Consider the following 996,586-nt stretch of genomic DNA (forward strand, 5'->3'; position numbering starts at 1 on the left):
AAAACTGCAGATGAGAAGGAGGCTCTGAGGAGTGGAATTTGCTTGCCCTTTGATGAGAGACATTTGAATTTGTGAAGGAAGTCTCCATCTGTGAGGGGTGTCTCCCTCTCTGCACCAGGAGGAAGGGGGGATGACCTTATCTCTAGAAACTCTTAATGGGGACGGCAAGGACTTAAGTCTTACTTATTGTGCTTGTCTGGTAACCTCATGTAGCTGACTCCCCCCACCACCAACATTCTCCTTTGTCTTTAGCTGAAGATAATATTTAAGGTGGCGGCTTCTGCCATTTACTTAATCCGGTTTGATTCTTATCTAAAAGTTATAAGACCACCCAATAACCAGACCCCACCAGCACTGATACCACTTTAACAACTTTTTACATATTCTTTCCTTTGTTTTGTAAAGAGATAACTCACATGCCTATGCCTTAAGTTTAGCCTTACTCTCAACCCATGCCAGCAGCAGCAGCAGCAGAGGCAGCAGCAGCTCCTCCTGCCCGTGGGTCCTGTCTCCACACAGCAGCTCTAACTGCCCATGGGTCCTGTCCCCATGCTATTCCACACTATTCTCTAAATACAAGGGCACGACTGCCAGACCTTGAGAGTCTAAGAAATCTTTCTTTCGACTCTTCGGCTCACCGAGCTCGCATCAGTGAAATGTTGAAAAAAGATATTCCATGGAAATAGTAATCAAAAGACAAAGAGTGGTGGGGTGCTAAACAAGTATCAGACAAAATTAAGTTTAAATAAAAAAGGTTATACGAGCAGGGTCAGCCAAGATGGCAACAGCAGAGGTTCTTGAACTCCCGTCCTCCCATGGACACAGAGAATGTACAGCTACACATGGGATATTTACCTGTAAAATAAATTTTGAAATTAGCGGAGTGATGACTACACATCAGGCAAATGAGAAAATACTGACATCAAAATAAGTAGGAAAATTTGAGGCACACTCTCACCACTGGCACTTAAAATCCCACCTGGCACAGTGCCATACAATTGAGAGGGAACTCCCAAGTTCCAGCTTCTCCCTGAGGAGCAAAGGATTTGGACCACACATTTAGCACCCCAAATTTTAAGTCACCCACCTGAGAGATGGGTCACCAAAACACCTAACTCTGAAAACCAATGAGGCTTGTATTTAGGAGACTCACAAGACTGTAGCAAATAAAGGAGCAGTTGTTAATGGGTGACAATCACTTAGCATGGCTATCTCCTCAGGGCTCAGGGCAGAAGGAACAGGTAGAAACTCCCACTTCCCAGTCTTTCCCTGAAAGAAGTCCATTTGCATACTTTGAAATCTGCTACCTGAAAGTCAGACTTCTAATTTAGCACACATCTAAGTGCTAGCTGCAATCCTCCCCATGAACCAGCAAGACTGGCAGACACCTACCCTGCCATCTCTCTGCAGCCCACTCCAAGTCACTAGTATCTCTCTGAAAGGAGCTTGTACACATGTCTGCACCCGGCTTTTGCACTGCTGCCTGAGGGACGGGTCCCAGGATTACCTGCTTCTGAGAGCCAGCAGGGCTTCCATTCCTGAGTCCCACAGGACTGTAACAAACAAAGGAGTTCTTAACCAGCTATTCCCCCAGGGCTCAGCACAGAGGGAACAGGCAAAAACAACCACCTCTCAGTCTTTTCCTGAAAGGAGTCTGTTGGCATATTCTAAAAGTGTATGCCTGAGGGTCTGTCTTCTAATTTAGCACCCATCTAGAGGCTGACTTTGATTCTCCCCAAGGACTGGGGAAACTGACAGATACCTCCCTCACCTTCTCCCTGGAGCCCATTCCAAATGGTCAATATCGCTCTGGAAGCCTGTACTCACGCCAACTCCCTAGCTTTTGTGCCTGCTGCCCAAGGGATGAGTACCCAGATTACTTGCCTCTGCTAGCCAATGGAGCTTCCATTCATGAGTCCCACAAGACTGTAGCAAAGAAGCAATTCTTTTTATTTCATTTGCTAGTACTAACCCCAACTTTCATGATCTGTATGAATTGAGCTTCTTTCTTTCTCTCCTTAAGGAATTTCTTTTTAAAGATTGGCCCTGAACTAACATATGTTGCTGTGGGGACCTGGAAATGGCCACCCCAACATATGTCTCTTTGGCATGAGGATTATTGGGCTGCTTGCTTTTCATAAATTGGGACAGGGAAGGAGGCTCTGAGGAATGGAACTTGCTTACCCTTTTGTTAAGAAACATTTACATTGTAAAGGAACTCTCCATCTGTAAAGATATCCCTCTCTGTACCAGGAAGAAGAAAGGAGATGACCTCCCTAGAAACTCTTAATCAATGGGGAAGGCAAGGACTTAAATCTGCATTTGTTTATTGTGCTTGTCTGGTAACCTCCTGTAACTGACTTCCCTCCCCCTCCCAACCTTGGCAATTCTTTAAGGATTAAGCATCTTTCCTTAGGCTAGGAACTGATTGCTGTGTTCACCTGTGACCACCCAGCTCAAGACAATAGACGCCTCCTGCTATGCCCACTGAGATAGCAGACCACTATCTGCTGTGTCCATCAAGCACTGTGCCAACAGGGCAATCTTGTGACTATTGTGGGAGGGAAATTTCAATCATATATGAAATATCCTCTTTGGGGGTATATAACCACTCTGTGCACCCCACTTCTTCAGTGCCCTTTCTTCCTTCAGGAAGAAAGGCCCCGGGCCATGGTTCCTCATAAAGCTTTGTTTAATTTTCTCTTGCTATTCTGTCTCATGTGAATTTAATTTTTTGTCCTGCCAGATGAACCCACTTTGGATAGAGGAAAAGTCTTCCTCCCCTACATTGCCAATCTTTTTTTTTCTCTTCTTTTCTCCAAAGCTCCCAGTACATAATTGTATATTCTAGTTGTAGGTCCTTCTAGTTCTGCTATGTGAGATGGCACCTCAGCATGGCTTGATGAGTGGTGCTAGGTCCATTCCTAGGATCGGAATGAGCAAAACCCTGGGCCACCGAAGTGGAGCGCATGAATGTAACCACTCAGCCCTGGGGCTGGCCCCCAAGAAGCAATTCCTGAAGGGTGTAAGCACTTGCTACATCTATCCTCTCAAGGCTCATCACAGAGGGAGCAGGCAAAAATACCCACCTCCCAGTCTTTCCTCGAAAGGGGTCCATCTCCATACTTTATATACTGTTGCATGAGGGTCAGGCTTCTAATTTAGCATGCATCTCAGGGATATTTGTGATTCTCCTCAGAGATGAAAAAAGCTGGTGGACACTGTGCCTGCCTTTTTTCTCTAGACTTCTCCAAATTGCCAGTATGTCCCTGGAAGGAACTTGTACACATGTCTGGTGCCCCAATGTTTGTGGCTACTGCCTGAGGGATTAGCTCCCAGATCACCTGGCTCTGATACCCAATGGGGTTTGCATTCATGAATCCCAGGGGAATATACATAAAAGAAGCATTTCTTAGTGGGAACAGGAGCACCTCCCTCGTGGCTATATGCCTGGGCCCACCACAGAAGGAGCAGACAAAATGCCCATTTCCCATTTTCTCCCTCAGAAAAGGCTTAACTACAGCTGCTTCCTGAGAATCCAGCTTCCAATTAGCATGCATCTAGGTGTTGAATATGATCTTCCCCTTTGGGACCCTAGTGGTTCTTGGTACACCCTCAGCTACTGAGAGCCACTAAGAACAAAGATGGTGGCTTGGACAATCAAAAAGTTTTGAGAGAAAATCAGGAACTTTGGTGGGCTGGTTGATGAGAGTCTTCTCCTACACAAGACCACTCTGTCAAGACTGGGTGATGTGGCTGTTTATCCAGTTTGCAGAAACCAACACAAAGGTAAAAAATAAAAGAAATAGAGGAATATTTTTCAAATAAAAGAATAACATAAAACTCCAGAGACAGACCTTAATGAAACTGAGATAATTGATTTACCTGATAGTTCAAAATAATGGTCGTAACAGTCTCCGGCTCACCAGGATCAGGAGAACAATGCATAAACAGAGCAAGAATTTCAACAAAGAGTTGAAAAATATAAGAAAATTCAAACAGAAATCATACAGCTGAATAATACAATAACTGAACTAAAAAAAAATCAGTGGAGAGGTTAAACATCAGACTAGATCAAGTGGAAGAAATGATCATGGAAATTGAAGACAGGATAGTGGAATTCATCCAAACCTTCTTTTGGGTTTTCCTCATTTGTAAATGAAGTAAATAAGCAAATGAAAAAAAGAGTGAAAATAGCTTAAGGGACTTATAGGACTCATCAAAGGAACCAATATGTGCAATAAAGGTGTCCCAGAAGGAGAAAAGAGATAAAAAGGAGCAGAAAGCTTAATCAAAGAAATAACGGCTGAAAACTTACCTAACCTAGGGTAAGAAACAGACATCCAGATCCAGAAAGAACTGGAAAATTCACAGACAGGTAAATATTAAACAACATGCTCCTGAACAACAAATGTGTCAAAGAGGGAAGCAAAAAAGAAATTAAAAAAATATCTTGAGACAAATGAAAGTGAAACAGAATATACCCAAACTGATGCGATGCAGCACAAGCATTTATAAGAAGGAAGTTCATGGTGATAAATGCCTACATTGAGAAAAAAGAAAGAGCTCAAATAAACAATATATTTTTACATATCAAGGAACTATAAAAAGAAAAACAAACTAAGCCAAAAGTTAGTAGAAGGAAGGAAATAAGAAAGATCAGAGCAGAAATAAATTAGAAAGAGAGTGAAAAGACAATAGAAAAGATCGATAAAACTAAGAGCTAGCTTTTGAAAAGGCAAACAAAATACATAAACTGTTAGCTAGATCTATCAAGAAAAAAAGCGAGAGGACTCAAATAAAGTTATAAATGAAAGAGGAGACATTACAACTGATACCACAAGAATGTGAAGGATTGTTAGAGACTACTATGAACAATTATATGCCAACAAGTTGTGTAATCTAGAAGAAATGGATAAATTCCTAGAAACATAAAACCTACCAAGACTGAATTATGAAGTAATAGAAAATCTGAACGGAACAATTAAAGGTAAGGAAATTTAATCAGTAATCAAAAACCTTCCAACAAAGAAAATTTCAGGGCCCAGTGGCTTCACTGGCAAATTCTAACAAACATTTAAGAATTAGTACCAATTCTCAAACTCTTCTAAAAAGTGGAAGATAAGGGAAGACTTCCAAACTCATTTTATGAAGCTAGCATTACCCTGGTACCAAAGCCAGACAAGAACACTATAACAACAAAAAATTACAGACCAATGTCCCTGATGAACATAGATGTAAAATATTAATAAAATATACAAACTTTTAGCAAGATTGACAAAGAAAAAGAGAGCCAAGACTCAAATTACTAAATTCAAACGTGAAAGTGGAGACATCATCAACATACCTACAGAAATAAAAAGGATTATAAGAGTACTGTGAACTTACTATGCCAACTAATTGGACAACTTAAATGAAATGGAAAGACTCTTAGAAACACAAAACCTGCCAGGACTAAATCACAAAGAGACAGAATATTTGGATATACCCAACTAGTAAGAAGATTGAATCATTTAATCAAAAACCTCCCAACAAAGAAAAACCCTGGACCTAATCGATTCACTAGTAAGTTCTACTAAATATTTAAAGAAGAATTAACACCAATAATTGTCAAACTCTTTCAAAAAATTGATGAGAAATCATCCTAATTCATTCTCTGAGGTCAGCATTGTTCTAATGCCAAATCCAGACAAAGATGCTACAAGAAAGCTACTGACCAATGTCCCTCATGAATACTGTTTCAAAAATTTTCAACAAAATATTAACAAACAAAATTCAACAGCACATTAAAATGATTATATGCCATGACCAAGTGGGATTTATAATGGTTATGCAAGATTGGTTCGACATACAAAAATTGATCAAAGGAATACACCACATTAACAAAATGAAGAAGAAAACCAACATCTTAAGTGATACAGAAAAAACATTTGACAAAATTCAACACAGTTTCATGATAAAAACATTCAACAACTACAAATAGAAGAATCTTAACTTGAATAATGAAATACACATATGAGAAACCCACAGCTACCATCATACACAATGGTGAAAGACTTAAAAGCTTTCCCCCTAAAATTAAGAACAAGACAAGGATGCCCACTTTCTTTACTTCCATTCAACATAGCAATGGAATTTCTAGCCAGAGAAATGAGGCAAGAAAAAAAAATAAAATTATTCGAATTGGAAAGGAAGAAGTAAAATTATCTCTGTTTGAAGATAATATGATCTTATATGTAGAAAACTCCAAAGATCCCACAAAAAAAGAACTCTTATAATAAAAACATTCAACAAACTAGCAGGATCTGAAATCAACTTGTAAGTATCAGTTGTGTATCTATACACTAAAAATGAACAATAAGTAAAGGATACTAAGAAAACAATTCCTTTTACAAGAGAATCAAAGAGAATAAAATACTTAGGAATAAACTTACCCAAGGAAGGGAAAGACTTGTACAATGAAAACTACAAAATGTTGCTAAAAAAACTAAAGACGACACTAATAAATGAAAAGAGAGCCTGTGCTCATGGATTGGGAGACGTCATAATTAAGATGTCAAAGTGAGATATAGATACAGTACAATCACTTTCAAAATGCCAATGATGTTTTCTGTAGAAGTAGAAAAATCCATCTAGAAATTCATATGAAATCTCAAGGGACCCTGAAAAGCAAAAACAACCTTGAAACAGAACAAAGTTGAATTCTCACACATCCTGATTTCAAAAATCAATACAATCAATACAAAAAAAATCAATACAAGCTACAGTAATGAAAACAGTGTGGAACTGGCATAAAGACAGACATATAGACCAATGGAATAGAATACAGCCCAGAAACAAATCCTCGTTTATATTGTTTTTTTTTGAGGAAGATTAGCTCTGAGATAACTGCTGCCAATCCTTCTCTTTTTGCTGAGGAAGACTGGCCCTGAGCTAACATCCGTGCCCATTTTCCTCCACTTTTTATGTGGTATGCCTACCACAGCATGGCGTGCCAAGCAGTGCCGTGTCTACACCTGGGATCTGAATTGGCAAACCCCAGGCTGCTAAGCAGAATGTGCCAACTTAATCGCTGCACCATCGGGCCACCCCTCAAGTGACTTTTGACGTGGATGCCTAAACCATTCAATGGGGAAATGTCTTTTCAACAAATGGTGCTAGGAAAACTGGATATCTACATGCAAAAGAATGAAGTAGAACCCTTACCTAACACCATATACAACAATTAACTCAAAATGAGTCAAACATCTAAATGTAAGTGCTAAAACTATACAATTTTTAGAAAAAAGCATAGGAGAAAAGCTTCATGACATTAGTTGTGACAATAATTTCTTGGATATAACACCAAAGGTATTGGCAACAACAACAACAAAATAGATAAATTGCACTTCATCAAAATGAAAAAAACCTGTGTATCAAAGGACACTTTCAACAGAATAAAAAGGCAACCCACAGAATGAAAGAAAATATATGCAAATCACATATCTGACAAAAGATTAATATCCAGAACATAGAGAACTCATAAAATTCAACAACAACACAACAAAACAATGAACTAGATTAAAACATGGGCAAAGGATTTGAATAGACATTTCTTCAAAGAAGATATACAAATGCGCAATAAGCACATGCAAAGCTGTTCAGCATCACTAATCATTAGAGAAATGCAAATCAAACACACAATAAGAAAGCACCTCACATTCATTAGGAGGGCTATTATCAAAAAAGTAGAAAATAAGTGTTGCAGAGGATATTAAAAATTTGGCTCTTAGCATTGTTGATGAAAAGGTAAAATGGTACAGCTGATATGGAAAATAGTATGGCAGTTACTCAATAAAATTAAATAGAATTACCATATAATCCAGCAATGCCACTTCTTGGTATATACCCAAAAGAATTGAAAGCAGGATCTCGAAGAAATATTTTCACATACATGTTCATAGCAGAATTATTCACAATAGCTCAAACATGGAAGCAACCCAAATGGATAAACAAAATGTCTTATGTACATACAATGAAATACTATTCAGCCTTAAAAAGAAGGAAGTTTTGACACATGCTTCAACATAAATGAGCCTTGAAAACATTATAAGTGAAATAAGCCGGTTACAACAACACAAATGCCGTATAATTCCATTTATATGAGGTAGTTGGAGTAGTTAAATTTACAGAGACAAAAAGTAGATTGGTTTCCAAGGGCTGGGGTGAGGGAGGAATGGAGAGTTATTTAATGGGTACAGAATTTCACTTCTGCAAGATGAAAAAAGTTCTGGAGGTTTTTTTACTTTTTAAATTTTTATTTACTTTTATTTTAAAATAACAATTGTATATATTTAATGTGTACAACATAGTATTTGGATATAAATATACATAGTGAAATGATTATTACAGTCAAGCTAATTAACGTACACATTACCTCACATAGTTCCTTTTTTCTTGTGATGGGACCACTTAAAATCTACTCTCTTAGCAAATTTCCAATACATATTACAGCATTATTAACTATAGTCATTATGCTGTATATTACAGCTCTACATTCATTCATCCTATATAACGGCAACTTTGTACTCTATTGCCAACATCTCCCCATTTCCACCACTTTCCGACCCCTAGTAATCACCATTCTACTCTCTGCTTTTTTTTTTAATTGAGTTCATGTTTACATCATTGTGAAATTTCAGTTGTACATTATTTCTTGTCTGTCACCACATAAGTGCTCCCCTTCACCCCATGTGACCACCTCCCACCCCCTTTCCCCTGATAACCACTGAGCTGTTTTCTTAGTCCATGTGTTTGTTTATATTCCACATATTAGTGAAATCATATGGTGTTTGCATTTCTCAGTCTGGCTTATTTTGTTTAGCCTAATACCCTACAGGTCCATCCATGTTGTTGCAAATGGGATGATATTGTCCTTTTTTATGGCTGAGTAATATTCCATTGTATATATACCTTACATCTTCTTTATCCAAACATCAGTCGATGGGCACTTGGGTTGTTTCCGTGTCTTGGCTATTGTGAACAGTGCTGCAATGAGCATAGGGGTGCATAGGTTACGTTCGATTGTTGATTTCAAGTTATTTGGGTAGATACCCAGTAGTGGGATAGCTGGGTGATATGGGATTTCTATTTTTAGTTTTTTGAGGAATCTCCATATTGTTTTCCATAGTGACTGCAACAGTTTGCATTCCCACCAGCAATGTATGAGCTTTCCCTCTTCTCTGCATCTTCTCCAACATTGGTTATTTTTAGTCTTAGTGATTATAGCCATTTTAACAGGTGTAAGATGGTATCTTAGTGTAGTTTTGATTTGCATTTCCCTGATGATTACTGATGTTGAACATCTTTTCATGTGTTTGTTGGCCATCTGTATATCTTCTTTGGAAAAAATATCTGTTCATATTCTCTGCCCATTTTTTGATCGGGCCATTTGTTTTTTTGTTGCTCAGTTGTGTGAGTTTCTTATATATTATGGACATTTACCCCTTATCAGATACATGATTTGAGAATATATTCTCCCACTTGGCAGGTTATCTTTTTGTTTTGATCCTAGTTTCTTTTGCCTTGCAGAAGCTCTTTAGTCTGATGAAGTCCCACTTGTTTATTTTTTCATTTGTTACCCTTTTCTGAGAAGAGTTGGCATTTGAAACGATCCTTTTAAGTTCAGTATCAAAGAGTGTACTACCTATATTATCTTCCAGGAGTTTTATGGTTTCAGGACTTATCTTCAAGTCTTTGATCCATTTTGAGTTTATTTTTGTGTATGGTGTAAGATAATAGACTACTTTCATTCTTGCAAGTGATTGTCCAGATTTCCCAACACCATTTACTGAAGAGATTGTCTTTTCTCCATTGTACACTCTTGGCACCTTTATTGAAGATTAGCTGTCTGTAGATGTGCAGTTTTATTTCTTGGATTTCAGTTCTGTTCCATTGATCTGTGTGTCTGTTTCTCTACCAGTACTGAGCTGTTTTAATTACTATAACTTTTTAGTACATTTTGAAGTCAAGGATTGTGATGCCTCCAGCTTTGTTCTTTTTTCTCAAGATTGTGTTAGCAATTTGGGGTCTTTGGTTGCCCCATTTGAATTTTAGGATTCTTTGTTCTATTTCCATGAAGAATGTCATTGAGATTCTGATTGGGATTGCATTGAATCTGTAGATTGCTTTGGGTAGCATGGACATTTTAACTATGTTTATTCTTCCAATCCATGTGCATGGAATATCTTTCCATCTCTTTATGTTATCATCTATTTCTTTCAATAATGTCTTACAGTATTCATTGTATAAGTTCTTTCACCTCCTTGGTTAAATTTATTCCTAGATATTTTATTTTTTTGTTGCAATTGTAAATGGAATCGTATTCTTGAGTTCCCTTTCTGTAAGTTTGTTATTAGAGTATAGAAATGAAACTGATTTTTGTAAATTGATTTTGTACCCTACAACTTACTGTAGCTGTTAATTATTTCTAACAATTTTCCAATGGATTCTTTAGGATTTTCTCTATATAAGATCATGTCATCTGCAAACAGTGAGGGTTTCACTTCTTCACTCCCTATTTGGATTCCTTTTATTCCTTTCTTTTGCCTAATTGTTCTTACCAAAACCTCCAGTACCATTTTGAATAAGAGTGGTGATAGTGGACATCCTTGTCTTGTTCCTGTTCTCAGAGGGACAGTGTTCAGTATTTCCCCATTGAGTATGACGTTGGCTATGGGTTTGTGATATATGGCCTTTACTAATGTTGAGGTAATTTCCTTCTATCCATATTTTGTTAAGAATTTTTATCACAAATGGCTGTTGGATCTTGTCAATTGCTTTCTCTGTGTCTATTGAAATGATCATGTGGTTTTTATTCCTCATTTTGTTAATGTGGTGTATCACATTGATTGATTTGTGGATGTTGAATCATCCTGTGTCCCTGGTATAAATCCCACTTGATCATGCTGTATGATCTTTTTGATATATTGCTGTATTTGGGTTGCTAATATTTTGTTGAGGATTTTTGCAGCTATGTTCATCAGCAACATTGGCCTGTAGTTTTCCTTTTTTGTGTTGTCCTTGTCAGGCTTTGGTATCAGAGTGATGTTGGCCTTGAAGAATGTGTTAGGAAGCAATCCATCTTCCCTAATTTGTTAGCATAGCTTGAGAAGGATAGGTATTAAATCCTCTCTGAAAGTTTGGTAGAATTCTCCAGGGAAGCCGTCTGGTCCTGGGCTTTTATTTTTGGGGATGCTTTTGATTACTGTTTCAATCTCTTTACTTGTGATTGGTCTATTCACATCACCTATTCCTTCTTGATTCAGCTTTGGGAGGTTGTAAGAAGCTAAGAATTTATGCATTTCTTCTAGATTGTCAATTTTGTTTGTATATAGCTTTTCATGGTATCCTCTCATAATCCTTTGTATTTCTGTGATATCCATTGTTATTTCTCCCTTTTCATTTCTGATTTTACTTACCTGAGCTTTCTCTCTTTTTTCTTTGTAAGTCTGGCTAGGGGTTTGTCAATTTTATTTATCTTCTCAAAGAACAAGTTTTTTGTTTCATTGATCCTTTCTACTGCCTTTTTTTGTTTCAATAGCATTTATTTCTGCTCTGATTTTTATTATTTCTCTCCTTCTGCTGACTTTGGGCTTTGTTTGTTCTTTTTCTAATTCAGTTAGGTGTAGTTTGAGATTGCCTATTTGGAATTTTTCTTGTTTGTTAAGGTGAGCCTGTATTATGATGAATTTCCTTCTTAATACAGCTTTTGCTGAATCCCATATGAGTTGGTATGATATGTTTTCATTTGTCTTGAAATATTTTTTGATTTCTCCTTTAATTTCCTCAGTGATACATTGGTTGTTCAATAACATGTCTTTTGGTCTCTACATCTTTGTCTCTTTCTCAGCTTCTTTCTTGTAATTATTTTCTAGCTTCACAGCATTGTGATTTGAAAAGATGCTTGTTATTATCTTAATCTTCTTAAGTTTATTGAGGCTTGCCTTGTTTCCCAACATATGGGCTATCCTTGAGAATGTTCCATGTGCACTTGAGAAGAATGTATATTCTGCTGATTTTGCATGGAATGTTCTATGTATGTCTATTAGATCCAACTGGTCTAGCTTTTAATTTAATTACGTTGTTTCCTTCTTGATTTTCTGTCTGGATGACCTATCCATTGATGTGAGTGGAGTGTTGAGGTCCACTACTATTATCATGTTATTATTAATATCTTCTTTTAGGTTTGTTAATGGTTGCTTTTTGTACTTTGGTGCTCCTGTGTTGGGTGCATATATGTTTGTAAGTGTTATGTCTTCCTGCTGGAGTGTCCCTTCAATAATTATATATGGCTCCTCTTTGTCTCTCTTTACCTGTCTTATCTGGAAGTCTACTTTGTCTGATATACGTACTGTGGCACTCACTTTCTTTTGTTTGCCATTAGCTTGGAGTATCGTCTTCCATTCTTTCACTCTGAGCGTGTGTTTGTTGTTGGAGCTGAGATGTGTTTCCTGGAGGCAGTATATTGTTGGGTCTTGTTCTTTAATCCATCTCACTACTCTGTGTCTTTTTGTTGGAGAATTCAATCCATTTACGTTTAGGGTGATTATTGATATATGAGGACTTAATCCTGCCATTTTATCACTTGTTTTCTGGTTCTCCTGCATTTCCTTTGCTTCTCGTCCTGTGTATTTTGGTTTACCAATCCAGTTATGTAGTTTTTAATGTTGTGTTTCTTTATTTTCTCCTTGTTTATTCTTTGCGTCTCTGTTCTGCTTTTTTGTTTAGTGGTTACCATGAGGTTTGTATTCAAAATCACATAGATAAGATAGTCCATTTTCTGATGGCCTCTTATTTCTTTAGAGTAAACTGATTCAGTCCCATTCTTCTTCCCCTCCTAAGTTGTTTTTCTTATGTCTTAGTCCATCTTGTATTGTAAGCTTGTGGTTAAAATGACAAGGTTATCTTTGTTTTTGGTGTTTTCCTTCCCTTTACCTTTAATCTTATATTTGAGTATTTGCTAACCTGTTCTGATGTATACCTACAATTTTCTGACTTTGTCTACCTATTTATCTTCTTACCCCTTGCTTAGTAACCCCTTTCTCCTGTTTTTTTTAAAGTACGAGAGCCTTCTTGAGGATTTCTTGTAGGGGAGGGTCTCATGGCTACAAACTCCCTTAGCTTCTGTTTATCTGGGAAAGTTTTCATTTCTCCATCATATCTGAAGGATATTTTCACTGGATAGAGTATTCTTGGCTGAAAGTTTTTCTCCTTCAAAGATTTGAATATGTCATTCCAGTCTTTCCCAGCCTGTAAGTTTTCTGCAAAGAAATATGCTGAAAGCCTGATAGCAGTTCCTTTGTAGGTTATTTTCTTCTGCCTTGCTGCCCTTAGTATTTTGTTGTTGTTGTTCACTTTTGCTAGTTTCACTACTATATGCCTTACATTAAATCTTTTTACATTGACATATTTAGGAGATCTGTTAGCTTCATCCACATGGATTTCCATCTCCTTCTCCAGGTTTGGGGCATTCTCTGCTATTATTTCTTTGAAGAAGCTTTCTGCTCCATTCTACTTCTCTTCTCCCTCTTGAATACCTATAATTCTTATGCTGCATTTCCTAATTGTGTCAGCTATTTCTTGGAGACTTTCTTGATTTCTCTTTAGTCTTAGTTCTCTCTCTTCCTCTATCTGAAGCATTTCAACAGGTCTATTCTATATTATGCTGATTTGCTCCTCTATGATGTCCACTCCAGTCTTTGGGGAATCCATATTTTGTTTTATCTCATCTGTTGTGTCTTTCTTCTCCAATATTTCTGATAGATTCTTGTTTATAGTTTCAATATCTTTTGTGAAGTAGCTCCTAAACTCATTGAATTGTTTCTCTACATTCTCTTTTAACTCTTTAACTCATTGAGTTTTCTGATGATAGCTAATTTGTATTCTCTGTCATTTAGATTACATATTACTGTGCCCTCAAGACTGATTTCTGGGTAATCATCATTTTCTATCTGATCTGGAGATTTAATATAATTTTTGATACTGCCAGAGGGTGTGACTTTGTTCTTTCACATCCTGGTACTATTTGGTTGCAGTTACCACCTATCGCCACTGAGTTGGGGTCAAGAGGCATATATTGTGAGCCCTCTGCATTCTACCAGGATCCCAGGCACTGGAGCCAGCAGTGGCCAGATGTGGGGACAGTGGCTCTTTCTTCTGCATGCACCTGGGGTTTTCTCACTCTGCTCTAGCTATCTTCTCTCCTAGGGTGTTGGCTTGATGAAGTCATCCCCCATGACCTTGGTAGAGGGCTTCCCTCTAGGCTGAAAGTGTCCTTGGAGATCTTTGACGTTCCCACAAATGAATGTTCCCTCCCCCCTTCCTTCCATCTTGGAGGCTGTGTGCAGTCCAGGATGGCAGTCTTTTGGGGAGGGAGCAAAGTTTTCTCCTACCTTATTCCACCTCCTCTGAGAGGGGCTCCAGCCTCTCCGCCCTCCATCGTATGGCTGCATGGGTCTCTCACATCTTTTGTGCTCTGTATGGATGTCCTCTCTTGGAGTATGAATGTCTTTTTTGTTGTATGGTGCAGGAAAGAGATTACAGGAATGTTCACTCTGCCATGATGCTGATGTCCAATCCCCTCTCTGTTTCTTTGTATTTGACTTTTTTTATTGTATAAGTTTCAGTTGTACAGTTTTATAATTTGATATCTATATACACTAAAAAGTAATCACCACCACAAATCTAGTTGCCATCCATTACCGTACCTTTGACCCTCTTCATCCATTTTGCCCACCCTCAACCCCTTCCCCCTCTGTTAACCACTAACCTATTCTCTGTATCTATGAGTTTGTTTTTGTTTTATTTTGCTCATTTTTTTTTTTTTTTAGATTTCATATATGAGTGAAATCATGTGGTATTTGACTTTCTCTGTCTGGCTTATTTTACTTAGCCTAATACTATGAAGGTCCAACCACGTTGTCACAAATAGCAAGATTTCATTCTTTTTTATGGCTGAGTAGCATTCCATTGTATATATACCACATCTTATTTATCTATTCATCTATTGATGGATACTTAGGTTATTTCCATATCTTGGCTATTGTAAATAATGCTGCAATGAACATAGGATGCATATATCTTTTTGAATTGCTTTTTGTTCTTTGGATATATACCCAGAAGTGTAATTGCTTAGTTGTATGGTAGTTCTATTTTTAATTTTTTGCGAAGCCTCCATACTGTTTTCCATGTTGGCTGCACCAATCTACATTCCTACTGACAGTGCACAAGGATTCCCTTTTCTCCACATCCTTGATGGACTTTGTTATCTCCTATCCTTTTGATGATAGCCACGTTGACAGGAGTGAGCTGATATCTCATTGAGGTCTTGATTTGCATTTCCCTGATGATTAGTGATGTTGAGCATCTTTTCATGTGTCTGTCGGCCATCTACATACCTTCTTTGGAAAAATGTCTATTCAGATATTCTACCAGTTTTTTAATAGGATTGCTTCTTGTTTTTGATATTGAGTTGTATGAGTTCTTTATATATTTTGGATATTAATCCCTTATCAGATATATCATTTGCAAATATCTTCTTCCATTCAGTAGGTGGCCTTTTTGTTTTGTTGATGGTTTCTTTCACTGTGCAAAACCTTTTTAGTTTGATGTAGTCTGATTTGTTTGTTTTTGTTTTTGTTGACCTAGCCTGAAGAGACAGATCCAAAATAATATCACTAGACTGATGTCAAAGAGTTTACTGCTTATGCTTTCCTCTAGGAGTTTTATGGTTTCAGGTCTTGCATTGTATCCTTTAATTCATTTTAAGGTTATTTTTGTATATGATGTAAGATACTGGTCCAGTTTCATTTTTTTGCATGTAGCTGTCCAATTTTCCCAACACCATTTATTGAAGAGACTGTCTTTTCCCTACTGTATATTGTTGTCTCCTTTGTCACAGATTAATTGACGATATAAGCATGGGTTTATTTCTGGACTCTTTCCTCTGTTCCATTGATCTATGTGTCTGTTTTTGTGCCAGTACAATGCTGTTTAGATTACTGTAGCTTTGCAGTAAAATCAGGGAGTGTGATTTCTCCAGTTTTGTTCTTCTTAAGATTGGTTTGTCTATTCTGCACTTTTTGTAGTTCCATACAAATTTTAGGATTATTTGATCTACTTTTGTGGAAAATGCCATTGATATTTTGTAGAGATTGCATTGAATATGTAGATTGATTTGGGTAGTATGGACATTTTAACAATATTAACTCTTCCAATTCATGGTCACATTATATATTTCCATTTGTTTGTGTCACCTTCAATTTCTTTCAGTAATGTCTTATAGTTTTTAGAGTACAGGTCCTTCACCTCCTTGGTTCAATTTATTCCTGGGTATTTTATTCTTTTTGATGCAATTTTAAATGGGATTGTTTTCTTAATTTATCTTTATGATAGTTTGTTATTAGTGTATAGAAAAGCAATAGATTTCTATATATTAATTTTGTATCCTACAACTTTACTGAATTTATTTATTCTAATAGGTTTTTGGTGAATTCTTTAGGGTTTTCTGTATATAGTATAATATCACCTGCAAATAGTGACAGTTTTATTTCTCCTTTTCCAATTTTTGAGGTCTTTTACTTCTTTTTCTTGTCTAATTGCTCTGGCTAAGCCTTCCAATACTATGTTAAATAAAGGTGGTGAGAGTAGGTAACTTTGTCTTGTTCTTGATCTTAGAGGAAAAGCTTTCAGATTTTCACCATTGAATATGATGTTAGGTGTTGGTTTGTCACATATGGCCAGTACCTGCATTAGCAAGATGGAGTGTGATCACAAAAGTGGGTCCCACCAGTGTCTTGGTCCCCAAGGAAAGTCCCAATTGGTTCTTGCTTCTCTGACAGATGCTTTAAGATTAATAAATGGGTCTCCTTTATGTATGGTATTTGTGATTTTCAAACTGGTGTTTTTGCACTGCTTTATGGGTCAAGTAAGTCTGAAAGCAAGCCCTTTAAAAGCAGATTTTTCATTCTTTACAGTTCTATAGTTGTCTTGGGCATAATCCCATTTGGTTTTTAAAGCCAGGCATTTAGGGGGCTTATCTCTCCTTTGCAGGATCTAAGGATTGAGTTGCCTGATGTTGAACTTGAAGTCCTTCACTCTTCAGGGAAAATTCATGTACATTTGAGATCCCTCCTATTTATGGATCGCTGTGGCTGGGTTGTTTTTTTTCTCCCTTGGTGAGACCATTTCTCTGCCTCTCCTGCCTGTGTTGATGCTGTCCTTTTATTTTTTGTTGTAGAGGCTCTACTCATCCAGATTTAAGGTCCTTTTCAGAGTAAATTATTCTATACTTAGTTATATATTTATTGTGTCCATGAAAGGAGGTGAGTTCAGGATCTTCCTACACCATCATCTTCAATCCCCATATTTCAAAAGTTCTAGAGATTGATGGTGGTGATCGTTGCACAACAATATGAATACATTTAATGCCATTGAACTGTACACTTGAAAATCATAGTTAATATGATAAATTTTGTCATGGATATTTTAATACAATTTTAAAAAATTTAAAAGCTTCAGTGGAGACTTCCAGTTTCAGCTCCAACATGTAAAGAGTTTAGAAGTTATTACACTCATCCTTAAAACAAGAAAAAGTTTATAAAAATGAAAATCAACTTTTATTAGGCCCATCAGAGACTCGAGATTGTAGGGTTAACTGCTACCCCAAAATCTAGAGAGAAAATGGAATACAGAAGGTCAGAGCTGAGATCTGCTAACCTGGAGCAAAAGTCACCAGAGCTATAAATTAGAAGGAACATTTAAATGGTAATTTTGAGAATTCAAGTGAGAATTTTGAGACTGTGGACTGGCATGAGACTTAGAATTTCCTGGAGGCCACAGTTTTAGGGGGTGCTTTATACTTTCATGGATTTTACCTCTAGAAACCCCACCAGATGTTCATTGTGGAGATCAGAGCAAGATCCCCTTATCATTCAGATAATGAGAGGGAAGAGTAATTACTGTGAAATACATCCTGAGCATCCTCCATAAGAAAGACCTACTCTCCAGGGAAAATACTTTCTCAGAGCCTATCCTAGCAGAAAGATTTCTTCCACTCCAGCCCCTTCTAACTTTTTTGTCTAACCTAAGGGGTGGGAATAGAACTAAGAAAGTCAAAGCTAGGGGACACAGACCCACTAAAATATTGATATTTAATCACAAGATTATAGAATGCTTCTCCTCTGATGCACATTACCACTACAGCAACAGGGCTCCAGTGAAGCAGCATGGGATTATAGCTCAGAGTTGCAAGACACAGACACTCTCTGAGAAGGGGTGCTAAGTGATGGCCAAAGTTAACAGAGGAGACAAAAACAAGTACACTAGAAGAATTTGAAGCCTCTTACAAATATAGCTACAGTTATCAAAAACACAACCCAAGTCTCACCCATATTAACATAAATACTCACACTAAAGACCTATTCAACTCAGATCCTATTAAACTATACATCATGTACAGCTTTCAACAAAAGCTTACAAGGCATACTAAAAGAAAAGAAAAACCTTGGGCTGAAGAGAGAAGGCAAACATTAGAAAAAGACTCAGATATAATCCAGATTTGAGAATTATCAGGCAATGAATTTAAAATAACTATGATAAATAGGTTAAGGGTTCTTGTAGAAAAAGCAGATAACATGTAAGAATAGGTGAGTAAATATAAACTGAATGATGGAAATCTTAAGAAAGAATCAAAAGTCAATGCTAGAAATCAAATGCTAGAAATTGAAAGACTGCTACAGAAATAAGAATGACTTTGATGAGCTCATCAGTAGACTGGACACGGCCAAGGAAAGAATCATGTGTGTGAATATATGTCAATATAAACTTCTCAAACGGAAATGCAAAGAGTAAAAAGAATGAAAAAAAACCAGACAGACCATCCAAAACCTGTGAGGGCAATTTCAAAGGGTGTAACACACATGCAATTAAAATATCAGACCAAGAAATAGAGAAAGAAACAGAAGAAATATTTGAAGTAATAATGTCCTGGAATGTTCCAAAAGTAATGATAAACACTAAATCAAAGATCCAGGAAGCTCAGAGGACACCAACCAGGTTAAATATTTAAAAAACTACACTTAGGCGCCAGCCCTGTGGCTCAGGGGTTAAGTGCACATGTTGCACTTTGGCGGCCCAGGGTTCACCAGTTCAAATCCTGGGTGCAGGCATGGCACTGCTTGGCAAGCCATGCTGTGGTAGGCAGCCCACATATAAAGTAGAGGAAGATGGGCACGGATGTTAGCTCAGGGCCAGTCTTCCTCAGCAAAAAGAGGAGGACTGGCAGCAGTTAGCTCAGGGCTAATCTTCCTTAAAAAAACCCCAAAAAACAGAAATCTACACTTAGGCATATCATACTCAAAGTGCAGAGAACTAAATAAGAGAATATCTTGAAAGAAGCTGGGTGGTGGGTGGTAAGAAAATGGAGGGACATCTTATGTATAGAAGTACAATGATAAGAATTGCAGTGGGCTTCTCAGCAGAAATTGCACAAGTAAAAAAAGAAAAATGAAATATTTAAAATGTTGAAAGAAAAAAATAACCAACCTAAAATTCCATATTCAATGAAATTTTCCTTCAAAAGTAAAGGAGAAATAAAGACTTTATCAGGAAAAACAAAAACTGAGGGAATTCATTCCCAACAGACATGTGCTGCAAGAAATGTTAAAAATAAGTTCTTCAGGAAGAAAGAAAATAATACAGTCAGAAACTCATATCTACCAAAATAAGGGAAGTGCATTAAAGAGAAAAAGAAGAATGTAAAATAAAATACTTTATTTCTCTTATTCTTGACTGATCTGAAAGATAATTGTGTTTAAAATAATATTAACAACTTATTTCATGATTACAGCATATGGGTAAATTGAATGATGACAATGTTATAATGGACACAAGAGAGGCATTGGGAATACTCTGTTATAAGGTATATGCACTTCACATGAAGTAATACAATACTACTTGAAGGTGGACTTAGATTATTTTAATATGTATATTGGAAACTATAGGGCAACCACTAATTTTTTTTAATGAAACATAATTGAAATGCTAAGATATGAGTTAAAATGATATCATATACACTAGTTAAATTCAGGGAAGGCAGAAAAAGAGGTGACAAAAGAAACAAAAACAAATACAATGAATTAAAAATTGTTACAAACATGGTAAACATTAATTCAGTAATATCGATAATCACTTTAAATGTGAATGGTCTAAATATACCTATTAAAATACAGAGATAGTGTGAAATTAAAAAAAGACACAACTATATGTTGTATACCAGAAAGACACATTAAATTAAAAAACTCAGATGAGTTAAAAAGAAAGGATTGAGAAAAGATATACTATGCTAATTCTAAGCAAAAGAAAGCTGGAATAAATATGGTAATTTCAACAAAAGCAGACTTCAAAACAATGAAAATTATCAGGGATAAAGAGAGACACTACATAATAACAAGTTGACCAAATATGCAAGAAGACATAACAATCTTAAATGTGCATGCACCTAAAAACAGTGTCAAAATACGTGAGCCAGAATCTAATAGAACTGAAAAGAGATATAGACAAATCCACTATTATCATTGAAGACTTCAACACCTCATTTTGTAATTGATGTATCAAGCAGACAGAATATCAGTAAGGATATAGTTGACTTGAATAGTACTATCAATCAATTTGACCAAGTTGACACTTATAGAATACTCTATCCAACAACAGCAGAATATATATTCTACTCAAGCTCTTGTAGAATATTCACCAAGATAGACAACGTTATTGGCAATAAAATACACCTCAATATGTTTAAGAGAATAAAAATCATACAAACTATGTTCTCATACCACAAAGGAATGAAACTAAAAATCAATAACCTAATAGAGTTGGAAAACCCTTAAATTATTGGAGATTAAGCAACATATTTCTAAATGGCACATGAGCTATTTTGTTTGTTTCACTTTAATATGCTTTACTTTTTAGAGCAGTTTTAAGTTAAAAGCAAAACTAAGATAGTACAGAGAGTTCTCATATCCTCCCAGCCTCCAAATACACCTAGCCTCCCCTACTATTCACGTACCTCACCAGAGTGGTACATTTGTTACAATTAATGAACCTACATTGACACACCATTATCATCCAAAGCCCATAATTTCAGTAGGGTTCACTCTTGGTATTGTATGTTTTATGAGTTTGGACAAATGTATAATGATAAGTATATGGCATTATAGTATCATATAAAATAGTCTCACTACCTTAAAATTTTTCTCTTCTTTGCCTATTCATTCCTCCTTAGCAACCACTGACCTTTTTATTGTCCCATAGTTTTGCCTTTTCCAGAATGTCACCTAGTTGGAATCATACAGTATGTAGCCTTTTAAAATTGGCTTCCTTCACTTAGTTATATGCATTTAATTTTCTTCTGTGTCTTTTTCATGGCTTGATAGCTCATTTCTTTTTAGTGCTGAATAATATTCTGTTGTCTAGATGTACCACAGTTTATTTATCCATTTGCTGAAGGATATCTTTGTGGTTTCCAAGTTCTGGCAATTATGAATAAAGATGCTATAAATATCTGTTTATAGGTTTTTATATTGGCATAAGTTTTCAACTCATCTGGGTAAATGCCCAGGAGTGTGATTGCTGAATCATATGGTAAGAGAATATTTAATTTTATAAGACTCTGCTAAACTGTCTTCCAAACTGGCTGTACCGTTTTACATTCCCACCAGCAGTGAATGAGGGGTCCTCTAGCTCCACGTCCTCACCAGTATTTGATATTGTCAGTGTTCTGGATTTTGACTATTCTAATAGATGTGTAGTGTTATCTCTTTGTTTTATTTTGCAAATCTCTGATGACATGATGTGGAGCAACTTTTTACATGCATATTTGTCATCTATATATCTTCATTAGTAAGGCATCTGTTCTGATGTTTTGCCCAATTTTTAATTGAGCTGTTCATTTTCTTATGGTTAAATTTTAAAAGTTCTTTGTATACTTTGGATACAAATCCTTTATCAGATATGTATTTTATAAATATTTTCTCCCAGTCTGTGGCTTGTCTTTTAATTCTTTTCATCGTCTTTCACAGAGCAGAAGCTTTTAATTTTAATGAACTACGCTTCAATTTAATTATTTTCACATGTAGTTAAAATCAGGTAGTCTCATTTAGAACAAACACAGATTGGTAAATGAGGAAACAAAAGCTGTTTATATTTTAAATAGGTACCTCCATGGCCAGTACAATTTCTTTAAGACACAAGAGGAAAATGTGGTACTGAAGTATAGAAAGGCATTAAAATGTGCTACTTGGAATAACTGCCTCGGCTGCTAATTCATTATTACATGGTGTAAATTGGTACTGGGTTATATGCAGTACCTGTAAAGACACTGATCCCCTCTTCCTGACAGTATAAGATGCTCTAGAATTCATAGGCTCATCATAAAATTAAGAGTTCTGTCTACACTATAACAATTATCAAAGGAAATCCAAATACTTCAGGCACATTTGGTAATGCATTTGGGCCTTCATGTCAGTTCCCAAACCAGCATCACAGAATCTCTGGGGATAGTGTGGATTTTCTAAAATTTTCTCAAGCTTAGCAAAATCTTTTTGCCTAATTTCTGTTGAATCCACCATAGGCTCCAAAGATATTATCATATTTGAGTGAGAGATGGGTTCTCTGTGCCAGACGACTAGCTAATCCACCCCTCAGTGCCAGGTTAACTGGTAGAATCACTACCATAGATGTTATATCTTCCAGCTCCACAAACAGCTGGTGTATTTTCAAATCACATTTATATTATTAGTGACATATGCTTAGAATAAAATAAAGTACATTAGATTCACTGAATATTAATAATTATGATTTATTATTAATTTTTGCTTTTCACACTCCAAACTAATTTTGATGGGAAATCTATGAAAATCAGAAACATGGAAAAAGACGAAGCAATAAATTAATAAAGGATTAAAATATCTGATTTATTGAATTTGTGAAGACAGGACTGTGGCTTGTCTTCTCATTCTCTTGACATTGTCTTTCACAGAGAAGATGTTTTCAACTTTAATGAAGTCCAGCTTAGCAGTTGTTTCTTTCAATGGATTGTGCGTTTGGTGTTACATCTAAAACGTTGTCAGCAAACTCAAGGTGATCTAGATTTGCTCCTACATTACCTTTTAGAAGTTTTATAATTTTGCATTTTACATTTAAGTCTATGACCCATTTTGAGTAAATTTTTCTTTTGTTTTAGGAAGATTAGCACTGAGCTAACATCTGCTGCCAATCCTCCTCTTTTTGCTGAGTAAGACTGGCCCTGAGCTAACATCCATGCCCATCTTCCTCTACTTTATGTGTGGGACGCCTACCACAGCATGGTTTGCCAAGCAGTGCCATGTCCGCACCCGGGATCCCAAATTGGTGAACCCCAGGCCACTGAAGCAGAAAGTGTGAACTCAACCACTGTGCCACCAGGCAGGCCCCCCATTTTGAATAAATTTTTATAAAGGATGTACGGTCTGTGGCTAGATTAATTTTTTTTGACATATGGGTGTCCAATTGTTTCAACACCATTTGTTGAAAAGTCAATTTTGCTCATTGTATTCCCTTTGCTCCTTTCTCAAAGATCAGTTAACTATATTTGTGTTGCTCTATTTCTGGGCTCTCTATCCTGTTCCATTGAGCTATTGGTCTATTTTCTCACCAATAATGCACTATCTTAATTACTGTAGCTTTATAGTAAGTCCTTAAGTTGAGTGGTTTCTTGCCTTGGACTTTATTCTTCTTCAATATGGTATTGGCTGTTCTGGATCTTTTGCCTCTCCATATAAACTTTGGAATCTGTGGATATCAACAAAATAAGTAGCTGGGATTTTGATTGGGATTGCACTGAATCTATAGATGAAGTAGTAATAAAGGATATCTGAACAAAATTGAGCCTTCCTGTCCATGAACAATGACTATATCTTCATTTATCTAGATCTTTTTTTCTTCCATACATTCATTCAATTTGTAACTGAGTGTATATACTATACTTTCTTCACCATTCATCCATCAATGGACATTTGGGTTGCTTCCACCTTTTGGCTAGTGAATAATGCTGCTCACATTTCCGAAGGCTGGAAAGGCCAAGATCAAGGTGCTAGCCAACTTGGTTCCTGGGAGGGCCCTCTTCCTGGTTTGCTAAGGGATGCCTTCTTGCTGTATCCTCAAGTGGCAGAGAGAGAGAAAGCAAGCTCTTTCCTATCTCTTTTTATAAGGGCACCAATTCCATCACGGGGGCTCTACTCTCATGATCTAATTACCTCACAAATACTCCATCTACAAATACCATTACATTGGGAATTAGAATTTCAACATATAAATTTGAGGAGAATGCAAACATTCAGTCTATAGCTGGCATATTGTCTTCCAAAGGGGTTGCATGATTTTACATTTCCACTAACAGTGCACAATGGTTCCAATTTCTCTACATCCTCTACAAACTTTATTTTCTGTCTTTCTCTTATAGTAGTCATTCTAATATTTATGAGGTGCTATCTCATTTTGGTTTTGATTTGCATTTCTCTAATGATTACTGATGTTGAATATCTTTTCCTGTGCCTATTGGCCGTTTGTATATCTTCCTTGGAGAAATGTCAATTCAAGTCCCTTTCCCTTGGGTTATTTCTGGTTTTTGCTGTTGTTGAGTTGTAGGTGTTCTTTGTGTATTCTGAGTATTAACATCTTATCAGATATATGATTTAGAAATATTATCTCTTATTCAATCACTCTGTTGATTGCGTCCCGTGATGCACAGAGGTTTCTAACTTTGATGTAGTCCAATTTATCTATTTTTTATTGCATATGCTTTTGGTGTCTTATCTAAGAAATCATTGCCAAATCCAATGTCATGAATCTTATCTTCTGTGTTTTTGCAATGGAATGACTTTTTTACTCCTAAAATTCATGTGTTGAAACTCTAAGCTCTAGTACCTTAGAATGTAACTGTATTTAGAGACAGGGCCTTTAAAGAGGTAATTAAGTTAAAATGAAGGCTTAAGGGTGGGCCATAATCCAATCTGACTGATGTCCTTATAATAAGAGTAGATTAGGACATATAGGACATACAGAAAGAGAGAGACAGATCAGGGATATCGTTGCATAGAGAAAACGACAAATCAGACAGAGGGATGACCCTGTGGGGGACACGGTGATAAGGTAGGCATATACAGACAAACAAGGGAGATCTCAGGAGAAGTCAAACCCGCCAACACTTTGGTCTTGGACTTCCTGCCTCCAGAACTGTGAAAAAATAAATTTCTGTTGTTTAAGCCGCCCAGTCTGTGGTACTTTGTTGTGGCAGCCCTAGGAAACTAATATAGTTGTCTTCTAAGAGTTTTATAGATTAACTCTTATATTTAAATCTTTGATTTTTTAATTTAATTTTTCTATATTGTGTAAGGTACAGTTACAACCTCACTTTTCTGCATGTGATATTCCATTTGTGGAAAGCATAAACCTCGGTCGGCATTCTGTTTGAAAATTATTTGATATTATATGTAATGTTTTATTTCTGGGCTCTCTAGTTCATTCCATTGACCTATATATTTGATTTTATGCTAGTAAATACGTTTTGATGCTACCGCAAATGGAACGGATTTCTTAACTTCCTTTTCTTATTGTTCATTGTTAGTGTGTAGAAATGCAACTGATTTTTGTGTGTTGACTTTGTATCCTGCAACTTCGTTGAATTTATTACTTTTAGTAGTTTTTCTGTGGAATCTTTAGCATTTTCTACTTATAAGATCATATCATCTGCAAACAAAGATAATTTTACTTCTTCCTTTCTACTTTAGATGACTTTTATTTCTTTTTCTTTCTTAATGGCTCTAGCTAGAACTACCTGTACTATGTTGATTAGAAGTGGCAAAAGCAGGCAATCTTGTTTTGTTCCTGATCTTAGAGGAAAGCTTTCAGTCTTTCACCTTTGAGTATCAGGTTAACGGTGGATGTTTTATATATGGCCTTTATTATGTTGAGATAATTTCCTTCTATTCCTTGTTTGTTGATTGCTTTATTATCATGAAAGTGTGTTGAAGTTTGTCAAATGCTTTTTCTGTATCAATTGAAAGGATCATGTGTTTTTTTCCCCTCATTCTGTTAATGTTGTGTATTACTTTGATTGATTTACATATATTGAATCATCCTTGCATTCCTGGACAAAATCCCACTTGGTCCTGGTAGATAATCCCTTTAAAGTACTGTTAAATTCTAGTTACTAGTATTTTGTTGAGGAATTTTCCATCAATATTCATCAGGGGTATTGGTCCACAATTTCCTTTTCTTGCAGCGTCTTTTGCTGTGGTTTCAGGGTAATGTTGGACTAATAGATTGAGTTTGGAAGTGTTCCTTCTTCATTTTCTTGGAAGAATTTAAGGAGAATTGGTGTTAATTATTCTTTAAATGTGTGTTAGAATTCACCAGAGAAACCATCCAGTCCTGGGATTTTCTTTGTAGGGAGGTTTTTGGTTAGTGATTCAATATCCCTACTAGTTATATGTTTTTTCAGATTTTCTATTTCTTTATGATGCAGTCTTGGTAGGTTGTGTGTTTCCAGGAATTTGTCCATTTCATCTAGGTTATCTAATTTTGGGGGGTACAGGTGTTCATAGTATTCTCTTTTAATTCTTTTCATTTCCGTAGGTATGGTAGTAATTTCCCCACTTTCATTTGTTATCTTAGTTATTTGAGTTTTGTCTCTTTTGTCTTACTCAGTCTTGCTAAAGATTTCTCATTTGTTGATCTTTTCAATGAATTAACAATATGATTCCCTATTGTTTTTCTATTGTCTATTTTGTGGATCTCTGCCTTCATCTTTCTTATATTTTTTCCTCTGCTGGCTTTGGGTTAAATTTATTCTTCTTTTCTAGTTCCTTAAAGTAAAGTTAAGTTGTTGATTCAAGACCTTTCTTACTTTTTACTGTAAGTATTTACAGCCATAAATTTCCCTCTTAACACTGCAGAACAAAACAGATATAAAAAGGTATTCTTACTTTACCTCACTTTCTGAATAGTACAAAGAACTTAGAATACTTTAAGTTCAAGTATCTGCATCCTGACTCATATGCCACTTTTTATCTATTATTTTATTTATGTTGTCTTCTAACAACATATATAATAAATTATTAGTATTAATTTATAAAGAAAACTTTGGATTTATGTTCCTGTTTATCATTTCATTTATTTGCTCACTATAATGCTTCTCAGACTATTCTTCTGACATCATTTGTTCATCCTTAAGAAGTTAATTTAGTATAGGTGTCTTGTTGGTGCAAAGATCTCTTCTTGGTAATCTCACCTTTTTCTTCATCTGAAAGTATCCTTATTCCACCCCAATTTTTCATTTATTGATTTGCTGAGTGTGTGTCAGTCATCTATTGCCAAATAACAAAACACCATTTATTTTATCTGATGATGATTCTATGAGTCATCAATTTGGGCTGTGTTCAACTGGAAGGTTCCTCTGTTGTTCTTCTTGGGGCTCATTCATGGGGCTGCCTTCAGCTTGTGGATCAGCATGGGCTTGTTTGTCTAGGGTAAGGTTAATAAACTTCAGCAGTTTTGACATTTTGAATGGAATAATTCTATGTTTTGTGGGGCTTTCCTGTGTATTGTAGAATGTTTAGCAGTATCATTGGCCTCTTATCTATTAGATGACAATAGATTCTCAAAGCTGTGACAATCAAAAATATCTTCAGACATTGAGAGATGTCTGCAGGGAGATAAAACTGTCTCTGGTTGAGAAACACTTATGTATTAGTTTCTCATTGTTGCCCAAACAAATTAACACAAACTTAGTAATTTAAAACAACCCAAATTTGTTATTTCATAGATCTGGGAATGGGAAGTCCAAAATGGATCTTACTGGGCTAAATCAGTGAGTTGGTAGAGGTGTCTTCCTTCTGGAGGCTCTAGGAAAGAATCTTTCCTTGCTTTTTTTAGTTTGTAGAGGCTGCATGCGTTCCTGAGTTTGTGGCTCCTTCCTCTGTCTTCAAAGCCAGCAGTGTAGCAAAAGCAATGTAGCATCTTCATTCTCTTTTTTCTCTCTCTTTCTCTGTTTTTGTTGTCACATCTCTTTCTTTCACTCTTTTAAGGAATGTTGTGACGACATTAGGCCTACCCAGATAATCCAGAATAATAGCTCCATCTCAAGGCCCTTAACTTAATCACATCTGTATATAAAGTCCTTTTTGCCTTGTAAAGTAACATATTCACACATTCCACAGATTAAGATGTAGACATCTTTGAGTGGAGGGCATTATTTTGCCTACCACAATTGGTCTAGGAGGACCTCATTGGGATGATTTATCTCTGTTCTACGTGTTTTCATCTTTCAGTAAGCTATGCCAGTCTTCTTCACAGGATAGAGGTTGAGTTTCAAGAAGCAAAAGGCTAAGCCCGAATGCCTAATTGCTTTCAAAGCCTTAGATTTTATAACGTCTTATTGGTCAAAGCAATTCACAGAACCAATCCCAAAGTTAATGTGGGAGAGGTCTATACAAGGATATGGTTATAGGAAGGAAAAATTCATGTAGGGAGATTACTGAAAATCTAACATGGTACGGTCATCCAGGTTGAATTATTTTCTCTCATAAATTTGAAGATATGGCTTTGCTGTATTCTAGCTTCAATATTTTAATATGTTGCTGTAATTACGATTATTGTTCCTATTTAGCTGTCTCTCCTTTTTGGATGCTTGGGTATGCTATGGTTTCTGGACCTATAGATTCTTATTTTTATCAGTTCTGGAAAAGTTTTCAGCCGTTATCTCCTTAAATATTGTCTCTCCTTCAGTTATCTCTATTCTCTCCTTTTGTGATTTTTGTTAGACATATGCAAGACATTTTAATTATAATTTCTATATATTTTCACATCTTTTTATTTTTAATTTGCCATATCCTTGTTTTCCTGAGCTATTATTTGGGCAATTTCTATTGGTACATCTTCCACTTCTTTGATTCTGTTTTTAGTTGTTTATTCTGCTGTTTCTCCTGTCAGATGAGTTTTAAAATTCAAATAATTATGTTGTTTTTTGAATTTAAAATTTCCTTTCATGTTTTGAAGTTGTATGTCAATTTCCAATATTTCAGAGTTCATTGTTGGTTTTTATGATTGTGTCTTTTACTTTTTTAACTATTATATGCATATCTGTTCTATGTTATATATGTGAGTAATCCAATATCTGAAGTCCTTAGGGCTCTAAATGTATTAGTTTTCTATCCTCCACTTACTTTCTGTAATAGTGGCTTGTTTTCTCTCATGTGTTATGATTTTTCATTATAAGGACTTTAGTACTTGTTAATTGTTTGGAATCTTAAATGGACATGGAAAATCATTCCTGCAGAAATGATTTGCTGCCTCTTCTATATCTAACGGTTATCTAGACCATTGAACTAGAATCAAAAAGCCTTCCCTACATGATCGCAGCTCAGAGCTTAAGTCCACGTTTACCTTTCACCTTGCAGCCTAGGGATCAGTTTTCAGATAGCAACTCTGCCTAAGTCATCTGTAATTTCTCCACTTGCTTCTTTGATTCTGGCTCTAGAGGGACCACAGTTCTTTTCTTTTTTTTTTTTTTTTTTTTTGAGGAAGATTAGCCCTGAGCTAATGACTGCCAGTCCTCCTCTTTTTTGCTGAGGAAGCCTGGCCCTGAGCTAGCATCCGTACCCATCTTCCTCTACTTTATATGTGGGACGCCTACCACAGCATGGCGTGCCAAGCGGTGCCGTGTCCGCACCCAGGATCCGAACCGCCGAACCCTGGGCTGCCCAGAAGGGGAACGTGTGCACTTAACCGCTGCACCACCGGGCCGGCCCCGCAACCACAGTTCTTTATGTTCTTTTCTCAGCTGATAGTCTTCTTTTTCTTTTTTAAGGGTGAGGAGTACTTGGGACCTTTCTCTATCTTCTGTGAGAACTTCACTGTCTCACAAATAATATCCTGCAAAGCTTCAGTTGTTATAGAGCTGAAGGGTCACTTGAAGGATCTAATTATCTATAATGAAGAAACCGAAGTGTTACATAGATTTTTTAATTATTAAAGATAGAAAGGAAGATTTTCTAGGTAGAGAAAAAAAGCATGAATAAAAACACAAGAATGAGAAGTTTAAGCCTGTTTCATGTAATTCTGAGTTGTCTAAGTTCATCTAAAGTAGGTGTTAAGAAATACAAATGCCTAGAGAACTCAGGAAATTCTTCTCTTCTGTATACATATGTGCTTTCTTCCATTTCTCTTAAAACACATTACAATCTTCATGTATACTTGTTTTACCACAATAAAAACATGGTGAGAAATATCAATTGGCACTTGGCTGTAGAGCTGCAGAGACAAAAAGGAGAGGTTGCAAATTTGATGGCACGGAGCACACACGTTTAAGACAAAGGGAACATCTGCCACTCAGCTCCCACTTCCTGTTGCCATTCAAAAGTAAAAAGCCTGGTGTTGGCACATCTTTTGATACTTAAGGCAAGCCAAAAATCCAGATGTTTCTGACAAATCTGATTTTTGACAAAGAAATAAAGAATGTTAAAATAATACCATGCAACTCAATATTGTTAATATCAAGCTATCAAAGTCCATGGGGGCAGTTTGCCCTAATAGTTGGTGACTTCTGATACACATCAAAGTGTGTGTTGATGGAAATGGTAAAAACGAAAAAAGTTTGGAGATATTAGCTGGAACCAGGTAATGGAAGCTCTGTTAAAGCCTTATAAGTTATTCAATAAACAATGGGAAAGTTTCAGAGATTTTTAACATAGAAGTGGCAAGACTTAAGTAGTATTTCATGAAGAATAATCAACTTATAATATGAAAGCTATACTAGAACAGTGGCCTTTAATTTTTTTGGTCATGTACTCTTATTAATAAAAATTATTTCATTATATACTTTTTGATATACAGATATTTATTTGGTTATAGAGTATATATATTTCTGGTTGTACCAGATGCACATTATAAAGTACACTCAAAAATAAAAGTTTAAGAAGGATGAGATTTAAATGATATAATACTTTATAATGTATTTCTAATTGTGATGCTTTACACTATCAATATCCAATGTCTCAAAGCAGATACACATTTAGGGAAAGGTTCATCATTAACAGTAGTGGCTATAAATACATATTTTAAATATTTTTGCTAATATTAGCAAAATTTGAATGACTTTTTATATCTGATCTAATTATTGTCATTTTTACCTTGTAACAAGACTGAAGAAGTGCTTCTTCTAGATGTGTCACTGCACATTTTCACATTATTCATCTGCATTTGCAATACCAATATAATTTTCAATCTTCAATTTCACCCCTGAAATATTTTTAGGTTCCTTAGCCATTGTTTGATTATTCATTTTGTTAAAAACGGATAATGTCATATTTAAAGTTACTAAACTGGAACAGGTAAACCACAATATTCAATAAAAGCTGAAGATAAATGAAGAGTGAAGTCATCAATCCCTCCATGTTGTGGTATCCCCACTTTCCCTTCAAGACAGCGTGCCTCCCAGCATTGCCAAATAAACGTATGACATATGAATTGAGTTTGAGGCCAGTGTCGATATATATGTTAAATATTAGTAAAAATAAATTTCTTTCTGATTTAAGACATCAAATAAATATTTTAAAAAATCTCTAATGTTCTGTCCTGAATTCTAATGGGACATTTTGAGTACTTTTTGATTATTGCATCTCAGCTTGGAGATGACTGCCCTGGAGCAAATATTATTGAAAATAGGGAAAACAGGAAGCTATTTGTATCGTTAATGCAGTATTCTGAAAGACTGGACTAAGTTTCTGGAATGTACTCTGGATAGAGAGTCTTATGTGAGAAGCAATGTAATGAAAAATTCATAATACTTATTGTGTAGTTGGACGTAGAGAGTGGTATCTAAAGAAAAAACTAATTCTGAAGTTTCAATACTGAAAAATGAAAAAAAGACTGGTAACAATTAACAGAAATGAGGTTTTGGGTATTAGATTATGGGTTCAGGTTTTCAATATGTTGAGAATGAGGTCTTGGTGGAACATCAAAACAAGAATAGCCAGCTATCAAAGAGAAATATGAGAAGAATGTTCCAGAAAGGTGTGGACTAAGTACATAAAGTTCACATAGAAGTGATAAATGAGATATTGAGATAATTTAATTCTCTAAGGAGCAAAGTGAAACTAAATCAAGGACAGCACCTTATATTTAAGGAGCAGGAAAAAAAAGAGTTATTAGAAAAAGCAAAATGATCAGTTGAAAAGGTAAGAGAAAAAAACAGGAATGAATGGTCACAAAGTTTAAAAGCATTTCAATAAAAACAGGTTGATGAGTCAACTACTGCAGGGAAATAAAATTTGTTTTTGAGGAAGATTAGCCCTGAGCTAACATCTGTGCCCATCTTCTTCTATTTTATATGTGGGACATCTGCCACAGAATGACTTGATAAGTGGTGCTAAGTCCGAGCCCATCATCCGAACCGGCAAACCCCGGGCCACCAAAGTGGAGCATGCAGGCATAATGGCTATGCCACCGGGCCAGCCTGGGGAAATCAATTTTAATCATAACTAAGAAATTGTTTTTATCATTTGGAGATTATTCCAGAGAATAGTTTTAGTATTGAGATAGAGGAAGGAATCTTATTGCAAAGAATTAAAGAGTGGATTGATGTTGCCAAAATAGAACGAATGATTGCATACTGCTTTAAAAATGTTTGGGTGAACAAGAAGCCAGAGATAGGCAGGACTTGGCACTTACGGCTGCTTCATGAGAACAGGATTAATGGGCTGGTGGTGAAGTTAATTATGCCACCCACTGAAGTCTCAATAGCAATTTTTGAAACAATTGGTCCTGAGGAGATCATTCAAACAGAAGTGTCTCAACTGTAGGACATTTACGGTGTGTTCAGTCCTTATCTAGGACATTTTTCCATGAAAAGGAAAAGACTAAATCCTCATTCCCCAGGTACTAGACTGAGCTAATGAGTAAGTCTCCAGTTCCAGCAAAGGTAGGGTATAAGTCAATCAAAACAGCCTGGAGACTAGTCAGTGATCTAAAGCTAGGGCAAGACTCCAGTACTAGAATAAGAATTTGACAGAAGAATAATCTGCGTGAATTAACAAACATAGGCAAAGACTGAAACCCAGCTCTATTGAATGAACTAACTTGGGGGTGGAAAGTGCAGCTGTGAATTCAGGGCAATGCATGATTCTGAGGATTATCCATCAGTGAGCCACGTTCTAGCTTGTTTGGCCGCAAGATTTAGAGAGGCGGAAGCAATATATCTACATATAGCTATTGCTACTCATATTAGCAGAAGAGCTAAGGTCATTGATATGATGTCTATATCAACTGGGGTTTGCTAAGGAGCAAGCTTGCAGATCAGAGGTATCTAGCTAAGAAGAGCAGGCAAGGCAGAGGCTGAGGAGTAAGAGCATGTCTTGACAGATGGACTAAGGTAATTTTATTTTGTTAAAGGTAACCTGAGCCTACGCATGACAGAGGGAAAAGCAATAGTTGAATAGAAGACATTAAACATTCAAAAGAAAGAATAAAATTTATGAAGGGAAGTAATGAAGTAAATGGGAGGAAGTAAAGTTAAGATGACATTTTCCTTTACAAAAGTTATTTCTACAGTGGACAATTTTTTTAATATACCTATGTCCATATTATAGAGTTGTGATCAATAAATACAGGGTTTGCCATCATGGAGCATACTGTCTAGTGGGGGGCAATAAATAAATAGACATTGTGATAACATTTCTGTAGAAAAGAACAGGATGCTGCAAGAAAAGAATAACATGGGGAAGGACATGGGTTAGGGGACCAATTTAGATCAGGTTGGCAAACAAGTTCTGCTTTAGGAAGTTTCACTGGAGCTGAGACCTCAACGGACGTGTTGAACAAGGTGCTGATCTGGGGGAAAAGCATTTCAAGTAGAAATGATAGGAAGAGAATAAGCTCTTGAAAGGAAACAAGTTCGGTATATTCAGAATCAAAAAGAGGACCAAGGGGCTGCAGCATATTGTGTGAAGGAGAAAGTGGTAGTAGAAGGTATGAGAAAGTCATTGAAGGTCCATATTGTGCAGAGTTTTATGTGGGTTGTGGTAAGGAGTTTGGATATTAAATTCTAAGTGTGAAGGGAGAAGGCACTGGAGGATTAAACAGGACAATGAAATTATCTGATTTGCAGTTTTAAAAGATTACTCTGGCTGCTGTGTGGAGAGTAGAATTGGGTGTTGAGGCAGATTGGATGCAGGAAGCCCAAAGATGAGACTAGTTCAAAATCCAGCTGAAGAAAGCTTATCCAAAGAAAATGAAAACCTAACTTGAAAAGATATCTGTACCTCCACGTTCATTGCAGCACAGTAGCCAAGACACGGAAACAACCTAAGTGTCAATGGACAAATGGATAAAGAAATTGTGGTATAAACCCAATGGAATACTATTCAGCTATATAAGCAGAATGAAATCTTGCCATTTGTGATAACATGGATGGAACTCGAGGGCATTATGCCAAGTGAAATGAGTCAGAGAATGACAAATACCATATGGGGAATGCTCTGAAAACTCTAAGGGCTATACAGTGATAAGACCATCTGGTATTTATTAAAGCCTTACTATGTGCCAAGTGCTACACTAAGAAATTGAAATAAAATTTCTTATTTTATTAACTGTGAGGCAAAAATTGCTGCAAGCAAGGAAGCTGAAGGCCAGAGTGCCAAAGTAACCTGCCCAGGACCGCACTAGAAAGTTGGAATGCAAGAACATGCTTGTTGTACTGCATCTCACTTGTTTCAGGAATAACCAGTTCAGTTTTTCAAAAACTAATAAAGGGGTGTGTGGAGGGGTCTCCATTATCTACTGCCTGGTGTTTGTCCTGAAGTAAGGCTGGTTCATGTAGAGGTTACAGGCTTGTGCTACACAGTGGTTCTCAATCCTCCATGCCCACTGGAATAACCTGGGGCGGGGGGGGGGTTAAAAAATACTGGCACCTGGTAAAAAAGAAAAAAAAGATCCAGCCAAGAGATGAGGGTGGCCTGTCTTAGGTCCTAGGCTGGTGGTAGTGGAGAGGGAGAGAAATGGACATGTGGTATATATTTTGAAAGTAGAAATTGCAGGAGTTGCTGATAGATTAGATGTGGGTGAAGACTGAGAGAAAGGTGTCCAGAAAGAAGCAGGATTTCTACTTCAGGCAGTTACTTGACGTGCCAAATAAGTACATTAAAGAATAGGGTTAAAAAGGAAAAACAATTTAATCAACCTGGCAGGTGAGACTCAAACGATCAAAATGGCAATTTATTTCATCTACTGACATTCTTTTATGATGAGGTTGAAATTGAGTAGTGGATTAGAATGACCTATGCTTGGATCGTTTTCTGCTCATGATTATCCAGACATGACTAAAAAATAAAAGCACCTGGGGAATTGAGGATTCTAGCCTTGGATTTTTGTCCTCATAAATCAAAATGGAAACAGTTGAAACTCAATTGCGTTGAAGTAGGTAGAAAAAATTTTAAAAAGCTATCTACTACAGAATTCTTCAAAATGCAGACATATTTTGGTAAGTGGCTTCAAACTCCGTATTGCTTTATATGAGACAGCTTAGAAAGATTGAATGGAAGTATCAACTGAAATAAAACATTAATGAGTATGTTAAAGGCTATAAAATATATATGCAGACAAAATTTAAGGATTTGACTTAGTTGACCCCCAGAAGTTCAAGCCTTTGTTACAATAAAAACATGTCTCTAAGCATCATCCTTACAATAATAATTTTGATTAAATGTAGTGTTTCCTTTCTGCTGTGAATAAAGCTGGTTACGGAATAAATTGCAAAGTATAAAAACCTGACCTTTCAAACTCCTTTAGTCTGTTTTTTTTTACTCCTTGCTTTCTGTGCACTTCTTGGGGGTCTAAGATTTTATTTCTGCCTTCTTCTTTCTCTTCTCCTACCCTAATTGTGGCATCCTACACAAGACTAACATCTTCTGCACCCCGATTTTGTGGACATTTTCTTCCCCGTTCTGCTTATTCAGGCTCCTATCAAAACTTCACTGATTCACAGATAATATGATCCTATATATAGAAAAGCTCAAAGGATCCACAAAAAAATACTAGAGCTAATAATAAATTTAGCAAATTTGCTGGGTTCAAGATCAACATAAAAAAACCAATTGTGTTTTTATACACCATACGGCAATGAATAATCTAAAAAGAAAATTAAGAAAATAATTTCATTTAAATACCATTCCAAAAATTAAATACCTAGGAATAAATTCAACTAAGGAAGTGAAAGACTTGTACATTGAAAACTACAAAGCATTGCTTTAGGTCATTAAAGACATAAATAAGTGGAACATTCCAAACTCATGGATTAGAAGACAATGTTATTTAGATGGCAATACTACCCAAAGTGATCTGCAGATTCAATGCAATCCCTAACAAAGTTCTAACAGCCTTTTTGAAGGAATGGAAAAACCAATCCTCAAATTCATATAGAAATAGAAGGGATCTTGAATATCAAAAATAAAAAACATGAAAAAGAACAAAGTTGGAGGACCCACAGTTCCTGATTTCAAAACTTACTACAAAGCTACAGTAATCAAAACAGTGTGGTACTGGCATAAGGATAGACATAGGAGCTAATAAAATAGAACAGTTTGGTTGTTAGCACCTTGAATCAATTCTGACTCCTGGCGACCCTGAGTACAGCAGAGCGGAACCCTGCCTGATCATTTTGTGCCATCCTCTCATCTTCAGGCACTATTATCAGACAACGCTTTGCTGCTATTCATAGGGTTTTCATGGCCAACTTCTTTGGAAGTGGGTGGCCAGATCCTTCTTCCTAGTCCATCTTAGTCTGAAAGCTCCGCTGAAACCTGTCCACATGGGTGACTCCGCTGGTATTTGAAATACTGGTGGCATAGCTTTCAGCATCACAGCAATACACAGCTGACACAGTATGACAACCGACTGAGGGGTGGTGGAGTTCTCCGACCAGGAAATGAACCCGGGCTGCAGTGGTAAAAGCACTGAGTCTTAACCACTAGACCACCAGAATAGGATTGACAGACGAGAAATAATCACATATATCTCTGGTCAATTTATTTTCAACAAGGATGCCCAGACCATTCAATGGAGAAAGAATAGTCTCCTCAACAAATGGTGCTCAGACAACTTGATATTCACATGCAAAAGAATGAAGTTGGAGTGGTATCTCTCACCATATATCAGAATTAACTCAAAATTGATTGAAGACCAAAATATGAGAGCTAAAACTCTAAAACTTTTAGAAAAAATAGAGATTTTCAGACTCTTCATGACCTTGGATTTGGCAGTGGATTCTTAGATATGACACCAAAAATGCAGGCAACAAAAGGAAAATAGATAACTTGCACTTCATCAAAATTAAAAACCTTTTGTGCATCAAAGGACATTATCAAGAAAGCAAAAGACAACCTACAGAAGGGGAGAAAATATTTACAAATTCCATAGCCAATAAGGGTCTAGTATCCAGAATATATAGAGAACTCTTATAACTCAATTACAAAAAGCCAAACAACCCAATTGAAACTTTTATAATTCAACCAAAAAAAAACCCAAACAACCCAAAGATAATCCATCTGAGGGCTTGAATAGGTGTTTCTCCAAAGGTATGCAAATAGCCAACAAGCACATGAAAAGATACTCAACATCATTAGTCATTAGGTAAATGCTAATCAAATCCACAGTGCCATACAACTTCACTCCCACTAGGATGGCTATAACAAGTTTTTTTTTAAATGCAAAAAACTGTTGGCAATGATGTGAAGAAATTGCAACCCGTGTACATTGCTGATTGGAATGTAAATTGTTCAGTAGCTGTGGTGAAGTTTAGAGGTTACTCAAAAAATTAAACATGACATTACCGTATAACTCAGCAATTCTACTCCTAGGCATGTACTCAAAGGAATTAAAAACAGGTACTCAAAAAATACTTGTACGCAAATGATCATAGTATCACTACTCATGATAGACAAAAATTTGAAGCAACTCAAATGTCTACAAATGGCTGAAGAGGAAAGGAAATTGTAATGTATACATAAAATAGAAAATATTTAGCCTTAAAAAAAGTAGGAAATGCTGACATACACCATAATCTCAAAAACATTTATACTAAGTGAAAGAAGCTAGGCAAAAAAGTTTGCTTATTGTATAATTCTGTTTATATGAAATGTCCAGAATAGGAAAATCCATAGAGATAAAAAGCAAGTTGGTGGTTTCCAGGAGCTGGAGGAAGAGGGAACGGGTAAGAACTGCTCACTCCGTATGCAGTCTTATCCGGGGTCGTGAAAATGTTTGGAATTAGATAGGGGTGGTGGTTGGACAACATTGTAAATGTATTAAATGGCAACAAATTATTAAATTTAAAACGGTCAATCTCATTTTATGTTAATGAATAAATAAATGAATAAATTCAAATTCCTCAATTAAAAAAAACCGAGCTGTGTCTCATTTCCTTAAATCCAGCCAACCTGAAGTTTACATTTAATGGCCGAATGTTCTCGTCTCTCTCAGATAATATATGCAATCTGATAGAGGAGGAGTAATAATACTTCAACACAAAGGATTGACTAATGGTGGAAAATTTTGGCATGGCTGGTTTGGTGAATATTACTGGCTATGCAGGTTGCCTGACCTCCTCAGTTATACAAGTATAAACACATCTTTTCTTACGGTACAATTTTAGTACACTGGTAATGGTGCTACTTCATGATTTTTGCCATTTTGATGTTTTTAAATCCCAATCATGCGCAGAGCTGAAATGTACCACTCAAAGGAAGCTTATTACACAACCAAGGCTTTATTTCTGGAAGCAAATGGTCTTAAGTGCCAGAAGTTTTGAACCCCTCATTTTTAGAAATTTTATGATGCATATACATTTTTAAAGGTTTTGTCTTTTATAATGAGAGAACACCTAGGGCTTCTGAAGCAGGCTCATTGATAAATAGGCCGTCTGTCATCCTACCATTTAAAAACTTTCTTTGGTTTTGTGCTTCTATAAATGGACCACTTTAATTGGAAACATCTGTGTCTGGCTTAAAGTGATACTATATTATGTAACTGTAAAATCATTCCTCCGTTATGACTATTTAGAGTAAGTACTATTGAAATAGATGAAACTTTTCTTCAGAGGAACCAATTCTTTCCTCGGAGCTGAATAAAGATGCCTTCCATTTCTCTCCAAGCAGGTGCAAAGATAAAGTTACAGCAGTCTTTGAGTTCGAGGGAACTAAATTTTGTCATAAGACTTCATATTACACTAGACGTGTCATAAACTTAAAACGGGTGCCGCAACACATTCTAAAAGGCTGGAATGAAACGCCAAGCAATAAGCAAGTCCAAGAATCAAAATGGATACTTCAGAGTATTTCAACAGCCAAAGAATATGGCTTAGGAAGAAAACTTGCTTCGATTATCTTACCAGAACAGGAAAAAAAGCAATAGGAAAAAAATGTCCAAATTCAGTTCCGACAGAAGCTCTGGTTATTTTATGAAAGTTTTATAGTTCGGTTGCCTCGTCTTTTTCTCCTGTCAAATTGAGTGAGTAGTATTTCAAGCAAATTGGCTAAACCTGAAAGTAAATGTTTAATATAAGACGATCTTTACTTGCTGGAGAAAAAAACAATAACTGAAATAATTTCCCCAAAGGAATTTTACTTTCCACTTCTCCACATGCGTCATTTTATGTGTAAAATTTTTATATTTATCAATGGACATTTTCGATAAAGTTTAGAAACATATTATTAGGTGTTCACATATTTGGGCATTTTCTGTTACTATCACTATCACTATTGATTTTGGAAGATATTTCAAAAGATTGACAGCTACTTGATAGTTTCTTATGTTAGGTTCAGACTTAGTTACAGGAACAATTAAATTCCATTTGAGAGCAGAAGGGAAAGTGATGGTTTAAAGGGTAAGAAACCTCATCTATAATCTCCATAAAAAATTAGTCCTATAAGGGGCCAGCCCCGTGGCCAAGTGGTTAAGTTCACGCTCTCCATTGCAGGTGGCCCAGTGTTTCATTGGTTCGAATCCTGGGCACGGACATGGCACTGCTTATCAAACCACGCTGAGGCAGCATCCCACATGCCACAACTGGAAGGACCCACAACGAAGAACATACAATTATGTACTGGGGGGCTTTGGGGAGAAAAAGGAAAACAATAAAATTTAAAAAAAAAATTAGTCCTATGAAGATTTCTACTTGCACAGGCTCTAAAGTATTGTGAGGAGCCTATAACAACATATCTCCATGAACGCAACCTAAAGGAAAATTTATAAAATTTTTGCCAGAGATAAATCCTCCAGAGGAAATGTTAAAGGACTTTACAGGAATTTCAGAAAATAAATTTCCAAGAGAAATCTCTCACACATCACTAGCACTGATGACTAGCCTGGACTTCCACATCATCTACTGGGTCTTCTTTGTTTATTCAACACCTTTTCCCACTCCTTAAATGTGAAAACATGAAAGAACTCTTTTCAATTCTAGAATAAAATTCATAGAAACTTTCTGTCTGTGGCTATCCATCCTCCTTTGTCTTCTTCAAGTAACAGCACCTTGCCTTCCTTTTATAGGATTACCTCTTCTCCATTGTTAGTGGTTTTTATGGAACTGTTAAATAGAGGGTCCACCCATTTCCTAGGCAAATTGTGGTTAAAAATCCAAGTTCAATCATTTGGAGTCTTTCTTGAGTAGAATGATAAAAGAATTTAAAAATGGCCCGATTTGATTCACCCCAGCAGAAACAGCATAGTATATCTGCTACGTGGATCACTAGAGCCCTCCCGATTCTCACCCTTTCTGTATCTAGTCATTCAGTTATTCTATTCAGAATTCTTTTGATTCTGATAGCTGTGCAGTATCGAGCATGCACATGTGTGTGTGAGCGTGTATATGTGTTACCCAAAGTCAATTTTTTGGCTTGCAAGCAATGGACCTTTTTGACAAAATGATGAATAATATTGTCCTGACAAGGTGCTTGTGGTGTTAAAAAAAGATAAGAAATGTAAAGTGCCCAGCATGGTGTGTGGTACATAGGTGTTTAATAATAATAATAATAATAACAATGAACATGAATTGAGCTTGACAGTGCTGAGCACTTTACATACATTACTTCACTTAGTTTTCACTATGGATCTATGAAATAGACTTTAATAACTCCATTTATAGTTGAAGCAATTGAGATGAGAAGCTCAAACTTATGCAGCTATTAAGTAGTAAGGCTGGGATTTGAAACCTGGCAATCTTCAGATACATGCTTTTAAACACTACATTCTAAATCTATTCCTCATTTTTCTTGTGTGGCAGTGAAGAAGCCCTAATTGGTGGAATCTTTTGTCCATAGTGTAGTATAGTCCTAATTTCTACAGGAGAAATGCTATACTGAACAGCTGCCTGTAACAAATAGTATTGCCCAGTGTTGAAGCATCACTCAATTAGTTCTCTGCTGGGTGTGGGGATTCTTGATGGTCATTTGTTGACTATCTTGTCCCATATTAATAACATTAGTAAGAAAGAATATTCCCAAAGACACGCATATTGCTTCTCCTGTGTGCAATGTGGCAGAGATTTGAGTAATTAGATGCAACTGACTCTTCAATGGGATTATTATGGCCTTTGTAAAAGCAACATCTGCCTCATTCTTGCTTAAGAGTCTTCTAGGTGTCTGCCATAGCTACAGGCCTGTAAGAAATGATCCAAGTTTTCTCATATCTCCTATGTAATGAAACACTTTTGAGTTAGAGGCTGAAGGAAACCAAATGCGCCATTACAAACACAGTAAACAAGAAATCTTCCAGTTGGTCCTTTCGGCCTTTTTTCCTCTTGTAGGCTAGAATTCAGTGCTAACCAAGCAAGACTACTTTTTTGAGATAACGGTTGATCAGCTCACACTCACAGAACAAATAGTCCACCAGGAAAAGATATTGCCAAGTCCACTGTGAGGGAGAGTTGATGCTAACCGAATGTCATTTTCAGTTGCACTTCGTCATTTTTCTTCTCTGTTGTCCTTAGGGAATTGTCTGACCAAGTGATCCTTAAAACACGCTTAAAACACACTGCATAAAGCTTGGACCTAAATTCATTAATAGAATTACCTCCCGAGTATGACAAATGAGGTTTCAGAAAGCCTCCAGGTCTTTCTTTGGCTTCAGACATAATAAGGACATACTTAAATTTTCAAACAGCAGTCCATTATTGTAAATGGATCTGTCATCCTTTCCAGCCAAAGCATTCTTCATCCCTCCAATTTTGGATAAAGCCTTACGTATCTCATAGATGAAACAAGAGACTACAATTGACAAAGAATGTATGTCCTGATGACTTAAAAGTCTGTACACCTTATTTTGGATTTGAAATCTTTTTAAACGTTTTAAACATGTTTATTTTCAAAATGACTCATTTACTCAACATATCTTCAGGAGTTCCATTTAATTGGCAAAGTTCTGCCTCATGTTCTGAGGACCATGAATCTTTCACATCTGACGCATATATTGTAATTTTAATTTATCTGTCAGAACTTTTATGTGGTCTTTACTGAGTTAGTTGTTAGCGTAAAATTTCTGATTAAATTGATGGGAAATTTAACATCTACTATAAATAAGAACCATTTTACTTGTTTTTCCGGTGAATATGTATTAAGCACCTCGTATGTGCAAAGTTATATGTTCAATTCTGAAGATAAAAATTTGATTTGAAGCGTGATTTCTACTTCGGCAGAGCTTACCAGTTAGCCATTATCCGGGCTCAACGGTTTTCTCAGACTATTTGTATCCTGCCACTAAAAAGGAAACTCTGAGCATCATGTTGTACCTCATCTACGTGATGGAGGTATCAAATTATCTCCTTCTGTTCTTTGTTTGATTTTTTTCTCCATAAACTACTGAAGTGTCAATGTCTAGGTTAAAAAAAAATAAAAGTAATAATCAGGAAAGCTAGGTTGTAGTTCTAGTTTACTGTCTAAAACACTATATAACACTCAGGGCTTTCCAGATTAAATACAAGATGTCCAGTTACATTTGAGTTTTATAAACGATGAATAATTTTTGGTATAAATATATCTCATACAGTATTAGTGAAACTATGCCCCATACTAAAAGAGTTATTAATTGTTTATCTGAATCTCTAATTTAATTGGGTATCATGTATTTTTACTTGCTAAATCTGGCAAACTTGACCCTTATTAGAACATTTTCTTTTTTTAAATTAAGATATAATTGATATATAACATTGTGTAAGATTAAGGTTACTATGAGTTGATTTGATACATTTGTATATTGCAATATGATTGTCAACATAGCATTAGCTAATACCGCTATCACATCACAAAATTATCATTTCTTTTCTGTGGTGAGAACATTTAAGATCTAGTCTCTTAGCAACTCAGTAGTGTATAACACAGTATTGTTGACTATAGTCACAATGCTGTGCATCAGACCTCAAGAACTTATTCATCTAACTGCAAGTTTGTACCCTTTGACCCACATTGCCCCATTTCCTTCACCCCCCAGCTCCTGGTAACCACCACTCTACTCTCTGTTTCTATGAGTTTGGCTTTTTCAGATTCCACTTATAAGTGAGATTATACAGTATTTATCTTTCTCTGTCTGACCTCTCAGCATAATGCCCTCAAGATCCATCCATGCTGTTGCAAATGGCAGGATATTCTTTCTTATGGCGGAATAGTATTCCATTGTGTATATACCACATCTTATCAAATTTTTAGGTAGCCCCACTTGTGAATTTGTAGTTAATGTTGCAAGATTAGAAAACTGGAATTCCTCTACTGATACACAGAAACCAATGAAATGACATAAAGTAGAAATAAATGTAATGTTTTGCAATTGTTATTTTTAAAACTCAGCTGCAAAAATAGAAGATAGAGGACACCTGACTTACAATGCAATTTTGCATTGTCATATAATTTTTCTTATATTAGTAATTATTTGAACTTTTAAAATTCATGGTATGTTTTATATACATTCTAATCAGATTCTCTAAACAGCCTTGTGAGGTGATTTCTAGTATTATCTCTATTTTATAAATGAGGAAACTGAGTCTCAGACAAAATAAAGAACTGTCCCAAGTTCCTAGCACATTTTACAGCGACTTTCTCCATAATTGTCAAAAGCTGGAAACAACCCAAATGTCCTTCAACCAGTGAACGGATAAACTCTGTTATGTTCAAATAATGAAATACTAATCAATACAAAGGAATAAACCACTGATACACAGAACAACTTGGGTGAATCTCAAAGGCAATATGCTGAGTGAAGGAAGCCAGTTTTCAAAGGTTACAAACTGTATGATTCCACTCATATGACATACTTGAAATGACAAAATTAGGATGATGAAGAGCAGATTAGTGCTTTTTATGGGTTAGAGTTCGGGGAGAATGTGACTATAAAAAGATAGCAGAGGGCAGGTTTTGGCGATAATAAAAGTGTTCTGTATTCTGACTGTAGTGGTAGTTACATAAATCTATATATGCCTTAAAATTCATAGAAATGTGTACCAAAGGGAAAAAGGTCAATTTTACCGTGTGATAATTTTACACATCAACTTTTTTTTCATATAAAGCTTTCAGTCTAGTTTCCAAACAAAGTAAAAGTCATTTTAATACAGAAGATTATAATGGAATGTTTAGGTTTATATATATTTCTAACAGGGGCTAGATGCTATTTTTCGATTTAACTGAATTCATAGCACAGATATTATTTTAATAACTTTAGCAGCAAATTTGGAGACTTCCTAATCAGTCATATTTTCGTACTCTAGGAAAGAAAAAAAAATGTAATAGTATTTAACATGAAAGTAGGCATGAGGGGTTAGGCGCTGGCATATGCAATAATGTTGACTCTTTCTGTTCTTGATGGGTAATAAAATAACATACAAAAAAGAATTGTGTGTCTGTGTCCAAAAACAGATGTGGATGAGCAAACTGGATATATTCATACAAAAGCATACTACTTAGTAATAAAAAGAAAAAAAAAATCTACAGATACAGATAACAATATGGATGACTCTTAGAAACCTGATGCTGAGTAAAAGATGCCAGACTCAAGCGTACACATTGTGTGATTCTATTCACATGAAATACAGGAACAGGCACAGCTCACCTGTGGTCATAACAATTACAAAATGATTGCTCAGGTGGGCATGAGGTAAGTGAGGTAGAAAAGGACAGGAGGGAACTTTCTGGGACCGTGGAACTGTTCGATAACTTCTTATGGTTGGCACTTACATAGGGGTGTACAATGGTCAAAAGTCATAACGTAAGATATGTGTATTTTTATGTAAATTATACTTTAATACTTAAGAACAATATTTCATGATATGAAAACATTTTCAAAATACATTATATTAAGGAATTTAACAAGAGTATGTTAATAAAAATCAATAATATTCAGTTTATGTTTTGCATAAATTGTAAAAAATGATGATAAGAAAGAAATTGTGCACAATAGCCCAAATGTACTTGTTTAAGCTACACAATTTTAGACTACATTTTGGCAATCCTCAATTTCTGTTTTTTCTCTTCTTACTACCCAGGCACAGAAAAAACTCACAAAATGTGTGGATTGAGTCCAACACAAAAGTCATATTTATTTTTTATGACTAAGTAAATATTTACTGCTGATTCAAATGGTATATTGTGGTGTTTCATTTACTTTTCTTTGTATCTATTATTGTCTTTCTACAACTTTTAACAAGTCTTAAGTACAATAATATTCTGTGTACTTAGGTTCACCCTTAGGATTTGGAGGCCAGAGGCAAAAGTACAAACGGAGGCTCCTAGCCCATAGCCTGTCCCCTTTCCCTTTCCACCTCTGGATCTGTTTTCCACCCAGAAGACAAGTGTGTAGATTTTTATTAGCACTGCTGATTCAATTTCAATCCCTTTATCTACTTTCCATCTTCCTATCCTGGGGTTTGATGTTACAGCAACGTTCCGATTTCGTCAAACACGGAGCTTGTGTTTTCATTTCCTCATGTTTCTTTTCTTGTTCGGGGGTGATTATCAGAGGATAAAGATGTAAAAATCCTTCATTTTGTCATCCTAAACCCAGCTGCAGCTTCATGACATTTTGTACTTCTTTGAAAATGTTTATGCTGTACTCTTATGCAGCATTCTTTTTTGCAAAGCTGTCTTAACTCCTTCAGTAGACTATAAACTCCATGAAGACAGGCTGTCTCATTGCTTACTCATTCTTGTTTCCCCTGAGGAATCTAATCTGGTACTTTAATTATATGAGGCATCACCAAATACTTGTTGAATTAAATTAGATTTTGAGTGTTTCAGGAAAAACAATACATATACTACATTTATGCATATCCTGTCTTCATTAACAGAGTAGAACAATTTCATTTTCTTTTGGAAACCCATGGCCATCCATGGCCAGTGAAAAGCATTTCTATGACGAGCCAGCATTATCTATTAGAAGTCATAACATCTTTTGATGTCAGACAGTTCTTAGCTCAAATTCATTTCTTTCACTTACTAGCAAGGTCTTAACTCATTTTGCGGTGTTATGAGGAATAAACCAAATACAAAACACTGTGGAAGCATCTGTAATGTAGTTGGTGCTCAATAAACCATTGCTGTTGTTGCCTCTTATTATTTCCATGAAACATCACAGTGAAACTCTCAGTCTTGCACTGTGGAGTCAAATTTCTTAGAGTGGTGATTCAGTTTCTGCTGATGTTTCTCTGTTGCTGTTTCCTGTCATTCCTCAGTACTTTAGCTTCTAATAATACAACATAAAGGTTAAGAACGCAGACTCTGGAACCAGGCTTCTTGGCTTCTAATCATGGCTCCACCATTAAGTGGGCTTTTGACTTTGAACAAGATATTTAACCTCTCTATGCTTAAGATCCTTCATTTATAACTTAGGGATAGTCACAGTATTTATTTTAGCCTTGTTTTTAGGATGAAATTAGTTATGTATTATATTTAAGACAATGCGTAGAATAAAAACTGTATATGGGTCAGTTATTATATAAGTTGTGATCTCCTGTTCCTTCACCTTTTTGCTTTTTTAAACAAAAATAGGCAAACATAACACAATTCTAAGCTGTTCTCAGTCCAGCAGGTGGTTCTAGGAATTTCCTGGAGGAAAAGTGCATAAATTCTGCAGAAGCCATCTTTCCCATTTATTTATAGACTTTGGATGATAAAACATACCAATAGTATGGCTTCCAGCAATGTGGAAATAGGGTTGATTATTTACAAGTTGATTCTGCCAAAATAGGCGAGGCAGAAACATCTAGTGTGCCCCAAACCTGTGAAATTATTCCATATGGCTGTATCCTGGACTTTGCATGGAATAAATAATAGAGTCATCTTGTTCACCAATCTATTCAGTAAAATACCATGAGTTTTTGCTTAGAAAGAGAATAGCTATAGATAACCTCTATATCTAGATTTTTTATTCGACTACTTTAGTTCTATTGGTTAAATACTTAATTAAACATTGAAGGTAATATCCTCCCCACTGCTTTTGCAGCTGTATTAGTTGAGTGGGGTGGGAGTAGGAGTATGTTATTATATTCATGATTAATTCATCTACAGTTGAATAGATAGAGGGGAAATGGAATGAACTTAAATCAAGAATGAAGAATCTCCTCTCCCTGCCCTTTCAACCAATATCAAGCACAATTTTATAGACAGTGAATTTGGAGTTTTTTCTGCTCATAGGACTTAATCTTCAGTTATACTGAAGACTTTCTCTCCTTTATAATTAAATTCCACGATGATTTACTGTTTGGCTAATACTCCTGATGAGTTTGGGTTGCTAATTGCATTCCTTCTTTGTTGTGCTACGTTTCCTATTACTTGTAAATGCATTCCTCTACCTCTGCAAATCCTTCACATCCCTATGTCAGCAAGTACTACAATTTGTTGAGGATGTAGTAGTAAAAAAAGCATTCCCTCCTTCAAATATGACATGTGGTGTATTACCTGCATGTGCAGTATTGTCAGGGGTGTAGTTTTTGACCTGCAATGCATTACTTGCTTGACTGAGTTTGAGGTTGTTTATCACTGATGGCATATTTCTCTCAGGAACGTACCATTTTTCTTGTCACTACTTTAAAACAGTAGATGGTGAGATGAACCTGGAATTTTCCAGCACTTTGTGAAAGAAATGAAAGCAATTACTTCGAGTTTCATCGCATCCCATGAAAAATAACCTTTATAATGAATTTCTAATGTTTGTGAATAAATACTACCCTAGCTTACAACAAAGATATATCAAGAGCTTGTGCATACAGCGTATCTTTCTTATTATGCTTAGTGCTCATAAAATGCAAATGATAATGAACAAGTTATTTTTCAAAACAAGACAAAGCCCTTTTGCAGATAGGGAACTCTTTCTCTTGTATTAAAAAATATTTGAGACCATATCACATCCTCATTCCTGTGGGAAATCAATATATTTATACCCTAATAATATTGTCAATATCACTTTGAAATGTAAATAAATTTTAGTGCGCTGGACTCATAGTAATACCATTCCATTCCCTCTTTCTTCCTGATAATGTGTAAATATTCACTTTTCCATAATTTGTCAAGTCAGGCCCACAAAACTGAATTAAGCCTTGAGAAATAATTTGTTCAACCCCTTCCACCCTACCATGCCTTTCACCATTCTCAGTATAACTCAGACTTTGATAAATGAGGGCTGTCTGATGGTGTATAATCAGTTTTCTGGATACTGCAGACTTTAAACCATTGATAATTTCCCAAAGCTATCACTTTTTGGGTGGGCTGGAAAATGTTGATGGCAAAACAATGATGACAAGAACATTTCTTCTTGTTTCACAACAGCCAATTCTGTTTTTTTTCTCCCTGTGATACAGTACAGAGATTGATTCATTCATTCTTTACTTAAGGAAACATTTATTGATAACTCATGTGTTCCAATGATATCATAGATAATTGAAATCTGCAGTTGACTCAAAACTTTGATTCTAACCCTCTTTCCCAATAAACTTTAATTTTTAGATCTGCAAGCACCAAGTAGTTGAACTGCCTTGTTTGTTATTTATGTTTCACCTTGTTTCTTTCTTTAAGTATAAGTAGCCAGTTGGAATAGTAAAATCTTAATAAATACATAGCTTTGAGTAACATTCTTTCTCTACTTATAAAATGGACATCACGTTAACTCACAATTGCCTTCTCCTTCAGTTAGAAGTGTCCCTAAATTTGGTACCACACATTCTTGTTTCAGGATCAGCATTAAACAGTTCAGTTTAGCATTAAACAAAAAGATCTCTACAAGGTCTTTTCTGTGGGACCAATTTTGTAATCATGGGTTGACAGTTGTCATAATTGCAGTCCAAACTGCATTCACAATCTACTACAGTAATTATATATATCAACATATAATTTTCTTCACTCATTCTGTAACTTCATATGGGAGACAAAAATCATTCTTCTCTTACTCAACATTTGAGTGTAATTTGTGTTACTAATTAAACATCTTTGTCAAATATGGAACATTTCCCTCAACATTACTTGAAACTCATGTCATGCATCTTTTTTCCTCCATGTAGATTCAATAGCCAAAATTTGTTTAGTAAAGAATAGATTTATTTCAAATCCATTATTCTATCTAAATTTTTCTTTCAAAATTCATTGGTGACTGCTCTTGAAAATCTGGTGACCTTTCTGCATATCATATCTGCTTCAACTTCGATGATATTTGTTCACTCAAGAGATATCTATTGAGCAATGACTATATGTCAAGCCCTGTACCAAGGTTAAATGAAAGAAGAAAACTGATAAAAATCCTGCCCCCATAGAGCTATCTTTCTAATGTGTGCATTTGGTGATGGTGATAGTCGCGTATTTGACACTCTTGAATACCTCAACTTTGTTAAACTCATTCCTGACCTTATTTCCGTGACCCATTGTCATTTTTTTAAATATCACCTTTCTAGAAGAAATTTTGTCAACATGTTTTCAGTATTTTTTAAAATTGAGGTATAATTTACATATATGAGAACAGGATAGATCTTACAGGTATAGCACGATGAGTTTTTATGATTTCATAATCATTCCTGTCAAATTATTGAGCATTTCCATCACCCAAGGAAGATTCTTTATGCTCTTCTCCATTGAACCCAAGTCCCACTCCTAGGAAACTACTGTTTAGATTTTTTTGGACCAGAGATAAGTTTTTTCCTGTACTGAAAGTTTAGATAAATGGAATCATACGGTATGTACTATTCTTTGTACAACTTTTTCATTTAGCCTGTTGTTTCTGTGGTCACCCATGTTTTACATGTAACAGTAGTTTATTGCTTTTCATTGTTGAGATAGCATTTCATTGTATGGATATATTATAATTTTTTAATCTATTCCCCTGTTGATGGACATTTGAGTGGCATCTTGTTTGGAACTATTATGAATAAAGCTGCTATAAACATTCTTGTAGCCAGCCCTGGTGGTCTAGTGGTTAAGATTTGGTGCTCTCACTACCGCAGCCTGGGTTCATTTCCTGGTCAGAAAACCACACCATCCTTCTGTCAGTTATCATACTGTGGTGGCTGTGTGTTGCTGTGATGCTGAAAGCTTTGGCCACAAGTATTTCAAATACCAGCAGGGTCACCAATGGTTCACAGGTTCCAAGAGAGCTTCCAGACTAAGACAAACTAGTAAGAAAAAGTTGGCCACCCACTTCTGAAAAAATTGGCCATGGAAACCCTATGAATAGCAGTGGAACACTGTGGGCTGGAATGCCAAAAAGTGAGAGGTTGGTGCAAAAGCACTGGGCGGGCTTCCTCTCTGCTATACACAGGGTTGCTAGGAGTCAGACTTGACTTGTTGGCACTAACAACAACAACAAAAACATCTTTGTACAAGTCTTTTTATGCGCATTTCCCCCCATTTTTCTTGCATAAATACCTAGAAGAAGAAATGCTGAGCCACAAGGTAGGAATATGTCCATCATTAGGAGAAACTGACAGCTGACTCTCCAAAGTAAACAATTTACACTCCCACCATCAATGTATGATAGTTCCAGTTGTTCTACGTATTTGCCAACATTTAATGTTGTCATTCTTTTTAATTTTAAGCATTCTAAATATCACTGTGGTTTTAATCTACCTACCCCTGAAGATCAGTGATATTGAGTACTTTTCCTGCATTTATTTCTCATTAGTATCCAGATAGGCATGACCAGAACAATACTCAATTTTGAGCTAGTTATTTGCTGCTTCTGAGACGAGACCCTACCCAATTCCCTGCTAATATTGAGACTTTCAGTCTGGCAGACGAGAAGAGGCACTAATCATGTATTTTTGGCTGATTTTGTTGTTGTTGTTCTTTCAGTTGGGAGAGTAAATCTGGTACCTTGTACTGCATCTTGTCCACAAGCAATAGTCTACAGATCGTTTAGTTGCTAATATAAGCATGTAGAGCTATACATTTCCCTCTAATTATTCCTCCAGCTGCATCCTACACATTTTGACATGTAGTGTTTTCAATATCATTTAACTCAAAAATTTTTCTAATTTTTCTTGTAATTTCATCTTTGATACATGGGTTATTTGAAAGTAAGTTGCTTAATTTCAAAATATTCATATTTTCCACACACCTTTTGTTGTGATTTCTAATTTGGTTGCATTTTGGTCAGAGAACATAGTCTGCATGATTTCAACACCTTAAAATGAGACTTGTTTATAGCAAATTATATGGTCTACCATAGTGAATTTTTCCTGTGCTCTTGGAAAGAATGTGTGTTTTCTTTTTTTTAGGTTTATTATTCTATCAATGGAAATTAGTTTGAAATGGTTGATAGTGTTTTTCAAGTATTATATATCCTTATGATTTTCTGTCTATTTGCTCTATCAGTTCCTGGGAGAGGAAGGTGAGAATCTTCAAATATAATTATGGGTTTGCCTATTTCTCCCTTTACTTCAATTATATTTTGTTTCATGTATTTTGAAACTCTATTATTTATTAAATACACATTTAGGATATCTTATTGATGAATTGACCTTTTTATCACTGTGAAATATTCCTCTTTCTGTATTTTAATTTACATTATCCTGAAATCTGCTTTCTCAGATATCAATATATCCACTCCAGCTTTCTTATGATTAGGGTTTCTGATTCCCATTTGGGTTCCTATGCCATAGTCTTTCTCTACTCTAATCGTGTCTGAATAACACTTCCAGGACAATCTTCATAAAATATCACTTTCGTAAAGCTCTTACAATGCTCATTAGTCTTTATTGGTTCTTTATTACTTATAAGCTACAAATTCCTTACTCTGCCATCCATGGATTTCCACTGTGTGGCCCCAACTTATCATTCAAAATGGTTTTCCTACTACTTCCCTATAAGAATCTTTTGCATCATTCAAAGTGGCCTGAAAATCACAGAACTCCAAATAGCTTGTGCATTCTTACCTGTTAGTAGATTGACTAATTGGTTCTAATCTTCACCTACCTTCAATCCACATTCTTGAACTTATTTTTCCAGCTCCTCACACTACACTCAGTGTGTGTTTGCCTATCAGTTGACCTTGGACTTGGCCATATAATTTGCTTTGTCCGGGAGTTGCTAAAAGATGTGACACTAGCAGATGTCACATGAGGAGAAGCTTGAAATGTGCTTGCAAAGTTGGATTTTTCCTCTCCTGTTTCTACTATTACCATGATATTTGGTTTTCATGCTGGTCTAAGGAAGATGCAGCTATGGCTAAAGCCAACAAAGCTCAGCTGAGAGCAGCCAACTTCCTGTTGACCCACAAATGCATGAGAGAATAAATGATTGCTGTTTTAGGTCACTGGGTTTTGAGGTGCTTTATTACACACCATTATTGTGTCAATAGTTAACTGATATATTACATCTGTATTTTTGTTCATAGTCTTCTTTTCATCTCTCATCAATCATTTAGACATCTCTTAGATGTAGACTCATTTCACAAGGCTCAATCTAATGACCCTTCCTCTGGGGACTGTTCCAATATCAATATAGCTCACAAAGAATTTCTCCTTTCTCATCCTTTAGCACTTCCTATCTATGTTACTACTTCGGGAAATACAACTTACCACACATACCAATTTACATGTTTGTGTCTCCTATCTTCAATTAATTTGCTGCATTATTTTTCCCCCTGGCTTTATTGAAGTATAATTGACAAATAAAAATCGTATATATTTAAGGTGTGCAACTTGATGTTTTGATATATGTATATATCATAAAACAACCACCACAATCTGGCCAATTAACATATCCATCACCTCACATGGTTAGTATTTTCTTTTTTTGTTTGTTTGTGTGTGTATGGTGAGAACACTGAAAATCTACCCTCTTTGCAAATTTCAAGTACACAATATAAGTATTGTTAACTGTAGTCACCATGCTGTACGTTAGATCTCTAGAACTTATTTAGCTTATGTAACTGAAACTTCTTACCCTCTGACTATCACTTCCTTGTTTCTCCCTCCCCACCTTCTCTGTCAACCACTGTTCTTTCTGCTTTTATCAGTTTGACTATTTTAGACTCCATATATAAGTGAGATCATGCAGTATTGGTCTTTCTGTGTCTGACATTTCACTTAGTGTAACAGCCTCTAAATGCATCCACGTTGTTGCAAATGGTAGGAGTTCCTTCTTTTTTAAGGCTGAATAATATGTCTTTATATGTATATATGTCATATTTTCTTTATCCATTCATCCATTGATGGACACTTAGGTTGTTGCCATATCTTGGGTATTGTGAATAATGCTGCAATAAATATGGTAGTATGGATATCTATTTGAGATACAGATTTTATTTCTTTTGGATGTATATCCAGAAGGGGAATTGCTGGAGCATATATTCCATCTTTAATTTTTTGAGGAGCATTCATGCCATTTTCCTTAATGACCTTGCCAATTTACATTCCCATCAACAGTGTACAAGGGCTTCCTTTTTTCCACATCCTTGATAATACTCATTGTCTTTTGTCTTTTTCATAATAGTCATTTGCATTTCTCTGATGATTAGTGACATTTAGCACCTTTTCATATATCTGTTGGTCCTTTGTATGTCTTCTTTTTTGAGACATATCTGTTCAAGTGTTTTACTCAAATGTGTATAATCATATATATAATCTCCAATATGCATAAGGAACTCATACAACTGAATAGCAGAATTCTTGAAACTACGAATTTCTTTATATTTCATGCGACCCTAAAAATAGTAAGTTCTTAATGGCTACTTAGGATTTTGTGATATGACGGTTTTCCCAGATCTCTTCCTACTCTCTTGACGATTCTTTCTCTTTTTTTACTATCTCACCTTCTTCCTCTTGTTCCTTAATTGTGGTAGCTCTTCAACTCCCTTCTCTTTTCTAACTTTATTCACTCTCACATATTTATTTAATAGTGTAGACTCTGGATCACATGGCCCAGCTGTGACCAGGAACAAGTAACTCAAGCACTATTTGCCTCAGTGTTCTCTTCTAAAGTAGTGGTTCCATAGTAACAGCATCTAACTTAGAGGTGCCATAATAACAGTGGTTCCATAATGATAGTACCTAACTTATAGGTTCATTGTGAGGTTTAAGTGAATTAGTACACATAAGGAGCTTAAGCCAGTATCCTCAATAAATGTGAGCTACTGTTATTATTGGTGTACTTAATTTATGGCTTCAACAATGACTTTTATTCTACTGATTTTACAGCTCTCCAATCTGTATCTCTAGCCCTGACTTCTCTCATCTGTGCAGCATGCCCATGTTTTCAACTGCCTATTGGTTTTTGTCATCATTACCACAAACCCCATAAGTATGAAAGCAGACTTTATCTCCCCTTTCATTCTAGTTAATTATCCTATTTCTGTCAGCAATGCCGTTGTTCCCCTAGCATCTCAAACTAGAAACCTCAGGATGACCATTGATTTTTCACTTACCTTTATATCTTGCCTTGTCCATTTTTCCCACAAAATGTCTCAGACTCGTCCTTTTTTCTCTCATTCCACTGTTAGTACTTTAGTCCAGGCTCTCAATAACTCTTCCCAGATTAGCATATCATTCTAGCTAATCTTTCTGTGTCTGGTCTTTATGCCCCAAATCCAACCTAAATAATGCCTTATCTGATTAGCATGGTTGTCCATTTTCTGGGTCAAACTCACATATCTAACCTTATCTTACCCTTGACCCTAACACAAACTCCATTGTGTTGCACACAAATCATGGCTCTCCTTATCTCCATTGTCAAGTTTATTTCTTCAGCTGGCAAACAAGCTTCATGGTTTGGTACTATATAGTATTGACTTTAAAAGCAATCAATATCTTATCATTATAGATTCATAGGCCAACTAAACTAAAATTTTGTGTATGTTAGAATATTATATCTAGAAGAGAATTAAAGATCATCTAAGGAAACTCTTTAATGATTTACCAAGGTCGTATAATAAGTTCATGACAGAACTGAGACTAGGCCCAAGCTTTTGGATGTGTGGTCAGTGTTCTTTCTATTATATCATGGTATTTCTTCTTCAGAATGTCTTGAAATTTAATCTAAGTTATAATAGCTATGAATCTTAAACACTGGATTAGGACTTTTATATTCTCTGATTATTACATATATGTTAACTTTGCTTCCGACAAATAGACTCCAAAATAATCAAAGCTGGGACCATGCCTTAAGTTTTCTTTCCTTATAAATTCTTCATCATCTTCATCATCTTGTGCAGTTCTGGGTACATAGCTGGAGCACAATAAATACTGTTGTTGATTAGATGGAATAGTAAACATACAAGTCATTATTTCTAGGTCTCATATCTGAAGGATAGTATAATAGAGTGAATGGTCAGCACAATATATTCACTATGGGTAAAACTTCCATTGTTTCATTATGTGGTGCTGTACTTTAACTAAGGAGTCAAAATGCTGTAAAGAAAAGATCTGCATGCACTGTTGCGATCTAAAGATTTTTGGGGGTCAAAGAGCATTCGTGTTTAAGAATGAAAAGTTTGATTGTCATTGGGTTCATCAGATTTTTGTGACTTTACAAAGATAGGCATACAACAACATTGTTTCCTCCACCTAAATGACCTTTAAAATTTGTTGAAATGCTAATCGTCCTAAGGTCCAGTTCAAATATTATTGCTTTCCTAAATCCTCCCCAGTATGGGTCAATTGTTCCCTCTTGCACATCACATGGGATATATTTCTATTAAAGCAGGTTAATTCATTCTATAGTTATGTGTTTATATGTTTACTCCCCAGTTATACTTAGAGAACAGAGACTGGACCTTAATTTTGTATTCTTAGTGCCTAACAATGTAGTGGGTTCTTTTTGAATGGTGCCTTAATTTAAACTGAAACGCGTGTGGGCCTATGTGTGTGTATATGTATAAATATTTCTGTACCTCCTACCAGTGTATAAAGCAAATTACAAGATACTACCTACAAAGTATAATTACTGCTTAATACATAGTCCAAGAAATACTCCCTAATCATAAATCAATAGGTTTCATACAGAAAATAATTAAACTGCCAAGGGGACTGGTGTATTTATCACACAAATCAATTTTTCACAAACCTGTAAACTCAGGAAACAGATCAATGCGCTTAATTAACAAATCAGTTTATTAAAGACACTAGTTTATTATTTAACTAAATCAATATCTTAAAGAAGCCAGCATGAAAACAGTAAAAAATGAGATTAACAGTTGGCTGGCATTTTGTTTGTACATAGAGACAGGCAACTATTTGGACTGACCCAAAGCAAAATTTTGATGAAGATTTAGTCTTTTTAGAGTGCCACTATTCTCCCATCCTTCACTGTCTACCTCCTTGTTTTCAGGACCCTATGGCTATCCCAACCATCTTGACTACCAAGACCTTATATCACCTCCACCTCCCATAGTTGTGCTTCATCAGAATTGCTTTGCGTCATTTTCCATTCCTTTATGTCTCTGTTTTTTGGTGGTGACTCAAGAGGGTATCTATTGCTGCATTCCAGGAGCTCACAATTTTATATAATTCAATCAGTGAAAAGCAGGTCATACACATTTAAGGGTTTTCTATAAGGACTTTCATAAGAAGATACATAATATTACCTCTTATCACTCCTACTAAAGGTGTTATCCAATATTATTTTAACACGTCATTAAATGAGAATTGGTTTTCTCAGCTATAAAATGGGTACAATGAGGTCTACTTTGAAAAATTTTTGTGAGGAAAGAAGGAACTATCTATATCTATATGTGTGTATACATGTGTGTATGCATATATAAATAAAATGTATACAGTGTGTGAGTGCGTGTATGTATAATATATATACCTTTGTACAGTATCCAGTGTAAATATTATTCTCCCTTCCACCAATAAACTGAATATTTAATTATTTAGTAGAGCATCATTGTAACTACTCAGTAAATCTCTCTCTTGCTCTCTTTTGCTTTGGCATACCACAGAAATTCTCTCTTCAGCTCTGTGATGGACAGAGAGAATGTGCCTGCCAAATGGAGTGGTTCTCCTACATACATTTTTTGCAGCAGCCTTTTGCTAGTTTGTTCCATGGAACACATTTTAACATTTTCTAAAAATGATTTCATGTTTCATGAGATTTTAAATGCACAGCATACTATACAACTGGGGAATCACAATGCATATTACTATGATGAAAGTCATTTTATACGTGTGTGTGTGTGTATATACGTGTGTGTGTGTATTCAGTTTAACTTTGTTTCATCCATTTTCCAAATTTCTTTTGCCCTAGAGGAATTTTTTTGAACAGATGAGATCTCAGGTATATTATCATAGAGTCTAAATCACTAAAGAAAAGAAAAAGAGACGACAAAATACCATGATTTAAATAAGAGAGAAATTTGTTTATGTCCTACATGGTAGTCCTGACGTAGGCAGTCTGGATATTGTGGGACAGCTCTGTTCCTGGAGTTTGTAGAGAGAACCAGTGGCATTCTATCTAGTTGCTCTGCCATCCTCAATGTTTGGATTCCATCTTGTGGTTTAACACAATTCCTTCAACTCTCCCTATCATGCCTGTACTCCAGCCTACAGAAAGTGTAAAGGGCAAGGAGAGTAAATCCCTTTCCTTTTAAGTGCATGACTCAGAAGTGAGACACTTTTGTCAAATGAAAATAGCCAACTACAAAGGAGGCAAAGAAATGCATTCTTTAGCTGAGTGATCATGTGTCAAGATAAAACTTGAGAGATCTGTCTGTTAAAGGAAGTAAAGGATAGGTATTGGTGAACAACCAGTTTTCTCTGTTACGAGAATGGACTAATTTTTCTCTGTAACGCTATTACTAAAAAAGTGTATTAGGAAACAGGAGAATACCGTCCTTTTTGGTCCTTGGCATTTATGCAAGTCTAAGAGACCCATGCAATCACTCTCCATAAGTACAAGCAAGAGAAATTACATAACGTTTTCATCAATTGTCTCAAAATGATTACACTTGTTTCTGAACTGTTCCTCTTTTGATCCAGTTCCATTCTGGTTGTTTACTTTTGGACCAATCTCTCATTTATAGTGATTCTGTTGCTGCCCTTTGGACTTGTTGTTTGTGCCTGTGTGATTCTGCTTTTCACTGTCTTCTGTGACAAGTGCTTTGGCTGATTTGGCATTACTTGATGTACCTGCTTTCTGTTTGCTCAGGGCGTAAGCCCTGCCTTAACCTGTTCTTCCCGAATTAATCTGTAGACTTCTTGCCAAACTGCTTAATGACCTCCAAGCAGAAGATTCATACAGCGAGCATATGCACACTAATATTGACTTGTGACAGTTCACTTGAAAGCACATCAAAAATCTCAAGGTTGGAAGGAACCTTAAGGACATCTGCCTGACATCTACCTGATGTTTTAATCATAAATTATCATCAAATGATATTTACTAATTCTTGAGGCAGTCCAATTAGTTACAATTCATATCAAAAGCTGCTACCCTAAAACATCCAGTAGTAGACCCTAGTTCAAAACCATATTTCAAAACTAGCCAACAGCCAAGCAGAAGAATTAAGATCCTTGTTCACATAACCTTCCTTTCAAACTTGGAAGAAAATCCTTGTACTTCTTTTAAAATGTAAAGCCAATAGGAACTTCTATAGTGGCAGTCCTTGGAGCCTGCACAGAGCTATAGTGTCCTGGATACCAAACTGAAACAGAAGAACAACTCAAAAAGGGGGAAATGGAGTGAGTGTCAATCTTAATCAATGAAAATAGCCAGAACTCAGAGTGAAAGAGGCATTAATAAAGGTCAAGTTACATAAGGTTGAGATGAGGCTGTATATATGAATATGAGATGAAAAGTCAAAGGTAAAGTTTTGTAAAAATTAGAAATCACGTCACTTTTTAATCAATCCTTTATGCATTTAATTTAATTATTTGTTTTGTTTTTCACTTGGATTGGAACAAGAGCAAATCTTTACTTTTAACTTTATTAACCTTTGTATTGCTAGAATAAAATGCAAGGAAGAAAGTATAAATCAGATTGACTAGGAGAAATGTAGAAAGAATTTTCCATGTCTAATACAGGGTAGAAAGGATTTGTCTTCTCCAGCTTTATTTCCTACAACTACACAGGTAGTGCTTCCCTCTGAGGCAAAGTAATAGTCCCTAACGACAAGTTACATTATTATGTTTTCCCAGTGTGTCCTTGAGACAAATAGATTGCTGGCTCTCAGATCGAGGTTTCTGTCCCAGACCTCAGGTCTACTTCAGGACAGGAGCCAGGTTGGTAAAGAGAAGACACTTATCCACATAGTGAGTGTTAGTTCTATGTTAGGAAGTCTGTGGAAAAACATATTTGTCATACCTTATGTCCAAACTGTCCACATTTCTAAAAATTATTCTCACTTTTAAATTTATTTATAAGTATATATTTTATATAACACTTTATGTCCTTAAAGTAGGCTAAATAAATGTCCTGCAATATTTTTTTTATTTCAGTGCTTCATCAAGTGTATTTATTTACATATTTCCAGAAAAAATAATTTCATTTACCAATAATTCATATTTATTTACATTGTTAATTATCTAAAGACTTGAATAATCTTCTTTACAAAAAATCATAAATTGTAACATTTCATGGTTCTGAAATATTTCTGTATGGATAATATAACATTTATTTATCCTTAGTGTATTAAAACTATGTTTCAACCATTTGTAATGATTTGATTTCTAAATATTCAGTTTCACAGAACACTCCATATTAATGAAATTTTAGTTAACTTTTTTCTACAGCTTGCACATGCATATAGAATACATAATATTTTAGAACTGTCTTGAAGACTTTCCAGAGAAGTACAATCATATCTAAAGGAAAATTACTAAAGTGTGAAGTTATATTGCCGGAAGGAGGAGACATACAAAGCTGGGCACTCCTAACAGCAAGGAATAAGTCTCTTTTTCTTTAAATTCTTCCTCAATACCATTTTCTTGGAAGTGTGAAATGAGCAGAAAAAACCATGGCAGAAATCATTGGTTTCTATAAATTCTGATATGAATTCCCCCTCTCTGAAAAAGAAATCTATGTGAGGAAATAACAATTCTTATTGAAGAAAGCTCTAGAAAGTAGACAGAAAACAGATATCAAAAGAGAGCATGGGTGAAGGGATGTATTACTTCTGATGTTTAGAATCTTTTAAGTCCCAGTTTATACTTGTTTTCCATATATTTCCATGCACCAGATTGATCCAACAGAGGTACTTATAATGATGGATTTTCTTGTATAATAGGGATGCATGTTAATTATACAACACTACAGAGACATGCTTACTAATACAATTGCCTTTTGTCTTTTTCAATAAGACATACAAATGTGTAGGCGGAACCATTTTTATTTCCCATCCATTATCTCAGTTATCTTAAACTTGCTGTATTTATAATCAGTTCTATTTCTTAAAAAGATTTGGGCTGAATTTGGCACATTTGCAATTAAAGTATGACTAGTTCATGGCTCCTTCTGCTTTCATTTTATCCTTTAGTTTATACTGCCAAAAAATTGGGGAAGAATTATGAGCAAACTATTTATGTGGCATTTTTACTTTAGGAGTTGTTAATGATGATGTAGAAAATGGTGGCTTAAAAGCAAACCTGACAAAATTGGTATTTTATAGATATACATATAGACACATATATTATAGATCCGCTTCATGATTATATATATATGAATATACATATTTACTATGTATGTAAATATACATATTGACTATAAAATACTCAATTATATATATATATTTATAATCATGATGAGGATCTATAGTATATATGTCTATGCAAGGAATCTATGTAATACTGAAATAGGTCTCCTTCAAGGGTTTTATAGTCCTATTTGCATGAGGCTTTTGAGGCCTTCTGGAAAGGTGGTAAAGAGTGTATTATTGAGAAGTAAAACAGAACAGATACACAGAATACCTTCCACTATAAAACTGAAGAAATTTTTTACAAAATACACATTTTAATGCAACTCTAGTCTAATAGAAGGAAACAAAATCTCTAAACACCATCCTTCGCCACCACAGAAACAAAGTAATAAGCTTGATATGAAACCAGAACAAGGGGTTCTGAGTAGCCATTGAAAGCAAAAAAGCAGAGTTACTCTAAAAGCAACTGCCAAAATCAGCACTGCCGTCTAGAGATTAAGACATGAGAAGGCATCAAAGGAGGGAAATGAATCTGAGACCACTGTATTTTATCAAGGACATTGAAAGTTTAAAGTGGTCCAAGGTCATTAATGTCGCCTCACCTCAGGCAGAGGCAACTGAAAATCAAAGCATGCCCTCTACAGGCTTTTATATGACCACAGAAAAAGATCCAAGAGAAATGAATTCACTATTAAAGATCACTAAACAATGAAGGAAATAAATTGACATATGTGAGAGGCAGTAGGAAATTTAAAAATACAAAAGAAGTGTACATATTTAAGATGAAAATTAGAATTATCATAAACAAACTAAAATTATTTATTGTGTTAAACAAAATAAGGTGTATACTCCAAAAAATGAACAGTAATATGGCACCATCAAAAATAATCTGACTTTTTCTTTTTGGTGAAGAAGATTGTCCCTGAGCTAACGTCTGTTGCTAATCTTCTTCTTTTTGCTTGAGGAAGATCGTCCCTGAGCTAACATCCTTGCCAATCTTCCTCTATTTTGCATGTGGAATGCCACCACAGCATGGCTTGATGAGCAGTGTGTAGCTCCGCACCCAGGAGCTGAACCCACGATCCGAACCCGTGAACCCCGGGCCACCAAAGCAGAGCACGTGAACTTAACCACTATGCCACCGGATTGGCCCTCAAAATAACCTGACTTTTGAAAACAGTCAAATAAAATTTTTAGAAATGTGTGTATAGACACACAAGCACTCATTTTTATTTGGAAAAATTTAAAACTCAATGGGCTCTTCCACTTCCATTACTATTAGAAAGTTAAAAGATTGTACCTTCCAAGAAACAATGAGAAAAATCCAGATAAACTACAAAATAACAGTTTTATTTTTTAACCCATCAGATTGCTGAGGAAACAAAGAAATCTAAATAAATTCCAAGAAATGGAAGGACTTATATATATGTTGGAAGACATACCATTTTCATGAATTGAAAGACGCAATATTTTTTACAATATCAATTCTTTCTATGTTGAACTATATAGGTGATGCAATCCCAAACAAAGTCCCAGAAGGCATTTTTTGGAATTAATAAGATGAATCTAAAATTCATATGAAAATTGAAAGGTGCAAGAAGCGCCAAAGCAATTTTGAAAAAGAAGAACAAACTTGGAAGATTTAGAATAATCAATTCCAGGACATACTATAAATCAACAGTGATCAATACAGTGTGGTATTGGCTTAAGGATAGACGTATAGTTCAGTGGAACAAATGCAAGAATCCTGAAATAAACCCTTTTTTAAAATTACTAGACTTTATTTTCAGAGTAGTTTTAGGTTTACAGAAAAATTGAGCAGAAAGTACAGAGTTCCCATATACCCTCTCAGCCTCCCAACATACACTTCTCCCCTATTATTTACATGTTGCATTAGTGTAGTACATTTATTACAATTGATGAGCCAATATTAACACAATACTATTCACTAAAGTCTCTCCATCAGAGTTCACTCTACATTGTATACATAGATTTTGACAAACGTACAATGACATATTGTTTTAAAATGTAGGCTTGGTATTATTCAGGTATGGTGAGGCCAATAGATAAGGATACAATTGTTATTAAAAGGTAGTTCATTACTGATAGTTCCCAAGCAGAGGGGTACATCATGCCACAAGGAACCAAACAGAAAAGCACCAGGGTCAGTCAGGAAGCAAGAGGAGTAAGGGGAAACATAAACAAGAGCCTCTATTGTGGTTTCCATGGGAAGGAACAGACAAGGCAGAGTAAGTAGGTCTAGGATTTGCAAGTTTGGATAATTTCAGCCTGCTATGGGGCATAGGAGTTGTCTCTAATTGTCTGGTACCTGGCCCTGAGCTTTTAAGGGCAGGTAGATAGTAGCTCAGGGTAGAGAGCCCTGTGAAAGCCTGATAAAGGAGGGGGTCCAGGTATGAGCCCTTGATTGAGTAGTTTACATGTGGAAGGTGTGTTCAGAGGGGAATCATTTACTGTCTCCGGGAATTGGCCAGCCTTGGGAGGGACAATCTTTCCAGTGTCAGCTAGACCTTAGGTGTCAAAGCATCAGAAACACATTGTTAACACACACGTATTCACCAACGCAGTATCATACAGAATGGTTTCAATGCCCTAAAAGTCCCCTGAGTTTGACCTAGAACTATTCATTTCTCCTTTCCTGCCTCCTCCCAAGCGCCTGACAACCATTGATCTTTTTACCCTCTCCCTAGTTTTGCCTTTTCTAGAATGTCATATAGTCGGACTCATACAGTATGTAGCCTTTTCAGATCGCATTCATATAAGATCAATTGATTTTTTACAGAGGAATAAAGGTAATTCAATGTGGAAATGATAGTCTTTTTAATAAATGGTGCTAGAATAACTGGTTGACCATATTTGTAAAAATTTACCTCAACCTTTAACTCACATCATTACAGAGAAAATAACGTGAAATGTCATAGATCTAAATGAAGTGTTAAAACTCTAAAGTTTTTAGAAGAAAACATAAGAAAAATATTTATGACTGTGGATAGATAAAGATTTTATAAATTGGACACAAAAGCAAAACCATAAATGTAAAAGAAGATGGACTCTACAAAAATTAGAAAAGTCTGCTCTTTGAAAGATAGCATTTTAAAATGAAAGGAGAAGCCACAGATTGGAAGTCTTTGCAATACATACACACGACAGGCAGGAGTCTAAGATGCTGCCCCCCTATTCCTGCCCCCTTGTGTACATAAGTTCTATTATCCTCTTCCCCTACATGTGGGGAAGACAAGTGAATATGACAGGGTGTCATTCCCATGATTAGGTTACTAGTCAGTTGATTTTAAGTTAAACAAAAGGGAGGCCAACTTGGGTAGATTTGACCCAATAAGGTGGATGAATCTTTAAAAGAAACAAGAAGCAGCAGCAGACATGCTCCTGCTGACCTGGAAGAAAGCAAACATGTACGTTTTAAACTGCCTATGGAGGGCACAAGGCAAGGAACCATGGACGGTCTCTAGGCACAGAGAGTGGTCCCCAGAAAACAGCTACCAAGGAAACAGAGATCTCAGTCACACAGCCCAAAGGAAATGAATTCTTCCAACAACCAATGAGCGCGGAAGATAACACTGAGCCTCAGGTGAGAATCACAGCTCCATCGAACACCTTGATTATAGCCTGAAAAGTGGACCCAGTTCAGCCATTCACAAATTCCTGGTCTGTGGACGTTGTGAAGTAATAAACGTGTTGATTTCAGTTGAGAAGTTTGTGATAACTTATGCAGCAATAGGAAACAAATGTAATACGTTTGACAAAGGACCTGTGTCCAATAATTATAAACAATTTCTAAAATTCAATTATAAAAATTCAAACAACCCAATATTTGGATAAAATATTTGAACAGGCGCTTGACCAAAGAAGATATATGGATGGCAAATAAGCACAATAAAACATGCTGGCATTAATTTAATATTGCTGCTATACTAAAGGACCACAAATTTAGAGGTTTAAAGCTACACAAATTTACTATCTTAGAGTTCTGTAGGTTAGAAATCTGACATGAGTCTCCCTGGGCTAAAATTAATATGTATGCGCAGGACTGCATTATTTCTAGAGTCTCTAGGAAAGTGTCCTGTTTTTTTTTTTCTTTTTCAGCTTCTAAAGACTTCCACATTCCTTGATGCATGGCCCCCTTCTTCCTTCTTCAAAGTCAGCAGCCTTACATTTCTTTGACCTTCCTTCTGTAGCCACATCTCCCTCTGACCCTAACCTCAGCTGGGAAATTTTCTCCACTTTTAACGACTCATGTGATTAGGTTGTACCTACCCAGTTAATCCAAGATAATCTTATTTTAAAGTCCTGAAACCTTAATCACACTTGTACAGTCCATTTTGCCATGTAGGGTGACATATTCATAAGTTCCAGGGATTGGGATGTGGATATTTTGGGGATATCATTATTCTGCCTACCACAGTGCTCAACATCATTAGTCAGCAGGGAAATGTAAATTAAAACTAAAATGGCATGACATTAAGTACCCAATAAAAAAGCTAAAATTAAAAATATTGGATAATACCATATATTAGCAAGGATGTGGAGCAACAGAGTGTCTCATAATAATGGTGATGAAAATAGAAAATAGTACAACTATTTTGGAAAATGGTCTACTCATCTCTTAGTTTAAACAAACAGTTACCTATGACTCAGCAACTCCATTCTTAGGTACTCACCCAAGATGTATAAAATGTAAGTCCACAAATCAACTTGTTAATAAATGTTCTTAGTGGTTTTAGTCCTAATAGGGAAATAGTGAAAACTACTCAAACACCCATCAGCAAAATAAAAGATAAACAAATCAAATTGTGGTATATCCACACGAAGGAACACTACCCAGTAATAAAAATGAACAAAGTTCTGACATACACAACATGTATGACCCTCAGGATCACTATATACCAAGCACAGAAGAGAATATGCTGTAAGATTTTATTTATCCAAAACTGTAGGAAAGATGATTCTAACCCAGTGATAGAAAGTACATCAGTGTTGCCTGCTTCCTGGGAAGGGGAGCAGAGATTTACTGGGAAGGGGCATAGGGGAAACTTTGGGGGTGATGGAAAAGTATTATACCTTGCTTATGGTGATACATTACACAGTTGTATATATATGTCAAAATCTTTGAACTATAAATTAAATATATGCAGTTTATTGTATGAAATTATACATTAATAGTCTATTTTTATAAAATGAAAGGTAAGTTAAAGACATTTTGAGACAGATGAAATTTGTCTCCAGCAAATCTGCCCTATGAGAAATGCTGAAAGAAGTTTTTCAGGCTGAAGATACCAGATGGAAACAGATGGAATGCCAGATCTGCAGCAAGGAAGAACAACAAAAAGATTAAATATCTGGATAAATGCAGGAGACCTTTTAAAAAGCATGTGTATCTAAATCTTTATCTATATCTCTATCTAAATATTAGTGATCTGTTGCTATGCACTGAACTACTCCTATACTTCAAAGCCAGAGAGAGAATCTCTCTTTCCACCCAGCTAAGACAAGCTCTTATATAATATATCATGGCGCTGACTGCCTCATACCCTTTGTCACATTCTATTGGCTAGAAACAAGTCAGAAGTTTTGCCACACTTGATAGGAGGGGATTGTATAAGGTACGAATCCTTGGGAGTCCTTGCCAAAGTCCACCCTCTGGTCCCCAATGATCTATGACTTTCTCACATGTAAAATATATCCGTCTCATTCCAAAATCTCCAAAAGTCACATACCACAGCAGTATAGAGTCAAAGTTCAAAATCGCATCATCTAAATCTAGACCCAGTGTAAACTTCATGGATTTAATCCATTTTGTTCCTGAGGTAAAATCCCTCTCCATTTTGGGGACATGTGAAAGTACAGAGAAAGTAAGGGACAAGTGGTCTTCCCTCAATACACCTGTGAGGGCTAATTTTATGTGTCAACATGACTGGGCCATGAGATATCCAGAAATTTGGTTAAATATTTTTTCTGAGTGTGTCTATAAGAATATTTCTGGATGAGATTAATATTTGGATTGGTAGGCTGAACAAAGCAGATTGCCCTCCTCAATGTGAGAGGGGCTTATTCAATATACTAAAGGCCTGAATAGAATAAAAGGCTGAATAAGAAAGAATTCTTTTTCTTTGCTTGATTGATCCTAAGCTGGGCTGTAAGTCTTCTGCCTTTGGACTTGGATTAGAAATTACACCAGTGACTCCTGCTTCACAGGCCTTCATACTCTGAGTAGAGCTATATCATCAGTTCTCCTGGTCTCCAGCTTGCTGACTGCAGATCTTGGACTTCCCAGCCTTCATAATTGCATGAGTCAATTCTTTATAAGATAGATGCAAGTATAAGATGTAGTCTATTTATAACTATAGCGTGAAAATTAATAAACAGAAACCCCCTTTAAAATGGAGTTGGGAGGCCAGAAAGGGGAGTTCTCATGCCCCAAGATGATGGCAGAGTCCAAAAAAGAAGAAAGACTTCTTCTTGCCTGGTAAGAGCTCAGCCAATGAGAGACTGTCACAACTCAGCCAATAAAAAGCCACTATACTTTGAACTCTCAATTTTTTCAATGGACTCTGTTTACAATAGCCCCCCCAACTTCCTTTTCTCCTCTATAAAAGAGTCTCTCCTCCCCCTCATTCCTCAGAACTTGCACATGGCTTGCCATGGTTGCAGATCCCAAATTGCAATTCTTTGTTGATCCCAAAGAAACCCATTCTTGCTGGAAAATAACTGCCTATCTATTTGTTTAAGGCCAACACTTGGTGGTCCATAGGAGAATCTGGAGAAGACCACTGACAACTCTGAGGCTGATGGGCAAACAGGTGTTGGCACTCACAGAGCTCATTGAGCTCACTTTTCTCATTGACCCTGGGGTTTGAGAGTAAGTCTTTCTCCTGGATCCGAGCTTCCACGCTCCTTGGGTTTTGAAGCTCTCTAGGCTCTATTCAGCGTCTATTTTATGGCTTTGTCCTTTCCTAGTTAAGGCCTTGTTTTGTCTGAGAGTACTCAGTTGGCGCTTTGGCCTGACCCTTCTGAATCAGGCTGTTCCATTGGAACTATGCTGCTCAGACTTCCATCTGATTCTTCTGGAATCAGACTCTTTCACTGAAACTGTGCCATTCAGCCTTTAGCCTGATTCCTTTGGAACCAGGCTGTTCTATTGGAAGCGTGCTATTTAGCCCTCAGCCTGACTCCTTTGGATTAGGCTGCGCATTCAGCCTTCAGTCTAGCTCCTTCAGGATTAGGCTGTTCCATTGAAGGTGTACCATTGAGGTCTTTGGCCTCACTCCTTTGGAATTAGGTTGTTCTATTAGAACTGTGCTATTCAGGCTTTGGCCTGATTCTTTGGAGATTAGGCTGTTTCCTCAAAAATGTGCTGGTATTAAGACTTTAAGCTGTTTGAGTTGTTCAAGCTGTTTGAGTTATAAGCTGTTTAAGCTATTTGGGTTGTTTGAAAATTATTCTTTAACTCTAGAAAAAACTTCTGAGAAATAGTATCTCAGCTATCTAAATATTTTGAGGGCACCCCCTACAGGGACCCTGACCAATTTTATATTTGAAAACCATGGTCCTCACTCATGTGCATTTCTAACTAAATGGATCAACATAACCAAACGTAATTTAGAACACCAATGGCCATTAAGGGAAACGTTTCAACTCCCCAAACTTACTTTTCTTAAAACCAAATTGGACACCTATAGCTCTGAAGTTTCCAAAACTGAACAGAACAACTATTTCAATTGGTATTTTGAAGCTTCCAAGTGCAGTCAGGAGCCTAAAATTACCTCTTTGCAAAATAAAATCTTAAGATTAACCGAGGCAAACAAATGATTAAGGAAAGATTAAATGGCTTCCAAAGCCTCATGTTTCTCTTCTCTGACATCTTTGTCTCAGGCTCTACCTTCGGGCACCATCATGTTCCTTTCCCCCAGCAACTCGTGCTCTGGCCCTGCATTTGTGCCATCTCCCTCCTTCCATGCTATACCACTCACAACCCCTCTGTGCTCTCCATTCCTCCACACTAACTCTCTCTACCTACCAAACCTGCCCTATTCCCTGAACCTCTCCCCAATCCCTCTTCCTCTGCGCATATTAGAATCTGTCTCTTTAAAATTGTCTTCTAAGGATCCAAAAGCTAAAGCCTTAATTTCTTATATTCCCTGGATGAAAGCTGAACTATAAGCCATAGTCACAGATTTTCACAAAGTAATCAAAGATCCCTACAGACTTGCTGAAGAATTTAATATAGCCATTCAGATTTATCAACCTGGTTTCTCTGACTGGTATCAGCTAGTTCATGTGCTTGTCAGTGAAGGCCAGGCCAGGCATTGGAGAAAAGCTGAAAATTGGGAAAATCCTGAAAAGTCTCTGGAATTACAACTGGGAGTCCAACCCACTGACCTGTTCATATGATCAGGCTCAGGCAATTGCTAGGCAACTTCATTGGGCAATTTCTAGGGCTTTTCCAAAGCCTGTTGATTGCAAAATTCAAGCTTCTGCACAAAAACCTGATGCAACTGTTCATGGCTATTACAATCTACTTCGGATCGTTTTTAAAGGAAATTCTTGTCTTGTTTCAGATGTTGGTTCCACCCAGGTAGCTTTTAACTCTATGTTTATTAATGGGCTGAACTGGAACCTCTCACATCTGGAGAATGACCAGGATGGAATGGGAAACTGTATCCACTCAAGATTTAGTTAATCTGGCAAACCAGCTCTCTCACACCCTAATGAGCCACCTAAAAGAATGAGCACTAAAATTCTTAATCTTCCACTCCAGCAAATGAAGGCCTCCAAATGAAACCAAAATTCTCCTAGTTTCTGTTATTATTGCAAAGAGCCGGGACATTGGAAAATATTGTTGCAGATTTAAGCACTTCAGGTGCCCTCAGCCCTTTAACCAGCCCTACTAGTGTCCTCCAAATTCTCAATGACCAGGCTCTAAGAAACTACAGGGGCTCTTCCAAAGTCTCCCTCTTAATCAGCTTGGAGAAACATTTCTTCAGATTGGAGATGAATCTCTTTGTCTTAATTGACACTGAAGCCACACTCTTGGTGCTCAATCCCACTAGTAGAAAGCAGCCCCTGTCTCAGAGTACTAAAACAGGTCACATAGTGGGGCTTTCTAATAAACTTCAGAAAGTTTCTGTCTATGAACCTATTCCCTTTTGTTTAGACCCTTTGACACACACATACCCTTTTCTCCTTAGTTCTTTGGCCCCTATTCATTTATTACATTGAGACTTCTTAGGAAAGTATCATGCCACAATGTCTTTCTCCCAAAAGGGGGAAATAATTCTAGAACTTGACAGTAGTGATCAAAACAGCCAACCAAGTGGGCCAGCCTATTGGTGCAGTGCTTAAGTTCGCACTTTCCGGTTCGGTGGCCCGGGGTTCAACACTTCGGATCCCAGGTGCAGACCTACACACTGCTTGTCAAGCCATGCTGTGGCAGGCGTCCCACATATAAAGTAGAGGAAGATGGGCACAGATGTTTGCTCAGGGCCAGTCTTCCTCAGCAAAAAGAGGAGGATTGGCAACAGATGTTAGCTCAGGGCTAATCTTCCTCAAAAAAATAAAATAAAATAAAAACAGCCAACCAAGTGAATTAAATGATCCTTTGATATCTTTTATTTGCTCCATCTCTGACGGTACTGGAGCTTATTCTGGAAACACTGATCATCTGTCCCTGCTGAATCAGCTACCATCCTGCTTATGGGCAAAATGTCCAACTGATGTTGGTAAAATTCACAGCCCACCTCCCAGCAAGATTCAAATAAATCCCTCAAAACCTCTCCCCAGAATTAATCAATACCTTATAAGTAAATAATCCCTTCAAGGTATAAAGCCCACAATAGAAGATTACCTGGCTCAAGGCTTCACTATCCCTTGCACTAATCCCAGTTATATTCCTAATTTACCTATGAGAAAACCTGAGGGCCAAGGTTGGGAGGTTTGTCCAGAACCTCTGAGCAATAAACAACATTGTTTTTCCTCAATACCCTGTTGTTCCTAACCCTCATACACTACTAACATCCATTGCCCCTGAAAGTAAATTCTTTCCTGTAATTGATTTATGCCATGCATCCTTTAGTATTTAAATCGATGAAGCTAGTCAATACCTATCGCCTTCACTTGAGAGGGAAAACAGTTCACCTGGACAGCAATGCCTCAGGCTTTTACTGAGAGCCTTTCTTATTTCTCACACACTCTGATGGCTGATCTGGATGATTAAAAGTCTCCTAGGGGTTCTACTTTGTTGCAAAATGTGGAATATTTGCTTCTTTTCTCTCTCTCCCAAGTCTCTCATAGGAAGACAGCACCCACTCACTAAAGGTTTTAGCCTTAAAGGGAGATAAGGTCATCAGAGAGAAATTGCAGTTTGCCCTAACCCAGGTTTGATGTTTAGGACATCTTATATCAGAACAGGGGTTACACCCAGATCCAGACATGGTATTCTAAGTTTCCCCAAACCCTAAACTAAGTTCGAATTGCAAGGTTTTCTTGACTTAGTTGGCCATTGCAAAAATTTGATTTCAAATTTCTCTGTTATGGCCAAACCTCTGTATGTTATACTAAAGAATAACTTCAACTCAATTTTATGGGAAGAACCCAATGACATAGTCTTTAAGGCATTAAAAGAGAGTTTGAAGAACACACCTGCCCTTGGACACCCCACTTATCAGATTCCTTTTTTCCTTTTTGTACATGAAAAGGAAGGGAATGCCCTTGGAATACCCACCCAAAAACAGAGGGATCACCATCAACCGATAAGGTATGATAACCAGCAACTGGACCCTGTGGCACAGGGATACTCCCCTTGCCTTAGAGTCATTACAGCCAGTGCCCTTCTGGTTAAGGCCCCTGAGGAAATCGTTGTGGGATCCCCTTTAACAATCTTTGTACCTCATGCAGTAGAAGCCTTCCTAAATTCTCATGACACTTAACATATTTCAGCCAGCAACCTCACCTCCTATAAAATCCTTTTGTTAACTACTCTTCACATAACTCTTTCATGTTGTAATAACCTTAACCTTGCCACTCTTTTCCTCTCTGTTAACCAATGAAGCCCCTCAAAACTGGTTAACACTGATGGATCACCTCCTGACCCCTCATGATGATCTGCAGGAAACTTCTTTGAGCCGACTTCTCATGGTTCATTAGTTCTTATGTAAAGGTGACAATGGTAAATATTGTGCTAGGTACGCTATTGCAACTCCTTTTGATTTGATTGAGGTAGCACTTATCCCAATGGCTACTTCAGCCCAACAAGCTGAATTATATGCTCTTAGATGGATTTTTACTTTAGCCAAGGGCAAAACTGTCAAGATTTATATTGATAGTATATACACTTTGGAATAGTTCATGATTTTGGAATGTTGTGGAATCGATGTGGCTTCCTTATTTCCAGTGGAAATAAAATTTAAAATGGCTCCTATGTTCAGGAATTATTGGATGCTATATTTCACCTGCTGCTTTAGCTATTATTAGGATACCTGGGCATTCTAAACTTGGCTCTCTGGAAGCTAAAAGAAGTCAACTTGCTGATATTTCTGCAAGGAATGCAGCCCTTAAAGGAGCAAGAACAGCCAAACTTCTGCCATGGTCCAAAGTGATATTTCCCCAAATGATAACTTAGAAAAACTGGCTAGAGAAGCCCAACAATTGGCCTCAGAAAAGAAAAAACATGAGTATAAAGTCAATAATTGTTCATTTGATAAAAAGAGAAAGTTCTGGTTCAGACCAAATTAACAACCCAGTCCTACCAGAGACTCTAAAATTTCCACTCCTAACCACTGTACATGTATTTAATCATTGGTCTACTGGCAAAATGATAGGATTCATGAATCAATATTGGTGGTGAAATATTAACAAGGCTGAAAAAAGTGCCTACCTCACTTGTCACGCTTGTCCAAAATACAATCCACGGAAATCTGTTTGTACTGCTTCTAGACATTGGTTTTTGGTTTTTGGTTTTTGGCTTTTGTCGTAAGATTGGCCCTGAGTTAACATCTGTTGTCCATCTTCCTCTTTTTGCTTGAGGAAGATTGTTCCTGAGCTAACATCCATGCCAATCCTTCTCTATTTTGTATGTGGGATGCCATCACGGCATGGCTTGGTGAACAGTGTGTAGGTCCATGCCCGGAATCCAAACCCGTGAACTCTGGGCTGCTGAAGCAAAGCACACAAGCTCAACCACTATGCCACCAGGCTGGCCCCTCTCCTGGACATTTTAAACTGCCTAATGGACTATTCGAGGTTTGGCAAATGGATTTCATGAACTTACCTTGTGTCATGAATATAAATATGTTTTACTCACGGTCTGTATGCTTTCTCACTGGACTGAAGCTTTACCTTTCAGACAGCCTACTGCCTCTTCTGTGGCTCAAGGTCTTTTGGAGAATATTGCACCTACCTGGGGAACCCCTCTTGAACTTCATAGTGATAGAGGAACACATTTTACTGGTCAGGTACTTTGACAAATCTGTGCTGTTAGGCCAGTTTTACAACATTTTCACTGCACTTACCACCCTCAATCATCTGGTTTAATCAAATGTACTAATAGCATAGTTAAGAAACAACTGGCAAAATTTGGAGAAACCCTCCAAATACCTTGGCCAAATGGATTGCTATTGGTCCTCATAAATCTAGATCAAACTCTTTTGAAACTCATAAACTCTCACCTTTTGAGATAATCACAGGACACCCAATGCACTTGGCATCCACCTTTTTTGGCCCACATCTGCTAAAAGGAAATATACTCCAATATTCCAAAGGCCTAATTGCTTCTATTAAACATAACCATGTTTTGGTAGAACACTCTTTTCATGCTGTCTTCTAGGAAGACAAAGACCTTAAGCATCACACATTTCAACCTGGAGACTTTATCTGTTGGAAATGACCCCCCCCCTAAAGAACTCTCTTCAACCTCACTGGAAAGGCCCCTATCAGGTACTGCTAACAAATCCTTGTGCCACAGAACTCCAGGGAATAGACTCTTGGATTCATGTAACATGCCTAAAGAAATCACCAAACCTGACTAGACCTCCATAACGACTGGTGACCTGAAAGTAAAGATTTCCCAGAACTGAAGCAGAGGACATCTGATGAGACAGCTTTCCTAAGATGTTGAGACCAGGCCTATTGACCATTTGCCTACCAAACCTTTGAGTATTGCCTAACACTTCAGATGGTCCCCAACGTCTATCATCTTGATAACATATGGACCTAAAAAATACCCGAGAGTTCTCCCTGCTACCCAGCTTGTTACTCAAATGTGACTTCAATAGGTTTTCAATCTGTGCACTTTCCCTCTGATGTGAGATATGACACCCAGGAAAGGTCCTTCCTAGCATTGAGGGACAAAACGCCAATGAAACTGGAAAAACCTGACTTTTGATTAGCCATGCTTTCAGAGAAAGATCTTGATCAGAAGAGGAAAATGCAAAACAATAAATAGAAACTTTATTTAAAATGGAATTGGGAGGCCAGAAGGGGGAGTTCTCATGCCCTAAAATGATGATAGAGCACAACAGAAAGAAGAAAGATTTCTTCTTGCCTGACAAGAGCTCAACCAATGAGAGATTGTCACAACTCAGCCAATAAAAAGCCACTATACATTGAACTTGCAATCCTTCCAATGGATTCTTTGTTTACAACAGTTGCTCAGCTTCCTTTTCTCCTCTATACAAAAGTTTCTCCTCCCCTTTTGCTCAGAACTTGCACATGGCTTCCTGTGGTTGCAGATCTCAGATTGGAATTCCTTGTTGATCCCAAATAAACCCATTGTTGCTAAAGAAATAACTGACTATTTGTTTAAGGTCAACAATAGTGTATATATATATAAATATACATATAGTGTAGTATAACTATGCATATGGTATAGATATAGATATATACTGTATGTATAGATAGATACCATATATAGATAGATAGATATTGATATACTATATACTATATAGGTATAGATATATACCATGATAGTATATGTATAGATATAGTACATATAGGTATATTTACATACAGATAGATATTGATATACTATATGCTGTAGATATACTGTATTATATATATATATATATACTATAGCCTACTGGTTCTGTTTTTTCTCTGGAAAACTCAGACTAATGCAACATCCAACACACAATAGTGAGAAAAGCATAGGCTAACAGCTATAGACATCCCAGTTCAAATGAGGGGAAAATGGAAGGTGAAAATAGTCACTGCTCCAGGCAGGCAAACTCCAGCCAAATTCTCTTGATCAGGTTCAAGGACTAGGGCTAATCCTTTGTGGCTCTTGACCCTGTCCTCTGGGTTTTTTATTTCTGCCTTCTGAATCATACTTCCTTGTACATGCAAAGTAGCATTTGTTTGCACCTCAGTCTGCTTCCTGCCAGTAGAATTTGGGGGTTCAAAAGACACTTTTTATTTTAAATTCTCTCTGTCTCTTTCAGTCCAACCTGGCAGTGTTTCTGCTAAAATAAATTTTCTTAGGAACTTTGTCAGCATTCTGTGTATTTCATAGGGATTTACTCCATTAGACAAAAGACAAATCCACAGATTTTTTTCAAGATAATCCCTTCTCTAATTCCTGCTCCTGCTGATATGGATGAGGAACAAGGTTCTTAAACTTCCAAGAGTTCCACTGATTTAGTTGTCAGAATCTGCGAGGTACACCCTTAATCTCTTCAAAGAGCATTTTGTGTAAATACTCTGCTGTTTGATGTTTCTGAGGCTACAGGAAAGGGTTGTAGAGTCACCCTCAGCCTTTTCTCTGGAGCACACTTTCCTGACAGTGAATCTCTTAAGCATCTTTTGCCATCTCCATAAACTGAGCATTTCCAAAATCATCAAGTCCTGCTTCCTTTTGGTATAAAAAGTTTTCCCTCAATTTCTCTCTTTTATTATAAGCAACAAGAAGAACCATGCTGTAATTTCAACATTTTGTTTGGAAATCTCCTTAACTGAGTATCTATCACTTAAAAGTCCTTTCTGCATAACTGCAAGTCACGATTCTGCTAAGCCCTCTGCTACTATAAAACAATGATACACCTTCTCTACTTTCCAGTGGTATGTTTCTTCCTTCTTTCTGAGCCCTCACCAGCAGCATCCTCCAAGTCCAGATTTCTGTCTTCCGATTAGGCAGAGATGAAGGGAGATTTCTGCCTAAATCAGAGCAATTTAGACTTTCTCTATCACACTGTTAAAAATCTTCCAGATTCTGCCTATTTCACTGTTCAAAATGGTTCTCCCATTTTTAGATACCTGTTACAGCAGCACCTCACTACAGAAACCAAAATCTGTATTAGCTGTCTATTGCTGCCTAAATTCTGTATCAGTTAGGTTTCAACCAGAGAAGCAGAATTGGTAGAAAATTATATATACATATATATTTATTTGTTACAGGGAATCTCATGCAATTGTGGAGACTGGCTAAACAAGTCCAAAGTCCATTGGACAGATAGTCAAGAAGGGAAAGTCATGCTCAGGATTGAAGTTTATTGGCATTGGCTGAAGTTTCTGTCCACAGGTGGCAGTGAGAAAGAAAGGTCCAAGGGAAAGAGAGAGCGATTGTAGATTCAGTGTCTGAAACCTATCTCACACTGGAGATCTATGACCACTTTTAAAAGATTTCCTGGGTTAAAAGATTTAAAAGATTTCTAAATTGACTTAGATTGTCAGCTCCATCCAGAATAGTCTCCTTTGGATTAATTTAAAGTCAATCAATTAAGGATTTGAATGACACCTGAAAAATTCCTCATGGCAACACTTACATTAATGTTTGATGGAATAACTAAGAGAAAGTGTGTATATTAAAATAAATGGCTGCTGCCCTCCCTTTGATCCTCCAAATCTCACAAGAGGAATATCCCTTGTAGCCTTCCCTAAATGAAATCAAACTAGAATGGGGATTACTGGAGCTGTAGTTCAGCCTAGCCAAGTTGATACATCAAAAATCCAATACAACTCCTTCTCATTTGGTCTCTGAAGATATGCCATTTCTTTTCTTCTGCAATGTATTGACCAAGTAAGTTTCAGGGCCAGACTATATTGAAGTGGAGGTAGACTAGCTTAATCTTATGATGGAAGGACTGAAAAAGTATCTGCAGACGTTATTTTTTTCTTATTGAGGTAACATCGGCTTATACCATTATATAAATTTCAGGTGGATATCACTGTATTTTGACATCTGTATAGACTACATTGTGCTCACCTCCAGAAGTCTAGTTGCCATCCCTGACCATACACATGTGACCCTTTACCCCTTTCACTTCCTGTCTGCCCACTTACCCTCTGGTAGCCACTAATCTATTCTCTGTATCTATGTGTTTATCTTGCACATTTGAGTGGAATCATATAGTATTTGTCTTTCTCTGATTTATTTCACTTAGCATAATACCCTCAGGTCCCTCCATGTTGTTGCAAACGGCAAGATTTCATCTTTTTTTATGGCTGGGTAGCATTTCATTGTATATATATATACCACTTCTTTATCCATTCACCCATTGGTGGGCACATAGGTAATTTCCAAGTCTTGGCTATTTTCAACAATGCTATAATAAACATAAGGGTGTGTATATCTTTTCAAATTAGTGTTTTTGTGATCTTTGGATAAATATCCAGGAGTGGAATAGGTGGATCATATGGTAGTACTATTTTTTTATTTTTTGAGGAATCTCCATACTGTTTTCCCTAGTGGCTACAACAGTTTACATTCCCACCAGCAGTGTATGAGGGTTACCTTTTCTCCACATCCTCTCCAACACTTATTTCTTTTCTTTTTAATAATAGTGATTCTGAGGGGTGTGCGGTGATATGTCATTGTGGTTTGATTTGCATTTCCCTAATAATTAGTGATGTTGAGCATCTTTTCATGTGCCTGTTGGCCATCTGTACATCCTCTTTGGAAAAATGTCTATCAGATCCTCTGCCCATTTTTTGATCGGGCTGTTTGTTCTTTTGTTATTGACTTGTAGGAATTCATTGTACATTTTCGATATTAACCCCTTACCTCATATATGATTTGCAAATATATTCTCCTAATTGATAGGTTATCATTTCATTTTGTTCATGGTTTTCTTTGTTATGCAGAAGCTTTTTAGCTTGATGTAGTACCACTTGTTTATTTTTTCTTTTGTTTCTTGCCCGAGGAGAAATATTCAAAAAGATATTGCCAAGACCAATGTCAAACAGCATACTGCCTATGCTTTCTTCTAGGAGTTTGATGGTTTCAGGTCTTACCTTCAAGTCTTTAAACCATTTTGAGGTAATTTTTGTGTATCATGTAAGACAATGGTCCTCTTTCATTCTTTTCCTTGTGGCTGTTCAGTGCTCCCAACATTATTTATTGAAGAGACTTCTTTTCTCCACTGTATGGTCCTGGCTCCTTTGTCGAAAATTCACTGTCCATAAATGTGTGGGTTTATTTCTGTGCTCTCAATTCTATTCCATTGATCTGTGCATCTGTTTTGCTGCCAGGGCTATGTTGTTTGGGTTACTATAGTTTTGCACTATGTTTTGAAATCAGGCAGTGTGATACTTCCAGGTTTGTCCATTTTTCAGGATTGCTTTGACTACTTGGGGGTCTTTTGTTGTTTGATATATATTTTAGAATTCTTTGTTCTATTTCTGTGTAAAAATGTCACTGGGATTCTGACAGGGATTGCACTGAATCTGTAGATTGCTTCAGGTAATTTGTACATTTTAACTATGTTAATTCTTCCAATGCATGAGCATAGAATATTTTTCCATTTCTTTGTGTCTTCTTCAAATCCTTTCAACAATGTCTTATAGTTTTCAGTATATAGATCTTTCACCTCCTTAGTTAAATTTACTCCAAGGTTATTTATTCTTTTTACTGTGATTATAAAAAGGATTGTTTTATCTGTTTCTCTGCTAGTTTGTTATTAGTATATAAAAATGCAACTGATTTTGGTACTCTGCAGCTTTACTATATTTGTTTATTGTTTCTAATAGTTTTTTGGTGGATTCTTAAGGGTTTTCTCTATATAAAATTATGTCATCCACGAATGGTGACGGTTTTACTTCCTCCTTTCCAAATTAGATACATTTTATTTCTTTGTCTTGCCTAGTTGCTCCAGCTAAGGCTTCCAATACCATGTTGAATAAGAGTGGTGAGAGTGGCAATCTTTGTCTTGTTCCTATTCTTAAAGAAATAGCTTTCAGTGTTTCACCACTGAGTATGTTGTTAGCTGTGGGTTTGTCACATGTTGCCTTTATTATTTTGAGGTACTTTCCTTCTATACCCATTTCATTGAGAGTTTTTATCATACATGAATGCTGATTCTTGTCAAATTCTTTATCTGCATCTATTGAGATGATCATGTGATTTATATTCTTCATTTTGTTAGTGTAGTGTATCATATTAACTGATTTGTAGACATTGAACCATTCTTGCATTCCTGGAATAAATCCCACTTGATCATGATGTATGATCCCTTTAATGTATTGTTGTATTCAATTTGCTAATACTTTTGTTGAGGATTTTTGGATCTATATTCATCAGTGATATTGGCCTGTAACTTTCCTTTTTTATGTTCTCCTTTTTTGATCTTGGTATCAGGTTAATTTTGCCTCATAAAATGAATTATGAAGTATCCTTTCCTCTTCAATTTTTTGGAAGAGTTTGAGAAGGATATGTATAAAATCTTCTTTGAATGTTTGGTAGAATTCACCAGAGAAGCTGTCAGGTACTAGACTTTTGATCTTTGGGAAATTTTTGATTCCTGTTTCAACCTCTTTATTAGTGACTGGTCTAGTCACCTTCTTTATTTCTTCTTGATTCAGTCTTGGGAGATTGTATGATTCTAAGCACGTAACCATTTCTTCTAGGTTATCCAATTTGTTGATGTATAGCTTTTCATAGTATTCTCTTATAATCCTTTGTATTTCTGTGGTATCCATCATAATCTCTCCTCTTTCATTTCTGATTTTATTTATTTGAACCTTACCTCTTTTTTTCTTAGTGAGTCTAGCTAAGTGTTTATTAATTTTCTTTATCTTTTCAAAGAATCAGGTCTTAGTTTCATTGATCTTTTCTATTGTCTTTTTAGTCTCTATTTCATTTATTTCTGCTCTTATTTTTATTTCCTTCCTTCTACTGGCTTTTGGCTTCCTTTTTTCTTTTTCTAGTTCTTTTGGGTATTGTATTAGATTGCCTACTTGACATTTTTCTTGTTTCTTGAGATAGGTCTGTATTGCTATGTAATTCCCTTTTAGTACCACTTTTGCTCCATAAGATTTTAGCATGTGTTTTCATTTTCATTTGTCTCCAATCTTCATTTGATTTTTCCTTCAATTTCCTTGTTTATCCAGTAGTTGTTCAGTAGCATTTTGTTTAGTATACACATATTTGTGACTTTTCCAGCTTTCTTCCTGTAGTTGATTTCTAGTTTCATACCATTGTGGTTGAAAAAGATGCTTGATATGATTGCAGTCTTCTTAAATTTATTGAAACTTGTTTTATTTTCCAACTTATGGCCTATCTTTGAGAAGGTTTCATGTGCACTTGAGAAGAATGTGTATTCTGCTACTTTTGGATGGAAAGTTCTGTATATATCTGTTAATTCCATCTGGTCTAGTGTTTCATTTAAGGCCAATGTTTCCTTGTTGATTTTCTGTCTGGATGATCTATCCTTTGATGTAAGTGGGGTGCTAAAGTGCCCTATTATGATGTTGCTGTCAATTTCTCCCTTTAGGTCTGTTAATAGTTGCTTTACATATTCTGGTGCATCTACGTTAGGTGCATGTATATCAATAAATGTTATCTCTTCTTAACAGATTTTTCCCTTTATCATTATACAACATCCATCCTTGTCTCTTCTTACCTTATTTGGCTTGAAATATATTTTGTTTGGTATAATTATGGCTACATCTGCTTTCTTTTGGTCATCATTTGCTTGCAGTGTCATCTTCCATCCCTTCAGTTTGAGCCTATGTTTGCTTTTAGAGTTGAGATTGATCTCCCAGAGGCAGCATGTAGTTGGGTCTTGTTTTTTTATTCCATTGAGCCACTCTGTGTCTTTTGATTGGTGAATTCAATGTATTTACATTTAGGATGATTACTGACATATGAGGACTTTGTACTGCCATTTTATCTCTGGTTTTCTAGTAGCTCTATATTTCCACTCTTTTTTTTTCTTGTGTTTCTGTCTGCCATTTCAGTTTGGTGGTTTTCTGTGATATGTTTCTCAGTTTCCTCTTTTTTTTAAGTTTTGTGATTCTGCTCTGAATTTTTGTTTTGTGGTTACCATGAAGTTTGTATAAAAGATGTCATAGATGAGATAGCTCATTTTCTGCTGATATCATCTTATCCTCATTTGCCTACACAAGTTCTATCCTTTTCCTTCTATGTTTCTGTCACAAATTATCCCTTTTTGTATTTGAGTTTGTTACCAAATTTAAGTAGTTATAGTTATTTTCTTTTCCTTTAAACTTTGTGTTATAATTAAGTGCTTACTAACATGGTCTGATATAGAGTTGCAATTTTCTGACTTTATATTTCCACTTACCAACTTGCACAAAACTTTGTATACCTTTGTCTTTTTGTTTCAGGTAAGAAATCTTATTTTAAGATTTCTTGTAAGGTAAGTCAGGTGGCAATGAACTGCTGCAGTTTTTGTTTGCCTGGGATAGGCTTTACTTTTCCTTCATATCTGAAAGATTTCTTTGCTGGATAGAAAATTCTTGGCTGACAGTTTTTATCTTTCAATATTTTGAGTACACTATTCCACTTTCTCTTAGCTTGTAGAGTTTCAGCTGAAAAATCTGGTGATACCCTAATGGGAGTTCTTTTGGAGGTTGTTTTTTCCTCTCTGGCTGCCTCAAATATTCTTTCTTTGTTACTGACTCTTCCGTTTTAATATAATGTGCCTTGGAGAATGTCATTTGCATTGAGATAATTAGGTGATCTATTAGCCTCATGTACTTGTATATCTAGTTATTTCCCCAGGTTTGGGAAGTTCTCAGCTATTATTTGTTTAAATAAGCTCTCTGCTCCATTCTCCCTGTCTTCTTCTTCTAGGATATCCCTTATCTTTATGTTTCTTTTTCTAATTGTCAGATATTTCTGATAGAATTTCTCTATTTTTTAAAAATCTTAGTTCTCTCTCCTCCTCCACCTGAATCACTTCTAGGTTTCTATCTTTAAGCTCATTACTTCTCTCTTCCATATGGTCTGCTCTATTTCCAATGCTTTCTACTTTATTCTTCATCTTATTTTCTGTGTTCTTCAACTCCAGAATTTCTGTGTGGTTCTTTTTAGAGTTTCTATCTCTTTGGTGAACTACTCCTTCTATTCATTAATTTTATTCATGAGCTCATTGAACTGTATTTCTGAGTTTTCTTATAGCTCATTGTGTTCCTTCATGACAGCTAATTTGAATTCTCTATCACTTAGATTGCAATCTTCTGTGTCATCAAGTTTGGTTTCTGGATAACTGTCATTTTCTTTTTGTGATATCGTATTGCCATAGTTTTTCATGGTGCTTGATGATTTGTTCTTCTGCTGGCACATTTGTAGTAGCAAACACTTTTCTTATTTAGCTAAAGCTTTGTTTACTTTGGTTATGAGCTGCTTTTGATTGTATTTGAGAGCCTGTGCTTTCCAACTTCCACCGACTCTACCAGAGGTGTCTTCACTGCCCTTGTTGTGTTGCTTGTGACTTTGAGGTTGCTAGTGCCTTGCTACTTATAGTGTCACTGCAGTCACAGGCATTGCCACCTGGGTCACTGTAGTGGCAAGCACTTGTACTTCTTCCAAATTTGCTTGGGTCATGGGTTCACCTGCCACAGTGGGAAGAGGGATCTGGTGGGGAGGTAGCTGGGGTCATGGGCACCTCCACCTTGTCTGGGTTTGTTGCATCTGCAAGTGCTGTTGCTGTGCATGGGGGGCCTGGAGTTGTGGTCACTACTGCAGCTGAAGGAGACTGTGGTTGTGGGCTCCACAATTGTTATCAGGATCTCTGTGGCCACCTGCACTGCTGCTCCTCAGTTTTCTGGGGGTTCTGACACTGCCACTGCTCAGGTGCTGGGTTTGTTGGTATCACTGCTGCTACCAGGTGGGCCAGGGTCACTGGCACCACTACAAACACCATGGGAGGAGTGGTACTTGAGGTGCAGGTGTCACTGTGGTTCTTGGACCCTCTGGTCTCTGGTACTGGCACTGTTTCTGGAACCTCAGGCCATGGGCACTGCTGCCACTTCCTGCAGCTCTGGGGGTCTTGGATGCAGCCCTTGCTACCGGGTGGCCCAGTGTCAGAGGCACTGCCACTGGGGAAAGGGCCTGGGTTGTGGGCACCGCTGCAGTTCCTGGAGCCTTAGGTCATGGGCACCATTGCCACTGCTGGGGGAGAGGTAGGAGCTGAGAGAGAACTGCTGCTACAGTTCCTGGAAACTTAGGTCACAGGCACTACCATCACTGCTAGGAATACTGCTGTCTTGGATGCAGCATCTTCTGCTGGGAGGGCTAGTGTTAGAGGTACTACCTCTGGGGGAGGGGGATCAGGTTGGGTAGCAGGCACCATTGTGGTTTCTGGAGCCTCTGGTAATGGGCACTGCAGCAGTTTCTGGAGCTTCCATGAGTGTAGGCTGCTTTGGTTCTTGGGGCCTCCATTTGTGGGCATTACTGCAGTCCCTAGAGTCTCTGGTCACAGGTGCAGTTGCAGTTCCTGGAGCCTCTGGTGTCAGGAGCTGTTACCATTGCTCCCCTCGTTCTACCGCCTCCACAAGGTCCAGTCCTCCCACTTTCAGATGTATAGATGTATGGCTCTCTCAGGCGTTCTGGTGTGCTGTGCAGAGAATCTTTTGTTGGTCTTTGGATGTCCTACTGGTAGTAACTTAAAGAGGAGAGACAGAGGAAGCAACTAACTCTGCCATGATGCTGATGTCACTCTTCTCTGTGCACATTTTTAATTACCATGTTCCGGCCTCAGGTTGCAAATTATTTACATCCCACTCACATCCAAAGTACATTCACCCCTCCCAAACTACTCTCCTCAAATACATACTTTATTATTCTATTTATACAAGAACAGAGAAGACTAATCTATTGTGAAGCTTCTCAGGGATCTGTGGTAACCAGAAAGGAATGCAAAGGAACTTTCTAAGTCATAGAGTGTTCTGCAATTTACCTAGGGTGGGGGTTACAGAAGTGTATATATTTGTGAAAGTTTATCCAAATAAACAATTAAGTGCTATGCGTTTTTGTATGTAAATTTTATTTCAATAAAAAATAATAAATAAAATAATAAAAAATGAAAATATCAACTTGAAAAGATTTATTTAAAAGTGTATTAAACACAGTTAAATAGAATATTGGTGAACTGTGAGAGAAATCAGAAGACAGAGTCAGAATGCAATAGAGAGAGTCAAAGAATTGGAAAATGTGAAAAAGAGGATAATACATGTGGCAGACAGAATGAGCAGGTCTGAAATTTATCTAGTCAGAGACTCAAAAAGGGAGATGTAAGAGAATGGATGAGAGCCAATATTTGAAAATATTCCCACTGAGAATTTTCCAGAAATGATCAAACACATAAAGAACTAAAACTCCAAAAGATCAGTGTGTTTTTTTCTGTTTTGGTTATTACTCTATCTTCAGCATGTAGAGCTCTGCCTGGCAAGAATTAGGTATGTTATAAATGTTTTTTAATAAATGAACAATCCTCAGAAATAAGAGTAACAATCTGAACAAAAAAATAAAAATAAACACTCAAAATCATTGTAGTGAAATTATGTAAGTGAAAAGATAAAGACTTTAAAAGCAGTCACAGTGAAAAGAGAAGTCAACTAAAAGTAAAATACAATTATACCATATTCCTGTAGAAACCTGAAGGAAGATTTCAAAACTACTAAACAGAGTCTGCAGAATTTCTCTCTGGCTAACACCCTCTAATGAGATGTATAAAATTTTTTTTAATATTAAAATTTTTTGACACAAAGAATATATGTATATATGTATAACTTTTTGGTCAACGCAAATATAAAAGAAATTATTTTAATGTCTCTCAATTACAATAAAATAGTTTAAACAGAATAATATGTGAGAAAAATCTCAAATTACTTTCTAAATAAAGTTGGTGCAATGCCAGGTGTTTTGGGCACAAAAAGGGTCCATGTTATTACAAACAATGCAACTGTTGCTAATGCCATAGTACTTGTTTGGAAAAAAGAAAGTGATATTTAAAGCATTTTACATCCTAACATGACAGATTTTTACCCTTGAATAGATATTTTACTGTATTTATTTTATATTTCAAGATAGATTTGTGGTGCACTGTGAAACTTCTAATTTTAAAGAATGCTTCCCGGGTAACATTTTCACACAGAAGATCTGATTTGCAGGAACATGTGACTGATATTAACAAGGAGATACTTGTTTTTGAAAAAAAAGAAATGCAATGGTGTATACTTAGGATGAAACAACTTGAGCAAGCTGAGTTAACACCATGGAAACAGATATAATTACAAAAATGTGTTCAGTAATATTGTTAATCAAAGAATTTATATTAAGATTATGATGTGATTCCATTTTACATCATTAAGTTGGCAAACATTAGTGAAATGTTGGCAAAGTTGTGGATTCAACTTCCCATAATCTGTTGGTAAAAATTATTTAAATGACCAAATCTATTTTGAAAAATAAGTGGTCACTGTCTTCTCGAGTTGAATATTTTGATCATTTTTGATACTGTAATTAAATTACACTGGGAGACATTTTCTAGAATGTGCATAGCAGCATAGCAGGAATGTTTGAAATAGCAAAAACATGGCCTAACAAATTTTGTAATGGTATAACGGACATATATATATATATGTTGGTATAGTCTCTCTACAGAATATTATTCAACAATGACAACTAATGAAATACAGGTACAACTGAAAGCATTGATGAATTTTACAGACATAATTTTTTATTTAAAAAGAAAAATTCAATTATTATGCCATTTTTTAGTAACACAAAAGCAAGCTCAAGCAAGTGATATTAGCAAGATGGTGGACTAGGAAGATCCAGATGTTCATTGCCCCATGGAAACACCAAGTAGTCAACAACATATGGACCAAAGTAACTTCTTAGTGGGAACTGTAGAAACCAGTTAAGAAGCTGCAGCAACCAAGCAAACCCTGAAAAAAGAAAGTCACAATCAAAATTAAAGGAAATTTTGTGGCATTTGTGCTTGCCTGTGCACCATCCCATCCCTGGCATAGTGCAACATGGTTGGGAGCAAGTCCCCCAATTCCTGATTCCTCCCTCAGAACTGAAAGAAGAGTGGAACTGCTTTGCAATAATCTGGCTTGCCCAAAGGACTGGTTTCTGTTTCACCTGACATGGAGCATTTATGAAAACAGTCATATAGTTTAGATATCAAATTGAAAGCCGCTGAAGGCGGTGGTGCACACGGTGGTTCATGAGAATTGCAGGAAGACTGCAGACTGGCAGGCACCTGGGGACAAGAGGTTAGAAGTCGAGGAATACATAGAACATCTATGAACCAGAGAAGAAACAAGGGTGAGGCTTTTAAGAAAATGATGACTTTAAAAAGCAGCTGTGTAAATAGGGGAATTAAGCAATAAGGCACATTTACAGGCCATGGAAATATACATCCCAAGAAAAGTCCAGAGCAGTCTTTGATCCTTCATGCAGGGGTGATTAGTGAAGATACTCCCCTAATGGGAGCCAGTTTATAAACACTGCAAAAGATGGCTATTTTTTCAAAAGCCTAGTTTTTAACAAAAGATGACAAGTCATACAAGAAACAGAGAAGCAGAGCTCATTTCAAGGAACAAATTAAATCTCCAGAAACCAATTGTAAGCAACACAGGCCTTGAAGTTGACAAAATTTTTAAAACAACTTTCTTAAATATGCTACAAATGTAAAGGAGAACATGAACAGAGAGCTAAAGCAAATCAGGAAAATTAGACATGAACAAAATGAGAATTCAACAAAGAAATACAAATTTAAAAAGAACAAAACATAAATTCTAGAGATGAAAAATAAAAGAACTTAATTGAAAAATTCACTAGAGGGTTTCAATGGCAGAGTTGAGCAGGCAGAAAAAAAGAATCAGTACACTTGAAGATGGCTCATTTGAAATTACTGAGTCTGAAGTATCAAAAAGAACAAAGAATGAAGAAGAGTGAACAGAACCTAAGGGACTTATGGAAAACCATCAAGAAGAACAATAAAGGCGTTATGAGAGTCCCAGAAGAAGGCAAAAGAAAGGGGCAGAGAGCTTATTTAAAGAAATATTGACCCAAAACTTCCCAAATTTGAGGAAAAACATGGATATACAAGTATAAGAAATTCAACAATCTCCAAATAGGAAAAACTCAGAGACCCACACTGAGACACATTATAATCAGATAGTCTAAAATCAAAGATGAAGATAAAATCTTGAAAGCAGCAAAACAAAGTGGCGTGTCACATACAAGAGATCCTCAGTAAGGTATCAGCAGATTTCTCAGCAGTAATCTTGGAGGCCAGAAGGCAGTGAGATGATATATGAAAGTGTTAAAATAAGAAAAAAACCCTGTCATCCAAGATTCTATATCAGGCAAAACTGTCCTTCAAAACTGAGGGAGAAATTAAGACATTCCTAGATAAACAAAAAAGAAAAGAGTTCATTACCATCAGACCTGCCCTACAGGAAATGCTAAAAGGAATCCCTGAAGTCGAAAGAAAGGGATGCCATAGAGTAACTTAAACCAGTAGGAAAATATGTAGTTACCTCTTAAAGGTAAACATACAATCAAATATTAAAACCCATATATTGTAATTTTGGTTTATAACTCAACTTTTTGTTCTTTTATAAGATTTGAATTAAAGAGCATAAAAAATTTATGTCTATGTTAATGAATATGCAAATAAAAGGTGTAACTTGTGAAATCCATAACAAAAAAGGGAAGGAGAGCTGTAAAAGAGCGTTTTGTAAGCTCAATTAAGTCAAGTTGATATCAGTTTAAAATAGATAGTTTTAACTTTAGGGTCTTTTAGGTAATCCCCACTGTAACCACAAAGAAAATATGTACAGAATATACACAAGAGGATTAAAGAAGGGAAGCAAAATGTGTGGCTGCAAAAAAAATCAACTAAAAGACAGTAAGAAAGAAAATGAGGAACAAAAACTCTATAAGACATACAGAAAACAGTTAATAAAATTTCATTAAGTCCTTCTCTATCAGCAATTGCTTTAAATGTAAACTGATTAAACTCCTCAATCAAAAGATATAGATTGACAGAATGGATCAAAAAAAAAAAGATTCAACTATATACTGTCCACAAGAGACTCACTTTGAATGTAATACTACATGTTGATGGAAAGAGAAAATATGGGAAAAGATATGACACATTGATAGTAACCAAAAGAGAAGAAAGGTGGCTACACTAATATCAGACAATATAGGCTTTGTCAAAAACTGTCACAAGTGACAAAGAAGGACAAAAAAAGAAAGAAAGAAACTTTATCAGAATTAAAAACTTCTGGGTATCAAAGCACAGAATCAACTGAGTGAAAACAGAAATAGATAGCACTACAATAATAGTGGGAGACCTCAATACCCTACTTTCAATAATAGAAAAATCTTTTTTCCTGCTACTTTGTAATCAAATGCTGCCTTCTCCCAACCTTAATCCATGGTAACACTAACCTGTTCATATCTCCAGTGTTGCCTTGTCCAGAATACCATATAAATAAAATCAAGCCATAGGTAGCCTTTTGAGAAAATTTCTTTTGAGTGAAGGAACTGTTCTGTACCTTTATTGTGGTGGTAGTTACACGACACTATGCATTTTAAAAACATATAACTGTAAAGGAAAGATAAATTTGGTTTAAATTTTGCTTTATATAAACAAAATAGGGACTAAAGTCAAATATTAGTTTTAAAAATGAAAGAAAGTAGCTGAAATGGAAAAAATAATGGTGATTTAGATAGCATATTAGCCACAGCTAAAGAGAAATTAGTAAACTGAAAGACGGTTTTGAAAAAATTACCCATAATGCAGGACAGAGAAACTAAAAGACCAGTTAATAAAGGGGAATAGAATAAACAGATCTAACATTTATATAACAGTTGTTTGAAAGAGAGAGAATAAGAAAGATTTAAAGATATAATGATTGAGAATTTTTCAAGATTTGATAAAGGACATAAATCTTGTGGTTAAAAAGGTATAATATTTTTAAGCAAGAGCAATCTTTAAAAATTCATATCATTTGATGCCACAGTAAAGCTGTAGAACATCAAAGAAAAAGGGAAATCTTAAAAGCAAACACAGATAAAAGACAGATTGCCTACATAGGAAAACAATTAAAATGAGAGCAAAGCTTTCAGCTGCAACAATGGAGGCCAGATAACAATAAAATAATATCTACAGAGAAAATAAGTTTAACTTAGAATTCTAAACCCAGCTAAACAAAACTTCAATTTATTACTCACAGACCCTCAGGTAATGGGCTACTGACAAATGTACCTTAGGAAGAGGCAAGTTGAACTCAGAAGGAAGACGGGAGATGAAAGAGAATGTTGACCTTAGAAAAAAGTAAATGTGTGGATAAATCTAAGTAAAAATAAATACCAATTTGGTGGAGTAGTCATAAATAAAACAGATTAAAGATACTTTAACAACAATCTGTAATGCGAATGGCAATGGTGATCAGGGTTAAATAATTTTAAGGTCCTCATTGTCTTTTACCTATTTTTTCTCTGCCTAAATTCTTTTGTTTGACTATTAACTTCTACAGTTTATGTGGATTAGATTTTGTCCTTCATTTTCATGCACGGCAGACTGCATACATGTCAAACATACTTCTATTCTGTTACTCAGCACTAAGAGCTTTGCAGAGGAACTGGAGTTTACGGCACTGGGTTCCATAGGGCCACTGCATCATCTCTTCCAATCTTTAAAAGGTAATTAAGTAAAGAGCTTAATGGACTGAATTGGACACTTGTCAAACACCAAGGTCTTTTAAATAAATTCAGAAGACATACAGTATTAGCAAATTGTAAGGAAGGTAATTTGAGTAGGCAGAGAACTCCCCAGGATGTAGAAAAGAGCCAGGAGTTACATACACAACCCTGAGTCACTGTTTGATCAAATAGTAAAGAGAGTTTATGTCAGATGATGCTTTCAAACACACTTTATTCAAATATTCTTCAAAGTGTGGTCCTCAGGCTACTTGAATCAAAATCAGTTCGATCAGCACTCACTGAAGTCACATCTCAAAGTGCCTTGTTCAAAGCTTCTCAGAAGTATTCAAAAAGCTAAAAGAATATGCTCACTTTTGAGAGAACACAAAAGCTCACTGAGGGACAATTACAATTTGGATAATATTTGTGGTAATAGTGGGATAGGTAATAGGAGAAAGGCAAGACCTTGCGTGGCATACAACCACAATGCCAATGTTGGCAGGAGAAACGAAGTGGAATATGCTCAGCAGTAAGGACACTAGTATATTTTCAGTCACAGCAAAGGCAGCTATTACATAAAATGATGAAAAATGATAGCAAAAAATGGAGGAGAAATGTGAACCACTCACGTAATTAATTCAGAGTCCAGAATCATACTAGATTTCAATATAATTCCAACTTCCAGTCAGGCCATTACTTGTCTAACGTATGGTGCACCCTGGAGGAATAATAAGGATAGTTGTGTATGTGTGTGTGTGTTGTATGTATTTCCATGAAACAATAGTTTAAGTTGCATCAATGAGGTGTTTGGTATTGGAAAGATTTTCAGTTTATATTCATAAAACCTTCCTACAAGAGTATGGTGGAACCTGTTGTAGTTCTTGTTAGGTGTCTATATTGCCAAGCTCTCATGGATATAACACCCACTTCTGTCTCTCCCACAATAAAACTGGCCCCATTAGTTAAGGGGAGATAACCATGAACAGAAATTTTAAATATCTCTTCAAAAGGATATTATAGAGGATAATGGTATTCACAATAAGAGAATTTTCTCATGTTATAGGATGTATCCCTTTCCAATATCAATGTGTTCTGTATTTTCTTGCAATTTGCTAATTAGAGCAACACATTATAAAATTTACAATTGGAATACCCTCTCATACTAATAGAGTCAGTTCATTCAACATGCCGTCTAATTTGGGAAATCATAAACTCTTCAGAAACCATCAAAGATGTAAATTCAGCTGGAGACAGCAAAAGTTTCCATCTTCTTTGGTAGTAATCTTCATGCAGAACTGCCCTGAGTATTTTTCCAGATTATCTACATTTACTTGTAAATAATCATCCATTAAAAATTAATTTTAGCAGATTCTTGTTCTTGGCAACAATCTTCCGTTTCCATGGTCTTACTTTCAGCTTTACAAGGTCTTAATGATGCATTTGGTTTTACTTCCTTTTCCAGAAAGGGGTCAATATAAACACCTTCCAAATTTTTAAGGCTGAAATTTTATGTTTAATATTTCCAGCTTGAAAAGGTATATGTTTCATAAAGTTGCTTCATTGTTTTTGTCAAATGGACACACAAACATAGCTGGTTGAAAAACTCATTTCAGTTGTTCTCAAAATTGTAATAAAAATATTACCTCAAATATTTGTGGGTTATTAGATGCTTAATTTTCAAAACCTCGGTGTATGTATTACTTGATAGTAGTCTTATAATTACTTATCTAGGATAATTTGTATATTTGCACCTTTTAAGTTAAGAAGATACAGGATAACATCTGCTTAGGACTCCAATGTGAGCCACTGAAAATTTTATGGCACGCGTCTAGCGAAATGTACACTAAAACCATTTAATAAATTAACTTATAAGTCTAATATCTTAACTTAATGTGGGACGTTCAGATGCTGAAACATTATTCTTATGTTATTGGTAAGAATGAAGCAGATATTTAAATTTTGAACTTACTGGATATTTAGACCCTGAGATGAAAACGAATATGCTATACACCAGGCATCCTGAATAAATTGCATTACTCAAATCTATTTCATGCTACTGGTTTGGATAAGTGGTAGAATTAATTTTGCATGTTTACTGAACATTTCCAACAAAATTAATCTAATTAATCTTAGGATGAAAGTAGTACAGCTTTGACCAGATATTACATAGTAATTTTGGAAGAAAAGATCTCCTAATTCCATCATTCAAAAATTAGAAGTAAATAAAAATTTATAAAACTAGTATACTGTTAGTTTTATAGAAATCCATATGCACATGCATACATACCATATATACATGGTCTATATGTATTTTGTTTGCTTGTTTGTTTTTGGTGGTGGAGTGGACATACTGTAATCCTTTTAAATTGCCTTACGTGCACATTCAGTATATTGGGCCCCAATGGATTCCGATTTTAATTATAAACCAGATAAATCATCACTAATCCATATCTATGTAAACTGTGAGAGAACTAAAAGTATTACTTCCAATTCATAAATTTTTTTAAAAGATCAACACCTGAGCTAACATCTGTTGCCAATCTTTTTCTTTTTCTCTTCATCTCCCCAAAGCCCCCTAGTACATAGCTGTAGATCCTTCTGGTTGTGCTATGTAGGATGCCACCACAGCATGGTCTGATGAGTGGTGCCATGTCAGTACCCAGGATCCAAGCCAGTGAAACCCCAGGAGGCCAAAGTGGAGTGCAGGAACTCAGTCACTCAGCCACGGGGCCAGCCCCCCAATTCATAAATTTTTGAGGTCTGTTTTATGCATGCCATGATTAAGAAAAATAAACTGTGATCATCATTATTGCCATGACATTAATTCCCTTTAACATTCCCAAGATTATTGGCAACAAGGAGGTGAGAGAAAGCTCAAAGATATTATCATCTCTTCTAAAGAACATTCTAAGAGCAACTGAAAAAAGGCGATTATTACCCAGTTGCCACCAAAGAAGCAAGTAGTTCTGTCTACAAAATTCTATATTTGATTTTACTTGTCAATTGAAATACTTGTACTTCGATTTAAGACCATAAAGCCTGGACATTCAAAATAGTTTTTTCTGTCAATGAATTCTAAAGCCGTTCTCTCTCATGATAATCCAAAAGGATGGATGTTTTTTCCCTGACTTGAAAAAAAGAATGTTATCTTGGAGAATCTAATCAGATCTTGGATCTTATTGAGTATTGAATACTTCAAGTTTATGACTTGAAATAAAACATTGGCCACGTGTGTAGTAAAGTGCGCTATACCATCCAGGTTTGTGTAAGTTTTTTATATTGTTTTTATACTATGTCAAGCAAGAAATATTGAATAAGCAAATGCATAGTTATTAAATCCAATCTATCCATCAGACAATTCCAACATTTCTCAAATTTTATCTCTGAAACATTTCAACTGGACAAAAGGACATATTTACACATTTCTTATGTTCTCACTTTTTTATTGTGTTAAAAGATACATAACATAAACGTTACCATTTTAACCATTGTTAGGTATACAGTGGCATGAAGTACATTCCATTGTTGTGCAGCCATCACCATGTTCCATCTCCAGAAATTTTCATCACTCACAAATTGAAACTCTGCACTCATAAAAAAACCTCTCCTTTTCCGCTCTACTCAGGCCCTGTTAACCATCACTCTAGTTTCAGTGTCTATAAATTTGAATACTCTAAATACCCTATATAATCTGAATCATACAAAATGTGTCCTTTGTGTCTGGCTTATGTCACTTAGCATAACTTCTTCAAGGTTCATCCATGTTGTGACATATGTTATAATTTTTCTCCTTTTTAAGGCTGAAAAATGTTCCATTGTATGCATATACAGTCATGTGTCACTTAATGTCAGGGGTACTTCTTGAGAAATGAGTCATTAGGTGATTTCGTCATCGTGTGAACATCATAAATTGTACTTACACAAACCTGGATGCTATAGCGTACTACACACCTAGGCTATATCATATAGGCTATTGCTTCTAGGCTACCAATGTGTACAGCATGTTACTGTACCGAATACTGTAGGCAATTGTAACACAATGGTATTTGTGTATCTAAACATAGCTAAACATAGAAAAGGCACTGTAAAAATACGGTAGAAAAGATAAAAAATGAGACACCATTTTTTAGGACATTTATCATGAATGGAGCTTGCAGGACTGGAAGTTGCTCTGGGTGAGTCAGTGAGCGAGTGGTGAGTGAATCTGAAGGCCTAGGACATCACTGTACGCTACTGTAGACTTTATCAACACTGTAGACTTAGGCTACGCTAAATTTATAAAGAACATTTTTCTTTCTTCAATAATAAATTGACGTTAGCTTACTGTAACTTTTTTATTCTATAAACTTTAAAATTTTTTTAACATTTTGACTCTTTTGTAATAACACTTAGCTTAAAACCCAAACACATTGTATAGCTGTACAAAAATATTTTCTTTCTTTATATCCTTATCCTATAAACTTTTTCTATTTTTAATTTTTTTTAATTTTCTAAACTTTTTGCTAAAAACTAAGACACAAACACACACATTAGCCTAGGCCTACACAAGATCAGGATCATCAATATCACTGTCTTCCACCTCCGCATCTTGTCCCGCTGGAAGGTCTTCAGGGGCAGTAACATGCATGGAACTGTCATCTCCTATGATAACAATGCCTTCTTCTCAAATACCTCCTGAAGGACCTGCCTGAGGCTCTTCTTGAGGAGATGTCACTCTTTTCCAAAATATGCCCGTAGTGGTCTTCTTGGTTTGTTTGTTTTTTCATCATAGATTTCCTTGTAAGCAAGTAATGTACCATAAACATTCCTCTTTATTAAGGAAATCTTTTGGTGTTGGGGACCATGTTTTAAAACATTTTAAGGGGGCCAGCCCGGTGGCACAGTGGTTAAGTTCGCACGTTCTGCTTCGGCGGCCCAGGGTTTGCCAGTTTGGATCCCGGGTGCGGACATGGCGCTGGTTGGCAAGCCATGCTGTGGTAGGCATCCCACATATAAAGTGGGGGAGGATGGGCATGGATGTTAGCTCAGGACATCTTACTCAGCAAAAAGAGGAGGATTGGCAGCAGTTAGCTCAGGGCTAATCTTCCTCAAAAAAAAAAAAAATTTTAAGAAGCTTATTGGGGTCTGCAAAAGCTTCTGATAAATCCTTTACTGTAAATTTACTTGGAGTTATCCTTTTTCTTCTCCTGCAGCTTCCTTTTCTCTTGCCTCTTCTTCAGCTATGTGTTCCTGTTCTAGTTCCAACAACTCCTCATTAGTCGATTCTTCAGGAACCACTTCTAGGAGCTTCTCAATGTCATCCTCATCCACACCCAGGATAAAGTTGTTTGCCATCTCAACCACAGCCTTCTTGAGTTTTGAAACCTCCTCATTCTTGGCAAAGCCTTTGAAGTCATGGACAAGCCTCTTGAGTGTCTTTTTCCAGATGCCATACGTACACCCCTTGGTGACATCACCCCAAGCCCAAGAAAGGCTCTTGATGCAGTCATAGATGTTGTAATCCTTCCAGAATTGCATCAGTGTCTCCTCAGTGTCTTTTTCAATTTCAGCAACAGCCTGGGCAAAGGTCCTCCTCAGGTAGTAGGCCTTAAAAGCTGCTATAACTCCTTGATCCATTGGTTGCATCAAAGGTGTGGTGTTAGGAGAAAGAAACACCTCTTTGATACCGGGATGAAGATCACCATTAAAAGGAGGATTCTGGGGTAATGGCCCTGTGGCCGAGTGGTTAAGTTCACGAGCTCTGCTTCGGTGGCCTGAGGTTTCACTGGTTGGAATCCTGGGCGCCGACATGGCACTGCTCATGAAGCCATGCTGTGGCGGCATCCCACATGCCACAACTAGAGGGACCCACAACAAAAAAAAAACACACACACAACTATGTACCTGGGGGCTTTGGGGAGAAAAAAGGAAAAATAAAATCTTTAAAAAAAGGAGGATTCTGGGAGTATTACCAACAATAAGTAAAATCTTGAAAGGTATGTTATTTTCCAAACAGTACTTCTCCATTTCACTGGCATAGAAATTCAGGAGGACATCTTAGAAGAGGAGCTGGATCATCTATGACTTCTTATTGCTCTGGCAATGTGTGCTTATTGATATGTTTGAAGGCCCTGGGGTTCTCACTGTGCCAGATCACAAAGGGTTTCAATTTTTAGCCTGCAACATTGCTCCCAAGCAAGGCTGTTATCCTGTCTTTGATTGTCTTGACACCTGGAATTAACTTGGCCTCCTTATGGACGAAAGTCCTTTCAGGCATCTGTTTTCAGAATAGAGAGGTTTCATTCATATTGAATATTTCCTCTGGCAAGTAATTTTCTAGTTTCCAAAAATTCTTCAGCTGCTTTCACATCAGCACTTACAGACCTACCACTCACTTTCATATTATATAATGAATAATGATCCTCGAATTGTTTAAACCACTCAGAAATATCAGTAAATTCAACATCATAGTCAAGTCCAGCCTTTTTTTTCAACATCATAAACTTTTTGCTTTGGCCATGATCATTATGGTGCTGAGAGGGGTATACTTCTGTCTCTGCTCTTCAATTCAAGTCATTAAAAGTTTCTCCATGTTTGACATGGGCCCTTCTTGGATTTTTGTTAGTCTCGTTGCCTTCGATGAAGCAGATCCTTTAACAGCTTCCATCACTTTGGTCTTGTTCTTCAAGATTGTAGCTGTGGTGGAATGGGGCATGCCTGACTGGCAAGCAATAGCCATCATTGATTTCCACCTTTGTAGTTCTTAATCACTTTTAATTTTATTTCCAAGTCAGTCACTTGATGTGGCCTCTTACTGGCAACATTATCGGTGGATTTTGTATGCTTGGGGACCATGATGAATAAAACAACACAAGATTAAATCAAGCACAAGAGACAATGATGCAATCAAGAGATGTGGTAAACATGAGATGTATGAAGCTGCTGCCAGCATAACACAACGTACTGTCTTACAATAAACTTTTTTTTAATAAGTTGAAAAAGTGCACTCTAAAATAACAATAAAAAGTATGGCGAATACATAAACCAGTCACATAGTCCTTTATTACCATTATCAAGTATTATGTACTGTGCATAATTGCATGTGCTGTACTTTTATATGTCTGGCAGCACAGGACATTTGTTTACATCAGCATCACCACAAACTTGTGAGTAATGCATTGTGCTATGACATTACAATGACTATGATGTCACTAGGCAATAGGTATTTTTTAGCTCCATTATAATCTTCTGGGACCATTGTCATATATGCAGTCATCATGGATCAAAAAATCATTACGTGGTGTATGACTATACCACATTTTGTTTATCCATTCATTTATGGATGGACACATGGTTTGTTTCCACGTTTTGGCTATTGCGAATAATGCTGCTATTAACATTGGTGAACAAATATCTTTTGTAGTCCCTGCTTTTAAATCTTTTGGGTATACACCTAGAAGTGGACTTGCTGGATCATATGGTAACTCTAATTTAATTTTTTGAGGAACTCTCATATTGTTTTCCACAGTAGCTGAACCATTTAACATTCCACCCGCAATACACAAGGCTTCCAATTTCTCCACATCCTTGTCAATCTTTGCCAACCCTTGTTATTTTCTGGGTTTTTTGGGATAATAGTCATTCTAATGGGTGTGAATTGTAGTCTCACTGTAGTTTGATTTGCATTTCCCTAATTATTAGTGATTTTGAGCATTTTTTCATGGCTTAATGGTCATCTATGTCTTATTTGGAGAAATGTCTTTTCAATTTCCTTGCCAAGTTTTTAAATTGGGTTGTTTTGTTTGTTTGCTTGTTTGTTTTGGTGTTGAGTTGTAAGAGTTCTTTATATACTCTGAATATAAACATCTTATCATATATATAATTTGCAAATCTTTCTCCCATCCTGTGAGCTGCCTTTCCACTCTGTTGATAGTGTCCCTTAACATACAATTTTTTTTTTGTTTGATGAAGTCTTATATGTCTATTTTTTCTTTTGTTGCCTGTGCTTTTGGCGTCCTATCCAAGAAATATTCACCTAATTCAATGTCATGTTCTAGGAATCTATATGTTTTTACAAAACTCTTGAACTTATTATGCTGATATATTGGATTTAAGATTTATGGGTGATAAATTAAGAAAGAATATAACTTTAAATTTTACTCCCATAGATTAAAACATATTATTTTTAAAGCTCTCTGCATTTTTCTAATGTTCAAATCAGAAATGACTGAGGCCTACCCATGATTCTTATAGGCAATGCCAAGTTTTAACTTCTTTTTAGCCTGTGTGAATTTCTTCTTATACTATTATCATAAGATTCAAGACAGATATATCCTTAATCTCAGAATTATCTGTTCACTCATTGGTTAATTAAAAAAATATTTACTGATGGTCTATTACGTACCAGTACCTATAGTGTGTGAGTGATAAAAGTGACAAATCAATAACCTCATATTCTAGAGGGAAAGACAGACAAGTGTAGTGGCATAGACAAGTTATTAAAAACGTGAACTCTGACTACAGGCTCCTTGGGTCCAATTGGAGCTCTGCCACTAACTAGTTCTGCTATGTTTGGAAAGTTACTTAAGCTGTCTATGTGACAGTTTTCTTATCTAAAAAAATGGGGACAATAAAAAGTATCTAGTTTACTGTGGATTTATGAAGACAAAGGAATGGCTATGTATAAATTATTTAGAGCAGTGCCTGGTTCATTAGTACTAGGTAAGTATTAGATATCATTTGCATTGAAAATATGGGTTGATTAGTGCTACAGAATATGGGAAGATCACAGAGAGATATAGCCCAACTCTGACTTGTGGATAGTGGGGGCCTGGTCAAAGGAAGTTTCATGGAGCAGAATGTAAGGTTATAATTGTGGTTTGAGTGATGAATAAAAATTTGACAAGGGGGAAAAGAATTGGAAAAGAGGATACTTTCTAGGCAGAAAGAACAGTGGAATAGTATGAAAAAGTTGTTGTGAAAGCAAAAACTGCAAATAAATTTGGAAGTAAGTTCTAGGGAAGAGTGGTAGAAACTGAGGTTAAACAGGTTGACAGAGATCCTAAGATTTAGGATTTATATTCTTAATAAGGAGATTTAGACTCCTAGAAGCCAAATTACTAATGTTTACTTTGAGGAGTGAATTCAGTGCACATAATTTTTATTAAATATTTGTTAAAAGATAAGCATGGCTCCTCAGAATGAGTTTCAGGCAATCATGGGAAGGCATCAAAATATGCATCATTAAAGCCAAGGAAAATATATAAATTTTGATGTTTGGCTTAGAGGAGAGAAGTAAAAACAAGCAATTTAATTAAGGCCAAAATGAGAAAAGAGGAATAGAAAAATTTATATTAGACAAAACTTTGATATGGAACCACAGTTTTCCAACAAAATGCTGAGAGGATCCCTTGAGAGATTCCTGAGAAGGCTATGAAAGTTGATAAAATATTGAATTTTTATGCAGATTCTAAAGTTGAGACTAATAAGAGGGACACAAGGTCACAAAGAATACTATTCAGACTAACCTGTAATATCCTCTGCCATAGTCTTTTGGTAATCAACTCACACAGGTAAGTTACGTTAGAAAGAATTAGATACAAAAATGGCTTTAATGTAGGAGTGAACATATTTATTTACAGGTTTGGCTTATTCCTTGTATATACACATTATACAGATGAGAAACTTACGAAAATGCATTTTATGTTTGAATAAATTATTTTTCTACCCGTGAATAGAAAGAGGCTAAACAATTATCATTATAGAGGTTTTGTAAGCTTTTTTGTAAGGGATCTTGATCAGCTAGTACAGAGATTTGGAAACTTTTTCTGTAAAAGTCCAGATAGTAAATATTTGAGGCTTTACAACAACTGCTCAACTCTGTCAACTTTGCTTTTGTAAAACAAAAGCATCGTAGATAATACATAAAGGAATGGGTGTGGTTCTGTTCCAATAAATTTTAATTAAAAAATCAGTTGATGGGCTGGATTAAGTGTTTGGGCTACAGTTTGCCGACCCATGATCTAGTAAATTAGAGTCTCTGAAAATGTAATACAAAAAAAATCTACACTTTTTTAAAACTTTAGTCAGGAAGATTGTCCCTGAGCTAACATTTCTGCCGCTCCTCCTTTATTTTTTGTCTGTGGGATGCCGCCACAGCATGGCTTGATGAGCGGTGTGTAGGTCTACTCCCCGGATCTGAACCTGCGAACCCCAGGCCGTTGGAGTGAGCAAACTTAACCACTATGCCATCAGGCTGGCCCCTACACTTGTTTTAAGACTATATTTATTTTAGAACTAAACTGTTATTTGTTGCTCTGTATGCATGAATACAAACACGAATATATTCTATATTCATTTAAACTTTTTTTTACTTATTCTATTGTAGAGGAGGAAAATCTCCTTATTCTACCCACTTATGTTTTTTGCCTGGGACCTACAAATTAGACTGACAAAAGACAGATTAACAGGAGAAAAAGCATACAAATTTTACTTAATGTTTATATATATATATGTATGTATGTATATATATTTTACACACACGGAGGCATTCACAGAAAATAAATGAAGACCCAAAAAAGCAGTTAAACTTGGGGTGGGTGGAAAGGGGCCTTATATACCATCTTTAAGGGCAATAAACTGTGGAGAATTGATAAGACAAAGGAAAGGAATTTGGACTTCTAGGAACAGCAAATTGGAGAAGGTGAATATATGGAAGAACTAATGGAAGCTAGGAGTTATTTGCTAAAGTTTTGTTTATGCTGACTCACCCCAGTGTCATCCCCACCTGTGGTGATAAAGGTTGTTCTTCCCTTCCTGGCAAGTAAGAGAGACACCTCCATAAAGAAAATGTCAGCCTGCTTTTAGGCAGATAGGAGGAGGAAAGAGAGCTTTTCCTGAAACTGCCTTTGTTCACTTGCATTCAGCTCAAAATAATCTTTATGCCAATGTGGCATATTTTGGGGTGACATATTCTGACCACCTCATTTCCCCTGTATGAACCTTTATAGGAAGTTTTACATATTAAAAGTTGAGTTGATGGCTGTAAAGAGAAGATTCAGCTTAACAGCTGAGTGGTAAGAGATCTGCAAAGGGAGAGAACATCGATTAGAACAAGGATGAATAAGCAGAAAAGAACAAGTCTAAGCACACTTCCCCACATCCTGTTAAAACCAGTCTCCCAATCCTAGGAACAGGGCAGTTAAATACAACTGATGAGCCTCATTTATCTGATGGAGAGTATTAATCTTCTTCTTTAACAGGGGTAAATTGGACACTATTTCTCCCATCTGATTTTATAGAGGCATTGTACTCTTGTTCTATTGCCACAGAAATATTTAGGGTGACCCTTTTCAAATCATAAGTTTTAAAACTTAGGAAAAAGGCCCTCACCACTGAAAAGTACTTGAAGCCGACATAACAAAGTGGGTTTCTTTGGTGTCTCACCTCATACATTTACGTGGTATTATCTTATGAACAAAGGAACCCACGTTTGTAATTTAACTAGCATTTAAGGAAGAGTACCTCATGAGGGGAAGTGCCAGGTATCTAAGTCCACATGATCCCAACAACTTGGTGGGAACCCTTTGTATTCCTTGTCACCACATAAGACAAAAAGTCCAGTGTTGTTCGTGGACAAGGTCAAAGTGGAACCTGCAACCCACCATGTTGGAGTTTGTCATCTGTTCTTTTGGCATCTTCACACATCCATTTTCCATGTTTCCCCATTAGTCTGTAAGAGCAGGACAGGTTGAAAAACATCCAATAGAGGACGCCTGCAGTCTGATTTTGGCAGTTATATAAAAGCTTGATTTTATCACCTGACCAAGTTAGTCTGGATCTTTGGTCTGCTCTTATATAATTCTTGGTGTTGGGAAACCTAATTGGGAAAATAGCTGAGCTACCTCAGGTCATGCAAGAGTGACCTGTGAACCAGCTGAAATACTTGGTGATTTGATAAGTGCTTGTGTCACAAGAGTTAGTGCTGAAACCACTTATGACTTCCATGAGACGTTTTAAGATGCTGCCTATGGAATCAAGCCACAGGGTTTGATTACAATATTGTCTTAGCATGTCACCTAGGAGGGGTTCAGCACCATGACCGTTTTTAAGACAAAGGGAAAAAAATTCCCTTCCAACCATTTTACTTGAGCAAAGGATAGTCCTTGAGATTCCATGGAAACTTTCTCAGGCCCAATTAACTCACCAGAAGCATACATAAAGTGATGTTGTTTTTCTGGTTGTGGATGCCATATCCTTTCATTCACCCATCTTCCATAGTTGGTTCACCAGGTCCTAACTTTGGCAGAAATAAATCTAGTTCAGATTCCTTTGTACTATCTAGATGTTGGCATAAGCAGTTATCAAATTGATTTGTTAATGTGATCAGGGTTTGGAAGATGGCTGCAAGAGGGTGTTGAGTTTGTCCTTGACTTGTTGAGGAGGCAGTAAGTGTTAATAGGAGTACGACACAGTTTGAAAGAGAGCCCATAGCAGAGGATTAGAGGGAGATTAAAATAGATTAAGACAAGGAATCTCTCTGGTCAGTCTTTCAATAAATGAGAAAAAAGAGGGGGGAGGGTGTTCACTTAAAAGGTCAAAAGAGTGCTTTGCTTTTTTTTCCTCAGGTAGGAGAAAGATTTCAAGGGGGAAAAAATAGGTGGAGATGATATACTTGATCTGTGATCTAGGGGAAAGCTATCTACCTTGAGGTGTCATCTGCTTCTGGAGCCTAGGAATTGGCACTGAAAATTCTCAATTTGAAGTCGCTTCTGGGGATAGCCTCCTATTGTCCTGGGAGTGATGATATGGGTCTAGCTTGGCAAGTCTCTCATAAATCAAGGAGGATTTTTCTTTTATTTTGACGGCAGTGTAGATGGTTACCAATATTTTGTAAGGTTCTTCCTAGTGATGTGACAGTACCTGGTTTTGTCTAAAAACCTTGATATACACTCAATCTCCTGGTTGAAAGGGATGGCAAAGCTTGTCAGTAGGCAGAGGCCATGCCTCTTTCACGTGTTGATGACAGGATCCAAGCATACTAGTTAGTTCTTATATACAGCTAGTCATGATATCAAATTGTTTGTGTAAATCTTCATAATGTTCACTTAATCCAGGTATGGAAAGTTTAGAGATGCCGGCAGCAATAGGGAGACCAAAAACTATTTCAAAAGGGACTAATCCATGTCTACTATTTGGAATATTCTAGACTTTTATAAGGGTCAGAGACAATGCATTTGGCCATTTAAGACCTGTTTCTTGACAGTTTTTCCTAAAGTCCTTTTTATATCTAGATTTTTATGTTCCACTTGCCCTGAGGATTGGGGATGGTGTGAGGTATAAAATTATAATGAGTACCTCAGAGTTTTTGCAAGCAAGTGGTTTATTTCTGCAGTAAAATGAGTTCCTCGGTCTGATTCAAACCATCAAGGAATGCCGAAATGAAGAATAATCTGAGTTATTAATTTCTTTACCACTGTAGCGGCATTAGCATGTCTAGTTGGAGAGCATTCAATCTCTCCACTAAGCATGCAAATAATAACCAAACAGGGAGAATATCCTAAATCTGGAGCTAAATCTATAAAATCTATTTGAAGTGCCACAAGTGGCACTGTTGACCTTGGAGGATTTCCTGAGGTATACTGGTTTCTGCAGGAAATCTGGTGAGATTTATAAGCTGTGCATTGGGAAATAACTTGTGCAGAATTTTTGTGAATGCCAGGATAGCACCAATTATCTTTTAGTTCCTTAGCTATTTCCTGTCTGAACATACATCCTATCTGATGGGATATTAGTGCAAGCCAAAAGATCAAACGACAGGGGACTACAGGAAATCCATTTGGTTCTATGTATAATTGGTCATAATTATTTGGCATTCTTCTGTCCTTTTCAGATAGTGGGGCATTCTGATAGTAAAATCAGTCAAGAATAAAAACAGGTTTATAAATTGGATGGAAAAAGGATAGGGGGTCCGCTTTCAACTATGCGTTTAGCAGCTTTGTCAGCCTTATCATTTTGTAGAGATATAATGTCAGTTTCCTTGGTATGGGCTGGACAGTGAATAGTAGCAATTTTAGCAGGGAGATGAATAACCTGAAATAGGACAGCAATTATATGTCTGTTGGCAATGAGTACCTGCAAAGGTTAAGAATCCATGAGATTTCCAGATTGTGCCAACAGCATAGCAGACTCCAAAAGCATATTCCAGATATGCTTTTTAACATTGACTCCAGGTCAATGTAAATAGTGGCAGTTTTTCCCTTTGCCAATGTGCAGGCTCTGATAAGAGCTATGAGTTCAGTGTTTGAAGCTGATTTTTTTTCTGGTATGGTAAGGTGTATTTCAGAGTACTAAAATTCTCTTTTTCTCAGTTTTATTGAGATATAATCGACATATAACGTTGTATTAGTCCAAAGTGCACAACACAATTTGATATACGTATATAGTATATATTGCAAGATGATTACCACAATAAATTTAGTTAAAATGTTGTGATTAGAACTTTTAGGATCTACTCTGTTAGCAACTTTCAAATGTGCAATACAGTATTGTTAACGATAGTCACCATGCTGTACATAACACCCCCAGAACGTATTGATCTTCTAACTGGATGTTTGTGCCTTTTCACCACCTTCACCCATTTTCCCAGCCCCCCATCTCCCATCCCTTGCCTCTGGCAACCACCAATCTGTTCTCTGTACCTATGAGTTCGGGTTGTTTTTTTGTTTAGATTCTGCATATAAGTGAGATCATACAGTATTTGTCTTTCTCTAACTTATTTTACTTAACATAATGCCCCTCAAGTTCCATTCATGTTGTCACAAATGGCAGAATTTCCTTCATTTTTATGGGTAAATAATATTCCATGTTATTTGTGTATGTGTATATATATATATACACACACACACCACATTATCTTTATTCATTTATTCATCGATGGACTCTTTGGTTATTTCCACGTCTTGGCTATTATGAATACTGCTGAATGAACATGGTAGTGCAGATATCTTTCTGCAACAGTGATTTCATTTCCTTCAAATAAATACCCAGAATTTGAATTGCCAAATAATATGGTAGTTCTATTTTTAATATTTTGTGGAAACTCTATACTGTTTTTCATAGTGGCTGCACCAATTTACTTTCCTACCAAAAGTGCACAAGGGTTCCCTTTTCTCTACAGCTTTGTCAACACTTGTTACTTGTCATTTTGATAATAGCCATTATGACAGCTGTGAAGTGGTATCTCACTGTGGTTTTGATTTGCATTTCCCTGACGATTAGTGATGTTGAGTACCTTTTCATGTGTCTATTGGCCATCTATATGTATTTTTTGAAAAAAATGTCTATTCTGTTCCTCTACCCATTTTTTAATCAGATTGTTTTTTTGCTATTGAGTTGTATGAGTTCCTTATATGTTTTGGATATTAACTCTTTATCAGATATATGATTTGCAAATATTTTCTCCCATTCTGAGGTTGCCTTTTCATTTTGTTGATGGTTTTTTTTGCTGTGCAGAAACTTTTTAGTTTGATGTGGTTTCAGTTGTTTATTTTTGCTTTTGTTGACTTTGCTTTTGGTATCAAATCCAATAATCATGGCCAAGATTGATGTCAGGGAGTTTACCACCTATTGAGCTGATTTTACATTTGGCAAAGTGTATGCTTCAAATGTCTCATGTGGGGAAACTATGGCATAATAGTTATTATGTTTCCCCAGAAATTTCATTTATAGTAGCCATCACAAAATAGAAGAATGTCTGGGTTGTTTAAGGGGTATCTAAAAGGTCCTCTTGTGGGTTTGAGACCATTTTTATAGTTGCAAGCCAATCATGTGGAATGGAGTAGGGCTCCCCATCATCAGGGAAGGGTAGCAGAGTAGCTGAATTTAGAGAATAACAGCAATGTAAGTTGATGGAGGAGTTTGTTCATTGGGCCTGTGCATAGATATTATGCTGCCACATAGAGAAGTGCTGTGTTTTATGGACTTGTAAAAGAGCAGAGACTACATGGAGAACATAGAGGTGAATGGAAGAGCCTAATATTAGGGTATTGGCCTTGTCAATTAAAGCAGCTGCTGCAGCTACTATACACAGGCACAGGAGCATGCCCAATGCCACAGGGTCTAATTAACATGAGAAACATATTATAGAACATATATGAGACATAAAAGTTTGTCTTAGAACACCTGCAGTAATCCCATTATTTTCATGGCAATATAGGTGAAAAGGTTTGCCAAAATTAGGTAAGTCAAGAGCTAGGCATGTGGACAGTGCTACTTTTAAGGCTTCAAAGGTGATTAATGCCTCTAAGGGCCGGGAAATGGGTTCTGAAGGACTGACTGGGAGGAGGGCACATAAAGTTTTAGCAAGGGCGGAAAATTAGAAATCCATTGACAACAATAGCCAGCTGCCCCTAAAAATATATTTAACTGTTAAAGAAACAGAAGGAAGAACAAGATTGACTCAAGGTACTTTGAGGTGAGTTTTTGAGTACGCTGAGATATCTCATGTTCTAAGTAGGTAACTGTTGTTTGTACCCATTGAAGTTTAGATTTTGAAGCGTGTGGTATCATTTGGCTAGTGCATTTAGAAGAATGAGGGAGTCTATAGGAGCACCATACTTAGTTCCGTTACAAAGTAAGAGGTCATCAACATATTGCACAAAGGAGGAGTCTTGAATAACGGCTATAGAGTCTACATCAGCTTTAAAGCGTTGGGGAAAATTTTGAGGTGAACGCACAGTAACGCAGAGGTGTGCAAGTCCTTGTTGTTTTTCTCTAAATATAAATGCATAAAAAATTCAGTCAGGGTGGAATCTTAAAGAAAGCTGAGGAATGGTCAGTTACTGTAAATGAGGCTGCGTCAGCAGGGACTGAGGTAACAACAGTAGCTGGGTTGGGGAGTATGGGATGGCAAGAAATTACAAGAGTTTATGGCCCTTAGCTCTTGTACGTATTGATTCCCTTCTGAATCGAATTCTCCTTTTTCACTGGCAAGATTGGGGTATTGCAGGGTGAGAAGGTAACAATGAGAATACCTTGCTGTGAAAGTGAGTCTATTATAAGTTTAATTTCTTGTTCTGCATCTTAAGAGAGAGGGTGTTGGGCTACTAATGAGAAAGGTATATTCCTTGTCTAGGCAATGTGCACAGGTTCTGCATTTAGTAGTAGTCAGTCTCATTTGCATGTGAGTTCCAAAGACTAATTGGGGCACCTGTTAAGTTTGGTTCCTCTTCAGATGATTTTGAATCGAAATGTGTCTACATTAGGGAAAGTAGGAAGTTTGAGATTTAGTGTGAGGGCAGGGAGATAAAAAAGCCCATCTCATTAAACTGTATAGTGGGATTCAATTTACATAACATATCTTTATCAAAAAGGCTAGCCAGTGAGGTGTCAGAAAATAGAAAGACATGGTGGGTGTTAAGAGGACCTACGGATATTGGGGTAGCCTGAGACATGGGCAGTAAAATAGGCTGCCTAGAGACTCCGATGGAATTGGAATTGGTGGGTAGAGAGAAATCCTCTGAGCAGATAGTAGAGAAAGTTGTGCCAGTATCAATAAAGAAATCTAGTTCCCAATCTTCTATTTTAATTTTAACAATGGATACTGAGGTACAACCAAGGATCAGCTGACTCCGTCAATCAGTGAGGTTTATCAGGAGTTGTCTCACAGAACAGGAAAAATGGACCTTGCAAGGGTGCTGGAGTCTAAGGGAGTTTCTCTGTAAGCTTTCCTTTCTTTTAAGTGCAGGACATTTCCACTTTCAATGTCCTGGCTTTTTATAGCATCTGCAAAAGTCTTGAGATGGATACGGGAAGCTTTGTGGTTGGCAAGGCTTTGAGTTATTTTCAGTCACCTTTTTGTTTTGTAAAGACTCAATAATGTACACCTGAAATGCACACAATGTTATAAGCCAATGTAACCTCAATAAAATATTTTTTAAAAAAATGACTCTATTTGCAAGTCAAAGACTAGTGTTTTTAGTTCTTTCTTTTTCTTGCTTTCTTGCATGCTATATTCAAAGAATTGGGTAGCAGCCTCAATAATAATGCTGAGAGGTTGTCCTACCAATCCAACCAAACTATTTTAGATTTTGTTAAAAATTAGGGAGATGATTTCTGACTACAGCAGACATTAAAAGATTTCTATGCTCTGGGACCTCTGGGATTAATGTAGTGTGCCTCGGGAAAGTCTGTATAAAGTGTTCTACAAAGGCCTTGGTTTGTTTACTTTCTTTCTGAGCGCACAATTCAACCTTAGATCAACTCACCTTAGGGGAAAAGCCCTCTGTGATTGTTCCTATCAGGCCCTGTATACTGACCTCCAGCTGAGCCATTTCCTAGTCATTTATAGGAGGTCCTGGGAGAGAATCTGGCCACTAGTTTCCCTTGTGGTGGGGGGCGGGGAGGGGGAGGACTTCCTCAGAAGGATATTTGGCTTGGCATATAATTACAGTATAACAATGAGTGGGAAGAACATCTGTTAGTAGCCAGTTGATGTCCCTATAGATGAAATTGTGAATGACCATTAATATTTCTAGCTCCTCTCTAAATTTGGTAAGATCTTCTAAAAGTGGGGGTAAAAGGGCTTTGCAACGTAAAAGATCTGCTTCTGTCTGGGGAACGTGAATTCTTTGCAGAGGAATTCAAGGATACTTTCAGAAAGATACATTCCTGGGAAGGCATGGAACATATGGGGTTTGAGTAGAGAGCCCTGGCAAGTAGGTGGAGTAATGAGGGATAGGAAAAATTAGCCTTGCCGCGGGTTCCCAGAGCCTCTGTCAAAGTGATTTCCTGGTTATCAGCATTTAGTGAGTAACTTTATGCCCATGCCTGGAGGTCAGACCAGAGTACTTTTTGCAATTCTTGTAAATAAAGGGAAGTTAAATGGGCAGCTGAATGTTTAAGGGATTTGAGGGGGTCAGTTTGGAGGAGTTTTGGGGATTAAAGAAATTTCTTGAGGAGGTAGGGCCAGAGTTTGGGGAAGTCGATTTGTGGCAGGGATCCAGAGAGCCAAAAGATCTTCTGAAGAGTCAGGGATAAGGAATTGGAGGTACAGGGAAGTATAGAGAGGAGAGGGGAAAGGAGACTTTATGGTGGGTGTGGATTTTAACTTTACTTTAAGCCTAATTTTTGTTCTTTAATTTTGTTAAGGGAGTTCCTCAGGCTAGCTGTAATGCTTGTTGTGTCTTTCTTTCGATCTGATCTTCCCATTTAAAGCAATAAGGCATTTGTTTAGGATGAGAGCTCTCTAAAAATCCTTTTTGATATAAAAGATTTTCCAAATCAAAAGATCCATCCATCACTTGGCTATCAACAAGTAAAATCTCTAAGGACGTACCCATCTCAAATGCTGTTCAAACCAGGAAGCCTTTTTATGGAAAGGTCCAGTGGCGATGTTCCAGGATTAGAGTAAATTGTTATTATGGACACAACAGGCATCTCTGGAGCAGATGCAGAAGATGCAGCCGCCATGGAAAGCACTCTCATTGTCACAGGTGGTCAGGATGATGTTGATGAAAATTCCTGTCTCTAGTCTCCTACAAAAGTGAGATGCCTTTAATCACAGACCCTCTAATTTAGGCAGGCAATACTTGGTTGGGAATTTTCTCAGTACTAACAAGACCATGAAGGAGAGAGACAACAAGGACCCCTTATGGGTATAGCCCCTCTATTTAGACAAATTTCCCTGAGAGTTGGCGCCATTGGACAGACAATGCTGCTTGTGTACCTCATGTCTTGGGTTTTTAGCCTGACAGCTAGCTACCAGATGCAGGTTTGATAATGTGCACCTGCCAGAAGGCAGACAAAATGGAAAGAACACTTTCACAGGATCCAATCCAAGCTCTCAGAATGTAACAGGGGATGGAAGGAGAATCTCAATCCAGTTTTATTGTTGTCGCACAGCGAAGTTTGTCCAAATGAACACCAGTCTGATGAGAACCATAAACTAAGCAGTCTGTGAGGCTGGCTCTAACAACAGGCTTAGAGGATCTATGCCTATGTTCTGCCCTATGATTCTTCCCCTTATAACAAATGGCATGGAAGACAAAGACAAAGGAAAATTATGGCTGCTCTTGAGAGGGAATAGATCAATAACAACGGCCAAAACAAAAGTTACAAGACCCAATGAAGTAGTTCACACAAATGTTTTCTCTCACTGATCTAAATTTGAAAGGGAAAAGACAGGGAGAGACAACTCTTACTGCCCTCTCTCAATTGAACCCTACAGACAGAAATCCAGTAGACTGACTTCCTAAGCATTTTTATCTTTTGCCAGCTTTATCAGGCATCCCGAGATCTTAGCTGCAGTCTCCAAAGTGAGCAGGTTGTTCCAGCTGATATTGTCCCTTCATGGTCTCTATAGCTGTGAAGGAGGAAAAAAATCTTTCTTCTACCTTCTTTGCTCCTGTGACTGGGCCTGTGAATTAGACCAACAAAAGACAAATTAATGAGATAAAGGGCATACAAATTTTATTTGCTCTTAATATTTTTATTTGTTTTTACATGCATTTTCCACTGACTAATAGAAAAGAAATGAAGACTCAAGGAAGTGGTTAAACTTGGGGAATTTATATACCATCTTAACAAAGGACAATAAATTATGGAGAAGACAAGACAAAGAAAAAAGGGTCTGGGTTTCTAGGGGCAGTAACTTGTGGGAAGGTAAATATACAGGGGAAACTAATGGGAGATAAAGGTCATTTAGTGAGGTTTTGTTCGTGTAGACTCATCTCATCACCTTCTCCATCTCTGGTGATAATGAGATTCCTCCTCTCCCGATGAGAGCGGGGGACCACTTCACGAGGAAAATTTAGACCCTGTTCTAGGCAGACAAGGGGAGGGCAGAGAGCTTTTCCTGTGTCTGATTTTTCTCAGTTGCCTTCAGTTCAATATAATCTTTATGCCAATATGGTATATTTTGGGGTAGAATATTCTGATGTCTTTCACTGACATGGTACTAAATTTATTAGCATTCTCTAAAAGTTATCCTGCTTCCACAAACATTATCACTTTTTTATATCTTTCCAGAGATAGTCTGGGTATATACATGCAAATATTTTCCGCCATACATGGTCTCATACTATCCAAGATTTTCAACACATTACTTTTCTACTTAATAATTTATCTTGGTTTTCTTTCTGTCTCAATAAATTAATAACTTCCTCATTCTGTTTTTTTGGGGGGATCTTGTTGTTAAGGGTGTACATCTTTCCACTGACTAAATATATCATAATTTACTTGACCAAAAATGCTGTTAGTGGACTTTTAAATTATTTCCAATATTATGACATTACCACAATACTGCAAAGCATATTTTGTATGTTTTGCTTTGCACATATGTGAGGCATATTTATAGAATGTATTCTTAGAAGAATTACTGTCAGAAAACGTGGATATTCTGCCTAGGAATTGTAAAAGTTTATACTCCCACCAACAGAATATTACAGTGCAATTATCAGTTCATACTACCCAACACAGTGGTTATCAAAAGTTCTAAAAACACCTCATCATAATTTATTTCTCATTTCTCTTATTATGAGAGAATTTTTATCATCATTTCATATTTAAAAGCAAAGGACCTCATTAAATAGGGTCATTTTAAATTCCATACCAGTAGAATAAGATACTTTGTAGTTGGGAAGATAGTTAAATGGAAGGCTGGTAGTTATAGTAGAGAATTCTAGTGAATACTATGGTGCTATGCCTAGGTGCTCTTCAGTGCTGTTGCATCCATCCCGCAGCTGCTGGCTCTGAACTGGCTACTGTGGAAGCTGCATTCCTCATGGGTAATTACAGTTGCTCATAGGGAACTGCCCTACTCAAGGTTATGTTCTCTAAAAGGAAGCAACCTGTAGCCAATGACAAGTCAATAAAGGGATATAAATGACCAGACCCTTGATTCAATTGGAGCAACCCTGAATGGTCATGCCAGCTCCAGAGCTACTATACTATCAGTTGAGGACTCAGTTATAAGGACATTGTGCTTGGTTTCTCCCTCTCCCTAATCCTGGATTTCTCACTTTACTACAAGTGATGCATTTCTCAGTAAACTTTCTACATGCTAATTCCCATCTCAGAATCTATCTATCTAGGGAATTGGATCAACATAGTTGGTGGCAGGTGTGAGCCTAGGAAGCAAACTCTAAAAGGGGATTTTGGTGCTACATTACTTTTCAACCCACTGGTAATTAGGAAATATTAAAAAGGATTTGGGAGACAGTGGGGCTGTTTGTTAGGATACAGGTCTGGTTTCTGTAACAAACAACAAAAATGTAGTTGATTAACAAGATAGAGGCTTTAGTGTCTCTCCCAAAACAATCTAAGTGTAAGTAGTCTAGAATGGTGCCTACATTCTGTTGGAAAACCAGGCTTGGTCGATTTGGTTGTTCTGCCATCCTCAGCTTTATCAATGTTCTGCTGTACAGACATCCTTGCATCTTTGAGAATTAAACATAATGTATTTTTTAATATATTGTTTGATTCAGTAATATATGTTTTGAGAATTTTTGCATTTACATTCATAAGTTAAATGGTCAATATATATTCATTCTTGAACAGTTCACATCTGTTTTGGGAATAAATGCTACACTTGCATCATGAAAAGAGCTAGAGAACTATGGTTTTCTTATATTTTCAGGAAAACTTTAAAAAATATAGATTAACTATTAGTTGAAAGTTGGATAGAACTCACTTGTAAAACCATTTGGGCCTGAGATTTAGGGGAACAAAAGTATACTATTTCTATTTTTTGATACTTCTAGAATGACTCAAATTTTTTATTTCTTCTTTTACCACTTTTGGCATTTATAATTCTATGAATTTATTCATTTTGATGAGGTAGAGTCATTAATTGTGTCCTTTATTATTTATTAGAATTCTTTTGGGTCTGTAGTTATTCTTTATTTCATTATGGTTTATTTTCTTTTTCTCTTTATTTCTGGTTTGTTAGTCAGTTTTGAAAGAAATATGTCAATTTCATTAATCTTTTTAAAGAACAAGTTTTATCTGTGTTATTATTATTTTTATTCCTACTATTTCTGCCCATTATCATTTCTATTCTATTAGTCTTTTAGTTTTAATTAGTTGCAATCTTTCCAAAATAATGAGCTGAATGCTTAGCAATTTAAAAATCATCCTTGAGCTAGCAATTAAAGTTTGGCAGCCTGGGTTCAGTTCCCAGGTGTGGAACAGCAACACTTGCCTGTCAGTAACCATGTTGTGGTGGCGGCTCACAGAGAAGAACCAGAAGGACTCACAACTAAAATATACAACTATTTACTGGGGCTTTGGGAAGAAAAAAAAAGAAAGGAAGATTGGCAACAGTTGTTAGCTCAGAGCAAATCTTTCCCAGCAAAAAAAAAAAAAAAAACTACAAAAAAATTATCCTTATTTCTTTATAAAATACAAACAGTACACATTTTCCTCTAATAATTGCTTATCTGTGACCCACAAATTCTGACAATTAGTGTTTTCATTATGACTTAGGGGTTTTATTCCCCCATGGGGAAGATTTGCCCTATGCTAACATCTATTGCCAATCTTCCTCTTTTTACTCCCCAAAGCCCCAGTACATAATTGTGTACAGTTGTAAGTTCTTCTGGTTCTTCTGTGTGAGCCATTACCACAGCATGGCTACCGACAGATGAGTGGTTCCATGCCCAGGAACTGAAACCAGGCCATTGAAGCAGAGCACACTGAATTTCAACTGCTAGGCCATCAGGGCTGGCTCATTATCACTTAGTTTTAAATATTTCTTTATTTCTTATGATTCCCTTTGCATGCCATGGGTTATTTATGAATATGTCATTTCAATTTCTAGCTTGTGATTTTAAGCTATTCTTCCAATATTATTGATGCTAATGTTATCACACTTTACTGATCTTTTGGGATTCATGGAGGCTTTCTATGTGACAAAATAAATGTTCTATTATTTTAAATATTCTGTGTGTGCTTGAAAATAATTTTCTTTTTCTTTTATGGGGTTATATTTATATACACATACACACACACGTAGAGTATATATAAAACAGATTTATTTCTAAGTTTTGTAGAAGGATGTACTAAAGTCTCTAATTAAATTGTTGATTTATCTGTTTCTCTGAAGTTATGACACTTTTTGGTGAACATATTTAGGTTGCACTATTAGGGGTATACCCCTAATAGTATATATATATATATGCACACACACACATACATATACATACATAATAGATATATCTTCTTGTTCAATTGTTCCTTTTACCATAATATAACATCCTTATTGTTCCCTTATTTTTTTTGGTGAAATTCTAATTTTTCAGATATTTAATATCACCTATTGAGCTTTCCTTATCATAGTGCTTGATATTTCCTTTTTCTTTCCTCTATTTCCAAGTATTCCATGTACTTTTTTTTTTTTAAGATTTTATTTTTCCTTTTTCTCTCCAAAGCCCCCGGTACATAGTTGTGTATTTTTTCTTTTTAGTTGTGGGTCCTTCTAGTTGTGGCATGTGGGATGCCACCTCAGCATGGCTTGATGAGCAGTACCATGTCTGTGCCCAGGATTCAAACTGGCAAAATCCTGGGCCACCAAAGCAGAGCGCAGACACTTAACCACTCAGCCACGGGGCCGGCCCTTCTACGTACTTTTAAACAACATCTGGTTGGATCCTATTTTTCCATTTTCTAAACTATCTGTCTTTTTTTAGAATTAATGAGTATCCCATTTATATTGATTGAAACTGCTGTCATATTACTATATATTTGTCACAATTTTACATTTTCTATTTAATAATTTCCTTTTTTATTTCTTATGGGTATCAGGTTTTCAGTATTAGATTAGTCATAGTCTTTGCTTCATGAAAACCTGTCCCCATTGGTCTATGCATCACCCTCTTTTAATTTGTTTATTTGCTTTATAATGAATACACATGAACCAACCATCCTCTGTAATCTAAGAACATTGACAATTCATATCTATCTCTGTGTTCCTCTTATTTCTGATCACTCTGACTCCCTTGACTCAAGAAAACTAGTATGTGGCCCACTTCTCCTCATTTACATTAATAAAACCCAAGGCAGATTCCCCATCATCTCTAACCTAAGTTACTGCAGTAGTTTCCTAAGTAATTTCACCGTGTCTACTTCTGTCCACCACGTATCAACTTTCTGCACTGCAGATAGAGTAAGCTTTATAAAATGCAAATCTGATCATTTCATTTTTCTGCTTAAAATCTTTCAGTGACTTTCAGTTACTTCTTAGGATAAAGAACAACATCCTTAGCATGGCTTCCAAGACCTTGTGTGATTGGTCTCTCCCTATTTCTCCAGCCTTGTCTTTTACCAAACACCTCCTTTCTTTCTGAGCACTAGTCACACAGGTGATTTTTTTTGTCTCTCAATCAATACTCCTTCCCCTACCACAAATTAAGATGAGGAACTTTATAACAATTCAGGACAATAGAATAAGAGAATTTACGAAACTTTGATTTTCAACTGAAGCTTGTGATGCTGTTTTATTATTTCTGCCGTATAACTTTTAAAAGTAGTCCTTGTACTTATATACCGCCTCCTTTCCCTTCTAAGAACTTCAAAATCTTTACCTAATGGAAAGTAACTAATTTTCATAACATTGTACAGTGTTTGGGAAGGTTAGATCTGTAATTCTATTTAATAGATGAGGCCAGGAAATGTAAAGTGACGTCCTTGCGGTTATATAGTTATGGGTCCCGCATTGGGAACCAAGGTTTCTGACTCTTACTTGAATGTCCTTCCCAGCTGACCCATCATTATGCTTAAGTATTCTGTGTAGGATTTTATTTTCTTGGAATTCAAGGACATTTCAAACACTAAGTTGATATACAATTTCAATGTTACCCTTGAGTGTTAAAGAATGGGATTAGAAAGCGAATTCATTAAATCAAAACTGATGATTTTCTTCCAAGAGGAAGGTTAACAGGGAGAAAGGATTGCCAGTATGAGTCTCACTTTGCTTTTGTCTTAAGTCTGACTGATTCACTTCTTCCTATATCAGCCTTCTTCTGTACTTTATTTCAAATTTAAGTAGATTATATACTACCTACTCTCTTGCCATTTCTGGGGGAAAAAACCATAAAAGTGGATGAGTATTTCCACCAGTGTTTTGGATGCTAATCTCTCATGCCCCCTGGCTTCCCTAATCATGATATAGATCCAGTACTACATTTCTCAAGAAATGTAAAAGGAGTTCAGAGAACTCATAGACTTGAAGGGAGTTTCTAGAAGGTGAGATAAAGTTATAGTAAAATTAATGATTTATGGAATTAATTCAGGAAAGATGAGGAAAAACTCATTATTCTCACAATTATAGAGCACTAAAGTAAATAGAATATTTTTAAAAGGCACAAAGCCTGATGAAGAAAGAAGAGTATTTGCCTCGACAAAAGAAAAATAAGAATGATTCATTTTTGACTTTTTATACCTTATTCATATATGAATTTTTTAACAGATGAAACAACCTACTTAAAATATTTTCAACATGCCAACATGAAAATGTCTATATCTTTTCTTCATCTATAAAATGGAAGAGAGAATAACAGACTTCTTATCTTAACTCACATGATTGCTATAAGAAGTAATTAAGCTACTAAGCATAAACATGAAAAGTTTTAATGCCTCAAATCAGCCTCATATTGCAATGTCTGTTAAAATGACTTCAAGAATATTCAGTTCAATATATATATTTTCAGAGGAGATATCTGAGTAATGACAATGGTAATCTCTGATTCATAATATTTTTGGTGATTTAAAGTGTCCTATTTGTGAACGGACGCCCCCAGAGGATCCACACACATCTAGGGCAGGAGTGAGAACACAACAGAGGAGCGACGGTGGAAACAGGTGACCAGAACCCTACCTAAACCCCCCGCAATTACTCCTAAACGCAGAGGGAAACTTTGGAGTTGCACACCTGAGCCCGCGGGGAGAGTCTCTCCCCGCCATTGGCGGGGAGACCCAGCCTGGTGCTCAGGGCGCCCGGAGGGTCCCAGAGAGAGACACGGAGGGCACGGAGGTCTCCCAGCTGCCGTTGCCCGCCCCGTGGGACTAGGGATTGCCAGAGATCTCAGAGAGGACCGGGGCTGGGGGAACTTTCAAAGGCCGGTTCTGCGACCCGGAGGGGAAGCGCTGGAGCTCCGCCAGGCAGCAGACAAAACTCTCTGCCTGCCATTAGCAGAGGGGCCACACCCAGCATTCAGGGCTCCCGGGAGAGGCCCGGAGAGAAGCCCAGAGGGCGGGGCGACCCCCAGCTGCCGTTGCCCGCCCCGTGGGACTAGGGATTGCTGGAGATCTCGGAGAGGAGAGGACCGGGGCTGGGGGAACTTTCAAAGGCCGGTTCTGCGACCCGGAGGGGAAGCGCCAGAGCTCCGCCTGGGCAGCAGACAAAACTCTCTGTGTGCCGTTAGCAGAGGGGCCACGCTGAGCATTCACGGCTCCGGGAGAGGCCCGGAGAGAATCCCAGAGGGCGGGGCGACCCCCAGCTGCCGTTGCCCACCCCGTGAGGCTAGGGATTGTTGGAGATCTCAGAGAGGACTGGGGCTGGAGAGAGTTCCAGAGACCCAGCTTAGTAGCCTAGGGGGAAACCCTACAGGCTCACAGCAGCCTTAGGGAAAGCCTCTGCACAGCACCAGTAGAAGGCACCCAGCCGCCAGCCACAAGGCTGGAAGACCCCAGGGCAAAAGCAGCATAGCTAGGTGTACTAACCACAGACTGTAGAAGATGCCAATAGCTCTCCTGCGACCCATAGAGGACAAGTGAGATTTGGTGGGTGCCGACAGCAACGGAGCGACAAATATAAGTGATCCCACCCCTGGCCGCTGGAAAAGCCCATAACACCGTTGCAGACCCCAAGGAGAGAGCGCATCTAGGTGGGCAACAACAGTAGGCACCTGCAGCCTGAAGCCCCCCTGTGACGGCCCCCACGGCAGAGGAGGGAATCCAAAGGGCCACTGTGGCTACGAAGAGGGGCCCAGGCCCAGTTAGCAACTACGGACAGGGTTCCTGGTTGGTGAAGTATAAACAGCTGCTCCCCCCACCACAGCAGCTGAAACAAGTGAAAGGAGCAACTAAACTCTATCTCCATGCGGAGGCACAAATCAACAACATCAAGCAATATGAAAAAATACATTAAATCTCCAGAACAGAAAGAAAGTAACAAATACACAGAAAACAATCCCAAAGAAAATGAGATATATAACCTAAATGATGATGACTTCAAAACAGCCATCATTAAGATTCTCAATGAGTTAAGAGGGAATTCTGACCGACAACTCAACGAGTTCAGGAGCTATGTCACAAAAGAGTTTGATACGATAAAGAAGAACCAAACAGAAATATTGGAAATGAAGAACACAATAGGGGAGATTAAGAAAAATCTAGATGCTCTGAACAGTAGGGCCGATAATATGGAGGAAAGAATTAGCAATTTGGAAGATGGCAATATAGAATTGTTGCAGGCAGAGGAGGAGAGAGAAGCAAGACTTAAAAGAAATGAAGAAACTCTCCGAGAATTATCAGACACAATTAGGAGATGCAACGTAAGGATTATAGGTATACCAGAGGGAGAAGAGAAGGAGAAAGGGGCAGAAAACCTATTCAAAGAAATAATGGCTGAGAACTTCCCAAATCTGGTGAGGGAGATGGATCTTCAGGTGACAGAAGCCAATAGATCTCCAAACTTTATCAATGCAAGAAGACCAACTCCACGGCATATAGTAGTGAAGCTAGCAAAAGTCAACGACAAGGAGAAAATATTAAGGACAGCCAGGCAAAAGAAACTAACCTACAAAGGAACCCCCATCAGGCTATCAGCATATTTCTCAGCAGAAACTTTACAGGCTAGAAGAGAGTGGAATGATATATTCAAAAATCTGAAGGACAAAAATCTACAGCCGAGAATTCTCTACCCAGCGAAAATATCCTTCAAATACGATGGAGAAATAAAAACTTTCCCAGATAAACAAAAATTAAGGGAGTTCATTGCCACAAAACCTCCTCTTCAGGAAATCCTCAGGAAAACCCTCATTCCTGAAAAATCCAAAAAAGGAAAGGGGCTACAAAACCAAGAGCAGAGGAGATAAGTAGAAGGACAACAACAGAGAGTAGCAGCTCTACATCAGAACAGATTAAACCATGGGACGAGAAACAAAGGAAACTGAAGAAAACCGGAAAACAAGACACAAAATGGTAGTGGTAGGCCCCCACGTCTCAATAATCACTCTAAATGTAAATGGATTGAACTCCCCAATCAAAAGACACAGAGTGGCAGGATGGATCAAAGAACAAGATCCAACAATATGCTGCCTCCAGGAAACACACCTCAGCCCCAAAGACAAACACAGACTCAGAGTGAAGGGATGGAGAACAATACTCCAAGCTAATAATGAACAAAAGAAAGCAGGTGTCGCTATACTAATATCAGACAAGGTAGATTTCAAAGCAAAACAGATAAAGAAAGATAAAGAGGGACAGTATATAATGATAAAAGGGACTCTCCACCAAGAAGACATAACACATAAATATATACGCACCCAACACAGGAGCACCAAAATTTGTAAAGCAACTCTTAATAGAACTAAAAGAAGACATCAACAACAATACAATAATAGTAGGGGACCTCAACACACCATTAACACCAATGGACAGAACATCCAGACACAAAATCAACAAGGAAATAATAGAATTAAATGAAAAATTAGACCAGATGGACTTAATAGATATATATAGAACACTTCATCCAAAAACAGCAGGTTACACATTCTTCTCAAGTGCACATGGAACATTCTCAAGGATTGACCATATTTTGGGAACCAAAGCAAACATCAATAAATACAAGAGAGTTGAAATAATATCAAGCATCTTTTCTGATCATAACGCTATTAAACTAGAAATCAACTACAAGAAAAAAGCAGAGAAAGGTGCAAAAATGTGGAGACTAAACAACACGCTTCTCAACAAACAATGGATCATTGAAGAAATTAAAGAAGAAATCAAATATTATCTGGAGACAAATGAAAATGAGAACACGACATACCAAATCATTTGGGATGCAGCAAAAGCAGTCCTAAGAGGGAAATTCATCGCAATACAGGCTCACCTCACTAAACAAGAAAAAGCTCACGTAAGCAACCTCAAACGACACCTAACAGAACTAGAAAAAGAAGAACAAACAAAGCCCAGAGTCAGTAGAAGGAGGGAAATAATAAAAATAAGAGCAGAAATAAACGATATTGAAACAAAAAAGACAATAGAAAGGATCAATGAAACAAAGAGTTGGTTCTTCGAAAGAATTAACAAAATTGACAAACCCCTAGCCAGACTCACCAAGAAAAGAAGAGAGAAATCGCAAATTAATAAAATCAGGAATGACAGAGGAGAAATCACAACAGATACCAATGAAATACAAGAGATCATAAGAGAATACTATGAAAAACTATATGCCAACAAATTGAACAACCTGGAAGAAATGGACAAATTCCTAGACTCCTACAATCTCCCCAAACTGAATCAGGAAGAAATGGAGAATCTGAATAGACCAATCACAAGTAAGGAAATAGAAACGGTAATCAAAAACCTCCCCAAAAACAAGAGTCCAGGACCAGATGGCTTCTCTGGAGAATTCTACCAAACATTCAAAGAAGACTTAATACCTATTCTCCTCAAACTGTTCCAGAAAACTGAGAAAGATGGAGAACTCCCTAACACATTCTATGAAGCCAACATCACTCTGATCCCCAAACCTGACAAGGACAACACAAAGAAGGAGAACTACAGGCCGATATCACTGATGAACATAGATGCAAAAATCCTCAACAAAATTTTGGCAAACCGATTACAGCAATACATCAAAAAGATTATACACCATGATCAAGTGAGATTTATACCAGGGACACAGGGATGGTTCAACATCCGCAAGTCAATCAACGTGATACACTACATCAACAAAATGAAAAACAAAAACCACATGATCATCTCAATAGATGCAGAGAAAGCATTCGACAAGATCCAACACCCATTTATGATAAAAACCCTCAGTAAAATGGGTATAGAAGGAAAGTACCTCAACATAATAAAGGCCATATATGATAGACCCACAGCCAACATCATACTCAATGGACAAAAGCTGAAAGCCATCCCTCTGAGGACAGGAACAAGACAAGGGTGCCCACTTTCACCACTCCTATTCAACATAGTACTGGAGGTGCTGGCCAGAGCAATTCGGCAGGAAAAAGAAATAAAAGGAATCCAAATAGGTAACGAAGAAGTAAAACTCTCGTTGTTTGCAGACGACATGATCTTATACATAGAAAACCCCAAAGAATCCACAGAGAAACTATTAGAAATAATCAACAACTACAGCAAAGTAGCAGGGTATAAAATTAACGTGCATAAATCAGTAGCATTTCTATACACTAACAATAAACTAACAGAAAAAGAACTCAAGAACTCTATCCCATTCACAATTGCAACGAAAAGAATAAAATACCTTGGGATAAACTTAACCAAGGAAGTGAAGGATCTATACAATGAAAACTACAAGACTTTCTTGAAAGAAATAGGCGATGACATAAAGAGATGGAAAAACATTCCTTGTACATGGATTGGAAGAATAAACATAGTTAAAATGTCCATACTACCTAAAGCAATATACAGATTCAATGCTATCCCAATCAGAATCCCAAGAACATTCTTCACAGAAATTGAACAAACAATCCTAAAATTCATATGGGGGAACAAAAGACCGCGAATTGCTAAAGCAATCCTGAGCAAGAAAAACAAAGCCGGCGGAATCACAATCCCCGATTTCAAAACATACTACAAAGCTACAGTGATCAAAACAGCATGGTACTGGTACAAAAACAGGTCCACAGATCAATGGAACAGAATTGAAAGCCCAGAGATAAAACCACACATCTATGGACAGCTAATCTTCAACAAAGGAGCAGAGGGCCTACCATGGAGAAAAGAAAGTCTCTTCAACAAATGGTGCTGGGAAAACTGGACAGCCACATGCAAAAGATTGAAAATTGACCATTCTTTTTCACCACACACCAAAATAAACTCAAAATGGATCAAAGACCTAAAGATTAGGCCTGAGACAATAAGTCTTTTGGAAGAGAATATAGGCAGTACACTCTTTGACATCAGTTTCAAAAGAATCTTTTCGGACACTGTAACTCCTCAGTTGAGGGAAACAATAGAAAGAATAAACAAATGGGACTTCATCAGACTAAAGAGCTTCTTCAAGGCAAGGGAAAACAGAATTGAAACAAAAAAACAGCTCACTAATTGGGAAAAAATATTTACAAGCCACTTATCCTACAAAGGGTTAATCTCCATAATATACAAAGAACTCACACTGCTTAACAACAAAAAAACAAACAACCCGATCAAAAAATGGGCAGAGGACATGAACAGACATTTCTCAAAAGAAGATATGAATATGGCCAATAGACGCATGAAAAGATGTTCATCATCGCTAATCATCAGGGAAATGTAAATCAAAACTACACTAAGATATCACCTTACCCCCGTTAGATTGGCAAAAACATCCAAAACCAAGAACGACAAATGTTGGAGAGGTTGTGGAGAAAGAGGAACGCTCATACACTGTTGGTGGGAATGCAAACTGGTACAGCCACTATGGAAAACAGTATGGAGATTTCTCAAAAAGTTAAAAATAGAAATACCCTATGACCCAGCCATCCCATTACTGGGTATCTATCCTAAGAACCTGATAACAGATATCTCAAGAGTCCGTTGCACCCCTATGTTCATCGCAGCATTATTTACAATAGCCAAGACGTGGAACCAGCCTACATGCCCAGAAACTGATGATTGGATAAAGAAGATGTGGTATATATACACAATGGAATACTACTCAGCCATAAAAAAAGACGAAATTGGCCCATTCACAACAACGTGGATGGACCTCGAGGGTATTATGTTAAGAGAAATAAGTCAGTCAGAGAAAGACGATCTCTATATGACTCCACTCATAGGTGGAAATTAGTATATTGAGAAGGAGATCTGATCGGTGGTTACCAGGGAAAAGGGGGGGTGGGGGGAGGGTACGGAGGGGGAAGTGGTGTACCCACAACATGACTAACAAAAATGTACAACTGAAATCTCACAAGCTTGTAATCTATCATAACATTAATAAAAAAATAAATAAAGTGTCTTATTTGTGTTTTTTATTTTTTCTAGAAAAATAATTTATAGCAAAAATTGAAAGAGAGTACACTAAAGTGAAATTATTTCATTGCTTTAAAATTAGTTTTTATCATAAAGTTGTTCATGTTTCCTGTTTAAAATGTTTTAAAATAGCTCACAAAAAACTCAAATTATTAAACACTGACTATGACAGAATAGTTATACAGCAGGTGGTATATTTGAGAAAATACTTGTCATAATCATTCTTTTAAATACACCAATTAATTCTTATACATTACCAAAGATCATACAAGAATAATAGGATGTTATTGAGGATCATGCTAAGCCTAGGTAGTTCACATAATTGGGAGACCATTAATCATGACATACAGAGGACAATAGGTACAGTTGCATAGATTGTATACTGATCAAATGCAATAGGTTTGAATTTACAATCATATTACTTAAAATACGATTTTCACAGCATTAAAAACATATCCATACATTTAAGTATATTGATTAAATAATAGCAACATTTTCATTCAATATGAATTTTAAACCAGTCACAACCTTACCTAGAGGATCTTTATAGACTACCAAACTATCACTAGTTTAAATAGAACTCATTAATAACTGGTGGTCTTAAATACACCAAGTACAAGAAAATTGATCTCTTAGAGCTGTAAAACAAAATGAAAGTTTCTAGGGGCTTGCTCCAGTAAAATCTGAAATAGGGACGATGCGGGTCATGCACTGTTTCTTTAAAGATACACGGAGCCTGAGAATAGATTCATTTCAATACTCATGAATTAGTGGGTGGTAACTTTGATTTAGTGTATTTTATATTAGATTTAGTAAGTTATGTATCTAATTTAGAAGGCTATGTTTCTGGTTCAAGACGTGATGCATCAGATTCCAGCAGGACATCCAATGCAGCAGATGATATAACTTACTCAATGCATGATGGATCTGATGCAGAAGGTGATATATTTAATTCAGCAGCTAATATGTTAGATTCAAAATGTAATCCATTTTTTCCAGTAAGTAATTAGTTTTACTCATAACTGATTTATCTATTTTAGCAGGAACTATGCCATGTTCTGTGTTATTTATTTATGCATATGGGATATGAACTTTATTATTAATATAGATTTTCACTGCAAAATAATTCAGAAATTCCTGAATTACTTTGACTTATTTTCATTATCATTACTTACAAATGATTTCATTCATTTATAAATGGAGTTTGCATAGAACACCCGTTCAGAATAATCAGGAATGCTTATTAAAAGTGTATATTCCTCAGACCCACCACAGACCTAATAAGGAAGAGGGCCCAGTAGCTGTATATAGAACAAGGATCCAGTGTGATTTTTATGTATAGCATTATGTTTTATAAAGTTTGAAAACTCTGAGATGTAATAAACAAGATATATTAAGCAAAAAAGAGGAAAATATGAGGTTCTGCTAAACATGAAAAATAAATTTATCATGCACTCTAAACTTGATGTTTCCTTTGTCGTAATTTTCACAGCACCTCATCTGTTGTCTATACTACCTCTAATGTAGAATATAACAACGCTGTGTAAAACTCACCTGCGACTGGCCTTATATAATGAAGTCAACTTTTCTTCTCTTCTTGTGGTCTGACAAAAAAATTGGATGTACTCAAAGTCTGACAAGACCTGTATTTCAGGGAATGGAAGAAAACAGTCATTAAGACTTTTCCTTTTTTACTTTTATATTGTAGTTTCTGATATCCCTATGCATTTATTTACAGTAATAATTAGTGTTCTATGTTATCTCAGACTCGTCCTTCCAGAGTCACATTAGAATTCCATTTTTCCAAATCTTTTAAGGTGACTTGGCTTGCTCATTGAAATATGAGCAGAACTGCTACATATCTCTTCTAGGTGGAAGCTTTAACAGCTAGCATGTGTACATTTCCCATCCTTCCCCTTCCTAATGAAGGTGTTTATTGCTACTATCTTAGGTCTCTTTGACCATTGTATGTTGAATATGTGTGGGAAGCAGATAATTTTTTTTATTGAGGTAACATTGGTTTATAACATTATATAGATTTAAGGTGTACAACATTATAATTTGACGTCTGTGTATACTACAGCCTACTCAACTTCAAAAGTCTAGGTTCCATCTGTCACCCTATAATTGACTCCTTTTATCCATTGCCCTCCCCCCACCTTCCCCTCTGGTAACTACCAATCTGTTTGCTTCTATGAGTTTTGGGGGTTTTGATAGTTTGTTTTATCTTCCATATGTGAATGAAATCATACAGTATTTGTCTTTCTACATCTGACTTATTTCACTTAGCATAATATTCTCAAAGTCCATCCATGTTGTTGAAAATGGCAAGATTTCATTTTTTGTGGCTGGGTAGTATTCCGTTGTGTTTATATACCATATCTTCTTTATCCATTCATCAGTTGATGGGAACTTAGGTTTTTTCCATATCTTGGCTAGTGTAAATAAAGCTGCAATAAACATAGGGGTGCATATATCTTTTCAAATTAGTGTTTTCATATTCTGTGGATAAATACCCAGAAGTGGAATAGCTAGAACACATGGTAGTTCTATTCTTAATTTTTTGAGGAATCTTCATTCTGTTTTTCATAATGGCTGCACCAATTTACATTCCCACCAACAGTGTATGAAGATTCCCTCTTCTCCACATCCTCCCTAACACTTGTTATTTTTTCACTTTTTGATAATAGCCTTTCTAACAGGCATGAGGTGATACTCATTGTGGTTTTTATTTGCATTTCCCTAATAACTACTGATTTTGAACATCTTTTCATGTACCTGTTGGCCATCTCTATGTCTTCTTTGGAATAATGTCTATGCAGATCCTCTGGCATTTTCAGCTGGGTTGTTGTTGAGTTGTCTGAGTTCATTATATATTTTGGATATTAACATCTTATGGGATATATGATTTGCAAATATCTTCTCCCATTCAGTATGTTGTCTTTTTGTTTTGCTGATGGTTTCCTTTTCTGTGCCAAAAGTGTTTTAGTTTGATATAGTCCCTTTTATTTATTTTTGCTTTTGTTCCCTTTCCTAACGAGACATCTAAAAAGATATATCAAGAGTGTACTGCCTGTGTTTTCTTCTAGGAGTTTTATGGTTTCAAGTCTTACATTTAAGTCTCTAATCCATTTTGAGATAATTTTTGTGTATGATGTAAGAAGATAGTGGTCTAGTTTCAGTTTTTGCTAGTGGCTGTCCAGTTTTCCCAACACCATTTATCAAAGAGATTTTCCTTTCTCTGTTGTATGTTCTTGGCTCCTTTGTCAAAAATTAGCTCTCCATAAATGTGTGGGTTTTTTTCTGGACTCTCAATTCTGTTCCATTGATCTGTATGTCTGTTTTTCTGCCAATACCATACTGTTTTGTTTACTATAATTCTGTAATATAGTTTGAAATCAGAGAGTGTGATATCTCCAGTTTTATCTTTGTCTCAGTATTACTTTGGCTATTTGGGGTCTTTTGTGGTTCCATATAAATTTTAAGATTTTTGGTACTATTTCTGTGAAAAATACCATTGGGATTTTGATAGGCATTGGATTGAATCTTTAGATTGCTTTAGGTAACATGGAAATTTTAACAATGTTAGTTCTTCCAATCCATGAGCACGGAATATCTTTCCATTTCTTTGTGTCCTCTTCCATTTCTTTTAGTAATGTCTTATAGTTTTCAGTATACAGGTATTTCACCTCCTTGGTTAAATTTATTTGTAGGTATTTTATTCTTTTTGTTGCTATTGTAAATGAGACTGTTTTCTTAATTTCTCTTTCTGATGGTTCATTGTTAGTGTATAGAAACACAATAGGTTTTTGTATATTAATTTTTTATCCTGCAACTTTAGTGTACTTGTTTGTTATTTCTAGTTGTTTTTTCATGGGCTATTTAGGGTTTTCTATATATAAAGTCATGTCATCCACAAATAGTAACAGCTTTACTTGTTTTCTAATTTGGACACCTTTTATTTCTTTTTCTTGCCTAATTGCTCTAGCTAGGACTTCCAGTACTATGTTGAGTAAGAGAGAGTGGGCATCCTTGTCTTGTTCCTGTTCTTAAAGGGATAGCTTTCAGCTTTTCACCTTTGAGTATGATGTTAGCTGTGGGTTTGTTATATATAGTTTGTATTATGTTGTGGTACTTTTCTTCTATACCCACTTTATTGAATTTATATCATAAATGGATGCTGAATTTTGTCAAATGCTTTTTCTGCATCTATTGAGATGGTCATATGATTTTTATCCTTTAATTTATTAACGTGGTGTATCACATTGGTTGATTTTAATGTTGAACTATTCTTGCATCCTTGGAATAAATCCCACTAGATCATGGTATACCATCCTTTTAATGTATTGCTGTATTTGATTTGTTAACATTTTGTTGAGAATTTTTGCATCTATGTTCATCAGAGATATTGGCCTATAATTTTCTTTTTTCTTTTTTTTTGCATTGTCCTTATCTTGTTTTGGTGTCAGGGTAATGTCAGCTTCATAAAGTGAGTTAAAAAGTGTTCCCTACTCTTCAAGTTTTTGGGAGAGTTTGAAAAGGATAGGTATTAAATCTTTGAATGTTTGGTAGAATTCACCAGTAACGCCATTTGGTTCTGGACTTTTGTTTTTTGGGTGGTTTTTGTTTTTTTGAGGAAGATTAGCCCTGAGCTAACTACTGCCAATCCTCCTCTATTTGCTGAGGAAGACTGGCCCTGAGCTAACATCCATGCCCATCTTCCTCTACTTTATATATGGGATGCCTACCACAGCATGGCTTTTTGCCATGTGGTGCCATGTCCACACCCAGTATCCGAACTGGCGAACCCCAGGCCACCGAGAAGCGGAACATGCGAACTTAACCGCTGTGCCACCAGGCTGGCCCCAGGAGGTTTTTGATTATTGTTTCGATCTCCTTACTAATAAACGATCTATTCAGACTTCCTATTTCTTCATGGTTCAGTCCTGGAAAGTTGTATGATTCTAAAAGTTCGTCCATTTCTTCTAGATTGTCTAATTTGTTGGCGTGTAGCTGTTTGTAGTAGTCTCTTATGATCCTCTATATTTTTGTGATATCCATTGTAACATCTCCTCTTTTGTTTCTGATTTTATTTAGTTAAACCTTCTTATTTTTTTCTTAGTGAGTCTAGCTAAAAGTTTGTCAATCTTGTTTGTCTTTTCTAAGAACAAGCTCTTAGTTTCATTGATTTTCCCTATTGTCTTTTTAGTCTCATTTATTTATTTCCACTTTGATTTTTATTATTGCCTTCTTTCTATTGAATTTGGGCTTCACTTGCTCTTCCTTTTTTAATTCTTTTAGGTGTATGGTTATATTATTTATTTGAGATTTTTCTTGTTTCTTGAGATAGGCTTGTATTACTACAAACTTTCCTCCTAGTACTGCTTTTGCTACATCCCATTGATTTTGGCATGTCATATTTTTGTTTTTATTTGTCTCCATGTATTTTTTGATTTCTCTGTTGAACCAATAGTTGTTCAGTAGCATGTTGTTTGATCTCCACATATTTGTGATTTTTCCAATTTTCTTCTTGTAGTTTATTTCTAGTTTCACACTATTGTGGTTGGAAAAGATGCTTGATAGGATTTCAAGCTTCTTAAATTTATTGAAACTTGTTTTGTGTCCCAACATATGGTCCATCCTTGAGAATGTTCCATGTGAACTTGAGAAGAATGTGTACTGTGCTGCTTTTGGATGGAATGTTCTGTGTGTATCTATTAAGTCAATCTGGCCTAATGTGTAATTTAAGGCTGATGTTTCCTTTTTGACCTTCTGTCCAAATGATTTATCCATTGATGTAAGTGGGGGTGTTAAAATCCCTTACTATTATTGTCTTACTGTCAATTTCTTGGTGTAGGTCTATTAATAGTTGCTTTATATAGTTTGGTGCTCCTATGTTGGGTTCATATATATTAACAAAGTTTATGCCTTCTTGATGGATTTTCACCTCTATCATTATACAACATCCATCTTTGTCTCTGGTCATCTTTTTTCTTGAAGTTTGTTTTGTCTGATATAAACATGTCTACACCTGCTTTCTTTTTGTTGCCATTTGCTTGTAGTATCATCCATCCCTTCACTTTCAGCCTATCTTTGTGTTTAGAGCTGACATGGGTCTCCTGCAGGCAGTATGTTATTGGGTCTTGTTTTTGATTCATCCAGCCACTCTTTGTCTTTTGATTAGTGATCTACTTACATTTTGAGTGATTATTAATATATGAAGAATTAATACTGCCATTTTATCTTTTGTTTTCTGGTTGTTCTATATCTCCACTGTTTCTTTTCCCTTGTGTTTCTGTCTGCCATTTTTAGTTTGGTGGTTTTCTACGATTTTTTTTTATTACCTTTTTTTATGTTTAATGTCTCTGTTCTAGATTTTTGTTTCTTGTTTATCATGTCATTTGCATAAAAGGTCTCATATATAAAAGAGTCTTTTTTTGCTGATAGTATCTTATCTTTATTTTCCTATACAAGTTCCATTCTTTTCGGTCTCTCCTTTTATGATTTTGTTCTCATAAATTATCCATTTTATGTTGTGTGTTCATTACCATATTTAAGTAGCTTTGGTTATTTTTTTTTTATTTTTCCTTTTTCTCCCCAAAGCCCCCCAGTACATAGTTGTGTATTTTTAGTTTTGGGTCCTTCCAGTTGTGGCATGTGGGATGCTGCCTCAGCATGGCTTGATGAGCGGTGCCATGTCCACATGCAGGATTCGAACTTGCAAAACGCTGGGCCACCAAAACAGAGCACGCAAACTCAACCACTCGGCCAAGGGGCCAGCCCCAACTTTGGTTATTTTTAATGCTTTTTTTCCCCCTTTAACCTTTCTGCTATAATCAAGTGTTTAACACCCTATTCTGTAATAGCTTTGCGATTTTCAGGTTCTGTCTGGCTATTTATCACCTTACTCAATGTTTTGTGTACTTTCTCCTTTTTTTTTTAGTATAAAAGCTCATTTGAACATTTTTTGTAAGGTAGGTCTAGTGATGGCGAACTCCCTCAGCTTTTGTTTGTCTGGGAAAGCCTTTATTTTTCCTTCAGATCTGAAGATTAACTTTGCTGGATAGAGTATTCTTGGATGACAGTTTTTATCTTTCAATATTCTGAATGTCGTTCCAGACTCTCCTGGCCTGCTGAGAAATCTGCTGATAGCCTAATAGGGGTTCCTTCATAGGTTACTGTCTTTTATTCGCTGATTGTCTTTAAAATTCTTTCTTCATCATTGACTTTTGACAGTTTTAATATAATGTGTCTCAGAGAAGGTCTGTTTGTGTTGAGATAATTAGGTGTTCTATTAGCTTCATGTATTTGTATATCCAGTTCTTCCCCAGATTTGGGAAGTTCTCAGTGATTATTTCTTTAAATAAGTTCTCTGTTCCATTCTCCCTCTCTTCTCATTCTGGGATACCTCTTATCTTTATGCTGCTTTTCCTAAAGTAATTGAATATTTCTTGTAGAATTTTGTTATTTTTTTAAAATCTTAGTTCTTGCTCCTCTTCCACCAGAATCATTTCTAGATATTTATTTTCAATCTTGCTAATTCTCTCTTCCATATCATCTGCTCTATTTCCAATGCTTTCTACTGTATTCTTCATCTCATTTATTGAGTTTTTCATCTCCAGAATTTCTGCTTAGTTCTTTTTTAGAGTTTCAATCTCTTTGGTGAAGTACTCCTTCTTCTCATTAATTTTATTCCTGAGCTCATTGAACTATCTTCCTAAGTTTTCTTGAAGTTTGTTGAGTTTCTTCATGACAGCTATTTTGAATTCTCTATCAGTTAGATCACAATCTTCTATGACCTGAAGCTTGGTTTCTGCAGAATTGTCATTTTCTTTTTGTGATACCATATTACTGTAATTTTTCATGGTGCTTGAAGAGTTGTTCTTCTGCTGGTGCATTTGTAGTAGCAAACACTTTTCTTCTTCAGGTTAAGCTTTGTTTACTTTGATTCTGAGTCTGTTGTTGTTGTATTTGAGAGCCAGGGCTCTTCACCCTCCACTACCTCTGCCAGACATGTTGTCAATGCCCTCATTGCTCTGCTTGTGCCTCCAAGGTTGCTGGTGCCTTGCTGCTGTGGTGTTGCTATGGTTACAGGCATCACCACTGAGGTCACCAGGCTGGTGAATGCCTCTGCTGCTTTAGGATGGCCTGGTTTGCAAGTTCCCCCATCATGGCAGGAGGAGGAGAAGGATGGGATGGGAGCTGGGTTCATTGGCACCTCTGCCATGTCTGATGTTATTGGGTCCATAGATGCTGCTACTTCAGGTGGGGGACCAGGGTTGTTGGCCCCACTGCAGCTAGGGGGTGCTGGGGTTGTGGGCTCCACTGTTGTTGCTACTTGGCTTTCCATGGCCTCAGGTGCTGTAGTGGCTCAGGGGCTAGAGTCATGCACACCACCTCTGCTATTGCTCCCGGGTTTTCTAGGGTTGCTGGCACCACTGTTGCCAGGGGTGCTGGGTTCATAGATGTTGCTGCCACTATGAGGTAAACTGGGATTTCAGGCATGACTGCCACTGCCATGGGGGTGGGTACCTGGGTCATGGGCACATCTGCAATTATTGAAGCCTTTGGTCACATGTGCCACAGTGGTTCCTGGAGCCTCAGGTCACAGGCACTACTGCCAGTGCTGGGGGTAAGGTGGGGGTGCTGGGTGGTGTGTTGCCTCATTTCCTAGAGCCTCTGGTCTCAGGTGCCGCCATGGTTCCTGGAACCTCAGTTCATGAACACCATTGCCATTGCTGGAGACACTGGGGTCTTGAATGCAGCTCCCACTGCCAGGAGGGCTGGAGTCAATGCTGCCAGGGGAAAGGGAGGGAGCTGGGTCATAGGTGCTGCCACAGTTCCTGAAGCCTCTGTTTTCAGGTGTTGCTGCAGTTCCTAGAGCCTCTGGTCTCAAGAGCTGCTGTTGCTGCTTCCCTGGTTCTGCCACCTCCGTGAAGTTCACTCTACCCACCTTCAGAATTATAGATGTATGGATCTCTCAGATGTTCTGGTGTGCTGTGAAGAGGACCCCTTCTTGGTCTATGGATGTCTTACTGGTTGTAACATAGAAGGAAGAGAAAAAGGGATCAGTTCATACTGCCACGGTGCTGATGTCACAATAAATTTTCTTTTTTTCTTTTTTTTTTTAATTTTTATTTTTTTCGGATGTACATCATACTTCAAATTCTGGATACATTACATCATGTTCACCATCCGAACACTAATTATAGTGCATCCCCTCACATGTGACCCTCATCACCCCTTTTGCCCTCCCACCTCCCCCTTTCCCCAATGGTAACCACCAGCCCAATCTCCAATGCTATGTGGTTTTTGTTGTTGCTTTTATCTTCTACTTATGAGTGAGATCATATGGTATTTGACTTTCTCCCTCTGACTTATTTCACTCAGCATAATACCCTCAAGGTCCATCCATGTTGTCACAAATGGCTGGATTTCGTCATTTCTTATGGCTGAGTAGTAGTCCATCGTGTACAAATACCACATCTTCTTTATCCCATGGAACATTCTCCAGGATTGATCACATATTAGGCCACAAAACAAGTCTCAATAAATTTAAGAAGATCAAAATAATATGCATCTTTTCTGATCACAAAGGTATGAAACTGGAAATCAGCTACAGAAAGAAAACCAGAAAAGCCACAAAAATGTGGAGATTAAACAAAATGCTACTGAACAATGATTGGGTCAATGAAGAAATCAAAGAAGAAATAAAAAAATTCCTGGAGACAAATGAAAATGAAAACACGACATGCCAAAATCTGTGGGATACAACAAAAGCAGTTCTACGAGGGAAGTTTATAGCAATTCAGGCCTACCTCAACAAAGAAGAAAAATCCCAAATAGACAATCTAAAAGAGCACCTAAAGGTGCCGGAACAAGAACAACAAACAAAGCCCAAAATCAGCAGAAGGAAGGAAATAATAAAAATCAGAGCAGAAATAAACAAAATAGAGACTAAAAAAACAATAGAAAAAATTAATGAAACCAAGAGCTGGTTCTTTGAAAAGATAAACAAAATTGACAAACCCTTAGCTAGACTCACCAAGAAAAAAAGAGAGAAGGCTCAAATAAATACAATCAGAAACGAAAGAGGAGAGATTACAACGGACACCTCAGAAATACAAAAGATACTAAGAGAATACTATGAAAAGCTATATGCCAACAAATTGTATAATCTAGAAGAAATGGATAAATTCTTAGAAACATACAACCTTCCAAAACTGGACCAAGAATATGTAGAAAATTTGAATAGACCAATCACCAGTAAGGAGATCGAAACAGCAATTAAAAACCTCCCAAAAAATAAAAGTCCAGGACCAGATGGCTTCCCTGGTGAATTCTACCAAACATTCAAAGAAGACTTAATACCTATCCTTCTCAAACTCTTCCAAAAAATTGAAGAGGAGGGGAGGCTTCCTAACTCCTTCTATGAAGCAAACATTATCCTGATACCAAAACCAGACAAGGACAACACAAAAAAAGAAAATTACAGGCCAATATCATTGAGGAACATCGATGCAAAATTCCTCAACAAAATACTAGCAAATCAAATACAACAATACATTAAAAAGATCATACATCATGATCAAGTGGGTTTCATTCCGGGGATGCAGGGATGGTTCAACATCCACAAATCTATCAACGTGATACACCACATTAACAAAATGAAGAATAAAAATCACATGATCATCTCAATAGATGCAGAGAAAGCATTTGACAAGATACAGCATCCATTTATGATAAAAACTCTAAATAAGTTGGGTATAGAAGGAAAATACCTCAACATAATAAAAGCCATATATGACAAACCCACAGCAAATATCATTCTCAATGGGAAAAAAAACTGAAAGCTATCCCTCTAAGAACAGGACCCAGACAAGGATGCCCACTGTCACTACTATTATTTAACATAGTATTGGAAGTCCTAGCCAGAGCAATCAGGCAAGAAAAAGAAATAAAAGGGATCCACATTGGAAAAGAAGAAGTGAAACTGTCACTCTTTGCAGATGACATGATTTTATATCTAGAAAACCCTAAAGAGTCCACTAAAAAACTTTTAGAAATAATTAAGGAATACAGTCAAGTTGTGGGATACAAAATCAATGTACAATAAGTTTTCTTTATATTTCAATTTTTCTTTTCATAAGAACAAATCACATCTGGATCTGATATAGGGATTAACTATGCCTAACTCAGAGTGCTTGGATTTAGAGCTTGACATAGTCACCAGATGAGATTTTTGTGTTGCCTTCGTTGGAGCAGTGAAAATATTGTGTGCGAAGGAAGAGAATGAGCTGAATCTTTTGTGAACAAAAAGGTAATATGGTACTCATTGTTTTTCACTATTTTTTCAGGTTCTCCACATTCATTCCAGTTGTATGAGGTTGTACTCATCCTCATGACATTAAATATGGCCACTGGACTATCTTCAATCAATGAAATGTGAAAAGATATGTTTTTTCATTTCTGAGTGGAAGCTTGAAGATGCAGTACATGATTTTTCCACATTCTCTTAACCCTTATCTCAATGACCAGCAGCATCCCAGATGATAGCTTCTTTTTTAGCCTGGATCCTGGAGTAAAGATAAAATGGAACATACATTCCAGCCAACCTTTGATAGATCTGTAGCATGAGCAAGAAGTAAACTTTTGTTACTTTAAGCCAATGGTATTTTTGGAATTGTTTGGTACTGCAATAAAAATTAGTCCTTCTTGATCTATACACGCTATAAAAGATTCTTCTAACTCTGTTGCATGTTGATTCCCTATTTTTTAATGTTTTGCTGCAGATATGTTCATACACAGCCCACTGTTTTTCAATTGAGTGACTACTGGTGGATATTTCTAAAGTTAATTTTCTTCTATACTGTTCATCTATTTTCTACATCACCTATCAGCATTTTCATGAAAATGGGGAAGGAGAAAAGGTATTTGGATCAGTTAATTTTCCTATATGTTGTCAGCGTCTCTAAAATGTCTTAAGGAGAAGATTTAAATTCTTGCCTGTAATAAAAATATAAAAGGTCTAGTAATTCTCGTTACCCATGCCATTCCACAGAAAAACAGAAGTTGAGAATTAGGTTTTTGTGTCCTGGTGAAAGAGCTGTTGCTAGCCCTGGGACTTTAGTCATATTTCCACCTTATTTTTGATTATAATTTAATGAGATGCTGGCATTCTTAGAAATAATCATTTATGGTTAATTGTATGATCTTATATTAATTCCAATTAGCTACGGTTCCACTCAATAGAGGGTGTCCTGCTATGGGGAGTGAAAGCTACCAAAAGAAGGAGTGAGAAAACTGTAGCCAACAGGCTAAATCTGACCTTACACTTGTTTGTATACAACCCTTGACCTAAGATTAATTTTACATTTTTAAGTGCTTGAAAAAAATCAAAAAAAAATATTTTGTGACACATGAAAAGTATTTGAAATTCAAATTTCACTGTCAATAAATAAAGTTTTATTAGAACACATTGATGCTCATTTGCTTATGTATTGTGTCTGGCTACTTTCCCACTACAATGGCAGAGATGAGTAGTAGCTTGCCAAAGAGACTATGAAGTCCACAATATTTACCTGATGGTCCTACAGAAAATGTTTGCAAACTCATGCTCTAAATGATTATTGTTTTTACTGTCCATAACCAAATAAATTCTGAATATTTTGTGATGACATTTCATTTTTGGAACGAAGTTGATTGCTAATACCTTTTTTGGGAGGCAATAATTGGGATTCAATATTAATCTATGTCACCATTTAATTTAGATTCCTTAAATATTACAACCAACCAGCAACAATGGATTTTGGGGAACCACAATAAAATTCAGCTAATCTTTGATAATTTATTTCCAGCAGAGTGTTTTAATAATAAGGAGAAAATTCTCAGAAAGCCTGGAAGTTCTTTTATTTTGCTTGTGCAAATATTTGACATTCACATTTTCTTTCATTTATCTTGGAATCATAATTTGATTGAAATTATCTTACATGACTCAATGTGAATATCTTGCAATAATAGCATTTTGCATTTTTAAAAAATGAAACCTAATGTATAAGGCTTTGATTTGCCAACATACACAAAGAAAAGCTTAGTAGCAATATATTTGAGGGTATGAATTTCAAAAAGAGATAATTTATTCTAAAATGTTAAATAGCTTCCATTCTATTTAGAAATTACTTTAAATTTCTTACTTGAACATATGTAGAAAAGCAAACAAATGAATAAACAAGATAATATTGGCTAAAAATAATGAAAATGTTGGATAATGTTATAATATTTTTCAGTTACTTTTCTTTGAGATTGTTCATTTAAATGAAAAATTCAAGGAAAAAGCTTAGGAATTTGCAACCACTAACAGTTATCCCAAATTTTATGCTCCAAAAAATGAAGCTAAACTTTAGACTTGAAACTATGTCTTTAGGTAAGAGGCTAAAAATTTTATTTATCAAAAGCAGCATTTGGGGCCAGCTCCGTGGCCGAGTGGTTAAGTTCACACGCTCTGCTGCGGCAGCCCAGGGTTCAGATCCTGGGCGTGGACACGGCACCACTCGTCAGGCCACGTTGAGGCGACGTCCCACATCCCACAACTAGAAGGACCTGCAACTAAGATATGCAACTGTGTACAGGGGGGTTTGGGGAGATAAAGCAGGAAAAAAAAAAAAGATTGGCAACAGCTGTTAGACCAGGTGCCAATCCTTAAAAAACAAACAAAAAAAAGCAGCATGTTCCATTAGAAGAAATGTTAGGCTCAACTTCAGCAAAGTAGTGCTTTAGCCTATGTTACTTTAGGGAGAAAGGTTCACTTTTTTGTAACTAACCTGTATAAGGGAAATATCAATATTTATATTATAAATGTATATTAACATATTATATATTATTTAACATATTACAAATATTATTAATGTTATTTATTAGTAGAAATGTTATGTTAGTATTTGAAACATAATTATATATAATATTAATATGTTAATATAATAATGAATTTATTAATATTGATATTGGGAGTTGTGGGAAACATTTCCATGTAATGAACATGAGTGCTGGACTAGCATCTGAAATACATTAACTATCTCCTTTCATCATCGTCAGTATTCAAAAGTGGTATAACTTGTATCACAAAGAAAATATTCAATAAATTATAATTGTTATTATTGTTAGCTTATTATTACTACTCAAGGCCCCACTTATATAGTTGTCTTTCAATCAGAGCCTGCCATGTATGAAGTGTGTTATTTACATTGTCTTACTTAATCCAGCACCTACCACAGTGCCTGACAGAATAAGGATTTAATAAATATTTGTTGGGTGAAAGAACAAGTCCTCAAAATAAATACCGAAATGAAAGTTTTATTATTCCAATTTACAGAAGAGAAAACTAGAAAAGTAGTTGGACATAATCATACAACTAATAAGTGGCAAAGTGCTGTCTGGCTCTGTTATATCACACTGCAAGTAAGAGGGCAAGCTGGCACCCTTCTCCCTATGTCTTAGTCTATCGTCCTAATATTGTACATGCGATAAATTTTCTGAATCTTACTATTCCACACTTATTATCATGGCTCAGGTCAACCTGTTTTCTGAAATTTGTCAATTGCACTTTGTATAACAAGTAATTTGCATACGCATAACTTTGTATTATCATTAGTTGTTTAAATATCTGCCTTCTCTACTAAACTTGTGCACGCCTTAAGAGTGGGGGAAATATGCAACTTTATACTAGTCACAAATAATCCAGTCATGGTACATAGCAGATGTTACATAAATATTTATTTATTGAATGAATGATCAAAAATGTAAAACTGAACTAAGAAGGCTAGCATGTGACTTGCACAAACATTGGTAGAGTTCTGACACAGTGAGTTTATATGAAAAATTCAAACATCTAAAATGAAGGAAATTTAGTTTTAGGTTCTGAGCTGTTGTAGTCATTACCTAAACTCAATTTTATAAAGCATAAATAGTTTACAAATATAATTTTAGCCATGGAAAGTAAAGTTTAATTGATTAATAACACAATCTACTATTCAATAGGGCCATGAAATCCAGATATACTCTTAAGTTTTCATCAGGATTTTTGTTTTGTTTTGTTTTAGTTAACATTTACTGAGTCTTTAGTATTTGCCTAGAACTTTATATACATTATTTTATTTAACCCTCTTATGAGAATAAGAGTGTTAAAATGATTTATTTGACATTATACCTATAATAAGGGCTGTCATACAGCTTTAATCTTGATCTGTCTGATTTCAATAGCCAAGCTTGTACTTGCTAAATTAGACTGCATCTAATATTTCCATTATCTTCAGTTCTTCTGCATCTTCCATGAGCAAACAGTGATAATATAGGCTTATCAATAGCAGATATCTATAATACATATTTGTCCACTAACCCTGAAGCAAAGCTATTCAGTTCCATAAAGATAGATATTGTGCATGGAAATGGTAATGGAAAGAAACTGAAGTAATTAATTCCTGGTGATCAAATGTGAAGCAATCTTAAGCAGGGTAGAGAAGGAAAAATTTTAAGGGCAACTGAAGATGCTATGTCTGTTTTGAAGGGGTGGTCTTCTCAGTAAACTTTGTAACTGATTCCATTGAATGATACAATTCAAGGGTTGGCAAGAAGATCAATGCTTACAGGGAAGTTAATGTTTGAAATTCCATAATTTTGTCTCTAAACTTTGGGCTTTGAGTTTTACTGGCATAGAAATATCCTTGTGTTGGTAATGCTTCAAGTAGTTAGGGATACATTTATCTTAGTGTGAGCTAAGGAATTGAGAACGTATTTGTCATAGGTCAAAAGAGTATTTGGGTAAGAATGGCACTGATGGGTGAAACATATAAATTATTAGGGGTAAATAGGTTCTTAAATTCAAGAAAGCACATAGAAGTCAAATTCAGTGTGAAAGAGTGTCATGTAAAACCTGAGTGATCCAGAAATCCCGAGGTCGGATTCTTTTACTCATTTGTTTGAAAAACACCCATCTGAGATTGGGGTTATCCACCTCGATATAGTTAGGATCTTGCTTTTTGCCTAGATTGTGGAGGAGTGATGCTTCCACCCTAAGGGGAAAAAACCGTTCCTTACTTGACTTGTTTATAGAAGTGTGGAAGAACAGTTTTGAAACAGACTCCTTATTTGGAACTTGTTTACTTCTCATGTTGTAACTTCAGATCACCGTCTGTAGCTTGATTTGGACCCCACTGAGATGGCTATAGCCTGGAGGAAACTTCTAGGTAGGCAGAGAGAGGGAGCCTGAAAACTGCATTATCTGAAGTTTTACCTCTGTGTCCAGCCACGCAAGGAAAGCGCGGCTTGAACAGATCAGCCTGGTTCGTGTGAACCAGGCTCAGGTATCAGGATCAAAGAAAACAAACGTGACTGTGGCTGGAAAAGAAGTCACACACACACACACACACACAGAGCACTATAGCTATAAATGGAAGGATGCTCTTTGTGAGAAAATGTGTGAAAAACCCAGTTTGTTATGCATTAAAGTACAGAGAATAGAACTAAATAGCAAAGGCTTTAAAATCAGACACACTTTCTCCCAATCCCGGCTCCGGTACATTAAACTATTTGATTTAGAATATGTTACATAGTGTCTTAGCTTTAGTTGCCTCATCTACGAATGATAGCTATCGTAGTAGCTTTCTCAGAGGACTTTGGTAAGAAATGAATAAAGTAGTGTACATAAAGTATTCAGCACAGTGTCTACCATGTAATAAAACTCAATAAATGGTACCAATGATCATGATGATAATCATGTTGATGATGATGATGATAATAATAATAATGATAATGATACTGCAATTATTTTTTGGTATACGCTTTAGACAAAAAAACTGTTAGTACCATATGCCATTATTATATACTGCATAAAACTTCAATAATAATTAAAAACATGTCATATCACATTCACCAATAACCTATTTTTTTTCTGATTTTTGAAGGACTCTTCATATCATACCAGGAAGTAAAACTCCTCTAATATCATTTTCCTTAGGTACAGAAATATGACTGTTACCTACATATTCTTCCAATATGATAGGTCAAACAACCAACATTCAGAATTAGTAAGGATATGGAAGATTGGATTAACAAACTTAATAAGCTTGATCTAATTCATGCATACACATACACATCATACACACACATATGTGTTTCTAAATATATATATAGAGAGAGAGAGAGAGAGAGAAAGAGAGAGAAAGAGAGAAATAGAAAGAGAGAGAGAACCCTCCATTCCAAATATAGAATATATATATGTGTTCTTTTCAAGAACAGTGCACAGGGAGCATGAATGAAAAGCAACACTTAATGGTCAAGAGGAGTGCAAAAGCCATAAAATTTACGTAATGCAGATAACATCATTTGACCACAATGCAAGTAAATAAAATATCACAATACGAAGATAGTTGAAAAACATTTAGAAACTTTAAAATGTCCTTATCAATAAATCATGAGCTAAAAAGAGAAAGTCATACTGAAAATTACATAATATTTAGATCTGAATGGTAAGGAGCACTACAAAAAAAAAACTCTAGGGGGTGCGGCTAAATTGCTATTTAGATGGCAATTTATAGACAAATTCATTTTTAAAAAAATAAATTTTGAAAATACATGATTAAAAATTCAAGTTAGAGACATGAAGATGGAAACTAAACCTAAATATAAAAGAAGAAAAAATTATAAAGATAAAAACAATGATTAATTAAAAATATAGAATATCAACATAAATAAAACCTAGTTCTTTGAAAAGACTTACAAAAATGAACACTGATCATTAAGAAACAAAAAAATGCAAATACAAATAAATACAATTAAGGACAAAGGGGGATATAACTACCAGGAAAGTACAGATATTAAAAATTCATTAGAGAATAGCATGAAAAAATTTGGTCAAAAATTTGAAACTAGAGATAAATATCTCAAAAGATAAGTTACTAAAATTGATTAAAAATAAAATAGAAAATCAATGGAATTTAATCAACAGTTGAAAGAGCATACATAAAATTTCCAGATTTTTACCAAACAGACAAAATGATAATATAAAATAGAAACTTTTTCAGATCGTAGAGAAAGATATAGCCGTAATTTATTTGGGAGGATATAGCATCTTGAAAATATAACAGGACAAAAAATAGTACAAGAAAGGCAATAATAGACCAATCTCAATTACGAATATAGATACAAAAATTTCACATAAAACATGAACAAATTTAATTTTCCATTACTTTAAAATATATATTAATCATGATTCATTAGAGTTTATTCCAAAAAAGCAAAGATGTTTTAAGGTCAGAAAATGTATTAATCCAATATATCATATAAAATGATTTCAGTAGAAACTGTATGACTGTAATAATAGATGTAAGCATTTAATTAAATTTCAACACACATTCACATTAAAAATTTGTTTAAGAACATAAAGATACAAAGAGGCTTCATCTGACCTGTTAAGAGTTGCATACAAACTTATGTATACAAGGATACTTCATTAACCTGATGAAGGCAATCTATTAAAAACACACAAGTATTACCCTTAGTGTTACTATTTAGAAGCATTCCCATTAAAGTCAGGAACAAGACAAAGTTCACACTTTTTCAGTCCTGTTATTTACTATTGTATAAAGGTCTTAGATAATAAAATAGAAGCAACAACCTACAAAGTTTCAATGAGCACCTCTAGCATCAAGAGAGCAAGCTATAAATACCACGATCTACTGAAAGAAGGGATCCTTGGAGAAATAGCTAATTCCAGCATAGATCAGGAAATGTACAAAATGAGTTTGGAACATCTTGTCATATTCGAAATCTAGTAAACTATTAAAAACTATTAGGATGATGTCAAAAAAACCCATAGAAATCAACTTGAAGGGGCTCACACTGGCCAAAGACAGGGTAATTTGGCATTAAAAAAGAATAATAATAATGAGAGAGAGAATCATCAGCAACCAATAATGAAGAAAGTTTCCTTAAGAAAGATGGAATTAGAATCTCATTCACTTCAGCTTTTTCATATGCCCTTCATCTGAATAAACTACAATGAGCTGATTGTTTCAAATAAATACATAGAACAGCAGTGTATAAAGTTCAATGATGCGGCAGTTGGATGTTCTTCCCTGGCCAGCTTACTGAATAAAGTTTCCATAGGTATGGGAAATCTATAGTAACAACCACAGCCCTAATCTAAACTGCAATAGTGGTGAACAATGATTTATGGAACATCTATATGATGAAATCTTATACCTGGAGGAGTGACAAGGCTAAACGAACAAAAATACAGTGAGAATCTGGGCCCTGGTTCAGTGGTTTCTACAAATACAGAGAAAATGCAAGAGATAGGGTCTCGCGCAAGACTGTTAGAGATAGAGAAATAATATATGATCCCTTCCCTCAAGGACATTTATGATCTGGTAGCAAAGACAAGAATATAAACAAATGTGAGACAAACTGGAAAAAGTTAGGTGTCCTAAAAAAGGTATGGTGATAGGAAAGTGTTATATCTGGGGTGACTCAGTCTGAAAGTATTCTGGGTTGTTAGTGATGTGTAATAGGACAAGCTAGTCATAGATGAGCCAAAAGTAACAGAACTGCACAAGTGACTCTTAAATTGAAACGCCAAAGTTTAATTTTCAGTGTTCAAAAAAATATTGTGAACTGGGCTTAGATAATTTTCAGTGTCCTGGTTGTTAGTAGTGGAATGAAAAATCACAGTAGAAGATTCACTTAATTAAGGAAGTGATAGATTGCTAAAATAAGCCACAATACTTGTCAGCTCCTCCCATTAAGAAGTTTATCTTTCTATCCTTTGAGTTTTGCCTTGGTCATGTGAACTGCTTTGGCTAACACAATATTATTACATATGATACAAGCAGAGGCTTGAAAGGTATTCACAGATTGGAGCATGCCCTCTTTTACTAATGGGGACCCTTCTGTACCCACTGTGAATAAGCCTAGAAAAAATAGATAAATGGGATTTCATGAAAATTAATTGTTTTTGCTGCAAATGATACCATCAAGAAAGCGAAAATACAACCCACAGAATGGGAAAAAAATATAGGAGAAGATATTTTCAAATCATACCTCTCATAATAATAAAAAAACAAATAATGAAATTTTTAAATGGGCAAAGAATTTGAATAGACATTTTTCAAAAGAAAATACACAAATGATCAATGAGCATGTGAAAAGATGCTCAACATCACTAATCGTTAGGATAATGCAAATCAAAACCACAATGAGATTCTATTCCACAACCAATAGAATTGCTATAATCAAAAAGATAAGTGTTGACAAAGACGTGGAAAAGCTGGAACCCTCATGCACTGCTGGTGGGAATGTAAAATGCTGCAGACACTTTGGAAAACCGCCTGGCAGTTCCTCAAATGCTTAAACATAGATTTACCATATGACTCAGCATTTCTACTCCTAGGTATAAAGCCAAGAGAGATGAAAATATATAGGTATGTGAAAACTCGTGAATGTTCATAATATTCATAATAACCACAAAGTGGAAACGACCCAAACATCCATCAACTGATGAATGGATAATCAAAAAGTAGTATGTCTACGCAATGGAATATTATTTAGAAATAAAAATTAATGAAATACTGACACGCTACAATTCAGATATACCTTCAAAATATTATATTAAAGGAAAGAAGGCAGTCACAAAAGACCACATATAATATGACTCTATTTGTATTAAATATCCAGAATAGGCAAATCTATAGATAGAAAGTATTAGTGGTTGCCTGGGGCTAGGGTGGATGCGGGATTGTAAAGAGATAGCTAAAGTATATGATGCTTCTTTTAGGATGAGGAAAATATTCTAACATTGATTGTGGTGATGGTTGTACAGCTCTGTGAATATAATAAAAGTCACTGAACTGTATATGTAAAATGGGTAAACTGCATGGTATGCGAATTATATCAATGAAACTTACAAAAAGTCAAATTGAAGAGCATAAAATCATATCGGAACAACTAGAAAAGAGTGCCATATTTTTAGAAGGGAAATCAATACCACGAAAATATTAATTCTGACAAAACTAATTTATGAATTTAATGCATTTTCACTTAGAATACAAGTGTTTGGGGGTGCAGTTCTTAAAATTGATTTAAAATACTTTAAAAGATTATATAAAATAAAAAATGCCTGAGTATATCCAATAAAATAATTGAAAAGGCAAATAATGAGGACTTGCTTCAGCAGCCGCTGAAATGTATCATAAAGCCATATCGTCAACACAGTATGGTATTGTTATAAAATTATACAAATAGATTATTTTAAAAACAGTAAATGTATTTGACGCATAGAACAAGGTTTATAGAGTTTTGATGAGCAAAAGCTATTACCCATAAATTTTATACTCCATCTAGGTTTTGTTCATATGTGAAGATATCTAAAAGGACTTATTGGATATGCCTGGACTTAAGATTGTTTAACCCACGTACTCTTTGTGAAAAAGGTAAATTCTTGACATACTTCATGTTATTGAAAAGCATTAAAAGTAAAACCTCTCAGATGAAAATGTTCAGATATAAAACAATCAGAGTGAATTTTAAAATCCTCTATAGACTTCTGGTTTCCAGTTCTACATGTAAGGAGCTTGGAAGTTGCCACTCCATGCTAACAAGTAAAAAGCTGAACAGACTAAAAAGAGAACAACTCTTCTTGGATCTGTAAGAGATGAGAGGACACAGGGCAAACTGCTGCCCCCTAAATTGGAGAGACAGACAGGGGAATACAGAGAGTCACAACTTACCAGAGCAGAGACTCATGAGCAGAAACAACCAAGCGAAGCAGTGCTGGGGTAGGAAAACCTCAACTGTAATTGATGAATTGCTAGAGAGGCTCATTGTGGACAAAAATTATACAGGATCCAGTCATGAGAGGTGAGGGCAAAATTTTGTAAGATTTACTTCCAGGAGCTCCACCAGGTTCTCACAGTAAATATTAGAGAAAAATTCTCTTGTGCTTTCAGCAGGGGGTGTGGAAAAGCAGTCAGTTTGAAATATACCAGAGCATTCTATTCTTTTAAAAAGGGCTATCCTAAAATAAATAAATAAATGAAAAGGCCTACCCTCAGGAGAAACTAGTGTGACCAGAGTCAAACCTGCTGCGGTTTTATCCCAACCTAACTGACTTGGTGGAAGGAATAGCCAACTCCAGTCAGCTCTAGCTTTCCATATGGAGGAAGGGAAATACCCAACTCCAGCCCACTCTAGCCATCCTGTCTCACCTAAGGGGGGAGAAAAAGACTAAGAAATACTGTGAAGTTCATAGCCCAGAGGCATAGGCTCACTAAAAGACTGAGACCTAATCATAGGACTCTAGAAAGCTCCCCCTCCCCCCACACCTTATCATCACATTTCTGAAGGACTATTTACAGCAGTCCCTTTTACCTGGTATATAAAGTCTTGCTATCAAGAAAAAAATCACAAGGCATACATACATAGGAGGCAAAAAACATAATTTGAAGAGACAGAGTAAGCATCAGAACCAGAAATGGCAGAGATGTTGGGATTATCAGACCAGGAATCTAAAACAACTATGATTAATATGGTAAGGGCTCTAATGGATAAAGCAGACAGCATGCAATAACAGATGGGCAATATAGGCAGAGAAATAGAAATCCTAAGAACCAAAAAGAAATGTTAAATATAAAAAACACTGTAACAGAAATGAAGAATGTCTTTGATGGGCTTATCAGTAGACTGGACATGGCTGAGGAATGAATCTCTGACCTTAAGGATATCTCAATAGAATCCTTCAAAAGTGAAAAACAAAGAGAAGACTGAAAAAAAGAGAACAGAATATCCAAAGTCTGGTACAACTACAGCTGGTGTAACATACACGTAATGGGTATATCAGAAGGAGAAAAAGGAGAGAGAAGAACAGAGGAACTAGTTGAACACTAATGACTAAGAATTTCCCCCAAATTAATGTCAGACACCGAACCACAGATACAGGAATCTCAGAGAACACCAAGCAGGATAAATGCCAAAGAAAACTACACCTAGGCATGTTATTTTCAAGCTACAGAAAATTAAAGATAAAGAAAAAGTCCTGAAAGTCTTCAGAAAAAAAAAAAAAACTCTTTGACTACAGAGGAACAAAGATAAGAATTACATCTTACTTCTCAGAGCTATGCAAGCAAGAAGAGAATGGAATGAAATATTTAGTGTCAAGAGAAAAACCCACCAACCTAGACTTCTGTACTCTGTGCAATTATCCTTCAAAAGTGAAGGAGAAGTGAAGACTTTCTCAGACAAAATTTGAGGGAATTTGTTGCCAATAGACCTGCCTTGTAAGAAATCTTAAGTTATTTGGATAGAAAGAAATAATAAAGGTCTGAAACTCGGGTCTACACAAAGAAAAGATGAGCATCAAAGGAGGAATATGTGAAAGTAAAATAAAAACTTTTTATTTTTCTTATTTTATTCCTATTTATTATTCTTAATTCTTATTTATACAAAGAATTAATATAAATACAATGGTAAGCACAGCTACTAAATATGATGTTAAATTTCTTGAAGTTGTCTTACCTTTTTTGGAAAAGATAAAAAATAATAATCAGGAAATAGATCATACCAAATCAAATTATAGAAATTATAGAATAAGAGGATGCGTAAAAATGTTCCCATTCTATATAACTACTGTCTCATCCTAAGTTGATAACCAAAGAAATATAGGTTTAAGTAGTTTTTGAAAAGTTGAAATTAACCCCTTATGTAAATGAATATGTTTTTGCTTGCCATTGTTGTTTTAGTTTTTGCATACAGTATCCATTACATCTACAATTCCTAATTATACCCTTATTTTCTCTCCCCAGTTGTGTAAATTTATTGTGAGACTGTAAATAAAATGCCCTGTCCTTTCCTAGCCAAGAGGTAGTTGTATGTCCCTGACTAGGTACTTCAAATCTGAAACAGAAAGGCAGAAAACATTTGAAGTTAATTCATTCCATTGATACATCATGATGAGTATTCCCTGATGTCTAGAGCCCTATGTCTTCCCTGGAAACTATAACATTTTTTGATTCTGATTCTATTGCCTTCCTATCAGTTCCACAACTGATACCTTTCCAAAAAATTGCATTTTTGGATCAAGTTAGTGAGACCAGTTTCTATTGCTTGCAGTCAACAATAGTAGCTGGTATAATTATCAAGATTTATAACTTTTGAATACAGAGAAATTCTAAGAAAAGGAACAAAAATTAACAGAGAGAAACCATGGAAAATATCAAAGAAGAATAAAAGAATAAATTTAAATGACAGACCTAAGGTCAAATATATATTAAAACAATAAATATAAGGGTAAAGAGTTTGCCTACTAAAATAAAGAGACTTGATCTGAGGAAAAATCAATTAAAGCCTGTGTACAAGAGGGACTCAGTTTAAAAAGTAAGTGAGTGACTTAGCTATATACCTAAGCAAACACACATCTATGTCTACCAGAAGACACCAAGAGTGTTGACAGTGGCATTATATGTAATAGCCTCAAACTCAAAGAAGTGAACATAACAAAAGTAGTAGGAAGAGATAATGTCATATACATATTCTTCCAAAAACATAAGAGAAAAATATTTGTTATTGACAGTGTTCCATATTCTGGAAAGAGAAGAAAAGACATAGAAATGCTTATAAAATACATACAAAATAAAATAAGCATATAACATACAATTTCATATAAAATATCTGAAATATTTATAATATATTCGAGGAAGTGATGAGTGTTATGAGGAAAAGTAAAGCAGGGTGAGGGGATAGAGAATATGGGGAGGACAGTGTTATTTTGTAGTGGGAGGTCAGGGAAAGCCACTCTGATAGGATGATATTTGTGCAGGAACCTGAGGGAAATGAAAGTGAGCCATATAGATACCCTTAGGAACAATGTTCTAGGCAAAAGAATCAGAGAATGGAAAGGTCCTGTTTTATGACCATGATTGATATTTTGGGGGAAAAACAACATGGAGGATATTATGGCTGGAGTGGAGTGACTGAGAGCAACAGCAATAGGAAATGAGATCAGAGAAACAGCTGAGGGCCACATCTTTATAGGAGGTTGTAAGCAACTGGGAGCTATTTAGCTTCTACTTTGAATGAAAGAGGGCATCTTTAGAAGGTGACTGATATATATTTGTAAGGGATCATTCTGGCTGCTCTATGGTAAAGAGACTAGCAGGGCAAGGAGGATGCGGGGAGAAACTTTAGAGGCTACTGAAATACAATCCAAGTGAGCTAAGGGTGGCTTGGACCAGGGAGTATTTGGAGGTAGTGAGAATGGTCAGATTATTACAAACAGAGCTTATTAATTGAATGTGGTGTATGAGAAAAAAAAAATCAATGATGAGCCCAAGGGTTTTGACCTGAGCAACTGGAAGAATAGAGTTGCCTTTTACTGAGATGTGTCACATTTACATGGGAAAATGTTTTGAAGTGTATATATATATATATATATAATATTATAGTAGTTATATCTGAACGTGGGATTAGAGATGATTTTTTTTGTGTGTGTGTATCTATACTTTAAATTTTTATTCAACAAATGTATTGGTTTTCCATTGCAACCCATACCAAATTACCACAAACTTACTGGCTTAAAATGATAAAAAGTTATTACCTTATAGCTCTATACATAAGAAGTCTAACATGCGTCTCATTGAGCTAAAATCAAGGTGTCAGCAAGGCTACATTCCTTCCTGGAGGGTCTAGGAGAGAATTAATTTCCAGCTTCTAAAGGTCACCTACATTCCTTGGCTTGTGGCCCCCTTTCCCCATCTTTAAAACCAGCAATGCCAAATATCTCTGACTCTTACATTGTCACACATCTCTTTTTAGCCACAGATGGGGAAGGTTCTCCCCTTTTAAAGACTCATGTGATTAGGTGGGGCCCACCTGAATAGTCGAGGATAATCTCCCACCTTAACGTCTTTAACCTTAATCACATCTGTAAGTCACTTTTGCCATGTAGATAGCATATTCACAAGTTCCAGGAATTAGGACATAGACATATTTGGGGGACCATTATTCTATCTACCACAACAAATGGCCATTTATGGAAGAAATATGTGTATGGGGTGATATTTAAAAATTATTATTATGCCCATAAATCATCAATAATCACTGTTAAATTTTTAGTCAACTTCCTTCTAAACTCTGGGCATGCATACTATCCATTCTTTTTCCAATTAATATTATAATGTATACACATTTATTCATTCAACATTTATTTGACAGTCAGGCTCTGTTTTTGACACTGGAAATATAAACCATAGCTTATTTTATTTATGTAACATTATAAGCATTTACACATGACTTTCAAAGTATCATATGTATGTACCAAAATTTATTTAACATTGCACTAATATTGGACTTTAGAGTTACCTCATTACAATTCACACATAAATTTACATACATTTTTGCATATTTTCTGATTATCTATCCAAAACATTCTCCTAAAATAAGATCAATCACAACAAAGCATATAAGCATTTAAAAATATAATTTTAATATTACAAGGGATTTTGGGGGGTATTTATGTATCAGTAAATGTCATCATTGAAATACAGAGTACTGGGTATTTTATCTGTATATGTTGATACAAATACGATATGCATCATTCTGAAACTTTTCTTTTTCACTTGGCAATATATCTTAGAGACCTTTCTATCTCTGTGCACATAAATGTAAATTATTCTTAAATGTACAGAATTTAATAGAATAGATATACCACATTTAATTTAGTGATTGTTATAGTGATGAATATTTGTTTTTTCTATTTGTTTGCTATTATAGGCTTTTCTTTTAAATTGATCAATTGCTTCCCAAAAAGTTGTGCCAATTTAAATTCCCATCATAGAAGGTCGGCTGCATGGGCAGCAATGTCAGCAGTGGTGGGAAATGGCAGAGTACTTGACCTCCATCTTTGGCACCAAGAAAGCCAAAATCAACTGTTCATTTTATTTGAAAATTGGAGCATGTCGTCATGGAGACAGATGTTCTCACTTGCACAATAAACTGACCTTTAGCCAGATCATTGCCCTCTTGAACATTTACCATAACCTTCAAAACTCTTCCCAGTCTGCTCTTTGCACTGTATGGTGTGCTATGTTGAAATGCAGGAACACTATGATGAATTTTTTGAAGAGGTTTTTATAGAAATGGAGAAGTATCGTTAAGTTGAGGAGATGAACGTCTGTGATAACCTTGGAGATCACCTAGTTGGAGACGTGTATGTCAAGTTTCGCCATGAAGAAGATGCAGAAAATGTTGTAATTGACTTAAATAGCTGTTGGTTTAATGGACAGCGATCCATGCTGAGCTCTCCCCTGTGACCGACTTCAGAGATGCCTGCTGCTCACAGTATGAAATTGGAGTGTGTACACAAGGAGGCTTCTGCAACTTCCTGCATTTGAAGCCCATTTATTTTCTTTTTCTTTTTCTTTGAGGAAGATTAGCCCTTAGCTAACTGCTGCCAATCCTCCTCTTTTTGCTGAGGAAGACTGGCCCTGAGCTAACATCCGTGCCCATCTTCCTCTACTTTATATGTGGGACGGCTACCACAGCATGGCTTTTGCCAAGCAGTGCCATGTCCGCACCTGGGATCCAAACTGGTGAACCCTGGGCCAACCAAAGCAGAACATGCGCACTTAACTGCTGTGCCACCTGGCCACCCTGAAGCCCATTTCTAGGGAACTGCAGCAAGAGTTATATGGGTGCTATCCCAAGAAGCATAGATCAAGGTCCAGGTCTCCCGAGTGATGGCAATGGTGGGGGACGAGAGTGCAACAGGAGGCAGTGGAGAAATCATGGAAGATCTGGGCAAGTCTGACCCATGCCATTTTTACCATATGTCTGCTAGAAAATGTAGCTGATTGATCAAACCAGTTCATAATTGGAAATTTTTTAAAAACAGCGAAAAACAAACATGGGTTTCTGAAGAAAATTTTTTAGTGATACAATTAAAAAAAACTCCCCATCATAAGTTTATAAGGCTGACCATCTCACATACACATGCACACTGTTTTAATATTAATTTTTTATTATAAACAGTATTGAATGTTTTATTTGATAATGGCTGTTTGTATTTCTTTTCCTACTTATTGTCTATTCATATTTTTGCCACAAAGTAGCATTCATAATATACTAGTAGTGTTGACCTTAAAAAATAGCCAGTTATTTCTCCAGCAAAAATGGGTTTATTTGGGATCAGCAAAGAATTGCAATTCTGGGTCTGCAATCATGGTGAGCCATGTGCAAATCAGCAACAAGGGGAGGAGAAACTCTATTATAGAAGGGAAGAGGAAGTTGGGGGGCCTATTATAAACAAAGTGTCCATTGGAGGGGACTGAGATTCTGAAGTGTAGTGGCTTTTCATTTCACAAGTCATGAGTTGCGACAGTCTCTCATTGGCTGAGCTGTTGCTGGACAAGAAGAGGAAGTCTTTCTTCTTCCTGTTGGCCTCTGCAATGTTGTAGGGCATGAGAGCTCCCCCTTTTGACCTCCCAACTCCATTTTAATAAAGTAAGGTTTCTGTTTATTAATTTTTGTGGGGATTGTGTGGTTCTGGCCCCTAAAATGGGCAGGGTTGGGCCTCTATATTGGAGATCACTAGTGCTAGCAGCTAAGTTGTAATTAGGAAAAGTAGAGACTAACAGAGAGATTAAATTTGTTGTGCATAAGGACTACAAAGTGAACAACTATGAGATTAGAGATAGAATTAAATGGGGAGGTTGCCAGAGATAGGAATGAGCAGGCCAACATGGCTGAGATACAAATCTTATGTATTAAAAATATAATAAATAAGTTTAGAAAAGGGAGTTGGGGCCATATATTGAGAAGAGCTATGACTCTCGACTTGAAGAGTCTTGTTTTTTTGCTTATTTGTAGGAAGAAACTTCTTAGAAACCCCATTAGAGTTATGCTATAGGAAAATTAATCTCCCCACTCCTGAATTAGAATGGAGAAAGGCTGAACTCAGGAAAACAAATTCAGTCCAACCCACACAAAAAAATAAAAACAAACCTGAAGTGGTAGAAGTACAAGACTCGATAACTTAGCAACTGATCTAATGGGAGAGGGGTAGAGAGTGAAAAGAGAGAGTAAAAAATGATTATCAGGGTTGACGTGAGGAGAATGGAGATAAAATCAATAGAAAAAGGTAAGGGAAATGATGCAATCCAGTAAAGCAAAGTAGTTAAGAGCAAAGAGCCTAGTGCTAGATTTTTCAAGCTTAAATCCTGACTCTACTATATACCAGCTATATGACTATGGGCAGTCACTGAAACTTTCTGTGCCTCAGTTTCCTTATTGATAAAACAGGAGTGGAGGTAAAAATAGTATCTACTTCAAAAGGTGGTTGTGAGAATTTAATGCCTTATTTTATGTAAAGCATCTAGAACAATATCTGACATTTTATTATTATTATTTACTGGTTTTAAAAGAAAGAGGATATGCTAAGTTTTGGAAATGTTGAGTTAATTAATAATCTATCTAAGTAGAGAGAAGCAGTGGAAGTTGAAAATGACATCTAAAGCTCAAATGATAATGAGGGCTTGATACACAGATTATGGGGTCAACTTCACAGGGATAACTGAAGCTCTCTGGGAGTAAGTGTAACAAATGTATCAAAAGAAAATTAAAACAAAGAGGGGCAAAGAAGAGCAAGGATGAAATTGGAAGAATGTCTAACTTTAGGAAGTAGGGGACCACGGGAAAGGAGCCAGCTGAAGATACAGAAAACAATCAGCAAGATTGTTAAGAGAACTAACAGGATGGTGAAGACTCAAAAACAAAAGAAAAGTTTGGCGAGAAATCATTGGTCAACAGCATGAATGGCTGCAGAAATTCTGGACAGTTTTTTCTTGATATTATGGAGTTTTTAGAGTTTCTATCCACAGGGAAGAATCTCCTCTGGAGACCTGATTTAACATATTTCAAACTGGGTTCCTCTTTCAATGAATTCCGTTGTCAAGATAGTTTTAGCCCTCCTGAAGGTTAAAGCAACTGGCAGAGGTCTTTTGGGTAGATGCGACCATGACCTATATCTGCTTAGAAAAATGAGAAAGAATTAAAGTCATCTTTATATTATTTGGATTATAAAAAATATGATGTACTTGCGCTGAAAATGGCCCTTCAAGTTTAGAAAGTTTCATTCCTTCTCTTGGTCTTGGGGAATAGATTGCCACTAGAATGTATTTAGAGAATTATAAGATTAGATGACAGATGCAAACATTAAAGTTAAGGGAAAAGGTTAAATTAAAACTTCTGCCAAAAGAATTCAATGAAAAGGTCAGTTGTTACTTCAGGTTTAACTTTTTGAATGTCTCCTTCTGTAGCTGTGCATGAGAACAAGAGTGGGTAAATTCAGGCAAGATACTTAGTATAGGAAATTCTTAGTATAAACAAGTTCATTAAAATTTCAGGGGCCTTTAACACCTCAGTAACAGCCTGCCCGAAGGTTAACATTTATTGTTTTGAACTGCCAAGATCTAGCTTTTATGGGACACATTTATATGCTAAATTGCCTATTATGTTAAGCTGTAACTTCCCATTTAGCAGTATGAGAAATAAGATTTGACTATAAGCATTTGTATTTTATTAGTGCTATGCCAGACTTCCTAATAGCTCAAAATTCCTAAAGGCTGAAATTCATTGCATCTTCTTTAGAAGGTGCTTGCCCAAAATAATTTGTTATAAATGCTACATTTGCATAGACTTGAAGTTTTCAGACTTGGGTCATCAAGAAAAGTGGAAAAAATTACTTCATTTGATTTTACCCTTAAGCAAATCATAAGTGACACATTTAAGCAATTATATTGGGAAAATAAAAGTACAATCTAACTAATGAGTACTCTTTTCTTAATGATTTCAGAGTAAATCAGCAGGAAACTCCAGGGAAATGGATGTTGAGTAATGATGCGGTATTACAAGCGTTCTCACATACAACAAAGAGTTGCCAGGCATTCGTGTCGTGCATCAGAGTGTTCACTTGATTCTATTGACCGTGATATAATATTATAAAAATATTAACACAGGAACGTCAACATGTCAAACTTCAATTTGATGTAGTTAGGAGAAAAAGTATTGGTTAAGTGCACAGATTGAAAAGGAAATTGAAAAATCCTACTCGGAAAAAGATTCTCCACACGGGTTGATAGCAGAGACTGAAAATACGTTCCATTTGGGAAATACCCTGCCATCCACACTTTTCTTACATGTCTTCAGAATCTTTTACACATACATTTGAAATGCATTGGCATCAGAACACAAGGAGAACAGTAGATTTATAAATCAAGTCACAATTTTAACCAATAATTTGCATTTATGCAGCAAGGTATAATTATAAAGGATTTTATTCCCTTTGAAGATCAGTTTTTTGCTGGCATCAAAATCCCTGTATGGCTGGGTTTTTTCTCCTTCATGTTGAAAGCATTAGATATATAAGGGAAACTAAATAAAGTAAAACAAATATTTATTGAGCACTTGGTGAGCATCAGATACTGTGTCAGTTTGTATTGGGCAGATTGGTTGCCACTTTAACATGCATTTTTTCTCTTTTCATTTTGTCACAACTATTTGATTTAGGTGGGATTAACACTATACGTAGTCCAGGCAATGGATGCTGATTTTTTAAAGTTATTTACTTTGCTAATGTTATTTGTTCAATGCGAGTACATGATTGAGAAAGTATAATCAGAGGGAAGTCCAGGACTATTGTTCAATATTTGAAGAAGAGGCTCCTCTCTTCCCCTCTTGATGAGAATAAGAAAGCATGTACATCTGGGAGCTGCTGTAAGCCACCTAGCTAAAATGAGAGTAGCCAGCCTGAAGATAAACACAACATATGAGAAGGGAAGAGCCAAGATAATTATAGAAAAACCTAGCTGCAATTCTCATAGCATCACAAATCTCTGGATCCAACCAATCCTGCAGTCCACCCTATCTCTAACCACATCTATATCATTTACTTTTTAAAGTCATTTTAAATTGAGTTTCCTATTGCTCATAAACAAAAAAACCCTACCTGATATATAGGTGTTCTTTTGTGCCTCAGTCTTTCAGTTGGTATTAATCTAATTGTAACTTTATGTCATTTCATGTTTCTTTGGGCGATATTAATAGAAAGAGAACAAATGTTTTTAAGAAACCCAAATAGAGAGCCAGAATCATCACATAGCAGTTACAGAATACTGGGCAAAATGGAATTAATTTAACTTGAAAATTGTGAAGTGAAAGAATTAGAATATTCTCAAGTTACAAAACCTATTTATTGAGTCATACACTCAGAGAATTGCCAAATGAGAGTCACCCTACAGAATCACTGTACTAGAAACATGCAATGATAGAGACACTGGATAACAGGATTGCAGATATTCAGACATGATATGTGAGTATCCTTGCTCGTTTCCCTTTGTTCCAGTAATGCTTAGTCCTATTTCTATCCTATCACTTAACCCATTTTAGTTGTTTCTTCTCCACTGATACATGAGTTCCTCATGGTAAACTCTTTCTTATTTTTCTATATATTCTAACAGTGAACATAATGTGTTGTGTGTAGTAGACCTGTAGAAATGTTTTTGAATGGTTAAATGAATGAAAGCACTCTAAGAGAGTAATGTGAACATTCAGAGGAGTGAAAACTCCCTACGTGCTAGATTGGACCAAGAAGGAACCTTGTTTCTCATTATAACTTAGCACAGTGCTTACAAAAGAACTGGTCTGAACAACTAATTCTGAGAAAGTTTTATGAATAAATTTTTAAACACTCACTGAGAAGTGCAGGGAATTGAACATCTAAAAACCCTATTTCATTTTTTAAAGGAAAATTCTCTGTTTTATTTTTAAATAAATGTATTTGAATCATAGAGACAAAATTACCTTACAGAGAATTTGAGAAACAAAAACAGATCACTCATAACAAATTACCTATACATAGGCGCTGATATTTTGGAAAACAGAGTGTACTTGTAATTTTATATGCTGGGTTTTTTTCACGTCACTTTGTGCAATAAGCACCATTGCATTTTATAATTTAATCTACACAACTGCATTTTTTTAATGGTTAAAAATAGCCTACACAGTAAATGTGCAAAGCATTTATTTAGTGATTCCATTGTTGTTGTTAAAGACTTAAATTGCTTTCTAGTTTACATTATTATAAGTAGTGCTATGATGAACATCTGCATGCACATTATCTTTTTTATATTTTACATTATTGGTTAAGGTCAATAATACCAAAAGTGGTTATTATTATGTTGAAAGTTTTAAACATTTTAAGATTCTCAATATAGATCGTTCCAAAATGTTTCTAATAATCTGTGATGATGTCAGCAATATATGAATGCATCTGCTTTGTCACATTCCAGTAATGCAAATTAGCAAATTATCATTTTTAAATGTATGCTAATGTGATTGGTAAAAAGTAGAGATACCTCCTTATCATTAATTCTCATTTTTTCTTTCCTTGTAAAGGTAAACATTTTTTCCATATATTTTCTCTTTACTGAATTACCTCTAACTTTTGTAGTAGACTTTGTTGATGGCCTGGGAATGCCTTTTACCAGCTGCTGCCTTTGCTAACAGCTCTTACCTAAAAGCTTAACTGGAAGATTGCCCTTGAAAGATTGGAGCCAGCTCCAGCAGAGGTGCCTGAGTTCTGCCCTCCACCCAGGTCAGCCCTCAGATGATAGCACAGGACTAAAAATGCTCCACTCCCTTGCCTCAAGGTGGGTGGAATGACTCTGAGGTAAAATTTGCATCCCAGATCTCCCCAAGGGATCAGATTGAGACTAGTCTTCATCTACAGCAGCATGTTTGCACAGCCCCTTTTCCTTCCCTATCCTGCTGCCCTCACTCCCTTGCAGGTAGCCCATGCATGCACTTCTTTAAAAAAGAAGAATCTCCCATTTCAGGGTCTGCTTTTAGAGAACCCAACCCAAGACAAAGATACTTTGCATATTTACATGGTGTGGCCTTGTACGTTTTTGGTTTTTTGTTTGTTTCCACTGTCCATTCCAGAATTTGGTAAATATGGAGTTCTGTTTTCATACAATATTTCCATAGGAAACCAGATCAATATGATTCTCTTTACATTCTCAGAGTGAAAACAGAGTCAAATCTCTTTTATTTTAACATTAATTACTTTAAATCCCATTTGCCCAAGACTTGATTAGCTCAGTCTAAAGGGGGTTTTCCTGATTTCAAATTCCGGATGGAAAGAGATCAACAAAGCCTAACAAATACACTGGCTGGGGCAGATTTTTGTTTAAGTCAACTGCCAGAGGCTTTCTTCACTAACAGAAAATATAAGCATGGATCAAAATGCAAAAATGTTTGATATTCAAGGTTAAAAGCTTAAAAATTAAGGACATACACATTGAAAAATGAGAATATTTATTAGTTTTGATTTGATTTGAAACTGAAAACCTGACATTTTTTATTTCACATCATAATGTATAGTATGGAATTTAAATTTGAAGTATTTATCTGAGGACAAAATTTGATTTTATTCTTGTTTTTCAACAGAAACCACTGCTCACAAACATAGATATCTACAACCAGGGATAAAAATCTTTCCACTATAGTTTTTGTATTTAAGGCGACACAATGTCATCATTTATAGTTTTATACTATAGTTCAATAACTTCCATTTGCCCTTAGTTGAAGGGCTTCCATTTCCAAGTTCAATAACTTTCCATTATATTGACACTATCAATATTAACTGATTTGGGTGAACTGAACAATGTTAGATTATTTTCAAAGATATTAAAATCAATGGAACTTTTTGGAATTTTGTATTTGACTCAAATTTGAGAAGTTTTATAAAATTAATTTCATATCTGGAAACTGATCTTGGTGGAGGGAAATGGGCCAAATTATTTCTTGCTAAATTAACTTTCTAAAGATGTGATTCCACTAGAAAGGTGTGAATCAAATTATACATTTGTGGAACTACTTATAAAATCCTTGGATAAGGTCATTCATAGCATCCTTCTATTTTTTTAATATCTATTTACATGTATTTATGTACCTTTTGGCTTTATTAATATTATTTATATCAGTTTTATCTTTCTCATAATCAGTATTGTTAGGAGTTTATCTATTTTGCCTTTCTAAAGCACCAGCATATAGCTTTGTTAATTCAATCTATTATTATTATTATTTTTGTTCGTTTTGTTCATTTATTCCCTTGTATTATTCTCTTTTTTTCAGTTTCCATAGATTTACTCAATTGTCCTATTTCTAACTTCTTGAGTTGGAAAGTTAAATCATTAATTTTCAAATTTTCATCCTTTTTATAATATACAAAATTTAAAGCTATAAGTTCTCCTATATGCTGCATTAGCTGCATTCCCCAGGAGCAATGTGTTTTTGACATTATTTCCACATATTTTTCTAATTTGCATTGTTATTTCCTTTATGATCTATAAGATACATAAAATCTGTGTTTTCTTACTTCCAGATGTATAAAGGAGTCTTTAAAGATCATTTTGTAATTGGTTTCTAATTCCATTATAGTTAGAGAATAAATTTTATACAATCGCAACTCTAGACTCTGATCTTGTTAAAGGCCACTTATTTTAGTAACATATATTTGTTTGAAAGCATTGTGTAGTCTCTAATTCTTGTTATTGGGATTTTGGGAAGGTCCAATATATAGCATTCATTCTTCCCTTCAAAGACAAAGAGAAAACCAGATTGTGATTAAAAATATAACTTTTGTTATTGGTAAAGATGATACGGAGAACATGGCTAATGACTGGGGCAAAGTGAGCTTCCTAATGCTGAACCTCAGAATAAGACTCATCCATTCAGTATCAAGCAGTAATAGAAGACTGCAGTCCTATACTGTGTGGGCAGAGGAGCAGAAAATGTTCACTCAGTTCTTTAGGCAAAGTCAATAATCAGGTGTCAATTGATCTCACTTGGGGAAAAGTGAGGAAAGGGGTAAAGAGAAGCCATGACTATTTAATAAAGACCTTTTACATTAATGGGATTAGCATTAGTGGGTTCAAAGATCCCTATATTTCAATTAAATCAAGCAGAATTATAATATTCAAATCTTTTAAATTCATACTTATTTTTGATCTCCTTGATTTATCAATTTCTGAGAGAAATATGTTAAAATCTTTATAATTGTGGATTTGTCAATTTGTCTTTATAATATTTTAGTTTGCTTCATATTATTTTTTATTCAACTTTTATCAACTGAATATAAGATTAAAATTGAACTCTCTAGGTGAATTATTCCTCTCATCATGTTTCCTAATATGATATTCTATCTCAACTCAATTAAATACAATATTAATATAACTCATCAACTTCCTTTCAGTTAATATTTGTTCAGTATCTCTTCTCCATTTCTTTCTTCCAAATATTTTGTGTCCTTTTGAAGTGTGTAGTTCAATTCTTATAACACAATCTGATCATCTCTTTTAACAGATAAGTTTTGGATTGTAGTTTCTATTTCACTCAAAAGTTGTTTACCCTCCCACATTTATAAATTTTCAACAGGAAGGCTCCTTTCGTTTTTATTATAAATTTCTCATTTTGTTGCACTGTTATCACAGAATATTATTTGCACTGCTTTCCCTTTGTGAATTTATGCATACTTTCTTCTTGACCTAACATATTGTTGATTTTTGTAAATATTTTATGTGCACTATGGAAGAAGACATAACTGTTATTCCTGGGGCAAGATGTTTGATATATATCTATAAAACCTATTTTATTGGCTGTGCCATTTAAGTCTTCTAAATTCTTACTTATTATTGTCAGTTTGGCTTGTACTTCACTTTGAGGGATGCAATAAAATCAGCAATTACTAATGTGTTTCTATTTCTCCTTGTATGTCCTATAATTTCTGCTGTGTGAAGGTGGTTGCTGTATTATTTGGTACGTTGTTATTCATTAATGTATATCTTATTTGTGAATTTTTCCATTTAGCCTCAAAAGTAAGAGTGGCCTGTAATTTTCCTGTCATGTAAATTTCTTAAAGTGTTTTGATATCAACAGGATTTGATAAAACAGGTTGGGTTGAGAAGTGTTTCTGGTCTTTTTGTTCTTAGGACTAGTTTATGATTGGTGTTATTTCTTCTTTAGATAGTTTATAATTCACTGGGCAGACCACTTGAGCTAGGTGTTTTATTTATGGGAATGATTTTAATTACAATTTCAATTACTTTAATACTTAGTGAAATATTCTCATTCTCCATTCCTTCTTGGACTCAATGTGAAAAGTTGTATGATCTAGGAATTTCCCATTTTTAGCTTAATTTTCTAATTGATTGACATGAAGTTGTTCACATTTTATGATCTTTTCAATGTATGTTTATTCTGTAGCAATATAATTTTTTCATTTCTGATATTTATTTGTTTTCTCTTTTTTTTCTCTAACCATCCTCACCAAGACTTTCAATAAGTTTTTTCAAAGATCCAAATTTCAGCAGTTTTTCACTTGTTTTCTGTTTCATAAATGTCTGCTCTTTAATTTTTCTTTCTTTTACTTGCTTTTGGTTTAATTTTGTTATTTTTACAAATCCTTGTGATAGATGCTTAGATAACTGACTTCCACTTTATCCATTTCTAAAATATATATTTAAGGCTTTTAACATCTCTCTATTCAAATATTTAACTCATTCCACAAGATTTTGGAAGTCATATGTCCATCATCATTCAGGTTAAGATATCTTACTATCCATGTTGTGATTGCTTCCTTGATCCATGAGTTCTTTAGAAGTGTACTGCTTATGTTCCAATCATAGGGGAATTTTGTATTTAGCTTCTTGTTATGCATTTATAGCTTAAATATACTGTAAAGACCATACTCTTGTAAGATTTTAGTCCTTTGAAAATTGTTGAAACCTGCCTGATGATCCAGAATATGGTCAATTCTTATAAATGTTGTGTATGACCAGAAAATATATATTTAATAACTGGCACATTTATTCACTGAAAAAGTTTATCTTTTATTATTATATTTGAAATTATATTAACCATATTAAAATATTATTGCTTTATTATGTTATCCTAGTATAATTTTTATAGTATTAGAGAAGTTAAGAAAAAGACTGGGCTTAAATTTCTAACTCTACCATTAACTCAACATAGGGCCAGGGCAAAGCTGATAAAACTCTTTGTGCTTCAGTTTCCATTTCTGTAAAATGAGAAGAACAATAGCAATTAATTCATAGGATTTTGTGAGGATCAAAATAGTTAACACCTGGAAAGAGTTTACAGCAGTGACTGTCACATGATAAGTGGTCTATAACTTTTGGATGTTATAAATGAGCATGGAAAGGAGAGAGAGGAGCTAAGAAGATGATTCAAGGTTGTGATATACGTAGAGTGAAGTATGCAGGTAATACTCCTTGTGATAGATTGGTAAAAGACTTTAAAAATAAGGCTTTTCAAATACTTAATGCAAAAGTTCTATGCAGTGTTGAAATACCATCACAGCATGCACTTTTCATAGATCTAAATGTGAAATGCACAACTATAAAACTTCTAGATGAAAACATAGAAGAAAATCTGCATGACCTTTGCTTCAATAATGAGCATTTATATATATAACACCTAAATCACGATCCATAAAAGAATAAATCAATAAGTTGGACTTTATTAAAATTAAAAACTTCTGCTCTTTGAAAGTCACCATTAAGAGAATGAAAAGACAAGTCACAGACTGGGAGAAACTATTTGTAAAATACATGTCTGATAAAGGATTTGTATCCAAAGTACACAAAAAACTCCTAAAACTTAACTACAAGAAAAAAATAACCCATTTAAAAATGGGGAAATATCTGACAGCTCACAAAAGAATATATAGAGATGGCAAATAAATACATAAAAAGACACTCAACATCATTTGCCACTAAGGAAATGCAAATTAAAGCAAGGAGATACCACTAAACACCTATTAAAATGACTTAAATACCAAATATCTGGAAATACCAATTATTGGCAAGGATTTGGAGCAATAGGGACTCACTCATTTCTAGTAGGAATGCAACATGGTACAGCTACTTTGGAAGAGCGTTTGACAGTTTTTTTACAAAACTAAACATAGTCTTACCATGCAATCTAGTAATGAACTCTTAGATACTTACCCAACTGATTTGAAAACTTACGTCCATATGAAAACGTGCATGTGAATGTTTATAGTGTTTATTCAAGATCACCAAAAACTGAAAGCAACCAAGATATTCTTCAATAGATGAATGGATAAACTATACATCTATACTATGTAATACTATTCAGTGATTAAAAAGAATAAGCTATTAATCCACTCTCCAGCATGGATGAATTGTAAATGCCTATTGCTCAGTAAAAGAATCAAGTATGAGAAGGCCACATAATATATGATCCATTTATATAACATTCTGGAAAATGAAAAACTATAGAGATGGTAAACATATCAATGGTTGTTCAGGATTTGAGACATGGGAGAGGGACTAGGTGAATCATAGGGGATTTTTTTTAAGGTAGTGACACTGTCATATATCTAGTGGTGGATACATTGTCAAATCCGTAGAACTTTACAGCTCAAAGAGTAAACCCTAATGTATGCAAATTTTAAAACATCAACTGAGAGGGCAAGGTATCCTAGGATGAAATGCAGACTGTGACAACAGGACCTAACTGCATTACAAGTGCATGATATAATCTCAGAGAACAGGGTGGGGAAAAAGATGCTGACCTGAGTAACTGTGAAAATGAGTGGAACCTGTGAGACTAAAGACTAAGAAATGGCACATAAGCACTGTACTCTGGTTGGAAAAGTCATTTTCCACATAGATATGAGTTATCAATTCCAAAACCATTAAATATGTATACCAGAATTGAACAAATAAGTGAATTGATTGGTGGATGGTAAGAGCCAGGTTTTTTACTGTGGGAGTGAGTGAGAGGCTACACATAAGCAAAGAGAGAAGGTTTGAATGAGCTTTTAAGTACTGAATTAGAGCTGAAGACGGCAGTACAAACTCATGCTTAGATACAAGCTCAATATCTATACAAACTCAATATAGACATAGTTGAGATATATATAATATAGATACAAGCTCAATATATATAGTTGGATATATGTGTACATTATTTATAGATATGTGTGTATACACAGTTTAGTATATATACATATATTTCCTAGCTTGGTTTGCTGAGAGACCATAGACTCAATGATACCCCAGTAGCAGCAAGCACATCTAGTGCCCAGATGGTGGTTTCTAATTCCATTCTCCAATAAAAAGAACCAGAGATCCTTGAAGAAATGGCCAATTCTAGGCCTGGGGCAAGGAATATACAAGATGGGCCTGTGGCGGATTGGAATTGGTCACCCTAAGATACGTTTCTTTGGCATAAGGATTATTTTGGTCTTGTTACTTCTAAAAAACTGCAGACATGAGAGAAACTCTGAAAAATAGAAGTTACCCTTTGTAAGAGATATTTACATTTGTAAGGGAAATCTCCATCTGTAAAGGTGTCCCCCTTTCTGTACCAGGAAGAAAGGGGGATGACCTTATTGGTAAAAACTCTAATCAATGTAGAAGGCAAGGACTTACATCTGCATCATAACCTTACTCTTATTTACTGTACTTTTCTGGTAATCTCCCATAACTGACTCCCCCCACCCTCAACATCCTCCTTTGTCTGTAGCTGAAGATGGTATTTAAGATGAAAACCTCTGTCATTGTGGTGAGTTGGTCAGTTTTCCTGAGTGTCTCCCATGTATACATGTTATAAAGCTTTGTTTGATTTTCTCCTGTTATTCTGTCTTACCTCAATTTAATTCGTAGCCTGGCAAGATGGACCTAGAATGGGTAGAGGAAATGTCTTCCTCCCAATAAGCCTGTGGTATCTTGTAGTGCCAGAAAGCAAGAAAGTGCTAAAACACATACACACACACACACACACACACACACACACACCACAGTGATGGGGATATGTCAAAGAGACACAGGAACTGACTGAAAGAGTTCTCAATGGCCAAAGTTGGAGCAATTTGAGCAATAAAATATGTAAGGTAGCATATTGTAGAGGAGCAGATTTGCCAACTCAAGATGTGTATCTTTGGCATGAGGATGACTTTTGGGTTGGTTATTTTTTAAAAAAAACATTGCAGACATGGGAGAAGTTCTGAAAACCGAGTAGAAGTTACTCTTTGTAAGAGATATTTACATTTGTAAGGGAAATCTCCATTTGTAAAGATGTCTCCTTCTCTGTACCAGGAAGAGGGGAATGACCTCATCTCTAGAAACTCTTATCAATGAGGAAGGCAAGGACTAAAATCTGCATAATAACCTTATTCTGGTTTACTGTGCCTTTTCTGGTAATCTTCCATATCTGACACCTCCCACCACCAACATCGTCCTTTGTCTTTAGCTGAAGATAGTATTTAAGGTGGTGGTTTTGTCCATTCTGGTGAGTTACTCAGTTTTCCCATGTTTCTCCCATGTATACATGCTATAAAGCTTTGTTTGATTTTCTCCTGCTATTCTGTCTCATGTAAATTTAATTCTTAGAACAGTAAGAAGGACCTAGAGGGTAGAGGAGTTGTCATCCTCTCCTACAATATCTATGTGTCCATACTGATATAAGTAGATTAATAAATGAGGGAGGAAAGACTTATCTCCCATACAGAAAAATTCCAAATAATATATTTAGATGCTATCCCCTCAATGAGGTGGAGCATACCTCCCTCTCACCCTTAAAGTGTGGGCTTGGCTGTCTGACTGCAAAAGGAAGGAGGGACAAGTAACTTTACAGTGGAGAAATATTGCAAAATCTACCTCAGCCAGTCGATCAAGGTTAACATCATCAGTCACAAGTCATTTTGATATTATGTACTTTTAATATGATGTGTTAAGAATGGTACTTTACCTCCTAAAACCCATAACTCCAGTCTAACTATAAGAAAAACAGCAGACACACTCAAATCAAGGGATATTCTACAAAATACTTGATTGGTACTCCTCAAAACTGTCAAGGTTACCAAAAACAAAAAAAGCCTAAGAAACTGTCACAGCCCAGAGGAATCTAAGGAGACATGACAACTAAATGAAGGTGATACACAGGATGAGACCCTGGAACATAAGGACATTAAAGGAAGAAGCTAAAGAAATTTGAATAAAGTATGGAATTTAGTTAATAATAATAATAAAAGTTATTTGCAGTGTTCAAATACCCCACAAGAAACACTTTTCCATAAAACTATTATTAAAACCTGCTATTCTCACAAAGATTGCTTCTTTATTCATATAAAGCAATACAAAATAGGAATAGAAGGAATAGCACTTTAAGAGAGAATTTATAAACTGAAGTATTTCAGCAGAAGTAGAAGGCTGGAGCTAATGGTAACTCTGAGAACCTAGATCTTCTAGGATTTCATACAATTCCTGGAGATGATTTGAGACTTCCACAAGGAAGATAGAGTCAAGTTCATTCTAACTAGGTCTTACCAGGCAATAAGACCTTAGTTAATATTTGGGTTATCATTGGTTAGGGATAAAACATGTATTAGAAAGAAGAATCTTTTATATTTTTCATTATATAGAGAAATTAAAAAGAATACCATGTTTTTTATAAGTAAAAGTACAATATATGTAGTAAGGCATATTACACAATGACTTTGAAAGTCTGAGATGGTTGTTTTTATTAACGATATTGTGGATTTTAAGGAGGTAATTTAAAATGTTATAAGTATTTGGCATCAACAATCACTTACTTTGAGTGAGATTAAGGAGGAAGAGGCCCCAAAATATAACTTTCTCCAAGGCACAATGCAGGAGCATCTACAACAGAGAGCTAGAGCTGCTCCAAATCAGGAAGATCTTTCAGGAAATGGATATCCATCAGGGTCAGGAGTATGACTTCCCAAAGGTAGTATCATCCTGGCTGAGAGTTCTGATATATTACTAGATATATCATATATATATCTGGTATACATTATATATATATATATGTTTCCTTGACCATCCTGTGATATTTGTAGATATGATATTGTAGGGGAGAAAGACATTTCCTCTATCCAAAGTGGGTTCATCTGGCCGGAGAACGAAATAAATTCACATGAGACAGAATAGCAAGAGAAAATTAAACAAATCTTTATGAGGAACCATGGCCCGGGGCCTTTCTTCCCAAAGGAAGAAAGGGCACCGAAGAAGTGGGGTGCACAAAGTGGTTATATACCACCAAACAGGGTGTTTCGCATATGATTGAAATGTCCCTCCCACAATAGTCACAAGATTGCCCTGTCAGCACAGCGCTTGATGGACACAGCAGGAGGCAAGTCTATTGTCTTGAGCTGGGTGGTCACAGGTGAGCCCAGCAATCAGTTCCTAGCCTAAGGAAAGATGCTTAATCCTTAAAGAAATGCCAACGTTGGGAGGGGGAGTGATCATGGGAGATTACCACACAAGTAGAGTAAACAAAATGCAGATTTAAGTCCTTGCCTTGGGCGTTGATTAAGAGTTTCTAGAGAGAAGGTCATGCTTTCTTCTTCCTGGTACAGAGGGGGATATCTTTACAGATGGAGATTTCCTTTACAATGTAAATGTCTCCTAAATGTAAATATAAATGTTCCACTCCTCAGAGCCTCCTTCCCTGTCCCAGTTTATCAAAAGCAATCAGCCTCACATAATCCTCATGCCAAAGAGATATATCTTGGGGTGGTCAATTCCAGTCCCCCACAATATTCATACAGTTGAGAGGGAATCATATGCCTACCAATGGGCAGGATATCTTGCAAAAGAATTTTATATGAACAATGGCTAACATGCACCATAGGTCTTGCGTAAGACCCAAGTACCCATTAGTAATAAAGGTCTCCTTCCAGTTGCACAAATCCCCTTGTACTGCAGTAAAAGAAGTAGATGGGAAGCACATATACTAGAACTCTACCCTCACAACATCCCTTCAAGAGTTCAAACATTTTGAAATTTTATCAGCTGTGGGGACCTGGAATTGGCCACCCCAAGATATGTCTCTTTGGCATCAGGATTATTTGAGGCTGATTGCTTTTGATAAACTGGGACAGGGAAGGAGGCTCTGAGGAATGGAACTTGCCCTTCCTTAGGACACACTTACATTTGTAAGGTAAATCTCTATCTGTAAAAGCTGCCTCCCTCTCTGTACTAGGAAGAAGAAAGGAGATGACCTACTCTCCAAAAACTCTTAATCAATACCAAAGGCAAGGACTTAAAATCTGCATTTTATTGTGCTAGTCTGGTAACCTCCTGTAACTGACTTCCCTCCCCCTCCCAACGCTGGCATCTCCTTAAAGATTAAGCATCTTTCTTTAGGCTGGGAACCGATTGCGGCGCTCATCTGTGACCCCCCCCCCCAGCCCGAGGCAACACACCTGCCACTCTGTGGCACTCACTGAGACAGCAGACCTATCTGCCATTTCCATCAAGCGCTGTGCTGACAGAGCAGCCTCGTGACTATTGTAAAAGGGACTTTTCAATCACATGTGAAACACCCCGTTTGGGGGCTATATAACCACTACGTGGGCCCCACTTCTTCGGTGCCCTTTCTTCCTTCAGGAAGAAAGGCCCTGGGCCATGGTTCCTCATAAAGCTTTGTTTAATTTTCTCTTGCTATTCTGTCTCATGTGAATTTAATTCGTTCTCCGGCCAGACGAACCCCCATTTGGGAAGAGGAAATGTCCTCCTCCCCTACAGTTTTGGCGTAGTCGGCAGGATGAAATTTCACTGGCTGGACACTGCTTGCTCCTGGACTGCTGTGGCCGAGAGATCCTGGACCCCTGACGAGAGCCGGCAAGAGGTAAGAGTTCTTACCACGTCAGTCTCCCGGATCTCTGCCAGCGGAGTCCAATGGAAGCAAGAGTGGTGAGTTTTTTGCTCTTCTAAATTTAGATTAGCAGGAGAAAATGCTGGTGAGGCTAGCTTCTTGGATTCAGTGACTCTAGGATTTGAGTACTCACTGGTTGTAGATCCTTTTCCTCCCAGAGATAGACTTTTCCTTGTCTCTGTCTTTTTGTTTGTCATAAGACACAGGCATCTCTATAAGCCTGTTGTCTGGGCTTTTTGTCTTGTTCTACGTCTTGAGAGCTTGGTTTTGTGACCTTTCTGGTCTGCGCCATTGGAGGATGCATGTACCAGCACGCATCTTGGCAGCCAGTCGAGTAGACTGGGTTCCGGGACACTCTTTGTCCGGCTGTGTAAGCTCTCGGGGGAAGTTTGTCATAAGAGGTCCCAATTGCATAAGGGGCCTTTGTCGTCTCAACCTTTGTTGCTTGCCTTTACTTTCTTAGGCTATTTTTGGGAGTGAATTTTCTGGATCTCTTTTGGGGACACCTCTTTGTCCTTGGCTAAGCTTTGGTTGAGTCGCTGTTAAGATCCTACTCGTCAAATCGGCCAGACGATGGATCATTTAAATTCGGAAAACTTCTAAATTGGGGAAAAAAATTGTGAGAGCTCTCATCATAGTTTTTATTGGTATCTATGAAAAAAAGCCAAATTAAAAAGGAAACACAGAAAATGGTAACTAGGTTTAAACCCTGACTCAGGTTATAATTGAATTGGTGAAATATAAAGGTCTAAGTGTTGATAAGATTATAAAGGTTGGAATGCTTGAGCTGATTTTCTTTTTATGAAGAGGTTAGATCAACTTTGCCTGAGTATGTTTTAAAACGTCTTTCTGGGAATGCTTCCTTATGCAATAAGACTAAGACTTGTTAAGTCCTGGCCATGGGCCCTGTCGCCATGCTGTGCTTCTTCACTGCCCATAGGCCCTGTCCCCACACTGTTCTCTGAATAGAGGAGCGCTACTTCCAGGCCTTAAGTCCAGGAAGTCTTTCTTTTGACTCCTTGGCTTGCTGAACCCGCTTGCTTCACCAGCTTGTGAGCAGAAGTTATAGTTTTCCTTGTGCCTTTCTCTTTTTCAAGGATGGATCTAAATTCATTGCTCCATCGGGAACTTTCTCAGACAGCTGTATGAATCCACGTTTGCTGCCCATGGCTACTCTATGGGGCAAATTGTGGCATTCAGCCTGAAGAGAATCAGTACCTTAAACCTGAGGGTGATGGAAAATGAATTAATCCATTCCTTCCTGACTCTATCTCTGATAGACAAATTTTACGTGGGCACGGGTCAGCCACTTAAGTCATTAGGACAGCCGCCAATCTCCAAGACTCCCATGAGAGGTTTCTTTTCCTAAGGCTGGATTGGGATCCCTTCCTCTGGCACCTGACCATGCTCTGAACTGCGGGAAAAGTCCCAATTGGGACTCCAGTTCAAGGAAAGTACCAAACTCTAACCTTTGGTTGAGTATGGGAACCCCTTCTTGGGAGAATTGCTCCAGGATGCAATTGGGTAGAATGTCCCCCAGACCGGCGAAAAATTCCTCACTGTTTTTCTCTGTTCTTTTATCTTTGGGACAATTCGCCTGGCACTTATGACTGCCAGGCATAATAGGGAAGGTATACAAGGTATGCAAGGCAGAAGGAGCCCCCATTGTCCCTTGCTATAGAACCCCACAGGCAGAACAAGTAGGACGATGCCCCAGGTTCAGAAGATTTTCAAGGTAATGGACCCTTTTCTTTCCTCTCTCTTAAAGTGACAGTGACCATTTTTGGGCTCCTTTTGAGCTTTGCAATTGAGAAACAAAAAAATCTTTAAAGTGTCAAAGGCTCCACGTCTGGGAGCCCACACTCTGGTTTCTGGGCCTGATCACCCCGGCGACCACGTGGGGAGCCCTCTCTTGGCGATTGACTCGTTAAGCATTTTAGGTGGCCTACTGAGTTGGTTATGACGATAGGAGACCTGTGATTTATTCTGTGAACTGTCCTGATGGCGTTGTGTGCCCCAGCACAGGAACTGCTGTGTGACCTCTATCTCGATAACCCTTGGGGAAGAGGCCATGAGGGTGAGGCCTGATCCCTTTTCCTTTGTTCTCCAGGCCTTTGCCTCTTGCTTCCCTGCCTGGCTCACCTGTGCTGGCTCAGGGACTAAGTGCCCTGGGCTAAGTGGGATTTGACTAGATCTTATAACTATGTTGATGCCTGCAGTCAGGCGCCTTTGCACCCTTTCTCTGGCCTTGTCAGTCGGACACCAGCTTTACTACCATGGGGAATGCCTCAAGCATCCCCGGAGACTCACCCCTGGGTGCATTTTAACTAGTTGGAATGGGTTATGCCCCAGAAACTCCAGCTTGGAGAAAACTTGAGGAGTTTCTCTGTGCCTTTGTGATGCAGTTGGACAGGTAGATCAACCTGGAATGTAATTTGCGTTACAACCCAGATTCTGGGAAAATCAAGAGCAACTGTCCTTAGAAAATCCTTGCAAGACTGGAAATACAGCTCTAGAGGCAGTTCGGACTCCACCTAGTTCCTTTATCTCAAAAAGGATTATCATCTCCCCTCTCCAGGAACTGCTATCTAGCCCATCACTAATTCCTAAGACTGAAAAAAAAAAAAAAAAAAAGAGAGGAAAGGTCATAAGCGTGCCCTTGCTGAGAAAAAAAAAAATCTAGCACCTTGAGTGTCTTCTCCAGAAATATTAGTAAAAAGGCTCAGAACAAAATTCGGATTCATAACTAGGGAGCTTTGTATTGTACCTGATTCATGGAGTGATTTTAAAACAATAAGAGTGAAGGCTCTGTGTCTGTGTGTCTATATGTGTGTGATATTTTTTTTTTTTTTTTTTTTTTTTTTTTTTTTTTTATTAATGTTATGATAGATTACAACCTTGTGAGATTTCAGTTGTACATTTTTGTTAGTCATGTTGTGGGTACACCACTTCCCCCTCCGTACCCTCCCCCCACCCCCCCTTTTCCCTGGTAACCACCAATCAGATCTCCTTCTCAATATACTAATTTCCACCTATGAGTGGAGTCATATAGAGTTCGTCTTTCTCTGACTGACTTATTTCGCTTAACATAATACCCTCGAGGTCCATCCACATTGTTGTGAATGGGCCAATTTCGTCTTTTTTTATGGCTGAGTAGTATTCCATTGTGTATATATACCACATCTTCTTTATCCAATCATTAGTTTCTGGGCATGTAGGCTGGTTCCACGTCTTGGCTATTGTAAATAATGCTGCAATGAACATAGGGGTGCAACGGACTCTTGAGATATCTGATATCAGGTTCTTAGGATAGATACCCAGTAATGGGATGGCTGGGTCATAGGGTATTTCTATTTTTAACTTTTTGAGAAATCTCCATACTGTTTTCCATAGTGGCTGTACCAGTTTGCATTCCCACCAACAGTGTATGAGGGTTCCTCTTTCTCCACAACCCCTCCAACATTTGTCGTTCTTGGTTTTGGATGTTTTTGCCAATCTAACGGGGGTAAGGTGATATCTTAGTGTAGTTTTGATTTGCATTTCCCTGATGATTAGCGATGATGAACATCTTTTCATGTGTCTATTGGCCATATTCATATCTTCTTTTGAGAAATGTCTGTTCATGTCCTCTGCCCATTTTTTGATCGGGTTGTTTGTTTTTTTGTTGTTAAGCAGTGTGAGTTCTTTGTATATTATGGAGATTAACCCTTTGTCGGATAAGTGGCTTGTAAATATTTTTTCCCAATTAGTGAGCTGTTTTTTTGTTTCAATCCTGTTTTCCCTTGCCTTGAAGAAGCTCTTTAGTCTGATGAAGTCCCATTTGTTTATTCTTTCTATTGTTTCCCTCAACTGAGGAGTTACAGTGTCCGAAAAGATTCTTTTGAAACTGATGTCAAAGAGTGTACTGCCTATATTCTCTTCCAAAAGACTTATTGTCTCAGGCCTAATCTTTAGGTCTTTGATCCATTTTGAGTTTATTTTGGTGTGTGGAGAAAAAGAATGGTCAATTTTCAATCTTTTGCATGTGGCTGTCCAGTTTTCCCAGCACCATTTGTTGAAGAGACTTTCTTTTCTCCATTGTAGGCCCTCTGCTCCTTTGTCGAAGATTAGCTGTCCGTAGATGTGTGGTTTTATCTCTGGGCTTTCAATTCTGTTCCATTGATCTGTGGACCTGTTTTTGTACCAGTACCATGCTGTTTTGATCACTGTAGCTTTGTAGTATGTTTTGAAATCGGGGATTGTGATTCCGCCGGCTTTGTTTTTCTTGCTCAGGATTGCTTTAGCAATTCGCGGTCTTTTGTTGCCCCATATGAATTTTAGGATTGTTTGTTCAATTTCTGTGAAGAATGTTCTTGGGATTCTGATTGGGATAGCATTGAATCTGTATATTGCTTTAGGTAGTATGGACATTTTAACTATGTTTATTCTTCCGATCCATGTGCAAGGGATGTCTTTCCATCTCTTTATGTCATCGCCTATTTCTTTCAAGAGAGTCTTGTAGTTTTCATTGTATAGATCCTTCACTTCCTTGGTTAAGTTTATCCCAAGGTATTTTATTCTTTTCGTTGCTATTGTGAATGGGATAGAGTTCTTGAGTTCTTTTTCTGTTAGTTTATTGTTAGTGTATAGAAATGCTACTGATTTATGCACGTTAATTTTATACCCTGCTACTTTGCTGTAGTTGTTGATTATTTCTAATAGTTTTTCTGTGGATTCTTTGGGGTTTTCTATGTATAAGATCATGTCGTCTGCAAACAACGAGAGTTTTACTTCTTCGTTACCTATTTGGATTCCTTTTATTTCTTTTTCCTGCCGAATTGCTCTGGCCAGCACCTCCAGAACTATGTTGAATAGGAGTGGTGAAAGTGGGCACCCTTGTCTTGTTCCTGTCCTCAGAGGGATGGCTTTCAGCTTTTGTCCATTGAGTATGATGTTGGCTGTGGGTCTATCATATATGGCCTTTATTATGTTGAGGTACTTTCCTTCTATACCCATTTTACTGAGGGTTTTTATCATAAATGGGTGTTGGATCTTGTCGAATGCTTTCTCTGCATCTATTGAGATGATCATGTGGTTTTTGGTTTTCATTTTGTTAATGTAGTGTATCACGTTGATTGACTTGCGGATGTTGAACCATCCCTGTGTCCCTGGTATAAATCCCACTTGATCATGGTGTATAATCTTTTTGATGTATTGCTGTAATCGGTTTGCCAAAATTTTGTTGAGGATTTTTGCATCTATGTTCATCAGTGATATCGGCCTGTAGTTCTCCTTCTTTGTGTTGTCCTTGTCAGGTTTGGGGATCAGAGTGATGTTGGCTTCATAGAATGTGTTAGGGAGTTCTCCATCTTTCTCAATTTGCTGGAACAGTTTGAGGAGAATAGGTATTAAGTCTTCTTTGAATGTTTGGTAGAATTCTCCAGAGAAGCCGTCTGGTCCTGGACTCTTGTTTTTGGGGAGGTTTTTGATTACCGTTTCTATTTCCTTACTTGTGATTGGTCTATTCAGATTCTCCATTTCTTCCTGATTCAGTTTGGGGAGATTGTAGGAGTCTAGGAATTTGTCCATTTCTTCCAGGTTGTTCAATTTGTTGGCATATAGTTTTTCATAGTATTCTCTTATGATCTCTTGTATTTCATTGGTATCTGTTGTGATTTCTCCTCTGTCATTCCTGATTTTATTAATTTGCGATTTCTCTCTTCTTTTCTTGGTGAGTCTGGCTAGGGGTTTGTCAATTTTGTTAATTCTTTCGAAGAACCAACTCTTTGTTTCATTGATCCTTTCTATTGTCTTTTTTGTTTCAATATCGTTTATTTCTGCTCTTATTTTTATTATTTCCCTCCTTCTACTGACTCTGGGCCTTGTTTGTTCTTCTTTTTCTAGTTCTGTTAGGTGTCGTTTGAGGTTGCTTACGTGAGCTTTTTCTTGTTTAGTGAGGTGAGCCTGTATTGCGATGAATTTCCCTCTTAGGACTGCTTTTGCTGCATCCCAAATGATTTGGTATGTCGTGTTCTCATTTTCATTTGTCTCCAGATAATATTTGATTTCTTCTTTAATTTCTTCAATGATCCATTGTTTGTTGAGAAGCGTGTTGTTTAGTCTCCACATTTTTGCACCTTTCTCTGCTTTTTTCTTGTAGTTGATTTCTAGTTTAATAGCGTTATGATCAGAAAAGATGCTTGATATTATTTCAACTCTCTTGTATTTATTGATGTTTGCTTTGGTTCCCAAAATATGGTCAATCCTTGAGAATGTTCCATGTGCACTTGAGAAGAATGTGTAACCTGCTGTTTTTGGATGAAGTGTTCTATATATATCTATTAAGTCCATCTGGTCTAATTTTTCATTTAATTCTATTATTTCCTTGTTGATTTTCTGTCTGGATGTTCTGTCCATTGGTGTTAATGGTGTGTTGAGGTCCCCTACTATTATTGTATTGTTGTTGATGTCTTCTTTTAGATCTATTAAGAGTTGCTTTACAAATTTTGGTGCTCCTGTGTTGGGTGCGTATATATTTATAAGTGTTATGTCTTCTTGGTGGAGAGTCCCTTTTATCATTATATACTGTCCCTCTTTGTCTTTCTTTATCTGTTTTGCTTTGAAATCTACCTTGTCTGATATTAGTATAGCGACACCTGCTTTCTTTTGTTCATTATTAGCTTGGAGTATTGTTCTCCATCCCTTCACTCTGAGTCTGTGTTTGTCTTTGGGGCTGAGGTGTGTTTCCTGGAGGCAGCATATTGTTGGATCTTGTTCTTTGATCCATCCTGCCACTCTGTGTCTTTTGATTGGGGAGTTCAATCCGTTTACATTTAGAGTGATTATTGAGACGTGGTGGCCTACCACTACCATTTTGTGTCTTGTTTTCCGGTTTTCTTCAGTTTCCTTTGTTTCTCGTCCCATGGTTTAATCTGTTCTGATGTAGAGCTGCTACTCTCTGTTGTTGTCCTTCTACTTATCTCCTCTGCTCTTGGTTTTGTAGTCCCTTTCCTTTTTTGGATTTTTCAGGAATGAGGGTTTTCCTGAGGATTTCCTGAAGAGGAGGTTTTGTGGCAATGAACTCCCTTAATTTTTGTTTATCTGGGAAAGTTTTTATTTCTCCATCGTATTTGAAGGATATTTTCGCTGGGTAGAGAATTCTCGGCTGTAGGTTTTTGTCCTTCAGATTTTTGAATATATCATTCCACTCTCTTCTAGCCTGTAAAGTTTCTGCTGAGAAATCTGCTGATAGCCTGATGGGGGTTCCTTTGTAGGTTAGTTTCTTTTGCCTGGCTGTCCTTAATATTTTCTCCTTGTCGTTGACTTTTGCTAGCTTCACTACTATATGGCGTGGAGTTGGTCTTCTTGCATTGATAAAGTTTGGAGATCTATTGGCTTCTGTCACCTGAAGATCCATCTCCCTCACCAGATTTGGGAAGTTCTCAGCCATTATTTCTTTGAATAGGTTTTCTGCCCCTTTCTCCTTCTCTTCTCCCTCTGGTATACCTATAATCCTTACGTTGCATCTCCTAATTGTGTCTGATAATTCTCGGAGAGTTTCTTCATTTCTTTTAAGTCTTGCTTCTCTCTCCTCCTCTGCCTGCAACAATTCTATATTGCCATCTTCCAAATTGCTAATTCTTTCCTCCATATTATCGGCCCTACTGTTCAGAGCATCTAGATTTTTCTTAATCTCCTCTATTGTGTTCTTCATTTCCAGTATTTCTGTTTGGTTCTTCTTTATCGTATCAAACTCTTTTGTGACATAGCTCCTGAACTCGTTGAGTTGTCGGTCAGAATTCTCTCTTAACTCAGTGAGTATTTTAATGATGGCTGTTTTGAAGTCATCATCATTTAGGTTATATATCTCATTTTCTTTGGGATTGTTTTCTGTGTATTTGTTACTTTCTTTCTGTTCTGGAGATTTGATGTATTTTTTCATATTGCTTGATGATGTTGATTTGTGCCTCCGCATGGAGATAGAGTTTAGTTGCTCCTTTCACTTGTTTCAGCTGCTGTGGTGGGGGGAGCAGCTGTTTATACTTCACCAACCAGGAACCCTGTCCGTAGTTGCTAACTGGGCCTGGGCCCCTCTTCGTAGCCACAGTGGCCCTTTGGATTCCCTCCTCTGCCGTGGGGGCCGTCACGGGGGGCTTCAGACTGCAGGTGCCTACTGTTGTTGCCCACCTAGATGCGCTCTCTCCTTGGGGTCTGCAACGGTGTTATGGGCTTTTCCAGCGGCCAGGGGTGGGATCACTTTTATTTGTCGCTCGGTTGCTGTCGGCACCCACCAAATCTCACTTGTCCTCTATGGGTCGCAGGAGAGCTATTGGCATCTTCTACAGTCTGTGGTTAGTACACCTAGCTATGCTGCTTTTGCCCTGGGGTCTTCCAGCCTTGTGGCTGGCGGCTGGGTGCCTTCTACTGGTGCTGTGCCGAGGCTTTCCCTAAGGCTTCTGTGAGCCTGTAGGGTTTCCCCCTAGGCTACTAAGCTGGGTCTCTGGAACTCTCTCCAGCCCCAGTCCTCTCCGAGATCTCCGGCAATCCCTAGCCTCACCTGGTGGGCAACGGCAGCTGGGGGTCGCCCCGCCCTCTGGGCTTCTCTCCGGGCCTCTGCCGGGAGCTCTGAATGCTCAGCGTGGCCCCTCTGCTACCGGCAGACAGAGAGTTTTGTCTGCTGCCCAGGCGGAGCTCCGGCGCTTCTCCACCGGATCGCCGGACCCGCCTTTGAAAGTTCCCCTGCCCCGGTCCTCTCCGAGATCTCCGGCAATCCCTAGTCCCACGGGGCGGGCAACGGCAGCTGGGGGTCGCCCCGCCCTCTGGGCTTCTGTCCGGGCTTGTGCCGGGAGCCCTGAGTGCTCAGCGTGGCCCCTCTGCTACCGGCAGTATGTGTGTGATATTTTTACCCCGGGTGATATGGCCAAAACTAAGAGCTCTGTTTAATTGGATTAAAGTAAACTCTTACATAAATTCTAAATGCAATAGAAATTAACCCAATGTCTTTTAAGTTAAGATGATATGGATTAATCTTTGGTTAATGAAAGTTTAAGTTTGTTGGTTTGATTTAAATGTTTGGACATGTCCTCCAGAGTTAGCACTGCATGTGATGCAAATAATGCAGCCTGGGTTTACTAGTTTAAAAAGAAGAAAAACAAGAGCTTATGTTATCCCTGTTAGAAATTTGTCAGCATAATAACTTTAAATGATAGCTGTTTGTCTAATGTCTCAAAGTTTTTGTGCGTAATCTAAACATCATTGTTGGGAACAAATGATTTAGATATAAATGAAATAAGAGTTTATAGATAACTTTTTTTAGCAATAATTATAGTTTATGGTATGTGTATTTAAAATAACTTCCAAAATCTTTGGTAACTTGAAACTTTGAAATTTTGCTAGGTTAATTTAAGTGAATGATAAAATTTGTTGAGTACCTAGATTATTTCCAAATAAGATATTAGACATTAATTATTAAATGTAAGTTTATCTACTTTTGGCTTCTTATTGCAAAAAGGCTAAAAGCGTTTGGGTCTATCAGAAAGTATGCCTTGTGTTTATTGTAAAGTGGCATGCTTCTAGAAATTAGGAAAAGTGTTTAGAATGTTGATATAAAAGACAATTCGTAATTGCTTAGTTTTTAGTTTTTTTACTACGGTCTGTAAGGATTAAAAGTTCTAATTAACATACGTAATTAAAGCTACTGGAAATTAATAAGGAAAATGTTTCTGTATTCAAGGAAAGTTAAAATGTATGTTTTCAGTAAAGAGGGTATAAAGAATGCAAATATTTGTTTGATTGGTTAAGAAAGATAAATTTGTCCTAAAGTACTAGAAAGTAAGAAAGAAAGCATGGAACAAATTCTGAATGTAAAACAAAGTTATAGAAATTCTGAAAAGAGTTTTGTACCTGGTCAAGTTGGTTAAGATTGAAATGAATCTAATTAAATAAATGGGTTTTAATATGAAAAAGTAAACTGATACAAAAATTAGAATTTGGCTTTCTCGCTCAAAAGGATAATTTTCTTGAACTTTTCGGCCTGCTCTAAGTCTACCTAAAAGACAGAAAATCTGTTTTGTTAAAATGATTTTCCCATCTTCAGAAAGAGGTCTCTTAAGATTTGACTGTTTCAGCTATTTACCCTTGACTATTTGTTGTCATTTTGAGTATATACCTGAGCATTGTTTCACAATGAGTGTTGTTGCCTATCTGAAGAAGTGTTTAAAACCTTTTGATATTTTTGACAAGCTTCTCCCTCAAAAATATTCAAAAGTCCTGAATAAAGGCTTTCTTTTGACCTGGATGAAGGAAGAGAATTTCTCTGGGGATTTTCAGAGGGCCACTGGGACTTCACAGAGAAATTTGCTCTCTCTTCCTATAAGGTGGAAAATTCTAAACTAATTAGGCTTATTGGTCTGTTAAATTACATGGGAAGCATTGTCAAATAAGTGATGATAAACTTTCTTAGGTGGTATTATGTGGGTGAATGTTATTAATATAGGTGTCTTAAAATTATATAGCATTCCTAAAATTTTGATTTGTCCTGGTTATCGGTTGTAATTCCAATTGTTATCTTGAAGTTGTTGTATATCACAGAAATAACCAAGTTTCTCTGTCAATTGTCATTTTTAAGACTTTTGTTGTTTACGGTTGGTTGTTTTACTCTGCTTTTTGCTTTTGCAAATATGTCTCATCTTCAGAGGAATTCATGGAAAGGACTCTGACACTTACTCTGGAATACAGGTTTCTGACAAACTTTCAGATCATAGAACTGAACTCTGGATAAGAAATTACAGAAATCTCATGGAGAAACTGATGACCCCATAAAACTGCTAACGGAAGATTAAGATCAAGAACCGGTTATGCAGGACTGAATGAACTGAGGATGATTATATTTTTTTTTACGACTTTCATTTGAAATATTGTTGATTTTTTGATGTTTTGCTTTGTTTTCTCAGATTCAAGAAAATCTTTTTCTCTTTTTTCTTGTGCTAACTATGACTTAGCAATTTGGTGAAATTATACCTTTTTGAGCAAAACTGAAACATTTATCTTTTTCTCCCTACCTGATCCCTCCAGAATTTGGAAACTCTTTGTGAGTATGGTTATTTCATGGCAATATAGTTGTTTGCATAAGTTCAATAAGAATCTGTTCTCCTTATAACAGGACACATTGGTTGTATTACCAAGGCTTTGACTGGAATGTCATATTTGAGAGAAACATACAGACTCGGATATGACAATACTGCCTTTGAGGAATAAGGTTGACTTTCTGGAAATAAGCCACTTGGAAATATGGGCCTGGTACCTTGTTTACAGAGATTCTGGCAATCTTACCTGGTAAGCAAGGAAGCTTGATTATCTGTCAGATGTAAGGAACCTCGGAATATTTTGGGGGACCTCAAGAAGAGAGGAGTCCACCCAAATCTGTAGGTACTGCAGGCAAAACCTGACAGCAAGTCCTTGGCTTGGCTTTTCTGGCCTCGAGAGGCCTTTACAGTTCAATCTGAGATTCCTCATAAAAAAATTCCAGCAAAGCAAATTTAAGAGCCTATATGATCAACTGCTATTCTTGCTGCACTTCTGTAAATAATTGGGCCAAGTTTCTTGAAACTAAACTTATTTTGCAAACCAATTAGTCTTAATTTTGCTATCTTTGGTAAAAAAATGAGGGTGATTTTAGAGAGAAGAACTATGTTTCAGTGAAAAACTATAATACACATTTGTGTATGTTGGATCCTAGTTTGTTAATTGTCTTTGAGTTTTTTTTTTCTACCTGTGAACTGGATTGGATCCTGAATTATTCTACTGAAATATCTGGTTACAAATCTCCAAACTAATGTTTTCAATTTTTTTACCTCATTTTCATTTGGAATCATTGAGAATTGAACCTGCTCTTTTTCCTGAAGCCTTGCAAACTGAAGCTGAACGGCTTGATAGAAACTTGAGAGATTCCTGTCTGTTGCTGTGTAAGCTGTAAGCCACTCAGAAAGATACCTGAATGCCCGATGACATCACCAGAGACATTTCAAGCTGCTAAAGATGCTTCACTCTGACATCTAGAAGTCTTCTTGACTGACTGCATGCTGGACTCGGGAACTAGTTTATAATTTGCTCCAACCATTAACCTTGTTTTTCTTTTATTTCCGTAGAAATACTTATTAAATACCTGATTGCTTGCTTCCAAAATATAGGCCTAACTTTGGGAGCCCACCTGCGTCGCCGCCTTCTAAAATGACTTTAACTGGACTGATCTATTAACAGGACTAAGAAATGTGTTCAGTGAGATGAAACAATCTACCACTCAGCTTCTGGACTGTGAAACTTTAAAAAGTTTCAAAGGCGGGACTGTGGGGACCTGGAATTGGCCACCCCAAGATATGTCTCTTTGGCATCAGGATTATTTGAGGCTGATTGCTTTTGATAAACTGGGACAGGGAAGGAGGCTCTGAGGAATGGAACTTGCCCTTCCTTAGGACACACTTACATTTGTAAGGTAAATCTCTATCTGTAAAAGCTGCCTCCCTCTCTGTACTAGGAAGAAGAAAGGAGATGACCTACTCTCCAAAAACTCTTAATCAATACCAAAGGCAAGGACTTAAAATCTGCATTTTATTGTGCTAGTCTGGTAACCTCCTGTAACTGACTTCCCTCCCCCTCCCAACGCTGGCATCTCCTTAAAGATTAAGCATCTTTCTTTAGGCTGGGAACCGATTGCGGCGCTTATCTGTGACCCCCCCCCAGCCCGAGGCAACACACCTGCCACCCTGTGGCACTCACTGAGACAGCAGACCTATCTGCCATTTCCATCAAGCGCTGTGCTGACAGAGCAGCCTCGTGACTATTGTAAAAGGGACTTTTCAATCACATGTGAAACACCCCGTTTGGGGGCTATATAACCACTACGTGGGCCCCACTTCTTCGGTGCCCTTTCTTCCTTCGGGAAGAAAGGCCCCGGGCCATGGTTCCTCATAAAGCTTTGTTTAATTTTCTCTTGCTATTCTGTCTCATGTGAATTTAATTCGTTCTCCGGCTAGACGAACCCCCATTTCGGGAGAGGAAATGTCCTCCTCCCCTACACAGCGTTATTTTCCTTAATATTAAATGGTAAAAACTGCACAAGAGTAGAAGCTATACTTTTTTGATTGCACTTCTCAATAAGAAGTGACCAGGTCTACACATATGTGTCTGTTGTAACAAAGATTCTGACCATTTTCATGTTTGACCATGAAAACTTTAAAGCCCAACCACTCCCTTTTTCTCTTCTTCCCCAAATCTAGGAAGGCTGATAAGAAAGCATGCATATCCTCTCCTTTGGTGCCAAGGGAAGTGCAAATCGCTCAAGCCCCAGGAACCCTTATTCTAGTCCCACCCTCAAATCACAATGAAAAACAAAACCACCTGTTCCTTTCTTCATTCAAGCCATTTTGGACCCACTTGGGTGCCTGCCATACTACTCGCAGAAAACCTCATTATATGAGTAAGAAACCTTTTCACATATCTTCTTGGTGTCTCAACACTTGAAACAATTCTTTTTTTTTGAGAAGGGTTGATCCTACACTCTATGGCAAGCCACGAGACATCTATATAACTGAAACAGAACTTTCACAGAGTATAAATACTTGCTATCTGTGGGACACAAATATTTTCTACTTCACTGCATTCTTATTTATTTCTCTAAAAATTGTTCATTATGGTCCACTTAATTGATTTAATAATCTTCTAATGTGTTGTTATCCACACCTCCCAAATTTCTTGTTTCTGAAGCTGACTTACCTCAAGTCACACAGGTAGAATGATGAAAAAGCTTGAAGTAAAAACCAGGTCTCCTCACTCACAGTCCAATGCATATTTGGCTATAGCATGAGTATTTTGTGTGGCAATAGAAAATTTCTTCTGCAAAAAAGCAAGCCATCTGTTCATATGATATAATGTCTACAAGAAAAGAACATCATTCTGATGCTCATATTCAACCTTCCAGTGCTACATTAATATTCTTTTCATGTCTGGGCATAAATGAGTCTTCAGTAGCTTAAATATATTATAGTTAAATTCACTAGGACATTATAGGTTTGAAAAGGATACTGGCGAGATATTTTTCAACTTACCATTTTTAACAATAGCCACTTTGTATGCAGTAGAATAAAATATTGACATGAGTTTGCATACTGATTTTTTCTTTTTTTATAAATGTGCATGCTGTTTTAGAATTCTTAAGCTCTCATCAAAGATGGGCTTCTGACATTTAAAATATCAAAGTGTAACTAGTATTGAAGCAGTTCTGCCTGTAAAGTTGGTATTTAGAATTATGTGTTTTGAGAAAGGCCATAAAATAAATAATAATTTATAAGTGGAATTGTATGCTTATAATATAATCTACTCTAATGTGTGTAAACAGCAGTGAATGAAGAAAGTTATTTAGATAATTATAACTTTTAAAAAACCTTTACCACACTATTATCTGGATACTTTAGAAAATATATTTTTTTACCTTAAAGAAATGTTTGAATTCAATTCATGAATTGAATCCAAGTAATACAAAGATATAACATCTTCAATTAAAGTAAATGAATTAAACATTTAGAAATATTACCTGATTCTTATCCCAATCACTTCATTTTCCTTGTGCATGCTTTACTTACAGTTAATGAAATACTTTGTTGCATTAAAAGAGATCAACACATGCCCACAAAGACACATATATAGGAATGTACCTTCAAAGATCAGAAGGTGTGCTGGTCAGTTTTGAAAACTTAGTGGGGTATGGAGCTAAAATTTGTCTCAATTTCCTTTTGAGACTTAGGTTAGTATGAATAGAGTCACAGCCTACTTTACAATGTTTCCCATGGATAAAGCCCCCATGTGAATCCGATCCCTTAGCCTCTGATCTAATTTGCTACACACTGAACCCCTAACTCTTGCAAGAGAATTAAGTTAAATCTTAGCTCCATAACTTACTGAATTCTCAGAACCTCAGTTTTCTTGCCTGTGCAATGAAAATAGCAATTTCTGTGACAGAGGATTGTGGAGATTAAAAGAAATGTGATGAGATCTCTCTGTTTCTCTCTCTCTCTCTCTCTCTCTCTCTATCTCATATATATTTTATATAATCTTTATCTATATCTATATCTATATCTATTTCCCAGTTTCCAGCACAGGGCCTGGTGTTTCATGAATATTAATTCTCTCACTCTTACTATGTGATTGTTACCCAGCTTAAGGTTGCAAAATGTCTGATGGTTTTTGGTAAACTATGTTCCCTGAAAAAAATAAAAATTTTGCACCAAGAGTTTCTATTTAGTCCTCCTGTGTCCTTGGTACTAACTGTCTTAATTTTAAAAAAACAAAGTAAATTATCAGCATGTCTGCCACCTGAAAGGACATGTATTGTGGGCATGGACGATTTCAGTTGGAAATTGCCAATGTTAATTGAGTTTAAGATATAATCATTCTTCAAAATGAAACATGTTCATTAGGTTGGGTAAGAAGGTAACATATATTTTTCACAAATGGTTAAGCACAAGATACCAGAACCAAATCTATTTAGATCTCATGAGAAGTTTCATGTATTTGCTGATCTATTCTTAATTTTTCCTTTTCTTTTGTACTTTAATTGGAATTTTGACTGGACTCTGATGGTCAATAAATAAAGAACAAGCACAGCAATTTTTCAGTTTGATTATCCCATGCTTGGTATTTTTTCTGCGATGTAGAAGTTACTGCTCTCCATCAGACAAAGGAGAAAGTCAATACCCAGGTTGAAAAGAAACCTCAGTATTTGACTTTATAAACAAAGTGGTTTTTGTTAACCCCAGGAAGAGAAATTGTAATAGAAATCATCTGAATGCCTAGTCTTAATTATTGGAAAACAAACAGAGCAATATTGGCTTGCCAACTGCTGAAGTACTTAGTACCAAATGTTTTCATTCATTTTAGCAGAAAACTATTTCTAAAAGGGAAATAAAGACATAATATTTATACATTAATATTTTCACCATTTTAAACATTCTGTGAAGAAAAAAGTTACCTTTTAACACTGATTTTTGTCAACTGCTATTTGTTGATCTACTGGAAAATTTAAAAAGAAAAATAAATTTTTCAGAGTTAAAGTGTTCAGAGAAAGACATGATTTTCTGTAAATTGTTGGTAATATAATTACATTAGGTATCGAATCTTTTTGTTTCTGTTTCCTGAATATTTCAATGTATTCAGTTAGGGATTCCAAGGATGAAGAATTTTTAAACAATTTATAAGTCTATCAGAAAGCAGTGATAAATTTGAAATTCCACAGCCTTTTTTTCTTATATATTAGAAACTGGTTATAAAAGATGTATTTTCTCAATTTGCTTCAAAAATAAGACAGTAAACTAAAAAAGGAATTTTGCTAGAGAGTATATTCTAAAGAACCCTCTATTGCTTCTGCTGAACAAATAACTACATTTGTGTCTATCATATTAATTTACCCATAATAGCATTTCTTAGATATTTTTACTTTTTAATCTTGATCATTTCAAGAATCTTTATTTTGACTACTACACTAAATATCAAGTAATTATTAAGTAATAGACCTTCCCTATTACTACTAATGGGAATTTGGCAAATCACAAATGATCACAAATTAGTTTCATCTCTTTCCATCAAAAGATGGAATCTAATTCCAAACCATGTGGATCTGGGCTGGCTCTGTGACTTTCTCTGACCAATTGAATGAAACAAAATTGATGTGGTACCCATTCTAAGCTTAAGAGGCCTCAAGAGGCCTTATAGCTTCCATTCTCTCCCTCTAGGAATGCTGTCACAATTTGACCAAGACCAGCCTAGTCTGTTGCATGATGATAGACTACGTAGGGAGAGAGGGCCAGTAAAACCAGCCACTCTAGCTATACCATCTGTGACCCTAGACTTAACATTGAACCCAACCAACACCTCATAGAGCCAGGATAAACTATTCTGGCTGAGCCTAGTCCAAACTGTTGACCCACAGAATTGTGAACAAATAAATGTTATTTCAACCACCAAGTTTTGAGGTAATTAGTTATACAGTACTAGTTAACTGATATATAGATCATAAAAATATATATTGTGATACAATGGAGTGTGCATATAGATATATATCATTTTAAAGGACTTTTTACATGATAGAGACGCAGTAGTCTTGAGTTTGATTCTTGGCTCTTCACTTACCATCTGTGCGAGCTTAGGCTAATTATATAATTGCTGTCTTTCTTCATCAGTAATATGGGGTGTAAAACTACTTTTCAGGGTAGTTGTGCAGATGAAATGGACTGACTGATTTAAAGTATGTAACAAACTGCCTGATACCTAATAAATGCTGAATAAATGTAGTAAGTTATTATTATGAAATGCATTATCTATAAAATTTTTCAGAATGTTAAAAATGATGGTTTCTTTGAATAATTTTGTAATGAATTTGGAATCTAAAGGGTTCATAGCAAAAACTAAGTTGAGCTTCAATGTCATTATACAGTAATTAGAAGATTTTCACCCATTTTGAGTCAATGACTGTGAGTTAATCAGACATATACTTCAGTGCTTAAAATATCATTGTAATAACTTTAATAGGTAAATTGTTCTGCATTCACGTTCCTAGTAAGCAAACCTGGCTTGCTAGGTTTATTGTAACTATCTTGATTTTAACTAATTTGATTAGCCATTTTAATGGTGCCTTCCTTATTAGTTCATCTGCATCACAGAATTCTCCTGATTTTTACATTATACATAATTGATGAGGGAAGAATTATTTACCTATGCAAAAATTAGGATTATTACTGTACTACCAATCTCTTTCAGAGAAAAAAAGCTTTTTAAGGAAGCTTTGAAAGGTTTATAAGAATAAATATATATGACAACGTGGATACACCTTGAAGGCATTACGGTGGTGAAATAAGTCAGACAGAGAAAGACAAATACTGTATGAACTCACTTATATGTGAAATCTAAAAAAAAACACAACTGAACTGATAGAAACAGAGAACAGATTGGTAGTTGACAGAGGTGGGGGGGTGGGTTAAATGGGTGAAGGGAGTCAAAATGGACAAACTTCCAGTTATAAGATAAATGAGTCCTGGGGATGTAACATACAGCATGGTAACTGTAGTTAATAATACTGCATTGTATATTTGAAAACTGCTAAGAAAATAGATCTTAAAAGTTCTCACCACAAGAAAAAAATTTGTAACTATGTGTGCTGATGGATGTTAACTAGACTTATTGTGGTGATCATTTCACAATATATACATATATCAAATCATTCTGTTGTACACCTGAAATAAAAATAATGTTATGTCAATTATATCTCAATAAAACAAATTAATTATTTTCCACGAGTCTGATCTAAGGAAGAGCTAATTTCCCAAGCATGAGCCTTTCCTAAGCATGGCTTGCACAATCTTCCCCCTGGTTCTTTTAACCAAGGAATATTGCTGCCTTTTACCACCTCTTGAAGTTTTCTTCCTTCTTCTAGCATGGCTTCCTGTTCTTCTTAGATGACTTTCTATGCTGTTCCTATGACCAAACAAAAGCAAGCAAAAAATATATATATAAAATAGTTTTACGGTTCTATTTTTCTAAGAAATAAGTGCTTAAGTAATTGCATATTTTGCCTGCTCAGTTACTCTAATTAAGCCTTTTAAACAGCAGTTCTTAAGCTAGATTCCATAGATGAGTTGTAGGAAGTCCTAACCCAAGAAAATTATTTGCAAAAATGTATATATAGGTGCAAAAGTACACTTATTTCATGGGACAAGGAGCAGAGCAGGGAGCAGACAAGATCTTTATCATATTTGCAGAGGGGTCCATGCCCTTTACTGGGTTCTTAACCTATATTAGTGGCTCAGGAATAAGAATTCTAAAACTGGTGGAGAGAAGGTATAGATGACAAAAGACAATTTGGAGGCTGTTGAAATAATCCAAGTGGGAAGTGATAAAGCTGAGAATAGGTTAGTGGCAGTTGAAATGGAGAGGCTAGATTTAAACAAAATATTTCTGAATTAGCTGCTTTATGTCAAGTACCCTAGGAAATGAACTCTGAGGCAGAGATTTTCATTCAGAAGCTTCACTGGGGAGTGCTCTTAGAAACAACTTTGAAACACAGTGAAGGAAGCAAGACCGGATAGAAGGAGGAGTATAATTGTAATACAATGGCAACAGAGGCCCCTTCCAATCTCAGGAGGAGCTCGAGCCTGGTATGACCCCTCAGAAATGTGCTGCAATGAGGCAATAGGGCTGGGTATTTTCACTCCTGTATTGACCCATGATAGGATGCAGGCTACCTCTAGAGAGGAGACACGGACTTGGTGAGGCATCTTCCTTCAGCAGAGAGCAATTCGCCTGGAGGGACTCAATAGAAGCCATCAGTATCCAACATTCCCAGCAGTTGAAAGAATGAATGCCTTGATCTTGGAAGGGAATTGAACTGGCTCACTATGTATCCACTAGAAAAACATGAATAAGACTTTAAAATATAGATATTTATGATAATAATTTTGATGTGCCAGATATGTGATAAGTACTATGAATGCAGCAGTGAACAGGAAAAATAATATCACTGTTTGCATGATGTTATGTGCTAGGGGTGGAAGGAACAAAAATAAACAAACAAATAAATAAACAAGATTGTGATAAATGCTCTGAAGAAAATAAACGAAGATAAAAATCCTGGAGAGCTACTGATAAGCTATTTTTATCTACGGAATCTGAGAGGTCTTTAAGGAGGTGATAGTTGAGCTGAGTTATAAGAGATAAGGAGCTAACCCTGAAAATACTTGGCAGATATTCTACACAGGGGGAAAAGGCAGTGAAAATATCCTTAAGCAGTTACAAATTTTGCTACTTTAAGAAACAATGTAGCTGAAGTATAGCGTATGAGAGAAATAGTGGTAAAGATGAGGGTCAAGAAAAAGGCAGAGATCAGATCATTTAAAACCTTATAAACCATGTGTTAGAGGCTCAGTTTAAGGATTACCTCAGATCTAAGAATTTGGCTTGCTTTCTAATTGGAGCAGTCCTAGCAATGGCTTGTGCTGTTCCCACACTCGTGGAGCCAAGTAGTGGTTGCTGCCACTTCCACTGCTACAGATCAAACGTGATAATGCAGACGTTAACTGGTAAAGCAAGACTGTTTTGCTTGTTCACTGGCTGGAATGAACCTGTGGAAATTTTGGTTTTTCTTCCAGGTTTCTAGTGCGCTTAGATTATGCAAACTAGAAGTAGGGTGGGTTCATATCCCATTAGACAAAGTTTGACAAATAAATTCTTCCTTCTTCCCCCAAGATGGACTTTTCTGAAACACAGTAGTTCATGCAGCCTCTCTCAAGATGTTTTAGAAGATTGAGCGAGAGTTGCTGGCAGAGTAGTCAGCTGCACTTGTTACAAAACTTTGGGCAGTCTGGTAAAGCACCACCCTGTATCTGCTCTTTCCTCCTTCTCTGTATCACTCTCCCTTTTCCCTCATTTTTGTTTCCCTGAGATTTCAAGCTCAAGTAAAGGGGTAACAAATAAGATTTAGTCTCAGGCTCTGTTTTCCAGGGACTCAAACTAAAACACCTGGCAAGCAAACGGAATTTTATTTTAAGTACAAAGGGAAGTGTTTTGAGCAGGTAAGTGACATAATCTGATATACATTTTTAAAAGATCTCTTTGGATGCTATGGATGTGGGGGCATAGTGGGGTCAGTAGAAAGACTAGTTGAAATTTTATTGCAGTAGTCCATGGGAAAGATGGTAAGAGGGAAGAGTGGACAAGACTTAATGAAGAAATTTATTGAGGGAGTGGTTGTGAAGAAAAAAGTATAATCAAGGATAGTGCCTAAGTTTTGGGTTTGAGCTAGTGTGTATAAAAATTATGGTATTTGGGGAGTTGAAGCATATTGACGATGAATGAGTCAGTGGAGGTAGGAGAGAAATCAAGAACTCCATTTTTGATATTTTAATTTTGAGATGCCCATTAGAATTTCAGGTTGAAAGTCAAGTATGAAACTAGGTAAGTAAATCTGGAGCTCAGTGATAGATTGTGTTAGACCTTAAAGTTTGGCAATTACTGGCACATAGATGGTATATTATGGTATATTTATTTTTGTATTTTTTAAAAAATTTTTATTGTGGTCTAAATAGTTTATAACATTGTGAAATTTCAGTTGTACATTAATATTTGTCAAACACCATGTAAATGTGCCCCTGCACCCCTTGTGCCCACACTCCCTCCCCTTCCCCCTGGTAACCACTAAGTTGTTCTCTTTGTCCATAAGTTTATGCTCCACATATGAGTGAAATCATATGGTGTTTGTATTTCTCTGTCTGGCTTATTTCGCTTAACATGATTCCCTCAAGGTCCATCTATGTGGCTGTGAATGGGATGATTATGTCTTTTTTATGGCTGAGTAGTATTCCATTGTATATATATATATATATATATATAGCACATCTTCTTTATCCAATCATCAGTCGCTGGGTACTTCGGTTGCTTCCACATCTTGGCTACTGTGAATACTGCTGCAATGAACACAGGAGTGCATAAGTCTCTTTGTATTGTTCATTTCAAGTTCTTTGGAAAAATACCCAGTAGTGGGATAGCTGGGTCATATGGTATTTCTATTTATTTTTAATTTTTTGAGAAATCTCCATACTGTTTTCCACAGTGGCTGCACCAGTTTGCATTCCCACCAGCAGTGGATGAGGGTTCCCCTTTCTCCACAACCTCTCCAACACTTACTATCTTTTGTCTTGGTGATTATAGCCATTCTAACAGGTGTAAGATGATATTTAAGTGTAGTTTTGCTTTGCATCTCCCTGATGATTAGTGACGTTGAGCATCTGTATATCTTCATTGGAAAAATGTCTGTTCATATCCTCTGCCCAGTTTTTGATTGGGTTTTTTTTTTTTTTGTATTTGTTGTGTTAGTTCTTTATATATTATGTAGATTAGCCCCTTATTGGAATATGATTTGCAAATATTTTCCCCCAGTTGGTGGGTTTTTTTTTTTCATTTTGATCTTGGTTTTCTTTCCCTTCCAGAAGCTCTTTAGTCTGATGAAGTCCCACTTGTTTATTGTTTCTTTTGTTTCCCTGGTCTGAGTGGACATCTCATTTGTAAAGATCCTTTTAAGACTGGTGTCAACGACTGTACTGCTTATATTTTCTTCCAGAAGTTTTATGGTTCCAGGTCTTACCTTCAAGTCTTTGATACATTTTGAGTCTATTTTTGTGTATGAAGAAAGATAATGGTCTACGTTCATTCTTTTCCATGTGGCTGTCCAGTTTTCCCAGCACCATTTATTGAAGTTTTCCTTTCTCCATTGAATGTGCTTGGCTCCTTTGTTGAAGATTAGCTATCCATAGATGTGTGGTTTTATTTCTGGGCTTTCAATTCTGTTCCATTGATCTGTGTGCCTGTTTTTGTAGCAGTACCATGCTGTTTTGCTTACTATAGTTTTGTAATATGTTTTGAAGTCAGGGATTGTGATGCCACCAGCATTGTTCTTGTTTCTCAGGATTGCTTTGGCTATTTGGGGTCTTTTGTTGCCCCATATGAACTTTAAGATACTTTGTTCTATTTCTGTGAAGAATGTCATTGATATTATGATTGGGATTGCATTGAATCTGTAGATTGCTTTAAGTAGAATGGACATTTTAACCATGTTTATTCTTCCAATCCAGGTACATGGAATATCTTTCCATTTCTTTATGTCACTCTCAATTTCTTTCAATAATGTCTTATAGTTTTCCTTGTATAGGTCTTTCACTCCTTGGTTAAATCTATTCCTAGATATTTTATTCTTTTTGTTGGGATTATAAGTGGAGTTGTATTCTTGGTTCTTGTTCTGTTAGTTTGTTATTAGAGTATAGAAATGCCACCTGATTTTTGTAAGTTGACTTTGTATCTTACAACTTTGCTGTAGTTGTTGATTATTTCTAATTGTTTTTTGATGGGTTCTTTAGGGTTTTCTATATATAAACTCATGTCATCTGCAAACAGCGAGAGTTTCACTTCCTTAGTGCCTATTTGGATTCCTTTTATTTCTTTTTCCTGCCTAATTGCTCTGACCAAAACCTTTACTACTATGCTGAATAAGAGTGGGGTCAGTGGGAACCCTTGTCTTGTTCCTGTTCTCAGCAGGATGGCATTCAGTTATTGAACATTGAGATGATGTTGGCAGTGGGTTTGTCATATAAGGCCTTTATTATGTTGAGGTATTTTCCTTCTATACCCATTTTATTGAGAGTTTTCATCACAAACGGGTGTTGGATCTTGTCAAATGCTTTCACTGTGTCTATGGAGATGATCGTGTGGTTTTTGTTCCTCTTTTTGTTAATGTGGTGTACCACATTGATTGATTTGTGGATGTTGAACATCCCTATGTCCCTGGTATGAATCCCACTTGATCATGGTGTATGATCTTTTTGTTGTATTGCTGTATTCAGTTTGCCAATATTGAGGATTTTTGCATCTATGTTCATTAGCAATATTGGTCTGTAATTTTCCTTCTTTGTGTTGTCCTTTTTCTGGCTTTGGAATTGGAGTGATGTTGGCCTTGTAGAATGTGTTAGGAATATTTCCACCTTCCTCAATTTTTTGGAATAGTTTGAGAAGAATAGGTAATGAATTGTCTTTGATGTTTGGTAGAATTCTCCAGAGAAGCCATCTGGTCCTGGACTTTTATTTTTGGGGAGGTTTTGGATTACTGTTTCAATCTCTTTACTTGTGATTGGTCTATTCAGATTCTCTATTTATTATTGATTCAGTTTTGGGATGTTGTAAGAGCCTAAGAAATTATCTATTTCTTCTGGATTTTCCAGTTTATTGGTGTATAGCTTTTCATAATATTCTCTTATAATCTTTTTATTTCTGTGGTATTCATTGTAACTTCTCATCTTTCATTTCTAATTTTATTTATTTGAGCCTTCTCTCTTTTTTTCTTAGTGAGTCTGGCAAAAGGTTTGTCAATTTTGTTTATCCTCTCAAAGAACCAGCTCCTTGTTTCATTGATCCTTTTTACAGACATTTTTGTTTCAATTTCATTTACTTCTGCTCTAATTTTTATTATTTCCCTCCTTCTGCTGAGTTTGGACTTTGTTGGTTCTTCTTTTTCTAATTCTGTTAGGTATAGTTTAAGATTGTTTATTTTAGCTTTTTCTTGTTTGTTAACATGGGCCTGTATTGCTACAAATTTCCCTCTTAGGACCACTTTTGTTGCATCCCATAAGAGTTGGTATGGTGTGTTTTTGTTCTCATTTGTCTCCAAATATTTTTTTATTTCTCCCTTTATTTCTTCGACGACCCATTGGTTGTTCAGTAGCGTATTGTTTAGTCTCCAGATTTTTGTTCCTTTTCTAGCTTTTTTCTTGTAGTTGATTTCTAGTTTCATGGCATTATGGTCATAAAAGATAGTAGATATGATTTCAATCTTCTTAAACTTATTGAGGTCTGCCTTGTTTCCCAATATATCATCTATTCTTGACAATGTTCCATGTGCACTTGAGAAGAATATATTCTGCTGTTTTGGGATGGAGTGCTCTCTCGATATCTATTAAGTTCATCTGGTCTAGCTTTTCATTTAAGTCTACTATCTCCCTGTTGAGTTTTTGTCTGGATGATCTATCTGTCGAAGTAAGTTGGGTATTGAGGTGCCTTACTATTACTGTGTTGTCATTGATATCTCCTTTTAGGTTTGTTATTAGGTGCTTTATGTATGTTGGTGCCCCTTGGTTGGGTGCATACATGTTTATAAGCATTATGTCTTCTTAGGGGAGAGTCCCCTTTATCCTTATATACTGCCCCTCTATGTCTCTCTTTACCAGTTTTATCTTGAAGTCTACTTTGTCTGATATAAGTATGGCAACACTTGCTTTCTTTTGTTTGCCATGAGCTTGGAGTATTGTCTTCCATCTCTTCACTCTGAGCCTGTGTTTGTCTCTAGAGCTAAGATGTGTTTCCTGGAGGCAGCATATTGTTGGGTCTTGTTCTTTAATCCATCCTGCCATTCGGTGTCTTTTGATTGGAGAATTCAATCCACTTACATTTAGAGTGATTATTGATATATGAGGGCTTAATATTGACATCTGTTCACACGTTTCCCAGTTCTTCCACATTTCCTTTGTTTCTCAGTCCTGTGTGCTTCGGACTACCAATTTGATTAGGTAGTTTTCTCTGCTGGTTTTCTTCATTTTCTCCTTGTTTATTGTAAATGTCTCTATGCTAATTATTTGCTTAGTGGTTACACTTAGGTTTGTATAAAAAATCTTGTAGTTGAGATAGTCCATTTTCTGATTGCCTCTTATTTCCTTAGACTATACTGATTCCACCTCTTTCCTCTTCCCCTTCTAAGTTATTTTGTCATATCTTTTTCCATCCTGCATTGTGAGTTTGTGGTTAAAATGATGAGATCATTTTTGTTTTGCTGTTTTCCTTTTCTTTATACCAGATCTGATAGAGATCTGCCAGTTTCTGATTATTGCTTACCTATTCATGTCCTTGCTCAGGGCTTTGTAGCCCCTTTCCTATTCTTTTTCAGGTATGAGGGCCTTTTTGAGGATTTTTTTGTTGGGGGGTGGGTCTTGTGGCAGTGAACCCCCTTAGCTTTTTGTTTATCTGGGAAAGTTTCTATTTCTCTGTCATATCTGAAGGAGATTTTCGCTGGATAGAATATTCTTGGCTGAAAATTTTCATCTTTCAGGATTTTGAATATATCATTCCACTCTCTCCTAGCCTATAAGGTTTCTGCTGAGAAGTCTGCTGAAAGCCTGATAGGGGTTCCTTTTTAAGTTATTTTCTTCTGCCTTGCTGCCCTTAGTATATTTTCTTTGTCCTTGACTTTTGACAGTTTCACTATTATATGCCTTGGAGTGGGTCTTTTTACACTGACAAAGTGAGAAGATTTGGGGGCCTCTTTCACATGGATCTCAAGCTCCCTCCCCAGGTTTGAGAAGTTCTCAACTATTATTTCTTTGAACAAGATTTCTGCTCTGTTCTCCTTCTCTTCTCCCTCCTGAATATCTATAATCCTTATATTGCATTTCCTGATTGAGTCAGATATTTCTCTGAGAGCTTCTTCATTTCTTTTTAGTCTTAGTTCTTTCTTATCCTCTCTCTGAAGCATTTCTATAGTACTATCCTCTAACTGGCTGATTCTGTCCTCTATATTGTCAGCTCTGTTGTTTAGGGAATCCAGATTTTTCTTTATTTCATCCATTGTGGTTTTCAGTTCCAACAATTCTGATTGGTTCTTCCTTATGGTTTCAATCTCCTTTGTGAAGAAGTTTCTGAATTTGTAAAATTGCCTTTCTGTGTTTTCTTGTAACTCGTTGAGTTTTTTTTATGATAGCTGTTTTGAATTCTCTGTCATTTAGGTTATGGATTTCTTTGCCTTCAGGGTTGGTTTCTAGGTACTTGTCACTTTCCTTCTGGTCTGGAAATTTAATAAACCTACTCATACTGCTTAATGGAATGGGTTTTTGCTTCCTCATGGTGCTCTTATCTGGTCACAGCTGCCATGTACCACCACTGGGTGGGGATCAGGTGCTGTGTATTCTGGGCCCAGCACAAACAGGGGCTCCTCAGCTCCAGCCACTGACTGCTTTTCTGAGTGACTGGTCAATGGCAGATCTGAAGCACCAGGCAAGGGGAGGGGTACTCTCCTTCCCTGGTGCTTCCTCCATTTGCCACTTGTCTCTCTGTATGGTGCTCTTGGCGATTGCAGGACTGTGCACTTTCCTTTTTCCTAGCCACAACTCTCTTGCTCACTGCTCTATCCACCAGGTGATAGTGGGGCTGGAGTGTCAGGTTGGGATGGGGCACCTCCCTCTCCTATGCACTTTCCCCTCTGCCACTGCCACACTCTCCACACTGTGCTCTGGATGATTCTGGGGCTGCGCACTTTCCCTGCTGCTGCTGCTGCCAAGCTCTCTGCACCTTGCTCTGGGTGATGCTGGGGCTGCAAACCTTCCCTGCCACCACTAACACACTCACTGTACCATGCTCCAGATGATTCTGCAGCTGGAGTACCAGGTGCAGACAGGGTGCCCTTTTCACCTGCACTCTTCCCACCACCACAGCCTGTCTCTCTCCACAGAGCTCCTGCAGATCAACTTCCACTTCCTCTGGAGGATCCAGCTCCACCACCACCTTCAGGTGTATGGCTTCATGGGTCTCTCAAACATCTTTTGTGATGTGTATATATCCTCTGTTGGTGTATGAATGTCCTTTTGGTTGTATCTCAGAGGGAAGAGGCCAAGGGAAGAGCTCACTCTGCCATGATGCGGATGTTACCTCTCTATTATGGTATATTTAAAGTCATGAAAGCAGATGCTAACTCCCAGGGTATTGTGGGTAGTAGCATTGAAAAATAAATTTAGTGGGTTGTGACAAATATTTAAAAAAATAAATACAATAGAATAAAAAAAAAGAATAGAAAAGGTCAGAGTGCATCACCCTTGTTGTGGATAAGTATTGTTTACTGAAAATTATACTTTATGAACATGCGTATGTTTGATCAGGATATAATATGTAATTTTTAGTGTGGGCTGCAATAGAAAACGTTTTAAAGCAGCTGACTTAGGTAGAGAGTCTAGAGAAGAGAAGATTGGGAAAACTGAACCTTGTGTCACTGTATTCTATAGAGATCTAGAAGGTTAGACATTGTCAGCGAACAGGACCTGAAAAAGGCAGTTAGTAAAGTAAAGAAAAGAATCAGAAGAGTAGTTAGTGTCACAAAAGCCAAGAGAAGAGAGATTTTTTCAGGTGGTAATCAAATATATTCCATTTGCAGAGTCATTGAATAAAATACGACACTGTTAATTGAATTGATATGAAGAGTGAGAGTAAAAGAGGAAGTGAGAATTTTTTATCTTGGAAGAAATGGTAGATGGTTGTGTCATTAACATTAATTGAGAAGCAGGAAGTAAAGCAGATATTAACCAGGATCATCATTTACTGTTCTTCTGAAGAATTTTATAATATAGTTAGTGAGACAAAATATAGATACTGGAGATGAGTTCAACACAAGAGGAAAAATACTAAAATGCATAAAGCAGAATGCTTGGTGAGTATTACTTTCATCCTAAATATAAGTAAAATAATAGTGAAATTAATGGATAGAGTATATACTTCATGATAAAACATATGCTAGAAATTATTAGATTTTAGCTTGATCTTGGAGAAGGAGTTTGATATGGATTGGCTTAGAAGATAAGTACAGGAATTCTATGTAAAAAGAATGCTATAGGCAAAGACTTGGCAGTAACAAATTCACCTTGTTTAGAATAAATGAGAGAAATGAAATGAAGGGGCATTTAACAAAGAACAGTAAATAAAGGGAAATATAAAATAAGGTATGTATTTGGAGATAAAACTTAAGAGTTACATTTTTACCTCAAAGTTAATTGTTATCTTCTTCAGAAGATAATTCACAATGTGTAAATTTATGATACTGAGATGCTATGATTGTTTTTAAAGAATAGGGCAAAAAAGGTAAGATTCTAATCTTGTAATGAAATGTATCAAAGTTTAAAAGGGGGAATATTTTAAAAATATTGACTATGTATTTTTTTTCATTCAGGTTGGAATTTTTTCCAGGCTCAGTTTTAATAGTATTCCAATTACAGAGAGGCATATACATGGTAAATAAAAGTAATAATGAATAATAGCATAAAAGAAAATGAAGTAATTAATCTATGACAAAGGAGGGAAGAATATACAATGGGAAAAAGACAGTCTCTTCACTAAATGGTGCTGGGAAAACTGGACAGCTACTTTCAAAAGAATGAAACTGGACCACTTTCTTACACCATATACAAAAATAAATTCAAAATGAATTAAAGACCTAAGTGTAAGATCTGAAGCCATAAAACTCCTAGAAAAAAATATAGGCAGTAAACTCTTTGACATCAGTCTCAGCAATATTTTTTGGATCTGTCCCCTCAGGCAAGGGCAACAAAAACAAAAATAAACAAATGGGGCTACATCAGACTACAAAGCTTTTGCACAGCAAAGGAAACCATCAACAAAACAAAAAGACCACCTACTGAATGGCAGAAAATATCTTAAAATGATATCTCTGATAAGGGGTTAATATCCAAAATATGTAAAAAAGTCTTACAAGTCAATATCAAAAAGACAAACAATCTGATTAAAAAATGGGTCAGGGACCTGATTAGACATTTTTCCAAAAAAGGCATACAGATGGCCAACAGACATCTGAAAAGATGCTCAACATCACTGATCATCAGGGAAATGCAAATAGAAACCACAGTGAAACATCACCTCACACCTATCATGTTTTGCTGATGTTTTAATGATGGTTATCATCAAAAGGCAACAAATAACAAGTGTTGGCAAGGATGTGGAGAAAAGGGAACCTTTATACACTGCTTGTGGGAACGTAAATTGGTGCAGCCACTGTGGAAAACAGCAGGGAGATTGCTCAAAAAATTAAAATTAGAACTACTATATGATCCAGCAATTCCACTTCTGGGTATTTACCCAAGGAAAACAAAATCACTAATTCAAAAAGATGCATGCATCCCTACGTTTGTTGCAGTTGTATTTACAATAGCCAAGATATGGAAGCAAACCAGGTATCCATCAATAGATGAATGCATAAAGAAGATGTGGCATATATTCACAAGGTAACATTAGCCATAAAAAAGAATGAAATCTTGCCATTGGCAGCAACGTGTATGGGCCTAGTGGGTAATACGCTAAGTGAAATAAGTCAGACAGAGAAAAACAAATATCATATGATTTCACTTATATGTGGAACCTAAAAAGCAAAACAAATGAACAAACAAAGCAGAAGCAGACTCATAGATACAGAGGACAAACTGGTGGTTGTCAGAGGGGTTGGGCAAAATGGATGAAGCAGATTAAGAGGTATAAACTTCCAGTTATAAAATAAATAAAGCATGGGGATATAATGTACAGCATATGGAATATAGTAAATAATATTGTAATAATTTTGTAGAATGACAGATGTAACTTCTTATAATGATTATTTCATAATGTATATAAATGTCAAATCACTATGCTGTATACCTGAAACTAACATAATGTTGCATGTCAACTATATTTCAATAAAAAATAAAATAAAATAAAATATTCATATAAAAAACCAAAATGGGGTAATTATTGTCTAATTGGTCTAAAAAATTGTTGGAGGAAAAATGTACAACATGCATAAGCATACTAATGACCCTGAGAAATCCTATAGTAAAAATACTATTTAATAATTGATGTATATAGAACATTCCACACAAGAGAAGAATATACATTTCTTTCAAGAAACTGTGGAATATTCACCAAGAAAAACCATATCCTTGGCCATAAAACAAATCTCTTAATATTAAATAATTGAAATATACTGTATGTTATATGAAAATAGTGGAATCAAAGTAGAAATCAATAACATGCAATATGAAAATCTCTAAAAATGTTGAAATTACAGGACACAGTTTTAAATCATCCATGAGTGAATGAGGAAATTTCAAAGGAAATTTAATAATACACTGAACTTAATGAAAATGAAAGCCCAACAAATCAAAATTTATAGGATAGAGTTAAGTAAGTGCTGGGAGGAAAATTTATAATGCTAAATGCTGTCAGTAGAAAAGAAGGAAGTTCTCAAGCCAGTAACACAAATTTCTACCTCAAGAAACTAGAAAAAGAAAAGCAAAATAAACTCAAAGCTAGAAGAAGGAAGGAACTATTAAAGATAAGAACCAAATCAATGAGATTGAAAAGAGAAAACAGTGACAAAATAATTAAAACAAAAAGCTGATTCTTCAACGAAAACATTAAATAAACCTCTAGCAAGAACAACAAAGATAAAAAGAGAAGATGCAAATCACCAACATTATGAATGAGATAGGGATATCCCTACAGATTCTGCAGCAATTAAAAAGATAATATGACAGTACTTTGAATAACTTTAAGTTCATGAACTGGACAACTTAGAAGAAATGGATGAATATCTCAAAATCTGCAAATTACCAAAAGTCAATTGAGATGAAAAAAATAACCTGAATAGTCCTATAACCATTAAGGAAATTAAATTTGTAATTAAAACTCCCCCCAAAAGAAATCTCCAGGTCCAGATGTTTTTGCTGTGTAATTCTACTGAACATTTAAAGAATTAACACCAATTGTGAACAATATCTTGTAGAAATAGAGGAGGGAACATTTCCTTACTCACTTTATGAGGCTAGTATCACCCTGCATTACCCAACCCAGAGACAGGACGAAAAAAAAATGAAGAAGAAAAGAAAATAATATAATTACAGACCAATATCTCTTAAGAATATAGATGCAAAGTCCTCAACAAAATTTGACTGAACTGAATACAGCAATGTATAAAAAGAATTATACACTGTGAACAAATGAATTTATTCTAGGTAATCAAGGCTGTTTCAACACATGAAAATCCATCCATGTAATCCACCATATCGATAGATTATAAAAGAAAAATACTATGATCATATCAATTGATGCCCCCAAAACATCATTTGATAAAACCCATTCCCCATTTATAACAATTCTTAGCAAAGTAGGACTACAAGAACTTCCTCAGATTGACAAATAGCATCTAGAAAACATCTACAGCTAACATCATACTTAATGATGAAAAAATTAATACTTTCCCCTTAAGATCAGGAAAAAGACAAAGGTGTCCTCTCTTACAACTCTTACTTAAGATAGTACTGGAAGTTCTAGCCACTGTAATAAAGCAAGAAAAAAGTACAAAGGCACTCAGATTGGAAAAGAAAAAAAACTATCTCTATAAGGCAATGACATGATCTTGCATATAGAAAAATTCTATTAGAGCTAATAAATGGTCCCTCTCTGAAGATGACATGATTGTCTACATAGATAACCACATAGAATTAAAACAAAAACATAATTTCCATCAAGTCACAGGATTTAAGAACAATACACAAAAATCAATTACATTTCTACATACTAACATTGAACTTGCCCACACTTTTGCTTTGCAAGACTCTTGAAGAGAATGGTAATACAAACTACAGATTGGGAGAAAAGTATTTGCAATTCACATATCCAACAAATGACTAGTATATAGAATATGTAATGAACTCTCACAACTCAACAGTGAAAAAACAACCCATCAGAAAATTGACAAAATGTATGAAGAGACATTTTCCCAAAGAGAATATACAGATTGCAGATTAGCACATGAAAACATGTTCAACATCATTAGAAATTAAGAAAATGCAAATTGAATCCACAATGAGAAATCATTACAAATATATCAGAAAAATTAAAATAAAAAATACTGACACGACCAAATGCTAGCAAAGATGAGGAGAAACTAAACTACTCATATATGGCTGGTAGGACTATAATATGGTACAGTCACTCTGGCAGAGAGTATGGCAGTTTCCTAAAACAATAAACATGAAAGTACCATGTTACTCAGCAAGTATACTCCAAAACATTTATCCCAGAGAAATGAAGATTTATGATCACACAAAAACTTACACATGAATGTTTCTCACCATTTTATTCATAATAGCCCCAAACTGGAAACAATCCTGATGTCTTTCAATGAATAAATAGTTAAACAAATTGTAGTACATCTATATGATGGAATACTACTCAGCAATAAAAAGGAGCAAACTATTGATGCACACAATAAATGGATGAATTTTCAGGGAATTATACTGAGTGAAAAAATGCAATCTCACAAGGTCAAATGCTATATGATCCCATTTATAAAACCTTCTTGAAATGATAAAATTGTAGAAATGGAGAACAGGTTAATGGTTGCCAAGAGTCAGGGGTGGCAAAGGGGAAGGCAAGAAGGAGAGAGGTGAGTGTGGTTATATAAGACCAATAAGAGGGAGCCTCATGGTTAACGGACTGTTTTGTATCTCGACTGTGTTAATGCCAATACTTTGGTTGATATGGAACTGTAGTTTTGCAAGGTGTTATCATTGGGGGGAAACTGGGTAAAGGGTACACTGGATCTTTCCATATGACATCTTACAACTGCATGTAACTTACAATTATCTCAAAATACAAAGTTGAATTAAAAAAATACTCAAACTTTCTTTAACCAAAAATTTCCCAAATTTATTTAGCTGAACACCTCTTTTTCAGGTAAAGACATATGAATACTCCATATAACTAATTTCCTGTGGTTCATACTATTAGAAAAAGCTACACTTCATATTTACTTCTTCCAAAGTGGAAAATGAAAATGCAATTCATCCTAGGAAACAAGGACCATTGCTAAAATAACTGTACAAAATATACAAAACTGCACGTTTAGGTTAATTTTTGACTCACTATGTTGACAACTATAATTTTTTGAAAGATGATGCGATTTTGGAAAAAGCCTATAGTACCAAAAATGTAATTTCTAGTGTCACCAACAGTTGAATATAAATAGATAACTACATTAGAATTACCGTCACAGATATTTTATTTAACCCAATACGTATGTATGCTGTTACTTAGACCGAGAATTTTTGTTATTCAGTCATTTTCATTATAACGAAATTTGTGCTTAAGATAGTGTGATTTATATAACAATAAAGAAAATTTGGGGGCTGGTCCAGTGGTGCAGCGGTTAAGTTCGCACATTCCACTTTGATGGCCCAGGGTCCACTGGTTCAGATCCCAGGTGCGGACCTACGCACCACCTGTCCAGCCATGCTGTGGTAGGCGTCCCACAAATAAAAAGCAGAGGAAGATGGACACGGACGTTAGCTCAGGGCCAGTCTTCCTCAGTAAAAAGGAGGATTGATGGTGGATGTTATCTCAAGGCTAATCTTCCTCAAAAAAAAAAAAAGAAAATTTGTAAAAATTTTCCAATTGAACTTAGAACTTTTGCTTGATTGCTGTCTCAAGTAAGGAAACTTGCAGTGGTTAATAGGGAGAGGATTTTGGTAATACCCTACCTGTTTCTGAGTCAAACACTATTTGGAAAAATTGTACTTGCAAATAAAATTTAAAGTAAAAATCTTTTTTAAAAACAGTGAGAGAGACTTTGTATTTAATAATATAAATTCCTCAAATATCCTAATATGAAATATAACAAATCATTTCTTTTCCCTCCCAGAGTGTCTTTCCTCTCTTCTATGCCTATTTAAAGTCCTTTATGCTTGAGGTCCATTTTAACCACCATCTCTAAATTTATCTCCCAAAGGAAAAGTAAATTCAGCCAACAATGATAACCTTTCTTAACTACAGATAGCATCTCTATTGTTTTATCCACATGGTAGGGATATTTTAATATATGTTACTTATTATGCAGCAATCTAGTATTGTACTATTTTCCATTTCATATATCTATATCTTTTCTCCTGAATAGTTTATAAGAGGTCCTTGAGGGCAGGGATTATGTCCAACATTTTCTCATCTCCATAACTACATGGTACGTGACCTTCCCAAAGTCACACAGTTATTAAGTGGCCAGCAAAGATTTTAACATAGATGTTTTGACACTAAATCCAGGGCCTCATATCTTTGTTTCATATCCTCCTCTGCTCAAATGACCAACAAAACACACCTAACCATTGGCAAATAGGGCTATAGCACTTGTTAAATAAATTATGGTAAACACATGCAACAGGGTTCTGATTAGCTGTTGAAAGGAATTGAGACCTATATTTATTGATATGGAGAGACTTCCAAGAAATTTGTGTTCAATCTAAAAGCTAGATGTAGAACAATGTGTATAGTATCCTGCAATTTGTGTAAAACAAAAGAAGGAGCTATATACTAATATGTTTTTATAGGCATAGAACATCTCAAAAGATACACAACAAACCAAGAGATTGAGGGTCAGGGTGTAGGGCAAATTTTATTTCCACTGTATAAACTCTGCACTGCTTGCATTTTTCCCCCCTTATGTATTAAGAAAAAGTAGGCCTATGGCTTGACAAAGTGATTCTCTTCTAAAGATAAGAATTTCTTAGCCTAGAAATGAAATTTGAGCCCAGAGAGATTTTTTAAAAAATTCAAAACTACCAAGTTTGGGAAAATACTTCATCAAGAAAAAACTTTCCATAACATATTCATATATCATAATATTTATATACTATTACTTGAAGGATAATTTAAATCTTGGCATATAAATCACAAACTACTTTCTAACCAGCAACTCATAAAAAAATCAAGTTGAATGTTCAATGGAGAACTGATGTCATATGTTTATGTTTATGAATATACCAGGGCCCAGTGTCATCTGTTAGCTCAATCCCTGTGGAGCTATACATATTTATGAAATCACAAGTAGAAGTTATGAATGTGCAGCACTAAGAATTGCAAAATAAAAAATGTGCTGCTGCATATTCACACGCATCAAATTCATCATTTATTGATAATTACTAAATGGAAGAGTGCATCATTTAATTCATGAAATAAAGACTATGGGAAAAACTTAGTTACTACGTTATTGTGAAACTGCTTGTAGTTACAAATCAGAGGGCAAAACCTTATGTTTCAAAAATCCTCTTAGATGAGTCCTGTAAAGCTTCTATGATTCCTTGGATGATATAACAGGTTGGTAATATATTCTCTTCTGTAGCTCTGCTTTTCATCTGCTGGATTCAGGTGGATTTATTAACATTGCTGGCGTCTGGAGATTAAGTTCTCTCCTCTTAGAGCAGGAGTTATTGACTTTGTCTACACTGACTGTAGTGATTAATTTCATCAATGTAGATGGCCAAATCAGGTAATTTATACTTCAAGGTGTTGATGTGTTCACATATTGGAGGACTGCTTAAATTTATCAACTTAATCAGGTATTATGCAAATAATTGCTTTTCCCGAAACCCATCCTTTCTATATTTGGCAACATTTTTTAGTTCTAATTAATGTATTATTTGTTTTCAGTTGATAAAATGCAATGTTTGATTAAAATATTTAACTATTCAGATAGTGTTAATATGTCAGCTTCTGTGTTCTATATTGAATGTTTAATGTTAGAGTTTCACAGTAGATTTCCATCAGTTTGATTGGGGCCAAATACACTGCAGAAAGAATTGTTTTAACACAATACTATATACCTGCATATGTATCCTGAGTCTGTGTGCAGTAAAGGCATCTATATTTTTTGTTACTTGATCCTAAATTTGTTTTGTTTTTCCTCTAGTACTATTTCCCTAGAGAAACATCTACCGATAATAGAGAGTAAGAATATCTCCTATGAAAAAGCAATTTAGCACCTCACAGCTATGAACCTGATGGGATGAATGACAAATCAAATCAATCATAAAACTTCTCCTTGGGGTAGAATATATGAATAGGAAAAAAAGATAGGAAATGATAAAATTGATATATACTGTTTTAATCTTTTTCTAAATATCAATTTGTTGTCAAGAAGATACCATGAAATGGATACATGACAGTATAATGGAGACACATATTTCAATTTTATCCAAAAGACTGTGATCTTTTGGGGTCCACTGCCTAATACAATATATGATAGTGTGTATAGCAAGTGCTTGATAATTTTTTTTAAATTGTGTTAAAGTATACAAAATATATAATTCACATATTAACCATTTTAAGTGTAACAGTTCAGCGGCATTTGTACACTCACATTGTTGTGCAAGCATTACCACTATCCATTTTGAGATCTTCCTTATCCCAAACTGAACCAACATACCCATTAAAAACTAACTCCCAATTTCCCTCTCCCTGAGCCCCTGGTAACCACTATTCTACTTTTTGTCTCTATGAATTTAACTCTTCTAGGTAACTCACAGAAGTGGAATCATACAAAATTTGTCCTTTTGTGGATGACTTATTTCCCTTAGCATAATGTTTTCAATGTTCATTCATATTGTAGCATGCATCAGAATTTCATTCCTTCTTAAGGTACAACACTATTCCATTGTATGTATATACTAAATTTTGATTCTCAATTCATCCAAATATGGACATTTGGGTTGTTTCCATATGCGGCTATTGTGAATAATGCTGCTATGAATATGGGTATGCAAAATATGCCCCATTCCAATCAGTTCCCACCATACACTATCATCATTTCTATCACCAAATATTGGTTTTTCCTCTTCCTGAAACTCAAATAAATGAAATCACATAGTAGGTATTCTTTTGTGTCTGGCTTTTGTTGCTCAGCATAAGGTTTTTGAGATTTATCCATGTCGTTGGGTGAATCATTAATTCATTCCTTTTCATCCCTGAGTAATATTCCATTGTGTATATGTACACACCAAATATTGATTATCCCTTCATCTGAAGATGGACACTTGGGTTGTTTCCACCTTTGGCTATTGGGAAGAATGCTACTAAATTGGGAATGTTGCTGTTATGAACATTAGTGCACAAATATCTGTTTGAGTCTCTGTTTTCAATTCTTTGGAGTATATACCAAGAAGTAACATTGATGGATTATATGGAAATTCTGTTTAAGTTTTTGAGGAACCAACATACTGTTTTCCAAAGCTGCCGCATTTTACATTCCCACCCACAGTGCACAAGGGTTCTGATTTCTCCACATCCTGATCAACAGTTGTTATTTTTGATTATTATTTTTAAATAATAACCATCCTAATCTGTGTGAAGTGATATCTCATTGTTTTGATTTCCATTCCCCTAATGACTAGTGACATTGAGCATATTTTCATGTGTTTATTGGCCATTTATTTATCTTCTTTGGAGAAATGTCTGATTGAGTCCATTGCCTATTTTTAAATTAGGTTGCTTTCTTGTTAAGTGGGAGAAGGTCTTTGTATACTCTAGTTAATAATCCCTTATTAGATATATGATTTACGAAAATTTTCTCTCATTCTATGGGTTGCCTTGTCACTTCCTTGATATTGTTCTTTGATTTACAAAAGTTTTTAATTTTGGTGAAGTACATTTAACATGTTTTTTCTTTTGTTGCTTGTGCTTCTGCTGTCATATCTGAAAAATCTTGCGAAATCCAACGTCATAAAGGATTCCTTCTATATTTACATCAGGAGTTTTATACTTTTAACACTTATGCTTAGGTATTTGATCATTTTGAGTTGAATTTTACATATGGTGTAATGTAAGGGTCCAACTTATTCTTTTGCATGTGGCTATTCAGTTTTCCCAGCACCTTTTACAGAAAAGACTGTCTTTTCCCCTGCTGAATGATTTTGGCATCTTGTCAAAACTCATTTGAACATATATGTGAGGGTTTATTCTGGTCTCTCTATTCTATCCCATTAGACTATGTATCTGTCTTTAGGCCAGCACCACACTGTTTTGATTCCTGTAGCTTTGCAGCAAGTTTTGAAATCAGGAATTGTGAGTCCTGCAAATTTGTCTGTCTTTATTAAGATTGTTTTGACAAATCCAACAGTATTTTGTGGAATTTTTATTGTTTTCTATATATAAAATCATGTCATCTGAGAACACACATAATTTTACTTCTGGTTCCTTTGAGATTCCTTATCAATTTTTTACAGTTTTTTTCTATTTCTGCAAAAAATCATCACTGGGATTTTGATAGGCTTTGCATTGCACTGAATCTGTAGATTGTTTGGGGGAGTACTGACACTTGAACAACAAAATTAAGTCTTCCAGGGGCTTACCTGGTGGTGTAGTGGTTAAGTTTGTGTGTTCTGCTGCAGTGACCTGGGATTTGCAGGTTCAGATCATAGGTGTGAATTTATGCACCACTCATCAAGCCATGCTGTGGTGGCATCCCATATACAAAATAGAGGAAGATGGGCACCAGTGTTAGTTCAGGGCTAATATTCTTCAGCAAAAAGAGGAAGATTGGCAATGGATGTTAGCTCAGGGCCAATCTTCCTCACAAAAAAAATTAAGTCTTCCAACCTATGAATATGAGATGTCTCTCTATACATTTATGTCTTTTTAAATTTCTTTCAGCAATGTTTTGTAGTTTTCAGTGTAAAAGTCTTTTGCCTCCTTGGGTAAGTTTATTTCTATTTTATTATTTTTGATGCTATTGTAAATAGAATTGTATTATTAATTTCCTTTTCATGTTCCCCATTGTTTTTAGTGTATGGAAACAATTTATTTTTGTGTGTTGATTCTGCAACTTTGCCGAATTCAGTATTGAATCCAACAATATTTTGTGGAATCTTCATTGTTTCCTAAATATAAGATCACGTCATCTGAGAACAGAAATAATTTTACTTCTTCCTTTCCAATTTGGATGACTTTTATTTCTTCGTCTTGATTAATTGCTCTTGCTAGAAATTCCAATACTATGTTGAATAGATGTGGTAAACACAGGCATTCTTGTCTTGTTTCTGATCTTAGCGGAAAAGCTTCCAGTTTTTCACCATTGAGAATGATATTAGCTGTGGGTTTTTCATATATAACCTATATTATGTTGAAGTAGTCTCCATCTTTTCCTAATTTGTTCAGTGCTTTTATCATGAAAGAGTGTTGAATTTTGTCAAATGCTTCTTTTGCCTCAATTAAGATAATTTTTTTCAACTTCATTCTCTTAATGTGATGTATTACATTGATTAATTTCTGTATGTTATACTATTCTAGCATTCCAGGCAAAACTGTCACTTGGTTATGGTGTATAGTCTTTTACTATATTGCAGAATTTGACTTACTTGTATTTTCTTGAGAATTTTTGCATAAATATTCATAACATACATCGGTCTGTAGTTTTCTTTTATGTACTGTCTTTGTCTGGATTTGGTATCAGGGTAATGCTGGTCTCATAAAGGGAGTTTGGAAGTAACCCTTCTCTTCAACTTCTTGGAAGAATTTAAGAAGGATTTCCATTAATTTTTCCTTAAATGTTATTTTTTCTGCTTTATCTCCCCAAACCTCCCCTGTACACAGTTGTATATCTTAGTTGCAGGTCCTTCTAGTTGTGGGATGTGGGATGCCGCCTTGACGTGGCCTGACGAGTGGTGCCATGTCCGCCCCCAGGATCCGAACCCTGGGCAGCCACAGTGGAGCGTGTGAACTTAACCACTCGGCCATGGAGCCGGCCCCTTAAATGTTTTTAAGAATTCACCAATTAGGTAATCTAATTCAGGCCTTTTGTTGTTGTTGTATGGTTTGGGATTACTGATTAAACCTCCATACTAACTATAGATCTCTTCAATTTTTTAAATTTCTTTATGATTTTAGTTTTGATAAGTTGTGTGTTTCTAGGAATTTCCTCAATTCATCTAGGTAATTGAATTTGTTGGTGTGCCATTGTTCATAGTACTCTCTTATGCTCCTTTTTGTTTGTGTAAGATTGATAGTAGTATCCCCACTCCCATTGCAGATTTTAGTAAATTCTTTCTTTCTTTTTTTCCTAATCACATAGCTGAAGTTTTAACAATTTTGTTGTTCTTTTTGAAGGACCAACTTTTGGTTTTGTTGGTTTTCCTTATTGTTTTTCTATTCTCTATTTTATTTATCTCTGCTCTAATCTTTATGATTTCCTTCCTTCTGCTAGCTGTAGGTTTAGTTTGCTCTTTTTTCAGTTCTCAAGTCATAAAGTTAGGTTGTTGATTTAAGATCTTTTTTTTTTATGTAAGTGTTTCCAGGTATAAATTTCCCTCTTAGCATTGCTTTCACTGCATCTCATATAAGTTTTGGTAAGTTGTGTTTTCATTTTCATTTGTCACAAGATATTTTCTAATATCTCTTGTAATTTCTTTTTTGACCCATTGGTTGGTTAAGAGTGATTTTTAATTTTCCCATATTTGTGAATTTTTCAGTTTCTTTCTGTTATTGATCTATGACTTCATTCCATTGAGATTGTCAAAGACGCTTTGTATGTTTTCAACCTTTTAAAATTTATTGAAACTTGTTTCCTGGCCTAATACATGGCCTGTCTTGGAGAACATTCCATGTGTACTTCAGAAAAATGTGTATTCTACTGTTGTTGGGTGGAGTGTTCTATATATGTCTGTTGGGTCCAGTTGGTTTATAGTGTTGTCCAAGTCCTCTATTTCCTTATTGATCTTCCGTCTGTTCTATTGATTATTGAAAGTGGGATGTTGAAGTCTCCTACTATTATTGTAGAGCTATCTATTTTTCTTTCAGTTCTGTCTACTTGCTTCATATAATTTTGGAGCTCTGATAACTGGTACATATATGTTTATAAATGCTATATCTTCTTGATGAATTAAACTTTTTATCAATATATACTGTCCTGCTTTGTCTCTTATGACAGTTTTTGACTTAACCTCTACTTTGTCTGAAATTATTATGGCCATCCCAGCTATCTTTTGGCTACTATTTGATGGAACGACTCTTTCCATCCTTTCATTTTCAACTTATGGGTATCCTTGGATCTAAAGTGAGTTTTTTTAGATAGCATATAATTGGACCAAGTGTTTTTCTAAATCCATTCTGCCCATCTCTGCCTTTTGATTAGATAGTTTATGGGTTGGAAGACTTAATTTTGTTAAGACATCAATACTCCCTAGATCAATCTACAGACTCAGTGCAATGCAAAGCCTATCAAAATCCCAGTGATGTTTTTTGCAGAAATAGAAAAAAATCTTTATCAAAAATGCATAAGGAATCTCAAAGGATGTTCTATTGTGTATCTTGACCCATAATCTCTTGCCCCAGTCATTTGTTGGTATTATTGTTCCTGTGCCCACTGCTTCTCCATTTCTGAGATCCAAAGTATGCTGCTCTCCCCAACAAGATCTAAGCTAGGTGAAACAGATATTAGTTCTTTGGGTAGCCCACAGACAGGTTTTAATGCTACAAACAAGGTCTGCTCTGATCCCTCTAGTTTGAAGGAGAGAATTAGGGATTGGCTGCCATCTCCTGTAGTCCAAGAACAAGCCACATAGAAGTAGGGATGGGGAAAGGTGAATAAGAACACCAAGAAATATTCTGATTCTGAATTTTTTTTTTTCTTGATTGGGCATTTGCTTGGTTTCTGTAGACCTTTCACTGTTTCCCAGAGCTCCTATAATTTTAGCTAATCTCTAGTGGTTTTTTTTTAATGATCCAGTATGAGAATGAGGGCCTAGAGCTTCTTAGTCTGAAGTTTTGCTGATGTCACTGATGCTTGATAATTTTTGCTGAAAGGATGAATTTTTAAAATTGTAAAAAATCATATAATTTAGAATGAAAGAATATTATTCAGGCTTGATAATTTCTTAGCTCATTGGAAAAGAGGAAAGGGGTAGAAAAAGACTAAAAGTTTCCTTTGTGAAAATCTCTAAAATGCTTCTCCCTTCAATTCTGTCTGTCATTTCTCCCATTTTCTCAATCTTTTCCTCTTTTCTGGCTTTTATTTTGTAGATCACCTTTTTGGCTAAATCCTCCCATTACTCCTAACTCTCTGTTTTTCTACCCACCATCCTCTTTCATTGGTGTTCAAAAGCAGGCTTGGAAAAGGGGTGGGGAATAAGAGGATGGGAGGATGAGGAAATGGAAGAATTTGAATCAAGTGTTGGGGAGAAGCCTAAGAATGCAGGGAAAGAAGGGAGGTCTTGGGGCCGGCCCGGTGGCACAGCAGTTAAGTTCGCACGTTCCCCTTCTTGGCAGCCCAGGGTTCGCCGGTTCGGATTCCAGGTGCGGACATGGCACTGCTTGGCACGCCATGCTGTGGTAGGCATCCCACATATAAAGTAGAGGAAGATGGGCACAGATGTTAGCTCAGGGCCAGTCTTCCTCAGCAAAAAGAGGAGGACTGGCAGTAGTTAGCTGAGGGCTAATCTTCCTCAAAAAAAAAAAAAAAAAAGAAGGGAGGTCTTGTCAGCAAATGTTAGCTTGGTTCCATAATGAAAATATATTATGGTGAATTTACAAACAATAAGGAAAAGAGGATGAAAAATGCTATCTTAAATTTATTTTTTCAGTTAGCGAGTTAGTAATTGACAGATTTTAGAGTCATTTCACCTATGTTATGTCATTTATTATTTCCATTTACAGATGAGGAAATTGCGGTCAAGAGAGGATAAATAACTTGCCTAAGAGTTCATCGCTAATGATGAGAAGAGCTGGGACTTCAAATCAGACTTTTTGAGTTTTAATAGAGTAAAAATGAAATGAAAATATACCTTAAAATTAAATTATTTTATGTATTCTTCTCACAGGGAGAGACAAGACTACTGCCAGTAATTAATAGCTAGATTTAAACATATGTACTGCATATAAAAATGCTGCATTTAATAATTTAGAAGAAAAAGTTAAAGATATCAAAAACATAATATTCATACTAATATAGCTACCATTTATTAGCATTTAAGAAGTAGAGATCAATAATATGGTTCAAAATTTCTGATCTTTTGATCTGAGCTAACATCTGCTGCCAATCCTCCTCTTTTTGCTGAGGAAGACTGGCCCTGAGATAACATCTGTGCCCATGCTCCTCTGTCTTATATGTGGGATGCCTACCACAGCATGGCTTGCAAAGCGGTGCTATGTCTGCACCTGGGATGCAAACCAGTGAACCCCAGGCTGCCGAAGTGGAACATGCACAGTTAACCGCTGTGCCACTGGGCGGGCCCCATGATCTATTTTTTAAAAATAGGTTATTTTGACTCATTTTTATTGGTTATCTTAGATAATAAAATACCTAATAAATATCTGCAATGTTCCTACAGGTTTTCAATGATGCATATTTAACAAGTTTTCCTTTATTTTAAACATTTGAGTTTAGTTTTCTCTTTACCTTATTTGGATTTGACTTGAGAAAAAGTTAAGGAAGTATGCTATTTTGTATAAAATATATTATTTTGTCTAAAAGGTACAAGTGTACTTCAAAGACAAGCAGTATGATCCAAGCTTTAAGCCAACAGTAGCAATAGTTTTACAAAAGCCAGCTTTTTAATGTACATTTTCCTCCATTTTAGATGTAATTCTGACACGTTAAAAATATTTAAACATATTAGTTTTGGCACGTGAATTTCAGAAGTCAATACAACACTCAAAAGAGATTATAGCCATTCATCATCAATGTTTAATTTTTTAAACATGTGAGATAATAGGTGCAGAGAGATAAGAACAAAGTTTAATAATGTCTAGAATAAAATTTACTACTGTTGTTTTGAGAGCTGAAATTAATGAATAGTAACTGAGGATTTTTCTTTTTAAATATAAATATAAAAGATTCCTGTGCAATAAAAACATAGCAAAAACTGTTATTGTAAATTTGATTAAAGTTAAAGGAGAAACATAATCCAAATAGTCGTTTGAATCTCTCATCTAAAATAATTGCCTGAAAATTGCTGCTATGCTAGAATCTTACAAGCTGAGAAATAAAGGATTGTGTAGTATCTTGTATGTTACAGTGAGCAAATGATGCCATGTGAATGCACACTACAACATTTTCTCTAAGTCATGAACACTCTAGTTTTAACGGTACTTTGCTATATATGTTTGCAAATTATAACCTTGGTGAAATTTTTGCTTGAACCTCTATGTTCCTGTATCTCTGTTATATTCAGATTAACAAAAGAATATGTGATTTTATTTCCAGGTTCAGAAATATTTATAAGGCTAGAAAATTAAAATAAGATCTCCAGAATATCTCTACTGATGTTGATTTTAGAAAAGAGTTTATACTTGAAATAAGAGTTAACAAACAAAGATAAGCCTCATATAATTGAAAAGAGATAAGACTGAAGGTACTCATGGAACTTGATTCATTTCCATTTATCAAACTTTTAGTGAACACTTACTAGTACTAGGGACTTGACAGTGAAAGTGAAACTTTCCCTTCACTCAGTTTACTTTCTATCTATTGGAAAATACAGCCATATGATATGATAATCTCCTTTCCCTTTGTAGATGTAAGGTCCCCATCAAATGCTTCAGCTATTGCAGAAATCCATTCCAGGTCAGATTCTAGTGGGTGCACAAAACAGGTAGCTCGTTAATTAGGTCCTCATTCAGATAACGAAGTTTTCTGAATTTGCTGCTGCTGAGTGAGAAAGTAAGCTTCAGGTTACTTAGAGGGCTATATATTTTTTTTAATAAAACATTTATTGTGGTTGGTGCATTTTCTGAAAATTTCACATATGATGCATGTACCTGATAAAAAATCTGGGAAATACATAAGAATGTAAAGGAGAAAACTAGACTCACCTATAATTACACCTCCCATTGATAGCTTCTGTTAATGTTTAAATATATATTCTTCCAAACTTGAGACATTTCACTGACTACTTAAAATTAAAGTACATTTCTGGTCAAATCAGTTCACATCACTTGCATAGACAATGTGGCAGGTAACTATCACACAGGCCAGAGTGGCTGGTAAAGAGCTTCACCAAAGTATATATTATAAGGAATAATGGGCAAGTGAAAATGAAAAAGCAAACAGATTCACGGTATTTTAAATTAGTTTTTCTATGACGGTTGTACTTTAACCTTTATTTTGCCATATTCCTTGAGATATTTTTAAAACTCACTTGAAACCGACAGTTTAATAGATTGAACTGGTTGCTGGTTTGCCTCTTGGTGAACTTCATAGTGTAGTTTACAACAAAATGTATATATTATTTTAATTTTTTTAACTCAAGAAGGACCTGACTGTGCTACACAATTATCTCAATGGGAAGAGAAATTGACAGTAACTAAAAACAAATAAACAACCATACTTCCTGTAGTTCAGCTTTTACAAGGCATGAGACTGAAACCAAATGCCACAGTAAAAGCAAATACACTTTTAAATGAAAGGATGGGTGAAATCAAAAGTAAATTTTTAAAAAGCCATGGTGGAAATATGAATTATCAGATAAAAATAAATTTTTAAAGCAAAAGAGCTTTAAACAGTAATTTAAACTAAACAAAGAAAAGTAAAGGTAAAATACATAATAAAGAAAAATTATTATTGAAACTTTTGTAAAATTATATATATTTTCATATATAATGGATATATTATATCCAATTTAATATAATCCACTACGCTACAGCCAAATAACATCCAATAGTAATCCACATTTATATATATGGAATATATATATGTATGTATATTTATAGAATCCATATATATTTCTCTATATATTACACTTGTAATTGGCACACGGTGACAGGAATGAGTCTCACAATGAGCTTTTACAGTTCGTGGGAATCTATCCACCAACTGAGTCATGCTCTAAATGAAAAATCTCTCTCCCTCTCTTTCTCTCTGTACAAACACACACACACACATTCATATCAAGAAATCAAGTGAGCTCTGAGCAATCTCTATAGCCACGGTTTCTGTGCTCCCCTCAACCTAAAACAGATGAACACCCTTCCCCCAAAAGGTTAATTGAAGGAAGACAAAAATGCAACTATTTAAGTATGTTTGTATGGCAAAGTATAACATTTAGAACTACAGGCAACTCTGAAAATGTTTAGTACCTTCCATCAATTCAAACAAATCACCAAGAAAATTCAATGGAATCATGGTAAAAATTCAATGTTTTTTTTTTTTTGCGGAAATTGACAAACTAATTTTAAAGTTCATAGGAAAATCAAAGGACCAAGACACTTTGCTTACCAAATATAGTCATTATCCTTACTTCTGAAACCACAGGTTGGAGTTTTCTGTGTTTAAGCTGTATATAAAATGAATTATACAGCACGTGCCCACATGTATGGCTTCTTTTTCTCTGCATTATATTAGGAAGGTTCATGCATGTTGTTGTACGGATCACAAACTCATTCATTTTTATTTCTGCATAGTATTCTATTGTTTGAATATGAAATAATGTTTTTTGGTGTTTTTGAACACTCCCATTTTTTACTCTAAGAAATAGTACTGCTTTCAACATTCTTGTACATATCTTTTGGTAGAATATGCATACATTTCTGAAAGGATCAGGCATTGGGAGATTAAGTAGCTTCAACATATACTATGTACAGGGGCTGGCTGAGGGTGAGGAAACTCTAAAAGGGTGATAGAGGACAGAGATAATGAATAATATTTACAGTCTTAAGACTTGTTAAAACAACAGAGACTGTAGCCTATTTCACTAATCTTGTTGCCTGAAGCTTTGCTTTTGGTTTTTGTTTTGTTTTGTTTTGTTTTTAATGTGATCCTGTCGGTTTATCTCCTTGAAGAGGACTCTGTGACTTATCAGACTTATACTTTCCCTCTTGGAAAACGAGTGAGGGCATCTTGTTCACAGACAGTGGGGTCTGAAAATGTAATATAGGAGCTAGATACAGTGGCAGAGTACAAGTGAATCTGAGTGGCACAAAGGTGGACTCTATTGGGCACGTCTTATTCATATTCTCAGTTTCTCTTGGCCTCATGTGTCTCCTGGATTCTTAGCTGCTTGGTCTACCTCAGGTGCCACCAAACAAAGCCAGCTCCTTTCAGGGCCTGGTCAGATACATTGCCTGAGGACAACCAGCCATTGGCCTCGAGTTTTCAGTTCTATTGGCTTTTCCTGTATTCAGATGAATTGCAACACCACAGGGCATTCAATCTGTTTTCCTGCACGGCTTCTGAAGGAGCTGGATGATGTAATCTGGGAGTTTAGAAAAATTAATGGGGTGAACTTTTACTAGTGGGAGATAGAAACTGGGCAAATAAATTCCTTCTCCCTTTCTCATTCTGGTGGACTTACAGAGGTATGGTTTCTCTGTACAGATTGTCCGAAGATGACCTATGTGGCCAATTGGGTCTAATTGCCAGGGTATCTGCTTCACAGTCTGTTGTGAAGCAGTGGCTTGCATAGGAATTAATGACCTTGCATTGCTTTCCATCCTTCCTGGCCTCACTTTCATTGTCCCTCACTCTCAGTGTCCTACTATTAGACTTCCCAAATAAAATTTTAGCAATTTATCCTTACCTCAGACTCTGTTTTCTAGGGAACATAGGCTGAAATGAATATGATACACTGAATATCTATAGTTTTAACACTTACAGATAAAACAAAACTGCTGTCCACAGAGGCTGTGACAACTTCAGTTCCCACTGACAATATATCAGAGAACTGATTTTCCAATACCCTAACAGAATATATGATCAAACCTTTAAATTACATTTTCCCATCTTATCAGCAAAAAGTGTTATACTATTGTAGTTTAATTTGCACTTCTCTAATCAGTCATATTATACATCCTTCCATAGGTTTATATGCCATTTGCATTTCCTTTTCTGTAAAGTGCTCATTTCCTTGGCCCATTTTTCTACTGGATTTTTCATATTCATAAATGTTTTTTAAAAAGAACAGATATTTGTCTGTTGACTAGATTTGAGTTCCACATATTTTTCTGAGTTTACATTTTGCTTTTGTGTTTTATTTATGGAGGTTTTGCCATACAAAACTTTGGTTTTAATTTTTACTTATTTAAAGTAATGAATCTTTCTTTTCATGATTCTTAGGTTTTTTCATCATGCATAGAAAAGATTTCCCTCCTAAAACAACTACCTGTGCATTTACTCTTTGATCTAGCAATCTCAATTCTACCGTTCTAAATATTTCATGGCAAAAACCAAAAATGATATATGCCAAGACTATTCATTACAGCACTATTTTTAATAGCAAAAGACTGTAAAGAACTTAAATGTTCATCCATAGGGGTTTAGTTGAATCAATTAGTTCATCCACTTAATGGACTATTATGGCACTGCAAAAATGAATGAGAATTGTCTTGTATATACTGTTGTGCAATCCTAAAATTTGTGTATGGAGCCACAAAAGACCCTGAATAGCCAAAGAAGTCTTGAGAAAGAAGAACAAAGCTGGAGGCATTATGCTCCCTGATTTCAAAGCATGTTACAGAGCTTTAGTAAACAAAACAGTATGGTGTTGTCCTAAAAACAGTCACATAGAGGGGGCTGGCCCTGTGGCTGAGGGGTTAAAGTTCCACATGCTCTGCTTTGGCCGCCCGGGTTCAGAACCCAGGTGCAGACCTACTCCGCTCATCAGCCATGCTATGGAGGCATCCCACATACAAGAAATAGAGGACAATTGGCACAGATGTTAGCTCAGGGAGAATCTCCCTTAAGTGAAAAAAGAGGAGGATTGGTAATGGATGTTAGCTCAGGGAGAATATTCTTCACATACACAGAAAAAGAACACACATAGATCAATGGAACAGAACAGAGAAACCAGAAATAAACTCACACTATATGGAAAATTAATTTACAAGAAAGGAGACAAGAATACACAATGGAGAAAGGAGAGTCTCTTCAATAAATGGTGTTGGGAAAATTGGACAGCAACATGTAAAAGAATGAAACTGGACCACTATCTCATACCATGCACAAAAATCAACACAAAGTTGATTAAAGACTTTAATTTAAGATCTGAAACCATAAAACCTTTAGAAGACAACATAGACAGCTCCTTGACATAGAAGAAAACATAGCTCCTTGACATCAGTCTTGGAGATGATTTTTTGGATCTTACTCCAAAGGCAAAAGCAACTAAAGCAGAAACAAACAAGTGGGGCTACATCAACTAAAAAGCTTCTGCACAGCAGAGGGAACCATCAAGAAAGTGAAAATACAACCCACTTAATGGGATAAAATATTTGCAAACCATATACTTGTTAAGAGGTTCATATCTAAAATTTATAGAGAACTCATACAACTCAATGCAAAAAACCCAATCTGATTAAAAAATGAGAATGCTTGAATAAATATTTTTCCAAAGAAGACATACAGATGGCCAACTAGTACATGAAAAGATGCTCAACATCACTATCAGGGAAATGCAAATCAAAATCACAATGAGATATCAACCTCACACCTGTTAGAATGACTATTATCAAAAAGACAACAAATAGCAAGTGTTGGTGAGAACATGGAGAGAAGGGAATGCTCATGCACTGTTGGTGAGAATGTAAATTTGTGCAACCACTATGGAAAACAGTATGTAGTTTCCTCAAAAAATAAAAAAAATACAACTACCACACAATCCAGCAATACCACTTCTGGGTATTTATCCAAAGAAAAGAAAAACACTAATTTGAGAAGATATATGCACCCCTATATTCATTGCAGCATTATTTACTATAGCCAAGACAGGGACGCAACCTAAGTGTCCATTGGTACATGAATGGATAAAATAGATGTGGGGTGTGTGTACATATATATATATATATATGTACACACACACATAATGGAATATTACTCAGCCACAAAAAGAATAAAATTCTCCTATTTGCAACAACATGAATGGACCTAGATGGTATTATGTTAAGTGAAATAAGTGAAGCAGAGAAAGAAGAGTAATGTATCATTCACTTATATGAGGAATCTAAAACAACAAATGAACAAATAAGACAAAACAGAAACAGAATCATAGATACAGAGAAGAAATTGGTGGCTTCCAGAGGTGAGGAAGGTGGGGGGAGGGGCTAAATAGGTAAAGGGGATAAAAGGTACAAATTTCAAGTCATAAAATAAATGTCATGAGAATGTAATGTATAGCATAGGGAATATAGTCAGATTATCATATGATCCAGCAATTCCATTTCTGGGTATTTGAAGAAAACAAAGGCACTAACTTGAAAAGACATATGCACCCCCGTGTTCATTGCAGCATTAATTACACTATGCAAGACATGGAAACAACATAAGTGTCCATCAACAGATGAATGGATAAAGAAAATGTGATATGTATATACAACGGACTATTATTCAGCCATAAAAAAGAATGAAATCTTGCCATTTGCAACAACATGGATGGGCCTTGAGGGCATTATACTAAGTGAAATAAGTCAGACAGAAAAATATAAATATGATATGCTCTAACTTATACGTGGAATGTTAAAAGAAAAAAAAAAAGAGCTCATAGATACAGAGAACAGGTTGTTGGTTACCAGAAGTGGGGGGTCAGGGGTGAGATAAATGTGTGAAAGGGGTCAAAGATACAAACTTCCAGTTATAAAACAAATAAGTCCTGGGGATGTAATGTACATCGTGGTGACTATAGTTAATAATACTGTATTGCATATTTGAAAGTTGCTAAGAGAGTAAATCTTAAAAGTTCTTATCACAAGAAAAAAATTGTAACTATGTATGAAGATGGATGTTAACTAGACTTATCCTGGTGATGATTTCACAATATATACAAATAAATCATTATGTCATACACCTGAAACTAATATAATGTCATATGTCAATTATACCTCAATAAAAAAATTGAATGAGAATTGTCTCCATATACTGCTCTGTAGTGATTTCTAGGAAATATTATTAAGTGAAAAATCAAGGTGGAGAAAATTGTGTATGATATGCTGTCATAGAGCAAATAAAATGGGGGTATGGATTCATATACATGTACAGATTACTTTATATTAAAAAGAAATAGAAATTTGTTTAAATGTAAAGCTAAACCAAAAACTAACACACACACACATATACATTGAAAGAGGAAAGAGGAAAGTGATAGGTAAAAGTGACAAGGATGGATGTTAGAATTCTCTGAATATACCTAGCTTTATAAATCTGATTTGCAGACCACAGAATATATTTTGCACAAGTATAAAGCAAAAATTAATCAGAATTAAAAAAAAACAAATCCCATATATCTTCTTTGGAAATATCTCTGTTCATGACCTCTGCCAATGTATGCATCCCTATGTTCATTGCAGCATTATTCACAATAGCAAAAATGTGAAAGCAACTCAAGTGCCCATCAACTGATGAATGGATAAAGAAGATGTGGTATATATATACTTGGAATACTATCCAGCCATAAAAAAGACAAAATAGCTCCATTTGCAACAACATGGATGGACTTTGAGTGTATGATGTTAACCAAAATAAGCCAGACAGAGAAAGACAAATACTGCATGATTTCATTCATATGTGGAAGATAAACAAATACATGGATAAAGAGAACAGGTTACCAGAGGGGAAGGGGGTGGGGTTGGGTAAAAGGGGCAAAGGGGCACCTATGTATGGTGGTAGACAAAAATTAGACTACTGGTGGTGAGCACCATGAAGTCTATACAGAAACTGATAAATAATAATGTACATCTGAAATTACACAATGCTATAAATGATTGTGATCTCAATAAAATAACTGAAAAAGAACAAGTTCTAAATAAAGCTTGGAATTTCTTTAATTGAAAGAAAAAGGAACTCAACTGTGTATAGAGTTAGTGGCTTAATTACACTAAAAGGAAATATTTCATGCTATTTTATAATATAGTATTTTGCCTGTATAACTGTGAGAGATATCTTAATGACCAAAATAACTAAAAATAAATCTTAATTTTTTTTTTTTGGTGAGGAAGACTGGCCCTGAGCTAACATCTGTTGCAATCTTCCTCTTTTTTTTTTCTTTTGCTTGAGGAAGATTGTCCCTAAGCTAATATCTGTGCCAATCTTTCCTCTTTTTTATATGTAGGAGGCTGTGACAGCATGGCTTGATGAGTGGTGTGTAGGTCCAGGTCTGAGATCCAAACCAATGAACCCTGGGCTGCTGAAGAAAAGTGCGTGAACTTAACCACTGTGCACCAGGCCGGCCCCAATAAATCTTAATTTTTAAGGTAATCTTATTACTAGTAACAATGTTGACACTGTTATTCTGAAACTATTATATAGCATTTGAAGGTTAAAGCAAATCAGTAATTATTTAACGTTCTTAGGGTTTTCAGCTTAAGGGAAAAAGAAATATAAAGGTAGAATCAAAGATGTTAAGTGAAAAAAAAAAAACCTGTGATTCTAGATTTGAATGAGTTATCAGTATGTCTATATGCATATCATAATATATTTTCTCTTAAATGATGTGCATTTCTTAACTTGATCCACTGAAAAAAACCCCAGAAACTTTAACCAGCTCAGCGTCAATAATCTCATAGATTATGGTCTCTAGATACCACTTTCCACTTAAAGGAAGGATGGTCCTTGGAAAAAATGGCTAATGCAAGGTCTGCTTAGGAAATGTATAAGAAAAGTTTAGAAAGCAAGGAAACTATTAAACACTACTCGAGTGATGTCAAAACGACTCAGGACCCCTATCCAGTTTGAAGGGGCTCTAACTGGATAAATGCGATAAAATTTTAGCATCAACAAAAAATGACTGCAATAATTGAAGCACATCAAATGTGTTAAAAGGTGGGAATTCATGATAGTGTAACAATTTCATCGATCACCTTAGCAGGATGCTAGGGAACCAATCTGTTATTCTGAGAACTGACAAAGGTGAGAAGATTCAGCATTTCTTCCACATCTACAATACAAACAGTACCATCAATGATTTAGCTGATGAGGGGAGAATTTTCTTCATAAAAGTTTTCTAGCTATTAGCATATCAGCATTCTTTAACCTCTAATAAACTAATAAATCTAGGCAATTTTGATTATGATTATGGCCGTTAAAAACAGTGGGTGAAAAGTTGATGAGGGACTTCATATTGGATGGATCCAAAAAACTACATCTCAACTCATAAATCAATCTTAACATCCCAAAAGACAACTAGGCATTCTTTACGCCATCTATAACCTCCTCTTGCAAAAAATTTTAAACTGAATTTGATTAAGGCTCTAGAACTAACAAGCTGTTTACAGGGAATATAAAGGACAGAAGCACCAGTTAAATAACATCATGGGAATGCAATCAGTAAAATCTAGAATGAGGGGACATGCTTTAGGACAAACTATAAATTCCAAGAGAAAAAATAAGGAGGGGGAAACTAGAGACATGTGAACCGAATGACATTGTTTGGATCCTGATTTGAACACATAGTAGAAAAAAAAAATTAGACAATGAATGAATTTTTGTAATCATAAAGAGACACATTTAACTTAGGTGTGATAAAGTTTCAAAGGTTGTATTTTTAATGAGTTTTTATCTTTTATATATACACACAACTATTTATGGATGAAATTATATGGTGTTTGTATTTGGTTCAAAATAATCCCTTCTGTGTGGGGCAGGGGGCACAGTGGGGATTGGCAGTTGATGAATAGAGCTGAAACAGGATTGCCCATGGTGTGCAAATTGTTGAAGCTGGGATATAGGTGCACAGTGGCTCATTATACTATTCTCTCTACTTTTGCATATGTTTAAATTTTCCATAGTAAAACATTTTTTGAAAGAAAAGCGCTTTCTAACATGAGGTATTATTAATTCCCCCATGTTTGTGTATTTTAAAAATTTCTTTGTTTATATTCCAATTTTGAACCATCTGGAATTTATTTTCTTGTAAAAATTGAAGTAGAAATACAATTTAACTGTTTTCCAGATGGCAACCCAGTTGTCTCAACATCACTTACTGTATGATCCATATTTTCCTCACTAATTTAAATTGCCACATTAATACTGAGCTGAAAACATTTATTTGGGAAATGATTCAAACTTCTATTTCTTGCTGTTATAGAGTGTCTTGTTCTGAAATATTCTTCTCTTCATAAATAACTCTAAAACAAAAAGAAATATACGAAATAACTGTTTTCAGATGTTACACAACAGGTGGCAGAGGGCAGTGATCCCTGAAATAAACGCAACAAACAAGGTGAACTCCATGATCGCTCCAGATTTCTGTTTTTAAGCACTTTCTAGATGGTAGCACAGGAATGGGAAGCCCCAAAAGAGCTCTGTTATCTTAGAGATTTGAGGAGACAAAAATTGGAGCTCTGGACTACTGAAGTGACTCGACTTGCCAGGGCAGGATATCAGAGAGAGGAGAGCTATACAAAGAAAGAACTCTACAAATTTGCATGGGAGACCCTTTGAGTCTTTGGACATTTTTTTTTTCACTTTGGTCAATACTAAGTTGTGCATTTGCAGGTGCACATTGAGAGTCCTCCAGGCTGAGCAAGAACACCAACTGAGGAAACAACACATCTTTCAGAAATGCGATGCTGTGAGGGAGCTATGAGGTGAAGGATTATCAGAGCTCCCAAAGGGCTGGGAAGTGTGGGATTGTCGACCATTATGAATGGAGAGACATTTTTGAACAGCTGGATGTTCAGTAGAGTCCTCCAAAGGCCACACTTTGCAAATGGAACTAATCTAGTTCCAGAGTAAAGGTTACCCTAGGCTCAGTATAATAAAGCTTAAAAAACAAACCTCAAAAGGGTAGAGGTGATCTGCAAATAAGTTAACTTTCTGCCAAACAAACTTAACAATTTATTAATGAAGATAATAAAATCCAGACACTCAACTATATACCAGTCATAATGTTCAACATACAAAAAAAGAATATTTGATATGCAAAGAGACAGAAAAAAAAAAGTGATATATAACAAGGAAAAAACAATCAAAATAAAGTGACCCAGAGATGATAGAGATGATGGAATTTGCAGATGAGGATCTTAAAATAGCTCTTACAAATTTGTTCAAGAGTTTAGGGGGGTTAATGAGAGTACAAATAGGGAATCTCGGTAGAGAAATTAAAACTACGAAAAGAACCAAATGGAACTACCAAGGCTAAAATATTCAATATCTGACTGGAAAAAATAACTAGATAAACTTAATAACAGATTATAAGTAAAAAAGAAGCATGAATACAAGGCAATAGAAACTATCCAAACGAATGCATAACAAAAACATATCTGGAAAACCCCCAAGTATTTGGATATTATGCCGTAGACTACCAAATAGCCCATAGTTCAAAGAAGATATTAAAAGAGAAATTGAGGACTAATTCATGAAAAGGAAAAGACAACCCACCGATATCTTCTCCCTAAAACCCAACAATTCCTTGTCCATCCTGCCAGGCAAACTCATTTGATGACATCCAGTGTCCCTCAATTACATTTATTAATTGTACACTCAGTCAACAAACAAAACCTCAAAAGGAGCTCATTCTATGTGCCAGGTGCCTTCCTCCTTACAATGGTGGTAAAGCAGCACTTTTTCCCTGAAATTTAAGTGTACTTACGGAGCAGACCATTACCATCAGAAGTCCAGAAAATTGTATCAGCTGCTTATTCCCTGTTGTTACAATTCAGAGAGTAAACATCAGCTTCAAAGTTCCTAGAGTGACATTTCGTCTATTAAGAGTTATCTTTTCCCATCCCACAGATATTCATCTCGGTTGTCCTATATTCTTTCTGTCAATTCCCATTTTTCCTCAACTGGTTGCAGCACAGTGCTAATAAGACCAAGGTTGCAATTCAGAACTCTTAAGGTCCAATTGGTTTCCACAGGAAACCTCTCTTCACAAAAATATTCCATATTCCTAAGCCAAGACAAATATCCTGTATTGATCCCAAGGGCAACTTGAGAAAGCATGTGAGAAAAGCTTAACACAAACCCATCATCTCTTCAAGAACAAAAGTTCAAGTTTATTTTTACTTGTTTTATATTGGGATAAAGCAACTTGCTTGAGTTGGTGCTTCCAAGTTATTAGAATTACATCTTGGATTCATTGTTTGTGCCACTTGCATAGGAAAGTCTAAGTGTAGAACGTTGTCTCAGCAGCAACAGCTTGTGGGAGAGAAATATATAGACAATATTAATTTAACTTTGCAGTTTGCATAATTACAGTGCTTACTATTACATACATTTGCTCATATGATCCTCTCAGCAACCTTGTGAAGAAGCTAGCGTTATCTCATTTCTTCACAGTTGAGCAAACAGTGGCTTGGAAATGCTAAATGGCTTCCCTTAATGATATTGGTAGCAAGTGCCAAAGCCTGGTCTTGAGCCGAAGTCGGTTAACATCAAGTTTTTTGTTCTTTTCTTATGCATTTCACATAGCTTATTTCTTGGCTCTCTAAAATTCAAAGAGCTATTTTGCTTTATATTCCAGGTAAATGTGAGTCATAAAAATGAAATTTTATCTGCCCTGTGTTCAACATTAAACAACATATTTTATAGCTTACCTTCAAATTCCAAAACTTTTTCTAACATCTCAACCCATCAACATCCACCTTATCCTTTCAGACTTGCTGAAATTCCATCTCCATTAAATATCCTTCCCTAACAACTTAAGTTCAAAATGGGCTTTTTTTTTAAAGTCTTAGATTATATGCAATTTTTATTTTTATTTTTCAGTTGGCATTTAATCATAAATTGCCTTGTAATGCTTTGTAACTTTTCATGCGCATGATTTACATCCCAACGAGACTGTAAGTTCCTGGAGGATAACAGGAGCACACCAAGGGGGGATGGTGGGAACAGTCCATCTTCAGTGCAGGCAATAAGGGAGTACATTTTCTGTAGAAATTTCAAAATGACATCATAACGAAGTCAACGAATTCTTTTCAATGATCCCAAAAGATGAACTTCTCTGTGTCATAGCAATTTTGCGTGTATTCTGAGGCATACATGATTTATACCAGATCATTACTTAGGAAGAAGTGATCCAGTCTAGAATAATGAATTTTTTTGAAAACACAGCAGCTAATTTTACATTCCAAGTTTTCACTTTCTAGTGAAATTGTAGGTTTTATTTTTTCTCAAATTTAATTTTTAATATAAAGTTCCCCTTTCTCATACGCTTACTATTTAGGGTTGGTCCAGCTAACATAATAATGGATAAATGTTCTTATGGTTATCACCATTATAATTTTATAGCTAGCATTTATTGAATGCTTTCTCTGCATCATGCATATTATCTGATATAGTCTTCACAACAATCCAATGAAGAGCTAGTATCATTATCCCCAAATTAAAAGTGAGAAAACTAAGGCTCAGAGAGAGTAAATAATGTGTCTAAGGTAACACAGCCAGTAAGGGTTGGAGCTGGAGTTTGGACCCTAGAAATCTGATGCAAGAGCCTATGAGTTAGCCCCTACATTATACAGCTTCTCTTCCATTGCACCTTCTCTTTCACCACAGAGCCCTTCTACTACTTTTATTTCAAACATTTTCAGGTTGTGCCAGCATTCTTTAGGCCCTTGCAATGACAACTAAAGATTTATTGTATCCTTTTTTCATCCTTATATTTATCACTGTCTTAGACACTCATATTTTACAGTTTAAGAAATCTTGTGCAACATCCATTATTATTTCACTTGTACTTATAATTACAATGATCTTAAGATTAAAGAAATGTTGTATTAGTCAGGGTTTGATCAGAGAAACTGAACCACCACCAGGAAATGATTTATATATATATATATATGTTTTATCTTATGCATAGGCAATTGTGGAACCTCATTAAAGATTCTCTTTAAGTCTGTTGATTTTACATCTGGTGCTGGAGCTTGAAATCTACAGGGAAGGCAGTTGGGAAGGGGATAAATGTGAAGTGGGAGAGAGTAAGGGCAAACTGGAACTCATGAAGATGGACTGGATTTCATTTTGTCTCTCACTGACTACAATTTCAATGATGTGGGTACCATGCAGAAGAAGCTGCTGTCCTTCATCAAGGAGCTAAACACTCATCTGGCCCAGTGGTCAGAGAACCTTGAGGATCCAGGGGGAGGAGGAATAGCTGAAGGCCTGCTCCTGCCCCCTGCCAACTCCCCGCCAAAGTGATTAGTCAGTAGATAAGTGACAACATATGTGACCTGCAACAGCACCTGGCACCCCTACATCAATCTTCCAAGTGTAAAAGTAATTTGGCTGCTACTTCATTTCTGCCTTCCAAATCTCACACAAAATGACTTGTGACCCTTGCTAACTTAGAACTACGCAGGGAAGGAAATTCTGGGAAACAGAATTCCAGCTTAGCTAATTTAACGCAATACAACCTCACTACAAATGCTATCTATAACATAACAAAGCCAAGAAAGAGTTAGAACCTGATGACAGCATCGAGCACACCCTAAAACTCTTTCTAACTCTGAACCTCTGGTTATGAGAGACTGAAAGTTACCTTATTTAAGTTGGGTTATCTGTTCTTCTTACTGAATGCATCCTAATACACTAATCATGTCAGCAGAAACTAACATCCACTGTCACATAGAATGTAAAAGAACTGAACATAGGGAAGGGAATTTTTTATGAAAGTAATGGAACACAGAAGAGAAATTAGGGAAAAGTCTATAACATGGAGATTTTTTTGAAAGCTCTGAAACATCAGTAGGCATCCTCAGATAAGCAGACATTAAGGATAAGTCACCTATTTCCTGCTTTGGCAGGAGGGCAGCCCAGATGGCAGAGAAGGAATGTTTTTAATTGTTTCCCTCACATGCATTTGTTTCAGAGCAAATATTCTTTGCAGTATATTTTTGATTTTAAAAACGCACTTCACTGGCTCACATTGTGGAACTAGGAAAGAAGCACCACCAATGCATTTTACGGATGGCTCCCCAGGGAAGAGTACACACAACACTGGAATCCACTTTCGTGCAGCCACGTGACACCAGCTGACGTGTTTTACTGAATTAAAAGAAAAATGAGGGGCTTTGTTTTCTTCCTAAATGTACCAGAGTGCAAGACAACCTTCTTTACTACACAAACTTGTCTCTAATATCCAGCCTCCCTTTGGGCTTCCAGTGACCTAATTATTCAAATCTGTACAATAGCACATTCTGTGAGATGAGTTTGGAAAGTAGCAAGGAAAATATATATACCAAATTACATTTCAGGGAGTGTAAGCCTAGAGGAGCTGTTTGTAAAACTTAATTGTATCTTTTGAAACCATATTCATGGTATTATCTTATTTTCTATTTTCTAAGTATATAATTACAACATGCTAATTTTAGATATATGGGTGTATTTTGAAAAGAATACCCAGATGAATAGTAATCCCACGAATACATAGTTGATAAGATTTTAAACTGGCAGAAGAGCTCATTTAAGCTCTTTTTCACAAACTAATGTCAATAGCTCTGTATAAATGGCTTGTTTTGTTGTTAAAGTGCCTATAACAGTGATACTTCTATTCTCAGGCATATCTATTATTCTTCAAGGAAAAGAAAGAATTTGAGATTCATTGTTCTTTGTAAATTGTTTCAAAACCATGTACTCAAAATAAAAATTTTGATATCAAACTTTTTTCATAAGAAATTACCCTCGAGTTTGTGTAATGAATTCACCTCTGGCTCATTATTGCTAGCAATTTTCAAGTCCCACAGGTTGGTTGTAAAGTGATAAGCAAAACTGGATTGGAGGGGATTTTGTGTTGGGCCGTCATGAATGATGACTGTCCCTGACTGCTCTGTGACTTAATTTCTCTAGGTACATTTAAGAATTACATTTTTTCCTAGTAATTTTATTGAGATCATAATGGTTTATAACATTGTATAATTTCAGGTGTACATTTATTTTCTGAATAGACTTCATTGTGCTCACCACCAGTAGTCTAATTTTTGTCCATGGCCATACATATGTGCTCCTTTACCACTTTCCCCCAGCCCCCAACCCTCTTCCCCTCTGGTAAGCACTAATCTGTTCTCTTTATCCATGTATTTGTTTGTCTTCCACATATGAGTGAAATCGTGTAGTATTTGTCTTTCTCTGTCTGGCTTATTTCACTTAACATCAGATACTCAAGGTCCAGCCATCTTGTTGCAAATGGGACGATTTCGTCTCTTTTATGGCTGAGTAGTATTCCATTGTATATATATACCACATCTTCTTTATCCATTCATCCATAGAAAGGCATTTGAGTTCTTCCACATCTTGGCTATTGTGAATAATGCTGCAATGAATATAGGGGTGCATAAATCTCTTTGGATCATTGATTTCAGGTTCTTTGGATAAATACTCAGTAGTGGGATAGCTGGATCATATGGTACTTCTATTTTTCATTTTTTGAGAAATCTCCATACTGTTTTCCACAGTGGCTGCACCAGTTTGCATTCCCACTAGCAGTGGAAGAGGGTTCCTTTTTCTCCACATCCTCTCCAATATTTCTTGTTTTTTGTCCTGGTAATTATAGCCATTCTGGCAGGTGTAAGGTGATATCTTATTGTAGTTTTGATTTGCATTTCCCTGATAGTGATGTTGAACATTGTTTCATGTGTCTGTTGGCCATCTGTATATCTTCTTTGGAAAAATGTCTGTTCATATCTTCTGCCCATTTTTTTTGATCAAGTTGTTTATTTTGTTGTTGTTGAGTTGCATGAGTTCTTTATATATTTTGGAGATCAACCCCTTGTCAGATAAATGATTTGCAAAGATTTTCTCCAAGTTGGAGGGTTGTCTTTTTGTTTTGTTCATGGTTTCCCTTGCTTTGCAGAAGCTTTTTAGTCTGATGCAGCAGTCCCATTAGGTAAACTTTTCTTTTGTTTCCCATGCCAAAGTAGATATGGTATTTAAAAAGATCAATGCCAAAGAGTGTTCTGCCTATATTTTTTTCAAGGAGTTTTATGGTTTCAAGACTCACATTCAAGTCTCCAATCCATTTTGAGTTCATTTTTGTCTATGGTGCAAGATAATGATATACTTTCATTCTTTTGCATGTGGCTGTCCAGTTTTCCTAACACCATTTATTAAAGAGACTTTCCTTTCTCCATTGTATGTTCTTGGCTCCTTTGTTGAAGACTAACTGTCCATAGATGTGTGATTTTATTTATGAGGTTTCAGTTCTGTTCCATTGAACTGCATGTCTGTTTTTGTACCAGTACCATGCTGTTTTCATTACTATAGCTTTGTAGTATATTTTGAAGTCAGGGATTGTGGGGCCTCCAGCTTTGTTCTTTTTTCTCAGGATTGCTTTGGCTATTCGGGGTCTTTTGTTTTTCCATATAAATTTTAGGATTCTTTATTTCTGTGAAGAATGTCATTGGGATTCTGATTGAGATTGCACTGAATCTGTAGATGGCTTTAGGTAGTATGGACATTTTTACTATGTTTATGCTTCCGACCCATGAGCATGGAATATCTTTCCATTTCTTTATGTCTTCTTCAATTTGTTTTCAATAATGTCTTATAGTTTTCAGTGAACAGGTCTTTCAACTCTTTGGTTAAGTTTATTCCTAGATATTTTATTATTTCTGTTATGATTGTAAATGGGATTGTATTCTTGATTTCTCTTTCTGCTAGTTCATTGTTAGTGTATAGAAATGCAACTGATTTTTGTATGTTGATTTTGTATCATGCGTCTTGACTGTATTCATTTAGTATTTCTAAATTCTTTTTAGTGGATTCTTTGGGGTATTCTATATATAAAATCATGTCATCTGCAAATAGTGACAGTTTCACTTCTTTTCCAATTTGGATCCCTTTTATTTCTTTTCCTTGCCTGATTGTGCTGGCTAGGACCTCCAATACTATGTTAAATAAGAGTGGTGAGAGTAGGCACCATTGTCTTGTTCCTGTTCTCAGAGGGATGGCTTTCAGTTTTTCCCTGTTGAGTATGTTTGCTATGTGTGTGTCATATATGGCCTTTATTATGGTGAGATACTTTCCTTCCATACCCATTGTTATTGAGAGTTTTTATCATAAATGGATGCTGTATCTTGTCAAATGCTTTCTCTGCGTATATTGAGATGATCATGTGATTTTTATTCTTCATTTTGTGTATGTTGTGTATCACATTGATTGACTTGTGCAGGTTGAACCATCTCTGCATCGCTGGAATAAAAACCACTTGATCATGACGTATGATCTTTTTAATCTATTATTATGTTCGATTTGCTAGAATTTGGTTGAGGATTTTTGCATCAATGTTCATCAGTGATATTGGCCTGTAATTTTCTTTTTTTGTGTTGTCCTTGTCTGGTTTTGGTATCAGGATCATGTTAGCTTTGTAGAATGAGTTAGGAAGCCTCTCATCCCCTTCAATTTTTTGGAAGAGTTTGAGAAGGATAGGTATTAAGTCCTCTTTGAATGTTTGGTAGAATTCACCAGGGAAACGATCTGGTCCTGGATTTTTATTTTTGGGGAGGTTTTTGATTATGGTTTTGATCTCCTTACTGGTGATTGGTCTATTCAAATTCTCTACTTCTTCTTGGTCCAGTTTTGGAAGGTTGTATGACTCTATGAATTTATCCATTTCTTCTAGATTATCCAATTTGTTGGCATACAGTTTTTCACAGTATTCTCTTATAATCTTTTGTATTTCTGAGGTATCTACTGTAATTTCTCCTCTTTCATTTCTGATTTTACTTATTTGAGCCTTCTTTCTTTTTTCTTGGTGAGTCTAGCTAAAAGCTTGTCAATTTTGTTTATCTTTTCAAAGAACCAGCTCTTGGTTTCATTAATTTTTTCTATTGTTTTTTAGTCTCTATTTCATTTATTTCTGCTCTAATTTTTATTATTTCCTTCCTGCTGATTTGGGGCTTTGTTTGTTCTTCTTTTTCCAGTTCCTTTAGGTGCACTGTTAGATCGTTTATTTGGGATTTTTCATGTTCATTGAGGTAGAGCTGAATTGCTATAAACTTCACTCTTAGAATCACTTTTGCTGTATCCCAAGATTTTGGCAAGTTATATTTTCATTTTCATTTATCTCCAGGTATTTTCGATTTCTCCTTTGATTTCTTCATTGACCCAATCGTTGTTCCATAGCATTTTGTTTAATCTCCACATTTTCGTGGCTTTTCTGATTTGCTTCCTGTAGTTGATTTCTAGTTTCATATCTTTGTGGTCAGAAAGGATGCTTGGTAATATTTCAATCTTAAATTTACTTAGACTTGTTTTGTGGCCTAATATGTGATCAATCCTGGAAAATGTTTCATGTGCATTTGAAGCGAATGTGTAGTGTGTGGTTTTTGGATGCAATGTTCTATATATATCTACTAAGTCCATCTGGTCTAATGTGTCCTTAAAGATCAATGTTTCCTTATTGATCTTCTGTTTGGATGATCTATCCATTGGTGTAAGTGGACTGTTAAAGTCCCCTGGTATTGTTGTGTTACTGTCTATTTCTCCTCTTAGGCCTGTTAATAATTGCTTTAAATATTTAGGTGCTCCTATGTTGGGTGTATGGATATTTACAAAAGTGTTATATATATATGTATTGGATTGTCCCCTTTATCATTATGTAGTGCCCTTCTTTGTCTCTTGTCACACTTTTTGTTTTAAAGTGATATAAGTATTGTCACCCCCACTTTCTTTTCTTTGCCATTTGCATGGAGTATTTTTTTCCATCCTTTCCTTTCAGTTTGTGAGTGTCATTAGGTCTGAAGTGTGTCTCTTGTATGCAGCATATATATGGGACTTGTTTTTTTATCCAATTGGCCAGCCTATGCCTTTTGATTGGAGCATTTGGTTCATTGACATTTAAAGTAGCTATTGATAAATATGTAGTTATTTCCATTTTGTTACTTTTTTTTCTGGGTGTTTTAGTAGTTCTTCTCTGTTCCTTTCTTCTTCTCTTGCTCTCTTCCCTTGTGGTTTGATGGCTTTCTTTAGTAATGTGTTTGACTTCTTTCCTCTTACTTATTTGTTTATTTGTTATAGGGTTCTGGTTTGTGATTACCATGGTGTTGCTATATAATAGTCTACATATATAGTAATCTATATTGAGTTGATAGTCTCTTTAGCTTGACCTCTTTCTAAAAGCTCTACTCTTTTACTCCTCTCCTCCCACATTTTATGTTTTTGAAATCATATCTAATCTTGTTTTGTGTGTGTCTATCTAGTACCCTCTTATCATTACAATAGATAATTTTAGTACTTTTGTCTTTTAACCTTCATATTCTCTTCATAGGTGGTTGATCTGCTATCTTTACAATAATTTTGCTTTTACTAGTGATTTTATTGCCTTGTTGATTTCTTTTTTTGGTAATTTTCTTATCCCTATCTGTGGTCTTCTTTTTCCCACTTAAATAAGTCCCTTCAGCATTTCTTGTAAAACTGGTTTCTTGGTGATAAACTCCTTTAATTTTTTTGCTTCTCTGGGAAGCTCTTTATCTCTCCTTCCATTCTGAATGATAAATCTCACTGGATAGTGTATTCTTGGCTGTAGGTTTTTTCCTTTCTGCACTTTAAATATGTCATGCCACTCTGTTCTAGCCTGTAGAGTTTCAGCTGAGAAGTCTGCCGATAGCCTTTTGGGCTTCCCTTTGTATGTCACTTGTTGCCTTTCTCTTGCTGCTTTTAGGATTCTCTATCTTTAATTTTGGACATTTTAATTATAATGTATCTTGGTATGCACATTTTTGGGTTTATCTTGTTTGGTGCTCTCTGTGCTTCCTATACTTGAATGTCTCTTTCCTTACTAAGGTTAGGAAAGTTTTCAGTTATTATTTCTTCAAATAGATTTTCTGCCCCTTTGTCTCTCTCTTCTCCTTCTTGGACACCTATAATATGAATGTTAGTGTGCTTGATATTGTCCCAGAGTTCCCCTACACATATAATATGAATGTTAGTGTGCTTGATATTGTCCCAGACTTCCACTAGATGGTTCTCATTCTAATTCTTTTTTCTTTTATCTGTTCAGCTTGGGTGATTTCCTCTAGTCTTTCTTCCAGCTCTGTGAACTGTTCTTCTGTATCATCTATTCTGCTATTGAGCCCCTTTAGTGAATTTTTCATTTTCAGTATTGTATTCTTCATTTATGATTGCTTCTTTTTTATATTTCCCAATTCTTTGTTGATGTTTTCACTGCTCATCCAGTCTTCTCCCAGTATCAGTGAGCATCCTTATAAGTCTTTGTTTGAACTCTTTGTCAGGTAGATTGCTTATTTCTGTTTCATTTAGTTCTTTTTCTGGGGTTTTGTCCTGTTTCCTTGCTTGGAATGTATTCCTTTGCTTCCTCATTATGCCTCTTTCTCTGTACTTATATCTATGTATTAGGTGAGTCAGCTATGTCTCCTGATCTTGGAGACGTGGCCTTATGTAAGAGATGCCTTTTGAGGCCCAGCAGTATGCTTCCCTCTTGCCACCAGTTCAAATGATACAGGAGTGACCTCTGTGTGGGCTACTTGTGTTCTTCTGCTATTGTAGGGCTGCTCTTACTTCAAGTACCCAGGGAGTCTAGTCTTTCCCTCCCTGGCTGGCTGTTTGTAAATCGGGTTTGGAGAGCCCCAGCACCACTGACTACAAGGTCTAATAGCATACTCCTGTTGCAGTTTTCCTGTTAATTGAGTAGGTACCCAGTGTAGCTGGTTGCTAGGCTTAAGGGCTTACAGTTGCTGTAGGCCTCAGGCCTGCAGGGCTGTTGTCAGCTCTCTTAGGATTGCATCTGAGTGGAGCTTTCCCTAGGCATGGGAGCACCCAATTGTTTCAGGCTTTGGAAGGTGGGGCCAATCCTCTTTTTGGCTGTTTGTGAAGTACAGGTCTTCTGCCACTGATAAGCTCCACTCCCTACTAGTCCACACACACCATCAACACAACCCTGGTCTTTGCACACCTCCTGACCCCCTGGAACATAGCCAGTCACCCCACTGCAGAGGCTCCCACCTCTCCAACATCCCCTGTAGTTCACCTGGTCCTCACACAGGCCTTGCCCCACAGAGATGGACACACTCGCCTGCCTGTACAAGGTACCCAGTCTATGCAGGACCACAAGTAGCCTGAGGGCTTACTGTTGAGTGGGGCTCGTCCCTAGGGCAGGCTGCCTGTCCTGGCTGAACTGGATTAAATCTGTGCTCTAGTGGGTGTGCTCAGGCCATTGGACTAACAGGCCAGGGGAAGAACTTCAACGGTGTCTGCCAGGGTCTGTGTCAGCACGCCTGTACTAGGTCACAACAATGGCCACCACCAATGTGTCAGTCTCTGGAGAGGTCTCACCTCTCAGCAAGATGCACTCAGAACCTACCAGGTGAGTCTCTTTTCACCAAAGGACTGTACAGCTTTCTTTTTGGTGATTTCAGGTTGCTCTCTGAGATGAGTTAATTTGTGCATGGGTCCTTTAAGAGCTGGGTTTTTCAGCTTTTATTACATAGCTTTTCTAGGGGCATTCCCCCATTGCACTTAATAGCCAGCACAGCCAGATGGTAGGACACTTGTCTCTGTTGTGCTGAGTCTGAAGGATGCTTATAGTGCTAATGCACCCCCACTAAGTTCCCCACTTCCCCAGGGAGGGCTGTGTACCTTAGGGTGGCTCCTGCTCAGCTGGTTGTGAAGCTCCACAGCTCAAGAAGGTGGCTCTTTTCTCTCCAGAAAGAATTTCTGCCTCTTTCGCCTCAGTCAGGACTGTCCCTTATTGTGGGGATTCTTTTTATCCAGTTCTAAGTTTCTCTCCAAGGTAATTTTTCCAAGAATAGTTGTAACCTGATTGTGTTCATGGGAGGAGTTGAGTTCAGAGTCTGCCTACATTGCCATCTTGATGAGATCTCTCCTTCCTTTGTATTTCTTACTGCCATGACACTTTTGTGGTTTTCTGAGGAGGTTTTCTCAGTTTTCTCTTTATTTTTGAATTGTGGCTCTGCTCTGATTTTTTGTTTAGTGATTACTTTGAAGTTTGTATAAAAGATCTCATAGATGAAATTGTCCATTTTCTCATAGCTTCTTATCTGCATTAACCTAAGCAGGTTCCATCCCTTTCCTCCTCCCCTTCTTAATTATTGCTGTTACAAATTATTCTATTTTTAATGTTGTGAGTTTGTGACTAAATTGAAGTCTTTATACTTTTGATCCTTTCTTTCCCTTCATCTTTTAAGTTATAATTGAGTATTTGCCTCCATGTTCTGGTAGAGAGCTTCTGATTATGTCTGTCTATTTATCTCTTTGCTCAAAGTTCTGTAGACCTTTGCCTTTTTGTTTCCAGGGTGAGGGCATATTTAATTATTTCTTGTAGGGGTAGTCTAGAGGCGGTGAACTCCTTCAGCTTTTGTTTATCTGGGAAAGTTTTTATTTCTCTATCATATCTAAAGGGAAGTTTTGCTGGATAGAGTATTCTTGGCTGAAAGATTTTGTCTTTCAGTATTTTGAATATATCATTCCATTCTCTCCTAGCTTGTAGGATTTCTGCTGGGAAATCTGCTGAAAGCCTGATAGGGTTTCCTTTGTAGTTTATTTTTTTTCACCTTGCTGTCCTTAACATTTTTTTCTTTGTTGTTGACTTTTGCCAGTTTTACTATGATATGCCTTGGAGAAGTTGTTTTAGCATTGATGTAATTAGGTGTCTGATTAGCTTCGTATATCTTTCCCAGGTTGGGAAGTTCTCAGCTATTATTTCTTTGAACAAGCTCTGTGGTTCTTTCTCCCACTCTTCTCTCTCTGGAATACCTATAACCCTTATGTTGTTTTTCCTAATTAAGGTGGATATTTCTCAAAGGATTCCTTCATTTTTTAAAAATTTCAGTTCTGTCTCCTCCTTCACATGTAGAATTTCCATATGTTTATTATCTAAATCACTAATTCCAACCCCTATAACATCAGTTCTATTTCTTAAAGACTCTAGTTTATTTTTCTTTCATTAATTGTGTTTTTCATATCTAGAATTTCTGCTTGATTTTGTGTTATAGTTCCAATCCCTTTGGTGAAGAGATTCATTTTATTCCTGAGCTCATTGAAGTGTCTTTCTGTGTTCTCTTGTAAATTATTAAGGTTTTTTTCACAGCTATTTTGAATTCTTTATCATTTAGGTTGTAACTTTCTGTGCCTTCAGGGTTGGTTTCTGGAGAATTGTCACTTTCCTCCTGGTCTGAATTCTTGCTGTAGTTTCTCATGGTGTTTAATGAACTAATCTTTTGTCAGGGCAATTGTGGTAGTATTAGGTTGCAAATTCCACCTGTTACCTCTGGGGAGAAACAGGAGCAGAGTCTCTGGTCCCATCCCATCTGCTGGAAGCTGTGGGGGTACTATGGGTGCTTGCGCCAGCCTGGGGAGTGTTCAGGCATTTGTGTGGACTATGCTTGGTGGGCAGGGCTTTCTCACCAGGACTGAGTTAGGGCCACTCGTTGGGGCTGCAGGGGCACTGTGGGCTGCCCTCCCACCAGGAAAGTGATGATGAGCAGGCTAAGGGCTGTTGCTGCCTCTTCCTACAGTCACCCTGGGGCATATTCTCTCTTTAGGGCTCAGCAGTACTATGGGCACTCATGCAGGCCTGGAGTGTGCTCACCCCAGCATGTAGATCTGCTTCCATCTCTGCTTGTGGTCCTGCCAGCTGCTGTTTGGTGGGTAGGGCTTCCTCACCAGGACTGAGCTAGGGCCACTCCTTGCAGCTGCAAGGGCATGGTGGGCTCCCACTCCTACCAGGAAAGCAATCACGAGTGGGCTAAGGGCTGCAGCTGCCTCTTCCTACAGTTTCTCTGATGTGTGTTCCCACTTTCGGGGCACTTGTGCCAGTCTGAAAAGAGTTCACGCATGTACACAGGGCTACTGGGGGGAGGGCAGGGAGTGTTCACCTATCTCTACCACTTCCTGGAGGGCCAGTCAATCCACCCTCAGGAGGCTTTTATTTAGCCAACTTATTTTAAATCTAATCCAAAATTAAATTGATATTTGATGATTGATGATTCAATTCAAAATCCACAGTCAGAAACAATCAACTTTACTCCTCATTTTCTTCCTTTCTGTCCAATAATTTTAGAATTTATGAATATCAAACAAAAATGTTTCAAAAAATCTATATTTTTAAAAAGAAACAAAATTATATGTCATAGTATGTGCTTGAATTTGAAAAGAAGCTGTATGAAACATCAGACAACCAGAGTGATTGTGGTAAGTTCACAAGAGTAACTAGTGAGTTCCAGCATTTACCAAGTACTTGAAGCAAACACATCATATAGCCAAAATCCTCTTCAAAGTGTTCACAGCAAAATGGAAAAGTAACCATACGAATATCATTGGTTTAAAACAAAACAAAACAAATTTTTGTATAAATGCTGCAAGATATATTGCTCCATATTAAAGAATTCTATAAGATGCCATTCTATAAGACTTGTATTGTATCCACTCTGATGATGATCTTAAAGACATTTAGTCATCATATTACTTATTGCCTTCTTCATGAGGATTTTTAGCATAAATTTCTTCCTATCCTTAATATCAAAAATATTTGCACGTTTTCCTGAGTCATTTGTTTGCTTTTATCTTATAGATAGTGTGATCTAGGATTGGGTTTTCCTGGCAAGTATATGGGATCTAATGGCATATACTTTTCACATTAGCCGTATTTTCAGATATGTTTTTTCTACACTTGTTTAGCTTTTTCTTTGTCACATATTTATAATTTGTTATCTTGCACTATTTTTTAATCATCTCAGAAGTAGCTTTAAGTCCTTTTTCGGTGCAAAGTGAGAAATAAATATTAGATGTCAACTGGTTACTCTATATCTCCTAAGTGTCTCAAAGTCACCTAAATTCATCACGTCCAAAACTGAATTTATGATCTATCTCTCTGTAATCCAAATATAGTTTTTATTATCCAGTGCATTGCACTTTTACTGGCCAAAATTAAAAAGCATGGGGTCATTCTTAACAACCTTCCTCCTCCTCATTCCCCCTCTTCCATCTACCACCAAATTCTGTAGATTTTACATCCTATATATTTCAAATAGGCCCACTTTTAGCCATCTCCAATTGTAAAATATTCCCAAGCTATCATCTTTTCCCAACTGGATTACTGCATTAGTGCTCTGACTGATATAATTGCATTTACTCTTTTCTCTCTCCAATCTATTCTCTACTCTGCATCTGTAAAGTTTGTTACAAAATGCAAATTTTGTCACCTAGTTGCTGGAAACCTTGCAAGGACTTCCCATTATCTTAGGAAAGCAAAACAACTTAAAATTTGCCTACAGATCTTATATAGTCTAGCCTTTGCCTCTCTTTGCACCACATTCTTCTTTGTTCTCCTTGCTCAAGTCATGTTGGTTTTCTTTCAGTTTTTCATCTATACCACAGGCCACACGTGCTTTTCCCTCTGCTTAGAAATCTCCCAAACTGCCCTTCCCCCATTGACATACAATCTCATTCTATTTAATCATCAATTCCCATTGAAATCTTCCTAGACGTTTTGTTGCTGTTACTGCTGTTGAGTGTATTCTGACTTCTAGTGATCCTGTGTACAGCAGAGTGGAGCCTTGCCTGGTTTTTTGTGCCATCCTCTCACTTTCCCGTGCTATCTCCGACAATGTTCTGCTTCTATTCATAAGGTTTTCATGGCCAATTTTTTCAGAAGTGGGTGGCCAGATCCTTCTTCCTACCCTTGGCTTTACTGACAGATTAAGCCTCTTTATTATATGATTTCATATTAAGATGTATTTCTCTTTCATGGTGCTTGACACAGTGTATTTTACTTTAATTTGTAGGATTATTCGATTAATGTTTCTCTCTCCAACTAGTCTCTAGGGGTCATGAAATCAGAGACAGTGACTATTTTTCCCACTTCTGCATACACAGTTATCTACTGAAGTGCCTGACACATATTAAGCCTTTAGTAAATTTGAATAAATGGATAAAAGAAACAGAGAGAAATACATATATATTTATAGAGAGAGAGAGACAGAAAAATTCTGTAACTGTGTAACTGTTCTTATATTTAATCCATGTGACACATTTAATATTGATTTTCTCTGTCCTAGGATCTATGTGATGACTTATTTGAAATAGCCAAGTGGATTTTAGGGTTATCACTAAAAACACACCATTGATTGGAGCAATGCTGTCCAATTGAACTTTCCCAATGAGGGGAATGTTATATATCTGTGCTGGAGTAGCTACTAGCCAGATAGAGTTTTTGAGCAAATGACATGAAGCTAGTGTAGCCGAGGAACTGAATTTTTAATTTTATTTAATTTTACTTAGCTTATATTTAAATAAATGCATTTGGCTAGTGGTCACTCTGTTGGGCAGAGCAGCTCTGTCCAAAGATAAATTTTGAGAAAAAAATTGTTAAAGAAGCCTAGTGTTTGTCCTTATTTTTAAATAAACTATCCTCTAAGCTCTCAGATTCATCACCTTCCATTAATTAAACAGAATACTGTGAAATTCTAAAGGTTCTCAGAAGTGACCATTTGATTTGTGAGACAAGGGTAAAGTGGAAAACAGGTGATTGGGAGTCTGGATTCTCCCCTGCTTTCCCATCTCTCTACCTTCAACAAAACAGCATATTTGTATGTGTTTAGTAAATTAATTTTTCACTTAACTCTTTACTCAAATAAAGATTTTATTCCACTTAAAATCTTTTAGAAACCACTACCTTGAACAACAGATTTTTATCTATATTCAGGAGCAACATGCAATATCTACCCAGTATGTGCCTGTGCATATTTATAGGAAGGGAAAGTCACTATCCATGTAGAATGATATGAGAGGCATAAGAAGGTCTCTCCACCTCCAAGTGTCTCTCTCTCTCACTCACCTCGTATAGTACATAGTAATATATGTATTTAGTTCATACACATATATGTTTAGTACATATCCATATATGTATATAGAATAAGAAAGATATACAGAACAGTTCCAGGAATCATCTTATCGAAATTTGACTCCTAACAAGGAATCCTTCTAAAGAAAACCTGACAGAGCTTATTAATGGTTTTGGAGCAGGGACTGGGATGGAGAAGGCAGTACTTACAGTAACGTTCCATAAACACATGAATTCAGTGGAGGGCCAAGTTGCCTAAGACAATTGGAGCTGGGGCAGAATAAACTAAGTTGTGTGTGGCAGACAAAAGTCAAATTTCAAAGCAGAAAAACAGCAGACCAACAGATAAAACAGGAACTTATGGTGAAACAAAGTGAACTAGGAGAGCAAGCAAAGCAACTGGAAAGGTCAGGTCTGTGAACTGTGACAGAAAAATTAACGTTAAGTCAGTAGTCAGAAAGCTGAGATTCAATATCATGGAAACTGAAGGCTCAGTGAAGGCAGCACCAAACAGCTCTAGTACTTTAACCAAAGAGCTAGCTCTGCTAGAGAGGTGATGTCTTCTGAAAGGCTTGCTGGCAACTGCCACCCTGTTAACTAAGGTAACTGTGAGTGCAGCTCTTCTTAGTAGTGGCCTCTCATTTATTTAAGAAGTCCAAGTTCTCCCCATTGCCTTGGGTCTACTTTCAGTCTTAATAGTCATTCAGCCTTTCCCTGAACATTTTCCGTGATGTGGAAAAAGGAAACTAAGAGAATTTAGCTCCTGCTGCTTACCAGAAACAGTAACAGGACATAACTAAATAAATGTTCTCATGCAATCCTTACCAACAATTTGATAAGGTGACTAAGTACCATTATTAATAATAATTTACAGATAGGAAACTCAAAGAAGTAAATTACCCAAGTTCACGTAACTAATTTGTAACAGAGTCAGGTATTGAATCTAGAGTTTTATTATCCCCTTTGCCCTCTTTTATGCATTTTATAGATTTCTAATGCTCCTCTTAGTATGTGGAGCTGAAAACTGTGCTCTTATCAGTCTAGAGTTCAATAAAAATTTTGCCTGTTTACTATGATTGAGTTACTATTTTCAGGGGATCTCTTTTAAAATGCATGCTACCTAGGAGGATATTATTTAATCCATCAGACATATTAAAATATATATGTTATTTTTAATCAGATAAATCATGTGAGGACAGAGCCCTGAGGAATAAGAAAAAAGGGCAGGTCCAGATTGGGGACAACACAGGGGAGAGTGAGAGGAATTAGGAGAGAATGGGGGCAAAGAAATAAGAACACTGATAGAGGTCAATGTTTAGAGATGTTGACACAAATAATCTATAATCAATCTATAAATCAAAATTGGGATGAATTTAATTGAGTCGGGTCTGAGGACAATAGCCCCAGGGGGCCTTCCTCAAGGAAGGAAGCACACTCAGAGAAGTTGGTGTACAGAGTGGTTATATACATCCTGGAACAAAGAGCATACATATGACAGGAATCTCTTTTACTACTGTCACAAGATGTTTAGCTGGCATAGTAGGTCGGTGGTTAGCAGGTCAGTGGTCACAAGGTGAGCATAGCAGGTTCATAATTAATCCTTAGTTTCCAAGAAGAGATACTTATCCTTAAAGAAATGCCAGTATGGGGGAGGTGAGTTACATCCCTATCTTTAAGGGCATCATTCTTGTCTTTGGAACATAGTAAATGTTTAAAGAGGATGTACAATCCATGCTCAACAGGCCACATCAGGCCCTTTTGGAAAAACAAGGTCAGGCCAAATTAGTTTTAAACGCAATTATTTCCTCATATACTCCAACATAGCCTATTGCTTTTCATTTATTTATCAGAGATAACAGGATAAGTCATATAAGACCAATTTCTACTACAGGCAATCTTTACTATACTGTTTGATTTTTCCTTACTTTAACAGCCAGGAGAAATTTCCAGTTAACGCATGTACCAGTGGCAGTCTCGATTAGGTCACAATAGGCTGTGACTTCTTACTGGATTTTTTAAAAATGCCCTGTGGTTAGTAAGAGGTGATTGTGAGAGACTTCTCTGAATGACAACTTCCAGCTGACAATGAGCCATGTGTAATGAGTAGTAAAGCTATAATTTAGTCTTTGATCACTATCAGTAAACACCTTGGGTTGGCATAGGAGCTATAAGTGTATGCTACATTGACATTCTTCTGGGAGGCTCACAATTTCTTTTAGGTTATTTTCTAGTAAAAGGATCATTTTGCAATTCACCAGGTATAATTTAAAAAGTGTTGTGTTAAGAGTCTATAACTAACTGAATTTGACCAGAGTTAATCTTAGGCAATATTTTCTCCAGCTACTGGTGAGATTTTGCACTTGAAGTTGTCATTAAAGACCTTTTTTTGTTCAAATCCCTGGGAAGTGGTAGAGTTCTAGTCATTGTAAAGATTTTTCAGGAGATGAGAGAAAGATCTGAGAAAGTTGTGTTTTATGGTGTTATACTGAGAGTTGCCTTGGTTGGAATGGCTCTGCAGTTCAGCAGTTTTGATGCTTATGTTCAGTACCTTTGGGTAGTTAAAGATCAATGATATTATAAAATGCATTTTGTCTTAGGCGTGCTTTAACACATCTTATAGCAAAGCATTCAGAGAATTGTGTCATAATCATGTCTAGATATTCTGATTTATATATAGGGAAACATTTGACAAACATTTTATATCTTTCCAGTTTTTATTTTTTTATAAAGATATTTTAGAAGCACAGAGAAAACAGTGTGTATTCCAAAAATGGCCCTGCACATTCTAAGACTGCTAACATTGTGATTTTGAAACGGATCTACTCTAACTGTATTACAGTAGGATTGTAATTATTTCTAAATGATTCCTGGCACTTGGGCCAAATGCAAATTTCAACTTCATAATCATACTGAAAACATGAACTAGATATATCAAGTCCACATACTGTCTACCTATTTAATTCCTCCCTCATGTAACCTGTGATTATTTCCCTAGACATACAATTAGGTCACAGTAACAGTAAGAATGCAATATTTCCCTGTTTTTTCATAATGGCTGCTCTCCGACTCCTCTAGAAGAGTTCAGTTTCCAGGGTCTTTCTCACAAGGGCTTATGAATGGAAGTTTCTTACATTTTCTTCTTTCTTAGTCTCAGGATTAGCAGCTCACGGGTCCTTCAACTCCGGGTTTGTATAGTGACATGCTCTACAAGTTTGTGCCAGAGAAATGATGTGCTATGATCTATCAATAGCCATATGGATTCAATCAATTGTCCTGAATAATCACTTTAAAGTCATACGCCCCAAATGACATTTCATTCAACAATGAACTGCACATATGATGGTGGTCCCACAAGATCATAATGGAGCTGAAAAAGTCCTATCACCTAGTTACATCATAGCCTGATAACATCACGGTGCAACACATTATTCACGCATTTGTGGTGATGCCGGTGTACAAAAGCTTACTGTGCTGCCAGTCATATAAAAGTATAGCACATACAATTACTGTACAGTACATAATACATAATAATGATAATAAATGACTATGTTACTGTATTTGCTATACTATATTGTTTATCATTGTTTTGGAGAGTACAGTCACTCTCATTTTATTGTGCTGTTTTATGAGTCCTTGCAGATATTTCACGTTTTACAAATTGAACGTTTGTGGAAACCCCACATCAAGCAAGTCTATCAGTGCCGTTTTTCAACAGCATTTGCTCACTTCACGTTTCTGTGTCACACTTTGGTAATTCTCACAATAATTCAAACTTTTTCATTATCTTTGTTATGGTGATCTGTGATCAGTGATCTTTCATGTTATTATTGTAACTATTTTGGAGGCACCACAAACTGCACCCATATAAGACACACAAACTTAATCAATAAACACATTGATCAACAATCAATAAATATATTTATTTATAAATATATAAACACATATAAACTTAATCAATAAATGTGTGTGTTCTGACTGCTCCACTGACCAACCCTTCCCTCATCTCTCTCCCTCTCCTCAGGTCTCCTTATTTCCTGAGACACAACAGTATTGATATTAAGCCAATTAATAACCTTACAATGGCCTCTAAGTGTTCAAGTGAAAGGAAGAGACACATATCTCTCACTTTAAACCAAAAGCTAGAAATGACTACACTTAGTGAGGAAGTCCTATTGAAAGCTGAGATAGGTGGAAACTAGGCCTCTTGTGCCAAACAATTAGCCAAGTTGTGAATGCAAAGGAAAAGTTCTGGGAGGGAATTAAAAGTGCTACTCCAGTGAACACTCAGATGATAAGAAAGTAAAACAGCCTTATTGCTGATGTGGAGAAAGTTTTAGTGGTCTAATAGGTCAAACTAGCCACAATGTTGCCTTAAGCCACAGCCTAATTCAGAGCAAGGCCTTAACTCGCTTCAATTCTATGAAGGCTGAGAGAGGGGAGGACGCTGCAGAAGAAAAGTGTGAAGCTAGCAGAGGTTGGTTCATGAGGTTTAAGGAAAGAAGCCGTCTCCATAACATAAAAGTGCAGGGTGAAGCAGCAAGTGCTGATGCAGGAGCTGCAGCAAGTTCTCCAGAAGACCTAGCTGAGATAATTAATGAAGGTAGCTACACCAAACAACAGATTTTCAATGTAGATGAAACAGCCTTACATTGGAATAGGATGCCATCTAGGACTTTCACAGCTAGAGAGAAGTCAATGCTTGGCTTCAAAGCTTCAAATGACAGGTTGACTCTTGTTATGTATTAATGCAGCTGGTGACTTTAAGATGAAGCCAATGCTCATTTACCATTCCCCAAATCCTAAGGCCCTTAAGAATTATGCTAAATCTTCTCTGCTTGTGCTCTATAAATGGAACAACAAAGCCTGGATGACAGCATATCCATTTACAACATGGTTTCTGAATATTTTAAGCCCACTGTTGAGACTTACTGCTTAGTAAAAAAGATTCCTTTCAAAATATCACTGCTCATTGACAATGCACCAGAGCACTGATGGAGATGTACGATGAGATTAATGTTGTTTTCATGCCTGCAAAGACAACATCCATTCTGCATCCCATTGATCAAGGAGTAATTTTTACTTTCAAGTCTCATTATTTAAGAAATACATTTTGTAAGGCTATAGCTGCCAGAAATAGTGATTCCTCTGATGTATCTGGGCAAAGTAAAATGAAAACTTTCTGGAAAGGATTCACCATTCTAGATCTCATTAAGAACATTTGTGATTCATGGGAAAAGGTCAAAATATCAACTTAAGAGGAGTTTGGAAGAAGTTGATTCCAACTCTTATGGATGACTTTGAGAGGTTCAAGACTTCAGTGGAGGAGGTAACTGCAGATCCCGTGGAACTAGCAAGAGAACTAGAAGTGGAGCCTGAAGATGTGACTGAATTGCTGCAATCTCATGGTAAAACGTTAATGGATGAGGAGTTGCTTCCTATGGATGAGAAAAGAAAGTGGTTTCTTGAGAGGAATCTACTGGTGAAGATGCTGTGAAAATTATTGAAACGACAACAAAAGACTTAGAATCTTACATAAATTTATTGATAAACCAGTGGCAGAGTTTGAGAGTATTGACTCCAATTCTGAAAGAAGTTGTACTATAGGTAAAATGCTATCAAATGGCATCATATGCTACAGAGAAATTTTTCATGAAAGAAAGAGTCATGCAGCAAACTTTATTGTTGTCTTATTTTAAGAAATTGCCACAGCCACCCTGTTCAGTTAGCAGCCATTAACATCAATGGAAGGCCTTCCACCAGCAAAAAAATTATGAGTCACTGAAGGCTCAGATGATGGTTAGCATTTTTTAGCAATAAAGTATTTTTAAAGTATGTAGATTTTTTTTTAGACATAATGCTATCACACACTTAGACTACAGTATAGTGTAAACATAAATTTTATATGCCCTGGGAAACCAAAAATTTCATGTGACTCATTTTATTCCCATATTCACTTTATTGCAGTGGTCTGGAACTAAACACATTAAAACCCAGAATCAAAAAATCTTTTTAAAGTTTAAAAAAATCTATAGATAAGCTTGAAAGCAAGAAAAGACAATCTATTCACAGGTGCTATAACCTAATAAGAAACTCAGGCAAAGTAATTAGAAGGAGGTAAAGCTGTGTGGTACATAAGGTAATTGACGTTTTGTCTAGTACAATTATTTTTTTGGAAGGAACTATTTCATGCATTGCAGGATGTTTGACTTTCCTGGACTGCTTCCCACTAAATGCCGATAACACCCCTCTGAGTCACTGTGACAAGTAATAACGTCCCAACGGGAAAACGATTTATCATGAAGCTAATGAAACTCAAATTTCAGGGTTTCTTCATTACATGAGATCCTTCCAAAGCCCTGTAGTTACTTTTGTACTTGTAATTTTGTATTTTACTTTAAAAGGACCTCCAAAACCTGGATCTTACCCTGGCCCTAGAGCATTCCAAACTTCTTCAGGCTGGAGATGGAGGGCAGTTACATTTCCAACTGAGAAACAATAACTTAAGGGAAAGGCCTTTTAATATTCATGTAGGAATGTGAATTGGGTCTACAATCTGTATGCACGTCAGCTTGCTGAAACTGGTTTGCTACATAAATCCAGAAATCTGGAAAGGGCTGTCACACATTTGACCCCAATGTGGATCATAAAGACTCTGTTTTCTCAAAACAATGGATTTAAGTGAATTTTTGTTCTGGAGCATGAGTGTAAAGAAGTTATCTGAGCCAAGAAACTAAGAAAATCAGTCCCAGGAGGATGAGCTTATGAACCAAACTTATGAAATACCCAAAAATCCCACCACCATAACAGAAAGTTATCACATATAACAAATAGAAGAACTCATACTGGAGAAAATAAAAATAACAACCCAAGCATGTTATTCCATACTCTCATGCTAATCTGGAGACGAAAAGGTTCCTGCAATTTGAAGAGCTCTATAATCTGTCTCCAAGTCTAAAATAAGGGTTTCTTATTGTCAGGATTCTGAGACCAGTTCAGAATGAAAACCTCATGGATGCTCTGAATTTCTGTTTGAGATGTAGTTTTTTCCCTAATAGCTATTCAAATAGGTATTCAAACACATGTGAGGCAATATCTCATTGTGGCTTTGATTTGCATTTCTCTGATAATTAGTAACAACTCCTTATAAGCTTATTTATTTTTTCTTGCTCTCTTCATTTGTTCCTGTGGATTTTAGTTACCATCTACTGTAATTACCATGGTCTAACACAGCTTTGCTCCCATCCATCTTCTTTGTGCTATTATTGGCAAATATATTACATGTTTATTCACTATACATCCCAAAATAAAATTATATACATACTGTCTTATACAATTGATTTATAAGTCAATTAAGAGAAGAAAGGAGAAGAAATATGCATTTATATTATCTTTTATAATTACCTAATTTCCTTTACTGGTGCTCTTTGTTTTTCTATGCATAGTTGAATTACTGTCTGGGGTCCCTTGCTTTCAGCCTGAAGAACTACCTTTAGTATTTCTCATAAGGTGGCTTTGCTAACAACATACAATACGTTCACACTTATCTGGGAATGTTTCCATTTTGCCTTCACTTTTAATTATATTTTTGCAAGATATAGGATTCTTGGTTGACAAACTTTCTTTTAGAGAACATTGAATATGTATCCCACTGCCTGTTGATCTTTGTTTCTGATGAAATGTCACCTATTAATCTTGTTGGGGTTCTAAGAGGGGATTCTGGACCCCAATTTCCAACATGTGGTGAGGGCTTCTCTTCATATACCACCAAACAATTTTCTGACACCAGGTTGGTGTCCTACAATTAAACTCACTTCTGACACTATTTACCTAGAGACAGCATCAGACAACATAGGTTAAGGGTTCAGTCCTACAATACAACCTACCTCCTCCCTAATTTAGAAGCCAATCACAAGTTCAGATTGTCACCTGTGCTTCTGACTGGCTGACTATAAATTGGAGGTTCCAACAAGCCCCTCCTTGGGTTTGATTAATTTGCTAGAGAAGCTCACAGAAGTCAGAGAAATATTTTACTTACTAAATTACTGGTTATGACTCGGGAACAGCCAGATGGAAGAGATGCATGAGTCATGTATGGGGATGTATGGGGAAAGGGCCCAGAGCTTCCATGCTTTCTCTGAGTGCACCACTCTCCCAGCACCTCCACATGTTCACCAACCCAGAAGCTCTGAACCCTGTGCTTTGCAGTTTTTGTGAAGGCTTCATTACACAATCATAATTGATTAAATCATTGGCCATTGGCAATTAATTTGACCTCCAGCCAATCTCCCTTTCCTAGATGGGGGGAGTGGGACTGAAAGTTCCAATGCTCTAATTGCATGGTTGGGTCCCCTGGCAACCAGCCCCCATCCTTAGGTTCCCTGAGGGCTTTCCAAAAATCACTTTGTTAACATAACAAAAGACACTTCTAGGGTTCTTCTCACTTAGGAAATTCCAAGGGTTTTAGAAGCTCTGTGCCAGAAACTGGACAAAGACAAAACATATATTTCTTATTAAAATCACAATATCACACATTCCCTTGTAAGTGATGAATCATTTTTCTTGTTGCTTTCAAGATTTTCTCCTTGTCTTTGGCTTTCATCATTTTTACTATAATGTTTCTGTGTATCTCTTTGCATTTATCCCTCTGGGAGTGTGCTGAGTTTTCTGAATGTGTATTAAAATTTTTCATCAAATAATGGAAGTTGTTAACCTTATTTCTTCAAATATATTTTCTGTTTCTTTTTTTCCTCTCCAGTATTCCCATTATCTGCATGTTTGTGTGCTTAATGTTATCCTACATTTCTATGAGAATCTGTTCATTGTTTTCATCCTGTTTTTGCTCTAATTCTTGGAATTTCATAATCTCTAGTAATTTTATCTTCAAGCTTGCTAATTCTTGTGCCAGTTTAAAGCTCCAGTTAAACACCTCTAGCAATTTTTCACTTGATTTATCGTACGTTCCAAATCCAGAATTTCCATTTTTAATAACTTCTATCTCTTTATTGATCTTCTCTATTTGGTGAAACATTGTGATCATATATTCCTTTATTTCTTTAAGCATGATTTCCTTTACTTTGAATATATTTATAATGGCTACTTTGAAGTATCTCCCTATGAAACTGAAATCTGGTTACTCTCACAGGTAGTTTCTGTCCTTGCTTATCTTCCCCCATGTTTGGGTCAGACTTTCCTATGTTTTCGTATGTCTCATAACTTTTTGTAGGAAACTAGACTCTTTATGTAGTATATTATGGCAACTCTGGGTACTAGTCTCCCCCAACTTCCAAAGTTAGTTATTGCTATTTGATTATTTCTTTAGTTACTGGCTGAATTATTTTAGTGAAGTCTAGGCTCCCCTCAGTGTGAAGCACTTGATGCTTCTCCTCAGAAGGTGTAGACTTGGGATTGTGAAGAGTAATTGGGATTTTATCACAATAGTTTGAGAAGAGCACTTTTCCTCTTTTCCTGATCATATCCATCTGTTAAACTCCATTAACTGCTAGATGATTTCTCTATTGTTTCCAGCAAAGACCTGGGACGTTACTTGCTCCACTAACTGATCCAATTAAATGCAAACTCCTTTACGAGGACAGTTTTTGAGGTCAGTGTTTGAGATTGGCTGTGATCCCATGAAAGCTCTTATCTGTATCTTTCTCTGGTTCTCTCTGGTAAACTGTAGCTAGCCTTAGTCCTTATCTCCAGTGAATCTACAATCTCCCCCCATTTACCTTTATGACAACCTCCACTGTTTCTGAGAGTACTCTTAGGATTGAACTTCCTCACACTCTGTTACAAATAAAATCAATTCCTTTGGGAAGAGTGTCAGAGCTCTCTTTTTTATAGTATGTCTTTCTCCTGGGAAAATTTTCCAAGACATGGTTCTGAACGTGAGGGTAGGGACAGTGGTGCACTTCTTTCTGAATGACACTCTGTTTTTGGAGATGGGCAATTAGAAGCAGGAGTTGGCTATATCCTCTCTTCTTCTCAGCTTGCTTCTCCAAATGAAGAACCTCCACTTTATGAATGAGCCAGGCAAGGGCAATTGAAGCCCCAGTATTTTCAGTTCACAGTGCCCTTAACAGTGCTTAGTCTCTGCAACAGGTAACTGGGCAGTAGGATGAGAAATGCTGATTACCTGTCACTCCTGGAAAGATACCACAGCTCTCCAGCCAGTAGCTTGGAGAGAGAGCAAGACCTGTTCTTGGCTGTATTTGTCTTCAGCAGAGTTCTTGCCATGCTGAGTTGAGAGGGAGTGTATTATGTTTGAAATGATATAGACACTTGCTGATCTTACTGTCCTTTAGTAGGCTTTCTTGAATAAATGTTTCTTCATTTGCTATCTGCCCTTAAGACCATTTCCCAAGATTTTAAATGTCTCTTTTTTGTAAATATAATTTTCACCAGTTTCACTGGGAAGCAGGTCCATGCCACTGGCAGTGAAAATTTAACACGTGGCTTCTTAATCTTAAAAGAGGCAGTGCTCCTTTGGTAGTTTAGTTCTGCAATGTGACTCTTGAAATTGTTCCTGAAAGCTTAATCTAGAGTCTAGTTCTTCAACATTCCTAATAAGTCTGTAAGTCACACCCTTCAATAAATCTTTTTCTGCTTAAAGTGGGTACAATTGACTTCCTTCTCTGCAACTGAACTTTCACCAATATACTTTGAGGTAATTGGAGTATGTTACTATACAGTGATCCAAGCAGCTTGTTTGAAGTCTTCATCTCACATTGACAAACATAAATCTTGGCCTTTTGTGTCTACCTACTTTTGTATCTTTACATTGTCCTTTTCCTAGCCAGTACACCTCAGAGAAATTATTCTATTTCAAAAAACCATAGATAGAGGGAATGTTTCTGTCTGAAATCAACTCTCTTGTTAGCTGATGTTTTTATGTGTATCTCTTTAATATCTTTATTATATATTTACAATTATTTTGGTTGAGATAAGATTAAACTAATTCTGAACTATTCTTGTTTCTGATTTCTGACTTCACCTTAAGTCTAACCAATGGCTAATTATGCTACATCATATCTCTTGATAACAATCAGAGGGGCAGATTCTTCATATGCCAATTAATCCAATGGCAGTAGGCATTTTGAATGGTAGATACAAGTGTTGCCTGAACAATAAAAGCACATAAAAATTCCTGTGGAGTCATATGATGGAATTACTTGTATTCAAGTGTCCCCCATCAGCTGGGCTTCAATTACTGAGCTTTGATTGGCCAAGTCTTAGAGAACAGATCATAATTCTAAAAGTTGGTGGATAAATAATGGCCAGGCTAGCTGAAAAGTAGAGTTGTAATTGCAGTACACATAACAATACTATTGCTGTAAACATGTCATCTTCTGATAAATTTAATAATTATATCTCTTATTGTTTTAGAAAAAAGGAATTGACTGCTCATTTGCCTTTGACAATTTGTTTTTATTAATAAACTATTTTTAGAGCAGTTTTAGGTTCATAGAAAAATTGAGGAGAAAGTACAGAGAGTTTCCATTTTCCACCTGTGCCCACACATGCCCAATCTTCTCCCGACTATGAACATCTCACACTGCAATCTTGCATTTGTTATGATCAATGAACCTACATTGACACATCATCACCCAAAGTTCATAGTTTACATTAAGGTTCACTGTTGGTATTGCACATTCTATGGGTTTTGACAAATGTATAATGACATGTATCCATCATTATAGTATCACACAGAATATTTTCACTACCCTAAAAATCTTCTGTGTTCTGCCTATTTACCCCTCCCTCCTCCCTAATCCCTGACAACCAGTGATCATTTTATTCTCTCCATTTTTTTGCCTTTTCCATAGTGTCATATCATTGGAATCATACAGTATGTAGCCTCTTCAGATCACCTTATTTCAATTAGTAATGTGCATTTAAGGTCCCTCCATGGCTTTTCATGCCTTGATAGCTCATTTCTTTTAGCAGTGAATAATATTCTACTGGCTGGATGTACAACAGTTTATTAATCCACTCACATACAGAAGGACATCATGGTTGCTTCTAAATTTTGGCAATTACGAATAAATCTGCATAGATATCTATGTGCAGATTTTTGTGTGAACATAATTCTCAATTCATTTGGGTAAATATCACAGAGCATAATTGCTGGATCATATGGTAAGAGTCTGTTTAGCTTTGTAAGAATCTGCCAAATTGTCTTCCAAGTAGCTGTACCATTTTGCATTCCCACCAGCAATGAATGAGAACTCCTGTTGTTCCACATCCTTGCCAACATTTGGTGTTGTCAGTGTTTTAGATTTTAGCCATTGTAATAGGTGTATAGTGGGGTCTCATTGTTTTTGTTTTTGTACTGAGGTTTTTCTTTAATAAATTTCTATTATAGAGGTAAGTGTTAATTCAGGGCTTGAAAGGTTTCTTGGTATATCTTTAAAACAATAAATGTGTAAATATAACCTGAATAAAAACTTTTATTTCCAGTGTGAGCACTTTGATTTCTACATTTAACAGTGTTAATGTTAGACATGGGCAGAGGTGGAGGGCTGGGATAGCTCTGAACGTCATGTTATATAAATGCAGTGTTGACGTCCCCTAGTTTGCAGCACTTTGTAGGAAAATTTTATTGGAAGTTTTAAAGGCCAATTAGAATCCCACTTCTATCTTTTTAGAATGTCTTAAATATCTGGGCAGATTTGAAGAATCCCTTATAATCAATCTAATGCTTCCAGAGCACTGCTTTTGGGCTTGCTTAGAAAAGTGTGTTTCTAGAAAACAACAACAAAAAAATGTAGAATGTAAACCAATTAAATAAAACACAGGTGAGAAGAGAAGGTGTTTCCACCAGTCTTTTCATGCCAAAATTTAGCTCATTTAAAGCTTTCACTGTATCTGTGACATTTTCCATTTCCCACAGCAGTGGATGAGGCTCTTTGCTGTTCATTCTGGAACAAATATTCCTTACGGAGCAAGAAGTAAGCTCAGGTTGAAACTGAAACTCCATCCTGGTCTTTTGTGTTACTGCAGGTGGTTTAAATGGTTTATTTGTGGTTCAAAATGTTTTTAATTAGTGAACATACCCAATTGGATCAAAACTTGTAATCTTTTATGGGGTAGGTAATTTGAAGTTGCATTTTAAATACACGTATTTTTGTCTTGTCATTTAAACAAAAAATTTTCATTGGTGTTGTCAGTGTTTTAGGCCAGTGTTTCAGGGGTCTAGTGGGTTCTCACTGTTGTTTTAATTTGCAATTCCCTAATGACATATGATGTTGAACATCTTTTTATATGTTTACTTGACATGTGTATATCTTCTTCGGCAAAATGTCTCTTAAGGTCTTGTGCCCACTTTTTTTAATGGGATCGTCATTTTCTTATTACTGAGTTTTAACAGTCCTTTTTATATTTTGGATGACAGCCTTTTATCGGCTATGTCTTTTGTAATAAGTTTTCTCCAGTCTGTGGCTTCTCTTCTCATTCTCTTGGCATTGTCTTTCACACAGAAGTTTTTAATTTTAATGAAGTCCAGTTTATCAATTATTTATATCATGGATCTATCCTTTGGTATTATATCTAAAAAGTCGCCACCATACCCAAGGTCATCTAGGTTTTCTCCTATCTTATCTTCTATGAGTTTTATAGTTTTTCATTGTAAATTTAGGTCCATGAACCATTTTGAGTTAATTTTTGTGAAGAGTTTAGGGCCTTTGTCTAGATTCATCTTTTTAAACATGTGGATGTCCAGTAGTTCCAGCACCATTTGTTGAAAAGACTCTCTTTGTTCCGTTGTATTGCCTTTGCTACTTTGCCAAAGATCAGTTGACTATATTTGTATGGGTCTATTTCTAGGCCATGTATTCTGTTTCCTTGATATATTTGTCTATTTATTCACCAATACCACATTGTCTTGATAAATGTAGCTTTATAGTGAGTCTTGAAGTCAGGTACTGTCAGTCCTCTGACTTTATTATTCTCCTTCAGTATTGAATTGGCTATTCTGGGTCCTTTGCCTCTCCATGTGAACTTTAGAATCCATTTGGCAATATCCACCAAATAACTTACTTGGATTTTATTTTTATTTTCACTTAGTTCAAAATTTTTAAAATTTTGATATATATTCTTTGATCCATGTGTTATTTAGAAGTGTGTTGTTTAATTTCAAAACATTTTGGGGTTTTCCAGCTATCTTTCTGTTATTAATTTCTAGTTTAATTCCATTGTGGAGAGATGTAAGCATCATGGCAGAGTGAGTTTCTCCCTCTGTCTCTCCCCTCTAAGTTACAACTAGTAGGACATCCATTGACCAAAAAAGTACTCCCCGCACAGCACACCAGAAAGCCTAAGAGATCCATACATCTATACATCTGAGGGTACATGGACTAGACCTCTGAGAGGCAGTGGAACTAGGGGAGCAGCCTCCTCCACCTCCCCCAGAGGCAGCAACTCCAACACCAGCACTCCCAGCAGCAGGAGGTGCATCCAAAATGTGAAGAAGACCCCCCAGCAGTGGCAGCGGTGCCCTGAGGCTTCAAAAAGTGCAGTGGCACCAGAGACCAGAGGCTGCAGGAGCAGCCATGGCACTCATGGCTAAGTCCCTGCCCTTCCCCTAGCAGTGTCAGGTGGTGCTGTGACCTGAGGTTTCAGAAAACACAGTAGTGCCCAAGACTCAGTCTTCTCCCTGTCCCCAAGCAGTGGCGACTATGACACCAACACTCCCAGCAGCAAGGGTTGCATCCAAATTGTCGATACCCCTGGCAGTGGCAGTGGTGTCTACAACTTGGGGTTTCAAAAAGCACATTATTTCCAGAAACCAGAGGCTTCAGGAGCACCAGCAGCACTCACAGCTCAGCTCCTACCCCACTCCCAGCAGTAGCAGATGGCAGTGGTAACCTGAGGCTGCAGGAAATGCAGCAGCACTTGTGGCTTAGCCCCTCCCACTCCCCCAGCAGTGGCAGATGGCACTTGCAACCTGAGGCTTCAGAGGCCACAGCAGAACCCATGACCCAAACCCCAGTGGCGGCACCCCTGACACTGGCCCTATGAGCAGTGGGGGTTGCATATAAGACCCCAGGCCTCTGGATGTGGCAGTGACACCTGTGAACTCAATATCTCTGGCAACAGCACTGCCAGCACCCCCAGATAACCTGAGAGCAGCAGCACAGGTAGTGCCTGTGGCAGCAGCACTGAGCCCATGGAGAACTCATGGAAAGCCAGTGGGAGAATATGAGACCCAGGCAACTACAGAAGTAGCAGTGGTGCTTGCAGCCTGGTGACCCCAATGGCAACCCCTGTGACTGCAGTGACATCATAAACAGCAAGGCAACAACAACCTTGGAGGCACAAGCAGTACAAGGAGGGCACTGACAATGCCTCTGGCAGAGCCAGTGGAGGGTGGAAAGTACAGGCTCTCAAATAAAACCAGAGGGAGCTCAGAATCAAGATAAGCAAAGCCTTACCCAAATAGCACAGGTTTTTACTACTACAAATGCACTAGCAAAGGAGCAACTCATCAAGCACCATGAGAACTACAGTAACATGGTAGCACAGAAAGGAAGTGACAATTCTCTAGAAACTAAACTTGAAGTCACAAAAGATCTGGATCTAGTTGACAGAGAATTCAAAATAGCTGTCATGAAGAAATTCAATGAATTACAAGAAAACTGAGATAGTACAATAAGCTCAGGAATAAAATTAATGAACAGAAGAAGTACTTCAGAAAAAGATTTAAACTCGAAAGGAAAACAAACAAATTCTGGAGCTGAAGAATACAATTAATGAGATGAAGAATAAAGTAGAAAGCATTAGAAATAGAGCAGACCATAAGGAAGAACGAATTAGTAAGCTTGAAGATAGAAATCTAGAAATGATTCAGGCGGAAGAGGAGCAAGAACTAAGATTTTTAAAAAATGAGAAATTCTCTGAGAAATAGCTGACTCAGTTAAGAAAAGCAACATAGGGACAATGGGTATCCCAGAAGGAGAAGAGAGGGAGAAAGGAGCAGAGAGCTTCCCAAACCTGGGAAAGGAACTGGATATACAAGTACATGAAGATAATAGAACTGCTAATTGTCTTAATGAAAAAACACCTTCTCCAAAGCACATTATATTAAAACTGCCAAGTCAATGACATAGAAAAAATATTAAGAGTGGCCAGAGAGAAGAAAATAACCTACAAAGGAACCCCCATCAGGCTTTCAGTGGATTTCTCAGCAGAAATTCTACAGGCTAAGAGAGAGTGGAATGATATATTCAAAATATTGAAAGAGAAAACTATCAGCCTAGAATACTCTATCCAGCAAAGTTGTTCTTCAGATATGAAGGAGAAATAAAAGCTCTCCCAGATAAACAAAAGATGAGGGAGTTCATCACCACTAGACCTGCCTTACAAGAAATGTTGAAAGGAACCCTCTTACCTGAAACAAAAAGGCAAAGGTATACAAAGCTTTGAGCTAGGTGATAAATAGAATCAGAAAATTGCACCTCTACATCAGAATACGTTAGCAAACACAACTATAATTCCCTTGCAGTCTGAGAGCAGACATTTTATGATTTCTATCTTTGTAAATTTGATAAGGGTTTTTTTGTGGCCCAGAATGTTGTCCATCTTAGTGACTGTTCCATGTGAGCTTGAGAAGAATATATAACCTGCTGTTGTTAGATGAAGTAATCTATAGATGTCAATTATATCTAGTTGACTGTGCTGTAGAGCACAACTATGTACTTACTAATTTTTTTGTCTGCTGGCTTTGTCTATTTCTGATAGAGGAGTGCTAAAGTTTCCAACTATAATAGTGGATTCATCTATTTCTCCTTCAGTTCTATCAGTTTTTGCTTTATGTATTTTGATGTTCTGTTGTTACGTGCATACACATTAAGGATTATTATGTCTTCTTGGAGTATTGACCATCTGTCATTATGCAATGCCTGTCTTCATTGATGATAATTTTCTTTGGCGTGATGTCTGTTCTGTCTGAAATTCATATAGCTAATACCACTTTCATTTGATTACTGTTATCATGGTATATCTTTCTCTATTCCTTTAATTTTAATCTACAGATCTTTCTATATTTAAAGTGGGTTTCTTATAGAAAACATATAGTTGAGTCTTGATTTTTGGTCCACTCTGACAATCTTTGTCTTTTAAGTGGTGTACTTAGACCACTGACATTTGAGGTGCTTATTGATAGAATTGGATTAATATCCACCACACTTGTTACTGTTTTCTATTTGTTGGCCTTTTCCTTTGTTCCATTTTTGTCTTCCAAAACTTTTCTGCTTTTGTCGTTTTAATTGAGCATTTTATATGGTTCCATTTTCTCTCCTTTCTTAGTATATCAATTATATGACTTTTTAAAACTTTTCTCCAGTTCTACTGAGATATAATTGACATATATCACTGTATAAGTTTAAGGTGTACAGAAAAATGGTTTGACTTACATATATTGTGAAATGATTACTACAATATGTTTAGTTAGCATTCATCATCTCATATAGATACAATCAAAAATAAGAAAAAAAGAAAGAAAAATTCCTCGTGATGAGAACTCCTAGGGTTTACTCTCTTAACAACTTCCATATACATTCTACAGCAGTGTTAACCATCGTTATCGTGTTGTACATTATATCCCTAGAACTTATTTATCTCCTAACCGGAAGTTTGTACCTTTTGGCCATCTTCCTCCAATTCCCCCTCTCCCTACCCCTTACCTTTGGTAACCACAAATCTGATCTCTTTTTCTGTGAATTTGATTCTTCTTTTTTTTAGATTCCACATATAAGAGATCATATAGTATTTGTCTTCCTCTCTGACTTATTTTACTTAGCATAATGCCCTCGAGGTCCATCCACATTGTCAAAAATAGCAGGATTTCCTAGTTTTTATTGCTGAATAATATTCCATTTTATATATATGTATCACAACTTCTTTATCTATTCATCCAACAATGGACACAGATTGTTTCCACGTCTTGGCTATTGTATATAATGTTGCTATGAACATCGGGATGCAGATATCTTTTTCAGTTAGGGTTTTTGTTTCCTTTGCATATTTTCCCAGAAGTAGAATTGCTGAATCATATGATAGTTCTATTTTTAATTTTTTGAGGCTCCTCCCTACTGTTTTCCATAGTGCCTATATCAGTTTACATTCCCACAGCAGTGTATGAGGGTTCCCTTTTCTCCACATTCTCGCCAGTATTTGTTATCTCTTGTCTTTTTGATGATGGCCATTCTAATAGGTGTGAGGCGACATCTCACTGTGGCTTTGATTTGCATTTCCCTAGTGACTAGTGATGTTAAGGAATTTTTCATGTACCTGTTGGCCATTCGTATATCATCTTTGGGAAAATGTCTATTCATTTTGCCCATTTTTTAATTGGATTAGTTGTTTTTTTGCTATTGAGTTGTGTGATTTTTTTTAATATATTTTTGATATTAACTCTTTATCAGATATGTGATTTGCAAATATCTTTTCCTTATTCCATAGGTTGTCTTTTCTCTTTGTTGATTGTTTCTTTTGCTGGGCAGAAGTTTTTTAGTTTGATGTAGTCCCACTTTGTTTTTGATTTTGTTGCTTGTGTTTTAGGTATCATATCCAAAATATCATTGCCAAGACTAAAACTTTTTTTAGTGGTTGCCCTAGAGTTTGTAATATTGATTTACTTTTTACCAAGTCCACTTTCAAATAACACTATACTGTTTCATGGGTAGAGCAAGTACCATATAATAACAAAACATTCCTAATTACTCCCTCCCATCCCTTGTATTATTCCTGTCATTCATTTCACTTATGCATATGTATATATAAGCTTATATACAGTATATATAAAAAGCATATATAAATAAAATTTTTTATTTTACCTTCACTTATTCATTTCTTTATGTAGAAATGCTACATAAAGCTCTTCATTTCATTATGCAGATTTAAGTTTCTGACCTAAATCATTTTTCTTCTCTCTGAAGAACTTCTTTTAACTTTATTCTAAGGCAGATCCACTGGCAACAAATTCCCTCAATGTTTTTTTTGTCTGAGAAAGTCTTTACTCTTCACTTTTGAAGGATAATTTTGCAGGACAAAGAATTCTAATTTTTTGGATTTTTTTCTCTAAGCACTTAAAATATTTTACTACACTTTCTTCTTTTTTGCATGGTTTCTGAGAAGAAGTTGGATATAATTTTTATCTTTGGTTCTCTATAAATAAGGTGTTTTATCCATCTAGCTTCTTTTAAGATTTTCTTTATCTTTGATTTTCTGAAGTTTGAATATGATATGCTTAGGTGTAGTATTTTTTTTTATCATTTATCTTGCTTGTTGGTCTCTGAGATTTCTGAAGCTGTGGTTTTGTGTCAGACATCATTTTGGAGAAATTCTCAGCCATTATCACTTCAAATATTTCTTGTGTTCCTTTCTTTCTTCTCCTTCTTATATTCCCATTACACGTACATTACACATTTTGTAGTTGTCCACAGTTCTTATATATTCTATTCCATTTTTCAGCCTTTTTTCTCCTTGCTTTTCAGTTTTGTAAGTTTCTATTCTCATATCCTCAAGCTCAGAGATTCTTCCCCCAGCCATGTACAGTCTACCAATGAACCTATGAAAGACATTCTTCATTTCTGTTACAATGTTCTGGAACCTTAGTATTTCTTTATGATTCTTTCTTAGAATTTCCATCTCTCTGTTTACATTATTATATTACTTGCATGTTGTCTACTTTTTCTACTAAAGCCCTTAGCATATTAATCATAACGTTTTTCAATTCCTGGTCTGATAATTACAACATTCCTGCCATATCTGACTCTGGGTCTGATGTTTGTTCAGTCTCTTCAAATTGTGGCTTTTGCCTTTTAGTTTCCCTTCTGATTTCTGTTGAAAGATGGACATGATGTACTTGGTAAAAGAACTAATTTAAATAGCCTTTAGTAATGTGGTGCTAAGGTGTGAGGACAGAGTCAGCACTCTATAGGTCTATGATTACATTGGTCTTTTGTTGAACCTATGCCCCTGGACTGTGAACTTCAACAATGCTTCCTAGTTTATTTTTCCCCCTCCTACGAGGGACAGGATGACTGTAGTTGGAGATTTCCCTTTTCTCCCATGAAAGGCTGGAGGGAGCTGGAGTTGGGTATTTCTTTTCCTCTTCTCAGGTTAGCTTCTGATAAAACCCCAGCAGGCTATATTATGGTAAAATAGTTCCTTTTGAGGGCAGGCCTTCTTTAGAATAACAGAATGCTCTGGCATATTTCAAAATGGTTGTTTTTCCACTCCCCCTGCCAGAAGCACATGGGGGTTTTTCTCTAATATTCACTTCAAAGACCTGGTAGAACTCCTAAAGGTACATCTCATAAAAGCATGGGGCGCCATCTATGACTGGGTTCTCTTGGAATTTTTAATTCTCAGAGTTGTCCACAATGAGACTGTAGCAATGGCTTAGTTCAATAACAGTTCAATTGCCCCTTTCCCAGTTCCTGCAAAAGTTTCTGAATGTGGATTTCTCTCTTGTAAGTTGTGATTCTCTGTATCCTCCTGTCTGTTTCTCCTATTTGGGGGGCAGCAGTTTGCCCCGTAATCTCACTTGTCTGAGAGATCTAAGAAGAGTTGTTAATTTTTCAGTTTGATCAGGTTCTTATTTGTTGTTAGATCAGAGTGGCAAATTCTAAGCTCCTTACACGCTGGACTGGAAATTCATCCTTGACAATCTTAAAGGGGGAAAAGTTTATCCATATGATAAGAAATAAAAATCTGTCTTGAACATAAACATTTCAAACAGCCACAGACCAGGACATTGTTTTTTAGAACCTGAAAAAAAACTTGCAAAAGTAAATGAGGTCTTGTTCGTGTGGAAATCGCAATTTAGGATGTCTACAGTATATCTCGGTTATAACTTTTCACAGGACATAACTATAATAATAATAATAATAATAATAAGCTCTTCATATCTGTAAAGCCCATATTAACCTTTCTTTTTATATCTGTTGATTACTATATAAAAACAGAAATGTGATTTCTTTGCCCAAGCCAAGAAAATAATGGCAATGTGAATTAAACAGTTTAGTAAATCGATCATTTCTGGATTAAAAAAAAAATAATACAGGAAAAAACACTCAAACTTTTCTGTAAACCATTCTGCAAATCAGTAATCAAAGATTAAAAAATACAACATATTTATGCAAAACAATATAACTTTTAATGATTATATACACCTTAAAAGAAAACAGAATAAAAAAATACAGCTTCTACCAAAAGAGAAAATACAAATAGGGACTAAGTCCTTATATTCTGAAAAAAAAATAAGATATTTTGTATCGAGTGCTGGAATAAGAAATTTCATTTATCCCCCAGGACAGAAAAAATTTCAATTACCAACTCCTCTTATTGCTTCTCCTGAGTTATCACATCACACTCAATAAGGGGAAAAGATAAATCTCAGTCACTCCAATAAACTACTTGAGTCTCTCCTACTTGCATTTAAGCTGGGACCAAAAAGAAACAATAACCAATAGATAAAATTATTTTCAAAAATTGAGATGCATTGCTATATCTTTGTTTTTTAAAAAAGTTTTTTTAATGGTAAGAAGTGAGCAAAGCTAATTTGAAAAGATGTTTTTTAATTAAAAAGGGGCAAGATAAATATATTTTGATGAAATAGACTGGTGCAGGGGAAAACACACCTATAATGATGAACAACTGTCTTTTCTTCCCAATGAATATATAATAAAAAAGAAATTCAGAATAGTGATTACCCTGGTGTTAGGAGGAGGACAAGCATGGAGAATTGGAGAGGAAAGTAATTACATAGGAGAACAGAGGAGTTTTCAACTGTATTTGTGGTATTTTATTTTCTAAGCTAGTAAGTGGAGGTTCATGTAATCATTCTTTATACTTTTTATATATATTAAGTATTTCATAATACTTCTTTTAAATTACATCTAAAGCAGTCAGATCAGAAATGACTTGAAAAGATCATCTTCATTCATTCCCCCTACCTCTAGGCAACACTATACCAAAACCACAGTGCAAAAGCCAATGACTTTCTTACACATTTTTGTGAAAATTAGACATGCAGCATATTTTGTCATTTTAGTGGCTATCAGTTCATATGGTCAGTAGAGGTTATAAAAAAGTAAATGAATCTTCTCTAGCCTTAAGGCTATTGCTTTTTTTCCTAATTGTTTCAAAGCCTTACTTTTCTATGACATTTGCTCTTTTGAGAGATGTTAAAGGACATGTTAAAATGCAAAGGTTTTCTGAGAGAGCTGTATAAAGATATGAGAAGGTTTTAATTGAAAAGTTGTTAGAATTATGGAAGGGATCACTATTTGCTAGTATGTTTCAGGCTGCGTTGGACATGTGCGGAATGCCTGCCAAATCCATGTCCATTCATTTGTAGGTAGCTTCCATATCCCCAGCTGAGAAATTGGTTTCACTAGTTTATGCCAAATCCATACCCCCTCCTCAACCAAGACAAGCCAATATGATTCTTTCCTTATAATTTAAAGTAATCAATTTGTAGGCTACTAATTAGAGAATCTTAGGAAAGACCTGGGATGTCAATTGTTTTTTAAAGATTGGCACCTGAGCTAACATCTGTTGCCAATCTTCTTTTTGCCTTTTTTTCTTTCTCCCCGAAGCCCCCCAGTACATAGCTGTATATTCTAGTTGTAGGTCCTTCCGGTTGTGCCATGTGGGACGCTGCCTTAACATGGCCTGATGAGCAGTGCCATGTCCACGCTCAGGATCCAAACCAGTGAAACCCTGCGCTGCCGAAGCGGAGCACACAAACTTAACCACTTGGCCAGTGGCCGGCCACAGGAGGTCAACTTTTAGGCCATGTGAACTGATGAGCAGAAAGGAGATCTACATAGAGAAACAGGAGAAACAAGTAGATGTCAAAGAGAAACTGAGATAAAAGATCAGGTGGCCCAAGATAGGGACAATAGCAAGATTTGTTCCTTATAAATATCCAGATCTTATAGAGGCTTATTTTAAAGACTTTGGCTATTGTTCTTAGTCATATTGCAAGCAAGTCAAAGTTTTTTATCAAGGAATTTATATGATTAGGTTTAAATGTTTAAAAAATCACCCCAGATGTTCTAAGGAGAGGAGAGTGTAGGTGGTTGAGACTGGTACAGGGAGGCCAGTAATAAGTCAATTGCAATTTTCCAAATAAGAGTTGATGGTGGCTCAGACCAGAGTGGAGGTGGTAAAAAGTGGTCAGACCATCCATATAGTTTGAATGTAGAGCCATGAAGAGTGCCCAATGAATCTGAGATTATGTATAAATCAAAAGTTGTCAATGATGATTCCAAAAGTTTAGATGAGAAACTGAAGGAGTTGGTTATAAGGTTGGCAAAGATATGTTGGCTTCAGGATGAATAACAGACTCTCATACATTACTAGAGAGAGTATCAACTGAGAAAACATCTACGGAAACCAATTTGGCAAGTTACAATTGCATTTAACCCTATACCCAGGAATTTCCTTCAAGGAATTTATTCTACAGATATAGTTATACATGGATGAAATGCCTAATGTAAAAAGTTATTCATTGCAGTCATCAAGAGAGTATTGGTTAAATAAATTATAGTATATCCATATAATGGAACATTGTGCATCCATAAACTGGAATGAGGGAGTACTTTATGTGGTGGATCTGGAAAGATCTCCAAAATATATTAAGTGAAAAAAATGGGTACAGAACAGTGTGATCAGTATATTACTATTAGTGTGAGAAAGATGAGGGACTAAGATACATACGCATGACCTTGTTTTTATTTGAAATGAATATTCCTTGAATGACATAAACCAAATAATAATAATATTTGTACCATGTGAGGAGGGAGGGGAGCTGGAGACAGAAGCAGAAAATTATCACTGTACCCCTTTTCATTTTTTGAATCTTGAAACATGTGAATGTGCTATTCATATAAAAAATAAAATCAGCTGTGTAGGTTTACCACAGCTACACGGGCAGTAAATTCATAGCAACTAGGGAAAGCGTGAAAGAAAAAAAATTAAAAACCTAGAGTGATTTTATTGAATTATGGAAAAATTATGATACTAAAAAATCAATGAGATGAGACTGTCTCCTTGTCACTACCACTGCAAGTTAATATAGTTGCAACTTTGTTTATAATAAAATTTTTGTTTGAAAGGTCAATATATGCAAAACTTAGAACTTTGCTTGTGAATATTTGTAATATTTCATTGTGAAGTGTTGGTTTTTATTTATAAAACACAGTTACATATTTTGTAACTAAAGATTTTTTTATTAATCTAGACAAATGTTTAATCTTATTCACTCTAGCTTATTCATACAAAAAAAATCATTTAAAAAGGACCAATTTGATGTAGCAACATTCATTTTTGGTCTTTTATAGCATTAGAAAATTTAGGCATTAACACAAATTCAACATTTTTAATATATTGTATGAAGCAGAACACTAATTTCTTACTAATTCGCATAATTACGTTCAGTTATGTTGTTGGAATTCATGGAAAGTATTAAGTTGAACAACTCCTTTTTTCTTAAGGAAATCTCCAGTCATTAAGGCAGAGTAAAGAATGTCTAGATACTGTTTGATTTACTGATGATTACTTCTCTCAATAAAATCTTACTGGTTTCACTCAAATTTGAAGAAAGTTGTTTGTGCGCACATGCATGTGTGTTTCAAATACTGCAGCCTGTGTTCTAATCAGTGCATATACAAAAGAACTATCACTAATGGTACCTGAATTAACTTTGATCTCAACTTTGTTGGAAGCAATACTGAGAAAAAAAGTAAAAGACCTAAGATTTGCATTGTAAAAGATGCAGTAGACAAATAAAGCTGGCACTAAGAGGAAAGAAAAGGAAAGAGTCTCTTACAACACACTTTATCTTACATATGATGACAAAACAGGATATATATCCCTAGATTGGTGGGGGATAAAATCTGAATCAATTTAAAAATTCCAAGGGTGGTATGTGTTTATGTCCCCATTCCTGTCCTCCCTCTCCACCCTCAGCCCTGCCAGTGAGGTTGAAAACAGATCCAAAGACGAGGTGGTGCAGTGGAAGGAGCATGAATTTGGGCTTTGAAGTCAGAATGATCTGGGTTTGAATATTATTTCCACCACTTACTGTGTGACCTTGGACAAGATAAATTTTCTGAGTCTTAGTATCCTCACCTATAAAATAAAAATAGTAGAAATAAATAGATGCTCAATGTTGTTCATTTTCTTTTCCAGATGCCCCTATTACTGTGAGATACTAGTAGAAGAAAAATAATTTCTAAGGTATTATATTTTGGTTCGAACATGGTTACAGTTTTTAGTTCATGTTCTGGATATGTGTTGTGGAAAATGAATTTGGAAAATCTTAGCCACCAGGTAAGGAGATGTGGGGAAAGCTAGAGAATCCAGTTGCTAAGCTGCAAAATGTCTTGTCTCTACATCAGGAGAGAAATGCAGTCAGAAAAGCAAAGGATGTTCTTAGCATTTTACTAACTAAGCTCAAAATATTCTTTAAAAAAAAGCCACCAGACTTCCTTTTAATTAACTAGCTTGAAAAAGAAAGGTCATTAATTGGTTTAAAAATAAGTACAGTATATATTTGACATTTTCAAGACCATGATGGGTACTATTGGGAATGATTATATGTTTACATTTTTAAACTTCACTTCTTTTGACATCAAAGCACATTTGTAGAGATAAGTTCTTTTTTTATTCAAAATAATCATATGATCTATCTTGAAAACACTGCTGAAGATGTATTCATGGTATACCTTAAAATATAGTTTTATGTTACTTTCTTGGCAGCAAGCATTTAGTTGAATAGAGATGCTAATAACAGACTGCCTCATTTATTAAGTTTGTAGTATACCCTGGACATGTTTCTGAAATATCAAAAAGCTTTCAATGATCTATTGGTTTAAGAAGACTACAGAAAAAACAGCTGTTATTTATCTTTTCCTCCCACCCACCGGAATATTGGAGTCAATTTAGTTTCCACCCTATGTGTGATTGAGATGATTACTCAGAAAGTTAAAGCTAACGATGCAAGATTAAACCAGGTGCTGTATCTCTTCAAGTCACTTTTCCCTAAGCATGTGAATATAGATTTTGAAAACTGCACATGCCCTAAGTGTGGCAGATGACTTGTCTGAAATGATGCTTTAGCCATCTGGACTCTAGAGTTTTGATCTTGCATGAAGAACAGCTTCACTATTTCTCTTGAAAAAAATGACTTCTTTTAGACTATAGATTATTTTGATTTTTAGACTGGTGCAAAAAATTTTCAAAGATCCAAATGAACACTAAAGTCCGTAAAGCCCCTGGGATAAGCTCAAGATGAAGAACAATGATAACAGGAAGATGGATAAGGTGATTGTCTTCATCTTTTGGATCTGAATACTATGAGGCAGACATCATTTAGGATATTCCAGGCATGTGGAAACAATCTTCAATCTTAGGTTTTGCTTCAATGTTATCACTTCTGTGTTTGAAAGAGAAAGTTTGCAGTGTACCTAATTCTTGATTTTTCAAGATAATTATCTAAGTGTTTTTGTATCCTTCTACAGACTTTGCCTACATTTTGTCCACTTTACTGATGATTAGTATTTCACTAGAAAGCAGATAGGAATGGGGAGAAGTGATTAAAGTTTAATATATCAATTTCAGGTGTAGTTTCTTGAATCCTTTAGAATTCAATGGTTCTCAACCTTGACTGCACATTATAATCAACTGGAGAGCTTTTAAAAACCCTAATTTTCAGGCTGCTCCCCAGTCCAATGAAATCAATTTCTAGGGGTGAGATCTAGACATCAGTAAATGTTAAAGCTCCCCAAGTGATTCAAATGTGCAGCCAACTAAGAACTCTAACTCCTCTGAAGTAGTAGGAAAAGCTTTGATCAGTTGCATTTTAAACAGCAAATTCTTTGCTGTTTGCTTGTACTGTTTTACACAATATCTGATTTTTATATTTAAAACTGTGGCTAGTTTGGTAATTTTAATTAAACTTGTATCTAACGCTATAATTTGCTCAAATGTAGTCTTTTCAGAAAGGCTATCCCTGATCACCCTAAAATCGTCCCCACCAACTTTATCACTCTCTATCCCTTTGCCCTGTTATATGTTTATTCATAGCACTTATTACTGTCTGACATTTTACTAGACATTAATCTCTTTATTGTTTATTGTCTGTCATCCTCATTAGAATTTAAACTCCATGAGGGCAAGGCCTTTGTTTAGTTCACCACATCATAAGGACCTAGTACAGTGTCTGGCACATAGTAGATGCTTAATAAATATTTGTAGACTGAATGACAAATGTACAGTTGACAAATATTCTGCTCTTTTCATTATTGGTAATTTTCTTTTTGAGGAAGATTAGCCCTGAGCTAACATCTGCCACCAATAGTCCTCTTTTTGCTGAGGAAGACTGGCTCTGAGCTAACGTCCATGCCCATCTTGCTCTACTTTTATATGTAGGATGCCTCCCACAGCATGGCTCGACAAGCAGTGCATAGGTTGGCACCCGGGATCCAAACTGGCCAACCCCGGGACACCGAAGCAGAACGTATGAACTTAACTGCTGTGCCACTCACTGGCTGGCCCTCATTATTGGTAATTTTTTGATATCAATGCAAAAACTTTTATCTCGACCGATTCAGAGCTCTATGTGTAAGAAAATGTATTGTCAAACTAACCGCTCGTTCACTGAATACTACATTAGTGTTGAGGAGAAAGATCCAGCTACAAATCCCAAGTGAGGAGGATGGCAAAGATCATAACAATGCCAACACGAGAAATAGGGGTCCACAGAGCTCAGCCCAACGTATTTTCCTCAGGTTCAGAATTGCCAAAGAGGATTCAACATACAAGGGGCTGGTTGGAACAACGCTTTACTCATAGAAAGGAGAAGAGACACATTAAAATTAGTATTTGTAGTGTGTGCTCGTCTCCCATGCCCAGTGAGTCCCTCCTGATAGCCAGCACATGGTGATGGACTGCACACACGCTTCTGGTGCTGCAGACAAAGAACTGTTGCCTTCCTGCAGGGGGCAGATATGCTGGTGGTGCTGGCCAGGTGCCATATGAGACAGCAGGACAAGGAAGCGCACTGAGTACCCAGAATAGGGGAAAGGTTCTCCTAATAAGGAAGAAGAATCTGGAGCCAAGTGACAGCTCAACATCTGGCTTCCTTAGAGGGAAATGTCCTAGATGCAGGGCATTAACTGGGCAATCCTGAAGAGGGGTGGCAGATCACAGCGTGGCTGCCTTCCCCAATGATTAGCTTTAGGTAAAAATTGTTTTTTCTCTATCTCATATTACTAGTTGTGAAAAATATTCAGTCAGCAGCACGTGTACTCTTTCTATTTCAGGGGAGAAAGTGAGACATAGGTAATTTTCCATTGCCATGTCCAACAATAATCTTGCTAGAACAAAAGTACATACATCTGGATTTCTGCAGTAATGTGTTACCTTCTTAAAGAGAAAAAAGGTAACTTGGTGATGAAATAAGAAATGTAAATATTAATGTACCTATATAAGCTGTATAGAATTCTTATCTGTGTGCTAATTCAAAGGTAGATTTCTTCCCTTTTTTAATTGAAGGGTAATTGATATTTCTTGGATACTTATAATATTCCAAGAATTTTATATTCAACACTCATAGCAAATGCACTAATATTATTTACCATTAGATGGCAAACTGAGGTAGATTATATTTTCCAAGATGGCTGTGACAAGACTTCTCATCTTGTATGCTCTTCTTATAATGTGACATTGACTCTTCTCCCACTGGGAGAAGCATTCCTTCCTCTTCAAATGAAGAAGTCCTATGACTATGGCAGAAATAATGCTATATGACTTCCAAGGTTCAAAGGTAGGTTTCTTCATTTTTACAGAGATGTAGATGTTTATAGATAGAAACTGTATTCTCACGCCTTATTCTAGCCTCTAGCAAAATTTAGGCCTGTGATACTGTTCCTTAAATGTTCCATTTCATTAGCTACAACCAGGTCTTTAGCCTTACAGTTCCCACTGTCTAGAATATTCTTCTTCAAGCTCTATACAAAACTCACTCATTTTCATCATTCAAGTCTCAGTGCAAATGCCACCTGTTCAAAAGGCTTTCTCTGACTATCTTTTTTGAAAATAGCCTCCTTGAGCTACTCTGTATCATCACCAGATTTATTTCCTTTGTAGTTTCCATCACAATTTGTAATTATCTTGTGCATTTCCTGTCCAGGATACTACAATAGTTTCCTGAGATGGTTAATTTCCTTTTGCCTCTCCAAGAGTCATTTTCTACCTTTCTCAGATCTGTTTACTATATTAGGGGGCTGACTTCTATGCATGGCATTTCCTGGGCTCTCTTGCCCCAGAGCTTCAAGTTAGCTTCAGCCAATGGGAGACATTAGCAAGAAATCGGATGGGACAAATAGAGAGAAATCAGGGACATGTATGACCTGCTCCCCTTTCCTACTATTCCAAGGTTTTAACAGTGGCTACATTCCTCTAGGATCACAGCTCCTATCAGCTATAAATCTCTCTGTGTTCCAGTAACCTTTTCCACCATTGTCACTTCAGGGCTGGGAAGCATCAGTCTCAACAAGAAAGAGCATATTCAAATTGGGGAATTTGATGGCAGTTTAGTAAGGGGTATTATTACATGGGACTGTTCACAAAGGTATCGTCAAGGTATATGGAAAGTAACACGAAATGAAGCATAAACCCTGAGCCAGTAAGAGAGGATACCTAGAAGAGGAAGCTATATAAAGAGATATCTGAAATAGCTGTGATCCTAGAGGAATGCAGCCGCTGCTAAAATTTGGCCCAGCAGGAGTTGGGGGGTAGAAAGCAGGGAGAACAAATACCCCTATCTTATGACTGCCTTATTTCCTGGATTTTTTTTTTTTTTTTTTTACCATCACCACCCATCTGCCAAACCTAAACAGATGTCATATGACAAGAAAGCCTGTTGATTGCAATTTATATAGATCAGGTTCTTAGGACACAAAGCTGTGGGGGGAAGAGTGGGGAGTAGATCTAAAGTGACAAATGTAAAATATCCAGCACAGAGTGGGAATGTCTTTCTACTACTGTTGTTCAGTGGATCCTTCACCAACTTATTTGGTTTCCCTAAACTTACCCACACCCCTGTAAATATCTCTGCAATTAAACCCTTAGATTGTGCCATTATTTTCCTGTCGGCACTTTGATGGATACACCTCCTAACAAGTCTTCCTATATTAGTTCTTAATACAACATCTAGTGTTGTCCATTTAAGATATAAGGCAGATCACATCAATCCTCTCCTCAAAACCTTCTAATACTTTGTTTTTTGAGGAGGATTAGTCCTGAGCTAACATCTGCTGCCAATCCTCCTCTTTTTGCTGAGGAAGACTCGCCCTGAGCTGACATCCATGCACATCTTCCTCTACTTTATATGTGGGACGGCGTACCACAGCATGGCCTGCCAAGTGGTGCCACATCTGACCCAGGATCCGAACCAGCAAACCCAGAGCTGCCGAAGCAGAATGTGCAAACTTAACTACTGCGCCATCAGGCTGGCCCCTCAAAACCTTCTAATACTTCTCTACTAAGCTGAGAGTAAAATTGAAAGTTTTTACTATGGCCTAAGACCCTGCTAAATCTGACTTCTCTCTAATTCTCTGACCTTATCTGATACGACACTATCCCTTGCTCACTATACTTTAGCCACAATAATCTTTATTTGGTTAATATGCTTGGAATACTCTTAGCACAGATATTTGAAAGGCTCTTTCCTTCATAGTATTCAGGTCTCTGCTCAAATTTCACTTTCTCAGAGGCCTTCTATAGGCAACTATCCAAAACAGTTCATAGTTTCCCCGATTTCTTCAATTTTTAACTCTGTATAACTTGAATAACCATTCCCATCATTTATACAATTACAACTGCAGAATGTCTGGTGACTTGCATAACACTTTGTCCCTCTTTCATAACCTTAGCTTTGTCTGTGTGTGTTTTTGTGTTTGTGTGTGTGTGTATTTATGAGCAATTCTTTATATAGCAAGCAAAGGACTTCATTCTCTCTTTACAGGCTCATCAAGGCTCAAGCTACATATAGTATACTTTTACCCAGGCCAACTTTCTTTAGTAATGCCCTGTTTACAGCCTGACCTAACCAAGTCAGTCAGATGCCACAGCCCAGGGCAGGACCCATCTCCTCCCAGAACCTCACCACTCTTATATCAACCCTCACCTTATGCAGTCACCCAATACAAAGACTCACTCTGCTTCTGGTGTTATTCCCTAAAGGCTTCTATGAGATAGCTTTATTTAAAAATTCTTTGGCCAAAAATAATGAAAAATATGAAAACTCATAAGCAATAAAAACTCATTTTCCTAAAGAGGTCATCTCAGAATCGTTGATATGGTGTTCTACCTTACTAAAGTAAGTCTATAAAACTTGGTTTGCTTATTTCATGACACATTATTACTTGGAGAAGGGTCGTTTCCATAATTTGTATGACCCAAGTTTGCACTGCAAGACCCCTGCCTTCAAGTGGAACCTTTGACCCAGACCGTTTCTGTGTGTATATCTTGAGGCCCTTTGCATCCCTTTAACTGGCAGATCCCAACTCAAGGCAGACAGAGGAGTCATATACAGTCTATGAGATACAATTTTGCTGAGCGTCACAAGTACTGGGTTTATTTTTTCCAAGGAAAATTAGGTGTCACTCATTAAATTCTTTGTTGTTCTCATCAGACTTGTCCTCCTAAAGATTTTGTAGAAATTGTGTCCTTCATCTAATCTCGAATTTGTCTTATCTTGTCTTGCCATGAGCACCACTAGTCTATAAAGTTAAATGAGACCATAGAAAGGTAAAAACACAGAGACCTGTAAATAAATGACCAAAACCTAGTCCTAAAGACTGACAAAGATTTTGCCAGGCCATGCTCCTTAGGTGGAAGGAGTTTGCCTTGGGTCACCATCCAAAAGCCTTAAAAGGTCTTTTTTTCTTGATCACATTTCTGTGACAAAATCTTCAAGTACTAGATCTTTCAGGGGACACAAATTATTTGCTCTGTGGTTAGAGATGGCTGACCTCTGGTAAGGGACTCAAGACACAAGATGCAGCATCAATACATTCAACTGATCATTATTAGCATACTTTGAATCATCTCAGTCCAAGCCAGACTATTCTATTCAGTTGTCTGTTTTTCAGATTGGTGTACAGAAGATTCTAAATAAAATTCTGATTGCAAAATAGTTTCATTAAAGGATTATTTGGCCACAGCTAATGAAGATGTGAAAAATTTAAGACAATCTGACTTTTGACTCCATTGTGATTGTGTTCCTCTAGTCATTGCCTTTAATAATATTTTTTCCTCCTTTTTACACATACTCATTGCTGATGCGGGCTCAATGAGTTGGGGAGTCGAAAGAAAGATTTATTGGACTCTCAAGGTCTGGCAGTAGTGCTCTTTTATTCAGAGAATAGCATGGAGTGGCATGGGGACAGGACCCATGGGCAGTAAAGAGCTGCAGGCATGGGGACAGGACCCATGGGCAGTAAGAGCTGCAATGTGTTGAGGGTTAGAGCTAAATTTATAAGGCATAGGTATGTGAATTATTTCTTTACAAGACAAAGGAAAGATCATGAAAACGTTAAAATGGTATCAGTGCAAGTGGGGTCTGGTTATTGGGTGGTCCTAAAACTTTAGATAGAAATCAGATTGGATTAAGCCAGGACATCCTATGCTTCCCAGAGGATGATAGAGATCAGTATGTAGGGCAGGACGCCTTGGGCTTCTCCGTGGGTCAGGGGCAGCCTTAATCCTCATCAATTGCCAATTGGAACTTCTCCTTTCATTCAAATTCTCATCCCTTTCCCCCTGACTTTCTCCATCTCTAATCATCTCCCATATATGATTCTGTCCTCAATCCACAATTTTCTTTAAAAATAAGATTGCCGAAGCACAAAGGTAAACTCTGGCAGGTAGATTTTAGACCCTTGCCTCAGTCTGAGTTAAAGGCAATCATCAAGGATTTTCTTCAACTCTGAGAAAAAAGAAGACATTTACCGGGGAATTTGAATAATATTGGGAGTCTAAAATCTCAGCTTCCTTGACCTTTAACAACTAGTATAGATGTTAGTAGGACATTCAGATGGTAAAACCTGGCTCAACAAAGTGGATTGCAAGGACCTGGCAAAGAATTTGGCTATTCCACTGAACAGAACAGATACTAGAGAAAACTCAAGATGTGTGAGAGTCCTTTCTGAAGGTTATACTCGTATTTCCACTAAATATTTACTGGATACCATACATATACAAAAATGTCTTGTATAAGAATGTTTAAAGCAGCTGTATTCATAATTCAAAAGTGCAAACAATCCAAAAGTTTGATGATGCAAAATAACCAATAACCATTCTATAGATAAGAGAAATAAGGTGAGTTTTACTTGAGCCAGAGTGAGGATTATAACCTGGGAAGGCCTTAGAAAGCGTTCCAGAGAAGCATGATTTTCAGTACAATCTTATATCTTTTTAGAACAAAGAACATACGTTAAACACACCCAGGATACATCTTCATCAAAGTTTCAAAGAGGTACTTGGTTGCAAATTAGCAGATCAACATGACCCTGATGTCAGGAAAGGGAGTAACCTGGATGTTATCAATAGGGTATTACCAATAAGGCATAAGAGAGGAAGTATGCATTCTTATGTTAAGAGAGTGCACTCTTTACATTAAGGGTTAAAGCAAATGCACAATGTATGTTTGATAGACCATAAGTCAGGCTTTTTCTTTCAAGCTGAATCAGTTTTGAACCTGATAGTTATGCAATATACCTCAATATGTTAAAATCTCGTCAAGTTCATCAACAGAAGAATAAACAAATTGTAGTATATCTATAAAATGAACTATTATTCAGGGGTTAAAAAAGGGTTGAATTAATGACTCAAGCAACAAAATGGATAAATTTCATAATCATTGTGCTGAGAAAAAGAAGCCAGAAATAAAGGGTGCCTATTGTGTGGTTTCATTTATTAGAATTTGAAGAAGAGGCAAAACCAGTAGTTGGCAGTAGAAATTAGAACAGTGTGGGATGGGAATTGATTGGGATGGGGCATAAGGGAAATTTCTGGGATTTTGGAAATATTTTATATCTAGAGTGGGGTGTTGGTTACATGAGTGTATATATTTGTCAAAAGTCAGAAAATATTTTATGATCTGTGTATTTCACCATAAGTAAATTTTACCTCGAGTGAAAGAAAAAAAAGACTGAGTAGGCATTATTCCAGTCTTGCAAGTGACAAGAGATTTTCACATACTGAACTATATGGGGCAACTAGTCAGGTTCAAAACTAATTCGGCTTGAAATAAAGAAGCCTGACTTATGGCCTATCAAACATATATTGTACATCTGTTTTAACCATTAAAATAAAGAGTCCACTCTCTTAAGATAAGAATGCATACTTCCCCTCCTACGACCTATCGGTAATACCACCCACCTTACTCCCTCTCCTGACATCTGAGTCCTGTTGATCTGCTAATTTGCAACTGAATACTTCTTTGAAACTTTGATGAATATGTATCATGGGCATGTTTAATGTATGTTCTTTGTTCTAAACAGATACAAGACTTTACTGAAAACCATGCTTCTCTGAAATGCTTTTTTATTCTCTGGAAAAGGCCTCCCCAGGTTATAAAACTCACTCTGGCTCAAGTAAATTCATTTTATTTCTCTTATCTATAGAATGGTCATTGGTTACTTTGCTTCAACACAAGCAAATAAAAGACAAATGTATTGGAAGTTTTAGTGAATGTCTTTTCAATACCTTCAGACAATATTTAGGGTAGATATAGAGGCAGATGCTTCTGCCACACTGTCTTCACTGTTCTTTTGTGAACAGTCTGTAAGGGGTAGAAAAATAATTTTTCTTCTACCCTTCTAGGTTGTTGGCTGAGATCCCAACCCATAATAAAAGACAGATTAACAGGAGAAAAACAAACAAAAGTTAATATCATGTATATGTCCTGTATACATGGGAGATATCCAGGAAAACTAACTCCCCAAAATGGCCCAAGGCATCACCTTAAATACCAACTCCAGCTAAAGGCAAAAGAAGAAGTTGATAGGGGTGTGTGTGTGTGTGTGTGTGTGTGTGTGTGGCGGGGGAGGGGTTGAGGTGGGGGAAGCCAGTCATGGGAGATTATGGGAAAGGGTAAGGTTGTTATGCATATTTAGGTCTATTGCCTTCTCCATTGATAAGAATTTCTAAAGATTTAGTCATCTTTCTCTTCCTGGTACAGAGTGGAAGACACTCTCACAAATGGAGATTTCCCTTATAAATGTAAATATCTCTTACAAAGAGTAACTTCTACTCAGTTTTCAGAGCTTCTGCTGTGTCTGCTGTTTCTTAAAAATAGTCAGCCCAAGATAAATCTTATACCAAAGACACATATTTTGGGGTGGTATATTTTGTTCTCCTTTAGGTCTTAAGATAAAAATAGGGTATTTAGTCATAACAAAGGCTAGAAGAGGAAATAGCTCACCTAACAGACTTATAGCATTTGGAACTTTGCGAAAAGGTCATACAACAAATTAATTCTAAGAAAGTAAAATATGTAGAGAAGGCATCTATTGATTAAAAGTGACTTAAAAGCCATATCAAATTTTGTAATTGGGGAAGATTAAGCTATAGTGTCTACAGTCACACCCTCGGGTGATAAAACCATAAAGAAATGCAAGAAAGTGAATACTATAAAGTCAGGATAATGGTTACTTGTAGAAAGAGGAAAGGACTATGATTGAGATGAGGCAAATGGAAGGGCTTCTGGAGTGAGCGGCAAAGTTCTATTTCTTGAACTGGGTGATGGGTATAAAGGTATTCACTTTATAGTAATTATCTAAGATAGTGCTATTGTGGGGGACTGGTCTTGGCCACACCAAGATATGTCTCTTTGGCATGAGGATTATTGGGCTGGTAGCTTTTGATAAACTGGGACAGGGAAGGAGGCTCTGAGGAATGGAACTTGCTTTCCTTTTGTTAAGAGACATTTACATTGTAAAGGAAATCTCCATCTGTAAAGGTCCCTTCCTCTCTGTACCAGGAAGAAGAAAGGGGATGACCTTCTCTCCAGAAAGTCTTAATCAATGACAAAGGCAAGGACCTAAATCTGCATAATAATCTTATTCCTGTTTCTGATAACCTCCTGTAACTGACTCCCCCTCCACCCCCAACATCCTCCTTTGTCATTAGCTGAGATGATACTTAAGGTGGGGGCTCCAGCCATTTTGGCGAGTTGCTCAGCTTGCCTGACCGCTCCCATGTATATATGTTATAAAGCTTGGTTTAATTTTCTCCTGCTATTCTGTCTCATGTGAATTTAATTCATTCTCCGGACAGATGAACCCAGAGAAGGTAGAGGAAATGTCTTCCTCCCCTACACTATCCTTGAGGGGAAGTGGAGACTGGAAGAGCACATGAGAGGGTATTCTGGGATGCTGTTGCATATTCTGCTTCTTTATCTGGCACTGATTAGGTGAGTGTGTTCTGTTTTTAAAAATGCATTCATCTGTTCACTTATGTTCACTTTTATATAGAGAAATTAAACTCCATAAAGAGCATAAACAATCTAATTGGCATTCCCATAAACATTTCAGAAAACCATGTTCCCTCCATTGGACACTTCTGGTACTAGAAATATCCTCACATTATTAACTTCAACATCCAGTCATATAAAAATTGGGCCCTGATCATGGAATAGAAAAACTGCTGCAAATATAATTATAGCACTGTCCATGGGGGCCAGAAACACAACAGGGCTAGGATTAAATATTAACACTATTTTTTCTATAGTAGTCTATTTGTTTTCCTCAGAAAATATCCAACCTGCTATACAGAAATTATTCATCTTCACCCAGGAAATTAACTGGGGCACTCCTGTCATGTTAAATAATGTGTACACTCCCAATACAATCTGTACCCCACAAGGGTACTATTTTTTATGTGGACCAAGCTCATTCCTTGTTTACCACACATAAACCTGACTTGTGTATATGGGATAATTGTCAGAGACTTCATATATTCAAGACCAATATACACCCTGTGGACCATTTCTCATTCAGGTATGAGCCCAGTAACCTACAAAATAAAAGCATCTGTGGAAAACTACCCAGAAAATTCACTAGTTCTCTTTTCATGCCCACCATCCAAATAGTGATTCCTATAATGGTCAGACAATTATCAATAATCTTAGCTGAAGTTGTAAATGATAATTCCACAACTCTCAAGGTTCAACAGACAAGTTTAATTCCTTTTGTCCAAGAGATAATGGACAAATGACTAACTTTAGACTGTCTATTAGCCAAGATGGTGTCTAGTGTTACATTCAGATAAATACTACTGCCAAGTATCACAATCTGTAAATTAAAGGAGCTGACCACATAGGAGCTTGTTTTCTTGGACTGAATTTGTTCATTTTAATCATGGCCTCCTATCATTTTACATAATTTAACCCTCATTTTCTTGTTACTGTTTGTGTGTTGTCATTGGCAAGTGTGTACTCTCCGGAGTCTTATATGCTGCTGTGCCACTAATGTCATATCAAATGACCCAACAACTTATCACTTGACAAAAGGAGTATAAAGGTCAAACTCTGGTCCAACTCCAGACTGTTGTTTCTGAGACAATGAGCCTATCTAGTGATCACAAGAGTGGTGGGGAACTGCTGTAAGAATGACTTTATGACTAACCCTATGGTCTGGCTAGGATAGCCAAAGGGGTGAGGGATTGGAACAGCCACACTCTCACTAAGCAATCCAATCACAGAATGTCTTGTGACTCATATAACATTTTCACATGATTCTGTTGCATCTACCTTGTCTTAAGAAATCAACCAATCCAAAGCCTCACCTGGCCTCTCCTATCTCAACCTAAAAGCTTCCTAGCCCAAACCATGAGCAAAAAAAATTATGTACTCGCTTTCTCTAAGGAGATAATATTTTAGAATTGCCCATGCAGTGTTCTCTCTTCTGCAATGTCAATAAAACCGTTTGCTTATACCATAACGTTTATTTGAAAAGAACTTACCCTGTTTTGTCTTCTGCATAGCACTTATAACACTTGAAATATTTTTTATTATAATATAATTGCATGAGATTTTTGACTATATTTTTGAATATAATACACTTGCATGAGAGAAAGATCTTTAAATATCTTATTTACCTTTTTGCCTCCATCATAATACTTTTTGACATACTGTAAGTGTGAATGTACAATGAGATTATTATCTGGGACACCTCCAACTGTAAAACATGCTCCATGAAACTAGGGATTACGTGGTTCAAACTGCCTGCATGTAGTAAATGCATAATAAATATTGAATTAATAAATTAAGGTTTAAAATTCAAAAACATTCTCTTTCTGCCAATAGTTTCTATGTATAGGGCTTTATGTGGATTTTTTGTTTACTTGTTTGTTTTTATTTTGCTTGAAGAGCAGAAGACCAAACATTTTTATATAAAATACAAAATTTAATAAGATAAATGAGACTTCTTTCACTGAGTGGATAATGATCTAGAGTCATAAGTATCACAACATAGGGAACAGTCAGAAACACAAAGCAAAGCAAAGAGGTGAAATTTTTCACAGAGAAAGTGAAGTGGCATATTGAATAAATGACCTGAACGTAGTATGAAGAGGAGGAGTGTCAATAGAGAGGTTCCACTCTTATGATGTCATCTGAAGTCCCCCTGGCACTATAGGGTGGCTAGAGGAGATGGAGAATAGAGGAATCTGACTGACGAAACAGATACTGTGAGCACTGGGTACAGAATCAATAAATTTATTGGATGTTGCAAAGAATACAAGGTAGTGTTAAGGGCCGACCCCGTGGCCAAGTGGTTAAGTTCTCATGCTCCGCTTTGGCGGCCTGGGGTTCGGATCCTGGGTGTGGACCTACATGCTGCTCATCAAGCCATGCTGTGGCCACGGGCCACATAGAGGAACTAGAATGACCTACAACTAGGATGTACAACTATGTACTGGGGCTTTGAGGAGGAAAAAAAAAGATAGTGTTAAAAACAAGACAACAGGCCCAAAATGGTGTCACTTATGCTAAGCCCCACATCATCAAACTAAGACATCTTAATTACAGTTTCAGATCTCCCAGAAACTGAAACTTAAACCAGTCAGTCAGGAACTGCCTAATCAGCACTAGTTAGGTAATCTGCCTGATAGACCCCTTCCATGCCCTAAAGGAAAGTGATCTTGCGATAACCAACCAGCTTTTTTATCTAGTGTAACTTCCTTGTTCCCTCTCCCTTCTGCCTATAAAAGTCTTTCATTTTGTACAGCCCTATGGAGTTCCTTTCTATCTGCTAAACTGGATGATTATTCAATGATTGGATGATAGTCAATGATTCATGCATCATTAACTAAAGCCAACAAATCTTAAAAATTTACTCAGTTAAATTTTGTTTTTTAACAGTTTGATGGCAGTGATGGAATCTGAAAGAGACTTCTGATGCTGTGGGGACAAACAAGAAACAGTGGCATAACCCAGAAACCCTTTGAGTTCTCTGTCTTTCTCACCATTTCCAAGAGGCATGGGTAAGTTCCTTTTGGTTTTGAGCTCCACTCTCTTTACATTGAACTCCTGATCTAATTGACTTTCCAGTCTAGGGTTAATGAGTCAGTCTAGACTGACAGGAGGCAATAACAGCACCAGTCCTTAGCCCTTGGTTAGTCTGTGGTCCCAGACCAGGACTTAACGCATCAGCTTGAGCTGGTAGATGGTTCCATCTGGAATTTGAGTCCCTAGCCCTTGGTTCAGTCTGTAGTCCCTATTTGTTGGAGTCTGCTGGTTCAGTCCATAGTTCCACTTTGGGAACAGCTGGTGGCATACACTTAAGATCTTCTCTTGGCCAGTTCACAGTGCCATCTCTTTGGTTACTGCTGGTGTCCACAGTTCCATTTCCTTGGTCACTGTTGGTTTCTGTTAATGTGCACATGAGCTAAAGGAATAACAGATCTATTGTTAATGAGAATCTTGGAAGCTAAAGCCACAAAATTGGTGGGCCCGGGTCAAGCACTTAAAAACTGTTAGTTTTAATTCTAGTTCTAACTCTAAGACTCCTGTGCTAGGATAAGTTGGTCATGGAACAGGTTAGCCTGACACTAGGCCGCCCATCAACCTCAAGAAAATTTCCGTGCAATGAAGTACACTGTAAAATACCACAGAATCTCCAACCCAGTGGCATATCCCTCTTAGGTATTAATTTGGCTCTGAGAAACCTAAGGCTTAGCTAAAGAAATGGGATCTTCAAATTTCAAAGAATTGAGTGTGCCACCTTCTGGCACAACTGCTTATTTTATAGCTAAGAACTGTGATCCTGAAAGCTGTAGATGTCTGCAAACATGGCAAAATCTTACTGAGGCAACCTGGAATTACAATGGCCATCATGGGGAACATTCCAACTAGACAAAATCGTTCATTTAACAAGTGCACTTGAAAGCAAGCCTCCCAAATCAAACAAATAGAACGGGATACATATTTTAATTGGCATACTGAAGCCTCCAAAAGGCTTTAAGATTCCAAAATAGCTTTATTGAAAGATTCATTGCAAAAGGCTAATAAAAAATAAAAGACACAAAAGGTATCCAAAACAAAAGACTATAAGACTGACATGACTCCTACGACTCCCCTTTGTCCTCCTTTACCTGAGCACTCAGTCTACTAATCCTCTATCTGAAATGTCTCCACTCTGAAGAGACTACAAGACCATAAAAAAAGTCTGTCAAGTTAGTGGCCTTACAGATGTCCCCATATCTACCCTCAAAGGTGGGTTCCCATATGGGCCCATCCTAGGGTTGATGGGATTCCAAGGGATTCACTGATAAACTGCTATTAGTTATTCCCCTAAACAGCCAAGGGAAAACTAAAGTTAAAATTAATGGAAAACCCTGCCAAATTCTGGTAGATACCAAAGCTACACTCTACTTTAAACCCCACTCACTCTGAAGCCTGTAGATGGGATCCTGGGAAAACTGGCAGAAGATGGCAAAGGGTGAGAATTCTTACCAGAGTCAGCTCTTTGGATCTCTGTCTTAAGTGCCCAGTTCAGAAAGGAAGGTAAAATTTCACATTGTCCCTTCCTGTCCAAATCTAAACCCAGTGGTTATTATTCCTTCTCTCCTAGGGACAGCTATTGCCTTGTTGTGTGTCTCATTTTGTGTCCTTTGAATTGTCTATGTCTCATTTTCTTTCTTTGGCAATCTTTAGGAATGGCTCTGGATCTTCGGAGGGTAGTATCTTTTGCACCCTCTTTGAAGATGCCTCTTGCATCCAAGGGGGGTTGTTCAACACTGCCAGGGATATTTAGTCTTTGTCCCAGCTGAAATCTGACAAGATATTTGAAGGAAATATTTTTTTTAAAGTAGCTCTATGTTCAGAATTTGCCAAATTGGAAGCTGATATTAAGAATCTGATAGGAACTTTTTTAGGACTTCTTCCCTAAGCTAAATGAAACAATGTATCCAGAGGGAAAGAAAAATATTCCAAAGCCCACAAACAGGCCACCTACCCCTTTTTACCAATCCTCAAATCTCCCCTATTCCTCTCAAGAGTTTTGTAGGTATTGTAAAAATCCGACCTCAGGAAATGAAAGCCCTTCTTGGAGGAAGTCCTTCTTTCTCTGTGTCTTTGGGATGTAAATGTTCTACCTAGCCTCTAGGAACTGAGGTAATTCTTATCAGAAGGAAAAAAAGGGGAAAAGTTAGTTGGAAACTAGGTAAATGAAAAATCTTAAAATTCTTCTCCACAAACATTAGTAAAAAGTTTAAGCCATCTGAGCAGGTAAACTTAACTTTTTCCATCTGTCAGAAACACAATTTAGATCCAACTGTTCTCTTACAAACTAGTGAGTTTTGCATTGTCATACCTGTCTCATGGCTAAAATTTTAAAACAGAAGCTATAAGATCTCTGTTTGTGTCTGTCTGTTTAGTTATCTCTATGTGTATATGTTATAGATGTGTGATATTTTCCCACCTCTAGATAGTATTGCCAATGTTAAGTAGTAAAATTTAATTGGTTTCAAAATAAGTGCTTATCAAATTAAGTATTCCTAAAATTCTCAGAAATAAAGAAACAAATGTCAATGTTTCTCAAGCTCATGTGATGATCTGAGACAATCTTTGGTAAATAAAAGCTAGCTTAAGTTCTTTAGTTTAATTAAGTATGTCTTCATAGTTATTAGCATTAAATACAATGTAGACATATAGCTTTTATTCTACCTGTGTTTACTAGTCAAATAAGTCCATGTTACCATTTTTAGGTGACCTTTTCAACAATGATTATGTTTTATGGTATGTCTAATTAAATAGTTTCCGCAAATCTTTTTGGTTACTTGAGACTTTAGGGTTTTGCTAAGTTAAGTTAAACGATAGGTAGCCATTGAATATCTACATCACTTCCAAATAAGATAAAATAATGAACCATTAACTACTGACCATAGTTTTTTTCTACTTTGGCTTCTTATACAGAGAAACTTAAGATATTTGGATCTATTAGTGAACATGTTTTGTGCCACACTGAAAAATTTACTATGAGGAAGAATATACTTCCAGAAATTATGAAATATATTTATAAGTTTGCCAATCCACAGAATGCTAGTGTAAAAGACAGTCCACAATTGCTTACTTCTTAGTTTGCATTAAGAATTAAAGATTTTAAGGGTTAAGGATTCTAACAATATACGCAGTTAAAATTACTTAGAAATAAAGGGTGAAAGGAAACAACTGTTTATGAAAAGTAGGCAAGGAAAGTAAAATGACTAGTTGTTTTGGAATGAGAAAAAAAACAGGACAAAATCTGAACGAATATAACAAAGTTGTAGAAGGTTTGCAAAAAAGAAATCTTGGGAAGGGAATTTTACCTGTGGTCAAGCTGGCTAAGATTGGAATGGATTTATTTAATTCTTTTAAAATAAATTTTCATATCAAAAGTACATTGGTGCTAAATTAGAATTTAGTTTTTTCTCTGATAAAAGGACAAAGTTTTTTTGGACTTTTGGTCTCCTTTTGATAAGAGATTGTGAAAGTTTCTTTACTTTTTAAGTAATCTGCCTGGACAGCAAAGATTTTGTGTCTTACCAAAATAATTTACTGTGCTTCATATTGTCTATATCAGGCCTTTTATTATTTAAGAAAATCCAATCTTATCAATATTAAAAGACCTAAGTCTTATTCACAATTATGTAACTTTCTGAATTTGCCTTTAACATCTTCTATTGTTACTTTGTTTAAACAGATATTTAAGTATTATTTCATAATGATCTGTGATCCAATTTAGTCAAATGTTCAAACATTTTGATGTTTTGACAACTTTCCAAAATAAAATTCTAAATGGAGTCTTTTTGACCTCAAAATCAAATTCTAAATGGAGGGTTTCTGGAAAAATCTCAAAGGATTTGTTCTCACCTGGTAAAATGCTAAAGTGATTTGTTTACTTGATATGTTAAATTACATGGGAAGCACAATCAAATAAGTGACACTAAGCCTTCTTAGCTTTTATGTGCATGTATGTATGTTATTAATATGTGTTCTAGAAATTGTGTGAAATTCCTAGAAATCTGATATGGCCTGTATAAAGTTATCAGTCACAATTTCAGTTATCTTAAAATGTTGTATATCACAGAAATAACCAAATTTCCTTGTCAATTCCTTTATAATAAACTCTCATCAGATCTTTAACCATGGGCATTTTTAAGTCTTTTGTTATTTACATACAGTTATTGTTTTAGTCTGATGCTTTTGCAGAAGTGAGATTCATGGTAAGGACCCTACAAAGTACTCTTGACCACTGACACCACTGACAAATGACAAGGTATCAAATCTTGGGTGTGTATTTCACAGCTGAAGAAGACCCCACCTCACATCTAGTGCTGTGCAAATGCCAGAAACCTTAAAATCAAACTAAGAAGAGAAGTAGCTGACATGAATGTAGACTTCTTCCTCCTAATATGTCAGGTCAAGAATAATTCTTTCCATTTCTCTTTCCCTCTCTGACCATCCTTTTCCTAATTCTTACACCATGAAGGTCTCCATGATTCTTTTGTTCACCTTTTGCCTTGCTCTGGCCTGAAAAGATAATGCCATTGTTCACATATCTCAGGTCACTGCCAAGGGGGTAATTTAATCTCCAAACAACTATTGGATTTGCTACAATGCTGGTGATCCTATAGTTCTGCCCATCAAACACTTCTCCCTGATTTCCAATGCCTCAGTTTCTCTGGAACAAACTCAGTCCCCTCTCTATCATATCAGACTCCCTAAACCTGGGGGCCCATTTCCCTATCTCTGCTGAACAACCCCAAACCTGGGAACCTTGCATCCAGACTCTTTACAAAGAAAGGGACACAAGGCATGGGTAACCAGAATAAAATTGCCTGTGCAGTCTACAGATTCTTAAATTTTACTGGCCTCTATGGCAGTCACCTTTCCACTCCTTAGCCACAGACTCAAATGGGCATTACCAGAAAGCATTCATGATTCAAAATGTGCTTCCTTTGGCAGATTACTACTCCTCTTGCTGGCAGTAAGTGCAAAGAGACTATGATCAGGAACCTCTCCTTAACTCTTGAAGACACTGCAGAATCTTCAAGCAATAGCTGCCCAACAAAAATATCTAGATTCTCTTGCCAAAGTTGTTTTTGATAATAGGGTAGCCCTTGATTATCTTTTAGCAGAGCAAGGAGGTGTTTGTGGTATGACCAACACTTGGATTGACACTTCTGGGGAAGTTGAAACTCAACTACATAAGATCACTGAACAAGCCAGTTGGCTTCCGAAAGTTACTTCTTCAATGAGGTCTTTCTTTGACTTATTAGATTCTGATTGGTTTGGGTCTTAGGGTCCATGGGTCCAAATAGCACTCCAGACATTGGAAATTATCCTGCTTATAATAATCATAGTAGTCTTCCTGTTGTGCTGGATTCTCTCAAAAGCTTTAAATGCATGTTTGCAGCTGCTAACCATCAACTAAATGATCTCCCTAAGAATAAAACATCATAAAAGGAATGAAGAAAATGACCAACTTAAAGAACGTGAATCCAATGTCATGACCTGTGAATACCACAGATTCAGAAAAAAGACATCATGACCTATGAATACCACACAGAGATTCAGGGGAAAAAAAGAGAGAGAGAGAAAGAGAACTGCAGAGAAGTAGCTGGGAGCAGCAATAATACTTTACATTTTGATCACATCTCTCAGCTAGGCTAAGAGTCTGATCAAAAGGGGAAAATTGTTAAAAACAAGACAACAGGTCCAAAATGGAGATACTTATGCTAAGCCCCATGTCACCTAACTGAGACTTAATTACAGTTTCAGCACTCCCAGATGCGGAATCTTAAACTAGTTAATCAGGAATTGCCTAATCAGCACTAGTTGGGTAATCTGCCTAATAGACCCCTTTGTTGTTAGTGCCATTGAGTCAATTCCAACTCCTAGTGACCCTGTGTACTGCAGAGTGGAACCCTGCCTGGTATCTTTATGCCATCCTCTCACCTTCTGGTGCTATATCAGACGATGAATGGTCCACTTCTATTCATAGGGTTTCATGGCCAATTTTTTTGGAAGTGTGTGACCAGCTCCTTCTTCCTTGTCTGTCTTATTCTGGAAACTCTGCTGAAACCTGTCCACCATGGGTGACCTGGCTGGTATTTGAAATACTGCTGGCATAGCTTTCAGCATCACAGCAACATGCAGCTGCCACAGTATGACAACCAACAGATGAGTGGTGTGGTTCTCTAACCAGGAAACAGACTCAGGCCGCCGTGGTGGTGAGAGCACTGAACTGAATCTTTTTTTTTTTTTAAAGATTTTATTTTCCTTTTTCTCCCAAAAGCCCCCCAGTACATAGTTGTATATTCTTCGTTGTGGGTCCTTCTAGTTGTGGCATGTGGGATGCTGCCTCAGCGTGGTTTGATGAGCAGTGCCATGTCCGCGCCCAGGACTCGAGACAACGAACTTAACCACTCGGCCATGGGGCCAGCCCTGAGAGCACTGAATCTTAACCACTAGATCACCAAGGTTGGCTAACAGATTCCTGCCATTCCCTATAGTAAAGTGACCTTGCAATAACCAACCGGTCTTTTTGTCTGGTATAATTTCATTGTTCTCCCTCCCTTCTGTCTATACAAGTCTTTCATTTTGTACAGCTCCTTGGAGCTCCTTTCTATCTGCTAGATTGGATGCTGCCTGATTCATGAATAATTGAATAAAGCCAATAAGATCTTTAAAATTTACTCAGTTGAATTCTGTTTTTTAACAATAGTATATACATAATTCATAAAAATGCTATTTCAAAATATATACCCAGTATTCTAATAAGTCAAATTGACACAAGTTGGAAACATCTCTGACAAAGATTCAAATGGTAAGTCAGATGTACAGTGACACAGCTGTAGGATCAATGTAGAAACTGCTCAGTAAATTCAGTTAATATCAACACTGAATAGGTCAAAGCATTGATGTGCCAACTGATGGGATTCAGGACACGTCACTCCAAAATATGGCACCTTGGAATACTGAATATTTTAAGCCAAAGGAGTTAGAGAAAACAGCGGAAGCAGGAAGGTCACTCTGACTTTACCCCTGCCCTTCTCCCCTGAAACAAGTCATAAAATCCTCATGTGAGAGCTGCCCTCCCTATACCTGGAAGCAAGGAGCATCCTCATCTCCATAGACAAAGAGATGCTGAAAGGATCCAAACAAACTGGGCTTGGTAATTTTCTCCCAGTTTATGACACTTACCTCATACTCCTTAACCTATCATATTCCTCTAGGACTGTCCACTCTTCATCAAACCCAGCATAAAAATATTCAGGTTTAACTGTTTCTTTGGGTCTCTAGTTCCTTATGAAGGCTCCTATGTCACATAAAACTTATATTAAATAAATTTGTATGCTTTTCTCCTGTTAATCTTTTTTTTTTTTTTTTTTGAGGAAGATTAGCCCTGAGCTAACTACTGCCAATCCTCTTTTTGCCAAAGAAGACCGGCCCTGAGCTAACATCCATGCCCATCTTCCTCCACTTTATACGCGGGACACCTACCACAGCATGGCTTTTTGCCAAGCGGTGCCACGTCCGCACCCGGGATCCAAACCGGTGAACCCTGGGCCACCGAGAAGCCAAATGTGTGAACTTAACTGCTGCGCCATCGGGCAAGCCCCTCTCCTGTTAATCTTTGTCAATTTACTTTTCAGACTCAGCCAGAGACCCTAAGAGGATTTAGGGAAACTTTTTCCTCCACTACACAACTAAAGAAATGGAAACAATAGCTCTCAGGAAAGATTTAATAATAACCAGCTTAAAGTTTTCAACATTCCCCTGTTCTTTTGGGGGTAGAAGGGCTTAAACCAGAAAACTTAAAAAAGTAGAGGTGCACTGAGCAAAACTTGATGTGCCTAGCCAAGCACTGTTCAGGACATAAGGAACCTTTAAATAACAAACACTTTTTTGGAATGCTCCCAAGTTCCATGTTCTCAAGCCCCTAGGAATTCCCTTTAGTACATATATAAATTAATCCAAGTCCCCATTCTACCTGACTGTAAGAAGTTCTGTCTTCTGTGGCATTCTCTTTCCCTAGTATTTCCGATTACCCCTGGGAAATACTTACACGTTCCACAAATTCATCTTGGCTGTCACTTATCACCTCTTCCCCAGAAACAGTTGCACGGGGCTTCTCTTCACCAGGTTGCTTTGTCTTTCCCAGTGTCACTTCACTCCAGTGTGGACAAAGACCTCTCTCTTAATGTCCTAAATCTTTGCTAACTCTAAGCTGTAGAAGTTAACAAATCTCTTCTGAGAATTACCATAGCATCTGGTTAAGTGTATGGACACTGACACCAGACTGCTTAGGTTCTAATCCCAGCTTGGCCACTTACTAGCTGTGGGACTTTAGGGATGTTACTTGAACTCTCTGTGCCTTAATTTCCTTTTTCTAAATGGGGATAATACTAGTACCCATCTTATGGGCCTCTCTTGAGGATTAAATGGGCTAATTCCAAGTGAACATTAAGAACAGTGCTTGGCAAGAGGGCAGTTCAAGATAGAGGCAAAGGAAGATCCTGAGCTCACCTCCTCCCACAGACACACCAAAGCTACAGCTACATACAGAGTAATTCTCTCTGAAGAAATACCTGAAGAGTAGCAGAACAGCTCTTCTACAATAAAAGATTTTTAAAAAGCTACATTGATATAGGTTGGGGGACAGAAATGCCGTCTCACCGGGACCCCCACCCCGGGGGCAGTGACCCACAGGTGGGAAGGATATCACACATGGAGATTTTCCCTGAGATTCAAGGGATTCAAGCGCCACATCACGCACCCCAGACCTTGGAACCTGCATAAGAAAGATGAGCCACCAAAATGTCTGGCTTTGAAAACCAGCAGGGCTTGTGTCTGGGAGAATCAAACTGCTTTAGGAAACCAAGCCTCTGCTTTTAAAGGGCTCGTGCATAGGCTCACTCATTCTGAGTCACAGTGCAGAGGCAGCAGCTTGAAAAGTGCCTGGGATATATGTGAAGGAGATACATTGACTAATCGTGGGGCATATGCTGGAGGGACAGGGGTCTGTTGTAACTCTCTCTTGGGATGGGGGCACTGGCGGATGCCATTTTTTTGCTCTCCTTCAACCTTGCTACTCCAAGAGTGGTGTGCACCATTGTTGGTACTTTCCATCTACCTTCTAGCTCTGCTCACCACACCTCAGCATTCCACTGTGGCTGTGCCCTGCCCAATCCAGCACTCCTCCATTGAAGCCCCCGGCCTGGTGCTCCTTCACTGTGGCCCATGTGCTGCCAGATCAGGTGGTGGGGTTGCCCCAGACTGGCACTCCTCACCAGAGCCCCCAACCTGCCAGTCCCAGCAAGTGCCAACAATCCACACAGATGTCCCTTGAGTACCTGACAGAGGTGGACAGGGGGGCTTGTGTTTCTGGGCCCCACATGACTGAAATAATCAGAGAGACAGCTCTTGGCAGGCTAACACCCCCAGGGCACTGCACAGACAACAGACTGAAACACATTCCCAGTCTTTCAGTGATCACTCCTTCAAGACTGGGAGAGACCACTGTTCCAACTAATACATAGAAACAAACACAGAAAATCAAGCAAAATGAGGAACAAAGAAATACGTTCCAAACAGAAGCACAAGATAAACCCCAGACAAAAAACTTTAATGAAATGGAGATAAGTAATCTACCTGAAAAAGAGTTCACAGTAATGGTCATAAAGATGCTCACCAATCTATGTTCATCCACTGTTTTCCTGAGATTGGTGAGCACCTTTATGACCATTACTGTGAACTCTTTTTCAGGTAGATATCTAAAATATATAAAGAACTCACATAACTCAACAACAAAAAACAAACAACCTGATTAAAAAATGGGGAGAAGATCTGAATAGACATTTTTCCAAAGAAGACATACAGATGGCCAATAGGCACATGAAAAGATGTTCAACATCATTAATTATCAGGGAATTGCAAATCAAAACCATTGTTCATTGAAGCATTATTTATAATAGCTAAAATATGGAAACAACCTAAGTGTCCATCGACGGATGAATGGATAAAGAAAATGTGGTATGTATATATAATGGAATACTACTAGCCATAAAAAAGAAGGAAATCTTGCTATTTGTAAATGTATGGATGGACCTTGAGGATATTATGCTAAATGAAATAAGCCAGATGGAGAAAGACAAATATCGTATGATTTCACTTATATTTGGAATCTAAAAACTGAAATAAACAAACAAAACAACAAACACATAGATACAGAGAGTAGATTGGTGGTTACCAGAAGGGAATCAATTGTATTGTGATGGATGGTAACTAGACTTACAGTGGTGATCACTTTGTAGTGTATACAAATACCAAATTATAATATTGTACACCTGAAATTTATATAATGTTATATACCAATTTTAACTCACTAAAACAGCATAATTGATCGTGATAAAAACACTCATAGGAAGTTAAAAGTCAACATGGATAAACTATAATTGTTTTACTATGCTAGATTGTCTAAAAAGGATCAAGGAATTAAAAATGTCTTAGTGTTAAAAAAAAAGAACAGTGCCTGGCACATGGGAAGTGATATATAAGTATTATTCATATGGAGGTTTGGGAAATCAAAATAATGAAAATGGCAACGAAGAGAAAAATAACTGAAAACTCAGCATCATATTTTACCTGATGTTTGTTGGCTTGTGCCTACCACAGGAGCTTCCTAATTGGCTATTTCCGTCTGCCCTCCCCCACCTGTTTCCCTGCACAAGGAACACTCTATATAGTTCATTTACTGGAATTGCCTTGACCCTGTCTTCTCTCTCCAGAGTCCCCACCCTCGATCTCCCTCCCTGCCCCAACCTGCAGGAGAAAAGGAAATTCTCCTCTTCTTCTGTGAACAATTAATAACTGCTCACTTTTTAAAGCAGCAACTCAGGCCACCCTGGAGATTTTTACATTACTATACTCAGTAGACAAGCTCTTAACTAGAATGACAAACTTAAATAGTTAATTGAGCTTAAGTAGTTAATCACCAAAGTAGTTAAGTTCCTCATTCTAGCACAGGATTTTGGCTTTGTATTAACATAAACTGCAAGTTATTAAAGTGTTTATCCCAAAACAGAAAAGGAAGGTTTTCTGAGTCCTCTACCACAATCACCATCAAAGTAAGTAAATTAATTATAAATTCAAGTAGGCCTCCCCTCTGGAAAACTGGAAATGTCTTTGAAATAGCAGTTTGTCCTGCTTCAATTTTAAATATGCATCATTTTAAGAAAGCCTTGACTTCTTATATCACACAGTGTTTTATGGGCCCTGGCTTTGAAGCTAGACACAAATGGGTTAAAGTCCTGGTATCAATTTAGGCAAGATATTTAAACTTTCTGTTTTATCATCTGTAAAATGGGATTACTAATGCCACCTATGTCATAGAATAATTTCTAGGGTTAAAAAGTAAATAAATAAGATAAATGAAGCCCTTATTCGATTATCTGGAACATAGCAAATGATGAATAAATGTCAAATATATCTAAGTTATGGAAATAGATTCCAAAAAAAAAGGACAAACCTTTTCTTTTTTTAAGTTTTGCACGCTTCTTGTGCTAACTTTCCTCTGGAGCCATAATGAGTTCCTGATGCAATTCATGTCTCCAAATTTGCCAAGAATAGCTGATGAGATTCAAGGTGAATGTAAAAACTTCTATTTTTTTCATATCTTGTTTTTAAGAGAAGAAAAGAAAATGCCAATGAAGGGTTCAGCTCTCTTTTTTAAAAGGACAAGACAAAGTCAGTCATACAAATCACCTCATTTCCTTATTTCAAATTACTGAATACATTTTCTTTGTCACTTTCCCCATCTTTTTTAATGATGTGATGCTGCAAGTTCCCTTCAATATCCTAACATTTTGGGCTGCTTTTGTACGGCTGTTATGAGTTCTTTCAGAGCTAGACATACCAGATAAGCAAGGTACTAAAAGAAGTTATTTATGGTATAGAATATGGTTGTATAACAGTTTAGCAGTTTACCAAAGCCCTCTTATTGATTCTAGATATCACTGATTACTTTGAGGATATTCCCAAATCTTTCGTTTATTGTTTTTATAGTCAGAGGAAGATTAGGCATAACCTCTTTGCTAAATTGAAGGGAAAAACAGAATTATTTTATACTTTAAAAATCTCTTGCAGTCTGTGATCTGGTATATCAGGTAAACACATTTTTTTTGGTGAGGAAGATTGACCCTGACTTAACATCTGTTGCCAATCTTCCTCTTTTTGCTTGAGGAAGATTGTCCCTGAGTTACATCTGTGCCACTCTTCCTCTATTTTGCATGTGAGACACCACCCCAGCATGGCTTGATGAGCAGTGTGTAGGTCTGTGCCTGGGAAACGAACCCGCAAACCCCAGGCCACAGAGGTGGATCACGCGAACTTAACCACTACACCACTGGGCTGGCCAAGTAAACATATTTTATGGTATTTTTCATTTTTATATTAATACTTTTGGATTCTACATTAAACAAATCTTGGCATCAAAGTGTTTCAACATCTCTCTCTTTTTGGTGAAGCTGATCCTATTGGTTGAGGTCTTGGTTTACTGGTTGCAGTGTTCCTTGTGGTTTCATGTGTCAACGAAAATAATCCATAACCAATCTATAAATGAAAATTTGGGTGAGTTTATTCTGAGCTGAAATCTGAGGACCATGGCCCAGGGCCTTTCTTCCCAAAGGAAGGGCACCGAAGAAGTGGGGTGCACAGAGTGGTTATATACCCCCAATCAGGGTGTTTCACATATGATTGAAATGTCCCTCCCACAATAGTCACAAGATTGCCCTGTCAGCACAGCACTTAATGGACACAGCAGGTAGTGGGTCTGCTATCTCAGAGGGCAGAGCAGGAGGCAAGTCTATTGTCTCCAGCTGGGCGGTCACAGGTGAGCGCAGCAATCAGTTCCTAGCCTAAGGAAAGATGCTTAATCCTTAAGGAAATGCCAACGTTGGGATGGGGAGGGAAGTTGCACCTTTATCTCAAGGGCCTTTGTTCTTGCCATAGGGAATATCTAAAGCAGATATACAATGCATCCTCAACAGCCACAGTCAGGCCCTTTTGGAAAGACAAGGTCAGGCCGAATTAGGTTTATACCAAATGGCTTCCTCATATTCTCCAATATATCCTATTGCTTGCCATTTTTATTTGTCACATGCAAGTCTTTTGTTAACAGTAGGTCTAATGAAGTGCAATGCTTTAAGTTTTTTATTGCATCTCTGTTTCAGAATTTTAAATCTTTTAAATTATAGTCTTCCTCACTTTAGAGACCTTAGCACTATATTTTGTCAACAAAAATCAAATATTTTACTTTCTTTTATTATGCTTTTTCATTATAAAATTAATATCAAGCTACAGAAAATTTTGAAAATAAAATGCATGGATGAATTACTTATCAATTGCTGTACAACAAATTACACCAAAATTTAAGAGCTTAAAATAGCACAAGTGAACATTTTATCACACACAGTTTCTGTGAGTCAGGCATTTAAGAGTGACTTAGAGCGAGACATACTTAATTTGAGGGGAACGCTCCAGACTTCTTGGTGGCATGAAGCGGAGAAACGAGCTCCCGAATGGACGCCAGGTGCCCCTGGGGTCAGACGGAAGCCCTGGTGGGCCAAAACCATAGCAGCGTGTGAAGTTCCGAAGCACAGGCAACTTGAGGCAGAGGCAGGACTCGGGGAGGAAGGAAGGTATGGCGCGCGGGGCACTGTGGGACACAGAGTGGGCAACGTGGGATGGGACGGAAGGTTTGTTGGGTCAGACCATGGCGACGCCGGCCGCTGTAGCAGCCTGAGGAGGAGGCCTGGGGCGGAGGCGCGGGCCCCCGTGACGGCAATGACAGAGAGCCCCGAGGACCTAAATTTCCCCAACGCTGTCGTCACCAGAATCATCAAGGAGGCGCTGCTGGACGGAGTCAACATCTCCAAGGAGCCCCGGAGCGCCATTTCCCGCGCTGCCAGCGTCTTCATGCTGTCAGCCACGTACTGGGCCAACAACTTCGCGATGAAAGGGAAACGCAAGCCACTGAATGCCAGCGATGTGCTCTCTGCCATGGAGGAGATGGAGTTCCAGCGGTTCATCACCCTGTTAAAAGACGCTCTGGAAGCATATAAGAGGGAGAAGAAAGGCAAGAAGGAAGCTTCAGAGCAAAAGAAGAGGGACAAAGGCAAAAAAACAGATTCAGAAGAGCCAGACAAGAGCAGAGATGAGGACACTGATGAAGACGAGGAAAGGCTGGAAGAAGAACAGAATGAAGACGAGGAAGTGGACAACTGAATAGGGTGGGGAGACTCTGGCACTTTGGAAGGTACCACTCTGAAACATGGTATGTGTTCGTGTGAAGCTTTCCCCTGCTGGGCAGGGTAGTCTTAGGCAGAAGAGCCTGAGAAGATCAAAATAGAAACTGACTAAAATGATCAAAACCAGCGCTTCCCACACTCAGAGCATCTGAGTAGCAGAATCCTGTTGCTTAACCATCCTGAAGGTTACTTTTTAGCATGATGGACTCTGAACGACTAATATAATTAGTCAATTTGATCTCTCTTCTTTACATACATATACATATGGTTAGACAGTTTTTGATCCTCAGTGCCCTTCTACCCCTCTAGAAATTCCTTCCCCCCCAAAAGTAATAACTCTGTGCTGCCAGCTGTGTTCCAGATCACAGAGGCAGTCAAGGCTCAGGAAAAATTGGGGCTTTGATCATGGTCAGCCTGTTTGATCATACAGTGTTTGGAAATACCAGGTTATTACAAGTGGTCAAAATGTTAGCTTTAGGAAACTACTAAAAGAACAATGAAATCTGTTCTGTTGTCTCTTCACTTGACAGTAACATTAATTGAATTTTGGTTTCCACAGATCTGCTTGGCTTGGACCCCTTCTATATCGCCTGTAGGCGTTTGACCTGCTGGGGTGGCTATGCTCTGGGCACACATGTTTTTAAATCAGCAGTGTAGAGTGGAATTAGTCAAGCAAGTGTGCCAATGTCCTGCTCTTTTACAAAACAGATGGTTTAGTCTTAAACGCACCTCGCTGTCTGCCACTATACAGCTTTAGGATTTATTGTTACCCCCTGGAAGGTATAAAATTCCAGGCTTTCTCTTGTAGTCCTTCCAGACTTGTGACTATGGCTTTTCATTCTTCCAATTCTTGACAGGTTCCAAACTTTGTTTCTTCTGAGCACAACTTCCTCCCTGTGTGCTTCTCGCTTCCTGTCTTCTGCCTCTCCTCTGCTCCCCATTCCCACTTTCTCTCTCTCTCTCTTTGTCTCACTTCTGCAATCCAGGAATGTTGATAACCTGCTTAATATCCCAAAGGGCAGGTTCCTCTCATTCCTTAGTTCTAATCTCAAGTCTTTTAAAAATGGTTTTGTAAACCTCTCTGAACCTTAAGGGCAATCTGATGGTGCTCAGGAATTCCCCAGCCACCCTCCCCCTCTCAGCAGGCTACTCCCTTTAACTGCTTCTAAGGTGTCTCAGTTGAACTTTTTTCATGTTTTTCTCTTTCCATTTGGTACTCCAAGCACTTTTTGTTTGTCTCTAAGTTGAGTGCTTGGAGGTTGACAGTTAGTCAAGTGTAGTTTGACACCGTTAATATGTTAAATGAATACAGTGAAAAGTTTGTTGACTAATGAGTGAAGAACGTTGAGAAAATAATGCTTTGTACAAATAAAGAACATTCTTGTTCAAAAAAAAAAAAGAGTGATTTAACTGGTAGTAAGGACTCAAGGTATCTCATAATGTTGCAGTTGAAGGGTCCAATAACCCACCAGAGTGGCAGGAAGACTACTATAAACTGAAAACTTTTGGACAAACAGCTGCAGAAAAAGCCTTATGTGAACATCCTTTTGATTGATGATTAAAGCAGGGCTTTCTGACATACTGCCATAAACCCCCCTCCAGGGAAGCTTCCAGCCAAAAAGGAGACAGCCCATTAGCACCAGGATGAAAAACTGTGTAAACAAGTCCAATAGAACCTTCCATATTTTCCCACCGAAGCTCCAAGTCCCTCTCCCCTTTTGTTAAGCTGATATATAAACCCTTACCCTTGGTTGTTTGGGGAGCCACTCCTTGTAAAGTGCTCCCACATGCATGTAAAATAAACTTTTCTTCTGTTAATCTGTTACCAATTCATTCACAGCCCCACCACCACCATCACTACCGCTTGGACCTAAACTGGTAGAGGAAAAGTTTTCCTCCAAACACAGTCCAAATGTCAGCCTAGGGTGCAGCCTTCTGAAGGCTTGACTAAGATTGGAGGGTCTGATTCCAAGGCTCGCGAACATGGTTGGCAAGTCCTTGCTGGATGTCCACAGAGGGCCTCAATTTTCCTGATGATGTGGAAGTCTTTATATGACTGCTAGAGTATTCTCATGGATGGGATGTCTGGCTTCTCCCAGAGTGGGTGATCAAAGAGAAAGCAAAACAGAACCTATGATGTCTTTTTAGGACCTAGCCCAAAACTCATACACTGTCATTTCTGCAATATTGTGTTGGTTATACAAGTCAGCCCTATTCAGTGCAGGAGGGGATGATTAAGGCATAAATACCAGGAGACACTATCATTGGGGGCCATTTTGCAGCCTGGCTATCATAATGGCTTTTTTTTTTTCCTACTTAGTTGAAATCTCATCATAAATACAATTCTGAATTCTATTTTTAAAATAACATTATATATAAAACCATTTCTCTTTGTTATTACATCAGCATCATCATCACCCCTTTAAAAGAATACATAGTACCCCATCATAATTTAATAGGCAATTCCACTATTCTTGACATTTAGACTCCTTCTAAAATAGATAATTTTGACATTTAATTATTTCTTTTTTATAGAAGTACTTAGCAGTTTTTTTTCACATTAACCCCACAAAACGAATTGCACATTTTGTTTTAACAAAAAATACAGTGTTACTTATGACCACAGCCTGCTTAGATTTGATGGATTTAGCTGGTCTAATTCCTTTCATAGAGAACTATTTAAGAGAAGTATTTCTGTGTCTCTGGAAACTCTTTTTGCTATGTGGATAGAACATAGGGAAATGGGCTGACCTATTTCTTTAGCCACATCATTTGTCATTAAGAATCTTAAAACAGGAAAGAGCTATGCTTAAAACCCTTGTAGGATCTTGTTTCACTACACAATAACGCTCAAACAAATATGGCATAAAAGACCTGTCTCAAATTGTCCCCTGCCTACCTTACCTCTTCAGCTTTCTCTTTCATATAACCCTACATTTATATAAGCTCCATCCATAAGAGGTATTCAAACTATTTCACTCAGGCATTCCTTTGTTCATGTTGTTACTGCATCTTGGAATGCCCTCTTGTACCCCCAATACTGCCTCTCTCGTTTATCTGGCAAACTGCTCATCTTTCAAGACTCCATATGAAGCTTCCTTAAAACCCCTTCTTCAGATAGAACTGACAACTCCTTTATTTGAGTTCCCTTGTTTGTGTTCCTTTAAAATTTCTATCATGGGACCTATAGCATTTCATTGCACTTGTTTTTAAAGTCCTTGATTTCAAAATATCTTAATCAACAGTGTTTTCTCCGTGCCACTCTCATCTAGACGTAAGTGCTCAGCACACTGCAGTTGCACAATAAAAGGTAAAACTAATGACTCTTAGAAATATTCAGCATCATCCTCTTCCTTGCTTTAAGAAAGACCATAACAGAGCTTGCTGCTTGTTTTTCAAAACCACCACATAAGAAGATTTTAGGAACCTGCTGGCCTTATACCTACTGAGCGCCTAATCTGTACCAAACACTGTTCTAGGTGCTGGGGTATATCAGTAAACAAAATGGACGAAGTCCCTGATCTTTTGAACCTCACATTCTAGTGGGTCTTACAAGATTAAACAAATGTACAATGGGTAACAATGTCAGATGTTAGTAAGTAATAAAGAGAAAATAAAACAGCCTAAAGGGATAGGTGGTCAAGGAAGGCTTCTCTGAAGGTATAATATTTGTGCAGACGGAACTCAGCAATTGAGCAATAGGATAACTAATGAAAGAACATTCCAGGCAGCAAAAATATCAAAGACAAGTAAGTACCTGATGTGCTCATGGAATAACAAGGAGGCCAGTTTAACTGCTGCTAAGTGAGCAAGGAGGACAGTGTGAGGCATAAGGATAGAGAGAAAACTATGGGCCAATTTTAAACACCTTGATATTTACTAGGAGTGAGCAATGAAATGACAAAATCAGACATTTTAAGATGATTCCTCTGGAGCCTGTGTGGAGATTTAGGTGTAGGAAGTTGAGGGATAAAACAGGAAAACCATTTAGGAGGCTATTGAAATAATCCAGGTGAAAAATGTTCATGGCTTGGATCAGGTGGAAGTGGCGGATGTGGGGAAAATAGTCATATTTGGGATATGGTGTGAAGGTGGAGGCAACAATAACATATTGGGTATCAGAGGCAGAGAGAGGAATCAAAGATGACTGCCTTATGATTTGAGAAGCTGGAAAAATAAAGTTGTCATTTGCTGAGATAAATAAGACTGCTGAAGGAACAGGTGTGAGGGAGAGATAAGAAGGAGTTTGGGTTTTACCATATTAAAATTGCATTTGACAAGTAGGCAGTTGGATATACGTTCTGGAGTTGTTTTAGTTACTATGGCTCTGAAAAAAAATTACTTCTAAACTTAGTGTCTTAAAACAATGGCAGCATTTATTCTGTTCATGAATCTACAGTTTGGGCTGGGATTAGTGAGGAAGACATCTGTGCTCCACGTGGCATCAGCTGAGTTGACTTGACGTCTGGGGGCTGGAATATTCTGGAGGGTCAATCACATATCATTGGTAGACACTGGCTGTTGACTGAAACCTTAGCTAGGGCTATTGGTTGGAACACCCAAACATGGCCTCTCTACCTGGATCCCCAAAGCAAGTATCCTGGGCAGGGGAGGGAGGGAGAAAATGATCCAGGTGGAAGCTGTATCTTCTTATGAACTCATCTTGGAAGTCAAATAGTGTCACTTCCACCATGCCACATTAGCTGGAACAGTCATAAGTCTCCACAAAGACTCAAGAGGTGGGAACACCATGTTAGTCACACTGTAAGAAGAGCACATGGAATGGGTGTCATAAATTTGACTCACACCTGTTACCTAATTCCCTTCCTTGCAGCCTTCAGCTCAGATTGACCTGGTCATTTCTCAAAGCCAGCAGCTTTCACCAAGTGCTTGAAAACTGGAGGTGAGCAAAGTAAATATATACCTTGTCCTCTGCTGTAGGATATTTTAAAACTGACACTGCTTTGGGAATTTTTAAACTCAATATACTTGTCCTTAGCCTCAAATATTAATGGCCGTCAAAAAGTAAGTCTTAAGCACAGGTACTAAGCATACTTTTATTAGATTCTATATATTTTATTATAAAATTATAATATGTCTTTGAATAAGTTCAAATACCCAATGTTCTGCCAAGGGGAAGCAAGAATAGACTATCTTCTTTTTTTTTGCTGGGAAAGATTTGCCCTGAGCTAACATCTGTTGCCAAACTTCCTCTTTCTTTTTTTCCCCTTCCCAGAGCCCCAGTACAAAGTTGTAGGTCCTTCTATTTCTTCTATGTGAGCTGCCATCACAGCATGGCTACTGACACAGAGGTTGTTCCACACCCAGGAACTAAACCCAGGCTGCCCAAGCGGAGTGCGCTGAACTTTAACCACTAGGCAATCAGGGCTGGCTCTAGAATATTTTCTTACTTATAGATATTCAGGAGTGCCCTGGAGCATAGTTTAAGTGATATCTCACGCCTATTTAAACTAACCTAAATTAAACAAGGCCTTCTGTTTGGGGATAATAAGAGAGACTCAGATATTAAACAAGGTGATATTTGTTACTGGCAGATGGTGTGTGATTGAAGTAGAGTTGATGGTACCGAGAGACACTGAAAAATGATACAAATCTCTTTAATGTAAGTAAAAGATACTCAAACATACCTGCATGAAGATGGCTGCATAAAACAAGAGACCCAGGAACATTTTCCTCTTTGTAGAGGCAACATCCCATTGTATTTAAGTCCCCATGAAGGCATCCACTGATGAAAATAACATATGTCTAATATCAGGATTCATCAAGCCCTTTGAGAAACTAAATCTAGGCATTTCTAGCAGCAGGAAAGGGTGTCTTTTTACCCCTATAGACATCCCAAACTGTTCCGAGCGCCACACGGTCATAGTTTACTTGTCAATAGTTTGCTTCTGTGATGCAGTCATGTCAAGGTATAGATGTATTTTGCCCTGGGAATAATTATCTCTATACCACTTATCTACTTGGGAGCTGGTGTAAGTCAGTCCCAGCATACTTTTAGTAACTATGGTAGGCTGGGTTGAATCAAAAGTTGAATCCAGGAGTCCCTGGCATCTGACCACGTCAAATAGATTGTTTCAGACCTGCCTAAACTAAATCCCCTCAGATGATCTTCCCATCATTTTACAAAACAGTATAAAGTGGATACCCACTGGCACTGGACTTATCATATTTTGCATGTGTTCTAAGAGCAATCAGGTCCAAGTTATAGTGAAATAGACACTAAAAGGTATGTGAAGCACCATCATTTCAAATATATGATCATAAAAATTTTAATGTATGCCTACCTTCAAAACTAAAAATTACTCATGAAATTGATCATTTGACTTCCAAATCTTAGTGTAGCAATCACTGAATTGTATAAAAACAAAGTTTCTCTATTGAGACACAATAAAACTTTAGATTGTATCATTGATATTAATTTGAATTTATAACTCCTCTTTTTCATCAAAGTTCAAATATTCCATTGCCATATAAAACATCTAGTTCTGAAAAGACTGTCTCTGACTACATATGCTTCTGGCTTTTTTAGAAACATAAATCAGATTACGACACTCTTAGACTTAAAACCATGCAATGACTTCGCCTTGTAAGCAGAATAAAATTCAAACTCCTGACATGGCCTGCAACACCCTGCCTTACCTATCACTATCTACCTTTATACCTCTTCTCATAGCACTTGTCACTTGCCAGCTATGCAGCAGCTTCATTGGCCATGGTTCTGGTCACTCATCTGCAAGCTCTTTCCTGCTCAAGGATTTTTAAATTTCTGCTCCTCTGCCTGGGATGCTCTTTTTCCAGTTTCAAATGACTACTTCCTTTTATCTTAATCTTAGTTTAAAATAGTATTTACTAAGAAAGGGTTTCCTTAATCACCCAAATCCAAGTAGCAAAACAAACCCAGGTTACTTCTTATCACATTTTGTTCTGTTATTTTTTTGGTAGCACTTATCACTCTGAAATTATTTTATTTACTTATTTACTCACATATTTCTCCCCCTTTCTTTCCCTTCAGTCCTGGATTTCCAAGTGCTTCTTTGTAGTGCTTTCTCATTTATAGCATATATCTTTCTAACCTCTGGCCAAAAATTTATCCTGTACCTGTCTTCTTGCTCAAAGACATTAGATTGTTATTATTATATATTTTAATAGGTGTTAAAACATTCTTGGAACCTAGTGTTGTGATCAGAGCTAGATCCACTCAGAGTGTTGAGAGCTGAAATAATTATTGAAGATCAGTTAATGGTTTAATGTCCTTGAAAAGTCCTGTCATTTCCCTTGGAAGCACAGTCTGAAGCTAGGAGCTCAAGATTGTTCTACCCCCACAAAGGCTATGCAAGAATCAATGTTATGAATATTTGTAGGATTCTAGTATTAGGGAATGTGGCTTTTGCTATGCCAGAGGAAGGGGTTATTACTTGTTGAGTTATGCTTTCTTAGAATGCACTTTTTCTTCAGATTCAGGTTGTTTTTTTTAAAAAAAAGCTTTATTAAGATTTAATTTATAAACCATAAAATCATACTTTTGAAGTGTACAATCAGTGGATTTTAGTATAGTCACAGAATTGTACAACCACTACCACTATCTAATTTCAGAATGTTTTTCATCACCCCAAAAAGAAACCCATAACCATCAGCAGTTACTCAATACATGGCACTCATGCAACAAGCCCCTAGAAAACACTAATCTACATTCTTTATCTATGGATTTTCCTAGTCTACACATTTCATATAAAAGGAATCATACAGTATGTGCCTGGCTTTTTTCACGTAGCATGAAGTTTTCACAGTTCATCCATGTTGCAGCATATTGCAGGTACTTCATTACTTTTCATGGCTGAATAATAGGCCATTGTACCACATTTTGTTTATCGAGTCATCAGTTGCTAAATATTTTGGCTGTTTCTACATTTTTCTCATTATGAATAATGGTGCTATGAATATTAATGTAAAAGTATTTGTGTGGAAATAAGTTTTCAGTTCTCTTGAGTATACACCTAGGAGGGGAATTGCTGAGTCATATGGTAACTGTATGTTACCATATTTGAGGAACTTTCAAACTTTTTCCAAAGTAGCTACAATATTTTACATTCCCACCAGAAATGAATATATGAGATCTCTAATTTTTCCATGTCCTTACTAACACTTGTTATCTGTCTTCTTGATTAAAACCATCCTATTGGGTGTGAGTTGTAAGAGATTTTATATATGCTCAGTACAAGTCCCTTGTCAGGGGCCGGCCCAGTGGCGCAGTGGTTAAGTTCACGTTTTGCTTCTCGGTGGCCCAGGGTTCACCAATTCGGATCCCAGGTGCGGACATGGCACCACTTGGCAAAAAGCCATGCTGTGGTAGGCGTCCCATGCATAAAGTAGAGGAACATGGGCATGGATGGTAGCTCAGGGCCAGTCTTCCACAGCAAAAAGAGGAGAATTGGCAGTAGTTAGCTCAGTGATAATCTTACTCAAAAAAAAAAAAAAAGATACATGTCCCTTGTCATCAGATACATGATTTGAAAATATTACTTTCACAGTGTTGGTTGTTTTGCTGGTGTTCTTTGAAGCATGAATGTTTTAAATTTGGATGATATACAATTTATCTATTTTTTGTTTGGCACTTGCTTTAGGTATCATATCTAAGAAAGCATTGGCTAACTCAAGGTTATTCCAATGTTTTCTTCTGAGTTTTATACTTTTAGCTCTTAGATTTACACCGATGATCAATTTTGAGTTAATTTTTGTATGTGGTGCGAGGGAGCCATCCAATGTCATTCTTTTGCAAGTGGATAGCCAGTTGTCCTAGTACCATTTATTGAAATGATTATTATTTTCCTTATTGAATTGTTTTGGAACACTTGTGGAAAATCAAGTGACCATAAATGTGATATTTTACTTCTGGACTGTCCATTCTGTTCCAATGATATGTATGTCTTATCCCTATGTTTTAAAATAGAGAAATGTGAGTTCTCCAGATATGTTCCTTTTTAAAGATTGTTTTGGCTAATCTTGGTCCCTTGTGTTTTCATATGTATTTTAAGGCCAGCTTCTCAATTTCTGCTAATAAAACAGGTAGGGTGTTGATAAGGATTCTATAGACTCTGTAGATAAAATTCATAAATACTGGCATTTTCATGGTATTAGGTCTTTCAATATGTGAACATGGTATATCTTTTAATTTCCTTAGCTCTTTTTCAATTTCTATCAACAATGTTTGTAGTTTTCATTATACAAACGTTCTATTTCTTTTGTTAAATTTATTCCTATTCTTTATACATTCTGGATACTAGCTCATTATAAGATATATGATATATATATATTTTCTCCCATTCTGATGGTTATCTTTTCACTAATAGTATCATTTGCTGCACAAAGTTTTTAAATTTTGATTTAATTTCTATTTAATATCTATTTTTTCTCTTTTTGCTTGCTTTTGATGTCAAACAAAGTAGGCTTTGCCTTACTCAAGGTCACAAAGATTTACAACTATATGTTCTTCTAAGATTAAAGAAAATTAACTTTTACATTTAAGTCTGTGATCCATTTGGATTTAACTTTTGTGTATGATATCAGTGAGGGTTTCAATTTCATTTTTCATTTTCAATTTCATTTCCATTTTGCGGAAATTCGTGGGTAGTGTGGCACCATTTGTTGAGGACTATTAATTCCACGTTAAACTGTCTTGGCACTCTTGTTAAAAATCAACTGAACATAAAGAGAAGGATATATTTTTAGGCTCTCAAGTGATTTTTATGAATATTCTTTTTTTTCTGCTTTTTACTCCCAAATGCCCCCAGTACATAGTTGTATGTTTTAGTTGTGGGTCCTTCTAGTTGTGGCATGTGGGACGCCATCTCAGCATGGCCTGTTGAGTGGTGCCATGTCCATGCCCGGGATCCTAACCAGTGAAACCCTGGGCCGCTGAAGCGAAGCATGGGAACTTAACCACTCGGCCAAGGGGTCAGCCCCTGAATATTTTTATACAATTCCCACATTGTCTTGATCACTCTAGCTTTGTAGTAAGTAGTGAAATTGGAAAATGTGAATTCTCCAACATTGTTCTTTATTATCAAAATAGTTTTGGCTATTCAGGGTGCCTTGAACTTTCATATGAATCAATCAGCTTGTCAATTTCTGCAAAAAGAGCCAGTTGGGATTTTGACAAGGCTTATGTTGAATATGTACATACATTTGTAAGGTATTATCACCTTAATAATAAGAAATCTTCCAATTCATAAATTTGGAATGTCTTTTCATTTATTTAGGTCATTTTTAATTTTTTCCGATGATGTTTTACAGTTTTCCGTGCATAGTGTAGTTTTCTTGCACTCATTTCATTAAATTTATTCCAAAGAATTTTATTTTTTTGATGCCATTGTAAATGGAATTGTTTTTAAAATTTCCTTTTTGATGATAGCTGTGGAGTATGCATACATGCCTTATTTCAGATTGAGGAATTTCCCTTCTATTCCTAGTTTTTTTTTCCATTTTATTTATTTATTTTTAGTGTTTTGATTATGAAGTGGTGTTGAATTTCACCAAATGTTTTCTCTGCATCTATTGACATGTTTATGCAGTTTTTATATGACACCTATAGAACCCTCTACTCAGCAAGGGGAATATACATATTCTTTTCAAATGCATGTGGAATAGTCTCCAGGATAGACCATGTTATGCCAAGTCTCAATAAATTTAAAACAATTTTCAACAAAAATTATGACACAAAACCATGCTTAAAATAGTAAAGGATGCTATAATGACAATGTTTTATCAAATACAAAGTATTTATAAATAATTAGAAATTAAAAGAATGAAATGAAAATTCTGGAGTTAAAATGTGTAATTACTGAAATGAAAAATTCACTAGAGAATCTCAACAGTAGATTTAGCCTGTCAGAATGAAGAATCAGAGAACTTGAAGATAAATCAATAGAGACTATGCAGCCTGAAAGACATAGAGAATGAAGAAAATTTAACAGTCTCAGAAAAATGTGGGAGATCCTTAAACACACCAACACACATGTAATGAGAGTGCAAAAAGAACAGGATAAAGATGAAGGAGCAGAAAAATATCTTTGATAAAATAATGCCTGTAAAGTTCTCTAGTTTGGTGAATAATGTTAATCTATACATCCAAGAAACTCAGCAAACTCCACAAAGAGATACACCCAGATGTACTATAGTAAAAACACTGAAAGTGAAAATTTTGAAAGAAGCAAGAGAAAAACATCTCATCACATACAAGGAACCCCTGTAAGATTTGCAGACAATTTCTCATTAGAAAACATGGAGGCTAGAAAGCAGTGGAACGACATATTCAAAGAGCTAAGAGAAAAGAAAAATCTGTCAACCAGGAATCTTATATATGGCAAAAGTATCTTTCAAAGGGAACACAAAAAAAGACATTACAAAATAAACAGCAATTTCATTGGTCGTAGACCCACCCTATAAGAAATGCCAAAAGAAGTTCTTCGGGCTGAGAGAAAATGACTACAGATTGAAATTCAAATCCACAGAAATAAAGAGCACAAGTAAAGGTTATTATGTAATTATAAAAGACTGTATAAATGCATATTTCGTCTTCCTGCTCTTAACTGCTAAGAAACATTTTTTCTAAAACAATTATTTTAATTGTATTGGTGGGTCTCTAACATGCAGAAAGGTAATATATTTGACAATAACAGAACAGAATAAATAGAACACAAAGGAGGAGGAAGAGAGCAACGTTATATTGGAGTAATGAAATGACCATACATGGTAATTCAAATCTACAGGAAAAATGATGAGAACCATAAAGGATAAATAATAAGGTAAATATAACTCCCTTATTTTCTAAGATTCTTTAATAGGTATAAGATTATATAAAGATTTATTGTAATCATTTAGCAATATATACAAATATAAAATCATTATGTTGTACATATGAAACTAATGTAATATTATATGTCAATTAAACCTTAATTTAAAAAAAAATGAATTGACTGAAAGAAAAGAATTACTTATAACAATGTATTATAGGGTTGCTAACATATTTAGATATACTATGTACAACAATGATAACACAAAATTTTGATAGAAATTATAGAGCTATTTAGGAGCAATGATTCTGTATCTCACTGTAATGAAATTATATAAAGCTGAAGTACATTCTGATAATTTAAGATGTATATGGTAAGCCTTAGAGTAACTATTAAGGAAATAAATAAAAAATATAGTTAAAAAATAATTAAAGCAAGAATTTGTTCCACTAGGAAACAGTATGAAAACCGGTAATGGAGGTATAGAGGAACAAAAAATACATGAGACATATATGAAACAAAAAGTAAAATATCAGACATAAATGTAACTTTATCAACAATAACATGAAATAAGAATGGATTAAACAATCCAATCAAAAAGATTGTTAGATTGGATTTTTAAAAAAATGATCCAACTATATGCTGTTTACAAAAGATATATTTGAAATTCAAAGTAACAAATAATTTGAAAGGAAAAGAGTAGAAAAAGATATATTATGTGAACAGCAACCATGAGAAAACTTCAGTGGTTATATTTATATTAGACAAACTAGAGTTTGTAAAAAAAACACAAAAAGGTTACTAGATATAAAGAGGGGCATTTTATAACAACAAACATCCAATTCTCCTGGATGATATAAAAATTATAAATATATATTTACCTAACAGTAGAGCCTCAAATTCTGTGAAGCAAAAACGGACACAATTTAAAAGAGAAATAGACACTTCAACAAAGTTTTTTTTCTTTTTTTTTTTGCTGAGGAAGATTAACCCTGAGCTATCGTCTGTGCCAATCTTCCTCCACTTTATATTTGGGTTGCCACCACAGCATGGCTGATGAGTGGTGTACGTCTGTGCCTGGGATCCAAACTCATGAGCATGGGCTGCCAAGATGGAGCACACTGAACTCAACCACTATGCCATGGGGCTGGCGCCTCAACAATAACTTTTAGGGATTCAATACCTAACTTTCAATAATGGATAGACAAAGTAGGCATGATACACAAAAGGAAATAGAAGACTCGGACAACACTATACACAAACTAGACCTAACAGACATCTATGGAACATTCCACTCAACAATAATAGAACACAAATTTTTCTCAAATAGACATGGAACATTCTCCCAGATATGTAATATTCTGAGCCATAGAAAAGCCTCAATAAATCTAAAAGGATTGAAATGACACAAAGTATTTTCTCCTATCACAAGAGGGAAATGAAACTTAATAACAGAAAGAAATTTAGGAATCTCACAAATATGTACAAATTAAGTAAGACACTCCTAAATAATCAATGGATCACAGAACCATTCACAGAAAATTCTATGAGATAAATGAAAATGAAGAAAGAACATCCAAAAACTTATGGAAAAGGGATAAAGTAGTGCTTAGCGGAAAACTTATAACTGTATATGCATACATTAAAAAAGAAGACATATCAGAGATCAATAACTCAACATTCCACCTTAGTAAACTTAAACTAGAGCAAACTAAACCCAAAGCAAACAGTTGGAAGAAAATAATAAAGAGTAGAGGGGCAATAAATAAGATAAAGAATAGAAAAGCACCAAAATTAAAAGTTGTTTCTTTAGGGGTCGGCCTGGTAGCACAGCAGTTAAGTGCGCACGTTCTACTTCTGCAGCCTGGGGTTCGCTGGTTCAGATCCCGGGTGCAGACATGGTACTGCTTGGCAGGCCATGCTGTGGTAGGTGTTCCACATATAAAGCGGAGGAAGATGGGCATGGATGTTAGCTCAGGGCCAGTCTTCCTCAGCAAAAATAGGAGGATTGGCAGCAGTTAGCTCAGGGCTAATCTTCCTCAAAAAAAAAGTTGTTTCTTTAAAATTTCAACCATTTTGAAATTTTTAGCTAGGCTGAACAGGAAAAAAAAATTAGACGACTCAAATTAGTAAAATCAGGAATGAAAAAAGGGACATTACTACTGATATTACAGTAATAAAAAGGATTATAAAAGAATATTATGAAAAATTGTATGCCAACAAATTAGATAATCTAGGTAAAATTAAAAAATCCCTAGAAAGAGATGAACTACCATAACTGACTAGAAGAAACAGAAAATCTGAATAGATTTATAACAAGTAATGTTGTCTGATAAGTAATTTAAAAACTACTGTAGGAGAGGAAAAGAATTCTTCTACCCATTCTAGGTCCTTCAGGCTGGTCTACTAATTAAATTGACATAAGAAAGAATAACAGGAGAAAATCAAACAAAGCTTTCTAACACGTATACATGGGAGAAATCCAGGGAAACTGGGTAACTCACCAAAATGGCCAAGGCTGCCAGCTTAAGTACCATCTTCAGGTAAAGACAAAGGAGGATATTGAGGGTAGTGGTTCAGGGCTTCAAAGTGGAGGAAGGCAATTCACATGGAAATAGAAAATCAAATGTTTGGCAGATAAGAAGGGGCTTAGCAAGGACCCTCACAGACTATCCATACCCAGAGTTATCTATGGTGATGACTTGTCCTGGGGACAGGCCTTTTATCTTAAATTTCTTTTAGGCAGTTAGCAGGGAGGTCAAAGTTCCTTTCAGAGTCATTTGTTCTTGAAAATAATCAAGGCAAAGAGACATATTTTGAGGTAGCCAATTCTGATCCCCCATACTACCTACAAAGAAAATCCCAAGATCAAATGGCCTCCCTGGTGAATTCTGCCAAACATATATGGAAGAACTGATATCAGTTATTCATAAACACTTCCAAAATTTAGAAGAGGAGGGAACATTTCTAACTCATTCTATGAGGCCAGCACTACCCTGAAAATAAAACCAGACAAAGGCATCATACACACACACATACACAGACCAATCTCTCTTAGGAATATAGATGCAAAAATCCTCTACAAAACACTAACAAACCAAATTCAGCAGTGTATAACAAGGATCATACACAGCTACCAAGTGGAATTTATCCTAGAAATGCAAGTTTCAATAAACATGTGAAAAATCAATTAATGTAATACACCATATCAATAGAATATAGGGAAAACCCCCATGATCATCTCAAAAGACACAGAAAAAACATTTGATGAAATTCAATTCCCCTTCATGATAAAATTACTCAACAAATTAGTCAAAGAAGGAAATGCCCTCAATGTGACAAAAAGCATTGACAAAAATCCCACAGCTAACATTACACTTGGTGGTGAAGGACTGAATGTTTTCCCTCCGAGATCAAGAACATGACAAAAATGTCCATTATCACCACTTCCATTCAAGATTGCTCTGGAGGTGTTACGCTGAGCAATCATGCAAGAAAATGGAGGAGGGGAAGTCATTTAGACTAAAAAGAAAGAAAATTATCTCAATTTGCATATGGTCTGATGTTTTATATAAGAAACCCTAAGGAACCCGCTACAAAACAATTGGAACTAATAAACGACTTCAGGGAAGTTTCAGGATACAAGATTAATATGCAAAAATTAATTATATTTCTATACAGTCACAGTGAACAAACTGACAATGAAATTAAGAAAATAATTTCATTTAAAATAATATCTAAAAGACTAAAATACTTAGCAATAAATTTAACAGAAGGCTTGCAGAAATTTAATTCAACAGGAACTTATACTTTGAAAACTACAAAATGTTGAAAAAAATTAAAGAAGACTTAAGTAAATGGCAAAATAACCCATGTTCATGGTTTGCAAAACTCAATATAGTTAAGATGACAATACTCCAGAGGCCAGCCCAGTGGCATAGCGGTTAAGTTTGCATGCTCAGCTTTGGTGGCCTGAGGTTCGCCAATTTGGATCCCGGGTGCGGACCTATGCACCGCTTATCAAGCCCTGCTGTGGCAGCCATCCCACACATAAAGTTGAGGAAGATGAGCATGGATGTTAGCTCAGGACCAATCCTCCTCAGCAAAAAGAGGAGGATTGGTGGCAGATGTAAGCTGAAGGCTAATCTTCCTTGAAGGAAAAAAAAAAGATGACAATACTCCACAAATTGATCTAGAGATTCAATGTAATCCATATCTATATCCCAGCTGACTTCTTTGCAGAAATTGACAAGCTGATTTTAAGATTCAAATGGAGATTCAATGGATCCAGAATAGTCAAATCAATCTTGATAAAGAATGACAATGTTAAAGCACTCATACTTTAATTTCAAAACTTACTACAAAGCTACAGTAACCAAGACAGTGTGGTACTAGCATAATGGTAGACACATAGATTAATGAAATGGAATTGAGAGTACAGAAATAAATCCATATTTCTATGGTCAAATGATTTTTTATTGTGGTAAAATATATATAACATAATATTTGCAATTTTAAGCATTTATAAATGTATGATTCAGTAGCATTAAATATATCATAATGTTTTGTAACTATCACCACTATTTAAACCAAAAATATTCCTCATCATCTCACACATAAACTCTGTACGCATTAAACCATTAAAGTCCTCATTTTCCCTCCCTCACCCCCTGGTATCCTCTATTTTCTGTCTATGAATTTGACTCTTCTAAGTACCTGATATAACAGGAATCATACAATATTTGTCCTTCTGTGTCTGGCTTATTTCACTTAGCACAACGTTATCACGGTCCATCCATGTTGTAGCATATATCAAAATTTCATTATTTTTTATGGCTTAATAACATTCCAGTGTATGTATATACCACATTTTGTTTATCCATTCATCTTTTGAAGGCCAATTGGGTTATTTCCACTTTCGGCTATTGTGAATAGTGCTGCTGTGAACATTGATGCACTAATATCTGTTCCAGTCTCTGCTGTCAATCCTTTTGGATACATACTTGAGAGTGTCATTGCTGGGTCCTATTGTAGTTCAATGCTTAACTTTTGAGGAGCCATCGAACTGTTTTTGATGGTGGCTGTACCATTCTGCATTCCTACCAGCAATGTATGAGACTTCCAGTTTCTTCACATTCTCACCAACACTTTGCCTTCTTTTTAACAAAAGCCATCCTAGTAGGTTGAAGTAGTATCTCACTGTAATTTTGATTTGTATTTCCCTAATGACTAATGCTGTTGAGTGTTTTTCATATGCTTATTGGCCATTTGAAGTCTTCTTTGGAGAAATGTCTATTTAAGTCCTTTGTTCATTTCTAAATTGGGCTGTCATTTTATATTTGAGTTGTAAGAGTTTTTTCTATATTCTGTAAACAAATTCCTTATTAGATACATGATATGCAAATATTTTTTCCATTCTGTGGGTTGTCTTTTTACTTTCTTTTTTTTCAAATTTTTTTTTTTAATTTTTTTAAAGATTTTATTTTTTCCTTTTTCTCCCCAAAGTCCCCCGGTACATAGTTGTATATTCTTCATTGTGGGTCCTTCCAGTTGTGGCATGTGGGACGCTGCCTCAGCATGGTCGGATGAGTAGTGCCATGTCCGCGCCCAGGATTCGAACCAACGAAACACTAGGCCGCCTGCAGCGGAGCGTGCGAACTTAACCACTCGGCCACGGGGCCAGCCCCTCTTTTTACTTTCTTGATGGTATCCTTTGAAGCACAAAGGTTTTTGATTTTGATAAAGTCCAATTTATCCTTTTTATATTTTTTCTTTTGTTGATTGTGTTTTTTTCTCCAGATGACCGAACATTTTATTGGAACCAGCAAATAAAATTTAATTGTGTTTTTGGTATTATACTTAAGAAGCTTTTGCTTAACCCAAGGTCACAAAGATTTACACATATTTTTTTCATAAGTGTTTTATACTTTAAGCTGTTACATTTCGGTCTATAATACATTTTAAGCTAATTTTTGCATATGGTATAAGGAAAGGATCCAACTTAATTCTTCTTTTTTTTTTTAAAGATTGGCACCTGCGCTAACATCTGTTGCCAATCTTCTTCTTCTTCTTTTTTTTCTTCTTCTTCTCCCCAAAGTTCCCCAGTACATAGTTGTATATTCTAGTTGTGAGTGCCTCTGGTTGTGCCATATGGGATGCCACGTCAACACAGTCTGATGAGTGGTGCTGTCCACGCCCAGGATCCGAACCAGTGAAACCCTGAGCCACCAAAGCAGAGCGTGGGAACTTAACCACTCAGCCATGGGGCCAGCCCAAACTTCATTCTTTTATACGTGGATATCCAGTTGTTCTTGTATGCTCATGTTTGAGCTTAATCTTTTAAGCATTCCTGTCATATTTACGACATCCTTATTGCCCACCCTGGATCCAGCAAGCCACAGCAAAATTTGGGCGTGGCTGCGTGTCATGTGGCTAAAGAGGTGAGAGATAGGTAGTGGCTAGGGTACTAAAGGCTGAAATTGATCAAAATGAACTGCGATTTACCAGCCAAGCTTTCCGCGAGAAGCTACAAGTGTCCAGATAGACACCAGAGTTCAAAAATAGTTACTTCAGACAGTTTCTGCCAGTACACTTACTGTCTAGGTGAAGAGACAGATTCCTTGTATTACCTATGCTGCCATCCTCTCTGACATCTTGGTCAACTGATTTTTGCCAAAGGTACCAAGACCAATCAATGAGGGAAAGAGTAGTCTTTTCAACAAATGCTGCCAGCACAACTGGATATGCATATTCCAAACAGGGATAGAGTGGCTATATTAATAGCATACAAAATAATCTTCAGAGCAAGGAATATTACCAGGAATAAAGAAGGACATTTAATAGCGATAAGAGAATCAATTTATCAAGAGTACATAACAATCCTAAATGTGTATATACCTGACAACAGAGATTTAAATTACATGAAGAAAAAACAGAATTGATAGGAGAAATAAACAAATTCACAATTATTAATGGAAATATAAACATCCACCTCTCAATAATTGATAGAACAAGTAGACAGAAAATCAGTAAGAATACAGAACACACGACTGAGAACTGCAAAGAACTCTCAGCACATAAACACTCCATTCCAACTCCTGCACTAAGACACTTGACCAACTCTAGCATTGCTTCTAGCAGCCTAAAGGCTGGGTTCCTGGGGTCACCCAGAAACCTTTTGATTTTCTATCTGCAAAAGCTCAGGGCTGTCAAAAAATTTACTGTTTGTTCTAGCCAACACCTGACATAGGTTCCTGACCTCCCTTTCTTAAAGCATTTACTAAACTGGACTTACAATTATAAATTCTTCCTCTGTCTCTTTGAGATGTATATGTTACCTCCTACAACTCAGGAGTATCTTTCTCAATCAACTGAAAACCATTCCTCTGAAATGTAATCATTAGGAAGAAAAGGGTCTCTGTCTCCCAGTCTCTGTGGGAGGATAGAACCCTAACTTCCATAATTGCTAGCTAGCAGACACAGCTTGCCTAATTGCATCTACGCTGAACAACCCTTTGAATTTTTCACTTCTCTGATTACACTTGAGCCCCTGCTCACCCAACCTCCCGACTCCTTCATTCTCCAAAACACCCAGTCACCTCTGCACAAATTGGAATGGAGCTCAGCTCTTCCTCTACTGTCAGTAGTTACTGAATAAAATCTGTTTTCATAGCTTTAACTAATAACGGACATTGTTAATTTTAACACAACCAACACTATCACCCAACTTGAGATAAATGACATTTATAGAACATTCTATCAGACAACAGAAGATTATATATTATTTTCAAGTTCACATAATACATTCACCAAGATATATCTTAAGCTAGACAATAAAACAAATATCAATAAATCTAAATGAATTTAAATCATCAAAAGTATGCTCTTTAACCAAAGAAGAATGAAATTAAAATTATTGTCCAAAAAAATCTGCAAAATTCCTCAGTACTTTGAAATTTATAAAAGACATTTCTAGGATCAAAGAGGAACTTCTAAGGGAAACAAGAAAATATTTTGAACTAGACTAAAATCAAAACACATATCAGAATTGTGGGGTACAGCTAAAGGAGTGCTTAGATACTTATGTTAGGATATAAAATACCTATGAAGAAAGGTCCCAAATGAATGACCTAAGTTTCTATGTTAAGAAACTAGAAAACAAAGATCCAATTAAACTCAATGAAAGAAAGAAGAAAATAATAAAGAGCCGTAATCATTGAAATTAAAGGCAAAAAAAAAAAACTAAATAGAGAAACTATTAAATACTAATAGAGAAACTTAAAAAAAAACTAATAGAGAAAAATCAAGGACACATAGAGGTGGTTCTTGGAAAAGGTCAATAAACTTGATAAACCTCCCACTAGACTAATCCAAAAGAAAGGAGAGAAGATACAAATTATCAATATCAGTACGAAACAGGGGACATCACTACATATCTTACAGCTAATAGAAGGATAATAAGGGAATACGAGGGACAACTTTTTTCCAATAACTTCTACAAATTCCTTAAAGAGCACCAAGTCTCAGAATGGAGACAGAAGAAATAGACAATCTGAATAGAATTATATTTATTAAATGAATTGAATTTGTAATTAAATACCTTCTCATAATGAAAACTCCAGGCCCAGATGGTAAGTTCTGTCAAGTATTTAAGGAGAAAATAAATCCAATCTACACACCTCTTAGAAAATGCGGGAAGAACACTTCCTAAATTAACTTTTGATTCCAGAATTACCCAGAGACCAAAATCAGATGTAGTCATTACAAGCAAAACACAATCACAGACCAATGACTTCCATAAATATAGACACAAAAGTCCATAACAAAATATAAGTATATTCAATCCAAAAATATATAAAATGACAATTCAACATGAATGAATGAAGTTTATCCCAGGAATACAAGGTTGATTTAGCATTTAAAAAAATCAGTCACTGTAACTCACCGTATTAACAGAATAAAGGGGAAATACCATTATATCATCTCAATAGATGTCAAAAAGTATTTGAAAAGATTTGACAAGATTGTTCAATAGAATGAAAGTTCCTCAACCTGATAAAGGACATCTATGAAAAACCTACAGCCAACATCATACGTAATGGTGAAACAATGCATTCGTTCCCCCTAAGGTCAGGAAAAACATGACAATGTTCATTCTCACCATTTCTATTCAACATTCTATTAGAGGTGCCAGCCAGTGCAATAAGGAAGTAAAAAGAAGCAAAAAGTACAGAGATTGAAAGTAAAGAAGTATTCACAGATGATATAATTGCACATGTTAAAAAAACAATAAATCTACAAAAAAGTCATTAGAACAAAAAGTGAATTTAGCAAGGTTGCAGTATACACAGTCAGTATACAAAAATTGACTGTATTTCTATATAATTTCAATGAACAATTGGAAATTAAAACAAATATTTTCAATAGCATCAAAAACATGAAAGGATTACACATAAATTTACAAAAATGATATTTATATACCGAAATTACACATTATTAAGAGAAATTCAAGAAATCAATGGAAAGATGCACTATGTTTGTAGCTCACAAGATTCAGTATGGTTAAGATCTCAATTCTCCCTAAGTTGATCTACAGATTTATTGCAATATCCAACATGGTTCCAGCAGATGATTTGTAGAAATTGATGACTTCTTTCACAATTATATATAGAAATGCAATGGAACTGGAATAGCCAAAACAATGCTAAGAAACAGAAATAAAGTTGGAAGACTTATACTACTTGATTTCAAGAACTACTATGAAACTACAGAAGTTACAATGTGTCATGGGACATATAAATAAAGGAAACAGAATAGAATTAAAAAATAGACCCACATTGATGTTTTGCAATAATGGCAAAATAATTCAACCGAGAAAGGATAGTCTTTCCAACAAATGTGCTGGAACAACTGGATACACATAGGGAAAAACATAAACATCAATCCATAACTCATATCATACACAAAAATTAACTCCAAATAGATCAGAAAACTAAATGTGAACACTAAACTATAAAGCCTCTAGGAGAAAAGCTAGGAAAAAACTCTGTGACCATGGTTTAGGCAAAGATTTCTTAGATATTATAGAGAAAACATGAATCAAAAGAAAAAATGATAAAATCGATTTCTTCAAAATTGAAAAATTTTAGTATTTGAATTACTCTGGTAAAGAAATGAAAAACAAGCCACTGGATTGGAACAAATATTTGCACTGTGTAGGTCTGACAAAGGACTTATGTTCAGATTACACAAAGAGTGCTTACAACTCAATAATGAGACAATTCAATTAAAAAAATGGGCAAAAGACTTAGTCATTTCACAAAAGATTTACAAATGGTCAAAAGTACATAAAAATTTGATCAACATCAAATAATGCAAATTAAAGCAATAAAAAATATCGCTATATACTCACTACAATAGCTAAAGTTACAAAAAATGATAATGCCAATTGTTGTTGAGTATGTCAAACAATTCATAACATTGCTGGTGGGAGTGCAAAATGAAAAACGGTTTGGCTGTTTCTTATAAAGTTCAACATATATTACCACATGACCCAGAAATCCCACTCCTAGCTATTATCCTAAGAGAAATGAAAACGTACGCTCACGCAAAGACTTGTCCACAAATATTCATAGGAAATCTATATAATAGTGAAAAACTGGGAAAAAAGCACCCAAATGTCCATCAACAGGTGATTGGCTAAACGAATTGTTATATACCATAGTATGGCTCCACTTTGTTTTTTTAATCGCCCATTTCTTTCCTCATTATGTTCACATTTTTCATTAAATCCTGGAGCATATATCTTGCTGCAATTATTTTAAAGTCTGTCTGCTAATTCTATCATCTCTTAATTCTGTATCTGTTTCTATTGAGTGATTTTTTTTCTTCCGTTTATTCGTGAAAGGTTTCTGCTTCTACACATGTATAGTAAATTTTTACTAGATGTGGAACTCTGGGAGTTTTACATTGTGGAGTACTTGATTTTCTTTAACTTTTCATGGTGCAGAGCTTTATTTTGACAGGAAATTAATTTACTTTTGGAACAGTTTGAGCCCTTTGAGGTCCGATTTCAAGCTTTGCGATGGTGATTCCACAGCTAAGCTAGCCCTGCTGCTAAGACATGACCCTTTTGGGAGATTTACTGATTGTCCCGGCTTTCCAAGGACTCTACACTCTGGATGGTTAGCACTCAGCTGTCCCCCATCACTCTATGAGTTCTGGAAATTGTTCAGATTCAGCTCCACAGTTGTTGTTTACTCAACCTCCTGGAATTTCATCCTATGCATGTTCAATTTAATATTTAGCAGCAGACATGGAAATCCTCATGCATATTTCTGGAGCTTTTGCTCTGCATATCTCTCTCCTGGACTCACAAACTCCAGCCACTGCAACCTCCCTCAACTCTGTTCTCTGTCTCCTCAACTCAGCATGACCACAAGGCTCTGCTTGGGTTCTTTTTCCTTGAAAATTGGTCTGGAATGTGCATCTAAGTAGAAAGCTAGGCAGTGATAATGCTGTCCTCACTAGTTCCCCCTTTTTCAGGAATGACAATCCTGTGCTACTTCTTGTCCAAACTGGAAATAATTGTTTCACATATTTAACCCAGTTTTTTAGTTGTTTATGGTGAGCTGGCAAGTTTGGTCCTCATTACTCCATCATGGCTAGAAGTGGAAATCTTTTTAAATCATATTTTTGTTATATTTTTGCTTTCCTAATATTTTGAATTTTCATGTAGTTAAGAGTAACTGTTCTCCTTTATGATTTGTGCTTTTTGAGTCTTAAAAAAAAAAAAAACTCTTCCTTACCTGGAGACCAGAATTTTTTTCTTTTTTGAGGAAGATTGGCCCTGAGCTAACATCTATTGCCAATCTTTCTCTTTTTGCTTGAGGAAGACTGTCACTAAGCTAACATCTGTGCCAATCTTCCTCTGTTTTATGTGGGATGCCGCCACAGCATGGCTGACAAGTGGTGCTAGGTCTGTGCCTGAGATCCAAACCCACAAACCCCAGGCCACTGAAGCAGAGTGTGCAAACTTAACCACTATGCCACCACGTTGGCCCCCATAATTTTTTTTAATATTATTTTCAAGTAGTATGAGAATTTTGTTTTACATGCTCAGGTCTTTCATCTATACAGAAGTTAATTTTTTCTCTGTTTAGCTAAATATAGGAATCTAGTGTTACTCTTTCCAATAGAGAGTCAATTATTCCCAAACTAGGCATTGGATTATCCTTCTTTTTTTCAGTGATTCTGCATGCCACTTCTATTTACCATATTTTAAATAATAAAATAAATATAAACTCATAGGAGAAAAAAGGAAAGAAAGGAAGGAAGAAGGAATGAAAAAAAGAAAAAGAAAGAAAATACTCAAGTACAATTCTCTTTCACATTCTCTCAAAATTCCCAATAATATAGCACAGAGATAATCACTCAAAATTATTTCCCATATTTCTAGAAATTTTCTATTTATACACACACATATTTGGGTTACTTTAGAAACTAATTATATAATCTTTTGTCAAGTCTGATAGTTATATCTCATTTCTGGGATCTAAATTAATTTCTTTGACCTAATCTAAGATAATAATAAATTTTACATATTTTTTTAATGATAGGAACTTTATATAGTTCCTTTATTTAATCAGTTCTGCCATACTACACAAATTGGTCACAGCTTTGATAGAACATGGTCTCTTTATTTGAGGACTCACATTTCTGCAGATGCAGAAAAACTTGCACTAGTGAAAGGATTGATTATGTTTTAACAATTAATTCTGGCTATTTGAGGGAGGGTGTTGTGAGTTAGAATGAGGAATTATGAAATTTGTTTAGTCCATGATAATCCCATTCTACAGCTCCGCAGACCGTACAAAATTTGATCTGGCTCTATCAGGCCCTTATGAACCAGTGGGAACCAGTTGCAAAGCTTTGGGCTATCTTGTCCCAGCTTTCTTTGAGACTCCCAAGGCTTAATTGCATAAATATCTACTCCACGTTTGCCATTCATTATGTCACTTGCTAAGATGAAATTCTCTTTCACAAGTCATTATTAACAGTAAGCATTATTACAGAGAAATTGAGAGCTTAATTAACTTGCTGAAAGTGACACAGTCATGTAAATAGCAAGAGCCGGGATTTGAACCCAAGAGTGTCAGACTTCAAAGGCAATCCTTTTCTACTACACCACACTACCTTATCCTGTCTTACCCCCATATAACATTTAGCATATTGTTTTCTACATATTGTATTCTCAAATGGATGTGACTTAGGAATAATATTTAAAAATGAAACATAGAGAAATGTTCATAGCAGTATTCCCTTTGGGTGGGGAGTTCTTAATAAGGATTTATATTAACCACACAAACAATAACGTATCTATAGTTAAGAAAGGTGAATTGAATATGAACAAGATTTTTATTTGGAAAAATGTGAAGAAAAATATTTTACTCTGGTATATATAGCTGCCAAAGACAGATCAAAAGAGCATTCAAGTTACACGTTATTGTGAAAATATTTTGGAGGTTAAAAAAAATCTATCAAACAAATTGAAACGGATTATTTCTGAAATTTTCTGTGGGCTGTTCTAGCTACTTTGTAATGAGTTCTACCTCAAATCTTTACTATTACTTGAAATTTTATTGTAGTATAAAATATTCTGTTGTCTAAAACAAGGTAAGCAAATTCATTCCAGGTGAAAAAAAACCGGCGGAATAGCCCATTTGAAAAAGAAAACAATGAGGTGCCTTTGATGTGGAAGCTTTTTAGAAGAAAAGTCAGTACTCAGATGATTTATTTTATTTCTAACTATAACAGAAATGACTTAATTTTAGTCATTTGAAACATTTGACTCAAATGAGATTCAACCCTGGGGCAGTAATTTCTGAATCCATTATTAGCTCTTCTGAAAATGATATTAAGATCTTTTGCTGCCCTTAGAATTTGTAAAAAGTGAGTGCTAAAAAAATTGAAGTCACCCACATATATTTACAAATCATCTCATTGATAAAATGATTGTCATTTATTTCTCACATATAATATATAAGTAGTAAAAAAATAATCACAGTTTATTGAGTGTTTTATATGTGCCAGACACTGTGCAAATTGTCTTACATGCATTGTCTTCTTTAAGTTTACATAACTTGTCTGGGGTCACATACTTAGTAGGTGACAGACACATGCTTTGAACTACTGTTTGCGTGACTCTGAAGCACATGTTTTGCTACATAAACAAACACAGTGTATGTCAGTTGATGGTCAATGTCATCTTTCTATTTCACAAATGTCAAGTTAGTGAGTACGGAGTTTTCTGATGTTGCTAACTGGGAAATTTAACATGAACTGTTCCAATGTTTTCTACTCTTATCCACGTAAGTGACTGACAGTGGTTCACGGTATATTTTTAAAGAAAGATGTAAGGACATATGGAGAAAGTGCTTTATCAAAAGGAGGAATGATCAATACATTAGAAAGAAAGAGAATAATATTTGAAGGGTGGTGTGTGAATCTTATATCAACGTAGACTAAGGACATTTGACAATTTCTGCAACACTCTACAGCTTTGCCCCTAGCTACTGTCAAACGAGCTCTTAACACAGTCACATGAAATTCAGCTATTTCTGTTATGCAGCCTCTTTACTGACTGACTAGAAATATCAATAAAGATAAATTGTACATTCATATAGCAAAAGTAATATATTAAAATGTTACCATTTGGACTAGAAAGCATCAAAAGCTGGAAAAAAGACAGAATTGATGTCCACTGCACAAATTCAGAAGCACAAGGCAGATAATTTCATGATAATTTAGGAGAAGCTTAGTGGAGCAGAGTCTCTGGTGTGTTTAAACTTTCCCTCCTTTAATTTGATAGAGCATATATGTCTCTTGGTGTCAAGTCAGTGGAACGCTGAATTTAGTTGCAAGTTTGTAATAGCATCCTTAACCCATGAAAAAATTAAATTAATATGTAAGTAGATAAAGGAATGGAAGACCTGCAACTTGATGGTTTTTATTTTGAAGTTAATTTCCCCATCTTGTCTCAGCAATACTTTTTTGTTGGGGGTTATTCTAAATATCCTTGAGTTGAATTAGAGGTTCATTAAGAACGTCTTGTTTTCTTTATTTTTTTTGCCGGCTCTGTTCATGTTGTCACATTGTTTTTTGAACTGGAACTAGAATACTCTCCTCTTCAACTCAACTTGTCAAAATCCTACCATCCTTCAAGATCTATCTCAAATGTCACTTCTTTCAAGAAGCTTCCTTTGAGCTTTTCCAATTGAGTGTGATCTCTCTTTTCTTTGTATTTCTATAGCTTTTAATCTCTTTTCCAGTGTCAAGAGCTTTGGGAATGAGACCACACCAGGTGTGAAAGTTCAGGGGGTGCGTTTTTGAACCTATTGCATAAACTGTGTCCTTTGGCGTCGGGTCCCTGCGACGTCTTTTCTACTTAAACAGCAGTATTATTAGTACTAATCTAGCTATTCTGGAATTAGGATCAAGCTGCTCCTACAGATTTTCTCAGGGCCTCTGCTAACAACTAGCCCTCACGTTGGTATCTGTTATAGCACTCTACCAGGATTGACTTCATACAAAGTATTTTATAAACATTTGCTCTTTTTCAAAAAGTAGAATCTGAATACTATGGGAGAGACTGCTAGCTCCCCCCTTATATCTATTCTCCCCTTCTTCATTTTAGTAGTAGATAGCCCCTTCAGTTTCAGCAGTGCACATGCTATTTTTGTAGAGATTACATTTCCAAGCTTCCCTTGCAGCTTGGTGTGGTTATGTGACTAAATTTTCATCAGTGTTATGTGAGCCAAAGTGATGTGTTCAACTCTTATGTCACATCCTAAAAAGAAAATCATTTGCCCCTTAACTTCCTCTCATCCTTCCTTTCTATGGGCAGCTGGTGAGCAAGGCCTCAAATGCTATGGACAAAGACAACAACCTAGGATATGGCAGAGCAACAATATAGAAGGAATCTAGGTGTCTGCCTTAGCTTGTGGATCAGAACACATATCTACTGTGCATCAGTACCTATCTATGCAAGAAAAATAAACTTCTCTCATTCATTTTGGGGAGTTCTTCATTACAGCAGACTGGCTTTGGGTAAAGATCTTATCTAGTACAAAGTTCACTTTCATCAGGATCACTTGTGATCCATTTCAGCTCTATTCAATGAGAATCTCCAGCAGTGGGTTTTAAGAATCTTCATTTTAATGAGTTTTCTAGAGGATCCTAAAACACTCTAAGTTTGTGAACCACTAGTCTGGTGGTTAGGGAATGGAACTGGAGTCATAACTGAGTTTAAAGCATAGGTTTGCCACTCACTAGCTATATCCATGGCTCCTCCCTTCTCACATGTCCCTCTCAATCCTCTGCTCTTAATGTCCCCTTTCCTGCTCCTCTGTTATGTAACTACTTTCCACCCCAAATTAGTGAATAGTTACATGGATGTTTATCCTCTTGTGATCCTGGGTAAGGGAACCTCCTCAGTGAAGGTTTTCGTCCCCTTACCCCATAATATGCAGGTGCAATTTTCTAGTTGGCAGCCTTTAAATTCCTTTTCCCTCTACTTTTCTGTCCTTACATGGCAGCCAGACTCTTTTGCGACGTCATATCATACGAAAAGTAATTTTTTTTTTTTCAAAATGTATGTAGACTATCTGTATTTCCTCCAGAGCTTATAAGAAGTGCTGATTCCTGGTTCCACAAAAGATATTCAAATACAAAATCCTAGGATATAGCCTAGGAATCTGCATTTAAACTGGTTTCTTCAGTTGATTTATATGTACACTAAAGATCGAGCCGCTCTAACTGTACCAATGCTCTGAGAACACATATTGATAATTGTTGCAGTAAACTTGCCCCTTGCTGTCGTGAGGGTATATACAGAAATAAACTCAAGAATTATTCCATATACTAAAGGCCTGAAACTCAGGCTAGTAAATCAAGATAGGCAGAGAGTTTCTGAGCTCTGTCTGCCCTAGAAAATATGTGTATCTTATCCTTCAAGTTAGAAGCTTGGGATCACTTAGCATGAGCATTTCTGCTGAACACAAGTCACATATATGGAGAGAGCAGCAACTGGTTAAGTCCCTGCAGGATTTGTGGAAGGAATCTTTCAGACAACATCTTGATCTGCGCTCTGGAGTTAATAGCTTTCCAGTGTAGCATTTTATTTTCTGAAAATGATGAAACTTTGTACTGCAACTCAAAAGCATTTTTCAGTCAAAAAGAGTGAATAATTGTTAGGTGGAGGAGATCTCAGGTTTGACTTTGGGAAGCCCATTTGTCACTTTCTTTAAGGAAAGGTCCTTTTCTTTGGATTATTTTTCTCTCTTACCTGGTTAATCAACTCTCAATTTAGCATGCCCTTGACTCTTATTGGACAAGGGCGAGAGAAACTAGTTTGTAGTTTCCAGGTTGATTTTTGTTGTCCTTGTGATACAAATTGCAGTTCCTTTGGCCAAGTTCACTTCCTTATGTCTTTTTAGTTGTAAAATATTATCATTAATACATACAGCACCAACAAAATAAAGCATTTATGAAAATAGAAAACAGCTTTAAGTGCTAATTGTACAGTACACAGTCCTTTGCGATCTATGAGTTTATACTAAATTTCAAAAAGTTTTGATGGTGATCACTAGTGCTAGTCATTTAGCACTTTCTATATGCCTGGCACCATTCCAAATACTTTGCATATATTATCATATTTTATCTTAATTTTACAAGAGTATACTAAGGCTTAGAAAAGTTCAGTGATTTGCCAAGTTCACAGAGCTAGTAAGTGAAAGAGCTAAAATTAGAACTATTAACCACTACACTTTTTATATAAACCATACCCGTGAACAGTAAAAACACTGGTGAGCACAAATAGCAAAGACATCTGTATTGACCTACCTTAGTCATTTTTCATGGCGAGGCCAGGGATAGCTCAAGTTCTTCCTTAGCATAGGGAGCAGGGGTGATCCACATGATGTGATTTCAGAAGACACAAAAAACGCTTCTCAACTCAAATTCTCTTTTAAAAATGTTTTCAGCCATCTATTGACTATCTGATGGCCCATTGTTTTAATGGAGAAGCTTTATTTATTTAAGGAAAAGAACAAGATTGGAGATGGATAATTATTGTGTCAGGGCTGTCAAAGATTTTATGTATCTACTTAAAAAATAAGGTAGGGGAGAGCAGCACTAAGGCTCATAGAGGTTAAGTAACATACTCTAGAAACCAAAATTTGAATGCAGAACTATCTGATTCAAAAGCACATGTTCTTCAGACTACATTAAGCTTCGTCTTAGTTATAATATAAATTCCCAAAGTGGGAGGGATGAAAAAGAGTTACCATTAAAAAGTAAAGGCTAGAAATATATATACAGCAAATGTGAATACTGGTTACGTTGCTAAGTGCTAGGAGAATGACTGTTTCTTTCTCTTGCTTTTAAAATGCTTCTCTGTACTTTCTAAGATTTTTAAAATGAGCACAGATTATTTTTAAGTGTATTTTAAAATAGTGAAGTCTAATTTTATTTATTTACTTATCTATATTTTTGTAAGGAAAATTGGCCCTCAGCTAACATCTGTGCCAATCTTCCTCTATTTTATGTGGAATGCCACCCCAGCATGGCTTCACAAGTGGTGTTAGGTCCACGCCCAGGATCCGAACCTGCAAATCCCCGGCCACTGAAGTGGAGCATGTGAATTTAACCACTATGCCACCAGGCTGGTCCCCAAGCCTAACTTTATTTTTAAGGAAGAAGACTTTCAAGAAATAACATAAGGCGGTAGTTTTCAACTATGTTCCATGAAGCTCTAAAATTTCATGGAGTGGGTGATTGTGAGGGAAGGCCAAGTAAGTGGGACTTGAGGCCTCTATCTAGATTTCAAACAAAAATATTCAGATTTTCTCAATTTCCTATATTAGAATACATCAAAATATTATATTTAGAAACAAAAACAAAAACAAGATAGTTCCTTTGCCAAAAGGAAAAAGATTGAAAACCACTGTCATATGGGATGGGAGCAATAAATCTACCTAAAAGAATGTCCCTTAGTCAATAGTTTCCAGAAGTGAAAATCAGCTCCAGGAAACATGTTGATGCCTGATGTTGCTAATTTGTGCCCATTTTCCTGTCCATTTCAAATCATGTGTCCTACCCTCCAAAACAGGATCTTTTCTTAGGTTCTTCTGTTTAAAACAAAAGAGAAAAGACATCCAAGGAAGCTTCCAGGTGTCAGCTCAGTAAGGTTGCTCAGGCCCCAGGTCAGGGGCCGTAAGTATTTGAACTTTTAAATTATTTGTTAATTTTTTAATATCTTTCTGATATTTGCTGTAACTACCATCATTAGTACTTAGTATTAAAGTCCTTGAAATAAAAAGGGCTGGTGTGTTTTTCTTCAAGAGTAGCAACGAAAAAAAGGGGAGCTGCGTAAAATATAATGCATCTGCTGTTAGTTTGAGAGTGAGGAACCCCAAAGGACAGAGTGGTAGCCACAGAAAGAGGGATAAAACAGGCTAGGTCCCTGGGATTTTGTAGCAAGGACGGAAGGAATGAACAGGGCATTGGCCTAAATTTGACTGGTAGCTCGGGTGAGTCAAGCTCCCTCATAGTTGTTGCTTCTTACAATTTTACTTACTCCTTAGGGGTAAGTTGAGATGCCTTACTGCCCATGTTCTGCCTGGCAGAGAGTTGGAGCTCAATCAATATGTATGACTGAGTGCCTCAGAGAATATTCTTATACATATTGGTTTTCTTACTGTAATTAGAATGAAGCATTTTAATGCTAGTATCCATAAAGAGAACCATGAATTATGCAAAGGTTTCCCCTTGGAAATAGGGAGCAGCTTTATAAAAGGCAGTGGTGAGTGGAAGCACCATCCTCCTATACAAAGCACTTTCTTCTGGGCTACTGCAGGAGAAAATGAGTTGAGAATCTGCACCAAGTGAGCAGCAGCCAGAGTTAACTCTCATCAGCTCCCATTTTGCTATACAGCATTTATGTAAATAGATAAGTGCACAAAGGAAGCTGAAGCTAAGCCACAGCCACACTGAGTCAGACAGTCACATGGATGAAATTTCTGAAGACCCAGTAAACACACAATCGGAGCACATGTTCACGTTTAAGAATAGGAACAAACGTATTCAGCACCAGAAATAATTTAAGACTTCATTGAACAGCTTTGTTTCTAGTTTTATTTTGCATGGTTTAACATTCTCCCTTTCTACTCTCTCTGTATTGGTATTATTCACTCTTCAGCAGGCTTTTGTTCCTTCCTTATTTCTCCACTAGTAAATCCAGCACATTTGAAATGGGAAGGCTTAAAGTTTTCTAATCATTAGTTAATTCCATGACGATTTCACTTCAGAACCTGAACATTTGAGGTGCTTGTAATCAGACATGATCTACACCTTGAGCAAGCAGCCATGAGTGGAGCAGAAGCTCTCTTTTATTTTCAAATATTTGGAAAGTGCCTCCTGGCTGACAGCTGAATGAATTCTGCATATTTGGTAAGAATTTGAGCTAAATTACCCAGCATTCAAAATACAAAGATCTGGAAGGCACTTTATTTATTTTGTTTCCTCCCTCTGTCCTTTGTTCACTTCCCTTTTCATGTGATCCTTTTCAGAAACCTGCAGGGCTGCCCACACTCTGTTGTGTCTGGGTCCTTGATGTGTAGTTGTATGGTAGTCCCTTGAAGTAGTGCCCAGGACTTAGCTTTTGAAGCTATTCCAATGGGGCATCTCTCATTGATAGTCAGACCGTGAGTAGATGGGACATCTTATCCACACAGAAGTGGGGATTTCATATAGCTTAAAAGTACAAGTTGATTTCATTCTCAGCAAGGGATCAGACAGTCATAAAAAGTTCATTAATACATGTGTGATAGTGGAAAATGAAATCCCAATTAAATTTAATAAGTGAATGTAATACCAAAGAAAAGTAATAATATAGAAACACATGCTTATGCTTACCATGCTTTCTAAATGTGAGACTTAAAAAATAAAAATGCATATAATAATAATGTCAAAACATATTTTAAATTATAATATTTATTCCCACATTACTTAAATTAGTTCACTTACTTGAAAATGATTATGCATCCATGATAACTTTAATAAAATTGAAAGAATTGTTGAAAACCATTTTTGTTCTTTTGTAGTAAATGGCCCACAGAGAAAAAAAATCCTGCTCTAAGTGCCAATCTGATGTGAGCTTGTGTCCTTGTGTCCTTGTGTTGTTTGCTAAGAAAAACATCAATGAAACACACCCTTAGGGATGGAAGAATGTAAGATCTGAACTTAATGAGGGTTGACAATGGCTAATATTGATGTCCTTATCACAGATGACAAGAAAGCTAGGCTGCTGCTCTGCCATAATGGCCCTGTACTAGTTCAAAAGCTTATTATTTGAAAACTGCAGTGTTCATGCCAAGATCTTTCACCCAATGTTCATCAGCATAAAATGTCTTAGCCTCCTGTTCCCTAAGCTTTACAATGAAAAAAGTGTATGCCACTGCTGCTTTAGCACGACTTTCTCCCTGGACAGTTTTTTAACTTTCAGCATATCAAGACCCCCCCCAGAAGAGAAAGGTGACTCTAGGACAAATTTCTACACAATAATGATAACGCTGCTTTCTACAATAAGAACTTGTTTGGTTCCTTCCGGCTAAATTCGCTCTCCTCTTAAAATGCGTGAATTTGCTAAGTGTGCCCACGTAGGAAAATATGCATGTGATATAAACTATTAGATAAAGGGGATTTCAAATGCTAAATAATACAATTCAAGCCCCTCACAGACTACATTCCTATGTGTTACCTATGCTTACTGCCGTGTTGAAGTAAAAATAGAATTGAAAAGGAACTCATGGATGGCACATCACGTCCACGTAAAATTATGGCATAATCAGCATAAGGGCATACTAATGCGGATATTTTCCCTATTAGTATGATAAATGCAATTATTTTTAAGGAGTTTTAAGAAATAATTTGTTTTGTTGTTGATGTTGTTAAGACAGTAAATTGAACCTAAATATTTATTTCACCCTCTGTGGCATATATAGCTATTTTCTCCCAATATCCATTTTCCCTTCTTCCCTGGTAATAGGACCCCTACTGTTGAGCTGGTTACGTTTTTTGGTCACTACCATAACTCAATGTGGCTGAATGACTAAGATCTAGCTAGTGGAATGTAATATAATGAACGTGCCCTTCTTTGCCACTTCTACCTTCTTCCTGGATGGAATACAGATAGGATTGATGGGCTGGACCAGTCATCTTGAACCATGAAATAGAAGCCATGCATTGAGAAGGTTAGAGAAAAGAGATCAAAGGAGCTGGGGTCCCCAATGATCATGGACCCGAAATGTCAGCCCTGGATTATTTACCCTTGAATTTTTGTCATGTGAAAAAGAAAAATTTCTATCTTGCTTGAGCCACTCTTACTTCATATTTATGTTATCCATAGCCAAACCTATTCCTAACTGATAAGCCCCCCTCTTTTTAAAGGAAAAAATCAGGGAAAACATCCATAGAACTAAAAAGCAGGGAAGGATACTCTCAAAAATACAAAAAATTTGAAGACATTTTGAGGGAATAAAAAACAGATTACTTTCCAGTATGTTGAAATATTTTACAAATAAAAAGTAAACAAATGGGACCAAATTAAGGAAAAATATAATCACCACTGATAAATCCACAGCAAAAAAGCAAAGCCATGTTCCCCCACCTGAGACATAATTAGGCTGGTTTTCTTTAAAAGAAAAAGAAAACACAATACCATAGAAAAGGCTAAAGCTCATAATTGCAAAAATAGGTCTTAGAGCAACCAGCACGATAATAAGAAATTGATTTGCATCAATGCCCCAACCTCATAAAATCTCCCTCCCTCATACTTACTGCGGGCAGCTATTCAAAGGATTTACTCCCATAGGCTGTCTGCTAAATAAGGTAGAGAATTTTTACTGTAGACTCATAATGTGAGGAAGGATTCCAAGACTCAGTTGACTGAACTGCCACGACAGAAAAGAAGTTTAAAAAAAGACTAGGCAGGCAGCAAACTCTAATAGAGCTCTGCCACCATAGCATCTTCCTTCTTCTTCACTAATGATTACTGCTCTAACCGAATACATACCACTCTAGGCTCCCAGAAGACAATGCCCTGGCAGAGGCTGAGCTCACTAAATGAGCCATTAGTGCCTGCATTTTCTGCCAATTAACAACAACAAAGGAAGTTGGATTTTATCACACACACATACCTGCAGTCACCTAACACTGCACAATGGTAGCCCTAACCCACAGGGCTGGTCCTACCCTGTGTGAGAGACTGCTCCCCATCCTGCGAGACCCATTCTCCCTATATTCTTTTTTAATAATAGAATCATCAAGTTTTATCAGTGCATATTACCACCCACATAGAGACCACATGTCCAGTCTCCCCTGCAGTCAGGTGTAGGTGAAAAAAGTGACGTGTGTAATTTCTGGGTCACATCCTTAATAAGGAAACTGCTTGCCCTCTTCATCATTTCACTTTCTTGCTAGCTGGGAAATGGCAGCACTTCGAGCAGCTACTTAGGCCTCAGAGATGAAAACTCCATGTTGAAATGTGGCAGAACCACCACTTCTAGCTCTCCTCTGGACTGTTGTAAGAGAGAGAAATAAAATTCTAACATATAAAACTCTGAATTCTAGATTCTCATTATCACAGCAGCTTAGTCTGTAACACAGTCCACGAAATATTAAGGGAAGCCTTAGGCCAGTTCACTGTGTTGTTTTAGGAAAAGTCTATGCATAGAGTTCTGAAATTACCCCTTGGATTGGGGTCTGGTAAAGATACCAGGGGAAAATGAACAGTGACACACAGGTATCACTGATGCCACAAACAGATCATTACTCTTGTATATTCCTATAAGACATCTACTAATTTCAGGTTTAGATCATCTGTCTGTAGGATCTACTACCACCCACCATGACACTGACAACTGGGGATTTAGGAAGACACTGCCCTTATTTGCATGGGGAGTGAGAATGCGAAGCCTGCCTCTGACATGGCCATAGGAAATGCAGTGCGCTCAGAGGAAATTCAGGTTTCAGATAAGACAAGGAAATTGATGGAAATCTTGGAAAATGGTTGAGGATACTGGAAAGTCTGCAGATAATGGAAGAGTAGCTTCAGAGGCCACATAGGAAGTATTTACTAGAAGAAGTGAGTTTTGAGTATGGATTGGATCTTTTCTAAAAAGAGATTAAATACAAACAATAGTATAAGAAAAAATATAACTACAGATATAGAAATATAAAATTATAAGATAAAATATGCTTTTCTTTATACCAATAAATTTCAAGTTCTTGATGCAAAAGACACCTCAATGAAAATATAAGTTATTTAAAAATAACTCAAAATGGGGTGGAAAACTAGTATAAGTATAAAACATTGAAATTGTAATTAAAAGGCTATGGTCCTCAGGCAAGTTCTAGCAAATCTTCAACAAACATAAATTCCTGTTATTTACATTATTCTAGAAAATAGGAAAAAAACTCAGAAACTTCTCAATTCATTCTTCTAAACTGATAAAACCACCAGGCCAAAACTCGAATAAGTATAGTACAACCAAAGAAAACTACTGATCAATCTCACTTGTAAGTATAAACTACAAAAATCATAAATTAAAATATGAAATCTAATCCAGCAATAGATCATAACTACTATTTTTCAACTCAGAAATGCAAATATTTACATCAGGGAAAATTATAATTGTCTGGGGGATTTTTGGTTGCTTAATTTCACTGTAATATATTTAATTGCTTAGAGCTCTGTCTTGTACTGTGATTGTGTTCAATAGCATCCTCATCTTCCTTTGTTGATATATTTTTCCATCTCTCTGAAGATAATAGTTTTTTTCTACTCCAAGAATTATCTCTGTTTATTTACTTTGATTTTTTCCTATTTGTTTTGGTCTCTATCGTTCATGGTTGAAGCTTTTTCACAACAATCTAGATTCTTTTTTTTGCTGTTGTTTGAGGAAGATTAGCCCTAAGCTAACATCTGCTGCCAATCCTCCTCTTTTTGCTGAGGAAGACTGGCCCTGAGCTAACATCTGTGCCCATCTTCCTGTACTTTATATGTGGCATGCCTACCACAGCATGGCGTGCCAAGTGGTGCCATGTGTGCACCCAGGCTCTGAACTGGCAAACCCCTGGCTGCTGAAGCGGAACGTGTGAACTTAACCGCTGCGCCACTGGGCCGGCCCCCAACAATCTGGATTCTTGACTGCTCATACCTAAAAGTGAGGCATTAGTTCCATTTAAGGGCAAATCTCTCTAAATATCACCACCTTCCCCTCTCCCATCACAAAAACATACAGATTAAAACAGAAAGCAGATAAAGCCTGTCAAATTTACACTCACAACATGACTAGGAAACAGAGAGTACCATCAACTTCAAATTATGCACAAAGGGAGTCATAAATTATGTATAAAGAGTCCACACTGGATCAGAGTCAGGTGGAGCTTTAGTAGAAAACAGAAGTGAGCAGAGTGCCTAGGACTGGTGAAACAATGATGCCATTACTCCAAAGAGAAAGCTCTAACACAAGAAGAGAAATACTGAGGACAGGTAGGAGACATAGAAATCAAGAGTTCTTGAAAATGAGTGAGGAGGGGCCAGACAGGTGGTGCAGTGGTTAAGTTTGCACGTTTTGCTTCGGCAGCCTAGGGTTTGCCAGGTTGGAACCCGGGTGTGGACCTACACACCACTTATCAAGCCATGCTGTGGCAGGCGTCCCACATATAAAGTAGAGGAAGATGGCTATGGATGTTAGCTCAGGGCCAATCTTCCTCAGCAAAAAGAGGAGGATTGGTGGTGGATGTTAGCTCAGGGCTAATCTTCCTCAAAAGGAGAAAAAAAGATAATGAGTGGGAGCAGAGGATGCAGTCTTGGTCAGGCACTGTTTCAGAGGGAGAATAAGTCAATTTGGAATGGGAAGATACCTCTTCAAGGGTGGGTGTCATAAGGAAAGAAGTGGAGGAAAGGGCGAAAGAAAGCATTCTTGAATCCAGTAGCCTACCAAAGTTCCTCACCTATGCATATATAGAATCATCTGTTATTGCTGGATCAGGAAAACATTAGGCATTGCAAAATGTACTGAATATGGCAGGCATCATCCATAGAAAGCTACTTTAAATAGAGAGCAGGAAATGGGAATCAAAATATTTCAGCTTATGAAAATTCTCCCAATAAAACCAGAGTAGAGAAAAACTATAACATAACACTCCAACCAGAATTAAATATTTTTTAATATACACATAAAGATAAAAAATAAACTCTGTACATCAGACATGCAAGAATTTAGAAGAGAAGTGGAAGAAAATGGATGATGTAAAATTAGAGTTGACTGAACTCAGAAGAGATATTAAAGAAAAAAGTCATCTCGGAAATGAAGACTCAATTACAAGATGCTCAAAGGAGAATAGATTTAGCTGAAATATATAATGAAAGGAATTGAAGAAAGGTGAAACAAGTGCAGAGAAAAAAACAACATAAAGAAAGCAGCAAAAAGGATCAGAAAGTGGTTGATATAAAAGACAGGCAAAGAATAGCCAACAAATACGTAACAGAACTCCCTGAAGAAAAAAAAAAAATCAGTGAAACATAACTGACATTTTAGAAAACTATAACTTGAATACTTTCCAGAAATAAAAGAACACCTGAATCTACATATTGAAACAACCCACCTCGGAAAATACAACAGAATGGTCAATTTCAAAAAGTATACTACTAAACTATTAAAATTTAATGATTAGAAAAATCCTTTTAGACTCCAAGCGAAAACACCAAATCACTTACAAAAAAAAATGATGTTGGTATCAGATTGCGATACAGTAATACACAAAGCAAGACAACAATGAAACAAAACATTTTCAAGAAAACATGAGCCAAATATTTATCCTACCACGCTACATTTCAAGTATGAAGTCCACAGAAAAACAGTTTTAAATATATAAGAAGTCAAGGTATACTGTATTTCATAAGCTCTTCCTGAGGAATCTACTAAAAGACTATGGTTGTGTTTGAATTGTATCTCCTGTCAAAATATGTTGAAATCATAACCACCAGTACCTTGTGCCTGTGACTTTATTTGGAAATAGGGTCACTGAAAATGTAATCAAGTTAAGATGAGGTCACATTAAATTAGAGTGGGCCCTAATTCAATATGGCTCGTGTCCTTATTAGAAGAGGAGAACAGGCGCAGACACACAGATTGGGGAGAACGCCCTGTGAAGATGGAGGCAGACATTGGAGAACGGCATCTGCAAGCCAAGGATCTCCAAGAATTGCTGGCAACACCAGAAGCTAGGAAAGAAGCAAAGAACAGATTCCCCCTCAGGACCTTTGAAGGAACCAACCCCATTGATGCCTTGATTTGGGATTTTTAGCCTCCAGAACCACGAGAGAATAAATTTTTGTTGTTTTAAGCTACCCAGTTTGTGGTACTTTGTTCTGGTAGTCGTAGGAAATTAATATAACTATATTCGTCAAGCCAAGAGATGACTGGGGAAACTTTACTAGAGAGACTGATGCGTGAAAGCTGCTGATACAAAAGCGTACATAACTGTGTACAAATAGTATACGTATATGTTATATGTTCTGAAAAAGCAGAAATAATGCACTGAAACAATGGAAGGATAACGAACAGAGAATGGTAAGCTGAAATTTCACTAATTTTCTCCTATGTAGTAGATGGAAGTCAAATGATATACTTTAAAGCTGATAAACGAAAAGGTCAAAGGCATTATAAAAATTATTTTTATACAGGTTACTTCTAGAAAAAGAAGTTAGCCCTTTATAAATACAAAAGAAATACAGAAAAAGAGGAAAGAAACAAGACAGCATAAAGAAAAAAAGGACGCAGTAAACACACAATACACATATAACAAAACAAAATAATATGACAGTTGAAATCAAATGTATTAGTCAAATTGGTAAATATAAATTGGCTTACCTCACCTATTCTAAAGTATGGTCACACTGGTTCACAAAGAAAAAAAAATGCAACTCTGTCTGTATAAGAAACCCACTTAGCAAAGTAATTCAGAGAAGCTAACAATAAAAAGATGGCAAAGGTAGCCTAAGCAATGAGAAAGCAGCGGTTATGGTCCAGAGAGACAAGCAAGTATAATTCAGGCCGAAATACATTAAACACAGCAACCACCTCCATAGAGCAGAAACTACAGGAAATGCCAGAAGAAATAGAGACATGTTCACAAAAGAAACCTTTAAAACACCTGTATCAAGTCAGCAATTTCTGCGACAATGCTGCATATAAAACAGTTTCAAGCTCTCAGTCATTTCCTTGCTTGCAGGTCTGCATCAGCTAAGGATGCTCTACCTCGGCCTGTGGGTTGGTTTGACAGGTCTAGGCAGGGTACGTAATTTGTAGAGCTCAGTGCAAAATGAAAATGTAAGACCCTCTGTTCAAAGCCAGGGGAAAAAACTGCCATTAAATGTACTAAAATATAAAGCTTTTTTCTTTACAATCATCTTTTTCTTTAAAGATATTCTACTACTGGGGCTGGCCCAGTGGCACAGCGGTTAAGTGTGCATGTTCTGCTTCTCAGCAGCCTGGGGTTTGCCGATTCAGATCCCGGGTGCAGACATGGAACTGCTTGGCACGCCATGCTGTGGTAGGCGTGCCACATATAAAGTAGAGGAAGATGGGCATGGATGTTAGCTCAGGGCCAGCCTTCCTCAGCCAAAAGAGGAGGATTGGCAGCAGTTAGCTCAGGGCTAATCTTCCTCAAAAAAAAAAAGATATTCTACTACTTACAAAATGCAATATGATTAATAGATACATGAGTAACAGTATAATATCGCAAATTGTAAAAAAAATATTTTAGTATCTTCATTGTATGTAATACAATAAATAATAAGGCTTTACTAGTTGGATATCTTTATTAATCATAGGATATTTTTGGCTCACCATTCTGAAAATTTATTTATTACATCATCAAAATGTAGATTTTTAGAATATTCATTTAAATTGATATAATTGATAGTATTGTCAGTTGCTTTTGGCAAATACAAGATGGCAAATAAGTTTTGATTTATTTTTTATTTTGAGAAGGACGGTTCTGCTGAGGCAGCTGTTAATGATGTTGTTAAGACCATTTTATAGGCTGTGAAAGCATTAGGATAGATTTCTGACAATTTTCTTCAAATATAAATTTCAGTGGATCTAGAGCCTATGATTTTTGTAGAACTATTTTTGTAAAAAGATTTAACTCTATGTACAAACCAGTTTCATGTAAGTCTGAATTTAATTTTAAATGTAAATTCATGCAATGGAATTTTATAGTTTCCTCTGACATTTTCTGAAGCTTCTCGAGTTTGTACATGAAACCAAAATTGGCTTCATGATTTTTATATAATCCAAATGATCTGTTTATACAGTCTATCACTATATTTTCAATTATAAGGAAAACATAATTTAAAAATTATCTTCCTCATTAATAATTAGTCTATTCTAAGCTTCATATAAAAATAATGTACTTTACATCTAATGCAATGATCTTTAAATTTCAATTTCTAAGCCTGTGAATATTTGCTTTGCAAGGTTGCAGCAGTTTTCAAAACCAAAGATTATACATTCATTGATGAATATTGTATGTGTGTGTGACAAAGATTGGTCCTCAGCTAACATCTGTGCCAATCTTCTTCTATTTTGTATGTGGGACGCCACCATAGCATGGCTTGATGAACGGGTGTGTGCGTCTGCGCCCAGGATCCAAACCTGTGAACTCCAGGCCGCCAAAGTGGAGCAAGTGAACCCAACCACTATGCCACCAGGCCAGACCACAATGAATTCTAATAACTTTCTGATATGTTTTATTGCCATGTCCATGGGTATGCATTTATTTTTTAATAATTTACTGACAAAATTTACTGCTTGTGTGCGGGCAGCTGCTGTCCCAGCACTCAGGCTGAAGAGTTAATACTTGTGCAGATGCCACAGGGGGCAGTTCCTGCAATGGACTAGCAGGCCATCCTCCCACCACAGGTTGGTGCTGCCCCCGTGCAAAGGCTCACCTCTCTTGCACAATGACTGTTGCTTCTGCTGCTGCTACAGCCATTGTCACCACCAATCTGGGCCCAGACACTAGCCTGGCCACTCCCTGAGATTGCTTCAGTCATGCCCACATCAGAGGCCAGGCCAACTTTTTGGTATGCACACTGTTTGCCTTGCCTGTGGGCCTGAGCCTTGGCATGTGCACACTGCTTCTCAGAGTATCTCCTATGATCATGTGTATGCTCCACCATCTCATCAGATTTCACTTTCAAAATATATGTTTACAGATAAAATTATTAACATTTTCAAAACAGTGACAACAGAACATTGCAGGTTAACACACCCATGAAGCCTGTCCTGGTTACAGGTTGAATTCATATCTGCTCCATTTTTCTTCATTTTGAAGCTTAGGCTAAAGTGACAACAACTACCTGGAGTATACGCTTCTTATGGCACATCACAGGATTGCCAAAGAGCAAGCCAAACCATGAAAGTACTTTTAAAGACTCTGCTGATGTCACATTCAGAAACATTCCAATGGCCAAAACAAGTCACGTGGCCAAGCCTGATATCAGTGAGGTGGGGAAATGTACTCCATTCACAGTAGGAGGCACTACAGATACTGTCTAGTTACAAGGAAAATGGCATGAATGCTTAATCCTATTACGGAGTAGTGAGAAATTATGACCAATAATCCAATGTGATCAGATCATCATTCTTAGTTGAAGAAGGTTAAGTAGATTAAAAATAAGAAGAATATAGAAGATCCAAATGACATAATCAAAAATGTAAATATTATAGCTATGTGTCAACATTTATGATCCAATAATAGAGAATATACCTTTTTTTGATCAGGCTTTTTGTTGTTGAGTTGTATGATTTCTTTATATATTTTGGAAATTAACCCCTTGTCAGATATATGATTTGCAAATATTTTCTCCCAGTTAGTGGATTGTCTTTTCATTTTGTTCATGGTTTCCTTTGCCTTGCAGAAGATTTTTAGTTTGGACTCTCAAGAAGCAATGGAACTAGGGGAGCAGTCCCCTCCCTGACTCCCAGCAGCAGCATTCCAGGGCACAGATCCTTATACAGCAGTCTGCGTGACTGTGAGTGGCCAGGGTGGCCTGGCCCTTGACACTCCTAATGCTGGTGGGCCAGCATCAGCCCTGTACACACACAAACACCCAGGAGGCAGCAGCAGGAGCCAGCAGTGGCCCTGCATGTAATGCATGCAAATGCCCAAGGGGAGGCAGCAGTGCAGTGGCCCTTCCCTGATTGGTGGAGCGATGGCAGAAGCAGACAACTGTGAACAGACAGGGCGGAAGCACCCAGCCCCCACTGGTGGCATTCCTGACACCAACTCCACCAATAGCAGGGGCTACATACAAATCTCCAGGTCCTCAGGATCTGACAACAGCATCCAAACCCACACAGAGCCAGTGGAGGAACATGAGGCCCAGGTGACTAGAACCAAAGTAACCAAAGCCATACCCAAGTGAGAGAAGGTGATTACTACCACAAATGTGCCGGGAGACGATCAATTCATCAAGCACCATTAAGAACAGTAACACTGCAGAACAGAAGGAAAATGACAACTCTCCATAAACAAAATCTGAAGTCACAGAAGTTTACAATCTAACTCACAGAGAATTCAAAATAGCCATCATAAAGAAATTCACCAAGTTACAAGAAAACTCAGGAAGACAGTTCAATGAGCTCAGGAATAAAATTAATGAACAGAAGGAATACTCCACCAAAGAGACTGAAGCTACAAAAAAACAGCCAAGCAGAAATTCTGGATATGAAGAACACAATTAATGAGATAAAAAAATAATGTAGAAAGTGTTAAAAATAGAGAAGACCTTACAGAGGAGAGAATTAGTGAGTTCAAAGATAGAAACATAGAAATGATTCAGGTTCAGGAGGAGAGAGAACCAAGATTTTTTAAAAAAGAAGAAATTCTTCAAGTTAGGAAAAGTAACATAAGAATTATAGGTATCCCAGAGGCAGAAGAGAGGGAGAAAGGTGAAAAGAGCTAATTGAAAGAAATAAGAGCTGAGAACTTCTCAAACCTGGGGAAGAAACTAGACATGCAAGTACATGAAGCTAATAGAATTCCTAATTACATCAATCTAAAAAGACCTTCTCCAAGGGATATAATATTAAAACTGTCAAAAGTCAATCACAAAGAAAAAATATTAAGGGAGCAAAACAGAAGAAAATAACCTACAAAGGAACCCCTATCAGGCTTTCAGTGGATTTTTCAGCAGAAATCTTACAGGCTAGGAGAGAGTGGAATGAAATATTCAAAATACTGAATGACAAAAGCTATCAGCCAAGACTATTCTATCCAGCAAAATTATTCTTTAGATATGACAGAAAAATAAAAGGTTTCCCAGACAAACAAAAGCTGAGGGAGTTCATTGCCACTAGACCTGCCCTATAAGAAATGTTGAAGGGAGCCCTACTATCTGAAACAAAAAGGCAAAGGTCTACAAAGCTTTGAGCAAGGAGATAAATAGGCAGACAAAATCAGAATATTGCAGCTCTCTATCAGAATAGGTGAGCAAACACTTAATTAAAACATAAAGAATAAAGGGAAGGAAAACATCAAAAACAGCTGTAAACACTTCAATTTTGTCACAACTCATGACACAAATAAGAGTAATTTGTGACAACAAAAACATAGAAGGGGAAGAGGAAGGGATGGAACCTGATGGGCTAATAGAGATAAGAGGCTACCAGAAAAAGGACTATCTTATCTATAACATCTTTTCTACAAACCTCATGGTAATGACAAAACAAAAAATCAGAGCAGAGTCAAAAATCATAAATAAAGAGAAAACTGAGAAAAAAATCACAGAAAACTACCAAGATGAAATGGCAGACAGAAATACAAGGAAAAAGAAACAATGGAAATATACAAAACCCAGAAAACAAGAGATAAGATAGCAGTATTAAGCCCGCATATATCAATAATTACTCTAAATGTAAATGAATTGAACTCACCAATCAAAGGACACAGAATTGCTGGATGGATTAAAAAGCAAGACCTAACAACATGGTGCCTCCAGGAAACACATCTCAGCTCTGAAGACAAACATAGAGTAAAAGTCAGAGTAAAGGGATGGGAGATGATATTCTAAGCAAATGGCAAGCAAGAGAAAGCTTAAAAACTACCTTGGTCTCCCCTGCAAAATAAATCCAGCAGGTTCAGATGACTTCATACATGAATGTCAACAAAGCTTCAAACACTAGATAATACTAATACTATATTCATTTTCAAAAACTTAAAAAAAAGAACGACCTCCAAGTTCTTTTTGTGAAGCAAGTATAACATTGACACTGAAAACAATATAGGGAACACAAAAAAGGAAAACTACAGCTCTCACTGATGGATATCAATACAGAAATCCTTAATACATTTTTGGCAAGCAGAATCCAACACCACACTAAAAAATCATAATACATGATAACTGGGATAGATTACAAAAATGGCCACATACTCCTTTCATCCATGTACGCACTTCATTGCAGTGTGATTTTGGCACTCCTCTATCAAAAGGTATAAACTATTCCTCCTCCCCTTAAATCTGGGCTTGGTCACAATACTTCCTTTTGCCCATGGGACGTTAGTAAACACAATGCAAGTAGAGGTTTTAAAAGAACTTGTGCACTGGGGTTTGTCCACATTCAGGGCTTTGGGGACTCTCGCAATCATCACTCAGGCTAGCCTGCTGCACAATGGGAGACACATGGCATATTCATCCCCACCGCCGCAGCTGACAGCCAGTTCTGCCATCCGGTCCCTGTTACCAAGCACGCGAGTGCATCCTAGACCTACCAGCACCCAGCTAACTTCCCAGCTGACTGCAGAGGCACGCAGTCACAGACTTAGGAGCCATAATCACATGGTGGTTGTTTTAAGCCACTAAGGTATTGGGATCTTTTTGATACAACAATGTAGTGAGATTTACTTTTCAGGAAAACAAAAATAGTAAAAAGCACCGAAAGCAAAGCCGACAGACAATGATAGTCCAAGAGAAGATATTTGCAACATATATCATAGATGAAGGGCTAATATGTCTAATATATAAATAAATCTTAAAATCAAGAAAACAAAAGAAAGAGGGAAAATTATATGAACAGACAATTCAAAGGTAAAGAAATGCAAATGGGTTTTCACATAGAAAAAGTTGCTCGACTTCACTCATAATAGATGCAAAAATTCAAAAGCAAGACAATCCACTCTGCTGGGGAGGCTGTGCTCAAATAAAGACTCTAACACATTGCTGGTGGGAGTGTAAAATGGTACAAACATAAGGAGGGGAATTTGGCAATGTCTAACCAAGCAACATATGCATATACCTTTAACTCAGCCATATCTATATTAGTAATTTGCCTTGCAGACACATCTCCACAAACATTAAATAAAAAAACAAACATGCACACACAAGAAAAATAACACAGAAACTAATGACAATGTGGAGGATAGGTGGGAACAGTGTGGAAAAAATAGAGAAGGAAGAAAATTGTCTTTGAATTTTTATGGAGTTTTTATTTTTGAACCATGTAAATGTCTTTACATGGTTCAAAAAGTACAATTAAGTTGATAAAGATCATTTTTTAAATCATAAAATCAGTTAAAATACAAGAAAGACGTTAACCTAAATGTCTTTCCAGTTTATAACATAACGAGAGAGAGTGAAGGAATAATTCAAGACCTTACAAAGGGAAAATGTACTTTTACGTAATGGAGAAATGTGGGGATAACAAGTGATCAAAGTCAGCATTATTAATAAATAGTAAACTACAAATTGATATTTTATACTTCCTGACACGATGCCTTGGTAGGTACACAACATCACCTCTGCAGTGTTCTTGCCACAAGTGTTTAACTTGAATCCAATCATGAGGAAACGATCATAAACTTCCAGATTCTAAGACATTCTCCTACAGTGGCCTAGAATCTTCAAAACAACACAAAAAATCCAACCAAACAAACAAAACAAAAAGAGGTCAACAGTTCTACATTAAAGGAAGTTTGATAACTACATGTAATTTATGACTCTTGAATGTATCCTAGATTTAACAAATGAAAGCACATTCATAAAGAAGATTACAGGCATAATTGGACTATGTATTAGGTAGCATTATTGTCTCAATATCAAATGTATTCAGTTTGATAATGGTGGTGTGGCTATGCAGGAGAATGTCTTTGTTCTAAGAAAACAGGTGAAATATCGTGATGTTTGGAACATACTTCCAAATGATTCAACAGTTATATACACACACACATATATATACAGTCATGTGTTGCTTAATGGCGGGGATATGTTCTGAGAATGCATCATTAGGCAATTTCATCATTGTGCAAACATGAAGGAGTTTACTTAAACCCAGCTGGTCTAGCCTACTACACACCTAGGCTATATGGTACAGCCTATTGCTTCTAGGATACAAACCTGTACAGCATGTTACTGTACTGAATAGTGTAGGCAATTGTAACATAAGGGTAAGTAGTTGTGTATCTAAACATATCTAAACATAGAAATGTTCAGTAAAAATATGGTATAAAAGGTAAAAAATGGCACACCTGTTTAGGGAACATGAATGGAGCTTGCACGACTGGAAGTTGCTCTGGGTGAGTCAGTAAGTGAGTGGTGAGTGAATGTGCAGGCCTAGGACATCACCGTACACTACCGTAGACTTTATCAACACTGTAGACTTAGGCTACACTAAACTTATAAAAAATACTTCTCTTTCTTCAATAATAAATTCACCTTAGCTTACTGTAACTTTTTTACTTTATAAACTTTTTTATTTTTTAACATTTTGACTCTTTTGTAATAACAGATTAAAACACAAACACATTGTATAGCTATACAAAAATATTTTCTTTCTTTATATCTTTATTCTATAAGCTTTTTTCTACTTTTAAAATTTTCTATTTATTTTTTTACTTTCTAAACTTTTTTGTTAAAAATCATACAAACACATACATTAGCCTAGGTCTACACAGGGCCAGGATCATCAATATCACTGTGTTCCACCTCTACATCCTGTCCCACTGGAAGGTCTTTGGGGCCAATAACATGCATGGAGCTGTCATCTCCTATGACAGCAATGCCTTCTTCTCGAATACCTCCTGAAGGACCTGCCTGAGGCTCTTCTTGAGGAGATGTCACTCTTTTCAGAGATATGTCCATGGTGGTTTTCTTGGTGTCTCTTTTTTCATCAAAGATTTGCTTGTGAATAGATAATGAACATTCCTCTCTATTAATGAGAACCTTTTGGTGTTGGGGTCCGTGTTTCAAAACTTTTTAAGGAGCTTTCTGAGGTCTACAAAAGCTTCTGCTAAATCTTTTACTGTGAATTTTCTTACAGGTTATCCTTTTTCTCCTTCTGCAGTTTCCTTGTCTCTTGCCTGGTCTTCAGCTATGTGTTCCTGTTCCAGTTTCAACAAGTCCTCATTAGTCAATTCCTCAGGAACGACCTCTAGGAGCTCCTCACTGTCATCCTCATCCACACCCAAGTTAAAGCTGTTTGCCGTCTCAACCACAGCCTTCTTGATTTTTGCAACCTCCTCATCCTGAGCAAATCCTTTGAACTCATGAAAGAACCTCTTGTCTTCTTCCAGATGTCATTCACTCACTCCTTGGTGACATCAGTCCAAGACAAACAAGGTTCTTGATGCAGTCATAGATGTTGTAATCCTTTCAGAATTGCATCAGTGTCTTCCTCAGTTGCAGCAGTAGCCTGGGCAAAGGCCCTCTTCAGGTAGCAGTTCTTAAAAGCTACTATAATTCCTTGATTCATTGGTTGGACCAAAAAGGTGGTGTTTGGAGTGAGAAACATCACTTTGATATTGGGAAGAAGATCACCAATAAAAGGATGTTCAGGACCATTATCAACAATTAGAAAAATCTTGAAAGGTATTATTCTCAATATATTACTTCTCCATTTTTCTGGCACAGAAATTCAGGAGGATATCTTAGAAAATGAGCTGGGTCATCCATGACTTCTTAGTGCTCCTGTAGTACACTGCCAGTGTGTGTGCTTATTGATATGCTTGAAGGCTGTGAGGTTCTCACTGTGCCAGATCACAAAAGGTTTCAATTCATAGCCTGCAACATTGTCTCCAAGCAAGACTATTATTCTCTCCTTAAAAGCCTTGAAACCTGGCATTGACTTGGCCTCCTTATGGATGAAAGTCCTTTCAGGCACCCATTTCCAGAATAGGGAGATTTCATCCACATTGAATATTTGCTTTGGCAAGTAATTTTCCTCCACAATCAGTTTATCTAGAATTTTCAAAAATTCTTCAGCTGCTTTCATGTCAACACTCACAGACTCACCACTCACTTTCATATTATGTAATGAATAATGATTCTTGAACTGTTTAAACCACACAGAGCTGGCAGTAAATTCAGTATCATAGTTGGTCCAGCCTTTTCTTTCAACATCACAAACTCTTTGCTTTGGCTGTGATCATCACGGTGCTGAGAGGAATACACTTCTGTGTCTGGTCTTCAATCTAGGTCATTAAAAGTTTCTCCGTGTCTGATATAAGCCCTTTCCAAATTGTTGTCAGTCTCGTTGAGTTCAAAGAAGCAGATCCTTTAACAGCTTCCATCACTTTATTCTTGTCCTTCAAGATTGTTGCTATGGTGGAATGGGACATGCCTGACTGGCAAACAATAACCATCACTGATTTTCCACCTTTGTAGTCCTTAATCACTTTTAATATTATTTCCAGACCAATCACTTGAGGCTACCTCTTACTGGCAACATTAGCAGTGGATTTTGTACACTTAAGGGACATGATGAACAAAACAACATGAGATAAATCAAGCACAAGAGAAAGAGAGGCAATCAAGAAACACAGTAAGGATGAGATGTATGAGACTGCTGCCGGCATAACGCAGCATAGTGTTTTACAGTAAACTTTTTAAGTAGAAAGAGTACAATCTAAAATAATGATAGAACATATACTACAGTAAAAACATAAACCCTAACATAGCCTTTTATCATCATTATCAAGTACTATGCACTGTACATAATTGCATGTGCTATTATGTACGACTGGCAGAGCAGGTTTGTTTACACCAGCATCACCACAAACAGATGAATAATGTGTTGTGTTATGCTGTTATGATGGCTGTGACATCACTAAGCAATAGGAATTTTAGCTCCAATATAATCTTATGGGACTATCATCGCATATGTGTTCCATCATTGATTGAAACGTCGTTATGCAGTGCATGGCTGTATATATATAGAGAGAGAGACAGAGAGAGAGATAGAGACAGAAAGAGGCAGAAAGATAGACAAACGAGGCAAAATGGTAACAATACATGAGTCTAGATAAAAGTTCATTTTATTATTCTTTCAACTTTTCTGTAAGCTTAACATTTTTTCAAAATAAAAATTGGGGGGCAGGGAGAATAAATAATTTGAAGTTTTGGAGGCAGGGTTGATTTTGTTAACTGGTTAACTTCAGTGTAAGGTGTTCAGGAGACCTGGCCTTTTATTCAGAGGTCCTTTTCTTGGTAGATATTTTTTTCTTTACTTGGTCGGTTTCCTCGGATTGGAATTCTTCACTTTTCTGCCTGAGCTATAAATCTGGCTACTAGCAGTTATGGAGCTGATGGAGAAAGAAGCCTAGGGGATCTCAGTGTTCAGTATGGAGACTTTCACTTAAGCCATTTATTGCTTCTGTTTTTAGTGTAGCATCTCGCTTACATCTTGAACCCTGCTTGGTGCATCGAGTCCACAGGTTATCCGGCTCAACCTGTATAGGCATAAAACCTCAAGCCCACTGCCAGGAATAAGAAAGTTTGGGAGAAGATCTAGCTACCTGGGGATAGGAGGGAAAGTGGTGATCCAGGCATTATTTTTTAAGACTTTCAACTAGTTTTCATGTTTTCAACTTTGCCTTGAAACCCTGCCTTATAAGTAGCCTTGTATTCCTGCCTTCAAATAGCCACACAAGGCTATTCCCGAGCCTTTTATAGACTCTGTGGGAGCAATGGCTTGCCTTTTGTTGGCTTTCCTCAGCAGGCTTAGGTTTCAGCTTTTTTGGTCATCAGAGTTAGTTGCCATTACTCCATTTGCTTTCTGTTTCCAAATTGTTGATTTCGAATATCTTCCATCATTTCCTCACCTATTTCTTTTATCTGTTTATGTTGCTTTATTTCTTCACTGCCACTTTAGTGGTGCTTTAAAGGGTACAAATATAAATGCATATGTTCAATTCACCATGTTTAATAAGAAATCTAATATTATTAAATCTGGTGCTGTAATTCATTTTGTGACAGAGTTAAATCTCAAAGTATCAATCTGTGTGTTGTCTGTGTATTTTTCTGATCCTCCTTTCTGTCAACAGTTCTCAGGGACTATTTTCCTTCTCCTGGACTACACTGAAGCAGAAATAAAGATTAAAACAGCACAGATAATCTAACTGTCAAATGGTTTTTCTCATGCATACTTGCAGAGATAGTTGGTTTGCTTCATTAGACTAGGTAATACTAGCCTGGGAGAAGGGGAGAGAAAAGGCAGAGTTGTGATGGAAATTTTTAGAGAGTGAATCAGGATGCAGAGTGGAGGGAATACTCCTTAATTATGTTGACTAGATTGTCCTTGAGTATGGATTCCTCACTGATTCAGAGGTGTCTGTGGAATAGTCTTGGATATTCGTAATCAAGAGACAAAATATGGGTGTGAAATAATATAAAATATATATATCGGTCTCTGTCCTGGTTCTTGGCACAGAGCTCCTAAAATCTTTGGAATTCCCTGGGTGATAGCAGTGTCTTTTGTTCTAATGAGGTGACACTTGGTGGGATCCTGGATGGGGGTTTGTCACCAGAAAGACCAAGCCATGATTAGAAGCTTAGAATTTTCAGACCCAGCCCCCCATTCTCCAGAGAAGGGAGAGGGGCTGAAAATAGAGTTAATGATTGATCATGACTACATAATGAAGCCTCCATAAAATCCCAATAATATGGGGTTCAGAAAGCTTCCACATTGGTGAACACATTCACACAACAGGTGGATGACGCACCCCAACTCCATGGGGAGAGCAGCTCGTGTGCTTGGTACCCTCCTAAATCTTTCCCTATATATCTCTTCATCTGGCTACTCATCCGTATCCTTTATGATATCCTTTATTATAGAATAAACTGGTAAACATAAATAGGTGTTTGGCTGAGTTCTGTGAGCTGTCCTGGCAAATAATCAAATCCAAGGGTGAAGAGGTCCTTGGAACCTCCAATTTGCAGCCAAATTGGACAGAAGCTGTGGGTGACCTGGGAACCTGTTACTTGAGATTGGCATCTGAATTGGGGGGCAGTCTTGTGGGACTAAGCCCCTAACCTGTGAGATCTGACACTATCTCTACGTAAATAGTTTCAGAATTGAGTTAAATTGTAGGACATACTGCTGGTGTCACAGAGAATTGCTTGGTGTGGGGAAAATCCCCTCACATCTGGTGTCAGAAGTGTTGAGAACATGGAAGTAAAGAGTGAGAGTAAAGGAGAAACACAGGGGAGAACTGAAGTTTTCTATCAATTAGGTGTGTATGGTATCAGAAAAGGAGCACTTTACCTCTGACCAGGATGGAATTGCAAAGAATTAGCTTGAAATTGATGAATGGGGCAACAGTGGTCAAAGTACTGTTGTTTAAAACTACATAAAGATACCAAAGAAAAATTATTGTAATACCAATAAGTGATCAAAAAGCTTTTAATCAAATTTAAGACTTCTCTTTTATAGAAACATTGAGTAAACTAGGAAAAGAAATATACTTTTATAACATGACAGAGCATATTGGTTGGAATGGAACAGAAAGTATCATACATGAAAAGCATGTTCTTTGAACCTAGGTTCTTTGAACCTAGAAACTATATAAGGATGCCCTGTCTAAGTGTTAGGAAAATTGAATAGTCACATAAGGAAAAAATGTTAATTAGATATAAAAATATTATATACAAATAATAAATAAATAATATATTAATAATAAAATTTAATAATAAAATTAAAATATTATATAAAAATACAAATTAGGGTTAGAATCCTAACTCACACAATGCATAAAAACAAATAACTTCTGGATTAAAGATACAAATATACAAGGCAACTTTAAAAAGTACTAGAGAAATATTGGAGAATATTTTTATGATAGGGGAATGAAGGAAATTTTCCAGAAAGAAAGCAAAAAACCTAGAATTGATAAAGAAAACAAGTGACAGAATTGGCTAAATAAAAAAGTAACTTCTGTTTGGTTAATAATACCAGAAATAAAGACGTAAAAACAAAACAAAATAAGACAGTCAGTGCTCTGAATGAAACTAATTACATCAAAGAATAAAAGTTAATATCCATATGATCTTAACATTTTCTACATACAAATGAAAAAGATCAATAATTGACCAGAAAATGATATTACTAATAATAGTAATAGTACTTATATAATACTTAACATGAGATAAGTATTTTTATTTCTTTTTAGGTTGATTAGCCCTGAGCTAACATTTGCCTCCAATCCTCCTCTTTTTGCTGAGGAAGACTGGCCCTGAGCTAACATTCATGCTTGTTTTCCCCTATTTTATATGTGGGACGCCTGCCACAGCATGGCGTGCCAAGCAGTGCATAGGTCTGTGCCCAGGATCCTAACTGGTGAACCGCTGAGCTGCTGAAGTGGAGCATGAGAATTTAACTGCTACACCACAGGGCCAGACCCTGAGATGAGTATTTTTAAATGTTATATATATATAAACCCATGTAAGCATCATAACACCTCTATGATGTTGGCACAAATACTACCCTCATTGTCCACATTTCAGAATTGAAGAAGCACAGAGAAACTTGCTAAGGTGAAAAACAAAGCAACAACAACAAAATAGTGAAGCCATGATTCAAACCTAGATAGTTCTAGAGTTCATGTTCTCAACTGGAAATTTTCAAAACTAGAAACACAGATGACTAATTAACTATATAAACTTTTCTTTGTAAGAGAATCAATATAATTTAAATGAAAGTAAAGATGAAGTGTGAATTAATTTGATGGATGAACTAAACTTTGGGTCTAGAGAAAAAGACAGTCATGGCAGAAGTAATAAGAGGCATATTGTATGTAGAGAAATTATTTTTCAAAAAGAGATCAGAAATTGAATAATAAGAAATTAAGATATCAATAAAATTCAGATCACCAAGGAGGTGAACTACGGAATATACTGTGAGAAGATTGGAAAAAAATATGAAAACAGAGCAATAACTTGAGGGGAGGGAGAGATAAGCTAAAAGCGATAGTTAGGAGAAAGTATTATTGGATCAGTGATGAATAGAAACAAAGTAAATGCAGGTGACTAACATAAAGAAGAAGAGAAGAGAAGCATGATGACCACAGTTGCATTATTTGAATATCATCTTTTCATTAAAGTGCTGCAAGTGTTCCATAATTTTCCAAGCTAGCATGCTGTAATTGAACTATGTTTAGAAAGTCTTAACAGAGCCATAAGTCAACTTTATATTGACCTTCTCAGGACATCAGAGACTAAACTAAAACATTCGAAAATGGATTTTTAACCAGACTACCCTATACTATTCATAGGGTCCTGGAATTATAATTTATAATTCATATTATATTATTGTATAATTATTGATGTGTTTCAACTAACACTCCACTGGTTATAGTAGCAAATGCAAAATATGGTAAATGAATTAACAGAAGGTCAATATAAAGTATTATGGTTTGATCTTTTAACCGATTTTAGCCCAGTTGGCTATTAGATTTTTCAGTGATAGTAAAATGCCCTCTGAATTTCAGATGCCAATGAGGAAGAAGGTCTTGTGAAGATTATTTTTTTCATTAAAAATTTTCAGGTGACAGATGTTATCAACTGATTATAAAGGAAGATTATACTGACTCCTTTGTAATAGGGTGACTATCTGACTAAATCTGAGTGATTTATCTCGGGCATTGATAGTAACTTTAATTTGTAGTAAACTTTATTTTTTCCAGAGATTTTAATTTTGTAGCTACTGTGGAAGTGGCTAATGGTTGCAAAATGGCAACATACCAATGGAGCAGTAAACACTATATGAGGAAGTGTCACAATATAAGGTAGTGTAATGTTGTAAATGTTGTAAGCCAAATGACTATGATTATAAGAGAGCAAATGTCACACTTGCAGAAAAATTGTGCTTGATAAAAATGACTGCCATCAGAAAAATAAGCCTTACAAGTAAGACACTTCCAGTCAGAGCACAAGCAAAAGGCACAGCATCAGAAAGCCAAAGTATGTGGTGTTCCCCTTGTCTAATGGCTGGGCCAAACACTTTTGGTGCCCTTAATATTACAGAGAAATAAATATATAAGTAATAGCTCCAATTGTTTCTAGAAAATATAAGAAGCTTCTCTGCAATTGTTTGCTGGAAATGTAATGTCAAAGCATAAAGTGGACACGGGCACTGTGGAACTGATGTACATAATTATTTCACATAAAAGTGAAATAATAGTGATTATGAAGAGGAGATCAGTTAGAAAAGTGAAAACTTCACCGAAACCAATTTGCTAGTCTAGATCAAAGACACACTACCTAGTTAAAGAATAAGTGCTCGAGAGGAACACCAGAAATTGTATTCTAAGTTGACTAGAAAAAAAACATCGGAAGTCCTATATTAGGGTTTGTAGAAATGGTACAGATAGCTTGGGTGATTCAGTTTCAGTAATACTTATCTAACGTCTGATTTTTACGAAATCATTTTGGAGACAGTTTGAAGAATGAATTGGGGGTAGGGAAAGAGCAGACTGGAATTGGCTAGCATATACACTCACATGTATGTGTATGAGTTTGTATGTAAAATTTTACAAAAGTGAGATCATATAATTGTTTTCTGTAAATACCTGTTGTGTTTATCTATAAATCATGGAGGAGATATTCAGTCAAGATGGACTTGTGAGTTTATATGGGGGCTCATACCCTGCCACTCCCAACACAGGGTAATGATAGATAAATTATTATTAAATAATTAAAAAGTCATCTGTGGTTATCAAAAATTAGATAAACATCTCCATAAACCACATACCCACTAGGATGGCTATAATCAAAAGGCCAAGTGTTGGCAAGCATGTGGAAAAGGCAGAACCCTCACACATTGTTGGTGAAATGTAAAATGGTACAGCTCCTGTGGAAATGTTTGATAATTCCTCAAAATAGTAAACATAAAATTATCACAAGACTGAGCAATTTCACTCCTAAGTACATACCCAAGGGAACTAGAATGTACTCTCACACAAATACTTGTATATGGATGTTCATAGCAGCACTATTTATAATAGTCATAAAGTGTAAAAAACCCAAATGCCCATCAACTGATGAATGGGTAAACGCCATGTGGTATATCCATGCAACGAAACAGTATTTGCCAAGAAAAGGAATGAAGTGCTGATCTGTGCTGCAACACAGGTAATTATTGAAAACATTATGCTAATTGAAATAAGCCGGACACAAAAGGATACATATTGTATGATTCCATTTACATGAAATGTCCAGAATAGCAAATCCATAGAGACAGAAAGTAAATTAGTGATTGCCAGGGGCTGGAGTAAGGAAGTAAGGAGGAGTTACTGCTAATAGGTAGAAGCTTTCTTTTTTAGGTGGTGAAAATGTTCTAAAATCTGATAGCAGTAATGGTTATATGAGTCTGTGAATACACTAAAAATCAATGAATTGTACACTATCAAATGGTTCATTTTATGGTATGTAAATTTTGTCTTAATAAAGCTGTTGTAAAAAAAAAAAAGAGAGACAAGTAAGTTTGCCACTAGGAAAATGCCTTAAAAAAGGATCAAGCTAGGGGCTGGCCCCATGGCCGAGTGGTTAAGTTCGCGCGCTCCGCTGCAGGCGGCCCAGGGTTTCGTTAGTTCGAATCCTGGGCGCGGACATGGCACTGCTCATCAGACCACGCTGAGGCAGCATCCCACATGCCACAACTAGAAGAACCCACAACGAAGAATACACAACTATGTACCGGGGGGCTTTGGGGAGAAAAAGGAAAAAATAAAATCTTAAAAAAAAAAAAAAAAAAGGATCAAGCTAGAACAATAGATTATTAAGCAAAAATAAACAGATATAAATAAAAAACAGTTAAAGATAAAAAACTAATACTGGAAATTTTAGAAATGACAAATTTATGTCAGTGGAATAAAGATGACATTTTCATTTTATTGAAATTAAAATTAAAATTTTAACAGGTTAAAGTCTAAAATTTTAAAAGGTTAAATGTTTATGGTGTGAAATATAATATACATACATGTAGGTCTCTCTGCCTTCAGTTCTTGACACAGAGCTCCTAAAACCCTTATAAATAAGGATGCTAGGAAAATATTTTGTTTTAATATTTAGTCTTTGATCCTGATTCCTGACACAGAGCTACTAAAACTTTTATAATTTCCTAAGTGATAGAAGCATCTGACACAGACCTCTTAAGTCACTTGGAATTTCCTGGGTGATAGAAACATTTTTATTCTAATGAGGTGATTCTTGGTGGGCTTCTGGATAGGGGCTGATCACCAGAAAGACCAAGCCATGATTCGAAGCTTGGAACTTTCAGTGCCTCCTCTAATTTTCTGGAGAGGCGAGCCTACGTGATGAAGCCTCCATAAAAATCCCAAAATAAGTGGTGTGGAAAGCTTCCAGGTTGGTGAACACATCTATGTGTTGGAAGGGTGGTGCACCCCTGCTCCATAGGACAGAAGCTGCTTCACTCAGGACCCTTCCATACCTCACCCTATGAACCTCTTCATTTCCTTTATTATATAATAAACTGGTAAATATAAGTAAATGTTTCTTTGAGTTCTGTGAGCTGTTCCAATAAATGATCAAATCCAAAGAGGGGGTCATGGGAACCTCTGATTTGTAGCCAAGTCAGACAGAAGTTGTGGATAACCTGGGGAACTACTACTTTCATTGGCATCTGAAATGCGGGACAGTCTTGCAGTACTGAGCCCTTAACTTGTGGGGTCTGCGCTAACTTCAGTTAGTGTCAGAATTGAATTAAATTGCAGGACACCCAGCCGGTGTTGGAGAATTTATTGGTGTGGAGAAAAAACCTCACACATGTGGTGTCAGAAGTGTTGTGAGTTTGCAGTAGTCTGAGAGCAAAGGGAAAGACAGTGAGACTTTCCTAGACACATGAAAACATGTTCAAAGAAAGAACTGTAAATTAAAAGATAGTACAGAGCAATTAACCCTAAATCCATAACAGAGTGATAAAGAGGGCAGAATGAGTGATAGAAAGTCAGTCTTTGAAGAGAAAGTGGCTGAGAATTTCCTGAATTAAAGAAAGATATGGATTTCCAGATAAAAAATACACATTGAGAGCCAGCCCTGATGACCTAGCAATTCAAGTTCAGTGCACTCCACTTCGGCTGCCTGGGTTTGTTTCCCAGGCATGGAACCACACCACTCTTCTGTCAGTAGCCATCTTGTGATCATAGTTCACATAGAAGAACTAGAAGGACTTACAACTGTACACAACTATGTACTGGGGCTATGGGGGGAAATAAGGAAGAAAAAGGAGGAAGATTGGCAATGGATGTTAGCTTATGGTGAATCCTCCCCTGCAAAAAAACAAAAAAAAGCACAAGTGCTGGGTATGATAAATAAAAATTAATTTCCTCTTTGTTGTAAATTAATGGAACTGTAGAAAATCATGGGTAAAGGGAAAGACTTCAAAAGTAATCCAGAATCAAGAAAAAAAGATTTACAGAGGCATGACTATAAAGCTAATGTTAGAATTCTAGTAGTAACAATTAATGCCAGAATGCAGTAATATAATACCTTCCAAACGTTAAGGGAAAATAACTGTCAACCTAGAATTCTATACCCAGGTAAACTATCATTCATGTGTGAGCCAAACTAAAGTAATTTTCAGGATACAAAAAAATAAGAGATTTTACCATCCACAGACATTCGCTAAAATTTTTTCTAAAGAAGACAATTTAGTAAAAAGAAAAGGAAATTCAGAGAAATGGGTGATTAGGAAGAATCAATATTAAGCAAAGTTATTTGTTATGAGTTGAATGTTTGGGTACTCCCCAAATTCATATAGTGATGCCCTAATCCCCAAGGTCCTGATAATTGGAGGTGGGGCCTTTGGAAAGTAATTAGGTCATGAAGATGGAGCCTTCGTGAAAGGCATTATTAGTGTGCCTATAAGAAGAGACATGAGAGAGATTATCTTGCTCTCTGCCACGTAAAGAAACAGGAAGAAGGGGGCCATCTACAAGCCAGGGGGAGGGCTCTCACCATGCAGCAAATCTGCTGGCACCTTGATCTTGGACTTCCCAGATTCCAGAACTATGAGAAATAAATGCCTGTTGTCTAAGCCACCCATTCCATGGTATTTTTGTTATAGCAGCTCAAAAACTAAGACAGTATTGATATAATATATTGGTAAGTCTGAGTATTTACTATTAAAAATCATAACTATTTTCATTATCACATCTAAAACAAATGAGAATAAAATTGTCGATAAAAAATATGCAATCCAGAAAATGAGAGGAGTTTGGAGAATATATTTGTTTTGGAGTAGGCAAAGATGGTGAATAACTTTAGACATATAATGAAAACCTAAAATCAGTGTTTCTTAAAATTCATAAAAAAGAGGACTTGATTTTGGCATTATGATGCATTAAATGTCCTGAATGACTGTCTCAAATGAAACAAAATTCTGAGTAAAGAACAAAAAGAACATTTTTTTAAATGTGTCACTAAGCTGGCCTGAAAATAAAAAATGTGAAGATCTAAAAAAAGGAAGTGAAGGAAGGATCCTGGAACACTAGTACCGAAGGCAGATTTCACCCTGAGGGTTTCTCTTAAGCCCTGGAGACAGAGCTTCCACTTCAATGGTTGTACGGAGCACAGGTTGCAAGAGTTTTACTCTTAGGACCAGGCCAAGGTGGGAAATCTAATCAGCAACATGCTTATTAATCTAGGTCCCCAAAGGGCTACACTTCAGGGCAAAAGTTTATAATAATTAAACCTTAAACTTGTTTAAAAGTCACAGCAAGAACACTTGCTTGTTTCAACCATTTCATTATGTAGAAAACAAACAAAAGTCTCCCCTAGGAATTTGTAACTACAAGCTGATCTTCCCGCAAGTTTGCAGTGTGAATTAATGATACCAGTGTGCTCCCATGGTTCTGGGTCTGTGATGTTCCCATGTGATTGGCAGAAGCAAATGCTAACTTTATCAGAGGGAATTCAACTCAAATGTAGTCCTCAGAAAATTCCCACCGATAAAGGTCCAAGGAAAATAAGCAGTTCAGAGTTAAATATGTATACAAATAAAATATGGTTACTCCTGCATATAGCTAATTTCACTAGGAACATGAAATTATTCTAAATATGTATGCAATTGATAACAGAATTATAATATATGTAGCAAATATTGACAAGAGTATAGGATAAATTAATATACCATTCTCAGTAATCACTAGATGACAAAGACAAAATAGTTATAGAAGACACAGAAAGTTTGAATGTCACACTTAACAAACTTTATCCATAGACATATATAGAATATCGTATGCCATAACTGGAGAACACAGAATGTTTTCAAGCCTACACTAAATATTTTAAACATTGACCACACTGTATGCCATGCAGCTAGCCTTAATAACTAATCTTTACCATTCAACTTCTTTCTCCAATCACAGCAGAAGAAAATTAGAAATAAATAACAAAAGGAATTAGAAAATCCCCTGTGTTTGGACAATTATAAAACACACTTTCAAAGAGAAAATCATAATGCAAATTATAAATTATAAATACTTAGAATTGAATGAATACAAAAATACATATCCCAAATGTGGGATGCAGCTACATGGCACTAAGCCTTAAGTGTTTATATTAGAAAAAGAGAAAATCTTGAAATTACTTAGCTGAGCTTCCATTGATGAAGTTAGTAAAAGAACAGCAGAATAATACTAAAGAAAATAGAAGGAGGGAAATAATAATAACAAAAATTAAAGGCAAAGGAAAATAAACATTCAAAGGAAAGGATCAACAGAGCCAAAAGATGAATTTTTGAAAATATCAATAAAATAGTCAAAATGTTCTGTAAAATTAATTATGAAAAAAGGCAGAAGAGTCACAAAAGATCTTAAATTCTGAAAAACGAGGGAAACAGATGTTTCAGAGATTTCAAGGAAAGTAAAATGAAATTTTTAAAAACTATATACCAATAAACCTGAATAGTATGATGACATTAGTACATTATTAAAATTCTATACCTTACCATAACTGACTTTAGATGAAATAGAAATTTCCAATAGTTTTATAACAAAGTAATAGAATCAATATTTTAAATCTTCCTACGAGGAACAGCAGGCTCAGTTGGCTTTACAGTAGAGTTTCATCAAACATTCAAAGATAACTCCATATTAAGCAAGCTCTTCCAGAGAATCAAAAATAAGGAGACATTCCTAACTCATTTTATGAAACTGGTATAATTTTGATACCAAATTGGATAAGGAGACTAGGAGAAAGGAAATTGTTTCAAAAATTGCTAGTTGTCCACCAATATCTTTTCCTTCCTTTTTCCTATTATAACAGAACTCCCAAGGTTTAGCTGGACACATGATTGCCTAGATAGACTGCATTTCTTAGCCCTTCCTTGCACCTAGGAGCAGTATATAACCAATTTCCAGTCAATGAGATATGAATAGGAGTTACCTGTGTCACTTCTGGGTAGCAAATTTAAACATAATGGGCATGTATTCACTTTTCTCCTTTCTCTTTTCTTGCTGGCTGGAATGTGGAAGGGATAACAAGAACTGGGAGAGTCACTTTGGACTCCAAGATGGAAGCTGTGTTTCAACTATGGCAGAGTAACCCTATTAGCTCAGACTACCTAATTCTCGGCTGCTATGTGGGAGAAAAATAAACTTCTATTTTATTTAAAACTATTGTATTTTCTGGCTATGTTTGTTATAAAAGATTATATTGTACTTTATCATATAACTGAATAGGTAAAAGTAATCACCAACACAGACACAAAGAATATTAAATTACAGGGAAATGAAATCCAGTATTGGATAAAAAATGTACTGCATCATGACCAACTTGGGTTTACCACAAGAATATAAAATTGGTTTAATAGAATAAAGCAATTAATGTAAATTGCCACATTTACTGAAAAACGGATCATTTTAATAGATGCAGAAAATTTATTTGATAAAATTCAACATCCATTTATGATAAAAATCCTTAGAAAACTAGAAGTAGAAGGTTGTTAACTTGGTAAAGGGCATCTCCAAAAATGACTTACAGCAAGTGTCATATTTAATGATGAGATTTTGAAAGCATTTCCTTTATGATAGGGAACAAAGGATGCTTGCCATCACTGTTATTGTTAACATTGTAGTGGGAATAATGGCTATAAGAGTAAGAAAAGACAAACAAGTTAAAGGCTTATGGATTTTAAAGGGAAAAATATCTCATTATTGGCACATGATACATTTAGCTATGTAGAAAACTCAAGTTAATGTATAAACAAATAAATTAATGAGAGTGTTACGAAGGGTTGTATGGCACAGATAATCCAAAGTCAATTGCATTTCTATATTTCAAAAATAATCAGTTAGAAAATGTAATTAAATAAAGTATGCAATTTATAGTCAAAATATGAAGCACCTATAAATAAATCTAACAAAAGATATTAAGCCCTTAATATAGAAAATTATAATATCTTTTGAAAGATATTGAAGAAACTCTAAGTAAAAGATATGAAGCTTCAGTATTTTAAAGATGCCAAGTCTCCTCAGATTTATCATTATATTCAGTAATCTTCTAATTAAGATTCCAACAAAGTTTTTCATGGAATTTGATTTGCTAATTCTAAAAAAGTCACGCAGTAAAGCAAATGATCTTTGTTTCTTTTTGAAGAAAAAGATAGACAAGTTGCCTTCCCTTATTATAAGTCTCATTATAAAGTTTTAGTTATAAGATAGTGTGGCATTTGTTCAGGGATGGATAACTAGGCAAAAAGAGGAGAATGGAGAGACTAAAAACCAGTGCTCCTGTCTATGGAACTGGCTTTATGAAAGGGTAAGCAGTGCAGGCCACTGGGGAAAAGATAAATTCTTCAGTAAGTAATTTTGGGCCAATTGATTGCAGATATATGCATATAGCATGCTTTCCCTACACTACACACAAAAGTCACTTTCAGGTAAATTAAAGACTTAAATGTGTAAATCAAAACAATTAAACTTTCAGAAGACACTATCTACGAAAGACAAAGACTGAAGAACTGGTCCAGGTTAAAGGAGACTAAAGGTACAAAACGATTGACACAACACATGACCCATGAGTTTTTGGTGATGTTGTTAAAAATGGCAACGTTGGGCCAATTGGTGAAATCTATAGTTTAGATAACAGTATTGCAACAATGTTAATTTCCTGCTTTTGATAATTGCAGTATGTTTATATAAAAGGATATGCTTGTTTTTATGAAATTTACACTGAAGTATTTAGGGGCAACATGTCTATTGTCAACTCCCAAACAGTTCAGAAAACAATTACACAGAAAAAAAAGAGAGAAAGTATAAAACAAATGTAAATATTAAGTGGTTAACATTGGGGAATACGTAAAGGGATAAAAATTCTTTGTAGTATTTATGCAACTTTTCTGTAAATCTCACATTATGTCAAAATAAACATTAAAAAAAAGAAAGGCAATATAGGGTAATGTGTTTATGACCTCAATGAAGAGTTGGAATTTTTGAATAATAAACACAAATAAAGCACAAAATATATATAGAAAAAACTTTAACAAATAAAACTACATTAAAGTTAAGAACTTCTTTCCATGAAAGAGAGCAAAAGATATCACACAAACTGGGAATAGATATTTACAACATATGTAACTGACCAGACATTAGTATCTAGAATATATTTAAAACTTACTACAAATCAATAAGTCAATCAATAAGAAAACAATGTCACAATAGAAAATTGGACAAAAGTCACAAACAGGCATTTCACAAAAGACAAGACACAATTAGCCAAAATGTGAGATGCTTAACCTTATTAGTAATCTTGGAAAATAAAAGATGAAACTACAATTAAATACCATTTTATACTCAATAAATATGCAAAAAAAAAGGTTGGAAAGAAGGTGGATCAACAGTAATTTTAAACTTTGTTTTTAAACATTTTAGAATTATGTAGTAAAGTGAGGCATGCAACAACCTTATGATTCAACACTTACACTCCTAGTTATCACCTCAGATCTCTGAACATGTACATCAAAATATACGTAGAAGAATATTGATAGGAACACTATTTATAATAGCAAAAGAGCAGAAACAACACAACAGAGAACATATATTCTGTTAAATCACACATGCAATATTTATACAAATTGACTATCTATTATGAAACAGAGTGCTCTTAATTTCCAGAGTTAATTTTATGAAGAATAAATTCTCTGAACATACAGCAAGTAATTCTAAGTAAAAATAAGAATATAGTCAAAAATACATTTGAAAAATTTTAAAAAATACTACTCCTAATGAACTCATGTTAAAAAGGAAATCACAATGGATTTTAAATATTTAGAACTGAATGATAATTAAAATACGATTTCTCAATGTTGTGGGATGGAGCTAAATATTCCCTAGAGAAAAATATATGGCAATGAATATATTTATTACAAGCACAATGTTATTAGAAAAAAAGAGATAAATGTTTAACTGGAGGCTAGAAAAAAAATGAGAGTAAACCCAAATAAAATAAAGGGAAAAAATAAAATGTTAAGGACAGAAATTAGTAATGTAAAAATAGAAAACATAGAACTGATCAATAAAACAAAAAATAATGGAATACGCACGCATCTTCCAGGACTGTTATAAAGTAGAGATTTCACAAATTCAAAACATTTACAATAAAAAAAGAGGCAACAAGACTACACGTACTATAGAGATTTTCTAACTCATGAGCATGTTAAAACAAATTAATATTGAAAACTTAGATGTAATGAATTATATCATCAAAATTGCCTAATAAATGAACAGGCATTTCATAGAACTGGAATAAATCAAGAAATATTGATGAAATTTAATTGGTAGTTAAAAATCTCATTCTCTAGAAAATACCATGTCAAGGCGGTTTTATACCAAGTTTTATCATTTTCCAAGAAACAGCGACTTTCGCACACAAGTTATTTTAGATACTGGGAAAAGAGGTGAACATCCATTTTAAGGGTAAATGTAACGTTGATTTGCAAACAAGGCAAATCCTTATACCTTTATAAAAACTTTATTTTGTTGAAATATTATTTACAAAGAGTAAAATACATATATCTTAATTGCACACATTGATGAATTTTGACAATTGTATACACCTAACTGGCCAACACCTGCATCACGGTCTAGAACATTTCCATTACCACCAGAAAGTTCTCTCATGGTTTTTGCAGAAAACCTAGCCAACTAGAGACAACCACTGTTCTGATTTTATTGTCATAAAATAGTCATTATAACTCTTATTGCTTTTTCATACCTTATTGTACTGGCTAGGACTCCACAACAGTGTTTGCGATAGCCAGCCTCCAAGATGGTCCTGAATAATTCTCCTCCTCCTGGTCCTCATACCCTCACACCCTTACATACTCCCCTCACACTTGGCATCAGGGTTGGTCTGTGTGACCAATAAATATGTGATGACATATCACATCTGAGAGTAGTTCACAGAAGACTACAGCTTCCATCTTGAGCTCTGTCTCTTGGATCACTTGCTCTGGGGGAAGCCACGTGCTGAGGAAACTCAGGCCCTCATGGCGAAGTCTGAGATCTACCAACAACCATGCATTTGAAAGTGGATTCTCTAGTTTCAGCTGAAGCTTCAGATAATAGCAACCCTTATTGACTGCTTGACTGCAACCTCATGAGAGCTGCTGAGCCAGAACCACCAAACTAAGGCATTCTCAGAATCCTGACCCACAGAAACAGAGGGATAATAAACGTTTGCTGTTTTCAATAGCTGTTTGGTGATATTTTATGCAGCAATAAATCGCCAATAAAATGTTGAAATGAAATGGTGAAAGCAGGTATTCTTGTCTTTCCTTATCTCAGGAAAAAGGCTTTTAATATTTTACCATTAATTATCATGCTTGTTGTTTGCTTTTTGTTTCAAAGACTTTTTCTTTTTAATATTAAAGAAGATCTCTTCTATTCCTATCTTGGTAAGACGTTTTTGTTTTTTTAAATTCATGAATAAATGGTGAATTTCATCAGATTCTTTGGCATATAGTGAGATGATTATAGGATTTTTCTCATGTGATGAATTACATTGGATTTATTTTCAAATACTAAATAAATCCAAGTTTGCATTTCTGCAATAAACCACACATTGTCATAATTTATACATTTTACATATTACTGTGACAGATGGACTTTAATGTGGTTCCCATGATCCCCACCTCCTGGTGTTCATGCCTTTATATAATCCCTTCCTCTCAAGTTTGGGCGGGACGGGTGACTTTCTTCTAAAAAATAGAATTTAGCAAAGGTGATGGGATGTCACTCCTGTGATTACATTATGTTATATAAAGATTCTATCTTGCTGGCCAATTCATTTTCTCCCTTGCCAACTGTGAAGATGCAACCTTCCAGGCTGTGAGAGAGACTACAGAGACGACTGTGCAGTTTCTAACAGCCTCTGGCTGACAGCCAGCAAGAAGCCAGAGCCCTCAATCGTTTAACTGCAAAGAAATGAATTCTGCCAACGATCTCAGTGAATTTGGAAGTGGATTCACTCCAAGTTGAGCCTAAAGATGAGAACTGAGCCTTGGTCAGCACCTGATTGCTGGCTTACCGAGGAGCCAGCTAAGCTGTGTCTGGACTCCTAGCCCAAAGAAATGGAAAGAAATTGATAAAAATAAAGTATGTAGTTTTAAGCCACTAGGTGTGTGATTATTTGTTACATAGCAACAGAAAACTAATACAATTATCATATTCAATATATTAACATTTCATTTTGCATTTTTTTGAATCTATATTCATAAGAAAGAGTGGCTTAGTATTTTTGTTTCTTGTAATGCCATTTACCAGTTTTGACATCCAGCTTATGCTGGTCTTTTAAATCAAGTTTTGAAGTTCTTCTTCTTTTTCTACTTTCCAGAGGAGTTTATTAAAATTTCTCTTAATTATTTCTTAAAAACTTGGAAGACTTCAGTGGTGATACTACCTCAGCCTTAATTTTCTTGTAGTAATGTTTTTATTATAGACTCTATTTATTTAACAAATATATTACTCTTTAGATTTTCTTTTTCTCCTTTCGTCAGTTTCAGTAATTAGTGTTTTGCATAGAATATGTCATTTCACTTCAATTTTTAAATGTATTGACATAAGATATTTTCATAATAACCTCACATTACTTTTTCAATGTCTATATGTCTTGCAGTTATATCTCCTTTTTCATTCTTGATATCTGTGTCTTCTCTTTTTTATTAAGTGATCAGTCTTGCTAGGGGTTAATCAATTTTATTGGTCTTTTCAAAACAATTTTCCTTATTGACTTTCTTTATTGTATGTTTGTGTTCTATTTCATGTATTTCTCTAAGAACAGAGATTCCTATTTTTCCCTTCCTTCATATTATCTTTGAGTCTCATTTCCTATTAATTTCCTAAATTCTCAAGATAGATGTTTATATCATAATTTTTTCAGCATTTCTTTTCTAATAAATGCAATTAAGGTCATTAATTTCCCTCCAGGCACAGCTTTGGCTGCACTCCACAAGTTTAGATGATGCTATTTCCATTTCACTCACTTCAAAGGATTTTCTAATTTCCATTGAGATAACTTCCTTCATCCATGGATTCTTAGAGGTATGTTGTTTTGTTTTCATAAAATAATGTCTTTTCTGATCACATTTTTTATTCCACTGTGGCCAGAGACTATATTCTATATGATTTTGATCCTTTGAAAAAGTTTATACATGGCTAATAGCCCAAGGATATGCTTAATTTTTCATAAAACATCCATGTACATGTGAAAGAAATGCATATTCTGTTATAGTTACTTATAGTGTGTATGTGTGTGTGTGAGTGTGTGTATAATAGGTTAACTGTTAATCACCTTATTTAAATTTCCTATACACTCACTGATACTTTTGTTTGTCTGTTCTAACAGTTACTGAGATGCTGAGAGAGATATGTTAAAAATATCCTACGGTGGACTTTCAGAGGGAATGACGTCAGCATCATGATGGAGTGAACTCTTCCCTTACACTCTCCCGCTTAAGATACAACAAAAAATACACTCATAAACCAACAGAGGACATTCACAGAAAAAACATCTGAGAGACCCACATAGCCATACATTTGAAGGTGAAGGTACTGGATCCCATGGGAGGCAGTGGAAGGAGATAAAGGGATCTCCTCTCCCTCCCCTAACAGCAACAACCTATGTGTAGGACCATGCATGGCTCTGGGAGGAGAGGGGGAGGGGGCTGCCCTTCATGGGAACACTCTCACTCTCAGAATTGCCTCCCAGCCCTTGGGAAAGCTCCACAATCAGGAGGCTAAGCAATGGCAGGGGCATCTTCACCAAACCTAGAGCCCCAAGAGAGCGAAGAGCAGTGCAGAGCAGGAGCACCTCTGGGATTGCACACACAAAACAAAGTGCCCCTCCCAAAGCCTGGCATACCAGCTCAGCTACTTGGCCAGAGCAAGGGACCCCTGCCAGACTACCTGCATTTATGTTTGTAAAGCAGGGGCAGCGAGTGAGCAAACACAGAAGCTATTAGCATAGCTTCCAAAGGACAGGCACAGCTGCTGAAGATCACAGTGGGCCCAGAACACAGAGCTCCTGCAACTCCCCAGTGGCAGCAGGTGGAATCTGCATCTAGATACTACCACTATGTGAAGGCATAAATCCACTCCATCAAATAGGATAAAGAGGTATATTAACACTGCAGACCAGAAGGAAATTGACACGCACCCCGAAATCAATCCTGAAGGCACAGAAATTTACAGTCTAAATGACAGAGAATTCCAAATAGCTACCATAAAAAAAAAAAAAAAAAAAACTCAACAAGGGCCTGGCCCAGTAGGCAAGCAGCTAAGGTTCCATGCACCCCGCTTTGGTGGCCTGCGTTCATGGGTTTGAATCCCAGGCATAGACCTACTCCTCTCACTAGCTACACTCTGGAGTTGTCCCACATACAAAATAGAGGAAGATTGGCACAGATGTTAGCTCAAGACTAGTCTTCCTCAAATGAAGAAAAAAGAAAGAGTATTGGCAACAGATGTTCACTCAGGGTGAAACTTCCTCAGCAAAAAAAAAAAAAAAAAAAGAGAACAACTCAATGAGTTACAAGAAAACTCAGAAAGACAGTTCAATGAAATAAGGAATAAAATGAATGAACAGAGGGAATTCTTCACAAAAGAGATTGAAATCATAAAAAAAAAAAATCAGAAATGTTGGAGATTAAAAACACAATGAGTGAGATAAAGAAAAAGTTGGAGTCCTTAAATGACAGACCTGATATTATGGATGACATAATTAGCAATTTAGAGGACAGAAATATAGAAATGCTTCAGATGGAGGAGGAGAGAATACAAGACTGAAAAGAAATGAAGAAACACTCTGATAAATATCTGACGCAATTAGGAAATGCAACCTAAGGATTATAGGCATTACAGAGGGAGAAGAGAGGGAGAAAGGAGCAGAGAGATTGTTCAAAGAAATAATAGCAGAGAACTCCCCAAAGCTGGGGAAGAAGCTGGACTTACAAGTAAAAGAAACTAATATAACTCCCAATTAAATAAATGTAAAAAGACCTTCTCAAAGGCATATATTAGTAAAACTGGCAAATGTCAATGACAAAGAAAAAAATATTAAAGGAAGCAAGGCAGAAGAAAGTAACCCACCAAACAACCACTATCAGGCTTTCAGAGGACTTCCCAGCAGAAAGCTTACAGGCTAGGAGAGAGTGGAATGATATATTTGAAATTCTGAAAGACAAAAACTTTCAGCCAAGAATACTCTATCCAGGGAAAATATCCTTCAGATATGATGGAGAAATAAAAACTTTACAAGATAAACAAAAGCTGAGGAAGTTCACTGCCACAAGATCCCCCTATGAGAAATGATCAAAAACCTCTCATACTTGAAAAAAAAAGAAAGGGTTTACAAAGCCTTAAGCAAGGAGATGAATAGGCAGACAAAATCAGAAAATTACAGCTATCTATGAGAACAGGTTAGCTAACACTTAATTGCAACATTAAAGATAAAAGAAAGGGAGGGGCAGGCCCGGTGGTGCAGTGGTTAAGTTCACACATTCTGCTTTGGTGGCCTGGGGTTCGCCAGTTTGGATCCCGGGTGCGGATATGGCACCGTTTGGCAAGCCATGCTCTGGTAGGCGTCCCGCATACAAAGTAGAGGAAGATGGGCAGAGACGTTAGTTAGCTCAGGGCCAGTCTTCCTCAAAAAAAAAAAAAAAGATAAAAGAAAGGGAAAACATCAAAAATAACTATAATCATTTTAACCAGAAACTCACAGCAAAAAATGGAATACGTTGTGAGAACAACTTAGATAATGATGAGGAAAGGGATGGAACCTGCTTCGACAAAGGAAATAAGACGCTATCAGAAAATGGACTATCTCATCTATGGGGTCTTTTATAAAAACCTCATGGTAACTACTAAAAAAAGAAATCAGAACAAACACACAAATGGTAAATAAAGAGGAAACAGAAAACCATCATAAGGAACCACCAAACTGAATTGGCAGTTCAAAATACAAGGGATAAGAGAGAAGGGAAATACAGAACAACCAGAAAATAAGTGATAAAATGTCAGTATTAAGCCCTCATATATCAATAATTACTCTAAATGTAAATGGATTGAATTCTCCAATCAAAACACACAGAGTGGTTGGATGAATTAAAAAAAAACACCATGAGCCAGCCCAATGGTGTAGTGGCTAAGTTCATGTGGTCCACTTCAGCTGCCTGGGGTCTGCCGATTCAGAACCTGGGCATGGAACTACACACCACTCATCAAGTCGTGCAGTGATGGTATCCCATATAGAAGAACTAGAAGGACTTACAACTAGGATATGCAACTATGTACTGGGGCTTTGGGGAGGAAAAAAAAATAGAGAGGAAGATTGGCAACAGATACTAGCTCAGGGTCAATCTAAAAAAAAAACTAAAAAGGACCCAACAATATGCTGCTTCCAGGAAATACATCTTAGCTCCAAAGACAAACGCAGGCTCAGAGTGAAGGGATGGAAGATGATATTCCAAGCTAATGGCAAACAAAAAGAAAGGAGGTGTCACCTTACTTATATCAGATAAAGTAGACTTCTTCAAGATAAAAAAGGCAATGAGAGGCAAAGAGGAGCAGTATATAATGATAAAAAGGACACTCCACCAAGAGGACATAACACTTCTAGATATATATGTACCTAACACAGGAGCACCAAAGTATATAAAGCAACTATTAACAGACTTAAAAAGAGAAATTAACAGCAACAGAATAATAGTAGGGGGCCTCAACACCCTACTTACATCAATGGATTGATCATCCAGACAGAAAGCCAACAAGGAAATAGTGGAATTAAATGAAAGACCAGACCAGAGGGACCTAAGAGATATATATAGAACAATCCATCTAAAAACAGCAGAATACACATTCTTCTCTAGTGCACACAGATCAGTTCTCAAAGATGGACAATATGTTGGGAAACGAGGCAAGACTCAATAAATTTAAGAAGATTGAAATCATCTCAAGAATCTTTTCGAAGCACAATGCTATGAAAGTGGAAATTAACTAGAAGAAAAAAGCTGGAAAAGTCACAAATATGTGGAGACTAAACGACATGCAACTGAACAAGAAATAGATCACTGAATAAATTAAAGGAGAAATCAAAAAATATCTGGAGACAAATGAAAATGAAAATACACCATACTAACTCTTATGGGTTGCAGCAAAAGCGGTCCTGAGAGAAATTCATAGCATCACAGGCCCACCTTAACAAACCAGAAAAATCTCAAATAAGAAATCTTAAACTACACCCAACAGAACTAGTAAAAGAAGAACATACAAAGCCCAAAGTCAGCATAAGGAGGAAAACAAGAAAAATTAGGGCAGAAATAAATGAAATAGAGACTAAAGAGACAGTAGAAAGGATCCACAAAGCTAAGAAATGGTTCTTTGAGAAGATAAAAATAATTGACAAGCCTTTAGCCAGACTCACTAAGAAACAAAGAGAGAAGGCTCAAATAAAAAAAAATTGGAAATGAAGGACGAGAAATCACAACAGAAACCACAGAAATACAAAGGATTATAGGAGAATACTATGAAAAACTATATGCCAACAAATTGGACAATTTATAAGAAATGGATAAATTCTTAGACTCATACAACCTCCCAAAACTGAATCAAGAAGAAATAGAGAATGTGAATAGACCATCAAAAGTAGAGATTGAAACAGTAATCAAAAACGTCCTCAAAATAAAAGTCCAGGACCAGATGTCTTCCCTGGAGAATTTTACCAAACATTCAAAGAAAACTTAGTACCTATGCTTCTCAAACTATTCCAAAAAATTGAAGAAGATGGAAGATGTCCTAACACATTCTATGAGGCCAACATCAGCCTGATCCCAAAGCCAGATAAGGGCAACACAAAAAAGGAAAATTACAGGCCAATATTCCTGATGAACACAGATGCAAAAATCCTCAAGAAAATATTGGTAAATCAAATACAGCAATATATTAAAGGATTGTACACCATGATCAAGTGAGATTCATAACAGGGATGCAGGGCTAGTTCAACATCTGCAAATCAAACACTGTGATACACCACATTAACAAAATGAGGAATAAAAATCACAGGATCATCTCAATAGACGCAGAGAAAGCATTTGAAAAGATCCAACATCCATTTATGATAAAAACACTCAATAAAATGGGTATGGTAGGAAAGTACTGCAACATAAAAAAGCCTATATATGACAAACTCACAGCCAACAACACACTCAATGGGGAAAAATTGAAAGCCATCCCTCTGAGAACAGGAACAAGGCAAGAGTGCCCACTCTCATCACTCTTATTCAACATAGTACTGGAGGGTTTGGACAGAACAATTAGGCAAGAAAAAGAAGTAAAAGGTATCCAAATTGGCAATGAAGAACTGAAACTCTCACTGTTTGCTGCAGATGGCATGATTTTACATTAGAAAACCCTAAAGAATCCATCAGAAAACTATTAGAAATAATCAACAACTACAGAAAGGTGAAGGGTAAAAATGAACGTACAAAAATCAGTTGCATTTCTATATTCTAATAATGAACTAACAGAAAGAGAACTCAGGAATACAACCCCATTTACAATGGCAACACAAATAATAAAGTATCTAAGAATAAATTTAAACAAGGAGGTGAAAGACCTGTACACTGAAAACTATAAGACATCATTGAAAGACATTGATGATGACATAAAGAAATTGAAAGTTATTCCATGTACATGGATTGGAAGAATAAATATAGTCAAAATGTCCATACTACCTAAAGCAATCTACAGATTCAATGCAATCCCAATAAGAATCTCAATGACATTCTTCACGGAAATAGCACAAAGAATCCTAAAATTCATATGAGGCAACTAAAAGACCCTGAATAGCTAATGCAATCCTAAGGAAAAAGAACAAAGATGGAGTCATCACAATCCCCCACTTCAAAATATATTACAAAGCTATAGTAACCAAAACAGCATGGGACTGGCACAAAAGAGACACAGAGATCAAGGGAACAGAATTGAAATCCCAGAAATATAACCTCACATCTATGGACAGTTAATCTTAAACAAAGGAGCTAGGAACACATAATAGAGAAAGGAAAGTCTTTTCAATAAATGGTGTTGGGTAAACTGGACAGTCACATGCAAAAGAAAGAAAGTAGACCATTATCTTTCACCATACACAAAAATTAACTCATAACGGATTAAAGACTTGAAGGTAAGATGTGAAACCATAAAACTCCTAGAAGAAAATATAGGCAGTACACTCATTGACATCCGTCTTAGAGGGATCTTTTCAAATACCATATCTACTCTGGCAAGGGAAACAAAAGAAAAATTAAACAAATGGGACTTCATCAGACTAAAGAGCTTCTGCAAGACAGAGGAAACCATGAAGAAAATGAAAAGACAACCCACTGGGAGAAGATATTTGCAAATCATATATCCAACTATGGGTTAATCTCCAAAATATATAAAGAACTCATACAACTCAACTACATAAAAACAAACAACCTGATCAAAAAATGGGCAGAGGATCTGAACAGATATTTTTCTAAGGAAGATATACAGGTGTCCAACAGGCACATGAAAAGATGTTCAACATCACTAATCATCGAGGAAATGAAAATCAAAACTACAATGAGATATCACCTTACACCTGTTAGAATTGCTATAATTACCAAGGCAAACAACAACAAATCTTGGAAAGGATTTGGACAAAAGGGAACCTTCATACATTGCTGGTAGGAATGCAAAGTGGTGCAGCCACTATGGAAATCAGTATGGATATTTCTCAAAAAGTAAAAATAAAAATACCATATGACGCAGCTATCCCACTACTGGGTATTTATCCAAAGAACTTGAAATCAACAATTCAAAGAGATTTATGCAGCCTATGTTCATTGCATCATTATTCACAATAGCCAAGACAGGGAAACAAGCCAAGTGCCCATCAACTGACGAATGGATAAAGAAGAAGTGGTATATATATACACGATAGAATACTACTCAGCAATAAAAAAGACAAAATCATCCCATTTACAACAACATACATGGACCTCAAGGGTATGATGTTAAGCAAAATAAGCCAGACAGACAAAGACAAACACTGTATGATTTCACTCATATGTGGAAGATAAACAAACACATGGACAAAGAGAACAGATTAGTGGTTACCAGAGGGGAAGGGAGTTGGGGGGGTGGACATAAAGGGTTAAATGTCACACATGTATGGTGACTGACAAATAATGTACAACTGAAATTTCACAGTTATAAACTCTTATGACCTCAGTAAAATAAAAATAAACAATAATTAAAATAATATCCTACCATGAATGCCGGTTTGTCTATTACTCATCTTAGTTCTATTAAGTTTTGCCTACATATGTTGACGCTATTTTATTAGGTGTGTAAAATTTATAATTGTTTTATTACAGTGGACTGAAAGTAGGGCATTGTCAATTTATCTTCAGTGTAACTGTACTGTCTTTTGTTGATTTGTGTTCCCATAGTATATTTTTTCTTTTAAATTCTTAATCTTTATATCTTTCTGTGTCCTCATAATTAAGATGATTCTCTTGTAAGCTGTATACTGTTGGGTTTTGTTTTATTTACCCATTCTTAAAACTATTAATGATATTTTAGTATAGCAAGATATTTTAAATATTAAAAGATAACTTTTGAAATAATTTTATTTCATTCTAAGTCCTATTTTTGTATGCCTTATGATTTGCTATAGAATATGTCTATATGATATAAATACATTTTTATATATTGGAGTGTATGTTTAAAAAACTTTTCTACTGATTAGAGTGACTGTAAAACATGTTTGGAGACTCTCGCCTATGCATAATAAGAGTTGTAGTCCAGAATATCAAGTAAGGCTTTGTAGAATTATAAAATATGAGTAAATAAAAGATAGGATTCAACTATACTTACTGAATATATGATTATAGTTAATTAATAAGTTAATATATATATCTCATATGTATATGTGACATAAAGTATATCTGGATATAGAGTTAATTTTGACTAACAAACATTAAGTCTGATGCTGTCTTCTCAGCTGGCAAAAGTATTATATGGCATTCATTCAGTTCTATGGTGTAAAAAATCCTCAATTCATGTCGGGTGCTGATTTTTCCCTGTCTTTTACAATCTCACAGATTACAACTCTTATCATTCTATCCTTGGATCAGAGGAATGAGCTGAAAGATTTTGATTTGTTTTATCAAAACTGGATCCAGATAAGCCAAGGCAAATTTAGATGGGAAAAGGACATTTTTCTGTGGTAGCTTTGTTGGTTCTTCAAAAGTGAAGCTCACTGTGTAAGTTCAAAAAGGTCAGTGAAACGCTGGGAAGCATCAGAAAGGATGCTGAAAACCAAAATGGAAACATTATCCTCAATACTATAAAACCATGGTGTGTCCACACTTATTTGGCTCTTTCAGTCACTGCCCCCTGAGAAAGGACATAATGAGGCTGAAGAAAATCTGGAGGAAACGTAAAATGATCAAGGGTACATATGTGTATTATAGGGAGAGTAGGGTGCCATAAGAAGATAGTTTTAAAGGAAAGAATGTGTTCATGCTAGAAATATAACAGTAAAAAGGTTCTACTGCCCAAAGGGGGCTAACAGAAGCAAGCTAATAGAGGTACGGGCCTGTGGACTGGAAAAGGGATGTATTTGATATTTATTCCATAGTGTAAATCTTTGCATTTAAGAACTAATTTGAATCTTTCATGTGCATCTGAGGCTGGTTTTAAGATAAATTATCTCAAAGTTCCTTTAGGGCATCTCCCTGAGGTCCTCATGCTTCCGTTATTCATAAAAAGGTTAATGACACATGAGAAGAGGGTTTGGGGCTTTTAGTTTCTAAGTGCATAGCTCAGCGGGAGAACAGTGTGTGGTACAGGTGCTATACTGATTAAAGTTTTCAGTTTTCTCCAATTAAAGCATGTGAGGATAGGGAAGCTGCAAGGTTTATTGCAGTGGTTTAAAAAAATAGTGTGTAAAATCTCAAAATATAATACAGTCATAAGCAAGCCTCTCTGACTGAAATAGGTTAGAAAGCACAGGCTCCATATTTTTGTCCTCCTTTCTCTTCTTATTATATGCCCTCACATATTTCTACAATCCTCTAGTGCTCAGAAAGATAAACTTCGAAAGCTCCAGGAGTAGTGGGAAGAGTAATGCTTTAGACCAGGAAAACTGTAGTCTAGTTTGGGTTTTAAAACTGGCCATAATGTTAATCGAATCATTTCACTTTTCTATTCATATTACATAATCTATTCTGCTGGGTCAGCATATTGGGTATTCATTCATTTTCATTTACGATCGTGTACTTAACATTACTATGTATTACCTTGCTTTGTATTTCAGTTTGAAAGGAGTACATTGCATGATTTAGCAATGAACTGTCAATCACCTTTGGAAAGCTGGCTAGTTGTCCACAGAGCTTTCTCACGAGGGGGCACCTTGTTGAATTCACCATAATCTAGAAGAGTAAATTTCAAACTTTTTATTGTAACCCCCAGTAAAAAATGTATTTTATGTAGTGACCCAGTATATACACACACTCAGTCACTCATTAGAGCCATTCTAGATATGGTGCACTCTGAACAGTTCACTTCTATTCTATTCTATCCTTTCTTGTTCTATTTCATTAAAAAGAATAACGGAGGGGTTGAGGATTGGAGAAATGAACAGGAGGAACACTGAGGATTTTCAGGGCAGTGGAGACACTCTGTATGATACTATAATGATGGATACATGTCATTATACATTTGTCCAAACCCATAGAATATATAACCCCAAGAATAAACTCTAATGTAAACACCAAACTTCGGGTAATTATGATGTGTCTATGTAAGTTCATCAACTGCAACAAATGTACCACTCTGGTGGGTGATGTTGATAATGGGGGAAGCTATGCTTGTGTGGGTGCAGTGGGTACATGCAAAATCTCTGTACCTTCCTCTTAATTTTGCTGTGAACCTAAAATTGCTTTAAAAAATTGTCTTTAAAATAAAATAAAAAGCTAAAAAATTCCGTTTGATAATTCCAATATCTCAGTTATCTCAGAGTAGGTCTCCATTATTTTGTTTTTTCTCTTGATACTAAGTTTGAAAGGAAGAGTAAGATTTTGCCAAGTCACAAAGGGACAAGAATATTCTAGGAAGATATAATTACATGTTATTACATGTGAAATGCACACCATCTATGTTATACCGGGGCCTATTTTGATGCTTACCTTCTAAATTATCTCAGTGTAAAACTTAGAGTTCTACGCTAATGAATTTAATCCACCAAAATGCTATATCCAATTGCTGATGTAACAATCCATTACGTTTCTTGGAATTTTACACAAATACATGATATCTAATTTCATTCTAGTTTATTGCGTATACCATTTTTAAAGGCAGGGGTTAAAGATATCAACTGTATACGAATGAAAATGTAAAGAACTTTTGTGAAATATTTGAAAAAATAATTCTTTTCATGAAATGGATAATTAAAATCCTATAATGGATATTATTTAATTAATATGTATTAATCCATAAGAATACTAATAGAAGTTAACATTTTGTTATCCCTTACTATGAGCTAAGAACTTTACATATATTAATCTTCATGTTAATTTAATCCTTACAGCAATCTTTTAAGGTAGATGCTATTGTTATCCCTACTTTACAGAACCAAAGATAGAGAGGCTCGGAGAGATTATCTTCCCTCAACAATCTAATGAGTAGCAGATTTAAACCTAGAAAATCTTAACTCTAAAATTTCTGCCCCTAACCACAAGTTGTGGAAGTCACAAAGATAGAAAATACTGCCCTTAGTTTCAAGTGGAGTTTAAAATCCAGTGAAAAATGCATATGTGTGCCTAATTGTTAGAAGGAATTCATTTACAACTGAAAATAGAGGGAAAAAAAGAAACCCAGAGTTTGTACTGAGCAGAGAAAAAGCCAGTCACTAATTTCACACTGGAAACTTGGATTAGAGGAAATCTAAGCATTCTCCACTTTGTTTAGGTGGAAGTATTATAACTTTAAGAAAAACAATAGAATTGTCAAAATGCAAGAAATTTGAAATGTTCATCATGGTTCTATTTCTCCTATGATATTGTGAAATTCACTTTTTTCCAACAAAATGAAAAGAAAAACTAACCATCACACCATCAAAGTAATTCCTGACCCTCCATCATGTGTGTTTTTACCATAAAAGTTATATGTAGTCATGATGGAGATTTCAAAGATGGTAGAGGAGTGGGAAAATACAATGTGTAAGCACATCACTCTGCCATTTCATTCCCCAATGCTAAAAATCATAAAGAATTGTTTCCAAACACAAAGTGTTTGGGAACTTGCTTTCCTTCTCACCACATCCAGATTCAGCATGTACAGATCCATGTCACTTTTAGTGGCTGAATAGTTTTCCATTTGATAGATGTGTCACAGTTTATTTAAGTAGCCATGCATTGATGGTCAAAAGGCAATGTGCACTTTACAGTTTGAATTAATATTGTAAAATTGTGCCCCAAAAAGATTACATCGATTTTTGACTCCTAGTAACAAAGTATAGAAACACTTCTTTTCCTACTTACTCATGAAAGTCAAGTACTATCAGACTTTAATTTTTTTTCATTTAGAAGGTAAAAGTTACTATCTTGTTGCATTTTTATTATATTTCTTGAATTATAAGTAAGTATGGCTGAACATCTTTACATACCTTTTTAAGACATCTGTTGTTTTCTATTAACTGCTCTTTGATACTTCTATTTGGTTGTTTGATTTTTCTTATTAATCCTGAAGAATGGAAATAGTCTTTTTTCATCCACAAGATATTTTAAGTCTATGCTATGGAGGCATGACTTTTAAACTCCTGACTTATTGAATGATATCAGATATACGTCCAAGGAGTAGGGTAGGAAAATAAGACACAGCAACAATTTTCTTTGAAATTCCATCCTAGTATATAGGTTACTTTTTTGGGGTTATAGGATTAAAATTAAACTAATAACAAAAAATGACTCCATTGATTAATATTTCACTATAGTTTAACTAAACTTTATTAGAGGAATGCCAGAAAATCTACAGTCAAGGGACATTTCATCCTTTTCATCTATATGTTTATTTATATAGAAGATTTTAGGGGAGATTTTTGTTAGATTTTTTTCTATTAGAGGCAATATCTTGATGTATTTTGAACTTTATTATCCATGTAATTTGCAGCCGACAGTCATGGAAACTAATAAGGAATTATATATTATCTCACATTATGCTGCATATCCTTCCAATAGTAGAAATGTATATATGTGGCTTTAAAAAAATACAGTATGTCTATGTCTGAAAATCAGATTTATTTTTGAAAACATTAGTAGCAGCAGGTAAAGAAAATTGGCAAGTTTTATATAATTTAAGCCCAGAGACCCAGTAACCTAGATAGACAGATTTCTGAGGAATGACTGTCCTCACCACCACTACCAACTCCACCGATCCCCAAACCTAGTAAATTTGAGGGTAAGCTCCCAGGGCATGCACACCTAGGCATTTATTTGGATTATAGCTGTTCTTGAGACTGGGGTTGGGTAAGTGATTGACCAGAGAATGTCACTGTATTCTCACAAAATGTCTTTTTTTTTTTCTGGCTGCTTTTAAAATTTTCTCTTGATCAATGGAGTTGAGCAATTGATAATGGCGTGCCGTGGTGGTTTACTTTTCTTCCTGTTTCCTGTGTTACTATAGGTTTCTTCTATCTGTGGGTTTCTATTTTTCATCAAAATTGAAAAATTTTGGACATTATTTCCTAAAATTTTTTCTGTTACAGCCTATCTCTCCTCTACTGTAGGAACTTGAATGAGACATATATTAAGCCTCTTGGAGTTATCCCAAAGTTTACTGATGCTCTGTCCATTTTATCTTTTTCCTCTGAGTGTAATTTTGAATAATTTCTATTGCTCTGTCTTAAAGTTCACAAATTTCTTTGTCAATATCTAATCTGCTTTTTATCCCCTCCACTGTATTTTTCTTCTTAGGTGTTGGGACCTGAAATTGGCCACCCCAAGACATGTCTTTTTGGCATCAGGATTATTTGAGGCTGATTGCTTTTGATAAACTGGGACAGGGAAGGAGGCTCTGAGGAATGGAACTTGCCCTTTGTTAGGACACATTTACATTTCTAAGGTAAATCTCTATCTGTAAAAGGTGCCTCCCTCTCTGTACCAGGAAGAAGAAAGGCGATGACCTTCTCTCTAGAAACTCTTAGTCAATACCAAAGGCAAGGACTTAAATCTGCATTTTATTGTGCTAGTCTGGTAACCTCCTGTAACTGACTTCCCTCCCCCTCCCAACATTGGCATTTCTTTAAGGATTAAGCATCTTTCCTTAGGCTAGGAACTGATTGCTGGGCTCACCTGTGACCGCCCAGCTCCAGACTATAGACTTGCCTCCTGCTATGCCCACCGAGATAACAGACCACTACCTGCTGTGTCCATCAAGCACTGGGCTGACAGGGCAATCTTGTGACTATTGTGGGAGGGACATTTCAATCACATGTGAAACACCCTGTTTGGGGGTATATAACCACTATGTGCACCCCACGTCTTCGGTGCCCTTTCTTCCTTTGGGAAGAAAGGCCCCGGGCCATGGTTCCTCACAAAGCTTTGTTTAATTTTCTCATGCTATTCTGTCTCATGTGAATTTAATTCGTTCTCTGGCCAGACGAACCCACTTTGGGAAGAGGAAATGTCTTCTTCCCCTACATAGGCATTGCAGTTTTCATCTCAAATGTTGTATTTTTCATGGTTAGAAGTTCAATTTGGGTCTTTTTCACATCTTCAATGTCTCTAGTTAACTTTTTGAACATACACAATACAGAAATAATAACTTTTTTGACGTCCTTGTTTGTTAACTCTAACATCTGGGTCAGTCCTGGGTCAATTTCAAGATTGATTTTATTTATTTATTTATTGATTGATTTATTTATAAAATACAACCTAAGTACAGGTTGTATTTTCCTTTTTTGCATGCATGGTAATCTTTTACTGGATAACAGACATTTGTGAGTTTTATCATGTTGAGTGCTGAATAATTGTGTAGTGCTATAAATATCCTTGAGTTGTGTTCTAGGATGCGATTTAATTACTTAGAAACAGTTTTCTCCTTTTGGTCTTTCTTTTAAGATTTGTTAGGAAGACAGAAGTGCTTAAAATAACAATTCATTATTTTATTTCTAGGAGGGAAAGCTAATTAGTTCCCACTGAGGGAATACCTTTCTGTGTACTTTATTCGATGCCTCAAAAATAATGAAGTTTTTCAGTTTGCCTAGTGGGAGCAGGCACTAATGACAGCCCTATGTGAACACCAGACACCATTACCTCAAATCCTTTCTGGCGATTCTTTCCTTGGCTTGGTTAGTTTCCTCACACACTTGTGCTGATTAATACATTAATACAGATTTGAAAACCCAAGGGGGATCCTCGGCAGATACCTGGACTTCTCACTCTGTGCAGTGATCTCTCTAGAACTTTTTCCTATGAATTCTAGCCGCTTTCGTCTCCCCAGACTCTGAGCACTTACTCCTGTTTCTTAAATTCATAAAGTCCACTGGACATGGAAACTCTTCACATCAGTAAGCTGGGGTGATCATAGACCTCACCTCATTTGTTCACTATCTCTCATGGATCACTGTCTTTCACTACCTATTGTACAATGTCTTGCAAACTATTGATCAATATGCTTTGTTCAACTTTGCATTGTTTCGGGCAGGAAGGAAAATCCATAAACAATACAGTATAACAAGTATGTACATGACATTTACACATTGTATTAGGTATTAGAAGCACACTAAATATGATAACACTACACACCATTTTATATAAGGGACTTAAGCATTTGAGGATTTTGGTACCCACAGGGAGTCCCGGAACCAATCCTCTGTGGATACCAAGGAATTACTATATTATCAATATTTTCTTATGTACTACATAGTCTTCACAGTGTTACCATATTTAGTGTGTTTACGATACTCAATTAAATATATAATCCATAAAATATTTAATTAATCCTCTTTTATTTGAAATTTGGATTGTTTCTTTTCTTTCTTTTGTTTTTATTTTTATAAATAACACATTCATAAAAATTTATTATTATTTCTGTAGGATAGATTCCCACAAGAGATTACTAAGTCAAGGAATATTATACTTTTCATGGCTCTTGATACATACTGCAAAATTGCTTTCAAGGAGTGTTATCCTCATTAACAACGTCACTAGAAATGTACCAGTTTCACAATAGCTTTGCCAGAATTTAAAACAAATAAGCAAATAAACAAATATACAACATTTTTCTCTTTTCATAGGTTAGAAAAGACATTTTATTTTATATTTGTTTACAAAGTTTGAACATTGTTTCATATATGTGTCCTAAAAATGTATTTTCTCTTCTGTAATGTGTCTGTGGATGTCTTTTGCTTGTGCAAATAGACATATAAAATATAATCCATTCCTAAACTTTTGACATTGCACTTTGTTTTGTGATTCTTGATAGAAAGTAAAATTTGTTTTTTGATATTCCTCTTTGCTTTTATTACAATAGTAGTTGTATATTCATTCTAGAAAATTTGAAATCAATAGAAAAATCAAAAAGAAGAATTTTTGAAAAAACACATCTATAATACCCTATCCAAGGGCATTTCTAGTCACTTTTTCAAAGTGCTTGAGCATTGCAAATTTAAAAAACAAAATATTACATTGTAATATAGTTTCTTTTCATGTTTTCTTCATTTAACATTATTTCAATATTCCTTGATAACCTAATCCTAATGGCCACATTCCATCATATGGAGATATCATAATTTATTACACCAGTTTATTATGGCTGGACAGTTAATTTGCAAGAAAATTATTACAGTAAATGTCATTGCATATATTCTTTGGAGAACACCATAGATTTATTCTTTAGAATAAATTATTAGAAGTTGAATTACAGACACACATTGCCAAACTGTTTTCTAGAAAGCCTGCATGAACATACATACCCACCAGTATAAACCTGCTTTACTGGATTATTTCCAAATATTGGGCATTTTTTGATGTTTGCTAATTTTATTAGACAGAAGTATTCTCATTTTATTTTTAAATCATTTTGATCATTTATAATGTCTAACATTTTAAAATTAAATGTATTTACCACTTGTATAATCGACTTTAACAAAGCTTCATTTGGGGTACATTGGAGAGGCAAGAAAAAAATCTATCATGCTGTTCTGAAATTCAAATCTATTAGAGGACCACTTAAGAGGCTATTGAATATACTGAGTAGTAATAGTGTAATAATCCTGGAGAGAGAAGACAAGAGCTTGAAATATGTCTGTGGTCATGGAAATAGCATAACAGAAGTTTGGAGAGAGAGTTTAGAGAGAGAGGTCAGAAGACTTGATAGCTGATGAGATATGGGAGAGAGAGAGATGGAACTAACAAAGATGCCAACACAGTTTCTTGGTGAGGTAACCAGAGGAATGATGATGTCATTACATGTGATAAGAATTGTGTGAAAAGCATGTTTGAGGAAAAAATGAATACTGTGTTCAACAAGAGATAATTGAAGTACCATTACATACAATCGGAGATAATGGCTTAGCAACAGGCAGAGTTCCTATATCTCAATTCCTATATCGTAGTGGACAAAAAAAAAAATATCCTCCCAAACAAACAACTGTGTATCTAAGAACTCAGTGTAAAATAAAAGTGGCATTTCAAATAATTAAAAATGGGGTAGACTAGTGAATAAATGTTGTTTGGAGACCTCACTATCTATTTAGAAATAAAAGTAAAGTTAGCCCATCTTTCACACCTTAGACCAAAATACATTCCAGATGCACTGAAGATTTAAATGTAAAAGACAAAACCATAATCATAAGAAACTCATTGTGTGCTTTAGCCTCAGTGTCAAGAAGGACTTATAAAACAAATAACAAAGAAAGAAACAACCCATTAGAAAATAAATATGGAGCAATAAACATACGAAAATTATTTAAGATACCACTAGTAATTAAGGAAATGAAAATTGAGAAAATAAAATTGAAAAATGAAAATAAACATCAGAGGGTTACTGATTTTCTTTCATTACATTAGCAAAATTTTAAAAGAGTGATACTATCCACTTTGATGAGAATACTGGGAAATAGGTTTTCTCAAAGAAGATCACTGGGAGCATAAGTTCATAAAGCCCTTGAAAACAGCAGTTTGACAACATCTATTAAAATCCTTGCGTGTGCCTTAAATCAGGCAATTTTACTTCTGGGATTATATTTCATAAAGAAACTTGTACATGTACATAAAGATACAGTACAAATTATTGCAGTAATATTTGTAATAGATTAAAAAACTAAAAGTGAGCTAAATGTCCATCAATGGGGAAATTGTTAACTAAATTATGGTACACTTAAGGTATGGAATATTAAGCAGTTTACTGAAAATTTTTCTATGATCCATCATGAGGTTAAAAATTCAAGTCACAGAAAAATACACATAGTACAATCCCATTTATATGTGTCTATGTTCATATATGTGTGTGCATGCACATGTGTACATGTGCACATGTGTGGAAGAAACTAGTTGCCTTACAAATATTCAGTTCCCCTAAGGTTCACAATCACTCTTAGTTTCTTAAGACAACTCATTTTTCACCTGAACATTTTTGAGTAGATTTCTCTTCCTTGCAGGTAAATAATACCTAAGTCAAATTGAGAGTTGGAGTCGGAGGTAGAGTTTTTTATTTTTTTAAGATTGGTCCTGAGCTAAGATCTGTTGCCAGCCTTCCTCTTTTTTTTTTTCCCTCCCCAAAGCCCCCCAGTACATAGCTGTATATCCTAGTTGTAGGTCCTAGCTCCTCTGTGTGGGATGCCGCCTCAACATGGTTTGATGAGCAGTGCTAAGTCTGCGCCCGGGATGTGAACCAGAGAACCCTACACTGCTGAAGTGGAGCATGTAAACTCAACCACTCGACCACAGGGCCAGCCCCAAGGTGCTAGAGTCTTTGTATTGCTTTGTTGGGAAGAGAAGTCTTGGGCACAGTGTGGAGTAATGAAGATAATTTAGCAGAGAGGAACAGATTAAAAGCAGGAGGAGATGAATGACAGAGGTAAAATCCTAGAAGGCACAGGAAGAAGGTTTAGCCTCAGAAAGGAGAGTTACATTTTTTCTTTTTCTGGCCAGGAAGGGAGGAAAATAAACTTTCAAAAATGATCAAGGGGCCGGCCCTGTGGCCAAGTGGTTAAGTTTGCACGCCCCGCTTCGGCGGCCCAGGGTTTCACTGGTTCGGATCCTGGGTGCGGATATGGCACTGCTCATCAGGCCATGTTGAGGTGGCATCCCACATGCCACAACTAGAAGGACCCACAACTAAAATATACAACTATGTACCGGGGTGGGGGGGTTGGGGAGAAAAAGTAGGAAAAAAAAGATTGGCAACAGTTGTTAGATCAGGTGCCAATCTTTAAAAAAAAAATGACCAAAATTGCTCCTCGATTTATATAGTACAATATAGCTAAATTGTGTTGAAAGTACTGGCATATCTGTAGGGGTAACTCCATTTGTTAAACGAGAGAAGGAACAGAAACTCTTTTAACCTTATTTGATAAACTTCTGAACAACATGTGCATCTACTCCTCAGACATTATAAACAACTTCTAGATCCAGAAACTGAAACAAGTTTGGAACAATTATTTTAATCCTCTCCCCTCCCCCTGTTCAATTTATTTTGTGTTCTTTATTGCTACTATATGGGGATTATCACTGCCCAACAATAAATATTTTGATGAGACCAATGGTGGGTGTTGGTTTGGATGATACTTAAGTTGAATTAATTAACAGAAGGTAAGTGGATGAAAAGCAACTGTGCCGGACCTATCCTTATCCTGGCATTTCTGCAATGGACAGGGAATAAGTAAGAAGATTAAAAGTTACTGAGGAGAAGATACATATTTCATTATATTGCTGCTAATCTCATAGACCGTGTGTGTAGTAAAGAATTTAATTTGCCTAAGAGAGACTAGCTCCTCCTTCTCTTGAAAGACTCCACCATATTGTGTTTTGACCACACTATTGTCTCCTGTCTGCCCTCTCCCCTCCTTCATGTGAAATTGTTTTACATTTTCATTAATGGATTTAGTATTTTTGTGCTATCAAGCCAGGCGAGTTGTTATAGATTTCAGTCCACATTCTACATATCAAAGGCTTTTTGGTAGCCATAGTTCAAGGGAAACAGATGAAGCAAGAGAAATGACCAGAGACACAAATGAGGGGTTTTTATTCCTGAACTTATGTAAAGGAAGGGTACTAGGTATCTGTTCCAAGTGGGTAGATGACCATGTACCTGTCTTTTCAATGTGATCCAAGTGAGAGTAGTTCATTCTCATTATGTATTTAAAGTGCATACACACATATAAGAGAAACATATATCATTCTGAGTCTCTTCTATGAGAACTATTTGCTATGACCTCTTTCAAAGCCTTTGTATTGATGATCTAAAAATATTTTTTATCATTTGGTATAGAAAAGTTTGTAGTAAGGCTGGTCATTGACAGATGGAGAGAAATAGGAAAAAGACAACTTACTTATTCTTCATCCCTAGATTGTCGTAGAATAGCATCATCAAGAATCATAAAATAGGGGCCGGTCCCGTGGCACAGCAGTTAAGTGCGCACGTTCCACTTTGGCGGCCCGGGGTTCACTGGTTCAGATCCCAGGTGTGGACATGGCACCACTTGGCAAAGCCCTGCTGTGGCAGGCAGGTCACATATAAAGTAGAGGAAGATGGGCACAGATGTGAGCTCAGGGCCAGTCTTCCTCAGCAAAAAGAGGAGGATTGGCAGCAGATGTTAGCTCAGGGCTAATCTTCCTCAAAAAAAAAGATAAAACAAAAAATAAAAAAATAAAAAAGAGAATCATAAAATAATCTTAACTATAAATGAAACAAATGGAAAAATAAAGTACACTCTATTATAAACTTGCAAGATAACATGGAACTACAATACTAAATAACCCAAGCACTTCCAGTTAAATCAATGTTTTCCACTCAACGAAAATAAAATCATGGCTATCAAATATCAAAATTTTCTTTCTTTCCCTTGACATAGTGTATTCAAGCCTATAAGGCGATGCCCATTAAACTATAATTCTTTGTAATTTATTCTGATTTTAATTATCAGTTGGTTACTTACTCAATTATTTATCTGTAGCTATTTTGTAAATAGCTTTATAATAACTAAGAAGAGCTAGCTATATTATTGCTCAGTAGTTTTGCCCCTCAAGGCCTTTGCTGACCGAATGCTATACATTTTAAAAAGAAAGTCTTATTTATGCGAGCACTGAACTAAGAAATTCCTTTGTTTAAAATACCCTGCAAAACATTTTGGTGCATCATTTGCATGTTTATAGTTCCAAATTACTGAGGTTATGATGTGTGTTATAAATTAACTACCATGTACACAGTGAATTAGCCACCTACTGTGCTTTGTAAGTGCGTTTATTTCTTCCACGGCTTGAAATACAAGAACTATTTTGAATTAATATTGTTATATACGAATTTATTTTCCCAACGATATTTCACTGCCATCACTGTTGTCGTTGTCATCATCTTCATCATCATCCAGTAATGTTTATTGAGTTTCTAGGTGTATGCAACTTATATCAAACTGCTAAAGTTGAAGTATGCCAACAATGAAGCAATTCGATAATTAAAACGTAGTTTCTCTGAAAATGATGCTAAAACAAATCAACTCAAAATTTCCTTTTTAAGCTCAGGAGCATGTAGTAATTTACCCTTTGGATTTGTGCAGGAAGGAGAATTCTAACTTTAATCCTCTCATTGATTCTGAAGTAATTATTGGCTTGACTGGTTTGCCTTTATACCACTTTTTCCATATAAAGGAAAGCACTGGAACATGCTTATAGGAATGACTGGAAACTTACTGGAAAACAAAACAAAACTAGTTCTCATATTCTGGGATGGTTATGTTGTAGGGTTTGAACTTATGGGAAGGTGTCAATAAATCTTTCCACATCCTCCCCCGCTTTACATAACTGAAACTTTGCCTGGATGAGAATTTTGTTATCATCAGGTTAGAATTTTAAAAATATAATTCACTGAATATTTAAATATAAATTTTACAGTTTTTCAAATTCTAGACTTTTTAATTGTGCTTGTGTTTCATTTGATATTATGAGAATATTCCAAAATTATTTTCTGCTATAAACAAAATGGTATCTAAGAATATGCCTAACTTTGTTTATATATCTAAACAAAGATAATAGCAACAAGAATAAAGTTCTCAACTTTGGCAATGTTGACATTTAGGACTGGATAAATCTTTGTTGTGGAGGGCTGTACTTTAGATAGTAGGATGTTTAGCAGCATCCCTGGCTTCCACCTACTAGTTGAGCCTGCCCTGTGGTCTAGTGGTTAAGATTCGGCGCTCTCACCGCCCTGGCCCTAAGTTCATTTCCCAGTCAGGGAACCACACCACGCGTCTACCAGTTGTCATACCGTAGCAGCTGCGCGTTGCAGGGATGCTGAAATCTATGCCACCGGTATTTCAAATACCACAGGGTCTCCCATGGTGGACAGTTTTCAGTGGAGCCTCCAGACTAAGACAGACTAGGAAGAAAGACCTGGCCACTCACTTCTAAAAAAAAATTGGCCATGAAAACCCTATAAATAGCAGCAGGGCATTGTCTGATCTAGTGCTGGAAGCTGGCAAGATGGTGCGAAAAGACCAGGCAGGCTTCAGTTCCGTTGTCCACAGAGTCACTAGGAGTTGGAATCAGCTCAACGGCACTAACAACCTATTAGCTCCCACTGATGCCTCACCCTTATCCCCCTCCTCCATGTTGTAGCAACCAAAAATACCTCCAGACATTGCCAAATGTCCCCTGGGGGCAAAATTACCCCTAGTTGTGAACCAATGAGATAAAGAAATCTCTGTGTAATTAAGAATTAAAAGCAGTTGTTTTTGTAGTATGGTATAATTGTCACGATCCTCTCTGGAGAGCATATACTGACTCCTGACCTTGAGAACTTAACCTCTGCACCTCATCTCCTCTACCTAAAATGTGGAGAATAACATATTATAGTGCTTAAGAGGAGAGATACTGAAGCCAGACTGCCTAGGTTTGAATACTGGTTCTGCAACTCCTGTGACTTTGGGAAAATTACTTTAACTCTCTGAGCCTCAGTTTCCTGATTTTTAAGTGGCGTAACAGTAGTTTTTACCTGATAGAATTATAGTGCAAATCAAATGCCTTAGTTTATATAGAGTGCAAAGATGAGTGTGCAGCCCATAAGTTTTAGGTTTGTGTTAGCTAATATTATGTTATTATTAAAATATTTGAAAGATCTGAGCAACTATGGCTCATTTCATAGTTTCACGGTCACTAATACCCTTTTTATGTGTACCTGGCTATTTAAAGGATTAAGTCAATAAGACGCAGAAAACCCATAGATTAACATTTTTTATCCAAAAGACTTTTATCTTTTCCACTACTGAAACAATCAAGCTGCTATTAGTATACAACAATACGTTTTTAGGTACTTCTTTTGCTTTACTTTATCTTACCTATTTGCAGCATATATACTTTGCATACTTTGTATTGAGATGCAAATGTCTCTGGTTTCAAGCCAGAAGACTGGTGTTTTAGCATATTTACAAACTTTGTTATCCTAGACAAGTCACTGAAAGTTGCCACAGTTTCCTCATCTGGCAAATGGGAATAATCAACATGGCCCTATTGATTTCACCAAGAAATTCGGAGAAACATGACAGTGAATACTTTGGAAAAGCAATGTGGGATGATGACGATGATGTAGCATCAGCACATGGCACCGAATCCCTAAACCCTAATGAACAAAACTGCATTGCAAGGTATTTCAATTTATTCTAATTTATTCGGTACAATGTTGTCTATTAAAAATAAGAAAAATAATCTAAGCAAATGAGATTAATAAGTAGTCTAAGCCAGCTATTACAAAATTATATCTACTCTGCCTTACCTCAGTTCATAGGGAGAGTGTTTTAATATATATTCTTACAGTTAGACATTTTACTTTGAACGATGCGATCTGAAAATAAGCATGACGCAGTATTCAATAAAGTTTTATGCTACCAATTTAAAATGAGAAAACATGCAAGAAGATTAAAATTGTTTTTTAAAACTATGTAATTGTCTACTTACAGGAGGCACATCTCTCCCTTTTAAATATTGTAAAAGAGTGCAATTTGATAGTGTTCTTTTGCACTGAACTTAGAGTCAACAAGTTCTAGTTCTTATAAAGTTTGACGAGATAATCTCCAACGTTCTTTCTGTCAAAATACGGTACTCAAATAGTGTCAGGATAGGTCAGGCCCAAAAGGACTGACACCCAATGAATAGGTAGATACACTGGGGTATGGTAGGCCTCCTGGAGAAGTCCAGTATTTAGTGTTTGGGAAAGATTCAGAATATGTACAAATGATATTTTTTCATTCCATCCGAGTGGGGGATACTGTCCAGCATCCAAACGCCCATTCCTACTTAGGAGGAATCCTGTGTCATACACAGTAATGGTAGATCAGAATGCTCGCTTTCCCCCTACAAACAGAAGTAGAAGTAGGCAGGTTTCCTTCTCCCTACCATATTAGGTAGCAAGGCCACAAACCTAAGACCCTGAGACTCGTACTTGGCCAGGGCCTTTTACTCTCTGGAGCTACAACAGAGATGTCCAATATTAGTATTGCCTTGCAGCGATGGTAATGACTTCTTTACCAGACACTGGCTAATACAAGAAAAACTCTGACTGATACAACAGACTGAATTTACATAAGCTCCAAAAAATAAATGAGCATATTACAGTTCAAATATATATAACTTTGTAAATACTGAAATAGTTGGTACATGTAAATAAAGTGTCCAGATATATCGAGGTTATAGCAAAGATTGTGAGACTTTTACCAGCATTGCCAGGAAGAATTGAAGAGAGTGAATGAATGTTTTAGGAGTAGCGTCAATCATTTTATTTATTCAACAAACATTTACTCAGCACATATACTGTACTAAATTCTGGTGTTATAACTCTTGCCTCAAAAAGCTCACAGCCTAAAAGGAACTGTTCTAAGATGTGCTGTGAAACAAATATGTAGGTCCAGGATGTCTTGTGAGGGCAGAGGAAGGGCAGCCAGCCAAAACTAATATGAAAGGGAGGAGAGAGGGGAAGCCTGCTGGAGGGTTTGACCCCTAAGCTGAGTGTTAATGGGTGAGTAAGCACTATACAGGCAGGACTGGGGTACAGAAGGGCAGAGGAGCATTCTATAAAGAGGTATACAGGTTGCAAATACAGCTTCAACAGGAATGAAGAAAATGGAGGGTGGCAAATTATAATTATCACTGAAAGCTGAAGATGATTTAGATATTCTTAATGAGTGGCTAATAAATATGCACTTGAGTAGGGTAATAAAAGGCTTTGTTAGCCCGGAACAAATAATAGGCAATCTTTTATAGGTGGTGTACCCAAACACTAAGTGAGGATGTAAGGCACTAGGTTGTGGTGAGTTTCCGGGCACTCAGTAGCTGTCAGTACTACTAAGTCTCCTTTATTCTATAGGTGGATGTAGCGCTCCAAAGAGTAGACTACACACAGCAACAAACACTTCCAACAACTAGTGATTAAGCACAATAAAGTGTTGTCGCTCATTTACCAGTCCAATATGGGTTGGTGAAGAGTGGGAACTTTTTTCTATGCTTTTAATCAGGAGCCCAGGTTTCTTCTGTCAAGTGGATTGACCATCCTGTAGGGCTTTAGAGATTTCCACTACATCATCTGCTTTTCTGGCAGACAGAGAAGAGACAAAGAAGGACCATATGAAGGATCTCGGGAGAGGTTTTAGTGGTTGGGCCCAGAAGTAGTGTGTATTTCTTCTGCCCATATTCCACTGGCCAGAACTCAACGACATGTCCTCATCCAATTGCAAGAGTGCTTGGGAAATGTGGTTTCGCTATCTGCCAAAAAAGAAATGGATTTGTTGAGCACATAACAGTTTCTCTGCCACAGAGAGCGTATCATTCTATGGAAGGAAATGATCCAGATCCAGAGTAAGATGCTTTGCATGTATAAGCTACTGGATTGCAAACTGATGAAGAGAAGGTAATATTTAATCTGATATTTTATTTCCAGTGCTATGAACACTAGAAGAGTCGTAATTATTGGCCAGAATTTTTGGTGATAGTGCTTGGGGTACTAAGAAAGAGATTCTGTTGATTTTTTTCCTGTCTTAATAAGAAATCCTTTCACATTCAAAGTAGCCTGAGTGCTTACAAGGTGAAAATTATAGTTACCGATAACTTTTAGAAGAGAGATTTCCCCAGCATTCTGGACAGGGATTTGAGCCAAGAGAAAAAGGTGTGACACTTTCATAAGGTAAAACCAGTCTCAATGCCACCTAATGATTACACTAAATGTTTCTGTATCCATCCACCTAACTGGCATGTAGTAGGTACATCCATGTGGTTTTATGTACCTCGAACTCAGGGACTCAATAACATTTGTTGACTGTTTTAAACTGAGTATAATATCTATACGCTAATAGCTTCAATGAAAACTGCTTTCCTATCAACATTAATCAACATTGTGTGTTTTGCATTATTCAAACTGCATAGTTAATTATTACATTAGTTCTGCTCAAATATGAATTTAAAAGTCACATTATTTTTACATTTTATAATTTGTTTGAACACCATAACCTAATATACGATTAAGCCTCTTAAATATACTTGAGGTTTCTCAATTTCCAGTTATGCCCTTCATTAAGCATTATTCAATAACTACTGTCGAAAGTGCTCCTCTTTGATGCCTCATTATTCATTGAACTCCCTCTTGTAGTCAGTCAATCAAACGCCTTCCTGCTGCAGTCAGAGCAGTCTCTGGTAATGCTCCTCGTCCCAGTGCCATTTCCATCCCCGCTCTCACCCCGATCATCTCCTCCACTTAAACAGTCCACTTGGAAAGAAAGCACATCCTGTACACACACCTCTCTGGTTAACAACAACTATCTCAGTCTGTTTTTTTTAATGTAAATGAAGTATTTTGTAAAGACTAGCTTACACTTCCGAAACGAAGTGCACAATTCTTTGCTGTCAATCAGACTAAATGCTGTTTCCTATCAACAAATTGGAACAAAAGCAATTGTCAAAATGTGTTAACACTTCACGTGGCAGAAAGTCAAATGAGAGTATCCAACTAAAAAAAAGGCTGCCCCATGATAAAAACTAACCTTTTTATGTTTTTATTTTGAGTGCTTGACTAGGAGAGATTTGCTTCTAAAATATTCATAAATAAATTGCCAAAGGAGAAACCCAGTGGGCAAATAAAACTACAAATGAAGCACTGAGGTTGGACAAAATAAATTGTGAGAATAAAAGCAGCTTGAGCTTCATCAAGCAACACCAAAGACCAGTCAGAAGGGACAGGAAGGAGTGCTGGTTCTTTCTGTCAATGGCAAAGAACTGTATGTACAGGAAGAACCTCAGCTAGAGCCCAACACCTCTGCTCTCCGCTCCTGAAATGGAGATGCCCAGTAACAAGTTAGAATATTGGTCTGGTGTTTGGGTTGGGGGAGTATGGAGAGTCAGGCATATCCACTGGGGTCCCAAAAGGAAATAGATGCCACATTAATATTAGGATAATTCAAGGAGGGACTACTTAGAAAGGGTCTAATTACAAAGATATGGGGGAGATATATGGTAATTACCGGGGATTGTGCTGGAATCAAGGGTAGAAGAAATAAAACTGTCACCACTCTTTGGTTTAAAGAAGCAAAGGTAGGGAATGGTTGCCAGAAGCTGGAAGGAGAGAGTCTGGTAAAGCAAAACACCTTGCAAGTACCCATGATCTTACGTGGAGGGGTACATACAACATGCGATTTCATGGATAAGGAATCAGGAGCTCTGACTCTCCATTTCCTCCTTCATCCAGTCTCTTGTGGATCTTCCCACTGGCTGTACCCAACTGGAAGCCAGAGCACATGTAAGCCCATTTGTGGCTATTATCTACATATGCTACACTCCTAGGACAGACAGAAAAGTGGAAAAGAATGGAGAATCTAGAAGGAGAAGCAAACAGACCATATCTAGCACATCAAGTATAAAGACATAGTTTGCAGAGTTGCTAGATAATAGTGTCAGTGAAAAAGTTACAGGGTTCCTATCTCTTTGTGGTGATGGAAATGCTCTAAAACTGAATTGTAGCGATAGCTGCATAGCTCTAAATTCGCTTGTACATTTAGAGCAGTGAATTTTATAGTACACAAATTATATCTCAACAAAGATGTTTTTCAAAAAGGAATACATACACAACCTAAAAAAGAAAAAAACCTTGAAGGGGAACAGAGTCATCTAAGAAACGCATGTAAAATAAGAAGGAAGGACAGGTTGAAAAGTTAGTTTTAAAGAAGAGGAAAAATACCTCATCTTCTGAGATTGGTGAAAGGATATAATTTGGAGTGTAAGTAGGGATACATCTGTAGGTGTGTGGGGCTGAAAGTCGAGAAAGTTGCACTTGATTGCCTAGATTTTATAGATGAAGTAAGAAGTTCTCCAACAGCACCCTGTGCTTATACTTATAATTGCACTCCACACAGCACATTGAAATTATTTATGTAATTTTTCACCCACTAAACCAGAGATTCTTAAATTCAAGAACACCTAGGACACCCAGAAATCCTCAAGATACTTTCCAGAGGTCTGAAAGGTTCTCCCTTTTCCAAGCATAGATCTGTGTGAGGTCAGATTTCTTTATACTTCAATCAATAACATATTGCAACAGATTACATGCAGAAACAGTTATGACAATCCAGCTCTTTTTTTTAAACCAGACAGTAAAGAAATTTATAAAAACATAAAATAACGCCACTTTTCTTGTTAATTATTTCTGTTTTTGAAAATGTGGTCTTTTTATAGAATATATATTAATAATGTCATTTATTACTGTTATTATTACTGTTATATATTATATTATACAGGTTTATTACTGTTATTTAAAATAAATTAATAAATTAATATTGTAAAAGTTTCTCAGTTTTAATTTCTACTGTGGAAACTATCAATAGATATAATCCATTAAACAAAATCATTTTGGGGTCCTCAATAATTTTTAAGACTGTAAAGGGCTCTTAAGACAAAAAAAGTTTGAGAAGTGCTAAACTAGACCATAGGTGTGCTGAGGGTGGGATCATGACATTCACCTTTGTATCTTCAGTGCTAACACAGTGACTGGCATAGAGTAAGCACTGAGCAAACACTGAATTGAACTGCACTTAAATGCGAAGAGCAAGTGGGGAGAGATTTTGCATAGAGTTGTGACGATACCTAACAGTTGGCTGAGAAGAACATGAATGGGAGCTGATCACGGGGTGAGTAAAAGGACTGCCAACAGGCTTTGAAGCCTCTAATGAGGCTGGAGATTATGAAGTAGGAGAGGTACCAGTCTCTAGGGTTGCAAGACTTTACTCAACAGTAATAAGCCGCGTGCATGCAGGAATAGAGGATGTCATGAAGGAAAAAAACACAAAGGTTATATTTTCTTATTAATCTACTGTTCTTTCAGAGGCTTAGGATGGAGCAGGGAATAAACACAAATGTTATTTTAAATGTAGTCCACAGAGCGCCGTTCAATGTTTATTTCTGAAGGCAGAGTGCATATTTTTATGAGAAATCCCCAGATGCCTCTTGCCATTGCCCCTTTCCCTCCTCTTGCCCTGTAAACCAATGTAAAGAAAGCTAGTGGAGAGAAAAAAGCCTCTGTATTGTTTCATTAATCTTAGGACATGTTTGAACCCATAGTGAATGATAGTCATGTCATGCAGGCAACTGACGTGCTTTCGCACTTTGTCAAGATAATATATGTGTTATCTTCACAGTTTGGAATTTATTTATACTTTTCCAGTAGAAATGTTTATTTTTAATTTCTGACTCTCAGTCTACTATCTCCGCAGGTAAAATTAATTCAAGTTGAAGTTTCGAATATACTCTCGGCTCAGCAAGAGTTTTTATAAATGGAAATGATCACTTTTATTTTGAAAATTGAATTTCTAATGAAGTAGCTGGAGATAGGATTTTTTCAGATGGAGACATTGTTGATGGGTAATGTCATGAAATATCCAGTCTGAGTGCTGAAGCCTAATCTTAGCTTTTAATTTGGATTTAATTTGTATTAAAATAGCCAGTAGATGAGAAAACCATATTAATAAAAATGGACTCATTTTATCCAAGATAATTTGATAATGTTCCTTACATTTCCTCAGCTTTGTGATATCACACTTATAAACCTTGACAAAGGTCTTCTTTAATAATTTTGGTGCTCTCATTTCACTGGGTGACTACATTTATAATTCTCTGTGCAATGTTTACTTCAACAGTTTTAGGAGGGTTTTTTTCTTTTCCTTTTTTCATGGCATATTTTTTTAATGACAAAAGTACTAAATATTCACTGACCCAGATTGCACACTGTGATCTTACACACATTAACCTCTCTGACCTCATCTCCTACTACTCTCCTCCTCACTCACTTTGTTCCAGCCACACTGGCCTCCTGACTGTTCACTGACCGTGTTAGGTATGCATCCAACTCAAGGACTTTGCATTTGCTCTGCTCTCTGCCCGGAATGCTCTTGCCCAAGAAATCTTCATGGCTCTTTCTCTCATTTCCTTCAGGTGTTTTTCAATTATTGTCTCCTCAAGGAGATCTTCTTTGTCAATCTCATTTAAAATAGCAACACCACTGCTCTACTGTCAGCACTCTCTATTCCCCTTCCCGGATTTTCTTTCTCTCCATAGCATTTATCATCCTATGAAATAGTATGCATGGTAGTCGTATGTTTAAGTAAATGTGGGCCAGAAATTATCTGTTTATGTTACTGCTATATTTCCAGTATTTAGAACAATGTCTAGAATATAATAGCTGCTCAAGATATACTAGTTGGATAAGTGAATGACTGCAGAAAATATGAAAAAATGCAAAAGAGCAAAGAGAAAAAAAGAAAAAAAGAAGATATAATCCCACAACCTGGAAAAAAATCATTGCTGTCATTTGCGTGCATGCTTATGTACGCACCCAAAAACACACATGCACATATGCCTATAATAGTAGAGGTATTACTAGTAGTAAATTTCATAGCAAGAGTAGTGGTAAGAAAAAGGTGGCCTTCATGCAGGTAACCAGTCATCTATATAAACGCTGACTCTATAGTTATTCATTGCTGTAATACAAGTCTCCTGAAAACTTAGTAACTTAAAACAACAGACGTTTATTATCTCATAGTTCCTGTGGGTAAGGAATTCAGGAACAGCTTAGATGACTAGTTATGGTTCAATGTCTCGACTGAGCAATCGAGATGCTGACCAGTCTGCAGTCATCTGAAGGCTTAACCAAGACTGGAGGTTCCACTTCCAAGATGGCTCACTCACATCTTGGCAAATTAATGCTGGTTGTTGGCAGGAGGCTTCAGTTCCTTGCCAGGTCGACCTCCCCATAAAGCTGATTGAGTGTTCTTACGTGTCAGCTGTTCTCTCCCAGAGCGAGTGATTCAAGAGAGAGAGAGAGAGAAAAGAGGGAGCTATAGTGATTCTTATGACCTGGTCTCAGAAGTTACACACCATCACTTTTACTTAATTCTATTTGTTAGAAGTGAGTCATAAAGTACAGCTCACAATCAACGGGAGGGGAATTAAATTCTACCTTTTGAAGGAAAACGTACCAAAGAATTTGTGAATATCTTTTTAAACCACCACACTGACCAAATAAGTTACAAATATAAGTAACATTATTAACAGTGAGATTAAGGATCATGCCCAACTCAGCAACAAACTGCAAGCAATACTTGCCAAACGTGATACAGTTTAAACCAAATTGTGATAAAACTCTGGGAATTTAAAAACAGCCATCATTCTGAAAACAGACGAGAACTTTTGTGGAAAGTAAGTGGAAGAACTTCTGAGAAACAACATATTCATATCATTTAATTTAGAGGAAATTTTTGGAATTATGGGCAGATAATAGGGACAATGAAGAATTCTGCCTGTAGTCTTTGTTCCAACCAGAAAGCAACAGCGCTCCAAAGCTATGTTGGCAGCGCTACAGAGAAACTGCTACCATGTCTTGCCTTTTTCTGGTGTTTTGTAACATGTATTCCAAAAAGAATGATAGACTTGCTTTGATATGGGGTGATGATCCCTAAAGGGAAAGGATGAAGACTGGAAGAGAGAATAAGAGGTATGAGAGAAATAAAACAGTTTCATCAGAGACCTTTTCATGGTGAAGATAAATGGCAGCAAAACAAAGGCAAGTTTTTATGAGAAAAATACATGTAGCCAAACCAAACAAAATGTTCACAAATCAAGGTAAATACATCTAACCTGACTTTTTAAAACGTTGGCCAGCTCATCTAAAAGGGCCGATTCAAAATTTTAACCAAAGGATAACTCCAGTGGAGAAAATATATACTCAAAGTGATAAACTGGCCCCAGATACAAGAGTTTCCATAAGCTTAGAAAGAATACACAAGAGAATTACCTGATTACAGTTGCCCAAAAGGCTCAGGTCTTGTCAGCTACCACTCCCATCTACTTCAGACAATTGACTGACTAAACAGAAAATATAAACCATCACATCAGCTCTCTAGTCTAAGTATACAAATGGTCTGCAGATAGACAGAAGGAGATCAAATAGAAACTGCTAAAATCATTTGAGGGGCAGAGATAGGTGTAACTGCTCCACTCAAAGATGAGTGAGAAAAGTAGCATCAATAAAAATTTCTGCAACACAAAAAAAGGACAGGTATGTAGCATGCAAGCTGGGACAAAGAGCATACCTTGAAAGAAGATTTGTACGAGGAAATAGACACAAATTTACACAGTAATTGCTTTGGACTGTCAAAGTAAAGGAACATGGATTTGAAAAATAAAAATACTGAAACAAGAATTAAAAATGGATTAAGATAAGAGAGTGGTCAGAGCCAAGGGACATAACAAAAATAATGAGAAAAATATATGCCATGAAAAAATTTGAACTTATTTAGAAGAAACAAGTACAGAAGCAAAACTATACAAAACAGAATCAGTGACACAGTAGATAAGCATAAAGTGATCACCTAGGATTCAGGGGAAAAGAGGAAAGAAAAAGGAAGGTGATTGGAAAGAAGACATCAGATATGAATGAAAGAAAAGGCTGCTTTAACACATGGTTGACCAGTGTGCTTCTGTGTAAAAAAAACAGAATAAATGACAGACAAAAAGTTCCAAAAATAAGATATGCTATTGATATGAATAACCATCTGATTCTTCAGATAAAAGGGATCACTATATATTTATTATGTATCAGATAAAAAGGATCACTGTGTATTCATTATGTACCAGGAAAAAAATAATAAAAAGGAAATAGGCTTACATGTTTGCATGATATTATTTAAATACCAGATTAAGTTTTAAATGTAAAAGGTCACAAAGTAAATTTTAAATAAAAAAGGCTACAACAAAATTGAATAAATTCCACAATAGTAAAATACAATAAAAGTAAAAATCAACAACAAATATACAGCCCAACTCTAATTATCTACTTGGAAGTTAAAAAAAATAAATATTCTTTCATAGATTTCATAAATATTTACTAAACTAACCTATACCAGGTAGTCTTCTAGGCATTAGGAAAAGAGTAGTAAACAAAACAGGTAAAAAGATGAACTTTCAATGAGCTTATAGGGGCACACGCTTCATTGCGATTCACTTTATTGTATTTTGCAGATATTGCATTCTTTAGAAATTGAAGGTTTGTGGCAACTCTGTATAGAGCAACTCTATTGGTGCCATTTTTCCAACAGCATTTGCTCACTTCATGCCTCTGTGGTGAATTTTGGTAATTCTCGCAATAGTTCAAATTTTTATTATTCTTATATTTGTTTTGGTGATCTATGATCAGTGATCTTTGATGTTACTATTGTAATTGTTTTGGGGCAGCGTGAACTGTGCTCTTACAAGACAGCAAACTTAATTAATACATGTAGTGTGTGTTCTGACTGCTCCACTGACCACTCATTGCCCCATCTCTTTCCCTCTCTTCAGGCCTCCCTATTCACTGAGACACAGTAATAGTGAAATTAGGCCAATTAATCACCCTACAATCGCCTCTAAGTGTTCAAGTTAAAGGAAGAGTCACACATCTCTCACTTTAAATCAAAAGCTAGAAATGATTAAGCTTAGCGAGGAAGCCAAGACAGGCCGGAAGCTAAGCCTCCTGCACCAATTAGCCGATTTGTGAGAGCAAAGGAAAAGCTCTTGAACAAAATTAAAAGTGCTAATCCAGTGAACACACAAATGGTAAGAAAGCTAAACATCTTTACTGTTGACATGGAGGAAGTTTTAGTGGTCTGGACAGAAGATCAAACCAGCGACAAGATTCTCTTAAGCCAAAGCCTAATCCAGGGCAAGGCCCTAACTCTCTTCAATTCTGTGAAGCCTGAGAGAGGGGAGGAAGCTGCAGAAGAAAAGTTTGAAGCTAGCAGAGGTTGGTTCACAAGATTTAAAGAAAGAAGCCGTCTCCATAACATAAAAGTGCAAGGTGAGGCAGCAAGTGCTGATGTAGAAGCTGCAGTAAGTTATCCAGAAGAGTAGGCAAGATAATTAATCAAGGTGGCTAAATTAAACAACAGATTTTCAATGCAGACAAAACAGGCATATGTTGGAAGAAGATGCCATCTAGGACTTTCACAGCTAGAGAGGAGAAGTCAATGCCTGGCTTCAAAGCTTCAAAGAGCAAGCTACCTCTCTGGTTGTGTTAATGCAGCTAGTGACTTTAACTTGAAGTCAATGTTGATTTACCATTCCAAAAATCCTAGGACGCTTAGGAATTATGCTGAATCAGCTCTGTCTGTGCCCTATAAATGGAACAATAAGGCCTGGATGGCAGCATACCCATTTACAACATGGTTTACTGAATATTAGAAGCTCACTGTTGAGACCTACTGCTCAGAAAAAAAGACTCCTTTCAAAATATTGACATTGACAATGCACCAGAGCACTGATGGAGATGTGCAATGAGATTAATGTTGTTTTAATGCCTGCTATCATAACATTCACTGCAGCCAATGGATCAAGGAGTAATTTTGACTTTCAAGTCCGATTATTCAAGAAATACATTTTGTAAGGATATAGCTGCCATAGATGTTGATCCCTCTGATGGATATGGGCAAAGTAAACTGAAAACTTTCTGGAAAGGATTCACCATTCTAGACGCCATTAAGAACATTCACAATTCATGGGAAGAGGTCAAAATATCAACATTAACAGAGTTTGGAAGAAGTTGATTCCAACCCTCATGGATGACTTTGAGGGGTTCAAGACTTCAGTGGAGAAAGTAACTGCAGATGTGGTGGAAACAGCAAGAGAATTAGAATCAGAAGAGGAGCCTGGGGGCCAGCCCAGTAGCATAGTGTTTAAGTTTGCATGCTCTGCTTTGGTGGCCTGGGGTTTGCGGGTTTGGATCCTGGGCACAGACCTACATATTGCTCATCAAGTCATGCTGTGGAGGTGTCCCACATACAAAATAGAGGAAGATTGGCACAGATGTTAGCTCAGGGACAATCTTCCTCAAGCAAAAAGAGGAAGATGGGCAACAGATTTTATTTAGCTCAGGACCAATCTTCTTCACACACACACACACAAAAGATGAAGTGGAGCCTGACAATGTGACTGGATTGCTGCAATCTCATGATAAAACTTTAATGGATAAGGAGTTGCTTCGTATGAATGATCAAAGAAATTGGTTTATGGAATGGAATCTACTCCTGGTGAAGATGTTGTGAAGACTCTTGAAATGACAACAAAGGATTTAGAATGTTATACAAACTTAGATGATAAAGCAGGGGCAAGGTTTGAGAGGATGGACTCTAATTTTGAAAGAAGTTCTATTCTGGGTAAAATGCTATCAAATAGCATCACAAGCTACAGAGCAATCGTTTGTGAAAGGAAGAGTCAATCAATGTGGCAAATTTCATTGTCTTATTTTAAGAAATTGCCACAGCCACCCCAACTTTCAGCAACCACCACCCTGATCAGTCAGCAGCCATCAACATCGAGGCAAGATCTCCCTCAGCATACAGATTACTACTCCCCAAAGGTTCAGATGATGATAGCATTTTTTTAGCAATAAAGTATTTTGGAATTAAGGCATATACATTGTTATTTAGACATAATGCTATTGCACTCTTAATAGACTACAGAATAGTGTAAACATAACTCTTATATGCACAGGGAAAGCAAAAAATTTGTGTGACTGGCTCTATTGTGGTGGTCTGGAACCAAACCCACAATAGCTCTGAGGTATGCATCTATTCAGTTGAAGCAAGACAGCCTGTAAGTGAGGAGTAGGAAGAGCTGCTATGAGGCCATTGCAATGATCCAGGCAAGAGGCGATGATGTCTTAGAGCAGGGTGTGCAATGGAAGTGATGAGAAGGGACAAGATTGTGGATATGTTACCGAGCAAGGTCTCACCACTTGATGCACATAGAAGCTGATGCTGTGGTACACTGGTCTTGGAGAGAAGCAGCAGTTTATTACGCAATTGACAGGCATGGAGACAGAAGCATAAGCTGTCAACTCTGTCTCTCTGATTCAGGGTATGGGGTATGGTTGAAGGGATCAGGGAGGGCAGCCTGGTATGTGGAAGTGCTGGCAGGATGAGTTTCAATTGGCAGAACAAAATTTTCTCTTCTGCACATGCTCCTGGCTGGCTAATCACCCCTGAAAAATAGCTTTAAATCCTCTTGTTAAGATGAGGTCAGTTATGTGAGGTTATCAGGAAAAGCACAGTAAACAAGGGTAAAGTTGGTATGTAGATTTAAGTCACTGCCTTCTCTATTGATAAGAGTTTCTAGAGATTTAGAGTCATCCTCCCCTTTCTGGCACAGAGAGGAAGGCATCATTACACATGGAGATTTCTCTTATAAATGTAAATTTCCCTTACAAATGGTTAACTTCTACTAGTTTTCCAGAGCTTTTCCTATGTCTGCTGTTTTTTTAAAAATAATCATCAGCTCAAAACAGACCTTATGATGAAGAGGCATATTTTGGAGTGGGAAATTCTATTCCAGGTCCTGTGGTTACAGACATATTTTTAAGGTAGAACTAATATGATTTATTGATTGATTGTATGAGAAGTGTGAGAAAAAAGAGAAGAATCAGGATTGATTCAAAGTTTTTAGCATGAACAATTTACAGGGATGAATTCAAAATTCACTGAGATGAGGAAGATTGTGGGAGGAGCTTGACTTGGTGAATGTAGAGAAATATCAGAAGTTGCATGGGGTTATAAGTTTGAGATATCCATTAGACACCTAGGTAAAAATGTCAAGAAGAGATTTACATAATTGGACACACAAGACTTGAATTGAAGAGTAAGGGCCAGGATGGAGGAATATATTAAGACCTGTCAATGCACAGATGGCATTTTAAGCCATGAAACTGAGTATTAATAGAAAATAGAAGTTTAAAGGTCTGGGAGTGAGGAGAAACCAATAAAGGAATCAAAGAAGGAATGGCCATTGAGGTAGAACAATTGGGAAAATATGGTATCTTAGATATTAATCTAAATAACCCTTGGATTAAAAATTTATAATTGAGATTATACACTATCTGGAAATTACAGGCATTGAGAACACTTCATATTAAAATTTGAGAGGATGGATTATAGTTAGAGCTAAAGGAAATTTCAGAGCCTAAATTTCCTTAATTAGAAAAAAATAAAGAATAAAAATGATAAAATGTTTCTAATTCACAAACATGTAAAAAATAACAAATTCCCTGAGTAATAAATAATAATTAAAAATTAAGATTCAGAGAAATGTCTTCTAGAGTAAGTTATAATGGTCTTGAACTTGATGTAGTTAACATTATTTATTGAACACTTATTAAGTACTTGGCACTGTTTTAAACACTACATGAATTATCTCATTTGATAATGAGTCATTGGAAGCAATTTTACCGAAGTTTAAAGCAAAACAAGGATTGCCACTATCACTTTTGCTATTTTACATTGCACTTCAGGTCCAAGTCAATGTAATAAGACAATGTTTTAAAAAACGTAAAAATATTATAAACAGAAATACTGTCATTATTTACATGTGATATGAACATCCACTTAGAAAATTTAAGAAATTCACTTGGAAAACAATTCCACATAATAAAATTTAGTAAGGGGATGCACATTTAAGATCAACATACAGAAATTTATATCATATCTATACACTGGCAATACTCAGTTCAAAAGCATAGTGGAAAATAAAAACTTATTTACAATTGAGATGAAAACCATGAAACTAGCTAAGAATAAACTGAAGAAAGCATGTACATGACCTTTATGAAGACACTTTTTAAACTTTATCAAGGGCATAAAATACATCTAAAATGGAAAGGAAACAAAAACAAACTATATTATTGGATGGGAAAACTCAGTATTATAAATATGTCAATTTTAACCAAAATTAATGTATAAAAAAAGTATTTCAATATTATTTAGCAAACTATTCTAGAATAATATATATTAACAGAGAAGAGAATGCACAAAAACAAATTAAAAAACTGGTATAAAAAACAAAATGAAAGGGATTTTTCTTAATAGTTATCAAAATATAAAGTTTTAGTAAAGAAGCACGTAAAGAAAGGTATTAGTAAAGAAAGAAAAGCTTTAGTAAAGTAAAGCTTTAGTAAAGAAGGTATTAGTGTAGAGAAAAATGCAGATCAATTGATAAAATAGAGAAATCTAAAATAGACACTCCTATATATGGGAACTTAGGTTATGAAAAAGCATTTCAAATCAAAAGAAAAGACGAACTATGCAATAAATAATGTTGAGATAATCAAATATCTATTTGGGAAAAAATGAGAATAAATGCTCTCTCACAATTTAAACATACATATTAATCATACATTTCTTGAATATTCATATATAGGATGAAGACGAACAGAACATGTGACCCTCAAACATGCCTCTTTGGCATAAGGATTATTTTGAGCTGGTTACTTTTAAGAAACTGCGGACATAGGAAAAGATCTGAAAACTGAGTAGAAGTTACCCTTCTGTAAGAGACATTTACAGTTATAAGGCAAAGCTCCATTTGTAAAGACTTCACTTTCTCTGTACCAGGAAGAGGATGACTAAATCTCTAGAAACTGTTATCAATCAAGAAGGCAATGACCTAAATCTGCATAACAACTTTATCCTTATTTACTGCGCTTTTTCTGGTAACCTCACATAACTGGCTCCCCCACCTCCCAACATCTTCTTTTGTCTTTAGCTGGAGATGGTATTTAACGTGGGAGCTTGGGCCATTTTGGGGAGTTACTCAGGTTTCCTGGGTATCTCACACGTATATAGGAGATATACATGTTATTAAATTTCTATTTGTTTTTTTTTCTGTTAATCTGTCTTTTATTACAGGGTAGTCTCAGCCAAGAACCTAGAAAAGTAGAGGGAAAATTATTTTTTTGCCCTTACAGGAAATAAAGGAATTAAAAGAAAATATAAAACAATATTTTCAAAATATAGAAGAGGTGACTTTTGTTAGATACATATACACAGTCAAAAATTAAAGGGTATCGCTAAACAAAAATTGTATTTGAAAAAATTAAAGGCCAACAAAAAGATGTAAAGAACATTAAGTGAAGCATATTTAACAGACAAATTAGATATGTCAACAATATTTAAAAAGTTCCCATAAATTAATAAAAGAGAAAAACATCCATTGGTTTATTAGAAATTCATAGATTATATAAAATAGTCAATAAGCATAAAAATGCTCAGTTACATGAATAATCATCAGATTATTTTCAGTAATTGTAAGGTTACTGAGCAACAGCTTGCCACCCTGATGCATGCAGAAGCCAATACATACCATGACACACTAGTCTTTGAAAGATAGCAGCAGTTTATTATGCAATTGACTGGCAAGGAGATAGAACGACAGGCTCTCACCTCTGTCTCCCTGATCCAGGGTATGGGGTAAGGTTTGAGGGATCAAGGAAGGCAGGCTGGTATGCAGGAGCACCAGCAAGATGAGTTTCACTTGGCAGATCAAAATTTTCTCTTCTGCATATGCTCCTGGCTGGCTCATCACCCCAGAAAAATAGCTTTAACATCCTGTTGTTAAGATGAAGTCAGACAAGGGCAGTTATCAGGAAAAGTAAACAAGCGTAAAATTGTTATGGAGATTTAAGTCATTGCCTTCTCTTATTGATAAGAGTTTCTAGAGATTTAGAGTCATCCTCTCCTTCCTGGCACAGAGAGGAAGGCACCCTTCCAAATGGAGATCTCTCTTATAAATGTAAATTTCCCTTACAAATGGGTAACTTCTACTAGGTTTACAGAGCTTTTCCTATGTCTGCTGTTTTTTTAATAATCATCAGCTCAACATAGCCCTTATGTCAAAGAGGCATATCTTGGGGTGGCAAATTCTGTTTCTGGTCCTGTGGTTAGAGTAACAATGAAATATTATTTCTCATCCATCAAACTGAGGGTAAAATTAAAAGATATATATTTCAATGTCTATTTTTGGTGAGGATGGATGGCATGTCCTTATACTGTTTCATAGAATACATTTTGGCAAAGCCTTTTTGAATACTAATTCTTATCTAAGGCAAATTTGCATGCCCTTTCATCTAGAAATTCTACATCTAGGGAAAGGCAGTTTAATGGTTAATAGTGTAGACTTTATAGCTAGACTAGTTGGGTTCTAATACTGGCTCTGCCACTTAATATATTAGCGAGCTACATTAATATATGTAAAGCACTTAGAACAATAGCTGGAATGTAGTAAGTGCCTTGTAAGTGTTGGCTATTGTATCCTAGAGTAACACTACTACTACTACCACTAGCTAGCATTTACTGAAAGTTTAGAATGTAACAAGCACTGTTCTAAATGTTCCATAAGTATGAAAAAATAACACAAGTGAAATACTATAATGTAGACACTATTATTATTCTCACTTTATACATGATTAAGGAGGTGTGGGGGCCTGGAATTGGCCACCCCAAGATATGTCTCTTTGGCATGAGGATTATTTGGGGCTGGTTACTTTTAATAAACTGCAGACAGGAAAGCAACTGAAAAGCAGAATTTAGTTACCCTTTGTAAGACACACTTACATTGTAAAGGAAATCTCCATCTGTAAAGGTGTCTCCCTCTCTGTACCAGGAAGAAGGGGGGATGACCTTATCTCTAGAAAGTCTTATCAATGCAGAAGGCAAGGACTTAAATCTGCATAACAATCTTATTCCTGTTTATTGTGCTTGTCTGGTAACCTCCTGTAACTGACTCCCCCCACTGCCAACATCCTCCTTTGTCTTTAGCTGAGGAGGATATTTAAGGTAGGAGCTCCAGCCATTTTGGCGAGTTGCTCAGTTTGACTGAGCCTCTCCTATGTTTACATGTTATAAAGCTTTGTTTAATTTTCTCCTGTTATTCTGTCTCATGTGAATTTAATTCTTTCTCCAGCCAGAAGAACCCACAGCGGGTAGAGGAAATGTCTTCCTCCCCTACAGTTGCAAAGTAACTTAATCAAGGACACAAAGCTAAGAAGTGGTGGAGCTAGGACTTGTACCTATGCAGGTAAACTCCAAGCTATAGGTGCGTACATATGTATGTAACTATGTAAAACACAGGTTTGAATGACATCCAATTTCCCCAACACTATTTATTGAATAATCCAATCTGTTCATTATTATCACCAGTGAGGGAAGTGACATTTGGAGAAGGGTGGCAAAGGGGACTTTAATATTTTACTTTAAATGTGTGTGAATTCCTTGAATTTTTTACAATGATAATGTATTGGTTGATTTCTCCCATATGAAAAAATTAGATAAAACAAGTGCTCATGATCTCAAAGAAATTAATAAAACAATTAGCTCTTTGAAATAAATCTTTAAAGAAGATAGAGATGAAAAGTTCAGGAAATAACTGAAGAGTCTTTAAAGCCATCTCAACAATTAATGTGATATTAGAAGCAAAAAAAAAAGAGAATAGAAAATGCTTAAAATTTAAACAGAGGAATTGAGAACAGGTTTGAAAAAATAGCACAAAATAAAATGCTATAATTTAGAGATAAAATGTATGCCAAATGTGTGTTCCTTAAGAAGAATTCCAAAAAATTTGAAAAAAATAGAAGAAAACATTACTGAAAATTTTTACAAGGAGACCCAAAGCTGAAGGTGGTAAGAGCCTGATTAACCCATTAACAGAGAATGATTATCACCAAGATATATCTTGGTAAAGTTCATTAAGCTTCAAAGAGTAAATAAGAAAGAACACCACGTAGATGAGGAAAAAAATATAAAATCAAAATATCACTAAAGAGATAAAAAATATAAGCTGGCCTCAGACTTCTCCACAGCAGCCTAGAATGCTAGAAGAGAATGGGACAATTCTACCAAGTCCTTGAGGACAGAAACTGTGACCCTCCAATTCATACTCAGCAAGTTAGTATTTCAGTATAAGAACAGGACACATAGATTTTTATATGCACATGATCTCAGGGGACATAGAGCCCTATTTATGGACAAACTCCATACAACAAAGAGATTAATGCCAAAGCTATGATAAATGGAGTGGTGGTAAACAACACATTGATGTAAATATACAATATTTATTTATTGTTATTTAAATTATTGTTATAGAACAGAATGTAAATAGTTTAAACCACAGCAAAGTAGAAAGTATGATATAAATAATAAAAATAAGTGGCTATGAAGGGACAAGTAGTGGGAAAATGTACGTGACCTGATTCCCTCAACTTTGAAACTGTTGAAACCTACCAAATTAAATAATAGGAACATAATTTTTTAATGATAACCAGTAGCAGATCTACAAATAATAAAGTCATTCAATTAAAATCAGAAGGTGGAGGAGGTTTATGTACATAATTTCCTCACCTTTATAATGGTTTATCAATAAACAGGTAATCCCTCAACAATTTGAAAACATGCTATGAACTACCTATGGTATTAGAATAAAGATTTACAACAGCAGAAGCATTGCAGCAGTGAACCAGAGAACAGATAAAAAAAGATAAAAGTGCATTAAAAATAGAAATCATAGTAGAAAAAAGACCAAACATCAATATTTATAAATATTATAGTCCATAGACAAGAACATATGTAAAACAAAGTGACTCAGAAGGGTTGAAAGTTAAAGCATGGGCAAATACAGATAGACAAATCAAACCAATAAAAAGTAGGGATTGCATATTGACAAAAATTTGAATTCCTGGCAAGAATCATTACATGAGACAAATAAGATGTACTAGTTTGCTAGGGCTGCTGTAACAAAATACCATCGACTAGATGGCTTAAATGACAGAGATTTATTTTCTCACAGTTCTGGAGGCTAGAAGTCCAAAATTAAGGCGTTGGTAGGTCTGGTTTCTTCTGAGGCCTCTTTCCATGGCTGGCAGATGGTTGCCTTCTTCCTGTCCTCACACGACCTTTTCTCTTTGTGTCGGCAACTCTGGTGTCTCTTCCTCTTCTTACATGGCCTCCAGTCCTATCAGGTTAGTGCCCTACCCTTATGACCTCACTTAACCCTAATTACCCGTTTAAAGTCCCTATCTTCAAAAACAGTCACATGGGGCATTAGAGCTTCAACCTACAAATTGGGGGTATGGGGGACACACATAATTTAGCCCATAACAGAAGAACACCTTATAATAATGACAAAATTCACAGTAAAGATCTGTCAGGAATCTTAATGCAGCAAACAAAAAAGCATCAAAAATCCATAAAGCAAATCTATATAAAAAAGAAAGAGAAATATATATAAGCACAACAATAATGTTAGGGTTTAACTCACCTCAAATCATGACAAATTCAAATATTCAAATAGTATGAGGCACTCAGCAGTAGCAGAAGCTAGATGAGCAATGAAGAGAGGGAAAGCTATGTTACTGAGCCTATGCATAACCTTGATCTTTGCCCCCACACACTCTGTTTTGGCCAGCATTTGGGATCACGAAGAAGGGAGTCAGCCTGATATTGACAGAATGAGACTTTCTGTTCATCTTGTATTTAAAAGTTAAATGCTGTCACCTGGCCTCTAGCATTCCATAATCCTATCATGCCCCTAGAAACTAGGGAGCTCAGTTCAATGGCAGTTTCTCCCACTGTCAGCCCTAGCCTACAGAGGACGAGCACCACTGAGCTGCTGCTTCCTTTTTTTTTTTGCAGGGAAGGATTCACCCTGAGCCAACATCTGTTGCCAATCTTTCCTCTTTTTTTCCCTCTCTCCAAAGTCCCCCAGTGCATGGTTGTATATCTTAGTTGTAAGTCCTTCTAGTTCTTCTATATGAGCCACCACTACAGCATGGAAACTGACAGACCTTTTTATCTATGCATCCTTCTGATCCTAACATATATGGCTCTTTGAGGGAAAGGTTCTTCTATTCTATATTTCTATTCCCGAAGTCTAGCCAATGTATGGCAGACAGAAGGTAAATTACAAACGTTTTTTATTTTTTTATAATTTTCATTTCAATTTATTTAAACTAAAAAACCAGTTCACTCATTTTTCCTACCCTTCAACCCCTAACTTTTGTAACCTCCAAACTGTTCTCTGTATCTATGAGCTTGGTTTTTTTTTTTTCATAGATTCCACATATAAGAGAGATCATACAGTATTTGTCTCTGTCTGACTTATTTAAATCAGCATAATGTTCTTGAGGTTGATCTATGCCATCACAAATGGCACAATTTCATTATTTTTTAAGGCTGAATAACATTCCATTATGTATATGTACCACAATTTCTTTATCCATTCATCCATCAATGGGCACTTAGCTTGTTTTTATATCTTGGCTATTATAAATAATGCTGCAAGGAACATGGGGGTGCATATATCTTTTTGAATTAGTATTTTTGTTTTCTTTGGATAAATATCCAGAAGTGGAGTTGCTGAATCATATGGTAGTTCTATTTTTTTTATTTTTTGAAGAACCTCCATACTGTTTTCCATAGTGGTTGCATGAACTTACATTCCCATCAACAGTGCACAAGGATTCCCTGTTTTCCACATCCTGGCTAACACTTGTTATTTCCTATCTTTTTGATAATAGCCATTCTAACAGGTGTGAGGTGATATCTCATTGTGATTTTGATTTGCATTTCCCTGATGATTAATGATGTTGAGCATATTTTCATGTACCTGTTGGCCATCTGTATGTCTTCTTTGGAAAAATGTCTATTCAGATCTTCTGCCCATCTTTTAATTGGATTGTTTGGGGTTTTTGCTATTCAGTTGTATGAGTTTTTTTGTATATTTTGGATATTAGCCCCTTATCAGAGATATCATTTGAAAATATTTTCTCCCATTCAGTAGGTTGCATTTTCATTTTGTTGATGATTTCCTTTGCTGTGCAGAAGCTTTTTAGTTCAATGTGGTCCTACTTGTTTCTTTTTGCTTTTGTTGCTTTTGCTTTTGATGTCAGATTCAAAAATGGAGAAGACTATAAATATTTTTAAAATTCATGTGTACTTAAAGCTTTATTGTCATATTTTTAAGAATTCTACAAAACTGCATATATCATTTTTATTAATTTATGGCTCTTTTCACTCTTTTCCAAACTTTCATTTAAAAAATTTCCAAATATACATAAAAGTTGAAAGAATAGTACCACTAATATCTATATACCCTTACTATAAATACATTGATTGTTAAATGCTGCCACATGAACTTTAATTCCCTTTTGATATATGTATATATATTATTGTTGCATCATATAGAAGGAAGTTGCACACAAATTGACACTTTGTTCCTAAACATGTCAGCATGTGTTCCTTAAGAACAAAGATATTTTCCTACATAACTATGCTATAATGATCACATTCAAGACATTAACATTGCTAGAGTATATACTATTATCTAATACGCAGGCCATATTCAGATGTCCCCAAAAGTCTCAGTAATCTCTTCTATAACTGTCTTTATTTTTAATCTAAACCCAAATAAGAATTGCACATTGCCCTTAATTATGTCTGTTTATAGCCAGTACAGTTATTCTGCCCTTTATTTTTTGGTCCATCATGACCAACATTTTTGAAGAGTCTAAGACAGTTGTTTTACAAGATGGCCCTCAATTTGAAATGGTTTGTCTTTTTGTTGTCTTCTGACTAGATTCAGGCGTGTATAATTTTAAAAGACAGTGGTTGTTAAAGTAATATGCACAAAGGAAAATTGGACATTCCTCCTAAAACTCTACCTATGTTCTATTCTTATAAAACATCGATGTGAAATAGCCTTTGCTTCCTTCAAATAAATCTTCAACTAAGTTAAACCAAAATCAGAAACAAGTCAGTAAAGCAAAGCAATAAAGAAAATTCTAAACTATGTGGTTAATAATAATTCGTCTATATGGATAACTCAATAAAATCTACCATTAACTCACTTGAAGAGAATAATTCTAATTTTCTAGTTCTAAAATGTATGCTTTTAGAAAAATCTGCTGAAGAATGTCTATGGTAAAATTTTATTTTCTATATTTTAGCCTCAAGTGCACAGTTTTCAGCAAATCGTCACAAATCTCTGGAAAAAGAGATTTATATTACTGCTGGATCCAGACTTTAACTGTTACAACCACTAAAGTATAATATGGTGTGACTGATTTAAATCAATATTGTAGGTCCCAAGGTGACTTTTTAGTATTACTCAGAGTTTCCAAGCCATGTGGAATTAAATAGTCATGATTATGCTTATATTCCAAAAAACAGGAGGTTTTCTTACCATAAAACTTTCAATGTATCAATAAAATATACACAGAAAATGAATATGGATTCTATATAAATTTAAAACATACAAAGCCTGAAGGGGCTTTTGGTTTGTTCACTATATCTAAAGATATATAGCTTTAAATTTCTCCTTTCAATATTTTAGCTTTAATTCTAAGTACTTAAAACTGAATAGTAGTATGTACATATATATCTGTTTATATATGATATTTCTCATTGTGCTTTGCATTGGTAGTGTGAGGTAAGAAACACAAGCAATGAATTGCACACATGAAAATTATGGGATGACATTACAATTTTCTCTGTTGTGCAAAAGCTAAAATGCATATGCATGCACTTTCATGGTAATAATAAAGCTGGACTGTGAAATGAATATGTAAAGAAAAAATGAGGATGAAAGCTCCTTACCTTCTTCCATGGGTATCATGCGTTTAAAACTTCAACTGTAAGCCACTTAGTCTATTCTTACACTGTGCTTTAAAGTGAAGGGGGTGGAACAAAGCAAACCCTTTATTTATTCCAATTTATGAGTATCCATTTTCACAGCATTTGCTTTTCTAATTGATTTAATGACTAGTACATTCTTCTTATAACTTAAAGCAGAAATGTTGCTGCATTATTTTTCCATTGATCTATACTTTTTTTTAAAGTATGGATTCTGTGACTTTTTCTCTGTAATTTAATTCAAAAATACCTTGAAAGAACAAGATCTCTTTAACAAATAAATGAAAATAGATTGGAATTTTCTTGTTTTTGACAAGACAGTGAACTAACAGAAGCTAATAACTTACTCCTCTGAACCCAAACTATGTGGATGTCACAAAAGTGAGAGAGACATTGATGGATCCCAGGATCAAATATAAAAATGAGAAACACCCAGAGATTTAGAATCGGGTTGGGGCCCGGTGTAGGAGTACAAATAAACAGCTTCCAAAGAAGAGGGCAGCTGATAAGCCAGATAAAGCTTTCTCTTTATCGTAGTCCATTCAGGCTGCTATAACAGAATACCACAGACTGGATAGCTTATAAACAACAGAAATTTATTTCTCACAGTTCTGCAGGCTGGGTGGTCCAAAAGCAAGGTGCTGGCAGATTCAGTTTCTGGTGAGAGTCCACCGTCTGGTTAATAGATGGTGGTCATCTCACCATGTCCTTACTGGGGAGAAGCATGAGGAAGCTCTCTGGGGTCTCTTTTATAAGGTCACTAATCCCATTAGGAGCACTAATCCCATTCATATGGGCTCTCCCCTTATGATCTAATCACATCCCAAAGGTCTCACCTCTTAATACCATGACATTGGGCCTTAGATTTAACATATTAATTTTGGGAGGGATACAAACATTCAGTCCATAACACTGTTTGTACACTTTTTCCTCTTTTACATTGACCTGGGTGAATCCCCACCTTCCCCGTCACCAATACAGGAGAGAAAAACAGCAGTGCCATCCCAGCAGCAACCAAAACTGTCTGTGTAATATCAGGGCAGTGCTCGATCCCAGCTGGAATGAGGGTGCCTACTAATAAGTTCAGGTGAATCAGGCTTCTGAGTATTCTCTACATTGAGCCTTTGGGTTAGACAGTAACCCAAATAAACATTGTTTATTAAACAAGGAAGACAGCTCTTAGAAAAACAGTGCCTGATGTCAAAATATATGTTTCGTGAGGGGCAGGTATTCCCAAGGAAAGTTGTTGAGCCCATATTTTAAGATTTCCACCCAAAGATTCACCACACATACACACACATACCCCAAATCCCACAAAAGGGGCAAAATCAGGGCCAGGGATTTCCTTCATCACTTGGTCACACATCACTGGACAATTCAGCTAATATTCATAGGAATATATGAGCTAAAGGAAAAAATAGTAAGACACCTGAGGAAACAAAACATTATAAAAGAAATGTAAAAAACTAAAAACCCTATGCCAGACTAAGTAAAAATAATGAATCATTATAAAAATAATTAAAATAAATATAATATAAATCCTCAACAATATAAAGGAGTTTATAGGAAACATGAAGAAAGAATACATAAATTAAAATACAGTACTGAAATGATGGGCTGACAACCAAGGATATCCCTGAAAAAGAAATTAATGACCTGGAAGATCAGGTTTAAGAACTCTTCTAGGAAGCAACAGAAAGAAAAAAATATAAAAGAAAACTTAAGAGATATGAAGTATAGGAGTAAAAATATCAACACGTATAATATTAACCTTAGAAAAAGAGAAAAAAATAAATGGAACAAGGATATTCTTGAAGAAATCATGCCTAAGAATCTTCCTAAATTGAAGGTAGATATAAAGTAATTAACTTGAAGGATTTCTAGGAACAACACAAGACAGTTTAAAAAATCTGCACAAATAACATATTAGTGAAATTTAAGAACATCAAAGCAAAATGGTGGGGTGAGAAACTGGATAGAAAAGGAGATCACCTACTAAGGTGCTTAGCGTTCTCAATAGCAACACTAGATACAAGAACACAAAAAAAGTACTGAAGGAAAGAAACTTTCAACTTAGTATTTTATATCTAGCTCTAATATTATTTAAATGTTAGCAGTGAAATAAAAAGGCTTCCCTAAATCCACAGTCTCAGAATGTTTAACACATTAATATTGTCTTTGAAAACACATTTGGAGAGAGTATTCCAGCAAGAAGACAAACTATTAACGAGGATATTATGAAATATGGGAAGTGGGTGTGAATAAATATCTTAGCAAACTATTCAGAGCCAAAAAGTGATATTCTATACCTGTAAAAGGAAAATGGTTAAGAACATATACAGAACATAATGAGTACATATGCACTTTGCCAAGCTACAGCTGAGAGAACTTTGAATAGACATTTATAATCAATGATTGTAGTTTAGGATATGAAGACATCCCTTAGAGAAACTGATAGATCAAGAAGACAAAAAATAAGCAAAATTGTAGATTAATTCAGTAATTTTGAAATTATATATAAAGAAAGAGCTTTATACCCAACCTACACAGAATATGTATTGTTTACACACATACCATTAATATTTTCAAAATTTTCATTTACCTTATCAAAATGTAATCTCAATAAATTTCAAAGAATCATATTTGTAAAAAATATATTCCAATAAAATAAACACCAATAAAATAATCAATAACAAAAATATAGTTTTAAAATCCCATGTATGTGGAAACCAAAACACACACACACACACACACAAACTCTAAATATCTCTTGTTTGAAAGTGCAAATCAGAGAAAAATTTTGATTCCTTTGGATATACATGCAGAAGGAGGATTGCTGGATCATAGTGTAGTTCTACTTTTAGTTTTTTGAGGAAGCTCCATACTGTTTTCCATAATGGCAGCACCAATTTACATTCCCATAAATACTGCACAATGGTTCTGTTTTCTCCACATCCTAGCCAATATTTGTTATCTTTATTTTTAATAATAGCTATCATCACAGGTGTGAGATAATATCTCATCGTGGTTTTGATTTGTATTTCCTTGATGACTAGTGATGTTGAGCACTTTTTGATATACCTGTTGACGATTTGCATGTTTTCTGTGGAGAAATATCTATTCAGTTCCTTTTCCCATTTTTTAATCAGGTTATTTGTTTTCTTGTTACTGAGTTGTAGAGTTCCTTATATGTTTTGGATATTAATCATTTATCAGATATATAGTTTACAGATATTTTCTTCTATTCCCCTAAGCAACCTCTGGTAGGTTGCCTCTTCATTTTGTTGACTGTTTCCTTTGGAGTCTCAAAGAGATATATGCACTCCATTGTTTGTTGCAGCATTATTCACCATAGCCAACACATAGAAGCAAACTAAATGTCCATTAACTGATGGATGGATAAAGAAAATGTCATATATACATACAATGGAATATTAGCCTTTAAAAAGAAAGAAATCTGACATTTGTGACAACACAGATGAATATATGGAAGGCATTATGCTAAGTGAAATAAGCCAGACACAGGAGGACAAATATTACATGATACCATTTATATGATGAGTCTAAAACAATTAAACTCACAGAAGTAGAGAAGGGAATGGTGGTTGACAGGGGCTTGGGGAAGGGGATGAACAGGGACATATTGGTTCAAAAGGTACAAAGTTTTGGTTTCAAAAGATAAATAAGTCCTAGAGATCTACTGGATAGCATAGTGACTGTAGCTAATAATATATACTGTATACTTAAAGTTTTGCTAAGAGGTTAGATCTTATAATAAGTGTTTTTATCATAAAAAAACACTACTAATAATAAATGAGGGTGAGAGGAAACTTTTGGAGCTGATGGATAGGTTTATGGCATATTACCATAGATTGTGGTGATGGTTTCCTGAGTGTATACTTATGGCCAACTCATCAAATGGCATATATTAATTATGTACAGTTTTTTGAATGTCAAAAAAATAAAAGATAATTTTTGAGGACGATTAGAAGTTAATGCCCAAAGGACTACATGTCAAAAAAATTCAGGCAGATAATCTCCATTATATATGAGTCATTCTATTAAAAAAAAGGACAATACAAAAAAATGAAAATGATGTCTGATTTACTTATAAACACTTTGTGAAAATATCAGCTAACTCAAACAATCAGTGAGTTACAGAAAAACATCCATCATTATCACAAGTAGGATTTATCTTAGGAATTAAATAATGCTTCAATAAGAGAAATGCTTATCGATATACTTTACCACATTAATAAACTAAATCATAAAAATCATATGGCCATTTAACAGAAGAAATTCATTTGATGAATTTCAACATCAATTACAGGTTGAAAACATAGTGGAGATGCAGGTCAAGACAATCAGACAAGACAAAAAGATGTATAAAGATTAGAAGTGAAGAAAAATTTATCATTTGCAGTAGCCATGATCATCTACATAGAAAAGCCAACATAATCTACATGAAAAGATACAACATATATATTATATAATATGTAACAGATGAACTATTAAATCAAGAGAGAGAGTTCAGCATAGTCAATGGATAAAAGATAAATATTCAAAGACCAATAGCATTTCTCTACATTTACAAAAATCAAGGAGAAAATTTTATATAAGATACCATTCAAAATAGTAACAAAATCTACAAAATATCAAGGAATTAACCTAATGAGAAATAAACAAAGTCTTTATGAATAAAAGTTTAAAACTCTATTAATGGACATAAAAAAGGTGATAAATGAAAAGGTATTCCATGTTCATGGAAGAAATGACTTAACATTTTACATCTCTTAATTCTTAAAAACTCAACCTATAAATTTTTAATTAAAAAACTGCACACTTTTGTGGGAATAACTTTATGAAGAATTCTAAAATGTATATGGAAGAATAAAGGAGCACAAATAGCAAAGACAGCAATACCAAAAGGAAGAGAAAGAGCAAATGGATTCTACCAGATTTGAATACATAACACCACATCATAGTAATTAAACTGGTTCAGAAAGAGAAAATAAACCAAAGAATATCTTAAAGGTGACAAAGGAAGACTTATGTATATAACTGAAGTGGTAAAAATCAATAAGGAAATTGCTTCCATTCCTGGTCCAGCATGTAAGAAGCTTTGAAGTCATCACTCCATCCTAAAAACAAGCAAAAAGCCGAACAAACTGAAAATTCATAATTTTTCTTAGACCTGTCAGAGAAATGAGGTTACAAGGCAAATTGCTGCCCCCCAAATTGGAGAGACAGATAGACGTATAAAGAAAATCACAACTTATCAGAGACGAGACTTGTGAGTGAAAATCTCCATGGGAACCAGTACTAGGGTAGGAAAACCTGAGCTATAATCGATCAATTGCTGGAGGCTCAGCATGGACACCTCTAAGAGTTTTTAACTCTTAGAGAGTGCCTACACTTTTATGAGTTTTAGTTCAGGAGCTCTAACAGGTTCTCAAAGTGAAGACTAGAGACTAATCCTCTTGTACTTCCTGCAGGGGAGAGGAATGGGAGGTATTTGGAAATATGCCAGAGCATTCTGTCCTTAACAGGGCCTGCCCTCAGGAGAAACTATTTTATCAGAGCCTAACTATTTGAGTTTTATCATAGTCTAATGATCTTGGGGAAGGGAAATACTCAACTCTAGTCCACTCTAGCCCACCACTTGGGAGAAAGAAAACACACAACTAAAGATCCCTCTAGGATACAGTGTCAAGATGGCAGCATAGGTAGACTCTAAACTCATCTCCTCCCATGGACACAACAAATTAACAAATACTCTTGGAACAATTACCCCTGAGAGATAACTGAACACTGGATAAAAAGAACTCCAGAAACAAGGGACAGTGTTGACTGAAGTGGAAGAGGCAAAAATTCCTTTCTGGAGAGAGAAAATCCACCTTTGTGAGCTACAGCACTTCCTACCCAGTCAGGAGCAATCCTAAGGTATAAAGCCTTCCCTGAAGGAGTAGGGGATCTGAGTGGGAGAGTGTTACCTCTATAAGCAGCTTTTGGACTCAGTACAACCAAGATGAGCATCATAATATCTGGCTTTGCTGGCTACTAACAATGGGAATACCCCCAGAAAAGATATCAGACATAAGGGGAAAAAAGCCTGCTCTTAAAGCACCCTTGCACAAATTCACCCATTTCAGAAAGCAACCTATAATCACCAGAAAGAAAGGCACACAGTCCTTTGGTGAAAATAGACTCACCTGATAGGATCTGGGTACATCTCAGTGAAAGGTGAGACCTCTCCAGGGACTGAGACATTGGCAGTAGCCATTACTGTGACCTAGTACAGGCATGACACAGATGCTGGCAGACGCCATTGGAGTTCTTCCCCTGGCCTGCTAGCCCAGGATCTGCCCTACCCACTAGAGCACTGATTTAATCCCGCTCAGTCAGGGTAGGCAGCCCAACATAGGGTCTGGACCTACCTAACAGTAAGCCCTCAAATAACTTGTGGACCCAAATAGATGGGGTGCCTGGAACCTCTGCAGCCAGGCAAGTGGGTCTGTCTCTGTGGGGGAGGGTGTGCAAGAGGAGTTAGTGGAGTATAAGGGGGCATTTGTGTAGTGTGTGGGGCCTCTGCAATGAGGCGACTGGCTCTGCTTCAGTGGGTTGGGGCATATGCATGGGGAAGGACTGTGTTGATATGGTCTATGGCCCTGTACGCAGCGGGGCTTGTCAGCTGCAGGCTTGTGCTTCTCAAACAGCCATATAGGGGATTGGCCCCACCTTCCAAGCCTGAAACAATTGGGTGCAACCATGCCTGAGGATGGCCCCACTCAGCTGCAATCCTGAGACAGCTGACAACACCCTTGCAGGCCAGAGGCCTACAGCAATTGTAAGCCCCTGAACCTAGCAACCAGCCACGCTGGGGGCCTACTCATTTAACAGAAAAACTGCAACAGGACCGTGCTATTAGACCTTTCAGCCAACTGTGCTAGGGCTCCATATACCTGAAAAAGTGACTGAAGGGTCCATAGCAGCCACATGCAGCTGAGCATGACAACCAGCCAGCCAGGAGGACAGTTGAGCCTCCCTAGGTACCTGCAGCAAAAGCAACCCTTCCAGAACAGAAGGACACATATAGCCCACAGAAGGGACACTCCTGGAACATTTGGAAATGGTGATGAAAGGGAAGCACACTGCTGGACCCCAGAAGGCATCTCTTACATAAAGCCACTTCTCCAAGATCAGGAGACACAGCTGACTCAACTGACACATAGATATAAGCACAGAGAAAGAGGCAAAATGAGCAGGCAGAGGAATAACTTCCAAGAAAGGGAACAGGATAAAACCCCAGAAAAAGAACTAAATGAAACAGAAATAAAGAATCTACCTGCCAAAGAGTTCAAACAAAAAGTCATGAGGATGTTCACTGATCTTGGGAGAAGAATGGATGAACTCAGTGAGAATGCCAACAAAGAATTGGAAAATATTTAAAAGAACCAATAAGAAATGAAGAATACAATACTGGAAATCAAAAATTCACTAGAAGGACTCAATCGCAGAGTAGAGGATACAGAAGAACAGATCAGTGAGCTGGACGAAAGACTAGAGAAAATCACCCAAGCTGAACAGATAAAAGAAAAAAGAATTAAAAAGTATGAGAACAGTCTAAGGGACCTCTGGGACAACATCAAGTGCACTAACATTCGTATTATATGTGTCCTAGAAGTAGAAGAGAAAGACAAAGGGGCAGAAAATCTATTTGAAGAAATAGTAGCTGAAAACTTTCCTAACCTAAGTAAGGAAACAGACATCCAAGTACAGGAAGCATAGGGAGCACCAAACAAGATAAACCCAAAGAGGCCCACATCAAGAAACATCATAATAAAATGTCCAAAATTAAAGATAAAGAGAGAATCCTAAAAGCCAGAAGAGAAAGGCAACAAGTGACATACAAAGGAAACTCCATAAAGCTATCAGCTGACTTCTCAGCCGAGACCTTACAGGCTAGAAGAGAGTGGCATGATATATTTACAGTGTTTAAAGGAAAAAACCTACAGCCAAGAATACTCTACCAGGCAAGGTTATTATTCAGAATGGAAGGAGAGATAAAGTGTTTACCAGACTAGCAAAAATTAAAGGAGTTTATCAACAAGAGACCAGTTTTACAGGAAAGGCTAAAGGGACTTATTTAAGTGGGAAAGAGAAGACCATAAATAAGAATAAGAAAATTATCCCCCAAAAAGGGCAATAAAATCACTGATAAAGGCAAAAATACAGTAAAGGTAGCAGATCAACCATCTATGAAGATAATATGGAGGTCAAAAGACAAAAGTACTAAAATTACCTATTTCAATGATAAGAAGGTAATGGATACACACACACAAAATAAGAGGTTACATATGATATCAAAAACATAAATGTGGGAGGAGGGGACCAAAAGAGTAGACTTTTTAGAATTAACATAGTTAAAGTATTCATACTTCCTAAAGCAATCTACAGATTCAACACAACCCCTATCAAAGTTCCAACAACGTTTTTCACAGAAAGAGAACAAAGAATCCTAAAATCAATATGGAACGACAAAGACCCTGAATAGCCAAAGGAACCTTGAGAAAAAAAGAACAAAGCTGGAAGCATCGCACTCCATGATTTCAAAATATACTACAAACCTATAGTAACCAAAATAGCCTGGTACTGGCACAAAAACAGATACATAGGTCAATGGAACAGAATCAAGAGGCAAGAAATAAACCTACACATCTATAGAGAACTAATTTTCGACAAGGGAGCCAAGAACATACAACAGTGAAAGGAAAGTCTCTTCAATAAAGGGTGTTGGAAAAACTGGACAGCCACATGCAAAAGAAGGAAAGTAGACCACTATCTTGCACCATACATAAAAATCAACTCAAAATAGATTAAAGATTTGTATTTTAAGACCTGAAACCATTAAACTTCTAGAAGAAAACATATGCAGAACGCTCTTTGACATCGGTCTTAGTAGCATATTTTTCAAGTACCATGTATGATTGGGAAAGGGAAACAATAGAAAAAATAAACAAGTGGGACTTCATCAAACTAAAAATCTCCTGCACAGCAGAGGAAACCAGCAACAAAATGAAAACTCAACCTAACAATTGGGAGAAGATATTTGCAAAACATGTATCTCATAAGGGGTTAATATTCACAATATATAAAGAACTCACACAGCTCGACAACAAAAAATCTAACAGCCCCATTAAAAAATGGGCAAAAGATCTGAACAGACATTTCTCCACCGAAGATATACAGATGGCCAACAGTCACAGGAAAAGATGTTTAACATCACTAGCTATCAGGGAAATGCAAATCAAAACTACAATGAGATATCACATCAGTCCTGTCAGAATGGCTATAATTAACAAGACAGGAAATAACAAGTGTTAGAGAGGATGTGGAGAAAAGGGAACTCTCACATATTGCTGGTGGTAGTACAAACTGGTGAAGCCACTATGGAAAACAGTATGGAGAGTCCTCAAAAAATTAAGAACAGAACTACTATAAGATCCAGCTATTCTATTGCTGAGTATTTATCTGAAAAACAAGAAAACATGAATGCATAAAGATCCATGCACCGCTATGTTCATTGCAGTGTTATTCACAATTGTCAAGACTTGGAAGCAACCTCGGTGGTCATCAAGGGACAAATGGATAAAGAAGATGTGGTGTATAGACTCAATGGAATATTACTCAGCCATAAAATATGATGAAATCTGGGGGCAGGCCCCATGGCTAAGTGGTTAAGTTCGTGCACCCTGCTTCAGCAGCCTGGGGTTTCGCTGGTTCGGATCCTGGGTGCGGACATGGCAGCGGTCATCAGGCTGTGCTGAGGTGGCATCCCACATGCCACAACTAGAAGAACCCACAACTAAAAATATACAACAATGTACCAGGGGCTTTGGGGAGAAAAAGAAAAATAAAATCTTAAAAAAAAAGATGAAATCTGGACATTTGTGAACAACATGGATGGACCTTGAGGTTATTATGCTAAGCAAAATAAGTCAGAGGGAGAAAGTCAAATACCGTATGATCTCCCTCATAAATAGAAGATTGAAATAACAGCATACAATCACATAGAGACAGAGATTGGACTGGTGGTTACCAGAGGGGAATGAGGGAGGGAGGAGGGCAAAAAAGGTGATTAGGCACATATGTATGGTGATGGATTGTAATTAGTCTTTGGGTGGTGAATACAATGTAATCTACACAGAAATCAAAATATAATGATGTACACCTGAAATTTATATAATGTTATCGACCAATGTTACCTCATTAAAAATGATCAATATCAGAAAGAAAATAAGAGCCCTCCAGTCTTCCATGTGGAGGGAGGGAAATACTCAACTCCAGTACCTCCTAGCAATCCAGTCCCACCTTAGCAGGGAGAGGAGCCAAGAATCACCTTTGAAATTTACAGTCCAGGGGCACAGGTCCACTAAAAGACTGAGACCTAATCAAAGGACTACAGAACACTTCCCCTCTCCGTACACCCTACCATCATATTACTAAAAATCTACTTGCTGTAGGTCTTTTAACACAGCACAATATGTCTGGCTTTCAACAAAAAAGTTCAAAGCATACTAAATTGCAAAAACAGTTTGAAGAGAAAGAGCAAGCATCAGAACCAGAGTCAGATATGGCAGGAACGTTAGAATTATCAGACCAGCAATTTAAACGAATTATAACTAATACGCCAAAGGCTCCAGTGGATAAAGTAGACAGCATGCAAGAACAGACGGGCAATATGAGCAGAGAAATCAAAAGAAGTGCTAGAGATCAAAAATACCATAACAGAAATGAAGAATGCCTTTGATGGGCTTATTAATAGAGTGGTCAAGACAGAGGAAAGAATCTCTGAGCTTGAGAATATATCAATAGAAACTTCCAACATTAAAAAGCAAAGAAAAAACAAAGAGTGAATAAAGAACAGAATATCCAAGAACTGTGTGACATCTACAAAATGTGCAACAGACAGATAATAGGAATACCAGAAGGAGAAGAATGAGAGAGAGGAACAGAAGGAATATTTGAAGCAATAGTGACTGAGAATTTTCCCCAAATAAATGTCAGACACAAAAGCACAGGTACAGGAAGCTCAGAAAACACCAAGCAGGATAAATGCCAGAAAAACTTCACTTAGGCATATCATATTCAAACTGGAGAAAATCAAAGATAAAGAAAAAAATCTTGAAAGAAGTCAGAGGAAAGAAACACCTTACCCATGGAATTACATCTGATTTCTCCTAAGAAACTATAAAAGCAAGAAGAGGGTGGAGTAGAATATTTAACGTGTTGAGAGAAATAAGACACCAACTTAGAATTCTGTATCCTGTGAAGTTATCCTTCAAAAGGGAAGGAGAGATAAACACTTTATCAAACAAAACTTGAAAATTTGTTGCCAGTAGACCTGCCTTGCAAGAAATGTTAAAAGAAGTTCTTCATAGAGAAAGGAAACGAGATAGGTCAGAAACTCAGATCTGCATAAAGAAAGGAACAGCATTAGAGAAGGAATAAGTGAAAGTAAAATAACTGTTATTTTTCTTATTATTAGATGATCTGACAGATAATGATTTGTTCAAAGTAATATTAGCAACAATATATTCACTAATTTTAGCCTACGTGCAAGTAAATTGTATGATAGCAATGACACAAGGGACAGAAGGGAGGAATAAGGAACACTTTGTTATTATAAGGTAATTATTATCTATGAAGTATTATAGTGTTATTTGAAAGTGGACTTGGATTACTTCTAAATGTATATTGCAAACTCTAGGAAAACAATTAAAATAATAAAAAAAGAAGTATAACCAACATGCTAAGAGAGCAGAAAAAATGGAATCATATAAAATGCTCAGTTAAAACCCCAAAAGGCAGAAAAAGAGTTGACGACGAAAATAGGAACAAAGAATAAAGGCAATGAATAGAGAACAATAATAGATATGGTAGATATTAATCCAACTACATCACTAGTCACTTTAAACATCAATGACCTAAATACACCTGTTAAAAGACAGAGACTGTCACAGTGGATCAAAAATCAAGAAAACTATGTTGCCTACAAGAAACCCACTTTAAATATAAAGACATATGTAGATTAAAAGTAAAGGGATGGAGAAAGATATACCACACTAACAGTAATCCAAACAAAGCCAGAGTAGGTATTCCAGACAAAGCCAACTTCAGAGCAAAGAAAATTATTAGGGATAAAGAGAGGCATTGCATAAAGATAAAAAGTCAATTGTCAAAGACGACATAAAAATTCATAATGTGTATGTGCTTAACAACAGAGAGTCAAAATGCCTGAGTCGAAAAGTGATTGAACTACAAGGAGAAACAGATGAATCCATTTTTATAGTTGGAAACTTCAACACCTCTCTATCAGAAATGGACAGATCCAGCTGGCAGGAAATCATAAGGACATAGATGAACTCAACAACCATCAATTAGTTCTTTTTTTTTTTTTTTTTTTAAAGATTTTATTTTTTCCTTTTTCTCCCCAAAGCCCCCCGGTACATAGTTGTGTATTCTTCATTGTGGGTTCTTCTAGTTGTGGCATGTGGGACGCTGCCTCAGCGTGGTCTGATGAGCAGTGCCATGTCCGCGCCCAGGATTCGAACTAACGAAACACTGGGCCGCCTGCAGCGGAGCGCACGAACTTAACCACTCGGCCACAGGGCCAGCCCCCATCAATTAGTTCTTAAAACTCAACAAAAAGAATGAACAACCCAATTAAAAAATGGGTTAACACCTTAACAAACAACTAACTGAAGAAGATACACATATGACAAGTAAGCATATGAAAAGATGATCAACATTAGGGAATTACAAATTAAAACAGCAATGAGATATCACTATGAATCATTAGAATGGCTAAAATCCAAAAAACACTGACAACACCAAATGCGGACGTGGATGTGGGGCAACAGGAACTTGCATTCCTTGCTGGTGGGAATACAAAATGGTATAGCCACTTCAGAAAACTGTTTGGCAGTTTCAGACGAAAGTAAACATACTCTTATCATACTATTCAAAACTCAGGCTCCTTGGTGTTTACCCAAATGAGTTGAAAACTTAAGTCCACACAAAAATCTGCACTTGGATGTTTATAGTAGCTTTATTCTTATTTGTCAAAACTTGGAAGCAACCAAGATATCCTTCAGTACATGAATGGATAAATAAACTTTGGTACACCCAGACATGGAATATTATTTGCACTAAAAATAAATGTGCTATTAAGTCATGAAAAGCCATGGAGGAACCTTAGATGCATATTACAAAGTTAAAGATGCCAATCTGAAAAGGCTACATATTATATGATAAGAACTATATGACTTTCTGGAAAAGATAAAACTATGGAGACAGTAAAAAGATCAGTGGTTGTCAGAGGTTGGGAGGAAAGAAGGATGAATAGGGGTAGCACAGACAATTTTCAGGGCAGTAGAAGTGCTTTGTATGATACTATAATGGTGGATACTTGTCATTATACATTTGTCCAAACCCAAAGAATGTACAACACCAACAGTGAACCCTAAGGTAAACTACGGACTATGAGTGATAATGATGAGTCCATGTAGGTTCATATATTGTAAAAAATGTACCACTCTAGTGCAGGATGGTGATGGTGGGTGATGGATGCTTTGTGTTTTGGGGCCAAAGGTTATATGTTAACTCTGTACTTTCTGCTCAATTTTGTTGTGAACCTAAAACTCTTCTAAAAATAAACTCTATTTTAAAAAAATCAATGAGCAAAGGATAAATTGTTTTCTATTGGGAAAACCGCCTTGCAAGATGTGGAAAAAAAATAAAGTGAGATCTCTATATCCTTTAGTATTAAAAAAAATATATTTGAAATGGAGATATCTCCAGGACAACTATGTCAAAGACTAAAATAAAGAAAACGCACATTAGAACCTGTAAGGAATGGGTCCAGGGATATGCAGTTTGAAAAAGCTCCTTAAGTTGATTCTAATGGGCACTTCTGGTTAATAACTTCTGTTAATGTCTTATTTTAGTTACTCTAATATCTAGCATAATAAATGGTTTGTGACACACTTTTTGTATCATTTGGCCAAAGTTCTAAGGCTATTTAATGACTTTTAAAATGCACAACTCCTCATACAAGGATTAGATCATCAGAAGTCACGAAGCAACTCCAAATTTATATATGTATATATAGAGAGAGAGAGAACAAAGAGAAAAGGAATTGTGTAAAAGAAATTATTGTTGTTAAAATTCTAATAAGTTTGAATTTTTGTAAGAGATTTAAAAAATAGATTATATATTAAAAAGAATCAGTGAAGACCAACAAAGACACAACCATGAAAATAATAATAGTAATTATTATTATTATTATTATTACTAACACTTAAATAGTGCTTACTCTGTGCCAGGCATATTCTCAATGTTATACATATATTAACTCATTTAATCCTCATAATAACTTTATGGGGCAGTTGCTACTATTATCTCCATTTTACTAATGAGGAAAATAAGGTAGACAGAGATTAAGTAACTTGCCCAAGGTCATACAACTAACGGCAGAGTTGCTGGGATTCAGATCTAAGTATTCCATCTGCAGAGTCTGTACCTCTAACCATTTCAATATATAAAAAAACCATGCTCGCGGGGCCGGCCCAGTAGCACAGCAGTTAAGTTCGCACGTGCCACTTTGATGGGGTTCGCAGGATCAGATCCTGGGTGTGGACATAGCACCGCTTGGCAAGCCATGCTGTGGCAGGTGTCCCACACATAAACTAGAGGAAGATGGGCATGGATGTTAGCTCAGGGCTAGTCTTCCTCAGCAAAAAGAGGAGGATTGGCAGCCGATGTTAGCTCAGGGCTAATCTTCCTCAAAAAAACACAAAACAACAAAAAAATGCAGGCTCGATTAATTAAAAGGAGAAAATTTGAAAAGTCAAAAGTAAAAACTAGACAATAAAAATAAAGGAAAGTGAGGCATTTTAAAAGAAAATATAAATCAGAGTTAAAGAATATAAGAAGAGAAGTAGAAAAGAAAAAAAAGGCACGGCAATTACAATATTATCTGAGCGTCATGTTTGATCTAGGTGGTGTTCTAGGTACAAATGACAACTCAGTGACAAATAGACAAGGAAAGTGTGAATGTACCAGAGTTCTTGGGATAGATTTGGTTTCCCCCAGACTGAGTAGATTTTCATTTGGATTATGAGATTGTCCTTTGCCAGCAGAAAACAAAATGCTTTCCTACCCACTTCACCCTTTAGCACTAAGCCTCCTTTAATAGCAATTCTTTTCCGACTACCTGTGGAAATGGGGATACAGCTCCTGAACTCAGCAAATATGTACAGCTCACCTGAAGGGATGTTTAGTAGCTTTACTCCAGAATTCTCATTATTGCCAAGCACCTTTTCGTGTTTGCTGTGTTTCTACAACTCGAGTTGCTCACTGATACTGACGACTTTGTTTTCTCTCTTTCTTTTCTTATCCCTTTCTAATAATTGATTTTAGAGTTCAAATGTTTCACACATCTAAAGAAAAACATTAGCGTCATAAAAGACCCAAGCAATCTTTGCATATTTTCTCTTTCACAGTGACTCAGTGATGTATAATATTTTTAAACAAAAAACATATTACTGATAATTGCTTTACTATTGTTTCCAACCAATCTTAAGTGGTCAAAGGAATAGCATCATACATTTAGCAAAAAGCTAATGTATACCGCTTGTTTCTGAGATAAGCAGCTGTACAAAGTGCTGACGCAAGTTTCAGCACCACAATGTATGTAAAAATGAGGATGCATTCTTTATAGGTATAATTAATTGAAAAATTCCTCCCTTAAATTGAGAAAATAAATGGAAACTCCAGGTCAAAAAAATGTATTCAACCCAAAGATCATAAAATTCATGTGGTATAGTAAGTTTAATTGCTCATGGGGGTTCAGTTCAGATCCAATTTAATCTTCAAAACCTTAAGGACTGATACTAAATTTTTAATAGGGAAATTATATCTCTCCAATGAAAGGTAAAAAGTGTGATTTGTGTAATTTATTCACTATGTCACAGCATAACTCTGTTTGCATGAGCTATTGCTATTAGGTAATGATCCAATTTATGATTTTAAAGATATTTAGGATGTGTGTTTCTTCTCTTACAGAGCTCCTCCTCTTCTTTGATGTATGAGAGGGAGGCAGTCTTTCAGCTTTTTGCAATAAAAACGGGATAGATATAACCAATCAAAAGGAAATGGAAATATGAACAGCCTAAACAATTTTCTTCATCTTGACTCACAGTTTTCTCTCTAACTACACCTTTACTACAGACAATGCTATACATGAAACATCATGTTTCTTCCATAACATTGCCTCTTCTTTGTATGTGTGTGTGTGTGTGTGCATGTGTATGCATGTATATAATTTTTTTCATCTCTTCTATATTGAAGTCATAGTTCTAGTCATAAATCTGAACAAAGGATGCAATTACTACATTTTAATTTGTATTAATGATGAGTCTTATATTTCCATATCTACTTTTCCTGCCATGAAATGCTTATGCAACCCCCAGGATTCCCAACTGCTTAAATGATAAAACCATTCTCTTACCTGATTATTGAACTTCAAATAAATTGTGAAAGTTGATTTTAGACAATTACTATTTATGCAAATATCCCAAAATGTTTATTTCTCTGTCTTTATAACATGTCAGTAGCCCAAACTTACTATCCAAATTGACTGTAAAAAGGAGCCAGCTACAGAAATTATCCACACAAGCGAGTCAGAGAAACAAGTTCCCCTAACTTCATTTAATCAGAGAAAGGAGTCTATGCTGCAAAATATTTGTGTCTTTCTTCCAATTCCTGTGATACATGATATTAAGAATGATGAAGTTGTCTAACAACCTGAAACTGTATCCAACAGACATAAGGTCAAATTCCAGATTTATCTACTAATTGTCTATTTCCTGTAGTTCTACATAAATAAAGCCTTTGGTCGCAGATTAATCATTTGGACTTCATTAATCCGGTGGACTGTTCATCTCTTCCACTACAAAGTAGATTTCTGAGTATGGGTGCCCATCACACTTAATTCAAACAGCTTGTGGGGTACTTTAGGGAGAATGGTGATAAGCTATCCTACTTATGGAGTGCTTGAGACCTCCCACTGAGCTCTTATAGATCTGGGTTTATCCAAGATGGCATGCCCCTGAGGAAGCGAATTCTGAATATTACGGAAAGCAAGCACTTTGGAGGGGCTCTCAGAGTCCCAAGAGAAACAAATATAACGTCTGGAATTTGTACCCAAAATATAACTAGATTATTAGTAGGCAGTATGTAGAAAGAATAAAGATGTAACTTGGGGCAGTCTTTGAGAGTCTGGCCTATATAACCCCAATTTGTGACTGAATGCTATGCTATTAAAATCAAAGACTCTTCTATGCATATCTTTAGTTAACTAAACCAAGGGTCCACTCCAGAATAGAGAGGCAGAGTCCCATTAACCACAGGTATTGCTAGAGTTCAGAATAATTTTATTGGGATAACTTAACTAAAAGTAAATCATAGATATAGATACCTCAAATATTATATTTATAGACTGCCCAAGATCTCTCAGAATTCACTTGTGCAAATCTTGGCCCTTGAACATCAGTTTTTCATAGTCATGGCTACTGAGGATGCATATCAATTAGGGGCAGTTTGTTGAATGAGAGAGAGAGCTCACAGGGTGGATAGGAAAACTGGAGAAACAGATTTGTAAACAAGACAGGAATTATTGTGAAGAAAGGAAAAACTCCTCAATTGTTGGGGAACAACTGCTGAGTTCAATGAACTCAAAGATTTCCTTTCATTCTTGTTTTACTTGTCTCAGGATCCAAAATTCAAGGAGAGAGATTCCAAAGGAGCTTCTCTCACTTGTCCACTCCATTTCCATTACAATGAGGTGAGAAGAATGATTAGAAAGGGGATTTTTTAAATTCCCCAATACTGTTTCTATAATTCATTAATGAATGAATAAATAAGTGAAAATCTTAGCAAAAAAAAAAATCAAAATCACCAGAATGCTCTCTCTTACATCTTCGTGCTGATACAACACATCGTCCCTCCCATCCAGATATTGCTATGATTTCCCTACTTAGCATCTGGGCTAGCCAGGAATCAGTAGAAACACCTCTAGCGTCCTCAGAGGTCTCTCAGGGGCCTGTAGAGGGAAATGGCAAGGACAAGTGCTAGGACTACAGACTTTTTCACTCTACTTCAACCAAAGCATCACCACTTTCAGTTGTTTATTTTGTCAGGGTTCTATTTCTAAAAGCGTGTTTGAGAACCACCAATCCAAGGTCATAAAGCTAGTTAATGTTATGACAAAATTCTCTTAAATCTGCTTAGCGCTACCTGATTTCTATAGGACACCTGAACTAGAGCTTTTGAAAATTCGGCAGTCATCATATTTGTTATATGGCAGACTTTGAACTTCTCATCCAGTTTTCTCCAGCTATCCCTAAGTCCATTAACTATACGACTATTCCTATCAATTCTTGTCAAGATGATTACTGTATCTAGACCTTATTGGACATGCTAAAAAATCAAATTTCCATCGATTCTAAGCTTAGGAGTGTAACAACATATATTCTCTTCACATATATGACCTTGTATTATCTTAAAAATAATTAGTTTAATTTCCTTGTTGTCCATCTCTCTTCCTTTCCTTCTAAGGGATTTAATAAAGAAAAATGGGGCTGCTTATGTCTTTAACAGCAAAGTCATAGAAAACATCTTGTAAGACTTAACATTATAATTTTAAAAAGGTGAACTAAGACAAAAATAAATCAATGCCTTGTGCAGTAAATAAAGTTCTTTGACCTTCCCTGGAATTAAAAAAAAAAATAAAACATTGCACTTATGATCAGGTCCTCATCACAAATAATAATCCTGGGGAAGCCACAGACATTTGAAAAAATTTGCAGTATTTACTTTAATGGCTAATGTCATGATCATCCTGCTTGCCTGATTTGATTGTTCTTTTTTAAAACAAAAATTTTTTCCAAAAATAAAAAAATATATATTAACTTTTCCTGAAAATTAGACAATAATTCTGAAAATATTCCATATTAATTTGATACATTATCTGGCTCCCAAATTTGACTATTCAATATTGTTTCCATTAGAGTGACACATTTAAGCAAGGCACTGTGCTGAAACTGGGAAAATAAACATAGTGACCCAGTACTTACTATCAGGCAGTTTAAAAAGTTTGTAACAAAGGAAATTAATTACTGAAAACAGAGTATATCCTAAAAAGTCCAGACTTCAGAAAATGCTGAAAATTTCCCTTTCTTGTTAGGATCATTAATAGTTTTAGCATTAAGGACTACCTAGTAATGAAAGAACTATTAACAAATTAAGCAGAGCAATTTTTCTCAACTTTGAGTTAGGCTATCGACTAATAAAAGACACATATTAAAAGGAAAATGATATTTAATAATATCTGATCTGACTACTACCATTTTTCAAATAACTCTATTACAAAATATTGTTTACATTAATGAAAAAGCCCTGATCCATGTTATGAGGGAAAAATACTATTTTCAAGATATGCATAGGAGTTTTTTTTTCAGTGTATGTGTTTGAATTTTTTCAGTGTAAGATGTGACAGTCATGTTGCAAGAGAAATATCTTATGTAAAATCAGAGATTTTACATATAAAAAAACAAGCAATATAAATAATAATGTTGGAAAATTAAACCAACTGCTTCTAGAAATAGAAGAAGCTATCAAGATATCCTTTTTGTATTGAGTGATTTTAATCAACATGATTATTTACAATTTGGGCTACAAAACTACTATGTTACAAGATACACAAAAATAGAAACAAAGGCCCTTCTACTCACTATGCTTCATCTTGCCACAGGGCCTTTGCACTTACTGTTCCTTTTGCCTGAAATGTTCTTTCCTCACTTCTTACACAAATTAAATTCTCTTCCTACCTTACTCAAGTCTTAGTTCAAGTGACAGAACTCAGAGAGTTCTCAGCTGAAGTGACATAAAATACATCATTCACTTCTGTCTTCTTTCCCTCTTTTATTCTGCTGCCTGGAGACTGGATATGATGGCTACCATCTTAGAACATACGGATGAGAGCATTATCCTAGCTAGGGAGGAAGGAGTGATGAGCTGACAGAAATCTGAGTCTCTAAGGACATTGTGGAGCAAAGCCACAGTCCTGATCAGTCCTGATGGCTTTCTTCTAAACTTTTACATAAGAGAGAGCATTTATCTTGTTTCATTCACCATGTATAGATTTCTCTTACTCTCAGCTAAATCTAACCCTGATAAACCACCATTATAGACTCTGACAACATAATTGATCACTATTCAAGACACTTATCCAGTTTTTAATTATGTACTTATTAGTTATTAACTATTTGATTAATATCTGTCCCCTCTCACCAAGTAGTGTTTCATGAGGGCAAGGACTATATTCACGATTGTCCTCCTATCATCCAAGCACAGTGCAAAATAAATGCCTTGGAGAAAGAAGGGAGGGAAGGAGAGAAGAAGGAAGGAAAGAAAGAAGGAAGAAAGGAAAGATGGAAGGAACAATCGAACAAACAAAGGAAGAGAAGGTAGAAAAACTAAGCATGCTAAGTTTATCTTTATCCTCCATACTCCTCGGTCTTCCGTCTATACCCTCCTCAAAGGTCTCCCTCTTAAGAGATCTTCATGCCTTCAAGTTCTCTTTACTTTCGAAAACTTTTTAACAGGTGACCTAATAAATCTATTATTACCACACATAATGGTAATATCTTCTTAGAGGCATTTATGTTTTAACAAACAAAAAAAGTAATAAGTGGAAGGAATGTCATAAGTGGAAGGAACTGATCATTGATCATGGAATTCCTTGCAGAAGCTGACCCAGAGAAAATCATTAAATCATTACATGTTCCGCCTTCAGAAAGTTTTATTTCAAAAAGGGTATATAGATAGCCTCAAAATAGCATCTTCCACTCAAAGGATATTGTGGTCAGTCAGTTTCTAGATATGTCTGCTTTATTTAGAAAATATTGCCATATCCTCTGACCTTAACAGCTTCAGCAAAAAAAAAGCAGCAGCAAAAGAAGCTAGGACCAAGGAATCCATTTTGGAAAGAATAATAAAACTGGGGAAATTGCAGCTACACTGTTCTTCAGACACAGAGGTTGGTCTGGAGATTATTTCCCATCATGAATAAAAATGAGAAGAAAGTTAGATTAGCCTTAATCTAGGGTGGCTTTTTTTTCATGTGTGTAAATGTTTCTATGTTTCTTTGATTATATATTGATGATCTTTTTATAAAGGAGTCTATGTAAATAGAAAAAAAGCAGAAATGATTAGATGCTAAACTCTTTGAAGCATTTATTTTGTGCATTTTTTTTACCATCAAGGAAGAATTAGAACTCTTTTATCAGACAATTAGAATTTTAAAAAATAATCACTTCTCATTAACTCAGAATGTATGCCAGCTTCAACATTTCCTTGATTCCAGGAAATTATGACAAAATTTTCTAGCAAAAATTTGAGACTTATAACTAACATAAACCAAGATAGTTTGACGAAGGAGCTTATGTTTTGATAATGATAAACATATTTTATTACTTATAATAAAATAGGGTCATAAATAAGATAAGATAAAGACAAGAAGTAAAGATAAAGAGATAAAGTTAAGAGACAAAATAATGTAATATAATAAAGTACAACGTAACATACAATGTCAGGCAGCAACAAGTGCTATGAGGGAAAACAAGTGAGGATAAGAAAATAGTGAATCTGGAGCTATTTTATATAGGATGGTAAAGGAAACTCTTCCTGAGGAAGTGACATTTAAGCAGAGACCTGATCTGAATGAAATGAGGGAGCTTTGACGGTGATGAATATTTCAGGCAAAGGCAATAGCAACAAAAAATTCCTAAGCTGGAAAAGAACTTGGTCTTTTCATGGGACAAGAAGAAATCCAGCATGGACAGAGTGAGAGGAGAATCGTAGCAGATGAGGTGAAATATACAGTCCAGAGCTAGATCAGAGCCTTGATGCTCATGTTATAGAGTTTGGATTTTACTGTGAGAGTGTTTGGACAGCCATGGGCAAATCTGAGTGGCATGATTTGTAATTTTTTTAAGGATCATTCTTATTGTTGTATGGAAAACAGTGTTAAATGGGGCAGGAAAGGAAGCAGAGGAAACCAGGTGGCGACTGTTGCAATAGTCTAGATGAGAAATACTGGTGGCTTGGACTGGGATAATAATGGTTGAAGTGGTGAGAAGTGGTCAGACAGGATATATTTCTAAAATGGAGCTGAAAGTGTTTGTTGATGGTTTAAGTATAGGGTGGGAGAGAAAACAAGGAATTAAGAGTGACTCCTGGGTTTTAAGCTTAAGCAGTTGGATAGTTGCCATTTACCAAGAAGGAGTAAATTGTAGAAGGAACAGATTGGAGGGTGGGAATCAAGAGTGTGGTTTTGGACATTTTATGTTTGAGCTACTCTCTAGATAACCAAATAGGAAGGTCATGTAGATGTATGAACATATGAGTCTGTAATTCAAGGGAGAGATTGGGCTGAAGATATAAATTCAGAAGTTAAGCATATAGACTAAATTAAAGGCCATGGGAGTGCATATGACAAAGGAAAGTTCTGAGAACCGAGCCTTAGGATATTCTAATATTTAGAGGTGTACAGAGAAGAAAAAGCCATAAAAAGAGATTAAAAAGTAGCAGCTACTGAGGTAAGGAGACCAGGTGTCCCCAAAGCCAAATGAAAAAAGTATTACAAGAAGGAGGGTATGATTAAGTCCGTTAAATACTGTTAAGAAACCAAGATAAGGACTGAGAATTGCCCATTGGATTTGGCAAGGTAGAGGTCATCCATAACCATGACAAGGGTGGTTGTGGCTGAGTAGTGAGGACAAAATCTTTTTTAAAGTTAATCTTAAGGACATTGAATCTTAAGGATAATAATAATAAAGTTTTTGAACTCATACTATGTTTAAAGCATTGTGCTGATGACATGCATTATTCCATTTAATCCATCCAACAAACTTCTCTTATCACATTAGGATCTCTATTTTATAGACGAGGAAACTGAGTTTCAGAGAAGGTAAGTAACTTTCCTCCTTATACAGCTGGTAAGAGGCAGAGCCAGGATTTAGACAACGGCTCCTTGATTCCAGACCCTAAGTATAAAACAATTTTTAATACTGCCTTCTATCTCAAGTAGGCAAATTGGACATCCTATCAACGTCTTCACCTGGACTCTGGCTTTTCTTGTGATTTCTCTCTTAGCAAGTCCTCTCACTCTGCTATCTCTAAGAGAACCCTCCTTCAGCTGTTATTTTCATTCACCCTTATCCTCTTTTTTGAGCTCCATTTTTATGTTTTCATATACTTATTGGGCATTTCTGGATTGTCACTTCAAACTCAGCAGGTATAAAACACAACTTTTTCTTTCTCCCACATTCAATTAATCTTTCATTTCTTATTTTGGTTAAGGATTTCATTCAGCCACTAGGACACCAAACATGTGCACCATCTCAGATTTGCTCCCTACTTCTTCTCATCTAAGACACTCTCCCTATTTTCCTACCATAAGGTTTATCTTTCTTTTCTGTCCATTTTCATGTTCACCTCTTTAGTTTAGGTCTCTATTTCTTTAAGATGAACTATTACAGTAGACAGTTAACTTGGATCTTTGTATCCATCCATTTATCTATAAAATTATGTTTCTCAAACTTTTTTTTATTATGTTATCCTCTTCCTTAGATAAAAAATAAATATACCCTGTAGGCTAAAACCAAACTCTTTTACTAGTGTGGGGACCTGAAATTGGCCACCCCAAGATATGTCTCTTTGGCATCAGGATTATTTGAGGATGATTGCTTTTGATAAACTGAGACAGGGAAGGAGGCTCTGAGGAATGGAACTTGCCCTTCCTGAGGACACATTTACATCTGTAAGGTAAATCTCTATCTGTAAAAGGTGCCTCCCTCTCTGTACCAGGAAGAAGAGAGGCCATGACCTTCTCTCTAGAAACTCTTAATCAATACCAAAGGCAAGGACTTAAATCTGCATTTTATTGTGCTTGTCTGGCAACCTCCTGTAACTGACTTCCCTCCCCCTCCCAAGGTTGGCATTTCTTTAAGGATTAAGCATTTTTCTTTAGGCTAGGAATTGATTGCTGAGCTCACCTGTGACCACCCGGCTCAAGACAATAGACTTGCCTCCGGCTACACCCTCTGAGACAGCAGACCACTACCTGCTGTGTCCATCAAGCAATGTGCCGACAGGGCAATCTTGTGACTATTGTGGGAGGGACATTTCAATCACATGTGAAACACCCTGTTTGGGGGTATATAACCACTCTGTGCACCCCACTTCTTGGGTGCCCTTTCTTCCTTCAGGAAGAAAGGCCCTGGGCCATGGTTCCTCATAAAGCTTTGTTTAATTTTCTCTTGCTATTCTGTCTCATGTGAATTTAATTCGTTCTCCGGCCAGACGAACCCACATTTGGGGAGAGGAAATGTCCTTCTCCCCTACACTAGTATCCAGGGTCTCCTATGTTCTGGTCCAGGCCTTTATTTTCAACATAAGTTCCCATTACTCCAAAATACAAACACTACACTATGCCATTCATACTGGAGCTTTGTACTTCTTATATTTACATGTTTGTTCATGACATTTCTCTAACTGAAGTGCCTGCCCTCACTCTCTTTATCTAGTGAAGTCAAATCTGTCCTTCAGGCTCAGATCACATTCCTGTCCCACAATATGGAGTAAATGAATCCTAGTCTTCAAGAAGGTGATTTTTTCCTCTTCTCCACTTATCTAGAACTTCTTTTTACATCCTTTTTTCCACGTGATTGTCAGACATGTCTTAGTATAAATATCCAGAACAGTACCTTATATGTATAGAATATGTTTGGAAAACAAGTATAAAATTGGGGCATTAATAGTACTATTAGATAGGTTGCTGTGAACTTTGTTTTTTTGGTTGTTGATATTTTATATATTTATTCATTTTTAATAGAAGTATAGCTGACATACAAAATTAATAGTTCCAAGTGTACAACATACTAATTCAACATTTATATACATTATGCAATGATCACCACACCAAGTCTAGTAACCATCTGTCTCCAAAGTTATTACAATAGTATTGAATACATTTCCTATGCTGTACAATACATCACCATGACTTATTTATTTTATAACTGAAAGTTTATACCTCTTAATCCCCTTCAGCTATTTCACCCATCCTCCCACATCCCTTCCCTCTGGTGACCACTAGTTTATTCTTTGTATCTATCAGTTTATTTCCGTTTTGTTTTGTTTGTTCCTTTGTTTTGTTTTTTAGATTCCACATATGAGTGAAATCATATGGAATGTGTCTTTCTCTGTCTTATTTCTTTTAGTATAATACCCTCTACATCCGTCTATGTATTTGCAAATGGCAAGATTTCTTTCTTTTTCATAGCTGAGTAATACTCCATTGGCTATAAGTACCACATCTCCTTTATCCATCTATTAATGGACACTTAGGTTCCTTCCATATCTTTGCTATTATAAATAATGCTGCAATCGACATAGGTGTGCATATATCTTTTTGAGTTATTATTTTCATTTTCTTCAGATAAATATCCAAAAGTGAAATTGTTGGATCATATGGTAGTTCTATTTTTTGCTTTTGAGGAACGTCCATACTATTTTCCATTGTTGCTCTAACAATTTACATTCCCACCAACAGTGTATGAGGGTTCCCTTTTCTCCATATCCTCGCCAACACTTGTTACCTCTTGTCTTTTTGATAAAGCCATTCTAACATGTAAGAAGTGATATCTCATTGTGGTTTTGATTTGCATTTCCCTGATGATTAATGACGTTGAGCATCTTTTCATGTGTCTGTGGCAATCTATATGTCTTTTTTGGAAATGTTTATTCAGGTCCTCTGCTCACTTTTTAATCAGATTGTTTGTTTTCTGATATTGAGTTGTGTGAGTTCTTCATATATTTTGGATATTAATCCCTTCTTGGATAATCATTGCACATATCTTCTCCCATTTAGTAGGTTGTCTTTTTGTTTTGCTGATGCTTTCCCTTACTATGCAAAAGCTTTTTAGTTTAATGTAGTCCCATTTGTTTATTTCTACTTTTGTTGCCTTTGCCAGAGGAAACAAATCCAAAAAAATATTGCTAAGATGGATGTCAAAGAGCTGACTGCCTATATTTTCTTCTAAGACATTTATTTTTTCAGGTCTTAAATTTAAGTCTTTAATCAATTTTTAGTTTATTTTATTATTTATTTTTGTATATGGTGAAAGAAAGTGGTCCAGTTTTATTCTTCTGCATGTAGCTGTCCAGTATTCCCAACACCATGTATTGAAGAGACTGTCTTTTCCCCATTGTATATTCTTGACTCCTTTGTCATAGATTAATTGACCATATAAGCATAGGTTTATTTCTGGGCTCTCTATTCTATTCCATTGACCTATGTTCTGTTTTTGTGTCAGTGCCATACAGTTTTGATTACTATAGCTTTGTAGTATAGTTTGAAATCAGCGAGTACGATAGCTAAAGCTTTGTTCTTTCTCAAGATTGGTTTGGCTATTCAGGCTCTTTTGTAGTTCTGCAAATTTTAGGATCATTTTTTCTAGTTCTGTGAAAAACGTCATTGACATTTTTATAGGGATTCTTAGAATCTGTAGATTGATTTGGGTTATGGACATTTTAACTATCAATTCTTCCAATCCATGATCATGTATATCTTTCCATTTATTTGTATCTTCTTCAATTTATCTCAATAAAGTCTTATAGTTTTCATAGTACAGGTCTTTCACCTCTTTGGTTAAATTTAGGTATTTTGTTCTTTTTGATGCAATTGTAAATGGTATTTTCTTAATTTCTCTCTCTGTTTATTAATTTATAGAAATGCAACAGACTTCTGTATATTAATTTTGTATCCTGAAACTTTACTGAATTCATTTACTAGTTTTAATATTTTTTTGGTGGAAACTTTAAGGTTTCTATATAGAGTATCAAGTCATCTGCAAATATGACCGTTTTACTTCTTCTTTTCCAATTTGGATGGCTTTTATTTCATATTCTTGTCTGATTGCTGTGGCTAGGACTTCCAATACTATGCTAAAGAAAAGTGGTGAGGGTGGGCATCTTTTCCTTGTTCTTCACCATACAGGAAATGCTTTCGATTTTTCACCATTGAGTATGATGTTTGTTGTGGGTTGGTCATATATGGCCTTTAGTATGCTGAGGCATAATCCCTCTATATCTACTTTGTTGTGAGTTTTTATCATATATGGATTCCGAATTTTGTCAAATGCTTTTTCTGCATCTGTTGAGATGATCATATGATTTTTAACCTTTATTTTGTTAATGGAATGTATCATGTCATTTGATTTATGGATATTGAACCATCCTTGCATTTCTAGGATAAATCTCACTTGATCATCTTGTATGATTCTTTTAATGTATTGTTGAATTCTGTTTGTTAATATTTTGTTGAAGATTTTTGTATCTATGTTCACCAGGGACATTGCCAGTAATTTTCTTTTTGTGTAGTTCTTTGTCTGGTTTTGCTACCAAGGTAATGAATTTGATACCAGCATCTTTCCAGACGTATCAGGGTAATGAATAATTTTGGAAACATTCCTTCTTCTTCAATTTTTGGAATAGTTTGAGAAGGATAGGTATTAACTCTTTAAATGTTAGAATTCATCTGTGAAGCCATCTGGTCCTGGACTTTTGTTCGTTGGGAGTTGTTTGATTACTGATTCAATTTCATTTCTAGTAATCAGTCTGTTCAGACTTTTTTTTCTTTCTGATTCACTCTTGGAAGAATGTATATTTCTAGGAATGTATTCATTTCTTTTACGTTGTCCAATTTGTTGGCATATATTTGTTTATAGTAATCTCTTAATGATCCGTTATATTTCTGTGGTGTCAGTTGTAACATCTCCTCTTTCATTTCTGATTTTATATATTTGAACTCTCTTTTTTTCTTGAGTCTGGTTAAAGGTTTACCCATTCTGTTTATCTTTTTGAAGAACCAGCTCTTAGTCTCATTGATCTTTTCTACTGTTATTTTAGCCGCTATTTAATGTATTTCCACTCTGATCTTTACTCTTTCCTTTCTTCTACTAAATTTGGGCCTTGTTTCTTCTTCTTTGTCTAGGGTCTTGAGCTGTAAGGTCAGATGGTTTATTTGAGATTTTTCCTGTTTTCTGAGGTAGGTGTGTATGACTATAAACTTTCTTCATAGGACCACTTTTGCTGCTTCCCATTGATTTTGGTCTGTTCTCTTTACATTCTCATTTGTCTCAAGGTAGTTTTGATTTCCTCTCTGATTTCTTCATTGACTCATTGATTGTGTAGTAGCATGTTGCTTGGCCTCCACATGCTTGTGTTTTTTCCAGTTTTTTACTTGTAACAGATATCTAGTTTCATACTGTTGTGGTTGGAAAAGATGCTTGATATGATTTCAATCTTCTAAAATTTACTGAGACTTGTTTTGTGGTTTAACACGCGATCTATCCTGGAGAATGTTCCATGTGCACTTGAGAAGATTGTGTATTCTGCTGTTTTTGGACAGAATGTTCTGTATATATCTATCAAGTCCATCTGGTCTGATGTGTCATTTAAGCCCTATGTTTCCTTGCTGATTTTCGTCTGGATGATCCGTCCATTGATGTAATTGGGGTGTTAAGATCCCCTACTATTATTGTATTACTGTCAATTTCTCCCTCTATGCCTGTCCATATTTGCTGTATGTATTTAAGTGCTCCTATGTTGGATGCATAGATATTTACAAGTGTTATATCCTCTTGTCAGATTAATCTCTTTATATTAAGTTATGCCCTTCCTTGTCTCTTGTTACTGTTTTGGTTTTAAAGTTATTTTGTCTCATAGAAGTGTTGCAACCCCAGCTTTCTTTTCATTTCCATTTTCAGGGATTATCTTTTTCCATCCCTTCACTTTAAGAATGTGTGTATCTTTAGATCTGAGGTGAATCTCTTGTAGGCAGGATATATATGGGTCTTATTGATTTATTAATTCAGCCATCATATGTCTTTTGATTGGAGCATTTAGTCTATTTAAATTTAAAGCAATTATTGATAGGTATGTACTTATTGCAATTTTTTAATTGTTTTCTGGTTGCTTTTGTATTTCTTCTCTGTTCCTTTCTTCTCCTGCTCTCTTCCCTTGTCATTTGATGACATTCTTTGGTGTTATGTTTGTATTTTTTTCTCTTTATTTTTCATGTGTCTATTATAGGTTATTGGCTTGTGGTTAGCATGAGATTCATATATAATAACCTATGTGTATAGCAGTCTATTTGAAGTTTATAGTCACTTAAGTTTGAGCACATGCTAAACACACTACATTCCCCCCTGCTGCCACGTTTGATGGTTTTGATGTCACATTTTATATCTTTTTTTTTTTATTGAGTTGATAGGTTACAATCAGGTGAGATTTCAGTTGTACATTAATGTTTGTCATTCGTGTTGTAGGTGCACCACTTCACCCTTTGTGCCCACCCCGCACCCCACCTTTCCCCTCGTATCCACTAAACTGTTCTTAGTCCACATTTTTAAATTCCTCATATGAGTGGAGTCATACACAGATTATCCTTCTCTAGTTGGCTTATTTCACTTAACATAATTCCCTCAAGGCCCATCCATGTTATTGCAAATGGAATGATTTTGTTCTGTTTTGCAGCTGGGTAGTATTCCATTGTATATATGTACCACATCTTCTTTATCCATTCATCTGTTGATGGGCACTTAGGTTGCTTCCATGTCTTGGCTATTGTAAATAATGCTGCAATGAACATTGGGGTACATAGGACTTTTGGGATTGCTGACTTCAAGCTCTTTGGATAGATACCCAGTAGTGGATGGCTGGATTGTATGGTAGTTCTATTTTTAATTTTTTGAGGAATCTCCATACTGTTTTCCATAGAGGCTGCACCAGTTTGCATTCCCACCAGCAGTGTATGAGGTTTCCTTTTTCTCCACAACCTCTCCAACATTTGTTATTATTAGTTTTAGATATTTTTGTCATTCTAATGGGTGTAAGGTGATATCTTAGTGTAGTTTTGATTTGCATTTCCCTGATTATCATCGAGGATGAGCATCTTTTCATGTGCCTATTGGCCATCAGTATATCTTCTTTGGAGAAATGTCTGTTCATGTCTCCAGCCCATTTTTTGATTGGGTTGTTTGATTTTTTGTTGTTGAGTTGTGAGAATTCTTTATATATTATGGATATTAAGCCTTTGTCAGATATATGACTTGCAAATATTTTTTCCCAGTTAGTGGGTTGTTTTTTTGCTTCAATCCTGTTTTCCTTTGCCTTGAAGAAGCTCTTTAGTCTGATGAAGTCCCATTTGTTTATTCTTTTTATTGTTTCCCTTCTCTGAGAAGACATGGTGTCTGAAAAGATCCTTTTAATACTGATGTCAAAGAGTGTACTGCCTACGTTTTCTTCTAGAAGCCTTATGGTTTCAGGTCTCACCTTTAGGTCTTTGATCCATTTTGAGTTTATTTTGGTGAATGGTGAAAAAGAATGGTCAATTTTCATTCTTTTACATGTGGCTTTCCAGTTTTCCCAGCACCATTTGTTGAAAAGACTTTCTTTTCTCCATTGTATGCCCTCAGCTCCTTTGTCGAAGATAAGCTGTCCATAGATGTGTGGTTTTATTTCTGGGCTTTCAATTCTGTTCCATTGATCTGTGCACCTGTTTTTGTACCAGTACCACGCTGTTTTGATTACTGTAGCTTTGTAGTATGTTTTGAAGTCAGGGATTGTGATGCCTCCTGTTTTGTTCTTTTTTCTCAGGATTGCTTTAGAAATTCGGGGTCTGTTGTTGCCCCATATGAATTTTAGGATTCTTTGTTCTAATTCTGTAAAGAATGTCATTGGGATTCTGATTGGGATGGCGCTGAATCTGTAGATTGCTTTGGTAGAACGGACATTTTAACTATGTTTATTCTTCCAATCCATGTACATGGAAAGTCTTTCCATCTCCTTATGTCATCATCCAATTCTTCAGAAAGGCCTTGTAATTTTCATTGTATAGGTCCTTCACTACCTTAAATTTACCCCAAGGTATTTTATTCTTTTTGTTGCGATTGTGAATGGTATTGTGTTCTTGAGTTCTTTTTCTGTTAGTTCATTATTGGAGTATAGAAATGCTACTGATTTATGCAAATTGATTTTGTACCCTGCAACTTTGCTGTAGTTGTTGATTACTTCTAAGAGTTTTCCAATAGATTCTTTGGGGTTTTCTATATATAAGATCATGTCGTCTGCAAACAGCGAGAGTTTCACTTCTTCCCTCCCTATTTGGATTCCTTTTATTCCTTTTTCTTGCCTGATTGCTCTGGCCAGGACCTCCAGTGCTATGTTAAATAAGAGTGGTGATAGAGGGCATCCTCGTCTCATTCCTGTTTTCAGGGGGATGGCGTTAAGTTTTCGCCCATTGAGTATGATGCTGGCCATGGGTTTGTCACATATGGCCTTTATTATGTTGAGGTAGTTTCCTTCTATGCCCATTTTGTTCAGAGTTTTTATCATAAATGGCTGTTGGATCTTGTCAAATGCCTTCTCTGCATCTATTGAGATGATCATGTGGTTTTTATTCCTCAGTTTGTTGATGTGGTGTATCACGTTGATTGATTTGAGGATGTTGAACCATCCCTGTGTCCCTGGGTTTATGGGGTCCCCACGCACGGAAGCTTTCCCCCGGCGGCTGGTTTCCACTGTACCAGCAGCAGGAGTCCTAGATGATCCCCTGGTCACGCAGCCCCTCCCCTGCTCCTTCCCAGACCCATGCAGCAGGGATCGCAGACTCTAGGGGAGGGAGTGACGTTCTCTTCTACCCCATTCCGCTCCTCCGAGGCTGTCAGTAAGGTCTCTGTTCTCCACCTTCTTGGTATTGTAGGTCTCTCACGTGTTGGCATTAGATTTATTCTCTGAAATTCAGTTTTTCCAATCCTTTGTTGTATTTTGGAGGGGAGAGAGTCCCAGGTCAGCTCACCCCGCCATTTTGCTCCACCCCTTCCTCAAATGAATCCATATTTTACATCTTTTTATTTTGTGTATCCTTTAAATAATTATTGTAGATATAGATGATTTTACTACTTTTGTCTTTAATCTTCAAACTAGCTATACAGATGGTTGATCGACTACATTTACTATATATTTGCCATTACCAGTCAGATTTTTTCTTTCATAATTTTCTTACTTCTAGTTATGGTCTTTTCTTTTCTGTTTAATGAAGTCTGTTTAACATTTCTTGTAAAGCCAGTTTAGTGGTGATGAACTCCTCTAGCTTTTACTTGTCTGGGAAACTCTATCTCTCTTTCAATTCTGAATGATAACCTTACTAGGTTGAGTATTCTTGGGTTGTAAGTTTTTTTCTTTTAGCACTTTGAATATATCATGCCTCTCTATCCTGGCCTGGAAATTTCTGCTGAAAAATCAGCTGATAGTCTTATGGGGGTTCCCTTGTACATAACTAGTTCGTTTTCTCTTGCTGCTTTTAAGATTTTCTTTGTATCTTTACCTTTTGAAATTTTAATTATAATGTGTCTTGGTGTGGAATTCTTTGAGTTCATCTTATTTGGGACTTTCTGTGCTTCCTGGACTTGGATGTGTGTTTCCTTTGAAAGGCTGGGGATGTTTTTAGCCAAAATTTCTACAAGTAAGTTTTCAGTCCTATTATCTCTTTCTTCTCCTTCTGGGACCCCTATAATGTTAATGTTAGTACACTTGATGTTGTCCCAGAGGTCTCTTAAGCTATCCTTTACTTTTTACTCTTTTTCTCTTTTTGCTATTCAGATTGGGTGATTTCCAGTACCCTGTCTTCCAGATTGCTGATCCATTCTTCTGCATCATCTAATCTGTTGATTCCCTCTAGTGAATTTTTCAATTCAATTACCGTATTTTTCAGCTCTGATTGATTCCTTTTTATATTTTCTAGCTCTTTGTTGAAGTTTTCACTGTGTTCATCCATTCTTCTCCCTACTTCAGTGAGCCACTTTATGACCATTAAATTGAACTCTTTGTCTAGTAGATTGCTTATCTCCATTTAATTTAATTTTTTCCTGAGGTTTTGTCTTGTTCTTTCTTTTGGAACATAGTCCTGTGTCTTCTCATTTTGCCTAACTGTCTGTATTTGTTTCTATGTATTAGGTAGATCAGCTACATCTCCCAATAATGAAAGGGTGGCTTTATATAGAAGGTATCCTGTAGGGCGTAGTAGCCCCATCCTACCTGGTCACCAGAGCCAGGTGCTGAGGTGTGTCCCCTGTGTCGGCTGCCTGTGACATTCTATTATGCCTGGACCACAATTGCTGCTGGTGCACTGGTGTGCGGGGCTGGCACCTGGGGCAGGAGCCACTTTGGAGGAGCTCTGCTGCTGGCCAGGGCCATCTGCCAGTTTGGGCAGGGAAGAAGCCACTTTTGAAGGGCTCTGGTGCACTGCGAACTTTGAATGAAGGACTTAAATCCATGAAAAGCACTTAATACAATAATTGAAAACAGAAGAAGCTAAAAAAAATCTTAGCTGTTTGTATTTTACTTAATAATAAGCATAATATCACTTGATATCTCAAACTTAGAAAAATTTTCATTTCTCAGAGGTCCTTAAACATATTTTAAATGCTTAGTTACAAGATACATTTTCAGGGATAGGTTCTGAAAAACATAAATAATGTTCAAACAAAATAAAGATATTTAAAAAATTTATATTATTGTTCTTGCTTTTGAAGGTAATAATTGTTAATCCCATATGTGTAATTTTCTTTAAAATACTAGTGTACTTCAATTTATCCAGAACCCAAAATATCAGAAACTTAAAATATCCTGAAAATGTTTTATTCTGTATTTCAAAACACTTCAGTAAAACTTTCTTTAAAAAATATACTTCCAGGATATGCCCTAAAATTGGTAGAGAATCATCTGAAACTCGTACAAATTAAGTTATGCTCATTATAAATATTATAATGAATTTCTTTTACTCTCCTAGTCTGTGAAAATTGATAATCTAAATATGGGAGTTAATAACAACAATAATAATGATGATGACTTTCTACAAAGCTGGGGAACATGTCCAATTTATTCATCTACTAGCTAATTCAGTACTCAGCATATGGGATGTTCTAAATAAATATTTTCAAACAAATAAATATTCATTATAATACTCACCACTAGAACTTTTTCAGCATCTGGTATGGGCCAGAAATTATGCTAGGTACTTCATATGCGTTATAGTAATCGTTACAAAAACTTTTATAGTATGTAATATTATCTCCATTTCACAGATGAGGAAACTGAAGCCTAGAATAATCAACTAAATTGCTCAAGAATACACAACTAATGAGTGGTAGGACTTAACTTCAAATACAAGTCTGTCTGACTACAAAGCCGGGCATTTTTCCCTATGTCATTTTCTCTCTTAATAGCAGTTTAGTAGAATTTTAGTTACTCATTCACCAAAAACCAGGTATAAAAGAGTAGTTTATTGTTGAATAATACCACCTTCAATTGTTAATGTTAAAGAAGTACATCTGAGCTATAATGGGCTGTGATAAGTAGATACGTTAAGGAAAAGAGTGTTATTCTTATCATACTGTTCCTCTTCTCTCTGAAAATTTCCTTTAAATGAAAAACAAAACATCTCTGAGATGTGATTTGTATATCAGATTGAGTAAAATGTATTTGTGATATAATATGAATACTTTAGAAAATCTTAGTAAATGCCAGCATAGAGACAGGTCTCCCTGGACACTTCCTCTTTCATACTATGCCTAAAAAAGCAGCATCCATTTTGATAAGTGAAACTCAGGTCAGACACGGCAGAGGACAGAGAAGAGATGTGTGTTTCCTCAGGTGAAAAAAGTGATAACAAGTGAATTTTTCAGTTGTGAACCTATCTAATGTAAACAGAATTTTTTTTTCTTAGTTTTCCCATTCTCTGTTATTTAAGAGATAATTCTTCATGTTCAGATAAAAACTAACTTCTCGTGGACCAAATATCTTTTAGATATATTTTCTATAACCAAAAAAACTATCTATAAATTATAAAACATTTATAAGGTTCATGACTGGGAGGAGTGCCTAACAACTTTATAAATATCTCTTTAAATTTTTTTTTATGTCTAATACACATTTTGGCCCATTACTATTATAGGCAACTGACTTCTTTTTCATAAAAACTTGTAGGGATTAGGGATTTTATAGAGAGAGAGGACTTTGTAGGAAGGAAGTGGTAAGAATCACAGGTAATAAGTAAGGTAACAATAATATCAATAAAAATAATAATAGCTAACATCATACTGGGCATTTGCCTGGCATCATTCTAAACACTTTACGTATATTAGCTCATTTAATCCTCAGTACAATCTTATGAGGAATGTGATATATTCATTTTACTGATAAGTGAGCCTTAGAGAAATTAGACGATTATCTGAAAATCAGACTACAGGCAAGTGGTGAAGCCAGAATTTAAACTGATGCAATGAGGCTGCAGAATTTGTATCTTAATCAGTACACATGGATAGGGAATGAGTCAAAAAATATGGAAAGAGACGAGGACTTTTGAGGAAGAAAGTCAGCCAAAAATATCTCCTGTGACTGATAGAGCCCCCAAGTTTTTAAGGACAAAAGTCTCCACTATTCAATTTTACTTCTTTTCTGTGTAGTTTTGTGATAAAAACTCCCACACATTATCCCCCTGAAACTTGAGTAAATGTGTACCATACACAACCAACATATGTGAAGGACTTTGGAGAAACCAGGGGAAAAGGACAATGCTCTATGTTTAGGTACACAAAGCTGAGAAAAAAAGAAAGAGAAATAAGAGACAAAAGAGGAATGTATTGAAAATTCAGAAGCAGAGAGGAAAAGAATTAAAAGAAAAAAAAATCTCATGAGAATCTTTAGATATTGCAGAATGCCGAGTACCTTATCATTTTTGAGATGAAGACCTGAGCCACTTTAATTGAAATATTAGGTAAGTGTTATCCTATAACACTGAAGGACAAAGGTATACCCAAGTTTCTAACACTAGAATAATTTAAGCAATTTTTTCTGAAGATGAATTGTTTTTAAATATGTGGAAAAGTGACAGAACCCTGAGATACATGGTCATTTATTTTTAACTTTTATATGAAATTGTGATATCATTTATTTTTAACTTTTATATGAAATTGTGATATAATGATATATTAATAATTAGGGACCCACTAAAATGATCAAGAATTTCCACAAGATGAAGAGTAACTCTACTGTGTACTTTGAGAAATTTTCCAGGACACTATCCTCATTCCTTTATATCTTCAATTCCACACACTCAGCCTAAGCAATCTCAAATACACTCTTGAGCTTCAATACCATGATTATGCTAACGATTCCCACATCTGTACCTAAAACTTTCTAGGCTTAAATTGTACTTAATATCTGCCCTCTGCTTGTCCCAATATCCTCTCATAACAAATATCCCTAAATCTGAATTTTTCATCTCTCCCCACTCTGTCCTCCCTTTACATATCGCCCCACCCTCCTGAATGGCATCATCATCCATCCTGTCACCTAAGCCAGAAACTAGGGAGTGATCCTATATTCTTCCTTCTTAAATATCCCCTGGAACACAAGCAATCATCAAGTTCTGAATTTATCTTGTACCTACCCTACTCTCTCCATGTCCACTGCCACTGCCTTAGATCAAGTCCTCATCATCTCTCACTTGAATTATTTCAATAATTCCTTTCTTGCCTACAGCTTTGACACTCCCAATATATTCTCCAACCTAGCCACAGAATGACACTTTTAACATACAACTTTAATCATGTCACTTTCTTCCCAAAATTTATTCAGTGTTCCACATCATCCACTTAAATATAAGGCTTTCCATGATCTAGATTCTATGTTCATCTATCCTCACTTCCAGCCATTTTCCCCTTTTCACTTTATACTAGTCATCCTGAATTGTTAAGATTTCCCCACACATACCATCCTGCCTCATGCCTACATACCCCTACATACAGCATTTCCTCTGCCTCCCATGTCCTCAATTTTTTTTATACTTGTAAAGTTCTATTTATCCCTGAAGTCTGGGCACAAATGCTACCTCCTCTGAGAATCCTTTCCTGATGATCCAGGCAATTAGATGTCCCTTCTTCTATGTCACCAATGCCCTTTTCTAGTAATAACATACACCTCTAATTTAGCAATTCAGTTATCCTATTGTAATTAGTTGAAATAATAAGAAAATTAATGACACTAATGAATCAAATATCTGTAGAGAAAAAGGTTAAAAAAAACATAAACTATTAAAAAATTAACAGCCAAGAATGTAGAGATGAAAAATTGGAAAACAGGTAGGAAGGCATTGTGCATCAGGAAAAAGTAAGCAATATTCAGTGGAATAGATATGTGTATAAGGAGCTGCCTAAGAACTCATAGACACTCAAGAGTTAACAAGGGAGGTTAAATCTATGGAAATGAATACAGACATTTAGAGAGAAATCAGTAGAAAAGGAAAAAAAAAAAGGTTGTTTATTCATATTTTGAGCCTAGAGTCAAAGGGGTGACAATCTCTTCCACTTCCAGAGCCAATAGCAATTGAAATGAACATAGAAAAATCTCTAAAGAGAGAGTCATAGACAGAAGAATAAAGACACTCTGAAAAAGTGGCATGGGAAAGCAATCACTCTCTTGCTAGCCTTAACTAGATGAGCTATATTATATTCAGGTTATCTGCTGGCCAACACACACCCACAGAGAATATTTAGTACTGCTATAAGCATTGATACTGAACAACAACCTCTGCTGCCAGAAGATGTGGAAAAATCTAATATTTATCTAAATTAACCATGACATCTTTACAGAATACCCTGGGTCATTGCCAAAGCATTGTTCTGTTACCCAAGAAGAGGTTATTAACAAGAGTGATGACAAACAGAATATAAACACTGAAAAGCACAGGGACTCTTTTTACAACATGGATTTTTATTAAAGCTCTTCCAACTGCATGTGCTTTCTGTTTTTCTATGATATCAGAGGAAACAGACAGTGAAAATAAACAAGGTAATTTATGTAGAATTATAATCATTAGACATTCTTTGGGGAATTTGTAGCAAAAGAGTTGCTTCACTTAACTTTTTTGATTTCTGGAAGGCAACCAGAGAAAAGGTTAATCACCAAAAGCATTTCCAGTGGAATTAGGGGACAAATTGTACCCTGAGAGGTCCAGTAAAGGGGAATCCTTTCTGAATTCCAGTAGCACCTTTAGTAGTGAGTTATATGAGAAAGCCTTGACTGCTAACAGTCTATGCTCATGTCCACACAATTCTAACTAAATTTGCTTTCCTTGATTTCATTTATAGCTGCTCTTCTTGAGGCTTGCCTAATGATCCAGGATAGATTCGAATGACTTCATCTTGTAATAATTTCTAACCTTATTTCCCTTTTATTGCAGGGTCACTAGACTGATAGATGAAGGAAATTCTGTAGACAGTGTTATCTGTATTTCAGTAAGACATTTGGCAAGCTCTCTTGGATGTCTTTGAGTACAGGACGAAAATATATGTGCTACTTGCTAATAAAATTAGGTGGATTTGTAGCTGGTTGAATGATTTTATTTAAAAGACGCTGATTAGTCAATGTCAAATGGAGAGATGTATCATATAGCATGTCAAAGTACAACAATTTTTTTCTTACAGTTTTACCAATTGCTTGAACTAAGATTGAGGATTCATGGTTACAAAATTTTAAGCTGACTAAAAGCTAGAAAGGGTAACAAATACCCTGGATAATAAAATCAGAATCAAGAAAGTTCTTATTGGGCTAAGATGATAAATTGAATCTCAGATAAAATCCCATACCTGCATTCAAGGCCCCAAAGTCACTAGTATAGGATCAAGAAAACCTCACTTTAGAGAAAACATGTGAACAAGTTTTTAGACTTCTAATCAGGAGGGAACTCCATTTTGAGACAAAAATGTGCTGTGGTTGCCAAATAATTAATTTATTCTTGGTTCTTTTAGTAAAAGTATATACTCAAAATGAATTGTCAGGTAGTATCTAGAAAATTATGTTTAGTTCCCTTTGGGTATTATATGATAGGAGATTGTAGGCAAGCTGAAACATTTAAAAAAAGTGACCAAGATGGTAATAGAAATCAAAATTATGTCACTTGAGGAATTTGTGAAGAAACAAAAATGTTTAGTTTGAATATGAAAGGAGAAGGAAGGGAGAAGGGGAGAAAGGAAGGGAAGAGAAAGAAAAAGAATATTCACAGCAGACGTCATAGCTGCCCTCAAATATTTTCAAGGTCATCTTGTACAAAAAGGAATTAGAGTTTGTCTGAAGGACAAAAAGGGGTAGAATCAAGACTAACAAATTCAAAGTACCCTAGAAATATATTTCAGATCAATTTAAAGAAGGTCCCTCTAATAAGCAGGGCTCTAACAAGAGATGATGAATTTACCTCAGTCATAGGTTAACGCAGGGTCCACTCAGCGAGATAATGGAAACATAAATGCACATTAGATGAATGGGTAAAGAGATCGTCTCTAAGGATTCTTTCATCCCCGAGATCCTACAACTGTTCCGTTTTCTTTTAATGTAGCTAGTATGCATCATTCTTTGATTTTTGAATGCTGATTTGCTTATTTTTCTAAATTAAATTAAAATTGATTTGAGAACACATTAGTAAATTAACAGAAAGTCCAACGTCCCTTGTTTGGAGCTCCCACTTCCCCTGGATTGGCTAAGAACTACAATCTTTACACAGTCTACACGAGGAATATTTAACTGCCACACTTAAACCGAGAGAGCTCTGGCACCTAAGCTTCTGTTACTACTGCTGCCTTTGCTTCTTGCTACCACATGGAATCACTGTTCAACAATGATCTTCCATAACTGACCTCTGTTGTAGGTCTACACTGAAGGAATGTCTTACTGGCCCCAGCTCTCCAGCCCAAGCCAGTATTGTCCTTTAAGAAAAGATGATTCTGAGGGTACAATGTTCACTGTCCTAAAAACATCCTAAGATATCTCTCATTGGTTTTCCAGGGTTGCAGTTCTTAGACCTCTAATCTTGCATCTTCCCAAAACCATTCCTCTCCAAAACTACCATTGCCCTTAGAATCACCATGTCTACACGAGTTAAGGTGTTGCCCTTTGAGAACTTGCAACTAGCATCTCTATTTCCAGGCTACTAGATACACATTAGAGATAGGTAGCTTTTTCATTATAACCCACCCTTAAAATACAAAGAATCTTATTTCACTACCTTTGACAGATAATAGGGCTACCAGCTCCTCTTTCTGAATTGGCTTCTCTAAAGCCAGATTCTATATGACCTCACTCATAAATAGACAATAACAACAACAACAAACAAACACAGAGACAGAGATTGGATTGGTGGTTACCAGAGGGGAAGGGGGAGGGAGGAGGGTGAAAGGGGTGATTAGGCACATGTGTGTGGTGATGGAGGGCAATTGGTCTTTGGGCAGTGAATATGATGTAATCTACACAGAAATGGAAATATAATAACGTACACCTGAAATTCATATAATGTTATAAACCAATGTTACTCCAATAAAATAAATAAATAAATAAGCTTCTCTAAATTTTAGCAGTTCCTTCTGAGGAATATTAATACATTTAGTGGCTAAAAGATAATTTACACTTCTAAGGAAAACAATCAGTGAAGTGAATTTCTGGTATGGTCTCTAGCATAAACACCCTGCCACATTTAGAAACCTATCTGGCTGAAACCATATGTACTCCTCATAATAAAAGATATTTTATTAGAAATGCTATTTTTATCCTTATATTTAGGCAAGGTTATTTTTCTATAACTGAACTTTACAAATATCTCCACCTATCACCAATTAAAGAGTTTGTTTCTGCAATAAGTGCTTTAAAGCAGGGAGATGACACTGAGAGATGAAAGTATGCTGTGCTTTGGGATTAGAATGATGAAAGATTAAACAGATATTAGATCACTTAGAACAAGAGCAAGAGAAGGTGTTGTAGATTCTGTGCTCACCTCCCCATCAACCACCTAACTCTGTTCTTGGTAAATATCCTGATTTTTATTCAGCTACCCATACCTATCCCATGCTGCCCTTGTGCTTTGGAAAAAGATAACTGCACCTCTAGCCTCTAGGATAGGTCATGTGAATTAAGCCTAAGATAATCAGTGTAATACCATTTATTGCTAACAGTTATTTTTAGGGCTAAGAATATGACCTAATTCAGTGCAATAAGTAGGTAATCATTACTATATACATAATAATCTATGTAATTAGCTAAGACCTATTTAAGAGAGAAAAGAGGGTACTGTTAATAATTACACCAAAACATGAAGCATACACTGGAACTGTCCCAAACTAGAACATATGAGAACCCTACCTGTAAGACAGATACCAGAATAAGTTTGCTGGGAACTTCTGAGAAAGAGATTCCCTGATTCTTCAGAGAAAACATTCAGGACTTAGTTTATCCATGTCTGTATGCTACTTCCTGCTCTAACATTCTGTGATTTTTATTTATTTGTCTTAGCTATTGTAAAGATAAAAGGCCAAAAACTTTATTAAATTCATCCTAAACTACTTTGTTTGAATTAAACAATTCAATGATTTCAACCTTCTTAACAACTAAGTAACATTCTATTCACTTTAGTTAGTCCAAAATTTTGGTAGATTAGCTTACTGCCATTTTGAAAACCTTATCCTTTATGATGGAAAATGGATGATGGAAAATGAAAGATGGAAAAGTGGCACTTCTGCCTTCTCCATTTCAAAACAAAACAAAACAAAAACAAAGCCATTTACCCATACTGTGTTAGTCATAGGCATGACTATGTCTCTAAACAAATTTTTACTAAAGATAACCATATAACTATGCCACTAACCTGAGTAATCTTAAGAGTCCCTGAAGCAGAGTCAAGTTTTAAGTTTCATCTGATTTATAACAAACAAAAAAGGAAAGGAGGTGAAAAGAGCAAGTTGTTAAGAGAAAGAGTAGCATTCTCTTTTTTTTCATTATTAAATATCTTTGCCTTCAATCAGCGAACTGAACTCAGTTCTGAAAAGAGAAAATAACTATTCCTACAGGGCATACAATGTCCAATAACTTTCTCCTTCATGCTTAATAATCTTGTATGCGAGGAACCAATCTAATTTGTGGAAACAAATTGCTCCTTGGGGATATGTTATTTCAACCCAAACTGAATATATTACTCATTTTTAAAGTAGCAATAAAGATTATATAAGATGCAATTCATTATTTTTCTAACTGTTTCATGATTCCATTGGGAGGTGAGGCTTAAATCTCATACAGGATGTCTACCTTAATTAGGTTGCTTTTGAAATCAAATATAATATAATTTTAACATAAAAATGTCACTCAAGGGAAACATTTCATTTGCAAAGACAATTAACGAAATTTAAAGCAAAATATCTTGGTAAGAGCAATACAGAACATGTAAGTTCCAGTCAGCATTAAAATTGCCACTAGAGACTTCAATAGTGGACTCTTCTTTCCAATATACTAGGAAGTCATATTAGTTTCCAAGTTTGGGAAAAGACTTGAGAAAGACATTAAAATTATGCCAGGACATACAAATATAGAGGATAATATCCAAAATTAAAAACAATGGAGCATATCAGAAGATACAGTAGATTACTAGGAGCCTGTTGGCCTAAATCCTTGACTCGGCTCTACTAAGAGATTACTGTGTAAATTCTGACAGTTGCCTTAGATTTTTCTCCCTTAAACCATAAAAGAACTTTCATCCACCTTGACTTTGCTCAACTAATCAAATTCAGTATTGAAGGTCCTCCATGACCTGACCCCAAACTAATTTTTCAGCCTTATCTTGTACTATTTCTCTTCACGTTAAGCTAAATGAAAAAATTTGCTTTTCCTAGCACATACTCCATGTTTTCTTAAGTCTGTGCTTTTATTCATACTAATCCCTCTGCTTCAAATTCCTTTTCACTCTCTTCCTCTCTCTCAATCATTATATATAATTCTTATCATTCCTCAAGAATCATTTCCTTCAGGAAGAATTCTCCTTTATCCTCTTATATGAGAACAGTTATTCCGTCCCTTGAACCTTTATTATGACATTTTTTAACCCATGATTGCCCCTACACATATCTTATTTCACTGGCAGCTTGGTGAAATCAAACGAGCACTGTTCTGGTTTTAAAGAGCGGGAGATTCTTGTCCAGATTGCCAGTAACTAGCTATATGACCATAGGTAAGTAACTTAACTTCTCTGAGCCTATAAAATGAGAATATTAAAACAGGTGGTCTGTAGGATCTCTACTATATTTTCAGTGGTATGAGTCTATCAGACTTTAAACAACTTAAGGGCCATGTCTGTGGCTTCACAGGCAAATTCAGTGTTTTGCATATAGTAAGTATAGTAAGGATTTAATAAATGAAGAAATGAATCCAAAAATGGCACTATAAATATCTATTTCTGCCACTATTATGGTGACTTGAGGATGAATTAGATAATTTAGGTGAAAGCCTTTTCAGATGAAAGAATTATGTAATAGTTGAGCCACTTTAATTTCTTAGCTTATTTCCTAGTTGAAATCAGCAATTACAAATAGTGTCAAATAATGGGATCTTTATGGTATTCAAGCAAATGTACAAAACTTCTTTCCCTATGAACTAGAGACCAGAAAATACAGGAATAATGGAAGGAATTCCTTTTTTTGTCTCTTTTTATTGTGGAAAAATATATACAATGTAAGATTTACCATTTTAAGCATTTTTAAGAGCACAGTTCAGTAGTATTAAGTACATTCATATTTTTGTGCAACCATCACCACTATCTATTTCTAGAACTTTTTCATCATCTAAAACTAAATCTCTGTACCCATTAAAAAGTAATTCTCCATTCTCCCCTCTGTCTAGCCACTGGTAACCAACATCTACTTTCTGTCCCTATGAAATTGACTATTCTGACAACATCATCTAAGTAAAATAATATAATGTTTGTCCTTTTGTGTCTGCACTTATTTCACTTACCATAATGTCTGAAAGGTTCGTCCACTTTGTAGCTTATATCTGAATTTTATTCCTTTTTAAAAATTCCTTTTTAAATAATATTCCATTGCTAAAGCTACTAAAAGCTTTTCCTCTAGGATCAGGAACAAGACAAGGATGCCCACGTTCACCACTTTTATTCAACAGATTATTGGAAGCCCTAGCCACAGAAATTAGGCAAGAAATTAAAGGCATACAGATTGGAAAGGACGAAGTAAAATTGTCACTATTCGCAGATTACATAACATTACATGTAGAAAACCCTAAAGACTCTGCCAAAAAACTGTTGTAACTAATAAACAAATTCAGTAAAGTTGCAAGACCCAAAATCCATATGCAAAAACCTGTTGCATTTCTTCACACTAATAATGAACTATCAGAAAGAGAAATTAAGAAAACAATTCCATTTATTTTGCATCCAAAAGAATAAAATACCTAGGAATAAATTTAACCAAGAAGGTGAAAGACCTGTACACTGAAAACTATAAGACATTAATAAAAGAAATTGAAGAAGATACAAATAAATGGAAAGATATTCCACGCTCATGGATTGGAATAGTTAATATTGTTCAAGTGCCTATATTACCCAAAGCAATATAGAGATTCAATGCAATCCCTATCAAAATTCCAATGGCTTTTTTCAAAGAAATAGAACAGACAATCCTAAAATTTGTATGGAACCACAAAGACCCTGAATAGCCACAGCAATCTTGAGGATGAGTAAAGCTGGAGGCATCATGCTCCCTGATTTCAAAGTATACTACAAAGCTATAGTAATCAAAACAGTACAGAATTGGCATAAAAATAGACACATAGATCAATGGAGCAGAATAGAGAGGCCAGAAATAAACTCATGCATATATAGTTAATTAATTTATGGCAAAAGTGCTAAGAATATACAATGGAGAGAGGACAGTCTCTTTAATAAATGGTCTTGGGACAACTGGACAGTCACATGCAAAAGAAGGACAGTAGACCACTATCTTACACCATATACAAAAATTAATTGAAAATGGATTAAAGACTTGAGACCTGAAACCATAAAACTCCTAGAAAAAGAAATAGGCAGTAAGCTCTTTTACATCAGTCTTGGCAATGATTTTTTGGATCTGACCAAAATCAAAGGCAATAAAAGCAAAAATAAACAAATAGGACTATATCAAACTAAAAAGCTTCTGCATAGCAAAGAAAATCACAACAAAATGAAAAGACAACCTACTGAAAATATTTCCAAATCATATATCTGATAAGGGGTTAATATTCAGTATATATAAAGAACTCATACAACTCATCAGCAAAACAATGAACAATCCAATTAAAAAATAGGCAGAGGATCCAGAGACATTTTCCCAAAGAAGTCATACAGATGGCCAACAGGTACATGAAAAGATGTTCTACATCATTATTCTTCAAGGAAATTCAAATCAAAACCACAACAAGATGTCACCTTAAACCTGTTAGAATGGCTATTATCAAAAAGACAAGAAATAACAAGTGTTGGCAAGGATGTGGAGAAAAGGGAACCCTTGTGCACTTTTGGTGAAAATGTAAATTGGTGCAACCATCATAGAAAACGGTATGCGGGTTCCTGCCAAAATTAAAAATAGAACTACCCTATGATCCAGCAATTCCACTTCTGGGTATTTATCCAAAGAAAACAAAAACACTAATTTAAAAAGATATATGCCCCCCCACATTCATTCTAGCATCATTTATAATAGCTAGGACATGGAAACAGCCTAAGTGTTGACCAAAGGATGAATGGATAAAGAAAACGTGGTATGTATGTATATACACATACACAAACACACACACATAAAATGGAATATTATTCAGCCAAATAACAAATGAAATCCTGCCATTTGTGACAACATGGATTGACTTTGAGGGCATTATGCTAAGTGACATAAAGTCAGAGAAAGACAAAATCATATCTCACGTCTACATGGAATCTAACAACAACAAAACTCCAAAAACCCGAGCTCACAGAAACAGAGAGCAGATTCATGGTTGCCAGACATGGGGAGTAATGTACAGCATGGTGACTATAGTTAATAATACGATACTGCATATTTTAAAGTTGCTAAGAGAGTATATCTTAAAAGTTCTCATCCTAAGAAGAAAAACCCGAGCTCACAGAAACAGAGAGCAGATTCACGGTTGCCAGACGTGGGGAGTAGAGGGTGGGCTAAATGAGTGAAGGGGTTCCACAGGTACAGCGTGGTGACTATAGTTAATAATACGATACTGCATATTTTAAAGTTGCTAAGAGAGTATATCTTAAAAGTTCTCATCCTAACTACGTATGGTGACGAATATTAACTAGAATTATTGTAGTGATCATTTTGCAATATATACAAATATCAAATCATTATACTGTATACCTGAAACTCACATAACATGTCAATTATACCTCAATAAAAATATATGAATATAAAAATAATATTCTATTGTATGTATATACCACATTTTGTTTATCCATTAATATGTAGATAGACATTTGTGTTGTTTCCACCATTTGGCTATTATGAATAATGGGCTACGGACATTGGTGTATAAGCATCTGTTCAAGTTCTTGCTTTCAGTTCTTTTGAGTATATACCGAGAAGTGGAATTGATTATTGGTTATTTGTGTATTTTCTTCAGAGAAACGTCTATTCAAGTCCTTTGACCATTTTTTAATTAGGTTGTTTGTTATTGTTGAGTTATAGGAGTTCTTTATATTCTCTGGATATTAATCCCTAATTGGATATATGACTTGCAAATAATTTCTCCCATTCAGTAGGTTGACTTTCACTCTGTCAATAGTGACTTTTTTGATGCCCAAAGTTTTAAATTTTGACAAAGTATAATTTATCCATTTTTCTTTTGTTAACTGTGTTTTGGGTTACATATTTTAGAAATCATCACCAAATCCAATGTCATGAAGCTTTTCCCTAGGTTTTCGTCTAAGAGTTTTATAGTTTTCGCCCTATCATTTAGGTCTTTGATCTATTTTAAGTTAATTCTTATATATGGTGTAAAGTAAGGGTCCAACATCATTCTTTTGGATGTGGATATCCAGTTTTCCTAGGACGATTTATTGAAAAGAGGTATTCCTTTTGAAGTAAAGAATTTGGTCTTTTTGAGTGCCTATATTAAGCTTTGATACAAAGCGTAGCATTGATAGATAACTTTTAATTTAGTTACCCAATCACATAAAGTAACCTTTATTTCATTACATTTACTTGCTTATCATGAAATCAAGGAAAATATCTCAAGAGGAAATCTTTATGTAGCTTAGAAAAGGAACATACTGAAACAGTAGACAGAGCTGGGTGCATGAGAGGCTCTTCCCAGGCAAAAGGCCTCCTTTATATTCAATCAGAAGAGAATTCCATCTTCCCCTTCACTTTTCCTTTTCATTATATTGGGCAGTGGTGTGAGCCTGAGGAGAGAAAATCATCCTTCTGGAAGCATTGGCATTCTAAAAACAGGTCAAAGGTCCTCTCAAACAAATTAATGTTCTAAAGACACTACTGCATAGGCTGAATTGCCACCAAGTAATTGGTCCCAATTATTTAGTGGTATCTCAGTTACTATATATTAATCAAGTCAATTTGCTGGTATTTATCCTAGAGTTTAATGATAGCCTAGACAAAATCATTTAGTTTTCAATAAAGAAAGAAGTATAGATGCAATTCATAGAATTGATTTAAAGAAAACAAAGTTATGTATGCCTAATTGTTTTCACTAACTTTCCAGAAGGTGTTAGGGAATAAAAACTGTTTTATAGGTAGAGTGATGTCAGAAACATGGTGGAGTGAGCTGTTCCCTTTGTCTCTCCACCTTTGAACTACAACTAAATGGACATTCATTGATCAGTGGAGGATACTCACATAGCACATCAGGATCCTGAGAGACCCATGCTGCTATACATATGACGGTGGATTCACTACCCTTGGGGAGGTGGTGGAGACAGGTGAGCACTCTCCCCAGGCAGCTGGGTACCCATGTGTGACTGCTCTCCCAGCTGAGGCACTCATAGCACCGCTGTGGCCCCGAGGTGGGCATGTGCCTCAGCACAACTGTGAAAACAGGTGATGGTAGCCTTGAGCCCTCATGTAATCGTCTCTCCATCTGGTAGCAGAGTCCACAGGGCACATGGTCCACAGGGAGCAGCTGAGGCTCAGACCCAGTGGGGAGGCCCTGCCCACCAAGCACAAAGGTTGGTGCAACCAAGGAGCAAATGGCAGCAGAGCTGTAAGCCCAGGCAAACAAGCTCAGGGCTGCCATGAATGTCCATAGTACTGCTGCCATCCCAAAGGGGGTAGTGCAACACAGCAGGACTGCGGGAGTCATCAGCAGTAGGCTTGACCCACTGTGTGATCACTCTCTGGTCTAGTGGGAAAGCCCATAGCCCCACCGCAGTACCAGGGAGTGGCTCTGGCTTGGACCCAGTGGGGGTCCCCACCCACCAGACACAACAGCTAGTGTGCCCTAGGAGCAGACAGAGGCATAACTGTGGCCTTGGTGAATGAACTCCTAGCTGCTGCAAATGCCCACAGTACCACTGCAGCCCTGAATAGGGGAGTGTGACTTGGTAGGAGTGTGGGAGCAGGCAGCAGCAGACTGGGGCCCCAACATGATTGCTTCCCCATTTGGTAGGAGACCCCACAGGGCCACTGTGATGCCAGGAAGTGGCCCAGGCTTGGACAGGCACAGCTGATGGGGATCCTACTGGTCTCAGGTTACACAGCTCCTGCCCCCTCCCCTAAGCGGTGGCAGATGGAAGCAGAAACCAAACAGTATACATATGTGGAGGCACAAATCCACACTGTTAAGCAGTCTGAAAAAATATATTAAATCTCCAGACCAGAAGGAAAATGACAAGTACTCAGAAATTAATCCTGAAGGCACAGAAGTTTATAATCTAAATTACAAAGAATTAAAAATAGCTATCATAAAGAAACTCAATGAGTTAAAAGAAACTATGGAGAGACAATTCAATGAAATCAGGAACAAATTTAATGAACAGATGGAATTCTCCACAAAAGAGATTGAAATTATAAAGAAGAACCAATCAGAAATGTTGGAGATGAAAAACACAATGGAGGAGATAAAGAAAAATCTGGACTCCCTGAACAACACAGCCGATATTATGGAGGAACAAATCAGCAGTCTTAAGGACAGAAATATAGACATCATTCAGGAGGAGGAGGAGAGAGAACTAAGACTAAAAAGAAATGAAGAAATTCCATGAGAAATATCTGACTCAAATAGGAAAATCAACATAAAGATTATAGGTATTCCAGAGGGACAAGAGAAGGAGAACAGAGCAGAAATCTTGTTCAAAGAAATAACAGCTGAGAACTTCCCAAACCTGGGTAAGAAGCTGGAAATACACGTGACAGAAGCCAATAGATCTCCAAATTATATCAATGTGAAAAGATCTTCTCCAAGGTATATAGTTGAAAAGGTGGCAAAAGTCAATGACAAAGAAAAAATATTAAGGACAGCAAGGCAGAAGAGAATAACTTACAAAGGAACTTCTATCAGGCTTTTAGCCAATTTCTCAGCAGAAACCTTATAGGCTATGAGAGAGTGGAATGATATATTCAAAATTCTGAAAGACAAAGACTTTCAGCCAAGAATACTCTATCCAGTGAAAATATCCTTCAGATATGATGGAGAAATAAAAATTCTCCTAGATAAACAAAAGCTAAGGGAGTTCATCAAAAGACCCCACCCTACAAGGAATCCTCAAGAAGGCCCTCACACCTGAAAAAAAGAGAAAGGGGTTACAAAACCCTGAGCAAGGAGATAAATAGAAAAAAATCAGAAAATTGCAGTTCTCTATCAGAACAGGGTAGCAAACACTTAATTATAACATTAAAGATAAAGAGAAGGAAAACATCATAAATAAAGATAATCTTGTCATTTTAACCACAAACTCACTACACAAGATGAAATAAGGTGTGACAATAACAACTTAGAAGGGGAAGAGGTAAGGGACGGAAGTGGCTTAGTCTAAGGAAATAAGAGGCTGTCAGAAAATGGACTATTTCATCTACGAGATTTTTATACAAACCTCATGGTAACCACCAAACAAACAATTAGAATAGAGACACAAATAATAAATAAGGAGAGAACTAATAAAACAAGCATAGAAAACTACTTAACCAAACTGGTAGTCCAAAACACATGGGGCGAGAAACAAAGGAAATTCAAAGAACTGGAAAATGAGTGATAAAATGGTAGCATTAAGCCCTCATGTCAATAATCACTGTAAATGTAAATGGATTGAATTTTCCAATCAAAAGACACATAGTACCTGGATGGATTTAAAAAAAGACCCAACAATGTGCTACCTCCAGGAAACACATTTCTGATCCAAAGACAAACATAGGCTCAGAGTGAAGGGATGGAAGACAATACTCCAAGCTGATGGTACACAAAAGAAAGCAAGCATTGCCATACTTATATTGGACAAAGTGGACTTCAAGATAAGAAAGGCAAATAGAGACAAACAGGGGCAGTATATAATGATAAGAGGGACACTTCACCAAGAAGACATAACATTTATAAATATTTATGCACCCAACACACGATCACCAAAGTACATAAAGTAACTATTTACAAACCTAAAGGAGATATTAACAATGATACAGCAATGGGAGGGGACGACAACACCCCATTTACACCAATGGACACATGATCCAGATAGAAAAGCAACAAGGAAATTGTAGGATTAAATGAAAAACTAGACCAGATGGACTTAATTGATATATATATATATATATATATAGAACACTCCATCCAAAAACAGTAGATTACACATTCTTCTCAAGTGTGCATGGAAAATTCTCAAGGATAGACCATATGTTGGGAAAAAGGCAACCTTCAATAAATTTAAGAAGACTGAAATAATATCAAGCCTCTCTTCCAATGATAAAATTATGAAATTAGAAATCAATTCCAAGAAAAAAGCTGGGAAAGGGACAAAGACGTGGAGATTAAACAACATGCTACTGACCAACCAATAGAGCACTGAAGAAATTAAAGGAGAAATCAAAAAATATCTGGATACAAATGAAAACTAAAAGACACCATACCAACTCATAGGGGATCCAGCAAAAGTGGTCCTAAAAGGGAAATTCATTACAATACAGGCTCACCTTAACAAACAAGAAAAATCTCAAATAAGCAATCTCAAACTACACCTAAGAGAATTAGAAAAAGAAGAACAAACAAAGCCCAAAGTCAGTAGGAGGCAAATAATAAAAGTAAGAGCAGAAATAAGTGAAATTGAAACAAAAATGACAGTAGAAAGGATCAATGAAACAAAGAGATGGTTCTTTGAGAAGATAAACAAAATTAACAAAACCTTAGCCAGACTCACGAAGAAAAAAAGAGAGAAGGCTGAAATAAATAAAATTAGAAATGAAAGAGAATAAATTACAATAGACACCACAGAAATACAAAAGATTATAAGAGAATACTATGAAAAACCATGCACCAACAAATTGGGCAATCTAGAAGAAATGGATAAAATCTTAGACTCTTACAATCTCCCAAAACTGAATCAAGAAGAAAGAGAGACTGTGAATAGATGAATCACAGGTAAAGAGATTGAAACAGTAATCAAAAACCTCCCAAAAATAAAAGTCCAGGACCAGATGGCTTCCCTGGAGAATTCTACCAAACATTCAAAGGCTTAATACCTATTCTTCTCAAACTATTCCGAAAGATTGAAGAAGATGGAATATTTCCTAACACATTCTATGAGGTCAACATCACCCTGATTCCAAAGCCAGACAAGGAAAACACAAAGAAGCAAAATTACAGGTCAATATCACTGATGAACACAGATGCAAAAATCCTCAAGAAAATATTGGTAAATCAAATACAGCAATATATTAAAGGATCATACACCATGATCAAGTGGGATTTATACCAGGGACGCAGGGATGGTTCAATATCTGCAAATCAATCAATGTGATAGACCATATTAACAGAATGAGGAATAAAAACCACATGTTCGTCTGAATAGATGCAGAGAAAGCATTTGACAAGATCCAACATCCATTTATGATAAAAACTCCCAATAAAATGGGTATGGAAGAAAGTACCTTAACATAATAAAGGCATATATGACAAACTCACAGCCAACATCATACTCAACAGGGACAAACTGAAAGCCATCCCTCTGAGAACAGGAACAAGACAAGGATGCCCACTCTCCCCACTCTTATTCAACACAGTACTGGAGGTTTTGGACAGAGCAATTAGGCAAGAAAAAAAAAGTAAAAGGACTCCTAAAATGCAAGGAAGAAGTGAAACTCTCAATGTTTGCAGATGACATGATTTTATATAGAGAGAACCCTAAGGAATCCATCAGAAAACTATTAGAAATAATCAATAACTAGAGAAAAGTTTCAGGGTACAAAATAAACTTACAAAAATCAGTTGCATTTCTACACTCAAATAATGAACTAACAGAAAGAGAACTCAAGAACACAATCCCATTTACAATCACCACAAAAAGAATAAAATATCTTCAAATAAATTTAACCAAGGAGCTGAAAGACCTATAGAAGGAAAACTGTAAGACATTAATGAAAGAAACTGATAACGACATAAAGAAATAGAAAGATATTCCATGCACTCCGATTGGAAGAATAAATATAGTTAAAATGTCCATACTACCTAAAGCAATCTACAGATTCAACGCAATCCCAGGCAGAATCCCAATGACATGTTCACAGAAATAGAACAAAGAATCCTAAAATTCATATGGGGCAACAAAAGACCCAGAATAGCTGAAGAAATCCTGAGAAAAAAGAACAAAGCTGGAGACATTACAATCCCTGACTTCAAAATATACTGCAAAGCTACAGTAATCAACACAGCATAGTACTGGTGCAAAAACAGGCACACAGATCCATGGAACAGAATTGAAAGGCTAGGGGCCGGCCCCAAGGCCAAGTGGTTAAATTCGCGCCCTCCACCGCGGCGGCCCAGGGTTTCGCTGGTTCGGATCCTGGGCACAGACATGGCACCATTCTTCAGGCCACGCTGAGGTGGCATCCCATGTGCCACAACTAGAAGGACCCACAGCTAGAATATACAACTCTATACTGGGGGGATTTTGGGAGGAAAAGTAGAAAGAAAAAAACAAGATTGGCAACAGTTATTAGCTGACCCTGCCAAAAACCTTGGCTTTGGATATCTAACCTCCAGATCTGTGAAAGAATAAATTTCTGTTGTTTTAGCCACCCAGTTTGTGAAACTTTGTTATGATAGCCCTAGGAAACTAAGACAAACTATTTGAGAGGGAAGTTGCAATTTGTTATTAATCTATTACATTCTGTGCTACAACAAAAGAATGATATAGAACAAGAATTGTTACCCAGAGAGTAAAATCTAGTTGGGAAGTCAAATCTAACACTCACGAAATAACCTGACAACACTATTATTTAAAGAATACATTGTGTGGGGTGTGTGTGAGGAGTAGTAAAGAACACTTAGCAATTCCACCATAAGTTAAACTGTTTCTTGAATTAAGTTTATAATGCTAATTGGTATAACTCAGTGTCAAGGGTGAACAAGTCCAAATATGTTGCCCTTGCTCTTGTTATATTTTATCTATAAGCTACTCTTTCCAGACTATTTCAAATAATTGCCAGTTAAAAAATGTTTATCACAATCACTGCCAAATCATTCTATATTTCATTAGTTATTTATAATATAAATATGAAGTATACCCCATTTACTAAAAAATACTGACTCCTAAAGAATTTTACAGCAAATGAGAGCAACATGCTTGTGTGAGACAGAACACATTCCTTCCCTCACTAAGCTCCTAATGCTCCCGCTTTCACTGGAACCTAGCAGAAGCCTAAATAGTACTGGTATGACTGGAGCCTATAGTAACAATAGAAGTAAACGCCAAATGTTGTAAAGCATGGAAAATAAAACTGAAGACTGTCGTGTCAAATTTCTGGGATAAAAGCTTAACTGTGTCACTAAGTAGCTGTGTGACTTTGGGCAAGTTATTTAACACCAGTGTCTCAGTTTTCTCATCTGTAGAATGGAGACAGAAATATGACCATCTACCTATTTCACAGAGCTGCTGCGAGAATTTCCTGATATGGTACTTATAAACCACTTTAGCACAATGTCTGGAATATAATAATAAGCACTTAAAAATGAAGTATAGGAAAAGAAACATATTTTAGTACAATAAAATACAGGAGGTATTTTGGCAAGAAGTTAATCTTCTTCAGAAAAAGAAATTATTAATTTTGAGATATTTCAAACTGGCTTCAGACCATGATGAGGAACTCTATCCAGCAATAAAAACAGATGCAACAGAAAAAAACTAGTGACAAATCCCATTAGAGGCTGAATGCAAGAAGAGGCTGGACTCTGGTGTGAAGAGCTCAACAAAACTGAAGGGAGAGGAGGGACTGTGATTGAGAGAGGAAAGACAAGCCCAGAAGGAATGCAATCAGGAGGGAAGATCCGAATTGTCTTCAGCAAACAATCCAATTCAACACACAAAGATCAGCAATAAATCTAATAGAATAGGGAAGCCACTTCCAAATATACGCCTCCTGGTAGACTCTCTGTAGTCTGGAATATACTGCTGGAACCTGCAGAGAAGGATGTATTACACTTTCTCAGGTATTCTATAAATGTCTCAGCCCAGTGGAATGTGAAGTTACTTTATTGCGAAAAACATGTACCACCAGCGGTTACTTCCATAATAAATGTGTAGAGCTGAGGAGAAAACTGGAATCAAAATATAACATTTCTGTAACTCTTGTGAGCATGAAGTGAGTAAACTGTGCCTCTTCTGGGAAAATTCTGAGTGATTACTGCTGATGGTGACAAGGGGCTGATGGGGAGCAGTGGTCAACAGAAGGAGAGGTCTTTAATTGGTTAGCAGAAAAATGCCTTGGAGTCTGTTTTTTCTACATAGTAAAATATTCATTTAAAACAAAAACTCTAAGAAGGAAAATGAATATTTACGGTGAATAAGGTTTTAAAATTGGCAACAATAACAGTGACTCTTTACCACAGAAAAAGCACACAGTTGCCATAGAGAACATAGGTTCTCAGAATGGAAAGGTAGAAAAGCACATCTATGGCATTCAGCTGAGAAGAGTAAAGGGAAGCAAACCCCTCCAGAAACATCAGTGATTGCAGATTTGGTACATAATGTCTGTTCTTTGATCACGTGCATAAATGACTAAGAATCAGCAAATAACCATGAAGCCAGTATCTCAACAAGATGAGACGATGTGAAACTAAAATTATACAAGACGTGGCACATAGGAACCGACTGAACTATCCAGAAGCTATTCCCTTGGCCACACTGGACAAAGGTTACTACTGGTTCCTTAGTAGGGTAAACTAGAGATTAATATCAGAGTTCATAGAACATATTTTATAGTTTTGTGGAGGATCAGAATTTGCCACCCCAAAATGTGTCTCTTTGGCATAATTATTTTTAAGAACAAAAGACTCAGAAAGAAACCTTGACCTTCCCCCTAACTACTAAAAATAATTTAAGATAGAAGGCCTGTCCCAGGAAGGAGCTATCACCACAGATAACTCTAGGTGTGGCAGACTGAGGGGAACCTTGCTGGATCCATTTTTATCAAAGTTCTCTCTCTGGTCACATTGTCTATAGATGGGCGAGCAAACATTTGTTTACCAAATATCTGCTTTTCCATCTCCATGTAAATTGCCTTCCTCCCCTTTGAAGTCCAAAACTACTACCCCAACATCCTCCTTTGTCTTTAGCTGAAAATGATATTTGAGGTGGTGGCTTCAGTCATTTTGTGAGTTACTCAGTTTTCCTGGGTTTCTCTCATGTATGCATGTTATTAAACTTTGTTTGATTGTCTCCTGTTATTCTGTCTCATGTCAATTTAATTCTTAGACCAGCCAGAAGAACCTAGAGGGTAGAGGAATAGTTCTTCCTCCCCCAGAGTTTATATATACACGTATGTATAGTAAGACCTTATCTACTACTTAACTTAGACAAGTTCTCTTATCTTTGTAAAGTCTAGAGTTAATCAATCACTCCAGGTACTCACATATAGTTCATTGGACCAGAGTACTATACCTGACTATTAAAGTCAACACTCAGGTATCCACAATGGGCAAATAGAAGTAACCCCTATTATAAGATGTTTTTCTTAATAAGGCATATTTCTCTCTAGTGATTCTACAGATTATAATCCATTTTACCTGTCCTCAATACTTCCCATAAAAGATGACTTTATTAAACACGAATACTGCTGTGCTTATAAGAGACAAACATAGTGAAAGAATATGACATACTTGCTTTCATTTCAGACTTTATTAGCTTTAGCTTTTGGATATAAGGGAAAGAGACCAATCCAGACACTTTAGCTACAGCATCCAATTCTTGCTTATACCTCATCAAGAAAAGTGGAATTGCATTGGAGGGCTGACAGTGACGTTTCTTTTTAGCAAGTAAGGCAAAGTGAAGATGCAGAAAAGAGGAAGAACTAGGACTGAGGTGGCAGGCATGCTATGGGGGAGAAATGGGCTAGCCACTAGCAATGAATGACATTTTCTATTTCACTCTTAGTTTCTAGCTCCCCTTGATCCATCCCTAGGTAAATTTCATTATCTGAATTAAGCAAATTTAACAGTTCAGAGATTGAACTAATATGCACAAAGAAGTGCCAAACTCTACACTACTTTTTAAAATTGCAATAGTAGCTTCGAGAAGGAAGCAACCAAGCCAGTTCCTATGTTAATTTAGTTCTATGTTACCCCTGGCAGCAGTAATTATTGCTCTATACTAATTCATTATGAAAAGTGGGATTGGGGTGATGGGAATTATATGAGAAAACATCTTCATTTTTCTTTTCTCAAAATGTGTAGGGAAGATTGAGCAGAGATGTAGGAAGCAAAAATGCAGAACTAAAAATAATGAACTCTCATGATAAATAAAATGCAATAATCAATATATATAGGCAACCTATAGCATTAAGCTTCCCTTTCAAAACAGGTAAATAAAATTTGGCTTCTCAAACTATTAAGAAAAGAATACTGAAATGATTTAAAATAAAATTTTTAAAAGTCCTGATCTTACAAATGGTTATTGAATGTCAATGTTATAAATGGAATCCATCTGTAATACATCACCGTACTATACAAAAATGGTTTCAATACACAGAGCATCTATGGCAGTTTAGAAGAAATAAATTGATAAATGGTAGAAGAAAACATTTGACAGGAATAAGTGGCATTTTAAGCTGAACGTATTTCTGCTCTCTGGTTTTATAGCAGGTTGTCTGATTCTCTGCACATGCAACGGTCTTCTCTTGCATTATCTGTACAGAAGAGATAAGAATAGAGCAAAGTATTTTGTCTTAAAATCTGTCTCGCGAGCCTCAGTATTCCAACTACAAATTGATAGAAATATCTGTCTCTGAGGTACATGCAATTTTTTGAGGTGGGGAGGGAAATTGTATAGCAAGTCTCCAAAGAAGATATTTCTCCATCACACTCCAATATGTCTGTGAAGGATATCCACCATGACGGAAGCAAAATCATTAATTTTCAGACCTGTCAGTCTAAGCAGATAGATAGACAATGGGAACCCAATCTAACACCAAAAAATATGGGTTATACTTTCTCCATTAAAGTTTATCACCTTAACGTGAACTCTCATGGGCACCAAGTTTTCCTTCTTGGCAGTTATTTTTCTCCTTTGTAATAAGCAGCTCAAGTGCTATGATAAGAGCAAGCACATATTAACTTAGACCAGTAGAAAGTCTTTTTTAGTTTGTTGAAGGAACAGATCAAATAAAGTTAAAGAAAAAACTGACAGCAAGCCCACTATTCTGTCTTTTTTTTCCCCAAGTAATTTTATGGGGATTATAATGGTTTATAACATTGTGGAATTTCGGGTGGAGATTACTGCGCTGTTCTGTCTGAAAAAATATAAAGGTGATGGTTTTATATGACACTGGCAGTCTCTGGCCCTGTTTGATATTTCATCTCTAGTGACAATTTACCTGTGAGTAATTCAAGTATTTAATAGGGGGATAGCAAAGGCTGATGCAACCCACAGCTAGAAGACAAAGATATTCAACAACTTTCAGAGCCTTTGAAAGAGATTTCCTTAAAGGTCATTGTGACAAGTGTTCTTTAACCAGCTAGCACTTTAAGGCAAATGATGTTTTTTGGCTCTTTGTTGAACTGGACCCGGGCAACAATTGACTTAAGTCCAATTTGCAGCTAGCTGAGTCATGCAAGAGCAAAGCTATGCTATCACAACAGATGGTGACTTGTTAATATGTCATGCTTTTGATCATACCCTAGCAACTGTCTTCTGGGTTGCAAAATGAAACGGCAGCTTTTTTTTTCTTGGCAGAAAATAGAGGTTTTATTATCGGTCAGTGTGGAAACTTGACAATAAATGGTGCTTAAATCTTGCAATTGTATAACATCTGGAGAATTTTCTAAACTGGAGATGAAACTAGTTAAACATGTGACAAAATTAAGATCTGTGTTCTTTAGGGTTTGAAAGTTCCCTTTAATGGACTTAGTTTTCAATAACTATCATATTACCTTAACTATTTGTTATTAAATATACTCAATTATCAGACAATTACTAAGGAAGTGACAATTACTATGGTGACAATACTGTTGCTGAGTTTTCACAATTTAGAGAACTGGTTCACACATAAATCTCTTAACCAATTCCCCTTAAATGCACTAATTTAATTCACTGACTCATTTAATCTTGAAAAGATGTTATAAAATGATGTATATCCAGTTAGAAATTGGCTAAATAAAAACCTGCCCTAAATGATTTCTATGAAGATAGCTACTTAAAAAATCTGCCACTAACATACATATAAAGTAAACGTGCTTAAGGAATGGTGGTTATCCGAGCTGACTCTGAATTTAAGCATCAGCTTTTTAACACAGATATTTTGAATGCCAGCTTATAAATTTAAATAATGGTAAGATAATCAGATGGGTTGAAATCTCTACAAGAAGCATGGTAACTTTGCATAAAGAATAAGCAGACTACTGCTATTGCTGGCTTGTGTTACTCACCCCAGATTTCTCCACAAGGAGGTAAGGAGATTAGTACATCAGTCATGACTATCATGACTATCTGCTTTCATGTAGAGCATTGTCCTGAAAAGCCTGTGCTTACAATGACCAAGCAAAACATTGAGGTACAATTTCGATGGCATATCTATAAGCTCGTAAGCCCATGGGGTAGGAGCGGGGGGAGTTAATAAATTCATTACACAAATAAACTGCACTTTAAGTCCAAGGAAAGAAATCTCCATACAGAATTCATAAAGGCAACCAAAGTAGCAAGGTATGGAGCCACTTTAGAATTTTCTTTAGAAAACTATTACTTAAAATATGATTAAAAGGGTATTCCATAAATTATACTCAAAGCTCTAGTAATCAAAACAGCATGGTATGGGCAGAAAAACAGAAACACAGACCAATGGAACAGAATTGAGAGCCCATAAATAAAACCACACATTATGAACATCTAATTTTTGACAAAAGACCCAAGATCATACAATGGAGAAAGGACAGTCTCTTCAATAAATGGTGCTGGGAAAACTGGACAGCTACATGCAAAAGAATGAAAGTAGATCATTATCTTATACCATATACAAAAATTAACTCAAAATGGATTGAAGACTTGAATGTAAGACCTGAAACCATAAAAATCCTAGAAGAAAACACAGGCAGTACACTCTTTGACATCTGTCTTAGCAATATATTTTTGGATGTTTCCTCAGGCAAGAGAAACAAAAGAAAAAATAAACAATGGGACTACAACAAACTAAATAGCTCTGCACAGCAAAGGAGATCATCAACAAAATGAAAAGACAATCTACTGAATGGGAGAAGACATTTGCAAATCATATATCGGATAAGGGGCTAATATCCAAAATATATAAAGAACTCACACAACTCAACAGCAAACAGACAACCCAACTAAAAAATGAGCAGAGGATCTGAACAGATATTTTTCCAAAGAAGATATACAGATGGCCAATGGGCATATGAAAAAATGTTCAACATCACTAATTATTAAGGAAATGTAAATCTAACTACAATCAGATCTCACCTCATGCCCATCAGAATGGCCATTATTATCAAAAAGACAAGAAATAACAAGTGTTGGAGAGGATGTAGAGAAAAGGGAATCCTCGTACATTGCTGGTGGGAATGTAAATTGGTGCAGCCACTATGGAAAACAGTATGGAGATTCCTCAAAAAGTTAAGAATAGAACTACTGTATAATCCAGTTATTCCACTTCTGAGTATTTATCCAAAGAACACAAAAACACCAACTTGAAAAAAATTCTGCAGCCCTATGTTCATTGCAGCATTATTTATAATAGTCAAGAGATGGAAACAACCTAAATGTCCACAGACGGATGAATGGATAAAGAAGACGTGGTATATGTATATACAATGGAATATTACTTAGTCATAAAAAAGATGAAATCTTGCCAGTTGCAACAACACGGATGGACCTTGAGGGTATCATGCTAAGTAAAATAAGTCAGATGGAGAAAGACAAATACCGTATGATCTCACTCACATGTGGAATATATAAACAAACAAAACAAAACATAAACAAACACACAGATACAGAGAACAGATTGTTGGTTACTAGATGGGGAGGGAGCTGGTGGCAGCACAAAAGAGGGTCAATTGTATGGTGACAGACAGAAACTAGATTTTGGTGGTGAGCATACTGTAGTGTATGCAGAAGTCTAATTATAATGTTGTACACAGGAAACTTCTCAATAAAATTAAAGGGTACTGCATTTAATTGTGAAGATATGGTTTGATCATGTCACTTCCCTGACCAGAAAGTTTTAGTGGCTCCCTACTGAAACCAGAAAAACGTACAAACTCCTAAACAACACACCTCTCAAGTGAAACACTGCAATATCCACTAATGGGTTTTGGGGCTTCCACTTTGGGCATCCACCCCTACTGCCCTTCTAAAATCCATTCTCCACATGCCCAGCAGCCACAGTGATATCTTTAAGACGCATCAATCAGGGTCCTGATCTAAACTCTCAAGCAGCTTCCCATCACACACTCCATCATTATCACTAACACTTGGAGCAATTCCCCTGTGCTGGGCCCTGTTCTATATGCTTTATGGGTATTCACTACTCATTTAATAAAGCAAGGCCCCTTTAACATGGCCTGTTGTGCCCAGCAAGATATGGGTTCAGCCTACCTCAGGATATAGCACTCCCCTACCTCTTCAATGCCCTCTAGCTATACTGGCTCTTTTATTGTTCTTGGAGTACATCAAAGCTCATTTCTGTTCCAGGGCCTTTGAACTAGCTGCTTCCTCTGCCTTGTCGATCTTGTCCTGGCTCTATGCAATTCTGCCTTTTTTCATCAATTGGCAGTTCAAATTGAACAAGCTTGTCAGTTGAAATGTCATTTCCTCAAAGAGAACATTTCTTATACCTTTGTCTGAAGTAGATCTTGCCTCCCTCACTTCCCAACCCCTGTATCACATTATCTAGTTTCACTTCACTACCTGAAATCATCTCATTTATTGAATTGTTTACTTAAAAAAGTCTTTCCCTAGAAGAAGTTCTGATCTGTGAGGGATGGGATTTTGTCTTGGTCTCCACTGTATTCTCAGTATAGGAAGAGTATTTGATATATAGTAGCATCATAATAAATATTGGTTAAATCAATAAAATGATGGATCTTTTCAAAGTATTCCCCAATATGCTTTTACAAACTTACTGATAATTATTTTCAATCATTTTCCCTACGTTCTAGGAGTATTGTATTATTTGTTATCTCTCAAATAGAGCCCTTGCTTTTCTCTTTATATGTCCTTACCCATGCTGTTCCTTCTTCCTGGAAATATCATCCACATGATCATTTCCAACTAAAACTGTATCCATCCTTCAAAGCCCAGTTCTAATGCCATTTCCTGAGTGATGTCTTTTGGTTTCCTTAAGACAAAGAGCCTCTTTCCATCCTCTGTATAGTCATAGCACTTTTTATCTCTCATACAACTTATTGCATTGCCTTGTACTACTATTTCTATGACACATATATGCATCCATGTCATGGTTTGAGGGGCTATCTTTTGTATCTATTTATATAAGGCATCTCCTAGAAGGGCAACCCAACAGTATTAAAATGTGCCTTTTTAAAAAACATTTTTAGTGAAAAGATTTGCTAGCTGTTTCAAGGACAGTAAACCATTTTGAAGCAGATCTTGCTTGTTTTGTGAAGAGTCACTTGTGTTGTCTCACTTATGTAAGAGTGGGATAAGCAGACCCCATTGTCCAAGAAGACGTCTATAAGGAGACTTTCAGGAGATTTTGAATTACCTAGGAAAAGGCTATCTTCCTATCTGCGGGAAGCTGGTCTCCAGAAATAAAAGGGGTCAGCAGTTCTGGGTCTATGAGGCAACTACACTGAAGGAGATGATTGCCAAGAGATGCAAAACTTGGCTTATTAAAGCATAAAGCCTTTAGCTGAAAATAACTGTGGGATCATCATCTTGCAAAGAACTATTAAAAAATTAGTCTATGTTACTAAACCATGAACCACGGCAACATCCTGTGAAGAAAACTCAGCCTCTAATCCACTTCATAATTCACTCCCAACTTTCACAAATAGCTTTCCCAGGGTCACCATTTAAGATTACACAGGACACTATTTACAAAGACTATGATATGAAACATGTCCTCTAGAGCTATGGGTGCATAACTGCACAAGTATTCACAGTGCCCTGAGCTGTGATCCCCTAAGCAATGTTCCACACCTCCCTCAGTAATAGATTGTATCTTATCATTCAGAGAATGAATAGAACATCCCATATTGCTACTGATGTCCATGAGGCAGCTGACACTAGAGCTTATACTATCTCCAACACCTCAGGACAGATTTTGATATATGTCTGGATAGCAGAAAATAACTTCATTCCAAAGAGTTTTTACCAGTTTGGTGGGGAGACCCCTCACTAATTATAATAGCATCTCCTTCTGAATAATTTCCAAGAAAGCAGGTGATGTAACTCAGCTTTCCTGTTGAACTTGATTCATCAATGGCCAAAGCCCTTAGTTTGTAATCAGCATAATATAAAAAGGAGGACCAATAAAAACAGAACTCTTCTCACTCTCAATCCCCCAAAAAGATATTCACGAAAGCTTAGACATCCCTGGATAACCAAATGAGAAGAGAGAGAGACTTGGAACATTGGAGAAGAATAGACTGGATTTCCGAACTTCTTGATAATACCCATAGGGAAGGGTTAAGCATTTACTACACTCTGGGGATTGATATTTCAAACCTTTTTCACCCAGAATTGTATAGGAATTCTCTAATTTCATTTGTTCGCTCACAGCAATTTAGGTCAGTGCTTTGCATGTAAGAGGTGTTTGATAAATGTTTATTAAGTTAAAATTAGTTGCTCACTACCCCCACTCCACCCCATGCAACTAGTGGAACAATCATTTTAGTTCAAGTTCATGTGTAGTCTCAACTTTTATTTCAATGGCTTCCTAACTTCTGGGTCCTTTTTGTAGAGCTGCATTTGTATGAATTTTTATTTCTTTTTTCCTCTGTTCTTAATGCCTATGAAACCATTACTCTGTTGTTTTATTGCCAGTCTTTCAAAACCTTCTATTTATCGTTGACTCCTACTTTTTACTTTTCTGCCACTGTTAAAATAAATTGCCCGTCTTTGCTCATTTCTCTATAGCATCTCACTTTCAGACTGTAAAAGCATTTTGTAATGTTAAGGTCCACTCTAAAGTTCCACTCACTGTGTAACAACATCCACCATGTTTTCCTTGTAATTCATTACTTGGTAATGGGTAAAGAGGTGACAGACAGAATGTCAGTGAGGGTGAGAGGGGAAGCAATATAGAGGAAAGCACTGAGGAAAACATAGCTTTTGAAAATGCTTCCTATAACTGCAATAAACCACCATACAATCCCATGGAAAAAAAACTTCTACACAATCAATGTAGATGGGAATTTAAAATTCAAAAAATCTTCCTAAAAGGGTGATAGTAGAAAGTAAAAAAAGACAGTCTCTGGCTTTCTGTAATACTCTATATGACTCTATTTGTATTATTGTGAAAGTAAATGACCATTTGTCCTCTACCTACAAACTATTCAAAACAACAACAAAAAATAACAAGCCAAAAGCAAACCAGTGAAAAACACTTTGGGTGGTGGCCAGTGTGTGGTAGAGGTCATTGGATTAGAAAGATTACTATAATTTAGAGTAATGAACAGGTTTCTGCCATTATCGCATTTGCACTTCACTTGAATTTCTGGGTAATCATAATTATGAAACATTCAGATGGTATTTTGAAAAATAAACAGCTCCCCACCACGGGCCTGACCTGAGAAAGTTAATGAGGATAACAGTGTTTTAACCTTCTTCATTCTTGGCATACTCTAGGGAGAAATCACAGATGATAGTGAAAAATAGCAGATTAGAAAAGAAGAAATGCAACTAATTATCAAACAGAACAGACTGCTTCACATTCTGAAAGAAAAACTATTTTGAGTGTATAAACTGCACAATGATAAGGAAACTTAGAAGGTAAAAACAGTTGGATATGTCACTGTGAAATAACCTTAAGTGAGAAAAAATACTAGAAAGAATAGATGGAAATAGATAAAAATAAATGGGAAAGAAGGTTCAAATAAATTAATCAAATAAGAAATGTATTTTTAAGAATACGGTACAAGCACAAGCTTCTCTTAACTGAACATCTTATAAAGAGTTTTGAATTTAGCAAAATAGGACATTAAATGACTACAATGATAACAAATCACGGACAAAATCTTTTCAGGCAGAGGTACATCAGTTTTAGAGGCTACGTTCAATTCATCCCCCGTAAATAACCACACAAAACAAAAAGGATAGATAAACCTGAAAGCTCTAAATCTAAGTTAATAACTACCTTATTACCTGTCCGGTCACATGTCTTCTGTTCACATGTATGTTTTTTGCAGTTTTGCTGATAAGTTCTCTTTTTCACAGTGTTCAACATAACACTGGGAAGAGCCTTCCCCACGTAAAGAGACAATACAAATTTTTTGAAAGCATTAATTTCATTTCTGTATTGCTCCAAGAAAAAATAAACACTATGAAACTTATTTTCCCCATCTGAAAAATGGAGACGACAAAAGTATCTACTTGACCAGGTTGTTATGGGAGTCACATGATGATAACATACTTATAAACCTATACAGAGGCTTCCAAGGTGTGCTATTCCAGCACCGTCATCATCAGTCAGGTAAATCTGTCTTGGGTAGAGGGATGATCAAATTAACAGTGACCTAGTCCCCTCCTAGAGCAATAGGGTTTCCTATATTTTGGTCAATCAGATTTATATTTTAAATGTAAAAACACAATGTATATATTTATTTACTTATTTATATTTTAGATTAGAAGGTTATAAGTCTGTAAACTTGAAAGTATATTTCATTTTATTTAATAAAAATGAACAATAATACAACATCTATTATGAGCCAGGTTCCATTTCATGTGCTTTACATGTAATAACTCATCTAATTCTTCACACAACCTTATAAAGTAGATACCATTATTATCCCCATTTTACAGATGCAAAAACCGAGGCACAGAGATGTTGAGTAATTTGGTCTCAGTAAGTGGTAGTTATATTTGGACCAAAAATCAAAAATCCTGGTATTTGCTAACATACAATTTTGCCTCATTTCAGTATTAGTTGAGCAAGTACTATATGACAGACATAGTGCAGATGATAGGACTGTAGTACTGTACAAAAATAACCAATATCCTTGACCTCATGGACCTTATAATCTAAAGGAGTAGACAGACATTTATCAAATAATCAAATGGAAAAGTGCAACTTTGGCAAGTGCTATGAAAGAGCAGTCCAGTGTGCTCTGAGGACAGGAGCATCTGACCTAGTGCAAGAGGTAACAGAAGGATTTCTTGAAGATTTTCAAGCTGAAATTTGAAAGATTAATAGGATTTAACTGGGTGAAGAAGGGAGGTAAAAACATTTCAAACAGAGGAAAGAGCACGTGCAAAAGCCCTGTTATAGGAGGGAATATGGCCCCTTTGAGCACTTGAAAGACCAATTTGAGCAATTTTCAGAAGTACAGAGGGTGAGTGGGAAAATAGTATGAGACAATGGGAGAGATCAGCGGAGGCCAGATCAGGCCAGGCCTTGTAGCATATATTAAGACTTTTGATCTTGATTTTTAGAGCCATGGGAATTCTTGATGACATATTAAAGCAGAGTTGACCTGAAAAGATCTATATTTTTAAAGGATTATGCTGGTAGTTGAGTGGAAAATGGATTATTTTGGTCTTGTCAAGATGGCAATTTAGCACAAGATGCTAGATACCTATCACCCAGAGCCCACTATCCACCAAGTTCAGCCATGAGGAATTTTATAAACGAATACCCTGGAATATAGGAAATACAGGGGAAATTGAATAAAAAAATCTGGAGACACAAAAAGCTATTTTGAACGGGACAGAGGATGGGGAAGGGGTGAAGAAGAATAAATTTGATATCATGGATACATATAGAATTTTTGAACCAACAATTAGAGAATACATATTCTTCTAGAACACATGGGATATTTTCAAAATTGGAACATGCACTAGGTCACAAAGTGTATTAATTTTCAATGCTTCATAACAAATCAAGGTGCTTGCTGGGCTACATTCTCCTCAGATGACTTAACTAGAGAAGAATTCGCTTCCAAAGTCCGTATGAAAATCGGCAGAATTTATTTCTCGTAGCTGTACAAATCATGACAACTTCCATCTTCAAAGCCAGCAAGGAGAAAGATTCTCTGCAGCTTCAAGTCTCTGACCTCTAGATCTTCTTTTAAAAGGCTTAATTTTTTAGGTCAGGCCCACTCATGATGATCTCCCTTTTGATTAACTTAAACTCAAGTAATTAGGGACTCTAATTACATCTTCAAAATATTTTCATCCTTGCCTTATAAGAGAAATTAATCAAGGGAACAACGACCCATCACCTTGGCCATATTGTGTTGGTTTGAGGCAAGTCACAGGTACTATCCACATTCACAGAAAATTGACTATACAAGAGCATGACTCACTGGGGTTACCTAGGATATGTCTGTCAGGCACACTTCAACAAATTTGAAAGAACAGATAACATATAGACAGTATTTCAACCCTTGACAGAAATAAGTTAGGAGTTAACAATAATAAGATAAATTTAAATATCAATTATAATTAGAAAAAAATTCTAAAGTCTAATTCATAGGTCAAAGGAAAAATCTTAAGAGAAATTTAAAAATATGTAGAACTTAATTACAATAAAGCATTACATATCAAAATGAGGGAATGGAGAAACTTTAAATCAGACACAATACAAAGATTCTCACTATCACCAAAGTTATTCTACATTATAATGGAGATCTAGCCAGCACAATCAGAAAAGAAAAAGAAATTAAAGTCATGAGGATAGAAAAGGTGATAATTATTTCACCTGAAAATAATGGCAATTTAATTATCTATGTATAAATCCCAAAGGAATCTACAAAGTATTAAAATAAATAAAGGAGATCTATTAGGTAACTAGAAATCAATATTCAAAAGTCAAATGCATTTTTATAAACTACAACTAGAAACATTTTTTAAAAATTACAATAGCATCAAATATTGCCAAGTCCCTAAATATATATCTCATCAATAATATTGAAGATCTCTGTAGGGAAAGTAATAAAATTATACTGATGTATTAAGGAAGACCTAAGTAGAAGGAGAGATATCCTTGTTCATTACAGAAGACAATGGCATAATGGCAGCAATTTTCATCAAATTCATGTATAGATTTAGTGTAATTTCATGAAAATTTCAATAGTTTTTCATGTAGGTTGATAAGCTGGTCATAAAATTTTATGAAAAAGTTAAATTTCAAGATTAGCCAAGACACTTCTGAAGAAGACAGCAGATTTGCTCTACCAGCTACCTGGACTTATTATGAAGATATAGTAACTAAGGACAGAAAGACTGACCAATGGATAGAATAGAGAGATTAAAAAGGGACCTACTGTTTTCTCAAAAACTGAAGGGTCTGATATGTTATTCCACTTGCACAATAATTATATATATGCATAAGTATATTATATTATGTTTATATATTAATATATTATATAATTATTAACACATTATATAACATAATTATAGTATATAATATATGCCACATATATATGTGCAAAATATCTGTGTGTATTATATACATGCATATACATAATTCATATATATATATGAAACATGAGGCACGTAGGTCAGGTAAAAAGAGTTCCTTATTGATACAAACAGATCAACAGCCAGAGTAACATTGCAGCATCAGTCCCCACACACCCACAGACGATGCAATGAGAGTTTACAGAATCTTTCTACCTGGGTGGCAGGTTACTTGCCATAGACATGGGATGGAAAACAAGAATTTTCTCCATTTATACACAGGAGAGAGACAACCATCCTCTGCCCCCGTGCCCCCCTCCCTAAAAGAGAAAAAACAGGGAAGAAAAACCTTCTGCTCATTTGAGATGTGATGAAAAGGCTCCTGGGTTCTCACCTTCACCTTTTGGAATGTAAACACATCTTCTAAGGACCAAATAAACCCCGCTGTCTTCAGCTCTTATAACCTAGAGATGTCGCCAAGTGCTGGGCTTCATCCCTTTGGCATGTAAATACCAAAGGAGATAGTGCTCCAGTCTTCCTGGAGCCTTGGGACTTAACCTAGGGAGCTAATCAGGACTGTAAGCATTTTAGCCTCTCTGGAAGAGATAAGAGATGTTTTATAATCCCTTTGGATCAAAGCAATTAACGAGACAAATGGCTACACATCTCATTTTCATGGTATGTGTAGAGTAAAATGTTTCTAGGAGAAATGAAGACAAATATTCTCTATCTTAATATTTCTGTGTCTCAGGAGGCTAGGGTTTTTCAACAGGAGAATTGAGAAATCCAGAGAAGTTTCATTTCCCCACATCCACACATGTATAGAACTTTGATATAAGTCAAATATAGCATAGTAGATAAATAGGGAAAGAAAGGACTATTCAATAAAAGCTGGTGCAATAAATGCTTATTCATAAGGAAAAACTGATATTGGATCTCTACTTCACACCACTCAAAAACTAACGTTAGATAAGGGATCCAATAACTTAAAGATAAAAAATAAAACCGTGAAATGTTTAATGGGAAATATAGGTGAATATCTTTCTGATGCTGGGGTAGAGAGGGACCTCAAACAAAACACAAAACACTGTTTTTTAAGATATGACAAAGTTGACTATACTAAAATTAAGAACTTCTGTCCATCAGGTAATGCTTTTAGGAAAGTGAAAACACAAGCCACAAGCTGGGAGAAAAACGTATTTACAACACATAATCAGAAAGGGATAGGAATTGAAAATATACAAATAAGTCCTATAAATCAACAAGAAGAAAACAAATACTCTCATAGAAAAATTAGCCAAAAAAAAGAAAGGCATTTCAAGCAAAGGAAATATTTATAAGCAAGATGAAGAGATCATCAATCTTATTAATGATCAGGAAAACACGAAGTAAAACTACAATGAGAAAACACTTTATACTCATTCAATTGGGAAAAAAATTAAAAGCAGGCCACTGCCAAGCTTTAGAGATATCGTGGATCAGCTGGCTATCTTCTACATTCCTGGTGGGAGAACATTTTTTTGGAAAATAATTTTGCATTAAATTAATTATATATAAAAAAGATATTTTTGCTAATATATACCATGAGACCTGTAAAAGCAGCAATATCAATAATAGCAAAGAAAAGCTGGATCAACTCAAATGACAACATAGAGGAAAAAATACACCGGGGTTATCCACAAAATGCAATATTTTACAGCAGTCAAAAGGAATCAACTGTAGGTACTGGGGAATGGAACTGAAGAGCATCATCAATGTTTCCCAGAAGGGATTTCACCAAGTAAGTACTTCTGTATGAAGATGCAGAGTCTCTGCTCCACGATAGCTTTGAAATGGGTTGTCTAATTTAAATAAAATACAACTGCCACTCTAGAGAGTATTATAGAATGCAATATGATTGTGTGAACCAAACATAACATAAAACTGAAGAAAACAGAAGACTATCAAGTAGACCTAAGGAATGTAAAAGGAAGAGGTTAATAAAGTAAAAGGAGAAATAAAATAGGAAATAGAAAGAGAGTAAAATTGTTGTTCTTTAAAAAACGTCGTGAAAACATGAAATCAAGGGAAACAAAGATTAAACACAATCATATAATTTGAGAAAAAGGATAAAACCACAGAAGTAGAGGAGTGATATGTGAAACATACTGCTAACGTATTAGCAAGTCTTAATGAAATAAACCAAAAAGCCCCCAAATATGTAGAAACCTGGAAGTTTAATACCTATGGATGAAAAAGAATTATCACCACTTCCAACTCCACTAAACGTTCCCTGGCTTAGACGGTTTAATGGGTAAGGTGTATTATATCTTCAACAAAAAGATTATCTTTATACCACTTAAAGTGTTACAAAGCGTACAAAACAAGGTGGAATTTAGAAGCATATTTCTGACTAAAACCTTAATCCAAAACAAAAGAAAACCAAAAACCAATTTTCACTATGACTACAGATAATTTAAAAACCTAAGTGAAATATTATCAACTTCAATTTATCATTAATAAGAAGTATAATCATGACCAGAGTGTATGAGTTATGAAGTCCCAGTATAAGCTGCACAGAGCACCGAAAATCAGTTACTCCTGTCTGCTGCCTCCCAGATCCTTGTGTGAAGCCTGGGCCAGTAGTCCAGATTCCCTTCTGGTTTATACTGAATTGTCTCTCATGGGATTCCACTGCATTTCATGCCCGCTCAGCTCACACCACTCACCTGTCTGTGTTTTCATGACTTTCAGTTTCACAGGAAAAGGACTGGGGTCCTAATTCATTTTCCCCCAGGAGGATCATCTGTTCCACTGCAAACAGATAGCTACAGACAGACATGTGAGGGAGGCGATCATCCCAGTCCTACAGCTGCCAAAATAAAATGTGCATGGAAATTTGGGGAGGAGGTGACACATATCAAATTAAAATATTCTTACCAAGCCAAAAATATTGTTATGTATAAAATGATTTTGTATTACTTGTACAAACAGAAAAATAAACAATGAAGGCACACAGCAACATTAAAGTTTACACGTTGATTGTGTGTCTTTGTTTTTCAGTGACTAAACTAAATTTATTTCCCAAGTCCCAAATTATGGTTGATTTATAAAATTTTAATTTAATTATTTTGAAATAAAATCAATTATCATGATTTTTCTCAATTAAATTTTAAAATCAGGCAATTCCAATCCCCTCCCCCATATTGCACACATGGCTCTTTATCTATTCTTTTTTATATCTATTATATGGTATAAGAATTATAAATAGCTTCTTTCAGGGTTTAGTCTTTGAATTCTAAAAGGAATAGCTCTTGTAAAATAAAAACTTTAGCTTTCAAGACTTTTCTTTGCTATGAGATGAGTCTATTTTTGGAACTCAAGGCCAAGAATGTGTTACTGTGTTCTCTGAGGCCTTCTGTGACTTCAGACAATATTCTCCTAACAAGGGAGGCAGTATATAGGTGGTAAAAAAATTCCTCCTGGGTGTAGGAAGCACAATATTGCAATTAAACTGTTGATGGAATATTTTTCCTAATTTAGTTTTATGTTCTGTGGTCTCAAACTCAAGAACATTGTAACAGACTGATCTTTTGGAGACAAAGTTCCCTTTTCCTCACTTCATGTTTCTCCCTGTCCCCTTCTCTCAGATAATACTAAATCTCTGTTGTAGTGTATGAATGGCAAAATTAATGTGGTGTAAACTGCAATATGTATTGGGACCTGGGAATATCCCTTTGTTTGTAAATGCTAATACATAAGGAAATGATACTTTGATTATGTATAGCTTCTATTTATTGACAACTTAACTCTGAGCTCAGTGTTGTTCTCGTCTCTATCTATACATTCTTTTTATGTCATTTCATCCACTCCCATGGTTTTAAAGGCCATCTGTGACTTCTAAATGTGAACTGCAGCCCTGACCTTCTAGCTGCCTACTCAATATCTCCAGTTAAATGTCTAACAGGCATCTCATACTTAACACGACTATCTAAGTCCACGTACTCTAGGGAACAAAGCCGGAGGTAAAAATCAAAGTGCTGGCATTATTTGGGAGGATAAATCCTGGTCGGTAAGGGCAAGGAGTAAAAGGGCAAAGAAATGCAGGTCAGATCCCTCAATAAGCATGTTCACTCAACACAGACATCTCAAGGTTTGCAAGAAAAAATTATACCTCAGAGCAGCCCACAAAGGGGATAAAGATGGGGAAATTTATCTGCTACGTCCCTTCTGTGGTGGGCATGAACATGTGCTTATTATTCAGAACTGCCTTCAAAAAAGGATTTGTTGCCCAGCTGCTGGGAGTGCTGTCAGGAGTCAGACTCCAGCTGTCAGCTCCTTCAGAGAGCCATCTCACCCAAGAGCACATCATTCCTGGGGCAGCTCACAACCAAAGGTTGATTACAGCGGTTTAAAGGTCAAGCCATTTTGGCCTACTACAGGATGACTTTAATGGGCCTTAGATGCTCTAACCATGGGGTTAGTCAAAGCTCTGTTGAGTCTTTCCCACAGTTTGAATTCTCCCTCTAATCTTGCTTCTGCCTCCTTCCCTGCACATGTGTTAACCCATAATAAATACATGACATGCTAAACACCATCTGAGCATTTACATCATGAAAACCCAACCCGCAACACCCTCTGCTCTCGTTTCCCATTAGTCAAAGTTCATCCCATAAAGAGCTACCTTTCCCAATGTTCTGGGTTGCACCATCTGGCCCATCGGTAGTTACTCAAGAATAGGGTGACCAATCATTCTAGTTGGCCTGGGACTGTCTGGTTTTAGCACTGAAAGTCCTGCTTCTTGAGAAACTCCTCATTCCTGGGTGAACCATGATAATCAGTCACCCTACTCAGGAAGACAGATCTCACACCACCTGGTGTGGAATTTCATTTAAATCTAGATGTGAAAGAGCAGCAACCTGACGCAGCAGGGCTGCCAATCATAAGAGAGAAATGAGGCAATTGAGGGAATCCGATTTTTGTTCAACTCATTATCCCAAACTGAACAATTTCAAACCTACTCTCCAAAATGCTCCTCTCTCAATCTTCCTCATGTCAATATGTGACATTAGGTAATTCATCAGTTGCTTTGGGAAACAACTTTGGACTTCTCTCTTTCTCTCACAATCCATATCCAGTCCATCGACAAATCTGGACGGCTCTACCTTCAAAATATATCTAGGATCTGATCGTTTCTGAACTTTTCCATCATTATCACCATAGTCCAAGCTACCATGCTCTCTCTCCTGGGCTTCTGCAATAGTTGCCTGACTGGTCTCCCTGTTTCCACTTTTCCCCCTTCAATTGGTTCTCTAAACACTAGCCAGCTGATTCTTTAAACAGCCAGTTCAGATAATGATAGTCCCTCACCTGAAATTCTCTAAGAACTCACCATCATCCTTAGATTAAAATCTAAAGTCTTTACAATGGTCAACCAGGCGTTACATCTTGTGTCTCCCTGGCTAGCTCTTTGATCTAAAATTCTACCATTCTGTATTGATTGCTCTACTCCATCCAGCCACACTGGCTTCCATCCTCTTCCTCTAATATACCATGCCCTCTTCTGGATTAGTGCCTTTGTGCTAGCTTTTCCTGCTATGCGGAAGGCATTTCCTCCACATCTTTACATCTTTCCCTCTCACGACAATCAGATCTCTGTTCAAAGATCACTTCTTCATTGAGGCTTCCCTCCTCCCACCCTGTTTTAAATAAATTGCACAAGCGTTATTACTACTTGACATTATAGAATTTGTGTATTTGTTTATTATGTGAGATATTTATTTGTTTACCATATGAATTTCTCCATTAAAATGTAAAGCTCTACAAGGGTATGGACTTTGCTTTCTTCTCCACCGTATCCCCAGTACCCATAATGTCAAATAGTGATAACACTATGAAGAAAAATAAAGCAGGATAAGAGGATAACTGGTGGACTCTTAAGTTGTCTTCAACTCTTTGCTACAACCAAAGATGCAGTGATGAACATCCTTGCACATATACCCTTATGACTCTAGGTGAAAGTGGATCTGGTGTATGTCCGGGAGTGGGAGTGCTGAGTCGCAAATTACATGCTTTCTTAATTTCTCCCCACCACTCACTGCACCAGATTGTTCTCTAGAATAAGTGTGCCAGGACACACTTCCATTAACAAGGTTTTAGGGTACCCATTGTGTCTGTAGTTGTTGCCTCATTTTTATTCTGATTTTGGATCATGGATTATTTACATCTTTCTTTTATCTTGAGGGTTTTTTCCAGAGATTTATTTATCTAATTAATGTTTCTGAAATAGTATGCTTTTATCTGTTAGTCTTTGCTCTTTATTTGTTTTCAATATTATTGATTTTTGTTTTATTATCTCCATGATTCTTTTTTCTTTTGGAGTTACACAGTTGTTACAGCACTTCCAGTTTCCTGGGTTGAATGCTTAGCTTAAAAAATTTCAATGCTTGTTTTCTCAGAAATGTATTCAAAACTAATAAATTGTCCTATAAGCACTGCTTTAGCTGCATTCCACAATTTATAAAGTGTTATATTTTCAGTGTCATTCAGTTCTAAATATTTAATAATTTCCTGGGTAATTCCCTCTTTTGCCCTGTTTGTTATTATTGATTATATCCCATTCACTAACTTGGTGGTAACTGCTGTTATGTTAGGGTATTTCTACCATCGTAAATCATGTTTTGAATTTATTATGTTTTGTTTTTATTTCTCTTTTCTATTTTTTCCTTCCTTTTATTTCCATTTGGAGACATTACTCATTGTCTCTCAGTTATTGAGTTTAATATATGTGTTTATTTTTTCCTATGAATTTCATAAGCCTCCCAATATCTTTTCTCAAAGGTGGGAGGGTCTGGAGGAGGAAATCCACAGAGACCTGAACCTATTAGCTTCTCCCCACTCTAGCTGGGCTCCTGTACTTTACTGAGAATTCCCAGCTATCTCTGTCTAGCACTAATGCTTTCCAATACTGCAGTGGTGGTGGGAAAAGCAATGATGTTCCTTACTGTATCACCCAGCCCACAACCGCTCTAGGCTGCCATTATTCACCCCGCATGCATATGTGCATGCATGCACATACACGCACAGAGGCAGACGCTGGAACCCAGCAGTCTTTTATTTACCCAGACATTTCTTATAGTTGTCTTAGGTTTAGAAGTCCATCTGTTGAAAGTCAAACAACAGCCCTATTGTTTCTTTAGCAACTCCAGCCATTTCGAGGCCACTGTAGAGTTATGAAGTGGCCTAGTGTGAATAGTGTTGTGCCTCAGGGAACAGGGAAGCCCACGGAGAGGAAGAGAGATGGGGGAATGACCAGTTGGAGGAGTACTCACAACATACCCAATATCTATCAAGTTTGCCATCTTATACGAGGGCAGTTCATGGCACCCCAAAACAATTACAATAATAACATCAAATATCACTAATCACAGCTCACCATAACAAACATAACAATAGTGCAAAAGTTAGAAATACTGTGAGACTTATCAAAACATGACACAGAGACAAGAAATGAGCAAATGCTGTTGGAAAAATGGTGCCAATAGACTCGTTGGACACAGGGTTGCCACAAACCCTTAATTTGTAATAAATGTGATGTCTGTGAAGCACAATCAAGTAAGGTATGCTTGTATACTTTATTATACAGTTATTAGTGCAGCAAACTATTAATAAATGGCACACTTGGATGAATCTCAAATTCTCTATGCCAAATAAGAGAAATCAGACTCAAAAGGCTACATGTTGTTTGATTCCATTTACATGACATTCTTTAAAAGGCAAAACTATGGGAATGAAGAACAGATCGGTGGCCAGGAGTTAGGGATGGGAGAGAAGGCTGCTGACAGAGGGACTGTATGAGGGCATTTCTGAGGTGTGATGGAACTGTTCTGTATCTTTATTGTGGAGGTAGTTACACAACTATGCATTTATCTATATACATAGACCTGCACAGCAAAATGTGTGAAATGTACTGTATATAGAGTTTAAAATATTTAAAACTGAGAAAAGCATTAATGTTATTCAACATCATCAAAATAAAAAAATAACATTGATACCCTTATCACACTATCAGTACAATCTGAAAACTAACTACGTAGTCAAATTTAGATGAATCTAAGTCATTTTTTTCTTCTAGTGCTATTTTTGTCTAATTAGAAAGTTATACAATTTATATTATACAAAACTAAACACAAATGGTGCACAATGGGTCTTGATATCAGTCCCCAATTCATTCTGCTTAGAGAACAGGCAATAACTCTTAGCCATTTAGTTTGACAGAATAGTTCTAAACACTCTAAATCCTCTTTTGTGTGTCTCACACTAGATTTAAATGTTCCATATAGTGGATGTCTTCTTTCCTTGCCTTTTACTGCTGAGTTCTGCACTTAAACTCATTCATGTGCTCAAAGTTCTACCTGTAAATATTGTCTTTATTTTATCCTTTCTCCTCCTTCTTCTCCCTCTACTTTACTCCAACTCACTTTATCACCCTACTCCAACCCTAGATAAGCAATTCTTATAGCCTGGTATATAGTCCTCTATACTTTATCTTCAGAAAATTATCGACAAACCTATACAACCCACATTTGCATACACAGGATTTCATTCTTTGGTTTATGTAAATGAATTATATAAGCTTTGCTGCATCTCATTTTTCTCACTTAATATTATATAATGGGAAGTCTTTTAAGTCAGTTGGTATAAATACAACTTAGTATTTTAACATCTGCATAATATTCCATTACATCAATGAACCACATTTTCTTCACTCATTTCCCTTTCTTTCTAGTTGTTGATGTTGTTGGTTTTGGTATTACAGTGTAACATATATCCTTAGATACTGGTACTTTTATATCTGTGGTAGATTTCCACAAGGGCCAAATTACTTTCCCTAAAGGCCTGAATAATTCATATTACCATCAGCAAAGCAGGAAGGTACATTTCGCTTACATTTCTATTAGCAATGGGTGTTAGCACAACTTGCCCTATTTTTGCTACAATTTTGGGTGAAAAATTCTACCTTAATTTTAATGGGCATTTCCTGGGTTACTGGAAGGCACATACTTGTTTTCACATGTTTTAGCCAGTTTTAATTCGCACTTAAATGAATCATCCATTTCTATCGTTTGCCATTTTTCTACTCAGCTATTTGTCTTCTTATGTATTATTGATTAGGATTAGGAATAGGCAGATTAGTGGCACACAATAAGGAGCCCAGAAATAAATCTGTGCGTACATGGAAATTTAATCTGTGAAAAGGAATTGTTGCATTTCAGTGGGGAAGAATGATTTATTTAAATAAAGTGCTTCGGTTCATCTGGAAGTAAATAAATTTGTACTCTTGTCTAATAAGATATACAAAAATTAACACTGATGCATAAATACTTAAGTTTAAAGAATGCACTAGAAATTATGCAGAAAATTTTTAGAGGTATGCAGAAAATATTTAAAGGTAGAAATAAAATTTTTCTTAAATTTGGTATAGTCAGGGGCCAGCCCGGTGGCGCAGCGGTTAAGTTCGCACGTGCCGCTTTGGCAGCCCAGGGTTCGCCAGTTCAGATCCCAGATGCGGACATGGCACCACTTGGCAAGCCATGCTGTGGCAGGCATCCCACGTATAAAGTAGAGAAGATGGGCACAGATGTTAGCTCAGGGCCAGTCTTCCTCAGCAAAAAGGGGAGGATTGACAGCAGTTAGCTCAGGGCTAATCTTCATCAAAAAAAAAAAAAAATTGGTATAGTCACCTTAAAAGGCCAAATAGACTAGCCACATCTAAGCAATCACTAGTATAGTTAGCAAGCCCGTGTAGCCACAGCATAACAACAGAGATAAGTATTTATGCAATAGACAACACCTAAGTCTCTCACTCCTTTTTCCTCAGCATCATGAGGACAGAGTCATCCCACTCTTACATGAAAATAGTATCTTGGAGAGGAGAATGGAGAGGGGCAGAGCAGTGAAAGTCTAAGCCCTTCTAGATCCATTGTCCACCCTTCACACTTCTCTGCACCCTAAGAGGCTGAACTATGTGAATTGCATCAAAAGAGAATGAAAATTAAGAATGATATTGGCGGGGCCGGCCTGGTGGCACAGCAGTTAAGTTTGCACGTTCTGCTTCTCAGCGGCCTGGCGTTTGCTAGTTCAGATCCCGGGTGAGGACATGGTACCGCTTGGCAAAAAGCCATGCTGTGGTAGGCATCCCACGTATAAAGCAGAGGAAGATGGGCATGGGTGTTAGCTCAGGGCCAGTCTTCCTCAGCAAAAAGAGGAGGATTGGCAGCAGTTAGCTCAGGGCTAATCTTCCTCAAAAAAAAAAAAAAAGAGAATGATATTGGCTAGTGGAGGGTAAAACTGATCAACTGAACAGACTAAAATCGAAAAAACAGATTCCCACACACACATCCATATACATGGCAAGGTTTCATATGACTGCGGTGATGGTGCAGGTCATGGGGAACAAGAGAACAATTCAAGAAATGATGCCAGAACAAGCGGTTATTCATATAGAGAAAAACAGATGCATGTATCATAGTATACCAATGATAATAATGAAAATTCTAGAAAATTGAGAGACTGAAGTGTGGCAGGCAAATCATTAAAATTCTTAGAAGACAGACAATTATACTTTTTAAGCCAGATTAGAGAAGAATTCTGTAAATAAGACCCAAAGAAACCATAAAATAAAACACTAAATTAGAATACATTAAAATTAGAACAATTCTTTATCAACATACCCTATAAAATTGAACAGACTTACTACAAAATTAGAAAGGTATTTTCAATGCATAAAATGTTCAAGGATTAGTATCCAGAATACGTAAAGAATTCCTACAAATCAAGAAGACAAAGGCCCCAGCTTATTGGTGATGTCGCCAAAACAGTGACATAGAAGACCTCAGGCTCCATCCCCCAACAAAGATTAACAATGAGACAGCCATCCATGAATGAAAATAGCGCTGGAGAGCTCTGCAGTCTACTTGAGAAATTTTAGTAAAACAGTAGAACAAAAAACCTGAGAATAACTAGACAAGAAAAGCAGGAAGACATCTTCATTTTGCCTGCATCATCCCATCCTCCAATATGGCACTGCTCAGTGCCAAGAGGGAACCTCCCAGCTTGAAAAAAGTTTTTCTCTCCAGGAAGGGAAGAGTACAGTGACCAATCAGCTTTCCAGCCTTTTAGGGTGCCACACAAAGGTCCCACTTTGGTATCAGCCCATCCAGACCAGTAAAGATAAGATATATAGAGATGGCTAGGAACAAGGAAGAACCACAGGGGCTACCAATAGCAGCCACACAACAGAAGCAATCGTGGTTCACAGTGACGTGTTCTGGACACGAACACAGCGGCTTTTGCCAGTGAAGCAACCAATGAGCAGCAAAGCCACCACGGACCCTCTGGAGATTTCACCAGTTTTCACCCCACAGGTATTTGTGTTCACTGATGCCAGCCTCTTGAGTTCCTCTTCACTTCCTCCCCTTACCCTAGCTGAAACCCAGGAACCTCACAGGCAGCCAGCCAGTCAGTGTAAGACACCAGCCCAAACCTCTGAGGATGTCTACCACCATGTGCATGCTTGAGGCCAATCACTCCAGCTATGAACTTGCATGCCATCAGCATGATGCCAGTCACCAGTTTCCACTGCTGTGTGCATGTCTGGGGCCAAAGTATGCAGCCAGAGGAGAGCATGCTGACACTAGGGCCCCTGCAGCTGTTTGTGGGTCCTGTCTTCTGTTATTGGCCTGAATTACTGTGCTCAACTACAGCTACCCACCTCCAGTTGCACACCTGGATGCCCCTGGCCTGACCCCCATAACCAGCCTCTACTGCCATGTGGCAGAGTGATACCTAACAGCCATGGTACTGCATAGCAACAGCCAAGGGCTCCAAAGCTGCCAAAATGCCTGCAGTTGGCCTTGGCCCTTGCTGTCTACCCTAGCCCCCCCCAACTATGTTTGTGTCTGCAACCAGCCTCTGCTACTACACAGACACCTGCAGCTGGCCCTCGCAGCTGAGTGTGTACACACCACCGGCTCTGGCCACCAATGCTGCCAGCCCTGGTCCCTAACAAATGGTTTGGAGGGGACCGCTGAAGACACCAACAGTCCTTGCAACTACTGCAGACACCTACAGTACTTGCCAAGGACCACACAGTTGTCAATGCTGTGGACCTCAGTGGCCTGAACCGAAAGGACGTCATGCCCACCTGGACATGGTGCCACCACACACCCTTGCACTTAGCCCCATGTACCAACAGACCTGGGGTTACAGAACACTCCAGTGTGCCCCCACCTGCAGGTGAAAGTTTTTCCTTAGTAAAGTCAGTCCATAAAGTCAGGAAGAGCTGATTCCTTCTTCAAATATGCAGATAACTATAAAAGGCTACAGGGATCATGAAGAATCAGGGAAACATGACTCTATCAAAGGAATGCAGAAAACATCCAGTAACTGGCTCCCAAAATGGAGACCCAGGAATCGCTCAACAAAGAATTCAAAATAATTTTTCTAAAGGTGCTCAGAGAGCTACAAGAGAACAAATAAACAATTTAATGATATTAGGAAAACAATACAATAACAAAACGAGAAGTTCAACAAAGAGGTAGAAAACATAAAAAAAAAGAATTAAATAGAAATTCTGGAGCTGAAGAATACAATGACTCAATTGAAGAAGTTAATAAACAGCTTCCACAGCAGATTGAAAAGGCAGAAGAAAGAAACGATAAGGTAGAAGACAGATCAATTGAAATTATGCAGAGGAGCAAAGAGAAGAAAGAATGAAAACAAATGAAGAAAGCCTACAGGACTTATGAGACACTTTTAAGAGAAACAATGTATGCATCACTGGAGTTCCAGAAAGAGAAAAGAAGGAAAAAATGAATGATATAAAGTTTATTAAAAAAAATAATGTCTGAGAACTTCATAACCTGGGGAGAGATCTGAACATTCAAGCTCATGAAGCTAAGAGACCACCCCAAAATTTCAACACAAAACAACCTCCTCCAAGACACATTATAATAATAAAACTGTCAAAAATCAAAGACAAAGACAGACTCTGAAAAGCAGCAAGAGGAAAAAAAAATTCTCTCCTATAAGGGAACCCTACAACCATAAGTCTATCAGCGGATTTCTAAGCAGAGACTTTGCAGATCAGGAGAGAATGAGATGACATATTTGAAGTGTTGAAAGAAAGAAATTACTAACCAAGAATACATTACTCAGCAAAGCTGTCTTTCAGAAATAAAGATGAAATAAAGACTTTCTCTACTAAGCAAAAGCTGAGGAGGTTCATCACTACTAAACCTGCCTTACAAGAAATGCTGAAAGGAGTTCTTCAAGCTGAAATAAAAGAATGCTAATTAGTAACATGAAAACATATGAAAACATACAACACATTGGTAAAGGTGAGCATATAAACAGATTTAGAATACATTCGTTCTATAATATGGTGGTGTGCCAACTAACTCTAATATAAACTATTCAAAAAAACAATAGCTACAATAAATTGGTAATGAATATACAATATAAAAAGAAGTACATTCTGATATTGAAAACATAAAATGTTGAGGAGGGGAGTAAAAGGATAGCGTTTTTGTACGTGATCAAATTTAAGTTATTATCAGTGTAAAATAGACTAATATTAATAAGATATGCTATGTAATTTCATGCTAAACACAAAGCAAAAACCTTCAGTAGATTCACAAAAAGTTAAAGAGAAAAGAATCAAACCATACCATTAAGAAAAATCATCAATTCACAAAGGAAGGCAGCAAGAAAAGAAGAAAGCAACAAGGGAACTACAAAAGAGTCTGAAAAAAAAAATTAATAAGGTGGCATTAGTAAGTCCTCATCTATTGGTAATTACTCTAAAGGCAAATGGATAGAAAGCTCCAATCAAAGGACACAGAGTGACTGCATAGATAAACAAAACAAAACCTAACTATACACTGCCTATAAGAGTCTCACTTCAGCTTTATAGACACACATTGGATAACGTGAAGACATGGAAAAAGATATTCCACTACAGTGGAAACCAAAAGAGAGCAGGGGTAGGTATATTTATTTTAGACAAAATAGACTTTAAGCCAAAAATGGTAACAAAAGACAAAAAAAGGCATTATGTATTGATAAAGGGGCCAATTTAACCCCCCCAAAATCATAAATATATATGCATCCAACATCAAAGCATCTAAGTATATTAAACAAATACTAACAGATCTCTAGGGAGAAACAGACAACAATATAATAATAGTAGGATACTTCAATATCCCACTTTCAACAATTGATAGATCACCCAGACAGAAAATCAAAAAGGAAATATTGGACTTGCTCCATACTTTATACCAAATGGACCCAACAGGTATATACAGAACATTCCATCCCAAAGCAGCAGAAAACACTTTCTTCTCAAGCGCGCATGGAACGTTTTCCAGGATACATCATATGATAAGTCACAAAACAAGTCTCAGGAAATTAAAGCCAAACCAAATATCATTTCTGACCACAATGGTATGAAACTAGAAATCAATAACAGAAGGAAAATAAAAAATTCACAAATATGTGGAAATTAAACAAAACACCCCTCAACAACCAATGGGTCAAAGAAGATATCAAAGGGGAAATCAAAAGATATTTTGAAACAAACAAAAATGAAGCACAACATATCAAAATATAAATCTATTTTATGCTGATAATGACAACTTCCATCACATACAAAAACTCTATCCTTTTCCTCTACCTGTTTTGTATTTTTGATGTCACAATTTACCTTTTTCTATATTGAGTATTCATTACCAAATTATTGCAGCTAGAGCTTTTTAAAATAGTTTTGTCCTTTAACCTTCATACTCAAGCTATGTGGTTAACACACCACCAGATTACAGTATTAGAGTATTCTGAATTTGACCATATACTTACTTTTACCAGTATGCTATATATTTTCATGTTACTAATTAACGTCTTTTCACTTCAGCTTGAGGAACTCCTTTCAGTATTTCTTGTAAAGCAGGTCTAGTGGCGATGAACTCCCTCAGCTTTTGTTTGTCTGGAAAGTCTTTCTCTCTCCCTTATTTGTAAAGGACAGTTTTGCCAGATAAAGTATTCTTGGTTGGTAATTTTTTTTCTTTCAGCTCTTTGAATATATCATCCCACTCTCTCCTAGCCTGGAAGGTTTCTGATGAGAAATCTGCTTATAGACTTATGGTGATTCCATTGTAAGTTAAAAGCTTTTATTCTCATATTGCTTTTAAGACTCTCTCTTTGTCTGATTTTTGGCATTATTATTACAATATGTCTTGGAGAAGATCTATTTAAGCTGAGTTTAGTTGGTGACTTACGAGCTTCGTGAACTTGGATGTCCAAATTTCTCCCCAGATTTGGGAAGTTTTCAGCAATTATTTCTTTGAATAATCTTTTCACCCCCTTCTTCCTCTCTTCTCCTTCTGGGACTCCAATAATTCACAGATTCTTCTTTTGATGGTATCCCATACATCATGTTAGGCTTCTTCACTATTTTCCATTCTTTTTTTCCTTTTTCTCCTCTGGCTGGATAATTTCAAAGTTGTTTTCATTCATAGAGTCTTTCTTCTGTTTGATTCATTCTGATTCTGATGCTCTCTATGGTATTTTTAATTTCATTCATTGTCTATTTCATCTCCAGAATTACTACTTGTTTCTTATGATTTCTACCTCTGTTAAACTTCTCATTTTGTTCAAGTATGGTTTTCCTAATTTTATTGAATTGTTTTTCTGTGTTTTCTTGTAGCTCATGGAACTTCCTTAAAACAGCTATTTTGAGTTCTTTATCAGGTAAATCACAGATCTTCATGCTTTTGTTGCTGGTTACTGGAAGAAGATGATGATCCTTTGGTAGCATCATGTTTCCTTGATTCCTTGTGTTCTTTGAAGTTGGTGTTGTCTTCACATTCACAGTAGTAGTCACCTCCTCCAGTCTTTACTAACTGACTTTGAGAAAGAAATAACTTCCATCAGCCCTGCTAGGGATTCTGATGCTTTCTCAGACCTTCTATGGATATGCCTGATCCATGCTTCTTGTTCCATGTTGTGGCAGAATTCTTAAGCTTGTATGCCTTTTCCCAGTCCTGCAATGCACCAGTCCTAGTGCTGAGAGCCTCCCTTTTGCTTTCCCAATGGTGGAGCTAAAGTTCAAGTTCGTGGTCACTCCCTCTACCACAGATTCAGGCCAAATTTCTGCAAGTGCTCACTAGCCACCTGTGAAATCTTACTCTCACCACTGTCAGGAGCACACACAAAGTGCCGGTCACAGGGCGAGGGATGTGTGGGTGAGGTGCACAGAGCACTTTGTGTGTCCATGGGCCAGTTGGGGGGATAGAAAGGCAAGGCATCCCCAGTGGCTTGTGGCAGGCTTCTTGATGGAGTCTGCAACAGTTAGTAGGATCTGTATTTCTTTAAGGTCCTCCGAGCATCCTATCTGCCTCTCTCCCCGCCCCCTCCTTCCCCTCAGTCACACAGCTCACAATTCAGTACTCTGGATGGGGTGAGAGAGAAATGGGCCTCTTTGGTAATATCCCACACAGCTGGGGAAGCCAGGCATGCACTCACACACACTCAGTTTCCCCCAAGGGAAAAATCATGGGCTGAGAAGGTCTTGCTTGGCACTGAGCTATGCTGCCTTGGGGAAGAAGCAAAATGGATGAAGTCAAACTGTTCCTCTTACTCTCTCCAATGTGTCCAAACTTGTACTATTGTTCTCCAACAATGTGCTGGCACTTCCTTGCTGGAAACGTGGACTTCCACAAGGATTCTCTCATCCATGGGTGATTCTCAAAGACAGTGTTTTCCAAGGGCTCCCAGACTGTGACAGAGAGAGGCTGTAGCCAGTTAACAGGCCATGCCAGTGTCCACACCTGGGACCAAGGTCTGTATGCCTATTAATCGATGAACAGGTGGCCAAGACTCCTCCCTGGTCCCTTGGTGTATGGTGTTGGATCCCACACTTCCCACAAAGATATTTTTGTCCATAGAGGAATGCCAAATTGTTGTTGAGGGGACAGAGATGACGAAGGATGTCTCATTCAGCCATGTTGCTGACATCACTCCCAAGATGATTTTTTAAAGTCATGAATGTTCTTGAACTTTATCAAATAATTTTCAGTATCTATTGCAATGAACATTTGAATTAGTTGTCTTTAACCTGTTAATATTTATGATTTTAGTGATAATATTAGTCAATCTTACATTGATAGGATAAATCCTACTTGGTAATAATGCATTGTTTTTATATTGACTTCCGGACTCAATTTGCTAATACTTTATTCAGGATTTTCATATCCACCTTCATAAGTAAGGTTAAACTCTATTATGATTCTTATGCTTTTCTTGTTCTATCCTCGCCTGGTTTTCATTTCAGGTTTATGGTAGCTAGTTCAGTTTCCAATAAACTTCTGGAAAACACTTGCTTGAGCAATCAGAGTACAATTTCTTTACTCAAATCCACATTAGCTCACCATACCCAGTACCATTGTCCAGGGCTTTGGTAACCTCTCTTCCTGTCATTCTCCCCGAGTAATATCAGAACCTAAGCTTATGCTGCAACGTTCCTTTCCAGATGCAAAGATGCCACATGGATCAGCTGTGTTCTAAATTCTCCATTTGCTGCCCCACATTTGCAATCCATTTTCTGTCCTTCTTTGCCTGTTCTGTGTCCTTAGATCTTGACCCTTGTATACTGCATCATCCAGAATCTCTTGCTAGCTGACCTCTGGTGACTAATGGTAGAGACCAGTAAGAAATAGGAGGACAGAGGGAGATAGAGTTCCTGGTTTTTCTTCCCTACTCCCTCGCTGCTATGGATTGAAATGTGTCCTCCCAAAATTTGTATGTTGAAGCCTTTATCCCTAATGTGACTATATTCGGAGATAGGGCTCTTAGGAGGTAATTAAGGTTAAATGAAGCCATAAGAGTGGAGTCCTAATCTGATAGGACTGGGGGCCTTATAAGAAGAGGAAGATCTCTCTCTCTTTTTCTTTCTCCCCTCAAGCACATGCACTAAGGAAGGGCTATGTGAGCACACAGTAAGGATGCGGCCAACTACAAGCCCGAAAGAGAGCCTCACCAGGAACTGAACCAGCCAGCACCTTAATCTGGGACTTCCCAGTCTCCAAAAGTGTAAGAAAAAACTTTATGTTGTTTAAGCCACCCAGTCTATGCTATTTTGATATGGCAGCCTGAGCTGACTAACACATCCCCTATTTTGGCATCATGCCTTTGATAGTAGCTGCATCGCCCCTTGAACAAAGTTCTGACTGGGAAACCCTCCTGCACTGCAACACATTTTACTGAGTTTTAATAGCATCATTTCCTCCACTTGCTCTTAGGGGTGGTAGTGGTTTTCCACTATTGCTTGTCTGTAAGTGCTGTAATATCCCTTGTTTATCCCTTTAGCCCTGCTCACATTTCACCAATAGTCCTTTCATTAGAAATCTCTTCATTTGCACCATCTAGAGTAAATTCTGTTTCCTGTCAGGACCCTGACTAGTTTCCCTAGAGAGAAGCGTCCTGTGATTTTTTTAAAAGAGGTAGTACCAAAGCTAGGAGAAATACATTGTTTAGTATACCAAAGATATCCTACCACGGTATTTAAGAAGAAAATTTAAAGTGCAGAATTGTTCTTCTCGACTTTAAGGCCCATAGTCAAGTATTCAGATACACTTTCCAAATAGAAGCAACTACAGAACCTAACCAAATGTTAATCACAGTGGTTACTCTCTCTTATTATAGGAGTGTGAATATAGAGACTACCTTGCCCTCTAAACCAAACTTAATTTTGATAGAAGAGATTAAATAAAAAAGGATGGACATGCTTGGTGCCTTTAGATGGCCAGGAAGTCCAGTCAGGTGGTACTCTTACCAGTACAAGAGGATGAACAGCTAAAGTATCTGCAAAGCCTCAATAAGCATTCCGTAATTATCTTGGATAAAAAACAGAGTCACACTCAGAAAATCAAATACAAGCAGCTTCTAAGAAAAACACATATCATGCACATCAGCTGTAAATAGTGCGTGGATTTGGACATATTACGAGAGGATCTGTTGGCCTTTCAGTTGACAAGTTTGGTTGTGCAATTAGGTTAACACCCACAGCACATCAGTTACACTTAATACATACATTTCCAGCAACAAACCACTATGTTATTTTCAATGAGATTATGCAATAATTGCTTTAGAGGGATCTAAAGCAGCAGGATGGCAGCAAAAAACAAGGCAAAAATATTTTTCTACTCTGTAACTTGATATTTGATGGCTCTTCCTACATACAGCAATCTATGAGGCAAATACTGTGCACGTATTATAAGGTGAATATGAAGATGAGCAATAGTGGAGACCAGGGAATGTATAAGCATATTACATTCACTATATTGGCTGCTGGAGCAGTGAACAACCTTCCTAGTGGTCGAATGCATTTTGTTCACAATATGTTGTTCTTTTTCTGTCAATCCCTACCTGTCACCTTCCACTGAAATGTGCTGTATTTCAGGTACTGAGTCTGGTTTTCTTGACATAGTTATTGATTTCTGTCCCATTCAATTTAGTTCATGTGAAAATATTCATGGCGTCTTGACATATGTCTCTGGCTAATAATTGCATTGATCTATCATGTCCTGGGCTAAGGAAAGTAGAGTATGCTGATGATGGAAGAACTTGAAGCTTATTAAAATTTATAAGAGGAGTCATTTGACTGAGGATCAAACTAGGTAAAGCATGTAAAGTGCTTAAGATGGTGACTAGCTATTTTCATTATTTTAATTTTCATTGAATATCAAATAAATAACTAACATCTAAATTGGGCATTCATGTAAGACGTTCATCATTTCAGATTTCATCATTTCAGATTTCAAGATTAAGCAATTTTTAAAAATCTCTAAAAATATGACGCCCTAAAAGAAAAAGTATCTCTGTATTTTATTTTTATTTCACTTTTTCTTGTTTTTATGAAATTTGATACATTTTTTATAAAGTAAATACATGTTTTTATAAAAACAATATGCTTCTGAAAAAATTTAAATAATACAGGAAAAATAGACAGAAGAGAGTACATTTTATCTCTAAAATACCAGTACCATCATTAAAACTTATTGAGCACCATTCAGACATCTCTATACACACAAATACAGACAGACCCTCATGCTCATACAGAGGTATTTTCAATATATGGTTCAGATCTCATATGGTACAAATCAGTGATCCTATAGAATGATCTCATATATTGGGAGGCAAAATCACATAAAGCGATGAGAAATATTAAGATTCATTAGCTATCATAGTACTATCTAGAAGAACTGGAGGCCTATAAGAAAGGAAGTTCATTAAAAGGATGCAGGATTTTCTCGGTTCTAAGGGTTTTAGCATTGATCCATAGGAAGATATTTAAGTATCTTAGGGAAAAGACTTGCAAAATACAATGAAGTAAAGCAGCAACTTGAGTGGAGGTTGGAGACTTCTGTGAGTGAACAAAAGAATTAAGGAATATATTAATTTAAAAGATATGATCTCTGTGTCCATCATCTTCAAAATATGTGGTCCTTTGTATAGGCTATCAATAAGGTACAATTGTTTCCCATAAGCATCACCAATATGAACAGACTCACCATTCTATCATTGGTCATTAAGAAATCTCAAATATCTGTGTATTACATTTCTCCAAAGAAACAAAAACATATGACTATACTATATATGATTTATTTTAAGGAATTAACTCATGTGATTGTGGTGGCTGGCAAGTCCTAAACCTACGGGAAAGGTTGGCAGGCTAGAGATTCAGGTAAGAGTTGACGTTACAATCTTGAGTCCAAATTCTGCAGGGAAGGCTAGCAATATGGAAATATAGGCAGGGTTTCTATGCTGTAGACTTGAAGCATAATATGAGGGAGAAATTAAGACGTTTTCAGAAAAACAGAAGTGGAGAGTATTCATTGCCAATAGATCTGCCCTACAAGAAGTGCTAAAGGGAATCATTCAGGATGGAATGAGGTGACATTCGATAGCATTTGAAGACAAAGGAAGACACAAAGATCTCTAGTAAAGATAAATACATGTGCAAGTAATAAATCTAATATTATTGTAGTCTTGATTTGTAACACTTTTTATTTCCTACATGTTTAAAAATAAAATGCATAAAATAATAAATCTATGTTATTAGTCACACAATATATAAAGATGTAATTTGTGATATCAATTACATAAACAGGATGGAGCTTTATAGGAGTAGAGTTTTTTCACATGATTGAAGTTGTTATTATGAATTCAAATTGGATAGTATAACAGGTTGTTATATGTAATCCTCATTGTAAGAACAAAGAAAATATCTATATAATATACACAAAAGGAGGTGAGAGAGGAATCAAAAAGTTTTAATACAAAGAATCAACTAAACACAAAAGGCTGTAATTGAGGTAATTAGGGACAAAAAAGCTATAAGACATAAAGAAAACAAATGGCAAAATGGCTATAATATAGGGGGTAGATTGGCAGAATGGATAAAAAAACACAATACAACTATATGGTATCTACAAGAGGTTCACTTTAGATCTAAAGAGACAAATATGTTGAAAGTGAAAGAACAGAAAAAGATATCCCATGTGAATAGTAACCAAAAGATAGCAGGGGTGGTTATATTAATATCAGACAAAGTTGAGTTTAAGTCAAACTGATACAAGAGACAAAGAATGACATTATATATTTATCTAGGTTTATCTCACCAAGAAGACTTAACAATTATAAACATATATGCAGCAATACCAGAGCACCAAAACACATGAAGCAGACACTGGCAGAAGTGAAAAAAGAGTAACACAGTAACAGTAATAGAGAGCAATACAATAACAGTAGGAGACCAATACCCTACTTTCAATTATGGGTAGAACAATCAGATAGATCAATACGGAGATAGAGGACTTGAACAATACTACAGACCAATCGGACCTTACAGACATATACAAAATACTTCACCCAACAACTGCAGAATATACATTTTTCTCAAGTGCACATAGAATATTCTCCAGGATAGACTATATGTTAGGCCATAAAACTTGTCTTAATAAGTTTAAAAGGACTGAAAGTATACAAAGTATTTTTCTGAACAGTGCAATGAAATTAGAAATCCATAACAGAAGGAAAATTGGAAAATTCAAAAATATGTAGAAACCGAACAACACTCAAACAATCAATGGATCAAAGAAGACATAGGGAGAATTAGAAAATATTTTGAGATAAATAAAAATGAAAACACAACATATCAAACTTATGAGATGTGGCAAAATCAGTGTTAAGAGGGAAATTTATAGCTACAAACGCATACATTAAATAGAAGGAAAATCTCAAATCAATAACCTAACTCTACATCATAAGGAACTAGAGCAAGAAAAGCAAACTAAATCCAAAGCTGGCAGATGGAAGTAAATAATAAAGATTAGAACAGAAATAGACAAAACAGAGAAGATAAAAACAACAGCAGAAAAATAAACAAAACCAAAACTTAGTTTCTGGAAAAGATCAACAAAATTGACAAACTTTTGGTGCATCACTAAGCATCAAGGAAAATGCAGGTCAAAATCACAATGAGACATCACCTCACATCTGTGAGGATGGTTATTATTAAAAGAAAAAATATAAATATTACTGAGGATGCAGGGAAATTGGAACCCTTGAACACTGTTGGTAGGAATTTAGAATGGTGCAGCCACTATGGAAAACAGTATGGAGGTTCTTCAAAAAATTAAAAATAGAACTACCATATATGATCCAGCAATCCCACTTCTGGGTATATATCCAAAAGAATTGAAATCAAGATCTCAAAGAGATACCAGTACCTCCACATTCATTGCAGAATTATTCACAATAGCCAAGATATGGAAATAACCCAAAGGGAAAAAGATATATATACACACATTTATATATTCACGTACACACACATAGAGGAATAGTTTCAGCCTTTAAAAATAAGGAAATTCTGCCATTTGTAACAACATGGATGAACCTCGAGGACATTATGCTAAGTGAAATACGCCAGTCACAGAAAGACAAATACTGCATGATTCCATTTATATGAGGTGTCTAAAACAGTCAAACTCATAGAAGCAGAGAATTGAATGGTGGGTTCCAGGGGCTGGAGGAACAGAGAAACAGGCAACTGTTTTACAATAGGTATAAAATTTCTGTTACATAATATGAATAAATTCCAGAGATCTGCTGTACAATACAGAACCTATGGTTACCAATACAGTATTGCGCACTTTGAAGTATATTAAGAGGATAGATCTCATGTTAAGCATTCTTACCGAAAAAAAAAAAAAATCCACAAAGGATACAAGGACGTTTTTGGGAGTGATGGATATGTTTAGTATCTTTGCTGTAGTGATCGTATTATGGGTGTAGGCACATGTCCAAATTCACAAAATATATACATTAAATGCGGGCAATTTTTTATACATCAATTATAACTGAATAAAGCTAAAAGAAAAGAGAAGGCTCAAATCACTAAAACCAAAAGTGAAAGTGGGGACATTACTACTAATTTAATAGAAATAAAAAGGATCATAAAAGAATATTATGAACATTTGTATGTCAACAAATTGGATAGCCTAGATGAAATAGAGTATTACTTAAAACACATAATTTACCAAAACTGAATGATGAGAAGAGAAAATCTGTATAGACAAGTAAGGAGACTGAAACAGTAATCAATAACCTCCCAACAAGGAGAAGTCCAGAACCAGATGGCTTTACCTGTGAGTTCCACCAAATATTTAAAGAGGAATTAACACCAATCTTCCTCAAACTCTTTGCAAAAAATTGAGAACACTTCCTAATTCATTCTATGAGGCCAGCATTACCCTGATAGCAAAACTAGACAAAGACACTACAAGAAAAGAAAGCTACAGAACAGTATCTCTTACAAATATTAATGCAAATATCCTCAGATACACTAGCAAACCAAAAACAGCAGCATACTAAAAAGGGGTATACATCATGACCACATAGGATATATCCCCCAAATGCAAGAATGGTTTGACAAAATTATCACCCTTTCTTTATAAAAACACTCAATAACCTAAGAGTAGAAGAAAACTTTCTTATCATGATAAAGGCTATCTATGAAAAATCCACAGCTAGCATGATACTTAATGGTGAAAGATTAAGAGTTTTTCTGCTAAGATCAGGAACAAGACAAGGATGACTGCTTTACCACTTCTATTCAACATAACATTGGAAGTTCTAGCCAGAGAAATTAGACAGGAAAAAGAAATAAAGTCATCCAAATTAGAAAGGAAAAAGTAAAATTATCTTTGTTTTCAGATCACCTGATTCTATACGTAGAAAACTATGAAGATTCCACAAGAACATGGTACAAAACTAACAAACAAATTCAGCAAAGTTGCAGGATACAAAACCAACGTGCAAAAATCAATTACATTTCTATACACTAACAATGAACAATTCAAAAAGGAAATCAAGAAAACAAGATGACAGTCCTGCCTAAAGTGATCTACAGACTCAATGCAATCTCTGTAAAAATTCCAATGGCATTTTTTGCAGAAATAGAAAAACTCATCTTGAAATTCTTATGGAACTCAAGGGACCCAAATAGACAAAACAATCTTGAAAATGAATAACAAGTTGAAGGAGTCACACTTCCTGATTTCAAAACTTACTACAAAGGTACAGTAATTAAAATAGTGTGGTATTGACTAAGGACAGACATATAGCTCAACTGAATAGAAATCTCAGAAATAAATCCTCACGCTCACATATATGGCCAATTGATTTTTAACAAAAGTGCCAAAACCATTCAATAGGGAAAGGACTGTCATCAACAAATAGTGCTGGGAAAATTGGATATCCACATGCAAACAAATGAAGTTGGACCCTTATCTTAAACCATATATAATATTTACCTCAAAGTTGATCAAAGACCTAAACCTAAGAGCTAAAACTGACATTCATCATTAGGGAAATGCAAATCAAACAAATCAAATCCATATGAGATACCGCTTCACACACATTACAATGGCTGTTATAAAAAAATGGAAAATAAGAAGTGTTGGTGAGTATATGGAGAACTTGGAACCTTTGTGCATTGCTAGTGGGAACATAAAATGGTACAGCTGTTGTAGAAAACAATATGGTGATTCCTCAAAAATTTAAACAGAAGAACCATATGATCAGCAATTCCACTTCTAGGTATATACCGAAAAAATTTTAAAGCAGACTCAAACAGATACCTACACACCAATGTTCATAGCAGCATTATTCACAATATCTAAAAGGTGGAAACAACCCAAATGTCCATTGACAGATAAATGGACAAACAAAATGTGGTTTATACATACAGCACAATAGTATTCAGCCTTAAAAAGGAATAAAGTTCTGTTAAATGCTACAACATGGATGAAACTTGAAGACATTATGCTAAGTGAAATAAGGTAGGCACAAAATGACAAATATTGTATGATTCTATTTACATGAGGTACCTAGAATAGGCAGATTCAGAGAGACTGAAAGTAGAATGCAGGTTACCAGGGGCTGTGGAGAGGGGGAAATAGGTGGTTAGTGTTTAATGGGTACAAATTTTCACCTTGGGATGATGAAAATGTTCTGGAAATGGATGGTGGTAATAGTTGCACAACATTGTGAATATACTAATGTCACAATTATACTTCTAAAAATGTTTAAAATGGTAAACTTTATGTGATGTATGTTTTAACAATAAAAAAATAAGTGCTTAAAAACTTTGATAATTTGATGGTTAGGATATATTATTTTAATTTTCCTTGTTCTTATACTAAACAATTTTTATATATTCATATTTGTATCAACTACTACTATTCTATTGGTGTGTTCATTTTCATTTATTGATTTGTAGAGTTTTCATGTATTAAGATTATTAGCCTATGAAGATAAAATCACACACACAGAATTATTTTTGTTAATTTGTCTAGTCCCAGTGCTACTTCCAAAATGTCTTCATTATTGTAGAATTTTAATATATTTTAATAGATTTTAATACACATTGTCTTTATTACTTTTCTTTCTCAAATTTTTTTTTTTTTTTTTTAGATTGGCCCCCTAGGCTAACACTGTTGCCAATCTTCCTTTTTTTTTTTTTAAGGATTGGCACCTGGGCTAACAACTGTTGCCAATCTTTATTTTTTTTTTCTGCTTTATTTCCCAAATCCCCCTGATACATAGTTGTATATCTTAGTTGCAGGTCCTTCTAGTTGTGGGATGTGGGACGCCGCCTCAACGTGGGCTGACGAGCAATGCCATGTCCGCGCCCAGGATCCGAACCCTGGGCCGCCGCAGCGGAGCACACGAACTTAACCACTCGGCCATGGAGCTGGCCCCCTCAAAATTTTTTTAACTATTATTTCTCTCATATACCCTTTCAGATTAATTTTAAGGCTATACTGTAAAATTGAAAAAACCACCACCTTGGGATTTTGATTAGAATAGTAGCTTAAATGCTGTAAATCAATTTGGAAAGAGTTCATATCTTCTGTATTAGTTTTCTACTGTTGCTGTGAATTATCACAAATTTAGCAGCGTAAAAAAATACAAATTTATCTTACAGACTTCTGAAGTGGATCTCACTGGGCTAAAGTTAAGGCTTGGCAGGGTTGCACTCTTCACTGGGCGGCCTAGGGGAGGATTCACTTCCTTGCTCATTTGGGTTGGTGGCAGAAGTAAGCTCCTTGTGATTTCTGGACTGAGGTCCTCACTTTCTTCCTGGCTGTATGCAGAGGGGTATTCCCAGCTTCTAGAAGCTGTCACATTCCTTGGCTTGTGGCTCCCTTCCTCCATCTTCAAAGCCATCAACAGCTGGTTGAGTCCTTCTCAGGTAACATCTACATGATCCAGACTTCTGCCTTTCTCTTTCAATTTTAAGAGCTCCTGTGATTACATTTGGCTCATCCAGACAATCCAGCATAATCTCCCTCTTTTGAAGTCTGACGATTAGCAGCCCTGATTCCATCTGCAGCCTTTATTTTCTTTTGCTACGCAAGGGAATATACTCACAGGTTTCAAGCATTAGGATACGGACATAATTGGTGACGGCTCCTGGGAGGCATTATTCTGCCTACCGTATCTTTATAATATTACTCTTCCCATGAAAGGAAACAAAACACCTCACCATATACTTAAGTATATTTTTTTCATTCAGCAGACATTTTTTTTTTTTTGCAGTTTTCTTCTTAGAGGTCCTTTACATTCTTCATTCAGTTCATTTTAGGCTGCTTATATTTTTTTGTTTTGCACAGAATATTTTTATTTAGAATATTCACTGTGCACTGCAGATAATATTCAATAAATATGTGTTGAATGAATGAATTATGCTTTCTAAATGATGACTGATGCTATATAGCAAAAATATGTATGTTTATTTTATATTTAATCATTTTACTGAATTTTCATATGTTTTAAATACATTCTATCAGGTATTCTAGGAAGTCCAAAGCCACTTCCCAATGTTTCCCAGCAATCTAGTGTATTCCTGCTAAATTAAACCTTAACATTCCTCTCCATGCGCTGTCCATTTCTCTGACACTGACTTGACATAATGTATGAAAACTTTAATCTCAAACATGCACTACTACCAGGGTTTTATCAGTCTCTTATCCAGCTTTAGCACTTAACTTGTTGAGAATAAACATCTCAGAAAGCAATCTGCTAGCTCAGTTCCTCCTATTATTTACCTTGATAGAGAAGTTTTGTTGTGGGGTGGAAAGGAGGTAGGATCATTTTCTGGCCAACTCAAAAACTCTTACTTTTGACTTAAAGGACAGATAATGCAATTTTCTAGATGGGACAAATTCTGCATTTGTGATCCAAGGCATATTTGGCTACCAGGAGGGAAAAAATACCCCTCGTAATCTCTCAAGCTCTATACAATTTCAAACAACAAAACATGTGTCATTCACTGATGGTTATTCTTGGTTATTAAAAAAAAATGATGAACTGGAACTTGGTTATTAAAAAAAATGATGCACTGGAAAATCTTCCCCAAATATGGCATTATGGGGACTGTCAGTATTAGCTTTAGGTGTTATTGCGAATTTTCACATTTATCTGAGTCTGTCTAGATTTACTTTAGTAGGAGGTTGGGAGAGGTATTGTTGGGCCTTACTAAATCTGATTCCATTTGAAAACAAAAAACATGGAGAAATCTTAATGATATAAATGCGTATTTATTTTTGATAGGACCTGCAAGTGATAACTACTATCATCAAAGGTAAATGTAGAAACTGTATAATAACCTAAGATTCAAACTGGATAAAGAGTTTTTGAACTTGAACATATTCGTGCCTGGGTCCCTGCTCTAATTTATGAAGAGTAGAAGCTATTCTATTGTCCCTCCATTTCAAAAGGAATGATTCTCATAAATGTATAGCCTCTTATTAAGTCAACAGTAGTTTGGGCAATTCAGCAGCTTTCTTTCCTTAGGCAAATGACACAACTCTAATTTGGACTCAAACGTATATTGAATATGATGGGGAAAGTTAGGCAGTGTTTTGTTAAATGACACTTTCTTTTAGGATTGGTGGGTCTCTGAGGCCCCAAAGAAGCACTTACATAAAATAATGCAGAATTGCTAAATCCACTAGTTATGAATATCAACAACTATATTTTTAAGCGGTGCCCAGCTAATATTTACAATATGATGTGATAAGTGCTATAATAAAGGCATGCAAAAAAGAGAGATAAAATAGCTAACATCCAAGAGATAAAATAGCTAACATTTATTTGTTTACTATGTACACATTGTGACAATTATTCTACCACTAATCTAACATAAAAGTAATGACCAATATTTGAATGATATAGTTTACAAAATACTTTTAAACATATATCCTCATTTAACTATTAGTGTGACTTTTTGGAAGATTTTTTTTTCCCAGAGGAGATGATAGTTTTCAATAAGTAAGAAGCAACATTTTTCCTTTTTCTCCTCAGAATGTTCTAACATTTATGAAATGACAGTCCAGATGGATAAGTATATTGTGGCCATATAATACTTGACAAATAATAGTCTTTTGTTGTTGGTGTTGTGTGTGTACATCTTTCATCTTGCCATGTATATTGTTCAGTTATGCATTTAACCAGTATTTGTTGAGTGATTTCTATTTGTCAACACACTTTTAGAGATGCTAGTGAATCCAGCAGAAATCAAGACAACGTTCTTCTCCTCAGTGGGGCTTATCTTCTAGTAGGGAAGATATATGCACATCTAATTAACAAATAAATATATATGCTAGAAGCTATTAGGGAAAAAGACTGTAAAAGGATAGAGTGGCTGGAAATAAGGATGCTACTTTAGATAGAATGGGTCAGGGAAAGCTTCTCTGAGGAGGTAACATTTGAGCTGTGACCTGAACTAGGAGAAAGAGACACATAATTGAAGATCTCGGAGCTCAGCACCGAAGGCAACAAGAAGTGCACTGGCTCCACTGCAAGAATGAGCTTGACTTGTTTGAGGGACAGAAGGAAGGCCAATTCAATCTTATAACACTGCCTCCTTATATTGGTATCCCAGAGGGAACCTTGATGTACACAGCTATAAGCACTTACCCTGTTAGTGGATTGGTAACACCATCTTTGCATAGAAGAAACAGCATATTAATGTTCTCATTTAACTAACTTGAAGTGTCAAGTGAAGAAGGAAAGAAAATTCAAACAAAAGAAAGTCACAAAACAATGTCATAATTTAACATTATTTATACTATTTCTTCTGTCTCTGTGGATAAAAATTGATTTAGAGCAGTAATTTCATATCCTAAGGCATTTATTACCCCTCTCTCTCTGAAAATGGAACACTGTTAGGGGAATTAGAATCAAATTAGCAAATTAAGATTTTCCTTTCTATTAATTCATAGACAACTGACAACAGACAACATTGGCTTTTCAAATGAAATATATGGCTGTGCAAGTTCCAGAAACTTGAATCCAACTGGTGTATGAAAATAAAAAGATATATTTTTTTACTAATGTCCAACGGATAAAAAGATCCTGGAATAGATCTGAGCTTCAGAGCGATCTGAAGCAGAGACTTGAATGATGTCATTGGGGCCTGATTTGTGTTTTTCTCTAAACTCTGCATCCTCTGTGTTGCTCCGTTCTCAGACAGGCTCTCCCAGTGATGACAAGATGGCTGCTGTTAGATACAAACTTAAGTCCTTACAAGACCACATCCAAAAGGGAGATCCAGCAGAACCATGCTGCAGAACCCCAGGTGGTACTTCTCACGTTATAATCCATATAAACAGAGCCCCTGAAAATGGGTGATGTGCAGATTATGCAACTCTTTGATGTGTCCCTGAGTACAAACATGCCTTTCTCTCTCTCTGGACACCAAAGTCCAAGTCTGAAGGTTTGTTCTAATTGACTTACATGGGGATCTATGACAATTTCTAAACTAATCAATGAACTTACTGGCTTAAACCTACATCATAAATTCGGCCAAAGCACAAGGTCTGAGTTGAGGTGTGGGAGGGGTTGATAACCAGAGGGAAGTTATGGACAACAAAAACAATAGATGTATACTACAGTTAGAAAATTACTTATTTCTTGTAAATACTTTCGCAAATGTTCAACCCCCTCCTCAACCCTTTCATCAGATGACCTAGCATTCAAGAATATGGAGAAATGTGTAACTATCTGCCATGATGCCCTTCAACATTCCACTACAGTCTCAAAGATAACCATTCTTCTCTTCAAGGCCACTCCATTTTATGCTTTTGAGCCTATCCCCTTACTCATTGCCCCCAGGATCTTAATTCATTCAATCCATCACTCTCCACTGTATCCTTAATCTCTCTGCTCTCTGGATTTCCTCCCCATCATTCTATAAAAGTGCTAAGGTATCTTATAAGAAAAAATAAACAATACTTTTAATACTTGCTCCTTCTAGCTACTTTCCAATCACCCTTCTCCCATTTTCATGCAAACTTAAAATTGTAATTTATATTCACTCTTCTTTACTTTTTCACCTCCTATTCTCTCATTTCTCTTTAATCTGGCTTTTGTCCAAATCATTCCAGTTAAAACTACTTTCATTGAAGTTTTCAATGACCTCTAAATTACAAAACCCAGTGGATTGTTTTCAGTCTTTACCTTACTAGATTTCTCTACTACGTTCATCACTGTTTATTGGTCCTATATTTTTGAAACTCTACTCCCTTGGCTTCTGTGACACTGTGTCTTCTTGAGTACTTTTTATTCATCTGTCTCCTTCATAGGCTCCTCTTCCTCCATCTACCAATTATTAATGGTAGCAATGACAGTCTCATCCTTGGTGCAATAATTGTCTCATACTACACAGTTAGGTTTGATCTTATCTATTCCCTATCTTTAGGTTGATAACTTCCAAATATGTTTCTAACTCTTACTTCCTCTCAAACTTTTGGAATCATTTATCCAAGGATCTGGAGATATTTCAAGCCTAGATTTCCGAGAGACACACCAAATGCTAACATTTCCAAAATTAAAGCTTATTATCATTGCCCAAATATGTCCTCCTCTTTAATTTTTCTTACTTGATGACAGTATAATCCAAGTATTTGCATAACCTAGAGAACAGAGAATTACCTTAGATTCCTCATTCCCTGTCCTAACCGCAGTTGTTCAATTATCAAGTCATGTTGATTTTATTTCATAAGCATTTTCCAAATTACCTCCTACTTTTGTCTTTTCACTACTATTATCTATTCATCCAAATATTTGCTATTTTTTGTCTATATTACTGGCAATAGCTTCCTAAATTGTCTCCCTATCTCTACTCTTCTATTTCCAATCCATTATATATGCCACCAGGAGATGTCACGAACAAAACTGATCAGGTGTCGTTTATGCTTAAAACTTTAAGTATTTTATCATCTCTGTCAAAATAAAGTACAAGCTTTTTCACATAGCATTCAAGGCCCTGCCTAGATCTTTAGTCCTATCTTATACCATTCCCTACCCCACACTTTTGGTTTCCAGCAGCATCAAACCTGTTGTAATTGTGATCCCCACATAAACTTTCATGGTTCTCTTTTCTTGATTTTATGCAGGCTGTACCCCACCCCTCCACACACATAACACACTTTAACACTATATATATATATATAAAATCAGTATCACTTTAATACTATATAGATCAGTGTACTTACCACTTATCACTTGTTTTATAATTTGTTTGTTTGTATATGTCTACCCAATTAGATTGTGAAGGCAAGAATCATTTCTTATTTGGGGGATCCTCAAGAGAGATCCCAAAAAAAGAGCTCTCATATTCTTCACCCAGGTTCTGAAAACACTGAGAATCAAAACAAATAGTAAAATTGGCAGTCCAACTACTGCTTTTATTGCTGAGAGAGGCTAAGCTGGAAGATGTAATCTACTGCAAGAGAAAAACGGACATGCTAAGTAAACCCTAAAATTAGGCAGATTTATCCATCCCATCAGTCACTCCAGGGCCAGAGTTGTCCACACCACATGGAAGCATTACTCAGGTAAGAACTGAGCCAGAGGAGAACTGGTAAACCCTGGGGGACAACTTACTTGTATAAAGCAAAAGAAGGGTGCAGCTTATGCATTCCTAGTTATTATTTCCAAATTTAGTAATCAAACGAGCCATTCCTGCTTCCAAGAGACATTGAGTAAAGGTGAGGAGAAAAGGCCCAGTATGTGCTTACAAATCCCTCCAAGGTAGGGGAATGTGTTTAACATTATTAATCTTTCATTTCCCAAAGTCTAGTTTATGAGCCTGACACACAGTAATCATTTAATCATTTTTGAAGGAATTAACTTGATGTTAAATGTATAACCAATAGATGAGTCACAAAAAATATAAATAACTGTGATATAGATAATAAAAGTTAGAACTGTTAACCAAGGAGAGACTTAGCCTACATGCTTTCAAAGTATGTGTAAGTTTTTAAAAGTAGATTGATACCAGGCATACTTTTGCAATGAATGGCTATTTTCTTACAATGTCTTATAAGCAAAAAACAAGAGCAGCTTAGAAGCAGACATACTTTGCTCTGACAAGGAAGAAAGAAATGTTTTGGAACTATTTTATGGTACTTGAACATGCACCTTAAAAAGCTACAGAAAAAGTAAATATATAAGACAAAAATTCTTTTTTGAGACGAGTAATTGTTATTTCATGTATTCAAAAAGGATTCTTTTTTATATTGATAAGATGTTATATTTGGGGGGGTGGGCAAATTGGCTGCTGGGGTTTTGATCATCCAATAAATGGACTTTTTGCCTAGGCTAAATTATCATAAAATGTATTTTTATAATTACTTAGAAGCATATTGAAATTGCTTTTGAGTTTGCTATTTTGAACGTCATCAGTTTCAACAGAATGTTATCAGCGTTCTCTGAAGCAAGCAATTTTGCCTGTCATTTCCACACTTTGATTCACCGCATATTAACACATCACACACTGACCTGAAGAACCAGTCTTTGTAAATTGTTCATTTGGGCTGAGATCTGGACTCCCTGACTTTTTAGATTTTCCTCTCATATGCCTTGAAATTCAGGTCAGAGCTTCCCATTTTAGTTTTGCCTATTTGGTGATATTTACTGGAAATAATGCTTCAAATTAAAGTTGAATCCCTCTGCAAAGATTTAAATCTACAGTAAAATATAGGCTCCATAGTAGTGTATTTTTCTCCATCTATTGAAAACTAAAGAATCTGTGGCAAATTACATTGAAAACTAATATTTAGGAAATTTATTTCAATACATATTTCTTGAACAATTCATTTGTCTAAGGAATATTAAGCCAGATGTTTGGATGAATGCCAACTATTTACCATGAAAAAGTTCAAACCAAATTAGAGGGCTTAAGTCAAATTTATAAATGTAACACAGGCATAATATGACAAATTCCATGAATTAAACATATGGTACATACTATTAATTCTCAAAAACAAGGTAGGTCACATCCAATTAGTGGGATGTTCCGGTTAAGAAATACTGAATAACAATCCACCCCATGTCTTAAGACACCAACTATTCAAGTACGCTTATTATTACTGGTGAATCGGTACTCAGTCAGGGTGTAGTGGGGATGGCTTGTCTGTTTTCCACAATGACTGAGGCCTTAGCTAGAGTGGCTTAAATAGCTGGAGGTTCCTTAAATGGCTACATGTGGCTGGGTAACTTAGCAGGTAACATACGTCTGGACCTTGACTCTGGTTACTGGCTGGGTTTTTCTGTTTTTTCGATCTTGTCAGCTGAGACATAATGTGCTATATGGCTCCTTCACTCACATGTTTGGTACCTGGAATAGGATGGGTGGACTAATAAGGACTGGCCAAGCATCTCTCTCTCTCCACATAGCCCATCCATCTGGGTAACTTGGGCTTCCTTATAGCACGGTGGTCTTAGGGTAGTCAGATATCTTTCATGGCAGTAGGCTTACTTCAGAGGCAAAAATCCAAATCTCACAGTGAAAACTGCTGATCTCTTAGTGCCTGGGCCCGGAAACTGACACAGTGTCACTTCTATCATCTTATATTAATCAAAGTGGTCACAGAGCCCGGAGAAATTAAAGAGAAGGGCACATAGTTCTATGAGAGGGCAAACCTCTCAGTGGGAGGAGTGCCGACATATTTATGGCCATCTTTGCTGGTTATGGGGGATCAGAAAAGACCTAAGAGAAGTGAAATTGTTGAAACTGTTTTTTAGAGGATGCGTATAATTTTGACAGGTGAGATGTGATTGATATTTAAGGTGGTGAGATACACATGAAGGTGGTAAAGAAAGAGGAGGATATATCCAGAAACAGTAAACTAGCAGTTTATAATGTCTATGTCATGATACACAAATGGCTGAAGATCGCAAGGTAAGAGTTATCATAATTGGCCCCAAGGTTTTGCACTTCTCAGTGGAGTAGATCATTTGATTTCCTCTGGTCAAGTGGTAATATCTGATTTTTCTATTTTTGTGAGGTGTTTTTTGGATATTTTCTTTTAATTGGATATCAGTAGGTCATATTACTTGCAGCTTGAGCTAAAACCACTAGTTAGCATTTTTTTTACTAGACAGGGTGTAATTAGACTGAATGAAATACTGCTTGTATATTTACGTGAGACTTATTAATTGCCTGCTTGGGGAGAATATTTTAGGCCTTGGTCTAATTGTGTATATGGATAACAATTGAGCTCCATATGCTTACCACTTATCTTAGTGTGACAGAAAGGAGCCTATAACATTACTGCACGCAATTGGTGCTGCTAAATTTGCCTATTAAGTAACACTGACCAACAGGGCCATCATCTAAAGACATTAGTTAGAAAAGGGAAACAAATATATATCACATATCCTTTGGTTTTCCTGGGGTTTTTGATGTTTGTTTTTATCAGTTGTTTATCCCCCCGACCCTAGAAGCATAAGGGAGAATCATATTTTTATGGTTCACAAATATAGTGAGGAAAACTGAATTTAAAAAAAAACTAACTCCAAGGCTAATTAAAGTACGGTAGCCCAACTCTGAAGATCACTGGCACGCCAGGGTTAAAATGCATACTGACAGAAGAAAATGAACAAGATGGGAAGGAATGCAGAGAGGTTCTCTAACATGATAAACAATTTCCACAGATTGTGCAGTGAAGATCATCAAATAACCAATTTAAACACAATCAAAAGAGATTAGCTATTTGGTGAACAATCTTCTCCTTGGTATTTAATTTTCATGATAGCTAGGAAAGGCTTAAATTGACTCACTCACACACTTTCAGTTTGTTGGAGAGATTGCGAGAGAGAGAGAGAAAGTCAGAGAGAGAGAGAGAGAAAGAAGAGGGTGCAAATACTTGCTATGGCTCTGTTTTCTGTTGGAACAAGACCCTGAGCCTTCCCTCGATCTGAGAGGTCATGAAGTTGGAACTATCTGAAGACTTCAAAGCTTTAACATTTTACATGCGAAAAATATGGCTACTTTTCAGTTGCTCAATTCCTCCTCTTTCTCGTGTTTTCTTCATCCTCAGCTTTATTGCCCTATCTGTTGCCTGGTCAAATACGTCTTGTCCTAATATTTTAGTGTACTTCTCCCATGGAAATCACTGAATTAATGTTTAAACTGGAAATCTGAAGTACAGAAGTAATATAAAATTAGCCACAACTAGTACTTATTGAATTTTGAACCAGTCTAGTATTTGCTTAGCTTTGGAATTACATTTATCTTCTCTAGGCATTTTCAAATACTTAAGTCTTAATTATTAATTTTTCTCAAATTCCCTAATTTCTAGCTCTTAGAAAATGTACATTTTTCTACAGCGTTCTCAAATGGGAAATAACACTGCACATAGTTTATGATTTCTGTTTTCATAAATTATAAGATCTAGGAGTAAAAATTACTAGAGGTATGTAAACTCTTAAATGCTCTATCTCATAAGAAATAGGTTATATTTTTAACACAGCAGGCTATAATTGTGTTTATATGTAACTCTACTTACTCTGAGCATCTGGATCGCTAGTTTTCTGGATTGTTAGGTGGTGCCAACATTACTACACTGGCACATGCCTCTAGTTCGTTCAACAGGGTAAAAAAACTTACCTCTTTTATCCACTAGATGGAGCCCAGTAGCCCTTCCATGGTAGCCCTTCCAGGATCTCTGGAGATTTTATATACCCAGAAGATGTCTAGCCTATATTCATTCAGATATGAAATGTTTAACTACAAATCATTCTATATGATTAGTGAGGAAACATTTGATAATCAAGAGCTTTTAAATAAATATTTTATGATACAGATGAAAGACATTCAAAATGATATATTATTATAAATTGAAATAAAGAAAGCATGAGAAAGTCCTGAAAATACAGTAGCAATCCTTATTATTTGGATGTACATATGGTTCTTAAGATTATTTTGGAAGCTTTAATCATATATGGGGGAGGTTAAAGGTATAAGACATTAAGGTATTTACTTTCTCACTATCCTGGGCACCAATTTTATAGTATGAAAAGATATTAAATATTTCCAAAGTCATAATGTTTCCAAGACAAAAATTAAAGGTCTACAAATGAAAAGTTTTGCTCTTCTTTGAGGAGCTGTGTTCCAGACCACTTTGCACTGATATGATATGAAGATCTAATATTGAATAAGTGGTTATTGCATTATGATGAGATTTTTATAGGGTCAGAGAATAGATGTTTATTTTGAAGATTTTAGCAACAACAATCTGTTAAACTTAGGTTCTGCTAAATGGTCTTATTCCAACGTATGTGGTACGACCTATGGTGTACTGTTTGCTAGACAACACAGAGGGAACATTTTCTCTTTTGCAATATTGAACTAGATATTACACTAAGAAGAATGGATTCGGTAACTCATGGTGTCTACCTACTCTAAGAGTTGATAGAAAGCACTGGACTTCTAGTCATCATCTGTGTAGTCTCCAGCCTCTATACAGAATCATTTCCTGGGAGACTTAATTCAATACTCGGCACTTTACATGCTCTTAGTGAAACCAGTGATTCAGACTCCATGAACTAACTACCTGGCTGCTCCTCAGGTATTCTCATCTCCACTCCAGGGAGACAGAGGATTGTCATCAAGTAACCATGAAGAGAACTGGGAAGAGGGTGAAATGCAAGGAGAGCCCTGGGAAAGAAAGACACTTCATCTTACTCTCCATATGCAAAAGGTAGAAATGGAAACAAGGTTCCTTGATTACTTGTCTGTTCAATTGCTATACAGCAGAGGGAAAAAATACAAGTATTCAGACCTTCCTGTATTTCATCAGAAGTCTTTTATCTTTACAAATATTTTTATTCTACCAATACAGATTGTTTTGGAGGTTTATAATCAATTTTGTAATAATGTCTTTTTCTATTTCTTATTTTGATCCTTTTCTAATCTAGTTCAGTCTCTTTGCCAGTGGCTATTTTTTCCTTCAAAAATAATATTCTTTTTCACCTACAAAATGGTACTGTACTTGAGAAAGATGAAGAAGGCTGTAGCAAATTTAAATTGCTATTATCAAGAATAAATAACACAGTTTTCAAATATATTTACCAGATATTAAAAAAGCACATGAGGCAATTGTAGGTTCATGTTCTACCCTGGGAAGATGGGGCCTCCTGATAGGTAGATTGTTACCCTAAACTGTCTCTATGGAATGGAACTTAATTCTCCCTAACAGTTTATTTGCCAGGGTTATCTCTAGCTGTAACAATTTTCCTCTTAAAACTGATTTTCCAGCAATTTTTTTCTGAGTTCATAAAATGGTCATGTTACTTTCTATTGTATATAGTCATTATAAAGCTGCTTATGAATCATTTTAGGGGGAAATAAGTTATGAAATCATCAATAATGGTAAATTCTCCTCCTAAATTCAGGACAGGACTACCTCTTGGTTAACAGGTAAGACTGCTTTGAGGCCACAAGCAGTAAAAAGATATTGGAGGGCTGAGGGGACCGAGGCTATTAATCAGTTTTGGAGAAAACTGCTTCACTGCTCTCCTGGATAGAAGTATCAGTCCTAGAAGCTTAAGATTAATCCAGAGGGGAGGAATATCCTGTAACTGGATCTACGTTTAAAAGAATAAAAATTTCAGCTGGTGTGTTTATGAGGTATTAGCGTACCAGTTTGTTTTTTAAACAGTTAATTATTGTTATATCTTCATGTATTCAGCTTGAATAGTTTACTATATCATAGCAAGAGTCTAATATAGGATTAGGTTTGACATCCCATATTCAAATATCAATCTTATCCAGAATATATAAAAACACCTACAAATAAATAATAAAAAGACATACAACCCAATGTGAAATAGGCAAAAGACTTGAACAGAAAGTTCACAAAATATACAAATAGCCAATAAGCATATAAAAGGATGCTTAACACCATTATTCAGTAAGAAAAGTGGAAATTAATATCATAATGAGATACCAGCAAATATGCAGCAGAATAGCTAAGATTGAAGAAAAAAAGACAATACTAAGTTGGTGAGGATATGGAAAAACAGGAACTCTCATATACTGTTGGTTAAAATATAAAATGATAACTTTGGAAAAAACTGTTGGCAGGTTCTTAGGAAGTTAATATATTTGCCCTAAAATCCAAGAATTCCACTCCTTGTTTTTGTCTTAATCCAAGAGCAATGAAAATATCAATTCATGAAAAGATCTGCATATCAGCCTTGTTTATAATAGCCAAAACCTAGAAAAAAATAATATCCATAAACAGGAGAACAAACATATTTTGATATCAAAAGAAACTACTGACAAAAACACAACATAGATGAATCTAAAAAAAATATTATTTATATTTTTATATAAAAATATATTTCTAAAACATCCATACACAAAAACATACATACTATATAATTCCATTTATTTGAAGGCCGAGAACAGGCAAAAACTTATCTATAGTGATAGAAATCAGAAAGTGGTTATCCTGGGGAGATGGTGGAGATGCACTGAACAGGGGCATGAGGGAGCATCTTGGGTGACAGAAATGCTCTACATCCTGTTTTTGGTCGTGGATACGTGGGTATGCACATTCATCAAAACTTATTTGACCTGAACAATTAAGATGTGTAATTTCATTGTATGCCAAATATTCCTCATTAAAAATAAATAGAATAGATGTGTTGAAATATAAAATAAGACAGGAAAACAGGGAGGTAGTAGGGACCTACTGTACAGCATAGTGCCTATATTTAACAATATTTTACTATATACTTAAAATTTTCCTAAGAGAGTATATCTTATGTTATTTTCTTATCACAAAAAGTAATAATTATAATAAATAAGAGGGCAGACATACTTTTGGAGGAGATGGATAAGTTTATGACATAAATTGTCGTGATGGTTTCACAGGTGTTATGCTTATCTCCAAACTCATTAAATTGTATACATTAATTACATACAACTTTTTGGATGCCAAAAAAGTAGAAAAAAGATATTTCTTTTCGCCATTCCAGTATTCATTTCCTTTAGTCCCTAACATAGCAAACTAGTTAAGTAGCCTTTTTTCCTTTCGTCTAGCCAGCTTTTTACCCCTGCCAAAAAGAATGCATACTTCTAAGAAACGTTATTTTATTTATTGTCAAAGTAATGTATCTTCAGGAAAGAAAATTTGGGGGATAGCGAAAAGTGGACAAAAATAACCTACTGACCAAACATTATCTTGCATCCTTTAAGTGCTCAATAAATACTTGTGGAATGAAAAATAAAATAAAATTATTATTTTAACAATAAATATATATATATTTTGCCCTAAATATAAATATGTATAGCAATCTTGATCACTCAATAGATAAATTTATTTTCATCCTTAAATCTGAGTCATTACTAATAACAGATAGCATTTTAAAAGCTTTATTGAGATATAATTCATGTACCATAAAATTCACCCATTTAAAGTATACAATTCAATGGATTTTAGTATATTCAAAAAGTTGTGCATCATCACCACCATCAGATTTAGAGTATTTTCAAGTTCTCCAAAAGAAGGCCTGTCCCCACTTAGCCATCAGCTAACAATCCTCCATTTCCTCTGGCCCTAGACAATCACTAATCTGCTTTCTGTCTCAACAGATATGCCTATTCTGCACATTTCACATATAGAGAATCATACACTATGTAACCTATTGTGTCTGGCTTCTTTTACTTACATAATGTATTCACATTTTATCCATGTTGTAGCATACATGAGTACTTCACTCCCTTTTATGGCCGAATAATATTCCATTGTATGGATTTACCACAATATGTGTATCCATTCATCACTTGATGGATATCTGAGTTGTTACCACCTTTTTGTCATTGAGGATACTGCTGATATGAACAGTCATGCACAAACATTTATTTGAACAACTGTTTTCAAATCTCTTGGGTATATATGTAGGAGCGGAATTGCTGAGCCATATGGTAACTTGATGTTTAACATTTTGAGGAACTGCCAGACTGTTTTCCAAAGTGGCTGCAACATTTTATACCCCCACCATCAGTGTTATGAGGGTTCTAATTTCTCTACATCCTTGCTAATGCTTGTTATTATCTGTCTTTTTTATTAAAACCATCCTAGTAGGTGTTAAGTGGTATCTCGTTGTGGTTTAGATTTGCATGGTTAATAGATCATCCATGCCTAATGATGTTGAGCATGTTTTCATGTGCTTATTGGTCAGTTGTATATTTTCTTTGGAGAACTGTCAATTCATATATTTTGGCCACGTTAATGGGTTGCCTTTTTATTAGTGAGTTGAACTTGAAATGAGGTGAGGGTGATCAGGGTCCCAGTATTCTCAGGCTGTTATTCCTGGAGTAGAGCCTCTATCTTTACGGTAGGGTCTGGGTGGAGAAATTGAGCCCCCAAGCTCTTGGCTGCATTCACCAGGAATTTAATCTCTTCAATTTGCAGTTGGAGGGGCTTAGAAATGCTGGCAGCCTGCTCCTCCTGGTAAGATATGTTGTATTAGTTTCCTAGGCTGCCATAACAAAATACCACAGACTGGGTAGCTTAAAACCACAGAAATTTATTCTCTCACAGTTCTGGAGGCAAAAGGTAATGAAATCAATGTACTGGCAAGGCCGTGCTCCCTCTGAAGGCTCTAGGGAAGGAATCCTTCCTTGCCTTTTCCTTGTTTCTGGTGATTGCCAGAAATCCTTGGCATTCCTTGGCTTGGAGCTGTATCACTCCAATCTCTACCTTTGTTATCACAAGAACTTCTTCCCTGCTGTCTCCTCTGAGACCACAAAAGAATTCCTCCTCTCTTTTCTCTTATAAGACACCAGTGATGGATTTAGGGCCCACCCTAATCAGGTCAGACCTTACCTTAACTTAATTACATCTGCAAAGACTGTTTCCATACAAGGTCACTTTTACAGATGGCAGTGACTAGGATTTGAACATATCACTTTGGGGGACACAGCTGAGGGGAGAGAGAGAAGTGTCTTCTTGTCCACACCCACTCAGAGTAGAGTTCTGTCATACTGACCTGGGGATAGGGAACTAGTCATGGCTCAAATGCCACAAATTCTCACTATTCTTACTGAGTTTTAGTAAATTTTCTTGAACAAATGTTTACCTTCATTTGCTGTCTGCCATTTGAACAATTTCCAGAGACTTTAAATGGTTGATTTTTATAGTTTTCACTGGCTTTGTTTGTTTCCCTACGGAGGAAGTTGTGGAGCCCTCTGCACTACCATTCCAGAAGCGGAACTCCCCAATAAATAGCATATCAAGTCTTTCTCTATGTGACAGGAACTAAATATTTCCCCAACAATAATAATTGAATTTTCAGCAGTATCCTACAAGTTGGGTTCAATTATTAACCCAATCTTATACACAAGGAAACCAAGATTCATAAAAAACACGTAAATTTATGATGGTCCTATAGCTTGTAAATGTTGGAGTCAAAACTTAGAAGTTTACTCAGAATTAAAACCATAAAAGAAGAATATAAGATGAGGCAGCTGAGGCAAACCAAAACTAGTTGTCCACTTGTTAAATCTTTTAAGCAGTAGATTGACAACTAGTTATTATTTTGATTTTTAACATTTTATTGTAAAATAAAGTGCCTATACAGAAAATCACACACCCCAAAAAACAACTTAGACCAAGGTATATATAACTCTAAGACTTCTGCTTTTAAAGACTATATTGCACTCCCTCACGTGGTGTGGAAGCTAAATCACTCCCTTGATTGTATGTGGACCAGCCTGGAAGCCTTTAGATATCTGTAGAGTCTCAAAGGCAATAACAGGGTTCACAAGCTATTTTCATTATTTCAAAAGTCATAATAGAAATCATACACTTACAAGTATGATGACAGCACAGGCCAATGATGCGCTGGTAAAGCGGCTCTCCAAAAAAAAAGAGAGCTTCAATTTATTTGTCTATTTTGCGGTGTAAATTCTCCTACAATGGCCAATTTCAAGCCACCAATGTGGCATTACAGAAGGAAGCTGGGAAGAAATTTACAGCACTGGCACAGTCTAACTGAATGTCAAGTTTCTTTGCTTTAGAATAGAAGTAACTTCCCTCAATAGCATTACTTAAGTCATCTAATGGCAATAAGAAGTTCTGATTAATCACTTACACATGATTAATATAAATATAGAAAAAAATTAAAGTGCCATTTATTAGACAAAATATTTATATATATGTGGTCTATGAAAAAAATTATCAAAGGCATCTCTTTTTTTTTGGAGGAAGATTATCCCTGAGCTAACTGCTGCCAATCCTCCTCTTTTTGCTGAGGAAGACTGGCCCTGAGCTAACATCCGTGCCCATCTTCCTCTGTTTTATACGTGGGACGCCTACCACAGCATAGCTTGCCAAGCAGTGCCATGTCCGCACCCGGGATCCGAACCAGTGATCCCCGGGCCACTGAAGCGGAATGTGCACACTTAACCACTGCGCCACCAGCCGGCTCCAAAGGCATCTTTTGAAAAGCTTGCAACCACTAAGAGTTCTTTGTATTTTTTGAATAATAGTCCTTTATGTGATATGTGTTTTGCAAAGATTTTCTCCCAGTCTAACTTGTCTTTTCATTTGCTTAATAGTGTCTTTTGCAGACCAGAAGTTTTAAATTTTAATGAAGTTCAAATTTCTATTTTTTCTTTAATGGAGTGTGCTTTTGGTGTTGTATCTAAGAAGTCATTGCTAAACACTAGGTTACCTAGAGTTTCTCCTATGTTATCTTCTAGAAGTTTTATACTTATGCATTTTACATTTAGGTTTTTGATTCATTTTGAGGTAATTTTTGTGAATGGTGTAAAGTCTGTGTAAATTAATTAATTTACTTCCTTCCTTCACATGCGGATGTCCAATTGTTCCATCACAACTTACTGAAAAGGCTACACTTTCTCCATTAAATTGCCTCTGCTCGTTTGTCAAAGATCAGTCGACTATGTTTATGTGGTTCTATTTCTGGGCTCTCAATTCCATTCCATTGATCCATTTGCCTATTTTTTTCATCAATATCACATATCTTCATTACTGTAAATTATAATAAGACTTGAAGTCAAATAGTGACAATACTTCAACTTTGTTCTTCTGCTTTAATATCGTGTTGTTTATTCTAGCTCTTTTGCTTTCCATATAAACTTTAGGATGAGTTTGTCAAAATGTACAAAATGACTGCCTGGGATTTGGATTGAGACTGCCCTGAGTCTGGAAATGAAGGCGGGAAGAACAGACAACATTGAGTCTTCCCATCCATGCACATGGAATATCTCTCAATTGTTTAGATTGTCTTTGATTTCAGAGTTTTGTAGTTTTCCTCAAATAGATCTTGTACATATTTTGCTAGATTTATACCTAAATATTTCACTCGCGGGGGGGGTCAAACATAAATGGTATTGTGCTTTTAACTTCTAATTCAAATTGCTCACTGTTGATCTATAAGAAAGCGATTGAGTTTTATATATTAACCTTGTATCCTACAAATTTGCTGTAGTCATTTATTAGTTCAATGAGTTTATTTTGGGTCAACTCTTTGGGATTTTCTACGTCACCTTTGAACAAAGACATTTTTTAAATTGTGATAAAATATGTGTAACATAAAATTAACCATTTTAAGGCCAGCCCCATGGCCAAGTGGTTAAGTTCGCACATTCTGCTTTGGCAGCCCAGGGTTTTGCAGGTTCGGATTCTGGGCGCAGACCTAGCACCGCTCGTCAAGCCATGCTGAGGCAGCGTCCCACATGCGACAACTAGAAGGACCCACAACTAAAAATATATACAACTATGTACCAAGGGGCTTTGGGGAGAAGAAAGAAAAATAAAATCTTAAAAAAAATTAACAATTTTAATGATTTTTAAGTGTACAATTCAGTGTTGTTAACTATATTCACACTGTTGTACAATCAATCTCCAGAACTTTTCATCTCGCAAAACTGAAACTATATCCATTAAACAACAACTCTTCACTTCCTCCTGCCCTCAGATCCTGGCAACTACCTTTCTACTTTTTGTTTCTATGAATTTGACTACTCCAGATATTTCACATAAGTGAAATCAAATAGTATTTGCCTTTTTTGTGGCTGCCTTAGTTCACTTAGAATAATGTCCTCACAGTTTGTCTAAGTAACATGTGTCAGAATTTCCCTCATTTTCAAGGCTAAATAATATTTCATTGTATGTATATATCACAATCTGTTCATCCATTCATCCATAAATTGACATTTGGGTCGCTTCCACCTTTTGACTATTATGAATAATGTTGCTATCAAATGTGTGTGCAAATATCTCTTTGAGACCTTTGGATGTACCCCAAACATTTCAATAGATGTCAGAGACTAAAATTTCCTCTGATGTCCTTGCTCTCCCCTATTGTCTTGAAGTTTCCCTAGAGGCTTCTAAAATATCACTTGAGATGCAGTTTTTGTCAGGTGTATTCCTCTGTTACTATACAAGATCCATATTGATGTGGTGGTAAGGTGTGGGGGAAGGAAAGTATTCTATATTCCTATGATTATGTCTTAGTCTTTTAACGAGTCTTTGACCCTGGCCTGTGACTTTCAAAAGTGCTTCTCAGTTTTATTTGTTTGTTTGTTTTCTTCCATAAGAGTAACAGGAAAGCTAGAAGGTAGTGGAGTTGGGTATTTCCTTTCCCCCTGGTTGTCAAGGTCCTGGTAAAATTCAAGTAGGTTAGACTCTGGTAAGATAGTTTCTCCTGAGGGTGGGCCTTGTTGAGAAGAACTGAATACTCTGGGTATATCTTTAAATGGCTACATTTCCACTCTTCCTGCTAGAGGCACAAAGGGATTTTTCTCTGATGTTCAAAGAGTCATGAAATGTGAGGGATCCCCTCAAATTGCACTCCCCTGGAGTTTTTAACTTTCAGAGCTGTCCACACTGACCTTCAGTAATTCATCAGCTACAGATTAGGTTCTTCCTACACTGGTACCAGTTGCATGGAATTTCCTGCTTTTGGGCTTCTGCGCTGACAAGTTGTGATTCTCTGTAACCACCCGTCTTTTCAATTCTAGGGGCAGTGTTTGCCCTATGACCTCACTCTATAGATGAATCTAAGAAGGGTTGTTGATTTTCAGTTTGTTCAATGTTTTTCTTGTTGTGTGAATGAGAGAACTGATATCCAAACTTCTTACACGCTGGACCAGAAGCCAGAAGTCTAAGCCAATGATATTTTTAGAACATAAACCTTACCATATCAGTCCTATGCTTAAAACCCATCAACAGCTCCTCATTGCTCTTAGGATGTGAACCTAAATCTTAAGTATTTCCCAAAGCCCTTGGTTTTTCTTACTCCTGGACTTGAAGAGAAGACAAGTCAGTGAATATTTTCCTGTCTGAGAGAGAAATAGTCATCCTTATCTATTTCAATGAAATGTCATCCCCCTCCGCACATGCATAAGTGTGACTGAATATTCAAGGAAGAAATATCCACTAGAGCATACCAACTAGGTTGTTTTCCCACCTACAATCTAAATCTAAAGCAATTAAATTTCACCAAAGAAAGATGTGCTTCTGAGAAAGCAAAAGTGGGCATATGGCAAAAATCAATATGTTGAGGTGAGTTATTAGAAAAATGGGGGTACTAAACCAATCTATTTCAAAGCTAAGAAATTAGACAGAAATAACATGAATGTTAATTGTGTTAAAATGAAATTAATTGCAACAGTACACTCATTCTTAAGTTGGGACGTAGTGACAGAATATTGAAGAAGAATGAAATAATCATTTTTTACACTTAAGGAAAATGAAATCTTCTTAATTATTTTCCTTACATATCAGTTTACTTGAGCAAAAACTGTTAAGTGAAGGAATTTGGGAAAAGGTATAGAAATTAGAAGGAAATCCTTATTTAATGTCATATAATTTATTTACCCCAATGATAGACTTAATGTTTCCCTAAGTGAGATATGAACCATAGATCAAATGCCAAAATATGTAAAAGCCACATTTAAAAAAATGAATCCAAATACCAAGTAAGTCTCTATTAATTCATATCTAGCCGTTACCATAGATAGCAGTCTATAACTTACTAGATCTAATATACTTGTTTTAAAGGGAAACTAAATAAATAAAGAGAAATCAATAAGGTCATATAAATTCATTTTTCTATTTTTTCTGCTTTATATGTACTTTGAATATAAAGGTCATTTATTTTCAAGAAAACTATTTTGAACTTACTTATTTAAAAAATGTATTTGTCAATAAGATGACTTGAATTATTAACTCCTGAGTTTTCTCAAGACTTCTTTTGTGGCCAGTATAGCCCAGGACTAGTATTCTGCCACAAAATTTCTAGATTCTGAGTAAAGTGTAAGTTTTGTTGCTGGAATAAAGGGGGACATCCAATAAGTCCCTGGGGCAAAGGAAAACTAAAATACTGAAAAACAATAGTATGTAAATTGGGAAATGAATAAGAATTTTTAAAAGCATTCCAAGGTTTATGTTTTGTTCAAGAGGGGATGAGACACTTAGTGCAAATTTTGTTATGAACGCACGGTCAAATTTTTAGGGAAACCACGGGGAGAATAAAAATAGTGTATACAACTTGTAAACTAGCATGGTGAAGATTGGAATTAACAAACAAACCCCAATGCTCAATAGGCAAGAAAAAAGACAAAAGGGACATAGGAAAAGCAGGACAAATACAAAGCACAAGCAAGACAGCAGTGGCAAATTTCCATATAAAAGTAATCACAGAACTAAACTCACTAATTAAAAGACAGAGATGATTAGAATGTTTAAAAAATTTCTCAGGCTGTATTTAAAATATAAGGGCACGATAAATGTGAAAACAAAAGGATGAAAGAAGCTATACTTTGGTCAAATACTAAACACAATAAGCTCAGGTAACTATATTAACATCAAACAATTAGGCAAGATTAACATATTACCAGGGACAGGGAGGGTCACTACAAAAATTAAAAGGGTCAAAGCACAAAGAAGTTATATTTGTAAACTTGTATGTACCTATAGGCGAAGAAAAATAATTTTTTCTATAACTTTCTAGGTTCTTGGCTGTTAAAGAGGATGTAACAAGCTTTTCCTGAGTCGGCCGGGTCTTGATTGCCTTTGGCTCCACATGCCAAAGTGGCAGATTTTGGGGTGGCACATTTTGTTACCCTTCACACCTAATGGCATAGCTTCAAATTACATGAAGCAAAAATTAGTACAATTGCAAGGAGACATTGCCAATTCCACCAACATAGTGAGCAAGTCAATACAGCTTTCTCAAAGGAACTGGAAGAAATATACTAGATTTGAAAAACAAAATAAGCTTGATTTATTAGACTTACATACAACACTGCAACAAACAAACAGAAAACACACACTGAAAATTAATGAAAACTGACCACCATAAAACAAGTCTTATTTTAGAACTATTATGTTTCATTGTAAGCATTTTTCAAGAATTCTATAAATCTCATAGAGACGACAAAGGAACCAGACACGGTACAAATTTCTAGCATACTAGAGAATATCCTGGTATTGTCTAAAAGTCATTTTTTTCCCAAGGTAGCTAAGACCTTTACTTAAGGTGAATACTAAAAAGTGAAACTTCTGTATCACTTTGAATTTTTGTTTCAGTTATAAAATATAGAAGGCAGATCTTTTTTTTCCTATAAAGTTCTGTATCCTCTGTAATACACTGGCTTGTCTAATGTGGAACCCTGACTCAACATTATTAGGGTAAAATCAGACATTTCTCACCATCCTAATCACAGAGGATCAAAAACTAAAATGAATGTCCAAAAGGTCAGGTATCCAGAGAGCTAGTCCACTTTGAGATGACTGATCTACAAAGAACCAAACCACTTCAAGTTAAGCGGAATTTAGTATGTATTGGTAATGAGAATTAGCTTTAACTAATTTTTTATTCTCTGTAATTTTGCATACTTCAAAAAATAATAAATCTCATTAAACTTTAACATCATGTTGTGCTCTAATAAATTATATATAGTATATTTGTTTTCCATGGTGATTACTGGAAACACACAGCTTTGCCATTTATAAACAGCTAAATTAGCTTATCACATTAAAAAAACCTGTTTCTCTGGCTTTTTTTTTCTTTAAGTATCAGTAAAAAAATGTACCGTTATCTCAAAGGTTATTGAGAACTTTGCAACCAATGGTTTAAGGTCATTATTGCAATTTAGATATACAAGTAGCTCGATGATACTGAAGACAAAGAACTTACTGGAAAAGATCTTTGTTCTTTTGATGTTGCAGGTGATTATATTAGCTTCCTTCTCAACGTAAGTGATTAAATGGCATAATATCTTAAGTATGCTTTATAAGGCTACTGTATAGGACAATTTTAGTTTTGAGTGATATCAATATTATAGCTATAAATCTTATTTACAAGAGATTATTAATAATACTGTTTTTTATGGTAAGCTAAATGATAGTACTATTTGAATTTTTGTTGGTTTTTGCTGTTTTCAGAAATTTAGTTTATTACTTTGCATCCACAGAACTAAATCAAAACTAAAATTCAAATATTTTACTTTGTTCTTCCATATAATTTGCCCATTAAAATGAATTTCAGAATTTCAGGAGTGTAATTCACCTGCCATGTAAAACCACTAATGTCCTTATCTCTAAACAGGAAAAAACAACATCAATTTATGCAACATTGAGAATGTATCATTTGTACAGTTGAAAAATATTACGTCTGAAAACTTTGACCGACTTTTTAAATTTTCTCCCAATTATTTTATTGAGATCATAATAGTTTATATCTGTGTAATTTCAGGTGTACATTATTATTTATCAATTTGTGTACAGACTTCATCGTGCTCACCACCAGTAGTCTAATTTTTATCAGTCACCATACACATGTGCCCCTTTAACCCTTTCGCCCATCCCCCAAGCCCCTTCCTCTCTGGTGACCACTAATCTGTTCTCTTTATCCATGTTTTGTTTATCTTCTACATACGAGTGAAATCATGCAGTATTTGTCTTTCTCTGTCTGGTTTATTTCACTTAACATCATACCCTCAAGGTGCATCCATGTTGTTACAAATGGGATGATTTTGTCTTTTATTATGGCTGAGTAGTATTCCTTTGTATATATGTACTACCTCTTCTTTATCTATTCATCTGTAGAAGGGTACTTGGATTGCTTTGACATCTTGGCTATTGTGAATAATGCTGCAATGAACATAGGAGGTGCACAAATCTCCTAGAATTGTTGATTTCAAGTTCTTTGGATAAATATCCAGTAGTAGGATAGCTGGATCGTATGGCATTTCTATTTTTAATAATTTGAGAAATCTCCATACAGTTTTCCATAGTGGCTGCATCAAGTGGCATTCCCACCAGCAGTGCATGAGGGCTCCCTTTTCTCCACATCATCTCTAACATTTATTTTTTGTCTTGGTAATTATAGCCATTCTGATAGGTGTAAGGTGATATCTCACTGTAGTTCTCATTTGCATTTTCCTAATAATTAGCTATGTTGAACATCTTTTCATGTGTCTGTTGGCCATCTGTATATCTTCTTTAGAAAAATGTCTGTTCATATCCTCTTCCCATTTTTTGATGGAGTTGTTTGTTTCTTTGTTGTTGAGTTGTATGAGTTCTTTATATATTTTGGAAATTAACTCCTTGTAGGATATGTAATTTGCAAATATTTTCCCTCAGTTAGTGGGTCATCTTTTTGTTTTGCTCATGGTTTCCTTTGTCTTGCAGCTTTGTAGTCTGATGAAGTCCCATTCGTTATTTTTTTCTTTTGTTTACCTTGTCTGAGTAGACATGGTACTTGAAAAGATGCTGCTAAGACCAATGTAATAGAGTGTACTGCCTATATTTTCTCCTAGGAGTTTTATGGTTTCAGGTCTTAGATTCAAGTCTTTAATCCATTTTGAGTTAATTTTTGTGTATGGTGTAAGGTAATGTCTACTTTCATTCTTTTGCATGTGGCGGTATAGTTTTCCCAACACCATTTATTGAAGAGACTTTCCATTCTCCATTGTATGTTCTTGGCTCTTTTGTCAAAAATTCACTATCCATAGACGCATGGTTTTATTTCTGGGCTTTCAATTCTGTTCCATCAATGTGTGTGCCGTTTTTGTGCCAGTACCATGCTGTTCTGATTATTATAGCTTTGTAGTACATTTTGAAGTAAGGGATTGTGATGCCTCCAGCTTTGTTCTTTTTTCTCAGGATTGCTTTGGCTATTCAAGGTCTTTTGTTGCCCCATATGAATTTCAGGTTTCTTTGTCCTATTTCCGTGAAGAATGCCACTGGGATTCTGATTGGGATTGCATTGAATCTGTAGATTGCTTTAGGTAACATGGGCATTTTAACTATGTTTATTCCTCCAACCCATGAGCATGGAATATCTTTCCATTTGTTTATATCTTCTTCAATTTCTTTCAATAATGTCCTACACTTTTCAGTGTACAGGTCTTTCACCTCTTTGGTTAAGTTTATTCCCAGATATTTTATTTTTTTCGTGGCAATTGTAAATCCGACCGTATTCTTGACTTCTCTTTCTGCTAGTTTGTTGTTAATTTATAAGTTGATTTTGTACCCTGCAACTCTGCTATAATTCTTGATTATTTCTAATAGTTTTCCGATGGATTCTGTGGGGTTTTCTATATATAGAATCATGTCATCTGCAAACAACGAGAGTTTCAATTCTTCCTTTCCAATTTGTGTTCCTTTTATTTCTTCGTTTTGCCTAATTGCTTTGGCCAAAACCTCCAGTACTATGTTGAATAAGAGTGGTGAGAGTGGGCACCTTTGTCTTGTTCCTGTTTTCAGAGGGATGGCTTCCAGTTTTTCACTGTTGAGTATGACATGGGCTGTGGGTTTGTCATATATAGCATTTATTATGTTGAGGTACTTTCCTTCTATAACCATTTAATTGAGAGTTTTTCTCAGAAATGGATGTTGGAGCTTGTCAAATGCCTTCTCTACATCTATTGAGATGATTGTGTGATTTTTATTCCTCATTTTGTTAATTGTGGTGTATCACACTGATTGATCTACAGATGTTGAACCATCCCTGCATCCCTGGAATAAATCCCACTTGATCATGGTGCATGGTGCATTTAATGTATCGCTCTATTTGGCTTGTCAGTGTTTTCTTGAGGATTTTTGCATCTAAGTTCATCAGCGATATTGGCTTTTAATTATCCTTCTTTGTGTTATCCTTGCCTGGTTTTGGTGTCAGGGTGATGTCGGCCTCATAGAATGAGTTAGAAAGCATTTTATCTTCTTCAATTTTTCAGAATAGTATGAGGAGAATAGGTATGAAATCTTCTTCGAATGTTTGGTAGAATTCTCTGGAGAACTCATCTGGTCCTGGACTTTTGTTCTTTGGGAGGTTTTTGATTACTGTTTCAATCTCTTTGCCTGTGATTGATCTATTCAGATTCTCTATTTCTTCTTAATTCAGTTGTGGGAGGTTGTATGAATCTAAGAATTTATCCATTTCTTCTAGGTTATCCAATTTTGCGGCACATAGTTTTTCAGTTTTTGCTTATAATCTGTTGTATTTCTGCGGTACCCATTGTAATTTCTCCTCTTTCATTTCTAATTTTATTTATTTGGGCCTTCTCTATTTTTTTCTTGGTGAGTCTGGCTAAAGGTTTGTCAATTCTGTTTATCTTATTAAAGAAACAGCTCTTAGTTTCATTGATTCTTTCTACTGTTTGTTTAGTCTCTATTTCATTTATATCTGCTTTCATTTTTTATTCTTTCCCTCCTTCTGCTGACTTTGGGTTCTGTTTGTTCTTTTTCTAGTTCTGTTAGTTGTAGTAGTTGTAGTTTAAGATTGCTTATTTGATATTTTTCTTGTTTGTTAAGGTGGACGTGTATTGCTTTGAATTTCCCTCTTAAGACCGCTTTTGTGGCATCCTGCAAGAGTTGGCATTTTGCATTTTCATTTTCATTTGTCTTCATGTATTTTTTAATTTCTCCTTTGATTTCTTCATTGATACAATAGTTGTTCAGAAGTATGTTGTTTAGTCTCCATATATTTGTGACGTTCCCCATTTTTTTCTTGTAGTTGATTTCTAGTTTCATAAAATTGTGGTCAGAAAAGATGCTTGATATTGTTTCAATCTTCTTAAATTTATTGAGGTTTACCATGTTTCCCAACATATGGTCCATCATTGACTATGATCCTTGTGTACTTGAGTAGAATGTGCATTCTGCTGTTTTTGGATGGAATGATCTCTATATATCTATTAAGTCCATTTGATCAAGTGTTTCATTTAAATCCACTATTTCCTTGTTGACTTTCTGTCTGGATGATCTGTCCTTTAATCTAAGTGGGGTGTTGAGGTCCCCTACTATTAGTGTGCTGCTGTTGATTTATTCCTTTAGATCTGTTAATAGTTGCTTTATGTACTTTGGTGCCCCTGTGTTAGATGCATATATATTCATAAGTGTTATGTCCTCTTGGTGGAATGTCCCTTTTATGATATTTCCATTACTACCATGCTCACAGAAATAAAAAGGATTGTAAGAGAATACTATGAACAATTTTATACCAACACATTATATAATCTATATAATATTAATAAATTCCTAGAAAGATACAACCTACTGAAAATGATTCAAATAGAAAAATAAGATCAGAACTATAGAAGTGAAGAGATTATATGATTAATCAAAATCTTCCCAGAAAGAAAGGCCCAGGAACAAATAGCTTCACTGGTGAATTCTAATAATTATTTAAAGAAGAATTAACAATAATTCTCCAAAAATCATTCCAAAACATAGAAGAGGAGGGTAAACTTTTCAATTTATTCTATAAGGTCAGTATTACCCTGAGACCAAAAGTGGACAAACACATCTCAAGAAAACTACAGACTAATATTGCTGATAAATAATAGACATACAAATCTTCAACAAAACACTAGGAAACAGAATCCATCATCATATAAAAGGATTATGCACCATGACAATGTGGAATTTATCCTAGGAATATAAGGCTGATTCAACAAACAGAAATCAATCAATGTAATAAACAGCATTAATAGAATAAGGGAAAACCTACAAGATCATTTGAATGAACACAGAAAAGGCATTAGACAAAATCCAACATGTATTCATGATTTAAAAATAAAAGAACAACACTCAAAGTAGGCATAGAGGGGAACTTCCTCAACCTGATGAAGGCCATCTAAAAACATTCACAGCTAACATCATAGAAGTTACATACTGAAAACTTTTCTGCTAAAATCAGGAGGAACACAATGATGTCCACTCTCACCAGTTCTATTCTACATTGTACTGAGGTTCTAGTAGGTGAATTAGGAAAGAAGATGAAACAGAAGGCATCCACATTGGAGACGGAAGTATAAATATTTTTATTTGCACATGGTATAATCATATATAGAGAGAAAACACTAAAGAATCCATTTAAAAAAACATATTACAACTAATAAATGAGTTAAGCAAGGTTTCAGGATACAAGAACAACACAGAAAAACCAATTGCATTTGTATACACTAGCAGTGAAAATTCACAAAAACAAATTAAGAAAGTAATTACACTTAAAATAGCATCAAAAAGATAAAATATTTAGGAACAAATTTAACCAAGCAAGTGCAAAACTTGTGTATTGAAAACTACAGAACATTATTGAAAGAAATTGGACAAGACTTAAATAAATATAAAGATACGCTGCGTTTCTGGGTTGGAAGAGTGAATATTAAGCTGGAAATATTCCCCAAATTGACCTACAGATTCAATGTAATCTCTATGAATATTGCTAGTTTTACCAAAATTGACAAATCGATCCTTAAGTTCATGTGGAAACACAAGGGATCCATTATAGCCATTAAAATATCTTTTAAAAAGATAGTATGGGGCCAGCCCACTAGTGTAGCAGTTAAGTTTGCATGCTCTGCTTCGGTGGCCTGGGGTTTGCTGGTTCAAATACTGGGTGTAGACCTACACATTGCTTATCAAGCCATGCTGTGGCAGGTGTCCCACATATAAAATAGAGGAAGATGGACACAGATGTTGGCTCAGGGCCAGTCTTTCTCAGCAAAAAGAGGAGAACGGGTGGCGGATGTTAGCTCAGGGCTGCTCTTCCTCAAAAAAAAGAAAAAGATAGCAAAAGTGGAAGATTCATGCTTCCCCATTTTAAAACTTACTACAAAGCTACAGTAACCAAAACAGTGTCGCAATGGCATAAAGATAAGCATATAAATCAATGGAACAGAACTGAGAGTCCAGAAATAAGCCTATCTATCTACAGTCAACTGATTCTCCAGAAGAGTGCCAAGACCATTCAATGGGAAAGAATCAGTCTTTTCAACAAATATTGTTGGGATAATTGGATATTCACATGGAACAGTATGAGTTTGTTCTCTTACTTCACGTCATATACAAAAATCAACTCAAAATGGATCATAGATCTACATGGAAGAGCTAAAACTATGAAAGTCATGAAAAAATAGGGGTTAATCTTCTTTACTTTGTATTAGGCAATGCTTTCTAAGATATGACACCTAAAGTACAAGCAACAAAACAAAAAATTGATAAATCAGACGTCACCGAAACTACTTTGACACATCAAAATACACTATGAAGGAACTGAAAAGACAACGCATACAATGTCAGAAAATATGTGAAAATTCTATTTCTGATAAGAGTCCTGGAACCAGAATGTATAAAGAACTCTTACACCTCAACAATAAAAAGACAAATAATCAAATTATAAAATGGGTAAAGAAGTTGATAGACATTTCTCCAAAGAATTTATACAAATGGCCAATAAGCACAGTAAAAGATGCTCAACATCATTAGCCACCAGAGATATGTAAATCAAAACTACAATGAAATACCACTTCATGCCTACTAGGATGGCTACAATTTAAAAAATTGACAATAAAAAGTTTTTGGAAGGACATGAAGTAATTGGAACCCTCATACATTGCTGGTGTGACTGTAAAATCTTGCAGCCGCTATAGAACACTGCTCAGCACTTCCTCTAAAAGTTAAACAGAGACATATCCTGTGACCCAGCAATCCCACTCCCACATATATTCCCAAGCGAATTGAAAACATATGTTCACATAAATCTTGTACATGAATGTTCATTGAAGCATTATTCATAACAGCCAAAAAGTGGAAACAACCTAAACGTCCATCAAATGACTGGATAAACAAATGTGGTATATCCATATGATGGAATATTATCCTGCCATAAAAAGGAAAAAAGTAATGATATATGCTATAGCATGAATGAATCTTTATAGGTGAAATATTCAGAAAAGGCAAATCTATAGGGATAGAAAGTAGATTAGTGGTTTCCATGGGGTGGGGATGGGGAGGAGGGGAAGGAGAGTTACTCCTAATGGACAAGGTGTTTCTTTTTTTTGGATGAGGAAAACGTTCTGTAATTAGATAATGGTGATGGATGCACGACCTTGTTAATATACTAAAACCATTGAATCCTACAATTTGCTATAGTATTTTATGCTATGTGAATTATATCTTTTTTAAAAGACACAATTAGGCTACGTCTGTGTGGCCAAAATTATAGCACTGTGACAGTGCATACCATATTTTGGTCAAGGCATTGCTGACGAAAATATTTACATACCTGTAAAGGGCACCTCTAGTGCTGCAGAAGCAAAGCCTCTGCGTGTCCACCACCTTAATTCAACTTTTAATTAGTATTTTCTTTAATAGAATTGTAATGTCCAGTCAATAAAGGTGTCCTTTAGATTATTCTAAACCAAAAGCAGTAAGTGTGCAAAATGTTATCAGAATCTTCTTCAAGCATCAAGAACATGAAAAATGCTGGTTCAGAAGTTTAGCACAAGAAAAGTTCCTTTTAGGTACAAATTATCCAATGCATTAACATCAATAATTTTTGTTGTTATTGTTGTTTGCTCTTTCTTCATTTCTTTGTTTTTTTAGGTAGATCTATAAGAGAGAGTATGGTAGCTTTCTCTTGAAATTATGGGCCACAGTGGAGTGGAAACAGCCTGGGGACTGGTCTCCCAATTCAGGCATCTAAGGACAGGAGTGGTTGAAGATAGGAGTCTAGAGACCAGAATAGAGTAATTCAAGGGCAGATCAGATGGAGAGCCTCACTACTTTAACACTTCAACTGGTTAGCCAGTAAGGGCATTGATTTAGAAAGCAGAATTAATTCAGAAGTTTTTGATGGTTAGAGGGAAATGTCCAAGGTAGATTAAGACTAAGATCAGGCAGAGACATACAACTCTGGTTCCATGGATCAGACAGCGCCAGGCAAAGGTGGTCTAGTACCCCTGAATAAACTGTCACGGAGTGGGTTCTCCGAATGACTGATGCTGATCTGTCTTTATTCTCAGAGTACCAAAACTATTCGTGTGACTCTATCGTACTTTATAGAGAGCTTCATCCCTTTTTGAAATGCTTGTATCTTACGGAATTAGAGAAGTTTCTTCACTACCTTCAAAAACTTTTGGTCTCTACAAGAACATATTGAATTTGACTTAAGGCTCTACAAAGGGTATTTTGTTCTCCTATGTACAGAGTGCACTGTGATGACTTTCTTCATCCTACAGTTTTTATCTAGGAATCTAACTCTCCTAGGAAAATAAGGCTAGCTAGAGTTGGAGAACCTATTGAATCTTACAGCAAAGGTGGGTGGCTCCAGAGAAGGGAAAACTACTAGTCACAATGTTAATTGTTCTCTGACATAGGGAACAGGGACTGTAACCTGGAAAGCAACAATGAAAAGCACATGCAGCTCAATAAGCAAGTTTTCCCTACCTGATGCCAAAATCTAGATGAATTATTTTGTTTTCAGTATTCTTTCAGGTATTTGTTTGGTGTTGAATGAACTGACGCGTGGTGTGGTATGCAAGACAAAGTTAGAGAGACACTGTATTATAGAATCATTCTAAGTTCTCCTTTATTTCTAAGTTGTCTTTCTCTAATTTCTCTCCTAATACATTTAAAAGGAAACCTTCCATTAAGTCATATAAATCCTAATGCTCTTTAAACTAGATATTTCTCTTATATTATTTTACCCAATAACTTTATGAAACTTTTTAGCATAAGCACATTTGTGCCAAATGGGACGGGTAACTAGTTGGAGGAGTATGCTAGCACATTTTTCTCCCTTTAATATCTGACTTTCAAAAACATGTATTTGCCATTTTCCTCATAATATCAAGATGCACAATACCCTATATTGTTGAAACAATTTTTGTTTATAAATAGAAGCAAAGAAAAATCATTTTCATAGCAACATATCTTTCTATATGAAAACACTAAGAACATCACTTGCATCACTATTCAAGTTTTGTCTTGTTTTGTCAGTCTGTCTACCCAGAGGATAGGGCAGATGCTGAATATTATTTTGAGGAAAGAAGAGAGGCAAATGGATAGTTAAAGAAAAATATGTTCTAACTTCACACTGAGTAAGCTATTTGATGATGTACACTCTCTAATATAGGCAAATTATAAAACAAGATATGGGGAAAAGAATTAAGCTATATTTTAAGAGGGTAACTTGCAAATTTTGCACGGACATATAAACCAACAGATCGGTGGAACTGGCACATGAAGATGAATGGCTATTGACTGACTTTACTATAAATACACAGGCATGAAATGAAGTTGAACAAGTGCTAATATGGGGCAGGTTCAGAAGCTGGAGAGAGAGAGTGAAGAAAATCTGGCATTGAAGCTATTGCTAAAGAATGAGGTTCCAAGTGCCTCGAAAATCCACATATCCCAGATGAATTAATGACAATAAAGTGAGGCTGGATCCCTGACTCAGCTGAATGGATTACCTGAGTTATTTTTTTCTTTCTATGCTGTGCACCTTTGAATTGGACACATAATTCTGTGTGTGTGTGTGTGTGTGTGTGTGTATGTGTGAGACAGAGAAAAGAGGTAGGGGGAGGGAAGGAGGGAGGGAGGGAGGGGGAGAGAGAGAAAGAGAGAGATTAATTAGGCATGTACCAGGCAGTTTTCTGGACCCTAAGGTATTCAGATAAATGTACAAGTTGTTACAAGTACAGATGAAGAACAACTCATTCTGCCTAGGGAAAGCCAAAACAGGTTTCCTGGAAGAGGTGACAATGGAACGGGCCATTGAAAGAGGAGTAGGAGTTCTTTAGGAAGATGAGGAATTTCACAGCAGAGAAAATAGCACTAGCATTAGAAGGAAGGCATTAAAAAGCATGATTTGTTTTGGGGAGAAAAATGTGACCTGCTGTGTCTGGAATACACATTTTATTTTATAACATAAAGATAAAAAAATTATTTTTCAAATTGGCAGTCTACACAATATTTGGGTCATGATGCTGGCATGAATTAATCCAATGAGCTTATTTCATCACAGCAAAGAAAGGAAGGGAGCAGAGAACAAAGAGGTATGTGAGGAAAACTGGGAGCCTGGATACAAGGTGGACATAAAGATGTCCAATCAGGAAGCCATGTGACTGAGACTGAGAGAGAAGCTAGAGAAACGGTAGACTAAGAAGGATAATCAGTGTGAAAGGGACATTTAACAACTGACAGGAGTGAGAAATTGAGAGGAATCTCCTGTTTTAACACGAATTGTGCTACCTCTGTGGAGTAAAACTTATCTGCTAACAAGCAAGTTTTCTACACGAGACCTAACAATAAAGCTGACCCTGCGAAAACAGCTTCCCGCTGCCCTTTTAGCACTTTACTCCTATCTTCTATGATCAGTCCCAGCCCCTTCATGTATACACTATTCTGTGTATCTATGTACCAGATGTTCTCATGCTTTTCTTTGGTTGCCTCAAGATCCCTATAATGGTGTTCTCTTCAGGCTTGTTGTGCCTGGACAGCAACACGTACTCCGTGCCGATCTTTCCCTCCTCCTTCAACTCAGTCTTCCCTGTTCTGTGTCCTAGGTTTTATCAGTTCCACCAACCAATGCATATCAAATATGTCTACTCCTTTTTGTCCAAAGCACCTTTGCCTTAGTTTAGGCCTCCATTCTTCAATGGTTCCCTACTGATAATAGTATAAAATTCAAACTGTAATGATAATGGTTTGAAATAAATTAACAGTATTTCTACAATTACTTTAACTACACTTTATGAATTTGTTTACACTTTAAAAGAATCTGCCTTGTTATACCAGCAAGTTATGAAATATGTGAATAAAAATTATGTTGGTCATATTAAAATGTTTACAGAAGAAGCAAGTTGGATGTGATATTTTGTAAATTTAAAGACCAAGTATAACACAGTCATAAGAACTTCTTTCATTGATGTAACGTTTTGCAAAAAAAAAAAAATGTTTTTTGAAAACCATTAAATAGCTGAATTTGCACATATACTTGTGCTTGCTCTAAACTGTTAGTAGCAAAACTCCTTTTTTATGAGGTGCTATGCCATTTCAGTGGTAATTATGTAATGAATCTGAATGTCCTTGAACAGGTTTTTTGCACTTAATTTTCCATCTTTTCTGCAGAATGCCAAATCTTTGAATACAAAAATGTTTAGATTGTACAATCAGAGCAAGTATGTAACCCCCTAGAAACTCTGTGAGATTTTCTTCCTGTTTTAAGCCCATCAGCCCTGATTTCTAATTTTAAACTTTTGAAATGTCCTTATGAGTGACCTTGGGAAAATCATTTAAACTGTATGCACCTCAGTTTGCTCATCTATAAGGTGATGATGATAATAATAATAATAAATTTCTCATAAGGTTGTTGTCAGAACCAAATAATATAATGCATGTGCATTATTTAGCACAGCTCCTATCACATGGTAAGTTTCATTAAATATTAGCTGTCATTATTATCATTATTATGATTTTCACATACCTTCTAAGGGGAGGTCCTTACAACATATTTTTTAAATTTAATTAACTACTTTCTAATTTTTCAGCCCCCCTCTCATCAATAGTTTTAAATAATAATAATAATATTTTGGGTCCTAATTGTAACTGATATGACTTGACCTTGAAGAGAAGAGAAATAAGTATGGAAAAGAGAACATGTATCAGTCAAAATAGGCTACGTTATAGTGCAGCAACAAACAATCCTCAAACCTAAGTGATTTAAGACAACAAAGGTTTATTTCTTACTCATTCCACAGGTTTATTACAGGCCAAGAGGGATTCCCTGTTCACCACCATCACTAAAGATCCCAGGCTAACAGAGTAGCCACCACAACACTGTAAGTCCCCATACCAAAGGGAAAAAGACAGCACTAGAGAATCTCACACCAGCTATTAAATACTTTGATCTGAAAGTGACACATGTCTCTTCTCAAAACCATTGGCCAAAACTAATCATGTGGCCCCACCCAAATGCAAGAAGGCCAGGAAGTGCAATCCTACCATGTGTGAAGATGGAGAGACAGGGGCTGGCCCTGTGGCTGAGTGGTTAAGTTCGCGCGCTCGCTCTGATAGCCCAGGCCCAGGGCTTTGCTGGTTCAGATCCTGGACATGGACACAGCACCGCTCATCAGGCCATGCTGAGGCAGTGTCCCACATGCCACAGTTAGAAGGACCCACAGCTAAAACATACAACTATGTACCGGGGGGCTTTGGCAAGAAAAAGCAGAAAGAAAAGAAGATTGGCAACAGTTGTTAGCTCAAGTGCCAATCTTTAAAAAAAAAAAACGGATGGAGAGACAGACATATTTGGTAAACAACACTAATGACTATAACTAGACTCAAATATATACTAAACCTGGGTAGATGATATTATCAGATAGAAGTCCTATTTTTGTTAAAAGCCAGGGGTTTCATATCCTTGAGTTTCCTATTAAGGGCTGAAATAATAACAGTCTCTATTCACTCCATGCAGTTGAATAGGACAAAACCCAGTCCAATCATTTACCTAGATTCCTTATGATGGCTTCATGACAAGTGTTCTCAATAATGGAGGTCCTTGCCACTTGAATATGGGTTAAAAAAATAGGAGTGGTTGAATCTCTAAACTCTGTCAAATACAAAAAAGACACACTCAATTAAGGATTTCATAATGAATTGGCATGAGGAACCTATGCTAACTCTCAGGTTCCTGCTTTGAGAACTGGGTAGGTGGTAGGTACATTTTACTGAGATAAAGGCAAGAGAAGGATAGGTGAATGACTGTAAAAGGCAGAAAATGAATTCAATTTGAGACATGAGTTGAAGTGCCTCTGTGGTGTCTGGAGCTAGGGAGATCAGTCTGGATTGATTATGGAGTTCGCGCAATCGGCATTGTAAAGGTTAAAATACTTACCATTAGTACTAATGTAATAATCAAAAGGGAACATATACACTGAAAAGAGTACAGTGACAAGGATAAAACTTTGTGGAACAGGACACAACTCAGATGTGGATCACCTGGTAGATGAACACACTAATTGTGATGCATCTATACAATGGAATACTATTTGGCAACAGCAAGGATGAATCTCAAAAAGCATTATGCTAAATAAAACAAGTCAGACACACAAGGCTACATACTGTATGATTTCATTTATATGATATTTTGAAAATGCTAAAATATAGGGACAGATATCAGATCAATGGTTGTCAGGGACTAGGGATGGAGAGGGGGAAGACAGATTGCAAAGGAAAACAAGAGAACTTTTGGAATTGAAGGAAATGTTCTATGTCTTGGTTTTAGTGGTTGTTACACAATAGTATACATTTGTCAAAACAGCACACTTTTAAAGGCACTCTTTTAAAGGGTAAAGTTTTGTAAAGTTCAATTATAGCTCAATAAACCTGATCTTTAAAAGAAAACGCTATGGATGAGCAACATTCAAGGCACAGGTAGAAGAAGCAGCTCAGGACCTTGAGAAAGAATGGTAATAATGATAGGAGGAAACCCAGAAGTGATGTGGAAACCAACGGAGGAACTTAGCATGCAAGGTGGGACTAATTTTGTCTACTAATGCTTTCAAAGCACTCTTTAGACTTAGCAAATACAAGGTCATTTGTGATCTTGACAAGAGTGCTTTAAGTAGAGCAATGAGGATGAAAGTCAGTGTGCCGAGAAGGTAACGAAGGTCAATACACAGTAAGGGTGTATACAAACCATTCTTTGAAGAGGTTTTAATTCAAGGTAAGAAGAGAAAGAAAGAGATAGCTAGACAGCAACACATGGTCAAAGGAGGATTTCCATGATAGGGCCAGTGAGAGAAGAGGCTTGAAGACCCAGTAACAGAGGAATACATGAAGGAGTGAGGTTCTTGGGGAGAAAAGGTGGAACAGATCCACAGCATAGGTGGAAGGAAGCAGTGTGCTTTGATAAGAGGAAGGGCACTGTTAGGAGCTCAATTGTGCCCTCTCAATTTATATGATGAAACCCTAACTCCAGTACCTCAGAATTCGACCATCTTTGGATATTGGGTCTTTACGGAGATAATCAAGTTAAAATGAGATCATTAGAGTGGGTCTTATCGGGTATGACTGGTGTCCTTATAAAAAGGGGAAATTTTAAGAGATATGCAGAGAAAAAAGACAATGTGAAGAGATATATGGAGAAGAAAGCCATGTACAAGTCAAGGAGAGAGGCTTGGAACAGATGCTTCCCTTATAGCCCTCAGAAGGAACCAGCTTGACCAATACCTTGATTTTGGAATTACAGCCTCCAGAACTCTGAGACAACCAATTTTTGTTGCTAAGGCTATTCAGTTTGTGGTACTTTGTTACGATAGCCCTATCAAACTAATGCAAACACTTTCTTCACTGAAATTGGAGTGAAAGAAGACAAGATGAGAGTAGACACAGATAAGATTGTCAGTGGCAGGCAGGAAGATGAAAGAGTCCATGGCTGATAGACTCCTTTTTACAGAATAAGAGGTAAAATATCCTATTAAAATGAGGATGTAGAGGGATAGATAAAAATGGTGATGATTTGAACTAGGTGTTCTGGAGAACACGATAAGGAGCTGACTAGTGATATTATAAAAGTTAGTATTGGGCAGTGTTGGAAGCACAGACAAAATGAGCAGGTACAGATTTGTAGTGATGCCTACATGCACTATTGTGTCCTTCTCCAGCGGTGCTCATAAATCTGGACGTAAATGGGGAGAAAGCAGATAAAGGAAATGATTTGGGGTTTTAGGGCATGAATAGGGAAGGCAATAGAAGAAGAATAGAACATGGCAAGAGGAAAAGCAATGGGAAATGCGATATACTATGGATAGAAAAGAAAGTGAAGGCTACAAAGAGCTGATATGTTGAGAGCAAATGGACAGGTTAGGGAGCTAGTATTTGATGAGATAAGAAAGGAAGTAAGCTGGAAGAATAGCAGGTTTGGATTGTATAGTGACACATTATAGTTTTAAGATTTCAAATGGGGAGTACTTCTGGGCATAGGTAAATGACTGAGATGGGAAAGTTGTGAAAGTTGAGGTGAAGATAGTGTGATGTTAGGATGGTAGACGAATTAACATGGACTTTAACATTATCAATAAAAATATCAGTATTTGGGATGGAAAGAAAGATTGTGATCTAGGTACCAGAATCTTCAAAAGTGGCTAAAACATCAAAGGATAAAGATGGCAAGGAAAGGCAGAAGATGTTAGTAGGTAATATAGCTGGACACCACATTATGTCATATATACAGTTATATATGTGTGTGAGGAAGATTGGCCCAGAGCTAACATCTGTTGCCAATCTTCCTCTTTTTTTTTCCTCCCCAAAGCCCTAGAACATAGTTGTATATGCTAGTTGTAAGTCATTCTAGTTCTCCTATGTAGGATGCTGCCACAGCATGGCTTGATGAGTGGTGTGTAGGTCCATGCCCAGGATCCAAACCAGTTAACCCTGGGCTGCCAAAGTGGAGCATGTGAATTTAACCACGCTGCCGCAGGGCCGGCCCCCACGAGAAACAAAATTTAATGCCTGGCAAACAAAACAATATGAAAACAAATACTAAATTTAAGTATGTGTATGGCATTCTCAGATTATCACCTAGTTTCAAGTAAACAACTGGACAAAATGTTACTCCAGTGTACTCATTGTGAATTCATCTCAATGAATAATGTCTCATTAATGAAACTCATGGAGAAGTTTAAGTTCATGCTTCATAATAGTTATAGAAAACAGAGTATACTCTGCAATGGAGTAAAAATTACTATTTTTTAGGGGGCTGGCCCCATGGCTGGTGGTTAATTTCATGCGCCCTGCTCCGGTGGCCCAGGGTCCACCAGCTCGGATCCCGGGTGCAGACTTACACACAGCTCAGCAGGCCATGCCATGGTGGAATCCCACATAGAAGAACTAGAATGACCTACAACTAGGATATACAACTATGTACTGGGGCTTTGGGGAGGAAAAAAAAGAGGAAGATTGGCAGCAACAGATGTTAGATCACAGCTAATCTTCCTCACCAAAAAAAAAAAAAAAAAAAAGCACACCTTAAAAAATTATTACTTTTTAAAGATTGGTCTCTAAGAGTCCTTAAAGTTGACACATTCATGATATTAATCAAAATGCTTTAAATGTGAAGGTGATACTATGGATTCACCATAAAGTGCACATGTAAGATGCTCATATTAAGCAGCAGAGTGATGTTTCTGGGTAGATGGCCTAAGCTAAGGACGTGATCATGACCAGAGAACAGAGAGTAATTATGATCAGTGCATTAAACTACTTTACTTTAAGCCAGGAGTTGGGATCCTTTACAGCAGAACCCCAGCTATGTCTGTTGTTCTCAGACGGCATCCCCAGGCTCTGATCCTTTCCAACTTTCTGTTGCTCAGAAAACATGATCATTAGAACAGCACTGTCCAATAGAGCTTTTTTCCAATTATGTAAGCATTCTATATCTGCGCTGCCCAGTATGGTAGCCACCAGCCACATTTTTGATCACTTGAAGTAAAGCTAGCATGACTGAGGGGCTGAAATTTTAATTTTCTTTAATTTTAAATAATTTAAATTTGAATTTAAGGAAATTATATGTGGCTAGTGGCTCTCATATTGAAGAACACATCTCTCAACCTTGTTAGATAATCTAAAAGCATAATTCATACTAACAGGTTAATGGCTGATCTATGATGTGCCCCTTCAAGATGCCTACACTTTAAGGTAACATTTTAGGGCAACATTGTAGGTACAATGCTTTAACACAAGGGAATGATTCTATAATGATGAAATGGAAACAACTTTGACAAGCTGACACAGTAGGAACTTTCTGGGATATAGGTTTTACATGATGGCCAGGAAATTTCACTATATAGTCAACAGTCCCTTATGCTTGCATGTAAGACTGACCTCGATAGTACAGGCTGACTTGTTCGAGTCTCAGTTTATTGAGAAGCCAAAGGTCTTACCTCCCTAGTGTATGAAATCAACATACTGACATTACCATCTGCTTCCCAAGCCCAAACTGTGCTACTCGTCATTAAACTATATCAAAAAAAAAAAAAAAAAAAAAAAAGCGCACGTGCTCTGAGATCCCCAGTTTGGGGATGTTAGTAATAATCTTGAGAGAAAGGTGAGCTTAGGAAGAAAGAGTCCCAGTACTACAGTTAGTCATGCAAAGCAATTCTCTTTTCTGACATTTCAACACTCTTCCTTTCCCTCATTCCCTTCTTCAGCAAAACTGAATATTGATGAGAGCAGGGGTGCAAGGTTCTTGGTCTTTACTAGACTCAGATATACTAAAGTGTTATAGCACATGACATTGAAACTGATTGTTTCCAATGCTTTTGCACTGACATCTTTAGAATCCAACTCATTTACTTACTGTGGATTAGTTTTATCTCCTGCTGTTCCCCAATTTGAACTCCCTCCAGTTATGCTGTTTAATTCTGTGCCTAACAAATGCACCTTGTACATTTCTTGCCTTCCTTCTTCCAGTCTCCCTCTGAGTCTCAGTTTCAATTTTCTTACTTTAAAATGAGGTGGGTAGTGCTTACATTCCTGGGTTTTTGTAAGGATACGTATTTTGTATGGAAAAAACAGACAATACAATATCTGGCATGTGATTAATTATAAAAAAATGCTTAAATGCTAGAGCTTTTTTTTCTTTTCTTCCTGTCTTCTTCCTTCCTCTAAACCTCAATCATAATTCCTGCCAATTATAGTATATTACATTCTAAGAGATCTTTTTGTATCTGTATGTTTTACGGAACTTCACCTAGATTGTAATTTCCTTGAAGGCAAGGGGGGAGGCAGCTTTGACTTCTTTGTAGATACAGCAGTATCTATCACATAGTAGGTGCTTAATAAATAAAAGCTTGTCAATTGATTTTTTGGGATTTGTAGGGATATTCTACAACAATATACAATGATCACACATGTTTAAAATGCAACTTGACTGTGGACAAGTGTCTTAACATCCCTGAATCTCTAACTCCTTATACATAAAATGGAGATGGCAATAATAACACCTATCTTAAAATGTTATTGTAGGAGAAAGAAAAATCTAAGCATGAGAGGAAATTAAGAAGGTTCAGGCCCCTACCACATCTATGTTTATGTGTACATACAGTTTGGGAGAGATTTTGACAAATTAGAGATTGTCCAGAAGAGAGTGACCAGGGAGACGAGGTATTTAGAGGAAACAGAAACAAAGAACATGTCATCAATTTTTAGCAGTATGAGCAACTGTACGTGGAAGAAACATTTAATTCTGTCTTGCTCTGAAGAGCAAAAATAGGACTATTGGGAGAGTTATAACAATAAGGGCTTTAAATCACTTCAATTTGATTTTCCCATATTATGTAGTGGAAGGAGCAGAAGAAAAGGAATTGGAACACATAGATTCTAGTCCTGCCTTTGCAACTATGCAGCTGTGTAATCTTGGACAAGTCATTTTATCATTCAGAGCCTTAGTTTCCAATATCAAAATGAAGTTACTGTGGGTAACTAAAAGCTCTTAAAGGTTCAAATCCGAACATTCTAGGTCTTAATCTCTGCAAGAGAGAAAATGTACCTTTCTTTAAAAGTTATAATTGAGAGATTAATGTCTTCTAAGAAATGCATATAAGGCAATTGAATTTGTAAGAATTATTATGATAGTGGACTAAATTGAGTTTGTACTGTAATTCTAGAAAAATGATAGTATATCCTGATTTACTTTCCCTCTAATAAATATTTAATGTATAGCTTAATGGTTCGTATAAAGTAACCTATCCAATGCTTTGATTCTTGAATAATGTATTAAATAATAGTGAAGGCAAAGACCTGGAAGAAGATTGAAAGTATATATAAGTCTACACTGCAAAAGTTTTATTCTTAAATAGAGTAGAGGTCTTTGTACAACTTTTAGAACAAATGGATAGTGTTTTTCTGATAAGAAACAAAGATGACAGAAATAGAAACTGCTTCTGAAAAGTGTAGTTATACAGAGCAAACACTAAATAAAATGAGTGTGGTTTATTACAAGTCTGATATATCAGATTTAAACTTCTACGTGTTATGAAAAAGAAAAGCCAGTTTCAAATTTCATCACTTTCTTAATGGATATGAGTGTAGTTCCTAGAATGTCAATAGCCCAAAGCTACCAAGCTATTGAATGAGATATTAAAATTTCATAATATTCTTTCTTTAGCAGTAGTTTTACTGTGGCAACCTATCATTCAAGAAAATATAAAACCAAGCTTTTAAGAAGTGTTTACAAGACCTTAAATTGTTGAGCCTAATTTTCAGATTGTATCAGAGGTCAAAGTAATTCATTGTACCTTCATCATCCAGGAAAGCCACCTTTGAGACAAAACACAAGTAGGAGACTATCATTAAAACAAATGTGGCAATACATTATTTTCTACTTCCAAATTAGCTTATCTCATGGTAGTCTTATCTTTATACAGGCATACGTGTATTTTTTCTATCTTATGACAGCCGTATGCAATACTATAAAGAGAAAATTATCATTAAGGAATGAGAATGTCCAAGGTCACACAGTTTAATCAATAGATATTGAAAATCTACTACAGGCTAGGCTCTGTGGAAAGTACAAAGCAATTAGAAGATACGGTCCTTGCCTTTAAGGAACTTATAATTTGATTAGTGAAGCAGGCCTAAAACAATGAAAACAAAATGAATGATACAAGGCAGTATGTGATCAAGGACCTAAATTGTGTAATAAACGCTAGATGCTATAGGGGTTTTGAGAAGGAGCACTGAATTAATCAAAGAAAACTCCATGGAAGAGAACGGCATTAAGCTATGCTTTTAAAGATGGGTACAGTGCACAGAAGGATTTTATTGGCAGTCCTTAAAGTGACATGCATCACTTCTGCTAACATTCGTTTGGCCAGAACTCAGTCACTGAGACACATGGAACTGCAAGGGAGGCTGGGAAACATAGCCTAGCTGTGTGACCAGGAGGAAGAAGAAAAAGTTTTGTTATAGGTGTAAGTCACAGAGAATGGTTCCTTCCCAGTCAGATGTGATATTTGGAATAACGTCTAAGATTTACAAGGAATTAGTGAATAATCCTGTGAAGAAGGTATTTTAGGTTCCATTTTAGAGATGAGGAAATAGATGTGGTGAAGTCACACAGTCAGCACATGGCAGACTCCAGATTCAAAACCAGGTCTGTTTGGCTCACAATTTTTGTACAAGAGTGTGTGTGCAGCGAATATCACTTTAACTAAACGGGAGTCATTGATTAGAGGTTTTAATGTATCTTTGGTTCACAGGAATTTATGGCTGAGTCTCGATTCCGCCTCTCCACAGCTCTTTTATGGCTTGATGCAGATGAAAATCTTGGATGTCTAGCTCTGAAGATGGTGGACAGTGGAGCCACAAAGTGGCAGGAACCTGAGTCTCTGAATCACCAGTTGAAGGAGGAGTGTCCAATAATAAGAAATATCTGTTTTGAACAAAAAATAAACTTTGATTTTATTTGAGCCATTAAGAAAAAAAAGTTGAGTTGAATTTGGACAGATGAGAAGAAGTATGACCAATCCAGACGAGGCAAATGACAGTAGAAAAGACATGACAACAGGAATAAGTGAATTCTTTTAAGGAAGACAGTGACTTCTACTTTTAACTTTCTAAAAAGAGGCATTTCATGAAAAGGCATTGAGTTATATCGCCCATACTGAAGGCCTGTCCTTGCTATTCTTTAGTAGGGTCTTGTATACACTTTGGTTGTTGGTATCATAAAACGTTCCAGAAAGTGAAATTGGGATCCTAAAAAGTGATAACCTTTAGAATCAACAAAGGCACTGCTCAAACCACTTAGTTGACAACTAAGTGTCAATTAAAAGTGTGCATACAAAAGAGAACTTTATCCTCCTACTCCATTGGTCAGAAAGGACCTCACTAGTCAGAACTCTGCCTAGTACACTTCAAAAGGAAATGGCCAATCTATCTGTATAGGGATAGGTAATAATAGCTAATATTTATTGAGTTCTTATTATGTGCTAAGTTCTGTTCTAAGTGCTAGATGTGGATTCTCTCACTTAATGCTTACAACCCTATGACGCAGATACTATCATTAACTGTATTGTACAATAGTAGGAATTGTTGGAGACTGCTCTTTCTTCAGTGACAGGAAACTTTCTCTAGATGCAATCTGGGTTTGCTTTAATATAATTTCTACAAGTTTCAGACTTGGCACATTCACATGAAGACAGGCTAATAGGTAGAATGTAAAGTATTCTTTTTTCTTCCTTCTTCACTTATAAGAAACAGAAAACTTGTAGGCAAGCATACTCTTCAAGAAATAAATGCTCTGTTTTCCTTAGGGAGTAGTTTGAGCTTTAAATTGATGAAAAACATTACATGTAAAGTGCCTAAATATCAGGGAGGGATATTTGAGGACTTTTCCATTATTATGATTCTTTTAGTTCCTAAGCATAAAATCAATAAGAATCAGCTATATACATATTTAAAAACTGAATCACAGCCTTATTAATAATAAATTATTTTGCCCATAATTTTCTTGAGAGTGAGAACAATATAGCCAAGTGGTTTCCAGAAAATCTATTTGATGCGTGGAGCTATTTTAATATAAAACTGAACAATGCCTCCATGGGAGACTGCATGCACAATTTTACAAACCAGTGAAGAGTATATTATGGGACAAAATGATTTGTAGTACACTATTTTCTTGTTGGAAGTCAACAGGCCCTTCATTGAATATATTTTAAAATTGAATTATCACCAGGATAAGTTGTTAGTTTAATAATATAGAAATAAAGAGGGGCTGGCCCCGTGGCCGAGTGGTTAAGTTCGCGCGCTCCGCTGCAAGCGGCCCAGTGTTTCATTGGTTCGAATCCTGGGCGCGGACATGGCACTGCTCATCAGACCACGCTGAGGCAGCGTCCCACATGCCACAACTAGAAGGACCCACAACGAAGAATATACAACTATGTACTGGGGGGCTTTGGGGAGAAAAAAGGAAAAAATAAAATCTTTAAAAAAAAAAATAATAATAATAATATAGAAATAAAGAGAAAACATGTGCTATATTCAAGGATGCTATCTTTCCACAAACACATTTATCTGGGTGTTTCTAAACAGTCAGCTACAAAAGAAACTGTGCACATACAGTTCATACACACCATTCAGGTATATTGCCGACATGATGCCAAGTTGCTGTAAATGTCTAATGACTGCTTACTTTTTATCCAGATGTTTGCTGTTAATGAGACAGACTGCAAACATTAGTTTAAAACTAGAAAGAAACCGTACTAATCTGTGTATTAGTCTGTGTTCATTCTGTACCACCAAATTGACAAATTTTTGATGACTTCATTGAAAATGGCACTGAGTTGAAGCAGCAGGAACCTTCCATCTGTAATTTCTTTTAAAATATTCATGCAAGACTGCTGGTTTCTAAATGTTAATAATGGATATTTCAAGGTGGTGAGATTTGGAGTGAGTTTGGGTTACTTCTATGTACTTTTGTGTGTTTTTTGAATTTTTTTATGATGCGAATATATCATTTCTACAAAGTTGATAAAGAATTCTTTAAAAACAATACCCATGAAACCATCAGAAAAAAAAAGAATTCTTGGCAGTGACTTCTAGGAGTAATGAAAGGTAAAGCTACACCAGATTCTTGTGGAATATTCTGTAATCTTCTGTACTGGTGGTAAATCATTAAGAAGCCTCTTATATCTATGAGAAACTCACAAAAGAGGAAGTATAAATGGACAACAAACATGTAATAAGATACGAATTCACTAGTAGGGGGCATGCAAATAAAGTTACAATGAAATACCAGTTTACAGCCATTTGATGGGCAAAAATGAAGTTAGCATAGAATCCCGCAAGATTCTTTGTTAAGTAATCAATTTTATAAAATAAAGAATAGGTATAAATATGATAAGAAAGGACTTTCGCTCCCAGACTGGATTATGTTTGTATTCTTCACATTTTTAAAGTATCTGATTGATAAATATTTTCTAGTCTAATGGCTAGTTCATTTCATTATATTCTCAAACTCTCTAGATCTTGCAATGACTCCTGTTATTAAAACTCTGTGACTTTGGTTTCAATTTTTAATTTTAATGAAGGTTGAATTAAATAATGCGGGACTTAGGATATTTAACTCTACACTTCCAAGCTACTGTGGCTATGCTTAGCAACTTTCCTCTGCTTTCCTCTACCCCATCACCCTCATTTTGGTCAAGGCTCGAAATCTGTTTATCAATCATAACTGAAAGATGGGAAGGAGGAAACAAGTTTGAGGCCAGCTTAACATCTGCCAGCACTTCAACATTCAGGTAGAACACTGTGGCAAAGCTTTAAAAAAATATCTCACTGAGATATCTTAGATATAACAGCAACACTTACAAAATCAAGCTAAAAAAGAAACAAACCGGAACAACTGTATAGTCATACGTAAAAGAATGAAGTTGGACCCCTTCCTTATACCAAACAAAGAAGTTAGTTTAAAATATATCATAAGCCTAAATGTAAGAGCTAAAACTATAAAGCTCTTAGAAGAAAATGTAGGTGTAATTCTATGTTACCTTGGGTTAGATAAAGGCTTCTTAGATACAACAGCAAAAGCACGATTGAATTTTAGTTGCTAGTTTCAATAAAATTATTGGTCAAAAAGCATAATTGACAAAATAAATAAAAAAATAGATAAATTGTATTTCTTCAAAATCAAAAACATTTTATACTTCAAAAAGGACACAGCAAGAAAGTGAAAAGATAACCCATGGAATGGGAGAAAATATTTGCATATCATATATCTGGTAAGAGACTTGTATCCAGAATATATAAAGAACTATTACAATGTAATAATAGAAAGATAAATAACCCAATTAAAAATAGGCAAAGGAGGGGCCAGCCTGGTGGCGTAGTGGTTAAGTTCGTGCATTCTGCTTCAGCGGTCGGGGGTTCACCAGTTCGGATCCCGGGCACGGACGTAGCACCACTTACCAAGCCAAGTTATGGCAGGATCCCACATATAAAATAGAGCGAGATAGGCAGAGATGTTAGCTCAGGGCTAATCTTCCTCAGAAAAAAAATAGGCAAAGGATTTGAATAGATGTTTATCCACAGAAGACTTACAAGTGATCAATAAGCACATGAAAAGGTTTAGTCATCATTAGGAAACATCATTAATCATTAGGAAAATGCCAATCAAAACCACAATGAGATACCACTTCACACCCACTAGAATGGCTATAATAAAAAAGACAAACAGGAACGAATGTTGGCAAGAATGGGGAGAAATCAGAACTCACACATTGCTGGTGGCAATATAAAATGGTGTGGCTGCCGTGGAAAACTGTTTGGCAGTAGGGATCTCAGATAAAGGACACAGCAATTTTCCTGCTTTTTGAACAAGGGACGCCACATTTACATTTTGCACCAGGCCCTGAAAATTATCTAGCCGACCCTGAACACAGTTTCTGGAATGTAGTAGCATTTAATAATATGTAGCTTTTATAAACATATAGATAATAGGTAAACAAGAGTTTAAAGAAAAATTATTAAAAGCACTAAGGGCAATTTTTATTTTCTCCAAGCTATAATATTTTGAAAGATATAATAATGCTTGTAATAATGGTATATATGATCCTAACTACAGAAACATAAGCATGTATATATGGAAAAAGACTGACACAAAACCCACAAAATGACAGTAGTTGTGCAAAGTTGGTTTTACTGAACAGAATTATTTTCTCTATTTTAAAAATGGTATTGCTATAGACTGAATATTTGTTTCCCCCCAAAATGCATACGTTGAAACCTAATGCCAATGTGATGGTATTTGGAGGTGGGGCCTTTGGGAAGTGCTTAGGTCCTGAGGGTAGAACCCTGATGAATGGGATTGGTGCTCTTATAAAAGAGACTTAACAGAGTTCCCTTCCACCATGTGAGGACACAGTGACAAGGCCCTGTGAACCAGAAAGTGGGCTCTCACTAGACAGCGAATCTGCTCGTGCCTTGATCTTGGACTTCCCAGCCTCCAGAGAAATAAATGTCTGTTGTTTACAAGCCACCTAGTCTATGGTATTCTGTTACAGCAGCCTGAATGGACTAGGACAGGTAAGCAATATTGCTTTGTTTTGATGAGAATAAAAATTTTCACTACTTTGTGCTGGAGTGCTTAGGAAAACATTGGCCCAAATACGTTAACTTTATGTGTAGTTTCAACTGGAGGCAAAGATGAACTCCTTTCTGAGGGCCTTTTTGCCATGATAAATTGGGAAACTTTATCTGAAATTTTGATATTTTTTTCATCATGGAATTTTCTATATTAATTTTATCTTTTAAAATATTGCATTAAAATATTCTTTATCTTCATTTCTGAGCTTTCTGGCAATCCCTTACATTTTGTGCCTAAGGTGAGTGCCTCACTTGTCTCTCCCTAGTCTCTGCAATGACATTAACAATCATGATGTTAGAAAATTAAAGCAAATTAGTGCTTTATCATTTGTTTTGCTTACTTATGAACCACACATCTTTTTTTTTCTTTCACAATAATTTAATAGAGATTTACATTTTTAAGAGCCCCCATGTTTTTCCACATGAAGAGGTCTAGAAACAAATAAGGTCTGTTCACTTTTAAAGATGCTCTAAGAAGTGGTACAGGGAGCCAACCTATAAAGATGCTCTAAGAAGTGGTACAGGGAGCCAACCTAAAGCATACTCCAGAAATTGCCTCTTGAGGTCAAAGTGGGAAATTGGAACCTGTGATTTTATCCCATATTCCCTGCAGCCTGAAATGAATATAAAATGGAATCAAAAGTGGAAAGGCACTGATAACATAATAGCAGGAATTCACAATTCACTTATTTTAAACATAAAGTGCATACTTTTTCTCCATTTGTTTCCCAAAGCCAAACTTGAAAAGATTCTTCCCCAGAGTGTAAGCTGTACTAGGAATATAAAAGCCCTTATGTGCTTGCTGGATTAAAAAAGTGGTTGCACCTAAAAACATAATGATAAAGTGCCTGGGCTTTATCTGAAGTCAGATCGTGGTTCTAATTCTCACTCAAATAATTATTGCAAGAATTAAATGAAATAATTCAAATAAAGCAGTTAGTGGGGCCAGCCGGGTGATGCAGCAGTTAAGTTCGCACATTCCATTTCGGTGGCCCAGGGTTCACCAGTTCGGATCCCGGGTGTGACCCTACGCACCGCTTGTCAAGCCATGCTGTGGTAGGCATCCCACATATAAAGTAGAGGAAGATGGGCATGGATGTTAGCTCAGGGCCAGGCTTCCTCAGCAAAAAGAGGAGGACTGGCAGTAGTTAGCTGAGGGCTAATCTTCCTCAAAACAAAATGAAACAAAACAAAAAACAAAAGAAAAATTTTTTTAAAAACTAAATAAGGCAGTTAGTACAGTGCCTAGTCCACAGTTAGTGCTTATAATACAGATAGATGATAGATGTAAATATAGACGCAGATATATAAAAATAAATATTCTTACACATAAAATTGTACGTATTTTGTTTCTTGCATAAATTCACCAGAGTTCCTTTTAAAGGTTTACAGTTTATATGAATCTAGTTAGAGTATCAAATAAAATAAGTCAGCAATAACACCATAGATGCCAAAGTGTGCCATATATTCCATTCAGAGAAACATAGTTTATGCTGTATTCTACTCTATTACAAATTTAGAAATTACACATATAAGAATTTTATTTTAAAGAAATAGCCCATTTTGTAAGCTCTTTAGTTCCAGTGGGTTGTTTAATGAATTACATTTTAACACATTTAAATCTCCTTTATGTAATGTATCAATTTCTAAATAGAATATTAACGTTTTTCCATGCCTGTATATGATGACACTAGCAGTAAGGCAAATTACATCTCTATACTTGAGAAATAGATGTTGTATTTTTAGTTCTAAATGCCAAATTAGTGAACAAGCCTACACTTACAGTAGGAGGTTTTATTCATAGGGACTATTAATTATTTTATGACTCTAGTCTCAATTTTTCAGAATTCTCTCCTGTAATGACTCCTCTCATGATTAGATATTCCCTTCCTGAGTACTGATAAGATAGCTATGATCTATTTTTATTTAAACTGGATTCAAAAGTTGTAGACTGTTGTTAAGCTAAAGCAAGGCCCTATTTATGGTAGATGCTCTAAGGACCGGATATAAATAGGTGTTGTCATCTGTCCAAAGATAGCTTCCCACTAGACATTATTTCCTTCTAGGAACTTCAATTCTAACCATTAAAATCACTTCTAGGTGACAGATAGTAAACATGGAGAATGGAGGGAGTTGCCTTTAAAAGACTAATGTTGAAAAACTTTTCATAGATAAGAGGAGACGGAAACTTCTAAAAGTTCCTCACGTTGGTCTAACACATCTCCCCACTGCTAAACGCAGAGAGAAGCGGGCTTTGAGGGGCTGGGATGCAGGCTCTCGGGACAGTTTATTTTCAGCGCTGAAGTATGTCTTTGTAAAGGTGCTCTGAGACACAAATTATGTTGTCTGATTAAAATCCTTTCTGTGACTGCTCTAATAAAGAGTTACAACTCTGAAAAAGTTTTAAAATGTGCTAATAACTAGTCTTAAACATACCTGTGACAAAGTCTTACTCTCAGAATGATGCAGTCATGGTCATCCATTACTCTCTGGTAGCAGTAAAGCCAAATTTGCAGCTATGGGTTTTTTGTTTTGTTTTAATAGGTAAAAACACCTTTCAACGTTGACTGTGCAAAAGTAAAGCCACGGAAGTAACAATAAATGGCACGTGAAATAAATGAATAAAGCACAAAGCCCATGGTAAAGCATGCTTTTTTGTTGGAGGAAAAGGAAAAAGGCCAGGACATAGTTACCCTGGAAAGATTTCTCAGGCCTCACATAACTGTCAGTTTGGGATGCAGATTAATGACAACCTGAAAACTCACTAACTGCCAGAGAATTTTAGCTTACGAGGAAATAGTCACTTAATATATCTTTACATAGCAAGATACTAATCCTTTGTCTAGCCTATGTGTTGAAACTATTTTCTTAGTTTGACATTTCTTTTAATTCTGCATATAGCATATTTTGCCTGTGAGGAAAAAATATAATTTTATGTCCTCAAATATTTGGTCTTTTCCTTTAAAACTTCTGAGTTTCACACCATGCTTAGAAATACCTTCTTGAGTCCAATATTAAAACATTCTATATTTTCCACTTATAGTTTTTGTTTATACATTAAAATATTTACTCTTCTTAAATGCATTCTTATTTCAGAGTGAAGCGGGGGGGTCTAACTGATTTATTTCCAAGTAAGCAATTATCTTTACAATATATATTGAACAATCCATCCTTACCTTGTTAATTGGAAATGCTACTTTAATCATATGCTATGAGAACTCACATCATTTCTGGTCTTTCTCTTCTCTTCCATTGATTTATCTGTTTATTCCTCTTCCAGCACCAAATGACTTTAACTACTGTACCTTTTCTTATGTTGAGATGACTGCTAGAACAAGCCCCATGCTATCTAATTAGTTTTTTAAAATATCTAATTTCACACACCCTTTTCCTTCAGGTAAAATTTAGAATTAATTTATCAAGTTCTGAAAAAAAAAAATCTCACCAGGTGTCTGATTTGCATTGCATTTAAGTTTATGAAGCAAATTGGGAGAAACTAATATTTTGCAATATCGAGTCCTCCCATTCAAAAATCAGTTTTGTCATGAAATAAACCAGAAAGAGAAAGACAAATACTGTATAATCTCCACGTATAGGTGGAATCTAATTTTCAAAAAATCAAACTCATAGAAAAAGAGATTGGATTTGTGGTCACCAGAGGCAGGGAGAAGGAGACGGGGAACTGGAGGAAGGTGGTCAAAAGGTACAAACTTCCAGTTATAAGATAAATATGTACTAGAGATGCAACGTACAGCGTGATGACGACAGTTAACGCTGCTGTATAATATGTATAGGAAAGTCGTTAAAGAGAGTAGATTCTAAGAGTTCTCATCACCTGGAGAAAATCTTTTTCTTTTTATTGTATATATATATGAGATGATAGATGTTAACTAAACCTATTGTAGCAATCCTTTCACAATATATGTAAATCAAACATCATGCTGTACACGTTAAACTTACACAATGATGCATGTCAATTATTTCTCAATAAAACTTGAGAAAATCAGTTTTGTCATCTATATTAACTAGTACCAGAGGTCTTAAGTTTGTTTTTGATCTGCTTTCCTTGAAGGGATCTAGTGTCATAGTTCTACTAGGCTGGTGACATGAATTGGAAACTTTTATATCCGTTTCTTTGCTTTGAAATAGTTAAAATGGCAGGAATTTTCTGTTCCTTGAAAGCTTACCAGAAACTGATTGTAAAATCACTGGCTCTATTGTCTTTTAGGTGGTATAATTTTTATAATTTTCTTCATTTTTTGTTTTTGGTCTATTCAGGCATTATGTTTTACCTCTTACTGAGTGGCTTTTTTTAAACACACAATTTCTATTTTTCACAATTTCATTTAATCTAGATTTGCAAATCTCTTGATGCAGAATTTTATGTAATAGTCTCTCAATTTTTAAATTCTTCTACATATCCTCTTTCTCACTTCTAATTTTGCTCAAATGTGTGTTTTTACTTTTTTCTTGGGTAGACCTGTGTTGGGTGGATTTATTTTCACAGAAACAACTACTGGTTTTGGTTTTATTTAACAGTTCTATAGAAGTGCTTCTAACTAATTTTTATTAAATAACTATTTCCTACTTTTGTTGGTTCATTTTGATGTTCTTTTTCTAGCTTCTTGAGTCAAATATTTGGTTCATTAATGTCTAAAATGTCTCTTGTACTAATAGAACATGATTAAGGTAATGGGTTTTACCTGCCACACAGTTCCAGATACTTTTTCAAGAAAAAATACTTCTTAAGTTGCAGTAGTAATGACAGATATATGTAGATATATTCCAGTGAAGACAATTTACCTTGAAGTACTACGGCTATTAATAATAATAGAGAATTTTATTGAGTGCTAATTGTGTGCAAGCATAAAATATTTCACTTAATCCTCTCAATAGTCAGTGAGATAAGTCAAATTTATCATTCCTAATTTACATACAAAGAATCTAATAATAAGTAAAGAAACTCAGTCAAGCTTACACAGCTAGTGAGTGGCAGAGCTAAGAACTCAAGACTGACTCGAGAGCTCACATCTTAACTACTGTTTTCTGCTGCCAAGCCTATTTCATCGAAATAATGACATCAGGATGGGACAAGAAGAGAGAGAGGCAAACATATATTGGCAAGGTAATAGGTCACAGAATGTGCTATGTGTTTTTCCATCTGTTGTCTTCTAAATACAATCCTATGACATGTGTTACATTAACCTCATTTTAATATCAGTACAGTCTTTGAACTATTGATATTAACCATAAATGAGTTTTATCTAAATAAATAGACTTTCGGAAATACTTTCGCACCTTGCAAGAAGACGAAATTGTATTTGTTAATTTGGTTATTGTACTATCAATGCACAAATATGCTTTGTAGAATAATCTGAATAAAGTCATATACATGAGGCTGCAGATGTGGAATTTTTGAAATATCATTCAATTTTAAGGCTTATTAAGTGAATTTGTATGCATCAAAGGAGAGAAAACCATAAATACTTCAGAAAACGGATTTTGAGCTAATGCAAAAGGTTTAAAGAATCCAGATGAAAATGATATGGATAAAATTACTGTAGAAAATGAAAAAATATTGAAGAAACTGGAATTAAGCCAGTCATTGGCATTCATCCCAATAAATTCTAAATAAATAAAAGGGTAATAAGAACGAGGTAATAAAATTAAGATTTACAGAAAGAGGATTATCAAAGCCTCAACACAGCATTAATAAACTATATGAAAGTATGGGTCACAGACAAAAATAAGAGAAGTCTATTTTTAAAATAAGTAGCAGCAAAGATTGACACTATATTGAGGAAAATTCTATACTTTAAAAGGTGCACGGTACTCTTGGCTGATATCAAGAGCCTTTGGACTGGACGGAGAATAAAAATGAACAACTCTATACCTATGTTATACAATATGATAACCTCTAGCCACATGGGGCTATTGAACACAAGAAATGCTGCTGGTCTGAATTGATATGTGCTGGAAATGTAACATACACACCACATTTTGAAAACTTTTGTAGGAAAAAAATGACAAAATATTTCATTAATATTTTCATTTGATTAATGTTGAAATGTTTCTGGAGATATTGGGTTATTATATAATGTTAAAAATCATCTATCTTTCTTGCTTTTTAATGTGGCTAATAACTATAAAACTACATATGCTGCTTACATTATATTTCTATTGGGCAGCACTGTCCTAGACCAACACACACACACAGAAAATCCCACAAAATACTCTTTTTATTTCTTAAAGATTGGCACCTGAGCTAACAACTGTTGCCAATCTTATTTTTCTTCTTCCTTTTCTCCCCAAAGCCCCCCAGTATATAGTTGTGTATTCTAGTTTTGAGTGCCTCTGGTTGTGTTATGTGGGACACCACCTCAGCATGGCCTGATGAGCGGTGCCATGTCCCTGCCCAGGATCCGAATCGGTGAAACCCTGGGCCCCTGAAGCGGAGCACGTGAACTTAACCACTCGGCCACGGAGCCGACCCCAAAAGTAATACTCTTGATTGACTGTGATCCAGTATCAGGATTTGCTTTAAATGAAAACCATTGAAGATAAACATTTTAGAGTTTGTTAAGGCTCCCAAATTACACAAATTGTCTCTGTAGATATTTCAAAATTTACTAGATAATTATTAACTCTCCACTTTATTATATATGTCTACATAATAGAAAACAATTTATTTAGGAAGAAATAAAATGGAAGATGGTTTTCACCCGTGAGACTTCATAAACAAACTAGATTAATATCGTGAAATGCTCATTAAAATTGTGCTATAGATACTGGTGAATTCTGTTTAATTAAGGATTTTTAAAAATATTACATTTAATGATTAAGTATTTATTTAGTTTTGAATAATTTTCCAAAGTCTTCACAATAACTGTGCCTAAATGTAATATGGCCTATTTATTTGCAAAGGGCGTAGGCATCTGCTAATCATGTTGATGAAAGCCAGGTTTCCTTTTTAGTTAGATCAGATTGTGATTAACTGAAATTTCTCCGGCTGGACTCTCAGATATATCATTCAGGGACGTATTTCCCATCTGCATTGAAGTGGATGTTTGTTTGTCTCCACAGCATCCATTTCATCCCTCTCTTGTTGAGTGGTAGTCATGCAATTTGGGTGAAATTGACCCTCTTTATAAGGATGAGCCCTGAGAAGCATAATCCAATTAGCACAATCTCACCTCCTCTGCAATCCCAATTAAATGGTGGATGCTCGATAACTGATTTAAAGCAATACATGTACCTCTTGATCCCCTTTATCCATTTTGCCCACTCCCGAAGTCATAAAATAAGTTACAGGGATGTGGCATACAACACGGGGACTATAGTCAATAATATTGCATTGCAATTTTGAAAGTTGCTAAGAGAGTAAATCTTAAAAGTTCTCATCACAAGAACAAAAAAGTTGTAACTTTGTATAGTGACAAATGGTAAACAGACAATGTGGTGGTCATTTCACGATGTATGCAAATGTCAAATCATTATGTTGTACACCTGAAATTAATATAATGTTGTATCTCAATTATACTTCAATAAAAATATAAAGCAATAAATGTATGGTATTCCCCTGACCACCACATTGGTTCAGATTGGTTTAGAATGAAGCCCAGGACTTTTGCATAAGTGTAAGGTACTGATGTAAAGTCTGTAACTGCTGCAGCCATTTTGCCACAATGAGGAAGAATAGCCTGAAAATAATTACAGAACATGGAGGAGAGCAGAGTGGAAAGAACCACAGAAAAACTGAGCTAGTGGCCTGATGAAACTGTGCCTGAAGTCCTGCCCCTAGACTTGTGTAAAACAATTTAAGCTGAATTTTCTGTTACTTAGATTCAAAAGCATCCAAACTGAAATACCTGTAATTTTTCCTTGATTTCTTTTTTATACTTTACTGTAAAAGCTTCTCTGGGTGTTTGATAGAATTTCTTATTCTTCTTTCCCAATCTTAGCATTTTCTGTACGTTTTCTCTGCTCTCTTTTCTGCCTTTTTTTAATCTCCCATTCCCTTATAATTTGTCATCACTATCCCTGGACAATGCACAATTCAATCAGAAGATCCTCATCAATTACAATTTGGCATGACTATCTTTAGTCTTTAAATTCCTCTTACTCCCCAGATTTTCATCAGCCATGTTGGTCTAAATTTGTAAATAGGCAATATTTTGCATGGGTGAATCTTCATAATTGGGGACTAACATTACAACACATCGAATTGACCTTTTAAAATGCCAAAATACACAGTTTGATTGTGCTGCTTATTAGAATATCTGATTTCTACATAACTCAATGGGTTTACAATGAAATTCACTCTTTTATTTAATAAAATGTCCCAAAACACTAGACTGACTGAGTTATTCTTCGAATCCAATGTTTTTAAGCATACAGATCCATTGTAACATGAGGACTTTATATTTACGCTCATCTCATTTCTTTTGTATGTGATTTTATATGTTCTATCTGTCGCTCCAGTTTCATGCCTCCCTGGGCTGTATTTCTTTGCCTAGTCTCTCCACGCTCACCTAACGCTGCTTCTACTCGCAGATAACCGTTCTGCTGACCATTACTCTCTGATGCTAGATATATATCTCATATTATGAATGGATACAATGTTAGAAGTCAGTTTTTTACAACAGATCCAACATACATTGTGAAGCATTATTTATATAATCCACATAATGTGGGCAAGAATGAATAAACAGGAAAAACGAGAGCTACTGCTTTCCAGGGAACATTTAGAAATATTACTGTACATGAAATGATCTGCTAACCATTTCCATCCACCATGAGAGAGCTTTTTCAGCTGAGACACCATTAAACTGCACTTTGCTACCGTGTGGAGGAATGCCGTGCATTAAGAAAATATAGATAAAGATCCGATGCAATCAGATTAGAGCCACAACCATGGTCTTCTCTATCTGCACTAATATAGCAGACTGTATCTATATGTGGCTATTGAGCACCTGAAATGTGGCTAGTCCAGATTGAGATGAGCTCTTAGTGTAAAATACACCCTGGATTCCATAGACTTCGTATGAACAAAAAACCAATGTGAAATATCTCAATAAATATTTGATATTGATTATATGATGAAATGATAATATTTTGGTTATATTGGGTTAAATGAAATTACTAAAATTGATTTCACCTGTCTCTTTACTTTTCAAATGAATCTACTGGAATATAAAATTACATATGTTGTTTGCATTATATTTCTAGTGAACAGTGCTGTTCTATGGCCTATTGAAATGACTCAAACCTTTCAATAGAGATTGATTGCTAAGAACTTAAAACCTAAAGCCTGCATTAGGAGGTTTTAAGACCTAGTAATGAGAATACTGAAGCAAAAAAGAAATACCAGCCAGGTGTAACAAAAACCATGTGAGGCCTGAGAATCCTTTAACAAGCTCCCCAGGTTGATTCAAAGGCAAGGTCAGTTTTGAGAACCAATGTTTTATAGTCATTCCCAACAAAACCTTTCATGGTCTTCATAAATTTCCAAACTAAAAGACACCTTTGAGGGACTGTTATAAAGGAAACCTATACCCAGTGGGCTCTCCCTGACTTAGAGTTGAGAGTAAAACTAGTTAAACAACCCTCCTTCGTAACTGTGCTTAAAGAAGCACCTTGTCTGTCGAGGATGGTATAAGCAGAAAAAACGGAGGGAAATTCCCCATTGTGAAGTGTACCAACATATATATACATATATATTTTTTCACCATTACAGATGTGCTTTACAGCAACAAAATTTTTCTTTAGAGAGAGACTCTCACTCTATAATGAATTTTGCCTTAAATACAATGGGAATGGAAACTATAGACAGAAGTAACAAGTCACAGGAATAAAAAAGAAATTATCAGTAATGAGAATGTGGAGGAAGATTCAGGTAACAAAAGTGTTTTCTTCGACAAGAGCAGAGGCAGAATTGTGTGTGTGTGAGAGAGAAAAAATTGGTATTTTATGAAATTAGTTTAAAATTGTTTTAAAAATAGGTTTAGTTTTCCTTTAAATCTTTTGTTATGGTAAGTACACAGATACTTTTGAAAATAAATTCTAAACCTTTGTCTTCTAGGTGAAAACAGTAAAAGCAGATGGACCAAAGCTACTGCTGGGGTCATCTTCAGCGAGAGAAGATGATAGTATTTACATAAATCAATAGGAAGAGCTAGGAATAGTAAATTCCTGTTAGGATTAAGACAATTTTTCTGAGTAGATCAGATGATCCCTTCCTTTGTGATCAGGAGAAAAATAACTAAGATGCATAAAGTCATCTCAGCGCCATACTCACACCTGGCACGTGCTCTAGGCACTCTGCCTGTGGAAGCAGCAAGAGGGAGCAGGAGTGTTTGAAAGGTACAGGAAGGCCTCCCTGACTAGGTGGCCACTCTTAAGTCAACAGAACATCAGCATTTGAAGGAAACTATCCTGGTTCCTAGAGCCAAACCCTCAGCTCTATGGTAACAGACTTAAAGAAGTTTTCTAATCCGGCTCTTTCTTTCTCTTTCTTGTATTTCTTATTTCCTTTCCCTTTCCTTCTCCTCATTTTATTCTTTTGTTCCCCTATGATACTCTTTATTATCTTTCTCTTTATTTTTCCATTTTACAATTCTCTTATTTCTCTCTCTCCCTCTTGTCTCTCCCTCTCTCATTCCTTCTCTGTTTCTCTTTTCTTCATTGCTTTTTATTACTCTCGTTTTCCTCTCTCGCCTGTTCTTTTCCTTTTTACGTTTCTCTTTCCCCCTTCTTTTATTTGTCTCCTGTTGTCCTCTTCCAGTCCCATTTTTCTCTTCTTTTCTTTTCCTCTCTCCTTTTCCATTTTTCCTCTGCCTTCTTAAGTTCAAAAACAAAACATACAAGTTCAAGACAGAGGAAGAAGAAAACTAAATGATTTGGACTTGTGTGAAATCGAAATCCTTCCCACCCACTTCTAATTCCCTCAAAGTAACCGCAGTTTTTTTTCCTTTTCACACCTTTTCTTTTGGACTTACAAAGAGAGAGAGAGAGACAAATTGACCTACTTTTATGATTTCTCCATTCAGTTGTTGTTACTGTCTGTTTTGACCAAAATAGTAATTAATTGCTCTGCATTTAAAAAATTTAACCTTTTGAAGACATCTTCCTATGTTGGTATATACAGATCTACTGCATGCTTTTTAAAAGCTTTGTGCTATACCATTGTCTGAATGGCGAGGCAGCGCCACAAAGTGCTTAAACTTGCTGTTACTTGAATGAGAGACAGGGTCTGATCTGACTCCTACACTTACCAGCAGTGTAATCTTCAAAAAAAACCCTTGCTTTCTCTAAGTTTCAATTTCTTCACCGGTAAAATGGCGATAATAATAGTATCTACTGCCCCAGATGGCCTTATGTTCCCCTCAGCTTAACTAAACTTTAAACAGGCTGCTTCTTCCTGACTCTACACCCCTGACCTTCCTTTTCTTAGGTCATTTACTTTAGAAAACTTTTAATTGTAAATTGTTTTTGAGCTCCTTTGAGATGTAAATCGTTTTAAAAGCCTCTTGCCAGTTTTACAACCCAGGAATGTCTTTCTCAAGGATCCAGGAGCTATCCCTTTGAAATATAATCATCAAGAAAGGTAGCACCCCTTTCTCCCAATCTCTGTGGGAGAATGGGAGCTTAACTTTGGTAGGTGCCTTACCAAGCTGTCATAAAGATATGAGTTTATCTCCCCTTTGGATAAAGCCAATTAGCAAACACAGATGGCCTATGACTCCCCACTAATGCCCTCCAGTACTTTTCTACTAGTTCACTCTGGAGCTTAACCCTGCCCACCTTTTGTTTCAGCAGAGTTGAGTTCAGACGGAGTTCTGACCTCTCTCTTCTCTGTTGCAATAGCCTTGCCTACCTGTTTAACTCTGTCCATTGCAATTTTTGCTTTGACATTACTTTATATAGTTGAGAGGGATAAATGAGATAATAGACATAAAGCATCCAGTGCAGTGCTTGGCCAATATTAAGTGCTCAGTAACTATCAGTTATTTTAATTACCATAACTGATTTAACCATTCCCACATTCACTGACATTTTTATCTCTAAAAATGTTTTTACTTTTACAGTATTGAATTAACACTCCTGTATATTTACTCTCCCACAATTGTGCGAGTATTTCTGTAGGTTATTTTTCTAGAATTATAGAATTGCATTTTAAAATTTAGGAAGGATTCAGGAAGCGGATTTCAAACAGTAAGAAGCCTCAAGGACTGGCCTTAGAGAATGAGTTCGGGGGAAGAAGCTGCTTAGTGGTTTAAACTGAATCCCCAAACTACTGCTTGAACTAAGTCAGCTCTGGTTTTGTTTTATATATTGAAGTTCAAGATAAGTTTTCTCCGGAAAACAAAAGGACTAAGTGGTTCTGTTACTAAAAACCACCATCACCACCTGCACAAACATTTGTTAGGGGATGCAGTCCAAGGAACTGTGTTTTTAACAATATTTCCAGGGATCCTGGTGAATATTAAATTTGATAAATGGTAGAAAACATAACATGTGCTTCGAATCAGATGCATCTGGCATTCTTAGATTTTAAATCTACCAGTTCATAGGTTCAAATCTACCAGTTTAAAGTGTAACAATATCTCCCAACCCATCATGTGCATCATTGCGAATGATCTGCCTTTATATAATTTACTTCAACTGCACATGCTCAATTAGATTGCCCCTTCAGTGTGACCAATGCCTCTCCCCTATGTTCTTCTGGAGGTGACTATTGCAAACCAGTTCATCTCCCCTTCTTCCCATCCCAAGCCTGCTGCTCTGACATAGCTAACAGGCTTTCTCCCAAACTGTTAGTCCAGTACTCTCGCCATAATCCAAAGCTTGCAAACCTTGATGTACATTAGAATCTCATATGGAGGCTTTAAAAATACTATTTCCAGGTTACACTCCACACCAATTAAGTCAGAATGTCTGGGGATGGGGTCCAGGTATCAAGAGTTTTTAAATACCCCCAGGTGACTCCAATTTGCACTACCATTGGGAACCAGCGCCCTAACCCAAGGTAGCCCTGATATCTGGGCTACTTCCCAAATGTTTTAGCCAGCTGCTGGCTAGTCCTTGGGTTAATTCTAGCTCAAGTCAACAAATAGCTGTAAAACCTCAATGCAAAAATTAGAACCCAGCTTTCAGCAGCATCCCAGCAGTCCCATCACAATGCCCCTAACACACCCCCAGCCCAGTACTGAGACTTCTCTGTGCCATCCTATCCATTGCAGCAGGAGCAATAATTTGTTGGGGGTGGGGGAACCGGCTTTGGAAAAGACATCAGAGAGAAGGTTGCATTTGCAATAGCCTTTGAGGATGGAAAGGAGTTTCACAGGTGTAGAGATGGAATAAAACGGCATTTAAAAAAGTGGCAACAGCTTAAGGAAAGGTATGACTAGTGTTGAAGTGAAAAGCACAATATTAGATGTTTTTATATTGCATCAGTGCTTCTCAGAGTGAGTCTGAAGAAGAACTGCATCAAAATCACCTGGGTGAGGACCAGACATTTGCATTTCTACCAAGCTCTCAGGGTGATTCTGGAGTTTGACATTCACCTAAGGGGCAGTCGGATACCATCGCAATGAGAAAATATGATTAGAATTCACCTTACCTTGCACTCCCTTTTTCCCTCCTGCAGACTTGCTAGCTTCTACACAACCCCACAGTCGGTGTTTGCTGCCCCCTTGTGGAAAAGGTTGGGATTTGTCCTTTCACTTCCCACTCAGTTGCTGTACATGACCTTGGAAAGCACATCATCCAGGAATCTTGTGCCCAATAAGCAAGGTCAGTAACATCACAGAGATTCTTGGGATCTCTCTCTTCTTTCTTTCTGTATTCCTGTAAAAACGAATCGTTTCTTAGCTACCTCCAGGAAATTCAATTCTACAGCCTCCTGGGGTCACTTATTCCTGTAGGAGAAGGTGGGGGGTTTTAAATGATAATCCAGAGAAAACGTCCTTTAGGAGTGGAGATTTTGAAATGGAGAGTAACTTGCTGGAAGCAGAGCTTTGAAAAGATTAATGTGACAGAGGCAGACAGGATGAATTGAATAAGAGAAAAACTGGAGATAGAGAGTTAATTAGATCATTGTATTAATTAACAAATGTGAAACGGTAAGGAAACGGAAAGATGTGACGGATTGTGAACAAAGATTAGACAGAATCAAGTGGTTTGCTAATATCAGGAGTGTGAGACGGAGAGAATATGATCATCTCATGGGAAACCATGGCTTTTTTCTAGACCCTGTGACTGAGGCACTAATCTCAGCTGGTAAAAGTTTACTTCACCTGAAAACCCAATCCTTTTGAGATGAATGAACTTCTTCAATGCTAATTTGCAAATCTCACTCTATAAACGTAGTAATGCCTCAAGCTGCAAACAGGGCTGTGCCTATATAGAGATGGCTACCAAACCCTACATTGGCTATTTATTTATCATAAAGCGTTGTTTCCAGAAGACAACTCTCACAGCAAATGCTTCCTGTGAGAAACAGTATTAATTCATCAATGAAAATTATCTCTAGTTACAATATCGATTAATTGATTAGGTAAATTAGCTCTTATCAGATAGCAGAAAGACCTGTGAGAATGGTGCTTAAGACATTAAATGAATATTGATTGGGTAGGCGCTTTAGGCTGTTGTGTAAACTGTTATTTTGGAGGACCCAGAGTCACCTTCAAGCATCATGAGAGCCTTGGGCTCTTCAGCCAGTAGTAATAACAATTGTTCATGATTTACTGAGCGGATGCTATGTGTCAGGCACTAATCAAAGCTTCTTACATGTATTAACTCAATCCTCACATCAATCCTATGAGGTGGTAGGTACCATTATTATCCCTACTTTATAGCAGAGGAATGTGAGGCACACAGAGATTGTGTAACTAGTCAAGGCCACAGTTAGGAAGTGAGGCAGCCAAGACTTGAACCCCAACAGTCTGGCTCCATTTACTACATTATTAATCCCAGTGTTATAATACCTTGAAAATATTGTAAGGAAAGATTTGTTTATATGGCATAATATGGGGCCCTAAAGCCTCTAGGATGCTCAAGATCTTAGGGGTTTAATGCCACTCCTCCAAAAAGATCCAGGAGAAAACTCAACTGAAAGGATCTGGCAGCACCATCCAGGATAGAGCCAGAATAGTGGTGAGCAGGAGGGGGGAAGGGCAGAGAGATCAATAAAGACTGAGCAGTCATGAAGAAAGAGTAAAGGAAGAGAGGCAAGGTGGGTGGGCGGATCTTAAGAAGACACAGGATGACCAAGGAAGATTCTGTATAGGTTAATAAATGAAAAATAAATACGTTGTATCATCCATCGGCAGCCAGCCCTGGTGATCTAGTGTTTACAATTAGGTGCTCTCACTGCCGTGGCCTGGGTTTGTTTCCCAGTCAGGGAACCACATCACCTGTCTGTCAGTTGTCATACTGACATACTGTGGCAGCTGGGCATTGCTGTGATGCTGAAAGCTTTGCCACCAGTATTTCAAATACCAGCAGGGTCACCCATGGTGGATAGGTTTCAGTGGAGCTTCCAGACTAAGGCAGACTAGGAAGAAGGACCTGACCGCCCACTTCCAAAAAAATTGGCCATGAAAAACTCTCTGAATAGCAGCAGAGCATTGTCTGATAACAGTGCTGGAAGGAGAGAGGATGCTGCAAAAGACCAGGTAGTGTTTCACTCTGTTGTACACAAGGTCACTAGGAGTCAGAATCAACTCAACAGCACTAACAACAATCGTGCATTGATTCCATATTTGTACATGACAAGCTATTAGTAAGACTTATTTCTGGTAACGGACCATATCTTTCTTTCTTTCCCAGGTATTATGGGACTAAGGAATAATGCAACAAATGCTTCCAATGTGATACTATATTTTTTGTGTAATAAAGGGATACCCCGAAGCTGGTAGAAATACAGTGCTGAAGTAGTTAGTGAATTAATTACTTTATCTAACACTAAGATATGAAAAACAGGCTATAGCTTTAAGGCTACTAATATGCCATTTTCTCTTATCTGACACACCTAAGAAGGTGGCTTAAGGGCAATTGTTACCAAAAGTTGTAGGTGGCATAAAAATGATTTCTTTTAGATCAGTAAGTGAACTGAGAACAATCCTTGTGTTAGAGCAAAACTTAAGGAAATTCATTAGATGTCTAGAAATAGTTTAACTGACCAGCCCCCCAATCTCATAATGATTTCATTGACTTAACGACCAATGAAAACAATATTGAACATTCTAGATTTGGATTTTCTTCCCGAAATGATAAAAAAAAAATCTATTGTAGGTATTTCTTCAAGGTATTGTATATGACCACCTGGATTGCCCCTTTTTCTTTTACTCCCCAACAAATACTTCCTTGGAAGTAAAATGTCTGTTAGCAAACATTATGATATTAGCCATCTTTGTCAAGGTGTTAATCACGAGACATTCTCACTTCTGCCTTTTCCTCACAGCTATCATTAATGCAGCTTTGGTGCCATTTGCCTTTTCATGGATAATTGAGTTAACTGTATAATGATTAATTTTTTGATAGCTGAAGATGATAAATCTCATCTTACTTGAAAAGCATAGATGTCATTTGAGTATTAATGACAGTTTAAAATTGTGGAATGCAGTATAAAAGCACTAGACTTAAGGATCAAGATAATAACAGTTACTAAGAAGTATTATAGTTAATTCTAAATAATAATAGCTAGCACATATAATAGTGTGTGGCAGATATTGTTCTAAGAACTTTATACATTTTCACTTATTTGATTTTTGCAACAACAATAAGAGGTTAGTATTCGTATTGTCCCTTTTTTACAGATAAGGAAACCGAGGCAAAGGGAAGTTAAATAATTTGCCTAATGTCAAACAGCTACTAAATGGTAGAGGTGGGGTTTAAACCCAGGCAATCAGGGCTCAGAATCCATGCGCTCAACCACTATCCTATACCACATCTAATATGACAGAACCTAGAAAAGAAGAAACATCTTAGGAACAGTGGTGGAATGCCAGTTAGGATTTGTTTTTTTTCCCGCTTCGTAAATAATACAGTGGCTTTTTTCTTTTTCAGAGAATGTGTTTTCTCACAATGCAGACTAACTTACATTTCCTGCTAGAGCTGACCTCTGATATTATCTATACATAATTCTGAGCTTCTGAACATTATGATATGACCTGGTGCTGAGTATCTAGGAGGGTGTCATTTAAATTCTGGGTTCCTTAATGAACCTATACTTTTTTCTTTCCCTTTCAAAGCTGTTGGGAGTCAGACAACTCCATAGGGTTCCAAGTGAAATTTCTATTTTACATATTCATTAGAATGCAATAAATTGTTTAAGTACTAAAATTTAAATACTACGGAGACAGGGTCACCTTTTTAGATGTTTAGTCCTGTTGCTATATTAAATGTGAGACAGACGTGAATGTCCATGTCCATATACTGTTATATTTAATTTCTTACAAAGCTAAGGAGGCTACAATAAACTTGTTTTATGCCTTAGCTAAATATAAGACAAAAAGGGGGAATCCATTAACGTTAATACAAAATACACAAAAGGCGACATAGGTATTTTTTTATTTGCTGTCGGCCATCCTTAAAATACATTGTTAGTTCAACCTGAGCATAGATTTTCCTTTGCTGAATTAAAAAGGATAATTTCACATAAAAATTTTTTTAACTGGGACCCTCAGTTAACAAGACAGTTTGTGAACAATACTTTCTGAGGGATAATATAAAAGCAAATCACAGATAAGATGAAGGATTCATGTCTAAAAGTACTTTCAGCATATGTTTTGGATTCAGTCCAGATTTTGCTCAATTTTCTACATTCATCATCTTGTGCTGAGCCAGTCTTAAAATGCAACTGTCAGATAAGTCACTTTGTCTTAAGGGCACATAAATGTTTTCTGGCTTTGCTTGGCAACCCATTTCAGGCTTTTCTATCTACCTTCTTGCTAAAATCTTCTCACCACATCAAAATTCTTATGCAGCAGGTTCACCTGACCCCAGCTTAACTGTTAGGAGGAAAATATTTGATCAATTAAAGTTGTTCATTAAGATATTATCAATGACTGTGAAATGCTTAATATGTTAGATTTCCCAGAAGTATTTGCAGTTTAAAAGAGTCACGTTTTAACCTAAAGGAATCTCTAATACCAGATATTACAATAAAAATCTACTTGGCAAGAGCAACTTTTCTGGTGCACTACAAATTAACCCTCCAGGAAAGTGCCAAGAAGGCTGTTTCTCTTGTAACGTGAAACTTTATATTAACAGGGAACATTTTATCAGGATTTTTTCAGGAAGAGTGAGTAGATGCTGAAATCCTTGAATTCTTACATATTTGTGAATGCCTTCCTTTTACCTTTAAAATAAATACCATCCTAGATGGATACAGAATTTTTAGTCTATGGCCTTTCATACTCCACGCCTTGTAGATTTGCCCCATTGTTTTCTTGAATGCAGTGTTAATGAGAATTTTGAGACCAGCCTGAGATTTTGTTTTGTTTATGTTTTGTTTTGTTTTTTAAGTCATCTGTTTCTTGTGTTGGAATACTTGTAAGTTTCCTTCTTGTCCTTGATATTCAATAATTTTATAAGGCTATATCTTGATCTTAAGCATTTCCTAATTTTTTTTCCAAGAATCCTTTTGATCTGCAATGTCTGAGGTTTTCAGAAAAGTTTTATTATGTCTTGCAATTTATGTTCCATCTTTCAATGAGACCAATTATTACAAGTTAGATCTCCACTGTCTGTCGTCTGTAACATCTTCTTTTGAATTTAGATTCAAGTTTCAATTCTGCCACTGACTAGCTGTGTGGCCTTGGGCAAGTTTCATAACCTCTCTGAGCCACCTGTAAAATGTGACTAATAATAGAATTTGCCTTATAGGTTTGTTGTGAGGTTTGACTAACATAGTTGTGTAAAGCACTTAGCACAGTGGCCTATAGCTGGTATAAGTATTAGCTATTATTATTCAAGACTTCAAACACAAAATTGAGAGAATTAGATATTTACTCTATTACATTTATCAAGGCAGAATAGGGGCCTCTCATTTTGGAAACTATCTCAATGCAAAATATTTTCTTTAACCTTCCAATAAATAGATCATTTTATAAGCATTCTGGTTAGTCTTTATTTAAACAAACTTTATTTTAATATATTATCTTTTAAAACTTAATTTCCTCATTCCCTTTTGCTTCCCTTCGCTTTGGGAACTCTTCAGAGACCCTGAGATTAAACACTTAGAAGCAGATGTAAATGCTCCAACATACTGCGACACTGAGCACTGTTAGCTGTATCTAGTCACATGAGGTTAAGGTGAGATGACAGTCCTCAGAGCTTGAGAAAAGTGTTAGTGAACTCCAGAGCAAAGATGCATAATTTAGATGATATTTCAAACTCAGACCCAAATTAGTCTGGATAGCTAGAGTACCGTGTAGTCTTAAAAGAGTCGGGTTTTTTCCCCCCTCCTTCAAGCAGTTTCTTGAGTAACTGCCTCCTTGGTTGCACAGCTGCAAATCTAGTGTAGGTGATGAACACCTCATTGAGCTTAAGTTCCGAGTCAACGTCAGCAATAGCCTGGTAAGAACTTCACTGGGAGGAAATCTCAGGGTTGTTGGAGCAAGAGAGTCCATGAGCAGAACCATTCACAAATGAAGTTTCTAGAGAAAAGTTAAAGTCACGATATATCAAAGCCAAATAGAGAACTGCTTCAGGGACTGAAAGTGGGAAGTTTTCTGACTTTATTGTTGGCATGAGCTCTTGGCTTTGCTAACAACTCCTATTCTCCCTTCTGTGGCCTCTACTTTTACCTATGTATTTACTCCCAGAGTTATTTGGGGGTGAGGATGGAGATTGTCCTGAGGAAAAAATTTCATTTTTCCTCTGCTGATCAGATTTCTTGGGTTGATATGTATATCTGATTGACCACTGTAAAATCTATAGATTATAAGCTCCACGAGGACAGGGACCATATCTGTTATACTTATCCCGTATTCTTAATACCCAGCATAGCGCCTGGCACCTGATATAGACTCAATAAATATTAATTAAACGAATGAATGAATGGATGAATGAGACCAAGGACTTTCTTTGGTATGTGCACCTCAGCATTCTGTGTCATTTGTATGCAATCCCCATTGTTATCTACCTTGTATAAACTTGTTCTCTCCCTGATATAATTACTTTTTCTTTAAGAGAAGTTGATAAATCATATATTTCTTTCGGGGGGGCATAATATGGATGTTTTCTATCATAATGTAGTAAGTAAGCTATGATAAATACTTGAAGTTCATCTAAATACAATTAATCACTTTATAGAGTGTCTTAGCCTCAGTTTCCCTAAAATCAAAGCCAGAGACAACAGCTTATTTGGGACTATGATTCAGGAAACAGGAGTGAGGACAGAGAGTGTGAAAGAGGGAGGGAGAAAAGCCTGTCCAAGGATACATTATCAAGGCGGCCACTCCTACAGATGACTGGTTGCCTGCTCCTACTGAAGCTGGAGAGAAGACAGGAAATTCTTCTCAAAATCTTCTACTTAGGAGAAGAAAGGGGGAGAAGCATTTATCCATTGAATTTCATTCCTCATCAGTCAAGACTTATCCTATGAAGCATTAACTTCCCTGTACTTTCAGGTTGCATTTGTGTGAGCAATGAGCAGGTTTCCATCATGGCCTGTGCTGTGGTATCAGAGAAGCCCAGGGAAGCAAGCAAGAGACATTTAGTGCAGGCTGGAGGTGAGGTGCTGTCAGGTTTCACCTGTGCCAAGCTGGTCCAAGTCTGTGGGGAACTGTTTACCACAGATATGGCTGGAAGAAGAGGCACGGCTGAGAGATTTGAAGTGGTGCATAAGAGATGTTCCATGCTAAGAGTAAAATGACTAACTGCTTATAAATATGACTTAAATAAGATGTTTCAGATAGCATCATTGAGCCCCAAAAGAGTATTTCGGCCGTAATTCAATCTATGAATTCTGTAGCTGTTTCTAAATCACACACACTTCATTCTGGCATTTTGACATTAACAGAGCCTCAAGATTGCATTACAAGATGATACTCGATTAAAAAGTGTTTTAGGGGAAGAAAAATTATGAAAACAAACTACATGTAAGGCAAAGCAGAATTTAAAAGAAACGAAGACACACTGCTCTCCTGACAAAAGCAACATGATTTTTCTAGAATTGGGTCTATTTGCAGGTATTTAATGGAAATAAGACTTTATCGGGAAATATTTATGTTTAGCATGATTTTTAAACTGTTTCTCAAAACTTGACACTTAAATACCCCAGTGTACTTGCAAAATAAATTCAGACTTGCTAACATTTAAAGTCAAATCCATAAGGAAGATGACTTGATTCTTCTGGTCCCTGGATAGGACTGCCATAGAAACCTTACACTGTCATGTCAAACATTTCTAGAATAAATATACTCACATCAAGATGGCTAACAGAGAAACTTAGCTTGACCATTGCTATCAGAAGTCATCATCAGAATAGCTATGCTCCATAATACATTTATTCATTAGAATCGAACCTAGATGAGTCATAATCAAGTAGTTTTCCTCATTGAAGTCTAGTCTGCTGACATAAACTTGATTTTTAAATGTTGATCCTAACTCAGTTCCAGGAGCACAGAGCTACTTTAATTTTCATTTCACTACTCAAGATGCCTTTTAAGGTGCATGCAAGCAATAAGAAAGGAGCATATAATTTGGCAGAGTCCCAAAATGTCATGTTATACTTCAAGGAAAACACCAGTGTTCTTGTGGACTGTGACTACTTTCGCACCAGAACTTACCAGGGAATTTGTCAATTAGCTGAAGATCAGCTTCCATCATAAGTTACACACTGACATGTTCAGGCCCCAAGGATGCGGTAAAATACAAGTACCCAGTGAGCACCGTTCAGCCTCCAGGTTGCTTTGGCAGGTTGAATAGGAAGTTGGATCCCTAGTCAAATACATATTTCTTTCTCCTGGCAGCTTTCAGATCAAGTACATGACATAAAATGGTTTAGTGTTCATGGATTTGCAGCTGATTCTGTATAAGGAAGGTGATTTCCTTGAGGGCACTGTGATTTCTCTCAGCTTAATTGAAGAAATCTACTTCAAGACCACTCTCTCACCATTCTACTTAAGAAATGAAAATAATGAGAAACCAAATATTTGTGGCAAAAAAATGAAAAAAAGGAACAATTATGTGGTATATTTAGGCTATAAAACAGCCAATTCCAAAAAGTAGTAGTACATAATGGAAAGAGATCAAAATATGGAGCAAAAATGTGTAGATTGTTTCTCAATAAAGATAGGCTAGGTTATTCTGTGGTATCAACAAACTCCAAAATCTCAGCGGCTTAAACAAAATATTACAGGCTTATTTCTTATTATTGTTACTTATCCAACGTAAGTTGACCATAAGGTGGAGAGTAGGAGGTTGACAAACTCTATCTCCACATAATTGTCACTCAGGCTGATGGAAGTTCCACCAGCTTAAAATGCTGTCATCTTAATACAAAACTCCAGGGTCCACTGCAGCATGGAAAGACATAGCTAGAGAGCTGTGCACAAGCATTTCAATGCTTCTTCCTGAAAGTGACGTGTCGCTTCTGATCTCATTACATTAGGCAGAACTAGTCATATGGCCTCTTCTAATTTCAAGGAGGTGAGAAAGTATAATCCTCTGTGTACGAGAAGGAAAAGAGAACTGAATATATTGGAGCATTCCAATATATTCCAGCTAGTAATGGCTACCACAGTTTTAATCATGACTACTACTTTTGCATATCCTTGGGAAAATAACCCTTCTGAGTTTCAGTTTCCTCACTCTAAAATGGGGATAATAATTTTTACCTTGAAGTAATTATAAGTACTAAATGAGATAAAACTTTTAAAGTATTGCACAGAGTATCCCACACATAGTAAATATTTGATAACTAATGGTCATTTTAGTTCATAGGGAAAATAGCCAGCTATTATCACTTAACCTTAAATTACCCCAGTTTATTATCTAGAACAAGATTCATTATCTTAAAGCCAGTTCTTTCCATCACTGTACCTCTGCCCTGAGAATGTCAGTGTTTATACTGGTCTGCATCTGGACCCTCTAGGCCTGAGGAAAGATAATTTATGATTGATCAAGATACTACTACCATTGGTGTAATTATTGTTCTGTGTTAAACATAGCAAAGACTGGTTACAGAACAACTCTGTTCAGATTAATAAATAACTCCTGCTTTTTTAACATAAGGCATATTTGTGGTTACTCTGCATATATGTTTCTGTTCTTTAGCGATATACAGGATTGATTAATGATGTCTTTAGTAGCTTTGATGAAGTGGTTAATGTCTATGTTTCATGCATCTAGCTTGTCTTTGCCTTATATTGGCAGCATCTGGGTGAGGTACCTTGCCTAGCACTTCCTTCATTATCGCCTCAGAGCACTTAGGATGGTGAGCTGTATATGATGGGGATCCAATATATGTTGACTGACTACTGGTAGGGTGGCTTCTATGTTTCTGACTAATAAAAGCAATACAAAGTATTGAGACAAATCATTATGATGGATGCATTTCTAAAATGTAGTGCATTTATCTCTGCCTCTTAAACAGAGCATAATGAAAATACCTTTTGATGATCTCCTTCATTTTCTCAGATTCAAACAACTCAAATTTACCTACCATGTACATCCATATGACCCAAGATGTCTCTCTAGCCTTGCTCTCTCTTGAACTCCAGATATATCTTTCTAACTATACACAGAGTATCTTTATCAGAATATATCTTCTGTCACACCTCCAATTCAACATGGACAAAGCTGACCTCATTGTCTTCCCTCACAAACCAAGTCCAGTTGTTCCTCCTCCAGTTTTCCCGATTCATAGTTTAACCTGGAAGCCCTACAGTCAGTCTTAACACCTTCCACCCTATTACTTACCTCCAATAAGTAACCTAGTCCTATTGATACTACTTTCTGAATATGGCTTCTCTCCTTACTTCTACTGCTTTAGTTAAACTGCTGTCACTGAAACCACCACAATGTTCCCCCCTAAGTAGACTCTTTATTCTTTCCTGCTTCAAATCACCTTTCACACTGCTACCAGAAGAAGCAAGCTGTTTTTTCCCAATAGTTTTTGTTTTTAATGATATATTTAAAAAAACCTCTGGATATAAATCTGTGCACCTTCTCAAGTTGCATCAACAGCTTGCTTTCCAAATAGGTTTGCCCACCTCTTGGATTGCACAGCCACCCACTTTGTAGAGTTCACTGAGCTAGCCAGAATCCAAGTTAAAGCCCCAGATCTGTATATCCATCACATCTCATACTCCAAGCCTACATGCATTAAGCCATTCCTCTGTTTCTGGCCGTGGATGAAATGCCATACCACACTGCACGATCTGGTTCCTGAGTGGCCTCTGAGTGGCTGGATGATAGAACCTGGAAGTATTCATTGTTAGCTCCCCGTGAGGTGAACCTGAGCGATAAGTGAGTCACGCAGGTAAACACCACCCCCTCAACTTTCTGCCTTCTGAGGACTGTTCCAAGAAGCAGGTTCTCTTTTCCAGCTTTCCAGCAAAGTGGAGCAACAGTGGTGCCAAACAAATATACCTGCTGAGAATAACCTGCTGTGTCTCTTCTCAGCACCAGCGATAAAGCAGAAACCAGCTCAGGAATTCATCGCCTCACACTGCTTTATACCTTCCCTTGCCTTACTTCTCCTTTTTTTCTTTACTCTCAAATTCCTGGACTTGCCCTCCACATAAAGTGTCTGCACATTAATCTAGCCTCAGGCTCTGCTTACGGAGAACCAGAGTTAAGACACATAGTGAAAATCCAACAGTGCAAAGGGTAGACATAAGAAGTAAGTCTCCTCCACCAGACAAAACCTGTGTCAATAGATCCTCATTTTCCTGCCACTGAGGCACCCACTATTACCAGTTTTTGTGTGCTTATGTACATGCATAAATATTATATAATATTACATACATGCATATATATGAATATTCCCCTTTTTTACACAAGCAAAAACAGAATATGCTCATTGCACTTTGCATTTTCACAGTATGAATTTTCCAAAACATACATCCAATCATGTCACTCTCAAACTTAAAAGCTTCTGATGGCAGATTCTCATCGTTCCCGAATAAAATTCATTCCTAGAACTGAAGGCCCTCATACTCTGGCCCCAACCTAAGACTATCAACATTCTTGTCTAGTCTTCTGCCCTAACGTGTCCTTAACTTAGCCACACTCAGCGCCTCTCTGTTCTCCATACAAGGAATGCTCTCATATGTCCATAGATTTGTGCATGCTGTTCCATTTGCACAAAGTATTCTTTCAGTACATATGTGTTGAATGATTAAATGAATCATCAAATCATTGTGGCCAACTAATGACTACAGTTTGATGTTCTTTTTAAATGTTAGGTTTTTTATCTCTTCTGTGCAGTTAACTATCAATTTTTACAGCTGTGGACCTAAGTTTTGAACGGCATCTGCTGATACCTCTAAAATAGCTGTACATTCTAAGGTGAGGTAGGCATAATGTTTCCAGAGGAAACCAAGTAGCCAAGCTAAGCAAAATGATAACTTTAATTTTCTATACAGTAATACTCTTCTAAGAGTATAAACCCAGGCTCTAAAACCGTTGGTTTTTTCATTACGTGTTGTTTTCAGGTGATTCATTTAATTTTGGCTTTCAGTTGTACCCCAGGTGATTCTTTTTGCTAGAAATCTGATAGGTGGGTAAGTGGAGTGTTACTGTTCCTCACATTTTCCAAAATCCTAATATATAAGCACACATGCACAGAAAAGAGGAAAGAAAGGGGCATTCAAACAAATTGCCTTTTCTCTGGCCTTCGTGTGGAAATATCATTACGCATTCAAAAACCTGAAGGCTCATTAACCTCGTAGGCATTCTTTATGCAAAACTAGAGTCAAATATGCAGAACTGCTTACTAAGACTTTGAAAGAAAGATTATCTGATATTTATACAAACTCATTAAAAGAAAATGAAGTTTTCAATCAGAGTTTTTGAGTTGTTTTAACTTTGTTCAGATGAAGAAAACAAGGCTTTGAGCTTCTTGAAAGGAGGAAGTTATATATGTATGAAGTATTGATTTATCCTTGATCCAGGTCTCCCAGAATACCAACATTATACAATGCATCTCCATTTGTTCATAATGCATTAAAGGGCATCCTAAATTTTTTCTCATACCTGAAGGCACTTTGAAATGAAGGCTTCTTCAAGTAATACGGGCCTTTCTTAGAAAACAGATTCTTGTTTGCTCTTCTCTTCCCCTGTTGTCTATGCTGTGATCTGTTAAAGGCCTGCAAAGACTTCTCTGTATCTCTCTACTGCCAAAATGGATTGTGTCTACGCAGTGCAGCTTCTGCAGAAACTGATTATTAAATGATTGTCAAGCCTATGCCCATCTTCAAATAGGAATAAAACAATAACAATTACTAAACCAAACTAAAATATCAATACCCTTTGAATGAAGGCTATGAGAAGTTGCAGTTTTAAGTTACCTGCATTAGATATGAATGGAACAAACAAGGTATGTGACATACTTAGAGTTTAGGAAATGAATTTTACTTTGGGTAAGTGAGAAAGCAGAGCAAATTCCCAAGAGGCGGAGAGTGGGTGAATACTACTCATGTGACATCAGAAAGACCAATCTTAGCGGTTTTAAAAGTTGCTAAACATATTTAGGCACATTTGCCCATAGCCCAGTTTATTATGCCCTTCTGGGCTTACATAGATTTATCCTTTCTATCTCACTATAATATAAATTCCTGTGGAATGCCTCACGTATGAAGTGCTTCATTTCCAGGAGGTATGTGTAAAATAGTATTGACTCATTATTTGGGTAGACCTTGGCCTTTTTTTACGGCAGATGAGTAAGAAAATAGAGAAGTGAAAGATCGAGAGGTAACACGTTTATAGTAACAATTAAATACAATTTTAGAGTTCCCAAAACGGGCTTCACAGGCTTGAGGTAAATACGCATATATTTGTGACCATAAGAAAAATCAGAGTAAAACCCACTCACACTTTTCTAGGAAAAATGGTTGTGGTAACTAGGCCTTAACAAAAATGGTAACTTCTAGTTACTGTTACTGGAACAGAGAAGATAATTAATCCCTAGCACTAACATTTTTATGGTCTTCCCCCCATGCCAACATCTAGAGGTTTCAGCAAAGAAAATCAAGAAACTAAGGGAAAAATCTATCAGAAAGAAATAAGAGAAAATTTAGCAGCATGAAGAAAAAGAGACAATTATACTAAAAATATCAAAGTACTGACAAAGTCAGGTTCATTAAGAATGGCTGTCTTCAGGTACCACCTAATTCTATACATTTTAGTAGGTATTCCACCACAAATGTCTTTAGTAACTTGGAAAATTGATATGAAGGTATTCTTTTCAAATTTCTTATGTTAACAGCATATTATCTATTTTCTTGCTATAATTAAACATAATGATAATAGATAATTATTATTGATGGAATGCTTATGATACATCAGGAACTATGTGACACATTTTGCGTGCAACATCTCATAAAATCCTTACAACTGCTCTATGAGGTGAGTATAGCAAATGGTCCACAGTTCACAGATGCAGAAACAGAGAGGCTCAGAGAGAAGTAATCTGCCTGAGGTCACAAAGGCAGCAAGTGATACAGCTGAATTTGAATCTGTATCTCTCTGTGAATCTACAGATTGTGTGCTAACCACTAACCACATCAGTCAGTTTGGGACCACTTCTATATTGAATGCTGTATCTTCATGCATATTCTTTTGGGTTAGGGTAGAAGCAAATGAGATCAGGTGTAAATGTTGGTGTCTTTATGGCAAAACTGATTGATTTATTTCACATTTACTGAGCTTCCATTTATCATGAGGAAGCATTAGAAACTATACGCCAAAGCATGAGAAACACAAAGATGAATAAGATATGATATGAGTCTCAAGTCCTTTGCAGTCTGGTTGGGGAGAGCAGACAAGTAAACAGACAGTCATGATTCAGACTGGTAGCAGCTATGGGGTATAAGCATAGATTGCTGCAGAGGCAGACAGGCTGAACACCAAACCAAGTTTGGTGGTTTCAGAGAAGGTATCTCAGAAGTCCCAGTGAAACTTGTAGAAGGAAAGAGGTATATAAACAAGGAGAGGTGGGGGTGGCAGAAAGACTGGTTTTGCAGGCAGAGGGAGCATTATGTATAAAGACCTGGAGAAGAGAGAGAGTATGGTACATCTGAGGAACTGCCAGTAGTTAAGTAAAACTCTAACAACAAGACTATCCTGTTGAGCACATTGTTGTATCTCATCTGTTCAGTCTCAGGGAGCGGGTTTCTAGCCTCAGTGATCCACTGAAGCATATCCTCAAGAGAGCTGAATTACATTTTTGGAGCGTGTCTCATTCCTACATCTCTTCAGTGCCCTGTAAAATGTGTAACATCTACCAACCTGTCAACTTTCAATTCTCCCTTGGGTTAAACAAAAGGAGAGGCTGAAGACTAGTGTCTTAAATAAACCCTTGGTATCTTAGCTGCTTGGTGGGATAGGTAGAAACTATTTGAAACCCTCTACCCCAAACATGTCAAACGACCCTAGCCCTATACAGCAAACAAAATGCATTACGACTGTGCAGGCACTACCACTAGAAAGTCAGACTCAGAACAAATTGTCATATAGCATATGTGCATATCTTATCCAATTTGGGCAATGAGAAAACTATGCCCACATGGCACACGTTTGAAGTGGCAGTGAGTCTGTGGCATGCTGGGTAGATTATTGAAAAGCAGTGGGGAAAAGGCAGCTAGGTTAAATGACATGATATCCCTTCCAATGAGCTCTTCTACACTAGTATAGGAGAACTCAAGGCAAAAATTACTGTCAGTATTACAGTTCTCACCTACATAATCATGCAAAAAAATTCTTGAGTATGGAACCTTGCAAGATTTTTCCGAACAATTCAACACATACTTATTGATCACCTAATAGACGCCAGATATTGAATTATGTGCAGTAAAGGACCTAAATAGATTCTATTGTAGATGAAGAAGCCAGTACATAACTAACCTCAAAATACTGAGGTAGTGTTTAATAACAAATGAGGAAACTTCCACAGCCTTCACGTAGTTAGTGGCATCTGAACCGATCCTTGACAGGAACATAAAACATTAACAGGTGGAGTTGGCAGGAAAATATTCTGGGCTGTGGGAATAATAATAATAATAACAAAAACAATAATAAAATGTAATGGTTGTTGAGAGCTGACTATCTGCCAGGAATTTTTCTAAACATTTCATATCTTTAGCTCATTTAATCTTTACTGCAACCCTATGTAGTAGGCACTATCATTACCCACCTTATAGATGAGGAAAATGATTTACAGAAAAATCAGAAAGATGACATAACCTGCCCAAGGCCACACCATTGGTGAGTATTAGAGCTGAGATTCAAAATAAGGCAATTTGAGCACAGAACCCATATCCTTAACTACTCCCTCACAGTATACGAGTAAAGAAGCAGTAGTGGAAAAAATATAACCATGTGTTTGGAGCATGTCAATTATTTGGAGCTACTAGGGCACAGCATGTGATAGAATTAAGTGTAAATAATGAGAGAAGAAGTTAGGAGAATAGTTTGGGACCAGATCATCAAAGACTTTAAAAATCGAGCTAAGGGATTTTTCACTTCATTATGGAATTAATGACTGGGGTAAGATTACGGAGTAACAATGGCTTTTGAGGAGGTAAGTGACATGATGTGATCCACTCTGTGAATATAATCTTAACTATACCATGATAGATATAAGGGCATCCAGGCAAGACAGACAGGAGTTGAAGGCAATGAAAATACTCGATGTTCCTTTCATAAGAGTTGCTGCTTTAAATAAGTGGAGAGATGGAGAATAAATGATACATTCAATTTTTTGGTGCTAGAATGGAGTGCATTACCAAGAATATGAAAAAATTCAAAGCCCATACCCAATTCAAGTCTCTAACCATAATGTTATTTATATTGTAGCTGTTTCTGAATTTTCCCAGCAAAGAGATATCAGATAAGTTTTCTCATGTTATGACCAAAATAACTAATCTCAATTACAATAGTGCTTAAGAAAGTGTCTTAAGCATGATAGAAAGTTAATACTAGATAAGGATTTAACAAAGAAGACCTTATCATTATGACTTTTGCTTGAGGGCTATATACCCTACTTTGGAGGCTTATATTTCTCACACTGCATTCAAGGTCACTGTTTAATGCAGTACCACATTACCTCAGCAGTAAACTAAATGTTGTCCTAATGGCCTAAAAGTGTTCATTTTTCTCCTAAAGTCTGACTTCCTATAAGGGAATGACTTAGGTATGGGAAGGATCTGGCACAATCAGTTGTTTATTGCTTAAGGGTATTAAATAGCACCTTAGAAGTCCAACTTACTACCGTGGAAAACATGTTGTACTTGGAGTGAGGAATTCATTTTATTCTAAGTCCAAGAGGCAGCACAGTGTAGTGGTTAAAAGTGCAGTATCTGGGCCGCAATGCTTGAATTCAAATTTCAGCTCCACAGTAATTGTGTTTACCTTGGTCAAGTTACTTAACAACTCTGTGCCACAGCGTCATCATTTTAAAATAGGGATACTAACATCATCTACTTCAAATAGTGAAGATTAGGTGAGTTAATATATGCAAATCTAAAGCTCTTAGTACATTGCCTGGAATATACAGAATTTGATAAATGGGAGCTATTATTCCAGGAAGATTGGATGAAGTACAGTTTGTACATCAAGAGCTACGATTTTCACATTATTTCCCCATTAAGTCATTGAGTCTTCTTTGTATTAATTAGAAGAGCCAACATATAAACTTTACACATAATGGCTGCCTCAGTTTGTTTCACTTTCCAATTTTCTTGTGTCAGAAATAGGAGCAGTGTTAAATACCCTACGTGCTGTAAGAGTGAATAAAATCTTGGCTCTATCACTTACCAGTGATGGGAAAGTGACAGATTAGAAGCTTCCATTCAGATTTTACTGGCTTGTTCCTAATTATTCTCAACATCCATGGTATATGTTTCTGTTATGAATGCTACTGCTGATTAGCTTGGCTACAGGCATTTAGTTGACAAACTGCACGTAAAGAAAGTAGGGAAAAATTGGCAGGCAAAGAAGAAAAACTGTGCATGGCATGATTTCTTTATCACAGACTGATAGCCATTCCATAATTATTTTGGTCTACAGCTTTACTGCAGTAAGCTTGTCCGTGGACATTTTTGACAGGGATCAGAATTTCTTCCCTCCCTTTGGGAGGTGAAGTAAGTTTTGACACTTGCAAAAAGTGATAAAATTGAACAACATTTTTCAATACCATAGGTTTATTCCTCCAGGATCAGAGTACCAACTACCTAACACCTTCCTTGTAAAGCTCATTGCAAAGAGTCTAGGGGATGGAGGGTGGAGGATGCAGCAAGGTTTGCAAGGGGAAGTGATCTTTGATTCCAACAGGGGAGTAAATATTATTGTATACAGTGGGAATGGGTATATATTGAGAAACCTGATTTGGTAGATTTACAACGCATGACCCCTTGAGCCCATGGTAACCTCATTGGATGTTCAAGTGGAGATGCTTGCCTTTAGTGTTATGACTCTGTATCTTAGCAAATATCAAAATGTGAGCAGAAAAAGACAGAGAGGGAGAGAAAATAAGCTATTGATTTTCTCATGCTGTCTTAACCTGGAGCCTAATTGAAGGTTGGTATATGTATCCATCTCAAAGACCAATTTTTTGCATAGGCATTCTGGTTTCCTGACACACACACCAAGAGAGGCTCGTTGATTTTCTACAGATGCTATCGAAAGGAGAAAGATTTCAACTGAGACAAACACTCTCTTAGGAAAATCAGATCCAAAGAAGATAAACTGCAAAATAATTTGGTTGTTTATCAAGAACCCAGATAAAAGAGGGGATATTTTGTCTGGGTCAGTGGATTGGACACATGGCAGAAAGGGAGACTTGGAATGTTCTGTTTGTCATTAATCCATAGCAGAACCTAAAAAAATGTATTTATATGTCAGAGTACTAACATCTACTTCTCTCCTCAGTTCGTCTTGTTCTGTAGCAGTAAATACATGTTATCTTCATCTTTTCCACACCATATAGTGGTAAAACTCATGCAAAAACATCTCATTACAAGACACACAGAATAACTAGAAGGAAAAGAAAAACAATATGGTTCCTTGATTCACTGCAATGGTGCTGTCTCCCCAATTCCACCCTGCCGCTTACTCACAGCCCATCTGCTTTTATCATATGTATGCAGGTGTATAAATACTGTTCACGGAGCGCCTGCCTTATAGTGTCTTATTAAAGACACTTAAAGAACTGCTTTGTGATAACAAGGAATGAGAAAAGCCTGGCTCATGTCTGGCTTGTGTGCCTCATATATAAGCCCAGTTTCTGATCAGAGCATAATAAGAATTGGTAAGAAAAAGGGGAGTAAATTATAAATGGGTACAAAGTTTCTTTCTGGGATGACTGAAATCTTCAAAAATTTGGTGACTTTGGTGATGGATGCACAACACTCTAAATATGCTAAAATTCATTAAATTGTACACTTAAAATGGGTGGATTTTATGATTTGTATAATATACCTTAATAAGCTATTGTTTAAGAAAAGAATTGGCAAGAACTACTTTTTGAACAAATCCACATAATGCTAAAGACCCGAATGAAAATAGAAAAGTAGAATTCAGATCTAGATGTTATATCTACAATAGTACTTCTCAAATGTTTTGGTTTGTGAACTACTCTGGTAGGAGAAAAGGCCCTATACGTCCCCTTGCTCCAACTCCACTCAGTTCTTCTAATTTACTGCTGTAAAGAAAACCACACCAAAACTCCTCCCTGGAGACTGGCAGCAGCAGCAATAGGGTAACAGCTGCCCGATTCTTTTACATGAGGCTTAACTAAAAACTTTTAGCAGTAAAGTGTTTCTGCAATTAGTCCTCTTTTATTCTTCTCTCTCTCCTGCCTCAGAATTTCCCTTAGATTCTAATACATCTTGCCTATGCTTTTGGACTGACCTCCTGTCTAGCTGAAGATCATTGAATATTCTAGTTTACCGATCTATAGTACACAAAATGTTTTATATTTTCCAAACAGCAGCTGTTCAACTATATTCTTTAAACTTTTCACTCAAGATCAAAGGTCTGCCTCTGTTCCTTTGTATCACTGAACCTAGTAATTGCTCTGGCCAAGAAGGGTAAACAACAAACCCAACACTCACTTCACCTTAGATAACAGATCCTAACCTCTAAACAAGATTGTTAAAAAAAAAAAAAAAAACTGAAAGGAAACAGTTGGCAGATTGATACAGACTGCTGGAGAACAAAGTTGGCCTTGCGAGTGGGCCCTATCAACGGTGTTGTGACCTGCATGAAATTAGGCTGCTTGAGTTCCACAGTTTGGGAGGGTGGATTATCTCACCATTTCACATTCGTTTTCAGAATTCATGTATTGTCAGGCTTTAGTGATAAAGATGATTTCCATTGCTCTACAGATTTGAGAAATTTGAAAGTGGTTCTAAAAGTTTCAATAAGGACACTGCAAGGTCTTTTGTATAATCTAGTGTAATTTAATGCTAGAATGATTTACCCTTGCATTCTCATAAGCAGAAATACTCCTTGGCTTTGAATTCAGAATCCCTAATCCGTGCTTCACCCTTATACATTTGCAAGCTCATATCTAAGTTTCTTATGAAGCCCCAAACATTCCTCTGCTCCACTCTGTCAAACTATTCTCTGTAAAGGCATGTATGCACATTTCATCTCCCTTAACCTCCAGATCTGTGTCTTTTTCTAGCTACTTCTTTCATATGGAATCCTTTCTTTCTCTGCATTAATTTATGTACTTTTCTACCTTCAAGACCCAGCCAAAATTCTTCTCCTCTAAGAAGTCTTTTCTGATTGCTTCACTTGCCTTCCAGATAGGAATAGAAATTCTCCTGTTAGCATCATATCTCAGAGATTTTATTGTTGGCCAAAGTCAACCTAAAGGGATTTCTCCTTGAGAGCAAATTACGTCATTTTTTCATAACTCCACAAAGTCTTAAGACATTTAATTAGATTTACAGTCAAAAAGGAATTTCCCCATCCTATTGATAAACATGTTATATTTGCTTAACTCCTCAGTTATTCCAATTTTTTAAGTAGGAACTTTGTGACAAGTGTGTCGGGTCCATGCTTTCTCTTGAGAAGGCATAAAATGGACCTCTGCTGGGCAAGGATATTGAAAGATTTGATGGGTCAAATGGTCTGAATTGGTATACTAAATTCCAAATGATTATGAGGATAAAAATAACAAAGTTTTATAAAACTTTGAAAATGAGTAAGACTGGCAAAAGTATTTCTATTTCATTAGGGTAAAAGAGCATAAGCATTTTGTTCAAAAACGACTGAGATGCAGGGCTGGCCCTGTGGCCAAGTGGTTAAGTTTGCGCGCTCCGCTGCAGGCGGCCCAGTGTTTCGTTGGTTCGAATCCTGGGCGCGGACATGGCACTGCTCATCAAACCACGCTGAGGCAGTGTCCCACATGCCACAACTAGAAGGACCCACAATGAAGAATATACAACTATGTACCCGGGGGCTTTGGGGAGAAAAGGGAAAAAAATAAAATCTTTAAAAAAAAAACAAAAAACAAACAAAAAAATGACTGAGATGCTCTATCTCTACATTGTCAAAACAAGTGATGAAGAAAAAAACCCCAAAACTTTAGTTCTCATTTAAATTGCATTGTGTGCCTGCTCACCTTCCTTATTCCTTCCTTCCTTCCCTCCATCTTTCCATTCATTCATAAACGTTTATCAAGTACTGTATGTTCTGTAATGCAAGGAATCACTTTTATTTTACTTCCTTTAAATTGGCCTGCATACACTCCCCTAACAAGAAAGCCAGGGTAGACCAGGAAAGAGCAGCAGATTGTGGCGAGGCCCACTGCCTACTTTTCATTTGATAAACACATCTGTTCTAGTGTTTATTTTCATGAGTCTATCAGCAGCTGAAGTCTTATTTAGGAATCAGGTTTTCATAGACGTGACATAATTTTTGTACAATCAAAGTAGTAACATACGGTTTGAATTTGTTTTTCTACTATCAGTGCTACTTCCTGTTATTTTAATGGTTAAAGTATCAAGTACAAGTTCATTGGTACTTATTTTAATTAACCATTAAATGTAGTCCTTGGTCAGTTTAACTTGCTTTTAACTTCACATTGCTGCTTTTAAATCTAGAGTTAAAATCTAAGTGCAGGGCATAAGGGCTTTTTATCTGCAATTCATCGGGAAATAACCAGTGATTATATCCTAACATTTCCTTTCTATTTCCTGAGATGCTACTACATCTTTGCTGCTTTATTTGGGAAAAAAGTCCAAGCCAAGAGTCATAGTTTCTTCCAGGATACAATCACAGAGACAGTAATACCAGTCACAGAATCTAAAAAGTGCTATTTTCCTGATCATAGTTCTGTTTCAAAAGTCTTTTGGAACCAACCGGATCACTAATGGCTGAAAGAGTTATATATCTGTGCAATTTACATTTAAGATCATTTTCCTTCTATAAATATGCTATCATCCTCTCTAATCAATCATATTAACTTTATAACCTTCTATTTCCAACTTTCTTAATTTACAATTGTTTTGTTTGTTTCTTTTGTTTTTTTCCTGTAGTAAAGGCGAGCATACTAGATCTGGAGAAAAACTTTAGTTGGTGCATCAGATTTAGGTACCAAAGAAACATCTGCCTTCTTCACTGTAATGCCTGACCTTCCTGCCATCAGAGCAATTCTTTTAGTTTCGGGTAGCATCTTAAGGAAGTCCCAATTTAAGTAAAAGTATATTGCCGACAAAGAATAAAACCATTAGCACTTACTAAAATGTCTGCACCGGTTATCTAGAAATGGCAATGAAAGACACAAGAAAAGCTTGGAAGGGGAGAAACAGCTACATTTTGATGAGGGAATAGAAAGGAAGTTTTTACTGTGCAGGAAAAGTAGATTTATATTGAAATTTCCTGTGAGATTTCTTCAGTAATATGGGGACACAGATGCCTAGACAAGACAAGCAAAAGTAAGAAGGGAAATAGGAGGGAGAAGGGAGACAAAGATAGCACTCAAAACTTAAATTGGAGCCAGCTTTGGTCTACAATAGGAAACAGCAACTTGAAAGTGAAAAGAATATATAAATCTAATGTGTGTGTGCATGCACATGCATGTATGCACATGTCCACACAATGCATGTGTGTATGGATGCATAATTATCTAGATTTTAAAAAATGTTCTGGAGCTGGCCCTGTTTGCCTAGTGGTTAAAGTTTGGCACACTCTGCTTCAGCAGCCTGGGTTCAGTTCCCAGGTGTGGAACCACACCACTCGTCTGTCAGTGGCCATGCTATGGCAGTAGCTCACATGGAAGAGCTAGAAGCACTGACAACTGGAGCATACAACTATGTACTGGGGCTATGGGGAGGAAAAAAAAAAAGAGAGAGGAAGACTGGCAACAGAATTTAGTTCAGGGTGAATCTTTCTCACCAAAAAAAAAAAAAAAAGTTCTGCCTTGAAAATCATATAGCATATAAGCACTGATCATTGACACAAAGATTTTAAGTAAAACAATTTTTGGAACCAAGCTAGAAACAAAGGAGGCATGTAAATGGTCAATACCATTTCACCTATTAAAGGCCTGAGGAAAGTGCTAGAACAATTTACAGAAAACAAGATAAAAGTGTGCTTTAACACCTATATGGCTGTTCATGGCTCTGTTGCACATCAACAGCTCCAATTTTGCACTGGGACCTTTGATAGCATAAAAGGCTCAGATCTCTCTTGATCTTCAGTGGCTAAAAGGAACGTTCAGTTGTAATCTGTAACAAGAACATCTCTTACCATTCTTTGAAACAGTGGTACATAACTTGTGCTCTGGCTAAGGAGAATTTCCGTCATTTAGTAGAAAGAATTAATTGAGTAGAATAGCATTTCTAGAAGTAATTTAGATTCAGCCAAGTGGACTAAAGAATAAAATTTGGTATCAAGTAGAGTGGTTTTCCAACTGGAAACAGTAGAACAAAAATTAAGGAGAGGAAATTAAAACCCAGTGATCAAGGAGGTTATCATAAGAGGGCACTAAGTTTATCATAACTGAATTTAAATCTTCAGGTTCAGGTGATTTCAACCTGCTCAAGTAAGATGGGAGTGAAATAATGAAGGTCAAATTAATTGAAGTATATATAAAGTCCAGTACCTAGGTTCATAAAACTACTTCATATGATATGATAGTGTTATGGACTGAATTTCTGCCCTCCCGCTAAATTGAAGCCCTACCCTCCACTGTAATGGTATTTGGAGATAGAGCCTTTGGGAGATAATTTGGTTTGGATGAGGTCATGAGGCTGGGGCTCTTGTAATGGGATTAGTGTCCTTATAAGAAGAGACACCAAAGGGCTTGCTTTCTCTCTTTGTCCATACCATATGAGGACATAGCGAGAAGGCTGCCATCTATAAGCCAGGAAAAGTCTCACCAGCTGCTGACCATGCTGGCACCTTGATCCTGGACTTCTAGACTCCACAACTGTGAGAAAATAAATTTCTGTTGTTTAAGTCACTCAGTATACAGCATATTGTTATGGCAGCTTGAGCTTACTAAGAGAGGGAGACCTGATTAACAGTCATTTTAAAAGAAGGAACCTAGGACTTTTAATTTACTAAAAGATTCACTGACATATTGAAATGTGATACAGCCAAGAAGAAGTAAATGCTAAGTTAGGCTACAGTAACGAAAGTGTAGATTCCACTACAAGAACAACAAGAATAGGTGACAATGTTCCTTCACTCTGGTGAGCTCACTTCTTCAATGTTATACTAAATTTAGGGCACTGCATTTTAAGAGGGAATGTCACAAAGCAATATCTAAAAGAGGATGGCCAGCGTTACAAGAGGGAGTAAAAAAGCAAAGTAGGACATAATAGAGACTGGGTATTAGGTCCACCATGTTGCACAGGGGGACAGTATTCACATTGTAGTGTGAACACCTGTACGTAGCAGCCTTGTTGGAAATCAAGAGAAGTGACTTGTAGTTCTGGTTTTTCCCCTAAATAAAATGATTGTGTACCTTTGGGCAAGAGAGGGCGGTAGACTATATAATCTCCAGACTCCCTTCGATTCTCAATTTTATGGTTCTATAAATGTGCTCCTGCATGTGGTAGTGAGCTTTTGAATTAAAATGGGATTAATTAACTGTCAGGGATAATGTAGAAAACTTTCTCACGATGGGTTAGAGCTTGGAATACATAATCTCTAAAGTCTCTTCTCACTTAAGAGTCTGTGATTCTGAGTCCAACACCCCATTTAAGAACATGTTAAAGTAAATGAACATGTTCAGAGCAAGAAAACTGCTACTGAATATAGTGGTGTGTCCAATATACAATTAATTATTGTTGAAGCCTTGGTACCCAACACAAAGGAAGGAAAGAATGAGTCTTCTGAAGAAAGAATCACCATGACTTTTCTAGCCTTGTGTTTTAAAGTCTGTGCAGTCCTACTAGGATACATTTCTAGGTTGAAGAGACTGAGGAAGAGAAGTAGAGCTGAAAATAGCATTGTTAAGACATCTATCATAGTATCTTGGGTTCAAATTCTGCTATTTCATTGGCTGCAAATCATCAATCAGTACTGTGATGCTCTGACCAATAGACTGCAATAAAAAGAACATGGCACTTGGGGCATGTGATTGGGTTCAAATCTCAGATTTAGTAGTTACAGCAATGTGATTTTAGGCAAATTTAATCACTACTATAATCTCCACCATTATTATGATAAAAAATAGCAATAATCAATGCTATTAATTGAGCATTATTAAGTTCCAGGTTGCAAGTCATTATTTCATGAATCTGCATAAAAGCCCTATGAGGTAGGTATAATGGCCCACATTTTACATGAGTTCACACACAGTTATACAGCCAGTAAATTGTGGAGCTAATTTACTGGGCTTATTTGACTCTAACACCTATACTTTTCGCTTCTCTATTATACTACAGTGCTTCCTGAGCCTTAGTTTCCTCACTAGTATAATGAGGAAAGTCCTTTGAAATGGTATGGTAAAGTTAGAAATAACTTAAAGCATCTAACATACATTAATAAGTCTATAGATCGTGGCTTTTATTATCACTATCTCTTTCCCCAACTCTACCCTACTAGGTACATTCCAGAGAATCAGGCAGTGAGACTTTTTACTCCTCATTCAAGAAGATGCATTGCTTGGTAGTTTCCACAGGAGCCATCTTTAGGGATGGAGAATTTACCCAAAATTTAACGTCCCAGTGGGTACAAACAATAACTAAAGAGATATTAAAGTAATAAAACATTAATTTTGCCTATCGCATTTTCCCACACTGACAAAGATCATTTGTGTGTGTGTAAACACACACAGACACACTCTAGTGCTGGAAAAGGTGCCAAGAAAAGACACTGCTGGTACTAGAGTTAGGTCAAATGATGTTTCTGAAGGGCCATGTGGCTTTACATATTAAAACCTTAAAATTGTCCATTCTCTTAACACAGTAATATTTCTTCTAAACATGTATCCTCAGAAACTAAACATTTGTGACAAAAATTTATGTATATGAACTTTATTGAAGCATTATTTATAATGCCGATAAACTGAAAACATCCTAAATCTCCAACAATAAGAGAGTGGCAAAAAAATTCATGGTCATGAAACATTGTGCAGCTGTTAAAAACATGTTTGCCTGTGCCATAATCTTTACAGTATATTCTTAAATAAAAACTCCACGACACAAACCTACATTGACTATATCCCAATATTTGCTAAACTGTTGTATGTATCCATACACACACACACACACACACACACACACACACACACACACACACCCTAAGTATAGAAAAAATACTGGAAGGAAATAAACCAAGGTGTTAACAACAACTATCTTATAATGATGGAATTATTTTTTTTAATATTCTCACCATTTTTTTGGTTATTGTTAAAATGAAGCAACTTACAGTTACCAATAACACAAGGAAAATCATGATTGATGGCCTCATGTCCCAGATTAATAGTTGAAATATAAAGGAAATTATTTGAATGTTTCTAACCTACCCTTAATATGTGTGGTGTCAGGATATTGGATCTCATCGTGGTCTTCCAATATATCAAATGACTTTCTCTCCACAGGGAGATGTGTGATGATCATGAAGAGAAAAATCTCTTGCCTCATTTTTTCAAGAGGTCACCTTATCTTGTGTCTTACCTTTGCATAACATCTAAACATCATTGTGGACAGTGGTATTTCTCTCCTTAAATACCTTTAGCGATAAAAGCTACATATTAACAAACTTTTAAAGGCCAAGAGCCAAAACACACAACCAAATTTCCAGGCTAATTTTCTACTAAATGTAGGTGTGTGTGTAAAGAAAACCACAATTCAGCATCCGCATATTTGATCAATTTTCATGACAAGAAAGAAAGTACAATTCAAACAAACCTCAGGCAGAGCAAAAAATAAAAATATTCTATTTTATGGTCAGTCAGTGAGGTTAAGAGTCAGAGAGAGAAAACTGGACCAAATACACCCTCTTAATGTCAAAGCAAATCCTGAAATTTCAGATATGTAAAGTTCTGTCTTAACCAGCTCTCTGCTGGAAAACTGATATTCACTGTTTTAATACTCTTTTGGTAGTTTCCATACTCTCTCTCTGACAATATGAATTCTTCCCCCAGGAGTTTAGAAATTCTGTTTCTAGCAACCTAAATTCTATTATTCTAATCTATAGCTAATATATCATTTAGTTTAGTAGTAGACAATTTAAAAGATCAATGTTTAATGTCAATATCCAGTATATGAAATCCAATATGAATCGGCTAATACATTTTGAATTGATTGGCTCATTGATTAGCATCCACTTTATGAACACAAGCACTGCTATGTTTATGTAGGCTATTGTATTGAAGTTAAATGGTATGAGAGTTTCTGTTTCCCCTTTAACAAATTTCTGAAAGAACCTGTAGCTTCCCAGATATGAGCCAATTTCATATTCTCCTCCTGTGATTAGAAGCTATATAAAATGCATACACCTTGGCAGTAAAATTCTTGGCATTTATAGAAATGAAATGAGATAAATCTGTACCCTAAATGTTAGCAGATTCTCTCTTCCCTGATGTCTACTAAGGGTCTTTCGTGCAATCTCTGCTCCCAGTACCCAAATTGCTCAGAACAGCAATGCAAGACTTGGAATGGAAGTTCTAAATCCCAAGCCTTTATAGATCACCAAGTTGAGAAGGAGCTCTGACAATTTAAATTTCACATGGTTTATTGTTGATATGAAACTAATGGACACTTCAGAATTAATTGGACCTCAAAGTCCAAATCTATGTAACTTGAAATATTGATCATTACTGGCATATGTGTACATAGCTGAATTTGATCATTTCGAGCAAGTAAAATCTTCCCCTTTAACTCTAGCTCTGTTGAATCACCTTGGTGATACAGAAAATATTAACAATGATTGAGCATAGATATGAAATGTGAATTGTATTAGATATTTCTATTTATGCTGAAAATATATGCAGGCTCAATCTTAGGACATGAGAATAGATCTTACAGAATTTTTAATAAGGAATCTTTATTTTTAGAAGCGTTAGTAGGAGAAACGTGGAGGGAAATTTGCCCAGTGCTTTCATGAGGGAAAGTATCAGGACTCTGGTCAAAATTACAGCTATTAAGATCTGGGTCTCAGAAGCCAGTAGGGCTCAGGAGCACAAATCCAATGTCGATAATTATAGACGCTCCAATGACCCAGTCTCTTAAACCCTTGCTACAGCTCACTCTGTTATAAGGAACTCGGGTTCTTCCTGACAGAGCTATGGGCTGTTCATGGATAATAGGGCATATAGAAAGAAATAAGACTCATCCTGACAGACCATAATAATCTATAACTGAGAAGAGTTTTTCTTCCCTGTCTGAAAGAAGAAGAGGAAAGAAGGAGAAATCACTGAAGAGGGAAACGTAACTTCTCCCGGTTAAAAGACCACAATGTGCTGCACACGCCTAACTGCACAATGGGATGTAGTAGAAACTAATGCAGTCAGTCTGAACTGTGAGTCAGATTTTAGTCCCGCTTTTGCTGTTTCATAGCTGTGAGACCACGGGCAAGCCACTTGACCTCTGTGGACCTTAGTATCTCTAAAATAGAGGCTTTGGCATCGATCCAGGGGTCCTAAAGTCAAATGCCTGAAAAGGCAAAGCAGGCAACGTAAAGCAGATCAAGTAAATGGATCTAGTGTGAGAAAAGCAATAGTCCAAGCAAGGAGGTTATAGCAATTGATGTCCTGCATTAGAATCAAGGAAAACAACAGGGAGTGGTGGGAAGAGAGGTAAACTAGAGAGCCTGAGCTTGAGTTAAAGCTGAGATCATTTCATTTCTCCAAGAGATTATTGCTTTGAGAGAATACAGGTTTCATTTTGCCAAACTTCCTGATTCTTCAAAAGAAACTAGATATCCAGATTTGGAGCAAATGCTCCCCCCTTTTCTAATGGTAGCAACTAATCTGAATTATTTTACAACACAGTGTAGGCCAGACAAAACACTCTGGATTAGATCTGTCCTGTAGACAGCCAGTTTGCAACCTCTGACTCAGATAACCTGTAAAATTGTACTGTGACATTAAAAGGATCCACTTAGAGTTATTCTAAAATTCTAGCCTTAGCTTCTGCGATGCCATTTCTCTGTCTAATCTCTGCTCCTTAGCTATACCCCAGTCATTCCCACTTACTGCACTTCTTGTGATCACTGTCTTTCATATCACCATAATCTTTTCTGATTCTTCAGCCTTTATCCACTAACACTTGAGAAGACCCAACTCTGCCTACCATTCCTGGCCCTCCAGCTATGCCTTTACTCCTGTAACCTAACCATACCTCTCCATCAAACCTTACCCACTATGGCCAGATTTTAAAAGACGTTGAATTAGTTAATCTGTGCCTTGACTATGTGTCATATTGACCTACGATAGGAGAGAGCAACTTATTCTTACATGGGAATGTTTCCAAACAAGTGGAACTTTAATGGTAGGTGTCTTAGGCCATTTGGGCTGGTATAACAAAAATACCATAAACTGGGTGGCTTATAAACAACAGAAATTTATTTCTCACAATTTGAGAGGCTGGAAGTCTGATACTAGGGTGCCAGTATGGTTGGGTCAGGGCCCTCTTCTGGATTACAGATTTCTCATTGTATCCTCACATGGTCGAAGGGGTAAACTAGCTCTTGGGGGCCTGTTTTATAAGGGCATTAATCTCATTCATGAGGGTTCCACCCTCAGGCCCTAAGCACCTTCAGAAGGCCCCACCTCCTAAGATCATCAAATTGGGCATTAGGATTTCAACATACGAATCTTGGAGGAACACAACCATTCAGGCCATAACAGTAAGCTTATATCACTGGTATCTTCAGATAACAGGTTTAATTTATGTTTCATCTGAATATGTACTCTTCTACTGAATGGGTCAGCAAAAAAACTAAATCTGGTTGCAGAAGGGATTCTTCAGGATTTCACACAATAGTAAAGCATAATTCTTTGGGGATAATTAAGATTTTATATGAGGCATTGTCACATCTTCCCTGACAATTTCACAATATTATAATTTGCCAGCAAGGTCGGCATTTTCTTAAAACATATATGTTCAGTCATTCACCAAGAAAATGTTAACCACTGAAACATTAAGACTACTCTTTTAAGCTCTATTAACAGACGGAGCATTATTATTTATTGTTGTTATGTAGAGACCTAATTTGATGAAATTTGGCTTTGAAATAAAATTGCAGTCTGGAGTCGATATTATTACAGAGAGGGGAAAGAATAGGCTTGGTGCCAAATATGAATCCCTTTTTCCGTGAGCAAGTCATTTAATTTCTCTGGGCCTTGGTTCCCTCTTCTATAAAATAAGTGTGGTAATTATAATATCTATGTCATAGGATTGATGTGAGGATCAAAGGTGATCATGCTTTTCACAGTGTTCCCACATAGGAAGCATTGTATAAAGGCCCCAAGATATAATCTGATGCCAGCCAGGCCTAATTGAAAATAGACTATATTAGGAAAAATATAGTTCTAATAGACTGTATTAGGGAAAAAATGTGTATAGGAGGATGAGACCCAGTATATCGTAGGGGAGAATAAGTAGCCACGGGCAGCATTTTCACTTCAAAGGCACTAGAGAGGCTCCTATTCCCTAGAAGCAAAGCCCTCCAGGCTCACTAGCCTTCTCTCTGTTCAGTAAAATTTCTAAGCCCCTTCCCACCACATGCCCTTTACACTTGCTACTCCTTCTGCCTGCAACATGAAGCCCTGACTCTGTCCCCTATCGTCTTAGCCTGATGATTTCCTACCTCTCCTTCAAATCTCAGCCTACATGAACTTGCCCAACGGGTATATTCCCTGGCCTCCCAGTCTTAGGCCTTTCTGTTAACTTATCTCCTAGTACCCTGCATTGTTTTCTTCACTGAATTTATCAAAGTATGTCATTATATATACTTCATGAGGTTAAAAAGTATCTGTCTCCCTCTTTAAACTGTACACTCCATGATGGCAGAGACTGTGTCTATATTCCCAGCACCTAGCAGAGTGCCTGACACAATTCTCTTACTGAATATGTATCGAATGAATGAAAAAATGTTAATGTAGGACTTAATTTAAAAGTATCCCTAGAAGAGGTAATCAACTTGATTTAAGTTCACACGAAGATCTAAATAACTGTTATTCATTCCCACCTGAAAGCACATTTGGATGGGTAGGGAGAGAGCCAAGGAAAGTGGGTGACTGAGTGGAGGAGGACCAGGTGAAAACAGGGGTAGGGGCAGTAGAATCTAAACACAACACAAGCTTGGCCTCTGTCCCACCCTGCCAGGACCACCAGCCTGCCCTGATTGACTGAGCCTCTAAGATGGGCTGCCATCTCACAGCGTGTCATCCTTTCATTTGTAAATCTATTTCAGGTGAGCACACAAAGCAGACACTAAAGTCTGAGAGTTCAAGATTTTAAGATGTGTTTTCCTGAAACTGTCAGCTAAATGGCTCTACTTTTCTCTTCTAAGGCTTATAAACTGACAAAACTGACAAGTTTGCTGTCTTCCATCTTTGAAATGGACAGATCTAGTTGGGGAAAGTGTACTGAATATGTTTACGCAGGTGACATATTCTCTTCTTAAAGCTGAGATAAGTAGATATCAACAAGTTCATATTGGCAGACTTCCTCCCCTAGACCCCAACACACAGCGGACCTTCCTGGCACAGTGACCACCCACGCAGTCACTCAAGGATGGGGTGTGAGGGTGAAGCATGTAGCATCCTGTGCCAGAATTCATGCTTGCAAAATGTAGACTGCTTTCTCACAGAGGGATTAACATTTTGAAGTTTTTAAGGCCTGCCATTCTAAGTTTTAAATAAACATTCTTGTTATAAAACCAGACTATTATTAAAAAGTGAAACTATCAACCACTGAGAGAGACTCGGAGAGAGATGGGTGATTGGGGTTTAGGGACTAACAAGTAGTGAATGTTTACCATGTCCCAGGCTCCTTATGTATACCATCTCATTTAATGTCCAAGACTGCCCTAGAGAAAGATGTTGTTATTCCCATTTTGTAGATGAAAATATAAAGCTCATGGCAGTTGCCTACCCAATGTCACACAGCCAGTAAAAGTAGCAAAGCCAGTATTCAAACCCAGGTGTGTCTGGCTCTAAACCTGAGGCCCTTTTCACCATACCACACTACATCTTAGATGTACACAGCATTATACCTATAAAAAGGTGTAGGTCAATCACGCCGCCTGGCTATTTTTTCCCTAAAGCACTTTTGTTCTTCTCATCACATAGCAATATTCAATTTGGAAATTTATCACAATATTCTTTCCATTTTAATCCCAGGGTAAAGGTAGGGGCATAGGGAGCATCAAAGTATTAAGAAAAACAGAACTGAAGGATTCTTTGGGATGAGGACTATATGTTATGCATCTTAGTATCCCCAATGCCAAGCATAAGCCTTGACTCATGATAGAGGTTCAATAAGGTTTGAGGGAGGAAGGAAAAAATTTTGGAGCTGATCAAGGGCTTTCCTTAGTAGTGGAAACAGTTGGACACTTAGCTTGGTCTACGATTTGCTAAGAGAGATCTCATTGCACTGCTGGGAGTAAAAATTCTACATCCACCCAGGGATAATTGGCTCATGATTCTCACACTCCCAACACACAAACCGATAATGACAATAACATCAATGCCAAAGCCAAAAAAGTTAGGGAGTGGCTAACGTATTATTTCTTTCATTCCTAACTTCTTAGGAAGGGAACACACTATTCTTTGATCCCCCAGACAGGTATTTATTAAGTACCTATTAGCAGCGGGCACTATGCTAATCATTGGAAATACAAAGATGAACGAACCCAGGATGCTTCTCTCAGAGAGCTCACAACCTAGTTGGGAAGACACCCATAAGCATTATTACTTTACAGGAAATATAGCAAAGAATAACGGAAGAGATAAACAGGTTATTTTAGAAACTCAGAGGAAGGGCACCTTACCAACCTGGTAGTATGAGGAAAGACTTTGTGGAAGAGCTGACACCTAAACTGAGTTTAGACAGATGTAGGGTTTAGCCAGGAAAGGCATAGATTTGGAAATGATCACCATATAGGTAGGAGTTGAAATGGTGAAAGTAGATGAGAACTCCAATGTAGAATTTATAAAGTAAGAATAACTTTGGGACTAGGCTACAACTAGAGTTGTAGTGGGATTAGGCTACAACGTTTGGGGCTGGACAGACCAAAAAGAGACCATAAGGAAACAGAGGAGGAGCAGTCAGAGGTAGGAAAACTTTAAGAGTCTATGGTGCCATTTGAATGTTCATAGCAGCTTTATTTGTAATAGCCAAAACCTGGAAACTCAAATGTCCAATAGCTGACGAATGAATAAATAAACTATGGTACCTCCATACAATGGAATATAACACAGCAATAAAAAGGAATGAACTACTGATACACCAAACAACATAAATGAATCTCAAAAACACCCTGCTAAGTAAAAGAAGCCAGACACAAGAGTAAACACTATACAATTTCTTTTATATGAAATATTTTAAAGGACAAAAATCATCTACAGGGATCTATAGAACCAGATCATCAGCTGCCTGGGGATAGGGAGAGAAAGAGGACTGACTGAAAAGGGGCAAGAGAAAACTTTTGGGGATGAAGGAAATGTTCTATACCTTGATTGTGGCGGTAATTACAGGATTGGGCACATTTGTCAAAGAATGGTACACTTAAAATGGGGGCATTTATGGTAAGTAAATTACATCTCAATGAAGTTTATTTTAAAAAGTCTGCAGTGTCACAGAAGCCAAGGGAATATTATATATCACAATAAAGTTTTTAAATACATAGCTTTACAGAAACCAAGGGATTTGATATTTCAGGATGGGGAGCTTGATCAACAATGTTAAATGCAGGATTGATATCCAGTAAGACACAAACTGTGGGGAGCTTACCCATTGGTATTTAGAAGATGATTAACAATATATGTAAGAACTATTTGGTGGAACATGGAGGTAAAAGCTAGACTACAGTCAGTTGCAGACCAAATGTGAAGTTAGAAAATAGAGATCCGAATATAATAGTGATATCTATTCAATAGAAAAGAGAGATACTAAATAGAGATAGTATATTACCCTTCTGAAAAATTCAGACAAAAAGCTGAACAGCGACAGAGATCAAGGAAGGGTTGAGTGATGTTTGTTTGGGGAGAAACTTTAGTATATTTATAGATTGAGAAGAAGGAATCACCACAGAGGGAGAGGACTGGAAAGGTTACATGGGAGGTAGGGAGGAGTGAGGATAAGGGTAAAAGTGGAGTGATTTTTCTTGAACAGGACACTTTCTTTGAGACTAAAGGAAAGTATATGAAGAGGGCTGCAGGTATAGAAAGGTTAAATAGGAGGATTAGGATTTGAGAGAGGACATCCCGATTCCTTCTGTCATCTGTCAAAAAAGGTGTGAGTCAAAGTTTGAATAGGGGGTTGAAAGAAGTGACAATTTTTGGAAAATCCATGGAGTGAATTGGAAAAAGTTGACTTAGATCAAGGAAAAGGACTAAAGGACAACACTGAAGGCCCAGCTGGAGTTGATTATTACATATCTATAACGATCCCAATGTGCACTCATAAGTTTTTAGCTTATTTCAGCAGTGCTCCATTCCCCCATATATATGTGGATGAGAAGTATTTTGGAATTAATTCATCATTGGAGTTTTGCTGAACAGGTCCTACAGAAGCATAAGAGAAGGGATTTGAGGGTGTTTTGAAGAGAATAAATTTAGCATTGGGTCCAGGTTGGACATACAAGGAAAAAAGTCCAAAAGGAAATTGATGAACTAAGACAAAGTGGAGAAGTCAAAGGAACCTGAGGCCTAATGAGAGTAAAAACTGGGGGAGGGGTCTTGGTACATAATTTTTGAGAGAACTGGAAATTATAAAAAGGCATGGTTAGAGAAAGGAATATTGAAACTTAAAGATTTGACAGGTAGTGAAGATCTGGTTGATGGCGAGTAGCCAAAGTAGAACAGAGGTGAAGATCACTGAATATGAAGAGGTAAAAAATCTTTGAGGGAAAATGTTCCTCATGTGTAATATATGCTTAATAAATGATGGTCAAATATATGAATGGAGGGATGGTATGATGAGGTATTCTGCAGATGGCTTGAGAATGATGGGTATTCATTGGGGAAAGATTCCTGCAAGAGGCTGACTGAAATGAGAATTAAGAAAGAGGAGTTACCATGGCCAAGGAAATATGAGTAGCCTTCAGCACACCTTTATTCCTTGAAGACTATGCTGGTTTTGTCATTCACAAGATATTGAAGATTGTGAGCCATGTGCCGTCATCTTCTTGTTTTCAGTTAAAGTTCCCAGAATAGCATGCAATTGAGCAAGGTAAGATATAGGTGGTAGGGAGAATTTGGAATAAGAACAAAGAGAAGCAATTTTACTGGCACTACTCAGGCACACCCAATTTAAGGAATGAGACTAATTACAGACAAATGTGCCTACGGTGGTGTAGCAGTTTAGTCCGTGTGCTCTGCTTTGGCAGCCTGGGGTTTGCCAGTTCAGATCCTGGGCATGAACCTAAGCACTGTTTATCAAGCCATGCTGTGCCAGGAGCCCCACATATAAAATAGAGGAAGATGGGCACAGATGTTAGCTCAGGGCCGATCTTTCTCAGTGAAAAGAGGAGGATTGGCAGTGGATTTTAGCTCAGGGCTAATCTTCCTCAAAAAAAAAAGAAAAAAATCTCAGTTAACTAGAAATAGAAGAGAAGTTCTTCAACCTGATATAGAGTATCTCAAAAACCCTACGGGTAACATCATAATAGTCAAAGACTGAACGCTTTCCTCTGAGATCAGGAATAAGGCAAGGATGTCCCTGTTATTCAATATGGTACTGGAAGTTCTGGCCACTGAAAAAAGGCAAGAAAAAGAAACAAAAGGCGTACAGATTGTAAAGGAAGAAATAAAACATTCCCTACATAAGATGACAAGAAAAGATCAAGGATTCTAAATATAAAAAAAAATCCTCAAAGCTCTGAGAATTAAAAAGTGAGTTTAGTTAGTTAACAAGATATAGTATCAACCCACAGAAATCAACTGAATTACTATATACTAACACTGAACATATGGAAATTAAAATTAAAAACATAATACCATTTATAATTACTCCAAAGAAAATGACACAATTAGATATAAATTTAACAAAACATATACAGGATCTGTATGCTGAAAATTTAAAAATGCTGATGAAAGAAATTAAAGATCTAAAGAAAATAAAAGGCATATTATGTTCATGGACTGGAAAACAACACAGTAAATTTGCCAAATTTCCCAAAATTGACCCATAGGTTTTTAATGCAATCCCTATCAAAATCCAAGTATGGGGCCAGCCCCAGTGGCCTAATAGTTAAGTTCAGCATCCTCTACTTCAGTGGCCCGGGTTTGGATCCCAGGCATGGACCTACACCACTCTTCTGCTAGCAGCCATGCTGTCGCAGCAGCTCACATAAAAAAGAAAAAGGAGGAAGACTGACAACGAATGTTAGCTCAGGGCAAATCTTCCTCAGCAAAAAAATAAAAAATCCTAGTATGTTTTTTGTAGACATAGACAAGATTATTCTGAAATTTATATGGAAGGACATAATCCCTAGAATAGCTAAAACAATCCTAAAAAGAGAAGAATCAGGTGGGATATTAAGACCTAATACTTATCTGTAGTATTCAAAACAAGGTGGTATTGGTGGAGGAATAAACACAAATAAATTATACAGAATAGAGAACCCAGAAATAGACCCACGCAAATATGTCCAACCGATTTTTGACAAAGGGGCAAAAGGAACTAAATGGAGAAGGGATAGCCTTTTCAACAAATGTTTCTGGAGTAACTGGACATTCATTAGGCAAAAAGAAGAAGAACCTTGGCCTAAACTACACCTCATGTGCAAATTAACAAATTAACTCAAAATATGTCACAGACTTAAACGTAAAACATAAAACCATAAAACTTAAAAAAATAGGAGAAATTATCAGAATCTAGGGTTAGGCAGAGAGTTTAGACTTGATATCAAAAGCATCAATCATAAGAGAAAAAGTTGATAAACTGGACTTCATAAAATTAAAAACTCTTGTTCTGTGAACAACAATGTTAAGAGCCTAAAAAGACAATTTACAGAATGGGAGAAATATTTGCAACCACATATCCAACAAAGAGATTTGTATCTAGAACATATACAGAACTCTTAAAGTTCAACAATAAGAAAACAAACAATTCACTTAGAAACTGGGCTAAAGATATACAGAGACAGTTCACCTAAGAGGATATACAGATGGCAAATAAGTACATGAAAAGATGTTCAACATCATTAGCCCTTAAGGAAATGCAAATTAAAGCCGCAATGAGGTATCACTGTACACCTATCAGAATGGCTAAAATAAAAAATAGTCAAGACAACAAATGCTGCAGAGAATGTACAGAAACTGCATCACTGATACACTGTTGGTGGGAAAGTAAAATGATACAGCTGCTCTGGAAGAGAGTTTGGCAATTTCTTATAAAACCAAAAATGCAACCATCATATGACCCAGTAGTTACACTCAGACATTCATCTCAAAGAAATGAAAACCATGTTCACACAAAAACCTGTTCAAGAATGTTCAAGCAACTTTATTCCTAACAGCCAAAAACTAGAAATGACCCAGGTGTCCCTCAAAGGGTGAATGGTTAAAATATTGTATATCCACACCAGGGAATACTACTCAGCAGTACAAAGGAACAAATTTGATATACGCAACAACTTGGATGGATCTCCAGGGAATTATGCTGAGTGTAAAAAGCCAATGCTAAAAGATTACATACAGTATGATTCCATTTATATAGTACTCTTGAATTGAGAAAATTATAGAAACGGTGAACAGATTATTTGTTGCCAGGGGTTAGGGACAGGGAACATGGGGGAGATTGGTATGACTATAAAAGGCCAACATGAGGGATCCATGTGGTAATAAAACTGTTCTGTGTCTTGTCTGTCTGTGGTGTTGGATACATGAACCTAGACAGATGACAAAGTGCATTGAACTAAATACACACGCACACACACAAATGAGCACAAATAAAACTGGGTAATTCAAGCAAGACTGGTGACTTGTATCATGTCACTATCTTGGTTGTGATATTGTACTACAGTTTTGCAAGATGTTACCATTGGGGGAAACTGGGTATAGATTACATGGCATCTCTGTATTATTTCTCACAAGTGCATGTGAATTTTCAATTATCAGAAAATTAAAAGTTGAAGGAACAAACATTTTAATAAATAAGAAAATAAATATTTAAAAGTTATTTTAATAAGGAGATGCCATTTCATATCCAACAAAAGTTGGAGATCTTTTAAAAGTTTCAAAGCTTGCAATCTATTTTTGAAACTATAGGTGCACTTCAGATAATTTTATGGAAACAATAATAAAAGCTAAGATTTATTGTTCTTATTACCAAAACACTGTTAAGTTTTTTATATTATCTCGTTGAATTCTTACATCCTACTTCATCCTTGCAAGGTAGATGTTATTATTATCTTATTTTACAGCTGAGAGAACAGGCTCAGAAATTAGTGACTTAAACAGGATTTGAACCCAGATCTGTCTTTCTCCAAGGCTCAAACACTCCAAGGACATAACCAGTTTACTGAAGTACCTCCCAACAACATGGGACGAGCTTGGCTTGGCATTTTGGGCTATTGAGACCTGATATAGAAAAGAGTTGGAGCCACTTAAAACACGATTCTTCTGAATAAAACCTTACTGTAATTACCCTACATATGAATAAATAGAATAAGCAGCAATGCCTCAGGATGTTTCCAGTAAAAATCTCCTATTGTAATGCCTACTGTATGAAGACACGTCACGGTTTATGAGAGTCAGGTCCACGGCTTATGAAAACAAATACTTTGAAAGAGTATGTGACTTTAAGACTGCTGACTTGAGAGAGACAAAAGGGAATCTTCAGTAAATATTAAGAGGAAGAGCAGTCTCAAACATTTAATTCTCCCAAGTCCTGACTCTGACCTGTATGAAAATGATACAGGCCTCCCAACCCAGTCATTCTCAGTTGCTTCAGTCTAAGAGGCACAGATGGTCTCTCAGGTAGCTAATCCAGCACTATTAACAGTTTTCTCTGTTAATAAATTGGTCTTGCTAAAAAGCACATAGCTAGGTCTATTCGTGGATGAGGGGCAGAGCCCCGGAGCACTTCATTTGCTTCTCTTTTATCAGGCTGTAGGAGGTTTCTGTGGTAGCAGTTGTCTGGGGAAGCTCACTGGGCTTAAAGCTCTGGTTTGATTTGAATAATTTATTAATAATTTGGAAAAAAAAAACCTAATTAAATTTGTGTGTGATTCTAAAGTTAGAGTTTCTACAGGGACTCAGAAGGAATAGAAGTATAAGAAAACATTTCAAAAGATTCTGAGTCTGAATTTCCCCAGCCCCACCTTCCCTCCAACATGTACAATCACGCTCTCGCTCTCTTCTCTCATTTCGCTCTGATTCTTTATGTTTCTGTCCCTCTGACTATCTCTCTGTCTCTTTCTCTTTTTTCTCACAAACCCAGACACACATGATCACCACCACCACCACCATCACCACTACCGATCAGAGTTTGCATGCGAGAATAATACTCTTTGGGGGAGAAGATTCACCCACTATCATACTCACAGAATCAGACTCAGAGAGCTATCCATACTCATCCACCCATACTACTTTTTTTCAATTATTTTATTGAGGTCATAATCATTTATAATATTGTGTAATTTCAGGTGTATATTATTATTGATCAGTTTCTGTATAGATTGCATCATGCTCACCACCAATAGTCTAATTTTTATCCATCACCATATGTACGTGCCCCTTTACCCCTTTCACCCACCCCCTAACCCTCTTCCCCTCTGGTAACGACTAATCTGTTCTCTTTATCCATGTGTTTGTTTATCTTCCACATATGAGTGAAATCATGCACTGTTTGTCTTTCTCTGTCTGGCTTGTTTCGCTTAACATCGTACCCTTAAGGTCCATCCACGTTGTCGCAAATGGGACGATTCTGTCTTTTTGATGGCTGAGTAGTATTCCATTGTATATATACACCACATCTTCTTTATCTATTCATCAGTCAGTGGGCACTTGGGTTGCTTCCATGTCTTGGCTATTGTGAACTGCGAACATAGGGACGTTCATATTGTGAAGATAGGGTGCATAAATCTCTTTGAATTGTTGATTTCAAGTTCTTTGGATACATACCCAGTGATGGAATAGCTGGATCATATGGTATTTCTATTTTTAATTTTTTGAGAAATCTCCATACTGTTTTCCATAGTGGCTGCACCAGTTTGCATTCCCACCAGCAGCGTATGAGGGTTCTCTTTTCTCCACGTCCTCTCCAACATTTTGTTATTTTTTGTCTTGGTAATTATAGCCATTCTGACAGGTGTAAGGTGCTGTCTCATTGTAGTTTTGATTTGCATTTCCTTAATAATTAGTGATGTTGAGCATCTTTTCATGTGCCTGTTGGCCATATGTTTATCTTCTTTGGGAAAATGTCTGTTCATACCTTCTGCCTATGTTTGATTGGGTTGTTTGTTGTTGAGTTGTATGAGTTCTGTACATATTTTGGAAACTAACCCCAAATTTCATGGTTTGGATATACGGTTTGCAAATATTTGGATATACGGTTTACAAATATATGGTTTGTAAATATTTTCTCTCAGTAGGCGGGTTGTCTTTTCTCTTTGTTCACTGTTTCCTTTGCCTTACGCAAGCTCTTTGGTCTGATGTAGTCTCATTTGTTAATGTTTTCTTTGTTTCCCATGCCTGACTAGACATGGTATTCGAAAAGATGCTGCTAAAACAAATATCAAATATTTTACTGCCTATATTTTCCTCTAGGAGTTTTATGGTTTCAGGTCTTACGTTCAAGTCTTAATCCATTTTGAACTAATTTTTGTGTATGGTGTAAGATAACGGACTATTTTCATTGTTTATCATGTGGCTGTCCAGTTTTCCCAACACCATTTATTGAAGAGACTTTCCTTTCTCCATTGTATGTTCTTGGCTCCTTTTTCAAAGATTAGCTCTCCATATATGTGTAGTTTTATTTCTGAGCTTTCAATTCTGTTCCATTGATCTGTGTGTCTGTTTTTGTGCCAGTACCATGCTGTTTTTATTACTATAGCTTTGTAGTATATTTGAAGTCAGGGATCGTGATGCCTCCAGTTTTGTTCTTTTTTCTCAGGATTGCTTTAGCTATTCAGCGTCTTTTGTTGTTCCACATAAATTTTAGGATTCCTTGTTCTATTTCCACAAAGAATGCCATTGGGATTCTGATTGAGATTGCACTGAATCTGTAGATACTCTTGTAGTCTAGTCTCATGTTTCCCATTCTTTCTTAATCTTCTACTAGAATCATAAACTGTCAGAGCTAGGACGAACCTTAGAAATTCTACCCTCTCTATTTATAGCAGAAGACACTAAGAGAGAGGGGATATGAGTGACTTGTCCATGGACACTGAATTAGTGGCAGAGCCAGGATTAGAACCCAAGCAGCAAGTTATAAAGGATGGAGGATAAGAAAGGAAAAAACACACAGTGGCTTTTCTCCTGATATGCTTCATTCTAAAGTCTGTGGCTGGGCCCCCCAGTGACTTGCCTCTGCTCCATTATTTGCTCTGCCCTCAAGACCCATGGTTAACTGGAATTCAGTATACATAATTGGTAAACGATTATGTAGGCGGTGGTGGTGGTACTGGTGGTTTGCAAGAGTTGATGCTGCCCTTTAAATCCCTTGATCCTCAAACCTATTTATATTTGATGTTTTAAATTAGAATCTGACCCCACTGATCCCAGGCTAATAAGTGAGGTTGAATTTCCTTAACTGGTCCCTTCCAGCCTGAGAGTCCATGAAAACCTGAGAGCTCTCAATTTAAAATAAAGCCTCTAGGCCAAATTATCACCATATGTGCCTACCTCTGCAATTCCTTCCAGTTAAACTTCCCAGGCCCAGTGAGAATTTAAATGCTAATTCAAGCATGCTGGTCGGTGCCTTATGGTTTTCTTGTTCTAATCAACATATGCAGTCATCTTGCTTTCCCTGTGAAGACCTGGTGCAATCGATGACAGATTTCTTCATCACATCTTTTTCTTTCTCCTCCTCTCCCTTGCAAATGTGAGAAATCACTGTCTGAATGTAAGCAAACGGATTACCGAAGAAGTTCAGTATGAGTGCAAACTTTGGTACTTTATTCCATGTCTGCTTTTTCACCAAAGAAAGCACTAAAATGTTCCTTTTTTAGACTCACTTCTCCAGAGTACAAACTGCTCAGTAAGGCAGGTAATAATAATAGCAGTTATCACAATGAGTACTTACTATGTGCTTGACACTGTGCTAAATTGGGATTAACTCAGTTAATTTTCATAAAGCAGGTTCTATTATTAAAACCTTTATGCAGATGAGCACACTGAGACTCAAAGAGGTTAAGGAATTCGCCCTAGGCCACATACTTAATAAGTGGAAGCATCAGGATGTGAACCCAGGTTTGCTGGGTTCTGAAACAATCTGTGCTTTTAAGCAGTACGCTACAGCACCTCAGTGTCTTGTTGGACCCTTGTGAATGGTGACAGCAGCAAAAGAAATGCAGTATGCAACCTCACCACTTAAAGCAGTAAGAGCCCTTCCCTCTATGCACAATTCACTACCAAGGGGTAGACCCAAGGGAAATTCTGGCTCAATACATGTTTAAGAATCATAATGATAACTAGTTTTAATTTTAGAAAAGCTATAAATAAAAAGGAAGCACAATTAGGTTTTAAAAAATCTTTAAAATGGTTATTATTGCCCAGTTTTCTTAACAATGAGAGTGAGTAGTTAGATTAAAGTTATATAAACCTGAGTGAGATGTTTTTCCACGCATATTTCTTACTTACTAAAGCAGTCATTTTTTTTATAAGGCAGAAGCTAAAAGCATACTAGAGTAAAAGAAAACTATAAATATTAAAATGCAAAACTATTATGGCAAGAGTACAAACTTGTCTCAACGCACTGCTTGCCTTTAAAGTCTGTACCAACCGAATTTTCTTATTAAAGGTTTATTTTAAGAAAAGTCCAATTCCATTCAATGTGAATACAATTCTTACAGTAACAGCCTGTCTTTCACAGTTAATTGCTGCTTGTCTTCTTGGATATAATCATTTGCATAATTGTGATTCTTTTCAATAATAAAAAAGGATTATATAATCTTGCAGAAGCAAACATCATAAAATTTAAATTTACATGAAATTAAAGGAATAAATGTTCCATGGTAACAGAACTATTAACATCTACCAAAAGAATAAAGTCTTTAATATTATAGTCTATGTATTAATAGAAAATCACTTTAGATTACACTACTCTTCAAATGTCATTCAAAATTAAAATTGTAGACCTTATTTTGAAATTATAGTATTGAAGGGAAGATCAGTAGTACCAGCCATAAGATAATGTTTGTAATAATAAATGAGGGCAGGGGCTGGGAAGCAGATGTATCAGTGCAGCCTTGCCTCAATGAGGTACATAAGCAGAACACAAACCACAGTCCACTTGGATCAAACTGGGTCACATTAATACATGAGCCCTTTGTGTATCTGTTGCATTCCATTCGCCCTCCACACTGTGGCGCTCAAAACCAGCATGCCGCAGTCAAATACCACCCTGTCCCTCACTCTCTCCCATTGTTGGGGCTGGCTCAGATGCTTCTCCAAGTCAGGCCTGAGGAGTACCACAGCTGTGTAGAAGCAACCAGTCTGCTCCTAGTGAAATTCCTGGGGATGGAGCCAGTAATCTGACTGTGCCCCTGACAAAACACAGCACCAAATCACCACACACTCTGCTCCTCACTTCCTTGCTACACCAGACTTGGCAGGCATCCTTCTCTTGACATTAACCATCCAACTCCCACCTGCAACATCACCTAGGCATGATTTCCCTGCACAGAATTAGTTGCTCTCAAGTCATAGAATCTACCTAACTTACATAAATTTAGGCAAAGAATAAGGGGAAGATGTGTCTCTTAAACAATGAGTTAGTAGTATTTTACAAAGCCCCTTCCTCCTCTCAATCCAGAGGGAGACTAGGATGACTAAAGTGTCTAGCAGAATGAGATGAGTCTCCACAGGACACTGGACAGTGAGGTGCATGAAGGCGGGGCCTGTGCTGATTTTGCTAGGGCCTAGCATAGTCATCTCTAGATAAACATGAATAAAGCTCTAGAATAAATACATAAACAATTATACCTAAACCCTCCAGGTTTTTAAAGCACAGAAATATTAGAAGATTAGGATTATGTACCTTAACCTACGAAGACTTACAGCATAGTAGTTTAGAGTACAGGCTTTGAAGTGAGAAAAATGTAAGTGACTTACTAGTATGTCACTTAGACTAGTAAACTTAGGCAAGCCACTTAAAATCTCTGATGCTGAGTTTTCTATGTACAATGGGAATAACAGTAGTATATACATTATACAGATGTATTAAATAAGATAATATAAGTAAAAGTCTTCGCATGGTTCCTAATACAAGAAAGGACACAGTACTGTTGGCAGGATTATTAATAATATCATTATTACTATCATTGTAGTATCAACATTCGATTTAGTATGCAAATGATAACCTCATGAAATTCCAGTAAAAAGTGTATAGATAAAAATTGCCATTCTTCTTCCATTTTATAAAAATTGTCATTCATTGAAACTCATTGAGCTCAATTTCCATTTATTTGTACAGATGTATCTATTCACTTCTGTGATGGACAAAAGAGGTGTACATACATTCACACAGTTTCTCTTCTGCTGTTTGCCCTGTTTGTCCTCCATATTCCCACAGGCTTGGGCATATACGCTCCTGGAAGACCAAGAGAATGCATTTCTGTAATATGACTTTCTTGGGAAAATGGATTCTTCATGAAATTTAAACAGCTAAAGGAGTCAGCAGAGTAGCACTTATATAAGTTTCAGTGATTTGAAAAGGAAATTGACCTCACGGCCATGTCTGCATGCCCCACAGAAAGTGTTATATTTCTAACAAGAAGAAATTTTTTGGCTAGCCTTTATGTTTCTTTTCAAACAAAGCTACAGATTGACTATACTTTGCTCTGTCATTTTTAATGTATGAGTCCCTGGGTAAAATCCCTAAACCTTAGAGATATTAGGGAGAATGTTTATTCCTCAACACTCTGGTTTTCCTGAGGAGGGATTAAACCTCTAGGCCTCCTGCTGCACCCCTTACTCCTCTGCACTGAGCTACACTGAGTTACCTGGTGGGTGGGTTATAGCCATTGGTCCAAAATTATATTAGTGGGCCAATAATCTAAATCTGTAAGCATTCTCCTTCCCTCCTCACACCAGACCAGTGTAAGGCAGCAACTTTAGGTAAGTGGTATCCTCTGTGGAACCAAATTTACCTTCAAGTGGGCAGTTTTCAGTTTGTGGGGTAGGGGGGACAGTGCTAAACCAGTGCCTCAAATATAACTTAATAATAAATTTGATGTTTTGATCTCTATCTTCTGGCCACTATGTTTATTATTCAATTGGTTCTGAATGTGGGTGAATAATAAATATATCTCTTTTTCAGCTAGACATCTGGAACCTTTCTTCTGCAAACGAGATCCAGTCTGATCCCTTCTCAGGTAGGAGAGAGCATGCAGTACTCATGTAGGTCTATAAGCAGCCTAGTGTGAAAAAAAGAGCATGGGCTTTAGAGTAAGACAGCAGTGAATCTGAATCCTGCTCTGCAACTGTCTGCCTTTGTGACTTGGGACAAGTTAATTAACCTCTCTGGGCTTCAGTTTGCTCATTTGTAAAAATGAGGACAACAATAATAACTCAAAGTTTTTACAAAACTAAATGTGTTTATGAATGCCTGCTACACAGTAAATTCCAAATAAATGCTGCTCTTATAGGAACATTATTGTTTTTTATCACCTTCGAAATCGTTATCTTAGAGGAAGCCCTCTGCAGGTTCTCATGCTCCCCTCCACAACTAAGGCACATGCCTGACGCTCTGTTCAAACTCACAGAGCTCAGCTCTGAAGAGGAGCAGAAACCAGTGGCTATAGCCAATATGATATTATGAAATCATATGAAAGAAATTAACCAACAATAAAGAGACAAAAGACAAACCAGCTTGGAAGTGTAGTTAGGGTTGGGACAAAGACCAAGAGTCCCTCACATATGAGGGATATGCGAAGCAGGTAAACACATACCAGGGCCTCAACACAGTGCCTCTGAAGACCTGACATCTCTATGGGCACAAGCTGAACTATATTAGAATAAGCAATAAACCTCGGCCAAGAGCATGTGCACAAGCAACACAGCAGAAAGGGATGCAGCATGGAAATTATCAAACAATCGCCCTTCAATGAAGGGCAAGGAACAGAATTGTAAAACAGCTACAAGAGGAAAGGAAAAACAACCAAGAACTAAAGGCACAGAAAAGGATTATAGATCTGAATAATATTTATGAGAAGAGCTAACATTTATTATTTCCTAGGTGTCAGGTACACTATTAAATATTTAATTGCAATATATTATTTAATGCAGCAACCTTGCAAGTGAAGTACTATTATTATACCCATTTCACAGATGAAGAAACTGAATTGTTGAGAAAAGTTAAGTAACTTAGCTTGAGCTCTCTCTGACTTTGGAGTTCACCATGCTAAATGCTATATTGTCTCCTCTCAGTGTCTTCCCCAAAAGCATAGTATTTGATTTTTAAAATAGATTTTGAATCATTAAAATTCTGGATATTCTAATTAGAAGACCCAGGCCATATCCTGTGTGAATGGTTCTTAAAGGCCTCTTATCTTTGTCCCAGTGCTCATTGAGAAGGTGAAAGATTTTTATTAGGCAATATATTTGACCTAATTGTATGACTTTTCAGAAGGATGACTTTGACATTTCAAAATGAGATGGAGCATTAGAAGGCTACATATAGTTGGTATTTAAAAAAAGACAGCAATTTATGATGCTGCAAAAGAATGTAATTTTTTTCCAGGAAAAAAAGTCTTCTGAAAATTACCTGAATATATTATATATTTGCAATGCTGATAACACTGAACGGTTTTGGCAATAGTTGCTAACTCTGAATTTCATAAGTGCCTGTCAAAGAATCATTTCCATACACATCCACAACCTGCTCCACACACACACACGAACACACAGACACACATAGGTGTGCATGTACATAAACACACAGTAATATTTAACTCTTAAGCACAATAAAGACAGACTACCAATTGTTCTATGTACTGGTCTAAACGAGGGCCTGGCTGTAAGTGCACTGGGTCAGAGATCACACAGACCTGCTGGAGATATGAAGAAGCTCTAGCAAAAAATAATGTGCAATATAGTGCTAGGGGACTGAGAATGCTCCTGAAAGTAGGCAGTAGTCAAAGATTCATGGAAGCAAACCTTCAACTTCAGACAAGCCTATCAGCAAATTATGGGAGTTAGAACTTGGAAACTGCACTTAAAAAAGACTCTAACCTTAGGAAGACTCTTGGAGAGCAAAGTGGGAAGCTGTTCATTAGGATCTCACTTTTAGAGGCTTGTAACTTAAATTTTAAACCCAGGCAAAGTTTTTACCGAGGCATGGGTTAGAAATTTTGAAACTATCTTCTGTATATTCCACTTGAGCAAATGATTAAATATACTGAGGATGGTGGGATCTAAGTTTCTCACTATTGAGGGAGTTACAAATATGGAAAGGGAAGATTCTGAAATGTACTCTGTTTTGCTGAATTGGAATTGAAAGTACCAATATGAACTCATGCGGATGCACATATATATGGAGAGAGAGAGAAATATATGCCCATACAAAAATACATTTCCTTAGCTCAGTCTGCTGAAATAACCTAAAGGAAATGACACACTAATAACAATAGGCACATCTCAAGCCAGATCTTGGTTTCTAAATATTATTCTCCAATAAAAGGAACCAGGGCTCCTTGGAGAAATGGCTGATTCCAGGGCTGGGACAGAGAAAGTAAAAGATGTGCCTAGAACATCTTTTAGATCCAGAAAATAAGGAGGTACTTCAAGAATAAGGGAGATGTGTCAAAGGACACAGGAGACAGCTCACAGGGACAATATGAACGTTCAAATATATAATAATAGTGATGGCTTATATCCCACTTAATAAAATAAGAATCCATGATCCCAAATGGATATAAATAAATAAATGGGGGATAAGGGACGTTATATTCTTCTACGCTAAGAACTAATAAATGTAGAAATAATTGTGGATTTAGAAAATTATCAATGCATGCTAAAACCAACGACTGAAAGTTTGATGAGAAACAGAATGTATACATCCAGTCTTAAGGGACCTCCCTACAAATTACTTATTAAAGTTATAGTAGAGAAAGCTAGCAGACACTACCTTAATTAAATCATCAAAGCTAACATCACCAATGTTGGGACAAACCACTATTATAAGCTTCCTGATATGATGCCCTGAGGAGGACACAACATTACTTGTGAGATATTCCTGCCGAAAATCCATAACATGAATCTAAACATAAGGAAACATCATTGAGGGATATGCTGCAATGTAGCTGGCCTACACACTTCAAAAATGTACAAGAAACACAAAGGATAGAGGGACTGTTCTGAATTAAAGGGGACTAAAGAGAAATGGCTACTAAATTCAATGACTGACCCAAGATTGGATTCTGGACGAGGAAAAAGAGCTATACAAGATGTTATTGGGGAAACTGATGAAATCTGAATATTAACTATGGATTAGATAACAGTAGTATATCAACATTAAATTTCCTAATTTTTACAACAACTGTGGCAATGTAGGAGAATGCCCTTGTTCCTAAGAAATAGATACTGGGGTATTTAGGGGAAAGTGGGCATGATGTCTACAACTTATTTTCTCTCAACAAATGCATATATATATATGAGAGAGAGAGAAGAAAAATAGAAATAATTGGTGAATCTGGGTAAAGGATATATGAAAGTTTCTTGTTCTATTCTTGCAACTTATCTGTAAATATGAATTTACAGGAAAATAAACATTTAAAACAAATTTTAAAAACCTCAAGCAAGATTCTTGGGATTCCATCTTAGGGCTTGAATGCTTTTGAACATCCAGTGTATGAAGGCACTGAATCTAGAGACTAGGTAGGGGCCCAGACATGCAGTGGATAGTAAAGGAACCAAGTTTTTAGCAGTAGAGTGTAAAACAAAGACTGTCGGCAAGGAACAAGGGAAGAACTCAGTTGACAAACCAGAGTCAAAAGAGAAACAGCAGCACAGCTAACTCAGTGCTGAGCAGGTAAGTTACTAGTGTAAGGCTCTGTGCAGTCCTCCTGTCTGGTCACAGGTTTAACCCAAGATTCTGAACATACATGGAGGAGTTGCATGGCCCTGCAAAGCTAAGAAGGCTGCATGGGCTGGGAACCAAGTATATTATTCCAGTTAGTTTTGGGGGAAGTTTTACACAGCAGCACAGTGTAAAAGCCTGATTCAGCTGGAACCAGTTGTGGTATAGATCTTTACAGCTTAATACTATATAAGCTCCCAAGAAATAAAATTTGGAAAAGGTAATCAATCGTAGAGTTTTCAAAAGCATCCCACTTTGCCTTTCGCTAACAGATCATAAGACAGTGCATGGATAGAAACATGCTCTTTTTTCTTGTCCCACTATCTTTTGTGTCCTTTATAACCAGAAGATAAGAAAATAACTACCTTTATACTCTTGGTTCTCAATCATAGCTGCACTTTGAAATCACCTGGAGAGGTTTAAAAACTACCAACGCCTACGCCTCACCCCAAAAGGTTCTATTTCACTGGTCTGGGGTGGGGCCCAAACTCTAGCAATTTTTTTAATCCCCTTTGATGATGCTAACATGCAGCTAGGGTTGGAAACTACCAATCTGATGTTGGTTCTCAAAATTTAATTTCTGGACCACCTGTATCAGAATTATCTAGAGGATTTATTAAAAATGCAAATCCTGGATTTCACACCACACTTACAAAATCAGGATTTGGGAGGGGGCATTTTTTAGCAAGTTCCCAAGTGATAGTTTTGCTCACTAAGTTTGAGAACCACTGCTCTGGACTTTTGAAGAGCTCACTTTAAAAACGCCAGGTTACTTCTCCAGGGAATATATATATATATATATTTTTTACCACCTCTCAGTTCCCAGAATGTTACCTCACTGATCCTATAAAACTAGGTGCTTTTCAGAATATGATAAATTATGATAGATGAAATTTCTTGGGAGAGTTGATGCATTATGCAGAGATGATGCAAGGCTTTCATTCTGATTTTAACATAGAATATAGACATTTTAATATATTTTTGCTTGGGATTCTATTAGAAGTCAAATATTATGGAAGGCTTGGAGAATACTGAGGTGTGGTATTTCATCAGCAGGACTGCTGTCACCTGATGGTGATGAGGAACAATTTATCACTCTTGAGACATACCTTCCAGCAGAGCACAATTTCACAAATTCTTAAAATGGTGATGACTAATTTTCTTATATTCTGGGAGCAAACAATGCAGGTAAGAGAATTACATATGAGCTGATGAATATAAGTCCATGATCTGTTCTCTAAAAGATGAAGAAATAAGAGAGAGATAGTGTTCTGAATCCCGCAGTCAAGTCAAGAAGAAATGAAGATGATTTTCTGGAGAATAAGAAAACTACTTGGTTCAATCCACTAATTGTGCATAAAGATAGCCATATCATTATTGCTCAAGGCATTCCTTTGTGCCATCTCTATACAGAGAGGTAAGACATTAAAATGAAAGCTCACATGAGGGTCTTTTTCCAGAAAGGAAGTCGAAAGTATAGCTGAGGTCATTACACCATCAAAACTGTAACCAAAACTACACTTCCAGGTCTGAAATGACTCTGACCACTAATAAAAGATTAGATGACAGTGTAACATACTTAATGAGATAGGAAAAACATGTGTCACATTTTTGGAAACTTCTACTAAATGAAATCAGTTAAATAAAGCTCTAACGCTCAGAGAGTTAACTTCTGCTATATGGAAATCTTAGTTATACAAAATGTCCTTCTTAGTTCTTTGGGTATAAGTTTCATAGACTGTGTGAAGCGAACATACTGGGATTAGCTGTCCTCACTATCACCAAGCAATTGCATTCCCTTTGCTTCATTTGGCTACATTAATGAGTCCTAAGAAACCAACTAGTTTAACTCTTATTTACACTAAAGAGTTAAGCAAGATACAAAGATATTAACATTCTCCCCGAGTATACCAGTTCTATACAACTCCATCTGGGAATTGGCACAAAGAAAAATAAACAAGTTTGCAATCATTATCTTTAGATTTCTATTACCACAGATACATTTTTCTTTTATTTACCACTATGCCATGATTACAAGTTTCAACCTATAAAGTGAGAGGTGAGCCCAGATTTATGCTGTGAAATGCAAAAAGACTTTATAGTAATTCAAACACATTTTCATTTACTGTGGTTGTAATTTATGAAATATTATTCTATAATGCTGGACACCAGTCTTTCATTTCAACAAATACATTTTTTTTACAAAGCTAGGTAGATGATGAATCTTTTCTAACATATGCATTATATATATTTTCAGACAGAGATCTTAAATAAAACTGTGTTAAATGAAGTTGTCTACATATGTAAATTTCTAATGGATACTCAGTAACAGATAAAAAACACAGATGCAAATCTTCATGGAATAGAAAACCAGTGAGCAAGTGGAAAAAAGCAGCAATGAGTCAGAATGAGGAGAATGATTTACTCCATATCTTCCCTCACGCTATTTCAATCGAGTATTGGTTATTCCATAGAACTAAGGCTAGATAATGGGTATGGGGAAGATACTAAGAACATTCTTAAAAACTGATTATGTTCAAAATATTTGGAATGTTCTCAAGGGAGAGAAAGTCCAGCACCTTTAAGATGCATTTCTATAAATAATTTAGGCAGGGAAATGGTTCATAATCATTAGCAGATGCTACCAGTCTAGCTTAATCAGTAATCAGCCAGTTTGTTTGCTCCCTCTCCAAATCACAAGATAGCCTTTCTTTTCATTCATTCAGTAAGTAGTTTGTAAGCACCTACTATGTGACTGGCACTTCGATAGGCACTGGCAATACAGTCATAAGCAAGGTCGGAGAAGAGGGGTTAGGAGTCATCTGAGAAACATAACCTGGATGTTCAAAGGCTCACTCTGGTTAAAGAAACATGGTTGTCATGCTCTGTTGATCCCTGGGAGTATTAACAAAGTAAAATAACACGGCTGAAACAAGGACAATATTAGCTTCTAGAGTTAAAAAATTAGGCCATGGGAGGTTGGTAAAAAAGGGCACTAGGTCTTCATAGCATTCTGTGTTGTGTGATGTAATTAGTGTACATTTTGCATATGTGTTGTTTATCTCTCTTTTAATATCCTTATTTTATTGTGGTAAGAACATTTAACATGAAATCTACCCTCTTAAATTCTTAGGCGTACAATACAATAGTAGTAATACTAGGCAGAATGTGGTACAGCAGATCTTTAGAACTTATTCACCTTACATAACTGAGACTTTACACTCGTTGAACAGCAAAAGGAGAGTTGCTGTTTTGTTTACCTCTTAATGAAATGATATCTTAACAATGATTTTATATATAAAGTGTTGATCTCTTCAGTTTTATACATTGTCTATAGGCATTGTCTAGAGGTAGCTACATGAATGTATAAGCTAAGCATTCATTAGCTGCAAACTTCTGCTAGATCAGCCCTATTTTAGTGATACCAGCATCACATAAGACCATTTTATTGGAGCTGGGGCAAAGGACATTGAGAAAGCAAATATGCTGGCTTGGGATATTGATAGAACCAGGGTGAAATTAGCAGATGAAATCAGACACAATGGGGATCTAGACAGAAAGAGCTGGCCTGACAATGATAACCATGAGTGATGAACAAAGCTATCCAGAAACATGATTTCCCTAAGAAACTTTCTTAGGTATACACTGCAGTTATAATATATGCCTGTGATTTATCATCTGTAACCTGAGTTGCTTTGCACTGTTTAAAGAAGGTAATGTGAAGACAGAGGCAGAGATTGGAGTGATGTAGCCACAAGCCAAGTAATGCTGACAGCCACCAAAAGCTGGAAGAGGCAAGGAACAGATTCTCCTCTAGGGCCTGTAGAGGGAGCGTGCCCTGTCCACACTTTGATTTCAGCCCAGTGATAGTGAATTCAGACATCTGGCCTCCAGAACTGTGAGAGAATAAATTTCCATTTTTTTAAGCCACCAAGTTTGTGGTAATTTGTTGCAGCAGTCACAGAAAACTTTATACAAATATTTTACATGACCAACAGCTGGTCTGGGTGGTAAGTCATTAATGAGTGAGAAAAAGAGCAAAAGATGAGTTCCTAAGGTCATAACCCTGTGTAGGAGAGGAAGACATTTCCTCCACCCTCCTTAGGTCCTTCAGCCAGAAACAAATTAAATTCATATGAGACAGAATAACAGGAGAAAATTACACAAAGCTTTATAACATGTATACATGGGAGAGACTCAGGCAAACTGAGTAACTCACCAAAATGGCGGAAGCTCTCACCTTAATTACCACCCTCAGCTAAAGACAAAGGAGGATGTTGAGCATGGGGGGAGTCAGTTATGGGAGATTACCAGAAAAGTACAGTAAACAAGAGTAAGGTTATTATGCAGATTTAAGTCCTTGCCTTCTGCATTGATAAGAGTTTTTAGAAGATAAGGTCATCCACCCTTCTTCCTGGTACAGAGAGGGAGACACCTGTACAGATGGAGATTTCCTTTACAAATGTAAATGTCTCTTAACAAAGGGTAACTTTTTCTTTTCAGAGTTTCTCTTATGTCTGCAGTTTTTAAAGTAACCAGCCCAAAATAATCCTCATGCCAAAGAGACATATCTTTGCGGGGCCAATTCCAATCCCCCACATCTGAAACAACCCCTCAGGTGGTGGTGATAGAAGAAACCAGGATGCTCTGGACACTTATTATTGCTCCTAAGGTCTATTATAAAATTTTTATGAAAGTTGTAAAACCAGAAAATAAATCTATTCATTCTTCCCATTTCCATGGCTATTAGCTTTCAATATTTCTTATTTTACTTTGTTATGTCCTTTTCTTCCTGATGGAATCTTCTATGTACATAAATAGTTTAAAGAAATATCTCAGTTGTGGCTACAAAAAATAGTTTTCTTTCTTTGAAGACAGTTTTCCAAGAAAAATGGGTTATGGCTTTTCAAACCTGATAGCAGAGACGAAGTGAAAGATAAAAGCAAGAGGTAACCTAAGTTTATTGAAGGAAACAATGTATTTAGAGCTAGCACTGCTTGAAGATATTACCCTGGAACTCACACCAGGGCACCAATAGTCATGGCCCAGGAGTAATATAATTGAGAAAAGATGCATGGTTTGTTTGGGGAAGAATCTTAGATTATTTTATTGACAATAGGACACTTCAAACTCAACTCAAAGTTGTAGATACTTGCAAAGGCTTATATGAATCATGCCCATCTTCATGGTACACAATTCCCTCTTCATTCACTTCCACACACACCTCCACACATATTAGCATTGTACAACACACAATGAGAAGCTAAGTACCAAATTATACTTTTCTTTTGGATTCTTGGTATCTTATGACATCTAGTGCCCACCTATTAGAAGTAGAGAAGTTGCTAGATCAGTGGTGCTCAACATTGGTTGCATATTGGAATCACTGAAGAAATCTTAAAAACACTATGCCTGGGACCTAGCCCCAGAGATTCTAGTCTGTGGTATTGTGTGCACAAGAGGATTAAGTGTAGATAAGGTTGCAAACCATTTGGGTACCAAGGATATAGCCTAGTCCAGAGCTTCTCAAACTCTAATATACATGTGAATCACCTGAAGATCTTATGAAAATACCGATTCTGATTCATTAGGTGGGAAACGAGGTTCTATATTTCTTACAAGCCCCCAAATAATGATGCTGCTGGCTGTTGAGGGCTATACTTTGAGTAGCAAGACCCAAAATCATAGCTTCCCTATTTCTAGAAAGTGATAATATATGTTAGTAAAACACTGCCATTTCCAGCTAAGGCTGCTCCTAGCAAGAAACAAGTGGACTCTAGAGGCTCTGGCTGCTTCAGGCCCTACATAGCTGCCCCAGGTCCTACCCAGCCACCCCAGGACAGAGAGAAATGACATCTCAGCTCTGTGATCCATTTTGCTGAACACCATTGGTACACTTGTTGCATATCTTTGGCTTAGACCTATACATTTCATTACCAATATCCAATACCTATAGTTACGACAAATACCAGAATTAAATACATAGGAGAAAATATAAACTATATAGGCATTGCCAAAAGGAATGCTGGTCATAAGCAGGTGGTTCTATCCATAAATAAGGACATTTAGGATATTCAAGAGCTATAGAAGCACTGTCAATGTAAACAAAGGGAAAAGAAAAAGACCAGTGGAGATTTGAAATAGTTACTGAATTCAAACATTTGCCCCTTAAGCTATCTGCCCAGTATTGCTCAAACCAGTTTGTGTCTCTCCATTTGTAAACCTACCACAATACAACACCCAGCTATGTAGAGAGCAATACAAAAGGAATAATCAGGACTGGATACAGAGAAAGAATTTTAGCATCTCTGCAGCATTGAAAGGTTCACCAGTATGGGTCTGCGTCGTACTCTCTGGAGCCAGAAAGGAGATGTAAATGGATAGTCATGTGTTGTTTAATGACAGGGATGTGTTTTGAGAAATGGTTCATTAGGCAATTCCATTGTTGTGTGAATATCACAGAGTGTACTAAAGGAGAACAAAATTTGTCACCCCAAAATGCGTCTCTTTAACATGAGGATTATCTTAGGCTAATTTAGAAAGTTTTTCTTGTTACTTCCCCCTTAACTGCGTAAAAGAATTCAGTTTAAAAAAACCTGTCTCAGGAAGCAAGCTATCACCTTAGCATAACAGAACTAGATGGTAGACAGGAAGGAACCTAGAAAGGCCTGTTTGTTGAGCACCCTTCTGTGTTCTTCTGTTTCTGCATGGCCAAACACTTGTTTTCCAAACGTTTTCTCATTTTCACCTACCTATGAATTGCCTTCCCTCCCTTTGAAGTTCCTGACTCTCTCCACCTCCATCTTCTTTTGCCTTTAGCTGAGGATAGTATTTAAGGTGAGGGCTTTGCACATTTGGCTGAATTACTCAGTTTTCCTGGGTTTCTCTTATGTATACGTGCTATTAAACTTTTGTTTTTCTCCTGTTAATCTGTCTCATGTCAATTTAATTCTTAGACCAGCCAAAAGGATCTAGAAGGGTAGAGGAAAGTTTCTTCCTCCCCTACAGTGCTTACACAAACCTAGATGGTATAGCCTACTACACACCCAGGCTATATGATACTAATCTTATGGCACCACCATAGTATATGTGGCCCATCCTTGACCAAAATGTCGTTAGGCAGCACATGACTGTATACTATTGTTTGTAGCATGGATGACAATGAAATACCTTTCTAACTTTCTCAAATTAATAGCTTAAAATGTGTTTCAACATGTTGGAAGAGGAAAAAGTTTCTATATAGTTAAATTTTTTCCTCTTAATTGCCTATAAATCTTACACTTATTTTTATGAAAGGTAAAATTAAATTATTACTGCCACCAACCGGGTGTCTTAATTTGCATTTGAAAAAATGCAGAAGAAATGTTACGGATAAAAATTTAAATAAATAGTGACAGTTTCTAAGAGTTCCTGAGCATCCCCAAAATGCTATGCCTATAAAACCTCTTGCATATAAATATTGCTAAACAGAGGTATCTCATCTTCTGTGCAGACTCAGTTTTAATGCCATGAAATTAATCTGACAGTGGAAGATATGTGCCCCCAGATTCCCATGGGCCACGTCTATTAATAATTAAATCATATAATTTTGTCTCTTTGTTTATATTCTTTGTTGTTCCACAATAAGTAAAAATAAAATTGATGTGTTCAGAATGGAAAACAATCTTAAAGACCTTAGCTGTCATATTTTATACATGTGGAACTTGAAACCCAAAGACCCTAAGTGGTTGGCCCAAGATTATATAGCTCAATAATAACATAACCAAGACTAGAACCAAGTTCTTTTGAATCCTTGTTCAGTGCTCTCTATAACAATGAATTAATATATGTCAGCTAAGTTTAAGAAGATAATTATAGAGATCTATGAGATGGTGAAGCAGGTGTACCCTGTGTCTAAGCTGTTCCCTAGGACAGTACCATTAGAATGTTGCCATTCTTTATCAGGCATCACCCAAAAAGGCAGAAAAGCTCTGGACTACTCTAGAAAATAGATATTTGTAAGGCTGTTTGACAAGGATTTCAAAATTCCTAAGTGAGCCACTGTGGGTAACTTTTCTGGCAAGAAACTATCTACTTAAATCATTTATAAATTTGAAAAGCCCAATAGGGGTATCTGATTGGTAAGTAGAAATAGAGATTCACTTAGGTTTTAATGAAAACGTTTCCCCATTCTAGCTGATGATTCATGTGGTAAAATTTCTCTTCTGATTTCTCTGTCCGTCCATTCCTGCAAAGGTCACTGTTGTATGGGTCAACATCATTTTGTTGACAACTTCTAATAGTATCAGATTTTATTGCTCATATCATGTCACACAGGAGAAAAAATTTTTTCTCGACTATGAGAATCTTTTTTTCATGATTATTATTCAAAATAATGAGTTGCAATCCTTCAGGAACTTGAGTACAGCCATGGGATCGACTCCCAACATTGTTCCCTCAAAAATACTCTATGAGATATATTTATTTTTAAAATAAAATTTTATTTTATAGAATTTGGGAGGCTATATTTGTTCATACACTGGAGTGTTATAAAATCATTCTTTAAGGTTATCTCCATTAAAAACCAAACATCTATCCATTATTAGAATTATTTCCCCTTTTACATAAAGGAAGTCTGAAAATATTAAGAATCAATGACGTGATATTTTCCAACCAAATATACCCTAACTATACTTTATTTTCCTATGAAAATGTGTAATTTCAACATAAGTCAAAGTGTAAATAATAGAGTGATCAGAATTCCAGAATCAGCATATATTTGAATTGTCCAAGTGTTTTACATGTAAGAGATGCTGTTTTTCTGATATTTTTGAAGATAGTAAAGTTAAAATTGGAATCTGTTCTTTGGGATTTAAAATTGAGTAGTGATTGTAAAGACAACCATAAAATTTGTTATTCATTGGAACTTTTTATCTCCCCCTCTTGTATACTCTTGAGGTCTCTGAGAGGCTTCCTGCCCAGGTTCTGAACAAATTGAAAACTAAAACACAGGAAGGAAAGGGAAAGAACCAAAATATCACCTTTGTTATTGATGGAGTATAAGCTGAAGGATGTAGCTTTATTTCTGTTCATCAGGTGGACTTACTAATTATAAACCCTGGAATCAGACAAGCAAATTCACTGATTCATAGCAGCACTGAACGTGGATCGGGCCCCTTCCCTGTAGGGGCAGAGCACAGTATGTCTCCCTGCAGACGGGCCTAGTCTCAAAAAGGAGAAAGAGCGAGCTTAGCCAAGTGTGCCAGTTGTTTACCAGTCACCTACGTCATTCCGATTCAACTGAGGCAGAGTGATTAAAAGGCGTGTAGAACTGCCAGGAGTTTGTTTAGATAATTCTCTCCTCATGGAATCCACAGAAGTTGGGAAAAGGTATCATTCCCCTCTAACATAAACTACACAAGATTTGACCCAAGTCTTGTTAAGGCTGCTTTGTCTCCCTCTATACTTCACTCTGTCGTCACTCTCCTCTGCACGTTTACCACTTCCCCATGTTCTCATTCTATTTACCACTAGGGCAAATAAGGATCTTCTGGTTCGAGTGGATAAGGTGATGGAAGGCAATTAACGGAGAACCTTGATAGATGAACTAATGGAGGCTCCCCAGTCTTTTACAAAACTGTCATAGAATCGAATGGGGAAGGTTGTGGTAGCAAAATGAGGGGAGAAATAACAATACTTTGGTGAGGGACAGAAGCAGGTTCATGCAGCAGGAGCCAGAACAGATGAGCCAGTAAATCCTGATAGAGGCACTAGCCTTCTATAATTCTACTATTTTCTACATGTATAAAAAATGTCTTGACTCTTTCCTAGACATTAGCTTGACTCTCATGACATGAGTTAAACCATATGGCCAATAAAATCTAAGATTCTCCCAGACAGAAACAGCTATAGCACCAATAAACTAGAATGGACTAAAAAGATACAGAATGAGTACAGTTCTCATATGTAGATATATTCTGCACATGTAGATAACTGGAATATAATAAATGAATTGTAAATATCTCCATCAGGTCCATAAATATGCTATTTTAGAGGTTAAAATGTCATTTTCAACAACCTTCATTAGAAAGACATTTTCTAGATTACAAAAGCTTTGCACTTTAAGAAGCTGTTCCATAGTAACAGTGTGTTATTGATGTGGGTAAAATGTCCAATTTTCTAAGGATAAAGAGTCAGAGGAGAGAAAAACTAAACAGAATGCAACTTTTCAGCTCTGTTCTGTCATCAGGCGGCCACTCTCTTTCAATAGTCCTTACTGTTCTGCACCAGGAGACCTTTGGGAAATACTACCTTACAAGCCATGGCTTAATGGCCATTTGCCAAGTGATAATCCTCTCTTCCTCTGGGAAAATAGATGGACTTGATAAACTGTCAGTAACGGGGCTTCATACACAGGCTGTTTCACTCACAGTGGTAATTTAATATTATGGCCAAGACAGGAAAAAACCTAACACGCTCTTCAAAATCTTAATATCTTGCTCTCTGTTCTGAGAATATTTGCACACTTCTACTTTGCAATATTTCTCTTAGAGACCATAGGAAACCCCAAGTGAGAAAGTGAATACTTTTAGTACCTGATATCACTGTCAATTAACTCATGTACAAAAAGAAAAGAAGATGGACTTGTTCCCTAGGTAGCAGTCATAAGGTTGGGTTCAGAGAAAATCCTTTGTCTCGTCAACCTATACAGAAAGAGTCGAGTACAGCAGGGGTATCTTCAGTGTTTGAACTTCTGAAGTAATTCAAAGAAAGATAAATTACCAGGAGAAACCTGAGAAACCAGAACAGAGATTACCTGATTAATACTTATTATCATCTTGAGTAGGAAACTTAAAGGTTTTTTTTGAAAAACTCATTTGATTCATATCTGTCTCAGAGTGTTAAATCTATCATTCTCTGCCTTATAAATAAAAGAAAGAGTAAGTTAATTAATTTCGGGCTTAGAAAAAAGAGAAGCAAGTCTCCCCTCAAACACTCCTCCATCTTCAACATCTTACTCTAACTCACTTAGTTTGCCTATACCCAGTTTTAACTTACATGTATTTTGTAGAATCTTCATAACTGCCCTATGAAGTGTGCAAAAAGTTGTTTTAACTCACTAATTCATTACTGAGGCTTCCACTGTTTTATCTCTAGGCTTCCTGACTAGAACTGTGATTTCTGGCAGCATAGTCATGATAGAATTGCACTATGAAACCATTTGGATAGCCCAGAAATTTGCCCTATACATTTATTCTTTTGAAATTCACTGGTCTGTTCTTTCACAGAATCATCAATAAATTCATAGCCCCAAAATCGTATTCATTAAATGATTGTACTTATTTTTTAATGTTCCAATGCACTTTGTCAAACAATCATCTGGAAGCTTTGATAGTCTTAAACAGAACTTTTTAAAAATTCAAGTACTCATGCTGAACGGGTCTGTTATTTCTAAAGTATCTTGTCTTTATTAGCAAGTCTCTACACTTTCGCTGACTCACACTTATTCTCAGTCCTAAACTTTGGGTGCATCAACATTCTCTAAATTAGACTGGTTTGCCTAATGGCTACCTTACACTCCAGTAAACAAATGTGATGTAATTTTAGTTTACGTAAGTCTGTCCTAATTAAATTTATGCAAGGAATGTGCATTAAGTTGCTGGGCTAAAAGATGTTAGAATGGAGTCGAGCTAGAAAACAAATGATAGTCTAACTTAGCTTGAATTTCCAATAACTCAGGCTAAGTTGGTACTTGCCTAACAAAGTAGGAAAAATATTTTTAGAGAGGCTTCTGAAGAACAGCACATTAATGTAGTAAATGATGTGATAGTATCTATAAAAATATATACAATCTTTCTTTGGAAAATATCTTTGAGAATATTTTTCTGGTTATCTACCATTTATTATTCATGTTTCTCTTCCCAATAATAATCATAATAGTTAAAATATTTGTTGAGCACTTATGTGCTAAGGACAGTACTTTACACATGTTTTACAGAAGCCTCACAAGTGCCCTATGAAGTGAGAACCATTAATATCCCCATTATATAGCTGAGAGTATAGAGGCACAGACAGTCAGTGATTTGGCTAAGTTCAGAGCTAAAAAAGTTAATAGCCAAGATTTTAACCCAGACAAACTCCACAACCCACACCTTTAACCATTATATTGTTTCCTTTTCTGGCTATATACCTGTGTGTATATGTGCATGCATGTGTGTGTGTGAGTATGCACATGCATGCACACATGCACATATGTGTGCCAAGTTTAAAAGATAACATGATTAGAAATATGTCATGCCTTTCTTTGCTAGTGCTAAAGCAAAATAAAATTCCTAGGTAATATAGTGTGATGGTTAAAAGCATAGACTGATAGTCGAGGTTTGAATTCCAACTCCTCCATCTTTTACCTTTACATACTTGAGTAAGTTACTTAACCTAGTTAAGCCTCGATTTCCCCAGCTACAATACAGTAATAACAAGAACAATACTTCATGAAGTTGTTTTGAGGAAAGGTAACATCACGCACAGGAAAGAAACATTTATTGACCATCTGTACGCCAGGTCCTGTACTAGGTTCTCATTGAGTCCTCTTAGCAACCTTATAAGATAGGTATCAACCTCCTTCATTTTAAAAATGAGGAAACTGAAGTTCAGAGAGAAGTGAGTTACTCAAAGCTACAGGATAGTAACTGGTAAATCTAGGATTGGAATCCAACCCAGATCTGTATGGTCACAAAGCCTATGCACCTTCCCACTAAACCACTTTGTTTCTAAGATGGAGAGAAGTGGGTACTAGTAGGGAAGACAGAGTGGCAAAGACCATTTTGAATTCACAACTTTGCTGAGGACTGGCCCAGTTTCTATTTCTTTTTTTTTTAATTTTGAGGAAGATTAGCCCTGAGCTAACTACTGCCAGTCCTCCTCTTTTTGCTGAGGAAGCCTGGCCCTGAGCTAACATCCATGCCCATCTTCCTCTACTTTATACATGGGACGCCCACCACAGCATGGCGTGCCAAGCAGTGCCATGTCCACACCCGGGATCCGAACCAGCGAACCCCAGGCCGCTGAGAAGCGGAACGTGTGAACTTCACCACTGCGCCACCGGGCCAGCTCCCTAGTTTCTATTTCTATTTCTAGATGTGTTTGGGAGCAATGTGTGTTGACTAAGTTTATTTTCTTGTCTGCCCCAGCTATCAGTGGACCACTTATACACTATCAGCTCTTTGCAACAAAAAATTGGTCTGATGGGGGAGTAGACACTTATTCATTCATTTACACATTCATCTATCAGACATTTACTGAGCCACTTCTATGTATCAGGCGCTGTGTTAGATGCTGATGATACAGAACTTTAAAAAAAAGCTCTTAAAAATAAGGAAGAAAAACAAAACAGTACCTGTCCTCAAAAACCTACTTGCATTAGGGCATGTGTGGCAGGAGTAGACAAAGGGAAGCCATTTATACATAAGATACTTCTTCTTTCTTGCTTGCTCTCAGAGTAGAATGGTACCTCTGAGGATTGGGGCCACAAGATGAAGGGAACCAGCTAAAATGGTTCCAAGGGAGTAATCTCCTGAGACCCGATGCCTGAAGGACTGGGAATGGAAAACCATATGAGATCTTAACATTCTGCCACGTCTTTCCAAAACTGGATGAAATTCCCCCTTTTTGATTGTGCCTTCACATAAAGAAATAGACTGAGTGTATTTTTAGAAGTTTAAGAAAGTTAAACACTTAATTATTTAAGTTGTTTTAACTTTCTTCTCTTGTGCCAGTTTTCACAAATGCAACAGACAAAAGAAAAGGAGCTATTTCAAAAGCCATACCAAAAAGAAAGAGTCGTCTTAGAGCCAAGAGATCACAGGGCCCAAATCACCAAGTGGTTCTTAAGCTAAGGCTACTTTTCCGTCAGTATTCCTCATGAATGCGTTTTTTCAGTGCTGGGTTATATAACCAGCTAGCTGCCTGCATCCACAGCATGAAGTATGTTTTGTTTGGATTCTCTTCAGTTAAACGACATTATTGCTAAGAATATGGGCAAGAAACAAATTCCAAAAATATGTAGCCCATTCCATCCTATTGATTACATATTTTTGCAAAATAACCTGAACCTAATCAATAAAGCCAACTGGTCAAAGGATGATTACAAGTAAATAAATTCGTGGAGAAGGAAGGAGGATATAGAATATACATGGGAACAAATCTGACTCTAGAAAAACTCTTGTCCCAAATTATAAAAAAAGAAAAGATGTCCTGCTGAAATGAATGACTAAGTAACACATTTTCCTGCCTAGATCTCTTAGCTTGTAAGTCATTTTAAATGTCAAAGCTACCAAGGTCATCTTTGATAGTGTGTGTTGTGTGTGTATGTTCATTTGAAGCCCCACATTTTCAAAAGTCCGACATGTTCCAAATTGCTGAAATTCCATACAGAGTTCTAAATAATATAATCCTCGGTACAAAGTTAATTCACCCACAGTATAGGGAATTTCAGTACCGACAAGTACTACTGTTAATATCTGAAAGAAAATGTACATTTCCTCATATCTTAAAATGTTTCTTTGGAAAAAATATTTTTGCCTTATCTAGCTAGGAAAAGAATAACATTTAAATACAGAAATCACCTTTTTATTTCTGAATTTTTCTTACTTAGGTTATCTTTCCCTAATACTTTTTTGTTCTTTGGCAGCTAATTGATCTTCCTTATCTTATATTGCCACCTATTGGTAAATCAGAAATAGTGCAGATTTTAGAACTTCTAGAAATATGCCTAAAGCTCACTTCACTTGGTAGTGAAGTTTGATAGGCAGCAGAAAGAGATCATGCTTTTGCCCTTAGAATTATTTATCCCTAAGAAAAAGGCAAAATTTAATCATTTTCACTATTTTTTTTGGCGACAAAGATTGGACCTGAGCTAACATCTGTTGTCAATCTTCCTCTTTTTGCTTGAGGAAGATTGTCACTGAACCAACATCTGTGCCAATCTTCCTCAATTTTGTATGTGGGTTGCTGCCACAGCATGGTTTGATGAGTGATGTAGGTCTGTGTCCAGGATCCGAACTTGCAAACCCTGGGCCACCAAAGCGGAGCACTCAAACTTAACCATTACGCCACTGGGCTGGCGCCATTTTCCACTATTTTTTCATCCAGAGTATTGGATTCATGTGTTCTTGGTGGCAGTTATTTAGTAAATCCATTTCCCTAGATCTGGGGAACCACACAAATATAAAAATGGATGATTTGGGCTTCTATATTAGAGCGTCCCGGTTTAGAGGAAGAATGAGCAGAACTTTACTTCTCTGTAACACGAAGAGAAAGCTTCTGTAGGGCAACTATGTCCTTTCCAAGGAAATAGCAAATCAGCACATAGTTTTGAAGACCTACATTTGGTAAGTTTTACACGTAGCCTCGCATGAAGCTGAAGGAGTGGACGGAGGGGCTACCAGTTGGCAATCACAGAGATTTAGTTCTAGAATAATCTGTGTTCCTCATCTCTGTAGGGATAACTCTTTTACTCTTGATCTGAGTTCAGGGCTGGGAGCCACTCCCAGCACGTGGGTAATGTGAATGTGGATCTCCCAGGTGTGTTCCCTCTCATTATGGTTGTAAGACATGGGATTGAATAGGAACAATTTAGAGAAGCTACTTCCTATCCACGGCTGGGGGTAAAGAGCTCACTGCTAGCCCTTTGCTGATTTCAAAGCAGTCAAAAAAGCCTGAAGTGCCTGCTGCAAGAGAGAAAAAGAGAGATATCTGCATCAGGATTCTTCATGTCTACACAAAGCATCATATCCAAGTTGAGAATAAGTTGATAAAGAGGATACACTGGATACAGGAGAAATTCTTGAGTCCCAGAACCCTAGGAACATTCCACTTATTTACAACCTTCTTCCCTTTTTATCACCTCATCCTTTCCCAACACCATTGATCACACTTCTTCTATGATGGATTAATAATGAAATACTATAAAATAACAAGAATCTGTTGAGTTCTTTAAAAAGCTAGGAATACTACACATGTACAAATAGGTCTCTTGTTTTCTAGTATTGAATCACATGATTATACTCAGAGAAGAAATGTTGGATCATAAACAATCAAAAGAATTTCTATAATGTAGTCTTCATAAGGCTGAGACCATAGGATAATTTTAATAATTCACTGCCACTATTAAACTGATTAATTACATGGAAACTAGGAAGAACTAGAATACTGGGGAGATATGCTTCGCTTTTAGCAGCGAGTATATCTTAAAAGGAACTGTCTTTCATTTTAGATCTCTAAAAGTAAGACAAACATCTTTGACTCATTTACATACAGACTTTTCCTGAGTGTTGATCAACCAGATGGTTTCTAAAGATCCAGTAAATAGAGGCTCTGTGGATTTACTTAAGCACAAGAGAATTATTCTTTAAAGAACAGACAACTCAGGAAATGCACCAAGGCAATCACTCAGCATAGCATCCTAATATCCCTGCACAAGAAACAGAAAGCCTTCGCTATTTAAATGGCACCTCTATGATTAGGAGACACAAGGATCTGAGCCCCTCAAAATGTAAGAGTTGAAGATAATTATATTTGTAGAAAACTTTATTCGAAGTTCTTCTCACTCAGGTTCATTAAACATTTTCCCAAAGGCACTGAGTGAAACAGACTTCAACTCTATTTGTCACTAACAAATAGAGTTGCTTTCATTCATTTAAAAAAGGTGGATATTACAAAAGATGAGAAACTTGTTTCTCAGACCTGAGAATGGGATGGTTCACTTAGGACTCTAGGAGACAGTCTCTGTTAAGTCAGGCAACAACAAAGATAGTGAGCATTTATTAAGCTCCAAGTGCTGTGCTAAAAGCTTTTGATCCTAATAACATAAGGAAGATACTATTATTATCATCACGTACCATGTAATTTGCCCAAGGTCACTCCTCTAAAAACTGGCAAAGCTGATACTCAAACCCAGATCTGTCTGAGCACAAGTCACTACGCTATCCTGCCTCATCATCTGAAAGTAAGAGGCAGTTCTGTGGATGAACAGTTCTGGGGAAATCTGCAAGACTTCCCAGAGGAGATGCTCATCTCAGCTAAGACCCGAAAGACAAACAGGAGTCAGTCAAGTAAAGTGGGAACAGGAAGGCTAAAGGAAACGTATGAGAAGGCCTAGAGTAAAGAGAAAAATAGGGTTTCTTTTAAGAACTGTGAATAATTCAATGCAGCTGAAGCATAGTGTTTAAGAGGGATAGTGAGGGGAAACCATGGTGAAAAGATTAGGAGACCATGGAAGACATTATTTGCCAAATTAGAGAATTTGCAATTTACCATGGAGGCAATGGGAGACTCATTTTAAGCAAGCAGGTGACATGATCAGATTTGTGTGCTTTGTAAAATGTTCACTCTGGATGAAGAGAACAAAACAGATGGGGAGGGAATAAGAGTAGATATAAGAACAGCTAGGGGCTGCTTCAATTATCCATGAAAAGAATTATGGTGAACAGAACTTAAATAGTGGCTGAGGAGATGGTGAGAGAGGAACAGATTTGAGAGAGATTTGGGAAGTAGAAATGACAGGATTTTGAAACTCAATGTGGGAGATAAAGAAGGAGGAGGAATCAACTATGACTTTTAGGTTTCTGCTTCAGACCCCCTGATGGATACAAAACTGAGGCTAAGAGAAAGATTTTGGAGATTACGGATTTATATATACCTGCTGTAATCCCCTCTGATGAGTTGTCATTGGCCTTTTTAAAAGATCCTGTGGGGAAACTACAAAGTCTCCTACAGCGCTAAAACACTGAAATATCTTCATTTGATTTCTGTTCACAGGGTGCATTGTATTCATATGATGTTAGGCACTGGGGAGGGATAAGAGAAAGAAATACAAGCTATGACATCTCCCCTCTAATAGTTTGTTGGGAAGACAAAAGATACAAACCTGAAAATATACGATCTAATGAAAGTGACTGCCAGAATAGGTGAATATGTACCAAAATCAGCTAACGCTTTTACAGTATAGTAGTACAGTAGTAGGTATATTAGTCTGGATAGGCTAGCTGATGCTGTCACTTAACCCAATAAAAGTCTACTGCAGGTCCAGACGACTCTTGAGAACAGATGTCCGCAACAGGATGGCTAGAATTCTAGAATTCTTCAGACTTAGGGTATTTTTTCTTCTCTGGCAGAGCAAGTCAGGAGGTTAACTTCAAGGTGGTGGTGATGTGGGCAATAGCAGATAACTAGGAGCCTCCTGTGTGCCCAGAAGTGGAAGGGGATCAAATATTGCTGAACTGTTGTAACATCTACAACACTCTGTGCCAAGCACTAAGCTAAGTCCTTTGTAAATATTAACTTCTTTAAATTTTACTGAAAAAAATGAGTTAGGCACCATTATTAGTCCTGTTGTACAGATGCAGTAACAGTCACAGCAAGGGTAAGAAACTTGTCCAAATTCGTATAGCTAATAAATGATAGAATTAGGATTTGAACCTTCGGTATGCCGGCTTTACAGTGCTCTCTCTTAAGTGTTCTGCTATGCTGACACACATGACTACTCTTCGGCTTATTCGAGAGGTAGAAGAATCAATATAGGAAATTGCATGTCTTAACTTGGACTTGTGAATGAACAGGGTGTGTCTGGGGAACAGTGAGGAGAATGGCCTCCCTGAAACAGGGTGTTGGTATTGGCAAGTAATGGAAAATAGGGTTATTGAACATCAAATCCATCTGAATGTAATTCAGAACATGCTGGAGTCCATCTAAAGAATCTGCATGCAGAGCGGCTTCACACAGAAGCAGTGAAGCGAGAGTTGCATACTGCACCCTGCCCTAATACATCCAAATACACGTGTGTACACACACATACGTTTTACTATGCTGAAGCCACAAAGCCACCATTAGAAGGTTGTTCCTTTGCTCTCAGCGCCATTAATAAGTTAATAAATATGTATTGAGTCCCTCTATGTTCCAGGCACTGTACTTAGGTTCCAGTGACTAAGTTAAAGATGCCTAGAGACACCATGCTAGTGACATCATAGTGAACAGCAACAACAAAAAGCACAGTCCCTTCAATTTATAATCTATCATCCTTTATCAATTACAATTATTTGGTTACAAGTAACAGAAAATTACTCTGGGTAATTTAGGCAAAGGAAAATTTTTTTTAAAAGAGAGCACAACAACAGGAGACTGGAGATCTCATCTGGAATCTTGAGAGCTTGGAAGCAAACTGCAGAAACAATCTGGTCAGGGCCTCAGTACTGTTTGGAGTGAATGAAGGTCACTGATTTTCATTTTTGTTACCCTCTATTAGAAATTCAAGTTCCAGGAATGGAGCTTCTGCTTGTCTAGCTTGGGTTATATGGCTGCCCTTTATTTAGGAAAAGAGCGGCCCAATTAGAGTACCACCAAACTGTATCAAGTTGGGAAGAAGCGATTCCTCAAAAGGAACGTGGGGTACATTCAGGAAGAGTGAATGGATGCTGCATATCCAAAAATGAACTAATGTTTGGTGCAAATTTGTTAAATTCAGACCTATGAGTGACAAAATTTTTTCCATCAATGCATCCTTAACAACAAAGGCTAGTAAACTCCTATCCCTAGTAATCCAAAGGGCATAGCCTAAAATAGCCAGCCACAAGGACACAGACACACACACACACACACACACACAGACACCTTTTATCTTTGAAATTCATATGCATTTTTTACTCTACTTTATAAACTATATATCTTTATATTAATATAAATTTGAGAAAGACAAGTAAACAGCTATGGTGCTTGTAATAACATCTAACATTTATTGAGCTCTTAATCTGGAGCCTAACATATACACATTTATTGTAATACACACAATTGCATACAATATTTTAAAATGGGAACTATTATCCTTATTTCACAGATGAAGAAACTGAGGCTCAGAGAGACTAAGCAACTTCTGCACAGTTAACAAGTAGTAGAACTGAGATTTCAGCCCAGGCCTGTGAAATTTAAAGCTTGTGCTCTTTACCTCTATGCTATCTTACGTATTTATAATTTATAAGCACTTTGGGTTTTTGGGTTGTTTTTTTTTTTTTGAGGAAGATTGGCCCTGGGCTAACATCCGTGCCCATCTTCCTCTACTTTATATGTAGGACACCTGCCACAGAATGGCTTGCTAAGCAGTGCATAGGTCTGTGCCCAGGATTAGAACCAGCAAACCCCAGGCCACTCAAGTAGAGCACGTGACATTAACCGCTACGCCACTGAGCGAGCCCACAAGCACTTTGCTTTTTATTTACAGGTAAATAGCATTGCTCTTTTGGACATACTAATAATGGTAATTTTAAGGATCTTTCACTATTCTAAAATTTCAAATAAAAGTCACTCTTTCAAGCTATCACTGCACTAGAGGCATCTACTTTTACAGTAATTGGTTTAGGAATCTTTTATTCATGAATCTAAAAATAATTTCTTACTCTGATAAAATAATTTAAAAAGCTATTCCAATAGCTTTATGTTTTTCAATTAAAATTTCATGATTCTATTTAATACACGTAATTGTTTATTTACAGAATTTATAAGGTGAAAGTCTCTTTGCTTTTAACTATCTCAGAAAGATACAAGAGTATCTTTTTAGACAGGCTGTTCATGATAATATACACCAAATTCTTGAAGACAGTTACTAAATTCCTCTTTGGTCTTACTGCAACATATTTCTGTAAAAATACACTTGAAAATGTCCTTTTACATTCACAAAAATATAGGAAAAAATTCTATAGAGTATCTAGTGCTAATCTTTACTTGGCAATGAGAATCACCACAATAGTGAAAAGCGTGGATGGAAATGACATTGTGACAGTTGAGTGTTCCAATATTTTGAATTCTGAAGGATTTATAAGAGGAAAATGTCTCTTTCACAGTCCAAATGAGTGCTTTTTACTGAAGGGGGAAAAATGAAGCTATTAAAATGGTCTCATTTCTCCAGGAAAGTATTTTATGACTGTGTCTACATGATGCCAAGGCATGATTGATTTGGTGATTTCAATAAGGTTAAAGAAATCATACAATTTAGTGAAAAAATGAGTCAGAATGGTAATTTGGTTTAGTGGAGCTGCTTGGTCGCCTTTTCACCTTCAACTGGTATAGTTCGTGTATATAGAGACAACGCAAGTCATTTATCTTCTCTGAATGGATCCTTCATTGTGCCCTCACTATAATCCATGTCATCAAAACCACCAATCACAATGCGAAGCTATGCAACCACTGTCAAATAATTACCACCAGGATGCTTTCTTTTCCTATAGGTTGTAGAAATGAAAAATAAAGTTGAATATAAAAAAAAAAAAATACCCTGGAGACCAAATAAAGCCCTATTTGAAAAGGATATATTTCAAACCCACTAATATTTATCTTTTTAGCTTATTTTTCCAATAAAGATATTTTAAGCTGAAACAATTTGTTCACTCCGTTCCAAACAATATTATGAATTGGGGGAGGGAGGAGATTACATTTCTATTTTTGTGAAAAGTTTTAAAAATACTTATATTTCCTTCAGTAAAACATCTACCAAAAAGATAACCCAAAAAATGACATGTATGCCTTTTCTTAAAGAGGACTGAAAATTATAATGAATATTATATAGAGCACTATACATATTTGATTCTTTTGTTTATAAGAAGGAACATATTGATAAAGAATATAAATTAAACATCACACAGTAGTAGTGAGTCCTGAAGCACTGTGAAAGAAAAAAGAGCATCCACATGAAAGCTAAAAAAAAAGCATAATAGAAAAGTTTGGGTCAAAAGGTCAGACTCTGTCAGCAACATCTGCTACAATTCAATTCAATATCATCTACTTTTATCCAAATAATGTGAAAAGAGGACTCACACTATCTAGGAGAGGAGGACAGTTATCCCAAGCGACAGAAGCCCATGATATTTAGTATTAGATCTTCAGCCACATTTAAAATAAATAAATAAATAAATGCAATACTAAACAAATGCACCAAGCAGATAATCACCATTTCTTTCAAGAAAAATAATTTACTGTATTTGCACTTCCCCACACATTCAGAGACTGTGTGGATATGAAAGCTGTGTTCTTTTGTTTTTTTAAGATTGGCACCTGAGCTAACAACTGTTGCCAATCTGTTTTTTTCCTTCTTTTTCTTCTCCCCAAAGCACCCCCAGTACATAGTTGTATATTTTAGTTGTGAGTGCCTCTGGTTGTGCTATGTGGGACGCCACCTCAGCATGGCCTGATGAGCAGTGCTATGTCCATGCCCAGGATCCAAACTGACGAAATCCTGGGCTGCCAAAGGGGAGCACATGAACTTAACCACTTGGCCCCAGAGCCGGCCCCTTCTTTTATTTTTTTAACCAACCGAATTTATTGATCGTAGAGCACTTAATGCTATGCTTTATGTTGATCTTGAAGGTGAGTGTATTTTCCTAAATTGATCCTCATACTATCAACAACAATTGAGCCCCTCCACTTCAGCTCCCAGGATCTACAGCTAACTGGTCTAAAGAGAGTATGAATATCAGGTCAATGTACATGAATTTAATTTGTCAGGTAGACTCTTTCAAAACTAGCCTACCTCACACCCTTCCCTCATTTTTCTTTACGCAAGTATTTATTGAGAGTCCACTCAGTGCAGAACACTGTGCTGGGTAGTTAGGGAATCTTTACTAAAAGATAATCTGGCTTTTTTTAGTAGCATACTGGCCTTCTCCTTCTCTTCATTTAACTAAACGTAGACAAGTCAAAAATATAAACCATCTTCCATAAGAAATTATTACCAATATAAAGCTCAAACAGGACTGAGTTGGCTCTCAAAGCATTATATCTGATAAAATGGCCTGGTAATATCATATCTCAGGATTGTGGTACAACTAATATCAAACTTTTTCTTGAGTCTCTTCTGGTCTGCCCAGATTTCTGTCCCTTCTCTTGCACAGCAGAAAATTACTGAAGTTAAGTGGATTCAATATCTGGTATTCCACTTAGCTGAGTACCAAAAGCTCATTTTTCTTAATATGATGGCAAAGTAGTGGTTACTTCAGGCTACATGGAGGATGCAAAAAGCAGAATCCTTTTTTCTTATCATCTCCTCAGCCTGTGCCCAGCTAAAATGAAAGATATGGAATGGTTTTTACTATATGATAGTCTGTTCATGTCCTAATCATCTATATTTCAAGTCTCCAGTGCTTATAATTTTCTCAACTATAATTTGCTAACTTATGAAACAGTTCTATACCATTAGTGAGTTTGCTCCACTGAGTTCTGGAGCAATTCAGTAAACTAACAATCAAAAGGTTAAGAGCAAGCTGTACAGAAGAGGTCAAGGATACTGTTCTAATAACCCAACTTCCGTGGAAATATCCGCAGTCACAGCATCTTTTATCATTTTCAAAGAACAGTATCACAAATTTATTATCAATAAGCATATCATCCATTTTGAACAGGGAAAAAATAAAACAAGAAAAAAGATAGTATCTGTCTATGCCACATAATCACAAAGAAACCAACATCCATTGAGTGCCTAATGTGGGCCAGGTGCTCTACAATCCTTATTTAATGCAAATTTTGAAACCCACAAGGGTCAAATCTGCATTAGTTTGCCAGGGCTGCCCTAACAAAGCACCACAGACTGGGTGGCTTAAACAACAGGAATTTATTTTCTCAGGACTCTAGAGGCCAGAAGTTCCACATCAAGGTGTAGGCGAGTTTGGTGTCTCCTGAGGCCTCTCTCCTCGGCTTGCAGATGGCCAGCCTCTCCCTGTCTCTACATGCTCTTCCCTCTGGACTTGCCTATGTCTACATTTCCTCTTCTTGTGAGGACACCAGTCAGATTGGATTAGGGCTCACCCTAATCACCTCATTTTAACTTAATTACCTCTTTAAAGACACCGTCTCCAAACACAGTCACATTCTGAGGTACTGGGGGCTAGCATTTCAACATGAATTCCTGGAGGAGGGCTCATAATTCAGCTCATAACAGTCAAGTAATCCGCTCAAGGTCACACAGCTAGTATATGGGAAATCTTGAATTTGCATCCAGGATCTTCTGACTCTCCAGTCTTTGCTGTCTTTTCATTCAGGAAGTTAATGATTTAGGAATAAACATAGTCTGCATGTCTAAGAACTTACAATAGTCAATTGTTGCCTCTTTTCAAAATAAACTGCCATAGTTGCTCTCTAATATATATGAATTGACTTTTCTACTGCCCCACAGGAATTATATTTCACACACATCGATTTCTCCAAAATAATGCGAGGCAGCACACTGAAGCGCTCATTTGGCTGTGGGCTGGGAGTCAGTGTGTTCTGCCTCAAATCAAGAACCATGGTTTGCTTTTAGTGCAAGTCTAATGCAAGTTTCAGAAGGTGGTGACTGAATCATGTTCACCTATTCTTTCTTTACTTGTATGCTCCAAACATTCAGAATATAAAGACACATAAAACACTATATTTTTGCCAGGATTGTGAATATAGCAAACCATCCCTTGTATATAATTGTAAAAAAGCAAGGCATTCTTGTTCATCTTCTTAAGACTACATTCAAAAACATGAAACAGCAGCAAAGTCTAAGTTAATCCTGCCAGGCTACAATGCACAGCGAGAAATTTTTATATTCCAAGAAATATAAATATGTTTTGTAAAACATTCTCCAACTAAGTTTTCTCTCTTATTTTCTATAACATCTGTTGTCAGTTTATTTTTAAAGCATTCCTAATATCCATGATTTAATGATAGCATCCATGAAATAACCAAATGTTCAAGATCAGCAATATTGTTTCTAATTGCATCTCACTGTCTTGCTTCCATATATTATTGCCAGGAGAATCATAATACATTAGCCCTGCTTGATGCAACAGAAGAGAACTTTACAAGAACCTTCATTGAACACACATTCTTTGAGTTTTGAAGGACAGAAAGGTTAAACAGCAAAGAGGAAGGTCAAGCCAGCAAAGTAAAAGTTCGTATCTCATGGAATTACTTGACTTACTTATCACTTTCCTTAAGGTCTGACAAACATACTGGTGATTAGGTTAACTATTTCAAATAGATTTATATGCTCTGGGAAATGTTTACTTGACCTACCCTTGGAGATGTTTTCATATAAGGCTTTATTGTTTAGCAATTTGGTAATTCTTAAAGGTCTTAAGGAATGACTAAGAGAAGAAATCAATATCAAGCCTTCCATATGCCAGGGGTGAATTAAGCTTACAGAAGGGGATGGGGGTTTCAGGCAGTGGTGGTGATGCTTCTAAAGGTTTTACAGGTTGCTTTATAACCGCTGGACCTCATACTCTTCCAAGTTTACACCAGGTGTGTACCATCTGCAGCTGGCCCCGGCCACACAGTTCTGCAGGTTTTCCTTTTGGCATATTAGATTTGCCTTTTGACTTTTTCTAGTTCGCAGCCAAGCTCAAAAGAAAGGCCAGGTTTCTCATAGTAGATAGTCAAATAAAATTTTAATCAAATTAGACTGCCGAGTAATAGGCATAAAAGCTTTACAAAAAGAATGTAGTGCATAGATGTTAAGCAGAGCACATTTTTTTAAATTTGCCTCATCAGTCAAAACTGAAAAGTCTTCTGAAGAATACCTAATAAGGTGTTGCACCTCTCCCTGTATCTTATTATCTAAGTGCCTTATTCATTCACTATGTTACATTTTTCTCAAGTTTTGTTGGATAATATATTACTCCAGTCTTCTTAAATAGCTTTTAAACAGCTTTAATCTAACAATAAAAATAGGTCAGTATTCTGGGCTGTGAAATGGTGAGACCTCCATTTGCCCCTTACTCCCCTGATTTTAATAATCGAGGCTTTAGTTGACATTAAAAGTCTTATTACACAGTCCCCTGACACCTTCCCTCTGCCATGCCCAATCCCTCTATCAAAGTGATAATTTTAGCTTAAAAATTCTATTTCTGTTTATGTAGTCCATTTTTTTCTGACATCACAAATCCAAGGTACCCTTTGAGAGGCCACATTCAGAAAGTGAGCTTTGAACAGGTCTAATTTATTTTACAGGTCTCTCACTATCTCACAGTAAAAATTAACGTGTGTGTGTGTGTGGTGGTAAGGGTTGCTACCTGGATAAAAATATCTGGTTTTCTCAGGTGTATGCCTTTAAAAATCTAAGGGGTATAGTCAAGCTAGTACTTACAACAGGTAAATTAAGAAACTTGCCAATTTTTCAAATATTTATTTGCTGCAACAGCATGGTATGAGGAGAGAAGTAGTTTGAAATGTTTTGAGTGTTTGTGAATAGTTGATTTTAACATCATACTGTCTAGGCATAACATAGGTGCAGGGCACTGCATTGCCTATACCAATATGAAGTGGCAGAGATAATGAAGGGACCTACCCAACGTCTAAATTTCAGGAGGAGCTTGACCAAGGAGCTGTTGCCCCAAATTTTAGAATTAGAGGATACGATGTTCATGTTCCTCAAGTTGTGTTGATAGGCCAGCTTTGTTCTTCTGCTACTGCCTAAAATGCTCATTTGCTTTGAGTTCTTCAAATAGGTCATGTTCTTTCCTGACTCAGAACCTTCACACATATGTTCCCTCTCTCAGAATATGCCCCCCATCCTACCCCATAAGGCACATTTTCTCTCTCTCCCTCTCATTTCTCTCTCTGCCTAGCTAACTCCTATTCATATTCCAATTCTCAACTTAAATACTTCCTCAGAGAGGACTTTGCTCAACACCACACTCTAAATCAGGTCTCGCTTATTCTTCTCTCTCATAGACTTTGATTTTCTTCCTTAATTTCATAAAATTTGCACATATATTTAAATGTGTGCATTAATATGTTAACGTCTATTTCTGACATTACACTGTAAAATACCAATTATTTCTCTTTGTTCATCACTACAAATCCAGGGCCTGGACCTTAGAAGATACTCAAAATAATTTGTTGACTATATCAATGCATGCATGACCCATTTTAGTTATCATCTTATTATATGAATTCTGTATCTAAAATTCATGAGATGGTGGAGGTAACATTTTATGAAATAATAACCAAGATAATTTGGTCACTTCAGGTAATAGCTAACTAACTTTCAAACAAAAACAGACTCCTACTTTGAAAAATGTTTTCCTCTAAATATATCTTTTTTTTTTTCTGAGGAAGATTAGCCCTGAGCTAACTACTGCCAATCCTCTAAATACTGATTACACAATTTACCAATGCTAAAATAAAAAGACCAAGATAAATGCATTGGAGGTCTCCTTTTTGCTAATTTGACCATTTTCTGTCCTGTTTACTGCTGAAACCCTAGAACTTAGAACAGTGTATACCACTGTTGGAGCAGGAACTCAAATATTTGCTGAATGAATGAATTGTTCAATAGCTCTTTAGCTTAACTAGTGGCTTTTCTTCTCTGCTACAGTCTGACCCTTTTTCTCTTCCCCCAAGACAGAATCTCCTGATGTCATATTGCCTTAGAACTACTGGCATTCACAGAGTTTCATAATCCACATGTTTTTTTGACCATAGCTCCTTTTACTTCTCAAATAATAAGATTTACCAATTTTGGCCATTTACTATATACCAAATATTTTACATGCATTAGTGTTAATCCTAAAGACAACAATGCATTGTGGGCATTATTATCTCTATTTTACAGATGAGACACTACCTTCAAGAGTGATTTAATGACTTCCCCATGACTGTAGAGATATTATTTATCCAAGCTAGATATCAAACACAGGCTCCCTCCCTTGAAAGTCCATATTCACTTTGCCACGTCATGCTTTCTCCCTTAACTTCCTCTTTTAATTGACCCTTGAAATCAGAGAATGAGATTTTTTTTTCATAAAAACACTAAAAAAAATTCATATATTTGCTACATGTTTAGACCAAACCATTGTTCAGTCATTGTTTTTCTCTATGTACATATATGAAAAAATACTATTTCAGTGAAATATGTAGATAGATTTATCCCATATAGATAAAAAATTTCCTCAAACTTGATGGCTCCTCAAATTATACATATTCTTTTACTAACTCATTCTTTTTTTTTTTTTTTTTTTTTGCAGAGGAAGATTAGCCCTGAGCTAATATCTGTGCCAATCTTCCTCTACTTCACATGTGGGTCGCCACCACAGCATGGCTGACGAGTGGTGTAGGTCTGTGCCTGGGATTTGAACCCACAAACCCAGGCTGCCAAAGTGGAGTGCACTAAACTTAGCCATTAGGCCACAGGGCTGACCCCTCATTCTAATATTTAATTATTCACTATCAGCATATCTTTCACATCTTATCTTAGTTTTCCATACTGATGTTGAAGTTAATTTCCTTGAAAATACTTATTTCCCTAAAAAAATATAAAAACAACTGGCTACTGTTCTTCATCTTAAAACACCTGTGGAGATTAGAGGACAGATGTTCAAGCATCCCTCAACTTTCTCTTCTCTCCAGAAATAATCCCAGGACCTTTAAAATTTTCATTTTAATATTTCAGGAATGAACTGATATTATAAACCAAATATAAATATTCTGATACTTGCACACCTTCAACAATATTACCCTTGTGTTATAGGCCTCCCCATTAATAGAGAGCTAGAAGGATGGTAGTTCAAAAACTATATGAAGAAAGCAAAGATCTATGTTTCAAGAAAGAAAAGTTTATCATGCAGCTGCCTGTGTGGGACCTCTGAGTTCATCTATAAATTAGGGGTGGAGGGGAGGACATACTAAAGGATTTCTAAAGTTCATTCAAACTCGAAAATATGTGAATCTCTACCTCCTGACTCTTAAATAACATGATTTGGAATTTTACATTCAATTAATTTGAATCACAGACTTTTCTCACTCTGTTTTTGAAAATTATGGAATATATACTTGGAAAAATATTGTCTTCGGCAGAATACATACCATGATGCTTTTGTAAATGTCTCTAAAAAGTAGTCACTCATAGCACAGTGAATAGATTATGACAGGATGAGAAAGAAAATGTTTTAGTGTTACTACACTAAAATGTGTTTACAGCTTTAATCACATAATTTACGAGAAAAACAACACAAACTATCTTATTGTCATCAATTAGGTGTGCAGTGTTGCTTAAATTCAAGTCATCTGTTTCCACTTAAACACAATGTGGAGACACCCTACCTCTAACAAGACATAATTTAGGGCATCAAGCCTCTAATCAACCTAATACCCAGCTCTCTGTCCCTCGATTATTTACTCCACTGGCAGACAATTTCATTAACCCCCTCCTGTGCAATAATTTTCTCTGCCACATGTTCAGGAAAAAATTATTTTCCAGCAGTATAATTATGTGACCATGGTAAACGACAAGTGTTTTCTGAAATTCACCAAGGAGATGAACTCTGACACCAGCCCTATTTGAACTGGCTTTAAAATAATGAGGCTTCTTTTAGTCTATTTGCATAAGAGATTCAGAACTTTCGATTTCCATTACAAAACTGGTGATACTTAAGGACTTGGCACATCAGGTCACTCATGACATTTGCATTTCAGAAATGGATCTGATAACACTGCGTTGAAAATAACGAGAAATTCATCTAGACTATAGGGCAAAATCCAAGCATCCAGTGCCTTAGTCTCGGCATTACTGATTTTATCTGAAGGATTCAGCAGTTCTCCCTATAATTGAGTTGTGTCCTTACCAAGTGAAAAGTTTAACTGCCTCCACAGGGTTGAAAACAATTACTGAGGTTTTTTTCAATGTAGGAAGACAGTGAGGGAAAATTACCCAATGATTTGGGGCTTAGTGAAGATAGGCCAAAGGAGGTGCTCTGTGGGACAGCTCACCCACAGAAGAATGCCCTTGTAAGCTTACCTAACAACTAGAGGCTATCACAGGATTTTTCCAGCTGCCCCGTCACTAAATGGACATATAGATAGATATATTTAGAAGTGAGATTCTGGCTGTTTCCATTTCAAAATAAGCCAAATTATAAAATGGTCAAAGAGACAATTGTTTTCTAAACATGCTTAGGTCATCTGAACCTCTAGTCATTTAGACTGCTAAACAAAGTATAGAGACAACTCTCTCATTAATTCATTCAACGGAATACCTGTTAGAAGGAGATACTGCGAAAGGTGCTGGGGACACAACAATTAATAAACAAGACACACTTTTTTTTACCTTCAAGCTGCTCAGAATCTAGTAGGGGACAGACATAAACAGATTAATACAGTGTGTGCCAACAGAGGTGGGCATGAGATCTTATTATGGCAGTACTTAGGCAGGCATTCAATCCAGCCTGGAGATGGGCCACAAAGACTTCCTAAGAGGATACTTGAGCTAAGGCTTAAAAGATTATTAGTTTGCCAATCTGTTGACTGGCAGAAGAGTGTATTCTAAGCAGAGAAAATAGCAACTGCAGAGCTTAGAGATGGCAGGAACCACGAACGATAGGTTGAAGGTGACACACACAAGACCATATAGTGGTGGAAGCTAAGTTTTAAGAAACAAATCATGGAAATTTGCTTTCTTTCTTCTTATCTGCCATTTTCCCTAAAAGCCAAATGAAGAACAATGCCAGTTAAGTGAGAAGACTGAGTAATTAAGGATTTAACGCAACAACAACGAATTTAGCCGAGGAGGTGGAGGGGGCGACTCTAACGGCAGTACATGAAATATGGTCCAAGTTTTTGTTTTTATCTTAAGAACCTGCAACTGATGGAGGTACTAGGCTAGAAGGAAGTGGGTCGGATTCCTTTTTTTTTTTTTTTTTTTTTAGTGTTATCGTCACCATGTGTGCTTGTCAGCAATTTGAATTCACCATGGAGATAAAGCGCATTGATCAGCCAGGCTGCTTTCACACAATCAATCAGTCAATCAATCTCTCCCTCTCTCTGTCTCTCTCTCTCTCACCCCCTCCACTCCCACCATTCCTGTTCCAAAAAAAGTTATAAGGCAGGTTAAGAGTTCACAAAGATGCATGGAATACAGTAAGATATCAATAATAAGTTGAAAATAAGTGAGAAAATGAAGCAAGGGGGAAATAAAAGCGATAAAGTAGGAGAGAGTGAAGTGTGTCAAGTTAGCCAGCAAAACTAAAGTCCTATACAATGGAAAAGGTGGGCCACAACCTTGGCTCTAAGTTGTCTAGCATGCAACATAAGATACACAATTACATCATTCACTGTATCTACTGTGCAAGAACAAACCCATTTGTTCAGTAGAGGCACCTTGAAACACTGTTCAATAGAAGCATTACTTGTCCTATCCTTGATTTCTCCTGCGGGAAAAAATTGTACACTAAGCTTATCAAACAAAGTACATCAGAAACACAGACAAATATACAAACTATCTTAAATTTCCAATGGGCCTGTGACCATCTCAAACTTAAGTAGGTAATCCCTTCTCTTCATGTTGTGGGTCCAGTCACTCTTTATCTAGTTTCATGACTTAGGTCAATTTCTGTGAGGCCTTTAAAAAAGGAAAATTGATTATCATGATTGCGTAATGCTAATCCTCCAGCAACATATGCTGGTGCTTTAAATGCCTTGGAATACCTTCTCCAGGATGATCTATATCTCTCCTATCACCTAGCAACTATCAGCCTGTTTGCAATTGTAACTCAGGATTTACTATATGTGATTATGTTACAGAACAGAAAAGGATGAAATATACTGATGTGATACTTGTGCATTACCTAGTCATTTTCCTGTAGGATGGAAAGAAATCTAAGTTGAAGAGTAAGATAGATGGTGGGTGAAGCAATTCTGTTGTGGTTTCAACCATAGTAAATGGCATCACATCAGTATCAGGTACCAAAGTTGTTAATTTCCATGAAAAGTGAAGAGAAGTAGCTGGACTGCAGAGAATGAAGTTACATCTGTATAGCACAAAAGCACTTCTTTTGTTCAGCAATCGCAATATGTTATAAGCACACTATCTCCACTGAAGACAGGGTGATTCATAAAATCAAATTTATTACCTAAAAGTTTTTCCCCTTTTTTTAAGGGTTCTGTCTATTTGATGAACAGATTTTGATGCAAAGGTGAAAGGATGTCTACCAACCTATTCCCAACACCGTACAGGGCAAGCTGCAGGCAAAAATCTAACTGTCACAAACAGAAACGCTATATTAAAATAAGTGCATTTCACTTGTCAACTTTGTTCTGTAGTTCCTGTGGCGGCAACGGCCATATGGCCAGGGAGTCTTCAATCTTGGAAAGTCTTTACTATGAAAATGATAAAACTTAGCTAATTAAGATGGGCAAAATTTGAATCATAAAACAGGAACAGACATTTGCGCCCTGAGCTTTAAAACCTGTTACGGTTCTATGTGTGGGGGAAAGGTAAGGAAAATATGAGAATAAGCACATTGCTAGCTGGGGTAACCCCAAAGCCCTTCCAGAAGTGGTGAATGAGCTTTATTTGAAAGGGACCATAAGGAATGTTTTTCACTTATATCAATTTCCTGACTAGATAGCACAGTTGCAATACTCTTAAAATGCCTCTTTATCTTGTTTTTAACATAGAAAACAGCTTGTAAATATCCTTTTGAATTAAGGATGTTTCAGTGCCTAAAAAACATTAAAGATTAGATTTTAAAGGTGACTCTTTCGTATATAGAAAGAAGAAGGTACGAGTAAAGACAAGCATCAATCAAGCCCAAACTCACAAGTCTCAAACAAATTCTCCTGATAGTTGTTCAAGGTGATAGAGATATTTCCTCCTGGGAATTTATTAGGATAACACACAATTCTGGAAAGGACCATTACTTGCACATAGGGATTATATCTCTCAATTACAGTTTTCTTTCCGTGAGCTATTCTGTGTTCCATAACCTCCCTGGTAGCAAGTTATGTGCAACTCTTTTAGTAAATTAACTAGCGCATGATTGTAAGATGCCTTTCATTCCTATGATGTTCTCTGGATTCAGGCAACAATAAGGGGTCCCTAAATCAGCCTCTGCCTTAAGCACTTGAACATGTTGGGGAAGCTGACAAAATGTACCTGGCTGATTACTATTGCCTGTGTTGATTTTGAATAATAAGAATTTCAAATACTGCTCTTAAACTTGAATTTCTAACCCTGATATGAATTGCAGATACACTGTTTTTTTTTTTAAGAGATGAATAAATTTCCTACTGTGACTCATAACCTTTTGACTTATGTTAACAACATTGACGCTGGCTGGCATTAAGTAAACCTGGATGCCTGTCTTGTTTCAGTATCAGTTTGAAAGCAACCAGATTGTCTAGGGAAAAAAAAAGTAAGGAGCAGATGGACTATTCAGAAACCTCATGATCTTTCTCGTCACAAGGTTTCCCCTTGAGACTAAGGACAAAAAGTAACCCAGAAGAAAGCAAGAGTCATAATGAAATAAAGCATCCTATTTCCAGTTAGAAAGAGTGTTATCTTTGTGATATTGATGCATTGCTAAGGAGGTCTCTGCAGGTACCAGGCTTGGTGATATATCATGTAATGTTAATATTGATTTAGAACCTAATAATTAAATCTAACTTGCTTTCTTTGGTTGACATGTCTCTTCTTCCCTTGCAAGTAATCCCCGCTGTGACAGAGCAGGATGTAGGCCTCCAGGGAGTAAAGGCCTTCCTTAGCCTAATAACTTATCTAGTAGATCCTTATATTCTTTTTAGTTTGGAATTCACCGCCTTCTTCCACAACTTCCAAATGCAGTCTCAGGTGCAGCTATTCTTTATTTTTTCTAAATTTTTTTTTAAGATTTTACTTTTTCTCTCCAAGGCACCCTGGTACATAGTGTGTATTTTTAGTTACGGGTCCTGCTAGTTGTGGCATGTGGGATGCCGCCTCAGCACGGCCTGATGAGCGGTGCCATGTCCACGCCCAGGATTCGAACCGGTGAAACCCTGGGCCGCCGAAGCAGAGCGCACGAACTTAACCACTCAGCCATGGGGCCGGCCCCCCAGCTATTCTTGAATGAATGACCTATTCCACTCCATAAAACTCCTTTTCCCATGAGCAGTTGGGCAATTTCCTTTAGAGGCCACTAGGAGGCAGCTCATGCATAACAAAGTCCCTGCCAAACGGTAAAACAGCCACCAAATTGCTCAGGTATCTCAAGGAATTACTCTTTTACAAAACTGCTCAAGGTTCTCTAGAGCCACACTAGGGCAGCAAGTCTTTAAAGTATTATGCATATAACAGTATTCTCCCTTTTGTGTGCCCTAAGATAGGGTTCAGTGTTCTTTTACCAGTTCTACTTAAAGTATCTTTGGGGTAGGTCCATATAGAGTGCATCATTCACCCCTAGCAATGTCTCAACCCACATTACCAGGGTCTAATAACCCTAGAGTACCTTTATACAACTTCTGTCACAACTTTAAGGGCTGAGTAGTATATCCAGGATAAAGTTTGTTGGCATGAGAGATTGGGTATGCAAGAGTATGTGCAAGACCATGTTAGTGGGGGTTGCCATGTGTGTGGAAGTAAATGGCACTATCACCACCCACTCATGCAAGCCAAAACCTGAAAAATAATCCTTAACATTCCCTCATTCAATCCACAGCCACACCTCACCACCAATTCCCATTGATTTTATCTCCCAGATAAATTTTGATTCTGTCCACTTCTATCTCTGCCTCCAGCACCAGAGTCTAAAGAACCATCATCAGACTACAACACAGCCTCAGCCTCTTAACTTTCCTCCCTGCATCACACTTGTCCATCACAATCCATCCCCCCTATTGCAATTAGAGTGATATTTTAGGAACACATGCTTTCATGACTTCCAATTGTTTTTAGGGTGAAGACCAAAATCCTCAACCTGGTTTATGAAAACACTGCAAGGCCCTGCCTAGCTCTCCAGCTTAATCTCTTTCTACTCTCCCCACAGTTCTCTGTGCTGTAGCCACACAGGGTTTCTGTCAGTGCTCACACTCTCCAAGCTCCTTCATGTCTCAGGGCATTTGCATACACTGTTCCTTCGGCCTAGATTGCACTTCTGCACCTTTCCCCTGCTTCACCTGCTTCATTTCTACTCAACAGTCAAATTTCTTCTGAAATGTCAATTCTTTGGGGAAATCTGTCTTGAATCTCCTCCCCCTGAAGAAAAGATCACAACCTTGGTATATATTATTATAGCTCCATGTATTTTTTTTCTTGTTATTTACTGTTTTTAATTACATATTTGTATACTTTTTTAGATTGATGTCTGACTCCCTCACTAGACTATAAGCTCAGGACATAAGCTATATTTCAGTCACCATTTTATGCCGTAAGACACACAGTAAGTACTCAGTGGGGATATGTTAAATGGATGAACAGAAGAACGAATGGATGAACAGCAAATATTGGTGCTCAAAGAGGGCCGATATACGCTGTGTGTTAATCTTTACTGAGTCATGGATAACATAATATTTTAGACACATGGAGGTATATACACACTTCCAGTAAATTCACCGGGAGAAATGTATTTTTAACACAGAGACAGAAGGACAGTGTTATTGTTGTTGTTATTATTTATTATTATTATTATTACGAATGAAAGCATGGACGGAGGCAGGAAATGGATTTGCCCTATTTAGGGGATAGCAAGGGGGCAGGCATAATGTTGTTAATGTGGAGGTGTAAAACACAAAGCTAGATGGGTTCACATTTTGGAAAGGTTTGAATGCTATTTAGAGGGCACATATCCCACTGACTGCCAAATGCCATGGAGAAGCAGGTAAGAAACCCAACAAATACAATTATGAATTGCACCAGAAATAGAGAGCAGACGGGACTAGGTGGTTTGAATTTGACTGGTAGAATTTAAAATATGGTCGCTTATTCATGATAACCAAATGCTGGAAACAAACTCAAGAGTCCATCAACAGGAGAATGATAAAAAAAAATTGTGGTATGTATATAACAGACTAATACTCAGTAATAAAAATGAACAGATTATTGATGCAAAAAAGTATTTGACAAAATTCAATACCCTTTCATGATCAAAACACTCAACAAACTAGAAATATAAGGAAACTACCTCAACATAATAAAGACCATATGTGAAAAGCCCACAGTTAACATCATACTCAATGGTGAAAGACTTGAGAGCTTTTCTTCTAGGATCAGGAACAACAAAAGGATGCCTACATTCACCACTTCTCTTCAACATAGTACTGAAGACCTAACCAGAGCAAATAGGCAAGAAAAAAAAGTAACAGCATCCAAATTGGAAAGGAAGAAGTAAAATTATATCTGTTTACAGAAAACATGATCTTAAATGTAGAAAACCCTAAAGATTCCACGCACAAAAATTTTGTTAGAACTAACAGAAAAATCAGCAAAGTTGCTGGGTACCAAATCAATACATAATATCAGTTGTATCTCTATACACTAACAAAGATTTATCTGAAAAAAAAAATTGAGAAAACAATTTCATTTACAATAGCATCAATAAACTACTTAGGAATAAATTTAACCAAGGAGGCAAGAGACTTGTACACTAAAAACTACAAAATATTGATGAAAGAAATTAAAGAAGACACAAATAAATGGAAAAACATCCCATGTTTATGGATTGGAAGACTTAATATTGTTAAAATGTCAATACTGCCCAAATAAATCTATAGATTCAATGTAATCCCTATCAAAATCCCAATGGCATTTTTTGCAGAAACACAAAAATCTATCCTAAAATGCATATGTAAACTCAAAGGATCCCAAAAAGCCAAAACTATCTTGAAAAAGAACAAAGTTGGAGGTCTCATACTTCCTGATTTCAAAACTTATTACAAAGCTATAGTAATTAAAACAGTGTGGTGTTGGTGTAAAGACAGACATAGACCATGGAATATGATAGACAGTAGTGAAACGAACCCTCACACACGTGGTGAAATGATTTTCAACAGTGGTGCCAAGACCACTCAATGGAGAAAGAACAATCTCTTCAACAAATGGTGCTGAGAAAAGTAGATATCCACATGCAAAAGAATGAAGTTGAACTCTTATCTTACACCATATACAAAAAATAACTCAAAATGGATCAAAGACCTACATGTAATACTCAAAAACATAAAACTCCTGGAAGAAAACATAGTAGAAAGGCTTTATGACATTGGATTTGGCAATGATTTCTTGGATATAACAGCAAAAGCACATGCAACAAAACCAAAAATAGATAAATGGAACTATATCGAACTTAAAAACTTTTGTGCATCAAAGGATATGATGAACAGAGTGAAAAAGCATCTTATGAAATGGGAGAACATATTTGAGAATCACATATCTGAATAGGGGTTAATATCCAGAATACATTAAAAAATTTGTACAACTCAACCACCACAAAAAAGCAAATAACTCAGTTAAAAATTGGGCAGAGGACTTGAATAGACATTTCTCCAAAGATTCCATATCAATGGCCAATAGGCATATAAAAAGATGATCAACATTACTAGTCATTAGGGAAATGCAAATCACAACCACAATGAGACATCACTTTGTATACATTAGGATAATCAAAAAAAAAAACCCCAGAAAATAATAAGTGTTGACAAGGATGTAGAGAAATTGGAACCCTTTCACTGTTGGTGAGAATATAAAATGATGCAGTCACTGTGGAAAACAATTTGGAAGTTTTTCAAAAAATTAAAAATAGAATTACCATATGACCCAGCAATCCCACTTCTGGGTATATATCCAAAAGAACGAAAACCAGGATCTCAGAGAGATATTGGCACACCCATGTTCACAGCAACAATATTTACAACCGTCAGGAGGTACAAGCATCCCAAGTAGCTATGGATGGATGCATGGATAAACAAAATGTAGTATATACATACAACGAGATGTTATTCAGATTTAAAAAGGAAGGAAATCCTGCCACATGCTACAACATGGATGAACCTTGAGGACATTATGCTAAGTGAAATAAAATCAGTCACAAAAAGACAAGTACTGTATGATTCCTTTTATATGAGGTATCTAGAATAGTGAAATTCATAAAAATAGAAAGTAGAATGGTGGTTCGCAGGGGCTAGGGGAGGCGGAAATGGATAGCTGTTGTTCAATTGAGCACAGAATTGCAGTTTTGCAAGATGAAAAAGTTTGAGAAATGTGTTACACAATTTGAGTGTACGTAACACTACTGAACTATAAACTTAAAAATTAAGACGGTAAATCTTATGTTATTTGTTTTTTTAAAAACAACTTTTGAAAATGAATTTACTAACGATATATGGAGCAACTTGAATGAGTCTCAAAAACATGGATCTATCTCAAACACATTACTCTGAGTGAAAGAAGCCTTACATAAAAGAATACATGCTTGCATGCTTTTATTTATGTGAAGTTCCAAAAGAGGCTAATCTAATCTATTGTGAACAAAATCAAAAAAATATCTGGAGTTGGGGGATGAAGGGTTAGGGTCATGGAAAGGGACGGACTGGGAAGTATCTAAAGGAATTTTATGGGGTGATGGTAATATTCTAGATGTTGATAGGGGTCGAGTTATACCTGTGGGCCCCTATTGTATCTTATACGGACTTCTACCACAGTACTTTTTAAATGTTATAGCCTTTAGTTGTTTTACCTTCCTATATTCTACGCTCTACTGGAAGTCCACTAAGGATTGAGACTGTGTCTTATCTCTGTATTCATGATGTCTACCACACTAACACACAGCAGATATTTTAAAATGTATTTTGAATAAATAAATCCTAAGATAAATGATTTGTAAATGACTATGTATTCATTCAATTGACAATTTCCTTGGTTCCTATAGCTGTCATTCACTGTGTGCTTATTATTACATGCCAAGAACTTTGTTACATACTTTACTTACATTGCCTCACTTAAATTTCAAAACAACCTCTTGATAAATAAATGAAAAGCAATAGGATATATTGGAGAGTATGAGGAAGCCATTAGGTTTAAAACTAATTTCGCCTGACCTTGTTTTCCAAAAGGGCCTGACATGCCTGTTAAGCATGTGTTACACATCTGCTTTAAACATTTACTACGTCCCAAAGACAAGAATGATGCCCTTAAAGATAGGGATGTAACTTCCCCCCAATATTGGCATTTCTTTAAGGATAAACATCTCTTCTTGTAAACCAGGGATTAATTACCGACCTGCTGTGCTCACCTTGTGACCACTGACCTGCTAACAACTGAGCTGCTGTGCCAGCTAGCTAAGCATCTCACGACAGTAGTAAAAGAGGTATTCCTGTCATATGTGATGTATGCTCTTTGTTCCAAGATAGTATATAACCAGTCGTACATCCCACTTCTTTGGTGCCCTTCCTTCCTTGGGGAAGGAAGGCCCCAGACTATAGTCCTCAGACCTGGTTCATAATAAACTCACCCTAGTTTTGATCTGTAGATTGATTATGGATTATTTGCATCCACACTATGGTTTATATGTTACTAATTAAATTTCACAAGTAAGGCAACTGGCACTCTGAGAAGTTTAATAATTTACCTAAGATCACAGAGCCAGTAAATGGTGAAGCTGGAATTCAGCCCCTATCTGACTCCAAAATCCACGTTCTGAACTACTTTAGAATGTAAACTATTTGGGGGCAATAATTCATGTTTTCTGCTTCTTATGTGCTATATACTGTGCTTGCCACTGGAGAAGCCAAGAGAAAAAAACGTCCATGGACATGGAGGAAGACACAAAATGTGTAGCAAGTAAATGTGTGTGTCTAGACAAGTTCTTATACCACATGTAATGCACATAAGTTTTTTCTGAAAGCTTCAGGGAGGTGTGTAGGAATGACTGAGTTATGTTCTCCTCCCACTACACACAAATATACACATATACACACACATACACATGCATGTGCTTCCCCAGTTACTGCTTTAATCAGTGATGAAAATCAAAGAAAAAGCAGCCTTCTCCCCTCTAGCTATTCTGGAGTATTTGGGGCTGGCACTTGAGTGCATTCTTTTGCAAATGATTGCTTTGCCTCAGGAGAGAGATTAATTGGTTTCCATGGTCAGCTACCTTTTTAGAGAAAAATCTGTCAAGAGAGGAGAATAGGGAAAGCAAAACCCTGTGTGTGCATCTTTTTTTAAGCAGTATTGAGTATTTTGAATGAAAAATTCTGTGTGCATATGTGACAAACTTCTTATTCAGCTTGTCCTTCCCAAAAAGGAATTTCAAAATTGGAATCCAGGCTATTACCTTTTAGGGTATCTAAATAGACAGTTTTCTCTGATTACAATACATTTTATGTTATAATAAATTACAACAGCTAGAATTTATTGCGCATTTACTGTAGGCCAGGCCCTTATACTACAGGTTTTACATGATTTAACAATGTAATTGTCACAACAATCTCGTGAGGAAGACACTATTATCATTAATCTCATTTTACAAATGAGGACGTTCCCTGCCAGAAAGGTTAAAGGACCTGCCCAGTATCACAGGGGAAGGACGCAGAGCCTGTGCTCCACCCAGTCTTATCTAATTTCAAAGTTCATGTGCTCAATTGTTCCACTATGATTTATTTTCATCTTACAGGAGGGAAGAAAGCAGAGAGTCATCCTAACAGAATATTCAGCAACAGCAAGCAAACTTCAGCCAAGAGAAACATCTTAGATTCTCCCAATCTCTCCCTCCTTATTCTCCACCCCACACCCCACCTTAGCCCCCACCTGCTATGCTAACAGCAAGAAGACTGCCTGCTGTCTGCAGGCCAGGAAGAGAACTCTCACAAGAACCCAACCAAGCTTGATCTTGGACTTCCAAGCCTCCAGAACCGTGTGAAATAAATGTCTGTTGTTTAAGCCTCCCAGTCTATATTGTTTTGTTATAGCAGCCCAACCTAAGATAATTGTATTCTATTAAAATGTATTCATTTGGCCATTTTCTATTAGGAGTTTGGTTCAATAGGAGGTATTTTATTAACCAACAGCATGCACTATAAAAAGCTGGAAAACTAGAAACGATGCAAAATACCTATAGCACTTTAGTATTTATTTAGAAATGTATAGGTCTCTTATGTTTAGTAAAGTGAATGTACCTACAGCCAAAACAATCTTGAAAAAGAACAAGCTGGAGGACTCACACTTCACAATTTCTGAACCTACTACAAAGATACAATGATTGAGACATAAAAGAGATATATAGAGATCAACGTAATAGAATTGAGTCCAGAAATAAACTTATACATCTATGGTCGACTGATTTTTTGTTGTTCTTGTTGTTGTTTTGCTTGTTTTCTTGTTTTTTTGAGGAAGACTAGCCCTGAGCTAACATCTGCCAATCCTCCTGTTTTCGCTGAGAAAGACTGGCCCTGAGCTAACATCCGTGCCCATCATCCTCTACTTTATATGTGGGACGCCTACCACAGCATGACTTGCCAAGTGGTGCTATGTCCACACTCGGGATTTGAACCGGCGAACAGTGGGCCGCTGAAGCGGAACGTGCGCACTTAACTGCTGTGCCACCAGGCTGGCCCCTATGGTGAACTGATTTTTAATGAGGGTTCCAAGATCATTCAATGGGGAAGGAATAATCGTTTTAACAAATGTGCTCAGACAACTGGGTATCTTACGCAAAAGAATGACATTAGGCCCCTATCTCACACTATATACAAAAATTAACTCAAAATGGATCATAGACCTGCATGTACCTGGTAAAATTATAAAATTCCTAGAAGCAAACAAAGGAGTTAATCTTTACAACCTTGGCTTATGCAATGGTTTTGTTATACAACACCAAAAAGTTTGTGACAAAAAAATTAGATAAATTGGACTTCATCAAAACTAAAAATCTTCTGTTTCAAATGACATCATCAAGAACATAAAAAGACAACCTGTAAAATGGGAGAAAATACTTGCGAATCACATTTCTAATAAAAGACTTTTACCCAGAATATATAAAGAATTCTTACTACTCAATAATAAAAAGACAATTAATCCAAGTAAAAGAATGATCCAGCCCTGATGGTCTAGTGTTTAAGATTCTGTGCTCTTAACCCTGCAGCCCGGGTTCGTTTCCCAGTCACGGAATCACACCACTCGTCTATTCTGGCAGCAGCATGCTGCTGTGATGCTGAAAGCTATGCTATCTGTATTTCAAATACTGGCAGGGTCACCCACAGTGGACAGGTTTCAACAGAGCTTCTAAACTAAAACAGACTAGGAAGAAGAACCTGGCCACCCACTTCCAAAAAGTTTGGCCATGAAAACCCTATGAACGGCAGCAGAACATTGTGAGATATAGTGCCAGAAGGTGAGACGATGGTGCAAAAGACCAGGCAGGATTCCACTCTGCTGTACACAAGGTCACTAGGAGTCAGAATCAACTCAATTGCACTAACAAGAAAAAAAATGATCAAAGTATCTGAATATGTATGTCTCCAAAAAAGACATTAAAATGGCCAATGAGCACATGAAAAGATACTCACTCAATAACATCAGTCATCAGGAAAAGTCAAATCAAAACCATAGTGAGATACCACTTCACACCCTCTAGAATGGCTGGAATCAAGAAGAAAGATTATAACAAGAAACGGCAAAGATACAGAGAAATGGATCCCTCATATATTGCTGGTGGGAATGTAAAATGGCGCAGTTGCTTTGGAAAATGTTGGTACTTCCTCAAAATGTTAAACAGCGTTACCATATGACTCAGCAAACCCAACCCTAGGTATATATTCAAGAGAAGTGAAAACATATGTACACTCAAAACCTTGTGTAAGAATGTTCGTGGCAGAATTAATAATGGCCAAAAAGTGTAAATAATCCAAATGTCCATCAATTGATGAATGAATAAATAAAATGTGGTATATCCATACAAAGGAATATTATTCATCAGCAAAAAGAAATGAAGTACTGATGCATACTACAACATGGATTAATCTTGAAAACACGCTAACTGAAAGAAGCCAGTGACAAAGGACTATATATAATATGATAACATTTGTACAAAATGTCCAGAATAGGTAAATCCAGAGAGGAAGATGGTTGGTGAGTGATGGCTAAGGAGGATGTGGTTTATTTTGGGGTAGTGAAAATGTTGTAAGATTAAAGTATGGTGATGATTGCACAATTCTATGAACATACAAAAAACCACTAAACTGCACACTTTAAATGGGTGCATTTTACAGTATGTGAAATACAGGTGAAAGCTGAGAAAAAAAGAAAATAACAAAAAGAAAATATCTTAAATTTTTCTTTACTTCTCATTTTTGTTGGTCACTTAATCTTTAAACAAGTTAGACCTGAGCTCAATTTTTTTAAAATCTCATATCGTCTGTCACATTTAATTGGCTTGTCTTTTATCACAATAAAGCATAGTACTAGAAGTGAATACTCAGCAACATGTTAATTTTTAGAGAAAAGAAAAACTATGTGGTTACAAGGATAATACCTTATGCACTGTCCAAAGTTAAACGGGACATGTCTTCAACTGAAGAAAATATATTTCAATTTATATTTGAATATAGTTGACTGAAAATGAAAAATACTTGGAAGTTATCTTATATTAGGAAGGATGCACGTACACACTTTGGAAATTACGGCCTTTCAAACTTTTCTTTTAGGAAGAGTTAGTTATCTACAGCCGTGGTATACCACAACCTAAGCTAAGATAGCCTTAATAGTAGAAGTCCTCCCTCACTTCTTCCTTCTTCACTTCTTCCTCTTCCTTCTTTCTTCACAATAACTGCCACTTATGGAGTATTTGCTATGATTTTTAAAAACAATATCTCATCATCTCATTTTGCAACTGCCCGTGAGGTATGCACTATTCTTAGCACCATTTTACTCAGGAGGTGCGATTCACCCATCGTCCAAGTGCACACAGCTAATAAGTGATGAAATCTAGAACGGATCCCAGGCCAACTGACTTCAAAATGAATATTTTGACTCATTGCCTTTCCTGTACTGGAAAGCAATGCACTTTGGCAAAGTTACTAGCTCTATGGTCATTACAAAGGTATGCACTGAATATTTCATCTGTAGGAACAGAATCTGATAAAATCCATTCAAGTTCAGTGACTTACACAGGTCAAAAAAGCCTTCTTGCTATCTCCTGGATTTAGCCCTTTTGCTTCTTTTTTTTTTTTTTTTACTATTTTTTACTAATTTTTTCACATGCATGGAGAATCTCTTCATCCCTAGCCCAGAAAACCACACCTTTCCTTTCTCCATTTCGTGTCTCAAAGAAATCTTCTCCAAAAAGATTTTGTTAAACGGATCATCCCATTCCGCCAGTGCTACCTTAACCTCAAGTATCTACCCAGACTTTGCATTTATTAAATAGTATAGTGGTTAGGAAGATGGGCTCTGGAGCTCAACCACCTGGATTTGAATCTTGATTCTCACAATCAATACCTTTGTATCCATTGGGTAGTTACTTAAAACTCTATCTGTTGGTTCGTTAATCTGTCAAATGAGTATAACAGTAGCACCTACATCATTAGATTGGCTGTTGTGGTGATCAAATCAGTTATTCACGTAAAGCACATAGAGTGCCTGGCATATTGTAAGAGCTCATTAAATTTTAGCTATTATTAACATATTCAAAAGAGGTTCTTTGTCTCCCTACATTCTGGATCTCTCCACCCCCTTGGGTTCTGTCCTTCAACCTTCCCAGGAAACATGCAGCAGCAACTGAAGGAGAATGAAGGATCAGCTTTTCTCCTGCACTAAGGGAAGTACACTGGGAAAATTCACTCACGCTTGATGAAGACACTGACCACAACCACAGAGATTTCCATTAAGCAAATGTGTTGTCCCATAGCTGTTGCTTTCAACACAAGGAATGGTGGATTCTTCAATAAGCAAAGGGCATTAACTAGATAATAAAATGATAAAGATAACACCCTAACATTAAGACAATAAGACAATTGCTTCCCAAGTTTTCTCCTGACCCTTACAATTTTCCTGTGGTTGAAGTAATTGAACTTCACTTGATTCCAGAGTAAAATATATTTCAAAGTATCATCTCCCTTTCCACACCCAGAATATATTATCTAGTGTAGAGTGATGATCCTTCCTGTACTTTTGATAAATTCCCTAGTCAGCAGAAGTAATGTTAATGAAACATGAAGAGTCAACATTAATCAGAGTTAATGAAAAATTAAAACTCTCTTCTAATTACTATGTGTGTCTGACATTTTGCCCTCACTGAAATCTACAAGAAAAGTAATTAATGAGTTTAATGCTGCACTTTTCTTTTACTACATTCTTGAAATGGACTTAGCAAAGATTGTCAACAACTCCAAACCAAACGTTCTCTTGAGGGCAGTCTTCAGCATGGAATTCCTGCCTAGGATGCATTCATTTCCACTAGAGTAATGCCCATTGAGGAGTGGGGACACTTGGGTGGTAGGATAGGTATGGCCTAGGAAGTCACTCTGTCTGTATACTAGAGAGAAGTTCCTTCCTATCTTCTACACAATTATTGTCATCTTTTCTTCCATTCCACTTACAATCTGCAAGATAGTAAACTGGACACATTACACAAACGTGTTTTTTAAAAAAAATTCTTTGCCTAAAGAAACTCAAGGTATTTTTCTGAGTGAAGCAGAAGAGTGAAAGGATTTTCTCTAGTGTTTTTTTTTCTGTTTTAAGTATAGAATATTGACACCAGAATGATTCCTGCCATGGTTATTAAGGGAATTCCACTTTAATTCCACTGAGGATACTAAGATTAAGGCATTCACCAATAGGTTACCATTAGGTAATTACCAATAGGTAATTCCATTACCATATGGTTCTATTGTAAAGAGAACTATGAATAATTCAGTAAATAATCTCAAAAACAATTCTCTAAATATAATCTAAATACACATTCCTTTTGAGCCAGCCCTCACTGAACATTTATCATGCTTATTTAGGAGATAAAAAAGTATACTTTAGCAACCAAGAAGCAACTATTTTAACTTCTCTATCTTAGCTGTTTTTATCATTTTATCTATTCTCTTCTTCTTTGGGTATGTCTTAAATTCATTTGTATTCTCATCTTCAACTGTTTTTTCTGAGCTTTTGTTACTGGTGTTGTTCATTTGCATTTATCCCTAATTTCCCCTAAACAGGTTTCTATTTTTATATTCTAATCCTCCTGCTCTTCCTTGATGGTTTCTTACATCAAATAAAAACAAATCCAGACATAAGCAAGAAGAAACTATTTTCAAAAAGATGACTGCAATAGGGAGAACGCTCCAACTGCAGGATCTGAAAGTGTTTCAAAATCAAACCAAAAAGGCTTTTCTTTTATAGGAGGAATAATCAAGGCTAACAGGAACTTTTGAGGGGAAATTAGTCAAAGGAGTGAAAGTTGGCAGACAGTATGTGTGAGGTAGCCTGATAGGAAATGTTTCTCACTGTGCGTAGCCCATTTCAATTCTATGGATGTGCCGTGTATTACTCAGGGTTCTCCAGAGACACCAAACCAAAAGGCTGTGTATATACAGAGAGACGTTTGTTTTAAGGAATTGCCCTACATGACTGTAGGGGCTTGGTAAGCCTAAAATCTTCAAGGTAGGCTTGGAAGGATGGAGACTCAGGGAAGAGTTGAAGTTTGAGTCCAAAGGCAGTCTTCAGGCAGAATGCCTTCTTGCCCAAGGAAGGTCAGTCTTCTTTCTATAAAGGCTTCAACTGATTGGATGAGGCCTACCCACACTATGGAGGGTAGTCCGCTTTACTCAGTCTACCCACTTAAATGTTCATCTCATCCAAAAAACATCTTCACAGAGACATCCAGAATAATGACTAACCAAATATCCAGGTATCATTGCCCAGCCAAGGTGACACATAAAATTAAGCATCACACGCTGCTAAGGGGGGCTGTTTTATATTTTAGTGCTTTTTCAGACTTGGGGGAAGCCAAAGTCCAGGAGCTCAAGGAGAGAAAAGCAGCCTGATTAAAAATTAGTCAAGATGAAGCAGAGGGTTAGAAATGCACTACTGTGAGCACTCAGTCACTTGTTTTCCTTCAAACTTCAGTTTCCTGGACCTGTTTGTCAGATTCAATACAAACTAAGTGCTTGAAAAGACCATAGGTTTACCATCAGAATGAACACTTCTAGCTTCATCTCCTGACATATTAAACGAGATAAGAGCATGGGAAGAGTTCACTGAGGAACTATTTTGAAGGGAAGCTATTTCAGTTAGTTATGTAAAGATATTAAAACATAAAGCAGATGTTTCAGAAATTCAATCAAAGCAAAAGGCTCAAAGAGTTTTGAAGATCCCATAAACTAGTAGTCACATCAGATGACATGTTTCATTAAGGATCAGGAATGTTTATACATTCAAGAGTTATTGTGTGCTTACTATGGGCTGGGACTGTGCAAAGTAATAGCAACTCATATAAGGTTAAACAAAAAGAAGACTCTTTTCTGATATTGTAGAGATTATATTAATAGTAGAGAGACGTAAGTGTATCATAGCAACTCCATGTCACTGAGTGCCACAAAAAATAAATTGCTTACTTTCATGTATATGTGTGTAAGCATGTGTATAAAGATATAATCTGCATATAAATATATAAACTAGTGACTACTAGTTTATGGGATCTTCAAAACTCTTTGAGCCTTTTGCTTTGATTGAATTTCTGAAACATCTGCTTTATGTTTTAATATCTTTACATAACTAACTGACTAGCTTGCAAGTCAGTCAAGGTACCAATATAAAGTCTAGCTTTGAATTACAAAACTGTTCACAACACTGAAAGAAAAAAACCTATTCTTTCTTTTAATTTTATGATCTTTCATATCTTTCACGTAGAATATAACTTTTGTCTAGAATACTTTTTTCCCCACTGATGTTCACCTGGCAAAATCCTACTCATCTTTCAAGATACAATTCAAATGTCACATTCTCTGGTAAGATTTCCTTTATCCCTGCTCAGGCAGTTAATTGTTCCCTAATCTGTGTTTCCATAGCATTTTGCATACAGAGGTTTTTATTTCTTTTCATATTAGGCTTAATTTATTTGTTTACTTGTATGTATCTCCCACCAAACTATAAGCTACTTGAGAACAGCAATCATGTCTTTGTGAGCTTTGCAAATTAGAGACAGCGCAGTGTCTGCTGGTACATAGGAAGTATGTTGAATGAATGAATGAATGAAAATGAATCAGTGTATCTTGTAACTGAAAGGTATGTTGCTTGGATGTTTGCTTTGCAATGTGTATCAGTCAGAATCACTGGGGTTATATCGTAGAAACATAGATTTAAAACAACATAGGTTTATTTATACCTCACACTACATAAATATCACAGATTCACAGGGAAGACCTTTTCATCACAATCACTCAGAGTTTACAGAGCAGCCACTGTCTTGAATTTTGCTAGTCATCATGCCAGAAGGAAAAGAAATGCTTAAAAAGGGTGTCATGTAGAAATTAAACGTTAGGATCAGAAGGGAGGCTTGTACCTCCACTCAAAATCCATTGGCAAACTTGGTCTTCGGGCCACACCCAATCACAAAAGAGCCAAGAAAGTGCAATCTCACTATTTGCGTGGACGAAAAGAGACGGTAAGCAGCACTAATGACTGTGGCACTTGACAACCAGCACTAAATGTTTCTTGAATTCAGAAAGCCAAATTTTGCATCACTAGAAAACACATGTTCAAAAGTTGTAAGAGAAATTCTAGGGAGGGAATTAACCATGGGGCACTATATTCAATTCAATCTAAAAGCCCTGTCTTTCCATAGTACTGTAAACTAATATTTTAATATTCTTTAATTTTCATTATTATCCTTTGAAAAGTCTCATGCTTTTTATTCTAGTTCATGTCAAATTTTGTGGCCACTAATTTTGCTAGAATTTTTAACTGCAGTTTAAAGATTCCAAAAATAGTTGTGGGAATATCACAAAGCAAGGGCAAAACACTAATATTATAATTTGACACTGCTCGAACAAGTAGTTAACCTATCCCCCTTTTCATCAGACACTCATTTTAATTGCTTTAAATTAATTGTTTAGCACCTAATTTTCACAAAGCTGTACTGGAATCTGACCTACTTAAACAGGTTTCATATATAGAACTGTTAACCAGGATAGAGAAGGGTTAGCAGATAACATCATAGAAACCAAATCCCAGAGAGCACAATTTTTACATCTTCCCTCAACCAGTGGTACCATATCCAACAATGGAGAAAGGAAAGGGAAAACACTTTCCAAAAGTAATTTTACAAATACGATAGTAGCAATAGGCAGTGTGCCACAGTGGGAAGAGCCCTAGTCTTGGATCTAGAACACCTGATTTTAGTCTCAGCCCCTCTGATTATCAGCTGCATGATTTTGAAACCTTCTCAAACCTTTCAAAGCCTCATTTTTCTCTTCTGTGAAAGGGGGATATTATTACTTTTATACCTCACTCTTAGGACTCTCTAAAGACTCATTGGAGACAATGTATATGAAGGGTCTTTTGAAACTGTAAAACCTAAATGTCATATTCTTATTATTAGTTACATAACAGCATCCATCAAAAAACACTTAGGACACTAGGTACTAGATCCCATAACTCTCGTGAATATTTTAAGAAAAAAGAATAGCATTAGTTTATAACTCACTTAAAATCATAAACCAAAGAATGAAACTATTTTTGTATAATATTGTAGTGGTAGATGCATGACACTATGTATTTGACACCACAGAAATTTACAATACAAAGAGTGAACCTTAATATACGAAGATATTTAAAATATCATTTAGGAAGTCAGCGGATCCCAGGATGAAATGCATATTTGACAAAACAATCTAAATGTATTACCAAATATATGAAAAAAATCTCACTAAAGGAGATCGGGGGAAAGGTGCTGACTGCAGGAACTTTACAAATGAGTAGAGAATGTAACACTAAAGGCAAAAGGCAGCATTGAACTCTAGTAGATTAAGTTGTTTCTTTCAGGGGTACGTATTAATTCTGAAATCACTCTATATGTATACTGGGACTACACAAATAAGTGAATGGTGGATGGTACAAGTCATGTTTCTCACAGTTGGAGTGGGAGGTTACAGATAAACCAAAGGGCAAAGCTAGGATGAATGATATGATACTGGGAAAAAATTAGAGACATCAGAATGAACGTATGTTTAGATTAATATAGATACAGATCAATAAATTAGAAATAATTGTCAATACATGTATACGTATGCGTTGGTCTAAACAGATATATTTCCAAGTTCTGTCCACTGAGAAGACCTAGAAGCAATGACACTCCAGTAGCAACAAGCACACCTAGTGTCTAGATCTTGATCTCGAATGCTATTATCCAATAAAAAGAACCAGGGCTCCTTGGAGAAACGGCTAGCTCTAGGACTAGGGAAGGGAATATATAAGAGGAGCTTAGAGCATTTTATAGTGCCAGAAAGAAAGGAAGTACACAAAAAATGAGAGTATAAAACAATGGGAGGGGCTGGCCCCATGGCCAAATGGTTAAGTTGGTGTGCTCGGCTTTGGCGGCCCAGGGTTTCCCCAGTTCAGATCCTGGGTTCGGACATGGCACAGCTCATCAGGCCACGCTGAGGGGTGTCCCACATAGCACAACCAGAGGCACTCACAACTAGAATATACAACTACGTTCTGGGGGGCTTTGGGGAGAAGAAGAAGAAGAAAAAGAGGAAAATTGGCAACAGATGTTAGCTCAGGGCCAATCTTTAAAAAAAATAAAATAAATTAAACAATGGGAGTATATCCTATCAACACAGGCACCAACTGAAAGAACTCACAATGACCAAAGCTAGAACAATTTCACCAACAAAAAGGTACTAGACTATAACCCAAAGTATAAAATTAATATCCATACTGATCTAAACAAATGACTAAATAAATAATTGGGGTAGACAAATCTCCCAATGCAGAATTCCAAATCATTTATGTAGACATTCTGTCATAAATACAGATGAACTTAATTCCTCACTCCTTAAATGTGAGTACCACAACCCCAGGTCACAGAAGCAGCACTACTGACAATAGCTAAAAGGTGGAAGCAACCCAAATGTTACCAAAGGATGCATGGATAAACAAAATGTGGTACATACATACAAAGGGATATTATTCATCCTTAACAAAGAAGGAAATCCTGCCATTTGCGACAACATGGATGAACCTGGAGGATGTTATGCTAAATGAAATAAGCTAGTCACAGAAGGACAAATATTGTATGATTTCACTTATATGAGGTAGCAAGTTTAGTCAGACGCACAGAAACAGAAAGTAGAATGGTCACTGCCATGGGCTCAGGGGAGCGGGAAATGAGGAGTGGTTGTTTAATGGGTATAGAGTTTCAGTTTTGCAAGATAAAAAAGTTCTGGAGATGGACTGCACAACAATGTGAAAATATTTAACACTACTGTATACTTAAAATGTTTGAGATGGTAAATTTTACGTTATGTGTATTTTATCACAATTTAAAAAATGTGGGTGGTACATAGTGACTTCTCTCCAAAAAGTACAATATGAAAAGTGTGGGGTAAAAAAAAGAATAACTTTACAGTGGACAAATCCGACAAACACTACCTGAGCCAGGTGATCAAGATCAATATCATCAATGATAAACCATGCTGATGCATGTACCATTGAGATGACGTGATAAAAATGATACTTTACTTCTGTGGGCTTCCTCCCAAAAACCCTACAGCCCCAGTCTAATAATGAGAAAAACATCAGACAATCCCAAATTGAAGATTTTCTACAAAATATCTGACCGGTACTCCTCAAAACTGTCAAGGTCATCAAAACAAGGAAAGTCTGAGAAACTATCACAGTTTTGAGAAGCCAAAGTGACATGATGACTAAATGTAACATGATATTCTGGATGAGATCTTGAAACAGAAAACAACACTCGTGAAAAATCTAAGAAAATCCAAATAAAGTAGGACTTCAAGTAATAATAACTCATCAAAATTGTTTCATTAGTTGTGACAAATGTATCATAGTAATGCAAAATGTTAACAATAGGGGGAACTGGGTATGAGATATATGGGGACCCTACCATCACTGAAACTTTTCTATAAATCTAAAACTTTTGAAAATTTTTTAAAGTTTATTGTTTTTTTGAAAGCAGACAACACAGATTCAAGGCTTCCCACCCCATGAGACATACATTTGTCAGTGGTATTTGTAGCCGGAAGAAAAGCATGTCTTGCTATGTTATATCTGTTATCGTCAGTACTAGCAACTGAATTCAGCAGAGTCTAGGGGAGAACAGGTAACTATGTTCAGAGATTTAAGGGACACTGAAACAAGTCCATTTTACATGTTCCTCTGAACTCTTTTTCCTGTTATGTGTGTTCAGCCATTACAAGAATACGGGCTTGGTTCTGAATATGCTGTATTTTAGAAATTATCTGGAATGGGGGCTTTGTGCTATGATAATAGTAGCTAATATATATCTAGCATGTATGGCCAGGCAACTTACATAAATTGTTGCATTCTTTTAATCTTTCCCATGGACCTACGAGGTGGGTACTATTACTATCACCATTAGATAGAGAGGAAAACAACAAAGCTCAGAAAGATTTAAATGCTAAAGCAGTCTGAAAAATAGTCTCCTCAAAGACGTCAGGTTCTAATTCCTGGAATTTGTCAGTTACCTTACATGGAAACAGAGTCTTCACAGATATGATTAGGATCTCAATAATCTTGAGAAGAGGAGATTATCTTAGGTTTTCCCAGTGGACTCTAAATTCAATCACAGTTTTCCTTATAAGAGAGAGGCAGAGAGAGATTTGAAACAGAGGAGAAGACAATGTGACCGTGGAAGCAGAAATTTGAGTGATGTAGCCACAAGCCAAGGAATGGTGGCAGTCACCAGAAGCGTCAAGGAACATATTCTCACTCAGAGCCTCCAGGAGGGCACACAGCCCTGCTAATACCTTGATTTCAGCCCATTGACACTGATTTCAGACCTCTAGCACCAGAACTGTGAGAGAGAAATTTATGTTGTTTTAAGCCACTAAATTTGTCATAATTTGTTATAGCACCCATAGGAAACTAATACATGGGCCTCTGCCCAAACTCGTACAGTTAGTAAGTGATGGAGCTGGTTTCTCAACTAGTCTCTACATCTCCAGAGCCTACATGTCTAACCAATATGCTATACTCCTTCTTATGCTATCTACAGGCATAGTATATAAATTGGTAAGAAACTTAGTTACACAGAAAATTTAGGGTCCACGTGATATTTTTCCTAATCTTGAGACCTTCTGATACTCAGATTTTCTAATAAATAGGTATTATTTTCTTTGCAAAGGGCAAGGACAAGACATTGCCAAGAGAAAAAGCCTTGTTGTAAATTGTGAGATGAAAGATTTCTATTTTGACACACTCCTAGTACTTCCAGATTTCCATATTGCAGTACTGTATGTTCAGTGATTATGCACAGAAGACCAGTCAGTTTTCTTTTTGTGCCTGTGGGTGTATGAGGCACATTAAGTAGAAATATCAACTCATCGCCTACTAGACTACCTGTACTTGGAATTTTATTTATTTATTAAAAACATCATATTTTTTCCCAGCAAAATATAGGTAAAGATTAAATGCTTTTTTCATTTCAAAAGAATAGTTAATTGGATATAAATATTGTTGGCTGACTCTCATGAGCTTATATGAAAGAAAAGAGACATTAACAAATGCCCTGGAAGTCTCTTTGAAACTGTTCTGGATAAAATATTAAAATCTTGATACTTTAATCATTTTCATTGTTAATCATTATCACCTTATCATTACATAGTACTTTATAAATTACATCAACTTTTTACATGCATTATCTTATTTGATCCTCTCAACAACCCTTTTAAGTGAGCAGTGAAGATGAATACATTTATTTTTGCCCATTTTCTGAATATATCTATTTACATTTGATGAGACTAACCAAGTTTCCTTAGTTAGTATTTACTGAGCTTAACCAAGTTTAAGTAATCTACCCAGATCATGTGACTAGTAAAACAGAAAACTGGGACTATAACTTAGGTTTTCTGAATCCTAAACCAGTTCTCTTTTCATTACTATGAAAACAACAGCCTTAATACAATAAAACACGGATTAGCCAAAACCCAGCTAACTATAATCCTTAGTAATCCCATTTTCATTTTGTTCTCCACTGTTATTAGGAGGAAGAGGCATGTTGGTAACTAGCACATAAGAGAGAAAAAGTGCAATAAAATACTTTCTCTAGTAGATGCTGGGATCTGAATTGTATATGTTCAGACCAAGTATCTCCAAACATCTTTATATACAGGTACAGTCACATCCACAAATGATTTATGTTAAGGATAATGGCCTAAGGCCCCTGTAAGAGCCTTAATTACCAAAGAAAGAATCAATTACCTTCACTAAATTATCATCACTGATGCAGAAAAGTGAACTAACACAACTAAAATATGTTTAAAATATTTACAAAAGCAAGAAATGAAACAAAATTGTTTCAAGTATGTACACAGGCAAAAATTCTGTTAAGCAGAATGCACACTTCCCAACATTTTAGTATACTGCAATTTTACTATCATACTTTTCACATACTATCCTAAATTCATTAAAATGTAATTGGCAGAGAATGGTGAATGACTGCTAGTTTCTTTAAAGGCTATCTCCAAATACAGTCACATTCTGGGGTACAATGCGTTAGGACTTGAACACATGAATTTTTGGAGGGACACAATTCAACTCATAATAGCTCCCAGACTTTTAAACAAAATGAAGTTCAACAATAAACTACAAAAAATATGTGAATATACTTCATTTATTATGAACTATGCCTTTTAGTTGTAAATTGGCAGCACTGACTAAAAGCTAAAAACATTTATTCCAACTAGTACCATACCTCTATTTATGTCATCCCTAATATAACCTTTTAATTTAAAATAAGTTTAGACTAACAAAAACAGTCTACAGGGGCCGGCCCGGTGGGGCAGCAGTTAAGTGCACACGTTCCGCTTTGGCGGCCCAGGGTTCAACAGTTGGGATCCCGGGTGCGGACATGGCACCGCTTGGCACGCCATGCTGTGGTAGGCATCCCACATATAAAGTAGAGGAAGATGGGCCCGGATGTTAACTCAGGGCCAGGCTTCCTCAGCAAAAAGAGGAGGATTGGCAGCAGTTAGCTCAGGGTTAATCTTCCTCAAAAAAAAAAAAAAAAAGTCGACAGCATTTCCATATACTCTTCACTCAGTTTCCTCCATTGTTAACATCTTACATAATCATAGTATAATTAGTGAAACCAGGAAATTAACACTGATTCAACACTATAAACTACAGACTTTTTTCAGATTTCACCAGTTTTTCCACAGATGTCCTTTTTCACTTCCAGATTCTAATTGGGGATCTCGCATCACATTTAGTTGTCATATCTCCTTGATCTCTTCTAATCTAGCACAGTGCCTCTGTCTTCTCTTTAATGACCTTGACTCTTTTTAAGAACACTAACCAGTTATTTTCAAGAATGCTCTTCATTTTGGATTTGTCTGATTATCTGCTATTTCATTATGATTCAATTCAGATTATGCATTTTGCAAAAGAATACAAAGAAGTGAGTCTGAGCCCCTTCCAGTGGCCCTTACCACTAGGTACATGATGTTGATATGTCTCATCACCGGTACTGTTAACTTTGATCTCTCGGCTAAGGCCTTACTATTTGCCAGGCATTAGAATAAGCACATGGCATTATGTTGTTTAGTCCTCATAACAAGCCTATACACTGCATACTATTATTACCTGTACATATTTAGAGAAACTGAGCCTTCTAGGGATTGAGTAACTTGCCCAAATACACAGTTTGTAAATAGTGGAGGCAGATTTTGAATCCAGGCAGTCTAGCTCTTGAGCCTCCACTCTTAATCTGTATGCATACTGCCTCCCTACCCTAAAAAAGTGGATTTACCATTCTTTAAAACTCTTATCACTCAGTCACTACTGTTCTTTCCCCTCAGTTTGTCACCTTGTAAATCACCGGCAGTCAATCATGAGGTATGGCATCTGAAAATCCTCCTCTCTCAATTCAGAAGGACATAACAGGTTCAAAGAAGGTTTTGAGGATATTTCACAATAGATTGAGGTGAACCCAAACATTTGTGCAAAGCATCCTGCATTCCTCAACCCTTATATCCAACCGTTACCTAAAGGAAATAAACACACACACTCCCACTTAATTCCAAAGGTGGATTTGAAAAAATATCATACTGAATTAATAGAGACAATGTAATGTAATATTTAAGCATGTAAACTTTGGTGTCAGGCTGACCGAGTTTAAACCCTGATTTTATCACTTACTAAGTACATGACTTTGGTTAAGTTAATTAATCTCATTTCTGAGCTTCGTTTATTCACATGTAAAATGAAATCATATTATTTAGTAACATTTGATAAATGTTAGCTTCACTCATTTTTATTATTATAAAAACAAATAAGATGAATAAGGAAATGGAAGTGACAGGAAAACAACAGTAGGAAAATGAGATAAAGTCAGTAATAGAGTCCCTACATAAAAGACCATCATTCCTCTATAACTGCCAGTGGGCGAAAAATTTGGCTCTGAGTTCTCTAACGTTTAGTCTTTTTCTGAGTGAAGAGGCAAACAATTAATTATCAGATTTAACAACTTCATAATGTAGAGTGAAAGCAACTGCTCAGGAGAGAGACAGCATTTTCTGCAAACTGAAATTCTGAGAACCCAAGAGGTATTTCCCCAACAGATCCACATCAAGGAAAAACTCATTGACATAGTAGTCTGCATCCTCTGTAACATCCCATGATGAAGATAATAGTGAGTTTTTTATAGTTCTTTCTTATATTGCCTTAATATGTGCCTGTAGCAAAGTAAGCACTAAATAAACTTTTGTTGATTGAATAAATGTTTTTCTTTGAAAGTTAATTTCATAAAACCAAGGAATATTCAGTACTAGCAGTTAGAAAAGGGGTCAAAATAAGGTGATTCAAGAATACAGCTCTCTGATGGTCTAGATTAATCCGAAGACAAAAGCTGACTATCCAATAGTCATAAACTGGCAGCAGGAGAGCTAAATTCAACTTGCATATATGTTTGGTTTAATCCACAGAGTGCTTTTTTCTTTTTAATTTGAATATATTAAAACAGTCCATGTAGTGCACAGTTCCCTAGAATGCCTACCACTCCCCATTGTCTTATCGATTTGAACTTCCTCGCCTTAAAGTTGTTGGAGGCCTCAATCCTTAATGGAAGAACTGCCTATCCTTCGAGAAATCCTTCATGAATGTGATTTCTCATAGCCAGGCTTTTAATAAGAATTGAGCAGTAGAGGGTTCATGATTATACTCTCTGGAATGATCTGGAGCGTAGAAATCTGTATTATTAAATAAAGGTTATAATGATATTTTTGAGTGCTTCCTATATGTTAGTCACTGTGTTAAGTGTTTTACATGGATGATCTCATAACATAATTATTCTTATTATCACCAATAAACTGAAATTTAGGTAACATGCCCAAGTTCCTCAGTTTAAGTTGTTAAGTTGTGGAGTCAGGAATTGGTCACATACTCTGACTCCAGAACCCATGCTCTTAACCCTCACTTGATAATTAGAAGGTAAACTGGACATTCTCTTAATATTAAGGACTTTAACTGGGATCTATGCCTGAATAAATGGCTGGCTGACCTACCTCTGCAACTGCATAGATAGAAAAAGGGTACTTGTGAACCAGAGCAGCTTTTTTTTTTTTTTTGAGTTATGGATATGCTCCAAAACAAAGACAAAAGGATAACCAAGACCCCAGAGTTTTATACCATAGATATGCATGCAAACCATTGGGCTTGGACATTTTACTAAAACAGATGTTTTAGTGATCCAAGAGAGTCACAGAAAATAAGTAGGCACTCATTAAACAATTTTAAGCAACGATTACCTCTCAGTACTAGTTTCCAATAGCTGTTGCCACAAATTAACACAAACTTAGTGCCTTAAAAATAGCATAAATTTATTCTCTTGCACTTCTGGAGGTCAGAACCCAGACCTGGGTTGAAGTGAAGGTGTTGGCAGGGCTGCATTCCTTCCTGAGGCTCAAGGGGAGAATCTGTTTCCTTGCTTTTGCCAGTTTCTCTAGGCCACTTGCAGACCTTGGCTTGTGGCTACTTCCACCATCTTCAAAGCCTGCAATTTCATTCTGACTTCCACTTCCATCATCACCTCTTTCTCTGACCCTTCTGCCTCCCTATTCCACCTTTCAAGGAGCTTATGGTTGGATTTAGGGCCCATCCAGACAAATCCAGGATAATCTCCCTACCTCAAGATCCTTAACCTAATCATATTTGCAGTCTCTTTGGCCATGTAAGGTAACAAATTCATAGATTCTGGGAATCAGGATGTTAACATCTTTGGAGGACCATTATTCTTCTACATAATCTAAAACAATTAACAACTATGCAAAACAGTATAAATTGAGAGAAGTGTGATAGGATTTAATGAATATCAAGAAGCTTGTGTTTATTAAGCAAAATATGATATGTATCAATTTTAGATTTTGTTCTCTGAAATATGCACATTAAATTCCAGTAAATTTCCTGAGCAGATTCAAATTTAGTCTGAAAAAAAATTAAAAAGCCCAAGACTCATTTACTATTTCCAGCTACATGGCATTCTAAGTACACTAGCCAATCTTCCCAATGAAAACAACTGAAAGTGACGGATAATTTTTTTTTAAAGGAGCATGAAGAGAGTAAAGAATATTCAAGACAAACTCTAAAAAACTTCAACACAATTATCAAATAATTCCCATGTTTAAAGCACCAATGAATATGATCATACTGTGAGAACCACAAAATAAACAACGAATAAAAGACATTATGAGTAAGAGCCAGCAGAAAAAATTAAAACAGCCAAATTAAATCTGCAAAGGATTTAGAAATCACAAATGTAAAAAAAGTAGGTTAAATATGTCTAAACAAATAAATAAGAGGGATGAAAAAACGAATAAAGGCCAAGAAGCTATCAAAAATAAATGAGCATATTTGAAAAAAGACCAAATTAAACTTTTAAAATGAAAAAAATCCAACAAGAATTTCCAGTAAGAGCAGGCCACATAATTTGGTTTAACCCTCTTGCTGAAATATGCATATTAAATATGCTGGGAAATGATATTTTAAAATCCATTTTAAAATGTTAAGAGCTAAAGAGATAACATAGAGACTTCTAGTTCTGGACAAAATGATGCAGACTCATTATCTCTGCTCATCCTTGCTAAGCACAACTAAAAACTGGCCACATTACAACAATCATAAGAGGATACTGAAAGGGAAATGACAAAGGGAGACGGGCTAGGGACCTCAGCACTTGAGGAAAAACACAGCAGTGAGTTCCTGGAGTTTTCTTTTTCTCTTCAATTTATTCTGGACTAGGTGTTAGAGAAGCCTGCAACCCAGGACACTATCAGAACTGGACAAAAATATGTCCCAAGAAAAGCCTGCTCTCTCTAGCCAAAGGACTGGGAAAGAGACAGCCCAGAAAGACGGAAACCTGTCCTACCTCAGACAAAAAATATGGATAATTCCGCCTACCACCTCTCCTTTGTGTGGATTCCCATGCCCCCAAGTTGTAGCAGACAGCTCAGGAAAGTGTGTTCCTCCCCGTCATGAGCACTGCAGTGGAAACAAAGCAGGGAGTCTAGATTCCTGGCCCCTCACCTGGTGTGGCACATAACCCAGGGTGGCACTTTCCAACCCCAACAACAGTGACAATGGAGAGGCTGCAAGAGGCAAGGGCAGGCTCTTTTCTCCCCTGCTAGCAGTGCCAGGTGGTCTGGGGAGGCACCCACTTCTGTACTGGATGAAATAGAGAGTCTGGTATTATGACTCCCAGTTGGTGACAATAGGAAGCTAGAGGAGGTACTTTGCCCTCTCGTAGTATCAACATCTGCAGAGACAAAGTGGAAAATCTGGTTTATACCCCCTCACAAGGCAGTAGCAGGGGGCCTGAGGAGGCAATTGTTCACTGGCAGAATCTCCAAAGGCTGAGTAGGGAGTCTGGACTCGTATTTACCAAGCATCAGTAGTGGGTGCCTGAGAACCTGGCTCCATTCCCATGTGGGCACATTACAACAAAAGATCAAGTAAAGAGTCCGGACTTGCACCCATTGCCCAGCAGTATCAAATGGTGCCCTTCACTTTGCCAAAGAGAGAGTAAAGTAAAGATATCAGAGAAAAAGGAGTTGGAGGACGGGATTCTTTATACCTTCATAGAAAGTTCCAGGAAGGCCTCTAAATGACTCATACCTGAAGCTGACTAGTATCAACATACATAAAGGTTTGAGAACTGAACTACAATGTAGAAATCACATCAGTTTTCAAAACGGCCTCCAGGGAGAACACAAACTAAGCAGTGCAGAATAGAACTGTAAGGGCTTCGGATATTAACTCATCATTGGAACCACAGCCCAAACAAGTAGGTCAGGACTTGCATACTAAAACTAAATAGGGTGAATCCTGGTAAAAGAGAAGATTTAAATAGAATCTGCAGTCTCATACAACACCTAAAATGTCTAAGATAAAATAGAAAATCACACCAAAAAACAGGAAAATCACAACCTCAAAAACAATAAACACAGACCACCATGGGGTTGATTCAAATACTGAATTATCTAACAAACATTTTAAAGCAAAAATCAGAGACTTTGGAAGATGGCTGCATAGGAAGACTCTGTACTCACCTCCTCCCACAGACACAACAAATCCACAACTACCCGTGGAACAATTTCCTCTGAGAGATATCTGGAAACCGGATAAAAAGAACCTCCACAATAAGGGACAACACTGACAGGGGTGGAAGAGGCAGAGATAGAGACCCAGTGAGGAAAAGACCACACTGTAGTCACGGCACTTCACAGTCAGGAGCAATCTCAAAGGTATGGAGCATTTCCAGGAGGAGCAGGGAATTCAAGCTCCACATTAGGCACCCAACCCCTTAGATCCAGCACAAGAGAGATGAGACCCCAAAACAGCTGGCTTTGAAAACCAACAGGGAATATGCCCAGGAAAACTATAGAATTTCAGGGAAAGGAAAACCTGCTCTTAAAGGATCCATGCACAGATTCACTCAACCCAGAAACCAACACCAAAATATGAGATACAAAAGTGCTTGTTCATTGGTAAAAGAGATTCACTGAGCTCAGAGCACATCCCAGTGAGGCAGGAGGTGGCTTGTGCCAGTCCCCCAGGGAGTGAGACACTGGTGGCAACCATTTTTGTGACCTAGTTCAGGTGTGCTGACACAGACACTGGCAGACACCATTTGGAATCCTCCCTCTAGTCTATTAGCACAACGGCCTGCCCCACCCACTACAGCACCCAAGGAAGTTATGCACCACTGAGCTGCAGAGCCACCCTGGGCTTGAGGCCTACCCTACTCAAGACCAAGCTAGTAACAGCTGTGTGCCAAGCAGCAAGACTCACCAGGGGCCTGCATTAGTCCTGCACCCCCAGGCCTAGTAACCAGCCACACCAGGGGCCTGCCCTGCCCACCAGTGAGCTCACAGCAGTACTGGACCCCATAACCAGCCACATCACAAGCCTGACCCACTCAGCAGTGAACCCACAGTAGTTGTGCATTACCAGGTCTCACAGTCAGCTGTGCCAGGGGGATGCCCCACCCAATATTGTGCCCATAACAGCCAAACGTTGCTGGGCCTCCCAACCCAACCAGCTGGTCCGGGAGCCAGCCCAGCATACCCATATGGCTGCAGGAATAGCAGCCCCACCATAACAGAAGGGCACAGGCAATCCACACAAGGAACATCTCTAGAGAATTGTGCATGGGTCATGAGAGGGTAGCATGCTACTGGACCCCATAAAACAACTCCTACATAAGACCACATTTGCAAGACCAGGAGACATAGCTTATCTACCTACTACATAAAAATAAGCATAGAGAAGTATGCAAAATGAGGAGAAAAGGGAAAATGGTCTAAATAAAAGAATAGGAAAAATCCTTAGAAAGATGACTAAACAAAACAGACATAAACAAACAATCTACCTGATAAAAAGTACAAACTAATTGTCATAAAATACTCACTAAGGGGCCAGCCCCATGTCATAGTGGTTAAGGTTGGCACAGTCCACTTTGGTGGCCTGGGTTCACAGGTTTCAATCCCAGGCGTGGGCCTACACCAACGGTCAGCAATGCTGTGGTGGCAACCCACATATAAAGTGGACGAAGATTGGCACTGATGTTAGTTCAGGACTAATATTCTTCAAGCAAAAAAAAAAAAAAGACGAAGAAGAAGATAAAGAAGATTGGCAACAGATGTGAGCTCAGAGCTAATATTCCTCAGAAAAAAAAACTCACTGAACTCATGAGAAGCATTGATGAACACAGTAAGAACTTCAACAAAGAATTAGAAAATACAAAAAAGAACCAATCAGAGCTGAAAAATACAACAATGGAAATGAAAAATTCACTAGAGGGAATCAACAACAGAGTAGATGACACAAAAGAATGGATCAGTAATCTGGATGAAAGAGAAGAGGAAATCACCCAAGCTTAACAGGAAAAAGAAAAAAGAATTAAAGAGAAAGAGGACAGACTAAGGGACCTCTGGGACAACATCAAGCATACTAACATTTGCATTATAGGTGTCCCAGAATGAGGAGCGAGAGAGAGAGAGAAAGTGGCAGAGAACTTATTTGAAAAATTAATAGCTGAAAACTTCCCTAACATGGGGAAAGAAACAAACATCCAGGTACAGGAAGCACAGACAATAAGAAACAAAGTGAACCCAAATAGGCCCACACTAAGACACAAGACAAAATGTCAAGAATTAAAGAAAAAGAATCCTAAAAGCTGCAAGAGAAAGGCAACAAGTTACATATAAAGGAAACCCCATGAGGCTATCAGCTGACTTTTCAGCAGAAACATAACAGGCTGGTTGGGAGTAGCACGATATATTCAAAGTGCTGAAAGGAAAAAAACCTACAACCAAGAATACTCTACCCAGCAGGTTTACCATTCAGAAAGGAAAGAGAGATAAAGAGTTTTCCAGACAAGCAAAAACTGAAGGAGTTCATCACCACTAAACCAACCTTACCAGAAATTTTAAAGGGACATCAAGTGGAAAAGAACAGGTCACAAATAGAAATAAGAAAATTATCAAACAAAAGTATCACTGGTAGAGGCAAATATATAGTAAAGATAGTGGATCAACCACCTACAAAGCTAGTTTGAAGGTCAAAAAACAAAGGTACAAAAATCATCTATATCTACAATAAGTGGGTAAGGGATACATAAAAGTAAAAGAGGTAAAATATCATGTCAAAAATACAGAACGTTGAGGGGGGAGTAAAATTGTAGGGCTTTTAGTATGAGGTCAAACTTAAGACACCATTAACTTAATACAGATTGCTATATACGTAGGTTTTTATGTATAAACCTCATGGTAACCACAAAACAAAAACCTATAATTAATGCACAAATATAAAGAGAAAGGAAACCAAACCTAACACTAAAGAAAGTGATCAAATCATAATAGAGCAAGAGAAGAAGAAAGGAACAGAGAACTACAAGGAAAAAAAAAAAAACAGAAAAAACTAACAAATAGCAATAAGTATATACCTACCAATAATTACTTTAAATTTAAACAGACAATCAAAATCAAAAGACATAGGGAAGCAGAATGGATATAAAAACAAGACCCATATATATACCACATACAAGAGACACATTTCAGGTCTAAAGACACTCACAGACTGAATGTAAAGGGATGGAAAAAGATATTCCATGTAAATGGAAATAAACAGAAAGCTGGGGTAAAAATACTTATGTCAGACAAAACAGACTTTAAAACAAAAACTGTAATAAGAGACAAAGAAAGGCATTACATAATGATAAAGGGAACATTCCAATAAGACGATATATCACTTGTAAATGTCTATACGCTCAACATAGGAACACCTAAATACATAAAGCAGATATTAATAGACAAATAAAGGAGAAACTGACAGTAACACAATAACAGTAGGGGACCTTAAGACCCATCATCCAGACAGAAGATAAATAAGGAAACAGTGGCCTTAAATGACACATTAGACCACATGGACTTAACAGAATATTCCATCTAAAACCTGCAGAATACATATTCTTTTCAAATGCACACAGAACACTCTCCAAGATAGATCACATTTTAGTCTGCAAATCAAGTCTCATAAATTTAAGAAGACTGAAATAATATCAAGTATGTTTTCCAACTACAAAAGTATGAAACTAGAATTCAATTTCAAGAATAAAACTGGAAAAGTCACAAATATGTGGAGATTAAGAAAAATGCTGCTGAACAACTACCAGGTCAATGAAGAAATCAAAGGAGAGATCAAAAAATACCTAGAGACAAATGAAAATGAAAATATACCAAAATCTGGGATACGGCAAAAGCAGTACTAAGAGAGAAGTTTACAGCAATAAAAGCCAACCTGAAGAAACAAGAAAAATCTCCAATAAACAGTCTACTATTATACCTGAAGTACCTAGAAAAAGAAGCCCAAAATCAGCAGAAGGAAGGAAATAATATAAAACAGAATGAAAATAAATGAAATAGAGACAAAAAAGACAACAGAAAAGATCAATGAAACTAAGAGCTGGTTCTTTGAAAAGATAAAAAAATTGACAAAACTTGAGCTAAACTCACTAAGAAAAAAAGAGAAAAGGCTCAAATAAAATCAGAAATGAAAGATGAGAAATTACAACAGATATCAGAAATACAAAGAATTATAAAAGAATATATGAAAAGCTATACGCCAACAAGTTGGATAACCTAGAAGAAATGGATAAAGTCTTGGAATTATACAACCTTCCAAAACAGAATCAAGAAGAAATAGAGAATCTGAGTAGACTGATCACTAGTAAGGAGATCAAAACAGTTATCAAAAACCTCTCGGAAAACAAAAGTCCAGGACAAGGTGGCTTCATCAGTGAATTTGACCAAACATTCAAAGACATAATACCTATTCTTCTCAAACTCTTCCAAAAAATTGAAGAGGAGGGGATGCATCATAACTAATTTTACAAGGAAAACATCACACTGATACCAAAACCAGATAAAGACATCACAAACAAAGAAAATTCCAGGCCAATATCCCTGATGAATATAGATACAAAAATCCTCAATGAAATACTAGCAAATCAAATACAACAAAATATTAAAAGAATCATACATCATGATCAACTGGGATTTATCCCAGAGATGCAAGGATGGTTCAACATCCACAAATCAATAAACGTGACACACCACATTAACAAAACGAAGAGTAAAAATTACATTATCATCTCAACAGATGCAGAAAAGGCATTTGACAAGATTCAGAATCCATTTATGATAAAAACTCCCAGTAAAATGAGTATAGAAGGAAAGTACCTCAATATAATAAAGGCCATATATGACAAATCCACAGCTAACATCATACTCAATTGTGAAAAACTGAAAGCTGTCCCTCTAAGAACAGGAACAAGAGAAGGATGCCCACTTTTACCACTGTTATTCAACATAGTATTGGAAGTCCTAGCCAGAGCAGTTAGGCAAGAAAAAGAAATAAAAGGGATTCAAATTGGAAAGGAAGACGTTAAACTATCACTATTTGCAGATGACATGATTTTATAATAGAAAACCCTAAAGAATCCAGCAAAAAGTATTAGAAATTATAAACGAATACAGTAAATTTGCAGGATACAAAATCAACACACAAAACTCAGTTGCATTTGTATATACTAACAACAAACTAGCAGAAAGAGAAATCAAGAATATGATCCTATTTACAATCACAACAAAAAGAAGAAAATACCTAGGAATAAGTTTAACCAAGCAGGTGAAAGACCTATACACTGAAAACTATAAAGCATTGTTGAAAGAAATCAAAGAAGACACAAGGAAATGAAAAGATATTCTGTGCTCATCAATTGGAAGAATTAACAAAGTTAAAATGTCACACTACCTACAGCAACCTACAGATTCAATGCAATACCCATCAAAGTCCAAATGACATTTTTCATTGAAATAGAACAAAGAAATCTCAAATTTACATGGAACCATGAAAGATCTAAACAGCCAAAGCATTCCTGAGAAAAAAGAACAAAGCTGGAGGCATCATACTCCCTCATTTCAAAGTATACTACAAAGCTATAGTAATCAAAATAGCATAGAACTGGAACAAAAACAGACCCAGAGATCAATGGAACAGAATCGAGAGCCCAGAAATAAATCCACACATTTACACACAGCTAATTTTTGACAAAGGAGCCAAGAAGGTACAATGGAGAAAGGAAAGTCTCTAACAGACAGTGCTGGGAAAATTGGACAGTCACCTGGAAAAGAGCGAAAGTAGACCATTGTCTTACACCATACAGAAAAATTAACTCAAAATGAAGTAAAGACTTGAATGTAAGACTTGAATCCATAAAACTTCGAGAATGAAACACAGGCAGTATGCTCTTTCACATCAGTCTCAGTAGTATCTTTTTTAATGTCTCTTCAGGCAAGGGAAACAAAAGAAAAAATAAATGAATGGAACTGAATCAAACTAAAAAGCTTCTGCACAGCAAAAGAAACTATCAACAAAATAAAAAGACAACATACCAACTGGGAGAAGACGTGCAAATTTAGGGGTTAATGTGAAAAATATATAACAAACTCATACAACTCAACAAGAACAAAAAACCCACACAATCCAACTAACAAATGAGCAGAGGGAGGCCAGCCCAGTGGCACAGTGGTTAAGTTCATGTGCTCTGCTTCAGCGGGGTTCGTGGGTTCAGATCCCAAGCACAGACCCACACACTGCTCATCAAGCCATGCTGTGGTGGCATCCCAAATACAAAACTAGAGGAGGATTGGCACAGATGTTAGCTCAGGGACAATCTTCCTCAAGCAAAAAGAGGAAGATTGGCAGCAGACATTAGCTCAGGGACAATCTTCCTCACCAAAAAGAAAAGAAAAAAAAAGGGCAGAAGATCTGAACAGAATTTTTCCAAAGAAGATATATAAATGGCCAACAGGCACTTGAAAAGATGTTCAACATCACTAATTATTAGGGAAATGCAAATCAAAACCACAATGAGCTATCACCTCATGCCCATCAGAATGGCTATTACTAAAAAGACAATAAATAACAAGTGTTGGAGAGGATGTGGAGAAAAGAGAATCCTCATACACTGCTGTTGGAAATGTAAGCTGGTTCAGCCACTATGGAAAATGGTATGGAGATTCCTCAAAACATTAATAATAGAATTGGGCCCAGCCCTGTGGCCAAAGGGTTACAATTTCATGTACTCAACTTTAGCTGCCTGGGGTTTGCAGGTTTGGATCCCAGTTGAGGACTTACTCCACTCACCAACCATGTTATGGGGGTGTCCCACATACAAAAAAATAGAGGAAGATTGGCACAGATGTTAGCTCAGGGCAAATCTTCCTCAGCAAAAAAATAAATAAATAAATAAGAATAGAACTACCATATGATCCAGCTATTCCACTTCTGAGTATTTATCCAAAGAACAGAAAAACACTAATTTGAAAAGACATATGCACCCTATGTTCATTGCAGCATTATTCACAATAGCCAAGACTTGGAAACAACCTAAAGTGTCCATTGATAGATGAATGGATAAAGAAGATGTGGTGTGTATACATACATATATATATATATATATATATATATATATATACACAGAATAGAATACTATTCAGCCATAAAATAGATGAAATCTTGCCATTTGCAACAACATGGATAGACTTTGAGTGTATCACGCTAAGCAAAATAAGTCAGACAGAGAAAGACAAATACTATATGATTTCACTAAAATGTGGAAGATAAAACAACAACAAACAAATACACATACACAGAGAATAGATTTATAGTTACTACACAGGAAGGTGGTGGGGAGAGGGTGAAAGGGGTCAAGGGGCACATTTGTACAGAGATGGACAGAAAGTAGACTTTTGTTGGTAAGCATGATGTAGTCTATATAAAGTCAAAATATAATGATGTACATCTTAAATTTATATTATGTTATAATCAAATGTTGCCTCAACAAAAATAATAAAGCAAAAAGCATAAAAATGCTCCAATAAGCAAATAAAAATATTTTTTGAATAAATGAAAAACAGAAAATCTTGGCAAAGAAATAGGAGGTATAAAATAGCACCAAAAAGAATTTGTAGAACTGAAAAACACATTAACTGAAACAAAAACTCACTGCATGAGCTCAATAGTAGACTGAAATGAAAAAGAAAAGAAAAAGTGAACTTGAAGATAGAACAACAGAATTTCCCCAACATGAACAGCAGAGAAAAGACAGAATGAAAAAAAAAAATGAACAGAGCTTTGGGATCCTGTGGGATAATAACAAAAGATCCAACATTTCTATTGTGGGTGACTGGAATTGGCCACGCCAAGATACGTCTCTCTGGCATGAGGATTATTTGGGGTTGGTTACTTTTGAAAACTGTGGACATGAGAGAGACTCTGAAAAGTAGAATTTAACCCTTCCTCAAGAGACATTTAGATTTGTAAAGGAAATCTCCATTCTGTAAAGATGTCTCCCTCTCTGTACCAGGAAGAAGGGGGTATGACCTTATCTCTAGAAACTCTTATCAATGCAGAAGGCAAGGAGTTAAATCTGCATAATAATCTTACTCTTATTTACTGTGCTTTTCTGATAATCTCTCATAACTGGCTCCCTCCACCCCCAACATCCTCCTTTGTCTTTAGCTGAGGATGGTAATTAAGGTGAGAGCTTCCGCCATTTTGGCAAGTTACTCAGTTTGCCTGAGCCTCTCCCATGTATATGTGTTATAAAGCTCTGTGTAATTTTCTCCTATTATTCTGACTCATGTGAATTTAATTCATTGTTCAGCCAGAAGGACCCAGAGTGGGTGGAGGAAACGTCTTCTTCCCCTACACTATCATGAGAGTCCAAGAACAAGAGAAAGATAATGAAGCTTTAAGAGTATTCAAAGAAATATTGGCTGAAAACTTCCCAAATTTAACGAAATACTATGATGATTAATTTTATGCGTCAACTTGACTGGATCATGGGATGCCCAGATATTTGGCTAAACCTTATTTCTGGGTGTATATGTGAGAGTGATCCCAGAGGAGATTAGCATATGAATTGGTAGACTGAATAAAGCAGATTGCTCTCCCCAATGTGAGTGGGTATTATCCAATCTGTTACAGGCCTGAATAGAATTAATAAGTGAAAGAAGAGAGAATTTGCCTCTCTGACTGCTTGAACTGTGAAATATGTATTCTGCTTGCCTACTGGAAGGTACACCATCATCTCCCCTGGTTATCAGGCCTTCAGAGTCCAACTAAACTACACCACCAGCTTTCCTGGGTCTTCAACTTGAAGACAGCAGCTCATGGGACTTCTCAGTCTCCAGACCTGTGTGAGCCAGCTCCTCATAAGAAATCACTCTCTCTATATATACATATATATACATTCATACTACTGGTTCTATTTCTCCGGAGAAGTCTAATATAAATCCTAGTACTGAGAACGGTTCTAGAGGGACAGAATATATTAAGAATGAGTTTTCTAAATTGCTTTTGGGGCTTCTAGAATTGGCTCTCTACTCTGATTAGATTTAAAGATGCTAATGACACTACTTCCAGAAGTAAAGAGAGCACTGATCGTTCATGATGTTATCTGGCAATAAAGACATGCAAAATATCTACATTGGATAGTCCTAATAAAACACTTATAAGAAGCAAGGAGTGAATACTACATGTATGATACCTTAGAACATTTTTGAAAAACTAATGAATATAATAAAGTAGGCTGGTCTGCTTCTAATATTGCTGGATAAAGTGGTACAAGAAAAGGATGAGCTCAGGGACTCAAATTCCCAGCTCAATTGCCGCATAAATGATCTGAAAGCTTCTAAATGTGCCCTGAATAAGACCCTTAGCTCCTGTAGCCACAGAGATAAGATTTCCGAAAATCAAATGCAGAATCTCATCCTGCAACTGTCTGAATGGCAATGTAAGTTGAACCCCTATCTTCACAGGGCGTCTACTTTTAAAGTAAGGACATTGATTGGGAAAGAATGCGATCCTGTAAGTTGAGCTGGGGATGTATGAGAAAACCTTGATGAAGCTGGGGACATTGAGCCCCTAAATTTTGATGAATCTTCTTTGCCAGTGGAAGAGGCCTATCTACACCCCACGGGAAGCACCCTCCCCACCCCTGGTGATGACAGCTTTCCCACTCCCACTGGTAGTAGCCTCTCCACCCCCATCCGAGGGGATAAATCCTGCATTGCCTAAGGAAATTCTAATGACCTCCCCTGAGGCAGCTGGCATGCAAGACAAAGCTGATTCTCCTCAGGAATCACACCCATCACCTCTCTTTGCTTCTAGATCTATACCTTGATTCAAGTCCCTTCAGGCCCCTAAAGGTGTGGTACAAAATGGGACCCGTGAAGAGGTGTGCTACACTCCAAAAGAACTACTTGAGTTTTCTAATTTACACAAACAGAAATCTGGGGAACGTGTATGGGAATGAATACTAAGCGCGTGGGGCAATCATGGAAGGAAAATAAAGTGGATTAGGCCAATGTATTAATATAGACTCACTAAGCAGAGATTCTGCACTTAATGTTGCAGTTTAAGGAATGAGAAACGGATCTAAAAGTCTGTTTGGTTGGTTGACTGAAACATGGACTAAAAGGTGGCCTATAGTGAGTGAACCTGACGTGCTGGACCTGCATTGCTGGTTTAATGTAGTAGAGGGGATTCAAAGGCTTAGGGAGATTGGATTGCTAGAGTGGATTTCTCATTTAAGACCTACTCACTCACAATAGGAGGGTCCAGAAGACACACCTTTCACCAATTCTGAGAGAAATAAACTTCTGAGGGAAGAAACAGAATTCGTGAAGAGCTCTGTATGCTCTTGTTTGTAGGCCAGACCTCACAGTGACAACAGCAGTCACTAAACTGGGAAACCTAAATGCAATGGGAGTAATTGGATCCTGGGGTGGTGGGGTCCAAATGGCAGCATTCAATTGCCAAAGGCAAGGTAGGCATGACTATTATAATGGACAGCAGACTCAGAGCAGCAATCAGAACAGTCTGACTCATGCAGACCAATGATGTTGGCTACATGATCATGATGTTCCTAGAATGATAAAGATAGGAAGCCTATTAATTCTTATTTGATCTGTATAAACAGAAAAGTTCTAGGTCAAGACAATAAAATCTAACCTGAAACATGAAAATAGAGAGTCACGGGCCCTCAATCAATTCCAAGACATGAGGTAGTTTATACCCACAGAATCCCTTGAATGAGGGAGAAGCCAAGTGAACTTGAAGAAGGATCCTAGTACGCTGCTGAAAATTTATGAGGTTACTCTTTTTCTCAAACTTCCTCATAGAGACCTACGGCCTTTTATCAAAGTAACTGTGCCTTGGGGAAAAAGAAATAATCGGACATTTTAGGGACTACTGGACACTGACTTTGAACTGATACTAATTCCAGAAGACCCAAAATGTCACTGTGGGCCCCCAGTCTGAGTAGAGGATTATGGAGGTCAGATGATCAATGGAGTTTTAGCTCAGGTCTGTCTCACAGGGACCCAGTGGTCCTTGAACCCATCCTGTGGTTATTTCCCCAGATCTGGAATGTATAATTGGAATACACACATGCACACATTCAGTAACTGCCCAAATCCCCACATTGGTTCCCAGACCCCTGGAGTGAGAGATATTATGGTGGGAAAGGTCAAGTAGAAGCCTCTAGAACTCCCTCTATCTAGGAAAATAGTAAACTAAAAGCAGTACCACATCCCCAGAAAGATAGCAGAGATTAGTGTCACCATCAAGGACTTGAAGGATACATAGGTGGTGTTTCCCACCATATCTCCATTCAAGTTACCTATCTGGCCTGTGCAGAAAACAAATGGGTCTTAGCGAATGAAAGTGAATTACTGTAAGCTTAAGCAGGAGATGATTCCAATTTCAGTGGCTGAACCAGATGTTGTTTCACTGCTTGAGCAAATTAACACACCTCCTGGTACCTAATATGCAGCTATTGATCTGACAAGTTATTTTTTCTATACCTGCCAATAAGAACCACCAGAAACAATTTGCTTTCAGCTGGCAAGACCAGCAATATACCTTCACTATCCTAAGTCACAGGTCTATCAACTTTCCAGCCTTATGTCATACTTCAGTTCACAGGAATCTTGATCACCTTTTATTTCCACAAAATATCACACTAGTCCTTTACATTGATGACATTACACTAACTGGACCTCATGAGCAAGATGTAGCTACTATTCTAGATTTATTGGTAAGATATTTGCATGCCAGAGGGTGAGAAATAAATCCAACAACAATCCATGGGCGTTCTGCTTCAGCGAAATTTGTAGAGTTCCAGTGGTCTGGGGCATGTTGAAATATCTCTTCTAAAGTGAAGGACAAATATTGTATCTGGTCCCTCTTAGAACCAAAAAAGAGGCACACTGCCTAGTAGGCGTCTTTGGATTTTGAAGGCAACATATTCATCACTTGGTTGTGTTATTCTAGCTCATTTACCAACTGTCCCAAATAGCTGCTAGCTTTGAGTGGGGCCCAGAATAAGAGAAGGCTTTGCAAGCTGTTCAGCCTGCTGTACAAGCTGCTTTGCCACTTGGGACATATGATCTAGCAGATCCAAGGGTGCTTGAAGTGTCAGTGGCACATAGGGGAGCTATTTGGAGCCTTCGTCAAGTCCCTTTAGATGAACTGCAGCATAGGCCCTCAGGACTTTGGAGCCAAGCCTTGCAATCCACTGCAGATCACTACTCCCTTTCTGAGAAAGAACTCCTGGCCAGCTACTGGGCCTGAGTAGACACTGAACGTTTAACTGTGAGCCACAAAGTTACCATGTGACTCAAGCTGATCATCACGAACTGGGTGTTATCTGACCCACCAAGCCATAAAGTTGGCATGCACAGCAGCACTCCATCATCAAATGGAAGTGAAATATATGAGATTGGGCCTAAACAGGCTCGAAAGTACAAGTAAGTTTCACAAAGATGTTGCCTAAATGCCCATTATCCTCACTCCTGTTACACTATCTTCTTCCCAGGCTGCACTTCTGGCCTCACAGGGAGTTCCCTATGATCAGCTGACAGAGGAAGAAAAATCTCAGGCCTAGTTTACAAGGTTTGGCAAGATATGTAAGCACCACCCAGAATTGGACAGCTGCAGCACTAGAGTCCCTTTCTGGGAGATCCTTGAAGGACAGAGGTGAAGGGAAATCCTCCCAGCAGGCAAAACGTAGAGCAGTATACATGCCTGTTCACTTTCTTGGAAGGAGAAATGTCTAGACACACAATTATATACTGATTCATGGAATGTGGCCAATGGTTTGGCTCAACGGTCAGGGATTTGGAAGAAACATATTTGGAAAATTGGTGACAAGGAAATTTGGGATAGAGGTATGTGGATATGCCTCTCTGAATGTGAAAGTTATTTGTGAAGATATTTGTGTCCCATGTGTCCCATGTGTTCCATGGTGAACACTCACCAAAGGGCACAGAGAAGGATTTTAATAATCAAGTGTATAGGATGACCTGTTCTGCAGATACAAGTCAGCCTCTTTCCCCACCCCCCCCCCCCAAGACATTGCTCAATGAGCTCACGAACAAAGTAGCCATGGTGGCAGGGATGGAGGTTATGCATGAGTTCAGCAACACAGACTTCCACTTTTCAAGGTAGACCTGGCTAAAGCCACTGCTGAGTGCCTAATCTGCCAGCAGCAGAGACCAACACTGAGTCCCTGATATGGCACCATTCCCCAGGGTGCTCAGCCAGCTAGCTGGTGGCAGGTTGATTACACTGAACCACTATCATCATTAAAAGGACACTGTTTTGCTCTCACAAGAATAAACACTTACTCTGAATATGTATGTGCCTTCCCCTATACAATGCCTCTGCCAAAACTACCATCTGTGGACATACAGAATGCCTTATTCACTGTCATGGTATTCAATACTGCAATGCTTCTGATCAAGAAACTCAATTCATAGTAAAAGAAGTGCGACAATGGGCCCATGTTCAAGGAATTCACTGGTCTTACCATGTTTCCCACCACCATGAAGTAGCTGGTTTGATAAAACAGCAGAATGGCCTTCTGAAGACTTAGTTACATAACCAGCTGGGCTTGGGAAAGCTTCTCCAGAGGGCTGTGTATGCTCTGAATCAGCATCCAATATACAGTGCCGTTTCTCCCATAGCCAGGATTCATGGATCCAGGAATCAAGAGGTAGAAATGGGAGTGGCACCACTCACTATTACCCCCATTGACTCACTGGAAAAAGTTTTGCTTTCTGTTCCTGTGACCTAATGCTCTGGTGGCCTAGAGGTCTTAGTTCCAGAGGGAGGAATGCTTCCACCAGGAGACACAACAATGATTCCATTAAGCTGGAAGTTAAGAATGCCACTTTGCCAATTTGCACTCCTCATGCCTCTGAAGCAACAGGCAAAAAATGGAGTTATGGTGCTGGCTGAGGTGATTGATCTCAACTCCCAAAGGGAAACTGGATTTACTGCTCCACAGTGGAGGTAAGTAAGAGAACGTCTAGAAAACAGAAAATCTCATAGGGTGTCTCTTAGTATTATGATGTCCTATGATTAAGGTCAATGGAAAACTACAAGAAACCAATCCAGGTAAGAATACTAATGGCCCAGAAACTTCAGGAATGAAGACTTGAGTCATTCCACCAGGTAAAGAAACACAATCAACTGAGGTGCTTGCTGAAGTCAAATGGAATACAGAATGGGTAGTTGAAGAAGGTAGTTATAAATATCAGTTATCACCAGTGACTAGTTTCAGAAATGAGGAATATAATTCTTATGAGTATTTCCTCCTAATTTTGTTACTAATTTATCTGTGTGTGCATATGTATATATGTGTAACGATAAATATATGCATATTTTTTCTTACCTCTCATTCTCTTACCATGTAATATAAGATATGCTGATTTTATATCACAATATTTAAGTACTGTTAATTTCACATCATATTATTTAAGTTATGGAATATCAAGAAGAAGAATAAACATCACTCAAGGACTTGACCTACTCTTCTGGGGAAGAGTTTAGTGTATTTTCGGTTGTAGGCATAGTTGTATTATTTAGGTGGAATTATGGCCTTGCCATTGTCTTTATTTGGAAATTAATTATAATTGGTTTAAGGAGATGCATATAGGTGCTAAGTTAAGAAAGGGTGGACATGTGATGGTTAATTGTAGGTGTCAACTTGACTGGATCATGAAGTGCCCAGATATTTGGCTAAACATGATTTCTGGGTGTGTCTCTGAGGGTGTTTACAGACAATATTAGCATTTGAATCAACAGACTGAGTAAAACAGATTGTTCTCTCCAATGAGAGTGGACAACATCCAATCAGTTGAGGATCTAAATAGAATAAAACTGTGGATAAAGGGAGAATTTGCTTCTCTGCTTGAGCTAAAACTTTGGTCTTCTCTTGCCCTCAAACTGAGAATTAAACCCATCAGCTCCCCTGATACTCAGGCGTTCAGCCTCAGACTGAACTACACCATCAACTTTCCCGGGTGTCTATCTTGCAGACAGTAGACAGTGAGACCTCTCAGCCTCCATAATTGTGTGAGACAATTCCTCATAATAAATCTCTTTATACACACACGTGCATGTGTGCACGCACACACACACTTTTAGAAAAACACAATTAAAACCTGGTGAGCCACTCAATGTGTATATAGAAAATACTTGTCAATTGTATTTAAAAAGCAGGGATAGTAAAGGGACCTATATGGAATTAACATTTTCTCCATTTCACTTTAAATGGTAGAGTTGATATAAGTACACTATGACAAGTTATATATATACACACATATATACATCTTATTCACACACACACACACACACACATCGTAATACCTAGAACAACCACGAAGACAAACATACAAAGGAATATACTGATAAGTACTATAAGTAAATCAAGATGGAATCCAAAAAAGGGTAGGAAGAACATTTCATTTGCCTGCATCATTCCATTCCCCAGGCTAGTACTGCTCAGTTCCAAAAGGGAACTCCCTAGCCCAAGAATTCCTCTTGCAGAGTGAGTAAACAGCTTCCCCAGCCTTTTGGGGCACTGCATGAAGGACTTGCTTTAGCTTATCCCCAACATATCACCAGGGATACTTGCATAGCTGAGGTATCTGGAGACGGCTAGGAACAAAGAAGAATGGCAGGGGCTATCAGAATCAGTCACATGGTGGGATCAGCTATGGAACCCAGTGGCCTGCTCCACAGAGGGTTCCAGCAGCTTTTGCCACTGAGGAAACAAACAGCCAGCACAGCTGCCACAGATGTACTGCACTATTCACCCTTGAAGGCCCCACAGGTTTTCATCTTTGCAGGCTCCAGCTGCCTGAGTCTCCACCCTGCCCCCTACAACTGACCCTGGACCCTGCAGGTGTGCACATACACACAGCCAGCCATAACTCCTATTGTTAGCCCCCACCACTGCACGCATGCCCATAGCTAGCTCCTATGGCCACATATGAGCAGGCTACCACCCTGAACCATCACTGCTGGCTGATTCTGCCCCTCACTGCTGGACCTAGAGGTGCTACTGAGGGTCCCAATAGCCCTTTCAGCTACTGTGTCCATCCACAGCTCTAACCACCAAGGACCACACAGTTGCTGACATCAAGGACCCCAGCTGCCTGAGCCAAAGAGACACTGTAACCCTTTCCCCACACACACACACCTGGAGCCACTGCATGCCCGTTGTGTGTAAATAACTTAAAACAAAAACTCTAGTATAAAGGTTAAAAGACAAAAGTATTTTTTTAAAAACTATAGCTACAATAATTTGTTAATGAATACACAATATGAAAAGATGTAAACAGTGACAAGAAACATAAAAGGTGAGGGTAGAGAGTAACAGTGTAGAGGTTTGGTATGTGATTGAGGTTAAACAGTTATTATCTGAAAATAGACTGCTTTAACTGCAAGACATTGTATGTAAGACTCATGGTAACCACAAAGGAAAAACCTACACTAGATACACAGAAGATAAAGAGAAAGGAATCAAAGCAAACCACTACAGAAAATCATCAAATCATTAAGGAACACAGAAAGAGAGGAAAAAAAATACTAAAAAAACACCTAGAAAACAATTAACAAAATGGCAATAGTAAAGTCCTTACCTAGCAATAACTATTTAAATTTAAAAGGACTAAATTATCTAATCAAAAGACAGAGGGGCTGAATGGATTAAAAAACAAGATCCAACTATATGCTGCCTACAAGAGATTCACTTCAGCCTTAAAGACATGCATAGACTGAAAGTGAAGGGATAAAAAAAGATATTCCATGCAAATGATAACCAAAAAAGAGCAGATGTAGCTATACTTTGACAAAAATGACAAAGTCTAAAACTATAATAAGAGACAAAGAAGGTCATTATAATGAAATAGGCATTAATTCATCAAGAAGAAATAACAATTGTAAATATATGCATACCCAACACTGCAGTACCTAAATATATAAAACAAATCTTAACGTATTTGAAGGGATAAGCAGATGGCAATACAACAAAAGGAGGAGATATTAATACCTCACTTTCAACAATGGATAGATCATCCAGTCAGAGAATCAATACAGAAACAGTGGATTTGAATTATACTTTAGACAAAATGGACCTAAGAGACATTGCACCCAACAACAGCAAAATACAGTCATGCATTGCTTAACGATGGGGATACATTCTGGGAAACATGTTATTAGGTGATTTCATCATTGTACAAACATCATAGAGTATATTACATAAACCTAGATAGCATAGCACACTACACACCTAGGCTGTATGGTACTCTTCTTATGGAACAACCATTGTATACGCAGTCCATCATTGATCAAAATGCCATTATGCAGCAGATGACTGTACATATTCTTCTCAAGCACACATGAAATATTCTCCAGGACAGATCATATGTTAGGCCACAATGCAAGTCATAACAAATTTAAGAATACTGAAGTCATATCAAGTATCTTTTCTGACTATAATGGTGTGAAATTAAAAATCAATAACAGGAGGAAAACTGGAAAATTCACAAATATGAGGAAATTAAACAAATATTCCTGAAAAATCAACAGGTCAAAGAAGAAATCAAAAAGGAAATCAAAAAATATTTTGAGACACATGAAAATGAAAACACATACTAAAACTTAAGAGAGGCAGCAAAAGGAGTTCTAAGAGATAAGTCTATAGTGATAAATGCCCACATTAAGAAAAAGAAAAGATCTCAAAAAAAACCTAACCAAAAAACACCCAACAGCACAACAACAAGAAAATCAGCAACAATCACAAATCTTGGAGACATAGGAATAAGATACCAGAACTGATAAAATAATTAAAATGTCCAGTTCTCAACCAAAAATTACTAGATATGTAAAGAGACAAAAGTCTGCCAAATACTTAGGAGGAAAAAAGCAGCCAATTGAACACATTCATGAATGAGGCCTAGATTTTAGACTTAGTATACAATGACCTTGAAAGACTTAAGAAACCATGTTTAAAGAATTAAAGAAAAGTATGAAAAAAAGTCTCCCCAGATAGACAATATTAATAAAGTTTTAGAAATAATCAAAATAATCAAATAGAAATTCATGAGGTGAGAAACACTATAAATGAAAAAAATTCACTAGAGAGGCTCAACAAAAGATTTGAACTTGCAGAAAAATAATCAGCAATCCTGATGACAGATCAGTAGAGATTATCTAGTCTGATGAACAACAAAAATAATGAAGAAAAATAAACAGAGCATCGGAGACCTATGGTACATCATCTTCAAGCAAAGCAACATATAGATAAAGGGAATCAGAGAAGGAGAAAAGAAAGAGAAGGGGCAGACAAAGTATTTGAAGGAATAATGGAGAAAAACCTGCCAAATTTGATGAAAAACATTAATCTAAAGATCCAAGAACCACAACAAACTTAAATGAGGATAAACCGAAAGAAATACACACCAAGATATGCCATAGTCACACTGACAAAAGTCAAGGACAAGGAGAAAATCTTGAATGCAACAAAAGGAAAATGACTTAATAGATACAAGTGTTTCTCAATATTAGCAGCTAACTTCTCATGAACATCAGAATAACCATGAATAACAGAAGATAGTGGGGTGACAGCTTCAAAAAGTTGAAGGAAAATGACTGCCAGACAAGAATTCTATAAAATCACCTAAGAAATCTCCTTTATAAAATCTCCTTCAAAAATGAAAATGAAATTAAGCCATTTAAAGATAAATAAAAACAGAAAATGTACTGACAGCAGATCAGACTCAGAGGAAACAGTAAAAGGAATTCTTCAGGTGGATATGAAAGGACAAGGATGGTAACTCAAATCAAACGAAGAAATGAGAAGAACTTATAAAAGCAGCTATATGGGTAGTATGAAAGATAATATATGTATGTTTATTTCTAACTCTTTTCTTCTTGGACCTATTTTAGAAGAAAACAAAATAATAGCTACCAAACTGTGTTGTCAGTCTTATAAAACATAAAGTTATAATTTGCATGATGATAATAGTACAAAGAATGAGGGAGAGATAGGAGTTGATTAGAGCAAAATTTTTGTATACTATTGAAATAAGTTAGTATTTGAATGTGATAGCTTTTAGTTAAGATGCTAAATATATTCCCCAAAATTGCCAATAAGAAAATAATGTTTAAAAGATATATCACAAAAGAAACAATATAGGAAGTTAAAAAGTACACTAAAAGAATATCTACTTAATGAAAAAGAAGGTAAGGATTGAGCACTAGAGAAACAAAAATATGTAAGACATACTGAAAATAAATTGGAAAATGACAGGTGTAAAACCTACCTTATCTGGAACTACGTTGAACATAAATGGATTAAACACCCTTATCTAAAGTCAGAAATTAGTAGAATGGAGTAAAGAAAAATAAACAAAAAACATGATCCAACTATGTGCTGTCTAGAAGAGACATAGTTTAGATTCAAAGACAAAAATAGTTCAAAAGTAAAAGGATGGGAAAAAATATACTAAGTAGCAGTAAAAAAAAAAAAAAAGAGGGAGAGAGAGAAAGAGAGAAGTACAGGATACAGTAATATACAAAATAGAATTTGAGACAAAAATTGTTAGGAGAGACAAAGAAGGACACTTATGATAAGATGGTCAATCCATCAGAAAGTTATAAACACAGGTGCATATAACAATAGAACCTCAAAATACATGAGAAAAACTGGCAAAATTGATGGGAGTAAAAGCTATTCCAAAGTGTTCCAAGATTTTAAAACCCCATTTTCAATAATGGGTAGAACCAACTAGGCAAAAGGTTAACAATGCAATAGAAGATTTGAAAAACACTATAAACCAACTAGACCAAACAGACATATGTAGAACACTCCACCCACAACAGCAGAATACATATTTTTCTTAAGTGCACATGGAACATTCTAGAGGCTAGACTATATGCTAGCTATAAAACAAGGCTCAATACATTTAAAAGGATTCAAATAATACAATTATTCAAAGTGTGTTCTCTGACTACAAAGGAATCAAATTAGATATCAATAATAGAAGAAAACTTGAGAAGTAAAAACTATGCGGAAATTAAAACAACATATTACTAAATAGTCAATAGATCAAAGAAGAAATCACAAGAGAAATTAGAAAATATTTTGTGACAAATGAAAATAAAAGCACAATATACCAAAACTTCTAAGATGCAGCTAAAGCTAAAGGGACACTTAGAGGGAAATTTATAGCTATAAATCCCTATATTGAGAAAGAAGAAAGGTCTCAAATCAATAACCTAACATTCCACCTTAAGACACTGAAGAATAAAGACCAAATCAAACCTAAAGCCAGTAGATGGAAGATAATAAAGATTAGAATGGAAATGAATGAAATAGGAAATAGAAAAGCAATAGAGAAACTTAATGAAACAAAAAAACTGGTTCCTTGAAAAGATCAACAAAATTGACAAACTTTTAGCTAGTTTGACCAAGAAAACAAGAGAAAAGACTCAAATTACCAAAACAGAAATAGAAGTGGAGACATTACTACTGATCTAATAGAAATAAAAAGGATTAGAAAGGAATGCTATAAAAAATTTTACACCACCAAATTAGATAACTTAAATGAAGTGGAAAAACTCATCGAAAAATGCAAACTTCCAGAACTAATTCAAGAAGAAATAGACAATCTGAATAGACCTATAACAAATAGAGATTGAATCCGTAATCAAAAAACTACCTACAAAGAAGAGTCCAGGCCCAGGTGATTTCATCACTGAATTCTACCAAATATTCAAAGAAGAACTAATACCAATTATTCACAAACAGTTCCAAAAAAGAGAAAAGAAGAGAACAATTCCCAACTATTGTTAGGGCAGTATTACACTGATACCAAAACAAGAAAACGACATCACAAGAAAACTACAGATGAATATCTCTTATGAATATGGACATACTAGTACTCAACAAAACACTAACTGCCCAAATCTAGCAACATTTAAAAAGAATTACACACCATGACCAAGAGGGATTTATCCCAGGACTGCAAAATTGGTTTAACATAATATATCATATCAATAGAATTTTTCAAAATCACATGATCTATACAATGGAATACTACTCAACCATAAAAAAAGGATAAAATCACCCCCTTCACAATAACATGGATGGACCTTGAGGGTATTATGTTAAGTGAAATAAGCCAGACAGAGAAAGACAATCTTTGCATGACTCCACTCATATGTGAAAGTTAAACACGTGGACAAAGAGAACAGATTAGTGGTTACCAGTGGAAAGGGGGTGGGGGGGGCACAAAAGGTGAAGTGGCACACCTACAATATGACTGACAAATAATAATGTACAACTGAAATTTTACAATGTTGTAAACTATCATAATCTCAAGTAAAAAAAAAAAAATGCCTCCCCCCAAAAATCACATGATCATCTCAACAGACACAAGAAAAGCATTTGACAATATCTAACATTCTTTCCTGATACAAATACTCAACAGGGCCAGCCCCAATGGCCTAGTGGTTAAGTTCAGGGCACTCCACTTCAGCAAGCCTGGGTTCAGTTCCCAGGTGTAGACCTATGTCACTGATCTGCCAGTGGCCATGCTGTGGTGCAGACTCATATACAAAAAGAGGAAGACTGGCAGCGGACATCAGCTCAGGGTGAATCATCCTCAGTAAAAACAAACAAACAAATACTCAACAAACTATGAATAGAAGGGAAGTTTCCCTACCTGACAAAGGGCATCTAATAGCCACAGCCAGACATCTCCCTGAGATACTGATTTCATTTCCTTGGAATATGTACCCAGAAGGGAGACTGGGGACCACATCATAGTTCTTCTTTTAATTTTTTGAGGAACTATCATACTGTTTTCCATAATGGATGTATGAATTTACATTACCACCAACAGTGGTTCCCTTTTCTTCACATCCTCACCAACACGTTATCTTTTGAAATTTTGACCACAGTCATCCTAACAGGTGTGAGGTGCTATCTGTGGTTTTGATTTGAATTTCCCAGAGGGTTAGTGATATTGAGCACCACATTTTCATGTACCTGTTGGTCATCTGTATGTCTTCTTTGGAAAAGTGTCTACTTAGGTCCTTTGCCTATTTTTTAATCTGGCTATTTGTGGAGTTTTTTGCTATTAAGTTCCTTATATACTTTGGATATTAATATTTTATAATTGTACATTTTTGCTTTTGTTGCCTGTGCTTTTGGTGACACAGTCAAAAAGTCACTGCCAGGCCATGTCAACAAGCTTTTCCCCTATGTTTGCTCCTACTAGTTTTACGGTTACAGTTCTTACATTTAAGTCTTTTCTCCAATTGGAGTTGATTTTTGTATATATTGTGAGATATACATTGATACATTATTCATAATAGCCAATATATGGAAACATCCTAAGTATCTGTCAATGTATGAATGGATAAAGAAAATGTGATACACACGCACACAGAGGAATATTGTTCAGCCTTAAAAAAGAAGGAAATCCTGCCATTTGCAACAACATGGATGAACCTGGAGGATATGCTAGTGAAATAAGCCAGACACAGAATGACAAACACTGCATGATCTCACTTATATGCATAATCTAAAAAAGTTGAACTCATAAAGCAGAAAAGGTTGTTACCAGAGGGTAGGGGATGGAGGAAATGGGCCGATGTTGGTCAAAATGTACAAAATTTCAGTTATATAGGACGCATAAGTTCTGGATATCTAATGTACAGCATGATGACTATAGTTAATATTGTATTGTATCCTTGAAATTTGCTGAGAGCCGATAAGCCTTCTCACCACAAAACAACAGGTAACCATGTGAAGTGATGGATGTATTAATTAGCTTGATTGTATTAATCACTTTCCAATGTATACATATATTAAAGCAACACATTGTATACCTTAAATATATACAACTTTTATTTGTCAATTATACTTCAATAAAGCTGGAAAAAATATAAAACAGAAGAGCCTACTGGGCTAGGATAGTGAGGAGATGACTGCCTCAAGTAGAGAATTTACTTTTTCTACAAAGTTAAAAAAAAGATTTTGGCATGTTAAAAAATTAAATAAATCTCCATTTTCCCTATTGATAAAATGGGGATAAAAACAGTATTGTGCCCATAGGATTGTTGTGAGGATGAAATAAGTAAATGCATATCAAATTAAAGCACTTAGAAAATATCCTGGTACACAGCAAGTACCTAGTAAGAAGTATCTGAAGCTATTATTATCATCATCATTATCTATAAGAGATAATTCCTTCAATATACATTAATTTTTTTTCTCTAGTTAGTAGGGTTATAAGGGTGATTTTTAAAAAACTGAGGTATATTTGATGATTAAGAATTGTATATATTTAACGTATAAAATTTGATAATGTGACATATATAGTGGAATAGTCATCATATTCAAACTAATTAACAAGATGGAACTACCGTATGATTCACCAATCTCACTTCTGGGTATACATCCAAAGGAAATGAAATCACTATCTTGAACAGAAAGCTGCATTCCCATGTTCACTGCAGCATTATGCATGATAACCAAGACTTGGGAACAATCTAAGTGTCCCTCCACAGATGAATGGATAAAGATACACACACACACACTGGAATACCATGCAGCCTTAAAAAGGAAGGAAACCCTGCCATTTGTAACAACATGGATGAATGAATCTGGAGGACATTATGCTAAGTGAAATGAGCCAGACACAAATATTTCATGATGTCATTTATATATGGAATATATAAAAAAGTTGATGGGGGTTGGCTCCGTGGCCGAGTGGTTAAGTTCACGTGCTCTGCTGTGGCGGCTCAGGGTTCGGATCCTGGGCGCGGACATGGCACTGCTCGTCAGGCCATGTTGAGGCGGCGTCCCACATCCCACAACTAGAAGGATGTGCAACCAAGATATACAACTGTGTACAGGGAGGGTTTGGGGAGATAAAGCAGAAAAAAAGAAAAAGATTGGCAACAGTTGTTAGCCCAGGTGCCAATCTTTGAAAAAAAAAAAAGTTGAACTGATAAGAGTGATTTTTATTTTCTGATATATTTTTCTAGTTTTCTTCCTAAAGCAGGCAAGTATCATTACATAATTTCAAATCTAAAGAAAGAGAGAGAAAGGAACAGATTCTGCCAACCCTGATTCTCACAGCAGGATTAAACTGCAGGTTTCCTATTAACATCAAGTAACAAAGGGTCTATATTGATCACATAAAGTTCAGCCCATAACCAGTTCCCCATCCAATCAAATAAAAGCTGCAGTCCTAAGTGATCCCTAACAGATTGCTCAGAAATGGTGACTAGTGGAATACTCCAGTTGGTTACTAAGACCTATTGATTTTTATCTCCTGGATGTCTCTTTAATGCATCCACTTCTGTCCATCAGTAACGCCATCACCATAACCCAAGTCACTGTCTTCTCTCACCTGAATTATTGAAAAAGCTCCCTACTTGGTCTTTTTTTAAAACAGGCTGAATAGCAAGAGCCACCATTTATGGAGAATTACTATGTGCCAGGAATCGGCCTAAGTGCTTTGTATCTACCAGTTCCTATAACCTCCATCACAACCCTGTGTGGTAGGTACTATAATCATCCCCATTTGGCTGATGGGGAATCTGAGGATTTGAAAGAGATTTAGTTATTTTCTCTATATGTAACCCGTGAAGCAGAAATTGTCTGAGGCCATAACAGAGGCTGTTAAACCCTATGGTACAATCCCATTCCCCTTTGCTCCCTCCTCTACTCCCACTGTGAAACACACACTGAAAGTTAAAGCGATGTTTCTAAATCACAAATCTGGTCTTCTTAAACCTTTGCTTAAAGCCTTCCAGTAGTACATTAACCTCAGGATAAAATCCAAAGGCCTTACATGGCACTCAAGGCCTAATACGACCTGGCTCCTGCCTACATTTTAAGCTTCCTGAATTGCCTCTCCTCATCTCACACACTCAAGACTCCTCGTGCTGAACACCTTGGGCTCCCTAAACTTCCCTATGCCTTCTTGACTCGCATGTTTGCTCATGTTGTTATTGTTGCTTGTAATTCATTCCCCTACTCTGCTCACCTGAAACATTTATTTCAAGACTCAGGTCAAGATGCAACTCCTTTCCTGGCTATCCAGGCAAAGGTATACATGTCATTATACATAATATTTTAGTCAAGCCCCTATTCTTGCACATGCTTTACTATGGCAAGCTTTGTTTACCTGTTAGTCACCTTCACTAGACCAGGAGATCTGCAGGGCAGAGACTGTTCTATTCACATTCGTATCTACAGTATATTGTACGATGCCTGACATATAGCAGGAGCTTAAACATGAGTGTTTAATTGGAAATTAACAAAACAATTGTTTGCGTAGGTGAACTTAACTACTTCTGTTTTCACTCCTCTCTGTCTTGAATATAGTCCCATCCCAATAACTCCTTAAAATATGCACTGTTGTTATATCTTCATAAAAGCAGGCACTTCCAAAAAGCAGACTGTCTAACAGTAACTGATGTAGGTCACATGGACATCTATAGATACAGCCAAGTTTAAAATCTATATACTACTATAAGCATGATAAATGTTCTAACAAAGTGATGTCACTCTTCCTGTCTCTTTATTTAGGTGTATGTAAATGTGGCAGGAGCCACTATGATAGACCCCAATGTTCTCTACCTCCTGGTATTCTGGCCCTTATGTCATCATCTCCCCTTGAGTATAGATAGTCTGGACCTAGTGACTTGCTTCTAAGGAACAGAAATGATGTGATGTCGCTTCTGACAAGATTAGGTTATTTCCATTTTAGGTTCAATCTCAATCTGTGTGTGTGTGTGTGTGTGTGTGTGTGCGCGTGCGTGCGTGTGTGAATTAAGGAGCTACCCTATGAGAAGCCTAAGGAACTGATATCTCCAGCCAACAGCCAGTGAGCCCTGAAGCATGCTAACAGCCACATGACTGAGGCTGCAAGTAGATCATCTCTCAGCGAAGCCTTGAGATAACTGCAGCCTCAGCTGACACCTTGACGGACCAGAACCACTCAGCTAAACTGCACCCAGATTCCTGATCTATAAAAGCTGTTAAGTAAAAATTTTTATTTTTGTTTTCAGCCTAAGTTTTGGGAAAATTTGTTATCCAGTGGTATAATTAATACAGCAGGTATGAAGCCCAAGGACAAACTCTCACAATCTGCAGGGAGTGGGTTGAAAGAGAGGAGAAGAGTAGGCATGCAGGAAAGTGGGTAGGATAATTCAGAAGTGCCAGGTGAGCCCTTTTGCCTTTGAATTCTTCTTGAAGAAGAATTTGTTTTGTGACAGTTTCTAAATTCTACGAGTTAGAAATTTATTCACTTCCTCTCGTTTAAAATATGGAGAGCTATCAGCCACTTAACCTCTTGCAATAGAGCAATCTGATTAAATACTGAAATCAGCTCCAAAATGTGGTTTGGCAATAAATAGGACTGGAGAGAGGAAGAGAGAATTTTCAAGCATGAAAAGATTTGGTCTGGAGAATGTCACAATTGAAAACTTTGGAAAACAAAAAGGGGACCAGGTAAACGGGGGATAAAGAGAGAGAGTAGTACCAAGTGATGAGAGAAACTGTCTTCTCACCATACCTATGCACCACAGAAAGTTATTTTGACATGTCTCATTTTCTGATTTCTCCAGAATAAGTTTTCCATTGATTATGAGCAACCTAAAGAAGGGAGCTATTTTTTGCACGCATGACACTGGTTTCTACAAGAGGCAGTTAGTTAAAGGAAAGTTAAGGGCTCTTTTTCCACATCCAAAAGGATTCCTAGAAGTGGCTAGGATTCCCCTCCACTACAGTTATTTTCCCTGTGTTGGTAGAAATCCTAAACATCACAGGACTTACAATCTGATTCCTAGGATGAAAAAATCAGATGGATAAACTTTTGTCTCTCTTTTAAATCATATATCCAAAGTTATTCTTGACACCATTTCAAGAAATATATACAGTTTTTTGATGGCATAGAATAAAAACATTTTGGTAAGAAAATGAGCATCTTTATGTTTTTTTTCCAAGAAGGGGCACAATCTTGTCCCACATCTCTAAAAGTTACATTTGGATTTCCAACAAGCAACAAAAACTGTGAAATTATCTGTTAAAATTCCTTCAAAGAAATAATGAAATAATTTTCATCAAAAAGAATATGTTCTAAACCTCACGAAGGGCTAAATATTTTGAAGCTGATCATCCAATGTATTGACATGGGACAAACACAGTTCTGTGATGGACATATTCTTATTGACCTTGTGATGTGACTGTCACTAAGCCCCCAAATGTAAATCTGCTCTTCTTCACTCTTTTTTCTATACAGATAGAAACTAATTTGTCAGCATGCCAGCTTTAACCAGCCGAGATGAAGCTAAGCTAATTTAATAGGAACTGTTCAATAGCTTCGACCGACCTGACACTGTCAGTTAAAGCGGCTCTATGCCCCACTGTCTTTCATTATTCCCAATTCTTTCTTCAGAATGGTTGAACACCAAGTCAAATAATATGCTTAGTAGTCAATAGGCCTGACTCTTTTCTCAAGGACATTCTTTTGGTGCCAGAAACTGTCAAGTGGAAAAACATGTACTGCGAAGGTGAGAGGACACTAATTAAATATACACAGCTCTAGCCAAAGAAGCATGAGGCACAGCTTGCTGAATGAAAACTCCACTGCCTGCATGACTGAGGTCACAGCTGTTGACTTGCATAAGTTCCTAAGTTGCAGTCTCTCTTTGATGAGATTTAACATCCTTGTATTTACATTAGGCACAGGCCATCCTCAAGGAACACTGCACAGTTCCAAGTGCAAATATTCTCATTTAATTAGGCACGCTTCATCCCTGGGTCACTGAACTTCTCTACCTCTTTAGCTACATCTATTGTTTTTAAAGTATTAAGTTATTCTGAACTGTGCTGGATGTGTAATGTGACCCAAAAAAATAAGCTTGCATTGAGTGAACCAGGAAAAAAATAGTTCTTTGGTAGTATAATACAATGACGCTCTGCAGTCAAACAAAATTCTTTTGAAAGCCTTAATAATATTTTAACCAATGCTGTGACTGCACCTCAATTCCCTCATCTTTCACATGCTAATGGTAATAATTTTCCTAACCTCTCAGGGTTAATATGAGGACTAAAAGAGAAAATATATGTAAAGCTTTTGGCACAATGCCTGGCACATATTATGTGCTCCAAAAGCTACAGTAAGTAATATAGGTTTGAATTTAAGAAGTAGCACTTTGAAACAGGACATTCCAGATGGTCCTTTCTCTTTTTTAATTAAATCTAATTTTCACCTGTACCTTAAACACTCCACTTTTGGTATAACTGACCTAAGAACTATTGGCTTGATAATCTTTAAGCATCGCAAGGTCAGTGGCTTTTTTCAACATAAATTGTCTTCTAAGATTTGACCATTTCAGAGGTGTGGTGATCTGATTTCATAGACTTGCACTGTGTTACAGGAGAGTGGCTTATAGGTGAAAATAAGACAAGTAACCCCTTCTATGCTAGGCATTTTCATTACATTTATATGCTGATTCTCCAGTAAAAAAATAGTTTATAATAAGCTCTGTATTTAAGAAATAATAAAAAATATTAAACATAAAATACAGTTGTGTGCTCTGGAGGCAAAGTATAACCAAACCACCATTGTATAGATTGTCCTTTTCCATTTCCAATTTGGGGTAACTTTGTTCAAACTTAGGCCAAAATTAACCCAACACATCCTACCCCTCTCCTTCAAACTCCCAGATGCACACTGGATATTTTCTAGACCATTTGCACAGTATTTAATACATTCAAATATGACCTCTTTATTAGCTTGGGATACAAGGCCATGTTATTTACAAATTTGATCTCTGCTAAACACATTCTGGATAAAGAAAGATGTCATGAGGATGTGATTCCTTCACTAACAGAAGTAGTATATATTATTTCTTGTAAAGGATTATTCTGGTTTGCTTTTGACAAGCAGTGAACATTTACTCTCTTCTCTGATTTTAAATGTCTTTGCTTCTTGGCCAAAGTATGAATAGTTTTATTACTTAATAAGAATGTGGAGTTTTATCTGTACGCTCTGAATTTTTTAAGAATTAATGTATAAATTTAAAGAAGTAAAGGGAAATCATTTATAATAAGCCAGTTAGAGATAAGAACTGTTAACATCTTGTTGACTTACCTTCCAGATTTTTATGGATACATTTATATGTAAAAATACTTTCACATATATTTTAAAACAATGAGATCAGTCCATAAATACATATATTTTAATTTTTCAAATTAACAATTTGGACATCTTTTCATGACAGCATACTTAGAACCACATCATCATCAGTTTGGCCCTTTACTTAAAAAGGCATCTTATCTTCAGGAGTATTATTTCTAAATATCCTCTTACAAACTTTTTAATATGATTTCTATTATCTGTATTTTAGGTAGTTCACATCTTCTTTACTTTTAGACTTTAACATTCTGGATAGGGCTGAATTTTTAAAAGTCAAAAAAAAATGTACAGAACCCTACACTAATTCTAATATGAGAGAACAAAAATAAACAGCATTTTATTTCATGTGTTTCATGTATTAAAAGCAGCTAAGGTTTATTAGATCTTACTGTGTACCAAGCACCAGGCCAAAAGTTTTTCATGAATGATTTCATTTACTCCTCACAACAATCATGTAAGATGCCTATCTCCATTTAACCATTTAACCATTCCTCCATTTAACAGACAAGGAATCAAAGTTTAAGTAAGTTGCCAGCAGTCAGATGGCTGGGAAGAGGTGGAGCCAGGATTCAAGCCAAGATGGTCTGAATCCACAGCCCACATGCATAACCATTCTACTAGTGAAAAAGACATCTGCACAACACTATGCAAATATTGATATTATATGACCTGCAATATAAGACAGTAAGTGGTACTGTGAAGTCCACTACAATGAGATTTCCAGGCAGATTATATAATGTGTAAGAAAGCATAATAATGTATTAGATTTCAGTTTTCTGAAGAACAAACAATACCTATCTCATTCCTTATTTGCACTCACAGTAATGGACAGGTTTTGCTCAGGTGTAAGTTTTTCATGTCACAATTCATTTTGGTCTATGTGTTTTTCAAAAACTAATAATAATTGCCAACGTCCTGAATTGTTAAAGTGGTATGTCCTAGGTATCCTGCTTGGCACATAGCAAGTTGAAGAAATAGGAAGAAAAGGGGCTTGTGTATTTTATGTTGTTAATGTTGCAAGTGAAAAGGATCCCACGTATGCTGTGCATTAAAATTCTAGTGCCATTGATATATTTGCCCTCAAAAGATTGCAGTATACATCTATTATTAATGATCTACTTTCAATTTCACGAAAAGTTCTTCTTTTACTGTAGCTGAAGTAAAATGCCCTATTGCTTCTCACACTTGATAGCTGAAGGATTGAGAGACAAGAGGAGGAAGAATTTTTATAACATTTCAAGAAAATTCCTAAAAACCATGAGCTATAATCCTTGCATTCAGTCTTTTAATCCCAGTATAAACAGATCCATTTTTTTCTGGATGAAGTTTGATAGCCTCTAGCTATCAGTAGAGCTTAGTAGATGTCAGATGTAGCCTGTCACTGTGATCCATGGACATCAAAAACAGGATTCAGATATAGAAACCTTAAGGAAAAAAACTCCTGGCAAGTTCTACCTTCCAAAAGAGAGGAGGTATAAAATATTATAAATAAGAATGAAACATGATCACAGTTAAGTAAGATATTATAAAGCTATTAGAAAGATTCGTCAAAAATCTTATGTCAAACTTGAAAAATTAAATGGAAAATTTTCTGGAAATTTATAGATTACGAAACTGATTCAAGAAGTAATAAGAAGTGTAAAGATTTCAGTAACTATAACAGAAACAAAAGCAGTAGTTTAAAAACTTCCCACAAATTAAACAACAGACCCAGAGAATTCTACAAGTAAAATCTATCAAACTTTCAAGGAATAGATCTTTCCAGTATTATGCAAACTCTTCCACAGAATAGAACAAGAGCAAATATTACACAACTTATTAGCCATAACAAATGCAAACAAGGATAGTAAAAGAAAAGACACTGTGAGTGACTTCAAATGTGACTACATATACTATAATCCTAAACAGAAAGCTAACTAAATCCTACAGAACACAAAAAAGAAAATACACTATGACCAAGCTAGGCTTATCCCAGGAATTTGAGGATGGTTTATATTAGGAGGAAAAAAGGGAAAGATTGGCAACAGATGTTAGCTCAGGGTGAATCTTTCCCTGCAAGTAAAAAAAGAAAATCAATATATAAAAATTGATTATATTTTTATACACTAGTAGTGAACAAATGGAAATCAAAATAAATAGTATGGCTTACAATGGCACCAAAAATCATTAAATACTTAGGTATAAATCTAACAAAATATATCCAAGAGCTCTATGCTGAAAACTGCAAAACACTAATGAAAGAAATCAAAAAGACCTAAAACAAAGGAAAGATAAACTGTGTTCATAGATTGGAACACTCAGTATTGTTAAGACGTAAATTCTCCCAAAATTGATCTATAATTTGAATCCAATTTCAGTGGAATTTTTTTATAGAAATTGACAAGCTGATTCTAAAATTGATATTGGAAAGCAAAGTAATTAGAACAGCCAAAACAATTTTGAAATAAAGTTGAGAAACTCATATTATCAAGACTATAATTTCGAGACACTACAAAGCTACACTAATCAAGACAGTGTGGTATTGATGAAAAGATAAATATGTAAATCAAGGGAACAGAATTGAGATTCCAAAATTAGATCTGCATGTATGCGTCCACTTGATTTTCAACCACTATGTAACAAATGGTGATTGAAAAATTGGACAGCCATATCCCAAAAAACGACTGACCCATACATCACACCACATACAAATTTAAATCTAAACGGGTAACAGACTTAGATATGAAACCTAAAACCATAAAACTTTTCAAGGAAAACACAAGAGAAAATCTTTGTGACCTTGAGTTAGACAAAGACTTCTTAGCTATGACACCAAAAGCAAGATCGATAAAAAAGCAGTTATGAAGCCAGGTACCTGAGTGTCACTGTAAATATTCAATAAGAACATGATTACCCTTCAACCTTGTTCCCAACACAGAGATGAAAAGAAGTTAATCTTGTTAATTTGTTGTTTTCTTGTTTAACTTGAGGGGTGAATCAAGACTCACAAAGATGGACTGTAATTAGTCTTTGGGTGGTGAACCTGATGTAATCTACACAGAATTTGAAATATATTACAATGTACACCTGAAAGTTATATAATGTTATACTCCAATGTTACTGCAATAAAAAAAATTTTAAAAATAAATCAATTGATAAAAAAAGAGTCAGAAATACTTAGGAGCTTGTTTTGCAGCAGAAAAGAATGCCTTTAAGGAAGTTACGATCATGAGATAACCAGCCCCCAGCTGCAGTTGATGCCCAGAAGTCTGACTGCCCAAGGGCATATCTGGAGTGAAAGAAACACAGATTTCCCCTTTGTTTCTCTGAAACTCCTCCTCCCAAGCCCACTAGCTCTATAAAACCCCCTGCTTTCTTCTTTGGTTAAGGCGGATTTTAGGGAACCTCTCCTCTCACCTTTTCACTTTGGCCAATTCAAATAAACCTTTCTCCATATCCAAACTTAGTGATTGGTTTATTGCACACTGGGCACATGAACTTGAGATTAAGAGGTGTGGTATCAGATACATTGGATTTCATCAAACTTCAAAATTTCTGCTCTTTAAAAAATGAATGAGAAAATAACACACAGACTAGGAGAAAATATTTGAACACATATCTGATAAATGACTGGTATCCAGAATATATGAAGGACTCTCAAAACTTAATAACTAGAAAATATACAACACAATGACAAAATGGGCAAAAGATTTGAACAGACACTTCACCAAAGAACATAAACAAATATCAAATAAGCACATGAAAAAATAATCAACATCATCAGTCATTAGGGAGAAGCAAATTAAAACTTAAATGAGATGCCAGTGTTCACTTACTAAAATAATTTTTTAAAAAAACCAATACCAAGTGCTAGGGAGAATGCAGAGCAAATGGAACTCTGTTAAAGATAAACAAAGTTAAAGCAATGAAAACAGATTTTATTCAGTAACTACTGACAATAGGGCAAAGAGCTGAGCTCCATCACAATTTGTGCAGAGGTGGCTGGGTGTTTCAAAGGGAGAATGAGGGAGTAGGGAAAGGGAGGGGCTCAAGCATAAAATTACAAAAGGATGGTCAGTGTAAATGTGCTTAGGCCAGCCGGAGCCTGCTAGCTGGCAATTATGGAAGTTTGGATTCTATCCTGCCACAGAGACTGGGAAACAGAGGCTCTATCCTTCCTGAAGATTATATTTCAAAAGAATCACTTTCAGGTCCTTCAGAAAGACACTCCTGGATCTCAAGAGAGATATTTACATCTCAAACGGACAGAGGAAGGATTCACAATTGTAAGCCCTTTTTAATAAATGTGCTAAGAAAGGGAAGTCAGAAGCCTATCATCAGGTGTTGGCTAGAACAAACAGAGAATTCTCCTGGGCCTGGGGTCATTACAGGGAAAGGGTTTTCTGCTGCCAGAAGCCATGCCAGAGTTGGTTCATCTCTTAGTGCAGAGGTTTGCACAGAGTTTTTACGTGCTAAGAATTCTGTAGTTCTCAACTCTCATACATTACTGATGGAAGTGCAAAAGTACAATGTCTTTGGAAAGCAGTTCGATAGTTTCTTTACTAAAGTTAAACTTACGAGTGCCATACAACACTGCAATCCCACTCCCAGGTATTTACCAAAGAAATATAAAATTTATTTTCATTAAGAAACCTTGCATCAGGTCCAGCCCCATGGCCTAGTGGTTAAGTTCAACGCACTTCACTTTGGTAGCCTGGGTTTGGTTTCTTTTTTTTTTTTTTAAAGATTGGCACCTGAGCTAACAACTGTTGCCAATCTTCTTTTTTTTTTCTGCTTTATTTCCCAAACCACCCCCATACATAGTTGTATATCCTAGCTGCAGGTCCCTCTAGTTGTGGGATGTGGGATGCTGCCTCAACGTGGCCTGATGAGCGGTGCCATGTCCGCACCCAGGATCCGAACACTGGGCTGCCACAGCAGAGCACGCGAACTTAACCACTCGGCCACAGAGCCGGCCCCCTGGGTTTGGTTTCTGGGAACAGACCTACACCACTCATTGGTGGCCATACTGTGGTGGTGACCCACATACAAAATAAAGGAAGACTGGCACAGATGTTAGCTCAGGGTGATGAGGATTTTTAGGCTGCTTAATTTTAAAACGGTTTATGATGAGGATTTTTAGGCTGGTTAATTTTAAAACTGCAGATGAGAACCAGGCTCCGAGGAGTGGAATTTGCTTGCCCTTTGATCAGAGACAGTTGCATTTGTGAAGGAAACCTCCATGCCTCCCTCTCTGCGCCAGGAGGAAGGGGGGATGGCCTTATCTCTGGAAACTCTTAATGGGGAAGGCAAGAACTTAAGTTGTTTACTGTCTGGCAACCTCATGTAACTGACCCCCTACCCCAAAATCCTCCTTTGTCTTTAGCTGAAGATAATATTTGAGCGGTGACTTCTGCCATTTACTCAATCCGGTTTGATTCTTATCTAAAAGTTGTGGGACCGCCCAATGGCCGGACCCTACCGGCACTGGTACCATTTTAACTTTTTTTTCTTTGTCTCGTAAAGAGATAACTCACATACCTATGCCTTAAATTTAGTTCTAACCCTCAACTTGGGGCAGCAGAAGCTCTGACTGTCCATGGGTCCTGTCCCCATGCTATTCTATACTGTTCTCTAAATAAAAGAGCACTACTGCCAGATCTTGAGAGTCTAAGAAATCTTTCTTTCGACTCCTCGGCTCACCGACCCCGCATCAAGGGCAAATCTTCCTAAGGCAAAAAAGAGGAAGATGGGAAATGGATATTACTCAGGGCCAATCTTGCTCAGCAAAACAAAAAAAAGAAATTCTGCATATAAATGTTTTAATGGCTTTATTCATAATTGCCAAAAACTAGATCAACTGGTGAATGGATGAACAAGCTGTGGTATATCTAAACAATGGAACACTACTTGGCAAGAAAAAGGAAAGTGCTACTGATGCACACAACATAAATAAATCTCAAATGCATTTTACTAAGCGACAGAAAGCTGACTCAAAGGGCTAGTATATGATTCCATTTATGTCATATTTTCAAAAGCGTAAAACTATAAGACAGAAGAAAGATCAGTGGCTGCCAGAGCCTGCGGCTGGAAGCAGGGGTTAACTACAAAGGAGCATTAGTGAATTTTGGAGGGTAATTGAACTTTCTTATATCTTGATTTTGCTGGTGTTTACATTTTACTCTATGTAAATTATGCCACAATAAAATTGAAAAAAAGATGAATTTACAAATGTCAACTCTTCATTTATATACATGCAACCAACAATTAGAAAACAATGTTAAAAAAAGATAACACTTAGAATAGCAATAAACTATAAAGTATATGCAAATAAATCTCACAAAGATGTACTTAGCTTGTATGGGGAAAAAAGTATTAAAAAGCATTGAAATATTTTACAGAAGATCTAACTAATGGAGAAATATCATATGTTCATGAATTAGAAGACAATATTGTAGACTCGTCTGTTTTCTCCAAATAAATTATAATTGAATTATAATGCAAGCTCATTCAAAACCACAACAGGGTTTTTCAGTGGAACTTGACAAGCTTATTCTAAAATTTAAGTAGAAATAGGAAGAATAAGGAGAGGGATAATACCAAACAAAATATTAGGTATATTTATGATGCTATAGTAGTCAGGACACTGTGGTGCTGTCATCGGAATCGACAAATTTTCCAACACAATGTAACAGAGAAACAGACCTACGCATATGTACAAAGCTGATTTATGAATAAGGTGGCACAGAAGATCAGTGGGGAAGGAAGAATCATTCAATAAAGAGACCTGGAAAAGAGTTATCCTTATGGAAAACATGACACTGTATCCTGGCCTAACTCCATACATAAAAATAAATTCCAAATTTAATTTAACTCTCAAAAGCAAAACTAAAACTTTTAGCAGAAAATATAAGAAAATACCTTTTGACCTCAAGGTTCTCTTAGACATTACTGATGGGAGTGTAAATTAGTAGACGTGAAAAAAGCACAGCCTTGAGAATTGAACATTCACATACCAATAAACCCAGCAATTATATACGTATACACACACACATTTTTATATGGATATATTTATATACATATTTTGTATATAATATACAAGAGCAGCATTTCATAACCAATAGTATTCCTGGAGATTGATTTTAATTATTGTTAACTTAAAACATAAAATTCTATTAAAATAGTTCCCTTAAAAAATGGAACAACTGAGGGGCCAGCCTGGTGGCATATCAGTTAAGTTCACATGAGCAGCCTGGGGTTTGCTGGTTTGGATCCCTGGTGTGGACCTACGGACCACTAACCAAGCCATGCTGTGGCAGGCGTCCCATATATAAAGTAGAGGAAGATGGGCACGGATGTTATCTCAGGGCCCATCTTCCTCAGCAAAAAGAGGAGGATTGGCAGCAGATATTAGCTCAGGGCTAATCTTCCTCAAAAAAAAAAAATGGAACTGAAGACTTCAAGCCAATAAGAAGTTAGCATATGCGGCAGTTAGTGGAGATCAGGTGAGCATGTTCATGATGCCCATAACTCAGATTCTCAATTGGTTTATCACACAGCTTAACAATGCTTGCTTTGGCAGTGGTTTTGAATATTATGTTATTTTAAATATTTTTCATTCTTAGCTGTATTATTTTTAAAGATCTGTACCCACAGTGGACTATTGGTTAAATACACGAAGCACAAGAATCAGTTGGGTTGAAAGACAGAGGGTATATGGAGCATAATATTGATAATATATATGCAAATTTGCTTTGAAATTATCTTTACCAGACCCACACATTGCAATAATCTAATCAAAATTCTCATTCGGCACATCAAGATACCTCTATTTCAAAAACTACTGTTAAAAAGAGAAAATGCAGTGATGATTGAACCCCATCTGCTTTTCATTTACTGGGAATAACCATCCACACCTGCAATTTATTATTTGTAAAGAGCTTCCTCCAAAAAATACTAGCCTCAATTCTGAGTTTGAACTTATGGGAACTTGGGCACAGTTAACATATCTTTGCCTTATCTTCCTCATTTTAAAGATGAGGATAATAACGGCATCTACTTCACAGGGTTGTTGTGAGGATTAAATGAGTCATTATCCAAAATGCTTGGAACAGTGCCTGAAAATAAGTTATATATTAGTGTTAGCTACTATCATTATTGGCTCATTATTTTCATATAAGGAAAATTATAAAAAATAAACTAGTTATATTTGTAAGAGCAATATACAACAATTTCATACATCATTTAAAAAAATCAGTTCACACATCACACTTCTTACATAATTAATTCAAGTAAATTAGAGAATATGCATGGCTTGTTAAATGGAAACAAATAGAAATTTCTTTGTATTTTTAATATTATCAAAAATTGTTTTAAAATATATTTTATATAATAAATCTTTAACAATAGACTGATTTAAAGTATTTTAACTTAAAATCACTTTTCTATCATACATCATACAAATAATGACAAAGTGATTTTTTAATTCCTATGCAGGTCCAAGAATTATATATTAATAATTCACCATTTAGCAAACATTGAGTGCCTATTATGTCAGGCATCATTCTAAGTGCTGGAGATATGGCAGTGAAAATATATAGATAGTCTCTTTTATGGAGGTTATATTCAAGTGAGGATGAGAAATACATGATGATAAGTGTCAAGATGAAAAATAAAAAGTGAGGGGATAGGCATGTGGCTATCTGGGGGTGTAATGTCCCAGGCAGAGGGAATGATCAGCACAAGGGCTCAAAGGCAGGAGCATGGTTCACATATTCAAGGAATAGGAAGGTGGTAAAAATGGTTTTAGGGGCCGGCCCAGTGGCCAAGTGGTTAAGTTCATGTGCTCCAGTTCAGTGGCCCAGGGTTTCACAGGTTCGGATCCTGGGCATGGACCTAGCACCACTCATCAGGCCATGCTGAGGTGGCAGCCCGCATAGCACAACTAGAAGGATCTACAACTAGAATATACAACTATGTACTGGGGGGCTTTGGGGAGAAGAAGAAAAAAGGTTAGGAAACACTCTGAGTTACCTAACAAATATGAATGTTTATAATTCAAAAGAATAGGAGAATGGAGACTTTGGTATCCAAAGAACAGGCACTTTTTCTCAGATGCTCCTTCATGGAATGCCTCTGTCCCCTAGTAGCTAAAGTTTTTTCAAAGGGAGGAATCATGTCTTACTAATTCTCCTCGGTACTTGTCAGATACCAGACACTTCACATACATTTGATGGATTGAATCACATGAATAGCATATCTGATTGTTTTCTCTGGCCTTGTAATTTCTAGAGAACAGCTGATACTGAGCTCAAAGAGCATGAACTCGAATTTTGAACATGGACATCAATATTAATACCTTAGGGTTACTGACGCAGATGAATAGGATGATTTAGGTCCCACAAAAAAAAAAAACATGGACTCTAAAATCTAGGGTCAAGATAAGAGGGCCTCTCCTCTATGACACACAACATAAATGTGATAAATGTACTATCGCAACCAGCTGAAAGAAAACCGTCATGTTATTGGAGATTAAGAATAGTCTGTGGATATGTTATGAGCTTAAGGAAACTAAAATCTAATTAAGCCTCCAGAGACGTTATCTTTGAACTCCCTTGATAGGGAGGAGGGTTTGAGTTAAGTTTAACTTTTGGAGCCAGTGAGACTAACCTGAGATTCAGAACATGTTCTCAGATCACTGAAAAGGTATATCCCCTATTAGAAATATTTAAATAGACATTTTAGATACGTCAGATTCATGTGAGTTTGGTTAGCAATAGTTGATTCCCCGGAGCCTGATCACCTCTGAAAAAACTGACACACTCAAGTCATTACAACTACAAAGCTCCAGACAACTGTTGGAAGGAGATGATAATAGGGTTTTTAAGCTATTCTGTTAAATACATTAACAGAATTGGAGGTTGGGGAGAGAGAGCAGAGGAGTGAGAAAAAGTGAAGGAGCTAGAAAAAGACAAAGAGAGGGCCACGCAATATGATGGAAAGTCAATACTTATACTAACAGAAATGGCCAAGGAATTTTAAAAAATATGGGAACATAATATTCTATTTTAAATTGTATATTTAGTGTAATGTAACTCTTCTCACTAATAGTCCTGAATCTTTAATCAAAGTCCACAACACAAAGTCATTTCATGTGAGTGTCATTTGGGGGGCCAATACCATGTGGAAATAAAGGAAGATGCAGAACGGAGACTGAGAATTTAGCAGAAGTTAGAAATCAGAGTCAGAGTCGACTGGGAGAAATATAAGCCTCCAGGAATTTACAGAAATTTTGGCAAGAGCATTAGACATTCCACAAGATGAGCAAAGGAAATCTGAGCTGATTTGATCTAGATTTAATGGGCAGAGGGATCCCAGCTGGCATCTGGGTTGCAAATATCCAAAAGAGCAGATTTAAGTGCAACAAATATTTATTGCATGCAAGTCCCTGTGCTGGAGGCTTCAAGTCACAAAGACGACCCTGTGTCAAAGGAACATAAAATGCTGCGGTTGTATATACTATTTTTTTAGTATTGCACCATAGTATGATGGGACTTGGCAGAGATGGCATTAAGGGGCTGCTCAAGGCCTTTAAGAAGAAAAGGTGTCTTGTTTGAAAGCCGAGAGGCAGAACCAAGGGCAGCTAGTGTTAGCCTAAAAACCAAACTTTTTTTAAATATAAATTATCTAGGTATAAACACCTCAGTCACTTAGCATCTTAGCCATACTAGTTATCACTCACTTTCAAATACATGTTACAATAAATCTTCCCTTATATCTGCCTAACACTCTAGCTTCTCTACATAGAACAAGGTATGATTGCATATTATTTTTCAAAGGACTACAGTAAAGTCAATTATCCGGGATACTAAAAGAATGGAGTGTTGTGGTTTAACAAATAATCCAAAGAAAACGAATTACTAGACTTAGGGGCATTTAGCAGATGGGGTTGGATATTTGCAGGTAAGATTAAAAATGCAACTTCATCTCTTTTGTTGCTCCAAGTCCTTTAAAGCACCAGAAAAGATTTTTTTAAACAATAAATCCCTGGCAACAGTGGAAAACAAGAGAGGGGACTATAAGGTACTAGAAACAGAACTTTTAAGATAATTAAAAGCATATGGCATGGTATCATATCTACCGAGAACTAAGAGGACAATATCACTGCTTAAAACACGATCAGGAAAAAGCATTTTGAAGGCAAGAGAAACTCCAAATGCAGTGAGAACACTCAGAAAGTGCAGGAAGTTACATTAGGAAAAGTAGAGACCATTAATAATGGCAGATATGGAGAAGTTTTAAAGAGTAAAAATAACTCTGCGTTATTTTATACCATTTGAAATGTTAGATTAAATCAATTTTTATAGGGAAATTTAAATTAAGTCATTCACTAAGAGGCAGGCAATCTGAAGATAGTAATAACTAGAGCAGAAGTGGTCAAAATATAAACAATCTACCTCTCAAAACTACACCAGGCCCAGACACTGTTATTACAGAACATAGAAAAAGACGAGAAGCTACTCAACTCATTTTATGAGGCTAGCACACCCTGATGGCAAATTTGGACAGCAGAACACAAAAACAAAGAACAGAACAGAGATGGTGGGAGTAAAAAAATAACAGTTTAACCTCATTTAGAAACATAGATGACGAAATTTAAAATACATAATGAATAATCCATTATGATTAAATGTTTCTCATAGGAATACAAGTGTGGCTTAACATTAAGGAAATGAATTTGAAGGTTAAAGAAAAGCATTCACATGAACATTTCAGTAGGTGCCAACATTTAATAAAATTCAATACTAATTCCTGATTTTAAAGAACCACATGAAAGAAAACAAATGAGTAAAAAATAAAGGTACTTCCTAAATGTGATTAAAGATATCTAAAAGAAAACTACAGCAATGATCATACATTAAAAGCATTCCCATTAACATCAAGAACAGCAAAATGATGCTTCTCGTATCCAATATATTCAACATTGTAAAGGAGGCCATAGCTAATGCAATCAAAGAGAAAAAGGAAATGGTGAGGTATAAATATTGGAAAGTAAGACAAAAACCGTGATTATTTGCAGACACTGGGATCATCTTCCTGGAAAATCCATGAAGATCAGTTGAAAAGCTGAAAAGCAATTTAAACTATACAAAATTTAAAAAATACAAGAAGTCAATGGCTGTCCTATATTCCAACAACCACCAATTGGATAACACCATGAAAACAGATCCCATTCTCAATAGCAACAAATCTACATATAACTATTAAAATAATCTTAAAAATAAGGGTTCAATTAAAAAAATAAATGTGTAAGATTGTACAAGAAGATAACAGGACTTTTCTAACAAATGAAAAGTACTCCAGAAAAAATGTATAGATATTGCACATTACTAGATGGGAAGATTTAGTACTATAAAGAAGGTGAATCTTCCAAATTATTCTTTAAATTAAATTCCATTACAACCACTGATGTTACAAATATCAATGTGAATCTTTTAACTTCACAAATTTATTTTAAAATTTATCCAGGAGAGAAAATGAACAAAAAATACACAAGAAAATTTTGAAAAACAACAGCAGGCATGTTCTCCATTGTAGTAGGTTGAATGGTGACTCCCAAAAAGATATGTCCACATCCTAATCCCCAGAACCTGTAAATGCCACATTATTTGGAAAAACGGGTCTTTGAAGATGTCATTAAATTAAAGGTTGTGAGATGAGAACATTATTCTGGATTATCTGGGTGGGCCCATCCAATAACAAATGACCTTATAAGAGTGAGGCAGAGGGCTGGCCCGGTGGTGCACTGGTTAAGTTCGCACATTGTGCTTCAGCAGCCGGGGGTTCATGGGTTCAGATCCCAGGCACGGACCTACACACCACTTATCAAGCCATGCTGTGGTGGCATCCCACATACAAAATGGTGGAAGATTGGCCCTGAGCTACCAGCCATTGCCAATCTTCCTCACACACACACAAAAAAAGAGTGAGGCAGAGGACAATTACAGAGACAGAAGAGAAGGCGATGTGAAGATGGAAGCAGAGATTAGAGTGATGCGGCCGCGCACCAAGGGAAGCCTGAGGCCACAACAGGCAGGAAGATTCAAGGAACAAAATCCCCCCTAGAGCCTTTGGCAGGAGTGTGAGTCTGCCAATACCTTGATTTTGGATTTCTGGCCTCCAGAACTGTAAGAGAATAAGTTTCTGTTTTGAAGCCACCCAGTTTGTGGTAATATACTACAGAGGCCACAGTAAACTAATAAACCCTTTCAAAGATCAAAGCACACAATAAAAGTATTAATAATTAAAATAATATACTACTAGGACAAAATAGAAAAATAGCTCAATAGAAAACAGATTCATTTTTACATAGGAATTTAGTGAGCGATAAAAGTGATTATTCATGTGAGTAGGGAAATTATGGTGTATTCAATAAACTATATTGCGGCAGTTGGACAACTATTTTTTAAAAATCAATCCCAAACTTAAACCAACCACAAAAATAATTCCCTGATGGGGTTAAAGGCTTAAATGCAAAAAGCCAAAAGTATCAGAAGAAAATGCAAAGATTTATTTATAATCTTGATATAGGAAAGATCTTCTGTTGCAAAACAGAACTCAGAAGCTGTAAGGGAGAAGAATGCGAGATTTTGTGGCACTTGACATGCTGAGCCCCAAAAATATGTGGGAGAGCAAAGGACCAGGCAGACTCAAGGCAATCTAGAAGAAGAAGAAGTTGGAAGGGTGTGCCCTACCAAATATCAACATTGATTTTTTTTTTTTTTTAAAGATTTTATTTTTTCCTTTTTCTCCCCAAAGCCCCCCCTGGTACATAGTTGTATATTCTTCGTTGTGGGTCCTTCTAGTTGTGGTATGTGGGACACTGCCTCAGTGTGGTTTGATGAGCGGTGCCATGTCCGCACCCAGGATTCGAACCAACGAAACACTGGGCCGCCTGCAGCGGAGCGCGCGAACTTAACCACTCGGCCACGGGGCCAGCCCCTCAACATTGATTTTTAAAAGCACAGTTTAGCATTACCTAGTAAGTTGAATATGTGCATACCTTATAAGTCGGCATTTCTTCTCTGCGGTCTACCTTAATAACTCTTCTACGTGTACATCAAGAGACGTGTAGAAAAATGTCTATAGCTCTGCTCACATAATAAATACATGAGACAACCTAAATGTCCATCAACAGTGATATGGACATATAATTGTCATGTATTCAAAAACTTGAATACAATAGTGAAAATAAACCACCTCTATATATATTAATATGGATGCATTGCAAATATATAATATAAAACAAAAAAGCAAGCCATATAGGAATAAATAGATGTGACATTTAACTGTATATGCCAAGTTGGCTGGGTCATAGGGTGCTCAGATATTGGTCGAATATTATTCAGATGTTGCTGCAAGGCTGGTTTGGAATAAGATTAACATTTAAATTGGTGGACTTTAAGTAAAGCAGAGTGCCCTCTATAATGTGGATGAGCCCCATCCAATCAGTTGAAGGCCTGAATTGAACAGTAAGAGCAACCTCCCCAAGCAAGAGAGAATTCTCAAGCAGACTACCTTTGGACTTCACCTGCAACATTAGCTTCTCCTGGTTCGATAGCAGAGAGCCTTCAGATTCAAACTGGAGCATCTGCTCTCCTGGGTGTGTCAACGTGCCAGCTTGCTCTCCAGATATTGAATTTGCCAGCATCCATAATCACCTGAGTCAATTCCCTACAACAAACATTTTTCTACATATATATATATATATAAAATATATATCATATATAAAGTACATATATGCATATACTTTATACATATAGTATATATATGTACTTTATACATAAAGTATATATATGCATATATAAAGTATATGTATATGAAATATATAACCATATATAATATATGATTCCATTTATACAAAGTCCCAAAATAGGAAGAATAAATACCATGCTATTTTGTAATATATACACAAGTGGTAAAACTACAAAGAAGAGGAGGGAACAATTGACATAAAATTCAGGGCAGTGGTTACCTCGTGGGAGATGGCAGGGGGATACAATAGGTCCACAGGGGCCTTCCACAGTAATGGAAATATTCTGTTTCTCAACGTGGGCACCAAGTACATAGATGTTCTTCTTATTACTATTCTTTAGCATGTACAGATATATATGTGTGTATGTATGTATATCTATATTGTGGCACATTGATAGTATGAACTAATAGGCCGTAGTTTCAAAAGTGAGGTAGAGCTGTTTGTCTGTATTAACATGGAAAAAAATCCATAAACTAAGTTGCAGAACACCATATACAAAAAGTACCCATTTGTGGAGGAGATACACATACATACAGATATTTGTGTGTGTGTGTGACAGAGAGAGAGAGAGGGTGAGTGGGTTGGCTGGTAGGTAGGCAGATAGACGAATGTATATATTTGATTTGCACATATATGTTATGTAATTATATAGGGAACTGTTTGGAAGAATACACATCAAACTTAACAACGGCTACCTCTTAAAAGAAAAAGGAATTTGGGAAAGGCGGTCAGATAGGGTTGGGCAGACAGTAGGAAAAGACTTTCACATATCACTCTGTAGACTTCCGAATATTTTACAGTGAGGATAAGCTAATATAGTACCTGTCTAACAAACTTTTTAATTAAAATAATAAAAAGGATATGACTTTTTTAGAATTTGGAATGGAATCAAAGTACAACAAATGCCATGGGGCTTTAATAGTGTGAAATGGCTGTCAATGAAAGCATTTTCGATGTGATTTAAAATTAAATCTGAATGATCAATCATGCTTTCTCCTATAAGCAATGAAAGCAACAAGATTACATCTTTAAAAGTGGGCTCTACTTTCCTGTCATGATTCTCTAATTTGACAGTCATCTCCTTTTCAGCCAACACCATCATTAATGACCAGACCAATAGTCTTGTCAATGAAACCAATTAATCTTAGCTCACACAACATGACTGTCCTTAACACATTCTTCCTGCATTTAAAGCTAAGATGCAGTGCTTTCTTTTTCTCTAGCCAACCAATTCTTCAACATAAGGTCATCCTCTTATTAATTTCTTCTCCCAGCATCCAAAGTTCAGTTTAATAACAGACAGATGAAGTCACATGAGATTAATTTTATTACCCCAAACTTTTATGTGACCATAAATTCACAGCAAACCTTACTTAGGCAAATCTCAAAAGTAAATAAGTTTCTCTTCCTTTTTAATTTTCCTGTTCCTATCCTCTGCCAGGACCTGAGTTAACTGCTGCTAGAGATACAAAGATCAGTAAGATGCAGTCCCTAAATATTCTGGCTGGGTGAGGTGTACAAGGCTTTTTAAAATAAATTTTTTTTATTAACAGAATAAAACATGATCATTGTCTAAATTTTGGAAACGGGTAAAAAGCATAAAGAAAAAATAAAATTACTCAATATTACACTATCCAGATATAACCTCCTATAACACTTTGATGCATTTTCTCTGGTCTTTATACAATTAGAATATTATTGATACGATTCTGCATACAGCTTTCTTTGTTGTTTAGCATTATACTATAAGCAAGTCTCATATTATTACAATACTTAACAATCATAACTTTCAATAACTGCATGGTAGCGCACTATAAATATGGCAAGCAGCCAGCAACAGAGGAAGGCTTTCTGGAGATGCTAATATTTCTACTGAATCTTAATGGAATGTGTTGATAGGGTGGAATGGATAGTGGGACTCAAGGAAGGGAAAAGCATCTGAAAAGTATTCCAGAACTACTAGAGGCAAGAGAAACATAGGATTTTGTCAGAAATCTGAAAGAGTTCAGAACTACTGGAGTACAGAGTTCAGTTGGGAATGACAGAAAACAATACTAGAGAGATACACAAGGGCCAAATCATGAAGAGGAAAGGTAACCTGGACTATGCAATCATGTGCTGAGCACTAGGCACAATTTTGTATATGTTGTGAAGGGCTTTCTACTCTATGCTAGAAGTTTGAAACTTACCACTGAGGCAATGGGAGGTGGAGATGGAGTGGTCAATGAGAGATTTTAAGCTGGGAAGTTACATGATTAACTTGGTAATTTACAAAAATTGCTCCAAGAATTATGTTTATGAAGATGTTTTAAAATATAAGTTAAGAGAAATAAGCAAGACAGTACTAAAGCAAGTTGGAGGCTTTTATTTCCAAGACTTGGGTGGGGTACTGGGAGAACTACTACCTATTTGTAGAAAAATAGGAAAACAGTGCAAGAGGGACTGCTATGTGGAGATCATTTGGGCAAAGGGTCATTTGTGAGCTGCCTGGTACGAAAGAGGAAGAAGAAAAGGGAGAGCAGTGGAGCGCACTGAGAAGGAAGAGACCTAAAGAGGAATTTCAGAAGCTGTGCTGTGGATTGGACTCTAACACTCCTTGAAGACGACCTAGAAATATCTACTTTAACATTTATTTGAACGTAACTCTGTACTAGAACTTCAAAACAAGAGCAAGCCAGCCAGTTTTTGCTGATGAAAATAATATATAAACAGTATGATTAAGAATTATGTAAAAACAGTGACAAAGAATTTTAAAAAATAAAACACCAAAAAGTAACAGTGGTTACCTCTAGCTGATGGGATGATTTTTTCTTCTTTCTATATTTATTTTCCAGTTTTTTACAATGAACAAATAATTTTGTAACACTTACAAATATATATTCTCTTTGAAGATGGGTCTAGACTTGGGAGTCATTAGCCTTTAAGTTACAAATTATGCTAGGTATATGGATGAGCTAGCTCATAAGAATATACTTGATGAAAAGTAGCCTAGTAACAATCTTGAGAAATACTAATATTTAGGAACCAAGGTAGAGAGAAAGTAAACCACCAAAAAATTCTAATAACAAGCAGCCAGACAGGTAGAAGAAGTAGGAGCGATTCCTTTCATCTAAACCAATGCAGGACAAGAATTTCAAGGAAGGAAGGATTAAGGGTTTCAATTTCCATAGACCAGCAGTCAAGTAAAATAAATACAGGAAACTGCCTATGGGATTTGGTGCTTCTGAGTCATTGGTGACATTTCCAAGAGTAGCTTTAGTAGACTAATGGTGGAAGAGGCCAGGCTGCCATGGATTAAACAGTTAATGGGAAGTAAAGTCAAAATACAATGTTCCTTTTTCAGGAAATGTGGCTGTATTTTCACTAGAGAGAAGTTGTCATTTAACAGCTATTTAGTCTGCCTCCGTGGAAAACAATCAGCATAAATTTCCTTCTTTCTCCTTTAAATTTACAATTAATTTTCAGAATTGAAATAAAGTTTTGCTCAGCATGGAGATTATTACAAGGATGAATTAAATAAAATATGAAAGGGATTCACACAGGGCCTGGTACCTAGGAGAAACCCAACAATGTTAGTTTTCTGAAAGAATTACATCAAAAGAATAACACTGGTCATGGGAGATAACTGATAGGAAGGAGTTTTTCTTTTCTGTCTTGTCCAATTTTTCTAAAATATAATTTGTTATTTTTATATCTTGATGTTTCCATTCCCCAGAAGTGTGAAAATAAAAAATCACCAGTGTGAAATCTCAGTTTACAGTATGAAATCATATCTGTGAAATCAAAGCACAGTTTAACTCATTAAGTATTGGGAACTGATAACCTATATTCAAGGCACAAACATTAATACAACAGATCTCTGCATTGAAATATATACCGAAATAAATGTAGTATTTAGTACCATATCTGATACATAAAAAGTGATTAATACATAAATGAATAAGTGAAAAAATCTGTGGTAAATTGAGTGAATGAGGCGGTGCCAAGTTGAATAAATGACATAATTCATGAACTTGCATAAAAGCCTTACCCAGGAGTCTGTTCTAATCCTGCCACTCAATAAATGGTTCAGTGAATCTCAACTTTTAATACCTCATTTGTGAAATGGGCAAAACAAATATCTTACATATGGGTGTTTTTAAAGATAAACTAATCACTTAAGAAGCACTTACTCCATGTCCAGGGTATATGTGACTTGAACCCTGGCCAATGATCTGGAGCAGAGGAGCACACAATCAAATCAAGACTCACCAGAAAGAGCTGCAAATGGAACCCTTATTCCCAATGCCTCATAGGTCCATAGAAGGCAGGAACTTTCCACTCCGTTCCCCTGGAGGGAAACATATGAAAGCACACTCTTCACTCACTCCTCCTAGGAGAGGTGGAGCAACCTCCCTGATAGGTGGGTTGAAGACAAGGAACTGAACATGCTTGGCTCAATGCTTTCTGGGGTCCTGTTTTCTGCAGAGGTGCACTCTGGTATACTTTGTGCGCACCTGCAGTTGTCCCGCTGTGCCAGTGCTTGAGTCAGTAAGTCTATCTTCCTCAAGAGTAAAATATTAAGAAGTTCATTACGGCTGCACATATAAGCCATGTTCTGTCTTCCAGCGTTTGCTGTGAATAACATAGACACTTCGCTCTCCATCTCTCTCACTTGTTCCTGAACTCAGGTGCTGGAAGACACGAAGACTTTCTTCCCTTCTAAAATTCCCAGAGGATTCATTGCCCGTCATCCCATAGAAAAGGAGTCATTTGGGAAAATGTAGCAGTATCGCAGGAACTTCTTTCACTTTTTATCTTTCAGAGAACACACTCAAACCAGTTGCCATCTTGCCAAAACTGCAGAAAAATAGGGAGCCAGGCTTAACTGTGTCAGAGAGCTAGTCCTTTTTTTTTTTTTTAAACTTCTTCACATCCAGCTCATTTCCTGTGCTCATTAAGTTCTGGTCACCAAATGTCCTACCTCAGTGATATTAACTTCATTTTTCATTTTTCCTCACTACCATTTCATAGATAACTAGTAAGCTCTCCAAGATATGGTGGGTCAAATCTGTACAGGCAGCTCTTTTCTAAGATTTGGATAATAAATCTTATTAAAACACTCATCTGAACCTTCCTTCATTGGATGTCACTATCTATGTCTATTATTGGTAGATCTATTTATTCTAGGTTTATTCACAGTTCTCTGTACCCTCCCTCACTACTCATACATTTCATGGGTAGAGATAAATACATACTTTTACTTTATAGTCAGATATACACTTAATAGAATAATAGAATACCAGGCCACTACTAAGTGACTTATTTATATTAGATCATATCTCATTATCATCATTTTATAAATAAGGAAGTGGAGGTTCAAGAAAATCAACTCACTTTCCCATGGTCATACAGCTTGAAAGTGACAGAACTAAGAATTGACTTCAAGTCTGGTTAACTCTTGAGCTCACGTACTTAACTACTGCTTATGGTTTTAGGTTGTGAAATGGCTTTGGGGAGTTTTATTTTGTTCTTAAGTTATACATTAGAAGCATTTTTCCTCAATTTTTTTAACAGAAATTTTCATACATAAAAGTTTAATTTTACAGTGAATACCAACATAGCCACCATCCAGGTTCTACAATTAACATTTTATTATACTTGCTTTAATCCATATCTGTTCACTAACTTATCCTTCTATTCATCCATCATTCCATCTTATTTTTATGTATTTCAAAGTTGTAGATATCAGTACACTTTCCCAAAATACTCCATCACACAGAACATTAACCAGAGTTCAGTATTTGTTTATAGTTCTTTTTTCTTATGACTTAAAATTCGCATACGATGAAATGCACAAATCTTGTGTACTATTCCATACTTCCCTGTCAAAAAAAAGCATACACCTGTGTAAACCAAGCCCCTCTCATGATACAGAACATTACCATCACTCTAGAAGGTTCCCTCATGTCTGTTTCCAATAAAGCCCCCACCTCCAACCCCCAGCGGCAACTACTGTTCTGGTTTATTTCCACCAGATTAGTGTTGCCTTTTCTATGACTTCAAATTAATGGATTCATGCAGTATGTACTCTTTTGTGTAAGGCTTAGTTCACTCAGCATAACGTTTCTACTATTCATCTATACTGTGTCTATCAGTAATGCATGCCTTTTTATTGCTGAGCAGTAGTTCATTATATGAATGCACCACAGTTTGTTTATCCATTGTCCAATCGATGGACACCTGGGCTATTGCCATATTTTGGTTTCTATGAATAAAGGTGCTATAAAATTCTTCTACAGTTCTTTTTGTGGCATTAGAAGCATTTTAATTATTGAGGCTTATGGTTTGGAAATAGAAAATACATAAGAGAATAAAAAAGACTTGGGGGTTAAGAAAGCTGGGACAGTGGTCTTCAAACACAGGATGAGCTGTCACATGAAGAAAGTGAATCAGGTTGATGTCCTGATTTAGTGCTCAGTGTCTGCTGTTCTACAATCTAATTGTGGGAACTCACCTTCTCTAAGCCTCAATTTCCTCATCTCTCAAATTGAGATAACTGTACATTCCTACCAGGGTTGTTGCGAGCATCAAATGAGATGATTTATGTAAAGTGCTTCACCATTGTTGTTGTTACTTTTATTAAATTAGCCATTTTTACTTAAAAAATACAGGAAAGGGACTTCTATGATGCTATGTTAGTGAAATTGCTTGATCTGGGATGGGTTATAAACTCCAAATTCAGGAGAATTAATACACAATAATTAAAGAATTGCTTTGTGATTAATCCATGAGCTTTCTTAATTAGCTTATCCAAAGTTCACTTTCCTTTGTAACCACCTACTAGATCTCAGGCCGTGTTGTAGGATGTGGGAATGTTACAATGAATAAGCCTCATGGATCTTCATAGGAAAGATAGAGAACAAATACGAGGGGTAAGGTAATACAAGTTGTACAGAGAGTGCTTTGGAAAACATATATCTGGGTGACCTAATGCTCAAGTTTCTCATAAGCTTATTTTTGTTTAGAACAGCACCCCAAGGAAAACAAAAGGCTTTAATTATCCATAAAATATATTTACTCATTTCTTCTCATCTTCACACCATCCCTCTTCTCTTGGCCATGCCCTTCCCAAAAATCATCTATTAGAAAAGTGCTGAGATTCTGAAGTGTTAGTGAAAGCATCTGAAAGGATGTGAAGGACCGGACAGGACTCCTCATCCTCTGAAGATCCCTTTATTAACAGCAGCTTACCCTTCTTTCCCTCCCGTCCCTCACTTTGAACAGCCAAAACTCAAGACTATATGTAGGAATGCGAAACAATAAATAAATATGGTTATATCTTAACCCATCTCAATCTTTCACAGATTTTTGGCCAAGTAAATTGATTTTAACAATTAACAATAGGTTTTTTAAGATTTAAGTCATCAGCACATTAACACACTTAACATTAGTGTTCCTAACGACAAGATTACTATCTTTGAAATAAACCGCCAACATGGTACTCAGTAGTAACTGACCTCACTACTCTGGTATTCTATTTATATGGAAATATTGCTTCAGTGATATTTGGCTTGGATTTAGAATGTATAGGTGGGCTTACAGCCTTATTAACATGCCTCTAGGCATATGGCTTCTTCAAATATACATTAAGAAACATGTATATTCAAAGAGGGTTGAAACATAACCTTATGTATAACTCTCAGAAAAGAAAATCATCCCTGGCCTGTTTTTTGTTCAGTACTAAGAGAGGCAGCCTCCACTGAATCTCCAAACCCTTAGCCTTTGCACACAATCACACAAGTACATCTTTCTTTAATGATTTAATATTTATAGCCTCTTTCTAGCCTGTGTAAAAGTGTACCAGAAAGATGCATATTACATCCATTCCACCTTTGCTGAATTTTTTTATTACAGATATCCATAATCTAGTAATCCCATTAACAAGCACATATTTTGTTTCAAGCATGTTAATGGAGGACAATTTCTTGCAGCCTGGTTAATCTATAAGAACCCTTCTTAAAGACCAGAGGAGTTCCAAACTTAAAGATTTTATCATCAGCCAGGCAGGCCTGCACCAATCAGAAGGCAGAATTAATCACTGAGCTAAGAGGATCGAGTAATTTGTACTATCTAAAGAGCACTAATTTAAAAGCAATGTAAAAAAGGATCAGGGCCTTTAACTTATTTTCAATAGTACTTCCAGCTCATTATAGTCCTTCAAAGTCTTTAGCAAAATCAGACACGGTCTATTTTGAGGCCTTCAATCTTTTGAGGTGAAGTTACTTTTTATTTCTTAGAATAGCTACCATTTGCTAAATATCACCTTCAACAGGCCTCTTATATATGTGCATTATCTCAGATTATCCTTACAACAGGCCTATGAGATAGGCATTTTTTAAAACCTACAATTTAAAGATGAGGATCCAGAGAGGTGGATCACTTACCCAATGTCATACGGCCAGTAAATGGTGGAGTTGGGAATGTGAACTTAGATCTTATCTGTTTCCAGGGCCTGAGTACCTGGCTACTATATCATTCTGAACAAATGAGACTCCTGGGTTCCTCTGAAGTCTGGCCATACACCTACACACCTGGGGGGAAAAAAACTCCTAACATCTGGAGGAGGAGAGGGAAAGATGCCCGAGGTTCTCTGAGTTCGGCTTCCTATCATCGGTGTCAAAGAAGTAACAAGTCCTAGAGAGGAATGGCTACGGGGTGTGTGTCAGACCCACGAAGTCAAGCCTCAGCAAGGATTCTTGTGTCCAGATTTGGCACAAAGTCATCTGTTTGTCCCCATCCCTAAGAGTCACTCAGGCTGGGATAATGGGCATCCCAGTGGTATCTGTACGGTCAGATATCTGAGGACCAGAGCTTCTCACCTGAAATATTGGTACATTATAAGACCCTGAAAGTGTGACATAAACCCCATAGGGGAGGGAACCCTAAACATGAGAGTTTAAATTTCCACTATCCCAATGAAATGGAGACTAAGAAGCAGAGATTGTTTTTATAGAAAATGAAGAACAATTTCCGGCACATTGAGTCCATCCGTGCCTCCTATTCTTATTTCTACTCACAGTGTCACAGTAGATCCCATTTAACTAACACAGTATGTGAAGTGCTAAGTGCTGAAGTGCTAAGCATTTAGCACAGAACTTGACACATAGGAAGTGCTCCATGAATGTTAGATAAGCACATATTAGACAATACATAATAAATACCTTTTGAATAGAAGTAAATGTATGGGTTATACTAACTGTTCAATATATCTGTCATAGAATTTAGTCAATTATTTCAGTGTAATATTAAAATCTTATATACGTTTTTAAAGACAAAACTTTAAAGAAATGAACTTTCAAATCTGATTTCAAAATAGGTTTTTCTTTTCTAAATTCACAGATTTGATGTAACATCTCGTCTGAATATACAACTTCCTATTACAAAGATTTTTATTAATAACTTATTCTCTTAGCAATGGAATTTGGACTCAGTTTATATATATATATGTATATATATATATATACATATATATATATATAATTTAAACATACTAAAGTCAACTTCCTCAACCTAAAATTCATATATGATGCAGGGAAATGTAAATAACTCTTAACAGTTTAATGTCACACAGTATTCAGCAAACTTGTGCTCTAGCAACATAAAAAGAATTATGGGCAACTATGTAATGCATGTGCTGTTAAGCAGAGTCCAAATTATTTCAGAGGAGTGTGTTATGGAAATGTAGGTGTTCAGCTCTTTGAAACCAAAATGACAGATGTTACTGTGTGCATATTCTTCTTGCTTAGATATTTGTATTCAGAATTTTAAAAGACTTTGAATGTAACAGTTTGGTTACAGAATTTTTCATTTCTTGCCAGAAAGATTTCTAAATTTTCTGGCCCATTATAAGGCCCTCTCCAAGTCAAGAAGCAGCTTGAGTGAAGGTGGCCAAAAGGTATGAACTTCCAGTTATAAGATAAATGAGTGCTGTGGATATAATGTACAGCATGGTGACTACAGTTAACAATGCTGTATTGTATATTTGAAAGTTGCTATGAGAGTTAATCTTAAAAGAAAAAAAGATTTTGTAACTATATGAGGTAATGGATGTTAACAAAACTTATGGTGGTCATCACTCTACAATATATACATATATCAAATCATTGTATTGTACATCTAAAACTAATACAATGCTATACATCAATTATATCTCAATAAAATAGGAAAAAATAAGTTTTGAGTTTTAAAACAAGATTAGCATATGAAACAAGAAAAAAATACCTAATATATTATCATATCTAGAAGAGAATTCACATATTTTTAGGATAAAAAATTGAGAGCATTAACCTTGATTAAATAGAAAGGTGTTATAATGGACTCTGAATAAAACTTGCCTTCCTCTACCTTTTTTTGTGAGGGGAGTAAGATTGGCCCTAAGCTAACATCTGTTGTCAATCTTCCTCTTTTTGCTTGAGGAAGATTGTCGCTGAGCTAACATCTTTGCCAATCGTCCTCTTATTTTGTATGTGGGACAACGCCACAGCACGGCTTGATGAGCAGAGAATAGGTCTGTGCCTGGGCTCTGAACCCATGAACCCTGAGGTGTCGAAGTGGAGCGCGTGAATTTAACAACTATGCCACCAGGCCGGCCCTCTACCTTTTTGAAAAATTTTGTTTTATTGTGGTAAGAATGTTCTTAAAATGAGTGTTACCCTTTTAACAGATTAAGTGTACAATACAGTATTCTTAAATATAGCAGATCTCTAGAACCTGTTCATCTTTCATAACTGAAAATTTATACCTGTTGATTAGCAACTCCCCATTTCCCATTTTCCCCAGCCTGTGACAATCACCATTCTACTCTCTGGTTCTGGGAGTTTGATGATTTTAAAAACTTCATATAAGTGGAATCACATAGTATTTTTCCTCAACAACTGGCTTATTTTACTTAGCATGTCCTCAAGTTTCATCCATGTTATTACATATAGTGGGATTTCCTTCTTTTTTAAGGCTGAATAATATTCCATTGTATGTATATACCACATCCTCTTTATCCACTCATCTGTTCATGGACATTTAGGTTGTTTCCACATCTTAGTTATTGTGAAAAGGGTTGCAATGAACATGGGAATGCAAATATGTCTGATCCTGATTTCAATTCTTTTGAATAAATACCCAGAAGTGTGATTGCTGGATTATATAGTAGTTCTCTTTTTAACTTTTTGAGGAACCTCCATACTGTTTTCCATAGCAGCTGTACCATTTTGCATTTCCACCAACAGTGTGCAAGGGTTCCAATTTCTTCACATCCTTGCCAAGACTTGAGACATTTTCCCATCCTCAAGAGTGGGCACCACAGATCTATTATGATAAAGTTTCTGTTCCCAAGGTTGGAATTTCTCTCTAGAAATTTTAGTTTACCTATACTGTAGGTAACAGCACTGATGAAGATTTAATGAACTCTGAACACATGCATAAAATGTACAGAACCACAAATCTTGCTCTGCAATTTATGTCAACAGAAGACTTCCAGATTTGTCTTGAAGTCTATCAACAATTCATTGTACACTTAAAACCAGTTTTGATAAATTCTTATCTATTTTATTCCATAAACTAAACCTTTGCATGTTGGTCTTACTCCAGTAGAAAAGAGTGCAGAAGATCACCACCAATAAGAACAACTTATTCAAGCTGATGATTAAACTGAATCAATTGATTTCAGGTTTTAACTATCATCCTCTGTGTAATTTCTCACTAAATAACCACTAGAACCTTCATTTTCAATGTTGAACCACTACGTAATTGAAATACCTTGTATATCTTCTTCTGCTTCAAAATATAATATTCTGGTAATTATGTGCAATGTACACTTTCAGAGGGGAATTGTGACTAGGTTTTGAAAATCTCAGATATCCTTTCTTCACAGGTATTTATTCCAGAAAATTCATAGTTATTCCTTCAGCACAAGTAGGTCAAACCAAACTAGTTTATGAGTAGATTAAGCTAACATAAAACAGACTTTTTCAATATCTATATCTAGATATTTAGAGAAAACATATGGAGAAATGACTGCAATTCATCTAGGTTAAATCTTGTGGCAACACACTGCAACAAATTTGTTGTACTGGATACTGACTAAAATAAGTAAGTCCTTGGTTAGGACTTAATTTTTTATCATACCAACATTTTTGTTGAAACAGCTGTCAACAAAATTAGCCAGGATATGAGACAAACCCAATTTCTCTCTCTGGAATTTGGAACATCTATGTATTTCATCTTCTCCAGAGGCAAATTAGTTAATAAGAGGGACTTTGGGGAGAGTCAGCTGTAAGACTTAGAAGAAAATGCTCTGGTGATCAGGTGAACTGGTCAACGAGAGAGAGAAGTAACTAGCTCAAAACAAAACATTCTGGGCATACTAGAACTGGGCTATTATTTTTTAAGACAAATAGTGATGCAGACTAAATAAGGAAAGATGAAATATGTCTTGTTTGCTTATGCAGACTTTCCAAGCTACATCAAAGCATCTTGCACTGCTTTTCTCCAACGTACTCCTACAAGAATCTCTTGATTCAGTACAGAGCCCAGCACAGAACGCTAAGCAATTTAATGAGTAAGACTCTCAAGTTCTATCTCTGCTCATGTGTGTTCCCACGCACACCATGTGCATACCTTAATTATAGCCCCTATCTAATTTTACTGTATTTGTTTGCTTGTCTTCCTGTCCCACTACCGGGTTTTCTTAGGGCAAAGTCAGGATCTTTTTCCACTTTTCATCTCCAAAATCTAGCCCCATTCATGGTATTAAAGAAGTGCTCCACAAATATTTTCCACATAAATAATGAGTGAATGAAGCTCGCTCCCGCCTTGAAAATGCACCTATATTCCATGTTAAAAAAATAGAATTTATCTATAAACTTCATTTTTATATATTCTATTACTGAATTTGATGTTTTTACATCAATTTCATTAAAATAATAATAAATAGTACAGAAGCAGTAATAACAACAATGTATGACAAAGAGTATCCACAAATAGAAAACTCCTCCTTCCTCTCAAGTAACTACTGCTAACAGTGTCTTGTGTATCCTTCAGACATTTTAGTTTTGTTATTTAAACAATTTACGCATGTATGACGTGCTTCCTGCCTCTCTAACTAGATGCTGGGCTCATTAAGTGCAGGGACTGCAGCATCTACTTCTTCCATATTCCACATAGTGTCTAACCCTGTGCTGGACACCTGGTAAGTATGCAATAAAAATAACTGCAGCTGTGATGGTTCTGTTGACTCTGTTAAAATAGGAAAAAAGAGGGGCTGGCCCTGTGGCCGAGTGGTTAAGTTCACCCGCTCTGCTGCAGGTAGCCCAGTGCTTCGTTCGTTCAAATCCTGGGTGTGGACATGGCACTGCTCATCAAACCACTCTGAGGCAGCGTCCCACATACCACAACTAGAAGGACCCACAAAGAAGAATATACAACTATGTACCGGAGGGGCTTTGGGAAGAAAAAGGAAAAAATAAAAAAATAAAAAATAGGAAAAAAGACAAATTGCAAGCCATGCAGAATATTATACCAAACCAGGACAGCATTTAAGGCTGAATAGTAAAAATCTTTAATGACATTGGTTAGTAATCCCGGGGTCACAGTGCTAAATTAGGATGAGTCATTTTTAAAAACTTGAGAGAGAGGCACTCATTCATCTAACAAATTTGTGCAGAGTAAATACCTGGCTACATTCTGTGGGATATACAGAAGTACAACCACCTTATGAAGCAAACATTATTATAAGCATCTTACAGACAAACTGAGATTTAGAAAGGTTAAGTATTTGCCCGGGGTTACGCAATTAGCAGATGGCCAAGTTGGAATTCAAATTCAGGCAGTCAGACTCTAAAGTCTATGTGCCTTGAAGGAAAGGAATGGACTTGAGAGTTAGTATAAAGGAAATATTAGAACAGGCTTAGTAACTGATTCCGTTGGGGCATGTGTGAAACAGAAGCACGCAAAACAATCGTGAGGTTTCAAGCCTAAATTTCTCAGGAATAACTTGAGACAATTTCCAGATCAGTATTCAAAAACACACATCAATACTGTATGTCCTCCCCAAGCAAATATGAAAACAAATGTTATTAGTGACGACTTAAATTTAAAGTTATAAAATATAATAATCACTCACTAAATACTACTACTTTATTTTCTCTGTATAATTCTACACATACAAATATACTGGGAATTTTTATATCAATAATAATAGGTGACTAAGATATTCTTGGCTAAAGTTTTCTTAACAGACACAGACACGTGAAACAGGTTAATAAATGATGATTTCCTGCACTCAGAGGTTAAAACCTTGCCAAGCTCACACAATCATGGCAGGATCAAGCATCTGCCAGTCAAGCATTCTTTCTGGTAGATTCCAGGCATTCAAGTCCATGTTAACTATTGGAGTAGATAAAAACCGCAGAAAACTGAAACAGGAATATGGAGAAGAGTTTTCTTGTACCAATATACTTTCTGGATTGGAGCATGTGCTCTCTATTTCCTCCTGATACCGAGGGAGGCTTTATGTCTTCTTATTAAAACTTATCCAGTAGTTCTTACAAAAATTGCAAATGCAGATCCGAGGGCCAACAGGATTGAAAGAAATGTTACCACAGAGAAATTACAAGAATACTGTGACTCCTAGAGAGACTAACAAATATGGAACACCATGTGAGAATGCCTGTGTTTGTTCTCATAAATGTACTTTGTTATTTCTGTCCTGTGAAAGCAGCCAGAACCATCTCACTCAATTGGATAACAATCACCGCCTGGAACACTGATTCCCTCCACACTAGGTATCTTCATGAATGTTTCTCCCTAAATATCAAAATTTTCCCCTTACTAAAAGCCTGTCACGTGCAGAGAGCTGGTTAAGGGAAAGAAAAGCCAAAGTGATATTTGATGGGACTTGTTTCTCTGCCCTACTTCTAATCTGGAAATCTTCAATTTGCATGCAAATCTCTATGCGGATTTGTACCTTAGAAATTTTGAGAAAGATCCTCAGTCCCAGCTTCCAGGAAAAGATTAATTTCCTCCCAGTATATTTCATAAAATGGAATACTTCTGTGAAACAAAATATATTCACCATGGAAGTATTAGAGGATTTAGAGAAGATATGCTGTTGTTGCAATTATTAGGCTATATTTGCACAGCGAAACACACTAGATAATAAGATAGGAATCATATATTCAGCTGTTTTGCTTTGCCATGGTCCAGCACCAACTCTGAGGATGGCATGGATCCACAGACAAAAACCACAGTGCCACCTACTCTACCCAGTCATCTTAGTGTGTCACAGTAAATAAGACCACATTCTTTGGTCATTGGTCACGTTCTTTAGTCAGAGCTGATAGTAGACAGTAGAATATATATTTTGACAGAGAACATATCTCTTATGAAACATTCATGAAAATGTTTTGTTCAACAGGTATGTTAGTTGCCTAGGGAAGATCTCCTAACACAACATTTCTGTATCTTCATATACATGGCCACAATCATGGTTTCAGGCGATTATGGTCAAAGTGATTTTTTTCAAATAACAGTTGAACCCAATATTCTAGAGATATGTGAGCTACTAATTCCTAATTAAAACTGACTTTGGAGAAATTAAACTAAGTTGCCTCAGACATCTTGGTCTTGAATTGAGGTCAGTCAAACTCTAAAACCATTTTTCTCATAGATATGTGTAAGCAAGGCACTACCAGAGAAAAAAACATGGCAATGATGAAACTTCTGGTTTATGTATCCTTTTTCAGTGAGAAAATTTGCCAGCTAAATCAGAGTTGACTTCCAACTATGATGCCAGGAGATACAAGAGGGGGCCAAAAAATAAGTTGGAATTGCCTGGAAAATACAAAACAAACAGTGAATGGAGGGCTACTACTTATGCAGTGATAGAGAGATTAGTGCCTCAACATATATATAAAGTAAAGCCTTCCTTAGAAGGGTGGGGAATGCTTGACCTCCAAGACTCCACCGAGATTAGCCTCTATCAGAAAGGTGGTTATAGTTGCATAAGAGTTATGAGAAGAAAAAAAAAGTTTCCCCAAGGTAGGGGTGGGGAGAGGAGTTACTGTGAAGAAAAGTGAGGATACTGGTTGTACTAGTCAGGGTTCTCCAGAAAAACGGACCAATAGGAGATTTTATATTTATGTGAATGCATATACATAAGAGATTTATTATAAGGGATTGGATTGCACAATTTAGAGGCTGACAAGTTCCACGATCTGCAGTGGGCAAGCTGGAGACCCAGGAGAGCCAATGGCACAGTTTCAGTCCAAGACCAAAGGCTTGAGAACTAGGAGAGCTGATGCTGTAGCTCCAGTCCAAAGGCCAGCAGCCTTGAGACCCAGGTAGAGCCAATGTTTCAGTCTGAGGCCAAAGGCAAGAAAAACTTATGTCCCAGCTCCAAGGCAGTGAGGCAGGAGGAGTGTCCTCTTAACTGCAGGACAGTCAGGCGTTTTGTTCTCTTCAGGCCTTCAACTGATTGGATGAGACCCACCCACATTAGAGAGCAATCGTCTACTCAGTCTACTGACTCAACTGTGAATCTCAGGCCAAAACACCCTCACTTACATGCAGAATAATATTTGAACAAATATCTGTGCATCCCATGACCCAGTCAAGTTGATACATAAAGTTAACTACCAGACTGGTTATACTGGTTGTAAGTCAGTAAAGTGGCAGTTACTAGAACTAACACTCTTAACACTGTAATCCCAGGGCAGGCAGGACATGGTTGTATGGAAAAACTGAAACAGCTGATTGATAGAACAGTAATGGGCTCAGGTGTGCCAGGACATTAAGGCCCTGACATTAAATATTACCCGCAAAGAACTGCCATAACAGAGCTCCTTATAATAATCATCTCAGCAGCGGACCCAGCAGAGTTGTAGAGGTAAATATTCTTTAAATATTGCTTCCAAGATTGAGTCTTGCCCTCACATAGTATAGCTGACAGATACTGACCAAGAAAATAGTATATCTCTAAACTTCTCTCTTTTAGCACAGAGCTACTTAAGCAACTGACAGGGAAAAAATCACCTAAAATATCACAGAAGTCAGAAATTTCTCTGATGATCCAAAAGGAAAGACCTATATGGAAATGGGAACTCTCAATGAAGAAATCATCACCAACTACAGTGCAAATGGTGAGCCCAATTTCCTCTCTAACTCTCTCCAAGAGGAAGTAAACATGCAATTAATAACATTTTAAGGAAGAAATACAGATCCTTACACAAGACTGATAAAATAAACAAAGCCTACAGAATATTAGACGACAGGTAAAGACAGACTAATAGAGGGAACCTATACAAAAACAGAAAAAAACAATTTCAAGAAAAATGAAAGTTGTTAGTAACACTGTATTATATAATTGAAATATGCTAAGAGAGTAGAACCTAAATGTTCTTACCAAACACAAAATAAACAAATAACTATGTGACATAACGGATGTGTTAATTAACTAGAAGGTGGGAATCCTTTCACAATGTATACATATATCAAATGACCACGATGTACACTTTAAACATCTTACAACTTCATTTGTCAATTATATCTCAATAAAGCTGAAAAAAATAAAAATAAAAGTGGAAAAGGCAGCTGGCTTTTGAAGATGGAGGAAGGAGTTCATGAGCCAAGGCATACGAGTGTCTTCTAGAAGCTGGGACATCCAGCAAGGAAATGGAGACATCAGTTTGACAACCATGAGGAACTGAATATTGCCAACAACCTAAATGAGCAAGGAAATTATTCTCCCCTAGAGTCTCCAGCAAGAAACCCAGCCCTGCAGACACCTTGACTTTAGCCATATGGACTTGTGACCTACAGAACTGTAAGATAATAAATTTGTGCTGTTTTAAGCTGCCAAATTTGCAGAAATTCAGTATGGTAGCAAGAAAAAAATAATGCACACCACTAGGGTGTGGAAAGTAGAGGAAGAAAGAGAAGGGAAATGTCACTCAGCTCCCTTCTGTCCAAGGAGATTCCCAAGCAGCAGATCCTTTAACTTAAGGAAAAAATGCAAATGGTACTGAGGGAAAGAAAATGAATGGCATTTGACTTGTCCTGAGTGAAGACTCTCAGTTATACATAAGTTTTAATTAGCTATGTAAATAGCACTAAAGTAGTGCTTTAAAAAAAGAGGGGGAGATACACAAGCCATCTATATTTGGCTTTGAAATTGATCTTTATCATTATTAAAAGGAAGCAGATCTTCCACTCTATCCTCTTCTCTCTGAAAAGCCAACTGATAGTCAACAATTATGTCTGCTTTGAACTGGCTTAATATCATTAGTCATCAAGGAAATTCAAATCAACACCATAATTTGGAATTAAGAAGACAGATTATAACAAGTATTGGCAAAGATATGGAGAAATGGATCCCTCATTTCTTGCTGGTGGGGATGTAAAATGCTGCAGCCACTTTGGAAAACATTCTGGCACTTCCTCAAAAGGTTAAACAGAGAGTTATCACAAGCAATTTCATTCCTAGGTATATAACCAAGAGAAATGAATACATATGTCCACATGAATATTCATAGTAGCCTTATTCACAATAGCCAAAAACTGGAAACAATCCAAATGTCATCAACTACTGAATGGATAAGCAAAATATGGTATATCCATACAATGGAATATTATTTGGCCATTAAAAGGAGTGAAGTACTGATACATGTTACAGTATAGATGAACCTTGTAAACATTATGCTAAGTGAAAGAAGAGTCGCAAAAAGCCACATTTAATATGAGTCCATTTATATGAAATTTCCAGAACAGACTAATAGAGATAGATAGATTAGTGGCTGCCTAGGACTGAAGGAAATGGGAGCTGGGGAAAATGAGTAGTGATTGCTAATAGGTATAGGATTCCTTTAGGTGGTCATGAAACTGGTGATTGTGGTGATAGTCACACAACTCTATGATATACTAAAAACCACTGAATTGTATGCCTTAAAAGTAAATTGCAATGTCTGTGAATGAGATCTCAATAAAGCTGTTATTTCCAAAAGAAGGGCAAAATAATTACTTTTGAGGGTTGGAGGAGGGAGAGTAGTTCTTGATTTTTCCTCTGTGATCCTCTGGAGGGGAATGAGGCAGAGTAGAGAGGAGAAATTACTTCAATATTATTTTCAATAGAAAGTCATAGACTTGTCTCAGGGATTTAGCAGCTGTAGAAAGCATAGCTTGTCAATTACTAACAAGAGAACTTAAAGTCTTATAGTGAAGAATGTAAAAAAACTATGAACTATGTTCAACATCAAAATTTATTCTATTCTTATCTCTATACTTGGGATGTTTGCATTTTTTTAGGCATTGTTTGCCTCTGAGGGTGCTTCTACTAACATATTTTGTGCCTTTATGAAGACAGTAGTCTCCCATGGATAGTCAGTTCCTCAGCCGGGATTTTCAGAACCAGATTCATTTAATTGGTAAATTTATCTCACCCAATTTAGAAGTAAAAACAATCCCCCTGCCTAAGACTTCTAATTCATCTTTACAGACTGTAGTACACTTAACTATGAAAAACACCGTATAGAAAAGGAGTAGCCAAGCCAAAACTGACTTAATCATCTGTCCAGGAAGCCAAAAGCAAGAGAACATGTGAAAAAGAGAAAAGAGGAGTTAAGGTAGACAAAGCTAGAGAGAAAGTAGAAACAGTAGAAAAAGTGAGAGAGAGAAGCTGAAACCAAGAGAGGCAGTTGAAAAGATGATTTAGCTCTGTCATTCAAAATCCTTTTGTTGCTTCACAGAAGGAAATTCACACACTCCACATACATCTGAAAAATCCAGACTGACAAATGTGCTATTACAATTGTTTTATCTGGCACATGGTGGCTAGATCAGTTGTGACAAGCGTGGAGTTTCTGCTGAAGGAAATAAGTTTTTCAACTTTCCCATTGGGAAAACAACAGGCCTTTGACTGGGAGATGAGAAGATACTCCTTTTTTCTCTAATCCTCGAGAACAATGGGAACCTTAGTCGCCTATAAAGGAGGAGGAGGTCAAGGGACTCCCATGTGGGAAATAAGTTTGGCACTTGCAACATACATGGCATCAGGGAGGACTGCCATTAAGGGACCACTGTGCAGAGGCATAGACAACGGATCTCTGATGGTTAGTTTTAAATTTTCCTTTTTCTGTCTGATAATTCCCTTCTGCGAGTCCAAACCGTTAATAAAGTTTTGTTAAGCCTAAGAGTCAGATATTAACAATGTTTTAGGGAGTTACTTTTTAGTGTGATGTGTTAATTCTCAGTGTAACGCGGACTGGGGTAGGTGTAGGTGGCAGCAGCATGGAGAAGCGGTTGTGAGACAACACAATATGACCAGCATAAAAGTCTGAAGCACTTGCCCTAAGAAAGAACTGATAAGTGACAAGCAAACACACCTTTGGAACATATAACCAAGCATTCTCTAGTGTTTCTCAGAAATACTTGGGAAAGGAAACCAGGTGGAGACTAGGTTACTTGTTTATGTTAGTTAGGTAATTTGAGGGAAGGGAGGCTCAGGCTAGGTTGTTTGGGTATTAAAGGACAAAAGCAACCACTGAAGGTCAGAGAGGTTGGAAAAACTTGGTTTTATAGTATTAGTTAATTACCCAAAAAATGAAAAGGGAAAGTAGCATGGTTTTGTGATCCTCCCACTACCTCACTGTTGTGTGACCTTGGATGGTATTTAGTTGCAAAGAGTCCAAGATTTCTCACCTATGGAATGAGGAAGTAGATAATCTTTAACACTCTGTTAGTGTCAGCATTACTGGAATAAGTGTTTGGTATTAAGGTGATCACTGCTAAGGGAATAACACGTGTGTATGTTTTAAACACATTATTTTAAAAATTAGTCTCTGATATTGCATAGCTAAAATATGTGCCTGTACAACACCTTTACAGTTGTTGATCTGTTTTCCGACTCAACAGCTCCACATAATTGTCTTTAATTCTAACATGCTCCTGTTTCTCCCACTACATTTTTTCTGATCCCAACAGTAAGTTCTTATCATTATCTAAGATTTAGAACAGCAAAAAACGTGAATATAAAGTATCTAAGACCCCGTTACATACAGATAACCAGCATCAACATTTTTGTGTACTATACATAATTTACATAAATATGTGTATATTTCCATATTTTTGAGACTTTTTTTATTAAATTTACCTTAGCTATCTTTGAATGTCAGTATAGATCTACATTATTACTTTAAATGCCTTTACATTATCTACTGTATGAATAAACAATAACATAAATTGAATTCCATCTCTTGGGACATTTAAATTTTTTCAGACATTTTAGTATTATGAGCAACACCAAAATGAACATTCTTTTTTCTTGAAAGGAACATTCTTATCATTGATTTTTGCTATTATTTCCTTGAGGTAAATTCCTTGAAGATTTTCTGGGTCAAAGAATATGCATATTTTTAAGGTTTTTGTTAAGTATTGCCAAATAGTACTCCAGAAAATGTGTACCATTTTACTTTTGCGCTTTCAGCATGTGACAGGGCATTTACTTCACATTATGGAACAACGATGGGCGTTCTTAAATTTTAATTTTGCCAGCAAAACAGGTAAGTAACAGTATCTCATTGTTATTTTAATTTTCATCTTTTTCATTAGTAGTGCAGGTGCCCATTTTTCATATTTATTAGCCAAAAGGCTAACAGACATAAAATACATATTTTACTGAATTGCCTATTCATTTCTTTTACAAATAGTTTTCTCCTAAGTTTGTCATTCATCTTATACATTGTTTTGTAAATGGTGTTAGTATGGTTTTAAATTGAGAATATCAAGACAGATCCTAAAATTGAATGAGGTATGTCACCCACTATTCTCTCTTCTACTTTTCCTTAGATACAAGATACCCTCAGGAAAAGTATCACAAGGCAGGTTGCTGGATAGAGAAAACAGGCCAAGTAAAGGATCTTAAACATCAACAAATTCTGATATTTTTAAAAATCACCAAATACATTTTTGGTGTATGAAAATTTTTTAATCTGCCCTGAGTATCAAAACTTTGACACTACTGCACTTTACTATACGCACTTTTTGTTTACAAAAAATTGATAATATTCGGACAATATAGAGACTTAAGCCATATTTAATATCAAATAAGTGTTTCTGTACCAAATAAAACAATTAAATATTCTCTTCTCAAATATAAATATTTTGATAATTGAGGTATGCCAATACCATTTGTAATCTCTTGCTTCCTCATGAAAATATCTTGAAATGGGTTAATACTTCTTCAAGCATGTAGTTTAATAGATAGCATTTGTTTTGTTGGGTCTTGAAAAGTTATTTTTATCACTAATAATTATACATGTGGGAATATTCAATAACACAAACTAAACAAACCTAAACACAACATTTGAAAAGATCTAACATTTCCAAAACTGCTGTTCAGAAAATCAGCCGGAGATTTCCCTAAAGTAGAGAAATTTTCTGATACTTTCCCGCATGTTGCTTAAAGATTGTTCCATTAGTATAGATCCAATTGCAATAAGTCAGGATTCATTTTCCTAAAGCCTCTTCATCTATACAGATTTTGAAAAATAGCTATGTTCTTTCCCTAGCTCTTTAGCCTAATTAAAACAGCTGTAGTCTTTGCAAAAAGAATTTCAAACAATTCACTGGCAACTCACTGATATGGTAATTATGCTGTGAAAATTCAACTTTTCCAATATTTAAAAGTATATTACACTTGTTGAAATGCTTTCCTTGCATCCTGAACCCAGCCAAAAATAACAAAAAAAAATTTTAAGTCATTTATTTATCCTGGTGCATTTTTTAAATGTCTTTCAACACAAAGACTGAAAAACTCTATTAAAACTTGGATTACACCTAAATAATTATAAGTAATGCATCTTCTTCCCATAATCTTTATTTTGTTATTGCATTTAAAGGGATGTTTTCCCTTAAAGCAAGACAGGTTGGTGTGAATTAATAACAATTTCAGCAGATCTAACATTGTGATATTTTACCTAAATTTGTATTTAGAGGTGACAGTTTAAGGAAAATACTACACGAGAGATTTTTACCTTCCTCAAATTTCATTTCGTATGGGGTGCAGTAAATATGTTTTAAGTAGATGCTATCTGGTATGCCGTTCATTGCCTTTCACCTCTTGTGTTCTCTTAAACTTCTGCAAGCAACTCTTAAAAACAAATTCCCTGGCCAAAAGAACATTTTTAGAAACCATGGCAAGAAAATCACTGACCGGTCTTGTGTGTCCCTTGCTACTATCCTGGCCCAAACTAGAAGAGGTTGTGGAAAGCATTCCACAAGGGAAATAGTTTATAAATCCTTATCGTACATAGAAATGGGCATCTGGGGTCTGGAAAAGGTCCAGTTGTATTCAACATTACCAAAAAAAAGAGTTTATGTCATAGACTTTTGGTCAGGCAACGGATTGGGTAGAGTACTGGCTCTTTCGAGGAATGGATAAAAATTCAAAATGACCTTGAAAGACTGAAGATACAGGGATGATGCAGGCAAGTAAGGTGCTTACCAGGAATCAGTGCAGAGCTATTGATGTGAGGAGGAAAAAAACCAAAGAAAGAACAAGAACAGTTACATGAAATCCATGAAAGAAAGGGGTTTTTTTCCTTGAAAACAGACAGGCTTGGAAGAGGTAATACCAATTTTAACATCTTTATCATCATGATATTTTACTTGGAATTCCAAGTAAAACTCACTCATCTTAATTATAGCAATAACAATAATTATCATTTGAATGGTTACTTCACGCTAAACTATGTTACGTGTTTGATGAACGGTACCACATTTAAGCCTTACAATAATTCTATGAAGTAGTCAGGTAACAGTCCCATTTTAGAGATCTGAAAAAAGAGGATTAGAGGGCTTAAACGACTTGCATTAAGGTCACCCAGCCAATAAGTGGCAAAAGTGGGAGTCAATACGAAGTCTATTAGACTTCAAATCCATGCTTTCATCCCCTACAATGCCCAATTCCTGTAAATGTCCCTTTGGGTTCTGCTCGAGGATGCTGAGGAGTAAATCACTTTTTCAGCTTCTTTCCCTTCTTACATCTATTGATTTAAAAGCTGCTAACTACAGGAAAACAGGGAATAAAAATATAAGAAGTTGGAAAGGCAAAAGAAATCTTTACTAGTAATGGATCACCTTCCATTTAATTGAAATGTAAATTTACTAAGCCAGTTCTCATCACACCCCTGTGTATGATGAATATGACCTGGAGTCTAACCCCTACCCTGTGGTCTCACTAAGCTATAAACCCTGATAAAGTTATTCCACCATGAACTACAAGTAGATGCAGGGGGCACCACTGCTAGATAAGATGAAATTCTTATTTTTCCTCTATAGACGGGCATCCCCTTTGCCTCCAGGTTATACTTATTTCCTCTCAGCTGCTTCCCATGGGCCCTATCTAGTCTGGAATATGGACAAGGAAGGTGTTTCTCTAGGTGACATAGCATGCAGAGAGGTGGTATACATGGTAGAGAGGTGGTATAATAGAGCAGTTAAGAACATAGACTTGAGCCAGACTACCACGTTTAAAGCCTGGCTTTGTCACTTACCAGTTGTGTGACCTTGGACAAGTTACTTAACCTCTCAGTACCTCAGTCTCCCCACTTGTTAACTAGAGACAATAACTGTACCTACCTCATAAGGCTGTAAGGATTACATGAATAATAATTTGTATATTCTTGGTGCATAGCAAGCATTGCATAAGCACTTTCTATTGATACTATTAAGCTTTCAGATTTTAGGAAAGAAAACCTTGTAATTCGTTCTTTTGTCCCTACAGGAGGTTCTGGCCACAGGCAGTCCTGTTTCCTTTCCACCTGGTTTTATTCTCCAATAGAATAGTCACAGATCAGTGATTAACACGCTGGAATACTACTTAGCAAAACAAAGAACAACTTATTGATTCAGGTACAACTTGGAAGGATTTTAAGGTTATTTTGCTAAGCGAACACAGGCCAATCTCAAAAGGTTACATACTGTATAATTTCATTTATATAACCATCTGTATAATTTTTTCCTTTCAAGAATGGGAACAAATTAATGGTTTCCAGAAGTTAGGGACAGGAGGGAGGAGCTTAGTACGAGGGAGTTTCTTTGTGGTCATGGAACAGTTCTGAATCTTGATTGTAGTGGGAGTTCCATGAATCTAAACATGTGGTAAAACTGCACAGAGATACACACATGCACACACATACACAGGAATGCAGGCAAAATCTGGCAAAATCTGAATGAGGTCTGTAGATGTCCCAATGTTAATGTCCTGGTTTGGTTATTGTATTACAGTCATGCAAGGTGTTACCACTAGGAGCAGTTGGGTGTAGGGTACACACGACCTTTCTGTACTATTTTTGCAACTTTCTGTGAGTCTTTAATTGTCTCTAAATAAAAAGTCTTTTAAAATGTTGATTAAGGATGCTTTTACCAATAGACGAAGCTGGGCTAATTTACCTATTTGGCCAAAGCCAAATTCACCAAACTGTTATTTCAGGAATACTATTCAGTTAGGAGAACTGTTAATAAACTGAACACTACATACTCCCCTCTTGGAGATTCCCCTCTACATTGCTTTGTGGTTCTCAATCCTGCCTGTGCATCAGAATCATCTAAATAAAAAATAAAGGCAGAAATGATCTTCAAGTCAAAGAAATAGCCACAATTCCAAGCCACACATTGGAAAGAATATCTTCCAGTTACAATGAAATTTGAACCAAAAAAGTGCAGGACTCTGAGTCAACGCTTGCTTTCACAGGTCTCAGGCAGCAGACAGACTCCCTTAAGCCTTCAAGCCCTGAATATTTGATTTAGGCCGGTGGTAGACAGTCAAAGCATCAAGAAATGATCTCTTAGGAAAACGGCTCCGTAACACAAAACAAAAGGGGAGCGGAAGTAAAGGAGAAATTATACCAGCAAATCATCTTCCTTTTCTGAGAGCCTCTGGAGACTGCTTCAATATGAGGAGAGAGACAAGCAACAAGCAACTCTACACATGCAGGCCAGTCAGTTGAGCAGAAATTAACTACAAGATCCCCACAGAACACCTCTAACTCAAGGCATTTCAGTGAGTCATGCTGACCTACTGCTCATTCCAAAGCTGGCGATGATGAGGGCTGAGGAAGGAGAGACCACCATAAATCGAGGAGAGAAACGGCCTCCAGCAGAAGATATTACAATTTGGAGAGAGAATGATATGAGACAAACCTGAATTGAAGCTCCTGAGACGCTTAAGCTCATTTCCTCTGACATCTTCACACATCACACTTCAGCAAACAGTTGGCCCCATTCAAAGCTGAAAAAAAGGGAGAAAGCCTAAGCATAGACAATTTAAAAATAAGCAGCAAAATAGCATAAGCAAAAGGCAGACAAAGGAAGAAGAAACTGAGGAACAGGTTCTAAATATTTTTGAAAATTTTAACAATTTTAACAGGTAAACTTGAAAATTCTGCTGAAGGAAGTAAACAAGATTTGATTAAATAGAAAGACATCTTATCCTTGGATAAGAAAACTGAATAATATGAAATTCCTGATTCTCTGTAAATGAATCTATAAATTCAAACAAACTCCAATCAAAATATCCATAGGCTTTGGGGCGGGAGCCTGAAAAAAAGTGATACGGCAGTTTATGTGGAAAAATAAATATATGAAAATATCAAAAAAAATCTTTAAAAATTTTATAAGGAATTATTCTCACCAGATAAAATGTATATGAGAAGTTTATATTTTAAAAGATTTATACTGGCGCAAGAATAACACTTCTGAACAGAACAGTCCAGAAATAGGTCCAAACACATTAGGGAATGGATTATATAATAAAGGCAGCAATCAATTACATTGGATATTCAATATTGAGTAAATGGTGTTAAAACAACTGGTTAGTTGCATTAAGAAGAAAAAGTGTTATAGCTGCCTCAATCTTTACATCAAAGCTATTCCAGAAAGATTAAAGCTTTAAATGAAACTATAAGAGTACTGTAAAAAAACATGAATAATTAAGAAAAATAATCTTGGTGTGGAAAGGTCTTTCTAAGCCATACTCAAAATCCATAATGAGAAAAAGATAAAGGTGACTATAGTAATATTAAAACTCTTTGGCAGGGAAAAAGAAAAAAACTGAACAAAATCAAAAGGGAAAGTGTTTCAAAATATGCAACATTTTTCCTTCAGCAAAGACAGCGCTTATAATTACTAATCAATTAGAAAAAGATGCTTCTAAACGAAGTGCTCATCATAAGAAACTGATGAAATAAATTATGGTATATCCATTCAATATATGTTTTAAAAAATGAGGTTTACGTGCATTAATATAGAAAGGGTCCCAAAATATACTAAATGAAAAGTGAAAGGGATAGAAGAGTAGCTATCATGTTAATAAAGATAAATATAGATATTACTTTTTCACATAAACTGTGGCTATCTTTGGACGCAGAATTATTTAAAATAATATTTTTACTTTGTAGTATATTTTCCAAATTTTCTATAAAGAACATATTTCATAATCAGAAGAAGATGAAATAAAAGAATAAAGTGACAACTTTCAGTGATGCATAGTGAAAAAATTAATCACCTTACTTTACATAACTCATGAGTAACCTATGAGAGAGACACTTACAGCAATAACTTTTATTAGCACCACAGAGGGAAATAACAGCTTCATTATGTTTATTTTTCTCTTTATAAATCCCTGCATCATGCAAAATTCAAAAGCATAATCTAGGAGACTTTGTTCTTGAAAATTCTTAACTCTATGCTATTTATCCAAGTGATAATATCTTGTAATGTACCAGAGCATAATAAGTAAGTCATTTTTATAGCACAATACTGAAGACACACCTGGTGCAAGTTGACTTAAACTCTTCCTACTTCTGAGCTGGAGGCAAGACACACACTAAAGCGTGTTTTTCCCCAAGTAGTTATCAGCTTCAGTGAAGAGTTCTGATAATTTTCCCAGTTATTCTCTAAAAGCTATATGACAAAAAGACACCATAAGGACTAAACTACCTAGCAATAAACAAAGATGCCTTAGAGAATTTGCTGTGTTCTGCATCTCTTGAACAAAAGTATACTTCTAAATGCTATGTGTTTTAATACTTAAATATTTCATTTTTTTAATTTAAAAAATATACTCTACGAAAAACACACCACATAAAATTTAAAGCAATGCCTAAGTGTATAGAAGTTGTTATACTGCAGGTTGTCCTAATACATGTGCCGGTGGACACAAACATCTCATCAAGTGAGAGTTTATACTTTTTTTCAAGAGCCTGCAATTCCATTTCAAAACCGGCTTCTAATCACACGGCCCTGAAGCTTTTTGAGGGCAAGGACACCAGTATCGCTAGACCTCGGCAGAATGGGGCATTTGAATCATGTGACTATCTGTGTTGTCATTTCTTCACTTAACTCAACAGTTTCTTCCATTGCCTCTTCAGCAGCCTCTGCTACTACTTACGAAAGCCCCTCATTACTGAGTCGGCCATGTTAAAGGAAAAGAGCAAACTTTTAGAGTGACTACCGCGGACGCTCAGTGCCCAATTCAGGATGGGAAGAACTCACAAAGGATGAGGTGGCGACGACAGCAGCGGAGGAAGAGGTGACGACCTCCTCGATCAGGTTCGGGGCAGAGAAGGGGGCAGCTGTCCTCAGCCCTGAATCACAGCAAAAGGAAAGAGCGCACTAGAAAAAAAGCGCGGAAGAAGACCCCGTAAAAGCTTTTCTCACGCCCCTACCCCTTGCCAGTGAGCTTCGTTACCAGTCGGCTCATCATTCATTGGCTGAGCAAGTGTGATGGACAAAACTGCAGTCCAACAAATATGCGAGCCCAACGAGTTTCCCGGCTTTATCCACCTTCCACTAGCCTAGGTGGTTGAAGCATCTCCCACAGACCGCTTGCGTTTCTTGAATTCCAGCTTTACTGATTCAAAAATCCTTGGCACCTGGCCCCCCACCCCCCGCCGCCGCTTAAACTGAAAAGGTAAAGATACCAGTAAGCTGTCTTTCCAATTAGCTTCTTACACGCACTCAACTTGAACTCACCTTTTGATTTAAGCCAAGAATTTGTGATAAAACCTATTCAAGAGACAGACTGGGAGGAAATACACCAATCTGTGTATAGGGCATATCTTCCTGTAGTGTGCTTCTGAATGATTTTTATTTTCTGCATTTCTGCTATTTTGCAAATATTCTATAATGACATGAGTTCCTTTAATATTGAAAAATATACAGCTGGAAGGGGCTAAATACTTTAGTAGGTGTTCTAAGATGCAATAAGGATGTTGCAGTCCATGTAGAAGTTTTAAGGTCTCTGCCATCCGTGATGTATGGCGAAGCACAGTATGTATCCGATTTGGGAACCTCTGAAGCAGTGAGCCAGTACACGCTATTATAGTCGTCGTTTTGGCCCTGGTGTATAAGTAAATCTGCGGCCATACTCATTCTTGATGGATGCAAAAATCTCAGAAATAAAACAAAGGCACTCTCAAAATTGCTGTGGTATTGCTAAAAGCAATAATTTTCTTCCTGATTTTGTATAAATTATAACAACCTAAATATCCAAACATAGGTGATTGACTAACATAGTATGTCATGGGTTGTAATATTTTTACATTCATAGACACGGAGGGGAAATTGTTGTTAAGCAGGGATAAAAGCAAGATACTAAACTATATATGGTGGGATTTGGGAAGACTATTAGGTAATTTTATGCCTCGAGACCCAGAGATTCCCAAACAGTCTTCCTCCTGCCACAGCTCCTTCCTTTAAGGTCTTGAAGGAAAATATATGTGGGCGGGGAAATGGCAAATGTGAAATAAGGTACCACTTTATTATTTGTTGTATGTGCCTTTGTGCCCAGTGCAAAGCTCTCTGGTAAACTGAGTTTAAGGGGCCTCCACCTCACACTAACTTCAAACCCAAATCTCAGGATCTAATTACCCTGTAACCAGCTGCATGGTGCAGAAGAGGTAAGAACATGATGTCATCTATAAGAAAAAATGAGCCACATTTGAGAGTGTGACCTCCTCCCAAGTCAGGATGGAGGGTGGCCCTGGGTCATTTACTTACCCATCCTACTCATGGAAGTGAAAGCAACAGCTTATATAGATGTCTTTTCAGGGTGAGGTACTCCTCCCTTCCCCTTCCTTCTTCCCCATCCCCACGCAGTGCCACCCTCCTCCTGCCCTCTCCCTTCCTTCTCTCACCCACCTTTTTCTCTTTCCACCCTCCTCCCCTTTCCTTCACCTCATTCCCCTCCCCTCCCTCTTCTCTCTCTCTCCCCACTTTCACTTCTCCCACCCTTCTCCCCTTTCCCTCCTCCTCCCCGTCCCATTTCTCTCCAATCACTTGAATGTCTATGCTCCAAAGAAGTGCTAAGATCTGAGAAATATATCAGAATGTTAATAATAGTTACCTTTTTTAAAAATTTCCCTTTTACTCAGTATTTTCTACTTTTTCTATAATAGGCCCACTTTTTATAATTAGGAGAAAATGCTAGATTTTCAAAGTAAGATGCACTTTATTTGACATTTATTTATTTTAGGTTGCAATAGAAGAACATAAAGTGATCATTTTCAGTGAAAGGCAAATTAGAACATACACAAAGAAAACATGGTTAGTAACTTGAGTTTACAATTACACAGTATAAGATGAGAAAACATATTAAGTACTATGTCATATTAACACCTTGGCAGTAAACAATAACTTCATTATGATTAAATTCATAGACCACTATGTCACATAAACAAGCTCACAGTCATATCATATATGGTCTTGATGGACATTCTTAAATGTATGCTAATCTTTTTTCAAGCAATTAAATTTCACAATGCACTGTTCTAGTTAGTATAAGTACTGTATTTCTATAACAAAGTAATGAAGGCACAGCTAGTGCAAGCATATTTAAACCCTAAATTTTCAGGGCCGGAAAAAGAAAAAAAAAACACTTGCATTGATACTTCAGGAACTTTGGTTTTTTTTTCAAGCAACTATTTGTCTCAGTTAACAATTCTGACAGTTTTCATAGCTATATGCTGGTAGGAACATGACAGAGACTTCACAAAAATCAAAACTCTGTAGCACCAAACTAACATGCTTTAGATAACTGACAGCAGTTTACATATTTTGAAGAATATTACACTACAACAGGCTAGATAGAATAAACTGATACTTAAGACACTTTTAGACAATGTTTTAACTACCAAGAAAATACAAAAACACCAGACTGTAAGGAATACTACTGTTGAGGTTATAGGGCAGGTCCCCCACCCCCACCCCGACAGTGCCATATAAACCTGCTTCATTCTGCATGAAGTTTTGAGATTCTTAAAAATTCTTTCAGAGGGCCTATTTTTTATTTTCGATATTTTCTGTTTCTGTAATGTTTACCATCAACATAGGTACCGTTGACTTCTCCTGTATAGTAATAGACTGATTTCAAGATGACATTATCATGTAAAATTTGACCAATTTCAAAGTCCTCATCAAGGATAGCATCTTCTCGTGGTTCTAGCTTTCCGATTTGGGGAATCTCAGGAGGGCTAAAGAAATTGAAGAATGATGCAGTAGAAACCACTCTTGGCTGCATTTCAATTTCTCCAGTAGCAGCTCTGTGACTCTGGGTGGTTGTCACGGTAACATCTTTTCCTCTCCTCCAGTCTATCTTACAGCCTTTGCAATCTTGGATTTCCCATCCCCAAGAGAAGAAGGGATCATCGTGATCTGGTTTCGACTTTATTATATATGTCTTGGTCAGCACCTCATCTCTGAAGTACGGATTGGGTAGAAAACAAAATTCAAATGTGTAACTTATAGGCTGGCCAGGTTTTGAGAACTTCAGGCTAACATCTGACAAGAACTTCAGAATAGGCTCGTCATACTTCTGAATCATGGGCCCGAGCTTGTCAACATTCTTTAAAACAGTCAGCCAGTAGTCAGGAATGCCTTTAGGATCTTCGTTTTTAGGCTTTCCCTTCCGAGCTCTTTTAAGATTCACTCTTTCTTGAGGCCTGACTTCAGGAACTCTTTTAGGAGCCTCTTTCACTCCAGTCCTTGCCTTAGCCTCTGTTGCCTTAGGCTGTTCTTTGCTTCCTGACATTGCCTGGGGGACTTCTTTAGGATCTTCTTTTACTCCAGGCTTTCCCTCCAGAAAATCTTTAGACTCTGCTTTTTCTTCAGTCTTTGCCTCAGGAATGTCGTTAGGAACCTCATTTTCTCCAGGCGTTTCTTCGGGTTTTTCTTGAGGGTCGTCTTCTTCCTCACCTTCTAAGGCAGGCATTTCACTAGGGCTGTCTTCCTGCACCTCCTCGTCACTGCTGAACACCTCATCCTCCGAATTCCACTCACATTCTTCTTCTGTAGGTTCATATTCTGCATTGATGATTTGAAATCGCCGATCATAGAGAGGCTTACTGAGTTCTGCATACTTTCTTTCGAGATCGTGAATTGCCTTTAAGAACTGAGCGTCTACCTTGTCACATTCATCTTGAATATTTCGGAGCGCCTGCACACGATCTCTAACTGCCGGGGGCAGCCGATCCAAGAAATTTTTACCCGACGGAGCCCGTCGCACCCTTCTGGAAGGCCCAGATACCCTCTTCTTTCTATATAAGCGGCCGCGGCTACTGCTGCTGCCACTAGTGCTTCTGCTCGAGCTACTGCTGTCAGACTCTTCCCCAGTATCGCTAGAGGAGTTAGCCATCATCTCTTCAGCAAACCCCTGCGCGGCAGGTTCCGAGACCACCTTAAGATCCGCTTCTGCCATTTTGCAAGCCTGCAAACCTCTTAAGGTGGTGACTACCGCTGAGACCGCGCGCCCAGAGATGGGCAGAAAATGACTCACGGATGCATGGGTGGCGGCGGCGGTCCAGGCTGAGGAGGTGGCAGCGGCGGAGGCAGCAGTAGCTAGGGGCGGGGCTGGGCTGCGGCGATCGCGCTGAGGTGACAGCGGCAGCGGAGGCCTGAGCGAGAGCGGCGATGGCAAGGCCTCTCCAGGCTGCAGCTGTGGCGGAGAGAGGCGCGCCGCAGCCCAAGAGCGCGGTGCGAGACCCCAAAGTTCTCTTCGCAGTTTAGATCGCCAGCCCCCTCCCCTCGCAGTCAGACCTCCCGTTAATTTAGTTCCCAGTGTGCCTTTAGCTCGCACCTCATTTGCTGGGCAAGCTTGATTGACAGCCCCTAAGCCCAATGAATGACCAAACGCACCGCCCCCTTCAGGCTCCGCCCGCCTTCCCAGACGCTCCTTGGTAGCTGAGGCACACACCCCTGGAAGACGTTTTTTCCACTCAAAATTCTATCTTTATAGTTTTATACTTCCAAAAAAAGCTTAGATATTAGGTAAAAATACTAGCCATAGCCTCTAACAGGGGAAGAGGAGTATCTTTCTCCCATCCGCTCATCCTCAATTCCCGATTGGTTTGTCAGGGGCCTCTTGACAAAAATCTTGTTTTTAAAAAATTGGAATACTCTAAATGGCATCATTGGGTAGTGTGATTATGGATGATTTTTTTAAAAAATCTCTTTTGTCTAAATATTCTATGAGCATGTATTTTTACATTGGAAAAGAAAGGAGAGTCGTTTATTGGCAAAGGGGGGAGGGGCTCGAAAGCAGGCGCATGGCATTCCACGTCGCAGTTTTAGTAAGTGCTGTCTGTGATGTTTGGCAAGCCTGGTTTCTATCCATCTTCAAGGTTTGCGAGCCCATGTTGCCGTGAGTCAGTTGCACCATTTTTACTATATTTCTCTCTTTAAGCTGGCGTAAAATGTACCCCAACCGTGCTGACTTGCCACGTAACCCTTCAAACCTTGCAGATAAAATAAAAGGGCATTCAAATGTTAGGTAGTATTATTGAAAAGCAGAAGGTTTGCTCTATACATCTGTGCAGCAGTTTTCAGTTCCACAAACAGCGGAATGGGAGGGGGAATTTGTGCTGATGAAAGTGCATCCTCTGTCAGCGTCTACTTCACGGTGTCATGTACCACCAATTTCCTTCTAGCATTGTAAAATTCTAGCCATACTAAAGTATGATTTACAAGTCCAGTAATATGTGAATAAACTTTTGCAAAATGAGTTTAAAAACAAGTATCTGTTATTTTTATTTACAGGATTCTTTTCTGCTACAGAACAACTCCCTTGGTAGAACCAAAAAGACCAGTGTTTACTTTTCATTGAAAGGTAAGGAACATATTTAGCCCATTTTTATGAATGACAAGAATTACCTACCTGTATTTGAATAAAATTTCACAGAATATAGTCTTTTAAAGACTTAATTGGAAGATGTCTTGATATTTCTATGGAAGGAGAAAAATCTACAGAGGTGATTTGACATACTAATGTAGAAAATAGCCTAATTAATCGCATTCACTATCTAGACCGACTTATAGAATACAAGTAGTAAATTAAAATACAAAATATGATGAATTATTTATTTCAAATGAGGAGAAATATTAGATGAACTTTTATGTTACTTTTTTATTATAGGATTTGTGCTTCGTCATTTAGTCATGTATTTTATAAAAAGCTATGAAACACGTTTTCTATTTTGTAAATGAATTTACTTTTATTGTTTATTTCTGATTGTGAAAATATATAAGCGTTTTAAAGAAAAAATACAATATAGAAAATTCCAATGATAGTAAAAATACACAATCTTAACAACTAAACGATAATCATTATTAGCATTTTGATGCATTTCCTTCCAGAAATTTCTTTGTACATATACACATCTGCCTATTTATATATACTGTTTTATCTATGTAACATTATATTATATTTTGTAATCTGCTCACTTATCAATTAGTTGTGGCTATATTTTCATGGTAAATAATCAACATCTTATTTTGAAATAGACACATATTCCATGGAAATATTTGCCTTAATTTATTTAACCAGATTCCTGTTGTAGGGCAGCTATTTCCCACACCATCTCTCCACTAACATAAATATTTTTTTCCTGTTTTTAAAAAAATTAGCCCTGGATACGTACTGTATGCACTTGTGAATATTACTCATGGGATGAGTTCCTAGAAATGAGAGGGCCAGAATAAATTGTATGCTCATTTTATTCTTTGATACATATTGCCAAACTTCTCTCCAGAAAAGTTATCACAATTTACAGTCCCACCAACAAAGCATAAGAGTTCATTTAGTCATTCAACTAATAGGTTGTGGTGCTTGCCATATGCCAAACGCATGTGGTAGAGGATGGTGATATAATGGTTAATAAAACTTATTGGATGCTTATACTTTTATTTCATAATTTAAATCAAAACATATACTATGAAAATAATTTAAATCAATAGAGTTATGACAAATATTATTCTACAACTTATTTTCATTTAAAATGATGGACATCTTTTTTTTAATGAGTGCTCTTATATTTTTATAGCACTTTAATGGTTTGATATATAAGTTAAACTTTGTACCATCAGGAGTTAGTATTTTGGAGTAAGAAATGAGTTATGGATCCAGATTTTTAAAAATATATTTATTTTTATTAGTAAATAAAATCTAATAAATAAAAATTATAATAAAGATCTCTGTTTCTGTAGATTAGTTTGTATTTTCTAGGATGTTATATAAATGGAATAATGTAATATATTCCTCTTTTTACTTGTCTTCTTTCACTTAGCACAATTATTTTGAGATTCATCCATGTCACTATGTGCATGAAGAGTCATTTTCCTATTTTGTTGCTGAATAGTTATCCATTACTTGGATATACCACAATTTATTGATAGACATTTGTGTTTTGAGTTTAGGGCTGCTATGAACAGAGCTGCTATGTTCATTTCTATATAAGTCTTTGTATGGACATATACTTTCATTTCTTTTAGAAAAATACCTAGGAGTAGAAACACTGAATCACATGGTATGTGTTTGTTTAACTTTTTAAGAAATTAGCTGTTTGGCAAAGCGGTACAATTTTGCATTCCCATGACGAGTGTCAACACTTAGTATGGTCAATCTTTTTAAATTTAGTCATTTTAATAGGTGTGCAGTAGTATCTCATTATGGTTTTACTTTGCATTTTCCTAATGACTAATGATGTTGAACATCTTTTTATGTACTGATTTACCATCCACATATCTTCTTTGGTGAAGTGTCTGTTTGTATTTTGCCCATTTTTCTATTGGGTTGTCATCTTACTGTTGAGTTTTGAGAATTCTTTATGTACTCTGGATACAAGTATTTTATCAGATATAAGCTCTGCAAATATTTTCTCCCAATCTGTGGATTTTCTTTTCATCTTCTTAATAGTGCCTTCCACAGTTTTTCAAAGAGCAGAAGTTTGGTGAGCAATTTTGATGAAGTCCAATTTATCATCTTTTTTTTTTCCTTTATGGACCATGCTTTTGGTATCATCTCTAAGAAATCTTTGCCTAGCCCAAAGTCACAAAGATATGCTTCTACTTTCTTTAGAAGTTTTACACTTTTAGGTTTTATATTTAGATATGATCTATTTCTGTATGTGGTACAAGATATGGATTGAATTTTTTTCACATATATATATCTAATTGTTCTAGCTTTAATTGTTGAAGACAGTCCTTTCTCAACTGAATTACCTTTGTACCTTTGTCAAAAATTAATTGTCCATATATGTGTGGGTATATGTTAGCCTCTTTTTTTCTGTTCCATTGCGTACTGATTTTAATCACCTGTTTGGTAAATATTTGTTAGTTATGTTTGGGAGAGAACGAGAACCAAGTTGTGGGATAACAGAATTTCATTACAGTGCAGACAGTTACAGCAGCTGAGTCTTCATCGTTCACCTTTCCTTTCTGCTCTCAAATATCTGAGAGAAAGGGGCAAATAACCGCAGTAATAACCTAGAAAACAAATAGAAACAAGAAACACAAATACTCCTCTATTTTGTGGAGTTGCCAGTGTGTGGCTGTCTACAGTCCAGCCACAGGAATGGTAGCTCCATTATTCAGGAGCACAAATAATGCCTTTGTTGTTCTCGCTTTTGATAAGAAAGACCTGTTTGCTAAAATGTAAGTAAAAAGTATTCTCAAGCTGTTGATAAGTTATAGTTAAAAAAGGAATAGCAATAAAAACTTGGTTATTATTTCACGCTATGGTTTTCAAAGCAAAATTATCTCATTCCATACTCATTCCTAAAGTACAGATACACACAAATGAATAGAATATCGTATGTGGCTATTACATTTCATTTTTAAAGGAAATATTTGTGAATTACATTTCTGACACCATAGCCTTAACTGCATGGAGTTTAAAAGGGCAGTTACAATTAATGCAATGGCAGGGAAGGAAAATCAGCTACTTTTTTGGATATTTGTCCTAATGCTAGTTTTCAACAAAAATAGCATACATTGTTCAAAAATGTAAATCCCTATCACAGAGGGACACTTTTACAAGGGCAGTCAAGAATCTTTTTCCCATAGTACTCCTTTGAAGAATTCCCACACTAAAATTCGAATAAAGCAAACCTTTTTTGGAAACATTTTATTTAATTCTACTAAAAAAGGAGGAAAAATTCGAAGTATTTGAATGGTGAGCAATATCCACGCATGTATATATGACTACAGTAACTATTTCTTAATTTTGCATTTTATTTGGACAATGTAGAAGAAGCCAAAATTGACATTTTCTGCCAATTTTCATCCAGAATACCAAAATAAATTTAATTAATTTGATTAAGAGCGTCCTCTGGGGAAAATTGAGTCTTACAGTACTGCAAATCTTCCTGCTGGGAGGAACAAATACATATCCTTCAGCTCTTCAGAGATAACGGTCATTTTTGTTTCAAACAACATACACACAATTCACAAAACCCTTTCTTAGAGTTTAAAAGAGTAGAATCCCGATAATAATCAAGTCAATCAGTATTTGATTCCTTTAGTGGGACATTATAACCTAAGTGATTTTAGTGTAGGTTCTGGAGTCAGAATTGTTGGGCATGGATGCTGGTTTTTCCTCTCATTAGTTGTATTAGATATTGGACAGGCTACCTCACTTTTATTACCTCTATTCTCCCTCTCTAAAATGGGGCTAATAATGGCACATGAAACTCAAATTCAATTTTGTTTGATATTTTTCATAATATAATTATTTATCAAGATTATGTGTAAGGAGAGCTTTCATATTATATAGTCGCAAGCCACTCACAGCATTTCTTTCTGACTATGCTGTCACTTCTATTTTGGAAGCAGCATAGAAATCTACAAATAGAGATTTTCCAACTCTAATATGCATGAAAGTGGAAATTTCATGGATGTTGACAACTCCTTGACATTAATAATAATATTAGGTCTTGATAGTTCTAAGGTCAAATAGCCACTCATCCTGCTTGGCATTATCTGCCCACAGAATGTCTCCTGCTATTTCAAAGGAAGAAAAAAATCAACACAATTTTAATAAAATTAAATGACAAGTGTTGTTTTAATATTTTACATCACACACAAACCCCTTTCTTTCTTGAAAGCTTTCAAACTTCCTGACAGTCCTAAATTATACAATCTTCATTATCTAAACCTCAAACTTGTATCTCATGTTCATTTTTGATACTATTTATTTTTGTCACATTTGAAGGCTAGGAGTATAAAGTTTACATACAATTAACTACATATATCTTAAAATATAAGTCTCAATGTGTTAAATAATGACTTTTTAATATTAATAACGTTTTTTACTTTTTATGTGTTGGTTAAGTTTAGAAAACTGTGCATTGTGACTTAGTTATAAATGCTCACCTAATACCTTAGATTTCCTTTTTTATTTTCTATTACTTAGAGTAATGATCTCAAGCCTAACAACTGTGCGAAAATATTGTCCTTATTAGAAGTGGAAGGGATTTTAGAGATCATCTAGTCCAATCTCCTTAAACAGACTGGGGAAATCGACACTTTGCCTGTTAGATGGACATTCTAGGTGTTTCCAGGTATTTGTCATTACAATTTCACAGTTAACACACTTCACATATATTATTAGGTATTCAAAAAGTCATTTTCACAAATGTTAATGATTTTGGTTTAGCGGCAGATTAAGGGGTAAAGATTGTTCAGGTCCTCTAGCAATAGATAGTTATCCTAAGAATTATGTTGTAAGTGTTTATAATTATGACTGGATAATAAGAACTAACTTTATCACTTTCTCTGTATCAGACACTAGACTAAGTGCTTTACTTTTACTATTTCATTTTAATAAACCCATTGAGGGGTTTATTATCATCCTCATACTTTTTTTTTTTTTTTAAAGATTGGCACCTGGGCTAAGAAGTGTTGCCAATCTCTTTGTTTTTTTTTTTTCTGCTTTATCTCCCCAACCCCCCCCCCCCCCCCCCGCCCCGTACACAGTTGTATATCTTAGTTGCAGGTCCTTCTAGTTGTGGGATGTGGGACGCCGCCTCAACGTGGCCTGACAAGCGGTGCCATGTCCGCACCCAGGATCCGAACCCTGGGCTGCCGCAACGCAGCGCACAAACTTAACCACTCGGCCACGAAGCCGGCCCCTCATACTATCTTTATATGATGTTATCCTCATATCATCCTTAGTATCTTCAATGAATGCTAAGTGGATAACTTGTTCAAGGTCATATAGTTTATAATTGAAAGAGCCCAGATATGAAACCAGATGGTTTGATTCAAGATTTTGAGTTCTTAACCACTCTACTATACCATCGTTAATGAGCAAAAGTGAACAAACTTCTGGACAGAGGTGCTGAAACTGGAGATAAGTGACACCCGTGGCCACTCTTCCATTCCCCTGGTAATAGTTATGTTCTCATGGTGTTAGTACCCTTAGAGGCACCAGTCTTTGAGTTCCTCCGGCTTACACAACAGTCTTGACTTGAACTGACAGGGTATACTAGAACAAGCTAATTTAATGAAAAAGATGATTTTCATTAATTCTTACATGCTTAATGACTTTATTTGGTTAACAGCCAAACACTGGGAGGTCAGAGCTTAAAGTAAATGCCAATGTATCCAATCTACAATTAAATGAAAAATATCCTAGGAATTTTTCCATTGAAGTATCCCTAGCAGCAGAGGAAACTGTACTTTGGGGAGCCTGAAGGTATGGCCTGAAGCTGCCCATTGAAAGCAGGAAACTCCTTGAAATCTATACATTTTAACTATAAATTTCTTTTCAGTATTTGACTTGTATTCCATAATTTATTAACATTAGTTTTTATGTAAGAGTCCTTGTTCCTGAGTAAAATTGGCACCCAGGAAGATGTCCTATGATGATCTGATCCATTTTCCTGTGAGTTTCAGGCAACAGCAGAGGCTCTGGGGTCAGACTACCTGCATTTAAATCCTTCCGCTCGCTGTCTGTATGACCCTGGACAAGTCACACATCTCCAACCCTCTCATGGGTTATGTTATCTTTAAAAAGAGGATAATGATAGGAAGTGCCCCATAGGGTAGTTTTTTAAGAATTAAGGGGAGAATCTATATAAATTATTTATCAGATGCATAAAGGCTCAATAAGTGTTTTCTATTATTATGCCATTCACAGGGCCACATACGGATTCCTATCCCAATTAAATAAGTATGATCCAGGGCAAAGGCTCATGATTTTAATCAGCTTGAGTTGCGGTGTTTTATACGTGCACCATCCATTTGAACTTAGAAAATAAGTTGAATTTGCCTTGTGACCCAAACTCACATTTTGTTGTTATGGTGAGAACTAATATCCTTGGTTTAGTTATTCTCCACTGTGGCAGGCTTTTCAATTAAATTATATGCTTAGCATGTAGTAAAGACTAATGCTTCAGCAAATATGGTATTAATATTTTCAAGGTGAAGATAGCTAACACTTCACTATTCTCTAATTCAGCAATGAAAGAGAAGTGAGGAAATTGCATCACGACTGACTACAAGTGAGTAAATGAACAGAATGATGAACTAGCTTTTAGTTTTCATCAAAAAATCTGATTAATACAGAGAAAGAAACAAGAAATGGAGCCATAAATTCTCCAGATTCATTACTTTGCTTGAGTGAGTCTCTTAGAACAGATGTAACCAAAATTTCAAAATTATAATATTGAGCAGGTTTATCTGTCTTCTTTTGTAACTGATGTTTTTCTGTCTAAAAGACTAAGTATTCTCTGTTTAGAGGTAACCAAATGCTCTAATTAATACAGTTTCATTATCTGACATCATGAGAATGTGTCTACCCTTCTCTGGAAAAAAAGGTTAAAAATGACATAAAGAAAGAATTATATAAATTATTAGACTAAATGACCAGTCTGCTTGCAGCTGCCTCGGTGCTCTTCCCTGGCTTCTAATATATGCTATACATAGTTCTTTGAAACATCTTCCTAAAAGCACTTATCACATCCCTGCTCTAATCCCATAATTTTAGTGATACTCTACTGTCCGGAATCAGACCTACAAGTATAAGCATAAGCTGTGTCTTTTACTCTTTGGTGACCTTCGGCAAATTTCTCAACTCATTTTGCCTCAATTTCCTCATCTGTAAGATGAGAATAATAATAGTACCTACCTCACAGAGCCATGGTGAGCTTTAAATAGCATAATACATGTAAAATGCTTAGAAGATGGTAAGTGCTCAATCAGTGAATTCTATCTTCCTTACTAATCTTCTCCAGGAATGCTTTCCTAGTGTAATGTAGTTCTTTAATTCTTCATTTCTTTTAAGGCTTATTTACTCAGACTACATTACATTTTTCTATGCTTTTTGATAAACATTATAACAGAGCCATATGGGTCATTTCTTATATGTACACATACACGTTCTTTTCCGAAGTGTATTTTAAATTTCCCTAAGACAGGACCTAGATATTTTCTGATGTATAACTCTCCATCCTTGCACAGAGTGTTGCTCTACACAAGAACACACTTAGTACTAAGAAACTTCTTGAACTAATGAACTGGCTTCCTCATAGCAGGACTGTTTTCACTTGCTGCTGAAGTAAAAACCATTTTTAGCCTTTAATTACATCCTACTTTTATTCAACAATTGTCCCCTAAATGTGCCAAATTTACTGGTGCATAACTGCCATACAGCAAGTCACATTAGTTTACTGAATTTTCAGAATTTAAAGAATTAGTGTTTTAGCAATCAATTTCTAAATAGAAGCATCTTACACACTTTATTAATAGCCAGGAGGCTATGCAGAGACTTCAGAATGAAAACTCTGGAATCTAATGAGGATCCGTATTTAATATTAAATTAAAATGTTTGTTTACTTAACTCTCTGTCATTGGAATTTTCTTTAATAAGATTTCCAGAGAACAGTTATCTGAAAATTGCTTTACAAATAATAAGAATTTAAAGGAAAATATATATCAAAATATCAGGGCATCCCTTTTCAACAAATTATACTCTGGATATCATAAAAATGGCTACTCATAAAGTGTCAGTTAAGTAAGATGAATAAACTCTAAAGACCTCTTGTGCAACATTGTACGTATAGTCCACAATAACGTATTATACGCTTAAAATTTGTTAGTAGGATAGATCTCATGTTAAGGGTTTTTACCACAATAAAATAAAGTCAAATAATTATTAAAAAGGCCACCAGGAGGATCAGGTTAATTTTTTTATTATTATCAGAGCCTTGTTATTTGAATTATGCATCACCTACATGTCACATTGAATTTTCCTTTCCGGTAGGACATTAAAAAACAAATTCTGGGGCTGGCAGCACTGCCCTCCTTTCCGTTGTGCTCGCAATCTAACTATTTTAAATTTTCTTTCAATCAAATTATTTTCTTTCCTTTTATTTTGAAACTCATGTTATTTCTCCTATTAACTTGTACAGCCATTTTTAGTGGAGAAAATGACTCTTGCTTCTAAAGACTTGTGCTGCCTTGAAAATGAAGATCATGAGTGGATCAATCATTCTTCTGAAAAGTTTATTTTTACCTTTGTGGGAAAAACTTTAGCCAATTCCTACAAATATCTATTTGGATTTTGTGGTATCCTTTTTTTCCTGTAGTTTTGTGACGATCTGAATAAATTTCAAGCCATAAAATGTTGCTTGGTCATAAAATTACTAGGCAAATTGCATTTTTCCACAAGTGATGTATACATAATTTAGCTGCTGATGATGTACATTTGCTTATAAGTTTACAATATGCTTACTAAGAGATTTTGTTTAATTCTGTAAATGACATATGTTTACTGGACTGAAATTTGAAATCACTGAACCGAAGTTATTATAAAATAATAAAAAAAAATTTAATGGGATGCACATTTCAAAGAGATAGCTATGACTGATAAAGTATTCTAGTAACTATTCCCTTCTACACTCTCCTGCATTCCAGCTCTCATTTCACTATTTCAGACCTCTGTCATTTCCCATCTGGGTTATTTACCTCATCCTCATCACTTATCTCCCTACCTCAAGCTCTCTTGTTTCCCTTCCAGCCTATATTCTGCTGTGAAATTAACTTTTCTAAAATGCCATTTTCATTATGCCATACCCTTCTTGAAAATCTGCAGTGAATCCTCATTGAAAGGTAGAATGATATAGGGAAAAAACACCAACTTTGAAGTTAGACAGACTAGAGTTTAAGCTTTGGTCATTCCATGCAGCCTCTGGTAAGTGATTTTATAGATTTAAGAATCAAACATCCCTACATTTGCCACTTGTTAGCTGTCTTGCCTTGGCAAATTACTTAGTCTCACTAATCCACAGTCTCCTTATCAGTGAAATGTAGAAAATAATATATAACCGTACTAATTAGAGCTTTTTAGTTGTAAGCAACATAAATCAACTCTGGTTATCTTACCCAAAATTTAATTCATTGGAAAAATAACAGAGTCTCACAGAGTCTGTGGAAGGCTATTGAGTCAGGTCTGGAAATAGGCGGGAACTGAAGTAGCTCTGGATACCTAGGAAGCAGAAAACACAAGCCTCATAACCAGAATAGTCTAATCATGATGTTAAGGATGAGATAAACTGGAACTTTGGTGATTTTCAATTTAACTGCTTGCCCCTTTGCTACAGGAGAGGAAGGCCTCTAGTTATAGTCTCACTGGACTCTTCTCGAAAGAGAATCAGAGTACTATAAGATTAAGGAAATGGATGCCCAATATCCAGCATACAAGAAATGTTTACTATGCATGTAAACCACCAGTCGCACAGTAGGTGCTCAGTAAATGGCTACTTTAACAGGATAAATTCTGGACAACTTAATCAGACATTCATGGCCATCCACTTTCTGGCCTCAACTTATCTTTTCAAACTTAGTTGTCTCCCCAAACCTATGCATAAATCCTGATTTCTCATCTCTTTCCTTCTGAGTCCATTTTCCCTGCCTGAAATGCTCTCAACGTCTCTCACATTTTAATATTCAACTTATCTCTTCTAAGACTCAGTTCGGCTCTTTTTCTGATCCCTGAATCACTGATTTTCTATTTCCTCATTTCCTCTTAATCATAGATTGCCTCTTGACATCTTTTTTTGAATGGTAATCTTGTATTGTCTTATCCTTCGTGTGCCTTATTTCTCCCAGCAAGATTATAAACTTTTTCAGAGGAGAGATCATGTACCATATATTTCTTTGTTTCCTTGATGGCACTTAATCCAGTGTTATGTACATAGTAGTGCTCACAAACTTATGATAAATGAATGCAAGAACATGAATTATTAATTTAGATCAGCATTCATTTAATCATTACCTACTATATACTCAGCACTATGGTGATTGCTTTGAGGGTACAGGAAAAAAAATAAAACCTTGAAAGTTGACTTTGATGTAGCACACAGTCTAATTTAGGAGAGGAAAAATAAAAGCATGAAGCACTCCAAGAGTAATTATATTAGTAAGTAAAAAATACATGTGAAAATGTTATATATCAGTGCTAAGCGTACAAGAAGATGTAAAGAGCAGGAATTAACTAGATATATGTGAGGTCCAAGTGGATTGCCTTGTCTGGGATGAAGGGTTCACATTGGAAAATAATAAGAGATGGTATTAGAGCACATAAGGTTGGGGAAGACTTTGAAAGAGAATTTTATAAATTTAGATTTAATGTAGTAGGGAACAATAGTTTGATTAAATAAAATAAAGTCCATCTATACAAAGGAACACTAATCTGCTATCCACAGTGATGAATATTTATTGATTTAGAAAGATAATCAAAATATGGTTTTCAGCCACAAAAGCAGGTTACAAAATATTATGTATATGAATTAATTTTTTTAAATAAAGGGCATAAATACACATTAAAACATCTGGAAGTAAAGTCAACAAGGTATTAACTGTGCTTACATGTAGGTGGTGTATTCCATGGTTGATTTTTGTTTGAAAATTTTTTTAGCAGATTTTTTGTTTGAAAGAAAAACTATATATGTATATGTACACTTAAAGGTACTATAGGTTTTCAAGGAAAGTAGTGATGTGGAAAATAACATATGAGGCAGATTGCTTTAGCATCTGTATATAGATTTAAAATCAGCAAAATATGCTAAGAATGCTTGATTAGATAGTGGAAAGGGCAAATTTAAGAGATGTTTGGGAGAAAAATTAGTTTGCTATGTTTCTAATTTAATGTGGGGATTAAGATAGTGAGACTGAAAACAACACTGAAATTGTGAGGAATACAGAACAGATAAAGATGCCACTAACAGTTATGGAAAAATTGAGAAGGAAAGCTTATTGAGGTAAGAGGTAGAGAAGAGGAGTTAGTTAACTTGTGCAGAGAGTAGTATGAAAGGTAACTAGATATGTGACATTAGAACTGGAAAAAAGCTTAGCAGTCAGGGCTGGAAATATAGGCTTGTAATTTATTGGTATGTAAGGAGTGTTAGTGTAGATGGAGATTTTATGAAGATTAGTACATACGTAGGCTTAAGGAAAGCCAAGAGGAGGGGGCTTAGATGAAATCCACCAAATTCTCCCATTTACTGTATCCCTGTGTTTTTTTTTTTAAACAGATTTATTGAAATATAAAATTCATACTATAAAATTCTCTCTTATTAGTGTATAATTCAGTGATTTTAGTAAATCAATAGGGTTGCACAACTATCACCACAATTCAGTTTTAAAATTTTTCCATCATCCCAAAATGTTCTCTGGGGCCCATTAGCAGTTAATCCCTGCTCCCGCATCCAGGCTTCAACAAATGCTCTTCTGTTTTCTGTCTCTGTACATTTGCCTTGTCTGTACATTTTATATAAATGGAATCATACAATATGTGATTCATTGTTTCTGGCTTCTTTCACTGAGCATAATGTTTTTAAGGTGTATCTATGTTGTAGGATATATCAGTAGCTTGTTCGTTTTAATTGATTAATAGTATTTCCTTGTATGGATATATCACATTTTGTTCATCCATTTACTAGGAGGTGGACATTTGGATTTTTTCCAAGATTTTTGCTATTATGGGTAATACTACCATGAATATTTACATACATATTTCAGTGGACATATATTTTTATCTCTCATGGTTAGATTCCTAGGAGTGAAACTGCTGTTATATGGTAAATCTGGGTTTAACTCGTTAAGAAACTGCTATATTTTCCAAAATGTCTGTACCATGTTACATTCCCACCAGCAGTGCACAAGTGGTCCACTTTCTCCATATCCTCCTCAATACTTGGTATCATTTGTCTTTTTGATTATAGCCATTCTAGTGGATATGTAATACTTTCTTGTGAGGTTTTGATTTACATTTGCCTAATGACTAATGATGTTGCATATCTTTTCGTGTCTTTTTTAGTCATTCATATATCTTCTTTGGGGAAATATCTATTCGAATCATGTGCCCATTTTTAAATTGAGCTTTTTGTCTTCCTAATAATTACTGAGTTGTAAGAGTTATTCAGATATTCTGCATACAAGCACTTTTATCAGATCTGTGATTTGCAAACATTTTCCTCTAGTCTGTGGCTTGTATTTTTATTTTCTTATTGAGGACTTTTGAGGAGCAAAAGTTGATAAAGTCCAGTTTATCAACTTTTTCTTCTGTGGATTATGCCTTCAATATTGTATCTAAAAACTCTCTGCCCTACCCAAGGTCATGAAAATTTTCTCCTATATTTTCTTCTAGAAGTTTTATAGTTTTAACTCTTAAATTTGGGTCTGTGATCCACTTTCTTTTTGCTGAGGAAGTTTCGCCCTGAGCTAATATCTGCTGCCAATCTTCTTCTTTTTGTGTGTGAGCCACGGCCACAGCATGGCCACTGACAGTGGTGTAGGTCCTCACCCAGGAGCTGAACGTGGGCCACCAAAGCGGAGTGTGCTAAACTGAACCCCTAGGCCACCAGGGCTGGCACTGTGATCCACTTTGAGTTAATTCTTTGTATCTGGTATGAAATAAGGGTCTAATTTCTTTTGCTGTTTATTTTTTAATGTGGGTATCCAATTATCCAAGCACCATTTGTTGAAAACACTATTCTTTTCCCCGTTTAATTGTCTTGGTACATTTGTGGGAAATCAATTGACCATAAATGTAAGGATTTATTTCTGAGCTCTCAGTTCTGTTCTACTTATCTATGTGCCTATCTTTGTACCAATACCACCCTGTCTGATTCACTGTGGCTTTATCGTAATTTTTGAAATCTGGAAGTGTGAATCCTCCAATTTTGTTCAACTTTTTCAAGTTTGTTTTGGCTATTTTGATCCCTGTAATTTCATATGAATTTTAGGATCAGCTTGTCAGTGTCAATTTCTGTGAAGAAGCTGGCTGAGATTTTGATAGGGGTTGCATTTAATCTATCTATCAATTTGGGGAGAATTGCCATCTTAACAATATTGAGTCTTCTAATCCAAGAGCATAAAATGTCTCTCTATTTATTTAGATATTCTTTAATTTCTCTCAGCAACGTTTTGTGGTTTTCAGTGACTAAGTCCTGGCAGAACCTCTGAGCTGAATGAACTGAGAGTGGGGAATATGGGAGCAGCTCCAGGCCCTAATGCATAGATTCTGAACTTTTGTACCTCAATGTCAGTGATTTTTCAAGAATAAACACTTCTTAGGTGGATGTATGATATTGGTCAATTTCCAGAGTGCTGAAATGGTTGCTTTTGTTAATTTTGTCAGGTGTATAGTGCTTTTGGGAGAGAAGATTTCCTCGTCTCCTCACCTAGACATAGTCAGAAGTTCTAGCATGCATGTATTTTTATGAGAGTTTGTGTTCCAAGCACATCAAACTCCAAAAGCCCAGTGATAGGATATCTATTGAGCTATGCCAATTCAATCAAAAAATATGTTAAACTACCACTTGTCTTGTAAATATAAAATGTATAGGTTACTGAATAATTTTTTTGCTTTGTATTAATTATGTGTCTGGAGTTGTGATGAAACAGTGACTGAGATTGACTACATAATTTAATTCAGATAAACAGATATATCAAGCACTTCTTATGTATTTGATACCATGGGAAATAATAGATGAATAAATCATTATTACAGCCCTAAGGAAATTCTCCATGTAGTGTCAGAGTCTAAACTAACTGAGGTATAAGGCAGACAGCCAAGTGTGCATCTCTTTTGTGCCCCAGACTCATATAATCAACTACGTATTCAAAATCTCTACTTAGATGTCTAGCAGGAATCTCAAAATTAATATGCAAAAACTAATTTGCTCACCCACCCTTTACCACTATTCTTTTTTAGTGAGCCCCGTTTCAATAAATGACACCTGTCTGCCAAGTTCCAGATACTTCATAGTCATCCTTGATTCCTTTTTTCTCCCTTATCCCGTATCCGATAATCAGTTACTGAGTCTTCTTGGTTCTACCTCCAAAATAGTATCTCATATCTGCCCATTTGTCTCCTACTCTAGCACCAACATCCTAATCCAGACCATTTTCATCAACTCCTACCACCCCATTCCAAACTATCATAACTGGACTATTGTCTAACTCATCACTCTGCATTTCTTCTTAGCCCACTAATATCATTTCTTCATACAAGGGGCAAAGTGATCTTTTAAAAATGAAAATATGATCACCTCACTTCCCTGCTTAAAATTTTCAGTGGCTCCACACTTCATATACAGTATGATGTTCAGTTAAGGGTATTATTCAAGAGCCATGGCATTCTAACCTCAAACTAGTCCAAGTAACCATCATCTCTCACCTAGATTAGCATTGCTTATGCATCCAATCTTACCTCTTATCTATTTTCCACATACTAGAAAGAATAATATTTCTAAAATGCAGATGTAAGCATGTCTCTCTTTCTCCTCTATTCAAAAGTCTTCCCACAGCTTTTTGGACAAAGTTCAAAATCTTTAATATTGCTTACAAGGTTCATGATAATGATCTTGCCCATTTTTCCAGCATCATCCCATACAACCATCACCATTGATCATTACCCTCCAGTCATGTTGGGCTGTTGTTTCTTGAAGGAGTCAAACTCATTCCTCTCTCAGTACTTTCACTATGTTTTTCATTCTGCCTTGAACAGGCCCCCATCCTCTTTACCTAGCTGATGACTATTTATCTTTAAAGTCTTATTTTAAATCCCCCTTTCAAAGAGAAGTCTCCCTGAACCTATAGACTAAGTACTAGTTATGTGCAGTCATCAAACCCTATACATTTTCTTTTAGCAGTATCACAGTTTTAATTATGTAGCTGTTTGTGGGTTATTTATTTAATATGAGCATTTCTAAAATATATGAAGTTAGGGACCATGATTGAATACCAGCATTTTCTAGCACAGTGCTGGGCACATAGGAAACACTCAATAAATATTGGTTGAATGAATGAGTGAACATGCCATGGAAATATAAGGGAGAAAGAAATTATTTCCTGCTAGGAGCAACTGAGAAGTCAGGGATTAAAGGAAAGTTATTCTAGGCAAAGGAAACAACATGTTTGTTCAAAGTCAGAGTTAGTTAGGAAAGGTCCTGGGATATTTGAGGAATAGTAAGGTATTTTCTGTAGCTGAAGCATAGAGATCTCAGTGATAAATGGGGAAAGAGGAGAGAATAAGAGGAAGAGAGCTAAGGGGAGATGAAGTTGGAGACTCAGATTGAGGCAGGGTCTTTCTGCCAAACTAGGGAATTCAAGTTTAATTAAATAAACATTAGGGAGTGACTGAATTAGAGGTTTTTTTTTAAGGAATGTAACTAGAGTTGGCAATGTGGAAGATGGACTAGAGAGAGAAAAGAGTAAAGAATGACATGTATCTATATATAGCAAGTAGGGCATACCTGGTGCACAGTATTTGCATAGAAATCTGTATTATTTATAAGACCCTCCTAAAAGCTTATCATTGTGTGTGTGTGCATGTGTAATGTCAATCATATGTATATTCTTTAATTTCAAAATTTGCTTTGAAATTTTTGTTAAATAGGGTCAGAGATCCTCCCTTTAATTTTAATACTAACAATTCTAAAATAAGAAATTACATCAGCCTAACACATTTATCTTTTTGAAGTATGTTTGCATATAGTACCTTATTTGACTTTTACCAAAGCCCATAAACTAGAGACAACTTTTCTCATTTTATCAGTGGGAAGACTGGACTCACAGAGACCAAAAGACTGACCTAAGGTTATGCAACTAGTGGATGTGAGGTGCAACATTAGAACCATTTTCTAAGTCCAAGGCCCTTCTCAATTCAGCACACATCCAGGCATTTTAGTAGTAATTTTACTGTTGTTGCTTTTTATAACGGATTCTTTTTGTAAGTTTCATATCAAGCTTTTATAACTTTGAAGTAACAAGTTTGGCATTTCCTTCCTTCCAGTTGCCCTTTTGAAGTATTTCCACAATCTATAAGGCCTGAACAAAGACTGAACAAAGAAATACCTAGATAAATATAATCTTCATTAAAAGCCAAATGTTGATTATTATCTAGTAAAAAATAACACCTATATTTTAGACCTTTTAAAAAATCTAGGGGTTATTTTTAAAAGGGAAAGAATGAGTGGAATGAGTGCCCACATAGAAGAATTGCATTGAGTTGGCAGAACAGAGATCATCTATTATCTTTAGAAGATGAAGAAAAGATCAAAAGAAACAAGTCGAAATGAAAAAGATATAAATGCCAATATGGCTAAACATGTTTTAGGAAAGATGATATGGCATGCTTATTATTTATAGTAATTTCATTTGGAATGCCTTTTCTTTAAGACTTTATTTCTTAGAGCAGTTTTAGGTTTACAACAAAATTGAGAGGAAAGTACAGAGATTTTTCTGTATACCCTCTGCCTTCCACACATGCATAACCTCACCCATTATCAATATCACTCACCAGAATGGTGGGTTTTTTACCAAGGATGAACCAACAGTGACACATCATAATCACCCAAAGTCTATAGTTTAGTGTTTACTCTTGGTATTGTACATTCTATTGGTTTGGGCAAATGTATAATGACATGTTTCCACCATTATAGTACCATACAGAGTATTTTCACTGCCCTAAAAATCCTCTGTGCTCTGCCTTTTCATCTCCCCCCACCACTGTCCCACCCCTGGCAACCACTGACCTTTTTATTGTCTCCATAGTTTTGCCTTTTCCAGAATGTCATATAGTTAGAATTATACAGCTACGTAACCTTTTCACATGGATTTCTTTTCCTTAGTAATATGCATTTAAATTTCTTTCATGTCTTTTTATGGCTTGATAGCTCATTTCTTTTTGGTGCTGAATAGTATTCTAATGCCTGGAAGTACCACAGTTTACTTATCCCTTCACATACTGAAAGACATCTTGGTTGCTTCCAAGTTTTGGCAATTATGCATAAAGCTGCTATAAACATCCATGTGCAGGTTTTTGTGTGGACATAAATTTTCAACTCTTTTGGATATATATCAAGGAATGTGGTTGCTGGATTGTATGATAAGAGTATGTTTAGTTTTATAAGAAACCCTCAAAATGTCCTCCAACATGCCTGTACTGTTTTGCATTCCCACCAGCAATGTATGAGAGTTCTTATTGCTCCATATCCTTGTCAAAGATTGGTGTTGTCAGTATTCCAGATTTTTGCCCATTCTAATATGTGTGGCAGTATCTTGTTGCTCTTTCAATTTGCATTTCTCTGATAACATATTATGTTGAGCGTCTTTTCATAGTTTTATTTACCATCTTTATGGAATGTCTTTTAACACGGGAAAAAGTTTTGAAAATATTCTCCAATTACCATAATATAACATTTATAATGTAAAACTTCTGCCATGACACTTTTACCATTAGACTATAGTATAGACAGTATACTGAACATTCTTAAGAACTCGTTAAAATTTTATTGCTTATATTTTCAAAATTCCAGGTATCTTGTAAGGTCAGTACAATGGAGTCAGAAATTCAAAGTGAAATTAAGAAAAATTAAAAGCCATATTAAGATAAGCCACCTGCAAAATTAAACCAAGAGACTTCTTGTGAATATATAATTCAATTTGGAAACACCAAAAGTTTTGGTTGAGTTTCAGGGAAGTATGAATAGAATGTTATCATAAATTGAAAAGGTAAAATCTGATCATTTAACAGGAGACTGAATTATCTCAAAGAAAATTGCTACTTTAGGGAAAATCAGAGAGCTACCTGTGAGCTTCCAGCAATGTCTAGGAAAGAGAGTGCCTTGATTATCAGATTGGAATACTCTTGTCCCCAATGCAATGGTGGAGATGGGTGGGTAAATAAAATTAAGTCTGGAGGTAGTAATCATTAAGAGTATCTACTAACCCCTTTTTTTAAGGATTCCAGATTCACCATGTAATTTCTGATTATAATTTGGTTTTGTATGTATATTGGCTAATAGATTCAGAATATGCTGCTTATCAAACTGAATATCCCTGTTTACTATATTTCCCATTATAAACTAATAGACGGACCTTCTGATTTATACATAGATATCTTGTGACTTTAGTTAGTTTGAATTAGCCTCCCTAATCCTGGTACTACTGGCATATCAATAGAATTGTAAATAGTGTCTATATGGAGGGAGGCAAATATTATATCTGTATGGAAGGGCATGTGGGTGACATCATCCATCCACTTGCAATCAATAAAAGAACTATGTGGTGATATAGAATATGCTTATTTTTCCTATTTTTCTTGTTGTTTCTTGTTGAAATTTCCCTTATGGCAGTAGTTTTCAGGCTTTAATTTATACCATAATAACCTGAGGAAATTATTGAAATTACAAATTCCTAAGTCTCACTCCCAGAGATTCTGATACACTTTGTCTGGGATCGAGCACAGGAATTTGTGTTTTTAAAAAACACCCTAAATGATTCTGATCTTGAGGGCTAGTGGACTATACCTTGAGCAGGACTATTCTACGGAGAACCTTGCTATCTTTAAATAAGCCTGTGTTCTTAAAGTGATGGTTCACTGCTGGGAAAAATTTCATGGGTTTCAGTTAAGTTTCTGTTAACTGGCTAAATCAATAACATCTAACCAGTTCCAGGCCTCTAATTGGTCAGAACTGTGTGCAAATCACAGTGAGTATTGAGGAAGTAGATGGCAGTTTTATAAGGATAACTGATTTGGGGCAGGGCTAATGGAAAACAAAATGGCTGCCAGCTTCACCGTGCTGTGTCTTGCAAGGTGCATAACAGAAAATAAAATGCTCTGAGGAGGCCTTCCCTGTTCAGGAAGAGAAGAAATAGGTAGGTGGTGATGCTATGGAGTAGCCTAGGAGATATTATTCCCCCTCAAGTCTCCATCATCTCCCCATAGCCACCTCAAATAAAAAATCTAAGTAAACAAGTGTGCTTCCCTGGAAGTACAACTTTAAGTCCCTAACTTTCTCTAAGAACCAGATTACTGCCCCAAGCTCCTTTTATATAGAAATTTTTGAGCTTCCTCTGGAAATAAAGAACTATTTAATTGAGGATGTTCAGATGGAAGAGGATTCAGGAGATGGAGGAGGGGAAAGTAAGAGCAGGGAATCTGTTGATAGTGGTGTAGTCTAGGTTTATAACCAGGAAGTGACAGAACTAGGGTTTGAGTCCATCAAACTCCAGACTCCAGACTGGTAGAAAACAAATTTATTCCTTAGATTGTTTTGGACTGTGAAATTATTTCATAAGATTTACCTCAATATTGCTCTTTTGTTATTATACGTTGTAAATTTGAAAGTACTATAGAAATATAAAATAGGAGTCCAGGTGTTGGGGCAGAATTTTGTTGAGTTTCAGAACAATGATTCCATTGCGGGTGAAGGAGTTTCAGTAGGCAATGAGGAGAGAATACATTAGGGGACCAATTATAGGTAGGAAAAGTATGAAAGCAGGGAGCAGTCTGTCGTTACTTATAGTAGACAGCTGTTTATGATTGAATAAATTGCTATAATGGTGAGAAGGGCTAATCATAACCTTTTAAGGAGGATTATTACTTTGGCTGAATAAAAGAAGCTTTTGTTCTGGTCAGCATGACTTTTCAAATTTGTTTACATTTTTTGGTTACTTTAAGTTTTGCTTCTGTAACCTCAAACTTACTGCCAACTTAGTGCAAGGACTTTAACAAATATTATCTCGTTTCTCATTTATTTTTGATCAAAGTGGAAGAATCTGAAAAGGAGACTAGAAAGAAGCAGTTAGGAAGGTGAGAGGAAAACCATGAGTGTGTGTAATTCTGTAAGCCAACTGAGGTAAGTGTTTCACGGATGAGGGAGTGATCCACTTTGTGAATTGATGCTTATTGATGAAGGTAAGACAAAGTATGAGAATTGATCATTAGTTTTAGTGACGTGGAGGTCATTAGTATCCTGGACAAAAAATGTTCCCATGAAGTGATTGAGGTGAAAGCCCCATTGGTGTAGATTCAAGAGAGAGTGGGAGAAGAGAAGGTGAAAACTGTATAAACAGCTCTTTCTAAGAGTTTTGCTAAAAAAGGGCAACAGAGAAAGGGAGCATTAGATAACAGGGAAAATGGGGTTGAGAGAGGTGATCTTTTTGGTTTTTAAATGAAAGAAACAATAACATATTTATATGTTAATGTTTTTTGAGAGCTTCGGCAGTAAGTACACTACACATAGATCCTTTCCTTATGAAACCATAATCTAGTGGAGGAGAATGGTAATAAATTTATTATTGCACAAATAATTAGATAATTATCATTGCAATGAGTATTAAAAGAAAAAATACAAGATCCTATCAGGGCATAAGTGTCTGCCCTAACTTTTTCAAGGACATCAATAAAGGTTTCTCTAAATAAAGAATATTCAGGTTGCACTTAGGGACGGGAATACTACGTGCAAAGGCCCTGGGTAGAGGGAATATGGCATATCTGAGATACTGAGTAAAGATCATTGAGTTTGAAATACAGGGAGGGAGGAGGATGAATGGGGCGGAAGGTAAGCTTGAAGTGAGAAGTAGTGGCCAGATTATTTAGACTGGAGCCCATAGACTCAATTAAGGTCTTTGGTTTTTATGCCAAGAGCATTAGGGATCCTTGACTTTATGTGTTGGCCACAACAAAAGTGAACTAGCCAAAATTGAAAGGTAAAAGTGGAAGAGAGAGGAAGCAGAATAGAAAGGTGAAGTGCATGACCACTATTTATACAGTAGTCTCCCTTTAACTTTGGTTTCCCTTTCCACAGTTTCAGTTACCCACGGTCAAGTGCAGTCCAAAAATATTAAATGGAAAACTTCAGAAATAAACAATTTATAAGCTTTAAATTGCTCACCGTTCTGACTATTGTGATGAAATCTCATGTCATCCTGCTCCCTCCTACCCAGGATATAAATCATCCCTTTCTCCAGCCTATCCATGCTCTATAAGCTACTAGACACTTATTACTTAGTAGCCGTCTTGGTCATCTGATCAACTGTGGCGCTATCGCAGTGCTTGTATTCAAGTAACCCTTATTTTACATAATATTAGCCGCAAAGTGCAAGAGGAGTGATGCTGGAAATTTGTATATGCCAAAGAGAAGCTGTGAAGTGTTTCCTTTAAGTGAAAAGGTGAAAGTTAATAAGGAAAGGAAAAAACCCATATGCTTTGGTTGCTAAGATCTATGATAACTTTTATTACAGTGTATTGTTATAATTGTTCTATTTTATTATTAGTTATTGCTGTTAATCTCTGACTTTGCCTAATTTATAAATTAAACTTTATCATAGGCATGCATGTATAGGAAAAAACATAGTATATATAGGGTTTCAGTACTATCCGTGGTTTCAGGAATCTACTGGAGGTCTTGGAAGTTATCCCCTGTGGATAAGGGGGGAGGACTGTACTGCTGCAGGCGACCTTAGGCCAAGATTATTTGTAGCTTCATAATCGGTTATTTCTCCATACACTCAATTTATTTAGTTTTCAGCAACTGAGAGATTTTTGTCTAACTGATCAAATCATACAGTGAGCAGGTCCAATTTGTTTGTTAAGATCACCAAAAACAAAAAATCATATCACTCCTTAATATCCTTCCATGGCTCTCTTTTTGTTCTCTCTCTCTTAAAAATTAAGATATTTTCCAACTTTTTGTTATGAAATTTTCAAACACATAGAAAACTTGAAAAACTTTTGCAGTGAACACCTATATACCCACAACCTAGTCAAGAATTTTTACCATTTTGTTGTATTTAGTTTCTCTGTTTTGCTGCACAATTTGAGAGTAAGTTACAGACCTCATGATGCTTCATATGCAAAATTTTCAGGATGCATTTCCTAAAAATAAGGGCCAGTCTCTTCCATACTCTCAATATTATAATATTTAAGGTAATTGAAAATAATTCCCTGATACCATCTAATACTCATCAATGTTAGATATCCCTAGATCTCCCCTCAAAATCTTTTTTAATGGCTTTATTGGAGTATAATTTTTTTTTAGGGAGATTGGCCCTGAGCTAAGAACTGCCAATCCTCCTCCTTTTGCTGAGGAAGACTGGCCCTGAGCTAGCATCCATGTCATCTTCCTCTACTTTATATGTGGGACACCCACCACAGCACGGCGTGCCAAGTGGTGCCATGTCCACACCCGGAATCCGAACTGGCAAACCCCAGGCCGCCAAAGCGGAAAGTGTGCACTTAACTGCTGTGCCACCGGGCCGGCCCCTGGAGTATAATTTTCATACTATGAAAATCATTTATTTTTAGTCTAAGATTCAATGATTTACTCCAAATTTACAAAAGTTGTGCAGCCATCACCACAATCTAATTTTAAAACATTTCTGGGGCCGGCCTGGTGGTGTAGTAGTTAAGTTCATGTACTCTGCTTTGGCAGCCCGGGATTTACAGGTTCACATCCCAGGTATGAACCTACACACTGCTCGTCAAGTCATGCTATGACGACATCTCACACAAAATGAGGGAAGATTGGCACAGATGTTAGCTCAGCAACAGTGTTTCTCAAGCAAAAAGAGGAAGATTGGCAACAGATGTTATTTCAGGGCCAATGTTCCTCACCAAAAAACAAAACAAAACAAAACAAAAACCAAAAAGCAATTCCATCACTCCAAAAAGAAACCTCATATAACTTTTGTTTTATTGAACCAGGATAAAATCAAGGTTAATGCATGGCATTTAATTATGTCTTTTTAAATCTTTTTTCTAGAACAATCTTCATCTTTCCCCATGTAATTTTTAGAAAAGACCAGATGTTTGTTTTATAGAACATCCCACATTGTGGATTTATCTGTGTGTTTCCTCATTATGTCATTTAACTTGTTGCCCTCTCTCTCCCCCATCCAGTATTTTCTGTTAAAGTCTTGATTAGACCCTTCTGACATATTTGGAATAAAGCCCAAATTTGTTAATTATCTTCCTCCTCTAAAATGTAAGCCCCATGAATTCATGAATTTCATCTGTCTTGTTTAACACTAGTGCTGGTTCATAGTAGAATCTCAATAAATGTTTGAGTGCGTAAGTGAATTACCTACATTCATATTATATATTTTTGCCATACAGATTCAAACTTATTTTAAGATATTTTTTCTGTTTTAAATTGTATTATGGTCAAAATAAAGTTATAAAGCCATGATTTATTTTCTAAGTCAGTAATTCAGACTGGTGAAAAGCAAGTTTTCTTCTGTTTCAGCATGCCATAAACATTTTAGGTGTTTCTCTAATTTTTAAGATATCAAATTTGTTCCCACCATGAGGAACTTCATGCTCAAACTTTTTGGAATAGATTAAGCCAAATAGATTACAAGATTTTGATAGAACTGCTTATCAAAAGATTTAAGGGATTGCGTAAGTAATCTGTATGCTCATATTCAGGGCCGTTGAGGGATTCCAGATTAGAATTGACTTCTTCCATAGAGAATAACAGTTATCTAGAGTTACTGAGTTTGGAGTAAATAAAGCCAGCATACCAAGATATTCAGATTCCTGATCAGGTAATAATATAGGCAGATTATTTCAGTGTCAGTCAAAAGGTGAAAAAGATTCAGGGGAGTATAGGTGAAATCAGCTGACTTCCTAGTGTGGAACTTTTCTATATTCCTGAGTACTGCATGATAATTGCTACTGGCAATGATATAATAAATAGGTAAAAATAAACTGATATAACATTGTTCAGTGTCAGGTTAGCAAATTCTGTAACTCAGAATATCTGCCAAGGTAGTGGATAGAGCATGGTAGGCTGGGCAATGGTATAGCCTGTACCCTTCAGGGATCTGCAATGCAATGAGGGAAAAGTAAGTAATCTTGAATATAAAAGGAAGAAATTCTTTGTAGAGTTTGTGGGTTATCCAGGCTGATTTGTATAGTTTCCATTTCCTTTTTGCTAGTTATAGCTAACACTGTTCTTTAAGCATACCCATACTTGCAGGTGTGAAGAGAGAAGAGAAAACGAGTCAATCCATTTTAACAGCTCTGGTAATTAGGTTGGGTAAGGAAAAAAGTTGAAAATAATAATTTAAATGGTGTTTTGAGTTTTCTATACATTTCTATTTTCCCAAGTTATCCTCATTATCATAACAGTTAGTTGTATCCAGCCGCATGGTAATGAAGAAAAATACATTGACTAGTTTAAGCTAGACTCCCATCTCCACTCCCACCCCAAGAGAGATTTACGCTTCATGTATCTGAAAAATTTAGATCGATTTAACAGTTAGTGGAACACCTGCTTCAAGTTGTCCCAATTTATAGAAACTGATATTATCAGCCAATTTAAATTTTATTAACATTAGACTTTCTTCTGCACTTTTAGGCGAACATTTGTCCTGTGACTTTCAGAACTTAAGGGATAGATGTACAGCTACAAATAACCGTTGTATTTTCATTCGAGTCCTCAGCTGGAATTTGCAGCCACTTTTCATGCTACAACATTCTTTACTAATGCAGGCTTCAAATCAGGCTGCTAGGAATCCAGTCTTGGCTCTAGCACCCTCTAGCTATCTAAGACCTTGGATAAATTACTTAACCTTCCTGACAGTGAATCTCCCCATCAGTCAAATGGGGAAAATAATAGTACCTACTTCATGGAGTAGTGAGAATTAAATGAGATAATACATATGAACCACATGGAACAGTACCCATTCATGGTGAATACTGAACAGTTGTAATCATTGTTACATGATTAATGGTAATAGTCATAGGAATATCAAGTCTTTACATTTATATAGACTTCTACAGTTTTAAAACTATGGCCAAAGAATATTTAATTTGAACCTGGGGCAGGGGATGGGATTGTAAAAGAGAATGATCATTATTGGCTCAATTTTCAGATATGAGAACTGAGACACAGAGCGGTTATATGGTTTGTCTGAGAGCACTCAGCAAGTAGATGGGGGAGCTGGGTCTTCAGCTCTAATGATAATGAACTCTAATGATGATTTGCTGTATCCGTGGTGTTAGTATAGCCTGCCTAGCGAATTTTCCTAAGCTACTACTTTATCTGCCTTCATCAAGCCAACTCTTCCTCAGTACTTTTACTGGTGTTGAGAACTTTATTTTCTCCACCTGAGGATGAATACTGAGTCATCTCTTCCACATGGTTTTTCAAATCAGACCAGTCATGGAAATGTAGTCCCCTTTGATTTCAGCCTAATAAAGTAATGTTAATACAATTTTTCACAGTTTGTGATGCTTCTCAGCACAACTGACTCTTGTTTCCAATGAGCATCTATAATTTAGTTACTGTAACAAATTAGTCCATATGCTCTCTGGCCTTTGAATTTTGGGAAAATATGGATATATAGTCATTTCAAGTGTGAGAAGAGATGTGACTCGTGTAAATGTACCCAGCTTCAATAAATAACTGTGATACTGTTAGCTATTTCATAGCTAGTATATTCATATATACACATTTCATCAAATTCCCTATTCTGTTTTTATACATACATAGAAAAATTCATGTCAGGGTGGCAGGGTACAGAAGGTAGTGATTGAAGCACTGAAACACGTAAAACCAAGTAAGGCTCTTTAAAGCCATGCATAAGTAGATGTGTTTTGAACTTTGTTCACTGGCAAAATAGTGAGGAGTTCCCTTGGTATTTTACTTCCTATACTTAGGGCATTATCTTTTATACGTTGTTAGAAGAGATGAGAAGTGTATCCTGGCACAACTAGATCCTAGGGAAAAGTTAACAGATTTTAGATTACAAATCAGTTTGAATACACAGTGCATTGCCTGAAGAAGCATCTCACAAGGCTCTAATATAAAATATATCACTTTTTAACACCAAAATGTAGATAGAATTATAAGGAATAAATGGAAGGTGCAGTTCTATCTCACTTTGAAAGTCTAATATATCAATGATAGTGCATTTTCACCCTGGTCAAGTGTGAACAAAATTTGTTTTAGATGTTCAGTGCTGGGGCTGGCCCCGTGGCCGCATGCTCCACTGCAGGCAGCCCAGTGTTTCATTGGTTCGAATCCTGGGCGCGGACATGGCACTGCTCATCAAGCCACGCTGAGGCGGCGTCCCACATGCCACAACTGGAAGGACCCACAACGAAGAATATACAACTATGTACCGGGGGGCTTTGGGGAGAAAAAGGAAAAAAATAAAATCTTAAAGATGTTCAGAGCTGAAAAACACTGACTTAACAAGCTTTGTAACTTGAGGGATCTTGTCAAGGGTTTCTAAAAAATTCATGTTATGAGTCATATGTTAGATAGAAACTGGGACAATGGGGAGAAGGTATGTGACAAATCTTATTTTTGGGGTGTATTTTCATAGCAGTCATGCAACACAGATGGAAGGAAACTAGTATTCAATTAGCTTTGGTTCAGGGAAGATTATCCCTTGAATAGAGGAACTGGAATTTTCAGTGATCCTAGGACATTTTGGTTACATCATGTATAGCCACATCTTACCACATCTGAACACACATTATAGGGCAAAATCTGTTGTCAAGGAAAACTCAAAAAAGTTGCTAGTGAGTCTCTCAAACTTATCAGATGCACTGACAAAATAAGTACCTTCTGGGAAAATGCTTAGTTGAATTTGACACTTACGTGTATAATGGTTTTCTGCAGAGGATTTGTTAGAACATTGACACTGGCACTAAAACAATACTGTTATTGTTTTCATGGCTTCTCAACTAGGGCAAATTTCTAAAGGGGCAAAGCTACTTCTTCTGAGAGCCTTTGCTCTTTTCTTTAGACTATACTTTTAGACCTTTTAAACAATTGCAGAAATGTATGCAGGAGAGATCCATTCCTACTAATTAAGAAATAACTATAACATGGATTCTATTGAAGATGAGGCAGTCATGTCATCTAGATGTCACATTATAGTCAACGCAGTGTTCTGCATATCGTCTCTAAATAATTTTTATTACTTGTCCAAGTGCCAGGTACTTAGTTCAAACTTGATATGTGATTGAATAAATTAAAATCATTTCATGCATTTCTTAGCTCTATCTGCTTGAGAGGGCTTAGAAGCAATGATACCCCAATGGGATTCTAGGGCGAATGCAGAGGATATACAAAATGATACTGGAGCGTCTTGTAGAGCCAGAAAGTAAGGAAGCACTTAAGAAACAAAATGATGAGGGTATGTCACAGGGACACAGGAACCAAAAGAGCTCCCAAAGGCCAAAGTTGGAACAACTTCAGCAATAAAATAAAGTAGTATTGAAGTATTGTCCAAAGTATAAAATCAATACTCATAGTCCATGCTGATACAAATAAATTATTGAAAAAATAAATTAATGGGGATGAATAGACAAATCTCCCATACACATGAATTCCAGATAATTTATGTAGCTATTCCCTCATCAAGGAGGTGGAGCATAAGTCCCCATTCCTTAAGTATGGACTGCAAATAGTGACTTCCTTCTAAAGAGTACAGTGTAGAAAGGGAGGGTAATCTTACAGTGGAGAAAGCTGACAAATACTACCTCAGGCGATCAAGGTTAACTTCAATGATAAATCACGTTAGTATGTACCCTTGATATGATGTAATGAGTATGGTAATTTACCTGTGTTCTTCCTCCCAAGAACTTGCAACATAACTCTAACCATGAGGAAAAATCAGAAAAACCCAAATTGAAGAGCATTCTAAAAAAGTAAATATCTGATCAGCACTGCTCAAAATACTCAAGGTCATCAAAACCAAGGAAATTCTGATAAACTGCCACAGTCTGAGAGGAGTCTGGGAGACATTATGACCAAGTATAATGTGGTGTCCTGATTCAATTCCTGGGACAGAAAAAGGACTTTAGCTGAAAAATAAGGAAATTTTAATAAGGAATGGACTTTAGTTATTATGAATGTGCTATTGGCTCACTAGTTGTGGTGAATATTCCATATTAATATAAAATATTAACAATAAGGGAAACTTGGTGCAGGGGATGCAAGAATCCTCTGTACTATACTTGCAACTTTGCTGTAAATCGAAAAATATTCTAAAATAAAAAGTTTGTTTTAAAAAAGCGTTTCACTTCATTAGCATAAAAGCTAGACAATAATGATGATTTGTTTTTCTGAATATGAAATCCAAGATATATTACTATATTACTATATCAAGATAAGTAAAAGGATGAAGTACTCATTTCTTTAAAATAAATACTTAGCTAAAATTTATACTTAGAGCTTCTACCCTCTCATAACGATTCTTTTCTCTTTTATCTCTTGCACCTGCAATATTTTATTGCTGCTATAAGCTTTCTGGTATCATCCTTAAGATGACAGAGACTGATCCCTTGTCATTTGACAATTCTGTAGAGGAAAGAAAGAGGCAGTATTTCAAATTCTGCACCTTTAGCCTAGACTGACAAATGCTCCATGACGCAACAATGCTAGAGAATTCACTTCAGGCAATACTTTCAACACAGCACAGCTTTCTATCATGTTGATTCCAGTGAAGATAAGAACGATAATTCCTCCTTCAAAACAGTCATGTTAACTTTAACATGAATAGAATGTATTCATGCTTGAGTTTTATTTAGAAGAAATATCACATTACATACACTTGCTACAGCTAGATATTTTCAGAAAATTGTGAAATATCACTGATTTCTCTTTGTCTCTTATTTGGCCTGTCAATTAGATTGTGCTGTGGCTGTTCACTATGTTATTATTCAATAACAAATGGCAAAACATAGTGTGATAATTAAAGGTATTGTTAGTATATATGTGCAAATTATTATTATTTTATAATTTAATAGACTCCTTACTATCTTAAATCCTTTAAGTAGCTTTGTAAGAGGCATTTGTTTCACTAGTGTGGTACTTAAACTTACATTAGCTAGTGTGAACAAAGAACATTAAGTTTCTTTTTATAGGGGTCTCATTCAAATATCCAGACCTTTCAGAAGAGTTAGATGCTTCAGATTAAAACTTGGCGTGATTGCCAACTATTTTGGAAAGGATTTTCAACTGAAGGGCATGCATGTGTCTGTGAGGATTCATCCACAGTTACACATATCACTGAAAATTCAATGAAATGATTTGTAAAACAGAGTAAGATCTCTAAAATAACTAACCAGCTCCAGTGGGCCAGCTCCAGTGAACGAGTGGTTAAGTTCTGCACACTCTGCTTTGGTGCCCTGGGTTCAGTTCCTGGGTGCAAACCTACATCACTCGTCTGTCAGTGGCCATGCTGTGGTGGTGGCTCATGTACAAAAAAGAAGATTGGCAGTTGATGTTAGCTTAGGGTAAATCTTCCTCAGCAAGAATAAATAAATAAATAAATAACCTTAGTGATATTTACAATAAAAATTACACTGTGAAACATTAAAATATGCTTTTAACTAGCTTAAATTCTTAGTGACTTTTGCCTGAGGATGTTCAATAAAAAATGGCATAGATACAATCACTTTCAAGAAGGAGAAATTGATGTGATGACTGGTTTACAACAGTGTAATAATGCAAATATTTTTCATTGTTTTTGGCCTTTCCTTTTCACCTCAGGACCTTAGCATCTGATATTTCTTCTGCTTGGAACATTCTCTTTTATTACTCCCATCCTGTTTAACCCCTTCATCTGGCTGGCTCTGATTTATCTATCAGATCTCAAATGCTGTGTTAATTTCTCAGAGTTGACGTTCCATTCTGAATTAGGTCTCTCATTATACCTTTCATAGCATCCTGTACTTTATCATTCTAACCACAATTATAATTATATGCTCATTTTCTTGATATTCGTGTAATGACTGTTAACCTTTACTAGACCATTATCTCCATGGCATATAACATTAGTATCTGGTACATAAGAGATGATCAAAAGGGAGTTGTTGTAAGAATGAATGAACAAATAACTGTTACAACACCCAGATTACCAGCAAGGCTCTCATAATTTGTATTTAATCTTTATACAAAATAAAAAATAGTGTAGTTCATGCAAATAAATAAAGATACAGAAAATCAAGTTTATCTTCTATAATAGAAACAGAAGGAAACCACAATACTTTTAAAACAAAGTATATTTGATCATGAGACTTTGTTGTTGATACTTTTTCTCTTTTCTCAGTGTGCTTTATCTTCTGAGTAAAGAACACAGAGTCTGAAGTTCCGAAGGCCTTCTACAACACTTGTCTGGTGTCAGCACCCTCTCCCATTCTCCTCTGCAGTTGTTCAAATTTTAATTATTGGTCTCAAAACTCCTATGCTACCTCAACCTGCCTTAATTTTAACAGATGACCTTGGAACTACCATTGAGTGAAGATGAGGGCTATTATGTGAGAAATGCATCAACTTTCTCCCTTTCATCACTCCCCTCACCAAAAAAAGGAAAAACCTGCACCCATACTCTTTCTTTGTATTTTGCCTCTGCTCTTGCAAGAAAACGCATCATCTGCCCGTGACTTTAATTTGATTCCTCTCTGTTTTCTCTGTGGTTTTGCCACATCAGTTATTCTCTCTCATTCCTATCTTCTTAAAACTTTTTCTCTTTATACTTTATCCTTCTTGTCACCCTGTGAATATGTTCAAGTTTCTTTATGATACAAACAACAAAAAAATCATTTTCTTTACTACTGCATCCCTCATTATAGTTACCTTCTTATCTCTCTACTTTTTTTCTAAAATGAGTTTATGTACCCTATGTCTCTAGTTTCTCACCTCCCATTTAGTCTTCAACCCACTGTCCTCTGGCTTCTGCCCTCACTATTTAATTGAAATTTCATTAGCAAAGGTTACTAGTGATTTCTTTATAGCCAAATATAATGTACATTTTCAGATTTTATCTTACTTGACCTGTCTGCTGCATTTACTATTCTTGTCCATGACATCTTTCATTTTCTGGATTTTTTAAAGATAAAGATAATACTTGCTCATTGTAGAAAATGTAAACATTATAGGAAAACATACAAAAGGAAATAATGCCTCCCCAATATGCAGAGATAACCAGTGTTTACATTTGGTGAACTTTTCACTCAACAACATGTTGTGGATATAGTATTTCATTGTATACATATACTATAATTTATATAACCTGTTCGTTATTGATGGACATCTACGTTTTTTCCCAAAATTTTGATATTTAATAATTGCTCAAATGAAATTCATGAACATACTCCTTTGAGAATTATGGTCCTTACCTTGAAACTTTATTCTCCCTCTGTATTTCCGTGACTTTTTCTTCTGATACTGTTCTAGCTCTTACCACTCTGGCTAATTTTCTGAAGTGTTCTTTTTAGGCTTTACTTTCTCTGCCTACCCCTTGCGTGTTGGTGTTAAATTGGATCCAGTGCTCGAACACTTTTCACTTGAAAATCCTCCCCAAGTTAATTTAATTTTCTCTCATGACTTTAGCTGTCACTCAGTGACTGTCAATCCTTTATCTCTAACTCAGTTTACATTCCAGAATGCCAACACTCGTACATCCGATTTCCTGCACACAGATTCATTCAGATGTCTCACAGGCACCTCAAACTTTATGAATCCAGTACTGAACCTAGACCTTTTCTCAAAGTCTGTGCCATTTCCTATATTACCTAGTTATTGGCCTTGCCTTTTATCTAGTCTCACAAGCCAGAACCTTGTCCTAGATTCCTTTCTATCCCTCATCCTTTGTATCCAATTGGTCATTAATTTTAGTAAAATCTCCTTAACATGTCTCATATATATTCCCTTCTTTTCTTTTGTTATGGATTTATTTACTTTTATTGAGGTAACATTGGTTTATAACATTATATAAATTTCAGGTGTACGTCATTATTTTCGATTTTTGTGTGGACTCCATCATGTTCACCACCCAAAGAGTAATTACCATCTGTCACCTTACACATGTGCCCTATTGCCCTTTTTACCCTCCTCCCTCTCCTCTTCCTCTCTGGTAACAACCAATGTAATTTCTGTATCTCTGTGTTTGTGGGGTTTTTTTTCTTCCACTTATGAGTGAAATCATGCAGTATTTGACTTTCTCCATCTGACTTATTTCATTTAGCGTAATACCCTCAAGGTCCATCTATGTTGTCACAAATTGCAAGATTTCATCTTTTTTCTGGCTGATTAGTATTCCATTGTGTATATATACCACATCTTCTTTATCCATTTATCCATTAATGGGCACTTAGGTTGTTTCTAACTCTTGTCTGTTGTGAATAATGCTGCTCTGAGCATAAGGGTGCCTATATCTTTATATATGTTTTCATGGACTTTTGTTTTGGGGAGGTTTTTGGTTACTATTTCAATCTCCTTACTGGTGATCAGTCTATTCAGATTCTCTATTTCTTCCTGATCAGTTTTGGAAGGTGGTATGATTCTAATAACTTATCCATTTCTTCTAGATTATCCAATTTGTTGGTGTATAGCTTTTCATAATGTTCTCTTATAATCCTTTGTATTTCTGTGGTGTCTGTTGTAATTTCTCCTCTTTCATTTCTGATTTTGTTTTTTTGAGCCTTCTCTCTTTTTTTCTTGGTGAGTCTAGCTAAAGGTTTGTCAATTTTGTTTATCTTTTCAAAGAACCAGTTCTTAGGTTCATTGATTTTTTTCTATTTTTTTAGTATCTATTTCACTTATTTCTGCTCTGATTTTTACTATTACCTTCCTTCTACTGATTTTGGGTTTGTCCTTCTTTTCCTAGTTCCTTTAGGTGTACTATTATATTATTTGTTTGAGATTTTTTTTTAATTTGTTTGTTTTTGCTGAGGAAAATTAGCCCTGAGCTAACATCTGTGCCAATCTTCCTCTACTTTATAAGTGGGTTGCTGGCATAGCATGACAAGTGGTATAGGTCTGTGCCCAGGATCTGAACTGTGAACCTGGGCCACCAAAGTGAAGTGTGCTGAACTTAACCACTACACCATGGAGCTGGCCCTCTTGTTTCTTGAGGTAGGCCTGTGTTGCTATTTACTTCCTTCTTTGTACCACTTTTGCTGTATTCCATGAATTTTGGCATGTTGCATTTTCACTTTCATTTGTCTCGAGGTATTTTTTAATTGATCCTTTGATTTCTTTGTTGACCCAATAGTTGTTCAGTAGCATTTTGTTTAATCACCACATATTTGTGGCTTTTCCAGTTTTATTCTTGTAGTTGATTTCTAATTTTATAGTGTTGAAGTCAGAAAAGATGGTTGGTATTATTTAAATCTTCTGAAATTTATTCAGACTTGTTTTGTAGCCTAATATGCAATCTATACTGGACAATGTTCCAGGCACATTTGAAGAGAATGTATATTCTGCAGTTTTTAGAAGAAATATTCTATATGTATCTACTAAATCCACCTGGTCTAATGTGTCATTTAAGGCTAATGTTTCCTTATTGATATCCCTTTGGATGATCTATCCATTGATATAAGTGGAGTGTTATTGTGTTGCTGTCTATTTTTCCTTTTGTTGCTGTTGGTAATTGCTTTATATATTTAGGTACTCCTATGTTGAGTTCATAGATATTTACCAGTGTTAGATCCTCTTGTTGAATTGTTCCCTTCATCATTATGTTGTGCCCTTCTTTGTCTCTTGTTGCAGTTTTTGTTTTAAAGTCTATTTTTTCTGATATAAATATTGCTACCCCATCTTTCTTTTCATTGCCATTTGCATGGAGCATCTTTATTCATCCCTTCACTTTCAGTTTGTTAGTGTCTTTAGGTCTGAAGTATGTCTCTTGTATGCAGCATATCTATGGGTCTTGTTTTTTTCTCCATTCAGCCACTCTATATCTTTTGATGGGAGCATTTAGTCCATTGACATTTAAAGTAGTTATCAATGGATTGAAATTAGTCTTTGGGTGGTGAATATGTTGTAATCTACACAGAAATAGAAATATATAATGATATACACCTGAAATTTATATAACATTATAAACCACTGTTGCCACAATAAAAAAGAATAAAAAAATAAAATAACTTGATAAATATGTACTTATTACCATTTTGTTACTTTTTTTCTGAGTGTTTTGGTAGTTCTCTGTTCCTTTCTTCTTCTCTTGTTCTCTTCCTTTGTGATTTTATGACTCTCTTTAGAATTATGTTTGGTTTCCTTTCTCTTTGTTTTTTGTATTCATAATACATTTCTGGTTTGTGATTACCATGAGGTTCATATAAAATAACCTAGGTAAATAGCAATCTATATTAAGTTGATGGTCTCAAGTTTGACCTTTTATTAAAAGCCCTATGCTTTTGGGGCTGGCCCCGTGGCCGAGTGGTTAAGTTCGTGCGCTCTGCTGCAGGTGGCCCAGTGTTTCGTTGGTTCGGATCCTGGGCACGGACATGGCACTGCTCATGAAACCACGCTGAGGCAGCGTCCCACATGCCGCAGCTGGAAGGACCCACAGCGAAGAATATACAACTATGTACTGGGGGGCTTTGGGGAGAAAAAAGGAAAAAATAAAATCTTTAAAAAAAAATAAAAAATAAAAAATAAAAAAAAAAAGCCCTATGCTTTTACTTCCCTCCCCCCACATTTTATGTTTTTGATATCATATTTAAGGTATTCTGTGTGTGTGTATCCCTTAACCTCTTATCATAGAGATAGATATTTTTAGTACTTTTGTCTTTTGACCTTCATGCTAGTTTTATAGGTGGTTGATACACTATCTTACTGTATATTTCCCTTTACCAGTCATTTTTTCCTTTGATAATTTTTCTATTCCTACTTGTGGTCTTTTCTTTTCCACTTAAATAAGTCCCTTCAACATTTCTTTTAAGGGCTGGTTTAGTGGTGGTAAACTCCTATAGTATTTGCTTGTCTGGAAAACTCTTTAGCTTTCCTTCCATTCTGAATGGTAACCTAACCAAGTAGCATATTCTTGGCTGCAGGTTTTTTCCTTTCAGCACTTTGAATATATCTTACCACTCCCTTCTAGAAGTCAATTAATACCCTCATGGGGTTTCTTTTGTGTGTAACTTGTTGCCTTCCTCTTGCAGCTTTTAGGATTCTCTCTTTATATTTAATTCTTGACATTTTAATTATAATGTGTCTTGGTGTGGGCCCTTTGGATTCATCTTGTTTGCTGCTCTCTATGCTGCTTGTAGCTGGACATCTGTTTCTTTCCTTAGGTTAAAGAAGTTTTCAGCTATTATTTCTTCAAATAGGTACTCTGCCCCTTTGTCTTTCTATTCTCCTTCTGGGATACTTATAATATGGATGTTAGTATGCTTGATGTTGTCCCAGAGGTGCCTTATACTGTCTTCATTCTTTTTTCTTTTTTCTGTTCCATTTGGGTGATTTCCTTTGCTCTTTCATCCAGATCACTGATTCATTCTTCTGTCGTCTACTCTGCTATTGATTCCCTCTAGTAAATTTTTCATTTCCATTATTGTATTCTTCAGTTTTGATTGGTTCTTTTTTTATATTTTACAGTTCTTTGTTGAAGTTCTCACTGTGTTCTTCTATTCTTCTCCCAAGATCAGTGAATATCCTTATGACTATTAGTTTGTACTCCTTCTCAGGTAGATTGTTTATCTCTGTTTCATTTAGTTCTTTTTCTGAGGATTTGTCCTGTTCCCTTATTTGGAACATATTCCTTTGTCTCCTCATTTTGCCTGCTTCTCTGTACTTATATCTATGTATTAGGTAGATCAGCTATGTCTCCCAATCTTAGATATGTGACTTTATGTACGAGATGGCCTATGGGGCCTGGCAGTGCACTTTCCTCTTATCACTTGTTTAAGATGTTCCAGGAGTGTCCCTTGTGTGGGCTACGTGTGTGCTTCTGTTGTGGCGGGGTTGCTCTTGCTACTGGCATACAGGTAGACTAGGCTGGTCCCTGGGCCAGCTGGCTGTAAGGCTCAGCCACATGCCACTGCTATGGTCACTTTAGTCACTTTATTGGGCAGAGAGAGCCACAGCACAGCTGGCTGCAAGGTCTAATAGCACGCAACTGCTACTGTTTAGTTGTTAAGTGAGTCAGGCCTGCAGCATGGCTGGTTGCTAGGCTCAGGGGCTTGCAGTTTCTGCTGGCCTCCAGTGAGGCTCTCAGTGGTGTGAGGTTGTTCTCAACTCTCTCAGGAGCACAGATGGGTGGGACCAGACCCAGGCATTGCAACACAGGATGGTTTCAGGTATTGGAAGGTGGGGCAGACCACTGTGTGGCTGTTTGAGTTGGCCAGGAGCACAAGTCAGCTGTGTTTGACGTGCCCCACCACCCGCAGACTCACACACCCCACCAGGGCAGACCCACTTGCCCCACTTCAGAGGTCCCATGCACCTCATATCCATGGGCCCACCAGTTCCCTGCAGGCTTGCTGGTGGGCAAGGCCAGTCCCTAGGGTGGGCTGCCTACCCTAGCTGCACTGGATTAAATCAGTGCACTAGTGGGTGGGGCAAATGCCTGTGCTAACAGGCCAGAGGAAGAAATCCACTGGCATCTGCCAGCATCTGTGTCAGCAGGTCACAATAATGGCTGCCACTAGTGTCTCAGTCCCTGGGGGAGTGGTCCTAGCCTCTTCCTGTCTCTCTGAGATACACTCAGAGCTTGGCAAGTGATTCTCTTTTACCAAAGGACTATGCATCTTTATTTGTGTGGTTTTTGTGTTGGTTTCTGGATCAGGTAAATCTGTGTGTGAGCCCTTTGAGAGTAGGCTTTTCTCTTTCTTGAGTTTGATAGTTTTCTGGGAGTATTCCTCATTGGTTTTGAAAACCAGCAAGGCCACGTATTATGGGAACTCATCTCAGTTGTGCTGAATCTAAAGGCTGGGATACCTATTGTGGCATAGATCTCCTGCTCAGATCCTCCTGTTCCTCTGGGAGAAGCTTCATATCTTTAAGATTGCTCCCAGCCATGAAGCACTGTGGCTAGGATGTGATCTTTTCCTCAGCAGAGGTTTATTTCTGCCCCTTCCACCCCTGTCAGTGTTGTACTTTGTTGTGGGGGTCCTATTAATCCAGTTTCCAGATCTTTCTCAGAAGTAATTGTTCCACAAGTAATTATAGATTTGTTGTGTCCGTGGGAGGAGGTGAGTTCAGAGTCCTCCTGTACCACTATCTTTCCAGAATCCTCCCTCCTCTTTTCATTCACAGTGCCACTGTTTTTAGTTCAGACTCTGTCATTTCTTGTCTGCCTTGTCTTGTCTTAAATGATCTCATTGCCTTCAGTCTTATATGCCTCCAATCCATCTTTCGTGCTGTAAAAAAATTGTCTCTTAAACAATCAAATATGACCATATCACTGTCCTGTTTAAAATAGTCAGTATCTCCCCATTAGCTTCACTGTAAGTCCTAAAGAATAAATTCCAACCTCCTTAGCATCATATCCAAAGTCTTTGTGAACTGGCCTTTGCATATCTTTCTAGATGATGTCAGAAATAGGTCTCAAGGAACTGAAGTTTTAGTGGATTATGCTATTCTAAGTGTCCAGTAGCAGAGAGAACCGCAAGTTAAATATGAACTAAAGTCCCTAAGCGCTTTTGATAATCAAGTCAGAGAAACAATGATATTTGACAGATCTTTGGAGTAGCAGTAAGAATGAAAATGACAGAAAGAACTAAGAGAAGCTGGACCAAACTGAAGGGTAAGGAGAATAAGATCAAGAACACAACAAATCAAATGGAAGAAACTATCACCAAGAATCACTGTAACATTTGTGGCATTGAGCTTATGATGGGTAGGTATGTTAGGTTGACTTAAAGAGTCAAGAGTCAGGATGTAGGCTGACAGAAAGATCCACCGTATGTCTGATCATCTTTCTCTCCTATGTAAAAGACTTTGTTGGCTTCCTAACAACTATAGAACAAATGCAAGATTTCAAAATGACCTAAGATGGCCTCTGTGATCAGGCTATTTTCTGATTATGCAGCCTCACCTCCTGCCACTGCTCTCTTGCACTTTAGGCTCCATCAACACTATATACATGGTGCTCTTTGAGATTCCTCTGTTTTTTCACATATTGTTTCCTCTGCCTGGAATGTCCTTCATTTCTTCATTTCCTGGGTGAACTCCTATTTATGGTTCAAAATCTTATACAGACATCACCAACTCCAGGAGGCTTCTCTGAATGCCCCTCTCTCCCAGAGTAAGCCATCCATCCATCTATCCATTCATTGTTTGTTTATCATTGAGCAAATATTTATTAAGTACTTAGTGTGGCCCAGATGCTATATTAAATTTTGGGAACACTATGGTGAATAAGGCACATCAAACATGGCCTTTACCTTTCTTGGCATTATATTTAGCAGTGGGTACACATACACACACACACACACGCATCCAAATACAGACAAATAAAATAAGCACCAATTTACTAAGTACTATGAATAAAAGAAACAAGGAACTAGCCTACAGAATAATGAATATGAGGGGTAGATACGTACCCTGCAACATACTTTAATACAAGGTTGAGCCATATGAAATTGCTGGTATTTGACTGCTTTTGTCCTGTATAATTGTCAATTTTATATAGTTCAACCTAATAATTGCCTTTCTGAGGAATTCACATTTAGACTGAGACCTGAAAGATGCAGTGGAGCTTAGCGTGTTCCAGAAACCAAGAGAGGACTGGAGAAGATAGAATTGAGAAAAAGGATGAGTGACTCTAGATGAAACTAAGAGAGTTAAACAGGACAGATCAAATAGGACCTTTATTGGAGTTTGGATTTAATTCTCATTATAATGTAAAGCCACTGGAGTATTTTAAGATCCAACTGGACTGGAATGTAAGAGAGTAATGGTAATAATAGGGCTATCAATTAAGAAGTTGATTTAAGGAGCCAATATAGTGTTGTGCTAGGTATGCAAGGTTTGGAGTCAGGCTACCTTGGTTTAAATTCTGGTTTTACCATTTATTAGCTGTTACTTTGTTCAAGTTACTCAAATTCTCCGTGAAATAGAGGTAATAGGATTAGTCTAGAGATTTAATGAGATAATCCATTGCAAAACAGTGAGTAGTCCCTGGCAGATAATAAACACTTAATAAATATTAGACATTAATAGTCCAGGGGAGAGATGATAGAGCCTGGACTAAGTTGATGACAATATGTTTGGAGAGAAGTGAATGGATATGAGACCTATTGTGGAGGTTTGAATAGTAGGATTTAGTAATGGACCGGATGTGAGAGTTGAGGGAGTAGGATTTTTCAGGTATGACACCTAGATAGAAGGGATTCTGCTGTACTTTTCTGCCTGGTATATAATTCAACTATAGAAATTTCTTTTTATACCATCTAAAGCAGAATTAAAGAAAGAAAAAAAGGTATCATACAATATAAAAGGAAATAGTAATTAAAAATTTTAGATAGTCAGAACCTTACATGAAGTATATACATTTTAAGTTTATGTTATAGTCATACCACAATGTCTAAAATATGCAAATATGCAATTTCTATTGTACTATGTGATAGTGAACAATTAAGCTTACATGTTTATTTTGTCTTATTTTTAAGGTGATTTGTAATCATTCCATCTGCTTCTCTCACAGAATGGAACCCACTTGCTATACCAGCAGATGCAGAATTTAAGGAGGATGTCTATCTTTATTCTCCTTAGCAACTGAGAGTCTGCTCTGGGAACCATCGGGCACCATGGGGAAGCGAGATAATCGGGTGGCATATATGAATCCTATAGCGATGGCCAGATGGAGGGGCCCAACTCAATCTGCAGGTCCAACAATACAAGATTATCTGAATCGACCAAGGCCCACATGGGAAGAAGTGAAGAAACAATTAGAAAATAAAAAGAAAGGCTCCAAGGCATTAGCTGAATTTGAAGAAAAAATGAACGAGAATTGGAAGAAAGAACTAGAAGAAAGCAGAGAGAAATTATTAAGTGGAAATGAGAGTTCATCCAAAAAAAGAGAGAGAAAGAAAAAGAAAAAGAAGAAGTCTTCTCGGTCTTCGTCATCTTCTTCATCAAGCTCTGATTCTTCAAGCAGTTCTTCAGATTCTGAAGATGAGGAAAAGAAACAAGGTAAAAAGAGAAAGAAAAAGAAGAATCGTTCACACAAATCATCACAAAGCTCTACATATGAATCTGAGTCAGAGAGCAAGGAATATGTAAAAAAGAAAAAGAAGTCACAAGATGAAACAGAGAAAGAAAAGGATGTCAGAAGTCTCAGCAAAAAAAGAAAGAAGACGTATCCTGAGGATAAACCTTTATCATCGGAGTCCTCATCAGAATCAGATTATAAAGAGGAGGTACAAGCAAAAAAGAAGAGAAGATGTGAAGAGCAAGAAAAAGCAATGGAAAAAGCAAAGAAGAAGAAAAAAAAACAGCACAAGAAACATAGTAAGAAGAAGAAAAAGAAGTCAGGTTCAAGTCACAAGTCGGAATAATATTAAGATAAAAAGCAAGATTTTCCTATTAAAAAAAGGAAGATCTAAAGAAAATTTCAACTGTGAATGTTAGGGCGTATTTACCAAAATGTATGAATTTCCCTGTGTTAGTAGAATTATTCCTCGAGTTTGAGTTGCCAGTCAAATGCCACTGTGCCAGCAAGGGCCATAATTGTTGCCTGCAGCTTAAGTATAGGATTTTGTCTGTGCGTTTTTTTCTTCCAGTGATTTATTCCTCTGAGAGCTAAAACCCTGTTGTCATACTAGTGGTTAAAATGTTTGGAATTAGAGTAAAATGTTTTAGATAATAAATAATTTTGACAAAAAAATGTATCTAATGTTAAAAGTATCTAATTTGAATATACCTTTAAAATGTAATCAGAAATATCCAGATGACTATAGTTGACATTTTTGAAGCATGGACTTAACATTGATGTCTCAAAATCCTTACTTTTGATGATGTGTATTTTATTTTACTTTTCTCCTTAATAAACTTTTGTTTACATGGGGAAAGGGCTTGTGGGGGAAAATGTTTGCTATAACTTTGGCTAGCTGAATAGTGTGCCTTTGATACTTACACATTCTATTTTTGCCAGTGCAGCAGCCATTCTTTTCTTACTTAGTGAAATTATGGAATAATGTGTGCTGCTTTAAGTGAACGAGAAAGACAGGAATTTACAGTATAAGTAAGCCCCCAATTCTATGAAATTTACCTCTACTTCAACATTACTGAAGAATATTTAGGATTACAGTGTTACATGATTTGAATTACCTTTGGTACCCTTTGGAGGGGAATCATTTTAAATAGACCCTGGTATTTTTTGATTAATGAAGATTCTGAAATATTTTGCATGTTTTATACTGTTAAGTTTTGATTATCCAGGGACAGTCTATATAACCAGTAATCCTTTCTTTTTATATGATTTATGTTTAGGATACACGTTTCAAGTTTGTAATTTCTTAATCCTACTATATTAATTTCATTACTGTGTTTGCACACTTGCCAAAATATTTAGCATGTAAAAAGAAGGTTTTAAAAAAAATATTTAATGCCTTCATATTGAAGCTGGTTTACTGTAACCAAGTTGAGTGCCAGACCTCTAGTACACTATGTGTCTTGTTAATAAAGCTACTGCCAAAATCTTAGTAAGTATGCTGTTTAAAATTTTGTTCTCTTAAGCATTAATATTGAATTAAAATAAGAGTTAAATTTAGGAGATAATGACATCATTGATTTTCCTGTGTCATATTTTACTAAGATTTGGTGCCTCATGTCTGTTGCTCATTCACATTTACCACTAATGCTCTAATAAGTTGAAAATTATTTTTACTTTAAATTTTTATATATCAGAGTAATATGAATTATAAATTGATATCTCAAAAAAAACCTGTTACAGAGGATGTGCTAATTGTAATATATGTACAAATTATTTTGGCATGATAGAATCAGTAGCTATTTTTTTTTAAATAGATGATTTCATGTTGGCTTTCTTGAATCACAGGTAAAATTATTATAAAGATAGAAAACATCTAGTAGATAAATAACATACTGGCTCCCCAAATTTTTGCTGTTGAAATACCAGAATCTCTCAGTAAAGTTCTTGGAACATTATAAATGTATTGCCATGCTAGATCACCTTGAAGCTTCATAACTTTACCTGTTTCCTAAAATATATCTATATCTATGTACTGATAAAAGCTATTATATTTAAGGGATATTTTGTATCCATATAGAGTTTTTTGAAATCGTTTTTCATTAAAATATGGAAAAAGCTTATATTATTTTAGAATGTGGCAAAGACATTAACAGTTTATCAATATCCATGTGCTCCCATTCACTTTCCAGCCCCTTGTAGTTAGGCAATGCCATTTCATTACTTCTAGCAGAGAGATTGTAAACAGAAGTGACGTGTCATTTTGATAATGGAGCAGCAAAAAGTCCTGCATGACCCTCCAGCGCTCTCTTTACCTGCCATGGTGACCTGAAAGCAATGTACTCCAAATGGTATACTTACAAGATGGATGCAACCTGGATCTTTAAGTCACTGTGTGTATGGGACCTGCCCTGGAGAGCTGATGAACTTGCAGTGAACCGTTGAGAGTGAGAAATAAACTGTTATGTGTTAAACCACTGAGATTTGGGGTGTTTTTTATTACTTCAGCATCAGCTAACCTAATTTGAGTAATAACACAGAACTCTAGAATGTCTATTTCATTATTTACATAAAATATCTCACTTATCTTCTATCACATCTTCCTGTGGTCTGCAGATTGACTCAGAGGTGGTGATCATTTATGCCACAGTAGAAAGAAACATTATTTTATTTGCACTGGTTTTTATGTAATGACTGAGGAAGTGGGTGGTCTACCATAATATTTCATGCTTATCAGCAATGCTGACTGTCTAGGAGGTAAGATTACTTTGTTATTCCTCTGATTATAGCCTGAACAGTCTTCCAGTAAGGGGTTTGGGAAGGAAATTTAAAAAGCACTCATGGGGACTTGAGAGAAAAGGGGAATGCTATTTTTTAAATGTAAGTATAGACAATATGGTAGGGAAAAGTGATGTGGAAATATGTAGATGACGATAGATTAAATAGATTTAGGTGAACATTTAATATGTAGCCTCTAGATTGAAAACAAAATAATTTATCCTTTATGTGAAAAGCACTAAAGTTATTAGTGATTTGCTTTATGTGATTCATAAAAAGAATAGCTTTAGCCATAACATTCAACTAACTTTGACTGTGGGAAGGGAAGCAGTGGGAAAGTCGATAAGAAAGTAGACCAGAGAGGGGGGAAAAATCAATACAATATAGATTAGGAATGTAATTGCAAGCACAAAGAGAAGAATATGAAAGCTCTCAGGCTGCAGATAAAGGATTAGATTGGAGATAAGGAAAATGAATAAAATTTGAGGTTCTGATTTTGTATCTTGTGATAGTTCCTTTCTTTATTATAAATTTATCTTGAGAAAGTTGTACCTTTGACATTGTGACTCTGAGGTGATTTTCTGTTTGACTGGATTTATTTTAGGAAAAAAAGAAATATTTAATCTGTGATGTAGGTTTTTAGTTATTTCAGGACTCATGAAGATTATAGTCAAACATTCAAACACACCTGTGTACTTTAGAACGGAATTGACTTTCCTAGTCCTTCCTGAGCTACAAACAAGATGTGTTCTTTCTCCAAATGGCTCTATCACTTTTACTAACTCTCTCGTGACACTTACCTGAATCCATCTTGTATTATGTATTTTGTGTTTATTAATGGACTCTAGTTGTTAAGAGCACTGGCTCTTGGCTAAGCACTAGGTTGAAATTCTCACCTTACCATTTCTTGATATGTGACTAAGTGAGTTAGTTCATCTCTGTGTGCCTCAATTTCCTCAGACACAAAATCAGAAAAATAATAGTATCGGTCTCTAAGATTGTTGTGAGAATAAGACAAAATAGTATTTACAACGTTTAACAAAGTTCCTAGCACATAGCAAATGCTCGATAAATGTTATTTCTTCTTTTTCCTCCTCCTCCTATCATCACTATCACTATCGTCATTACTGTTATCATTTTTATTATGTCATCATCCCCCTACTGCATTGTAACCTTAAAGATAGAGGCTGTTTCATCTTTTGTCTCTTGCAATGATGGTACACAGTGTTTTGCATATGATAGGTGCCTCATGATTGTCACTGAATTGAATTAGTTGGTCAGGCCCTGGGACAAAGGAGAATCTGAATGAATGCAATGTACCAATGCTATGTATAAGCCCCTGCCTCACTTTTTTTAACTTTATCGAGATATAATTCACATACCATAAAATTCACCTTTTAAAAGTATACAGTTCAGTGTTGTTTAGTATACTCACAGATATTTGCAAGCATAATCACAATCAATGTTAGGGTATTTTAATCACCTCAGAAAGAAACTCCATATCCTATCCTCTTTTCCACCTCCCAGCCTCCCCAGCCCTAAGCAACTACCCACATATTTTCTGTCTCTGTAAATTTCCCTATTCTGGACATTTCATATAAGTGGAATTATATAGTATGTGGTCTCTTGTGGCTGGCTTCTTTCACTTAGCATAATATTTTCAAGAGTCATGTATTTGTAGCATGTATCAAGAATGTTTATACCAAGATAAAATGACAGAAAATCTAGTGCGTCCTACCAAATTTCTGCTAGAACCAGGAGAAACACCACCTTCCATACTTAGATATTCTGGGCATGATTAATCTGACTTGCACTGCTTTAAAACTCCTGATTATACAGCAGGATATTTGGAGGATTACATTTTATAGATGTAAAATGTTCAAATAAGGATTCATAAGAGGAAATCAGATCAATTTTTATGATGAAGGCTGATAACATTAGCACAACATGAGTATGAGTTTGTGCTCAGAAACTTGACAAGAGTAGAACTGTTTTAGGGAGAGCATGGATATGCTAATATTCCCTCCAATAAGCTACTACTTTGAATGGTATAATCAAGGACTCTGTATGGTATTTTCAGATGTCTTTTTCCCAGAAGCTGTTTACTAGAGTCAAATGATTATCATTATTAATAACATTGCCATCATAAATGATCTTATTGCTGGTTATTTTTAGCATCCTGTTGCTCATGTAGAAGAAGTATATTTTTTATTTTTTCCTTAAATTTGAGCTGAAATGAAGTTTACAGAATTATTTTATATACTGCAAAACAATCACCCATTCTGCTATCTTCCTGAGAACTCAAAATGCTTTAGCTCTATGGAAACTTATGAAATACAAATAGAAGCCAACTTATTAAACCATTAAAATAACCATTTGTGTACTTAAAATGGTTATATTAAGTCATAAAATATTTGGATGGACTTCATTTTTCAAAAAATCTTGACCAAATATTTTTAGTAATAATACTATCTAAAAATAGCCAGTGAAGGGCTGGCCTGGTGGCGTAGTACTTAAGTGCATGTGCTCCACTTTGGCGGCCCAGGGTTCGTGGGATCAGATCTTGGGCACAGACATAGCACAGCTCACCAAGCCATGCTGTGGTGGCATCCCACATAAAATAGAGGACGATTGGCACAGATGTTACCTCAGCCACCATCTTCCTCAAGCAAAAAGAGGAAGATTGGCAACAGGTGTTAGCTCAAGGCCAATCTTCCTCACGAACACACACAATAATAATAATAATAAAAATAGCCAGTGAAAACATGGCCTTGTGAAAGCCAGTTTATTCTCCACACAAGGAAAATCTGAATACTTTGAGAGTCTCTGCATTTGGTTTGTACATCCTGCTGTGTGACAGGCTTGCAGACTATGAGGTTAGTGTTCCCTCTATTCAGACTATCCCCTGATAGTTTTAGACTCCATGAAATTGCATCAAAGAGCTTTAGACAATAATACTGACAACTCAAGGAAGCTTTTATTTATTTTTTTACTTAAGCAGTCTGACTACATACTACTTTCACAAAAAAACTTTTTCACAGAAATAATTGAAAGGATATCTCCAAAAACTTTTAGCTTATACTAAAAATTAAAGGTTTTGCACCTGTTACCCATCCCCTGTCCTTTGACAACATTGTATCAACCTAGAGGATCAAATACATTAGTGTGGCCAGAGGACTCCCCTACTCTCTGAAGAACTACTGTAGGCAATCAAGTCTCACACCAAACAAAGGAACTTTGTATTCTCTCCTCCTCAACCTCCTGGCAGGATTGTTTTTGCTTATTTTTAAAATAAGTATTTATGTATATTTCCTTGTCTCTGGGCTTGGAAATTCCTTTTCATATGGGTAGTTCTAAGCCTTTCCTATACATAGACAATTGCAGCTGCCCATTGATAGCCATGAGACTACCTCTTTCCCATCCCAACTCAGAACCTAGGCCAGATCTTAGCTGCCAATCATTTTACCTAAGCACAGTTATTATATAGTTGACGTTAAATGCTGTGAAACAGGGTCTTGGTGTAAGTTATTTGGTTTTGATTACTCCATGTTGCAGCTTTTGCCATAAACTTAATTTGCAAACTTAGGTGAAAACACTTAATGCCAAATTTAGAGGCAGTACAGTGTGGAGATTAAGTGTGCAGGCCTTGGTGACAGACTGCTCCACAGCAGCCCTACAATTAAATGAGTTAATCTGTGGAAAATATTTAGGCGTTAAAACTCTCTAGCTTTTCACCCACTCCCATCTATTCCATTTCAAATGCAACAGACATCCCTTGCATCCCAATATCACAACCCACCCTGCCCCATTCTTAATACTCCCTTGCCTTACATATGTGTGTATGTGTCTACAGTGATCTATCACCAATGTGCAAATAGTAAAACAAATTTTCTGTATTTTTTGAGACTTCATTTTCTCCTGTCTTGTTTTTATGATGCAGATTATTTGTCTCCTTTTACAGAGGTAATTATAATGCTCTTTTTGTCTTTGGGGCCTGAAACAAAATAGCTTAATTATTTAATTATCAATATATCTCATTTTCAAACCATCCACCTCACATTCTAATCTTTATTCAATTAGTTTACCTAAATTTGTTTTTAAGATGTATCCCGTTTACTTCCTAACTCAACCTTCACAGAATTAATTTATCTAGATCTTCAGATATAATCCACAAGAACATGTTTTCCTTTATTGTGGCCTCTTTACTCAGATAAAGATTTTGTGAGTACAACAAGCTTAATAGAAAGTGAGGAACCATAATTAAAACCCTATTACATCTATCACAAACATGAAGGAAACCAGTGAATAAAATCCATGACCTAGTATAACTCAAAACAATCTCCATAATATTTCAGTACGTAAAAACAAGATAAAAATAGAAAAATATCAACCAAAAAATGTGAAACTTTACAAAAAGGCATATTATGGCCATTAAGCAGTCACTGCTCCTGCCTGATGGCCATATATTTCTAGACCTAACCAAGAATCCCATATGAATGATTTCTCTAAGCCCAATAGTCCCTTGTAATATTGCATAAATCTTTAACAACCAAATTCTAAAAGACAATTGCAATCAAGTAAGGGGAGAAAATTTGATTACCCCCAATGTGCATATATGTGCATATGAAGACTGCTTATAGACATCTGGTACATACCCACCCAATCATAGATAGTAGGCTGTACCAAGAGCGCTGCCCAGAGGGTTGTATCAATCAGAGATGCAGTCATTTAACAGATGGCACACACAAGTTAGGATAATCTGAAAGGGTTTATTTACAAAAGGACTATTTACAAAGATGTTGGCAGAATGTAGGAGAACCACATGGGGTAGTGCAGTAACCAGAGGCTAGTAACAATGACCTATTACTACTTCTAGGCCTGAAGGGACTAGAACGATGAAGGTGAGAGTTGTGTATAGAAGGGGACCTTGAGCATGGTCACAGTCAGCCTGAGCTGACAGTTCAGAGGACAAATATCCTGATCTCACGTACCTCCTTTCTTCTCTTGTCTGATTCCCCATTAGCTGAACCCAACTGGAAATCAAAGGTCATGGGATCTCATCGATATAGACCATGTAAGTCAGCCTCCTGGGGCACAGAGCAGGTTCAAGAAGGTGGAGAGTAGAACTGGTGGGGCAAATAAAAGATACCCAGCACTGCCCACCCCTTTTGCACCTCAGCCGCTATTCTTGTCCTTCATCTGAGCGAAAATTTCATGTCTCCCCTCAAGGGGTTGCATGAAGTCACACAAGTTACCATATCATTGCAGAGTGATTTCATTTTGATCATACTCCACCTAAAATATTAGCCACTACTGACATAATTCATTAAAGTAGTGGTAGAATGTGGGGGAGGAGAAAAAAGGAACATAAAGCATAGTGCTACATTTTTCTCCTCTGTAGCTATTCATGACACTAAATTGGTAACCATAGCCGCCTTTACTCTCCCATTCCATGCTCTCCTTACCCTCTGTCAGCAGCTAGGTGGATGAGGTTCTTTATCTGGTTGGGTGTAACAAACCTTCATTCCTGAAGGATCTGAGCCCTGTTGTCCTGCATTATCAGATTGTTGCCATTGGGCAAGGGAGTAACAAGAGGGGGTAGCTCTTGTTACTCCCTTGCCCAACTGAGAATCCCCTGGATTTCAAACATAATCCTCTTTGTCCCATTGTGTAGTGACAATTCAGTTTGCCCCTAAAATTAGAATCAATAACCTAGTCCAGTACAGTGACTCCCTTCTTTGCCTATTGGTTTAGTGGCATGAAGAGCTCAAGAAAGGCTGTAAAGTAGTCTCAGCTTCCCATCCGTCAAACCCAATACCTTGTTTCCTGGTGGAAGTATTCCTCCCTTGTACACTAGGATTTCCAAACCCACAAAGCCCAAGATTGTGAGAATGGAAGCAAAAATTCCTCAAGTATGTTATGAGCTGTGGTAGTAGGAAAGGCCACTCCCACCCAGCACTTAGTTCTTGGTTATGGGAGAAATTGTACCATTTATTGGCCACTGGTGTAGTGCATACATTTCATTCTTTAGAGCAGCATCCTAAACCTGCATGTTGTTTTCTCCTATTTGTCATAACAAGTGAATCTTCAGCAGCCCACATAAGGCACATAATAAAACCAGTGAATTCTATAGGTGTGAGCCCTTTGCTATAAACTATGTCCCCTGGTTAGAGCTAATATTGTATGAGATACCATGGCAATCGATAAAGGCATTCTCTAAGACCGTTGACAGTGGCGCAGGCACAATCTTACCAGATAAAGAAAGAAAATCCATATCCAGAATATATGTCTATCCCATCAAGGAGAAAGTGTTGCCTCCTCCATAAAAAGGAAAGGTCCAATGTAATCAATCTGATATCAGATAGCCTGCTGGTCCATTGAAACACCATTATTAGGGGCTCAATGTTGGCCTCTGCTGTGAGCAGGTTGGGCACTCAGAAGTGGTGGTAACCAAGTCAGGTCTGGCAATGGAAAGACTATATTGTTGAACCCATGCATAATCTCTATCCCTGTCACCGTGTATACTTTGTGTGTGGGGCTATTGAATAAGTATCAGGGTGACTGGGGAAAGAGGTTGACTAACCAAAAGAGCATCTTGTCCATCTAATTGTTGAGAGCCTTCTCTAACATGGATGCCCTCTGGTTGGTATTTGCATAGATTATGAATGTCTTCACACTCTTAGCTCATTTTAAGAGGTCTATCCAAATACTTCCCCCCCCCCGCCCCGGGACTTCCTTGTCACTTATTGCTCACTTCTGATCTTTCTAAATCCCTAACAGACCTGTTAGCCTTTGCTCATGAATTGATCCAGATATATACTTCAGACAATCTCTCCTTCCACTGATGTGCAAAGTCATACTACCAAATATCTGCCCACTGGAAGGATTTCCCTTCACTGGTGACTTTCACAGCTATTCTTTCTAGGTGGTATTGGCATACCATGCAGGTCCATCTGTAAATCAGGCCCATGCTTTTTTTTTCCTCATTAGGTACTCATAAGGAACTCCTCATAAGGTGATAGGTGTGTTTGAGGGAGAGGTGGTAAAGCAGTATAAACCAGGTACCATGAGAATCTGAGCTATCTCTTATAATTTTTAATAGTCTTTATCTGTAAGAAGTTTTACGTTCACAGCAAAATTGAGTAGAAAGAACAAAGAATTCACATATACTCCTCCCCCACCCCAAACACAGCTTCCCCCACTATCAACATCAAGCACCAGAGGAGTACATTTGTTACAATTGATGAATCTACATTGACACATTATTATCACCCATAGTTTACATTAGAGTACTCTCTTGGTGTTGTACAGTCTGTGGATTTGGACACATGTGTAATAACATATATCCACCATTATAATATTATACAAAATAGTTTCACTGCCCTAAAAGTCTTCTGTGCTCTGCCTATTTATTCCTCCCTCCCCTATCCCCTGGTAATCACTGATTTTTTTACTGTCTCTGTAGTTTTGCCTTTTCCAAAATGCCATGAAATTGGAAACATACTGTATGTAGAATTTCCAGATTGGCTTTTTTCACTTAGTAATATGCATTTTAAGTTTCCTCCATGTCTTTTTATGGCTTGACAGCTCATTTGTTTCTAGTGCTGAATAACATTCTGAAATAATTTTCTGGATGTACCACAGTATATTTACCCATTCACTTACTGAAGGACATCTTGGTTGTTCCAAGTTTTGGCATTATGAATAAAGCTGCTAATCATCCATGTGCAAGTTTTTGTGTAGACATAAATTTTCAATTCACTTGGTTAAATACCAAGGAGCATAATTACTGGATCATTTGCTCATACTTTTCACGTTTTCCTCCAGATCTGTTTAGTCCAGGTAGATACCACTTCCATTTTATAATGAAATGCTGCCATGCACATCCAAATTCACGGTTGTGTGAATCAGATAGCACCAGTTCACGGTGAACAATACAGTCTTTTCTAGAACCCATTCCTAAGCCAGGAGCCATTTTTTAAATGGAGAATAGAGTAGGGTAAGAGTTTTCTCCTAAATCAAAGGGCTCTGTGCTATTATCCTTCCAGTGGGGTTTGCCAGAGGCTCCATATAATGCCTCATTTTGCCACAGAAGCTTCCCATAACTTTGGGACCTCTGGTTCGTCAAGCCTCAGTAATGAAGCATTTTGTACCGCAGCCTGGAACTGATGGAGAGCCTGTTCTTTTCTAGAACCCACTTAAAATTAGAAGTTTCACAGACTACCAGTAGATCTGTCAGAGCAGCACACATGTGTTTTATGTTGCCTCCCAAATCCAAAAGAGGACCACCAAGCATTGTGCCTGTTTTTTTATGGTCAGTAGTAAAAGGTGATGTAACTTGTCTCTCATTTTGGAAGGAGATAGCCCAATATACCCAAGACCACTGGACTCCTAGAAGCTTGACTACTATGGCAGGTCCTGAAATTTTGCATAGTTCATCTCCTGCTCTCTGGCATTCATATGTCATACTAAGGCATCTATGGCAGTGCTGCTCAAAGTATGGTCCATGGACTGTGTCAGCTCCTAAACTGTTTGTTGTTAGTCTGAAACAAGATAAATATGAAAATTGATAGAAATGTTTGAAAACTTATATAGCAATTTGACATACTTGCAACATGCACTTGCATAAATATTTTTCTAGTAATTCATATTTATATTTTACAAATATATTAGTCTGATGAAATGAAAAAAATAAAGAAATGATCCTTCACCAGTGAAGTTTCTAAGAATTGATCTAGGGTACTTGCTACTTCCTACTCAGTGGTCCAATTAGCATAATATCAACAATCTAATGAGCCAAAATGATATTCTGCAGGATGTCGAGAGGGCCAGAGTCCCTCTGGACTGTATTATGACTGAGAGCAGGACAGTCACAGTCCTGATGTGAAACTATATAATATATCGTTATCCATGCCATGTAAATGTAAACTGTTTCTGATATTCCTTACTGATTAGTAGGTAAAGGAAAGCATTTTACAGGTCAGTAGCTGCATACTAGATTTCAGGGGCTGTTTTGATTTGCTCCAGTAAATATGCCACATTTGAAACCACAGCTGCAATTGGCGTCACCTCCTGATTATTTGCAATAATCTACTGTCATTTTCCATGATCTGTCTGGCTTTTTCACCAGCCAAACAAGCACGATAAATGAGAGTGTTATAGGAATCATTTCCCCTGCATCTCTAAAATCTTTGATGGTAACACTAATCACTGCAAATTCTCCAGAGTTGTTGGCTTGTTATCTTGGAAGAGGCCCCCACTTCACTTTTTCTACCATAATAGCCCTCCATGAGGCTATTTTTCCACCATAATAGCCCTCCCACTTGACATATCATCACTTCACAACTCGATCAATTCTATAAAGTATTTCAACTTAATTCTATGAGACAAGGAGCCACTGTGAAATTCTGCCAGTTACTTAATATATCTATTCCCACTATATGCTCTGCAACAAGGAAAATGACAGAGCAGGTCTACATTCCAAATGGATGTACTGTGAAATGAATGTGGGCCAAGACTCCATATGTCACCTGATTTCACTAAGCCCCTTCTTTGACCAGTGGGCTACAGTGGCACATTTGTCTCTAGGCATCAACCTAAATCCCAGGTAAGTATCTATTAATCCCCAGAAGGTGAGGATATTTTCCTTCCTTCAGTGCACAGTCCTTGGGTTAATGGCTGGAGGTCTTACTGGAGAAGGATTGAGGGAGGGTTCATGTTGTAAGCCTGTGCTCACATTGCAGGGTCTCTCCTCAAAGGTTCACAGTTTGCCCCTCAGTTGAAGGGCTTTGACTCAATCAAAGCTGAGGATTTGGAGAAGAGGCCATGGATTCCTACTATGATGACTCAAGTTAGGCTTCTAACTTGAGTTGGAATTTTTCCACCTTTATTAGCAACTTAGTTGATTGGCTAGTTGCCAATCTATTTAATTTCTAGGGACTTGGTGATCAATTGGCCATAACCACAGTTTGCTCTAGGTAAAAATACTCTGATTATCATTACATTCCTGGGCTTATTGGGAAATTACACACACTTTGTCTCCGATAGTTAAATACTGCTACTTGACCTCTACCACACCAGGATCCCATTATTTCCATTGACATCAGGGAACCCTAATCCACCACAGCATCCCCTCTTGTTACCTCTGACTTACAAAGTTCAGCCACTACAGCGTTGAGAAGATTACATATAATGAATCCATTCCAACATTCTCATTTCCCTGGGCCTTTGGCCTCTTTCCTTGAGTGCAGTCGTTCTCAAGCATCAGTGTTCATCAGAATCACCTGGATGATTTGTTAAACCGCACATTGCTGGGTCCTACACCAAGAGTTTCTAATTAAGTAATTTTAGGGTGGTCCCCAAGAATTTGCAATTATAGCAAGTTCCCAGATTAGGCTGATGATCCTGGTCTAGGGACTACTTTTTGAGAACCACTGCTCCAGTGTATGCAAGGAAAATACTAGCATTTTAACCTCATTAACTGTAGGCCATTGTTGAGTCCAGAATTCAATTAGTCAATCTAGAAGACTGTTAATACTATTCCCAGGTTCTTGAGCCAGCATATTAAATGCTGAATCCTAGGTGTATACACCCATGTCAATGCATTCAGTCCTTTGAGTGTTAAATTTTATCCACTTTGGTTTAACATTTTTATGATCAACTCCCATACATGCCCTCCACTCTCTTTTATGGTCCTGAAGACACTGATAGGTGGTAACTCACAAGGAGGAACAATTCCAGTTTGTGAGGCAACCATTCCTCGTGCTACCACTGGATGTGTTTTAGGCAGAGATCTTGCCTCTGCTGGCAAGAGAGATTAAGGGACACAGGAAGCCTGAGCTGACCTCACAGGGATAGTCAGGGGAATAAATACTAGGGACTCACTTGGCCTCTTCTCTGCTATCTCTTTCCAGGGCTCCCTTTTAGCCAAACCCAACTGGAAGCCAGAGAGCATGGGAGCCTATTGATGTAATCCATAATGGTTAGAATCCCAGGACAGAAAGCAAAGGGTGAAGAAGGGTGGAGAGTGGAGTTGATGGGGCAAATATATATTGAGCACAGCGATCCATTTGTTGATGATCAGTCTATTCCTGTGGAAACTTGAGCCCTACTTGGTCTCCTCTCCAGACTGCTCTCAAATCCTGTGCATCTTGTTGCCTAGGTCCTAAATCTCACTTGACATATTGTCACTTCACTACTTGATGGATTCTATAAACTCTTTCAACCTACCAGTTTCCAATGGACTTTTCTTGGTTTGGTAGTCATTAATGCTATTAAATAGATATTTATGGTTCTCCTCCCAAACACAAGATAAGATTTCACTTGTTTACCTCCTGGAAGTGCAGAGTCACCCTGTCTGCCTACAAACACAGATGTTCCCTTTATCCCAGGTATATTCAAAGAAGTTTCCATGAACAGAAATTAAGGATAATCTCAACTTTGATGTATAGAAAAATCATTTGCATGTCTACTTTGAACACTCACTTGTCAAAAAGGCTTCAGATAAATTAGGAATTAGAAAGAGCTAAGAGAGGCTGGCCTGATGGCACAGTGGTTAAGTGTGCACGTTCTGCTTTGGTGGCCCAGGGTTCGCTGGTTCGGATCCTGGATGCGGACATGGCACCGCTTGGCAAGCCATGCTGTGGTAGACGTCGCACATATAAAGTGGAGGAAGATGGGCACGGATGTTAGCTCCGGGCCAGTCTTCCTTGGAAAAAAGAGGAGGATTGGCAGCGGTTAGCTCAGGCTAATCTTCCTCAAAAAAAAAAAAGAAAAAAAGAGAAAGAGCTAAGAAAAATTGATGGTGGCCATAGAGAGCAGGAAGAATTTGAGCCTCTCAAGTGTATCAAAAGGAAACTAGACAAATTAGGAGCACTAAAAAGATGTTGGAGCTGGGAAGTTAAAACTGGAGACCTTAAAACTCTAAATTGAGGGGCCAGCCCCGTGGTCGAGTGGTTAAGTTCGCATGCTCAGCTTCCTGCGGCCCAGGGTTTCGCTGGTTTGGATCCTGGGCACGGCACTCGTCAGGCCACGTTGAGGCGGTGTCCCACGTCCCACAACTAGAAGGACCTACAACTGAAAATACACAACTATGTGCTGGGGGGATTTGGGGAGAAAAAAAGCAGAAAAAAAAAAAAGATTGGCAACAGTTGTTAGTTCAGGTGCCAATCTTTTTTTAAAAAAAAAAAAACTCAATTGAAATAAGAAACTGTAACATTAACAGGAGAAAGGGAAAATAAATTGTAGTAAGGCATACAATAAAATAGTATAAACAATTCCATGTTTTGCTTATGGATAAATACATTTCTGATGAAATTAGAAAGTTATGCGTGCATAACCACCAAATGCAGGATATTGACTACTTCTGAGTGTGAGGAGGGAAAGTTGATTGGAGAGTAGTATCCCAGGATATAACTGTATTTGTAGTGGTTTATTTCTTCCGGTGAGTGGTGGTACTGGGGTATGTATGTACTGTTCCCTTACCTTTTTATATATCTAACATATTACATAATAATAAACGAGAACTGAAATCATGAAAAACCCTTTATTTAAATAATTGTCTTTATAAGCTATTGAACAAAATTTTTAATATTTTGCTGATTAACAAACTAACTTTTTCCACTGATGCTTGGATAAAGTTGTTGAAGAAATCAAAATCCAACCATGTTGGACTTTTGTTGTAAATTATGGCTATTATTGTGTGCGTGACACACTATGCTATCAACTACCCAACCCGTATATAGGTACTTATGAATCATTCTTATAAAACTAACTTTGACATGACTAGATCATGGTTAATTGTGACAAAATCCATGTCAGAGATAAAAAATTCTAAAACACTCATTCCAAATATGTCCTTCAGGACATTCTTTATACATCATTAACCTAGATTTATCTCAAACATTTCGTTTAAGGAAATATTTTTCAAAATGTGATGCTCAGATTACACATATCAGAATCACATGAGGTGCTTGCTAAAAATAGATTTCTGAGCCTCATACTAGACAATCTGAATTAAACTTTCCAGGTGTAGACCTGAGATTCTTCATTTTTAACAAACTTCTAGGCCAAAACTTAAACAATTACTTCTAACTGAGAAGTAGTTATGAAATAAAAAGGAAATTAGTGGTAATGTTTGTTATATGTTGGGGTTTTTACATGAGAGTGAGTGAAGCAAAACCTTAATAAAATTGAACTTGACTAGGCATAACACTCATTCAACACCTATTTATAGAGTCCCTACTATGTATCAGACACTGCTAGGAACTAGAGATAGAGTGATTATTATGACATGGTCTTAGTGGAGGAGATAGATATGCAGGATGATCATTATCATAAATTTTGATTGATGAATTTATACTGATAGGCACAAAAGAGAGGTACCTAACCCAGACTGAGGAAGTCAACAGGGTCTTTTTGGATACCTGAGCTAAATCTTAAAGAATAGGTAGAAGATGACTCAGTGAAGGGAGAGGTGTTTGAGGTACGTGCATTCCAAACCACAGGAATGAATGGAACATGTTGGGGGATGCTTGGCTTGTACAAGAGTGAAGCTAAAATGCTTATAAGTTCTAGACAATTTTCCTACCACTTTTGCTCTGTAACCTCTCCTTCTTTGAAGCTGCCACCTTTTTCTCCTAGACTCAATTTTTTAAAACTAATATCTTGGGCACTCCCCATCTCCAGGGAAGGATTTGGCACTTCATTCACTGTTTCCCATTCATTTATTCTCTTGTCATCTTGAGAAAATTTGTTCTCAGCAAATTCAAAATCATGGTGATAGCTCATCTAACAACTTAGCTTCACAGTGCTGATATCTATCTTATACTCCATCAAAGATTCTCACCTACTTGCCTATAATTCCTTCTCATGGTGACACCCTAGGCCCTGTAAATATCTGGAAGAGTGCAGGCTCTGAATTCTTGAATTTTGAAACTATTCTCTCTTATCACGTTCCCACGTCTTTCTACTTCTTCCACTTTCTCTTTTCCCACTGTTCAACCTTCTGTGCAGGCCTTTGATACTTCCCAATTCTCCTGGTCTGCCAGGCGTCTCCAGGTTTCCCTTCTTTCCCATTCTAGCCTAGATATCTTGTCAACTACACCTTTAGGCATGAAGCACCTCAATTTCCATTCTTATTCATCCTCAAATTTATCTGTCTTTGGAGAGTCTTGCTTTTGTCCCTTCTCACTCTTTACTCTCTACCTGAGGATTCATATCTCTTTATGAATATGACACAATCTTTACCCTGAAGGAGCTCAGAGTCTAGTTTTAATAGACATATATGTAAAGAGATTGATTTAACATAGCAAGGTAAATTGCTTCAGCTATTAACTAGGGGCTGAAGTTCCCCAGTTTTACAACTCCTGCCATGATCTCTCTTTCCTGTGCTTCAGACTATATATCCAAACCTCTGCTGGATAACTTCATTTTCATGGTCTCAGGCACTTCTAATTCAGGATGCCCCAACTGAACTCATTATAGCCCTACACAAATTTTTGTAGGTCTCAACTTGATGAGTTCTAGCTGGGCAGTCAATAGTTGCCTTATGTTGACTGTAAAAGAAGCCTCTAAAGTTAATTAATTTACTTTTGATTACTTCTTTGCCTGTATAATTTTGTATAAAATGAGAATTGTTATAATAATTAAAACTATACACACATACATCACATAGGGTCATGGAGAGGAACAAAAAGCTTAATATATATGTAAAGATCTTGGAACAATGCCTTATGTATAGTAAGGGCTACATTTGTATAGTTATTTTCTAAATATTATTTTTAGATGATCAGATTTTTTTAAAATATTTTTTTAAAAGATTTTATTTATTGCCTTTTTCTCCCAAAGCCCCCCAGTACATAGTTGTATGTTCTTCGTTGTGGGTCCTTCTAGTTGTGGCATGTGGGACACTGCCTCAGCGTGGTTTGATGAGCAGTGCCATGTCCGCACCCAGGATTTGAACCAATGAAACACTGGGCTACCTGCAGCGGAGCACGTGAACTTAACGACTCAGCCACAGGGCCAGCCGCTGATCAGATATTTTTAATAGAGTGGATGACCAAGTCGTTATTTAGGAGTGCACCATTTTTGTTTCTAAGCATTTGGTATTTTTTGATATTACTAATTTTATTTTGTTTTGTTATCAAAGGATAGCCTGTGATATTTCTGCACAATTGACTTTATTCAAAATTTCTTGATAACTTGATATATTGTAAATTTTGGTATAGAAAGAGAAAAGCTTTGAAAAGAAGGTATAATCTCAATTAGTGGATGGTAGAATTCAAAGCATGTCTTAATTCTATTTTAGTCATTTAATTTAATGCATTCTGTGCTATTTAATTTTTGTTTTGTGTTATCTGTTGTAGATTGATGAGTTAAACATATCATGCTACAATTTTGTTTTTCTCAATTTCTCTTTGTTTCTAGTATTTTTTAACTACTATCACTTCATATATTTTCACCTTTCTTTATCTTTTTGCTCAAAGCATGTCTCTTGTAAGCAACATATTATTGTATTTCATTTCTAATTCAGTCTGAGGTGTTTTATGATTAATCGATGAATGTAGGCCACTTACATTCCTTGTGATAATTGTTCTACTTTACTGCCAGGTTAGATCACAGTTTGTTTATTTATTTGCATATGGATATCCAATTGTGCTTGTGGGACTGAGGTCTCTGTTTTCTTATTGACTGATTGCTAGGGCAAGTCTTTGCTCCTAGAGGACACCTATATTAATTCTCATGATTTCCATGTATCTCCTTTCTGCAACAGTGAGTTAAATTCCTCTCATTCTTTTAATCTTTCTGACATTCCCTTATGCCACATCTCTCTGACTTCAGATGAAAAAATTCTGTGCATTTAAGGGTTCATGTACTTACATTGGGTCCACGTAGATAATCAAGGATAATCTCTGTATCTTAATGTTGGTGACATTTATTATATCTGCAAATTCCCTTTTGCCATGTAATGTAACATATTAATAAATTCCTGGGATTAGGATTGTGGATAATTTGGGGGATATTCTATCTGACACAATCTACATCTGGTCCGCTAAGATCCATGTCCCTCCCGAATGAAAAATATATTCACCTCATCCAAAGGTCCTTAAGTTTTTATGCCACTACACATCACTCCAAGTCCAAAAATCTCATATAAATCTCATCAGCTCAGTAATCCCAAATCGCATCATCTAAATCATGTGTGGATGAGGTTCTGGCTGTAATCCATTCAATTCAACTCTTAGAGCACAGTTCCTCTCCATCTGTGGACTTGTGAAATTAAAGAAACAAGTTCTCTGCTTCCAATATAGATATAGAAATTCCATTTCCAAAAGAAGATATTGGATAGTAAAAAAGAGTCACCAGTCCAAAACAGTTTTGAAATCCAGCCATTCATGCTCCCTTATGGTCCAATACCTGGCAATAATTTTCTGTGGCTCTCAGCTCTGCCCTCTGTACTTTAAGCTCTTCTTTCTTGACTTTTGGCTCTGCCCTCCGAGGCATCTTTCCTTTTTCATGAGAGGTAGCACATGTTTGCAGCTGAGTAGTTTTATCAGTCTGCTTACTGCCCAGTAGCATTTTGGAGGTTCAGCAACCTTCTTTCATTCTGTACTCTCTCTGTCCTTTTCAATCCAAGCTGGCAGTGTTTCTGCTGACATAAAATTTCAAGAACCATGTGGGTTTCCTGTGGATGTTACAAGGATTCAGCCATTAGACATGTCGACGAAAATAATCCATAACCAATCTATAAATGAAAATTTGGGAGAGTTTATTCTGAGCTGAAATCTGAGGACCATGGCCCAGGGCCTTTCTTCCCGAAGGAAGAAAGGGCACCAAAGAAGTGAGGTATACAGAGTGGTTATATACCCCCAAAGAGGATGTTTCACATATGATTGAAATGTCCCTCCCACAATAGTCACAAGATCGCCCTGTTGCCACAGCGCTTGATGGACACAGCAAGTAGTGGGTCTGCTATCTCAGAGGGCGTAGCAGGAGGCAAGCCTATTGTCTCCAGCTGGGTGGTCACAGGTGAGCACAGCAATCAGTTCCTAGCCTAAGGAAAGATGCTTAATCCTTAAGGAAATGCCAACGTTGGGAGGGGGAGGGAAGTTGCACCTTTATCTCAAGGGCTTTTGTTCTTGCCATAGGGAATATCTAAAGCAGATATACAATGCATGCTCAACAGCCACGGTCAGGCCCTTTTGGAAAGACAAGGTCAGGCCGAATTAGTTTTACACCAAATGGCTTCCTCATATACTCCAATATCCTATTGCTTGCCATTTTTATTTGTCAGACAGAAGTTAGGTCTATAAATTTTTCTGAGATGATTCCTTCTCTACTTTTGGCTTCTGCTGAGATGTCTAAGGGATAATACCCTTAAAATTCCAAGAGGCTCCCGAATTAGTTTGAGGAGATCTGAGTCGCAAGTTTAATCTCTTCAAAGAGCATTTTCTTTGACTGAATACTCTGACCTTTTGGCATCTGAATAGGCCGAAAATTTCCCAAATCCTTAAGACCTGGTTCCTTTTTGTTTCACTGTACTTCCCTTAATTTCTCTCTCTCTTCTTGCATTCTGCTATAAACAATAGGAAGAAACCAGACTGCACCTTTAACACTTTGCTTGGAAATCTCATCTAAATGACTAAGACTTTCATTTACAAATTTAGCTTTCTATGTAACTGCAGGACAGAATTCCACTAAACTGTCTGCCAATGTATGACAAGGGTCCCCCTTCCTCCGGTTTCTAAAAACACCTTCCTCACTTCTTTCTGAGGCTTCACCAGTATTATCCTCCAAGTCCAGATTTCATGGTGATGTAGTCTTTCTCTAAAGTGATTTAGGATTTCTCTTAAATTCCCCTCTCTTTTTTCTGAGCCCTCACAAACAGCATCCATAGTTCTACTGAAAGTATGTTCAAGGCAATGTGGGCTTTTTAAAAATTGTGCTCATCAAAATTCTTCCAGCCACCACCTACTACCAGATTCCAAACCTATTTAGACATTTTTTGGTATTTGTTATATAATCACTCCACTTCTGGTACCAAAATATGCATTATTTTTCTACTGCTGCCATAAAAAATTACCACAAATTTAACATCCTAAAGCAACACTCATTTGTTATCTCACAGTTCTGTGGATCAGAAGCCCAGGCACAACATGGCTCAACTGGGTCCTCTGCTCAAGGCCTCGCAAAACCTAAATCAAGGTGTCAGCAGAGCTTCATTCCTTGTTGAAGGATCTGGGGAAGAATCTGCTTCCAAGCTTGTTTAGTTGTTGGCCGAATACATTTTCTTGCCTCTGGAGCACTAACGTCCCCAGTTCCTTGCTGACTGTCAGCTGGGCCAATATTTGCTTCTAGAAGCTGCCCACATTCCTTCTCATACTTTCCATGTGCCTCCCCCCCCGCCCCCCGCAATGGCACATTGAGTCCCTCTCTGCACTTTAAATCTCTCTGACTTCTCTTTCCACTGACTCTGACTCAAGCCATGACCTTAATTACAACTGCACTGTCCCTTTTGCCATGTAACATAACATATTCACAGGTTCCTAGGATTAGTGCATGGATATTTGGGGGGGGGGGCATTCTATCCATCTCAATATTTTAAATAAGTTAACAGGAGAAAAAATAGACTAATGTATTTACCTTCTGGTAGTTGATTTTTATATTTTGCCCAGAGGTTTTAGTTGTAATCAGTGGGAGAGATAGGCTGTAGTTGACTTATTCTATCTTGGCTGGCACCAGAAGTCCTAATTGATGCGGGGTCGGTGAGCCGAGGAGTTGAAAGAAATTTCTTGGACTCTCAAGATCTGGCAGTAGTGCTCTTTTATTTAGAGAATGGTGTGGAATAGCATGGGGACAGGGCCCATGGGCAGTCAGAGCTGCTGCTGCTGCCGCTTCTGCTGCCTCCGCTGGCATGGGGACAGGACCCATGGGCAGGCAGAGCTGGTGCATGGGGACAGGACCCACGGGCAGTCAGAGCTCCTGCTGCTGCCACTTCTGCTGCCCCGCTGGCATGGGGACAGGACCCATAGGCAGGCAGAGCTGCTGCTGCTGCCCCCTGCTGGCATGGGGACAGGACCCATGGGCAGGCAGAGCCGCTGCTGCTGCCCCCCGCTGGTATGGGAACAGGACCCATGGGCAGGCAGAGCTGGTGCATGGGGACAGGACCCACAGGCAGTCAGAGCTCCTGCTGCTGCCCCAAGTTGAGGGTTAGGGCTAATTTTATAAGGCATGGGTATGTAAGTGTCATCTCTTCACAAGACAAAGGAAAGAACATGAAAAAAAGTTAAAATGGTATCAGTGCAGGTGGGGTCTGGTCATTGGGTGATCCCATGACTTTTAGACAAGAATCAAATCGGATTAAGTAAAGGTCAGAAGCCACCACCCTAAATCAGTTACGTGAGATTGCCAGACAGCAACCAACTTAAGTTCTTGCCTCTGGCATTAAGAGTTTCTAGAGATAAGGTCATCCCCCTTCTTCCTGGCACAGAGAGGGAGGCATCTTTACAGATAGAGGTTTCCCTTGGAAATGTAAATGTTTCCCAACAAAGGGGCAAGCAAATTCCACTCCTCGGAGCCTGCCTCTCATCTGTAGTTTTAAAATTAACCAGCCTAAAAATCCTCATCATAAACCGTTTTAAAATTAAGCAGCCTAAAAATCCTCATCACTAATCTTTGATTTTTAATTAATTAATTAAAAATAAGTGTTCATTGAGTTACTTGTATGCACTTGGCATTGTGAGATACCAGGCGAAAATTATAGGATGTTGTTCCTGACCTTAGAGAGCTGACAGTCTTTTCAGCGAAGAATAAAAGCTCATTGAATTCTGAGATTCAGGAAATTTGAGCTACATTCCTTTTCTGAAGAACTATTTTTCTAAAAGTTATTTGACGCTGTCCTCCCATAGCTTTAGTTCATTAATAGAAGTTCATCAGAATAAGAACAATGCAGCTCTTGAAATATCAGCATATTCAGAAATAGCTAATTTAATTTTCTGATTGAACTTAAAAGTCTGTACCAATTAGAAAAAAAATCAAAGTTATTTGAAAACTGCTGTTATAGAAACAACCTCATTTCAGCATTTCTGAAAGGTTATTTGTGAGTTTGAGGGTGAAAATTTGGGGGGAGAATGAGAGCTAAAAGGAAGAGTGCACACATTCAAAAAGGAATTTACAAATATATATTAGAGAAAAGAAGTAGGAGAGAAAGAATGAGATGGAAGAAAAGAGTGAGAAATTGAATGAACATGTGAGAAATTCTTCCAAGGCTAAGGTAGTGGCTTTAGTTGCAGAGTCAATGGTGTAAAAGAGACAGTGCTAGTTATTTGATTAACAGTTCACAGAAGGAATTAGCCATTCTATTCTCAATATTGTAAGAGAAAACTGCCACTGTTTGTAACGAGTGCTTCAGGAAGATTTCTTTGGTATTGAGTTCTTAGGTAATGATGCTCCTTGACGTGACAAAGAAATACTGGTACACTGGTGAAGAGCCCAGTTTTAGGAGATAGATGGACTAGATTTGAATTCTGCCTGCAAACCATCTGTGAATACTTGGGCAAGTTGCTTAACCTCTCTGTGCCTCAGTGCCCTGATCTGTAAAATGGGATGGTTAATAATAGTAATCTGCTTCATTAGGTTATTGTGAGGATTAAATGATTAAATGTAGAAACTTAGAATAGTACCTGCAACATAGTGAGCACTGTGCTAGTTATTATTACTGCAGCCAGCAACAATAATAAGCAGGAAGTTAAGTCTGATTATGTGTCTTTAGGGCACAGGCTGTTGCAAAAGCAGACTTATCTGGCACGTAGAAGAAAACATACCACCAGCAGGAGCTATCCTCCACCTCAGTCATGACATTTTGGAACTTTGCAGGTAACTTAGAAAAGACTCTTGGCAAACACAGTGTTAAAATATTTTCTTGATTTCGTAGTTTCTTCAATGCCATAGGCAAGGTTCTAGTTCAAGTGCGACTGATGCTGAAAGAGAGAGAGAGACAAAAAGGAAAGACATATGTTTTTACCAAGATCCAGTAGAAGGTACATTTTATGAAAGCAGGGATTTTGCTTTGCTTTATTTTGGTCATGGATGTATTACAAGCTCCTAGAACAGTGCCTTGTACACAGTAGATACCCACTAAATGTCTGTTGAATGAATGAATGTTATAAGCAGTTCCAAGTACCCTCCCAGTTCTACCTCTCCTCCAACATAATGCTCATCATCCATGTGACACTGGGGTAGGGAGACAGTAGCAGGAACTTACTTCCATGAGTGAAGATAATCAATTAGCAAATTTCCCCCATCATCCCAAGAAGATATGAAATCCTATCTTATTCAAAGGCTTCCCCTTGTCCTTTGATGTTCCAGCTAGGCCATGACCAGACATCTAGGAGTCCCAAGCCAGCTATTGAAAATCCTATATTTATCCATTTTTCCTAATATTTAGCCTTCTTTATAGGTGGATGTGAGTGGTGTTCTAAATTAATTGTGAATTAAAGGAAAGAAGATAAGTCATTACGCAGATGTCTGCCCATTCAAAGCAATCAGACCTTAAATTCATCACTCCCTTTATTTTTCTAACACGGTATTTTCAAACATAGGCATGGATGAGAATCCTGGAAGGCATATTAAAACACAGATTGTTGGTCTTCACTCACAGCATTTCTGATTCAGTTGTTCTGGGGTAGGGCCCAATAACTTGCATTTTTAACAAGTTCCAGGGTGGCGCTGCTGAGGCTAATTCAGAGACCACACTTTGGACATCACTGATCTAACAAAAAAATTGTGCAAACTATCTTCCAGGCACCATCTTGGGTGTTGGGGGTGCAGTGGTAAACAAAAATAAGGTATGTGCCCTCATGGAGCTTATAGCATAATGTGGGAAATAGACAGAAATATAATATCAGTTATCAAAATTGCCGTGTAGAAAATACAAGCAGGCTAAGGGGATAGAATGTGATGGGGTGCTTTTATAGGCAGGATAGTCAGGCAAGGTCTCTCTGCTGAGTGACATTTAAGCAGATACCTTAATGAATCTGAGCCAATGGGGGAGGAATGAAATTCCTTTAACCACTCTAGAATTAACATCAGTTCTCCTTTTGATTTTTAATATTGTATTTCATAAATTGGTTGCTAGCTCAAAAAGAGTTTTTCTGACAGCCCTTTAAAATCTGAGATAATTAGCAGTTGGATAAAATATTTAACATTTTATATGTTCAAAACAAAGAAAAAGTACATTTCTCCTTTGTCTTTGGGATATAAATTGTTCCCTGCTTCTCTAACAGGCGGTGATAATGGTCCTCATCGTATATAAAGGAATGGGCTCTAAAAGGGTCAGACATAACCTTCATTATAAAAGAAAACCAGGTTATTTAGGCAGATCTTTAATATTTTGAAGGACGCAAAAACAGCAGGCTTTTTCACATGGCTCCTCAGCACCCTTGACAAACAGACTTTGTAATGTACTTTTCCTCTTGTTCTCAGTGTGGATCTCTTCCCCTCAGTTTTTTCTTTTTGTGCCTCAGTTTTATCCCTTCTTTGAGTCAACCTCAGTTATGGTTTCCCCGTCGCAATTCTATAATCCACTGCCTGAATTCTTCTTTCTTAAAATAAACATAGGCAAACACATGAAATTTATTAAGTATGCCATTGAAAAAAACATTTCTGTACTTCCCAAGAGGCAATGATGTAAAGTGGGCCAAGTACATAAACTTCGAGCCAGACTTGGTGGCATCCCAGTTATGCCACTCTATGGTCCTTTGCAAGTTACTTTTTCCATCTGAGCCTGTTTCTTACTTTCTGAAATGCGGGTGAAGAGCTAGAAGCCATTCTCTAAAATTGTACCTTTTTTTGTGGGTGAGAAGTTCCTTGTGTTTCCTCATCCTCACACTGTATTGTGCTTTGCTTCTGGATTTAAGCTTCTGTATGTAGGAGTAACTCACATCTATGCCTAGACAATGTAAGAAGCAGGTATTCTGAATAATTGTTTCTCCCACAGCCCTTTATTTAGATACCACCTTTTATCTTGATAACAGTAGGAGACTTGGATTATGCAATCTAGGCTCTGTTCCCTGAATCTCCCCTCCGAACATGTTTCTCTTTAGACCATTTCCTCTTAGCATTAATCTATGGGCTTTTCTTCTTTTCTTGCTCTTGACAGTATTCACACACTCACACACACACATAAGCCTTTAGCTCTGTTGGACTCCAGCTTTCTCTAAGTTTGTTTTCTATATTCAGTTGCTGAGATATTTATTCTTTTGCTCATTATGCCATACAGATATAAAAAAATCCTCATCTTAGCTATTTATCTGTTTCTATTTAGCTTAACAACTATTTCCTTATTTTTCTGACTGATACTTTAGAATGCAACCACCTGGAGTGTTGAAACCCATAACAAGCAGAGTTTCTTAACTATGTTCATATCAGCAGCAAATTTTGCTTCAGATGTAATCATTTGGACGAGGAAATCAGTTCTGCTTCTTATGTAGCTATGTTAACAAAAGAAAAATATTTTAAGAGCAACAAATTATGAAAGGTCCTTGTTAGAACCAATTGATAGCTGCAATTGACTGAGGCTTAGAATCATAAGTTTTCTTTCTGGCCATTTATTTCATCAGTTCCCTGAATGAATGGAAGCGACATTGTTTAACAATTTTTGAAGAAAAAAAAATGATGTTCTAAATTTTCTCCTTAATTATCTAAATTTCAGGATTTTATTTGCCTGTCTTATTTGTTTTGTCTTTGTAAGAACACATTTATCTAAATTCTCTCAGCTCCAGGATTCTGTGCAGTTTGACTATCATTTGGGCAAGGAGGACACTATGCAAGAAGGAAGATTCTGCTGAAACCAGAGGAGCAGTTCTCAAGGAGAGTTCGCATAATTAGACAATGACTTTTGTTGTGTGCCAAATATGCAGACATAGGAGATATAGGAGGAGGCTAAAAAATTTGCATTCGTGCTTCCTTTAATGTCAAGCTGCTAGCACTAAGTTGGGGAGACATTATACAGACAGATAAAATGAATTTAGAGACACAAAGGGGAAGACAAATGCATCTTAGAATAACACCTGGAGAAATAGATGAATATAGAGGAAAGCAAGACCTTAGTTAAGGATGGTATTCTGGAGCCTTTAGGGGAGCCTAATGCCAGGTTTGCAGAATCCTTGGATCAGGCTCCTCTCTCTCTGAGACTGAGTTAAGGATAATATTGAAGTACTTTATGGATACTTAAAACACTAAGGCAAACATTAGAGGGAGTAGGGGAGCATGTGGAGGCAGGACTACACTTTGATAAGAAGAAAGCTGACATCTTACTGAAAGAATATCTCAACTCATGGCCTGATTAAAATTTCAGTATTAGACACTTCTTTGCAAGACATCGAAGATCCTGATAAAATGCATGAGCCAGATAGGAGTAGAAATCGTGAATTCATTAACCAAATATTTATTGAGTACTCACTATGCAACAGGTGCTGTGCCTGGTATGGTTGGTGGAACAATGAACAGAACTGGCTCTCTGACTTCAAGAAATTTCTAGTCTGGTGGAAGAAATGGACAAGTAAACGTGCCATTACAATGCAAGTTGAGCAGTGTATAGGGGTGATGGGCTAAGTATAGGTGGCTATAGGATCACAGAGGAGGGCCACCTAACTCAAAATGGGGGCTGGGTCAAGAATGGCTTCCGAGAGGAAGTAATGTCTGAGCTGAGACAAACAGCACAGATAAGGTCAAAATAGTGAGTAGAAGGTAGCTGCATAAAGGGATTAGAGAGAGAGTGGAATTTTCAATAGAAGATTTTACTAAATAAATTCTTATTAGATGAGTAAAAGAAGTAACAGACAAATAAATGGAGAGCAACACATGAAGTAGAATGCACACACACACATGCAAACAAGTAAAAGTCATTTAATATTTTGGTTGCTTGGCATAGCATTTAAAATCAAGCACCATTTTGGCCCTAACCTTGCTTTCCAGTCTCATTTTGTTTAATTCCCCCAATCCTAAACCTTCTCAATTTAGACAGTATTTTCATCAGAAAATAGAACTATTGGGTTCTAATTTTGCTTTAGTGTTTAATTTTGTTATTGTGGTTTTGTTTTAATTTCTTTGGACTTAGGTTTGTGATCTATTCCCTCTTACATGCTCAAACCTGTCAAATATTAAAGAAAAAAACAAAACCCCACATTCTGAAATAGCGGATTGAAAGTTTGAATTGTACACCTGCCAAATATTTAGATATATCACTGCAGTGTTCACAAAGGAGATGTATTGAAAATCAATGTATAGTTAGGGCTTCAGACCCATTGCATCACAAGGAGAGAGAGATTTGGAAAAATGTTTTAGCAGTATGCTCTGATGTCTGGCTAGCTCTTGTACTAGAATGAATGCCTTCAATGATTTAAATAGGACAATTATGGTGTATATGCTTAATTATTTTTTCTTTCTCAAATACTATTATAAAAACAAGACACACCTCCCAATGAGATAGCACTACGCCCAACTAGAATGGCTAAAATTAAAAAGGACAGAAATGCCAAGTTTTGGCAAGGATGTGAAGCAATTAGAACCCTCATTCATTGCTAGTCAGAATGAAAAATGGTACATTCGCTGTGATGAACACTTTGTTTCTTAAAATTCTTTCTTAAATTGTTAAGCATACACCTATCATATGATCCATCCAACTCCTAAGTAATTACACAAGAAAACATATGTCTATACTGAGACCTTATGCGAATGTTCATAGCAGCATTATTTATAATAACCAAAAACTGGAAATAGCCCAGCTGTCCATCAATAGAAACGGACAGTGAATTAAAAAATTGAGTTATAGCCATACAATGTAGTACCTGTCAGCAATAATATGCAACAACATAAATGAATCTTAAAAGTATTATGCTTGGGGCTTGCCCGGTGGCACAGAGGTTAAGTGCGCACATTCCACTTCTTGGCGGCCCGGGGTTTGCCGGTTCAGATCCCTGGTGTGGACATGGCACCGCTTGGCACACCATGCTGTGGTAGGCATCCCACATATAACTTAGAGGAAGATGGCCACGGATGTTAGCTCAGGGCCAGTCTTCCTCAGCGAAAAGAGGAGGATTGGCAGTAGTTAGCTCAGGGCTAATCTTTCTCAAAAAAAAAAAAAGTATTATGCTAAGTAACAACATCCAGACATAAAAGACTGCACACTGCATGTTTCCCTTTATATGAGATTCTAGAAAACACAAAACTAGGAACAAAAAACATGTAGCAGGAAGACACTTGATATCTAAGAGACAAGAGAAATAAGAAGTCTGGCAAATATTTTGAGATGATAAGATAGGCTGCATCAAAGGTCACTGTCACATAATTTATATTTTTAGCCAGAGCCTGTTCTAGAGGCTGTTCAATTTATTTTCCTAATGACCTAGTGACCTTTGCTGTGGCTCATAGTCATACCAACTGGCTATCTTTAAACAAAAATATCTGGTTTTGATTACAGAGGGAATTGGACATGAGTAGAGTATCGTGCACCTCTGTCTAACCTCCATCCCCCTCATCCCCTTGGGAATCACTCTGAACCGTCTATAACCACCCTCTCTCTGTATATGAAAAGGAACACATTCCCATTGCAGGAGAAGAATGAGCTTCCTCATGATTAAACATTGAATTGGATCAAAATTTTCTGATGGACACCACAATATGTATTAGCACATCACTCTCTTTTACTCTTTTCTTTAAGTGAAAATAATCATTATGCTGGCATGGAATAAAAATTGTTAGAATTTCTAATCAAACAAACAAAAACTTTGTTTCTGGTTTATTATAATCACATTGATTCTATTTATGAAAACTTTATGCTATTATTGGATTGTATTGATGCTTATCTCCTGAATTAAAAGTAGAGCTTTCTCATAATGTATTCTTCTGGGGATACCTGTCTTTAAATGACTTCAAGATGACCAAATTCACTGATGCCATGATATAAACCGATCTAAGAAATGGCAACGTGTTTTCCTGAAGTGTAAGCTCTTTCAGGGCAGGGAGTAGATCTGATCCCTCTCTGAATGCTCAGTGCCCAGTACAGTGTCTGGCAGAGTGGAAGGGAGCAAGAAATGTTTTTGAATTAACTGCTTTAACTACTTTATATGACCTTACAGAGGGACAAAGGGATAAAAAGAGATGGTGATATCTAAAAAGTGAGTTACGGCCAGAGAAGTCATTTCTAGTGAAAAACTATCATGGAAAAGAGAACTATTCTATTTCTTAGCCAAAAAAAACCCCAAAACAAAACAAAAAACCAAAAAAGGGAAGGAAGAGTATGCATGGTTAATTTATTTCACCAGTACAAACTGAAGTGCACTGTTTTTCAGGAAGCTCTAGGACAAGACATTGAAAAGGAACATGCAGGTAAAAAGCAAATTCAGGGGTCATTCAACTGTGCTGCCTTCTCAGCAGGTGGCAGGCCAAGAGAGCACTGGGGTCCAGGGCTGCTGGCAGTGACAGAAGGGACACAAAGTACTGCTGTTTTTTTATTGTGTAGGCAGGCATGATGCTGAATGATTCACTCATGCTGTACGGACAGAGAGTGGGCTAGGAGAAAGAAAGGAAGGGGGTGTGTGTGGGTGGGTGTGTGTGTGTGGGTGGGTGGGTGGGTGTGGGTGTGTGTTTGCCATAAAGCCAATACCACCCACACACATTGATCTAATACAGATGTGTTATACTTTTCTCCCCTCAGAAAGGCAGTTTGGTTCCTCCTTTACCTTTCTGCCAAAGACAAACAAATAGACAAACAACAACGACAATCCCTCACCCTCATACCTACAAAATGAGTGACTGTATCTGGACTTGTGCCTTTCAGGTTGTCTTGCAAAGTGACTGCTCAAAAAGATGAGTTCTCACTGTGAGGCTGCAGGCAAATGTGGTCTTGAATTCCTAATGAGAAAACGCTGCAGTTCTTTTTCAGGCAAAACCTGCCTCGTATGCAGAATGAGGATCAGCGCCATTTCTTGTTCAAGTTTCCTATAGAAAAGCAATTGAGGGTGAGGGAAGAAGAGCAATCAATGTAGAGGTTTTAGAAAGCAATGAACGCTTTCAGGTCCCAGAAAGCCTTAAAGCCTAGCATCTAATAGTAGTAGCTAACATTTTTGGCGTACTTATCAAGTGCCAGGCACTTTGTAAGTATTCGACATAGTTTCTTCTCATCATCATAACTCTTAGTAAGTTTCTCAATGGAGAACCAAATTTAGGTAGTTTGACTCCAGGGCTCTGAGTCTATAGGCCTGTGTGTACTGCTAGATGCATAAGCTTTGAGTTCAGACAGCTCTAGATTAAAATGCAGCCACTGTCAATTACTGGCCTTGTTACTTTAGGCAGATAACCTTACTGAGCTGCATTTCCTCCTCTGTAAAACAGTGGAAACAATAACTGGATCACAGAATTCTCATAAGGTTTAAGTGAAATAAACCTCACGCTTGGCATTGTGCACAGTGTGTAACACCTAGTAATTCCTCTATACGTGGTAACAATTATTATAAACAACTGAATGCAGTCGATTATATACTTATTACATAAATCTTTACTGAACATCTGCATAGAGAAGGATGATGAGGTTATATTGATAGGCAATGGTCAAATCAGAAAAGACCCTGTCCACTTTGCTCCCAAAGAGGAATCTTATGAATATATTTGCCTTTTTAAAAGCTAATTCTGCAGCACAGTTAATGGAGACTGACCTTTGAGGCCAAGAAAATCAGTTAGGATATTACAGAAATAGTCCAGGGGAGAAATAAAGACTTAATATAAAAAAGTAGCAGTAGGACAGAGATGAGAAAATAAAGTATTTTAACTAGGTAGTGTTGAAATGACCTGAGGGTTGTTTGGATATGTGGGTAAGGGAGATGGAACTGACAAGGATGTCACCCAGATTTCAGGCTTGGACAGATTGTGGAATAATTGTTTTCACTGAGTGAAATAGGGAACACAGAAAGGGGAGTAGGTTTGTAAAGGAATAGCTTTACTTGGGTAAAGATGAAAGTTATATTTTGGATATGTTGAAATCGAGTTATCTGTGGGACATCTGGAAAAAGATGTCCGGTGGACAATTTAAAATATAGGTTGCTGCTCTGACAAAAAAATAGACCTGTAGAAATAGATTTGAGATTTGTCAGCACACAGGTTGAAATATGAAATATTAGATGTAATTGGGATCAAACTAAGGACCACTGTTTTGAGATAAGTAGGCTGAGAGAAAAATCCTGGGACACACCTATATATAAGAGGTAGGGAAGGAGAGGAAGAAAAGGTGACAAAAAAACAAAGAGCAATCAGGGAGGTCAGAGAAATATTAAAGGGCAAAAATGCATAAATCATTGGAGGGGAGAATTTGAAGGTGGTCAGAGGAACCTACAGTGTCAAATGTTGCATATATCAAGTAAGAATTGCAAGGTCATCATTGGATCTGGCAACATGGATGTGCTGAATATCCTCTGTAGGCCTCTACAGAGCTATTCTTCACCTTTCTCCACTCCACTCTGATCTGTGCCTGGGCTGCTGGTGTGTATGAACTTCATCAGTGGACTTTGATTTCGGTTCAAGTGTTGGGAAGCCCTTTCAGGAGATCTGAGGGAAGGAGGAGAGTGAGATTTAGATATTTATTCACCTTACTCCCTCCTTTTGTCTGCATATGCTAGATTTTTCTATGACAGAAAGTCACAGCTTCTTTCCAGTGTCCATCTCTGGACAGCTTTCTCTCTTTCTAGGTTCTAGGAACTGCTTTCTCCTCTTTCTCCTTCAGGTTGGAGGGTGGCAAAGCAACCTCACTGTTACTAGTCCTAGGATTCTGCAATTGTTTCCCTACACCTCTGCCCATATCTTTATAAATAATCCCTTTATTAAGTTATCATTAGATCGCCAAATTTTAGGATGCCATCTCTTTCCTGCTGGGGCCCTGACTGATACATTGGTGATGGTTGGTGCAGTTTTGATGTAGTAGTGGGGACAAAAGCTAGACTAGATGGAACTGTAAAGCAAATGAAAGGCGAGGGAATGGAAATAGTGAGTATAGAAAATCCTTTTAAGGTTAATAGTTAAGGAAAGTGAAGAGAGGAACTAGTAGCTAGAAGGGGATCTAGAGGGGTCAAGAGCTTAATATTTTTAATGTGCAGGAGACTTTAAAATATGTATAGGCCAAAGTGAACCAGCTGAAAAATAGAGAAGCATAGATTGAAGATACAGTAAAGGGAAAAACTAGTGTTAGAACAAGATTTCAGAGGAGACAAGAAAAGATGTAACCCAGAGCACCGGCAGAAACATTCATCTTGGAAAGAAAGAGACTGAACCAATAGAAATAAGATTATATATAGAGATAAGTTTGCAGGTTGGGAACAGGAAATTGCAGTAGTTTTTGCCTGAAGACATCTATTCTCTGAGATGAATAGAGAATTGTGAAGATTTCTATTCTCCTCTGAGATGAGTAGAGAATTGTGAAGAATAGATGATGTGGGAGATGGAAAAAGGATTCTCCAAGGGACACTTGAACAAATTACCCTGCTTTGCTAAGAGCTCAGCTGTGATTAGAATCTGTAAATTTATGGTTGTACTAATATTCATATTTGGGTGGGGGGGTGACCAATCTCAATGACCTAAGATGGGAGTGAGGGAGTTAGTACGTTGGATTGAATCAGGTTTTGGAATTTGCAGGTCAATATCAGTGCAAATACACAGAGACAAGGGAGTGGAGAATGCTAACAAGATAGTAGTTGAAGAGATGGATTGTAGCATGAGAGTTAACTAGGGAGGAAAGTGAAATTAGAAGGGGGCTGATAACATGAGGAAAAGGGAAAGGATGAAGGGACTAGAGACCTAGATAACCTCAAAGACAAATATAGTGGGAATAAGGAAATAATGACAAAAGTGATGTTGGTAGGTCGGTTTTCAGTGAGGCAGCCCTGAACAATTGTATGGTCCCATGTATGGCAACCAATAGGTAAATAAACTTGATTCACAAAACATACAATTTAGTATTATATTACCTTACTCTTTCTTGGTTTCTTCACATTGATTTGAGACTCCTATTTACCAATTCATATACTTTTACTATTTTCTAATTGGATAAATGTTTATACAAATGCTATTAATAGGAATTTTTTTCTCAAATTCGGAGCTATATATAAAAACTTAGAAACATGTTGTAGGAATGTTAATTAATGATATCAATGCCGCTTCTAATAGTCCTTAAGTGAAAAAGATTTTACTAATAGATCTTCCTTTCTGAATTTTAAAATCGAGCAGATTATTTTATTATATATAACATTAGACAGGTTTCTTTTCCTGCTAACATTTTGTATCCTTCTCAGGATCGGTTCTCTCTCTTGATTGTTCAAAATGAATGGCTGACTAATTAGTAGTAGAAAGGAGTATAGCAAGTCTTACTTGAGATTCTCAGATATTTAATAAGGTAAATGTATAATAAATGTTATTTGTATAATTTTTAGCTGGATATTAAAGACAGAATCTTACTGTTGGGGGAGAACATTTGTTCTCTACCCCTTTTGCTTTCTTCTATGCAGGGGGAACTCCATTAGTGACTTTTCTGAATGATGAGTTTGCAAGAAGGAACTGATCATGTGTGTAGTTCAGTGCTTACCTCACTCATCCTCTTTGGGTTCTGTCTGCATCTGCTTTGCAGTAAAGGCCAAGCCGCCATGTACAAGGCCTAGCTATTCCATGGCTGCCTACTACCTGGGCAGATAAGTCTGCCTAATTCAGGGTTCAGTGTTAAGAACCATTGTTTTCCTCTCGTGAAGGCTGTATTCTCCAATATCAGTCTTATAAGTTATAAAGGGGGTCGTTTAATGTTCATCTGCTGCATCTCTCTGCCTCTATTTCTTAATTAGTTCTGATGCTGACAGCAGCCCTGCAAGGGCAACATGGCATAGTGGTTAAGAGCATGCTGTTGAGTTAAACTGCCAGACTTTCAATGCTACTTATACCATATACTAGCATTGTGATTTTGAGCATTTTACTTCACTTTTTTGTCCTTTAATTTCCTAATATATAAAATGGAGATATAAGAGTACCTATCTCATACAGTTGTACAGATGAAATGAAATAAGACCTTTAAAATACTTAGATCTGTGCCTGGAACCTAGAAGCACTCAGTTAGCTGCTATTATTATCTCCACTTTAGAGATAAAAATCAGAGGTTCAGAAAACATTGGCTCGCACAAGGCCACCTGGCTGGTAATCAGAACCAGAATTCTAACCTAGGTCCTTTGGGTTCCAAAATTCCCACACAGTTTTCTATTCCTGTGGGCCCTCTTGTGAAGGCTTGGTTCATCCATCTTTGTTTGGAGATTGCATTTCATTACTCCCCTAAAGGAAAGGCATGAAACTAAAATATCCAATCCACTTGGAAGCAAGCCCACCTCTGCGTTGTCTATGATACAAAATCCAGTGAGTATATGGATGATTGTCTCACTTTTTGTCCAGATGCTTGTGTGATGGCCTACATTTGCCTTCACAACATTTAATATAATGGTACCCTTTGGCTCTTTGTCAAAGTGTAGTCAGGATCAGCAGCATCTGCATCACTTGGGAATTTGTTAGAAATGCAGAATCCCAGGACCCATCCCAGGCTGAAACAGAACTGCAATTTAACAAGATCCAGTTGATTCATATGTACGTTACTGTATGAGTAGTGCTACTATGGTCACTCAGTAGAAATTAATTAAATGTTTTTTTGACATATTATGTTTCTGTATATTTATAGCCAGATTTCAATAAGTCTATTTATATATTTAGGATTTAGGTAAGATATCATATTGCCCAAGCATTTGGACATCTAAATACTAAACTAGATATTTATTTTTAAGAACAAGGTAGGGAGTCAAACAATTAGAATCTTTGCATGTCAACTCAACCTCAAATCACTACAGTTTTTGCTTTTTCCTGAACATCTGTGGAGTATAATTATAATTAACCATGCTTTGAATATTAACTGTGTATGTGTCATTAAAATGTTAGGGCAAAGTGAATCAATAATATGCAAATTCCTATTTAAGAACTCTGCCAAATGTTTCAATCATTTTAGATTTTTCAACTAAGGAAATCATTACTAATAATTGAGTGTCTCTTACTTTCTCCAGCAAACAAGCAAATAATATCATAATAAATGCTGAAACAGAAAAGTAGAAATGTGATGCTCTGTGCTGGTTCTTTTCTACAGTAAAATTATTCCATAGTTCCTCCACATATTTCTTAAAATCTCTCTGAAATCCAAATTATATTAATAGATCTTCATGGAATTACTTATCATGAGATTTTTATTCACTATATTAGAAAGATGTAGCAACATTTGCATAATTATTTCACAGAGAATGAAAGACTGCAAACCAGTATTTCACATTCCAGTTTTTTTATTCAAAGACAGCTTGATGGTAATATTCGTTGATTTATAAATAAAGCTTAGCAATTTACAAAGTGACATTAATAATGACTGAATAACACCCACAATTTATATGAAGAAAATTGCCATAATAGATAAATATGGACTCATTAAACTGAACAAAGTGAGATTGATTTTTGAACTCAACCTCTTGGGAGTTTGCTTTTATCTGTTCTATGACCTTTCCTATTTTTAAATATTGGACAGATTTTGACCAAATTGCATGTGATATGGGTGCAGGAAACACCATAAGTTTAACTGATAGTTTTTGTTTAAAACAAAATGGCAATAAATATATTTTCAAATGGATTATGTTTTCAAATGGATATATCTTATATAGAATTTGGTAATATTTCCTTCTTGAGATATATTTTCTGATAAACAGATGGCTCACTATTATATCTTGAAATGTAGTATTTATAGTCTATGACAGAGAGAATTCCCTGAAACTTAGTTTGTTTAATTCAGCCTATAAATATACTAATAAATATATCAATATTTGCATATATTATAAGAAATATATTAATACATATATTAGTTGAAATGTTTTAAAAATTTTATCTATTAGAACAAGTAAATGCTACATGTTTTGGAACAATTAGTTGATCACTTGTGATACTCCCAGAGAGCCAGATTGGGATATATAGTGAGTTTATGCATTCAAAATTAAAATCCCTTCAATCAAGTAGTAGTCTTTGACACAGGTGAAGTGTAGACAGTGACAAGAGCCAAAGAAACATTATATGCAAAGAAGCATTAGTAAGAGAAATATTGCATAAATTCACTGCTGAACAGAGATGTATTCAGATTAATATCTTCCATCTATATGGCACGATAATGATTTCACGTGCGTTATCTTATTATCTCTCTGGTGAGAGAGGCTAGCTAGACATATGACATAATCTCCATTTTTCAGAGGAAGAAAGTGAGGCTCATCGAAGTTTACTGATTTGTCCAGTCATATGGCCAGCAAATGGCTGACTAAAGTCAAATTAGGATGATTGAAATAACAATGTAGTACACGTTTTCAGTGTCCTGTACAGCATTTCTAAAGGATATTTGATTGTGAAGATGAAAAGACTAATATCAACAAGGCTTTATTTTATTTGTTGAGGACCTGAAACCAGTATTTTTATGGCTCCAAAGGAGGGACTACGTATGCATTTTACCCTCCTCCTCCTCCAAATCTACATAAGAATAAAAAAGTTTATTTCTATGGATAATGACAACTTGATGGGTTAAAAATGCATCACAAACCCTGCCAGATTGTTGCAAATGTCGATTAAATATCAACATATTTACAATGCTGCACTGAGAATTAATCGTATCGTACATAGGAAGGAAAGGTGGAAGAAGGATGGGAGGAAGAGAATTTTAAGTGCCTATTGTGTGTCAGACACAATGCTAATCACATACGGGTGCTATCTCATATTTTCATCAATCTCCACAGACGTCAAGAGAAGTTGTTAGAAAAGCTTTTGTTCTACCAGCTTTACAGATGAGCAAACTAAGGCACAGAGGCAAAGTAACTTGCCTAAAGTCATGCAGTGAGTGGAATCAGAACTAAAATCATGATCTGTGAACTCCCAGTCCTGTATTCTTTCCAGTATCTTCAAGATGAGTCTTTTATCAGATCTTCCCATCCCAAAAGAGCAATGACAAGTCACAAAGGAAAATCCAAGGTGTCCAAGTGTTTTGAAACACTATGATATGCAGGCTAATAATAGAATAATCGAGTATTGGCATTTAGTACAAGTTTGGGTGAAATATTGTATTTTATTTATTTATTTTTTGCAGTAAGGAAGATTGGCCCTGAGCCAACATCTGTGCCAATCTTCCTCTATTTTACGTGGGATGCTGCCACAGCATGGATTGACAAGATCCTCGCCAGGGATCCACACCTGTGAACCCCAAGCAGCCGAAGGCGAGTGCATGAACTTAACTGCTATGAAATGGGGCCAGCCCCTGAAATATTGCGTTTTAGAAAGTGAAACATTCCAAGTAGGTTGGCATGCAATTAATTCCTTCAACAAGTAGGTATTGAGTTCCTACTGTTGCTAAGCACTATTCTAGGCTTATGTGTTATTGAACATGACAAAGACCCTGCTGTCACAGAGGCTAGTCTTGGTCATGAGCACGTTAGCAAACAGATACTAGTCAATCAAACAAAAAATAAACTAGATAATTAGCTTTTCACTCACAGAAGATGATAAAACTATTTAAAAGTAGGTAAGAGATTTCTGAAAAGTCAGATCAATTTCATATAGGACAATTTTCAGATGAGGTTTTTAAAAGCAATATCTTTATGGAATTGTAAAGGAACACAATTTTACCATAAATAATATATTTTAATGCTTTTCTGACAAATGTTTCTTAAAATTATTCAAAAGGGAGTGCTGGAATCAGATTCTGAGATAGTGGATATTCAACTCTTGCCTAGCTGCCACTTTTATTACTCACAAGGTGCATGAATTTCTACTTCTGTATGTTGAACTTGGTCTTCTTGCAACTTATTATAGATTATTTGTTGTTTATGAACTGTTGGCACCAAACCAATTGTGTGACATCTTCCCTTACCACCTTATTACTAAATGCTTTTAATTAAAATTCAAGTACTTGCCAGGAGATTTCTCATGCATATAAGATGTATTTTCCTAAGCCAGTTCATGAAACAAGCAGCGAAAACACAATGAAGCTAATTACAGATTATTTCTCTTATGAGAAAAATTTCATAAACAATCTCAGTTTTCCATATGAAAAATTTATGCACTTGGATGAACACCTCCTTAGGAGATAGATTCTGAAATGTTTCAGATAAGTGAATAAAATGATTGTTACCAAATGGAAGTGAAAAAAATAGGAATTTTGAGTTCATGTGCTATTTAGACACATGGTCATGTGAATAGGTAGACATTTCATGTAGCTTCAATAAGTTACCGGTGTATAGTAGTCATCTGGTTATGTAAATGATCTCCAACCTCACTTCTTTTCATTTCTATATTTTATCAATGGCATATGTAAAAGTGCCTAGAACAATGTTGGCACAAAGAAAATACTCAGTTACTATTTATTAAACAAAATAGTTACACACTATCTCACTCTGTAGCACTGATGGATATCTAAAAAAATAAATTGACTTCGTTCTCCCAACGTGTTTTCAGTAGCAATAAGTATAATAATAATAATAATAATAATAATAGCAACCGTGTATTGAAAACCGATTATGTCCCAGGTACTTATTACATGCATCAGATCACCCCATCCTCACAACAACTCTATGGGGTACGGATAATAATATTCTTATCTCCATTCCAAATGGGAGGAAACTGAGACACATAAGTAACGCATGCAACCCTACAAAGCTAGCATGTGAAAAGACTAGGCCTCAGTAGAAAGAACATGGGTTTATTTAAGACCTAGGTTTGAGTCTTGCCTCTAGCATTTATTAGTGATGAGACTTTGCATAACTTTCACTTAATTTAGAGCTCTGAGTCTTAAGTTTATCATCTATAAAATGGAGTTCGTATCTAATTTATAAGATTGGTGTAGGGATTAAAGCAGGTAAAGTATGTAAATTTCCTGAGTGTGCCTAGTGTATAGTAGATGCCCAACACATGTTAGTTTCGTTTTCCCTCTCCTCCTTTTACAACATTCTTCCTTTCCCAAGCTTAAAGAAAAGGAAGAGATAGGAAGAATAAAATAAAATTTTTAAAAAAATTACTGTGTTTATTAGGATCAGACACAAAAAGGTGTGAGAGTTAAATTGGCGGTGAGACTCCACAAAGCACAGAAGATATATTTAAGCAAACTTATTTGGGGAAAAATTGACATTTTTTAAATTTCAAAATTTCAATTTAATAACATGGCGTTCTTCCCCATTAATGACTTTCAATTAATTATGGTGTGTCTTCATATAAGACTATATATTTCTTGTCAAATTCTAGTATTTTGTGAATGGAATCCTGCCGCCACCCCCCTCCGCCCCCCGCATTATAATTTTTAAATGTCTATTCGTGGCAAATAAGAAAGCTATTTTTTTGTTTGTTTGCTTTTTTGCATTTTATATGCAACCACCTTGCTAAACTCTCTTATTAGGACTGATTGTTTTTCAACTGATGATCATGGATTTTCTAGGTATACTGTAAGATCATCTGCAAACAATTTTGTCTCTTCATTTTCAATAGGATCACCTCTCCATTTCAATAGTAATGCAGAGTTTAATTGCATCTGTTAGAACTTGGCAAAACAGACTCCAGTGTATAAAATGATATAAATGCATGTTTCTGAGTGTTATGATTGCCTGTTGTTTTTGTTTTCATAGACAAGCTTTTCAATATTTTCTACCATGAGTAAGCATTTCCTTTATAACCAGAAACAATAGTTAGTTTTTAATATTCTGTTTAGTTTTTAATCTCGTGATGGCAGTTGTAGTTCATAGTCTTTAGCCAAGTTGTTGGAGTCTACTGAGATTTACTTAACATGTCTCTATTCCTGCTGTGCCTGGTTCTCTCTTTAGGCAGAGGTTGGCTTTTTTCCCCCCACTACTGGAGATTTGAAACAGTATGTAGTTCTTTCCTGGCCAGAATGTGCACACTGAAAAACTACAGCTCCCAGAGAGCAAAGCTCCCAAATCATTTCTACCCTTTCCTGCAATTGAATTTATGACTTCACAGTCCAGAATGCAATGTGAGAAATGTAAACTTCCCCCAGGAGTCAGGTTGCATTACTGGGAAGTGTAGTCCCAGAATGAAGGTGAACAGTGAGCTCCCAACTGCTTGGGGGGCTCAGGTTAGAGATGGAGGTGGGGGCAGCTATGGAGATGGGAATGAAACCACTGTTACAGACAGCTGCACCTGCACAATGGAAGAGGTGGCTACAGCTCTTTGGGTCAGGAAGTCTGATTCAATGGTCCTCACACTTTTTGCTCACATGATTCCTACAAAAACTGCAAAAATCTATATATCCCTTTGCACGTTTTGAAGTGGCCTCTTGATTTTTTTTTTATCATGAGTTTAAATAGTTGCAAAGGATGTAATTTCCAGGGTTCTGTAAATACACTATTGTCTTTTAATTTATTTGTTGAGGTATAAATAAATAAATCAAGTCCAAAGATCTTAAATATGCTGCTGGATGAATATGCATACTGCTTTGTAGTCCTGCAGATCCGCTTATTTAGGGCATTTCCATACTCTTTGAAGGCCCCAGTCAAAACACACCAGAGTAACCCCTGTTTTGAGATTTATCACAAAGGATTAGTTTCGCCTATTCTTGAACTACATGTACAACAGTCCGTAAGTAGTGTTTCAGTATTACAGACGTTCCAAATAGAAGCTAAATACTGGAATGAAACCCATTATTAACCATTTAAAATTCATCAAAAAGCTCTTAACAGTTGAAAATTCTACATAGTTTCTTTTTCTCCTTGAACTTTTACTTCTGTACTCTTACCCCCAGAGAATTTAATTCAAATGTTATTACATTATACTTTTATGTTGAAAAGGCTTTTTTTGATTACACTATCATAATTCTGTGCAATAGATATATGTAAATATGCTGACATTCAATTTTTTATTTTTATGATTTTTGGTTTTTTGGGTTTTTTTGCTGAGGAAGATTCACCTTAAGCTAACATCTGTTGCCAATCTTCCTCTTTTTGCTTGAGGAAGATTCACCCCGAGCTAACATCTGTGCCAGTCTTCCTCTTTTTTGTATGTAGGTCACTGCCACAGCATGGCTGCTGATGAGTGGTATAGGTCTGCGCCCAGGAACCAAATCTGGGCTGCTGAAGTGGAGCATCCTAAACTAAACCACTAGGCCACCAGGGCTGGCACCCAACATTTAATTTTTTATGTATCCTCTCATTATAAGGCTCTATGTTAAAACCTTTTTTTCTAGATTGGGTTATTATCATCATTATTGTTCACAGAACATTGATCAAAACAATCTAAAATATATAACTTTTGATTACTAATTATTAAACATTAAAACTAAATATGTAATTTGAAATGCATTTCTAAAGGTAATGAATTTTTGTCATTAATTTATGTATATGCATTAATATGCTTATTGGTATAATGAGACAGTTCATCATCAAACCTATATCTCTTTTGTTGTTTTTATAAATGTAAATAACGAGAGAATTTACTCAGTAGATGATAATGCAAGATTTGTTATAGTGACATCATTCAATTCTTTGACTTCCTTCAACATTATATGCCAAAAATAGCATGGTGATCTATCTTCAAGAATTGTTTTTTAATGACCTACCTGCTTATAATTGAATTGAGTACTCTCACTTTTGTTGAAAGCAAACAATTAGAAATCACCTAGATTGCAAATGCATTTGTTCCCAAACGTTACAGTCCAACTAGCCACCGATATTTCTAATTGTCCCTTTGTTTGGCTCCTTGGAGTTTTTTCTTTCCCAGCAGCTTTTGTTTGTTGTTAGTGCTGTCGAGTTGATTCTGACTCCTAGTGACCTGGGGTACAGCAAAGCAGAACCCTGCCTGGTCTTTTTGCATCATCTTCTCACCTTCCCACACTATATCAATGCTCCACTGCTATTCATAGAGTTTTCATGGCCAACTTTTTCAGAAGTGGGTGGTCAGGTCCCTCTTCCTAGTCTGTCTTATTCTGGAAGCTCCGCTGAAACCTGTCCACTATGGGCAGCCCTGCTGGTATTTGATAAACCAGTGGCACAGCTTTCAGCATCACAGCATCACACAGCCACCCCATATGACAACCAACAGACGGATGGTGTGCTTTACTGACAGGGAAATGAACCAGGGCCAGGGCAGTGAGAGAGCTGAATCTTAACCACTAGACCACCAGGACTGGCTCCGAACAGCTTTATGGAGGCATAATTTATGTATCAAATATCTACCCATTGTCAGTGTACAATACAATGATTTTTAGTAAATTTATAGAGTTGTGCAACCATCACCACAATCTAGTTTTAGAACATTTTTGTCATCCTCTAGATTTTTGCTTATGCCTGTATGCAGTTGATCACTGCTCCTAACCCCAGGCCCAGGCAGCTACAGTTCTGCGTTTTGCCTGTATGGATTTATCTTTTCTGGAAAGTTTATGTAACTGTAATCATACAGTAAGTAGTATTTTGTGTTAGGCTTCTTTAACTGAGCAAAATGTCTTTTTAAGTTCCTCCATATGGTAGCATTCCTTGAAGGTTGTATGCTCTGAAGATTGTATGGGACAATCACCATAAATCAGGTTCTGGATGGAACCTGATGTGCAGAACATGTATGCTTTTCTTCTGTAAAATGGGAGAAGCGTGATGGCAAAAGGGAACTTGGCAAATGATCGCTATTAAGACAGGAAAAAATACATATGGAAATGGAGATTTTGACAAAGATTTTTTTAAAACAATCCATGCCTGTGCATTCCTTGGAAAGTCTTTATGTATTATCGGGAGTATACATGCTCCACTTTGAAGAAAACTGGGCTAAATAATGTAGGAGTACCCAACAGGTGAATTAGAATTAGGCAAACTGATTTTAATTGAATTAATTTTCCAATTATAGCTGGAAGATGAATTGAAGCTTCAGTAATGATGATGGCATTGTTGCCTAGCAAAGGGGAGGCTTAACGTGTTGCTGCAGCTAGATGGAAATTCAGCACACTTGCCGACCAATCATCGCAGGAGGAGCTGCTGTTGCCTCTTTCCCACAGTAGCAACAGAGGCAGGTGAGTAAAATAGTTGAATGGTAATTACTGTTGAAAACCCCAAAGAAGAGAATGGAGCTAAATAAGATACTTGACGCACATTTTCAGACTCCTGACTGTGAGGTGGTAGACGTGTAATATTTATCACTGAAACAAATACTTGCTCTGTGATAGTAATGCCAACAAAATGGATCCCTTTTGCTATTACTTAGCTTGATTTCACACTCACCATCCCTTAAAGGGATACCAGAAAATCCCTTTCCTTATCCTTCAGCTGTAATATCTATCCCTTGAAGATTGTCCAGTTAGAGTTCTTTACTCCCTAATCAAGCATTCTGGTTGTATACAGCGTCTGGAAGACTGTCTGCTCAGATTATGTGTTTTGGGCATTGAAAAGGCTCTGTACCCAGGCCCAGGAAGGCCACATAATTCTCCAGAATCCTTTATGAGCACATTCTCCAAGGTCCTTTGTATCTGCCCCTGCTCCCTAACTCTGCATCCAAGATAACAGGTTGCAGTAAGAGTAGAGAGAAACATAAAATCACTACGGTGCATCTTTTCTTGAATCAATTGTATCTAAATTATAGTTGAGTTATTGGACAGTTTCTGTTAGGGAAGAATACCAGTGAACACATATAAGATCTATGGGGGATAAAATGACTCACCCAACACTTAAACATTTTTAAAACTTTTCTATTATAGAATATTTCAAATATATCCAGAAGTAGAGAGAATAGTATAATTAACCTCCATATATATATCACTCAGCCTCAATAATTATCTTTTCATGGCCAAACTGGTTCTTTGTATACCCTCATCTATGTCCCATCCCCATCCCAAGAATGATTTGAAGTAAATCCCAGACATCGTATAAGTACATCCATAAATATTTCAGTGTGTATCTCTAAAAGGACTCTCTTAACTCAATGCCATTATCACACCTGAAAAAGTTAACAGTAATTCATAATATTATCAAATAATCTTTTCAGATTCCCTTGATTATCTCAGATAAGTGCTTCTCAAATGTTAATGTGCACAGGAATCATCAGAAGATCTCTTTTTTTTGTTTGTTTTTGCTGAGGAAGATTAGCCCTGAGCTAACATCTGTTGCCAGTCCTCCTCTTTGTTTCTGCTGGTGGAAGATTAACCCTGAGCTAACATCTGTGCCGATCTTCCTCCACTTTATATGTGGGTTGCCACCTCAGCATGGCTGACAAATGGTGTAGGTCCATGCCCGGGATCTGAAACTGCAAACCTGAACCCAGGGCCGCCAAAATGGAAAGCACTGAGCTTAACCACTACACCGCCATGGGGCCAGCCCCATCAGGGGATCTTCTTAAAAGGCAGATTCTGATTCAGTAGATCTAGGGTGGAGCTTCAGATTCTGTATTTCTGGCAAGCTCCCAGGTGATGCTTATGGTGCTGGTTCATCAGATCACACTTTGATTAGCAAGGTCACATTTTTTTTTTTTGGTTTGTGTCTAAACTTTTAATATGTTAGAAATTTCAATTTAGAGAATAATGTGCCTAAAGATGTCAGAGAAATGCACAATACTCTTTCTGGTCATTCATTTACTCCAAAACAAACTAGTGTATACAGCTTTAGTGTATACCCACGGTGCTGGGCGTTGGGATTCAGGGAGGTGGGTAATGTATAGCACCTCTTCATCTCTGTGGCCAGCTAACAGCTTTCCCAAAGGGTAGAAAGGAGAGGTATATACCCATATTCAATTTCTGCCCGTTTATCTCTTTCTTACGCACACATATTCATAATATGGTATATATATTTTCCCCTTATTTGTGAGGGTTAGTGTATTAGTTTCTTGTGGCTGCAGTAACAAATTACCACAAACTTGTGACTTTAAACAACAGGAATTTATTCTCTCACAGTTTTGGAATCCAAAAGTCCCATATCAGTTTCACTAAAGTGAAATCAAGGTGGTGTGTCGGCAGGGCTGTACTCCTTCTGGAGATTCTAGGAGCGAATCTATTTCTTGCCATTTCCAGCTTCTTGTGGGTGCCAGCATTCCTTGGTGTTTCTTGCCTTGTGGCCACATCATTCTAATTTCTGCCTGTCTTCACATGACCTTCTCTTCTTTGTTTCTCTCACTCTCTTACCTCTGCATCACTCTTATAAAGAAACTTGTGATTGAATTTAGGGCCCATCTGGATAATCCAAAATAATATTACTATGTCAAGATCTTTAGGTTCCGAGGATTAGGACCTGATATCTTTGGGTGACCATTATTCAGTCTACTACATTGGGCTTTTAATTTGGTTGAAAATTTATGAACTACAAAAGCTTTTCGAAGAGCCCCATCCTCTCAAATTTAAGTAAAAGAAATCTGGTGTGATTCTCTCATTTACCCATGGAGAATGAGGAGACTCCTGTCCCTGCCTGAGATTGGGTAAACTAGGGTCGGGGGAACATGAGTTGAGCGTCACAAGGAGGATAATATCACCAACATTAATGCTTTCATGAGTGAATAAATTAATAGATGTATAGAATATAAAATTATTTTCATAAGGAAAATGCCCAAGCTATCATTTATAACATCTGACATGTCAGCGGTCCCCTTGCTGTATTAGTTTCATTATTGTAAATTACACAACATGGTCAGAGTTCCCTCAATATTTTATTACTTTTTAATTATGATTCTGGATTTGAAAACATCATCATCCTAGATTCACAAGGGAGAGGGAAGTGCAAATTATGCAATTCTTGGAATTGCTATGATCATCTCTTCTCTGGTGAAAATCTGCAAGAAGAATATCAATTCTGTTTCCAATTAACAGACATTGCCAATCCACTTTAAAATAGGAAGACTAAAGTATGATTCCTAGATTGCTTTACCAGCACTTTTATCAGATGACAGAATATTACCAGCAACCTAGTGACTACCCATCCATTCTCTTCAAGTCATTACTTTCTCCTTCAGAGTAACCTCTACTCTAATATCTAATAGCATAGTATATTTTTTCAGTTTTATATTTTATATAAAATGGAATCATTTAATTTTTGTGTGTGTCTGTATTTTTCCACTCAGCACTGTGTTTGTGAGAATTCATATTTTTGGATTTAGTCGTAGATCACTCATTGTCATTACTCTATAGCATCTCATTGTGTGAATATACTATGATTTAATTATCTGTTCTACTGCTGATGGACACTCAGATTTTCAGTTTTTTAACTATTACACATAATGTTGCTAGGACCATTCCAGTAGATATCTTTTGGGGAACTATGTCCACATTTCTATGGAGTATATACCTAGGAGTACGGTAGCAGGATCATAAAATATCCACATGTTTATCTTTAATAGATAGTGCCAAAGTGTTTGTACAAATTTACATTCCCACCATCAGTGTATAAAAGTCCAGATTGGGGCCGGCCCTGTAGCCAAGTGGTTAAGTTCGCATGCTCTGCTTCGGTGGCCCAGGGTTTCGCTGGTTCGGATCCTGGGCATGGACATGGCACTACTCGTCAGGCCAAGCTGAGGTGGCATCCCACATTCCACAACTAGCAGGACCCACAACTAAAATATACAACTATGTACTGGGGGGATTTGGGGAGGGAAAGCAGAAAAAAAAAAAAAAGAAGATTGGCAACAGTTGTTAGCTCAGGTGCCAAACTTTTAAAAAAAAAAAAGAAGTCCAGATTTCTCTACAATCTTGTCAATACTTGACTTTTTTTTTTCATTTTAGCCATTCTCATGGATGTGTGGTGGTACTGAATTGTGGTTTTAAGATATATTATCTCAGTGACTAATGCAGTTGAACACTTTTTTGTATCTTTATTGGCCATATGGATAGCATCTTTATAAGGTAACTGTTGGCCAAGTCTTTTGCTCATTTTTCTACTGGGTTGTCTATTCTTTATAGACTCTGGGTGAGTCCTAGGACAGATATATATGCTACAGATATTTTCTCTCACTCAATCATTTATCTTTTTACTCCCTTAACGGTATATTTTGGTAAAAAGAAGGAAAGTCATGGTACATTTTAAATGTATAATAATTGCTTTATGGATTACACTTACATGAAAATACTATGTCTTAGCCCATAGGAATTATTGAACCACAGCCTTAGCTCATGCCATTGCCTTTGCCAGAACATATTCCTCCCCTCTTCCTTAACTAGTTGTTTTTCATTTATCCCTTTTTTCTCAGTTTAAGCTTTCCATACAAGTTACATTAAGGACCCCCTGCTGCTTCTTGCTATGTTTCTCCTTAGCAACTACTTCCGCTGTCATAGCTTTATGCATGTTTGCCATTTCTTTTTTTTCCCCTTGTTTTCTGGATGCTCGCTGAGAACAAAGACTATTTCATTCTTATTCCCCATTGCATCTCCAGTGCTTAGCTCATAATAATAATAACTGACACTCATTGAATGCCAGGCTCTGTTCTAAATTCTTTAAATATACTATTTCCCTTTAATTCTTACAAAAACTCTATGAGGTAGGTGCTATTATTATCCTCATTTTATAGATGAGGACACTGAAGCACAGAGAAGTTCAAACATCTTGTCTGTTGACACACACCTAATAAAGGATGGATACAGGATTCAAACCTAGGTATTGTGATTTTGGAAACATGTTCTTTACTATATTGTACCCTTAAATAGTAGGCAGTTAATAAATATGTGTTGAATGAACAAATTACAACTGGAAAGTATCATGCACATAATCTAATTCAATTGGTTTATTTTAATAATATATTAACCAGGGTTAAGAGGTGAAGTGACATGCTTATGATTGCACAACTAGTAAGTGCCAGAATTATGGCCAAATTCCATATGTCTTGACTGCCATTTCAGTGTTCTTTCTGTTGCTCCCTGTTCTGGATCTCTATTTTCAAATAGAGGCTATTTACTTCTTTGTAAATCCCTGCTAAGCTCCACTGCTTTAAAAAAATAATCATGGGCACAAGGCATTTCTAGTGATAAAAGCTGTCACTTAGATACATGGCATGGCAGCTAAACAAATTGCATAAAATCATAGACTTCTGGACTTATCTATAGAATCATATTGTTATAGCTGAGTAAACCTAATATCTTCCTGCAAAGTGAAAATTGCAAAGCCTTTGAAATATCTGAATGTTTTTTGTTGTGAGATCAAACTGAAATTTTTATTCTTCGTGTGCTTGTTTGGCACTGTGGCTGGATGGAAGGCAGCACTAGTGTATACTGCCCTCATATGCTTTAGTGCTCTTCTCTCCTCAGGCCAAATTCTGGCTGCTGCTCTTGTCTAGACTGGTATATCCAGGCTTCTATCTAAGCCTGATTTAAGATAGCTTAAACAGTGACAGAAATTTCCTGTTTTTTCCATTTTGTAGTTTCACCAAATATAGCCTTGCATCAGGGAGACCAAATGGAAACAGCTTTGGAAAGGATTGACTCTGGTAAGTGAGCTAAAATTTAACTAATATTTCCCCATTGATTTTAGTTTCTCAACACATTGTTTCTCGTGCTATATTCTGAAGGCATGGCCTACATAATTCTGCACTACATTCCAGATCTGTAATGAAATATCAGAAAAAAAGCATTAAGACAAAAGAAAGAAAAAAGCAGTATAGCAAAAAGGCATACATTTAGCTCAAAACAATCCAATTCTCATTGATTTCTAATTTACTATAGTGTGGCTGTCAGAAACTTCCTTTCTGTTTTTATCACAGACTTGACTTGATCAAATAACAGTATTTGACTATTGCAATTCTTAAACCTTAGAAGTATTCTTCATGGACTTTCAGAACTGAATTGGCTAAGGTAGTGATTTATGCATAGGTAAACTTGTATTTATTGTCAAAGCCTTGTGGAGTTAAAGTTTAGTCCCTTACAGAATATGCATCAGATAATTGTTCAAAATAAGCTAATCTAGCTTCTAAAGCCATTGCGCTTGAATTTCTTATTCTTTCTGTTGTTTATAAGTGAAGTAAATTTTCTATCGGAACACTAATCTTCTTGTTGCTCATTTCCTTATACTCACTGCCCTCTGAAGTCTATGACCTAGTGCTGAAATGAAACAGGGTATTTTGTTAATCATGGAAAATTTCAATTACGTGCAAAAGTAGGGAGTATAGCATAATGAACCCCCGTGTATACCTCACACAGCCACAACCATTATTAACTAATAGCCAATCTTGCTTCACCTGTAATTCTACCCTTCCCCTGCTTGGATTATATTGAAGAAAATCTCAACCATCACATTAATTTATCCATAAAATTTTCAGCATAAATCTCTAAACAAAGGAAATTTTTGTCAAAAAAAAAAAACATTTCAATACCAATAACACTGGTAAAACAAAATCAATGAATTACTTGATATAAAATAAACAATTGATGTTCAAATTTTCCCAAATGTTTTAGACTTTTTTTATAGTTGTTTGAATCAAGATTCAAACAAGTCTATTTAAACATTGCATTTGTTTTACAGGTCTCTTAAGTCTCTTTTAGTCTATAAATTTCATTTCCCACTTTTTCTTCCCTTGCTTTTCATTTATTGAAAAAATTAGGGTTTTTGTCTCATAGAGTTCCTGACATTCTGGATTTTACCAATTGCAGTCTTGTGGTATCAAAAGACAAAACAAAAAACATGTCCCCCTATCCCCTATATTGCATGTAAACTGAGAATTTAATCTAGAAGCTTCAACAGATTCAGGTTTATTTGGCTTTTTGTTTATTAACAATACTTAATAGGTGATATTTTAACTTTCTTGTTGTATCAATTGGAAGGTATATAACATCTAGTTAGCTCTCTTTTAGTCGTGTCAGGATTGATCATTGAAATCAGGTGTTGATCCCTGCGTTTAAAGATTTTCATCAGCTTTTCATTATTTTATGAGGGGATTCAAATTGGTGACATTCTGAGTCTATGATGACTTTGTTTATTAACTGTCATTCTTCAAACAATAGTCTTAAGATGTTCTTTTAAGGAAAACTTTCCTATCAACTATTTGGTTACCTGATGTACAGGTCATCAAAGAAAGTCAGGATAAATGCTTGATTTCTCTTTTTTTACCAGTCTTTAGAATAACTAATTCATTTTCTTGCATCATTCAAAGAGGAGCAATAAGTTTTTAAAAGGAGATTTAAATTAAAAACTTCATATATTTACCCACATAGTTACCATTTCCAGTTCTTTTCATTCCTTTGTATAGATGCAATTTCCCTCCGGTATCATTTGCCTTCTACCTGAAGGACTTCCTTTATCATTTCTTGTAGTGCAGGTCTGCTGGTGATGAATTCTTTCAGCTTTTGTGTGTCTGAAAACGTCTTTATTTTGCCTTTACTTTTGAAAGATATTTTTACTGGGTGCACAATTCTAAGTTGACCTTTGTTTTTACTTTCAATACTTTAAAGATTTTGCTCCAGTGTCTTCTCACTTGTATTGTGCGCAATGAAAAATCTGCTATTGCTCTCATCTTTGTTCCTCTGTACATATGTATCTCTTTTCCTCTGGCTGTTTTAAAAATATTTTTCTCCTTATCACTGATTTGGACAATGTGATTATGATGTCGTTTTCTTCCTGTTTCTTGTGTTTGAATTTCATTGATTCTGGATCTATTCATTTATCATTTTAATCGAATTTGGAAAATCTTCAGTCATTATTTCTTCAAATATTTTTTTCTGTCCCCCATCCCTTTCCTTTGGAGACTCCAACTACCTGAAGCTGGTCCACAGCTCAGTGATGCTTTGTTCATTTATTTTTTTCTCCTCTATGTTTTATTTTGGATAGTTTCTGTTGTTATGCCTTCAAGTTCTCTAGTATTTTCTTTTGCAATATCTAATCTATTATTAATCCCATCCAGTGTACTTTTCATCTGACATTGTAGTCTTTGTCTTTAAAAGTTTGATTTGGGTCTTTTTTTTTAACATCTGCTATGTGTTTACTAACTTAAGTATATGAAATACACTTATAATAACTTGTTTTCATGCCCTTGTTGGCTCGTTCCAGGATCTGAGTCAGTTCTGGGTCCATTTCAATAGATTGATTTTTTCTCCTCATTATGGGTCATGTTTTCTTGCTTCTTTGCATACCTGATAATCTTTGATCAAATGCCAGACATTTTGAAATTTACCCTGTTATGTGATTTTTTTTTTTTTTTTTTTTTGTATTCCTACAAATATTCTTGAGTTTTGTTCTGGAACACGGTTAATTTACTTGGAAATAATTTGATCTCTTCATATTTTGCTTTTCAAATTTGTTAGGTCAGGCCAGATAGTGCTCAGTCTAGCCTAATGATTCCCCACTACTACAGCAAGACCCATCTGATATTGTTTCCAATGCCCTGAAATCTTGAGGTTTTTGCAATCTAGGTGGTAGGAACAGGAACCATTCCCCACCATGTGTGAACAATGGGTACTGTTCCCTCTACTCAGATGGTTCTTTCTCTAGACTTGGGTAATTTCCTTACGTGCATGATCAGTATATATATGGATTCTCAAAGAAGGGGACCTCTACATGTCTGGAGTTCTCCCTCTATGAAGCTCTCTCCTCTCCAGTACTTTATTCTGTGGAATTTAGCCAGCTTGGTGGAAATTAGCCATATTGGTGTCCCCAGTCTCTAAACTCCACTGGCTCGACTCAAGAAAGTCACTGAGGTCTACCTGGGTTCCCCTTCACTGCACATGGCCTGGAAACTCACTCACTGAAGGCAATAAGCTTGGACACTTGTAGGGATTACCTTGTTTGTTTTCTGTCTCTCGGTGAAAACCATTGTTTCATATATTTTGTTTGTGTTTTGGTTATTTCTGGCAGGAGGGTAAATCTAGTCCCTGTTACTTGATTATGGTTAGAAGTGAAAGTCAGTTTTTTAAAAAAAATATATAATTATGAAGTCATGGACTTTTAACATATTTGATGTGTTTCAATCTGTTGTAGGTTATAGTGTTAATGCTCAAATTGTCCCATTTTGGTCAGTGAGAACCCTTTCAAGTTGGCTTCTGAAAGGCCCAAGGAGTAGTTTCCTTGCTTTCTTGTCAACACATTGTTTGAGACTCATTTTGTATATTTCTAGCATTAAATCACTCCAAGGATCCCAAGAGGATTATTTTGGGGAAGAGAGAGGAAGGAATGACCCAGGCCTGGGATACTGAGAATGCCACAAAGTGAACATCAAGAAGGCAAAAGATTGCTAGAGACTAAGTGGAACATATCCACAGAATACCCACCAGCTCAATAAGCAAACCTTAGGCCTGTACCCCACTCACTATCCACCCTCCTCCCCCCAATATACACACAGACACACAACACACACTCATTCACATCAAAAGACAAAGTAAATCTTTCATGATTGTTGCTCTGGAATATTGGCAGCAATGGAAATTGATATCAAATATGGGCAATTCTGAGCATTAAATGTCCATTCAATTTTCACTTTAGAGAATGGGCTCCTAGTTACTTCTTTCACGATCAATCTTCTAATATAAGTGGTTTAGGAAAATTCCATAAAAGATGCAAAACCCAAAGCAGATTAAAATTCCATGGCTCTAAATTAGTTTCTCAACTTTTAATATTTTCGAGGAAAAGGACATGGAGGAGTGAAATCTATGAATGACCTATTCAAACTCTTGTTTTTGAACACTATTTTCAACTTACATATTTGGCAAAATTACCACAGTTATTAAAAGGAAACAGAACTGTCTCATTTTTCCTTCTTTTCTTCTCCCAGGTTCATAATTTTAGAATAGTTTAGAGGTCAAAAAAAGCAAGTGAGGCAAGAAAATGTCACTGATTATTGTGCAAAAGAGGTGATCACTCAATCCTTGATAATCAACAAGTCATGCAGCCCATTCGATAATGCAGGTTCACCAGAATGTTTGAGCAAATTTCTACATGTGGGTTTCTGGTCTCTTTGCCTGATCTTACATTTGGAAGATTATTTGTGTCATAACTAAAAAGACCTCTTGGGAAGTGAAAATGCAGTTGTGACTGTTGAATATTGAGACATAACTAGTGTCCAAGTGTAATACACAAGGTTGTAAATCATAAACTATTAGTCAACCTTATTGTCTTTTTCATGTTCAAATTTTGGATTAGTACATTACCCACCATGTCTATAATATGTCCTATTTAAAACCATTGCTATTTAGAAGATAAATCCAAAATCCTTCCACCCTCCTTTCTACTGTCTACTAGGGGTAAAGTTATGGCTAATGAGGGATAATCTATCCCTCTCTAAACACCTCTGTAGTAACCAGATCATTGTTTACGTTCACCCATATTCAGGTCATTCTGATACAAGCAATTTTAATTTAGAATTACGATTAGAATTTTAAATCAAAATGAGAGTTCTTTGAACATAATCCATTTTCCTTAGTCTCTCCTCAGCCTCACAAAGTACCAATACTCATTCTCTGGGATTATATATAAGCAAGAAAAGACTTAAAAACTCATGGAAAAGTAATTTACACTCCTTAAGTGACCAAAAAAATTCTCTAAGTAGGACAAACTGTCATAAATGTAACATGGAGAGTAGTGATTTCAAAAAATTAATGAGAAACACGCAGGAAAATTATAAGAATAATTATTACTTAAACTGTTTGAGGAAAATAAAGACAGAAAGCCAAATGACTGTGAATTTCATACATTTCCTTAATGAATGGGCTTTATCTTACTTCTACTTATTTCATTTATTCTCTATACTACTGTGCTATTAGTCTTTAGCATGCATATTCCTAACTCTTTAAGATTCTGTTTTCCTCTATCTATCTATCTACACTCACATCTACACCTACGTGCACCACACAGTCCCAGAACAATAGAATGTGCCACTCTAGTCAAGTAGGAGGAAAGGAGATCAATGAGTTAAAAGTGTGAGCTCAAAATAAAAGCCCACGATTGTTCTTTTATTCTTTGTTTGGACTTGACCTGGTCATTATCCATATATCAGATAGAATTCAGAGTTATCCTCGTGTGAAGGAAGTATGTGTGTGTGTGTGTGTGTGTGTGTGTGTGTGTTGGAGGGGGCAAATAAGAGGGAAATTTCAGTGCACACATAAAACAAACCTAGGATTTTGTTTGTCACAAGGCCTAATGATTAGACCTATGCACTTACTTTATAAGGGATGAATAATTTTATTTTCAGCAGTGCACCAAATATCTCCTTGTGCATGTAAAGGAAGTTATAACCGCCCATCTCAATTACTCTGCGCTGAGACCTCTTGAATGTTAGATACCTCTGGATCATTATAATTGAACCATGGCTGCTTCTAAATGTTGTATGCATTACTGATATAATGACCTGAAGAGGAAGAATCAATGGTTGACAACACTGAGAAGCCAGTAGGAATAAGGAAAACGTCTAGTTTCAGATTTTTGTTTCTGTTTCTCAGCTCGTCTTTGTTTACTATATCTAAATATAAACATTCAGAGATCGCATCAGAACCCAAAGCCCTCAGAAAAGAGTTGGTGAACATATTTGTAGGCATATTCTGTAGCAATTTTGGTGTTATCATCTTTCTTACTCCTGAGGGCTTTGAGCCAAGTGCTTGTTAAAGTGCTTACCCTATTTTCTCTTATTCTAAGTCTTTCTCCTGGTACTGTCACTGTCTCCCTGATGCCCTTTTTTACTTTATCCTTATCAAAATCTTTGTCTCATTCAAACTGTCTGGATCTGGCTCAGTGACTGCTTGGGGCTCCTCAGTTTCATAAGTTCTAGATTTTTAGGCATTACTTGAAAATAAGTCTCTGGAAATTCTATATCTGGGCTGCTAGCAGGTTCATCATCATCTTCACTGCCCAAACGGTGAGACTTCTCTCTCTCATCTAAAATGGCTGCTGCATGTTCATCCTTGCTCATTTCATTCAATTCTGTTTTATAATATAAATTTGTCGGACTCTATTCTTCATATTGCAATCTTTTTCCCAGGTTTTTCTGCTGCTGCTCTGTTTGACATTTCACATAGACTCTGGCTAAGGGCCAGATGGATTTTAGTAAACTCGTTCTTATTCTTTGGATCAATCCCTAAAGCCATGCAACTCTGGGATTTGAAGTTAGATTTCCTTGACTGTGCGAAAGGGTAATAGTGAAGGTATTCACCATGTGAGAGGCTTTTGGTGGTCAAGATCCTGAAGTATGTGCACTCCCAGAGGTAAAAGGCAGCTTTATATTTTGAATGCAATGTAATGTTAGAATCTAATATCTTGGAATGATGACTTCCTGGCCAGACTCTGTAAAGTGCGAAAGTCACATTTAAGCTATAATATTTTAGATGAAGAATAAGAACTCTGCATAGTCAGTTAAATTTATGCATGACAAAAGCACTTCTGGATTCACTTCTGTTAGGAATATTCTAGTTCTTTTGCCCCAAAGAAAAGATTTAGAGGACCTTAAATTTACCAAGGAGGCAGTGTTGAGTTTTTTCCCCTTTATGGAATGTCAAAGGAGAGCTCATTAAACTGTTTTATTTGGGGAATGATTACCCCACTTACTTTACATATGATGTAGTACTGAACCTCAAATTCCAAACTAGTGATATCATTATTCTCTAGTAATGTAAATATATGATGAATTTTCTGCTGCAAGTTATGTGTTTAATCTTTCAAATTTTATTTATTTTTGTTGTGTCTTTAAGTTGTTCTAAGAAACAAGCCAGTCCTGGTGGTCTAGTGGTTAAGATTTGGCACTCTCACTGCTGAGGCTCAGATTGTTTCCCCGTCAGGGAACCACATCACCTGTCTGTCAGTTGTCATACTGTGGCAGCTGCATGTTGCTGTGATGCTGAAAGCTATACCACCAGTATTTCAAATACCAGCAGAGTAACCCATGGTGGACAGTTTTCAGTGGAGCTTCCAGACTAAGATAGACAAGGAAGAAGGACCTGGCCACCCACTTCCAAAAATATTGGCCATGAAAACCCTATGAATAGCAGCAGAGCATCATGTGATGTAGCGCTGGAAGGTGAAAGGATGGCGCAACAAGACCGGGCAGGGTTCCGCTCTGCTGTCCACAGGGTCTCTAGGAGTCAGAATCACTCGACAGCATTTACAGCAAAGTCATACGTGCACACATATATAACTTTGTGTTCTTTCTTTACTGTTTTGTGGGAGACTTTCCCATTTCAAGATCAGATTCAAATATCAAATAATATTTTCATTTAATTATTTTTATGGTTAATACTTTTTATATTTAAATTATTATTCCATGTGTATGTGGAGCATTGTCTCATATGGCTCTCGAAGGTGACAGGATGGCTCAAAAAGATTGGGCAGGGTTCCACTCTGCTGAAAACAGGGTCTCTAAGAGTTGGAATCAACTCCATGGCACTAATAACAGCAAAAACTGAATTAAAAAACTCAGGAGCATTGAAGTATTTATCAGCAAATGATGCAATATCTAGGATTTACTTTAAATAATTCAGCAAAGGAAAAAGGGAGCATAGATGTAACAAGATTGAACAGGAGGAGCTGATAAATTTTGAAGCTGAGTGTTGGATTTGTGGGGGTTCGTCATAATCTTGGTTCTACTTCTATGTGTGTTTGGAAACTCCCATAATAAAAGCTTAAAAAATCTTAAGCGTTATTCTGTGTAAAACCAGAGTCTCTGGCAGTAGCTGAAATGGTATGTTGGAACCTTCTGAAGCAAACCTTCCTTAGTCAGAACTACAGATATTCTTAATAAGCAAGAGTGCAAAAGCCTGATAAGGGCATTGAGTGGGATTTTCTTCCATAAAATATCTTGCTTAGGTAAATTATTAGAATATGACTAAAATGAAAACTGAGACTGTAAAATAGCATCCGTATAGCTGGTTTTTCCAAAACTGGCCTTGCAATTGTTGCTGTAAGTGAGTGGAAAGAGGACCCCTGGTTTATTCCATTTAGTGTGATCCTGGTTATACTTTTGTTTTGTTTTTAAACATGGGAAGTGGGTGGCTGAGAGTGAAACCCTAACCATTTTCCAGGGAAGAGTGAGCAGAGGGTATCTGGCTTGAAATATTAGTCATACCTAGGTTAGACTTTTCAGAAAAGAGTTCCCTGCTTATAGTCCTGCTGCCATAAGAGAAAGAGGACTACCAAGGCCTGAAGTCTTCTCTTCAGTATGTTTCAGACTCTGTTCTCTCTATTGATCTTTAAATACTCTCTAGGGGAGAAGGGGTCTGTCTTACAAATAAAGTTTGATGATACCTCATTCTCTTTTGAATAATCTTTATTCATATCTGAAGCAGTTCTAATTTCTAATAATCCTAAGTGGTGTTGATGCTGTGACTGTCGAATACTGGATTGTCCCAGGTGTTTTTTTTTTTTGCAGTCTTTGGGGATACTCTAATTAGATTACCAAGAACTTTTCAAAATAGAGGCACATCTTTAGTCTCCAAACTTGCTGCTTTGAAAGGAACTTTTTTTTCACTTTTTGGTTTCTTTTTGTGTTGTCTTACTACCTAGAACAGTTCCAATGCTAAAACATACCATTGATAAGGTTTCATAGCTGTGTGAAGATGATTTTGATGGACTACATCTAGAAATAATCCCTTTGATCTGCAACCTTACAAGATATTTTGTCAATAATCAGGAGGCTGTTATCTTAATAAACATCAAGCAACTTTGATTTTCCCTATCTGATCAAATAACCAAATTTTTAATCTTATGACTTAGCTGAAATATCTTTGGAATTCCTCTAGTTTTGTAGTGAACCACCAGGCTAACTTATTCTATTTTCCACAGATTCAAAAGTTCTTTCTTTTTCTTCTATTTTGTAAAACAAGCTTGCATGCTACAAACCAAGAGAGAGCCATGTATTTAGAGGAGTACTTCTTTTTAAAAATTGCTTTTAGCCAAATAAACAACATACAGCTTCACTGGAAGTTTTGATGCTGAGGGAAAGAAGCCCTGGAGGATTCATTGTCCTCCACATCCTGAATCAGAGACACAGGGTTGATCCTGGGATTTTTACCTTTGCTTCCTTCAGCCCCACTAGGGGCAAGAGGTTGGGAAACTACCTCTAACTTTTGTTTTGTTTTTTACTGTTTCATGGTTTATTAAATTATTATATACCTACAATGGAATTCACCAATTTTAACTATATAATTTGATAATTTTTGGTAAGTGTATGCAAATATGTAACTACCATGATGATTAGGCTATAGAACTTTTCCTTCGCTTTAAGAGGTTTCCAGGTGCCTCTTTTCACTTCTAAATCCCATTCTGCTACATCCTCCCCACCCCCACCCTGCTAACCATTGACTTGTTTTCTGTCACTATACTTTTACCTTTTGTAGGATTTCATATAAATGGAATCATAGTCTTTTCTGTTTGACTTCTTTCACTTTGTGTAATGATTTTGAGATTCATCCAGGTTCTTTCAACTACTGACATTTCATTATTTTTGTTACTGAGCAGTATTCCATGGTATGAATATACCACAATTTGTTTATCTGTTCACCAGTTGAGGTTCATTTGGGTAGCTTCCACTTTTTCACTATTATAAATAATGCTATGAACATTCATATACAGGTTGTTGTGTGGACATAAGTTTTTATTTTCTTTGGTAAATACAAAGGAGTGGAATTGCTGGGTAGTATGCTTACCTTTATATGGTGTTGCCATACATTTCATAGTGGTTGTAGCATTTGCCATTTCCAACAGTAATGCATAAGAGTTCCAGCTTCTCCACATCTTAGCAAAAATTTGGTATTTTTAGTCTTTTTAATTTTGAGCATTCTAGTAGGTGGGTCTGTGTGTCTCACTGGAGTTTTAATTTGTATTTTTAGAAGACTAGTGACCTTGAAGATCTTTCCATGTGCTTATTGGTCTTTTACATACTTTGTGTTTTGTGTAAAAGTGCCTGTTTAAATATTTTGTCTATTTTTATTAAATTGTTTATCTTTTACTTTTTGATAACTGTATTAGTATTCCATTGTATAAAATCACTTTCCTTTTGATGGCCATTGAAGCTGTTTCTAGTTTTTAACTATTATAAGAAAGATTTATTTACTGCATTACCTTTAATTATCTTTACATTTTGGTAGATGCTGCCAAATTGCTCTTGAACAAAAAACAGCCCTAAAATCCTTTACTAATTTGCTTGTTTTTTCTTTCAGAAGGGCTATGCTAATCTTCCAACAATCATGTGGGCTTTTTTTCCTAATAATACATCATGAACATCTTTTCTGTTTAATAAATATATATCTTGGTCATAAGTTTAGATGGATACATACCCTTTCATTGTATGGACATGGTGTAATTTATTTAACCCATTCCTTTTTGATAGATATTTAGGTCATTTCTACTTTTTCACTATTATCAACAATGGTGGAACCAGCATCTTGCTTCATACATATTTTCACACTTATCTGAATATTTTCTTGTAATAAATTCATTTCAATATATATTTTCAAGCTTCCATAAACGAAGATTACAGTAATTTATCTTAACTTTTTATTACAGAAAAATTTAAACATATACAAAAGTAAGGAGAATCATATGATGACCCTCTTACCCCATGAATCTATCTTTGTGTTGCAACAATTATTAACACATTGGCAATTTTGTTTCACCATTTCAATCTTTTATTTAATTAATTAATTAATTTTTATTGTGGTCATAATAGTTTATAACATTGATAAATTTCAGTTGTACATTAATATTTGTTAGACACCATATAAGTGTGCCCCTTCACCCCTTGTGCCCACCCTCCATCTCCCTTCCCCCTGGTAACCACTAAATTGTTCCCTTTGTCAGTAAGTTTGTTTATCTTCCACATATGAGTGAAATCATACAGTGTTTGTCTTTCTCTGTCTGGCTTATTTTGCTTAACATAATGCCCTCCAGGTCCATCCATGTGGTTGCAAATGGGATGATTTTATCTTTTTTTGTGGCTGAGTAGTATTCCATTGTGTGTGTGTATATATATATCTTCTTTATTGAATCATCAGTCGATGGGCACTTGGGTTGCTTCCATGTCTTGGCTATTGTGAATAATGCAATGAACATAAGGGTGCATAAGTTTCTTTGTATTGTTGATTTCATGTTTTTTGGGTAAATACCCAGTAGTGGGATAGCTGGGTTGTATGATATTTCTATTTTTAATTTTTTGAGAAATCTCCATACTGTTTTCCACAGTGGCTGCTGCACCAGTTTGCATTCCCTCCAGCAGTGGATGAGGGTTGCCTTTTCTCCACAACCTCTCCAACATTTGTTGTTTTTTGTCTTGGTGATATAGCCATTCTAACAGGCTTAAGGTGATATCTAAGTGTAGTTTTGATTTGCATTTCCCTGATGATTAGTGATGTTGAGCGTCTTTTCATGTGCCTCTTGGTCCTCTGTATGACAAATAGAAATGGCAAGCAATAAGATATATTGGAGTATATGAGGAAGCCATTTAATGTAAGCCTAATTTGGCCTGACTTTGTTTTTTCAAAAGGGCCTGACACAGCCATCAAGCAAGCATTGTATATGTGCTTTAAACATTTACTATGGCAAGAGTAAATGCTCTTAAGATAAAGGTGCAACTTCCCCCGACATTGGCATTTCCTTAAGGATAAGCATCTTTCCTTAGGCTAGGAACTGATTCCTGTGCTCACCTGTGACCACCCAGCTCGAGACAACAGAACTGCCACCCTGCTATGTCCACTGAGATAGCAGACCTACTACCTGCTGTGTCCATCAATGGCTGTGCTGACAGAGCAGTCTCACGACTGTTGTAAAAGGGACATTTCAATCATATGTGAAACATCCTCTTTGAGGGTATATAACTACTCTGTACACCCCACTTCTTTGGTGCCCTTTTCTCCTTAGGGAAGAAAGGCCCCAGGCCATGGTCCTCACATTTTGGCTCAGAATAAACTCATCCAAATTTTCATTTATAGATTGCTTATGGATTATTTTCGTTGACGTGTATATCTTCTTTGGAAAAATGTCTGTTCCTATCCTCTGTCCACTGTTTGATTGGGTTGTTTGGTTTTTTTGTAGTTCTTTTGTGTGAGTTCTTTATATATCATGGAGATTAATCCCTTACCGGATATATAATTTGCAAATATTTTCTCCCATTTGGTGGGTTGCTTTTTCATTTTGATCTTGTTTCCTTTGCCTTCCAGAAGCTCTTTAGTCAGATGAAGTCCCACTTGTTTATTTTTTCATTTGTTTCCCTTGTCTGAGTAGACATGGTATTCTAAAATATCCTTTTAAGTGTGATGTCATCACCATTTCAATCTTGTTTCACCATTACCCACTTTTAATCCCCTGCCCCGAATGTATCATTTTAAAGCAAATCCCAAACATTGTATTATTTCACCTATAAATACTTCAGAAAATCTCAAAAAGATAAAGATTCTTAAAAATATATACAACCACAACACTGTTACCACAATGATTCCTTCATATTTCACATATCGTGGCAGTATTCAAATTTTCCCAGATGCCTCATAAGTGACTTTATTTTTTCTTACAGTTTTTGTTTTTGAGAGATACAGAGATGACCCACATATTGCATCTGCTTGATGTTCTCTTATATTTCTTTCAATCCATGAATTCTTCCTCTTCAATATTCCCATGCCCTGTGCAGTTTAGCTAAGGAAGAAACTAGATTGTTTGTCCAGGGGAATTTCACACAACCTTACCAATTTATTTTGACTTACATTCTTTAATTATCATTGAGGTAGAGTACATTTCCATGTATTTATTCTCATTTGAGTTTCTATTTTTGAACTGCTTATTCATGCCATTTGAACATGGGCATAAATGGAGATTCATCCATTTCTCAAAAATCTGTAATGGTGTATTATATATAAGGATAGAAAATCTTTGTCATAAATTTATAAATATTTTCGTAGTTTGTCTTTTAATCTGTTTTGGTTTTTTTTTGAGGAAGATTAGCCCTGAGCTGACTACTGCCAATCCTCCTCTTTTTGCTGAGGAAGACTAGCCCTGAGCTAACATCCATGCCCATCTTCCTATACTTTATACGTGGGACACCTGCCACAGCATGGCTTTAGCCAAGTGGTGCCATGTCCACACCCGTGATCTGAACCAGTGAACCCCGGGGCTGCCAAGAAGCAGAACGTGTGAACTTAACTGCTGCGCCACCATGCCGGCCCCCTGTCTTTTAATCTTTTATCATGATATTTTTGTGTGTGTGAAGAAGATTGGCCCTGAGCTAACATCTGTTGCCAATATTCCTCTTTTTGCTTGAGGAAGATTGTCACTGAGCTAACACCTGTGCCAGTCTTCCTCTATTTTATGTGGGGTGCTGCCACAGCACAGCTTGATGAGTGGTGCTAGGTCTGTGCCCAGGATCCAAACCTGTGAACTCCGCGCTGCCAAAGCAGAGTGGGTAAACTTAACCACTATGCCACTGGGTGTCCCCTTATCATGGCATTTTTGACATACATATATTTTAACAATTTAGAAAAAGTTATGAACGAATTCAATTAATCATAAATAATATCTTAATAAATTTTTGGTAATAATTAACTAGTCTTCCTCTTAGTACATTTTCCCCCATCCTTCTTGGGCTTTTTCTTTTATGTATCTCACATATTATCTTTGTTTCTTCTGCTGCCTAAATTGTGTGCTCCCTCTTTACATTATCTGTCTCCACATTCACCACAAATTTGCTGTGTTTTCCACTTTATTACTGAATATTCTTCATGTTTTGGGCTCTTGCATTCAAGTACTCTCTTTGTTATTTCTATACTTGCATTCCTTTTTTTGGAATCTGACTCTATATGGAAGAAATATTATGATTTGGATGGGAAAGGACTGGTTTCTAGGAAGTGCCACCAGAAAAACAGTCTTATCCTTCATCTAGGTCCTCTCTATTATGCTTGCATTGTCATTCCTGTAAAACATCCCCTTGCCATTTCAAGAATTGTTATATATCAGTTAGCTGTTTGTTGCTGCATTCCTGGATATGAACTTTTGATACAATCCATTTCTGACCACTAAGGGTGACACACACTGATACCTTCCTTTCCTACCCTGGACTATCCTCTCTTTCCACTCTCGTCTTCCAGCACTCACTGCTGGTATTAAAGAAAACCGTCAGAGAAATTCTCTCTGTTTTATATCTGTTTAGTGATTACCTTGGCTCATAATCATCCATATGCATTACTACACCCTCTATAACAAGCTAAGCCAACAAAGTAACAGTAGTGATGGTTTATGGCAGAAGATATTTGAAATATTGATGAATAAACAAAGTATAGTCACCCAGGGAAGCTCAACAGTTTTGCACCATCTCTTTCTATCAGACGGCAGGCAAGACCTTTGCCCTTTGTAATATTATTGCTAGAAAATCATGAAGTTTGGGAGAATTATACCCTCATTAGACCCTCAAGATGTGTTTTATAATAAAAAGTAGGCCATCTTGAAGTTAGTTTGTGTAGAAAAAAAATTTCTTTCAAAAGACAGGCAAAAATAATCAATAAGATTGTTTTCAGTGAACCATCAACTGGGATGAAATTAGAGTCAGATTTTAAAAGAATCACATTTGGCTTATTTCTCTGATGATTAATGGGCATTTGGATCAATTGGATTCATACTGTAACTTTTATTCTTTATTAAATTGGAATTATCCATAATTTATGGAAGTAGACAATATCAAGAATATTTTCCTTAGCAAAAGACAAAGATATACTTGTATCTATCAAGCATAAGTAGGGACAATTTTTTTTGTTTTAGTAAAGATCAAGTTAAGATAATTTTTAAAAAAACACTCTGGGGCCGGCCCGGTGGCATACTGGTTAAGTTCACATGCTCTGCTTTGGCAGCCCAGGGTTTGCAGGTTTGGATCCCAAGCATGGACCTACATACTGCTCATCAAGCCATGCTGTGGCAGCATCCCACATACAAAATAGAGGAGGACTGGCACAGATGTTAGCTCAGGGCCAATCTTCCTCAAGCTAAAAAGAGGAAGATTGGAAACAGATGTTAGCTCAGGGCCAATTTTCCTCATAAAAAAAAAAAAGACACTTCATGTGTAAATGGGGTCAAAACGTGATAGAGCAAAAGAGGCTCAAGAACCTTTTTAGCTTTAATGAACTTCTAGTTAAACTGAAGTCTGGCTACATGGAAGTTTGGGTTGAGTGGCTTCTACTTTTGAATTTTTTGAGTTTCTGCTGGTTGTGTGGCCAAATTGACTTTCCATGTCCCCCTTAGGTACCCTCCTTGGTATCTCTTGGCTTCTGGGGCCCATTTTAAAGCCTCAAATTTCAAATCAGAACACCATGTTCCTCATCTGTTTTACCCAAGGAAAATTTACCTACTCCTCTGCTTCTGGTTTCCTCAGAGACTCCATTAGAGCTTTTCACTAAATGGCAGTGGGTAGGAGTGGGTTAATCAGATACATTAGTCTCTGCTACAGTGTTAATGAGCCCGTGGGTTGTTCTACTCACAGAAGATAATGAATGCCTCGACTAAATTAAAATATACTCAGATACTTGAAAAGTGCTTCTTCTAATGGTGGAAATTTAAGGCAATGTGGTAGTCTGGTGAAGATGTTTTTAGAGCCTTCGTTGTTTCCTCAATCATATTACGTAACCTCTGTTTTAAGACTGACTCTGTTCAACTATTTGGTATCCTTCATTGCTAGTCCTGTCTTTTAGCCCGTGAATCCAGCATAATCTTAGTAGGGGAATTTATGATCTGCTATACACAAGGGGAGCAATTCCAATTTGTTCTTACTATTGCAAAATAATTCTTTTATATGTCTATATGGATCTAGAGAGGGCACTAAAGACATGGCAGGGTGGAATCTTGACTGGGTTTGAATGTTAATAGTGAACCAAGGCACTTGTTTTCTAGAAATACTTGGAATATTATGCAAAAATATTCTAGTTCTACTTTTGAGAAAATTCAAAACTTTTGTAAAAACCATAATTTACATTTCTATGGTGCTTGACAGCATAAAGTACTTTCACGAGCATATTTAATTTGAAGTTCACGATAGGCCTGTGAGTGAGACAAAACAGAAACTCTCATTCCCATGTAACAGATGGAAACCCTAAAGTGATTTGTTCAAGTTCGCCAGCCATTTAGTGGCAGAACCTATGTCCTCTGTCCATTCAGTGTAATTCAACTCGTAAGTGCCAAGCAGATGCAATATCATTGCAATCTGACAGGTAAGTCACATCTCAAGGGAGGAGGCTTGATTTCCTTTCCTTTCCTATCCTATTCCCAAAGGAAGACAGTTCTCTGTAAGAATCACGACAGAGTTTTTGCCATCATATCTATTGGATAAAAGTAAAAACAATCAATCAACTAGTGATCTGGAATTTTTTTCTTTTTGATACTACATATTCCAAGATTTTGGAACATATAAATTATTGACTTGCCTTCGTCCTTCTTATCCTGGTAGATTCTGCTTTAGTCTGAGACCTCCGCACAGTTATCAGAAGTGATGGCACTTCAAGAACTACTATATGAGGTGTTCCTTTATTCCACAAATATTTATTGAGAATCTTCTGTTAGGAAGAAAATAAGGTAATGGGACAGAGAATGGTGGGGGTGGGGATAGGACTGCAGGTTATTTTAGATAGGATGGTTTGGAATGGCCTCTTGGAAGAAGTGATATTTGACCTGAGCTCTGAATGGTGAAAAGTGAGAAGAGCATTCTAGGTTAATAGAGCAAAGGCTCTGAGGCAGAGATCAATTTGATGTGTTCGTGCAGCAGAAGGGCAGTGTGACTGGGGCATGGTGGGCAAGAGGGCGAATGGTAGGATATAAAGTCGGAAAAGGAGGTGATGGACAGATTACATAGGGATGTGTTTGGACCTTATTTAAAGTGCAATAAGAAGTCATCACATGATTTTAAAGAAGAGGTCGTTTTGGAGGAAAATGTTGTATGGAAACTATTTGCCCTCAGCAACCTTTTGTCTTAAATGAAAATACCGTTTCAAGTACTTGTGGAGTTAGAGCTTAGGTTGTAGAATGTGGTACCACCAGAAACTTGGCCTACTTGATCCTAGAAACCTAATTCTCTACTACCATCCATATGGGCGAACCTAGTGTAGTTCTCCCTGTGAATGTGGCATTTCTTTCTGTAGCCTTCTGAAAAGTCTGGGTTCATTCTGGTAAATTTTTTATTGTTATGATTATCTCCTAAAAGCATAGTGAATCCATATAATTGGAGGAAAGGAAGGTGTACTCAGTGAGGGGTGAGAAAGATATGTTAGGAGTTACTTTATTCTTTGATTCTAGAATTTAAAATGTCAGTAATGCCATATAATTTTGGAGAACACCAGAAATATATCTTTGTGAAAGTACTCTGTGAACACATTTTTTTTCTAGGTTATCAGACACAACCGCCTGCATAGTGTCATATCAACTCCAAACCACCTTGCTCAAAGAGTTTCCATTAAACCTATACCTTAACATTAACTTTAAATTCCACTGGTTCAGAAGCTCTTCTGCCAAAAGGATGAAAGTGTCTAAATATCAGTTATAAAGGACAAAATATTTCTTTAACAGTCTTGAGATAAAAAGGTAACCTTCTCTACCATAAAGGCAACATTTCTCCTTTCACATTCTTTAAAGATTTGCTTTGTAGTACATGAAACCCTTTCCCCTCCTAGAACCTAATGCCTAAGATGTACTGAGATTTCAAACACATACACACACACGTGCGTGTACACACACACACACACACACATACACACACACTTTCCAATGTGCTTTCAAATTGCTTTTTTCTTTTGATTCAGATCATTAGCAATGACCACGGAAAAAGTCTCTGATAGCTAGAGAGAAATGCAGTAATTTAGAAGAAAGGTTTCCCTTTGGGTTTAACTCTACGGTTTGGTCTAATTTTATTTGACATTTTTGTCCATCATAGTATCAGAGTCTTTTTTTTTCTTTTCGTAGAGTGAAAGAACAGTTTCTTTCTTTTAAGCTGATGCTGTGTTCTTTGCTGTTCAAAAGGAATCAAAGGTTTTCTTTTTATCCCTTCTTTTTTCTTAGCCTCTGAGTGGAAGGCTTACCAAGGTTGGGGAATTGATAGCAGTGGGAGATTAAGAAATGTCTTTAATTTACAAACAGCTCTGGACTTGCAGTCGTTCAACCCTAGTGATGAGCTAGACTTATGCTTTTCTCACTTCTTCTGTGGGTAAAGAAATTACTCACTGATTTTCCAGTTTTTACTTCAAGGATATTTTAGTTCAGGGGGATAGGATATATTGGCAAGGAGGGAAGAAGGTATACCTCTTACAGAATCAATAACCCTCACTTCCAGTAGGCTGGAGAGAAACATCTCTATAGTCAGACCATAGCTATCTAAGAAATGAGAAAAAGTGACAATATTTTCTGAGTACTACTAGGTGCTGAGCACTGTACTAGGCATTTTACATATGTTATATCATTCTTACAACAACTTTGTGAAGTAGATATTACTATCTTCCATTAACTGAAGCTTCGATAATTTAAGTGATTTGATCAGCATCATACCACTATGTGAGTTTCAGACCTTGGATTTTAACGCAATTTGGCTCACGCTGTTTTCCATGGCACTATGCTTTCTTTCGTAGGGATGGTCAAGAAGGTAGCACCCAGAATGTATCTTCCCTCATTCCTAATCACCAGTGTCTACGCTTGGTGTTGTACATCTCCCTGAGTGTGTCATACACAACATCTCTTTGAGAACCTTAGTGGTATATCTGTTCTGACGTGTTAGGAAGGCCAGGAATCCTGGATTACCCTTGTGCATGTTCATACAAACCATCTGTGACCACATACAATAGTAGTAATAGTAGCTAACATTTATTGAGCCCATGCCATGTGCCATGTACTGTGTTGATAATTTTTGAAATATTATTTAATGTTTATAACCCCAGGAATGAGACATATAATATTGGCATTAGCATTTCAGGAAATGGGGACACAAATAGATTAAGTAGCTTGTTCAAGGTCACAGAGCTGTTAAGAATTTGAAGTTGGATAGGCTGATTCTATAAACTATTGCCCTTATCCAGGGCACTGTACTGCTTATTATATACAGGATGGAGGACGGAAGGAAGAGAGATCCAAATATAGCAGAATATACAGGCCTCAGGGATTTTCAGATTTTGTCTGAGAAACGTACTAATGCTTTTGACCTTTTTAGTCAACTGTGCTTTACAATTCAGTGTTATTTTCAAAATATTCTGAATAAAGTATTGCAATAAAATATTGCTAATCTCACATCACCAACTAGCTGCTGAGTCCTTCTACATTCTTTGGGTCCATCAGAATTTAGATAGAGTTAAAGTAAAGATGAACCAGCTCAGTCACCACCCTCACAAACATGCCTGGACTCTGCTTTTAGTGCCAGTACAAAAAGTCTAGATCTCCTGATATTCCAATGAGCATGCTTTTTAAAATCTATACTAATGGGCATATTGAAAATAAAGGAATTATTCTAGCATCTCTCAGATAGCACGTGATTTATTGAATGTGAAAAAACATGGTTGGCAGTGGGTAAGTGTGTGATCAATAGTCTCATGTTTTCCGGTGAAGCCAACTGAATCTGGTGAGAGCTGAATGGTATAGCAATCCATTAGGAAGAGGAGAATAAAGTCTGCCAATCACAGCAGTTTAACTCAGGGAATTGTCTCACATGTCATCTAAACATCATATTTATAGCTAAGCCAGCAATCATTGATGGTACAGGTTCCATTCTTGACTACCATCCGTATAAAATAAAAAACTACCATATGCCATTGGAACATTTTTAAATTTCAGACTTAACTCAGTGATATAGTAGAGACAGGAAAGAGCATTTGTCAGCTGTTATCTAGCACTGTAGTGGCAGTGTAGCATAATGGTCAAGATTTGAATTATGGTTCTCTGGCTGTGTGACCTTGGTAAATTACTTTACCTCTCTGTGTATCAATTTCCTTATTTTTAAAATAGTATTTACCTCATCAAGTTGTTGTAAGATTAAATTAATTGATATTTAGAAAACATTTAGAACAATGCTTGGCACATAGTAAGCATTGTAACTATTATTATGTTATTTTAACTTAATAAAATATAGTCTTTCTAAGATTCATCTAAGAAACAAAATAATTGAGCCACTCGATTCGCTCAATTGTGGAAATTTTTTTGCATTTTGCTGGAGCTTTATGTGTTTATGATCTGTGCTGCTTTTTCTTTACTTCATATAACATGAAGATTCTCAGAAGCAGTAAAATATTTTTGTATAATTTTCTTGTCATTATCATCACTATGACCTTAGAACATACATTTATGTTGACAATTTTAAAAAGTTTTGTATTTTCCTGTTTGTCACAATAAGTTGAGTTTTTCAATTATTTGGTATACTTTATGAGACTGTGGTGTTGATTTTCTTTTTAAATTTTACTCTGCCTTTGGAAATAAAAGGGGTTGAATGCATAATATATTTTGGTTATGCTTAGCTGGACAAACTGCCTAAATGGCTTCATGAATATTGACATTCGTATTCAGCAGGTTTTTCTTTTCTCCTTAAATAGAGAAAGTATGCCTTTGTTACAATTTACTGCAATTGGGGATCATTTGATGTTAACCTCAGAGATGAAACCTTTTAATATTGAGAGTAGAAGGGCTAGTGAATTTAATATGAGGGAATAATATCAATAAAACCAGCAAAGAATGACCACATGAAGAGTCAGAAAATTCTAATATGGTAAAGAGGAAGCGCATTGCTGCTGAGAAACAGTCTGGTCAATTAAAAGCATACCGGCCCTTGATTACTTTTCTATTACCTTTTGATTAACTGCTCTACAAAACTGAACTTTATGATTTTTCAGCCCAGAGGAACAGATTAGCACTGCAGTTAATGTCCTATTATGCATGTGTGGTTTACTAGCCCGGAGGAGTTGTAGTCCAACCTGTGAGCCAGCTGTTCCTTGTCATGAGAACTGGAAGCACTAGAAGCAACCCACCTAACCCTAAATTTTTTTGGCTTGGCTTAGTGACTGGATTTAAAGTTTTAAGCTTCTACTCCACACACACGGTCAAACCCTACTAAACATTCTCAGACATACTGCTATAATTAACACTCAACCCAATTTTCCTTGGTTTTAGAGAGGCTGATTACACAATCTATGCCTTCACACTTTTAGTCCTACCAAATTGATGTTTTTTGAAATGTGTCTATTTTCTTTATATACATAACCATTTGGATTCATAACTAATCAGCTGCCTCCTTGGTAGTGAAGCTATGCCTATGGGTCATATATGTGCTTTGTCGTAGTCAGTTTCATTACTGAGCAGTAGGAAATAAGTTCTCAACAGTGATTTGCAGGATGAGCTTCAGCTGGTAAAAAGTATTTAGGGAGGATTGAGGATTGAATACTAGCAGTGGAGGTTAAAATCCAGATGACATTAAAAGAGCAGAGATAGTTTGACTTTATATCTGTCTATCATTGTTGAAATTTACAGCTATTTCTAGTTCACAGATTGTTTTGACTTTTCTTTTTTTAACAGCTTTATTGAGATATAAGTCACACACCATACAATTTACCCTTTTAAAGTGTACAGTTCAATGGTTTTTAATTATATTCACAGAGTTGTGCAACCATCCCCACTATCTACTTCCAGAACATTTCTATCACCCCAAAAACAAACCCTGTACCTCCCAATTCTCCCTCTCACCATTCCTTGGCAAATGCTAGTCTGCTTTTTTGTCTCTATGGATTTGTATATTCTGGACATTTTACATAAATGAAATCATACAATATGAGGCCTTTTGTGACTGTCTTCTTTCAGTGAGCATGTTTTCATGTGTCATCTATATTATAACATGTATTGATACTTCATTCCTTTTTATTGTTGAAAGTATTCCATTGTAGATGATGGACATTTTGGGTTGTTTTCATTTTTGGGTTATTTTGGACAATGCTGGTATGAACTTCCAAGTACACACTTTTCTGTGGACGTATATTTTCATTTCATTTGGGTATATACCTAGAAGTAGAAATGCTGGCTTAAGTGATAACTATGTTTAAACTTTACTGGAACTGACAAACAGTTTTCCAAATGTTTTCATTTTTCTAATGCGATTGCTAAAACAACTTGTTTGAGAATATGTGCCAATTAGTTGTTATCTTCATTTTTAAAAACAAGGTACCGAAAATCTGGAGCCATTGGGTTACTTTCTCAAGATAGGAAAGCTAGTAAGTAGGCAAGTTGGGACTGTGAACCAAGGTTTCTGACCATCCAGTGTAAACTTTAAGTGTCCACATGCTACCTAGAATCCTTTATTTATCGTAAGTAAATTCAGATCCATTACCATCTAGGATAATGAGTACAGAGCTTAGAGTTCTAAAGTTGGTTTCGCCATTAACAAATTATCTGGAAATTCTTTCTCTGAGTATCCAAATCTTTGCCTAAACTTGATGGCCTTCCAGGCAGCATGGGGTCCTTAAAAGTGACAGATCTGGGTTTAGATCCTAGATCCACTATTTACTAGACACCTTGGATACACCTGTTTTCTAGGTTCAACTCTTCAAATAACTAGCTATGTGATTTTTCTAAACTCAGTTAAACACTCTGAGGTTCAGAATCCAGTCTTTCATATTTAAAATAGGTATCATACCTATTTCACAAGGTTTTTGTGAGGATTTAATCAGGGAAACCATGTAACATGTCTAACACAGTGATGGACACAAAAAGGAAAAAGTACAAACTCTATATAATGCTTAGGAAGAGATATATACATCTGTATATTCACACTTCTCATTTCATCCCTTCCTCCAAACATGGAGACTGTCTACCATGTCAACATAAGATTAAAACAGTTTTGGAAACGAAACGAATATTGGAACGGGTGGATTTGACAATTAGCACCTCAGAATGTTTTCATTAAAGATGAAATGTTATTCCCTGTAAAGAAGACAAGCCCATTTGTTTACTTGTTTGCTAACTTACATTTCTCTCTGTTCTGTAGCAAGTACTTTATCATCCCTCGGCTATATACTTAGGTCTCCACAATTTGCAGCTCAGAATAACCAGCATGTCAAACTTCTTCAGCATCTTGAAAGGTCGACTTTAAAAAAGTTCGTTTCTTTTGAATGTGTGCTGCAGCTGAGCTGGTTGTTACTAGTGGTTTTAGTCCAAACGATTAAATCAGAATTTCCATGGGGACACAAGCTGAGGCACTGTAGCAAGCGTTTTCCAACCATACTAGATTATTTAGCTTATCTTCTACATTTTCTAACGCTTACTACATTAGGGTTGTGTTGATAGTGATTCTAGGACCAAGTTAAAAGCAAACAAAAAATTCACTGAATTTATTATTTGATTTCACCTAAACTTTCCAGCACAATCTTATTTATTGCAATGATTTTCAATGCATTTGGGTGAATGGATATCCACCTAGAGACACAATTACTTATGTTTACAAAAAACTTGAGAACAATTAAAATAAAAAGTTATAACAAATAGAAATCGTCTAATAAGAGCAAGTACCATTTACTGAATGCCTACATTCCTTGGCCAGTGTTCCTAGGGCTATATATATATATTCAAAGTAATGCATGAACATTTTGAAATAAGTATTTTTCTGGTTCTATTTTCTATACAATTTGGAACTTCTGTACATTACTGCAAGGGCTTCACACTGGCGTCATGAAATATTCAGATTCTGAGACCAAATTTAGACATACTCACTTTTAAAAAATGAGGTCTCTTTTCCTATCTCTATTCTTTAGCTTAGCTGTTCATCTCTGAATATCCAAAGTGAAGGCATTTGAATACTTGCCCCTTTTATCAGAAGTAAATTATTATACAGACTCAAAAAGCAGCTCCCCATTTCCCAAAGGGGTAGAATATTTTATGAAGAAATGTTATCAAAATGCTTTATGACAATTCTTTGGTTCTGCTGGGTTTATCAGTTTGAAACTAAAATACGTCATGAAGAGGGTGCTTCTTTTTTCCTTATTCTGATAGATGTAAAATGTTATCAACACAGGACTGCCTGAGGCAGTGGTGATGTAGCACCTGCTAGTCACTACGTTTTAGCGTAAATCACATTTTTCCCTCCGCATCCCTGTGGGCTTCATCACACACACTCTTCAGATGTGGGAAGAATCAAACCCCGGTTTTCACTAGAACAAATGACACGTTATGCTAATCCTCAATAAAAGAAGCTTTGAAAATGTCCTTACTCTATAAGAATCTGGCCCCTTTTTAGTTCTCATTTCAACTATTCAGAATGAAAATCATCCATACCTTTTCTTTTAAAATATCTTCAGCTCTATGAAAATTCAACAATTCCTGTATGTGTGATATATCATCAGAAATATTGAAATCTCATATCAGAATATTTGTTATATTAGAATCCAATACATAAATGAAGTAAGATAGAGAAGTAATTTAGGCCAATTTTAAATCTCTCTTAACACATTAATTAGAATAAAATGTTTTTATACTACTAAATGGCAGGAAAAAAAATATTTAGAGTGAAATCAAATCAATGAAAGAAAATCAGTGCAAAATGAGGACCATTTTAATGTTATTATCTGATTCTAACTGCACTTTAGCATTTATTAACAAGTTTCCTACCTTACACGTCTTCACTTTTACTTTCAGTCTGTTTTCTCCCACAACTTTTATATAACAAACCTGTTACACTTCAGATTTTCTCATTTAATGTGTAACTCGAGTCCCTGACTCAGGAAATAGTCCCTGAAGTAAATGACCTGGAAAACTTTTCAGATTAAATATTTGTTTGAGGACTATCAACTGCATGTATATATAATTTCCTTCCTGAGGACTCAGGTATTAATTCCTTTTTTTATTATTAGTACTTTGGGTGCTCCAATAGGAAGCCAAATTTCATTCCAAATATGCATTGGGCTACAATTTTTCAATTGTTTCCTTACTTTTAGTAAAAATTCAATAGCTTTCACTTTTTCTTAATGCTCACATTACTCTGTAACTATTTTTAATCCCAAAGGAAAAACATTCTCAAATATGTCTAATGCCATTGCCATTTCTTTTTCTTCACCCTCTGAAAAAATGGAATTTAATTTCCTCAGAAGTCATATAAACTCATATGTTCTGTTTCCTAATCTTCAAAATCAAAGAGCAGGATTAGGTGATGAATTTCTATAGTCCTTCTAGCCACAATAGTTTAAGAAAAATAATAAAAGCATAACATGGATATCAGATAGCAAAGCAATTGACTAACTTCATTATTGAAACTATGATTTTAATAACTTGTTAATTTTAATTTTATGATGTATATTAAAGGAAATTACTTTTTTTTTTTACTGGAGCTTAAGTAAAATTTGTCATGATTTTTAAATATAGTAATATCCAACTTATTTTCGGCAATTTCACATCTAAAGGATAGAATTATAAGTAACTAGGAAATGGCCTCCATACACTTTACTTTTCAAAGGAAATACTGTGTTCTCATAAACCTACTTATTTTTTGACTATTTATTCTTTTTATACATTTCCCCAACCTTTTGATTTGAAAAACTCCAAACCTATAGAAAAGTTGAAAGAACGGAGTAATGAGTACCCATATAATGCCTTTCATCTAGATTCACCAATTAACATTTTGTCACATTTGCTTTCTCTTTTTCTCTGTTTAGATAGAGACAGACAGGCAGACACACACACACACACACACACTCACACACACACATTTTTGGAACCCTTTCAAAGTAAGTTGGTGACATCATGACACTTTAGCCCTAAGTACTTTAGCATCATGTACCTCCAAAGAACATGAACTTTCTCCTACATATCCACAAAATTATTACCACACCCAAGAAATTTCGATGTGTACAAACTATAATCTACTATGCCAACCACAATCAAATGTCCCTAATTATCCTAATTGTCTTTATAGGTATTGCTTTTGACTGATTCAATATTGAACCAAAACATTAACATTTTTAAAGCCAATTATTTTGTAAAAATAGTACAAACTGGATTTGTCTGATTGTTTCCTCATTATTAAATTCAGATTAAATAGTTTTGGTAAGATTACTACATGGACGATATTACGTATTTGCATAATATCAGAAAACAGATAGTGACAATTTGACCAATTATTGATGATGCTGAATTTGATTGATCACTTAGATAATGTCTGCCTCTAAAGATACCTTTATCCCCTGTAAAGGTACCTTTCCCTTAGAAATTAATAAGTAAACTATGAGGTGATACTTTGAGACCATGTAAATATCTTGTTCCCCAAAGCACTTTCACCCAATGGCTTTAGCATGCCTATAGGATCATTAGCATGATCCTTGCCTGAATTAGTCATTACATTATGGTTGCAAAATGGTGATTATCTAATTCCATTATTCCTTTCATATTTATTAGCTAGCATTTTTCTTTAAAGATTTTAAGAACATTCTCATTAAAGAAATTTACAAAGATATACAAAATGGAATAATATAACAAACTCCCATGTACTCATCACCCAGCCTCAATAGTTATTAACATTTTTCCATTGTTGTTTCATTTACCTTTTTATGTTGGCATGCTTGTGTTGCTGGAGTATTTTAAAACAAATTCCACACATGATATCATTTCATGCCTACTTTTAAAAAAACAAAACCATAGTTTAAGTGAACTCTATTATCTCTTTTCTTACTAGACTAGAAGTAACCAATTTAGAATATATAGAGATATGATAGAGACGAGCAATAAGAGAGTAGTGAGTTTTAACAGCTTATAGAGAAATAGTACAGTGAAAAAGCAGACATAGAATATGGTCGTGTGTTATAGTAGCGTACAATACTGAATGTTTATGATGATAACCCTGAGTTATCCAAAAGAAAAATTGGATATAATGTGTAATAACTTTTGTATAAGGCAAAGACATGCAAAATATATTTTATAATGTTATATAGACGGATAACTATAGAAATACTAAAAGATTTTTAAATAAATACAGGGTTTTTCACTTGAGTGGGTCATCTTCAGTACCTAGAAAATTTACCCATCTGGCCAGATGTGAATGAGACAGTATTATGCATTAAAAAGTATGTTAAATATAACATAGTTTCACTTTAGGCCTTGGTACTTAAAGTGGAAATAACATTTTTAAACAGGGCTATAAAACACGTGAAGATGTGAATCACAAAAATTATCATTTAGTCATATGTGCTTCCCAGATATCAGCAGTCAGAGTTAGACTAGATGGATTTAAGGATGACCGAATCTGTAGGTAGATAAGAATCATTTTGTAGCGTGAATCCCAGAAGCTCATTGTAAAAACACCTAGGTGTTAGGACAGGCCATGCTAGACCTCAATTGAAAGGAAGAGCCATAAATGGGACTTAAGCTCAGTCAGATCTAGTATATGCTTTTTCCTGACCTTCCTAGAGGGCTTTAGGATTCACCTCTCAAAGTAATATGTCTAGCGACAATTAAGATGAGCAAAAACCCATCATGTTATACTCTGCAATAAGATGAGAGTTTTTCCACTGAACTTTTTTCTGGACTGGTGCCCATTTCCAGGAATAAAGACATGCTGACTTTTTGAAAGTGTTACACTTGGCTTCAAAAGTCCATTGTATAACTGACACAGCAATGTTAGAACCTGGCTCCATTTTAGAATAGAAACCTCAAGAAAACACAAAGTTGGCCAAGGATTTGGTGTCTGAAATATTAGACAAAACTGAAAGATTGAAAGGAGGTGGGGAAAATCTAAAGTTTAATTACTAGTGAAAAAAATTTCATGAAAATTTTGGCCAAAGGCTTTAAATTCTTTTCCTTTTTATAAATGTTACTTTAAGAAAATTTCCACCCGTTGGCATCATAATTAGAAGCAAAAGGTAGTTTCAGTTGTCCCAAGTCATCGCAATCATTTGATGGTGAATTTCAGTGGTTGATTATGAAAAGTGGGAGGAGTCAATTAACTGTAAATTATCATGAGAGTGGAAGCCAATTAGATTTGTTCTTGAGAATGGAACAGGTGTGACAGGAATTTATAATAGGAGAAGCGTATTTCAATATTTATAATTTTCAAAGTGGAGCAGTATTCAATTATGAGGAGAGCAATTATATAGTGGTGTTATTGGGCAACTGATTGGAATAGATGAGATTGTGGTAGTTGAGGAGCCAAGGTGTAGGGGCATTAGCTGGTGTGCCCCTTTAAAAGCCATGTGTCCTTGAGGCTCCTGTCTGGGCTACGTGCCAGCATTCACGATGATAACAGTCCTGGGCTTGGCCAACCCAGTTGCTTTCTCGTGAGAGAGTTAGCACCAAGACCCTCACAGTCTGAGGGAACACAGAGGCCCTCTGGGGTGTGAGGGGTCTCTGGTCCTTGGAATACAGGTGATACAGGGATGATCCCCCTTGGCAAGCATGCAGCCTTTGTTCCTCTGCCTACTTAAGCAAGCTTCGCTCAGGGGGCAGTAGCGGGTGTACACTGCTGTCCAGCTGGCCGCCACTGGACCTTCCCTGTAAGTAACTCCCAATAAACCCATATGTCTTGTTCTCTGTCTCCAGGTCTTTTCTTTGGTCTCTCGGCAACCTATCCCAGACTGCTCACCCAAATAGGCATGTGGCGGAACACAAGGTGTCATTGTTATACCTGTTGGAATCTGTGATGACATAGGTAAGAGAAGGATAGGTTTCTCTGAGGACCATGAGATGCTAAGGTCAGTAAAGAGGATGGAAGAGCATCTTAGAGTCTGATAGATGAATATAATATGAAATAGGGAAGTGATTTTAAAATACGGCTAAAACTTCACAAGGGAATACATTTTATTTTATTTATTTTTTTAAAGATTGGCACCTGAACTAAGATCTGTTGTCAATCTTCTTTTTTTTCTGCTTTTTCTCCCCAAATCCCCCAAGTACATAGTTGCATATTTTAGCTGTGGGTCCTTCTAGTTGTGGCATGTGGGATGCCGCCTCAGCATGGTCTGATGAGCGGTGCCATGTCCGCGCCCAGGATCCGAACCAGTGAAACCCTGGGCTGCTGAAGTGGAGTGTGTGAACTTAACCACTCGGCCACGGGGCCGACCTGGGAATAAATTTTAAAGTGAAGACTGCAGAACTATGCTGGGGGAATAATGAAGAACAAGCATTATGGCAAACTATTTCGGTCAGAAGCAGTAGCCTCTGTTGAAAGAGGTTGTGGAGCACATAGGTTTGGGTGGATGCATTTCTCCTGGCTAAGGAATGCAAAATTGAACTAGTTCCCTGATGACATCCTTATTACCTGTAATATACACAGGCATGTCTTGCTTGTGTTCCATGCTGTTCTTTAAAAATAAATGTTTCAGTTACTTAGATTTATACACTTAGGGAAGAAATATAATACACACAAGATAAATGGGCGAAAATCTCTGTATACATTAAAATTTGTTGTATATTTCATCTAGTTTTTAACTTAGTTTTTCCTAATGATAAGTGCAATCTATAGGGTTAGTATGGGAAATTGGCTAAGTATAAAGAACATGCAGAAATAGAAGAAAATAAAAAGTTATATACAGAAGGTATAGAGCCAGTGGCAAGACAAGATCCAAATGAATGGCGAATGGCGTAGAGGTACACGTTAGGTAGATTGAAAAGAGGTAAATGGGCAGAGCTTGCTTGGAAAGTAGGTATGAGAGACCCAGCTAAAGACAGCTGAGCTACTTAGACACAGTATTTCCAAAACACTTATGCAAATCATAATCATTTGGAAAGCTTTACACATATATAGATTCCCAGGGCCTGCCCCAAACATTATCTGAGAATCTTAGGGAGAAGAAAGGGAGTGGTGGAAAGGATCCCAAGAACTCTTAAAGTCAGCTAGAATTAGAATCCACTGAGATTAGCTGTCAGTCATTGAGAGGCTGAGCTGCAGAGGATAAAAATCCAGCCCAGAGATGCAGAAATGCAGCCCTTGAAAGGCAGAGGCACAAAGGACTGAGAGCCAAGCTCACTAGGCATAGAGAAAGGCAGCAGCCACAGTGACCTGAAGCTGAGTCAGAGATCTTTCCAAATAGGAGCTCAAGTGCTGAGGTAGGACTGAATTGTTTTGGGAAGAAAAATAAATCCATCTGCTGGGATTAGAAGAGGTTAGGATGGGGAATAGGCAAGCTAAGCAAAATGATTCATTTGATTTCTCTTTATGTTTTAGCATGAGCTGAAACCTTGCTTTTGACTTTTTTATTCATTCATTTGTCTGCTGAAAGGAGAAAACTTAAAGAAGGGAAATATTTTTTCTTAATGGAAATTTGTAATTAGTTTCATGTAAGTCATTATATTAATATGTTACACGCTGTTTCAACAATTCTTTTGTTGTTGTTGGTTTTGGGGGTGGATAAATGGATCCGACAGTGATCTTTGCTGTGAGAGCTTTTATTTTGACACAGCCTGCACTGCACCACTTGGCATCCTAAGGATGTGGACTTCTTTTTTCATCTTTATGAATATGATGCAGCCTTTCCCCCTCCTTCCTCTGTACCCCTCTCTCTGAAATCTCATTCTTCTTATTTCCCTGAAACAGACTTGCTCCTTTCAGTTTATTTAAAGGTTTTGAAAGTGCAAAATATTGTAGGTATGTTTAGCATACAGTATGTAAATGCAAAAGAAAATTGAATGTGCAGGAAATGAAATTGGACAACGCTTGTAATGTAGCTGTATGTTTATCAAAACTAGGAACTAAAAGCTAAAGTTGTTCAAGGGCAAACAAAGATCATTCGCAGCTGGTTTTGGAGTCTGTTTTGTTGGTGGTTTTTCTGCTGTTGTTGCTTTTCTGAATTGTCAGCTGCAGACAGTCCCTTTGAAACACATCCAGGCTATTGTACAATGCAACACTTGCATGAGAATAATAACCAAGTTGACCTTTTTTTGAGTTCCCCTATTCTAGCCTTATTTCTAGTTGGGCAGAATTTAATATTCACAGCCTAAAATTTTTTTTCAGGACCTTATCTTTAATATAAGTACAATAGAGATCAACATAATCGATCAGATGCCCATGGGCAAATTCCAATGCTGAGAATTGTTTTTCATTGTTTTAATGCGAAAATCATGCAAGAATATCTTGTATAATGAGATTTGACCAAAATAAGGTTTGTAGGATCTTGAGCCTAACCAGAGTGAAAATCTGAATGTAAAAATCAATCGTCTTGTGCTTTCTGCCCAGAGAATGACTCAGCAGTCCCTTCGTACGCATGCTGCCTGTGCTGTAGCTTCCCTATTGAGTTGTAGGATTATTAAATGGGCGTGTAGCCAGGTCAGTGCAGGATCTCTGTTGGTAAAGGGCAGTGTAGAGACCTTCTGGCTAATAGATTGCTCCTTCCTTCATTTGTTCTTTTCCAGAGATAGCTATTGTAGCCATGGATTTTTGACCCATTTGCTACAGTACCAAAGGACTGTACAGTAATTAAATCTACCATCTTTGTCTTTAAAATGGTTTTTCCCTTGTTTCTAATTTTAATGACTGTCACCACACAATAATTAGGTGTTCCTGGGAAGCTATTTCTATCCACTAGAAACGGTGGATTGAATAATAACACTGTCTCCCTGAATTTAATAATTAGATTTCATAATTCCAAGAAAAGATGTAGTATATTCACATCTATTACTTTAAATATCAACTTTATGGAGATAGAATTTACATACAATAAAAGGCACCCATTTTAAAGATACTGTTTAATGTGCTCTGACAAATGTATTCACCCATGTAACTACCATCCCAGTCATAATATAGAATATTCGCATCGCTTCTAAAACTTCCCTCAAGATTCCTTGCAATCAATCCCCCACCCCTGCCCCAGGCAACAGTTTATCTAGATTAGTTTTACCTCTTCTAGACCGCAATATAAGTGGGACTCGTATAGTGTATACTCTGGTCTCTGTCTTCTTTCACTCAGCATACTGTTTTTGAGCATTATCCATGCTGTTGTTTGTATTGGTAGCTCATTCCTTTTTATTGCTGAATAGTATATCATTATATGGCTAAGCCACAATTTTTCTATTTTCCTGTTGATGAACATTTGGTTGTTTCAGATTTTGACTACTATGATTAAAGTTGCTGTAAACATTTCTTTTAAAAGTCTTTCTGTGGACATATGTTTGCATTTTAGGGGGTAGATATCTAAAAGTAGAATTGTCAGGTCATAGGATAAGTGCATGTTTAACTTATAACAAATGCCAAAGCTATTTTCCAAAGTGATTGTACCATTGCATACTCTCCTGAGCTTTGAATGAGAGTTCCAGTTGCTCTATATCCTTGCAAACACTTGGTATTGCCAGTTTATTTTTTTTCATTTTATCCATTCCGGGGGTGTTTAGTGGTACCTCATTGTGGTTTTAAGTTGATATTCCATGGATTAATAGATTCTCAACATATTTTCATGTACTAATTGGTCATTCATGTATTTGCTTAGATGAGGTGTCTCTTTTTAATTGGGTTGTTTGTCCTCTTCTTATTGAGTTTTATAAGTTATTTATATATTTGGATATAGTCCTTTGTCAGATATGTAGTGCACATATCCCCCCCAATCTCTAGCTTGTCTCTTTCATTTTCCTAACAATATCTTTCAAATAACAGATGTTTTAAAATTTCGCTTAAGTCCAGCTTATTATTATTATTTTGTTTTGTGGTTAGTACTTTCTTTGTCCTTTTCCTAATCCAAAGTGTTGAAGTTTTTTTCTATATTTTCTTCTAGAAGATTTACAGCTTGCTTTTATGGTCTGTGATCCATTTTGAGTTTATTTTTTATGTATGGTCTGAATAAGAGGTTGAAACTTATTTTTTTTCCAAACTGATTTTGATATATTTTTGAAACATTTAAAAAATGTTCCAAATGTAATATATGTTCAGTGAAGATAATTTGGAAAACACAGAAAAGCACACAAGGAAAATAATGCCCATCATCTCAATGTCCTAAAATAATAACTGTATACAATTATTACGTTGTCTTTAATCATGTTTTCCTTTGCTTATATAGACATACCTTTTTCGCTTAAAAAAGCATCAGACTATAAACACTCTTTTGTAACCCAAAATTTGCATGTAGCAATATGTTGTTTTCCTAAATTAATAAAGCTTCTACTCTGGCATGCTTTTTAATGGTTACATTGTATTCCATCATATGGATATTCTAGCATTTATTTTACCATGTCTTGATTTTTATACATTTGGGTTACTCCTTTTACTTATCTATTTTTGCCATTATAAATAATGGTGTGATTAACTTTTAAATAAACTTTACTTTTAAAACAGTTTTATATTTATTAAAAAATGTGAAGATGATACAAAGAATTACTATATACCCCACAGTTTCACCTATCATTATCATCTTACATTAGAATGGTACATTTGTCACAGTTAATGAACCAATCATGATACATTTTTATTAAGTAAAGTCTGTATTTTATTCAGATTTCCTGTTTTTTTCCCTAATGTTCTTTTTCTATTTCAGGATCCCATCCAGAATACCACATTACATTTAGTCATCAAGTTATCCTTAGGCTGCTATAAGCTGTGATAGATTCTCAGACTTTCCTTGTTTTTGATGATACATTTTGAAAGTTTGTGGACTACTGGTCAGATATTTTGAAGAATGTCCCTCTATTAGGATGTCTGATGTCTTTCTCATAGTCAGACTGGAGTTGTGCTCTCTTGGGAGAAAGATTACAGAGGTAAGTTGCCACTATCATCACGTAATATCAAGGGTACATACTATCAATATGATTTGTGATTATTAATGTTGACCTTGATCACATGGCTGAAGTAATATTTGTCAGGCTTCTCCACTGTAAAAGTACTCTATTGTGAAGTAGCATTGATTTATAACATTGTATAAATTTCAGATATACATCATTATATTTCGACTTCTGCATAGACTGCATCATGTTCACCACCAAAAATCTACTTGTCCTCCATCACCATACCAATGTGCCGCTTTACCCTTTCCTCCCTCCCCCTACCTCCCTTCCCCTCTGGTAACTGCCAATCTGTTCTCTGTATCTATGTATTTGTTTGTCTCATTGTTTATCTTCCACATATGAATGAGATCATATGGTATTTGTCTTTCTCTGTCAGACTTATTCCACTTAGCATAATACCCTTAAGGTCAATGGGCACTTAGGTTGTTTCCTAGTCTTGGCGATTGTGATAATGCTGCAGTGAAGATAGGGGTGCATATATCTTTTCAAATTAGTGTTTTCTTGTTCTTTGAATAAACATCCAGAAGTGGAATAACTGGATCATATGGTAGTTCTATTCTTAATTTTTTGAGAAATCTCCATACTGTCTAACATAGTGGCTATGCCATTTATATTCCCACCAGCAATGTACAAGCGTTCTGTTTTCTCCACATCCTCTCCAACACTAGTTATTTATCTTTTTAAAAATAGCCATTCTGGTGGGTATGAGGTGATATCTCATTGGGGTTTTGATTTGTATTTCCCTAATAATTAGTGATGTTGAACATCTTTTCATGTGCCTCTTGGCCATCTGTAATCTACTTTAGAAAAATGTCTGTTCAGACCCTCTGCCCGTTTTTTCATTGGGCTGTTTTTGTTGTTGTTAAGTTGTATGAGTTCTTCATATATTTTGGATATAACCCTTATTGGATATATGATTTGCAAATATCTTTTCCCAATTGGTAGGTTGTTTTTCCATTTTGTTGATGGTTTCGTTTGCTGTGCAGAAGCTTTTTAGTTTGATGTAATCCCCTTTGTTTATTTTTTCTTTTGTTTCTGTTGCCTGAAGAGACATATTCAAAAAGATACTGATAAGACAGGTCTTAAAGAGTATACTGCCTGTGTTTTCTTCTGGGAGTTTAATGGTTTCAGGCTTTACATTCAAGTCTTTAATCCATTTTGAGTTAATTTTTGTGTGTGGTGTACGATAATGGTCTACTTTCACTCTTTTGCATGTGGCTGTATAGTTTTCCCAGCACCATTTGTTGAAGAGACTTTCCTTTCTCCATTGTATGTTCTTGGCTCCTTTGTCGAGGATTAGCTGTCCATAGATGTGTGGTTTTATTTCTGGGCTTTCAATTCCATTTCATTTATTTGTGTGTTTGTTTTTGTGCCAGTACCATGCTGTTTTGATTACTATAGCTTTGTAGTATAATTTAAATTCAGTGAGTGTGATACATCTAGCTTTGTTATTTTTTCTCAGAATTCATTTAGCTATTCGGGGTCTTTTGTTGTTCCATATAAATTTTAGGATTCTTTGTTCTATTTCTGTGAAAAATGTCATTGAGATTTTGATGGGGATTGCATTGAATATTTAGATTGCTTTAAGCAATATGGACATTTTAATTATTTTTATTCTTCCAACCCATGAGCACAGAACATCTTTCCATTTCTTGGTGTCTTCCTCCATTTCTTACAGCAATGTCTTATAGTTTTCAGGGTACACGTCTTTCGCCTCCTTGGTTAAGTTTATTCCTAAGTATATTATCCTTTTTGTTGCAATTGTAAATGGGATTGTGTTCTTGATTTCTCTTTCTGCTGCCTCGTTGTTAGTGTATAAAATGCAACTGATCTCTGTATGTCAATTTTGTACCCTGCAACTTTACTGTATTGATTTATTATTTCTAATACTTTTTTAGGTGGATTCTTTAGGGTTTCTGTATATAAAATCATGTCATCTGCAAATAGTGAGAGTTTTACTTCTTCCTATCCAATCTGGATCCCTTTTATTTCTTTTTCTTGCCTAATTACTCTGGCTAGGGCTTCCAATACTATGTTGAATAAGCTTGGCGAGAGTGGACATCATTGTCTTATTCCTCATCTTACGGGCATAGCTTTCAATTTTTCACCATTGAGTATGATGTTAGTTGTGAGTTTGTCATATTATGCCCTTTATTATGTTGATGAATTTTCCTTTTATACCCATTTTATTGAGAGTTTTTAACATAAATGGGTGCTGAATCTTATCAAATGCTTTCTCTGTATCTATTGAGATGATCGTGTGATTTTTATTCTTCATTTTGTTAATGTGGTGTATCGTTGATTGATTTGTAGATGTTGAACTATCCTTACATCCCTGAAATAAATCCCAGGTGATCATGGTGTATAATCCTTTTAATGTATTATTTTATTTGATTTGCTAACATTTTCTTGAGGATTTTTACATCTATGTTCATCAGCGATATTGGCCTGTAATTTTCTTTTTTTGTGTCATCTTTGTCTGATTTTGGTATAAGGGTAAGGCTGGCCTTGTAAAATGAGTTAGGAAGTATCCCCTTTTCTTCAATTTGTGGATTAGTTTCAGGATAGGTCTTAAATCTCCTTTGAATGTTCGGTAGAATTCACCAGAGAAGCCATCTGGTCCTGGACTTTTGTTTTTTGGAAGATTTTTGATTACTGTTTCAATCTCCTTACAAGTGACCCATCTAAGTAGATTCTCTATTTCTTCTTGATTCAGTTTTGGAGGGTTTTATGATTCTAGGAACTTATCCATTTCTTCTAGGTTATCCAATTTGTTGGAATATACCTTTTCATAGTATTCTCTTATAACCTTTTTTATTTCTGTGGTATCCATCGTAATTTCTACTCTTCTGTTTCTGATTTTTTAATTTGAGCCTTCTCTCTTTTTTTCTTTGTAAGTCCAAATAAAGATTTGTCAATTTTTTAAATCTTTTTAGAGAACTAGCTCTTAGTTTCATTGATCTTTTCTATTGTCTTTTTAGTCCCTATTTCATATGTTTCCACTCTGATTTTTATTATTACCTTCCTTCTACTGATTTTTGCCTTTGTTTGTTCTTTTTCTAGTTCCTTTACATGTAATGTTAGATTGTTTATTTGAGATTTTTATTGTTTTTTGAGGTAAGCCTGTATTGCTATAAAATCCCCCTATAAAATTAGTACTACTTTTGCTTTATCCCATAGATTTTAATATGTTGTGTTTTCATTTCCATTTGTTTCCAGGTATTTTTTGATTTCTCCTTTGATTTCTTCATTGATCCAATAGTTGTTTAGTATCATGTTGTTTATTCTCCACATATTTCTGACTTTTCCAGCTTTTTTTTGTAGTTCATTTCTAGTTTCATATCATTGTGTTTGGAAAAGATGCTTGATATGATTTCAATCTTCTTAAATTTACTGACACTTGTTTTGTTTCCCAGCATATAGTCTATCTTTGAGAATGTTCCATGTATACTTCTGAAGAATGTGTATTCTGCTGCTTTTGGATGGAATGTTCCATCTCTATGTATTAAGTACATCTTCTGTAATGTTTCATTTAAGGCTGATGTTTCCTTGTTGACTTTCTGTCTGGATGCTCTATCCATTGATGTAAGTGGGTATTGAAGTCCCTTACTACTATTGTGTTGCTGTCAATTTCTCCCTTTAGGTCTGTTAATAATTGCTTTATATATTTTGGTGCTCCTATATTAGGTACATATATGTTAATAAATGTTATGTCTTCTGGATGGATTGTCCTCTTTGTCATTATATAATGTCCATCTTAGTCTCTTATTCCCTTTTTTGGTTTGAAGTCCGTTTTGTCTGAAATAAGTATGACTACACCTCCTTTCTTTTGGTTGCCATTTGCTAGGAGTATTATCCTCAGTCCCTTCACTTTGAGCCTATGTTTGTCTTTAGAGCTGAGATGGGTCTCCTGGAGACAGCACACTATTGGGTCTTATTTTTTAATCCATCCAGCCACTTTATGTCTTTTGATTGGTGAATTCAATCCATTTCTATTTAGGGTGATTATTGATACTTGAGGTCTTAATACTGCCATTTTATCTTTTGTTTTCTGGTTGCTCTATATTTCCATGTTTCTTTTTTTTGTGTTTTCATCTGCGATTTCAGTTTGGTGGATTTCTGTGATGTTTTTTCCAGTTTCCTCTGTTTTTATGTTTTGTGATTCTGCTCTGAATTTTTTTTTTTTGTGGCTACCATGTGGTTTGTATAAAAGTTTCTCATAGATATGATAGTTCTTTTTCTGCTGATAGCATTTTATCTTCATTTGCCCATTCAGGTTCCATCCTTTTCTTCTTCCCCTTCTATGTTCTTGTTATCACAAATTATCCCTATTTACATTGTGAATATATAACCAAATTGATGTGGTTATAGTTATTATTAATGATTCCTTTCCCTTTAACTTTTATGTTAAAATTAAGTATATACTATCCCATTTCTGATATAGAGTTGTCATTTTCTGATTCTGTCTATTTATCACATTGTTCAAAGCTTTGCATACCTTTGCCTTTTTGTTTCAGGTAGGAGGGCTCCTTTCAACATTTCTTGTAAGGCAGGCCTAGTGGCAATGAACTCCCTCAGCTTTTTTTTCTCTGGGAAAGCTTTTATTTCTCCATCATATCTGAAAGATAACCTTTCTGGATAGAATATTCTTGCTTGACAGTTTTTATCTTTCAATATTTTGAATATATCTTTCCAGTCTGTGCTGGCCTACAGAATTTCAACTGAGAAGCTGCTCATAGTCTAATGGAGATTTTTTTGTAGGCTGTTTTTTTCTGCCTGGCTTCTTTAAATATTCTTTCTTTTTCACTTATTTTTCAGTTTTATTATCACAAGTTTTGGAGAAGGTCTTTTTACAGTGAGATAATTGGGTTTTCTATTATCTTCATGGATTTGTATATCCAGTTCCTTCTCCAGATTTGGGAAGTTCTCATCTATTGTTTCTTTAAGTATGCTCTCTGCTCCCTTCTCTCTCTTTTCTCCTTCTGGGATATCCATCACCCTTATGCTGTCCTTTCAAATGAAGTTGGATAATTCTTGTAGAATTTCTACTTTTTTGTTAAGTCTTAGTTTTCTCTCCTCTTTTGTCTACATTATTTCTAGTTTTCTATCTTTGAGCCAGCTAATTCTCTCTTCCATGTGTTCCGCTCTATTTCCAATGCTTTCTAATGCATTCTTCATCTCGTTTTTTGAGTTCTTCAGCTACAGAATTTCTGTTTCATTCTTTTTTAGAGTTTTAATCTCTTTGATGAAGTATTCCTTCTGTTCATTGATTTTATTCCTGAGCTCATTGAACCAGCTTTCTGTGTTCTCTTATAGCTCCTTAAGTTTTTTCATAACAGCTATTTTGGATTCTTTATCAGATAGATCACAATCTTCCATGATTTTATCATTGGTTTCTGGATAAAATTGTTTTCTTTTTGTAGTGCCATGGTACTATGCTTTTTTGTGGTGATTCCTGAGTTAATTTTTTGCTGGTGCATTTGTTGTAGCAAATATTTTTTATTTAGGTATAGCTTCGTTTTGATTCAAACTTTTTAACTGGTTGTTAGATTAGAGGCCCTTCTTTTGTTTTTCAGTAGGTGGTGTTATAGCACTAGTTTTTGGCTGTCTCTTACCTGAGCTGCCTCTGGCTATGTTTGAGAATCTGCATACTCCACCCTCCACTGCCTCTATTTGGGGTGTTGCCAGTACACTTGTTGTTGTTGCTTAAGCTTCTGGGGGTCACTGATGCCTTACTATTGCTGGAGTTGCTGTGGTCACTGGCTTTGCCACTGTGGGCACAGGTATGACTGATATCTCAGCCACATCCAGGATCACCTGGGTCAGAATCTCCACTACTGTGGTTGGAGGAAGTGGGACTGTGGGGAAGGAGCCTGGTATGTGGGGCACTGTCTCATCTGCTGCCCATTACCTTGTGATCATAGGTGCTGCTGCGATCAGGATGTTGGAGTTTGTGAGTACCTCCGCTGCTGCTACCAAGCTCTGAGCCAAGGCCAGGGTTCCCAGGATCACAGGGCTCTGCCTCTGCTGCTGCTCTGCTTCTTGTGACCACAGGTGCTGCTGTAAGTGACACCTCAGCTGGCTGGCTGGAGTCATACATGTGCCTCTACTGCTGCCCACCAAGTTCTTTGGGGTTGAGGGCAGCTGGCTCAGTCATGGTGGCTGGGGATCCAGGATTCTTGGCTCTGCCTCTGCTATTCCCCCATTTAACCTCCTCTATGTGCTTCAATTCACCTACCTTTGTATGTACCAATGTGTGTTGTACACTGTAGCCTTTGTTGGGTTATGGATGTTTTATTCACTGTAGATTGAAGGGGAGAGACAAAAGGATCCTCTCATACCACCATGATGATATCTCCCTAAAATTGCTCATCTTTCCCATCTTTCCATATTATAGTCTTTGGAAGGAAGCCACTCTGCACAGCCTGCACTTAAGAAATGGAGAGTGTGATTAATTTTTGTATATGCACCTTTCCCCATATATTTGATTTTTCCCCTTAAAATCACTTCGTAGAAATGAAACTATTTGGTTTAAGCGTTGGGGCATCTTTAAAGATACAATTAATTCTTTCATCACAAAATTATATAAAGTCAGAGGGAAAAATAGAATACCACAAAAATGTAGAATGTAATAGAGAAATATTTTCCCTCATGTCATTTACAACACTTTGGTGTATACCCTTCCAAATTCTATTTGCTTATGCCTTCTGTACACATGCATGCACGCACACACACGTATACGTACACACAAACACAGATCACTTCACAAACCATGCACACTCCATACATACTCTACACATGCCACAAAGCCTCTACACACCACACCTGTGTGCTTGCACACACACACATACATACATGGCTTTTAAAAACACGTTTTGCAATTACTTCTTCACTTCCCATTTAAACAGTAGAGTGTAGTACTTAAAGTATAGGCTATGGAAACGCACTGTTTTAATCCAGGCTCTGCCATTTGCTACCTGTGTGACCTTGAACAATTTACTTAGCCTCTCTCTGTCTGACATTTCTTATAGAGCAGTTGAGAGATTACTAAATTAGAATACACATGGAGAGCTTATAACAGTGACTGAAAAGTCACTCAATAAGTGCTCAATAAATGTTTTAGTAAGTGCTTGATAAATGATTTAGCTATTTTTCATTATTGTTATTTTTTCATGTAATTACATAGGCTCTTATTTCATTCTTTCCAATGACATCATAGTATTCCATTGTATAGGTATACTAAATTTATATATCTAATCTTCTATTAATGTGGCTGCCTTTCTTTTTGTTTTAAGGTAGATTTTTACAGTTAAAATAGTACCTGTACATTATTAAAAATTAAGCAGAACTCAAATCATATTAATAATCTAAAAGTAAAAGTCTTCACACTTGCCGACTCCCCAGAGGTAAACACTTTTAAACAGTTTCTGTGTTTTACTTTTACAAATTGTAACAATTGTAAATTTAAATAATATATTTTAATATCTATTTCTCAGTATATCAGTTTTGGACGCCCTATTTTGACTCTCCACGGTGAAAGGTGACAATTTACCGCATTTACACAGCTTCTCACCTCCCATTTTGAGACCACGGAGAAGGAAATGTATTCTTCTACCTTTAAACCTCTCACACAACAATATCTCAAGCATGCACAAGGGCCGTGGGTTTCTTTTTTAATTTATTTTCACATTTCTTTGCTTATTCTGGGTCACCCTGAGCTGCTGCAGTTTCCTACACTGTTATTACTTACAATCTATTATCAAACCACCCTGGAGAAAAGTTGTACCAGTTTATCTTCCAACACACAGTTTACAAGAGTGTCCATTTCCCCCCATCCAGGGCTATATTTGTATATTTTAATTTTTCTTTAAAATGCCTACTTGGTAGGTGAGTGGTGGTACTAGGTGTTTACATTTATCTGATTTCTAGTGCAGCTGAACATAATTTTATTCTTCAATTGGAAATGCAATATACTATAGTGATTAAAAGCTACAGCTCAGGAATAAGGGAGAACTGGGCTAAAGTACCAACGCTTTATGATCCAGGCAAGTGAATTAACCTTTCTGAGGCTCAGTTTACTCATATGTCAAATGTAGGTAATTATAATATATTCTTCATAGGATTGTTGTAAGGACCAAATAAGAAAATTCTTGTAAAGTTCTGAGCACAATATTTGGCATATCATAAGGATTAAATAGACATTGGCTCTTGTTATTTCATGTATCACTTCTTTTTTGCATCGCCTTTTCATTTATTTTTTATATTTTCATTTTACTGACTTTTAGGAGTTGTTTATATATTTAGGTTATTAAACTTTGTCATATATGTTGCAATTTTCTTTTCCTGGTTTGTAATTTCCTTTTATTTTTGTTTATAATTATTTCACATAGAAACATTTTAAAATAATATAACCATAACTATTGCATTTCCTTTATGGATTCTGCCTTTAATGCTATGCTTAGAATTGCCTTTCCCATTCCAAGATGTGTATGTATATAGATAGATAGACAGATATAGATATAGATATAGATATATATCTCCTTATATTTCCTTATATTTATTTGACAGTTTAATTTTTAACATATATATATATATATATATTTTTTTTTTTGGTGAGGAAGATTGGCCCTGAGCTAAAACACCTGTTGCCATTCTTCCTCTTTTTTTTGATTGAGGAACATTGGCTCTGAGATAGCATCTGTGCCAATCTTCCTCTATTTTATGTGGGATACCACCACAGCGTGCTCCAACAAGTGGTGCTAGGTCCATGCCTGATATCCAAATCTGCGAACCCCAGGCTGCTGAAGCAGAATGTGCTAACTTAACCACTACATCACCAGGCTGACCCCTAACATATACATTTTTAATTCATCTAGAATTTATAAATTAGAGAGGTTCACTGTATGTATTTTTTCAATGGCCAGCTAGTTTTTTTCCCATAACTATTTATTGAATAATTGATCCTCATCCTACTGATCTGAAATGTCAATTTTATTATATATGAATTTATAATAGAGACGTGGGTCTTTTCTATTCCGTTCAATTTCTCTATCTGTCTGCTCCTTGCCATATCCATACTACTTTAATTTATTGTATCTCTTGTAAAGTAACTGCACCCTTAGTACTATTCTTTCTAATATTTACCTGGCTAATATGAACTGTTTGTTTTTCCAAATGCATTTCAAAATCACATGTTAAATTCCAAAAGAAATCTCATTGGGATTTTTATTTCAATTATATTAAATGTATAAACGAATCTAGGGAGAATTTTCATCTTCACTAAATTGAGTCTTCCTATCCAGGGACACAGTGTTGCTTTTCCTTTGTTCAATTCTGCTTGTCTCTTCATCTGAATCTAAATGAAATGTAAAACTCCCCACACCAATTGTGAAACCCTTCCAGACCCATTTCAAGTTGCATTTTCTTAATTAAGACTTCACCAATGTCTCTGATTAAATGAGCTAGTGAAGTTCATGACATACTGAAGTCATTTAGAATTTATAGACAGTGCATTGTTTATTTAGTAGATGTCCCATAAATTTTAGTTTACTCTGAACTACAATATATCCTGTGCTAAACAATTTGCCCTAAATAAAATGCTCTCTTTTGGAAACTTGTACAAAGGGTATCTTGTATATATTCAAGAGCAAAATAGAATCCAGATAGTGTGCATTCAAGTTGTGGTGCTGCTTCTGGCTATCTATGTGATCTTGACAAGTTATTTAATCTGTGACTTTCATATACTCATCTATAGAAAATAAGAGGAAGGATTTAAAAAATACTGACCTCACTGGGTTCTTTAAACTATGATATCCTGTACAAGCATATGCTCTTATCTTTATTTTCCTTCATTTCTTATGAGCAACTCTGTGTGCTTGTGTGTGTATTCCGGTAACTTTATTTGTAAAAACGGGTAGTGATGTAGATTAGGCTCATATGTCATAGTTTGCTGATCCCTGGTTTTAAGAAGAATTTTAAAGCAAAGGTCTGCATAACCACCACCCAGGTCAAGAACATAGACAACACCCCAGAAGTCTTTGTCTGCCCCTCCTAAACAGGATAGCTTATTTTTGAACATTAGATAAATGGAACCATACTTAATGCATTCCTTTTTTTCCCTTCTCCTTCTCCACCTCGTTTTTCTTGGTTTGCTTCTTGTATGTTTGTGAGATTCATCTACAAGTGACCATAGTTTGTCATTTTATTACTGTACAGTGTTCCATCGTATAAATACACATTTTTCTTTTATCCATTTCACTACTGATTGAAAATTGGGCTGTTTTCAGTTGGGAGATATTATGTAACAATGCTGCTATGAATGTCATGTGTCCTCTCATATACAAGTGTGTACACATAGGAGAGGAATAGTGGGGTGGTGGGCTATGTATAGCTTTGGCCTCACAAACTCATTTCCTAACTTGTTGTATTCATTTACACTTTCAACTTCAGTGAATGAGCGTTCCTGTCCATCCACAGTGTATGCGAGTTTCATTGCTCACATTCTTATCAACACGTGTATTGTCAGACTTATTTTGCATATCTGGTGAGTGTGTAATTCTATCTCATTGTGGTATTAATCAACAACTCTTAATCTTTAAACATATTGAAAATTTGTAAAGGACAGTGGCCCTATTGTTATTTTTTTTTTTATAGAACTTATAATAGTAAATTCTGGTAGATTTAGTTTAGGTAATACAAATATTATAAAGCAATTAAAATATTTTATTTTAAGATAAACTAAATATTCAAGCACATAAATATGGATAGTATAGCAGAGTAAAAGCATTTTCTAAATAAAACATTTGTTACAATATATACAAATTTCAGAATTTTACTCTTTAGATTCAGAAAGTGATTTTCAAAGTAAATATTTGTTTTGCTTTTGGGACAAATGAGTTTTCATTGTAGCAAAAGTCATAGGCCTTGTGGAGCAGTTAAGATGGTCAAATCAGTTTAGAATGAAATGTTGGTCATTAATTTTTCTCCCAATCTATAATATTTCTGGTTATCTAATAATCCTCCTAAAATTTCAAGGAGTGAAATGACTATGTAGTAACTAACATACTATTATTCAAACATTTGGGATATATTTTATTTTATTATTTATAAATGGAATCTAACCACTTCACAGATATAGGGGATCAGAATTTTGCCACCCCAAAATGTATCTGTTTGGCTTGATTATTTTTAAGAACAAAAGACTCAGGAAGAAACTTTGATCTTCCTCCTAACTGCCTAAAAGAATTTAAGATAGAAGACCTGTTTCAGGAAGGAGCTATCCACATAGATAACTCCAGTATAATATGAGCTAGGTGGGGTAGACAAGGAAGAACCTAGGAAGGCCCATTTGATCAGAGTTCTCTCCATGTCCCATTGTCTCTACAAGCCAAGGCAAACATTTGTTTGCCAAACATTTGCTTTTCCATCTCCATGTGAATTACCTTTGTTGCCTTTGAAGTCCCAAACCTCTACCCACAACGTGCTCTTTTGTCTTTAGCTGAAGGTGATATTTAAGGTGGTGGCTTCAGTCATTTTGGCGAGTTACTCAGTTTCCCTGGGTTTCTCGTATGTATACCTGCTATTAAATTTTGTTTGATTTGCTACTGTTAATCTGCCTCAAGTCAATTTAATTCTTAGACCAGCCAGAAGAATCTAGAAGGGTAGAGGAACATTTTTTCCTTCTCTGCATGGACTATATGAAAAGAATTTAAAATAAAATTTTAAAATAGAAATAAAGTATAACTTTACCGTTGTAACACAATTATCATTTTCTCATATTTTCTTCTTAGTTTGCTCCTGTACCACTCATCTTCAAGGTTACGGTACCTTAACCTCTTTGAAACCTTTCAGGTATTTGAATGAGTTATAATTGTGGTCAAAAGTAGGTGATATTTAAGTATTTCACACAATATATAAACACCAGGTATTACCAGTATATATCATAGAGTGTTTCTATATTGATACTGTAACTATAACCATACATTTTCATGGCTGAACTTGTTGAATCAGTGTATCTTTTTCTCAATTTCTCTATTGAAGATGAACACTGAAGTTATTTCTAATGTGTTTTCACAGAGCTTTTCTTTCCTCTAGCAGAAAAGTTGAATTTGTATTGATACTGCTTAACTCATGGCCTGGCCTTGTTAAAATAAAGTAATGGACAAGGGCTTAATGAAGGTCTATAACATAATGCATGCAAATTACTCATTTTTATGGTTATTAAAGCCAAAAGTAAATAAGACAACACATATAAAATTTTATTTGTTCATTCTCTCTTCAATGTGAGTGTCTGAAGCCTTCAAATATTATAGATTTACTATGTAATCTTAGAGTGACTTTGGGAAGAATTTCAGTCAAAAGGAGGAGTTGGTGATGGACTTTTTGTCTGGCACCAGTACAATAATTCCCCCAAATCTCTTACCTTATTTTGATTGTGTAGATCTAGCTTGTGCCGCTTGTATGCTAAATCTATATCAGTATGACCATGGGCAAACTGTACTGGAGCTTTTAAAGGTTGAACCAATTTACCAGGGTTTGTCATAAAGCTCTGTGCTTTAAGATTATCCTGCAGAGCAAGTTACAGAAAATTGGACTTTTGAGCTTCGTTCTCTGCCTTCTTTATTGTACTGCTCTTGCATTCAATGAAGGAATAGGGAGTATGAACACAGGTGGAGGAGGTGCAGGTGCAGCTATAAATAAGGAAACAAGCAGAAGGGAACGAAATTCTACATGGTGAATAAAAAACGAGGAAAATGAAAAGAAAGCTAAAAAGAGACTCAATAGGAAGTCAATAAGAGAAAAAGTAAAATAAAATAACAGGAAAAGGAAAACATAAAGTAAAGAAATGAACCAAATATTTTAACATCATTATTTAGGTAGCTCATTATTACCAAATGATATTTGAAGTAATTTTTCTTAATGCATTTTCAGAACAGAATTCCATTTGCTGTGTGATGATTAGTGATGACTGATATCATGTAAGTTGTTTCTTAGAAGCAATGTAGTTTTGGGCTTTGAAAGACTACTGTGAACTATTTTCTGCCTACTCATTCATTTTCTTCATGGAGCTACATTTTAATTAGTGTGTTTTTCACTAATGACTTTATAATGTCTACATTTGCTCACTAAAATCAAAAGGGCTTTTCTTTTAAGTATTTTTTACTTCAAAACAAATATTTTTATGAATTTCAGAATTTTTCTTTTTTCCTTAAAAAATAAGCTGTACTATATCAAGCTGTTTGATATTTTATACTTAGGGAACCAGTTCGTTATTAACAAAAATACTTTGCTACTTTTACATTTGATTTTAAGCCTCTCTTTAATTAGCTAGGCTTGCTTTCATCATTTGCATATAGTAAGCCCACTGACGTTACACTGGAACAAAAATAAAGCAACTCATAATAGCAAGATATCTGGTTCAGGAAAAAAAATAGGATGATTTTTTTTCCATCAATGGCTGCTACTAAGATTGAGCAATTAAAGGATGACGTTATTACTCATTACTACATCTGTTGTAGCCCTCTGAGTTACTGCACTCTCACCTCTGAGTGGGAAGAGGCATCCCTTTGTGAGGCCCCATTTTATTTTTATTTGGTTTTGCTTGTTTTTCCTTTGCTAAAAAGAATCCAAAGATCCATCCAGGCTAGTTTGCCTGTGTGAGTTTACCTTTTAATCTCTAACGCCAGGGGACTCCTGTTTCCTTCTGTCTCGCTACCTCCTCTCCATTAACCCCATTTCTCACCCAATGACACATAAATCTTATGATCTGGGGTCATGGTATGTCCTGATTATTCAATAATTGCATCATTTTTCTCTTTTTATCTTTCTTATATTTCCACAGTTATTTTTAGTTAATTTATTTAGCCCTTAGGTGGCGCATTTAACACAGAGTGCATACTCTGTGAGGCTCTATTCTTATCACTTACAAATATTAACTCTTATGCCTTATTTTGAAGTACCTTGCTTGACTTTGCATCTCATTCTTATTCTGGTATTGACACTCTTAGGTTCCAGCAATAGCTTGAGTGATAGATCCCTGACTGTTTACCAAGGAAATTATCAGGCAGAAAAGGAAGAGGGGCAGAATATGAGATAGAAGATAATGGGGTTGTTTTCTACTTTTTCAATGAATAATATCTACTTCCATTTTGCCTGTGTTGTAGGTAGGGCACTGAAGAGGACAATATTGATAATATTTATGGTTACCATTTACAGAGTGCTTCATGATTTAAGCATTTTATATGTATTATCTTTGATCTTGATGACAATGACCCAATGTAATTTAGCTGGTATCATCTCCAGTTACAAAAGAGACAACTGAGACTCAAAAAGTTTAAGTAACTGGAGCTGGGATTTTAATCCAGTGGGCCAGATTCCAAAGCCCATTCTCATTCCATTTATACTAGGTTGCATTTCATAGATATGACAACTGAGGTACAAAGCAAAAACAGCATTTGTTGGTGCCAACCCTAAACATACATTTTCTCAATTAACCCTCTTTACAACTTATGTGGTAGGCATTGGTACTTGCCAAGATTACGTATTAGGGGACAGAGCCAGTTTTTGAAATTAGACTTGTCTGATTTCAAGTCTTGGTAGCATTTTGACAGTAAAAGAGTGTCACAAAGGGTGACAGTGCATTAGATGAGTTCAAGTGATCTATGGAAAGTTTTTATTTTAAAAGTTATGTATTTATTTTAAAGTATGTTGGAAAGGTATAGCTAGCATATTACACTTGATATTTTGCTTATATCATTTCTTAGGATAAGTATGAGGTTATAAAAGTTAGTCTTGTTAAAGAAAAAGTATTAGTAATAATATAGTATAAAATATATGACATATAGGAGAGTGTAATAAGATAGTGTAGAGATATGGCAGAAATTATGAAGATACTATTCACATGGCTGAAGTCTGGGGAACACTGGAGAATGTTAGGCCACATTTACAGATGAGTAAATGGAAAAATGGTTGATGACTTGCCCAAGCTTGTAAAGATGACTTACAAAGAGTCTAAGGAAAAGTTTACACTTAGGTGGATCCTGAAATAAATGGACACAGAGGAAAAAGAGTGGCATAATAACAATGTCCAGAGATATTCTCAAATTATAGAAAATTGAGTCACTTCTGTCTAGGACCTGAATTTGGATGTGGTGGTGGTGAGTGAACCTATATTACTGCCGTGACTGGCAACAGAGCAAGATTTTTTCCCTTCCAGTGGGAGGCAATGGCAGGTGTGAAAGCTATAATTTTTCCCATTCCCCCTTTTTTCCTTTCTCTTCCCTCTCCTCCTTTCCCCTCAGACTGACGTGTTCTTGATATTCTGATTTCATCTGTCTAAAAATGTTGGCCAGAATCAGGATGGAGGATGAGGCACAAAGTGTCACTTGTCTTGGGGCTTTATATATTCTTTTTCTTCTTTCCCTTGGCCATCCCCAACAATGCCTTTTCAGATGATAATTTCTGTGCTGTGGAAGAAAGCTATTTCAATTTTACTGTGCTTATGCTGAGGCAAGAACAAAGTAACCTCACTTAAAGAATGACAGGTTACGTATCCAAGAAACGTTCAAAGCAAATGGGTTTGTGAAGAGATTTATTGCAATTAAAGAGCAAATGTCAATTCAGAATTAAAGCTGGAAACAGCTATGCAAGTTAAAGACGCCTCTGAGCACTTTCTTGGCAGATAACAAAATGTCTGGGTGATTTTTGGCAAGAAAGGAAAGTTAATCTTTATGTAAGTATGAACCATTCCCAACAAAGTTCTCAATTAGTTTTGTTCAAGAAAACTTTCCAGCAACATCAAGTATGGATTTGCAAATCTATTCTTTCTGCCTCAATGCATATGAAAAAACAACCTGGAAAATACCACTTCTGCAAGGGCATTTTTTCATATGAAAAAAATAGCAGCATGTATCAGGGCTAGTCAACCCCTGGCAAAATTGTGAAGCAGTAAAGTTTATGTTGAGATGGTGACTTCCCACCAGCAATGCAGGAGCCTCATTCAGCAGAACCTTTCTCAGTCTGAGAAAACAAAAACTGACAAGTTCAGTCACATTAAGGTGTAAATCACTTAATGTGTTAATTCTCCTTGGGGAATTTGCATTTTCATAGAAAATCTACTAAAAAGAACAGCGCTTAACACAAAAGATTGACTTTATGATCGTGTGATCTCAGGCACTGTAGGGGAAAGTGTGTGTGCGTGTGTTTATTGGAGTGATGGTAGAGGCGACAAGTGGTATTTTTGAGTGAGAAAACCCTGCAGTTTCCTCACATGTTAAAAAGGAAACCACAGGTCCAAAATGGAGTTACTTATTCTGGCCATATTACCAAACAAGAGCTGAATACTTGACCTAATTGCAGTTATAACCCCCAGAAATCTGGTCTTAACTACTCAGTATGAAATTTTCTGGTTAACACCAATGAGGTAATCTGTCACATGGGCCCTTTCCACTTCTCAAAGGAAAATGAGCTAATCTAAAATCATCGTTCTTTTCCATTCATAACTTCCTTGTCCTGCCTTTAAGAGCCTTCCCCTTGCTGTAGTCCTTTGGAGCTCCTCTCTACTTGCTGAATGGGATGCTGCTCAATTCATGAAAAGTTCAATAAATCCGATCAGATCTTCTAATTTACTCAGTTGAATTTTATTTTTTTAATACACATACATCTGGTCCTGGCAATTGTTACTATAGCAGTGGTTCGCTCTCCACTGGTTATTGAGTATAAACACACTGTTGAATGATTGTGGTTAATTTGCAGAATGCTCACACTATTCAAGAACCACTTCAGAAATATGCCAGACAGAAAAAAATGCCCCAGGCTTCACAGAATGATAATAACAGTTAATGTTTATTGAGGCCTTATTGTGCCAGGAATTGTTCTAATAAAGTTAAATCTATTAACTCATTTAATCTTCACAACAGTCATACAAGTGGGAACTATTATTTCATATATGAAAATTGAGGCCTTGAGAGGCTAAGTAATTAGTCCAAGGCCACACAGCAATTGGTAGAACTACTAATTGTTGCTGTTTATACTCTTCGAAGCATACAGTACCTTAGTAGTCATTTATGTGGAAGGGAACTGATGTACTCCATATAGGTCAAATGACTTGCTTATAATATTGTTTAAATTGGGGGAAAAGCTAGAATTAGAACGCAGGTCTCCTGATTTTTCAGTGCTTTCCACATTCTCTGTTGCCTGTGGATCTTATATCTTTTTTTCTTTGTTTCTCTTGTTTTATAATGTGAAGTTGGGGCTTGTAGAGGTACAAAATAGTGAGTAATTTGGTACAACTGCTACAAGTACAAGAAACTCTGATACCGACCAGAAATTAATAAGAAGTGGTATAAGAAGAGTGTAATTTGTGCTGGAGGGTTTTAAAGGCTAGAGAATTTTTGTGAAAATGGAAGATCAAGGAAGCTTTTTTTTTTAAGCTGGGGGACTACATAATGTTGATGCAAATAATCCATGATCAATCTGTACACCAAAGTTTGGTTGAGTTTATTATGAGCCAGGTCTGAGGACTATAACCCAGAGCCTTCTTTTCCCAAGGAAAGAAGGGCACCAAAGAACCGGGTTGTACAGAGTGGTTATATACCATCTTGGAACAAAGAGCATACATCACATATGACAGGAATATCTCTTTTACTACCGTCACAAGATGCTTAGTTGGCAAAGAAAGTCAGTGGTCAGCAGGTCAGTGGTCGCAAGGTGAGCACAGCATGTCAGTAATTAATCCTTAGTTTCTAGGAAGAGATGTTTATCCTTAAAGAAATGTTGATATGGGAGAAAGCTATACCCCTATCTTGAAGGGCATCTTTCTTGTCTTTGGGACATACTAAATGTTTAAAGCAGATGTACAATGCATGCTCAACAGGCCCCATCTGGCCCTTTTGGAAAAATAAGATCAGGCCAAATTAGTTTTATACCAAATGGCTTTTTCATATACTCCAATATATCCTATTGCTTTTCATTTATTTATCAATAACCAGGTCTCACTTCACTTTAGGAATCTTAAGTGAAAAGCAGTGTATAGGATGCAACAGAACTCATAGAGAGGTAGAAAGTGGAGAGACCAGTTCTGAAGCTATCAGAGTAGCAGAAGCATGAGGTAATTAGGGATAGTGGGAATAGACGAGAGGTGATAAGGTTGACAGATGCAGCAGAGGTAAAAAACCATCATTACTTGGCACGTGTCTTCCTGTGGGGGTGATGGAGAAGTTGGAACCAAAATGGACTTCCAGATTTTAAATCTGACTGACTATTAACATAAACAGGAAAATCAGGAAGAAAAGGCTCTTTGGAAGAGGAGAGGATGAGCCCAGTCAACAGTGCAAGCAGGACATCTTGTGGGAAATGTGCATATAGAGACACAAAGCTAGTACCCAGAAGAAAAGGTAGAGTTAGCCATAGAGATTTGGAAGACACATTCATGGGAGTGGATGGGATTTCCAAGGCGGGAGTAGGGGCTGGACTGCACTTAGCTTGGGGGAGAGGGAGAGTGTGAGAGCAAGAACAAGAGCAAATGTAATTGAACCTTGGCAAACATAATAAAGCACTATTTTTTTTTAAAATTTTTTTATTAATGTTATGATAGATTACAACCTTGTGAGATTTCAGTTGTACATTTTTGTTAATCATGTTGTGGGTACACCACTTCCCCCTCTGTACCCTCCCCCCATCCCCCCTTTTCCCTGGTAACCACCGATCAGATCTCCTTATCAATATACTAACTTCCACCTATGAGTGGAGTCATATAGAGTTCTATGCTTTACACTTTGCACATTTATCACATGCATGATCTCATCCACTCACAGAACTCCCCTCTGACACAGTATTACCTGAATTTTACAGGTGCAGCTAATAAGGGACTCTGTGACTCCCAAGCCTCAATTTAGTCATTTCGCTACTCAGCTGTACCAACTAGCTGCTTTTTATATCCCAGCAACCTTTATAAAACCTTCTCTTTAAATCTGACTACCTTAAAACTGACTAAATGCGCAGTTGAGCACAGGAAGTCTTCAGTATGGCCCTTTCACTGAGGACACTAACCCAACACAGAACACCTAGGTGTTATTCCAGCCTAGGCATATATACAGTCATTTATGTCTTTCAAGAATTATTTATTGAGAACAAATTGAGGGTCAAAGCTTGAATTCAAACAAAAGAGATATTGACTTTTTAAATTTTTGACTTCTGGGTTTTAATGTAATGAAGAATTATTATCTTAGATTTAAGCATTTGGAGTTGAGGTAGTGACACTTTCTCTACCCAATCAAGAGAAGAGGGCCCTGTGCTTTTGGTAGCTGTGCAAAGGAGCGGTCACTTCGCATTTTACATAGTAGAATCAGAGCCCACCTTTGGCAATGATGTAAAATGTAAGTGGCTAGACAGCACTCCCCTCAACACTATTTTTTGGCAGACTTCTTTTTATCCTTTGTTCTTAGTCCTTGTCTGTCCAGTATCCCCTATTGCAGCCCTTGAAAGTGTTGCCTCACCTTTAACTCTGAGGGAAATAGAGGCATGTATTTCTTTGCTGTGTAAATTAGGAAGAAACAGGAAAAGATATTTCAGGGTTGTGTTCTATGGGATTTAAAGGACATTTTGTTCAGTTTTTAGTTAAAGTTGAATTTTTGAAAGAAGACCAATTATCACTGGAGGATATGTTGTGTCTAATAGGAGAGAAGGAAAATTTAACTTGATAAGCAATTCCTAGCTGATGTGGAAGAAACAGACCAATAAAAAAGACAGAGGGAGCAAAAGAAATCGTTTTGAAAATGCCAGTACCCCAATTAAAATAAGAGCCATTAAGCAGTCAGGTATACAGTAAAAATGTCTATTTATTTGGTGATTGCATTGTTCACCCTTTTAGTTACATAAATTATCACTGATATGTGACCTCAGTACATATTGACTCTGTGGTTTGTGATAGATGTCTACATGACCAAATTTAGCCTCTTGGTAATTAATAACTCTTAGTTGGGCCTTGAATGCAAGGCCCCCAAATCTCCTTCTCAGAGAAATCAAAGGAAGCATATGCTAGTTGAATCCTGGAATTAAAGAATTCTGTGCTTGATACGTCTTAACATAATTTGTAAGATAATTAAAATATCTGAAATACTATGTGAAATGTGAAACAAGAAATGTGAAATATTTAATTGTTGTGTTAGCATACAATGGTCTCATGCCCATAATAGAAAAGTATTTATTTTGTATGTAAAGGGGTATATAAAATATGAATTGTGAATATAAATAGCAATATTTTGATAAAATTAAGGGTTAATAAAAGGAATAATTTTTCAATTTTTGCAATACATCTATTTTGATTTTGAATCCCTTTGTAACTGTATCATCTTACCAGTAATTTATAAAAAGTATGAATTATTTTAATTTTTTTCTACAATTATTCACAAACTGATAGTGAAATATTAAGGGCATTACTCTTGAATACTCAATATTCCATAGTGGATAGGATAAAATGGTATATTTCAGCCAAAGAATGAATTATATAATTACTCACTTTCATCAGCTCATGAAATTTGACTTCATTTGTTGTGAGTAGAAGTAGGAGGATGGGACAAAAAGGAGAAATCTACTAATATTTTATGAGAGTAATGAACACTTAGTTTCTATATTTCTTTTTTTGTATTTTGTTTAAAAAGTGTGTCACCATGTAGGCATTCAATAAATGTTGGTTGAATGAACAAAAAATGGCAATAAATGGCAATCCTAAGTCAATTCTCAACATTTTCCCTGCCCAAGAACCTTGGAAGGATATTCCAAACTCTCATCAGCAACAGAGGGTTGAGAAGAAATTCTCAAGTAGAGAGTAAGGTATGTCCTAAGAGATGGAGGTCAGAATTTAGGTTGGGACCTGGAGTGGGGGATGGGCAGTATGCAATTTGAGAAGCCTCCCAGGGTGATTATGATACATAGACCCACCTGGATAGAAAATCCCCAGCTTAGAAAATTCCTTATGACAAATTACAAGGAAGCTAATGTTTCCTGTGTTTTTAGAATTTCTGTATATATTTTTTTGATGACAAAAATCACTTTTTTCTTTTATTTTTTCCCAATTTTATTGAGAAATAATTGACATACATCACTTATAAGTTTGAGGCATACAGCATGATGGTTTGATTTACATATATTGTGAAATGATTACCACAATAGGTTCAACTAACATCCATCTTCTCCTATAGATACAATAAAAATAAAAGAATGAAGAAAAGGACATTTTTCCTTGTGATGAGAACTCTTAAGATTTACTCTCTTAACAACTTCTTGTATATCATGCAGCATTGTTAGCTATAGTCATCATGTTGTACATTGCATCCCTAGTACTTATTTATCATATAACTGGAAGTTTGTACCTTTTGACCATTTCCTTCCAATTCCCCCTTCTCCCACACTCTACCTTTGGTAACAGCAAGTCTGATCTCTTTTTCTATGAGTTTCGATATTTTTTTAAGATTCCAAATATAAGTGAGATCATATAGTATTTTTCTTTCTTTGTCTGACTTGTTTTATTTAGCATAATGCCCTCAAGGTCCATCCATGTTGTCACAAATGGCAAGATTTCACTATTTCTATGGCTGAAAAATATTCCGTGGTGTATATATATATATATATATATGTATATGTATATATATATATATACATACCACAACTTCTTTACCCATTCATCCTTTGATGGGAACTTAGGTTGTTTCCAAATCTTTACTATTGTGAATAATGATGCAATGAACATAGGCATGCAGATATCTTTTCAAGTTAATAATTTTGTTTCCTTTGGATATATACCCAGAAGTGGGATTACTTGGTTACTTGGTCCTATGGTAGTAACTTTTTGAGGAACTTCCATACTCTTTTCCATAACGGGCATACCAATTTGCATTCCCACCAATAGTGCACAAATGTTCCTTTTCTCCACATCCTCGCCAACATTTGTTATCTCTTGTGTTTTTGATGATGGCCATTCTAAGAGATGTGAGGTGACATCTCGTTGTGGCTTTAATTTGTATTTCCCTAATGACTAGTGATGTTGAGCATCTTTTCATATACCTGTTGGCGTTTCATATATCTTCTTTGGAAAAATGTCTATTCAGATCCTTTGCCCTTTTTTTTTTTTGAGTGAGGAAGATTGATTGGCCTTGAGCTAACATCAGTTGCCAATCTTCCTTTTTGCTTGAGGAAGGTTGTCTCTGAGCTAACAGCTGCTCCAATCTTCCACTATTTTTTGTTTATCAGATGCTGCCACAGCATGGCTTAATGAGCAGTGTGTAGGTCTGCCCCCGGGGATCCGAATCCATGAACCCTGGGCTGCCGGAGGGGAGCATGCAAACTTGACCACTACACCTTCAGGCCAGCCCCTCTTTGCCCTTTTTTAAATTGGGTTTTTTGCTTTAGAGCTGTATGAGTTCTTTGTATATTTTGGATATTAACCCCTTATCAGATATATGGTTTGTAAATATTTTTTCTCATTCTGCAGGTTTTCTTTTTGCTTTATTGATGATTTCTTTTGCTGTGCAGAAACTTTTTAGTTTGATGTATTACCACTTATTTATTTTTGATTTTGTTGCTTATGCTTTAGGTATCATATCCAAAAAATTATTACCAAGGCCTGTGTCAAGGAACTTTATTTCCTGTGTTTTCTTCTGGGAGTTTCACTGTTTCAGGTCTTACCTTTAAGTCTTTAATCCATTTTCAGTTAATTTTTGTGAATGGTATAAGATATGGGTCCAGTTTCATTATTTTGCATGTGACTATGCAATCATCCCAGCACCATTATTGACAAGAATGTCTTTTCTCCGTTGAACATTCTTGGATCTCTTGTCAAATATTAGTTGGCTGTATATGCTTTGGCTTATTTCTGGGCTCTCAATTCTGTTCCATTGGTCTATTTGTCTGTTTTTATGCCAGTACCAGACTGTTTTGATGACTATAGCTTTATAATATAGCTTGAAATCAAGAAGTGTGATGCCTCCTGCTTTGTTTTTCTTCTCAGGATTCCTTTGACTAGCCAGGGTCTTTAGTGGTTCCGTATACATTTTAGGAGTGTTTTTTTCTACTTCCGTAAAAAAAAAAAAAAAGACATTGAAATCTTGAGAGGGATTGCTTTGGGTACTACTCATATTTTAACAATATTAATTCTTCCAATCCATGGACCCAGGATACCTTTCTATTTGTGTCTTATTCAATTTCTTTCATCAATGTCTTGTAGTTTTCAGAGTAGAGATCTTTCACCTCCATAGTTAAATTTATTCCTAAGTATTTTGTTTGTGATGCTGTTGTAAATGGGATTGATTTCTTTTTCAGAAAATTTGTTGTTAGTGTATAGAAATGCTACTGATTTTTGAGTGTTAATTTTCCATCCTACAACTTTACTGGAGTCATTGATTAGATCTGTTTTTTGGTTGAGTCTTTAGGAGAATCCATATTTTTTTTAGCACAAGAAACTAGAAACCTATCATCGTAATGGGTTGAATTATTCCAGAATTGTAATTTTATATCCTTCCAACAGGGATGCCAGTAAAGGGTTGGCAACACATGTAGTGAGTTTAGATATCCTAGAGATCTAATCCAATGATTTATCTAAAACCCTGTTTGTTCTCAAATTTTTGGATAATTCATACAAAGCATGTGGAAGTTTTATTTTTTACTTCTGTGTGTGTGTGTGTGTGTGTGTGTGTGTGTGTGTGTGTGTATACATCTGAATTCTCTTTATATTCTTGGAAGTTTGCAAGTCAGCCTCAAGCCTGTGATCTAGGACTTAAACAGTATGTCAAGAATAAGAAAAAAACTAGGGGTAAGCGAACAGTTGGGAGGTAGGGAGCAACCAGAGGTCAAAGCCAGGAGGCACTTACTGAGTACTCAGAGCTGAAGTCTACCATAGAACCTGGGAGATAGGAAGTAAAATAGGTCCAGGGCCAGCTCAGCACAGCAACCCAGAAGACTGATCCTTATTTCTTTGTGAAAACTTAAGGGGCTGGCCAATCTAAGGGTGATGACAAAGTGGTCAGGAGACTGGGTATGAATGATAGTATCTAATTGATGAAAACTTATGAATTCGTACTGATTTTTGTGGATATAGTTTTAATTAATCAACAACAAAAAACTTTTTTCCTTGTTTTATTCATTGAATTTTAAATCCTAGGGCATTATCCAAGTAAGAATTAAAGGTTGGTTCCTTTACTTTAACAGTATGGGTAGAAGAATGTTGTCAGAATGCACTGAAAAATCTGTATACCTTAAATCAATGGCAGTAGATTGCTGTCTGCCACACTTTTGAGGAAACGGCTGTGCACCACTTTGGGCTATTGCTGCTCCCTGGTGCTGGCTTTATGCAATTTTTTTCTCCATTTCCCCCCAGGTTTTGTTGTGTTTTGTATAGATTTTCACAAATGACAGCACCTTAAGCAAACATGCATTTTGCACATATCCATAGAGGGCCTGTTTCTGTTGATCATTCTGATAAATTAGAAAGTTTTCAAACTTTCTTATTAATGAGATATTGACAGATGGATCAATTGACTGACCTTTAAATAAAAGGATGAAGGGTTAAGAAGTCAAACTGTCCAATTCTTGTGAGCAGTAGCCTCCTTGTTTGGGCGAAGAAATGACCAGTCACCTCCCTAATGAGTCAGGAAATGGCTGAGAGGTGCAAAGATGGCTTGGCATTGCATAACACTGTTTTTGAGCTGCTGGGGATAGCTACTTGGTTTAGGGCATCATGACCTATGAGTAGCTGTGGACTAAACTGCCTAATGTATGAACAAAACTGCTGAATGGTAGCTAATATTTTTGAGTGGTTGTATTATTTAATCTTTGCAATATAGGTTATTATTTTCATTTTACAGACTAAGAAAGTGAACCTTAGAGTGATTAAATAACTTGTTCCCGTTACAGAGATATCTCGTAACAAGGTGAGGTTTTTTCAACTCAAGTTCGTCTGACTCCAAATCCAGCATTGTTACCCATTATACTGTAGTTGTTTTGATGCACCACAAGTACAGGAAGGCCAAGGCCACCTTGATGTATTAAAGGTGAGTTAGGTGACTTTCCATGGCCCTCTGGTATCCACTGGTGCTTGGATGAGTCATAAGGAACAAAAAAAAGGTGGTGAAGAGTTTGACATTAAGAGCAAAAGTGATGTACCATCAATGAGATGCTTGTACCTCGCATTTACTGCGTGCGAATCTATTTACTAATCTCCATCCTGAATAGCAATGAGTACCAGGAAACATTTGCATTCTTCAGTATGTGACTGTGTTGTGCTGATGAGTCAGTGTTGTTGATGTATTTCCAAAAACCTTCTGTGATAGACTTATAAAATTTTTTTCTATGCAGTCAGTATCCAATCAATCAGGGAGTCCAAGATGAATCATGAAACACATTTGTTGACAAATAAAACCTTGTGTTCAGTGCCAATCAATCCAACTGTGCCACCACTGTTCCAATTGTCAGCCATGAAATATTACTCTGAAACACAAAATTTATTGTTGGAAAGAGCCAGTATCAATCTAGTTATCCTGCTGCCTTTCAGCAGGTGCATCTTGCTATTCAGCAAGCGTATCCAACTGTATTGATTCCAAGCGTATATCCATCTTAGCCTTAAACTCATTTATGCTGCCTATTCTGACTATGTTATGTACTATGCTGTTCCCAATTCCAATATCTTTCTTGGATATGGAACCTCTTCTGAGCTTAAATATAGCCTGCGCTTTTGCCTGCATGACACCCAGGCCTGTCCTTTTCATATTTTTTTTAAAAAAGAATAAACACAGATTCAGGTACTAGATCTTTGTGTCAATTTAAAGCGAGGGATTTTAGATAAAAGAAATAAAGCATCAGATGCTCACAAAGAAAGCTTTGAGTGAAAGAGCTGTTTAAATTCAGGGCTTTGTTGACAAAAATAAGTTGAGGAAGAACTAATCACTTTCATATTTTCAACTTAACCAAATGAATATTTTTCAAAAATATCTATAAAAGTATATATATTTCCCTGTATATGAGAAGACTTATTGTGTTTTTTTCCTCCTTTGTAAAATATTAGTTCGATTAGTGGTCTTATCTGACATGGAGAGGAAGTGCTTAAGTGTTTTATGCTCTATCACTAAGAATATTTGGGTGCAATTTCAGGCTATAGGATGGTATCACATATGACATACATGGATTTAATTTCAGAAAATGGAACTGTAAAGGAGTTCACAGAACCAAAATAATGCTGCTCACAATTTCGTCTTTTTGTAGGGACTGCATGAAGCATCTTGCAGTGACTCTGGAGCATCATTTTGTGCTCCAGTGATTATTGTGTCAGGTAATTGAGAGCTTTTTTAAAAGTATTTTTGCTTCTGCTATGCAGTTAATTTCACTAATTTTTGCTGACACTTTGTTTACAAAACCAATCCAACATTAGGCTAATGTGAAATGCTTGATGGGTTAGTTTTCTTGAGACTCACAAAACGACAGAGACACTAATTTCCATGATATCTGCCTCTCCTAGAGCTATAGTAGGTTGGTCAGAGAAAAGCATATTTGCCACATAGACTTAGCTATTGATGAGGAATATTATGTTATACTACAAAATTTGCTTTGAGTATTTTATATCTGGAGATTATGAAAACACCAGGCCTATATGAGAGTTGCAACTAAAGAGCCTCATTGGTATGGTACCTAGAAGCATGAGTTCAATAAATAATAGTGAAATTATTTGGTGAATTGAAATAGCTGATCTGGCACACAAAAAGGCATGATGAGTTATTTCTATTTGATTGTATTCACAAAACTTCCAAATCTAGGCCTGATTGTCCGCCTGTGTTTCTTTCATTTATTTTCATTTTCTAACGAAATTTTGACATCACTTCAAATACAGACCACTCTAAAAGGAACCCATTATTGTTCTCCTAAGCAGCATATATTAAAACTGTGCTTGTCCTGTTGATTGCACAAATTTCTTGGTCTTCTAGGTTGGAAATCTTGGATTCATCATTTAACATCAGACTTTATTACCCATTTCAATTCTCTTAACTCACCTTTCATTTCTCAACATGTATTCTTTTCTATCCTAATTTGTCAGCTGAATCCCTAATCATTCTTCATGGCTCAGCTCAACCTTTACCTCTCCTGAGAGTCTTTTCTGATGTTTTCCACCACCATTCTCAGTTGGATGTCTCTTCTTTGTCCTGCCATAGTACCTTGAGCATACCAGGATTATAGTACTGTAGTTGCTCTACTATCCCTGCAGTGGGCCTAGTGTATAGTTGTTGCTCAGTTAATGCTTATTAAATGATGAAAAGTGTTAGCCTCTTCCCTTCAACTACATTATAAGATCAGGAAAAGCCTTATTCTCTTTAATATTTTCATAGCCCTGGATACACAGTAGATGCTCACTAAATATTTGATTGTTTTTTTAAAGGCCATAATTGTAATGCTGCCCTTGCCTAGAATCGAGACTTCTGTATATGCAATAACATGTCTTAAAATATAATTAATGAAAATACTAATCTTACTGGAAGAAGAGATGTTTGGTAGCCAGTGTTTCTCTTTATCTTGTCAAGAGTACAGATTCGGTAAGTGATAGCGGAAAATTGAAACGATTGTTGCAGGAATTTTGACTATTGTTAGACAAAAGTCATATCCCCTGCATTCTGTGGAGAACAGCCTTAATGTTGAATGACCGGATCTACGAGAATGGTCATGTTGAAATTTGTAACAGATAATGCATAAAATGCCAGAAAGGCATTTCAACTCTTTGCTTTTAGACATCTGGCACTGTGTACATCCACTGAATCACTATTAAGAATACTGTGGATGAAAATCTTCGCAGTTCATTATCAGCACTGTTGCTTTTGGGCAACAGATCTGTACACATTTTCATCACTCAGTCAAAGCCAATGAGCATCTCAGACATTTTCAGTCCTGGAATAATTTTGCTTGGTGTTGTCCAATATAGGATGTTTCTACTTGACACTTTGTTTGAATTGTTTGTGAAGAAAGTGACTCTTTAGGCTATGTTTATTGAACTGACATTGGTGGTATCCAGTCTTCTAAGCAAGGAATCACTATAAAGGTAGTGTTAGGTTTATTAAGGTAGTTTGAAATGGCAGCCCAGAGGCTCAGTGTTGAATAAATAGCATAAAAACAGATCAATCCAATGATGTATGCTATATTCCTTTATGTGAAAAAGAATTATTCAGAATAAAGTGATGAAGAGAAGTTATATTCAATATCTTTCTATGGAAGTTGGTGAACTTCATAAACAGTGGATCAGCAATTGGCAATGAAATGAAATTTCTCTACCTGTTATACTGACAGGGAAATACTCCTTTTAACCAAAAGGCAGATGAAGGCAATGTGAGAATTAGCTTCTCCTGGCTCCCAGAGGCAGTAGAATCCTATAAATTATTTTTTTGGCATGGAATTAATGTGTTATATTTGTATATTTTCTGATAGGCAGAATACATCAATAAGCTATTCACGTTTCTGAGCCTCAATGCATAAGGGCAGGGTGGCTTTATAGCCACTTATTATAGCAATTACATAGTTATATTGGACATATTTTTCTCTAGTTTCTGATACAAACATTTACCTGGCCCCAGTTATATGATTTTTGCCTTTAAACACACACACAGGTGCATATATGTTTGCACTCACATGTACATTCACATCACATATGTTCAAAAGGGAGAAATATCTGGCAACTAACTTATGAAGATACTCTACCCTACACAGAGACTTCAGTGTCACATGTATGCACAAACTGAAATGTACTCTATGACAAGGCATAAAATGAATATACTTAGAACTTATTTTGCAATGGAAATGGTACGTATATAGGCACCTTCAATTAATTATGAATAAATATTTAGGGCAATTGGTTCAACAAAGAATGATGCTACTTCCATACTTTCTTCCAAAGTATTGTCCAATAAAATATAGTTTAAAATACTTTCCAGGTAAATAAAACTTGACATGAGGACACCTTGTTTGGGTCTCTGGAAGCAAAAGCTTGAAGACCACCCCTGTTCTAAATTATAATAGCTTCAATATACACAATCATAACTATATGACAGGCCCTGTGCTAAGCACTTAATATGTGATATCTAATTCAGTTCTTACCACACTCTGGTATTAGAAATGGTTACCTCATTTAGCAGATGAATAAACTGAGTCAAAGTCCATGCTCTGAACTTTGCACTATACTGTTTCCTTTCTTGGAAAACCCATTAGAATAATTTTCATTTATGTGTTCTGATTTGTTTTCATCGTAAGTAACAGGTTTAAAATTATTGAAAGAAAGCCTTTGGCACTTTAATTTTTTTCTTACTTCACTTCGTTTTAACATTATCTCTAAAGCCTAAAGTTTCTAAAGTACATCTATTCTCATGTACTCTTATAATAGGCTGGTGCCACTGCCGCTGTGGATAAATGAGTTGTCCTCATTGATGTTCCTGCCTATCGTAGAGAATTGAAAGCCCAGCTGAGATCAATTACAAGCAATATTACTACCTTGGCAGGAGATGTCAAGACTCACATTCCTGGTCAGATGCTGGATATGTGTATGCTGAACGACAGTCAAAGAAACAGGACATTTCCAATCATCTTTAGAAATGGGAGAAAGTCATGAAGTTCTAAAAGCTTTGTTTCCATGAAACCTACGAACAGTGCAGATAAAGTATATTTTGTGTGCATATGCATATATATGTACGCGTGTGTGTATAATCTCCCTGAATTTCTGAATAATGCTATCCTCAAGCTCCAAGAGAATAGAAGAGATCCATGCATTCTGAGCCCAATATAGTATAATTCCATTTACCCAGAATCCAAAACACCAAAATAATGAAATAACCAGAATTTCGTTTACAAGTGTATAGAACAATTGTTGCTGTTCATAACAATAACCTGTTAGGTATTCAGATACATTCTAAAATAAAACAAACAGGCATTCCCATTTTAGTTTCAGAAAAGTATATTTTATGATATTAAAATTCTTATGTTTATATATTTACTATTCATTAATGGTATATAACAGTTAAACACAAGAGTTAACCATCTGGAATACTCTGTGACTCATTATTTTCTATCAACTCCATTTTTTGATTCCAAAAGGAATACATTTACTTGATTTCTTTGAGATTGGTTTGTGTGATAAGCCTCCAGAAAAAAAGTGAATCTTTGGATTTGGTGAATTAGGATTCTCTAGTGAATGAACACAAATAACAAGGGTAATTTAGGCAAAATCAGTGTTTTCTTTTATGTTTATATAAATATATCATAGATTGCAAAGTCAAATTTCTCACCAAAAATAAGGCGTCTGTACTTGAGACATTAATGCCTGAGCCTGAATAGTAACCTTGAATCAGCATGGCAACCTATTGGGAGTTTCAGTTAAGCCTGGCTAATCTAAAAGTGTAAATGACTTGGGTCCTTATTCTCAATTAGGAAGTAGGAACATGTGACTCTTTCCAAAGAGGTTTTTGAGTTATTTCCTAATGGGATTTTCTTGTGGAGGAGTTATACTGCATGGTCATAGCCCAGCTTCAAGACACGTCAGTTGTGTGATTATGATGTGGAGGAATGCATGGTGATCTCAAGCTCCTTGGGAAAGGATATAAGTAGGAGTGTGTACAAATTGTCCTTCCCTAGGCTCACCTTGCATAAACGCAATGATGAAACAAAAATAATAACATGAAAATATTTCCTCTAGAGTCACCTTTTGGTTGCTGCTTCAGGGATATTGGTATTACCCTCATCATAGAAGATGCTCCTCACTTTCTTTCAAATTTTAATAGACATCATGCTCCTTGTCCAACCAAAGTCTTCTCTTCCATAGGGTAAATGGCCATAGTTCCTTTGACAATTCCTTGGTTTCTTTATTTTTAAGCATCCGTTTGGACTTCCTCTGGATCTTTTTCCATAAAACTGATGTTCAGAGTTGGACACAATCCTAATACGTAATTTGACCAAAGTATTGTACGCAGCATTACTTGATCTCTACGGTATATTTTTCCCCCAAAGAAGCTTAGGATATTTTATTAGTTATCTGTCCTCTATTGGTCTGTGGCTGGCTCAGAGAGGAAACCTTAAAGAGACTGTTTTAATTCCAATATTATAGTATCTTCTTCAGTCTCCCTAAAAGTTCACTCTGTCCCATCAGCTAACAAAAGATTGAGGAAAGATGATCCACAGGCTTGTCTCTTCCTTTAACATTCCATGATTTATAGCAACATCACAGACAATACTTCTGGGAGTTAAAAATTACTGAAAATATACCTGTTTTCAAACTGGGTCCTTATCTAGCTGAACTGAAAAATAGCTTAAATCTTCTTAAGCAAATAATTGCAAAAATAGAAGACAGAAAAAGGGACCGATGGTATGTAGATGTCTGGGCAATCAACTGTATTCCACCTTGGGGTGAAATAGGTAGCTCTCTGGTTCTCAAACCTGTGTACATATTAGAACCATCTGAGGAGCTGTTAAAAATAATGACTGTAATATTTTTTTAAATGTTAACAGTTTTATTGAGGTATAATTGATGTAAATAAATTGCACATATTTAAAATATATAGTTTGACAGTCTTAACATATATTTATAATGGTGAAACCACCACCAAAATTAACATCATGAGTATATCCACCTAGCCAAAAAATTTCCCTAGTACCCCTTTGTAATCCTCACCCTTAAACCTTCACAGGCAACCATTGACCCACTTTCTGCCATTACAGAATATTTTGCATTTTCTAGAGTTTTAAATAAATGAAATAATGCGGTATTTATGCTTTTTATGTCTTCTTTCCCTAAGCATAATTATTTTGAGATTCCTCTATGTTGTAACCTACGTTTACAGTTTGTTAATTTTTATTGCTGAGTAGTATTCCATTGTATGCATTTCAAAGTTTGTTTATCCACTCACTGCACATTTGTTTCCAGGTTTTGGATTACAAATAAAGCTATATGAATATTTGTGTACAAGTCTCTGTATGAACATATACTTTCGTTACTCTTTGATAAAAACTTAGGAGTGAAATGGCTGAACCATATGGAAGGAATATGTTTAACTTTTTAAGATATGTAAAGCTTCTTGTTTCTGCACCATTTCCTGAAAAGACTATCCTTTCTCCAATGAATTGACAAAGCATGTTTGTCAAAATTAAGTTGTCTGTATATGTGTGAGTTTATATCTGAACTCTATTCTGTTTTATGTCAATCAGATATTGTCTTAATTACAGTAGCCTTGTAAGACTTGAAATAAAATAGCATTAGTATTCCAATTTTGTTCTTCTTTTTCAAAGTTGTTTTGGCTATTATGGATTCCTTTAATTTCTATATGAATTTCAGAATCAGTTTGTCAATTTATACAAAAGGCTAACAGAGATTTTAATTGGGATTATGTGGAATCTATAGATTTATTTTGGGAGAATATCAACAATCTTATCATTAAGTATTGTTAGCAGTATTATTAACAATCTTAACAATTCTGAGTGTTTCAACCTATGAACATGATGTACCTCTCTGTTTATTTAGTTCTTTAACTTCTCTCAGGGATATATCGAAGCTTTTGCTATACTGGTCTTTCATGTCTATTGTTTTTCTTTGTTCTATCATATTGGTTTCCATGTTGATCTTAATATATTTCACTTTTATACCTACTTTGGGGTTAATTCACTCTTCTTTTTCTAGTTACCAAAGGTGGAAGCAGAGGTCCTTCAGTGGCGACTTTTCTTCTTTTGTAGTATAAGCATCTAGTGCTACAAATTTCCCCCTAAGCACTGATTTAGTGGCATCCTGCAAATACTGGTATGTTGTATTTTCAATTTCACCTAATTCACAATCTCTTCTAATGTAACTGTTGAAATCAGTGTTTGCCCATGGATTATTTAGACGCGTGGTGTTTAGTTTTGATGGAGTTCAGGACACATTACCTCAAAATACGGCGCCTTGGCATATTGAATATCTTAAGCTGAAGGAGTTTGAGAAAAACAGCAGAAGAAAGGTCACTTTGACTTCACCCCCACACCTCGCTCTTCTTCCCTGAAAGGAGGAGATAAATCTCCCATGTAAAGGAAGGGAGACATTTTTGTCACAAGAGACAGGGAATTTGGGGCCAAAACAAGCTGTATAAACAAACCTTGTTGAGCTAAGCCTTATCTTCCTAGTTACTTATTCACCATTTAAGCCTAGCCCAAACCCCTTTGTTTTGTCATTCTTCACAAATTTATTGTTTCTTTGTCTAAAAGGTATAAAAACTTCCTACTCTGGTCACTTCTTCAGGTCTTCATTCTCTTGTGAAGGCTCCCATGGACACGTAAAAATTTAATAAGATATGTATACTTTTCTCCTATTAATCTGTCCTTGCGAGTTTAATTTTCAGACCAGTGAGGGACCCTAAGAGGGCTGAAGAAAACTTTCTCCTCCTCTACAGTTTGTAAATACTTCAGGATTTTACAGAAAATTTTTATGTTATTGATTTCTAATTTAATTCCATGTGATCAGAGAACATACTTGATATTACTTGAATCCTTTTAAATTCATTGAGACTTTTTATTACGGCCAAGAATATGATCTATCTTGGTCAACATTCCATGTGCATTTTAAGATAATGTATATTCTACTGTTGTTGTGTGGAGTGTATTGTAAATGTCAATAGGGTCAAATTGCTTGATAGTGCTGTTCATCTACCATATCCTTGCTGACTTTCTACTTGTTCTGTCAATTACCAGGAGATCAGTATTAGAATCTCTGGCTATAATTATGGATCTATTTCTCTTCCTGTTCCTATCAGTTTTTGCTTCATGTATTTGGCACCTGTTATTATATATATAAATGTTTAGTAATGTTGTGTCCTCATTATGTATTGATGACTTTAATATTATAAAATTACCTTCTTTATCTTTGGTAATATCCTTTGCTCTGAAATCTACTTTGGCTTATGTTAATTTAGCCACTTGAGCTTTCTTTTGGTTAACGTTGGCATGGTATATCTTTTTCCATATGTTATGGGTTGAATTGTGTCCTCCCAAAAAGATACGTTGAACTCCCAAAGCCCAGAACATCAGAGTGTGATCTTTGGAAATAGGGTCTTTACAGAGTTAAAATGAGGTCCTTATAGCGGGCCCTAGTCCGATATGATCAGTGTCCTTATAAAAAAGAGAAATTTGGACACAGAGACAGATATGTACAGAGAAAAGATGATGTGAAGACACAGACACAGGGAGAATGCCATGTGAGGATGGAAACAGAGATTGGTCTGATGTAGCTGTAAGCCAAGGAATGCCAAAAGTTTCTAGCCACCACGAGAAGCTAGGAAGAGGCAAGGAAGAATTGTTCCCAGAATCTCAGAGGGAGCATTGCCATGCTAACACCTTGTTTAAAGACGTCTAGCCTTCAGAACTATAAGATAATAAATTTGGTGTTTTAAGCCACTCTAATTTTGGTACTTTTTTACAGACACTTCAGCAAACTAATGTGCATCCTGTTACTTTTAATGTATGTTGTGTATTTATATTTACAGTAGGTTCCAATTAGGCAGTATATAGTTAGGTTTTGCTTTATTTATCCAATATGAGAATCTCTGACTTTTAATTGAGGCATTTAGACTGTTGCATTTAAAGTAATTATTGATATGTGTGGGGTTAAATCCATCCTGTTGCCATTTGTGTTTTATTTGTATCATGTGTTCTTTGTTCCCATTTTCCTCTTTTTCTGATTTATTTTGGATTAATTGAATATTTTAATGATTCCATCATATTTCTTTTGTTGGCTCATTACATGTAACTCTTTGTTTTATTATTTTAGGATATATATTAGCCTTTTCTTTTTAAACATCCACACTACAATGTCAGCTCAACTAAGCATTGTGCAACTGAACAGCAGAATAGAGGCGATTTTTAGAGGAACATCATTATCTGTGTTGATGAAATCATAACTTTGGCTTAAAATTTTTATTGTTGCACAGTAGTTAAGGTAAGGAATACTTATATTGTGTTGTGTTTATTTACTGCCTTTAGAAATAGGCAAAAAGTCTATTAACCAGTTGGTTTTGTTTCTATGATGTTAAACAGCCAGTGGGCCTAATCCTTTTTGTTGAGTATGTGTGTGGGTTGTGTGTGTGTGTTTTCCCCTGGTCATTTTGGTGTCTCATGGAGCAGGGGTACCCAGATGTTTATATTTCATGTAGAGTTGTCCAATTTTTATTTTTCCAAGTAATTATATTTTTAAAATGTCACTTACTATCACGAATTTCACAAAGAAAGGATCTTCGAGCACTAAAAACATACAAAGAATATTACTTCAGAAAAAACATATTTCTTTAAATTGAATACACAGCTTTATGTTGATGCTCACTATATCACCCTTATTTTCTCATTTTTCTCTGTGTAAAATATACAAATTCAAACATAATCATGTGACCCTTGAACCTGTCACTTAGAGGACAAATCGTATAATTGAGTTCAGTTTTCCATATTTTGAGATACGTGTTTATTCAGCTTGGTGGGATTACCTGGAGAGTCCTAAATAGGGATAGGTGCAGCATAGTGACATTGGGCATTTGGTGGATGGGGAAGGATTCCAAAAATAGAAAGGAATGAGGCAGAATATAAATTTGACTTGATTTTAATGTTAATTAGGATATGCTTTGCTGTCCATCTTCAAGTATGATTTAGAAATGTGAAAATTAATAAACAGAAACCTCATTTAAACTGGAGTCAGAAGGCCAGAAGGAGGAGCTCTCACCCCCTACAAAGATTGCAGCGTCCAACAGGAGGAAGACAGACTTCCTTTTCCTGCCCAGCAACAGCTCAGCCAATGAGAGACTGTCACAACTTAGCCAATGAAAAGGCACGACACTCCTAGCCTTCTCCAATGGACCCTTTGTTTACAATAGCCCTCCAACTTCCTCCGGTCTATGAAAAGAGTTTCTCCTCCCCTTGTTGCTGGGGTCTTGCACCTGGCTGGCGGCCTTGCAGATGTGGAATTGCAATTCTTTGCTGATCCAGAATAAACCCATTTTTGCTGGAGACATAACTGAGTATTTGCTTAAGATCAGTAGAAACTGTGGTTAACATTCAAGTAATCCTAGACTTGGACTGCTTAACAGAATTAAATCAAGTGCCAAGTACTTTGTGTTTTAAATATCTGCATTAATTATTTAAGATTTCTCTGAGTTTGAAAGCTTAAAAATTGGTAAGCAAGCTAGCTTTTTGTTTTTCATTTTCACAGTTAGTTGCCATGGCTAGATTCAAAGCAATATTCTAAGATATTTGAGAAAGACACTCAGAATGTCTAGAATAAATTAAACTAGTAGTTCTTAGAATTTAGGTGGGAGTGAGGCACAAAATCAAAACCTTGTATACATGATTTCCAGGCTCAAATGGAGATTTCATCTTTTGTTCTAAAATATGGGCAGCATTTAGCTTTTAGTAGTAGAAGTCATTATTTTATGGCCTTTCAAAAGAGCATTGCTTTTTAAGTCTTGCTCTGGCACTAAAAATATATAACAAAGCAGTTAATGAATGTCAGTGATAAAATGTTGCAAACTAGTAAAGCAGTAAAAATAAGTTCTGAGTTTTCAGCTGTCAAAAAATGCGTGTCTGAAGCAGAATTTTGACAATTATCTTGGCAGCAGTCTGTTACATACATCTATATAAATCATTAATCTCTCAAAATTCAAAAATGACATTTCCTTATAGCAGTTAGATAAATCACTAAAATAATTTTATGCACACATACCCACACACTCATTCACATATACACAAGGCTTGCTTTTAATCAGTTATTTTGACTTTGTCTTTGTATTTAATAGGTATTTTTGCAGTCTGGAAGAATTGATAGATAAATAGTATATTATTTTAAATTATGATGTTAGGAATGAGACTTAAATTAGCCTGAGTCTCTTCCATTGCTAAGGCTTAAAGACAAGCTCATAGAGATGTTAGAAAATATAAAAGGGCCACAGAAATTTGTCAGAAAAATAAATGCATCTAAAGGAAAAGCTATCCAATGGAATTTGCAGGATGTGTTATTTAGGACAAGAATTGACAAGGGACAACAATTTGCATTGCACTTGAAATATTTCTTTTTGAGTAGGTCACTGCTTGGTATAATGCTATTTCTATGCATGGGCTATTGAGCCACATTCTCGTATTGCCTGAGGCAAGAAGGAGTCATTTAGTGCATTGAAGTAGGAACATGCCTTTCCAATGAACTGAAAGATTTCTGCACTGTGTGAAAAGTTTAGTCTGCAAAGTTCACATTATTAATACTCAAAGTATTAATACAAAAATATAATATCATGCTAAGTATTTTGCACATATTATTTCCTTTAATACTAGCAATAACCTTTGGAAATACAGTTGATTCTCATTATTTCTAGTGGTTATGTTCTTTAATGTCACTGCAAACACCGAATTAGTGAATACTGAACTGTCATTCCTAGGCAAAATACAGGGTTAGACTCCTGGTCACAAAATTTCATCAATGGATCAATACATCGTCTTGTTTTATGTGTGTTTTTGTTTAAAGACAGCTTATTTAGTATACATGGTTGATTTATTAACATTAATCTCATGGCCAACAGCACTGCAAGTCATGTCTGAACGAAGCTTATCTAATACGGTATTTTCTCCCAAATTGGTACATATTACAGGTTTCTTGTGCTTAGGAACACTGGACATCACTTCAGCACTATACTTGGGGGCATTTTAAATAGAAAAATCACAAACAGAAAGCATACAGAGGTGAAAAATATGGCACTAAACAGACCACGAAAAGGACACGTTTACATGGTGTGAGTTGAAACAAAAAGGCAAATGGTCACCTTGATCAACCTCAGCTGGGAACATGCGCATCAGGTGAGTCAAATTTTTCACCACTCTTCACATGTCCAAAAATGACCAGGAAAGTACCGTGAGTCTTGATTTTGGGGTTAAAAAACATGTTAGTGAGTGGATGAATTTGCAGATATGGAATCTGTGAATAATGAGAATCAATTGTAGATACAAATGATTTCCATGAGGAAGTAAAGGCTCAGAGAGAGTGCATAACTTGCCTGTGGTCAACAGCTAATGGGTGATAGATCTGAAATATCCAAGCTCAAGTTTAACTCCAAAGTCTACGCTCTTAAACACCTAATACCAATTATTCATATCACTCAAGCATTGATATAGCAGTAGCGTGTATAAAAGGGCTTCCAGAGATTGCTTCCTGAACTACGTGTGGGATATAGTTAGCATGCTTGCAAACCTTCTTCATAGATTCCATTATTCCAGGAACTGGAGCTCACGGAATTATAGGGAGAACATATTAGTGATTAGTAGAGCATAAAGTACAAGAGGATAACAACTAGTATGGCAGAAAAAGCTCGGCAAGGGTCAGCTAGAAGGATGAGTTCTTGGCCACATGTGTCTAGCAGTGGTTAGCAATCTTGAAGGCACATCGAAGACCACTGTTTAAAAATATTGGTATCCAATCTTCACTCCTGGAGAAGCTGATTCAGTTGATTTTGGATGAAATCCATGCACCTTTGCTTTTCCAAAGCTCCACAAGGCTGTCTGATGTACAACCCAGGGTTGATCTAGAGTTGTCTAGGTCTTTGGATGTCTACAAGTGCAATTTTGAGAGCTATACTTGCACCACTCAGTGGGCACCTTTGTCATATCCCAAGCCATGTTCTCTTTGATGTCTGTGATTCACTTCTGAGATCACTCCCATAAAGCTTCATATAGATTTATGCGATTTTTTCTGATGATTTGGGATACTCTGGAGGGGCTATTAGAGTTGTTCATAGTCACAAGAGCTATTTGAAACTTTTACTTTGGACCCACCAGTCCCAGAGTGTGCACCAAAACACCCCAGAGCAAAACAGCAAGCTCATAGTAGTGCTGCAAGATGTTTTAAATTTTCAAGAGAAACACAGCAAAACTCAACATCAGTCTGACACTATGTGAACTACCTGCTTGAAGTAGTTCACCATTTCAACACTAGATCACTACATTCCTTGTTATGATGTCACATCTTTTACAAGCTGGGTTTTCAGTGGTTGTTCTGATAAATGGCAAGTACCACACAAAAATCAATGTGGAACAGGAAATGAAGGTGGCAGTGACCACTCCAATTCCAAGATCTGAGAAGTTGTGCTGTGCCCAACAGGCAAACACATCCTATTAGTAAGTAATTGTGGTTATTTCAGAATGAAATAAAAATATAAATTCTTTCAATTTATGTGTCTTGTTTTAAATGGCTACTAAGATTTTAGGATAAAAATACTCTTTACTAAAATATAATATGACTCTCTCTTTACATATATATATTTAATATAAATACCTTTTACATATATATTATATCATATATATATTCTTAATAAGCAGAATTATTAGACATTTCTTTTTGCCTAAAGGAGTTGTCAAGAAATTACTGAGATACTATGGGTAGCATGAAACCAGAAACTTTGGGAATCTCTTAGAAACTACTAAAGCTTCCTATTCTCATTTGGACCAATTAGTTTCTAAGGGAAACTTTATTCAATAAACACAGACTCTGTTATAAACTCCATCCTCATAAATGTGTCCTATTAGAGACAAAAGGAAACAGAAGAAATTGTGAATGTATTAGTATAACTCATCAACAGTATTGCAAATTCAACTAATTCAAAATGGGCTAGTGAATTAGTACCTTGATAAAGGAAGGGAAAGTCAGGGATAGGTCATTTACTTTGCCCATGTGTCACCACAGTATCCAGATTCCTCTTTGGAAGCTACTTACTCCCCCTGGTCATTTTACTTACCTGAACTGAGGAATCAGATATTTTATGATGAAATATTTCAAATATCATAAAAGTACAGAGAATAAAATACGCAAAATCCACAAATACTTGCCGTATTTGCTTCAGATCATTGAAATTTTCATAAACAATTCATTTTGGAAATTCAATAAACATTATTGGCTCCAGAAATTTTAAGCAGGCATTAGACATTTTCCTATTAAAACATTGAAGGTTTTGGCTCTTCTCAACCTTTAGATCATTCTGAAAACAAGATGGTATCCAATGTTTTGTACTGAACTACAAACTTTCACCAGAAGCTTTAACTTTTATTTATTTATTTATTTATTTGTGAGCAAGGCATCTAGAACTACTAAGGCAGTTGTGTTATTATTTGATTAATTTTTTCTTAAATAGAAGTTAACATCATTTTTGTATCAGTTTGTGGAAGGCAACTTCCAGAAGAGCTTCCAATGATTCCTCCCTCCTGGTGTTCAGGCCCTTGTGTAACCCCCTCCCCTTGAGTGTGGGCTGGATCTTGTGACTTGCTTCTGATGAATAGAATATGACAAAAGACATGTCACTTCTGAGAGTAGATTACAAAAAGACTCTACTTTCCTTTTCTCTTGTTATCACTTTACTGCTCTCTCACTTTTGCTCTGATGAACCCAGGCACCATCTTTTGAGCTGCTCTATGAAGAGGCCAATATATGAAGAAACTCACGGAGTCCTTTGGCCAACTGCCAGGAAGAAACTTGGCCCCTTAGTCTAGCAACTCCAGAAGAACTGAATTCTGCTACCAACCACGTGATTGAACTTGGCAGCAGATTCCCCCAAACCACCCCGGTCCAGCCTCGAGATGACTTCAACCCCTGCCCACACTGTTATTTGCAGCCTTGGGAGCGACCCTGAACCAGAGGACTCAGAGATGTCATGCCCAGATTCTTGACCCACAGAAACTGAGAGATACGAAATATTTGTTGTTTAAGCCACTAAGTTTTCGGACAAGTTTTTATACAGCAAGAGGTAAATAGTACAACCTTCTACCGTGATGTAGAGTAAGATATGAATTTTAGATTTTAATAAGATGAAGAAGTCAATTTAAACTGTTCGGCAGTGCCACAGGACTAAACATAGCGTTATCTATAAATACTACATACTCCTAAACCACCTCCAAGTTTCTTTTGAACGGTTGTCAGTGTTTGAATAATTTATTATCAAGCCATGATCTTGTATTATAAGAAGAATGCCTAATCTTTTCTCAAAGGGCAGTGCAATTTTAATTCATTGATGTGAGATTAAAAACTAAGGGTTTAACGAACATTTTCACATTTCAAATTGAATATATTAGTTTTGATACGTTATTATATTTGATAATTTCACAGGTCTTGTGCAAAGGATTACTAAAATTATACTATTTTCTTAACAAACTGTGTTTATGTCACCACCCAATGAAAGGAAAATCTTTCTTAGTTTATCTTAATCTAATATTATACATAGCTGTTAAAGACACCATTCTATGTGTTTTGATCCTTAGCAAAGGTGATGTTACTAATATGACATCAGTATATTTATATTCTGATTAGAAATAGGTTTACTGGGGCCGGCCCCATGGTCAAGTAGTTGGGTTCGCACGCCCTGCTGTAGGCGGCCCGGTGTATCATTGGTTCGCATCCTGGGCGCGGACATGGCACCGCTCATCAAGCCACGCTGAGGCAGAGTCCCACATGCCACAACTAGAAGGACCCACAACTAAGAATATACAACTATGTACTGGGGGGCTTTGGGGAGAAAAAGGAAAAAAAAATCTTTTAAAAAAAAAGAAAAGTTTACTTTTTATCATTTTCTTTTCATAAGCAATGTGGAGTACAAAATTCACTTATCCAGATAAAACCCAATACATAAACGGTTTTTAAAAGTTCATGATAAAGGGGAATGTATAAAAATCTTCAGCTACTGCTTAGCTATTGTTTTAGGGTATTCTGGTAATAAGTAGTAAAATGGATGGAATTGTGTTTCGCCACTTTTTTGTGCTCCCTCTTCACCTGTAGTGAAGGTAATGATAAAAAGGGAAATGACCAGAAGTAGGGAAACCAGGAGAAAGAGTACTAAGGGTTGATAATTATTAATGTAAATAGCCCTATCATGAATAATCATGAATTTACTGAGTTTGTATTGAACTGCTTTTTCCACTTAGAGTACAACTACCAGTGATCATTCATATCAGAGTTTGCACTCCAATGCTTTTAAAATCATTTTCAATCTACCCAACCATTGTCGTTTCCCTGAATCAACCATGAATGCTGTTGAAGTCTATTTGAAACCATTTCTTAAAAGCCTAGCTATTTGCTGTTCTGTTATTTATAATTTGCCTTTGGCAACCATTACCTGCATATCATTAATACACTATGTCCTAAGAAGAAAAAGAATGACTATGCCTTACCCTATTTCTTTTTCTATGTGTTTCAAATCTTGTTTGTTCTGTAAGACACTGTAACATGAGGATCGGCAACTATGGGGCCTGGGACAGGAATTTTATACAGATTAATCAGCGGAGCCGAAGTCTACAACTGCAACAGCGTAGGTCTTCTTCAAGAAGGGCTGGCTCATTAATAAACCATCCAAATAGCTTGCACCTATAACTTTCCTGGTCAATTTTGAGCACATAAAAAACCCTGTGACAATACTACTTGGAGAATGACCCTTAGTAAATAAGTAATTCAGATCTTTGACATTGACATTGTATTGCAGAATTTTCTTAGCTTTTTCTGAATTTTTCTTAGTGTCTTATCATTTACCTTACCTTTGGGAATTTATGTCAGTTAATTCTATATTCTTGTACTAGGCAAAAATTGAAAAGTTCTATGTGACTACAAATAATCAGTCACGTGACTTCAATATAGTGGTGCAGAGAAAGATGTGGAGGTGGATAGATGACGGGGAAATTATTCATCTAATACTTCAAGTTTCAGCGATCCTTAGTTCTGCTCCTTTCCCTCATCCCTCATCCACCTCAGTGGAGAGTGATAAAGGTAACCATAAGCATAAGCATAACCATAAAGATAGCCATACCAAATGAAATACCCAATTTCACCGTCTACTACAAAAAGGAATACTCACACAGACGTGGTGGTCATGTTCTTATTTCTTGTACCAGAAACTGGACTTTCCATCTATAATGCAGTATTTCTCAACTTTTTTTTTTCGTTATGTCCCTCCAAGGAGATATTTACACTTTTTTTCATAATTACCATCCCCCATGAAATTTTAATACCACAGATGTACTGTATATCTGTTTATGTTCTGTGGCCCTTTAGAGAGCCACGAACTATTGTGATATCAAATATTTTTTTGTCACCCAAGAACCAATTTTTGCCCCCTTGAGGGAAAGAGCACCCCTGTTTAGAATGTATGATAAAGTGTCTTTCATGTATTATTCAGTGTGATAGAACTTTGTACCTTGTAGTTACAGACCTCCTAATACAGGCTTAAGGTTTCTGTAGCAAATCTTGGTTCCCATGCTGTCCTTGTTAAATATCATTAACCCTCCTTACCAACTCAAAGCATCACCCAAACCATGACAAGTATGCCCGAATCTAGTGTACATGTACTCATCATGGGTGTACATTCAAACATTTTGGTTACTTAACATTGGTTATATTGGAGGCCGAAAATACTTTAAAGTAAATACACTCACTGGAAAATGTAGATAAACAGCTGGATGTTTTTAAAATCATAACTTATGTTATCATATAATCATGGCTATCATAAGGGCTTATTATATATGAGTATGAAGTATTGTTGTCTTTATGCCCACCCTTAACAATTCTCTTTTAGAAGACTACCAAGCAAAAGAGTCCTGTATGATAACCAATCAGAATATTTCATGTTTATTTTCCAGTACGGATAGGGGAGTGTTTTTCTTTCTTTCTGTTGAGCCAAAGTAGCTTAGAAGATTATAAAATAACATTCGTGTCCAATATCAGTTATGTTATTTCATATATAATACTTGACTAGAAAGCAATACTTGAAACCAAGTAGAATCCACGCTTGTAATGGTTTTCCAGAGTGCAATGCCTGAGTAAATAGTTGGCTAGGAATACATTAAAGAATGAAAGCCAGAAATGACCGTTTAGCTATAGAATTTTAATGAAATCTTATTTAAATGTATCTGGATCATTGTTTTACTTTGCTTGAATGTATATATGAAGGAGAAATGATGTGCAAGATACTCCATTTCTATTTAAGCTAGTAACTCTTAAAATATAGTATTATTCATAGCTGGATAGATGCACACGAACTTGTATTACCTGAGATATAGTATGTTTTTTTGTTTGATTTATTTGTTTTTTAACTAATTCTGAGTTCTTGTGAGTGGAGATAAAGTTTAAAGTGAAGGTGCTCAACAGGTTGCGAAAGGTGTTTTAAAGGATTAATCTAAAATATTCTGATCTAGTAAAACAATATAGCAATAAAGTATTGTTTTTAGGAATAACTGTTTTTATTAAGTTCTCTAGAGTTTTAAGATGAAATAAATTAAAATCACATTTTTTTCTCTTGGAGAATTTTTTAAGTCTGTCACAGCAGGAGAGTGATTTTTACTTTTCAAAAATCCTTAGAAAATAAATATATTTTTAGCATTAGATTAATTAATGGCAAAACAAAAAGATTTCATATAGAGATATGTTTGTCATTAGGTTAGCTAAAGCTGAAATCATTACTAATTCTAAATTAGTCATTTTATTTTGCCATTTAGAAAAATAGTGAATTACTTTCTCAAGTATGTTTATAGCCTTGTACTTGTGCGGATGTATATACATATATACATATATATTATATGTATCTTTATTGAGGCATAATGTGGCATACAATACCTACACATATATGAAGTAGTCAATTTGATAAATTTGGTGTATGTTTACACCCGTGAGACCATAACTACAATCCGTATAGTGAACATATTTATCTCTCCCCAGAAAGTGTCCGGATGCCCCTTGGCAATCCCTTCCTGTCCCCCCCATCTCTCATGCCCAGGTAACCACTGAACTGCTTTCTGACGCTATAGATTGGTTTTCATATTCTAGAATTTTCTATAAATGTAATCATATAGTATATATTCTTTTTGCCTCTTATTTCACTCAGCAAAATGATTTTGAGATTCATCCATGTTATACTGTGTATCAGTAATTCATTACCTTTTATTGCTGAGTAGTATCTATTATAGATTTATACCATTTATCCCTTCACCTGTTGAAGGATATAAGGGTTGTTTCACGTTTTAGGTTATTACAAATAAAACTGAATGAATATTTATAAGTATTTGTATGGACATAGGCTTCTATTCTTCTTCTTAGTACTTAAGTACTTATTCTTGAGTACTTAGCTATGGAATGACTGGATCATGTGGTAGATAAGTCATTAACTCTTTAAGAAACTACCAAATTGTTTTTCAAAGTGGTTGTATCATTTTACACCCCCAGAAGCAGGGTTTGAGGGATCCAGTTGCTTCACTGCCTCACCAACACTTAGTATAGTCAGTTAGTCAGTCTTTTTAATATTGGTCATTCTAATATGTGTATACCTCATTTTGGTATTAATATATATTTGCCTGGTAATGAATTATCTTGAGTATCTTATTATGAGCTTATTTCCCATCCATAAATCTTTGCTAAAATGTCTGTTCAAATCTTTAGCTCATTTTACTATTGGGCTGTGTACTTATTTATCTAGCTAGCTAGCTAGCTAGCTAGCTATCTACTTATTTAGTGAGGAAGATTGGCCCTGAGTTAGCATCTGTTGCTAATCTTCCTCCTTTTGCTTGAGGAAAACTGCTGCTGATCTAACATCTCTGCCAATCTTCCTTTATTTTGTATGTAGGACACCACCACAGCATGGCTTGGTAAGCAGTGTGTAGGTCCATGCCCGGGATCTGAACCTGCAAACCCTGGGCCGCCAAAGTGGAGCGTGCAAACTTAACCACTGTGCCACTGGGCCAGCCCATTTATTTTCTTACTTTTGGGTTTTGTGGGTTCTTTACATATTCTAAATTCGAGTCCTTTATCAGATATAATTTGCAAATATTTTCTCTCAGTCTGTGGCCTGTCTTTTTATTCTCTTAACCATGTCATTTGAACAGTAGACATTCTTAGTTCTGATGAAGTCCAATAATTTTTCTTCTCTCTTACGAATTATCCTTTTGGTACCATCTATAAGAAGTCTTTGCCTAACTGAAGGTCAAAAATATTTTCTCCTTTTTTTTCTTTTAGAAGTTTTATAGTTTAAGATTTTGCATTTTGTTCTATGATCCATTTTGAGTTAATTTTTGTATGTGGTACAAGATATGAATTAAAGTTATTGGGTTTTTTTGGTATATTGATACATGATTGTTCCAGCACCATTTGATGAAAAGACTAGTGTTTCTCTGCTGAATTCTCTTTGCACCTTTGTAAAAAATCAGTTTTCCATATATGTGTGCATCTATCTGGACTTTATTTTGTTCCATTGATCTACTTGTATATCTTTATGCTAAATGTACACTGTCTTTATTACCATAGCTTCATAATAGTTTTTGAAATTTGATAATATTTGTATTCTAACTTTCTTCTTTTTCAAAGATGCTTTGGCTATTATAGGTCCTTTGCATTTGTAATCAGTTTGGCAATTTCTACGAAAAAGTCTGCTGAAATGTTTTTGAGGATTGTGTTGAATCAATAGATCATTGTGGGGAGGATTGACATCTTAAAAATGTGTTTTCCCACCCATAAGGAAGGTATATCTTCCCATTTAATTAGTTCTTCTGTAATCTTTCTCAGTATGTTTTATGGTTTATAGTGTACGTATCTTAAATTTTTTGTCACATTAGTCCATAAGCACTTCATATTTTTGGATGCTATTGCAAGTGGTATTATTTATTTATTTATTTTTAAGATTTTATTTTTCCTTTTTCTCCCCAAAACCCCCTGGTACATAGTTGTGTATTTTTTTAGTTGTGGGTCCTTCTAGTTGTGGCATGTGGGATGCCACCTCAGCGTGGCTTGATGAGTGGTGCCATGTCCACGCCCAGGATTCGAACTGGTGAAACCCTGGGCCACAGGGCCGGCGCCAACAAATGGTATTATTTTTAATATCAATTTCCAATTACTTGTTGCTAATATATAGAGAGTTGATTTTTGTATACTGATCCTGTATACTTTAACATTGGTTAAACTCATTTACTAGTTGTTGTAGCTTTTCTGTAGATCTCATCTGATTGTCTATATAGACATTACACCAATTATTGAGAGAGGGATATTGAAATGTCTGATTATAATTGTGGATTTTTCTAATTCTCTTGCAAGTTCTATAAGTTTTAACTCACGTCCTTTGAAGCGCTTTTATTAGTTGTGTAAATGTTTAGAATTATGTCCTCTTGGATGATTTGACTCTTTTATCATTTGGCATCACATTCTTTACTCTTATAATATTCTTTGTTTTCTGTTTTTAAATAGAAAACGACAAGCTGATTCTAAATTACTTGGAATTGCAAATGACCTAGAATAGCCAAAACAACTTCAAAAGAGAAGAACCAAGTTGGAAGGGTAATACTACCTGATTTCAAGAATTATTATAAAGCTAAAGTTATCAAATCTGCTTTATCTGTTGTTAATTAGCCACTCTAGGATTCTTTTGATAGTGTTAGCATGGTTCATCTATTCCCCCCCCATTTACTTTTAACCTATTTGTATGTTTTTATTTAAAATCGGTTTCTTGTAGACATAGGCAGCATATAATTGGGTGCTCCCTTTTTGTCCAAACTGACACTTGCTGACTTTTATTTGGGGTGTTTAGACCGTTTTTATTTAGTGTGTTTGTTGCTATGGTTGGGTTTAAAACTCCCTTCTTGGTATTTGTTTTCTGCCTTCTTGCTAGTTCTTTGTTCACTTTTTCCATTTTTCTTATTCAGATTAAGTATTTTTTATGATTCTATTTTTCCCCTTATTTTGGCTTATTACATATAATTAGTTGTTTTGGCATTTTAACAGTTTCTATAGAGTTTATTCTATTTATATTTAACTTACCACAATTTAACTTTAAATGATATTACACAACTTAAGGTATATTATGCTATTTTTGTCATACATTTGACTTTTACCTGGGTTATAAACCTCGTACTACATTACTGTGATTTTTGTTTAGAGAATGTATTATATTTGAATAGAGTTAAATAATTTTGAAAAAGTCTTATATAGTCACCTATGAGGTTACCATTTCCAGTGCTCTTCAGATTTTGTGTAGATCCATATTTTCCTGTGGTATCATTTTCCTTTTGCACAAAAGCCTTCCTTCTACCATACTTGTAGTATGGATTTGCTGGTGATGAATTCGTTCACCTTTTTTATGCCTGAAAAAGTCATTATTTTACCTTTGCTTCTGAAAGATATTTTCTTTGGTCATAGCGTTCTATGCTAACTGTATTTTTGTTTTATTACTTTAATGATCTTGCTCCAATGTCTTTTTGTTTCTGTTGCTTCCAACAATAAATTTGCCATTGCCCTTTTCTGTTTTTTTCCCTCTAGGTGTAAGGTTTTTCTTGTTAGTGACTACTTTGAACATTTTCTATTTATCACAAGTTTTGAGCAGTATAATTATTATTTGCCTTGGTGTAGTTTTCTTCATTTTTTTGTGTGTTTGTTTCATTGAACTTAGATCTGTGGGTTTATAGTTGTTGTGGTCTAAATTATGTCCTCTAAGATCATATATTGAAGCCCCAGACACCAGCACCTCAGAATCTATTTGGAGCTAAGGCCTTTAAAGAGATGATTAAGTTAAAATGAAGCTGTTTGAGTGGGTCTTAATCCAATCTGATTGGTGTCCTTATAAGTGGAAACTTGGAGATACAAAGAGATACCAGGGATGTGTGCTCACAGGAGAAAGACCATGTGAGGATAAAGTGAGGAGGCGGTCATTGCCAGACCAAGAAGAGAGGCCTCAGGAGAAACCAAGCCTGATCTTAGGCTTCTAGCATCCATGATTGTGAGAAAATAAATTTCTGTTGTTTAAACCACCCAGTCTGTGGTATTTTGTTATGGCAGCTTGCAATGGTTAATTCTATGTGCCTACTTGACTGGCCATGGGGAGCCTAGATTAAACATTATTTCTGAGTGTATCTGTGAAGGTGCTTCTGGATGAGATTAACTTTTGAATTAGTGTACTCAGCAAAGTACATTGCCCTCCCCAGTGTGGATGGGCATCATCTAATCCACTGAAGGCCTAAATAGAACAAAAGATGGATGAAGGAGAAATTCACCCCTTTTGTCCTGCCTCACTGCGTGAGCTGGGACATCTTATCTGATCTTCTGCTGCCCTCAGATTGGGATTTATACTGTCGGTTCCATTAATTCTCAGGCCTTCAGTGTCAGACTGAATTACACCACCAGTTTTCTGGATCTCCAGCTTGCAGACAGCAGATCGTGGGACTTCTCAGCCTCCATAATTGTGTGAACCTGTTCCTCATAATGAATCTCTCTCTCTCTCTCTCTCTCTGTATATATATATATCTTATTGGTCCTGTTTCTCTGGAGAACTTTGATCAGGGGCAGAATGTTATGCATTAAATGTTTGTGTCCCCCTAAAATTCACATGTTGAAATCTTAACTCCCAATGTGATGATATTAGTAGGTAGGACCTTTAGGAGGTTATCTGACCACGAGAGTAGAGCCCTCATGAATGGGATTAGTGCTTCTATAAAAGGGACCCCAGAGAGCTCTTCCACCCTTCCACCATGTGAGGACACAGGAAGAAGATGGCCATCTGTGAATCAGGAAGTGGACCCCCACCAGACACCTAATCTGCTGCTGCCTTGATCTTGGTCTTCCAGCCTCTAGAACTGTGAGAAATAAATATTTGTTCTTTAAACCACCTGGTCTGTCATGTTTTTGTTATAGCAGCCCGAACAGGCTAAGAAACAGTCTTAGCAAACTAATCTAATAATTGTCATTTAGGTTGCAGAATTTTCAGCTATTATATTTTAAATATTTTTCCTGCCCCTCATTTCTCTCCTTTCTTTCAGGTACTCCAATCACACATATATGTCTGATTGATGTTGTCCCACAGCTCACAAATAATCTGTTTAATTTTTTTTAAATGCTCTTTTTGTGTTTCATCTTGGGTGGTTTCTATTGCTATGCCTGCAAAGTCACTAATCTTTCTTCTGCAGTATCTAATCTGTATTCAATCCCATCAGTGTATTTTTCATCTCCTATATTGTAACTTTCATCCTTAGAAGCTCAATTTGGGTGTTTTTTAAATCTTCCTTGTCTCTATTTAACTTTTTGAACATATGGAATACAGATGTAACTGCTTTAATGTACTTTTAACCTAATTCCAACATCTGTGTCAGGCTGTGGTCAGATTATTTTTTTCCTCATTATGGGTTTATATTTTCCTGCTCTTTGCTTGCCTTGTAATTTTTGATGAGATGCCCTACATTGTAAGACTTTATTGGGTTGTAGATTTTTGTGTTCCTGTAAATCTTCTAAAGCTTTGTTCTTGGTCACATTTAAGTTACTTGGAATGAGTTTGATTATCTTGGGTCTTGCTTTTAAGATTTGTTGAATGTGACCAGAATAATATTTAGGTTAAGTCTAATTATTTCCCAACAATGAGACAAGATCATTTTGGGCACTTTACCTAATGCTCCATGAGTTTTGAGATTTTCCAATTTGACTGATGGGAATAGTTAGTATTGTCAGCTCTCTGTGAGTGCCAGACATCATTACATCTATTTTTTTCTGATGATTCTTTCCCTGGACATAGGTAGTTTCCTCACACATATATACTAATCACCATATACACATCTACTGGATTTTTGAGGAGAACCCTATGAATATTTCCAGAGTTCTCCCTATGTACCAATATCTCCTCTCTGGTCTGTCCTATGAGCTCTAGTCACCTTGTCTTCTTTGCCTTCAACAATGTATCCTCAAATCAGAGGGTCTCCTGGACTCTGTCTGGGTTCCCCTTCTTTGTAGCATGACCTGGAGATTCTCTCAAGACAATAAGCTGAGACAATTATAGCTCTCATTTGTTTCATGTCTCCCAAGTATCATTGTCCTTTTTTGCTTGATGTCCCCTTCCTTGAAAACTGTTGTTTCATATATTTTGTCTAACTTTTTGATTGTTTCAGATGAGTGGGTAAATCTGTTTCCTGTTACTCCATCTCGGGGAAGTATGAGTCTTGATTTATATTTAATTTCCTTCTTGGCTAGAAATAGAATGCTTGAGTCTGTTTAGAAAACAGGTTTTGAGGGAAAGGTAAAACAGCAATAAGATCATTTCAGCATATTAAATTTAATCTAATATAATATTGGTTTAAAATATTTTCTTCATTACAAGTCAAGAATATTTTCTTATACACATAATTATCTATATAAATTATGCATGAATCTTCACCTAATGAAATATATTGGAATGACAATATTTTAATTAAATAATTAAAAATGCTTTTCATTTTTCTACCTTTGGTAAATGCCTTATAAATTAAAGATAGTTCATTAAGAAGTACCATCTGACTTTTAGATATAGTTGAGATGTAAATCACAATACTAAGAAAGACTTCAAATCCAAAGTCTTAAAGATTTTATCACCTATGAATCTTCTCTGTATCTTCAGTGATGTGATTATGACTGAATTACACATGACTGAGGAACTTTGCTTGTCTTAGTTGTTGCACTGGTTGTTGCACTTATGATGGACCACTTAGCAAAAGGACTAGTACTTTTTCCTTTTTAACATTCTTTGGCCTATGGAAAAACTGACCAAGCTTTGTGAAAAGCCAATCATATCAAACCAATTTAATTTCTGTCCACAGAGATCCACATAGACAAGTGAGAATGAATGATTCCATTTGTTTAAATTCATTCAGCACAATATTTTTTGATGAAAACCTAGAAAGGTATGGTCATAAAATATTGCTGTTTAGGAAACAACTTACCCTTAAATAGGCCAAATAGGATAAAACAATGGGATAGCATCATTTTGGGGAATAAGAGATAGGATTTTGAATATATTAAGTGGCATCTCATGGGTCCCTTGTGTATGTAAACTCATGCCAAAGAGATCCAGGAAATGGATTTTCAAATTGCTATCTTATTTATCTTGTCTTTATTTTCTTCTCTAAATATATTTGTTGAGTGGTCCTATCTGTTGCCAGTACCTAGGCAGAAAGTATGTAAATAGCTTTAGCCCCACCATTGAATAAACCTCAGGATCTTGTGGTCCAATCATAGGTGTTGAACCCCCGTGCTTTCCAGCCTTCGTTTACCATCCCCATCCCCTGAATGTTTTAGCTGCCAACTAGTACCTGGGATATGGAGTCCATGAGGAGTGATGCTTAGTTATTTGTATAGTCCCTAAATGTCAGCACTTTTGTTCCACTCTTATTTTGTCTCAGTTCATAAAGCTAGCTGTCTTCAGACTCGAACCTATAAAGTCTACCCAGTTACCTGAAATTCTAGTCCCCTGCTTGGTCTTGGGCCTTTTCTCCAGCCTGGCAGTGAGCCCACTTAAACCACCCAACTCCTACTAACGCTTCTGAAACTAGATCCTGTCCACAGGCCACAGGTATTTGTGTAAATTACAAATATCTCACAAAGCCTAGGCAGAACTGTCATTTTGGTATATCTGACCCCCAATGAACAGGGATGAAGAAGAGGAATGGTCCACAAAAACAAGAAGGAGAGCTTTGTTTTGCCAAGCTAATTCAGATAATAATAACAACTATAATCTACTATTAATAATACTTACCAAAATACTACTTACCTAAAACCAATATTCCATTTAGGAACTTCTGTATCATAAATGTATGTTAATCAGCTTTATGATACACTTTAGCTATTCTGAATAAAATAATGTTCCACTTTTGAAGATTTTGAGACTTTTGAGTACTTACTATGTGCCAGGCATGTTACTATTTTACATGACGACTCATTTAGTCTTCACAATAATTATTTGTGTTAAATACAATTATGCTGATGAAACAAAGGCACAGAAAAGGATCACACACAGCTAGTAAACAGAAGAGCCAAGATTGCAATTCAGGCACCTAGCTCTGAGAATACAGAGAGGTAAAGTGACTAGCTCAAGATTATACCCCTAAATGGAGGCAGAGTTGGGCTTCAAATCCAGATCTGTGCATAATTCATGTACACTAATTTTGTGGTCTTTTCATTTTGTATGATTGAGTATAGGCAATATAATAATACTTTATTCTGAATAGTATAGTGTATCATAAAGCTGATTAACATACTTCTATGTCATATCCATTCCACAAGAGAATGATGTTTTTAGGTAAGGAGGTATAATTAACACTGGAAAATAGTGTTATAACCCAGGGAATGCAGATTTAATATTTGGCCTTGTGTTGTCTTGAAAATTTATACCAGTAATATGTGTTTATGGGTTGACATTGATGACACCCTTTTGAGATATTAGGAGACAATTCAGTGAAAAGTATTCTACTTAAAATGTGACTACTACTGTTGAAGTAAGTTTTGATTCTACATTTTAAAATGTGTATAATTTTCTAAATGTTAAATTCACTAAAAATTCTTTGAATGATCTCATCTTATCCTTGGTACTTTATAGGGATGGACTTGGCTAGAGATAGATTTTTTAATGAGAGAAGCAAGAACCTACTGTCTTATCATCAATGTCATTTTTTCTTTTAATATTTGTGAGGAGGAGAGCCTAGCCAAAGAGTTCCTAAAACCCTTCTATCTACCAATGTGGCTAGCAACCTGTTTTCCTGAGTATCAACAGTGGTAGCCAAAATAAGGAACATATAGCTTCCTTTACTATTTGCTAAGCAGAAACTCTTACTCACAGGCAGGTAGCAATTTCAAAGGTTGGAAAAAGTGACGTTTTTCCAGGAATGTGGTCTGCTAATAAAGAACAGTATTGTAGGACTTTCTAATAGAAAATATGCTGAAAACAGCAACTTTTGCCATCACCTAACACCTTTCAGACAGTTAGGATTCTCAGTCACCTTGTTCTAAAGGGAAAAATAAAACGAGCCTGGTGTGAAAGAAGTTGGATATTCTATTATGTATAATCCCTCGAGCTATTTATTCCTAACTTACACCATTTAGAAAGATTTTGTTCAACAGGAAGAACAAAAAGTAACAAATCTCACTTACTTTTGAAATAGCAGCACGTTTACACAGCAAAACTAAGAAATGGTAAACATCATTTTTCAGAAGGTATAGTTTACAAAGAAGTGCAGATGCTGTTAAAGAAAGTTTGTTATTAACTCCCCGGAAGTGAACTGGCAGTATTTGCCAGTTTTACAGACATTTCATGACAACCCCACACTACTCTGTTATTTCACTTACAAAAGCTACTATTTGCAGTGATTGCTCTTTCAACTGAAAATGTTTGTATAGCGTTAATTTTGAACAGCCTGCCCTCTTCTGTAATGTAGGAGAGCCCTATCCTAATGTTGTAGTAGAGTCATATCCCTGCTACTCTTGGATGTGCTGTTTCAGAACAGATACAGAAAAAAAAGTGAAAAATAAAAACTTTTCCAAGTTTCTTTGGACAAAACGTTATCTATAATATTAAAAACTACAAGCTTCCAGTGCCTTATAAATCTATGGGAAAATAAAAATTGCGTTAAAGAAAAATGAGAATGAATCTAGCTCTTGAATGATGGCACATAAAAGTAAATGCATAAAATATCTTAAATATAGGAAAATTAATAATTTTGTACATAATGGACTTTCAACATAAATGATATTTTTATTGAAGAGAGTATTTGAGCCACATTAGAACATGATTCCTTATAGTTGAAGATTTAGTATCCCAAAATTTACTTTGGCGCCTGTTCAAGGGAGTTTAAATTCAGAGGTGTATTGATAAATACTGAACAACCAGCTGTCTCTCCAAAAAAAAAGTTATTTGTAGCGTTTACTGATTTCCATGGTGTAAATACCTCCACCATGGCTGATTTCAAACCACCAACATCCTGTCACAGAAAACAGAGTTGAAGACATGTGCAATTGGGCTCTCACAAGCTGATGTGAGACATCGCCAGTGCACTACTGGCTTAATTTTTTTAAAGTGGAGTATCAACAGGATCTTGCCAGAACACAATTTTGTCTCTGATGACATAAATCCTTAGGATAGGACTAGAATGAAGCCTTCTGCCAATGCTTTCTTTCAAGCCTCATCATTTCTTGCTTGGACTACTGCAGTAATCTTATTACTGAGCTTGTTTCCAGTATCAGGCCTCTAATCTATCCTCCAGTCGGCTGCTGCTAGGGTGATATTTCTGAAAAACAGATTTGTAAATACCACTCACCTGCTTAAAAATCTCTTTTAGTTCTTCAAAACCTACAGGATTAAGTTCAAAGAATGTCTGGCAATCAGATTCCTTCATGAAAGGTTCTGCCAAATACTTGAAACATGAAATGTTTCCCAAATGCTAGTCTGTAGACTAGCTGCATCGGAATCATCTATGAAGCTTTGTAAAAGGCAGATTCTAGCGAGGGCTACTGAATTACTGAATCGGACTCTGGGGCAGTCCTTGGAAATCAGCATTTTTATAGTCCAGCAGATGAATCTGTTGCCGTAACCAGATTTGGGAATCCATCAAAAGGGGAAGAGTTTTGGGGTTGTTATACAAGTGTTTAAATCCTGCTTTAGCAACTTGCTACCTGAGAGGCCTTGTATAAGTTATCTGACCACTACATGTCTCACTCTTCTTATCTCCACAAGGCGATAATTATATTTAAGTTATAATGTGTTGGGATGACTAAATTTTACAACACCTGGCACATAATAGGCACTCAATACATGCTAAGCTACCTTTCCCCTATATATACCCCTTTATGCTTGGAGTCAATCATGCCTTTACAGTCTTATTTCCAACTGTTCTGCACTACCATCATGATTAACTCACTTTTCTTTTCTAGACCAGTGGTAAGAAACTCACATGCTTATAAAGGCCAGGAAGGAAACAAGAATCAATAAATTGAAATGAGATGCCCTGCCCAAATATTGCTCTATAGTAAAGTGAATTAACTGTTATACATTCTTCTATTTTTCAAGAGAAGACATATTTTTTAAGTTGAAATCTACAATTTAAAAATATTGTCAATGAATTCAGAAAAGAAAATAAATCTTTTGTGGATCAAGCAAAACACATCTCTGAGCTGCATTGAGCTCCAGGGCTTCTGGTTTGTGACTTTGAGTCCAGACTCACTGAGTACTGGTGTTTCCCATATGGTGTGTCTGACCATATCATTCCATTACCATGAATGGCCTAGCTAGTGATGGTTTCTACCAGCCAGAGTGGAAAAGCTCATAACTCATGGCACATTGGTTAGAATACTAAGAAAGGACTTGTGTAGTACTTGGAAAAGACATAACCCCAAACTAAATAAATGCAATTCTTAAGTAAGCTTAAAAGTAAGACCTGACAGAATCAACTATGTCCAAGTAATTTAATTATCCCAGACAAAAGCTCAAGAATATTTATAGAAATACAAAAATATACATCACTCTAAAAGGAAAAATTTACAATGTCTGGCATCTAATAAAAAAATACCAGGCATGTAAGAAGTATGAAAATATAACCTGTAATTAGGAGACAAATCAATTCCACATCAGAAGTGACTCATGATAATATTAGTAGACAGGAATATTCGTTTAACATGGCTGTATTCCATATGTTCAAGAAGTTAGAGGAAAGACTATATCTGTTAAGTAGAGACATCAAAGATATGGTTTTAAAAGTCCCAAATTGACCTGCTAGTGATAAAAACTACAATGTGTGAAATGAAAAATATGTTGAATGGGTTAATAGCAGATTAGATATTCAGAAGAAAATATTAGCGAATCTGAAAACATTGCAATAAAAGCTATTGCAAATGAGACAGAGAGAAAAAAAGATGGAAACAACACAGCATGGGCGAGCTGTGGCACAATTTCAAGCAGCCAAATAAATGTACAAATGTAGTCCTCAAAGGAGGTAGGGCAAAAAATATATATATTTGAAGAATTAAATGTTTGCAAATTTTATGAAAATTCTAATCCCAAAGATTAAAGAATGTAAAAAAACTCCAAACACAAGAAACATGAAGAAAACACCAAGGCATCAAAATCAAATTGCTTAGAAGCAGTGATAAGGAAAAAAAATCTTAACAGCTGCCGTCGGGGGGGTGGGGTGGGTAGCAGATATCTCATTAAACAATGCAATCAAAAGACAGTGGAAGAAATCTTTAAAGTACTGATAGAAAAGTTTCTTTTTTTCTTCAGCTCAACAAATATTTATTGAATGTCTGCCATGAACGGGCTAATCAATGAAGTAGTATAATACCTCTTGAACATAGAGTATGGTCAGTTAAAGCAGCATCACATAAAAGCTAAAGTGACCCCTAAAATAACAAAAGAAAGAATCATATTAATAAGCTAACAAAGGATAAAAAGTAGAATCATAACAGTTACTCAGTTAAAAAAAAAAAGCGAAAAAGAAAAAAGAACAAAGGAAAAGATGAGACAAATAAAAATTAGCAAGAAGGTAGATTTAAACCACCTGCAAAGTGAATTCAGTAGAGAAAACATAGGCTTTTCAGCAAATGATGGTGGAACAAATTAAGATTCATTTACAAAATGTAAAAAAACCAAGCAAACAAAACTTCAATCCATACCTCATAGTATAAACAAAAATTAACTTAAAATGAATTATAGATCTAAATCTAAAGCTTAACACTTAAAACTTCTAAAAGAAAACATTTGAGAAAATCTTTGTGATACTGAGTTAGGCAAAAATTTCTTAACTATGACACTAAATGCACAATCCATAAAAGAAAAAAATGATAAATTGAACTTGATCAAAACTGAGATCTTCTGCTCTTTGAAAGACAAAGTTAAGAGAATGAAAATACAAATTGTGGATTGGGCGAAAGTAGTTGCGAATCACATAGCTAATAAAGGACTTGTATACAGAATACATAAAGGCCTCTCAAAATTTAATAATAAGAAAATTACTGGATCTCATCAAGATGGCGGTGTAAGCCGACTCTGAACGCATCTCCTCCCATGAACACAACCAGGTTACAACTATTTTTGGAAAAATTACCCTGGATACAAAACTGAAAACTGGATAAAAAGAACCCCACAACAAGGGACAGTCTTGACTAAGGTGGAAGAAGCAGAAATTCCTGCTATAGAGGAAAAATGCCGCCTTCGGGAGCAGCAGAGTTTATCAGCTGGCCAGGTGGGAGCCACCCTATGGTACACAGCTCTCCCTGGAGAGTGACGTCCAGAGTGGGAGCCCATACTGCTATAAGCACCCTTCAGACTCAGCACAACTGAGATGAGGGTCTTACTATCTGGCTTTACTGGCTATTAACTGCAGAGAGGATACCCCTAGAAAAGCTATCCAACGAAAGCCAAAAAGACCCAGATCTTAAAGGGCCCACGCACAAACTCACCTGTCTCAGCAACCTAAAATCACCAGAGAGAAGGCTGACAGACCTCTGGTGACAAAAGACTTACGTGGTGGGCTCTGGGGGAATCTCAGTGAGAGGAGGGACCTCTCCAGAGACTGAGACATTGGTGGGGTCCATTGTTCTGAACTGGTCCAGGCATGCTGACACAGACCTCAGTGGAAGCCATTGAGGTTCTTCCCTTGCCCTGTTGGCCCAAGGATCTGCCACACCAACTAGGGCACAGATTTAATCCAGTTCAGCCAGGGCAGGCAGCCCATCCTAGAGACCAGCCCCACCCAACAGCAAACCCTCAGGCTAATTGTTGGCCTGCATTGACTGGGTGCCTTGATCCTCTACTGGCAGGCAAGTGTGTCTGCCACTGTGGGGCAGGGCGTGTGTGAGGACCAGATGAACTGTTGGGGGCATTGGTGGAGAGGTGGGGGCCTCTGCAGTGTGGCATCGGGGTACACTCCAGGGGACTGGGAAGTGTGCACGGACCAGGACTGTGTTGACAGTGTGTGTGGTCCTGTGGGGGATGAGGCTTATCAGAGGTAGAAGACCTGTGCTTCACAAATAGCCATGAAAAGGATCAGCATCACCTTCCAAAGCCTGAAATCATTTAGTGCTCCCATGCCTAAGGCCAGCCCCACTCAGCTGCACTCCTAAGAGAACTGACAACAGCCTTGTATGCCTGAGGCCTATCACAACTGTAGCCCCTGAACCTAGCAACCAGCTACACTCAGTACCTACCCAATTGAGAGGAAAACTGCAACAGGAATGTGCTGTCAGACTTTGTAGCCAATGGTGCTGAGGCTCCCCAAACCAGATGTACAAACAGCTGGCCAGGGAAGGAAAAACTAGACTCCCTGGGTACTTGCATTAAGAACAACCCTATCACAGCAGAAAGGCACAAGTAGCCCACAAAGGGGTCACTCCTGGGTCATTTGGACTGGTGACAAGAGGGAAAAACACTGCTGGGCCTCATAAGGCATCTCTTACATAAGGCCACTTCTCCAAGATCAGGAGACATAGCCAACTCACCTAATACATAGAAATAAGCACAGAGAAAGAGGCATAATCAGGAGGCAAAGGAATACTTTCCAAGCAAGGGAACAGGGCAAAACCCCAGAAAAAGGACTAAATGAAACAGAAATAAGCAACCTACCTGACAAAGAGATCAAACAAAATCTCACAAGGATGCTCATAGATATTGGGAGAAGACTGGATGTACACAGTGAGCTCATCAGCAAAGAACTGGAAAATATAAAAAAGAGCCAATCAGAAATGAAGAATACAATACTGCAAATGAAAAATTCACTTGAGGGACTCAATAGCAGAGTAGAGGATTCAGAAGAATGGATCAGCGAGCTAGACAAAAGACTAGAGGAAATCACCCAAGCTGAACAGAAAAAATAAAAAAGAATTAGACAGAATGAGAACAGTCTAAGAGAACTCTGGGACAATATCAAGCGTGCTAACATTCATATTATAGTCCCAGAAGGAGATGAGGGAGACAAAGTGGCAGAAAATTCTTTTGAAGAAATAATAGATGAAAATTTTCCTAACGTAAGGAAGGAAACAGACATCCAAGTGCAGGAAGCACAGGGAGCTCCAAACAAGATAAGCCCAAAGAGGCCCACACCAAGACACATTTTAATTAAAATGTCCAAAATTAAAGATAAAGAGAGAATCCTAAAAGCAGCAAGAGAAAGGCCACAAGTGACATACAAAAGAAAGCCCATAAGGCTATCAGCGGACTTCTCAGCTGAAACCCTACAGATGAGAGGAAAATGGCATGACACATTTAAAGTGCTAAAAGGGAAAAACCTACAGCCAAGAATACTCTCTCCATCAAGGTTGTCATTCACAATGGAAGGAGAGATAAAGAGCTTCCCAGACAAGCAAAAATTAAAGGAGTTTGTCAACAAGAAACCAGTTCTACAAGAAATGCTGGAGGAACTTATTTAAGTGGGAAAGTGATGACCACAAATAGGGATAAAAAAATTATCCAAAAAAACCCAAGCAATAAAATCACTGGTAAAGGTAAAAATATAGTAAAGGTGGCAGATCAACCACCTGTTAAGATAATATGAAGGTTAAAAGACAAATGTACTAAAATTATCGATTTCAATGATAAGAGGGTAATGGATCAACACACACTAAACAAGAGATTATATATGATTTCAAAAACATAAAATGTGGGAGGAGGGGAGGGAAAAAGAGCTTTTAGAAAGAAATCAAGCTAAAGAGTCTATCCATTTGATATAGACTGTTATATACATAGAATATTGTATAGGATCCTCATGGTAATCACAAATCAGAATCCTATAATAAGCAAGCAAATAAGTAAGACAAAAGAAGTCAAACATATTATTAAAGAAAGCCATCAAACCACAAGGGAAGAGAGCAAGAGAAAAAGAAAGGAACAGAGAAGAACTACTAAAACACCCAGAAAAAAAAGGTAACAAAATGGCAATAAATACATGTTTATCAATAGCTACTTCAAATGTCAATGGACTAAATGCTCCAATCAAAAGAGATAGGGTGGCCAATTGGATAAAAAAACAAGACCCATGTATATGCTGCATACAAGAGACACACTTCAGACCTAAGGACCCTCACAAACTGAAAGTGAAAGGATGGAAAAAGATATTTCATGCAAATGGCAAAGAAAAGAAAGCAGGGGTAGCAATACTTAATTCAGACAAAATAGACTTTAAACAAAAACTGTAACAGGAGACGAAGATGGGCACTACATAATGATAAAGGGAACAATCCAACAAGGAAATACAACACTTGTTAATATCTATGCACCCAACATAGGAGCACCTAAATATATAAAGCAATTATTAACAGACATAAAAGGAGAAATAGACAGTAACACAATAATAGTAGAGGACTGTAACACTCCACTTACACCAATGGATAGATCATCCAAATAGTAGATCAATAAGGAAACACTGGCCTTAAAGGGCACATTAGACAAATGGACTTAGTAGATATATATAGAACATTCCATCCAAAAACCACAGAATACACATTCTTTTCAAATACACATGGAACATTCTCTAGGATTGATCACATATTAGGCCACAAAACAAGACTCAATAAATTTAAGAAGATCAAAATAATACGAAGCATCTTTTCTGACCACAAAGGTGTGAAACTAGAAATCAACTACAGGAAGAAAACCAGAAAGCCACAAAAATGTGGAGATTAAACAAAATGCTACTGAACAATGATTGGGTCAATGAAGAAATCAAAAAGTTCCTGGAGACAAATGAAGATGCAAATCCGACATGCCAAAATCTATGAGATACATCAAAAGCAGCTCTAAGATGGAAGTTTACAGCAATTCAGGCCTACCTCAACAAAGAAGAAAAATCCCAAATAAACAATCTAACAGTGCATCTAAAGGTACTTGAAAAAGAACGAACAGAGCCCAAAATCAGCAGAAGGAAGGAAGTAATAAAAATCAGAGCAGAAATAAATGAAATAGAGACTAAAAAATAATAGAAAAATTAATGAAACCAAGAGCTGGTATTTTGAAAAGATAAACAAAATTGACAAACCCTTAGCTAGACTCACCAAGAAAAAAAGAGAGAAGGCTCCAATACATAAAATTAGAAATGAAAGAGGGGAAATTACAACAGACACCTCAGAAATACAATAGCTAATAACAGAATACTATGAAAAGCTATACGCCAATAAATTGGATAATCTAGAAGAAATGGATAGACTCTTAGAAACATACAACCTTCCAAAACTAGACCAAGAAGTACAGAATTTGAATAGACCAATCACCAGTAAGGAGATTAAAACAGCCATCAAAAACTTCCCAAAAAATAAAAGTCCAGGACCAGATAGCTTCCCTGGTGAATTCTACCAAACATTCAAAGAAGACTTAATACTTATCCTTCTCAAACTCTTCCAAAACATTGAAGATGAGGGGAGGCTTCCTAACTCATTCTACGAAGCCAACATTATCCTGATACCAAAACCAGACAAGGACAACACAAAAAAAGACAATTACAGGCCAATATCACTGATGAACATCGATGCAAAAATCCTCAACAAAATACTAGCAAATCGAATACAACAATACATTAAAAAGATCATACAACGTGATCAAGTGGGTTTCATTCCAGGGATGCAGGGATGGTTCAACATCCTCAAATCTATCAACGTAATACACCACATTAACAAAATGAAGAATAAAAATCACATGATCATCTCAATAGATGCAGAGAAAGCATTTGACAAGATACAGCATCCATTTATGATAAAAACCCTAAATAAAATGGGCATAGAAGGAAAATACCTCAACATAATAAAGGCCATATATGACAAACCCACAGCCAATATCATTCTCAATGGAGAAAAACTGAAATCTGTCCCTCTAAGAACAGGAACCAGACAAGGATGTCCACTGTCACCACTCTTATTTAACATAGTATTGAAAATCCTAGCCAGAGCAATCAGGCAAGAAAAAGAAATAAAAGGGTTCCATATGGGAAAAGAAGAAGTGAAATTGTCACTCTTTCCAGACTACATGATTTTACATATAGAAAACCCTAAAGAATCCACTAAAAACACTTTTAGAACCAATAAATGAATACAGTCAAGTGGCGTGATACAAAATCAATGTATAAAAATTGGTTGCATTTCTATACACTAACAACGAAGTAGCAGACAGAGAAATTAAGACTAAAATCCCATTTACAATTGCAACAAAAAGAATAAAATACCTAGGAATAAACTTAACCACAGAGGTGAAAGATCTGTACACTGAAAACTATAAAACATTGTTGAAAGAAATCGAAGAAGACACAAAGTAATGGAAAGATATTCCATGCTCTTGGACTGGAGGAATTAACATAGTTAAAATGTCCATACTTCCTAAGGCAATCTATAGCTTCAACGCAATCTTTCTCAAAGTTCCAACAACATTTATCACAGAAATAGAACAAAGAGTCCTAAAATTTATATGGAACAACAAAAGACTCCAAATAGCCAAAGGACTCCTGAGAAAAAAGAACAAAGCTACAGTTGTCACACTCTCGGATTTCAGAATATACTACACAGCCATAGTAACCAAAACAGCATGGTCCTGGCACAAAAGCAGACACACAGATCAGTGGAACTGAATCGAGAGCCCAGAAATAAACCCACACATTTATGGACAGCTAATATTCGACAAGGGAGCCAAGAGCATATGATGGAGAAAGGAGAGTCTCTTCAATAAATGGTGTTGGGAAAACTGGACAGGCACATGCAAAAGAATGAAAGCAGACCATTCCCTTACACCATGCACAAAAGTCAACTCAAACTGGATTAAAGACTTGAATGTAAGTACTGAAAGCATGAAACTTCTAGAAGAAAACATAGGCAGTACGTTCTTTGACATCAGTCTTAGCAGCATATCTTCAAGTACCATGTCTGACCAGGTCAGGAAAACAAAAGAAAAAATGGGACTACATCAAACTAAAAAGCTTCTGAACAGCAAAGGAAACCATCAACAAAAAGAAAAGACAACATAACACTTGAGAGTAGATATTTGCAAGCCATATATCAGATAAGGGGTTAATATTCAAAATATACAAAGGACTCATACAGCTCAACAACAACAACAAAAAACCAACAACCCAATTACAAAATGGGCAAAAGATCTGAAAAGAGATGTTTCCTAAGAAGATACACGGATGGCCAACAGGCATACGAAAAGATGCTCAATATCATTAGCTATCAGGGAAATACAAATCAAAACTACAATGAGGTATCACCTCACTCGGGTCAGAACAGCTATAATCAACAAGACAGGAAATAACAAGTGTTGAAGAGGATGTGGAGAGAAGGGAACCCTGGTACACTGGTGTGGGAGTGCAAACTGGTGCAGTCACTATGGAAAGCAGTACGGAGTATCCTCCGAAAATTAAGGATAGATCTACCATATGATCCAGCTATCCCTCTGCTGCATATTTATCCAAAGAACTTGAAAACACAAAGTCATAAACATATCTTCGCCCCTATGTTCATTGCAGCATTATACACAATAGCCAAGACATGGAAGCAACTTAGGTGCCCATCAATGGACAAACGGGTAAAGAAGATGTGGTATATATACGCAACGGAATACTACTCAGCCATGAGAAATGATGAAATCTGGCCATTTGTGACAACATGAATGGTCCTTGAAGTTGTTATGTTGAGTGGAATTAGTCAGAGGGAGAAAGTCAAATACCATATGATCTCACTCATAAGTAGAAGACAAAAACAACGACAAACAAACACATAGCATTGGAGATTGGACTGGTGGTTACCATAGGGGAAGCGGGGGGGAGGGCAAAAGGGGTGAGTAGGCTCACATGTGAGGTGATGGACTATAATTAGATTTTGGGTGCAGAACATGATGTAGTCTACACAGAATTCAAAATATATTATGATGTACATCTGAAAGCTATATAATGTTATAATCCAATGTTACTGCAATTAATAAATAAAACAAGAAAACTACCAAGTTTTTAAAATAATGGGCACAATATTTTAACATATCTCATTAAAGATGATAATATGCACCTGTAATATGCACATGAAAAGAATCTCAATATCATTATTCTTTAGAGAAATGCAAATTAAATCCACAGTGTGATTCTACTAAACTCATACCAGCATGGCTAAAATGGTGAGTGAGCATACCAAATGCTAGTGAGGATGTGGAGCAACCAGAACTCTCATACTCTAATAGTTGGGATATAAAATGGTGCAACAACTTTGGAAAACATTTTGGCAGTTTCTTAAATGTTAAACATTTACCTACATTATGATTCTCCCATTCCTATTTTAGGTATTTACCTGAAAGAAATGACAGTATATGTTTATAAAAATACTTGTCCATTTGTACAGCTTTATCTGTAATAATCAAAACTTGGAAAGAACCCAAATGTGCATCAACAGGTTGATGGATAATCCAATTGTTTTATACCGATGTAATGGAATACAACTCAGCAATACAAAGGAATGAATTATTGCAACACACAACAATATGGATGAATCTCAAAATAATTGTGCTGACTGAAAGTATCGAGGCAAAAAAAAAATACATGTTGAATGTTTTTCTTTATATAAAATTCTAGAAAATGCAAACTAACCTATCATGACAGAAAACATGTAGTTATTTCCCTGTGAACGGGAGGTGAAGGGGTGGGAAGGAGGTATCACCACAGGGCACTAGGGAAATTTTATGAGTGATGGATATGTTCACTATCCTGGTTGTGAGGATGGTTTCACAGGTGTATACATATTTCAAACCTTATCAAAGTGTACACTTTTAAAATTGTCGTTGATCATAGTTAAATTATACCTTCACAGCACTGTTAAAGCAAAACAAAGAAGCAGTACTAGAAATATACACAGGCATTTTCTTTTTTAACTTGGCATAAAGGATGATATGATAAGATTCAGAAGCCGTAAATAAAATGCTATAAAATTGACTAAAAAAAACTAAAAACTTATTTAATTGAAAAATACTATTAAAGTGTCAAATGGAAAACTGAAAAATAATTGTGGGTTACAATAAAGTTTTCTGAATGAACAAAGAACTCCAGTAAGCGAAAAACCCCAACAATATGAATAATACAATCAAAAACAAATGGGGCAAAGGGTATGTTCAGAGAGTTATAGAAAAATAAATACCAATAGAAAATAAATATTTGAAAATTTGCTCAACATCAATCACTAATAAATAAAATCAAATTAAAACCAATGATGAGATACTGTTTTTATTTCTAAGTGATAAAGAAAACTTAACGCCCAATTTTTGCTGAGGATGTATGTAAACAGGCACTCATATACTGTTTGTAGAATTATTATTGGTTCAACTTTAGAGGGTAATTTGTGAATATATGTCAATTCAAATTCAAAATTTTCCTATCGTTTCCACAATTACACAGTTGCTCTGGTTTATCATTGTGAGATAAACTCACAAATATACATCAATATACATGTGCAAGTATTATTCCATTATTTGTAATAACAAAAGCTGTAAATAACTTGTCTGAAAATGGATGATTGATTACATAAATTATAATATACTAGTAAAAATGAATACTAAAATCCTTTGAAAAGAATTAGAATGATCTATATACACTTTTGCAGAAAAATGTCCACAATATATTATATGAAAAAATCAGTTTATATAATAATATGAATGGTACAGTCCTGTTTGTACAAGTCTGTTGTACAAATCTGTTTATATATCTTGTATATTTGCAGGTGACGTGTATTTATTTGTATCTTTTTTTGGTAATTATTTTGTTGAAGTCATATTGGTTTATAACATTGTGTAATTTCAGGTGCATGTTATTATTTATCATTTTCTGTATAGACTGCATCGTGCTCACCACCAATAGTCTAATTTTTATCTGCACCATGTATGATCTATATTTTTGGTATACATATATTATCTAACATGATACAAATGCAAATTGTTTACAGTAGATGTCTCCAGGGAAAGAGAGGGAGAAGGGCAGAATATTTTTTTTAACGTATAGTCTGTGTTCTGTTTGCATTTTTCTGCCAAGTGCATTACTTTTTCATGACAAAACTTGTTAATGAAATATTTTGAGATTTATTTTAGTAAAGCTTTTCCAGTTTTATCTTATTTTTTAAACCACTTTATTGAGTTGTGATTGATACATAAAAAGCTGTACGTATTTATTGTATGCAACTTGGTGAGTTTGAGCATGCGTATATACCCATGAAACCATCGCCAGTATCAAGGCTACAGACATAGCCATTACTTCCCAAAGTTTCCTCCCACCCTTTTTATTTTTATCTGTGTCTGTGCATGTTAAGAACTTTTAACATAAGATTTACTCTCAGCAAGTTTTAAATATCCAACACAGTATTGTTCGCTATGGGCACTCTGCTGTAGGGTATATCTCCAGAATTCATTTATCTTGCATCACTGAAACTTTGTACCCTTTGACAATCAACTCCCCATTTCTCCCTCCCCTCAGTCCCTGGAAACCACCATTCTACTCTCTGCTTCTATGAGTTTGACTATTTTAGATTCCACATATAAGTGAGATCATACAGTATTTATCTTTCCGTGTCTGGCTTATTTCACTCAGCTTAACGTCCTCCAGGTTCTTCCATGTTGTTGCGATTGGCAGGATTGTGTGCCTTCTCTTAATCCTGCAAAGCCAGTTTGGGTGCTAAAAGTAACAACCTAAAGTGTTGCTGTCTTCAGGGCAGTGCCCAAAGTGTTCAAGGCTGTGTGCCTTCTAATCCAGCAGAGTTGACCTGCCTGCTTATATCTGTGTGCTGTTTTCAGAGGCTCATGTGGGCTGTCAACAGCAAGAGGAAAATTGGAATATTCACAAATATGTGGAAGTTAAACAGCACACCCCTGAACAACCAATGGCTCAAAGAAATAAATTTTTAAAAAAGAAATAACATATCTTGAGACAAACGAAAATGGAAACACAATATATCAAAACTTATGAGATTCACCAAGGCAGTTCTAAGAGGGAAGTTTATAGCAATGAATACCTACATTAAGGAAAAAAAATCCTCAATTAAACAACCTAACTTTACCCCTCATTGAACTAGAAAAAGAAGTGCGAGAGCAGTATGGAGTTTCCTCAGAAAATTAAGAATAGATCTACCATACGATCCAGCTATTCCACTGCTGGGTATTTATCCAAAGAACTTGAAAGCACAAAGGCATAAAGATACCTGCACCCCTATGTTCATCTCATCATTATACACAATAGCCAAGTCTTGGAAGTAACCTAGGCGCCCATCAAGGGACGAATGGATAAAGAAGATGTGGTATATATACACAATAGAATACTACTCATCCATAAGAAATGATGAAATCTGGCCACTTGTGACAACATGGATGGACCTTGAAGGCACTATGCTAAGTGAAATAAGTCAGAGGGAGAAAGTTAAATACCATATGATCTCACTCATAAGTAGAAGATAAAAACAACAACAAACATGTAACAACAGAGATTGGATTGGTGGTTACCAGAAGGGAAGCAGGGAGGGAGGAGGGCGAAAAGGGTGATTAGGCACATGTGTGTGGTCATGGATTATAATTAGTCTTTTGGTGGTGAACATGATGTAATCCAAACAGAATTTGAAATATATTATGATGTACACCTTAAAGTTATATAATGTTATAATCCAATGTTACTGCAATAAAAAATATGTTTAAAACATTTTAAAAAAAATTAATTAATGGTATGTGTAATTTGCATATGCCTATGAAGATAAAAAAAGGAGAGCAAATTAAGCTCAAACTTAGCAGAAGGAAGAAAATAATAAAGATTAGAGGAGAAACAAATGAAATATACAACCAGAAAGATAATAGAAAAGATCAACAGAACTAAGTTTTTTTGAAAAGATGAACAAAATTGACAAACCCTTAACTAAGTCTAAGAAAAAAAGGGAGAACGTTCAAATAAATAAAACTATAAATGAACGAAGAGACATTACAACTATCACAGAAGTACAAAGGATCATAAGAAACTACTATAAACAATTATAGATGAACAAATTGGATAATCTAGAAGAAATGGCTAAATTTAATAAATTTTTATATTAGATCTGCAACTTAAACATAATAGCAAAAATATAGAAGTTTCTATCAAGGGTGACAGCCATCAGTTTTAATGTACACTTGTGCACTTATTTGACATTTGGAGGGCTACATAATTCTGTTTTCTATTTGTTTTATTTGGCTTTACGTGGTATCCATTTCCTTATAGTCTTGCATGTCTTAGGTCTATATTTAAGTGAATAATGTATCTAATATCAGCCATAAACCAATGTGCCATTGATTCTGAAAAAGATACATCTGCACAGTTTTCAGTTATAATGAGCTACATATCAATCCCAAATTAAGTTTCAAATGAATCAATAAAACATTAAATGTATTATGTATTCTACCCATATGACCAGTAAGAAAGTATTAAAAATTACTGATGGCACCTAAGTTACATTACAGTGATCAGTATTCCCCTGGATAAACCTCTCTACAAGAACTAGAATTGACTACAGAGTGACTAGATTATCGTTGAAGCTATCTTAGTGAAACAGTGAAATCATGGCCAGGTGGAATGGGTCATTTTGATGAAATATAAAATAAAGTTTATTAATTGAGATGAATCGAACTATTGTTTCTGCTTAGCTGAAGAACCAGCCAGAAGAACTTGAAAGAGACCCTGAAAGTGTGGGAGGAATATGGGCACTTATCTGGATAGGATTACAATGATACTTCGATAGCTAACTCAATTCTCTACTGCACCTATTTGTCTAACAGACAGCCTGCCTGAGAAATGTCATATCCTCAGAAGCAAACATAGGTTTTATGGCTCGTGGAAAAAGAATACGGAACAGAAGCCTCTGGTACAGAATGGAAACATAGAATCCTTAGAGTAAAAGCAAGAGAAGAATATATACACAGTTTTGACAACTAAAGATGCTTTTCTGTCCACCTTAGTAGGGAGTCGAAAGTTGGAACTTACGTGAACCAAAATGAATGCTCCAGGAAAAAGAAAATAAGTTGGTGGATTAACTATAGAGCCACCCAAATGGTGGTCTTAAATTTTAATCACCACTTGCACAGTTAATTATTGATCTTAAATCTAGAGTTCTGCAAAACTGGAAAATTTTAGATTCACCTCTCTTCGTACGTTAGCTTTGCAAAAGCTGTAGTGTTATTGACTTTAAAAATGCAATGTTATTGTATGAACATATGCTAATTTTAAAAATGTAAGTTGTGAATAATATATTAATGATCCCCATATGATGGCAAAATGTATTTGGGCAGTTAAATATTAATTCACTATACTTTTTTCAATAAGGGACCGTGACTCTTCAGATAATATTTATATAGCTATATTGAAATTCTATTTGATCTGGTTAACATTTCCTTTGATTTTAATTTGAATGTTTTTTAAATCATAAACAACCCAATGAAGGTGACTAAGTTTGTATTTGACTCCTGTTTAATAACTTAAGGTTTAGTTATTAAGAAGATAGCTATCTCGCAAAAATAAATTAAAGATGACATATTGAATAGAGGTATTTATAATTTAATTTAGAAATGGCTCTCAGTCACTTTTCTGTTGGACACAGTACTCACAGCAGTCATTGGAATCTGCTCTGCAACTCTTATTTGAAAAGAATGTGAGGTTTCATAGTTAACTGTGGTCACGCATTGTAGGATTTTATTGTACATGTGCCATTTGTCTTACGAATGGAAAAGGTTACAGAAATATATTTTAAAAGTAAAGTTTTCCCCGATAATGCCTTCCAAATGGTATCACCATCTAATAGAGATAACATTTTTTTCTAGTTCTTGGGAAATAATTTCTATCGAAACATTGGAAATAATTTTTCCTTTTTTTTTCTATTTCAATTTTCCCCATGGAATTACAGAGAAGGCAAAGTGTTACGGTGGCTAAAACTCACTAGATATGAATGTTGACACATCTTGCCCATTGATCCAGTAATCTTGGAGCCTGATGACATTTGGACCCACTATTTGTTACTAACATATTGCCAAAGGATCTCTATTCAGTCAAGAAACAGCTATACAAAGGAGAAGTAAGAGAAGACCACTAATTAATTTATTGAAAATGATGGTTTAATAAAAACGTTTATAAGGCAAATATAGTTTCCTGAAGAATAAGAAACATCTCTGTGTGCTAACAGCGACAATACAGATATTGTGTTTATTTCCAAGCCCGTTTCTTATAGTTTTGTGTGTTTGCCTGGTTTGGGTCAGTAAGACAAAGCACCTTCTCTTTAATGGGCTACAGTTCTCATTTTTGACCCTGGTTTCTCTTTTCATGTCAAGTTCCATACAACTTGGTTGATATTTCTCCCAATGATGCTGAGACCAGCCTTAGACATAACTGAGGAAATGAGGAAATTTTTGGACTTCTCTCCCTTCTCCTTTTGTCTCATGTCTACCATATAAGTTGCCAAGTCTTGCAGAGTTTACCTTAACAAAGTCCATCTTAACTTTCTGGTACTTTTCATTCCCACTACCAATTTTGTTGGTCAGACTCTTGTATCTTTTCTTCAATAGACCATTGCAATAGCTTCCTACATGATCTCCCACTTTTCATCTACCTCACCAATTGTTGTATTGATCATGAGACTCCGTTGCTCAGCACTCTTCTGTAGCTCCCCCATTGCATACCAAATTAAGCATAGATGCCTGAAATTTGAATTAAAGTCACTGCACAATATTGACCCACTCCACCTCTTCTGCTTTATCCTTTCCGACTCCCATTATTACCCAGGAATCCAACCAAAATGGAACATTTATTACTTCCCACTTATACTATGCATATTTCACTTCTGAATTCTGATCATTCTTGTTCCTTATACCACCTGCTAGACTCCTCTACATCTCAAATGGATTATATGGAATTAAAATATGAATTTTATGTATGAAAAATTAAAAAAACTGCTTTCTTTCCATCCTACAACTGGTCACAACTCTTTTTCTTTTGAATTCCCTAGAACTACGTATATTTTTAGCAGCACTTATCATATTCTACTTTGTATTTGTATTTTACTAAAAAGAAGAACAATAACAATAAATTACATGTATTGGGCAGTTAGTATGTACCAGGCACTGTACTGAGAGCTTTTCATGGATTATTTTACTTAATTTCATCAAATTTCTCTTAGGTAGGCCCTATTATTGTCACCATTTTACAAATGATGAAACTGAGGCTGAAAGAGATTTTGCAATTTACCCAAGTTCAGTCATCTGGTAATTAGCAGTGTCAGGACTTGAACTCAAGCACTGTATGTAATTCCAGAGTCCTCTGAAATGGACTGTGTTTTGCCTTTCTTTTTGTAGAGCAATGTGATGCCTATATTAGGCTCTACATAAATATTTATTGAAATGAACCTGGGTGATTGCTTCATTTGCCTGGCATATATAATTGATATCAATGTATTTCCTATCAGCATGCTTCTAACAGAATGAGTAAGCTGATGGAAACATTAGGTATGTTGGTAAATATACTTGTACTTTATCACGGAAAATTCTGAAGCAGAAATTTACTTTGTGATTCTTGAGTGTCAAGAAATGAAATTGTAAATTAGATCCCTTGTGAGGTTGTTTGTGTTCCTCTAGATGAGCACTGCATATTTGCCATATTCTTTGTAGCAAATATGACCATGTGGAACAGATGTATTCTTTTGTATATATTCATCTGCAACCCACTCAAGTCAATAGGAAGTGCACATCTCTGAATGAAAATTGACATGAATGTCCCTTCAGCATGTATATTGCATTTCATTTTTAGTATTTCTTTACACTCTACGTTTATTCTGTTCTTGTTACTTGATAAGACGAAATAACTCGGTTATTTATAAGTGAACATTCTTTGTAACGAGGATATATCCTGAAATTTTGGTGATTCCTCTACATATTATACAGTTCACATCAAATACTATAAAATAAAAAATTTCAATGCATTGCAACGTAGGTAAGGCCAAATTAAGTAGAATATTTGACCTTAGGTAGTGGTGGGAAGAGCAATACTCTTCTACTATTATAACTTTTGCATTTATTTTGTCAAACACTCTGGATACCAAGTCGTTGCATTCAAGCAAAATAACTATGAAAATATGTATGAGAAATATGTATTGTCAGTATTGAACATGCTTCAGTAGAAAAGTATCATCCTTGGCAATTTTGTCACCCTACTGAAAAGTTGTTCATTAATATACATTTATAGCTAACTAAAATAGGATGTTCATATTTGATTAGTATTTTCCTAGAATCAGTGTTACATTTTCAATAGCATGGGAAATTTTAAGCTGATAGAATGTATTAAAATTGTTGGAGAAATTATAAAATGGTGACTCAAGCTAGAAGGTGGAATGGAAAAATTGGGGTCATATTTTTCTTCATTTATTCAGTTTGCTGAATACTTCTGAAAGCTGTACTTTACAAATGGAAGAATGGGGACCTCTAGGGGTACAATGGGAGGTCCAGTGTGGGGAGGCTGAGCTGGAGGGTGAGCTTTTGGAAGGAAGCTTTAGAAGTTTCAATTATTCGTTGTTGACAGCAAGAAGTTTCATGCCCATGAATGAACCCGGCCTACTGTGTCACCTGAGTCCCCATTTGACATCTCTTCCTCTCTGCTTTTAAGATCACTTTGACAATTTCAGTTGTTTTGAAAGCTCTGATGTTTTCAAAACAATTATTGAGCGGTGGGAAGAGAAGCCTGAATTCACAGAAATTCTCAATGGCTTTGCAGACATAAAAATTTAAAAGACATTTCTTATATTAAGTGAGTAAATTTACTTAATTTGAGTAAATGCTCCACCAAGGATAAATTTATTCTTATATTAACAAAAAAGAATTACTTCCATTTTTTCTGTGTCTCATCTCTCTGTACTTCAGTTTCATTAGTAAAATGGGATCAAAATAGTGCCTACCTTGAGGGATTGTTCTGAGGATTAATCCAGGCAAAGCTTTGTTGAAGCGCCTGGCACATAGCAAGTACTCATTATTGTGCTTTTTAAGATAATAATAAAAATAATAAGAACAATAATAACAATTTGGGTGAATGGTTTACTTTGTGCCTTTTTGACAATGCAATATTATTTTCCTTTTTTTATCTTTAATGTGAAATCTGCTGTATTTGAACCTCTCAATCCTCAGACGAATGTACTGTCCTTGCACTTATCCTCAAATACAGAGCCTCCTCCAGGCCCTTAATATATCCCTGCATATTCGCTGAAAACTCCTGCCCCTCCGTCTCCCTGGGTTTTGCGGTTCTCCAAAAGCCTCCCATTTCCCGATTGTCTCTGTCTGGAAGTATTTGGCTGCAGATGTATATGGTTATCTAGCCTTGGTTCAGGATGAATTTTAGTTATTTTCTGACCATATTTCTAACTTCTCAGGCTCCTTTGAGATTCTCTCTTGGCTCATTCTGAACAGCTTGATTTAAGCTCATCTGTGCATTTCATACATAGACTGCTCCGCTAGCACTTTCCAAATTTAAAATGAATTTGTTCATTGAGACTGAACGTTTTGCAGGGGCTGGTTAGTTCATGGTTTGAGTTTTATTTTAACGAAGTAGAAGTTGAGGATGTAGTTCCCAGGAGGGCTAGTTAGCTTCACTGCGCTCCTGGCCAAAGCTTGAGTTTCTAGCCCCTGGAGGCAGACGGAGTCATAAACTTGTTCTCAGACTTAGCCCTAGACCCTGGTCATTATTGACAGACATCTAAAATATTTAGTTTTAAGATTTTTGTTTCTTCCATTTTAGCCTGTGTACACTTTAGCTGTGAAGACGTGAAGGAGAATGCTCGTCTGAAATTAGCGAGACCATTACGGACAACTAGAATTAAGAACACATGCACCTATCTCAACATAGAAGAAGCAAACTTTTGATAAAAAGTTTTATTTAATTTAGGAAAATCTCATGTTAAAACACGAATGAATGTATCCACGTCTACCTGTTAATTCCTTTTCAATATGTGTTTTACTCTTGCACAGATGTCGCTTTAATTCTGAGTATGTAAGGTGTGACAGATTCTAAATCAGCTTTAATAATTGATACATGTAGTAATATCTGGGTTGTTGACATTCTTTAACTCTTTAGTTAGACTGTTACTTCAACCTTGTTCAAATTATACTTGGAATTTTATTTATATTATATACTCTTCTTATAATGATGTGGCAGTTTAATTTCCAGAGCTAGGTGGATAGTTATAGATTTTGATTTTTTTTTTCTTTTTTTAAAGATTGGCACCTGGGCTAACAACTGTTGCCAATCTTTTTTTTTTTTTTCTGCTTTATCTCCCCCCTCCCCCCCCACCCCCCCGGACACAGTTGTATATCTTAGTTGCAGGTCCTTCTAGTTGTGGGATGTGGGATGCCGCCTCAATGTGGCCTGACGACAGTTCCATGTCCGCGCCCAGGATCCGAGCCCTGGGGCGCCGCAGCGGAGCGTGCGAACTTAACCACTCGGCCATGGAGCCGGCCCCTAGATTTTGATTGTTTTTTTTCCTTTTTCTCCCCAAAGCCCCCCAGTACATAGTTGTATATTCTTCGCTGTGGGTCCTCCTAGTTGTGGCATGTGGGACGCCGCCTCAGCGTGGTTTGATGAGCAGTGCCATGTCCGCACCCAGGATTCGAACCAACGAAACACAGGGCCGCCTGCAGCGGAGCACGCGAACTTAACCACTCGGCCACTGGGCCAGCCCCTAGATTTTGATTTTTAATGACATTTTTAAAGAATTGAAGCTTTAAGCTTTCAGTGAGGGGGGGGGGGGGCGGGCTATAATTTCACAATATTGTGTGTATTTTTTGTATCAGACACATATTTACACATTTTTTAAAAAGCCAGAATCTTTTTCAGTGTATCACAGATTCCCTATGTCTGTTTATAATTTTCTTACAAAATAGTGATATGACTTTTTGGTACTTAAATAAAAAGTGAAAAAATCATTTGTGAAAACTTTAAAATAAATATTAGCTCTTTATTATAAATTTTCTTTTCAATATTAAAATTGAGTTTGTCCAGCCAGTAGATTCTCCGTGCATGTGATGCCCTACTTTCATCATTGATCTCCTAAAGTGTAGTATCTCTTCAGAAAAAAATCAAGAGCAATGTACCCATTGTTCTTTCCTTGCTATTAATGAGTGAAAATGAGAAGTCCCCTTTCCTTCCTTCCTTTCCTGCTGTGCTGGTTGGAACGACCTTGAGGAAATGTCCCAACTTATTTCTCTCCACTGAGCTGAGAGGCTAAAGAAAGTGGTGACTAAGCAACTCCCTCTTTTCTCCTTGTCTAGACCTCACCCTACCTCCTCTAGGACCTCTTGTCTAGCTTATGAGATTTAAAGGTCTTTGATCTCCTATTTCCCTGAAGCAATCTATGGAACCACTCATGCTTTTCTAGACCACTGCTTTCATTATCCTTTCCTTTTTCTGCCAAAAGTTCCAGCCCCTCTCTACCACTCTCCCAACTTGTGATACGGGAACTTGGGACAAGGTAGAGTTGATTGACCCTGGCAGTGAGGAAGGAAGTAAGTCTCAGATTGCTTATTTTTCCACGTGAAATCTTGTTGATTTTTTTTCCCGTACAAACTGCAGATAACCAAAAGAAGTAGAATTTTGGGGAGCATTTTCAGTAATATTCTATGGCTTAGTAAACTAATTATTCCCTTAATTTAAATGTGTGTTTTGTTTTGTTTTGTTTTTACTTCATTTTCATATGTTACAATGCCCTCAGAGAAAACAAAAACAAAAGGTTTCTCTAAGAAAGAAGGGAATAAAATGTCTTTTTGTAATACCTTTTCATGATGATGGTCACTCAAGGTAGACGGAGTGATCTCCTTCATTGCTCTAGCTGGAGGAGCTCCTACTGTACATAACATGGAAGCGGATGAATGTTTAGTGTGGGGAATCTCCAATGGCTTGGATTTCTTACATTGTGTTTGTAATGATAAACACAAAATACTAACTATTCTTTTTACAACTTATGAAAGAAAAAGAGAATATATAAACTGTGGAAGCAGCAACCAAAAAATGTAGAATTAAGAAATTTAAGCCGCATTTGATTTAACCATGGCATGCTCTAGTTTCTTCCATATTGAAAAAAAATCTTTGAGCCTGTATCCATTTCCAGTTACCTTGCCTTCCCCTCAAACCAGTGAACTAGGATGAGTAGTATACAATCTGCAGTCTGCACTTCGTGTTTTTTGTTGTTTTTTTTTTCTATCATCCGTTCCTTAACCCACTTCAGTCTGGCTGTTGCCCCTCTGAAACTGCTCTTGGTAATAAGGTCACTGATGATCATTTAATTGGCTATTGAAGTGACATCCAGATTTAATCTGCTCCACCGTGCATTAGCTTTATGATCTTTGGCAACCTAGCTGCTTTTTGTAAAATGGTGATAATAATGGTACCTACTTCATAGTGTTGATGTGAGGATTAAACGTAATAATGTATGTCCCGGACTTGACCCAGTTCCTGGCTCAATAAACATTAAGTATTATTGTTCCTCCCCTTTCTTCACTTCTCTGTGACATCGCATGCTATTAATACCTTTCCTTTTTGAAACTCCTCTAGTTCTCCTTCCTTGGTTCTCATTAAACCGCTTTTTCCTGATCCATTTCCTACTTTGTGAGTTATTTATCCATCTTTCTTGAAGCCTCCTATTCTTCCACCGTTTTCACATTAGTATCAAGACAAATCTGAGTTAATATCTTGGCTCTGCCACTTACAAGTTTGATAAGCTTGGGCAAGTTATTTAACCTCCCTGAACCTTTGCTTCTTCATCTGCAAAATGGGTATCTAATGGTGCCCGCCTCCAAAATTTCTTATGAGTATTGTTTATCTATGAGTTATTTTAACAAATATTTATTGAGCACTTACTATGTGCCTTAAATTGCTCTGGATACAGATAATAAGGTGGTTAGGAAGGTAGCTATGATCTTTCTTTTCCCTCAAGAAACTTATATTCCAGTGTGGGAAAACAGGAAATAAGTAAGCAACTGTATAAAATAAATTCAGATTGAAACAAGTGCTAAAAAGAAAGGAAACCGTAATGTTCTACAGAGTTACTGGGATGCAATTGAGCAGCTTATATTTGAGGCAGACTAGACAAGGCCTCACAAGAAAGTGTCATTTGAGCTGATCCTTAGTGAGAAGAAGAAACCCTAATGTGATAAAATCATCGGGCACAGCATTCCAGGAAGAAGTAACAGTAATTGCCAAGGGCCTAAAGTGGAAAAATCTATCTAAGGAACAGGAAGAAGACCAATGTGGTTGGAGATGTGTGAACTAAGGGGTTAATGGAAGAATCTGAGGTTGAAGAGGTAGGTTGAGTCCAGGTCATGTGGTATAATGGAAAGTCGTTAGAGGGATTTCAAGCAGGAAAGGACATGATCCACTTTGCATTTTAAAAGATGACTCTGGCTACTATATGAAGAATGAATTGGAAGAGGGTAAGGAGTGGAATCAGTGAGACCAGATGGGAGATACTATAGTAATCCAGATGAAAGAGGATGACATCTCAGACTAGAGTGGTAGTCATTGCAGTGGAGAGAAGGGGATGGATGTGGGTTATATTTTATTTTATTCATTTATTTTTTGGTGAGGAAGATTGTCCCTGAGGTAACATCCATGCCAATCTTCCTCTATTTTGTATGTGGGGTGCTGCCACAGCATGGCTTGATGAGCAGTATGTTGGTCCACACCTGAGATACAAATGCACAAACCCCAAGCTGCTGAAGCAGAGTGTGTGAACTTAAACACTATGCCACCAGGCCGGCCCTGGGTTATATTTTAAAAGTCAGGTTGATAACATTGCTGATGAAGTGTATGTGAGGCAGGAAGAGAGAGGTATAAGGAGAAAAGAGAAATTAAGGGAAATCTTCTAGTGCGGTTTGAATCAGGTAGATAGTGGTTCCATTTACTGAGATGGGGAAAACTCAGAGAGTTCTGTTTTTGAGGCTTAATTTAAATGCATGTAAAGCATTTAGTACATTGCCTGATGCAGAAGAGATGCTCCATTACTTATGTATATCCTTAGCTTTCTTCTCTGAGTCCTTCACTCATTACTGGAGCAATATCAGTCTCCATCATGCTTTCAGATACCACCTGCATACCATATTATAAATGTCTATTTAGGTGTTTGTTACCTTCCTGGATGGTGAGTTACAGGAGAGCAGAGAACTTCAGGATTATTCTCTTTTGTATTTCTAGTACCTTGCACAGTCTCAGGCATAGAGTTGGGAAGAAAGGAAAGAAGGGAGGAAGGAAGAAAGAAACGAAATGAGAATGACAGGATGGGAATGAGGGAGAGAGGGGAAATAAAATACTGTTTGTACATTAAATGTTTCTAGGTGTTTACCATGGTACTGGGCACACAAAAGACACTCAAATAACACCTATGGAGTATAAGCAGACCGCATTAAGAAAAAGAACATAAAGGTCCAATAAAATTTTTTTATTCCTTTTTTAAATAACCATTTTCAAATTATAGAAATACTGCATGAACATTGTCGAAAGTTAAGAAATACAAATGAAAACATGAAGAAGAAAATGAAAAGAACTTAGAATCCCACCATCCAGATATAACCAATATTAACATTTTGATGTAGGTTTAGACAGTCTTTTGCCTACGCATATATAAATAATTTAATTGAAAAATTGGGCTATTATTATATAGAGTATAACCTGCCTTTTATAATAAAATATATTATGAGCTTTATTATTTTTAAAGATTTCTAATTTGTTGATACTCTAAGCCAGATAAACATCTGCGTATGTGTGCGTCTGTCTAAAGCTATGTAGAGCTCTAATTAGTTTGGAGATTTGTCTTGAAAAAAACGCCAGAAGTGAAATTACTGGGTAAAATTTCATGCCCAGTTTTAATTGAGACAGATATTGTCAACATGAATTCCTGTAATTTATACTAATTTACCCTCTGTCAGCAGTATAGGAACATACCTATTTCCTTGCACTCTCATTAACCTTAGATGTTATAATTAAAAAATATATTTTCTAATTATCTATATGACTGCTATTATAACAATTATATAATACAATGAGATTATATAAAATAGCCTCATGGCTGTTATAATAAGCATTTTATAATCCCAGTAAGAGTTGAATATTTTTATATGTTTATTGATCATTTTTGTTTCCTCTTTAATGAATTACCTGGTCATGCCCTTTCCTAATTAAAAAAAAAAGATAATTTTAGTGATAATAAGAGCTTTTCTTCTACAAGTGTATTTACCATTTTGTCTATTACACACAATTCATCCTAATCTATTATTTGGGTTTTAACTCATTGTGTTAATGGCTGCAAGTTGCTGTGATGCTGAAAGCTATGCCACCAGTATTTCAGGCACCAGCAGGATCACCCTTGGTGGCCAGGTTTCAGCAGAGCTTCCAGACTAACACAGACTAGGAAGAAGGACCTGGCCACCCACTTCCAAAAATATTGGCCATGAAAACCCTATGAATAGCAGCAGAGCATCGTGTGATGTAGCGCTGGAAGGTGAGAGGATGGTGCAACAAGACCGGGCAGGGTTCCACTCTGCTGTCCACAGGGTCTCTAGGAGTCAGAATCACTCGACAGCATTTACAGCAAAGTCATATGTGCACACATATATAACTTTATGTGTTCTTTCTTTACTTTTTTATAGGAGACTTTCCCATTTCAAGATCAGATTCAAATATCAAATAATATTTTCATTTAATTATTTTTATGGTTAATACTTTTTATATTTACATTGTTATTCCATGTGTATGCTAGTCCCTCTCCCTGCCTTCAGGAAAGCCCTATAGTCAAACAATCCAAAACAGAAAAACACTCCACTAGGTGTTTCATATTGTTTCTTTCCAACATTTGATGCAGACTTTGCTCAATACACCTATTCTCTCTGAACTACAATATAATATAAAATGATATAATACTGTAATAACCAGGAACGCATCACATTTACACCCAGCCCAATCAATTTCTCGATAATGCAACCACAGTAAATGTGAACACGTATTTAAAGAACTGGTAAAGAATGATTTAATAGTGTTCATTTATATAGCACTTTAAGACTCACAAAGCACTTTTATCATTGTCATCTCAGTTGATTGTGAAATAGGGAAAGGATTATCATCTTTATTTTAGAGATGAGAAATTTGAGGTTCAGAAAGGCTAAGTGACTTCCCCCAAATCCCACAGCTAATTGGTGGTTGAACTAAAATTGGAGGCAAGGTCCATTTCATTTCTTATCCTAGGCTTTTTTTTTTTCTTTTTTTTTTTTTCCACAAAGTCACCTGATTTGTTACTCATTACTCTTTATTTAATTCAAAATGTTTGCAATTCGATTTTGTGATGATTTTAGGGCTTGAGTTGTTCTGCATTTATGCCTGAAATTTACAGTTCACCCTTTCACCTTCTTGAGGCTATTAGCACTTTACTTCTTAGAGGGAGATGATTTCATGGTTTAAGGAGAACTAAGATATCAGTTAGATTAGTCTCTTATTTTGGGGCTAAGAAAGCACAAGGTCGTGGAGATTAGTACTTGTCCAAGATCATATAGCTCATTAGTGTGATTTAAATAAGGCTTCTTGATTTTCATTCGTGTATTCTCTCTACTTTGCCCTACCTTTTAAAAAAATTGGTAGACAATTATTTTAGAGCAGATTTAGGTTTACAGAAAAATTGATTGGGAAGTGCAGAGAGTTCCCACACATTTCCTCTTCCTCCCAGTTTCCCCTATTATTTACATCTTGTGTAAATTTGTCAAAAGTGTGGTAACATTGTCTCTAAGTTGATGTCATTGATGCAACCAATAATGATACATTATTATTAACTAAAATCCATAGTTTACATTAGAGTAATGCTTTGTGTTGCCCATTCTGTGTTTTGACAAATGTGTAATGATGTGTTTCCGTCACAACTGTGTCATACAGACTAGCTCCACTGCCCTAAAAATCCCCTGTGCTCCAGCTATTCATCCCTCTCTCCCCCCGAACCTCTGGTAACTATAAATCTTTTTACTGTCTCCATAGTTTTATCTTTTCCAGAATGTCGTATAGTTGAAATCATATAGTATATAGCCTTTTCAGATTGGCTTCTTTCCCCTGGCAATATGCTTTGACTGTTCCTGTGTCTTTTTGTGGCTTAATACTAATTTTTTTTAATCACTGTGTAATATTCTGTTGTATGGATGTACCACTTTTTTATGCATTCAACTATTGAACGCCGGTTGCTTCCAAGTTTTGGCAATTATGAATAAAGCTGCTATAAACATCTGTGTACAGGTTTTTTGAGGCCATAACTTTTCGACTCATCTGGGGAAATACCAAGGAGTGAGATTGCTGGATCATATGGTAAGAGGATGTTTAGTTTTGTGAGAAACTGCCAAAATGTCTTCCGAAACAGCTGTACCTTTTTGTATTCCCACAGCAATGAATGTGTGTTCCTTTCTTCTACATCCTCACCAGTATTTATAGGTGGTTAAGATTTTAGCCACTCTACTAGATAGTGGTACCATGTTGTTGTGTTAATTTTCAGTTCTTTGATGACATATGATGTGGAACATATTTTCGTGTGCTTCTCTGCCACCTGTATATATTCTTTGGTGACATATCCACACCTTTTGCTCATTTCTTTATCGGGTCCTTTGCTTTCTTATCATTGAGTTTTGAGTTCTTTGTATATTGTAATATGAGTTCAATGTGGTTTTGATGTGCATTTCCCTAATGACTAAATTCGGTTTTGAATTTTAGCCATTTACCCTTCCTTTTTATGTCCACACCCTCCATATATTCTCACAGAGGAAAAGTGAGAGTCAATTGCCAAAGCAGGCATTTTTAACTATCACCATCCTTAACAATCAACAGCGATAAAACAACGTTTTAGTAGTCATAAGTCAGGCGCTGTACTAAAGCTTCCTACTCTTCCTCCAGTATTTAAACTAGCTTTGACTAGTTAAAGTTATATGTGAGATGTTTTTATTAATAAATGTCAATTGTAAGTGCTTGGAGTAAAGTTCACGATGTCAGATGTTTATGATATTTTTACTGGTAGAAATCACTGAAATTAAATCATGTAGTCTTGTGTTTTTAAAAACTATAACTGAGGCCTCAAGGATGCTATCATGAAATAATTATAACAAAAAGATTTTGACCACCAATTAACATTTAAGAACTAGTTACATTTTTGTGGCTTTGGAATGATGGATCTAAAAAAAATACATATTAAAAAGGTTTGAGTGAGGAAAATCATAACCACTGACATTTGGGAACCTGCTATTTCATGCTTTTATTCTTCACAGAACAAAGATGAGTTGAAAATGTTTGTCACCATAGCAAGGCTAACATTCACAACAATGGACTTACCAAGGACATCACAGTGATTACATTATCTCTGAAGGCAATAGCTCCAGTTTTCCATGGTAGACTACTATATTGGTACACAGGAAAAAACAATCCAAAACAAACAAAGGACACTTCTCCAGGAACAGTGTTATATTGGAGAGGTTTCTGAGGCATCCTCTTTGTTTCTGTACACTGAAATGGGGCCCAGAACTACGCAAGATCATAACAATGGGACTGGCTTGCATGGCCTTAGGAGAAGGCTCCGAAAGCACAAGCAGACCCAGAAGAAGATAACAGAAAACATGTTTAAACACCTAATTTTTTGCTGGCTATCTCTCAAAGTTGTTTTTGTGTAACTCTTTAAATCAGATGTTATTGAACTAAAGTCCGGTCACATTTATGTATTCGACCTTGGCTAGAGAAAGACTATATTAATAAACACTGAGGGGCTGGCCCCGTGGCTGAGTGGTTAAGTTCATGCACTCCTCTTTGGCAGCCCAGCATTTGCCAGTTCAGATCCTGGGCACGGACCTATGCACCACTCATCAAGCCATGCTGTAGTGGCATCCCAAATAGAGGAACCGGAATGATCTACAACTATGTGCTGGGGCTTTGACGAGAAAAAAAAAAAAAGAGGAAGATTGACAACAGATGTTAGCTCAGGGCCAATCTTCCTCACCCCCCCCCCCCCCACCCCCACAAAAAAAGAAAGAAATGAAAAGGATTAGGACAGCCAAACCAAAAAAATAAATAAACACTGAATTTCAAGACTGCACACGTACACACTGAAATGGCTTAGTTTAAGGTTTGAGTGATAGGACTATTATTCACCACTTGGTTTAAATTTCCTTTCCTTTACTGAGGAAACTGTAGAAATACTCCACGTAGTTTCTGAAAGAGACTACATTAAAAAGGTCCTTCAAGACATATTTTCATTAGGCTTCTTAAACCCAAAAACTGTTAAAAAGCCATTAAAATGCCTTAGAATAGTACTTTATTATAAGAAGAGGAAAACAAAGAAAGTTGGCATTTGTGGCAAAACTTGAAGAAGTATGTATAAATAAGATAAATGCACACACTTTAGAAAATGATGAATTTAAAATACCTCAGTAAGTTAAATTATTTTTCTTCTTCTTGTTTCTCTTTCCTGACTTTGATGATCTTATTCTATACACATCAATATTGTATAATATGATTTCAATACTTATATCAGATGACAGTTTTTACTGTCTTTTATTCTTGCCTGTTATAGTTGGTATTTTGAGGGAGCACATTTCAAACTCTCTTTTCTTCAGTAATGTGCTCTGCTATATTTGAAAAATTTTAGAGGGTACCAATGCTATCTTTATTTTACCATCTGATATATTGCTAAGAAAAATTTGGCATCTCAATGCCTGGCTCATAATAAGTGATCATAGATTTTTTGATCATAGATTTTTTGGAATGCATAAATGAGTAACTGAATGCAGGCATGAATAAATCACTGCAGGTAAGGTCATGAGAGAAACCGAAGTGCTATTTTCAGAAATGATTCTGAGGGAAACCATTTAAGCATATGAGATAATCTTGAAGTGAGGCAAAGGCAATATTTATGTTTCAATATGAGTATAAAGTATACCAGTACAAAGTTAACATTTGTATGAGTCACATAGATGTAAAAAAAAATTCTTGATCTTTTTTGAGTGAAACAGCTACTTGAAGCAGTGCTGTTTATTTCTCTCACATCTTCTGAATGCATTCTTTTCCTTTCCTTCCTTTAAGTGACCTTGACCACTGGTTCAGTGCACGAACTTTGGAGACAGAGAGGCCTGATTTCAATCCCAGCTTTTACTAGTACTGTGACCTTGTTATAGAACCTTTAAGAGCCTCTGTTCCTCCGCTTTTAAATTAGGGAATTAGGGATAAGATTAGCAACCTCGCAGGACTGTTGTAAGGAGTTGTTAGTGCTGACAAGTCAATTCCGACTGCTAGCGACCCTGTGTACAGCAGAATGGAACCCTGCCCAGTCTTTTTGCACCATCTTTTCACGTTCCAGCGCTGTATTAGACAACGCTCTGCTGCTATTCATAGGGTTTTCACGTCGAGGTTTTTTGGAAGTGGGTGGTTAGGTCCTTCTCCTTGGTTTGTTTTAGTCTGGAAGCTCTGCTGAAACTTGTCCACCATGGAGGACCCTGCAGGTATTTGAAATACCGGCGGCATAGCTTTCAGCACCACAGCGACATGAGGCCACCACAGTACGACAACCAACAGACGGGTAGTGTGGCTCTCTGATGGGGAAACCAACCCAAACCCGGGCCGTGGTGGAGAGATCGCCAAATTTTAATCGCTAGACCACCAGGGCTGGGCGTTGTAAGGAATAAAATGAGATAATGCATGCACACATGATAAACACTTAACACATAATGGCAGCTGTTATATTTGGGGTACGTATTTATTTTCCTATGATTTTCACCCTTTTTCCTCCTCACCCACAGCACCACTCTATCTCACATTTCAATCTGTCTGTCTGTATTTTATATTTTCCTTTGATCCCTACTTAGGCCTTGGCCCCTTTCTCATCTGAGGATCAGTTCTGAAATCTTCAATTCATGTTTCCATCTAATTCCCTGGAACCTTTGGAGAAATATTCTGTTTGGATATCTCTAATTTTTAGCTTCTTATATGGGGTTACTTCCTGAGCTGGCCAGAAGCAGTATAGGTGCAGATACGAACATTTGCTAGGTAATTACCATTTCGAAATGAGCCATTACAACTGTTCTCAAATAGTGGTGCTGAGACGGCTGCATGAAGATCAACTGAAGCTTGTTATAAATACCTTCCGGGGCTCCACCCTCAGATACTTTAATTCAATAGGTCTGTATTGAGGTCAAGGAATCCTGTTTTATAAGAAAGAAAGAGACAAATGTACCACTCCAGGTGATTTTGATGCATAACAAGTTTGGAAACCAATTGTCTATTCTATTCATTCAGGACAAATAAATGCATCCAATAAATATCCTGCAATACAGGTGCTCCGTGCACCTCATAACACTTCCAAGCAGTTGGATTCATGTGTTTGGTGCTGTTGCAATTTTGTGTATTATAAAGGTAGCATGGTAGAGTGAGAAACATGCCTAGAGTTTAGTGTCAGACAGACCTAGATTCAAATCCAATAATGAAATGAATATAGTCTTGTCTATCTTGAAGGATCCTTGTATGAGTTAAATTAGATCATTTGTGTAATGTACTCGATGTATAAGTCATTCCAGAACTGGTAGCTATTATGTACTATGTATTATTCTTTGTTTCTGTCACCTTTTGACTTAGCAGATATGGCATGCTGTGGTAGATTGAATTGCTGGATCCAGTTCTTCACCTGCCCCTGCATCTACATCTTGGCCATCAGTTTACTGTGTGGCTGCAGTGTGTTTTCCTGCCACTTGATTTTGGGCCTGACCTCATGACTTGCTTTGATGTTAGAATGTGTGATGCAAGCAAGAGTTTGGAATGTATTTGCATGATTCAGTATATATTCGTATGCCTCTTCAACACCATGAAGAGAACATGCCCCACCTAACCTACCGATCCAAGGAAGATGAGGGACATTTGGGTCAGAGTTGCATAATGGTCCTGGTAAACTGCAGCGTAAAGAAGAGCTACCCCATTGAGCCCAGCCAATCCCCACCTAGATCAGCTAACTCTCAGCTGACCCACAGATATGTGCAAGAACCCAGCTGAGATCAGCAGAGTTGTCTTGGCCATCACAGCCTGAAGCAAAGGCCACCTAAGATGACTTGCAGATCCATGGGAATAAAATATTTTTGTTTTAAAATACCGAGTTTGGGGATGGTTTGTTAAACAGCCTAATTGCGGTAAAGAGCCAACCTGTGCAGATGCTTTCGCCATTTTCAATCATAATCTGAGTTATCAACTTGATAAACACAAATATATGCATACATGCACTCACACACACGCACACACACAGAGACAATCCAAAAAGAGCCCTTACTTTTCAGCAAGGGTATCTGCCATTTCTGTTGATTTAGGAGGACTGGTGGTTATATATTAGTTCAGAGTTACGCTGTTGTAAAGCACTCCCAGAATACTGCATAGGCATGTTTCTGTCCCTATGACTGGGTGCCTTTTTCAGTTTTGAAGTGTAAAGATCTTGCAGGAGATAGTGGGCAGTGTGTCAGCCTAATTTCCATTATAGATTTTTGTCCAAGACATGGATAGACAGGTGAGAGGCTGCTCATGTAAGCCGTGTACAAGAAGAGAGTCCAGAGGGTCAAGAGGATATTACCCAGGATTGTTTGTGAGAAATGAGCAAGAAAAGAAAGATAAAAACATAATTATTAATTGCCCATTAACAATTCAGTTGTTGCTAACTTTTTGTTATTACAAACAGTGCAATGATGAATATCCTCACTGGTGCCTCTCTCTGATACTTTTCTATAAGAGTTTCTCTTGGATATATACTTAGGAATATTATATGCAAGCTTAATTTCCCTAAATGCTTACAGATTGCTCCCCAGAATGACTGCATTAATTTATACTCCCACCATCAATACATAAAGATTCCTTGTTCCCCACATTTTCATCAATACTTGACAATACCTGAACGTTCAGTTGTTGTTATATGATGGTAACAGAGTGCTCTCTCACTGCTTTAAGTTGCATTTCTTTGATTACTTGTGAAGTTGAGCAACTCGTCTTCTTTATTAGCCATTTGAGTTTCTGCTGTTGGGAATCGCCTATTCATATTGTTTGCACATTTTTATTGGGATTCCTGTCTTCTTGCTGATTTGTCCCTTATATATTCTAAAGATTATGATTTTATTTGCTAAATATTTGAATAATATCTTTTTCTAGTCTTTTCACCTGCCTGTTAACTTTGTCTTATGGTGTTTTGCATTAAACAGAAATATTTAATTTTTATATTAAATCCATTAAATCTCCCTACAAAGGTTTATGCTTTTTACATCTTATTTAAGAAATGATTTTCCATGCCATTAAAAACATATTCACCTATTTTATTCTAAAAATTTCATAGTTTTATCTTTCACAGTATAGCCTGTACTCCTGGAGATTATTTTATATATTGTAAAAGGTATGGATCTTAGTCTGTTTTTCTCTGTTGTAAGGCAATTATATTAGCACCATTTATAAATTAATTTCCCCACTGATTTGAACCAATATACCAATTTCTCATTTATTATGAGAGTATGTTTTGGTACTCCCAAATCAGTTCCATTGGTCTATTTGTCAGTTTCTCTGTCAGTACCGCAGACTTTTAATTATTATTCTAATATAATAGCTTGTTTCTAAACTAGAAGCAATACTTTTCAGCATAGGGTATGCTAATAATAAACTTTGAGGGTTAGCAACTGTTATTTTATTGTCTTAAGTTTAAAAAATCGAATAAAGCTGATAATGAGTGAACATCCACAGTGCTTACAGCATAAAGAGTGTTACATGTTTTATCATCATGGATATGAGATGCGGGAAATTTTATATATATTATATGTATGTATTCAGGTTGTCAATAGGGCCATAATGAGCCACCTGAAGCTTAACACTCAAACTGCTTACTTTATTAGTCAGGATTGAAGCTGCTAAGAAAATATCCATTCAGCTATATTTATGTAGAACATCCAGATGTTGGTTATCTAAATCATCGTCATATATTCTCTTCAGAGATTTTAGGTCCCGTTTTCAGCTAAATCATACAGCAGATGTTAATCAGAATTCAGATAAGACATCATCTGCTCAAAAAGCTTCCTCAGTTTCTATTTATCAGTCCCAATTTTGATCCTCTTTGTTGTCACCAACCTAATATTCCTGCTCACTTAGGATAGTACCAACAGTATGACGAGTGCAAAGCTTTGAAATCTTGTTTCCTTTATGTTAACATTGGAAATTCAAATACAAATAATTCAATGGTTTGAATAGTGTATTCAGTGACTCTGTAAGTATCAAGACAGATCGCACATTTCCCACACCCGTCTCCTGCCCATGAAAGCTTATGACAAACTTCTGAATTTAGGGAAAGGATATATAATACAGCCTCCAATGAATTAGATGCAGTGCTGCTGTCATATTCCCCCTCTGGATGTATCTACACACACAAATAGACAAACACATGTTTATTCCCATAAGAGAACAGACATGTCTATTTTTTTGGTGAAGAAGATTGGCCCTGAGCTAACATCTGTTGCCAATCTTCCTCTTTTTTTTGCTTGAGGAAGATTGTCCCCACCCAACATTGCTGCCAATCCTCCTCCACTTTGCATATGGAACCCTGCCACAGCACGGCTTGACAAATGGTATGCAAGTCTGCTCCCGGGATCCCAACCCATGAATCCCGGGCCACCAAAGTGGAGAACCCAAACTCAACCACTATGTCACCAGGTCAGCCCCCAGATATCTTAAAAACATAAACGTTTAATAAAGATCTTTACTGCCCTGCAGTCACTCACTCTATTGAATAAGAAAATAAAATATGTACACTTAAGTTACCAGTTAATCAACCATTACTATATTTCCTTATTGCTAATACTTTCACTTTAAAGCTTCTGCAATCTGGATATAACCTAAAGTTGATATAGAGTAGCGCTTCATCCTCATTCATGTCCACGCCAAAAAAATGGTAGTATTAAATCAATGTGGAGCATTTCAAAATCAATGACATGGTAGAATTCAGGAAATACAGTAAAAGTTGTGTGTCTCCTGTATTCAAGGCACCCAGTAATATAAACACAAAAAAGTATGATATGGTTTTGTCCTCAAGGAACTTAAAATCTGGATGAAGAGACATGTAATGAACACAAGAAAAAATTAAATGGCAGTTTTGTCATAAGTTACTAATAATTAATTACCAAGAAAATGCTAGGGACAATATTTTATTTGTTTATTTATTTATAATCAATATATTCCCTGCTTCTAAAAACTAGTAAACAGCTTGCAACATCTTAATTTATTTCTTCAAAAAATATTTTAGGGTACGTACTATGTGCTAAGTACCATTGTAGGTAACAGGTTATAGCAGTGAACATAGAATCCTTGTCTTCATTGAACTTATTTCCGGTGGAGAGCAAACAATAAACAAATACATGATATTCGTATTTGCTATGAAGGAAAATGAAGTAGGATAAGAGGATAGAGAGGGACAGGAGTGCTCTTTCAGATGGAACAGTCAGGCAAGGCCTCTCTGAGGAGGCAATATTTGAGCAGAGACCTAAATGAGTTAAGGGAACTAGCCAACGTCTCTCTGGGCAGAGTTTTCCAAACATGGAGAAGAGCAAGTACAACGACCCTGAGGCAGGATCTTGCTTGCCTGTTCCAGAAACAGCAAAGAAGCCTAGTATGGCTGAATGAGTAAACAGTGTGAATGAGTGAAGAGACGTGAGGTCAGAGACGTAGGTGGCCTGGGACTTGTCAGGCATGATAAGGTCTTGGGGTGTTACTTTATATGTGATGATAAATGTTTAGAGGTTTTAAAGCAGGAAGTGACATGATATAACTGAGGCTCTAGCTTCTGTGGCTACTCCAGCTACTATGAAGAGAACAGATTGCAGGAGACAAGAGTAGAAACAGAGATACTGCCAAATTTAGGCAAGAGCTGACAGTGAATGAGACCAGGGTAGTAAAAGCGATGGTGGTCAGAAAGTCAGATTCAGGATAAGTTTTGAAGGTAGAGCTAATAGGAATTGCTGAGGCGTATGGGATGAGAGAGAAATAAATCAAGGAAAACTCTTAAGGTTTTAGGCGTGAGCAACTGAGTGAATGGTGGTGCTATTTCCTAAGATGGGGACGATTAGGAGAGTAGCAGGTTTTGAGGGTAAAAGGAGGATGAAATTAAAAGTTTAATTTTAGAGATTATGTTTCAAAAGACTATTAGAGAGCCAAGTGGTGATATTGACTAAGCAGTTGGTTATACAAGTCTGAAGTGCAGGAAGTAGTTCTGGGCTGGGAACATACACCTGGGAGTCATCAGCATATTTACGGTATTTAGAGCCACACGTTTGAATGAGATCACCTGGATAGGAGTGCCATTATAAAAGAGAAGAGGCCAAGACTGAGCCTTGAGGCACTTCATTATTTTTCGGTTGGGAAGAAGAGAAACCATCAAAGTTGCTTCAGTAGAAGTGGCTAGTGCAACAGTGGCTAGTGAAGGAAAATAAGGGTAGTGTTCTGAAAGCCAAGTGAAGAAAATGTTCCAAGAAAGAGGAAATGGTGAATGGGAAAAAGCTGATGAGAGGTCCGTTAGGAGAGAACTGAGAGCTGACCATTGCATTTAACAGTGCAGTGTAGTGCTTTGAGTTTTTATCTCATTGATAAATTTCTGGCCGTGCTTCTTTATTCATATTTATATTTTACCATTATTATTTTCTATGACTTCACCTAGTGAGCCACTTCAAGTCCTTAAGAGAATGGAGAGCATAAATAAATAGACTTGATGATCAAATTGCTTGCAATTGGCACCTGGAAAATCATTCAAGTTGTTTGATGAGTTATGTGCTGTACATGGTGTAGGGATAAGAAAAAGCTAATAGAGTTCACACAAAACAATTAAAGGCATGTACATACCAGTCATATTCTGGATCTCAGTATGCCCTATGGAGATAATTTCCTACGATTTTAACTGAAAACCTACCATATTGACTCCATATGTTTGGCGAAATTATTGTTCCTGAGCACAGAAAATAGAACATCCACTAACCCTTTGACCTGCATTCTCTACCAGAGCTCACCTTATTCCCCTGTGGTAATGCACCGGCCTAAAGGAAAGAAACATGTATTCTCAAATTTCAAAATAATTACCAGAGAGAGAGAATTCAAAGTTATACGATACCTAAGATGGAAATCCAGTTTAAACAGACCAGTCAGCTGTTTATTAAGGAAGCCAACCTACCAACCAACCAACTATTTTGGCCCTTGTGCTCAGGAAATGAAGGCGGTAACCACTAAGCGGAGTTTCATAGGTTGAAAAGATTGTGAAATGGTGTTGGCGTTAATGTTATGGCATGTCATAAGGCATTTCCAATTTTCCTGGGTTTAATCAGATTACATATATGTATATATATATGTATATAATATATGTATATTGTATGGGAGGAAGACATTTCCTCTTCCCAAATGTGGGTTCGTCTGGCAGGAGAACGAATTAAATTCACATGAGACAGAATAGCAAGAGAAAATTAAACAAAGCTTTATGAGGAACCATGGCCCGGGGCCTTTCTTCCTGAAGGAAGAAAGGGCACCGAAGTAGTGGGGTGCACAGAGTGGTTATATACCCCCAAACAGGGTGTTTCACATGTGATTCAAATGTCCCTCCCACAATAGTCACAAGATTGCCCTGTCGGCACATTGCTTGATGGACACAGCAGGTAGTGGGTCTGCTATCTCGGGGGCGTAGCAGGAGGCAAGTGGATTGCCTGGAGCTGGGCAGTCACAGGTGAGCGCAGCAATCAGTTCCTTCCCTAAGGAAAGATGCTTAATCCTTAAAGAAATGCCAATGTTGGGAGGGGGAGGGAAGTCAGTTACAGGAGGTTACCAGGCAAGCACAATAAAATGCAGATTTAAGTCCTTGCCTTTGGTATTGATTAAGAGTTTCTAGAGAGAAGGTCATCTCCTTTCTTCTTCCTGGTACAGAGAGGGAGGCATCTTTTACAGATAGAGATTTACCTTACAAATGTAAATGTGTCCTAAGGAAGGGCAAGTTCCATTCCTCAGAGCCTCCTTCCCTGTCCCCGTTTATCAAAAGCAATCAGCCTCAAATAATCCTGATGCCAAAGAGACATATTTTGGGGTGGCCAATTCCTGGTCCCTACAATATATATAGATATATCTATATATCTATATATATGTACATATAGATATACACACACACACACACACACACACGTGCATGTGTTTTAAATAGCTTTATTGAGACGTAATTTACATATCATAGAATTCACTCATTTAAAGTGTACAAGTTAATTGCTTTTCATTTATTCACATATTTGTACTACTATAACAACAATCAATTTTAGAACATTTTTACCACCTCAAAAAGAAATTGAAGACCCCTTACCGATCATCCCTCCAACTCTTCATTCCCTCCAGGCCCTAGACAGCTACTAATGTACTTTCTGTCTCTATAGATTTCCCTATTGGGCTATTTCATACAAAAGGAAACATACAATATGTGGCTTTTTGTCTCTTTTTTTTCATTTAACATAGTGTTTGCAAGGTTCATCCATGTTGTAATCACATATGTGTTTAACTTCTTTTTATTGCCTTATAATATCCCATTATATGGATATATTGTGTTTATCCAGTCATCAGTTGATGGACATTTGAGTCATTTCCAAAATTGCCTATCATGCATAATGATGCTATGAATATTCATGTATAAGTTTTTGTGTGGACAGACATAAATATCACTTCTCTTGGATATAAGCCTAGTACACACACACACACACACACAAACACACAGAAAAAAATACACTTTTACAATTTTAAAGGATTTGAGAGAAAAGTATATAACCAAAGCAGTCCAGAGGTGGTGGATGTGGTGGATGTGGTGGTGGTGGTGATGTCTAGTGTGAGTGGGAGGGTGGTTAAAATGGAGAGCGGCAGTTAAGAAGCTAAGAAAGAAATGAGCTGGTAAGTACTATCTCTGTTACAAAAGCCTTTATTATAGCATGCTTTCCTCCCAAACCCTGCTGAAAACATTGAAAGGAATTCTATGCTCAAACTTGGGTCAGGTCATTTAGGTTATGTGGGCAGGGATGCAGCCTGGACTTTTTATTCTCTGTACTTCACTCTTCTCCAGCCTCCCACCTCCCACCAAAAAATTTAGAAGACAATAAGTCTTATATCTCCAAAACACACCAGCCCAGACTATAACTGTAAAGAAAGTGTGTTTTCTATTCTGCTAAGAAAAATAAATTTTTTCTGTTTCAATAGCTTTCTTGTTTAACTTTCCTCAAATACTCAGGATGAGCTATCAAATTATATCTTTATGGTTGGTATAACAATTTTAATTAAAAGGAATTCCAAAATTCATAAGTGACATGAGAAATCATTAGTAACTAATGGCCTTGTTTATGACGTGAACGTCTTTCTAGCCAGCATATTTGTAGAAACTATATTATGAAAGTAAAGGATGTGTTTTTCTTGATTCTTACCTGTTTGACTAACATTTGCATACTGACTAGGCACGGTAACCCTAAGGAGAGTGGCATTTTATTTCAAAAGAGAAAGACCAAATTTACTTATCAGATGCAATTCACAAACTTGGTGGTGGAGAGTGGGCTGGGCAGGGAGCAGATGGTGCATAACATTAATTTCAAGGGATATCTCAACATTTGAATACATGATGTATATTCTATGTTCTTATTTTTATTTGTAGGTGATGTACAATCCAACTGGTATCGTAAAATACATATGTTTTATTCTTGGTCATTTGTGATGTCCTAAAATATGCTTAAAGAAAAAGACCCTAACTCATATATATATATGAGTGTGTGTGTGAGGAAGATTGGCCCTGAGCTAACATCTGTGCCAATCTTCCTCTATTTTATGTGGGATGCCACAACAGCATGGCTTGATGAGGGGTGCTAGATCCGCACCCGGGATCTGAATCTGTGAAGCCCGGGATGCCAAAGTGGAGCACATGAACTTAACCACTATACCACCGGGCCGGCCCCAATATATTTTTCATATATATTTTTAAAGTGTATTTCTTTTGGTAAAATAAAAGTAGCTAATGGGAAAAGTAATCAACTAACGCATACCCCACCACCAAAGGCTATTTTTACAGAACCCTGAGGGATAAAGGGCCACTTAGAAAAATGAAATTGCTAGTTATTAACCCACATTGATCTCTATTCTGATGGGAAGACAGACAGTTCCTTTATTCCCGCTCAAAAATGTCTTCTCTGTTCTCATCAACCCTGCCAATTTAATTTAAGCTGTGGCAATTCCTTGAAATTAACATATTTATGACTGACTCCCATAAAGTCAACTGCTTTTATATAAACAAGATCTGCCCCCAATGGCTTTAGTTGAATTAGAAAGAAAAGAAAGAGAATGAGGAACAGACATGCAAAATCACCAGTTAGAATAGTTTACTCTCCTGAGACTTTTCTCCTCTCTTGGCCCCTTCCAACTCTTCCATTTTAATCTTTATAATAAAGTTTACTTTAGAATCTATTGCCAAAAAAGCCAAAGGCTTGCCATCTTTCTTATTGAGCTTGTTTCATTACCGTCCTCTATTCATCTTGTCATTAGCAGCTTAAGAAATTCTGACTTGCAGAGGGAGAAAGCCAAATACCGTATGATCTCACTCATAAGTAGAAGATAAAAACAATGACAAATAAACACATAGCAACAGAGATTGGATTGGTGGTTACGGGAGGGGAAGTGAGGAGGGAGGAGGGCGAAAAGGGTGATTAAGCACATGTGTATGATGATGGATTATAATTAGTCTTTGGGTGGTGAATATGATGTAATTTACACAGAAATTGAAATATATAACAATGTGCACCTGAAATTTACATAATGTTATAAACCAATGTTACTGCAATATAAATAAATAAAAAGCGAAAAAAAATAAATTCTGACTTAAAGTTTCACCTAATTGTACCACCAATTACTCTGGGTGAACAAACAGGCTAATTTCTGTTGAAGAGAATAGACAGAGTGCAGAAGGTTTCAAACGTTACAATGCATCCAAATCACCTGGAAAGCCTGTTAAACTTAGATTCTCAGGCTTCACTCAGAGAGATTCTCTACCAGCAGCATAGACCAGGAATCTGCTTTTTGATGCAAATTGTTCCTGGGCCACAGTTTGAGATACACTGATGGAAAGCATATAGGGATGTAAAGGGAGGTTGGCAGCTTTTCTTTGGGAAGATTATTCTAGCGGCATTGTGAAATGAGAATTGGAAGGGAAGAGATGAGACAGGTAGACCTATTGTGACACGGTTTCAATAGGCCAGATAAGAGAGAACTAAATTCTGATTTTGTGGTGACTCTGGAGTTTGAGGGAAGAGAATGTATACAAGAGCTACTGTATAGGTAGAATAGGTGAGACTTGATGATTCACTGAACGTCCAGTGTAGATAGAGAGAGGAGCCATGTATTACTCTAGGTGACATGCAGAATGGCAGTCCTATGAATAATAATCAGAAAGTAGAAAACAGGACTAAGTGGGGAAGAGTGGTTTTCAAAAATAATAAAGAAGAAACAGAAATTTAAAAAGGAGGAAAGACCAGTGTCATGGAAGCCAAGTGAAGGACTTCAGGGAGGAGATGGTTAAACTTGTCGAATGCTGTAATAAAATCAAAGAGAATAAAGAATGAGACAGACCCAATGGGAAAATTTAGAGGTACCAAAATAAAGATTACCTAGACATAAAACATCCATTTCCAAAGCCTCTATTCTGTAGTGTAAGCCTTTGAAATACGTACATTTCATCTTATAAGAAAGGTGGTACGCATTTCCTTCTTCAGACTGCTTCTCCATGTCACTGTAAAAATGTGGCCTGGGCTCTGGATCATGAGAGTATTAAGAGTGACAACCTTTTGTCTTTTCTGCAGCTATAGAAATAAAGATCCCACTCTTTATTTCTCTTCATTGGTGAATGGAAACTGAAACCTGAGTGCACAGCTTCTCTTCTCTTTATAGAGGACATTACTGGTCTACAAGCTCCAAAAGCCCAAGTTGGAGACTCTCTAATCTTTGTGCATTCAGCATCAGCGTATTGGTTCTGTGTAGCGTTTAAGAAGTAAACATTGTTTTAATTTCCTAAAAGATTTTTGATCTCTTAGTTTTGCTCCGATTGGTTAAAACATTTTGATAACATGATTAGTTTGCAACAACACAACATTAAGTTGTTTCTGAATCTTGGCTGTCCAATATGGTACACTTTAGCCATATGTGGCTATTTAAATTAAAATTAATTAAAATTTCAACATTTTGTTCCTTAATCACATTAGCCACATTTTAAATGCCCGTAAGACACACATGTCTAGTGGTTACCTGACTGAACAGCAGAGATATAACACATTTCCATCACAGCAGGAATTTCTGTTGGACGGTGCTGCTCCAAATATTTGTTTCTGTCCTTGTTATTGTTTTTCTACAAGGATGGATGATGAACACTGTACTTACTGCACAGGAGCCTAGCAAATTCAGTATGTATGGGCACAGCTGAAGTTGGAGATTTAATTGTTTGCAAAAGAGATCCAAGGATTGCAAAGTTTTACGTATTTTTTATTAAACGTTGAACCAAAACGTAATCATCGGAATGTTCTCTTTCTATTGTAAATACATTAGCAGGAAACATTAAACAGGCCTTCATAATTTACAGGAGTTTTCATTTAAAATCTGTTAATTAACCAATTCTAATTCAATTTTTTATTAATTCTCCAATAAATTTTTTAAAGTTTAGGGTAACTAATATCAGCTGTTTGTGAGATTTTGATGCTGGTCATTTTCAATTTATTCATTATTTATTTCCAAGCCAATGAAAAATGTCCCACAAATGCTTTTAGTTAGAGAATGAGGTCATTCGAAATGTCGAAGCGAAATGTGAGAAACTTTAGTGACTGAGGATTGCCAGGAGCAGGCAGTTTGACAAGATCTACAAATCTCAAAAGCCTTTGAACTCCACTGCTTCACAGCAGCTCCGATCATAGCTGTGTGTATACGTGGTCGTGTGCATATGTCACACTTATTCAGCTTTATGTTTCTCCTAAAAATATTGCAACACTGTTCTTTGTGTTTTGGGTGAGTTTTGTGAGTATTTTACCAAATGAGATTGTTCTGGAGATGTTTTGGGGAGACTAATCAAGTAGTGAGTTTGGCTTAGCAGGGACTTGGTCCTTGGATATAATCTTCCTAATTTCAAACCACAGAATTTATATTTCTCATTGAAGATATTTAGTATCCATGGATATATCTGACGTGGGAATTATTTTAAGTATTGATAAAAGAAATCTTAAGATTGCCCAGTGAGCCATTTCTTCAGCGATGGCTTGCTGAACAGCAAATCTGCTTTCCCAGATTTCCAGAGAAAATAGTGCATATCGATGTTTCTCAAAGGATAGTTTGTGGAATAGTTGTTTCTTTCCACATTAGTAGGTGACATGTTCAGTTAGATTTAGAAGAAAAAAGAGTGGATTGGAGTCCATGGTCAAATTGATTTGTGAGAAGCTTGGTTAGATTTCTTTTGTTTGTTTACTATAGAACTTTTTAGAGCTATTCAAGTACTCATGTGCATTGAGAATCTCCAAATGGGATTGGGTATCATTGGCCAGAAGCATCTCACAGGACTAAGGTGCTACAGAATACACTTTGAGAATTTTAGTGCAAGAGCTGAAATGATCACAAAAGAAAGAGATGAGCATATTCATTCACTGTGTCTAATTTTAATGTTACATTTAGAAATGGAAATTTTATTTAAAAACAAAATATAAAAATTATGTGAGAAATTGCTAGCAACCTCAAAAAGAGAGACAGAAGAAAAGATGAAAGGACAGAAAGAAAGAAAGGAGGGAGGGAGGGGCTGTGCTACCTACCAACACACTATATTATTTTCTGCTTTAGCTAAGGAAAAAGGAGTGACAACATATTGTTTGTGTTGCAGTACTTTCATGTTCACAGCACTGATTAGTGGCTTCAGTAGTCTAAATAAGAGATGCTACTATACAAGACATAGAAATAATCACAGGCCCACGAGCAAAGAGCCAAAATGAAATCAGGGCAGGCCTAGTGAGATTGAAAGTAAGTCTAGAATAAACTGTAGTATTTACTTTTTCTTGTTTTTGCTTGAATTCCAAGGCAATTTCTGTTTGTGGAGAGCTGTGAATCATCTGTTTACCACAGCATCAAAAGGTCTCCAAATATTTAAAGTCAAAGTGGGCTTATAATATCATGGTATAAATACAAACTTTGCCACTCATTTTTGGAAATTGTGAAACCATTATATTTTTTCCTATCTTCCAATATTTGGCCAAATTGGAGATTGAATTTTTTAAGTAGGCTATACCCATCTTTCCCAATGTACATGTTATCTATTGTTTCATCCCTGGATTATTGTTCCAAATTCTCTGTGAATCATCAAAATGCTTTCTGGACATGCCATTAGTAGGAAGAAGCTCCCTTTCTTTGTTACTAAACAAGCTAAATTTTTTACTAAAATTTTTTAAAATAATTTTAGTAAGAATTTTTTAAGCTATGACACAACTTCAATAAAGGGATTGTTTGAAAAGACATCTCAAAGAGATGCAGTCAAGCTACATTTACTGTAGAAAGGGACTTGAATCATTAACCAAGTGCCATGTTTCCAAAAGTGTGTTCCATAGAAGTTTAATTCTTAGGACTACTGATTTTTGAGGAGGAAAGGGAAATGACACAACGTCATAAAGTTTGGGAACTGCTGTGTTAAACAGCATCAAACGTGTTTCCTTACTATAGGACTTCTGATAACCTTTAATATGTAGTGATTAGTAAGCAATACCTAGTGATATGAAGAAGGATTGGATACAACAAAGGTGATTTGCGGGTAGCTGTGTCAGTGTGGGGACGAAGCTGGTCCACCATATTATTTGCCAAATAGAATACATAAACCTCATGTGTTCAATATAATACGTAAGTTTTTAAATAATTGAATGAGAGAAAAGAATGTTCTTTTGGAAACTATGCTTTGTTTTAGTCTAACACATCCTTTCATTGAGAATTTGATGTCCTTGTGAGCAACTACCATGAGGATAATGTTGGTACTTTCTCTATTTCAGTATCATCATATCCCCCTCTTTAGGATAATAGCAGTTAAAATATTTTCTTCTTTTTCAGAGAGAACTGAAAGACTCTTTTTGCTCATGTGCTTACTTTCTCAAAATCTCAGGATAATATCTACTTGTATGATATTTGGAAAAGACAGCAAAGTATGAATCAGATAAAAAAGAAAAGGTTTTTCTTTATTATGACTGATATCATTGCTACCAACATCTTTTGTCCTAATTGTTTTAGATAATCTCTGATTACTTTAAAGTTTGCAGAAGAGAGATTATTGGGTCAGAGAATATGAATATTTTTAAGACAATATATTTTGACAAGTTGCTTTCAGGAAGGTTGTCTAATTTTCCACTCTTACCAGCAGTAAATGAGAGTGGCTGTCTCTTCACATCCTTGTCAGCTCTAGGTAGTTTTTATTTAAAAAGTATACTAATTTGGTAGATATGCTATCTATTTTTAGTTCAATGGCCACTTCTTTGGTTATAAGCAAGAGTACGCATTTTTTCATGTCATTTAAAAGTAATGATTTCTGAACTGGAAGAACATAACTAGCCTGAAGTAGATCATTTAAGGGTCACACTTTGGTTTTCTGCCTCTCTTCCAACCAGCTCAAGGCCACTAAAGCTGTACCAACCAGTAAACACGAGGCAACCAGCCACCTACTATTTGAGGACTCTTTTCTAAGGTAGTGGAGGCGTATTGAAACCAAACAGTGTTCAAACATGGGGATGGTTAAAACAGAAAAGAATTTCAAATTTATATTTGTTAAAAAATGGACACTTTATAAAGGATATCCAATAAATTTTCATTTAGGAGATTAGAATACCTAGACTCTTGGCAGAAAATAACCCTAAAACAGTAGCCCAAGTTCTGCATTATCTACTGCTCTCCTCACTTTGAGGGCTCATTTACTTCTTACCCTTTGACATCTCGCAAGACTAGTGTGAGCCTATATCGGACAACCAATCATTCATAGACAATGATGCAGAATTCTGAATTCCTTGGGAGCCCAAAGAAGCCAATTAGATATGATTATTAGTGACTTAACATTGATGGTACATTTTCCTCCATCTGATGTGCTTAATTCTATTTTTACTTTCCCAAATCATTAACCTCTTTTTCATGGGTTATCATAAAAAGCTGAAGTTATTCAATCCTGTGAAAATAATTCTGATCCTAACTACTGCTGAAGAATAATTAAAGAGAGCCAGTTATAAACTGTCAATTTGCACCCAGCTTTTTTTCAATGACATTGAAAAAGTGAAATGTTAGTATGAAGTATAAAGCACTACTTATTTAATGTGATAACTTCTACTGAACATTTGCATAAATATTTAGTGAACAAAAGTGATTGCTTGATTGGAAAAAAATAATACAGTATTCAGCTTGATGATTTTAGAATGTCACAAAACTGAAGCAACATTGATATTTCCAATTAATTTCCATTCAGAAATGCAGTGTACTTAGGTTTAATTTTCCAAAGTTAGTAAATGATGTAGGGTGGTGCTTTAAAAGCAGCTGTGCTCCTTTTGTACACTAGATTGGTTAAAACTCATGCCAAAAGCTGGATTTCGGAATTAGATTTTGTTTGAAATGCTGAAAAACAACAAGGCATAAATGAGTATACCTGTTAGTTTCTTTCTTTTCCCTTCAAAGTGAGTAGAATAATTATTGACTAAAGAATTTTGATCCACATAGCCTCTGAAATTATGTGGCATCTAACTAAACAATTTTTATTTTAGGGAATATGTTAATAAAACCCATTTACTTTCAGCTATTGTGAATTACTTTAGTCACAAATTGTTAGATTGTTTCTTTTCAGGTATTTTCTTTGTAATATATAGCTACAGAAAACCTTAATTTTGAACAAATTCATCTATAATTTAAAAAAATAAATTTGGAAAAAACTAATACTTACTGTGGTCAAAGCTTACCAAGGGATATTATTGAAAAGTTTTCCTCCCACTCCTAATGCCTAGTCATCTAGGTCCTTCCCTTAGGAGCAAGTGCTGTCATGATCATGATTCCAGAGTGATCTATAAATGGGTTTGTGCTTGTTTTTAAAGGGAAAGCAGAATTATACTATAACTATATGTTGCACATATCATGCAATATGATTATTTATTTTGATTATTTATTTACTTCTCTGGCTCTTCAGTTATTTCCCAGCTCCTTGAAGGCAAGAACTGTATTTATGTTTCCAAGAAATACCCATTAGGGGCCTAGTGTGTCCCATGTACTATTGCAGGTACCAGGAATACATCAGGGGACGAAACAGACTGAAAGCCCTGCCGCCACAGAGCCTGCATTTTTATTCATCATCACCACATCCCAGGTGTATAGCACAGTATCTTGTACATAGTCCTATTCAGCTAAGTTTTGTTTTTTAAATCAAATTATATTAAGATGCTGTATTAGGGTTCTCTCTTGCTCTCTCTGTCTTTTTCTTTCTCTCTGTATATGTTAATATTATATATAATCAATTATATATATCAATTGCTATATTAATAATTATATAATGCTATTAATGTATTAATATTACTGCTAGTGTATTAATATATAAATATATTATGCACAATTTATATATTCATTTATTATGGATGTGTGTGTATATATATATGGAGAGAGAGACAATGAGAGAGAGAAAAAGAGACAGACTTCAAGGAATTAGTCCATGTAATTGTAAGGGACTGGCAAGTCTGAAATCTATAGGACAAGATAATAGGCTAGAAATTCAGGTAAGAGTTGATGTGATAGTCTTGAGTCTGAAGATTGGAAACTCAGGGAGAATTTCTATATTGCAGTCTGGAGGCAGAATTCCTTCTTCTTCAGGAAACTTTGGTTCTTAAGGCCTTCAGCTGATTAGATGAGGCTCACCTACATTATGGAGGGTAATCTGCTTTACCTAAAGTAACTTCTTGTAAATATTAATCACATATAAAGACACCTTTACAGCAGCATTTACACTAGTGTTTGAGTGAACAACTGATCACCACAGGCTAACCAAATTCACAAAATTAACCATCACAGATGTCTACCTGTTACAATAATATTCCACAATGGCTGGATACTATGGCTAGAGAAAAGGCTCTATTTCAAAATAGATTTACTCCAAATCATGAATTGCACTGTTCATGGATCTGCTCTCTAAATACACATGCTAATTTACCTATTCCTCTGTTTTCACTGTCACTATGCTTCTACTAAGTTACCTTATTTAGGTGTTATGTCTAAATTTTCAGCAGTATAGAAAAAGCTACAAACTATTTGTTTTTTCTTATTTAAAACAGATGACAAGTGGCTTATTAATCTTCATATTATTGTTTGTTTTGTCCAGATTACATCATTGAGATTTAATTACTGTTTTGCTTTCATTCATTCTGGTTTGATCCAGATAATACTTTTTACCAATTTACACTTCTTTACCGTTTCCTGAGATCTCACCCAGTTGGATTAGATGCAATTTGGAAAAAAATGGTAAAATGTAAAGTAGATTAAATTACTTAAATCAATTAAGGTATCTTTGAGAATCCTAAACGGGCTTACAAATAATTGTACTCGTAAAATATGTATTCCTTTTACTTAGCCCCTCGTATTTCCAGATGAACTTTACAGCATGATATAAGTCCCAGATATGACTCTTCCACTCTCCACTAAATTACTGAAGTAGATATGCAAAGAGACCAAAACATCAAACATATAATGAAAATAATGACAGGAGGAAAAATATGAGGGAGGGAGTTAACATGGTAAAGGGCGTTGAAATGAGGGGAAAAAAAAGGCCCCTCCACATTTGGAAGCAGAATAATACATTAAGGCAAAAAGAAGTTAAGAAAAGACTTAGCCTCCCTCCCCCTATCAATCTAGATCCAGGGTTGCTCCATTGACCAGAAAACTAGGCAGCCACTTCTCTGTGACACAGTGCCCATTTCTGAAATGGCCAGAGTCTTGCTTTCCAGTCCCTCCTCCCTAGCATCATTTTAGGCTTCTGTCTTTCTACATCCATCGGCATAGTGGTTCCCACACCTATCTGATATGGGAATAAATATTCAACAGATATTTATTGAGCACCTACTATAAGTAAGCAATATTTTAGGTGTTGAGGATAAAGCATTGAAAAAAAAATACATGCTTTCATGATGCTTGCATACTAGTGGTAGGAGACAGATTAATAAACTAAAAACAATAAATGAATAAACTACATGGTGTGTCTCTTAGTCAGCTTGAGCTGCTATAGCAAAAATACCATAGAAGGGTGGCTTAAAGAATAGAAATTTATTTCTAATAGTTCTGGAGGCTGGAAGTCTGAGATCAGGGTGCCAGTCAGGTCAAGTTCTTGGTGAGGGCCCTCCTTCCGGTTCATAGATGGCTGTCTTCTCATTGTATCCTCATATGGCAGAGAGAGAAGCAGCAAGCTCTCTTCAGTCGTCAGTCTCTTCTTATAAGGCCACCATCCCATTCATGAGGGCTCCATCCTCATGACATAATTACTTCCCAAAAACCTCACCTCCAGATATCATCACATTGTGGATTAGGCTTCAACATATGAATTTTGGGGGCACAAACGTTCAGTCCATAGCATTATGTTAGAAAGTGATAGGTTCTATGCTAAAAATGAAGAGAATAGGGATATGAGGGCGATCTTGCTATAACATCTATCACCTTGTTGATCTCCAGAGTTGACTTGGCTGATCAGGCTGGCTAGGCAAGTGTCCCCTTCTTCCTTCACCACTCCATGTCTGCCCTTCTGGAAGCTACATGCTCGGTCGAAGAGGATGACCTTCCCTTCCCTGATAGAGGAGCACCATTCTTTGGTCAAGACTATACCAGTAGTTGTGCTCCCCTGCTAGAACCTCCAAACAAGCTCTCAAGGTCCATTTGTAGGAGAACATAGGATAGAGAAGCTTCTAAGACTGGAGACACATCCAAATGAAGCACTGCATGTGGCAGTAGGCCTTTCTTAAAAATTTTTTAAAAAAGAGGACAAGAGGGGTTGAAAGTGTTGTGGGAAGAGCAATATAGCCAGGGTGGGCTTTAGTAAGTCCTCAGAATCATATATAAGAACTGTGGACTCATCTTCAGAATTTCAAATTTAGTATATCTGAGTGGGGCCTAGGAGTCTGTACCTCTGTCCACTGACATTCACTCTGGCTTATAAATATATTTATATAGCCAATCTTGAAGTCAAATCAAACAAAAAATAAAATAGAACTTAATTCCTGTAACTTTCCCGACTCCCATCCCCAAAATCCCTCTCTCTCTCCTTTCCTTGCTAGAATTCTAGAAATAATAGTCTATACTTAAGATGTCCATTAAGTATGATTTTTATTTATAAAATGTATCCGTAGTACTTATTAAGTGTCAGAGAGTTTTCTAAACACAAGGTAGTACTATTTTTGTAATCCTTGTTTTCTCTCTACCCTATACTGCCTTAGCCATTTAACTGATAAAGCTCTTCCTCTTTTCCTTATCTACTAGGGTGATTTAAGACAGAGACAGGTTGCCTAGCAGAAGCTGAGAAAACTTATTGTGCAAACCATAAGCTGTGGGAATACAGCAATGTTTTAGTTCATATTAGCCACAGAGAAAGAAACTTTTATAAGCATTATAGAGAGCTTTAAGTATAATAACTTACTCAATTTCCCAGTTCCTCCCACTCACACAATACTGTATCTTAACCACCTGCAGAGGAGGCAGCAGAGGGAGATTTAGAAGGAGAGATAGGGTGAAGGAGTTTGTTGCTGCAACTGATGCCCTTTGTCTTGGGAGCTTCCAGGTCCTTGATCTTCGTAGTCTTGACTCATTCTTGGATTTTTCAGATTGTTCATAACCACACTCCTCGGTGCCTTGAGCCAAATCTCAAAATTCTTACATTTATATAATTTGTGTTGCTCTGTGTGTGTGTGTTGAAGGATGTAGATGGGAGTTGTAATGGATTCTAAGCAAATGTTTCCCCCTTTTTCCAGAACTTAACACAAGTAAACTTTTTACCGTAAATGAAAGGAACAAAGGACATCCATTATACAGATGCCTGGCCACTCAAAACCATTCTGTCTTAAAGGTCAGCGAATAGGGATTAGAATAAGTTGGCAGACTCCTCAAAACTCTTTATAATTATTATAAAGCCTCTAGTTATTGGTAATGTCTTTACTTCAGCCTCTCCATATCTCACATCGCCTTCGTTTCCTCATAGTAGATGCTCCCTTTTTCACACCTTTACTAACAGGTGGCCTTTGCACTGAAAGCCATCTCTTTTGCTGTGTTATTTATTCCCCTAGCCCTACTCAATGCTTCAGCGGGGGCTAATGTCTTAGCATGCTTTATAATTGACAATAGTTCATAGATAGGGCAGACCTCAAGAACAGTGTGGTGACGCAACCTTGCTACTTTGTGACTATTGCTGAAGATTTTCTACAACTGAGTCTAGATGCATCGTCATGTGCATCATCTCAGCAGAATATTGGATATCTGGAAGAAACACAAAGTCTACTTTACTGTAGTCAATACTAGGAAATTTGAAGTCATTATATAGCTTAGGCTCACAGAATCACAAGGAGCCCTCATAAATTTTTACTCCTACTAGCTTTTGAGATTTTGTATAAAATCCTAGGGCTCTTTTCTCTGGACCAAATTCTGAACTTAAGCTGCTCAATCTGAAGCCCACAAAAGGAATTTATTTCCTTCTCCTACATATTTTCTTTCCTGAGTCTCATTGCTCATTTCAGGGCAGTTCCTGTGCTGTATCTTGCTGATTACAGGGAATCTAATTTGCAGTTCCATAGACGCTCTTGTCTCCATGCCTTTATAACTCATTCTCAGTTATCTTTGTTTTAGTTCCAGTTTTTCTGATTAAAAGTAACACTGAAAATTCAAAAAGTTGCAGTTATTTCAGTTTCAGTGCAAATTGCTGAATTTTCGTATGGATTAAAAAATATGCCAGAGATTGACACCATGCTACTTTTAGTGATTTTTGAGTCCATCATTGAAAAATACCAATAATTAAAATAACCTCAAAACAAGTTTCTCTCTGTTCTAATTAGGATTGCCAGGTTAACAAAAAACAAAAACAAAAAAAACCCACTCACGACTGAAAAATATTGTTTCTCATTATACTACGTATTCATCTTCACTTTTTATATGAATCGACAAATCAAAAATTTATAACTCAGTTTCCAAAGTGTCAGCCAAATCTTTTTGACAGTTTAATTTTCATTTAAAATCTAAGCATTGCTCTTCTCATCCTGACCTTCAGGTAGCTTTTAGTGGCTGTTTCATCCGTTTTAACCAACAGGTTATAAACAGGCAGCTGGATTGGTAAATGTGGCCAGAAAATCCACTTTGTTTGGCCTGCAGAGTGTTTTACCAATTTAATCAGTAACCAAGGTTTAAATATTGGGCAATGATACACGCAAAAAAATTCATATTTTCAGTATTGGGCTCTCCGGTCCCCCATAGAGCCCCCTAGATCAACTTTATTTATTTTTTCCCAGTTTTATTGAGATATAATTGACATATAACATCATATTAGTTTAAGGTGTATAACATAATGATTTGATATATGTACATATTGTGAAATGACAACCACAATGTTTCTTTATCATCTATCACCTCACATAGTTACAGTTTTTTCTTGTGATGAGAACTTTTAAGATGTACTTTCCTGGCAACTTTCATATCTGCAATACAGTATTCTTAACTACAGTCACCATGTTGTACATTACGTTTCCAGAATCATTAATCTTATAACTAGAAGCTTGTACATTGTGACCACCTTCACCCATTTTCCCCACACTTCACTGCCTGCCTCTGGCAACCACCAATCTTCTCTCTGTCTCCATGGCTTCATTTTCTTTAGATTTCACATATAATTAAGATCATACAGTATTTGTCTTTCTCTGTCTTACATTTCACTTAGCATAATGCCCTCAAGTCCATCCTTGTTGTCGCAAATGGCAGGATTTTCTTCTTTTTGATGGCTGAAAAAATTCCATTTTATATGTGCACTACATTTTCCCTATCCATTCATCTGTAGATGGACACTTGGTTATTTCCCTGTCTTGACTATTGTAAATAAGGTTGCAGTGTACATGGGGAGGCAGCTACCCTTCAAGATAGTGATTTTGTTTCTTTCATCTATATACCCGGAAGTGAGATTGCAGGAACATAGAGCAATTCCATTTTTAATTTTTTGAGAAACTTCCATACTTTTTACCATAACAGCTGCACCATTTTAGATTTTCTCCAACAGTGTACAAGGGTTCCAATTTCTCCACATCCTCACCAGCATGTTTTATCTTTTGTTTCTTTGATAACAGCCATCCTAACAAGTGTGAGGTGATATCTCATTGTAGTTTTGATTAGCATTTCCCTGATTAGGGATGTTGAACATTTTTTCATATACTCGTTGGCTCTTTCTATGTCTTCTTTGGAGAAATGTAGTTTCTGGAGAGTAAAGGAAACAATCGACAGAGTGAATAAGCAACCTACATAATGGGAGGAAATATTTGCAAACCATATATCTGATAAGGGATTAATATCCAAAATATGTAAGGAACTCCTACAGCTCAATAGCAAAAAAAAAAAAAAGGGCAATGGACTTGCACAAAATTAGTTTTAAAAGTAATATTTCTTTAAAAAGAATTCAATGCAAACCTACACAGGACTGAACATTTCCCATTCAAAACCTGTGTCCCTTTTACTTTCTTGTATGACATAAAAAATGTAGTAATAGCTTTTCATCCTAATAACAACCTACTTCACAATATCCAAATGGCACACATTATAACTCCCCCAAATTAGGAAACTAGCCACTGATGAAAGAATATTTTACAATTATTTTCACCTTTGAAATATATATTCCTACGTGTTTCTGAAGGTTTGCAAAATTAGAGCTGCTTTTTCCAATTTAAAGATATGATTATTTAAGGCATGAATTAAGTCTACAAATAAGCCATTTTAAATGCCCAAGGATAGACTATATCTTTACATTTCAGCCAAATACAAATTTTCAAGTTTATTCTACCCCGCCCCCCACCTCCTAGAAAGATTTTTCAAGGTTCCTCTATAACTTGTAAAGGAAAAAGATTTGGCACGTGTGTATAGGCTCAGTGTACAATTTGTGATGAGCCCAATTCACAATGCTCAGACCTGGGGCATTATTTCTATTCTCAAGTGACCCCAGCAGTTTTTTTTATTTTAAATCAGATTTATTAATAACACTCATCTTTATGTGTTTTTCCTCTGCATCAGCTTGCCAGTCTTTAAGCTAAACTGAAGTTCTCAGAACTCCCAAAACCTCTGTCTCTTTGACTAATTCACGCCTATGTAAACACAGAGTCTCTTGTCTCTTATTCCCAGGGGTGAGAGACTGCCATAGTCACTTATTTCAGGTGAGAGCACAGTCGATATAATTGCTTCACAAACTATTTTGTTCACCTGTTGTATTTGGGGGTGGGTCCCCTCCTCCATACTAGAATTAAAAGATAATCCACAGGATGCCCTGAATACCCCTTCCCCAATACAAACACATTCACACACTCACAGGCACAGACACACACTTCCAGGTTTGTACTGACCCATCAAAGCTTTTTGGGCCATGAGCATTTGGAGTTCAGAGTCACAGAGCCTCAGATCCTTCCTATCCATCCTGGGAATCCTGGGAGGACCCTTCCCTCAGGAACTGAAATCACTTTTCAATAAGGCATCCACAAAAGACACCAAAGTCAAAGAGAGCATTTAGCAAGTCCCATCTGTGGGAACTCCACACATCCAACGCTGCTCACTGACCCCATAGATTCAGCCAGGCTCCCAGTCCACTCTCTAGTACTGATGCCGTACTACCTGCCCACTCATCTACACCTTATTTTGACAGCAGCCAAAATGCATTCTCTATTCTCCACATAGTTCCTGGGGGCTTGAAGTCGTGTATATTACAACATAAACTATTTGGCAGGCAGAATTTTATATTTTATTGGACATATGGCATAGAGATATCCTGTGGAAGTCAGGGAATGTCCTGGCCCAGACCTGACTCAGAGAGAGACTTTCTTACAGGTTAAATGTGCTCCAATAACTTTCTAAAATTGTCTTTCCATACATCACCCCTTAACACTACCTCTTAGGCCACCCACAGGGGGAAAAGGACAGAGAGGAAACATTTTAGACAAACAATAAATTAGTCCCTTGCTACAAACAACCTCTGCCTTTAGTCCTAAGGGATCTCTACCTTGCCTGGTCCTTAGATAACACATCCTTAGATAACACAAGTAGACTGTGACCAGATTCCTTAGTGCCCCAGGCCAAAGCAAACCACCACCACCACATGATGTGCGACAAGAATGAAAATTCTTATTCTTCACTTTCCTCATCTATAATGTTCTGTGTGTGTGTGTGTGTGTGTGTGTGTGTGTGTTGTGTTGGTGGGGCTGTGGGTTTTGTGGGTTTTATAACTTACTCTAAGCAAATATTTTTCCAGCCCCTAATGTAGACATTTTACCTTAATTGATAAGAACAAAGGAAAACCATGAAGCCATTATGAAACTATCAGACAATTAAAATGTCAAATAGTAGGAATTGGGAGAAAATTTATCAAAGCTCCCAGACCCCCTTAATTGACTATCAGGCACCTATAGAGTTATTAATATTAGAACTAATCTGTCTCCACTTCATCTCTTCTCTCCAAAACTCACCATGACGCAGCTTCTCTCTTTCTTACTCCCTTAAAACTACTCTTAGTACAGTTACTTATGATTACTGGATTCTGAACCAAAAATGAGCACTTTTTACTTCTTAATTTACTTGAACAAATGCAGATTTTGGCCTGCATGACTACTCCCTGCTCCTGGAAATTCTCTCATCAGTTGATTTTCATGACTCTGCTCTCTTCTTTTTCTCCTTCCACCTCTCTGCACGCTCCTCTTCAGGCTCCTTTACCCTGCCCAGGAATGTGGGCATTCCTCAGTCAACCACCAAACATTGAGGAATATCTTCTGGTTCAAAGGTGAATAAACAATAACAAATTAGTTATCTTCTACTTGCTGATTCCTGTTTATAGGAGCAAACCAGTATACATACGTTAACTTGGGTCAAATTAGATTAAACTGGGTCATCTCAGATGAAGCTCAATCAAATCATTACTACAGTATTAAAAGATTACAAGCAATCATCCACTCAGAAACTGGAAGCTTATCCTTAGCTCCTTTCTCTCCCTCATTGCCACATGCATAGGGACGCAACGTCCTTTTAAATCTGCCTTCCAAATATTTCTCAAATTTGTTTTTTCCTCTCCATTCCCATTCGCACTACTACTCTCTTAGATAAGGCCTTCTACGTCTCTTTCCTACACTATCGTATAGTGTCTTAATTAATTTACCAACCATTAATCTTTTTCTCTATAAACCGTATTCTCTACTCTTGATCTTCGTAAAAAATATCTAAGCTTGTCCCTGAACTCTTTGATATTCTTTACTCGCTCTCTACTACTTGTGGAAGAAAAAGTTCAAACTCTTGAGCAACTCATAGAATGATAGCCAGACTAACTCTTCGGCCTTATTACTTACCTTTGCTTCTCTACACTGTATACTCCAGCTCTTGATATTTCATCATATCCCCTTGTTCTGGAGTACCGTTACCCACTAGTTCACTAGGAAAATCCCATTCATCCTGTAGTCTACTAGAGTTGGCTTGCCCTGGCTCGCCTGAGCCAATTGTGTGCATTTCCTCTCAGTTATTTCACAATGGTAGTTTGAAATCAGCCACGGTAGGAGTACAACAGAAATTAGCAAGCAATACAAGTCACATGTGTTTGTTTGTTTTGTCCCCACCTCTCCCTACACTGAGTTAACTGTTAAACATTTACCAGCACACCACTGTACTCATCCTTTACAGCATAGCTCAAATGTCATTTCCAGGAGGACTCCCATAATCATTCTCACTGCCTTTCACCATCAGAATTAATTAGCCTCTATTTTGGATATTTCTGAAACCTTTATCTAATGCCTATATTATACATATTGCACTAAAAGACAATTTATTGGTTAACACGACTGCTTCTCCTACTGGTTTGTGAGTTTCTTGATGCAGAGTCTATGTTATATTCCTCTCTTTTCCCAGTGAATAGCACATTGTCGAGTACATGGTAGACCATATTTATTAGTCAACATTATTTTTTTTTAAGATTTTCTTTTTCTTTTTTCCTTTTTCTCCCCAAAGCCCCCCGGTACATAGTTGTATAGTTTTAGTTGTGGGTGGTTCTAGTTGTGGCATGTGGGATGCCGCCTCAGCATGGCCTGATGAGCGGTGCCACATCCGCACCCAGGATTCAAACTGGTGAAACCCCAGGCCGCCGAAGCAGAGTGTGTGAACTTAACCACTCGGCCACAGGGCCAGCCCTGGTCAACCTCATTTATACTTTATTTTATCAATGCGTTACTGTACCATGATCTTTAACAGGAAAGATGTTGAGGGACTAAAAAGTGGTGAGAGGGTAGAGTGTGATTCTCTGCCTGTACCACAACAGAACAAAAGCAACAACAAAATACATGCAACAGAGGAAAGAGGTGGCAACAACAAGGATGTGGAATGCTCTGTGTGGAATAAAGGATGTTTTGGGAACTGTGGTTATGCTATATATAGTAATTTTTAAAAAATGCAACATTATACCCTGGAGATTGCTCCATAAGTGTATACTGAGATATTCTTCACTACTTTTTACAGCTGCATAGTACTCCATTGTGTGGTTTAGCATAGTTTCTTCAACTCCCACTTTGTTGACAACTATTTGAGTCATTTTCAGGCTTTTCTCTTACAAATAGTGCTATAACAAACAACCTTCACATGGAAATTCAATTACAGGAATGTCTGTACAAAAATGCAACTAACTAACCAATAAGCAATAAGAGAGAATTTTGCACCTGCATTTGACCAAATGATATTCTTGCATTTGGGCAAATATTTATCAATTGCTTGCCACTAAATAAATAATTCTTTTGTTAGGTAATTCTGTCAACCTCTGCCTAGATCAAAAGATACATTTGGAGGATCTTTCTAAACATGACCTAATATAGAATGAATATTTCTTTAAAAAGTTTAAATGAAAAACATTTTCTTAAAATACTTAAATACAAAGTTCTTCAGCTAAGATTCCATATCTTCATACAAAACACATTGAATGGGAGAAATTTAAAACAAGCTAAGACAAGCTTTAACTATACAAAGTAAAGAAAATGAGCTACTTGATGACCTAGAGATCAGGAAATACGTTCAGCTTACAGAGGTATAGCAGTTCCACCATGGAAATGGGGCAATAAGCAGGTTTCCAGTTGTGGTAGAAAACCAATCTTGTAAAACTTCATCAGTGAAAGACCTTAGAAATGTTTATGGCCCGAGTAGCTATAGAATTCTCCATACTAATTGGCTCATGCATTTGGCTGGAGGTCCTCTTCTGATATGATGGCTCCTGCCTAAGTATTGGAAGTGTCATTTTGAATATGTAAAATTAGGGAGGAGGAGGTTAGACCAAGAAGGGAGGAGTAATAAATATGTTTGTGAGCTAAGGAATTAAAAAGAAAAGCCTCGTTTAGAGGTGTTAAGAAGGGAAAGGTAAAAGATGATCTAGTATGTTTATACTTACCTGACAAATCTTTGGAAATCACTAAATTTATAGCTAAATATTTGCTTTATCAGGAATGATTCTTGTGGTTCTAATATTCTAGCTTATTACTGTTTCTGAACTTTTGGCCATTTCACTGCTTAGAACTTTTCCACTTCAAACCTTAGTCAGTCTTGTTTTGTTTTGTTTTGTTTTTGCTTTATATTAGCCCCTGCACAATCCTTGGTGGGGAAGAAAGGAAAACAATTTACTGAAAGAATGTTTTTGAATTATCAGTGTATCTTACTTTTTGATAAGAGCCAGGAAAGTTAGAAAGAGCCTAGAGGAATGAGGAGGAGCAAAAGAGAACTGAAGAAATAAGAGGAAGTTCAAAGTCAATGATGACATAAAATTGAATTAGTCAAACTGTCAGACCATGACAAAAAGAGCTATGGGGACCTTTCCTACAGTGAACATTTAAAAAAAGGTTGACACTGTGCAACGCCTCTTTCTTTCCCCAATGAACATGAAGAGCTTTGCGGCTCTTCCCGTATTAGAAAGGTTACTTCTGAATCAGGTGCTCAGTAAAATGAATGTCATTTAAAGCCTCTTTGCATTTAAATATGGCATTGCTTTAATGCTCCTTCCATAATGGAATGTTTTAATATTATCTGAGTAATATGAAAACTACCTCTAAGGAAAAGATCCACGTCTAGCTGAAAATAAAATCGTAAAAAATATTCTGTATTCAACTGTCCATAAAAACTCTCTCCTCCTAGTTTCCTCTCCCACAGCTACACTGATCTTGCTCTTTCTCCAATGTGCCAGCTTCATTCTTTCCTAAAGGCCTTTGCATTTACTCCTACTCCTGGGTGCAATGCCCGGTCCCAAGATCGCCCATGGCTCGCTCCTTTGCTTTATTAGGCCTTTATACAAATATCCACCTCTTCTAAGATTCCTTTTCTGACTACTCTAAGATGAGCATTTCTACCGCTGTCTATCCCCTATCATGCTTTACTTTTCTTCATAGCACATAACACTGCCTGTTATTCTAAATCTCTCTATATACCGTCCTTCCTCACTATCCTGTAGAATCCACTCAGCAGTGATTATGTCTTTTTTGTTCACTGCTGTATTTCTATCCCTCCAAACAGTGCTTGAAACATAGTAAAATAAAAGTTATCATTTATGGAGTGCTTAGGAGGTGTCAGGTACTTTTCTAAATCTTTTGCATTCATTAACTCATTTAATCCCCACAACTATTATCATTTCTACTTTAGAGATATGGAAAAATGATGTAAAATGAGTTAACTTGTCCAAATTCATGTCTAGTAAGTAAAGATGTCAAGATTCATAGACAGACCACTACACTATATTGTCTCTCACTGATAGTAGATGTTCAATATTTGTCGAATCAAAACCTATTGGCTTGAAGTTGTGGAAAATAGTAAACAGAAACCTCATTAAAATGGAGTCTGGAGGCCAAAGAGGGGAACTCTCACACCCTATGTTGATAGCAGAACCCAACAGGAAGAAGAAAGTCTTTCCTCTTCTTGAGAACAGGAAGCTCAAGCAGTGAGAGACTGTCACAACTCAGCCAATGAAAAGCCACTACACTGGAACTCCCAGTCTCCTCCAATGGACGCTTTGTTTATGATATCCCTCCCAACTTCCTCCTTCCCTCTATAAGAGTTTCCACTCTGCTTGCTGCCCAGGACTTGCACGTGGTTCCCCATGATTGCAGACCCTAAATTGCGATTCTTTGCTGATCCTGAATAAACCCATTTTTGCTGGAGAAATAACTGGCTGTCGATTTGTTTAAGGTCAAAAAGTGATATACTGATATTAATATTTCAAATAGTTTCTTAACTGCCAGTGGACCTCACTGTAATTCATAATTTTGTATTTGCATTCAGAGCACTGAATAAAATATAATGAAAAGTACCTGCAAGGCAGTAAATCTTTTGCCCTGCTAAAGTGAGCTCCTACTTGTTGGCAGGCATTTTCCATACATTATCTGATTTAATCCTCAAAACAACCCCATGAGGTTAGGTATTACCTGCTCTATTTTACAGCTGATGAAACTGAGGCCAAGTTCAGGTCACATAGGGTCACACAATGAGGACTATTTTTCATTGATTGTAAGATACTTTTTTAAAACAATATTTTAGTCTCTGAAATTGGGATACGTCTTTAAAATCTTTGTCTTCCAAAAGTATAATTGCCCATTTTATTCCTTTTTCTTGGTGCTACATAAAATAATGATGCATCTTGAAGTGGATGGCGTATTAAATATGGCATATGATAAAGGGTAAAGATAATATTCAAACTCAGACAGATGTGATATTCAAATCCAAACCCCTAACCACTACGCTATACTGCTGATAGTTGTCTTGCTTGATTTCTAATTTTGTTATGACTTGTCCTTCCTTTATGGTAGGCAATAAAATTAACTACAGTAGAGCTTCAGTTTTAGAGAAATGCAGAAATATCAACCCCTCTGCCTACCTCCTCACAACTACCGTTAAGCATCTGTGGTCTCAGTGACCTGATTGGATCAACTTTTTTTTTTTTTTATGCTTTATCTCCCCAAATCCCCCCCGTACATAATTATATATCTTAGTTGCAGGTCCTTCTAGTTGTGGCATGTGGGACGCTGCCTAATCGTGGCCTGATCAGCGGTGCCATGTCCGCGCCCAGGATCCGAACCAGCGAAGCCCTGGGCTGCTGCAGCAGAGCGTGTGAGCTTAACCACTCCGCCCGGGGCCGGCCCCTGGATCAACTTTTGATCTTTGTGCACAGAGTTCAGTTTATGATCCAAGAGATCTCTTAGCTATATAGAGACAGACTGTTAAAGCTAACAAAAGGAAATCCACAAATCAAGCGGATTTGCTATGTTGTCACTAAGATTATCACAAGTCATTGATGATATATATAGTTACCACGTTTTAAGGACTAGTGTGTACCAGTGGGCCAGGGACTTGTTCCATGTTTTGTGGGTGGTGGTGAGGGTTAAAATTATTCAGTTTAGAAGTTATGTAGCATCTTGATTCTTTCACAGGACATTTTGAAATTCATTTAGAACTAAGATTTTTCAATTCACTTTTAATCTTGAGCAGTGAAAAGTTAGGCTGTTGAAGATAATCCTTTTTATTTCACATTCTATGAGAATAATGAAGGTGATTATGAAACTGCTCTTTCCACCTCAAAGTGCCAAGTTAAATTAGGAAAAGCAAAATATTTTTGGCTCAAAAATGGACTATCTGATCAGGTGAGTGCTCTGCAACAAGTTCTCAAAAAGATATGTGAAACCTACCAAAGTCAGTTTAAAGAATGATGCCTTGGTATTTCACAGACGCGCTGTGGGATTTGGAAATTAATATCTGCCTGAAACAAAAGGAGCTAATATGGTAAAATAGGAGAGAAAGTTATGATTCTCTATTCATCCCCAACCAAGATAACTGGAGCTTTAATTTCTTGAGCAAAATCGGCATTCTAATGCTGCTGACCTTTCTTTTAGGGAGAAAATTAATTTAGCTACATCAAAGCCCCATTTAAATCTTGAATCTGTCAACTTTGAGCTTTTAAAGGATAACTAATCTTTTTTTAACTAAAATTTATCTTCACTTTTTCAAGACTGATCATCTCAGTTAATGGCATGCATTTATACAATTAGCCTTTGGGTAATAAACTGCAGAATATTTTCATTAGCCTTATTTTGCAAAAAGTGGTCAATTAAAGTTTCTGTTAGGAGTGATAGTATAATTGGAGGTTGGCATTGTCAAAAGGAATACATTGATGTTCTACATGTAAATATAAAGCATCATTAGGACAGATTATTTTAAAAATACTGAAAAATAGTATTTAAAATTGGCCAGTAAAAATGGTTTTTCATAGAGTAAAGTAGATGGTAGATAGTATTACAAAATCACCAGTGCTCTGTATCCTAACCAGTGGTGTGCTGGCAAATGATTGACAACTGTCTCTTTGGCGGGGTAGGGCAAAATCCTGATTGTAGTGTTTGCCGATTTCCACCATGTAAATACTCTTAACATGGACAATTTCAGAATATCAGTGTGACATCAATTGGCTTGCAAAATTCCTGAAAATTTAAAAGTCGTCTCAAGCCAGCACCAGCTGCCTGCAGCACACCACTTGTCCTAACCCGAGCACAACCTGGTCTTTGATTCATCTGGGTTTTTATAATTTAATTTAATGCCGAGGCTGCCGAACAACAGTTGCGCTTATTCTTCATAGTTTGCACTTGGATTTATAATCTGAAAACATCTAGATAAAGAGTGATCAATTAATTTTAAATCACCAGCTACTCAGCTAATATTCTGTGTTGTAAGGGGATGTCCTGTGCATTGTAGGATATTTATCGGCATCCCTGGCTTCTGTTACTCAAAGCCAGTAGCATCCTCCAGATATGACAATTAAAATTTCTCCAGACATTGCCAGATGTCCCCTGGGAGGCTATTGCTCCTGTTTTCCTATTTTCTGTGTGCATATATATAAATGCATAATATTTGTGAATTATAGGGAATGTCTTAACTTAAGGAAGGCTTGAAGATTGTTTATATGACACAGAACGGTTGCAAGGAAACTAAAGAATATAGTTAATCATCTGGATGTTTCCAAATACCCAGATGTGTATCATCAAATAGGCAAAACATCTGTGAGTCAGAGTGAATTTTTCCAGCTTTCATCTGGAAGTTTATCATTCTGTAAATACAAGCTTCATATCTTGTTGGTCTAACGATTATGTCTATATGATGAATAACACTAGTTCAGAAATCTGTTGATCTGGTGTTTTGGGCTGTGTAACTATCTGATTTGGATCACAGCCCAGATGCTCTGACTCAGTGTGCAGTTTGAGATGATGCATAAGAAAAAGAAAAAGAATGTATTGATTTATTAGCCGCGTCTTGATGCTATAGCTCAAGATCACTGCTCTTCCCCATTCTGTACCTTTCATCTTTCATTATTTGGCACAGGTGGAGCTTTAAAATATAGGACAGACTGCATTAATTTAACAATGGAAGTCTAAAAGTTGTTGTAAATCTTAGACATTATACTATTTTTCTTTTCTTTTCTTTTTTTTGGTGTAGCAAGTTTATCTCACTCTTTGCCACTGGGTTACACGTTTGCCAAAGCAGAAACTTCCTTCACTGGACATTTCCATTCTGGATATCTTCACTAAAGCTTATGCTTAAGCTGGGGAAATAAAATTTACATATGGCTCCGCATAAGAGCTGCGCTTTCATAGTGTCTTACTGGAGGCCATTCCCTAATACCTTGTGTGTCTACATGGAGAAATCTTCCAAATCCACACAGTGAATAAATAAGCATTTAACACCCACCTTGGCCACTGTAGAAGGATCAACATCTATTTGCCTTTCTTGTTTCTGTAGTGGTGGTGGTGGTTAGGAGAGTTGCTACTATTTTGGGGGAAGGGAATGGAAATAAACACATTTATTTATTTTTTACTCTTACCTCACATGAAAGAACATTTTCTCTGACAGAGGAAATTTCAATTCAAAATTAAGTTTATTTCCTCACAGGATTGTCAAGTGGCTTGACATTATTTTAATCTATGACATTTATTGACATCAGCAATAGATTGTGATCTGGACAAAAAAAGTGCTTCCTAACATATTCATTTAGTAAGCATATTTATTTTTTGATCATCAATGATCTTAGCACAACCAAGGGAACTTGGATTTTGAGGAGGAAAAATCCTATGGTAATATAGGAAGAAATAAATAAATAATATAGTTTAAAAACACAGACCTGCTTTCTTAATGTGAACATTAGATTTAATTTCAATAGCATATCTTTCCTTCCACAAAGAAAAAAAAAGAGTTAATGATAGAATCATAATTTGCAACCCTAATCGATACATTTTTTTCTTTTGAAATTAAATTAAGGAATCCAATGTATCTTTTAGAATAAAGCCCAATCTATTGTATGCTTATCTTTACTCTGGGATTTTTGATATTTTCTTCTTTCACTGAACTTGGCAGAGCACCAAATTAATTACAATCTGTATTGTGGGCTCTTTTCTATTTTATCTATTTTTGGGGCATCCTATTTTATTCTTTTCCATGGAAGATTGAAGTTTTTTCACTTCGGAAGACTATTACAGCTTTTATATTTGGCTTGATACTTCACAGTGACTCGCTGTATATACCATATGAAATGCATGGCCGGAAATTTAATGAGTAAAAGACAGAAATGTCGAGCTTAATTTTAAATGTTGATGTCTGGCAAACTTTGCAAGATTTTTATGGTTCACTAGGTTCTAGGGAAACATGAATTTATGATTTAATCTCTTTTGCATTTTAGATGCCTCTACAATAAACTTGGTAGACAAGTAACTGCTACCTATTGACATGGATATAATGCACATTTGAGTCGCAGTTATAGAACAACACATACATAAAATAAAATTAACAGCTAAATACTGTATCACTGAGTCCAATATAAATATGCACGCTAGAAGAGATTTCCTTTTGGCATGGATATTTCTAACTTTTATGATCAACCACAGGAACAAATAAGCATACTAATTTTTCAGATGTATAATTAATCTAGTAATACTAGTTGGAAGAAAATGAGTAATTCTCCCCCAAAAATATTCTATGGATCTAAAAACGATGCAATTAATATATTCTCAATCAGTATTTTCAGATAAGTTCATTGTTATAGTCTCTGAAAGCAAAAGAAAATTGAGTATTTACTAGTCAAGGTTAAATTCGACCTTTTATTAATGGTGCAGGAGGAAGAAATTTATTCACAGCCCTAACAAACTTTTGCTATTATTTTAAGTAGCAACTTCCACTGGCTTAACATTAAAATTTAAATATGAATTACGAATTATAGTTGCAGCAGAAGTTTTGACAATTATACATAATTACACCTTGAAAAGAGGGAGTTTGCTTTTAATCATCCTTTAGAGGGAATAAGCAGGGTGCCGTTTTATAAATGTTTGATTTACCTATCCAAAAGAATGTACTTTGAAGAGACTAGCGATCAGTTGCTGTCAGCAGTCTGTCCA

The 996,586-nt window shown here is 36.4% G+C and overlaps 2 protein-coding genes, 3 long non-coding RNA genes and 2 pseudogenes across 13 annotated transcripts; 5 read left to right on the forward strand and 2 right to left on the reverse strand.

Annotated features, from left to right (window-relative positions):
- Positions 1–104,481: 104,481 nt before the first annotated feature.
- LOC111771643 (uncharacterized) lies at positions 104,482–746,858 on the reverse strand. Of its 2 annotated transcripts, XR_011435061.1 has the most exons (7): positions 746,650–746,858; positions 744,298–744,385; positions 184,161–184,201; positions 181,910–182,029; positions 132,288–132,369; positions 124,889–124,977; positions 104,482–110,543 (listed from the first exon to the last, which is right to left on the reverse strand). It is a non-coding gene; the product is annotated as an uncharacterized lncRNA (long non-coding RNA). The 2 variants fall into 2 exon arrangements; XR_011435060.1 differs by lacking the exons at positions 181,910–182,029; positions 184,161–184,201.
- LOC100071900 (splicing factor U2AF 35 kDa subunit-like) lies at positions 150,251–151,181 on the forward strand (annotated as a pseudogene).
- LOC138921989 (DNA polymerase epsilon subunit 3 pseudogene) lies at positions 293,426–293,866 on the forward strand (annotated as a pseudogene).
- FAM133A (family with sequence similarity 133 member A) lies at positions 746,485–795,104 on the forward strand. Of its 8 annotated transcripts, none has more exons than XM_023634319.2 (3): positions 746,485–747,067; positions 752,188–752,257; positions 792,124–795,104. In XM_023634319.2, exon 3 carries the CDS (start codon positions 792,227–792,229, stop codon positions 792,974–792,976), a length of 750 nt encoding a protein of 249 aa, XP_023490087.1. In that variant the 5' UTR covers positions 746,485–747,067; positions 752,188–752,257; positions 792,124–792,226; the 3' UTR covers positions 792,977–795,104. The 8 variants fall into 8 exon arrangements, with proteins under 8 accessions (XP_023490087.1, XP_014584500.1, XP_023490086.1 ...); XM_014729014.3 differs by lacking the exon at positions 746,485–747,067 and adding an exon at positions 751,298–751,419; XM_023634318.2 differs by lacking the exon at positions 746,485–747,067 and adding an exon at positions 751,366–751,792.
- Positions 749,441–750,850, reverse strand: NAP1L3 (nucleosome assembly protein 1 like 3). The gene has a single exon (NM_001257182.1). It carries the CDS (start codon positions 750,848–750,850, stop codon positions 749,441–749,443), a length of 1,410 nt encoding a protein of 469 aa, NP_001244111.1.
- A 77,002-nt stretch (positions 795,105–872,106) lies between the features above and the next one.
- On the forward strand, positions 872,107–908,312 carry LOC111771514 (uncharacterized). The gene is made up of 4 exons (XR_002805368.2): positions 872,107–872,387; positions 875,798–876,017; positions 881,969–882,106; positions 905,443–908,312. It is a non-coding gene; the product is annotated as an uncharacterized lncRNA (long non-coding RNA).
- Positions 908,313–908,721: 409 nt separating this feature from the next.
- On the forward strand, positions 908,722–924,839 carry LOC138921990 (uncharacterized). Its single transcript, XR_011435062.1, has 5 exons — positions 908,722–908,838; positions 910,837–911,004; positions 913,688–913,892; positions 916,472–916,825; positions 923,287–924,839. It is a non-coding gene; the product is annotated as an uncharacterized lncRNA (long non-coding RNA).
- Positions 924,840–996,586: the final 71,747 nt, after the last annotated feature.

The sequence above is a fragment of the Equus caballus genome, chromosome X (genome assembly GCF_041296265.1).
Source record: "Equus caballus isolate H_3958 breed thoroughbred chromosome X, TB-T2T, whole genome shotgun sequence".
NCBI classification, from domain to species: Eukaryota; Metazoa; Chordata; class Mammalia; order Perissodactyla; family Equidae; genus Equus; species Equus caballus.

Coding starts and splice junctions, on each gene's coding strand:
- NAP1L3 (NM_001257182.1), bottom strand. CDS start 750,850: ATGGCAGAAGCGGATCTTAAGGTGGTCTCGGAACCTGCCGCGCAGGGG.
- FAM133A (XM_023634319.2), top strand. CDS start 792,227: ATGGGGAAGCGAGATAATCGGGTGGCATATATGAATCCTATAGCGATG.